The sequence below is a fragment of the Euwallacea fornicatus genome, chromosome 36, assembly GCF_040115645.1.
Source record: "Euwallacea fornicatus isolate EFF26 chromosome 36, ASM4011564v1, whole genome shotgun sequence".
Classification (NCBI taxonomy): Eukaryota; Metazoa; Arthropoda; class Insecta; order Coleoptera; family Curculionidae; genus Euwallacea; species Euwallacea fornicatus.
The window spans coordinates 1-959,568 of NC_089576.1; the positions used below are offsets into that span (position 1 = coordinate 1).

General features: G+C 37.2%; 120 protein-coding genes, 10 long non-coding RNA genes and 3 other non-coding genes across 231 annotated transcripts; 65 read left to right on the forward strand and 68 right to left on the reverse strand.

Annotated features, from left to right (window-relative positions):
- Positions 1-24,536: 24,536 nt before the first annotated feature.
- Grx5 (Glutaredoxin 5) lies at positions 24,537-25,380 on the forward strand. The gene has a single exon (XM_066300146.1). The coding sequence runs from the start codon at positions 24,745-24,747 to the stop codon at positions 25,177-25,179; it is 435 nt and encodes a 144-aa protein (XP_066156243.1). The 5' UTR covers positions 24,537-24,744; the 3' UTR covers positions 25,180-25,380.
- A 248-nt stretch (positions 25,381-25,628) lies between these two features.
- On the reverse strand, positions 25,629-35,560 carry MESR4 (misexpression suppressor of ras 4). Its single transcript, XM_066300145.1, has 12 exons — positions 35,250-35,560; positions 33,127-35,075; positions 32,022-32,799; positions 31,487-31,658; positions 30,365-31,111; positions 29,625-30,106; positions 29,367-29,518; positions 29,005-29,264; positions 28,217-28,375; positions 27,736-27,894; positions 27,201-27,400; positions 25,629-27,068 (listed from the first exon to the last, which is right to left on the reverse strand). The coding sequence occupies exons 2-12, from the start codon at positions 35,045-35,047 to the stop codon at positions 26,942-26,944; spliced, it is 5,157 nt and encodes a 1,718-aa protein (XP_066156242.1). The 5' UTR covers positions 35,048-35,075; positions 35,250-35,560; the 3' UTR covers positions 25,629-26,941.
- A 1,220-nt stretch (positions 35,561-36,780) lies between these two features.
- On the forward strand, positions 36,781-37,464 carry LOC136349064 (UPF0729 protein GD16342). Its single transcript, XM_066300351.1, has one exon. It carries the CDS (start codon positions 36,907-36,909, stop codon positions 37,186-37,188), a length of 282 nt encoding a protein of 93 aa, XP_066156448.1. The 5' UTR covers positions 36,781-36,906; the 3' UTR covers positions 37,189-37,464.
- Positions 37,465-58,705: 21,241 nt separating this feature from the next.
- Positions 58,706-61,708, forward strand: LOC136349152 (uncharacterized). The gene is made up of 3 exons (XR_010733767.1): positions 58,706-59,113; positions 61,378-61,568; positions 61,626-61,708. It is a non-coding gene; the product is annotated as an uncharacterized lncRNA (long non-coding RNA).
- Positions 61,709-62,535: 827 nt separating this feature from the next.
- On the forward strand, positions 62,536-155,597 carry LOC136349147 (deoxynucleotidyltransferase terminal-interacting protein 1). 9 transcript variants are annotated; one of them, XM_066300510.1, is made up of 6 exons: positions 62,536-62,893; positions 149,969-150,081; positions 150,403-150,609; positions 153,246-153,470; positions 153,994-154,222; positions 154,293-155,597. In XM_066300510.1, the coding sequence occupies exons 2-6, from the start codon at positions 150,025-150,027 to the stop codon at positions 154,826-154,828; spliced, it is 1,254 nt and encodes a 417-aa protein (XP_066156607.1). In that variant the 5' UTR covers positions 62,536-62,893; positions 149,969-150,024; the 3' UTR covers positions 154,829-155,597. The 9 variants fall into 9 exon arrangements, with proteins under 9 accessions (XP_066156607.1, XP_066156605.1, XP_066156600.1 ...); XM_066300508.1 differs by having other exon boundaries at positions 62,537-62,893; positions 149,960-150,081; XM_066300503.1 differs by lacking the exon at positions 62,536-62,893 and adding an exon at positions 147,301-147,621 and having other exon boundaries at positions 149,960-150,081.
- Positions 106,488-145,285, reverse strand: chm (chameau). Its single transcript, XM_066300498.1, has 14 exons — positions 145,049-145,285; positions 144,803-144,973; positions 143,849-144,013; positions 143,485-143,766; positions 143,039-143,183; positions 142,830-142,984; positions 142,423-142,740; positions 141,973-142,141; positions 141,770-141,913; positions 140,921-141,138; positions 140,531-140,692; positions 120,576-120,669; positions 109,363-109,523; positions 106,488-107,569 (listed from the first exon to the last, which is right to left on the reverse strand). Exons 1-14 carry the CDS (start codon positions 145,064-145,066, stop codon positions 107,366-107,368), a joined length of 2,406 nt encoding a protein of 801 aa, XP_066156595.1. The 5' UTR covers positions 145,067-145,285; the 3' UTR covers positions 106,488-107,365.
- On the reverse strand, positions 155,589-165,811 carry Idh (isocitrate dehydrogenase [NADP] cytoplasmic). Its single transcript, XM_066300511.1, has 8 exons — positions 165,589-165,811; positions 160,342-160,521; positions 160,119-160,263; positions 159,835-160,059; positions 158,895-159,037; positions 157,043-157,189; positions 156,746-156,929; positions 155,589-156,657 (listed from the first exon to the last, which is right to left on the reverse strand). The coding sequence occupies exons 2-8, from the start codon at positions 160,501-160,503 to the stop codon at positions 156,437-156,439; spliced, it is 1,227 nt and encodes a 408-aa protein (XP_066156608.1). The 5' UTR covers positions 160,504-160,521; positions 165,589-165,811; the 3' UTR covers positions 155,589-156,436.
- Positions 165,812-166,950: 1,139 nt separating this feature from the next.
- wap (DDB1 and CUL4 associated factor wap) lies at positions 166,951-172,641 on the forward strand. Of its 2 annotated transcripts, none has more exons than XM_066300513.1 (6): positions 166,951-167,529; positions 167,600-167,929; positions 168,763-168,952; positions 169,132-169,346; positions 169,411-169,589; positions 169,720-172,641. In XM_066300513.1, the coding sequence occupies exons 2-6, from the start codon at positions 167,646-167,648 to the stop codon at positions 169,893-169,895; spliced, it is 1,044 nt and encodes a 347-aa protein (XP_066156610.1). In that variant the 5' UTR covers positions 166,951-167,529; positions 167,600-167,645; the 3' UTR covers positions 169,896-172,641. The 2 variants fall into 2 exon arrangements, with proteins under 2 accessions (XP_066156610.1, XP_066156609.1); XM_066300512.1 differs by having other exon boundaries at positions 166,953-167,529; positions 167,597-167,929.
- LOC136349144 (uncharacterized) lies at positions 172,516-182,861 on the reverse strand. Its single transcript, XM_066300499.1, has 11 exons — positions 182,714-182,861; positions 181,435-181,591; positions 181,182-181,373; positions 179,986-180,108; positions 179,650-179,766; positions 178,486-178,680; positions 177,251-177,508; positions 175,892-176,140; positions 175,552-175,841; positions 175,015-175,269; positions 172,516-174,956 (listed from the first exon to the last, which is right to left on the reverse strand). The coding sequence occupies exons 2-11, from the start codon at positions 181,583-181,585 to the stop codon at positions 174,489-174,491; spliced, it is 2,298 nt and encodes a 765-aa protein (XP_066156596.1). The 5' UTR covers positions 181,586-181,591; positions 182,714-182,861; the 3' UTR covers positions 172,516-174,488.
- A 754-nt stretch (positions 182,862-183,615) lies between these two features.
- Positions 183,616-185,976, reverse strand: pont (pontin). The gene is made up of 6 exons (XM_066300500.1): positions 185,750-185,976; positions 185,039-185,167; positions 184,781-184,955; positions 184,461-184,723; positions 183,901-184,403; positions 183,616-183,840 (listed from the first exon to the last, which is right to left on the reverse strand). Exons 1-6 carry the CDS (start codon positions 185,888-185,890, stop codon positions 183,681-183,683), a joined length of 1,371 nt encoding a protein of 456 aa, XP_066156597.1. The 5' UTR covers positions 185,891-185,976; the 3' UTR covers positions 183,616-183,680.
- A 576-nt stretch (positions 185,977-186,552) lies between these two features.
- REG (proteasome regulator gamma) lies at positions 186,553-188,100 on the forward strand. The gene is made up of 4 exons (XM_066300514.1): positions 186,553-186,726; positions 187,236-187,586; positions 187,647-187,800; positions 187,857-188,100. Exons 1-4 carry the CDS (start codon positions 186,709-186,711, stop codon positions 188,063-188,065), a joined length of 732 nt encoding a protein of 243 aa, XP_066156611.1. The 5' UTR covers positions 186,553-186,708; the 3' UTR covers positions 188,066-188,100.
- Positions 188,101-188,998: 898 nt separating this feature from the next.
- Positions 188,999-235,688, reverse strand: LOC136349154 (serine/threonine-protein phosphatase 6 regulatory ankyrin repeat subunit B). 7 transcript variants are annotated; one of them, XM_066300519.1, is made up of 23 exons: positions 235,378-235,688; positions 223,988-224,174; positions 220,153-220,313; positions 219,882-220,097; positions 218,095-218,302; positions 210,529-210,689; positions 209,913-210,044; positions 209,414-209,593; positions 209,166-209,358; positions 208,894-209,076; positions 207,442-207,981; positions 205,848-206,062; positions 205,614-205,792; positions 205,284-205,416; positions 204,366-204,477; positions 197,103-197,135; positions 195,146-195,241; positions 193,531-193,667; positions 193,331-193,468; positions 193,067-193,271; positions 191,501-191,652; positions 190,259-190,480; positions 188,999-190,053 (listed from the first exon to the last, which is right to left on the reverse strand). In XM_066300519.1, exons 2-23 carry the CDS (start codon positions 224,067-224,069, stop codon positions 189,874-189,876), a joined length of 3,858 nt encoding a protein of 1,285 aa, XP_066156616.1. In that variant the 5' UTR covers positions 224,070-224,174; positions 235,378-235,688; the 3' UTR covers positions 188,999-189,873. The 7 variants fall into 7 exon arrangements, with proteins under 7 accessions (XP_066156616.1, XP_066156615.1, XP_066156614.1 ...); XM_066300518.1 differs by lacking the exon at positions 235,378-235,688 and adding an exon at positions 233,105-234,130; XM_066300517.1 differs by lacking the exon at positions 235,378-235,688 and adding an exon at positions 230,345-230,498.
- On the reverse strand, positions 197,269-198,501 carry LOC136349158 (arginine kinase). The gene is made up of 2 exons (XM_066300530.1): positions 198,171-198,501; positions 197,269-198,110 (listed from the first exon to the last, which is right to left on the reverse strand). The coding sequence occupies exons 1-2, from the start codon at positions 198,499-198,501 to the stop codon at positions 197,269-197,271; spliced, it is 1,173 nt and encodes a 390-aa protein (XP_066156627.1).
- A 289-nt stretch (positions 235,689-235,977) lies between the features above and the next one.
- Positions 235,978-238,009, reverse strand: LOC136349155 (26S proteasome non-ATPase regulatory subunit 5). Its single transcript, XM_066300524.1, has 6 exons — positions 237,697-238,009; positions 237,194-237,581; positions 236,893-237,139; positions 236,646-236,834; positions 236,308-236,595; positions 235,978-236,254 (listed from the first exon to the last, which is right to left on the reverse strand). The coding sequence occupies exons 1-6, from the start codon at positions 237,876-237,878 to the stop codon at positions 236,061-236,063; spliced, it is 1,488 nt and encodes a 495-aa protein (XP_066156621.1). The 5' UTR covers positions 237,879-238,009; the 3' UTR covers positions 235,978-236,060.
- A 368-nt stretch (positions 238,010-238,377) lies between these two features.
- Positions 238,378-243,387, forward strand: GCC185 (GRIP and coiled-coil domain containing 185 kDa). Its single transcript, XM_066300515.1, has 6 exons — positions 238,378-239,964; positions 240,198-241,812; positions 242,026-242,206; positions 242,256-242,484; positions 242,535-242,758; positions 243,153-243,387. Exons 1-6 carry the CDS (start codon positions 238,527-238,529, stop codon positions 243,324-243,326), a joined length of 3,861 nt encoding a protein of 1,286 aa, XP_066156612.1. The 5' UTR covers positions 238,378-238,526; the 3' UTR covers positions 243,327-243,387.
- Positions 243,388-243,569: 182 nt separating this feature from the next.
- LOC136349156 (elongation factor 1-alpha-like) lies at positions 243,570-247,925 on the forward strand. Of its 2 annotated transcripts, XM_066300525.1 has the most exons (7): positions 243,570-243,650; positions 244,114-244,267; positions 245,767-246,223; positions 246,282-246,604; positions 246,663-246,938; positions 247,156-247,374; positions 247,426-247,925. In XM_066300525.1, exons 3-7 carry the CDS (start codon positions 245,794-245,796, stop codon positions 247,561-247,563), a joined length of 1,386 nt encoding a protein of 461 aa, XP_066156622.1. In that variant the 5' UTR covers positions 243,570-243,650; positions 244,114-244,267; positions 245,767-245,793; the 3' UTR covers positions 247,564-247,925. The 2 variants fall into 2 exon arrangements, with proteins under 2 accessions (XP_066156622.1, XP_066156624.1); XM_066300527.1 differs by lacking the exon at positions 244,114-244,267 and having other exon boundaries at positions 243,604-243,650.
- A 1,147-nt stretch (positions 247,926-249,072) lies between these two features.
- On the forward strand, positions 249,073-254,663 carry LOC136349157 (elongation factor 1-alpha-like). 2 transcript variants are annotated; one of them, XM_066300528.1, is made up of 6 exons: positions 249,073-249,223; positions 252,507-252,963; positions 253,022-253,344; positions 253,400-253,675; positions 253,893-254,111; positions 254,164-254,663. In XM_066300528.1, the coding sequence occupies exons 2-6, from the start codon at positions 252,534-252,536 to the stop codon at positions 254,299-254,301; spliced, it is 1,386 nt and encodes a 461-aa protein (XP_066156625.1). In that variant the 5' UTR covers positions 249,073-249,223; positions 252,507-252,533; the 3' UTR covers positions 254,302-254,663. The 2 variants fall into 2 exon arrangements, with proteins under 2 accessions (XP_066156625.1, XP_066156626.1); XM_066300529.1 differs by lacking the exon at positions 249,073-249,223 and adding an exon at positions 251,735-251,756.
- Positions 254,664-255,100: 437 nt separating this feature from the next.
- Positions 255,101-258,709, forward strand: LOC136349192 (PR domain zinc finger protein 5-like). Of its 2 annotated transcripts, none has more exons than XM_066300579.1 (9): positions 255,101-255,529; positions 255,781-256,095; positions 256,153-256,288; positions 256,336-256,535; positions 256,590-257,045; positions 257,097-257,597; positions 257,656-258,123; positions 258,180-258,462; positions 258,594-258,709. In XM_066300579.1, the coding sequence occupies exons 1-9, from the start codon at positions 255,350-255,352 to the stop codon at positions 258,695-258,697; spliced, it is 2,643 nt and encodes an 880-aa protein (XP_066156676.1). In that variant the 5' UTR covers positions 255,101-255,349; the 3' UTR covers positions 258,698-258,709. The 2 variants fall into 2 exon arrangements, with proteins under 2 accessions (XP_066156676.1, XP_066156677.1); XM_066300580.1 differs by having other exon boundaries at positions 255,102-255,529; positions 255,807-256,095.
- An 84-nt stretch (positions 258,710-258,793) lies between these two features.
- phr6-4 ((6-4)-photolyase) lies at positions 258,794-262,020 on the reverse strand. Of its 3 annotated transcripts, none has more exons than XM_066300584.1 (9): positions 261,820-262,020; positions 261,634-261,766; positions 261,194-261,582; positions 260,225-260,435; positions 259,971-260,171; positions 259,763-259,921; positions 259,568-259,708; positions 259,366-259,517; positions 258,794-259,305 (listed from the first exon to the last, which is right to left on the reverse strand). In XM_066300584.1, the coding sequence occupies exons 2-9, from the start codon at positions 261,700-261,702 to the stop codon at positions 259,017-259,019; spliced, it is 1,611 nt and encodes a 536-aa protein (XP_066156681.1). In that variant the 5' UTR covers positions 261,703-261,766; positions 261,820-262,020; the 3' UTR covers positions 258,794-259,016. The 3 variants fall into 3 exon arrangements, with proteins under 3 accessions (XP_066156681.1, XP_066156682.1, XP_066156680.1); XM_066300585.1 differs by lacking the exon at positions 261,820-262,020 and having other exon boundaries at positions 258,794-259,080; positions 259,137-259,305; positions 261,634-261,813; XM_066300583.1 differs by lacking the exon at positions 261,820-262,020 and having other exon boundaries at positions 261,634-261,813.
- Positions 262,021-263,780: 1,760 nt separating this feature from the next.
- Positions 263,781-263,852, reverse strand: TRNAD-GUC (transfer RNA aspartic acid (anticodon GUC)). The gene has a single exon. It is a non-coding gene; the product is annotated as a tRNA-Asp (tRNA).
- Positions 263,853-264,993: 1,141 nt separating this feature from the next.
- Cad96Cb (protocadherin Fat 4-like Cad96Ca) lies at positions 264,994-276,926 on the forward strand. The gene is made up of 10 exons (XM_066300581.1): positions 264,994-265,189; positions 270,563-270,646; positions 271,971-272,286; positions 272,341-272,487; positions 272,744-273,226; positions 274,919-275,204; positions 275,261-275,498; positions 275,549-275,774; positions 275,831-276,077; positions 276,514-276,926. Exons 2-10 carry the CDS (start codon positions 270,577-270,579, stop codon positions 276,598-276,600), a joined length of 2,100 nt encoding a protein of 699 aa, XP_066156678.1. The 5' UTR covers positions 264,994-265,189; positions 270,563-270,576; the 3' UTR covers positions 276,601-276,926.
- Positions 268,349-268,420, reverse strand: TRNAD-GUC (transfer RNA aspartic acid (anticodon GUC)). Its single transcript has one exon. It is a non-coding gene; the product is annotated as a tRNA-Asp (tRNA).
- Positions 276,927-276,937: 11 nt separating the features above from the next.
- On the reverse strand, positions 276,938-278,388 carry LOC136349195 (uncharacterized). The gene is made up of 4 exons (XM_066300586.1): positions 277,940-278,388; positions 277,599-277,879; positions 277,353-277,544; positions 276,938-277,300 (listed from the first exon to the last, which is right to left on the reverse strand). The coding sequence occupies exons 1-4, from the start codon at positions 278,116-278,118 to the stop codon at positions 277,005-277,007; spliced, it is 948 nt and encodes a 315-aa protein (XP_066156683.1). The 5' UTR covers positions 278,119-278,388; the 3' UTR covers positions 276,938-277,004.
- Positions 278,389-279,329: 941 nt separating this feature from the next.
- On the reverse strand, positions 279,330-285,957 carry MBD-R2. Its single transcript, XM_066300578.1, has 12 exons — positions 285,272-285,957; positions 284,820-285,209; positions 283,338-283,692; positions 282,954-283,121; positions 282,535-282,791; positions 282,120-282,380; positions 281,907-282,062; positions 281,411-281,482; positions 281,141-281,254; positions 280,312-280,817; positions 280,042-280,190; positions 279,330-279,991 (listed from the first exon to the last, which is right to left on the reverse strand). Exons 1-12 carry the CDS (start codon positions 285,780-285,782, stop codon positions 279,496-279,498), a joined length of 3,435 nt encoding a protein of 1,144 aa, XP_066156675.1. The 5' UTR covers positions 285,783-285,957; the 3' UTR covers positions 279,330-279,495.
- A 2,608-nt stretch (positions 285,958-288,565) lies between these two features.
- LOC136349056 (ras-like GTP-binding protein RhoL) lies at positions 288,566-291,705 on the forward strand. 3 transcript variants are annotated; one of them, XM_066300342.1, is made up of 7 exons: positions 288,566-289,029; positions 289,578-289,706; positions 289,762-289,847; positions 290,623-290,751; positions 291,019-291,133; positions 291,187-291,307; positions 291,360-291,705. In XM_066300342.1, exons 4-7 carry the CDS (start codon positions 290,630-290,632, stop codon positions 291,569-291,571), a joined length of 570 nt encoding a protein of 189 aa, XP_066156439.1. In that variant the 5' UTR covers positions 288,566-289,029; positions 289,578-289,706; positions 289,762-289,847; positions 290,623-290,629; the 3' UTR covers positions 291,572-291,705. The 3 variants fall into 3 exon arrangements, with proteins under 3 accessions (XP_066156439.1, XP_066156440.1, XP_066156438.1); XM_066300343.1 differs by lacking the exons at positions 289,578-289,706; positions 289,762-289,847 and having other exon boundaries at positions 288,566-289,101; XM_066300341.1 differs by lacking the exons at positions 289,578-289,706; positions 289,762-289,847 and having other exon boundaries at positions 288,567-289,029.
- A 3,486-nt stretch (positions 291,706-295,191) lies between these two features.
- On the forward strand, positions 295,192-301,795 carry LOC136349049 (procathepsin L-like). Of its 2 annotated transcripts, XM_066300330.1 has the most exons (5): positions 295,192-295,417; positions 297,539-297,849; positions 298,646-298,993; positions 299,286-299,529; positions 301,207-301,795. In XM_066300330.1, exons 2-5 carry the CDS (start codon positions 297,550-297,552, stop codon positions 301,536-301,538), a joined length of 1,224 nt encoding a protein of 407 aa, XP_066156427.1. In that variant the 5' UTR covers positions 295,192-295,417; positions 297,539-297,549; the 3' UTR covers positions 301,539-301,795. The 2 variants fall into 2 exon arrangements, with proteins under 2 accessions (XP_066156427.1, XP_066156428.1); XM_066300331.1 differs by lacking the exon at positions 295,192-295,417 and having other exon boundaries at positions 297,520-297,849.
- Positions 301,796-302,218: 423 nt separating this feature from the next.
- LOC136349051 (cathepsin L-like proteinase) lies at positions 302,219-304,697 on the forward strand. Its single transcript, XM_066300333.1, has 4 exons — positions 302,219-303,622; positions 303,673-304,011; positions 304,063-304,303; positions 304,352-304,697. The coding sequence occupies exons 1-4, from the start codon at positions 303,482-303,484 to the stop codon at positions 304,666-304,668; spliced, it is 1,038 nt and encodes a 345-aa protein (XP_066156430.1). The 5' UTR covers positions 302,219-303,481; the 3' UTR covers positions 304,669-304,697.
- Positions 304,691-305,457, reverse strand: ND-B15 (NADH dehydrogenase (ubiquinone) B15 subunit). Its single transcript, XM_066300346.1, has 2 exons — positions 305,219-305,457; positions 304,691-304,972 (listed from the first exon to the last, which is right to left on the reverse strand). The coding sequence occupies exons 1-2, from the start codon at positions 305,354-305,356 to the stop codon at positions 304,760-304,762; spliced, it is 351 nt and encodes a 116-aa protein (XP_066156443.1). The 5' UTR covers positions 305,357-305,457; the 3' UTR covers positions 304,691-304,759.
- A 633-nt stretch (positions 305,458-306,090) lies between these two features.
- On the forward strand, positions 306,091-309,043 carry LOC136349052 (cathepsin L-like). 3 transcript variants are annotated; one of them, XM_066300335.1, is made up of 5 exons: positions 306,173-306,191; positions 306,470-306,563; positions 307,210-307,314; positions 307,823-308,179; positions 308,235-309,043. In XM_066300335.1, exons 3-5 carry the CDS (start codon positions 307,222-307,224, stop codon positions 308,802-308,804), a joined length of 1,020 nt encoding a protein of 339 aa, XP_066156432.1. In that variant the 5' UTR covers positions 306,173-306,191; positions 306,470-306,563; positions 307,210-307,221; the 3' UTR covers positions 308,805-309,043. The 3 variants fall into 3 exon arrangements, with proteins under 3 accessions (XP_066156433.1, XP_066156432.1, XP_066156431.1); XM_066300336.1 differs by lacking the exon at positions 306,470-306,563 and having other exon boundaries at positions 306,091-306,191; XM_066300334.1 differs by lacking the exon at positions 306,173-306,191 and having other exon boundaries at positions 306,269-306,563.
- Positions 309,044-310,769: 1,726 nt separating this feature from the next.
- On the forward strand, positions 310,770-311,122 carry LOC136348949 (SOSS complex subunit C). Its single transcript, XM_066300150.1, has 2 exons — positions 310,770-310,803; positions 310,860-311,122. Exons 1-2 carry the CDS (start codon positions 310,770-310,772, stop codon positions 311,120-311,122), a joined length of 297 nt encoding a protein of 98 aa, XP_066156247.1.
- Mettl5 (Methyltransferase like 5) lies at positions 310,982-312,240 on the forward strand. Its single transcript, XM_066300338.1, has 4 exons — positions 310,982-311,256; positions 311,540-311,751; positions 311,812-311,952; positions 312,076-312,240. The coding sequence occupies exons 1-4, from the start codon at positions 311,122-311,124 to the stop codon at positions 312,218-312,220; spliced, it is 633 nt and encodes a 210-aa protein (XP_066156435.1). The 5' UTR covers positions 310,982-311,121; the 3' UTR covers positions 312,221-312,240.
- A 13-nt stretch (positions 312,241-312,253) lies between these two features.
- Positions 312,254-315,179, forward strand: LOC136349043 (transcription initiation factor TFIID subunit 3-like). Its single transcript, XM_066300315.1, has one exon. The coding sequence runs from the start codon at positions 312,254-312,256 to the stop codon at positions 314,915-314,917; it is 2,664 nt and encodes an 887-aa protein (XP_066156412.1). The 3' UTR covers positions 314,918-315,179.
- A 646-nt stretch (positions 315,180-315,825) lies between these two features.
- Positions 315,826-318,135, reverse strand: Aldh7A1 (aldehyde dehydrogenase 7 family member A1). Its single transcript, XM_066300329.1, has 7 exons — positions 317,941-318,135; positions 317,666-317,882; positions 317,389-317,606; positions 317,125-317,340; positions 316,893-317,072; positions 316,325-316,714; positions 315,826-316,186 (listed from the first exon to the last, which is right to left on the reverse strand). The coding sequence occupies exons 1-7, from the start codon at positions 318,133-318,135 to the stop codon at positions 315,974-315,976; spliced, it is 1,629 nt and encodes a 542-aa protein (XP_066156426.1). The 3' UTR covers positions 315,826-315,973.
- Positions 318,136-318,939: 804 nt separating this feature from the next.
- LOC136349054 (uncharacterized) lies at positions 318,940-320,041 on the reverse strand. The gene has a single exon (XM_066300337.1). It carries the CDS (start codon positions 319,898-319,900, stop codon positions 319,094-319,096), a length of 807 nt encoding a protein of 268 aa, XP_066156434.1. The 5' UTR covers positions 319,901-320,041; the 3' UTR covers positions 318,940-319,093.
- A 111-nt stretch (positions 320,042-320,152) lies between these two features.
- Positions 320,153-334,284, reverse strand: LOC136349046 (uncharacterized). Of its 8 annotated transcripts, none has more exons than XM_066300324.1 (6): positions 334,177-334,284; positions 321,921-322,082; positions 321,518-321,682; positions 320,776-321,459; positions 320,596-320,713; positions 320,153-320,538 (listed from the first exon to the last, which is right to left on the reverse strand). In XM_066300324.1, exons 1-6 carry the CDS (start codon positions 334,189-334,191, stop codon positions 320,174-320,176), a joined length of 1,509 nt encoding a protein of 502 aa, XP_066156421.1. In that variant the 5' UTR covers positions 334,192-334,284; the 3' UTR covers positions 320,153-320,173. The 8 variants fall into 8 exon arrangements, with proteins under 8 accessions (XP_066156421.1, XP_066156423.1, XP_066156418.1 ...); XM_066300326.1 differs by having other exon boundaries at positions 321,921-322,073; positions 334,177-334,273; XM_066300321.1 differs by lacking the exon at positions 334,177-334,284 and adding an exon at positions 322,886-323,213 and having other exon boundaries at positions 321,921-322,073.
- On the forward strand, positions 323,444-326,244 carry LOC136349045 (kelch-like protein 30). The gene is made up of 6 exons (XM_066300319.1): positions 323,444-323,864; positions 323,921-324,668; positions 324,949-325,144; positions 325,199-325,320; positions 325,375-325,599; positions 325,663-326,244. The coding sequence occupies exons 1-6, from the start codon at positions 323,715-323,717 to the stop codon at positions 326,013-326,015; spliced, it is 1,794 nt and encodes a 597-aa protein (XP_066156416.1). The 5' UTR covers positions 323,444-323,714; the 3' UTR covers positions 326,016-326,244.
- LOC136349058 (pro-resilin) lies at positions 334,197-338,335 on the forward strand. Its single transcript, XM_066300344.1, has 2 exons — positions 334,197-334,327; positions 337,650-338,335. The coding sequence occupies exons 1-2, from the start codon at positions 334,310-334,312 to the stop codon at positions 338,145-338,147; spliced, it is 516 nt and encodes a 171-aa protein (XP_066156441.1). The 5' UTR covers positions 334,197-334,309; the 3' UTR covers positions 338,148-338,335.
- A 5,269-nt stretch (positions 338,336-343,604) lies between these two features.
- Ncc69 (sodium chloride cotransporter 69) lies at positions 343,605-348,728 on the forward strand. Its single transcript, XM_066300314.1, has 16 exons — positions 343,605-343,825; positions 344,128-344,384; positions 344,592-344,703; positions 344,946-345,102; positions 345,155-345,250; positions 345,441-345,694; positions 345,983-346,097; positions 346,150-346,289; positions 346,340-346,531; positions 346,581-346,812; positions 346,862-346,983; positions 347,036-347,171; positions 347,225-347,436; positions 347,482-347,723; positions 347,772-348,358; positions 348,412-348,728. Exons 2-16 carry the CDS (start codon positions 344,146-344,148, stop codon positions 348,657-348,659), a joined length of 3,084 nt encoding a protein of 1,027 aa, XP_066156411.1. The 5' UTR covers positions 343,605-343,825; positions 344,128-344,145; the 3' UTR covers positions 348,660-348,728.
- A 1,101-nt stretch (positions 348,729-349,829) lies between these two features.
- Hacd2 (3-hydroxyacyl-CoA dehydratase 2) lies at positions 349,830-352,389 on the reverse strand. The gene is made up of 5 exons (XM_066300332.1): positions 351,937-352,389; positions 351,031-351,147; positions 350,745-350,976; positions 350,334-350,685; positions 349,830-350,276 (listed from the first exon to the last, which is right to left on the reverse strand). The coding sequence occupies exons 1-5, from the start codon at positions 352,024-352,026 to the stop codon at positions 349,907-349,909; spliced, it is 1,161 nt and encodes a 386-aa protein (XP_066156429.1). The 5' UTR covers positions 352,027-352,389; the 3' UTR covers positions 349,830-349,906.
- Positions 352,390-352,541: 152 nt separating this feature from the next.
- Positions 352,542-354,037, forward strand: LOC136349059 (immediate early response 3-interacting protein 1). Its single transcript, XM_066300345.1, has 3 exons — positions 352,542-352,735; positions 353,532-353,636; positions 353,730-354,037. The coding sequence occupies exons 1-3, from the start codon at positions 352,645-352,647 to the stop codon at positions 353,783-353,785; spliced, it is 252 nt and encodes an 83-aa protein (XP_066156442.1). The 5' UTR covers positions 352,542-352,644; the 3' UTR covers positions 353,786-354,037.
- A 768-nt stretch (positions 354,038-354,805) lies between these two features.
- LOC136349044 (nose resistant to fluoxetine protein 6) lies at positions 354,806-372,523 on the forward strand. Of its 3 annotated transcripts, none has more exons than XM_066300316.1 (13): positions 354,806-355,114; positions 366,972-367,090; positions 367,142-367,306; positions 367,653-367,828; positions 367,880-368,013; positions 368,282-368,383; positions 368,947-369,117; positions 369,174-369,399; positions 369,458-369,623; positions 369,681-369,760; positions 370,089-370,314; positions 370,363-370,537; positions 370,594-372,523. In XM_066300316.1, exons 1-13 carry the CDS (start codon positions 354,841-354,843, stop codon positions 370,881-370,883), a joined length of 2,304 nt encoding a protein of 767 aa, XP_066156413.1. In that variant the 5' UTR covers positions 354,806-354,840; the 3' UTR covers positions 370,884-372,523. The 3 variants fall into 3 exon arrangements, with proteins under 3 accessions (XP_066156413.1, XP_066156414.1, XP_066156415.1); XM_066300317.1 differs by having other exon boundaries at positions 366,972-367,084; XM_066300318.1 differs by lacking the exon at positions 368,282-368,383.
- A 399-nt stretch (positions 372,524-372,922) lies between these two features.
- TfIIB (transcription factor IIB) lies at positions 372,923-374,443 on the reverse strand. Its single transcript, XM_066300396.1, has one exon. It carries the CDS (start codon positions 374,162-374,164, stop codon positions 373,217-373,219), a length of 948 nt encoding a protein of 315 aa, XP_066156493.1. The 5' UTR covers positions 374,165-374,443; the 3' UTR covers positions 372,923-373,216.
- Positions 374,444-374,641: 198 nt separating this feature from the next.
- On the reverse strand, positions 374,642-375,085 carry Uxt (Uxt prefoldin-like subunit). Its single transcript, XM_066300151.1, has one exon. It carries the CDS (start codon positions 375,083-375,085, stop codon positions 374,642-374,644), a length of 444 nt encoding a protein of 147 aa, XP_066156248.1.
- Positions 375,086-375,248: 163 nt separating this feature from the next.
- On the reverse strand, positions 375,249-376,021 carry LOC136349089 (uncharacterized). The gene is made up of 2 exons (XR_010733758.1): positions 375,649-376,021; positions 375,249-375,417 (listed from the first exon to the last, which is right to left on the reverse strand). It is a non-coding gene; the product is annotated as an uncharacterized lncRNA (long non-coding RNA).
- Positions 376,022-376,231: 210 nt separating this feature from the next.
- Trs31 (trafficking protein particle complex subunit 31) lies at positions 376,232-379,537 on the forward strand. Its single transcript, XM_066300404.1, has 5 exons — positions 376,232-376,571; positions 377,403-377,529; positions 377,771-377,953; positions 378,011-378,139; positions 378,197-379,537. Exons 1-4 carry the CDS (start codon positions 376,417-376,419, stop codon positions 378,107-378,109), a joined length of 564 nt encoding a protein of 187 aa, XP_066156501.1. The 5' UTR covers positions 376,232-376,416; the 3' UTR covers positions 378,110-378,139; positions 378,197-379,537.
- On the reverse strand, positions 378,740-384,086 carry LOC136349080 (uncharacterized). Of its 2 annotated transcripts, XM_066300385.1 has the most exons (7): positions 383,892-384,086; positions 383,703-383,827; positions 380,822-383,277; positions 380,327-380,766; positions 380,188-380,265; positions 380,094-380,128; positions 378,740-379,545 (listed from the first exon to the last, which is right to left on the reverse strand). In XM_066300385.1, coding segments are annotated over exons 1-5 (3,096 nt in total). In that variant the 5' UTR covers positions 383,894-384,086; the 3' UTR covers positions 378,740-379,545; positions 380,094-380,128; positions 380,188-380,192. The 2 variants fall into 2 exon arrangements, with proteins under 2 accessions (XP_066156482.1, XP_066156483.1); XM_066300386.1 differs by having other exon boundaries at positions 383,703-384,086.
- Positions 384,087-384,335: 249 nt separating this feature from the next.
- On the forward strand, positions 384,336-388,339 carry SCCRO4 (DCN1-like protein SCCRO4). Of its 6 annotated transcripts, none has more exons than XM_066300399.1 (6): positions 384,336-384,465; positions 384,528-384,630; positions 384,983-385,106; positions 386,814-387,168; positions 387,221-387,431; positions 387,484-388,339. In XM_066300399.1, exons 3-6 carry the CDS (start codon positions 385,021-385,023, stop codon positions 387,549-387,551), a joined length of 720 nt encoding a protein of 239 aa, XP_066156496.1. In that variant the 5' UTR covers positions 384,336-384,465; positions 384,528-384,630; positions 384,983-385,020; the 3' UTR covers positions 387,552-388,339. The 6 variants fall into 6 exon arrangements, with proteins under 6 accessions (XP_066156496.1, XP_066156495.1, XP_066156497.1 ...); XM_066300398.1 differs by having other exon boundaries at positions 384,338-384,465; positions 384,980-385,106; XM_066300400.1 differs by lacking the exon at positions 384,336-384,465 and having other exon boundaries at positions 384,472-384,630; positions 384,953-385,106.
- Positions 388,340-388,622: 283 nt separating this feature from the next.
- On the reverse strand, positions 388,623-390,449 carry FRG1 (FSHD region gene 1). The gene is made up of 5 exons (XM_066300397.1): positions 390,207-390,449; positions 389,916-390,085; positions 389,662-389,861; positions 389,403-389,602; positions 388,623-388,834 (listed from the first exon to the last, which is right to left on the reverse strand). The coding sequence occupies exons 1-5, from the start codon at positions 390,263-390,265 to the stop codon at positions 388,687-388,689; spliced, it is 777 nt and encodes a 258-aa protein (XP_066156494.1). The 5' UTR covers positions 390,266-390,449; the 3' UTR covers positions 388,623-388,686.
- A 286-nt stretch (positions 390,450-390,735) lies between these two features.
- Positions 390,736-391,589, forward strand: ND-ASHI (NADH:ubiquinone oxidoreductase subunit ASHI). The gene is made up of 3 exons (XM_066300406.1): positions 390,736-390,948; positions 391,037-391,257; positions 391,307-391,589. The coding sequence occupies exons 1-3, from the start codon at positions 390,867-390,869 to the stop codon at positions 391,520-391,522; spliced, it is 519 nt and encodes a 172-aa protein (XP_066156503.1). The 5' UTR covers positions 390,736-390,866; the 3' UTR covers positions 391,523-391,589.
- Positions 391,590-392,906: 1,317 nt separating this feature from the next.
- Positions 392,907-402,991, forward strand: shi (dynamin-1 shibire). 2 transcript variants are annotated; one of them, XM_066300394.1, is made up of 16 exons: positions 392,907-393,190; positions 393,451-393,524; positions 396,037-396,186; positions 396,243-396,446; positions 396,588-396,780; positions 396,839-397,048; positions 397,208-397,415; positions 397,495-397,632; positions 397,697-397,854; positions 397,912-398,206; positions 398,545-398,664; positions 398,719-398,928; positions 399,179-399,425; positions 400,202-400,352; positions 401,440-401,544; positions 402,730-402,991. In XM_066300394.1, exons 1-16 carry the CDS (start codon positions 393,027-393,029, stop codon positions 402,791-402,793), a joined length of 2,691 nt encoding a protein of 896 aa, XP_066156491.1. In that variant the 5' UTR covers positions 392,907-393,026; the 3' UTR covers positions 402,794-402,991. The 2 variants fall into 2 exon arrangements, with proteins under 2 accessions (XP_066156491.1, XP_066156492.1); XM_066300395.1 differs by lacking the exon at positions 402,730-402,991 and having other exon boundaries at positions 400,202-400,364; positions 401,048-402,538.
- Positions 402,992-403,018: 27 nt separating this feature from the next.
- On the reverse strand, positions 403,019-421,358 carry Adar (Adenosine deaminase acting on RNA). Of its 6 annotated transcripts, XM_066300389.1 has the most exons (10): positions 420,941-421,356; positions 417,541-418,044; positions 413,912-414,277; positions 411,018-411,524; positions 409,306-409,459; positions 408,992-409,254; positions 408,651-408,910; positions 407,525-407,676; positions 406,641-406,968; positions 403,019-404,141 (listed from the first exon to the last, which is right to left on the reverse strand). In XM_066300389.1, exons 1-10 carry the CDS (start codon positions 421,089-421,091, stop codon positions 404,028-404,030), a joined length of 2,799 nt encoding a protein of 932 aa, XP_066156486.1. In that variant the 5' UTR covers positions 421,092-421,356; the 3' UTR covers positions 403,019-404,027. The 6 variants fall into 6 exon arrangements, with proteins under 6 accessions (XP_066156486.1, XP_066156485.1, XP_066156484.1 ...); XM_066300388.1 differs by having other exon boundaries at positions 408,651-409,254; positions 413,912-414,265; positions 420,941-421,358; XM_066300387.1 differs by having other exon boundaries at positions 408,651-409,254; positions 420,941-421,358.
- A 319-nt stretch (positions 421,359-421,677) lies between these two features.
- Positions 421,678-426,776, forward strand: LOC136348936 (zinc finger protein ZFP2-like). Of its 3 annotated transcripts, none has more exons than XM_066300134.1 (6): positions 421,678-421,700; positions 423,119-423,649; positions 423,702-424,037; positions 424,109-424,276; positions 424,379-424,733; positions 426,315-426,776. In XM_066300134.1, the coding sequence occupies exons 2-6, from the start codon at positions 423,121-423,123 to the stop codon at positions 426,691-426,693; spliced, it is 1,767 nt and encodes a 588-aa protein (XP_066156231.1). In that variant the 5' UTR covers positions 421,678-421,700; positions 423,119-423,120; the 3' UTR covers positions 426,694-426,776. The 3 variants fall into 3 exon arrangements, with proteins under 3 accessions (XP_066156231.1, XP_066156229.1, XP_066156230.1); XM_066300132.1 differs by lacking the exon at positions 421,678-421,700 and adding an exon at positions 422,235-422,327; XM_066300133.1 differs by lacking the exon at positions 421,678-421,700 and adding an exon at positions 422,291-422,393.
- A 131-nt stretch (positions 426,777-426,907) lies between these two features.
- LOC136348938 (tetratricopeptide repeat protein 12) lies at positions 426,908-427,820 on the forward strand. Its single transcript, XM_066300137.1, has one exon. It carries the CDS (start codon positions 427,095-427,097, stop codon positions 427,800-427,802), a length of 708 nt encoding a protein of 235 aa, XP_066156234.1. The 5' UTR covers positions 426,908-427,094; the 3' UTR covers positions 427,803-427,820.
- ogre (optic ganglion reduced) lies at positions 427,817-434,835 on the reverse strand. Its single transcript, XM_066300135.1, has 5 exons — positions 434,327-434,835; positions 431,706-431,813; positions 431,488-431,643; positions 428,918-429,134; positions 427,817-428,704 (listed from the first exon to the last, which is right to left on the reverse strand). The coding sequence occupies exons 1-5, from the start codon at positions 434,573-434,575 to the stop codon at positions 428,349-428,351; spliced, it is 1,086 nt and encodes a 361-aa protein (XP_066156232.1). The 5' UTR covers positions 434,576-434,835; the 3' UTR covers positions 427,817-428,348.
- Positions 434,836-445,301: 10,466 nt separating this feature from the next.
- On the forward strand, positions 445,302-445,961 carry LOC136348927 (uncharacterized). Its single transcript, XR_010733749.1, has 3 exons — positions 445,302-445,490; positions 445,544-445,682; positions 445,736-445,961. It is a non-coding gene; the product is annotated as an uncharacterized lncRNA (long non-coding RNA).
- A 1,287-nt stretch (positions 445,962-447,248) lies between these two features.
- On the reverse strand, positions 447,249-456,904 carry Inx7 (innexin 7). The gene is made up of 7 exons (XM_066300117.1): positions 456,802-456,904; positions 449,718-449,975; positions 449,080-449,263; positions 448,921-449,026; positions 448,642-448,870; positions 447,862-448,025; positions 447,249-447,725 (listed from the first exon to the last, which is right to left on the reverse strand). The coding sequence occupies exons 1-7, from the start codon at positions 456,808-456,810 to the stop codon at positions 447,434-447,436; spliced, it is 1,242 nt and encodes a 413-aa protein (XP_066156214.1). The 5' UTR covers positions 456,811-456,904; the 3' UTR covers positions 447,249-447,433.
- Positions 456,905-458,165: 1,261 nt separating this feature from the next.
- Positions 458,166-493,899, forward strand: botv (exostosin like glycosyltransferase 3). 2 transcript variants are annotated; one of them, XM_066300115.1, is made up of 12 exons: positions 458,166-458,258; positions 489,045-489,286; positions 489,342-489,517; positions 489,763-489,954; positions 490,094-490,356; positions 490,527-490,767; positions 490,822-491,139; positions 491,221-491,362; positions 491,540-491,953; positions 492,115-492,269; positions 492,320-492,573; positions 492,629-493,899. In XM_066300115.1, the coding sequence occupies exons 2-12, from the start codon at positions 489,144-489,146 to the stop codon at positions 492,731-492,733; spliced, it is 2,403 nt and encodes an 800-aa protein (XP_066156212.1). In that variant the 5' UTR covers positions 458,166-458,258; positions 489,045-489,143; the 3' UTR covers positions 492,734-493,899. The 2 variants fall into 2 exon arrangements, with proteins under 2 accessions (XP_066156212.1, XP_066156211.1); XM_066300114.1 differs by lacking the exon at positions 458,166-458,258 and adding an exon at positions 488,457-488,995.
- Inx2 (innexin 2) lies at positions 466,566-468,452 on the forward strand. Its single transcript, XM_066300291.1, has one exon. The coding sequence runs from the start codon at positions 466,707-466,709 to the stop codon at positions 467,784-467,786; it is 1,080 nt and encodes a 359-aa protein (XP_066156388.1). The 5' UTR covers positions 466,566-466,706; the 3' UTR covers positions 467,787-468,452.
- carmine (AP-3 complex subunit carmine) lies at positions 484,920-488,003 on the reverse strand. The gene is made up of 9 exons (XM_066300302.1): positions 487,768-488,003; positions 486,501-486,732; positions 486,380-486,439; positions 486,206-486,327; positions 485,990-486,149; positions 485,827-485,940; positions 485,581-485,767; positions 485,376-485,527; positions 484,920-485,327 (listed from the first exon to the last, which is right to left on the reverse strand). The coding sequence occupies exons 1-9, from the start codon at positions 487,800-487,802 to the stop codon at positions 485,142-485,144; spliced, it is 1,248 nt and encodes a 415-aa protein (XP_066156399.1). The 5' UTR covers positions 487,803-488,003; the 3' UTR covers positions 484,920-485,141.
- Positions 493,896-497,298, reverse strand: Taf5 (TATA-box binding protein associated factor 5). The gene is made up of 8 exons (XM_066300116.1): positions 497,055-497,298; positions 496,412-496,985; positions 495,685-495,892; positions 495,183-495,302; positions 494,971-495,127; positions 494,783-494,913; positions 494,538-494,727; positions 493,896-494,445 (listed from the first exon to the last, which is right to left on the reverse strand). Exons 1-8 carry the CDS (start codon positions 497,121-497,123, stop codon positions 493,936-493,938), a joined length of 1,959 nt encoding a protein of 652 aa, XP_066156213.1. The 5' UTR covers positions 497,124-497,298; the 3' UTR covers positions 493,896-493,935.
- Positions 497,299-498,354: 1,056 nt separating this feature from the next.
- LOC136349176 (uncharacterized) lies at positions 498,355-516,516 on the reverse strand. The gene is made up of 3 exons (XR_010733770.1): positions 516,285-516,516; positions 510,709-510,786; positions 498,355-498,569 (listed from the first exon to the last, which is right to left on the reverse strand). It is a non-coding gene; the product is annotated as an uncharacterized lncRNA (long non-coding RNA).
- LOC136349175 (complex III assembly factor LYRM7) lies at positions 498,895-499,623 on the forward strand. The gene is made up of 2 exons (XM_066300559.1): positions 498,895-499,050; positions 499,130-499,623. Exon 2 carries the CDS (start codon positions 499,200-499,202, stop codon positions 499,563-499,565), a length of 366 nt encoding a protein of 121 aa, XP_066156656.1. The 5' UTR covers positions 498,895-499,050; positions 499,130-499,199; the 3' UTR covers positions 499,566-499,623.
- Positions 499,872-501,808, forward strand: LOC136349170 (cyclin-dependent kinase 8-like). Its single transcript, XM_066300553.1, has 5 exons — positions 499,872-500,280; positions 500,335-500,776; positions 500,883-501,096; positions 501,151-501,586; positions 501,642-501,808. Exons 1-5 carry the CDS (start codon positions 500,062-500,064, stop codon positions 501,741-501,743), a joined length of 1,413 nt encoding a protein of 470 aa, XP_066156650.1. The 5' UTR covers positions 499,872-500,061; the 3' UTR covers positions 501,744-501,808.
- LOC136349174 (ubiquitin-like FUBI-ribosomal protein eS30 fusion protein) lies at positions 502,137-503,167 on the reverse strand. Its single transcript, XM_066300558.1, has 2 exons — positions 502,850-503,167; positions 502,137-502,678 (listed from the first exon to the last, which is right to left on the reverse strand). Exons 1-2 carry the CDS (start codon positions 502,922-502,924, stop codon positions 502,322-502,324), a joined length of 432 nt encoding a protein of 143 aa, XP_066156655.1. The 5' UTR covers positions 502,925-503,167; the 3' UTR covers positions 502,137-502,321.
- Positions 503,351-504,300, forward strand: LOC136349171 (TM2 domain-containing protein CG11103-like). Its single transcript, XM_066300554.1, has one exon. The coding sequence runs from the start codon at positions 503,498-503,500 to the stop codon at positions 504,041-504,043; it is 546 nt and encodes a 181-aa protein (XP_066156651.1). The 5' UTR covers positions 503,351-503,497; the 3' UTR covers positions 504,044-504,300.
- Positions 504,765-506,977, forward strand: LOC136349167 (cyclin-dependent kinase 8-like). Its single transcript, XM_066300552.1, has 5 exons — positions 504,765-505,154; positions 505,209-505,650; positions 506,055-506,268; positions 506,323-506,758; positions 506,811-506,977. Exons 1-5 carry the CDS (start codon positions 504,936-504,938, stop codon positions 506,910-506,912), a joined length of 1,413 nt encoding a protein of 470 aa, XP_066156649.1. The 5' UTR covers positions 504,765-504,935; the 3' UTR covers positions 506,913-506,977.
- On the reverse strand, positions 507,301-508,331 carry LOC136349173 (ubiquitin-like FUBI-ribosomal protein eS30 fusion protein). Its single transcript, XM_066300557.1, has 2 exons — positions 508,016-508,331; positions 507,301-507,844 (listed from the first exon to the last, which is right to left on the reverse strand). Exons 1-2 carry the CDS (start codon positions 508,088-508,090, stop codon positions 507,488-507,490), a joined length of 432 nt encoding a protein of 143 aa, XP_066156654.1. The 5' UTR covers positions 508,091-508,331; the 3' UTR covers positions 507,301-507,487.
- LOC136349172 (TM2 domain-containing protein CG11103-like) lies at positions 508,487-509,466 on the forward strand. The gene has a single exon (XM_066300555.1). It carries the CDS (start codon positions 508,664-508,666, stop codon positions 509,207-509,209), a length of 546 nt encoding a protein of 181 aa, XP_066156652.1. The 5' UTR covers positions 508,487-508,663; the 3' UTR covers positions 509,210-509,466.
- LOC136349166 (monocarboxylate transporter 12-like) lies at positions 510,103-524,675 on the forward strand. Of its 5 annotated transcripts, none has more exons than XM_066300551.1 (5): positions 510,103-510,567; positions 518,292-518,826; positions 521,914-522,139; positions 522,195-523,126; positions 523,184-524,675. In XM_066300551.1, the coding sequence occupies exons 2-5, from the start codon at positions 518,292-518,294 to the stop codon at positions 523,459-523,461; spliced, it is 1,971 nt and encodes a 656-aa protein (XP_066156648.1). In that variant the 5' UTR covers positions 510,103-510,567; the 3' UTR covers positions 523,462-524,675. The 5 variants fall into 5 exon arrangements, with proteins under 5 accessions (XP_066156648.1, XP_066156647.1, XP_066156646.1 ...); XM_066300550.1 differs by lacking the exon at positions 510,103-510,567 and adding an exon at positions 510,776-511,161; XM_066300549.1 differs by lacking the exon at positions 510,103-510,567 and adding an exon at positions 514,331-514,883.
- Positions 524,676-525,580: 905 nt separating this feature from the next.
- On the forward strand, positions 525,581-530,468 carry jef (major facilitator superfamily domain-containing protein 6 jef). The gene is made up of 10 exons (XM_066300265.1): positions 525,581-525,937; positions 526,051-526,256; positions 526,632-526,920; positions 526,989-527,320; positions 527,373-527,680; positions 527,732-528,097; positions 528,147-528,261; positions 528,317-528,495; positions 528,726-528,944; positions 528,996-530,468. The coding sequence occupies exons 1-10, from the start codon at positions 525,834-525,836 to the stop codon at positions 529,089-529,091; spliced, it is 2,214 nt and encodes a 737-aa protein (XP_066156362.1). The 5' UTR covers positions 525,581-525,833; the 3' UTR covers positions 529,092-530,468.
- On the reverse strand, positions 529,518-541,188 carry LOC136349008 (metabotropic glutamate receptor 5-like). Of its 3 annotated transcripts, none has more exons than XM_066300259.1 (12): positions 540,986-541,188; positions 538,442-538,695; positions 538,042-538,385; positions 537,838-537,991; positions 536,203-536,449; positions 533,121-533,395; positions 532,533-532,696; positions 532,197-532,448; positions 531,809-531,944; positions 531,058-531,761; positions 530,764-530,976; positions 529,518-530,715 (listed from the first exon to the last, which is right to left on the reverse strand). In XM_066300259.1, exons 2-12 carry the CDS (start codon positions 538,617-538,619, stop codon positions 530,482-530,484), a joined length of 2,901 nt encoding a protein of 966 aa, XP_066156356.1. In that variant the 5' UTR covers positions 538,620-538,695; positions 540,986-541,188; the 3' UTR covers positions 529,518-530,481. The 3 variants fall into 3 exon arrangements, with proteins under 3 accessions (XP_066156356.1, XP_066156358.1, XP_066156355.1); XM_066300261.1 differs by having other exon boundaries at positions 533,340-533,395; positions 538,436-538,695; XM_066300258.1 differs by having other exon boundaries at positions 538,436-538,695.
- On the forward strand, positions 539,851-576,921 carry LOC136349014 (organic cation transporter protein). 2 transcript variants are annotated; one of them, XM_066300267.1, is made up of 6 exons: positions 539,851-539,861; positions 566,813-566,974; positions 573,217-573,328; positions 574,409-574,615; positions 575,403-575,721; positions 575,774-576,921. In XM_066300267.1, exons 2-6 carry the CDS (start codon positions 566,932-566,934, stop codon positions 576,728-576,730), a joined length of 1,638 nt encoding a protein of 545 aa, XP_066156364.1. In that variant the 5' UTR covers positions 539,851-539,861; positions 566,813-566,931; the 3' UTR covers positions 576,731-576,921. The 2 variants fall into 2 exon arrangements, with proteins under 2 accessions (XP_066156364.1, XP_066156366.1); XM_066300269.1 differs by lacking the exons at positions 539,851-539,861; positions 566,813-566,974 and adding an exon at positions 569,814-569,944.
- On the forward strand, positions 541,835-545,772 carry Snx6 (sorting nexin 6). 2 transcript variants are annotated; one of them, XM_066300248.1, is made up of 9 exons: positions 541,835-542,040; positions 542,143-542,358; positions 542,420-542,541; positions 542,595-542,923; positions 543,175-543,293; positions 543,354-543,536; positions 544,161-544,178; positions 545,183-545,292; positions 545,345-545,772. In XM_066300248.1, the coding sequence occupies exons 1-9, from the start codon at positions 542,038-542,040 to the stop codon at positions 545,436-545,438; spliced, it is 1,194 nt and encodes a 397-aa protein (XP_066156345.1). In that variant the 5' UTR covers positions 541,835-542,037; the 3' UTR covers positions 545,439-545,772. The 2 variants fall into 2 exon arrangements, with proteins under 2 accessions (XP_066156345.1, XP_066156347.1); XM_066300250.1 differs by lacking the exon at positions 544,161-544,178.
- On the reverse strand, positions 545,759-547,539 carry Mfap1 (Microfibril-associated protein 1). Its single transcript, XM_066300247.1, has 2 exons — positions 547,164-547,539; positions 545,759-546,948 (listed from the first exon to the last, which is right to left on the reverse strand). The coding sequence occupies exons 1-2, from the start codon at positions 547,414-547,416 to the stop codon at positions 545,870-545,872; spliced, it is 1,332 nt and encodes a 443-aa protein (XP_066156344.1). The 5' UTR covers positions 547,417-547,539; the 3' UTR covers positions 545,759-545,869.
- On the forward strand, positions 547,908-551,172 carry Sec3 (exocyst complex component Sec3). Its single transcript, XM_066300263.1, has 9 exons — positions 547,908-548,933; positions 548,999-549,352; positions 549,427-549,541; positions 549,592-549,761; positions 549,819-550,018; positions 550,074-550,426; positions 550,478-550,623; positions 550,672-550,794; positions 550,848-551,172. The coding sequence occupies exons 1-9, from the start codon at positions 548,088-548,090 to the stop codon at positions 551,070-551,072; spliced, it is 2,532 nt and encodes an 843-aa protein (XP_066156360.1). The 5' UTR covers positions 547,908-548,087; the 3' UTR covers positions 551,073-551,172.
- On the reverse strand, positions 551,421-557,099 carry LOC136349007 (uncharacterized). Its single transcript, XM_066300257.1, has 8 exons — positions 556,954-557,099; positions 553,654-556,137; positions 553,519-553,599; positions 553,104-553,254; positions 552,862-553,051; positions 552,640-552,812; positions 551,808-552,586; positions 551,421-551,752 (listed from the first exon to the last, which is right to left on the reverse strand). The coding sequence occupies exons 2-8, from the start codon at positions 556,104-556,106 to the stop codon at positions 551,569-551,571; spliced, it is 4,011 nt and encodes a 1,336-aa protein (XP_066156354.1). The 5' UTR covers positions 556,107-556,137; positions 556,954-557,099; the 3' UTR covers positions 551,421-551,568.
- Positions 557,691-563,830, forward strand: LOC136349006 (serine-rich adhesin for platelets-like). 5 transcript variants are annotated; one of them, XM_066300251.1, is made up of 12 exons: positions 557,691-557,943; positions 558,114-558,257; positions 558,316-558,451; positions 558,506-558,725; positions 558,796-559,000; positions 559,055-559,118; positions 559,171-559,631; positions 560,542-562,241; positions 562,381-562,702; positions 562,755-563,069; positions 563,109-563,460; positions 563,509-563,830. In XM_066300251.1, the coding sequence occupies exons 1-12, from the start codon at positions 557,907-557,909 to the stop codon at positions 563,651-563,653; spliced, it is 4,101 nt and encodes a 1,366-aa protein (XP_066156348.1). In that variant the 5' UTR covers positions 557,691-557,906; the 3' UTR covers positions 563,654-563,830. The 5 variants fall into 5 exon arrangements, with proteins under 5 accessions (XP_066156348.1, XP_066156349.1, XP_066156350.1 ...); XM_066300252.1 differs by having other exon boundaries at positions 559,174-559,631; XM_066300253.1 differs by having other exon boundaries at positions 559,058-559,118.
- Positions 563,726-574,961, reverse strand: LOC136349017 (uncharacterized). Of its 7 annotated transcripts, none has more exons than XM_066300273.1 (6): positions 569,427-569,645; positions 568,932-569,367; positions 565,296-565,977; positions 564,979-565,244; positions 564,776-564,929; positions 563,726-563,908 (listed from the first exon to the last, which is right to left on the reverse strand). In XM_066300273.1, exons 3-6 carry the CDS (start codon positions 565,664-565,666, stop codon positions 563,872-563,874), a joined length of 828 nt encoding a protein of 275 aa, XP_066156370.1. In that variant the 5' UTR covers positions 565,667-565,977; positions 568,932-569,367; positions 569,427-569,645; the 3' UTR covers positions 563,726-563,871. The 7 variants fall into 7 exon arrangements, with proteins under 7 accessions (XP_066156370.1, XP_066156371.1, XP_066156375.1 ...); XM_066300274.1 differs by having other exon boundaries at positions 568,932-569,187; positions 569,233-569,434; XM_066300278.1 differs by lacking the exons at positions 568,932-569,367; positions 569,427-569,645 and adding an exon at positions 574,881-574,961.
- sra (RRM_RCAN_like domain containing protein Sra) lies at positions 576,865-679,179 on the reverse strand. 4 transcript variants are annotated; one of them, XM_066300285.1, is made up of 5 exons: positions 679,176-679,179; positions 578,598-578,809; positions 578,309-578,544; positions 578,080-578,254; positions 576,865-578,025 (listed from the first exon to the last, which is right to left on the reverse strand). In XM_066300285.1, the coding sequence occupies exons 2-5, from the start codon at positions 578,794-578,796 to the stop codon at positions 577,961-577,963; spliced, it is 675 nt and encodes a 224-aa protein (XP_066156382.1). In that variant the 5' UTR covers positions 578,797-578,809; positions 679,176-679,179; the 3' UTR covers positions 576,865-577,960. The 4 variants fall into 4 exon arrangements, with proteins under 4 accessions (XP_066156382.1, XP_066156381.1, XP_066156380.1 ...); XM_066300284.1 differs by lacking the exon at positions 679,176-679,179 and adding an exon at positions 579,793-579,963; XM_066300283.1 differs by lacking the exon at positions 679,176-679,179 and adding an exon at positions 579,793-579,963 and having other exon boundaries at positions 578,598-578,822.
- LOC136349016 (serine/threonine-protein kinase haspin homolog) lies at positions 580,156-582,818 on the forward strand. Its single transcript, XM_066300271.1, has 5 exons — positions 580,156-580,718; positions 581,566-581,742; positions 581,798-582,065; positions 582,119-582,417; positions 582,470-582,818. The coding sequence occupies exons 1-5, from the start codon at positions 580,450-580,452 to the stop codon at positions 582,672-582,674; spliced, it is 1,218 nt and encodes a 405-aa protein (XP_066156368.1). The 5' UTR covers positions 580,156-580,449; the 3' UTR covers positions 582,675-582,818.
- On the reverse strand, positions 584,072-584,957 carry LOC136349023 (cuticle protein 8-like). The gene is made up of 2 exons (XM_066300287.1): positions 584,827-584,957; positions 584,072-584,760 (listed from the first exon to the last, which is right to left on the reverse strand). The coding sequence occupies exons 1-2, from the start codon at positions 584,836-584,838 to the stop codon at positions 584,230-584,232; spliced, it is 543 nt and encodes a 180-aa protein (XP_066156384.1). The 5' UTR covers positions 584,839-584,957; the 3' UTR covers positions 584,072-584,229.
- LOC136348951 (cuticle protein 18.6-like) lies at positions 586,945-596,518 on the reverse strand. The gene is made up of 5 exons (XM_066300152.1): positions 596,367-596,518; positions 594,321-594,443; positions 592,829-593,065; positions 587,718-587,750; positions 586,945-587,464 (listed from the first exon to the last, which is right to left on the reverse strand). Exons 1-5 carry the CDS (start codon positions 596,376-596,378, stop codon positions 586,952-586,954), a joined length of 918 nt encoding a protein of 305 aa, XP_066156249.1. The 5' UTR covers positions 596,379-596,518; the 3' UTR covers positions 586,945-586,951.
- LOC136349020 (cuticle protein 19-like) lies at positions 598,490-601,700 on the reverse strand. The gene is made up of 4 exons (XM_066300280.1): positions 601,557-601,700; positions 600,459-600,695; positions 598,912-599,100; positions 598,490-598,855 (listed from the first exon to the last, which is right to left on the reverse strand). The coding sequence occupies exons 1-4, from the start codon at positions 601,566-601,568 to the stop codon at positions 598,724-598,726; spliced, it is 570 nt and encodes a 189-aa protein (XP_066156377.1). The 5' UTR covers positions 601,569-601,700; the 3' UTR covers positions 598,490-598,723.
- On the forward strand, positions 603,650-682,006 carry LOC136349024 (cuticle protein-like). 2 transcript variants are annotated; one of them, XM_066300288.1, is made up of 3 exons: positions 603,650-603,771; positions 681,575-681,727; positions 681,780-682,006. In XM_066300288.1, exons 1-3 carry the CDS (start codon positions 603,700-603,702, stop codon positions 681,984-681,986), a joined length of 432 nt encoding a protein of 143 aa, XP_066156385.1. In that variant the 5' UTR covers positions 603,650-603,699; the 3' UTR covers positions 681,987-682,006. The 2 variants fall into 2 exon arrangements, with proteins under 2 accessions (XP_066156385.1, XP_066156386.1); XM_066300289.1 differs by lacking the exon at positions 603,650-603,771 and adding an exon at positions 679,257-681,520.
- LOC136349198 (5S ribosomal RNA) lies at positions 612,425-612,542 on the reverse strand. The gene has a single exon (XR_010733774.1). It is a non-coding gene; the product is annotated as a 5S ribosomal RNA (ribosomal RNA).
- LOC136349061 (uncharacterized) lies at positions 614,436-618,138 on the reverse strand. 2 transcript variants are annotated; one of them, XM_066300347.1, is made up of 4 exons: positions 618,066-618,138; positions 617,508-617,591; positions 616,452-616,782; positions 614,436-616,390 (listed from the first exon to the last, which is right to left on the reverse strand). In XM_066300347.1, the coding sequence occupies exons 1-4, from the start codon at positions 618,078-618,080 to the stop codon at positions 615,582-615,584; spliced, it is 1,239 nt and encodes a 412-aa protein (XP_066156444.1). In that variant the 5' UTR covers positions 618,081-618,138; the 3' UTR covers positions 614,436-615,581. The 2 variants fall into 2 exon arrangements, with proteins under 2 accessions (XP_066156444.1, XP_066156445.1); XM_066300348.1 differs by having other exon boundaries at positions 617,962-618,076.
- GV1 lies at positions 626,085-643,547 on the reverse strand. Its single transcript, XM_066300279.1, has 3 exons — positions 643,257-643,547; positions 626,820-626,936; positions 626,085-626,617 (listed from the first exon to the last, which is right to left on the reverse strand). The coding sequence occupies exons 1-3, from the start codon at positions 643,377-643,379 to the stop codon at positions 626,099-626,101; spliced, it is 759 nt and encodes a 252-aa protein (XP_066156376.1). The 5' UTR covers positions 643,380-643,547; the 3' UTR covers positions 626,085-626,098.
- On the reverse strand, positions 646,835-653,715 carry LOC136349022 (cuticle protein 21-like). Its single transcript, XM_066300286.1, has 5 exons — positions 653,614-653,715; positions 651,801-651,926; positions 651,582-651,747; positions 651,143-651,364; positions 646,835-650,528 (listed from the first exon to the last, which is right to left on the reverse strand). Exons 1-5 carry the CDS (start codon positions 653,626-653,628, stop codon positions 650,410-650,412), a joined length of 648 nt encoding a protein of 215 aa, XP_066156383.1. The 5' UTR covers positions 653,629-653,715; the 3' UTR covers positions 646,835-650,409.
- Positions 656,656-657,233, reverse strand: LOC136348946 (uncharacterized; the record flags this gene model as incomplete). Its single annotated transcript, XM_066300147.1, has 2 exons — positions 656,656-656,937; positions 656,991-657,233. Coding segments are annotated over 2 exons (525 nt in total), but the record flags the coding sequence as incomplete, so codon positions are not given.
- On the forward strand, positions 660,985-662,135 carry LOC136349040 (pseudouridine-5'-phosphatase-like). The gene is made up of 4 exons (XM_066300311.1): positions 660,985-661,250; positions 661,310-661,528; positions 661,580-661,812; positions 661,875-662,135. Exons 1-4 carry the CDS (start codon positions 661,196-661,198, stop codon positions 662,052-662,054), a joined length of 687 nt encoding a protein of 228 aa, XP_066156408.1. The 5' UTR covers positions 660,985-661,195; the 3' UTR covers positions 662,055-662,135.
- On the reverse strand, positions 662,232-667,717 carry LOC136349041 (uncharacterized). Its single transcript, XM_066300312.1, has 4 exons — positions 667,447-667,717; positions 664,833-664,944; positions 662,813-662,984; positions 662,232-662,747 (listed from the first exon to the last, which is right to left on the reverse strand). The coding sequence occupies exons 1-4, from the start codon at positions 667,519-667,521 to the stop codon at positions 662,669-662,671; spliced, it is 438 nt and encodes a 145-aa protein (XP_066156409.1). The 5' UTR covers positions 667,522-667,717; the 3' UTR covers positions 662,232-662,668.
- sfl (N-deacetylase and N-sulfotransferase sfl) lies at positions 681,991-688,281 on the reverse strand. Its single transcript, XM_066300262.1, has 14 exons — positions 688,070-688,281; positions 687,288-687,845; positions 687,038-687,232; positions 686,783-686,949; positions 686,209-686,460; positions 685,449-685,710; positions 685,171-685,397; positions 684,975-685,119; positions 684,762-684,924; positions 684,527-684,709; positions 684,249-684,469; positions 683,920-684,198; positions 683,627-683,803; positions 681,991-683,558 (listed from the first exon to the last, which is right to left on the reverse strand). The coding sequence occupies exons 2-14, from the start codon at positions 687,497-687,499 to the stop codon at positions 683,321-683,323; spliced, it is 2,721 nt and encodes a 906-aa protein (XP_066156359.1). The 5' UTR covers positions 687,500-687,845; positions 688,070-688,281; the 3' UTR covers positions 681,991-683,320.
- A 162-nt stretch (positions 688,282-688,443) lies between these two features.
- Positions 688,444-689,067, forward strand: LOC136349026 (protein FAM32A). Its single transcript, XM_066300290.1, has 2 exons — positions 688,444-688,828; positions 688,879-689,067. The coding sequence occupies exons 1-2, from the start codon at positions 688,613-688,615 to the stop codon at positions 688,999-689,001; spliced, it is 339 nt and encodes a 112-aa protein (XP_066156387.1). The 5' UTR covers positions 688,444-688,612; the 3' UTR covers positions 689,002-689,067.
- Alg2 (alpha-1,3/1,6-mannosyltransferase Alg2) lies at positions 688,992-690,686 on the reverse strand. The gene has a single exon (XM_066300270.1). It carries the CDS (start codon positions 690,329-690,331, stop codon positions 689,069-689,071), a length of 1,263 nt encoding a protein of 420 aa, XP_066156367.1. The 5' UTR covers positions 690,332-690,686; the 3' UTR covers positions 688,992-689,068.
- Positions 690,687-690,734: 48 nt separating this feature from the next.
- On the forward strand, positions 690,735-702,480 carry LOC136349011 (uncharacterized). The gene is made up of 8 exons (XM_066300264.1): positions 690,735-691,112; positions 692,611-692,738; positions 696,905-697,136; positions 697,191-697,409; positions 697,457-697,695; positions 698,562-698,809; positions 698,857-698,976; positions 700,764-702,480. Exons 1-8 carry the CDS (start codon positions 691,031-691,033, stop codon positions 701,905-701,907), a joined length of 2,412 nt encoding a protein of 803 aa, XP_066156361.1. The 5' UTR covers positions 690,735-691,030; the 3' UTR covers positions 701,908-702,480.
- Positions 692,797-695,447, reverse strand: LOC136349013 (uncharacterized protein MCAP_0864-like). The gene is made up of 8 exons (XM_066300266.1): positions 695,253-695,447; positions 694,877-695,200; positions 694,648-694,821; positions 694,418-694,597; positions 694,180-694,354; positions 693,951-694,122; positions 693,659-693,896; positions 692,797-693,606 (listed from the first exon to the last, which is right to left on the reverse strand). Exons 1-8 carry the CDS (start codon positions 695,376-695,378, stop codon positions 692,860-692,862), a joined length of 2,136 nt encoding a protein of 711 aa, XP_066156363.1. The 5' UTR covers positions 695,379-695,447; the 3' UTR covers positions 692,797-692,859.
- Positions 702,481-703,180: 700 nt separating the features above from the next.
- On the forward strand, positions 703,181-709,798 carry LOC136348934 (zinc finger protein 420-like). Its single transcript, XM_066300130.1, has 14 exons — positions 703,181-703,443; positions 704,783-704,957; positions 705,075-705,312; positions 705,365-705,636; positions 705,691-705,836; positions 705,922-706,087; positions 706,170-706,463; positions 706,513-706,656; positions 706,709-706,848; positions 706,908-707,171; positions 707,912-708,209; positions 708,266-708,359; positions 708,421-708,623; positions 708,826-709,798. The coding sequence occupies exons 1-14, from the start codon at positions 703,288-703,290 to the stop codon at positions 709,134-709,136; spliced, it is 2,901 nt and encodes a 966-aa protein (XP_066156227.1). The 5' UTR covers positions 703,181-703,287; the 3' UTR covers positions 709,137-709,798.
- A 134-nt stretch (positions 709,799-709,932) lies between these two features.
- LOC136348933 (uncharacterized) lies at positions 709,933-715,332 on the reverse strand. Its single transcript, XM_066300129.1, has 10 exons — positions 715,006-715,332; positions 714,860-714,949; positions 714,701-714,809; positions 714,505-714,639; positions 714,323-714,435; positions 714,172-714,277; positions 713,948-714,116; positions 712,627-712,782; positions 711,344-712,560; positions 709,933-711,120 (listed from the first exon to the last, which is right to left on the reverse strand). The coding sequence occupies exons 1-10, from the start codon at positions 715,122-715,124 to the stop codon at positions 710,218-710,220; spliced, it is 3,117 nt and encodes a 1,038-aa protein (XP_066156226.1). The 5' UTR covers positions 715,125-715,332; the 3' UTR covers positions 709,933-710,217.
- Positions 713,026-721,098, forward strand: LOC136348935 (smad nuclear-interacting protein 1-like). The gene is made up of 6 exons (XM_066300131.1): positions 713,026-713,476; positions 719,536-719,716; positions 719,772-719,927; positions 719,986-720,159; positions 720,254-720,474; positions 720,523-721,098. Exons 1-6 carry the CDS (start codon positions 713,356-713,358, stop codon positions 720,759-720,761), a joined length of 1,092 nt encoding a protein of 363 aa, XP_066156228.1. The 5' UTR covers positions 713,026-713,355; the 3' UTR covers positions 720,762-721,098.
- Positions 715,904-718,541, reverse strand: Snx3 (sorting nexin 3). Its single transcript, XM_066300299.1, has 3 exons — positions 718,170-718,541; positions 717,831-718,051; positions 715,904-717,700 (listed from the first exon to the last, which is right to left on the reverse strand). The coding sequence occupies exons 1-3, from the start codon at positions 718,344-718,346 to the stop codon at positions 717,595-717,597; spliced, it is 504 nt and encodes a 167-aa protein (XP_066156396.1). The 5' UTR covers positions 718,347-718,541; the 3' UTR covers positions 715,904-717,594.
- Positions 721,099-721,576: 478 nt separating the features above from the next.
- On the reverse strand, positions 721,577-744,029 carry sev (sevenless). 3 transcript variants are annotated; one of them, XM_066300140.1, is made up of 28 exons: positions 743,762-744,029; positions 738,435-738,494; positions 732,135-732,194; positions 731,915-732,081; positions 731,705-731,858; positions 731,498-731,644; positions 731,036-731,177; positions 730,867-730,983; positions 730,583-730,808; positions 730,229-730,528; positions 729,434-729,753; positions 729,017-729,372; positions 728,790-728,930; positions 728,548-728,737; positions 727,483-727,806; positions 727,255-727,433; positions 726,921-727,198; positions 726,748-726,865; positions 725,531-726,689; positions 724,805-725,413; positions 724,387-724,626; positions 724,110-724,331; positions 723,816-724,051; positions 723,513-723,758; positions 723,022-723,452; positions 722,818-722,969; positions 722,562-722,618; positions 721,577-722,451 (listed from the first exon to the last, which is right to left on the reverse strand). In XM_066300140.1, exons 1-28 carry the CDS (start codon positions 743,882-743,884, stop codon positions 722,192-722,194), a joined length of 7,014 nt encoding a protein of 2,337 aa, XP_066156237.1. In that variant the 5' UTR covers positions 743,885-744,029; the 3' UTR covers positions 721,577-722,191. The 3 variants fall into 3 exon arrangements, with proteins under 3 accessions (XP_066156237.1, XP_066156235.1, XP_066156236.1); XM_066300138.1 differs by having other exon boundaries at positions 731,381-731,644; XM_066300139.1 differs by lacking the exon at positions 722,562-722,618 and having other exon boundaries at positions 731,381-731,644; positions 743,762-744,028.
- A 9,423-nt stretch (positions 744,030-753,452) lies between these two features.
- js (jiangshi) lies at positions 753,453-763,686 on the forward strand. 2 transcript variants are annotated; one of them, XM_066300565.1, is made up of 10 exons: positions 753,453-753,724; positions 760,303-760,368; positions 760,425-760,558; positions 761,467-761,597; positions 761,650-761,880; positions 761,940-762,125; positions 762,177-762,296; positions 762,368-762,496; positions 762,658-762,780; positions 762,834-763,686. In XM_066300565.1, the coding sequence occupies exons 1-10, from the start codon at positions 753,614-753,616 to the stop codon at positions 763,445-763,447; spliced, it is 1,845 nt and encodes a 614-aa protein (XP_066156662.1). In that variant the 5' UTR covers positions 753,453-753,613; the 3' UTR covers positions 763,448-763,686. The 2 variants fall into 2 exon arrangements, with proteins under 2 accessions (XP_066156662.1, XP_066156661.1); XM_066300564.1 differs by lacking the exon at positions 762,368-762,496 and having other exon boundaries at positions 753,525-753,724.
- Positions 763,687-764,418: 732 nt separating this feature from the next.
- On the reverse strand, positions 764,419-768,357 carry SAK (Sak kinase). 3 transcript variants are annotated; one of them, XM_066300562.1, is made up of 10 exons: positions 768,127-768,357; positions 767,756-767,851; positions 767,491-767,676; positions 767,308-767,439; positions 766,890-767,246; positions 766,500-766,833; positions 765,635-765,989; positions 765,330-765,583; positions 765,002-765,273; positions 764,419-764,945 (listed from the first exon to the last, which is right to left on the reverse strand). In XM_066300562.1, exons 1-10 carry the CDS (start codon positions 768,160-768,162, stop codon positions 764,616-764,618), a joined length of 2,352 nt encoding a protein of 783 aa, XP_066156659.1. In that variant the 5' UTR covers positions 768,163-768,357; the 3' UTR covers positions 764,419-764,615. The 3 variants fall into 3 exon arrangements, with proteins under 3 accessions (XP_066156659.1, XP_066156658.1, XP_066156660.1); XM_066300561.1 differs by lacking the exon at positions 768,127-768,357 and adding an exon at positions 767,928-768,107; XM_066300563.1 differs by lacking the exon at positions 768,127-768,357 and having other exon boundaries at positions 767,746-767,853.
- Positions 768,358-768,534: 177 nt separating this feature from the next.
- fzy (cell division cycle 20 protein fzy) lies at positions 768,535-770,763 on the forward strand. 2 transcript variants are annotated; one of them, XM_066300567.1, is made up of 6 exons: positions 768,535-768,629; positions 768,691-769,389; positions 769,560-769,841; positions 769,900-770,189; positions 770,247-770,348; positions 770,398-770,763. In XM_066300567.1, the coding sequence occupies exons 2-6, from the start codon at positions 768,702-768,704 to the stop codon at positions 770,587-770,589; spliced, it is 1,554 nt and encodes a 517-aa protein (XP_066156664.1). In that variant the 5' UTR covers positions 768,535-768,629; positions 768,691-768,701; the 3' UTR covers positions 770,590-770,763. The 2 variants fall into 2 exon arrangements, with proteins under 2 accessions (XP_066156664.1, XP_066156663.1); XM_066300566.1 differs by having other exon boundaries at positions 768,552-769,389.
- Positions 770,764-776,465: 5,702 nt separating this feature from the next.
- On the forward strand, positions 776,466-782,280 carry LOC136349182 (protein draper-like). Of its 3 annotated transcripts, none has more exons than XM_066300569.1 (8): positions 776,466-776,802; positions 776,942-777,192; positions 777,255-777,541; positions 777,597-777,840; positions 778,284-778,552; positions 778,609-778,830; positions 779,867-780,073; positions 781,571-782,280. In XM_066300569.1, the coding sequence occupies exons 2-8, from the start codon at positions 777,092-777,094 to the stop codon at positions 781,636-781,638; spliced, it is 1,398 nt and encodes a 465-aa protein (XP_066156666.1). In that variant the 5' UTR covers positions 776,466-776,802; positions 776,942-777,091; the 3' UTR covers positions 781,639-782,280. The 3 variants fall into 3 exon arrangements, with proteins under 3 accessions (XP_066156666.1, XP_066156668.1, XP_066156667.1); XM_066300571.1 differs by having other exon boundaries at positions 776,474-776,802; positions 778,609-778,794; XM_066300570.1 differs by having other exon boundaries at positions 776,757-776,802; positions 776,946-777,192.
- Positions 781,745-790,301, reverse strand: LOC136349183 (uncharacterized). Its single transcript, XR_010733771.1, has 2 exons — positions 790,253-790,301; positions 781,745-789,297 (listed from the first exon to the last, which is right to left on the reverse strand). It is a non-coding gene; the product is annotated as an uncharacterized lncRNA (long non-coding RNA).
- A 629-nt stretch (positions 790,302-790,930) lies between these two features.
- Hr4 (Hormone receptor 4) lies at positions 790,931-811,117 on the reverse strand. Its single transcript, XM_066300560.1, has 9 exons — positions 810,587-811,117; positions 803,901-804,005; positions 802,462-803,793; positions 801,213-801,407; positions 800,883-801,159; positions 800,657-800,828; positions 793,773-793,965; positions 793,582-793,721; positions 790,931-792,325 (listed from the first exon to the last, which is right to left on the reverse strand). Exons 1-9 carry the CDS (start codon positions 810,597-810,599, stop codon positions 792,245-792,247), a joined length of 2,508 nt encoding a protein of 835 aa, XP_066156657.1. The 5' UTR covers positions 810,600-811,117; the 3' UTR covers positions 790,931-792,244.
- Positions 811,118-836,968: 25,851 nt separating this feature from the next.
- On the reverse strand, positions 836,969-839,333 carry LOC136348952 (opsin, ultraviolet-sensitive-like). Its single transcript, XM_066300153.1, has 4 exons — positions 838,261-839,333; positions 838,079-838,209; positions 837,888-838,027; positions 836,969-837,826 (listed from the first exon to the last, which is right to left on the reverse strand). The coding sequence occupies exons 1-4, from the start codon at positions 838,488-838,490 to the stop codon at positions 836,969-836,971; spliced, it is 1,359 nt and encodes a 452-aa protein (XP_066156250.1). The 5' UTR covers positions 838,491-839,333.
- Positions 839,334-839,419: 86 nt separating this feature from the next.
- LOC136349124 (turripeptide Lol9.1-like) lies at positions 839,420-841,032 on the forward strand. Its single transcript, XM_066300466.1, has 3 exons — positions 839,420-839,578; positions 840,055-840,243; positions 840,626-841,032. Exons 1-3 carry the CDS (start codon positions 839,545-839,547, stop codon positions 840,682-840,684), a joined length of 282 nt encoding a protein of 93 aa, XP_066156563.1. The 5' UTR covers positions 839,420-839,544; the 3' UTR covers positions 840,685-841,032.
- Positions 841,033-842,062: 1,030 nt separating this feature from the next.
- Positions 842,063-849,976, forward strand: LOC136349121 (uncharacterized). Its single transcript, XM_066300463.1, has 8 exons — positions 842,063-842,517; positions 842,580-842,805; positions 843,094-843,285; positions 843,343-844,373; positions 845,178-845,291; positions 845,352-845,462; positions 845,516-845,671; positions 845,723-849,976. The coding sequence occupies exons 4-8, from the start codon at positions 844,355-844,357 to the stop codon at positions 845,761-845,763; spliced, it is 441 nt and encodes a 146-aa protein (XP_066156560.1). The 5' UTR covers positions 842,063-842,517; positions 842,580-842,805; positions 843,094-843,285; positions 843,343-844,354; the 3' UTR covers positions 845,764-849,976.
- On the reverse strand, positions 845,923-847,365 carry LOC136349114 (uncharacterized). Of its 2 annotated transcripts, none has more exons than XM_066300457.1 (6): positions 847,181-847,365; positions 847,033-847,119; positions 846,826-846,979; positions 846,638-846,771; positions 846,315-846,467; positions 845,923-846,256 (listed from the first exon to the last, which is right to left on the reverse strand). In XM_066300457.1, the coding sequence occupies exons 1-6, from the start codon at positions 847,293-847,295 to the stop codon at positions 846,090-846,092; spliced, it is 810 nt and encodes a 269-aa protein (XP_066156554.1). In that variant the 5' UTR covers positions 847,296-847,365; the 3' UTR covers positions 845,923-846,089. The 2 variants fall into 2 exon arrangements, with proteins under 2 accessions (XP_066156554.1, XP_066156553.1); XM_066300456.1 differs by having other exon boundaries at positions 847,033-847,131.
- On the reverse strand, positions 849,740-886,198 carry drpr (draper). 4 transcript variants are annotated; one of them, XM_066300414.1, is made up of 18 exons: positions 885,632-886,198; positions 878,228-878,310; positions 877,813-878,006; positions 867,747-868,042; positions 865,761-866,004; positions 865,283-865,541; positions 864,888-865,099; positions 864,597-864,838; positions 864,380-864,541; positions 864,053-864,217; positions 863,606-863,812; positions 863,392-863,547; positions 863,165-863,341; positions 862,705-863,028; positions 861,791-861,970; positions 861,599-861,739; positions 861,490-861,521; positions 859,943-860,079 (listed from the first exon to the last, which is right to left on the reverse strand). In XM_066300414.1, the coding sequence occupies exons 3-17, from the start codon at positions 877,902-877,904 to the stop codon at positions 861,502-861,504; spliced, it is 2,877 nt and encodes a 958-aa protein (XP_066156511.1). In that variant the 5' UTR covers positions 877,905-878,006; positions 878,228-878,310; positions 885,632-886,198; the 3' UTR covers positions 859,943-860,079; positions 861,490-861,501. The 4 variants fall into 4 exon arrangements, with proteins under 4 accessions (XP_066156508.1, XP_066156510.1, XP_066156509.1 ...); XM_066300411.1 differs by lacking the exon at positions 861,490-861,521 and having other exon boundaries at positions 849,740-860,079; XM_066300413.1 differs by lacking the exons at positions 861,490-861,521; positions 885,632-886,198 and adding an exon at positions 880,193-880,215 and having other exon boundaries at positions 849,740-860,079.
- LOC136349126 (uncharacterized) lies at positions 880,525-882,528 on the forward strand. The gene is made up of 3 exons (XR_010733762.1): positions 880,525-880,611; positions 880,679-880,890; positions 882,302-882,528. It is a non-coding gene; the product is annotated as an uncharacterized lncRNA (long non-coding RNA).
- Positions 884,262-885,464, reverse strand: LOC136348954 (golgin-45). The gene has a single exon (XM_066300154.1). The coding sequence runs from the start codon at positions 885,462-885,464 to the stop codon at positions 884,262-884,264; it is 1,203 nt and encodes a 400-aa protein (XP_066156251.1).
- A 47-nt stretch (positions 886,199-886,245) lies between the features above and the next one.
- LOC136349104 (regulator of nonsense transcripts 3B-like) lies at positions 886,246-887,759 on the forward strand. Its single transcript, XM_066300440.1, has one exon. It carries the CDS (start codon positions 886,374-886,376, stop codon positions 887,718-887,720), a length of 1,347 nt encoding a protein of 448 aa, XP_066156537.1. The 5' UTR covers positions 886,246-886,373; the 3' UTR covers positions 887,721-887,759.
- Positions 887,760-888,022: 263 nt separating this feature from the next.
- LOC136348955 (uncharacterized) lies at positions 888,023-889,132 on the forward strand. The gene is made up of 2 exons (XM_066300155.1): positions 888,023-888,026; positions 888,078-889,132. Exons 1-2 carry the CDS (start codon positions 888,023-888,025, stop codon positions 888,884-888,886), a joined length of 813 nt encoding a protein of 270 aa, XP_066156252.1. The 3' UTR covers positions 888,887-889,132.
- On the reverse strand, positions 888,907-896,265 carry LOC136349123 (cytochrome b5-like). Of its 2 annotated transcripts, none has more exons than XM_066300465.1 (3): positions 896,130-896,265; positions 890,667-890,872; positions 888,907-889,397 (listed from the first exon to the last, which is right to left on the reverse strand). In XM_066300465.1, the coding sequence occupies exons 1-3, from the start codon at positions 896,235-896,237 to the stop codon at positions 889,319-889,321; spliced, it is 393 nt and encodes a 130-aa protein (XP_066156562.1). In that variant the 5' UTR covers positions 896,238-896,265; the 3' UTR covers positions 888,907-889,318. The 2 variants fall into 2 exon arrangements, with proteins under 2 accessions (XP_066156562.1, XP_066156561.1); XM_066300464.1 differs by lacking the exon at positions 896,130-896,265 and adding an exon at positions 893,723-893,939.
- On the forward strand, positions 894,107-903,040 carry hfp (Poly(U)-binding-splicing factor hfp). 5 transcript variants are annotated; one of them, XM_066300415.1, is made up of 16 exons: positions 894,107-894,388; positions 896,701-896,814; positions 896,871-897,150; positions 898,829-898,882; positions 898,936-899,096; positions 899,155-899,201; positions 899,404-899,525; positions 900,180-900,277; positions 900,659-900,682; positions 901,026-901,156; positions 901,398-901,559; positions 901,613-901,761; positions 901,817-902,034; positions 902,086-902,295; positions 902,346-902,586; positions 902,640-903,040. In XM_066300415.1, the coding sequence occupies exons 1-16, from the start codon at positions 894,362-894,364 to the stop codon at positions 902,747-902,749; spliced, it is 2,148 nt and encodes a 715-aa protein (XP_066156512.1). In that variant the 5' UTR covers positions 894,107-894,361; the 3' UTR covers positions 902,750-903,040. The 5 variants fall into 5 exon arrangements, with proteins under 5 accessions (XP_066156512.1, XP_066156513.1, XP_066156516.1 ...); XM_066300416.1 differs by having other exon boundaries at positions 900,180-900,271; XM_066300420.1 differs by lacking the exon at positions 894,107-894,388 and adding an exon at positions 896,330-896,459.
- On the reverse strand, positions 902,905-904,164 carry LOC136349128 (uncharacterized). Its single transcript, XR_010733764.1, has 2 exons — positions 904,127-904,164; positions 902,905-903,888 (listed from the first exon to the last, which is right to left on the reverse strand). It is a non-coding gene; the product is annotated as an uncharacterized lncRNA (long non-coding RNA).
- A 153-nt stretch (positions 904,165-904,317) lies between these two features.
- On the forward strand, positions 904,318-906,993 carry LOC136349097 (serine/threonine-protein kinase 11-interacting protein). Its single transcript, XM_066300424.1, has 5 exons — positions 904,318-905,330; positions 905,395-905,895; positions 905,951-906,179; positions 906,237-906,384; positions 906,472-906,993. The coding sequence occupies exons 1-5, from the start codon at positions 904,647-904,649 to the stop codon at positions 906,773-906,775; spliced, it is 1,866 nt and encodes a 621-aa protein (XP_066156521.1). The 5' UTR covers positions 904,318-904,646; the 3' UTR covers positions 906,776-906,993.
- LOC136349125 (uncharacterized) lies at positions 906,549-907,207 on the reverse strand. The gene is made up of 3 exons (XR_010733761.1): positions 907,127-907,207; positions 906,639-907,075; positions 906,549-906,577 (listed from the first exon to the last, which is right to left on the reverse strand). It is a non-coding gene; the product is annotated as an uncharacterized lncRNA (long non-coding RNA).
- On the forward strand, positions 907,142-917,569 carry dmpd (F-box protein dmpd). Of its 6 annotated transcripts, none has more exons than XM_066300434.1 (10): positions 907,142-907,425; positions 911,455-911,727; positions 911,778-912,174; positions 912,526-912,682; positions 912,741-912,835; positions 912,889-913,100; positions 913,152-913,360; positions 913,418-913,563; positions 914,518-914,698; positions 915,624-917,569. In XM_066300434.1, exons 2-9 carry the CDS (start codon positions 911,528-911,530, stop codon positions 914,668-914,670), a joined length of 1,569 nt encoding a protein of 522 aa, XP_066156531.1. In that variant the 5' UTR covers positions 907,142-907,425; positions 911,455-911,527; the 3' UTR covers positions 914,671-914,698; positions 915,624-917,569. The 6 variants fall into 6 exon arrangements, with proteins under 6 accessions (XP_066156531.1, XP_066156526.1, XP_066156528.1 ...); XM_066300431.1 differs by lacking the exon at positions 907,142-907,425 and adding exons at positions 907,896-908,144; positions 909,782-910,342 and having other exon boundaries at positions 914,518-917,569; XM_066300429.1 differs by having other exon boundaries at positions 914,518-917,569.
- Positions 917,570-918,005: 436 nt separating this feature from the next.
- On the reverse strand, positions 918,006-922,338 carry LOC136349032 (kanadaptin). Its single transcript, XM_066300300.1, has 8 exons — positions 922,022-922,338; positions 921,614-921,972; positions 920,836-921,052; positions 920,454-920,774; positions 920,244-920,398; positions 918,913-919,624; positions 918,627-918,856; positions 918,006-918,505 (listed from the first exon to the last, which is right to left on the reverse strand). The coding sequence occupies exons 1-8, from the start codon at positions 922,308-922,310 to the stop codon at positions 918,104-918,106; spliced, it is 2,685 nt and encodes an 894-aa protein (XP_066156397.1). The 5' UTR covers positions 922,311-922,338; the 3' UTR covers positions 918,006-918,103.
- Positions 922,339-923,054: 716 nt separating this feature from the next.
- On the forward strand, positions 923,055-924,048 carry Fdx1 (Ferredoxin 1). The gene is made up of 4 exons (XM_066300462.1): positions 923,055-923,278; positions 923,355-923,406; positions 923,646-923,773; positions 923,825-924,048. The coding sequence occupies exons 1-4, from the start codon at positions 923,164-923,166 to the stop codon at positions 924,046-924,048; spliced, it is 519 nt and encodes a 172-aa protein (XP_066156559.1). The 5' UTR covers positions 923,055-923,163.
- A 124-nt stretch (positions 924,049-924,172) lies between these two features.
- Positions 924,173-936,047, reverse strand: LOC136349091 (sodium/potassium-transporting ATPase subunit alpha-like). 2 transcript variants are annotated; one of them, XM_066300409.1, is made up of 16 exons: positions 935,447-936,047; positions 932,369-932,518; positions 930,941-931,113; positions 930,723-930,890; positions 929,785-929,914; positions 929,494-929,730; positions 929,190-929,435; positions 928,919-929,142; positions 926,724-926,797; positions 926,429-926,669; positions 926,307-926,375; positions 925,994-926,255; positions 925,343-925,861; positions 925,102-925,290; positions 924,936-925,050; positions 924,173-924,722 (listed from the first exon to the last, which is right to left on the reverse strand). In XM_066300409.1, exons 1-16 carry the CDS (start codon positions 935,565-935,567, stop codon positions 924,611-924,613), a joined length of 3,030 nt encoding a protein of 1,009 aa, XP_066156506.1. In that variant the 5' UTR covers positions 935,568-936,047; the 3' UTR covers positions 924,173-924,610. The 2 variants fall into 2 exon arrangements, with proteins under 2 accessions (XP_066156506.1, XP_066156507.1); XM_066300410.1 differs by having other exon boundaries at positions 929,785-929,910; positions 930,719-930,890; positions 935,447-936,045.
- A 1,982-nt stretch (positions 936,048-938,029) lies between these two features.
- On the forward strand, positions 938,030-943,443 carry LOC136349109 (zinc finger protein GLIS2 homolog). Of its 2 annotated transcripts, XM_066300447.1 has the most exons (4): positions 938,030-938,386; positions 942,108-942,258; positions 942,328-942,557; positions 942,614-943,443. In XM_066300447.1, exons 2-4 carry the CDS (start codon positions 942,109-942,111, stop codon positions 943,269-943,271), a joined length of 1,038 nt encoding a protein of 345 aa, XP_066156544.1. In that variant the 5' UTR covers positions 938,030-938,386; position 942,108; the 3' UTR covers positions 943,272-943,443. The 2 variants fall into 2 exon arrangements, with proteins under 2 accessions (XP_066156544.1, XP_066156543.1); XM_066300446.1 differs by lacking the exon at positions 938,030-938,386 and having other exon boundaries at positions 941,902-942,258.
- LOC136349033 (uncharacterized) lies at positions 940,856-941,633 on the reverse strand. Its single transcript, XR_010733756.1, has 2 exons — positions 941,107-941,633; positions 940,856-941,029 (listed from the first exon to the last, which is right to left on the reverse strand). It is a non-coding gene; the product is annotated as an uncharacterized lncRNA (long non-coding RNA).
- Positions 943,444-946,312: 2,869 nt separating the features above from the next.
- m-cup (mann-cup) lies at positions 946,313-951,146 on the reverse strand. Of its 2 annotated transcripts, none has more exons than XM_066300422.1 (6): positions 950,985-951,146; positions 950,534-950,930; positions 950,125-950,476; positions 949,696-950,067; positions 949,316-949,639; positions 946,313-947,895 (listed from the first exon to the last, which is right to left on the reverse strand). In XM_066300422.1, the coding sequence occupies exons 2-6, from the start codon at positions 950,868-950,870 to the stop codon at positions 947,310-947,312; spliced, it is 1,971 nt and encodes a 656-aa protein (XP_066156519.1). In that variant the 5' UTR covers positions 950,871-950,930; positions 950,985-951,146; the 3' UTR covers positions 946,313-947,309. The 2 variants fall into 2 exon arrangements, with proteins under 2 accessions (XP_066156519.1, XP_066156518.1); XM_066300421.1 differs by having other exon boundaries at positions 950,534-950,937.
- LOC136349127 (uncharacterized) lies at positions 948,157-949,307 on the reverse strand. The gene is made up of 2 exons (XR_010733763.1): positions 948,563-949,307; positions 948,157-948,497 (listed from the first exon to the last, which is right to left on the reverse strand). It is a non-coding gene; the product is annotated as an uncharacterized lncRNA (long non-coding RNA).
- Positions 951,147-951,384: 238 nt separating the features above from the next.
- ND-SGDH (NADH dehydrogenase (ubiquinone) SGDH subunit) lies at positions 951,385-952,364 on the forward strand. Its single transcript, XM_066300461.1, has 4 exons — positions 951,385-951,568; positions 951,683-951,894; positions 951,947-952,053; positions 952,102-952,364. Exons 1-4 carry the CDS (start codon positions 951,508-951,510, stop codon positions 952,250-952,252), a joined length of 531 nt encoding a protein of 176 aa, XP_066156558.1. The 5' UTR covers positions 951,385-951,507; the 3' UTR covers positions 952,253-952,364.
- Positions 952,365-952,386: 22 nt separating this feature from the next.
- Positions 952,387-954,977, reverse strand: LOC136349107 (ADP-ribosylhydrolase ARH3-like). 2 transcript variants are annotated; one of them, XM_066300445.1, is made up of 5 exons: positions 954,867-954,977; positions 954,628-954,803; positions 952,903-953,407; positions 952,670-952,853; positions 952,387-952,612 (listed from the first exon to the last, which is right to left on the reverse strand). In XM_066300445.1, exons 2-5 carry the CDS (start codon positions 954,785-954,787, stop codon positions 952,406-952,408), a joined length of 1,056 nt encoding a protein of 351 aa, XP_066156542.1. In that variant the 5' UTR covers positions 954,788-954,803; positions 954,867-954,977; the 3' UTR covers positions 952,387-952,405. The 2 variants fall into 2 exon arrangements, with proteins under 2 accessions (XP_066156542.1, XP_066156541.1); XM_066300444.1 differs by lacking the exon at positions 954,867-954,977 and having other exon boundaries at positions 954,628-954,860.
- Positions 954,978-955,055: 78 nt separating this feature from the next.
- CCT7 (chaperonin containing TCP1 subunit 7) lies at positions 955,056-957,184 on the forward strand. The gene is made up of 4 exons (XM_066300428.1): positions 955,056-955,206; positions 955,339-956,249; positions 956,315-956,619; positions 956,675-957,184. Exons 1-4 carry the CDS (start codon positions 955,204-955,206, stop codon positions 957,073-957,075), a joined length of 1,620 nt encoding a protein of 539 aa, XP_066156525.1. The 5' UTR covers positions 955,056-955,203; the 3' UTR covers positions 957,076-957,184.
- Positions 957,185-957,230: 46 nt separating this feature from the next.
- LOC136349116 (transmembrane emp24 domain-containing protein 5-like) lies at positions 957,231-958,311 on the reverse strand. The gene has a single exon (XM_066300458.1). The coding sequence runs from the start codon at positions 957,960-957,962 to the stop codon at positions 957,273-957,275; it is 690 nt and encodes a 229-aa protein (XP_066156555.1). The 5' UTR covers positions 957,963-958,311; the 3' UTR covers positions 957,231-957,272.
- Between the last annotated feature and the right edge of the window lie 1,257 nt (positions 958,312-959,568).

The window sequence follows — 959,568 nt, forward strand, 5'->3', positions numbered from 1 at the left end:
TTAACCTGAACTAACCTGAACTAACCTGAACTAACCTGAACTAACCTGAACTAACCTGAACTAACCTGAACTAACCTGAACTAACCTGAACTAACCTGAACTAACCTGAACTAACCTGAACTAACCTGAACTAACCTGAACTAACCTGAACTAACCTGAACTAACCTGAACTAACCTGAACTAACCTGAACTAACCTGAACTAACCTGAACTAACCTGAACTAACCTGAACTAACCTGAACTAACCTGAACTAACCTGAACTAACCTGAACTAACCTGAACTAACCTGAACTAACCTGAACTAACCTGAACTAACCTGAACTAACCTGAACTAACCTGAACTAACCTGAACTAACCTGAACTAACCTGAACTAACCTGAACTAACCTGAACTAACCTGAACTAACCTGAACTAACCTGAACTAACCTGAACTAACCTGAACTAACCTGAACTAACCTGAACTAACCTGAACTAACCTGAACTAACCTGAACTAACCTGAACTAACCTGAACTAACCTGAACTAACCTGAACTAACCTGAACTAACCTGAACTAACCTGAACTAACCTGAACTAACCTGAACTAACCTGAACTAACCTGAACTAACCTGAACTAACCTGAACTAACCTGAACTAACCTGAACTAACCTGAACTAACCTGAACTAACCTGAACTAACCTGAACTAACCTGAACTAACCTGAACTAACCTGAACTAACCTGAACTAACCTGAACTAACCTGAACTAACCTGAACTAACCTGAACTAACCTGAACTAACCTGAACTAACCTGAACTAACCTGAACTAACCTGAACTAACCTGAACTAACCTGAACTAACCTGAACTAACCTGAACTAACCTGAACTAACCTGAACTAACCTGAACTAACCTGAACTAACCTGAACTAACCTGAACTAACCTGAACTAACCTGAACTAACCTGAACTAACCTGAACTAACCTGAACTAACCTGAACTAACCTGAACTAACCTGAACTAACCTGAACTAACCTGAACTAACCTGAACTAACCTGAACTAACCTGAACTAACCTGAACTAACCTGAACTAACCTGAACTAACCTGAACTAACCTGAACTAACCTGAACTAACCTGAACTAACCTGAACTAACCTGAACTAACCTGAACTAACCTGAACTAACCTGAACTAACCTGAACTAACCTGAACTAACCTGAACTAACCTGAACTAACCTGAACTAACCTGAACTAACCTGAACTAACCTGAACTAACCTGAACTAACCTGAACTAACCTGAACTAACCTGAACTAACCTGAACTAACCTGAACTAACCTGAACTAACCTGAACTAACCTGAACTAACCTGAACTAACCTGAACTAACCTGAACTAACCTGAACTAACCTGAACTAACCTGAACTAACCTGAACTAACCTGAACTAACCTGAACTAACCTGAACTAACCTGAACTAACCTGAACTAACCTGAACTAACCTGAACTAACCTGAACTAACCTGAACTAACCTGAACTAACCTGAACTAACCTGAACTAACCTGAACTAACCTGAACTAACCTGAACTAACCTGAACTAACCTGAACTAACCTGAACTAACCTGAACTAACCTGAACTAACCTGAACTAACCTGAACTAACCTGAACTAACCTGAACTAACCTGAACTAACCTGAACTAACCTGAACTAACCTGAACTAACCTGAACTAACCTGAACTAACCTGAACTAACCTGAACTAACCTGAACTAACCTGAACTAACCTGAACTAACCTGAACTAACCTGAACTAACCTGAACTAACCTGAACTAACCTGAACTAACCTGAACTAACCTGAACTAACCTGAACTAACCTGAACTAACCTGAACTAACCTGAACTAACCTGAACTAACCTGAACTAACCTGAACTAACCTGAACTAACCTGAACTAACCTGAACTAACCTGAACTAACCTGAACTAACCTGAACTAACCTGAACTAACCTGAACTAACCTGAACTAACCTGAACTAACCTGAACTAACCTGAACTAACCTGAACTAACCTGAACTAACCTGAACTAACCTGAACTAACCTGAACTAACCTGAACTAACCTGAACTAACCTGAACTAACCTGAACTAACCTGAACTAACCTGAACTAACCTGAACTAACCTGAACTAACCTGAACTAACCTGAACTAACCTGAACTAACCTGAACTAACCTGAACTAACCTGAACTAACCTGAACTAACCTGAACTAACCTGAACTAACCTGAACTAACCTGAACTAACCTGAACTAACCTGAACTAACCTGAACTAACCTGAACTAACCTGAACTAACCTGAACTAACCTGAACTAACCTGAACTAACCTGAACTAACCTGAACTAACCTGAACTAACCTGAACTAACCTGAACTAACCTGAACTAACCTGAACTAACCTGAACTAACCTGAACTAACCTGAACTAACCTGAACTAACCTGAACTAACCTGAACTAACCTGAACTAACCTGAACTAACCTGAACTAACCTGAACTAACCTGAACTAACCTGAACTAACCTGAACTAACCTGAACTAACCTGAACTAACCTGAACTAACCTGAACTAACCTGAACTAACCTGAACTAACCTGAACTAACCTGAACTAACCTGAACTAACCTGAACTAACCTGAACTAACCTGAACTAACCTGAACTAACCTGAACTAACCTGAACTAACCTGAACTAACCTGAACTAACCTGAACTAACCTGAACTAACCTGAACTAACCTGAACTAACCTGAACTAACCTGAACTAACCTGAACTAACCTGAACTAACCTGAACTAACCTGAACTAACCTGAACTAACCTGAACTAACCTGAACTAACCTGAACTAACCTGAACTAACCTGAACTAACCTGAACTAACCTGAACTAACCTGAACTAACCTGAACTAACCTGAACTAACCTGAACTAACCTGAACTAACCTGAACTAACCTGAACTAACCTGAACTAACCTGAACTAACCTGAACTAACCTGAACTAACCTGAACTAACCTGAACTAACCTGAACTAACCTGAACTAACCTGAACTAACCTGAACTAACCTGAACTAACCTGAACTAACCTGAACTAACCTGAACTAACCTGAACTAACCTGAACTAACCTGAACTAACCTGAACTAACCTGAACTAACCTGAACTAACCTGAACTAACCTGAACTAACCTGAACTAACCTGAACTAACCTGAACTAACCTGAACTAACCTGAACTAACCTGAACTAACCTGAACTAACCTGAACTAACCTGAACTAACCTGAACTAACCTGAACTAACCTGAACTAACCTGAACTAACCTGAACTAACCTGAACTAACCTGAACTAACCTGAACTAACCTGAACTAACCTGAACTAACCTGAACTAACCTGAACTAACCTGAACTAACCTGAACTAACCTGAACTAACCTGAACTAACCTGAACTAACCTGAACTAACCTGAACTAACCTGAACTAACCTGAACTAACCTGAACTAACCTGAACTAACCTGAACTAACCTGAACTAACCTGAACTAACCTGAACTAACCTGAACTAACCTGAACTAACCTGAACTAACCTGAACTAACCTGAACTAACCTGAACTAACCTGAACTAACCTGAACTAACCTGAACTAACCTGAACTAACCTGAACTAACCTGAACTAACCTGAACTAACCTGAACTAACCTGAACTAACCTGAACTAACCTGAACTAACCTGAACTAACCTGAACTAACCTGAACTAACCTGAACTAACCTGAACTAACCTGAACTAACCTGAACTAACCTGAACTAACCTGAACTAACCTGAACTAACCTGAACTAACCTGAACTAACCTGAACTAACCTGAACTAACCTGAACTAACCTGAACTAACCTGAACTAACCTGAACTAACCTGAACTAACCTGAACTAACCTGAACTAACCTGAACTAACCTGAACTAACCTGAACTAACCTGAACTAACCTGAACTAACCTGAACTAACCTGAACTAACCTGAACTAACCTGAACTAACCTGAACTAACCTGAACTAACCTGAACTAACCTGAACTAACCTGAACTAACCTGAACTAACCTGAACTAACCTGAACTAACCTGAACTAACCTGAACTAACCTGAACTAACCTGAACTAACCTGAACTAACCTGAACTAACCTGAACTAACCTGAACTAACCTGAACTAACCTGAACTAACCTGAACTAACCTGAACTAACCTGAACTAACCTGAACTAACCTGAACTAACCTGAACTAACCTGAACTAACCTGAACTAACCTGAACTAACCTGAACTAACCTGAACTAACCTGAACTAACCTGAACTAACCTGAACTAACCTGAACTAACCTGAACTAACCTGAACTAACCTGAACTAACCTGAACTAACCTGAACTAACCTGAACTAACCTGAACTAACCTGAACTAACCTGAACTAACCTGAACTAACCTGAACTAACCTGAACTAACCTGAACTAACCTGAACTAACCTGAACTAACCTGAACTAACCTGAACTAACCTGAACTAACCTGAACTAACCTGAACTAACCTGAACTAACCTGAACTAACCTGAACTAACCTGAACTAACCTGAACTAACCTGAACTAACCTGAACTAACCTGAACTAACCTGAACTAACCTGAACTAACCTGAACTAACCTGAACTAACCTGAACTAACCTGAACTAACCTGAACTAACCTGAACTAACCTGAACTAACCTGAACTAACCTGAACTAACCTGAACTAACCTGAACTAACCTGAACTAACCTGAACTAACCTGAACTAACCTGAACTAACCTGAACTAACCTGAACTAACCTGAACTAACCTGAACTAACCTGAACTAACCTGAACTAACCTGAACTAACCTGAACTAACCTGAACTAACCTGAACTAACCTGAACTAACCTGAACTAACCTGAACTAACCTGAACTAACCTGAACTAACCTGAACTAACCTGAACTAACCTGAACTAACCTGAACTAACCTGAACTAACCTGAACTAACCTGAACTAACCTGAACTAACCTGAACTAACCTGAACTAACCTGAACTAACCTGAACTAACCTGAACTAACCTGAACTAACCTGAACTAACCTGAACTAACCTGAACTAACCTGAACTAACCTGAACTAACCTGAACTAACCTGAACTAACCTGAACTAACCTGAACTAACCTGAACTAACCTGAACTAACCTGAACTAACCTGAACTAACCTGAACTAACCTGAACTAACCTGAACTAACCTGAACTAACCTGAACTAACCTGAACTAACCTGAACTAACCTGAACTAACCTGAACTAACCTGAACTAACCTGAACTAACCTGAACTAACCTGAACTAACCTGAACTAGTATATTTGTAAATTATTCTATCAGTTAGAACAATTCAAATTATTTTTATATTTTTGGCGTGGATTCGTTTTTATATTTCATTTTTCTGAACTAGCCTGAGCTTTTTTTTTTTGAACTAACCCGGGTTGTTGTTTTGTGTTTTCTGAACTAACCTGACTTACTTTCTTGTTTGTTTTCTTACCAACCCGGGTTCTTAATACTAAGTAAAACAACTGGAGGCATTTTCATTGTTTCTTATTTCACACACACAATTCCACAAACAAACAACAAATATAACAATAAATAAACAAATAACAATTAAAAAAACCTTATAATAATAAAAAGAATAAATAAAAGAAACGAAATATAACGAAAAAGAACAATAAAGATAAAATTACAAAAATATATAAAAATAAAGAAGAATAAAGATAATGATAACGAAAGAATAACAAAAAATTAAAGAAAGAATGTTAAAAAAATATAAATAAAGAAAAAATAAATAAATAAAAGTAATATGAATTAAAAAACAATTAAGCAAACAAAAAAATGATAAAAGAAAAAGAATTAAAAAAAATACAGAAAAGAAAAAAATTAAAGAAAAAGAATAAGAATTAAAACGAAAGAATAAAAATTAAGAAATGAAATAATCAATTACAAACATAAAAGAAAGAAAATGAATTAAAAAATTGAATAATGAAAAAATTAAGGAACGAAAGTTAGAAATCTAAATAAAGAAAAAAAAATTAAATGAATAAAAACACTGATAATAAAAATAAAGAAAAGAGAAAGAATAAAAATTAAGAAACGAAAATGAACAATGAAAAAAAGAAAATAAAAACGAAAGAAAATAACAATTAAAAAACGAATGAGAATAACAAATATAAAAATTAAGAAAGGAACATGAATAATAAGAAAACGAAAGAAAAAAAATGAACAATTAAAACGGTAAAGAAAAGAAGATTATAAAAACGAAAGAACAAAATAACAATTAAAAATAGAATGAGAATAACAAATAAAGAAAAGAAAAGAAAGGAACATGAATAATAAGAAACGAAAGAAATAAAAATGAACAATTAAGAAATGAAAAAAGAATGAGAATAAAAATCAAAAGACAAAAAAAAAGAATAAAATAAAAATTAAGAAAAGAAAATGAACAATGAAAGAAGTAAAGAAAAAAAGATAACTGAAACGAAAATATAAAAATTAAACATGATAAAAAAGAAAAGAAAATTAATAATAAAAAAATTGAAGCTAAAAGAAAGAAAACAAAAATATTTAAAATAAAAAGAAATGATAAATATAGAAAAAGAATAAAATATTAAAATTAGCAATAGGAAAAATTAAGAAAACAATAAGTAGCAACAAATAAAAAATTGATCAAGAGACAATAAATTTAAAATAAAATGATAATAAAACTCAAAGAGAAAAAATTAAGAAAAAAATAAGAATTGAAAAATAAAAAATGATATTAATAAAAGAGGAAAAAAATTTTAAAAAACCGTTCTGTTAGAGGAGCCATCTTAAACTGATATATTTTCTGAGGTAACTTGTACAGTAACTTGTGAATCTAAATTATTATGACGATGAAGAAATTCAAACAAATATAAATAAACGACCGGGTGAATTGTTAGAGAGCCGAACGATCGAAAAAATTAGAAAAGAAAAAGTTACTAGGAAAACCTGTACTTTAGCTCCCATTTTTTCATTTCCCGAACCTTCACGAATAATGACTAACCCGAAAAATGCTTAATCTAAACTTAAATACAGGGTCGTTCACGCCATATCAGATACTCTGTGGAATGTATTGTAATCGACTTGAACGTTAGAGAGATTAAAGTATTGAAGTTATGTTTTTACAAAATACTATGATGAGTTTTGAAATTACTGAAAAACTTATTGTCAAATGGCGTGAACGATCTTGTACCTAGGATATTTCTTCTCTGTAGGTGACGTGAATTGGCTGTGAGAAAATCTTCTTTCTGTTCTTGTTGAATCCTCCTTATCCACTGCAGAGTCTCGAAGTTATGTTGCTGTTGTTTTTTGTCTTTGTGCTGCTCCTATCGTCGTATCCTCCTCCTCCTCCTCCTCCTCTTTTTATATCCTTCGGTTAACCTAAAAAGGCTTGTAACATTTGAGCAGTCAAAAAAAAATTGATGTATCAAAGGAATTATTTATTGTTAAAAGGACGAGTGCCTATTTTTTTAAATGAATAATTTAGTTTTTAATGTAATGTAATACACACTTTGAATTTATTATTTTTTCTGACTGCATTCTAACAACAATTGACGAGGCCCTTCCTAAATTCATTCCCTGTATTATGTTGGAAATAAGCACTCGATATTCGAATACAAATCGACTTTAACTTTCTGTGCTTACCTTAGATTTTTTCTTCTCCACCGTGTTTCTGTTCCTTTTTACTTTGCTTACAAATTTACTTTAGTCGATAAAGAAAACTTCGATATGTCCCTGGCCCTCCTTGATCTGGTCATAGAGAACCCGTGTAAAAAATATGTTATATGTAACATGTTTGCTAAAGGGAGCAAATAATGCCCTCTTACCTCTTTGCTAGTAACTGAGACTCTTTCGAGTCAAAGTTCTGGTCGAGCTAAACCTACCTACCTACTGAAAATCTATCAAAGTGTGTCTTTTGTAAATGCTAGATGTGTGAATCGATTGATGAGGAGCGAATTTAGGCAAATGTGGAAATTTTTGTCCAAAATTTCCCTGTACCACTTGCTTACTTGCTCGTTAAGGTTCTTCGAGAACCTTAAACTTGAAGTTGGTGGTGCAATCTTCTTTCTAGGTCCCCAGGATTTGAGGTGCTACGTCTTGTGAACCCTACGTTTTACCTATTTTAGCGAGTCGCCCCCTACCTTTTGTAGGTGACACCCTCACTACCTGCAGCCTCGATAACCATATCGAGCCACTTCCCATTGGTGTGCCTCCTTGCTGCTGCCAAGTTTTCCTCTTCTTTGCCCTGTTGAAGTTTTATTTCGGGTTCTTACCTTGTGTACCTCGACGTCCCTCGACGTCCATTTTGAGCCCCCTTGTGTGAACGAACGATTCGAGGAGGATTTCGTGGACGACACGACGTACCTATATATTTTCACTTTCACTCTAAACGTTTGAATCTGGATCTGAATCTTTCCTCTTGAAACTAGTGGATTGATTCGAGAACAAAGAAATAAGGAATGATGGATTATTCCTTTGTTCTGTTGTGAGGATTCCCCGTTAACTTTCCGACTTGTGACCGTCAGCTCCCTCTGAGATTGCCCTCCGGTACTGCTCGTGTGCTCGTAGTCGCTTTTTTACGATTCGATACGATTGGATTGGGTGGTTCTACCGGTAAATCCCGGATGAAGGCAAAAGGAAGGGTCCGTTCTGTCCCGTACCTACTTTGGTGGCAGAAAAGGCAAAGACAGAAAAGTAGAAAAGTGGACTTACTCAGATGTAATCCTCCGAGAAAAGGCACTGATTCACTATTTCACTATTCACTCACTATTGTTCTGGCCACATTAAGTCGGTCCTCGCACTTGGTAACTTCAGCTTCAGAGATCCATCCCTGGAAAAGAAAGAAGGAAATGAGACAGATACCAATTCAAATCAGTTAGAATAATTCAAAATATTTTTAATTTTTTGACATGGATTCGTTTCTATTTTCAGTTTTTCTGAACTAACCTGAGCTTTTTTTTTTTAAACTAACCCGGGTTGTTTTTTTGTATTTTCTGAACTAACCTGACTTACTTTCTAGTTTTTTTCTTGCCAACCCGGGTTCTGTCGTGCTTAATACTAAATAAAACAACTGGAGGTATGTTCATTATTTCTTCTTATTTCAATCACACAATTCCACAAACAACAAAAAAATAGCAATAATTAAACAAATAACAATTAAAATACTTATAATAAAAAAGAATAAATAAAAGAAAAGAAATATAACAAAAAAGAATAAAGATAAAATTAAATAAATATACAAAAAATAATAATAAAGAAAAAAAAAAAAATGATAATGATTACGAAAGAATAAAAGAAAATTAAAGAAAGAATGTTAAAAATATAAATAAAGAAATTAAAATGAATAAAAGTAATATGAATTAAAAAAACAATTAAACAAAAAAATAATAATAATAATAATAATAAAATAAGAAAGAATAAGAATTAAGAAATGAAATAATCAATTAAAAACATAAAAGAAAAAAAATGATTTAAAAAAAAATTGAATAATAAAAAAAATTAAGGAACGAAAGTTAGAAATCTAAATAAAGAAAAAATTAAATGAATAAAAACACTGATAATAAAAATAAAGAAAATAAGAGAAAGAATAAACATTAAGAAACGAAAATGAACAATGAAAAAAAGTAAAGAGAAACGAAAGAAAAACATAAAAATTTAAAAATGAAAAATTAAGAAAGCAACATGAATAATAAAAACAAAGGAAAAAAATAAAAATTAAGAAAATGAACAATTAAAAAGGTAAAGAAAAAGATTATAAAAACGAAAGAACAAAATAACAATTAAAAAATGAAAATAGAATGAGAATAACAAATAAAACAATTAAGAAAGGACCATGAATAATAAGAAAACGAAAGAAAAAAGAATGAGAATAAAAAAACAAAAGAAAATTAAAAGAATAAAAATTAAGAAAAGCAAATGAACAATTAAAAAAGTAAAGAAAAAAAGATAATAAAAGCGAAAGAACAAAATAAAAATTAAGAAAGGAACATGAATAATAAGAAAACGAAATAAAAAAAAATAAAGAATAACATAAAAATTAAGAAAATTAAATGAGCAATCAAAAAAGTAAAGAACAAATGATAATAGAAACGAAATTATAAAAATTAAACATGATAAAAAAGAAAGAGAATAAAAAATAAAGTAAAGAATATTAATAATAAAAACATTGAAGAAAAAAGAAAGAAAACAAAATTAAAAAAAAACAAATGAATATTAAAAACCAAAGAGAAAAAAATAAAAATATTTAAAATAAAAGGAAATGATAGATAAAGAAAAAGAATAAAATATAAAAATTAGAAAGAGGAAAAATTAAGAAAACAATAAGTGGCAACAAATAAAAAATGATCAAGAGAAAAACATAAATTTAAAAAAAATGATAAAAAAACGAATCAAAACTAAAAAAAGTTAAAAATAAAGAAAAAAATAAGAATTGAAAAATAAAAAATGATATTAATAAAAGAGGAGAAAAAATTTTAAAAAACCGTTCTGTTAGAGGAGCCATCTTAAACTGATATATTTTCTGAGGTAACTTGTACAGTAACTTGGGAATCTAAATTATTATGACGATGAAGAAATTCAAACAAATATAAATAAACGACCGAGTGAATTGTTAGAGCCAAACGATTAAAAAAAATTAGAAAAGAAAAAGTTACGAGGAAAACGTGTACTTTAGCTCCCATTTTTTCATTTCCCGAACCTTCACGAATAATGACTAACCCGAAAAATGCTTAATCTAAACTTAAATACAGGGTCGTTCACGCCATATCAGATACTCTGTGGAATGTATTGTAATCGACTTGAACGTTAGAGATTAATGTATTAAAGTTACGTTTCTACAAAATGTTATGTTTTGTTATTCGAAATTGAATCGATTCTTCGATTTCCAAATGAAATGAGTTTTGAAATTACTGAAAACTTATTGTCAAATGGCGTGAACGATCTTGTACCTAGGATATTTCTTCTCTGTACGTGACGTGAATTGGCTGTGAGAAAATCTTTCTGTTCTTGTTGAATCCTTCTTATCCACTGCAGAGTCTCGAAGCTATGTAACTATGTTGCTATGTTGCTACGGTGCTGTTGTTTTTTGTCTTTGTGCTGCTCCTATCGTCGTATCCTCCTCTTTTTATATCCTTCGGTTAACCTAAAAAGGCTTGTAACATTTGTGCTGTTACGGAAAAAAAAAGAATTGGTGATGTATCGAAGGAATTATTTATTGTTAAAAAGGACGAGTGCCTATTTTTTTAAATGAAAAATTTAGTTTTTAATGTAATGTAATACACACTTTGAATTTATTATTTTTCTGACTGCATTCTAACAACAATAATTGATCGAGGACCTGGGTCCAGTGACGAGGCCCTTCCTAAATTAATTCCCTGTACCGTGTTGAAAATAAGCACTCGATATTCGAATACAAATCGACTTTAACTTTCTGTGCTTACCTTAGATTTTTTCTTCTCCACCGTGTTCCTGCTCCTTTTTACTTTGCTTACAAATTTACTTTAGTCGATAATGAAAACTTCGATATGTTCCTGGCCCCCCTTGATCTTGTCATAGAGAACCCATGTAAAAAACATGTTACATGTAACATGTTTGCTAAAGGGAGCAAATAATGCCCTCTTACCTCTTTGCTAGTAACTGAGACTCTTTCAAGTCAAAGTTCTGATCGAGCAAAACCTACCTACCTACTGAAAATGTGTTAAAGTGTGTCTTTTGTAAAAGCTAGATGTGTGAATCGATTAATAAGGAGCAATTGTGGAAATTTTTGTCCAAAATTTCCCTATACCACTTGCTTGCTCGTTAAGGTTCTTCGAGAACCTTAAACTTGAAGTTGGTGGTGCAATCTTCTTTCTAGGTCCCCACGATTTGAGGTGCTGCGCCCTGTGAACCCTACGTTTTACCTATTTTAGCGAGTCGCCCCCTACCTTTTGTAGGTGACACCCTCTCTACCTGCAGCCTCGATAACCATATCGAGCCACTTCCCACTGGTGTGCCTCCTTGCTGCTGCCAAGTTTTCCTCTTCTTTGCCCTGTTGAAGTTTTATTTCGAGTTCTTACCTGGTATACCTCCACGCCCTTTTGTCGATCCTCCGTCTCGACGTCCATTTTGAGCCCCCTTGTGTGAACGAACGATTCGAGGAGGATTTCGTGGACGACACGACGTACCTATATATTTTCACTTTCACTCTAAACGTTTGAATCTGGATCTGAATCTTTCCTCTTGAAACTAGTGGATTGATTCGAGAACAAAGAAATAAGGAATGATGGATTATTCCTTTGTTCTGTTGTGAGGATTCCCCGTTAACTTTCCGACTTGTGACCGTCAGCTCCCTCTGAGATTGCCCTCCGGTACTGCTCGTGTGCTCGTAGTCGCTTTTTTACGATTCGATACGATTGGATTGGGTGGTTCTACCGGTAAATCCCGGATGAAGGCAAAAGGAAGGGTCCGTTCTGTCCCGTACCTACTTTGGTGGCAGAAAAGGCAAAGACAGAAAAGTAGAAAAGTGGACTTACTCAGATGTAATCCTCCGAGAAAAGGCACTGATTCACTATTTCACTATTCACTCACTATTGTTCTGGCCACATTAAGTCGGTCCTCGCACTTGGCAGCTTCATCTTCAGCTTCGGAGATCCATCCCTGGAAAAGAAAGAAGGAAATGAGACAGATACCAATTCAAATCAGTTAGAATAATTCAAAATATTTTATATTTTTGACATGGATTCGTTTCTACATGGATTCGTTTCTATTTTTCCATTTTTTGAACTAACCTGAGCTTTTTTTTTTTTTTGAACTAACCCGGGTTGTTTATTTTGTATTTTCTGTACTAACCTGACTTGTTTTCTTTTTGTTTTCTTACCAACCCGGGTTCTTAATACTAAATAAAACAACTGTAGATATTTTCATTGTTTCTTCTTATTTCAAATATACAATTCCACAAAACAACAAAAACAATAAAGAAAAAACAAACAATACAAATGAATAAAAACAATACAAAAGAAAAAACATACATATATAAACAATAAAACAAATAAACAAAGATGAAAATAAAAATAAAGAAAATAAGAATTTAAAAAAAAAATGAATAAAATAGATGAAGAAAAGAATAAATATTAAAAATGAAAAAAGAATGAGAATAACAAATAAAAATATTAAGAATGGAACATGAATAATAAGAAAACGAAAGAACAAAACAACAATTAAAAATGAAAAAAGAATGAGAATAAAAAACAAAAGAAAATAAAAATAATAAAATAAAAATTAAGAAAAGAAAATGAACAATCAAAAAAGTAAAGAACAAATGATAATAGAAACGAAGATATAAAAATTAAACATGATAAAAAAGAAAGAGAATAAAAAATAAAGTAAAGAAAATTAATAATAAAAAAATTGAAGAAAAAAGAAAGAAAACCAAAGAGAAAAAATTAAGAAAAAAAAAATAAAAATATTTAAAATAAAAAGAAATGATAAATAAAGAATAAGAATAAAATATAAAAATTAGAAAGAGGAAAAATTAAGAAAACAATAAATTTAAAAAAAATGATAATAAAACTGAAAGAGAAAAAAAAATTAAAAATAAAGAAAATGAGAATTTAAAAAAAATGATAAAAGAAAGAATTGAAAATTAAGAAAAGAAAATGAATAATAATAAAAAAATTAATAAATAATTATGTAATACAGATTATACAAATCAAATAAAAAATATATACATTAAAATATTCATAGAAACTATCTAATAAAAGAATATAAATTTGTTACGCAACAGAGCCAGATACGAAAAAATGTCAAGAGACGTTTTTTTTGTAGGGAATGAATTACTTATTTAAGAAAAAAATTGAAATTTGACTTTAGACAGGACCGTATTAGTAATTTATTGAATTTTATGATGGTAAAATCCTACAACTCCGAGACTAGTTGCTCGTGGGCCGTAATATTTTTACTGAATGTGGCACTATACAATGTGATGCTGTACACCAAATTTTGTTTAAATATCTCTAAAGGTTAGAGTGTTATAAAAAAGTAATCGAATATTTTTTTAATTTTCAACCCCCGGTATTTTTAAGACGAAGCATTTATGAGCCTATGTTGATATGAACTTTTCTTCTTAAAATAAGTTTGTCTATCGACTGTTAAAATCCTGCTACAAAAAAGTGGACCACCCTGTATATGTGTGTCGGAGATTTGTTAGTTCTTAAGTTTTTAATGTAAAATTTGAGTTAGCAATGAGGCTGAAGAGCAGAGCAGGTTGACAGGTTTATCGTGGAGATGAAGCAGTGTCGAACGAGGTCACTATTACCGACGCAATTAAGGATCTTGTGTGAAGTTTCGGCCCGTGGGAAAACCAGGACCATGACGAACAAGTACCGTTCCCTTGAGTCGAGAGGACCACGGGGAATGGGAATGGAAACTGTGGAGAAGGCAGTAATTAAAAAGAAGGGAAGTGAATTCGTTAGCCTTGCCTTACCGTCAATTTATTTAATGAAACAATCAAAATTATCGATGATGAAGAATATTCCTAATTCGTATCGATTGATGGTATGATAAAAAAATAAAAACGAGGCTCACGAATTCACTACTGCTCGACGGCTACCTTCCTTCTTTTTTTTGTTTTTTTAATTATTGTCTTCTTCGCGGTTCCCATTCCATTTCCAATGGCACCTGTTCGTCCTGGTTTTCACGAATGGCCCCCTTATTGCCAACTCAAATTTTACATTTCTAGACTTGAGGACTGATAAATCTCCGACGTGTATATATACATACGGGGTTATTCAGATTCGACGCTCGTCGTCGAGATCAAAATAACCGTGAAAGATACGAGGCGAGTTAAATGGGGGCGAAGTTATACGATTTGGAATATTCCGAAAGGAACGTTATAATTGCCACTTTTTATCTTGTAGAAAATACTTAAGTCGTGTTTGAAATTTCACGTTTAGATTTCCTGCAACCTGCAATTTGATGAAAATATTAAACAAAATGATTTTGCTAAGAGTGCTTTGAAAAACAAGAACGAGAATACTTTGTTGTGACGTTTCAAGTTAATAAATTTAAGAAAACGTTTATGTTTGATACGTCATTTCGTTAAAATTCAAAAAAGGTGGCGATTATAACGTGCTATTCGTTTTTAATTATTTTTTCGGATATCTTCGGAAGTAATGAGAATTTTCCTAATTTTGAAAGGGCATTTAGTTGAGCTCCGAATTGTACGACTTCGCCCCGATTTGACCCACCTCGTATCTCTTACGGTTACTGAGGTCTCAACGATGAGCGTCGAATCTGAATGATCCTGTGTGTAATACACTTACAAATCAAATTAAAAGAAATAAATTGAATGGTACGCCGTAATTCTAGATAAGTGCGATAAACAGAATCAAGAAATCGGAAAGATGTGCTTCCGACAAAAATTAAAAAAATATATATATCCAGGGTGAGTCGGGAGGATCGTGCCAAACTTCGAGAGCGCGTTAGACATGTAAAATAAATGTAACAAAAAAAATTCTAAAGTTATCCGATTTTCGTTTGTTCGCGAGTTATGGCGTAAATCGAATTTTCTAACTAGGATTCTATTTACCATAAACGTACTTTTGGTATTGGTGATATTGATGTATTAGTTGGCTTTCGAGGTCTCCAGACCTCACGCCGCTACCCAACATTTACTATGATATCCAAACGTTAATTTATAATTTTTTACGCCGTAACTTGTAAACAAACGAAAATCGGATAACGTTTGAATTTTCTTTTACATTTATTTTTCACGTCTAACACGCTCTCGAAGTTTGGCACGATCCTCCTGACTCACCCTGTATGCGATACAAATTATACAAATCAAATTAAAAAATAAATATCAAATTTAAAACATTTTAAACGTAAAAAAAATAAAGAAAAGAATTATAACAATTGACGTACAAAGACAAAGGAATCGACATAACGCGGCATCCGAGATATATAAATCCCTTTGTAGACCGCTACTGGACTGTGGTAACGTAATTATGGCTAACGCAACTGACGAAACAAAAAAATACTTACAAAACTACAGAACGAATAACGTTAATGTTAATTACAAAAATTCGTCACCCGGATAATCTACTGTACCACCCTTCTGATGAAACGCTATGCGAAAAAATTAACGTGACGAAAATATCAAAACGACTACTAGTACGAATACAAAAAAAAAAAAAAAGTGAAAAGAAAGAGAAAAACTGAGGTGTCGTTGATGGACTGTGCATTCGCCAACAGACTAGAAACTCACGTTACCTCGCACCAAACACGACTATGATTGAACACTACCCAGACGTAGACTAGATGTTGGATGTTTGATGTGCCTTGTGTGCTTGCACTTTTGTGCTGTGCTGTGAATTTTGAGTATTGTTTGTTTTACTAGGGGTGTGATTGGTACTGGTAGTTTTGAGGTGATTATTGTGGATGGTGCTGTTTGCGAGGATACGATTGCTATCGTTATGAATAATAAAAAATTAAAGAAAAAAATGATAATAAAAACGAAAGAGAAATAAATTTAAAGAAAAGAAAAAGGAAAAAAAATTAAATAAAAATATTAAAGAAAAAAATGATAAAAACGAAAGAGAAAAAATTAATGAATAATATACTGGCAAGCATAAAATTCGGGTCACTAGTATTTTCGAAATTTTTGCCTTCCTAACTTCCAAAAAATTTATAAAGGATAGCCTTTATCGATTCTAAAGTTCCTTAACCTTGTTAAGGGTAAATGGTAAAAATGGTGACAAAAACACGATCCTGTACCCAAATAACCGATGTATTGTACAGGTGTCCATTACCCGAGCACTGTAGTAACATTTTGATATTGAAGGTATTTTATCAATCTCTTTTTTTTCATGGTAGAACCATGCAGAACTGTAAACATTTTCCCAATGATCCGTGATCCGAAATTTCGTGAAGCAATGCCGGTATGCCAGCGAAAAATATCACTTCTCTTTCGATACATTTACATTTGAAAATTTCGAAGTGACCCGAATTATATGCTCACCAGTGTATAAAAAATAAAGAAAAAATAAGAAGCAAAAAATAAAAAATGATAAAAAAAGAGAAAACAATTGAAAAATAAATAATAACCTGAACCTAGGAATATTCGTACGTTGCCTTTGTAAACGATGCCACGTACGCGACGAGTTATTCAAGTAGGTACCTATGTACGTTCCTCGTGTGACAAAAAATCATAAATATATTTTATTTACTCTATGAATGTTACTCTATATCGTTCATTTTCCAGAAACTATAACGGTAAAATTATCATTTCAATAATTTAATTGTGTCTTTTAGGGACTATCTGCAATGTGAACGACGTTGGTTTTTTTATTACTTCAGCTCAAATAAACTTTTGCCATATATTTTTTATTTTAATTTTGCTTCAAGTTCTGAGATATTTACTGTTAAAAGTTCATCTTTGACTTGCTGTATTAGTTTTATATTAGTCTTTTTCTCTTATTGTATTAAATCCGTTCTGTTAGACGAGCCGTCTTAAACTGACATATGTTCTAAGGTAACTTGTAAAGTAACTTGTGAATCTAAATTATTATGACGATGAAGAAATTCAAATAAATCAAGGACCGAATGAATTGTTAGAGAGCCGAACGATCGAAAAAATTAGAAAAGAAAAAGTTACGAGGAAAACGTGTGCTTTGGCTCCCATTTTTTACGTTTCCCGAACCTTGGCGAATGTTAGATGTTAGCCTAATCGAGCTATGCGTCACTGCAAAATTTCGTTAAAATATGCTAAGAAACGCCCGAGTTATTGTTGCAAAAATCACTTTTCGAATATCTCCGGTTAGCCGAGGTTCGCCAACTAATACCAGACGCTACACCGTGTATATGCGAAATACGTCTTGAGTGGGAGTTTTCGATTTGTGTCGCGATGTCGACTTCGAAAAGTTAAGAGAAATCTTTATGTGACGTTTCATATTTTTCCGAAATCTAAAAAACCACCAAAAATCCTACTAATCCTAAAATGCTGTGATTCTATTGTTATTGTTGTTGCTGTTATTATTATATAAATCTAAAGTTCTACATGGGACATATTCATTCCTGTTTTTTATTCTCTTCTAATTGTATTTGGTAAGTGTAAAATTTGTGTTGTTTTGTTTGGTGCCAAAACCCTATTTTTAAGTTAACAAAAAATTAAAGTGAGTTTGTGAAGTATTTCATTAAATTAAAATTTGAAAAACTAATTAAAAAGTTCAAACACTGTTTCGATAACCCGTTATGTTTGAGGTTTCGTAAAGAAAGTGATACGAGATTGCTGCTTGTCCACCATTTGTTTAACGTGAGTGTAACAAAAAGAAAAGACAAAAACACGACGTGACATAAAAATAGTCTCAACTTGTATTAGTTAAAATAGTTCGTATGTCGCGATAGATAAAGTTTAACGTCTTGTCTAAAAAGTATGGAACCGAATGATTGTTTTAGAGTCGTAAAGAAGTCGTTTTGAGTTGTTTTTGATATTTCGGATTTCTGATAAATTTAACCTGAAGATTCGTATTAAGAAAAGAAAAAGAAAACTCCTACTTAAGACTCGCCCCTTGTGTGAGGGTGTGAGGGAGGATTATTCACCCGATCCGTTCTTTAAAAGTTTGTTGCTAACTCGAATGATGATTACCCCGGAAAACGCTTAATCTAAACTTAAATACGAAATAAAATACAGGGTCGTTCACGCCATATCAGATACTCTACAAAACGTATTGTAATAGAAATACGAGAACTTCAAAAAATCTCAATTTAATTCGACTGCTAGCTAGTTAAATAACTTGAACGTTAGAGAGATTAATGTATTAAAGTTACGTTTTTACAAAATGTTATGTTTTGTTATTCGAAATTGAATCGATTCTTCGATTTCCAAATGAGACGAGTTTTGAAATTACTGAAAACTTATTGTCAAATGGCGTGAACGATCTTGTACCTAGGATATTTCTTCTCTGTAGGTGACGTGAATCGGCTGTGAGAAAATCTTCTTTCTGTTCTTGTTGAATCCTCCTTATCCACTGCAGAGTCTCGAAGCTATGTAACTATGTTGCTACGTTGCTGTTGTTTTTTGTCTTTGTGCTGCTGCTGCCGTCGTATTCTCCTCCTTCTCCTCCTCCTCATTTTTTTATATCCTTTGGTTAACCTAAAAAGGCTTGTATCAACATTTGTGCATTTACAAAAAAAATAATAATAATAAGTTGAAGTATTGGAATTATTTCTTAATGCAAACTGTAAATCTACAGGGTGTTTGGTGTTTGTTACTTCGATGCAAACGATGCAAATATTTAAAGGAATGAAGAAGAGAATAAAAATTATTTTTTGAATGGACGTTTTGGTAATAATGTAGGTGATCTTACCTCCAGAATAATAATAGGTGAAAGTTTAGGGGTTGAATCGTTCTTTGAGTAATTTTAAGTATTTTATTCTTCAATAGTTTTAGAAAATTTAAAAATTAATTCATTTTAAATAATCCAGTGGGAAACTGTAGCTGTAGGTTTTGATAAATTTCGTATAAAACATTTTCCTTACCTTTAGGAAATATACTGTAAATAAATATTAAAAGAAATATACATGTTGGGTGTAAGTTAAGTGAGGTCATTAATTTTAAGAGAAGGTTCCTTCTCATATTTTCTCATATTTTATGAAAAATCTTCATTTAAACCTGTCCCCTAATTTGCATTAGTTTTATTAATTGTACGGTTTAGCCCTGATTTTTTTAAAATTATAGAGCTGTATAAACTACACATTTTCATCGAAAATGGCCTGGTGGATGTAAAATTTTAACAAGTCATATTGGCGATTTATTAAAATTTTGCTCTTAGAAACTGTCACGGTAGACCTTGAATTTTACATTGACCGGGCCATTTTTTATGAAAATGTGCATTTTGTTGACCTCCATAATTTTTTAAAAATCCATGCTGAATCGTACCTTTGATAAACTTTTTACGGACTACCTCTGAAACAAATGAGTCAGTGTATGAATGTGTATATGTTTACCAAAACAATAATAATATACAAGTAAAAATTCTCTCTAAGTTGAACTTTCTACTGAAATATAGTAAACTATCTACTTGTTGTAAATAATGGTTTTTGTTAAAATAGCTGTGTAAGAAATGAAAGGAAAGATCCTACACTTGAAGTTAAAAAAATTATTCCTTTTATTTGTCTATATTTTACAGCTTCTTACGTTCCCTATAAAATTAAAAAAAAAACTAAACTAACCTTGAAGATGTTTTATTGTTAAAATGGATGAATGCCTACTTTTTCAATTAAAAAATTCAGTTATTAATGTAATACACACTTTGTATAACTGTTGTATTTTGAATTTTTTCTGACTGCATTCTAACAATAATTGATGAGGCCCTTTCTAAATTAGTTCCCTGTATAGAGACACTACTGCTGTATGATAGTAACCCTTTTTACTCGTACCTTGTTGGAAATAAGCACTCGATATTCAAATTAAAACCAAATTTCTGTGCTTACCTTGGATATTTTCTTCTCCGACAAGTTCTGCTCTCTGCTCCTTTTTACCTTGCTTACACCAAATGTACCTTACGAATTTACCAATTTACCAAATGCCATTTCTGCTGCTAAAAAAGGTTACTAAAAAATTATTAACAAATACCAACTCCCTGTTCCTCCTGAGAGTCCATGTCGATGAAACTTCGATGTTTCCCTGGCCCCCCTTAATCTGTTCAAAGTGAACCCGTGTATAAAACGTGTTCAGTGTTTGCTAAAGGGGGCAAACGATGACATCCTGCCTCTTTGTTGGTCACTCAGACTCTTTCGAGTCAAAGTTCTGGTCGAGCTAAATCTACCTACCTACTGAAAATGTATCAAAGTGTGTCTTTTGTAAATGCTAAATGTGTGAATTGATTAATAAGGAGTCAATTGATGCAAATGTGGAAATTTTTGTCCAAAATTTCCCTGTACCACTTGCTTCCTTGCTCGTTAAGGTTCTTCGAGAACCTTAAACTTGAAGTTGGTGGTGCCAATCTTCTTTCTAGGTCCCCACGATTTGAGGTGCTGCGCCCTGTGAACCCTACGTTTTACCTATTTTAGCGAGTCGCCCCCTACCGTGTGTAGGTGACACCCTCACTACCTGCAGCCTCGATAACCATATCGAGCCACTTCCCAATGGTGTGCCCCCTTGCTGCTGGTGCCCCTCTGCTGCTGCTGCTAACCTGAACCAAATTTTCTCTTCTCTGCTCTGTTAAAGTTTTATTTTGGGTTCTTACCTGATGTACCTTAACGCCCTTTTTCCGATCCTCCGTCTCGGCCCCCATTTTGCCCCCCATCCCATTTTGAACCCCCCGTTCTGTCGACGACGTTTTTGTCATCTTTATTCCCTCTAAACGTTTGAATCTGGATCGTTCCTCTTGAAATAAGTGGATTGATCCGTTTTTGATTCAAGAACAAGGAATTAATCCTTTGTTCGTTACGTTGTGAGGATAGAACGGGTGGTTCCCGACGATTGCGTCGAATTGAATTGCAACGAATTGCCGTCTGGGACCTTCCCTTTCGCTGACTTTCCGACTTGTGACGATCAGCACCAGCTCCCTCTGAGATGGCCCTTCGGTACCGTTCGATTCCTATCGTGGCCGCAGATGGAACCACCGGTAAAAAACCGTCTCCTCGCAAAATCCTAGAACTTAGACTAGTAAAGTTTTCGGTGGCTGTCGCCGTCTTTTCCCTCGGGATCTGGACCAGTTAACGACAGCGGCACTTGTTGCTGCACCTCTTCGGGGGGCGTCGTGAACGAAGGCCTCATCGGTGCTGGCCCCATTGATGATTCCTCCGTTTGCCCGTTCACCGGGGGGCGACTCCGGCTTGTGGTCGTTGTTGTTCTGCCGGATCTAACAATTGGGTTAAGACCCCCAAAGAGGGGTCGGTCGAGAGGCCGACTCCTCGTCAAGGTACCTGGAGGGTTTCTTCTCCACGTATCTTTGCGTTGCGTCCGTTTCTTTGCCGGGCCCTCTTTGGGCCCGGTGTCGTACAGTGTTGCCGGATTGTGCAAGAAATCAAAAAAATAAGGGAATTCTTCCAATGAATGCTTTTCTGAAAATTATTGGGTTTCCTCAATAATTTTCATCATTGTGATGTTGGGGGTCATATTTGCATTAACGAATCATGTAAATTAACCCTTCAACATCCCCTCATTACCCCCTTTGTACCATCTCTCTCATTCACCTTCTTTTGTTATAACTTTTACCTGTAATCGATTATTTTACATAACAAATTCCATTAAACCAGTACTGGATAAATGCTCCAGTTATTAACAAGGTAATTTTAGTTTTAACTACTTCAAAATCATATTCATTCGTATGTATCCCTGTGTAATGAGTTTGAAGCACTTATCGCTTTAAAAAATGGGAAACGAAATATATTGAGGAATCTGTTTTTTCTATCTTTCCCCAATGGCAAATTAGAACTTTCTAATACCAAAACCATCTCGTATAAATAAAAGTAAACGTTTGTTATAACGAATGAAGGTGAAAATTATTGCAATTTTCGGAGAGAGACAAAAATGGCAACGTCGCCGCCACAGCGGATACAAAGCGAGGTAACGACGATTCATAGGAAGAATTCCCCGAATGTTTAAGTGTTTGTTATTCACCTATGATGGATTTCTTTAAATGGCAATTTTTAAAGAAAACCATTGGATGAAATTCTGAAAATAATTATATGTATATTAATTAACACTGTTTCTTTATCTATGACTGTTATTTTTTATGCCACTATTTAAAATGTGCTGTTAAGTTACAATTTTCAATTATTAAACTACCAACAAAAGGTTGGTGGATTATTTCAAAGACACGTTGTGGTAGCCACATAAATGAGAACCGTGATAAAGATGTATCAACTAATTTACTATAATGGAAATTTAAACAAAAATTATTGTAATTTTGCTAAATTAAATATTGGTGATACAATGTGCCTTCGTTCATACAATGTATCTTGGTTATACAATGTATGAACTAATTTACTGTAAAGGAAATTTAAACAAAAGGTATTGTAATTTTGCTAAAATAAATATTCCCTTCCGATAAACATTTCTCACATTGTTAATAAAACAATATTCAAGACCAAATAAATCCCAAATATAAGAAAACCCTTGAAAGTATAGAAGTGGTTGCTTTCGAAAGAGCCAAAATTGACAAATGATTAGGGCTTAAACCACCGAAATGGCAGGCGCGCCCCATTCACACTTGAAACGCGAGAAAGTCCAATTTTACTTATTCTAAATTGCAATTGAAAATGATAGACCAAAGCTGACTGTACCTACCTTGGTGAAGGCTGTGGAGCCGTGGAAAAGCCCTACTTTCTCAAACATCCCAGAAATTGAAGATCCAACCGATGCTATATCTCGAAAACTCTGAAGAATAATGATAATTGCTAGCTCTAGTGGGTAGTAGAATCCTTTTCACTTCGTCGGGGTGGAATGGTTCAGTTTTAGTACTAAGAACAGAGGAATAGTTTTGGGTAAATTCAAATTGAAGGGAAACAGTCGATAAAAATAATGTAGTCCTCTATGAAAGGTCTTCTACTTTAGGACAACATCAGTGATAAGTTTTGATTGCGTTGGGAGGAAGGGAAATTTTATTATTAGTTCACAAATTTCGGGAATACGGGAGTCTACATTTTGTAAACGAGGAATCGTTGGAAGATCCTCTAGGAACGGGCTTCCTTTTTTTTCTTACCTCTTCTTTCTTCGTTCCGTAGATAGTCTTTTAATCCACAGGGATGTTACCTTTTCTTATTTATTGCTTCTCAATTTTAAATGAGATTATATTTCTATTTCAAATTTAAATTTTTAAGTTAATTCCCACTTTTCTGTTAATGAAAACACAAAACGAACTTTCGCGGTTCGATTGTTGACAAGGAATGTCTTAATTGTCATTCGATATGTTCTAATATGTTTAGTGGTGTAGTTCATAGGTTTTTTTTTCCAAATCAATCCTTCCGAATGCCTCTTTTTGGGGTGATGGGGGTGGTTCTGAAGGGGCGCAGGCCGTGTTAAATGCACCGCCTACGCCTATAGGTATGCAGGTGAAAATTCAAGTGGGAAAAAATCTGTAAGATTGCGCCCCTAGACGGCAGATGGCGCACGTAGAACTAGGAAGGGAACTGTAATTTGGTTTGAAAGAAACCTGTAAAAGATTCCGCCTCTAGGCGACAGATGGCGGGTGTGGAGACAGAAAGGAAACTGTAATTTGTACGGAGAAAAAATCGGAAGTCATAGATGGCGCCACACACGAAAAAAAATCAATAACTCTTAGATAAAGGAAAAATATCCGCTGTTCGTTTTAGAAATAAAACAAACTACCCAAAATAAAAATTTAATAAACTCTCAAAATAACCGATGATAAGAAATCGCTAGGAATTCAAATAGGAATGGATTTTTGTTTTCTTTCTCACCTTCTCCTAGTTAAAAGAGTTCTATTTGACGTTACAATTTTAATGCATGTTTAACATGGTTGCCAGGATTCTACGTCGAAGGAAGACAAGTTCATAATCAGCTGTTTCTATGTTTGGCATATTATTTATTATTTTTAGTCGTAATTTGGATTAAAAGTCGTATGCGTTCGCTTCAGACTTAACGAATTGAGTATTTCAATTTTGTTAACAAACGTATAAGACGCATATTTTCTTGCACGTTTTGTTCATTACTATAAACTCGAAGTCAAATATCTGCCGCCGCAATCATGAACATCCTCACCAAAAGCCGAAATCTGATGGTTACCGGACTAAGTATGAAACGATTAATTGCCTCGAAATCCTCAGATGAAATCAAGAAACTAGTCAGTCACGACAAAGTAGTCGTCTTTATGAAAGGTGTACCTGAACAACCCCAGTGTGGATTTAGCAATGCAGTAGTACAGATTCTAAGGATGCATGGGGTACCATATGAGTCTCACAATGTACTCACAGACGATTCTCTTAGGCAAGGTATTAAAGAATATTCAAATTGGCCTACAATTCCACAAGTGTTTATCAATGGAGAATTTGTGGGTGGATGTGATATTATGCTGCAGTTGCATCAATCAGGAGATCTTATTGAAGAATTGGAAAAAGTGGGTATTAAGAGTGCCTTGTTAGATAAATCAAAGGAGAATAAGACAGATAATGAAAAAAAATAGTGGAAAAAAGACTTATTTATAATTTTGTAAATATTAGAGTGAAGTTACCAATATTTTGTAGTTGCTCAATTGTCATTCACAAGATGATAGATAAAAATGTAAAGGCACATTACTTAATTGTCTATTATTTTACTATTTGGACACTGTTAGTATATGTCAAAAACAGGAGTACTGAATAAATAGATTTCACTGGTTTTTTAATTTATATGTTTGCCTAAAGACAGATGTTGCTGCAACAAATAGATTTAATGATTCGATACTTAATCCTTTCAAAACGACAATTAATATAAACCAAAGTCAACATTTCAATTTTTGATATTGGGAAAAGCCTCATTGAACCACAAACCTTTCCGTACATTAAGTAAAAGTGTCCCTTCTCAAAATACCTACTTATGTAAATGTCTGTGAGATAGTTGAGTACTTATAATTGTTTAAAACAAATCAACAAATTCGTTTTTTTGTTCACATTTATTAATGAGTAGGAATATAATTAACAATAATCAATTAAATAAAATTTAAGTTTTAAAAAAATGTCCAATTATCCAAGTTAGGTGAAAATAAATCACGTCATAAATTACAAACTAATAGCTTTCTATTTACAAAAGTTTTATACACTAGTTTGGCAGATTATTTATACTGGAGAAATGTACACTAACTAGATTTTTATAATTAAAAAAACTTTACACACCGTAACGTAAAATTAACTAGTTAGTAGAGTTGTATGTTAATTATACAGGTACTACAAAAGGGTAGGTATTGTTTTTACAAAATGTTGGAGGCGAAGCCGAACGTATTTAAAAAGAGCCTACTTCGAAACTTAATATATTAAACTATAGCGTAGAAACTTCATGCATATTTCCTTGTTTCAAGATAATTGTCCGTTTAGGAAATTGATTAATTATCCCTTAAAAACTGTTCTCCATAGTCGTGGAAATTGTATCCGCCCCACATATCATATACCTACCTACATGTACCAATCTCAGATTTGGCACAACATGGAAGTCCACCAGAGCAAAACGACTAAAGACATTTGTTGATTTGCTTTTGAGACTGTGGCACTTTTGGTTACATTGGAAGTAGATTTGAACTTGCTTATTTGACAGGATTGCACATTCCATATAAGAATGTCTGTTGCTTTAACTAGATCCGTTTGGAATTTATAGCCGTGGAAAGGGCAAAAATTGTCATATTTCAAATATGATTAATTTGAAACCAATTTGAATATGATATTTTTAATACGAAATACTGCTTAAATTTTGAATTTAATCTAAGTATTCAATAACAAAGAAGTTCTTGGCATCTACCTTCCGTATAACCGAGATATTACCCTCTTAAAAATATTTTAGACGAGTTGCCCTCTCCCTTTCACGTTTCCATCTTTTAAATCGTTAAATATTTCTCATTTATAATTCTTTCATAACCGATCACGCATTTCCTGGAGGACCATTATATATACCTCATATCATGATTAGTGTATGAACAAAATTTGCCTTTAGATAACTCATTATATTTTCACATCTCCACTAACTTCTCAATTGTACTAGGTATAATGAACATAGTTGCACAAAAATGTGTCTAAGCTTCCAGGAAAAAACTGTTTAAGTACATGCAATGACGGATAACATGGTCGAATTACATAAAATCCCTCTCGAGCTTTAAGGCCATCAAAAATATTACGACTTTAAAGAATGTAATCAATCGTAAAATGAATGGGGATTTTAAGGAATAGAAAAAACAACAAATGATTAAATTAAAACTTTGTTTAAGATAGAAGACGTTGTTGCTTCTTTTTCCTGCAATCCGGACAGAACCACTGACCTTTCGGAGGAACCATTATGCCCACACATTCGAAATGGAACCATTCAATTTCGCAATCATTAGAGTCACATCTGAAAAAGAAAGAACAAGAATTTTAAGAAATACGTGGGGTTCAAAAAACCTGGAAATAAATAAAATGTTTTGTCACCCCTTTCATATATAAAATTAGTCTTCATATTTTTGTCAAAAATGCAGGATCTTACCCGATCATTTCCGAAACTTCATCGTAAGGGCACCTACAATAACAATACAGCTGAGGCTGAGGTGGCCCTGCTGCGACTTGGGGCTGATAAGCTGGAAAATCGTCGACATCCGATTCATTGGAGTCAGACCCGCTGTCTTCATTCGTTGGAGGTGGGCGTGGACGTCGGGGTGTCGGTAAACGTATAGGAGGTATTGGCGGCTAAAGGAATTATAGCATGTACATATGTTTTAAGAATTCGTATCCATTTCTAAACTTAGCGAAGTTAAATTTTTATACGTAACTTGAATTTAACTTACTTTAATCTTTCTTTATTTTCAGTAAAGTTGCTATTTGTAAACCATTTCGTTCCGATTTGGTTGACATTTATGAGCACATTTGCGACGAATATCGCTATAATATTTTGTTTTTCTTTTTTTCTACAGGGTATGTCTATTATTTAATACTAACAAGTAAATACGGTTCTTCGTTGATTTTTCGCTCTTATAGCTTTTTAATGTTTATGTGAATGATCTAATGTGTATACTTATACTTACTCTTCGTCGACTCTTTTCTGAGTGGCGGCTTTTAGGTAGTTTCAAGGTTATTGGTTCAACAGTAGGGGTGCGAGGTGATGTTATCATCGGAGATGACTGAACTGATGTTTTAATGGTAATTGGCGGAACCAGCTTTGGAGAGGGCGGTGCGGGTATCGTCTAAATAATACATTTTTAATACAAGGCAATTCTTAAAACGAGGAATTTTTTTCACGAATTTTTCTATGAGTAATAATTTCTCCTTTAATGAGAAACTGGAACTAAATTTTTCAGGAGTGGCTATCAACACCTACAAAAATTCTTTACAATATTTCACGTGGTTTCTGAAAAGTTATCATTTTTTTTTGTTTTTAAACAAAACTTCAGTACTCGTTAGTTCTAAAAGTGACGAAGAGAAAAACTTTTCATTTTTTTTAAGCCTTATTTGGAGGATGTAAAGGATTTTCAAAATTTGTTAACACTACAAAATTCAACTACTTACTCTATTGACTTCCATTTTGCTCCGTTTCACTGCCTGAGGCTTATCCCCATCCTCGTCACTCGAGTATCCATAAAATTTGTTCGGTACTCTACGACGTTTGGAAGCTCGCACGCTTTTGTCCGACGCATTCGATTCTTGGCGAGTCAACGTTGAAGTATCCTGTAATTATATCATTAAGACCGTGATCTAGATTACTACGTATGGGTTAGTTTTCTAGATTATTGTCTTATTTGAATTTGAAGATATTATTGGTAATAGTTTGCAGTTTAAACAAAGCAAATAATGTATCAAATCAGACTCTTTGACATAGAGACATCAAAGAGCAAGGTTTGTTATTGCTGTTTAAAGAAATTCTTCGATATGGGCCCTGTATTTCAACATTATCGTGGGAAGTTTCGTGCAAATCAACATAATTGTGAGGAAAAGCTCTTCGCATATCCATAAGAGGAATCTAGCGGTCAAGTAGGACCGGAAAGAGAATGTTAGACAACAGGAGCACACTTGTTTCTACTTATTGGCGTATTCAAGCGTTTTTGTACAAAATATATAAGTGCACTCAATTAGAATCGTCTCAAGAAAGAGTTAAAACTTTGTAGATAAAACCTAGGAAAATTCAATTGATCATAACAAGCACACACAGGTTTTCATCTCCATTAACCTATTAAATAAGAGCGACGACAAGTGAGACGTAATGTATCACTTGATGGCTAACACTTAATTCCCCACTTCTAGGAGATTATACTAAGACACTAGATGTTGCTCGTGTGCGACCAGCTGCAAAAACTTACCGTAAATGTCGGCAGGGGCGGCGTCTGTAGGACCGTAACCGGCGAGTTTCTCATAAGTGAGAGAGTAATTGGTGCCACTGTTGGCGCCTGGCTTTCCATTTGATGGAATTGCTGGTAGTACGGCACAGTTGGCGGTGGGGCAGGCACTATAGACTCTGCATTTATTATCGCTGCAGAGTAAGTCCTCGCTTCAAGGGCGGCTTTTTTCTCGCTTCTTCGCTTCTTACGCTTTTTACTTTTTTTCTTCTTTTTGGGAACGCCTGAAAAAAATTTGGGCATCATATAGTTCTCGCGAAGCAATAAAATAAAAAGTAAAAAAAGTTGTAAATTAAAAGCTACATTATCCTTAAACTACGACTAACTTGGTTCTGCATCCATGGTTCCTTCAGGAGGTGTAGGAGGTCTACTGGTACTCTCGATAAACGAGCCGTTCGGCACCATGTTAGGTCCCATTTCGGCTAAAAGTTGAGCACGTTTTTCCTCTAAGATCTTCTTAGCAAATTTTTGTGGTTCCCTGTAACAAAAAAATTCTAAATCGAATCACGTAAGGGTAAAAGAATATACCGGGATTTTTTTTTATGATTCAGAATCAAATGTGGTAAATCATGTAATTTCCTTACCTGTCATAAAACTCCTCATCCGTTTCACTTTCAGTGGTCTCCAAGTCAGACTCCTTAATTGGCATTTCCGTCGCATCGGATTGGTTAATCATCGAGGTATCTTCCTTGGACTGTTCCGATGTTTCTCCCTTCTTATCCAATACCTTATTTCTCTCTTTTCGCTTCAGTCGCCGTTGCTGCTGCCTCTTCCTGCCCTCTTCAGTCGAACTGTCTGAATTAGAGCTGTTGGAACTAGAACTGGAACTTCCCGAACTGCTATCTGAACATGAACAACTGGAACCACATTCGCAGCTTGAATCGCTACCGCTACTTGACGAACTGCTAGAGTTTGCCCGTTTTCTTGGAGAGTTGAGTTTGGTAGTATCCGATACATAGTCAAGTGGAGGAGGCACTGCGGTTACAGGCTTAACAGTATTGTCTTCCTCACCTCCTTTCTGGAAGCAGTAGTCGTGATCTACGCTTTCGGCAGATTCCAGGGAAGGCTGTATAAATAGAGTGATTAGTTAATATAGTTGTGGAGTTCTGAATAATATAGATTTGAAGTTTGTGTCTTAGATTTTGAATAATATTAACCTTCTCATGAAATGTATTTGACATGTTCTAATTGTGATTGTTTCTAATTATTAGTGTATCTAAAGAATTATTCAAAGTTAGCCAAAGTTTTGATGTGTTTTACCATCGAATATTAAAACACAAAATTTTGGAACATACGATAATACTTCATGATTTCATCAACTAACCTTAACCTCAATTAAAGCATCCGGTGGTTGCAAAGCTGTTTCAGGGTTAGCGCTATAATCATGGTCCCTCAACGCCACCTCCAAGCTTATTCCTTCTTCGACTATGGGTATAGGAATATCTGGAACATATGTTTTATCCTCTCGTATATCTGGTTCTCCTGTAAGCATATGATCCATCTTTTCTTTGTTGGCTTGGTAAGTCTTGAAATTGTCCCAGATATCTTGCATCACCGACGAAGTATCTTCTGCAGGGGGCTGATCGTTACTTTCAGACTCCTGAGCAGTTTGTTCAGGAATAGAATCATCATTCAGCGCTAAAGCTTGTGATTGCTCTTCATCTGGTAATGTCTCTGCTATTGGAATATCCTTGGTAGTAACTAGGTTATTATCAATAGTTTCTACTTTTTCGTCAAGTTTCTCAGCGTCGCTCTCAGTATCACTGCTATCACTTTCCGAGAGGTTAAGTTCGGGTAAATCGTAAACGTCTACTTTTTGTTTCACAAGTTTTGAAGTTTCCTCGTTTTCAGCAATTTCCTCGGATTGCTTATTAGTATCATCTTTTTCGCCTTCCTCTTCTTGTAACTCACGCTCTACTTTAACCTCTTCTTCATGAACTTGGACGTCTTCGGGAGGGTCAGTGTGTCGCTTTAGATGTTTGAGCATCAGTTTTTTTGAAATAAAACTGTCTGTGCAATCTTCCCATGTACAGGGGTGTTTCTTTTCGTAGGTGTGCAACCTCTTGTGTACCTAAGGTAATAATAATTAGTGATCTAAGAAAGGAAAAAGTGATCTATTAATTAAATCCCCGTAGTAGCTATTCATAATGTCACATTAAAAATTATTTATAATTTAAGTCCGAAGGAAGCACTATTTAAAAAAATTCATAGTTCCAATTTGAAGAACACGATCATTACTTTTTAAAATTAAATTAATCTAAACTATATAGTTTACTGTCGAATTACAAGTTACTGAATCATTTTGTTTAGATTTTAAAATCATTAGCAATGATTTCACAGCTTTGGCCATTTTTCCTGCAATGCTGAAAAATGGCCAAAAAAAAAACTGTTTGTGATGAATGCCCTTGGAACTTAATAAAGTAATTATACCTACTTAATTACTTACTTTTAAAGATACTGCCCGCGAAAATGATAAATTGCATTCCTCGCAAAGAAATGAAGGTGGGGGGACGCAAAAGTGATATACATGAGGCCACTTTTTTTGGAGACATTTCTTGCAAAGGACGCTCTCAGTTCCATGCTTCCAAAACAAGTGTCTTGTAATATCCGGTTTATTTCTAGAGAAAGATAACCGTAAATTTAAAAAAACAACAGTTGACAATAATAAAGCAGAAACAAATGTGGTCCTAAAATATTCTACCTAATTACCACAGTGTACGTTACCCTTCATAAAAATTGATAAAAACGCTTTAATCAACAATTTCTAATTACTTTAGAATTGCTTATAAATCCTCCTCTGTTAAATTGCAATCTGTACTGGATCCAATCCATACGAATAAAAGAATAAACATGACTATTAAATTAATTTTATACGTAGCAGAGGAGAAATGAATATAAACCGAAGGGTAAAACTGTGTTTTCAAAGCGGTTGCTTGGTAAATACTGGACCAGTGACCAAACTCTTAAGCCAATATGCTTACCTATAGGCAATTCCACACCTATAACAAAAGTGATGTAACTTATGCTTCCATACATGGTTAGATAGTTTATTCTGATTATGACACATCTCTAGGCAAACATCACAGATATTGTGCTTCTTCCTCAAGTGCACCATTAGTCTGAAGGATGAAGGTAGATCGTCACTAACACACATACAGCATCGAAAAAGAAGATCACAGTCTAAAATGTACACCCCTGGGCACAGGTGACATATCAGTTCACTATAACTATAAAAGTTGCTTTTGCACATGATGCACAAAAGCAAGTTTTTGGAATGGAATTTGCGATTGTGAAGATACAGCTCCTTATGGACCATTGTACTGTAGTAACACTGAAAGCATTCAAAGACATGCGAAAAAGTGACAGCTTCCTGAGAGAATCCTGATTCTAAGTTGAAATATTCAGTCTCTAATTCATCCAAGGAGTCTTTGATTACAATATTAAAGCTTTCAGGTATAAGTTCCTCTTCTGTTATGCTTTTGTTTATGGCGGAGTATCGATGCTCAGTGATGGCATGGAGGCCTAGTTGTTTGCCATTTACTGCTATTCGGCGGGCATGGTTACAGTAAATACAAGTGGGAACAGTAGCTTGGAGACATTTTTGCAGTAAAATTCTGATGTCCATTTTATCCAAGGGCTGGTCTAGCTCAATTTCGACAACAGGGATTTCTGGACCAGCTACATTGTACTCAGGAATGACGGGTAACTTGTGTTCTTCATGTAAGATATTTTCCAGGTCTTCTTGACTATCTTCGACTTCTGAAAATAAATGTTTTCTGTAGAAAAAATTAGTAGAAAATCTACAAAAAGGAGTTAACCATTCACATGGAAATAGAAAAAAAAAAGATGTTAGGAATCTACTCATTGAATTAATCAGGCATGTTTATCTACAAAATAGATAAATACACATCATACTCTGCATATTCAAAAGCATAAATACATGCCACATAGCCTATAGAGGATAGAAGAAAAAGAGGAAACCTGTTGTAACTGTCTAATTCATTACCTTTATATATCATATTCTAAAACTTATATACAGGCTAGTCCTACTAAACTAGAAACTAATTATAAAAAAACACATCTTACCTGCATCAAGACCTGCATCATCTACTGGTTCATCATCTCCTGGATCACTTGCCATAGGTCCATTTTCATTTTCACTAGCAACATTATCTATATCCTGTAATGACATCTTATCACTGTCGTCACTATCTTCTGGATTGTCTGTATATATTCCAGGTTTAGGTAATTTTAGAGACAGTTTTGGCACTTTCCTCGTTTCAACAGGCTCCTCGACATATGTTGAAAAGTCCTCTGTTCTTCCAAAAGTATCCATAGACACATCCATAGTGTGATCCTGGTCCTGGCTGTCTTCACAGTTACCTGAAAAGCCTAGAGTATCATGTTCATGTGAATCTGCTTTGTTAGTTATTGAATTGCCATTTGCTTCAGTCTCTGTGGTATTTTGCATATTGGCACCATAGTCTTCACTTTTACTACTGCAGCTGTCACTATCTGAATTATTTGACAAATCCATCTCAGCTTCTTCTGGTTTTGCATTGTTATGGGCTACCTGTTCAGGTGTAGCTTTTACACTTTCAGCTAATCTTGAATTCTCAATGGGAGTTTTATTGAGACTTTTATCATCACAGACATAATCCTCACTTTCAGTTCTATGATTATCATGAGGAGATTTTGTTTGAGTAATATCATTAGACCCAGTTCCAAAATCTCCAGTAACATGACATTCTGGAGGAATAACTTGTTTAACTTGCTTTGGCTTGCTTTTTGCCACAGGTTTTGTGCACTTATGATAGAAAAAGTCATCTCTTTCATTAAATTCCTGATTGCACTCGCAACAAACTAAATAACATGCTTCATTATAAGTATTATAAAAATCCTCTAATGTGTTTTTAGTACCAGGTTCAATGTTGTGCCTTGACTCAATATGTTGGCATAAATCTTCTAACACAGAAAACATACCCAAACAATACAAGCATATATAGCGCTTGTGAAACTCCAACATGTGTATATACAAATTCCAGTTTTCATAATAAGTGCCACATGCCGAGCATAAAAAAACCTTCCTTGTTAATTTAAATCCTGATACATTTCCATTTTCACTACATTTTTCTGAATGTTGAATGGCAGTGCACTGTAAAAAGTGGTCTTGAAGAGACAACAATGTTTCAAAGCCCGATTTGCTACATTTTGGGCATTTAAATTGAATTGCTGGCTGAAGACCTAAATATTGTGCATATTCTGTTAATTTTGGTTTGGCATTAATTGAAGGTTTTAAGGTACTGTTACAAGAGGTTTCACAAGTCAAAGTCTCACAAGTGTTTGGCTGATGCAGTTGCGATAGCTCAAATAGAGACTGCTGAAAGTATGGATTTGAGTGAGCTATAAATTCTTGGTTGATTTGCACTATATTGTCTGATTGGGACACATCACACTCTACCTCAGGTTCACTAATCGCTTCTTCACTATTTACACTCAAGTTGTCACTAGTTTGCGTGTTTTCACTTGACAAAATCCCTGGGCACTCTTGAGGCACCTCACTTGGAAGTAATGACAGTGGCGTCCTCTCATCATTTCCATCATCTGGAGGCTCATACTCATTGTAAACTTGTTCACTATTTGTCTCACATCTGAGAGGGGACATAAAGGTATTTGAAACAGTTTGGTGAGGGGACACTATATCACTTTCGTTTGCAACTAGCATACTACTTTTCTTAAGCCTTCTGATTTGGCTTTTAACCTTAGTTCTCCTTTTTGGTTTAGGGACACTTTCATCAATAACCAAGGCATCACTTTCTGAGCTGTCTTTCTCCAAGCCATCTCTGGTGTTTTCTCCATTTACTTGAAGAGAATGTATGGTCTGATTGTTTTCATTATTTTCAGTCACAAGGTCATCTGGAAAATTGGCCATTGTTGAGAGTTCAGGTCCACTTTTAATGTACTTAGATGGCAAATTAGGAAAGGAAACATCCAACCCATGTTCCATGCCGAAATATGGAGTTTCTTTATGGCTCCTGAAATGCAATTAAATTTTATTTAGTTTAGAATCTTAACTGTTTTGTTGTCTTAAAGACATCTTTCTCTACTGCTGAGATGCCCATAAGAACATACAATATCTGATTTGATAACATTGCACAAATTTTAAATTAAGACATACTTAATTGACTAGAAAAATTTCAGCCACTTACTAGCATATTTTGCAACCAGTGTTCCACATTTAAAAATAAAGGTTCCCACAAATTTTCTTAAAGCATCTTTGGCGGAATTCGATTTGTTCTTTACGAGGTTAACAATAAAATGGCGCTTCCTGTACGAGCAGTGGCAGTCGGCATTTCTACAGGCAGGGAGGGCTCGAACTGTTTTATTGGCATGAGAATCGTTTAATGGCCTGAATTTTGCAAGAAGGGAAAATATCGTAATTATTAGGCCTTTAATAGGATGCTGAAGTTATCCAAACGTTACATTATGAAACAAATATCTCCATCTTTCCATTGTTTGTCTTAGGGATTTCGGAGAAATGTCGATACCTTCGGATATCGATATTTGTATTGCAATATGTCGATAGTATTATCGATATTTGCCTCGATTTCTCGGATCACTGTATCGATATTGAGACCTAACCATCATCATCACCTAGGCTATGTTTTTGTTCTGGTAATTTCGGCTTAATACATAGTACCCTTCCACTCCAAAAATAAGACCAATTTAATTTTAGTAGAATGCCAGTAATTGATTTAAACGGGCTCAAAATGTCTGCTCACCATTTTCATCGATTGCCTATTTGTCTACTGTTTACGCAAAATTTCAATAATTCCCGATATCGACAGCTTTACTTTGCTCTATTTACTCTGTTATGATCTAAGAAGACGAAGAAAAAATTCCTACGAATTTGTTTGGTTGACAGATAACAATGACACGACGAGATGATGTGCTTCTTTGACATGTGTCTTTATTGGTCAGAAAAGATATAGATTATTTGAAACATTTTTTGGAACAATTTCTTTCCGAACCAGTTACTCCAGAATTTTTTTGTATATAGAAAGAATTATTTTGGGTTCTGAAATATTTAGGAAGAAACATCCTTATCTTGGATTGTGCTAGATCGAGCGAAGTAAAAAAAAATTAATTCAAAATATTTTTAATAAGTAGTTAAATAAGAACGTTGGACGGGAGGGCGATTTGTTCACCTATCAGCTATGAATGTTTATTACTAATCAGTATAAACACTTCTAAAACAGTAGCAAATATGAACAAATTTGGTAAAACCTGTGCTTTTGTATATTAAAATTCAGAATTATAGTTGAGGAATTCGTATCCAAGGCCAGTTATATTTAATATAATAATTCTTTACGATTCAGTTGTAATTTAGCACCACCAGTAAAAACATTTTATCTGCAAAATAGAAATTCGTGCCTTTCAGCTCATGATATTATGTGGTATAAAAATATTGTGCTATGGATTGTTATAAGTTTCCATTCTTTTAACGATATTGAATTCATTACTAAGGTGTATGTAATGGTTCCATTCATTTTTCGTATTGATATCATCATATAACACATTGTTTTAAAACATATGTAAGTAAGAGAATTCACATTAAAAATTTTAAAGTTCCTTGTGTTATTTTTTTTATCCATTACGAATAGAAGTAAGCAACGCACTGTTGCCGTTTTTGCTTTACTGCTTGACAATATAGGTGCTGGTCGATGTCAAACTGTACACCATGATATTGTGGCATGAATGTCAAAACAACTACAAGACATTAAATTTAAATGTAAATAAAATAAAGGGAGAAAATTAATTCAATTGCCTGCATTGAATTAATACAAGTAAAATCAATCAATTCTAATGGCGGGCTGCATTCCATGTTTCATAATCCCACTGCTGCTCTTTATCTTTCATAGATATATTCAGCCCATACTACTACGTTTCTGGAATCCTTGGGAAAAAGCTGGAAAACAAGATGGGGAGAAGTGTAAATTTAACTGTGACTGCAGTTGGAACAAGAATACTTCAGAGACTGATGATTCTAAGAAAAGTGGAGGTCCAACCAGTAAAGATAGTCTTTCAGAAGATGGAACAAAAAGTATTGCAGTAACTTCTATAGATACAGATAAGAAGGATTTGTAAAAAGATTTGTATGCAGTGAATATTTGAGTATGTTTTTTGGGTTTTATAATGGTTTATATTTCTTATTATTGTTGATTAAAGCAATGTTAATTTAGTATCTGCTAATGCTGGGTTTAGATGGTCTATAATATAACATGTAAGAATTGCATAAAAATCAAAAAACTTTTCACCACTTTTAGTTAAACCACTCTATATGAGCCCAGCTTGAGGAGTATTGTAATGTAAGAGGTTATTAAAGGATCTAATAGATATTTGCATTAGGTGCCTAAATCTGAATATGGAGTTTTTTTTATCCAGACCAGAGTTGACTATTCATGTATAAATCGAATGTATGAATGAAAGTGAATGCTTCATTATCTACTATACTTTAATTCATTAAATTGGCTTATCAACAACTACTAAAGCCGAGATTTTGCTCCTGATAATTTTTATCTCCTCATACTCTCTTCTTGTGCCACTCAATCTAATAGGAAATCACTCAATTTACATTTTCATGATTTTGATGCAAGTAGGTCTTATGACAAGAATTATTTGACAGGCAACAAAGTATCTGGATAAATTGGAGGTCATATACCTGTTATTAATAAATTATGAGGATATTCATTCTATTTTTTCTACCTGTTTACAGCTTATTATTAACGACTTCATCCTTTTTAATTTTTTCGTGTTAATTACACTGAATAATTGCCAGGTGATTTGGACTAATTTGTTTTTTCTTGGTTATTAATGCTTTAAAATGTTTATTTAGCCACCATATCTTCAACTCATTTATCACTGTTGTTAGGTTGAATAAATAAATATTTATTGTATAAGTGATCTTATAAAAAGTTTTGTGTTGCCGGTTTTCTTGTTGGTCAGTATTTATACATACAGTGAGTCAAAGCCAAACGTTGCTCATTAAACGAAAATACATTTTTAACATTATTTCTGGCATTTTTCATAAAGATTTTACATCTTGAAAATGTTTATTAATTAATCTTCTCTCATCAATAGATGTTTGCCCACGCTGACGATCCATTTTGACTTATTTTACCATCAAAATTCCTTGAGTGAAAACAATTAGGCTTTCCTTATGCGAAGTTTTTCCTTGGCCCTTTATGCTCGCTATACAGTATTGAAGTTGTTAAAAACAATAAATAGCATTGGTGTTTTTCGACACATTTTAAGAACATTTTGCAATGATGCATAGCTCAATGAAACGCACTTTTTCAATAATTTGGTCATAGGCACATCCCCCCTACACACAACTTTTTTTGGCAATGTGTTTAATTTTTTTAAATAAATATTTCTTTATCTTAAATTTTAAATTCTTGTACAATTTTAATTTACCTCTTACTTTAGAACATATTCCAGCATGTTGCTTCTCAATTTATAAACATTTTTTAATTATTTCAATCTCTAAAATCACCTTCTGAAATATTTCAACGTAATGTCCGGATATTATGTATATGTCGGGGTATCGTTAGGAATTTTCTCCATCATCAATAATTTTAATGTTTTTATATATTAATTGATAGTAAGGCAAGGCTAACGAATTCAGTACTACCCGACCGCTACTTTGCCCTTCTTTCTAATTACTGCCTTCTTCATTTTTCTCATTCCCCGTGATCCTCTCGGCTGAAGGGAATGGTACCTGTTCCTCCTGGTTTTCCCACGGACCAAAATTTCACACACGGCCCTTAATTGCATCGGTAATGGTGACCTTGTTCGACAGTGCTTTGTTTCCACGATAAACCTGTCAGCCCGCTTTTCAACCTTATTGCTAACTCAAATTTTACATTTCTAAACTTAAGAACTAACAAATCTCCGACATATATACATATATACAGGGTGTTTTAAAACTATAGGATCAAATTCTTAGAGATTGTTCAGTGCAAAAATAGAAGACATTTGAGCATGAGAAACTCATATTCAGAAATATTTCCATAAAGCGGTACACTCTTATGGCGCTTTAAGACAGTTATGTGCCAAAATGTTTTATCGAGCTTTAGTACGTTTTATTATAAATTCGTGTGAGATACCTTTTTAGATTAAAGACTTCTAATAAATGATTTGGCATTGACCAAACCAATTTTCCCGCTAGATTATTCGATATTTGTGGCCATTGTTCTGAGATAACCCGTTTTAAATCCATTTTATTGTGAATTATATGTTTCCGAATTTGTTTTTTGAAATAATCCCCATAAATGTTCTATTGGGTTGATGTCGGGATATTGGGGAGGTGTTTCGAATACATGAGGGCAATTGAGGATTAGCCACTCACGTACTGTGTAGGCTCTATGATTAGTATTATTATTCTACTGGAAATAATAATTTACTCCCAACTCTAATTTATCCACACTTAATTTTAAATTTCCTTTTAAATATACTGTTTAATTCATTATTTCGTCGATTACTATTAAATTGCCTGCATGTTTGCAATACCAAACCATTAATTCGTCTACTCTATAGTTAAGGGGTGAAATTGTTTTTTCGGATTTAGTACCTCCTAATTTTATCGACACTTCCATCCTTCCAAACGATTTTTTTTCACAAAATTTTGGCTCAACTGCAGTGTATTTTTCAGCAAATTCAAGATATCTTCCCGTATGAAGTGATTATCGGATTGTTTCTTCAACAGTAGTTCCAAAGGGCTGCTCTAATTTTGATTCCAATTTTGGGACACTTTTCTTCGGGTCTGTCTTAAGTTCATGAAAAACGTATCTTGGTTCACTCTCTAGCTTTTTTGGGCGTTTACTTTCTGATTTATTCTCACTTCTGTTTTGGTATTTGAATTTATTTACAAATTTTTGAATGGTCGACCGACTTTTTTTAGGAATTTTTGAAATTTTCGTTTAAGACTTTCTTTCTTCATTTAAATTAATAATAATTTGTTGCTCCTCTTGATTTAGGCCTGTTCTGTATTGATTGTTTATAATAAAATGGCGCATTAAAGTAAACCAATTGAGAAATTGAGCGCTAAAGTGAACCATTAAGGATACATTTTCTATGCGTTAAACAAACATGTCAGTACTCAGTCGGTGGAAATATAATTTAAATGGGAAGATGTAGAAAATGTCTAGAAGTCTCGGCCATTTTTTTGCACAGGGGTAAGCTGAGTTCCGAGATTCTTAAAAACATTAAGTGTCCTGAATTTAAAGTTATTATTAAGTTGTTTATTAAAACTGTTCGGTGTCAATAGAAAACAATAACGTAAAATACTCGTTTTCACACTGTCTCATGCTGGGTCCACATCTAATCAACAAAATTGCAACTTCATCTTGCTCAACAATTTAACGACAAAGCGGCAACCTTTCGGATACTTTCATGAGTCATTTCTGTTTTGTCTGCATATTTTGCAACAATTTCGAGTTCCGTCTCTTGTCGGTAAATATCAAAAGGTTTTTGTTTCATTCGCTATATTGAGAACTGCGTCGTTCCAAAGTGGACGTGGAAACGAAATAAAAATTTCCCTTGTCTCATGAATGTTCATTTAGTACTAGTTGCAGAGGGAAGGCGGAAAAAGCAAAGTAGAGAGTTGAAGAAACATGTAAATTAATTGAATTGCCTGAACTTTCGCTAGATAAAACGCGCGCTTCTTCACGATTTTTTTTCCATTGATGTAGATCCACCCCCAAACCATCTTTTCTTTCGTTTTCGTTCAAGGCTTTTGCTTTAGAATTACAAAAACGACGAGGAAATATGTTTAGAGTGTGTACTGCAACAAGTGAACTCAAACTTTAAGTGTAAAGTTATTTCAGATAAACACTTTACGGTGTGGAGACGGTTGCGAAATTGTCTTTTTGCTAAAAAAAAAAATCATTTAGAAATTGTGTTTATCTGGACCGTTCGATGTTGACCCGGCATTAAGAGAATTCCAAAAGGCTATCATTAACAAAAACCTCTCAACTGGCGGAGAACAGTAAACGTAGGGCGTAAATTGAGTCATTTATTAGTTCACATCAAACATAGGTTTAACAGATGGGTTAATTCTAGATATGTCATTGATATTTCAAACGCCTACTAGATGTTTTTTAAAAATCGAAGAAGCTGAGTTCTGGTGCTGCGTAACAGATGAAAATTTTCTTATTGAATTCCAGCCAAAACTATTCCTTTAATTCAATCTCAAACGCGCTGGATATCGACGGTTCTGCAAAAAATAAAATAAAAACGTCATCTAAAAATAAAATAATATTGCATTACCTTATCAATCTTACATCCATATTATGGCGAATGCGCCAGACCCACGCGTCATTCGCCAGTATGCGAACGATTCACCATTGTCTGAACAACTTTCATAGGTGATTATGACTTTTTGCTCTTACATGCGATCCTGATGATCAGCATTGTTCAATTTTATGAAATCTCAGATATTTCAAAATTCTCCTAAAAAATATGCAGACCTGAGATGGAAACAGGCTGCTGACGCGTTTTACACATACAGAGTATCTAAAAAAAAAATAGAGGAAGCTATAAGTCAGTGGTTTATAACGTAAAGTCGCCCTTATGTATTGAAATTACATTATTCTTCCTTATAATTTTCTATGAGCAGTTATGCTGCAAGTGTGATTATTGTAAATTAGTTCTTTAATACAATAAACATATTTATTAGCGTCGTTATTGACGACAATTATAGAGTGTCTATTTCAACTGAAATTATTTAAACACGAACATTTAATTTACAGATATGCTTGAAACATAGTCGCAAAGCAGTAAGAACTCTGGTTAAGCAGTGCGTCTTTAATCTACATATTTTTGTAATAGAGGAGTACTTAATTGTAATAAATTTGAACGTTTAGAAAACAACTCAGGACGCTATGGATCTTCAAAAAAGCCGAAAAAATCACTAGAAGACTTCGATGAAAATATATAACTCAAGATATTGCTTAGTGTAAAGGGAAATCCAAAAATATTAGTAAGCGAAATTTCTAAGGCGTTTAACTCGTTGAAAGAATTTTGAAGAAACACAAACACCATCTTCATTCTAATCGATGATTTCAATTCTGCAATAATTTCCTTAACTACCTACAAGTTGATCCACCTTTCTACGCAAAAACTATTTGGTCCCACCAATGCACTTTCAACAACAATAGAGTTTTTAACAGAAATATTAATCGACATTGAAGATAAAAAAATCTTCGATTTATAGTAGCAAATAATGTTTTAAGAAGATCTAGTCTCAATGTTTGGTGTGGATTTTTTTTATTAGTTGGTTGTTCATTTTTTATTAATGGAACATTAAACAAAGCGAGATACCACGAACTGTTAACCGGTCATATTAATAGTTTGATTGACAATTTACCTTTTGCGGAATTAAACGGCATTTATTTTCGAGAAGATCGTGGGACATCTCATAATGCCAGAATAAATGTTAAATTGTTAAATGTCCGATTTCAGGAAAAATGGATAGGAACTAATGGTCCAGCTCGTTGACCAGCTCGTCTAACGGATCTTTCACCGTTAGATTTTTAACTATGGGGCTACCTTCGAGATAAAGTCAAATTCGGAAAAAAAGTAGAGGCCTTTTTAACTTCAAATAAGTTTAATTCATTAAAAAAATATTATTTGTTTGATAATTTAAAGGAATAAAAAAATATTCCAAAAATTTCTGTTAATGATTGGTAGAAAACTACCAATAAAATAATCGATTTTGATGAACTTATGATAGTTAAAGACCCTTATGATTATTACCTATAATTTTCATTCCATTATATTAATCAGAAAGTTATTTTAAAAAATATCCATATGATACGATTCTTTTGGACGATCATATCTCAGTAACGGTGCTCATTCGGACCAATGTTTATAAAAACTATTTTCACTCTTTTGGTTTTACTTTCACCTCCTTAAGTTTTGTACCAACTTTTCGAAACACCCTATATATTAGACCTCATTAACGGAGCATAAGTTTTTTGTGACCCTGTGCAAAATTGCGTTCAAATAAAATTGCCTTGTAAGAGTCTCCCTTTTTGAGATATTCGCAGTTCAAATTACAAAAAATGCCGTGTTTTTGATGTAAATTGTCCAATATTTTGCTACAGCTTCCTTTGATTTATCTCGTCGGGTAATGGTCTACGAAGCAATCAATAGGATCAAAGGTCCTAAAAAAATTTTTTTGGGGCCTCTGATCATAGAATTTACTTATGTTAGAATAACAATTTAATTGAAACTGGCAGAAGGAAAATAATACACATTAAACTCTTGTTCTGAAATTAATATCTCAAAGATGTGTTTGTATTGTGGTACGAAATTCTAATACGAGATCAACAATTCGAAAACAAATTAATGATTAAGCTCAAGTTGATAAGATATATCCGAAGATTTTCAAATTGAATGAGATACACGTGCAAGATAGTTTACTTCGTTTGTTGCACCAAAAAGTTCTGAGAATATCCCCAAAATCCTTTTAGTAGTTCGTTTTTAAGCTTGTCAAAATTAGTGCGTGAGCGCAGCATGGCCAAAATTGGCATTAGTGGAATCTTCATAGTTTCATGTCATATCCTGACAGAATTTTTTCACTTGAATGTATTAGTAGCGATTTGGTACACAATTGATACACGCTGTAAATTCACTTTTTAATCAAATCGATTGGTAGATGCTGATTATCCTAAAAAAATGTTTTTAATGTATTTTTAATGAAAACGTATCTGTCTTATTTTTCTATGACAAATTTGGTTGTTTATCTAGGCTCGATTGTACAGGGTGCGTCAATAAAATCACAAAGTAACTTAATGAATTCTGTTTAAAATTTTCTTTTAAACTGAATGAATATGTTATGTGATATGGTTATTAAAATATTCATATTTTGAAAATGTGTAGAGACCTACAGGACCCTTAAAAAAGTATGGTTTTCAAAAGTTACATTTTTTAAATGGCACACACTGCATTTGAGTAGTCTATTGTGTTCTAATCTTAATTATGAACCTTTTTTATGTGTAGTTGAACATATATATATATATATCTTATGGTTTAGGAGATATCGTAACTTTTTTCGGAAATTTGTCGTTTTCAAGCACTTACTTATTGACACATAGCATCTTTAATTTTTATGGGGTAGCCTTCATATTTGGAGTCATGAAAGTAAAAGGCTAAGTCAGTGTTTTGCCAATTAGTCATTTGAGATAAAATCCACAGGATGTCTGTTATTTATGTGCAAACATAAAAAATTTTAAATTAAAAGTTACTTTTTTTAATCGAATATCTTCGATTCGAATATTTTAAGTTTGCATACTAGTACTTTGTTGACCGTCACTTTTTATTAAATATTTTCTATACCCATCGTTAATAGTTTTCGAGATATTTTATTTTCAATTTATTCTACACACTACCTATGGAAACAATAGTATTTTAATCAAGTAGCTATGAAACATTATAATCTGAAATAAATGAAAAACATCTTCTATTTAAGTTTTCTTAAAAGTGCTATTAAATCGTAATCTATCGTTCTGAGAACTGAGGATACCAAGCATAAACATTTTATTTCATTTACATTTAAACTCGGATATAGCGAAGCTGTATTATAACGAAGAATCGGTTTTAGCGAACGTTTTTTGAGGAAAAGTTTGCAGGTATGATCAGTTATAATGAACTAATGTTAATTGAAAAGACCATCCTGAAGAATTTATTAGGTAAGTTTTAGGGTATTTTTTGTCGAAATGATCCCGACACCGGGGAACTGCTATAGAGGGTCTTCCATAGTGATGTGCGGATGATTTAAGGTGGGCTTCCACATGAAAAAATAATTATAGTTTGTTATATAAATTATTTTCCAACAATGCTTCGTTACAAAAATACAGGGCTGCAACGTTTTAGGAAAAAAATGGAATTTAATGAATATTTCCGTAATCGTTCGAGATATTTCAATGAAATTTAGTATTCATAGTTCATTGCGATGTCAATCCATAATGTGTTAAATTTTCTGTTGTTTTATTTGTCGTATTAAAATAGTTTTGAATAAGTTTGCATCGAAACGCATTTTTTATTGCAATTCATTTCTTTTACAAACTGTCTTTACATATCGAATTTCACAGACATATCTCGAACGGTTTCTGAAATATTTATTAAGTTCCATTTTTTTTTCTAAAACTTTGCATCCCTGTATTTTCGTAACGAAACATTTTTGGAACATAGTTTATATGACGAACTATTATTGTTTTTTCATGTAAAATCCCACTTTAAAACATCGGCACATAATTAAGGGACACCCTGTATATTAAATCGTACTCGATTTTGCACAATTTTGAACTGCATTGGTGGCACTTCATTAGTAATGATGTTAACACTTGAGTAATCTTCAAATTCATCGATGTCCATTTCGCCTTAAGTTAATGTGCGTATGTCTAGGTTTAGTTCACACTACTAATCAACTATCCTCCAAGTGAACGTAGTTAGAGTCAGTTAAGGCGAACATAACGTATGTATGTCCATATTAAGTAGAATCGGATATAACGAACGGCCGGTTATAGCGGACAATATTTCTGGTTCCCTCGTGTTTATTATAACAGAGTTCTTTTAAGCAAATGTTCAAATCAACGGCCACCCTCTTGAATACGTATATTTAACGCTTTAATAATATTTTTTTGCACTCGAAACAACATTGCAGGGATTATTAATCTGCAAATTCCATAAAAATTAAATATGCTATGCATAAAAATATAAATACTTGAAAATTACAATTTTTCGAAGAAAGTCAAGCTATCTCTTAAATCATAAAAATAGGCATGCTCAACTATATACAAACAAGGTTTATAATTATAATTAGAATACAATAAATTACTCGAGTACAGGGTGTGCCACTTAAAAATGTTTAATCTTATAGGTCGTATTTTTTTTGGGCGACCCTGCAGGTCTCTAAATATTTTTAAAATATATATTTCATAGCCAATCACATAACATACACAGTTTGAAGGTAAATTTTAAGTAGAATTCATTAAGTTACTTTATAAATTCGTTGGCTCACTCTGTACAACTAAGACTTGGGCTATGCTTAACCCAACCTTTAGCATACATTAATTTCGCTTCCTGCATAAAACCAGGTAGACCAGCCGACATGTAAAATTATATATACTCGAACCGCAGCCGTGTATTTTCGTGTCAAAATGTATGCATATACATACTTAGGTACATAATTACATTTATTCAATTTTGACATACATATGTATACTCACTTATCAGTGCCAGAAGTGGTTTGCATACCTAATACTTAGTGCTAATAAATGTACTCACATGTAGGTAATTTGGCCAAGAACCAGAGGGGTATCCTGGGACTCTGAGGGAACGCTCCACTATATATATATAATAGTAGATAATGTATATTCTTCTAATTCATTTCATTGTGTTGGTGTCTTCACGAGGCCTGCTGTAATCAGTATGAGCCTTGTTTTTTTTATATTTGTATAGCGTTTTTCATCGGAAATTTACAATTTTTGTATTTTTTTCTTCTCACCCTGAGATGTTCTTATTGACAACCACATGTAATTTTTACACAAGTTGGGAAATGTCATGCTACTAGTCATACACTTCGGTTAAATCTAGTTTTTCTTATAGTTTTTTCCGAAGCTTTGAAGGTGGTCACGAACATGTCATCGAACCGTTAAAAATGGTTTTCATTCGAGCCCTTAGCAACGAGTGCATGCTATTCTCAACTGGTATTAATACTATGCCATTCCTCCCCTACTTGTGTGTGTGCTTAATCCTAAATACTCCCTCCGTTTGGAAATAAGTATTTGATTTTATTTTTTGTTAGAAATTAAGGTTATCTTACTAGATTTTGAAATTTTTTTCCGTCTGTTGTTTACTTCATAAGTGCAATAAATAACACAAATAACACAACAAATAATAAAATTGTTTAAATTAGGAAAAAGTTACGCAATTCAAAGCATATTAACAGTCTGTTTTTCTACCTTGTTAAATTTCAAGTAGTTACAAAGATATAAAAAAAACCAAATCCGTTGATTTAGTTTTTTGCAAATAACTTTTATAATGTTACAGTAATAAGAATGAATGTTTTATATTACTAAGACACTTTTGTGAGTGTTTCCAGTTTCCTTGATAAGTCCTTACTTTAGGAGATAAACTGTTGAACTGTTGATTTTCATATAGGCGCAATATCGAATATTCATATTTGATATTATTCTCGGAAACTTTATGAGTTAAGGGATTAGAAATAGACATTATAACATTTTTTTAAACGTCGGTTATGATTTTAACTTATAGCAATGGTACACAATAAACAAATAAATGTTGCCATATTTATGTTTGGACAATAATGGTGAAAAATAATGGTTTAATATTTGTTATAATTTGAAACTTCTATTCTATCCAAATTTAGTCGTGTTGTTGTTATTAAAAACATAATTTAATTAAATTATTTTTTTCCATTTGATGTTGAGTTCAGACGTATGAATAATTAAATAAAATTTGGCACGCGTCAAAGAAAGTAAGCTTTTACACCACACACATAATTATTAAAAATACTTTATAAGGCGTTAGTTTTTTCGTAACCACTCTCAATATTTTATATCAGAACTTTTTTTACAATATTTTTAGATTTTATCCATTAAATTAATTTAATCTCTTACGTCTTTTATTAAGTTTTTGAGTTTTCAGTCTTTTATTAGGAACAATGGTTTAAGAGATATTTGCAAAAATAAAAACTACTAATTTGGATTATAATCAAAATAATTGTTAGAAATATCTTTCTCCTACCAAAATACAAGATTCTGCCCTTCTTCTCATGGATTGCCAGATTCTATGAAAAATTCCAGTTCTGTTTCTAATACTCTGACAAGCATTTACAATTTTATTCTTTAACTCTTTTTCATTGGTTCATTGGTGTAGAGTGTACTAATGTTTTTAAATGTCCCCACACAAAAAAAATCTAAAATATTTAGGCTGGATGACCAAGAAGGCTAAGATTGAAAATTTTCATTAAAGTTTTGTCATATCCTTAGGTCAATGAAGGCGAACATGGTTAGGTATTTTTGCGAATATCTCTTAAACTATTATTCCTAATAAAAAACGTAAAAAGACGCAAAAAGTTAATAAAAGGCATAAAAGGATCAAATGAATTTAATGGATAAAATTTTAAAATATCATAAAAAAAGTTCTGAGGTGAAACATTTAAAGCAACTACGAAAAAAGTAACACCCTGTAGTGTATTTAAAATAATCGTGATTTCAGTTTGTTCGTATTGCTAAAATGATTGTTACTACTATTTTTGAGTTAATTATCTTTATAAGTAACAGGAAAATTAATAAAAATTAAAAAAATTAAACTTGAACACCCTGTAAATCGAAATAACAATTTGGGATATATCTTAAATATACATTGTCATGACTATATGAAGTTTTTGTCTTAAAATTCACTCATAGTTCACCCATTTGGTTTTTTGCCATCTATTTGAAACAAGAAAATGAATCCCAGTCCATCAGACATAAAAATGAAACATCCATACGTACAATTTGCAAGAGGGTACAAAGGCACCGTTTTTTTCCCAATCATCCGTCTAGTCACCTACCGTGGCACCCGGTGTATGCTCATATTCGTCAAAGCGTATGTCTGTTTATCGATGATCATGGTCACATAATTAGTGTACTCCAACAGGTGTCGGGACAAACATACCAGAGCACCTGATGAAGTACAATAGACATATGACGTACAATTCTTTTACGAAAAAGAATTTATCAGATTAGCTCGTCTGATTAACCTAAGTCGAAGAATTTGCCGGTCTATTATTCACATTTGCCGAATACCTATAAATGTTTATCTAGAACAATATCAGTTCACAGAAACTAAAGTACAAAGTAACAAAGTACCTACACACAAGATGAATATCCACGTCGGCGACATTTCTTCGTTTAACATTAATTCAATTCTAAAAATAGCTACGGTTATCGGGTCAATGATGATTTTACAACCAGAACTTTTGCTAAAAATAACCGCTACTCGATAAGATATCAAAACCAAACCATGTATGGCTGATGAAACGTTATTCCTCGAAGTTTTTACGACCCTTCTACAAACTACACTTATCTGCTACATGAATATGACTGGCAACAGCGAAACGAAAATAAAAAAAATTTCCACCGACCGTCCATTAATACGCATAGTATACAAAGTGTATAATTAGTGACTTAGATTTTTCAATTTTTTTCAGGGTTATCAAGATTGAAATTTTCGAACGGGTTTACTTCCGACAATACTCCCATGAATGGCGGGTTACGTTCACGCGTCACTGTCAAACTATTGCTTCAAATTGAAATTATTAATTCTGTTATTCACTCTAGATCTAAAATTAGATATTCTTCAAGAACCGTGACTAATGCTTGCAATCGGCGGAAAAATATTTTAACTAACTCATGTATTAGTGGGCGATTAATCATATAAAGTCGTTTTTATTACGTTTGCGAATAACGCCTCACATACAGAAGTAGGAATTGTTAGATTTAGTTTTAACTGAAAACAATATGCAATTCCATCCTTACATGGGTATGCGGCCTTATTTCTAAATAAAATAAAAGGAAAAAGCAGATTGTTGCACAACAATGGTTGATAACACATTTGTTTTACAACATCGTCATAGAAGTGAATTTGTTACCTGCATCTCTCTCTGCCCTGGAATCGCCTCACTGTACTTCCCATGTTCAGTACGGAAATCACTACTCGACTATCATCTTTAGCTTGGTTGAGATATGTACAACCGCGCAAACGCAAACTCACAATTGTTTGAACAATTGAGTTGTTTCCAACCATCATGGCGGTCCAAAGCCACCTTCGACGTGAGGCGTTATCGTAAACAAATCTGACATGTTTTTTACTCAATTATCGGTAGTAATTTACGTTCTGTCCGGGATACGAAATGCAGCAGCGGCCTTTAAGATTTTTTTATATTACGGTGATTTGAAATAAAGAATTTTGACAGGGTTAGAAAAGTATACAGTGTTTGTAAAAAAGTCCTAAATTCTATTGTAATTGCTTTCTGATCAATATTAATTTTAGCTAACGGAATAGGTTTTAGAGATGGTAATTACTTTACCAGCGAGGCGCGGCGAAAATGCAAAATACCTAAGTACTACGAAATCTAACATGGCGGAATTGATTTCAAATCCAAATACAGCATTGGGTCTTGTAATGACATGAGTGGTGAGCATGCGCAGTATTAAAGAACACACGCGTGCTGTTATTGCAATAATGGACAAGGTAGATAGTTCCATGAACTATATTTACCTTGCGCGTGATACCTCTTTTTAGCAACCCTAAATTACAAATTGAAATCGGACACTGCCTGCCAGAGATGCCTGAGCAAAGATAAATGAAGTACAGATACAATGGCGGCTGGTTCCACAAACTATACGCGTCCCAAGCGAGTTCCGCATAGTACCTACCTTTGATGCAACAGACGGCATATTTGAGGTCGCAAACTATGAATGTGCAGGGCGGTTACATGGTGAAATATAAACGTTGAAGCTTTACTAATTAACGCCAGATTTGTTAGTAAACAGTTTGTAAATCCCTTACAACATCCGGCATAACTCGGGGTTTAGCTTGAACTGCTCAAAAGTTAGGGTCTCAATAAAAACTTTAGAATGAACAATATATTACTTTATGCTTAGGGAAGGTGATCACGCAGTTAACTACACAATTGTAAAATATTTATTACTCCGAATTACCTGATAATTACTTCTTCCGGAAAAAAACGCTATAGTCCACTAATTCACATTAGAATTTTGTTTAAGGAATTGGCGGTGGAAGGCCTATACCTCTACGCGCGCTACTTCAGGTACCTGACTTCATAATAATACAGTCGAAGGTACCGAGGTAGCACCCATAGCGACACGACACAGTAATTTCCCAACATCCGGACAAATTTCTCTGCTTGTATCTCGATCCCTTCCAACCTGTCAAATGAACGTGGGTCTGGTGAATTGGCCGGCCGCCTCGATGGTTCTCTTCTGAAATAAAATGGACATTAACCGGTTCTTCCGGAAATTTACCTGCGTGTGTGCCAAATTATCAAGGCCGTGAATGGTCGGGAGTTGCGAAGTGGGTAACCGTGACAACCCGATCGACAGCAACGCTGAGCCTCTGAAATGAGTTAAGAGGAATCGTGGTTAGCTTGTGATGAGTATATTTTTTTTTTGGGGGGGGATGCAATATGACTTTCAAAGGTTTTAATATAAAATATATCTTTAGAAAAATAATTCGAACAGCGAACCGCAAGGAACCACTCAGTAGAACGAAACGAGAGAATGACATCTTACAAAAGAAGACCTACCATAATTTCTTTGCTTATAGACAATTATAATTATATTTGCGTAATTGTACTCTGAAAGCTTCATTGCTATTCAATGTTTATAATTTGTTGATTTAATAAATTCTTTGGAACTACTGCTCTCGGGGCTAGAAGCATTGATTAATTTGCGCTTAAAAAAAAAAAAAATTTTTTTTATTATCGAGGTATTGGCTTTAAAATTTTTAAAACTGGCAAGACCTATGACCCTAATCCACAAATTTTTGGAAAATCTAAATTTTTTAGGTGCAGGTTTGTGGTTTAATTTCGTTTTTTCTTTGGATAATTCCATAAGAGATGTATTTAGAAGAATTCTCGGTTTTGTATGATCACGTGATATTTTTCTTACTTTAAAAAACATTCGTTTAACGGGCGTGTTTAAAATATAATTTGAAAGCAAGTACTTCTAAACATAACAATCCTGATACCAACTGACATTTTTTTAAATGCGGACCTGAATCTATTATTTCACATGTTGAAAATGACTATTCCTACAAGATCAATGTAGATATAATTTGCGTGCTGTGCTTTTTTTTCTTTTGTGACCACCTAGCTCTCCTGATATGACCCTAATTGATTTTTTCATTTGGGAATTATTAAAGACTAATTTTACAAAACAGTACCAGAAAATATTAATGATACATACAGCTTTACATCTACATACCGACTTCGGTGAATTCGGGTACACCTTTTTTACGGGCATTATATTATTCATAAATTGATTGAAACGATTTCGTGCCTAGTACGGGTACCGACCGACAAACAGAGATTGTTAAATTTATAAAGACGTCATTATGCGGCATTTATATCTCGTTAGTGGGCGACCCACTGAAATACTGAAACGCCATTTGTAGCCGACTGATGCGGACTTGAACACCTAAATGTAATCGTTACAGAACGGCTTATAATGGAAAGAAATAATGTATTAGAAAATATATTTTTTGTCATTCACATCAAGTCCGAACCACTCGGTTTCGTCATCTTTTTAATGGGAATCACTGTGAAATTTGGATTTATCTATAAATACAACAGGCCTACTTTTCAGTAGCTCGAATTCCGTTTCTCTGTATTTCTCTTGATTGATCTTTGAGACGCACTGTAAATAGTATCTACGTAATGCATACGTACTCCATAGAAACCAGTGAGGTTCATTATCGGAATAACTGGAAACAGCTGATTAGAACGGAATTTGTTTGGTCTTCGCACTAGAACGTTAATCGTTGTGTCAGCGTAATAATAATTGTTACGACCTGCTGCATGTCGTATACTGATTACAAAGTTCACGATATCATTTTTTTTTAACTTAGCAACAGTTATCATCGAGATTTAGGGTCATTATATAGGGTGGGACACCTTTTTGCGTCATAATTTTAATCACGTTTGTCCGGTAAACGATTTTTCAAAACACTTCGCAATCGATATACAAAATGTTAAATCTCCATATTTTTTAAAAAGTTTTACCTCATCACTCCTTTAGTTTGTAAGATATTGAATTAAAGTTTCGTCAACACGTTACGATTGAAAATCTACTAGCAATTGTGAAAATAGTACGAGGTGGTACTCTTTCGGTGATCAAGTCGCTACTTATCTTCCCAAACTATTCTAGAGTGCGCCGCTGGTGGTTCATACGAATAAATTTCAATTCCGTTTTATTTAAAAACTTTTTAATCACTTGCGTTTCGTTTCATATCACGCACTGTTATTGAATTATTTGCATAATTGTTATTTCATCTTTTTTCTGGGCTTTCTTAGTCAGAATACTGAGAAATTATATTGGATATCAACTGTTTTCCCAGTTATGCTTTCAGGTAGCTAATGAAAAATTACAAAAAATGTTCTTGCCCACAGTACTATGAAAACGTGGTAGTTTTAGGTTTGTTTGCGTAAAGACATAATAAATCCTATCAACCCCTACAATGCAACAAATGCTATTGAGCGTGAATGATGGCCTATAGCACAATGATAGTCAACGTTTCTTTTACAAATGGTATATTGAAATTTTATATAATTAACTAAAGAAAAACAAAACTTTTTCGTCATTATACATGTTACATATGAAGTTTTTCGGCCAATCTTATGGTGCAAAATAAAAATGAGATTGGATAACTTATAAAAATGTAAATATTTGTAAATTAATGCAGGGTTTATACAATTTCAGATTCATTTTAATCAGTTTTTGTTCCAAGTTGAAAACAGTGTAAGAGTACATACCTGTAAAAATTTAATTAATTTTATTCGCCTGTTCATAATGAAATGCAATAAATAATTGCTGAGAAATGTAACTAAAAATACTTCTTCAATTGTCGTAGCTGGAAACTATACCTCCTTTTCCAAGTTCCAAGTTTAATGTCACTATTCATCCCATTTGAAAATATATTGACGTTTTTCAAGATTTTTCTGGAACGTTTTATAATAAGCAAAAGCGAGGGGTGGAAATTTTTGAAGTATGTCCCTAGCATGCATGTTTTCTTTGGATACTTTCTAATATTAAAATTTATGATTAAATCTGGCTTAAATATATATGTGTCAATAATTACATTAAATCAGTGATGGTAATCATACGCTTGGTTTTGTTCGTGACAGATCAGTCGATCGTCTATTTTGTTGTTGCCAAATATATAAAAGACTCATCAAACTGGATTCCGAATTAATTAGTGCAAAATAATAAAATAATTTATTTGAAGCTTAACTTGAGGTTTGAATTTAGTTTGAATAAACTAGACTTATTATAAACTAGAATTGTAACATATCCGGCCACGCAAAACATATTTTATTTCCCGGAATATTTAACCACCAAGTAACCGCACGATATTCATGAATTCTGAACAGTAGAAAAATATTTAACTTGTTCACATATTTATTCAGTAAATTGCCTTCATTTTATACGTCAAAAGTGTCAATTGTCACAGTGATTTACGTCACATATGTCATTGATGCTGTTTTTATTGCTCCTCTTCGAATTAAAATTTTTCAAAAATTGCTTTGCCTACATTTAGTGTGTACTGACGAACTCTGAAGTTACTCAAAAGTGCGTTAAAGTTTACGTCTAAGCGTGGTTTAAATTGACAGTTTTACACGTAGAAGTGCTAATTTATGTCGCGTTTAACTTAAACTCGTTTTATGCACTTACTCAGGCTCGGCTTGCCCCCCCCCCCCAACTAACACTAACAAAATAATTTGTTTCGCAACCTAAACCCGGTTTAAAATGAACTGCGCATATCCAACGAGTTAATGACCAAAGCGACAATAACTTTAGCGAATTTGAGGACATCGTGTCTTTAACCTCGTTTCCGAGAACTTTAAAAGTTTTATCGAAATAAACATCCAATTTAAGGCTTGTCGCAAAAGCATGACCATAATTTTTCTATTTAGGTATGTATGTATGTGTAAATTACATAACGAACTTTTGAGGTCGACCTACGGATTTCCAACGACCGCGCCGGAAAGATGAATCATGCTTCACTACTAACTTATAACGACGTCATTCTTTTAGAAAAAGTAATATCAATAGACGGTTTACTTGTGTGAGATAGTGATGACACAGAAAATGAATTCAGGATGTGAGTCAATCCTCTTAGCGTGATCAAAGATTAACAAGAACTTCGCAGCGTTACTTTCTAATTAGTTTGAAATAGGAAATCGTGGAAACAGGAATGCAGCCTAAACATGTGTTTGCACAATCATGTTGATGTTGCCAATAATCACAGAGTCATCATCAGAGGGGCTCCGGCCGCTGGCCTACCACGTGCCGCGTCGGAAAATCCTACCCGAGTACGACAACCTTATGTGTATGCATAACCTTCAAACAGAAAAGGAAATCCACACGATGTTGTGCGAACAAAACATTTGTTTCCGTTTTCAACCAAGAATATGTTTTAAATTGGATATATGGGAAAAGTGCCAATTTCTATGGTTTGAGTGTAAAGGCAATAGCGGAACCCTCATGAGATAAACACTTTCCACTTGATATAAATACTTTACGCTCATGAGGAAAAATGCAAAATTGTAACATATGTCTCGATCATAACGCCTACAAATGACCAGCACTTTCCGATTTATGACGACCGAAAAGGTGTTAATTACTGTTCATCTAAGTAGACTGAAACTACATATATTGCATTTTGCATTTATTTTATTAATTATTCAAACTTAACTCATCTCTAGTGATGTAGTTCAAATTTACTCTATTTGTTTTATGAATGGTTTAAAGAATTATTTTTTCCTACGACCTCCTACGAAAGTTTCCACTACACCTACTGAATGATAATCAGAAAATTAACACTTTCAGCTGTGAATGACGTTTTGGTCACAACAGCTTTAGGTTGGGTTTATCGGAAGTAACCAATCTAAATCTACATTTTTATTATATAGGGTGTTCTATTTTCGATACAATGGAGAGTTTCAGATATTTCTCGAATATATGAAGAAAAACCGTGGCCAGAACCCTTGGCCCGACTTTTGTGCAAATTTCAATTATCTAAACAGTAGTTTGATATCTCGTCTCACATGAGAGATACAGAGTGTTTCTCTTTTTTTTAATTTTCGTTAAAGCCCATAACTTTTTTTATTTGTGAACATTTTTAAATTTTGGTTCAACCATCTTTGTAAATTTTCTTATGTGCAGTCCAACGACGTACTCATTTTTTTTTAACTTAACTTCTTTTGAAGTTATAGACCAAAATTCCTCTTTTTAATGAAAATCATAATTAGCCATAACTTCATCAATTAGAGATTTTTTTAGCTTTCTGAAATATATAGTTCCATATGTTCATCGTGATAACTAAGAAAATTATAAACAGGAAAAAAAATATTTCCATCAAATCCAGTTTCTCAAAATTTTCATAATTTGTATTATTAATATTAGCCATCACAAAAAAGTTATTAATTCGAATAATTTTTTTTTTAAACAAAACTTTGAAACATTAAATTTAAATATATCTTTAAATCTAACTACATCTATATTTCTAATGTGTTTGTTTGAAACAGTTGCGTGAAGTGTCGAATAACTACGAACGTGTGTAATGTACAAAAGTTGATTAATGACTTGATCAGTCGGTATCTTCCAAAAAATCGTTTTTAATTTTCCCATTTACTGTGATCAATATGTGAAACTATATTTGCAGAAAACTAAAAAAAAATCAAATTAATGGAGTTATGGCCCACTATGGTTTTCATTAAAAAAAGCGATTTTGGTCTGTAACGTCAAAAAAGTTAAGCTAAAAAAAATCGAGTACGCCACTGAATTGAATAAGAAAATACACGAAATAAAATTTTGCAAAAAATTAAAAATTATTCACAAACAAAATAGTTATAGGACTTTAAAGAAAACCTCAAAAACGAAAAATACCCAATATCTTCCAAACATATCGATATGTCAAAATACTGTAAAAAATCGAAATTGTTTCAAAAATTGGACCAAGGGACTCGACCATGATTTTTTCTCCATCTACTCGGGAATTCCTTGAAACATCCAATTACATCGGAAATAGGACACACTGTACAGTAGTAATAGGAAAGGCGACCGTAAACCTTATATCGGCCATCGTTCAAGAAGTGTAACTTACTGCAACTCTGTACAAAATTTTTTCTAATAAAATTTATATTGCACAACATGTTTCATGAGATATTTGCAATTTAAATTACCCAGAACGCTGTTTCCAATGTGAATTGTGGAGTGTTTTTCTGTTGTTAATTATTTTTGCACTTCTCTGAGAACGACTTATTAATAACACTTCGATACCGGCAGTCAATCAAGATATTGTTTTTAGTCCAAACTCTCTATATTAAAAACAAAAATAATCATAATAAATGCAGTTATGGCCAGCAGATATCTTTTAAATAACACTAATAATGTACTATTTCAAACAATTGGAAAATTTATACTTTTAAAAATATAAAAATAATAACTCTAGGCCTTCCCTGATAGATAATAATCCAAATATTGGCCTTAATTATCACAGACGTTTTGACGTCCACTTCCAATATCTTCAAAAGGAAGGTTTAAGGGGAGTACTACAAGATATACTTTTTATGAATAGAAAATCTGAGGAAATCAAATTTTTACTACATCAGGTGGCCAAAAGTTACGCCTTTAAAGAAATACGACACACTGCGAATAGCACCCTCTACCCTGAATAAAAAAAAATGTAGGGGAATTCGGATTTTCCGTCACTAAGAAGTAGCCAAATACGAGATTTTGCTCAATGACGCTCATTCCACAAGAAATAATGAGAAAAAATGTTGAAGTTCTGTATTTTGAAAGCCCTTGCCTTTAGATTAAGGCAAATTGGATGATTAAATCATCAGGTATCTGTGGTACACTTCGGTACCAATCATTTAAAAGAGACATGTTCTATTTACAAATATCTGCAAAAATAGCCAATATGAGAACAGAATTTGGGTTCATATCACATTAATCCACCAAAAATTTAGTTTTTCCTTGAAAAGAAAAAAAAAAAAATTCTTTGACATTGTCATAGGTGATTCTTAATAAAACATTGCAATTTTTTTAAAACTTATTTTCTATTTAAGTATCTCCAATCATTTGGAACTGTGAAGTGAATAGTTACTGGGTGGGGTAAAATAAAATAAAATCACAGTTGAAAAATATAATTAATGATATAACGAAACCTAACCTAAACATCGCCAAACCCACAAAAACCTAAACTAATCTAACCAAACCATTCTCACCCAAATAACCACAAATATATAACATAATTGGAAAACAGCTAAAATGCATACGGTGGGTTTAGTTATAGTTAGGTTTCATTGCATTATTTATTTTATTTTTCAACTGTTTTTTGTATTATTTTGCCCCACCCAGTACTCTTATTGCCTCCGCGATCCCGAAAGCTTGCAGATACTTATATGGAAAATAAATAAAAAAAATCAATTTTTTTTGTAAAGAATCTCTGATTACAATATCAAAGAAGTCATTATTTCAAAAAACAAACTATTAATTTTTAGTGGGTTGAACTGATAAGTCGCCCAAAATTGATTAAGATGCATTGACAACGATCCTGCTATTTATGTCGGTTAAAAGTTGTTCTAAAATTAAACAAAAAAAAAGTGAACAAAATCGCACGGAAAAAAAATTAATGAATGGACAGTTATTTTTTCCATATAATAAAAAGTTTAATCTGTATCTCATTTGAAGGTACGAGGTAGCTGTTCCCTTTTGTAAAGAAGATCTGGTTTCCGGTAAACCCATCGCTTAGCTCGTCATTACAAAAAGTACAGTTTCCGTACCTGGCGAGTTGCCACCACGTCGCTCAGTACCTGAACTACTTATAATTATGAGCTTTGTGATTATGACGTTTATTGTTATAATGTTCGAATTGCCAATTTACACTCTTTTACTGTTAGCACAATTAGTTTTTTGCTTCTGTGCTCATTCGACTATGGCGTCAGGCAATGATTTATTGCTCTCTGTAGGTGGTCGCTGCAACATCATGGCACAAGGCACCCGATTACTACATTTACAAAAGTAGAAGCTGCCCTCACTTTCTATACGCACACAAAGTACTTTATTTTATTAAGACAAGAACAACAAAGCACCCGAGACAAGAGAGCAACATTTACTATTAAATTTGCCTCTAAAGAGGGGGGGTGGTAAAAGCGTCCACAGCAGCGCCGTCCTTTGTTTGGAGCTACTTGGTAAATTGTGCTTTTCAATGTCAATTCTATTTTAAGAAATTAGCCACGACCTGAATACAATGATAAACAATGAATAATGATTTTTAAAATTTTAAAGACCGATACGAGGACGACTTAAGGATCCTCCTAAGGATTTTTTTTATTATTGTTCTATAAGGTACTGACTCCGGCAAGAATTGCAAGAAATTACATCATCGATGCCAAGGCTTGACCATTAAGATAAATTTATTCTATGGCCACTACGCATTCAGCAGCTAGTGCATCTGCACTTAATAGATTAACAGAAATACTTCGTAGGTTCAGTTAGTTCTATTCTGCGTTTTTTCAACTCCATTAATCTTCGAACTTGCATATTCCCAGTACGAATGCTGGTTTTAATATATTCATATACCTCCGAAAAATTGAATGTGAGCAATAACAAACTGCGTCGTTTTTCAATATTTCGATGCGTACTCAATTCATGAAACGGCACTCAAATAATTAAATCATTTGAGTTATGGCCAAGAAATTAAGCTAGCCCAAAATGTCAGAGATTTGAGAAATGAGGCGTTAACAGGTACCCAATTAATGAGCACAAGAGGGATGCTAATGGTGAGTGCCAAATTTAGAAACGTATTAAGCATTAAAGACAATGACGAGGGCTTATTGAGCGCCTAGATTTGATAGAGACAGTTAAAAATGGATTTTCTAATGCGTTTTATATTTCCTTGGGAAAAATTACTTTGATGTTAATCCATTGTTTCAGCAACTAATTCCAAGTACGCAAATTACAATAAAAACGCTCATTTATACTAAATAAAAAATCATTTTTTTCGGCAATTTTTAACTGATTAACTTCGATAATTTTGGTTAAATCATTAATCTTGCTCTTAAAAACACAACATATGAATAAGGTACTGCTCCTAAGACTTTAGAAAGTTGAGAACAACAGAGTACGTAACATGAAAAAAAAAACGCAAAACAGGGTTTTGATCTACGAAAATATGTTTTATTGAAAAAACAAAGAGAATAACTTATTTCGCAATTAATTATCTTTCAAAGTTTATTTTTAAAATCATGTATCAATCATCTATTTAAGTTGTACACATGAATCCTAGCCAATACGACAGGGATAATCCATAGCAGTACCATAATAGTTCATAACCAAATTGCTGGTAGTGCGCTAATGTAGCCCATAAGCGTTTTTAATTAAAAAAAAATGAATGAAGGTTGGCGCATGGACAGAATATTTAATACCTGCATAGTTACAATTTCGATTTTAATATTTAAATTAAAAAAAAAAAAACGAGTTTTTCTTGCAAACGTGACTAACACTGATCTTACTTCGCGCTAAAATCGAGGAAGTTTTTGCGATATTTAGTGAAAGTATCTCCAAAAGTTTTAAATAGGGAAAAAAATGTTTAGTCTCAAGAGACTAATTTAACACCTTTCTCAGATATCGCAAAAAATGATCTCCATTGAATAAAGCTCTATTGAAATCAGAAATAATGTTCTGTGGGATATATTATTGTAAAATGTCAAGTAGATTCTTCTTGAAGCACATGTCATGATGTAAAATAGACTTAACGATAATTTAGAACACAAATAAATAAAACTTCTTCAATATATCGTATACTAACAGCTGGATATCAAGAAAAGCTACATTTGGCAGACACTTTCATCTCATCTGTCTCAACATCTTTTCAAAGATTTTGATTTGACTTACAATAAATAAGAATTAGATATTTTGAAAGATAAACGAGAATCATCAACAATAATCAAAATCATAAATTTTGTGAAAGGTGAGAACATTTGAGACATTACTAAAACTTTTAAACTCTTTCTTTTTGTATCAAAACTCCACTGGAACGTTTCTGGTCCAACTGTGTACTCATGATACACCAATCTTTATGTACCGAGTTCATGGGATGGACGAATAAAAAGGTATCATCACAGCTTCATATTAACAGAAAATACGTTAAGAATCGAGTAGGTACTTATACTAATTTTTCTGGCGATTTATGTAGACAATGTTAAAACGGTCAAATTAACATTTTCCATAAGTACTCAAGAAATCATTCATTATATAAAACATTTTTTTTAGAGGACTAACTTGATTGGATACTTTTGTAATTGTGGAAAATAATTATTCAACCTTAATAGCAGTAATATGTATAGGGTGTTTTTTAAAAGATATCTTTGGGAAAAAGTATTGACAAAAAAATAATTCTTTTAAGTGTACCATTGCATTTGATTGCACACTAATTCCAAATATTTGATTTCAGTAATGACTCATACAAGCATTCAGGCATCCAGATAATGTGTGACGACAATATTGGATGCAATTAAGTGTCTGAATATGGCAGAGACCTCCACATATAACCAAGGTTAATGGATATTATGGGTTCCTAAAAGATTTTCTTGGGACATTGACACAATTTACTCTATTTCTCATTTTCTACAAGCTACCAATCTGGTAAGCAGGTAACAGAGGTGGAGGTAACATTAGCATCGCTAGGCCGTACTTTGTTAGGTGAATACCCTGAATACTCAGCGCCTCGCGCCAGCTATTTTAAAGTGTCGACCACTTAAGACTACAATGGGAAACCCTGGGAGAAGCCATTAACTTACACTTCAAACAGCAATTAGCCAGCAATAAAAAGTTACTCCAGTCCGTTCATAACGTTCCACTTAGTTGTTCCATTAACCAAATTTGAGGTCGATGTAATCTTCAGTAGCGCGAATTTTAGGCACTAACCAACGGAGTCCGTTAGATTCACGGATTAAAAGGAATTCTAAATATTTATTTATATCGGAGTAGTGCTAAATTCAATGGGGATTTTTGATTTATATTGAAGGATGGGAGGTGTTAGCTGATGTTGCACAATATTGAAATTAGTCAGAAGTGAAGGTGATCGTGATCACATGAACTCATAGAGAAAATTCTTATAAATTTAATGGTTCGTATTCGAAGAAATGAAACTTCCAAGGTTCCGAACCAGGATATGTGATGACGTCAGCGTCTGGAACCTTCAGCCAATGACTGCGGATTCGAAAAAAGTTCGACCCGCTTGTGGACGAAAAATTGGTTTGAAGGGGGACACCTTATCCCACGTCGCTTTATATAAAACCGCTTGTTACCATGCCGGATCATCGACGAGGAGTAAAAAAAGCAGGCGATGTAATCATGACCGTCTTTGAATTTGGGACAAGGCTGTCGCCAACCGAGGCGACACATTTTACGGCGAATTATAGAGAAGAAATTGATAAATTAACACTCCGTTCCACCACTCCACTTAACCAACTAAGCACACTAATCGTCGAAAAACAAAAGCGAATCGCGTCGAAAAATCGCATATGTCATTGAGCCATGTGCTCATATGATCGCATCACGTCTGAGCCGACGGTTCAGAAAGACCGTTCGAACCGAACCGCCTGAACACCTCGATAGTTCCGAAAGAAATGATCGAGTGCGAGTCGGACGGGGCCGGCGTAGACCACCAATGTCGGCGGAATCAGCCAATCGCAAAAAAGCCGGTCAGCGAAAAATACCGAGACAGCCCGACAAGATAGCGGTGCTGTGTAAACCGGACTGTCTGGGGTCCTTAACCTAACTTAACGACCGCGACGTGAACCGTCGCAGCTCGTCGTAGATTCGGCGTTCTTTTCCAACCGTAGACTGACAACGGCACGGATGAAAATTTTGCCAATGATCGGAAAAAGAATCCTTCGATTGTCGCCCGGCGAAACTGGGGCCCGATTCTACAGGGCGCTTTATGACCAGAGGAAGATACTTAGGAGGTAATTATACAACACATTTCCTGCAAAAGGGTCTGATTTTCAACGGTTGTCAGTATAGACGATTGGATCCTATACTGAGAGCATAAAACCGCCCTTAACGAGTGAATTTGCACCATTCTTCTCTGAATAAAAGAACTCTTTCCCGACAGAACTTTCAAATTAACATAAATTTCTTTAGAAGCAGTTTTGCAAGAAATTTAATTCATGTTTACTAAAAATACGACCTTCCAATTTCACATAACAAAAAAACCAACCATGTGCGTTGTGCTTCGTTATTTATTGCCTGACAACTAAATTAGAATCATAAATAGTTCTTTTTTATTGTGTGTTGCTCATGCAAAAACAGAGAACCATCTCCAAATTAAACCCTTTTAGAGCAAAAAAGCTATGTAATATTTCCTTTACGGTTAAAGAAACTGCTATTTTTTATCGGGTTTCCTCACTTCCAGCGTAAATCTAGTTGGAATGTAGAGCTCGATTGTTTTTTTTTTAATAGCATTTAATGAAAAACGGGATTAACGTGATATTAAAAACGAAGGTTATACCGATATAGTCTTTATTTATGGCTTGCCTAAGGATAAAAACATAGTGAAGCATCGCACCTCGCCGGGCACCTCGACACTCGCCTCGCTCAGTATTTAATATCGCCGCTGATTAACATAATCAAGAAGTTTGTTTATCGTTTGTTTTATCATAGTTCATTTGTCTAGTTTCTTACGATCAGAGAGGTGATAATGTCTGATTTAGATGGTGATAGTGACCCGCCAAATACCTTGATATAGTGCCTATTATTAATTATGCTTCGTTTATATTAAATTTGTTCTGGCCTCGCAAGCAGCACCACATATTTCGTTCTTCTACCTTTAACGAACATTGAATCCTTCCATCGAGCCGAACATATGGGGTACTGCTGATTAAACGTATCGCACACTGTTGCTCTCATGGAGGGAGTGGGGGGTTTAGAGAACCAATCACAAAACAAGTTTTAAGCACTTCGCCGCTGGAAAACAAAATATTTTGTTCCTCATTTTGCGGTGATGTGAGGGATGAGGTGCGATGCTCATTGCTCAATAAATTCAGTTTGTCCTGTACTCGTATGATTCTATTGCTTTGATTTACCATTGTTGGACAGCGAGGTGTGATGCTTCACGATGATTTTACCCTAAGGGTACTGTGTTTGAAGCAAAAAATATTCAAAAATGTATCAGCAGGCGACGAGAAAGGTCACCTTCATTTCTGTCAATGGTACTTAGAGATGGGTGCTGAAAACTCAATTAAAAAAGTGGATAAATGGGCGGATGAGGCCACATTTCCAGTGAAGGAATTTTTAAATCATGCAAATCGCATCATTGGGCTGACGACAAACCGTTTGCCGTTTCTATTCCCAACAGCAGTTCTCGGTTTGTGAGTTGGTTGAGATGAACAGCAAAATGTCTATTTGAGCCCTGCTTTATTCAAAATACATTGAGAGCAAATAGTTTTATAAATGTTGGAAAAAATTGGAGCTTACTCCCCGCCTGGAAAATATTCTTTTATTAGCGAGGCATTGAGCCTGATTTCAGTTGAACGAATATCCAGGTCATAGTGGTAGGCAGTTATTTATCGGGGTTCGGGTTTTACGAAATGATCGACTCGAACGACTATCAACTAGATCTTCACATTCAAATTACTCTGAGCTTGCGGTCTTTGAAACTCGATTTTGTACAAAAAAGTGTAGCTATAACTAAAGATTTTAATATCAAGCAATAATATACGGGGTGAACCACCTAATTTGCGAAAACGAATAATTTACGTGAATAACGAGGCAAATCGAGCAAAGAGCAACTATCATGTCGGGCGGAAATAACAAAAGCTAATACAATAACCACGTCTTCCCTCATATTTAAACTTAAACGTAGAAAAGATGCTACGAAGGATCGCGACGTTGTCAGGTTGACTTGGTTTTCATATGTTCACCAGCACAGGAGTTGAAAAAAATATTTTTGACCGAATTTCGCTTAACGTTCCGCTACAGTTAAAAAATTAGTATGCATTTATTAACAAAATGCCTTTTTCAAGGGAAGAAAAAAGAGATATATTAGATATTTATTACGCGAAATGTCCAAGTTACTTTGGGAATATATCTATAGTATCAATCACGTAATTTCTTAACTATGTCACGGGCTCCATATCAGCACTAATTCCACATTTTATTTACAGTAAATAAATTAAAGTTTAATGCATTTACCACACGCTAAATGAAACAAGACTCTAATACTCAATTCCAAAATATTAAAATTCAATTTACCGCTCTAATTGAATTCTATGTTAATAACGGTTCATTATTTTCCAATCTTCTTTCAAAACGGTTGTTAAGGGACGCTACAAGCTACTTACACCGACTGTTTAAGGACTTTGGGATTATACCAACAATTACAATAAGTACATCGATAATCAATAACCAAGACCACTAACTTAGTTTTCAAGAGAACAGATTTTTACTACAAAAACTGATGAACAAAGACGACCAAAGTTTAAAACATCAAAAACAACAACAACAAAAAATTACGCTTTAAGAATATCAGCTGTCAGGTCAACCAAGAAACGTCAACAGATTATACGACAATCATGCAACAAAAGACATATAACTATGTCTTTTTTTAACGTATTAAATTTATATGACTCATCGACTTACGTGAGACGACTCTCAATCGTTTACGTTTTTTTACGTGAATAAAAAGTTAAATGATTTGTTCTATAGACTGATACCCAGAAACGCAAGAACTGAAACACAAAATCGTCATGTATTATTACTTTTAATACGATATTTTGTCGCCAAAAATGCGTGATGGCGTATATACGGGGTATTTTCTTAACATATGTAGTAAATTTAAGGGAAAATTCCTAACATCAAATTTAGTAAAAAAGGACCTATAAACCGTCCAGTAATCATTTAGGAAAAAAATTGAGTTCAGGTATTTTAGTTGGTGGTGGAAATTTTAAACCATTTTGGCACATTTTGAAGCTTTAATTTCATTTATTTCAATTTTTTGAATTGCAATAAGTTTAGAAACGTGCAAGAATTTGGATATTAATTTTAATCCGGAATACGAAACGAGGATCGAAAAAATGTCAAGGGACAGAAATATTGCGTTTCTATTTAGTTGTTTTGTTGGAAATAATTATTAATTTCGCAAAAATCCACTGCGCAGTACTATTTTTGTAAAATTCCTGAACGAGCTCGGATATACCTAAAACACATACATGATATATAAATTTAATTATCATGTAATGAGCATTTTTCAAAATAATAAAACCTTTTTTTCCCAAGTTTCACCAGTCCCGTATTTCGAAATGTAGCAATTCGGGGTATACGTTTATACAATTTTTTCACATTTTCACCAATTAAAAAAAATGTAATTGCTCAGTTTACTGTAAAAATAACACACTGTAACTTGGAATTGAAAACTCACTTAGTTTTGAGTGAGTGAGATTTAATGCTGACAACTTCCGAATGCGAAAAAAAATTCTTCAAGTTGATATTCGACAGAAGGGAATTTTAGTGCGGTGCCCTATATAACCATCTCCCAGTGAAGTACGATTATGCAGACTACAATTATTTAAACATGCTACATATCAAATTATTTTAAATTCTTCAGTGGAAAGTAAAGATAAAATATTACTTATCAATATAATGCATGTGAATATAAATATGTGTTGTCTCTCCCACTGATTGGCGACATTAATATATGGCCAGATGCATAATTGAAGGACAAAGAGAGCGAACAAGGCAGGTCTGCACCCATTGGAAGGAAATAAATGGCGATAAATATAGTGCGATGATTCAGCCAAAATGGACGCGGATTTATAATGGATCCAATGCATTAATACTTAAATTATCCAGAAGAAAATAAAACATATAACTACCTACAGTATGATAACGACCCATGCAGGACTAGACCGTGACTTGCTGGAAGCCGAAGGGTTTAACCTCAAGTTTTGCGTTATGTCCCAGTCATGCTTTCCATTAAGGAGGAAATCTATTACTCCAACTACGCAAAAAACTCATTTGGATCAACTGTTTTCAAGCTAAAGCATTAAGGTAATAAAGTTTTATAAATATGTAATTTATATACATGTTGTTACTTCGTAAAAAAGTTGAGGCGTTCTTGGGCCATGGAGGAGTTTCGTTCTTGGGGTGTGGTTATTTTTTCCATGAGAAGACGGATTCCTCAAAATTTTTAAATTTAAGACGTTTCGATATTAATGGGCACCTTCATTAGTATAGAAATGCAAATTAAATACAAAAAGGTTTAACGCACAAGTTGTATCCAATTTTTCATTCAGCAATTTTGAGCATACTGTGATAAAAAATCTTAATTAAATTTCTATGATTTAGATTGAGGAAAATATGATGAGTTTTATTACGTACTTTCAGGGGTGCATCTAGAAATTTTTTCCCTACCACTGTTAGGATATCGCGTTCTTACCGGCTCAAAAATTACATTGGAACACCGTCGATTTTCATGTTTTTGTATAATTTTCATCGATTACTTCAATGACTCACATCGATAAGGAAATAAGTTTATTTGCCACGGCTTGGTACTGGTATCTCCAGTAAAGAGACAAATCAAACATCATCAACCGCTATTTTAGTGAGAACTGTAAAGAATTTTTAAGTTTTAAGGAAGTAAAAGCCTTTTACTTCTCACAAATTGTAAAATCATAGAAAAAGTCTCCCATACATGTGGTACAAAATTACCATTTTCTACTCTTATGACTTATTGCACTCCCTTGCGGCTTTTGTGCCAACATCACATTTGTAAGCATTTCGTGCTTGTTTTTCATTCGTATAAATCTCGTTTTTTTTTCAAGTAGGATGAGTCTGCTTGGTTCTTGAAAAATCGGAATAATTATACACATTTTTGACATCGGTGCCTCAAAAACCGGTTAAAAATTTAAGCAATACAGCCCAATATCACAGCAAATTAGTTACAGGTAGTGCCCTCTTCTAGCGGCCACTTTCAGCACTCAAAGCGATGGTGTCATATTTGCCATTAAATGTTTACAATAAATTGTACGAGTTATTTTTTAAAATCGAAGAGTAGACATATGTATGTATGATTCTCAAATATGACATGGTAAGCTCAAGGTAGCCACACACATTTGGCTAAGAAGCCATGATACTTGGGATAACTATTAAGAACCGTTAGCATTTTAAATTCATGTGTCAAATAATCTGTCATGCTGTAAAGAAAACAAAATTGTGTTCGGTTGCCATATTGAATCCCGCAGCTGTCAATTTTATTTCAAATCTAAGTATTTTATGCCTCATAATATATTTCAAATTTCAAATCGTAATATCAATTCGTTTCGAAGATTAAAGGGGGAATCACAGACGAAACACACTTTAGGAACACACCCTATAAGAGCTGCTTGTATGACTCATAAAAGCGATAACGCATCAGTAAGTACCGATGGTTCAGGTTAGTTCAGGTTTTTCAGGCTTAAGAGTACCAATGTGTTTCTCGTATCGTGCCCTTAGTTTCTATGATCAAAACGTACAATATTTATTGTAATTTAAAAAGAAATTTGACGTTCTATTAATTTAAGTAATTTAAACACCAAATAAAACTAACGTTAATGGTCTTCAACTGAAGACTTGGCGAACCTCAGTAACACCACCAGTGATTTCGCTTGACGTGTTCGTTGCTGTTCATGTATTATAGCTTTTGTTTCTTTAAAAGTTTACACGTTTATCTGGGAGTGATAAAAAAAACTTAATGATGTCAACGATCTCTCTTGCCATATTTGCGTAAAGACGTAAGCATTTGCGTCATGCTAGGACTAAATCCTTCTATACATACAGGGTATATTTTTTAAGCGACATTTAAATCGCGGTAGATACAAAATGGGAAGAAAGTACCTATTTTTGCACGTAATATTGTTATATGCTGTGAATGAGGTTACCAAATTGTTTTTGGTAACAGTACATAATTTTACTGTAAAATATAAAACTTAGGTTAATATATTTATTCGTTAGTTTCCTTGTTTCTAGACGACATTTAACTTTCAAGATATCTATATCAACTCTTTTTTTAATACGGACCCGATAGCATTTTTATTTCATATTTCGAAAATGTTTTTTAATCTTAAAAGGTTGAAGCACTTTTCTGCTCACCTTGTTTTACTGATATCTATGACTCGAATAGGTTTTCCCGTTTGGGGAATTATCACAAAAACAAGTTTAAAAAACATCACAGAAATTCATTGACGATTATTGTATTGATTAAAAACATGTGAATACTCATATATCACAAACATTGATCTTTCCAGAATAAAAAACACTTTAGAATTTTAAATAAAAATGCCAAGTTCGTATTGGGTGTCGATATTTTGGTATCGATATTGTGTCAAGTATTGGTATTTTGAACGCGAAATTTCATCTTGGGGTAATAACAAGTTTTTAATGTAGAAAGGAAGTTAGCAGAAAAACGTATAAATTTGTTTTTTTGCTCAAGATTTAAAGTTCTCGAAACCAACAATAGTATGGCAATTACAGCATAATAAAATTGCTACAAATTTCAACTTTTTCCCACTTCACTGATAGTGTAATTCTCACCGTTTCAAATGTATAAAGTTCACGCATTTAAAAAAGGAACAGGAACTTCCTCTAATTTGATGTCTGTTGGAATGACTTTTGTCTACTGATCAAATACCTTTGACAAGTTCTTCAGAAATATGTATGTCCGCCTCGTAAGTAATATATTAGTTTTAATCGTGGTTTTCTAACATTCTCGCACTCGTTTTTGTGGCTTCCTTCCTAATTAGACATATTCCCATCAGGTAGCAGGTACAAAACTACTCGTTTCTGAGAGAAACGGACCTCAGTTCAGCTTAATTGCTACTGGTAAACGACAACGCCCAGTTACAATGAGCTTTTGGGAACGTATTAACCGGATGCTGTTTACGTTTTTATCATCCAAATTTGCTTTTTAACTACGTCATAATGAAACGATTCATATACGAATGTTTACGAATGGCCTGCCGGATGTCCGGATTTAGTAAACCATGCATTTTGGAATTTTTTGTTACCGAAATGTCAAAATTATTTGTATGTGAATCAGGTCTGCCTTAAGTTTACCCGACGACAGGAAGAACATTAAAAGTAATCATACATGTATTGCTCCTCAACGATTTGCCGGAAAATATTACATAAAAACAGTTAAAAGTATGACGTAAAAATTAGCGGCAGTACTGTGAACCCATACATAAACTACAATGGTTGTCTGAACAACTTGTGCTAGATGGTACCAGGACCAGCTGTGTCGCAAGCAGCAGACGAATGCTAATCTGAAAATTCCAATGAATCATGTTAGCAACACCTAACATACATTACGGGATATAACGAAAGCCGATAGGTTTGATAAAGCAAATATGTTTGGAGTGAAAGTATTATTTGTAGATAGACATGACGTCATAAAAATTAATGCAACGTTCGTAGAATGGAGAGGCAGAGTGAGTCAGCTAAAGAGAAATATTGACCTGATGAAGGGCCAATAAAAGCTTGTATCGGCAATTGGTCAGTTTGTTGAGCCTTTCTAAGGATATTGATCCTCCAAAGTAAAAAAATCATCATTAGATAACAAGATTAATAAGATACTTGGTCGGGCATGTTTCTTGGTTCCGCTTATTAAACCTGGTAATTTTCTATTTATAATTTGATGCCACTAATTTTAATGATATCATTGTTAGATATACTATCCGAATAACATGGTATTTTGTTTTCGAAAAGTTGAATAAACCGTTGATGTTCTGTAAACTGTATAATGAAGTATCACACACGTCAAACGAATCTGGAATTAGAATCACAAATATAAAACGGTACTTAAAAAGAGTTTTAAAAAAGTTAGATTCAATCGGTGTTTTTTTTTGCTTATCATATTTAGACAAATCACGCATATTTGATGATTTATCGAGTAAACAGTGACATTAGAATGAAAAAAATTTTACGTTGAATGGATCAATTGGGAGTACGGTACGCAATGTACTGCACAAATATTATGAAATCATTTAACATAATAACATAACGAAAGTTTGAAAAAATCGTGGTCAAGAATGCTTTAACAAAAATTTTGCTACTGCATGTATGTCATAGCTATGTATGTCCGGCCTCACATTCATATTTGACGTTGACATATTTCACCTGTTAATAATGACTTAAGATATGATATACAGGCCATGTTTGCAAATATTTCTACAACACTCTTGACTAGGCATTTTTTAATACACGCTTTACGTTAATTTGTACAAATTTATAAAATAGATTTGGGTACATGAAAGGGGCAACAAATTTCGGATGGATTGAGCCAAGTCTATGAATACTCAAATAGAATCGGTTTGTTTAGATTCCCGGTTGAGAATTTTCCTTAGTTTCAAGTCCGAATCAAACGAGAAAATCTTATAATTTTGATAAAAAATTATGTACCAAAAAAAAGTGTAAAGAAAAAAGCCTAGAAAAAAGATGTAGAAAATTCAAAATCTCTAATATGAAAGAAAAGACACATTGGTGCCCATGATAAAAACAAAAAGTCATGGTCGCTAGAGTTTAGACACATTTTTTTAGAAATTTTATTTAATGTCAAATGATAGCTTCAAGGATTATGCTTTTTTGTATTTGTTATACACAGGGATATTGTAATAAACAGGGAGGTACCGAGAAAAAGTTCTATATAAGTGTTTCTTGTTTAAAATGTGTTAAAATTCAGCTTTAATTAAAATCGCTACGTAAAAAGCCAACGCGTTTTGAATGATAACACTAACGATGACGATATTCTGACCAACTTCGTCACCAGCTCACTAGGGAAATAAGGCGCCATATACGTATCATTATTGACCTGATATTCAATTAGTTTTAGAAACCAGGCGAGACAACGTATTTCACAGTCCTTGACCCCATCCAATCGTGAGCGCCTAAAGAAAAGTAACTAAGTCACAAATTTACATCTTTATGAGCAAATTATTTTGATGTTAAAGTAAATGTGTGAAAATTAAATTTTTAGACAATTATTTCAAAATTATTTAGCTCAACGAACATTTTACTAACCTGAACTAGCCATTTTTGTAAGAGGTGAGGGGAAAAATGCATTTATGCAGGTCGTCATTGACCTAATGTAGGGGAACCCGAGCAAGTGGAACGTAGTAGTAATTTTGGGCAGTACCTATTGAAAAATTCTTTATATTCTCTTCGTGCAGAGTCTCTCTAGAACCGCAAGGAAGAGGAGGGGGGGACTATTTAAGATTTTCGATTGTTTTTCAGAATGCATTTATGTTTTCAGCATGTTTCCTCATCACGGCCGGTTCTCACTCTTCAGCAACAGACTAGCGATATTTTCTGTTGTAACTCTCTTCCCGCATGTTTTTTTCAGAATTTTTTCGAAGAGAGTCGAATGTCGAGAACTGGAATACTGTGTATTCTTGATCATCTCTGTCACTACAAAACTTCCATCTCTCATCCTCGCTAACCTGAACTAGCTCGAACTAATCTAACCAAACGTCGCATATTACCATAAAATTGGGTTTAAGGTTCTTGCTGGTACCTCCATGCAATAATGGAATCTTTTGCAGCGAGTAGTGGAAAAACATTTGTATTTCCTGTGATGTGTCATAGGCAATACTAAGTACGACTGGTGATTCAAGCATATTGTTTTCACCTCATTGGCGTTCCTCGAATTCATATCTAGGAATGGGCAATGCAAAACTTAACTGGGATTTTTGTACGTTTATTTGGTCATAATTCCTCGAAAGCGGGCTACGGGGGTCAGTTAACGACACCATTATTGATTGCCTTAATAACATGGTTCCAACGACTCATTAGAAAAAAACGACCCAGGTAGATAAGAGGAGGAGTCTGAAGGAAATGTTATTGGTTTCGTTTTATTAGCGTTACCTGTGGCATTACGTCGTGGTGGGTATATCCCGCAATCTAAATGAGAATTTTCTAGGAAAAAGACAAATGGTGGGTCGGCATGCATCTTATGCCATTTCATTGGATGGACATAAGATTAATCTTAAGATCCCAAATTGCGGTTAACCGCAAATTGCCCACGAAGTTTTGAACTGGGTTAAGGTTTATTCTCACCATACATTCCATTTCCATTGCATAGCCGTTTCGCGTAGATTGGATACAATTTGATAGAACTTGCAGAATGCGAATAGAGCGGACAAATGTACACGCGCACGCCACTGGAAACCGTATTCATAGTTACACGAGCAGTAACAAGTAAATGCTTGAATTAAATAATAATATAAATATTTATATATCACAATGAGTATTTAGGGCCACATGCCCACAATATTCCTTATTTGAGAAAGTTTTTTTTTCATTTCCTATTAGATATATTGAAATATAGCTTCCACTTGCGTCACGGATTTCTTTAAATGGCTCGATAATGGCAATTTTTCAGGAAGAGTGGATACTTGTAAGATTCGAAAATACTTAAATATATACTTCAATTATTATTATTATTATTTTAAAGATTTATTACTCACTTTCTATTCTTCTCCTACTCTCAATTTAAGAGTATTTACTTTAATGTTACCAAGGAAATTACTGAATTTTTTTGGATATTCAAAAGACGTATTTGTTGGAATAATATTGCAAACGTTCTCCATAGTTAATATTATAAATGTTAATTTGTTAACAAAATACAGAAAGATAAACAAACGAATTTACTACTCACCTCTGCCCTTCTATATCTGGACTGTCCATTTTCCCCCCTTGACTTTCCTTTTCAATTCTGGAAAGGTGTCCCAGTCCAAAACGAGATACCTATTGACCATTTAGTATCGGCAGTAGGAAGCTCCTTCGACTATGCTTCTTCACGAAATAGCTCTGTCTGTTTGCTTGTTATTATCTTATTTCCAACTCCAATATCATACTATTAAAAACTCATAAATTATTGAATTTCGGATATGTTCTTATTATCTGTGTTCTTGTTAATTGGTCTATACAATAATACACGCAACGTTTTACGAATGAACATGGGATGAAAATGGAAGGTTTCGAGGAGATGAAGGTTTTAAGGAATCCTTCAAACGTCGAACGTTTGAGTGGCCAATAAAGTGGTTTAGGTAGTAAAATCTACGATATAGATGATCGTACATTTTATTATGAGATATTAACCAAAGTAATAACTTAGGTTGCTGCTCCCTTGATAAATATACTTATATGGCCATGAAGTCGGCAATTAACTAGTGTTGCTGAAAATAAATATGATTCCTCGAACTATCAATTCCCAAAACTCCATTTTACCACTTACAAATAACACGCAAGTACGTCTGTTTCTTCCTACGTTTCGTAGGCAAATAGTTATTTAAGGAAAAAGTCTATTAACAACCAGCGATTAATAATACAGATCGACAGGGAAAAATGAACTTTTCAGATAATACTTTAACGCTCATTTTTAGATTGATGTTTTATTTATTTTTCCTTCTATTTCATCTTTTAATGTGTTGTTTATGTTATGTAATGCGGTAAAGCTACGCTAATCCGGATCTATTAAAACCTGTCCAATACGGATTTCGAAGTAATCTGGATTTTGGAGTTAAATTAAAATATTGCGCAATGAAAGGTAGAATGATAGCGAATTATGTGAGTTAAGCACATGTAATAGAGTTATTTAAAAATTTATATAGCGACATCTATAAACATTATTTTAAAAAATCAGAAATGTTTGGCGAATACATCGTTCTTTAGGCTTTTAAGTTTGGTGATGCTAATTATTTAAATATTGTTTTCCTCTACTCATTGAATGCACATAGAGCATAGAGAAACATTTAATTGCCTGGGCTATTCACATGCAGTTCGGACTAGGGGAACCGTGGTGGATCCGAACTCCAAAGTACATAATAGAAATTTACATTTTTTCAATTTTGTCCGGACTACAAGGACGTCTGGATTACGGAGGGTTCGAATTAGCAGAGCTTTACTGTATGTGTATGTATGGTTTTCTATTGTTCCACATTTGAAAAAATAAGTCAAAACGTAGCTTATTAGGTCCCCTTAGAGTTCCATAACGCCGCTGTTAAAATTCTCAGCGGTTGCGGTTGAGCGTCGATTTCCGTGAGACCTTGCATTTATGAAAATTTTCAAATTTACCCTAATAACTCGAAAACGATAAATTTTTTACCTAAGACCCTTTATGTCAGTTGATCTTAAAATTTGATGATAAATCTGTACATGACCAAAACATTAGGGATTCTATTTAAAAAAACGCAATTTGGTTCTACCATAGTTTTATGACGGACCATCCACGTTTGAAAATAATTTTAAAATACGTACTTTTTAATGACCAAAAACCTTGACATTAAACATTTCCTTCTAAAACTCATATTTACTGTATTCTTTGATACACTAATGTGCAACCCTGTATAAGTATGTGTAACATCGCTATTTAATATAATTTTGTTACAAAAAGTAAAGTCTGGGAGTTAAAGCATTTTTTTATTATTTATATATTATTATAATTATTTATAATTTACAGAGATAAGTCAAAAAATTAGTTTGGAAAAACCGAGAACCATAATCCCTCCAACTGGTGTGATCGTGACTTTTCTCATTTGATAAATTTGAAATTATTAATCTCTCATTAATATACGTATAACACTAGTCATTGTGTGCGCTATAGTTTAATGAGGATCATTAATGAACGATAGTTAAAATAGCGCTTCGGAGCAATTTCATATGGTTTTATCATTTTCCTTCATATATTTTTGAGGCCGCACTATTGTTAACAAGATAAGGTAAATACTAATTAGACGTCATGCTACGTCATCTGGTATTTGTTTACTTTAGTGACGGAAGTGCTGATTAGACTATTGAATTTTTTTTAGCGCATATCACGCGATCTTTTTCACGCGAATTCCTTTTACGTTTTATTGACATACGAATTTGACATTGCCAGTTTTACGTAACATTACAAAGAATTTGTTATACGTTTAAACGGCTGTAAAATCTTTATTTCTTAACATAATGGAATAATTCAAAAGTAATTTTGAATGTTTCGAGTACTCGACATAACTACATTTTTTGCCTTTTTAAATGTGATACCCACGCAATGTGCGCCATATGAGGTAGTTATCTGTAATAGGTGGTTTTGCTGTAATTTGCATAAATTAAAATATAATTATAATAATCTTATGTAATCAGAATATTTTAGAAAATGACTTGGATTGAATGGCATTAAACGCCAGTTAAAAAAACAAAAGCGTGCGGTGCCGGGGCAATCTACGTTTTTCGTAAAGCGCTTTAGCTACATGAAAGTATGAATTTATTTATGCAAATTTTAGCAACACGCAAAAAGTCATATGGCCCACATTTACAATCAGTAAAAAAAACCATTGGATAACCTGAAAGTATACAGAATGTCCCTTAAAAAAATCGGGTTATGTGAACTACTTGAAAACCAAATGCGATCGAAAAAAATATATTAAACTTAAGAAAAAAACATTGAAGTTAATTTTGGATTGATGCTCCTGTCACAAAAACTTTTTTATTTTGCGGAATATTGAAATATCTGTTAAATATTCTTTAAAGAACACTCTAGAGGATCTTCAGATTTTTTCCCATAGATACCCGGTTTAAAGCAAATAAAAGTGAATTTATTTGTTTAAAATGATGATTAGCTAACTGCCCTTAAAAATGTTTCTTTTGAGCCCTTTACAATTACACATTTACCGGGTAAGTCCAATGGAATATACGTACCTGCACTTTCTGGTGTCAATTATTATTACCGACAAAAATATGAAATTTGGGGTATTAATATGACCTAACGGAACTAAGATGTTAGGTTTCGTAAGTAATTTTAAGATTTGCAGTACTTGGCTCCGAATTTTTTTTAAATAGAAATCTCTTCAATTACTGACAAATCCACATTTAATGGTGAGTAAATTTTCGGTTTGCCCCCCATATATATATTTAAATATAGTGAATTTGAGTTTCAGAGTGAATGCACAAAGCGTTCTATTTCCGATGTAATTGAGAGGTTTCAGGTATTTCCCGAGTAGATAAAGAAAAACCTTGATCGGGACCCTTGACCCGTTTTCTGAGTCAATTGGTTCTAAAATCGGGCTCAGTTGGTTCAAAAATTGGATCAATTTTAATTATTTAAAAAGCATATTGATAGCTCTACCCATTTGGGAGTTACAGGATGTTTTTTGCCAAAAACATTTTTTGTACATTTTTTTACGCCTAATCTAGTGGCGTACTCGATTTTTTCTAACTTGTATTCGAGTTCCGCACCAAACTTGCTTTTTTAATGAAAACAGCAGTTGACAATGACTCCATAATTACAATTTTTTTAAGCTTTCTGAAAACATATAGTTCCATATAGTTGTCGCAGTAAAGAGAGAGAAAATTATAAACAATTTTTTGGAAAACTCCTCCTGTTCAAGTCTCTTATGAACTTTTGTTTGCTACACATATTCGTAGCTAGTTATTTGACAGTTCACGCAGTTATTTTATATAAACATATATTAGAAACGTAGATGTAGTTAAATTTGATGATATTTATTTAAATTTAATATTTCAAAGCTTCGCTTAAAATAATAATGAATTATTCAAATTAATAACTTTTTTGTGATGGCTCAGGTTAATAATACGAAATGTGCAAATTTTGGAAAGTTGAATTTGATTGAAATAAGAAAATAATAAAAAATTGATTATAATTTTCTTATTTACCGAGATAAATATTTGAAACTATGTATTTTCAGAATGATAAGAGAAATATCCAGTTAATGAAGTCATAGTCCACTATGGATTCCATACAAAAGCAACTTTGGTCTATAACTCGAAAACAAGTTAAGCTAAAAAAAATTCGAGTTCGCTACTGGATAACATATAAGAAAATGCACCAAAATGTTTTTGCCAAAAATTAAAAATATTCACAAACAAAAAGTTATGGGGCTTTGAAGAAAACAACAAAAAAATTAAAAACACGCTGTATCTCTCAAACGAGTCTCTATATGGAAATGCTGTAAAATAATTGAAATTGGCTTAATAATCGGACCAAGGGTTCCAACTATAGTTTGTCTCCTACTCAGGAAATACCTGAAACCCCCATATTTACGTCAAAAATAGTATACCTTGTACATAGCACTGATTTTCTGTTTGATTGGTTTTTGAGCAATTTTCCGCAGCAACAAAAAAATTTGGAATCGCCGAATTTCTGGAAATTGAAATCTACTTGTTATCCATAACCTCATCTAATAATCCTCCAAGGCGGCAACGTCGCTTGCGATCGCCCTGTTGTCATCATCTACATTGCCTAGCCGACGACGCCAACGTCCTTTAAACCTGCCGTCGCGACGCGGCTGTAAAGCCCGGTTTACACTGGCAAATTGCGACCATTCGAGAAAAATAGTAGAAGAACCGCAAAGCGTATGCCGAATAGGTTAACGTTTACGGTCTGCCGAGCTACAACTAAATTTTATCGTAGGATCTGTACCTCCGTTAAACTTAATTTACATTTCATCGTGGCGAATGATTAGTAAGTTTTAGCAAATTTAAATCATCAGGGTTGGAGGGACTCTGGATATATACAGTGTGTCCCAAATTTTAGTTTTGGGCAATTGCCAATACTTTCATAGAGGTAGAGGAACGGTGTTGGTCTAAAAATTGTTAGATCGAGGCAGAGGTAGGTATAGGTTAAAATTTTTCATTTTAAATTGCCCCCGTATAATATTAAATTTTGAATTATTTGTAAATTTTTAATATTGTATAATTTAAATATATATATTATACATACAATTTTGTGTTATCACGCTATTTTGATTTTTAATATTTTCGAAATATCGACGTGTGAAATGTGACCATTTTAGCACTTTTGTCGATCATAATACCGGAACAATTTGAGTATTACAAGACGGTTTTTAGAAATCGGAATATCAAATTTGATGTCTGTCAAATTTTTGAAAATTTTTGGACAGATGGTAGAAGTGTCAAAGTCATTTTGTCAGTAGTTTAAATCGTTTAAGAGTTGGGATTATTAAAAGGGTTAAAAATGCCATATTAAAAAAAATATATATAATTAAAATGGTCTTTTATGAACTACCTCATATTTAAAATTATATTCGGCCAATATCTCTCTATCTTATGATTTTTTTTTAAACGGTTCTCTATCTGCGAGGTTACAATATCCTGTATATGTAGAATACGATACAAGGTGACAAAAGACAAAACGGTATAAGCTACAGAAGGGGAATGAGCGTGTGGCAGCTGATCGGTACAAAACTATTAATCACGAGTGCGATATTCTAAAGGTCGATTGAAATGAGTCGTTAGGAACATTACATATCACCGAAATCCCGCTACGTCATGGGATTGTGTCATTTCAGGTAGAAAGCAGGGCCCACGAAACATAACTATTGTAATTACCATTTCCCATTTATCTCCTAAGTAGATGTGTGTGATAGATCATTAGATTAGATTAACCATACAATAAAATATGAATAACTGGTTCAATAACCATCCTCAGTATTTACTGCATCTTGAGATGATCATATTCGATAGTTTGATGTTCGTATGGCTACATAATCACGTGTACGTACATACCTCCGCAATGAAATAAAATTTTACTAAACATAATAAATAGTCATTTGTTTCCATTGTGATTGTTAGTTCTTATTTTTTTAATAATTTTTTTAAACATTTTTTTTTGTTATTTATTTCATTTATTATGGCAATTAGATACGAACTATATGATTTTAACTACCAACCGTATGAGAAAACAGCATATTTGAATCTATTTTTCAAAAGTTTTGTCAGAGATCATAAGTGTTTTACAATAGTATGAAATCAGCGTAAACGCAAATTCAAGCAGACACACAAAAGGACAGAAACTATGTATATTTTTTTAAAATTACCCTTAAGAAGTAAATCGAATTCACTACTGCAAAAAGCATATTATAATTTACTTTTCCTGCATTTTCGCAGAAATCCGCGGTATTTTTCAAAATGACGATTTAGAAAATTATTTTTTGAAACACGAATTCATCAACGCAATGTATTTTGACTATTGAAAACGACACATTTTAGACCGCTTTTCCTGCAATTTCCACAGCAATCAGCGACATTTCATAAGAAGACTAAGCGAGCGGAAACTTTACTCTTGGGCGAATCCGCCCAGATCTACAATTATATAATTTTGAAAAACAATACCTCACGTATAATTTCATGTACGTCAATGTGGTTTTCACTATTCGAAAGAGCTTATTTTACCACACTTCTCTTGTAGTTGCATAATGATGAGTGGCGTTTCTCACGTGGGCGATATTCACGGAAACTTTAATCGCAGAGATTGAAAATTACACAGGGTAAGTTTTTTTCAATAGTTATTGAAGGGATCTTGGAAACTAGCAAAGTTATGAAATCAGCTAAACGGGGAATGATTTGTAGCTTTAGCGGACCAATCTAAAGTCGTTTTTGATTTCTTGAAAAAGATTATTTACTAGATATTTAACAAAAACCAATTTTTCTCTATTTATTTTAATCGACCTAATCGTGTAATTTTGTGTGTTTTTATGTATTATATATGTAGTTATACATTCTAAAGAAATTATCTAAATTCCAATATTGAAGATAATTTTGCCTTTAAAAAGATAGATTAACCAGATATTTTTTAATAGCTATCTTTTTTTAGATATGGCTTAATTTTTTTTTAATGGGTAGCATAGCAGGTTATGATTTATTTTGAAAGGTATTTTTTCAAGCTTTAAAATGATATCATTAAGTAGAGAGCTATTTTCACAATGGCCTCAAAATCGTTCGTATAGATTTATTATTTGGTTGACATTGACAACTCACATCATTTAGACCAAATATAAATTTAAATTTTTTTCATTTTTTTGAAAAATGTTTTAATACCTATTCATGAATAATTATTTACTAATTAGCTCATTAATTATTACTAATACAGATGTTCAAAACACCCGCCATTGTTATTTACACATATACTACATCACTTTAAAACACAAATTGTAGTTTTACTGATTGAACGCCCATAAATATGTATATATCAGAAGCTTCCTCCATCGCTTCTCTAAGAACTTCGACTGATTCATAACTGTCCTGGAAATTTCGTTTTCTATCGTTCCCTATAGAAAAAAAAACATTTGACAATATTCCGTTTTTCCACGTTTAAAAAATTTATTTCAAAAACTTATAGACATTTAATAATTTTTCGATTTGAAACATTCTTGTCGAAGCAATCCAAAAACTTAAATTTATATCTAATTTAAATGATGCGAATTGTCAATGTCAAAGAAATAATACATCGTTATTATCCATTTTATGGATCTTAAATTTGCAATATCGACTTTAAAAAAGTCTCTAAACTTGCTATTCCTAGAAATAACTGTGCACTTATTGGAATCGCTTTAAAACTTGGAAAAATACCTCTTTAAATAAGTCAAAATTTGCTATGCGTTCCATTAAGAAAAAAGTAAGTTCATGCCATATCTCAAAAATAACAGCTGTCAGAAAAAATATGGCTAACCCATCTTTTCCAGGGCAAAATTATCTGCAACTTTCGTATTTACGTGATTTTCATAGAATCAATAATTATACGGCTAAATCGATTAAACAAAATCGACAAAATTTGAATTTTGCTAAATATATAATAACAAAAAAAAATCAAACATCCCTATAATTTGGTCCCCTAAACTTGCATTGTTTTCCCATTTAAGCGACTTTGTGAATGTGTGACTTGAATAATTCCGCAAAAATTATTTACCAGAAATAAATTCACCTATGCCACTGTGATTTTTATTACCAAAATTAACATAGTTTAGTCTACTTTTCCTGCAATTTTCACAGTGATTAGTAGCGTTTCACAAGAAAACAAAGCTAACGCAAACTTTATTCTTCTTGAATGAAATTACTGAAACATGCAAAAACATGATGTGTATTTATGTGATTTTGAGAAACAAGAATATAAGTGACCCTACTGAATTCCGTGTCTGAAATCTTCTTAAAAGTATTTTTAGTTTTCTGAAAGCTGAAAATAAAACCGAACTTTCATTGATAAATCCTAAAGTTTTTCTGAGCTTTTCTAAAGTGTTGAGCAGAGTACGTTTTGGCGCGAGGGCAATCAGTGCTTTTTTGACCGGTGAGACCTCAATTTTCGCCACAACTTTTTTTCCAAAAAATAATGATTTTTCAGTAAAACATATCGAGAATAAGACCACACGATCTAAAATGGTTGATGGATGAATAATGGAAGTAACAAAACCTTCCTTAGTTTATTATATTTCGCTGCACCCGATCGGTACGGGGCTTATGCCCCCACATACGCTGGCACTCCCCCCCTCTTTCCCGCACCCCGGGCGTCAGCGCGGCAGACTTTCATGATCGGCGGTTATTCTTAGGGGTGGGGGGATTAAAAATTTCGCTCAGAGAGTCAGATTTGCTAAGGCCGGCCCTGCGCGTAGTGAGTACCCATTAAGAGAAAACGATGCATTTCTGTTGCATACAAAAGCATTTACGTTTGACTAGAACAAATTTTCCTGGGAATATCTTATGAGCAATATCAATTTTTTAGTGCGATTAATCTCAGGGTGGATCGCATACGGTAGGACGCACCGTAATTGAGCAACAAAGACAATTATTGCAGGTGCCGTTGAATGATAATTTTTCGAAACATTCGAAATCAGATTTATTTTCGAAGCATGACAGGACGCGCGATATAAGAAGCGAAGAAAGAGATTGTGCGCAGGTCGTTTCATGGACATGGAGGTGATTAATCCCGGATATGCCAAACGAAACATCGTTTTCAGTGGGCCAGTTTCTCCTTTTACTTGACAGCGATCTACTTTTTATTTTAAACGGTCGATTGATTATTCTCTCGCTTCAACAATGTTTTAACAGAACTTCCTGATGCTTTTCCAAGAATCTGTTGCTTAGATTAACAATCTAGAATAACTTCTAGTTAAGGTGGCCTTCAGTGGTTGTAACAAGGCGTACCGTGGTTATTATTAAGAACCCGAAGAAACACATTAACGGTCACTGAAGTGTGATCCTGGTGAGAGATGTAGATCTTAGGCGTGGAACGCAGGTTTTCTATTGTAATGGGTAGACTGGGAAACAGTCGCCAATGGGGACTACTCGATGCAATGGGATTTGATTTCCTTTGAACATTTAGGTTTAGACCCTTGCGAAACTAAATACGTAGCTCGCCAAGTGAGGCTCCATTCTGACCTGATTACTACTTTGCGGAGTAGATCATATTTGACATCCTCCACGAGAGAAAGCAGGCGTTCCTATCCCGCAAATATACCTATTCGGGGCAGGCCGTGGCCTGCATAAATCACCCTGCGGTTATTCTTAATTATTTATGTCTGTTAATGTCTATTTCCTTTGGTGAATCGACCCAGGCTTTCAGCAATGCGGGCTCCTCTCCATTCCAGGTCTTGTATTGCGATTTGCTGAAGTGGGTATATGGCCTTCCTTGTTTCTCGCCCCGCGAGAATGAAGGGGAGAAGGCATTTTCGACGAAAATTTGCTTAGTTTTTTTAAACTAATCTGTAATTCGTTAATTAGTATTGGTCTAATGTCCGTTAGTTTAGGGTTGAGGGGGCTGGTACGAGGGCATTTTTTGAGCCACCCAACTTTGGAAAATAGTACAAAAGAAATTCTAAATGTTGGATCTTCTTCAAATAACTGAAAAATCAAAAATAATTTTGTAGATTTATTTGCACTGTCAAACTATTCCCTTGAATGAGTGACTATTCTCTCATTTAACTAAGTGAGTATCCTCATCTTGGACACACTGTACAATTGGGCCTCATCAATTCCAAAGAACTTCCCCTACTTATTTTTGGAAGTGCATAGAGGTTCGCATCACCTTCCACTCAAAAATAACCCAAAGTAGGTCCCGGTTCCTTCCACAACACATGACTCCTCGACCCACCTTAACAACAGCAGTTGTTTCGAATCGGTCGTCTGCTCGCACCCACCTACCATGTTTATGTCTCTCGTTCTTTCCTTTATAATTTCAGTTTATAAATAAATAATGCGACACCAGAGCAACATTCCATCGTTCGCGAAACGATGATCGCCAAAAAGATGACCGTTGCGAATCGCCAACGCGCCCGATCTATCTATAGACTCCGCATGGTCGTCCGACCAGTATTGCAAGATGTGGATCTTAACTAATGTCATGGTTGGTTCTTGCCTCTCAAAACACCTTTTTCAGATTTTGCACCTGTATAAAACTTGAGCTATCTAAATTGACCTACATTAATATTATAACCAAGTTAATTTCATTAGCAAAAGGCTTCGGGAATGACGGCATTCGTGACGACAAAACACAGCATTGTCGATAAACTCGTTACAAAAATGCAGAGTTTTATGTAATTGGTGAAATTCTGCAGGGTAAGTGAAGTGAGCTCGCGCAGCATGACACAGGTCGCTCAAATGGACGAGAGAGGCGAGGTCAGAAGAAAAGGTTAATTCAGGTTAGCTCAGGTCAGGACTAGGTTTCCGATATCTCGGAACGCATTTCGATATAGATATGCGAGTGACCTCGCATATAACGGAAGCTGTAAAAAACTGCCGCTATAACCTACAACATCAAAAGGATTATTCCGACAACAGACGGCCTCAGGTCTAGCAGGAGGAGACTGATGGTTAATGCAGTGATGTCGTCGTGTTGTACGTATCATCGGCATGGTATTATGCTATGAGATATACGAGCTATGTGAAAAAATTGCAAAGGGTGAACCGGCAATTAACAATTTTGGTGATATCGGGGTATAGAACAATCCCGAAGATGGCCCTACCGATGATCGATGGTTCCCCGTTGATTAAAACTTGTAGTACAGAAAAGGATAAAAGTTTGTAGAGATGTCAGAAAGAGACAAGGCAAAAACTCGTCAAGAAGTGAATGGGAGCACTATGACAAATGGGCAGAAAATTTTATCTCCAACGTGAGCCAAACAGAAATTTCGAGATGATGCAGCATTTTGTGACACAGACTCTCATAGTTCAGTGTCTATCTAAATCGGATAGGTAAGAGGGAGTCAGAAGTATGCTCGTTTTGCCTTGAGGAAACACACCATATGATGCTTGAATGCGTAAATTTTGAGAACATCAGATCCGAGAGAAGTATTGTGTCTAAAAGGGGAATAACAATAAAGTACGTAGGGGAATTACTGGATGGAGAGGAAGAGTAACTCAACGACATGATAGGTACGTTGAGAAAGATTATGAGAAGAAAACAGGAGGAAGAGAGAAAAAAGTGCCAGAAAAGGTGATAGATAGTAGTGGAGTAATGCTTTGCGGCAGTTCTGGGAGGCCTGGGATGTTTTAGTGGGTAGGTACTTGGAACTTACGACACATTTGGTCAACTAAGGCCTGATGTAGCGGGGTGAGAGTATCTGGTGTGAATTCCACACTACCGGGTAGCCAGAAGAGCAGACGCCCTGTTAGACATCCTCCCCGGTCTAGCCCGTGTTATTGCAGTTACTAGAAAATAATGCTTGCTATTTAAGATTATCCCTCCTCCATCAGTTTTAAGAAAAACTGGCAATATTGCAAGAGCGAAAATATATTTAAAATGCTTCGTGGTGATATTCCTTTTCGTCATTCGGGGGGGATATGTTGAAGAAATTACAAAACCATGGCAACAACGTAAATAATGATAGTTCAAGATTTGTTAAATAAAATGAAGAATTTCTAAGTTCCAAAGGAAATACCAGAGAGGTGCATGCAAGATGTGTTGTGAATTCAACTTGCATGTAAACTACAATGATCGATAAAGATGTTTAATTATTTTCGAGTGAATTAATTACCTAAGAAATATTCATATTTGTGTGTTGTTCAACTTTAATGGTCAGCGTCCGTTAATATCCTCCTATGGTGGCTATTTCGACGTATGTTAATTGAAATAACAGTATGGGGTAGCGAAAAGGCAAAAATAGAAGGCTAGTTAACCCAAATTCGGCCTATTAATAGAACCATGACGGGGATGATATTCCCGGAATACGTCCCCCCACGTAAGATCGACCCCAAACACGCAAACGAACGAATAGCCCCTCATATCTAAAAGGAAAAAAATGCTTTAGATCATCTGCCCACGTCAGCATGAACCTCAAATCATCGACGTCCTGCGCTGTGGACTAGCTACGACACTTTGAGGGGGTTTAAATATCAAAGGACAACGGTGCAATCAATGCAGATGTTATTTATGGGAACGGGGTTTCCACGTCAGCGAAAATTTATTGTGGCAATTCCGAGTCTCAACAGAAAATTTACAAGATCAAAACGTTTCGGTCCAAACAAAAATGGACTGTCTTGATAACCAATATCTTATAGTGGAGAGATTGGAACACGGATTGCGGTGGTCGGGTTCCGTCGGGCGGGGCCTCGAATAGCTGGTTCACACTTGCGGACATGGCTTATTTTCCGGATTTGGTGCAGCGAACTGATTGGTTGGAACGATAGTAATATCAAGCAAGGTTGCCATGTTTTTGCGCCGTGAATTGCAAATAACAACTCGGCAAAAATCAGGCTTTTTTGCGAAACCCACTATGAGGTCAGCTGATCTGCGGCAATGACGGCAAATTATTAATTATTAACTTTTATGAAAATGCTGATGCTTTACGCCCGGCTTTTTGGCTCTTTTCAACATTCATTTTACGGAAATGTACATTTTGATGGTTATTTGCGCGTCCACGTGAGTTATCGCATGTTTTTGCCTATTCAAAGTAACTTTTGCGTGTCCTTAGAACGGATTATTTGTGTATTTTTGTGTGATCAATTTTTAGAAAAAGTCTCGGGAAAAGTAAAAAATAATAATAATAATAAAATATGGCCAAAGTAAAAATTACTCGTTAATAATTTGGCATTAACGTAAATCAGCTGATATCAGAGCGAATCCTGCAAAGTGGTATTTTTGCAGTCTTTTTGTTTGCAATTTAGTATGAAAAAATATTACAGCGGTGCTCGAAATTTTTTTTCCAGCCAATCAGATCACCATGTTAAATCTGCAATATGGGAGAAATTCGTATATGAGAATCCCCAATTATAGCTGGAGCTCTGGTTCAGGCTAGGTCGAGCAATATTGAATAGTACCAATTTTTACCCATAGATGCTTTCTTATTGTGTTCAAATAGCAAACTAACTTAATTAATGATTTTCGATTATCGGAACTATTTATATAGTTCTAGTAATAATAGTAACTAGTGATAATAGTTCATACTAAATAAATACTATTCTTCTATCGAACATTGACATATAACAAGTCAATTATTTAATTCGTGACAAGGCGTTGAATAACATTTTATTAACCAGTTATTTAATAGTCGTTTATACAACAAGTAACTTAAACCATTGTTTATTCACGAGAAGAACTCTTAGGTCTCAAGACTGTAGCAAGTTTTTCGAATGAATAAACAGGTTCATCACGAGTCATATACAAAATTATATTCACTTTTTTACTCATCATGCATTAAATTTCTATGATGTTGGATTCAATAAATGTAATTTATTTTACTACGCTCTATCCGTGGTCTTAATAGATGATTTTTCAAAAATCAGTGGTGAATAAAGTATTATTTACAGCGTTGCTATGCGTTGAGTAATTCACTCCCAATGCATTGAAATTTAATAAAAAAATTAATCTATTGATACAACAGACAGTCTGCAGTAATGCTCATTACATTTTTCAGAATCAGTTTTTTACGCAATTGTTTTTGAGTGAAACTCGTAACTTAAACTTATTTATTAAGTTAAAATTCTTTTGTTCTAAAATAGCCATAATATAACATATCAATACGAATTTACATAGTAAGACGACATAGCGATTTTGCAAAGTTCTTACATTACCACACTCAATACAATGGGCGCATTTAGTAAATCAAACCGCTTCATCTAAGCGGCTGCCATTTGTTGAAGCAATTCCTATTTACCTGAACCATAGCGCAGTGCGCTAAGTTAGTATTGCAGTTGTTTATCGACACATTCGCTTAGTAAATACTTCATTGTACATATCAAACTAAAAAAACTTATTGTATGCATAACTTACATTTTTAGTATCGTTTTTCTCTAACTCTCAGCGTTTAATTAAAATGTCAAACAGATTTTCTGCTATGACAATTGACAATTTAGCTTACTGACGTGTTCAGGATTCACACTGCGTGGTCGGTTAGAGGTGCTTTGAGAACCTCAATGCCCAATTGCCTTTTCATTTTGTCCATCTTAACTGATTAACAGTGCGGCGTTGGTGCACGAACTCAACTTTGCAAAACGAGCAGCGGAGCGACGAGTGGGTAATAGATGAAACGTGTACCTTATAACGGGTAATGTATAACGGAGAACCGTGGAAACGTAGGGCTTTGATTAAAGCCATATGTTTTTTGTTCACACTGAATTCGGTAATTGCATCCTGAGCGCTCCGGACGGTAGTCCATCTCACTCCGACTCGTTAAAAGTGATGGAGATAAATAAAATAGAAGTGCTCCGTGCACCCACAACTAATGCGGCACTACAAACGTGACATAACGTTTAAGCGTCAACGTCAAGGTTAAAATATTGCCAAGCGAAAATCCAGTTTGAGGGTTGATAAAAGAATTCCAAAATTTTTTAGTCGCGTTCATTCAACTCAGAATATACTTAGTACCACTATAGGTAGAGCCAAAATGTTTTGAAATTCTCTAGCTCTAGCGCTAGAGGCTTGTATTAATATAATCTTAGGGCTGGTGAATAAGGATTTCCAATGGTTTTTAGTAAAAATAAATTTGCGGTCACTTTGGGTTAGATAAAACAATAAAAAAAAGAAAATAAAAAAAATATACAAACATAAATAATAACAAAAATATACAATAAAAATAACAAACAAAAAAAACGTTCTATAAAAAAATACCAAAAAATATTACCATTTCAGGATAAGTAAATGTGTTCGGATTAGAAAAATTTGAGGATATTTGGAATTCGCCCAAAAATTTAATAAAAATTAATGAAGGGTTATCGATGGCCAAATGATTATCCGATATGTCTTCACCTTACTGAAGCTACTGAAACCTATAGTAAAACTGCAATGCGAAAAGCAATCATTATCTGTGGGCTTCTTTTCGCTTTTGCAAAACCATCCGATACAAAAACTGAGAGCCGAAAACCAAGAAACAAGATAAACGGATGAGGAGGCGTGACCTGCAACGTTATGAATGACTATTCAAAAGCGGAGAATGCAATGACCAGGCCGATGGACTGGTCTTAAAATTAGACACGGTACTAAATTGTCTTGGCAACAACGTACATATGCCGTACCGTGGTCGCCATCCGAGGACCAATTCGAGTCCTTGGTACGACCTTGGACATGGTAGATTGCCCGGCCGCCAACCAGAACGATTGCGCGTGCAGCGACCGCTCTTAGCAACTGCAAATAGCCCCAAATCGAGAAAAGATCTCGGAAACGGGGGCGAAGTGACGTCACGATCAGGTACTTTCAACGGGTACCGTCTTTAATAACTTTTCTTAAATTGCGGCGAAGAAGGTCTCGCTCTTCATCGTTGCGAATTGGTGTGTTGGCTTAAAACTTGAAAAAGATGTTTCTATCAGCTGTAGACTGGAGCTAAGTACTACTTTCGCAATGCGTATATCGAGACCTTTTAACTTTGCGCAACATTGCAACAGAAATTACTTATATAGAACAATATTTGAATTCGTATGAGTAAGCAAGTTTGCGCATTAGCATAGCAGGTAGGTATTTGCATCAGTATTAATATCTGACTTATTGTTAGAAGTGATAAGAGAAAAAACCAGATTAAACAATTTGAGCTTGATTAAGAGGTATCGTTAAATTTTTCAGCAAATGGACTACTTTCAACTCGCGCATTAAGCGTTATTTTAAGGAAAATTTGGAAGATAAAAAATAAATATGTCAAGAAGCCCACTAATGTTTGAGTAGGCTGCTATGGACTACTGACCACTAATATCCTCCATTAATTGATTTTTTGTGCACACAAATTAGTAGGACTATAGTGGGATGGATATACCCACTAAAGCGGTCTATAAATAAAGCCGCTTAATACTTTAAAAAGAATATACAGCACTCCTACCGAATAAATTTTAAATTGGATCTGTTCCATTATTCACAGTTGGGGAAATTTTCCTTTACTTTGGGGTATCTCACGTTCTTCACAAGGCCGCATCAATAAAAATCAGGAGGGGCCCGATCGGGTGATTGAGGAGGCCATGGAACGGAACCACCATAGTGAATCTATTGGTTTCCGAAGGAACCATTCAAAGACTGGCGAATCGAACGATTGAAGTGATAGGGTGTGAAAAACACGTTTGTCACGTACATCTACAAGAATCTCTTTAAAAGTTCTTACAAATATAGTGGGATGAAACTGTCCATTAAAATGGTTATAAACAAGGTCGCTTAATATTTAAAAAAGTATCACCAACATTCGAACTGAATAAATTTATATATGAATCTGTTCTGTTACTTAGAGTCAGAAAATTTTCCCTTTACGTTGGTTTGCATTAATAATTGGAAAGAACGAGCACGAGCAATCAAACTGTGAAATTCCGGGCGCCGCTGTGTGACGTCAACGGACGCCCCCGTCTAGACGGTCGTCGGCGTCGGGGGCGTTTCATTGCGCAAACCCGGACATGCAACGTATTTCACCTAAGTTGCCTTCGATCCAGGACGACAGGCCAAGGTCGGTACATGGATTGGGGATCCAGAACAGATTTTATTTCGAATACGTCCACGCTCTACTCTGGACATCTTCATTTACTGCAATATAATGAATTAATCCACGTAAATCGCCTAGGGAATTATAATATAGTTCCGGAAGTTGATGCTTGTCCGCGGATTTTGTAAAATTATTTGAATAGGATTAATAAGAAACCAAATTAAAAAAAACAATTATACAGAGTGGCGTACTCTCAACAACGGATTCGAACTCATCCAAGCTATAATAAATATTACATCACCTAGGCCACATTTTAAAAATAGTAAACAATATACAAAGTGGACCGAAACATTATGGCAACGTATATTATCGAAACGTACATTCTTTTAAATCGAAGACTATAGGTTTTTTCAGTTTTGGGTTTGTGCCAAATTTCTACGATTGGTGGTGGTGGAGGGGGCTACGTTTTCTTTTTTCAAAGGCCCTAACTCTGATACAGCTCCAGTGAAGCAAAATGGTTTTTACATCTTCATCTGAACTTAAAAAAATTAATTCATGTATGTGTCTGACTATAGAACATAATATCGTTTTTTGGAAAATTCTTTGGCCGGTTTAACTTAAATTTAATTTCTGTCATTTACGATATTGAGGTGTGTCTCTTAAACGTATCAGATCTTGTCTTGAAATTTCAAAAGCTTCCTTGCAAAAGAATTCTGTCGGAATTTTTGCAAAAAAATTGCAATGCCCAATGCATTTTTGACAATTTCATAATTTAATTTGAACACATCTAAAAATACATCTAAAACTTTTTTGTCTTTTTCACTGTTTTTTTTGAATCTATGCTGTGATTGCAATATTGAAAAGTAATTCCAAACTTTTGCATATGCCTGAACAAACTTAATATAATTAAAAAAAAAATTAATAAATGGAATGAACGCTTTAAAAATTGAAAAAAGGTGTTTTAAAAGACTATCACCAACGAGGATGCATTAAACTGTTCATTGCCGAACACTTTCGAAAAGGCTGGGGGTTGTTTTTTAACACCTTATATTTCAGAAATGAAGCGATTCCGAGTATATGATCTGAGAGACGTTTGTTCTTGTTTCCCCCAAGGAATATCCCTTTAAAGTCACGCGGTATGTTTAAGAAAGACCTTGTACAATATTTACCTTTAATTTATTTAATAAAAAAGCATTTTTAGAGTAATTCAAAGGTGAATTATTTAGGGTGGCTGGTATATAAATACCATTTCAAGTTGAATTATCCAGACGTATTTTAAATAAAAGAACCTTTAGCAATAAATACCACATTTCAACAAAATGGGATAAAGGATTATTAAAGAAAAAACAAAAAAAAAACACACCCTGTGTCTTGAAAACAGAATTACCAGGACTATGTTCATATAAAGTTTTCATCTTAGAATCACTCAAACAATCCCTCCTTGAAGTTGGGTCATGTACTTAAATAACACCCTGTGTTATAAATCCGGGAAACTAACCTTAACAGTAGCTGTCCCGGTTTTAGCTTTTGCCATTGGCGTTAAGTGAAAATTTGCCACCTTTACCGGTTTTCTCATTTCTCATACCCATTTATCACGTCCACGTATAAAAAAATTAACTCATGCCTTCTTTTTTTCTCTAACCCCAATTACTGCCTGAAAAAATACTAATGTTGCTAATTACGGCCCTGCTCTGCATCCAAAACCAAAACCTGGAAAATCTGCTAATAAATCAAGAATAACAGAATGTCTGCACAGTGTGTGACTACGTTTTTTTGACCGAGACCTCTGTGGGCGTAATATCTTTCGGAATGCGCCTCAGAGCCGCTATAAATTGCAATAAAGCAGAGGCCGTGAATCACTTCCTAAGTTTGAATTTTAATACTTTTTTGGTACATTAAGTGCCGGTTTTTCAATATCCTGATAAACTATATGTGAAGTAACGTGTAATAAAGGTTAATCATGAGTTAAAGTGTCCCTATCATTTATGAAGGTGTTTCATATTTATTTCAAGTGATGGTTAAGGTTAACTTTAGTTTGAAAGCACTTCATTCGACAGTTATTTGTTAAACCATAGCTTTTATTCCCTAACTTGATATGAAAAAACCGGTTTTTAACATCTCAGTTCCACGATCGGACCGCTGCTTGATGGTTTAGTAGAATATTTTAAATATGTGTTTGATTCCAACGCGCTAACCCTCCACCCCCTTTATGTGTACTAAGTATACAGGGCGGCTCAGGTTTTAGTATCAGAACTAGACTAATCGTTAGAAAAGTACATTTTAAGGTTAATTCAAGTTATTAGAAATCTGTAGACTGATATACAGGGCGTTCTTTAATGATGTGCTGATGTTTTAAAGTGGGTTTCTGCATGAAAAAATAATAATAGTTTGTCATATAAATTATGTTCCAATAACGCTCCATTACGAAAATACAGCACTGCAAAGTTAAAAAAAAAATGAAAATTAATCATTATTTCCAAAACCGCTGAGATACTTGAATAAAATTTGGTATGTAAAGACAGTTTACAAAGGAGCATTAATTACAATGAAAATATGTGGTTCAACGCAAATTGATTCAAAATTATTTTAATACGACAAATAAAACAATAGAAAATTTAATACATTACAAGTTGACATCCTAATAAAATATGAATTACAACTTTTCAGCACTTGTTTTAGAAAAAATTTTGTTTATTTCTTGTTAGTTGTAATTTCTATTTTATTACGATGTCAACTTATAATGTATTAAATTTTCTATTGTTTTATTTGTCGTATTAAAATAGTTTTGAACAAACTTGCATTGAACCGCATATTTTTATTGTAATTAATGACCCTTTATAAACTGTCTTTACATATCGCATTTCATCGAAACACCTCAAGCGGTTTCGGAAATATTCATTAAGTTCTATTTTTTTTTTCTAAAACTATGCAGCCTTGTATTTTTGTAACTTTTTGACCATTTTGGAATATAGTTAATATAACAAACTATCAGTATTTTTTTCATATAGAACTTCGCCTTAAAATATCCGCACATCATTAAGGAACATCGTGTATATAGAGGTTTCAATGTTCTTAATTTCAGTTACAGGGTGATAAGGTTTTTAGAGAAATATTGTTTATTTACACGTAAGACAACGTTATCCCTTGAAGGGTCAATAGGTCAAATCGAAACAAGTTGATTTAACTTTCCTTAATCCAAAAGTTGACAATAACCAAGATGCAGGGTGTCAATCGTGAAAAAATAAATCATATTTTCTTTAATATGTTTCCACTACTTCGAACTAATTGCACGAAATTTTATATTCGGTAATTTTTTTAGATGATAAATTCCAATTTACCGACCATTCCGGTGTCTTCTAGAGGACGCCACAGGCGGCCATTAGGACTCATTTAAACTGTCAACTTTTTTTGTTATTCACAGGATCATTTAATTATACGCCAAAAGGCCTGTTAATATTTCTTCATTCCTGTCACCATGTGGCTGTGGACTTGATTTTTATGATTTATTGCCTGTGCGCCATTCGCATTGTTTGAGCTGAGAAAATGAATCATACATATCATAGAAAATTTTTTTAAGCACTTTGAAATTTATTAAAAATTACGAAACTGTTCGTTCTCTTAAAACATTATCGACCTTGAGCCCGGAAAGGCACCGACGCGCCACCGTTTGTAACCATTCCCGAAACCATAATCTTAAAATCTGGCTCACCATGTATATGAATAAAACTGTCTAATGAGAGCAGTTTCTAAGCGATTTATTTTTCGTTTTATGCAAGTACATAAACATTACCTACTTATTTAAAGTTTATTCACATTGTGAAACTCAACACTAACAGTGCCGTATCATCACTATTATGAACGGAATGTTGTCTGAGACGTAACCATGCAGCTTTCTTTGTTTAAAATCTCATCGCACTTTGGGTCTCGGTCGATTATTCAGTTGGAAATAAGGAGTAGCAAGTAGCGATGGATGACTAATAAGCCAGAAATGTATCATTTCTCCTATCTAACATTCATGTTTCAGACGATAGGGATGTAATATGCGTATTAAGTATTAATCTCAGTTGCCTATCGGTATTGGAAATTGACTCATTGTGGGGCACCTTGAAAAGCGATAATACGCGTACCTTCTTATGTTCTGCATGTTGATGCATCAGGGACTCGCGAACTAACCTGTTAAGTTCGATTATACAGGGTCTAACATATCGTTATGGAAATATTTCACGGAGCGGTAGTTCTCTGCAAAATAATTAAAAAATACTAAATAACCTTTGGCCAAAACCGTACCATTTTCGCTACACTGTTGTTAAATAAATTATGGTTTTTAAAAAATTAAAAAACACTAGTAAATAGATAAAAAATATCATATTTTTCCGTTTGTCAATTTTTTTAACTTGAATCTGGGTCAACAGATACATCAAATTAAAGGTATTTTAACACTATATTCAATGGTGTATTGCGTTTGAAAATCTATCCATTAGTTTTTTAGAAAAACATGAATAAATTTGTTAAAAAATGCAATACAAACTCGGTCAAATAGTATGTTAACAATGAAAAATTTTGTTTGTCTTCGATTTTATTCTCACAGTTTTTTGTTATATCATTTTTCTTTTTATTTTTTTTTACCAAAAGATATATCAAAATAAACGTATATAATAAAAAATAATTACTAAAGCATAAACAAAAGTCAAAAGATAGTATTTTTTCTTATTTAAAGCTATTTTTTAATTTGTTGAAAATAGTGATTTGTGGAAAAGTTAACAGGGAGGGGGATTTAAAACGGCACGGTATGCACATTGAAATACATTAAAACCACTTCGATTTTTCCTTCTATGGTGAAATACTCCATCGTGGAACAGTATTAGCAACAAAATATTTTAAAGTAAATATTCTATTTGTTTACGTTATTGTTTATCACATTTTATTGCCAGAGAATTTTTGGTCCCATAGAAATTATTGAAAAACGGTGACTGGCATTTAAGTTATGAATTGAATTTCGTTAATTACAGTGTTCCCTAGCACGAATCGAAAAAAATGTTTCGGGCAAATTTTTATTATTTTTAGCTGTATCATCCGAGCATGTAACAAAAAGGGTGTTGTTGTTTGAAATAAAAAAAAAGTTAACTCCCACACCACCCCCAAGGGGGGGGGGGGGGGGAGGTTATATCCACTTTAGCACTAATACATTTCTCCCCTTAAAGTCATTAAAACTTCAATGCTAAGCAATTATTTTTAGGATGCCTAGTATTTGAGAAATTTCGGTTTTCCAAGTTAAATGTTACACACTGTATAGTGGCACTATTTTGATAAATAAAGGATTTCGAATAAACAGTCATTTACGTTCCAAGACCGAAAAGTAGTATTTTTAAATGCCCTGCAAAAGCCACTACCCCAAATAGGTTTCAGGGTTAACCGTAGGCAAGGCGTCGATTCAAGTTCAGCTTAAGCCTAAACGGGACTTAAATTAGCAATTCTACGTATGATGTTGTACATTTAAGCCACGGTTATTGTTAAGCCCAGAATTTGGACCTCCCGAGAATATGGATGTTGTTAATTTGAAAAGCTTCGGTTGTGTATGTTTTGGAATTTTCCTAGCTTTGAGAGCAGGAGATCGATTTATTTGCCTAAGGTATAGATTCAAATAGATAGCCAGAACAACTACATCATTCAAAATTGTTCTGATGACCTAAAAAAAAAACGATTTAGGCAAACGTCTTCCCACCGTCGGCCGTGACATTAAAATGTGTATGTTTTGGGCGTTGTTTAGCCTCGAAATTGCAAGATTTAAGAAAATAAAAATTTCAATTACACCTGAGTCTCCACGTATTAAAATATTATAGTCATTCCCATGAAGCATTTTCACAGATTGTCAAATGCCAAACAAAAGATCCTACATATTTTCAGGTGTGTGCTAGTAATAATTTTTACCGCCATCGATTCGGTAATAGCTATGTGAGTTACATGGATAGTTCTTGTTGTACATTAAAACAACTTTTGGTATGTACGCAAGTGTCAGAATGATCCATGTGGGGACTCGATGTTTACCAACAAACCTATCCGCTCTATGTGCACCATCATTTCGCCATTAATGCTCATTAAACTTAACTTATATTCAATAATTTAAACTTACCGCTCTATGCGCTGCCACCATCTCCAGTTCCTCAAAGTCTAAATGGAAAAAAAATACCGGCATTTCTACGAAAAGTTAGCACAATTCGATGGGAGATACACGAAGGACAGCTGCAGCTGCAGCTGAGCAGCTACATGGGCGCAAGCGTCGTCTGGAACGTTCTCCCATAGCGTGACAGCGAAATTTGCGACGTTCTAGATTGCGGAGGGAAAGGGCGAGGTGGGAAGTCCACCCACAACTATAGCGTACAAATTTAATTAACGTTTGCATTTTCTTCGAAGTTCTAGGCAAGTATTGTCTACTCCATATCCAAAGTGACCCAGAAATATTGTTTATTTCTTTTCCGGCTTAGAAAATTACGAAATTAGTCACTGATGATCAGAAAAAAAAACACTTGAAACGCTTAACGATACGAATTACATTTTGTTACTAGTTGCGAAATGAATGCAACTACTTTCATTTCGTAAACAAACGGGACCAATAAGGAAGATATTTCTAACTAGCTACATACAGAGCATTGTATCGGCAGACTGATCATAGGGAAACTCAACTAAATTCCAATACTATTTAATTTTTTCTTCCTTGTTCATTTGAAGGCAAAATTTAATATATAAGTTTACAGATTCGAGAAAAGCTCTTTTCAAAATATCTCGCAAATGGTGCGAAGAACATATTTTGTATCTTACATGTGAGTCGCTTCAAAAAAGTCTAATACAATTTCGTCCTTAAACGAACACAAAAGACAATACTAGACAATATTGAAATTTACATGAGTTTTCCTACGGTCGGTCCGGCAATACGACATACTGTATAAGTTGTCCAGTATTAAAACGGATATACGTCATACATCACGTGATTTTATTGCCAACCTTCGCGTTCAAAATACGAAAAATTTTCAACGAGAATTTCGTCTCAAGGTACAAAATAATTCTGTGGATAAACTACAACTAGTACTTGAGCTTAAGGGTAATCAACCCGTTAGCGTTTAGTAAATTATTTAAACTTAACATAAACATATTATAACTAATGAAAATGTTAAGAACAATGTTAGCAACAGAGCGCAATGTTGCCAAATATGACGTTAGCTTATTATTTTTGACATTGTGCCTTCCGCCATTTTATTTTGTTGTGACGGTTGAATTTAGTGAAATACCATCCAACTTTGTGGTAAAGAAATTACCTTGTACTTGCGATATCTTCACTACAAACTGTTTTTTAAGGACTGAGTCTTATGTTGAATATATTCCACGTTTATTATAAGTGTTTTTTGATGTGACAAAACAGTTTAATAGTCGGTGTAAGGTGCTTATCGTTTGCTTTAGAGAGTGTTTTGAACGGTAAAGGAACGACCACGGCCCCTTGTTGCTGTTGAATGCCATCGGAGAGGTATGTTTATAATTTTTATTAACTTTCCCAGATTGTATATTATACAGGGTATTTTTGAAACGACTGTACATCGCGTCACCAAAAATTCCTTAACCAAAAATAAGGTGTTTTAGGCAAACTTACTTATGTACAGTGGTGGCCAAAGGTAATGGAACCTTATTATTTCTTAAGCTATATGACAACAACGCTGTCGTTTTGAAGCTTTTTGCATTAAAATTTCTTATGTTCTTTCTAGAACTAATAAAGAAATGAATTCTTTCTTGAAAATATTCATTTGATGTTACCACTGAGTTTTCTTGAAGATAAGATTTAAATTTAGTCGGCTAAAATCATGAAAACTAAAAGCAAAATGGGTAGAATTTTATTTTACTTAGACTTGAATAGATTTTTTGTTTGTGGTGAATATCTTCACATACTATGAGTAATAAAAAATATTTTTAATCGGGTTCAAAAAATAAAATATTAGAGCTAGACAAGGCAAGATTTACGAAAATTATCATAAATCGAAATTTAAGGATTTTAAAAGGGACCATGTCAAAACAAAATTTAAAGTATAATCACAGAGGCACAACTATAATTGCTTTAAAATCAAGAAAACCTACAGTGTTAAGTAGAATAGCAGAAAAAATTGTGAAACAAATTTCATTGGCAGATCCAAGAAAATCTTCTAGTGAAATCGCCAAAGAAATGAGCTATATGGCCATTTGGATATCATCATGGACTGTCAGACAGCGTCTAAATGTTTAGGGATTATTTAGAAGAATTACAATCAAAAAACATTTAATTTAAAAAAAGAATCGAAAGACTCGACTTTAATTTCCATGTGATTATTGATTCCGGTCACACATCAAATGAACTACTGTCTTTTTTAGTGATGATAGTAACTATTTGGAAATGATGACAAAAAAAAATGTCAGAATATCAAATGGTAAAAAATATGTTTATAAATATTAAGTACCTACTGTGAAACACGGAGGGGGCAGCGTGATGGTTTGGGGCTGCTTTTCTAAATATCGTACTGGGCGGTTAATTCAAATTAAAACTATTATGAATCATTTTTAACTCTTGAGACGTGTTAAAGAATAATGCGTTGCCTTATGCTGAAAAAGAAATGCTATTAGGATGGGTTTTTTAGCAACATAATGGCCCTGAACACAAATCGGATTTAGTTAAAAATTGGTTAAATGAAAATAATGTCCCTCTAATGGATTTACCGTCCCGGTTAACAGATTTAAATCCCATAGAGAATATCTGGGAGCACTTAGACTGACCAGTTCATCAAAACAAGATTATCAGCGTTAATGAACTACTCAATTTGTTAAGTGAAGAATGGAAAAAGATTTTTACGTAATATTGTGCTTCTCTGGTGGTTTTCAAGCCATAAATATATGCAGCAATCATTGAGGCAAAGTGTTACGCAACAAAGTACTAAACTTTTGACAAAAGTTATTAAAAAAGAGAGTGTAACTATTTTAGTTTTCATATTTTTGATCAGCAATTCAAAGTAACAACCACCTTAGTTTAATTGCTACAACAAATGTTTAAAATACCTGCTTATTTTTCTGAAAACATAAATAAATTCGTTGAAAAAAATATGTACTTCGAGCATCAATGATAAATTACAAGGTACCTAAAATAATTTTTTTCATAGAGAAATTGTGTGTCTAGAGAAAATTTTGCAAAAAAAAAAGTTTGAAAATAAACTCAGTTAGTGGCATAGAAAAATTTTAAGTGATTCATAGAGGGGGTGACAAAAATAAAAACTTTTACATACGAATCACACGTTGTTTTTCATATTTTCACACATTTAAAGAAGATCATGCTTACACATCAATCACATACAACGTCAATACACATAAATATATGTAGCAACTCTTAGTTTAAAAATTTTTGAAAATTAATAAAAGCATTTAACAAGTATTTCGGAAAATTATATTAATATGAAAACTTTGACTCCCTATAGCGGCAAAACGAACCTACCTTAGATATAGGTAAGTTTACCTAAAACGTCCTACTTTTTATTAAGAGATTTTTGAACAAGCGTTGTCCAGCCATTTTAGGCACACCCTTTATTTAAATAGTGTATAAGAAATACTGCATTAATCATGCAACCGAAAACGCCGCTAAATTTTAACGTTATGACATGTGTCGGTTTTAGTCCTGACCTGACTAACTTGGACAACTTGTATATAACTATCATATTAGAATATTTCTAACTAGGTACATACATAAATAGCTTTGTGTGAATACAGAATAGTCGAGTAAAAACTTCTCTCGTATACTGAGCTCAATCTTCACCTTATCTACATAACGCGGTTTATAAAATGCCATTGGGCATCACATACCTGCAGTATGACGACTGAGGCAGCTCTATCTGCCATATTGAAGCAATAAATAAGAAGTTATTGGGGCAGTAAATCACAGGAAATTGACATACAGTTGAGTTAAAGACTTATATAAACTGATATTGAACCAACCACGCGGAATATACAAACATACAAAATGTGAAGCAAATACATAAACTAGGAGCTTTAAATAAAAAATATAAAAGATATAAAATAAATAACAACGAAAAATCAACAAATATTTTGCACACATTTTGCTGTTCCTATTAAAGGTTTATTTTGTTGCAACTGGGACATCGTGTAGTTCATTGATCAGTAGTATGAAGATTCTATTTTTTTGCTTATTTTTTTTTAACTCTCGAAGGTGCATTCAATTTACTCGAAGTTAAGGGAGCTTAAAACGAAGTTTTCACAAATCCCAGTATTACTCGGGAACTATAAGAGGTAAATATAGAAAGTGTGTACTCCAAATACTAGTGAGGAGCCTAAGAATTGATTTATTAAATAGAATACAGATTATTCCATTTAAAAGAAATCAATAATAATGACGCGAATGTGAGCCATGCTTAAAAAACGACTAAAATACAAATTTTCTGAAGTTTTTAAATTATTCCAGAACTGTGGAAGATAAATATATGAAATTTATATTGAAATACCCATAATAAAACTGATTAAATGAAGTGTAAAATTAAATTAAGGACGTTTAAGAAAAAGTTTTCTCGCTTCCAATACAATCAAGGCTTAGAAAATCGCTCCAAGACCGAATTCTCACAGATCCCCTTGTGTTAGGGTTTGTTTCACTTGTTATTAGGGTAGGTACTGGAAAGCTAACAGTAATATATACAAGTAATTTATACCCAAAATACTTGTATCGACAGTGCTTAATTGCCTAACGAAATCCAGGGTGTCCCTTTAAAAAAATGTCCTATGGAACTCGCACTTAAGCTAAAAACTAGCTTAAGCACTAAATTATCACCCTCGTATTACTCGAATACTGAAAAAGATAAATATAATAGTATGTTACATATCCTTTCCACTGTTTATTTATAGTCGATACACTGGTAATTAACTATATGATTAACTTGTGAAATAGAATAGAGAGTGCTCTATCTGAACGCTTAAAGTTGGGGCGACGTGGACTTAAGCGAGATTAAAAGCTACTCAAAATGCAAATTTTGAGCCTTTCTTGTAAGCCGTTCGAAATACGGGGTGTGGGACTAAAACTTTCTTTTTTCAAAGATTAATAAAAAAAAGTACTATATATATATTTATTTATTTATTTATTATAATAACATAGGAATTTACTTAAATGATTTTAAAAAGAATATTTGATAACTGTCGACAGTTCGTTTTGATGCATTCTTGGACTAGCTCCTAAAGTGCCTTTCAACGCTCTCCAGCATAGCTACCGGTAACCGTTTGGTGTGCCTTGCAATCGCACGGTAACTTTAAATGCTAAACGTTATGTGGAAATGATCGTGAATTTTTTTTTCATCACTTCACAACATGGATGTAGGCGAGAAATGGTTTCAGCAGGATGGGGCAACGGCCCGCACATCAATAATTTCAATGCGTCTTTTGAGGGAAACTTTTCCCGGGCGGCTGATTTCAAACAGAGGCGTCATCCCATGGCCCGCACGCTCCCCAAATTCGACTCCCTGTGATTAATTCCTGCGAAGCTACCCGAAATCAGTTGTTCACATAAACCGCCCTGCAACCGTCGAAGTTTTCAAAGACAATGTTCGTGGCCCGGTTGCCAATATACCGGTAGCTATGTGTATCTACCTTTATTTTATTGATCTTAAAAAAGAAATTTTCAGTGCCGCACCCTGTACTAATATATTGTATGCTAAGGTTGCGAAATACATTATCATGCCCCGGGAGGCAGACTCCCTTAGCAATAAGCAATATACAATAATGTCCTTTATTATTACAAATACCCATCAATATAAATCAAAGCCATCAATACCTATCCAACTACAAGCGCATGGTGGTACCGGTAATGAAGTACTTACCGCGGTGCGTAATGCAATTATAATTATGTCGTACATTTTTGTAATTTCATGCTGCGAAATTACAGACCAGCCGGCTGGCAAAATGATGGGTTGTTAATGGGGGGTTTTGCATGAGGAACATTGTTAATGAATAGGTTCTACCATACTTAATATAACAGTAATTTATTAGTATTTAGCTTCTTTTTTATTCCGTAAGGCGCAAGACAAGGGAGAGGGTCATCTATTATAAAGGATGTCAATTTGAAAACGTCTCTCCCCTCTTACCTCAAAACGAGATGAATTTTTTAAAAATCGTCAGAACACGTCGATTTTGTTATCGAGGGAGAATAATTTTTATGTAGGGCTCACTGTCCCTTTTTTATCTCTCTACCCTTAGAGCCACCCTCACAAATACTTTAAATCGTAAAGGGAGTCAAGTAATTCGTAATTTTAAAGGGTTTTACATTCCCTACATTTTCATATGTCATTTGTTACACTTCACTGTTGCGTTATCAAGTTAATCTTGTTTGATCACTCTAAATCAATCTTTTATTGGCGTTTTGATAGCTTCGAAACTAAAACTTTTTAATTCAAACATATCGTACGATTGAAAAATGTTTGTAATAAATTTCTACCTAGCCGTTTTAAATTATCAAATAAATAATTTTTCTTATTATTAGCCTTAAAAAAAAACATTCAAAATTGGAATTCCTATTTTTAACACTTTTCGTTCATTAGATGTTTGAAATGTTGAGCATTGTTTTTACAAATGATAATAAAGCCTATTTTAAAACTCTTTCTTGGCATTTTCAAATACCGCTTCTACAATAGCTCTGCTTGCCTTTGTAGTTCTTCTCAAATCCTCAATATTATCAAACTAAAATATTTATTTTAACATTATATTCAGATCTGAATTCCGCTATTAAAAATGCAAATTTCACATGGAATTTCACGTTCCTCCTCTAGGAGATACTTTAATTTGAATTCAGCTTATTTATTAGATTAATCGGCAACGTAACCAGGCCCCAGACCTGAAATTCGCAGTGAAATGTTTCAACATTTTAGCAAGTATTGCAGATTCAAAGCGTTTGCTTTTATCCAAAATCGTAACGGCCACTGACACCATAATTTGGCTTGAATCCAACGGAATTAAATAATTCCTTTGATGTCGGAATGCACGCACTTTCCGCCTTATTAATCGGACTCTGTTTCGAGAAATCGGTAGGGTCAAGAGAGTCAGCAGGAATTTGTCAAGGATTGAGTCAAGAGCCCCCTTTTCCCACATCCGTTGATCGTAGAATCCCGATTGACTAAGGAATTTTGAAAAGTTGGTTCTCTTGAAATCCATACACATTATTTAAAAGGAGGAGGTATTTTATCCTTGGTCCTTTTAGCCCACGATCGCGGTTCTTTTTTCGCCGTCTAGACTCAAATGATTTATTTGTCAAGCGGACTCATTTTCGCCGAAAACGCAAATTACGATTCGACGGCGGGTCGTTGCATTGCAAAGACGAGAACAAAGGACCCGATCGTTTTAATTATGCAAATTACCACGCTACGATAACTGGTAGAAGGTTAAAGAGGCCTCACATTTAAACTCTTACTTAAAATTGATTGGATTTTTTTTTTTGTTAAAAATTAGTGTTACTCGTAAGATTCAGGGTTACCGGCTAGCAGTGAACGTTTGAGCTAAAAACATTTCTTAGAAATACTTGATACAAGTAAACACGAACATATTTGCGAGTCTAAAATTATCAATCCGATATTCCCCAAGCGTCACTTACTCAGCTCATTGACGGTCATCGTCGGCATCGCACGTCGCGCTATTGAAAACAGTCACCGGCGCCGCTGGACCGGAAATGTTCGTCATAACCGCCGGAATTTCCATTTAGTTAACTCGTTCCGGGCGGCGTTTAAATGAGAAAAAAATTGCTCCGACGACGTGGGGCCGAGGCCCAAAATCTCTTCGGTAAAGAATAATTCTAGGTGAGAAGACAGGTGTCGTTTTCGCTACCTGAGCTCGTGCAAATTAAGAGCTTCATTAATCATTTTCGACCAATTAATCATCGCCGATATTCGAAAAGTGGAATTTCTTTGGCTCCACTGATGGACAAATTAATAAATGGTTCAGGGACAATCGATTCGTTTAACCTGATTTTCTCTTCCATATCATCTTCCGCTAACGGCTTCAATAACTCGAGCGCTTTAGAAAGCACATACTTTTAACCGGCAGCATTATAGTTATTTAAACGGGGTAATTTATGGTCGATAGTAGGTTAAGCGTTTACGGAACACGGGGCACATCATCTAAAATCATTTTAACAATGCGAAGTTGCCCTTTATCTAAAAAAAATGAGAGCAACTCCGATGTAGAGGGTGTCTCAAAAAAAAAAAACGGGCGAAGCTGTAAGTCAGCGATTTATGACCGGATTTTGATGGACTAAAAATCAAGTAAAATAATATTTTTCAGACTACTAAGTAACGTCAAAGTTGATTTTTTTTAACTTAACTTCTTTAGTTCTCAACTTCAAAATGTCAAATACAATTCCATTTTTCTTTCCACTTTTTGATTGAAAATATTTTTCTGAATTTAATGATGCATGGCAAGGTGATGTTAAAACAATTTTTAAGTGAAAAAAATTGAAACATTTGAATAATGTGAGTTATGTAATCATCTGTATCGTCATGGGGCGATCAACGATATTTGTGATTATCTGCATTTCATTCCATCTTATCCTATTGTATCTTCTTGCACAAAGATGCTTGGCGCCATGGACGAGTGGCGCCCATATGATATCCAGGGAAAATGAACAAGATAAAGTCGCTCGTAACTATTGGAACCATATCATTCTTCGTCATAATTTTCTGTGATTAGTTATGCTGCAAGTGCAATTATTATCAATTTGTTCTTTAGTTCAATAACCATAATTATTATTGTTCTAATTGGCGACAATTATCAAATGCCAATTTCGATAAATACGTTATTAAACGCAGAAGGAAAATTCTGTTTGTAATATTTAAGCCAATGTATTGGTACTCAAGGAAATAAAAATGTTCCATTTTTTCAATTTAAAACTGTTTTAACGTTAACTTTTCATACGTCAGTAAATTTAGAAAAATATTTTATATCAAAAAATATTTTTAAAAATTATAAAATTCTATTTGAAATTCAAACCTGAAGCAGAAAAAGTGAATTAAAAAAAATAGTAGTCTAAAAAAAGTATCATTTTATTTAGTTTTTAACTGGTCAGCATCCGTTCATAAAAACCGAGTAATAGCTCCGCCTGTTTTGTGGCACCTGGTATTAAATGGGGCACCCTGTATATATTTTCACTTTTAGATTTTTTTTTAAGCAAAAATATTCTTGTTTTACCAAAATAGAGCTTCAATACGCGGTTGGTGCAATACGATTTAAATGCACAATGAGTAGTAATTTTGGATTTTGGAATTGTTTTGAAACGCCTAAGAATTTGCCTCACGTAGACAAAGAGGTTCTACTTTGCATCAAATACTTCAATATGAAAGTTTTCTTGGGTTAGACACTAAACTTGTCTAAAGTGCGTTGTTAATGTTGAAAGTCTATTCGTATAAAATATTCAAATTCTAACAGAAACTCACATGAAATCACCGAATTTCCTAAATACTTGATAAATTTTCGAGTTTGAGATGGAACCTCAATGTAATTGCGATAGTTGCTGATTTGACTTTCAAAATTATTACTCTCTTAGTTGAAAAATCATTGAGCTGTTTCCAATGCTGTATTCCCATTTTCTCATTTTCCGGAAAAACGGTAAAAGCTAAAGTAATTTGTAAACCAGATATCAGTCGTTCCAAAAGATATCAAAGTAAAATGTTCATGTCCTACTGCTTTGTAAATCGGACAAGATGTGGTCGAAAAGAGTATGGCATGGTTCATGTTATAAATTACGTCTTTGCCTTGACACAGAAAAAACAAATATAATTCATTTTTCCTTAATAAAAACGATTTTTAGTCGACCTACCGCTCTCATCAATTTAGTGATTAAGAGGATATAAAACAAATGAAACAAAACAATACAAAATATTTAACAATTAATGTATTTGCTCGGCATATTAATGCACAAAATGTGAATCTTTTAGAATATTATCAGCATAATATCAAGAAGTATGTTTAAGTCGGAGGAACGACATTTTTTTTTGAAAATTTGTTTTAGGATGTGTTTTCATCTTAAGTGGTTCCCATTTATTTTGGAATATATCGAAAAACGTCAAATTCCAACTTTTCAAATGGAACAGTCGGGTTTTTCTTCCTTATTTGAATGCTGTGCGCAGAGTGTTCTAATCTGGATGTACACCATTGTAATTTCGAAAATGATAAGACATACTGGGTCCGTCAAATGGAGGCAAAGTTGCCAGTTGTACAGTTTTCTCAGACACACTGTATAATTCGAAATAATTTCAAATGTGCACAAAATAAAGACTCAATCGAAGTTTGAGGAAATCGAAGGAGAAATTTACTAAAATCGTTGGATTCCGAAGATTGTTGATATGTTCCGAAATAAATCATGACCCTATTCTCACTTGTTTATAATATTGAATGTTTCAGATAAGTCAATTTCTCGATCAATTGTTCGTTTAATATGTTGTATAATATTTAGACCTATCTATTACGGACAATTCAACTTTTAGCATAATTTGCGGTGTAATAGGACAAATGTTATAGGTGTCAAAAATTCTTCAAAATCTTCTATATATCTGCAAGAAATTGGACGATCTGAAACGACGTTAAGACTTCACAGTAACGCGTCTAAACGTAAACTTCCAAGTAAACTACATTAGACATATCTCATTTGTCCCCAACTCACAATCATAGAAAATTTTATGTACAAATTCATACAGTAGTACTTACAAATTTGCTCATGCACGAATATAGAACCAAATCAAAAACTTATTCCGATTCTCATACAGACACTTGGTTCTGCGTGGGTGTCCATCGCAGGTAATCGGGATCAATTTCTTTCAGTAAAGAACCTCTTCTTTGCACTCGTTCGACATATTCGTCCAGAACATCTTGCTTTTTCAGTATGATATGTTTTCCTTTCCAATATTTCATCATACCTAAGGCTTGCAAGGTGGATACTATGTCATAAGAGTGGATGGCCATCTGGAAAATAAAGAGACACAGGGAACACATATTAAAAAAATATCTACTTAGGCTACGGATATCCAGTTATTTACAAATACCTAATAATTTTATAGGAATATCACGATTATGTCAACTCTCAAAGAAATTTATGTAGTCCGTGCAGAGTCTCTTGGAGAATATGCCAATATGTTTTTTTTTTAATTTCTCAAGCATATTTGCAGTTCTTCGCATAAATTCAGGGCGAATGAGTAATTCGTGTGAACTGTGAACTTAATTTAAACTAATTTTACTATACCGGTGCGGTTAAATTAAGTTTCCTACTAATTCAATTGCGTCGTCAAATTTGGCATTTTAATTTCGCAGTTGGATTCCCCTATCAATTTACTACAAAAAAAAGGTTTATCATGTTTTGCTCGGCTTCTCTTGACCTTGAAAACAATAAAGTGGATATAACATGAAATTTTGCTTTCTATAAATCGCGAAAATCTTTAAGTTTCTTTGCTGCAACCGAAATGACATCAGTATGTAGCATTTCTTTGAACGAAACCATGCGAAGGAGAATTCTCCCATAGTTTAAAAACGGGAAAGTCTAGAGTTAATATACAGGGTGTTTCCAAAAATGTGTGCAATATAGATGATACTTATGCATTATAAATTGTTCTTCACAAACTTATCCTTACGGAAACACAGATCTTCAGAATTAGATAGCGAAAATGACATTTTCTAAATAACTTTTCTTCCAGTACATGAAATTTAATGAACTTTCGTGTTCGTGAAACATCGTGAATCATACCAAGAATAATAAGAGAGTACGTAACACTTCTTTCTACACATATATGCTTGAGCACATTCAAGGAGTTTAGTCTATGCTACTCCAGTGAACATCAAAAAAGAATTATTAGGACGAATATAATCTTTTGTTGTCATCAAATAAGTAATAACTTTCAGGTTTTCTAGAGGGTAAAACAGTCTTTTATACGTCCAGGTAATGAATGTATAAGACTTATTACCATTCATGTTGATTAATGAAAATTGAATTTTGTTTAGCACCTTTTTTTTTCATTTAACTTTTTTGTAAAATATGCCATTTGACAAATTGGTGTTTTTCTGAAAAACGGTTCGGTTTACATACATCAACCAAGAGCACCTTTTTTTTAGGTACACCCGAAATGTTATAAACCACATAATTGTTTAAAAAAAATCAAAGACTTTAAAAGTTTAGGGATTAGGAAATTGCGGACAGCCTCTCTTCCGCCTTTCTGAAGATGTAGAAAAAAGTGTTTCCGTAACGGTAAGTTTTTGGAAAACAATTTATCGGCATAAGCATTAATAACTTTTTAACAACCGCTATTCATTTTCGGGATATTGCCCACACTTTTGGAAACACCTTGTATACAGAGTGATCATGAAGAAAAACTCGCGTAAGCTTTGAAATATCAAAGACATGTATTGGATAAATTAATCTCTTAATGTGTTATTGATGACCAGGTACACCACAAAGGGCTAAATCAATGCCCTACGACTAGGGTTCACCACTCGAGATTTTTTTTATGATCACGAGTGAACAAACACCAATCAATTACCTACTCGAAATCAACGTTCTACAATGATGATATGATTTATGTCAAAAATTCTCATATGTGAACGTCTAAAAGGGGTCATTGTTAGAATCTTTTACACGTTTCCAAATAAGGCGAAACGAAAAGGATTGCTTGTCAGACAATGAGACGGAATAATCATTAACTTTAAGAGATATTTAGTTATTTATAAACATGTTTTTTGCCTTAAAAAAAATTATATCTTAAACTTACTTCCTGACTAATGTCTTTAACCGATAAGGTTGTTCCGGCTCGGGAGCAGAGGTAGTTAAGGAGAACATCTTTCCAATAGGACCTATATGAAATTAGTCCTAAGTCACTAAGTGGCTTCTCCGGTGACCCAATTTTACCCTCCACCCTTGTTAGTAGGTAACCTGCAAAAAATGTTTACCACACTATTAAAACTGTCTATCAGTTACAACATTCACAAAAATAATATTTGTACTGTAAAATGTTGGTAAAAATTAAGGAAATAATCCTTCCAATTCTGAGCGGCTACAGTTATTTTACCGCACTTTTAGCAACATGGTTAGGAATAACATTAACGCATTGTTATGACTCCTTTCCTGTCAAGATGTAGATTACGATTTTTGGTTTTTATCACAATTTCTGACCCCCAATAGACAAAAAAATACAACACACGTTCATACTCAGTAACCAATGATCGAATTAGTTAATTCTGTTATCAATTTTAGGTTCGGAATGGGTTCATTCCGACCTAGTGTCAGAGAATAAGATATTAAAATTACAATAATAGTAACTTTGTGACCGAGCTACTGGCGAAGTGGGTAAAGGTTACCAATGAAGTAACATACATTACTTTTGAGCTGTATACAGGATGATATAAACTCGAGGTTTACGACTGTTTCTTTGCAATCCGTACGAGCTACAACGTTAGTTAAGTGATTATAAAATTGAGCAATTAGTCGCCCCACAAATGCATTACCGAAAACTACAACATACCGAGCAGTTCTGTGGATGTTCGAAACGAAAAACTTCGATCTCCAAAAATTACTTAAAAAGTTTTTTTTTATTACACCGAGTGTTTTTTAACACAAGCCATTGGGATTTCAATGGAATGTACTTCACTGTTTTTTTCCCAAATGACACATAGGAAAAATTACTTAACAACTACAGCGGTTATTTATAAAACTGGTCTAGCTGTTGTGTAATTCATATTACATGTGGGGCTGTGACAAGAACGTTCAATAAAAAAGGTTTAGTTTAACTAAAAAGGAACTCATATTTTTTTATATTACTCAGGATCGAGTAGCCAGAAAGTTTGTAACATGGTTTAAATGGAATTTTTATTAAAAGTTTCTGACCAACCCATTAGGCAACACGAACTGAAAAACAATACTGTCACTAAAAAACTTGATAAATACTGGCATAATACGTAATTTGGGCCATGGTTCATTTGAAAAAAAAACAGTGAAATGCAATACATTGAAACGGGTGAGTCGTATTAAAAAACACCCTGTAAGTATATAAGGCCTTTAAAAAACATTCGCGATACGGAAAACACGAAGCGCAACGGAATGTTTTATAAGGCGCAAGCGCGTCAAAGTGCTTAGTTGGTTTAGTAACATGCCGGAATTCCCATTTCTAATACATACCGTTTCGCTAGTAACCGTACATAGACCATAAAGACCATTTATGCACGCTGTAGCACATTATAATCGATGATTCATGCATAATAAAAGAGTATTTTATGATATAAGTGTGTAAGAAGGCCTTTAAAGCACACGCGGCATATGTAAGGCGTAAAGGCTTCAAAAAGGCTTTTATAAACGAGCATTGCACAATACTTTTAATTATAAGGGCACCTGCAGGGTGTCCCAATTAAAACAGTCTACCTGAAATATTTTCAATGTGAGACATTTTTTGCGGAAAACCCCGAGACTGATCGATTTTGCTTTCAAGAGAGACATCTTCTGACGTACAACCAGAGATATAGGTTCATCCCTTACCCGAGGTGGTAACTTCTTTCAAAAATATTAAATGGCACGGGGGTCAAGTGGCACATGATTTTGAAAGTATTTCAATTCTCGTGACCAATGTGGTGAAATTTTTTGCTTTACGAGAAAAGTTATGCAAAAACCGTGTTGGAGGAAGTGTCAGTGAAACAAATCGAAAAAGTTTCGAGATAATTTTCAATTATTTCAGTATTCAAATTGCGACCCATTTACTTCCATGCAGGAATCTAATTTTTTTTTTAATTTTCACGAACATTTGGAACACCCTGTATGTTTCTCTAACAAATACATTAGTTGTGAGCTAGTCAAAGTGTTTAAGCACGCCGAAATTGAACATTGTTTCCCTAGTGCGGATAAAAGGCGTTTTACGTGCGCTGCGGGGTACTATAATCGTCGATTATGAGGCATGCATAATAACAATAAAATGATATGGATCTGGAGGATATACAGTGTAGTTTGTTTGGATGATGCATGGCATAGATGCAGTTAACGTTTTAAGGTAATTTTAGATAATTTTAGAAAAAAAAAATAGCATTATGCTGTTGATTTGACGAGTACTCTAAATCTCTTCGATAGTTGTTTCCTACCATATGAAGATACACTCAGAAGAACCCAAGCTAACATTTAGAGAAAAAAAAGGTAAATATTACATTATTTCTCAGCATAGTAGCCTTTAAGATTGACCCACTTTCCCAGCGTTATTTTATGTCTTCTATACCCTGTGTATAGTAAGGACTTTCGAATGTTTCGAAATAGGCATCAACCTCGAACTCCACCTCTTCATAATTGGAAAATCTCTTAACCGAGCCATTTTTTGACGTTTAGGTATAGAAAATAATCTGAGGTGGTCAAATCTGGAGAATAGGGTGGTTGAGGAAAAAATTCAAACCCAAGTTGTTTGATTTCGACCATTGCGATGACAGAAATGTGGCCTGGCGCGTTGTCTTGATGAAACGAGATTTTGTTTTTCACCAAAGGCGGTCGCTTTTTCCCAATTTTTTCACTCAAACACTGCAATAAATTTGTCTAATATTCTCCGTTTGTTGTTTTTCCTTTAGGGAAACAGTCAATAAAAAGTATCTCGCGTCATCACCTTTCCTGCAGATAGAACGGGTTTCGCCTTCTCCGAAGGGGATTCTGCCCTTTGACTCTATTGTTTTGACTGCTCTTTCGACTCGGGTGTGAAATGATGAACCCATGTTTCACCCATGGTTATTAATCGACGCAAAAACTCGGCTTTATCGCTGCGAAGCACTCTCTGGAAACATCCTCACGACCCTGCTTTTGTTCAATTGTGAATAATCGCGGCACTCATCTAGCGCACAGCTTTCTTATATCAAATTGTTCGGTCAAAATGCGATGTCCAGTACTTTGTCAAATGCCTCATCGTCTCCACTAACTCGCGCAATTTTATTCGACGATCTTCCAGTACGATTTTGTATATTTTCACCAAACTTCTGGACGGGTCAAATCTGGAACGTCTTCGGTTCGGCCACTGAGGAGATGGTGTTGGCAGGTTGTACGACCGCGCTTAAACTCTGCCAACCAATAATTTAGAATTGTTAACGAAGTACCAGATTCCTTCAGTGTAGGATCTACTCTCTACTTGCTGTTGGACGGATCAAGACCTTTCGAATGAAAGTTTCGAATCACGCATCGAATACCAATTTTTCCATCGTAGTACCCACAACTGCAATCAACGTACCACCCTCAAAGATTAGACATGAGCTTTTTAAGGTTAGGTCTTTGTACTGTAAGTAAATTTTTAACAAAAGTAACCATCTATGTGTCAGGTTGGGTACTTCTGCGATTATCCTCGTAAGTGTCGATTTAATCGGTCCTGTATAGAGATGACTGATGTTTAGTAACCCTCGTAATTTAAGTGCAACAAGCCATGATAAAATTACAACGCAGCCGAAGTTTTTACGCTTATGCAGTCGTCGAGCGATATCTACAGCACATTTACTTTACGGTTTAGTAACGCCGGCAGCAATACTACGTCATAAATTTCTACATGCCTAATTACGAATATATGAGTAACCATTAGGTTCCACTAGGCGCAGAAACTAATTCCTGACGCTGTAAGCCTTCTTTCCCTGCCACTAAGGTGATTTGTAGAGTTGAACTCTTTCCATGTCTGCAGTTGAAATGGTCCAGAAATAACTGCAGGACGACAGCTGTCTTAAAATTCCCTTTATGCAGGCACATTGGGACACGTTATATGAATCCATCAGGACCAACCCAGCAATTCGAGAGCGCACATGCAAGAACAGTTGTGTTGCTCTTTTTGAGGAGTAATTCGGCGCCTCTTTTCAGTTCTAGTACTCCAAACAATACGCCTACATACTCGGCTTGTAACCCGTTTTCAGCATGAATAAATAAGTCGGCCCGCAGGCTAAAAGCACTAGAAGCCTAAATAGCTCTTGTGGCTGAGGCGTGACTTCGGTCCTGACGTCATTCATTGACCAGAACGACGCCAGTGCCAATACCATGAATTTTTTCATGACACCGTGTAGACACTTATACCAGAAGTTCGTCATGCTGGTGATGGATTGTTTCAGCGGAGCGCTATTGCCTGGAGAGTGGGATCTAAATGACAAAAAGCATTTGTCCTCAAGAGCCTCGCGCAATTATTTATATTAGCACTCCAAATTCCATTAAGCAGAAAGGACGAGATAAGAACCTTCTCCAATAAATTGCATTTCCCCTTGGGTACGGGGGAGCGCCGGCAACAGTGGAGGACGCGTGCTGCTGCCAGACGTCGGGTATCGACCGGCGTCGAGGTCAATAGTCGCCCCCTCCTCCAATCCGCATCCCTTTTTCTCCCTATACACAGCGCCCGGGAGAAGCTCCCAAGTCCAAGGGGTTGGAGGGATGCTAGAGACTGCGGCCGCCGTCTCGGAGGGGTTTTGTTCTTGGCGGGTTTATGGCTTATGCTTTCAGCTTTGTAGACTATTCGATAAAGATGGAGGAGTAATAGGTTTACCGAAGAGAATATTGTGATTTCCAGACGACGTTATGGGCTTATGAACGGTCGCGGTGTTTAAAAGTTGATATGCCACGAGTACAGGGTGTTCGTTTCTGAAAAGTCAACCGTGGACATCCCGGCAACAATGAAATTTATTAGGTGGGATAAATTGAGCCAGAGTTAATACCGGTGGATACAGATTTATCAGCGAAGTTTTTCATAGTTCGCCGTAAATAATATTCTAATGAGGAAAGATCTGCAAAAAGTGCGGGCCAACGTATGTCTCCATTATTCGAAATTATTCTACCGGGAAATATATTTTGCGGTCAAATTGTCTTCATAAATGTATGGGTCGATGATCGTATCGCCAAATAAACCAACCCATACATTTAGCCCGAAACGTGCTTGTGGTTGACGTCCTTGGTGTTCATGTGGATTTTCAGTAGATCAAACACGTCCATTGTGACGATTGAATATGTCTGAGTTGGCAAATTTGCATTCATCCGTGAATATCACGTTGGAAAGGAAATGGAAATTTTACTCCAACAGAGCCATGTTGTTCCTAAAAAACGTGTCTCTCTGTTCAATATCTCGTGAATGCAAGACTTGAGTGATATGAATTTTAAACATACCATATTTATGTTTTTTGAAGACTTTCCGCACTGCCTGATGAAATATGTTAATTTCTTCTGCTGTAACCTTTGTCGAAGATAAAGAATTCAATTCGTTGCTGTTTATTACTTTTAAAGAGGTTTTAACATTTTACTCACCGTCTGTAAAATGCCTTCTTCATTCCCATTTGATCTGTAAACGCTTCTTTTGGCCTTTGAAAATGTATCCACGTCGACAAAGTTCATAAAAGGGATATATTTATTTTAAAATAAATTTAAGCTGATTGATGATGTTTTTCTAGATACCGCTGAAAACATGTCTCCGAAATAACTAGTACATTTCGATGCCAATATATACGAAAAGGCTTAATTGCAAGTTATAAGCTTATAAGATGGCGTTCAAAAACAGAAAACAAAGATGCTGCTGGTTGTCGAGAATCGAAACGTTGAATTTCAAAATTAATATTAATAGTGCCATGTTGCGGAGCAGGGAAAGTTCCAATAATCAAATGTCAATCATTTTTCCAAAATTTTAATTTGTTTCGAATACTACCGAAAATCATAGAGATTTTTCAATTTTAAAATGGCACATTTTTTAATTCCAAATTGCCGAACTTTGCCTCTATTTAGCCGACCTCGTCACTCTTTTGGTTTTCCAGATCTTCATGGGTTGAGCTGCAAAAACGCATTTCCTAGGTACTACATGAAGTTACTTTCGGCGAAGCCGACTCATCCCTTTTTTCTGGCTGAAGGTGCAACGCAAGTCACGTTTGCAGGATACCATTGATCGACCCAATACTCGTATTCCATTAACAATAATTACACTTCAAATCAAATTAAAAACTTTTAAGTAAGGTTAACGATTCGTCTAAAACGTGGAAAGGTAATAAATCCATCTCCACCAGTAGATTCGGCCACATATTGCGATTCTAAAGTTTTCCGTCGAAAAAAGTATTAGACATTTTCCGTAAACTTTCTTTATTAAGAAACAACCGCATGTTACTGTTGAAAATTTTTGCCAAAGTTAGGCAAGAAATCGGCAAAAACTACCGAGGATGACAAGAACTGTTATACATAGAGGACCAAATCCCGCATAAATTCGTTAAAAATTGATGGGATTTTTTTCACAATACTGGAACGCGTCAAATATTCTTTTTACCTGTGCATTTTTTGCTGTACAGAAATGTATACAATATCATCCATGTAGCAGATAAATATACTTTTTCATTTTTTATTATGGAACCTCGTGTATATTATGACGTTTTTGATTTTTTTGAGAAATTCCGAACATATTTCACATAACATAACCATTTCTAAATTCAACAAGTATTGAAATATTTGTATTTAAAGTGGCCTGCTACATCGCCTGACCTCAGCCCTACTGACTTTTAATAGGATTGTCTGGAACATGGGGCATATCTGAATAAGCTCAACAAACACGTCCTCAAATGATAAGAAAAGTTCTTGAAGTAAGTGAATTGCGACTTGTCCACTGCCAGGAAGTCAACATTTAAACATTAAATTCTAACAGTTTATATTATTATTTTTTAAATACTAATAGTTCTCCTGTTATTTCTATTTTTCGTTTTTTTTTTCAAAAACAGTTGAATTTACCCATGGGTATTTTATCTGAAATATATTCAGACTTTCTCAAAGAACTCAAAAACGTAATATTGTACCTGAGGTTTATCACAGCCCTTTCAACCCACTCGGATTCCAGCAAAGCTGTCAGTAAATCATGTGAATACTTTGCGTGTGTAGACGTGTAATCAACACTTGTTAAACTAATCTTCAACAATCGTGAAAGCATTTGTCATAGAAGTGACGGAAAAAATACTACCCTGTATATGGTAATAACTATATATAAATTTCAATGCAATCTAAACAAACACATAGTTTCAAAATTTAATCTTGATATCTCAAAAACTGGAGCAGGTGTAAAGACATTTTCCTTTTAATCTAGAATTTTCACCAATTAAGTTTTTCGAATAATGCTTATATTGAAAATTATTACTATTTTTGGAGTGAGGTAAAAATCCTACTACAAAAAACTCATACATCCTGTATATTGGCTTGCATTTGTCCGTCCTTCGCCATTTTCGATTCGCTAATTACGGTAGATAAAAATCTACGTGCATTCCCAATGGGTATACAAAGCCCGTTAGCAGAACAATATTATAATAAATTATGCATCTAAATTAATTTTAATTGGCGGTAGTTAATTTTTAAACGGGTTGTCGGTCGATGTGAGCCAGGCCAGTCGAGGGGTTCACTGCCTCCGGAGGAACACCCGGAATGCTCGACCGGAGTCAGTAATTACTCGAAAAACGTAAAAAGCATCCTTTTTATTCCATATATTCCAATTAGAACTGTTTTAAACTAAAAAGAACAGTTTTATTTTGTGACTGATTTTCAATAGACCAAATCATATAAATATAAGCCAAAAACCACTTTCAGATTCAGGATTCACCCCAAGCGAAGACCGTTAGAATGTGCAGCCGTCTAGCCGGGTCAACAACCACCCAAAAACCACGTGCCAACAGCGGAATTGAATTGAATTAACGCGATTATCTGATTATATCGCTCGTAAAACGATCATTGCCTGCGCTAATTGGTCACTTATCGGCATACTCCAAGTTTTTGTGGCAAAACTGTCTTTAATCAGTTTAAGTTGATGATTCCGGAAGCCTCACTAACCGAGGGTTAAGGTAAAAGTTAGCTATACCTGCGATAAGAACTGTGCCACTCCAACAACGCTGCCCTTAGTGCAGGGAGAAAAGCAAGGGGTTGCGTGTCTGGAGGGGGAAGGGGCGAGTTGGGACGTCATTTCGATTCCCCCATGCACAACGCAATCTTTTTCAGGCCGGCGAAGGCTCCAATCAAAGGATAATTTTTATTAAAAATTGTGAGAAAGTACAGTGGCGTACATTCTAGGATTCAATAACTAGACACGAAAAAGGTTTTATATGGAAGAGTTGTAAACGTTTCGAGTGTATTCAAGTTTTTTTCAAGGCGAATCTCCACAATCGAACCGACAGTCCCGAATTCAAGAACAGACACAGCACAGCAGCATTCAGACTGGCTGCAAAATTTTGCTTGTTGTTAGAGCGTAGGGAAGTCTGAAATAGATTCAAAACGTTCTCCGGTAGAAGAGTATAATATTAAGTAGGCATCAATAACATTAGAAAACTGCGGTGGTGGAAGACAAGATTTATCTGAGACAAATAAAACTTATATATTATATTTTTCGCAGCTCTTAGATAATGTCTTGTACGATCGTTGCCGCATAATGACGCTTTCTTGAGTCCAGTTAAGTTTTAGCCACCGTCCAATTGAGTTTGAGACATGGCGGCAATGAATACTATTTATTTGATGGTGTTTCTCATTTCGACGGTCTCGTTCCAGTCCTAGAACTCAACAGAACTTTTACTTTACCCAACGCGTAGCCTTGTATCGACTTTGCCAAATGAGAAATCTGATTTACTGTCGTTCACACAGATAAGGCAAATACGCCAAAATAGACAAATTTGACAAGCAAGTTTTGTTTACCTTCATTCGGATAACGTTGTACCTAAATTGAATAGGCAGATCTACATTTTTCCTTATTGTTATGTGTAAGCTTGCAGGTCAGAAGCCGAACAATCATGTACTAAACACTGAAACGCGGAACACGCTTTTAATTTTTTTAATTTGGCACATGTCAAATCCGACGTATGTCACATATGTGGCATGTGTTATTGTTTATCTGTCAAAATCTCCAGTTCAACTAGAGGTGGAGTTGAAGATGAAGGTATACACTGGCGCACAATAAGAAGATAAATATTAAACATCAATTCATCTCAAAATCAATTCATTTCTTTTCCGTCAAAGGTGCTGTTTCCATCGTTTTCCCCCGAAAACACACGCGGTCCTCCCTTTTGGTGGCTGTTGACCCGGCTAGACGGGGTTGGGGCGTATTTCCTCGACTGTTGTCTGCCCTGCATGCCGTCTGTCTGCCACTTATGTGGATATTGAATTGATGTTTTATCTCTTCTTGCCGAATTTCTTTAATACCAATTCTATTTCTGAGCCCCGAAAAATCATAAACTTCGGAAGTACAAACTTAAAATGATTTGCGTGGCTGAGCTAGGAAAGTGCTAGCTCAGCCACGGGAAGTGGAAGTTGTTCCAATCTATCAAAATGAAAAACGAACACTGAAAACGTATTTTTATATAAGTGAATATAACATGGGCATCAAAAATTTTATCGGAACATTCATATCACGCCATAAATTTTAATATCAATAAAGTGAAATTTTCTTTCATTCAAATCAAAGCTCACCCCCATCCACCTGTATCAGACATAGAAACGCATATTTTACGAAGGGGAAATTCATGTCTGGAGGGTCGTGGGGGACAAACACCCGCGGTGAGACGACGACGCTCTTGCGTAACGCAACGCGTCTGCCTTTGGGAGAGGGCATCGAACCGGCCACGAAATCCAACAATTCCAGGTCCGATTGGGACAGGTCGGGATAGTCGGAGGGCGTTTTGATAATGAATTAGTATCGACCAACTCAGGCAGGTTGGCTGGCTCTTTGTTTTTGCATGTTTCTTTTTTTGTAGGGGTATTTTCGTCAATTCACATTCTTATCAAAGAACAAGGCTGAAATATGTGGCCGGATCTTTTGGATATAATTTTAATCAAATTATTTTACAACTATGAATTTAAATATTTTCCTTTAAGATGCTAACCTTGACCATAGAGTGGTAAAATAGAGCTAAATAATCAATAAGACTCGCTGAGATCATGTAACATAAATGGATGTCGCACCTCCTCTGCAAAGCGCAAAGCGTCGTTTATGAGCTACTGCTAGAATCAACATTATTGTCAACGCGTCTTTGTCAGAACAGTCAATGTCAATAGATAATTCGATTAGTTTCCTTTAAAAAGTAATGTGTATGTCATACATCTTCAGATTATGTCGCCGCTCATCTAAAATAACATTTGATGGTCTTAACAAATTTTTGTTGATCCCAACATTAAAAATCCGATGTTAATAGAATGTTTCATTTTGTCGCAGTCGAACCATTTCAATTTTATTTAAAACAAGCATTGATTCATTCGAATAACAGTCTATGCATGCACTCTCTCTTTGAGTATTTGCTCACACCAATCGATACAACATTACATTTTTACGAATCATAAATAAGCGATTCAAATTAACGATCGGGCAAAAACCCCCAGATACACCGGGGTCGACTAATAGATCGCAGGGAGTTCTAATGACAAAATGGCGTGCCGCGCCCTCTAAAAAATGCATTAACCGAGGTAAAGGTTTGTAATGACCGGTGGCGGCGAAAATCCTGATGTATTGATGCTTAATGAATAATTCATTTATATGCAGGAAGGGATGACCAAGGAGGGGGGAGGGTGGTTTGTGTCAATCAATAAGTCGTTAAGGGTTAAATTATTTCGAAAATATTTAGATTTATGTTGCCGAAGTGACGAGTCTAATGTAGAATTTACAATCACACGGTAAGCGGAATGATCAAATTGAAAAAAAAACATTCCATTCAGTGTACTAGCGCTGGTACGCTACTAAAATAGTTCTGACTTAAAAATTTCGACGTTGGACTGTTAACACGTACATTTAAAGTATACAAAATTGATCATCAATGACCCACTTTAACGATAAATTTTTCAATTGTTTTACTTTAATGCATGATTTTATTATCGGCAGCCAAGTACACATAAAATCGACATCATCATTCATATTCATGACCAATGCCTGACGTCGGCGGAAAAATATTGTTACTAATTCACGTATTAATGAACGATTAAGATACTTATTAATATAAATAACACAAAAGCTATAAATGTGGCACTTACTGAAGTCTATGAGTAGTCTACCGTAGCCTTGCCTTTGATAAGGTGGTAACGTCAGGATGCAGGAGACGTTGTAATTCAGAAAAGAGTTTTTTTCCTGGAACAAATTAGTTATATTAATTTAAGTTAAAGCTGTTTCGACAAAAAAGCGAATAAATGTACAACATGTAACATGTAAAAATATTCTGTACAACGGGACAGGGATTGTTTGGTCAGGCACTGGGGGCCGGCATTCCACTGTTGAGCCTGGACGGCCGGTGTCTTCTGGTCAATTTTTTTGCTAGCGATTGACAGCATCATTTTCAAAAGATCGAATGAACTTCTGTTTTCAATGGAAGCCATAATAGATTATGGGTTCTTTGAAACAGTTCTTTTCTAACATTTAAAATTATGTATCAACAATCAGAGTTATTTTTTTTTACTATTTAAACCAAATTTTAAGGCAATATGTCATGATATTAGCCCGATTCAGTTATTTTGATTGACAGTTGGTTGATAGGAACCACTGAAATACTTCCTGCCAGATGATTTTTTTTTGTTTGGGAAAATAATAATTTTTAAATTTTAGTTAATTGCTTTCTGTAACAAAAATAGAATGAACAAAAAAGTTGTTTTATAGTTAACATGGAGTGTATCATTAGCCATTTTGAATGGAATTGTCAAGAAAATTCTATTTTTCTTGGAAAAAATAATTCAGAAAAATAAACGAACATTTATTTTAACAAAAACAATTAAATTTTTTGTTTACACAAAGTATTTCAACGGTCAGTGTGAGCGAAAATAGGTGAATCTTACTCACTGAGCTATTGACGTGACTACTAAAAACATATGGGATGTTCAAATAAAGGAAAAAACACAACTTTACATCAGAACTTACAGAAACCTATGGATTGAGCACGCCATTGACTGCTAACTTTAAACCAAGTGGAAAAGTTTGCTAAAACGCCCTGTATATGGAAAATGCTTCAAGTTCAGTGGGAAACAATGCTACGATAGAATTTCTCTTGAAATTTCAGTCCGCGAATGAGTAATAATACTTAATCTATTTCCGTTTTGCCACTATCCCATAAATCCATCGAAAAGGCGCCACTCTGTACATAATATATGAGAATGGATACTCATAAACAACTGTATATTTTCAAATCTCGGGAGATGCAATAAAACTCATTTCTCCAGTCTCCAATCAGCAGCCTTTAAAATATAATAAGCTTTTCTCGTTAGCCATTAAAATGCCTGACTCCATATTCACCGAACCGCTATCTAAAAACAGCCATTAAGGTTGTTCGATCGTAACGCGCTACACCCATAAATAATGGACTCATCGCATTTTCGAGGCGACGATTCATCCCACAAATAACCAAAAACTGCAGAATTATTTCTCGAAAACGAATCGTTAGCCACGAATTTATAGGTCCACATAATTCGTGGAAAAAGTGGAGGGATCCACCACACATACAACGCATACACGTCGACTAGACGGTCATGGATATTAATAGACTACATTCTCTTGTCGAACGTTTTAACATCGTGAAGACAAAAAACTTATTACAAATAACAATTGAAACCAATTAAAAATTTCTTCCCACGGTCATTTAATAATAATTAACAATATTCAGCTTGCCACCTGAAAGTACCACCTATGTACATATATTGAATAAAGGTCATAATTTTTGCGTATAATTTAGAACAGTGTGATATTGAATTGATATTATATCATCTGACGTTATAATGAGTGATATTATATATGCATGGTCACACTCGTGCAGCTCATCGATCTTTTTATTGGCCGATTTAGAATCTGTGATTGTGCGCACACACGTAGATCTTTGGGCCGATTAAGCAATCGACTGAACTGTCAGCCGACCAAAAGTCTGTAGTCTGCGGTGGCCATTCACAGATTCGAAATCGGCCGATAACTGTATGCGTGCACACGATGATCCCCCCTCCCCGCAGGATTAAAGTATCGGCCAACTGTTTAGTCTGTAGTCTTCTGATGCCTTTGTATTAAAAGAACGTGCCAAAGTACGAATTAAATTCGTAGCTGACGTAGGCGTCTAACTTGTTTCATTATTGCGGGTTTGGGTATATGTACTGTTTTATTACGTCAGGAAATTTCCATGTCTATGTTAATTGTATTGTTGACAATTTTTGTACCCTGTATGGTATAGGGGGCACAAAAATTTTTTGACTGAAGAAAATGTCTACTAACTTTTTTTCCATTGTTGCATGAATTTCCCTGTATCTCGGCACCTGCTCCTACGTGCTAACCACTATCCACATGTCCTGAATTTCTAACCTCACCAATTTGTCAAATTCGACATTTGCCGCCGTTATTAATTTATAGAAGAGAAAAACATCTGAATTCCTTGCCAAAAAGAGATTTTTAATCATTGCGAATAACATTATACAGGGTGTTTCAGTTTTTTCTCGCACAACTTAAACAGTTGACAGACCTTTTAAGATAAATAAAAAAAGTCGACATAAACATAAGTCCTCGACCAATTCGAGACGATAATACAGGGTGTCAAAATGTTTTCATTTTTTTCTTTATAGTCCCCAAAGCTTATGAGAAGCTTCACTTAAATTTGGAATGTAGGTAACATTTGACGACGGATAGGATGTTATTTTTCTAATGCTATACCCGCTTTTTCCCACTCAAATTTGTCGGGGCTCATTGTTGATGGCTTCTCCCAAAACACCTGCATTTATTTCAATCGTCTCATTTCGGAAACACTGAGGTCTCTCATCTCAAACGTCGGCTGCAGTTAAACGGCAGATTTCTATAGACATTCACTCAAATACATGCCATATCTCAACTTAAACCATAGATCGACTTCACTATTAGGGTATAAAATTGAGCATAAGCAATTTTTGCCTGTTTTGATGATGTGATCCTGTCATCGGTTAATTACGCAGACCCTCATCAACCAAATCTGAGAATACTCAGAAGCTGGCCAGTAGATATAAAAAAAAATTAAGATGTTTTATTTCTGAGATGTTGAAGGCAATTTTGTAGGTCACCATGTAAATTAGTGCTAATAACGTACTCCCGAGTGAGACGTGACAACCGAAAGTATTAAGAGAAGTATGCAGTACGTATCCTAAAATTAGGCCTGGTGTCTGGCATGTCTAGCCATATTTTTCCATGCCAAACTCGCGATTCATCGCGTGTTTTATGAATGAAGTCCTCCTTTTAATTTAATGGCTTTTGCGCTAAGCAGAATTGTTAAAAATAGATGGTTGGAAACAGGGAAATTTTTACTGGTTTTCAAAATCATTAAACTTAAATCAAATTTTATTGGATCCTACAGATGTGAAAATACTAGGCAAACCAAGAAATTTGGTATATTGGACTTAGATGTCCTTTGTGGTTACGTTACCGAATCTCCTACGAGGTCTCCACAATTTCGATGGTTTCCGAGATCGCTGAAAAATTATCAAAATTACCCAAAGTTTCAAGCTTTCTAATTCATAAACTATTCGTGATAAAAAAAAAATGTTAAAAAGATCAATTTTTTATTTTCTAAACGCTGTGAACTGGAATACCGCGCGCGCCTAGTAGTTGGGTTTCGTTATCAACCAAATTGTTGTAAATACACACGTGGAATTTTTTTTATACTCTGAAAATTCGTTCTATTCCTGATATGTCAATGCATCCCTTGAAAACATTAATGAAATATTTAACCAAAAAAATCAATAATCTGAGTTTTTCTATACATATGGTTTTAGCCGCATTTTGAAGGACCTTAACTGCCAACTGGCATATTTTAGCACTAGCTGAGAGATTTAACTGTATGTTATTTTTTGGGAAAATATAAAATTTTATATAGGGACCTAACTATTACAAACTTTGAAGGCAGTAGAAAAAATGCTGTAACTTTCCTTCCCTATATTTTTGTTAATATGCGTTTTTTAATTCATGTTCGTTTACAACAGTTTACGTAAATTTATCAAATTGCAGTAGTTAGAAGCACCCTGCATATCAACTCCTGGAAGGTTCGAAAACTATCTGATTTTAATGAAGTTATTTCCTTGCGGTTGATAAAAACTTAAATTAAATTGATCCAAAAGAAAACGCACAAAATGTTTTTTTTTTACTGAAATATCACCCATAATTTTTCTTCTGTCTTTTATGTAAAACATTGCAGGGGCCCATGCCAAAAAGAAATATTTCGGCTTTCTCGGGATGTTCATGTCAAGTCGAGCTGATGAGGGGACTGGAGCAGTCTGGCATAGTAAATTCGAACGCACATAAATTTCTTTTCAAAAATTTCGTTAAAATTTCGTTTCGGTAGGCCATTTCTAGAGATCGCAAACACAGCGGTGAAAACCGGAAGATCGAAAGTCCTCAGGGCCTTCATTACTATATGGCTGGGCGTTGAAAGTGGTCGAACAGGGAAATTGTGAAAGCTCCCAAGCTTGCGAAATTTTCCCTCTTACACGGCTCGCTTTTCTAGTCGGAAAAGCTCCGTTATTTGATATTCCTCTGTCGTTTTGCATGGCGGCACCGGAAAAGGTACATCTGGGATATATTCCTGTACTGAAAGCAATCCCGTAGGTCGCAACGTAAAGTAAAGTGGTGAAAACTGAAAATCTGCAAGTTGGGAAAATCTCGGAACTTTAAAGTTGATGCTACATTGTGACATTCCTGTTAAGGATGCCCTGATTCTTTTAGTTCCACAAAAATATTTCGATTCTTTTTTTAGTCGTTCTCTCTCTATTTTCTCTAAACTGCATGAAGCTCGTCGCGTTAAATTCGAATCGAAGAATAGAGCCAAAAGTGTTGACATATTCTCAATGCGGAAAGTTTCTGGAGTTCGAAAAAATCGATAGTTCAATTTTTAATCACAGAGTTTTCAAAAGTAGTCGGGTGCCACTGACACAACTGTCAGCAGGATGTCAGTTTGATTTTACTTTTGTGTGATTTTTGTATTTACTCGACTTCGCAGTCCAGAAGCGAAAAGTTCTTTTGTCGAGACCTTCCAGGTAATAAGGGTCGGGAGCGTCAGAGAAAACTGCGAAAGTTCAGCATAATCTAAATCAACGACAGTAGTTGCGGAATTTGCACCGATGTGTACAAAAGCCTGTGACTAAATGCAATCCTCAAGGAAAAAGCTGTAGAAAGACGAACCTGAACACGTTGTATATGGTACGGGTATATTAGATCTTCCCTCAACACTTTCCACACAGTCTTATAACTAACATCCAAAATCCTTTCCAATTTTTCTAGTAGAAGTACCTGGATTTTCCTCTATTATGTTTAGCACATTTTCTTCCAATTCTGCCGTTCTCACTGTTACTGGCCTTCCTGCACTTTCACTTCCTTTTAACATGTTCATTTAACAAAGACGTAGATGAATTCTTTCGAACATTTTTAAATTGTGAATATTACGATTCGGAAATCGCTCAATATAAAAGTGCCTGGCCCGTAACGAATTTCCATCGGCAAGTGCATACATGAAATGCATATCAGTCATTTCAGCATTTGTAAAAATATTCATGATTAAAAAAAAAGGTAAAAGTAACAAATCTGGAAACGTATTTAAATTATATGGAGTCTAACGTGTTTACTAGTGCTGTTTTCAAGATTCACACTGTCTTGCTACGCTTATTTTAACTATGTTAATAAAAAAGAAAAAAAATTGTCAATAAACATTTATGGCCTTGTATGTAGGGAACAAAATCTATTTCCTGAAATTACTCAGAGAACAGCTCCCTAAATTTTTGCTTAACATTTAGGAAACGCCCTATATATATATATATATATATATTAATGGACTTGTTATATATAATAAAAATAATAATACATTAGTTTATAGTAGTTTATATTGTTATTTTTTAATTATTAATAGTTGTATTTTTATTTCTGGTCGTTGTGTTTTTTTTTTTATTGTTGAATTTAATCATGGACATGGTAATTGAAATACGAACAGAACTTCCCAAAGAACTCAAAAATGGCATAATATATCGAATGGTCCGTTTAACCTCAGAGAGGCAAATATTAATAACCATTAATAAAAAATATAGGTTTCCATTAAAAAAATAACAAAGTTGACCTTGAAACGACCTTGACGACGTCATATAAGTTAGTAGCGATTTGAGCATCTTATTTCCTCTTCGATGCTGAGCAATTTTTATTTGAAACTTTTTTCCTCTAAAAATTGATAGGTGCGTGTCTCAAGTTAAATGAGCCACACTGTATATATAGTTTTATAAGAAAAAAAGGAAAAGTACTACATGGGAAACCTTGCACATATCCTTGTTATACATAAATATACACAACTAAAGACAATATTTAACGTGTTCCAGAATTTTCATAAAAAATATTTTCTTTAATTTTTAATGAATTTATGAGGGCCTTTTGGTCCTGTATGTATAATTTAAGTATCAGCATGATTCTACGTCTACGTATAGTATATCGTTTGGTTCAACAAACCATGAGCATCTTGCGCGTGGTGTCAAGTAATACCCGCATTTAAAGCAACAGACAGCATTTAAGTCAATTTAAATCGTTTATGTTAATTAATGCACAGGACGATTATGCCGAAAAATCTGAACGGCGCCAACGTCACGGCTTTTTTAATAGATGAAAAGTATTGCGTTGTTTTAGCAAAATTCCTGTAAGTTAAGGCACGGTCTATGAAATTAGCACCGATTGTCACGTGAAAGATTGCAACTCATTTGTCGTCTCTTTAATTGAACATGTTAATAGAAATGAAAACCTGTGAAGTCGTCCTCAATCTTGACTATCAGTTCTGTTGACACATTACGGGTTTTGGAAAAAGCTGTCAAAAAAAAAGTTTCCTCCTCAGAAATAAAGATCGACGCGTCTGAGCGTTCCACTTTAAATACCTTTAGATTACGCGTCCAAAATTAAGTATACGGCATGTTATTGACGTACGTGGCCAAACTTCAAAGAATCATTCTTTGAGTAGTTGTAAAATGAAAAGTTTCTATAAACATAGGTCTGGTAATTCTTCGTTTTCAAGATGCAGGGTGTCAAACTTGTTTTAAAAAATCGTTATATATAAAAAAACACCCTAAATAACAAAAAGACGGAAAGTAATACGACGTTGAAACTCGGTGAGAGTTTTTAACGTAATACAAAACAATCTTTTAAGGTAGAAATTGTTTGTCTTCTTTCGTTAGTGGTATACACAGGGGTAATGCCGGAAGTTTAAGAAAAATGAAAGAAAAACGCTTTATTAAAGCTACATTTAAAACAAATGGCATACAACTTTTAAAGTAAAAAAACATTAGAATTTTATTAAGAAACACAGAAAATCAATTAAACGACCATTAAGATTTTCAGAAAAACACTATTAAGAAAAAGTTTGGCACGCCGTATCTCGAAAACGAAGCATTACTGGCCCTATGTTTATATAAGCTTTTCGCCTTAGAATCACTCAAAAAATCACCCCCCAGAATTTGGGCACGGAATCAAGTAACATCCCGTATAATGTACCTTAAGTTCATCCGTTAATCTAAAAATCGAGCTTCATCAATATGGTCAGCAGGTGTCAATCTCCGGCATGACTACATCACTGAACAGCAATTTTGAGCCTAACCGACAAATGATGCCTTTTAAATCTCCTTTCGCCCCAGAAACCCTCGAATTTAAAGTCAATTAGTCGAAGCCTTCTGCCTGCCACCTGACAGTATTATCGACCCATCACGGCTGCAGTTTTTAGTTTGCGTACCGTTCAGCTATATATTTTATAATAATTACCATTAATTTAATTTAAACTTGCTTCTTAGTGTACGGCAGTATGCAATTAAGTGCATCTAAACAAGGTTTTTGTCATACCACGGTAATTGAGTAGTTGTCGGTGTTATATGGTAAAAGAATCTCATTCGGGACAGGTGCGGCGTGCAGAATACACGTTTTTTTCGCGGCGCAGCTGTTTCTTCACTTCGGATTGCATTTTATCGTGAAGATAATGGTTCCGCTAAACGGTTCTGTTTTAGCTTTTATAAAGGTTCATAATATGAACAATACAATTCTGTCTGCCTATTGTTGTCTAATGACCATTAATTCCTGGAAATCGTGAACACATGAAATTTTGGGGAAGACAGAACTCGCTTTAACTTTAAAATTGCATAAGAGAAATGTATGTGGGAAATGGCGGATTCATTTGATTGATAACGATCCTAATTTAAAACATTGGAGGTCGTACAAGTCTAAAACCTCATCATCATCAACTCAAGTGCCCGCAATTCTCCCGGTCTTTCGGACACATGGATGGATGGAACAACATGGATATTAATATAATGGCTACGTAATAACTATTTCTATTAATATTTATTTTCTGTCGCCTCCAGGATCATTAATCATCCATTAATGAGGCAAATTACTGCATGATTTTTTTTGTTAATGCACAATTTTCGAATTGGACATGTAGGTCGCGTTTGCTCTTTGCATCCATCCAAACCACAGAGCAGTTGTACGCTCCACTAGTGGTCATTATCCGATTGTTTTTGGTATAGGTCACTTATCTCGGTTTGGATGCTTTATTATTCGAACATATCATTAAAAAAGCAAAAGTATGTTTATCCAATAAATACTAACCGCAGCGAAACAAATAAAAAGGTTAAAATTAATTAATGGATTAAGAGGTAAAATTTAATTAAATATTGAACGGATACCAGGTAAAACTAAAACCTTAAGACAGTGGTACGTAAAGTGCGGACATAAAACACGTATAAAATGAATATTTTTCAAAAATTGACAGGCCCATCCCACACTGTACATTGAAAACTCCCTAGGACTTAAGCTAGCATTTTGACGTCACATAGCGTGTCCGATTATTTGCGATCAAAAACAGTTTACGGCAAAGCGATGAAAAATAGAATTTTTCTCGCCATTTTCTTGTCCTCTTTAATCGATCTTGTAGCTCATATGATTTCCGAAATCTCCACACATCAACCACCAATTTACTGTGTTTTACCGAACTATCATTTTTTAAATTAAACACCTTATATGTGTATTATTAAAAATTTTTATAATCATTCGAGGCACGAATTCAACGATAAAAGGTTCGTGAGACTGATGCATCGTTTCGAAACCTTTTGTTGGTATCTTCAGGACAACGACTACTTTCAGATATAAATACATACATAGGTATGTAGGTCTAATGGTAATTTGAAAATATTATTTGTGAAATTCAGAGAGTTACAATGAAGCAATAGTGATGTAATAGCGTTCATGTTCAAGTTTAAACACCAAACAGATTCATTAATTCTTATATCTTCTTATACCTGGAGATGTAATTATATACCGAGTGTTCCAAATCCAATGTGCTATCACTGCTATATCTTACACGGTAAAAATTATAGGGTAAGTTAAATTGAAAAAAAATGTGCCGAACGGCTTTTTCCAGAATTGTCAAGAATATTAAGTGATTTTTAGTTTCTAAATTATTATGGAAAAATTAAAATTTGCCTAAATGTAATTGTCTAAATGTATCGAAAACTTAAGTTTTTAGTAATATTTTATAATTTAATAATAAATAACAATAATTATTGATACCGATTTAGATGTTATTTATCCGGTTTTCATAATCTATTATACTTTCAGATTGAGAATAAAATGTTTTATGACTAATTTATTATTGATTACCTATGGTTTGATTGAGAATTTATTTGCTTACGTAACATTTTTAAGCAACATCATAAATGTATTTTTTATTTAGAGCTCGAGGACCGGCCCGATTTATCGCGAAAAAAATTAAGATAGATTTTTCGACATTTTAGTTTAAAAAAAAGGTATCATGTTGTTATAAAAGGGGGCCAGCCTGATGTCCAAAGTTCTATTAAATCGCATATTGGAGAAGACGACTTTTAGTGGAGACGCTCAATTAAATTAGCACGTCAAGCCTTAATTATCACGTTTTCTAATAAATCACAGTATAAAATAAAATAATAATTATAATTAAAACATTACATTTTAAATTACTGGTTCCAAGTGACCCTCGAACCCAGGCGAATGAACCTAACAAAGACCATCGTAAAGAAGTCACGAGACAGGTCGTAATAAATTATTTTAACAGATTCCATTACTTGAACATAACCATTCCAGAGCAATAGATCTGCAGATAAACAGTCATAAAGCGGTGCATACAAACAACTATAATTTCCATGTTACTGGGAAATAGCCACTTGAAATGTCGTTTACATTTTTATTGTCTATTCGTGTGTGGAAACATGGAATGCGTGAAACGTGTCGGCGCACTACATATAGGGTGATTAATTAATAATGACAAATCTAAAAGTTGACGATACACTACAAATGTCATTGCCGCAAAATTGCGTCGTCCGAAAGTGGATAGTTTGGGAAATTTCCAAGGTGAAGTTAAAGCTGTAATTTACTCTTTTCATATTGTTCTGCAAACATCTAAGATAGAAACATGATTTCAACATTATTTCTAGGCTGTTACTGGATGTAGTTCAGTTAGTTTCTCTGAATGATGAAAAGTTTCATCTTGTTATCAAATCAGTGTTTTACTTAAATCAATCAGAAAACGGATCGAGATGCAGCAAAAAAAAAACAAGAAAAAAGTTTTCCATGTTTTGAATTAAATTTCATGGCAGACATATAGAGTAAAAACTTATTAACTGTTTACATCGTCGCACTTGGTCACAAGCGGCGCCATTTATGAGTTACACGAAAATTACGACACATATCTTATTCATCATGAAAAAATCTCTTCACAAATTTTCGAGCTGCTAACCCAGACATTTCACAATAATGGCAAAAAACAAATTAATTACGAATTTTCAACGTCCCACACATCCGAAACTTTCAACTTTCGCATAAAACCAATTGACGTGCAACGCATTTCTTCACAATGTTAATGATACCTCTGTATATTACACAGGAGTGTGGCAAAACCACAAAATATTCGGCACCAAACCGTATAGTGAATTTTTTTTTTTTTATTTTATGAATGAGACTGGTTAAAATTTTCAGTCGAAAATATTTCAATAACTATCGACCTAATTAAAAACTGCTTAATACTGGGGTACTTCGTATTAAACCATGCACTTTAAAAAGAAAAAAAAAAACGTTCTAATGAAAGTAAAAATATCTTTGGACTAGTTCACGGGGCTGCGAAAGTCCAGAATAAAATTAATCTTTTCAACGAGTACTTACTCAAAAAAAAAACTCTGAAATACTTGAATAGATTTTGTGTTGACCGTATTTTTTGATAATAAAATGAAATGTTTTCCTTCAACCCCTTAGCTGCAACTCTACCCAACTTTTTTTTATAAAAAGATATCGTTATTGGGCTCGTTGAAAAGTCCGCGAAAACAAAATCTTACCGTATTTTTTTTTAGTTGTGTAGTTATTAGAAAAATAAAACTTTTAAAAGTAAAAAAAAAATCTAATACCCTCTTAGACCTATCTATAGGTTATTTAAGTTAGCAGATGCTGAAAATGTCCTTCACCCTCTACTTGGCATGCTCCCAGGTGATGCTAAACCACAATAAAAATTAATATTGATATACTCTCTTTAATTCTGAATGAGTTTTCATTTTATATCGATAAAATTATTAAGCAAAAAAAGTGGTATTCAGCACATCAAGATATACTTCAAAAGGCTAAAAAAATTGTTGCATTTTTTATGCCAAGTTTATTGCCTTGATAAACAATACATTTTTTTTTAATTCCGTTTTAAAGCATGAACATATCGGTATTAATTTTTATTGGGGTTTACCATCGTCTGCCAGCATGCCAAGTACAAGGTGTAGGACATTTTCCGCATCTGCTACGTTAAATACTATGTAGATAGGATTAAGAACATGTTCGCAATTTTTTTTATCTTAAAACTTTTATATTTCTAATAAACACATAATTTAAATAGATCTCTCATCCATAGCAAAACTGCTTTGCAAAAAAACTTGTTCATGTTTTATTATCGACTATTTTAGAAAACGCGATACGGGAGGTTAAACCGAATAATTCAAGTTCAAACCGGTTAATTTAAAACGGGTCATATGGAAGAAACGTTTCGTTTCCCAGAATAGAATAAAGTGAGAAACAAAAGTTACAATATGTAGTGCAGCCGATACCTCCTGAACCGACGAATTAAATGAGTGTGACGTCAAGATGTCAGCTGTGAACGGTCGTACCGCAGAAATCCCATGACCTTTTTTGGGCACGATCTGGTTGTTATGAATAGTGCGAGGTTGCTACCTGGTCGGTTGCGAAGGTGGATGAGGCTCAAGATAGATACTGAAAATGTGTCTGCAAATGTTGCGGATAATCTTTAAAAAAATGGAGCAAAAACAAAATAGAAAAAGTTTAAATAATGCTTGTTTTTTTTTTAACGGAATCCTTTGTTAGGGATTATTGGAAGAGTGTAACGCATTCGCGTTCTATAATAATTAGGCAAAAATTATGTATAGGTACCATATACAAAAGGCCGATAAATCGTTATAAATGATGGGTATTTCTTGGTCCGTACGGAAGTAGCTAATGACCGAGCTAATAACATCAGTTATTCATCTGTCAAACCAAATCGATACAAGTGGTCTATTAATAAACAGGCACATCAGGAAAATGGTATTATTCATTATACATATCACTATTTAAAAATAGCTTAACCCTCAAGCTTGAACTGAACTGTACATATACAACTTTACTAATCGGCCAGGGACGGCTTAAGGTTAATCAGTGTGTTAAATGATTGTCTTGTGACAGGCGAAAATGTTACAGTTCTGTGGAGGAATAATCAATAGAACAACACGAATAATTTTAAAAAACGGATATAAATATACATATTCATGAATACAGTCCAATAAAAATGAAATCGAAGTAGAGAGTTGATTGGAAAGTTATAATGAAGATTATAAAATTAACCAAATTACTAAAGATGCGTTTTAACCAAATGGTGATCAGCTGGGAGAAGCGTACAAGGTGTTCCTGAATCTCGCACTAATATTTCTGGAAACGGTTCCTCAGGTCACTTCTCTTTTTATAAAATCCAGTTTATTTTTCCCAATATGTTGCAACATTGAGAGTGCGACCAGGGAAATTATCACGATAATTGCCCTAGGGCAATTCGGCGGTGATTACACCGGTAATTTCCGTGATTGTAAAACCGATATTTTAATGTCAAAATATTACATTTGACAGATTAATAAAGTTCTCATTATTGTTGTTTTAAGGTAAAAAGTTTGGTCATATTGCATTCATATTACCTCACATTTACTATTACAAGGAGCAATACTCTTTCTGTGAATATTATAGGTTGCGAAACAAATTTTAACGCTCATGGGCATTTTCAATTCATTTGTTTTAACATTGTAGCTATCAATAGATCAATTAGCGGGTTTTTAAGATTCGTTCCAACTTCTAAGTTATCCCAAAACACCAAAGTGCGCGTTACCAAGATCGCTGGTTAAAAATTGATGAGTACCGAACGAAAATTGTAGCTGAAGCTGTGCGTGGGCAGCAATTAATGAACCCATGAAATTTAACCAAAGACAAAGAAAACAAAATTTAAGTTTCGAGCAGTCAAGAAATTTAGAGAATACCTCAAGCGTATAAAAATGAGCTTAAAATATATAATAAATGATTTTCAAGAAACAATTAAAAAATGTTAAACTTAACGTTACCCATACGTTAAATGCTATGCATGTATTCAATTCTAATTAATGCTCAGTACAACTCGGCCTAAGGCCGTTTTTGAATCATGGCTTACGCTCGGTTCTGTTAAACCTGACCCTCGTATATTACGAAAACACATAAGAAATTTATTTATGTCAGATTGCTGTTATTGTGGCAGTAATGCATTTCTTATGGACGTCAAAATTTACGAGGATCGAGTTTAGGTGAACCAACTTTAAGCCATGGTTAACCAACTCAGCCTAAGTATTCTTTAATACATTCATTTGGTTCCCACCGCAGTATAAACGTTCTTTAAAGCTTAGTTGATTAAAGTGATTCTGACGAAGATTTCGAATGTTATATCTTTCAAATTTGGATTTGAATCATTTTATAAGCATTCTTTGTGTTCAGATCGGTTTATAGAGTGCATAAAACATACATATCGGAACATAACCAATAGCATAACCTACATATGTGCATACAAGGTGTTTACTACTTGCACAAACTTTAAAAGGTAAATATTTGACGAATTTGAAGATAAAAAGTTCATATGAACATGGGTCAGCACCGGCTTGGTTCTCGAGATACAGGCTTTCAAAAGAAAAAAATTGTTTACTACTTTGATTATATTTTTTATCAATAATCTGTCAATTTGACAAAATGCTGTATAGTGGGTATTTCGGTGATGAGAAACTCAAATATTTACTTACTTTTTGATTTAATGTTAGAGGGCGCCACATACAGTGTCCCACTTGGATTTAAATAACCATAAATCTTAGTAGCTGCCGCCGAAAGCACCAGTTTTAGAAAAAAAAACGGGCTTAAAAATATTTAAAAATACAACAATGTATATGAGCGACCTCTAACATTAAACAAAAAAAAAAACAAGTAAATAATTGATTTTTTTTATCATCAACACTCCCAGTATACAGAATTTCGTTAAATTAACATGTTATTTAACAAAAATATAATCAAAATACCAAAATTTTTTTTAAAGCCCAGTATCTGAAGAACCAAGCGAATATGGGCTCATGTTCATATGAATACTTTATCTTGAAATTAGTTACAAATGCACTATTAAATTTTGTACAAGTAGTTAATAAACATACTGTATTTAAATCTGTACATTTTTTTCCAATTAACAAGACGATTATTACCTGCAACTAAATACGCATACATAAACCGATTGTAATCCATTACTGTTCTTAATTAATGAATGGTTGAAAAACTTCATGAGAATTGAGAATATAAGAATTGACCTTTGATTGCCACTGTCTGGTCAGTGTTATTTGATTTTTTTATGCAATTCAGTTTTTCTTAAAGTGGTTAAATGAAAGAGTTATCATCTGATGCGATTTTGGCTGGTAGTATGCAATTGGTACATTTTATTGTTATTTAATCCCACGAATGAGACGTGGGAAGTGTATACTAATTTAAGGCCCAAACGTCTAGTAATAACAGATCGAAATCGCCATTTCATCACATTGTATTTTTCACGTGATTCATTGATTATACTATCTCAGAATAAATACAGAAGTAATTTTGCAGATGTAGATCAAAATCATAAAGTGAACGTTGTTTCTCGTAAAAAAGATTATAAAATCTATAAAGAGGGTACAGAACCATTAATACATAAGGCACGTTGATTACATTTATTTCTTTTTAATCGTGATTTAAACATTAACTATTTTCATCGGTAGATTTCATAAATTGTAAATTGTCTTCTTTTGAAATTTAGTAATATAAGTCTCACATTACACATTTCGATGCAAAAAGTATTGTTTTAATTTCAATTAATTTTCTAACGACATAATGCAAAGTGTTCATTAATAGAAAGTATAACTTTCTTTCATTAACTTTTTTACTTCCGGTACCATCTAGAGTGGTAGTGCACAGTGCATAAATTTGTAATTTTTCATCTGGGCATAAGTTTAGGTTATTCCTGTTATAACATTGACTATAACGAAAGCTAGCTTCTTGTCTTGTGATTTTGATCCCTCCCTAATGAAAAATACAGTTTTTAAAAGTACTGTTATTTTAAGATCAGAAATACTTTCAACATAATAATAAACAATATAAATAGTAGCAAATATGTGTAGTAACATGTTGTGATCCGCTTAATATTTAGAATCAAACTATGCCCATATGCGTCATAAAGAACTCCATCAATAGGGTGCATTTATTCAAAATATAGGTGTTACAAGAAAATGGTACATTCTATATTAAGAGCGGTAAGCGGAACCTGCAATTAGGCAAACTGCTTTCTAAAACATATGAAACACTCTGAAATTCCTCTTCCCAATCGCTGAGAAATGACAGTTTTATTTTTTATTTCCATTTCTTTCAATTTTTTCAAACTCAATCAAAATGACAGCTTTACGGCACTGTTATGACGTCAAAACAGTATCGAAATGAAGGATCTCTCGATACCGTTCTACTCTTTGATGTTGGCAATACGTACTGCCAAAGTAAACATTATACACTTCCACCTTAAAATTTAAAAGCCGCAGAAACTAACAATGCTGCAATAAATTAAGCGCCACATGAAGAGGGGCCGCCAAAAACTTACCGAACTTTGGCTAGTTATAACTTCAACACTTCTTTGCGGATATCGGGTTTTCGGCCAGAAGTGAAAAACATAATTCTTGGTCGATGCGTCGTTGGCATCAGAATTGCTTGCAAGTTCTTCTCGTTGTACAGGGTGTGAAATAATTAACATTTTAAACCAAGAATTTAGAAAGTATGAGCAGCATAGAAATTTTGTCGACGTTGGATAAACTACTGAGGCTATATCTCCGGACGTCACATTTTCCTAAATCTTGGTAAAAACTTTCATATATTCCACAACTTTAAATTTATACTCTACACAACGATAACAAATTTCAAACAGATACTACGCCAATGACGCACAGATCAAGGACGACACTTTCCGCCTTTTTTTATATTGTTCTTACTAAACTGGAAAAACCGTATTAGCGAAATAATAACATAAATGGCGCCCGAGGGCATTCATCAAGTACTAGTTTTTCATTATGTTTAAAGCTAAATTCATTGTTATTTTAATTTATTATTATTATTTTATAGAAAAAATAGCATAAGATACATAATGAGTTATACGGCTGATTATTGCAACTTGCATATTTGAACTGGAGCGACATAAGTGAGTGATGAAATTTGAATGCTCTATTTTGTGTCATAGTATTAAAATTAATTTCCAAATCCCGGCCCTTCCCACTACGCATCCGTCACATCAGCTACTCCAGTCACTCGTGGCGTCATTGGTGCATCGATTGACAGTTCACAGATATTCTCAAACAATGTATGTAAAAAAAAAAATAAAATACTTTCTTCAAATTATTGGACACTCGTTGCGAAGCACATCTCAAATAATATTTTGATTATTCAGTGAAAATAGTAAAATGGTCTTTTAATATTTTACACCAGGACAAAACGATATAATCAGGCCGCATGCGTTAAATCCTTTGTACAGCCTATTCTAAACTCCATTTTCAACATAGGGATTGCAAAAACTATCAGAGATGCAGAGTGGTCTAAATGAAGGCAAAATTGCGCCTTATGAGAGCAGTATTTCGCGTTTTTAATATCTAAATAATTCATATAACTTTTTTGATATTGAAAAAAACGAGTTGAAACTGAACAAACCATGAATAACGAAGCAGACGGTAAATCAATTCAGTTACGTGGGCATTGGAACGACTGTCCCAGAGAGTCGATGTATAATTTTTTGACATAAGGAGAGAATAATGAAACGAATAATCTCACCGTTGTGCATTCGACGGCAACGTGAAACGTGCTTACGTCATCCGAATTCTTCAGATTGCAACGGCGAAGGAAGATTCGCGGAATGTCATTTTTTAGCCGTGGCACTGTTGCTAAGTGGAGGTACCGCCGACAGACCTTTATAGGTCGTACCTCTGCCTATGCGGTTGACATACCAGGTGGGAGACTGAGATAGCCGGTAGGTATTCGTCCGATCCGGTTTTCGATAAGTAATTTCTGCTCGTTAGGATTATAGGTTTATGGTAACGTCTCCGAAGAAATATAAAGAAAGAGTTGCAAATCATTTGAATATTTTTAAACATGAATCTCCTCACTCCTGGCTAAAAGAGGTGGCAGATAAACGCTCCTAAAATCGCAAAGGCATGATGAACCTGACATTAATAATACCCCTCAGCTGGACACTTTTGCACTTAAAATTATGCTTGTGGACGTTAATTTCTGATGCTGAAAAAAATAGTTTTGTATCGAGTTCGCCTAAAAAGCGGTCAAAGTTGGCGTCCATCGTCCTGCGATTTTTTTCCCGAATGCACCGCCCGACGACGTTAAAAAGGGTGCTACAAGGGCGGCGGCGCGACGCTTACGATGTCGGGTCGTCGACCCGGGCATCGGCAAATTTTGACGGGGTCGGCGTCGGCAACGTCTCGTATGCAGGAGAGGAGTCATCACCGCCACACCGGAAGATTATGACTCATTGAATGGGCAACGTACGTACGTATTTATTTCAACAAACCCCCCTTTTTAAGTTACACACATAAAGGTTGATACGATCAAAATCATTAGATTATTAAGCCTATTTTTATTAAAATTTTTCTATACACATGTAACATAACATGCACGGAAAATTATGTAAACGGCCACTGTTTGATTTTGAAACATTCTGTATAAAAGAATTCATCAGCTATTAGTAAGCCAAATTTTATAATTCCTTTCAACATGTGGAATTTTCAAACATACATCTGCATCTGCATTTCAAAGCTTAATGAAGCTTTTTAGTATTCAAGGAATTCGTGGTGCAAATTATTTCCAGGCCGTATCCCCTGTACGATGCACTTTTACTGCCCATTGTGTAGACGAAACCAAGTCCCAACAACTGACGTCAATGGGACCGCCAACATACGGGACGAAATCGATTAGTTTTGCGTCTAATTACCTTTTTTATTGAACCACCTGGAGCAAGTAACCGACCAAGAGGAATTAGCAGGGCATTGTAAACTTTCAAATAAAGGATAAAGGCACTATCAATAAACGTAAATACTTATATAATGACGCTAATATAACCAGTTAAGAAATTCCCAATTTTACGTAACAAATAAGATTTTCTGCAGGATGAGCGAAATAAAGTCTAATATGACACGAGTTGTAAAAATAAGATTTCCTATATTCCTCCCTTACCCCTTTACCTAATTAAATTTCATATTTACATGATCAAAGAATCTGCTAATGCACGATGAAAAAATCCCAAAAAAATGGCATAAATTCACACATATTCAAGTTGTGTTCTTTATCTATAGCACTACAGCAACTACTATCCTTACTAGTACCATTTAATAACTAAGTAATGAAATGACTAATTGCGCAACGAAAAACGTTTAGTCACCGATTATGATTGCAAACATTGTAATTTTATTTGCAAAAATCAGAAAAATCTATTGGTTATGCAATAATGCGCAAAACACACTTTTGTGCTTCTAAAAACAGGACAAAAACTTCTAATATTTTCAAATGATAAAATGGCTATTTGCGAATTAACAACGGAAAATAACATATCATCGCTCGAAAAGAAAACGTAAATATTTCCTGAAAGCTTTGCTTTCGAATTACATACACAATTTTTCGCACAATAATTCAAATAAATACCGAGTTAGAAGTAAAGATTTTCATTATTCTCGTAATGATACAAATAGGAAATTTACGAAAATGGGCAAATATTTTCCCTATGTACTCCATATTTCAACCTAATTTTATTTTTTCTTTATTTCTTTTATTATCTGCTTCATTTTATGACTGCCCAATTTCATTCTGAATTTTTCGGTAATAGCACAAAGTAGATTTGCTAGCAAACTTCCATTTTGTAATTTAATTACTTATTTCATATTTATTGAACATAGTTTTGCGTAGACGTTAAAAATGCTAAACTATTTCTCGCAGAAAATAAATCTATTCAAAGAAAAATTGTGCTAATTTTGTCCATTAGTCACACATAAAAACATGTTCGGAAAAAATATGCCACGAACATGATTTAAAATGCGATATTTCTAAAATCAAAATATTTTGTTAAAAAGTTAAGAGCATGGTGAAGTTGTTAAACAATGGATCTATAATTACATAAAGTCACTCAAACAGAACGATACAGGTAGGAATTATGTAGTATAAAATTTGTGGCGTATGTCTTGTAGTGAGATAATTTTTTCCAATAGTTGATAAATTGAGGTAATAAAACAACTTTTTTATTTTATTTCTAGGAACCGCTGAAAGGCGACAAAACATGAAGATCACACAAACACGAAGTTGCTCATTTTTGTGACATTTGAGAAAAGTTACTTACCTTGCTGAAATATCCCACAGTATGGCATCCTTCGTTATCAACAAGAGTCATTATGTAAAATAAGAACGGCTCAACATCGTAGTATAGAGTTTTGTGGTCCAGAAAGAATTTCGCCAAAAGACAAAGGTTCTGGCAGTACTGCTTATATTTCTTCCCATCCACCTAATTATAGAGTTAATTATTTTTAAAGTATAATGACATGTTTAAACTTAAACCAACTTCTTGGCTGATTAAGAAAAACAGAAACTTGGGAAATTTTTATGGATAGGGTTGATGCAAAAACATCATGAATGTAAGATCAAACACATTTAACAATGTCCACTGCTTTATTGATATGTTCACTATAAGAAACCTATTATTGATTTTTTTCTTCAAGAACCTAGAACATACCTCCCAGACACTGACTTTATCCTTCCTGTAAACTTCATCTCCAGGAGGATGCCGCCAAACGCACTTAATTACATGGCGCTCCAAGATAGTTCGCGACTTCATATATCTGAGACAGTACTCGCAAATATATAGTTTGGGTAATCTGGCGTAATCTTCCGGGTATGGGCTTTGGTACCAAACTTCCATCTCATATTTTCCCATTTCTATACATTTTGTACCTAAGAAATAGTTTTACAAAAATTAGCATTTCAACGGAAATCACGTTTCAGATATTGCTCTTATTTTGTACTAGTACACAAAAATATTTTTTCCATTGACCAACCATTAACATATTCACTTCAATACACTTCAATTAACTGTTATTGTAACCCTTTTATTCTCTTACAACTGTCATAAGGAAATGTTTTTGAAATAAAGTAAAATAACGAAGTTATCGTATGAGGTTTTGCCACCCTATTGCTCCACCAAGTCCGATAATAGGCACTACTAAAGTGAATAAGTAATAGTTCTTCAATCTTTATATTCAATTTATGTTTAAAGATTTCTCCATACAGAAACAATATTCAGAAATGACTTGATTGTACTATGTTTTTCGTTACTAAAATATATCGTGGAAGAGGCGAATAAAATCTGAATCCACAGTTTCCAATTTTTTTTATGGGTTTGTTGCCCAGGTAAGCCAGTAGTTAATGTTGAAAATGCAGTGTCTACATCAAATAGTTTCTGGAAACATGCCAGGAACGAGGAAATGTTGGTCCTTATTGTTTCTGCGAGGACGGGTCTTAATACTATTTCGTGTAAAGTAGTGAATATACTTTGATAAGCATTTTGAAAATGTGTAATATTTACCCTTAGTACTAGGCAAGCTTTTCAGCTCTTCCTCGATTTTTTCGCTAGCCAATGCTTGAGCGTCCTTAAACAATTTTAAGTCATACTCGGGGACCATATTGTTAAGATCCGGCTCTTTACTTTTATCTATCTGCGGTTTGATATCTAAAAGACGACATATTACGTTAAGCAAAAGTGTGCAAAATCAACATGTTTTAACATACCGTCCATGGGTTCTTGTTTGAATTTGTTCCTCAAATCTTTGACCCTGGCTAAGTATTGTTTTTGTTCTTGCGTCGGCGATGAAGGAGATTTATAGATATATTCTAGGGCCTTTTTCCTTGTTTCTTCCCTTTTTCTGCGCTCCACTAATTCCACTTTGCATTTAGGTATCTAAAATAAGTACCTTCTAAAGTTATAACGTTTAAAAAAAGGTATATGACATATGTATAATTATGTGACAAATAAGTAACACCTTAAAAAGTAAAACTTAGTCTTAGCAATTGTATATTGGAATCCAAATATTACTTAATATGCTTGAATTTGATAAGATCAATTATTCCAAAACCTAATGCAACTTACTTTCAATAGTTAATTATTTAGAAATACAAGATGTCTAATATTCTCACACATTTTACCAATTTAAATTATTAAATAAAAAAACTTAAACTTACCGTCGTATTGTGATAATTTGGGCAAGCTTCTAATACAAAATGTTTATCAAACTTTCCACTCAAATGTCCTACACTATCACATCCTTCCAACGGACAAGTTCTTTCAACAATAATCACTTCGTTCCTCTTAGATTTTGGGTCAGCCTTCTTATTGTTTTTACTTTTACCTTTTGTGGCAGTTGGAACTCTTTTAACAGGTGATCTGCTAAGGGAGCGTTTTGTACTTTCCGTGTCTGAATCAGTATCAGAATCTATTGTTTTTCCAAGAACATGCTTAGATTTCCTTGTACTTGAAGAACGAGTCAATTTTCGTGTAAACTGCAAATCACAAAATTTACATTAATGCTTTTCTGAAAATAAACATAAAATACTCAATTGAAAAAAGACAAGATTATCTAATTATTCACCTGTTTTGATTTACCAGTCTCAACTTCAGACTCCGATCCATCAGCATTTTCATTAACATTTGCGCCCACCTTCTTAGCAGATTTCTTTATCGCCTTTTTATCTTTTTCCGAATCATCACCACTAGATTCACTACCGCTGCTACTGCTACTGGAGCCTAGAATTTTCTGTTTATGAACGTAATAAAAACTTTTGAGGAACTTTACAATACCACTCGTTGAAGTTCCCGAACTTGCAGAACTGTTTTGAGAAGTCTTAATTTCAGGAACTCGTTTTTCAGGTATTCTTCTGTCTACCCTTGGTCTTTCCACAGGCTTGGCAGCAGCCTTTGGCCTGGGCTCTGGCTTAGGTTTAACCTAAGATGAGTGGCATAGTATTACAATTTAAGAATTAACATTTTTCCAGAAGTTTGTGCGATATTGATGAACGGCATTGTGGATTATAACTGATAAGGTCTAGTCTGTCATAAGAAATTTTTTAGATCTCAAGAAAATATAAAGAGGAATCCAGTTCTGACTTCATCATTATACAAATAAAATTGAAATTATTTAACACAAAATTCCTTAGATGGCTTTCATTTAGAAATTAATAGAAATTTGAAGGATTTTATTACATCTCTCATACAGAATTAATATGATAGAAAAACATACTGCTTACTTGAATGGTACTTTTTGATGGAACTTTGACAACAGACTTGGGTGAATCAGACTCAGAACTATTTTCTGGAGAAAATATACTTTTTTTCTTTGAATCCACAGTTTTCGCAGCATTTTTCTTAACAGGTTCCTTGACTTTAGAGGCCTGTTTAACACTGGGCACAACCCTCAAAGCTGCCTGTTTTTGAAAAGCACTTTTTGCCAGTAATGACGAACTAGATGCTGTTTGCTTTAGGATGATAGTGGCACTGGATTTAGGCTTAACATTGCTTTTACGTTTTACCTATAAAGAATAAATAATTCAAAAATAGATCCAAAGGTTCATCTTTCAATTTTAATGCAAAGGCTCTTCTTTAAATAAATACCTGTTTGCTGATTTGCTTGTCATCTTCCTCATCAGTGCTTGATATAGAGGGTACTTGTTTAATAGGTACTTTTACAGAATGTACTTTTGACCGATTGGTGGGCTTGGGTTCTAACTTAGTAGTAGTACCTGGTTTTGGGTTCTCAGTACTCTTACGAAGAGTTTTCTAAAAATATGCAGCTTGGTTACAAAAGGTGGTTTGTGTCATTAAGAACAAATGGTAGAAAACAACCAATACACTTCAGGTAAATTATTTCAGTTAGAATGTCTCTCAAAAAGAATTTGGACAGTCCATGAAGATTATGTGTACACATACGTCCTATTTATGAAAAAAATACACTTTTTATTAATGCTGGGAAATAGATCCTCACACACCAGTAGGTGTTGTTGCTCTCAAGTTGCACACTGTTCTCAATTAACACTAAATGACAGTAACATTCACTTTTTACTAAAGGCATGGAATAACACTATTGTTAACATATCAGAGATAAATTTGTCACCTTGTTCAGAAGTTTGGAAAAGAGTAGAAAAAAAAATATGTGTCATGAATTATTAATTTTATTGTAATTAAAATTTAAGCAGAACTTAAATAACAATTAAAAAAAATAAATAAATTTAAATTAGAGAAAAATACAATACCAGATGGTCCTTATTTCTTTCTATCCCTACAAATGATTTAATCCTAATATGAAAGATTTTGGACACTTGTGTTAAATTAATTCAAATTATAATTGTTTTCTTTATAATATTGATTTATATCTTGAATAATAATGAAACATAATTAAATAAATAAATGTATTCCTAAATCAGTACTTTGCTGTATATCACACTTCTTTGCTCTCCATTTCACTTTTCACTCTAATCAACACTATGGTGCTGAGCAAGGGGGGAATTTTAAAGGGGCAAAACTACAAACATGCCTACTACTTAGTAAAATTGTAAAGAAAAAACAAACCTGAACAGCTGCAGTCTTCTTTGGAGACTCGGATCCTGAATTTTTCGAAGAATTCTGTGAGCTGGAGGAATCAGAATCACTTGACGAACTGGAATCTGAACCACTTGATGATGAAGTTGAGGAAGAGCTTCCTGAGGTGGTTTCTGACGAAGATTCGGTAGAACTGCCATTCTAGAATGTAAATGGCATTATAAACTGAGTCTCTAATGGATAGAAGTGCTTCATACACTAAATTAGTTTGTTTACCTTTTTTTTCCCGGTCATTGTAAAGGGTTAAATCCTTAATATTATGAAATTGCCCATCAGTTGTTTGTTGTAAATGCACAAGGTCAGTAGTAAAACATGCTGTGATAAACCACTAAGCCGGAGTAATTATAAATCATAAACATAAACATGAAATCTGATATTAAAGCGATTCAAATTTCTGAAATTGCTCCACGACAGCGAGACGTACAAAGAAGACAACGACAGCAGTCAATAAGCCACTATGGTGATATTAGGCAACACTGAGAAACAGCCATGTCGATCTATAATGTTTTAAAGTAGTATCGATACATGCGCGTGTCGCTTAGTCACAATCATTACTAAAAATATTAATACAAGGATGAATAAATGTGAAATATACAGAGTAATCTTAAATATCATGTATATACGAAAGATAATATGTATTCTTTAGATTATTTCATGAATAAAAGTTCTCATAAACATAGGTCTCCAAAAATTTCGTTATCTATCTACAAGGTGTTTAAATTTTAGAACATTATCAGTATTTTCTTTATAGCTCTTCCAGGTTTTGAGTTATGTATTTAGCTAAAATTTGGAATATAGCTTATGTTGTGAGACTTACATCACTGGCTTTGACAAATAGACTTGATAAACTACAAGGTGGTATTTTTTTCAGGAGCCGAGGACTCCTTCTCACCTTCTTAATCTTTTCTTGGTGCGCCGCTGGTAGCTTCTAAAATACAATTTTTTTTTAATTTTGTTTAAAAATTTCTTATTCTCTTTTAAGCAGCGTCGTTAATTGAGAAAAAACAAAAAACGATTTTCTGTAATTTACCAGATGAAATTAAAAGTCATTATGGGTAAGCAATTATTTATTATAAGTAATCTTCTTTTTTTAAGAATTTTAAAAGATCATTTGAAACTGCCTGGTTCTAAAAACTGAAAAAATTCTGAAATTTGAACATCCTGTAGATAGGTAACAAAGCATTTGCGGACCTATACAGTACGTGTTAGGCTAATTGAGTCAATTTTTAGAAAAAGACGCATAGAGAGGGAGATTTTTCCTTCATACATTATAAGATGCGAAATGATACATGAAAACAATTTATTTTTATCTCGAAAAATAAATTGCTGTAAGAAAAAAATACAATTTGTATGAGTTTTACGAGATTCAATGCAACTTATTCAGTGAATTTGTATAACCTAACCCATGAATTGATACTCAAGTACTGAGTAGGACTTACCTTGATGATTAAACCGTCCTCTCCACGTTTCAGATGATATGATGTGGAAGAGCGAAATTTTTCTGTGCGTAGTTTATATAAATATAAAAAGAAGCTAAAAAATTACTCCCTTCTGTATGTACATGACATATAGGAACACCCTGGACATTTTTTAATTTATAATAATTTATTAAATTTATAATAATCATGTAGACAAAATAGGAATAAAATATTTGAGTATTTAGAAACAACAAAATACAAGAACACACGCTTAACGTTGTAACGAAGAAGATGTGTCTAAAAAATCAAAATTTGTATAAATACTTCGTAACTATACAAATGTGAACTTATGTGTGTAAGTTTGTACGTACTGCTTATTATACAATGTGTCTTAGTGTAATATTTACAGTAAGGCAACACTATCATTTAAAGCGAAAACAGGTCGATTGGGCTCAATTTATATCAAATTCCATCACATTTATTTATTAAAAAGTTAGATGCACAACTGTTGATGCAGTTTCTTCTATCTGTAAGAATTCTTTTATATTTGCACATAGCCAGGAACTAGGAAGTATTCCCTGCAAACGTTTTACAGAAGTTTCCCTAAGGATTTTCGTTAGTAATGAATAGGATTTATGTTATACGGAATAAATGAAGACCGAAAAAAAAAGAGAAAGAGTATTTGCGACTTTGTTATAGAACACGTGTTCCATGCATAGGCGTCCAAAAATTGTGTAATTAGGTCAATACAATCCGAAGCGAAAAGAAAGTAGGGCTCCGGCAGTGGGAAAACTCTTTGGAGTATCGCAACTGAGTCGCTCCAAGGCTACTTGAAAACCGCCTATCACCTCCTCCAGGGAATTAAAAGTACTGATTCGCTTCAATTCGGGCAGTGCCTCATAATGCAACATATCCTAAGCTAAGATTGTATAAGGCGACTCTCGGAGAATGAGTGCTCAGTGTTGATATAAGCAAAATCGGCTACTTTTGAGTCTATATATTAGTTAACCTAGCATTTTCCAGAGGTTTTCCAGAATTCCAATAACGCTGACGTCTGTCAACAATGTCAACCTCAAAAACTTCAGTTTTGGGGCCCTCAATCACCTTTAACTTCCATATTTATATTCGGGCCTGTGTAGTCACTGCCAGTAACATCCGAAAGACATTTTTGTGCCTGATTCAAAAATCGATCTTTCTGAAAGATCTCGTAAAGAACCCTTCCTTTGGCCACTGTAGGTGTTGATGACTACCGGCCCTCTTTCTCCCGGTGATTATCGCTGGTCATTCCAAGTTTTTGCCATCAATATTTGCGATTTTTGATGTCCCCAAAACTTCTAATGATATCGCGATGGGTGGCAAGAACAAATTAAGGTCTATTAAGTAATAAAAGGATAATCTGTAATAGAAAATCAGCAATTACTAATTAAAGATAAGTGCATATCCATGACTAACAAGCTGCGCTGCGTGTGTTACTTCAGGATATCAAAGTGCAAGTGGCATCACTATTAACTCCTCAATCAGTTGATAATCAAACCACTCTCCGTACATATTATCGAAGTTAGTAAGTGAAAACAAAAGCACTGTCTGTGCACTACTTGAAAGCAAGGCATGTTACTCGACAAAATGACTGACCTCGCCTGTAACTCGGCCGTAAATTTGCCTCGTGACATATTGTCTACTAGCTTGATTCCGTAATATTATTAAGATATTAATACTATATTACATTACAAGAATAATAAGACGCCACAAGTTTTGCCGAGCGAAGCAACATGCTTCCCTTTCAAGTTGTCTACAATGCTTCAATTACAACCGTCTACTGTCTCATGATGGCATAATTGAAATCTCAATTCTGCCGATCTCAAGAGATTATATGAAATTAGAAGTGTTTTTCATATTCTGAAACGACGCATATCAATCCCAGGTGATTCTCATGGAAGTACTCATACAATCACTGCGTAACACTGCTACATAATGATACTACATTACAATATACATCCATACATAGCAATATAAATGTTCATTACATAATACTTCTCTATGATTGCTGAGCTCTGCTACAGATCATTCTAACGTTATTTGAAATGTACTGATATAGGAGTAAATAAATTCTATACAGGGTGTTATTGAATAAGTGTCCTATATTTCACATGATAATTTTTCAAGTAGCATTAAAATGGAAAGTTCTTATAAACATGTGTCCTAGCTCGTTTGGTTTTCAAGACACGGGATATTAAAGTTGAAAAAATAAATCACATAAACTTTGATATCTTTTGATCGCTTACAGTTAATTTTACAATGTTTCGTATCCGGGGGTTTTTGAGATGTGAAAAGACACTTTTAAGCAACTTATTTTGTGCCACACTGTATGTCACTTTCATATAGAAAAGTCCTTTTCTCTATCTTGTTCCTTAAAAAAAAGTATACCTTATTGCCGTCACTAGAAGTAATGGTTTCCGAGAAAAACACATCTATAACTGATCATGCATGTTAATTATTCAGCTAATTATTGCAACTTATGCATGCTACCCTAAAATATATTAACAATTTTCGATGTACGAGTTATATTTGGAGGAGAGTTTCATGAAGGAACTGCTATATATTTTTGACACCTTCATACAATTTTTGACTCGTGGTTATTGACAAATTTTGAGGCGACAAGGTTTACTGACAGAAATTTGGTTCCCTTAAAATTTCTATATTTCAAATGCGAATTGAACTTTTTTCATGATAAAATCACTGTCAGTGTTTATTGCTGAGGTTACAATTGTTGCTTAATAATGAAAACCCTAATTTTTAGTATAGAATAGATTGAGAATTGAGAAATTTTTAAAGAAACCCACTACGACTTAGAACATTTAAAACTATGAAAAACAAGCAATCAATGTAATGTTAAAAATGAATATACAGAGTGTGCCATTCAAAACTTTATATCTGGCTTATATTGAATTACGATCAAAATACAAAAAATTGCTACGACACGTCGATTTTGTTATCAAGGGAGACACATTTTAGCGTTAAATGCAGATTCATCAAAGCAACCCCCTTCATGGGGGTTTATTCAACTTTAGACTCTCAAATCGTACTATAGGCCCAATGATACTTCAAATGGAAAAGTTTTTAATTTTGACCGTTAGCATATATATATATTTTTATTTGATATCTCCTGTTAAATAATAAACCTACGCCATCCATAAATGGTAACGGAGGCACAGGTTGGGCATATCACGACGAGATTTGAGGTAACTTATGTGTAAAATCTTCCCGCTTTCAATTTATCAAATTTGCCTCTACGACTACCCATTTTTCAAATTTATTTTGGAGTAATTCAATTTAAATGAAAAACTTTAAAAATTTTAATTATTTTCCGTGCATATTCATTTTATTTCAATGCGTTTTATGCTAACAATCAAAGTAAAAACCTTTTCCAATGAGGTGCCACTGGACCTATAATGTAATATGAAAGGGTAAAGTTGAATGTAACCCCGCGAATGGGTTTGTTTTAATTAATTTTTAATTAATTAACACCAAAGTATGTCTTCCTTGAAAACAAAATCGATATGACATGACAATTTCTAAAATTTTGATCGTGGTTCAAAATAAACCGGATGCAAAATTTTCAACGATTCACCCTGTATATATTAATTTTAAAGCGCTTTTATGTAGCATAAATTGTCTCGATTCTCGAAAGTTTATTTATCTCTTATCTTAGGTTCTTTAGGTTCTAACGGAGTTAGGAACAGCCTATAAAAATAATAGAAAACACCATACTAAATAATGATACCACCAATAACGCCAGGACAATCCGATATTAAACAAAACATGGTAGGATGGGTAAGTATGATTACTAAATACCATATCCCTAAAATTAGTAAGCACAAAATTTTATAATACATTCTTGAGCACGAAATATCATGATTTGGTACATTTTATCTTAATTGGAAATTTCACGGTTTTTAAAATGTATGATATTTCCTGTAAGATGTATGTTAAATTTTCACATTTTCGGCTTATTTTTGTGTTAAAGCTTCCAGCGATTCGACACCTAAATCGCTTTGGATATCTTTATCTCAGACATAATGTCCTGTTACTTTAATACTTTACGTTGTAGACGATTAATGCCAGTATTAGTTACTGGAAAATATTTTCTTGCAGAAAAATACATTCAATATGAGACAAATAACACTCCTTAATCTTGCGAGCTCCAACATGGGAATTAAAAATGGGTCAAGAATATCCAGCCAAAGTCAAAAGAGAACTTTTGGAATAACAAATGTGTCAAAATCTTTGGAGTTGTTGAGGATGAATTTACAAACCGCTATTAACAAGGACATTGATAACATAATTAAAAAATATCTGGATGTAAGTTCTTCTGTGCACGTTACCCCTGAAATGGTACCTAACCTGCGATATGAAGTTGCGTTGAAAAGAAAGGTGTTCTGTGTGATAAGCCAATTAACGCGAGTGTATTAATGAAGCTGATTAATAATCAAGATGCGTTAATAGAGGCAGAGATGATTAATCATCCATTAATACATGCGATGGTTGCATATGTTTTCTTTAACGATATAGAAATACAGGGCGTTTTAACGAACCCTGCATTTTGAGACGTCCCTTGGGAAGATATCGATGCGGTAAAAACGTTTTTTGATATGGTTTCTGTCGGCGGTGTACTTCGATTTTTCTGCACCATATGGGCTAGCCTCAATATTAAAGATATATTTTTAATAGGACACCATATAGACATCTTGCCTACGACTCTATAAAAATATAATCATTTTACGGCTGTGTTTATGTTTTGAATCGTCTGATTCAAAATAGAAAAATAGTTTTTCAACACCTGGCAAATATTACTAAAATATTTCGATTTGTTTTGAAAAATTAAGATAGGAATGTGTAAGTCACTTTAGCTTAAACTGATTATAACATCTCAAAAACGACTCACTTTTCGGTATTCAGAATTCCAAGTAATTTTGAATAAATGAATTGAAATTTTGCCGGGGATTCGTCAGTCCAACAAATGTTTTAGTGGTGTATAAATGTAGCAAAATTGAATGCAATCGAGAATTTTATGATTCTAATTTATTCTATTCTGTAAACAGGATGTTTCACAACTTATTGGACAAACTTCAACCCCACATGCTCGATTAGACAAGAAATCCATTTGTCAAAAAAGTTCTAATAAAGTCCTACACGTAACAAGTAAATTAATAATAAAAGTTTTTATATTAGTGTACGAGTTTCAATTTGTTATACTGTATATAGAACAGTTAGCGTGGTTGAAGTATGTCCAATAAGTTGTGAAACACCTTGTATATAATTATAAAGTACATGTGCAGGTCACTTAAAAAAAATCATATACATATGTATGTAAATAAGTTTCCAAGATGTTGTTAAATGTTTACTAAAATCGTTACTTTCTGATGCCACTTAGTAAAAAACGCGGCATATACGTTTTGCTTTATTTTTTCCTTACAACTAAATTAAGATCATATACAGTTTTTTTTATTGTTTGTTCATATAAATGCAGCAAAACATCTCGAAAGTAAAGCGAACTGGAACTAAAAAAATCGTGAAATATTTTCTTTGTGGCTAAATAAACGACTATTTAATTTTACGCGTATGTGAGGTAGAAGAAGGTGAATTGTCTTGTTTGTGTACACAACTTTTTTATAAACATTTGATAAGAAACTTTCTCGTAAAAAAGAGTTTTACGAGTCTTACGAACAAAAAATATACTGATGATACCTTAATTTATGGCTTTGCTAACGAAGTGCTAAAAGCAATTTGGTCCTACATTTATTTAAAATAAAACTACGTAATATTTTATTTGCAGTAACCGAATATTTTTATGTATGTGATAATTATATCATTAATTGATATTATTATCACATTACAACCTAAACTGCCCCCCTTCTTCTCTTGTATTCGAAAACCGATTTCGATAACCCACAAGCTTCACAGCACATGCAATTTTTGTGTGTTTTCTCGGGTACATTTTTGTATTTTCATTATCAATTCATCTCTGGAGTTGATTGCTTGAAAATACTCTTTTCGTGTTAATCAACCTCGAATATAAACGTCGAGAAGATATGTTACCTTAAGCTCTGCAGAATAAAAACCAAATATGTATTTCTTAAACTATTCAAAACCAGACTTTTATTATTTATTTTTTTAATTAGAAATAAGATGTATCATCATGTTCTAAAGTATCTTGTCTCTTCCTAGCATACCCTGTATCTAAAAAAACATATACAGGATGTAGCATATCGTCACGGATATATTTCAAGGAGCGGTAATACTCTCTAAAATAATAATAATATGCTAATAGATCCCTGATCAAAAACGCACCATTTTCAATATACAGGGTGGCAAAGCTTCATATTTTATATTATTTTGTTTTCGTTTAGGTTTATTTTTATTATAAGAAATTTGATTAAATGCTATTAATTACTACATATGGTCGATAACTGAGCAGGATGATTATTTTTTTGCCTACTTTCTTTATATTTTTAATTTGCGTTGATAGATATTTATGCAAATTCTACAAAAACTGTAATAGATACGAAAATATTGCAAGAAATCAAAAAGTTGAGGAATTGAAGAAGGAATTTAAATTTGGTATCAGGATTAATAGCGTCACAAAAAATATACAAAGCAAAAAATAGTACGTGACCCAAAAAAACATAACACTTTGTATATGGCTGCCGAAGGTATTGACATATTGTTGTAGAGGGTCTTAAAGAAATAGGTGTAGGAAATTAAAAAAAAATCACGCAATGCATACGACGTAAGAAAAACGCAAAATATGAGAAAAAATTTGAAAATTTGCCACCTTGCATATTGAAAATTATGCATTTTTGACAACGGGTCTATTAGCATTTTTTTACTATTTTGCAGAGTACTGTCGACCCCTGAAATATCTCCGTGATGACCCGTTTTAATACATACATAGCTATGTTCGTTTGTTGTTCCTATGAGATCTATTTCATTTTTAGAAATTTTTCAATCCAGCCTTAATTAATATTAAAAATAATCTAGGCCAAGACAGTGTGACTGAACAAAATATTCGAGATGTGTGTAAGGAAATATTAGAGCAAGCAAAATCAATGTATGTTGCTCCTACCAAGCAAGTGGAGTATTCGACATATGATTATAGCAAGAGTGAAGCCGACTCTGAAAGCAATCCCTGTGAAGTAACTTATACAAATATAGAAAAAACTGTAAGTAGTTAACCGACCTACAAAGCATGTGCGTTAATATATTTATTTATTCAACATGTTAACTTTGACTAACATAAATCTTATTTATTGCTTCATTTTTTTCGTTGTTATATGCTTTAGTTTGTATATTTTTTTGTTATATTTATTCTATATCAGTATACAATCAAAGTAATAAACGAAAATCAAATTTTCTTGCAATTCCGATTTATACAACTTTACGTGGTTTATTTTCATATACAGGGTGTCTAAGATAAGAATGCAGGGGAACATCAGGTACCTAACACACTCTTAAATGGTTGATATGATTTTTGTTGTAAACAGCCAAACTTTCTATATTCCAAGCTATGAGGTGGCATGTTTTGCCTATTTCGCTACATCATAGCTAGAAATATTTAGGCGTGGGAACAGCCCAACAGTTGCACAAGTGTTTGGCAGTTCTTTGAAGTTATGTATGTGCAGAGTGTGGCCAGTGTATGTATGCGCCCTTAATGTGCTCTGTTCTATTTTTCTCTCTCGAGTTTAGAGTCATCCTTTGCATCCTACTTTGAAAAGAAAAGAAGCTGATTTGGATATTGATAATTTATCATATCCAGTTATGATAAAACGCAGTAAACCAAAACTTTTGTCGAACTACTATAACGATAATTTGGGCTGCAAGTTTTCATTAAAAAGAGATGGACCTAAATGGAATCCCGAACGAATAAAGCGCTACACATCTTTTATAATGGGATCAAGAGCGAATAAAGTTCTGGGTATGTTATTTTCTATTTTTTCGTTCTCATTATTCCATGCTTACGCTATGTAATGCCTTTTTGAGTTTAGGATATGGCCAAACAAGAGGAAGGCTGTACGTTCGCCATCCTAACCTATTGCGCTATTGTGGCGATCAAGAAGACAAAGAATGGCTTCAATCACAGAACCTTCTGCCCGCCAACGGAGGTAAAATATATATCATGCTTTTGGAAGACATCAAAGAGCTCACGGAAAGTGATGAGTACAAGAACAACCCTAATTTACAACTTCACGAGCTTCAAGGATTCGAAGCGCCGGAGTTTATGAATGCGAAAATAAAAAATTTTCTGGAATATATCAAAACTGAGAAAAAACTTATGGCGGTGCTTGACGTCGATGATCACGATGCGGAGGGCCCGCCTCCGAATGTAACGATAACAAATGAAACAGTACTAGGACATCCAGGGGATAGGGTTGATAGAAATATATGGAGGACGTCGCAGCTTAGACAGCAGATTGACTATCCCAACATGTCCTCCGATATGAGTAGCCTGTCCAGCTCTGTTATTTCAAGCATATTGGCTGGGACTTACACCCACATAAATACGATAAAGAATTCTAAATAAGCTACCTTAGAAACGTGTGCTTCCAATTGTCGTCTTCGGGGTTTTTAGAAGTTATTAACTAATGAAGCAGTGATTTTCACAATTCTCTTTTATTTTGGATTCTAATTATGAGAAAAATTTCAAACCAGAATATTTTTTGTTTCTTGGTAATGGATTTTCAAAATCAAGTTTTTTAATGCAAGTAAAGCGAATCTAACCATTTATCTAAAACCCAAACAAAAATAAATGTGACATAAAGCAATATCACACAAATTAAATTGAATATGACACATTTCATTTTATTTTTAAAGAAATCCTACAGAAACTGAATTGAAAAATGTTAACAAATAAAGTGTCCAATTTAAAAGCCAAAAGTTGACGCCACTACGGTCAAATCACAAAGTAATATTTCAAATTTTCCAGAAAAAATAATAACGTATTTTAGAAGTAGTCTAATTTCAAATTTCAACTTTCTAAATGAAGTATCCAAAAAATGCAGGGTATACTGATTTTCTGTTGTCACACGGTATATTTACGATAATGAAGACCACTATTCTGTATATTTGGAGCAAACCCTGTAAAATGTAGACTGTTCCCTTGTATTTCAAAATAAACGAAAATTTAGTTAGAATGACATTTTAGTAATTTCTAAAGTATTTGTAACTCTTTCTGTATAAAATGAATCATAACCTATTAGAGTGCAAGCAGAAGATTCAATGGTTATTGCATAATTTTTCATTTGTTTGCCTTTATTTAATTTTGAAAATAAAACTGCCAAAAATATTTATAAGACATATTTTATTTGTTCAATAAATCAAAACCTATTGGCGAAAAATAATAAAAAGTCAATGCGCCCCATGGTAAAAAACTTATAAGTTGTAGAAAGCCAATTACAGTTTTGACAACACATTTAAAGCTTAACATATTTTATACTTTTTACAAATTTAATTTGTTCAAGTTTACACTTATCTAATAAATATCAATTTATGTTTAAACCAAGCAGTTTTAAACCTAACAACCCTGCGATAAAGTAATAATAAAACCGTAAGCAAAACCAAAACCATTATACATTATGTATGTAGTTTATAAAAATGTATAAAGCACCGTTGAGAATAGTTTTCGTCTACACTAACCGCCAGATGAAGCGGGCCAAAAATTCGCCTAACCGTCGTTAGCCATAACTTTGATGTTTCTTTGCTGATATTGGATCTCATGGATCACATTGGCATCTGTTTTTTTTTTTGCAATTCCTTATTGTACAAAGTATAAATACAGCCATGCTACATTTAAAATTTTTTCTCGAAAATTGGGAAATTTTAAGGTTCCTTAGATTTTTGTTTAGATGTTGGGTCTACACCTTGGAACGTTTTTTATTTTCTTTAATACACTGTGTTGCTTTCTCTTCCAATTTCCTTTTTAGGTATGGCATTTTTAGTTAAACAATAGCAGATACCATTTGAACCGCAAAAAGGAATACTTGCTAATGGAAATGCTTAACAGCAGCTGCGTACAAAAAATAATTTATGGAATGTACAAAATTTAACATCGGCAAATAAATATCAAAGTTATAGCTACCCCCAGTTATATAAGTTTTTGGTTAGTTAAGTATTGTCATAATTTAGATCCGAGTCAAATAGAAAGAGCCTTTTTCAAGTTTTCGGCTAATTTATCAATAAATTCGAAAGTTTCTAAATAATCCGAGCGTTGCACCTTACTCATTCCTTTGATGCAAATGGCTAAATCCTTAGTCATAAAACCAGATTCTATTGTGTCCACACACACTTTTTCCAAAGTTGTGGCGAATTTCGCCAATGCGGAATTATTGTCCAATTTTGCTCTATGGAGAAGGCCTGAAAATATATTTATTAATGAATGTATTACAACGACATACTAAGACTTCAATTAACTATGAACATAAAAAATCAGAGAGAGCTTTACCTTGCGTCCATGCGAAAATAGAAGCGATAGGATTGGTAGATGTTTCTTTGCCTTGCTGGTACATCCTGAAATGACGAGTCACAGTTCCATGAGCTGCCTCAGCTTCCACGGTTTTACCATCTGGACAGATCAGCACTGAAGTCATAAGCCCAAGTGATCCGTAGCCTTGAGCTACCGAATCACTCTGAAATATAGTGTTGCATGAGAAAATGCACATACTAGTACAGGCGGTATTGAAATTTGAAACTAAATGAAATTAGCAAATACAATATACCTATACTCGGATAAGTTCCTCACCTGAACGTCACCATCATAATTTTTGCAGGCCCAGACAAAACCGCCTTCAGACTTCATGGCGTAAGCCACCATATCATCGATTAATCTATGTTCGTACCAGATTCCTTTGGCTTCATACTTTGTTTTAAATTCTCTATCATATATATCCTAAAAATTATTTATTTGTAGCAGAAATCGACTCTCAATATGATCAAACATTAAACAGTTCAGGTGCGTAGATACATCATTTGTTGCGAGAGAGATCAATGTCTGGGAACGTCAGGTTGATTCTCTGTACGTGCTATCTTTTTGATCACTAGTTTGGGCATTCCGTGGCTGTTGTATGTTCACTATATTTTTTTCGTTTTACAAACGTATAGAAGTCATTAAATTTTCTATAAAATTTATGTATGAATTATTTTACGTATGAATTTTGAATATTTCAGCAAGGTTTCTCGAATCCTTCATTATGCATTCATTACCTCGCAGGATAGAGTTTATGTCGAAAAGAGCAAAGAAAAGCTGCAAGAAACTTCTAAAATGTAGAGTCGAAAATTCGTTTTGCGGAGTGAATTTTAAATAGAAAATTTAATGTTTCGAAATTGCACATTTAAGCTATTCTTGATATTATCGACAGGACGATTATTTTGGAATCACACTTCTGAGGAATGTATGTATCTCTTTGTGGAAGGAATTGTTGAAAGTTCATTTAGCAATTTTCCTTTGAAGTTAGTTGAAGTGATCGAGCGCAACTTTATTTGAAATGGAATAATCTAAGGCAATCTCTCAAAATTGTGGTCATTCCTAGTTAGTATCGGAAGTTTCCTAGATGGGTGATTCAAATATTTGAGCGAAACTCCTTTCTCAAATGTGAAAATCTGAATCTTAACTTTCACATTCATTCCAGAAAGCCTCGAAATTTTGAAGATCTTAAAATTCCTTATCTTTTCTCATCAAGAAATGCTGTTTTCCCATGTTACAAAATTGACTTCTAAAATTAAATTTCGAATGTGTCACCTATACCTATAGTACGTCTTTTATTAGTTTAAAATATTTTGTATTAAATAATTTTTAAATAAATTATCTAATAATATTCCTTATCTCGTTTTATTTGCGACAGCTTGAAATTTGAAGTGGTTACCAAATAAATATAATCTCACTAATAAATATAACAACCTCGGTTGTTCACGTCTTCAGAAAATCTTTAGCCGCACGAGTAGAGTCGCATAATTCCTAATACGTGGGAAAAGATAACTATTTAGTAACATACTTTTAAACCACTTGTTTTTACTTGATAGTCGCAAACAAAATAACACAATAAAACCAAATTTGATAAATCGGGCGTATTTGAGCCGCGGAACAAAAATTCTTTATGTTTAAAAAACGTTGAACAACGTTTCAAATCTTCATTATTAAAGTTTATAGATTCTTAATTTGAAATAAGTACCCTCTCATTTACGTAATTACAAAATTAGAAAGACATCACATACATACACGATTTTGAAATGCCATTATGGTAAACAATATTTTTCTAAAGCTTTCTTATCTCAGAGTTGGAGAATGTTGTAATACGAATGCTGTAATCACGTAAACACATGTCGTTTCATCAAATGTATGATATGCCAGTAAAATTCCAGATAAATTTTAAGTTATATTGATGTGGTAGGGATAGGTACTGGTTTCGTTTTTGAATGTATTTAATTAAAATCAACTACTTTCCCTCGTAATTTGTAGTCTGTGTGTGAAAGCCACAATGTACTAATAAGTTTTTACTCAAATTAAACGCCTATTGAAATGAGGAAAAATGCCACTAGATAATTGTAAAAAAATTTTGATTGATTCTCAAAAGTAGAAATAAACGTTGCCTACCTACCTGAAAAATGTCCTTAAACCTCCCATCGTACTTCTTCAAAATAGTATTTTTAGTACTTAAATACAAAGGCAAAGTTCTATCCAATGCATAATTGAATGAGGAATATGCAAATGCAATAATAGATTCGTCAGTATTGAACATGGCTAAAAAAATATGTTACAGTAAACATACTGATGGTGCAGGAAGGAGTTATCACTCATATAACTTATGTAGTTACTTATATGAGGTTGTCCTTGTACTGTTAAAAATATATTCGTAACTCGCTTTCCTGCTGGAAGGTGGTGGATGCACAATTAAGACAAAAAGTTATCAATGACGATTTTTAGGTTTTTTAAGATTCGTTTAGAAGGTGCACAAACTTTTAATTTGATGTGTTCTATGCCTTATGTTTTCATTTGAAATTTTTAAGGAGGCAAGTTGCTAGGCCCTAATGTCGGCCCCCTCCGAAAAATTTTTGACGGAAAGCTCTTTCCCTCTTCTCCTTACAAACTCGATGTGTTCTGCCATTTTCTTCGCGATTTCAAAATTACACGAGTTAAAAAGAGTATTACTCCTTCCTTTGCCGCCCTGTATAATACACTTCCACATAGTGTAGTACAGTACAACATAATCTAAACATTATTTCAGATATGTCTTATATCTCCCATACCATCACCAAAAATAATTATTTTCCGGAAGAGTTTAATACTTTTAAAGTCATTAGTAAAAAGTCATTTGTGTCGTTTTCTCTTATTTAAAACTGGTAAGTGGTATGTGCCCACGTAATTTTCTATTGTATTTTCCCATATTCCAACACCTTATTGTTTTCAGATTATCCGACCTTTAATACCCTTCATATTTTATTCAATATTTCGGAAATATTTAACTTCAAATATAAGCAGCGCGTTTTCATTATGCGTTAGTTTAGTTTTCCTTAAAATGACTTAGACTCATTACTCACCTAGAGCAACACCTGGACCCTTGTAATCATATACAGTATTGGAGATGGTTTGCCCATTTTTGCCTACCCAAGTTAATTCTAATTTTCCAGCTCCGGGAACTACAAAATCTGTTGCCTTATATTGATCACCATGTGCATGTCTTCCTATAACAATTGGTTTTTCCCAACCAGAAACCAACCTTGGAATATTCTTGCAGATAATGGCTTCTCTAAACACAGTTCCTCCTTTTAGATTAAAAAAAATATATATACAATCTTAAGGCAGATATTACGGTTAATAATACCCAAAATGTTTCTAATTGTCCCATTAGGGGACTTCCACATCTGCTTTAACTTAAATTCTTCAACTCTCTTTTCGTCAGGTGTTATGGTGGCGCATTTAATTCCAACATTGTACTTTAAGACTGCTTCGGCACAATCTATAGTGACCTAGAATAAGGAAAAAAAAGTTAGCGCACCTTACTAATTTGCACCAAAGTTTCGGGAACGTTCTATGCAGGTACTCACCTGATCGTTAGTTTTATCCCTGTTTTCGATTCCTAAGTCATATACTTTAAGATCAATTTCTAAATGAGGCAAAATCAGTTTTTCCTTAATTGCGTCCCATATAATACGAGTCATTTCATCTCCCAGAATATCTACCACCGGTCCTGCTTGGATTTTGCCCATTTTACTACGTACTTAATTCTGGAAAGCATTAACTTTAAGTCAGACGTGAGCACGAATACAGGAATACTACTTTTACGCATTACAAAAAATCATAATCTTGATATGTTATCATATAGGGTGTTTCAATTAGATTGGCGAGTTAAGATGTCGAGTGATTACCGGAAAACTATAACTAAAAGAAATCTAAAAAAAATTGCCTGAATATGAAGGTCGATGGAACATGCAATTAAATTATTATAGTCATGTTGAGACTCAACTATGGGGCACTCTGTATTTGGATATTTCAGAATAAGTTTTTCAACTGTTTACTGTAGGTCCCTGTGACCCAAATAAGAAATAAAGTTTATACGTATACGGATCAGTTATCGCTTTCTATCTGAAATACAGGATGACAAAAATTTATTATTTTTTTAGTTATTTCACTGGGATTCTTCAAATAGTGAGCGATAAGATACAAAAAACGATCAAAGCATACTTTCTTGTATGTGAAGGGCATTTTTAATACCTTATTTAATTGTTTTTGAATGTAATGGACTTAATTGAGTCTCGTAGTTTTAATATTAACTAGCAAATAATGTGTTTTTCCTACGTAAACAGTTAACGTTATGGAAAATATTTAAGACATCTTTTTTTTTTAACGAAACATGAAACATTCAGTAAGCTATTTTTATTTGTTTAAATCAGTAACATATCATATTTTTGGTGTAAAATATTCAAGGTCATATCAATAGGAATGCCACCGATGAAATAAAAAAACGCTTTATTCTCCTTCAAAGATGCGTCTCTACACCTACTTTACGTTCACCAATTTTCATAAAAATACATATTTAATGCCAGAACGAATTTATTAGGAAAAAGCTTAAAAAATAAAAATCTTTTGATCACCCTGTATTTCTAACAGCAATCGAAAACAGACCTATGTTCGTATGAACTTTATTTCTTATATCAGTCGCAAAAGCTATAGTAAGTAGTGTGCAGAGTTATTCTGAAACCCTGTATGTATAATCCATTGCCTCGAACAACCGTTAGAACAATGCAAAGCAATCATCAGTTTGAAAATACCTTGATTTTTTTATTGAACATGGATGTCGAAGATGATAGATTTATGGTGGGAAAAGTAATATGGTTAGCTAAGAACATTTAAATGAATTTTATGATTGCACAAATAATCGAATTTAAATAAATGCTAATAGTAATTAGGTATTTAGAACTATAGCCAAAAAGACTTTATTTCATTTGCACATTTAGCTTTTTTTATATATAGTATAGTTAAATAAATACTTAATGCCGATATCTGTCCCCCTTGAAAATATGATTCGCTTGTGTCAGCATTCTTCTAAAATACTGAACTGTAAGGACAAGGTAGAGGGTGAAATAAAAGCACTGTATGTACTTACACATGTATTTTTAGATATTTCATAAATTTTTTTCATTAATTGGTATTTATAGTCAATGTTAGTCAGACCCGTTGGGGGTTAATAAAATAAATTTAAATATAACAACCACTTCCAGTAATATTATAGCATGGGGTAATTTCAGGAGAGTTGAACCATTTTTTCTCAAAATACAGTATATTCTAGAATACTTAACCGTTCTAACCTATCGTAACGAAATGTACGTGCATAGTAGATTTACTAATATTAGTATCTACCAGAAGCATTCTTAAAGTAGACCTGCAACTCTTCCTTCAAACTTTCTTTCAGAATTATATTGTTTATAATTTTAATCGAGCAGACAAGGGGGAGCGCCGAAGATCAAAATTATATAATTTTATTGACGTAGTAAAACTTAATTCTAACTATTCACATATTGAAATTCATACATACTATAAAAATTCAATATGAAGCGCAACTGTTCCACATTATATGGGATTGAGGGAACACTAATTATTACCGTTGAGAAATATGAATAAGAGAAATCAACATTAGATATATTTTTTTATTAATTTAACATTTATGTATTAGTAAAAAAAGAAGAAAACGTAACACTTAAAATAACACTCTATTACCTCAACAAATCTTGATTTTAAAATCTTCACTTTGAATTAATCTTTTTAAAATACTTTTTACTTTTATCATGTAACACCCCGTTTACTGCTTTAATGACATTTTATAAAGTCTTATTATTTCAATATTCTCTTGACATCAGAGTTTTTTTAATGTAAAGGGTAGGCATATCATCTAATAAGATATTCTGAAAGAGTAAAAAGCATATTCTTAAATACAAATAGCAAAAAACACTAAAAAAACATCAAGAATTCATATATATATATTTTTTGGGTCTATCTATCACATGTTGTTTGGTTAATATGTGACGTAAATCAATTCATATTTCCTTACTTGACAAATATTTGTGGCACTTTTTTGAATTGGAATGGTTCCAAATAATGATTTTACCTTTACTCTTAATTATCAGTACAAATATCTAACCTTTCAATTATCATACTAAATATTCTATTATTACTAAATAATTGTAGACATATCAGTACATAAATAAATTTCACCTACTCAACAAAATATAAAATTTTGAGTTTTAACGCGTTCAATCAGGTTTACCATCTTATACAGGGTGATTCTTGATTTGAAGTTCAACAAATTTAGGGGTTTATTTTTGAAGTCAAAATAACACTTCCAATAAACGTGGATCCGCAAATGTTTAGTTTTCAATATACAGGGTGTTCAAGTATTGGCATTATCCAAATTCATAACAAAAACATAACTCCGTAGTTTGACAATCCTACGCTTTGTCTGTCGAATTTGTTCACATCTAAGCCTCTTAGGAACGACGTAGGCAGAAAGCCGATTATTACAAAAAAAAAACGAAATAAAGAGATATATGCGGAATTATTGAAACTTAGACGAAACGACTTTGAATTTATTATAACAAATATGAAAAATACCCTTCGCCTGAACTGATAAAAGCCTCTATTCGTCCCTTCAGAGACTGCTTCACTCGTTTTAAAATTTCAGAAGCCTTTCTAACAATTTGAAAAGCATTAATAATTAGTTGATAAAGCACCTAGATGGAAGATATTGATTATTCATTGTAAGCCAAGGCTTTAATGCAACCCTATAAAAAAAAATCTAGCGAAATACAAAATGAGAAACGTAGGGGTCGAGCTATTGGATCTGCTCTAGCCATCGACGTATTGGGAAAGAGTAAGTTTAAGATTTAGATGATGGTACACTGTTACCCAAGAGTGACAAGAAAATGTTGTTTCATCAAAATTAAAAACCAAATGACCTTTTAACTAAACCAAATTGTCGACAAATTCGACGGAAAACATGTACGATTGTTAAATTACGCTTGCTATGAATTTTGATAATAACGGTAGTTTAATACCCTGTACACCAAAAACTAATCATTTTCGAATTTACGTTTAAAGGAAAAGGGTCTTATTTTGACCTTAAAAATACCCATTAAATTCTTAGTGCGTAAATTAGAATCACTCTGTATTTAATGCATGCATCACTACTTATTCACAAAGATCTAGGAGAGCAACTTGAAATTTCAATCTTTCTTTTTGGGTAATTTTGTGTTTTTTAGTAACATAGGACTTAGTAGTTGTTTTTTACACAAATAGAAACGTCGATAATTATCAAGACAAAAACCCAGCTCTCTGGTAGCCAGCTGCTTTAATCACTACACCACCTTAAGAATATGCATATGTCGGAGATTTATTAGTTCTTAAGTTTTAAATGTAAAATTTGAGTTAGCAATAAGGCTGAAGAGCAGGTTGACAGGTTTATCGTGGAGATAAAGCACTGTCGAACGAGGTCACTATTACCGACGCAATTAAGGGCCATGTGTGCAGTTTCGGTCCGTGGGAAAACCAGGACGAACAGGTACCATCCCTTAAGTCAAGAGGACCACGGGGGATGGGAACTGTGAAGAAGGCAGTAATTGAAAAGAAGGGAAAGGTTGCGGTCGAGTAGTGGTGAATTCGTTAGCCTTGCCTTACTATCAATTTACTTAATAAAACATCAAAATTATCAATGATGGAGAATATTCCTAATGTTTCCCCGACACATACATATATACATGTATGTATATTTATATAAAGCATTGAGAAGTCTGCCAACTGCTTGTCGTAGGTTCCTGTCATCGAAATAAGAAATAAAGTTGGAACCAACATGGGCCCGTTTCCCCTTCTGTCTGACATAGAGGGTGCCAATTTTTTTTTTTAAGTTTTTTTCTAATAAGTCCTTTCCAGCATTAAATATTTGTATCAAAACAGGGGAGCATAAAATAAATATAAACACTTTTAACAGTAAAAAATGTTTCTAATTTCACCAAATTCATCTCCATTAATATGAGCCTGAATATTTAACATGAAAAATATAATATCTCATAGATTTAAAAAATGTAAAGTGATTCTTTGAATGTTTGATACTTCTGTGAAAATAAGGTCTCTTGAATATTTTTCGTGATGTTAACCATTTTCATGAGAAAAAAAAACAAAAATCTACAATTGAGAAATTGCATAATTCATTTGTTTAGCACAATAAAAAAATACACCAGTTATTTTTTAAATAGTTGTAATGCGGGAACAGACTTGTTAAGAATAAATTTTTTTTTTAATTATGATTTTTTGTCTCGTTGACACAAAAAGCAAAAACAGACCTATGTTGGTAGGATTCTTTTACTTGAGTCACAAGAACCTACAATAAGAAGTGAGGAAATGATTCTAAAACACCCTGTATATTTTTAGTTTCATGTCATGGAATTAAAAAATATCCAGTTAATATTACAAAATTTTAAAACTTTGTGACTGAACTGAAAATTGAAAAATTTATAATATTAATTTAAAAATTTAGAGCGACTTTCCATGTTGCCAAATCAAAAATATCAAATTTTGACTTAATATGAAATTTAAAAAATATACAATTGAGAATTTTCAAGTGACTCTTTAATTAGAAAACTAACGTTCTCCCAGTTTTTGAGAAAAAAAATTGGTCCACGTCGACCGAGGGGTCATATCTCCGGAAATTACTCTAGAAGTAGGTATATTTCAGGGTACACCTAAGCAAGTATATACTCATGCCAGCCAAAGCACTTGCACGAAGCCCTACACCAAGGACTTACCACTTAGGTAATTAACGAGTTCACTTGCACTATAACCAACAACTACTTGATCACAAATTATAACAGGATTCACTTTAGAAGTGTTGAACCGAAAATTCTCACAATTAAGCTATTTATTACTTATATAAACGTAAAGCAATAATTGAAAAAAAAAGCGACGTATTTTCTCAATCGGTAAAGACAAACTGGTAATGATAATGAAACATTTAAATGCTTAAAGATTCTATTGTTTTTCGAGAATATTCCGGAGCAGGTTGCCAGGTAATGTATTTAATTTCCCTAGATTTTAGGCACAAAATTCCGCATGTTTCCCTATGTGAGAGTTATTTATTATTTTGAGAAATAATAATAAATACCTCTATTTGATAGATTTTAAAACATAGAACTCAAAGACTTTATTTATAGTTAATACGAATATTAAATTTAATTGTACTGAACGAAAATTTCCAAGATATCTACTATCAAACCAACTTTTTCTTTCCAGTAACCTCATAAATTCCCTAAATCTGGGAATATTTCTTTAAACCTGGCAAACCTGCCCAGATTAGTTTACTGTTTTTTTTTATCAATCTATCTCTGTTCTGTTCGTTGTCTTTACTTTAGGAATGAATAGGCAATAGAGCTGTCCCAGAAGAAACGATTCTTTGATGATTTAATACAAGTTATGGCATCGATTTTTCATATTTTGAAAGAAAGAGGTAAATTATTTAAATTGTGGAAGGGCTGCAAATAAAATCGTTTAACAAAAGGGGTGAATATCCTTCCAGCAAGTCCCGTAATGACTCTTTATCATATATTATTAAATAGTAAATAGAAATACCAATGATCAAAGATAGGTATTTAATTTGCTTTCAGAATGATTACTCTTCAGCCGCATATTAGAATGTTCGCGTCATAAAACGTTCTATTTCATAGCGTTCGTATCAGGTCATTTCCACTTTACTGTGTGAAACATAATTCTAAAGGAAATTTGATTTTTTTTAGAAATTTGTACGTTTGAAGATGTACGCACCATCACGTGCAAAATTTAACGTTTATTTTTAACTCCCTTCCAGTGTTTTGGAGTATGTTTGGTTCTAGGATATTTGACATGTCCTTTGTTTCCTATTGTTTATTTCAAATTCCTAAAAATGGTACATCATTTTTAAATATTTATTCTAATTACGAGACATCTTGACAATTCAGTACTATACAAATCTTCAATTCTCGTTTTATTGGGTTTTCCAATGGAAAAACTAAAAAAAAACTTAAATGCAAAGATCTTTTATAGTGTAAGTGGTACTTCGGGAATTTGGTATCTGAATATTTGACTTTTTCACGTTCAACTGAAGCAGCAGTAAAAAATTCATATTGAGCAGGAAAATTTTAGTTTAGAAAACCTCGATATCTAGAAATTTGTGTATAATAAAACTCGTCAATGCCATTTTTTTACAGGTGTGAAGGTAGTATTCAACATCAACAACCGAGGTTTCCGTTCGCATCCAGCAGCTGTGCCAAGTCTGCCAAAAAAATTATTTTGTCAATAATACTATGGGGTGGAATATATTTGATTGCCTATGATAAAATCGTCTACTAAAGTAAAATAATCGAAAAATTAAGCGTTAAGATTATATTAAATAAAGGTGTTAATGTTAAAAGTCAGTTGATAGCAACAATATATCCCTAATTTTTCACAATATATGTGCAACTTGACAATAGCGCACCTCTGCTAGCTACACTTGGCCGTTCGGGAGCCTTCGGAAGGATGTTGCTGTTGACATTTTCTGAGACGCGATTCTGTCTTCACACTAGTGTTTTTTCCATGATTTTTTCTAGGCAATGGACAATGGCAAATATTGGCAATAATGGCATTGAGGTCCTACCTATTTATACAATGTTTTGAAATAGAATGCAGTGTTAAATACTGCATATTCGAAGAAAAAAGGAGGTCACAAATATAAGGTGCCAGAGTCAAGTTTTAATTTAGCCCTTAAGTGATTTTCTCTATTGAAATTGTTTCATATTTTAGTAGTATAGTTATATATCCTTACATCACATTGTTGATTCAAACTAAAGGCATGGCTCACTCGGGAGGTGTACAGGGCAAGAGAAAAGAAATCTATAAATATATAGCCCCATGGCCACTATATAGTATGAATTGGTCTGTTAGACCAGACAAGCGGTTTCGTTTAGCACTAGGCAGTTTTGTGGAGGAATACAACAATAAAGTACAAATTGTTTCACTTGATGAGGAAACTAGTGAATTCACAGCAAAAAATACGTTTGAACATCCATATCCTACTACAAAAATTATGTGGATTCCTGATAGTAAAGGCATTTTTCCTGATCTTCTAGCCACAAGGTAAGTGAATAGAAATATTTAAGTATCTACCAACTATTTGTCTTTATTTTTATGCTCCCATGGCATAACATGGACTATTACACTTGGAATGTGCATTTATTTAACAAACATTTTCAAGCAGTTTGTTGACTGAAAATTGTACTCTTCGACATTTTACTAATATAAAAAGTTTAAGTACTAAAACAATTGCTCTTTTTCCCTGCCTTTTCATGTCTTACTTTAAACCTACTTAGCAATTTTTATATAGCCAATTTTAATGGTGTATAGTGTCAAAATTCTGTTGTGATAATGCATATTTTGAGGATATACATAGGTTAAGATTATCTGTAAGATCTGGGTACTCTATGATGGGGTTCTTATAAAAAGTAGAAGATGCTTTATAGTGTTATTTCTAATTTATTTGAATATATGTTTAAAGAAAGAATTGGACATTAACATTTGCAAAATATGGAAAAAAACACTGCTCTTTCTTCCTGCCAACATGACTGTAACTAACCATAGTAATAATAAGTACATAAATAAATGCTATTAAAATGTGTTAAAGGCAGCAATGCTGAAAACGTCGAGTAAGAAACTCAAAAAACACCATGGGAATACAAAAAACATAATTTATTTATCAATCATTTCATAAATCATATCATTTAATCTCTCTTTAAGTAATTTAACAATAGAAACATTAGGCACTATAGTAACAGGATTACCAGTAAAACAAATTTCATATTACTTCCTTGACATATCAAAGAATTTTTTTATTAAAAGTATTCTTTACAACATATGATATATTGTATATTGCTGTTATATAATATAATATAATAAATGAAATTACTTTCCAGTGGGGATTATCTACGGGTTTGGAGAGCATCTGAACCTGACACAAGATTGGAATGTGTTTTGAATAACAACAAAAATTCAGATTTTTGTGCACCACTTACAAGCTTTGACTGGAATGAAGTTGATCCAAATCTAGTTGGGACCTCTTCAATTGACACTACTTGTACAATATGGGGCCTCGAAACTGGCCAGGTTTGAGAAAATTATTTATTAGCTCACTTTGTTATTATATATTTTGGGTTAAAAATTGTGTAATAGCACTTTTTAATACAGAATAATGTTTAAAATAGAAAATGTAACTACAAGTGTTATATGCAATTCTTAAACTTATATGCTTAAACCCTAGTACATGCTTCCTTTTTTTCCTTTAGGTTATTGGACGCGTTAACCTAGTTTCGGGACATGTAAAGACACAGCTCATTGCCCACGACAAAGAGGTGTATGACATAGCCTTTTCGAGAGCAGGTGGAGGAAGGGACATGTTCGCTTCTGTGGGCGCCGATGGATCAGTAAGAATGTTTGATTTGAGGCACTTAGAGCATTCAACTATTATTTATGAAGACCCGGCACATACCCCATTATTACGGTAATTAACTTGTAAAAATATGTACGTTTTAGTTAAAAAATGTTGTTCTTGTTATCTAAATTAGATTGGCATGGAACAAACAAGATCCGAATTATCTAGCAACAATTGCCATGGATTCTTGCGAGGTCATCATACTGGATGTCCGCGTGCCGTGTACTCCAGTTGCCCGTCTTAATAACCACAGAGCATGTGTTAATGGAATTGCATGGGCACCTCATTCCAGTTGTCATATCTGCACAGCAGGTATTTATTTTGTAGTTCTTAAATTCATTGTTGCTATAAATTTTGTCACTGTTAATTAAATTATTAGTTTTATTAATTTTTAATAAATTAATGAAATGCTTATGCACTTACATATGTGAAATGCTTTTAGGGGATGATCACCAGGCTTTAATATGGGATATACAACAAATGCCTAGAGCCATTGAAGATCCAATTCTCGCCTACACAGCTGCAGAGGGCGAGGTGAATCAAATACAGTGGGGCGCTACACAGCCAGACTGGATAGCGATTTGCTACAATAAGTCCTTGGAAATATTAAGAGTATAGATTAATGGCAGATCTGAAGATAAAGACTGAACTGACTATTAATTATTTATCATTTTGAAAGCTTGGATTTTGGATTCAGGTAACTATACCAAATAGCTTTGTTACTGCAGTACAACAATTTAAAACCATTCTTGATCTTATAACGCAGTTTCGTTAAGTGCAAATTAAATTAAGTAAAAACGTTTTGAATACTTCGTGGTGTGTTTTGGGGTTACAAAGTGCTCATCTTATGTGTCTCAACCTCGAGATCTTGATTATATTAAGACATACGAGGTTGGTTAAATCAAAGTTGCGCAATTTAAAACTTATTAACTAAAACCCCCAGAGATGGAGCTCGTAAAACGGGCAACTTGTATATTCAAAATACGTATATCAGGCACCAAGGAATTTCTTGTTTTATTTACGGATGTGTAAATTTAAATTTGGCAATACCATAGAATGTTTAGTGTTGCGTCGTTAGCAGTTTAATGAAGGTATGTGAATGATTTATTTATGTTTCTTAGGCAATGTATTTTAAATGTAAATACTTACAGTTTGCAGGAGCCCAAGTGAAAAGTTCTTACCTCATGTCAAAATGTATTATACCAAAATTTGAATAGATTATTTGAAAATCTGTCAGCTATAAGCAGAATTAGAATAAATAATTGAATCTTGGGCACCCTGTATATCAAAAATTGTCAACTTTCGTATAAGATAAATTGTACCAAATTCTAATATTTTTACAGGAATAATATGTGGATGAACTTTGGCCTATTACATGGGGATTACCCTGTATAATAGAGTGAGGACGTAAAGGGTGAAAAAAAAAATGTTTTAGTTATTACAACCCTACATGTTGGATTTCTCGGGTCTCCTTTAATTCAGACATATCATTTTCTCCTCATTGGTATACTGATTTAGGGCATTAAATGAATAGAACTCTGTCTATATTTAAGTGGAGTATTGTTGTAGAAATAATAGTATGGTTTTTACATACTCGTTCGATGGCAAGTTTCTATTTGCTGCACAAACTTCCCAGAAACCATTCTAAAATACATTATGTATCATTTTAATGTACTACGTACAATATGTCTCGTAATGTCCAAAATCGTCGTCTTAAATTGGAGAAAGTCAGCCAACGTTCAGAATGCATATTTTTGAGATGTTCATGTCTAAGCAACAAATGCGTAAAATAATGTTTAGCAGGGAGTATTCTAGAGTACTTAGTGGCATGATCAAATTAAGAATTCTTCAATTTGCCATTTGTAAGAACAAGTTACCCTTCTCCAAGAAAGGATTGGAAGCTAACAAAGAACTTTGAGTAACTTTTGGCATTAATTTAGATAACTTAAGAACTTCGATGTCTTTCTGAAACGAAGACATTTGAACCAGTCCCACAATAATAATTAAAGCCTGATCCAATTCTACGAAAATTAGGTCACCAAGAATTCTAGATTCCAAAGTAAAAGAATTGTCAATCCTGAAGCGCAACATGTAGGCAATAACATGCAACAATATGTGATAAGAAGAATATCTTAGAAGATCAAAGTTGTTACTTAAAAATGTGTGAAGATAGACATTTTCATGGAGTTAACCTCTGCTTCAGGTACTTCGGAAGAAGCATCGACTTCATTCATTTAATATCATGGTAGTAAATTTTATGTAAGAATATTCATAATTTCAATGGCATTCAGGCAACAGATATCAGATCTGCAGAATTCTTTCTAGGTGGAACATATGAACCATTGAGTTATGGGAGCCATTCGTTTAATTTTCACACTTCCATTAAAAACGAACGTTTTCTATAAATTCGGTTCTCTCAATAACAAAGGTAGAAAAAGGAATGAATTAGACAAAGAATACACCCGAACATATGCGATCATAGTTTATACCTTACTCTATTTAAAATCGTGTGGTTTTAAAATCAGCACGAAGGATTCTGTTGAAAAAAAGACAATATACACTCTGTCTCATTTAAAATTTAAATCTTGATGCCAATTCAGCATGCAGATGCAATTCCGCCATTATACAATAAATATACTTATACAAAGCGTAAACACGCGTTTTAATGTTTTTTCCATTCAATTAAGTCAGATTATGATTTACATAAAAATTATATCTTAATAGAAAGTTCGGTTGATTTATTTTGGAATATTCACATTATTCCAGCCCATGATTTCAATCAATTCCATCAATTAGGAAAGTTAATACGGAAGGGACTTCATTTGTCAATCTATCATTTGCTGTTTTATCATCTGAGGTGCTAGGTATACTGTAACTTTTGAAAAAGTGAGTTATTTTCCAGTAATGTGCTACATATTCTTATTTGGAGTATATCCGTGAGTTAAAGAAGAATTCTAGGGCATGTAGGAAAAAAGTATGTTTCGTCATTAATAGCGTCTTGGTCCATTATACTTATTTCAAGTAGAGGCGAACAGAGAATAGTAGCGTTCTGTTATTTAATTCAAATGATCCATATTGAAAACTAAGGTGCCTAAAATCTATTGTGAGGTAAAAGTAATTTGGGGTATTTCACTTCTTGTAAAGAATATGTTGTATTTTCCCAAAAATTTTGGTGAAAACGAATTGATCATATGCAATTTCTAAATTAAGGTGTGGGTGGAGTAAATTGAATGTAATGTAAATTATAATAATGTAAATATATTCGACGTAGGTGCTTGCTAAGCATTTAACAAGATTTACGTTGCTAACATTAAGTATGAACTATTCGTAGCATTGTGTAATAATAAACTATTGAAACTGATAATGTATTCTTTTCAGTTACGCGTTCACCTACTTAATCATGTTTCGCTTTATACTGCTGTATAAAAGTATGGCCAGAGTATTTTTTCCTACGATTACACATCCAAGAAATTTCCATAAAAATCATGGCAGACCCTGCATTAATTTCATTACACAAGTTATTGAACTTGGATAATCCTTGAAGGATAGTCTAAGTATGGACCTAATTGAATTTGTTGAAATTTAAAAAATTCGTTGGCATTAACCTTTAGTTGTATGAATGAAATATTTTGTAATATTTTAGTTTATTAGACTCCCTAACGAAAAAATTCAAGTCGTATCATCCTAAGTTCATTACCAATATGTTAACAAATAATACATACAACATACTGTTATAATAAATTAAGTTACTCGGATTTTTATTGAAACAAGCAATAAGCAAGAAACATTACTCAAAAATATATACTGGGTATGTTTTTAAAAACTTGTTACCTTCAGATTTCTATAAGTGCAAATTAAAGTTAAAAATGCTGAGACACGTCGGCCGTAGAATGAAGGGCGAAGATTAAGAATAAAAAAAGTTCTCTACTCCTGATCGACAATATCCATCTCAGGGGTTGCAACCCTTTCATTTTCTTAAATAGAGAAAATGTGTCAAGTGATACATCATTTCAAAGAATTTCATATCTGCTAAATGGCCGTATCAAGTCAAACCGTCAAAAGTCTTTTTTTGTTTAAAGTTAGTTGAAAAAATTAGTTATTCCATGAAGTTATCAAAAGAACGAATAAAAATTGACACCCACTATTGGATGGAGATTTATTACAGTTTAAACAGGATGGTGTCTTTCGACATTGTGTTTTCGACAGTTCCTTGAAAATAATTTTCCTGATAAATGGATTTGTGAAAGAGGTCCTTTTATGTCGCCAACTACATCTCCCGATATATCACGTCTCGACTTTTTCTTTTGCGAATACCATGAAATGATGTGTAACTTAAGTCACGTTCGATATTTAAAAAATAAAGTCCTTATCACCCCTGAGATACTGTTGATCGGAGGTAATAATTTTTTCATTGTTTGCACTTCTAGAAATGTGAAATCTGACAAAATTTTAAAAATATTACCGATGTAGACATGCTCCTTCTTCCCATGAAATTTTGAATGCCAACGAATTTCTCACTATTAATTCAGTTGATATTAGCATTTTGAATGCTTTTTTGTCGATTATTTCTGAGATACTACTGGCGGCCTTGCTTAGTAGCTCACGCTGTATAGGTCATTGAGTTCTTTCTCTGTGTTTTCTGATTTGATTCATATGATTAATGAATTTGGGTTCTTATAGATTGGTTTCGACTATAATAAATTTGCTTTGTTTGCCTTATTCTGCAGGTATCCCTACCCACCTTCCTACCTAATAGCTACAGAAATTAACCATTATACACTTAAAACCTGCTATCTATCCAATTACATTTGCACTGATATTACACGTTAAAACATTTACCGAAACAAGCATAACTAATTTTAAATAATATTGTCCTAATGTATATTTGACGGATTTTATGGACGAATTTGTACTGTATTTATTGCAATAAACGTTATAGTTTTTGCGGGAGAATATTTTTGACGTACGTTTTGAGGCTAAAAAAAAATTGAAACAAATTAGGAATTTAAGCTGCTGAATTTCGAATTCTAGGCAGGTATGTTACACTATTTTACATTCGCAAGGAAATGGCAGTTTAGATTTTAGTCTATAAGAATAAACGAGCTAGAGCTAATTTGTTGGCACAAATATTTGCACTTTGGAGACGTATTGCAACACCCGACACTATGAAGACAGTCCACCTCCACCTGAGAGGCATGTAAGACAATTTGTTTAAAATAGTTTGAGCCTCCATATAGAAATGGGCCTTTGGAATACCGTCACCTGACCCTGCTCCTTCCCTCCCACAATGTAAATATAAAACGGCACAAATGCATCTACGCATTCAACTTCCATTTCCTTACGCTTATTTTCTAACTGCTGCTTGTTACGTTCAGCCCTTCCGGCACTGTGGGCTCGAATTTGACCAGAAGCCTTAAATTTTATGTTCTTATTTAGGGGAAGGTTCCAAGGTCTTATAGACCTGCACGATTGCCGATAAACAACTTTGGTGTTTTTGTTCAAACTACCATTGAAGCTTATAAGTTCCATCGTTTCTCCTTCATTTTCCTTTGGAGGGTTACTCGCCTGATGTGTGTTGGATAGCATCTTGTTCACTACGGTCTTTTCTTCGGCAGTTAACATTGATTTCATTGAGGGTCTCATATAGTTTGGATTGCAGAATCCAAAAGAGTCTTCTTTCTGCAAAAATTATCCGTTAAAAAATAGATGAGAACTGTTAATTTTCTTTCTTAATTACCATATTATTCTTATTTAGAATTTCTTCCTGTGGAGTGTTGGTTTTCATACTATAACTACTGGCTGAAGACAGCCTATTAACGGTTTCTATACTGCAGTAATCTGATGTTGAGGAAACATTTTCTTGAGATTTTTCGCCTACAGCCTCTTGGTAAAGCGGATTATCGGCGTATGCGAGGTGTGACGTATAGCTGTCCCCTCGCTTAAGCGGCTGGAGATTTTCGTACTCGAGGATGAAGTCATCATTAATTTCTTCCTAAGGTGAGACATAAAGTGGTGAATTGAAGGCCAAATTAAACGCTATCGTATTTCTATTTTTCTGATATAATTTATTCCTAATTTAGATATTTTTATTATATATAGTTAAAAAAAATTGTATTTTTTTATTTTGTTTTTCTGGAATTTAATTCATTTAAAAAAAATGATAGATAGATTTGAAGTAAGTTAAGGCAAGAAACTTTCGTTTTCGTCAAGCAAAACACATAATTTAAATCCTCAATATTTCTTAAGGTCTCCCTCCTCTCGTACAATTACTTACCTTAATTTCAGGTTCTTGAGAGTTGAGTTTTGAATCAATATCAGTTTCTTCGTCCGTTAAATAAACTAATTTAGATGCCTCTACAGGAGTTAATACTGGAGTAGGTAGAGTTAGCGCACTAAAATTTGGCACTGAAATTGGATCACGAGGGATTTTTTTCACGGTACTATCGAAACCCACACGTTTCTTGCGAATCGTAGATAATTCCTTGACTTCCTCTTCCGAGGATGGCGAAATGTCGAGATATTTTTTCTTGATCACGTATGCAGATTTTGATTTTACCATTGTCCCTAAAGTTCTCGTATTATTCATCTTATTAAATTGCTCAACAGGTATTTACCTCTAGAAGGTGTAGATAAGTTAGCATCCGTTAAGTTTGTCAATCCGGTTTCCATCTCTTTTTGAGGACTTGTGTTCTGTCTTATTAAGCTTTCAGTACTATCAGTTGCTTTCCCTTTGGATAGCATACTGTAGCTACATTTTGGATGTATTCTCGACAGATTGATTTGGGAGAGTTTAGATATTTCCTGCAGAAGACTGCCTTTGGGATTTTTGTTTGGTTCTGCATACTGTTGCGCCAAGTTACTCCCTATAATGCGAAAATATAATGAAAATAATATGGTTTAAATTTTGGAAAGAATATAGAGCGTTATTGGGTAAGTGTCCGATATTTCACAGCACGATTTTTCCAATATTTTTAAGTTAGAAAGTTCTTATAAACATGTGTCTTAATTCGCTTAGTTTTCAAGATATGCAATATTAAAATTGAAAAAATAAATCACATATTTAATATTTTTCGATCTCTTTCAGCTAACTTTACGAAATTTCGTATCTGAAGGTTATTATATGGATAACTTAGTATATACGATCAGATAACAGCTTTAGATCCGTTTTTCTCGGAAACCGTCATTTCTAACGATGACAATAAAATATACTTTTTTTTAAATAAACAAGGTAGAGAAAAAGATTTTTCTACTCAAAAGTAACATACAGTGTAGCACAACAAAGTTGCAGCTATTAAAGTGTCCTAAGGGTCGCTCGTGACGTTGTCTAGATGATACAACTAAATCGTTGATAAATTTGAATTTGCGATCCCAAAAAACCACCAGGTACGATATTTTGTAAAATTAGCTGAAAGAGGTCGAAAGATATCAAAGAATATGTGATTTATTTTTCCAACTTTGATACTCCGTGTTTTGAAAACTAAACGAGCTAGGACATATGTTTATAGGAATTTTCCATCTTAAAACTACTTTAAAAATCACCTTGTAAAATATGGGACACTTATTCAATAATACATTGCATATCATTGGCAGAGTATATAATAAATATCTTTATCGCCGATGGAAAAGTATTTTTCTTCGGGAGATGATCATATATGCCAGTACCACGCTAAATTCCAATGCATAAACCGGCCACAATAAAATCATCTAGTCATGGTCAAAAGACGTTAAAAAGTTGAATTGAGCTTCAAAGACGAATGTTCTAACAACTTTCAGTTATATCAATTGTCGATCTTTAGACCCAAATTCAGTAACGTTACTTGAACTTGAGTATAAATTGAGTCTAGATTTGTCCTTTTCTTCCCATTTAAAACACATGAGACAGCAACAAATTGAATACGTAATCTTTGAGCGCATGCTCGCCGGTAAGGGTGCCGTTTCTGAATTGGGCCTTTGCTTATCAAGTAAGCGCTTACCGTCATTATAGTTCACTTCTGTAGGTTCAAATATGTACGTATTTTCGTAAGGAGCAATTCTATTGTTTGGAAGATAAGATGAATGTCGGTTTCCGCGATCTGCGGAATTGCACGTTCTTCGGATTCTTCGAGTTCTGGCTTCGAGCGATGTTTTATTCGAACCTTTTAGAATCAATTCCGAAACTACGAAAGATCGACTCTCCGAACGTGGTTGAGGTGTTAAACCGGGAAATGTGAGTTTTTCCCACGTAAGGCTATCTGTAAGCGTAACAAAGTTTATTAGTAATTCGGGATTTATTCTGACACAAAGCAATATCAACGTACGGGGTGTCGCAAAATGCAATAAATTCAATTATTTAAGACTGGATATAGCAGAAAATTGCCAGCATCAGAGATGCGCTAAGCGCCGGCGTAGTGGACGCATATACAACTATCAACAATTTAAGTGGAAACATTGGTATTGTGCAAGTGGGAGAGAAATGGCATAAAGTTTAATATGCCTCTGACAAAGACCAAAGAAGTAGGTTGTAAGGTAAGTAGCTGACGTTTCTACTTCGATATTTAGATTAGTATAGTTTTCCCTGCCTTCGCGGCGATGTTGATTTTTGTAAATATCAAAGCAAAAAGCTGCAATGTAAATAAATTCAAACGAAAACATTTAAAGTATGACTAGAATTTATATTAGTAAAAATTTTGAAACGGTGAGAGATCTGCTAATACTCAACTGACCTTCCCTCGTCAGCCGCTACCTTTATATAACCCACTTCGTTGTTTTTTGTCGGAAACATATTAAATCTCATGTAGTCTTTCTCCTACTTGCACAATCCACTTAAACTGATAATACCCCTATAAGACATATGATGCCATGGTGTCGTCATTTTCGGCATTTTAGTCAAAATGGCAGTATTGCCTAATTGGCCAAAAACTGTAACAGTGCTTCATCCACTTCCAGATCGCTGAAAATTGCATTAATTTGTTTTTCCGTTGCTTTCTTCCGGGTCTTTTTAAATTATTACTCCTGCCTCAGTATTAGTGTTCCCAATTTTATCAAAATATTATAAGAAAAATTAATTTTTTTTAGTAATTTGTTACTTTTTAGTGCGAGAATGAAACGTATATCGACTGGTTCGATCGACGAGTTTTCTCGTTAAGAATTGGAGGCACACTTTTGGGCATGTTTATTTCGACGCCCCGCAGTATAAAAATAAAATTCAGTTTATTTCATTCTTTCATACCAAAATTGAATTTCCATAAGTCGTTACAGCATTGTCCGTTCCGTTCTCCCCCAAAAATGACCATGGAAGACGGCATCTTGCAGCAGGTGTGACTGTGCAGAGGTCCTGGACTTAATTTTGTCTTTACGTTGGTCCAGATTTTAGTATATATATCAAATTTCCATAGATCCCCTCGTTCGTGCAGATCACTCATTCCTACATTGGGAAAACATATTTGTGGTTTTCAATGTGTAGTATAGGGGGTTCTCAAATTTTTTAAATACAGGGCAGCAAGTAAATATATAAAACAATAACCGGGCCAGATATTATACGTAAAGCTTTATATCAAAATAATATTAATACAATGACTTTTTGAGTTTTTTATTATTCATGAAGAGATATAAAATTATCAATGAAAAAATGCAAATATTGCAGATACATATAAACACAAATATTTAAAGTGATTTATGTGCTTGTTTTATAGATCTTCCAATTATTTTATTTATATTTGGTGCCAATTTAAAAGCACCAATAGTGAAATCATCTCTCAAATGACTATCAGTCAATTTTGAACGGTTTTTCATTTTACATCTATATTTCAATATGGAAAAATTTGTTCACATACATAAATTGTTCCAAAAATAGAAATAATTCTTCTAGTAAAATTTCTCATATTACTGTAACTATTTTTCAGTAACAAAAAATGGTACATACGGGGCTTTATCTTCCATTAACACACACCATAATTAAAAGTAATTTCAAAAGTGCTTTTTGAGAAATTTAATAGTAGCGATTTGTAGAGGAAAATATCAACACCCTGTAGCTAAAAATATGAATCGTTGCAGATGCTTGTTCATATGAACTTTTGTTCTTAAAAGAATCTCATCCTGCAATATTTGCATGACATTAAAGAGCACCTTGTATAGTGAATAATAATTTTTTTTTGTTCGCAAATGTCAAGGGCAAGATTTGGCCTTCAAGCCGTAGTTTGAGGACCCCTAGTGCAGTACATCGATGCCATTCAGTCGGGAGGTTAATCAAAACCCCCTAGTTAACACCACTGTGACATATTTCTCATTCTAACATTGAATACAACGCTTTTTTTAAAATGAAAATCGTTACTTTAGCGTGGTTTAATTTAGTAAATCAGTGAATTTGCCTGTATTAACAACATGTGGTAGGTACCTCCATATATCCACATGGCTTCTCCATGAATCACAGCAGAATGCTTATGTCTAGGAGGCGGATATTGATCAGCATGCTTTGTTGGTGTTGTTGAAATAAGGTGCCATGACTCTGTATCTATTAAAAATGAAAAACTGAAATGAATACTTGAAATAATAGCTAAACGCGTCAGTTAAACCGTCATTAATTAATTCATTTGGTAATAGATAGAAAAGATACACTCGCAATCAAGTTATGTGCTCAGAGAAGCACGAGTTTAGGACCATTTCATCCATACTCTAATCAAAACTATACGTAAACTAATTGGGCATATGCCGTGGATAATTAATTAGTTACCGAAGTGGAATGCCCAGACTTCTCCAGATGAACCTTTCAAATCTTGATATCCTCCATAAATGAACATGGTACCATTATGTACGAGGGCGGAATGGCCTCGACGTCCTTTGGGAGCCATTAAACCTGTTAAAATATGCATTAATGGAAACTCGGATTAACCATTCCACTTAGTTTTTCATTTATGAAAGCCCGCAAATGGGGGCGTAAAATTCTACTTTATGCCCGGACAGGTAAAAATAACCATTTTAGTTGTAATTGGGACACTTTTGTAATACGAGGTTTCCCTTTAATAGCCTCTCGGATTATTATGAGTTTATATGTGATTTCATAACAAAGGCAATTATGAGGATGTACATAATTGAAACTAAGAAAGATAACTTTTAAAATTAGTGACAACGCTACAGGGTGTCTCAAAAAAAACGGGACGTCAGAAAGTATTATTTTTTAAATGACATTTTCTGACGTCATGGATTTTTTACATGTGATAGAATCCTCTCTTGATTCTGTGTTAATTCCTAGATTTTTTTCTTTGCGAAGCAATATCTCAAAACTAAAGCGTTTTAAAAGAAATATTAAAAAGTTGCAGTGCCTCATAGAAAAATTAATGTCGCAGTTAGATTTTGATAATTATAAGATGGATTCTCATATAAGATCACCAGTTAGCAGGTACGAATCGTCATTTAGCCCAAAATACACACAGGCTGTTCACAATAGCAACTTTAATATTGTACGTTTTCAACTTAATTTGTTTTTAGTTTTTCAAACGCGATGGTATATTTTTTATAACGTAGAATGAAAGAAAATTCAATTTTCTTCACTTTTGTATAAAATAATATAATATTTTTGTTATGAAGCACACAAATATCTACAAGTTCTATTAAAACGTTATAGCTTCGAGTCACTGTATTCCAAAGAAAAAAATCTAGGAACTAAAACAGGTTTAAAAGAGGATTTTATCATGTAAAAAAGGTAGGCGATTATACTTAAAAAAATTACATTCTATGATGCCTCACTTTTATAGGGCACTCTGTAGGATGGTTACAAATTTCAAAATTTACCGTAATTAGCCTCACATACACGCATTCTCATAATTGATTTTTTTTCTGAAATAGAAAATAAACTCATAGAAGTCCAAAGGACTGTTAAATGAACACCCGGTATTTGAGAGTTACCCTTTACGATGTGATGCTGCTTACCTTTTTTTGTTTTTACTTTTCTCCAATTATCAGCTTTTACATCATAAACCCACAAAGGGGTTTCTGTACTACTAGAGAAACTGATTTCACCCCCAAAAACGAAGATATGGTCTTTGTAAGCTACCGCTGTGTGTTCTTGTAAGCATGGCAGTTTCTCTCCTGAAGGTTTCAATTGGTGCCATTTTCCAGTAACTGAAGTTATTTTGCATTGCAAAAAAGCGCGACAACTAAATATTTAGGAAGACTAACTAACCCAAGTTGTATTTCCAATAATCTTTTAAAGCCAAATTCCCATTTCGACCTCCTAATACGTAAATATGCTCCCCGAAAAGGGTTGCACTGTGCTTAGATCTTGATGCAGGCAATGAGGCCGATAGATCATCAGGCATTACAACACTCCACATTGTTATCTGCAAAATAAAAATTTATTAAAACGGAACCCATTAAATTTTTCAATTTGAGGATTCTTTTAAAACTCAACCTGAACAAATTCACCGCTTTTGTACGATACGGTACGGCTTGACTTAGATTCAACCTTTTACATAGGGATACTGTTAATAAATTTAAGGCAAAGTTGTGGGGTTTTGAAAGTGATGAAAACATAAAATATAAAAAATTTCGATTTTTACTTTTTATTGAAAATTGTTATGATATTTCTCGTGAAATTTAAAGTAAATTTTGTGAATACATTCTACCGGGCTAGAACATGATAATATTTTTTCCAATAGGACGTTTCGGTTTTCGAATACCATCATTAACTTTTTATTTCCTATTTCGTACTTAGTCATTTTTATGTAACCATTGATGAGAAAAAAAATAATTAGCACATTGTGCGGTCTGCTGTCCCGGGATATTCACCGTCGAAACTTTAGCTAATATGTTTAAATGATTTTCTTGATGTTGATACAAACAACACTTTTATATTGGTTTTATCAATGATTAATTAGTTAAGTTAATGTTAATCAACAATAAACTCATGCTACAATCCTAAAATGTGCGAAAATTCGTCATATTTAAATGAAATTAGTATTTCAAAAACCCGTTGGGAATCGTAATAAACCATACTAGGTAAATGCGAAAACGCAATAATATACAAGGTGTTCCATTTGTGTTGGTGGTGTGCTACACAGTTATGGTCCACCCTGTATACCGGGAAATAATTTTAACTTGTTTATGTGTGTTATTTGGGGTTTTATTAAATTCTTGCTAAGAAATTACTAGTATGAGAAATATACTTAACAGATTAACTATATTTTGCTGATCCTAACATAATCCTTCTTTTGTATGGTGAGACACGAATTTTAGGCAAAGCTTGTATTCATACTATTCAATTCTCCACGACGTATACATATATTATTTTTTTATTTATAGACCGTCTGTGTTTAATGCAAATTGTCCATTTAAGCCTATAAAGAACTAAGATCTTAAATCATTTATTTGAAAATAAGTGAGTAGGTATTAAATTTACAATGTATTCATCTACGAAAAAAGTTGGAAGAGAAACGGTATACATATATGAAATTTCAACTTACTTTTCCATTAATGTTTAAAAATCCTCTTATAGGCTTCAGTTCCAGCACATATACAAACTATACAAAACTATGCGTTATACACGAATTTAACAAAACATCACTTCCTGCCCTCACGGATATTTGGTGTACAAACGCAATGTGGCGGCAGTCCTGCTACTATCACTGTCCTGCGGAAATAGCGCATGCTCTTAAGGACAACAGAGAATTGCAGCCACGAAGTCATATTGATTGTTTGGTTGGGGATGCATAGCGGCATGCACAATAATAAATGAGCGCCTCTAACTAATTTACTTTCGTTATAAAGAAATCATTTTTTAATTGGGTTAAGGGCATATGTTATGTATGTAAAAAAATGCACAAAGCCATTTTTCTCTAAGATAAAAATATATTTCCTCTAAAAATACAGTAAAATTCAAACTCAAAATAATTTTGATCCTTTCACATGGTTCTCGGTATCAATCTTGCAACCTATCTGCTCTTTGTTGGTTTAGATCTACTGTGTTCCAAGATCCTTATTAGTTACGTCACTCAATAATAACTGCAATATTTATGTCCGACATTTTGTCAACAGCAAGAAGTACTGAACAAACTCATTAAAGCATATTTCAATATACTTACTTACTTATATACTTCAAGCACCTCCAAGCATTCATCTGATAAAACAATATTTATGGGATTCACATATTCAGCGGTCCCAATTGGTGTGATTTAAGGTCAGGTAATTTTTTTCTATGCAGTTTACTACTTTACATTGACCATAGCGCCACCTTATCTAACACGTGTATTTGGCTAGTGGAAAACCAGTTAAGTTATACTTAATTGTAGAAAAATTGAGTAGTAAAGATTTTTCCATAAGGATTCAATATAAGCTGGAGAAATAAGGTTGAAAAAAAATCCATGGAAAATATGGAAACAAATTTATTTTTTATCTCAAAACACATATACACAAAACAGTGGAAAAAGAGATTTATAGCATAAATTTATCCTTATTATCAGATAAAATTCTTGCAGATTGTTTGGCGTCTAAAAATAAGGACCCAACTTCTTCAACATCCGACAGACTTATGTTGGATCTCCCGTTTATTTTAGCTGTAAGGTGCGCAGGAGTCAGAAGTTGCACTGCAAATCTAAAGAAAAACAATTTAGCTTATTATATATAACTCTGGTAACCATCAGTTATTGCTAACCTCAACGTGGCCTTAACGCCAACTTCCCCAAGGGCTGTCAAAGCTTCATCGTCGATCTCCAAGCCTTCTGTTTTCGCTCGAAGTTTCAAAATTTGTTCCATATCTGGGCGATCATACGGCACAGTTCTAATAATCAACAATCGATCTAACAAGTCCAATGGAATTCCGTGAGGCGAATAGATGTCATCGGTACCCTTGATAAGGCATCTGCCCCTGTTTGTAGCGAAAATAACAATCGGGGCTATGGCGCTTTCCAATGCCTTGTGTAAGTACGTGAAAGTTTCAATATCCAGCATATGAACTTCATCAATAAACAGAACCCCAGGGACAAGTTCAGCAATGCCTTGGTCTATATATTTGTCAACAACTTTGTTAATTTCTTTCCGCAATTTGTCAGTTATCTCAGTCTTCTTTGGTTTTAGAAGTTGCCCCATCATTGACAGAACGTCCTGGCCTCCTTGAGGTTTAGCATTTGCAGCATCTAAATCATGTAATGTCACATCCTAATGTAGGGAAGGAGTTAAAGCTGGGAAATTTAATTACATAGAATATTTCATTACCTGAACTACTTCTTTCTTTTTATGCACATCTCCTTTAGGAAGAGGAACATATTCTTCAGCTTCTAAATCAAATTCTGTGGCGTAGGCATCAGATCTACCTTGGCGCTTAACTGCGCCACTTGTAGCTTCAACATAAATTACATCTCCAACTTCAACTTTTTCTTTCTGTAAAGCTTCATAAATACTGGGGTCTAGTTTCAATTGTTTGCTGCCTTTTGCTGTGCGCAACCCAATTATTACATGACTAACAGTTTTACCATAACCTGGCAAAAGAATCAAGCATAAATTAAGTGAAAGAAACATCGCCCGCAAGTACTTACCACCTGCACAATTTTCTGTTTCAACTGGGGTAAGTTCACTAACTTCGCCCTCATAGACTTCCTTTGTTTCTCTAATTCTTAAACCAATTGCCCTTCGAAAATTTTCCATTAGAACTTCAGTTTTTTTAATTTCTGAACTGTAAACTTCAGATCCAACCATAGGACAAAACGGCACCTGCAAATAATTAAAAGTCATTGATTTAGTGTAAAATAACAAAGTTAAAGGAAGTTAAGGGTTTTTCATATTTCTATACCTACCTTGTTTCCTAATTCTTGTGCTATGGCCAAAGCAATTGCTGTTTTACCTGTCCCTGGTGGGCCTGCAAGTAACACAGCCCTCCCTGCCATTTTCTTACTTCGAATCATGTCAACTACAACGCCTGCAGCCTGTAATTGGCATTATTTTATATTGTAAGACTATTAATACACAGTTAAGAAAAAAATATTGTAAGAGGTCCATTGGGTGATCAGATTTGATTTCAGATAAATTAAATTATTCTTTTAGAATGTTGTTGAAATTTTAAATTTGATAAAAAAATATGTTATAAAAAGGAGCACAATTATTGTAAGCTGAGCTTTCATTCAAAAACCTACAAATTTGCCAATACTTTGATAACATGTATTTGTGGTGATTCTCATTATGTCAAATATCATTTTATATAGGAATATTACATTAGTTTTAACATGCAAAACTTTAATAAAGGTGATAAATTCATACATTTTTTGGAAAGTACTTTGACCAAAATTTCTTTCAGGATATTGTAGATATGTGTTTTAATAGAATTAAAAAAAAATCTCAGTTTGATCTCTAGTGTTTGACGTGTTTTTTGTTAATTACGTGGTCCAAAAATGAATCTATAATCTTATTAATCTCAACCAAACACCAAGTGTTTGAAAATAACCATCGGAAGCTCAACTCAAATCTTATAGCTTGTAGTGCTCCTTGAAATATCGATAGAGAAAACTAACCTCTCTGGCCTGTTCTTGACCCACCAAGCCGGCGGCTTGCTCAATTGCGAATCCATTTTCGTCAAGTCCCAAGCCTTTAATGTGACTGTGGGCACTAATTCTTTGAGTTTTCACAGTACTTTTTACTTCTTCTACCTTCATTTTGTTACTTCCACACTTGATCGATCAAACAAAATTTAAAATGTGTCCCAAAACACTACATTCCACAACGCTTATTTCTCTTTTCCTTTTTCTTGTTTACGGATTTGTCAATGTCAATAGGAAAGGCGTGATGTAATTTTAAGGTCACGAAATGAAAATGGCAACTACGCACTGTTCAACATTACCTTTTACCATTTTGCATATTCCAACAGTGAAACCTTCATTAAAATGGAACTATAGATAGCCCTATAGTATCAATTAAAGAAGGTGCTGATTTAAAAATTACCTTACATTTCTTAATCGCTTAAACGACTTATATGTTAATTATTTCCAGTATGTAAAGTCTTTGAAATTCACATCTTATTAGGGTTTCCCTCGCTTTTAATCCGTATTTCTCTATCTCATTGATTTATTTATGGGTTTATGTACTATTGATATGTTGTAAGTAAATTTATCATATTATTTGCTAGTAGATTATAATGGCAATCAATGTTTTTATAAAAAAGTCTACTATAATATATTTGAGTAGTACTAGTAACGACTCCAAAAAATGATAGCAGAACAAAGCAACATTGCAGCATCCAAATTCATTATCGAATTTAATATAAATATACATTTCGATAATAAATATTTAATAATTAATGTAAACATGGATTTGTTTTACCACCAGACAATAAAGACTTGACAGGCAGTGCATTTACGTTAGAGACGGTTTGAAGGTTATGTTTGTCGGTCCGGAATCTTAACAAGGAAGTTTAAGAAAAATTTCAGGAGAATCAGGATTTCTGTTCTAGTTGTTTCCAGATATATCACATAATATGGCTACTGTAAAACAGGTAAGTGCCAATTGTTTCCAAATTCGTTTTTAGAACTTGAGTAAGCATCTTTGCAAGATTGAGGCCAACATTCAAAACTTAAACATTCCAGCATGGTCTATCAAACTGTTTCTTTGTCAATTTCGAATTTATTCAAATTCTACTTTTGCCGCGGCCTCTAAAGACTCTAGAGTATTTTCTAAAGACAGCTATTATACAGCAATATATTCAGTAGCCAGATTCCTTAAGTCTTCATTCAATTTCATTTGCTATTTTTGAATTCTTGCAAATATCTTTACATTTTTTTGCTAAATCCCTATTTAAAGGAACTATTAAACAAACTATACATTGAATTTGAGGGTGGTTTGTAGTCATCCTCAAGTCATAAATGTTGATTCCAGCAGAGTTGTAAATAAAATTAATATATTATAATAGAGCCCAAGTCAAAAGAGTTTTTAATAAACAAATTTTAGTTTTAGTATCATAAATTATTCATTTGCTAATCAAGTTCCACTTATGTTTTTTTGAAGGTTCAGGAATACATGGATAGCATTAAAGCACAAGCTGAAGAACTTGTCATAAAAGGTTTTCCAGACACAATAGTTAAACTTAACACTGTACTGGAAACCCGCCAGTTTAAGAACAGGCCGTTCAATGAAGTTCATCAGGATTTAAATATTGTAGTCCCTGAGCCTATACTCTTAAATAGCCACACTGATTTACCTCCTGCAAAAAAAACAAAATTTGACAACAGCATTTCTAAGGAAGGAAGCAAGGTTATGATTTTGCCAACGGGAACTGTTCCCACAAATAAACACTTGGTGGAAATGATTGAAGTTGTTAAACCACATATTCGAAAACTTGTTGAAGACTCCAATTTGGTAAGCTAATCTATAAAATCTCAAAGTGTGTAGTGACGTCGCGCATTTATGTTGTTTTAGATGAAGATGTGGATTTCCTTCATGATTCCAAAAATTGAAGATGGGAACAATTTTGGAGTGTCTGTTCAGGAGGACACCTTAGCAGAGATTCAGTCAGTTGAATCTGAAGCAGCAGCATTCTTTGATCAGATTTCCAGATATTTTATTTCGAGGGGTATGATGACAAATTTGAAAGTTTAAGGTTTTGTTTCATTATTTTGTTTGTTACAGCTAAGGTAATATCAAAAGTAGCCAAATATCCCCATATTGAGGACTACAGAAGAGCTGTTGAAGAGCTTGACGAGAAAGAATGTTTGAGTCTTTGGCTGGTTCTCTGCGAAATCCGAAATCGGTATTGCGCTCTGCATGATATTGTGTTGAAAAATTTAGATAAAATTAAAAAACCTCGATCTTCAAACGCGGCCGAATCATTGTATTAATTTAATTGGAAATAGAAATAAAATCTCAAACCGTCTGTTACGACTTTTTTTTCTTTATCTATCAAGATATAAATAACGATTAATCAAATTCGTAAGTTTGATTTAGTTGGCAAATTGCTTTTTGTTTTCCACATCACATCCAGCAGGATTGTACTCGAAATTTAGTATTTTCTATTAGAAATACAGAAGTAATATCGGGCTATCAGAAGTTAAATATACCTTCTCGCATTTCTGCGTTCCTGATACGAAGAAAGAGTCTTTGATCAAGGCGGTTCAAGGCAGAATTTACTAAAAATTTAACATTTCGTATCAGGAATGCAGAAATGCGAAAAGATGTATTTAGTTTTCGATGATTCGATTTGGTTGAACTAAATATTATCTATCTATCCCCTTGCATATTTGCATTCCTGGTACAAAAAAGGTCTTTGGTTCAAATCAGAATTGACTGAAAATTTAACATCTCCTATCAGGAATGCAGAAATGCGAAAAGGTGTATTCTGTTCCTGATAATTGTTTTTGCTTCGTGCATTAAAATGCACGAACGATATAATAAGAATAGTATGAGGGTAAATTATGCCTATTACTTTCTTCAGATATACAGTCATAGTCATGCGGTATTAGTTTTTTGGGAATAAAATTCGTTTTGCTTCCCTAAGTTTATCAAAAATTTCCAGACGTGGTGTCATTTATATACCACTAATGAAAGTACGCTTTTTTTGCAAAAAGTTATCTGTAATTTCTTTTTCGGCTCCATCTAGGCATAAATGACCAAACTACCCTTTGTACGACAACAGGAATTTGTTCCTTAGGAGTGTTTAATGTTGCCGGTGGTTGGTAGATAGCGCAATAAGTCCAATAACAAGTGCTCACGAACGGAAGTATTCTGATGCACTTTCCTAGGGTTATTTGTAATTATAGATTAATGCCTCTGTGCTTCGATTACATTTATTATTATTATTTTCTAAAAATACATACATATATACGTATAGGTATTTAAAAATTATTTCTATTATCCCAGATTACAATATGTATATATATATTTCTATAATAGTTATTATTTATTTCGACTATTTCAGTTTGAGAATACATAAAAAGTACCTAGCCGAACGATGTTAAAATATATCAAAAGATGGGACGTCTTCAAACTTTCTACTAAAAAAATATTTATTTTTCCGTGCAAATTACCTACATACGTCTAAAATAGAGGTTGTATATATCTAGGTATAAATGTGTATATAAACAAACAAGGGCATAAAGATTAACTGTTCACAGTTATAATCGAGATATTAGAGGTCATAATTTTTTTTATATGGCTTTCAGAACGCTAAAAGAATTTTCCTCCTTTGACACAAATTGTGGCTCTTTGATGCTACAAAACTTATTGCAAAGTGTCACTTTTGTAGAGTAAACCATAAAGTGATCTCTTTACTATTTAGGCATTAAAAAGTTTCTCAGTCACTGAGGATTTAATATACGTATTATCAATAGTAACCAATAGTAGTACTAAACACAAACTAAACGTAAACTGTTTCAATTATACTGGAGCTCTTTTTTGGATCATAACATGATCATCTAGAACAGGCAGAAAAATGAAGTTTTTTGTTGTCGACGTTTGTAGTTTGTATAAGTACAAAACATAATTTCTCAAGTGAACCAAAAAAAAATTGGAACAACTAAAAATTCCCTACCTAAACATTAAATCATTAACAACCTTTTCCTGTTATCTAAACACAAACACAAGATGCATAAATAAATAAATATTTCTGGTGCCTCTATAATTACAGGCGTCTGTCGTTTTCTGTTAAGTGTTAAATAGTCTCCTCTTCTTCTTGGAGTCTAAGAATGTCGGATTTGTTCAGGAAATAGTATGTGGGTTGCCTCCCTTTAAGGTCTTTAATTACTCTTTTGGCCCCGGCTTTAATCAGCACTCGTGTAATGGACTCCATTTTTTCTACTCCCATAGCATAATGCAGAGCTGTTCTTTCTAACTAAGAAGGGGAAACACGCGTTATGTAGGGAGGTCTCAAATTAATGAGCCACATGTCATTTGCGTAACTATTCTTTATGCAAAATTATTATGATTGGGCTCAAACTTGTCTTAAATAAAAGTGGATAGTTTTCGGTATACTCCTTTAATTTTTTTGAGCTTTGACAGTTTTTGAGATAAATGAAAAAAAAAAAAAACGAACTTACATTGTCTCCAATCCTTAAGGTGTCTTTAAAAGTATTTGCCAAATAATCAACAATTTCTTCTTGTTGACACAATACAGCGACATGTAAGGAACATCTCCCATATGTATTTTTTCCAATGGCCAGCAATTTGCCACTTCCAGTATCATTTTCATCTGCCAGCAATACCATGACGTCGGCTATTGACCCTTGTCTAATTGAATGATGGACTCGTTCACGTTTTTCCTAAAAAAGTAAATAAATATCACAGTGATTTACCTAATAAGTTCCGTCAGTAATAGCAGTCCGACACGGTAGATACTTTTGCTCGTGTCACGTACGTACATTAATTTTCTTATGAGAGCATGTTCGTGAACTTTATTGTCTTCTGCAAGTTTGAATAAAAAATACTATGATGCCGACAAAATGTTTAGTAATAGTGTTATTATACAGAGCGTTTCAAATTCGACTTTCACCATTGGAATATCAGAAACTAGAGAAGATACGAAGAAGTTTGAGTAGGGAAAAATTGTGTAATTTAGCGCTTAACCAAATACGGTTTTGAAGTATTGAATTTCCCGAGTTGTTCCGAAGATAGCCGAAAAATACTGAAAATTGGAGATTTAGTGTTTGTTTGGCGTTATTTGACAAATAAGCTCAAAACGCAAGCGCATTTCCATTGTCCATTTTTCTCAACTGCACGATGACGTTTACAAATTTGCCATTCCACGTTTCGTCTTTCGGCTACCATCATCAATTTTATTTTTTCTAATGAACGCCATTGGATTTTTCGACAGAAAAATAGTCGGATGGCAAATCTGAAAACGTCGTCGTCGACCTGAAAAAAAGTGGCAACAAAAATGTGTTTGTAGTTTTGAGCTTCCTTGTCAAATAATGCTAAAAAAATAAAGACGAAATATAAAATTTTTTGTTTCTCTCGGATACTTTCGGAAGTATAAATTTTGAAAATGGCATTTGGTCAAGCGCCTAATTATGTAATTTTGACCCATTTGAACTTTACCTACCTCCTCTAATTTCCGAGTTCCCAATGATGAGATGGAAAGTGTTTCGTTACTGTCAAGACATTTCGTAGTTATAATTTCGACACAAGAGTATAATGTTTAATTTTAATTGAATTCGGAGATATTTAACACTTTACCTCACACCTGTTATAAATGTGAGTTTACCTTCGCGAATGCGTGCGATAAAGCCTTTTTATTGTAGACTCGTTAGAAAAATAACGGCACAACAAAGAAATTTACTGACCTCAAATGTTAAAATAGACTGTAGAAACGTTACAGTTTCTGACTGATTAGCCTTGACCACTACATCTATTATTGGGGCATCATCTTCGTCCACTATGTCAGTTATGTGGTCATATCCATCCAACAACAGTTCTACTAACTTATTAGTGTCGCCTGTAAAATATTTTTTAGTAATCATGCGTCATAATCGATATTCTAGCACGTAGCTGCGTGTGTGTAACGGTCTTTATGTTGTATGAAGATGTTACTAGGGAAATAGTACTAGAAATTTAGATTCTGGCATGAGTTAATTCTTTCTCAATTTCATAACACTTCTTGGCGATTAAGAGGATTAATTTGGTTACGATATTAGCACACAAGACAATTAAAAATATTTTAATTATTCACGAGTAAGAGGTTTTTTATATTCCTAGGCCAGTAAATTGCAAACAACACGAGGGGCATCTATAAAGGAAATAGCAATTATATTTAGATAAGTGACTGTATTACAGGTTCGCACCGTGCGTAATACCATTACGTAACAGTGCTCAGGTTAGAGGATTTTTTATATGAATTTAGCCCCCGAAAAAAACCCCTAGGGGCCACTTCAACTCCATCAATCTTAAACTATAAAATTTATTTCCATTTTATAGAATTAAAAAAGCAACTTCTTGAGGCAAATTGTCATATATGTATATATTTATGTCGGCCCTTAACTTGTCTATAATAAATAGTTCAGAAAGAGGGACCTGTTGAGCAGTTACCGGTCGGTGATAACTTATCACAGATAAGTTTGTAAGAATCAGTTAAATATGAGTTTATGGACGTCTGATTGAATCGTGTGCTTCGTTTAGGTTTGGACAAAGAAAAGACCCGGTGTGTGAAATACAATCGGGTTGGGTGGAATGAGGCCAGGGGGGGAGGGGGTAATTGGAAAGGAAAGTCCAGGAAGGACTAGTGCCCTACGAAAAAAGGGAAGCAAAAGGCAGTGATGAAGTGAGCTGACTTCGGATCATCAGTTCTTTGCGGTTGTTCTAGAAATCTAGATTAGTGACTTTATACGAATTAGTGTTTGAAGTGTTATTGTCGTTCCTTTTAATATAATCCAGAGCATAATTCGAGTGTGTTTTAATTTCCCGAAAATATGATTTCTGAAGCAGATTATCCATATCTATTCTGACATATATTTAACTCTATAGCGTTAAATATCCATTTGAACTATTGTTTCTGGGATACCTTGCGCACGTTGCTCTAAGATTTCGGAATACTAACAAACAAATCATTTTTCGAGAATGACAAAATTATTGAAATTTCAATAAATTTAATAATTACATGGTCCATTAGTTTTTATTTTTTTAACATGATCGAACTTAGTACCGCAGGCATGTTACTTATACTTTCCTTGAAGATACTCATGACCTCGTCTAAGGCCGAGTTGCAAATTCCCGTCTTTCGCGTAACGTTGATCTTACCATTTTGGATGTACTATTAAAGCCCTTGTCCCTTAACAAACACCTCTTTGTTAATTTTTTGGTATATCACGCGTGGTTGATGCTTCCTAGGTACCTTGCTTTGCTACTTCACTTACCATTCGTGGCAATGTGCAGGACGTATCGATCAATTTCCACTGTATTTTCTGAAATGTTGGCTTGAATACTGATATCTCTTGCGGTCCTGTATAATTCATCCCTAAAAGCTATATTGATTTCAGTCTCTAATAGCAATTGAAATAAAGCATTGCGACCGTGAGCTCTAGCTGCTGCAAAGTGCAGCATGCTTTGTCCGTGCTCATCCTACAGATATTCAAAAACTTTGTCATTATAGAACCGCGTGAAACAAGATTCATTATTACCCTAGTGGTGTTATTGAAGGCAGAATCTATTTCCGCTTCGCTCTCGTCGGGTTCTACCGTAACCACGTCGATGGTCGTTGGTATCGATTGATTTCCAGTTCCTGGTCCATGCGTCAAATGTTGGAAACGCTGACCTTCCTTGAAGAGACATGCAGTATGTGTTACTTTCCTTCAGCTAAGTTGAGTCTCTTTGATCTAACCTGTATTTTCCCCTTAGATTTCGGACCATCCCGGCTGTGTGCAAAATTATATAAGTAGGTAGCTAAATATGCGATAGGATCGTCAGGACGTTTATTGGCGACTTCTGTGAGGCCCTTGATTAACGGATCTCCAAGGGCTGTAAAAGTACCTTTGATTAAATTTGACTTAAAGGACGGTATGACCACAAAGAGGAAGTCATGTGTGGTGTGAGCGGCTTTGGTTTATCACTGTTTTTCTAAGTCTTTTACTTTCGTCCATGTATGAAGTGTTGCATGTATAAGAGATTTTGAAGAGTATCGAGGACGAGGATCGATAAAGGAAGTGTTGGTTTCGGACAGTGACGAAGTAGAAACTCTTTTTAGTACCGAGAGAGAGAGAGAGAGAGAGAGAGAAGATGTGACGAATTTCATATAGGAAATTGAGGAAATTAGCCCTAAAGTGGTGGCTGAAATTACGAGCGAAGAAGCTAACAATATGCAATAGGAAATAATTGAATGCAAAGGACAAGTGTGAATAATTTAAGGGATGAATTGAATATTTAATAAATATCGACTTTATTAAATTAATACAAATATGTTTGTTGTTATAATGTTCATAAAAAAGGTGACGACTGTTAAACATTTATTGAGCAATAGATGTTCTTGTTTGTCACGGTAAAAATGTATCGATATTAGTGTCGATAACGGGAATCTCATGAAAGAATTGACCGAGAAGAAGCTTAAACAGTTAATTTTCTAGGAAGTTATCAGAGAGAGGCCTTGTTTTATGGATGTCTTCTTTGTGTTCAGTTTTCATTTTCCTGCAAAAAAGTAAATTAATAAATTAATGAGAAGTTCACGAAAAAAATCCTTAATTTGAAGAATGAAAAACTCAGGATGCCAATGTCGATGAAGTGTAAAAATGAGATGAACTTTTGGAGCCTACAGGGTTATTAATTCCTACCTTTACGGCCGATCTAGAACTTTAAGACCGTAAACGCAATTTTAAACATTTTCATTTTCGCAAAAGAAATGAATCTGAAATAACAATGGAAACATTTTCAGTCGCCCTCCATTTAACTAGTCGCGTCATCGAAAATATCAAACAAAAACATCAAAAAAATTTATAATGTTCAAAAGTTCAACAGTTCAAAAATTTCAATTTTCAAATTCAACTAGAAACGCTAATTGTCCTCTTGAGCCATGTGAGGACGGTCACTAATCACGTGATAATTTCATTCGATTTATTTTTTCTTTAAGGTGAATTCATTGGCTTTGAGGAAAACAAGTAAAATTGACTAGACACTGAATGACTGGTTTAAATTAGCTGGGATTATGGTTTTGTCCTAATGCTTGTCAGTTTTTAACTGGTTCACTCATCAGGATTTTAAATTTCGCTTAACAATAAAAAATGATCTTTTTTTTAATTTTAACCAACGTTCGAACTACTGATAGCTTGGGACGCTGCCCCCAGTTAACTGGCAGGCGATTGAACTCGCACTGTCTCATCATCTCTTTTCAAAGCTGAGTGTATAATGAAAATAACATGTGGCTGGAAAGTTCGCATTGCACTGTGTGGATTATTCGAATGAACTAAGCCTTTCGAGGTAATCTGTAAGTTAGCCTTATCCCTTACATGAAGCTAGGTATCGGCCTTCTTCGGTGGCGAAAAATGGCATATCTATTTGGCCATTTTCCTCGTTTTCCTCCGCATTTCCACATGCGATGGGACCTGGAACAAATTCGTAGTTTAATTTAAACAACATATTGAGCTTCGAACTTCACTGAAGGCGGCTTAGCCGGATGAAAAACTTAAAAGTGAAAAGTAAAGTTTCGTCGATAAATACAGGGTGATGCAGGTTTGTTTACATCGGTAAAATTTAACAGGTGGCAGAACTCAGAAAAATCGAGGAACTATTCATATGAACTTGCGCGCACAACAATGCACATTTGTGAAAAGTAAGAAGAGTTTACTACGTGAATAAATATTTAAAGGTCCGATAGAGCTTTCCCACGAGCTTCTACGCGAGTAAATGTAACCAACGGAAGGAGCATTCGCGAAAACAAATGCTAACATGCACGTGTGTTAGAGGAAACAAATGAATGACGAACATAGATGCCGGTGGTAAAATGGTTTTAGAGTAGAACCAGAAATTCAAAATTTTAACTCAGGGAAGTTCGGTCGTGCACCACAAAATTTTTTGGATGATAAAAGGGGGCTTGACGGCCGAAAATGGGCCTCCCCAAAACTTTCGCGTTTATGCGAAATCATGTCGATTCCAAATGGTAAAGCATCTAGAAAGTTTGGGCTTAAAATCTTAGAAACTGCAAACAGTTGTTAAGTAAATGCTTAAAAATAACTGAAACGAAAAAGTTCACATGATTTTTCATTTTATTTCTCCAAGTCCAATCAGTTTGTTAAATTTTTCCACAGTTTAAAATACCGCTTCTAACCATTCCTGATAATAAAACCTGTGACACTCTGTATATCTCGTTCTCAGGACTCCACCTACTCTATAAGTCGAGACATCGAACACGATGGTACATGTTTAGAATAAGACAAACAGACAGTTTAGTGTTCAGAATACTACTACAACTTCGTTGTGAGCAATGTTGCAAACGACACCCAATATAAGCACATGGTAAGAACCCATGGGGCAAAGAAAAGAGAACCTAAACGTGGACAGATTACAATAGATAACACGTACAGTGATACAAGTGCAAGTGTGAAAATTCCATAGACAATGTATACAGAAACAGTACTTACGTTGGAACGTTATGGCAATTAGAAAGTAGACGAAAATGTGAACCTTCATCATACAGTGTGTCCCAAATTGATTTTACATGTACGGGGATCTCGGTTACCATAAGAGATAGGGGGTCGGCTAAATTGGGAATATCTTAGAGGATTTTATGGGAAACTCATGTCTGTTTTAAAAGTTGTTTTGAGGTTTTATTGTTTTCCGAAAAAATACGCAACGTCATCATCGAAAGGGCCTGCGTCGTGGCGAAAAGTAAAATTTCTTTGAGCGCATTCACCTTTCTCTCGCATAAATTGGACTCCTCAACTCTCTAAGAGTTTAGAGTGGATCAATTTACGTTCAGTTCATATCAATTTCCAAACGAACGACGAGACTTATTACTCAGTCTCGGCGAGAGAATGCAGTCGATCGTGAGTAATATAGAACAAATGCTATCTAACGTGAATAATATGCGAATACGTCTCTCTCCGGTATTGGTCTAAGCTTGTCCGGCTCATTCCAACGAGATCATCTAACTATTGGAAACCGATCGCTTTCACGTTTTTTGTATTGTTCCAAAGCGATTACTTTTACAGAGTTGCAAAATCGCTTAATAAACGAACGAAAGTAATGTTTCAAATGCTGAGTGTCATATTTTTTGGAAAACGTGAACAAATAAATTTGAAAAAATCGTGAGTTTCTCATAAATTTTTGATGCTAACTGCGAACCTCACACATGTACAGCCAATTTGGGGCACACGGTATAAAACATGACATGATTTACTTGCACTTTATAGGTGTTTAACAGTTAGATTTGATATAGGGGGTTTGTCATTATTCAATACTACTGACCTATTATAAGGGATCCATCCGTAGCAGTAAGTTCTTTACAAAAAAAATATACATATATAAAAAAAGTGAATCCTTGGCACAGTATTGTAGATCAATGTAAAATAGCAATGAAGTTATTTACACTAGAAAAATGCTTATTCGTGTATTTACAATTTACAGTTATAATTTACAATTTGTTAATTTCATATGAAGCAGACTTTCTCTTCTTAAAAATACTTAAAAACAGGGCAGCAATATGCAGAGAATTGGACATGGTCATGTCCTTCTCTAACTGCAATATATTCGAAACCGCAGTGGTGAAGTCTTCGAAGCATTGTAGCTCAGTAACCCCCACCGTTACTCGATTACTTATTTTGAAGACCTCGGCGGCATTTGTGTGCTTATTATAAGTCAATCCCCTCGCTGTACAGAGAGATCGCAATTTATCAGGCTCTTTCAGTAAATTCGGACATTTTAACGTTAAACTGAAATGGAGGCCGCAGCCCAGGAAGGTCGGTCTTGAGGATAAGCAGCCCAGTTTTTCGTCAAACACAAAATCCAGGTTCTCTTGTATCACCTGCATAACCCTGGAGAGTCTGGTATAGATCAAGCCAACATTTCCAGCACTTGATTGCGCATCGGTGCAGGTGATAATTCGTATATGGTCCAATACGTTAACGTAAATTGCTAAATTATGACTGTTGTTTACGAAAACTCCTCGGCCGTAAGGCCAATGGCTTCCGTGGAGTCTGTCTGACTCTGGAATATTCCACAGTGGTATGAGTAAGCCGCTGCTGGCCAAAATCACTTTAGCTTCCGAAGGCTGCTCCAGGACTTCGTTCATGGTGTAGTAGTCACCACTACCGTTTTCCCGAATCTCATCCTCAGAAGCATTAGGGTATAAAGCTCTGGCAGTCTTTGCGTTCAAAAGAATATTCGTTATTATACGTTCTACAATTTCTAGTTCACTAAGGGCCAATGATTTTGGCAAGTCAAAATCCTTAATATTTCTTGAGCACTCTAGCTTCCCTAAAAGACAAAACTTGTTATTGCCGAGAAGTGTTATTAGTGAGAAAGTGGATATATCACCAGTAACTACTAAAGTTCCCAACGGATCCAAATGTAGATCAATTTCGTCGATACCTTCCTGGAAAAATTGCACGCCCTTTCTTAGAGAAAAGTCGTGATTGACATCGATATAATTGTATTCTTTTATGATGGGATTCAAAAATTCCTCAAACACTTTGTAGGCATAAAGATCGGGAACCATTATTCCCAATGGAAAGTCTTCTTCGAGGGCCAGCCTCAAGCTGGGTTCTGAGGGAAGTTTTTTCACATTTGGCCATATTAGGTCGTACAAGTTGTGATCCAGTTTTGTTACTCTTAGCTTGACTGTGTCGAATATGTTTCTGTGATACATCAAAAACACTGCATTGATCGACTTCAATAGAGGTGTGTGAATATGTACAGGGTGGCTGATAAGTCGGACAACGGTCCACTATTTCAAAGACGTCGATAGCTGTCAAGGCAATTGAAGAGGTGCGAATGTTGTAGGATTTTCGGAAATAATTTTACTACCTATCTGATATTATATAACCCGTCCTATACCTATATGTATTATTTATGTAAATATAAATATGCTAATCTATATGTATTATAAACCGTTTCGGAAAAAAAACGATATTTACTTTCTTCAATTATTCTCCCGAGTATACAGGGTGATTCCAAACTTGCAGTTATCCTTTCGTCCGCGAATGGGGCTTCAAAAAGTAAGATTGCTTTTCTTTGGCGCCTTTTGAACTGCCACCATCAACGGAGGTACAAGGTGTCAAAGTTTATTTCGAAAATTAAAATTTATTAATAACTGTCAAACCACTTGAGATGATTGAACACGATTTTGTAGGTGTTGGTGACCCTCGAATTGCATTGAAACTATCGCTTCGATCGTTTTTACCAGAAAATAAGTTCAAATCATTTTTGAATTTCGCCTAAATTCCTAAATAACATCTGAACTTGCTTTTCAAAAATATGAAAATCGAAATCAAAATTTCTTCGTTCAATGATCATTTTTACGTTTGGAAAGATCGGCGGCTTACCATTTTTTTTTTTCAAAAATATGAAATAGCTTTTTTATATATGCACCACTGATAAAACCAAAAATAATTTTATTTATTGAAGAACTTCCCCCCCCCCCCGCGTAGCTATCGCCACCTGCCGGATTTTGTGTAATTATTTCAAGTGGTTTGGAAATTGTTAATAAATTTTAATCTTTTAAATAAAACTTTGACAACCTGTGTCTCCGTTGATGCTGATATTTAGAAAAAGTGCCAAAGGAAAAAATCTTAGTTTTTCAAGTCACATTTGCTGATATAAGAATGGTTCCAACTTTGGAATCGCTCAGTATATATATACCTGAATTATCAAATCGATTGGAATGTGCTTGGTTACGTTATAGTAGAAAAGTGTAAAATTATATTTGATTGAGATTTTTTTGGAAAAAACGTGTATACAGGGGTTCCCAAAAGTCAACGATCAAATTTTAACGGCGTCGTCTGCGTCGAAATATAACATTAGTTTTCTAAGTAACTTATATCCAAAAATGCCCAAACACATAAGAGTGGCTGAGGCGTTTGTAAAATTGTAAAATATTTAGTTCACACATATTTCGAATGAGTACTACTCTTTCTACTCTTTCTACAACCGAGATACTACATCGTGTAGGTCCTTAAGTGTACTACTCAAAACTTGAGAAAAAAGTAAAGATTGATGACAATTTTCAAAGGTCAGTTCCCCGTATATTAATACCAATGCATCTTTTGAAATGTAGGAAAAATGTGTGTTTTTAAACATTTTTTTTTCAAAAATGGCACACGGAATAGTCGTGCCACCTTTTGGAAAAATTACTGAAAATCTTACAATGTTCACAATATTTTCATCAGTATTGAAATTTCTGAATTCAGCGACCCTGCGTATTACTTTGAGGATGCGACACTTCCAGTTTCAGCTAAATTATAAAACTATAATACAACTAAGCAGCTTAATTTACTATCAAGAAGTTGTAATTACGGCAACCTTAAGAATGCGTGACCTAACAACTCAGTTTCTTTTAAGCGTTATCTCGTGATACTACAAAATTATTCATTATTGGACGCGATCCGGTCCTTTGGTTAGTAACTTGAATTAACTTAAATTATATTAACTGGAATAAAATTGAAATAAAAAAAAAACATACTGGTAAGTGATATAATTACTTCGGTCATTTGCACTAAAAACGGAGCACCGTAAATTTCACCAAATAGTGATCTTTTTTACTTTTTGGTCTTTTTTGCATAAAATTATTTAAACTAGACAACTTTTTTTTCAGCTGCATCAAGCTGAATGTATAACCCATATGGGGGAATAAAAAATCCGTCAAAATACAAACTCTTCGGTTTTTATGCTCATTAAGCAACCCATGAAACTGTTGGCCAACAAAAAGGTCGCAAAACTGTGGAAATGCTCAAGTTGCTCCATAATTTCTTCTATGTTGCGGAATCAGCGCTATTTCTACCATACGATACACATAATATGGTCAATGGGAATAGGATTTGTAAGTAAACTTGGATCTAATTACAAAATGTCGACATTTCGGCTCTGTTTTTTGGTTGTTCATCAAGGTACAACGGTAAGGGAAATAACAAAAATTGCAAATGTTGAAGTATTAAAATAAACTAAAACATATTTATTATTTTGTTTGGTGCAATCGCTTTCACTACTCCTCTGTTACTAAAATCAGGTTCTTAAAGAATGTTTATTTACTTACTGACTATAATTCTATGTTTTACATTGATCTATCTATTGTAAAAGAATTAAAATTGGTCTTGCTTCGTAGACGTCCAGCACCTACAAATAATATTTTGGAAGCTTTGTTGGTTCAACAAATATGATTTCCTTCGTAAATAAGGCGACACCAAGAAATGATGGTACATCATGCGCTAAGATTGTAAAGTACATCATTATGACACGAAAGTAAAGTTCAAATCCCGAACGACGTAGCGTTTAGGGGTCTGAGAGGTGAGAGTCCCGAATATTTCACAACAGCGCTGTGTATGCGATTTTTCTCTTAATAAATTTGATGAAATTTCACTATGCATAGGAATAAAATTGAAAAAGTTTAACGGCCAAGCACGCAATGTTTCCGACATTCACCAATATTTTGTCGAACATCATTAGTCACCTCAAAAGCGAAACGACACACGCGGTTGCCATGGAAATGCCGGAACGTCAGCGCGGACCAGCTACTATCTGTGTGTAACAATATTACCTAACGGCGCGAAGGTTTATAGCATAGCACTTGCTCGCAAAAGTGTCGCATCCTTTAAGTACTTAATTGAAACCGTCTTTTACCTACCGTTTAAGTTGTTTGGATATAATTGTCAAAGCTCCTTGATTGTTATAACTGTTTGATCCCGATTTTAAGTTATACAGAGGTGCAGCAGAAGAAAGTGAATTCGAATCTCTTCGCCCATGTAAAACTATATAACACCTTTCGAGCACTGAAATCATATCCTCGTCGTCTAGATTCTTTCTTGCCGACCAGATGTCATTTGCAACTAATTAATTAAAAGGTATACTAAGTTGCTGGCCAATGATTTTACAATACCAGATTTTTTTAAAACTAAGTTTGACACTTCATAATTAGATATTCCATTAATTGAGGTAATAGTCAACGAATAATGGATGATAACCAATTCTTAAGGAGCCACTACACATACATATCTTATATCAGCAAGAGTTTCTTTGAACCAGCACTCTTGGCCTAAGCGTTCGGCCTGTAATAGTTAATAACATCTTTTGCTTGGTCCCCGTACCTTATACGGGGTGTTCGGTTACGGAGTGTTTTGACAGGAAAATCCAATTTTCCAGCTAGATAGGGAAAAACTAGCGCCCACGTCAAGAATTCGATTGTTGAGGAAATATTAATGGCGAAAACCGTATTTCGATGTCTGCAATCCGCGGCGCTAGAGGGCGTTTTTCAAATTTCGACCATTTTCAAAATTGTCAATAATTACGTTGTTTGGGATAATACCGAACTAAAACAAAAACTTTCTTAAAGCACATTTTCCATGTAACCCCAGTGGCGTGCTTAGTTTTTTTGCTACAGCGTACCGCTTTGTCAAAAACGGACATAATTTTTTATTTTAAATCAAAATCACAGTCGGCTACGACTTCAAAAAAATTTGCATTTTGAATAATTTTTAATTATGTAAGTATGTCTGTAGTTATTTTTAAAAATAGGCGATATGTTTGGATTTTATGAAACTTCTCGAATTATATTTAGTTCTTTAATTTCGTTATCTTTCTTTAAATTGTAGTGCCATGGTCTACCCTTTTTGAAGCCTCCATAATTCCAGAAATCATTTTTCAACAGCTTAAACAGTCTTCCATCTGGTTGGTATCGTTCGGGACAGGTATGGAAGAATAACTTACGGGCTACTTGTGAGTTTTCGTTTCACGATGTGAAACACTTTATCATGTGATATTTTTCATAGTTATCTATAATTTTTACTTGAAAAATCGGCACCAAATTAACACTAAATATTAAGAACTTTGACGTAAAAATTAAAATATAAAATAAATAATGTTACTTGGGCAGCTGATGCGAAAACCAACTTGAGTCTAAACACAAAAAGTTTAATACTTAAATTATTTTTGAAAATAACCATAGACGCACCTACGTAGTTGAAAATCGTTTAAAATGGAAATTTTTTTTGAAGTCGTGTCCGGCCATGATTTTTATTTAAAGAAAATGCATCATGTCGGCTTTGGCAAAACGGTATGTTGTGGCAAAAAATTAAACACGCCACTGCAGTCACACCGAAAAAGTGCATTAACAATGTTTTTGTTTTACTCCAATATTGTCCTACACAAAAAAATTATGAGCAATTTTGAACAAGGCCGAAATTTGAAAAGCGACATCTAGCGCCGTGGTCTATAAAAATATAGAAATACGGCTTTCGCCATTGATATTTTCTCATAAATCGAGCTCTTGACATGTTGAATGACTAGTTTTTCCTTATCTGGCCGGGAAACGGGATTTCCCTGTCAAAACACTCCAAATCCGAAAACGGTATACAGGGTGATTCAAAGAGCACGGAACATAACTGTTTTGTCCTGGGAATGAAAACAGCTGAAGTTTTTAAATATTTTAAAGGGATATAATTCCTTAGACGATTAAGTTGAACGAATAAGATGTTCATGACACGGATCCAACTAATAATGGGGATAATTGGGCGTTCGTTTGAGTCAAAAACACGTGGGGTAAGTTATAAATATAAATACTATTTAATGGGTGAAGTGGATGTTGTCAAATGCGTTCTTTTCTTTTCGTTTAAAATGCACGTGAAGGTGGTTGTTACTGATAAGATTTTGTTTTTCTTTATCATTTTAATTGGGGAACACATGGTATTGCGGCAGTGTCATTCTGCCTCAAAGAATCGTGACAAATCGCCTGCTCTTTTTTGGTTTAACTCCACGTGCTGTGGCGAGTATTGGTTCGCGTCGTCGGTGGAAAATATACAGCGAATCAAAAAAGCATTGGCCCACTCCTGGTTTTTCGAATATAACAAACATTCTGATATACAGGGTGTTTCCTAACTACGTGTAAAAAATTTGAAGGCGTAATCCTCGACTGATTTTGAGTCAAAAATGTCTAATAAACATATGACATATACATGACATATACGTATGTATCACGTCATGTATATGTCATATGTTTATTAGACATTTTTGACTCAAAATCAGTCGAGGATTACGCCTTCAAATTTTTTACACGTAGTTAGGAAACACCCTGTATAATCAGTCAAAGTGAAAGTCGCAACCGATACGTGTATGAAAATAGCACAATTGGACTTGAGCGGGCGGTTTCAAGTGAACAAACTTTTTTGTGGGATGCGGAACTCGTAAATAACAAGATAAATCCGTGACAAAAAAAGGTAATGGAATTTGTAAGAAAAAAATACCGAAATGCGCTTCGTGATGACGAAAGTCAAACTCGTGCAGACTTGTTTTCGCTCTTGCATTAAGCTCGTAATGTTATCTCGGTTATAGTGTTTGCTCGCGTGATATTTCGTTTAGTTTTTGTTTTATGTGGTTTTGATTAGTTGGCCAATATGCCCAAAATTGAAGAGTTGTGGGATCAAATTCGTAATCAAATAATTAATTTACAAGATTTAAGTTAAAGAAAGTTAGATCATTGATTTTAATTGCGAAGATTTAAAGCTTTATTCAAAACATTCCACCTACCTTTATCGTTCATCATATCGTCCGCTTCACTCTCTGCCCCGAAATCTCTCAACATGTCCTTGTGATTGAAGTCGGTTTGAGTTTTTGTGTAGTACACTGGAGTTCGTCCTTTCTGGAATAATGAAAACGTCACGTTAAATGTTGCCTCTGCAGAAAATAATTATCAAAGAATTTAATTTTGAAAAAAATTGACAGAGAAAATTGGACAAAGCGGCGTTGTTTGGAGTTCAATAAAACGGCTCTTTTAAATTAGCAAATTCCCACTACGTCCAAAAATTTCGATTTCTCCTAAAAATGTTATATGTTTTTCCCCTAGATTTATTCCCCGACTATTTAGGATAATTAACATGATCGAAGGAACTTGTCATAATTTTTGACGTGATATTTCTAAAATTCGAACGAAAGCCTGAAATTCCGCATGATTCTACGAATGTGGCATTAAAAAGAGGATTTCCAACGAAGCCGTCCCCAACAATTGACATGAGCCATACACCAACAATGTAAATTCGTCTTTAAATATGTCCGAAAACTTAAATGTTTAGACTGCAGACTTCACAAAGTTGAACAAAAATTTAATTATCATAAATAAACATATGATATAAAAGGAAACAATTTTAGTACAAGTTAATTTAGGACACCTTAATGCACCTCAATGTTTCATGTGCTGTCTAAGTTTACGTTTTGAGGGGCTAAAAGGGGTGAAATTTGCGTAAACGAGACGGTAGAAAATATCTAATAATGTAGAGGGTACCCAAGTGAAAAATCGCCATGAGTTCGGTTAAATCCAATTCTCCCATATATCGCAGCGAATAAGGAAGTCGGTAAGTACACCACTGGTTAGTGCGCTTTGTAAGAAAACCTAAACTTAGCACTTTTCCGAAACCCAACATTTGGCTTTCTTTTAGTTGACAAACTTACTTTGTCTTTTGCCCTATTGTCAGCCCCAAGGTGGGTTAGCAAGTTATAATAGTGGCCATTGTCCCTCAGGACAGCTGCATAGTGTAAAGGAGTTCGTCCATTGTCATCCTCTATATGTAGGGATTCCGGAAATCTAAGCAAAGAATAGTAATTTCCATCTCTTCTAACTCGATTAGAAATTAAAGTTACAATAATCATCTTCAAGGGAAACAATGGGCAGGAGGAAGACAAATATCTAAAATGACGTTAATCTCATTTCAATCTCAGACTGCTCGATATCAATTTTAGATTTGAAAAGTTTGTGTGATAAAATCAGTTTTGGCGTCGTACCTTCCTGCGAGGTACCGAACGATACTCGTCCTCCCAAAGGCAACCGCTACATGAAGCGGAGTAGCTCCGTGAGGGGAAATTTTGTCACGTGCCACTGCAAATTTGCGCCTATCCAGAGCAGCTTGCAAATCTCTTAAATTGCCCTCCCTAGCTGCTACGTGGATCCTATTGATCTTCGACTGAAATTTTCAATCAAAATACGAAAGTTTCAACAAGGCACGCAGAGAGACTTGCCATATAAACTGGAACGTTATCCAAAAAAGTTTGCAATTCTTGATTGTCACATTTCTCCTCCATCAACTTTTCTCCATGTCCATTGAGCACTAGAGCTGCCAGTTGCTCCATATTGCCGGAATCGATGAGTGACCTCACATCGTTATCTTCTGAAATCGGTCGTTTTTGTCCCTCGTTGTTGACAGTTTCGATTTCATGCTCTCCGTTAACTATGCCTGAAATCCATTTAGTTTACTGCAAAGTGACCTATAATGCGATTCGGACTCGACACCAATGCAAAAGAGAAACACTTTAATTATTACCGAATGGCAAATGTTTGTAGTGAACGACTTGTTGGAATAATTTTGATTCATTTTTCACAAATCACGCTTCGATTAGTTCACAAATCAATTCAAATTGGACTGAAAAAGGACGAATCTTAGCTAAAGTTAGAAAGATGATTTTTCTTTTTTTTTATTTTTTTTTTATTGAAAAAAAAAATTTAATAATAAAAAAAAAAATTTTTATTAAAACATTTTTTTTTATTTAAATTTTTTTTTTTAATTTTTTTTTAATAAATTTTTTTTTTTTTATTAAAAAAAAAAAATTCCCAATCCCGACAAACACCCATGGAACGCACCATTTTTAGGTGGTGGGTATTAATTTATTTATTCAGTTTTCTTTGTTGGTCCTCTTTAAAACCGTTGAAAAAAATTCGAACGTTCTAACGACCAGTCAACAAATTCGCAAACGTCATTAATATGAACGATGAAAAAATGGTAAAAAAACTCTTTGCCGTTTCATTAGTGGCTCAAAAAATCGGAAACAAGGCAATTCCTCTGGATCAGTTCATAGGAAATGTATTAAATTTAACACGCGTCAGGGGGGATTATGACACTCTTTTGAACCACATAGGGTGGACCAAAAACAAGTTATGATCATAAGGTAACTGTTTTTCGAGGACGCAAGTTAAGTCCTGGCATTCACCAGGAGTCCACGCTATTGGTCGGAAACATCTGCTAGAGTCAATTGGTGTCAGTCAATTTCATAGTTTCCTTGGAAATTTTCCAGGTAAAGCTGCAACTGCATGGATCGGGAGGCCGTAAGGAGCTTTGGATTCCACAAGTGATGTGGATAAAATAGCGTTTGAAAGCTATTTTACGATGTTAACGTTATTAAGGTTGATCTCGTGCGGATTTCACGTTTCTAACTTCTGAACGGTATTTATGTCGCTCTGTTTTATTTTATTCTGCGGTTAAGATTATTCTTAGTACTTGTTGCGTTTAAGTTAACGACCATTTCACATAAAGCTTCAACAGTTGGTGTTTCATCTGCCAAAAACGACATGACCTTGCAACATTGAAGTGCGGATTAAAATGTAAATGCTAAGAAGTGTGAGCTCGATCGTAACTGGAATGAAACTCGTATTTTTGGTTTCAATACTGATATATTGCAAATGGTGACTAAAGACATAACAAACCAGTGTTCACTGTGTGGATACTGAAAACTCTAATCGTATAAAAGTGTTTCACAACGGCACATAAAATGATGCATTCAACGAACAATAATAACAAAGAAAAATAAATAAAGAGTCACACCACAACACGTAGTTTACCTTCTATTACTCCTTCACCTTCAGTATCTTCCACAAGATGCGGATTGTCGTTGTTGTAACCATCATCGTGGTTTTTTTCCGGAGAAGCTTGATCATGGTTAGCTTCTTCAGCCTTTAAACTCGAAGATATACTACTCGAAGGTCTGGTGGACTTTGCCGTACTCTCTGGTCTTTCAGTTGCGGAGGGAGATCTTTTATTTGTTTCCAATTGTTCCAGATCCTCATCAGCAACAATTTTGTCCGTTTGCTCAATTTTTATCACCGAGCTATCGTTTTCTTCTAACTCGCCTTCATCTTTACGTTCGGAAAGTTCATTATTATTCTCCTCTTCAGTTTCTTCAGCAGGTGCTTCATCGTTAATACTTAAAACTTCGTTCGTCTCTTTGTTTTCTTCCGCTTCCGCTTCCGCTTCCGGTTCGTTATCATCTGTGGATGGTTCTTGGACAGCATTTTCTGAATTCTTTGCGGTTTCGTCAGTAACATCGAGACCTGATTCAGCTTCGTCCGTTTCAAGGTCATTGGCTGGTTCACTAGTTTCTCCTAAAAGCAAATGAAATGGCGCATTGTCCACGTAATTAAATAAAGAACAGAACGGTAATTTACAACGCGATATTGTAAAAATATGGAATAATGTAACTGTCAATTTCCATCGTAAAAAAGGAACGTTAACGGGTTAGTTTGCTTTTACAACAAATTGATTGGACATTTGCACCCAACGCGTATCTAATTCTTTTGTGTGACAGTTTCCAATTCATTTCTCCAATTTTCCAATTGGATCTGCAAATTTAGTCAATATATAATACCATGAGGGACTTAAATGTTGACTCCCTTGGCACGGTTTTGCCACGCTTATTATACAGGGTTGCTGTTGTATGCTGTGGTAACCATCAATTTTTACGAATACTGAACGATACAGAGTCAACTGTGGAAAAGTAAACTTTTTAGAATTAGTATTGGGGTGTCGCAAAAAATAGTGACGGCAATAAACTCAATTAACGCATCTTATAACCTTGAAGTTAGGTTTACTTTATTAGCAGCGTCCTCGAATATACGGGGTATCCCAAAGAGTAATTCACGATGCCCAACCGAATAAATTTGTCAAGTTTTGGGTGTAAATATTGCGAAAAGTGTTAAATTTCGGTACAAAATATGAATATTTTTTAGTTATTCAACGTAAAGTGCAAAATAGCAATTTATACATTCTGTTTAAAGTAAGAGAGTTAGTAGAGGTCACAAGAAAATTTATAAAATTTAAAACGCATATTCCAATTTTTAGGCTAAATAACGTGAACTAACCTATGTATACATTCAAGGTTTATATTTTTTTAAAGCTAATGCGATTGCGTGCAATTTTTCTATTCAATTGCTAACACTTGTTGGGATCTCGTGTAGCCTTTATAAAAACTAGCCGCTTTCGTACCTAAAAATGTCTTTATATATAAACATACTCACCTTTAATACTTTTTTCTGGTTGGGTAACCCTGTCCTCATGTCGCTCATGGGGCTCTGTAGTACCGAACGGATTATCTCTAGGCGTCTTTACTCCGCTTGTAGTAGAGTCTTTACTGCGAGGTTCGTTTTCGTCATTTCCAGATTTAATGGAATCTCCGTGCATTGTTAACTTGTCTTTTATACCTGAAAATGAAGCCATAATGACTTTCATAAATTGATGATCGGCACACCCAACAACACTGAGTGAAACACTGAACACATATTTTATTTACCCTTTTCGTTTGCACTCCTTTCTTTGTGTTTGACGGTTCCATTAATTAAACCATTAGATCCTCCACAGTTCAGCAGACTCCAGTCGAAACTGGACGGTTCTTTAGTTCCTCTCGGACATTCCGGTACCACGTGTAATATTTTTGTGTCAATCTCAGAGTGGCGCGTTTTGTAATAAGCAGCAGTTTTTTGTTTCTAAAAATTATTTTCGTAGATCTCGATGAACTATTAGGGAATCTGGAAGACTCACATTGTCCAGGGCCGATTCGTCAGCTCCGTGACTGATTAAATCATTAAATAAAGTGGGATTTTCTTTCAGTAAAGCAGCGTAATGTAATGGAGTTCTACCTTCATTGTCTACAGCATTGATGCTCTCAGGAATTTTGTCGATGATGTAATGGGCAATATCGGTTTTGCCTAACCCTACAGCCTTAAAAATACGCGTTGTCACCAAAGGTAATTATATGAAGAAGCAATAAATCAACTTATGGAACACATGAAAAAATGTTAAAATTTCATAACCAACTGCATTTCAGTAAAAAGGAAGATTTGTATAATCTCGCATCTCATCCTAAGTTAAATATTCGATTAACCCTTGAATTAAAAAAAAGTCGTTCTCAATTGGTTCCCATCAAACTGTATTCCTTAGTGAATTTCACGAGTTCAGGAATATGCCCCTTAAAATTAACGCAACTCCCTGTATATGTTTTTTTTTAGTTTAATTGTTCAGGTTAGCTTAAGATACTTACTTTATGAAGCGGTGTCAACCCGTTAGCATCCTTTGCTGTCAATAAAGCCACTGGAACTGGAGGGGATACTCTATTCTTCAAACTATCTAAGTCACCATTTTGGACGTCGCAATGGACGTCTTTTATCAAGCCCTTAAAGAGTAGAGATCAGCAGTAATATTATGCATTTAATATTTAACTGAGGTCTAAAACTGAAAATGGATGTTGTTTTTCTCAATTGATTCATCAATGAAGGACTTGTTCGCAACATCGTTGTAGTATTGCGAACAATAATTAAAGTAAAGGTCCACCATTTATTCGAACTCGATTGAACAAGTACCGTTAATATGCGTAGGATCATCATTGTAGATTCATATAGTCTATCGGAGTATCTTTTTTAAATAATTTTATGATTAGTTGCATTTCTTCTCCCATCACGACATGCGTACGTAGTGAGAAGTGCTAAGAAGCTAAAAATTTGCTACGTCTTTGACGTTCCATTTGGCATTCACCCAGGTGGAAGATAACGTACACCTTAATGGAGAACGAGTTTTTATCATGGTTCGGTAGAAAACTAGACACTCAGACTGGTAGACAGTTTTTATCCGAGAAAAGCGTGCTATTAAGAAAAATTTACCATTATATAAGGCACTGCGTCCAAGAATTTCCTCATCTTGGGGTTGTTGCTGTGTTCCACTAGCAGCTTGGGACCGTGACCGCTCCATATAACTTGTTGCAAATTCGCCATATTTCTTTGATGAATCCATATTCGGATGTTTGATTTTTTGTAATTGAGACCTGAAAGAAAAATATTTTTGACAATGAGTAACAATGTCTCGTTTCTAGCTATTGGTGGCAAAATGTGATAAATGGAATCCGATGATGTTTCGGATACACATCTCATGCACATATCACGTCCAAGATTTGGGGCCCCCCATTTTTGCAAGTTTTAAACTTTGTTTTCGGCTATGTCTTAGCTCTTTCGGACAATAATACTCTCATTTACGGCCAATAAAAACGATGTTTTCGATTAGGGCAAAGTATGGTCAAAGTCGTCTTTTTTTGACATGGTTGCAGGAGAAGGGTTTTTGTCCCTATTCTGTTGCAAAGATATCGTTTTTGGAAGCATTGAATAACCGTGGAATAAATTTCCTCTTTTTTTTTATTACAACAATTGATCAACAAGTGAGCGACAACAACCTATACGACCCATTATTTACCTAGTAAGATAATGACAAAGGTGCTTATAATGCCGTCATCGTGTCCATTGTTGTTTTACTTACGGTTGTCACAGAAAAGAATGACAAATGAAACTCCGTTAATGTTATGGTTTAAAGTGCGTCATCTTTAGGCGTTTCGGATTTAATTTATATTGAATTTAGGTAAATTATTCTAATTTTATGTAAAATCCAATTAAATCTAATGGTATAAGAAACGTACATACTTCACGGCTCTAAAGGAGCTATAACTTTTACGTCTTAGGTGCCTCAGCTCCGTGCACTTCCGAATTCGAACTTGACGTTTGGATCGTAATGACGTACTTTACAACCTTGCTGTTTCGCACGTTCAGGATTCGTAACAATAATAGAAAAAAATATGTTTCTTTCGGCGAAAATGGAAATTTTCTGCTCTGGCTTACTACGCAGCTTTGCCGTACGTTACATAACGTATTCGTGAGACCTTTGTAATGTATTTTTCTGTAATTGTGATCGAACATTTTGTCCCGATGTTAAGTATATGTTTTTGAAGTCTAAACGAAGAGTAACATTCATAAAAATAATAATGTGCCTGTTGAAAAAAGTAAAAATTTTAGTCACGTCTCGAAAAGCAGATGGTCGATCATTTTCTCTTAATACCGTAAAACTGTTAAGGAAATTCTCTAGTATTTGACGTATTTTCTAATTTTTCGAATAAAAGAGGTAGTGGGCGTGTAAGTATTTTCTCGGGTGAAGATCTGCACCTCCTGAGATCTTTAAGCAGACTCAGAATATCAAATACTATTAGGTTCATAATTGAAATAATAATACCCCCCTATCGTGTAGCTTTTCCGAAACACCCGGCGTATTGAACAACCAGCCCTCCAACGACTTAATGTTGCGTACAATTTCTCTATGTAAAAAGGTTTGATACAGTCAATAGCTGATTCAATATTCAGCCAGTGGTTGATACTTAAATTGAACCATCATATTCCGTACCCACTTCGAAGTTTAAACGCGATTCACTATTTAAGTCATTAGCTGTTAGATAACTCGTTCTGAAAATTTAACAAGAATCGACGAAACCATTTTATTCGATGTGATGAATTTTCGATAAGATACATTTTGTATTTGACATGAAAAACGCGAAGACATGAATAATTGGTAGTAATATTACCTAAAATAATTAAATAAAATAAAAACTATATTGGAGCTATATACTATATGACTAACCTGGAGACACCGCGTTGTTCCTCATGACGGCCACAGATATGACACGCACAAGACTGCGACTGATATTAAGGTGAAGAGAGTACAAATTTCTCCGTGTCTATTTTCCATACAAACAAATGGTCATGTGATGAGGGTCACATGATCGAAAGTTTAATTATTTAGTAAGTATTTTTATCGATTAAGGGGGTTCCTTCCACTTTTAACCCCCTTTCGTTGACCGGTTATTGATTGACATCGGCCGACTTTACTGCGTAGTGATTTCAATTATTGTTGTTGAGGTATTAATAATGAACACTAATTCGTGTTAAGTTTCGAATAAAATTCGGGGTACCAAATCCATCTCTTTCTCTAGCCGAAACCACCTCAAGTCACTAGGGACCATTCGTGGAATTAAACACAAAACAAGTTTAACGTGTTTTTTTTAATTCTTAAATGACCCTTACATAAATGTGACATATTACCCCGTCGCGAATGGGCAATTTACCAACAAAAGAATTTTTTATCACGATTAATTTCATTCGCGTTGGCTGTCACGACCCCGGTAAATGTTTCCTCCCCGAACCAGACCCCCTAGACCTAGACCAGAGTGCTGTTTCCGATACGACCATGTTTTCCGTGGGATCGCACTCATACATTTTTGCTCAGAAAGTGTTCCCAACTAACTTTCGGTAAAGAGATCGTGACGTAGAACTGGGCGTTCCGAAGTTGGTCACCTTCAAAAATCAAGAAGACATTTCACTGCCGTGCAGAATGCTACTTCCGGTCGGTACGCCCCTGCTTTCGATCAGGCGGAACTGCAATGTTTCGGATACGATGTGTGATTTTCTTTTAACAATTCTTAATTTTTAAGCAGCCCCGCATGATAGCGATGTTTTCAAGACTCATATGCGCCCTCCGATGTAAAACTCACGTTTTACGCGATGAGGCACAGACGCAGTGCCCCATTCCAGTGAGCCGTCCATGATTTTTTAAAAGAGGAGGAAGTTCTAACTCCCCTAGGCTGCAAATCATCTAACTACTAATTATTTACTTTCATCCGCAAATGTGAAATACCGAAGGAACGGGGATGTTCGTCACGTCTTTATTAAAGGCCTTGCTTTCACGATTTTTAAAATGAATATCACCTTAAAAAATAAACTATAATGCAACGACAGATTTTATGGTTAACAGGAATGACCATTCTCGTTACATATTCAACCCGTATTTCAGTAAAACAACGTATTTACATGTTCTGTTATTATTTATACAGTTACTTGTGGATGCCCCCTTTGAGACCAAAAAGATGAAGTTCTGTCGCGGTAACGCCGTGGACTCGTGAAAAGCGAAAAAGAAAAACGCGAAGCCGTGGCCGAAAAATACTTTAACGCACACAAATGCCAAATTACGGTTTTACCGTACAGTCCCCAATTCAAGCTAACCCGATCTCATCGCATAGAAAGAGCTCTTTCAGGCGACTGCCACTTTGAAAATATACTTTAAAGTTCCCTAGTGGTCGGTGACCACACATAAATCACTCGCGATGCCACTTGCGGGATGTACAATGAAATAACGACGTGGGTTATAAGGATAAGCTGCGCACAGCGACGGAAATTCGAACATTTGGTCGGAATGGCATTTACCGCATTGTAAAAAATCGCTTTTAATGTCTGCAAATAAGACATTTTTCGTGATTTGCTAATCGGGTATAACGAAGAGATATACTATAGTAATCGTAGTATAAAGTCGATACCGCCGGCATCCTTTTAGAAGTGTTTCGAAGAGTTGTCGCCATTTTTTAAAAAGCGGTGCGTTTAGCGGCTTCATAAACGAATCCCGGAAAATGTGTTTTTAATATACGTATCCGGTTTTCTGCGATTTGCATGTAAAGTGGCTAATATGCTGATTTTTACATAAGTTTCGGTCCGTTTTTGCGGAGCTCCTAACTGAATGCTGGCAGTGTCCACTTCACGTTGCAATTACCACAAATACAAGAAAAATCAATTTCTTTGACTCATTTAGCGACACCAAGTGCTTAAAACTGTGGCACAAGGGTTTGTTGATTTAAGCCATGAAATCTGAGTTTTTCATGTGTCAATATTTTCATTTATACTTTACGCGGGTAAATGGCTCAAATCAATGAATTTTTCATAGAAAAGTGCAGAGGACATAGGAGTTGTCAGTGAAATTCCTGAATTATTAACGAGGACCGTATAAATTAGAGGCTGCGCCCATTGTATTTATTCAACTTGTTTGCGTTATTGTAGTTTTGTCGTGTTCGAAAAAGTGACTTCGAGAAAAATATAAATTGTGTCCGTTGAGGAGAAATATATAACAATTTCCGGACTCGCAGCAGCTGCAAGTAACAATACAATTGCAAATGGGTTACAATTATCGCACTCGACTGTTTCTGGAATTTGGAAGATCCGAAAAAATGCTAAAAAGGCGTTTTTAAAAAAAAAAATTGTTGCCGAAGAAAAAACCAAAGTAATCATATCGTGAAAAAATCGATCAGGCACCGTTTAAGTGGTATAAAAAGAAAAGAAGCAAAGAATCGGCCGTCGGTAGCCCGACGTGGTCCCCCCAGAGGCAAAACTGGAACCGTTTGGCACAATAATGAATAAATGTCTGGAACATAAATGCTCGGAAAGTTAAATTAATCCCTTCCGACAAAGACATAACGTCGAGTAGCGAAAAATTGGTGGTAAAACTGCTACTGTACCAGCTGTAGTGATGGAAAACTGGCTCAAACCAGATTGACGAGGTTTTTAAAGCAGATGAAACCGGTTTTTTCTAGAAAACGACTCCGAGCAAAACATTGAGATTTAAAGGAGGGAAGTGCACAGGTGGAATAATGACCAAGAAAAGAGTTAATCTTTTTGTTGGTACCAATATAACAGGATCAGAAAAACGTAAATCGATTGTTATTGAAAACCTTCGCTGTCTCAAGAATATTGAGTCGTTGCCCGTGCCCTACATGTCTAGTAAAAAATCCTGAACAGCGCTACATCTATTTAGAAAAGTTTTGCAATGCTGGGACACTGATTTAAAAAAAAAAAAAAAAAAAAAAAAAAAAAATGTTTTTGGTAGAGAATTGTCCAGCGCATCAAAAAATGGCGAATTTAGAGAATGTTACCGTTCGATATCTCGTATCGAATACCGCATTCGTTCTGCAGCCAGGATCATAAGCTCAATGAAAGCCCATTTTAGAAAGTTCTATCTAAATGATATTATTGAAAGCAATCGGCAAAACAAAAAGCCTGCTATTAATCCTTTGGATGCGATATCAACGATTTCTAAACCAAGGAAGAGGGCATCACCCCGAACTAACATGAACTGTTTTAAACATGCAGGTTTACAACTACCACCAGTAGCTCACAAATTTGACGATCTTCTTTTAGCTGAAGAAGGATAAATAGCGACCTTGACAAAGATGACGATATGCTTCTTGCTATGATGAAAGAAAACCTTGTATTGTCAGATGAGGTAGGGACCGATATTGTAAATGTTGACTTGTGCTTGGCAACCAATGGTGTTTCATCTGACGAGAAAATTGCAAACGAATTGCTCATCATTCAGGAAAGCCAAAGTAAAAGTGACGAAGAGAAAGAAAATTTTAAACCAGCGTGGGTTCTATAGGCCCTACGAGCTGTAAGAACCCTGAGCAATTTTGCAGTCATTCCAGCCACAAAAGGCTCCAGAATGAGTTAGTCATATTAAATTATTTGTGTTTTATTGTTTATTTGTTACAGTTTTCAATTTTTTAAATACACATTTGTGCTTTTTCAAGTTTTTTTAATCATAAAAGAAAGCTTGATGTAAACGACAACCGGATTTTATTCAGCCCCCTCGCCGTCGTTATATCGAACTTTCATTTATGCTGTAAGCTTCTCAGAGTCGTGTCAGATCCAAATTGTGATTGGTAGATCGTGCCAGATTCAAATGGTTGTATTCATTCATTGGGACACTCGATAATTTATTCAAGGGCTGTAGATCATTATTTGCTGATTTGAATACCCGTTCACCCGTCCACACTTGATTTAACAGATCGTGATCGCCGTTCTAGCCACTCAGTCACGGCACATTTTCTACACAAACCTTAAAGCTCTTAAATCTCTTCAATTTTAGGACCTTTAATATTTTTGGACGACAAAGCTTTCGGCTTGATGTCCTGCAATGAATTATTCCTGAGAGGCAACTGGTTTCTTTTCTTAGCGACTCGCCCGCTGTAGCTAGTTATTATCACCTGTCAACAACCGAAGCCGCTTGATAAGGCCGTTATAACCACAATTAAGCTCAACTGATTTTAGAACTGGAACTCAGGTTTAACACTCATAATAATAAACACAATTTTCTAGGTAATTGTTAATTTCCATTAAAGCTAATTGCTATTTATTGATAAGCAAATATGGGTCTAATTGCTTCCTATGAAGTAAATGTACAGGCGTATTTCGCTCATGCAGGCCATATCTAGAATGAATTATTGCCTGAATGAGACCTCCATTTAAAATCTTGTTGACGAGAGAAATTTTTAAATATGTGAAGTTAATCAAGAATAAAACGTCTATAGCAACAACATTAAAAAGCTATTAAAACACTTCGTGTTTCTCTGATCTAAACTGGGCATCAATTGGAACGGTACATAACCGATTTTTGTATGATTTTTGAGAATGTATTACTTCGAAGCGGTTTGATCAGTATTTGAGTCTTGAATCCACCCATCCATCAACTTCTTCACTTATTTCCATTATTAGACTGATTCAAAGTTTTACTTTCCAATTTATTATCTACTCGATTTCCGTCAAGTTATTTCTTGTCGGGTAATCAATGGCCTGGGAAATTCATATTTAGAACGAATATTAATAATTTAACTTATTTCGTTTTACTTTTAACCTTCTCTTTCGACAGGAAGTTCGTTCGATCCAATAAATGACGGATATTTCTATACTTCCACGCATGTGAGTCAGACATAAATTTAATGGATAAATTTTCGAATATTTGTCATAAGATTTGAAACCGATCTGGTACACGAAACAACGGCACAAACATATTTTATGATTTTCCAAAATTTCCCAAACGTATTTCGAGGAACGACTTCAATGAGGGGAGTTCTTAACGCTCCGAAAACGATTCAATCTTTAAACAGGGTGGTTTCAGAAAACTGGCCTGTTATACCGACGTTGGAAAAGCACCTGCAGTGCATCCATGGATGGGAACTAGTGAGTGGCGAGTTTAATACAAAATAATAAAATTTCGCGTCGTTAGACAAACAGGGAGTCCCAAATAAAATGAGATTTACACAGATTATGAAGCGATGTGTGAAAGTTTAGGCGGAGGAAAAATTATGAAGAGATGCGCACTATTCTTCCCCTTGTAATGTAATATACAGAGTATTTCAAATTTCGCGTCGCACGTCTTCTATGAAGAAAATGAAAACGGTTTAGAGATGCTTAGAACAATGAAGATTTGATTGCAGGGCGTGGAAAACTACCGAATTCCATTTTTACGATCAAACATTTATTATCGTTTATTCACTTTAATTTTTTTTTACCAGAATTAAAAACTGTGATCCTTTCGGTCTTGAGTCGTTTTTGTCTTGCTACGTCTTGCTACGTCTTGCTACGTTCAGTCTTGCTCATTTATTTGTTTTGACAGCATACTTTAGACATTCAATAAAGAATAAGAAGCTTTGCTAAGCAGTAGGTACTAATTAAATGAGATAACCATAAAATATAACGAATCACCCCGTACATGTTACGATTCAACGGACAGTACAGAAAACAAGTACTGGTACTTACCGTCCTGACTCCCGGTGCTTTTTCTAGATCCACAGCCTGATTTTAAGTGGTTGGGCAATTCTAATTCCTGTAAATGGCATGAATAGAATTTCATGGTATGTCCTTGGTAATCCTGGAGATTAGGATCGGCGCCCGCCATGATCAGGAGCTTTTGTACAACTACTGGGTCCTTACACATTAGGGTATAAAAATATGGAGTTCTTCCTTCCTGTAACGGAAAAAAATCTGTAAGTTCTGAACGTACAGGGTGGCCTAAAATTGAATGCGAGGTAAAAAGCGAATCGGAAAATAGTACTGGTTTGTTGCGTAAATTATATTCCAAAAGCTCTCCGTTGCCGAAATACACTACATTGATTTTTAAAGTTTCAAGTTGATTTTTTTTAACTTAGTTTCACGTTTATTTTTTTATTTCATTTATTAGTTCATTCAGAATCTATGTGACGATTGTTAAAGTCTGCAGAGTGGCCCTTTTTGAGTGCCCAGGCTCCCTCATGTCACCACAAACTTTTTTGCCACCCGCTATTTACCTTCCCTTTTTTGGAGCTTTGGCCCTTATTTAGTTTGGAAAGTTTCTAACTTCACTGCATTGTTTCCGCATCTGAAACGTATCTCAGGATGCTGATGAATTTTCCGTACTAAATTCACGTACTACACGTCATGCGTTCCTATTCCGTTGTGGTGTGTATATTAATCTATTTACGACCGCATTTCAATGAAAATAAGTGGGAAATGTGGAGTTAATTTAAACAAGCCCCTGTATATACAATTAAAATCTTACCGGAACGTTGCATTGTTACAAGTTGCATGAGATAGATAAATCGTTTATTCAAATGGTTGTTTGATGTATTGCCCTTTTTTCCATTACGCAAGATATGTACATGAGTGTAAAGCGGTACATTGATGCATAAATTTGATGTATGTACGAAGTGTACTTGAGATATTGACAACCATTCAGGTGGTTGCGATATATTGAAATTGTCTTTAACTAAGGACGCAACGTGTCAGTGACACCTTTGTCCATCGACGTTAAAATATTTTGTCTCATCGTCTGTGCTAAGAATTAAAAAAAAAAAAACAACTAAAAACAACACGAATAAAATCACATTTTATTGATTATAGTCGAATTTTCATCCGAAATTTAAATTGCCCACAACAAAGGCGGCCCAGTTATCGACTTTACGAAACTGTACATTAACGAAAAATGATACATTAAAGGGGTTCGTTAATGAACGATCTTGCCTACGTGAAAGAACAGACGTTAATAATCAGTCAGTGAAAACGTTTCAAATCGTAGAATGTATTGTGTATTTTATACCTGTTAGGAATGAATGAATGAGTTAGTGTTCGTAATTTAATCAAATAACGTAACATTAAACTTAACATCAATAAATGAACAAATAATGTTTCGCGTCGTTAGTTCTGTGAGCTTTCAGTGCGGCAACCCTTTGAATAACTGAACAGAAATTCGAAAAGGAAACAATAGCGGTAATAGGGCACATATTATTGCCAATTTGACAGGTAAGCCTATGTAAAACACTGCAAATTATAGCAAAGCCGGAGGGCACCGACCTATCATCATTATATAAATTCATTTCTTTCGTGACCAATGCATCCCGTGATTAGCTTAAATCTTATTAGTCATGACATGAAAATGTACTAAATTACTACCAGTGTATTTGTTGTTTTCTTTAACAGCTTTTAAACTCCAAAAATGACAACGTTTGCTTGGAAGTTTTGTGTATGAAAACGAAGCTGAATACACGATTATTTCACATGCGAATACTCACGGAATCTTTCACGTTTGCTAGATGTGGATGTTTGTCAATGAGCCACCTGTAAATCGACTTCAAGTCATAATACACAGCTTTGTGTAGAAGCCCAACTCCACTGTCATCTTTCGCCATCACGAGTTTCTTCTTTTTTTCGGGTTCCTCATCCAAAATCGATTGCAGCTCGGGTAATCGGTCGCTGTTCAATGAGTCGTGCATTAAAGCAATTTTGGACTAAAAGTTCAAATGCCTCATTTCACTCGTTTTATCATCTCACGATTGTTTATACCATCAAAGAAGGAACGGATTTCAGAAACGTTCTAGTTTTATAGTCGGCGGAATATTCTCCGATCAGTTTCTTCCCCTGACCTTCCAGTACGATCTGTTCTAATTTTTCGATGTCCCCATTTCGGATGAGCTGCTTGACATGAGCTGCACTCACTGATAAAACTACAAAATCAGTTTCCTAATTATAGCAAATGAACCGACAGTTTTATTAATCGAAGCCGATGACTGAACGGAATTAATTACGAAATTTGTTTGGAAACGGAAGCAAGTATCTTCATTTCGTAATTTAGTCGCTAAATGGAACCGGCAGCAATAATGCTCGCTGTAGTTCTACAGAGGAAGAACGTAAATTGACTAACTCAACAAAATTTATTTCAATTGCTCCTCCTACTGAAGTTTCTCCCTCTTGCCACAAGTTTTTTCATCGTTAGGCAAAGTTAGAAAAAAACACGATTGGAGGCCATTAAAAAATGATGATTTATGTAACTCGTGTCACATTGCGGCATCTTGCTTCGCTCGTGCGGTGAAAACTCACTCGTTACTCAAAGCCGTGCATTCCGTAATTGATTAAATTATTATTGACTGCGTAAAAACCGCATGCGCGAAGCAATAACATTGAACGGCAGCTGCGGGCGCTAATCAAGTGCTAGTCTTTCACAATCGTCAAAGCTAAATTAATTGATGTTCTAATTCCTTAATGTAACTCTATAGGGAAAAGTAATACAAGACACGTGATTGGTTCGTACGGCCAGTTATTGTAAAACTGGTAATCCGTAAATTAGCTTTATTAAACAATAATAATTAGTTAATTCCTTAATGAGAAACGCTAAATTAAGTTGATGTTTTTTAGTGCATTTATTTTACTGTTATTAGTTTAGTATTAATCTAGTAGAAAAAAAGAAGAATTACTTAGCCTATGAACGTTCTCCGATATTACCTAAATAGGACTACTTAATTATTCAAAGAGGATGTAGGTAACTAATTTTATGTTCGTAACAAGTTGAAATTGCATGATTATATTTACTTCACTGAACGACGTTTACGTTAGCCATCCCGTATTCTATTACCAGTCAAGGCACGATTTACATGCAAGTCTCAATGATATATCTCAAGGTACTTTTTCCACATCCAAAATTCCACGTATGAGCCTTTTCTATGGGAGGAGCATGGTTGCTTATTTGGTATGACGTATTAAATAAGAGGTTGGTACTTAGACTCGAAAATCATAGATTTTTGGTCTCGGGCGGCAAGAAAGAAAAGTCTTTACCAACCAAGCTTGCGGTAATCTTCATTATCCTCAACGGGGCCACGAGATTATAATTATACTGGAATGTAGTGTAATAAGCGCATTTTAAATTATCGATACATTTTAGTGTGTCATGCATCAACGATCAATCAAAAGTAATTGGAGTTAAAAAGAAAATAAGTGCGCGAACTGCACAAGTACTTTCTTTTATTCAGGTTGCATGAGTTTACATTGCATTACAATTACCTAGAATTTTCGATGTACAAATTATATCCGGAAGAAAGTTTCATGCTACGTGTTTTGGACACTTTTGTTGAATTTTTTACCCGAAGGCATACACAGAATTTCCATTTTTTTTTTCTAAATTTTTCATTTCATCCTCAATTTTCATCTCGATAGAATTTGATCGCGAATAAATTTCTGTCAGTGTGTGTGTGTGTGGTATACAAACATGTAGCATTTGGTTCTTAAAATTCTCCTTCGAATGTAACTCGTGCAATGAAAATCGCACTTCAATACTATGCATTCATGAAATATGGATCAGCAAAGAAACCACAAACACACGCACACATACCTATAATTATAATCCTGGAGCCTGAACACAATATAAGTGAGTCAAACCTTGACAACTTCTAAGAGTTTTCCCTACCTCCCAAGGCCGAAAACCCAACATTTTCGACTCTATTCTATTTTTTTCCAAACAATATTTTCGCTTTGGTTTAATGTTCTCTAAAAGATTGTCATACTTAATTCCTACTTATCAGTTACACTTTTTGGGGACGAAATTTCGCGGTCTTTGAAAATCAATTGTTACGTGCGACAACTTTGAATTTTTTGCGATGGAATTCCCTGCACATGTAAAAAAAAAACTAAATTTTAGCACTAAAACAATAAAGTCGGTCAAATTTGCATTGACTACTATCACGAGAATCTAGGTTTCCTTTTATGTATAATATATTTTTGTACCCAAAGCGTGAAACTCAACTTTTACGCCCGCAACTGAAAGTTTTTGCCCAACTTCCGCAAGGGTAATTAGATGCCAGCATTAAAGCATTTTACACCAAAAATTCAAACATAATTTCTTTATACCAGAGGTATGAATAAACTGCCATGAAATCACTTCATTTTGCTCATTTGCGCCCAAATTGTGAGTATTATTCTCATTGACTCCGTACATTGCCTTAATTTGTTGGTTCTTATGGGCAGCCATGTTGGTGATATAATCTAATGCAAAATAAACGTAACAAGTCTTTAGCGTCATTTACGCCCGGCGGCACAAAAAGTCCGAAATTTTTACTATTGCAAATAATTAAAAATAAATTTTGTGGCCCTTTTCGACACGAGAAGCTAAATTTGGTTTTTATTACTTTATTCTGGCATCAGTTTCGGACATCAACACCAATAAATAGAATCAATATACGGGGTCAACGAGAATGATATTGATAAATAGGAGAAAAAATGTAGAAAATAATATAATTCCGTGACTGTTCAACAGTTACAAAAAACGTTATTACCACTCTTGGTTTATAAACCTTTTACGACATGATCGTTCAATAAATCAATTGATCTGGTGAACAACTTTCGGCTGCGGGTTGAATTGTTCAGTTTTACGTATCTGATAGAAAAATAAACGTTCGTTTATACGGGTTTAAATCATCGTACCTTTGACGAACCACACCTCTGATGACTTCATTAGGAAAGCTCTTTATAATAATGAAGTCATGAAAGGGGTGTTTGCAGGACTCTATTGCAGGAATGTTATATGTATCTGCATATTAACCGCTCCCTAACTTTCCGGCATATATATAATCAATCAAGTGTTGCCCGATTTACTGACAAGCCGACGTCAATATCATGTAGAAACTGTGAAAATGTACGGGGCGGTGCCTTTTGGATGAACTTACGGGCTCTAGGCAAAACGGTACTCTGGCGCTAGAGAATCTGGCAGTACAGAACTACAATTTTTTCAAGGGCTTTTGAGCTTCCCGTTCCCTGTCGATGTCGGGAATAGCACATTATGATACAAGTTTTATAAGGCAACTCTTCACACACCAGTACAAAACTGTCTTCCGCTATCGCTATTGGCGCTTGCCGAGGTTTTGCAATTGGACGTTTGCGATTATGAGCTTTATGAGTCGAGTTTTCTCTATGATCGGCTATGTCGAGCAACGAACTCTAAAATTTTGGAAGACCACCTAACGTAAACGTCAAATGATACATTTTTTTTAATTTTTTTGCTGATGAGAAGCACACGAAGCACATATGAATATTATAAAACAGCGATATTACATATGTGTACATACATATAAGAAAGATTTTGTTTCTTAAAAAGTATGCCTATTCTATAATTATTGTTATCTATAAAATCCATTTAAAAAAATCTCAAATGGCGGCGAAAAAATTTTGAGATTTGCATCTTGTAAGGTAAACCTTTAACGTACTATATGTAAATTTGGTTTTTAAAAATTTTTAGCTACTTGCAAACTCGTTGCATTCTCAACGAAGCTACCAAAAATTGTTTTTTTTCAATGAAAAGTTTCTACCGGAAAAAAGGTTTGTTCTTCTGAAGTCCGTATATTACTCTACTTACTTCTCGGCGGGTTGCTGTGTACGTATAAGCCATTAGATCCTTTATTGTCGTTGGATTTCTTTCTAGAAGATAAGTTTAACATTATACTTCAAAATAGTATTTTCTTGACTTAATGACGTTGCTCAATCACTTTGAGCCTACTTCTGATTTTATTGAAGATCATCTCTTTTTCCCTGCGGTACTGAATCTGAAATTAAAAAAAAATCATGATTCGATTATTGTGTCTTATTCACGTACAGTTGATGATATTTTCAAAGTTGAGGAGTATACTTCTGTTGCCTGTGCTAATTGAAAACGTGACACACCGCAAGTTCACCACGAGATTTTTTGCGTTTGATGGAAAATTAATGTTGAACTAACCAGAAACGTTATATGTATATACAAAAGCTTCACGTCAATTAAATCACAAGGATTTAATGGTATTTTTGAGCAAAAAAATATTTCGGGAATATAAGAGGGAGGTGAACTTTACTGTGGCTAATGGCTGATATACGAGACGGTTCTACGAATGAAATTAGCGAGGAAATTCTGGTTAATTCAGGTTGTGATATTGTAATGGAATAAAGGGGATTTTCAACTACTAGCGTTAAAAGGATCCATTATTGGGCCTGTGAAAACGCTCTAAAATGTGATTGCTACCATTAAATGAAGACATTTGAGAAGTTAGTTAATGATGAATCGTTGTCTCTCTAGTCTTTGGAATTTTTATAATAAAACTGAAATCGACTCTTATTACGCATGCTTGGTTTACGTAAAGGGTTAGCCATGTAACTCGTTTATTAGGAAACTTTTGACATCCCACCGTCGTAGCCCAATAAATCTTGGTTTTAGAGTAGAATCTACCATTTTGAATCTAAGTCAAAATTTTCAAAATGGCGGCACTTTCGGCTACACCGGACGTAGCCGTCAACTTTATTATGTCAAATAGATCCATGGAATTTCGCTGTCGTTTTTGGATTTATCGTCAAATTTTAAGGCCAAAAAAGTGTTTTATGTCTAACACCGACCGTTTCTGAGTTATACCGGAAAATTTGAAAACTTTAGCAGCTGAACAATCCTCACTGAAATTGGTACTGCGCACTAACTCCTGTGAATTTTGGAATCGGTGTTTTGGGGCTCAAAGAAGACCTAGTAAGCTTCGTTTCTGACGTATTTCGATTTAACAAAAAGAATTCCACGGTCCCCAAAACATGGCTCTGGAGTTGCATGGCTTCAAATCTCAATAACTTACTAATTTCAAGTGGTACGCCTTGTTCAGAATCGGTCCAGGGAACCTTAATAGTATTTGATATAGAGTTAAATTCCAAACTCCAAAATGCTTTGATTTATAGGGTGTCCAACTTAAAATATGTAAGCTACTGAGGTTTAACTTCATGCGACTTCGGAAGCACGTTTCAGGGGTCGTGGATAACATGTTTTTTCAAATTGAGACATTTTAAAACGTAGTTTGCTAGGCACCCTTGAGGCCGAGAACGCCGGGCTCGAAGTTGGCAGCAGTTAACCCACAATACCGATTTCAGTGGTACCTTGCACCTGTCGAAATTTTCCGGTATAACTCGAAAAGGACACATTTTAAATATAAGAGACTACACGCAAAGCGGTCTTAAAACTCCACGAAGAGCCCGAAAATGAGAATAACATTACGGAGTTTCGATTAAAATAACAAAGTTGGTAGCTACTTGCGGTACAACCAATAGTGCCGCCATTTTGAAAGTATTTTACTAGTATTTAAAATGGTTGACTCTAGTCTGAAAACAAGTTTCATTGGGCTACGATGGTGGGAAATCAAACATTTTCTAATGAATGAGTTGCCTGGTTAACCGTGTACATGAAGCGAGATGCCCCACGTACCTATATACGTATGCATGGTAATAAAATGTTTAAAAACGTTGTTATTCAAATTTCTTCATGGAAAGCGCAATGACGAAAGAGGCCCATTTAGGCACCTGCAGAAAGTGATTTTACAATCGTTCTAGCCAAAAATGATCAAACTCTTTAACCATTTATTCTATATGGTAACTTTGACACATTCCAAAACCAAATCTCGTTTTTTGCAAAATTTATTCAGTTACCTGGTTTTCACGCAATTTTGTAAAATATTAACACGTAAAACCCCGTGCTGTGTGTTAAAATTCGTCGTATGTTTAATGTGTACTTTGTAGCCAACTTTTGCTCAATTTACCAAAGCATTCGGTAATACGTTGTTTGGCCCGGATATATCCACTTGATCAATAACGAAATAATCATTCATTTGCTGCTCTAGATTATGAGAACCGTATCAGATGGCCGTACAGAACTGTGTTGTTAACATAGAATCCTCATCGATGTAACAACATATGCAACATAAAATCGTATTACAAGTTCGTTAAAGACATCGGAGTGAATCTTAATTAAATCACAAGGAGGCAACTCGACGGTCCTGATTGTGAACTTGGCCCGAAATCACACGCAAGAAAAGATGCAGTCTGCTGGTAACGTTTCCGCCAATGGTATCCCACGTTGCACGAGTCTGTATGAAAATCATGACATTGACATTTTTAGAAAATCTTTTCGGCATGCGCAAAAGGGACATAGCTGAAAAAACAAGGCAGTTTTCAAGACTAACGATCTTTCAGGACATTAATCAAAAATTTATTTACAGGATTTATTTTACAGGACTTGTAAAAAAGGCCTTCACAACGATGTATGAACAAGGACCGAAAGCAATTCGGGACTTTGACATCATCGACTGTGAAATAAGACCAAAAAGAGCCGACAAACAAAAATGGACCACAACAACAACATAAAAGATGCTAGAAAATCCCTCGTCGGCGGGAAAATTCTAGCCAAAGATCAGGGGGGGACCTAAACCATCTCCCCTCAAAAGAGGAAAAAGGATCCCAAAGAGATGACTGAGTAAGAAGCGACGGTCCCGCTTGTCTCTCTTAAACACAGGTCAAAACAAAGCGACCCAAAACCGAGATCGAGGTTGTTCGGGCACGGGCTCGAAAACTTCTTAAAACACGGGTATTTTTTAGTGGGTGAAAACCCCACACAGGCTGGTGCACGGGCACCAGTATCGTCTTACCGACAAGATTTTTTGCCCCAGGGTCGCGCCCCTAAAAAAAAAAAAAAAAAAAAAAAAGACTAACGAGACAAGACATACGTTAATTGCGCCGAATATGAGAAGGGTCAGTATGAGGATCTCTGAAATGGGCCGAGGTACAGGAAGAAGTTATGCGATTCAAGGACTCACACAAATGACACCACATTGATATCTCATGTGAGGCAGCCACAAAAACGCACATATTCCTTATTATTTTTTGTCGCCTTGTGCCTTTTACCGTTTCCATAATCCCCATGAAATTGACTCCTGTGAAAAACAATGTTCGAAAAATTGGTGGAAACACTACGCATAATAAATTATGCCCCTGTATCGAGGGCATAATTTGACAAATACATATGCATAAATAATGAGACTGAAACCTGAATTAAAACGTCGGCAGAGTCTACTCAATTCTCAATTAAATATTTAACAAAACAAAATGGTTTGAACCGAAATTGTAATTAATGAAATATAATCAATAGACGTTAGACAAGGACGAAAAGTGCGTTTTTTATTGTTGCCGAGTCCGTCAGGTAATGGGACTTTTTAGATAAAGCGTTTTAGGAGGGAATAAAAATGAGTTGCTAGATAAATTGTGGAATAGAACACTCGTATAATGATGGTGGAACGGACATCAACGTGTCGCCCTAGAATTTCCCGATCGTTTTCAATTTTACCTTCACAACTTCAAAATTGCCTGAAAATATTCTCTAAGCGAACCTTTATGCGTGGAAATGTTATTTTAACGTTCAAGGGAAAGTTATGAAAACTGGAACTCCTTCGGCATATTGAAACAATTCGGCGGTTGGTGTCATACGAAAGTAAATTGTCGTAAAGGTTTCGACAATTTAATTTATTTAAACTGAAAATGTGACCGCACAAACGACTGAATCAGTTTGGTTTGTCTCTATTGCTAATGAGGCTAAAATTTTCTTCAGCGTTCACGATTACTTAATTTATTTAAAACTAATAATAACACTGCCAGGATGACGTTTGGCAAAATTTCGATTTTTTTTTTAACGACCACGGTAGGTCAAGCTCATAAAAAGAATTAGAAGTCGATGAATTGCTCCCCTAAAACTGCATGTACGTGAGAACAGAACATCGAGAGAAACATTAAACATAGAGAATCAGCATTGTGACAGGACTACGTGGAAATAAGCACTGTTCTTTCCACAAAAATTGCTATCTCGCTCCATGAACTGCTTCATAAAAATCCAGATTTTAAAGCGATGAAGGCTAGGAACTCATATACAGGGTGTCCCACAAGTGTTTCATTATATTTCAGTGGGTAATAGTACATTGAAAAATAATATGACTCCCTACATAAACCATATTCCAATATTGCTTCATTAAGAAGATACAGGGTGTTAAACTTAAAACACACCTGGAATATTTCAACGTATCAGAGTATCAATGAACAGGCGAGCTCAATTATGTATTGAACAAAATGGCCACCAATTTTAACAATTTCTATAATGTTATAGCAAATTAATAATATTTAAAACAAACTTAATATTATTAAAACCATTTAGAGAATATCGTGCATATAGACGGTATTCAATTCTTTACTGGCAAACGGTACGTCGGACGAAAAAGAGTCAAATGAGCATTTTTCTTCTAAATGAAATTAAACTTCTAAAAATAATTTTTATTTTGATAAAAAGCAGTGGCGCACCATGTTTTTCTTTAAAAATGTGCCGAGAGGTGCCCGTACGCACGTCACTGGCGAAACGAAAAATAGCCCTTTTGCATAAATAAATGCGTCTACATTAACTCTCAAAACATGCCAAATTTCACTTACATATCTCAAACGGTTTTGAATATATCAATAAAAGTTAGATTTTTTAAGTAAAGTTTAACACCCTGTATCTTCTTAATGAAGCATTATTGGAATATGGTTTATGTAGGGAGTCATATTATTTTTCAATGTACTATTACCCACTGAAATATAATGAAACACTTGTGGGACACCCTGTATATTCATAAATATTATATAAATATACAGGGTGTTTGAGAAGCATCGGACCAACTCTCGATTGGCGATAGAGCATAAATATGTGGAACAAATCTAAAATGCTGGGTTTCAGAGGTAAGAATGTTTAAGTGTGGACGGAAACGGCGACATTACAGAATAGTTCTTAACGCGGTAAAAAAATAATAAATAATAATAAGGCGATAAATTTGTGACTGTGACAATAAATAAAATGGCCATGTGTAACTACACCAGCCCTGTATTTACCTTGATACTTATTTAAAGTAAGTAATATATCAAAGTATTGTTGGACCGTATAAATTTTTCTCTGAATTTGCATAAACTTTTAATGACGACATAAATAACTTTGAGACTTACTAACCTGCCTAAGGACCATCCACACCTAAGTGTCTGTTGTTCGCCAATGCGGTCAAAATTCTTTTTGAACTTGATGGCTAATTAGTAAGTTTTTTGCCTTCTAATGAAGAAATTTGCAATTTTTTTTCTTAGAGGAAAATTTGCGTTGTTGTATCAACCGCTTCCAAACCCACCGACTCAATCATACACGATCTCTACTGACAAAAATGTAATACAAAAATCAAGTCTTCAAAAAGGCACATCTCTTGAACAAACTCTTCTAAAAATTTTTTTTTGCAATTTCACACTTGGTTAGATGTTCTCCATCCCCAATCGAGAGTTAGTCCGATACTTTTGAAGTACCAAGTATGCAATAAACTCATATGCTCATAAATGAACTGACGAATGACACAACAAATAAATATCAATTTTTATTGACTTTTATTGCCAGTTTATAAACACATTATGACTTAGAATTACTTTTTGGGCCACCTGTTTCTTCTGAATATTTCCAGAACTTATTAGAATACAGCAGGGCGTTTAAGGTCAACAAAATTGACTATCCAGAACAAATAGCTCAAGTATTCTAAAGCTCGTTTTTTCAAACTCCTAGCAACTTTGCCAACTAGACGATTTCCATTCGAACGACCAAATCACAGTCAAGTGTTTGCTAATTTCTTTATTTCCACGAGAACAATCTCGCTGGCAATGTTACCAGTAGTTTGAAAAATCGGATAGCATAGGGTTTTACCGACGGTTCTGGGAAAATTTGGGTCACTACATTAAAGTTATGTTTTAAACAGTTTTTTTCTTAAATATAATAATAATGCGATTGCTATTGTACTGATCTCAAAGCAATTGGAGGCCTCCCTGCTCCCAGCCTTGCCGATCCTCGTGCTTGACATACGATAAAGCTAATTAATTAACTTTGCTAATTTACCTTCAAGTTCGAAAACACTAGTTGACCCAACCCGTTCCAAATTTTGTGACAATTGAAGCGAATTATTCCACACCAGAAAATACAATAACGTTGGTCAACAATCGCAGGACACTGTTACAGTAACGTCCTCGGCGGACACTGGACAAGAGGAAACTTTGCCGGCTCCAACTTTTGAAATGGCCGGACAAGTATGCGTCCCTTAAGAAGCGTGCAGGCGCAGCCATAATCATGGATGTCCGATCAGCGGACATCGAGCAACACAAACATTTTCCAGCCTTTACGTGTACTTCGATTGCCTTTTCACTGCCAAATGCTAATTTATTAATAAGGTTTGCATTTTAATAAGGTACTTAACGTGCACTAAAGTGATAGAGTTTACGTTAACGATAGGCCAGGTCAGGATATATACATATAGGGTGGATCGGCTTGTACTAACGGGACTCGGACGTTCGATGGAAGGTCTTATTTTAAAGCGACATAAACGTATGTGTATAGGGAAGCCCTCGGTCTCCGCTATACAGCACGTTCAGATTAAGATATTATTTTCATCAATATGAAACCGATTTGAAAATCTACAGAGTTATTGAGAAAGTCCTTGGACGAAAATTTAGGAGGCGGCAGCTGACGTTATTTTAGGGGAAAGCGCTCAAATGAACCAGAGTACTTGAAAGCAATGGAGGAAGACACAGTTTTACTTTTCAAAAACATAAATTTTAATCGAAAAAATTAAAATAACAATTGTGACGTACAAAAAGGAGTTAATAGATTTTAGAAGAAAGTTAGCTTCTATTTTAAATTTTAAAGGGTTTCCGTGAACATTACAGTTTAGAAAGTGCCATGACTGCGATTAACATTATCAAACCGACTCCGGGCAGCGTTGTAGGAAAATTAGGAGCAGAAGCAACATTAGGAGTTTTGGTAAATAGAGTTTGACAGTTTTACTCAGCGTTGTCAATATTTAGTTACTTTTACGAGCCCCATTTCCTTTTCATTGCACTGTGATTTTCAATTTTTAATGGAGATTTTCATCACGCTACATCAAGCATTAATTCTTGTTCTCTGCTATGAGGAATAGCACATGCTAAAAAAAGCTGACGCCTACGGAAGGCCTTCATTCAACCGTATAACTTTAACTGCCGGTTAGTTCTTAATTGATACCCGTCGTTCCCCAACTGAACATTGAAAAACCAGTCCTTAGTGAATGATTTTGAGACCTTACGGCCTTCGCAGTTAATGATCGAAAAGAAAAATCCAGACATTTCCGGATCCTTCGCTTGGTTTTTGATCTTTTAAAAAACGTTTTCTGTTGTTCGTGACGACAAATGTTAACTTGAATTAAGGTACTGGGGCTCTTCCGTCGATGCACGCGTTCTACGAACAGATTCCTATAAAGTTCAAGGAATTTCGAACCAACTTGCTCTCTACTTTGATCCGTTTAACTTATTTCGTAAAGAACACAAAATGTGTTTGAATAGATGAACATTAAAGGTTTTCTAATGCCATTAAGGCATTAGAAAAGGAGCAGGAAGATATTTCACCCCTTTTGTTCTATCTTGTTAGGATTTTAATTGGGCGGCACGACGCGTTGATATGTAAATTTGGTATGTAAAGACAATTTATAAAGGGCTATAAAGTTTATAGACAATGTATAAGTTTATGAACAATTTGATGGCAAATATTCAAGTTTCTAGTGATCTTCCTTGTACTTGCCTCAGGATATTCTTCGAGTTGGTGCAGCGCCGCTTCCTCAATTTCAAGTGTTCGTATAATTCGAGGTCTACCTTCTGATGTACGTTTATGGAAACTACCAGTTCCGATAAGACGTTGATGGATATTTTAAAAGGTTCAGGAATTTGGAGCAAATTTCGTTGATATATCTCAAGCGGCTTCGGAAATATTCATTAAATTCCATTTTTTCGTAAAAATTTGCAGCCCTGTATTTTTGTAACGGAGCATTTTCGGAATATAGTATATATATGACAAACTGTCATTATTTCTTCATGTAGAATTTCACCTTAAAATAACGCATACCATTAAGCAACACCCTGCACAACTTACTTCAACCTTTTGAAGCTTACTCAAAAGCACGAAGCGCCCTTTTATTTTTTTAAAATCTTTCCTGAATATGATCTCTTCGTTCTACTCACCACCTATACTTTGTTCTGTCCAAATTTTGAATTAAACTACATAGACAGGAATAAAATAATGAGGTCATCAACCATAATAGTATCGATTGATCTTGTTAGAGACGCTTTCAGTTTTTGTACAAACAAGTTTATTGTAAGCATAACAATAGAGACCAGGGGTGCTAATACCGATCCAATAAAATTCAATTCATAAAAGACGTAGAAGCCTTTAACAATCGACAATATAGAGCACATAGCTGTAATAGTGAGTAAACCCGTTTTATATTGAGTGCTGATGCGTTTATTGCGACGTGCTTTAAGGTTTAAAAAAATGTTACGTGTGCAGCAAGCCTGTGCGTAAAGTGACAGGAGATCTGTAACAGGTCTAAGGGGAGAAAAGTCTCAGTGCAAACACATTTTGATTATAACGTCACGAACGAAAGGGCTTCGCTTACTCTCGAAAGGAGGTCACTTTCGAAAGATTACAACAACAGGATGTAAGGAAAACACAAAGACATTAAGGTCAATAACATTCAATTTTATTGGCCTACTGTCTTAGAACTAAAAATAAAAAATAATTTAAGAATATCTACTACAACAACTGAACAAATAAATACAATACAAATGTCTTTACCTTAAGACCTCTTAAGGTCTATATTGGGTAGTGAAAGGGCCGTCTAATGACTCGATACCCATCCCGTCGTTACTAACTTGGATAATTTTTTGCTCACCAAAATCGTGAACAACTCCATAAACAAAGGTTGGCCGTGTTCCCACGTGCTCCCAGGACTTCGAAGTCCCGAAGCCTTGTACCGTGCCGGTCTAGACCCAAACTTCGACTCCCTGTTCCTGATGTTCCTAATCGATCAATTCTCCTTTAGGGCAACTTTCAAATTTGTCGCCTCTATTAGTGCATATGAGTTTTTGGAAACAACCATTTATTATAATGACCTTAATTTAAACGTTTTACAATGTGGGAAATTCGTTAGAATATACATATAGACTCAGAATGCATAAGCACCGGGCCTGAATTTCTCATAACACTAGATCGTAGAAATCTTTCCTACAAGTTTGAGACATGTAGAAACCTAAAATAGTGAATATAGTAATTAACAGTGTATTTTATGAAAAAATTGTTAAATTTTAAGATTTTCGCTTAATTTAAATTACCTATTCCGGAAGGAAGCAAGTCCTGTAAGTGAAAAACTTCGCAAGTTCTGCAAACTTTTCAGAATTTTCTGACTCAATCAACCTCACCGCCCATCGATAAATTTTTATACGCCACTGAGATATCTCGATTTTACGAGATTCATGGCCATTAATCGACACTTGTAACTTGTATCGCGACACAACCGAAACAAATGTATTATTACAAATGCATACGCGTAACACATATAGGGTGATCTGAGGAAAATTTTATACCTCTATTTTTAATATTTGGCATGAAAATGTACAAAAACGCTCGGACCTCTCGATTACGAGGGGAACAATTTTTTATTGCTTTATATGCTATACATCACATATTATACCGGGTGATTCAAGAAGATGGCTCACTTTTATAAATTTTTTGTTTTTAAACTTAGAAAGTTAAAATTTAGAGAGAAGCTACATATATGAGAATAGAGCCGATTGATTGGCATTAATGACCTTTATCTAGCAATTCTGGTTTAACCGAAAGTGGCCTCAACTTTCGATTTTTAAACGTAATGCTCCATAATTTTTGCATTTTTGGAGTCTAAAAGTTATTTTTAGTCTTAAAAAATGCAATTTAAAAAAATATATATTTTTTTTGTGAAAAAAACCGATGCGCTGTTAGTATTTGGAAAATGTCGTCAATGGCTTTCCGATGCTGCGGGACTTTATGCAGAAAGGTTGCCACTTAGAAACCATCTAGGCCGTCAATATTTAAACTAATTTATTTACGCTTTCCAAACTCTGCAGTAGTGACAAATCGTATCCTACGTAACAGCAGGACTTTATTTAATAGCGACAGTAGTTTTCCTCGCATTAGGTTCAGTGGGGAGGTGGGCCTTTGATGAGGCAGAAAAAAAATTAATCTTAATTAGTGTTAATTACTAAAACGATTAATTGTCCTGTTCTTATTATTATGATTTAAAAAACCGATAAATAAGCAAGTAATACATCTTAACTTTTCCAATCCTATTTAGAAACATTTTTGTTCGTCTTGGAAATAGCAGTGTATCTCGGTGACGTGTTTCTATAAACGGCATTGGTAAAGTAAACGTCCAAACTTTAAACATCTAGTCCAAACTAACTAAAATTTTACTCTTTTTACTTAATTATTGGTCATAATTTCGTTTCCATTTCCGTAAAATTTACGAAATGCTGATTCGAAAAGAAAAACTTTGGGCCTTTCTCGTGACGTTCCTGCAAAGCTAATCTAATGAGGGGGCCGGAGCAATGACGTAGGAAATGCGAAATATGTATATCGCATCCCATTTTCTTCCGTGAAATTTATCTTCTATTATCAGAGCTACTCTCTTTGGACTTACTATTTTAGATTAAAGTCACGATTTAAAAATTGCGTTCTGTCATTCTTTTGAAAGTTCCTTGTCTCTCGAAATCATGGACTTCCTCCGTTTCAAAACAGCAAAAGGGGAGGATTTCGTTATCACAATATTCGATCGTTTGGCCCACCATTTAAACCTCGATTATAACGGTTTGGTATTGCAAACTGGGATTCAACAAGTGTAAAAAAAACAACTCGGGAGTCAGTTTAGGTTCATTTTTGTATTTACTTAACTATGGCGTGTTGTGCGAAAAGAACGTGCGGATATTAAACAACTTGGAGAATCAGATTGAACAACTGACAAGTTTTATCATTTTTCACTTGATTTAAAATAATCTCTGCATATTGTGACAGATACATAGTACATCGGTATTTACCTGTTTTCGATCGAGCGCAATCTCGGACGAAGAGTCACTACGTTTCTATTTAATTAATCTTAATCACCGCACAAATTTTTACCAAATTTTGTTCATATTTTCAGTTGAAATTTGATAAATTCCGCGAACGAAACGGAAGGAATCGGGAAGACGCCATTAACATTGTCAAATGACGCGTTATTCTTTTGTTTCCAAAGCCTTCTTAACCCAAAGCGTGACCCCGCGTGACGCGTCATTGTCAAATGACGTGTCGATTTGAACGTACTCAAATGAGTCAAGTTCTGTTTCCATAATAAAAAATACCAAATTAAATCAATCAAACTGCTTGTCGCCCCAAACGAGTCAATATGTTTTTGAGTCACTTTCAACGTGTCGTAATTAGGAAATGTATTAACGAATTTCATTACGCCTTGATAGTTTTAATGTTTTAACGAAAAAATATGAAGTAAAACCGCGAACAAAACATGTTCTCTGCACCAACACTGATGTATGCATTAGGAAGCGCCCAAAAAGAAGAGGAAGTGGAATAAGGAGATACTTTGCTGGTTTTGTGGGAACAGTTTTGATTTCTAGGCATAATTACACTTAAAAAGAAACACATTTTGATTTGCAATAAAAAATTAATGTATTAAAGCACTCCAAGCTGTGAAAACGTATGTATAATAAATTTAAGTCATTATAGATTAATCCCCTTCTACAGCAACTTCAGTCACTGCATGAACATAAAACGGCCCTTCCTTAACAAACGCTTCGAGCCTTTCTTGAGTGCTGCGATCAAAAACTTGCCCTTGCGACAATAATTTAACAATTTCATATTTGGCTTCTTTACAATCTTTTATAGTTTCAATGCTTCGGTCGAGTAAAAATTCAACTAAACCTAAAAAAGAAATCTTCCTGCACCGTTAAAGTAATTGCCTAGTACTAAAATACCTGGAGTGTTTTTAATGGCTTCTTGTCCCCAAATCTGCCCAGAAATGGCGTTTAAAACCCCCAGTCCCGCTAAACGTAACTCTGAAAAAGGATTTTTGGCATATTTAGTAATAACTTCCATGGGTTCCGCCCCAAGAAGTTTGAACCATTTTTCTGTTATTTGTATTATATCAAGTCTGCTATCGCGCAAGAGATTTTCTATACAACTCAGAGCCCGAATGCGTGTTTCTGTAGGCAGAGATGGTAAAAGTTTTGAAATGGTTCTTATAGTTCCCTCCATTTTGATTCCTACAATTTTTGGGCTGGCTTGGCTTAACCATTAATTACAGAGTAATTACCCATAGAATCCAGAGCAACTTTCCCTTGACAAGTTTGACCAATGTACCCGATCACATCTAGTGAAACTCCAATAATAGTCAAATCACTGCTTTCAATGTTGGAAAATAAATGATCAAACACCAATGGGTGCTTAGCCAACAATTCTCTAGGTTTTAGATGCCCTACATGACCAAAAAACTTTAAAATTCCTAAAGAGCATAGAATTTTGATTTTAGGGTAATGTTAATAAATAATGGAAAACCTAACCAGGCTGACACAATTGTGTAGTAACTTCATCTTCAGTTACCCAAGAAAATATCTTGCTTAAAACCCCAGTTTGTTCCAAAAACATATACCCATGTTCACTTCTAACAAACTGGGACAAAATCTCTATAATATTCATTTTAAATAACACATCGTTACTTCCAAGCTCATCAATAATTTTTGGAATTAGACCCGTGGATTTAAAGGTATTGAAGCTATGAGTAGATTCTGCTGAAATTGTTATGATAATCTGAACAAGAAGATTAATCAAAAAGAAAGAAAACCATGTTGTATTATTTTATACCTCAAACACCCTAAGTCGCACAACTTCACTGATACTCATTACCCTTTCAAGTTGCAGCAGCACTTCATTACTAGTAATTTTATTGGCTCCAGGAACAGTATTCCCCAGGGCAATTATGATATCAGCAGCCTTTTTTGCTACCCCTAAATGATTATCTCCCAGACATAATACAATATTATTTATCAATGCAGATTGTTCACATAAGGAACACAAAGCCTCTTCATTGGAAATTGACCGTTCAATTTCTTTAAGAGCCATAAGTTTGACTGTGTGGTAAGGATGAGTAAGTGCTCTTTCTAAAGAGGTTTTGTATTTGGTGGTGCTTTCACCGAGATGTAAACTGCTGAGACATAATGAGAGCACTTCACATGCTAAATCCACCTGTTCTCTGAAAAGATTTTTTTAATGTAAAAAAGTCACTATTTCTTACTTTTTAAATTGAAATATTGATAATTTGTGGGTATTGGAAAGTAACAATTTTACTCTACCTTTACTATACTTACGAATTGGAATCATTCAAGCAATCAAATACCACAGGAAGTTGTAAAGAGTTGGAAATTCTGGATGTTTCCTCATGAGGCAACGCTTTGAGATGATCTCTCAGCTCACTTAAGGTTGACATTCGCAGATCTTCCTGTGATAAATTGGACAATTTACTGGTGAACCATTCCTCGTCTGAGGCCATTTCTTCAAACGATTATTTGATATGAAATAACTAAATTAAATTCGTCTTTCTCAGGGTTTTGATCTTTTTGTCGTGTCACTGTTTACAAATAATAAAGTTTTCCTAATGTAATGCTGATAACCAGTGCCGTCAGCTGGTTGTCAAATTTATCGTGAATGCGCATGCTTCCTGAAGGTGCTTCGCTTTTCAAGGAATGGTGATGGTCGGTTGGTGTAATCGTTTGATAAAGAGTTGAAAACGTTTTGTCATTAATTTAAAAAGGTTCGTCGTACCTGAGACCTGAAGGGGTATTCTTGAATCTATCAATCAAGATCAGAAAGTTGAATAGCTTGGCTTTGGTTACTGAAGATTTTTTATTAGCTTAAAAATTATTTTATACTTATAATTTAATTAATAATGGAAGAAATTACTAATATTGAGATGAAGGTGTAACTGGAACGATTCTCTTTACACGCTTACAGCCAACATGAAAATAATTAAACAAAACTGACAATAATCAGGTTCGCTAACAAAAAAAAACAAAAGTTTATTTACTAATCAGGTGTCAAAAATTCTTAAAATCTGAAGATGTGTCACAAAGTGGATATTTTGGGTGTTAAAATGTAATTTAAAGCCATTTTTTAGTCATTTCAATTAATAGCAAGAGAGATGGAATCCCAAGAAAGTAAAAAAGTCAACTTAGAAGAGTTGTCAAGGGAAGAATTACTCAAGAAATGCAAAAACCTTATCGCTTTGGCCGTAAAGGCCAAGATCTCCAAGGAAACCCTGCAAGAAGAGAATAACAATTTACGGGAACAACTGGACAAACAACTTACAAATGACGTTAGCACAGAGCTAATTAATACATTAACAAATGAAAAGTTGTCTTTAGTTACTCAAATCGAAGACCTTCAATTAAAAAACAAACATTCTGAAATTAGCCACAATTCGTTATTAAACCAAATACAATTATTAGAAACTGAGAACACTTCCTACAACAGACAACTAAAAAGACTTGAAGACGAGAATGAGCAGCTTATTTCTGATATGTCCACACTGGAAGCTCAGATTTCAGAACTTCATAAATTAGGTATAGAACAGAAAGAGAAATTATTGGAACTGGAGAAATCTAATGGAGAAACCATAATGGATTTACAGAAAAAATTAGAAGTAAGTTTAGAGGAAGTTAAGAAACTTAATGATAATTTAAAAATGAGAGAAAATGAGGTATTGGAACTAACACAAGAATTGCAAGCTGAAAAAATTATTAGCAGTAGCAGTAGAAATAAAGGCAATGAAAATTGTAATAGTCATATTAAGAAAATAAATGAACTTAAACTTAAAAATGATAATTTTAATCAGCAATTAAAGGATATGGAGAACGTTAATGATAAACTAAAGGACAAAGTAGCAATATATCACTCAAAACTTAAGAAATTCATTTTGATGTCCAAAGAAATTAAACAAGAGAAAAATCAAGTCTTACAGATCTTTAAAGCATACACAGAGCAAATAAAAGATTGGAAAGACCAACTTCTAACTGCAAGCCAACAACTTATTATGATAGTCAGAGATCTCCAGGAAGAAAATAGGTTACTTAAAGACGAGACAAAAATACAAATGGACCGATTTGAAGCAGAAAATAGGGAATTAAAGGAAAATCTGAGAACTCAAAACAACATTGAAACACTTACAGAAAATTATAAAACTGAGATTGACAAACTAAATAATAGCATAAATGAATATATTAGAGAATTAGCTTTGAAAACAAGCATCATTGAAGAAACCACTAAAAGTATTAAAGTGCTTGAAGAGAGCAAGAAATTGAGTGAGACATTCCAACAACAACTGGTAGAAAAGAATGTGGAGCTTCAGCAAGCATCTGAGGCGTTGATTCTAAGTAGGAAGGAAGTAGATATGTTGAATGAGGCCTTAAAGAAATTTATGGATACTGAGAGAAGATTGGCAGATCAGTCTGGTGATGAGATCCTTAGATTGGCCCAAGCTAATAAGATTTTAGAGAAAAAAGTTACCATTTTGAAGGAGGAAATAGAAAGTGTTCAAGAAAGAGTGCAGGTAAACGATTGTGCTCAAATTACAGAGAAAGGTAAATATAACTTTTTTGAATAGGTGAAAGTAAAAATAATCACTAAAAATTTATCTCACTAAATTATGAGTTTAGATAAGGTTTCTAGATAACTTTAATTCAGGCTAATAAAGTCTATATACTTTTGCTAAATTTGTATACTTTTCACATTCATTAAAAACTATGTTGAAAATTATCTAAATTTGTCCAGTCATAAAAATGATTGCAATATTTAAAAATTATTTAATTTCAAGATATGCCCTCAACATCTCCAGAAAACAGAGTAAACCTAAAACGAGAAAATTCCGAGATTCTCATGGAAATGAATCAAATGAATCACGCATTAAAAGAGAGAGGAGAAATTATATCCCAACTTGAGGCACACTGTGATGAAATTAAGAAAAAATTGCAGGTGTATGAGTCACAAGCAAACCGAAATGTAGATTCAATTAGTGAAAAAGAAGCAACTATTAGAGCACTACAAAGTGAACTACAAATACTCAAACAGCAAAGTAACATACATAATGATTCATCTAAAGACATAGAGATTGCTAATTTGAAAACAGAAGTTGCAAATTTAAAAGAAACTTCATATGAAACAAGCTATGCAGAAAGTGAGAATATGTCCACTTCCACGATTTCTAGATCAGAAGAGGCAAGTCGCTTGAAAGATCTAGAAGGATCTTGGGAAGAAAGATATGGAAAGCTTCGCACTTTGGCAATTAAACTGAAAGCAAAAATCAGAGACCAAGTGAATATTATTGGCCAATCACAAAGAGAAAACGAAGATTTAATGAAGAAGCAATCAAATAACGTAAAAACGATTCATAATCTTCAAAACCAAATAGATGAGCTACAAGATAATTTAGACCAGGTTAAGACAGAAAATAAACAATACCTCTCCAAGCTGAATTCAGTGGCCGAGACGATTTCCAAAGACAAGCAGTTGTTAGTGGAAAATGAAGAAACAATTAGCAATTTGAAGAAAGAAATTGATGTACTCAGCACTGAAAAACAAACTGTTGAAAACTGGAAAAAGGAAGTTGGAGCCAAAGTTAAAACTTTGAGGAAAGAACTTGAAGCCAAAAATTTATTGCTCAAAGATGCTGAGGGTAAAATCATAAAGTTGGAAGAAGAAATGGAGAAAATGGCTAATCAGTTAAAAATTGAGGAGGAGAGTCACAAACAAACCAAAAATCTATTGGAACAGTCCAGCACAGAAAGCAAGAGAAACTCTGTGCTTAACTTGGAAATGCAGGACTATGAAAGAAGCGTGAAAGAGCTTACATTGAAGATAGACAAGCAGAACAGCGAAATTGGTAACTTACAAACTCAACTGGATCTTCAGAAAAACACAACGAATGCATTGAGAGAACAAAACAAAACTTTAGAAGAAAGAATTCAAGAAGAAGAGAATCTGGGTAATTCTACTAATCAAGAAATAAACACCTACAAGAAAACTATATCAAACCTGGAAGATATTGTGCAGCAAAAAGAGATTAAAATCCTAGATGTTATGAAGCTGTTGGAAACTGTTCGATCTGAGAATGAAGAACTTTCAACTGAGCTCTCCAAAGTTATAGCTGAGCACCAAAAATCACTCAATCTTTTGAAATGTGAAAGAGATCAATTGAGGAACCAATTGTCAAGTACTCAGCAACACTTGAGAGACGCTCAAGATGTGTTGAAGTTAAGGGAAGATGAGTTAGGGGCTATTAAGGGCGATTACGAGACTTACAAGGTGCGGGCGCAGAGTGTGTTAAAGAAAAATCAAAACCGGGATCTTGGATTGGAGGAGAAATTAAGTGAAGAGCTCAGTTCATGTAGAGAGGAAGTTGTTAAATTGAAGGAGGAACTTAAGCACATTGGGTAAGTTGAGATTCAAAGAAAAGTACGAGTTGCGTGTGGGAGAAAAAACTTAACATAACAGTTAGTGATATTAAGAGAAACCGATTTTAAAATTTTGTTTGTGATTCTTACCAACTAAAATACTGCAAAGATAAATTTTTAATTTATTAACCGTCATTTCCATCCGATCACACACAATATTGGACATATTATCATAATAATTATTTGTTCTAGTGAAAAACTAGAAAATCAAGATATTAACAACAAAAAACTCACATTTGAGAAAGACCGTTTAGCAAAACTCTCACTGGAATTAGAAACTGAAGTGGATGAACTTAAAATATATAATGAACAGCTCAGTGTAAAGCATCAGAAAGCTCTTAATGAGCAAGCAGAGACTATTCGAAACCTCAAGGTATTTTTATCTACTTATCTTAATGTATCCTTATCATAAATCTTCCCAGGTACATGCCGAAACTTTATCCCAGTGCTATCGCCAGCAGTTATCAGAGCAAGAAGTGCGTCACAATAGAGAAATTATAGAGCTGCAAAGTCGAATTGAGAAAACTCCTTCCCCAGAAACCATTCCTGTGCATCCCAACATGCCTCGAGAAGAAGGAGAGGGATCTGAGAGTGTAGAAAGTAATCCTGCGTTGAACAATGTTCACCCAATCCCCTTGGAAAGACTGCTGGGTAAGTAAAAAGTTCGTTTGAATTTTTCGTGTTCTAATGCTTTTTTTTAGATTCCAAATCTGATGATGAGGTTGTACACTTGAAAAAATCGTTAGTGGAACAGGAATCTAAAATAATTCATTTAACGGCGTTATTATCGGATACGGAGCAGGATTTGGCGAAGCACGTTCAGATGAACAAGGTGCTTAAAGAGGAAATTAGGAGGCAACAGAGGTCTGTTGAAAGGGAGCAACACGCTGAGAATTTAGAGTATATGAAGAATGTAGTTTTTAAAGTAAGTTATTCGTGTATTTGTATTATTTGAGAATTTTCTGTCTTCCTCTAAAAGGACGTCAATTAAAACTGTTAATTTAATTTGATTATAGAGATATCACCAGTTCAAATGGAAACCTAGGAATTATGTAAGTGAGAGAAGAACCACACACGTGTTAATATACCTTTGACAAAGACCAACAAAATGGGCAAGGTCAATCTAGCCGACGCCTTCACCTGGATGTTCAGATTAGTATCGATTTCGCTACCTTCGCTGTAATTCGTTAGTCTTTGTCGGAGGCATGCTAAATCTTGTACGGTTCTTCTGCATCTTACACAATCCCTATTACCATTTGAACTGGTGATACTTATATATTTTTTCCAAAATGAATTATTGAAGTTTCTATTTGTTTCAGTTTGTTACATTAACTAGCGGCGATGAAAGGGTCCGGTTGGTTCCAGTACTAAATACAATATTAAAACTAAGCCCTGAAGAAACACAGAAACTGACCATGGTAGCCAAAGGTGAACCAGGGTTAAAAGCGTGGGCAAACTACTTGCCGTTATGGTCTCCCAATAAACCGCAATAGATTTATTATATATGTATTTTAGGCCTAAATCCAAATGAAAATAAAATTTTATTTATTATTATTATAGATTTTTTTTTATTACTACCAAAACTAACTAGGTGTTTAACAATTTACCCTTAAATGAGATTTTGTTAAGTAAAGAGTCGGTTTTTGGCGATTTAAATTTGTGTTCGGGTTCTGCAATGATCCCTTGAGATGGCGCTGAACCTGAGTGAATAATCTATGACGTAAATTTACGTAGAGTGAGTATAATGTGAATGAAGTTTGATATTTCAAAACCAAATATCATTTGTATTTGATTTCTTCAATTATCTGCATTAATTGGTAAGCCTTTATGCCTAATCGTTCCCGATTTGCTTGTAATAATCAACTGCAGCCAATGGAATAGCTGAAATGTAGATTTGCTTGCAAATTGCCGTTTCGTGATTTGATTACATTATGATTACTTCTGCGTAAACGCTAAAATTGGAAACTGAAACTGTTTCATTTAATTGTTTTTCGAAAGAAAACAAAAAAAAATCAATAAAAGAAACGCACATTTGATTTGTTTTTATTATAGAACCCTTTTAACGAAAAAATCCACACTATTCATGTTTATTATGCCAATTTTGGGCCTTAAATTTTCCACCTCTGCAGGCATTTAAGAAGCATTTAAAAGGAAAGAGGCGCCAAAACAAGTTGCAAACTTTATTATTCTATTTTTTGATAATTATTAATTTAATGAGACCTACTACGGATAAAACTAATTAAAAAAAAAATATGAATATAATTTTTCTGTCAATTTCAGTGTCTGAAACCCGCGATCAGAATTTAAGAAAATCGATGAAAATCTCCTTGACGTCACATCCAGCCAAATTGACGCACACTCATTCCATCTTCAGGGTTGCTTTAACCGTTCCACGTTTTTGCGAATCTTCTGATCTTTTCCTGATTTTCGGCAGGTGAGTGTAGTTCCATTAGAAATTTCACTATTAATTCAATTTCGATTTTGGAAATTCATTGAAATCGTCAAAACGGTTTGGGAATGCTCGAAAGTTCGATATTTTGTCAGATTTAAAGATGCCAAACGCCTTTTTCAAACTGTTTTTCGATAGCAATTTGAAAGACTTTTTAACTTAAATTATTGCGCGTTTTCCATCCAAAAATCACATTTTTTTGAAAGTGCCGAAACCGCAGTATTGCATTGTGCAATAACAATATGCTCGTCCAATATGGTTGCGCAAATGACAATATTATTTCCAATGAACTTCCGACCTTAGACATTTGAGTCTACTCTTCCTTTGGGTATTTAGATAAAAATAGTCCGTTTTGTGCGTATTTTAGATATTAGTTAGGCCTTCTGGAAGGTTTTAGTATTGATTTTTCATTATATATTGACCTACATTAACGCCTCAGTGTTTGTCGCGAACGCTGTCTGGGAATAATCGACCGGTCCCGCGCTGATTCTACACACAGCTGAGGCTGCAGTCTGTATGAAAATCAATATCAAGAATAGGTATACCCTTAGAAATCCACGGGAATTTTTCTATTATCTGCATATCAATAATACTTATCCATTACGTTTCTATTATCATAAGGTGGCGCGTTATTTGAATCAAAACCTCAAGAATGATTCTAGAGATTAAAATTATTAAAAAAAAACTTAATAGTCAAAAACTTAGTAGTGGTAAAGTAATAAAGGTCCTCTCATTTTATTTTGTTCGCATAGACCGTTTCCCAGAAATATGAGTTTTTATAAGGCGATATCCGATTAAATGGACATCGAAATGCATCTCAAAAAACATAGTACGCATCCTTGTAATAAAAATATTTTTTTTTTAGCCAGCAATAACGAGATTAATATTATAAAGGATTTAGTAGTTATTCACATCAAATATTCAAAATGCCTCTATTCATCTCAATGTGTCCTCTAATTCTTTATAGATTTCGATTTCCATGTAATTCTGCATCAGTTTATAACATCTAATTTTTTTTGGAAAATGGTCTATCCTAACAAGATTAAATAAAACGACCCTTTTTACTTAAAAATATTTTAGATTTCGAATTTTGATTTCAAGAATTAAGGAACGTCCCAAACGAAAAATTTAGAGCAACATTTATACAGGAAATCCCCTGTATATGACGCCTCTGAAAAAAATCTAAAATTATTAACGCAAACAAAGTTTTCCCATTACCGTTTATTACAATATATTGAATTTCATAATTTTAGCGTAAACTATTTCAAAAATATCACGAAAAAGGCATCTTCACAGTTTTCTTTTAAGAGTTCCTAGCTCCTTTAAGAGACAATTTTCGGGGAATGTTTAAAAAACTTTTTTTAATTTAAACTCAAAAAACACCTCTCAAAATATTTAAGCGTTATTTCCGGACACACTGTATAGAGTTGTTCAAAAGTAACAGAAATACATATTTTACTACTTGAGATCTCTTCTCTCTTTAGTTGACTTAAAACCATCGATTCCCAATCATGGGTAAAGAGAAAACCCACATCAACATCGTCGTGATCGGACATGTCGATTCTGGAAAATCCACTTCCACTGGTCATTTGATCTACAAATGTGGAGGCATCGACAAACGCACCATTGAGAAGTTTGAGAAAGAGGCCCAGGAAATGGGCAAGGGATCCTTTAAGTATGCCTGGGTCTTGGACAAGTTGAAAGCCGAAAGAGAGCGAGGAATTACTATAGATATTGCCTTGTGGAAGTTTGAGACTGCTAAATATTACGTGACAATTATCGATGCTCCTGGGCATAGAGATTTCATAAAGAACATGATCACTGGGACTTCCCAAGCCGATTGTGCAGTTTTGATCGTTGCTGCTGGAACTGGGGAGTTTGAGGCAGGGATCTCCAAAAATGGGCAAACAAGAGAGCACGCCCTTTTGGCGTTCACTTTAGGTTAGATTTTCTTCATTATCTCTTTAACGCTAACATTTCACGACATACGAATATGCAGGTGTGAAGCAGCTAATAGTAGGCGTAAACAAGATGGACAACACAGAACCTCCTTACTCTGAGGCTCGTTTCGAAGAAATCAAAAAAGAGGTGTCATCATATATAAAAAAAATCGGCTTCAACCCTGCCGCAGTTCCATTTGTCCCGATTTCGGGGTGGCATGGCGACAATATGCTGGAAGCCAGCGATAAAATGCCCTGGTTCAAGGGATGGACAATTGAGCGTAAAGAAGGTAAAGCGGAAGGCAAAACTCTCATTGAGGCTTTTGACGCCATCTTGCCCCCATCCAGACCGACCGAAAAGCCTTTGAGATTGCCTTTGCAAGTAAGTTGTTACTCATGTGCATGTATTTTTTCCATACACAAAGGTTGTTATTTTTAAGGATGTTTACAAGATTGGTGGAATTGGAACAGTTCCAGTGGGTCGTATTGAAACTGGTATTTTGAAGCCCGGAATGGTCGTAACTTTTGCTCCAGTCGGACTAACTACTGAGGTGAAGAGTGTAGAGATGCACCACGAGGCTCTACAGGAAGCGGTGCCTGGTGATAATGTTGGATTCAACGTAAAGAACGTTTCAGTTAAGGAATTGAGGCGTGGTTTTGTCGCTGGAGATTCGAAGAACAATCCTCCCAAAGGGGCCTCTGATTTTACTGCGCAGGTATGAAAAATCGTATAAGAATACTTGTACAAAATATATAACGAAATTTAAAATATAAAAACATTAACAAGTAAATAAGTGAAAAACAGCTAAAAAGTATTAGCTTCTCCCAATTTTAACAAGTAAAAAAAATTACCCGCATATTCACCGCAATACTTTGACCCAATATTGCTGTTTTAACACACTTAAGAATACTTAGATTGTACGTTTCCTTTAGGTTATAGTTCTGAACCATCCAGGACAAATCGCGAATGGATACACTCCAGTCCTGGATTGCCATACGGCTCATATCGCTTGTAAATTCGCCGAAATAAAGGAGAAATGTGACCGTCGTACTGGAAAAACTACCGAAGAGAATCCCAAGTCCATTAAGTCTGGCGATGCGGCCATAGTAAATTTGGTACCATCGAAGCCGATGTGCGTCGAATCTTTCCAGGTATTCTTCATTGAGTTTGTAGAAATTCGTCTAAAGGTTTTTTTATTGCAGGAATTTCCTCCTTTGGGTCGTTTCGCCGTCCGCGACATGCGTCAGACTGTCGCGGTGGGGGTGATAAAACAAGTAAACTTCAAAGACACTGCTGGTAAAGTCACGAAGGCCGCGGAAAAGGCCCAGAAGAAGAAATAACTAGACTTAGCAAGGACTTCTGCAGAAGGCCTCTTCATCAATAAATTCTGTTATTTTTTTAAATTCCAGCTTATTTATTTTCATCGCAAGGAGTTCCGGAGGAAAACTTGCTTTCTGATATGTTCTAGGTTTTTTTGATACTTTGTTTAACAGAACAAAATTGGCTTGATTGACCGGTGATTGACTGTCTTAGTTTTCGTTATATAATTTTTATAACACTTTTAAGTGATCTCGTAGTAAGTAAATGAGGTATGATTAGTATTTTCAGTTTATTGTAAAATTGATGATGCACTCGCCATCATTCGAGTGAAAATTGGCTTATTCTGTTTAATGTGTCCAATAAATAATGGAGATCCCAGTAAGTTGAAGGTTTTTTCTTAGCCAGTATCAGTAGCATATACCTGAATAAAAACATGGACAGTGTGAGGACAAAATTCTATGAGTTTCTTGATAAGGGAGAATACATATTTCCGAAGGAATTCTTTCATCTGGATATCGTCTAATACCATGCGTTAAAAAAAATCCGGTCAAATATGCTTTGAGATTATTTGACACCGAGCTCGTATGTCTTTGATATATTCTACGTAATCTCGAACATAAACAAATAAACCTAATTTAATTTTTAATTTTAATTCTTACCGTCCGTCAAGAAAAAATGGAACTTATATAAACCTAATTAATATTTATTTACTTATCTCAATGAAGACAAATGCTGAAAAAACACATTTTAATTTCGAAGGCGCATTCTTTGTTTATGAACTGTCCATTCCGAATAAAGATTCAACCATAAGGACTTTTTGTTTTGAATCTAAATATCAATTTTAGTACTTGGAAAACTTTATCTAATCAACACAAAAGCCGGTGCAACCTTGAAAAAGGCTAGTAATAATAAAATCTAACAAATAACAAATGTAAACGGAGTTACATTTAAGTGAAGCAAGATTTATTTGTTTGCTTGTTCGAGATTACATGGAACATATCAAAGACATACGGGCTTGGAGTCAAATAATTCCAAAGTTTGCTTGACCGGATTTTTTTTAAACGTACTGTACAATGTCAGTTGATTTAATCAATAGCGGGATCAATGCATAAATCAGGTAGATCAAGCCTGATTAGTGCGATCAACTTTCAAAAATCAGAAAAATTTACAGGGTGACGATGTTTCTAAGATACTGCATCCCTTTACCATTGCCTCTTTTTTGGTACGCCACTATAAAATAAACGTATATATAATTTATTTGCATTATGGAGTATTTTCAATGCCTTTACAGAATTGAACTAATTTTATGGAATATTAATTTTGGGCTTTAAATTCGCCGCTTATAGATTCTACGCGCCGATAGAAGGTGGCGCCAAAACCATTTAATTGATTGCAGTGACGTATTTCCGGCCAAACATCATTATTCGATTTTACGATTATTGTTCCTTAGGTCATTTTAAATTATCACTAACAAAACTGCACAGTAAAAATATGTAAATATTTTTTCTATAATTTTCAATCTGTCTGAAAGCTATAGGCGATGAATACTCAAGAAAATCAATGAAAGTCTCCTTGACGTCATTTCCGGGCAAAGTGACGCACACTCATTTCATCTCCAGCGGTGCTTTTGATCGTTCGGCGTTTCCCCGGTTCTTCTAAGGTTTTCCTGATTTTTCGCAGGTAAGTGCAGTTCCACTAAAAATTCCGATATCAGTTTAATTGAGTTACGATCTTGGAAATTCCTTCAACCCTTAAAAACCGCCTCAAAATGCTGCGAGTTTCATATTTCATCAGATTAAAAAATGTCAAACGCCCTTCAAGCATTTGACATTCTGCCGGTGTAATATTTTAAAAAGTTTTCGATAATCTGGGCATTTTCCCCAAATTTCAAAAACTTTTTTATCTCAAAATACTTCTAAATATAATTTAAAATTCGCACTTTTTTGAACGGGATTGAAACGCGGTTTGGCTTTGTACAATGACAAGTACACCTTGCAGTGAAATTCATACTAAAGTATTTAAGACATTCTTTATGCATATTCAGCGAAAATACTTCACTGTGCATATATTTTAGTTATTGACTGCGTTATTTTGGAAAGGTCTAATATTGATTTTTCATCATGCATTGAAGAGAACTGGACAGTTATTACCTAAGCTACTAGATAAATTACTTTTTTTAATAACTAACAGCAACATAGCTACAATCTATGTTTTTTAGAAAGTAGCTTGTAGCTTGTAGTTTTATGTTCTCTGTACTCAAAAGTTTATAATAAATTTTCGTCGAAAATCTCTTCATGTGAGAGTATGGGAACGCTGAGGAAAGTAAATATTAAACGTTAATGTTTAAATCAATTTTTAACATTTTTGGGGGTTGGAAATTATACATTTTTAATGGAAATTAGTCGATACGAGGTCGTTACGAGGCCCACAAGTGCCGTATGATTTTCTCTTTATTTGGTCTGTTCGGTTTTTATTTCTTTTTTTAAATTTATTTTGGGGGGAGTATTTAGTTGAATTAGCTGTTTACAGCTTAATTTAAGCAGCGGTTCCCACAGTTTAGTTGCTGAGACATAAAAGTTTTAAATTCCAAATTTGCAGGATTTTCTCTCAGTTCAGAAGAAATAATTCTTAAATACGTTTCTAATTATTTCTAGAGCGCGCCCAACGTTACATTTGACGTTCTTTTTTGATCAGTAAGTCTAACAATAATAAAAATATAAGAAAATGACGAACGCGGTGTAAAAAATAAACTTTAACCTTTTTAATTTAAGTGAAATCGTCTTTATAATTTCACATTTTTGAGTGTTTCGCCTTTCAACTGTTTTTAAATAAATAACAATTTGAGTATTAAATTTTTGTTTTCATTTTTTTCAGGATCAAAATCTAGAAAAGATTTGAGTTTTTTTAAATTTAAAGATAATAAGATATTTGGTCTGATTTTAAAAAATAAGGTAAAAATGTTGAATGGTAGTTGATCAATACATAAGCCCATGTGTTAAAAGTGTCTTTTGTCTTTGTGGCACCTTTTCAGCGCATTTGAGACGTATTTAGCTCCAAATTGGAAGAGCAGCGATCTGAAAAAGAGTAGCGGCAATAATAACACGTTGGCAACATCACTACTGCTACTGGTTCTCTTGAGACCAATGTGGAAATTCTTTAGATATTGCTGCAACTTCTAAAAACCGCGAGTGTGTCCTTAAAAGCCAGGAATGTCACCGTTGCCATTCACATCTTTAATGTTTTTCTTATATCGTCATCAGACCTGATATCGCGGTAGATCCCAATAAAATAACCGCTATCAGGACAAACTGTAACGATCATTACGCTTTCTTTGTATCGCCCATTTGCAGACGATTTTTCTGATATTGTCACTCCATTAAATAAAAAATTACCAAAGACGAAAAAATTCGAATGCAAAAGTCCTCTGACAATTCTTGCGGCAAACCAAAAATGTTTTAATTTCTTCTTCTGTTTTTATTTTATCGATAATTTTACTGTCTTTTCTGCACCGTAATGCTTTAGCATATGCACTAACGTGATCCACTATACATTTACCGCGCTTAATAGGGTTTGGCTCACAATAAACTTGATAGTTTCAACTGATTTTTATAGTGTATTTAATTCAAGCACTGCACTACGGTTAAGGCATGAAAAATAATACAAAAGTACTATAGACCATGATCAAAATCAGTGCGGCTAAAAAGTGTAGGTGTGATGCAAGAAATACCGAGTCATACTCTATCACATTGCTCTATAACTAAATAAAATTCCTTTTTTCAATCAGTTTTCCAAATGTTGCACATTAAAGAGTAATGTAACGTACCAATCGAGGAACCAGTTTGAAACGAAGGTGCCCTTAAGGATGCAAAAAAATAATATTTGAAAAAGTGTTGTATTATTCTAATACCAATTCTGAGAACTTCATATTCTTTACAGGGTGAAAACAACACTCATTTTGAATGTCCATTCCCAAGCATACATTATTTAAAAGTTTAACAGCTGTCAGCTCAGCTACTAGCTAAAGAACGCGAATATTTTGCTAACATGCAGCTAGTTACTTTTTTCTAGTAGCTTGCCTGGCTCTGAAAGCATTGACCTACATTAATGCTTCAGTGTTTGTCGCGAAAGCCGTCTGGAAATAATCGACCTGGCCCGGGCAGGGTCTACACACAGCCTCAGCGGCAGTCTGTATGAAAATCAATATAAAGAATAGGTATACCCTTAAAAACTTACGATAAGTTTTCCATTACTTATTAATCAATAATATTTCTAAATGGTTTATTATATTTTTTTTGCATATTTTCATGAGACTAATATAAAGCGGAATTATTTGAATCAAAAAAAACATCCTTCATCCAAAGCCATATTACCATTTATTCATGGTAATATGCCATAAGAGCAGCAGTACACTTAATAATAGTGATACAGGATGTTTCGGAATGATCGTTAAATCTTTTGGTATTCTACTAACCCAAACATCAACATTGCAACAATCTACCACGTCTATTAAGAAGCGGTGACCAAAAGATGCTTAAAAGGGAGGGAAAAACTGTTTTTACTTTTTCCGCGCGAACTGTTGCTCGGATGAAAAAATAAGAAGACTGAAAAAAAATTAAAAAATAATGTGTGAAATTAAAAAAAAAAGTTTCATTGCAGTCGGCTATTGCTCGAAAAAATTTTGAAAAAAATTAATAATACGCACCAAAGTTGAAATGTCTAAGTGTAACTGTTTTAAGAAAAAAACAAAAAGCGATTACTTTCCATCAATTTGGAACTCGAAGGTCTCCATTGGAGGACCCCAAATTAAAAAAAAAATAATACGGAGATCCCCTCCTAAAACAGCGGTAAAATACTCTGTTCAAAGATTTGACCGTCATTCTGAAACCCCCTACAGAAGTGTATATGGTTTTTGAACAGTAACACAAATAAATATTTTCTAACGTAAGATCTTTCCTCTCTTTAGTTGATTTAAACCCAGTGATCCCCCATCATGGGCAAAGAGAAAACCCACATCAACATCGTCGTGATCGGACATGTCGATTCTGGAAAATCCACCTCCACTGGTCATTTGATCTACAAATGTGGAGGCATCGACAAACGCACCATTGAGAAGTTTGAGAAAGAGGCCCAGGAAATGGGCAAGGGATCCTTTAAGTATGCCTGGGTCTTGGACAAGTTGAAAGCCGAAAGAGAGCGAGGAATTACTATAGATATTGCCTTGTGGAAGTTTGAGACTGCTAAATATTACGTGACAATTATCGATGCTCCTGGGCATAGAGATTTCATAAAGAACATGATCACTGGGACTTCCCAAGCCGATTGTGCAGTTTTGATCGTTGCTGCTGGAACTGGGGAGTTTGAGGCAGGGATCTCCAAAAATGGGCAAACAAGAGAGCACGCCCTTTTGGCGTTCACTTTAGGTTAGATTTTCTTCATTATCTCTTTAACGCTAACATTTCACGACATACGAATATGCAGGTGTGAAGCAGCTAATAGTAGGCGTAAACAAGATGGACAACACAGAACCTCCTTACTCTGAGGCTCGTTTCGAAGAAATTAAGAAAGAGGTGTCTTCATATATCAAGAAAATCGGCTTCAATCCAGCCGCAGTTCCGTTTGTCCCGATTTCGGGGTGGCATGGCGACAATATGCTGGAACCTAGCGATAAAATGCCCTGGTTCAAGGGATGGGCAATTGAGCGTAAAGAAGGTAAAGCGGAAGGCAAAACTCTTATTGAAGCTTTGGACGCTATTTTGCCCCCATCCAGACCGACCGAAAAGCCTTTGAGATTGCCTTTGCAAGTAAGTTGTTACTCATGTGTGTGTATTTTTTCCATATATAAATTTTTTTTTTAAGGATGTTTACAAAATTGGTGGAATTGGAACAGTTCCAGTTGGGCGTGTCGAAACCGGCATTTTGAAGCCCGGAATGGTAGTTATTTTTGCTCCAGTCGGATTAACTACTGAGGTTAAGAGTGTAGAAATGCACCACGAAGCTCTACAGGAAGCGGTGCCTGGTGATAATGTTGGATTCAACGTAAAGAACGTTTCAGTTAAGGAATTGAGGCGTGGTTTTGTCGCTGGAGATTCGAAGAACAATCCTCCCAAAGGGGCCTCTGATTTTACTGCGCAGGTATAAAAAATCGTATAAGAATACTTGTATGAAATATATAACGAAATTTAAAATATAAAAACATTAACAAGTAAATAAGTGAAAAATAACTAAAAAGTATTAGCTTCTCCTAATTTTAACAAGTAAAAAAAATTACCCGCATATTCACCGCAATACTTTGACCCAATATTGCTGTTTTAACTCACTTAAGAATACTTAGATTGTACGTTTCCTTTAGGTTATAGTTCTGAACCATCCAGGACAAATTGCGAATGGATACACTCCAGTCCTGGATTGCCATACGGCTCATATCGCTTGTAAATTCGCCGAAATAAAGGAGAAATGTGACCGTCGTACTGGAAAAACTACCGAAGAGAATCCCAAGTCCATTAAGTCTGGCGATGCGGCCATAGTAAATTTGGTACCATCGAAGCCGATGTGCGTCGAATCTTTCCAGGTATTCTTCACTGAGTTTGTAGAAATTCGTCTAAAGGTTTTTTTTATTGCAGGAATTTCCTCCTTTGGGTCGTTTCGCCGTCCGCGACATGCGTCAGACTGTCGCGGTGGGGGTGATAAAACAAGTAAACTTCAAAGACACTGCTGGTAAAGTCACGAAGGCCGCGGAAAAGGCCCAGAAGAAGAAATAACTAGACTTAGCAAGGACTTCTGCAGAAGGCCTCTTCATCAATAGTTTCTGTTACTTTTCGAGGTTCCAGCTTATTTATTTCCATCGCAAAGAGTTCCGGAGGAAAACTTGCTTTCCGATATGTTCTAGGTTCTTTTGATAATTTGTTTCACAGACTATCATTGACTTGATTTACCAGTGATTGTCTGTGTTAGTTTCCCTTCTATAATTCCGATAACGTTTTTAAGTAATTTCTTAATGAGTAAATGAGGTATGATTAGTCTTTTCAGTTTGTTATTAAATTGATGATGCACTGGCCATCAGTTAAGTGGGAATTGGCTTATTCTGTATAATATGTCCAATAAATATTGGAGATTCCAGCAATTTGAAATTTTTTTCTTACCCAATACCTATAGGATATAAATGAACGGAGAAATAAATGGGGAGAGTTCAGAATTATATGAATTTCTTGATAATAGTGAGTATAGTTTTAAAAAATATATATTTTCTCCTTGATTCTATGTAATAGAAGTGCAATTGACTTGTATTAGAAAACAGAAGTGCTAATTTAAGCCGTATCTGGAGTTACGTTCGGCTTGAGCACTTACGTGAATTTGGGCATTAATTATACCATGGAATCATAAAATCATTTTAGTTAAACATATCGAAGAATTCTATAAAACATATGTTATACTTATAATTGACTTGCAATTAGCAAATCAAAATTTTTCTAAGGAAATGTAATTAACTTTCTTTTTCCTACATATTTGACGTTGTCTACATATTTATGGATGTTGTCTAAAATGTCGGTTCAATATTATTTTTGATAAACAGCCGCCCTGAGCAAAAATACGGGAGTGCGAACGAACTATAAAAATTGCTACTTATGATAAAAAATTGTTTACCTTTTTCATTTCAGGATTTACTAAGTGTTTTTACGTTCTAAGCCTTAAATTATTTTACAGGGCTTCCAAAAGTGCTAATGTCATCAATTTAAAACCCCATAGCAATAAACAGCCTCTATTTTTAAACTCTCTGTTCGCTTTAGTTAATGGTAATTTATAAACAAAATGAACATAATGATATTTAATTCAGAGGGTCTGACACCTACATTAAGTACTAAATCTTCCACAAATAATAATGAAGAGCCTTTTAAATCCCAAGAAAACAGTGAGGTCCCAGGTGTCTGTGGCATTTGTGGTGGTTCCCACTTTTATCGGCAATGTAAATGTGTAGTTATAACGTCAAAGGTAAGAGTAAAGACTGTATTATTAATGTTCTTAAAAATTTATTAGGGGCGTTGATTCTGAAAATTGTAAGTAAAATCAATTTGATATAAAATCAGATTGGCTCAGGATAATAAATTTTGAGAAAACCACTGGTCACAATGTAACAGTTACAATAATATTAAGGAATATTTTCAGTATTTTCTCAGAAATGAGAAAAATATCTGTTATAATTAATTGCAAAATAAAGAAATACAACAGGCCCAAAATTCCAGATACTGAACAAACAAATTCCCTCTAGAGCCAGACTGTCACTACCTGAAAACCTGGAGATAAAATCCCTCTCTGACCAAACTTCTTCAGTATTCACTACCAGCCTGATTCAAACAGGCGTTGAGTTTGGGCCCTTTGTTGCAAAAAGAAATCTAACACTACATCCAGCTACCCCATTCCCTATTAAAGTATTCATGAACAATGAATCAGACTTGTCTGAGTATTATCTGGATACTGTTGATGAGAGTGATTGTTGCTGGATGATGTTTGTTAAGCCTGCAACTGATGCTGAGGAGCAAAATTTGATTTGTTACCAAGTAAACCCTAAAGGTTTTTGTTTAATAAAACTTCTCACGTTTTGTTAATTCTTCTAGGAAGGGGAGGATATATATTTTAGTTCTATTAGAGATATTCCAGCAGGTGAAGAATTGCAAGTGTGGTATTCACCATATTACGCTTATAAAATGCAAAAAAATATTTTGAGTCTGAAAGCACCTGAGACAGATTTAGGTAGGCAATATGTTTTTTTATTAACATCATAAAGAGCATTATTTTAGAAGTTAAACCTGGAGTGCAGGAATTAAATGACTTTATTAAGGACCAGCAGAAAATAATTCCTCGTGTGGTGTGGAATTGCAAATTTTGTTTTAAGTTAGAGAAGAACGTCACTGATTTTGCCAAGCATTTATTGACTCATTACATCAGACACAAAAAGATTACTTGTGAGATTTGCCAAATTCGGTTTCGTTTCATTGCTGTAAGTTTATTCTTGAAAATGACATAAAAGGTAAGAAAAAAACATTATTTCCAGGATTATAGGCGGCACATGAGGTTTGCTCATGGGGACTCTTTTATTGAGACTGACACTGCACCTGATAAAAAAAAAATTAAAATTCTTGATCCAGCAAAAAAACAAAGCAAACAAAAATTGTCCATCGGAGGCCCCTTAATGACTGAGTGCATTTCTGATAGCTTAGAAAATTCAAATTCCTTCATACCTAAATCGGACGAAAATCTGTTTGAGCTAGAAACATATGATTACAAAAACATGCTCTTTGAAAGTGACAATTTGCGATTTAGTCTAGATATTGGAACTTCCATTAGAGATTTTGATGATTTAGAGTCGGATTTGAAAAATAATAAAGAGCCAGATGAACAAAAGAATTCTCTATGTGATATATGTTTGAAGAGATTTTCTAATGTTAAATCTTTAGCCAGTCACTTGAGGTTGCATGTTGGTCAGTATTTCTGTACATCCTGCAAAAAAGTAAGTGGATAACATGAATTAACCTGACTGTATAAATTTTTTTCCTTTTAGACTTTTGGGAGACTTGAAAACCTGAAACAACACAAATGCAACCAAACTTATAGTGCCAAATGCCCTAAATGCAATAAAGTTTTCACTCAAAAAAAGTATCTTTCCAAACATATTTCGATATATCATGAAAGAAAATTTGCATGCACTCTGTGCAATCAAATCTGCTATTCTTCTGTAGAACTGCAAAATCATAGGTGTAAATTAAATGAAAATAAAAAATTGCTGAAGTGCTCTTCATGTCCCAAACAATTTCGTTCATATAGAGGTTTGAAAGTTCATGTAAAGAACAATCATTCAAAAAGTCCAAAAAGTGTGGATATAAAATATATTTGCTCGGAATGTAGTGAGACTTTTTCTACAAAAGATATTTACAAGCGGCATGTTGCATCGCTGCATGAAAAGACTGTGAAACATGAATGTAGAATCTGTTCTAAAGTTTTTAATAGGAGCGATATTTTGACAAAACATTTGTTGCATATTCACATGATAGGAGCCACTGGAGTGAGTATTATATTACATGACTATTGCTGTGGTAAAAAAAACTGGTAGTCATTTTTAGATATTCCCTTGCCCAACTTGCAAAAAAGAATTTAAATCCCAAGACTACCTAAAAATTCATCTGAAAACTCATACTCAATCCAAATTATTCAAATGTGGCGGGTGCAATACAACATTTAAATTCTTAAGAAACTTAGTAAGACACACTAAAATGGTCCATAGTAAGCAGGAACTAAGCGTTGGAGACTATGAATGCCTAGTTTGCAATATCAAAGTGAAGCTGAAAAGTTCCCTTCAAAGGCATATTAGAAAGAAACATCCAGAAACCTATAAGAGTCAATGTGCAGAAGTAAATGCTAAAAGAAAAGAAACTAAACACCAGTTGTATAGATGTCCCATTTGTCACCAAACTCGAAAATTTATGACATCTCTGAAGAAGCACATTGAAATGAAGCATCCAGAGGAATACAAAAATGCTTGCACTCAGTTAGGTGAAACTGAGTATTTAGTGATGGATAAGGAAAAGAAGGTTTATTCAGTTCCATTCAATTTTTCCTTTAAATATATACTTTATATTGTCTGTAGAAACCTATTTCTTTCGACGAAGAATTTGACAATTACATGGACCTGCAAAAAACCATCGAAAACATGGATTTCAACATTGATACATGCAATGAGAATCTCTTTAGTGGGAGTGAAACAATCGATCGGTTTCTCAAAGAGCGGAGCGACCAGATTTCCATATTTTGTGCTGAGAGTCCCAAAAATCCTGTTAGCAATGATGTGGTTGTCGCAGAAAAAACTCGAAGTTGGGAGGTTGGTTTGTCGATGCCTGATTTGTGCGAAATGGATTCAGATATTAAATTTGGTAAGTCAATAAACTGTTGTAAAGCGCAAAGCAGTAGTTCGCAGTATTGTATTGTATTAAGTCATATTTGCGCTTTCACATGGAAATTATTTATTTACAGTTCGTGTAAGCTAATGTTTGCATTGTTTTAGGTAAAAATTTACAAACTAATGGAAATATTCTGGAGTCACAAATGACCATTAATGCTTTAAATGATGTTGTCTTGTACGTACTAAACGACAATAAAGGAAATTAAAGATTACTACTTTTTAAGCGTTTTTTTGAGACATTGAGATTCATTCCGTTACTTATATATTTTTTTTTTGTTAAGGGTACAAACTCATACATCCAATTTTTCTCTTCATTTTAGCGTATTTTTATTAGAAAGTTACATTACATACATTTACAAAAAAAACGCAATACAGAAACAAAATATACAAAAAACTATGAAATTGTGTAATTTTCTTAGAAAATAAAATGAAGTCGGAGTAAATACACATGTCAATTTTGATTAGAATTTCCAATACTGAGCAATTCTGGTTAATTTTGATTTTGGTAAGAATTTTGACTTGGTCTCATAATATTCGAATAGTTTCCAAATGAATCATGAGGTCTGTAATTTGATAATTGCTGGTATATCTAGAAATCATTGAAATGTGCAACAAATCACAAAACGTGAAATCCTTTATGATCACCTGTTTCATTCTCTGGATGTTAATCTTGCTAACTAGGACATGGTTAACAATAGGCAAGGGATAATCGACGCCTACAGTACATTTAACACTCTTCTGGACATTTTGTGGGGCCATCCACGGCTCATGAATGTATCTTGTGGGCATATTTTTCAAAACTGGGATGTATTTTCTTTAAGAATAAATATTTATATTATATGATTTGTTTGTATTTATTTACTTAGTAAAAGACCTAATGTAGTCCCCGTTAGGATCTGCCTTTCTGCCAAATTTTATTGGACAGTAACAATGGAAAAACTGCTGGAAAAAGCTGGAACAAGAGAGCCACATCCACATACCCGCGTTTACGGACCAATCACCATCCAACAACAATTCCTCGAAGACCTGATGTAAAAATGGACAACATTGTAGCTCATATTATGTTAAAACTCAACCTTCATTCCTTCCTCCCATGAAATCCACAGGTCCCCTCTAGTTAGGAAACAAGCTACTGCGTGCCTTGCAACATGATGAATCCAACCTTCTTCTCTTAGTTGCGTCATTATGGCGTCAATCCAAGGGAATCCTGTTTGACCCTTTAAAATGTATAGTACTTAGATATCGCTATATGCCTTGTTTTCTGTACCTACATTTGCCCATTTAGCTAAAGCCTCGGCGTTTTTATCCCACGGGATTTGGACACAAATCGGATTTCCGAGCATGCGATCGAAATTTGGATTTTTGGTGGCTGCACAGTAGAAAAACTCCCTCCACAGTAGTTGTCCGTGAAGGGACAATGGTGGGAATGCCTATAAAGTTTTTCTACATTAATGCGTGTACTGTCTAGATGTATCAAACCTTTTTAATTTTTTTATAGAGATCGGTAAGTTGGTAGTAGAATAGGCGGGTCGATAAGCAGCCAAAGCGTAAATATGGAGAGAGTCCAGTTTGAGAGGGGAGCAGTGATTGAGGAGTCATTTTGGGCCTCCCAAAAGATGCTACCCATGCTTTTCTTTCAAGGTGCTTTTCGAGCCTTGTTAGGGCCTCAGTTTCACCACCCTGTAATGTAAACCTGTCGCAATTTTTATAACTATATTATATTTTGTTAACACCTGCCAAACTGGAGGGTTAAGCCCTTCAGTATTAAAACCTAATTCTTCCAACGTGGGCACCCCAAACTTTTCATCGTGGTCGTCTGAAAGGGGCGTATGAATGCCCTTGAGAAAACCGGAATTGACCGACGGTTCCGGATGCGGTGGTGAGCCCATACAAGCAATTAACGCTAAGAACTGATGGTATGTCAAAGGGGCCTTACCACCGTTCCTAAAGAGAAGAAAGAAAACGATATTTGCAGCTATAATAATTGCGAAAAAGGGATAGGGTTCGGAACAAAAATGAGTCACTAGAAAGGTTACAAAGTGATGATGTAAAGTGAATAGGAGATTTAAAGATAGTAATGTAACGTTAAAAATTTTGTTCAAATATAGCTAAAAACAGGACAGATATCCTCAGTTTTCAAGCAACTTTAAAATTAGATTATTTTCAATTGCTTTATCTTAAAATGTAATTTCAAAATATGCCTTCAAGTAAAATTTATTGAATGAAATTTCAAAACGTGAATAATTTTTTATTTATATGTAAATTATCAAAGGCTTTAATTCAGAAAAATTCTGTTTAAATATTCAAAAAGTACGAAAATGTTTTCACAAGAAATTAGCGACAAGTACGTTCCGGTAGGTGGTGCTAGTGGTGCGGGTTCGCACTGTCAAACTTTCACTCTAACTTGATAGAGGCGCCACCTTCTGCCAATTAAAATATTTTATTCATTATTACCAAGAAAATTTTTTGTTATCAAATTATTATAAATATTGGGATAATTCCCACTGTATTTAAAAGATTCTAAATTTCATTCTTCTTAAAGGAAAATAACCCAATAATTCTCATTTTAGAAGGTCTAAAACTGAAATACGCTATTAACAATTAAGTGCTTTGGTAATTTTTCTAAGCGATAGAACATACAGGGAATTGGAAATTTCCTGACAAAGCGTTCTCGTATCAGATTTCTTTTTCAAAAACCCTACCTGTCAATGATATTCTGCAATTGATACAAAGTATGAGAAACCTTCTGCACCACAGTAATCCCAAGTTCCTTACAAAGGGCTGTAATGTTATGGTCCCTCACCCTCCCAAAAGGCTCTGGGTCCTCTTCAAAGGTAAGAGCTGTTATCCCCCATTCTTTAAAGAGTTTCGGGAGGGCATCTGCGGGTTGTCCTCGAATGACAAACAGCCTCGAATTTAATCTTCTGAGGCTGCGATCTAAGTCTTCAAGACACTGAAGTAGAAACCTCCATTTGTTAATTCCAACATTGGAGGACCCTGCAAACCACGGGTCCAGCACGAAAACGCAACGAAAGGTTGAGGCTCCTTTCAGACCTTCCCTTAAAGAGGGGTTGTCGTGTAATCTTAAGCCCTTGAAATATTGTGTAAATTTCGCGATTTTTTTTTTGTTAGCAATTCATACCTTTCTGAACCAATGCACTGTGTGCTTCCCATCCCGATGGGCCGCTTCTTCACTTCCAACCTCGTTCATCTATTAGGGCAAATCTTCTCCATATTTCAATCCTTATGAACTACATGATTGTTCATGAATAACACTGAAAAAACACAGTTACGTTGCTGCGCGAATATTAAAACATTTACATTTGACCCCTCTGGATAAGGCAAACACTGGATTGCTCATAACTACGTCGAACGCAACGTGATCCTTAAATCTGGATGAGTTTCATTGGGAGAACGTGATCATGTGATCATCTCAGTCACGTTTCAATCGGCGTGTTTAGTAGGGCGAATTTGCATGTTTTGTAAGTCCATGCAGGGTTACGTGCTCTACGGAGTTGAAAAGGGTCAGATAATGTGGATTTTTATAATAGAGTTAAGAGATAAGTGACCATTGGCCTATCAACGTGGGTAATTTTTCACTCTCAGGAATAAAGTCAAGGATAATAGAAAGTAGTGTACAGGATTTTTATAAATCGGACGCACTTTTAACACTTTGCAGGAAATGCGAAGCGAAAGCGTCATAAATAAAGCGATTTTTGTAACATTTTGCATTACAATAAACGATAATGGTCAAATTTCTCTTTATTCGAATAATGATAAACTTAATAAAAGCAAATTGACAAGCGATCTCGATCTTTATATTCGCGTTAACCTGCTTATAATACCATTGAAAGCTAAGGTGATAGAAATTTTCAATGGTAATCAGTTGCAGTAACGTAGTAGACAAATAGACAACTATTTGAGCTACTTCTGTTTACGCATTTTTATGTCGTTTTATGCCTTAGAAAGTAAATTATGAGAGGAAAGTTCAGGAAAACGAAAGAAATTCATAACTGTATAGAAAATTGCAACGCAGAACCCACGACTGACCCTGATGTTGGTTCATAACGCGTGATCCACGCATCTTTGATAGGCAATATACTATATGTTACATCGAAAACTTTCCACCACGGCTAGTTCGGATAATTATAGAAACACCGAGAAACGTCAAGACACGCCGATTCAACCTTCAAAGGGGGTACATGAAGGCGCGGGTTTTCCAATTCATTGGAATAATTCCCTGTGTGGGGGTGCAATCAGCTTTGGAATTTCAAACGAGACCATAACTCGACTAGCCCTTCATTTTAAAAGCGATTAAATTGTCTTTAAAGTAATACCGAATTTCTTTTCATTTTTGATCACCAGTTCGGAGAAAAATAACGCTCAAAATATGCAGCAAATTTCAACGAAATACGGGGTGTCCGTTTACCAGCCTCTCTCACTCCTGAGCTTACTTATGATTTCACAAAAAATCAATTATGGGAATGTGTATAAAGTTAATAAAGATGAATTTTAAAATTAGTGACAATCCTACAGGGTGTCCCAAAAAAGCAAGGCATCATATAGTGGCATTTTTTTAAATGGAACCATCTGCATTTTTTCATATGATAGAATCCTCTGTTGATCCTGTGTTAATTCCTTTCCTAAAGGCTTTTTAAAAGAAATTTTAAACATTTGTCGTACCCCATAAAAAATTAATGTCTTAACTGGCTTAAGTTAGATTTTAATAATTATAGGATGGATTCTCGTATAAGGTCGATCTGCTTTACATGAAGTAGAGCGAAAGTAGATGTCATTTTTTAAATTTTGGTGTAACGTAATGTCTATTTTTCTTAAATTAAAACGGAATTATTAATTATTTCAGTAAAACCGGCATTCGTGTCTAAGGGCCTTAGCGTTAATAATGCATTTCCATGGTTTCGATGTTTTTTTGTTTTAAGTTTTGACAGATTAACTGATAACAAAACCAACATAACCGTCGACACTGGGAGTGATTCTAATCCGAGACTTTTTATAAATGACCACGGTCAATACACTCAAAAGTTAAATATATGAGCTTTTTCTTCCGGGAAATTTCAATGGGAAATTGTACTGAGACGTTCTGGACACTCACGTCTACCCGACGTTTGTAGAAACAACCCAAAATGATGAAAACGTTTTAGAACATAAAATGTGGTTTTAACGGGTTGCAAACAAAAATTATTTTTCTAGTTTTTTTTTAATGTTTTAAACATCGACGATCAAAAATTGATTTTTATTTTGAAGCAATTTAAATAAAAGCAAAAAGTACTCTCCGGCCGGGAATCGAACCCGGGTCTCCCGCGTGACAGGCGGGGATACTGACCACTATACTACCGAAGACTTAAAGGGAAGAGGTACAATTACTTTCATTTTCATACAGAAAATAAAATATCACGAAAATATATTAATATATATAATGATTTATAACAAAAAAAACTAGCAAATGCTATATATCTACATATATAACTCCTGAAATCCAAAATTTTTATTAAACATATGTCATTTACATTAGTGATATCAAATTAAAATATTTCAAAACTTTCCAGATATTTTTTCACACATTTAGATTTGATTCCACGTACGACCATTTGTGCCTGATGCCTTCAATTGGTACGTTCATTCGTTATCCTATTCATAAGCTTAAATAGGAACAAAACATACTACTGTACTAATAAGTACAGGCTGTTCCATTAAAATAAAATCGAGTTTGAGGCACTTTAAATACGAAAAGTTTGAATGTTATTTCCACCCTCGATATAAAATTTCTCGAAAAATTAAAACATTTTCTAATAGAAGGACTATTTGTTTTTAACTGTACAAGTTTTCAAACTATTCAATTGATACAATGTGAATTTATTGAGAATTTTAAAAAGTGTTTTTTTCATTCGACCGCTACTTTAAGTTGAGTCACTCAAAAAGTGCTAAAAATTATTCATATTTTTTGTAATAACAAAAAGCACTTATAGTTACAAGCAAAATTAGTACATATTCCTATCAAAATACGGATGTTCCATTGAAAAAAAAATATTTTTGTCACCCTAAGGTTTTCTGGTCCACTCTGTAATTTCGAAAATATAAAAATATTGGTCAAGTACCCAATAACTTTTATACAAAACTTTTTTCCTAATCTTACGGTTTTTGAGATCATTTTACGTTGCCCTAGACTTAACACCTTTACCCGAGGGCCGATTTTCTTCCCCTTACACCTGTCACGCCCCATTGCAACACTATTTTGTGTGTGTATTTGCAGTCACAGTGAGTAATCATGTAACTTCCTGCTTCTATTTCTGTTTCAAATGAATTTTAAGGCAGTTGTGCCCATGTGGAATCGTCTAGGGGATTTTCTTGGACGATAAGCATGTGAACACTCTCTTCGCCTCGGTCCCTTGTCTTGCATTAATTAGTAACACTTACTGAACAAAAATCTCCTTTTTCCAAAGAAACCACCGGCGCTAAAGGAAGAGTGAGGGAAAAAGCTCTTTTCGGTGGGTGAACACGGTAGTAGCAGGTGGAATCGTGTAGCGTAAAAAATATCTATAGCGTCAGTACTCATTTTATGACTGTTCATTTCGTAGAGCGCACGGGCGATTTTGCGGTTTTCTGTTCAGTGTCTGATTAGTAATAATTAACATTCTTGTGCTAGAGGAAGTTGCTTTTCGAGGATTACTACTGAAACAGTGAGTGATTTTCTGATTGATGAGTGCAATTAAGGATTTTTGAAACATGGCTTTGTTAGGACTGCAAACAAGTCAGGCAAGCGGTCTCAGATCCTTTGGCTATAGTCAAATTTTTAGTCTAGGTTCTTTTATACAGTCAACGGATAACTAAGTATCTAAAGTTAGAACGCTCTAATCAACTTAAAGCATAGTTTTTTCACGAGAAAAAGACATCCGACCTGATATTCTTTCGGCCGGGTGATGTGGAATTCAACGAAGCGTCTTCTTCCTAAAAACCTCGACGTTTCCGCAAACCTAACCTATTTCAATCCGAAACTATTCCAAATTCTGTGGAATACCTTTGCTATGTCGTAAACGGTGAGAGCTACGACGTCAATTAAATTAGAGAAAATGTGTCAAACATGGGATTTAGTTAATATTGGGTAACAGTGCTGCCAACTTTATCTTATTTTCGGAGATATGGGGGAAAATCTGGAAAATGTCAAAATTCAATTTTCATAATAAATAAAAAATAGAAGATTTTTCAAAAAAATATAAGAGTTTTACACTTATTTGGGCTCTTGGCGTGTGCGATTTTTCTAAATTTTATATTATACGCAGTTGGCCTAGTTTTTGATATAATGACCACAACATTGTTTTTTTTCTAATATAGATCTAGATAAATTTTGGCATATTTTGAAAGTGCTCATTAAGGGCTTTTCAACGGTGTATCACATGATGACCTTTCTCAGCATTTAGGTTTAAAAGAAACCACATAACTGAAGTGGCTTAATAATTATTTATCTAATAATAATTTTGGTTCAACATAACAATACATCCCTACATGGCGTTATTATTCTAACATAAACTCGTAATTTTAATTTTAAAAAGCGCATAATATCAACAATGTGTGCCTGCAAGCAATTAATTACTGAGTTTTCAATTTTTGAGATAAATATGAAGGTTTACTGAAAAACAGCAATTACGAGAACAGCGATACACGGTGTGTTCCCAAAACGAGATGACAAGAGGAGAAATTTTCTTATTTTTCATTTTACTGCAAAAACGTATCCGACATAAGAGTTATCTTTTACCTGTTACAAACGGTTGAATCGGTTTTCACCGTTTCAATTTTCCTTTTCGTTACAGAGAAATATCGAAAGATAATTCCATTTAATTGATTTTTTTTTTATCGCAAAAACTGATTCTACTTTCCATGGCAACCGTAATCAAGATTTTAATTAAATGAAGATGTTGTCGAGAGCACAACGAATTGAGCTGATGCAGTAACGTGATAAAGATCATAAAGCAATTTGTCAAATTATCCAGGAATTTAATCAAAAGTTTCCATAGATTTACACTCAAAATATGGTACACAAAAATTCATAAAGAAATTCTAAACTATTGGCTTCGCATTAGATGTAAAAAAAATTAAGATAGCTGGAGATGAGGACAGCACTGTGCTTCTGATTGGAACAGATTCGGTTGAAAATAATCAAAAATTTTCTTTACGGAGAAAAATATTTCAATTAAAAATAAGTAAAACGCATATATATAAAAAAAATACTGAAATTATCAAGAATTAATCTCTTCAAACCAATTTTTGAGATTAAATAATTTATTTGGTTAAGTGCTTAAAATGTGAACCATGATTGGTGAAGCAATAATAGCGCCTGTTTCGAGAATGGCTCAGATGAACGATGTTCGGAAAAATGGATTGGCAAAAGAGCTGCATTAGAATGACCAACACGATGTCCATATTTGAATCCTTTAAAATTTTCCCTATGGGGGAAAAGTCAGTTAAAATATAAAGTGTTGAAAACTGCACTTGAAAGTATTTAAGAATTAAAAGATAGAATTTTTTTGCAATGTTATAATGTTACTGGACAAATCTTGGCCGATGTTCGCAAAGAACTTGAAAATAGACTTTATTATTATCTCGTTAATACCGGCCACACTATTTGATCTTAATAAGGCATTTGCACTAGTACACATTTTTCCTTTAACTCCCGATTGCATTAACCAATGTATTAAAAAAGAGGCTACTGGAGGTAAGGGGGTAACTGATACAATTCTTTCTAATATCAAATCAAAGTTTCCCTAGATATAGTAAATTATAGATAATTATTTTAAATTTTCCTCTCGATCAAGAGATATTTCGGGTGATTCGTTTTGAAATGAACATTTTGTATAATCGATTAATTGTCCTTAATTAGACATGCAGATGGTAAATTTTTGTATGCAAATCACCATTACAAGGAAAAAACTAAAATATGTGTTTAAAATTAGAGAAAAGAATGAATCAAACGGTTAATCTACACTCCAAATAGAACCGTTGATCAATTCATCGTTTGATTATTGAGTAAACCATTATTTTGATTACTTCTTAATCAATAAATACAAAAGTGTGTCCGTGATCTTTCGTACATATGTCAGAGATTTAGTAACATACTTTATAAGTTTTAGTGTTAGGGTATTAAAGTTAATAACACGACAATGGCGGACAAACTGACAGAGCCATCTAGGGATGAAACACTGCCGAACAAGTTTACTACTTTCACCGCTACCAAATGGCGAAGTGTCATGGAATCCCTTTCGGAACTAAAGCATTCCTTGAGAATAGTGAAGGGACGGCAGGAGTAAAAAATAGGCAGTCGAGATGAAAAAAACGGTAGAAGTGCGATCGAATAGCAGTAAATGCGTTAGTTTGTTTTTCTATATTTCGTCAATACATCTTAACCACGGAGAATGTCCATAGTTTTATTCCGACATATATTTATCCTCATATTACCGAAGTCGATGAATGGTTAATCGACTATTGGCATTGATCAAAAAATTATCGAAATAGTCGAAAATACATAATCTGTTTTATTAAAAATCATGGATTCATCGAAAAAAAGGGATGAATGCCAATTATTCAACTGAAAATCGAACAAAAAGGTAAACTACTTGTTCAAATTGTTTAACAATCGAAAATTGTTAATTGAATAATCGAGAACTATAGAACAATCGTTTATTTTGAATTTACAAAATACTTCGGATCATTTAATACACCTTTGCGTAGGCTCAAAAAAATAGAAGTCTAATAATTGTATTTTTAAAGCTTTTGCAAACTCATATTATGAATTTTTTAAAGGAATTTCTACAAGTAGTAAACTGAAATATTTAAAAAAAAAAGTCCTCTCCGGCCGGGAATCGAACCCGGGTCTCCCGCGTGACAGGCGGGGATACTGACCACTATACTACCGAAGACATGAATTGAGGTGCTGTAATCACCTTTATTTTCATTCAGAAAACCAAATAGTATCTAAAAAAAATTATTACTAAAAAAAAAACTAGTAAATATTACATATCTGCAAATAAAATATTTAAATTTTAATATGTTTATAAACAAATGTTATCCATATTAACGATCTGATTTTTTTTAATTTCTGTGTGTCCTAAACGTGCTTTTAAAAATAACATCTTAGATTGGCCTGAGCTGTGTTGTACAACGCAACACATTCGCGCTCTACTTACCAAAAATCAGAGATCAGCCAAGTACGGAATTTCCGGTTTGTTAAGGGGCAAGTCCATTCAAATTTCTTTACATTTTCATCGCCGAAACTTGCAAAAAATCTAACAAAACGTTGATAAATTGGCGTTGCTGATCTGCAAGAATTATTAATGTTCAAATAACTTCTATTTTATGCAACTTTCCAGTGGTATTTTGCGGTATATCCCCTTAACAGTGATTTCGCAAGAATCAGTAGATCTATGTATAAAGTATGTAAAACAGCAGTCTTTCATGTCTTTCCGCTTTATAGAGACAATAGATTACGATTGCATTACTTAATGGGGTGGCGAAATTAATGATTTTATCGTATTAGGGATTTTGGGCAATTTGGGCTTGCAAGTGTACCTCCGTATCAGAGTAATTGATCACTCATTACAATAACAGAAAGTGTTACTTGGACTTCCTATTCCGGCAATTAAATTGCGTATTATCTCTCTCGCTTTCTAACGAGGCTAAATTGGTCATTATGATTTATCTTACAGTAGATAATTTGATTAAAACAAACATTTAACTTATTCTTTTAGACTTTGATGAGTACTTCAATACTCGATAGAAATCAGTATTATTTCGTCTCGCCATATGTGACGTCAGATGCAGTGTCCCCTGATAGGGCTGATTGGTATCAAAGTTTGATTTCGTCTTGATTTTCCCACGTAGATTCCCCAGCTAATTTCAGCAGGCAACCAGGCATGCATATGACAGTGATTTCCTTTAGTGTAAAACTATAAAAACATATTTAGATTTTTGTAGATATCAGAGATTTTTTAGAGTATCTGTTTTGATGGGAAAATCTGTTTTTTGATATCTACATTACAAAGTTTCTGTTTCATTTTACTAATCTCAGTTTAGTACTGTTTCGCCAATTAGCCATCGATTAAACTTCGAAAACTATCCGGTTAAAGCACGTCTATTAAAGTGGTAGTCAAGTCCTCACACTGGTTTAATAGATTGTACCATTATCATCATTAAACCAAATTATAATGAATATTGCCATAATGGACGAAGTACTTATAGGAGAAATTAATCAATTAATTTCCAACGGTTCATTAAAGGAAATGTTATATCGTGTAGGCAAATACTGTTTTAAAAGCTTTCCTAACAAAGTAAGAAAGTGATGATACGGTTTAACTTTTTTGCCGTACAAAAAGCGTTTATAATTTTGAACGCTTAACGAGACCGGCGATTTCAGAATACTTAGACGAAATGCCAGAAATTATCATGAAATTTCATAGCCGATTTTTGCAAGAAACAAGTCGAGAACGTCGCGAAACAAGAGATACAGGGGGGCATAAGAAAAACTCTGCACCTCGGTTCTTCAGCATTAAAGATGAAAATATTCAAAAATGTCGGGGTCCATTGAAATCCATTGTATTCTCTAGATATAGTGTGTAGCAAAAAACGTTTTTTTTCTCGCACTTTAACCGTCCAAGGCGTCTAGCCGACACACTTTTATCAATTAATTTTTAAACCAAATCTTAATGTATTGATCCAGATATTCTCATAATATTATTTTTGATATATGCATTTTCGGCAAACCCTCTATGTTAAAAACTATGGGAAATTGTTTAAAAATGTTTAAAAATTATTCAAAATGGCAGCTTTTTACGCGTGTTCAAAACATACAAGATGGAGTATTGTGCAAAATATCTACAAGAGAGGGCGCTGCGTGGCGCGAACACGCTTCAAAGAACTGTGATTGTTAATAAACCTCTTCAATATTTTTGAAATTTGAAAATGGCGCACTAGTGAATTTAAGATAACGGTCAAAAAGCATTTTTTTTTTAAATATTTATTTTAATGGATCTGATTTTCTACATGTTTTAACTTATTATTTTCAGATGCAATGTAGGCGATGGCACATTGGCAAGAAGCCCCTGATTTGCGTTTGTTCCTTATCATTTTTCTGCCGATCGCCGTACGAGGTGAGTTCCTTTATTAGTTCCATATACCTACGTCGGATCAATATCTGTATGTAAAACTGTGCGTATCTGCATTGCCGATACAGTTACCTAATTTGAGAACAACCAGTGCAATAAGCGATTTTATGATTTATTTGCTTTACAATTAGCGTTATGGTACCGCTTAAGACCTAAAAAATCACCACAGCATGCCTTTTCAGATTTGTGGTATTCGCTGCATAAACCGTAACAATTAAATTGTTAACTATTGCTGTTCAAATACAATTACTGTAGACCGCTACGGGAGCCAAAAAAGTTTATTTCGATAAACTATGATCTATGATCATAGCGACAAACCATTATGCTTACAGTGGAATATGATACCGGGTGTCCAGGTGACCCCTGGACATTAACACGGGAAATCGGTTTTCATTTTACGGATTATCCAACTGAAAAACTGTTACACGAGGGTTGCAGTACTCAAGACTGACCATCATCCGCATTTTTTTTTAGATCTTGTAATTAGAGCTGTTTTAGCTCAAAATGCCTCCAAGTTTCAAAAATTCGAATGTCTCACGTAACCATTCGCGGCCACCATTGGTCAGAGTGAAGGTTAGATTTAAACAAACAAAAGTTGATTTTGGCCAATCGTGGCCTCCAATGGTTACGCGGGACATTTAAATTTTTGAAATTTCCAGGCATTTTGAGCCAACAGCTCTAATTAGAAGAATGAAAAAATTACGGAATAATGGTCGATTTTGAGTACTATGACCTCCCTGCAAAAATTTTTCAATTGTATAATTAGTGTAGGCGCAAGACGTACAAACCGATATTCCGTATTAATCACCTATGTCCAGGATTTGCCTGGACACCCGGCATAACGTATCTACGATCTTCATTCATCGAGGTTATAGACTGGAGACGTATTCATTATTGGTTAGTTGGACACACGTTTCAGTTTAAATTGGCGTCTCGTGGGAAAATCGCTTTGGAAGTTAAAAATCCATCAGATTTAATGGTTTGATCAGTGTGGTTAAATAACTTTCGATTTAGTCAATCTCTTTTTTCAAAGGCAGTGTGAGAGATTTTTCTAATAAACCGTTAAATAATTTGTCTGTAGTAAAACCACATATCTACACCGATAGTCTGGCTGTTATGAACGTGATTTAATGGCGGATGTAACACACACAAAAGAAAATCCGCTTTAAACGAAACCATTACTCATTTACCAAGGGATAGCCAAAGAACCCATGCAAGCGTGCTTCCTTCCCGGCCTTGGGCCCACCTTAATATGCTACCATTTTATTTCGCTCCCCATTTCTTTTAATAAACTTTAAATTTCCTATAGCTCTCCAAGACAGTCGTTGTTACTTGGAAAACGGAGCCTCGTCAGAAACATTATTCGTCATCGAAGATCTACCAGTGGGTGAAACCATTGGTCGGATAAGGGTGGTCGGGGATCCAAGACCTGGAATTGGAACTATCGCGCTCCAACTGAAGGAATCTGATAGTCCTGTAGATATAGCTCCAGGGTCTAAAAACCTCACTCTTTCGAGGCCTCTAGACAAAGAAGGAATTGAGGGGCCCTCCTCGGTTTTTGTCACACTGGTTTGTGACCGGTTAGGGACTTTAGAGCCAGGGTTTGAGATTCCCATTAATATAAGGTAGCTCTTTAATTGGGGAGGTTAATAATTGAGAGTGAAATGGCTTTTCGGTAGAGTTACAGACGCCAACGACAATGCTCCACTCTTCATTAACGCCCCGTATGTCCTCAACATTTCCGAGGTGACAGTGGTGGGTACAAGGGTACTGCAAGGGGTTCATGCCATTGACAATGACCAACAAGGGCCATTTTCCAGTGTTAGGTATGATAGAGCTAACGAAGGGAGTAACTTGGCTGATACAGTCCAGGTTTTGTAAAATATTTTTGATAATATTTGTTATGTTATTGTTCTTATTTCTTCCTGACACACCTCTGCTAATAAAATTTATGAATTTTCCAAAAAATCTAATCACGCAATTTACAATTAATTTGTAGGTAACCCTCGCTGATACGCCTCTGTTTTTCACTAATCGGTGGCGTAACGCATTTCTGCTTGCCACAATACTTTTCTCTTACAGATACTCAGTTCTCCCTGGCCCCAATTCTGACTTCTTCGAATTCGAAAACGAGCTCGAAGGAACTCTAGTCCTGAAGAAGCCCCTAGACTACGAAACCTTGAGATCCTTTGACGTGAACATACGGGCGCAGGATCATGGCGATCCTCCCAAGAGCGCCGACACTGTGCTTACGGTCCACGTTATGGACGCCGACGACCAAAATCCCAGATTCCTAGACGACAGATATCTCTCCGTTATAACCGACCCTGCAATTAAAGATTTAGTTCTCAAAATCAAACCTAGAGATATTAGAGCTGTGGACCAAGATGAGGGAATCGGGGCTCCAGTTTACTACACCTTCAATGGAATTGGAAGCGAATATTCCATGTTTAAGTTGGACCGGCATAGTGGGAGAGTCAGCCTGAGTAGGAATTTGGAAGAAATGGATCTTCAATCTCCTGTGATTTTGGTGATAAAAGCTACTCAAAGGGATAATCCAGACAGGTGATTATCACAAATTATTAAGTTCTTTACCAGCCTAAAAAATAAGCTCAACAATTCATGTAAAAATGCTGAAAACAAGGATCGCAAGGTCCATTAAGACGTAAATACCAATTACGGTTAGTTGTGAGTTTTTCTTTTCAAGTCCTCCGAGTTTTTTTGCACCACCCCCTTACGATTGAACCTAAATTAGGCTTTCTCATACCTATGTATCACTTACTTATGATATTTCAATCTTAGATAGAAAAACAGCGCGAATAAGCCTTAACAATAAGAAAAATTTTAAAAACAATGTTATTACGAGGTAAACCTTAGGGGATAAGATAGACAACCCACAATACCACTACAACCCGGGCGCGTTTAAACAATCGACAGTACATCCTTTCAGGTGTTATGCATCTCTGCCGTACTGATGAAAGAACGTATGAAAGTACGCGCACGGATGTGGGGCACGTAACTACTCCGGTATCCTTTTTCCGGCAATTTGCAACGACCCGGAACTGTCCCTAGAATACAAATCGTCAGTGTCGAAGGGCTTGGGGTGCGGCTGTTAATTGCTCTTAAGCTCGGGTTATTATCTCTCTTGAGTAACATGTTCCTTTTCCTCAACCATCGCAAAAATGGTATTGCTACAGCGGTGTCGTTTTATTTTACCTTCCAAAGTCCCGTTAATGAGGGATATTGGAGTTAGATTGTCCACACTTTCTATTAAAACGTCTCGCTGTTCTTTGATTAATTGGCATTGGCATCTATGCCTTGCGGTATAGACGGTCACGCAGTTCCCGGGGTCCGAGCCAGTTTTCTCCCTTCTTGTGGGTGTAACCCTTGAAGCTACCACGTCCGCTGAGCGTCTAGTTTAAATATAAGTTTAAGCGCCTATGTTTACGTGACATGTCCAGGTCTACGTAGGGAATCAATAACTTGGTTCACTGCCCCTTGCCCGCAAGTCCTGTCCGTCGTACTTGCCACTTCTAGATGGTCGTTCCCCTTGCCCTTCTGCCTATCTGCCTCCGGGACCCGACGGGGAGTTCTGAGAATGGTGCACTCCTTCAGAAGAATATCGATTGGTGGAGTTCCTGCTAAGATCCGAGTTGCCTCTAGAGCTTTCGTGCGATACACGCAGATGGCCCACATCAATGCTCTCCTTTGGACGCTCGAGAGTAAGGTCAAAAGCGAATTAAAAGAATTCATTTTCGAAAAGCATACAGGGCGGCCCCCTTAAAAATGTAGTTAAATCGAATTAACTCAAAAACTGCTAAAAATATTTCATATTTTGTAATAACAAGAAATGCTAATAATTAGAAGCAGAATTAGTATCCGTAACAAAATATAAGGTGGTGCGTTTGAAAAATGTATTTTTGTCCCGCCACTGTTTCCTGAACCACCCCGTAATTTCGAAAACATAAAAAAATAATAATTCATGAAACTGCGTAACTTTTTTCTAAACCTTACAGTTTTTCAATTAAAGTAGTGGATCGTCTTGCAAGAACCACCCTGTGCACATTTTCTCTATTTTTTTTTCCGTAGAACTCGACGACCTCTGTCCTTTTTCGGTTCAACTTCAGTAAGTGGTCCGAGAACTAACGCTCGTATTTGCGAGTTACAAGGGTTGATCGAAATTGGAACGCAGTCTCACACAATAACCAGCAGCGGAGCGAGTTGTTTGAAAATAATGAATTTAAATATTTCTTCCAGACAAGCGCTAGCTACGCTAACAGTGACTAGATCCGCCAATAAAAGTATAAGATTCCATAATTCAGTATTCAACTTCAGAGCTTCTGAAGATTTAAAACCTGGCTCTGTAGTTGGAACTCTTGCGAACAACAGACCTGGACATCATCTGAAGTATTTCGTCTCAGACCCAACAATCCTCAAAATCTTTGCCATCAACACTTTGGGAGAACTCTCCCTAAAAGGCAAATTGGACTACGAAGTTAAACCAGAATACATCTTCAAAATTTGCGCTTCGGATGAAAAAACAGTACTGAAAATTTAATTATGTTTCTTTGGACAATTGTGAAGATTTTAATTTTGCAGAACGACACAAGTGTTGTGAACATCACAGTCGAAAACGTAAACGAATGGGAGCCAAGATTTCGATATCCTCACTATGAGTTCTTTCCTGGCAGGCTTGGTACTCAACACGATTTAATAGGAAGGGTTGAAGCTGCCGATGGGGACAGAAACGACCCTTTAACTCTCACCCTTAGTGGTCCTAATGCCTCTTCGTTCTTTATCACTCCCACTGGAGAACTGAGACTCCGAGACATGAAAGGTTCAGTTTCAACTTTCTGTAGGCAAACAAATTCAAAATTCTTATTTCAGACTTGGGAGGAAGTGAGGCGAAACTGACAGTCACAGCTACAGATAGCGGGGACCCCCCTAAAAGAAACAGCGTTCCAGTAACCGTACACTTTCCGGATGCTGCAAACAACGGAACTGCAGCTGCTAGAGGCTCCAACAGTGGCCCAATTCTTCTTGCTGGATTGGGGGCTATTCTTTTCTTGTTGAGCCTCGTCGTGGCAGTGCTTGTGGCGTACATTTGCAAAGTGTACGTTTCCCAGATAGTCCACAATTAATTTTAATCATTTCTTTTAATTAAAATAGGAGGAGGAATTCAGATGCTGAGGCTGGGGGAGTTTCAGATGACAAATCTCAGCCTAAAAGTGCGGTAAATAACCCGGTCTTTGGAAGTGATAAATCGCGGTCTGCAACAGCTGTAGCTCTGGGTGGCATTCCCAGTAATAAGCGAATTCCTAGTCCGAAGATTCACCCGGCTCCGCAGCCGCCCATGGGTGTTTTGTGGCCTTCGGCGGCTTCTAGAGTAAAAAAGTTGAGCTGGGGAGACGATAAGGTAAAGCCGTTATTTGTATTCCAAATATCGGATTTAAGGGATGAAAAATCCTTTAATGACACAATATGTCGTTTTTCCCTTTTGCTGTGCACTTCCAGTTCCTCTTGGTGCTTTGAAAAAACAAAATATCAATTTTTTTTTAATAAAAAAATCGTAGAAACGCTCTTCAGCAAGAATTTCAATATGTAACAATGAATTTAGTAAAACGCCACATACCAGCCGCTAAGTGAAGTTGGACAGACGTTTGAACTTCTAAATCTGCCTTCGTCTTTCCCTAGTTACTTGTCCTTTAATGCGGCTTAATTGGGCAACTGGACGGACACGAAACTAGAATAATCAATTAATTATAATTTAAATGATATTTTTTTACGGCTTAAATGTATAAAAAACAGTAGAGTCCAGAGGTTTGCATTAACCCATCCTTTGCCTCTTTCAGACTGATTCGGAGAGCACCGAAAATCTAAACCAACTGGACCAAATTCCGAAAGTTCTAGAAACTAGCAATTTAACTGTGTATTTTTGAAAATAGATCGTAATTCTGTTGTATCTCTATAGCGTAGAAATAGCTATTATTTATTTTTTTTCTATGAAATGTATAGAAATTAAGACTTCCCATCTGAAATTTGAGGAAGAACTGCAGGTTTCATGCTATGTAAATAACTATTATTAGGCATCTGGAAGTAAAAATATTGTAACTTGATTTTTATATTGTAAAATTAGTTTTAAGGGCCGGAAGATGCATACTTTAGTTTAATTTTTGATAAAAATATTCGTTACGAAAAAGTAGCTAGTAAGACCCAAAGTAGCTCGATATTTGGGTACCAATTTGTTAAAAATATTCAATAAAACACGAGTTCAAAGTGCATCAATAACTTTTTATAAATACAATAAATAAACCACTTTATCCGTATTAAATAACTATACATATCACGCTTCATCATCAAAAATCTTCTTACTCCTGCCCAATCTCTGAATTTCATTGCTCGATGAATTTTCAGGACTTTCGCAAATATAACTGTATCGCACAGAACAGTCGGTTCCTTTGTAGGCGTAGGACCTAAGGGCTGGATTATAGGCCAGTTTTAAACACCTCCCTTGCCCTTGAATTGCCGCCGAAGGGTTTTCTTTATTGTCCTGCGACCCTGGCGCCAAAATGGGACGGGCACTATTGCTCCAAATCCACAGAAGACCTGGATTTAGGCCACCCACCCAAAAGTCTTTACCTGATAAGGAGAAGTTGCATTAGTTGTTTTTGAGATATTTTTTTAAGGAAACCTTTAAGAAAAGGGTCGTTTTGAATGTGAGTTATGATATCCTGATTTTCCTCGATTGTTTCCATTTCAGCCAGCACCGACCCCAGTTTCTTACAATGTTTGCTGGCCACTTTCCAGTCGTATTCCCGACCAGCAGAACTCGCAAATAAGTAGCAGTTTTGGCCCACTCTGCTAAAGTTTCCAGCGCACGGTTCTGATCACAATAACAATGAATTTTCTAATCAATTCGTTTTTAATTCAATCTTACCAATATCCACTCTGTTTCCAGCCATGACGTAGTAGAGCATTTCTTCCAGTCTGCGTAGCCGCTTCTCCATAAAATCTACTTTATAGACAAGTTTTTCAATTGCCCCTAATAAGTACAAATCCGTCTCTGATACTTGTCTTGGAGGGGGTTTGTTTGGGGAGTTTCCTGTTGTGACAATTTTAACGCTACTGATTTTGCTCTCTTTGCTAGGAGAGGCGTCTTTTCTGTTTTCGATCACGTATGAATGGTCTGATATTGGAATTTGCATTACTCTACTCTCTCTAAGAAATTATCCGAAATCGTTGTGAGAAGATATTTGAATTTAAAAAGCATGTACCTACCTATGGTTATTAGCTCCCAACGCCCACTCCTCCAACATCGGCCCCCAAACTCCTTCCTCTGTCCACACTGCAGGGTTGTTGCTTCTCTTCGCGTGACTACTGTTCGAAGGGTAAATAGCGTGACTGCCATTCTCGCAGAAAAACACGGTTAATACGACTAAAAGACTGTATTTATCCATGTCAAAACGTCGAAGATCTACTGAGCCGAAGCGGATATAGGTAAATATTTTCGCGAAGTTGAAGACACTCTCTCTTTTGTTTGGCTTTCGGACCGTAATTTTCGCTCAGATTTGAAGAATTACTATGAAACATTCCTCATACGCTTAGACATATGTAACTGTAAGACGTGTTTGAGTAACAGTTACATAACCGTAGACGATGATTTTTCTTTAGTATTTTAAATCTTGAAGCAATGAGCAAATAATCTCTCATCCACTTTAACCACATAACGGGAATTCCGGTGCCCGTGATATGTCGGGTCACGGAGAAAGTTTTTTAATATACGAGGCATCTTTGAAATGTGATATTACTATCGAAAACAGTATGAAACTTTCTATCAAATGAGAGCCTATAGACGAAAATTAGTCGGCTGGAGAGTTATTTTTTTGAGATTTGGAGTTAGAGCTTGTACACACCATTTGTACTAATACCATGTTGATAAAAATTGGGCCATCGATATACGTTTTCTTTATGTAGAAATCAGATTATAGAGTATTACTGACAATATGGTGGATGAATATTTAACCCAAGCTACTAACCCATTTTTCGTTATTAACCTAAACAAACCCGAAATTTGACAAAAAATTCAAATGCTCGTGCTTAACTCGTAAATTAATTACGTTGTAAACCTATTTCGTAAAAAGTTAAAAACTTCCTCGGTTTGACAAAGAAAATATTAGTATAGAAGAGGGGCTTTTCCAAGAAAACTATCCCCAACGGTGGTGATTTTTACGGAAAACATTTTCTTCTCTATCCATCAAGTATACTAACGGTATCACGTAACTTGCGTCATCGATGGCCTTCTAGTCCACACAATCATTTAGAGTCCAGAGAACAACGTTGTAAACTTAATCTTGCTAAAATCGACTATGTTTCTGTAGGTTGCCCACTATACATGTGACAACATAAGCAATGATATAAAAGGAGTGGATGCCGTGAATAACTACCGACATCCCACTAAAATCTATCTTGCTTTTGAACCGTAAAACAATAAGGAACAAAACTTAAAAAAAAAACAATTCCACTTCCAATTCTAGATCACTGAACCTACAATGTGTTGACGACGTATTTACCAAATGACTAGGTTTGTTTCGTGGAGACTATCTCGCACCATGAAGCTTTTTCACACCACAAACATTTCGATAAAGGAAATTTAAATAAAACGCCCATATTTTAAAACAATAACCTGTATTTTCAAGCCTTTTACATACAAACCTGTAATACAATCACACTTAAAGTGAACTTCAATTACTACAAAATATATCATAGACTCTATAAAAACAATCGAAGAAGAAAAAAGTCGCTTCTCCATTAACATGACAAAAATTAAACCCTTCCTACGATATCGGCAACTCACTGAACCGCTTCAAAGAGTCTAAATCCCTCAATAGCATCTCCACCGTCTGCCTCGATCTCGGATAATCTTTTTCCATCTCCAGATTCATTCCCTCCTCCAATGCCTCCAACTGTTTTTCAAAATCGTCCAATCTTTCCTCAACTAGTGATTCCGCATGGGCTATATGATTCAGCATGTTCAACCGGCAATCATCACTGTCAATGGCGGTTTCAGGACGGGGGATGATCGGCCCTGTCGTCATTGGCATATTAAGCATAGGCATGTCTTCTTTACCACCTTTCAGAATCATCATTAGCATTGAGTCGTTGGGGTTGTCGGATTTAAAATCTAAATCGTTTTTCTCTGACGAGTATTCGTTTTCTAGTAGTTTCGAAGGTTTGTTGTCTTCTACTTCGTTTTTAATATCAGATTTTTCGGGAAGTTTTCGTTTTTCCCAGAGTTTGGACCATAGGTAAAGTTTCGGGTGATTTTTGGCTCTAAAAAAAAGTTTTAAACGACGAGTACGCTGGGGACTTGGTCAACTTACTCTGCGATCTTTAGTTTCACGCCCAAGGTGTTTAGATATTCACGAAGTTCTAGAAGCCCTCCAGAGAGGTCGTGGCACTTTTTCAGTTTTTGGAAACGCTTTTCGAGTTGCTTGTCTTTACTGTGATAGGAGGCCACTGGTAGAACACCCTAAAACAGAAAATTTTGAAGTAGAAAAAACGAGACAACATTCAACTAAACTGATCTTTTCTTACTTACGAATTACCATGAAAAGGAAAAAGACAGGCGAAGTAAACAAGCCCATTCTTACCTGCTTTAACCAATCCTGATCGTGCAAAAACCTTGCAGCTCGCCTCTCTCGCAATGGATGTTGGCAGATATAACAAACATACTTTTCTGGCACATCACTCTCTTTCTGGATGTTGCTACAGTATGCGTGCTGCCAACAGAGACAAAGCTCGCACTGAATCATTAATCCATCTTCCTCGACGAAGCCACACGTGCAGTTGATAATCTCCTCTTGCTTCATACGCTCTAGTTTAATAATTTTGCCACCTTCGATAATGACGCCATCGAATTGGGTGACAGTAGGCGCTTGCGCCGTATCAAGTCCCGCTGGCGGTGGCGCTAAGTCGAAGGCGGACGGTATGGGAGAGATATCAACGTCTTTCGATGACGTCAACGGTTGACTAGCGACGTCCGACGTTAATGGCCCGAAGGAGACGTGTTGTGATGATTGAGGAGGTAGTTGGTGTGGTGATGGTGACGGTAGTTCAGCGAGTGTGGTTGAAAATGATGTTTGGTGCGTTGTTGCACCTTGAAATTTAACTTTTTAGGGTAATTTCTCGAGTGTGTAAGCATTGACAATAACAAAGAAAATGATTATATGCAATATTCCAGGGTTGTAAAATTATTTGACCTTGCCGTATATTTGACCGGCAAATTATCAGTCTATGAAATTTTATACTACAAAACTATCAACTCCCAATGTTAATTATACCACATATGTTATGCATTCTGTCATTATTGAAGGTTAATGTAGTAGTTATTATTTGTAATCTTGGAGATAATTCACAAATTGAACAATGACAACTTACGTTACATAAGTAATTGCGTAAGTTTGAAAAGCTTAAACTCACCTTTCAGGGCATCTGCAGTCTCTACTGCACTTTTCTTGCGTTTCGACGTTTTCTCTTCGCCACTTTCAGGAGTAGTTCGATTAGTGTGACGCACCGGGAGCAAAGTTTTGATTCCTAGAAAGGAAATTATAGGAAAATTTTCGAATTATTAATTTCTTAAATCTCGAGTATATTTGCTTTTGCTTGATAATTTCTCTAACTCTTTTTCCAGAACAGTTTTTTCACGCTCAATAAATAAACAAAGACTCGGCGTCAAATGAAGAGAATTACCTTGAGAGGATCTTGACGAAGATAAGCTCTTGATGTGGACATCATCCCGCATCGCTATGTCGTCACTCTTTCCTTGAAAATATTTTTAATTTAATATGTGGATATATATTTGACGGCAGTCCTGAAAACTACATCACGTAAAACTCTCAGGTCTGCTTAGTCGAGTTGTCGAAATAAATCAAAAATCAACTTTATAGTGACCTTATGTCAATTTCACTCTCTTTTTGTGTGCATTACTATAACCAAGATGTCTAAAATTTACATAAAGCTTGTAAATTGAGTTTCCTAGATAAATATAGATAAAATGATTTATTATATTTTAAATTTGACGTTCTGACTAAGTTAACTAATGATAATCAATGTAAAACAAAACAGCCTTACCTAATAAACAATTGACGTTTGGATCCATATTTTGTATTTGTGTTTTTTTCTGGAGTATCCCGTATTAAACCACACTAAATTCTACTACAACTAAACATTGGAATATCAAACTTACCTGAAGGCAAAGTCTGCAATTCTCCGCCAACATCCGCTGGTTTTTGATTTAACAACTTAATAATCTCCGAATCCCTCGTTTTCTTTTCGGGTTGAAGCAGAGGGCTCACCCTTTCAGTTTCCACTTGCGACGCCACTTTCGGAACTTTAGGGGTCACTAAAAAATCACAGTACCAGTTCATATTTTTAACTCCTTAATCAAGACTAAACTCACCAGAAGTTCTTTCGGATTTAATGGTAGTGGACTTGACAGCTCCTGGAGACCTATCTAGGCTTTCGCCCACAGTGCGAGCATAGGCTAAATCTGCGACGTTCGGTGTAGATTCCAAATATTTTGTGAATTCAGAATGGTAATGTTTTACGTGCATCAACGCGAGGTTTTCGCGTCTAAAAGTCTTGTCACAGCCATCAATTGGGCATTTATATGCATCATTTTCAAAGACGATTTTTAGACTTACGAGAGGTTGTTCAGGGGCTGAAAAATGTAATCATATAAATTGTATTATAGTATTGTCGTAAATGCAGGTTCTTCGAGTTGGAATAACATACAGAAAGGGCGAAAAGCCCCACGTAAATTTTCCTTTTTCTGTAAAAATATAACATTTACTTTTAATCAAATTCAATGCTACCTTCTTCAGGTTTAATTGAACAATCCTCTTCTTCGGGTTTAACTGAAGCATCCTCTACTAAATTTTCCTCAGTTAAGGGCAACTCAGCTTCTCCTATGATTGCAACTTCCTTGGAAACCTTCTGTTTTGGTTTTAGAAGTCGTCTTTTACTGCGGTATATGCTGAAACTGAACATGTCAAGAGTGGCTTCAATACCCGGATGCAACTCCAGGTAATTGCTCACTTCACGCCTTGATCTGAATCTCTTGCCATCGGGCCTAATGGAATAAAAATATCGCTGTAGAAATTAAAATATCAATCAGCACTTTACATGATATATATAACAGTTTTTTTTCTTGGAATGCAATGCATACAGATTAAACAGACTTATATGGGTAAATGTACCTAAATGGGAAAGATTGCAACAAATAAATTCTTACGCCACTATAACTGTATCCCATTTTCCAGAGGAATGTCCGTAAGTCCGTTTGGTCAAATGTTTAGTCCATCCTGAAGGTAGCCTGGGGTCAGGAACAATGGTTGATTTCCTTAAACCATCTGCTCCATCTAACGTTGATTCTATACCTTCAGGTTTGCCCCCTTTCCAGCTGTAAAAACCATTAAATAATTTTTTTTTTTGAAAATTATAAAAAAGAAAATAAAAATAAAAGATAAACGCCTCAGTAAAATATTTTAAAAAATATAAAAAAAACAACAAATTTTAGAAAATCGACAATAACAAAAATTGATCATTTTTAAAGATTTCTACATTTTTCGAAACGGTAAAACCAACTAAAAAATGGAATTTCACCAATCAAACTTACGTGGGGTACCACTCGTACATCGGCAACGAACCGTCCACAGGTACAGCATTGCTATCCGCCTCTGGCAAGCTCCAATCCTCCTGAGAAGTCTGAGACTCAGGAGATGGAGCTTCCTCCGTTATCACAGGCGCAGGAGTAGTTTTACGCCTCTTTTCCTCACTAGTCAGTCGCGCTCTTTTTGAAAACAAAGCTGCCACATTCAGCTTTCGCTTTTTATCTCGTCGCTCTTGTTTCGTGGTTTTAACTGGTTCGAAAAGCGGCGACGATTGAGGAGGCTTTGCCGTATTCAATTTGGACATTTTTCGACTTTTCAAGACTTTCGTAAAGCCGTCATCAAATAGTATCTCATAGGTATCTGAATGGAGTGTGTAAAGAATAGGTTAAACAAGGAAGTATGTCTCTAATAGAACTTGATAAAATTGCATTTTGCTTATCTCTAGGGGACACCTACTATCATTACCTTGATATATTTTTTGTTTATTCATTTTTAACTGATATGAATGTGCGATTATAGTTATCCAAAGCTTAAAATTAATTAATCGTAATTGTTGTGCCTCAGAGTTTAAAGCAGGTCAGATGAGCCACATAAATTAAAACTGAAAAACTTTAATGAAAATTTGCAACTAGAACCCAACAAATCTAGTAGTACTAAACATCTAGGTAACTACTGCCTAGGAAAAATCAAAGAAAATATTTTGAAGTCTCCTTTGAGGAAATATGGAAATGTAAGGAAGGTCAACTTCCAATTAACTCGCGAAGAAATTACGCAGTGCTGAGGATATTGGCTTCATGGCAGCACCAAAAGAGTTTTGAGTCATTCATCCATCCTGATTTCCGGGAAGCGGCCTTGACCGAGAATCAACTGAGACTACTACAGAAGATCATTCCAAATGTTATTGAGAATCTGCCTGAAAACAGACTTCAGGTGAGATTCCGAAATTTTTTTTGCCATTGCCCTGTATGCTTGTAGATTACTTAAACAAATGAGATCCCTCAAGGCCTACCCGCACCGCTAATGACTTTGGGTTTTGTAATGACATGAAGCTATCGAAAAACGCTGTTCACAAATTTGTAAGTTGCACCTGATCTTATAAATAGAGGGAAAGATAAGAAAAGTTTTTGGAATTGTTGGTAGTTGATGTTAGGTCTTTGAGGCAAGGTTTTTAATTAATAAATATGTTGCTTCAAATTCAAAAGGATGCATTTCTTACATATGGATAATTGTCTTAAGATCTCTGATTTCTTGTACTTGGCAGAGCAGTTATTAGGCTAAAAGAATTAAACAGAACATTTCTTATAGAGCTGGTGATATTTGCAAAGAACCTACACATATTAGGGAACAACCTCTAAGATGAGGTGAAGTTTAGATTTAGTGCACTGCAGTAGACCTCAGGTCGCAATGAAGGACTTATTAATTCTCTTCATTCATTATAATACCTCCAAACCATTTATTTGCCTTGACTGATAAAAATATTAGCTCACCATTTTTTAACTTCTTGGTTACAGTGGCTGGAAACTTCCTATTATCACACCATGTGGCCATACATCGATCCCCCACATCAAAAACCTCTGGAAGCTTCATGTGAAAAGGCCTCAATCTAGAGCTTGACATGGAGATCCATTCATCACATTTGTTTGATTTCTTTTCAAAATGTACCAGCACTTCATTCTCCTCATAATCAACCTCATTTATTTTGCAAAGATGCCAAATGTTGTTGTTATCAAGCACCTCGATTTTCGAGTTTATGTCAAAATGAATTGGAGAAATTACTGGGGTGGCATTTTGTGATCTTTGATGCTGATCAAATGAATCAGTAGGTTCATTCATAAAGTTGTTTAGGCTGTCTTCTGAAGTTATTTCTGGCTTTGTATCTATGTGAAATAATAGGTGTATTCTAGGACAAAAGTAATAGTCTTGTAAATAACAAACATACCAAATAAAAACTCATCTTGATCCATAACTGTCTCTTCTGTTTTCATAACTCTCTTAGATTCTTTAATGCCTTCATCTGGCTCATCTTTTACTTCACATTTTATCAAATCCTCCTCTATTAGAGAATTATTTGGAGAAACCTCTAATGAAGCCTCACTTGATACTACATTTGTACACCTCTTTTTTTCCTGATCTTTTTTGCCGCCTTCCTCTTTCTTTACCACAGCTTTAATGGCATCGAGCTTTGATTTATCCCATGGAAACACACTTGGTAAGACTCCATGTCTCAGCATATACTTTTTTCCTTTGAAGTTGCAAAAATCTGCTCTTAAGAAATGCCTTGAACATACGTATAAAAGCTTGGAAGTGATTTTTTCTTCAGGTATGTGGCAAAGGGAGAGCCACTTGGGGCGGACGTCTGTGTGAGAAGGTATTTTATGGTAGGTAACGCCGATGTGTTCCGGTTTGGTGGAATCTGAGGAGCAGCTTCGCACGCTGCATTTTCGGCCCATAATTGGAACAAGGAGGAAGGTTAGAAACAATAAAAATTCGGTCTGTATTCAAGGGATTTTCAGAAATATTCCTTCGTTTCCAACTTGGCTTTATTTGCTTTTGTTTTGCTTTTGTTATCAACAACTATTCTTCTCAATTCCGACGGCTTCCTGTCGTCCAAACAGGTTGGCGTTTGATAGACAGTGACTAATGACAAGGCAACGCAGCTGGGCATGTTCAGAATCCCACACTTAGCACGAGTCTTTTCACAAAACTAGAGTGAGTGCAAGTGATTCTGATTGGATTCCTTGGAAGATTTAGAGTGATAATTAATATAAACCTAACAAAGGCTAAGATGTTGCAAAGCTCAGAAGGAAACCCAACAAACAGATAAAAAGAAACGTCCGCGTCGATTATTTCACCGTACTTTTCTACTATTATCGAGGTGCACTAGAATAATAAGTTCTCTTACCGCAAAAATGTATTAATATTTTTATTATATATGAACGAGTTCGTTAGATTATTTAAACGTGAAAATCTAAAATGATTTGTTACTTGCTAGCTTTATAAACACGATTTTCCTAGTTTAAATGCAGGAAAGAGCCAAATTCAAACATACGTTTCATTTGAATATTTAGATGTATGTTAATATAAATTTCTTATAAGATTTCTTAGGCAATGGTCTTTCAGGTTTTTATGGAAAGTTTCTTAAGAAACGTTTTGAAAATAATTTTTTTGTTGGAGGTTGCATGAAATTGCGGATATGTGAAGAGGAGATTCAAAATAGAGACAAATTAATCGGCAGAATGAACTAAGCTTCCAAACAACTTAAACGAGAAATGTGCCTCGGTATCATCACCACGCAAATGGGGAATAGCGAACGTAGATGTATTCAGAATGGTAGATCTCATTTTGAACTTAATAAATACATTATTAATGATTTATTTATCATTCTCTGTAATCTTTTTTTTATCGATTAAGAAATTCCTGAATACTTCCTTCCTTTACATTTGAAAATAAAATATTATTTTACAGCATTAAGTATTGTTTAATGCGATTACACAGACCGTATTGGATATTATAAAAAGGCGAAGACCTCGAATATCTAGAAAACTGTCTTAAGGTGATGAATGGCTAGCATACATTTTGGCGAATACGCTTGGTAGGCACTTAAAAGTGTTAAAATTAATCACCCCAATTTTTAAAATGTTTCATAAGAAACTTTCCATAAGAGCTGAAAGTCCATTGCCTCAGGAAGTTTTAAAGAAATTTTAACAAACATACATGTAAGTGTTCGAATAAAACGTACGTTTGAATTTGACCCGTTTCTGTCCTACGAACTAGGAAAATCATATGTGTGAAATTCTAGAAAAGTAAGAAAGCCATTTTAGGTATTATTACTTATTATACATAATAATAATGATGGCTATCCGGCACATTTGCGTTTTTAGCAAATATCCTCATTTTTAATATCATTTTTAGTAGATAACGTTTTGGCGAATGCGCTGCTCGGGTATAAAAAAAGTTAATTTCTCTCATTTTTAAAGTATTTCTTAAGAATCTTTTCAGCACGACCGAAAGACTGTTGCCCAAGGAAGTTTTTAAGAAATTTGAATAAACCTTTACCTAAACGTTTAAATTAAATCCATGTTTGAATTTGACTCTTCGCTCAACGCTCAACAAAGCCATTTTAGATTTTGCCTTTTGAATGATTTAAACAATTGTCTATAGGCAATAAAAAAGTTTAGTACGTTTCCGTGATTAAAAGGCTCGGTGTTCTTCTACCCTCCAACAATTGTGAAAGAGCACGGTTAAATTAAAAAAAAATTAAAAACTGAATTATCAGGAAAACTGCAGCACTTGGTACGTAGGTGTGTTTGGTTAAATCGATTCAGAATCGCGTGATCTATCACCCCCTAAAATGATTATAAGTATCGACTTGCCGGACACCTTGTATATTCCAAAAAGATACTAGTTATGTACGTTTATCAAAATATGCGAAATTACCAAAAGTGTACAAGTTATAGGAGTTTTTCGCATACGTCAGATGTCGCGCGGTTAGATTCTGGGAATATCGTATCAGTGGCCCGTTAGATTTTATCAAATTTTAATCCGTGCGGTAAAGCAGTTTCAGTTTTACTCCACGTGTATGCACGGGGGGATGTTACGCGGTAACGTTTATGACGCATCGTCAAAAGCTGGGAGGGACACTTCCAGTTTTGAAAAAAGTCTGCAGGGCATCATACTACAGTATCGGACAAAATTAAATTGACTAGCAACTAATTACATTTTTTTTTTAAATTAAGTAAAAAATTTTAAAAATATTTAAACGATTTGCCCAAAATGGAAAGAATAAGAAAAAAAAATTAAATATTTTACAACATTGGCACATTTTATTAATATTCGGTCCAATCTCCGTTATTGTCCATAACGCTGCGACATCGTTTAGGCATGGCCTCCATTAAATTTCCTGTGGTTTGCGGACCAATCGCTTTCCAAGTTTTCACGATTTCCTGGAAAAGTTCTTCGCTATTGTTGAACTTTTTGGTTCGAATCTATCAGGCGTCGAACGTTCGTCCCCGTACATTCCAGCCATGTGACCCCATCAATGAGCGTTCCATTTACCCAAATATTGCCGCATAGTAAAATAAATAAATCGCAAACCGACAGATTAGCAATACGTCACTGCCTCGGGCCGACTGGCATAAACCGCAAAAAAATCGCGTGGAACATTAACAAAATACAATTTAAATTAATTTATTAAAATTCAATGCGAACAAGTCGCTTTCCATTTATAGACGACCAGTTGCGTTTATCCGCAAAACAAAACCGTCTGTGTGCGTGTTAATAGACGACACCCATCCAGAATTTAAAATTGCCCTGTTAAAAGAGAAATTACGCGATAATGAATTAAATTACGCTCGGTAACAAGGAAAAACGCCCAAGTGCGATAATAACGGCGTGCATCTTTCGGGAAGTGTATCGAAATAATACATTGAAAAGTGAAGTTTCTCGGGTAATACGCTGATAAGGGATTTAAGATAAGAGGCGCTTTTACTGATAACATCTGAGGACGTATACAGACCATCGTCAAATTAATTCCATATTATACGAGTTTAATAAACAATAGGCCCAACGTATACGTGCGGTATGATGCTTCACTACAGTAGTGCATGGTGACACTTGCGAGCATGTGAAGGTCTGAAGACACCAGTGGCGATCGTACATATTCAGCAAAACTGTGATTTATAGTGATTTTACTTCAAGGTGAGTTGCTGTAGCGATCACGCCCTAGATAAATACTTTCGTCGTCGTCATACGTATTCGTGACTGTCAGGTGTGCCTGATGAGGCCATTAAAAGAAAAGTTTTAAATTTGCTTTAAATTATATTGATCCCGAATACTGTCAGTAGCGAAGTGGTAATTGGTAGTTTAACAATAGGTCATGGTTGAGTCATGGTCTAATATTCGTCATGTACATCCGTGGAAAAGATTTGAACTGATTTGATGATTTAAGTGCAAAAAACGTTAATGTTATACAGTAAGTACCTTATAAGAACCCACTGACCGTTCCAAATTCTAATCCATCGAGATCTCCGAAGCAGGAAGAGATCGGGGCTGGTAAATTTCCTGAAAAATTCTCATTAAGCTAATCTGTCGAAAGTTGGCATAATTTCTCGAGAAATTCTACGACATCAATATCGCTTCAAATAACGAGCTGAAACTAATGTGAACTAGTCGGAGAAAAGGCAAAACGGTTCAATCTCTGTCGCTTTGATTGCACTTAAATTGATCATCGAAAATGGGTGTTGCAGGTCATCTTACTAAATTAGCTACATTAAGACATGAGGGTTTCCTTACTACTTTCCACTTCGCTGGCAGCTGTGCAAACTTTATTAAGGGCCGTTAGGAAAACCGTGGAAAAGCTGCCCGAAACACTCGAGGCAAGTTCGGTTTAATCGTTAATCCCCTTACTAAATTGTATATAGTAATTTGCAGATATTTTTTAATTATTCATAAACATGTGTTAATTGGAAGGACTTTATAAAGATTAAACAGGACTGGGCACTTCCAAGCAAGCAGAGGTAACAGATGTGTCAGATCACCTTACTAAATTTTGCTCCGTAAAGTCTGTACGTCTTCTTACCAATTCACTATTAATAACTTTATTGTTGAAGACTTATCGTTCTGATAACATTGTTGGATTCAGTAGAAGTGTTCTGAATCCGAGAGACGCTGAGGTCAATAGATCCTTCAGATCACCTTACTAAATTTTGCAAAGTTTTTGCGGGCCTCGTGGCTCCTTAAACTCGACCTGAAGTAATGTTCAGCAACTCATTGCAACGGTTTTTCCTGTTTGAAGTCGGACATCATTTTGCTAAATCTAATTTTTAGTCGTGTAAAAATTTTGACTTGAAGAAAAAACAGTGTTGGGAGCCTCCCTAAATGTTTCTAACCAACACCAATTGGTTGGGTTAATTCGGGTCAGAAAGGCCACCAGAGTCACCTCACTTAATGACTAAACATGGCAGGATTTCTTCACGAAAAACATCTCGAACACATTGAAACTTATTATTTAAGTGCACTTAATAGGGTTTTCAGATCATCCTTACTAAATCACTAATTCTAGTGAGGGTCGCAATCATGCTCACTCACCCTTGCGACTTGCAATGTTGCCAACTCCCACTTTTTGCGATGATTAGCAGAAATAAAATTTTATTCGTTACTGATTGTTATGGGATTTACACAATTTATTTAGGCGAAAATGGGGAAACTACTGTATTTAAGGTTGTAAATTGCTCATAAACGTTTCCAAGGCGTGGTTGAAGATATGTTAGTTTAATCGATTTGATTTCATAGAAAAAAAATGACGATGACGAAGCTGAACAACATAAAAATTACTGCAGTGGGCGATGGAGTTGTGGGAAAAACATGTTTGCTCACCACATATGTCACAGGAAATTTCCCAGAAGAATATGTCCCTACGGTGTAAGTATCAAAGAAAGCAGTCCTTCAGAAAGTTGAATTCTCTATTTATGGAACAATAATCAGAAAATTAGAATTCTCCATACACCTCTTAGTACTTAGCACATTAATGGACAATCTTATGGATTCTTATTTCGAATATTCGTTTTCTCCATACAAGGCTCCTTTTGCCGTTTTCGAAGGTGTTGTTAATAGGAGAATCCGACGATAAATTTCTTTTGTTATAATCTATTAGTTTTGTATGGAAAAAATCGTTTTGTTTTTATCCAGATTTGAGCATTACGGTCAAAACCTCAAAGTGGACGGAACAGACTACGACATAACCCTGTGGGATACTGCTGGTCAAGAAGATTACGAGAGACTTAGGCCCTTATCTTATCCCAATGTAAGCCACTCATACATCAGTCTTATCAACACTGAAACACGCAGTTCTTTTAGACAAATTGCTTCCTGGCTTGTTTTTGTGTGGATAAGAATATTGCCTCGTACGACAACATCTCCCTCAAATGGATCCCGGAAATTCGACATTTCTGCCCCCATATTCCAGTAGTGTTAGTTGGTAATCACACATCCAGAAACATTTTCTAGACTTGATAAATTTCCCGTTTCAGCTACTAAAACAGACTTGAGGAACGACCCCACAATTAGATGTTATTCCCCCGAAGACGGGAAAAGACTTAAAAAGAAAGTCAAGGCTCAGTGCTATAGAGAGTGCTCTGCCAAGTATAATACAGGGTTGAGTGAAGTTATTGAGGATGCAGTGAGGGTGGCCACCAACAGCAAAGTGAAACACACCAAGCCCTCCACTTGCGCGATATTATGAGGAATTTGCTGCAATAGGGAATTATTATTTTTATGCATTTATGTGCACTATGTACGTTTATGTTTATAATTGTACAGTATTAATGAGTTTGTCAAGTTCGAAGTTTTTTTATAAAGGCCAAGACATATGGTAAATTTTTAAGGTTTTTTTTAACCTTAGCTCGACCACAAAAATGAATTCTGATTCAGCGTTTTCAGTTTTTTTTAGAATGTTAACAATATTTATCATAAATTATTGTAAACCCGCTTCCTGTTACACAAACTTAAAATTTCCAATACGAAAATACTTTGTTCTGTCTAAAAATTTAGTTAACCTTCGGCAACCCAAAAAAAAACGCTTCGGTACCGTTTAACCCGAAATTTTCAGATCGCCTTTATCCGCACATCCTGAAAGTGATTAAGAATGAGTGAAAACGATAACTTTACTCATTGAGTTCTCAGTTCACGTAAGTATTAGCAGCACTTTTTCTCGTGTTAATTTTAAAAACCTTTAAGTTCAGAGTACGAGTACTTAAACATCCGTATGTACAAACAAGCCTTTTGCTTTGATAAGATAAATAAAATTAATAACTGCAACGAATTATTCAAATATCAGGGGTTAAAATTACGCATTCTACATCTGAATGAGGAGGTAATTGGTGAAGCAAATGATGTAATATGTTTAGTAAACTTGGGGAATAAAAAATTAAATGTGCATAGTGAAAATCACCACTGGTGGGAGGAGTTTTGTAAGGAAAACTTCCATTTCGTGTATTTTTGCCAAAAGTAATTTTTCCGTGAAATATATTGCGTATTTTTTTCATCTTAACATGTCCTTTGATTTAATGTACCTGCTATGTACGGTATAAAAAGATGCGTAGTGGATCAATTTTTTAGGATTACGGTTTCCACGGGACACGATGGGTATCATACTGCTATTCCAGACTTTTATTCGTAATAATTCTTCGTTGTTGCAAAAATCGTTAGCAATTCCACAATGAACAGATTCTGACGATTTTTTTGCCCGTGTGTCTTTCCCACTCTACAATTAACGCGAAATATACCAGGCATATTCTATTGAAAGGGATTCAGAACACTGGAAGACGTAATCAAATTCCTTTATTAGTTTTATAATTGAGAGGCTCAAAAAGGCAATGACTCATTTGAATCGACACGCTGTTTATAAACCGCTGGTTTTAAGATTGATTAGTACAAACAAATCGACACGTGGTTTTATGAAAATGTGTCGCTTTGTCGTCATACGGAAGCTACGCTAATATGTAAAAAATAATACATTGAATAAATCGTTATAAAATGTTAATATTATAATTCACACTTCCCAACTATACTTGGATCGTTTCTTGATAATTTGGTGGAGGAGTGCTTCTTGATAATTTGGTGGAGGAGTGCTTCTTGATAATTTGGTGGAAGAGTGTTTCTTGATAATTTGGTGGAGGAGAGTTTCTTGCAGGAGCGCTGCAAAATAATTATGATTATTATTTATAAAAGAATTAAGTTTATTCAATCACATATATTATTCAAGCCTCGGAGTTGTTAAGTTTTAAAAGACTGAGGTACAATGGTAAGGTTCATAGCGGCCCATTGTTAATATTAACGATGAACGTGACGGATTCAATGCCGTATAAATTTTTAATTAGTATTGTTCTTCGAAATCTTTCAGGAAAACCTTTTACCGTTTTTTTGAAGAATTTCTCTTCGAAGTAGGAAATATGAATTGACCAATAACAAACTGTATCACGTCTTTGCTTTTTGAAATTTTGCACCTCAAAATTGGTATTCGTGCAACTCCTCGATGCGCCTGGTGTTCCATCGCATTCGGCTCTGTACAATGCTGCACCAGTCAACGTTTTTATTTGCAGAAGGTTAAAAAAGAACTTCTATGATCGCTACAATGAACGCAGCGCAATTAATGCTGCTCTTATCTGTAGACACAAATGTAAACCTGTTAATTATTTATTCTTTCTACGAGATAATAGGTGTTTTCTTCGTCATTTGAGTGCACTAACCCGCAGGCCTCTTTTCTAAAGAAGGTCTAAGTAATCAACGCTTGTAGCACGCTGCAAAATGAACATAACATTTTACTGAATATTAACTCTGGAGTATTTGGTATCTGGTTCTATTAAGATTAAGATCAGTCTGAAATTGGGGAAAAGATATATTGTAAGGGAAAAAAATTCGCAAGCACCCGACCCCGTATCTGAATATTCGTGTGAAATATGGGAAACGTCAATTGATCATTGTGCGTAGGCTAATGAAGACGAAATTGAAGGCTGTAAGCACATCATAGAAGACGAATAATCACTAAATCTCTCTTGTCGACGATAAACAGGACTCATAACCGAAAAAAGAGAAATAGTAGAATGACTCTGAGTGCCCAAAATCGTTTTAAATTTTGGAAGTGTGATTTCGTGCCTTAAAAGGTGATCATTAAATTGAACATAGTGTCCTGTTCAATTGGCAAAATCAGCATGTTAATTCATAACTTAATATTAAAAGAAAATATCCTAAGCACAATTCACAACGTTTCTATCGTGATTATTATTAACATTTAATGATTTGCCGACAGACTTTCAAAATATTCGTAGTTTAAATGTTAAGCAAAACATTCTGTATCATTAATTAGCTTTTTTTCATATCCTAAGAGCTACAGTGACATTTTTCACTCGCTAATTCTCTTTGAAAATGACGTCAGCATTAAAAATGTAAACTTAACCACTTGGCCGAAAGCGTCACTATAAAAAGGCTTAAATGGAAATGTCCAATTTGGGATCATTAGGAAATTGCATGTTTTTTTTTTATGGAAACAGCTTAAGAATCTAAATGCAGGGTATCCCATTGAAATAAGAGATGTAAGCGAACCCTTTCCTTTTGCTTGATTTTGCCTAATATTGATTGCTACTGTACAGAAAGTTGAAAGCTATAGTGATCCCATTAGTCCTTGATGCAGAAGTAGCAATTTTCTCCAGGGCATAATGCTAATTGCTCAAGTTAAAGAGCATACTAAAAACGGTAGAATATCTATGGATTTCCATCTACACTTTAAAACATAAATAGTATAACGCCTACGAATTTTTCATTAAAATACCCATTACGAATACGAAATCGTGTTGTAATATAAGATGTAGCTTTATACACATACATAAATTTGCCATTTATAAACGGGGAAGCGCCAATTACATTCGAGGTATTGAATTTATGATTATTTTTCTGCACTCATCTTCCATATGGTATGGGTTGCCTTACATCCATATGTACGCCCGTTACTTTAATGGACAGTCCGTTATTTCAGGCTGTCGATTATATTAATTTTTGTCCTGGTTCCTCAGTGTGTAGCAAAAATATGAATTTTCGAATTCGACAATTTTCGGACTCGTGCGAGTTCTAGAGAATCCGAATTGTAACACAGCTAATCAACTCTAGCACTTTTCTCTGGTTGCCCCACACGATTACCGCAATACACTTTCCGGGTCGGGAGCTGCCTTGACTCTTCCTCCTGTTCCCACTTATCGTGAAATACTTTAAGTAATTTGCCTTCTCAGGGATTATTCATGAAAATTTCCCGACTGAAAATTACCTTTTTCTATTAGCCAAGCCCATTCCAATCAGAAAAGAGTGCAAGGTGTCTGCGAAATGTGTACGTCACGGTCACAAATCTCGAAAGAAGTGTGGATTGTTGTTTATGTTTACTGCTGGCGGTACCATTAAGTAGTTCGAAATCGGTGGGCAAATCTTCCGGAGAAGATCCGCTTCCTCCGTCCGAAGAACGCACTTTTCGCTGTCGCACCTCGGCTCCGTTTTCGGTTTTCGTGAATCAGGAAGAAGTGCTATTTGACACTCGACTAAACAGGTAAGCTGAGCCATTACAAGAAATATTTCTGATCCTTGCCGGATTTGCCTAGAGCCTCTCCGTTGATAAAAAGGGCCTGAAGGTCTGGAAAAAATTTACATTTAACGTGGCCGCACGTGTCCGATCTGCGAACGGGTTGCTTCGGCTTTGCGGTTAGAAATGTGCAATAAACCGTGATCTTTCGCAAAGATTATGATCAATAAAACGTGACCTTTTGTTTAGGAAAGGGGTAGGCTCCTTAAACGTTTATCAGCTAAAAATTAATAATAAGTTAACGATTTGTTGCCTAATATCTTGCTAAAAAGGCGAACACAGTTGCGCCTATAAAGATTCTTTTCCTTACTCGTATCGCTTAGTCGACATTTTAGGTGCGCTAAATAGTGCGTAAAGCTGCCTTTATGGTACACGTGTGGTTATCAGGAAAGCGATGTTAGAGCCTCCATTTCCCGCACGTCCTCGTGCGTTAATAAGTCAGAAATGAAAGAAAATCATTGTGTAATACTCGTGCGTGAGTGCTTCCCAAGTCCTCATGCTCAATATCCCATTCCCGATCTATCACGTGAGTCCATTGGGAGGTGTTCGAAATCGACTTCATACATTTTTGCATAACGAAATATTCTCGATCGTGTAATAAAAGTGCAAAGGACGAGTCGATTAGAGAAACGGCGGTACTAAATTCCAACAAAGCAGGGGAAGGAAAAGCAAATAATTGTGACAATAAAATTAATGTAGGTATTTATTTGCGGCCTTGTAACCACGATCAGATTCCTCACAATTACTACACTGTAAGAGGTGAAAAACTAGTCCTGTATGGCGGATTTCCACTAATTTGAATAATTACCCATTTACGTGGCTATTTTATTATTACTAATCAATCAGTTATATCGATAGGTAATTAATTAAGGTTCGCAACAGCTCGTACAGCTGCAGAAGTATCGTCGGACACAGTACAATCTTGTTGTCTTAACAGCTCCGCTTAAGGCTGGATTTGTGCGGAGCAAAATGGCACAGGGCCCCTCCGACGCGTCATTCCACCCTTCGCGCGCCGAATAAATCCGGCATGACACAAACTGAGAGGAACTTTATGCACATTATCAGAATTTCTGACGCATAAAATTAATTAGCGTTTAATTAATGAGAGGCAAAACGAATTCTGATTAATCCACCTGATGTAGTAGGAAGTGGCAATGTTTCCATCCACTGAATGTCCGTATAGCAACCTTTTCAGTCAGGCTGCTGATTAAAACTTTGATATCGATATTAAAACCTTGAGATAACACAGACGAAATATCTAAAACGCGCTCGGTCACCGCGATATCATTATTCAATTCTGTAAAATTTACAAGAGTTTGTTAATGTAAATGTTCAGGACTTTTCAGTGGCGAAGGCGCCACTTTCGGATTTTTTCAAAAATTTCGAATTTTCAAACAGTTTTCAGAACTTCCGGCTAGCTTGAACTGACCTGAACCATATAACAGTGAACTTGGAGATTCTTCGAAACTGCAAATGCATTTTCCACTCTTTTACGTTACGATTCAAGTGTGATGCGCGGCATGGTCTTTTGGTGACAGGTTAATGTGAGGTTTACCTCGGGCACTCTCCCCATTGCCTTGTTGAGCCCAAACTGTACCGACCCACCGAACACCTCGTATTTCTCTTTCCTTTCACTAGGAACAGCCATAAAATATTTTTTCCAATAAAGTTGATTAATGTAAATTGTGAGACTCTTCGAAAGTCCGGTACATTCCATTTGATTTATTTTATTTTTCTGTCTAATTCGCTCCCAAATTGAGAATAATTTTGGACGCTCCAATATAATAAATTTTAACAATTTATTATCTTCATTTCGAAGCTTGACATAATTAATACGTTAAACGGACATCTGCCGCTTTTTAAAGAAATATCTTCAGTCGGATTGCCAAATCGCTCATAATTGCTATATAATTATCTGTCGATAGAAAATCTTCTTAATATTTTCTACTTAGGCATCAAACCGTATACGTTTCGGAGAAGAGAAAGCTTCCTGTAAATTATAAATCATCCCGCACGATCCCACATGCAATAAATTTCAGGATCTAACACGCATCCTGGTCATTGTCAACGGAATCATCATTCTTTCAGATTGAACCGAAATGGAAAATCTACTATTTTACATCTTGTGCTGCATCGTGCTGGTGGCGAGCAGCCACGACTTACACCTGAAAGCTCCGGGATTTTTTTCCGGAAAAGGCCATAGATACCTAACACTGCCTCACGGCCCTGGGAACGTAGCCATAGGGCCGCACTCTCACATTGCCGGAGGCTTGGACCTGGACGTCCCGAAATTTTCGTTCCAGTCTTTGCACGATCCGCAGTACATTCAACACGAGATGAAGAAGCTGACTCCGATTAGTGCGGATGATCTTATTGAGGAAGAATGGAAAGCTTTCAAGGTACGAACGTAAAAATAATTGGTGCGTTATGCAGAGTGTCCCGTGTGGTAATCTGGAACGCCTTAATTGGTTAGGGGGCGTCCCGAATTGCGACTGTCCAGTTCGCGGAACGTTCAAGCACTTATCGGCACTTGGCTTGAAGAGAGGGTACAAAGGTTTTCAATCACGTGTGAGTTGAGCAGTATACGCTAAGCTATGGGTCCAGATTTTTACTTCAAATACGTTTATTCGCAAGTCTGAATCCCGCTAGTTAGAGCGGACTGCAGCGGGGCAACTAAAAATTGAGCACGTCGATTGCCTAGTGCTTGAATTATAATTAATAAATCGACATTCACCATTTTGTCGAGATTGTGCTCCGTGTCTTTGCTGCGAGCTGGGGACTTGATATTGCCGACTCTACGTTTTAATGCTTGTTTGCACGTTAATCTCGCCAATGTCGAAAATCTCGACCGCGACGGAAAATAAACGTTTTTTCCTTGCAGTTATGAATACTGAATAGTGCGACATTATTTATGCAGAATAATAAACACATATTTGGCTTCTTAATCATCGGATAACAAAAAGTAAAAGTTGCATAACACCGAAAGGTTAAAAATATCTGATAAACTTGACCTTAAAAATTCCTTAAAATTTATCCATTGGTACCCATCGTACCCATAATTTTGATGACGAAACCTTTGCTTAATCTCTTTCAAAAAACTCTTTCAAGACCGAATTTGAAATCCGGTTTTTCGATCCTCGATTGAAATTACCGACGACCTTTACGATTTTTCAAACAAATCTTTTAATTTTACAGATGACATACAATAAACTCTATCCCTCCCCAGAGGTCGAATCCTTTCGAAGAGAGGTTTTCATTGAAAATCGAGCCAAAATTGCCCGATTTAATCAAGAATACAGCCAAGGCAAACGCAACTACGTGCAACAACTCAATCCTTACGGCGACCTGCTCCATCACGAGTTCACCCAACTGCTCAACGGTTTTAACAGGAGTACCACCCCCCGAACCGGAGTTCCTAATCCCACTACATTCATCCCTAGTGCCAATGTGGTTCTTCCTACTAGCGTAGATTGGAGGCAAATAGGGGCTGTAACCCCGGTGGTGTCACAGGGCACATGCGCCAGCTGCTGGGCTTTCGCTGCGGTAAGTCCTGCGCATTGACCCAAAAACGGTGGAATAACTTTGGAGCGAGTCATTGCAAGGTGTTCAATCTATTCTTCCGTCAGCCTTGGGCCCGCCATTGTATTAATCAAAAACAATAGGAAGCGACTTTGATTGAGTGTGAAAGAGAGAATGTACAAAATGATGATGGAGATAAACTAAACAATATTAGCGCAGCTTCTTTAAAGTCGTTGAAAATGCGGACAAGGAGATTGTTGTACAATAAGGTGTTGTTTCGAGCTGTTGCATAACATGGGCTTTTTCTTGTTTTCAGGCCGGTGCCCTGGAGGGACACTGGTTCAGGAAAAGCGGTCAGTTGGTAGATGTAAGCGAACAAAACCTAATAGACTGCTCCAAATCTTATGGAAATGATGGATGCATGGGAGGACTAGTAGACCCAGCTTTTCAGTATGTTAGGGCCAATGGAGGGGTTGACGGAGAAGAGGTGTACCCCTATGAAGGGACCGATAATCAGCAATGCCGATTCAGGCCTGAAAATGTCGTGGTTCAATGCACTGGTAAAGTGACCGATTCTCATTACCTTAATTGAAACGTCAAGCATGCGGCACTTATAAATGATTAACATGCTGGACCTCGTGCAGCTGTAACTGAGACCGGAGAATAAATTAGTAGTTTAATGGATTTAATCAGTTTTCACGACTGCGAACTTTACTTAGTTTATTAATCTGGTCAATGTTAAAGCTGTTGACAGTGTTATATTGTATTAATTAATAATTTTAATTATGTATATATCATGTCCATAAGTCAATGTAATCTTCCAGCCAAAATTGCATTCTTGTGTAGCTTTCAATGTTGTTGAAAAATGACTCGGTTGTGTAAGACCTTGGGCTTCACAAGAGACGTGATTTTGCAAAGTTTTTGAGCGATAAACAGATCGTAAAGCCGAAACAACTTCCATTAATCCATTCGATGCGGTTAAATGTTGGAGGTCGTTGATACTGTCCGCACAACCACATGTGGATGGGTGTGGTTTTGTTCAAATTCAAGTTCGAATTTCTATGGTTGGATAGTCTTAGCTCCGCAAAAGCGTGAAAATGCCTTTAAATATTTTTACTGATGACCTGAAAGGCGCTTCAAAGCTTCCGCAAAGAAACTTAAAAAAAGTCATCGCGGCAATGCTGCTTCAAGCAATTTAGAGTTTTGTCCGTGTGCGTCACGTAAGAAGCCATGTTAGTTATGTGACAAATACACAGCGCTGCGTTGCCATTTTCTCAGCTACTCGCAAATTGATTTGGCGAAACTTCGAGCAATTATCTATCTCGACTGCCGCCCACTTAATGTATCGAGGAAGCTAAAAGGCACTTTGGTATAGCATTCAACAGCGAAGAACGGTACGGATGGGTCCGGTGGTCAAAACCAGAAATCTTTTGCGTCATTACTGTGAAGATTTATTACTATAAGCGACAACCAGGAAAAACCGAGTTATTGATGCAGGGAGTTACAACAACTTGATCCACGATCCATAAATTATACCCATTGATATTTTATAAATAAATTATTGCATCACGCCAAACCCCTGGAGCTATTATTAGGTATCTCGAAAGTGTCCACCTACGCGCTAATAAATCACAATTACCGCAAAGTTGTTTTTTGTAGATTTGATTTTAGATTTTAAAAATTCAGATAAATAGAACCGATTTTGTTGTAGCGAAAAATATGCTTAAATTGACGACAAAAAGTGCCTACTCCATATTCAGCCGCTTAAGCGCAAAATCGGTTAGATTCAAATCAGACCCGGTTTTACCAGCAGCCAATGATGACCTCACGGCGATTTTTTCAGTAAATTCGGCGACTAATTCGCAATATCCTTGATGACAACGATTGTCTTCTTGGATAGTACTTTGAATATACAAGTACCAGCTCGAAGAGACCCGCATTGTTTCGAACAATACACTTTTTACTGACGAATTTGGTTCATATAAAAAAAATATATAGCGAATGGTCTTGGTGTGTGGGGGGAGTATAATTGGCATTTTTTCATAATTACCCCGATTAATAAATAAACACATTTTTCCCGATTTCACTTAACGAGACAAAAACAAACTTAAACTAATTGGTATTCACATTAACTAAATAGTATATCCTTCGCCGACAAATACGTTGGACAATAGATTCAATCTTGTTGTACAATTTCATCAGCACTCTACCAAAAAACATCACAATTATCTTTCCAGGATACGTGGACATAGCCGAAGGCGACGAAAAGGGAATAGAAATAGCATTGGCTACCTTAGGCCCAGTGGCCGCAGCCATAGACGCTAGCAAAGATGGCTTCCAGTTCTACTCAGATGGAGTTTATTACGAGCCGGACTGCGGTAAAACCCAAGACGAAATGAACCATGCGGTATTGGTGGTGGGCTATGGCGAAGAGCCCAATGGGCAGAAATACTGGTTGGTCAAGAACTCGTATGGAGTTCAGTGGGGCTTGGGAGGGTACGTGAAAATGGCGAAAGACGCCAATAACCATTGCGGAATTGCCAATCAGGCCAACTATCCTTTGGTCTAGTAGGTTAATTTTTGTAAATTAGTTCCTTTGTTATTACTAGAATAGTCAAGAATTTGGTCTGCCGTAAAAGTAAGATTTTAAAGTGCCACTTAAGTAATAACTTTTTATAAGAATGAATATGTAGGCAGAGTTTTGAATTGATGCGGTCTGCCCTTTTTAAAAGATGTGAGTACGTCTACGTGTCTGCTAAGTTGAACAGAGACCAAGCAATTACTGCCAAAATAATTTCTTTTTTGTAATATAATTCCTGACGAGTCTATGTTGCTTTTCAATGCGTTTTCCGTTCATTAATAGCCTTAATTATAATCACATGTTCTGCGTTGACTGGCGCCGGAATAACTTTTTTTCTTCTTCAGTGCTGCACATTGCAGCTTTCCTCGACCGCCAATCTAACAGAGGTTATTACTATAGAACTTCGAATATCAACGATATAGTTATACGACTATAAGTACTAAGTTCAAGGAAACGAAATGGTACATATCCCACTATACACCTATCTATATACTTTTTATTACACATAAGATGGTACAGGAACTTCAACTTTACATTTCCATGTTCGACCCATTAAATTGTGAGGTCATAATATATTCATAATTCTATTTGTATTACAATAATTAAATATTTTAAATTATCACTGTAAAAACATGTCACAACATATTTTAAGACGTAATATCGTCTTAAAAATCTGTAGGAAAATAAAACGTGGCAACCTTGCGCCTATTTTAGAAAATTTTCCGGTGACCTTCGCTCATTCACAATATGCGAGCCACCATCTTGTTTCAACGATAAACGAACAACGCTATGCTGCCATTTTTGAATTATGAATTTTGCCGATCAATCTTCTAATCCAGCGACGATTAATTTAACGAGAAATTTAGTTTCATGGGTGTTACCATTCATATTACATTCCGGAAAAAGCTAGCCACTGGGCTTAAGAAGATTTATGCTCGAAAAACGCTCGCTTTTCTTCGTCTGTCCCTGGATAAACTTTCCCTACATGTCAATTGTAAACCCCACTTACGTTTAAGCTTGAGGTTGTGACAAATAACAATGCAACGTCAAATCCTGGACCTAAGTGCAGTTCAATTAACCGTTACAGCAATGGTCAGTGACTCGACTTCTATAGAAATTACATTCTAAGGTAAAAACGCTTTAATCAGTTTCTCTTAGCAAACCCTTCTATGCGCACCTCCAAGTGTTTCCTTGCGCCTACTACTTCCAGTGGCGAGCGCAAGGAACCGAGCACGGACTCTTTTACATCCGACCCGAGAGATGTTCTCTCTAAAAAATATCTCAAGACTATGGCAAGAGTACGATGGATCCGCTTGACAATACATCCTCTTCGGAAGCGATGCAGAAAGAGGAAATATTAACCTATATCTAAATATATCTAAGTGATAGAATTGAGAGCCCCTATGGTCGAAAATTTAGCTTTTCGTGCTGCTTTACCTCTTTTGGAAAGGGTTATGGCTTTTTCGTCAGAATTGCGGATGAAAACTTGAGCAATTTTACATTTTTTTGCTTAGCAAAAAACACAGAGAATATAGAACAAAAAAACCCTCTAGATTTCAACTAGGAGCTGAAATATGCAAAAATATACAAGATGTACCATTTAAAAAATAACAAGTTTTTTTCCTTGTAGGCTTATGCGCTACGCAGTGTATTTTCTTATCACTTCAATTTCTGGGTCCAATACAACCCTGCATGTTTCTATTAAAACCTTCGACAATGAATAAAAAATTGCCCGCTCGCTGTTAACATTGGGTTTCCCGTTAATTCAGCCAACTAAAGGATCTTTTACATCCCAAATTAACACAAAAAATTAAAATGTATGACACGGTTCCGGTAAATTTAACCGAATAGTGGCTAAAATTACGCTGAGCGTGACTTTTGGTTAATATAAAGCGTTACCATTTTTTCCACAAAACTCTACAACTTAAACCATGAATTCTGCGTATCATTTACTAGTTTTGTTGTTTGTGTCAACGGTTAATTCTGTGATAACACAATTCCACGAACATCTACCTCATGATCAACGCATCGACTTTGGGCAGGAGGCTGCACAGTACTGGATCAAATTTAAGGTATAAAGCTCCATTACTGACAGAAAAAGAAAATAATTTTTTCTCTGCAGAAAGACTATCTCAAACAATATTCCCCTGAAGAGAGCCTGCACAGATTCGACATTTTTAAAAACAATCTTATAAGAATCAACGATTTTAGACAAAAATTTGAAAATGGCCTTATAGATTTTCAAGTAGGCATTACTGAGTTTAGCGATATGACCAAGGAAGAATTCATAAACAAACACTTAACGATAAAATTACCGCAGAGCAATAGATTTAAGAGAGATTTACCGGCGAGCAATAGAACCACAAGACAAGTACCAGAGTTTTTTGATTGGAGATCACATGGGGCTGTAACTGCTGTAAAACATCAGGGAGCCTGCGCTTCTTGTTGGGCTTTTAGTGCGGTAAGCAATTTTACTTAATTGTTAATGAAATTTCCTATCAAAAGTTTTTAGGTGGGAGCCCTGGAAACTCAATACTTCCTCAAACACGGAAAACTTTTATCTTTTAGTGAGCAAAACCTAGTTGACTGCTCAGTGGACACAGTAAATAATGGATGTAATGGAGGTTGGATGGCCAATGCTTTCCAATATCTTAAAAATCATGACATATCTTCATTGATTGATTATCCTTATATTGGAATTCAACAGGGTTGCCATTATCAAACGATCAATAGCGTTAAAATTTCCCTTACAGGTTGCATTGATAATTCCATTAACTAAAATACCTAAAGCTTCATTTCAGGTTTCCAAACAATACCAGCAGACGAGCTCTCTTTGCTCCACTCAGTGGCCACAATAGGGACAATATCAGCGGCAATAGACGCCTCAAATCTTCAGTTTTACGCAGGAGGAGTTTTCAGGGATGATGAATGCTTACCTGGCAGGGTAAATCATGGGGTTGTGGTAGTTGGTTATGGAATAGAGAACGGAAGAGAATACTGGTTAATCAAGAACAGCTGGGGAACTTCATGGGGAGAAAATGGCTATTTCAAGTTGATTCGTAATAGAGCTAATCAATGTAATATTGCCTCATATATGATGTATCCTATTTTAAATTAGATTTATTTAAACACACAAAAAGCATAGTATACTGTTGATTTAATTGAAAAAGGCAGCAGACTCTATACAAACTACACCAAAAATTTTTTTATTAACATATGGTCTTTATTCTGTCCTTGTAGGCAACTTCACCCTTACGGTAGGCTTCTTCTTTTTTTCTCCTGGAGTTGTAGATCATATAATAACAACCAACCATAGGCATAATTAGGTAAACTATTCCTTGAAATATATTCTTGCCATTTGGTCTGAAGAATTGAGAGTAGTTGACAGAAAGGGATTGGTATCTTAATAATGCAGAATCAAACTGAAATTTGTAATTAATTCAATGTTTACATGGAAAGAGGGGAAATCGAATAGATATAAATTTCAACAAGCACATATCAACGACATGTTACATAAAATAAGTGCCTTCTCTAAGACAAAAACACATTTTAGTACCTGCAATGGAACCAATAACTTATTCTTAGTTGACAATGGTATTATAACGTAGCTACTTTTGTGTCAAATATTATTCTATCACTCTATTTAATAAGTTACAGTAGATACTTACAACAGTCCCTCCTGCCCCACTAGCATGACGAAAAGGGTCACTTTTCTGCTTTAAAAATTCATTACGCAAGTACAGTTTCCGCTGCAACTTTTCCTGTGTTATTCTCTGAGTTTCTGGACTAACATCAAAATTGGACATTATTCAAAAAAGCTTCAGACCTCAATTATGGGCCCTTTTGAGAATAAATCAATTGAAGAATTTTATGTTGTTATGTCATAAGGGTAGAGATTAAAAAGTGAGGTTATATTTCGGATGGTGAAGGAAACGTGACAGTTGGCTGTCACCGATGATCAACACCTTATCGTTAACCTAAGCTAATTTAATTTAAACTAAAAAATGCAGCAATGCCGCAACTAGGGATATGGGGGAACATTTTCTTCGTTCCTTCGATCGATGAGTTTAAAATACGTTGATTCCCATAGAATATTGGCCAATTTTAAGTAAATTTTTCGGAACCTTGAAATTTTATGAGCAATCTTACTACAAGAAGTTATGAAATTCAGCATTGGAAATAAAGGAACAAATTGAAGTCTTCAAAACTCGAAAATCCAATTTGAAACTTCAAGGCAGATATTCAATAGAGAGTACTAAAGAAAGATACAAAAACATCTGTTTCGTTAACGAGGCCACTTGAGAATTTTTCAGAAAATTTGGCAAAAGTACATCATTAAAATGTTTTAAATCTGATAACATCCTTTACTAAGCTGAGTTGCTTAGTATTAGAAACTTATATCTAAATTACAAAGAGTATCTGTTTGATTCATTTTAGGTTTAATTAGAGCGCATAGTTTTAATTTTATTTACGCTGTTGCCAGCGCGAATTTGACAACTTAAGACATTATAATCACAGCTAGCAACGACAAGTGAGCTACAATTTCTACCTGACATCTGAATTGTTTACAAAATATACCGAAGCAATAATTCACATATTTTGAATTCGTCCTAAGAGTGTTTTGTACGTAAAAATAAACAGGTACGATTTTCGTTGAGCTATTGAACAATAAATCACTATTTCTGCAAACCTAAAATCACTCATCTCCACTTACCATACTCTACAATATCCCTAATGTCTCAATAAAAATATTAACTTTTCGTTCATCTGAGTTTGTCATTTCACCATCAACTCGTGTTTAAGATTGCTAAATTGACAATAATTATTTACAAACAGAGAGTGATAACGAGACCAAAGAGAGGGGATTTCTTTGTTATTTATCTAACTTCAGGTTTCGCTACTAACGGATCTTAATTTAGGCAGTTTAAACGTTCAGACCATTCCTACTTTGCAGCTGGGAAAGATTGGTGTCGGTTCGAAGTTGACTTCTTTTGCTCTGTAAAACTAGTATAGGTAAGACCCCTTCATTTTTTTTAACATTAGCTCGGTTCTTGGTACACCTGAAAGTCTATTACTATTATATCTTGTCTTGCCATTACAGTTAATGTAACAATAAGAATTGCTGCATCATCTATATATGTGACTTATTTTTGTTAACGATATTTGTTTACTCTTGGTAATATGTTTCTTACATTGTGTTTCATCATGGAGAAAAATTAATCCTCTCATATCTACATGCTGAACCACAGTTCAACCCAGATATTTTTATTTTCCGTCTTGCTTCTTCCAGGTAGTCTCCCCTATTTCACTCCCAACCTGAACTAACCTGAATCAAATCTCAAACTCCGGTAATAAATGTTTCTAAACCTCATCACATAACTGGAAGATACAACTGCTCTGTCACCCGATTCCTCTTAACATAAACGCCACAGTTTCCTTCAAGTACATTAGGGAAAGAATATAAAGCCATCCCATAAGATTCAATGCTAAATATGTGTGGCAATTACTATCGATACACAACGGTTGTGAAACACTTTTTGCTTAGACGTTTTAGATCCCCTCAGCACCGCGAATTCATAACGTACCACACCAATAGTGTAAAGTCATTATGGCCCCAAGGGTGAAATATACTATTAACCTTTTTTTTCTATTCATGCAGATCCCAGACACAATGAAGATCCTACTTAGTTTAGCATCTATAATCCTCAGCTGTCATGCGGTCTCTTTCTATGAATTGGTCTCAGAACAATGGGGAGCATACAAGGTAAGATAATGTTCAATATTCATTTCCTTATATGAACGTTCTCTAAATTAAACATCTTGTTTTTTTTTCGTTGTAGCATCAATTACATTAAAAATTGATATTGTTGCAATTTGATAACATCAAATGGCGAAGCGTTTTATCATGTGCGCACTATCTTAATTGGAAGGTTATAGGTTCTTATGCTAGCCAGTGTCTTATGACTTGATAATTTTGTTAAACACGCTTTCTTATCATTCTTATACCACGATTTGTGGGCTCAATAGGAACAAAGAACGTCTTTGTTCGTTCAATTCCGTTTGTATTTTGATAGCAAATGAAAGCAATGAATACAGCTTGTTTGCAGATATAACATTTGACCACATGTGGTTCAAATTCATAGAAACCACGTCACTTCTCTCTCACATTTGTTTGTTGATATCATGATATGGGGCGTGTATAGTACTATTGTGTATGTTACTCTTAGAATCAACCTCTGATATCCTAATACTATAGGATTTCACGTCCCTAGGCCGAACATAACAAAAACTATGACTCAGAAACAGAAGAACGCTTTAGAATGAAAATTTTTATGGATAACGCCCACAAAGTGTCAAAACACAACAAACTATACGAACAAGGCTTGGTCACCTTCAAGCTGGGTCTGAACAAATATGCCGACTTGTTGCATCATGAATTCGTCACCACCCTCAATGGTTTCAACAAATCAAAGACCAGTCTTTTAAGAAGCGGGGAATCCGATGACGGTGTCATTTTTATCCCCCCTGCCAATGTGAAACTTCCCGACTCCGTCGACTGGAGAGATGAAGGAGCTGTAACACCCGTTAAGGACCAGGGCCATTGTGGATCCTGCTGGAGTTTCAGCGCGGTAAGGTATCGACCCATCTAATATTCCGTCAAGAGGACCTGTTCTTTTTCATTAGACTGGCGCTCTTGAAGGGCAACACTTCCGCCGAACGAAGCAACTTGTGTCACTCAGCGAACAAAACCTCGTCGACTGTTCCGTTAAATACGGCAATAATGGTTGTAATGGAGGTTTGATGGATAACGCCTTCCGTTACATCAAAGACAACAGGGGAATTGACACCGAAAAATCGTACCCTTACAAAGCCGAAGATGAAAAGTGCCACTTTATACCTAAGAACGTGGGTGCGACTGACAAAGGTTTTGTGGATATCGAGTCTGGTAGTGAAAGGGACTTGAAATCTGCTGTTGCCACCGTTGGCCCTGTGTCCATTGCTATTGACGCCAGTCATGAATCTTTCCAACTTTATTCGGATGGAGTGTACTATGATCCCAGTTGCAGTTCTCAGATGTTGGACCACGGTGTATTGGTTGTTGGTTATGGAACCGACGAGAATACCCAGCAGGACTATTGGTTGGTTAAGAATTCTTGGGGATCTACCTGGGGTCAACAGGGATACATTAAAATAGCTAGGAACAAGGACAACCATTGCGGTGTTGCTACCCAAGCTAGTTTTCCGTTGGTTTAAATTTTTAGTAATACTGAAATTAACAATATTGCTCTCTGAAGTTTAGATCAGTATGTATAAGAATTATTGTGATTATTTTTATTAGTATGTAAAGGCATCTGAAATTGAATGAAATACTTGAAATAAACAGTTTAATTTTAAGATTGAACAAATTTATAGTTTTTAGCCTCTCTTAGTATATTTCACATTTGATATTTTCTAGATTAAAATTTTATTAAATAAAAATATATTATTTAAAATGTATTTTGTTTTTAGAATAACTCGCCTACAAGCCACAGCCCAAGCTGAGAAGTACGATTTAGGTCACGAGTTGAATCCAATGATTTTGGAAATTTGGTGTGCCAAAAACCAGTGACGTAAGAGACTATTTTGCATTAAAAAATTCGATGAAAATTAAGTGCTCCGATTTCAATGAGATTTGGTTTCGCAATAGGCGTACGATATAATTTTGATATGCCGTGGACATACCAAATCTCACTCGAACTAGACAACTTCGATTTTTTGGTCTAAAAAATACTATGGACAATGCATCGAATTTTTTGTGCAAAATTACCTTGTACGCCATTGTCTTAGTCAAAATAATATTTATCGGTAAAAGTTATTAGGTCAAATTTTTCACGAGAAAATTTTCATAATGTTCATGCATCTTCACACTCCACAACATTTTGCGCGAAATTCAGCGTTTCATATCACGAATGTAGAAATGCGAGAAGGTATATTTAACTCTACAACATCTTATCATCGAGTGCTAAATACATCTCTTCGCATTTCTGCGTTCCTGATACAAAACGCTGAATTTCGAGCAAAATGTTGCTGAATGTGGAGCATGACCGACCGATAATTCAAAAACTACCAGGAGCTAAATATATCTCCTCGTATTTTTTTACTCCTGATATGAGATGTTAAATTTTCAGTAAATTCCGCCTTAAACAGGCCTTCGAAGACCTTTGGTATCAGGAATGTAGAAATACGTAGAAATATATATATATATATTATCTCCTGGTAGTTCTTAAATTCGGTCATGCCCCATATCCAGCAACATTTTGCGCGAAATTTAACGTTTCCGTATCAGGAATGCAGAAATACGAGAGATATGCTCAGCTCTTGATAGTTCTTGAATTATCGTTCATGCTCCACGTCCGGCAATATTTTATACGAAATGTAGCAATTCGTATAAAAAATGCCTCGACGTATTAATACAGTAAAATATCGTGCGTGTACTGCGAAATCGTATATTGGCGCATCTTGGTTTTTGCTTAACTTATTTGTTTAAAATTGTGATCTGTGTCATTTGTCTACGCCAAGACCTTTAGGAAAGTGTTTAAACTTTTTGAATAAAAATCTTTGTTTTTAATAGTGGCGCCATCTATAAACGATACCAAGGAGAAATTCCTATTAAGACGTAGGTATCTTTTCTCGGACAAAGCTAAGTTAAATTAGTTACTCACAGATGGAGCTAAAAAAAATAAGAGTGATAAATAGGTAAATAATGGCTGATTGATTATTATTTAATTTTTACTTATAGTCATTCCTAAAACACATTATTAGATTATAATTTAAGGCACAATAACCGAATTGCTTAAAATTTATCGCTACATTCCAAACAATACACTTTGCCACATTTAAAGTTTTACGGCTTATTCATCGTAGAGTTGAATTATGTCTATGTCATTTTAACTTTGACTTTTACATTTGTTTATATCTTGTAACCTGTAACTCTTACAATAATCTTTATTTAGAATAAAAATATCCTCGATTGCTTTAAATCTAATAAATTCCATGAAATTCAAAGATTTCTAGAATATTTTTGACTTTACAATTCTTAAAGTTAAAACCGGATTTTCGTTTCATTCTTTTGTTCATTTCTCCCTTGAGAGGCACAGTATCTGAAGAGTTTACACTGATAATACGTTATAACTTATATGAGGGAGTAAAAAAGCTATTTTCCCATATCTCGTACATTTAATGGCTTCTTTTCCCCAGTCAAATGTACAAAGAGGTAAATAACATTATCTGTTAACTTACCTTCTTTTTGCTTAATTCATTTTCTTTCAGAACTAGCCAGAAGCAAAATCCTTGAAGAACTCCAAAATCAAAAGAAAAAGCTCCTAAAACACGGAGCTGCTCAATCTCTCAATTCAGCACCATTAACAGTACCAACAGGAGTTCAAAGTGCTGAAGGGCACTCTATGAATTTTCACCAACAGAGAGCTGCATTACAGACTGCCCACACTCAATCTATGGGCTACTTTATTTCTCAAGACTCATTATTTGGGAATTTAATTTTACCAGTACTGCCAAGGTTTGATCAAAAGTAATGTTTCCATGTTTAAAGTTGAGAAAAATCCAAGAGAGATTACAGTGTATTGAGGGATTTGAAAAGCCTAAAATTAAATTGGAGCAATATATTACACCGTGGCATTTGGGGTCTCATATGCTTTATACAATACAGGTATTATTTTATTTCTTCTAGAGTCCTCTAAATAGACGTGAAATCTGACTATGCATGACCAGTAACATAAAACATTAAATTTTCAAAGAATAAGCTCGCAATAGTAATAGGTTATATTCTGCCACCCATTATTTATAGCTTTATCAAATTGTAAGCAAATAGTGTTCCATTTGCATAAAGTTACATAATTTTCAGTTTCTCTATATATATCAAATGTATTTTTTTTACTATGTTTGGACTTAAAATCATTATGATATAATGACTAGTTTTCTCCTATTTTTAGTCTCATTATGGTGATTTGGATGGCAAACTTGTAGCTGACCTCGGATGTGGCTGTGGCACACTTTCAATAGGAGCAGCCATTTTAAATGCATCTTCAGTTATTGGGTTTGAAATTGACGAGGATGTTCTAGACATTTTTCAATCAAATATTCAGGACCACAATTTGCCATATATTGACGCTATTTTGTGTGATGTTCTGAAAATTCCCGAAAGGTGAATTAATATTTTAAAATTATGAGAAATTGAAAGGTCTAAAAAAGGAAACATTTATAGATTTTATAAAAAATTTGATACTGTATTGATGAATCCTCCCTTTGGAACCAAGCAAAATGAGGGAATTGATATGAAGTTTTTGGAAGTTGCATTACAATTGTCGAATAAAGTGGTGTATTCGTTGCATAAAAGCAGTACCAGGTGAGCCCAAACATTCGTCTTTTTTTTTCATTGTTATTGTTGATATTGTATGTGCATTAAACAACTTAAACCTGCTGTTACATAAGCTACCAATCCTAGTTGAAAAGTTGTCTTTCTTTACAGAAAACACATATTAAAATACACAAAATCACTTGGTGTAAATGGTGAAGTTTTAGCAGAGCTAAAATATGATCTTCCTGCAACTTACAAATTCCACAAAAAAGACTCTGTAGATGTTCAAGTTGACTTTTATAGATTTCTCATTTAGAAATAAATATCGTAATTGTAGTGCTAATTTTATATGAAAATGAGTGCCGAATATACGCGAGATCACTGCAAGATTGCAGTGGCAAAAATCCTGCAAACAATAGGTTGGCATTCAATCAATTCAACTCCCCTGGAAGTGCTGACAGATATTCTATCAAGTTATATCTCTCAAATAGCTAAGATAAGCAATGACTATGCCAACGAATTTGGGCAGACGGATCCGAATTTGGATCATTTGGGGTTGTCCTTTCAGGAAATGGGAGTAAATTTGTCCGAGTTGGAGGAATATGTGACGTTTGTAAATTTCGTCCCTCCGGCCAATCCACTTCCCAAATATCCCCTGCCGAAGGAAAGCAATTTGAATTTCTTAAAGCCAGGAAGCAAGGAAGTAGTCACTAGACCTGTTCACATTAATGAACATTTGCCCCCAATGTATCCATTGCTTGAAGAACAAAGTGATCAACCAGAGTTGAATGCAGTTAAAGAGAAAATTGAACCAGAATTAGATGTTCATCAATTCAAAAAACCTGCAGATGTGTCTCCTGAGTTCAAAAGATTGAAAAGGGAAGATGAAGGTGGTAGACCCACAAGAGAAATCAGTAGTGTTATGATGACTACTTCAGGGTTTTTATCCCCAGCACGAGAAGGCAAATTACCTGAGGCTAAAGCTCCAATACCTCCACCTGAGCCACCAAAACCCCCATCACCAACTCCTCCTCTACCTGAATTAGTACCAGTCGCCAAAAAGAAGCCTGAGAAGAAGAAAAAAGAAATGACCAAAGAGGTCCTAAAGTCCCTTCCAGACGAAAAACCCCCTAAGAAAATCAACAACATGAAAGACATTTTAAAAATGAAGCGAGCTAACGCAGTCGCAGCTAATGCAGCTGCAGCTGCCGCGGCTAATTTAGTCCCCAACGTGCTGCATCCGGGCCTAATGAGACTACCAATGTCCCCACATCAGCAGTTCATTCCTCCATTTGCAGGAGATGTCAAACTTCCCCCTCTTATTGCGCAAAGGCACCGACCTCCCATTGTGAGGCCCAGTAGTTTCAATAAAGCATTAGCGGCTGCCAAAGCAAAAACCGAGAAACTCAACACCACAATCACTCCGATACCCATGAAATCTGAGCCAAAAACTCCAAAATTTCATGCTGTTGATAAATTGGTGACCGAACCCGATAGGAATAAAATAAATATTTTGAAAAATGTTTGTAAAGTTAGTAAGGAGAAGGGCAATAAGAATATCGCGAACAATCAGTTAATGCAGCAGACGCATGATTTAGTGAGCAAAATTAATTTATCCCGCGACATTACGATTGAACCAATAAACCCGCAAAGACATTCTCCGATCAAAAGGGAACCGTACCTTGATGATGGTTCTCCACCAGGAACTCCGCCCACTCCTAGAACCCCGGAAATACTCCCGCAAAGTCCTCCTTTCGTTGTCAAAGAGAAAAGAAAGAGGAAAGAGAAACCAGATAAACCCAGAGTCAAGAAACCGAGAAAGCAGCAACTACCCCATCCTCATTTTATGGATCCTGATATATTAGACGTCAACATGGGGAGGCCAAAGACACCAGAGGCTCATTTATTGTTCAGGAAAAACCCGTTCCCTGCATTACCTACAAACTCCCCACTACCATTCCCATTTCCTTTAGCCAACTTTGGAGGTCCGGGCCTGATCCCTTCTATTCCCTTTCCTTTCGCCCCCGCAATCCCGGATTTAGCGGCCTTCCAGCATATCCCTCCTAAACCTGAACCATCACCACCTAAAATATCCCCAAAACCCAAGGAAGTTGTAAAATCTGAACCACAAGAAACAGCTCCTTTAGTACCTCCTATAGCTGCGTCTCCTAAAATTCCTTCACCTGTAAAAAGCGACGAAGTTGTCAAGATGGAGCCTGATAGTGTTGGTGACCCTCAGTTAGAGGGGGTTTTAAAGAAATCCAAGGAGCATAAAAAGGAGAAGAAAGATAAGGCGAAGAAGAAGAACAAGAAGGAGAAAGTTAAAGACAAATCTGAAAAGAAGAAACTGAAAGAAGCTAAGAAGGAGAAAATTAAGATCAAAAAGGAGAAGAAAAAGAAAGTTCCTAAATCTGAGGAGGTTCATCAAGTTCCGGATATCCCGACAATACCCAAGATAGTTCTCAAAGTAAATTCTCCTTCTCCAAGACCGGAAACTCCAGACTCGGCCAAAAAGCTCAGCATCAAGCCTGTAGTAAAAAGAGACGAGGTCTCTCCCGAAAGAAAGCAGCGCGAACCTTCTCCAGGTTTGGCTCAAATCTCGGCCTTAGTTTTTGGACCCCCAAAACCCAAAAATACAGCTCCAAACAAACCCGTACCACCTTCAGAGGAACCTTCCACCTCAAACACAGCAATTAGACCCCCCGGTCGACCTCGAGTTCACCCGGTGAAGCCGAAACCCTGTCCTAAACCTAAAAAACAGGAACAACCCTTCGTAAAAGTAGATGCGGAGGGGAACGAAGTGTGGATTTGTCCGGCCTGCGGACAGCAGGATGATGGTCGTCCTATGATTGGATGCGATGGGTGCGATGCCTGGTACCATTGGGTATGTGTGGGAATTCAAGTGCCTCCCGATGATAATGAGAATTGGTACTGCAAACCTTGTTTGGCCAAGAAAAACGAGAACTTTCAGGATAAGAAAAAGAAGCGGAAGAAGAAGGATAAAGTGCATTAAAGTTGGATTAGAGGGTGTCTTTGTCAGCTTTTTAATTGTTTAATTGTAATTCATGTGGTAATATTAATTGAGGTTTGCATAAAGTGCGAGTGGAAAATTTTCTTAATTTCAACACTAGAAAATAGGACTTTAATTGACATTATATTGAGGTTGGACTTTATTGTAACTCCCTGATTAATAAATTTGTCCACCCTTATTGTTGCATATGCCTTTACAGTGTGTCCTAAATTGGCTCTACATGTATGGAGGTCAGAGCCGTTTTCACTTCGTTCTATTTTTTTTTTAGGAAAACAGTAAAATATCATTTACCGGCTCTGTATCTCTTATGGTAATTTGGGGTACACCATATACTGTCATTTTGCAATCATTTTTTATATTATTTAAGCATTATACTTGTATTTATGGTTTTAACATGTCTTTTGATGACAACATTTACCAATATGATGTAATATAGTGTGGCGTGTCGATTCTAAAATAATTTTTAATAAGACTTTAGTCCGTAGTATAAATAGTGAATTGTAATTGATTTAGGACACGAAAATGTCGGGTTTATTGTATATAGTTATTCAAAAATGTGAGGACGACTTAATATTTCCAAAAGCGTTCAACACAAACATCGAGTTTTTTCTCTATATTCGTTTTATTAAGAAATTTTATTGCGTGTTAAATTAACACAGATGTTGATGTCTCGTTGATACCGTTGAATTTTTTTGGCCTTACCCGTACCACCTTACGTGAAGTAGCTCGTGCTATGGGTGACCTTTCTCAATATCTATCGGACACTTTTCGAGACGTTAAAGTTTTTCTGGACATTTGAGTAACTCTGTATGTCTCATGCGTGTGGTGGGTTATCTGTGTAGGCCTGCTTTTTATTTTATTGCAACTCCGCCACAAAGGAAACAACGTGCTTTTTCTTTACCTTTATTGAACTATTTTTCTGGGATCGTTAATTATAGATATTTTTCTTATTTTATTGTATTTAAGTAACGTAGTATACAATATTAAGAGAAAATGTACGCATATACATAATTCAATTATCTTCGAAATCGCCGGGTTTTATTCAAACTTTATCCCCTGCGCCAGAGGTAGTTCCTTCGAGTGATTGATAGTGATGGTGGATCTGCGCATGTACTGTTTCCACGAATCGCTTCCCGACTCCCTTCCACCTCCGGTGTGCTTTTCACCACCAAACGCCCCACCGATTTCAGCCCCCGAGGTGGGAATGTTGACGTTCACAATGCCGCAATCCGAACCTTTTGGCCCAATCCACTAAAAATGGGATATTTTGAATGACATGCTGTACGCTCGACAAGTGCTCTTTTTACAAAATGGCTACTGGGAGCAATGTTGATATGAAATATCTGTTGCTCTCGGCGACCGTTCAGAGCGAAATGTTTTCTTTTTTACCTTGAATATATTGGCAACATTTTGCGTAAATATACTGGAAGAGAGCCCTTGAGGAACTTCATTATTCCACTTAATAGCTTCTTCCACGCTCGAGGCTTTTAAGACGTACAAAATGGGGGCGAAACATTCGTTCCGTACTAATTCGCTGGTATGGCTAATGCCAGTTACTATCGTGGGTTCGACAAAGTAGCCTGGTCTATCCAACACTTTTCCTCCCAATTCGATGGTGCCGCCCTCTTGTTTAATCAGATCTATGGTTCTCTTGTAATTGTCAATTGAAGTTTCACTGTGCACTGGGCCTATTAGAACGTTGTCTTCTAGAGCATCTCCGATTCTATTCATAACTTGAGTATATGCTATCTTGAGCTTTTGTAAAACTTCCTGGTATATCTAGAATAGTGCGAATGAGCAGATATAGTAAAGCGGGCAAAATAACCACGTCAATTTGGACTCCCATAAAAACTGCCGTTTTTACATCGGCCATTTTGCCGCAATAATTTTGAAGTGACCACGTCAGCACAAAAAGGTGTTTCATCAAGTGAACAACAGTTATAGAACGGATATTTACGTTTTGGTGCAGAATAAGCCTTCGCGTCGTTGTACAACGTTGCCCGGAGGTGCCAATACATGCAAATAAAGTAGCAGGAATAACCATCTTCAAATCGGCGTCTTCTGCAACGATCAAAGCGTTGTTGCCCCCCAATTCGAGTAGAGATTTTCCAAATCGTTTTTGCACCTCAATGCTTACCTGCAAATTAAAATTTAATTATAAATGCTCACTATTTGCCACGTGCGCTTACCAATTGTCCAACTTGGCAACTACCAGTAAAAGACAGTAACTTAATTCTGTCATCTCCAGCCATCGCTTTGCCCACATCAGCACCACCACAACACAACGTAGCAATAGCCCCAGGTAAGTGATTATTTTCTAGAACTTTTTGCACGATTTTGGAAGTTGCGATAGATACTAAAGGCGTGGTTTCAGAGCCTTTCCAGAGAACTGTGTTTCCGCATACCTGAAACGGCTTTTATAGTTGGACAGCTTGACTTGCGGTCATTTATACCATGGCAATTGCGCTGTTCCACCCGTAAACAGCGACTGGAAAATTGAACGCTGATATCACCCCGATTGTGCCCAACGGGTTCCAGTTTTCTAGCAAGACATGTCCTGGCCTTTCAGAGGGGAGAATCGACCCGGAAATCATGCGGGACAGACCTACTGCGTAATCGCAAATGTCTACGTACTCCTGCACCTCCCCTTGCCCTTCTGGGAGAATTTTTCCTATTATACGTGAAAGAATATAATTTCAATTGAGTCACGTTAGTAGAGCTTTTCTTTACCCATTTCCAGGGAAACTAATTGAGCTAATGGTAGCAATTTTTTTCTTAGAGCATCCCCAATTTGCCGCACGATCTCGCCTCGTTTGGGGGCAGGAATTTCTGCCCATATTTGCCAAGCCTTTTGTGAGGCTTTGATGCATGCTTCGTAGTCTGTTAAAGAGCCTTCTTTGACTTCGGCGATAACTCTACCGTTGCTAGGGCAAATTGACTGAACTACCTATAGATGAAATTAGACTTCGTAATAACAATTCGTCAATCTTTTAATCATCACTTACGCGACCGGATCCTTTCCATTGCCCGTCGAAAGCCCCATGATTGCTCTCTGCTATTCCAAGTTCACTTAGAAACGAGTATTTACTATCGTTGACTAAATACTGAGCTTTCGACGCCATAGTTCTGATGAAGATTATACTTTTCCACGTGATAATAGATGTATTTTTATCAGATAATAAACTTCTTATCACAGACATTTGTTTCTTCTTTTCAACAGTAAAACAGACCTTTACGAAGTGATTGCAGCTTTTGCATCTTGTAATTATCAGTTATGTTTGTGGGGAACATTAAGAAACTATTGATTTGTTCGTTTGAGAAAAACAAACTTATCAGCAGCAGTTGCAGATAAGATAATGCGTGTGTCGCTTTAAGAGTAGAATGTCTTCACTTTCAGTTAGAAACAAGCGTAGCACTTTTACATTTCCTTTAACTTTCCGGGCGAAGACGATGCAATACAATGGTGTAAGATAGTAATACATTTAAGTAAGTTTTTGCACCAAAATGTTCGGTTTGATGTTAATTCTACGTCTTCGTCAAACGCATGGTAACCTACTTAATGTACGTTTGGTTACCTACACAAAAAGCTTGGAGCAGATTGAGGCAAAATACGAAGGTGGTTTCAACAGTACCACCATAATTTCTGTTCATTAAATAACTCGATTTTGCCAACTTCTAAAACTCTCTTTAAGTGACATTTCAACGCAAATCCTCGCTGTACCTCGTCGGTTTCGATGCGCTCATTTCGTAGTACTCCCCTTCAAAACTACCCGGTAAATCCGGTGTTGTAGGATGACCAGCAGAGAACACAAGCACAAACAGCACCTGTATTTTTGTACAACCCGCGGTTGGTAGCGCGAGAACCCTATGGCTGTTTGAATCTGCCCCATTTTCTCCTATGTTTTCATCTCAAAAACATGACTTGTAAAACACCACTTGTTTTCTTACCTTGTCTTCAAAAGCCTATTTGAGCCAAAACACTGCTACAAATAAAAGCCGTCAACAAAATAGAAGATTTCATTTAATTTGAACACATTAAATCAAAACAGTATAGCATACTGCAACAAATCAATACAACAAAGTAACAACAAAATATTAACTAAGTCTCTTTTCCTAATAAATAAATACAAGTTTTCTTTAAATATGCCTTAATGTATCCTAAATAACAGGACGCTTGTCAAAGAAGGATTTCGCTTGCTGCTTGTCCATTTTGTGAACATCCATAAAAATTTTAAAACAAAGTTCTGGTATTAGAACCTGAAATAAATGTTTGGTACTTATATCCTCAGAGTCAAAGTGGGTTGTTATCAGAGTAGCCATATGATCCACTTGATCAAATGTAAACACCATACTTCTTGAAGTGTACTCCAAATCAAGATAAGATATATTCTGAGGAACTGCGTTCTTTTCAAGGCAGCAATTTTTATGTCTCTCCGAAGGAAATTTTTTATCGATGATTTTTTTCATGTCAGACACATGTTTATTGAAGTACAAAGCAATCTGTTCCAGTGTCAGATGCAAGCAGTTTAATCCTATAGCATCAGATACTTGCAATCTAATTCTATCACTTCTCCTTTCATTTGTAAGGGTAGTCAATGCTGACAAATTGGGCTTTTTCAGCTGCATTACCTGCTGCACTTGCTTCTTATATTCTCGAATTTGCTTCTGTTCTGCTAAAATTTCTTCCAGAGACGGCACAATGACTCCATACTTTTTAAATGTTTTTGTTAAATTTTGTTTCTTCCTAATTGGCTTTGTGTTGAACGTAGGCAAATCTTCACTGCACACAGAATCGTCTCTATCAAGAGTTTCCTTTTTTACACCGAGGGGTTGTTTTTTAGCGCGTTTCACAGGAGATGAACTAGCAGTTGCAGAGGTCTTTGAAGAGGCGTTGAACGACAGCTTCTTTCCAATGGGTTTGTTTTTAGATCTATTTGTCTTCATTTTTTTTGAAAACTTATCCATCCCGGCTGAGGCGAAAGCGTTACTTCGAAGTTGTATGCAAAAGAAAGTCGACGTTAGCAAATTCGCACAAAAACATTCAAAAAAACTTTCAGTCTTAAATGAACGATCAACTCTCACTTCTAAAAACTTTATCTTTCTGAAATTTTATCGCCTGTATTATCTGACGCCTTAAATCGAGAACGGCAACAGCGCACATTAACCACGTGACTATTTAACATAACCGCACTTTCAGATTTTAGAAAAAAAAACATCTCGTAACAATCATTTTATTTTTCATAACATACATCCCAGCATCGTGTGATCGACACAATAACTCGGCGAATCAACCTTTAATACCGACAATAACAGGCTAGTTTTTCCTATTGTAACCTTGGTTTCTCTTCTGACTTTCGTTGCTTCATTTATTTCCCTAGGGCTCTCCAGTTTCTTCTTCGAAATTTTGAATCTCACCCCTCCTTCGACTATTTGCAACGTTTTATCGGGCTTTCTTGTGGTTTCCGTTTTAATGGGGGTTTCAAATATATCTTCAGGTCTATAGACAATGCTCCTAGGGGTTCTACAGCGAAAATCGACTTTTCGTCTTGTTTTTATCAGTCTTTTCTTCATGTTTATAATGTCGATTTCTTTTTTTGGAATATCTGATAATTATTTTAAAAACTTGAATAAATTTTTTAACATAAAATAACAGTAAATACCTATATTTTTAGTATTGGACTTAAAAAATGGAACAATTAGATATCCAAACACGTTCTTGTGGCATTTATAAATTGCTGCTTTGTTTAAATTTACCCTACACAAAATACCATATATTGCCTAAAATAATAAAAATTTTTCAAATATCAGGAGCTATTGTCTTTCTTCCTAAAACAACTTACCAAAGCAACTTCAGTCATTCCTGGGTTGTTCTCATGCTCAACTCTGGCTAAAAAATATCCAAGATATGGCAAGTACAACTTCTTAATTCCTTCAATCCCCAAATAATACACAATATTTAAAAATGGTACTGGCATTTCCTCAGAAGCCCCTGGGATTTTACTGTCCAAATTATTAATAACAAAGTTCCTGAGAGGTGTTCTTAAACACAGCAAAGACAATACATAGCACATGTGTTTTACTATGTCTTCGCTTGCTGTGGTTTTCAACAGCCGATGCAATAGGGACCATACAAGCAAATTTAATTGTTTTGAGTAAATGTGCATACTGGTCAAAGGGCTGTTTTCCAGTACTTCTAGTAGATGTAAAGCGCGCATGGTGAGCCTATCATATGTTACATCCTTTGTTAGTAAGAAATAGGCAAAGTGATAGAAGTTATTTGTTATAGGTCCTATTGCAGTGTTTGTACTTATGTCTCTAAGGGCAATATGTCTGATTTCTTCACTGTCGCTTATAATTGCCTCACACATGCCCTCAAAATAATCAGTAAAGGTTTCTCGGTATTCCTTTGCGTCATCCTCAGAGTCATTGTCATTGGGCAGCCACCCTTTTTCCAACATTGGCTCCCCTTGTTGGGATATATTAATGTGTTTTTCAGCTATTTCAATAAGGTTAATCTCTTGGTCCTGAAATCAGTAAGAATTTAAAAAAATATCCCAATAAACAATTAGTGAAATAACTTACATCTAGATAATGTAAGGTAATCTCTTGCTTGTCACTGAAGGGTACCCAGGTGGGTGAAGAAGGAGCCCCATATACTTTATCAACATTTAAGTCTGAAAACGTTTCATCCACGTCTTGAGAACTTATTGTTTCACGCCCTTGCAGTTTACTTTTAAGTAGGCAATCCTATTAATGAAAACAAAATAAATAAAATCGCAGATTAAATATATCCCCGAAAGAGATCACATAATAATGTAAAACATAGCACACAAAAACATTTTGATGGACTTTCAAAAATTGTGAAAGGGAACCAGAGAACATTAAAAAAAAATTACAGATTATCTAAATATTTGTTTTTAAGACTTCATACTTTGCAGAACAAAAAGTTGCTACATTTTCTACTCTTACAAGTTATGTTACTTACATGAATAACATGCCGAAGCTTGTAATTAACCTCTTCAGTCAACAAATTACATGCTTCCTCACTCAACTGATGGCAGGAATCATTGGTTATCTGATCAAAGCTAGTTTGCTCAGCATATATCCGAGTGGAATCTGTACCTATGCCAGCGTAATCCTGAAATTCCTAGAAATTTTAGATTGCAAGTATATCTGACCAAATAACCCAGTGTTAGAATAAGTTAAATTCTAGATGACTGACTACTTTATTTATTTATATAGCTATTTTGTAATGTTCTGTTTAAAGTTCCTAAATAAGGAATTCAATTCTGGGATCCTTATCCTGAATGTTGATATTGGGCTCAAGATCCTGAAAATCTGCAGAATAACCAATGAGTGTGGAATCATAGGGCAATTTGTTTCATTAATTTCTTTGAATGAAAATATGTTTTGAGCTGGGAGATTTCCACTTTGGATGAAAGTGTTGGTGTTACTCAGAAGAGAGTTTTTGCACATAAAAGATATTCTCTTATTTTTCGCAGTTTTGTATTTTTAAGTATATCACTTTTAAATTATTCATAATGAAATGTTTTATTGAACCAACTTTCTTATTTAACACAATGTTAACATTACACTTTCAGAATATTTTAATATATTTATTTCAATCCAAATATTTCTTTGCCAGAATAATAAATTCCAATCAATACCCCCAGAATCCAAAATCCCAATCCCACAAATTGGATTCCCCATTTTTGAGCCACATGCACTGGTCTTCTAATGTTAATTGCACGTATTCTATTTGCATTTCCCAATAAAATGTAAGCATTGGGGAGTTGAAAACTAAACTGTGCAATTAGTTCTCGTATATCTACATTACTGTTGGAAAAAGATAGAACCGAAACCTGCTTGGAAAAAACTTCTATACAAGATTAATGTATCAATTTTCATTCTACCACCGTGTCTCAAAGACTTTAATACTTAAAATCGTACTTTTACACGGGAAACTATAGGCTTCTCATTGGAGGAATTTATACTGGTTTGATTTGAATTAGAATTTTGGTTTCTATTCTGACCCTGCGGTTGACCTTTAACTTTAGACTTTAACTGCTTTTTTGCCTTAGCGCCTGTGAACGAACAAGATGGTCTTACGGGATTCATGCTTATCGAGGAATTTCTCTTTTCAATATACTAATTACTTTCTTATTTCGTACTTTAGAAAGAAAACTAATTGTATATGAGGTAGAAAACTCCATAAAATACATTTGATTGATAAACATAATTAATCAAATAAGTCTTAACCTATTTTTAGACAGGCAGTGTGCATGGCACTTCAGCGAAAAGGTCACAAAATTATAATGACAACGTCGCTTTGATATCAAAATCACCGAATTTAAACTTGAAAATATTTTAATATAAAATTTGTCTAAATATAATAAATTATAATATAATGAACGAAACTTTAATATACCATCAATAATTTATGGCATAAGAGAGCTATTGCACTTTTCACAACGTTGTTGCAATATCCGATAAATTGACCTTTTATGCATGAGGTCTATGAAAGGAATCAATCACGTGTTTTTTATTTACATTCACGCTTTGTTTACAATTGAGTGGATAAGCCGGGAGGCCCCTAAATTTTCAAATTTTTAAATAACAGAAAAAAAATATATTTTGAATATCTGTTTCCCCCATGAAACTACTTCCTTGAACGCGCAACTTTTCTTATCTTTAATCAAATCTGAATCTACTAATTTTTACGCGATTCTCATGCTGGACATCCACATCTTCGTGATCTGCATAGTTCATTTACCCTACCATGGTCAACCCGCGAACAGACGTAGTTCTGGAAATCGAAGGAACCCCTGTGACCTGCAACCGAGAGCTGCTCATTAACAACAGTGATTATTTCTTTGCAATGTTAACTGGTACATTTAGGGAAAGCTCCTTGGATAGAATTGAAATTAAGGTAATTGTGTTCATTTTCAACTAAAACGAGCTTTTCAAAACAAAAACAATTTTTAGGGAGTAAAGTTAACAGCATTCAACACCGTATTACTTTTACTGTGTGATAATACTCATGTGATTGATGATGAAGAACTTCACATCATTTTAGAAACTGCGTGCATGTTGCAATTTGAATCTGTGAAATTGATGTGTGAGTCTAGAATACAGCAAGTATTAAAACCGTCAATTTGCTTGAATATATGGCAAACTGCAGAAATGCTTCATTTAAGCCCTTTATATCTCAAGGCTAAATACATGGCCTTAGGTGATTTTCCTCATATCTGTGATAGCCACAAAATTTTCTATTTGACTCTCAAGGAAATTTGCCTTTATCTAGGACACATTTACTTGAATGCCAAAAACGAAATGACTGTTTTTCAAACTGCCATTAATTGGTGGTATGAGAACCAAGAGCATTACGCCGAAGAATGTAGCACTCAGGTGTTGCTACAGTTACTAAATTGCCTTGATTTCCAAAAATTCAAAGATACTGATATAAGGGATATGCAAAGTTATCCTGATATTGCAGACAATGAGGAGTTGCAGGCAATTTTGAATTGTGTTATTGATTTACGCAGTAAGGGAATAAATGTGGGGCCAAATTTCTCAGAGGAACAAATGTCATTTGCTATTCATTTGTGCAATTCAAAAGCTCGTCAAGTGCCTGAAATGCCCAGTTTGTTGCTTCAAAGATGCATAGAGAATATGCACACAACTCATTGGCCAAACGGAAAGGAATGGACTGATAAAAGTTTTGTCATGCATGGTGAGTTACAAGTTTTTAAATATACGTTAGTGTTATGTATTCTAACTGAATCATGAAAACCTCAAGATTATACAAAAATGACTTTAAATTGGGTGGAAAAAGTACATATTTACCATCAATTCAAGTTTGGACAATAAATAAAAGGTAAAACATTTTATATATTATGGTGGAGAGGCAGGTCTTACTGTCACTTTTGATAAGGATTTATCCTCAGATTTATCAGTGTTAAGCTATGTTAGCAGTTGTAGTTTTTCTCCCAATTGTTGCATTTTCCTTGCAGACCCTGTAACTAACACCTTCAAAGAATTCTTTCTTATCAGAGGCAACAAAATTCGGGATTTAGTAGGTTTCAAACTGCATTCCTATAAAGAATTTACTTATTTTTTTGGCGGCCAGTTTCTCATAAATGGGTCACAGTGGAATTTCAACTTGTGGACTTACGATAGTTTTAAGGAGAAATGGGAAAGGAAGAACAAGTATTTAAAGCTTATTTTCCTTAAATTCTGGATATATTTATGCGTGTTTTCCAGGTTACCTCACAAGCGTCGACATTTCGACTCTGTTATGGTGGAGGGCTGCATCTTTATTGTCGGAGGAGTGGCGAATTTCAGAGTTGTTCAAGATACCATGCTTTGGTACGATTGTGAGGCTGGTGCGAGTTTCCGATTGCTTTTCTAAACCCGTTCTATTCCTTTGGTTTTTTCAGATAAATGGGCAGATCCTATTCCTTTGCCACACTCGGAAAGATTTTTCAGATGCTGCTCTTTCTTAGGGAAGCTGTGTCTTGTGTATTTTCGTCAAAAGCGTGCTTATTTGTTCGATAAAGCTGAGGTAAAGTGGACTACAATTGACATACAATTTTACCACACATTTTTTGAGGAGATGAGGAATTTTGAGGTGTTTTCTGTCTCCAATTACCTTTATATCAAAGGTAAGATCCTCACTCCAGGTCGGATTGTCCAGACCCTACCTTTAAATAACAAAACCATTCTAGGCAAATACTTAATTAAATTGAAGTACGTTGCAGAGGCCTTAATTATAGTAAATCACTCGCAATGCACCGACTTTGAGTACGAAGAAAGCCAGTCTATTTTGTGTAACAATGTGCATTACACTCTGTATACTTGTCGCGACGAGCAATACAATGTATGCCACACCTTGGAGATGATGGATCTGGAGTCTGGGAGGATGGAATACTTGTTTGAAAACAAAATTCAAGAGAAAGACGTCGCTGCAGAGGCAGACAGGAAGCTCTTTTGTACCTTTCCGTCCACAAGGCTGTTTTCGGTTGGATATTATTGGATGGTGAAAGATAATAATTGTGTTAATGAACCCATCGTTCGATAGTCGCATGAGAAACAGACTGAAATAAAAATAGACTGTAACTGTCTTAGATCCATTAATAGACTACTTCGTTAATAAACTGTTAATTCGTCAGGCAGTAACAAAAAACCTGTAGAAAGGGGACAGGGTCCGATGCACTACCAGAGAGTATGTTTTATTTTGATAGTTTTACAGTGTATGTTAGGCATTCACGAACTGTTTTGTTGAAGTTAATAAAGTGCATTCTGTGAGACTGAACCTTTCTTTGTCAGCCTGTGCACCCACATTGACAAAATATATTTCACACTGCTTGTAACATGCATTTTCTGGTCGCATTTTTCATCTTTTAATAACATTACTTTCTTGCGTATTGCAAAACGTGACAAAATATGGATTTACACTTGTTCATTTTCATTTTATGTGTAATGCCACCCAGGTATTCCCTACATTATCTATCCGTATGCCAACATCAACTTTCCTAACCGGCATTTCGATTGTACAAGGTTTTCTACAAAGACCGTAGCAAAGTAAAGGAGGTTACAGGGGACATTGCAGTGAAAAATGTTTGTACAGAAACTCCTAGTTAAAAATAAGCAGTCTTGACTCTAGAGTCATTTTTGTTCAAAAGTCCATTGTTAGCTCGTTGACACCGAAACGCTTCGATATTATTCAGTTTTGTTAAATATTACGCAAAAAATACCAATAAAGGTTCGAAATGACGACCCCAACCTGCTTACATAAATTTGGTCTTTGAATCATCAAGTTGCGTACCCGTTGTAGCGTGTGCGGATTTTACTGTGCGAAAAGAGAGCCCGATCCTTCCCCACAGTTCCTTATATGTAGCTACAAGAGGTTCATACATCCTTGGTGCAACTTCAGAGGAAAAAATCCAACGAGCTTAAATCGGGACTTCACGCTGGCCACCTGACAGGTCCGTTTTTCCCGCACGATTACCTACGAAAATGTTGGTTTAGATGATCCTGCACGGTACGTATAAAGTGTACAGATGCACCGTCATGTTGGAACCACGTTCTCTCCCGTGCACCCATAGGAACGTGCGCGTTGTCCGAAAGCAGGCCTTGCAGGAAATTTAGGTAGATACTACCGGTTAACCGAGGTCAAAGCAGGAATGGGCCAGTTAAAAAGCGGAGATCAGTAGCGGTAGCTATGCTTGCGACCGTTAAGTAATAAAAAGTTGAATTCTGTTAAGTACCATCAAGTTGTAAATGGTCAAATAATTTTATGTAAAAAATTTCACAAAAAAAACAAATAAATCGTTTTATGGGAAAACTCGAGAGAACATTTTAAATTCTAATGGGCGCCCGAAACACTCTCGTAATGGTGATTTTACAAAACCATATGTTCTGGTTTGTTAAGGTACCGCAATACGCCGTAAACGGGCATATAGTAGAAATTTGATTTTTAGCGGTTTACATAATTTTTTTGCTGGTTTTATTCTTCTTGATGGACGAAGGCTCGGTGATCCATCTCTACAATATCGTAAAGGTCCAAGTGTGCCGCAACGTTTGAATGTAACAAGTATGCCGCATCATTTATATGCAAGATTATAGGTGGGTACCTCCACAAAGGTGGTCTTGAAGTCGCACCTACCGATCTCAGTTTCAATTAATATTGATAACTGGTAAGACAGCATATTCAGGTTTTTTGTTAAACGAACGTTGATCACGTTTATTACCGATTTGACTAAAATCGACTGCATTCGCACCGTTGCGGTAGAAAGTAAAGTGAATGTTTGATGATTATTAGCACCGCAATGCAAAGGTTAAAAGTCACACGATCTTCAGCTGTGAATTATCATGTTCTTCTCGAGTGGTTCTTATCCGGAACCTCATTGGAGACGGGATATAGTGTCGAGGTGGAAAGAATAATTTTAAAAAATTATGACTACTTTCAAATTTAAATTGAAGCCTCATTATAATAACAAATCATCCTGAGACTTAAAACCGGTTAATGTCCCAATAAATTACTAAACGTTAAGTGTGCCGTATCTATGTAATTTTTGTGTTAGCTATTTTCGGCCACCTACAAAAATTTACGAAATTTTTGCCTTTCCCCTGTCCAATAAATTTTTTCCATAATCTATCAATTCCCACTCGATTGCTGTACTTCACTGGGGGAAATGTTTGTTTGAAAGGGGGTCAGGATGCGAGAATTCCGCAGCCGGATTCACTAAATTTTCCACCAGTAAAAATCCACCGACCTCAGTATCGTACCAATGAGTCGCCGCACTGAGACAGTCACCATACAGGGCGTAACATGTCATCATGGAAAGATTTCGAAGGGCGGTAGCACTCTGCGAAATGATAAAGTAACGCTAATGGAGCTATGGTCGAAGACGCACCACCTTCGATATGGAGGGCAAAGTTCCATATTCTTTCTCAGATTTTGGCATCAGCGACGAGTTAAATTTTTGAAACTTTGTGCACCTACAGACTCTCTACGACAAAATTCCAAAATTGGCGGTAGCCATGTGCAAAGTGTTATGTTTTTTGGACACACTGTAGTCAAATTCAAATCCCTTCTTCAATTCTTTACCTCCCTGGTCTTTTACGGCGTTTTCCCGTCGTTCGTAGTTTTCGTGGAATGGGCAGAAATATCCGTCGATGCAAATTCAGCATTTAAAGGGAGTAAGGAAGAAAGTGGTCGTCGGGCTCAATTACCAACGATCTGAAGCAGTTCGTAACAACCAATCAAATTTCTTAAAACAAGTATAAATCTAAGTGGAAACAAAATTACAATTACTGTCGAAAATGCCCCTTCAAAAATGCGATGCTGCGCCCCCCTGTATATCTGAAATGGTGCGTTTTTGGCCTTCGGTCCGTTGGTGTCTTTCTATTACCTTGCGGAGTTCTACCGCTTCCTGAAGTACCTCCGCAATGACATGTCACATCCTGTATAGTACCGACTGTCCTCGTTCCACTTTTAATTTTGAAAGTAAACTCCTATTAATGAGACTCTTTATGCGATTAGCGTAGACACCTTCGATCATGTTTTGTTAACACAAAAAATTGCATAAGCCCATTCAAGTTTCATGGGATTAGGTAATGATGTGAAACGGTATTAGCTGGAAGCACATGGGGCATCGTACCCGTGTACAATGTGTAACTATTCAAAATCCTATAATTGCCTGAGAATCTTCCTTTGGCTGTTTATTGCGCAGCATTGCTACATTGCCTGAAAGTTAATTACCTTATATTGCTTGATCACCAGTACCAGCTATTCCCGCAGAATTCTTCCGGGTAAAAAACGACGGTGATGGTTCTAAGCGTCCACGTGAACTCAACTGATATGGACGTTGCACAATTAATATAAAACTAACAAACATTTTTTCACATTCACTTTTCGAATCGGGCATGACTAAGGTCTGTCCTTGTTGCGAAATTCGCGTTTCAAATATTCGGAAAGAAATACGAATTTCTCAATGGCAATCTATTTATTTATCCAATTTGGTACTGTTGCACTGCATAAGTTAGTCCCAAGGACTGGCATCTAAAACAATCATTGAGTTAAGAAACGCTTAAAGGATGAAAGCTGCTAAATACCTACAAAGACGAAGACATAGTTATGTACTTTTGCAAGCTGGGACGACCACGAATCTCGGGCCAAATGGAAAAAAATGGACCCATGGCAGGTCTTCGTAAAGTGATACATCAGGAAAGCGAGGGAAAGTCGGCCGCGGCGGTTCACTGCCTAGGAAGACTTACTGTTTCCAATTTGTACTTTATTACATCAAAAAATTGCGAAATTCTGCCCTCTGGACATAAGAGCAAAGGTCCGTTTAAGGTATATTTTAATACGTCTGCGTAATACCGACGTTTCGTCACTTTTCAGGTCGAAGCAGGGAGTAAAAGGAACTTTGCCCGATAGCGGATAGAAGAGGCTGATTCAATGAAACGTCATTTTGCTCATTTGGTTGATTCGCCAGGGGCGTCGTTTTTCTCCCTTGGTAAAATGGCAGCGCTTCTTTTCAATCCGTGCAACCCAACTGGTGACGACACAAGATGGCGCGATCATCTAGTATCATCTAATCGTGTAGACCCTGAAGAGCAACCTTAAAATTTAAGCCAAATATCTCAAAAACTTTGAGAGCTATGAAAAATAAATTCGAAAAAATGTGAAACTTCAACACCCCGTATGTATTTCCTTAAAACGCAATCCTCGAATGTGATTTACAGAACAAACTATTATAATATTACTTCTATGTGTAGAAAACGCGGTTAAAATCCTGGAACTGGTATGGTGAACTATGCCAAGGTGTGGAAACATACGAATCGACGTTGGTCGACCAATCAACGATTTTAATACAAACCACGACCAAACTCTTTGGTTCGCTCCTTCGGACATTGTCATTCCTGCCGATGGGGATCCTTTTCTATCTGCAAGATTCTCTGAGATTTCAGAGGGGGGCTCTGCGTGGACCTTACCCGCGCTTCAGCCTCAGGTCAAGAATAGAGGGGTATGCATGTCAAGTGAGGCGAAAATGAATACCTGTGGGTCGAGTCGGTTTTCTACGCGAACATTAATTTGAGTTCGTATCTCAGCACCTGATCAAATAAATGTTTCAATCAATGAATTCTAATTGGCAATTAATTGCTCGGTAATTTGCAAGGCTAGTCTTTGATGAAGTTCAAGTTACTATGGCACCTTTTGACCCGGCACACTTCAGCTTTCTTTGAACTTGTACTTAATCCAACCTGTTTCGTTTTCAACAGGTGAAACTTGCAGAATCTCGCAATAAGCAACGTGTGAACTTTCCGCAATCAATCTTCCATTGTCGCTCTCATTCGGCTGCCTGAGCCCAGTTCGCATTGTCTCAGGTATTGTTATTTACGACTTGAAGCCGCAACGGATTAACACATAAGTATTCATAGTTAGTAGTTGTCAATAAGGAGATTTCACGGCTTGTCTATAAGCCCGTGTGCTCTTTGTGATAACATTATTACTGGCACTTTGTGATGTAATAGTGCCATTAGAGCATCGGTACTGCATTATTGTTAACAACGCTGGTGTAATGGAGGCAAATTGGTCGGCAAATAGCGACTCGACGGTGGATGTATGATGACCGTAATCGGAGTTGCGTAAAGTGGTTATTGCGTGATTTTTCAAAAAAAGAAGAAGAAAAATCGAAAGCTGTTGTTTCGTTGTTGTTCGAGATGTTGGACGGAGATTTTTCGAAATTTCCTCGGGGAATTTTCCGTTCGTTACGTTTTCGCGCCGTAGGAAACCGACTTTTAAAAGCTTCTAATGCTTGCGCAAACAACCGCTGAAGAGAAATCGGTAGCTTTTGGAACATAGACTCGTTAACAGCGAAACGTCTATCATGGCTATTTGTCTTGATATATTTGAGCCGTTGTCCACTTCCCATTGCGGTGTGCACATATTTGAACTGGCTTATGCGTATATTTGGTATTTTCATACCTTCTGACCAGTTGGCTGAATCAAAAAGCACCGACGCGCATTGCGCAAGTCCGATTACGCAGCAAAAATTTGCGATCGCAGTAACGCGAAAATTCGCTTCCTCGTTCCGATTTCTGATTGTTTCTTCGACGCTCACAGCATCTCTTGAGCTATTGGACGTTTCAGTCCACCGTGCCGCACAGAAGCTCAGTGAAGTGAGGTTAAGATTTTTTTTAATTCGATCTTTCCTGCCATCGCAACAGAACCGCTTACATCTTCATGGCCACACCTTCATCGCCCTCCGAGAGGTTTCCCTTTCGATCTGAGAAGAGAAAATTAAATACGACAGTTCTAGATAATCGTTTTTCACTTTTCCACTTGAAAAAGATGCTGCACATGCGCAAGACATGATTTGTTCGGCCTTGGGAGAGAATGCTGCGTCTTATATTACGCGTAAGAAATGGTTTCAACAGTTTCGGAATGGAAATTTTGATCATTTTGAAGATGAAATACGCCCCGGTCGGCCAGAAAAGGTTAGCGATGAAGAGTTGGAGGACTTACTCGATGATAATCCCCGCTAAGCACAAAAAGAGCTTGCTGACGCACTCGGAGGCCGTAGTACTCGAGACCGGCCATCTTTCCGCAATTTTTTCAATTTTTTAACTGGAGCCGTTTCGACTCAAAATGCCTCCAAAATTGAAACAAAAATAAGTATCCCGTGTAGCGGTCAAGGCTGCGATTGGTCACAGTCAAGGCCAGAATTAAACAAACACAAACTCGCCAACAACACGAGCGAAAAACCCCATATCAAATGAATTTTTCCTTTTTTTTTAACCTTTTATTTAAATGGAACAAAGAAAAAGTGGAAATAAATAAATTATTAGGTGTATAAATCAATTTTCGGCCCTTAGGTAAAACTGGTTAAAACGCCTCTCTGAATTTACAATTTTTTCTAAATATTTAGTCCGTTTTGAAGCGCCATCTGTGAGCTATCAAACCGCCTAATTTGATTAATCTAACCACGAAGAACGTTACAAATGTCGTCTGACTAGCAGCGTTTAAGGCGCTCTCGTCTTTTCGCTTTTCAACTTAAGAAAGATGCTGCAGATGCGCAAGACATGATTTGTTCAGCCTTGGGAGAGAATGCTGTATCTTATAGCACGTGTAAAAAGTGGTTTCAAAAGTTTCGAAATGGAAATTTTGATCATTTTGAAGATGAAATACGCCTCGGTCGACCAGAAAAGGTTAACGATGAAGAGTTGGAGAATTTACTCAATGATAATCCCTGCCTCACACAAAAAGAGCTTGCTGACGCACTCGGAATGACTCGACCAGCTGTTTCGATACGTTTGAAAAAATTAGGAAGGATACCAAAGGGAGGTCACTGGACACCTCATGATCTTAGCCCTGATAACAAAGATCGGCGCTGCGAAATTGCAACGTGTCTGCTGACGCGATTCAGAAAAAAATACTTTTTGAGTAAAATTGTTACTGGAGATGGAAAATGGATATTGTATGACAATCCCAAGAGAAGAAAATCGTGGGTTTATCCGGGAGAACCATCAGCAAGTACCGCAAAATCGAACATCCACGGAAAAAAATTGTTATTGAGCATTTGGTGGGATTCCAAAGGTGTAATTTGTTGTGAGACACTTAAACCAAGAGAAACTATTACTGCCAACCGTTATCAAGACCAATTAATGAAATTGAGGGACGCCATTGAGGAAAAAAGAGCTTTTAATGGTGGTGCAACACGGCATGTCATTTTGACGCACGACGACGCGCGACCTCTCACGGCGAAAGACACCATTGACGTTATCTCCGCGTTGGGCTGGGAAGTTCTCCCTCGTGCGGCGTATTCGCCAGACCTTGCACCTTCTGATTATCACCCTTTTCGAGCACTACAACGTCGCCTGGTTGATACGCACTTTCATCGTCTCGAAGAAGTCCACCGAACAATGGAAGATTTTATCCGACCAAAATCACCATCTTTCTTCCGAGATGAGACTCGAAAATTACGTGATAAAAGGGCAGAAATGCGTTGAAAGTGAGGGCAATTACTTCGATGATTAAATTGTAATTCTTTTTTTTTTAATAAATAATATATATAAAAAATAAAAATTTAAAAATTGTTAAAAAATTAGGCCGTGAATTAATTTATACTCCTGATAAATATCTCGAAAACTTTGAGAATTCTAGAAAATAAATTGAGAAAAATACGAAGCTTCAGTATTTCCTTAACAACGCGTTTCTCGAATATGGTTAGTATAGGAAACTGATATTGCTCTCATGCGCAGAATGGGTGGCTAAAATCCCGCTACAGGAAAACCCGGACACACCAACCCAACAAGGGTTTTCCCCTCGACGCGCCTTTAGGGCCACACAAAGAATCGAGAGTGCTGAAAAATCGTCCCTCCATCGAAGCGAGGAGTCCCTCGCCGTTGCCAACAGTTGCGGCAATTCATTAGGATGCAACGCGGCCGCTGCTTTAATTGTTTAGTAACAGCTAATAAGGCAATTTAAATCAGATGCACACAAGACCAGATGACACCGCTTTGCTCGTTGCGACACCATTGCAATTCGTTCCACTTGCTCGAAAATCACAAATATGGCAATATGCGCTTCGTTCGCGTATTTCTTTGTACCTTTACGCGTGCCTGGCATTTTAACCATAAATATGATTTTTTTTTTATTGCCGAAATTTGGGGATTACCCCTCAGCGCCTACGTGAGCCGCCGCATCATGCATGACACGTGAAAGTACTTACATGAGGTATCATCATCTTCGGCGAAGACGCGTCTGAGATTCCCACCCTCTTGATTCTTTTTCTGTGTGTATAAAACTTCGGCCGGACCAAACGTCCGCACAGTCGCCACTAGACCCGACATCACTCAGGCATCATGAACTCTTTTGGCGTGGTAAGTGATGATCTTCTGCACCCTTTGGAGGAAAATTTTTCATGTGATAGTGCTCTAGTGATTTGATAGTGACCGTCTCAGTGCATGCGAGGTTAAAAAGAGAAGTGGCACCTGCGAGTTTATCAGTAAATCTTTGGTTTGGGTTAGGTCGATTCGATGGGAAAAGCCACTTTTCTTTTCAACTGTGAGGTATGGTTTGATTTTTGGGATTTGGTGAGTTTATTCAGCGATCTCAAAAATTAAATCATCGAGAGAATGATTGCTTGTCGTTGATGATGGTGAGTACAGTCGCGGCCACGAAACGTAATGAAAAATCATTTTTTGGGATTTTGAAGCTCATTTTCAAGGTGGTCACGGCTGCACTGACGCCAGAATTGGGTGTGCGTCACTTGATAGAAGTTACAGCTTTTTTTGGGGTAGTTTTGGGTGTATGTTTTTATTTTTATTTTATTTTATTTTATTTTTTTTATTATTACTTCCGTCCATTTTTCAAGCCGAACTAGAGGCTTATGTGAGCCTCGCGGCTTGGGATTCAGAAAACTGGCAAATGATGCGTCGATTCACTGCAGTTTTTTAATTCAAATGTGTCCCGAACAATCTAAATTTACTGAGCATTTCAGCACTGATCGGTTGCGCCTCTCCGACTATTTAAATCAGTAAAAAATTCGACGAGCGCGTATTTCGCAGCGTGAGCACCTCGTTGGCATTAAAATATATTTTTTTTAATTTTAACGGAGATGTTTAAGTTAATTTTACTCAAAACGTCGAAAATAAGTCTCTCCGAACGTTACAAATGAACCGATTGCCCGAAGTAAATCTCACCAATTCGTTACGTAACACTTTATAATCCAATTGTTGCTCTTCTATTTGTTATTAATTACTTAAGATCCCAAAACAATCCAAGTGCTACAATGCAAATTCAACAACGAATTACTTTATAACATATCCAGTTTAGTGTGTAATTAATTAGTTTCTTAATTAATCAGTTTCTTAATTAATTAGTTTCGTAATCAATCGGTTTTTAATTAATTATTTTCTTAATTAATTAATTTTTTAATTAATTAGTTTCTTAATTACTTAATTAATTAAACTTTTATTATTTTCAACAATGAAAAAAAATCGTATAGGAACTGCATACGAGGTGTTTCCTAAACGTGTGACGTAACTTTAAGAGGGCGCTCCTTGGATGAAAATGAAAAAACAACTGTTATCCATTTTAATTCCGAGTTTCAAAAGAACACGAGCCTCGGGAAAAGGTCAAGGGACGGAAAAATTGAACGTTTACTTTCTCCGTTGAAACAATTGTTATGGAAATTTGAAATAATGCTGAAATCTTCCTTGTGCAAATGTCGACGCACCAACCTTGCCGCACTCGCCCCTGAAATTTCTGATTGAACCTTGATACGTATGAAAGAGACACGTGTCGTCACTGAACGATGGATATTCTAATGAAACTTCGCTCCGCTTTTTTATGAAAATTAATGGAAAAACGGCTTTTTTTCACTTAAATACCGTCTCTTTGACCTAGCTGGAGGAACGTCCCCTGAAATCTGCGTCGTACATTCAAAAAACGCTCTATATACGAATGTTCGATGTTTTTCACCAAGAGTAAATCAGATTCGCATCAGATCACCTATTTCGGAAGGTATGGGCGGGATTGATTTAATTCGACCATAAGCGAACACTAACCGGGAGCACGCAGATTTAGATACGTGTGATCCACGGATACGTCTGAACATAAACTGAAAAAATTATTTACGGATTAAGTATTTTTTAATTCATTAAAATGTCGCATTTACCTTTTTCGATTTCTTTGCGTGTGATTTGCCCCCTTTTTGGATAGAAGCAGGAATATTAAAATCACGAAAAATCTCCATATTGAGAACCTCCCCCTAAATCTTAATTAAAAAGCATCGCCTCCTCTTTCCCCGAGGGTGCAACTTTCCTAAGACACCCGATCCGGTCTTCTGCCGATCAGGTAGTGGTAGTTGACCTCGGCCATTCTGAGCAAGGGCCGCTCCGGGCAATTGTCCGCTCAGATTTCTCTTTTCGCCTACCGGGAATTGCCGTAAAACAGTGACCATCCCCTGAGCCTAAAGACCAAATTAAAGATCATTTTTAATATGGGACGCAACACGTGATGGGTGCTCCCGTCCTAGATCTTCCCCTCGCAAAGAAACAGCTTTCTTGGAGTGTTACAAGCGCCAATTTCGACACCTTTAATCACGCTCTTTTCACCATAATTAACACCTTAAACTCGAGTGAAACCCCGATAATCACTCTCATTCATTCTGCTCAAACAGTAGTTCTGGGCGCTGTTGCTGTATTCTTCATTTACTGTTTGTGATCATTATTTCACGGTTTGCTTTATGATTAATTTAGTGCAATTAGATGCGAGCAGTGAATATCACAAGGTGCCAGTTATCACTGCTAAGTGGTCGATCAACCTTTTCTGACTTCGCACTTCGAATTCGGGCTTTCTCCCCTTTCGTAGTGTTAAACAAATGTGACGTGCACACTCCTAGGTACTCCAAGGTTTGTCATTATGCAACGGTTGAATAATCGTCACTCCCATTTCCGATCTTGGATTTTTGAGCTCTGACGTTCGTAATGGGGTCCAGTTCTTCGGCTTGTTTATGCAGGACTCAATGGCAACTGCATTGTTCCTCCCTGACCTAGATTGGAGGGAGACGTTAAACTTGTAATTTTGCTCTATTTTTGGGCGCAAACTGGCCTCTGGTAGTATTCGCATTGATAGGTATTTTGTTTATTATATGGCATCACCATTACCACCGCTTTTTCCTATGCTTTCAGCCTTAAGATCCCGAAAAAGTAGGTGAGATAACCCGAAAAGATACTGTAGCGATTCTTGGTCTTCGGACAAGCCCAGTTTCGCTCGTCACTTGTGAGAACCTAAATTGCATTACGCAAACCGAGACACAGAATCGAGACCATCGCTGTGCACTTAATGGTAAAACACCAGTCTCCGCATCTAAAATTATTTCCTTGTTGATGTCATTATGGGAAAGTTGGGCAATTCCGTTTTAGAAAGTCTTGTATCTTCATCCTGTTCCTATAATAACCATTTTATCTCCACCGCCTTATGCTAAAAGGCATAATGATTCGCTCCTCTCTCACATAGCATTGATTGTTTAAATTTTAAATTAGCGTTCCGGTATTTTAACGGTTAATACCGTTGACGATGTGTATGCTAATGCTGCCCAGAATTGAACTTTTATGGGCTTCGGGCGATCTGAACCAATCCCGGCCACCATCACAGCTTTCGTTCTTCAAATTCCTAAATTTTGTATTGTTTTTGCAGGTATTCGCCTTTGCTTTGGCCGCAGTGGCCATAGCCGAACCACCGTCCGGATACAGCTACAGCAGGCCGAGCGGCGGCGGCGGCGGAGGTGGTTTTGGAGGCCACACCGGTGGTCTCTCGGGGGGTGGCGGCGGTTACACCGCCGTATCTTCCGGCTACCAGACCTCTGAAGGAGCATCAGTAGACGGAGCCCTTCTGGAACAAGTCCGCCAGATTCTCCTCAAGGAAGAGCAGAACTCCGCTTCATCTTCGGGCGGCGGCGGCGGCGGCGGAGGAATCAGCAGTTTCTACGGCGCTCCGTCTCCGCAATATGGAGTTCCCAGCTACCAAACCAGGGTCGTCGGAATCGATCTTGAAGGCATCAAGCAAGCCATCCAAGTAGCTCAATACGAGCAGGTATCTCAAACCCAAGGATTCGGAGGATACCCGAGTGGGCCCAGTTCCAACTACGGCGCTCCCGCTAGGCCACCATCCGGTTCCTACGGAGCTCCCTACTAAGCTCCCGCAGTTACAAAGAACTGATTAAGTGTACTCAACATCGCAAATACCATCTCAACACGGGTCATGATGCATCTCAACGACTGTCAGCCACAACATCTACAACATCGAGTGATCACAACATCATCAAGTTTTGTTTTATGTAAATTTTTATGTTTTTTTTTTTTTAATATATTTGTCACCGTAAATTTTTTTGGTGGTTTTTGTTCGTTCAACGCAAAAAAGACCGCGGTGCTACGATAATGCACACTTGGAACGTCCGATGAGGCCTTCAATTGGATTCCAAATCGGCATTCACTTTTCCAAAAAAAAAAATAAATAAAATAAATAAATAAAATAAATCGCAAAAACGAAATTCAGTAGATTTCTAAACGAGTGCTCTCGACTGCGTTACCGATTTACAGCAAAGTTCGCTGCGTCTTAAACGAAACTGAATCTCAATACTGTCCCGGAAAGTGCTTGTCAGGAAGCTGAGCGAAGGCAGCTGCTGAACTAGCTTCGTAAGCAATGTTAAATCGTTTGGGGATTGTGGCAGTAAACTCCGCTTGGTCCTATCGCACCGAGCACAAGAAGTCCGGCCAGGGCTGCCCATAGCCGTTCGTCAACGGCTTGGAGGAATGCAATCGACCCCTGATCAGGTGGAGATGTGGCGGAGGCGCCCCTTCCAGAGAATTTACAACTGAGCTGCTCAGACTCTCCTCGGGGAGTCAGGGCGGCAAAAAGTTTTGTTATTTTTCGATCGCGAGGAAAGTTCCAAATCCACTACTACTCAAAGCATCTTACTAGCTATCTATTTTTACCCGCAAATCCTGTTCAAGAAATGAGGCCCCCTGGACCTTGTCCTTGACTAACGCCTCTTACCGTCAGGCTTTTAAAAGTCAAAATCAGCTTTCTCAAACAAAAATAAATCCACTAACAGCGATAAATTTTATGATTGTGATTGAAGACCCTTCTTGTTAACGCGCGAAGCGTGCATCTTTTACATTCGAGAAAAAAGTATGTAACACTTCGCTTGATTGAAGGTGTACGCTAGAATTAGCATCAAATTTCTTCAAATTCAGTAGGCCTCCGTTGATCGCGAGTCCTTCAGCAAGTGTCAAAAAGTTGCGTTTTCTTGACAATTTGGCGGATCGACATCCAGCACGGAGATTTACTGATTTGAACGCCGCGCGGCCCTTACCTGCGTGGGACGCAGCAACGCAGGTTGGTATTTTTCAACTCATCGTGCTTCATTGGGTAAAGATTGACATTTTAATCGCTATTCGATTTATCTCTAATTTTTCAAGTCTTGCCCCTGACTTGATGCTACGGAAAGGCAAAGCATCTGATATGGGTGGTTGTGAAACCACTGCAAAAATTCAAATCGGCACACCAAACACAGTCGGTAATCAAAAAACAATTATACGTTTCAAAATCATAAATTACACTATTCTTAGGCCTCCGCTAATCAGACACGATTCTAAGATTTTAATGTTATTAGTTAACAGTTCACTTGCTAATCCTAACGCAATGCAACATAATTAGACGCTCAGGTGCGTAAATAGGAAAACTATGAACTATTACAACACGATAATGAGATTGTAAATAGAAAGCTCATCTTTGTGGTGCATAAGTACTGAATGCGCTGATCATGGACAAGTCAATCGCAAGTAAAAAGGAAAACGGGTGTACACTACGTCCAGCTACGACCATTTTAACGGAACTGGCACTCCCTCCAGGAACCGACCTACTTCTGGAACGAAATTCTTTCTTTTCTTACGGAACAAATGATGAGTGAAACGCGTGAGAATCTCATAGAGCAGACGAAAACTCAAAAGTCCCCTTAGGGACCGTGCCTCCGCCATCTCAAAGACAGCTAAGGTGATCATTTACCATGATCCCGTGGTGAATGTTTCGCACCTTACTTCGACTCCTTATGTGATGGATTCCTGGAAAGGTTTTAGAGGTGAAGAGTGTGATGGAAATCACTGATTTACTTTGAGAATTTGACACCCAAAAGATTCATAAAATCGAGCCAGGAGCATGGACGTTTCCCAGAAGTTCTAAAAGAGGACCCTTCTCCACCATCTCGCGAAAAATTGGTTTTAGGATTGTCGATCGAATCTTCCAGGTCAACGTAAGATAATAAATTACGTCACTTAAGCTAATGCTAGTCGCTTAGCCATTACAGATCGACAATGCGCCTTGTAATACCGTATGTTTTCCAATTCACGTACTCTTGATTGATTCTCTTTGCTTCTGATAGCTAATTCTTTTCTGGCGTTAATAACCGCACTCGTGTGGATGTAGCAACTGTACCAACGATCTCCTCCAAATGGAACGCGACCACGACCGACTCATCGATTTGGCTGCCTCATTGCAAGTTAAAGTAGCAATTTGCCATAATGGAAGTATTGTTTATATGCTTTTTACGGTGTCGTCATCGCAGTCTTTGAATACTCGTCGGTAATTTAGACGATTTCTATTTTATCGGTCAGAAAATTGCATGAATACGAGAAGAGAAAGGATTATCCGATGTGGGTCAACACGATCTCAAGAAGATGATGCTTCCGGACCTGAATCTGTACGTTTCTTCAGTTACACGGAATTTATTGGGAAGTTGGACCACTTTCACAACCGAGGCTTTAATGAGATCGACGTAATTCGTCTACAGATGGACGATGTCGTTATATGGTTGTTTTTTTCTTTCAAGGGCCTTTTTCATGTTTCACGTCAGTATCTTGCCTCGCCATCGGGCTTCTCTGCTGCAGGTTCGTTACGTAATCGAATATTTGATTTTACGTAACATATTAACAGACTTGAACATTTTTTTTTTTTTTTCGATCAAGGGGGTACTTCTGATAAAACGTACCCATTTACGGGAAAAAACTCATAATTATTCTCTGAGAAGGTGCGATTCCGTTTACTACAGAAGAAGTGTGGAACTGCTGAAAGTGGAGACAATATGGTGAACGTTTCACTAAATAAAATTGCTGACATAATTTGAGGCCAACACCTTAAAATCAAAACAGACCAGACTGAAAAAAATTACATGTATTGCTGGTCGCATTTCTAAAATACGTGATCCATCTACTGCATATGTTGGGATTGACTCGCTCTTCAAACGCGAATGTAATTTTTTGCTTCGTTTTTTCTCTTATCTGCTTTGCCTTGTGGCATTAATGTTGAATTTCGTTCCCTGTCTATCTGCAATAATCAATTACAATCAATAAATTAACCAAGAAAACAACAAAAAAAAATGATGGATCGATAAGTTTATTTGTGGACGCCAGCAAGACATTCGGTAGCATCTGGCACAGTGGTCTAGTATGCAAATTTGACTTGTCAAAATACCTGCCTCTCATCGTCAAAAACCTATTGGAAAACAGACAATTAAGGGCACGAATTAACTGCGCTCTTTTCTTTTTCTCCCCTGAGCAAGAGTTACGTCCGGGACCACCTCTTTCGCCATTCCTTTGTAACGTGTATTCTCATAATGCATACAGGGCGTGTCATTTAAAGTGACACAAGGAATCATCTCTGAAACCAGCTTAAAAATTAAAAAACTTCCGTTATGTGATGAACATTACTTGCTATGAAAGGGGACGTCCAAAGCACATAAGCAAGTTTTTACGTAAGGCTATTTGCAGGACACTTCATGGTCAATTGTGTGTTTTTTTTTTCTTTATTGAAGCGTCTTTTTTTGTGAATTTGCAAAGGGCCTAAAAACCAAAAAAGTTTTCTTTAAAATTTTTTATTTTAAAATATTAACAAAAATTGAAGTGACGTAATTGAAATAACATATGATTTAAATTAATAAAAAAAACTATAGTAATGAAAAATAAAAGTTCACATATTCTAAGAATTAACCCGAAATCGTAGTAAGTTTTATTTTTATTTATCGGTCAAAAAATGCTCAAAATATTGATCTTCCGCATCGAGCCATTGATACCTAAAAAAAAAAAAAAATTATTTTGTATTAAAAAAAGTTTTTTTCATTATTTAATCATGTATTAGTTCAAGAGTGCCGCTCCAATTTTTGTTGATATCTGGAAAACTGGAAGTTTTAGAAAAAAACTTTTCCATGGAAAAATCCTTCCTTTTTCGCCTCTTTGCAGATTTATATAAAAAAATGAATGTTCCTTGAAAAAAACAGAGTTAATCTTGTTAACCTTTAGGTGATCTTGAGTGAAGCGGTGCTTATATGAGTTGGACGCCTCCTTTAATAACAAGCAATGTTTATGTTTACTTAAAACGTTTTTTTTTCATTTTAAATTTATCTTCAGAGATAATCGCCTGTGTCACTTTAAGTGAAACACGTTGTAAATATTTCGATACATTTACGGTACCGCACCTATTGCACATGGCAGTATGACTGAGAAAATGATGGAAAGACGCCAGACACCAACGGACAGTGTAATGGAGACTAATCTCAAGTGTGACCAAGAGACCCACCTTCACTCTCCAATCGCCACATTAAAACGACATTAATCGAAATTGATAGCAGACGGTGACACAACTAAACCACAAAACGATGCAAATTAACGAAAGTTACAGTCGATAAACTGAAATTCTGAGAAACTGTATTCAATCACAGCAAAAATTGTACTGAGACTGATTACACGGATAAGGCACCCCGACAATCAGCTACTCAACCCATTCAATCAATCATTAAACGAATGTAAGATGACCGAACCATTTTGAACCCTCTTTGTATTGCGACACGCAGAAGACCATTACTCTTTCTCGTGTCTTGAACTACTCCATTGAAGCATTTCTAAGTGCATTTTTTATTTATCTTTAACGAATGGTTGTTTATGTGTATATGTGGTTGTTTTTGTCAAAAGGGCAAGAAGACCAAATTTTAAAAAATTCTTTGACTGGCGCTCTGGACAATATGGCGAATTCAAATTACCTGAATTCCATCTATTTAAATTATTTGCCGCCTTTATGTTAATAACCGTTGTAACGGTTAATATAACTATAAAACTGAGGTCTGCCTATGTCTCCAAATCACAGCAAATATATTTTACCGTCATAATAATTATATTTTTATGTGATTAGTGCTGTAGCGACAAGTTGCCATAATATTTCCTTGAAATTATTAACGTCCGCGAAACTCTTAAGCCCTCGCAGCCACACTTAGATATGACAGCAAAGCAATGTTCTCCTGTTTTGACTGAGGTCACTGAGGCAACATCTCCTAATTCGCCAGATCCCCCAAAAAATGCCGACGTCTCGGAAACCGCCGAATCTTTGTTGCTTCATAAGTGTTATAACATTATTGGTAACATGCAGTTTCATACTCCTAAATATAGATTAACTGCAACAAAGTCAACAGATTATTTTAAACAAACTCTCCCGCGTCCCGATACATCCATTTTGGAATTAATCGATTATGAATCGTCCGCGCAGCAGCCTAAATGGCGTGAGCTATCACTAAACCGAAAAAAAAATGAACAATTAAATTTGCAGCGCCGGTATAGGCCGACGCACATCACAAATTCGAACCCTACAGACTGATCACTATGCACCCAGCTGCGATTTTAACGACATCTACCGTATTGTCACAATTACGAATTTTACTGAGCAAGAAAGTATCTATTGTTTTAAATTAGTGCTTAGTATGTGCTTCAATTACATTCACGTCATAGTGATCGAGTTCAGAAGTTCCAGTGACAAGACCGGAACCAGTGCAGGTATGTGTTTTTATTATAGTTTATAGTTTAAGGTTCGTTTAGAGTGGCCCTTTTTGAGCTGTAAGTGTTAATTGGCATTCGTTCGCGACCACAAAACCTCCATGTAGGATTCTTTGACGGAACTCTGGTATAAAATGCAACAAACGAATTTCTCACTAGTGGCAGAATAACGAGTGCCGCTGCGAGTGAGGCATTTAGTACGAGGGTTGTTGCGTCACTACCAAAACTCTCCCCCAACTTCTTCCATTAAACCAAGTCCACGGAGCAACTGACCTCTACGTGGAGATATTATTATATTTTAGATAGTAATTGATGACCCAATGGCTTCTGATCTTGAATCCGCCGGAATCACAAACGAACACGACGTTGAAATGGACTTTATCAGGCCTTTTGCGGAAGAAAGAACCAGATTTCAAGTGTACAGGGTGCGCACTAAAAGCGTCAATAAATATGATCAAGCGAGCAAAGTGCATGGGGACAGTCGAAGCGAAGAGGACGACGTGATTTTCGCCACTGATAAAACTAGATTGAGCACTGATTATGCTCATAAGAGCTTACGGTGAGAGACTGAAGCATACATGTATCCTTGTAATTTAATTATTCATAGCACAGAAAGTGCATTGAAAATTGTAAATTAATTTTAGGGAATTGTGGCGACAAAATCTATCAGTGAATCTCACTATAATTGCACTTGTTACTTAATGCAATGCCCGTCTTCTAGTGCAAGACGCCGCTGAAAACCTCTTTCGTAAATTTTCATTTACAGATACCTCACAAGGGAAGCTTTGCCCCGAGTAGACAACTACAGGAATATAATGTCGATTCGGGCAGCAAATAGGCCAACACTAGAAGAGTTGCATAACGCCACTTTGCCAAAGGTATGAATTGCTCAGTGAATGATTAAATAACAATTAAAAACTTCTTGCCCAATTTACGAATTATTAATCTACCAATAGTCCTGAAATTCATCATAGTGACTCACTCGAAATGAAGTTAATTGGCAGTAGGAAGTATAGGTTTAATTCATCAGGGTCGATAGGTGAATGTAGTTATGGTAACAATTATTATATTTAATGGAGTTTCGCATAATGCGTTAACTAATCAGCGTTAACGACACTAGACCCAACAAGACACTACTTCGAACGGACGATCAATCACTACAGAAGGTCCTTTAAAATTCGGTTGGATCCAAGGGGTGCTTGTAAGATGTCTGTTGAACATTTGGGGCGTTATGCTGTTCCTTCGTCTTTCTTGGGTAGTGGGTCAAGCAGGAATTGGTTAGAGCCTATAAAAACATTTAAACACCTTGAAAATCTAAACTTTTTCCAGCACAATCAATACTACTAATTTTGGTTACCACCATGGTTACATCAATCACGGCTCTGTCCATGTCCGCTATAAGTACAAATGGGGTAATAAAGGGCGGTAAGTCGTCAACGATTTTTTTTGATAATCATCGATTTTGAGTAAAAACTGCGCGCTTCGAAGTAGGGCAACGACGTCGAAATTTAACTCACTATGACCCACCTTTCATGCAACAATTTAGATTCGCCACCTTAACGTGCTAGGCCGCCACCGCTGCGTTCCAAATTTTATTTTATTTTTGATCTTCAAGGAGGGACGTATTACATGATATCTCGCAGCCTCGGTCCGGAATTCGGAGGTTCCATAGGGCTGATTTTTTCTCTGGCAAACGCAGTGGCGTGCGCCATGTACGTAGTGGGATTTTGCGAGTCTCTGCAATCCCTCCTTATGGCGAATGGGCTCTACATTGTCGATCAGGGTGTGAATGACGTCAGAATCATAGGGTGTATCACCTTGGCCCTTTTGACTGTCATCGTGGTGGTTGGGATGAAATGGGAAGCCAAGGTAAAGTTATTTTTTCATAGAAGTAATTTGGTTGATTTTTCCGTCGGCTGCTCGTTACGTCCTTTTAATTTTATACGTGTTTTTGTGAATCCCACGGCACTTTGTTGCAATGCCGCCTAGGGAAAAGTGTAATTAACACCTAACATAGATATTAAAGGGCGATTAATAATCTTGATTTTAATTAAAATATGCGCCACCTTCACGCGTAAATATGAATCATCGATTATTAATCGCTGTTATTAATAAGCTTGTGCGTTAAATTAATAAAGAAATTTGGTGCTGATGCAGGCTCAGTTGGTTTTATTGGTGATCCTCGTAGTTGCCATTTTCGACTATCTAATTGGGTGTTTGGTAGGCCCTGGGAGCAATGAGGTTCAGGCCAAAGGGTTTTTGGGATTCAACGGTAAGGACTTGGCAAATTTACCATAAACCTATTGTATATGCATTGGTTTCAGGCACAGTTTTATGGCAAAACATATATCCAGACTACCGTGAATCAGAAGGGATTTCTTATGACTTTTTCAAGGTCTTCGCAGTGTTTTTTCCTGCAGCCACCGGCATTTTGGCGGGAGCTAACATATCTGGAGATCTCAAGGTGCCCTTATTCCGACATTAAAGCACGTTAATCTTCAATTTAATTCCCAGGACCCTCAAAGTGCCATCCCGAAAGGAACTTTATTGGCAATTCTAATAACCACCGCCTCATACTTGGTAATGGTGATTTTTGCTGGATGCACAGTTTTGCGCGATGCAAGTGGTGATGTAACGGACCTAATTAACGGAAATCTATCATGGTGCAAGCCCAACTGCACCTATGGTTTACAGAACAACTTTCAGGTTGCGACCACCCAACAGAAATGACAAAATTTTATTATTTCTATTTCAGATTATCGAACTTTCATCCCTGGAAGGCTCCCTCATCTATGCAGGCTGCTTTGCAGCGACCCTCTCATCAGCCCTAGCTTCCCTAGTTTCAGCTCCTAAAGTTTTCCAAGCGTTATGTAAAGACAAACTTTATCCCCGCATTGATTGGTTCGGAAAGGGATTCGGGGCAAATAATGAGCCCATACGGGGGTACATCTTGACTTTCACTATCGCTGTTGGATTTATTTTAATAGGTAGTGAACTCTTATGCTATCGAATGGGATTTTGACTGACAAATTTCAGGAGAGCTAAACCTCATTGCTCCGTTGATATCCAATTTCTTCTTAGCTGCATATATGTTGATTAATTTCTCTACTTTTCATGCCTCTCTTGCAAAGCCAGTGGGTTGGCGGCCTACATTTAAGGTACTATCAATAAGAAATTAGTTGCAAGCTGAAGTATAACATTATTTTTTAGTACTATAATATGTGGCTAAGTCTTTCTGGAGCAATTCTGTGCGTATTTGTGATGTTCTTGACTTCGTGGTGGACGGCGTTGCTCACATTTGTTGTCATTCTAGCTCTCTACTTAATAGTCTCTTACAAAAAGCCCAGTAGGTACAAATCTGTTTAATTTTTTTTATATATGAAACCTTCCATGCAATAGATGTCAACTGGGGCTCTACAACTCAGGCTCAAATCTACAAGAACGCCCTTAGCGCAACTCAGCAGCTCAATAATGTTGAAGAGCACGTAAAGAACTACAGGCCCCAGATATTAGTGTTCTCAGGAAATCCCAGCTCAAGGCCGTCTTTGGTAGAATGCGCCCATTCTCTGACCAAAAACTTATCGATGTTGGTTTTAGGGCACATAATCACGGTAAAAATCTCCAAAAAAATGTTTTTTCCCTGATTTCCTTTGTAGAATTCCCTTCCCCAAAGGACCAGAGAAGTTCTGCATTATAAAGCTAACAGTTGGTTGAAGGTGCATAAATTCAAAGCATTTTATCAGCAAATAGATGGAATGCCCTTCGGAGAGGGGGCTAGGGCTATGTTGAAGGTTTCTGGAATTGGTAAACTCAAGCCCAATATTGTAATGCTGGGCTACAAGTCCAATTGGCAAACTTGTGCAGTGGGAAGCTTGTTAAATTACTTTGAAATTTTGCAGTAAGTAAAAATACAGCCTTAAAGCAAAAAAATATAAATAGTTTCCAGTAACGCTTTCGATTTGCATTTGGGAGTTGTAATTTTGAGACTACAGAGAGGTTTAGAACTGGAGCAAATCGACACTAACATCCCGATGAAGAGAACCGTGTCCTATAGCCAAATATCACAAGGAAGTAGTGGAAGCGATCAATCGTTTAATCTTCAAGAGAGAGAAGAGGAGGTTAACATAACCCCTGACGAGAGCGAGGTAAAAAAAGCCGGCACCGAATCTGTGGTATCAGAAGAGCCTTTGGAGACTCCGATAATGGTAAAAATCTCCAAGAAAAAGGGAACTATAGACGTATGGTGGCTCTACGACGATGGAGGTTTAACCCTGCTTTTGCCTTACATTATGAGTACCAGATCGAGCTGGAAAAACTGTAAACTACGCGTTTTCGCTTTGGCTAACAACAGCGAAGGAATGGAGTTGGAGCAAAGGAATATGGCCAGTTTATTGGCTAAATTCAGAATCGAGTATTCAGACCTTCAAATAATGCCAGACATCACTAAACCTGCAAGTGAAAAAACTCGCAGATTCTTCGATTCTCTTATTGAAGACTTTAGGAGTCGATCTGAGAGTTGTGAGGATGGCATAAGTAATTTTATTCTTAGCCGTAGTTTTGAGACATGATGACATTTTCGTATTTAGGTGTAGAAATCTCAGATTCAGAGCTTTTGGCCGTCAAAGACAAAACGAACAGACAAATGCGCTTACGCGAGCTTTTGTTGGAACAATCACACGAGGCCGAATTGGTTGTGGTGACATTACCAATACCCAGGAAGAATATCATATCGGCAGCGACCTATTTTGCCTGGCTGGAATTACTGACCAAAGATATGCCCCCAATGTTGTTAGTGAGGGGCAATCAGTCTTCAGTATTAACGTTCTATTCGTAGAGTGAAAAATGTTATATCTATTGTCATTTGAATATTTCACATAATTAATAAATGTCCGATAACAACGAATTACTTTTAAATTAAGTAAAAAAATTCTATTTACTTTCTTCCTCGTATAAATATGTGGTTGAAACAGAAATAAAACCGATAATACGTCGATGTTTCTTAAATAAGGAAATTAATGGAAATGTTTGTTTTTTAGAAGCAAAATCCAAAACATGATACACGTCGGTTGTGAGATACAGGAAGCAATAAATAATTTGCTGCTTTTTAAATTGAAGGTTTATTCAGTGTTATTTTATAAATAATTAAATGCAAAGAACAGGCATTATGCTTGTAACTTTGCCTACATAACCCGCATCACCCTAAATTAAAGAAAACATGTTTACGTTGCATGAAGAAGTCTTTGATGCTTGTAAACGACTAGAGTAGGAACAAATTTAGTGAATATGCGTATACTTGCCATACTTACTGTATAAAGATTAACCACAATTTTCCCAGCTTGTCTTCCAATATGACTGCAAGTTGTAGTCTATGTTTGTTCACGTCCAGCTAATTAATAAAAATAAATCACTTGTCCCGTCTTAAGCGGACCCCTCGTCTCTAGTATACTTCGGTATATCGTTTCTTTTTACGCAGAAAACACCGATTCGACTGCAACGTAGGTCCTAACTGATTTTAAATTAACATGACTGTCTTAACGTGAGATCGTAGCACACCGATAACGCAAGAAGTGTTATGTTTCTATGAATAGGTTGGACCCTAATGAGAAGTCCAGTTGTTGTGAATAACGAAACGATAAGATTTGTTTTATTAAGGGACCCAATTATATTATGTCTAGACCAATCCTTCATGTGCAATGCAAATAAAAAGTACATTGAAAGACGTACCGACGCGTACTATAGATGTAGGGCCCACTTAAAGCGGGACGACAAGTCATTTATTTTCATTTCTTAGCTGAAAAAATGTATTGATAGACATGGACAAAGACTATGCCTTGCAATCAAATCGGAACACAAGGGAAGGAAAACTTATTTTCTACTAACATAGTCGACAATGCACTTTGAGGTCTATCCACACATTATTCAATGATTATTTATGATTGCAACCGATTTAATCCATCGTAAAGTGAATAATCTATGTGCAAAGTGTTTTCAACACCCACAAAAACACGTCAAAAACCTGTTTAATAACTTAAAAATAAAAACATATAAAAATTAAACTTCCATTACACAAAACAAATATCTTTAAGCCTTTTTCTTAAAGTTAAATAAACTCAACTTATCAAAAGGTTCACGCCCTCCCAAATTCTTAACCCTCGCTTTATACATGTGCTTGATCAAGCTGTACATGCTCGGGAACATTAGCACGAGCATATAAATTCGCAAAAAGGTTAAATAATCAAAAGTGATGTTATAGGGATTAGGCATTCGCAGATAAAACCTTGGGGTGTTGTGTAAATACAAAATGTTTCTAAATATTATCACCGACTCGCATACAAATCCTATGGGATATAAAATTATCCACGCACTGTATCTTAACCACTTAAAAAATGGATAAACAGCCCTCCTCATAGGGGTGGAAGAGTCGGCAGTGTGGAAAATATAGTAGATATATCTAGAATATTTTAAGTCTATAAAGCGCCATTTATGACTACAAGAAACATTTTTTTACCTGATAATATCACTACATATCCAAACTGCAAATAACCAAGTAATGACTGGCATTTTTTGCAATTGTGATTCAAATTCCAAGTTTCCAAAAAGAATAAAAATTCTTCCAAATATTTGAATAAAAGGCATTAGTGGGGAACCTGTCACATAACCGAACATAGGATGCATAATTTCTAGGGCTTGAAATAGATGGATGAAACAAAGAATGTGGCCAGTTGCTGGGTACACTTTCGAGTATGCCGATTCATCAAAGCCATTTTTGGCTAAAGTTATTACCAACACTACTGCCGCATACAAAAAGGCACTAAGCATCCCTAGATTGTAAAACAGGAGATAAACTGCCTTGTACTCAACTAAAATGTAAAAATGTTATTCAGCATTGAAACTTTCAAAGGTTTTGGGATCATCTTACCTTTCATATATCCCAGCTCATTCTTCATTAAGTTTTTATATACATCAGGATAGTCTGTGGCAATATCATTGACAGCTTCATCTACCAAATCATCTTCAGACTGCCATTTATCGAAATCGATCTTCAGCCAACTGGGTTTCTGAGGGGTTGATATTAGCCTAGGCCACCATCCAGGCTCTTTTTTATGCAAAGTTATATTAATGCATCTATCTGTGACTTTTATGATTTTATCCTAAATGTTTTTTTATTGCCAAAGGCTGATTTATTGTAGTTGATTACAACTTACACTGGTGTCTACAGTTTCAAGAAAGTTGAGTTGAAAGCTATATTTTTCAGAACCTTGTGCGCCTCTACCAATTCCAATAAAATGTATATGCTTGTTTCCTATGTCTATGTCAGGGCCCTATAAATTTGAAGTCTTGAAGGGTTTTTTTGGGGGATGAGAAGAAAAACTTTGTGTTTAATGGAGCCTCAAACATTGACTCCTCTATGAAAGAAACATGTGTTTTCTTGATGCACAATAATGGACAAAAGTACATAGAGAAATAAAAGCTCCTTCTATATCTTCTAGAAAATGAATTTTAATATCCTTGTTTTATAAATAAATTCTACGATTAGAAACCAAAATGGATTTAAAATGTTTATCTTGAGTTTATTGCAAGAAAATAGCTTATCAAAAGAACTCAATATTATTTTAAAACCATTGCTCTTTAAAAAGAATTGGAAGGCCTAATTGGAATTTGCACAAAATTAAGCATTCAACAATCATAGGAACACTTAATTTAAATTTGTTTTTAATGTGGACATTTTAACAAAATAGCAAAATGAAGTTCTCCTTGCAGTTTTCAAAGCATTTTTTGTTTTAACACTATGTTATCCATCAAATTTCTACATGTCTATTGTATTTGTTGTTATATTTTGCTCTACAATGTTAAATTTGTTTGAAAAATATCATTTTTGCATGTTACACAAGGTAAAGATTTGTTTGTTATAAGCTTCCCATGAAAATCCCCTTAGTCTTATCTTATCACATACTTGCCTAAGACATACATAAATCATTCATATTAAGTTTAACCTTTGAATTTTTCGCTCTTTTAAAAACAGTTTAGAAATTATGGACAATTTTAAAGTTCTAAATCAGGAAATAACAAAACATTAAAATCAAAATTTTTAGTATAATTAATATACTCACTTTAACATCCTTTAAATCAATTTTGAGGAATAAACTATTCTCATTTTGGGCCCAATATACAAACGGACTTAAGGAGGACATAGTATGCATTAAGTGATTCAATATCCTTGCAGATATACTTTTCCTTTTAGCAAGAATTATACAACTGAAATTGCGTTAATTCCAATTAGTGACGGGGGCTAACAATGATCCAAATTGCTATGATAATTATTAAAATTACTAGTAAAAATACATAGCCGAATGGAACAATGGGTTTGCACTTTTTTTTATTTAGTTAAATTGTTTTTTTTTTGTGGTAAATGGAGAGTTTAGGAAGTTATGATATATTATGGGGTACATGGATCGTTTACAACTAGAGCGGTGCTAGAAATGAAGTGGTACCCTGTATTGAAAATGTTATTATTCAAAAAGAGATCATTTACACGCATATTACTTATCATAAAATGACATAAACAAACAATTTGAAGTGTCAAATTCTATTATTCAAATTGACGAAAAGTCACTCTTCCCAATATATCGTGGTCCCTTTCTAAGTATTTATTATAAACAAAGACAAACTTATAAGAAAACAATGGGGAGTAGGGGTAAACAGCTGCCAATAATTTCACTCTGATGTTTAGATGTAAACATTGTAACTTAACCACAAAAGGAAGGTTTTGAATTTTGTTTAATTTTCATTTAATTTTCTCAATATTTTAATTTAAAAAAATGGCATTTTCTTTATGGAATTTGTTCGAAGCCAGTATTTTATGCCTGAATGCAATTTGTATCTTAAACGAAGATCGATTTCTTAGTAAAAGTAAGTATATTTGTACTAATTAAGAATCTGGTTGAAATGCTACAAACTAACATGTTAAGAACCAAGCCATTCCTGCAAACTTAATTTTATCAAGGAGATCCTGCTACAAACCCACTTAACAACCGCAGCTTCAAAACCATGAATTTTATGAAAGTTGTCTCTTGGTAAAGTTGTGCAAAGGACATTTGTAATGTGGACATTATAATATAAAAAATTTTTGTGTGTGTAGCAAAAGTATATTTAATTTGTAATAGATTGATGGCCTGGAACTTCAGGAACAAATAAAACGGCAAACAAGTGACTGAGCAAAAATTTTAACTAGAAGTTCAAATTGGGTAGCCACACAATTTGCATAAATCTTGTTGGTATTTTTCCGTCAAATCATATACACACAAAAATTGTGACGACTTATTACGTATAGAGTAGCTTTTGCCTACACTTTGAGTAAGTTTTCATCTTAACATGTGAAAACTTATGTTGATTAGAAATATCTCTTCTAATACAACTTTCCTGGTTGTATTAACAGGTCCTTCCAGTGAAAATTGCAACTTTCACCCTTTCATAATAAGACAATGGGCATTTCCTTTACAGAAAAAGTGAGATATCTAAGACCAATTGTGTGATGTAATCGTAAAGATGAAAATGCTAGTCATAAGCTTATACAAACCGTTTAAAAATTTCTCCACTTCTATGTCTTCTGTGTTTCCTTGATCTTACAATTAATCACGGGACAGTGTCCCTAAAATTGACGTAAATTTGTATAAGCCACATATTATACATTCATTTCTCTTTGCAGTTGGATGGGGCTATAAGAGTTCAAACACGCAAGGCTTTGGAGAAGGGCCATCCACCAAAGCGCAAATATTTAATTTACTGCATTCAATCCGTACTGTGGCTCGAGGTAAGTATATTGGTTATTCAATGTTTGTTTCATGCATTTTGTCGACTTTAAAGGTATATTTTTTATTTCTAACTTGACTTTGTATTTTTTCAGTTCCTTTGATCCTCCTCAACGTCTTAACAATAATTCTAAAATTAATACTTGGATGATTTAAAAGGGTATTTATGCTTTAAGACATGGGTGAAAGTCGTTTATATTTTTTTTAATTTAAATTATTTAAAGTATGCAATTAAACTTGATTTGAGACTAAATGTTCACGTTTTATATAAAATTGTTAATAATAAATAACATGAGAAAGTTCAAAATATCCTAAAAATTATTAACACTTATTTTAAAACCAAATGTATTTACGTCATTAACAGGAGATATAATAATTGGAATTACACTAGTTCCTTAAGCAATATGCATCTTGATTAGCACACCCGAAAAATCATTAACCGTTCATTTTTCTTCTTCAATATTCATTTAATGATGACATGTACACGATTTACACACTTTTTAAATCGGATTTTAAAGCAGCATGGCACAACAGAAGGAATTAAAGCATGCAGAGGGTGCCGGCTAATTTATAGATGCACTAGTTAGCACATTACCGCGTAGCATAACGTAAGACATGACTCTGACATAGGTGAGACTAAGCCTCGTGTGTTGTATCATGCTCCACTGTACACCTCGGCTCGAGTCAATCAAAAATCATTATTTTCTGCATTGTAGTAAAACATCCACGACAACAAACACCACTTATGCGATAAACGTTTAGGTAAACCGAAAACCAAAAATTCCTGTGCTGTGTTATGTCTCGTTAATTTACAAATCTGACTTTAACTACCATTATTCCTCATACTTCAATTACCCATAAACATACATTTTCCACTCGCCTTTACTTTTATTGGTAAGCCCTCGTTATTTAACCGTCTGCCTGACGAAATAATAATGAGTAAGTATAAGAAACAAGAATAATCCACGAACCTAAAGCTTCCCGGAGGTTACATGATCGTGGCAGAGGTAGAAGGGGTCGCACCAATATCAAAGAAATGTTCGCTTATCTTTGGCAACGAGAGAGAAAGTTATAAGCGGAATTAACTGCTGGTGCCGACTTCTTGCAGTCGGGCTGAAATACGAGAGCTCTCAGTCTTCGGTAATAAGAGCGTTTTTTTTTTTTTTTTTATTAATGTCGATTAGGTAATATTTAAATGTGCTCAATATGTACCTGCTGCGCGATTTTTTGGTCCTGTTAAGTTGCGCCTGTCTAGTTAAATCGAATAGCACACGGCCCCCTCAAGAGACTCAAACTAGTGAGGATTCGTTAAGTGACGTTGAAGTGCCGTTGAGTTTGCAAAATGCACTCAATTTTTATAATAGTGAAGCGTTAAGGGATCGTTGGTCTCAGTTCAAAAATGAAATTTCCACCGTTTGTCAGAAGGATATGGAGGCGTATTTGGACGGGCTTAGGAAAGCAGATATTTGGGCGTTAAAGAGTAAGTACTGGTATGAGTTCAAAAAAGTTGAAACTGTTTTCGTTTGTAATTAATGGAAATTGAGTGTTAAACTCTCACCTCCGGACCTTATTGCCTTTTCAAAAACGGTGCTAATCCTTTCTTTGGATGTTCACATCACAGTAATGCCGACCCTATACAATTGCCTGCAATTGCTTGCAGCATAATAACTATTTTTCCGATATGCCATCATCGGGTTAATCGGGATTAAAAAAATGCAAATTGAAGTAAGTGAATTACGATACTCATGTCTTTGTAAGTGCTTTGTTTCAAAACTCCTCCGGTATTTGACTCATCGATGAAATTAGCTTTGGGCCAAAACTCGCATGTAATAGATACTTGCTATTACAGTAAGATTGTTTAACTTATATCTAACGATTCTTAATGTCGCAATGCGGATAGCTAACAACTCATGTGCCCCCCTACCCATACAATCCGGGATTAATTACCTTATGGTATTTTCATGCCGGAAGATTGCTCAACATTATTACACTATTGGCAGCAAATATTACTCTAATAATCTGATTGATTTCCTTTCGTTTCCATCAAAAAACCAGCCTACATTTTTGAAATTTAGCTTTGGTCCCACTGAGTACTGCGAAATCCCGAAAATAGATATGCTGGCAACTTTACCTGGAAGAGAATTTCCATAGGAACCAATAAACTGATGGTTGCTGTTCTACTTTACCTTTGCTTCCAGGTTTTCACGGATAATATCCTAGCAAAGTTGCCAGTACTTTGATCTACGAGCCCTAAGATCCCTTTTCTCTTTGTTGTTGACGATTTTATTAAAACTTGTTAAATGGAGTTACTGCAAACTAGAAGGGCCAGTAAATTGTTGAATATAACAACTTTCCATTATCATGTCCTCATCTAAATGAAAGTACTGAAAGTTTCTTGGCTGAGGCTGAAGACTGCAATTTTTGCGATTCAAGTCGGAGCCCCAATCAGTCAAAAAGTGAGGAGTTCCTTCTTGATCGGGGTACTCGAACTTCAACAAAAAATCTGATTTTTTTTCGTTCTGGTCAGCGGTCATTTTGGGTCATCAAATGTGATGGAACTTTCTGGACCGAGCTAGTCGAAAAATGCTGAAGTCTAACCGATGGTCTCGGTTAAAATTAGCCGAGAATTTCTGCGAATATCCATATCTTCTCGATCAGATCAATAGATTAGTGGTACTAATAAAACCTAAAATTTCTTATTTTATATCTGTCTCTGATGGTTAAAATTATCGTCTCGTTGCTGTTAGTCAAATTCGATAATTTTTTCTATTGAAGTCAGTTTGGGTTCGCTCAACCTGAGAGCAAAGATCCCCCTGCAAATGCGACACATTCGTGGCATAAAAATTGCGTCTCCGAACGTGCTACAACCAAATTGGCGCTTGGACACCTGCAACATGGATATCACTAGTGATAAATGTGTCATTGAAAAGGGGCGGACGGGTCTATTCGCAGGGTTTTGGCCCCCTCCTTATACCCCTATCACTTCTCTTCCAGAAAAAATGTTGAAGCCTCTTTGGTTAATCTAGTTTAGAATTGTACGATTTTTTCGGGTCAATCGCTTATGCTGACTCAAAAACACTGAAAGCGCCTTGGCCAGGGGTGACTCCAGGTTATCGGACACAAGTGGATTTTTATTTGTTGTTGGGTCGGGGTTAGCTAAAAAAGCTTTCATTCGGTGTTACCCAAAAGGTATAACACCACCGCAATCGACTTATTCAAGAATGGTGAAAGTTTCTCGATTGTGTTAGGCAAGAATTTTACTAATTTCGTATTTATTTTAAAATCATTAAACTTCTGGTTCAAACCCGTCTGGGTCAGTCAAAGGCGCTGAAATGTTCTCAACTGTTTTAGTTCCGGTTAGTTAATTTTGCAGGTTTCTCATCGCTAATTTGCAACATTCCAATAATGGGGAGTCACTTAAACGGTTCTTACCCACTAAAAATCTCTAGTTTCCTTTTCCTATATCCCCAGGGGATAAATCGTCAGTGTCGAGGGGCCAGGGAATTGGGCTGTCAATTTCTTTGATCTTTGCATCTGTGTCATTTCCAGGGTTGGGAGTATTGCGTCCCCTCTTGCGCCCCACGTTGCAATCGCACGTCCTTTCTCTTCTTTTTTTTTTTGAAACTATGATTATTCTCTCCCTCGAGCGGCATGGTCCATGTGTTTGACCATCGCAGAAAGGGCGTTGCCGTAGCGGTTCCGCTTCCTTCACGAGGGTCGATGAGGAATGTTGGAATTAGGTCGTCCACGCATTTCGTCAGCACGTCTCGCTACTTTCGGGACAATAAAGGCACTGAAAGATGCAGCCGGTACCGATGGCTCTGCGGTCCCCACAACCCCCGCCCATTCTCCTCAATTTTGTGGAACTGAAGCAGCTTCCCTGAGGTTGAAACACCACTGCAGGGTGTGTCAGAAACGACTTTATAATAACGTCGAACTTTTCAAGGGATTCGTGCAAATTGAAATAGATAATTTGTTTAACCGAGATCTTTCCTTTGAATCACTTGGAGCGTATTTGCCTATGCATCGTCTGATTCGATGGACCTAAACAAACAGACGAAAGTAGGTGATTGTTAACGGTCATTTAATAATCACAACTTCCGTTTATTTAGCCAGTTTTCGTTCAAATGCTAAACTCCGAGCCACACTATTGTAGATCCGGTTGAAAAGTAAACGCAAACTTTTCTGCCTTGGAAGTGAATCAGTTTATCGCGCTTAAAAAGTCAAATGTCGCTAGTTTAACTTAATGTATGCGGTGGGTTGATTTTAAAAGTTTGCTTCAGCCTTAATTGGAATTTTACAACTTAAATTTAAATTATATGGAGATGATACGGCTAAAATTATCTTTCAACGATTGATTTAGAATTCTCCAAGTTGGAGCCTTTGAATGGCATTCATATTTGAATAATTATAATGCGAAACACGTGTGTCTCAAATCTTCTCTACACGGGGTAAAACTTATTAGCATATTAAACGTTAAGAGATTAGAACAGGATATATCATCGAGACCGTTATACCGGGACAATGCACATTAAATTCTTTAGAAAGCACTAAATAACTATAACAAATTTACGGCGATTTTGCAACTTGTATCATTCGTGTTATGTGTGCTTTACTCTTGCCCCGAAAACGGGCCTGAGTTCCGCTATAACATGTCAGTCATTAACTCAATTTTTGTTTGTGAAATCAATAATTAACAAGTTACATAATGGCGTTCCATGCATGACTATATGAGTCAAGAGATCGAAATTCTTCGGCTCAGGCAGAACTACCCATTATGTACGTTTTATGGGAGATCGCGCCGAGTCATGACGAGGGTGGTCTAACGTGCAATTGCGAAGACACCTATACATAAACTCAACTTTGTTCTACATTCTTGTGTAACATCCCAAAACAGTGGTGAAAGTTAAAATTGTGCAATGATAGTGTGCACTTTTGGGAACCAAACTTGCGGGTGAATTGTTTCTATGCGAGTTTTACATAAAGAAATAGGTCTAGAAATGGGCGCTCCGTCATGAATAAACTAGCTATGAAATGCTGTTGAAGTGCTACGAAGGCCGTCTTTCAATCGTTGCACATGGGGTTGGAAAAAAACCACAGACAGCTCTTATTCTGGAATTCTGTGGGAAGAGTCTAAAAATTCCTGGAAGCAGTTATTGCGCTCGTTTGTTGATAGAGACAAAATGACACCTTTAACGTTGTTGACTGGTCTTTCTGGCGACTGGAATCTTTGACCACGCAGTCCGGTCATGATTTTCGGAAAGGTAAAGAAATCGTTGGGAGTCAGATCGGGACTGTGCGGAAGGTGGTCTGACAATTTGACGTTGTGTTGTGTTAAAAATTCCATTATTTTACGAATTTCCTTTTCTTACTGGAGGATAATCGGTCCTTTGCGGTTGTTTTATCTAACCTCAGCGATGATTTCCAGACAAGTGGTTGCATACCAATCGGCAGCAGCAGTTCTTTGATCTTGCAGGAGATTTGCTGCTCACGCCGCACTCTTGAGACAAATGTCACTAAGATCTTTTTGGCCACGCATCGAGAGCGGGCGACTTGCGTTGGTTTTCTTTTCACTTGAAATCGCTCAAAAGGACGACCGACCTTTATTTTGGGGCTTATACGAGTAAATCCACGATGAGGGAAGTCCTTTGACACCAATTTACCCCAGCTCCTTTCCGTCCTTCAGCCGACAGATGCGGTACCCAATGGGACACACATTGTTTTACCGCCATTTGTTTATGCAAATTTTTGGAATTAGGGACTTTCAAATCCCCAAAGGTGCCCGAATCTTGCTCGGACCGCTTGTCAACTTCGGAAATTTACTGTATCTACAACATCATACGAATCGTCTTGCAAATGCGAACTTACGTTAACGAAAGCTTCAAATTTTATTGATGAAACTTGAGCAGCGCCGTCATCTATGTCCATATATGCAATACATAATAGACGGTAGTCGTAACAATGTTACCGTTAAGCTCCGAGAATCGGTGCAGATATACACGGCTACTCACGAAAATGACTGTTCATGCATAATGCCTGAAAATACACTGTACATAACGTAAAAGTGTATATATCTATCACGAATAGATGTTTCTACGCTGTTTTTGTTTCAATGAACATATACGTATGTATTGCGAATAAATATAAAATAAAATACGTTACAAAAAAATCACAAAATTAACCATACAAAACATGAAATTCATTTTTGTAGCCTGTAAAAACTTGTAATAATAAGTTTTCCGGCTTAGTTCTCTCAATGACTGATAAGTTTATTCATAAACTATTGTGCTGAGCTTGTTATATTAATTTTGTCAAAAATAATATACTATGAAATAGTATACTGTTATAAAAAAAAATGGAAACTGATCTCACGATGCGTAAATTAGTTTGCAGGTTCCGCAATGAGAAAATATGGTGAGTGAGTAATCAAGACTCATTCCACAGTGCAGTGAATTATAAACAAAAATCGCTATAAGGGATTAATTCGAAGTGAACCTGGAGGAGGACGTAGAAAATTGCTCTCTGAAAAGGACAAAAGATTCGTTTTACGTGAAATGAGGATTAATCCGAAAAAGTTTTTAGAAAAAACGGCTACAACGACAGAATAGCACGAAAAAACCTTGCATATCAACAATTAATCGACAGAATTGTCTTGAGTTCGTAAAAAAATATTTGAATGAATCTGCTGAGTTCGGGGTCACCGTGATTTTCACAGACGAAACAAAAATGAACTTATTTGGATCAAATGGGAGAAAAACTATATGGAAAAACACCAAACACCGAGCGTCATAATAAAAATCTTATTAAAACAGTCAAGCATGTAAGGGGATTTTCAATCTTATAAGGTGCCAAGGGAGCTAGTGGTACGGGGGAACTTGCGCGAAGTTAAGAGTATAAGGGACAAACATGAGTAATATAAAGTAGAATTGCCTCATCCTTGCAGCTAGCTTTAATCAAAGGTCCTAGTCGAAAGCGACACAATTGTGATTAAGCTTCGATCAAAGGCCCAGCCCCGAACTACCCTTGATGCTGTATTTTAGATAAGCTCATATCATCAATCTTATCCTTTAATATAAGTAGCTTTAGGTCCTTTCTTGAACGAACACTTAACATTCACCTTCCCGCTGGTTAAGTTGTTATTAGTAATCTTTGTGCAAGGCAATTTTTAATAAAAGAACAAAAAAAATAGTTCGTAAATCAAGTTAATTCACTCATATCCACCGTGATACTTTAAAAACCAATTGAGACCTTGTGCCAAAAAATCGATCGTGCTAGAGTTTTTTTCCTTTTCATTTCCAACAAGATGACGGTCCCAAGGAGACTGCTGGGACTGTAAAGCAACGTTGGTGCACTTGCACCATGCAAAAGTTGATGGAGTACAACGTGCCAAAATTATAAAATTGTCCGCCTCATTCACCGGACCTACGCCCGTTTGAATATCTACGGAAAATTTAAAAAACGAAAGTCAAAATCACAGCCGGAGTAATTTTTAAAAAAATCAAATACGTAGTCGAAACATTTCTTCAGATGTAGCTAAAAGGTTGGTAAACTCTGTACCATGTGGCTCAAAAGCTGCGATTGAAGCTAACGGACGCGCTACGAAGCACTGATTTCTTCAAATCTGTTAAAGTGATATGTATACCGGGTGGTTCCGAAGTTGGAGTGGTCCTTTCAGTGGCGAATGGAGTTTCAAAAAATGAGATTTTTCCCTTTGACGCTTTTACGAAGTATCGATTTCAACGGAGATACAGGGTGTCCAAGTTTTATTTTAAAAAATTTAATCGGTCAATAACTGCCAAATTAAGTAAAATTTTGTTTGATTATCTGAGTTACCTCGAAAGGAAAATTCTCGTTTTTTGAGCGTTTTTGGAGCCCTATTCGCCGGTTAAAGGATAACTCCAGCTTTGAAATCATACTGCACACTTGCGTTCTCTATGGTTAATTTCGTGTTTAGATTTATAGTCGATTGTTGTTTGCGAGTTATCATTTTCGAATTGAAACTGCTTTGGGGTTTTTCTGTAGCACACTTTATTCAATATTTATTTACAATAAGTATATATTCTTTAAAACATATAAGAGTGTAGAAACATTTATTTGTAGCAGATTAATCAACTTTCACGTTATATACTGCCGATTTTATAACAGTATATGTTTGCATCTGACCTTCACGTTAAATCACTTAAAACCTTCACTTTTTACCGATCTCTGATCAGATCTCGTTAAAGATCGGCTCGATTGACCTAGCTGCGCTTGTGGTCAATTGTTCACTTTCCCAGATCTCCTTGAATCGCCCTTACTTAGCGTACCATTTTGGACGATTTCATTTCCAATGTCGGATATGTTAATGGCAAAACGACGATTTCAGTTTCCCTCCTGCTCAACTCGGATATTTAATCCACTCTCATAAATCCGCGTTATGATATAACTGACAATTAACGTTACATATAGGTAAAATTATGGCCTAAATGTCCACTCTAAATGCAAAAACAAGAAGTAGGTACACGATTATTTTCTATAGCGCATTTTGCATTATTTATTGCTGCCCACTCACAAGCGCCATTCTATTATTCGCCATGATTACCTGCACAGGTAAGGAACCACCGAATTGTTAGTGCTTGTTCTTGCACACACACTCAATTGATGCAAAGTTGGTCCTGTAGAAGACCAATTGATTCGCGGCTCATCCGACACAAGAAACCAACGGAACCTTGAATTATCATGCATAAACAAATACCCAACACTGGCATGAATTAAATGTTCATTTTTCACTTAACAAAGATTATATAATTGGCAATCGTTAATCATCGGAGATAGCTCATTTCGGAGAAGAAAGTGAAAACGTTAAGTAAGAGTGATCTGGTCTTGCCCTAATGACCTAGTTAGCGGGTCTTACCTGGTAGAGCAATGTTTGCATACATGAGTTGCGTTCTGTGTGTTAACATCGCAAGTTTAATGCAAGAATCATGTGAATACCTTAAAAACTCTTAGAGGACTTGAAAGTGATATTCGGCCCCCCGGATAGGTTATCTGGAGGTGGTGCGCACGCGCTTTGTCAATCTCGAAGACCTAATTAAACGCGATTTTTGCGTTTTTTGCGGACTCGATTATCTCTTACCAATAATGCAATTTGAAATTCTTAATTCATTTCGATATGCTGCCTTGTGGGGTCGATATCTTAAGTCCTTCACACAGATTTAATTGGAATTATATGACACAATAATAAAAGAGAAATTTTGTAATAATGGTATTTCTACAGCATTATTGTCTCTATAGGATGCGTTAACAATTCGGACGACTATAGAATTAATAACGCTTGCAAACCCACGATGTTGAATAATATCAAACAATCCAATTGCTGCCCGTGCATGTGGATACACATATTATTGAATAATGCGTTTTGCACAATCAATCGGTTAAATTCTGAAAGTTTTGATGCGAGAAGCTCCGATTTGGTTGAGGATCATGGAACTGTCCCTTTGAACGAAACTTTGTAAATCCTGGTTTAGGACGAGTTGGTCGCAATCCATTCGGGGTCTCAGGAGGGGTTCTCGAATCTCTGGTTATTCCAGAATTCGGTATACAGGATGTTTCAAAAATGTTATGCCAAATTCGAAGAGGTTGTAGAGGACAATGCGGAGAGCAACTTTCAAATGGGGATCCCCTAGTCGAAGACGAGCCGCTTTACGTCCACTGCGAGAGACGGGCAGTTTTAAACCAGAGGGAAGACACGGGTATTCCCGCACTGTAAGGCTATGGGCTTTACAAGAGACTTTGGTGCGCATTGGTCAAATATCTACCACCGGTACGCGCACAATAGCGAATTAAATTAATGGGGCCCACCGAACAGTGTGGCAGGTACTTTACGAGTAATTCTCGCACTCTCACCACTTTCAAAAAGCGTGAGAAGGTTCACGGGTATATTTTTATTATTAATTATTTTTCCCAATGGTTTTTGCCTCATGTAACAACCCGACCGGATTTCGGTTCGACAATTCTGTTCACTGATGAGGCCTGTCTCGCCTGGAATGAACACTTCAACGGTCGCAACAGCCACATACGTGTGGGACGAACGCAATCCTCACCCCGCGTGGAACTGCACATTTCGTCCGTATTGTGTAGGATCGCGTGAACCGACATTTTCACGAGCGATGCAGCGGTAGAGGCCAGCGCTAAATCCCGATTTAAGCCCGTTAGATTTTTTCCTCTTGAGTCGTCGACGTATAAAACTTCTGGTGTTACAAAAGACAAAATATTGAGAATACAAACGCCTTAAATCGATTAAAGCCTCGAAAGATGATATAATTCAAAGAGCTTTACCCCGTTTATTTTCAAGCTCTTATGTCCTAAAATAACGTAAAATACTATGTCCGAAGACATACAAATTTATGTACAAACCATCGTCGAAATTCAAATATTATAATGTTGTTTTTACATCACTGATATTTTGAAACTGAACATATCTACCTGGAAATGGGGTATCCGTCGATTTATACCTGATGGAAAGGAACATGTAGTAAGGTTTTTTTGTAATATTTCTCACAAATTCACCTCAAATAAACCACCTTAAAACTTCATAGATGGTCACGTTCATTTTTATGACGGTTTTAGTATTACAAAAACTTCAGCTAAATAAATACTAAACAGTTTCCCGGTCATTAAATTGATCTGGTAATATTCCCAATCCAAAAAAGAAACTGTGAATGTTTTTTTTACCGGTTTTATGCATGATCAATGTGTAGAAACCGGCTTTGATAACATAGAGAAGAGTTCATCTTCAATATTAGGATGTTGATCAAATTTGTTACGTAATTTTTTACTATAAATCGCAGGTCTACGTCAGCACTAGTTATACAATAACCCCTTAGATATTTTGCTTTAAATGTGTTATATTTGGAAGACAAATCGATTCACAACCAAGACAAAGATATTACTCAATAATTCAGTTTAGACATGCCATAACTAAACTATTATATCTACATACAGCCTTAAGGCGTAAGAGCAAATTAATTACTTAGAAACTGCGTACGTACTAAAGACAATTTTAACACAAATTAGCGTGCGTTAAAGTTCGATTCTTTCGGTAATTACACTTGAGGGCGTTTCTTTGCGTCCTTGTGCTTAAACTTTAGGGGCACAGCTCTGACTCTCCCACATACCGTAAAATTCATCACTTAGCTCCTTGTTTCGCAAACTTGATGACGCGACGATGCTAAACCGCGTATATACTACATGACGAAAACCTGAACTTTGTATTTTAGAAATTGCGTGAAAATTTCGAAGCAGCACTGTGCAGAGACGCACGGTATGTGCATTTGGCAATACTTCACTCGTTCGTTATAATCAAATACAGGAAATAAACTCAGAGCTTTTTCCCTGGTAAAGCTCCAACCCAGCAATGTATTATGACGACTGTTCAACAGTCACTCTGCTCATCCAAAGGTCTCCACAATACCAATCATCAATCCTTTTTTAGTAACTAGCCCCTGTCAAGGTGTTTCATGTTTAAGAGAGCACAAAAATAATCAAATAAATTTACAAATACGGGGAGTTACAGAAATATTGGTACGAATGAGTATAACGCGCTGGCGAATAGAAGAATAGAGCAATTCTATTAAACTTGCTTGTTTTCGATATATCGAACGAATCTTCGAAAATTTGTTACATTTCTCTATTGAACACACTATACGGGGTGATTCAAGGAGGCGGCTCGCCCTTAAAACTTTTTCGTTTGTGAACTTAGAAAGTTGGAATTTGGAGAGAAGCTATATGAGAACGGAGCCGATTGATTGACATTAATGACGTTTATCTGACACTTCCGTTCTAACCGGAAACGCCCTCAACTGACATTTTTAAATGTAATGCCTTGTAACTTTTTAATTTTTTGGAATCTAGCGGTCATTTTTAGTCAAAAAACACCAAATTTTTCAACAAATATGCAAAATAAACGAATCGACAAGTTGTTTTACAAAAATGTTTCACTTTTACGGTCACACGGAAGCGACGCCTTCTGCGGCCGCAAGAGAAGACTTTAGAAACAAAACAATAACGCTCCGATTGTCAACCTTAGTGGCGTCTCTACGTTTCCTTCCGTTTGGTTCGCAAAAAAAAATAAAATTGGCGAGTGAAAATGTGGAAAAGACTCGAAAAATTTTGTGCGGAGTTGAAGATTAATTAAATGGAAACGTCGCGAGTGGTCATACAGTGTCATTTCCCGTTAGAAGCAGGTAAAAATCGCACTTTTAAAACACGATTTTATTTGACAACGCCAGAAATGCCGTGTTGTTCACATTCGGGCGTCCGAAGACTCACGAAATGTTTCGACGAATCAGAAGAAAAAGATCAGGGACGTACGTGCTATCCGGCAGTGCAGTGCTTGCCTTGTCGAAAATAAACGGTAACTTAAGTTCCTCTCCTCGTTTGCTGATGGATCATCTTTCCAAAGGGTCGATTTGAGATAAGTGATTTTATTTTTATTTGACTTGATTGTACCTAATTTAACCTTTCTATTGATGATTACAGTAACTGGTTTTTACTAGCGTTTAGTTTCGTTTTATATCCCTCCTCAAGCGTAGATAACTAAATGTTAACCATGCTTACTCCGTGTATAATAAAAATTCGAAAAACTTAACCGTCGATGATATATGGTATAAGAAAAAAATAATTTTCTACTCTTGTCACTTGCTACTAATTCTCTATCGATGTTCTTAAAGAGCCATAACCGCTTAAATCAAATTTCTTCTCTTACACATATACGGTGAGTTTCATTTGCTTTATCTGAAAGCTTACTTTCAGAGAGCTTCGCGCCCGCACCAAATTTTCAATGATCTTTGGATGAACCGAGTCTGATTCTTTCAAACAATGCGCAAATTTCAATATCTAATAGCATTCATAGTATGTCCAACCAAAATTATCATTTCAAAATATTAAAATATTGACTTAGGCCCCATCACTTCACTTATTGTGAATGCAATTTCATTAACTTTCGAATGGTCTTTGAAAAATAACGTCTAAAAGTTTTTTCAAAATTCGCCATTTTTTTACTTATTACTTTTACTTTACTGCGTCAGCATCCCAAGTGCGTAAAAATTAGTAAAAACATTGAAGTTATCGACACAAATAATTTAAATGAATTTATCATGCCCAAAAACCTTCCTATTTGTTCCCAGTTTGCAGAATTCAAATAATTACTTCGGCAACACATAGAATGAAAACACGCAACTTTTGCACGAGGCAAATTTTGTTGAACTGCTCTATTTTGTACCCTCTCGCACCCAGTACTAATTTCTACCATTGCTTCCGAGACACCCTGTATATGTGTGCTTGTTTTTATTTATTAGTGGAAGATGCCAGCGGCAGATACTCAACTGGTTGGTATTGGGGCAACCATTACTGGCTGGGATCCAAGAACCTCTGCGATAATATCGTGCCTAATCCCAATGGATTCGTTGCGGTCAAGGTAGGTACCTCTAAGTCTGCTATGTGCTAAAGTTACAAGGAATGTTTTTAGAATCGTTCCAGGGTGGTCAAAAGGGCGGTCAAGAAGTACGAACCAGACAGCCCTAGTCAGGCTGTCGGGTATAGAAAAGGCCCTTTGGAGCATACGTCGGTACCACCATTCGCAGTTGCATTTTACATGTTGAAAATTGATTTGAATTCCAGTTTTACTTCCGAGGTAATGAATATTTTTCGAATTGACTTTTTTTTTAGTAGAAAAATTCAGATTGAAAATTTTCAATTAAAGTAAAAGTTAATGGAATTTCATACATAATGGGATTTTTTAATTTGACTGGAAGATTTGAGATACTTTTGATCAAAATTAAAAATCGTGTAAAATGCTGTTAAATATGCAGGTCATAAAGAGAGTTTTATATGTAAACTCCAATCTAAATATGTCTGTGTAAACGATGAAAAAAAACTACGACAGCAAAATCAAATACTGTACGGCCCCGCAGATTACTGCACCGTCATTAATACACTCGTTTATTGAAAATAACCATTTTCAAATTTACTTCATTTAGGAACGCTTCTTATCCGTTGGTCTCTGTTTACCATACATTTGCTCTGAAAATGATGTGAAGACTATAATGGAGCAAACAGCCTCATCCTCCAACACTGTGACCGTACACGTAACTGGCGTTAAGTCTCATTACGACTATTTTAATATTTTCCATGATAAAACATTTTTAGCTCTTTGGTAGGTATGAAAACCCTGTTTCTATTTAAGTATTAAAATATGTTTTCCTAGCTTGGTAACTGCAGGAGTGACTTGTTGCCTGTTGGTTGGCACGTTATTCGATTACTACTTAGAACACCAAAAGAATAAACATGTAGCAAGGATTACTCAAAGATATTCAATGCCTAGTTTGAAGTCGGCTAATGGTATGTATGCAAAAGTCGCACTGCCTAAAAATCAAACCTTGCGACGTCACCATAAATTATTATACAAATTTTTAGTACTAATTAGTTATTAAATTTCGAATTAATTATTTGTTGCACGGGCCGAATAAGTGAACCGAAACCGCAGCAAGAACTACAAACATTGGGGTTATTCAATTTTAACTGATTTGGTATGGTTTGAGGCTCAGTATTTCTTTAACAATAACGATAAACTGAGAGTTTGTTGCGTGATTTTTCACTATTTTTATAGGCAAATCGGGGATTTATGTTGTGAATACCAACGATGGTAATAATAATGGAAACGGGCCTACGATAAGCAATTCTGGGTCTGCTCCTCATGAAACAGTTGCAAGTATGTAATTCCGAGAACAAGATCGGTGCTGGATGTTGTTAAATAACCAATTTTTTCATAATTCTTTGAACTAATACTATAATAATTCTTTTTAACATGTTCGTGTCGTTAAGTTAAGGGAGAGCTTTTCAATCGTCGGTTAAGTCACTGTTTAAAACTGCATTGTCCTACTTTGAAAAAATTGACAGGAAATTGAATGTTGGTCCTGCAATTTCCTAACGTTCATTATAAGTCAGGACTACTGCTGTTAATTTACGAGATTTCCGATTAATAATACAATAATAGGCATAAAGGGATTTGTAACCACTATATACTAACTTTGATAACAATTTGACTGACTATGCATAGTGATCCAAATTGATTATGAAAAACTCCCAATTTGGAAGGAAAACTCATTTTTCTGCTTGCGCGAAATGTAATTAAAAGCATTTGTTAAATCACATTCTAAACATGGCTCTATCGAAAGCTTTAACAAATTCTAATAACATCTCTCAACTATTTGGAATGGGTTATTTTTAACCGATAAATAATTTTTTCTCCTACAACGTTACGTAATTTTCCAGGACTAATCTTCAGAGAGTTAATTCTATCATTTTCCGTGCGAACGAACATGAAAACCATATGCGATAAAACTGTAGGAAGTGACACCATTCCGGTATTACACGGGCTTAAATCCATAAGTATGGCATGGGTGATTTTGGGCCATACTTGCATTATTGCCTTCAAATATTCGGGTAGGTATCACTCGTTTAGATTGAGGAAAAATTCATAAGTTTCTACAATATTTTAGATAACATGGATTACAGAAAGGTGGTACAAAAAGAGCTGTGGTTCCAAACAATCACAAATGGAGCTTTCAGCGTGGATACTTTCTTTTTTGTCAGCGGTCTATTGGTCTCCTTTCTCTATTTTAGAACTAACGCGAAAGGGAAACTTGACCCTCTTTCCAAGGGGAAGAGTGGGTTTGTGGCTGGTTTGCTGCATTTTTGGGGCTTGATATTGTACAGATTTGCCAGGTAAAACCCCTTTTTGATATGTATAAAATATATTTTACACACATTACAAATTTTCTAGACTTACAGTGCCATATTTATTTTCCCTGGGAGTGACAGAGTTAGCCATGAAATGGTTCTATTACAACTCAGTTTTCGAACCTCCCACCATGGACCATGAGACTTGCCCTAAATACTGGTGGAGAAATATCCTTTACATAAACACCTTATTTCCAGTGAATGAGATGGTAATTGCAGCCACAATTCTCCTACATAATAGTATAGATATATTTTTCATTATTTAGTGCATGCTCTGGAGTTGGTACCTCTCAGACGACACGCAATTCTACGCTATTGGAGCTGTTATCCTGATATTAGCTGCGAGGTAAACCTTTTATTCCATACTGTCACTAGGGTTCAGTGATGTGAATTTCCATAATTAGTCTTTGCTATTCTTGTTTTTTCCTAATATTCTTATGATTATTATTAAATATGTCTGCATTGCGTTTTCTATGGACTGATCTACATATGGTGATTATGCGAATAATGTACCATGGCAGTCTCGAATAAAAAAATTAAAAATCTCGAAAAAAAGGAAAACAAGTAATTAGCATTAATAAAAACCTTGTCCTCGTTATTATTTAAGCAGCTTTTAAGGACGTATAGATTTATTGTAGCGTAATAATTGATATATCGACTTTTTCTTAATAAAGCCACTTCAAGTGTGCTGCCTCCTTGCTGATCCTTTTCTCAGTAAGTTCCTGGATAACCACAGGCTACATAGCCTATAGCAACAGCCATATGCCTGGCACCGACGACCCTTTGGCCCTTTTTGATAAAATCTACGACAAACCCTGGACCAGATTGGGGCCCTATATGATCGGTATGTGTGTTGGGTGGCTGCTATTCAAGAAAGATTGCAGAATTTCTATGTCCAAGGTTAATATTGCCTAAAATAATTTTTTGCATCTTATGGTAGTATTGTAGGTTACAATTACTGTCGGCTGGATTTCTTCTTTAGGGCTTCTTTTAGCCCTAGTTTACGGTCTCCACAACGTGCAACTAGACCCTATAGCAGGGGCTGCATATAGTTCCCTAAGTCATTCTGCATGGGCTATGGGCCTTGCCTGGATAGTTGTGGCTTGTGTTACTGGATATGGAGGTAAGAAGTCCATTAACTCAGCATTTTGCCAACAATTTAACATTATATTGTTCCAGGGATAGTAAACAAAATTCTTTCTCTTCCAATCTTGTACCCGTTTAGCAGAGTAACCTACTGCGCCTACTTGGTGCACCCTCTGCTCATCAGAGGAATGGTGATGGGAATGGATAGTCCCCTGCATCTCGGCCGCCTTCCAACCATCATAATCTACATGGGTCAAGTAGTGGCGTCTTACATTATGTCCTTTATCCTTTCGCTGATGTTTGAGGCGCCAATAGTGTCGATGTTGAGGATTATGAGTAAAATAGTCACGCATAAAAAGAGGACGTCGGATAGGTCGGTGTGAAGAGAGATTTGTGATCAGAGCGTGAATAGAACAAGGATCCTTACTTGTTTTTGGACAAAAAAACGTGTCTGGATGAAAAAAGATGTTGCATAAGAATGCAGCAATGTACGTGCCAAATTTGGCATTAATAGGGACGACGCAAAAAAGTACTGATTATTTTGAACGAATTGGTATCATAGAATATAAGATAACTTTAAAAAATTTAAATTACGAAGACGCAAGATTTTATGTAACAAATTGAATAAGATGGTTTATGTTAATTACAACTTGTTGGTTGTCTTGCGAGGAGGATTCCTTTAAAGTGGCACAGGTGTCAACATTCAAAGCCACGATGGCGACGTAAGACTACATTTTCCAAACACTTTAACGTGACCCAATACTTTCCAACGCATAAAATAATTGTTATATTTTATCCCAAATTGCCTTGTTATCGTTAAAATCGTTATTTGACTTTTTTTACAGTATTCTAATTTTTTCTATACGAACTCTTCTTTATATTTCACTGGAGTTTATGTATATTCTAGATAGACAATATCAAATGTTAACGACCATTAATTGGGTAATCTGATGTTAAAAAAGGTCATCACCGCAATAAACAAATTTTACTACTGTCCATACCTACATGTTTAAGTTTAATTTATGTGATTTAATAGGTTTAGCTTCGGTATATCGAATAAAGTCGGAGTATTGAATTTGGGGATTTGAGTCGTGATGTAATTTCGAAACGACAGCCGGTGATAAAATAAGTTACCTTTAACTATAAACTTGTTTTGAGTAGTATTTTCTTTAGGAATAGTTCAGATCCGTGATGAAGCTTAAGGTTATACGCCGTTTTTCATCGAATACCTTCACAATTTTACAACGCATCACCATTCTTTGGAAAGCAAGTAGTCATATGTTCACCTGAAATACAATAATTGGATGAATGATAATAATAAGGCTCTTTTAAATCCAATTGCAATTTAATTAGTATCAACTCATCACTTGCACCGTACATCACGAGACTTTACTATACGTTCGTGCAATTTAACTATTGGTTATCCACGTGATTATTTACGGACAAGACTGTATATACCATAAATATGGGCCCTCCTAATGCATCAATGGCTCTTTAAAAAATCAAATATTAAAAACAAGCATTAAAAATTAGCAACGAAAGCGCAATACCGTAAGTTCAGTATTCAGACTACAGTTAGTTTTGATGGTTCTTAATTCTTATTAGATATTAATTAATATAATAGATAAGACTTGTTCATTCCCTCTTAATTAATCTTTTCTACCAATTACTTAGGAAACACCCTGGAGATATACATAATAGTTACTGAAATAGGATAGTTGTAATAAGATATAATGTGCATTGTAACATGCGAAGGGAGGAGCGCCCCCTGGGTCATTACTACACATCAGCTACTTGGCATTTTTTGCAACTATACGTTCCATGGGATCTGGGTGCTCATGATATGGGCTTTTTCCCGTTGATGATAAATATCCGATATTACGGTATGGTGTAATGCTTGCCAAATCTGTCGTTTAACCGAGAATCTCCGATGTCTGTTGAGAACTCCAATAAGTGTGAGAGTTGAATTTGGAACCCTCAGTAACTTAGAGTGTAGTTTTTTAATTGCTCATTATAAATGTAAATAAATAAATTAAATTATTATTATTAGCAACATTACTTTGTATAAATGTGCCCAGCAGAGTTGCGGAAAAACGTGTGTTTTTTTACTTGAAATAACGCTGGAATTCAGTGTTGTAGGAAATCATCAATACGTCTATAAGAATAAGGACAACGATCCGCACTTTCAAAAGAAAATCCTGTTGAAACCAATTTCCTTTCATTAGTCTAAACTCTCCTTGTTGCCATGTTTCGCACCGAGCCCCATACGTGTACCGCGAGCAGAATTGAACAAGTGAATTGGCGGTGTAGAGATGCTCCCCATTCGTCCTCCACTGGAAGTGGTTAAGAAAAAAGGAAAACGTGTACTGTTTGCGTGTATATGAATGCAGATGCTTACTAAATAAAGAAAACGCCGCTTAGATAAATAAAAGAAAAACATCTTTATTATTGAATAGTTGAACACTTAACAGATCCATCTTTCTTAACTAACCTTGGTTATAAAAGTATTTATGCGATGTGCTATTTCTAGGTGATTTACCAAAACATGCTTACAGCCTAATAGATTCTTAAACGACGTTATTTCAACTCTGCTTTCGTTTTAATGTGTGGCATTAACTGATGGACATTTTGATTGTTCCGCCTTCGGAGTCTTAATTAAATTTACGACTATACTTACACATTAAAAATATAATAATACATATCTAAGAGAAGAAGTCTACATTTGCGGAAGTTGATCAATAGGCGTAGCAAACTTGAAGTCGGGCGGGAAAAGACTGACTGCATGGGGATACATTAGCTTATAAGACTGTCTTATGGTGACATCAGCTACCCCTGCAATATCTCCAATCTCTTTTTGACTCCTTTTGTCCTCTGAAGCCTGGGACGCCATGTAGATTGCAGCTGCCGCAACTGAAATTGGAGAACGACCTGGAACTATATCCAACTCCACTGCTTTCCTTGCAATATGGGTAGCAGCCCTTTGGACCATGTTTGGAAGCCCCAAGTTCGAACAAAATCTTGACATGAAATCTCCAGTGGTAATTAAGTCGACTGAAGTCTCCAAAGCCTTTAAAATCAATTTGAAGCATCTACCAATTTCTCTTTTGCTAATCTTGCTGACTGCACATATTTCTTTGAATGTACGTGGAACTCCCTCTTGTCGACAAGCGATGTACAAGCAGGCTGATGCAATGGCATCATTTGATCTCCCCTTCAGGTTCCTTCCATCGTGGACTTGTTTAAACAAATTGTTTGCCCTGTCTACAATAGTCCTGGGTAAATTAATACGATCCGCCATGGCATTAATCTCCCTGAAGGCATTTATCAAGGCTCGATCTGAGCTGTTCATAGTGCGCCGATTTTGGTACCGGGCCACTCCAAAAGTATCAAAGCTGGCATCACCTCTCCCTGGTCCAATCATGGTAGTTAAGTCAGACCCTCCCAAGAGGGGATTTTCGGGGCCTCCCACACGAGAGGGATCGACTCCGCTCTTTTCATTACTGAACGTTCTCCATTCTGAGCCTACATCAATCACTCGATCTCCCACAACTAACCCACATTCTGAACAGATTTGGTCTCCTGCTCGATAGTCTTCTATCAAAGGGGCGTCGGGATGTGAAGAACAGCAGACTTTATTGGCGTCATATCTGGAGGTACTCGCCATTGCAAATATTAGTGATTTTTAAACTCACTCCTTTCTATAATAGATTATAATGGAAATGATGAGTACAGTATTTGCACGACCCGGTAGGCTGCCTTATCGCGAAAAAATTAAAGTCGTTTTTGTGAAACGTATTAGGAGCAATTACACAAAAATTACTCACGTAAAAAATTGGAAAAACTCTTTAAAAACTGTGGAAAATCATATCAATACTGGAAAACAACACAAAATTTCAGGTTTCACAAATTATTTGGAAAACATGAAATTTGACACTTGACAGTTTTGAATATGACTTAACATAAAAAGAATGGCCTGTCGACAATGACTCACCGAGGTAAACAAAAGTAGTTGTTTTACGACAGAGAGAGAGTTAAGTAGGGAATCATTTCAGGAATCTTGAATTTTTTTTTAACTGACTCCCGACGTTCTTAGCTGAGATATTAATAATAGGAAATTAAAACAATATATATATGACATATATTATCTTTTAAACTTATCAAGTAAACTATTCTGCAACTCGCCAATAGCCAATAATGCCAATTTAACATGGACTTTAACATTCACTGCCAACTGCCGAAGATGGTTAATCTCCTTTTGCAAGAGGTTAAGCCGAATATCTGCATATTTATTAGCTTCATCACAGTCCATCTCCAACAAATATCCTAAACCAACATCCACATACACAGTCTCATAATCACATATTTTGGCAAAAGAAGCTATTTCATGTCCCATATTAAACTGCACATTCATATCCTGATCTTTTTCCTTAAATTCCCTTAACACAGTTAAAATGTTTTTCAGCTCAGTCCATTCTTTGGACTGGTTAGATTTCAGGGATAGGGTTGTTTCAATTTCACGTAGGTCTGGTTTCAGTTTTTCTTCGATGAAGTTTTCATATTCTTGGAGTTTCTTTGGGATTTCCATAACAGCATTTGTGAGATTGATGATGTGTGTAGTTTCTTCTATAGTCTTAAAACTAATTTATTTAATTTCTATATTTCAGGAGTAAGTTGAACGTAATATTAAAAATTATAATGGAGGTAATTTTGATTGTATGGAATTTACCTTTGAACTGTTTTCAGGTTCGTTTTACTCAATCTTAGATAGAGATTACCATAAATGTATTATTATAACTTATAGTATGTTGATTTTGTATTTTTATAGCATCTTTTTACACAATTTATTTCATCTTTTGGTAATGTTTTTTATTTTATTGTTATCTACTGGAACAGACTTCTTTGACATGATTAGATAATCTGAAATGGCAACAGGGCATTTATGCTTCTTCTTTTAATAACATAAAACTAACTGCAAAGTTTAAGCTTTAATCCTGACCTGGAAAGTACTTTTCACTTGGCATTACATGTGATATTTTACAATCTGTTTTTGGTCATTAGTAACTTTTCCCTCTAACACTTTTTTTGTAAATCGGGGAAAAAATAATGTGTTTTATTCAGCAAAAACGTAAACTTCCTGCCTGAACTTACTTCTTAATTTAGCTGTTCACTCGACTGTCAAGAATATTGCTACAGTAATTAATTTGATATTTTTTATTTGGTAAAACAAATAACTATTACTTCAGAAAAACACAAAACTTAATTTTGGCGTGGATCTTGAAAATGAAGCTTAGTAAATTGATGTTTCAGCGCCACTGAATTAACGATTACACTAGAAATATAGGCAAAGGAAAAACCAGATCAATCTACACTCAGTGTTGCCGCATTTCCTTTTCCTGTTAGTTATGAAGCCAACACATGTCGATTTGTTGTACTGATAACAAGGAAGTAAAAAATAACACACATAAAACAAATAAAATCACGCTTACAATTCTGAAAATGCAAATAATTTAATGTATGCTCAGTAAACAGGTCATCAAAGGTAGTGTTAAAGCAATTCCTTATGATGAGTAGAGTGTATTAAAGCGATCGTATGGGGTAAGAAGGAAGAAGCGTTAGAATAAGTTAGTTATGTATACGATGTGAAATAAACAAAGACAGTTAACGCTCTAGAATTTTTAGTTTGACATTTACTTTGACATTTACTTAGAAATTTTATGTCAATCGTTGACAGATCTTTAATTGTCAAAACAAGTAATCGTAAAAACTTTGCAAATTGCAATTACACTATTTTCTTTCTACATTAAAAGTTATAGATTAACATGCCAATCTTGCGAATATTGAACAATATGCTTTATTGACTTTAGTGTTCACCCTTGGAGTGATAAATCATATTTCAATAAATTTAACTAATCTGAAATGAGCTTGGGAAGCAGGAGTCGTTCCAGTATTCTGGATAAACCTCTAAGTAGGGGCAAGGGTGAAGTCTCTCTAAGCTGCTTTGCGTTGCTTTTTTCCGAAGTGGTTCAGTATTGCCAGAACAAGTCTCAAACTTTGCCTGACTTACAAAATAGGTAAGCAAAAAGTTGTTTGTATGATTTCTGTAGTCTGTTCGGTGTCGAATTTTTTTACTCTCCAGTTTTAAGAAGGTGAATCCTTTGATGAGTAATGATGGCAAAAGATTTGGATGTTGATATATTTGGTTCATTTGTTAGGGGCTTTATGGAAAGGATAAATTGTTTATACTGTAAGGTCCTGAGCATTTCCACACGTGTTCTCTTTATTGTCATTGATAATTCAGATTCAGTGATTAAAATGTCTTTTCTGTACCGTGACGTATTTGCAGCTCTCAATTCCATCTTTGATCTACTTAGCTTGTGTATCACGATTAATTGACATTTTTCCTATTTCACACCAATGTTTAGATATCATTTCTTGCGACGGTGAGATGGCTTCTCACTTTCCAATGGTCGCTTGTAAAACTGTTTCTCTTTGTTTTTCAATATGTCATTTTGCAAAACTTTGAAATTAAAGGAAGACACCAAAAAAAACTTGAGAAAACACTGTGTAGAAGCTATAGAAAGAAAACGAATGTACTTGCTATTCTTAAAAAAATTATAACTCAAATATTTTTTTTACACACCCAGACTATGTATTATTTTAGTATTCATTGATTTAAAGATTAATGTATCAAATTTGTACAAAATCCTATAAGGCATTCCAAATATATTTAAAAAATGCATGTTTTAAATAAAATTAAAAACTCTTTGCTGCAAAACTTAAGAAATTCCATATGTGAATAAATGAAGATAAATTGACCAATTTTCATCTTAAGAATTGGGATATACTATTGTTTATGCTATTTTGTAGTGTCAATAAATTTAATATTTAACTGATATTTTCAGGTTGCATGAGTTGGGCCGAAGAGTTGGAGTGAAGTTAATTGATCTCTATTTTGTCAGGGAACGCAATGGCAAACGTGAAACAAAATTATTAAGTATTTTGCTATATGTAAAATCTACATTTTGGAAGGTAAGTAAGAATTTTTTTCCCCAATAGGAATGCCTAGATGATAAAGAAGTTGTTTCTATTCGTAATGGGCCCTTTTACCAATTTTTGCGAATTTTACGTTAAATTATCACAATGTCTTCTTTCTCCCAGTTTCACGGTATTATTATTTTTAAAACAGTAAAAAAAATCAAATAAATTGAAATTATTATTAATTAATATTCTAAGCTGATTATTTGGTTGGCAATAAGTGTTGATTACTTAGGCCTTATTTGGAAAAGAGGCCGACAAATTGGAGCACTCAAATGACGACGAAAATACCTATTATTTGATGGAAAAAGAGCCAATAGTTAACAGGTTTATATCTGTGCCAAGGGATAAGAGCAGCCTCAATTGTGCCGTATTCATTGCAGGCATCATAGAAGCTGTTTTAACTGGTACAGGCTTTGTATGTATTACTCACTGTACGCAAAGAATTGCGTTGTTAGTGTGAAGGAATTTTTAGCCTGCTAAAGTCACTGCGCATTGGCATAAGGGAACTACTTATATGATTAAATTTGAAGAATCTGTGGTGGGTAGAGATAACCAATTGGAGGAGAGATAATTGTATTAGACCGTAATTTTATGTCTTAGGGTAATTAAATAAATGTTTGCTAACATTTGGATTTTGCTTAATATTTCTCAACAACAGATAATAAGGTAGCGTGTAAAATTAAACCTCAAAGAAGTGTCAATGTTAGCAGTGAAAATGGTGGTTTTCTGTGCATTTGCAGTGAGAACGAATCCTATTTCGTGCAAGATAAAGGATGCTGCAAGTGAGAAATATTGAAGAAAATTGTCAACGTTTTTGACATAGATGTATAAATTAGGAACGGCAGAAGCAAAGGTATTCATTCCAAATAAAATAGAAACTTTACTACTTTCAATGTTGAACTAAGGAGAAATGACCAATAAAGGATTATGAACATCCTTCAAAGAACAAAAGATATATTTATTGAAAAAAAATGCTTATAAGAGCTGAATATGATTAATTGTTGGTCATACCTTGCATATTAACAATAAAAATTATTTTATGCTAGTATGGAACACCTTAAACCCCATACCGCAAAAAAAAGCGACTATAAATATTATTCATATACGTATTAAAATTATAACAATGTGACATACTATGCAAAAACATATAAAGTAAACTATAAGGAATGTATAGGGTGAACATATTAAGCTCCTTAAAAGCTTTGGGTTTAATTAAAGTTTTTATTGCCAATAAAACATCCCTATAATTATATGGGTCTAACTCTTAAAAATTACAATAGTATAAAGAAAAACATAACGGAAATATAATAATATATTGCCCATAAACGTAAATAAAGGATGTGTCTTCCTTATAAAACTTATAAACGAATGTTTTGATTGAATGTGGCCCTCGAATCTCGTCACTATAAATCTATAGGCTACAACCAAATTGAAACTACCTCCTTGTCAATATCAATCTTTAAATATGTGCTAGAACGACCACAGACGAGGCACATATCGTATTTCATATAGGTTTCACAGACTGTATAAAATCATACATTAAAATCAGAAATGAAAATTAATATAGTTAAAAGGTAACAAAATACTTTGGCCTTTGTGAATGCTCTTTAAATTTATTTTACAATCAAATGTTTTTAGTAAAAACAGCTACCAAAGAAGACTGCGAAATGACTGCATAAGAAAATCTTTTGCAAGTCACAACTTTGCGCTAATTGACTAATGCTGGATTTATTCAGTGCATAACAAAATGCATAAGAATTGCATAGAAAGTTACAAGAACATGATCTTTCATATGCCACACGCTGTATAAACCCTAAAGCCAACTTTTTATGCTATGCATTACAAACACAGCGTAAAATTACCTTTACGTCTAACCTTGGAGTGAGACGTAATGATGGGAATTAGCTTGTAGGCCCTAAAGGGCGGAATAATCACAAAAGTAATCTTTACGCTTATACACGGTTTATTTGTACTGTTTCAGAATGTTCTGTTACCTGTCGTTGGAGCCTGAAACAAAGAGTAAAAACGTTATAATAAAAAGGGTGTGATTAAAACTTTATCAAAGCGCACTGTTATAGTGGATCCAATTGCATTAAACCTTCATATCCCAATACCAAGTTTTGACTGAAAGTTCTTTTTTCCTTCTTAAAGAAATGAGACAAAACTGGAAATTATAAAATCATCTTACAATAGTGTGATTGCTTTTTAAATCATGAATTACGCTATTCTAAACCCCAAAACAAGAAGAGAACAGGCAACATAAAAAATGAAAAAAATAAGCTAAAGATGAATAGTAAAAGAAAAATTGAAAGGATAGAGAGACAAAAAACAGTACAAAGAAATGACAAGAGCTGAAATGAACCCAGAGAGGTAACAATAATAAAATAAGTTTGAGAAATTTCCCGTTAACATTTTAATATACATATTACGTTGCATACTAAAATTGCTACTACGTGTACTGCAACCTGAAATGGCACAGTTCTGAGCTTTCTTTACAGAAATTAGATGTAAACATTTAAATAATAGAAATACATAATAGGCAGGAAAATACTTACTTCAGACACTGCAGCCACAGGTAAAAAAGGCCGTCCTGCATTTTAAAGGGAGCAAATAAATACGTGAAAAACGAAAAAAAGTAAATAAACTTACCAATTCTATAATTCACTGGTGATTTTTGAATTCTTTGTGATTTTGATCTTAAGTAGTCCTGGATTTAGATGATTATAACTTAAAAAGAATTGATATTACTATATCTAAAGAAAGCCGATTTTAATTAGTAACAACTTACCCAATTTTCCGTTCCTTCAACCGCGATATCACTGCAGGCCGAAGCTTGGCCACCCCATTAGTACTGTTTTTCCCTCTCCCGGTGATGATCTGGCAAGATTCCGAATTCTTCGTGGTACTAGCCCGCAGCAAGCTAATAATCCTATCCAGAAAGATATCCAAATGAGGGATCGCCTCCCTTACGTATAAGAAATGCAAGTCGATTGTGTTAAAATTCTCCAGACGTTTGGAATGTTGGTCCAAAAAGGCCGTAGATGCCAAACTGTTTGCCGAGTGAAAAAGGAAGGTTTGTTTTGCTGCCATACTACTGTAATATTGGGCAACTTCCCTCATGCGACTTTGATAATATTGCTGTGCTTTCTCATATAGTTTGGACCGTTTCTCTAGGTGGATATTGGCTTGTTCGCGCAGGGCTGTTGCTGAATAAGTGTTTGTTAGCTCCTGAAAATTGCATGTTTAATTATTAGAATGATGAGTAAATAACAAAAATAGTTACTGGCACATTCATGCAGCTTTCGTGTGCCTCCCACATTTCCTGAATAACTCTCTCAGTCAATGGTGGGGTTTTAATGGTTTCAATGTCGCCCTTGATGTTGTCAAGGCCGGTGCTTGCAAGAAGAGTTTCGACTGTGTCCTGGTAAACATTTTCATGCGCGTGCAATATCTCAATCAATACATTTCTGTCCACATTAGGAAAAGCTTTGAATAGTTTATCTCTAGTCAAACGAGCGGCAAAAGTATCCGGATTCTCTTCCTTCCATTTCTCATTTTCCTTTTGTTTCTTACCCAGCTCCCATTGTTCCCTCATAATATCCGGAATTTCAGTTGGCTCCAACAATGGTGGTTTTATCGTCTCTACAAAATTTTCTTCCTTTTCCTCACTTTCCTGAAGCTTTCTAGCAAATTCTTCATCTTCCTTCACCAATTCGTCCATCACAGCATTCTGAACATCCATTTGCTGATACACTGATTCGATATAAAACATATAAATCTGCTGAGCCAGCGCCACTGGAATCTGGATTACAGGCAGAAATCCTTTTGGGTAAGTCAGATTAGGATCTCCAAACTTGTCCTCTAATTGTTTAACAAAGTTCTCTCCAAGATTCATTTCAATGGTTTTCATTTGTTCTGATTGTTCTGCCTTTTGTGGCGTGTCTGAATTTATAAATTCCCATTCAAGATCATCAGAGTCATATTTCATTTCCATGTCAACTGGTGTGGAAGGTCTGGATCCGTCATGGCTTATTTGAAATGTAACTGGGTCAATAGTAATTGATTCAGATTTTGAAGTTGATGGCCCATATTTGCATTGCTTGACTTTCAACAAGTGCTGAGAATAATGCTCATCACTTATAGTGATTTTGCTCTCAATGCATTTCTTCAAATCTTCACATTCTGAAAGACTAAAACTCTTCCGTTTATTTTTAGCACTTTGGAGCGTTTCAGGTGACAAAGATTCATTGTCAGTTTTCTCTACACTACTCTCACAAGGCTCTTTTGTGGAAGCAGCAGCTTCCTTAGCAACAATCATATTAATAACCTCCTCTTTCTCAGTCAACAGCAGCTCAATGGTGCAATCAAAATCTCGGTTACACTTAAGGTAGCAATATCTAATGGTCCTAGGATCCATGTTAGGAAAAACTCGTCCCAAATTTTCCAAATGCATTTGATGGTCATCAAGGAAATCAACAGTGTTGCAACTTTTGTCTATCATCAGTTTTTTTGCAGCAATTGGCTGCTTTGGAGACACATTACGGTTGATATCCCTATTACAAGTCACCAAAACCTTGAATCCCAATGGAGGCTTCAAGGTGCTAACATTCTTTAAAATGCAGAAATCCTCTTCTTCAGTGGTGGTGTACATCTCCCTTGTTTCTACCATCTTATTTTCCTCATCACTATCTATGAGAGTTATAACATTGTCCTCAATCTCATTGATTTTTAGAGGGGTGACAATGTCCCATGATTGAAGATCAGTTTTCTCAATACCCCAGGCATTAATGTTATCAAACAAATTAGACCCTTGTGGAACTTTTGTGACTATATCATGATTCCGAGATTTGAAACTCTCATTCAAGCTTGAGCTTTGCTTCATTTTATTGGTATGCATAGGCTCTAGGACTGGAGCTTTCAAACATGAGGTATCATTACTTTGCATTAGAATATCATCTACTGATGTTGAGACTGCAGTGCCATTTAGAGCTTTTTTAGATGACTCATAAAATTGCATGAAATTGTTGCTTTCCTTGGTTCCATTAAACACATGACCTACAGGAGGGTGTAATCTATATTGGGGCGGCTTTTGATATTTATAACTGCAGCCATAAGCTGATAAAAGCTTTAGGGGTGTGATATTCTTTTCATATCGATCCAGCATGCTCTTGATGCTGTTTCTAGGCACTCCATGTTTGTTCCTTTTCTCTAGTTCCTTGTCATTAAAAGACCAATGTGTATCTGGCTCCAAAATCTCCAAATAGTATCCATAGTCTGTGGCCATCATAGCATAAGGCTTCATTTCCCACATTTTAACATTGGTATTGTCAATAATCACAGGACTATATCCCTTGGACATCACCTTAAAGGCACGCTGATGGTTCCAACCATGAGCCTCCTGTATCTTCTTAGGATCGTAACAATAGGTGTTGTTTTGAATAAAAAAGTCATCTGTTGATAAAATATGGGATTTAGCAACATCTTGGGTGTAGCCAATAGTATTTTCTAAAATATATTTTGCCAATGTTGACTTCCCCGAACCTGGTAGGCCACGCAAGAGGATGGCAACTTTGCAGCCGTGATTAATTTCCTCAATAACTCTGTCAACTTCTAGGGCTCGCTTTGATTTTTTATTATTGGCAGTATAGTGATTGGCCAGTTTGGAGGGACTGCTATTGCAGCCATTGTGTTGGACAGAATGGTTGCTTGCAAATTCAAATAATTCATTTGATTGTCCAACTGAAAGTAAGAGATAGATTTGAATTCAGTTTTAGTGCAATTAAAAAAATAGATTTAGAAGTAACTGAGAGATAAGAACAATGATATTTTTAGACGGATGATTACTAGGCAATGCTTAGCTTATCAATTATCAAAGTTCATTAGAATCTTATGTGTGGATTTTGAAGCTTTTGTAATTTATTGAGCTTTCTTTTTATCAGTTGGAAACAATGATCAGGTAAACATGACATCTGATAAAAGCTGAATTATTCATGACTGGAAAGCAACTGAAAGGGCAGATAAATTTCTATATGAACATTGCAAATTAGCAATTGGACACTTAATGACATTTTGCAATAGATCGCATATTTTGGTGTCTAACATTTAAATAATGGACATCATAAACAAATTATAAGAAAAAATGAAATAAGCCCCATGGAACTTACCTCCTAACTGTAGGCATGATTTTGTTACAGATTGGTGGTTCAAATTCAACTTGTCTCCGAATATTTGGTTTAGATTCTGGGCCCCTACTTTGTCGTTTATCTTATGATAACTGAACCCTTCCATCCTAAAGTTCCCAGTAACACCAAAAGAACTTTGTGCAAGTACGCACAAACAAAACAGTAACTTACATGTATTTTTAAAGGATTTTTAGAAAAAGCGAGGATTGATTACTGTTATTTAATGTTCTTTTGGTTCTTAAATTTGCATTTCGTAGAGAACAGGACAGATTATTTATAATGAAGTATACGCAATAACATTTATGAATTACATACTTGCTTTCAAACAAATCCACTCCAAATTCCAATCTCATTCAAGGCCAAAAATGACAAATACAAAGAGAGAACAAAAGATACGAATTTTGATTAGATAGCCTAAGATAGAATATCTTATCATTTTTGACGGGAGTTACTCTGAACACATTAAACCTGTTCTAAGTGCTCGATTATTTCATCCCGTTTTTTTACGTACTCATTAATTGAAGCTTAATCAAATCAAAAATTTAACTTAATGCCCTCATCTTTTGCTCATGCCAATAACAAATAATAAATAAATAATAAGCGATTTAAATGGAATCAGTCAATATTTTCCTGGTTTTATTCCCAGTGCCGAATGAATTATATCGAACTCTCCTAATTCTTCCAATACTGACAGTGACTTTTAGCTGTCAAATGTAATTTTCGGGTAATGTACGACGAATTATAGGTTAGAAAAGCAAAATTGAAATTTATCGCAGGATTTCCACTGTTTTTTGTTTTTTTTTTTAGTATAAAATTCGTCCTTCAGTTTCCAGTCAAAAATCCCGAAACAGTAGGAACAACATATTTGTATCTCGACCTAGACCGCACTCACCAGATTAAATGAGTTTAGGTAAGGTCAAATCAATAATGCAAATTGTCTATTGCCAAATGAAAAAAAGACCAAAGGGGAGTTTTCTTGGGTTCGTTTCGATCCTATACGATTTCATTGGTGTGCGCCTCATTTCTGTTGCTACCCTGTGGTGTTTGGGGTGTTAAGTCCTTTTGTTTCATTGGCTAAAAATCACTCAAAGTCTCCACTCCCCAGAAACTAAATTGACTCATAGGGCAATATGTGAAACTTTTAGAAGCATCAAAACATTTTAATTCCTGTATAGATTCTTGATCCTCAAATATTTATATGAAGATTTCTTAATAATGTTACTTGTTATAAGCCACTAAACTTTTGTGACTATTTCCAGTAGGAAATTGCAATTGAAAAAAACATTGAAGTTCAATTGAAATGCCTCGCAGTAAACGGAGGGCTACAGACAATATGAGTTCTACAGATGATGACAGGTATTCTTCTAAGCGCCTTCGCAATTCAAGGTAAGTAAAGACTCACTTAGAAAAAGAAAAATTTTGTGTATTTTGTGTTTTGTACAGTTTCTGGTATGTTCAATGTTTACTATCAAATCAGCAATTAATTTTTGTGCTACTTTTTTATCATTTTGGTAGTTAGCTTGGCATTACATAGGTATTGCAGGAATGTAGCTAAATCCGAATGAAACACAATCTGAAAATGGATCTTAATTAAACCAAACAAGCAAGAGCATAATGCAGTTTGTTATTTTCTTTGTGATTTATTTTTGACTGTTATAAATTTTATGCAATGCCTGGCCTAAAGTAGCTATGATAAAGTGTTTCATATTAAAATGAGTAGGTACAAGGATTCCCAAATTGATTTAACTTTCATATAGCAAAAATTAGTTAGGCAAAGAGTCTCTTGGAAGATTCTCCCAAGGGAAAGAATTTATGCCTCTGACAGTCTATGTGCCTGCCATTTGGAACTTGTCACTATACCAAATTTGACTGTTGTCCTCTGGTGACTGAAAAATTTCCATCATAAATTCTTCTTATGAAATGTTCATTCCAAATGACTGTTAGAGCTTTAGTTCATTATTCTGGTCCTCTTATTTGCATGACCAATTGCTTCTAGTACTTGCTTCCACTCTATGCTAACTCCTATAGTAACCTTCCCTTTGATTTAATTGGGAGTCCCTGTCCAATGCATTGATGATGGCCAGAGAGGTCACTCTCACTTTTTACTGCTGCAGCTGGTTCACAGCGGGACTTCTTTATCAATGACCATCAAACTATGCATCAATAGAAAAATGTCGGTTTCATGTTAATAGTGAAGTCAGTGTGAGAGGTGAAGTTTTAAACTCTATCTCCTTCCCATTGCATTGTGCAGTTACCGTGCTAGTCTTATAACATGTATGTTCCATATGGCTTATCCAGAAAAGTTTGTTGACAATGGTAACCACCAAGCACTTAGCCTCTAGGTTTCGGTGGCAGGCGATTCCTATAGAACATAGATTATCATCTCTTTTCTGTTTGAAGGATTAGCTCTATCTTTGAATTTCTCAGGATTAACATATATAATGTACAGGTGTCTCGTTATAACAATCATAACTTAACTATATATCGCAAAAGAATCGAGTGAATCATGAAACAATCAAACTATATAATTTTACTTGTCTTTGCTCAGCTTTATCCGTCAAAAAATCAACACCCTGTATAACATAGGGTAAAGTATACGGTGAATTACTGATAGGTGTTTAAAATTATTTTCTTTACAGTTACTACTGTTTTATAGATATGGAATTAGTGGAAATTTGAGTGTGTAGGTATTTAAATTTCGAATTTTGGTGTAGTTGCACAGTTACTATAGGATTATTGGTTTCTCTTTAAAGAAATTCGCCAAAATATCGTTTCAAGCTCGTTTAGAATATATTCTCACAGGTGCAATAAAACACCTCGGTATTAACCCAAAAGAGATATTTTTATCATGAAACCGATCTCACCCGTAATAATCTCGGAGTTACGCCTGTTTATTTAAAAATAGATCTCCGAGAGTTCGCCAGTCTCCTAATCAAATCTCCGGGTTATTATTACCAGAACCAGTGTATTCCCTCGAGAAAGCAATCATTAAATATTTTATGGATGAAGAGGAGTACGTAATTTTCGCTTAATTGCCCATGCAAACTTTTCCCGGCTGAATGTGGTAAATTAAGTTTTTCGCGCTCTTTTTAGTGGGCGAAGAAGTACGCGTGCTGAAGACACTGCCTTTAGCCAAAAGCGATGTTTGACGTGGTTCAGAGAATACACGAGTCCCGACGATCCAGAAACTTTGGGCCCCGATGGTATGGAAAAGTTCTGCGAGCATATCGGAGTGGATCCCGAAAATGTGGTCATGTTAGTGTTAGCATTTAAAATGCAAGCCCGCCAGTTGGGATTCTTCACCAAAGAGGAATGGCTGAAGGGTTTGGCTGAGCTGCAGTGTGATACCATTCAGAAGTTACAATATCGGTTAGAGCATCTGCGTTGCCTTTTAAATGATCAGAATACGTTTAAAGCCATTTATCGATACGCTTATGATTTTGCTAGGGTAAGTATTTGCCAAAGTGGTTGGATAAGTTTGAAAAAATGTGAACTGCCAGCAGGATAAAGATCAAAGAAGTATGGAAATAGACACGGCAAAAGCAATGCTTCAGTTGTTGCTGGGCAAACATTGGCCTCTGTATACGCAATTTAGCCAGTTCCTCGAGCAATCGAAGTACAAAGTAATAAATAAGGATCAGTGGTGTAATATTTTAGAGTTTTCGAGGACCATTTGTAATGATCTTTCGAACTATGATGTTGATGGCGCTTGTAAGAATTTCCTTTTGGTTCCGTCATGGAATTTCTGAGTGTGCAATTTTAGGGCCAGTGATGTTGGACGAATTCGTCGAATGGTTAAAGTCTACAAGGACCAAAAGCGATATCAGTTGAGGGTCGATGATTAAACACGCGCGTAAAACTATTTTTCAAAATTAATTCTGATTACAAGCTGTGTTAACAAATCGTCAACGGAGTCTTACTATAATTTTAGCAAAGCACCATTACATTTTACTTGCTGTGAGTATAATAATAATTCTGTCTCTATTAAGCTCAGCTTATCTAAAACTATAGTAGGATAAGCAAAGTCTTCTGTTTTAGAATACCATTAATAAGTTAATACATAGGAATACGCGAGTTGATCAAATTAAGCCGTAATATTTTTGTTGCAGTTAGTATACATTGTGCCTGCGGGAGGTACCACTTTTAAGACTTTGCCAGATTAAAGGAAAGTATTTTCACGTGAAACAATTGATATAAGCCTGTTCTTCAATGAATTATATCAAGAACCTTCACTATTTCATGTAGTTATTGCTAGACTATAATCTGGTATTTTATGGGGCTTTCAAAACCTATTTGTCACACACTGACACGTTGCAAAACTTCTTAACAAGAATAAAGACCGTCAAGTACGTTCGCCATTTCGTCAATATTATCAAAGTTCACAATCGTTGAATTAATTTGAAATAATGATGTTTAATTTTTTCCATGTTTTTCCCCTTAAGTGATGACCATTCCAAATATCTACACAAGAATATTATGGCTTTCACAAGAGACAATTACCCTTTAAACAAGTAATGATGGGATATGAAATTATCACCATCAGAAATCTACAAAAATTGAACCCAATACTTGTTTTAAACATGTAAATTTGATTTTATTTAATAATATGATAAGTTTGACTTAAAGTGTTTTATTTACAATTGGAAAGTAAGTGGCATTTTCCATTACTTACCAAGTACGTTAAAGTACTGCATGCCGCTGTACCTGGCGAAACGTCATAACAAAAACAGACAGTCGAAAATATCGGTTATTTATCACACCCTTCTTTCTTTCCTCCTTAATATTCAAAAATAAGAATGTTTTGGTTTTTCCATCTTTACAACAAATCTTATCGCTTATCGTAACGCTAGGTGATGAACTGGGAATTTACTATAAAAACTTTGAAAAATAAAAAATGAACAATTGCTCTATGTAAATCTCATTTTATTTAGTAATATTACAATGAGTTTGATTTAAAGTACATATTTTATTTACAATATCTGTCTGCCTTCATTTTGCTTCTGCGGTCTAGCAACGTTTCGTGAAACGTCCCTTCATCTTTAGCCTTTTTCAATTGATTTCTGTCCTCGGTACACAATCTCAATCTCTTGTCTTGGAATTTTTGAAATTTTTTCCTACAAAATTTTTTTACTTGTAACAAAAAAAAACTTAAATTCAAATACTTCAATCAATAAAGGCTTAAATTGTTGGAAATTGAAAAGTATTCATTAACAAAGCATACAACAAGTTTGATTTAACAAGCAACTAAACTGAATCCAGATCATCAAAGATTGCCATTACACTGCGCATGTTTCTGACCATCTTCTACAAGTTTTCTAACCTGTTGGAACAAAGCTAATGTTTGTTCATGCCAGTCAGGAAGCCATTCCAGAACGATTTGAGAATCTTTTTGAGTAACTCACAGATTTAATATAAACTAAGTTCATACTTAGCTAGTTTTCACACTGAAACTTATCTAATGCTCAACAAGAAGAGTAAGCTAATCTTAGAAGCGTTCAAGAGGTTCATGAACACATATGAGCTTGGCATTTTTTCCTCACTACTCAAATGTTATCCATGATTTCAATGAAATTTCTTAACCTATCATGAGTCTCAAATCTCAACCTCCTGTATATCCAAATCCACAGAAATTGCAAGTCGAAGTGCCTTGACAAGTAACTAACTACTCAATAATAAACTTACACATAATTTATCTCCACTTGTTTTAAATTCCCTTGCTCCTCTTCAGGCACATCTTTGAATTTATTCACTTCTTTAAATGTATGTGATCTTATAGTCAAAAAGTGGTCTGTACTGGCCTTCTTTGACTTGGCAACAATTGAGTCCTCATCATCTGCAGACATGAAACAATCATTCCATCCTATTAAGGCCATTTTTCCCCCCTGAAAGAAAAAAATTACTACCTCGCGTGCAATTTAGGAATAAAAGGACATTAAATTACCTCAAAAACTGGCTCCCATTGCTCAACAGGCCCAATAGCATCAGATCTTCCCACCACAACACCATTCTTATTAACACTCAGATACTTGTCATAACCAGACTTAAATGCCACTTTTCTTTCACTGATGAATACCCCTGTTAAAATCTCTTCAGGAGATGGGCCTTCTCCTATGTTGTGAGGGGCCCCTAATGTAAATAAACCTAACTCAACAACATTGTGAGTATGTGTCTATAAACATAATATGCTAACAATACCATTATCCAATGCTTTAACATACACATGTGATCCAAACTCAATGGAAATGGGTCCAACAATATCTTCTGTTTTAGATACTTTCCACCAATTGCCATGATTTATAGAGTCAGAGTCAATTTGGGAGGTTTGTTCTGTGTCTTTTTGGCTTTTGTGTTTTCTCTTTTTACCTCTAAAATAAAAAAAAAATGAAATTTTGTTATTTTTTGAAAGAATGGTAACTAAGAAGAGTTCCTGTAATGGTAATAAATGATAACTACGTATTATTATGGACCAAAGAGAGTTATACTTACTTATTTTTTTCACCTTTTAGCTTGAGTTTCCCAGGTTTATATCTTTCATATTCAGACATAGTTCCAAATGAGACTGCTTCTTTGGGTTTTATAATGAAAATTTCTATTGATTTATATAATGACGACTAATGAGTGACGAAAGGGATTAGCTCAAACAATTTTTACTTAGTAAAGTTTAATAATAAGAAATTACTAAACAATTTTGAAACAAGTTGCAGCTTCAATACACGAATAAATTTTAGCTATCTTTAAGCCCTCATCCTGGTTAGGAACCTTAATCACGACGTGGCAACGTCGTATTGAGAGCGGTAGATCTCAAAAAAACAAAAAGAATAGAATCTGAGGTTTTGCGTTAAAATTCTGACTAAATTTTAATTATGTGCAAAAAGAACAATTAGTGAGATAATTATTTTAAAAATGTGAGAAATTTAATAGAAATATTATTAATTTTGAATATCTTTCTATTGGCCCCGGAAATCTACTGTTGTCATTTTGTTCTATTAGAAGTTCCATGACATGACAGTTATGAAACGAGCCAGTTAACTGTCAAAAAAAAACTATTTCATAAAAGTTTAATTAAAAAAAATTGGATTTTTTGCTTTTGAAAAACATACTGAAACGAAATTTGCAGTGTGCAATTATACATAAACATCGCTTGAGATGAACTCCCTAACGAAAATTGCAAAATTAGGAATTTTATGGCGAAAAAACCCCGTCCCTTTGCTAACTACAGTCCGAAATCGTAAGCCCGGGCACAAATTGAAATTATATAATAATGTTAACATTTATTATTATTTATTCAATTTCTGTATCTCGCATATATCTTTTAGATTGGAATAAGGATTTCATGCCAGGCCCATACCCTAAAACTGAATCTGAAAAAATTGCAGCTGCCAAGAAATATGGCATTCCAATTGAGGAATATGAACCATACCCTGATGATGGAAGTGGTTGTGGGGATTACCCAAAACTTCCTATAGATCCGGCTGAAGCACGGGATCCCTTTTATCCTTGGGATAGCCCAGAATTGAAAAGAAATTTTCAGGAAACTGTAAGAGTTTAATTAAGCATTGTTTGGTATCAAAAAAGGAAATTTTTAGCTGCATGACAATTTTGACTGCTATACAGAAGACAGGCTCAACCCCAATGTCAAACTACATTTACCTATGTGGGCTTTGTGGGCCCAGTTTTTTGGAGTAATGGGATTTTTGTTGGCGATTTACCAGTTCTCACAAAGCACGAAAATGTTCTTACCTGTTATGCCACCTCAGTATATCTATGATGGAAAGAATCACTACACATTCGAAACAGATTAAGTGATATATTAATTTTAAGAATAGTTTTTGGTTGAGTGGAAATAAAATGATACTCAAAGAAAGAAAATGTCTGTTTTTAATATTATCTGTAATAACTTTTTGTTACTTTACAGGGATCTCTATTTGTCTGCCTAAAATGTTCTCAAATTCATTTTTAAGTAAACCCTCCAAAGTTTGTCCATCATGCTTGTAAATCCAGAGATTATCTTTTATAGAATAATCAAAACGTTTTGGACCAGAAGTGGGTGAACTCAACCAGATCTGCCTATTTGGAGACTGTCTATTAATAACATAAGTTCCATAATTACCTAAATCTATTGTTAAAACGCCACCCTAAAACACTACAATTCTTAATCTGTAACAAATTAAAGTGGAATTTTACCCCATAAACAACATCAGCTTTTTCAAACTTTGGCTCAGTTACCACTAATTCGTCAAAGTACTCGGCTAAACTGTTTAGAGTTTCTTCACACACCCTTTCAAATGTAGTTGAGTCTACTAAATCAAACTCTGTTGCTATTGAATAGAATTGGAGACGAGGTAGGAGGTTATGGTTACTGCAAATGCTATAAGGGCTTCTACATAGTATATTATTGCCCTTCTGTTTGATTTTTCTTGCATGACTACTAAACGTTCTATAAGTTTTTAGGTTTCTTGCTTTAGATAGGGGAACTGTTAGGGTTTTCAGTAAGTTTTGGCTTTTTTTTAGAAGCATTATGGGAAGTTTTGTAACACAAGGACATTGAGTAATTAGGTTAATTAAATTTGAAATAAGTTACTTTGATTCTATTTCAATGAAACAGCTTTGATGAGAAATTCTTTAAAAAATTTTGCTTATTTTAAAATTTTAGGTTAAATACAATGACATGTGTGTCAAATTCAACTCATCCCTCTCTTTCTAGCTTTTCCCTTCTCGTTTAAGCCTAAAATTTCTTAATCTTTATTCATATGTATTACTGGTTGCCGGATTTATACATTATTCAAATTTATCGACGTTTAAATTACCCTTCAATCGCTTTAATGATATAATTTTTTATTTTAAAATTTGAAATTAGTATTGGGAATGAAATTGAACTTCACATAATATAATTAGTCCTTCGTAAGAATGAAGCTCCTGAAGAGACCCCGCAACCCTTCGTTCAAGATTAGTCGACAAGAATTTATTTTGTGTGGTTTTAACAAACGTATTAACATCAGAATATTCCTCAGATTTCTGTGCTCTCTGATCACTATTAACCTTAATTGTAACTTATAATAAATCTTCAACCCGTAAAACCCATTAATCCAATTTTTCTCATTCTCCCAACATCCCAGTTTCCATTTCCAATTTTCTGATACATGTCAGTCCTGCGCACACGTATTCTCAAACGAATTTCACTATTGAAATTCGCCATGAGTCATGCGCCGCGTTTGTCCTGTTGTTGTTCTACATCAGCCATGTTCACGGTCTAAATTTTTCAAATAATTATCGTATTTCGTACGTCTACGCAACGAATCCCTGAAAATGGCAGGGAACACGGGAATGGAGCAACTGATTCCCATCGTCAACAAGCTGCAGGATGCCTTCACACAACTGGGGGTGCATATGACATTGGACCTACCACAAATCGCTGTTGTGGGCGGACAATCTGCAGGGAAAAGTTCAGTTCTGGAGAACTTCGTTGGAAAGTAAGTCCAGACTTCCTCCGCTTGAATCATATCTCAAACACCTCAGTTGAAATTTCAATGCACTTTTGTTTGACCCAGTTCCAGGGACCTATTAATACCCCCTGATCACTTTTCCACCTGAAACACACAAGTGAAATTAACCCATTGTTTCTCATTTAACACAATAGGAAGCTTTAATATAAAGCTTTGGTAAAGAGGGTTTTAATTCGAAGCTCAAAGAAGGTCACCAGTTTATTGACATCTGATTTATCTCTTTTCAGAGACTTCCTTCCTAGAGGCTCTGGAATAGTGACCCGGCGACCTTTAATTCTACAGCTGATTCATGCAAATGCTGGTAAGAATTCCTGTACAATCATCTAATGCCATGTCTTTTGTACCAGTTCAAACATAATCAATAATTTGTGGACATGACTCTTTTATTTATTGATTTGCTTCTAATGTGGTTCTCTTAAGTTTGTTGCCTTTTTTATAGTTAATCTCAAGTTGTGTTCCTGTAAGGTATTCTGCTTATCAGGTTCCTCGAGGTGATACACATTCTACCAAGAATTTTTAGTTCCCAATAAGTCAAGTGACTAATTTTCAGTAATACTTTTGTTTCAATTGTAACCGAGTTTTAATTCATGTTTGTGCAAACTATTATTTTAATGATAATCAATACCAGGAAATTTCTCTGTTAGTTTGTATACACTGGTTTAATTGTTTAATAATTTTTTTGATCATTTTGAAGTTTTGTTTTGTCGCAACTGTGTCGACAACATTGAAAGAAAAACATACATTTTTACTGTTCTGAATGCCATTATATTTTGGTATTGTAAAGTTAACCTGTCACAAAAGGTGTTTCGAAAAGGTAACATGTACAATTGCACTATGTGTATGGTTGGCTACCTTTTCCTTGAAAGTAATTTCCTATTTCATTAGATACGAATCAATTTTATGAATGAGTAAACAGTAGATTATTATACTGAACCTCTTAACTGGAATTGTGTCACATATATGAGCTGTACTGAAGAATCACGATCTAAAGTCAAAATATGTCATAATCTTACGGTTTTTAGTTTGCACTTTTCAACATTTTCCAGATATTTCTGGAGCCATTTAAAATTTACCGGGTTTCTCACTGTTGCAAACTTATCTAATACAGAGCATAACAAACTGCTGCCTTCTGCTCGGAACTGTATTTTCCCTATCATTTTTATATATAATCTAATATAATAATATAAAACTTTTTAGTTGAAATGTCTAATATCTGGATTAGCCCTTGCCAAGAAAATCATATTGTTATCTTACTTGAAACGCTGAAGTTGGCGACTGAAATAAGCGAATTTGACTGGTTTTTCTGATAAACTATGCTACAATTTGACGTTAAATAAAAAAACTATTATAGTTTTAGTAGTAAAATTTTGAAAAATAACTATGCGGAATGATTTTAATGTTGGACAAGAATATTTTCAAACAAGCCACAACCTTCAACCTGCTATGCTTCCCATTAGGCTATACATATTTCGAAAACGACTGCCGTCGTTTAAAAACCTAATACTCTTGTCTTCTGCAGGGTGACATTCTCTACACCTTTTGCATTTGTACTGTTTCTCTAGAGCCAAAGATAACTCGCCTAGAGGGGTTTGAAGTAATCGGTAATATTTGCTGTTTTTTTTTTTTTAATGTATATAAGTCATGTACATTTTCACAAAATCAAGGATAATGTTAGTTCAGCTCCCATAAACTGCAATCGTTCTTCAAGCTAGTAGGTAACCGACCTCGCAACTCTGTTAATTACGAGGCCCCTGTGGTGAGCATAAGAGAAAACTAACCCTGTATATACAGTTTTCCTTTTTTCAGAAAAACCGCAAACACTAAAGCGATTCGCAGTCGGACGTAAATTTCTTGTGAACGTGCATCCCTAATTTGAGCCGCACTATATATAATGTTTTTTTGACGAAGGTTAAAGGTCTCTGGCGAGAGTAAATGCTTTGCTGGATCAACTACCAACCATCGTAGCAGCCCTCTATATCGGTACATGAACCAGAGAATTGAACTGCATCATAATGTGTTGTTATTTGAGGGTCACAAAGGCGGGAAGAATTTCAACGAGTTGTAGATGCGATCTTCACCAACGATTTCTGTGCGTGTATCTCTGAGCCTAGCGAGAGGATTTCTGAGCCTGGCGATTAACAGAACAAAAAAAGCGACAAACTAACAAGGTTTGGGCATCTTGAGGATAAAGGAATTTTTATTGATAAAATTACCCCTTAAAGCGGCAATTAAGCATTTGTCGTTCTATGCTCTAAATAATTTAGTTCCTCCTAAGTGTTCATCAAAACGTGTTTTCCACCAATGTACTGAATTCGTAAAAGTAATTTTTCAAGAAACTTATCCCCGCTTTTCAGTCGAATTGATACAAGACTTACAGGAAGCATGCATTGTCACTTGGTAGAGTGCCCACTTTCTGAAGGGGAACGGCAGGCGGGAATTAAAAACGAGTTTTTATTTCACTGAAAAGAAGATTATATATTCGCCGAGTTGCATGGATAATAGCCATGCTGTTTGTTACCAACGAAGGGAAAGTGTTTCATTACAATTTCATGGTTAAAGTCTCCTTTATTAAATCATTCAAACATGGCACAATGCCAAAATTGGCTTATATTAGTTAGAGAGCATCCTCACAGTATTTCAATAGATTGATGATCATTGTTGAGCCCCGTCATAATGCATAGATAACGTTCTTCACATATATTATCTGTCGAAGCTTAGGCAGGGGAAAAATGATTTTTTTAACGTAATTTCCTGAGTAGTTCAATGTCATAAACGATAAGAGTCACTCATGGACAGCGATAAATTATTTACAGAGTATGGAGAATTTTTACATTGCAAGGGAAAGAAATTCGTGGACTTCGACGAGATCCGTCGAGAAATCGAGGCGGAAACTGACCGCGTCACCGGCAGCAACAAGGGAATTTCAAACATTCCTATTAATTTGCGGGTCTATTCTCCTAACGGTAAATACCACTTCCCAGCAGCACTGTTTTACTTCTATTAAAAAATCGTTTTGCAGTTCTTAACCTGACGTTAATTGATCTTCCTGGCCTAACCAAAGTCCCGATCGGCGATCAGCCCGCCGACATCGAGCAGCAGATCAGAGGCATGATCATGCAATTCATCAAGAGAGACTCTTGCCTCATATTGGCAGTCACACCGGCCAACACCGACTTGGCTAACTCTGACGCTTTGAAGCTGGCGAAGGAGGTTGATCTACAGGGTAGGATGTTTTTGATTCGGCCGTAAACTTTAATAGGGAGCTAGTTTCCATGGAAATCGAGAACGTTTCCGTGAAAATTAGTTTGCAGTTAACGTTTCGTGCCATTACGAGTTTGGTCTCTAAGCTTTTTGGTACCCTCAGGAATTCGTACTATCGGCGTCATAACTAAGCTGGATTTGATGGACGAAGGGACAGACGCTCGCGATATTTTGGAAAATAAATTGTTGCCCTTAAGACGAGGGTACATAGGAGTGGTCAACAGGTCTCAGAAGGACATCGAGGGAAGAAAAGATATTAACGCGGCCCTTGCCGCCGAGCGCAAGTTCTTTCTTAGGTAAAATCTCAGATCGTGCTAGGAAGATTACGGAACTAAAGGATGTTTTTTGCAATAGTCATCCATCTTACCGTCATTTGGCCGATCGCTTGGGCACGCCTTACTTGCAAAGAGTCCTCAACCAGCAATTGACGAATCACATTAGAGACACTTTGCCGGGGCTGAGAGACAAATTGCAGAAGCAGTTGCTCACTTTAGAGAAGGACGTGGATCAGTTCAAACACTTCAGACCCGACGATCCAGCTATTAAAACCAAAGCGATGTTGCAGTAAGTTGTTTATCGTTACTCGCCAGTGTTGCCATCGGTTTCTGGTAAAACTAAGAATTCCGCGCATGCGCGAACACTTTTAAGGAATACGTTGCGCCGAGGAATTCTAAAAATCCAGCGATCTCGTTGCTTTTACTAGCCCAGTGTGTTAAATTGCAGAATGATTCAGCAGTTGCAAACAGACTTTGAGCGCACGATCGAAGGATCTGGATCGGCTCAAATTAATACCAACGAATTATCGGGTGGTGCCAAAATCAATCGATTATTCCACGAACGTTTTCCTTTCGAAATCGTTAAAATGGAGTTCGATGAGAAGGAACTGAGACGGGAAATTGCATTTGCGATCAGAAACATTCACGGTATTAGGGTAAGCGAATCGCAGAAGTTTTATTTCGCCGTTTTTCTGTAAAGGATAAGGGGAGAGAAATGAATTCAATGGATTTCAGGTCGGTCTTTTCACCCCGGACATGGCGTTTGAGGCAATAGTAAAAAAACAAATTTCCAGATTAAAAGAGCCGTCGCTCAAATGCGTTGATCTCGTAGTCACCGAATTATCCAATGTCGTTAGGATGTGCACTGATAAGGTATATAATATACATACACGTATATTTGCCTAATTGGATTTTCATATACATTTCTGTAAATTAGATGACGCGGTACCCGAGGCTGCGGGAGGAAGCGGAGCGTATCATCACCACACAAATCCGCCAGAAGGAACAATATTGCAAGGAACAAATTTGCCTTTTGAATGACTGTGAGCTGGCCTACATGAACACAAATCATGAGGATTTCATCGGTTTCGCAAAGTGAGCGAATTGTAGAATAATTTGATGAAAATTATTTTAATGCGTTACTTCCGGAAGTGCCCAAAATCAGTCGGAAGCAGCAGCTGCCAAAGGATCACGGTCGCTGGGCAACCAAGTAATAAGGAAAGGCTACATGTGCATACACAATTTAGGTATAATGAAGGGAGGCTCACGTGACTACTGGTTTGTTCTCACTTCCGAGAACATTTCCTGGTTCAAGGACGAGGAGGAGCGCGAGAAGAAGTATATGTTGCCTCTGGATGGCCTCAAATTGAGGGATATTGAGCAAGGGTTTATGTCGAGGAGACACATGTTCGCGTTGTTCAATCCGGACGGCAGGAATGTTTATAAGGCGAGTGTTATTTGGGTATCTGTTTATATTGAATTAAAATACACGCATCTAAAGGACAATAGCACTATAGTCCTGCCACTTGGTCGCTCGTATCAGCGATTTTGTCGCCCTAGTTAGTCGGTCCACAGATTGCGTGTAGTGATACTTCGGTCGCAGGGAGATCCCCGGCAGGCTTACGCTATTCACGTTTCGTCCGAGATCGCTGCCTCTATTATATATTGCGTCTATGTGTAAAAACATCGCGCTTCACAAATGTAAAATTAATATTACTTGGATGCATCTTATATAATCGTGAAGTTTCCAGGGTTATTTATTACTGCTTTATTTGCTTCGTGCAGGATTTCAAACAATTGGAGTTGAGTTGCGAGACGCTGGACGAAGTTGATTCCTGGAAAGCATCGTTCTTGAGGGCGGGAGTTTACCCCGAGAAGCAAACTGAACAAGTCAACGGGGAAGAGGTAACTGAGTTTCCAAAAAATCATTATCAACGGTTTATTGTTTTCCTTTGACAGACCACCAACGAAGGCGCCACTAGTTCTATGGATCCCCAGCTGGAGAGGCAAGTGGAGACCATCCGAAACCTGGTGGATAGTTACATGAGAATCGTGACGAAGACAACGAGAGATTTGGTGCCCAAGACTATCATGCACATGATCATCAACGATTGCAAGGACTTCATCAACGGCGAGTTGCTTGCTCATATTTATGCCAGTGGCGATCAAGTAAGGGAAAAAAATCGTAATAGGTGTTTCTCAAAAGATAGCTTTCAACGTGTGATATATCACATCAAATATTTCCTTCAATTTTATGTGTCTTAAAATGATCGTTTGTGCTCTTAGAGCACGGAACACCCTATAGTAGTAGAGAAATTTTGAACTTTACTGATCACTGCGTTTGTGTTTTTATTGATTATTAATTTGGTTTTAACTACATGGCCGGACAAAAACAATTTCCTGACTGATTTTTTCTCAGTCTCAACTCATGGAAGAGGCTCCTGAAGAAGCTCAAAAACGCGAGGAAATGATGCGAATGTACCACGCGTGCAAGGAGGCGTTGCACATAATCGGGGACGTTTCGATGGCAACCGTGTCCACGCCAGTGCCACCACCCGTCAAAAACGACTGGCTCGCCAGCGGACTGGACAATCCGCGACTTTCTCCACCCAGTCCTGGCGGACCTAGAAAGCCCACTCCGCAGATGAGTAGTGTGGGATCTAGTGGTAAAGATAAAATAGTTTGGGCAAGAAATATGAACTTTGTGAAAATTCACATTAATGAATACGAAATACAGGGTGTCCAAAATTTCCATTACGAAAGTGTTCGAGGCTCCCTGGTATAAAACTCGTGGAAGTTTACGCCACACGGGAGTTTTTGCAATCGTGTGTTTATTTAATTTTGCTGTTATCTAAAAAATGAAAAAGTCTCGTTATTCAGTGAAACGAGCAACGTAATTTTAATTTCTTAAGAATTTCGATGGGACACAATAATGGTAGATAATGGAAATATTAACCATACAGCTATAAACAGCCCCTTAACAGCACAAATCTACAATTTTATGTCAAAGAATTCAGATTAAAAAATAGGCCTAGAATCAAGTATAAGAAATCCAGAACGGAATTTAAGAAAAATGAAATTGGTATCGGTTTGTAAGAGAATGAAACGTTGAATTTTGTACCTATTGCTACTTACCATGTTGCAGAGGTCAAAACGCGATAACGATAAGGTGTTTGCTCTATTTTGTTCGAGTATCTTCGGACGCAGTTAAAATTTGCCCAAATTTTAAAATAGAATTTTGTCGTTCTCTAAAACACGAAAATTTTGTCTCATTTGATCGAGTTTGTGATTGTTACTCTTTTAAAGATCCTCATGCTTTTTATTCTTGTATGGGACACTCTGTATATAAATACGAAACTTCCGCCTTTCACAAACTTCGGTATTTGTCGTTAACGAACGGTTAACGTGTAATTTTAGCTTAATATATTTCTTTTGTTCTCAGGTTCCTTGGGGTCTAGAGTGCCTCCTCCGCCACCAGCAGGGGGAACTGGGCGTCCCGCTCCGGCGATTCCCAACAGGCCAGGAGGCGGCGCTCCTCCGATGCCCCCTGGGCGACCCCAGGGCCAGGCCTTGCCTGCCCCCTTAATTCCCACGTGAGTACTTTAGTTTGTTGTTTATGTTTGACGTTTTTTTAAAAAACATTGCTGCGAGCATAGTTTCGGCAAGTAAAATGCATTAAGTTGGTCAGCGAACGCGACGTAGGATAGGAGAACTACTAGTGTTTAACGTATTAGTTAAAGACGGAAGGTGCGAGAAAATAGTGTAATTTGTTGATTTAAGTCGGCATGAAAAAGTTGATGTCATAAAAGAAGGTGCAAGATACATTCCGACTGAAATGCTCCCAATTTTTCATCTTACAATCGAATTTATGAATTCAAATCAATGCACTTGTATTGTACAGAGTGTCCCAGGAAATAGGGTACAAGTGATAGTTCTAGTTTCGGTTGGGAGAGTAAATTGAAAATATAAAAAAAAAATGCGAAATTTTCTTTTCAAAATGGCGGAACGTTTCAAAAATAATCGCGCCAAAGGCGAAATCACGTTTATCGTCGTTTTTGCGAATAATCTTCAGGTAAAGGGTGGGTGCCATTTGCCTTGAAAGACCATCATGAACATTAATCGATGGTTAGTGTTCACGGTGATCGAAACGCCATTTTGATTTTTGGAAAAAATATCCCGGTTTTGGGTCGAGGTGCCGCGCATTGTATCTTCTTCATTCTTCAGATATACTCACATGTTTTGGGGCGTAATAAAATCCAGCATTTTATTTTCAGGAGGCGTTAAAGAGTTCCGCATTCCTTTCGGGAGTGCCCTTAAAACGGATTTTTCAGTTTCTCATAGAAATTACTGTTACGCATTACGAACAATTATTATTATTGTAAAAATGAACCATTATTGTGTATAGAGGGAAGTAGTGATTCCCCGGTATTATCTCTGCATTTCAGTATGAATAGTTACTATAGATAAGGTTTAAAGGTCTTTGATTGTGCAAATATCTCAAATTTGCTCTGGCCGTCTTCAGTTATTTGCTCAGTCAGAAACAAGCTCGGGAAACGCGGAAACAGCATCGATAAAACTTCCTCATTGGCGCGAAATTTTCGCGGCTTAAATACGGTTTTTGTCGATGCTGTTGTCGTCCAAGCTCTGCTATTAAGACATGTCTTATCTGGTGTTCAACAGCCGGGCGCAGGGAGGGGTCCAGGTGCCGCAGCAGGTGCAGATGGCTGTAGGTCGGGCCGTCACCCAAGCTGCCGTCAATGAACTTACTAACGCCTTCAGGTTTAAGTAAATATGATCGTAATTGGGGAGGGGGCTTCCCGAGACTACCACCATTACGTCAGTTCCGCGAAGCAGTCAAATTTGACGTGATGGTAATGCGTCTCGGGAATGGTCCCTTACGTTTGCCTCTTGCAATGTGTGTGTTAACGATCGCAGTTGTACGTATTAACAACCTGTCAGTGGCTTCGTTCTGCGTGTGGCACGTTAACGGTGATCGAGCGTTTCATTTCTTTCTGGGTGATATGGTTCATGTACCGTGGGAAAATATTGCGATGAGTTCTGAATATATATTCAACATATCTTAGGCTTTTTAAACTCGGCTAAGGTAGGCGTCGTGACGTTGAGTTTCGAGATTAAAAAAATAAGAGGTACAAAATAAATCATGTTATTTATTATATCGAAAAACGTAACAAAAATAGCAAAAAGGTCTCCTTAGCATAAATGTATCTTGCACGCCATTTTATGCTTACGGCTAGAGAGCTAATGTGTAGCGTACTCGCGGATTTCAAGTATCCACATAAAGGTATTAAAACAACATGTAGAAGTATACTCGTAAACTAATGGTCAATTACTGGCACTCCTTTAACGGTCTTGTTAAGCTAAAGTAATAGTAAATAACTTGTTATGCGATATTTAAGTAACTTAGCAGTTCTCTGAAGTCGATGTGCATTTGTAAGGTAGACTAGCAATCAAAATTTCGTTTGCAAACTCATGTAGATTAAAATTGCATTATATTACCTCGAATATCAGCAGATATGGTGTAGTAATAATGCTTAAATATTGTAATATTGTATTGTTGGTACTCAAAATGTTACTGAGATAAAAGTTTATTGTAATTAAATATTTTAACAGTTGAAAGAGCATCGATGCAGGAAACTACGTTTATGGAAAATAACACTGGTAGTCTGCATCGCGCGAACTACAGCAGTCGTGTGCTTTACCTGTATGTGCACACACGTTATATTATGTAGTTACCTGTAAATATAGACCTACAAATTGGCTCATCTATTTTATTTTCCCTACTAACCCTTCATTCATAAACGGTGGATTGCATTAACAAATTAATCGTTTTGTGTTCGTTCCGCTTTCGCAAGTGATCTGGGACTGAAACGGTGAGTTCATACCATAGCTCGATCGCACGACGTCACGATCTGTTCCTTCGAAAACTTTCAACGATTCTTTCGATTCCAGCCGACCCATGCCCAACGTCCCCCCGAGAATACCCGACAGGCCGTACCCTGCCAAACCCAATTAGCCCCGTAAACGTATCTCATCGGGACCAAACGTCTAGATACCTGGAAACGCATCCTCGCAGGTGCAACCTCACTGTGATCGTACCAAGTAAGCCGTCTATTTTAACGATACAAGCTAGTCTTTGTTTATGACGAAGAGTATTAATTTAGTTAAGTGACAATTCAAGATGTATATTTGTAATAAATTTTTTTTTAAACTTCGTGGGGAGTGTCAATGAAGCAATAAGAAGAGAAAAGACCTTTATTTTACCACAAACATTTTAATTACCATAAATAAAAAAAGTATCATGTTACCACGTTGATGGGCAGAGCTACTCTAGCGGTAATTTCAATCATCATCGGACACCTATTGCTACTGCGGAAAAAAAAAATAAAAACTGGAGAGGCCTCATAAATTGCACTTCCATTGCAGCTCTATTTTCTGCTTAAAGATGGGTCTCTCGCTAATACTGTCCCACGGCAATACATCATCACTTCCGTCCTATTTATAGCAGAAATCACGGTAATCAATGCGCTCACTGCTACAGCAGTCGCGGTTCTACTGTAGGCTCAGTCGCATGGTTAATGTCCTCCGAGATGCGCGCGCAGACTGTACGTGGCCATCTATAACGGTATTGAGCCCCAAAACGATCAGACTACTCGCTTGGCGCCTAAGCAGTTACATGTCTAAGCACAAAGGTAAAAAGACGTATTTGTGGGTCAAAACTGTTGTAACGGTGTGGCGTACTGGCATCGTATTTCTTCGTTTTCTACTCAGTCAAAATGTGAAAGGGATTCGGTTTACAGGATTCGAGGGGTTGCGTACTGTGATTCATTTTTAACGTTCTAAAACTTTTCACTGTCCATCAACGTGTTAAACTTAAATTACTAAAGGCAAACTATGAAACCGAATAAATATGGCTGAGTTCCAGCTTTCAACCAAAATCTTCTTACTAACCTATTATACTGACCAGAAAGGGGGGCGAAACGAAGACTTAAGAAGTGTTTTAAATAGAATGAAAAATGGCAGTTAAAAGGGATGATCAGCAAAAATCAAATTTCTATTCTTAAACCGAAAGTACGCAAAGAACAAAATTTGATTTTGTCGCCACAAACGCAAAGGAACTTTTTAGCATTAACTATGTTTGTACTACAGCTCCTAACACGATGCATAAACTTACTCACTATATCACGAAACTTTATGATACAACCTAAGTGCCTTTACAGCAATGGAATATGTTACATTTACGGTTTTAATTATTCATCAGAAATTTCTGATGTGAATTCGAAGAGGTCCTGTTCAAGTGGCTTCATGACCCAAGATCCCAGTTGAGCTTTTTTGAAGGCTTCGTATAGAGTTTGCCTTGCAGCCTACGAAAGTACAAGAGAATTCAGTTACTTTTTTGTGATAAGACGCTAACGACGATGCTACTGTAGATGGATTTGTCACGGTACCGGTCCGGTTTGGGTTTGTGTCTTATCCGAAGGAATACAACTTTGATTCCGTTATGCCCAAATGGAAGGTACATAGTCCGATCTCGGTTGTTACTGCCGATAGAGTATTGGATTATTTCAATCGGACGTGATAGGGCCGATGCCCTGCTTCGATCTTACGGCTGGTCGCAATCGGCGCTGGCATTCGTTTCAATTTGAGAGCGAGGCCCCGGCGAACGGGTCATACTTCAAGTTTGGGCTCTGCGAGTAACTGCCGCATCAAAATGATAAGCGTAACAGGTTATTGAAAGCGTTCCCGACAGAAAAACGCGTGCGATATTACAACAGCGCGTAATTCGAAAACCATCTACTTTTAGGCTGTTCGCATGCTCTTTCTTAAATCTGAAAAGTGAATCAAAAGAATATTTTGCAGTCGTAAGACCATCGCGGTTGCAAAGGAGTCAACGTTCTTTCAACAAGCGAAACGGTTACAGACAGCGCCATTCATCAGCTACAATAAGACAGACAGCGCCATTCATCAGCTACAATAAGACGGACAGCGCCATTTATCAGTTACAATAAGATGGATATCGCCATTTTTCAGCTACAATAAGACGGACAGCGCCATCTATCAGCTACAATAAGACGGACAGCGCCATCTATCAGCTACAATAAGATGGGCAGCGCCATTTATCAGCTACAATAAGACGGACAGCGCCATCTCCCAGCTGCAATAAGACGGACAGCAGTGTCTTCTTGCCAAAACGACTAAAAATATGAAATAAAACATCAACTTTCGGCATCGAAACAATGCAGCTAGATCGTGTTATTTTGACGTAGGAAATCCACCGTTGCCCCGTTTCTTACGGACCGCCCTGTGCAAGTGGAAGATGGTCGAGCGCCCCCCCTCTCACTATATTAATGTTCTATTTGGTAGTGGTTCGGCGTCGTTTCAATTCAACGCGAAAAATATCACTTTACAAATATACAAAAATTTAGTAACGTTCCTTCCGCGCATGCTCATTAGCGATGTACCGGTAACTGAGTTAGAGGAACTGCCCCCTGAATGGGTACCGAGTCGCTCAGAAACGCAAGCCAATGGACGTTAGGCTGTCCAGCCCAGGTAAGAACCAATTCTATACTGTTTTTGACATTCCTCCACTATCGAGAAAATATTTCGCGTTTTTTAAATGTGGCACCTAAGGAAAATTCCGAGAAACTTGGAGAATCATGTTTCTCACAATTACTAATTGCCGGCCGTTGCTCGTTTCTCCCCCACCACAATCCAATGTTTGCCACAACCCATCATTCGATGTGACCAGTTTATCAACGTCCGAACTTCCTTGGAATGACCTAGTATATACAGGGTGTCGCTGAAACGACCGTGCAACGCTTGACCACAAATTCCTAAAAGAAAAAATCAGGTGTTCTGCTCAAACTTACGCATGTGTGTCTGATGTGGCTTCGTTTTACCGCGCTACAGGGCCCCAAAGTTCCCAAAACAACATAGTTTTTTCGGAATAATTGCTCAACACGTTTATCGATTTTCACTAACTTTGGAAATAAAAGTTAATACATAAATTAGCCTGTTTTGTCGCAAGCAGAATCTTTTTTTGATGCGCGGAAACGGCACCTGGTTTGTAAATTAAAGTTTATACTTTTGTCATACCCTGTACAAGCGACTTTAATTTTTTTCTCTGCCACGAGTTGAATGCTTGTGGTATGTACATAGATTGACTGGTGGGATATCTATGGAAGTAGAAGGTATCAAAAAGGTAAGAGCGAGTGAAAGCTACGAGGCGAATTTGTTGTAACTTCGATTACTTTCAATTTTTTTTTTTTGGTGGAATAGAGTGGCCGGCCGGATCACTCGATTTAAACTCCCGCGACTTTCTCCTTTGGGACCATTTAAAAGGTCAACTTTACAAGAATCGACCATGTAACGTGGGCGACTTGAGAGGTCGGATCTTCGGTGCAATGCAACCGATCAGGCAAGTACGCTCTTCAGCAGGGAAGATCATTCATGCAAGGAATGCCACCGTGTTCGGATGGACTGAAGACACCTTTAGCAGATGCTTGCGACATTAAATGACATTTGATTAGTTCAGGTTTCGGGCATTGAAAATAGATACCGATCACGTTGGAACGTGCTGATTTACGTGGTGGTCTTAGTTGCAAAATTAGCGAAAAAAAAATCATTTCAGAACTTTGGCACCTCGCAACGGCAAAACGAAGCATCGATTGGATGTAGGTAAGTTTGGCTAGATCGCCTTATTTTTGGCACGGGAATTTTTCATATGCTTGACACCCTGTATATACGTCAAACGAGACCGCGGACATCGAACGAGCGGCTCAGCAAATCGAAGAAATCAGTAAATTGGACATAGGAAGAGTTCCACTCTTCCGAGTCTTCTCTAACGCAATTTGTCTACTCACCACATAAGTTTTAACTGACTCTTTCGCATCAGCATACGTGGTGGTGGCGATCTTCTCGTCGCTGATCGTGGACAATTTCCCCTCCAACCTGTAAAACTTCTGAGCCAACTTCTGTTTGCACATCAACGAAATGCCCGTGTCCGGCTTGCCCCGTTCCGTCGACACGACTTCCGGCTTTTCCATGGATTTCGTCCAGATCACGGCGAAACTGGGCGCCTTCTGGGCGCGTCGCACCTCGACAGACGTCGATTTCAACATTTGTGGCCGGTTCAACTGAAATGGCGGCGGCAGACCCTGCAGGGTCGACTCGATTCGGCCGCATATCGCTCTGCGGCATGATATGTTCCAATTATACACACGCAGCGAGGTGACCGAATTGTACATGAATTTAATGTCTTTAGCAAGTGAAACATTATAAACATCGACCCAGACAATAAAAAACTATTGTTCGGGTCGATTGGCCCTCGGCCAAACCCTCGACGTTGGCGAAATGTTGCTCTCAATTAGCTTTAACTGAGGATAGTGCGCCAACGCTCCGACGACCCCCGGTATGTGCGGCGTTACTCCGAAATAAATCAAAAGGAAGAATAGCAGCTTCTTCGACAGAAAAGGTGAAATATCTTCAGTTGCTAAAGATAAACCCCGTACAGGGTGCGCCAAAGAAGCCAAACGGTCTTCAAATGACGGGTGCGTGGCGGCTCAAGTGCAGTACAAAGGGGCCCCGTTTTCTTCGGAAAATTTGACTTTCTTGTTGAATTTTGATATTTTTTGGTTCCATTGGAGTTCAATCCCCCGATGGACTCTACGTTTCACGTTATGCAAGATCTCACGTAGGAGTCTGCAGCGTCAAGATTTTACAAGAATAGTATCGTTTTCAATGGTACCTGTACAAATGTGGTTCCTTCATCAATCCGCCCAACACGAGACTCTTGAGGTAGATCGGCTCGATAAAATGTGACAACAGTGCTCCTTGGAGACCCAAAACATTCCACTTGCATATTTTATCGGAACATGACATCGTCAGAAGTCGTTCACCCTGAAAAAGCAAGAACCCGTATGAAACGTCGCAAATTTCAAACCTCAGACTCAATAAAAGCAGTAAATAACTGAAAATGTCGATTATTTCATTGGTACATAGGGTTTTCACACGCGGAGGGCGTGGTCGCGCCCCTGAGAACTGCTCTGCGGTCGCCGTGGTGGCTACTCGCTTGAAGACTTGAAACTTGCACAGAGCTGGTATTGCATGCGACAGATAAAGCTTACTGGAAATGCCTCGCCATCCATACGAGCGATTTTAGCAGTACGAATGGTAGGGAGTGGTACCACCAAATTAAATCATTAACGTAGAGAATTCCCTACTCTGTCCACTGTTACTGGGCGCATCGGACCAACTCAGTGTCTTCGCCGAAAGGGCAGGCGCTGCGAAACTTGTGAAGTAGTCTTGCTCACTTCGTACGATTGATACCTTTCCAATTGTCAGGCGGTTCGGGTAAACAGAGGGATAACATTGTTGATACAAATAACAGAGTTGTGCTAGATCCCCATGTAAGGCAAGCCTGTCTGGGACATACTGTATATGAGTTCGTTTATGAATCGGATTTGAATCGGAGAAGCTAGTCACGATTTTAGGGTCGCTATGTGACGTGACAAACATAAACATGCACTGTCATACGACTAAAACGTCAAAAGCTGCGCGGCCGCGTGCGCGCAATTCGTAGTGCGCCTACAGCGGCTTAGTCGAGCGTCGATTGCGCAGCTTTCTCGAGTGAACGCATATACCATGTAACTCTTAGGTATTTGACGTCGAATTACGTATGTACACACTACTAAGAAGGGGTATATTTGCACAGGAAAAAGTGGGTCTTTATCATTAACTAAAAAGACGCAAATACATAACACCTATAGTATAATATACAGTACAGAAACTTAACGATACGGCTTACGCTAAAGAAACTACAAATCCAGCTCAACTCCTTTTACCATACAAACTAAACATTAACCCACTCTCACCTGAATAATTCCATCCCAAGTCTGAATCCCGGAAGTGCCCCTGATGGGGATGGTTCCTTCGCCCGACTCGATTTTCGTACGCAACTGCCCTCGGGAGATTCTATTAGGGTGTCGATCTACAGCAGAGTCTTCGTGAGGGCTAAAAATGCGGGCGTCGCCGCATGGAGCCGTGTTAATGTACAAATGAAACTCGATCCCTTCACGCAATTCGTAGCCCCGATTGTTAGCTCTCGGCACGAAGATCGATGTCGAGGCTGTATCTAAATTGTGGTAAGGAAAATCCTTAGCCAATTCCATTCCCGGCCGAAAAAAAATCCTCTCAATTTCAGGCTTTGCCTCACCTTCATTAGTGAGAAGTTCCAGTTGATCGTATAGATAATTGACCAAACACCGTCTTGCGACAATTTCAGCGTGCATATCGTTCAAAGAAGACCCGTTCAGGCATATGTGACCTCCCGAGACGCATTTGGTACCGGTCGTCACGCACAGAACCTCGGCGTCCTCCACGGTCTCGCTCCTGGTCATCACAATGCCGGCCAATACTTTCTTGCGCGAATGCAGAATGTCGCCCTCCATGACTTTCATAAATGTCTCATTCACCATCCTACAAACACACAATTGGCCACTGTCCATGACAAATATTTCAAAGCAAGACCTTCCGATTGCATCTGCTTTAAGTAGACTCTCGTGAGACACGCTGGAATCGAGATCCGGATGACCATTCATGAGCCCTTCAATGGGGTTGTATTTTATGAGTTTAGCCAGGGCGATCTTGGCAGCTGCAGATTTGGCGCTTCGTTTACTTGATCCTGAAACAGCTCCATCAAAAACCAACTTAAGTTACATACATGGGGGCACAATATTGTGGCACTTCTTTTTTGCAATATTTGCTCACTGCCCGGTACCGATAGACCAGTAGCACTCACAGCGCATGCGAGCGTTTTAATCGAAACCCGAGCGGGGCGCCGACGGCGTTTAACAAAGTTCCGCACCTGTGTACAGGGTGTCCCACCGGGAACCGCTAGTAGACGTTCTGGGAAAACTGAACAGCAAAGTTGTTAAAATTTTGCAGTTTAGTGAGAGCCTCGAGACGACCTCAGCTGACGTATTTTAAATGAGGTTCCGATACGACCGGAAGTTGATATTTCCTTGCTTGTTTTACAGATAGAACACCCTATATATTGTTACATTTTTGAGGTTCTACGCTCGATTTTAATACAAATTTGTTTATGCGTTTGCTTTCTTAGAATTGATATATATATATATGTGCAATTAAATGTTGAAAGGGAGAGATGCAAGTGTGAAATAAGGGCCTTCTGCAGTATTGTGGCGAAAGAGCGTTACGCAGCACCTTTCTGTATGTTGACAACTTTGCAATTCTGCAGACTGTTATCAAACCACCAGACTTTTTGCAGATCGCAGTTTCGCCGAAACGTCCCGTGGCAGTTCCCCGCGGCCACTCTGTACAGCGTCCGACGGACAAGTGCACTCGGCAAATGTGCATTATACGGGGCGAATTTTAAGCAGAAGTTCTATTTTAACATGATATAGGCATAAAAAGAACTAGGCAAGACCTTCGTATGATTTTTTTTTCTAAATTTAAAAACAACCGAAACATGCGAGAATAAAAAATACAAAAAAAAACAGGAGATTATAAATAATCAATTTACCAACAAGTAAATAAGTCGCGATGAACGTATGAAAAGGCCCGTGAAATCACCAGACTTGAATCCACGTGATTTTTGTCCGTGGAGGCCACGTGAAAAGTTTGACGTTTACGACTGAGTTTAACACAGTGGCAGCGCTTTGTCAAATAGTAACGATAAGTAAGTGAGCAACGATGAAAGGTTTTTTTTATTTATTAAAGCCATTATACACGCGTACTTAAGGGCTGTTTTTGCTATGCCGAATAAACGTTAAATAAGAATTTTGTTATGTTTTTTGAGGTCTACATCGTGTTAAAGAGAAAATCCCCACTTAAGATTCAGTCTCTATATTTGCCTTGCTTCTAGGGATATTGAGAGGGTAATGATTGCTACGTGCAGTTTATAATGTAACAAATTCAATAATTTAGACTCTAGCAAATCCTGAGTTGAGAGTGGGACACCAAGTATGGACCGGAGTTGATATAGCAAAAACTGAAGATGAGCTTAATAGTCATATCAAAGATAGAAGTTGTTGCTTGTTTGACTTGCGAAAGTTCGAAATAGTGCTGTGAACTACAAGGATCCTTGTCTTGACAAACGTTAAGGCGTTAAAAGATAGTGGAAACTGCAAGTCGTACTAATAGTAATAGTGTCCGTGTCGAGGAAGACGTATGGTACCTTTGTCACACTATTGCTCCACCCTGTATATACCAAAACTTACCAGTTCCAAAGAAAGTCTCATTATCAATCGTAATGCTGGTCTTAAATCGGTTCACCACATCAGTTTCGTTATGGGTAAAAGAGTAGACTGCATTTGGGTAAAGCTCATTGAGCAGCATTACAGGGTTTTTGTCCCTCGGCGCGTCGGTAGGCGCAGCCTTCAGTTCTTCATCAACTTTATCACTAGTGAAATCCGTGTTCGTATTAATCATGCTGGAGGTCATAACTATCGTCCCGTTATTAGGGAATTGAATGAAGGACTTCAGAGCTTCCTCCGCGGCCTTGGCACGGGCCACCTTCTTCGAGGCACCTTGTCCGTAGTACTTCTGGCCATCGAGCTCCACGGAAATGGAGAAGACTGGATTGTGCGGGGGACCCTCAACGCTGGCTACTTCGTACTTTAGCCCCACTCGTAACTCGTTTAGGATGGAAACAGGGTTCTTATCAGTTAAGCTTATCTCGGTCTTTTTACGTTTTGCCGGTGCGGGTTTATCATTGCTTTTGCTATCTAAAAACGGTATTGCTCGATGATCAATAGTGGTCTGTGTTAGCGCAGTACCAAGTGTTATTCTTTCGGAGATCGGATAACATAGCTGTGGTAATGGAATTTGCAATAACCCCAAATAAACTGCTGGACAAAACCTACGGGACATATTCTTGGATGATTCTTTAAAACTGCGCTTGAAAGTGACTGACCTCGTCCTGTAGCATATACAGGGTGATGCAAGAGATGACAGCATTTTCTTGACACTTCGTTTTTGACGAGGACTTTACCTAGCAATAGGCAGGAGTCTTATTAACTAGTATGTTTGTCTCATTTAATTTGTCCAGCAATTTACATATGCAATACCTATTACGGTTACTGACATTCCTGTTAAAATATCAAATCTGAAAAATCTTGTACAGGGTGAGTCAGTTCAAACACCTTATTATTTTTAGTGTAATAGTTGGAATTTTTGATGATAATCACGAGTGAACCACAAGAGGTGTGTGATGTGGTGTGTAGCGGTTTAAACCTCTCTTCGCATATTTGCTTCGTCTCCTGTAGGTCCAAACTGACCCATCCGCCACGATTTCATATTCTGTCGTGTATTAATTGGGAGAATTGAACAAGTTAGAAAACTCCGAAAAATAATAAGAAAAGTTCGTATTTACTCGTGTGGCACAAGGGGTTTTTGTCGGAATACAGGGTGATGAACTACCAGTTTAAGATTTTTTATTTTTGTTTACAGCTCCAACAGCTGAAGAGACGTTTCGATGAGTCTTCTTGCATATTAAGAGTTTCATGATCGGCGCCATTAGGCTGTTCGCGTCATAAGAAATCTTGATGATTTTTCTGCGGTTTTGCACTTTCCCCATCACCTACTCGTGCAGTACGTCGCCGACCGTTCACTTCAGATAGTTCGAATTCTTTGCAAAAATGCGATAGAAGACGATTTTTTCCCCTAATTCGTTGCCATTAGGAGTCTGATATGGAAAAAACCGACTTACGTGCATCAAATGATCGGAAAATAGACCTTGCATCGCCTATTATGCTGTCAAATCCGCTAAAACTGCTAAGGATCCGATAGGAGCCAGGCAAGTTTCTATATTGATCAAAGATTTAAATATCGTGGAATGATCGGCCGACGTCCTACAGCTAATAAAAAAGTACATGATCGTTAAAGGGACTGGATCTTAGAAAAGTAACCGCCCTGTGTATGGCGGGCGCGGTTTAGAAAACTTGACTAGGTCCCTCCTCGAGCAACGCGCATGCTTAACGTCTGACTGAAATAGCTCGAAAGCTGTAGGAGACATAAACAAAAACCAAAAACAGTCTTAAAAATTTCCCCCACTCTGTATTTGCACAACAAAACCGTTCAAGTAATTTCCTCCATCCTGTACATTAACCAAATCTTAAGGACTAGCAACAACACTCAAAAATATAACAAAAATTTAACATTCAACTGCAAAAAAAAATCATAAAAACTCAAATACCTTTCTTCACAATTGATTAACAAGGAACGAGCAACCACACACAAGCATGCACATCCCCTTCTAAGACCGACAACCAACGACTCTCTGACCGCACTAAAACAAAGTCAATTATCTCTGGATCGATCGTATCAACCCGGACTCTGTTGATTTCATCTGGATCGACCTGGTTAACTACTACTTTGCGACAATGGCAACGAGTTGAACAGAAAGCGGTAGTAGGTGCGCGCGCACACGCTATTCAACAGTGAAGAAAGCTTGCTTTGCGCAGCGATGCGACCGAGGAGATAGTGTTAGGTGTTCGTTTAGCCTTGTCCAGTAGGCGATTCCAGCTAAAATCAAAAGCGACTAAGGCCCAATTGCGCGGAAGCGGGTTCAGCTGAAGCGGAACTGGTACCGAAACGATCCGACGGAAGTGGCGTACCTGCAGATGGTGTTCGGGGTACCAGTTTCCCATTAATTGAACCGACCTGCATGCAACGGGGCCTTAATGGTTAACAACAAATCTGTTTGTGCTAGTGTGATGGTTGATTGTGGGATTTGGAGGCTGGTTCGTTTCCCAGTTTTCCTGCCCCCCCAAATTGACAAATTAAGGAGGGAAAAAGCCCAGCGGTACAATTAACGATCAAAATCGAGAATACGAACGAAAAATCCAGCGAACTGGTCCCTTGTACGTAAAAGTGAATATATAAATTAAAAAATCTCCAATTCTTGCGGAGAAAAAGTACACTCTGATCTAGGCCAGTCAACGGTGGGGCTCCGGCCAAGGTTGCCCCATTTGAATCGTGGCAAAAAAGCATGTTTGCACGGAAATCGATACTGAACGTACTCCCAGATCCAATCTGACCATGACACACGCAAATAGTTGATTAACCTAGATTCCCCAAAACTTTCCAGACTTCCTCCACGCCCTTGGATTACCTGTACTTGTACTACAAAAGTCTGTTTCTTCCAAATTACTGAAAACAGAAATTTCGCTCTCGGTTAGGATCACTTCCTCCGATTTTGCGGGGAAATTAAAAATGTGCTGCAAAGCACTTAAAGCGGCATTCGTCCTGGCAAGCTTCTTGGAAGCTCCGGATCCAAAAAACTTCTTGTTATAATCTTTAAGCTTTAGGGAGAGCACGAACACTGGATCGTGAGCAGGACCCGCTACACTCTCCACTTCGTAGGTTAAGGAGGCGAACAATTCGTTAAGGATGGAAATTGGATTTTTCCCATCGAGAATTTGATTCATTTGCCGTGGTTTGATTTTTAGATCAAACGGCAGCATACCTGAAAGTAAATCTAGATACAGCATTTATGATCCGGTCAGATGTGCAAAAGGACCATTTTGCCTATCTAACTGAGAATTAGTCCGTGACCCTTCGCGATACGTGTCCACTGGGCATCGCTCATTTCGTTCGTTGTTTACTTGACGTCATTGAAGGCTCAAACCGAACTAGTTTTAATATTTAATTGTTTGTGGGACTGAGATGATCGATGGGGCAACGGTCCATCACCCATGTGAATGTGACGGTGTGTCCCCAATAGCTCCTGTTTTATTACTAATCGCGAACCACCACTGTCCGGTCATTTCATTTGCTCTGCCACCACCTGGGCGTCTTTCGCTCTCAAACGCCTCCCCGCAGAACGCACAGTATCAGGGATTTACTTGGCGAGCAGCAGTAAGCACTGCTCAATATACAGAGTGTGACATATCATCACGGGGGCACTCCGGGGGCCCACCCCACAAAATAATGAAAAACGCTATAAACCCACGGCCGAAAACACACCATCTTTCATATACAGAGTGGCAAAGTTTTCATTTTTTTTTCTCACATTTTGCGGTTTTCTCTCGAATGAAACTTTTGCAAATGCCAAACGGCAAAAATCAGAGCAAAACTAGTAGAATGGCTGTAATTTAGCCGTGGCTTGAAAATCGGAACATGTAGCCTGGACTCTCTCGACTTGCTTCAGTAGATGTGTTTTCACATTCGACAAAAACGGTAGATAGAATCACAGACACGAAAATCGTACGAGAGATCGAGAAGCTGAAGAATCGAAGAACGAATTTTAATTTAGTGTCAGAGTTCATGCGGGGCAAATCGACGATAAGGTGCAAAGTATAAAATAATACGTGACCCCAAAAAACACAACACGCTGTAGATAGTTATCGATGATTTTGGCATTTTGTTGTAGTCACAAAGAGACGCACGAAATTTACTCAAATTTAACCTAAGGCACACGTGAAAAAACGCAGTGTGGAGAAAAAGGATCGAAACTATGCCACCCTGTAGCGTGGAGAAAAAAAAATGATTGAAACTATGCCACCCTGTAGTGCGGAGAAAAAGGATTAAAACTATGCCACCCTGTAGTGCGGAGAAAAAGGATTGAAACTATGCCACCCTGTAGCGTGGAGAAAAAAAAATGATTGAAACTATGCCACCCTGTAGTGCGGAGAAAAAGGATGAAACTATGCCACCCTGTAGCGTGGAGAAAAAGGATTGAAACTATGCCACCCTGTACATCCAACATGGTGTGCGTTTGACCACGGATCGATTAGGACCATTTCATTATTTTGCAGAGCACCATCGCCCCCTGAAATGTCTCCACGACGATGTGCTGCACCCTATACAGTGTGTCCTAAATCGATCTTATGTACTATATGCATATAGGGTGATTTTTTACATAAAACAGGCAGGCAATTGAACAGGGCAACATTTAATAACTTTCTTGATGTTCATGTGTGGCTGGAATCGACCTTTTCGTGCAGCTTGCGAGGGACAAATAAAACTACGAAATCTGTGCGAAAATAAATAGTAAAATCGCGTTCCCTGTGCGCCATAATCCGGTTGTACAGGGCGGTCCAAATTCGAAGCGTACCGCCGGGATCTCGGAAACTGCAAGAGACACGAGGTCGCTTAAATCGGGGCGAAGTTGCACGATTTAGCGTCCGATCAAATCTTGAAATTTTGCTTTTTTTCCCCGACTTCAATCGAAGAGATGTTTCGAAATAAATGTCAATTCATTGTTGACATTTTTTTATACATTTTCTTCACGTATTAGCATTTATTCGAAATATCCATTCCGCAAGCGGAAGAAATTGCAACGAAGACGAACTGATGCTAAAAGCGACACGCGGGAGAACCATAAATACATATACACCCTCTGAGAGGGGTTTTAGGGGGGCATTTTGAGAGGGTATCGTGTCTACTACTTCTTTGGCGACCGTTATACGTCATAGTCTTCAGGAAAAGTCATAAAAGACGAAAAAAACCCAGATTCGTGATTAAAAAAAAAATGGTTTAATGATGGTGATTCAACGACGAAACGTCGGATTTCAAGTTTCACAATCACCATTAAGGGTAGAAAAAACGGTTACAGTGAAGTGACGTCTGTTATGAAATATCTCTTCGAATAGTACCAGGAAAAGATGAAAGTGATGTGGCAAAATCTAAGTTTTTCCCCTGAACATCTCCGGAAGCACTCGGAACTTTTACAGGTTCGAAATGGCACTTCCTGGGGCACCAAGTTGCGCCACTTTGGCCCGACTTAAGCGACCTTCTATCTCTTGCAGTTTTCGCGATGCACTTCGAACTTGGACCGTCCCGTACAAGGCAGACACCCATTCGACGAGTTTATGGCACTTAGATCAAACGACTACTCACAAATGAGATCTGACTGCGCGTTCTAGAGCTCCAAACGAAATTTCATGACGTGGCCGACCCATGGCTGTTATAGACCATGAAGTTCTTTATAAATTTGACCAACACGCTTTTATCTGTAGTTGAACATCTACGATGGAACTGTCGCGATTCAGAATGAACTAAAGCAGCTTTAGATCTAGGACAAGTCCATGGACAGCAATTAGGACGAGCTCAACCCGTTTCACTGCAACGAATCGAGTGTTCCCATAAACGGTAATTGTGAACCTCTTAAGAGCTGATAATAATACACTGAATGTGTCATGTGAGCGACTCATGGCCAGTTTAATGGATCTGGCCATTCTGACCAGGCCACATGCGACGGACTCGAACTGATTTCAAACGGCGTTGCAGACCTAGGCGGACTCGTCGACGCCAACCGGTCTGTGGACAGAAAATCCTACATGGGATATTGCCTTAGGCTATCCAATTCTATGATGAAAGTGGAACACGGGCTACCGTCCCTTTGTCTAATACTAGACACTAGGTAGAAGACGAATAAACATTAGATTTGACAAGTTTGTTAAATTAATTAACTAGTGCGGTAAAGAGTATTGTCATACATAACGACGGTGAAGGCATTCAAAAGCTTTCTGCAAACCTCATGTGTCACAAAGGTTTCAAACACATTATAGGTGTCCGTCACCGTTTCATCAGAGAACCGATTGCAGAGGGGTCGGTGAGGCTCGAGTATTTGTAGATCGCTGGTAAGCCTGCTGATGTATCGACCGAAGGTTTTAGAAACGTGCAACATTTGCACTTCATTGGTGGCTCAGGAGGTTGTGACTTGTCAATTGCAACGGCAAGGAGACATATGGTACTTTCGTCACAGTATTGCTTCACCCTGTATATGCCAAAACTTACCGGTTTTAAAGAAAGTCTCATTATCAATTGTAATTCCGGGCTTAAGTTTGTTCACATCAGTCTCATTGTTGGTAAACGAATAATCTGCATTGGGGTGAGGCTCACTGAACAGCATTACAGAGATTTTATGCTTCAGCGCGGTGGTGCGCACACCCTTCTTTTCTTCTTCAATTTTATCACTAGTGAAATTCGCGCTCGTATTAATCATGTCGGAGGTCATCTCTAGCGTCCCGCTATTGGGCATTTGAATGAAGGACATCAGAGCTTCCTCTGCGGCCTTAATACGGGCCACCTTCTTCGTGGCTCCTTGTCCGTAGTACTTTTGACCATCGAGCTCCACGGAAACGGAAAAGATTGGATTGTGCGGAGGGCCCTCAACGCTGGCTACTTCGTACTTTATCCCCACTCGTAACTCGTTTAGGATGGAAACGGGGTTTTTACTGGTTAAGCTAATCTCGTTCTTTTTACGTTTTGGCAGTGCGGGGGTATCATTGCTTTTTCTATCTAAAAACGGTATTGACCGATGATCAACATTGGTCTGTGCTAGCACAGTACCAATAGTCAATTAGTCTTCCGGATATCGGATAATATAGTTTTGGTAACAGAATTTCCGTTAAACCCAAATAAACCGCTGGACAAAACCGACGGGACAAACATATTCTTGGAAGATTTTTTAAAATGCGCTTGAAAGTGACTGCCCTCATCGACTAGCATATACAGGGTGATGTAAGAGATGACAGCATTTTTTCACCGCCTGATTTTATCAAGGACTTCACCTAGTAATGAACAGGAGGTCTATTAACTAGTACGTTCGTCTCATTTGATTTGTCCAGCCATTTACATATGTAACACCTATTACGGTTTCCAATATTCTTGTCTAAGTCGAACTATCAAATTTTAACAATCTTGTAGAGGGCTTAAATACTTCATAAATTCTGTATCAACAGATGGAACTTTTGATAATTGATAATCAGTGGTGAGACACAAAAACTTCGTATAGTAGCTTCAACCTCTGCTGACATATTTTCTTTTGTCCCTGTGTTGATGTATCCACCATGTTCGGGTATTCATAGATCACAGATACATCCACAAATATATTAACCAAAGGTTTTATTACTGTCAAACATTTTCAGTTCATTGATGTTGTCGAAGTCTGTAAGTTATCAAACGTCAGGAAAGGTTTGTTTTGTGCATAACATGTTTTTGCCAGGGGGAACGTTAGATGATAAATTGGAATAATGGTCAGAATAACACCACTATTACCATATGTTGACCCAGAAGGACATTAACAAAAACTATCAACAAAATCCTGTCAATATTGCTGTACTATCTGTTACTTCAGTTAAAAAAATAGATTGTCAATAACTGCCAACAAACTTGTTTTATTCAAGAAAGAATAACACTTCGGTCAAATTAATTTCATTTTTGACACTTGATGACAGTAATGCTATGTGTATGGGGTCATTCAAGCGCCAGTCGGGTTTATCTGAACTAATTTCTTGACCTTGATTTTACTGTCAGACATAGAGCTATGACATCAATGTGTTGACACATGCGTACTTACAAATGTGATATATTATATATATATGATGATATATAACAGAATCGTACTGAGGTACCTCTCCAAATAATTGCCTAAAATTTCAAAATGGAATTCGTAATAGAAAAGAAGTTTTGGCTTGCAAAATCTACACGAGATAGAAAATTAGCCAGTATCATGCGTGGCGCCGTCGCAAGAATTATGAATTGCAGAAGTTTTGTCAGAATCAAATCGATAGTTTGAATTGTGGATCTACTGCCACGAATATAGACCTTCTTTCCTATTTAACCAAATCCGCATCTATTACCGTTCATGAGATGTCCATGCTGGCCATCTCTGTATTGGCCACCGTGTGTATTACCAAAGATTTTTAACTAACTGATTACAAATACTCTGCCTGTCAACTTATGTGCGAAGAAGCCAGTTAGGGAAGGTATAATATTGAACGAAACATATTTAACGCTGCAAGTAATACAGCATAGTACTGTAAGATATAAAACTAGTGTAATTATATGGTATAATTTTTGTTCTAACATTTATTCTAGGGAAACCTTCATTCCATATAACATGGAGAAGTTGAAAACCGCTGTCGCCAAAACTCAGTCAATAAAATTACCCCTAATGGGGGCATGCCTGTATTTTTATTAAACAAAATGTAAATTTAGATTTGAGACAGACAGGCACAAAAATCTACGTAAAACACGGAACAACCTTAAACCAGTCAGTGCTAAAATGAATAATTTAGTTTTAAGTAGACTATCATGCATGAAATTTAGTCTTGTATATGTAAACAAGTGTACTTAAATACATACTAACAGGTGTAGATAAATACAGGATGTCAAAAGGGTCTGGAGTGTTATTATTATCTCAAAAATTGGTTGAGATAATTTAATAAAATTTGTGGAATTCTTATAAGTGTTGAATTTACATACAGAGGAGGGTGTTTTTTAATGAACATTTTGTGTATCACTAAATTTTTGGATCCTTCGTGGAATTCTCAAACTTTTTTATGCAGCATAGTACATTTCAAACAAAAATTAATGGGAAACATGAGTTTTTGCACTTTTTTGGGCTCTAATTTTGAAACCCTTTGAGTTGAGTCAAAGATGCCTTTAATTCGACTAACTTGATTCCAAATAATACAGTAGTATACAGGGTGATCAATTTTTTAAAAAGTTAATTGTGATTGTGCCCTTCATTACATGAAAACTGGAACAGCTTTTCTTATGAGGTTTTTTGACAAACTCAGCATACACATTTACTTATAATATTCTACCATCAAATAGCTAAATCTTATAAAACTTCTTCAGACAGTTTTTAATATTGTAATCATCACACCATTACCATCACCATTAGACATCAATTTTTAGTATGCAAGGTTGTTCAGGAATCATTTTATAGTTGCTGCTTATTTTCTCTTAGCTCTAAGTTTGGCATTATAGTAGTTTTCATGGGGTTGGGTAATATATATTAATATTAAGCGCCGAAATACCAGTATCTTCGAATTATAAATATTAACCAAGAAAGTCGTATCAATTGACTATAATTGCTACCTGATATTACTAAAAAATTAGGCTAAAAACAGTTCCCACCTTAAACTTGTTTTCAACAATGTTAAAGTACAACTATACTTTTTATGAACCTTTTATATCTTGTGCTTTGTCAATATGATTGCTGTATTTGACAATAAAGCATTCTCTCTATTAGAGCATTCCACAAAAAAAAAACAACCAATTGGTCAAGGGCTGTCACAACCATATTTTAAAAGGAATTCTCAAGCTTTGGCTGAAGTAGGCATAAATCATTGAATGCAAAGAGGCAAAAGCAAAAAATAAAAGATAATTAAAAACCGAATTTTACCATCTAAAAGTCTCTTCCTTCGGGGCTCCTTGTTCTCATTCTCATTTTCACATTCCATTGCTTCCAAGCTCCCTCGAGATTTCAAATTCCCGTTTTTCCCACGCGATTGGGTTTTCCGTTTTTCAATTATAAATTCCGAATCGTTCCCCATCTCTCGAAAATACTCTTCTGTGCTGAGCACTATAGTGGAACTTGGGGCTGTCTGGTTGAATTTGGGTATAACACAAATCAGAATTTTTTGTGACAATTACTGCATTGACGACACACACAAAGTTTAATGGGACTGAAATTGGTATTTCGTTTATATAGAATGCGGATTAAAATTATTAAAAATGAAATTGTTTCTTGCCCTTTAAAAGTTCACGTTTTAGAACGAACGCCGATGATAAAAGATGAAAAAAAAAATTAAAGGATGGAAAGGGTAAATGAAATTGACGTTTGACATTACAGTCGAATGACATAAAAAATATGATTGAAAAAATAGAATATGGAATATGGAGGCCGGAAAAGGAAAGTCGGGAAATGGACATTTGTAGTGGTGAAAAGTGCACTTACTGCTCTAACGTGTTCCGAGAGTGACGTATTGATACAGCATGTGGCTGTCAAGGAATTATTTAACGACTTACGGTTTTGTTTTAGGGATTTACTAATTTGTAGACGATAACAATCTATAAGGACTTCTAAAATGTCCTTTTGAAATCAAAAAAAGCATTTTTTGAATTTTGCCGGTAGATAATTAAATGGTAGTAATAGTTTGCACGTAAGTTTTTACATTCGAAATGTTATAAACGAATTACAAATTATAGGGCCATTTCTTTTGAATTTTGGTCTTAGTGTAGAACATGAATAATTATTAGCGTCGGAAAGCATTTGAGTTTCTTCATAGATTATAGCATATAGCAGACAGTGCTTGCCTGTAACGTATTGTATTCTTAAGTGTATGTTAACTTATTGTGTGCGTGTTAGCAGTTAGATTAACATTACGCTTAAAATTACTGGATGTTTTAATTTATTTACTACGGTTATCCGTGAATCATCAACCAAATTTAAGCGTGTAACCGAAATGATATAATTTTCTTCACTTTTAAATAAAACGGTTTAGCAAAAGCCGTTATAAACTTGATAAAGACATCATATATCAATGATTGATGTCAAAGTTATTATAGCCTTTTCGAAATGAATTATTTAGATTATATTGATCCCTATCAGCTAATTATATAGTCGATTTTTTAAGATATCAATAGGTCGATATCGAGTTCCGTGGGATGAATTTATTAAATCGATAGTTTTATTAGTTTCTATTTGGGAATTGGGAAATGGCAAAATTTCGAATAAAAAATCATGGAATATGGAATACGGAAAGAGGAATTGAGTTTGAGGGTAAATGGTGAGTACTGAGTAGAAGGAGAGGCAAATTGTGAGGAATTGAGTGGCATGTCGTTGAGGAATTGAGGCATGTATTTGCTCAATATTAATATAGTTAATGATTACTTTATTAATTGTAGAATTAGTTGCTGCGTACCTAGACGTAGATAGATACAAAGCTACTTTATTACTATAGTAACTCAAAGGCTAATTATCAGTATAGGCCTAAATAGCTCTGTAACTCAAATTCTTAAGCCGGTTTTTTCTTTTCTGTTGCATATCAATATATCGTTGTGTGATACAGCTATGTATAGCAGAAAATCATCAAAAGTGGGTTCTACAATTGTTACTGTTGTAAGCTATTGAAAAATTTTGTCAGAAAATATGGTTCCAGTGAAATTTCCATCAATGTTTGCAAGTTAAAAATTCTATAACAGAACCACAAATATTTAGAATTTAAGTCATGAAATTTGCCTGCAAATATAACAAAATCATTAATTTAAATGTTAAAATTGTCAATGAACTTTAGAAAAGTACGCCTGCAAATTGCCTTATAGTGATACTTTGTGTGAGAACCTCTTATATTCAATTGGTTTGTGTCATATGTGTCTGAACAGTAGATACACCAAGTAGAACTATAAAAAATTTCATGTTGTATGCATTATGTGTTATTCATCTTTGGTATGCAACTAGGTTAAGAAATTAGCAGATGTGATCTTTTAGATAAAAAAATTTCTTCTATTTATTATATATTTGCAGTTTTTCTAAACCATATAACAGCTACAATTGACTCATATATTTTTTATCTTCCAGACATGTTTATCACTTGTAAAATGCAGGACACAGAAAAAGTTTGTCCTCAATGTCTAAACATACCTACAATTCCACCAAACCGCCTAGTTCAAGATTCATGTGGACATGTCAAGTGTAGGACATGTCTTTTAAAAGACTCTGATTTTTGCAAACAGTGCTTAACTAGTAACAAGAAGAATGGGAATAACCTGGTGCCAAATGAAAAATTGTCTCCACTGCCTGATAATCATACTGCAGTGATTTGTAATGGAAGGAATCAGATAACTAACTCCCTTGCAGCTACAGACAACATAGTTAATGATGAAATAGCTCATAATAATGCAGAAGATGTGAAAGTTAAATTGGAAGAGATTAAGGAGGTAAAAAAAGATGAAGTGGAACAGCAGGAAAAGAGTTGCTCTAGAAAACGTATGATATCAATCCCATCACACATAACAATAAAATCAGATCCAGTTTGCTATTTTTGCACTCTTTGCAATAAAACTTTCACTACTAAAGGCCACATTAAGTATCATAGATTCTGCTCGGGTGGTAAGATTAGGTTTATTTTATTGATGTCTCAAACTGAATTAAAAGTTTCTAGAATCAAAGCCATTTAAGTGTGAAAAATGCTCTAAAGAATTTATCTTAAAAGTGCAATTAGACATTCATATGTGGAAGCACCAAAATATGAAACCCTTGAAATGTTCATTTTGCACTAAAATGTTCAGTGAAAGAAGCAAATTGAGAAGGCATGAAGCTTTACATTCCACAAAAATGGGCTTCATGTGCCCACAGTGTGGGAAATCCTTTAAAGTCAGGGACTCTTTGAGAGTTCACAGTCTAATACATAAAAGTGAGAAGCCATTTTCTTGTAAATTATGTCCTGCCAAGTTCAGCCATTCTTCCAATTTGAAGAAACACTTGGTATCACACTCGGGTAAGTATTTCCATTTGGTGAGATTGCATTTACCATAAAAGCATTGAAAGTAACACAATATTGTATTTTAGATGAGAAAGTTCATATGTGTGATCAGTGTGGACGAAGGTTCAAGTTGAAAGGTGCACTATCTGTGCATCGCAGGTCTCATTCTAACATCAGACCTCACGTATGTGATAATTGTTCTAAGTCTTTTGTGAATCTCAAGGATTTGCAGAGGCATTTGATAATACATTCCGGTAAGTGAGGATTTTGTTTTTTTTTTCATACGTATTTCCCCTAAAGAGTTACCTTCTTTCTGGTCCGAATCATCCCAAATAAACCGTTAATTTCGCCGATAGATGTCAAGCAGTTCACGTGCGGTATCTGCCTGACGACGTTTCGCCGAAAGGATATCCTGCAACGGCACATGAAGAACACGCACCCAGGTAAGAAGGGTGACATAATAAAGAATGCGGAGCACGTTGCAGATGCGCCGAAAAAATCCGCATTCGTTGATAATCCGAACGCTGTAAACGTGATAACCGCTTCGCCGGCTCTAACCTCTAAGTGTAGAGCCGATCCAGCGGCGGTTCCCATCCAGCAACCACCAACTATATCTACTGATTCTAGGCCCGCTGGATCGACCGTCATCAACGGGCCCATCAAGCTCGCGTTTAAAACGCCAGCTTTTAAGAGCAATTACAATATTACGGGGTAAGTATATAGTCCATTAGATAGAGCTTGCTTTCTGTATTTAAACTTATGGTTTTGGTTAGTGCATTGTAGCTTTAAAATGGGCTCATATTTAACTCCCATCCTTATTACCACAGCTGTCTGCAGATAAATCACTTCAATTAGTTTTCGAAAATAGTGATTGTGATGCTTTTAAAAATTGTCAAGTCAAAATTATCTGATACGAAAAATAGTATAAATCATTAGCTGTGATTTATTGCGGGTATTGTTCTCAAAAACACATTCTTGCAAATAGTTAACTCTTTGAATTCCTTAGTTAGTGACAATTAAAACTTGGCAGTGTAGTAAACTGCACTACATTAATGCATATCTATTGTCAGTAGGTAGTAAGTAGAGCCCTACTGTTCAGCAGGGTGCTTCAAATTGTGTTTGATTTGTACTAACAGGGCATGCACTTTTTCTCTAGACAATTGCACACCCTTTGTTTCAACCAGTTACCTCACTATTAGACATATTTGTTAAAATGTTGATTGCCTATCGAAAAGCTGGCAATTTATCTTAGCGGGAGGTAGTTAGTGGTACTATAGTTGGAACCAAATAAGAACAGGTGGCAGCGTCAACCGCGTTTACTACGAAGACGTGTTCCGTCGCATTTGCATGTTTTTGCATGCAACGTGCTGGACGTACGAAGCCCTGCCATTCGAGGTTCTATTCGGCCCTCATTTTCTAGCCATTCATGTGTGCCAGGACCAATGTTCTGTGTCTATCATCTTCCGTCGGATGCGGTTCACAAACGTGAGTCCTGCGTTCTGGTTAGCTACCTTGAGGTGTTACGATTCAAGACGATTCAAAAGAGCATCATGTATTTCTTACCGGGAGGTTAAAAATATGGGTGGATTTGTCAGTCCCCCGAAAAACCGCTTTAGGATGTATTTGACATTGCTGACAAAATTTAAATTGACTCAATTAACAAAAGTAAATTTTTCCATTTTATAGATAAATTTATTAGTAATTACAGGCGTGTTATCTACAAAGCCATTGATATAGCGTTACTCAGATTCGCTGTCCAATATCGGTATCTCGTGAACTGTTAAATACTTGAGGTTAGTTGAATTTGGGACAAATTTGCTTATCTTTCAGAGGGTTGAAGCATGTATCAGTATTTAAAACGTGAAAACCGCTCTTATTGTTACGGAAAGATTTATTGGGGTATCTAGTATTCTCTTAGCAAGTTCGAGATTTTGTGAGTCTTCTCCGGAGTTTCATGAAACAGTTGGAATAATTCGTTTTTAGGATCTATGTATCAACAGGCTCTTAGGTTTTATCAATTAATTGTTGCACTGCCTGCACTTTTGGCTGCTTCCCTTGCTCTTGAATCATAAGATTTTTTATGTAAATAAGACTCATTTTGTCAATGCTTTTCTCCAATATTCGATTATTTATCTGTGTATGGGTGTACTAATTTGGGCAATTATTTAGCTTGGTTTTGGGTTTGTTAATCGTTTCTCGCCTGTGTCCTAATACGTCTCTATCCCTTGTCCTAATGTGTTCCTTAAAGCTAAAAAAACACATGGCAAAACCGCATTTTTGGCCATTTTTCAGAGGCGGCGAACCCGTATCATCATCTCACCTTACGCAGGATTTCTCTCTAACCTCCACCGCGCACAGCGAAGTAACTAGACCAGACTTGGAACCGCTGCAGTCCGCCGACTTGGCTCCCTTTTCTAGCGTCCTCCACTACGAAACTTCCTTTCAAAATAGGAAACACGCCATGATCAAAAACATCAAGTTCAAAGTTCCAGCGCGGTATACCAATAGCTTGAAAACGTCTACGAATAACAATCCTAATGGCAGTGACATAAGCGCTAAAAGTAGTGACCAAGACTCGCAAATTTCGAACACGAGTGTGATAGTGAATAACAATTGTAGTGACGTTCATTGGAGGAGAAGAACTTCGCAGGGTCTTGTGCTGAAAGATTAGAAGACTGGAAATTGAGACTGTTGTTGTTTTAAGGGTTGACTTGTTTTTTATTCAACATTAAAGTTTGAGTTGTACGTAAAAAAGTTTATTTTAATAGATATGTAACAATCGAAGACAACATTATTTTATCAGTAAAACTGTGCAATACAGAGATACGGTAAGAATTGTTGATTTTCAAAATATAGACCCGATAAGACTACTGAAAATTGACAGAGATTGGAATTTCTCCAAATTTTAAAATGAACTTAAAATTTACCAACTTGTGGAAGAAGGTAGTCCTGAAAATTGAGCTCGAAACTGAGTAATGTTACTGAAATCAGGCTGAAAATGGAACGATATAAAATCCAATGCAGGTTGCTACATAACTCGTTTGATCAATAATTACCCTCTTAAACCAAATTATGGCCGACAATCATTCAATCGCGAATTTCACAGAAACCGACGAAGAATTCTCCAATTTTATACACAGAGTGAATGAGGTTCATAGTATAGTTCAAAAGTTGGCCTCAAACGACTCGAATTTGCAAAAAATCGGAGACGAAGAGGCACGAAAATACCTTAAAGAAGAAACTGCCATTGAAAACATTGACGAGGAGCACATAGTGTTAAACATCACCTCAAATCGGAGTATTGTGAATAGGAGTGTTTTATTAAAGGATGATGGAAGTAGCTCTAAAGAAAGCTTCATGCAGGAAGTTTCAAAAGACGCCGAGAAACGCTACAGGGACAGAATGGTGAGAACTGAGAGAATGGAGACACTTAGGAAACAAGCTTCTTTGGCATTTAGCAGAGCAGAGTACGAGAAGGCTTTGGTATTGTATAATAAGGCAATCGAGCAAATTAAGGATAGTGCTGTTTTGTACAACAACAGGGCGCTTACTTTTATCAAATTAGGGCTTCTTGATAAAGCGGCGAAGGACCTCAAAGAGCGGGCCTTGAGACTGAACGAAGACTCTTTGAAGTCGTGGTTGTTACTAGCCAAAGTGCACCACCTTTTGGAGGAATTCGAGGAGTTTCACGCGTGCGTTGCTGAAGCCAAGAAGAGAAACCCCGGACGTCGAGGTTTCATCGACGAGTATCTGAGCTCGAACTGTGGGCAGCACGAATAAAACTGTTTCGCAACTAAAACTAACTTAATGTTTATTTAATAGTATTATAAAATATTTGCATATAAAAATATATTAAGGCAAATCTTCTGGCGAGACGATCAATCACAAGTTTGCAGTCACGTAAACCTAGTACAAAGTAGCTTTTGGCAGTCATAGTATTGAACACTCGTTTTGGGAATGCAGTTATTTCCATAGCCAGAAATTCTAGTATGAAAGAAATTAAGAAGTGATGAACGAACCCTTAGAGTTAATAACAATAAATATTCACACGCGCGTTCGTTGACAATTTCGGTCTGAGGAGTGCAGTAATGATGATTATCCTTGTCAAAATGTAATAACTGCAGTCAAATTATCGACTCACCGTAAATTGTCGCATTAATTATTGTCATTATCGTTTTTGCTGAATTGGAGTGTGAAATTCGGTATTCTCCTCGCACACAGAACGCGATGTTATCTAACACAGTACGTCACCGACGACATGCTAATTAAAATAATAATTGCGAAACCGGAATGATTTATAAAGCGAAATTTGTACTTGCGTAGAATTTAATATTGATTCTTTCGATTCGTCTCGATTTTCTTCGCCAACTCTCCAATGATTTCCCTATAAACCAGCGGATCCATGTTGGTGCCCATCATCAAGATAATCCACCAGTCTCCCAGGTCCACCTTCCTGCACAAAGCCTCGCAAGTCTCGATGGGAATGCTCCTGTGCTTGGCGTGCAGGATTTTGGGCCGGATTTTGGGAATGGCAATTATAACTATCCGGTAGATGATCAGGACCGTCAGCATGGTTAAAAGGATCATGAACCAGAACCAAATGAAGATGTAGGTTTTTTCATTGACGATGTTCAACGGGAGGATGCAAATGCTGTCGTGCTTTTGAATGCTTCCGGAAGCACCTGCAAGGAGAGATTAAATTAGAAGCAGTCACTTGCGAAGGAGGCTCCAATCGCCCGCTGCCTACTGTAACGTGCCCTGCTTGACAAATTCGCAAAACCGCGCGTTAAGCGGAGACATTAACGACTTATTTTCTGTCAATTAAAAGAAAGCGTCAGTAGTCGATGAACGTAAAGCGACTCTAGGACTGCCCCACGCCAATGAAAGTTCCTTACCGTATTTGTGGAAGATGCACTTGGTAACTCTAGGGAAGACATAGACCATGGGGTCAACTCGGTCCTCTTGAGCCTGTTCGGAGTAGTTCATGACTCTGAGCCCGTAGCTAAGGAACTCTCCGTCGAAGAATTTGTTCATGCACCACATTTGCACTATGATGTTGATGAGGCACAGGCACTCGCAGGCCCAGTAGCGCAAGGCGTAGAGGTTGTGTCTCTGCAAGGAAGTCGATTAACCAAAATTACTGCAATATCTCCGGAAACTGCGGTATTTGCGAGATGGGTCTCTATGAATTTGTGAAACGTAGAGAGGATTATCTGCGGGAGTCGGAGATCGGTTCCAGGGCTCTTGTCCTGTTGGGCACCTTTTCTTTGCAACATCTTTGCAAATTTCCTATTTTATTTCCTTTAGGTTTATTGTTCCTACGCCCATGGTTGCGAACGGGCTTCTACAACGTTTTCGGACATGGCCAATTATAAGCGCGCGTTGTTTATTAAATCCAGGGGCGTAGATGCGGAGATTTTCAGACACTTTGAAATGCACTGACTTTCGAAAAAACCGCAACGCCAAGAAGAACGCACTGTACGTATTTGAAATTTTGGTACGATTTTAGACTTGCAAAGAGAAAAAAATGATAAAAAGTTCGCATTTTAATGCGATACGAAGTTTTTCTTTACTTTTTTATCTGCGACGATCGTCCTTTTTGCAAATTTTTTTACAGGCGGATAGCGATAAAGGTACTACCGTTAGTACCATATTGAATGTGCGGTAGTGCGAAATGCCTCGTGTACGCCAAAATGCAGTTTATCGGCAGTTAACTCCCTTTGAAAGGGGAAGGATTGTCGGTACGCACGAGGCAGGTTTACCTTGCCGCGAAATTGCACGTAGATTGGATCGAAACGCATCACCAGTGCTAAGAGCTTGGTCTAACGAATGGTCAGTAAATCGTCATCATCCAAGAATGACGCGAAGACCGGCGACAGGCGCCCCGTTTCAAACAATTCCTTCTCTTGGGTAGCCACCCTAAATCGAAGGGTCTTCCTTACTACCATGTATCGCAGAATTCGAAGTTTTGGACTAAATTCATATCGTCCTACGCGTCGGCTTTCATCATCACGAAACCACAGGGGGGCCCGACTGGAGTAGTGTCGTCCGAGAGTGCAATGGGCGGATGAGTGGAGAAGAATCGCGTTCAGTGATGAGAGCCGATTTTGTTTATGGCGATCTGATGGACGGGGCTACGTGTTGGAAGGCGCAGAGGAGAGCGATTAAATTTGGACTTTTTGAAAAGGCTTCGTTCTGGTTTATAACACCAGGAGTCATGGTTTGGGGTGCCATCCGGTAGGGTAGTCGGTCTCCTCTTGTTTTCATTTATGATAGATTAAATGCTCAGAGGTACGTTAATAGTGTCTTAGAACCGGTTCTTGTACCATACATGCGCGACCATCCTGGAAGCACGTTTCAACAAGATAATGCGCGACCACACGTAGCCAACGATACTTTGAGGTGTTTGGAAGCTGAAAATTTGGACACTTTGCCTTGGCCAGCTCGGTCTCCAGATTTGACCCCAATAGAGCATGTATGGGATGTGACGGGTCGAAGACTTCAACGTTTAGCTCGCCCTCCAGAGACCAAAGATGAACTCCGCGAGCAGGCGCAGATCGCCTGGGGTGCAATACCGCCGGAAGATGGTGACAATTTAATTTTGAGCATGCCACGTCGCGCGCAGGAATGCATTAATTTGAGAGGAGATACCTCCCATTATTAAATGATTATTAAATTTTTTCGCTTATTCGCAATCATTTTCTTTTGATATTTTGATCGTTTTCATCTATCACCCGACCCAACGCGACGCCAGAATTTCGAACGTGTTCTTCTGGGCGTTGCGGTTTTTTTGAAAGTCAGTGTAATTTCTGTAAATAGTCAGCTTTCACTTCTACGCCTATGGACTTTTGGCAAATGGAAGCGACGTTTTCCAATATAACAAATCGAGTTCGATGGTATTTCCGACGCTTGCTGGCGTGGCTCGAGGAACTTTTCGTTCCCTACGCCCGTGGGGTCCGCAAAGCTTCAAACGGCCCGTTCGAGATTTCGAACGGACCGACTGCACAGAAAAACGGACACCAATACCTAGACCGTTATTAGTTGTTTTTCGACATTAACGTGTTTCCAAAGTCGAAATTTTGAAAAAGCGTGAAATTGCCACGCCCAAATTTCGACGACCGTACTTTTTTCAAGTAACAGAGTGACTTGGCGTGCCATTTGTTACGAAATCAAGTTTTTCGCTTCGCCCCGGAGCCCGAGTCGCGGACGTTTGACAAGAACCGGCCGGATAAGGTTTTTAGAAAGTGCAACAACCTGAATTTCTACAGGGGGGATTTCTTTGTGGTTCTTGCAGAATCACGTTACAGGGAATTGTACCAGCGAGATTTCGCGATAAAATATTGGCTCGGTCGTGACGGCTAGAGGCCGATTAAATCGACGTTTCTGTAATAGGTGGACACTTCCTTTTGGGTTTTCGGCGTCGATGATATAAGTACGGGGAAATAAAAGCTGAGTCAACCCGTACCTTGACGTGGCTCATCAAATAGTCCAAGATCACTTCTTTTTTTGCCTCCTTTTCCTTATCGGAGCACACCCCGACGTTCAGACCCATCACCAGCATTCGCATCAGCCCGTTTTCGAATGAGTCCCATATCACTTTCGGTGTGTAGCAGGCGATTGCCTGGAACGTTCAAGCGAATATACCAAACGATGCACTTACCGAATGGGGACAATTGCGCTTACCTGAAAAAACAGCACGAAGCAGACCCACTGGTAGTAAGTGTAAAATTTTTGAGCGTCCTTGTCGCTGAAGTCATTGCCCAGCCCTGGGTGCGCCACTTCGGTTCCCACCTGAAACGGGGCGATACGGAAACATTGTTTAGTGCGTCGGTCCGCCAATATCTCTGTTAATGAGCAAAAAATCGGTCCAATATCAACACGGTGAATATTGTTTATTAATTTGTTACCTGATACCTGACTGGAGTGTTAAGCTCGGAATAATCATTATCATCGAGTCCTGCTTGCTGATACTTCAGTTTCAAGCAATAACATCATATTATATTTTGCAATGAAGGGTGCAGTTGTCTGCACTTTTTTAAGTGTCGCTTTACACGTTTTTGCTTATTTTTATTGGTGGTGTGTGTGGTTGCTGCTTAATGGATGGGAAAACTTGCCCACTAAGGTGTAAATTGGATAAGAGGCAGTCATTGACCATTTGTCATTGTATTGCCGTTTAACGAGATTAAGTTTAATATGCGTCTCCGGTGTATCCAGTTCGCGACCAGCACAGCCACGTTTAAATTTACTCTTCGAAACCTTACCTCAACAACAACCATCGTGATTTGGTTGTTCGTTTTGGAACTAAAGGTTTCAGCCGCCATCGCACGTCTCATCGTCGCGGTCATCATCAAATGACCGGTGCATGTGTAATAAGATGTCGTCATGCGTTATCTGACCGTCCGACTGCGGCATCAATATCGTTCGTTAATCTACTTCCAAACCGATATTGCTTACGTTAGCGGAAGCAATTACATCATCCAGTTTCGATTATGTTGTTACAGCAGTGTGGTATGAGTCTTTAAATGGTTGTTCTTCAAACTCGAGTTACAATAATAATTTCCTATGGCCAGATTGTGTGCGAAAACGGTCGAAGTACACTGATTCGGTTTATTGTTACTACATGCGTACGTACAAGCTGTAACAGTACTGCAACGACCCTGACCACGTAAATTGTAGGGACAAACGACATCTGGACACTGTTTTTCTACGGTGTTTGGTAATAAGATCATTCAATTTTATCACTTTTCTTCGAACTTGAAGGCGGGTTTTGGCGCGCAAATTTTGCTGCTAGGAACGGGACTTACCTAAACTCGCTTAACGAAGCCTCTTTTGCGTGTCTCCACAAAGTGAATTGATCATAATCTTTCTATTTCCCTAAAACACCATTTCAATCCTCCTTTATACCGCATTTCGTAGTATAATAATATATACAGGGTGTTTCCTAAGTACGTGTAAAAAATTTAAAGGCGTAATCCTCGACTGATTTTGAGTCAAAAATGTCCAATAAACATATGCCCGCAAATGCCTTGTTTTCAAGATACAGGGTGTTGACTGAAAGACATTGGGGGGGCTTAACCAAATTTGTTGACAAGGGATATGTGCCACTGGCTTTATGCAAAGTTCCATACTTGTTGAGATTAAGCAACTGAAAATACAACTTTTTTTCTTTAAATTTTTGTCGTATTTCACTTCGTTTACGAGATAAAAAATATTTTTTTATTGCATGTCTATCATACAAAAACACTTTCAAAAAATTCTAGAGTTTATTCCCTAAGAATACCTTGTGTTTGATGATTTTGAAAAAGTTTGTTTGTTATAAAACTGTTATTTAAAGACAATTGTTTAAAAAAATAAATTCAACACCCTGTATTTTAGAAACAATCCATTTCGGCATCTATGTTTATAGGAACTTTTTTCGGAAAGCGGCCTGAAAAACCACCCCCTTAAATATTGCCGCGTTTTTTTTAAACACCCTCTATATTGAATTGAACCTTTTTAAATACATTTTTACATCGATTTCTTTATGGGAGCGTGTCACCTGACAACCTCTTTTCATAATTAAGGTTGACAGTGTACGATTCAAAATGGCGACTGAACGCCATACTGTGTTAATTTGTAATGTTGCGGGCAGCTGTCATAACCTCAAATTGAATTTTGTGACGTTTAAGGGCGGAACTACTCGCTTTCTTATGGTTACATTTTGCCTACAGGATGTTGCGTTTGCATTTGTGGTGCCTATTAGTCTTCAACACAGGTTCACAAATATTCTAAAAAGTCTTGCTCAAAGGAAATTTTAAAATTGTCCCTGACCATAGAGCAGTCCATGTCATAAAGCGTTTTTTTTTTTTTATAATTGGTTTATTTCACTTGCAACTTTTATCAGAATATTCCAACAACTTCTATTCTGAGGGAAATCCTAGCGCGATGTCTAATCGAAGTCCCCTTGGGCATCTCTATGACGTGTTAGTTGGCTGCGCACATACTGCGCAAGTTGCGCAACACACGTGTTCAATTTTGCGCCAATTTAACAATATACAAAAACATCAATTTCCTTAACGATGCAAACGTCCAATTGATTCTTGCGAATTCCTTGTAAATATCACTTTCACCAATTTTTCCATTTTGTTTAAATGTTACAATTAATACATTACGAAATCAACGAATGTTTGTGTATAATCTCAGGTTTATTTGGAAGACGAACGTCATCTGTGTCTCATAAATGTACATAGGCCTGGTCCTATGAGCCGCGCACAGCTGTTCCCGTTATAGAAGCCTAATTATCGAAGGAAAGAAGCATTAATTACCTGTCTCTTGAAGGCATCCGGCATAGTGAACGTTGAAGAGATCCAGCAGTAAGTGTTAACGACATGTCTGGGCAATCCGTCGACGATGCATTGTATGGGGTTGCCTACGTATTGATTTGCGGTGATGATCAAACTGCAGGCCATCAAAAGCGCGGTTGTGAACAAATTGTGCATACGAAACACTGCACAATCGGTTACTATGTCCTGGTATTTCAAGTAATTAGCTAGCCCCCCTAGTAGCTTGTACATGTTGGTGGCTGTTCTAGTAACTTGTAATCACACTCGTGCGCTTAGGGCGTTTAGCGCCAAAAACTGGCGTCTTAGTTCATGCTCACACAATAAACTCACAATTCACTCTCTTACCACTGTCACGTAGGCCCAACTTGGGCATTTATTTTCTTTGTTGTCGACTGATTGTTGATTCCCTGTGTATAGTTTAGTTGCTACTGAGTGCGGTCCCCTCGATTTGTGGCTCCCCCACTTCGGCAAAGAAAAGCAGCCGTCCAACTGCGTTTTACACTCTGCACTTCGTGCTTGACGCTCTCCGGTCCTACATGGGCTCCCTTTTCTGGCAATCACCACCACATTGAACCGGAGATAACATTGAATCTTATCACGGACATATTTTTACCGAGGATTGGAAATTTAACGATGCATTAAGCGGGCACCTTTGAAAGATATCCGGTGATCATAAAGATATTTTTTCCTGGCGTGAAAAATGAAAAATCGCCAATTAAATAGTCCGATTTCAGCACTTAATGAGGCCTTGAAGATAATTGCTTACTGAGATTTCTGTTCAACAATCATTCGGCCGAAACATTACTTCTTACGTGTTTGCTGTATGTAGTTGTTTAAACGATTAAGCCATTGCCATTGGGTAAATCATTGAGTGGACGGTTTTATGCTTTTATTAATTAAGTACTAATGCCGGGAGCAACGTTACATAAAACACTATTTCATTGAGTTTGGTGTGTGCACGGAATCGGATTTGCTCTCGATGTCGTCGGATTGTTACACGCTCGTTGGTTATACAATAGGAAAACAGAAAATTTCTCACATAATTGTAAAATTTCAATAATCACAGCACCTACAGCCTAAACCCACAAGTTAGGCCCATCCTGCCAGACCTCTCTCCATCTCTCTCTCTCTCTCTCGCTTTCTATCTCTTTCTCTCTCCATCTCTATCTCTCTCTCTCTCTCCCCGTTTTAATTTATGGGGACGTTTGAACTGAATAATAGGCCTTTAGACAGGGCCGGGCCTGGGATTATTGCGTTCAGAGATTTGGAAGGACTCAATTTTTTTTAAATAGAACGTATTATGGCGGCGTATTTATTTACAAATTTACGAATAATTTACTTTTTTTCCAAGTTAACTGAGATTCGTTACGTGGATGTTTAAAAATTATTCGTTTTTATCCGCAGATCGTTCGCAGACGCCCAGAGTTTTTAATTTTGCCAAATAGAACACTCTGTACGTCGTCGTCGTTTGGTTATCTACGAATCATTGGGAAATTTTATAATGTTAAATTTTCAATTTCCAACTTTCTCAGCTTTTTAAGATACCTGGAAAAGGTCGATATTAAATCGTTTTGTTGTTCTGGTTTGGTCGCAGTTTTAATAAGACACTTTTAAATGTTCGCTCAACACTTTTATTTCAGTTTAGGTCAGTTTAAGTTAATGTGTAATATATTCTGCACGGTAATGCTGCAGATTTGCCTCTATCTGAAAATGAGTGAAGGGCAAAAAATTACCTACATTTTTGTCAAAAGAGCATAAAACACTTGAGAAATTCACAACTATATTTTATGATATCCCAATGGCCAGTGGTTTTTTATAACTCGCAACCATTGAACTATTATCTCAGTAAGAGAAAATGTTATTTTACACGTTCGTATGTATTCCAATTCTTCGATTTACATCATGTACAGACATGCCCACGCCGTATCGTTAACTAGACGCCCTGCACTTTCAGACCGTTCTATTTAACCTAAAACTAAAAATCAAATTATAGATGCGGATGTTGATCAGTTTTTCCGTTTAACATCTGCCGCCATCAGAGAGAATAAGCCGCCATCTTGATTTTCGAAAATGGCGGCCTGGCAGGCCATTAAAAAAAATTTATTGGAAATGATCAAAGTGGTTCTTAGCCGTGGGTACCACGAAAACTTTTTTTCTCAATTTTTGTACCAAAATTTGTGGGTGTAAAGTAACACGTTAAAAAGTTTTTTAAGCTTTTGGCAATTATGGCAGGATTTGTATAACTTTTAGGGGCAATTTTTCCGTTTTTTTCATGGTTTTCGAGTTTTATTTTCTTTCAAAAAGGTTAGCTTCCGCATTCTCTTCACCAGTATTCCCGATTTCCGTTTATCAGCATTTGATGGCTTCAGTCATGCGCATTCAAAATTGATGTCGTCTAGGATTTCGTACCATACAATAAAAAAGCAAAACAAGGCTATTACTGACCGTTAAACTAGTCATAATATGCATTTAACAAAGTATGATTTAAGAAACGACTTATCGCTTATTTAATTAAAAAATAATGTGAAAATTCACGGTACAAGTACTATAGTATAAAAACGCGTGTAATCCGAACCTGTTTTTAAGGGACCTACCATCACCTGGCAAACAACTGGTGCCTGGTTTATGGTTTAGATGCGCTTTCAAGAAAAGTTCTTAGGGTAAACGACATTTTGGTCACGTAGAGCAAACACATTCTTGGAAGCTCATTCTATTCGGAATAGGTCGTTGTTGGTATGCAAAAAGAAAGGTTTTTAGGTTTGAAAACATCCTGTTGGCTGGGGCGTATTGAGGTTGTCATAGCCCTGAAAATTTTAACTGAAAAAGGATTATTTGCTTTCAAGTATTTATTTTAAAAAAATTAATGATTCGCCCTGGGAGGCACGTGCTTATCCTCTCTAAGTAATGATGATACAATGTATCTAACAAGCGAGGTCATAAGTTAAGCAAATGTTCATCACGAACTGAATTTTTTTATAAGCTGGAATGACGTTTCTTTGGCAATTTTGCCAGAAATGGAATTTTAAACTTGAAATAAATTGGGCTAAGTAGGAATGCTAATGATATTTTTCCTGTTCACTGACTCTAGTACAAGATACTAATAGCGTTTTATGTATACAGGGTGTTTCGTAATAGTATGTCAAAAATTCAGAAGGAGAATCTGTGGACGATTTTAAGTAAAAAAGTTCTTGTAAATACCGGTCCTTTTTCGCTTCATATCTGCAATACCGAAAGCTTTTTTCCTAATAAGTCCGTTTCGACATTTAATATTTTTTTTGAACCTCAGATAGCGCATAATAGGTATAGAAATGCGTTTTTTAAGAGGAAAAAATTATTTTTACTTTCACCAGTAGCGTCCTCATGGATGTGGCCTCAAAAATTTTTAACGAAAAATATGATACGCCACTGCTTTTAAACAAAAACTATTTCTTTAGTGCTCCATATTTTTGCGAAAAAAGCTCTCTTGAATATTTTTCATAACGTTAACCGTTTTCATAAAAAAAAAATACATAATTTTTTAAGTAATGTTAATATTAAAAATCTGAGTTAGGTGCATTGCGTTACTTATGAAAAAACCATGAAATAAGGTGTTGGGAATGTTCTCCACCTGCAAGAGGGCATGCCTCGACGCCTTTTCACACAGTATCGTGCGCTCTTCGAAAAATTCCTGGTGAATTTTTATTGTGTTAAACGAATGAATTAGGCTAATTTTCAGTTACAGATTGTAGTATTTTATATTTTGCATGAAAACAGTTAACCTTACAAAAAAAATACTTAAGAGACCTTTTTCCCAGGAATATGGAGCGTTTAGAAAATTATTTTTATTGAAAAAACCAGTAACGTAAATTTTTCATTTAAAACGTTGTTGTTTTCCCTTCAACGGATGTGGGTTTACGCATGTCCGGCGCAATTTTCTTAAAAATATTTGAATGGACTTAAAAAAAAAATCCTAACCTGAATTTTCAATATACTATTATGAAACACCCTGTATACAAAGATGTCACAGTACATCTAATGCGAGTGCCACCAAAGTAAATGCTTGACTTTGTATATCATTTCATTAACACACAAAATTGAGAGGACCTTGTATTCAAACTATATACGGTGTGAGTTTGAGAACTTGTCGCCCTTATTATTTCGAAACGGGATAATTTTTTTTTAATCGCCGAAACACCGATTTTGCTATCGAGGGGGAATAATGTTTATATAGAATCCACCCCGCCTCTTCCGATCCTCTACCCCCCAGAGCCACCCTTTCAAACATCTTCTACTGCGAAGGGGGTTAAGCAATACGTCGTTTTAAAGGGCCTTGCGTTCTCTACGTTTATGGTACCTTTTTTGTTACATTTGACTCTTGCGTTATCAAATTTGGGGGCCCCGGTCGAAACGATTTGATTCGAAAGGGAAATAAAAAATTTAAAAAAAAATCTGTTTACATAGATGTTTCTATTCGAGGACCGAGGACATTTACTAGATTGATAAATATTTGCTTTGGTGATTAATGTACCCGTTTTTTTGACTGTCGCCTCGACCGACAATAGGTCAGTAGGTTTGTAAATAGATTTGTTACAATCATTTTCCAGTCGCAGAAGATGTTTGAATAAAACAGTCTTAGTTTCAGTGCCGCCACGACACCAATAGGAAAAATGAGCTTGAAATAACCGTAGACGCCCAACTTGATTACGCAACAGTCGAGTATAACAAATGGAGATACCGAAATGTAGGGAATGAAAATCTCTTTAAAATCGTGTATTATTTAACCCCCTGTATCACTTAATATATTCGAGAAGTTGGTTGCGGGGAGTAAAGGGTGGAAGGGGGCACAGTGAATTCTACACAAAAGCTATTCCTCCTCAACGAAATCGAGGTGATTAGGCGATTTGAAGAAAATCCACCCCGTGCCGAGACAAAACACGTGTAAAGCTTTCAAATTAACGCCCCGCAAATTTCAATAGTATTTCCCCCATATTTCTTTTTTAAGAAACGATCAGTATCAATTACCGATCATTTACGTCCACGATCATGATTACGTCTGATGATTTTTAACTTGTAAAGGTAAACTCACCAGGAGCATAATACTACCTTTTTAAAGATAACCGGTAATCGGCAATTATTTTAATTCGTTTTACAATTGTTGTGATCGATAGTGACCGGACTATCGCTCTTTCGACATATTTGCATTGAATCACCATTGCAGTGTTCGCCCGAATTACACATTTGTGCAGCTTAGTTACGTCATCACGGAGAAACATTTCTAACGAGTGTTTAAATCAAAACCTCGCGACGGCGAATTTTTCTCCTGGTTCCCATTGACGCGGGTACTTCTTGTGCAATAATTACTGAACGCGTGATGACTTCGGTACACCTGGTCCTCTGCTGAAAACAATTGGTCATTACCTTCATAGAATTGGGAAAACAATGAGCCATGTTTCGATGTACAATAATGGTTTGTGTTAACATTCTAATGACATTGAATATCAGGTAGACGTCATGCAGGATGTTGGTACGCTTTTTTTCGGAAAATAGGCAATTTTATGTCCTAATTGTCGTACGCTTGGAAGTTTCGCCTGCTAAACAGGATAAAAAATCTTCAGTCTTTGTTCTCGTTCACACTTACACTTGGCAACCCCGCACCGGAGAGAATGCAGGTATACGAACTTAACGAGGCCTGTTTGAAGATGGAATATTTCAGGGCTAGGGTGCTTATTCATAAAAGGAGCCCTATTAGTCAGTTAAAATGCGTAACAAACACATTTAAAAACGTTTTCTCAGAGATAACATGAAGGGCCATTAAGTCCAGTTATCTTCAAAAATTAAAGTATACTTTTGGTGGGAAATGTTGTATATGAACAGTATAAAAATCCTGCAAATCCCCTGCAAACTTGCGCTTATCAGTAGTATGTAAAAGTGCTGAAAGCTACTGCCATCGTGACGTATCACGCTTCAGATTCGGATGACATGTCGTGGAGTACGAGCCGCTTTCAAAATTTTCAACGCGTCGAGAAGACAATTTCTTTCAACTTGAAACGACCGTAGTGGTTAATCACCACGTCTGTCTCAATCGACCGATTTGCAAAATAACGAAAAACGTATTCTGCTTTGGACTTTCAATTTACCATCAAAACGGCGCTTTTTGCGAAACACCGGGATAGCGTCGAGCTTTTTCACGATTCCATTTACGTCGGTGAAAATTGAAATTTGCCTCAAAATGGCGGAAATATTTGTGGTGGGTTGACACTTACTTTGCGACGTCAAAATTTTCCAAAAGGACAAATCACACTAGACGATATCGAAAAGTGCTCGTGTTCGACAACTCCGAAAACGAGGGCGACTTCGGGTGGGCGAAAGCAGAAGCGACGAAAGTGAGCGATTTTCGCTCCAGGGTTTACGCATGCGGCTCAACTTATAAATTCGACGTTGTAATTCAGATTTGACACTGACTTTGCCTCTGGAAGATGAACACCAATAAATTTACTTGCCGCATTTACATATGTCGCCGTCGCGAATGTGAAGTTGCTGCGGGGCCGTCGTCCACGACCAACCAATTTTATCCCTTTGACGTTAGCCCCGGTAGCAAAATCGCAGCACGACGTCAGCGTCCGATGAAATGTGACGTACACGGCGGGGGGATCGCGGAAGGAAACGTCAAATGTGACCGCGTTTTTGCGAATAACTTCGGCTATTCCGAAAGAATCCTCGAGATTGGCCCTAAGAGCGACAGAGAGTACGGGAATTTCTCGGTGGACAAAATGATAGAGATTTACTCCTCGGGCTAGTTCCGATGATTTCGAGGTCACGCGCGCGATGCCAAACCCAGCTTCAAGATTATAAATTGGGCTGTTAACCCGTGCCCACGAAGGTGCCATTTTGAGAAAAAAATGCTCGCACCTCCCTGAGTTCGCGTAGCGGCTTTCGTTGTAATTTTTTACTAATAACGAAGGAAATCACCGCAGAAAACGAGCCCCTGTGAAAGGGTGGGTTGTAACATTTAATGAAAATCGTACGCGCATCAAACCGTATATCACTAATTATCAGAGGGAGGATGTGTGTCGGGTTGTTGGCAGATGGGCTTTTCAATGTTGCAGCAGCTGCCCTTGTCACACATACCCATTAAACGAGTGGGTTATATTGAATGGAGAGAACTAGTATCTGTACATAACGTTCTTGGCACATTCGTGGTGTAAATCGGTGGTGTGAACGTAAAATTTTAAACACCCTATGGGCCTGATCATGACGCCGGCAACCTTGTCCCAGTATTAAGCAATTTTTACCATATAGCCGGTCGAGCATAAGCAGAACATTCTACAACCTACTTGTAAATGTGATTGACAGACTGGATTTAATGCTAAACATATTCGTTTTAAAGTACACTTTCACTTTTTGGCGTATAACACTATATAGTTCTTTATAATTCGCGGCAGTTCTAATAAGTGATACTGCAAACTTCGCAGAAGTTTAACCGGGTTTTCGTGGACTCAAAGGAGTAATTTCTTTTCTAAGAAAGCAAATCAACGTAAACGAACTGAGGAGCCAAATTTCGAAAACCGGAAGGTAGAAAGTTATCCGGGAATTGAGTCGGTGATCACCACTGCAGATATCAACTTTGCCTCCATTTGATCGTCCATCGCTTTCCCTAAGATCCTTTTGGGAGGGAGGGCCGGGCGGCTTGGAGGTCGAATATAGGACACCGTGTACATACATACAAAAATTCCGTTCTCTACCAGTTAATCAAGTTTGAAATCAAATTTTCCGATAAAATATTTGCTTTTTTACGAGGATACCACGGTGCGGTTTGAGGACTGGCCCGGAAATGAAAGGAACTCGGCCCAACTCAAATTCGTGCGATTCTTGTATTCCTGCGCGCAGGGCGCATCAATAAAAATCGATTTTATTATTTATTATTACCTTCTCGGCATAGCTCCAATTTTCCTTTAGCAGTGTTGCCAGATGCAGGTTGATGGGTTTGAAATTAATGACTTGCTACGTGTTCCAGAGCTTCTAGGGATTTCGAGTGATGAACTCTGCTTTCATGAGCCCATTTCTGGTGCTTCCCTGATGTTTTTCAAAACTCAAAAATATAGGAATTATGACCTGTCGGCGTATCTCAAAATCAATGGCGCTCTCAGAATTCGCACACATTTTACAGATTCAGTGAGATAAAATCACGTTTTATGTTGTGAAGCCACGTAAGAAAATGTGGTTCTAATAAATTTTGTTCCCCTGTTGACACGACCCTGATTATCCCACAGCAATGTTGCCAAATAAATATTTATGAACTGTCAATGTCCACGACAATCAGTGGCGGGTTTTTTTTTTCTAAGACATCTCGGAAAGAATCACTTACATACTTCTTTGATCTTTTTATATAGAACGAATAACTGTGATGTCCACGAAGTCGATGGAAATATTTACAATTTTGGGTGGCACGACTTTTCCATTGACGTTTTGTCCTTTTTGAACCTTCCTCGGCATAACTCTTATTTTTCTTTCTGGCTGACGCCTCTTACGTGAAAATTGTATTTCGACATATTCTTCTCCGGCGAAAATTCTACCTTGCTGGCAGGGGCGGAGCAAAGAGTAGGTAAGAGTTGAGGAGTAGCACTAGCAAATTCGTAAATAGCTTTAATTGGCGTACTTTCAGGAATTTATTGAATTAAATCGTTTAATTGGTTGAAATTATCGTTCAGAAACGTGGTCTCACGTGCTTGGTTCTGGGTACTAATGGTGTTTAACCATAATCGTTGTTGTTTTAACATATTCTGCCGCTAATTATTGACAGATCAGGTGCCTTCCTGGAACTTGCCCACATGATTATTGGTTTTGTGCGCTTTTAGTTGGTGCGAATCGGTGAGGAAGACATCTCTGTCTTTGCCTTCATCACGTTTTGGCCCGCATCAAGATCGTTCTCGGAAAGAGCCCCAGTATCAAATTTCACAACCAACTATTAACCATCTGCGTGGTCAAATCGAAGGCATTTAAAAGCGATATCTCCTGAAAAGTTGATGCTCCGGTACGAACGCGAGTAGCAGCCTCACGAAGGACCAGTTTTTGTCGGACACCGGCAACAGTGCCTTTTACGCTCGGTTTCAGGTTCTCAGACCTACCTACCGTATTTCTGCGAACTGTTATAAAATTTATTTGAATTCCTTTTGTGCACGTATACCAACCACAATATACCAAAGTTGAGTCTCCTGGTCGAAGATTGTCCTTATTACAAAGGCATGCGTTTCTAGCCTCGCTCCGAAGCCCGGCTGCCTCGCAAGGAAAATAGTTTTGATATTCGAATTTCTTGAGCTTTTTGCAGTAAGCACACACAAGGCAACAACCTGTTAAAGAACATGTTTTTTTCGTCTCTGCCACCGCAAAGCTCCTCTCTCGTTGTTTTAATTGAAATTATTGGTTTCGACTTATCTGTCGAAATGCATACGGTCTCTGCTTTCTCGGGAATTCCGGTTCTTCCACAAACTTGCCGACAGATTCGTCTTTTAATTACTTCATTACTTCTTCTTTTGGGCTACTCGATGGTTATTGCTTTTTTTTTCGCGCATTTGAAGTCTCTTCGGTCCAGACCCGCCCATTTGGCCTGGCCAAATTTGAAAGTGGGTCACTCTATTGATCGATGATATTCTAAGAATCAAGAGTACTTTCTACTAGCGCGACAAATTTGATATGTCCTAATTAATGGGGATTTCAGCTTCGACGACCGCGACGAGTGCCAGCGAAGACGCACTAATGGCGCACGGTCTTTGTTGTTTGCGAATATTTCTCTGGAACTGAAAATTACCATTTAAAATCCCCAGGGCGATTTCGTCAAACGGTTTCGAATTTGCGAAGGAGAACTTCCCCAGGGTCGCGAACGTATTCGCGGAAATATGAATTGAGATCTCCCATGATCTAATTGGAATTCCAGAAATTTCAATGAAATCACATTGGCTTCTCGAGCGCCTCGAATTTACTCAAAGATATTCGCCAAGAAGCAACGAAAATCTCCGGAAAAGGAGTCGGCGGCTCCTCAAGGACGTTGGGAAACTTGTGGATTCTCGTCGTCGCTCAAAACTTTTTGGAGGAAAACGTCAACAGTAGTTTCCCTGACGTTAAGAACTTTCCGGGGGAAAACTGCTCTTATGTGCTCAGAAAAGCTGTTTTGGGAGTATTCAGAATTTCTCCGGAACTTTAAATTTCGCAAAGAAAAACGTCTACGAAAATATTAGCAAACGCGCCTGAAGGATTCAAAAGCCCTAGGAACGTCCGGAGTTTTCCTGCTGCTGAAAATTCCCAAAAGAAAACGTTTCGGAGAACTTTCTTGAAGCCTCACAAGGGAACCTCAAGAGTTTTTAGCACTTGAGGCGCCTCTGAAAGTCTGTAGGAAAATTCTTGGCGTGGAAGATTCCCGGAATGAACATTTGTTTGCTTGAGAGACGTGTTTACTCGGTCGACTTTGGGGTAGGAAATGACGCTTTTTCCAAAATATACTATATCAACCACCGAGGTTAAACGCGACCGAAAAAAGCGGGTTATTAAGCTAGCAGAGAGTGCTGAGAACTACGAAGAATAAAAAGAGAATACGACAGAAAATTTTTGTATACATGTTCGAGTTTACTATAGTTATCCACTCAACTAGTGTCAAAGGTCATCATCTATAATTCCATAAATCGTTGTTATCGCAAACAGAGAGCGATAACGGCGATTTGCAAATTACAGAGGGAAACAATAACAACATAATCGGCAATTCATGTATGTACTTATAAAATATAATTGAGTATCGAATGATACGACAATTTTAAGCTTCGATTTACGACCTTGGAGCGTAAATTTTTGTATTCCGGAAAAAGCAATATCTGTGCTATATGTGCATGTAACACAAAATTCGTACGTCAAGCTACTAAACACACGGTAGGATTTATTATGTTGCCCTGATGCATTATTACCAATATCATTATCACTCAAGGTTGGTAAATCAAACCGTGCTCATTCGTGATCTTAAAGTTTAGTGTAATACCGGAAGTGTCTAATTCCGTCATATGAGTAATGATTCAATTTACTACCACCGATTAGTTGGATGCTCCTCATCTGCATTCATCTACACTGCAGCATTTTACCATTCAACTCACAGTTGGAAACATTCCGCAATTCAATGAAATACTGAGCGTACACCAAAGTGTGCATGATGAACGACTGTTTGATATTCATACACTATAGGGCCGGGTAGAGCATTACCATATCAGTATTCGGTACTCAGCAGGTTAGAAGTATGTGAATATAATGTGCCGGAGTTAAAATGTATAACTTGACAACGAAGAGTTCATTGATCGCGAATGACCGAGCCTTCCGAGGACTCGTAAGATGGTGAATTAATACAATGTCACATGTAACTCATGAACGATTCATTAGGTGTTTGTAAACGGGAATTTGTTGGCTCGTTTACCGGCTATTGGTAAGTCGGCCTACGACTGGTAAGCCGATTGTTCCGCACAGAAATGGAGACTGGGACATATGGCTGCCGGTTGCGGCTTTTAACATTTTTTTCTACTGTAACAAATGGTCGTTGAGGTATGCCCTGACTTTGAATTATTTGCTTAACAACGGGCATGTCTGAGATGAGCTTCAGATGATTCGCTTGAGCGAGTATTATTGTCTGTCATGTTCGCCGTTTAATCGCATGCATTGCGCTCATAAATTATTCATAAAGACTGTTTCTTCAGTCAAAATGACGTAAAATGACAGTTGCGTCAAATAAACTTTCATTCGGCTCGCGTCATCACGTTGTCGCGAGGCGACGTGCGTTCTCGCCAACCTGTCAATTGTCGAATTTCGACTGTTCAGAAAGTCGTTCGAAGGATCATCGTGCTCGTATGCCGAAAGAACACAAAACGCCGCCTGCACATTATTGGAAAGGGCTTGGGGTCCGGAGCACTTTACGGATACGGATACGGATTACGGATATCGAAAAATGGGTGGAAGTTCAAAAAGGGCAAGCTCGGAGCACGAATAGAGTTTTACAGATATAGCGAATTCGCCCTGAAAATGATCAAAATTTTAATCACACGGGTGAGATTGTACTCAAAACAGTTACAGGGTGAAACATAATGAACAAAAAAAAACATTTTACAGTTGAATTTTTGAAAACTCAGTAACGAGCTTCGAACACTGAACGATAATACTAGCAATGTAGCTTCAGCATCAGTGATAAATTTGTCCTAGAAACAACAGACAAAACATAGAGGAACGCTAGAAATGTATCATATATAACATTCCTAAGGAACGTGAGAAACCTTGCATTAGCGAACCCTCTAAAATTGCATTAGAAAATTTCACATATCAAACATATACACAGGGAGTCTCGTGTTAGTAGGTCAATCCGCTATCAAGAGATTACTTATACGAAAATACTTGAACTTTCCTTAGGGCACTTCATACTGATTATAGCGGGTGTTGCAGTTTGTAATGCTCTTAGAATGAAATGAAACAACGCTTGCGTAGTCACCAAGGGTACAATTATCAGAGAAGCGAAAAATCGAATGGAAACTGATACATGGCCTCTTGTTCAGAAAGCATGCAGTATAAGACTTGTTTCCTTATGCTTGAGCAAGAGGTCGGTATTGGATGTATAAAAAGAAGCTGAACACCAACAAATACCACTTGGAGTAATCACCGATGTATAGAAAATAAAAAGTAATGAAGCGACGAGTTAAATTAAGAGCAGTGGCCTAACACCAACACACAATCACTTACCTCGCATCAGCCCTTTGGAATCGTGTCGAAACAAGTGGTTCCTTGGCCACTGAGAAGAGGAATTGATTGTTTTGCATCTCAGTAAGTTTTAACTTGGAATAGTGCGCAATTCTACTACTCCAACAACCTCCTGGCTTGAGGCATCGTCCCAAACAAAGTAAAAGACGAATCGGACAATCTGCCCCAAAGGTTTAGAACATATTTCTCGCCTTTGTCTTTTTATTAATATAAGAAATATCACACATTATACACTAAATCTAAAGTTATTGATAAACTAATTTTCGACCTTGAAACAAACTAAAAACAAATAAATTAATTAATAAACCCTGAATCTCAGGACTTTTTTTTCTCAGTCTTTCAGTCAATTTTGAACTCCTCGTTCTCAATCGACGTATCGCTCAACAAAGACTTTTTGGCTTGCTCGCTGTTGTTTTCTGCATCCAATTCTTCCGCCAAACCAATGATAATCTCTCGGAACACCAAACCATCTAGATTCTTGGCCAAATACTTGAGGAAGAGCCAATCCGTGTAGCTGCAGTACCGCGAGACAGTCAAAACGTCCCACGGGTTAATCTTCCCTGGACACGTGTAAGCGAACACCATTTTGTTGAAAGCGGCGCTTTTGGCGTGCAAAAGTACCGTCAGCAATCTTAAAGGAGATTCGAAATGTGATTTTTGACTCGAGTGAAGTCAAAGTGACAGGAGGTTGACAGCGGAATGTCAGGCGCGCGCGTCATTTTGACATCAGATCGAGGGTGGATCTCAGAACTGCGTTCCAGACTTACCTCCACACCAAACCCGAGGCGGTGAGGATAAAAAGGATGACAAACCAGAACCAAAGAAAAGTGTAGATTTTGTCGTTGATGACGTTTAGTGCCATGATGCACATTGCGTCATGCCACTGAATAGACCCGGAGGGGCCGTATTTGTGGAAGGTACATTTGGTTACCTGCAGTTAAAGACACAGCTATTTTAGTGGGGATCTTTCGATGAGACTTGAATGAATCGCTAAAAAACGGTCGCTAGAGGCTCGTGATAAGTTTTTCGTGTGCATTTCATTATTTCTTTACTTGTTTTTTTTTTTTATGACTGCTCGTAAATTCTTTACAAGATATATCGCATATTTCCTAGTAATAAACCTCGCTCATCGTCAGAAATGCAGCAATTTCCATTGTAAATCGTTATTAATCTATGCGTGATGCGCAATGATTGCTGCATAATCCTTTTTAATTCCGCTTTTTAGATTCCTAAACACATTGTCTCTTACATTATCGCACACATTTTTATAGTCTTCGTAAATTTTGTAGCATGAAGTGGGATTAAAATATAATAGCGGTAAATACCGAGATGATGATGATTATCTTCGTACGGTAACAATAGATTTAAGAGAAAGTCCAGAATTGAGAAACGTTATGCGATCGAGTGGGACACTTCTGAGAGATTAGCTCGAATATCAAATGGAAAAATCTCTAAAAACAATGGATTTTTTGGGGATTAAGTGGTGTTGAAACTGTCATTCAATCAGGAATTTATCGCGTCAACGGAACTACAAATAGCTTTTGTACCTTCGGAAAAACCTCGTCCAAAGGATCCACGCTAGACTCCAGACCTTCGTTCCATACATCTGATCCTAAATGCAAAAACTGCCCGCTGAGGAATTCGTTCGTGATGTAAATTTGGAATATAACATTGAAGAAATTGAGAATTTCGCAGAAAACTAAATTCAGAGACCACGATCCGCTGATGTAGAGTCGATCTATGAAGGCCCTCCTTATGATCTGGATCTTCTGCTCCCTAGGACGTTACAATGTTGATTAATGAACATCGAAGGGGTCTACACTAACTTTTCTTGTTTTGTCGGTATATTTTTACTGGAAATCCTAAAATTCTTGTCTTCAAGGGAAAATGCCGCCAGTTCCAAGCCGTCCACCAAGTATTTGATCCTCCCACCTAAAATTAAAAAAAAAAAAATGCATCTGCAGATCGTTTTATCTGAACGGTACCTTCCAGCTTCTTCCATAATATGTGGGTGAGGTAGAACATGATGGCCTGTCCAAAGAGGACGAAAGGGACCCATTGGTAGTAGGCGTGATGTTTGATTTGGTCCGTGGAGTTAATGCCGTAAGAACCCACCCCTGGGTGAGGGATGCTGCCTTTATCGACGAGTTGTGCGTTCATATCTTTAACCTGAAATGTTCAAAAATGTTCTCACGATCGCTTATGCAACGCAGCCCACATGTGCAATTAAACGCATACAAATTTTACCGTTTAAATCATAATGAATAATGCCAGCGTCTACTACCTTATTCAAGGTTGTTTTAATATAACCTTTTGAGGCAAGTAGACCAGACCTGATTAATCAATTTTACTAAAATTTAACTACTTAAAAATGTTCGTAATAGCTGGTTAAATTGGATTATTTTCCGACTGATTAACGAACACTTTTCTTTAACGTTCACGAAATTGTCCATTAATGAAACAGCTATTTGGCTATTGCCCGGTGCGTTAAAAAGCGGATATGAATATTCATGACATTGACGCGCAAGCGTAGCGAACGTGTCAATTGCTTGAGACGTTTTAACGCGTGAGCGTAGTAAACGCGTTAAAATATCTCAACGTGAACTTTCTGTTTTTCACATACCAAAGTGAAGGTAGTAGTGAAGAAGCAATAAGTGTCCATGACGTTCGCGGGTACTCCTCCATCTGCGATGCAATGTATGTGTTCGCCGATGTACTGTCTCGAGCAAACAAGAATGGTCGACACCATGAGTATGGCAAACGTTAGTCGGTAGTGCAACTTAAAAATCCAATTGTCAATAGATTGGCTCTGGGTTGTCAACCTCTTGACGAAGGGCACGACCCCTTCGAAGGTTTTGATCATGTTTACGTTTTCACGCTTCTGGAACATCACATTTGCGTTAATCAAACTTATATTGTTCTCACGTGGACGTATGTACATCCGGGCAGTTCGGTGCTGCGCCCGGGTGTCTACTTACCCCTTGATCAGCTGTTGACTGTAAAATAGAACCGGCGCCAAAGTAACGAGTGTTAACATGCAATTTTTCTACAAGTATGCGGTACGGTGGCTTCGCCCCGCACACTTGTGAGCAAAAAAGACCGTATATGTAAGGTAAAATGCTACAGGATTATCGCGGCAATATGTCATAAGTTATCATGGACGTCCATCCTTACTTGATAGCATTGCTATGAGCAAGACAGAGTTAAGACAAGAAAGTAATAAAAATTCATAATATTCATCTTTGTTTTTTGTTTTTAATTATTATTTTTTACAGTAATTTGCTTTGTTTTGGGCATATGAACATCTCTCTAGCCTTTAGTTAGATTTACCGAGTTCAAACCTATAAAAACGGGGATACGTTACTCCTAATCTAACAATGTGTGATTCAGGTGCTGCAGGTGCGGCTTCGCTAGCGCTTTCCACTGATTAATGTAGTCATGCTTCCATGGAACAGTAGGAAAAACCATAAGGTGAAGCAAATAATAAATTGCCTTTTGAAATGAAATTGTGGCATTTAGCCATATCATAAGTAACGTAAGACCGTAATGCGCATATTTTCAGGGCTAGATGGATCAATCAGGAAATTTAACCATTTTAGACGTTTTTAAAATTTAAGTTTCAATATTATGATTTCATAGAAAATTGTTGAAGAGTTAATTTTGTGGTTTAGCTGAAAAGATCCTAATTTTCGAATTTTCACTGGGACACCCTATATATCTCTACCTACATATTTGAAATCTACAAGTTATTGCGGCCCCCATTAGGTATTACATTTAGGTTTTTCTTTAATTTTCACAGGAGTGCCCTAACGTTCAGGGTCAGTTAACTGTTAGTGATCATATGAACATGTCAGTTTTTGACAGATGAACGCGTTTAATCTTGTTATGGCGCATTCTGCCACTGTGAGAAATGGGGACCGGCTATTATTTATAATAACTGCAATTTGCGACTTTTCTGGTTAATCCCTCTTTTTATTCTCAAATGGCAACCCATTGAAACGCCCGCCATGTTGAGATGTTAGAATTTCATCACCCCGAAGTGAAAAGTTGGCACAAAAGAGACTAAAATTCCTCCCCACGAATCGGAAAGTCTTCAGTGTGTTGATATACCGAGTGTGAAATAAGTTCGAAAACTCCTGTCAAATGTAGCGATAGAGTTCGCGTTTGACAGGTGTCAAAAGCGTCGCGCTTTGACAGGTGTCAAGAGCGTCGCGCTTTGACAGGCACGTAATAAAGTAGAAACAAAACTTATTTTCGACTACATGAAATGTGACAATGGCACGTGTGAACAGTTGTAGTTTGTAGCGTTGTGAGTTTCGCGCCTGTTTCTATTGATTCGATTATCGTCCTCGCGCACCTTGGATGTAACTCAACGCTTTTGTGCAGGCCACTTCGCGTATGACCACACCATCGTCGTCACTAATCCCTAATAAGTCGGACACAAATTCATACTTTCGAGCTAAATCACTTCAGGGGTACCAACACCCACTTTCTTTACAATTTCCGAAGCGCATGCTTCGGTTAACCTTTGCGCCAGAATTCGCCCGCCTTCTTGTATCTCCTTAGTCAGCTTTATTCAGGGTCCCTTGCGCAACAGTGCCACAATAAATCTTTCCAGAATCTGCTCAATCACGTATATTTTAGATTCTTTACGTAACGGTGTCATAATAAATCTGGTTATAATAGACCATAAAACTAATCGTTAACGATATTCAGCGGAGTTATCAGTTATGTAACGGGCTTACGACCGTTTGGGGCTTGGAAAGGTTTCCTGTTATGCGCGCGCACGTTTAAGTCCATCGAAGGGTAGCGCGTCGTGCAGGAAGCGCAGCAGTTGCGCAACTGCGGACCGTGCTGCAGCGGCCCTTGACGAAAACGAATTTAATGTTAGTGCTTCGGACTGATTTTAATTTTAGGGAGAAGCAGCCCCACTTATAACGATTATTGGTGGTGCTAAAAACTAATGATTCAGGCTATCCTCATAAGTGGTCCGTTTGGCAGGGATTAAGTTAAAAAAAGGAAAAAAAATGTGTGTGGAGCGTGTTTGGAGATGCAGCAGCTCCGCATAGAACTTACCCACTAGATGAAACACAGAGAAAAATCTCACAAATACAGTTTGGCCACGGCGCAACATTCACTGAAAACCGTATGGTTCGGTTTAATTTACCTAATCAATTAATTACAACCGCCACTCTGAACCTCTGAACTGTCATCAATTTAGAGTATAACACACGTGAATTAGTTTGTACGACTTGAGCTGCTTTGGTCTAAGGACAATCGAGAGATCCATTGTCATGTGCATTAACTTTCCACTGATAAGAATGCGATTAAGATTTATAATATTACATATTATGTGTCAAGCCCCGATAGAATAATGTTGCTTCAGAATTTAAGTGTGCTGTTAAGGTGTATTATTGAGGTCGATGTGGTTCCATGAATCTCGGTTTTGTTTGGAGATCATCTGAATTTTATCCGACGAAGGACTGGCAGACCGCACGTGGGACAGGAAAAAACAGACGAAAATCTCAACCGTTTTTTAGATATTAAAAAAAAAGAAGCTTTTGATCGTGAACGTGCCGTTCGGTCTTTAAACCCTCTTTTTACCGAAACCGTTTTTTGCTGAATATTTTAATCGTCTCGAAAACGGTCCGTTATCTTTCAGCTTTTAACGATATAGAAAATTTCAAGTTGCGAAATACGAGACGACGGAGAACCTTTGTATTCGCAGCGAGGATGTTTAGAGCAACGTCTCAGTTTGAGGGCTCTAACAGCGCGAAATGGAGGTGCTCTGAAATTTCCAAACGAATTCCCAAAGCGAGCGTTAAATTTCCGACACGCTGTATGCGCAGCCGCATTGTGTTAGCAAGGGAAAATCGAAGATACCGTATCGATTTCGACGACTTTCATATCGAATCGAAGAATTGATTCCTTTAGCCCTCGATGGGGCCACGCTTCTTAGTACTAAGGTTTCCGAGTTACACGTCACTTGACTGAGTATCCACAAATCTCGAAGCGAACGTGTTCGATTGCGAACCGCTTGGGAAATGGGTATTACCCAACTCAATTATCTAAGATTATTACAATAAAATATTTGTTTATCTCACAAGCATATTTTGTCATTTTATGAACAGCTGTTATTCCAATAAAAACTATGTGTTATTTGCACTTGACACAAAGATTCAATTAGAAGTACCAATCCCAGTAAAACGATTGTTAAAGGTTTTCGGTATCTGTTGTCATTTGTACACATAGTTGAATGTTGTTTGATTACGTCAATTCTGCAAAATAGAAAAATATTGCGTTTTACGCGTGAATTATGAGATTCGTTATACCCTGTCGTCAAATCTGTAATTGGCGACTGACACATACGCCCAGCGCGCGAACGAATCTTGAACGTAGGAGACCAACATGGGAAGTCGGTTTCTACTTTTTGCGCCTGCGCAGATTATCCAATTCGGAAACTTTGAGACGAACATCACAGCACTCGAGGCCGGCCACCATTCCGTAAATTTTCCAACCTTCCAATTAGAGCCGTTCTGACTCAAAACACCCCCAAATTGCAAAAAATTGAATGCTTTAACCGTTCGAACGGATTGGGGTCGGTGGTCTCCTCGGGCAGTTGCCGTAAACGTTTTTGCAAACAATCTTCAGGACTTTTTGTTTATGTTCGCTTGCTCGTTTGGTTGAGCTTTAATGCATGGGCAGTTGTTTATCACGTGTATAAATTAATTCACGGCCTAATTTTTTAACAATTTTTAGATTTTTATTTTTTATATATATTATTTATTAAAAAAAAAATAATTACAATTTAATCATCGAAGTAATTGCCCTCACTTTCAACGCATTTCTGCCCTTTTATCACGTAATTTTCGAGTCTCATCTCGGAAGAAAGATGGTGATTTTGGTCGGATAAAATCTTTCATTGTTCGGGGGACTTCTTCGAGACGTTGAAAGTACGTATCAACCAGGCGACGTTGTAGTGCTCGAAAAGGGTGATAATCAGAAAGTGCAAGGTCTGGCGAATACGCCGCACGAGGGAGAACTTCCCAGCCCAACGCGGAGATAACGTCAATGGTGTCTTTCGCCGTGAGAGGTCGCGCGTCGTCGTGCGTCAAAATGACATGCCGTGTTGCACCACCATTAAAAGGTCTTTTTTCCTCAATGGCGTCCCTCAATTTCATTAATTGGTCTTGATAACGGTTGGCAGTAATAGTTTCTCTTGGTTTAAGTGTCTCACAACAAATTACACCTTTGGAATCCCACCAAATGCTCAATAACAATTTTTTTCTGGGGATGTTTGGTTTTGCGGTACTTGCTGATGGTTCTCCCGGATAAACCCACGATTTTCTTCTCTTAGGATTTTCATACTAAATCCACTTTTCATCCATATTGCAATTTCGCAGCTCCGATCTTTGTTATCAGGGCTAAGATCATGAGGTATCCAGTGACCTCCCTTTGGTATCCTTCCTAATTTTTTCAAACGCATCGAAATAGCTGGTCGAATCATTCCGAGTGCGTCAGCAAGCTCTTTTTGTGTGTGGCAGGGATTATCATTGAGTAAATTCTCCAACTCTTCATCGTTAACCTTTTCTGGTCGACCGGGGCGTATTTCATTTTCAAAATGATCAAAATTTCCATTCCGAAACTTTTGAAACCATTTCTTACGCGTACTATAAGGCACAGCATTCTCTCCCAATGCTGAACAAATCATGTCTTGCGCACCTGCAGCATCTTTTTTAAGTTGAAAAGTGAAAAGACGAGAGTGCCTTAAGCGCTGTTTGTCAGACGACATTTGTAACGTTCTTCGTGGTTAGATTAATCAAATTAGGCGGTTTGATAGCTCACAGATGGCGCTTCAAAACGGACTAAATATTTAGAAAAAATTGTAAATTCAGAGAGGTGTTTTAATCAATTTTACCTAAGGGCCGAGAATTGATTTATACACCTAATAATTTATTTATTTCCACTTTTTCTTTGTTCCATTTAAATAAAAGGTTAAAAAAAAAGGAAAAATTCATTTGATATGGGGTTTTTACGCTCGTGTTGTTGGCGATTTTGTGTTTGTTTAATTCTGGCCTTGACTGTGACCAATCGCAGCCTTGACGGCTGCACGGGATACTTATTTTTGTTTCAATTTTGGGGGCGTTTTGAGTCGAAGCGGCTCCAGTTAAAAGATTGAAAAAATTGCGGAAAGATGGCCGGGCTCGAGTACTACGGCCTCTACGTAAAAGTTTCTCAATTGGTTAACCCGTCCATGCGCAAAAGAATGAAAACCGCCGTTCCGCGTTAGTTTTCTAGGTCCAAGGTCGGCCCAGGCACCCGGTAGTAAAATGCTTGTAGCTAGTGTCATTTGAGATTAAACGTTTAAAAGTATTTTAAAATTGCAAAGAGGGGAAAAATAATATATTTTCTGGAAAAACTGCGATAGTCGCTTAGACTATATTTTAAAAAATCCTGTTTGACCTTGGAAAACAGATGTTTTTTTCCATATATATATATATACAGTAAACAATGACGATGATCGAATTTAACATGTACGTGAAGTTAAATCCCTGGCAGGTTTTAAGCATTATTAAGCATGTACGGAGTGCAATATATTTATTTTTAATCCAAGCTTGGGGTATTTTCGCCCTTTTAAAACAAAGAGGAAATAAAATGTTCTAGCTGGAGCTTTAAATTTCAAATCGACAGATTCAGTAAGCTGCCTTCAGTGGCTGCAAGCACTTAAGTTTTATTGTATGAATGCACTTGATTTTGTGTGTAAAAATAGGCACAATAGTGCCTGAAACCCAATGTTATTTTGTATCAAAGCGCACCTGCTTTGTTGGCCATTTAGCGATGTCCATGAGCTTCACAAGTTTCTTGTACGTTTAGGCGCTGTTTGATTTCCTCTGTAACCCAGATTATCGCACATAAGTTCCGTTTTCTAAATACTTGATACGAAACTTAGATAACACGTCGAAATTTGTGCTCTTTAAAACTTATCCCAAACCCCACGAACGTACATATGCATATTCTTATCTAATGTAACTTTTCATTATTATTCTGAATGCATTTTCCATTATTTATTTTATTTCGTGTATTATCGAAAAGGACGCTTCAGTATTCCAAATACTGTTTGTAGATAAGCATAAAGGATTTTTACTTGGAATTGTGCAAATTCAGAAATAGCACAGATCTTATATTCGCGCCGGCGCACGACGAATCTCTCACAGCAAAACGACGTCTTTGAGACACCAATACGTGGAGGCCTTCCTGTGAAAAAATTCCTCACTTTGAACGGGGTATTACTTGCTGCAGTCAGGTCTTCTAAGTCATCGAGGGATTTAATGCAATTTTACATTTGCTGAATTTCTAACTTCACTCGTGTCAAGTTTAAAAAGCTAAAAGGAAAAATTTCCTTTGATCGATCCTTGGTCGTCGGTCAAATTAGTAATTCACCGTTAATTTTCGTTCAACATAGTTTTCGTAGCAGCCGAGATTCTGACCAACACCCTGAGCCCTATTTTAACGCTTCAATGAAAATTAACAGGTAGTTCAAGTTTATAGCACATGCAGTAATCATGACTTCCTCGGAGGTTCCAAGTGATTAGTGAAAGTATTGAAAAATTTTGCTTTAGATCTTTTGAGGACATCGTATCTACCGAGTGACTCACATAAAGGGAGTGGTATAAATACAAATATTTTTATATTGTGTTGTAGCTTACCTTCTTCATTATCGAAAAGCCACTGTTGTTTCTTGTTATTAGTAAGTTGGGTACGCTGCTTTTTCAGAAATATGAAATTCTGACTGAAGCAAACTAGCGATAGGTTCGTGAAAAAATTAAGTGGTTTATTATCTAAATGTTGATATTATTGATGAATAAGTCGAAATTGTTGTTGGCAAATTGTCCATGATTTATAAAATTTATCTTTTTTTTTTTTGGAGTTATAGTAAATAATATTCAGACAACAGTAATACTCAAAATCGTGTATCAAACGCAAATTCCTCAAATTCGGGGCTGGTACGGAACACGTAAGTAAACATTGATACTTTTATGCTACTTATAGCATAGTGACGGATTATATATAAACAATTATAATAAGTATTCGTTTTAATCGTTTCATTTCGTCATCAGGACAAAGACTGTCCTGATCACTCCTGATTTCGCGAAATACCGCAAACTCTATTTCTGCAGAGATTTAGTGAAACTACGTTGCAATCAGCATACTATCTTTGATACTAAACTGACTCACATTGGGCCTATTTATATTTTCTATTATGCAATTTCGAACATTCGTCACTACTCCTGTGATTTTTGAAACTGCCGGGTTTGCTTCAATTGACTACTCCCTTCCTCCGCTCCTCTGTCCTTTAACGATTTCCTCAAAGCTGTAATCTTATGTGTGGAACTGGTCTTAATAAAACCAACTTTTATGTATGCCTTTGATTAAAAAGTTCTAAAAGCTGTAAATCGTACACGACGGTCCAATATAGTGGATAGACGAACGATAAGGGATTAACGGTTATGGCTAGAAAAGAGATTTTAGGACAGCCCGTATAATGGAAAACACCTTCTGGTTATAGAATCTAAAAACGAATAAACTTTTGTGTTAATTTCTTTCATCATAACGGTTTTTTCTCGATCTTCCGCTCGCCCCCTATTGGGCCCCCTTGTATTTTGTTTTCATTTCTTCTTTCGCTTCATGACCAAAATTTGATCAGGAAGTCAACTTTCAAACAAATATGCGTGTTATTGTAAAATCAGCGGCAAATGCAATTTCATGTAACCACTCGGCCACTGACCATGTAACAACCTGGCGGTCAGGATCTTCATTCTAGGAAAAAAATTAGCTCGTGTCACTAACGCTATTTTTACATTGCAGATAACCCGAACCTAACGAGGTGTCGGTAATTCCATCCTAATAGAGTGTTAGATAAGTCAAAGATAGGCCGCCGACCGACTGAACAAAGAAAAACGCAAGCTGTCTCCATGCGGCCGTGCAGGGGGTCAAGCGCAGGATGAGGGGGGTCACCGGCTGACCGGTAAAGGTGACATTCCAAGCGACGTCCTGCCTGGTCTCTTGAAATCCTTAAGAAGCACTGCTTTTTGAGATTTCGTACGTTTTGACCGCAATGCGATGGATGTGGTAAAAAAACGGTTGTTCTTCCAATTGAAAAAAGGTAAGTGACTGAACTGAACTATCGTTGAGGGCGCTGCGGAACATAAACTAACCCAGGAAGGCCAGTGCGCACCTATAACCTCAAACGGCATCACTTTCTGTCAATTTTAATGTCAGAACTACTCGGGTCACACCCGTCAGAACTCGCAATTATTTTTATAGTTCCACTAACGAGTTACATAATTTCCCAACGGCGTGACCAATTTGCGAGCATGCGGATTGATTTTGTATAAGCTACCAAAACATGTGGAACAAATCGAGCCAAAGGTTTAAATCTGAAAAATGCTTTAAATGTGGCAACAAATCGTTTGATAATCGCTATCTCCTCGTGCCAATTTTTGTTGTCAACATTTCTTTCCTTAATCACTAATTTGCCTAATTTGAAAATGTAAATCTACGGGGAAAAACATTACTAGAGTTCGACACGAAATGAGGATAATAAAAAAAGCAAATCTACAGCAAATTAAGTGATGTGGCAACACTGCTTAACCTCGCAACAACGTTGTCGGCTTGTGCGCATGCAAAGGAATTTCTCAGGGATGGCGGAAGACCCAGAGACAAGAGGTGCTTTCTGGTAGTCTGAGACACGCAGGTTGACAGTTGATACTTTCCCACGCTGTCACTGGCATTATTAATAACAAAAGAGCAATTGCCAATTATCCTTTATATAATCATTCATTTGCCTAATTTAAAAATGAGAGGTACGAGAAAATTCTGTTACTTGGGGGGGTGAGAATTAGATTTCTAAAAATAGGGAAATTCTAAACCAAACGAGAAGCTGCAGGCTTGAATTCGACAAAACAAGAAAGCGTAGCGACCTCAGACGGACAGTTCGATTGTCACGGACCCCCATGCCGCCAGTGTCACTGTGACAGGGTCAAAGTTAAAGAGCGACGCGACGTTGCCAAGTATCGTTTAGTAATCACGCGCTTGTCTAATAAAAAAACTAATGAACGTGGGCAAAACGTAAACGATCTGTTAGATCTTGAGTCCTCCAAGTTTTTAATAAATAGGTTTTATTGACTCGGATCGTTTTGATTTGAAATTCGAAAATGCAGGTCCCCAAAAGCAATTCTTAATTGCAAAACCACAAAGGGGATGATCGATTGACAGGTCGTGACAGGTAATCGTAAAAAAAGTGATATTCAGCAGAGAATTTGTTGTTAAAAAATTGTTGAGGACGTCGCCTTTGGGTCTTTTTGGCTTTTCCTATCGGGAAGGCATAATGGGAATTGCTCTCAAATTCACCACTTGTGAGTACGTTCTAATGAATATTAACCGTTTATAAATGATCCTTATCACTTTTGAACTAGATTAGACAAAAAACACTTTGTCTCCCATCGATGTTTCGACCTAGTTATCGCTCCGAATCAAAAAACCTAAAAATAGATTTTTTTTTTTTTAATATCGTACATCACATAACACAAATGAAGGTTGTTTGCTTTCCTCGTTAGACCACCATAATAATTCGTTTTACAACATTATGCAAAGGTATACTCGGAATATTGACGGAGTAATAAATCTTCATTGTTCGCATTTTCATTAAAATAAGATTCATACGTTCAAGGAACGGATGAGAAATCACTTATCAGCGCCTTCAATCCGGTTCGAATTATTTAAACAAAGTTGAAAGCCAAAGTGCACGTAGAAAAGGAGTCAGGCAATGACACAAGTGATAGTAGTGCGTTTTCAATTTTCGACCTATTTACATGAACAATTTCGTTAATAATAAATGTTTACTCTCCCAACAACGACGCTTCTAGAGACAAATTTCCTCAAAAATTTAACCGAAATATCAGAAGTGTTAATGTAAATATTGATCCATTATTCTGGTTATCTAGGTTTATTGAAATTAACATAACAAATACGAAATTAATTAGCACTTTTGTGTAACAATGTAGGCGAATACGAACATTATTGAGTGCCAACATGTTACTACGTAACGTTAAGTCCTGTGAAGCGATTGGATGTTCAATCTTGATTGCGTTCACTCTTTCACCGTTTTCACGCGCCCTAATAATGTTCAGTTGATTAAGCACATTTCAAATGTACAAACAAAACGACAGACGCATACCGAACGATGTTAAATGTTGCCACCGACATGTGCAAATTACGTCATAGAGATTATCGATTTCGACAAATGACACATCATCATTACGAAATTTCCAACTTCTGTTCTTCGCATCGACACCTAATTTTCTTTATTATCGTCGGGATGTTAAGAGCAAATGAATCAACCGATGGGGTAATTTGATTTTAAAACAATCAATCTCGAACGAATAAATATTTGTACGACATGGTTGAAATTGAGGACATTTTATTGAAACTGTGACCGATTAAAGTGAGAAATAGTGTGGCAAGTCTCTTTATGGTTTGATGCATTTTTATTGTTCGGATTTAGTTCATAACTAATTTGCGGTTATTATAAATCATTGTAGAGCTTAAATGCAGGCCCTGGACCTTGCCCAATGATCCGAAAAGGGGACTCTCAAGCCTTAGAATCCGATATTAATTAAAAACGTGTGCAATTTGAGATACCTCCCTAATGAATCTGTTGGAACGGTCCAAGGATCTTCGTAATACGGAGGATTAAGGCTTCGATCGGACCGACGATCGCCGTAAGGACCGCAGATTTCAATCATTCTTCTCGTAGATCTTCTTTCGATTACGTATCGAAAATTTGGAATTTCTAAGGGTGCACTCAAACACATAATTAAGCGATTTGGAATATGAATACGTTTATTACTTTACGCTGATTATTGTTGCTAAGGTGTTGAGCATTTCGGTATAGTGAATGTAATTTATGATGTACGTGACTGTGATAAAACAATAGTTCTTGAAAGACTCCTTGAAACAATTAACTAAGTCTGAAAAATAGCGAACTAGTCGGTGAGTACCTGAAGCGAAAGGCGGATTTTTGAACGTGTCCATGAGTAACTCTGAGCGTTTCATATAAACATGTCGATCTTATCTGTCTCGTTCTTTTAGGTAGGTATTTGTAAAAAAAAATTATTCTGATGGCTAATGATCGACTATTTTGAAGACGATTAGTTTTTAAGTCTCGCCTTACCGAGTATATTACCGAAAAAACGGTGATTTATCGTACGTATGGAGGTGTAACATAAAAATACATTACACAGTCGAGACAACTCATGTAGCAAACCATACGCAATCGAGAGTACTACATGTCACACGGGTTTGCTGGGAGATTTCTAAACTATTAATCACCAAATAGTTTGTTGGTATTTCGCCAAATTTCTTCAAATTTCAAACCGTTAACTAATAACACCTAATCTCAAATTTATCTTAATTGTTTTATGAAAAATGCAGGTAATCACTGAACACTAATGCTTATCCAGGAAATTTCTATTCAAATTTATAACTAAGCTTCTAATGACGCATCTGTTTAAAGTGACAAACTGTCTTTTTCAATCGTAGGCCGCGTTTCCTATTAATGTCTCTTAACATTCATATATGTGTCATACGTCTGTCAGGAAATGACTTAACGTTCGTTAGAGCGCATCAAGTGATAGGTGTTGAAGGGAATACGACGATCATTAAACTGTGCACTCGTAACTGCGATTACAGAGCATGTTTTTTTTTTTTTTTTTTTTTTAATTAAAGAAGGACATTTTTGACATTTATTGAAAAGTTTCCGAGCATTTTTGAATGAAGAAGTTTCCCAGAATTACAAGACGTTGGAAACTTTCTCTATATTCAACCTATTTTTATGTTCCAACGTTCCGGTTGGGTCGAGTTAGGGTTTGTTGCATCTTGTTAAAATTAAAAATAGATAGTCGCCGAGCAAAAGCGCTTTGAAATCAAATTTGCTTCACAAAACTCGATTTTGCTCATTATTCGGATATTTCTTACCGACGAAACTCGACTCATAAAAACGTTTTCAATCGAGGATTTAATACCAAGTTAAATTTCGCGTTCGTTCCATCGTAAATTATACCAAATTTGTGAAAATTTTTTGACCAATGACCAAAAACACCAGGGGTAAATTTGTGGATGATGGCTTTTAAAGAAAAAGTTCATATGAACATAGATGTGTTTTCGTTTGCAGTCTGAAATACAAGGTGATTAAAAAAAAAATATTCTGATAAGTCCATTTCCGCATTAAATATTTTCACGAAAATTAGGGAGCGTCCAATATGGGCAGACACATCTTCGAAGGAGAAAACAATGTTTTTCGTTTCAGCATGGGCATCCCCACTGATGCGACCCTGAACATTTTAAGCGAAAAATACGATAAGCTCTTTCTTTTTTTTTTTTTTTTTTTTTTTTTTAATAAAAATAATTTAGGAATGACCCACATTTCTGTGAAAAAAAACGCATCTTGAACATTTTTTCCATTGTTTTCATTGAAAGAAATAACGCATCAATCTGCAAATGGCAAATCACAAGTTTAACTTGTTTAACGAAATAAAATATAACGCCGGAGGTCTTCCAAAGAGTCTCCGGCAATATGCGAAAGGGGGTCGAGGCATGCATTCTAACAGGTGAAGGACGTCTTCAACACCTTATTTAGTAGCTCTTTTATAACTAATGTAACTTACTTATGTATTTCGTCTTGAAGTTTGAATATTACATAGTTAGAAAATAATGTTGTTTTTTTTTTCATAAAAATAGTTACCGCAATGAAAAATATCCAAAGGGCATTTCTTCGCAGTAATACAGGGCAATCAGAAAATTGTTTTTGTAAAAAACCAGCGGCTCGCAATATTTTCCTTTTAAAATTTTCAAGGTCACATCGACAGGGACGCGACTGGTGAAATAAAACACATTATTTTCCCATTGCAAACTGTGCCTTTACGCCTGTTTTACGCTCCTCAATTTTCGCAAAGATACTTAATGCCGGAACGGCCTTATTAGGAAAAAATGGAGATGCAACCCAGTAATAACATCACCCTGTACTTCAGACAGCAAGCGAGAACGAGCCTGTGTTCGCAAGAACTTTTCCCATAAAACCATTCACAGATCCGCTCCCTGAATTTTTGACGTACTACTATGGAACACCATGCAGACCGGGTTGGTGGAACACGTGACGTGCTCCCAGAAGCCATTAATAGTAGGAGGTCAATCGGCTTCCAAAAGTAGGACTCCCGGTTTTCAGTGTACCCATTAAACCAGCCCTCCTGCCCCCACCCTGACCCCCCCCCCCGGAACTACCGGAAAGCATAGCTTCGGAAGAGGGGGGGAGTGTGTGAAAACTAAAGGCTTATAAACTAAATATCGTTGTTACATTGATTATAGTCGGAGGAATATTTGCAGATCTCAAGAAAAGCCGAGAAGTGGTTATCACCATTATAAATTACACATCGAGAAATAATTACTGTTTACATTATCAATTCTAAATGTGTTATTTATACTTTTGTTCTTGCTAATTTATTTAACTAAAGCAATAATAATTTGCTTCAGTCGCTCAATCATCCAAATAGATATAATTTGTTTGTTTTATTTTCTTGCAATAATACTGTGTCTTCTGATAGGCTCACGTGACATACTTTCATATTGTCCTCTGGAGCGGTAACGTTCGGTGGCATTCCAGCGACGACCGACGTCGCGCTCGCTCGCCTATTGGGCATGGCGGACGAAACGCGATCTCCATTTTAATTCAATTAACATGCTCCGAATGCCGAAACTTAATATATACAGGCAGTGGTGTAAAGTAAACCGATTACATAAGTCAATTAACACCGAAAGCAACGAGCAATTATTATTTTTTGCTTTACATTAGGGAAGTCATTCAACACTTATATAAGAACAGAATCGGTGCAAGTTATAAAACATTGAAGAGTTGTATATTTTTACTATTGTTTGTAACTTTAAATGTTGCGATAAGCGCAAAATCTTAAGTTTAATCGTTTCTGATTTCCAAGCCCCGGCACGCCGCTGCTCAGTGTCTGTCGAATCGGAAAGACGAAAGGAAGTGAAACTGCGCAAGATCAGTGTCGTAGCGTTAAAGGTTTTAACAGAAACGTTATCGCTCATGAAATTTTCCTCTTGATTTTTTTATGAGTTCGTCCAAGTGGTAATTTTGATTGGGTACGTTGAGAACTCTATTAGATATCGAAACTCGCATATGGCCTTATCCCGCTGGGAGTGCTCGTTTACACCGGGGCTCAAATTCTAAACGAGGGTGCGAAACGTGACGACATCGACCAAGCAAGGGAATGTGAATGTGATGGAATATGCATGTGATGCAGAGTAGACCTACTAAACCTGCGTGAAAAACAACGAAAGGTTCATAGTTTGTATGAGGAAGGAATACGAGGCGATTCCTCGAGAGATTATCAAAAATTTGGAGCGGATCCACAGTGTATTGAAACAAAACCTATGGATTGTGAGGATTTATTTCACAAAAACTTTTTAAAAGTTCATTTTTGGGCGCTCGTCAAAACAAATGAAACTGAACGCCTGCGCGAAGCGGAAAAGTTTGATTTTGGTTGCTTTTTAAAAATTCCGAAAAAAGTCTCACTCAGAGCGTTTCCATGAGAATCTCTAGTTAGCCCGTTCAAAGTAGAACTTTTCCCCTTCAAGAATTGTTAATAAATTAGATATTCCGCAGTTCCTTTTTTAAGATTTTAGCTTCCGTTGTTTCAAATCAGTCAGAAAAACCAGAAAAACGTGCAAGTTCGTTTTGACTTTTTTATTTCGCGAACTTTCGAATTTGAAACCCAGAGAAAATCGTGTTGTGCAACAGCTAAAAAAGAGCTTCGTATTTTAAACTTGACGTTCTCGGTTCTTAGCGCACAATACTTTACACACGGTGATTGAAAAAAAGTATTTAGACGCCGCTTCGTTTGAAATATACAGGGTGTTACAAATTGGTAGGCCAATGCGCTGACCACAGATTCTTTGAGCGAAAGTAAGTCGACTTTCCTTATGCGACTTTTTTTTGCCGTTTCATGCTCCCTATACAGAGCGTTAAAGTTATTAAAAAATCAGTTTATTTGGTTAATAACTTCGGTACTTCTTATCGTATTTTAATGGAATTTTGCAGTGATGCACAATTTCAGTTCTTTTCCTATAATTTAGGTAAAACAAATTTTTACCGGAGAAGGGAAATTTGGGGTCGCGGACACGCCCCCTCTCCCCCCCAAACTTTTTTCTGCGCGCGCCGATCGTGAACGTGTTTAATTTTTTAAACTAAACATTCTTTTATCTCAATTTTTTCACTCTTGTTAAATTTTGATTTACGACGTTAAATTTACTTTCGTCAGGAATTATAATATTTTCCCAAAATTCATTCGACTTTCGTTTATGAACATTTTCGAAATGTGATCACTTCTTTCTATTAAAATTTTTAATTATTGGTTTACGACGTGCAGTAGCAGCTTTGAACTCTTCTCGTTTGATTTTTTTCGCATTGTTCTTGGTGTTCCAGGCTTCCCAGTGGCAAATTCCAAATCTCTGGCGATAGTTGTTGAACTTCCAAGTGCGTTCTACTTCATGGTTTTGACAGTAAAGCGCTCACCTCTGTCCTCGAGTTTTGAAAGTCTGCCGGAACGTTTTTTTTTTTTTAATTTTTTTTTTAATTAAAAAAAAAAATTTTTTTTTTATTTTTTATTTTTTATTTTTTTAATTTTTAGATTGTGTTTGAAATTTGCTTATAGCATATACTACTGTTGAATGGTGTCTGCCCATCAGCTTCCCGACTTCTCTTGCAGACTTACCGCTTTTATAAAATTTAAAGAACGCATTTTTCTGTTCGTTTGTTAATGGTCTATTTTTCGGAGCTATCATGGGAAATTTCTAGTTTTTATCGTCTCAACGAAGCAGCAACCGATTCTAAATGATCGCGATAAACAAATCGCTACAATTTGTTTTTCCAGACGTAACAAATGATTAAAAACCGGCACGCGCGTGCGTCTAAATCCTTTTTTCCCATTGCTTTTCGCGCTAATTTTAATATAACTTGTTTTTATTGCGTTTTACGGGTTTTTATCGCTAATAAATCGCATCATTTATAAAAACCTGGCTCTGAAACCGATTTTTACATGTGCATTGCTTGGCGCAGCTAACACTTTGAAGCTTAAAGAAGTTTTCTACTTTGTCTAAAGCGGTGACTAAATACGTTTTCCGCAACTGTCTTTAATTCTCGCTCCTCTTGCAGAGAGAGTCCCTCAGGCCTTAAACTCACAAAACAAAGGGAGCTCCAAGCCAAAAGGGTCTGTCTCAATACTTGTTTCCTCGTTTCTTGCTTTCGGTGCCCTCGCATCGAGACTACGTGCATAGAGGGGGCCCATATGTCCAATCCGACAGGCGAACGTTCCCCCTCTCGCGCTCCGTAGAAGCGTCGTTCAGAATGCTCGTTCGGTGATACAGTTGCTTCGAGCGTAGTTCAGTACACTTAAATACACAGCAGGTTAAATTAGTGCTGCTTGCAGCGCACAATCATTACTTGACCCCTTTAATTAGTGAGTGTAGTGATAGTGACGCGATGTTTGACGTGTTCGGCTCCGTCAAGGGGCTGTTGAAGATCGACGCGGTATGCATCGACAACAACATTTTCCGACTGCATTACAAAGCCACTGTGATCATCCTGGTGGCTTTCTCCTTGCTGGTGACTAGTAGACAGTATATAGGGGACCCCATTGATTGTATAGTGGACGAAATCCCCTTAAATGTAATGGACACTTACTGCTGGATTTATTCTACGTTCACCATTCCGAACAGGCTCACTGGACGTGTAGGACAGGACTTAGTGCAGCCGGGGGTGGCGAGTCACGTGGACGGGAAGGATGAGGTCAAGTATCACAAGTACTACCAATGGGTGTGCTTCGTGCTGTTTTTCCAGGCCATGCTCTTCTACGTTCCCAGGTACTTGTGGAAGACCTGGGAAGGGGGCAGGATTAAAATGTTAGTGCTGGACCTCAATTGCCCGATCGTAAACGAGGAGTGCAAGAGCGATAGGAAGAAGTTGCTCGTAGATTACTTCAAAACGAACTTGCACATGCAAAACTTTTACGCGTTCCGGTTCTTCATTTGCGAAGTACTGAACTTCGCCAACGTAGTAGGGCAAATCTTCTTCATGGACTTCTTCCTCGACGGGGAGTTCAGTACCTATGGTAGTGACGTGCTGCGGTTCACGGAACTGGAACCGGAAGAGCGCGAGGACCCCATGGCCAGGGTATTTCCGAAAGTAACCAAATGCACCTTCCACAAATACGGTCCTTCCGGATCGGTGCAGAAGTTCGACGGACTTTGCGTGCTCCCCTTGAACATCGTGAACGAGAAAATCTACGTCTTCCTCTGGTTTTGGTTCATCATCCTCAGCGTTCTCTCCGGAATATCTTTGCTCTACCGCATCTGCGTGATCATGGGCCCGAAGCTGCGTCTGTATCTCTTGAGAGCCAGATGTCGCATCGCGGGGCAAGGCCAAATTGAAACGATAGCCGAAAAATGCGAAATCGGAGATTGGTTCGTGTTGTATCAGTTGGGGAAGAACATTGATCCTCTGATCTTCAAGGAGGTCATTTCGGATCTGGCCAAGAAGATGGAAAGCAAAGAATCGGTGTAAACGGAGTATCGAACGAAAGCTGTTTTATAATGGGGTGCTTCACGACACGGACAGAGGACCAATTGAAAAGCTCTGTGATGGCAGAAAAGACTGTTCTAACGATACAAATTTTATAGACTTTTTGTAATGTACGAAACGACTATTACGTAAACATAATTCCTTTGTAGCTCAAGTGGTCATTCCCAACTATTTTATAGTTAAATTTTACTGCCAGACGATTTGTTTAGAAAATGATTGTACATTTTACTAATTAAAATAAGCAATAGAGAGACGGTTTTCGCTTTGTTTCAGGCAAAAAAGACATCATTTTTACCACCTACAAATTTTTGCATTGTGTGTAAGTTCGTTATTGTTAAGGTGTGTAGGTAATGGAGAAATGAGCGAAATCGAATTCTCTGTGATAGATCTGATGCTCGGAATCGTATCGTTCTAGCATTAATAGAGTAGAAGTAAATTTATGAATAATTGTGATTGATAGATTAGGTTTTTACTATAGAATTTTCAACTAGTTTTAGACAATTGCTATTTATACTATACCTTCCGATTGAAAACATACTATACGGACTTTCGTGTGTTCAAAGTGTATTTTATATTATGTGTAAGCCGACAGTGCCTTCCAAATTGTATGGAGTACATATTTTTTAGAATAAAATTATCAATTTATTACGTTTCGATTTTTCCTCATTTTCCCCTCGAACCGAACTGGAAGAGAAAGATGATTTCTCCTCCTCCGGAGAATTCCAGCCTGCCCGTTGGGGCTCCCGAAATCTTCCGATTCGAATACTTCCAAGACCTGCCGCAGGTGCTTCACTGTGGCCGTCCCTGCCTCCGAAGCTGGGTTGCCGGCTTTCCTTTGACTCGCGACGTTCCAGGAAAATTCCAATTTGGTCAAAGTCCTTGTCGAAACTATTTAAAAAAAAAACCGTCGAAAAAGGTTCTTTTCTACCCTTTTCCTTTCTGCGACCCAGGCCTATTAATATCGCAAAATGGCGCCGTGCGTTGTCACCACGAACCCTTCCTGACACGCGCACATGGGCTTTTAGCACCATCCTTGCGCACGAAACCTGCCAAAAGTGACAACCTTCGTTTTACTTAACTCACTTTGCGACTCTCACCGTTTTGGAGATATCGCAAAATGGCGCCGTGCGTTGTCACCACGAACCCTTCCTGACACGCGCACATGGGCTTTTAGCACCATCCCTGCACACGAAACCTGTCAAAAGTGACAACCTTCGTTTTACTTAACTCACTTTGCGACTCTCACCGTTTTGGAGATATCGCAAAATGGCGCCGTGCGTTGTCACCACGAACCCTTTCTGACAAGTGCACATGGGCTTTTACCACCATCCCTGCACACGAAACCTGCCAAAAGTGACAACCTTCGTTTTATTTAACTCACTTTGCGACTCTCACCGTTTTGGAGATGGGGCGATCGCGCGCACTCGAAACGATCACCCTGTATATCACCTCACGTCTCAAACCGGTTTCAAATGTGAAAGTACGTCACGCGTTTCTTGGAGAATGAGGAACATGGAGTCAATCTCGGATTTGGGATCCACTAATTCGGAGAGATTTGGAACAGTCACTTGAAGCTGAAGTGCGGCTTACATCACTGACAATGATATCTGTGATTATTAAGCTCACGTAACTGTTGACTGTCAGCACTCTCAAGTAGGTATGCTATTGTATGTACTAGAAACGAATACACATTTGTCGAGATCTCTAAGTGAGGGACGGAGGTGTAGGGATTCATATACGCGGTGTTTCGCTTACGAGGAAAAGGAAGGCTTCGTCTAAAAATGGAGGAGCGTTTTTAACACCGCCTACATCCAGCTCGGTTTCCTCGGTCTGGAAACGTCTAAAAGCTAACGATTGGAAATCCAAGTTCGGTCCCACAGGGTGGAGAACCACCTCCAAAAATGGTCACCAATAAGGGTGGATCGGTGTTCTGAGCGTGTCTCCGATCGCTTCCGCAGCGGCTGATGCAGGAAGGGAGGCACAAGGGCGTCTCCCTCCCGAAGAAGCCACCTTATTTGTTTACTTTTTCTGGGAAATTTGCGAACCTCCTGTGAGGAACCTTTCTTGATAGATCGTAAAAATGAAACGGGTGGTGAGTCGCGCACTCATTTTAAGACAAATACTTGGCCGAAAGGTGTGTCCTAAATTGCATTCGCTTCGATTTTGCAGAATTCCATAACTGGTAGTAACAATCGTTCCAGCATTATGAACAAATAAGCATGTCAAATACTCTACAGGGCGTTACTCCTTTCGTGGTCGCTCTCAGCAAAACTTTCTTCGTAGCATTTTCAGGTTTCGCGCATTAAAGTTACTTAATCCCTTGCGCCTTCTGTTAACTCCTTTGCCCCTTCAGCCTTTGGCTGGGAACGATAGTTTAAGGGGTATTTGCAAAAATCGCTGGCCACGTCCGCCCCGATTGACCTAAGGACGCGACAATGCGGTCACTCAAAATGGCGGCAATCGCTGGTATGCCCTTGCACGAAGTTTCCGCCTTGAAATAAGCTCGTTACCGACCCGTTTCACTTTTTACCATCCATTAAGGAACGCTCTGTATAAAAAGAAAAGTCAAGTGGAATGACGATCCGACTTTTAAAGTGTGGGCTGGACCCCGCATAATGGACCTCACTGAATCGATTTCTAATTCGTAACAATGCCGCTGATGCGGCTCGTAAGAATTTCGAAAAAGCCTATATTGCCCGATATTTAACCTGAACTAACCCGATATTACCTCACCGTATTTTTTAACCTTCTCGAAAGCAGAAGGTCCTGCGCCCCTGATTTTTTGAACTTAATCAAAACGCTTCTGTGAAATAATCAATTACGAACGTTCGCCGTGGGTCTTTCGTGTAAATCGCACCGGAACCAGAACGAACCCGAGCAAAAAGACGTTTTACTGGTCCAACAGAAACTTTAATTGCTCACGGTTAGGTGGTTTCAGTCTTGTTGTGCCAGAAAGTCTGGATATTCGTGTGAAAATCGAGCCAACCCGGCAAAAACCCGATTGGAAATGTCCCGGTTTCCTTGACCTACGAGCGTCTTAAATGTGCCACGTTGTTGCTCATTATTAAACCGCAGCCGGTGTCCTTATCGGGACACTCACGGGGAATTGTAACGTATCCAATTTGATTGTACGTGAGCGGCACGACATGTCCGCTTCCAAGAACGATTAGGTGCCGGAGGCGGTCGGGTGTCCACAAAAGAGATCCTCATAGTCGAAACACTTAAGTTTTACAATTCTCAAATATCATAAAAATTCTCGTAAGCGCAGTTACGTCGTAAACCCTCAAAAACCGCCTTTTGTTGAGTCGGTGTGAAAAATTCAGGTAAAAATCGTAAAAAATCGCTGTTATTAAACGCGGTAAGTAAATTGCTTAAACATCCTCGCCATGCGGATATTTCTGATGACATTACTTTATGGTTTTGTCCTCTGGCGAACGGCAAACAGACGTATATTAATTTTAATGTTAAAGAGCAATTTATTGCTAAATTACCATCGGAAGAGCGCTCGCATAAAGAATAAAGAAGATGCAGCCGATGTGGCTTTAAGTAATTAACAGTTTATTACGTGTTAGTTCTTCGTCAAACAAAAATTCGCGCAACTGCTGCTGCCCGCACCAGCGAGGAGTGCGGAAGACCGCAAGCAAGACCGAGAGGGTGCTCGATGCGTAATGCGTTTTTACAGGATAAGCGTCGTTGCGGGCGTAACCGTCCCCCTTACGCTCAATGCGGTCCGCGGACGTGCCGCGTTCGTTTTGCTTGTAATGCGCGGTACCTCGCCACGCCTTCGCGCGTAAGTCTTGGATTTTTAGAGCCGACAGCGGCAATTTACCAATAACGTTTAAAAGTCGTTTGTTAAACAACGATTTGCCGTTGTAATGATACGTTTTTAATTGTACAGCGCCGAGCCCGCGACGCCGCAGCATTCCTCCTCAATTTCTTTGAGAACTCACAAGCATTGTTCGCTTCGCAGGAAATTGCTGTTGCCACTCTTCGCTTTTCATCCCCAAATATTGCTCACGCGTCCATGTACACGAAAATACGTGCAGGCAGCCAAATTTCAATGTTTATGTAGAGAATCTCGGTAACTGTGGGAGATCGAGAAGACCGAATCGTCTCCCGAACAGACATCGATCGAATTGAGTCATCAATGGCTTTCGGTCATCTCTTCGCAAGGTGGAGGCGAAAGTCCGATTTTGGCCATTTTCGATTAACCTTCCTTATTTACTTGTTATGTTAGGTGCATGAGGACAATTGCTGCATTATCTGGACGATCTTTTGGACAAATTTCGCAAACGGCTCTGCCCAGGCGTCATAGGAAATAGGGTCTTTTTGCATCCAAATGACCTACGACAGGGGAGCTGGCGCAGCCCGAACTTACCTGTTCCATTAAAAACTGCTTTATGCGACAGCTGCAGCGCTTTACCTATCCATAACGCGCTTCGTTAATGGTTTATTTAATTAGCAAATTACAAAAACAATTGTCGTTAATGTTATCTCTTCGTTGCTCAGCAAGTATATCGTTTTATGCTGATTATTCCGATTGAACTATGGAAAATATAATATGCCGGAACGTTCTGTCGAAAGTAATAATAACGTTGCGAGGCAGGTTGTCAGTTTGGGACTCTCTCAGATTCAGGGGAAAGATGCGCAGTTTGGCAACGCTGCTCGGCGCTTCGGGCCTTCAACAAACCACGGACGTGTCCATAGAATATATTTGTTATGTATTGTGTCGTGTAAATGTATGTAGCGGGCGATCGAGATGGACATTAACGGAGGCGCTACTAGTGAAATTAGAAAGGCCGCTTTCCCCTTAAAATAAATAAAACACTTTGCACTCCCCAATTTTCACGAAAATACTTAATACCGGAACGAACTTATTAGCAAAAACCTTGGAATTCTTTTATCACTCTGTATCTCAGACAAAAGAGTGCGAAAGCGGGCCCACGTTCACATGAACTTTGTTTCTCATTTCGGTCGCTGGAACCTTCAATAAACGATCGTCGGACTTATTTCGAAACATCCCGTATACGTCTTCCATCTCACACGCAGGGAAACTACGCGATTGCTCATGGAGACGCCCCGAAATGAGCCCCCAAGAAACGTATATCGGGAAAGTGCGCTCGATGCAATGTGACACTTTTCCGGAAGCATTACGCTGATGACGCAGCAGTTCCAGGGGCCGAAAGTACTCTGGGACCGCGACACGCCACAAGTTTGTTAAGCATGGGGCGCCGCAGGCCAAATGCTTGATAGGTGACAAACATAAGTTAAGGTGTTTTAAGTAGTTCGGAGCGTTGTTTGAGAAGTTCCCGTCTTGTTAGTTGCTGCGCATGTCTAAATAAAATTGATTCAGTCTCGTAAAGTTTGAGATGCGGTCGCCTTATCGTGTAACCCACATGAATGTATCTGCTATTGCTTTCGAAAGATATTTTAATCGGTATCCCGGAAGAAGACTCGTAATTTCTCAAAATCGAGCTTTTGGCCCCGAGAAATTTTAGCGCCTTCACCAAAATGGTCTAAAAAATAAAAAAAAAAAAGACGTCGAGACTATTTTCTGTTCTTTTCTTTTCTGTTTCCCGTAATTGCCAAGATTTCCTCTATGCACGTGGAAGTTACCCCCATGGACCATTTACCCCCCCCCCCTCCCCCCCCCCTCCCTTCCCCACTGGTTCACGACTGCTACTGTAGCACGTTCAGCGTCGCCTCTCTTCAAAAACTAAAATAATTTCCATGTGAAATGTATGAAAAATTGTTGCTTCATCTCTTATCGGACGCATTCACTTACTGGACACAAGACCTTGAATGTCGTTTTTAGTTCATTATTACTTGTTAGATTCGGAGTTTATCCAATCTCACGTCCAAGAAACGTCTAAATTCACTGGGAAACGACGTTAGTAATCATTGTGGTAGAGCACCAAACTTGGCATTATTATTGAATGATTCGATCGGTGTAAGCTTCCACGTCGACATCGTTGCTACGCATAAAGTTGATTATTCGAACGATAAAACTTTTTCCTGTTGAAGTGGCACTACTTTTCAGTCATCAACAATTTCATTGGGTTTTTCTCAATGAAACGTTTTATGCAAAGTCCATTAATTGGTTTGGCAATAACGGAACACACCTAGTTCGTTTCGCTGTACGAAATTTATGACTGAATTTGTTGAATAATTAAGTTGGTTATGATGAACAGTAAAATGCGAGCCTGTAGGGTTCACCATTAACGGTTTAAACCCACTCATTCGTCTAATAAATAACACCTCTTTGTAGGCAACCCGTCATACACGCGCGCATCGGACCGAACGCAGCTATATTCCAAACGGGCTAGGTTTACCCCGAAGATGTTATGAACTGCGAATGGGTGAGTCGCTGCCCTAGAATGGACGTTTCAACACAAACAGGGTTCAAAATGTATCGCACCGAGGTGCGGGGTTCGATGTGGTTTTTCGCACTTATAATTGAATCTAGATTCCTTTCGCTACATATCTCGATGACCGTTGGAGGAATTTCGGGCCAAAAAACTACAGAACGATGTAGCAATCATTTTCGTTTCTGAGATGTGCGGTCAGCCCAATTTCGCGATTTTGAGGGTAATTAAAATGGCTCAGTCGGCATTTGAAAGCCTCCAGCAGGGGCACCTCCCCGAGTTAAGGTGCCACATCAAGGTAAAGTTTGCTCCGCAAACTGTCGTCACCCTGCTCGCATACCTCTACCGCCTCCCGCCAGACTACCAGCAAATTTCTGAGCCACTCTCACGTGAAAACCTGAAAATACCAACCGTAAATTGTTTGTATAGTAGGCAGAAACCTTTGTACCTACCTACCTGCATAGTTTGGTAAATATAACGCATACAGTGAGATTATCGATTACAAGAGACCATGAAAGAAAGCTGGTCGGGCCGGTCTCCTCTCTCAATCCCATGACCCTCGGATTCCATTTGCAATGGCGGAGTGCCTTCTGAATTCTAGAATTACACCGAATATGAACGCCCCGTCGTCGTTACCATAGAATGTGAGATTGTGCGACAGATGGCATTATTCCATTCCGTGCCGTTCCACCATCCTCGGTAGGACGAATTTGCTCCCAATGGATTTGAGCTGGTAGCATGGAAGGTGACTTGAGAGCATTCGGTAACCGTAGACGGTCGAAACCGGTTGGTACGCCTATGGCCTCGAAGTATTTAAGAAGAGGTAAAGGGGGATAAACGTGTAACACGGTAAACCAAGTGGGTGGAAACCACTCGTCCAGTCAGCAAGAATGGTGAGAAATGGACGAGTTTTTGATGAGACGTCTCTGGTCGGGTGTTTATCATAATAAAATGCGGTAATGGTGCCTTCCGAAGGTATTTGAGAGCGGCTAGTTTCTTTGACCGATGTAGATTTGCTTTTACAAGCCCGGCAGTAAAATATGGAAATCGTTCGCTGGGGCTCCGGTTTTTTACGACCAAAGCTGGTTTTTGAACGCAGAACCAGACGAACCCTTTTCGACAACAAACACAACGTGATCGCCCCAGAAGCGCAGATTGAACGTTCGAATAATTGATACAGCAATATTCCTCAATTGGTGTTTATTGATCCGACCTAAAAGTAGGTTAACAGCGTTAACGCCGGGTCAAGTTTCGTAATAAGGAATGTTAATTAATAAAAGCGTTCGAATTGATGAATACAATGCGCATACTGTACTTGCTGCTAGGCGCATATGCATTTCATTAAAAGGCTTTCTATCGCCGTTTGTCGGTCTCCAGCGTCGGCTCCCGGAAAAGTAACTTTCCGATCCTTCGGGTTACGCCTTTCAGGCGACATCAGTCCGAAATGGACAGAATCATTCTTGCTGGCAACTCATCCTCCCAGCAGATCATCGATCCGTGAATCGTTCGAGTCCTCGTTCGACTCATTGAAAAAATCGAAAATTTTGTCCCGTGACAAACGAGAAAAGGACAAAAGGTCCGGCACACCCACTAGGTATGTGCCCGCTTCCAAAAACCGGTGGGACTCGAAAATGTCCCCCATAGGAGCTGTGCTTAATGTAAAACAAACACGGTTGCATCTTCACCACCAGAAATAAACCGTTGTCGAAATGATTTAATACCTTGCTCAGTCTACAAACATCTGAATAGGTAGGTAGAAGCGCAGATGTACAGGTAGAACTGTCTGAAGAATTTAGAATCGACGGGGTCACGGCCGAGAGACCGCAACGCTGTATTGGCTGGGTTTTAAAGTGAACCATGCACTGTCAAAGGCTCGTTTTTCTGATGGGTTAATCGCTGCCAGGAGGCCCATTGCCCATTATATTCCATTAAGTTTAAGGACCTACTTTGGGGCGGCAGAGCGGGACTCATTGTTATTCGTTCTGCGCTCAAGAGCATCACCTGCGTAAGTCCTAACACTGGGTCTCCATTTGGCGGCCCCTTGGAGTCCCGCGAGTTTGCTCGTAATTTCTCAAAAAAATCGAAAAAAATCGACCGTCGTCACCGAACAGTGTTGGATTTTTGGTAAAAATCAATCATGTCCGAAATTGGACAGTCTGTCCGTCCCCTTCTAATTTACTAACTCGAAGAGGCAAGTTTGTTGAATTTATGACTGTTTCTGCGTCGCACAGGAAGAAGTGCAAAATGGGGCGTTTCAGGTCCTCCGATCTGCCCTGAGGAAGATCTTTTCTTTTACGAAAGCCACATGGCCGAGGTGGTGGATGAGAGGGCGCCAGTGGTGTCGGTCCCTAATTGCAGCGTGGCGGAAACCTCACTGATCTTCGTATAGCTAGTGCTTATGGAACTTCGTTCGTAGCGACGACGCAGGCGCGCCTCCTGACTGCAATTAACATGAGCGGAATTGAACCGTTTTGGGGTGATTATCTCTAAATCTCACATCCGATAAGGAGATTAATCTCAGCGAAAGCTTACTGCGCACGTCAAATTTAACAGCAATAAAACCGTTAATGCATCATTAACATAGAGGGAAAAAGAGCGCGTACATCAAAAAATTAGATTGTTTCTGATCGAGTAAGGTGCAGAGACAAGTCGAAACAAGTCGATTGTTTGCGTTCAGTATTGTTTAGGTCTAGCAGAAGTTTCCGCCACGGGTCCTAAGAAGGAGCAAATTGCAATTGGATTGAGACAAGCCACGATAAGGCCGTGGAAAGAAGGAAAAACACACAAAGGCAATTGGGTAAAATTGTCGATAAGAGTCGTTCATCGGTGCAAGGGGGAATTCAACGTCACAAAGAGAGAGGAAATCGATCGGTAAGAGCAAGACCCGGCAGTCCCAAACAGTTAAATCAGAGAGGAGAAGAGCGCTAGGCGTCGAGGACTGTTGAGGAAGATCCCGAAGTCGGTGCTCCTAAGCCGAGGTTGAACAACAATTTCACAAAACCGTTTGTTCCGAGACGGTTCAGGATCCGTTAAAATACGATAGATGTAGAAGGTGTTGTCCGAACGAAGCCTTCAGTTTCTAAAACGAATTGGACGAAGATGTTGCAAAAATTCACGTAAGTGAACGTTTTGAGGTTTCGCGACCGAGCTGTCTGGATGGACGAAAATGAATTTCATCCTTGGGGTTCACGTGGAAAGCGAATCGCGCGGGGAAACCCCAACAACGAGGCCAATCCAAATCATTCAACGTCCACCATAAAGCGCGATGGCGGACGCGTGACACGGTGTGGTTGTCCACGTCGACAAGAGGAATGGAAGAGTTAGAACTTGTTGACTTTAAGATGCGTTTGCGTTTTCGGACATCTCGAAGAGAAAATTAAGACCTTCGGCCGGTAAGTTCGACTTGGGAGACAACTGCATTTGTCAACAAGATAGTGATCCCAAACATACCGCGGGTGTTCTTAAAGAACGGCTGCTGTGTGACACTCCCAAGCAATTGCCCACCCCGCCTCACTCGCCAGACCTTAATCCCATCGACCGTTCGTGGGCGTTACTGGACCGAAGAGTATGAAAACATCAAATAATCTCAAACGTCGCGCTTGAAGAGATTGCAAGAAGAATGGTGGAAATTTCTCACGAAGAAACTGCTAAATTGGTCCAGTCAATGCCTGATGAGTTAATGGAAGCCATGGAGCTAAAGGGAGGTCCGATCCGTTACTGAACTTGTAATCAAATCGTTAATGCGCGCAAGCTTTTTTCCCGTTGCCAAATTCACTTTTATTTAAATAATGTCAATAAACTTGATAATTGTTCACTCGTCACTATCACTATAATTACAATTATTGACCTGCGCAATCGAGGGTAACATACGCTTGACTTAAGTTTAATCGTTGACTCATACTCTCACGGCCTGTGAGAGTTGAAGCGATTTTCTTGCACGCAAACTTTTTCCCGCCGCTGTACGTGAGGGCAGTGATGGTGAATTCGCAAATTAAGAACGGCCCTACAGGGTGTTCCGAAATAAAGCGAAGCGTCGCTTTTGTCTTAAACGGGGCCAGCTGCGTTTCGTTCACGTGATGGAATCTTCTCTGGAGGTCGTGGCAGGTCCAGGGTTTTTCCGAAATCTGGGACGCAGCGACTCGAGGCTGCGACGTTTCGAAAGCACCTTCAGACACTTGCAGTGCCTCATAAAAAAAAATTCAATCGCAGTTAGGTCATGTTGTGATCATTTTGAGATGGATTCGTATACAGGGTGTCTACTGAACGATGGCCCTAGTTTCAAGCGGTGATTCCTTCTCACATTTTATTAAAAAAAAAGCCCTAAGGAACGTACGTCCTACCTTCATTCGTGTCCGCGGTACGTGGATGTCAAAGTTGAATTTTTCTTTCGGTTTTTCATAAGTATTTTCGGACTTTGGGGTAGTGCCTCGGTGAAATTCAACATTCAGGGGTTTCCCGAACGAAGAGTTCGAATATGATATCGGTCCTGCCGCAGTACGCAGGTGCCTGCTGTTACGTGTTAGCAAATTAACGTTTTGATGAAGTAACGTGCAAGGAAGTTTTGCATCGTCGATATCTCGAAAACCGTCGCGATGGAGAGTTTCCGACCCAGTAAACTTCGTTTGCTTAAAGTTGCCGGGAGGACAATCTATTGGAGGTCAAAATGCGAGGTCTCTGAATACTAAATTTAGTCGAGGTGTTGCTTTTACATCCGAAAATACTTGAGAAAAACCGAAAAAAAATTCTTACTTTGACATCCATGAACCGCGGACACGGAGGACGGTAGGACGTACGTCCCTTAGAACTTTTTTCATAAAAAGGGGGACAAGGAATCTTCCCTTCAAATCCATCGTTTAGCGAACACCCTGTATACAGCGTTGGACAAAAACTTTGGAACTTTTTTAAAATTTGAAATATTTCATTAATATTCAATAGGTGAACTCTCAGCTACAACATTGTAATTGGTGTACCATTGGCAAAATATTTCGAATGTAATTGGCTTTGAAATATGCAAACAGATAGCTACAGTATTAGCTATGATCGTAACAACTTTTGGAATTTATTTATATTTTTGTTTAAATCGGAGGGGAGGAACGCGCCACGCAGTACATACATCCTTCATTGAGGCACCTCTACTCATAAGGGAGAAGGGACGTACGATCCTTCTTAAATCACAAAAAAGTCGCGTTTCAATGCTGGCGAAAACGATTACGACTAAATTGTTTTGCTTAAACGATTAACAATAACAATGAAAAATGAAGCAAATTTTCAATATTTAGCGCAATAGCCTTTGGCCTTCGCAACATCTGCCACTCTATTTGGCACAGAATTAATTAATTTTTCAATCACGGCCGGATCCATTTCTGATCGAGCTTTTAATGGTAATTCGAACAGTTCCCTGTCCGAGCTGGGACTTCCCGTAAGTTCTCAACTGGATCAAAATCGGGACTCTGGGACGGCCACTTCATAACGTTCCGACCACTCTTCGACCAATTCGGGAGCACGCTTTGGCTCGTCACCGCGTCGAAAGGTGAATCTAAGCGGCATGACCTCATCTGCATAGGGTTACAAAACGTTCCTCGAAATGTCTCTGTATATAAGCTCGTTCCCTCGATTTTGTCTCGAAAACCCGTACTGAATGACGAAAAGCGCCCCCGTACCGTTACAGATCATCCGCGGTGAGTCTAGTGAACTTCGGATCCAATTTCGGGCCTTAAGGTCGCCTTACGCGAGTCACGGCGTCACTTCTAAATAAATCAAACTTGGACTGGTCACTAAATACGACCCATTTCCAATCGTTTGGTATCCAGTGAATGTGATTTGGGCAAAAGCGTTTATACGCAGGTCTAAAACTATTTAAGGCATCTTCACGGAGCGTTCGCCTCGTTGTCCGACTTGAAGGGCCAGATGGTCCTGCCTGGTCGATTTCACCCAGGACTTTCGTCGGGGATGGGAAAGGATGTCTTCTCGCAATATTTGAATGATTTCGGTTCAATTGGTTGATCCGTCAGCTTGGTGACTTCGAGAGGGGGCGGATTGTTGGGTGGCGCGAAGCGGGTCTGTCGGTCGGGGAAGTGTCTAGAAGAACTAACAGATCCTTAGGAACCACAGTGCGTTGCTACCAGGCAGGAAGGCCGTGGGCACAGAGGCACTGGGCGACTCAGAGGAACCGCAGAGCGCGAAGATCGTCGATCGCGACCTTTGGCCCTTAGAGACCGATTTAGCAGCAGTCGAGCTATTGCAAATCAGCGGTTTGAAGGACGTGGGAATAGGGTGGGCATGCGTACAGTGTATCGAAGTTTTGGCCTTTTGTCCTATCGTCCGCATTGGGTGCTGCCTCTCACTCGCGAACGTCGATCCAACCGCTTACAATGGTGCAGAGAGAGAGGATCCGGTGAGACCAAGAACGGACTCAGGTGATCTTTAGTGATGAATCCCGCTTCTGTCTGGGGACGAACGACGGTCGGGCAAGGGCGAGAAGGCGACGGGGTGAAAGGCGAGATCCGCAATTTGACAGAGAGCGTCACGTCCACCGTGCCGGAGGCGTTACGGTACGGGGTGCTGTCGCATATGGTAGCAGGTCGGCCCTAGTTTTCATCGGAGGCAACGTGACTGCCCTACGGCATATCCTAGGAGTATTGGAGCCGATGTGATTCCACATTTTCGAACTGTCCCGAACGCCATTTCCAGCGAGACAATGCTAGGCCTCGCGTTGCCAGGCAAACAAAAACGTTCGCGGATCGACATCAAATCAACCGTTCGCCCTGGCCGCCTCGATCGCCGGATCTGTGTCCTATTGAACACGTCTGGGACGTGATCGGTCGCAGACCGTTGAATTTACAGCATCCCCCGCGGACTTTAGCAGCCCTTGCTCGTGAAGTTCAGATCGCCTGGAATGAGATACCTCAAGGGGACGTTGACAATCTTATTAGATCCGAGCCCGGGCGCATCAATGAGCGTACAAGGGACCGCGGATGCTCAACGCACTATTGAAAAGAAAAAAAAATGAAGTTCTTCCTCTGATCTTGCTGAAAATTTAATCGTTGAGTAGGTATGTGGTACTGAGCACGTACGGAAAAAATTATCAAAATTAAATCATCTTTGATGGGTGTTTACCCTTCTTTGTCACGCAGTGCATCATCCTACATCTGCTCCATAATGTCCACAATTAAAAAGAAAAAAACTGTTTTTCCCTGAAGGAAGGAAAAAGTTAAGCTCCGTCTGCCTTCAAAGGGAATCCCAAATGCTTTATGGAATGCTAAAGTTTCCTGTTTCCGAATTACAGGGTGTTACAGGCTGACGTTTTTTTAAAAATTCCTTAACGACTTTTGGTGCTTTCACAGCATCGACGCCAAAATTGGTGTCCTAGGGCTCCGTAAGATGCCCAGTGAAACTTCTGACCTCGTTTTTACGTGTGTCCTAGAAGGCGCGAGGTACAACCCACCACTTGGGAATATTCGGTCATATCTCTTTGTGAGTGCCACTAAGGTCAAATACTACCCAATATCGTAAAAGGGCGTTTAATTCTATTCCAAAAGGGCACTCCCCTTGACCCCGCAATCTCTCCTCGTGCACGGGGGTTTCGTCTGCAAACCGATTCGCGTTGTGCCATTTCGACTCTTCAAAAAGGATGGTGGCTGCCGGTCACTTGCATGAGAACTCATTGATTAGCTGCTGTTACTTCAGCTTGTCGAAGTAACTAGACCATTTCCTCGTCAGCTCCTCTGAAATGTGGTACGTTCCGAATTGGTTTACGGGTAAAAATCCCGTGAATGAAGAGAAACGTCGAGATTCAACGAGAACACTTTTCCAAGTGAAATCTTTCATTACATTGAATGGAACGTGACCTTAGTCGCACTCTTACAGGAACATGACCAAATGTACCGAAGCGGTGAACTCCAGCTGGGGTCCTCTGGGAGTTACACGAAAATCAGATCAAATTTCTTACTCGGCATCTTACGAGTGTAACAATTTTGATGTTAACGCCGTGAAAACACAAAAAGTTATTAAGGAATTTAAAAGTAACATTCGACCTTTCGACATCCGACAATTCTGGAACACGCGACGTTGGTATGGAGTACGTTCGATGCTCCTCATATCGGGTTTTGCCGTGTCCCATTTCCAACTAATCACCCTGTACGAACGACGGTAGGGTCAGAAAATGCGTTCCCAGCTCAAACGCCTCAATCGAGAGGCTTAAAGCTTTCCCGGAGCTCTTATCGATTTTCAGCCTTTGAGCGTTGATGCCGTGGCGATCTGCGGGGCGATCGCCTTGAAAAGCGCCTCAAATTAGAGTAGGAAGCAGAGGCGAAACTCTCTTCAATGCAGTTTCTGAGATACCGGTTACTTCGACAGATGGAAACACGATGAAGAATGATTTAGAATGACAAGATAAATCTTAAGCATGAATCATCGTTATAGTGCATTCTTGTGAGTTTTACTCACATATTCCGCTTTATAATCATCGCGGTATGCTCCGGACCTTGAAAACTAAAGATACGAACTATTACAAACTGACCCCATCTGCTTTAAAATTACACGTTATTGCTGTATTTGCAGCAGTAATTTTATGTAATAGTTACGTGTAATAGGTTGTTCCCACAGTTATATAACTCATATTCTTATCAGCAGCAGAATTCATTAGTATTGGTGAATTAGCTCTCTGCATGTGTAATATGTGATTCGACGTTCTCGGTTGTGGACGAAAATTACAAACAATTAGCTCTAAGTAGTTCTCCAATGTGCCTAGATTGCCCTATCACCAACAACATTCTCCAAACTTCCAGGACACGTCCGTTGAAGTCGGCATGGACAAACGCAACCTGTACATAACTTTTCCAGAAATTCGCTTAAATTCCTTAATTTTTTTTCCGTTTCGAAACAGGGGACAATTGCCTCTTCTTGCTGGCCCCCTAAATCTGCCCTTGTCTGGCGTTAACGAACGCGTGCTGCAATCCGGTTTGTCTGTACAATAAAGCTGATATATGAACCAATATAGGTGCGTATATAAGTATTAGATGGGCAAACGCAGTCGGTGCGTACAAATGGCAGTTCACGGTTAAAGTGAAAAATAGGACAAAACAACCCATTAAATTGATATCCATTAAGTCATAGACGCTCTGTATTTTTGTATTTCAAATAACACGCAAGCTGCACACTAGGCACCATGTATGTCGATTTCGATGCACTCCATAGGTATGGTGACAATTTTGGTGATACAGAAACCACATTAGAATTTCTAAAAGTGTGCGAGGTAAACATAGTCACATAATAGTGACTTCTGGCAACTGTAAGTTTGCTACAGTTTCAATTTAGTTTCACTAGTTAGTAAATTTTTCCAACACTCTCGTTGGATCATTGAAATTAGAAAAAAACTTGTACGAAACCTGGGGGAAAACTTGTCCTGTTCACAGTCAGATCTACTAAATGTTTTTGTAAATATCTCTCAAACTGTTATTTGTAATTAAAAAAAGAACTGAAGAAGCAAAAAGTGAATGAAAGCACAATGGGTTAAATGAAGTTAATGAATAAAATCTAAAAATGTCATAAAAAAGTTCTGATATTAAATATTGAGCGCCCACGAAAAAAGTTACCTCCGGTATAGTATTTTAAATAATGGTTATTTCATATCGTTCCTAATGCTAAGTTGATGGCCAGTACCCATTTCGAGTTAATTTTCTTTAAAAATAACAGATAAATTAATGAAGAAACAAAAATTAAGCTTCCACGCCTTGGAAATCACAATGACAGCAATTTAGAAATGCCTTTACATCAAGTTTTCATCTCAAAATAAGCTCACGATTCTCCTATTTCATTTTTTACCATCCATTAAGAAACACTGTGTGTTTCAGCCCATGAACTAATTTTGGGACATCCTGTATATCATTAACTCATATTGCTTTTGACAAGCATTTCCAACTTAATTTACATTTAGACACATTGAGCAAAATCTTCTGAGTAAACCTAGCCAACACGGAATGGAATACCGTTGCTCCTCGCTAATACGCCGTGTATAGTGGTTTGCCTACAGTCAGGTGTTACGACCAAGGTCGAGTGTGTTTATGTCGTTGAAAGTATTCCTTATGAAGACCGGATTTTTTTTATTATTTGAGATTTCGTACAATCAAGCGAAAATAAGCCAAATCGATTGATTTAGCCGAGGGAGAGCTAACGACGGCGCGCTGAATGGGAAACTGTAGTGTATAGCCGGTTGCCTGTCTTTACCGTAATCTTGCAGTAAATCTGAAAGTTATCGATGCAAACTTCTAGTTCATATCGTCGATAATAGTGGGGTAATTTAAAGGTGGATCTAGCTATAGTTAAATTCCATTGGGTTGAGTTGATTTTCGCAATTTTACGAGCGCACATAGGCCTATGTATTTCGCCCAAAAATAAAGTTTTAGAATTTTGCTTCGAAAATGGAATTTTTTTAAGTTTTTAGACTAGTTAACAAGTCATGATAACCCGCTAATTTTATGCTCACAATTTCCAAGCCGAGCAACCAATTGAGCTGATATTTCCAGTATTTTTCGGATGCACGTGGGGGGCATTTTATTCAAAAAACGAAAATTCAAAAACATTTCATGTAGGAGGTATTTTTTAAATGTTTTAGAAATGCGGAGTATTTATTTGGTTTCCGGCAAACCCTTCCAAATGATGTAGAGAGCGGAGCTCACGTTTTCAATATGGTTCTGGTATACACGTAAGGTTATTTGTTTTTAATGTTGCCCAAAACGACAGCAATCGTAAATTCGATAAAAATATTATATTAACAATTTTCCCGTACATTTCATAGGCTCATTGCACAAAAAAAACATAAAAAAAAGAATTAAAAGCAACATTGTTAAATTCGGTAGCGCCTTTCTCCGTCTGTGCACTGAAACCGTCCTTATTTGCCATACCACGAGAGTCGTGCGAGGCCCAATTGCAGCAATAAATAAACTCCTTATAAGAGCAAAGTTTCCAAACACAATTACATCCGTATTTGGAATCGCCCAGCTTTGGTCATGTATTTTACTCCTTTGAACGGCTTATATTTCTCGCCGTACATGTCCAGTCTGTTCACCTTAAGACCGCTAACTGCCAACTGGCTGATCGTAAAATGCACATTTATAGACGGATTTATTTCAGCTGTATTGGTGCCACTCGCTATTGAAACCTGAAGAAGAAAAAAGGTCTTATTGAGTAATAAATTTAAATCACGTACCGATCCTCTGATGTTAGGCAGCTTCGTGATGTCGATTTTTCCCACGTCCCAGTGGAGAATTTTGGAAACTGTGTCGAAGTTGTATTTTCCTTGATTGGTCGTTAAAACGCAGTTTAAAATACATTTCGGCATTAAAACCTCCAATTTCACGCCTGCAGAAAAAAATGTAAGGGAAACTTCCTCAATATAAGACCATAATATTTACCTTCAATGGTCCTTCCTAAGGTTTGTTTAGGACCGACAGTTAAATCCAACCGAGCCTGTTCGCCAGTTTTTATAGATAAATTATGCCTCACGTAGACGGGTATGGCCACAGTGCTTTGTGTGTTTATGTGATATGAAATCAATCGGAAATTGCCGTCTGGAGGGATGAAAGATAATACTCGTTCGGCCTTTAAAAAAATTTTCTCGTTGTTAAGTATTAAGACATTTTCGGTATTCATAATATCACCTCCCATCTCTTGAACCTTACGCAGGGATGAAAGCTCACATCGTCAAAGAGCCGAGGGTTCATGAAGGAAAGAGTCAAATCAGGCATTCCGCTCAGTTTCGTGCAACAATCGATCTGATAAATGACCAGTGCAATTATTGCAAAACCCTGCATGTAAACCTACATATCCCTGAATTTCTGCAAAAACCGTGGCCCCAGATTTGTCGATAATCGCGTCAACCTCCTCAATTACATCGAAATAAGCCTCATTGTTGGTGTATTTAACTCCACTGCGTCTCCAAGGAATATTTGAGAGTTGACCACTTGGTAAAACTTCACTCACACTGTTAAAAATGTTTATTGATAGGAAATATTGCGAATTTAGTCGGTAGAAGCTTACTTGGTTTTCCCCGTCACAGTATTAGCAATAGTTCGCAATAAATTCGGCGGTTTTATAAGCTCTTTTAAGATATTACTTTCCGTGGCTAAAGGAAAACCATTGTCCAGCATTTCATCTAAGAGCTAAATAAATATTTAAAATTAGCACAAAACTTAAAAAGTTTTGGCAAAGTACCTCATAAACAATCACATAATTCTCTTTAATTATTGATTCTGTGCAATCATTGAAATAGTCCTAAAATTTAACAAAAATGCATTTGTATCATCAAACTTTGCATCAATATTTTCTATCTCACATGAAACGTATCGACAATGCGGTGAAGAAATTCAATGACAAACAACGGAGGTATCTCCTCCATACATACAGCCACGTAACTCACTCCTGATCTTTGAATTGAAATCAAGTAGTGGTGTGGGGTACTTATTACAGGATTAATGTCTTTTGGGTGAGCTCTTTGAGCTTCGAGGTAGTAGTCACATACAGATCTTGAGATTACGCTTCTCCAGTGTTTTTCCAGGAAAACATCACTAAAAAATTGGCAAATTTGGAGATTTATCTCTAAGGTTTTTTGCAAATGGACAATAGAATCGAACATATTGAAAAAACTGAATTTGAAAGTATTTGAGACGATTGTACCAGCATATAATGTTGTGAACTTGATGTAATGGAGAGCGTAACGGACTATCCGTTTAAATAATGGAAATAAGGGCAATGGGAAAAGTTGGTGTTAGTCAAGTTTGAATTGAATTAGATTGACACATAATAATACTGCACTCCAATCTGAGGTCTATTGTTGCTGACTTAATATAAGGCGCCTATTATAATTGACTGAATTTCCATATACAATTTTTTAGAATAAATAGAATAGTATAGGTCTTTCTATTTCCAAACTTTTCCTATAATTCATTTAAATTCCATTCAAATCACATCAATTCCTGAAAATTAAAATCTATATTTTTCACTACACTCCTTACTCTTTGCCTAATTTCCCCATTGGTTTTTCAACCGATGCTAATCATTGGAATTCTTACTATTTAATAGAACTATTATGGATCACTAATTTACAGTGAAATAGTCCAAGAAATACCTTCAAAACTTGTATTTTTGCCTAAACCGTAACTTCCTAAACTACTAAAACTTCTCAGAAGAAATCTATTTATAATTCAAAACAAAATACTGTGAACAACATTCAAGGGTTTCATATCTGAGAGTAACCGTCAGTATTGCTGAAACCATAATAAATATATATAGGAACAGGTTGATTAAATTGTCATAGTTTTACATCAAATCCCATTTTAAAAACTTAAACATCCAGCACTCCAATCGATTGGAATATAGAGATTTAAGGGTAACATTCCAACCATGCCATCATCCGATTCCTAAACCTAAGAGTAAAAAGATTATGGCCTTTAAGAGTTAAGAAGTAATGGATCTTTAAAGATGAACCTGACAGCAAGTAGTGATCTTTTTTTAAATGATCACCTGTTATTTCTGATGTCATTAAAAGCCACAAAAAGCCAGAACTCCTAATGGAGAAGAACAGAGACAGTTTCTCTACTCACCCTTGGGAATTAATAATAAATAAACTATGTATCATAATGAAGGAGTTTTGTTATTCTCACTTGATGCCAGTCCTTAATTGCAAGATAAACGAGTTATATCATTACCCACTACTTCAGCCCTTAATTTATCATAAGCATGAAAGAAATTTTACAATTAAATATTATTTAAAAAATAGAAAACAATTTATTATATAAAAACTCTTAAAAACAACTTAAATACACATATCAATATAACCTTAAATCCACGTGTCAGTGTCAAAGTAAAGCACTAAGAGCAAATAGAGTGTTTAGAACCGTTCTAATTACATCAGTCGAATAAGAACCGATAGCCTTCACACAGCATCGATTTTAAAGTCAATTTCGGTAATAAACTTCGAAAGTTTGCGTCTAATTTTGATCTCTCTTTTCCCCGTTATTTTTAATATATTGTACTGCTATGGACTAATATCTGAAATGGTATACAACTATCGAATTTAACACATCTTTATGTCATAAGCACGATACTTCTACTACTTTATTTCCTTTTATTCCATGAAACAGTCTACATTTTTGTTGAATATATTTCATTTAATATTTGGATAATTTAGATATTCCATTAAAAAACGATCGCATCGACTTTCACAATTTTATTTCAAAACATCTCTATCTCACAATAAAAAGATGGTGGCAAATGTCACTGTCACTTAATTCGTTTTTCCTAACATAACCTAGAAAAAAATTAATAATTTAAAGATAAACATCAGGCTACAAATAATAAAACTTATATTCAATGGAAATATTATTTACCATGTCACTGTTTTAACAAATATTCAACCGGAAATGAGACCTCTGCACTATATAAACGTTACCCCATTTTATTGGAATTAATAATGTAAACATTAAGGAAAATTAAAAAATGTATAAAACTCCTCTAAACGGGGATCCTCGGCCTGGTCCTTGTCAGTGGCAGTGGTTCGTAAACGTGAAATTGTCTCGTATTGTTTTAATGGTCCTGGGAATACTCATTTTAACCCCATTGATAAGCCACTTTTATTTATCGAATGTTGAACGAAACACAAACTTAATGACCCACAGTGCTCACTCCCATGTAGATTTACCTGACGATTTGGACGTCAGGGAAATAGACCTTAGAGTGGGAGTAGAGGAATTAGTTAGGATCAGGGGTTCTGTTCTTAGCGAATTAAGAAGTATCGAAAAGAAAAGACAACAGTTCAAACAAGAGCTACAGGTAATTTTTAATTATTGGTAAATTAATTATTTGTTTTTGTCCATTTCAGACATACTCAAAAAATATTGAGGATTTAAAATTAGAACTTGCCCATCAACAAACTAACTTAAATAGGCTTAAGATATCAGTTGAACAAGCTCAAGTGGCAATGCATGAAGCATTGCAACAAAACACACCAGACTTAGCACTGCCCCAAAGGCTTTTACCCAATGCTTTGCCACCCAATATGCCAGCCATTCTCAGAAATAGATCTAGTCATTGTAGGATGTTTTCTTGTTTTGATCATTCTAGGTAGGTTTGCAATATCTGAACAAGAGGTAATTCTATAATATTTGATGATGTGTAGGTGTTCATTAACCTCAGGATTTCCTGTATATTTGTATGATCCAGATCATCACCCTGTTATGAATGATGGATGGGATGTTGATGGTTTTTTGAAAACTACTTTAAAACAGGTACTTGGATATAATCCACATTTGACCCAGAACCCTATGGAAGCTTGTGTTTATGTAGTATTAGTAGGTAAGTGGAAAATAAGTCTTCTTTACATAGAGAATTACATTTTACCATGTAACTGATTACTTAATGCTTTGATTTATGACTTTAGAAAAAGGTATTTGAGTCAATGAGTTCATTCAATTAATTAAATTATTTAAATTAATTCATTAGTACTCTTGCTTGTTTAAAATAGTATAACCTCGTTTTTTCTTTTTTATTCTAAAAAAATATATTATTTTTGAACTTACTTACCTGCAACATTTTATCAGGAGAGGCACTAAAAGATACTGATGATATAAGTGAAAATGTCGGAAATCATCTAAACTTACCTCCAGTTGATTCTGAAGCACTAAAAAGGCTCCCGTTTTGGGGAGGAGATGGTCGAAACCACATTCTTTTAAATCTGGCAAGAAGAGATTTGAGTGCAAGCAGTGGAGATATTTTTTCAGATATTGATACAGGTAATAGATTGATAATGACTAATTACATTTTTATTAATAGGTGTAATTCTATAAAGTTTATTTCAGCTTTGATTATAAACTCTTCCTGTTTGTAAACTTTTCAAAAATAATTAATTTTTGGCACATTATTACTTTTCAGGAAGAGCAATTTTGGTCCAATCTACCTTTTACCATGAAAATTTCCGACCCAATTTTGACCTTATAGTACCCCCAGTGTTGGGGCCTCCTGGTGGAGATGTATGGCAAGAGTGCGGCTACATGCTGCCCAGTCGACGCAAGTACTTGCTCTCATTCCAAGGCGAAATGAAAGTGAACAAAAGCATCCCATTGAAATCCCGCATGAGCACCCACGACGTCGATTTAGAGACGAAGAATTCCGAACTTAATGTGTTTATAGTACAGGTAATACAGTGTGGAATGTGAAAGTTTATATATGACATAAAATCATCTAAAAATCTGAAAGTTATTGTTGAAAGTCACTTCAGAATAGTGAAAACTTCTCCCACAAATCTACCTAGAGTTAGGCAAAAGAACCATTTCAATTTTTACGTCATTTAACATACGGGTTTCAGCACCTGAAAGAGTTGGCTAATACTCATACTTCCGACAAATTTTTATTCGAATTTGAATGTAACCCTGCAAGCGACGATTCCATGAACACAGGGCCCCAAGATTGGGCCCTTTGCGGTACTGACAGCAGCCGCAGGGCTGTTTTAAGGGAATCGACTTTTGCCCTCGTATTTGCACCGAACTTAGTGGATTTTGTGTCCACTACTTTATTGCAGGCACGTATTTACGAAGCTTTACGTTCAGGTAAGAGGGAATATGTTATATTTTGTTTTGACCCCAAGTTATTCCCTATATTAGGTGCTGTTCCGGTGATTCTGGGAGGAGATCAAGTGATATTAGCTTATGATGAAGTACTGCAATGGAAACGAGTTGTCATTTTCCTGCCGAAAGCACGTGTGACTGAACTGCATTTTCTACTAAGGACCATTCCAGACGAAGATATTCTATATTTCAGACGACAGGGGAGGCTCATGTGGGAAAGATATCTTGCCTCAGTTCAGAGTACCCTGGACACTATTGTGGCCGTCTTGAGAAACAGATTGAATATTCCTCCTTTGCCTGCTGATACAGTGGCGGCAATTAGTGTTTTCAATGAAACTTTCCAACCGTTATTAGGTAAATAACTTATTATGTTTTTATTTTTATAATCTTTTGATTTGTTTGAAGTTATTTTATACTTAAAATATTCTCTTTTAGTTCCTCCTTCTGGTGATGTGGAGCAAGAGGAAAGCCTGGGCCCCTTGGAACCACCGTATAGTAGTCCGGCATTTAGGAGAAATTTCAGTTTAGGACTCACTCAAAGCTATGAAATATGGAACGACTGGGGAGATCCTTTTAGGTAAGATCTTGGAAAATTTTAATCTGCACTGCAATTTGATTTATCTACTTTCATTTATGTTTATATTAAAATGTCCTCAAAAAGAACAGAGAACACCTATTCTTTATCTTAATTGATATAACACATGACTACAAATTTATCAATGTTTAAAGCCTCATTTGTTTGGTTTCTTCTTAGACTATATCCAGCCTTACCCCTGGACCCGCTCTTGCCTTCAGACGCAAAATTCGTAGGTTCCGAAAGAGGCTTCAGACCCGTCGGAAATGGAGCTGGAGGCTCCGGTAAAGAATTCTCTGAAGCCCTAGGAGGCAACAGCCCGAGGGAACAATTCACCATTGTCATGTTAACATATGAGCGGGAACAGGTCCTCCTGGACTCCATAGCCCGATTACGCGGTTTGCCCTACTTGCATTCGGTGGTGGTTATCTGGAATTCGCCGCGATTGCCCAGTCCGGAACTGCGTTGGCCAGATATTGGATCTCCTGTACATATTATTAAAGCGGCGAGAAACTCGTTGAACAATAGATTTTTGCCGCTGGATAATCTGGAAACTGAGGCCGTTCTATCTGTGGATGATGATGCACATTTGAGGTAATTTGAGTTCTTGAATTAAAAACATGTTAAGGGGGGTAACTACGGAAATCTGTATTCAAAAGATAAACTATGATCTTTTATGGCCATGTTTCAAATTTGAAAAGGCTCGCTTTGGTCATTCTCCAGATATTACTCCATATATGATCACAAATTTTCAGGCATGACGAGATTTTATTCGGTTTCCGCGTATGGCGAGAACACCGAGATAGGATCGTGGGTTTCCCCGGCAGATTTCACGCATGGGATTTAAACACCAAAAACAGTTGGCTGTATAATTCGAATTACAGCTGCGAGTTAAGCATGGTGCTTACAGGTATGACAGATTTTTTACTAGATTTATCCTATATTATTATTGCCTATTAGGAGCGGCATTTCTCCACCGACACTACCTCCACCTATATTGGAAATGGCTGCCTCAGGCCATAAGAGATAAAGTGGACGAGTATATGAACTGCGAAGATATCGCCATGAATTTCCTGGTCAGTCATATAACGCAGAAACCTCCGGTGAAAGTCACCTCTAGATGGACGTTTAGATGTCCGGGATGTCCTCAGAGTTTATCCGAGGATGATACTCATTTTCAGGAGAGACACAAATGCATAAATTTTTTTACGCAAGTAAGTGATTTTTCAGGATTATTATTACTTCTTTTTTACCTGTTGACTTGTGTAGGTATTTGGCTATACACCATTACTTAATACTCAATACAGAGCGGACTCCATATTGTTTAAAACAAGGATACCTCACGACAAGCAGAAGTGCTTTAAGTTCATATAATGCAGCTTTTATTAGAATTTGGTATATATTTCTGTTGATTTGCTTTGAGACAAAATCGTTCAGTTGTGATATTATCTGTACATATTGTGCCATATGTTTTTGTACTGACTAGATATTGGGTTTAAGATATACGTAGGCCTGAAATAACTGCTTGGTGCAAGCAGAAATTATTTTCAAAGGTCAGTAGTGGTTCCAAATTAGTTTCGGCAGGCCGAAAATTAGTGTGGAATAATCATATTGATTTCAGTACGATTATAATTATACAAGTTTTCCAATACTCATATTGGAAAATTTGTCTTTTAGGCTTCCATTGATTCCAGGAAAAATAGTACAGCGTAAAATTAAATTAGAATATTATAAGCTAAGAATTTGGTGATGTGCTGAACGAAATTTGTTACTTTAACCATTTACACTTGACGGCCAAAAATTTGCTGTTACTAAAGGAACAAGATAAAAGTGGAAAAACAACAAATTAGGAGATTTCAATTAAACTTTTCAGTCGCCAAATTATCAAGAAGCGATTAATAAAACTTCAAATAGCTTATGTAATTATCATTGAACTTTCGAGATATCCAGAATAGTAACCGCATATTATCATATATCTCAATTCACTATTTTAAATCTCGAAACGTCCAACACCGAGAGATCTAAAACGTGAAGGTTACATGCGTTTCATAATCGTGCATGTGCAATTTCTTTCATTACTAGGTTTAATTAGTCTTTGCAAAATTAGGATAAACTTGCAGTCTCTATAATCGAACACGGTTAATACGACTTTATTTTGACCCCAACAATAAATTCACTCGTAAAGTCTCAATAAGAAGTTTTTTCCTCGTATCGGCAGGTTGTTAGCTTAGGTAATAAATCTTGTCAATTAAGTGTACATTAAGTAAAATATGTAAATTTTAAACGCTACGGTACAACGTACTTTTAGCTAATATTCTCCGCTGTTGGTAATTCAAAAATTTCATTTCAACATAAACACGTTTGTAATTAACGTATTTCAACCAGGTGTAGATTTTACTCAATCGAGATATCCACGTATATACTGCGATTAGGCATGGATGTCTTTAAGCGATGACGTAGAAATGTCTAGTTAATCTGCATTTAACAAAAATTATCCGATTTCTCAGAAATAAGTTTTAAATAAAACACCAATAAAATAATTTAAATTATTTAATCCCCTCACTTAACTATCAAAACTACGTAGCCATCCCATCGAAAACAGCAATTGCTAACATCAAATTCCTTCGTGTAAAATGCAAATTTATCAGTGGGGAATTCTTCGTTTGAAACGTTCGCAGCAAATATTCATCTCCGGTCTTCACATCGGGATTATGCGAAATATTCACATCTTCTGAACTGATTTCCTCGGTCAATTTGGTGAAATTCCAAAGCCTCACTGAACAGTCCAAACCTCCGGACACCAAAATGTTACCACATCGACTGAATGCCAGGCAATGTATGGTCTTGTCGTGACCGGTCAGTTCGGCGACTAAATGACCGTGGGATAAATCCCAGATTAATACTGTACAATCAGCTCCTGCAGACGCCAAAAATCGCCCACAAACGCTGAAAGCTAATGCTTGAATAGGTTGTTTATGGCCTGTCATCAGTCGGACATGGTTGCCGGTAGATATGTCCCATAAGCACACTCTGCGATCACTGGAACCTGTTGCGATGTAATTAGAATTTGGATGAAATTGCACACACTAGAATGAGAAGAAAATATTGTGTAAATATAGTAAATTCAGTAGGTTCCTGGTTCGAACAAACCTAATTACAATTGTGTGCTAGTACTTACGTCTACATCGGAGAAATGTCCCCCAAATATCCTCAAAGGTTGATAATGATCAGTTGCCCATAAACGTGCAGTTCTGTCATAAGAGCATGATGCAAAATAGTACCCCAATTGCGAAAACTTAACGTCCCAAACGGGAAACATATGTCCCTTGTAAACCACTAGGCAAGTCCAGATTTGTAAGCTCCATAGTCTTTGAATTAACAGATGTTTTACTTGCATTTTACTCATTGCTCAACGTTATTTACCTAATGGATGTGTCCTCAGAGGCGCTGAGCAAAACGGTTCTATCTGGTGAAAAAGATACTGAATAGACTGGGCCGCTGTGACCACAAAGGCTTCTCACAGATTCTCCTGATCTTTCATCCATCATTCTTACCTTTATTTTGGATTCCAGAAACACTTAAATGTTTCAGCATTAATAGAAAAAACTCACCAAAACATCCTCAGCTTCAATATTAACTTCCTGCAATTTATCGGCGGATTTCATGGCTTTTAGTTTCTGCGGCACTAAAGTGAATACTTTGATAATCGAATCGTTAAACCCCACCGCCAGCATGCTAGAATCTTCAGTTATTTCTGCACAACACACTCTTAAAAAGTTCAATTAATTAGTACTTAGTTTGATTATTTTGGCAAGGAACTTACGAGTAATTTGCGTTTAGTAATGTGTAGCAACAACAAGACGGCAGATTTTCCGGTCCCAAATTAGTCCTTTTCGAAGCTTCGCGTAGAGCTTTTAGTTTCTCAATTTTATCATTATCTTTCCTAAATTTTAGGGTGAAATCTTTAACATGCTGTTAACTTTAACCTCACACTAATCTCCATAACAAGTAAGAATCTGATGGCGTATTCAGAGACTACTGCTTGTGTTTGAATTTCACACCTTCACAGTGCAATATAGCAGTCTGCTGATTCGTTTTGAGCGACAACAAGCCAAATATCAAGAAAAGTAGCAGTGACTAAGAGCATTTAATGCTCAAACAAAAAAAAAACGCCAGACACTAACAAAATTTATGCTTAGTGCAGGTGTCCAAATAAGCCATCAAGCTATTTATGGCAACATTTGAATCGGAAAGAACGAAACTAGGTAAGTTAACGTAGACAACAAGGTTTTTGAAACAACTAATGTTCAAATAAGAACACTTACAGGTCAGGGATAGGAATTCTATCTGTTGGGGGTGCGTTTGGGTCAGATTTAGTCTTTTTGGATAATAACGGGTCTTTCTTTGATTTTTTCTTTTTTGGTCTGTCGGGATTATCTTGCTCAGCAGACTCTTCTTCATCTTCCACTGGTGCTGACAAGATATGAATATCTGGTGCTTTAGGAATGCCATAATAGACTTTGGCTTTGTTATCTAAAATTGTTCAATGAAATCTATAGTGCTGCTAAATCCTCAAATTTGGCAATTATAATCGCGGAACGGTTCCTTTTCATATGTCTGATAGCTTAAATCAGACTTTACATCAGAACGTATAAAAAATAGATCCAAAAACTGACTAAATCCTCAGACTCCTTTAAGATTGGGAAAAGGTCAAGAATTTAATTTAATTTTTAACAATTTTCTTCGTAACATAAAATTTTTATATAAAGATAAATATTCATAGAAAAAAAGGGGTGAAAATTTCTTTACAAGCATCCTTTTCAAGGCTCCTTGTATGATTATCCTTCTTATCTTGAAATGATGTCAACAGTTTACAACAAAGGGCAATACACATACTAGTAGTAAATGTTGTTTTTTAGTCAGCAATTGCAGGGCTTTCTCTTTAAATAACCATCGTTATTGACATTGAAAAATGCAAATTTACAGTATTTTCAATTAATTTCACATTTAGCATGAACTTTTTAATATTTTTGTTGCTTTTTCTCAGCTTACCCTGCCTCTTAGCCTCTCCACCAACAGCACCAGATGTTGCATCAATCTGCATTTTGTTCCTTGCAACCCCCTCATACATATCAAAATACAAATGCTCTTGAATAATATTCAGCAATACTGAAGCCTTTTTATCATGTAAGTGTCTTTTCAACAGTGACAGTGTATCCCGTGACATTCGAATTATAAACTGATTCGACTTAAAGGTATCAGTCAGCTCATTCCCATTCATATGATCTCTTCTTGTCACCATAGCCAATTTCATTAAGTCATCTTGATAATATACATCTTGTTCAGGCCCAAATTTCTTCATTAACGATACTGCCTGATCACTGTGGCCATTGTATACTAGCTCCAAGTACATGTGGACTAGAACAGGGTACAAGATCATTCCAAGCTCATGTTTGTATATGTCTAAAGAGCTCTCGACGAATCTTTTTAGTTCAATGTAAGAGGATTCATAAGTATCTGGGTCTCCATCGCTTTTATATCCTGTTAAAACGCTGCTAACATTGGAGTCAGGTTGGTCTACTTCATCGGAAAGGCTAGCTTCTTTCCTTAACTGTTCCTCAGTACCCTAGAATATGAGATTTAAAGTTTAAGCCCCTATTCGTGGTGTTATTATTAAGGCTATAAGTTGGCTTACCTTTAAGTTGTATTTCTTTAATACTTGCAAAACTGCCGCCAATTGATTTTTGTCTAAACCGTTATTCATTTTGTGTTTTTCCTTGCTACAAAACTCACTTGAAATTGATCAACCGTTAAGGATTTATTTTAATTTTAGCATTTCGCGTTTATTGTTATTTGAAGGGACCCTATTCTATAACGCACATTAACATTGAGAACCAAATTTTTTGACCAATTAGCATTAAGGAAACTTTTATTCTCATTGTATCGTTACATACATACAGCCCTAGAACCAGAGTCCAGCTATCAATCAAACTGTTGACGTTTGACGTTTACAGTTGACTGTCAAAAACGACACTCTAGGTGCACTTATGTTTAGAGCTGAGCAAGTATCGAGTTTTTACTGATTACGCATTTCTCAATATTTATCAACTGATATCTACTTCGGTGGTGCCGTCCCTTCTACAAATTAATTTTTAACTACGAATGGGAAAATAACTAAACATGATATGTACTCATATTCGATATATTTATTCGTTAAAAAATTTAACAAAAATATCATTAATAACACTTCAAAACTCACGAACTATACATAATTGATATTTTATACCATTAATTGAGTCTGACAGCTTTTTCCATCAAAATTCATTTGCTACAAAAATCATTATTAAATTGTAGAAAAATTATTGAGGATTAAAATCCATACCGAACAACTTTAATTTTTTAAACCGAAAATGATCATATACAACACGTGTACAACATGAAAGTTTTTGGCAAAAAAGTCAAGTTCCTTCGATTTGAAAAATATTTGGTACTGAAGCATAAAAACTAATTGTTGGTAACTAAATAAACCTACTCGCATTTCTGCATTCCTGATACGGAACGCTGAATTTCGAGGAAAATGTTATCGGATGTGGAGCCTGAACGATGACTAACCAACAGCAAAATATACCTCCGAGCATTTCTGCATTCCTGACACGAAAAGTTTCCGAACGCCTGTTGAGGATAGAATTTACTGAAAATTTAACATTCTGTATCAAGGACGCAGATATGTGAAGAAGGATATTTAGTTCGCGATAAAACGTTGTTGTAGAACGAAATATGTTTCTTCGCACTTTTGTATTCCGGATACGAAATGCCGAGTTTCGAGTAAAATCTTGCGAGATGTGGAGGCATGGTTTAAGAACTATCAGGAGCTAAATACATCTCCTCGCATATCTGTATACCTGTTACGAAATTTTATGTATGGTAAAATTTCGCCGCATGTATATGCTTTAGGGTTAAAGCAAACCGTCTATCAAGCGATAAAAAAAACTCGATTTCTTCTGTATAATTTTATTCAGGTTATGTTAATTACTGAGAAACAGTTATATTTAATTTTATCCACCTATTACCTAAATAGCATATCGAAATCAGCGAAAGGTAGTAGTTTTTGCTTTATCTCCTGCGGCCTGATTAGTCTTAAATTCAAGACATGATGATAGTCAGCGAAATTATTCTTCGGGTAATGTGGTTTCCAGATTTCTGCAAGCAGCTATAGGAAAGAGAAAAAATTATTATTATGTGTTGTGAACTATATGTGTTAGACTTGAAAAAGTGCATTTAAGTACTATCTTTTGTCATATAGATTGTCCGCAATAGAGGACGCCATTCGAATATTTTATGAATACAGATCAATATTTTTTTATTATAGCATGAGCTAGAACGCGAAGAACTTGCCACTGTAGCTAGAATTGGCACTAGTACGAAAAAAAGATTTCTCAATGTGAAAAATGTTTATAACAAATCAGAGTTATTTATTACGGGTTTTTATATATGAGCGGTCTTTGGATTGTGATTGAAGTTGAGTGTTTTTAATTTCAATTTGATTTTCTCTAGATTGTTTGGTTATGTCTGTGGTTATGTTATGGTTCTATATCTAAGCCAGAAATAGAATTATGTTAGATTTTTATTGTATTTTCACTGCTTGTTTGCATATAGAGATGATACCGTATTTCAACACTAATTTCAGCTAGGTAAGGCAACACAAGTGATGAAACTCGAGGGAACACAAGGAACTTCAATTTTAATACCTTATTTTACTTTACATTTCAGGTTTTCAAGTGAAATCTCTTCAACATTTTAAGGGTGATTAAAAGATTAAACTGATACAATTCAGACTACAATGTCAAATTCCCTTCGAAGAGAGGTTCTCAATAGTTTCAAAGCTCTCCATCGTGCTCGGAAAACTGTGTTCAAAGGTGATGAGAGAGCACTTACAGAGGGACGAAAACGAATCAATGAGGAGTTCAAAAAGCAAAAGCATGTACAAAACGAAACGTCTATTCAGGAGCTAATTAATTATGCCCAAGCTGTTGAGTGTGAGCTGAGAATGTGTGTGATTCAGGCCAAAGAGGTGTCTCCTGGTGTGTATCAGGCAGAAATAAGGGAAGATACTCCGAAATTGGAAAATGTTTCTTACAAAGATGAATGCTGTAGCAATTTAGGCAACAAGAACACAACTGAAAGTGCTTCAAAGACCGGTAGTTAATGTGACAGTAGAATATTGTTAGTCTCATTACTTATTTATTATATTGGATGTTATAATATTTTTTCTTGTTACTTCTTACATTCTCCTAAATCAACAAGCAATTTTGACGATGAATATAAATGAACATTTGACGAATAAGAATATCCAAATCTGTTGATTTGAAGTATATTATAATTATCTAAAAAAAGCCGAGCATACGCAATTACGTCAGCAAGTCAAAAGAAAATCTATATACCCAATGACGTCATGGAATTTTTTTTTTTAATAAACAAATGCTACCGATGTTTTTGTTTGAGGGTTATGTTATTGTTTATAAATATATGATCAATATTTAGTAAATTTCGTATATATTATGAAAGTTATAAAGTTTTAATATTTTAAAAGTAAAACAAAATATCAAGTTTTTAAAATAATTCTCTTTTTGTAAGTAATAAATTTCTTTCATTTGGAAATTCTAAGGAATGTGCCTTTGTGTTTAATAAACTATCGAGAGGCTATGAACAGTTTCATGATGGATTACGAATTTAAGATTAAAACACAAAACGAGAGAGTCAAAGTCGAAGATTTGTTTGATTATGAGGGATGCAAAGTGGGTCGAGGCACCTATGGGCACGTCTACAAAGGTAGGAGAAAAGATGGATCGGATAACAGGGATTATGCCCTGAAACAGATTGAAGGCACAGGATTGTCAATGTCTGCATGTAGAGAAATTGCAGTAAGCTTCTTATAACTAATTCTAACAATTGACAATAACTATGTAATATTTTAGCTGTTACGAGAACTAAAACATCCCAATGTAATAAACTTAGTAAGGGTATTTCTATCTCACAATGATAGGAAGGTGTGGCTGATGTTTGATTTTGCTGAGCATGATCTGTGGCACATAATAAAATTTCATAGAGCTGCCAAAGCAAATAAGAAACCTGTGATGGTTCCCAAAGGAATGGTAAAATCTCTCCTCTATCAAATATTGGATGGAATTCACTATCTACATTCCAACTGGGTATTGCATAGAGATTTGAAACCAGCAAACATTTTGGTAATGGGAGAAGGTTCAGAAAGAGGAAGAGTTAAAATAGCTGACATGGGCTTTGCACGATTATTCAATGCGCCCTTGAAACCATTAGCAGATTTAGACCCTGTTGTTGTTACATTTTGGTATAGGGCTCCTGAGCTGTTATTGGGTGCAAGACATTATACCAAAGCTATAGGTAAGTAAGTTCAAGGGGAAACTCTTGAAAAAAAATAAATAAAAGCTCATGAAAAAGCACCTCTATCTGTCAACAACACTGACAATAAAGTATACTATTCTTCTAGATATTTGGGCTATAGGTTGCATTTTTGCCGAATTACTGACATCAGAACCAATATTTCACTGTCGTCAAGAGGACATTAAGACTAGCAATCCTTATCATCACGATCAATTGGACAGGATATTTAATGTTATGGGTTTCCCACATGAAAAGGACTGGGAAGATATTAAAAAAATGCCTGAGCACCCAACTTTATTGAAAGACTTCAAAAAATCAAAGTAAATTGATACCTAAATACGCAGCAAAATTTATCTATTATTGCTGGTTTTTAGTTATGTTAGCTGCTCCTTGGTAAAGTACATGGAACGCCATAAAATCAAACCAGAAAGCAAAGCTTTCCATCTTCTTCAAAAACTACTTCTCATGGATCCAAACAAGAGAATTACTTCAGAACAAGCCATGCAAGACCCATACTTTTCTGAAGACCCCCTACCTACTCAAGACGTTTTTGCGGGCTGTCCTATTCCTTACCCAAAAAGAGAATTTTTGACTGATGATGACCAAGAAGACAAGTCTGACAATAAACAAAGGCAAAATCAACAACAGCAACAACAGGCCCAACCTTCGCAACAACAACAACAGCAGCCTCAAGTGCCACCGCCCCCGCAACAAACACAGCAACCCAATCAAGTTGATCAACATCCTGCGAAGAGAGTGAGAATGAGTGGACCTCCTCCTCAGGGACATCCTGGACAAGTCAATTCACAAGTAACATTTTTGACCATTATTATGTAACAACAATCTTCAATAAGTAATTTTGCAGCAAATATCCATGTCTCAGCAACAACAGGACTTTCACCAGCAACAAATGATGTTTAATAGTAACAATCAGCAACAGCAACCCAATTTTCAGCAACGATTTTGATCTTTATATTACTAGAAATCTATGTATTGATCATTTTATTTTGTTAAATATAAATATAATTTCAATTAGGGTTTTATTATATTCTTTTACTCGTAGGCGTAAAGCTGAATTTGGTCCCTTTAATATTAAGATATACTTTTTGTACTTTACGCTATAATTATAAAAAAAAAAACCTTTGAAGCACGTGCAACGTAAATATAAATATGTCGCACGTGCTTTAAAATTTGATTGGCACCGTTTTGTTACGCGTAAGGGCAGTTTGAATACTATAGCACTTTTATGGTTAGACATGTTCAAATGGTCATTGGTTTATGCACGCTGCAGTACAAAACTGCAACTAATTAAACATTGTATATGTTTATTCTGCTTACATCTACTATACAAAACTATAAATCAAGTTTAAGCCTTTACTCTTTTATGTCTTACAGCATATGAAATTCAGGAAACATTTGATACCTTCAAAATTTCTAATATCCTTTTTATTAAGGATATTAAAAAATTTCGATGGTGTCGAGTGTTTCTCGAATTTATGAATTGAATCAATGAAACAAATTCAAATTCAGTTTGTATGTATAAATTTATGTTGCAGGTCCAGAGTTGGAGTTGGGTCCACGTCTACGTCCAAATGAGGCAACTACATTGACAAATCTTCTATTGTACTGAATGCGCCTCTTGGCCCTTCCAGTCTTCTTCTTCTTTTTTTCTTGTTTCTCAACTTTGGGAGTCTGCCCCTTTACTTTACCAGCACGGGCCAAAGAACCATGAACTTTTCCACCAGGGAGGCCCACTGTTAGTTCAATATCATTTCCTTCTAACTCCGATACATTAACTGTATCAGAAATTGGAGATCCAGATACATAAAGGCTAATATTTCGTGCATGTGTCTCAGAACCCTCAAGAGCTGAATTTAGTCCTTCAAGAGCTGCAATGCGCTCCTGTAAAAGAAAGAACATCATTATTAGCGACACTAAAGAATGCCACTTTTGTTAAATTATAATGCCTGTAGCAGATGTTAGTCCTGAGGAGTATGTCTGCCTTAGGTTTAATTGTAGCATATACTATGTGTAATAGTAATAAAAGTGAGATTTTTGAGCTTTTTCACTTACCTTGATTTGTCCAATGGACTCGTTTCCTAAGCATTCGAGCACGTGAGTGCTTAATCCACGGAACACTAACTGCATCTTGACAAATCTACAAACAAATATATCACCAACCAATTATCGAAGCACGTTGTCTGTAAGTAGGGTTTTGAATAACCCTTATGTTGCGTATAATGAGGAATGAGTTTAAATGAAGATGAATAATGGTAAAAGCAACTGTAACTTTAAAGAGACAATGGTAAAATGGTCAAATATGGAAATTTGCTGAAGATAAAACTACACGTTTTCAACTCACCACGTCAAGAGTCGAAAGAGAAATGAGCAAAGATTGAAAATGAAATGATATCTCTCGCACTGTCACTTGTCACATGCGTCAATTGTCACTGAACATAAAATTCTGTCGCGAACACCGCACGGTCTCGATGGCAACCCTGTTCGCACTTAAATTGCCCGTTAACAAGAACGTTTTGAAAACATCTTTACATAATGCCGAATGACTTTCATGACTGATCAGCTGATCACCAATTTTTTGAATAAACAACATTAAAAACGAAAGAGGTAAACATTGGAAATTAAACAACTACACAAAAATTTCTTTCAAGTCCAAACGCTTAGTTGATTCGTTTTGATTCAAAACTCACAAATGGCGAAGCCATGAGATTCCAAACCGTATTTCTTTCAATACTTGGAGCCTCCTTCGTCACTTGTGATCAAAAAAACAACACCACCACTATCACTAAAAAGTTCAATCCTTTGGGCCCTCTGGTGCAATGTTCCTATCTTCCGTGGGAATTTATCGATTGCGATGAGCCCATCGACCACAAGGGCAACAAGACTGCCTTGGACGAGTTGGGGTATGGCTGTGTCAAGTTTGGAGGAATGCAATATGAAGATGTGAAGAGGACTAAAGTGATTTGTCGAGTTTTAGAAAGAATTGAGTGCTTTGGAAATCGGACATTTTTCAGAGAGGGAGTTCCTTGTGTTAAATACTCAAATCACTACTTTACAACTACTTTACTGTACAGTATATTATTGGGGTTCTTAGGGATGGATCGGTTTTGTTTGGGGCAAACTGGAACTGCTGTTGGAAAATTACTGACTCTCGGAGGGTTAGGGATTTGGTGGATTGTTGACATTGTTTTACTTATTACAAATAATTTAGTGCCTGAAGATGGTAGCAATTGGAATCCTTATGTGTAAAATAGGTTTAATAAGGGCTGTATTAAAAATAAATCATGTTGAACTTTGAAAAGGGATTGAAAAGATGACACAAAGATTTATCCCTACAGAAGTACTCATATTTTTCATTGCAATGTGTGTCTAGAACTTGTTCAACGTCGACACTGTTAATAACACAAACATTGTATCGTCTTAGACTAAAATAATTTCCAAAAACGTTGAGACTTTTTGAATAATGAAATACCCATTTCTAAGACATATTAAAGCATGATGATAAATTTTTGTTGTTTCTGTATGGATAAGCCTTGAGAATTTTAATTTGCCATTAACCATTCCCTCAACTACACCCTTACTCTTGAAAAACAAAATTCGGTCTCGTCTCGTTCCCTCAAAAGTGATTAGATTAATTTAACACTAAGGTTTTGAATTAATAAACTATGTATTATATTAAGTATTCTATTTTTATACTAGATGTGTCTTTACTTTCGTCTCCTTTTAAATCATGGAAGCATAGCAATTTTAGCAATGAATTTGAATGAACATTTGAGGAATAAGAATATCCAAATCTGTTGATTTGAAGTATATTATAAATATCTAAAAATAGCCGAGCATACGCAATTACGTCAGCAAGTCAAAAGAAAATCTATATACCTAATGACGTCATGGTTTTATTATTTTTTTTTAATAAACAAATTCTCCGATGTTTTTGTTTGAGGGTTATGTTATTGTTTATAAATATATGATCAATATTTAGTAAATTTCGTATATATTATGAAAGTTATAGTTTTAATATTTTAAAACTAAAACAAAATATCGAGTTTTTAAAATAATTCTCTTTTTGTAAGTAATAAATTTCTTTCATTTGGAAATTCTAAGGAATGTACCTTTGTGTTTAATAAACTATCGAGAGGCTATGAACAGTTTCATGATGGATTACGAATTTAAGATTAAAACACAAAACGAGAGAGTCAAAGTCGAAGATTTGTTTGATTATGAGGGATGCAAAGTGGGTCGAGGCACCTATGGGCACGTCTACAAAGGTAGGAGAAAAGATGGATCGGATAACAGGGATTATGCCCTGAAACAGATTGAAGGCACAGGATTGTCAATGTCTGCATGTAGAGAAATTGCAGTAAGCTTCTTATAACTAATTCTAATAATTGACAATAATTATGTAATATTTTAGCTGTTACGAGAACTAAAACATCCCAATGTAATAAACTTAGTAAGGGTATTTTTATCTCACAACGACAGGAAGGTGTGGCTGATGTTTGATTTTGCTGAGCATGATCTGTGGCACATAATAAAATTTCATAGAGCTGCCAAAGCAAATAAGAAACCTGTGATGGTTCCCAAAGGAATGGTAAAATCTCTCCTCTATCAAATATTGGATGGAATTCACTATCTACATTCCAACTGGGTATTGCATAGAGATTTGAAACCAGCGAACATTCTGGTAATGGGAGAAGGTTCAGAAAGAGGAAGAGTTAAAATAGCTGACATGGGCTTTGCACGATTATTCAATGCGCCCTTGAAACCATTAGCAGATTTAGACCCTGTTGTTGTTACATTTTGGTATAGGGCTCCTGAGCTGTTATTGGGTGCAAGACATTATACCAAAGCTATAGGTAAGTAAGTTCAAGGGGAAACTCTTGAAAAAAAATAAATAAAAGCTCATGAAAAAGCACCTCTATCTGTCAGTCTAATTTTGCTCTTTATGAATGTCAACTTCCCTAATATCCCCTTAAATATCTTGCTTTGCTTTTATAAGTTGGATATTTTAATATTAACTATGTCAAGCCTTTAGTTGTTTGCTTGAGTTTGAAGATCATTCTGGATTCCATGAATCCAGCTATACATGTGGGATTACAAGTTTCAGTTTCTTGCATGGTAAAGAGTTTTAAAATTCCCTCTTTCAAACTGGGATCCTATGTAAAATGTTTTCAATAATTTTTATTTATTTTTAAGGATACTTCTTTGAATTTTTTTGTTTTTTCAACAACACTGACAATAAAGTATACTATTCTTCTAGATATTTGGGCTATAGGTTGCATTTTTGCCGAATTACTGACATCGGAACCAATTTTTCACTGTCGTCAAGAAGACATTAAGACTAGCAATCCTTATCATCACGATCAATTGGACAGGATATTTAATGTTATGGGTTTCCCACATGAAAAGGACTGGGAAGATATTAAAAAAATGCCTGAGCACCCAACTTTATTGAAAGACTTCAAAAAATCAAAGTAAATTGATACCTAAATACGCAGCAAAATTTACCTATTATTGCTGGTTTTTAGTTATGTTAGCTGCTCCTTGGTAAAGTACATGGAACGCCATAAAATCAAACCAGAAAGCAAAGCTTTCCATCTTCTTCAAAAACTACTTCTCATGGATCCAAACAAGAGAATTACTTCAGAACAAGCCATGCAAGACCCATACTTTTCTGAAGACCCCCTACCTACTCAAGACGTTTTTGCGGGCTGTCCTATTCCTTACCCAAAAAGAGAATTTTTGACTGATGATGACCAAGAAGACAAGTCTGACAATAAACAAAGGCAAAATCAACAACAGCAACAACAGGCCCAACCTTCGCAACAACAACAACAGCAGCCTCAAGTGCCACCGCCCCCGCAACAAACACAGCAACCCAATCAAGTTGATCAACATCCTGCAAAGAGAGTGAGAATGAATGGACCTCCTCCTCAGGGACATCCTGGACAAGTCAATTCACAAGTATTTTTGACTATTTTTATGTAACAACAATCTTCAATAAGTAATTTTGCAGCAAATATCCATGTCTCAGCAACAACAGGACTTTCACCAGCAACAAATGATGTTTAATAGTAACAATCAGCAACAGCAACCCAATTTTCAGCAACGATTTTGATCTTTATATTACTAGAAATCTATGTATTCATCATTTTATTTTGTTAAATATAAATATAATTTCAATTGGGGTTTTATTATATTCTTTTACTCGTAGGCGTAAAGCTGAATTTGGTCCCTTTAATATTAAGATGTACTTTTTGTACTTTACGCAATTATAAAAAAAAACCTTTGAAACACGTGCAACGTAAATATAAATATGTCGCACGTGCTTTAAAATTTGATTGGCACCGTTTTGTTACGCGTAAGGGCAGTTTGAATACTATAGCACTTTTATGATTAAACATGTTCAAATGGTCATTGGTTTATGCACGCTGCAGTACAAAACTGCAACTAATTAAACATTGTATATGTTTATTCTGCTTACATCTACTATACAAAACTATAAATCAAGTTTAAGCCTTTACTCTTTTATGTCTTACAGCATATGAAATTCAGGAAACATTTGATATCTTCAAAATTTCTAATATCGTTTTTATTAAGGATATTAAAAAATTTTGATGGTGTCAAAAGTGTTTCCCAAATTTATGAATTGAATGAATGAAACAAATTCAAATTCAATTTGTATGTATAAATTTATGTAGCAGGTCCAGAGTTGGAGTTGGGTCCACGTCTACGTCCAAATGAGGCAACTACATTGACAAATCTTCTATTGTACTGAATGCGCCTCTTGGCCCTTCCAGTCTTCTTCTTCTTTTTTTCTTGTTTCTCAACTTTGGGAGTCTGCCCCTTTACTTTACCAGCACGGGCCAAAGAACCATGAACTTTTCCACCAGGGAGGCCCACTGTTAGTTCAATATCATTTCCTTCTAACTCCGATACATTAACTGTATCAGAAATTGGAGATCCAGATACATAAAGGCTAATATTTCGTGCATGTGTCTCAGAACCCTCAAGAGCTGAATTTAGTCCTTCAAGAGCTGCAATGCGCTCCTGTAAAAGAAAGAACATCATTATTAGCGACACTAAAGAATGCCACTTTTGTTAAATTATAACGCCTGTAGCAGATGTTAGTTCTGAGGAGTATGTCTGCCTTGGGTTTAATTGTGGCATATACTATGTGTAATAATAATAAAAGTGAGATTTTTGAGCTTTTCCACTTACCTTGATTTGTCCAATGGACTCGTTTCCTAAGCATTCGAGCACGTGAGTGCTTAATCCACGGAACACTAACTGCATCTTGTGAAATCTACAAACAAATATATCACCAACCAATTATCGAAGCACGTTGTCTCTAAGTAGGGTTTTGAATAACCCTTATGTTGCGTATAATGAGGAATGAGTTTAAATGAAGATGAATAATGGTAAAAGCAACTGTAACTTTAAAGAGACAATGGTAAAATGGTCAAATATGGAAATTTGCTGAAGATAAAACTACACGTTTTCAACTCACCACGTCAAGAGTCGAAAGAGAAATGAGCAAAGATTGAAAATGAAATGATATCTCTCGCACTGTCACTTGTCACATGCGTCAATTGTCACTGAACATAAAATTCTGTCGCGAACACCGCACGGTCTCGATGGCAACCCTGTTCGCACTTAAATTGCCCGTTAACAAGAACGTTTTGAAAACATCTTTACATAATGCCGAATGACTTTCATGACTGATCAGCTGATCACCAATTTTTTGAATAAACAACATTAAAAACGAAAGAGGTAAACATTGGAAATTAAACAACTACACAAAAATTTCTTTCAAGTCCAAACGCTTAGTTGATTCGTTTTGATTCAAAACTCACAAATGGCGAAGCCATGAGATTCCAAACCGTATTTCTTTCAATACTTGGAGCCTCCTTCGTCACTTGTGACCAAAAAAACAACACCACCACTATCACTAAAAAGTTCAATCCTTTGGGCCCTCTGGTGCAATGTTCCTATCTTCCGTGGGAATTTATCGATTGCGATGAGCCCATCGACCACAAGGGCAACAAAACTGCCTTGGATGAGTTGGGGTATGGCTGTGTCAAGTTTGGAGGAATGCAATATGAAGATGTGAAGAGGACTAAAGTGATATGTCGAGTTTTAGAAAGAATTGAGTGCTTTGGAAATCGGACATTTTTCAGAGAGGGAGTTCCTTGTGTTAAATACTCAAATCACTATTTTACAACTACTTTATTGTACAGTATATTATTGGGGTTCTTAGGGATGGATCGGTTTTGTTTGGGGCAAACTGGAACTGCTGTTGGAAAATTACTGACTCTCGGAGGGTTAGGGATTTGGTGGATTGTTGACATTGTTTTACTTATTACAAATAATTTAGTGCCTGAAGATGGTAGCAATTGGAATCCTTATGTGTAAAATAGGTTTAATAAGGGCTATATTAAAAATAAATCATGTTGAACTTTGAAAAGGGATTGAAAAGATGACACAAAGATTTATCCCTACAGAAGTACTCATATTTTTCATTGCAATGTGTGTCTAGAACTTGTTCAACGTCGACACTGTTAATAACACAAACATTGTATCTTCTTAGACTAAAATAATTTCCAAAAACGTTGAGACTTTTTGAATAATGAAATACCCATTTCTAAGACATATTAAAGCATGATGATAAATTTTTGTTGTTTCTGTATGGATAAGCCTTGAGAATTTTAATTTGCCATTAACCATTCCCTCAACTACACCCTTACTCTTGAAAAACAAAATTCGGTCTCGTCTCGTTCCCTCAAAAGTGATTGGATTAATTTAACACTAAAGTTTTGAATTAATAAACTATGTAATGTATTAGATATTCTGTCTTTATACTAGATGTGGTGATTTTCTTTCCACCAAAAATCCACTGACTGAATGCCAATTCTCAAATTATACGCTCTCAATTTAATATGATTATGTCTTAATACTGAGTAAATTGAGACTTAAAATTTGGTTGTTAAAGTTAACACCTCTATTTTAATGGATTGTTTCCTGCGTTTGTCAAAAACTTGACAGACACCGTCATTTCAATTAATGTTAACTTTATCCATTAAACAAAAAAAAACTTTAATTAACCACAATTTAATGGAAGTAAATTGCCTAAATGCATAAGCAATTTTAAAAGGTTGAACAATGAATTTACATATTTTAGATTTATGTTTCTGGGATATGATGCAATGTCCGCGCGTCTTGCATTAGGGAAATTAACCATCTGCTAATAGTTTATGAAACCCAATTATTATTTGCAGGCTTAAATCGCGTAACGCGAATTAAATTACAGCTCAATGTCGATCTCTGAGAATTGCCGTGGTCAGTGTTCAACAAATTCAAAAGTTAAAATACTTGACTTTTCGCGGTTTTACCTTGAAGGTGTTTTGGAGAGAGCCACAGAGTTATTGGGGTGTGAACAGTGTAATTCAAGAGTTTACTATTTTGGGAAACACGATAATGTTCAAAAAGTTTAGTCATATAGAATTTGAATACTTACGGTTTCACTACAATACTACTGTGAAGAACGTGCTCTGTATGTCTCAATGAAATAATTGTTTGAGTTTAATAGGAATCGCTAAACCTCGCAATATTATTTTCGGTTTCGTGGCATAATTTTTTAGATAAATATTTCAGTTAGTCGACAAGAAAATTCAAATTTTTAAAATATGCCACCATGTTGTTGACACGATCGATTGACATTGGCGAAAACAATAACTTGCTATGAGAGGCCACGCAGATGTGCGTCATCAAAGGTAGGCATACCGTAATTAAATTCATACAATTTAATAATTCTCTTATGAATTATCATATTTTATAAATACAAACACACACATCTATATATATTTTTTTTTGTTGCAAAAATATTTTTCTGAATACAGTTCCTGCACACTTACCAACTCCTTTTGAAAGTCTCCACGTGTAGATGGCCTCAGGACCGGCATTAATTGCATATCCTTTTATTCTGTCCGGCTCTATGATTTAAAAAAAAATGTTGATTAGTAGTGGTTTCAGTAATTATGGTATTGTTAGCAACTTTTTATCGTCATAGGACAGGAGAGCAATTCACGTTAAACGAGGACGTGAGGATTTTTCAAAACTGGCTGATGCAACCTCCTGGCCGGTTGCACTAGAAGATAAAAATAACGAAATTCCTCTACGTATGTCTTTCAGTTGGGTTTAAGTAGTAATTATTAAGAATTCGTTCCAATTTTTTCCGAGGCCAGTCACGTTTTTTCCGGTGTTTGATCCGCTTTTTTCCCCGACTTAATTATTACGTGCGTACTTCGATTGAATCATTCGGTAAATCCAATTAGCAGTGATCCACAACACACATATAATCAAATCAGGTTAGACCAATTTTCACATCACAGCACTTTTAGTCTAGACTGAATTATATGGGGTAGAAACCTTGATTGTTTGTATATTGATTTATTTAGAGTAATTAACATATCATTAGTATTAACGTTGATGGTTTTTCAAGGTTGAAGAAATGTAAGATTAAGTTCCCTAAGGTCAAGGTTGATTAGGTAGTCCATTGGCCACGTATGACCGCTAATATCGAAATCGGATTTAAACGACAAGAAGATTTCATAAACGATCAGTTCTGCAAATGTTAGAAGAAAACTATTCCTAATTTGTAAAATAGGTACCAAATCAATTATAGGCGTAGCTAGGTTTTGTTCGGGTGGCAGAAATGCAAATATATCTTACGATAATTACTATAATTATTACATTATAGTATCATAAGTGTCTTTACTTTCGCCTCCTTTTAAATCATGGAAAATATAAAAATAATTTTTTGTGTATATGTAGTTGCCTATTTATCCTGTTTCCTAAAATTATAAAATCCAGGTCGGTAACTGAAAGATCTGAAAATTAGAATTAACACTGAATGCGTTATAAAAAATGCAATATAAAATGAAAAATTGTTGTCAAAATTGTTTAGTTGTAATGAGTTCAGTTTACCGTAAAGAATAATTTCAGATTTTGCATCTTTGCTTGACAATTTTGAATTGGTTTGATTGGTAATTTGAACTTGCAGCATACTTACAGCAATAATTCATTTTAATTTAGCTAAAAGTACAGAAAACTTCTGAAAAATTGTTAAGATTACTTTGCTTGTTGGTCGCTGGAAAAACAGACTGTTTACGACTCTTAATAAGTTCCCAAAAGTAGTGTTTTTTTTTTAAATTAAAATGCATTACATATCCTTTTCAGGACTTATTGAATGAACTTCGTGTATTTCTACAATGCTACAGCATTGGATGCTAAGACAATGGTTGCACGTCTCTATTCCACAGAAGAAAATCAGATCTACTAATCAATTTTTATTGTTTTAAGATAAATTTATATTTTTATTTTACCACGAAGTTTTAAATCTTTCATTACTCATTCAGCATATTCGACGACTATAGCGCGCTGTACGAAGCATAAAATGTCACATAACACTTCTTGGCGTCTAAAAGGGTTTATTCAACAAAAATTAATATTAGACAAATAGTCCATTGTTTACATTACAAAAATGCATATTTGGCAAATTAACGAACAATTGGTCCAATTTGCGATTTGGCCATGGTCAAAGGCCTTAATCCCCAATTTCCTTAGATACCGCTATTAATTGGCCACTTTTGCCAATTAAATTCTCAGAAGTAACAATCATATAAACAGGGTAAATCGCTTTCGTTTTAATCAACCATTATACCGAAATTATTTCAAATAATTTGTGATGTTCAAAAATACAGTAAACATATAGACTTCGTATCGTTCAGTTTGTGGTTATATCAGAGAAATATGAGTTATCATAAGAGATAAAATCGTTATCGGCAATTACACCGACGAAAAACAAACATTATGCTTTTAACTTTTATACGGCTCTGAATATCGGCATCTCCTAAAAGGGCCTATATGGCCCTATACATTTTAAACTGGTACCTGCTACACGGCATAGATAAAACTAAATAGCAATAACATTGGTATATAATGACATAACAGAAGTTGCATTTGAAGAATGTAATCGGTAATGAATTTGTATTTTGATCAATTGATATGGCAATGTCAAAGATTGACCTTAATAATTGAAATTCAAATAATGTAAAGGTCCCGGAAATATCCGGAATTGTCGTAAACAGTTTTATACAGGGGTGCAGTCTAGAAAACGAACTTTTTCACTCTAAAATAGTTTCAGATTTGCCCTACTATAATTAAAATATACATGAATCATTCTTTCACCAAACTTAGAGATTTATTAATAAATTACCAACTACCTGCTGCGTGTAGGAAATCCACTTCCTGACCTTACATACATTCTCATTTTCTTGGATTGTGTGAGTGACTCACTTAAGTGTTTGTAAAGCTGTTACTTATTGCGGTACCCTTTAATGAGATAAAGTCACGTTAATTAACGATTTTTCTAACCTGCAGTGAAGAGCAACTGAGAAAATATTATTTAGAATGAAGACAATAGCATAAAACCGAGTACACATGTTTGTGAAATGGTAAATGAGATTTTTGTAAGGTAAAAAAAATTAACATCAGGCTATGTTGTCATCGGATAGTACACGAGATCTTTTGCGGGGTTTTCCATCGACTAAGAAAATGTAATGAAATTTATTCATATTTTTCATCATGGAATTGCTCAGGATGTTTCCTCAGAAGCGTAGAACTTAATTTTTTCTTATATCATATATCACTGTTGGCCAAGTTTCCTGCATTTGCACTACATAGTTAGCATAGATTACACTTGGGTCTCTATGCTTGAGGAAGGCCATACATATACATATAATATATGATTAAACACCGATCACTTACCTCAAATCAGCCTTTTGTAAATTATGATCTTGTTGGAATCATATGAGAAAATTAAGATTTCTCAATCATTGAGAAGAAGGATTTTAGTTGCTTCAATATTTCTCTTCTCAACAGTCCAAATTATTACTTAAATTTAATTCGATCTTCATTCGGGCATTCAGCTCGGCGATCGTGCGACTTCGGAGACCCGAACGTAAACGACGCAAGACACTCGGTATTTGAAAACGAATTCGAATTTTAAAAGTTCAATTCTGACTGGTTTTCAACGGGGCACAATCCCGTACGGATACTCATTACGTTTCTATTTAATTAATACTGAACACCGCATAAATTTTACGAATTTTTTCTACATTTTGGCTTGAAATTTAATATTTTTCGCGAGCGAAGTTGGGAGGAAACGCATAGACGCCATTAATACTGACAGCCGAAGCGTTATTGTTTTGTTTCCGAAGCCTTCTTAAATCAAATCGTCGCTACTGGGCGGTGATTTTTTTTTAGTCACGTGTCGACTGGTGTGTCTTGAATTTAAGTTCTGTTTACACTTTTATATTTCAAAGTAGATATAAAATCTTATAATAATAGTACAATTAAATAAAAACTTGTATATTTTGTAATCCACCAATTAATTGGGTATTTCTGCTACTTAACCTTCTTACGCCTCGAGAACACATTAACTATCCACTGGGATCATTGCCGTCATTTGTAAACATATTTATTCCAAAAGACATGAATATATATTTATAAATAAAATCAATAACACTCGTTTCGTAACACTACTTAACCGGAAAGAAGTTGGAAATAAATATCACTACAGCGATGTCGCCCTCATATAACTTGTCTGTAATTCTTTGAAGTGTTACCACGTAACTCAAAAAAATTCCTAATCGTCGTCATCGACCCCCTTAATCCGGCTCTGACTAAAAGACACCACCACACCACATTCGAGCTGATGTGAAGAATCCAAATTCGCCACACTTCCAGCGCTCACCCACAAATAGCCATGGAGTGGGGATGGTAATTCATTCTAAAAGTGCAAAACCACTCTGTGGGTTTTCTTAAAGTTCTTACACGCTTTTGAAGCACAGTTTCATCTGAAAGACTCTAACCTGGTACCAACGACGGTACTTCTTGGGCAAACGCGGGAAATTAACTCATTAATCGTTATCACCGTAGCCGGCTTGAAGATTTTTTACGTGTAAATGAATCATTCGACTCGGGTGAATTTGTTGGCTTGATTACTGGATTTGTTTAAGCTTATCAGGTATGTAATGCGGTTTTTCGTTTATCATCCGAGATAAAGCTTAACTCATTGACAATTATGAAACGCGTCGATTATTTTACTATAATATTACAACTGTCGAGTAACATTCTGACTCAGTATCGTCATTTATCACGTTTCCATTAACTTACATAATTCTAACATGAAATTACCTCTACTACAATGCATAACAACATTATATTGGCCCGTTTACTGTTGGGATGATCTATTGAAATCACAACCAGCCAAGTCAGCCAATTTGCAATACGCTTCGAAATTTAAAAATACATGATTTTGCTGGGCACATTATTGCATCATTTTTTAAAGCCAAAGTTTCCTTATGCATATTACACGAGTGGTATAATAGCAGTCGAGCTAAGATATGCGATGAACCTTTATCAGTTAGTCGCTTCCAAGTTGGGTTTGATGGCATGTCGTAAATGGTGAAAGGTGTATTTAGATTTTCCATTTGAAAATTTTCACCGGGTCATCTTTGCGAAAGAAAGTTTTTCCTTTGATGGTAATTGCTGTCCAGTAGTGAGGTAGAACGGTGAGTATTAGTGTTTCAAGTGCAGTTTAAAGGTATGGTGACAAAATATTAGAATTTTTTCATTTGACCAATACGACGGGGTTCCAAATAACTACTGTTTAATTTTTACGGTCAATATATTCAAGTTTTGCCAATTTTACCAAGGAAATACCGTCTATGAAAACTGAAAAATTAATGGCCAAGGTCCGATTTCATCGTTATTATTGTATAGGGATATTATCATGTTACAAAATTACCGCGAGTTTGATACACCTGTTGGCACTTAGCCTGACGGCTAAAAAAATGAGTTGAAGTTCATTTAAATAAATCTCCTGTTAAAAAACTGAAGGGTAAAGCCCGGCTCAGACCTAAATTAATGAAGTCCGGATAACTTTAGCAGGAGCATAAAGTTCTTATTAATTTGGAAATACCAAATTACTGTGCGGTCATTGTTGAACTTTCTTGAAAGCTATTTTTCAAGTAAACTCATCAATATTTTAATAATTGGATCTTAATCAAAGTGGACTAAACCATTGTAAATATATCGACTAGACCCTTCCCCAAGCGCTCATCTTAGTCACGATTTCTACGATATAAAAATTTTCCTGTAATTCATGACTGGAAATTCGACAATTACACAGAGTGAAACCCTAGAAAATAGATTTTTTTATTGCACTTACAGTTTCGAACTGTTAAGCCGATGAAATGAATGAAATTGTGTAGATTGAGATAAAAGAGCCGTGGATATCAAATTATGTAATTTTATTGGCATTTTTTATCATTGATATTTTTCGGCTTTCATGACATTTGGTAGTTTTAAACATTAGAAACGCGTATGTAGGGGGAGAGGGCAACAGTGGGTACTCAATACTTACATGGATTTTGCAGACAACGTTCCTTTCAGGAGCGCCAGAAAGTTCTTTTTCGAAATGTTTTTTCAGGCTTGCCAATGTTTAAATCACCTACGCACAAATGATTTTATAGTAATTTATAAGCCGAAATGCAATAATTACACATTTAAAACTCAATAAAACAGCCTGAAATTAGAAATCTTCTTTTTAAACTAGATTTTTTTAAATATTGTAGACATGATAGTGAGACGACATTCATAATGACAGCTGTCAGTAGTAATTTGTGGTCAAGGCCATTCTAGCAAAAACTCGCGGATGTGATACGTCTACGTCACCAAACGTAGGCTATAGATAATGTTATGGTGAATTCCTAATAATTTATTTCCATATATTTTTTAAGGGTTTCAGGGACTTTAGGTATTAGAAAGAGTGTTCCGTAGTCTAACAAGAAGGATTATGAGTAGTGGTTAGGTTTTTAGTATTTACATATATGTATTTGCGGGGAACCCCTTCAGAAAACCCCCCTAAAAAGACCGTGATGATTATACGTATAATCGTACAAGTCTCTAAACCACTTGCATTCTTCTAACTTTAGAATAATTTTGATAAAAAATTCTAAATTCCTTTCTCTAAATGCCGCAATAGAGCTGAAAAATAGGAATATTTCGTTTTGTGATTGCACATTTTCAAAGCACGAATTTTAATGTTGCGGAAAACTTAATGACAGCTTAAGTGACGATTTGAGGCCACAATTATTTTAGATAAAAATCTGCGGATCTAGTGCCATAAGCAAGGTTATCGCCATTTTCCAAAAATTATTCATATATTTTTTGCGTGTTCAAGGAGTTTGGTGGTTTTAGATATGAAAAACAGGAACCTACAAGTTGATAAGAGGAATCGTGAGACGCTGTTGCGTTATTATTACCTACCCATGTCAAGTTAATTGTTGGTGTTAGATATTTTTGCTCTGCCCTTAACATTTTTACTAAATCTGTATAGACAGATTTTTATGTAGAATGTACCCGACAGCTCTTAAACTTACCTCGTACCAACTTTATTACATCAGTCTCCTTTTTAATTGAAATAGCTATCTTTGAAATTATTGGAATAACTTGCGTCATACTACAACATAGTGCGCATTTTTGTTTCGAATTTTTATTGAAATTCCCGCGATTTTTATCATGAGTTTACGCTTTGATCATATTAAATACAATGGATCATTAGCTCTGATAGACAATCAATTGCATTAAAACTGTCATTAACAAAGGCACAAATGTAAAAAATAGCACCACTAGCGACGTTGCCGACATTTATTGTTTTATTTAATTGTAATGGATATGTCAAAAAGCCGTTAGTTTAGCCACAAGAGTTTTATTTAATTGCATGAATAAGGTAATTTTAATTTTTGCATAGAAATTCTGCTAAATAATACATGATCAATATTTTGACCGAAACTGTAATGCATGAGGATGCCCTCTTAATTCCTTAATATTATAGTCTCTTCTCCGGTGCACATTTCAGGCAACCAGACATGCATATTTTAAATTAAAGCCTCCGTTTTACCGTTTAAAAACTGTGGCAAATCTCGGAATTCACCGCTTTCTTTCGATGTGAAGAAAAAATATGTATATGTAATAAACATAATCGTCATTGAGCGTTAAGTAACTACCCCATCTTGTTCTTCTCTTTAAATTGCCCATAAGAGATCTTATCCGCTTCTAATTAATCTTATGTCTACTCTATATAGCGATTCATGCAAACTCGATCTAAAACTCGGAATTTTTTTGTATAATTCACATTAATTAAAACGCACGCTTAACATAACTGGTATTGCAGACCGAAGGCAGGATTATTTGTTTTTTAACTTAGATTATTTCCTTAATAACGTGTCAAATAGCGGAGATACTCAGATCTAGTCTCTAATCTGTATCAGATTGTTTTCTAATATGGACGAAATCACCGTGTGGGTATGGATAATTTGATCATTTTGGTCATCTGGACATTGCTTACGACAACCTCCTCTATTTTCAGATGGCGCCCCCCAACTTGGAATCATCCAGCGACAACCCTAAAGCATACACCATCCTCCCTATGTCAGACAATGACGAAAAGCTATTCGAGCCACATGAGGATTTACCATCCATCCCCGATCATCCCCATGAAGAGGAGCATTCATTGGTGCATGAAAAGCCACCGCCCAATGATAGTGACGTGTGTTCTGACGACATAGAAGTAGTGGTACCTCCAGATGGAGGCTGGGGCTGGGTCGTGGTGTTTGCCTCGTTCATGTGCAACGTCATAGTGGATGGCATCATATTCTCTTACGGGATGTTCCTGGATGACATCACTGTGGAGTTCAGAGTGACCAAAGGAAAGGCCGCATTGGTCGGCTCCATGATGTCTGGTTTCTACCTTATAGTTGGACCTTTTGCCAGTGCTATTGCCAATAAGTTCGGGTTCAGATTGGTGGCAGTTCTGGGCTCTGTATTAGGAGCGTGTGCTTTCGCCATTTCCTCTTTTGCCTCGAGCGTGGAATTCCTTTGTATCTCGTATGGACTGCTTGGAGGTGAGTGAGGAAATTCTTTCATTATCAAGGTTTAACATAAATAGTACTGTAATTTGGTTGCAATGCCAATGTCGTTTGGGTTGAAATTTGAAGTAAAAGTGATGCAATTTTCAACGTACCGGCAAATTGGCCGACTGCATTCCGCGACCAAGGACTAACATATTAAATGTTCATTATTATTAATATTAAAGCAGCGCTTTTTATCATGCACTTTTTCACCTCTTGCACTTTTTGTTGTCGGTGTATTGACTCCGGAAGCAGTGCTTCGGTTCCTGATTTTCTAAATTAACATCTGGTCTCGAAATTGCTGAAAGTCATGACTGCGCCGGGCAACGGTGGAGATATGGTACCTATTCGTGATTTTTCGATCACAATTCTTACTGGAATTTCATCAATACCGTGCCACGAAGATCCGTATGGTTTAAGTAAATTAGATAATGGCATTTCGTCTAGTTGCCAATTGGTGGCAATTAAAACGATACTGCCATAGGGAAATTATCATCGTATTTCCACATATCCTTTGCTTGATATACTAATGCGAATTTTCACAAGACCTCATTATGATGATGTCTAACGCCGTTTGCAGGTTCACATTGCACGGCTAGATTTTTATTATAAAAAAAGTTCAAAATTGTGTTTCCGCAAATCAAGGTTTAAACAGAAAATAGGTGTCTGCAAGGAGCCTAAAGCTTCCATTCAGGGCGGTTCAGAATTACAGGATCAAACTTTCAGGATTTGTTCAGTGCGACTATAAAATACATCTTAGTATAAGAATCCGCCTTCGCGAATATCTCCCTTTTATCGAGTTTTAGTACGTTTCATGTTAATTTATTTGTACAAAAAAAAACACTGCAGTAATTGTTTAAAATGTGGTATTCGAATTTCATTGCACCTGTTTGAACCACATACATGGTGTCTGCAGACTTGGCAAAAAATTTGATAATAATTGTGAATGATTTCAAATGCCATACCGACTCGTGCAATCAAGTCTCGTTTTGGTTCTACTGGCGTTCCACAAACCAGATGCTCTAAATGTTCCCACTGAAAGAAGTCTAAACGTGTTAGATCGGGCGACTTAGGGGGTTGCGGAACTGCACCACCTCCCCCGATCCAAATAGTCACGAGCCCGAGCAGAAACTAGTGCAGGCGCACCGTCGTGTTGCATCCATATTTGCCGTCGCGCGTTTGACGGGACGTTTTCAAGAAGTTCCGGCTAGAAAATAAATAAAATAACTCGATAAAACGTATTTTTGTACTTAGCGGCCTCAAAGCGTCATGAGGCCGCAGCACTTGCGGACGCGAGTCGTTGTACTCGTATGTTTTCTATTATTACACGGAACAAACCTGAAAAGTTCGAAGACGATCCCGTAGTTCTGAAACACCCTACATATTGTGAGCTAAAAACGATCGTAGAACAGGCTCTTCAAAGGGATCGTTAAAAAACCGAAAATTAATGGAAAACTTGGAAAACTCGAGACAGCTCTGAAGAGCGACGAACACCGTCAGTTTGCTGTTTTTGACAGCTCTAAAGAGCGACGAGTACCGCCGGTTTGCTGTTTTTAATCTACAGCGGAAGCTCGAAAGAAATGTCTCGAAAATCTTCGAATTTCGTGAAAGTACTGCAAACACCGTTATCCTCTCAGTGGTGGGCTCAAAATCTTAAGCTAATAGAAGATTTGCCTCTACCTCTGGAAAAATCACGACAGCTATAAAAAAACGACGAGTACCGCTGATTGGTTGATTCTGATACCGAGTGAGCGCCCAAAAGAATTATCTCGAGAAGTCTAGAAGTTCGTTGCGGTATTGCGAGCATCGCTGCCGCCCCAGTAGTGGGTACAGAACAGAAAATTGAGAAAACATCTGTTTTTACTTTTGGATCACTCACGAGCGGCGGATCTCATCGAATTTGCCGCTTTTAACGCACGGCGTAGGCATAAAAAAAATTATAAAACTAAGGGATTGCAAGGAGACATCCCAGAAATCCAGATCGCCCCAAACAAGAGTGGAGAACGTGAAAAAATCGCTAACTCATTTTCGGTGCACCACTGACTTCGATATTTAAATAGTCTTTATTTAGTTAGTTAATCGTTTCATCCATATTCATCACATTTTCATTCGGATCATCAAACAGCATTGAGACTTCATAATTCCTTCTGCGCATCTGCGCAAACAACACCTTTTGATTTTTTCCCGGCTTAAGAATTCTCAATTTAAAACTAGTTTTCATTGAAACGTTCATCACACGCACGAGTTTGAGTAACTTTCTGATTTAAGGCCTGATGGTGAACGTTTTTCAACGTTAAAAGCGAATCACTATTCCACCATAATTCTATTTTGATCATTGGAATTGTGCCTGAAGCCATGTTAAGCAGGATACACGAGCGTATACCAGTTTGTTTAAACTTGTTATGAAATGATTCCCGACGCAAAATGAGTTGCACTCACAGCGTACTCATACCAGTTCTTTGGTAGTGTTTGAATTTGATTTCTAACATAGATTTCAACGAAATGTGACTTGCAAATATCTTGTGCAGGCTAAAAACATTAGCTCATTCGAAACGAGATGAGCAATTAAAACAACAGTCGCTTTATTTCAATGGTTCTAGAATTTACCAGCAGTAGAAACAGATATTAAAGAATGAATGAACGCAAATAGCTATTTGAAAAATATCACTTTCTTACACCTGAACGACAGAATATTGTAACTTTTCTTCATTGGTTCGATTATAGTGTCTAGAACTCATTAACGGTTAGAGAGAGAATTAAAACATCACATGGATATAAGTATTCGCTTTACGTGTAATTTGAAAAAGTGCAACAATATACAGGGCGTACTGTTTGAAAAATCCGATTTTGAGACGTCTCAATGGTGGCATCACCAATAATTAAACGTTCCGTGGATTCTCCATTTAGAAGTCTTAGAAGTCATGAATGATGAGGGATGGTTATAGAACACTCAAAGTATCTTTTTAACGTATAATTTTGAAAAACGTAAAAATATACAGAACGTTCGATTTGAAAAACTCGCCTTTTGCCCAATAGAACTTGATCAAGACGCCTTCTATCCCACGTACGTTTTCCTTCCAGGAATCGGCTTTGGCTTCATCTACGTACCATCGGTCATAACCGTGGGCTTCTACTTCGAAAAATGGCGGCCCCTGGCCACCGGCATCGCGGTGTGCGGTTCGGGAATAGGCACCTTCCTCTTCGCCCCTTTGAGCAAGTCTCTGATCAAACAATTGGGATGGCGAAATGCTCTTTTGGTCCAAGGAGGTATCGTCTTGAGTTGCGTCATCTACGGCTGCTTATTTAGGTGAGTAACAGTCAGACCTCTGAAGGCAAACTATCTGCTACTCATTTGGTTTTAGGCCTTTGAAACCTACAAGGCTAAAGGATCTGAGGGATGCGGAAGAAGAAGAGATGAAGGCAAATGAAGATAAGCTTGTGATGGACATCTCGAAGCTTCCAGAAGGGACGCGATTAAAGATGGAAGAAGCTTTGATGCAGTTTCCCAAACAAAATCACAGAAGCTCCATTTCGATGCTGTTTGAGACGAACAACAACCCAGATAATCTAAGGCTGTCTGATGTCTATCACACGATCCATCATATGCCTTCGAAAACGTACACGGCTCATATTCCAGCGAAGAGCTGCTTCAAGGAAAAGAGACTTAGTGCTCCTTTTGTGGTCCCTTACGACAAGTTAAAACTGCAAGATAATAAGTGTTCGGAAAAGTCTCAAGATATAGCGAAAAACCACGTGGAAGGCATCAGTAGACCCTTGTATAGAGACGACATATTCTTCGGGCAGAGTCTCTCGAGACTACCTCAATACACCTCTCATAGTTCTATGGCCTACAACTTGGCAGTTACCAGACTCCCTCCAAAAGAAGATATAATTGAGCAGAAGACTCAGAAGTGCAAGATTTATCCTGAAGCCGTTAAAAGGGCTTTGAATACTATGCTGGATTTCAGCTTACTTAGAAGTCCTTCATTCCTAATGTTGGCCATCGGCGGATTTTTTACCATGATGGGTTTTTATGTTCCTTTCATGTACATGCCGGACAGGGCGCATGGACATATTCCAGATGACATAGCGGTGCTTCTAATTTCTTCAGTTGGGATTGCGAATACCTTGGGACGGGTGCTGTGTGGGGTATTAAGCTCTTTTCCCTCGGTTAATGGGTTAGTTGTTGCCAATGTCGCTCTTACCATCGGAGGAATTGCGACTATATTCAGTGGAGTGTCCTTAACTCAAGAGTACCAGTTCTTTTACACAGTAATTTTTGGATTGGCCATCTGTAAGTATTGTTCTAGCCAAATAAACTCCAGAATTGTGAACTATTCTTGATTTTCAGCCTGTTTTGCTTCGTTGAGGTCAATTATAGTAGTGGACCTCCTAGGGTTGGAAAAACTTACGAACGCCTTCGGTTTGCTTCTCCTTTTTCAAGGAGCAGCGGCTATGATCGGATCTCCCTTAGCTGGAGCCTTCCGGGATTTAACAGGAAGCCACGACGCCACTTTCTATCTTTCCGGAGGCATGATTTTGATATCTGCAGTGATGTGCTATCCCCTGAACTGGGTGAACAGGTGGGAGAATCGGAGGAACAGAAGGAAAGGTTTGGAGCGGGTTTGAGAAGAGCGTCGTTTGGAGTAGGACAACGTTCAAAACCAAAGAGGTTGGTTTCTAAGGTGGAGAGAAACCTGAATTAGGGAAGAGTTAAGTGTTTGAAGGGGTTTATATGAGAACGATCTGTGGAGGAAAGTGTTTGTGGAATGTGCAAACGAGGAAAAAATTTACTGATCATAATCCGCATTATTGTCTAAAACGCCATTGGATTTTTTTATGATGTTATTAGTAGCTGTCAGACCAGTCATCAGACTACCGACTGCAAATCTGACCGAACAGCAGTTCAGTCAGGTGTGTAGCCGCTAATCGTGCCACCACACTAATCTTACCGAATTAAGAGAGATCCAGGGAATGGATTTTTCTCAAATTTTTAATACTTTATAACGTAACATCGAACTCTCGTTTAGCAAATTTATGGTGCATTCCAAAGGTTTTTGATGAGAAAAGCGTCGAAATTCTTAACGTCTCGAAGGAATCGCTATATTTTTTCCAACGTGGGCATATTGCGTATGCGTTATAGGTACTTATAATTTTCGTGTAAACGACACTTTTATCGAATATTTTTCCCTTTTTTTTAAACAAATAAATTCACATCTTGCCGCGAATTGGAGGATCCTGTGTAATATTATATAGAGTTTTTCTTAAACCTTCTGTATATGCCTGAAGTTTCTCTAAAAAAATTTTATATTAGTATTTTATTTTTTTATTATTTATGTAAGCTTATTTTGAAGTGAATCAATTCCTTTTTTAATTATTTAAAGTTAAAATTTAAGCTCCTCTATAAGACTGATTACATATACATACTTTAAATGGGCCTAATGCAATGGTTCTCTCTATGTATAAGTATTTATAGCGTTTATTTATATGGTACTGTGTCAATCCTTTTTTAAACAAATTCTTGGTTCGTTTTATTTTCATAAAACTAATCTGAACTGTTTCCTTAATGATGGATGTGAACGCTGAAAAGTAACTTTTTTATCAGTTTTAACGAAAGTTTCTTATTGCGTCTTCGTTTATTTTATTTTTTTGTCTCATTTGTGTGTATAATTATTCGAATAATAATAAACTTATGTAGATTAGTTCTTTTTATCGACCAAAGACAAGCGTCTTGAATGAGACGAAATGTTATTCCTCCTTTTAGTATTGTCATTACCACGTAGATTTTTGTTGTTTAATGTAATTAAATTTTTCTAATAAAGTCGATCCACGATAAAAGATAAGTTTAATGTGATACGCGTCCTCCTAGATTAGAAAATTACTTAAAAAATTGCAAATTTCCTCTTACGTATTGCTTTATACGTATACGTAAAATATGCAGTGTGTAATGTTACTACGGAGGCTAGCATGCCTCCTAGCACTGCGATTAATCGGAATCCCACTTCGTTCAGTATTGCGCAGATGGTAGGTCCTGTAAAATATCTTGAAACTATTCAAAAAAGAATCCAAAACGTGCAGACCTAGAAGGTAGTAACATCCTCCAGATATTGGACTAATTAGCGCGATTTCCGTAAGGCTGCAACTTAAAGTCGTCCTGCATCTCCTCAAAAAATATGGCGAAACAGTATCCAAATCCATCTATGCGCAACGTGACAAATCTTACACCAGCGACTACAAGCCAACCCCAACCCCCTTCAGGGGGTACGGGCACTGGGGTTCTGCTAACTCTATCATCACAGATCTAGCGGACCTCCTAGCAGGGACTCGCAATGATTTGGAGCTCTTCGAGTTTGATTTCGTTATACCTTCAGGGAACATATTCTTCGCTTAAAGGAAATTTGAGGTCTCACAAAAGTTGATTCCACAGTTGAAATTATGACTTTCTACGCGTCAAAATGGGAGAGGGAACTTTGCCAATTTTTCAAGGCATTAAAATTGAAATTATGAGCAAAACGAAGGATCATAAAAGTATATGATGTCCGGAGAATTCTTCCGTCCACTATCGGCAGATGTGTGCGGCAACAAAGTCGAATTTAAATATTAGTGTCGCGTCGCCGATGCGGCTGTATATACCGAAGGCGCCATCTGTAGCGGTGCCTTCATACTAGAACTCGCTTAAGAAACTTCTACAGGGTTGCCGCGGTTTTCTAGATCTCCACTAGAAAAAGGTTTCTTTAACCGAACTGTGGCCACTAAAGTAAGAGCTTTAATATCTGCTCCGATTTTTGAACCTTCTGATCTCATTTCCGCCCTCCAACCTAAACCAACCTTTAGCTACATTAGCTAGCTCTATTTACGTCAGGATATCGATCCTGCGTCCTGCGCCCCACGCGTTCCACATTCTCCTGCAAGACGGATCGACCGCTCTGACAAAAATTTATCCGGGACGGTGTGTTTTCCAGTATTATGATACTATAAGTGCGATAAGACCTTAAACGGCCATGGAATGCGGTATGGACGAAGGTAGAGGCTTCGGGAGGCTGCCGAATAAGACACCCAGGCCGATGGTGGATCCTGAAGCTCAAGGAGAAGTCGACCCTTCTTTGTAAGTTGGACGTGTCTCTAAGCTGGAAATAAGTCACGTGAAAATCGCCTTTTTTGATTCAATGTTTTCTGAGCTTTCGAAGGTCTTTCAGGCGTCTTTAATTTGTCTTCCAGGTATCCAGAGCCTAAAGATGCCACCCACAAGATCCGAGGAAGATCCGACATTCTAGAACGCCTGTTCGGCCCCTTAGACCAAGAGCTGCTGGTGGTCAAAAGTTTCTACTTTTTTTTTTACTCTGCCTTCGGATCTTTATTTCCGCTCATGGGAGTGTATTTTAAGCAGATGGGCATGAATGCAACGCAGAGTGGGTTCCTTATAGGTAAAAGAAAAACTTCTTTGATACATTGACTTCAAAACCCGTCGCCGGCCCTCCACTAAAATTAGTGCCATTACTCGTCCGAATATGACGTGGCTTTGTCGTGACCCATCGCCTCTTATGTCTTATGTGTGTATGTACGTCTTATATGTCTTACATGTGTATGCGCCGGCGCCATACGCCGGCGCATACAAGACATAATAGGTGATGGTGATGTCGGGCAAAATTTTTTTGTGACCAAATTCTCCTGTGGAGCGACCAGGCTTAAGTTTTTTTATTTGTTAATGAATTTCTCATAACAATTGAAATTTTACCATTATTAATTTATCAGATTATTATTTTCGCACAAAAACTTTACTGATCCTGACACATTTCCAGGGTCTCGCCCGTTCGTAGAATTCCTGGCAGCCCCCTTCTGGGGCAGCTTGGCCGACCGCTGGCAAAAGGGCAAAATCCTCCTTTTGGCCTCGTTATCTTCTTGGATAATCTTCACAGTTCCCCTTGGGTCCATACAACCACCTGCAATATCCTGCATGGAGTTCAAGAACAACACCGCAACCCTTACAATTCCAGAAGTGACTCAACGTTTGGTCAACAAAAGGTCCGTGCAAATGGGGGATATCCCCGTGTTTGTCGATCCTAGATTAGAATCTGTAGTATCTGAGAGGTATGATAATTTTACTGGGGCCGTTAACCATATGGAGGTGTTGTTTGAGCCAGAGTCATAATTTGTAGCTATAAGCGGCAAAGGAGGTCTACAAGGGCAATGTACAATATTAGTGCTGGGCAGTCACCGGTCAATGTAGCCTACGCTTCAAACTACAAGGAAAAGGAGCATTCCAATTGGGTTAAACCCATCATATCCTCAATTGTCTATAAAATGGGCGATATTCAAAAGGCCTTCTTCCTTTTGATGCTTCTGATCATCATTGGGGAATTTTTCGCTGCTCCCGCGATAACATTAGCCGATTCTGCAGTTTTAACTCTCCTAGGGGAAGATGCGGACACCTACAGTCATCAGAGGATGTTCGGCTCATTTGGCTGGGGATTGGCAATGTTCTTTGTTGGTAAATTACTCGGTTAACATTGCGAATATCACCTAATGAGAACATGAATAAGGCATTGCTCTGGATCACTCGACGTCGTTCCCAAACCATCCCTGTGCACCTGATAAAAAGGAGAGGAACTACACGATCTGCTTCGCCACATTTTCAGTACTGATGGGTGCAGCCCTCATTGCAGCTACTCAGATGAGCTTCAAGTACGATGAACAGGTTCCCGAGACCGTAAGAGAGCCCAGTGTGGATAGAGACGTGCTATCCAAAGAAGATCAAATGCAAGCTCAGCTTGCTGAACAACTAAATTTGCCTTCCCTGGCGGACACCCGGGCTTCTGAGACAGCAGCAGCACCTTCAAAGGAACAGAAGGTTCGTGTTCACGAGCTTTCCTGACGGGCATTACTCAATTACATTTTTCAGAGTAAAATTTTTGCTCAAACCATGAGAGAAATCCCCGAATGGGTGACGGTTCTGAGTCACTTCAAGAATCTCAAATGTGCATCATTCCTCTTCGTGGCGTTTTATATGGGATTTGGGATAGGTCTCATATTCACTTTCTTATTCTGGCACCTGCAGGATTACGGAGGTACTCCCACGCTATTCGGAGTGGCCTCAGTCATCAACCACATATCCGAAATATTCGCCTACTTCTTCAGTTTTCGGCTCATCAGGCAAATGGGCCACGTTAAGGTGCTTTGTTTGGGCTTGATCGCCAATATATTGAGGTTCTTATATATATCTTGGCTGACCAACCCTTGGTGGGTTCTCCCGTTTGAGTTTATGCAGGTAAGATGGCACTCCATCAAAGGAAACTCTTTTTAACTGGTTTTTCTAGGGAATAACGCACGCAGCTGTGTGGGCCGCTTGTTGCTCGTATATCTCTCATAATACGCCCGTGGAATTGCGGTCTTCTGCCCAAGGGGTTTTGCAAGGCATACACCATGGACTAGGTATATACAATTTGGATTTTAGTTCGACGTAAAGGCAGTGAGAGTGATGTTTCAGGGCGCGGCTGCGGGGCTGTAATAGGAGGGATGTTTGTCACCACGTTTGGGTCAACTTCTACATTCCGGGGTTATGGATTGTTTTGTATATTAGTGCTAGCTGCCTTTATTTTCATCAACTTCTATCGAGTCGACCAAGGTTTCGTGAGAGATTTGCCCCAAACTGAAGACCCGAGACAGGTAAACTTTGCTGTGCAAGCCCCCGTGAACCTATTTCAAAACGAATAAGGTCCAGGACGTTTGAAACCGCAACCAGCAATGATTCTAATAGTTGGTGATGCTAAGGATTGGGTAACTCTAAGAGGGGGGTAACTTTAAGCTGCATATCTTTGAAACTTATTGAGTTCACGGGTAGATTTATGCGGTTTCAATCATCCACTGTAGTCAAGGCTTTCTCGTAAATATCTCAGGTGGCAGAAGAAACCTCTCATTTGGCCCCCCATGGGGTACCCAGCAATCCCATACCAAGGGCGCTTTCCAGTACAAAATTGCACGAGCTGGCCCAGCCACAAGACGGCTACGGCGCAACATATCAAACAGGCCAAGGGGGTACCTTGGACATCCCCGGAGGAGGGGCCTACAACCCTTTCCAGAGTAGCAACAACCAGCAGAGGATAGGAGTTGTGCACGTAAGTTTCAGCTCCGAAACCAATTTTGGAGACTTTTTAAGTTGAATTTAGATGAAAAACTCGGCTGGATGCAACTTCCCCACAGCTAATACTTCCTTGGAGGCTCAGCAGCCCATCACCACCGGCAACAAATCTTATGACTGGTAAGGGGGTTGCCAGGAGATATTATTATTATGAAGGGTTTTTGACACGATTATTGTTGTTTTAACTTGCATCAAAGCTTCTTGAGCACTCGTTAAAAGGCCATGATGAAGGAGGAAGGCCCCCTTCATTTCCAAAGACATATCGCTGAAAGTGCTAAATTCTCCAATATCAGCCATGAAAAAACGACAATTTCAAGTATATTTTGAAAACAGAATATTTTAGTAGGTCTTTAGATATTCTATGGATATACACCAGTATAGTTTTACTAAATGAGAACGCTAAAACTCTTTCGAATTATAAAAGATTGAGGTCTATGATAGTTAATGAGGAATCATTTTTGATTATTGTAGCTCGATGAATTGGTACTGTGAGCTACCCTTTATTCATGTACCATGATAGTTGGATATCCAACTTCTATTTGTGTGAATGTTGCGCTGATAAATGGATTTATTTCAAATGTTATAAAAGCACTTAATCACTAGTATCTATCCTTGTCTAATAATTATACGACTTGTAACTGTTATCTTGTTAACTAAATTATGTAAAATAATATGATATAGGGCACTCTCACCAAAGCTTAAATTAGACCGAAAGATATGAATAGGATAAAAGAGTAAAACGCTCTAGAGAATGTATAGTTTATTATGGCTAGATTATGTTAGTCCGACGTCAAACTGCAACCTCAATGAATACAAAAGAAGTTGTCATAGGACTTCAAAATGTACGTCGTAGAGTTACGTCAGAAGCACGTTGCATAGAGACAATGATCATCGTTTAGGTCCCATTTTCGACGTGTAATGACATCGACTCGACGTCGTGGTGACGTCGTTAAGTCAAAACCATACCGAATATTAACGTCACATTTATCTCGGTTCCTTTCCCCTTTATTAGTTAGGCAACGAGCACTACTAGCTGTAACATAAATGAAATGCTCTTTACACGCGCGAAGAACGTTTTTCTAAAGTTTAATTTCTGGATTATTTTCTTGATTTACATTCGATTTCCGCGCTCATATCGCTTAATACCTTTAGCCTAGTAATAAATTTATTTGCAATAACAATTATTATTAATACACGTGTAGTATACGTTGCAGTAGCATGCTGATAGTCTCCAGTTTTATACTATAGTTTCCTTGCAAATTCTTAATGATACGAAGATAATATTTTGTGACTTTGTAGCCTTAGCACATACATATCGTATTACAATCGAAGATCTAGCTATTTATACAATGAATCAATGTGTTACGTTAATCAGGGCACTCGTATAATAATGTTAAGTATAGTTTGCGCACTTACCAGTACCACTAACGATTACTTACACGTATAAGGGAGATGTGCTATAGGAATGTAATTAGAAATAAACCTAAAATGTTCGGTTACACTCCTGTGCTTTTTCAATGTTTGCCAGGCAGGAATATTGTGATATGTTTCATCGGACAATTTGGATCGTTACAGTAGCAATCTTTCTCGATGATTTTGACTGCAAGGGGCTCGCTCTTTGGGGTTGTGAAGTCTCCAATTAGTCTTTTAGGGTGTAACAAAAATTCAAGCAAATCCAATCCAGTTTGACACGAAAGGGTCCTCTTGGGCACGTCTTTTACCGATCTATCAGGGTCAGTGTTGGTTATCTACAAGATTTACGTTGAAACTGCGAAAAATCCCGTGAGGTTACCCACAGAAACGCTGCTTTCTCTCCAACTGTTCGTGGAATATTTATCAGAGACTGCGGAGGCCACTTTCGCCCCGATGTGGCAACGGATTTTGGCAGTGGTGAAGAAAGCTCGGTTGTTTTTCTCGGGTTTGAAAAGGATTATGTATAGTTTCGGCACGAAGAGGAAGATCCATGTTACGAGGGCGCTTAAGGTGACGCAGAGGCACATGGTTATGGCCTAAAAAATTACGTTAAAAAAAAAAACAATTTGGAAAGTTCCGCGTCCTCCCTCAAGTTTCTTCCTGGATTTCTATCTTACCTTGGCCCCCCCTCGAAAATAAATAGGGACGAATGCAATCCAAATCACACACGTCGTGTACATGGCGAACCCAATGAACTTGGCCTCATTGAAATTCTCCGGCACGTTCCTCGTTTTAACCGCGTACAGGGTGCACAATAAAATCAGCAAAAAATCGCAAGACAGAGGGACCACTATGGCCTCCAGTGAAATTTCACACTCCATCAAAGTTTTATCTACCAGATACGAGTACGCAACCCTCGGAGGTTGAAAATACAGCATAGCACCCCCGATGGTAATCTCCACGCTGATCAGCAGCAGTGCCATCATCACCTGAGCTGCAGCAGACATCAACAGCAACTTCCTTCTAGTGGGGAACTTCTTTTTGCTGCCCGCTAAAATCCTGGCTATTCTGTTAGTTTTGGTCAGCAATGCCGAATAAATCATGGCAAAAGCCACTCCTGGAAGGAACCTGGATATGGTGCAACTGAAAGTTGCCGGTTTGGCCAGCATTGCGAAGATGGACGCATGGGCAAGGGTCATTCCTGCTAGGATTAGGTAACACAATTCTTTGGTCGACGATTTCACTATGGGGGTGTTATTGAATCTTATGAAGGTAGCTGTGGTGATTGAAGTACTCAGGAGGCCTGCGATCGAGATGGCCATAGCTAGGATTGCTGAGCGATCGTGCCATTGCACAAATTCAATTTGAAGTAGCTGACAAACTGGACGTATTAATTAGTTATTGTATCTTCTCCGCAAAAGTACTTGCCTGTTTTGTTTATGCTCGGAGCATATCCTTTTGGGCAAGGTTCGCACCCTTCGTGGTGCTTTGACAGGATTTCCCCAGAGGGGCAAGGGACGCAGACCCAGCAACATGTCTTATCTTTGCCTCCTTGTTGCACATTCTAAAATACTGGTTATTACTTCGATTTGAATGAATACAGTTTGGTACGGAAGAAGTGAAACAGTTGTAGAATGTAAGGCGTGACATGTAGAAGTTTCGGCCTTAAACTAGCGCCACCCTCAGGACATTAAAACTTCCCTTATGTTTGTTTGTTACTTCCGCGTTGAATAGGGGTTCAGATAATTTTAGTTAAAAGACTTTGATCTCATTGTTGTTTTTCAAATCTCCGCCGTTTTGAATACACAATAAGTACCTTGTAATAGCCTTGGGAGCACTCTTCCGCGCAAACGCTCCGAACAATTTTTCTTCCTCTGATCGAAGGAAATTGCGGGGTTTTGGTCCACGACAGGCTTCGGTTGTACCAACTTCCCACTTCCACGTACTCAAAATGTCCATTTTGGAGCTTCTGATAGTTCATGATATCGTATTTTCCCGGGGGATCTCCGTTTTCATCGAATTGGAACGTTTCCGCATTAAACTCGAACGAGACATTCATCAAGTAATTCTGTAAACGAATGCTTTGCTGTAACTTGGAGGGTCGTTCCCAAATACTCCGCAATAGTTCCCACATGACATGCAGATAATCTACCTTGAGCATTGACCCGTTGAAGGGTGAGACCTTAGGGCACATTACTCCCTCTCCACATACATCTAACACCATATCGTGCAGTCCATGGGCAAGGGCGTATATCGCCTTTATGACGAAGCTCAATTTGGGGTCTTGTTTATAGTTTTCCTTCAAGCTTTCCTGCCCTAAAAAGTAATTCTGTTGTGTCCCAAAAAGCTTAACAATTGAAGTAAGAAACCTAGACAAATCCCAATTTCTTTAACAATTACGTTGAAGAAATTGGGTTTTGTTTAGGTTATTGACATGGGAGTAATTTAACGCAGAGGAAGCAAATTAGCACTCATAATCTTTCACCCTTAAAAGCCTATTACTACTAGATACTACAGTATTTCAACACAATGAAATTATGTCAAATAATTCCAACTTTTGTATGCCGTTTTGCAAAAATCCCCTCAAACTCCCAACGGTGTAACAAACAACAAAACCTACATACGTTATTGTTACTGCAGGCCGAGATGGAGTGATTGCGTGAAAAGGGCTGTAAGCTAGAGGGGAAACTGCTTGAAAATACTGTCGTAAGCTTTAATTGCTAAAAACATAAGTATCAACCTGTGCAAAAAGTTCCTGCTTCAGAATAAGGCGTGGAAGTCAAGTTTTTCTCAATTTTAACAGAGCTTTGCTTCCAATTCGAGTTCAAAACGCATCGAAATTTCGCCTCCCAGAACTCCTTAAACCAGGGATTTCTGACGTTGGTCTCCGGCCGTAAGGACCAGTAATATTTGTCAAAGGATTCCACGTAAGGCGAGTGAATCCTTATCGATAACCCACCTAAAGCTTGCTCCTCGTAACTTTGAGTCACGTCGTTGCGGTCCGCCCATCCATCACTGAAAATACGTGCTCTTTAAAACACTATTTTCGAAGATAATATATAATATATATAAATAATATAAAAATAATATAACGAATTTTCCATGAGGATTGTGTTAAATTTAAGAAGATTATAGAGCACTTGACGGAAAAACAATTTTTCTCATAGAAATTTCTAGTGAAAAATCAGCCGTTTTGGCTCCACAGTCATTTTTGTCCAAAAATGTATTGTTAGCTCATCGAAACTGAAAGATTTCGATATTTACTTCATTCTTATTTAAAAAAAAAACGCTAAAAAACATATACTAAAGGTTCCTCTCCCAGTCTGGTTATATAAATGTGCTCTTCGCACCATTGATTCGCACATTCGTTGTGAGATGCGGGGATCTTGCTGCACGAAAAGAGGGACTGCCATAACTCTTCCCACCAATTCCTGCTGGGGGCTATAAAAGAGTTTCGTACACTAATAATTTGATCTAACTATAAAATAAGAAATTCAACGTCCTTAAATCGGGACGTCGCTCTGGCCGCTTGATAGGCCCGCCTCTGCCGATCCATCGTGCATAAAAATATTGGTTTAGATGGCACTGCACAGGACTACCTAAAACAACATGTGTAAATAATCGTTTTGTTGTAACTACATTCTATGTAGTATAGAAATGTGTGCGTTGTCTAATAGCTTAGGGAGTACGCCTGATAGAAAATTCAACTAGACGTTATCAGTTGGACGAGGTGGAAGCAGGAGCGTACCAATTAAAAGGTCGCCAACAATACCATCCGACATGCAAATGGTTTTGATGACCCCTGATCCAATAATCATTTTCGAAAATGTACTCGGGTCTCGTAATCTCTTGCGAATCTAGTGCTTCCACTTTTTGAAGGTGGTTAGGATGTAAGAGCTACGGGTGAGGCACCCGCCACACTGTCTGGTGGGCAGTATTCATTTAATCCGTTGTTGCGAACGCTGGTAGTAAGTTCTTCGTCAATTCGATGCAAAACATCTTCCTTAAAGGCCACTGTTCGTGCAGTTCGTGACTCCGGTTCTTCCATTTGGTTTAAAACTGCCTGTTTCTCGTAATCAATGATGGATTACCGAAAATGTGTTTCAAGACGGATGTGGGGGATTATCGACAGCTCAGCATAAAAATGCTCAGCTTCTTTAGCGTCGTGTCCTGCTTCGCCGCAAATCAAATGCGTGTGTAAATACCCTTCAAACGTAAATTACCATATTTCAATATATTTATAGTTCAAATGTAAATGTTTGTCAAAATAAAAGAAAGGAATGCAATTGACAAACTTAATTCAAGAGACAAAAAAGCGCTCGTTTTGTTCGTTTTTATTCTATTCAGTTAAATTTTATGTCGAAGTCTTTTGAACAAAAATGGCTCTAGCACTAGACTGGCTCAATTTTGACTAGCGGTTTCTGTGTAAAAATTTTTGACCACAATGTTAACTTTAGCCCAATCTTTTTGGAACACCCTGTATAAGTTATTTAGAGAACAAGCGAACAACGTCACTCTTGGCCCAAGAGCGTGAAATGTCGCGCATGAGCTGTACTCGGGAGCGGCATTCACGCGAGTGACGTGTTTTCCCAAAAATGGGTATTTCGAGGATATGTTACCGGAATTCTAGAATTTATAAAATGGTCCGCCAAACTAACAACACCCTGAGTTTGCAACGTCAGAGACGTTATTTTGTGCAAAAAGTACCTTGCTAACTGTAACTAAGGTTTACCGGCGGCGAACAATAATGTACGTGGCAAAAAATAATATAGAAAAAAACAATTATGTACTTTAATGACGAAACGAAACGATCAAAAACAACTTTGGATACGAGTGGTGCTAGCTAAGTCCTGTAATAAAGGGTGTCTGCTCTCACACTTAAATTTAAACATGGACATAAACAAAAAATATAATAAAAAAAAGCTCTACCACGGATGGCAATGTTGTCACGTCGACTTGAATCTCATATTCCTCTCTCTGCAGAACAGCGAGAGTGGTGTGAAAAAGGGAAACGCTGCTTTGGTAGGAGCGCAAAGTTTAATGAAAAAAAAAGGCAACCCCCCATACACCATTGTATGTCCGGTGGCTGCCAGCACTTCGGAAGCTAACTTTCTGATATTGGGTCATCACGTTCTGAAGAGATTATTTCGAATATTTTAAACACAATTCATGAAATAAGACACAAGGAAATGAAAGCACAAATAAACCACTAGAAAATCGTGAACAAAGAAGGAAATCGTAATAATAGATAAAGCAGGAATTAAATAGAAAGTGATAGCATTCTTTAGTTTTAACGAGATTACCTTTACATAGCATTCTCATCCTTATCCTTGCGAGAATTTCCGCGTTATATTTCCTGACGAGCAATTAAAAATACAGCTAACTGCTGTAATAAGTCGAAGGATTAATTAACATGATTTAGGGCCTATAGATTCACGTATCTGGTGGTTTAAGCAAGTTAATCTTATAAGATGATATTATCTTGCAGAAAATTTAACTCTTGGTTGCACGATTTATGTGTAATACGTCTGGAAATTGTATTTTACATGCTACTGAGCTAACCGATTTCCGGCTTTTGTCATAAAAATCCAAATTACATTTCTTCTTTAGGCTCCTTTTTGACGTTCGTTATAAGAACAAAGTTCCCGACGAAATCTAGTAATTAGGGGCAGTATTAAAATAGCACAATAGTTTTTCTGGAAATTAGAATGGAAAACTAGATTTTTAGCCAGGATTAGGAAATCAAAACTAGAACGATTTGCCCTACGTGCTAGTTTGCGCATAGGTCCACAAAACAATTTACTTTTTGCTTCTCAACTTACCTCCCAATAAACAGAAAATAGTTGGTCATGTTTAACCTTTTCGTAGCCTTCAACAGCCCTCGAACCGTTAAACCCTCGCAGAAACAAACCACAACCACAGCATTGGGATCCTGCCTCAAATTCAGCGCCACTTTATCAAAAACCTCATCGGCGGCATTACTGAGTACTGAGTCTTCTTGAGCTATGCATACACCGGCCTCCTCTGCTAGTTCTCTGAAGGCTTGAATTCCTGATTGGCCATAGTTTTCTGTTAAAAAATAAACCAAAATATCGCTTGTCGGCGTCAGCTAATTTATACATCTACCAAGTCCCTCATCAAAGTATCTTCTGATACACTTGCTACTAAACACCCCTATTTACACCGAGAACCAATTAAGTATGAGGGATTGTGTAATTACGGCGAAACATCTTTTGAATCGTTCACTCGTTAACAATAAATGGGTGCAATATGTCAGTTGCAGTTCTGCTTTAACGATGTTGTTTGTATAAGGGGGACAAGACTATGAAACTTTCCTTAAATATTGTATTTTTTTGGGAAGTTTAAATTTCGCGCCTTTGTTGCCGACTAATGAAAACGCGGGGTAAAGCAGGAAAGTCTTCTGGACTTAGGAACTTTTCTGCTGACACAATCACTCAACCAAAAATTATAGAGCCAATACTAATGATGTCACAACTTTATATTGCCTCTTCCGGGAAATACGTCATAGTAAGCCGGAAGTCATGATGAGCTGGTTGTCACAATACTGCGACGCCAAAATTTTTCTATTTGTTCTTCCGGAGAAAACGTCATGGTAATCCAGACGTCGTAGTAAGCCAGAAGCCATAATGAGCCAGGGGTCGCACCACATTTTGTGAGTTTTTTCTTTGGAATGATGAAAGTGAAGGGTGAACCGCGGTAGCACGTCTTATAATTCTTTTATTTACCTGTTGGTAAATTGTTAATTTCCAAGGATCTCTTTGTAACGCAGCATTTTTTGTTTCCATCAAGCTTCGAGACTGAATCTTAACAAGATGGGGCTCATAAGGGAAAACAAAGTTGATGATGGTTGTGAAGAACCGACACATCGAATTTCAAATAAGACGTCGTTGTTTCAAATCGCGCAATTTTTCCCCGATTTAACCGACCACACATCTTTTATGGTTACCAAGATGTTTTTCAAACAGTAAAATGGCGGCGGTTTCGGTTCGAATTTCAAATGTATTTCTGTTTTTGAAGGAAACCGTAACAGGAATTTGAATAAACCATGAACTCAGGAATGCCACACCATCAAATCAAAATTACACGGGCATTCGCTCATTATTTCAATGTTAATTTACTTAGGTACAAACTGCTTGTTAAGCTGGACCCATCTTCGCAAGCCATTAAAGTGTCTAAATTTCCATTTGTATTTCGAACGTATACAACAAAATGGAAATACACTGTTGAAGCTAATCAATTCCTTTCACCGAATCGTCTTGAAAGCCGAGGCGAGATTTTTAATTTCCGAACGGAAGCTTGCAAAATTGTCCACCAAAGACGGCAAATGCAAATCTCGCCAGGATGTTCTAAATCTAATGATGAATACGCGAGTTCAACATCAAGCTTTGCATTTCAGAAAAATTTACTTTCGGGAAAACATTGAGCAATGACCTTACCATCTGTATTAACAACTGAGACGTACGACCATCCGAAGTATCTGACCACATCCAACATCACTTGAGCCTGATAGTAGTCTGAAGGAACCACCCTTAGGAAGTAATTGAATCTGCTCTTGTCTGAAAGATCTCTTGAGGTCGTCGAATATCCGATCTGCAAGTCTCAATCAATCCTCTTCAACGATATTGGAATAGTGCTTTTACCTGAGGAATGTGAAACAACTGCAATAAATTCTGAACCTGCAGGGCCACAGAGCTGGCCCCGGGTCCCAATATACCGATCAAGGGCCCTTTACCCCCTTCCTCAGACTCCTCCTCTTTTCTTAGATAACAGTTTTTAGGGGCTGAAGCAGGCATGATGGAGTCTCTGATCAATTCTATGGTCTGCTGAAGCGCCACTGGGGCGTACCAGCATTCATCCCTAATCTCAACACCAAGGGTGATGTTGGGGAGCAAATCTGAGTCGCTGTTGATTTCATCGAGGGTTTGAAAAGTAGCTTCAACCCTTTGGATGCCGTACAACTCTCTAATATGTCCGCATTTGATTCCTGCTTGAAATTTGTGTCTAGGAATTTCGTAATTGAAAGTGAAGTTTTACCTAAACTGGCAAGATGGTTTTTCTTCGACGAAGGCTGATGGTGTAATGGGAACAACGCACCGAATACAAAATTTCCGTTTATGAAAGCTGCGGTTCTTTTGTTGGTGCCGTTCTCTATGGCACTGACTCCATTCGATGACACCATCATCAGGATGATCCAGACATTCCCGATTCCCTTCCTCATGATAATAATTATCCTCTCACAGAAAACTCAAGTGATAGTATCCATAGTTGTTTCAACAACAAATCCTCTGAGGGGCCTGAAATATTAAAAGCAATACATTCTTAAGTGGAACACCTTCTTAAGATATTTATTAAACCGAGGTCGGGCACTTCAAAGTAGGTAAATTCTTCAGTGGGGAATTATCCACCTGGTTTTGTTCATAAAAGGAGCACGTTCACTTTTTTGAATCAGCCCTTTTGAATTAAATATGAAGGCAGGATTAAAACGCATAAAAGGGCCATTGAGATGCGAAATAGAATATTTTAAGCCTCAGCCTAAAAAAATGATTTTTTAAGTGCAGTAGACGTAAATTGAATCCAATCGGAAATCCTGAAGCAAATAACTGCCTGAAAACCCTCACAGAGTTATGTAAAAACTTTCACAATTATTCCACTAAATTAAGTACGAGAATACGTAATAAAGTGCACAGAAGTTGCGGTTCAAAGAAACATATTTTCTTGGTTTAAATGGGTCAAGCTCCGGCAGGAGATTAAACTCAATTCAAACGGAAACAATACTACAAGTAAACTTTTTACCAATCTAGGGTCATGCATTTTACTGCAAAGTATCCGGAACTAAAAGCTTCTTAAGCGAGATACGCCCTCTTAACAAAACGAGTGGGGTCAAGTGAGTGGTAGGTACCTCTACTTAGACATCGGCGAATTGCATTTTACTTCCCATTTAAGGAAGCGGAAAAGCTCAGCTCGAGACTTGGGCAAATATTTTTTTCTACGAGCGTGCTATAAAGGGGTTTCATTGCGCGTTGCAAGAAGTACTTTGTCGCACGTGTGCTGTAAAAAATTTTACCGCTTGCGTATCAAAGTAATGTGTGTTTGTGTCGAAGCTTTTTGGGGTTGCTTCATATTGTCACCGGTGAAACATTTTACTGCACTCTAATACTTAACTGAGCTTAGAAAAGACAACAAATATATTACACATATAACTAATACGTGCGATGGTGTCGTTACCGCACTTAATAGCTGATCAAATTTCCCTTTACGTTGTTCGGTAAATTTTTTAGATAAATAGCTATGTTCAAGAATTGTCCATTTGTGAAACAGAGTTCATTTGTGAATAATTCCGTTATTGAGTTATTTTTCGCATTAGCTGTAGTACGTTTAAAAAACTTTCAAAAAATCGCACTATAAAGGTATGTAAAATGCAATAAAATATACGAGAAAATGGCTCGCGGCGTGTAAGGCAACGTTGCCGTAATTAGAGTATTGTAGTTATGTTAAATACTCACTGCAATCTAAAGTCCACCGCTCGCAAAAACAAACTGGTATGGTGCTTTCTCCTTCTAGTTTGATACGAAGGATAAGGAAGGAAGAGTGGCTGCTCTTCCGCCGCAGTTTTCTGTATGGATTTAAAATTTATCTCTGTTTTAGGAACTAACTTTGCCTTGAAGACGTTGCTGTGCATTTTGAATATGTACTAAAATCCCCGTTGATTTTGTCCCCTATAGAATAGCATTAAGATCTCGCTGGCAACTTTCTCTATTTACGAAATATTGGCGTTTTAGTGAAGGCTATTCAGGCAAAATAGAAAGAATTTGAGGAATTTCGCAGCGAGCGGTATAATTATCTACAAAGAAGCACTATTTTCTGCATTAATTTGGTACCATTGGAATATATCTATGAAATTTATTGGAAATTATTCTGGAATAATTACAAATTTTCCCTAAAATTTCGTTTGAAAAATGTTTAATTTTCAGTTCTTGCTTCGGTGCTCCTAAGTAACTCAGCTTCTCTATATGGATGAGATTTTGAAAATGTGGGACTTTGAGAGACCTACAAATCGGCAAGATAAAATTCAACTTAAGTTTTCGAGAAAATTAAAGTAACATAAGAAGATTGTCATTTTCCTTTGGAGGTCTACAGCTCCGTTGGTAATGCAGACGAAAATATCGCATTTGGTGTGATTATGTAGCCCCATTTATCCACTTCAAATCATCCCAATGAGTTGGTGTAACAAATATTTCAAGAAAATGAGCTGTACGCGAATAAAACTGAAGGTGCATGCACCGCTAATTCAGGGTCACGTGTAGAATAAAAAATGCTTTGGTTGGTGGCTGAAATAAAAAGTTTGGGGTTTAAGAAAGTAAAAAAGGCAAACAGTTCAGTAATTTTTAGTTGTTTATAGACATTTCAGATACACTAAAGACAATAATTGCATTATTCTATGGAGATATCAAGGAGATAAGTTTTTTAATACATCAAAGCACTTCCCAATTAAAGTAATAATCAAACTAGCACTATTCCATACAGCAATCACGGTTAGGAGTATTCTAATTCATTATTGGACTTTTACGATAACTAAATACTTACCATTAATAATTTATCGACTTAAACAACCGGTTCTATGGGGCTTCATCCTTCTCCTAGCTACTTAACAGCGAATAGCCCCGAAAGCAAACAAGTGCGGTAATGAACTAAAGTTTGCGCTCTCTTGAAAGTTCTCAACAGGCATATTTCATAAACGTTGCGCCGTCGCAACATTCTGCTCTTGTCTTCTCTTTATTCTTCGAAACTGCAATTTTAAAATTTTCTATGAATATGAACTGAACTCTGAGAAATACATAAATCTTCAACAAATAGCGCAGGATATAAGCGCATATGTAATTTTCGCACTGTTATTTTCGCTTTAGCTCTCAAGAATACAATTTGGACGCATGTGCAAACTATGTAAATGTGAAATTAACAACCAACTAATATTTATTAACAACTTCAAACAAATTGATCACACGTTTGCAAAATGCGTAAATATTTATATAAAAAGCAAACTTGGGCAATGTTACATCTCGAAGTTTTAACGGGAGTTGATGGTAACTTTAAGGCAACCCTTTATACAGATGTAGATCCTTGTACGCAGTGTTGTCAGTTCCAGGAAAGATTATTTAGTAAGTTAAATGCCAATAGCCTTTTATTTATCAAAATTTAGTTTTTGTATTAAATTTTAAATAGCTTGAATTTTATTTAAATATTCTTTTTTATTTCATTTTTTTAATTTAATGTTTAAAGGTTAATAGTAATAAAATACTCAAAATATCAATGCGGACTAACCTTGATGACGCAATGTTCTTCAATATTTTAAAGTAACGAACACAGAAACCGGTTTTGACTTATGTGACATTACGAACAATTCCGAAGCATTCAAATGTCATTTTTGACATTCAACTTTGCCGTGTTTTTGATGATTTTGCTTGCCTGTGTGTGGCTCATAATCCGGTGTTTCCCATTTTAATTTCATATTTAAATAAATATTTACTTTACACAACCGTTTATATTTATGCTCAAAACCACTAGCAGGAAATTTTACACACAACATAAAACACTACACTTTCATGTTAGATTTTTAACGTAAACAGTTCAGAAAAAAAATGGTAAGGATCTGCCTTAGATTTATTTTGGGGGGCGTTTCAATAATTTAATTAATGTGAAAAGGCCCTAGTTCCGAGTTAAATTGCCTCTTTGTTCTCTTTTAGGCAGAACAAGGGAAAACTGTTCCTTTAACAGACAACAGTCTTGTGGTGGATATCTCAGATGCTCTCAGTGAAAAAGATAAAGTGAAGTTTACTGTTCACACCCGAACCACAATGAAAAACTTCCAAAAAGATGATTTCATGGTTGTTAGGCAGCATGAGGAGTTCATATGGTTGCATGATCGATATGAAGAGGAAGCCAAATATGCTGGATACATTGTAACTTTAGTTTTATGCAGTTAAAAAAGGGACTATTCATTTTTTTATGGTTGTCACTCAGATTCCTCCTCCACCACCCCGTCCAAACTTCGACGCTTCCAGAGAAAAACTACAACGTTTAGGTGAAGGTGAAGGAACAATGACTAAAGAGGAATTTACAAAAATGAAGCAAGAACTAGAAGCGTATGTTATATTCTTTCTAACTCATCCTAATTCCACAGTGAAAACTTCTTTAGCGAATACTTAGCCACCTTCAAAAAAACAGTTGCCATGCATGAGGTCTTCCTCACTCGCCTGGCTTGCCATTCTGTGTTCCGAGAAGACCCCCATCTTCATGTGTTCCTTGAATATGACCAAGATTTGTGTGCTCGTCCTAAAGGGAAGTTGCAGCAATTAGGAGGGCTAGTTAAATCTATAGGCAGCACGACAGATCAGTATTATTTGAATGCAACAGTTCGAGATGTGAATGACTTTTTTGAGGTGCAAATGGGGTCTTTGACCGAGTACCACGCTTATTTAAAGGAGGCTACAGCTAGGGCTGATAAGATGACTGAGAAGCATAAAGGTAAGTGCTTTGAAAAAGAATTTTGTGTTTATGTTTTGATACAGAAGAATGGAAATAAAGTTTATGAAATTATTGTTGTTACGGAGATTACATATGTAAGGTAAGATTTTATTTACTGCTGTGAAACTTAATTGGGGATTATGGTGAGTTTGAGATACTGCTTAAGTTGGAACAATAGATATTTTATTTCATTTTTAGTTATTTTAGGTTTACTTAGTCATGGAATTTACATTTAAGAATAAAATTTACAGAAGTAGCAGACAGCTATATTAAAATTTCATCTGGCCTAGTCCAATTAGCCAACAGTGACAGCGAGGGCCACTTAGATAAATTCTTTGCTCGTGTTTCAGATTTTTTTGAAAAGTCAAGGGTACGCTGTTGTGTGTTATCTTATTTAAACTCAAATTGAATGAAGGTATTTCTTCTCAAGAAAATCGAGAGTCGGGTGGCAAGCGACCAAGACCTAAAACTTGCAGACACATTGCGCTACTACATGAGAGACAGTCAGGCAGCCAAATCCCTCCTTGTTCGAAGACTCAAGTGCCTTGCCAGCTATGAGAATGCCAACAGGACTCTGGAGAAATCCAGGCATAAAAATAAGGACATTCATGCAGTAAGTTAATTTAATTTTACTACGATGATATACAAGCTGTCTTTTAAACTGGATGATTTTATGGGGCATCTTAGTTATTATTGAACTTGGAAAAGTTTCATATTTATAATGAAACAAATATCATGTTAATTTGTTGAATGAAAATCGAGATTTGCGAGGATTATTAATAAGTACTTATATAAAGCAATACATACTAATAAATGAACTGTAAAATCATTGAATTCAAGACACTCTGTATATAGTCTTTGCACAAGAATGTATATCCTCTTGACTATTTCATTTGAAGTCTTAGAAAATATTACTTTAAGAAAAATCCTGCATGGTAACTGGAGACAATCTAGCCTCGTACTAAGCAGTACCTATTACTTAATATTCATAGGAAATTTTAAAGCTTTGTATGCAGGGTTTGGTATTAAAAAACGTAAGTTATATCTCGAAAGGGCGACATTTAAGTTTTTTTCTTTGAAGGTCATATAATTCTTTAGGAAATTCTATATAACTTTTCTATATAGCCCATTTTTATGTCTTCAGATAAAATAATTAAGGGGAACGTACATTCAGGTGCAATCATCTGTGCATTTGTTTATCACTCTAATGTACATTTATTTTTTTTAATGCTTAAAGGCCCCAGAAGTTCAAGAGGTATTTATAGTAGAAGTGGATACGTGTAGATTAGATAATTATTACGGCTTAGTCAAAAAATTGATGATTTTATGGTTTGTAAAGGCACTTTTGTTGCTTGTAAGTTGCAGCGAAGCTTTGCGAATGAAGCACATCACGAAAGATGCGGGATATAGAAGTGCACAGCGATTAAAAACACGCTTTGGGGCTCATTTTTTTGCTACGACCATGTAAAAAAAAGAATTTCCATCGTAAATATGCAAGTAGCGCATTCAAACCCGGTTAATTGTTAATTTAATTGTAGTTTGTATTATGCATGGTCGTATGGTGTTTTACTGGTCAAAAATCATTTTCTGTAATTCGAAAATGTTAACAAAAGGCGCGAAGCCGAAAGCTCTGTTCTCAGTGGCAGAAAATGCTATTGCCGTCACTCACTGAATAATATATCATTTGCATACACAAAGTGTTTGCTAACCGTGCCATTATCGTTGTAAAGGAAACGAATGAAAGAATGGACTCCTGAAGGTACATAGCAGTATCTGTATTTGGCAGTAATCGACAAGCGCCTAAGAAGGAATGCAATGTTGGTTCTAAAGGCAGTTCTGTGTTATCAAAGGAACGTAAGAGAGAACAACATTGCTAAGGTCAGAGCGACAATAGACATTCCATCTGACATCATACTCTAAAATTATTTTTTAAATATGAACTGCTTTTTTTCATCATTAACCTATTGAGCTAGAGTGAAATCTTAATCAGGAAATCAGAGTCAACCGAGATCCTTAAGACCAGATTCAATGTCTTAAGTAATAACATCCGAAGATTGGTAAAGAACGTTAAAAATTACAAATTGTTGGACGCAGATATTGCGCCCAAGTGAATTTTAAAAAAAATTAATAAACACCCGTTTGAATTCCATAAATCCTGTTTTGCTGCATTTTTTTTCCACTCAGACTGAAATAAACCATCCCAAAGCTCTATTTCCATTCACGTTAAAACTGAATTTGATAAGTTTGAAATTGTTCAAGGCGGAAGCGGCTCAATCAGCCGCATGCGAACAATTCGAAGCAATTTCTACTCAAGCCAAAGAGGAGCTGCTCGACTTTAAAACAAGAAGACTGCATGCCTTCAGAAAAAGGTACGTTTCCTTCCTTTCACTCTCATTTAAAGCTAAAAAAGGCCATTTTCAGCCTCATAGAATTAGCGGAATTGGAAGTGAAGCACGCCAAGACCCAACAGGACTTGTTACGCAAGAGCATTCAAAATTTAAAAGAGCTACTTTAAGATAATATTGTGATATCTTGCATATTTCAATTTTTTTATTATTCTCTAAGTTATTATGTATTTTGTTATTTATATACATTTTTAAATGTTTATTAGTCATTTGGATGTTCAAACATTCCTAGTTTATCAACTTATATATTTTTATAAAACAAAGCCGAACCATAAATGGCAAGTTTCTTTTGCGTTTTTGTCGCTATAGATTTTGGTAATATTTGATGAAGAGTAATGATCCACCTTTCAGTTGAAGGTGGAAATAAATATTAGATTTAATGATAAATGTATGCTCTATAATGAAGTTGTTTATATAAGAATAAAATGCATTTTTGTAACAGAAGGTGGTTTTATTGATGACACACTTACAGTACAGAATAATATAAACTACAATTATTCTCTTAAATAAGACAACATAAATTTTTTCATATATTTTATATCTAAGACTTCTTTTTCTTCAAAGAAGGCTTTTCAAACACCTGTCTAGCCCCTCCCGCTTGCGTAGAATGAAACTTGGTATTTTGTTGATTCTCTACGCTCCAAGGTGAGTCAAACTGAGTGGTATCTTGATCAACCAGATGGGTATACTTTGTCCTGCCCGATCTTCCAAAGTTCTTGACTTGCATAACTTTTGGTAAAATAGTTTTATCAAAGTGATCTTCCAAGGTGGCCTGTGCAAAATCTCTTTTAAAGATGTCTTCCTCTTTGTCCAAATAAAAGGCGCCCCGATGGTAGTATTTCTGCAAGAACTTATATTTGCCCTTAATGGCTTTGTTGACAACAACTTTTGGATTGAGTCTCAATGCCAGGCGTCTTTCTTCTTCAGTCATGTTGCGCAGTTTTTCAATTTCCATCTTTTCTTTTTCTAATGCTTCTCGCTCCTCGCGATCGCGTTTCACTCGTTTTAGTTCTCTGAGTTTCCAAGCCTCATATTCCACCTCATCATTTTCATCATCAGTGCAAATGTCATTAAGATTTGGCTCATTACTGTCCTTGTCTTTATCTTCTTTTTTGTTTTTTATCAACTCTTCTACAATTCTCAATGTTTGCCTTCTACGTTCCTCAGCTTTCCTGACATCATCTTCTTCTAACTTCTTCTGTTTGGCTGCTTCTTTTTCCTTCTCAATAATTGTAACTCTATCTTTTTTCCTCACAAATACTGGTTTCAGCCTGGGACCTGTCTCTTCTTCTGAGTCTGTGTACTCTTCAGACTCTTCATCCTCTGAGGAACTTGGTTCCTCCTCTTTTTTCAGGTACTCTTCTTCTTTTTGGCATTTGGCAATTCTGTGTTTCAAAGTATCTCTGCGTTTTTCAATTTCACTCTCACTAAGCTCCTCCTCAGAAATTTCATCATCTGCTGCGGTTTCCAATGTGTGTCTTTGCTCCACTAAAGTAATATTTTCCTCTTGTTCTTCTTCATCTGAGGATTCAAGCACTTCAGCTTCAAAAACATGTCGTCGCCTTTCTGGACGTACTTCCGTGTCTATTTCTGCATTTTTTAGTCTCTTTAATCTAGGATCTGAGGAAAAGAAAAGCAGATTATACAAGGTTGATAAATCAAAGATGTTTATAGTGAGGATCCCAAATGCAATGTTTGAAATTGAAACTTCAAGTGATCCATTAAGAGAACTTAGAATAGCTTAACTGTCTTTTTTTAACTTGGAATTTAAAAGTTATGTTTTTTTTTCTTTTTGGAACTTGCAATCATACTTCAAATATAATAAAACAAGATACCTTTCAATTCATCACCACTGTTGACCATAGGCTCTGGAGTTGCCTCTCGAGCTCCATGATGCCTTCTTTCCAAGAAATCATCTTCATCGCTTTCACTGCTTGAATGCAACTCCTGGGCGTAATCAGGCCGTTTTCCTGATACATAACGATGAACCTTCACTTTTTGCATTGAAAGTTCGCCCTTTTCATTGCGAACTGGGACGGCTCCCGCGGTACTTTGAATTCCGTAGAGTAATGGAGGGTTTAGGGCCATTTTAGAGGTTGCTTAATAACAACTTTGATGAAAAGTTTAAATTAAGTTGCTTTTGGTATTTACATACATAAAAATATTAAGGAAATAATGAAAAATAAACAATGGCAAAAGCAGAACGTCAATGTCAATTTTGACGAAAAATGTGTAATGGTCTTTTCTAGTAATGTGACAATATCGCGTGAAGTTCTTAACATTTCAATTTGCAGAAATTTATTTCTTCCATTCTTAAAGTGGAAATATTAAAAGTATAATTACCACGTTTAATCTATCTTAAACTGGTAACGAAAATCAAATCATCGCAATATTTTTACAGATATTTGTTTCTACATGTAGAATGTAATGAATTAAAAAATACACTGTTGCCATTTTCACTCCACGTTGAAACTAATAGCGAATCGACAATGGCACTTCATCCTCTTTTCCACAAATATGAGTGAGATAATAAATATCAGAAATGTCTTTTCAACACAAAAAGTGCGGTTAGGATTTCTCTGTGTTGACATTTCTCATTTTTTTAAATGGAAACATTTTTTTCCCTTCACAATAATAATAATAAAAAGAATATTTAATAAGATAATAAATTTACCAATACCGGAATTCCAAACTTACCAATTTATATGGTTGAAATTAATTAGTTTGTAATAGTGTAATCCCTTTAAATAGCTGTTGCAATGTCTTCAGCCATAGTAAGATCCCTGCAACAGGATGTCTTCAATCCTGGGGAAGAACGCCTCATTTCCTGTTGTCACGTTAGTAAATACCTCAAGAGAAAGAAAACCTCATTTTTATGTGTAGTAAGCACCACAACCCTCCCTTTCAGCGTCTCCATAATTCAATTAAAACAAACTGAAAAGCAAGTCTTTAAGCGGAAACGTTCATGGTCCATAGCAGAACTGAAATCAGTGGATGGCCATAACGAGTCATTTGACACTTTAGAGTTTGACTTATATTTTGATAAAGTTTATCGCTGGGTGGCAACAAGCCCCAAAGAACGTTATGCTTTTATTCACAACCTTTGGAAGCAAGTTTCTAAGCATGGGGCTAAAGACTTGTTAGTGTTCAAAAACGTACCTCAAGGCTGGATAACTGAAGATGCCTTAACCCCTGAGAGTAATTATATTATATCCCCTTTAACTGCCTTTGACAATGATTTAGCAGACGACTTTCAAGCCGTAACTGAAAAAGAACAGGAGGATTTAAAAAGGTTAATGGAAGGGTGTGAGTTTGCAATCAGCAATGCTGAAGGGTTTATGGAGATTTTGGCCAGAGATTTGTCTCTTTTGGATGGTGAGAATGTTCAATGTGTTTTGGCTTCTGAAGAAAGAGTTGAGAGCCTAATGGAGCAGTTAGAATTGGCAATTAATGAAGCTGACCACTTGGAGAATCAGTTGAATTCTTATGATGAAATTTTGTGTCATGTCAGAGAAACAATGGAAACAATGGAGAAGAAGAACTCCATGAATTCAATAGTGAATCAAAACAATCAGTTGTTAATGAGTGAGCTCGAGAGTATTGTGGTAAGTTTTTGTTTAGTGATTTATATTTTTCATTATTGAAATTTGAAAAATTGCACAATATGTAGACTAAACTAGACTTACCAATGGAGTACCAAAAAATCCTTGATGATTCAGATTTTACAACACCAGAAGGATTGGCCCTTTCCGTAAAAGCAGCGAATGCCCTGAAAGTGGCCATGAATTCAGATATTGATAAAGCTTTACTGCAAATGTCAGCTGTGCAAGAGCAAAGGAAAAAATTTGAGAAATGTAAAGAAAAGTTTTCTAGAGGATTAAGCAGGCAATTAAATAATTTGTTCATACATTATGGCAATCACAAAGGGGAGGCAGATAAAAATGTAGAGGGGCTAATGTTGCCTCAGCACAGTGGGGTGCATAAAGAGTTGTATCCTTATACAGAGTTAATGCATTGGATGAAGGTAAGCGCATGAAAACGTCTGATAGTGAATTATCCCCCTCCCCAAAAAAAATATATACATTCTCCTTTTTGAAGGTAATGGATAAGAAAATGTATGACTCTCTAAAAGAAGTCTATACAATTTCCTTGGGTAAACTGTACGACAGGGATTTAAGAGGACTCTTTAACGCGGCAAGAGAGAAAATAGGAGGTGAGGTTAATGTTTATCATGCAAACAAATAAATTAATTTCAATCATCAGTTTATCCAGTAACATCTCCAACTACTCTCATTGGCTTAGACAGGGACTTTTGGACCCTAGAAACTAGTACCACGGATCGCAGTAGATATGAGGCAATCCTAGAGCAGGTTTTAAGGCAACTTGAACCAGTTTTTGTGCAAGAACAGCAGTTTTGTGTAAAATTTTTTCAAGTATTAGCATTAATCTTTTATTTTCTAAAAAAAATTATATAACACATGAAATTCTAGTTGGATGTTTTAAGTCCGACTTCAAAGAATACTTTAACAACTTTGGATGGGGGTGAGGTAACCATAGAAATTAATCTTTCACAAAAAAAGGTAGAAAAACAAATAGATGAAGACGTTCGCAGCATGATGAGTAGCCTATTCTCGTGTTTGAAAACTGAGCTTGACTTGCTCATTGATCATATAAAGAGACAGGATAGTTTGTATGTCTGTTACGCATATATAGCTTTCCACTGACTAAAACCTTATGTGTTGCAGCTATTGTATGTACGTCTTAGTTTGCTTAAACCAACATGTAATGTCCGCTCAAAGCTCATTCCTGAGCAACACTTTTGCATCCCAATTAATTGAGATTAAACGATCGCTTGATCAGTTCATGCTTACTCAAATAGATTCAGTGAAAGAGTGTCGCATTGCCTGGAAATCTAAAGTGGGGATATTGCCTTACGTGTCTAATTTGGAAATTTTCGCTGAAAACGTGGAGTGCTTGTTAAAAAGCGATAGGGCTGCTGATTTAGAAAAGTGGTACACACGGCTCGTTGATACGGTAATTGAATACATTCCCATTCATGCTAGTGACCAAAAAACACCACCACAAGTGGTTAAAATGGGTAAGACATGACACATTTTAGGATTTAAGTAGTGTTACATTCATTTTATAGAAAACTTTCATCACTTATATTCCTTGCTGTCCCAGCTAAAAATCTCAGTCCTTGATAATCAACGGAAAGAGGCGAAAATCAGATATAACGAAGCATTGCAAGCCTATGTAACTTTATACTTTGGAAGACCCTTAGAAAAGCTAAATGTGAGTTTACGCATTATTTTGTTAAAAACCCTACGAACAAGCTTTTAGACGTTTTTCGAGGGGGTGCAAGCTAAAGTAGCGAGTGGCGTCAAGGCCTCAGAAGTAAGTTATCAACTTGCTTTCAGCAAACAGGAATTAAGAAAAGTTATTAATCAATATCCAGGAAGTACGGTAAGGAATTTTCCAAGTTTAAGTTACAGGGAATTTTGATGTTTATTCTTTAGGTTAAAAAAGGGATCGACTCTTTATACAAGAAGGTGGAAAAGCACCTCTCGGAAGAGGGAAATTTGCTGCAGGTTGTGTGGAGGGCGATGCAAGAAGAGTTTATTCGGCAGTACAAAATGTTAGAAGAGTTGATTCAGCAGTGCTATCCAGGGTCGATGGTCACTCTCGAGTTTGCCATTGAGGATATTTTGCAGTATTTTTCTGAGATAGCCAGGTCTCATTAGATTTTGGAAAGAAATATTATTTTTTGTTAAGTTTGAAAAGTGTAATTTTACGATTAGTTAAGAAAGAATGGAAAAAATAATAAAAAGAAGTAATTCCTTGCTTATGGTGATTGCTTAGGAAGTTCAAATTCCAAATATACAGAGTAGATGAAATAACAAGAATGTGATTTGAAGCAGGTAACGATTTAAAGGGAATGGATGTAGAACCGTTGTTTTAGAGTTTTGTTCGCCATTTTTACTTCTCATTAATGGAGGATGACAACCTAAGAACCAGCCCCTACGAGTTCTGAGGGTGCTGCAAGGTCTCAGAGTGCCGTAACGTTTAAACACAAGCATAGAACTGAAAAATGAGCAGGTAAATAGTTTTAATAAAAATAAATATCTTTTTTTTGTGCAGAATATGTTCTCCAGGACCATTATTCTGGACATTACTGTTAATTACTGTCAACAATATAACAATATATCATTAATTAAAAAACCGTATAATCCGTAAAGACTAACTAGATGAACTGAACGCACACAAAGTATTATGTTGTTCTGAATACTGTTTCGCATACTCCCATATAAACATTGCACCGGCCACGTGCACATTCAACGACCTCGTTTGTCCAAACTGCGGTATCTCTACGCATGCGTCCAATAAAGGAATGATCTCTGGAGGAATCCCCGTCTTCTCGTGTCTAAATATTACAATAATTTTTAATTAACTTCAAACTAAATCGAGCCAACACTTACCCTAAAATCAAGGCGGTTTTCTTTAAAAATTTATATTTATCAAGCTTGATGCTACCCACAGTTTGTTCAGCTCCAATCACGCAATATCCTTTTTTCTGCAAACTTTTAATATATGTACTCATATTTGGCACTTTCACTTCAATGGCGTTGATCCAGGACTCGGACGACATACTCAGACTTTTAAATTCCTTATCACTGGTCACGCTAATGTCATTGAATACTATATCTTTAATGCCGAAAACTTCGCAAGTTCTGGAAAGACCCCCTAAGTTCTGACCTTTTTCTATCAGAGAGGTTATAAGTATGAAATTTGAGGTTTCAAGTTTATGGGTTAAAGCGCTCTTCCAGGGAGCGATTTTTCTTTGGATATGAGGAACTTCAAAATTTGTTTCTATGGTTGATTCCGGAGGACTTTTCGTATTTGATAAAAATGCGTCAATTGCCTCACTAAATGACGGAATTTTAGGCTGCAACTGCAAGTTTTTGGTCAAAAATCGTACTCTTAATAATGACGGATTTGCAATAAATGCCCGCATATTTTGCCATTCTGAAGGGTGAACTTTGTTTAATCTGCTTATTTCTCCCAGTGCTGACCATGATTTGTCTTTCATAGGGTGGAAATGATTCAAGAAAACCAAGTCCGTTTTCAAAGTATTGGTAAAATTGTTCCCGCTCGCCAGTATGCAGTTGGAAATGCAGGTCTCCAGGTATTTGTTTCTTTGGATAAAATTGCTATACCCTTTTTCTCTGGCATGATCGATTAATCTTTTAATCAAGTCCTGAAACATGTTTCTAAGCCCAACTGCTACAAAAGTACGTATCTAAGACTGACCTGGGAGTAAACTCGCAGTTTGAACAGAGCCCCCATGGTCCAGGGCAAAACCAGATTAACAGTTTTATTCAAGACTTCCTCATTGCCGAGTATGGTTAAATGGTATAAACTTGGGATAATGTTCAATAAAACAGAAGGAGGAAAGTTGGGTTTGGAGGTGATCCATGACAAAACTAAAAACCAATATAAAAACTTCGAACGGCGATATGAAGTAAACATTACTTGGGGACACGTCTTGCACGGTTAAGATTAAAATCCAGTGCAGAATCTGCTTGACGCAGTTCTGGTTATTTTCCTCCTCAAAACAATCCAAGACAAATGCGCTTATTTGTTGGCATTGAATGTCGGACACTTGGCATTGGAAAATGATCAGCAATAAGGCTTGAAGAATTCGCAATTTTTCATAGTGGACCTGAAATTCATGACAATTTTAGAATATCTTACCTTGTCCGGTTTTTCCTTACCTTTGAATCGACAAAATACCGATTCTTGAACTTCCTTTTATACATGTGTTTTAAGATATTGATAACCAGCACTAAACCAGCCTTATTTTGGCCTATAAACGATAAAAGATCCAATGCAAGGAGTCTTGAGGTTGCATTCAAAATGTTGGGGCTGTAACGAGTGTTCTATCATATTGAAAGCAGTCAAAATCAAATTGAAAGTATTTTCTGCTTTTCGCTGGGATTTATGAACCTATAGAAGTCGACATGACCATCTTAGTTTTTCAGTAGAAAAAACGTTAAAAAAAGTACGTTTTCGAGTCTAAGAACGATCCCAGTTGTTCAATTTTTCGGGTTAAAAATTACACATAAATGCTTGGAGAATACTTCCATTTGGAATCGACTAATTATTATCGGACAAACGGTAAAGACATACTTTGTAGCATCATCAAAATTAAAACCTTCTCCTTTGGATATTTGGTGCTCTGCTATTTCCTGGCACAAACCGTATTCGGTCCTGCAAAAATGTCCCCAATTAGTTCTCAACTAAGTCTCTCAGCAATACCTTTACCTTTCATCCTTGCTGACCACAGTTCCTTGAAGGTACATCTCAACTGCCGGCTCCACACAAATATCATAGTAGCTCCACTTCAATGAAACTAAATTTCTCATTTCTTTCAGCCAATTAAGCCGTAAAATCGGGTACAGATGGCAAATGTCCAACAGGTCCTTGCTCATCAGGAAAATCATTGCACCATCGTGCGCGACATTAAGCATATGAAAGCTTTCTGAGAAGACAATTTTAATGAACTCATTGATGATGTCCTTGTAGTATTGGTCCTTTTTAATTCGCGAGATGTTTTTGTGGAGCAGAAGTATTAGGTCTTTGACAATATCGAGGCTGCAAGTCGGTGAAATAAGTTCCAAGGTTTTGGCATAAAGGGCCTTTAGGACTCGATTGTCATATTGTTCCAAGAAATATTCAAAAAGTTCTATGATATTCTGCGTGTCCGTAATTAGAAACTCATTTTTGTGGGTTATATTGAGCAAGTTGATGCTTGCAATGCACACGCAAGGGCTCTTAACGTGGACCTTGCTTACGCTACTTTCGTTGGTAAATTTAATGAAAACTTGATGATTCTGTACCTCAAAACACACAGAAATTTTGGAGCAAACAAGCGAAAAACTTTTGGAAGATTTTTTATCGAGGTTTGCCCTATCAAACAAATAATCCTGAACAAGAACTAGTGCCACATATATCTGATATTGGTTGTATTTGGCAGGAGAAAAGAGGGGCTCATAAATGATTTCTCTAAATGTGTCATGCCCCACAACGTCCTTTGCTACAGACTCCCTAAATAGGCTTATGAAATTATCGGTGTTTTCTTCGGGGATACTTTTTGCATATGCTACCAAGAACGTCTCAATATTTTTATGCAAAACGGTAGATGCGTGGGGCCATAGCAAATAATCCCTCCACACATAAATCTTTGCTTCTGCAGTTAAGTTGTGCAGTGAGCGTTTCACATAGGGCCAAGAATTGATATTTGCAATTTTGAACATTTTTAACCAATCCTTAAAGTTACTGTAGTTAGAGTTCTGTTCCATCACTAAGCTTATAAGTTGATTGGAAATCTTTAAATGCTTCAAATACTTAGAGGGATCAACGCCAGTGGCCATGAACGACTGACTCATTTTAAAGACTTTAAAAGGCGCTTTTTCATTGCATATTACGGAAGTTAGGGATTTAAGACATTCATCTCGGATATGCATATGGGGCAAGTTTAAAGCAATCGTCAATATCTTACAGCACACCTCTGGCTGCAGAAATATTTCTCCGACATTGGGTTGGACTAAAACGTTCTGAACGATTTTCCAGAAACTAACTGAATTCCAAGCAATTTTAGCGACTTCATCTATGACTATCTTGAAATCGCATAAACTTAATCCTGAACAAAACGCACCCAAATTACTGAAAACCTCGCAGGAATGATCGGTGTATTCGTTTCTGTTTAAGACCGGCAGGATAAGTTCTACGATATCTTTTAAACAATCCCCGGTAAATGATTTTTTCAGTATATTATTTGCCACCTGATAGACTATGCTGGACTGAGAGTGATTCAGGTAAATCTTGTAGCAGCATTTTTGCCACAAAAACGGCAAGTGAGGGAGATGCTGTAGCAAAGGCAAGGCAGGTGTGACCAAATGAAGTTGCTTTTCTCTACCAACTTCAACTAAGACGAAAAAAGCTTCCCAAGAATTTTTGGTGTTAATTGAGACAAAAATGTTGTTCATTTTGTTGTCACTTGTAGTTGCACCTACATATTTAGCCAATATGTAGATACCTTGCTTGTGCAAATGGGATTTTGGGCTTGAGATGCATAACTCTACATATATCCAAAACGTGTTCTTTGTCAAAATGCTTGTCTCTTCATAGAACAGTTCCCCTGGAACATGATGTAATAACCCACAAAAAACATCCAAATTTTCTCTAAGCTGACAGGAATTATATAATTTCTCAAGGCAATGAATTCTATCTGGTTTTTTATAGATTTTGAACAAGGATATTAAGGCATCATATGCTAGACTTTTATTCTCTACAGTAGTTAGCTGGCTTATTAAGACCTTAGTAGCAAAGGAAGGATCAACGTTCTGATATAGTAGCGTGGAATCATCTTTCACACAATAAGTAACCACAAAGTGTAGTAATTTTAGGGCTTTAGACTGATTTGTCGAGAGTTTCTGAATATACTCCCCCATTTTTTTCAGTTGCAAAACGAAGTCCTCGGACTTCCATATTTTTAATGATTTCTCGAAAATACTTATCACAAGATCAAAACACAAATTATTCTGCTCTAATATGAAGCTTGGGTCAAATGAAAGCGTTTTCGTATCTGAAGAATCATCAGTAATGCTGAGTTTAATATTTAAAAGGTCGTGAAGAAACTGAGCGTCAGTTTTTTCAGCTATTATGGTATTGTTTAGTGCCACTATTAGCGCCTGTTTTGAAGATGTACTCCCCATATTTCTAGACCGTTTTTCTACAGACAAGTACCTGAAAAGTTGAATGTAACTTGTTACGTTGTATTTCACTACATGACTAATTGATTAAGTTATTCCAAGGTTCCTATTTTGAAGCGTTTTTGGTGTAAAAAAAATCATCAGCAATCTGTGCCTCTACAATTAACTTACTTCTGAACTCCCCAAAAGCCCAGAAGTCTAGCTGAAGTCTTAAGTAAACAAAGCTTAAGCAGAGGTATTGACTTCATTAAATCCTCCATTTTATGTTTTATTGAATTAAAAATGAAAGTGATAGTTCCATCTAATGATCAAATTTTTGAATACCGAAACAAATTCTGTAACTTTTCAATTTAAATTCCCAATCAAAATCAATTTAAAACATCAGTGGGTTTAAATTATGATATAAACTCTGGTTCAAATAAGATCAACCCTGCTAATATTCTTAAAAGTCTAATTTTAAAGTGATTGCCGTTAATCTAGTATTAAAGTGATTTGAATTAGCAATTTGAAGCTAAAGTGTAAAAGTATTTAAACCTCTAGTTACATGAATCAAAAGTACTCAAAGATTTCCATATCAATCTTGGCTTACGAAAGGGTGCAATTTCTTGTTTGCCCGAGCAGAGTTTAAATTACAATAGTATACCTGAACGTTACTATGGTTACTATGATACTATGGTTATTGTTAAAGCTGTAATAAATATGCAGAGCATAACTAAATATATAAAATTAAAGGATCGAAGTTCCTGAGATAAAGTTAGGAACAAAGCGCTTGAAAAATAATTATCATAACAAGTACAATTCAATTTAAAACAAATTCCTGTGGAGAAAACGAGCGTTTTAGTATTCTTACCAATATAAACCTGAGAGACAACGATACCTCTATTTTTTTAAAACTGTTTATGCTTTTTTCAGTATTTCTGAAGGCTATTTTTTACGTTTGTTATCTTTATAAAACCCTCTTGAATCATATTTATCTTACACATATTGGTTAGGACACGTATTTTTCATGGAATGACATGAAACAGATGTCTGTTTATCTCTCTTTGCTATATAGAATTGAAAAGAAAGAGGAAGTACTCCAATTAATTACACCCCTTGAAAAATAATTTTAAGGGTAACCCCCTAGATATCAAAAAGAAAGATAATATTTCGCCGGGGCATACGCACAACGTTATGTGCGGCGCTAAATCTGTTCGCCAGTTATTTTTCATGAAACGCGTACAGGAACAGATTCGTACCGAGAAATAAGAGTGAATTCGTTGTTATTTTCAAGGAAATTATGTCTTCATGTTATCATACCTTATTCGTAACCAGAACGAATAATTTAACAGAATTTTATAAAATAAGTGTCAATAGGTCTAAATATTTGAATAAATAAATAAATTATATTAGACGTCAGAACCTTGATTCTGTAATGAGAGCGAGAATTCAATTTTTGTTCGATCAAATTGGCCTATAAAATGTTTAAAAATAATTTAATTAAAATTTTATTGTGAATCTATAAATAGGGCTCATTACAGCGTCATACCAACGAGGTATTTTTCTTAGGTTAATTTCTGACAATTCATTTGACATTGACAACAATTTTGGCGCCAATTGCGCATGCCCTTCACCTCCGTTCATGTTGTGGTTTTCAATTACTGTTATGTTTATCGTAAATTTTTCCAAATGTTGTGTAGAATAAAAATAAATGGTGACCTCTTTTAAATGTGTTTGCTCTTGAGGATTTGAGGAATATCATTTGGCCGGAAAATTGCCATTAAAATCCAGTAGTAATCAGCACGAACCGCAAAGCTTCTTAGAATGGAATATGACAAACATATAAAACGATTGGTATTAGGTAAGTCCCAACAGTTGGCCGTAGCCCGCTTTTATTATACGGCAAAATATTTTGGAACCATTCTTTCTCAATGCTTATGTATGCTGCATAATTTCATTGCAGTAATACTGCTTGACTATTAAAATCAATTTGATCTGTAATATATTGCATTGTTTAACTTTGAATTTCAGGCTACTTGAAGAATGAATGCAAAAATTCTTACAAAATATTCTTGAGAAGCCATTTCCATAATCAGCATAAACATGTAGCTACTAGAGTAGCTGGGCAAACTTTGGAAGATATTTTACAAGCCTATTCCAGAATACATGATATTAGTAAGAGCCATAAATCATTGTTAGGTACCACATTAAGTTTCATTCCTTTGTTTTCTAGTACAAGGGCATTTAGAAGATACTAACTATTATAAAGACCATCGAAATGAAATATCTCCTGTTTACTTGGTTGACCAGTTATTGTATTTATTAGAATATGACAGACCTTTAACTCCAACTTCCACAATTAGAGACAGGTAAACTGAGCCTACGAATCAATTTGCATCATATTTTGATTATTGAAATGTTAGATCTTCAGTGGCTCGATCACTTGCCAATACACAAAATGAAGAGGAAGAGGAAGAACATCGGAGTGATGTTGAAACAACTCCTGAACATAGTTTGCCAGGGAATTTACATAGCAGTGATGAGAACCATCATTTTAGAACACCATTTAGTAACCCTAGTCCTGTTTTCAGGACTCCATATCTTGAAAAATTACCAACTTCTGAACATCACACAATTTCAACTGTAAGTTACCACAAATAGAGTGATTTGTAGTTTAGTTTCTGCTTTTCCATGTCAATAAATTTGTTTTCAGGTAATGTCAAAGGAGCTCTTAAAAAACAAAAATTTCCCCAAAAAACTTGCTCAAAGCATCAACATGGTGTTGAATACACCAGAGAGAAGTACCTGTAGAAATGATACCAGTAAGTCTCATGGCTTGGATAAAACAGTTATTAAAGATGTTCTTAATAGAACAGAAGCAGATCCGATGTTTGAAGACTTACTTAATGAGTTTTTTGGTATAAAATTGAATAGTAGAGTTACATATTTTCGGAAACCTATATTAATTTCAGTAGGATCAATTGGGAGCACCATTGAGAAGGCAATCGTACCTGAAGTTGCTATGTCCTCAAGCAGGTAAAGTGATGGTTTAAAATTGAAATAACACTACAAATTTAAATATTTTCAGTAGTACTACAACTGAAAGTCCCAGTCCTTTTAAACAAATACCTGCAATGAATGAACACGATACAGAGCTAACCTATTCAGCTTCCACAGAGAATCCAAACAATTTGGGGATACATTCAAACCACAACAGCTGTATTTCAACTCAGCAGAAATCCTCGTCAGAGTCATCTTCTGCTGTTCAACCAATGACAGAAACTCCTAATCAGCCCGAAACTAGCAGTCCAGTTCCTTTTACTGCAGCAAGTTCTACTCAAACAGATCTAATGCAGCAGCAGTTTTATATTGTAAATCAGCCTGTAGTCATACCACAACCAATGCAGATTATGCCAGTTCCAGTGTCAAATTCAATGATAAAGGATATTAGTCAAAAAGTCAAAAATGGAGTAAGCACTTTAACTGAACAGGAAATAATGGCAATGCCGACTATTTTTTTGAATGAACAGAATGAAATTACCTATGCTGGTGAGTACACCTTTCACATGATAAATTAAATGTACCAAGTCGTTTAGACCTATAAAGAAAATTGCAAAAGGATTATCTGACAGTATTGTTTTAAATATTAATAATTTCTAAGAATGCAATGTTATGTATAGAATAAGCAAAGGTTTGCTGTCCCTATTCTATATTGATGAATGTACCGCACATTGCAAAGGGAATGTTATACTGAATAAAAACACGCACATTTCTTGATGTTTTGGCGAATGAATATTTAATCGATATTTCTTCGTAATAGTAAAACACTTATCATTGAATATTTAATATCCAACTAGGTTGACACCAAATCGGACTTACTGATTGGGTGAAGTGATAGCATAGTTTACTGTTAAGATCTGTATGCTATTCTTAAGATAAGAACGTATTCAGTCGAGGATAACTCCCCCCACGGCTATATACTTCAATTTTTTGAAGAGACTTGCGTGTTAGACATTATCAAAAACGTAAAAAACAATACCAGTGCTTTCTTTTTGTTTTCAAATGTATTAAGTATGATAAAAATGGTTTGGAAGACGGCTCCTTTAGGGCTTCTTCCCTTGATAAATTCGTTTTGAAGTCAGAAAAAATATAGTTTAACTTAAAAAATTCTGAGGGTCTTATTGGGAGGTTTTTCAAATATTGTCTACTATGATGTTAATCAGCCATGAGTCGTAAGCAGTAATTTGTAAATATTCAACTTGAATCGCTGACCCTACAAAGATATATTCCAGACGTGAGTAAATCTTGAGCGGGAAATGAAAATTGAGAATTTTACTGAAGTAACTTATTTGTTGAAAACTTACAATATGGCCTCGCCTATAAAAAATGATCTACTGAGATGTATCACTATTCACTAGCGCTCCATGTCCATGGTTATATTTATAATTTCTGTTTGCAGAGACGCAATGTGACTTCAACAAGCAAAAGGAAGTGCAGAATTTAAAGGAATACATCAACGTGTTCGGATTGGGTGATCACAGTCCCATAATCAAACAATCGCGGAAAAAATCTGCCAAAGGCCATCAAATTAAGCCCACTCCGTCGATAAAAGTAGAGATTTTCCAACGCAATTCTTCTCCTAAAGTCCCGACTTCGTTACCTGATTTAAGTAGCTGCTCTCGTAATGATAACGACATTAAAAGTAATTCTTTAAATAAAAAAGAGAAGCGATCTAACTCACCTTCGACTGATAGCAGCAATAAATGTATTGGAGATGAAAATAGACCCAATATTTTGAATGCTATTTGCACTCCTTCTCCTATAGTATGTGTTGTTAAAAAACCCACTCCTAAAAGTAGTTCTCATGTGAGAAGCTTGACATTCCCATCCCCCATTCGAAGGACCAATGAGAAGTCTGAAGAGAACCGAAACTCACCCTCTGGCACTAACAAACAGCAAGCAGCTAAGGATCTTTTCAACGACAAAAACGAAAATGAAAAAATACAGGAAAATAATGAACGTGAAAAAATTAAGCGAAGTTCACCAAGGCAAGTTAAATCTTTAAAGAAAGTTGTCGTTAAAAAATGCAGTCCCTTGAAAGAGGGAAAAAAATTAAGCTGGGATGCAGATTTGAGGATGTTGGCAGCTTCATCTCCCTGCGGCAGTGTGCAGGACACTCCAAGCAGGAAAAGCTTATTGAAGAGTATTAAAAAGCGACCTATGGAATGCAGGACTTTGGAAACGGAGGCCAAATCCTCTAAAGGAGCATTGAAAACACCAAAAAAGACTCCTATTAAAAGTAAAAAAGTTAAAACCAACAAACAGCAGTCGGACAACCAAAAAACTGAAATAGCGACTAACAAAGAAGAATCAACAGAGCAATTAACTGCAGAATCTAAAAAGGTACTTCTCTCTCCCTCCAAGCTATGCAACAATGCTAGTAAAAGAAACATGGATGTGGATAGTATAACCCCAAATAACCCCAAAGAAGGCTCTAATCAATTAATTTCTAACGCTCGCAAAAACATTAATGCCCTATTAGACACCCCGTTAAAAGAGGTAAAATCTTCAAATGAAAAACCTGCAGTTGAAACCAGCACCACTCCATTCACCCCAATGCTAAAAGCCAACCTCCAAGGCCTGGCCATGACCGACAACTTCACCATAGAGACGCCAGACTTCCCAGTAACTCCTGGTTTATCCATCATGGAGACTAGCATCACGAACTATTGCATCCTTAACGACACAGAAACGAATAAAGTCACCGAAGCTATAGTTTTATCCGAGGAAAGGAAGTCTAGTGTAAGGAAAACCGATGACGAAGAGGTGGAGGTAAGCCCCAAAGTATATAGCTGCAAAGTGGTTTTGGAGGAATTCAATAGGAATCAAGTGGGGAAGAAGAATTTGGAGTTATTGGACAGTAAAGGAGTGCATTGGGAGGGGAGCAGCGAAAAAGACGAGAAGAGCGAGAGTACTAGTAGCAGTGAGAGCAACGGGGAATGTAATAACACTGTGATAGGGATTACGAGTGTGGATGTTCGTAGTAGTGTGGTTAAAAGAGGAGGTAAGAGTATGAAAGTGTTGAAGTCTCAGCTATTGGATTCGGAGAAGGACACTAGTGTATGTTTTGAGGAATCATTTACGGATGCAAGGAAGAAGGTGAGTGCTTCTTTATGGATGTTTAATCTTCTACCTAAGTCGTTTATGTGGTCGCTCCGATCTACATAAATGTTCATTAACGTTTAAACCTAAGAATTAAACGACTACGGCCGAGAGATAACTCCTTCACCTGTTTTAGGAACCATCGCTCAAAACTGACTCCGATGCAGGAAATTCCAGCGCCACAATTAAAACGAGAACCTCCAACGTTTCGAAACTTAATAAAATTGAAAAACTAAGTGCAGATGCCGACAGTGAAATAGCGTCAAAAACCCCTTACAAAGAGCGTACTTACGGCGACATAGGGGCTCTTTGTAAAGCCATAGAAGAGGCGTGCGGAGAAGTCAAAAAACGTCAGTCATGTAGCGAAATTACAAAGGCAGATGGTAACAAAGACCAAAAACTTCAGGAAGGATTGAAACTCAAGAACGTGTTGAGCGTCGCTTTAGAAAAGTGTTCAAGTGAGAGTACATTTCTAAGGGATTTAATTCAGTAGCACTAACCGAAAATCAGGTTTTCTAGATAATGACAGTTTAAAGTATGAACTAGAAGAAAAGCGTAAACTTGTCTTGAAGTTAGAGAGAGCAATGAGTGAGAAAAGTACGAGCAGCAGAAAATCCACGACACCTCAATCCACCTCAAAGTCAAGAAACAGCAAGCAAAAAATAGCTGCCCCCAAGAAGCTGCCTAAGAGCAAGGAAGTGTTAATTGATGAAAAGAAGAGAGATTCTCAAGACGAATTCTTTCAGAAAAGCGGTACAAACCTGCATAGAACCAATCGGCAGAGGAGGGCCTCTGAGGAAAGTAAAAGTCTTAAAGAGTTTGAAGGTAGTAGTAAAAGCAGATGTTCCTGATAAATTTTGGTAGTAAAATTTTTGAGTATTTTAGATCAATCCGATGTCACTATAACCGAAAACTCAATTCAAAAAGACGAAGAAAAATCCTTCTGGGATGGACTGCAAATGCACCTACAGTCGGAAGAAATAACTATTGTTTATAACTACGAAAACACCTCAAACAAAGTATCAAAAGATTATTTCGACGTGGACTTAAAAGGCAAAGCTTTCCTAGTTGAAGTCCCACTTACTGATGGTTCCGCTCAACCAGTGGAGATATGTGTGACTCCCTATAGAACTTTATGGGAAATTTTACCTAAAAACGATAATAAAGAGGACAATTGTAGCGATTCTGACAGTGCTCGAACTGATGACCAAAGATGGTAAGTTTCCCAATTTTAGCTTACTAAACGCTTAAATACCGCCTTTAGCCTCAGGAAACGAAAGCACAGGTCTGATAGTTCCAACTCAAACTCCTCAACCAAGAAAAAAAAACCCTTATTGGGAACTTATTTGAACAATAAGAATATCGAGGTGGTGCTGTCAATGCTGCATGGACCTAGCGATAAAACGTAGTTTTTTAAATCTCCAAATTTAGGATTTAAGGGACAGAAGAAACCGATTATTTTAAAAGTTATGTTCAGTTAATAGTTTGTTTTTCGTGTTTATTGTTTTTAGTGTTATTGAAAAATACATAACTCTATGAAACTCGTAAAAACTTTTTAAATATTGATAATAAAGAAAATAAATAAATTGGCACTTTCTTTGGCATCCATAACAATTCTTCATGAGGTTCAGTCCTGCGTTTCATTCATGTATAATTGGGCCAACCTAAAACATGAAACAAGACATTACATATAGGTTCTGATTAAAATAGGGCTGTTTCAAATTTAAAGGAGAGTTGGAAATTGCCCCTTTCATTCTTTCCATGTGCGAAAGAAGTTCTGGATCGTCAAAGGTATACCCGTTTATGCCTGGTGGTATTAGGGTAATTTATAACACAGGTAGAGTAGAAACGTTATCGTGGAAAGAACTACAAATTGTAGCGTGAGTTGCAGTTAGGGAGCTATATCATGCAGGGTAAGTGGCGGCAAATGAAAGCTGCAATTTTTCTGCAGTGGATGCCACGTATTCATCTAGAGTTGGTTCTGCCCAATGTGCAAAACATGCATTTGCACACGGTGAAAAACGTCAAATTGCACGGGGTGACAAACTGGGATTACGAAGCACATTTTTGCCATATTGGCACAATAAGATTTTGAAAAATTATTATGTTTAGCGGAGTCCCTCTACGATAATGAATCTCTAGAAAGTCTATTTCCTATATGCAATTTACCTCAACTTAATTATTCAAAAAAGGGAGGCGTAGTGAGAACTGGTTTACAAATACTGAAAAACATACTTTTTAAAATGGCTTTGTAAAAAAGGACATTTTAGAAAATTGTAGCATTCAAACGATCTCCTGTTCTTATTGTTCTTGACCGGAATCTTGAAAGCAAGGGAGGAGACTTTGTCACTATTTGGCCTTGAGGGAAGAGATTCGTCCCAAGTGTAGCCGCAGTATGAGTCGCAGTTGAACCATAATCCGTTATATACGATCATTAGATACTGAGTGTTCCAAAGTAATGACAACGTTAGTGTAACAGAAATTATAGCTGCTTTCATAAACCTGAAGTGAAATAAATAAATAGCACCTACTTTTCATACGACATCTTTTCCACCTTCCTCAAAATTGTTCTGCTCTCGCAATACTTTGTGTCACAAGAAGGCAGACTTCTGGCTTTAGTTGAAGTCCTGAACTGGTCAATTGCTTCATTAACAAAAACTGCCATGTCGCGCAGTCTGTCATCGGCTGAAAATTTATTTTGTAGCGTAATCGCAATCTATTCTTCAACCCTTACCCGAGCTACGTTCCAACCCCCGATCGTCCTCACTCGCCCCCCCCAAAAACAATTTCTTGTGTTTTAGTTTGGGGATGAAGAGCAGGAGGCACAATATCGCGATCAAACTGACGATTTTCTTGAAAATTACCAGCTTAAGCAATATTTTTCCGAACGTGAACAGATCTAATTTCCACTTGATTTTCTCTAGAATCTTATCCCAGATGTTGACCATGGCGTGGGGGACTCCATAAAACACTTGAAGGTTTTGAGATGGAGGACCGTACCTAAAAGAACTACCGAATTAAGAAAAACAATTTGTTAATACAAGTTCTTACTGTGGCTCCGCAAATCCTCCATAGGGCGGTGGCCCATACTGAGGCGGTCCATATTGGGGTGGTCCATATTGAGGTGAAGGTGGTCCATATTGAGGTGAAGGTGGTCCATATTGAGGTGAAGGTGGTCCGTATTGCGATACAGGTGGGCCATACTGAGATGCCAGGGGTCCATTAGGAGGGTTGTAATTATTCTCAGGCCCCGGATAGACCGGATAGAAACGATCGTTTTTTTTTTCCGCGGTTTTCTTTAGCGCGCTTTTCGAATCTTGGTAGGCTTCCAAGTACGAGTCCCTGGCAGAGACTTTAAGGACTTCTTCATCTGCTAAACCGATAACTGCCTGGGATATCACTAATATCAGTAGAGCTTGCATCGTGGCAACTCAAAGATGAACTGAATCAAAAATTTTCCTTCAATAGGAGTTCGCTTTCTTTGCTGTTTAATATTCAGTGTCGGTTCGAATATTGCTACCAGGATATATCTAAATTTGTGTTGTTGTTAATCATAGTCCAGGCTTTCGACTTCTGGCACAAAACAGTTTTTTTGTGCAGGAAAGTAATTGCGGTTTGTGTGTGAATGGACGCTACAGTTCCAAGCGTTTAGCATTGCTTCTGAGGCAGGTTCGAAGGATTTTTGCAGCAGTCCTTGTACACGATAATATTTGATTGGTATTCACTGAAGTTCCTTAAAAAGAAATGCGGGCAAATGTGAGAAAAATTGTGTCACAATTAATCGATATCGTTTAAATCAAATTGGCCATTGCCATTAAGATTTTTGGGAGGAAATTTGGGTGTATATGCAAATCTATTAGAGTGGGGCAGTTCTATATGCATATAATTTGTGTTTTACTTCTGAGAAGCTTTACTAAGGGCTACTCTACTCAACATAAACAGTTTAAAATCAAATGTGTTTGCGTTGAACACTTCAAAGCAGAGCTAGGGCCGCTTCACTATTTAAAAAATTGTTGCAGGAGCAGCAGCACTGAGCATAGATGAAAATTTGGCCCTTGAGAGAATGCTGAACTACATGAACAAATACTTGAAATTTGTAGCACCTACACGTTTGCAGTAATATGCAAGTTTCCCACTCGAGTGGCCAGTTTCGATCGCACTTAATGTATTTTTTGTAAGTAGCATTTATTCTCGATAAATTTCTCTCAGATTAGGAGCGGTTATCTCAAATAAACCTTATACATGTTTATAACCCAGATTTTCATTTAATTATAATAATATTGATACTCTTGTGCAGTACTTAATTGAATAGATTTATTCAATGTGAAAAATTTTGATGGTTAATAACCTGCGGAGTATTGCGTTAAAAAGTGAAAGGAAAAGTAAAACGAGATCAATGGCAGGAAGCGCTCTCCTTACTTAATCGGTTTTAGCTCAAAATAAGTCTTTCTATACGGCATTTAGGTATATCGTCAAGTAACAGCGCAATCGCGGATTGCCGCACAAACCCAGAAAGTAGAATATACTACAGTTTCTGTAGATACGTAAACGAGTATCGCGTAAGGCACCTTTTCCATTGGCAACGTGCTCGTGTTGAAAGTGTGCGTTTTTGACGCGAATTTGGGCTAAAAGGCACATGGAAAAAATATATTAAAGTGAGTGACACTGTGAGAACAAGCAGCGGGAGATGGAAGGAGCACACGATATTGATGTCCTTATGGGTCACATGGGTTGGTATTTCACAGATCAACAATGATAATCCCAGCCGTTTGTTTTCATCTACTTTAAACTGCAAGGTCAAGGCGAAAATTAAAAATCTATTTTCACGCTAAAAAAGTCGATACTTTACTTCCCAGTAAATTACTAAAAGTAGGGATTTCCTTTAAGTGGATTATTCTACTTAAGTCCTATGTATGTATGTATGAACGTACACGCATTCGAGAATCTGCGCTAATCAAATAAGAAACCGAAAAGACATTTAACAGTAAATAGGTGCCCCTTTCAGTGCGTATTTTGTTCATTCTATATGTGAACGGGTTTCTTCGTTGCGTCTTCCCTTTTCTCGTTCTCTGTAGATCGAATTTTACGACTTTTTTGTTACTGTTTTCGTGTTTTTTCTTATTTCATTATTAATAAGAGTCTAAGGAGGGCAAATTTCGATGTTTACATTAGCAAACCTTCGTTGTTATGAGAGATAGAAAAACTTGCACTCTTGATGTCTTATCGGTATTGTCACATCAAATCGAATTTCGAAAGTTCTAATTTTTACTTGTTTCCAACCGGACGCAATCCCGTACGAACACTCGTTACGTTTCAATTTAACTAAACTTTAACTCCGCACAAATTTATCGATTTTTAGCCAAAATTTCAGCCGAAATTAGACATTTTTCGCCAGCGAGACGGGAGAAAACGCGGCGACGCCATTAATGCTGGCAACGGAAGCGCTTTTCTTTTGTTTCCAGGGACTTGACAACAAAATGTCTCTCTTGCGTGATGACGAAACGATTAACCATTTTCAATCAAATTTGGGAATTTACTTTTTATATTAATAACGTAAATGTAACTTTTGCATTTTTTGGCAGTTTTTAACGTTCTGGAATCAATTTTAATTTATATTGCAGTCCATAGGCGTTCAATTCTTAATACGAAAATTCAAAAAAACTTAGAAATTCTTCCCGAGCACAGTGTTTTTTTCATTTTGGTACACCTTTGGTTTCCAATAGACCATTCGGTTTTTTTTAGCTTTTGCAAATGATGATGAATCGCATTTACGTAGTAATCCATGCGAGTACAATCCTTAGTTTAGCAGTTAAATAACTTAAAAAATCGGTCAATACAGCAACCTTTTAATTTCCATTGGGCACTCGAGTTGCCCGGATCCGGCACGCCTCTGGATTCTTCTGAGTTGTTTTGAGAATTTACCGCCACTCTCAACGATGTGCAAAATTCGTTGGCGTGCTCTGCCTTAAATGAGCAGAAGGATTTTTTGCCATAAACCAAAGCTCAAAAGTGAATTTTGTCTCATTTAAAACATGAAAGTTTTGGTTTTAAGCATAGCGCACCTCTGTTTTCAGTAAATTGCTTTAATAGAATAATGTTTAGCATTTATAACCGTACAATACCAGTTTAACAGCATCTAAAAAATAATCGATTTCGCCCTCTGGCACGCCTCTGCCTTTGACTATCGGTTCCAAGATCCAAATTGAAAATTACAACATGCCTTTGTTATGGGTTCATAGGTGTAAATGTACTTCTTAATTTGACAGTAATAAATGCTTTAAAATCTACTTAAATTCCTATAAAATATCCAAGAATTGATCTTGGCACGACTCTGGTTTCGACTAGAATCTGTTATTTCAGTCAACACGTCTTTCTTCATGAATTCATTGACGTACTCTCCTTCCTTTAACAGCATTTAATTCTTGGGATTAGCTTATAGGCTAACACAACGCGCAATTCGCTAGTAAAAATTCGACAAAATGTTAACAATTTAGTTTCCGGCGATATACCGCTAATTTTGATAACAACTCTGTTACGGAAATTAGAAAATAATGATAATTGCTTGGTTAATCTGGACCGTTCAAGGGCACCAGAGTATTAGAGATTCACCACGTGATAAATCAATCTGAACCATCACGCATATGTATTTACTCAGCGTTTTTCTGAGACTTTTGAGTAACTGCTTACCAACGCAGATTCCAAAAGTTGGATGGCGACAAAGTGGCATTTGCATGACATTTTCGCACATAACCGTCTCAAAGCACTATCAGGCCCCTATGGCTTATAGAGACATTTCCATACATGAGTTTTTACATTTAAATGTTTTCTATTTTTGTGCCGAATAAACCCTAGAGGTTTGATTCCATAGTTCTGAATCACCCTGTATAGAGGAATATTTTCTTCTTCGTACAATTCGTGTATTTCTCGTCTGTTGGTCTTTAAGCTACGGAAAACTGTGAAGAAATGCTAGATGAACTATCACCTCTACCTAGAAATATTCGATTAATTAGGTTCCTGGGTGTTCCTGTACTCAAAGTTATCAGTCGAATCGTCAGCTAACATAGGTCTCCTAAATGGATCAACAGGCGGGTACAACCAGTACAATTCATGAATATTGAGTTACCTAAGTTGAAAGGCATAATCTACATGTTAATGATGAATACATAAACAGAAAGTTTATACCGTCGGTAATGCATAATAATAATGCAATATAATGGAGTAGTAAAGCGCAGAAACGTTTAACTTACGAACTGGCGGCTTCTTATACATAAAGTTTTATGGTCGGAATGATAACGACATCTGCTGTGTCTGGTAGATGGTAGATGGGAGGAACCATCATTTAAAACGAATTTGAGGTGCTCACTAGCACCATTATTATCTGCATGGAGACACTTTCTAAAGCACATAGTAACAAGAAACAAACCAGACTATTATTTATCTCATTGGTTTACCCTTTGCCCAATAAATCATGATAAGGCCGCGCGAAGATGAGAGCAAACAATGTTTCTCCATGGGAAATTAAAGTTCGATTTCAATATTATCAGAGCAAGGGAGCCAGTTTCAACAGCAGTTTCAACGCGCCTCAAACACCACACCAAGATGCACTAATGGTGACCTGATTAAACTTTAGGCTAAAATTAAAATTCGTAGGTTTATTTCCGAAATAATCAAAACATTCCACTACGATGAATTTGTGCCAGGTGAGAATCCCCCGGGTCCCAATCTTAAGCCGTTTCTAAGCTCTCAGATGAGCCATACGGCGTGTCAATTTGAAAACGAATCACCCTCGATATTTCGGTAATTATAGTAGATATATAAATATGCAAAAATGCGACGATTTTATCCTGAAGGGGGACATTCTTTAAGGGAAAAACACATATAGAAAATATTTTTATCACTAAAATTATACATCTCTGAAATATTCTAGAAAACTGTGAAACCGATTCGGGTTTTCTTCTGTATTATTTCTTGCAAAAAATGGCGTCGGGTGGGCCGGACGTGCAATTAGTGGAGACGCTCAGACTGCAAGAATGCAACTGTTCACTTCCGCGTCACCAAGATGCGGAAATTAACATTTTGCCGACATATGAAGACTTCGCAAGAGCAGATCTGCTTGAATAGTGTTTAGGGGGTAATTCGCAGATCGCCAAAGAAAAATTTGAATGTTTAGCTGTGGCGTTTCTCTTTTTAAAACTTTAAATGCATATTTCTCGATATTCAAAATTTCGCACGCGGTACACGATCGCTCGAAAACTGCGCGACCGATTTTGTTCGAATTTTAAGAAAATATCGCTTAACTCATCGGCCTTTGCAAGAACCTCTTGAATATTTCTTGTTTGATGATACAAATAATTGTCAACAGTAAATTCTAAAGATGCATCGCAATTTTCGGAATTTGCTTAAGTTTTAGAGTTCGTGCAAAGGCCAGTGTGTGTGTTTTCATAAAGTAAAGAAGCTTTTTGGTACTTCTACTACAGACGATTTTACCGGTTTCCACAGTATATCCCAGATTTTTTACATTTATATTTTAAGCCGCCATTGTTTCACGATTAATAAGTATGTCATAACAGAGTTTTGTAGGTATTGTAGCCAACAATAATTATATAAAATTGCAAATCATATGATGCAGTAATTTCCGAGAAAAAAAGAATTAAAATCAAACGTTCTATATGCGTTTATCCTCTTAAGTTGCTTGTTTATGAACCCTCCGAGCAGGCGCGCAACGAATTTTATACTGCAATTAGTCAATATTCGGAACAATAATTCAAGCCTAATTTATCTAGCATCATCCTTCTATTGGGTTGTTCGATAATTAATGTCGTATTTTTTATGTTTTTTCAAAGTGAATGTACCTATATTAATAATAAATATTAATCGATGATGTGGCGGCCATCTTGGTGGATGACCTTTCGCCATCTTTCGGCAAGTTGGAAAACTCCGCGTTCGAAAAAGCCTCGATTTTTAGAAGTAAAAAATTGATTTATCTAATTTTTAACGGCTCGATCAGAATCGAAATTTTTGCCATTCAAGTGATTTTGAAGAGAACGAAACAAATAATAATCTGATGGCGCTAAGTCAGGGCAATATGGTGGACGAGGTATCGGTTCCCAATTTAGTTCCCATAGAAAATTCTAACAGAAACCTAACAACCGATAATTATTAGATTTCTAGATATTGCCGGCATAAACTCGGAAGTTGTATTTCGGGAAAATAGCCCAGGAAACCTTCAGAAAAGGAGATTATATCTTTCAAATCTGGGTTTCGCACTGATGGAAGATCATATGAAAGATCGGGCAAAGCTGAAATTTCTTCCAAAGGACATTCAGTCGTTTCTTCCTAAATATAACCAGGAACACGAAGTTCCAAGAAGGACTAATGAAAAGCGAGTCGGACCTTGCCATTTGTGTGATGCTCATAAGACTAATAGAACTACATCTTATTGCACTTCGTGTAAGAAATTCGTTTGCAAAAATCACAGCGAGAAAGTAACTACATGCAATTTTTGTAAAAACTCTCCTATGGACATGGATCAAAAGAGTATTATTAGATTAAGTATAGAAAATAAATGTTTGAAAAATTGAGAAATTAAATAAAAAACGATATTTAATAATTTGCAGTATGAAGTACTGCGCGCGCCCGTTCGTGGAATATCAACATGCGCACCCGCTCAAGGGTTAAACTGCATGTACCCTCTGAAGGGAATGGAAACAACTCCTAAATTTTCAAAAGGGAGATTAAATGATGCCTCATTCGAAAGGTTTTTCAATTACCTTCTTAAATGTGTTTTTTTTCAATGAAAGGTTTTCGGAAAATCACATCGAAACCGGAAACAAGCTGAGGTATCAACTATATTGTAGAAAAATTGTTTATTAATGTTATAAGAGTTCTAAAAGTTGTCTATTATTTTCTAAGCAGTAATAAAGTCTGTTGTCAAATTCCACTGTAACATTTACAACAACTTCTACTTGAATCTCCCTACACGCACCTGCAGTTCTTATCTTCAATCTTTCCAAGTCTTGGAGCCGGGTTTTATAAACACCAGAGGATTATTTTGCTTTTTATTTGTTTATTTGTAAATGCATTGACTGAAATATTCTACCTGTAGAAAAAAAACGGAATGAATGAGGGTCTTCGATAAAAAAAAGACGATAAAATTCTTGAGTTTTTTGTTCAATTATTAATTATTGTGATTTCGTTTTGCGAGTTAAAAGTTGGAAATAACGCTTTGCGAGATTTTTATTTTCAACAGGTTGGAGCTCTATCACATTATTTCCTTTCTGTTAGACAGTGGTTCCGCGATAGGTTTCCTTGCAAATGGATAGGTCAGAAAGAACCGATTGAGTGGCCTCCACGAAGGCCTGATTTAACACCTCTAGATTTTTTTCTCTGAGAGCATCTTGACTCTGTTGTTTATAAAACCTAGCCTCAACATTTGAGGGATTGAAGCGACGAATCACAGCTGCGTGCAAAGAAATTCAAATAGAAGTTCTTGCGAATGTTGAAGTGATCTTTGAAAATAGGCTTTAGTACTGTTCAGAAAATAATGGACAGCATTTTGAACAGTTAAAATATTAATTAAAAAAAAAAATCTGTAATGCAGTTGATACCTAAGCTTGTTTACGATTCGGACGTGATTTTTCGAAAATTTCTCAAACGAAAAAAGGTACATTCGGATATATAATAATTGAAACACCTTTCAAATGAGGTCTAATTCAACCCTCTTTCCAATTTAACATTTTAGAGGTTGTTTCCGTCCCCGCTAGGTGATCCATGGAATTTAATAGAAAACCGACTTAAAAACTGTTCTCATTGAAAATGAAATCGACGTGTTTTTGCATATTTACATATTTTCTATAAGGGCCGAAATTTCGAGGGTGGCTCGCTTTGAAATTGATACACCACATACGAAAACCCTCTAAAGGGAACAAATTTTACCATCAACTTCACGATGGGTACAATTAATATCTTTTAGGTGACTTTGGTAAATACCAAGCATGGCAATTCTCGCTACACATCTTATCAGCCGTAACCGCAGGCCTCAATATGTTATCACTAGTCACAGTGGCAGCTGTTCCTGATCATCGGTACGTAACTGCGACAAGCGTTTATGCTTTTTATTTGCTGTAGATACAGGGTGGTCCTAGGTTGAGTCGAGAAAGCTTAGCGGGCGATATAAATTTCGGAAGAAAAAACAAAGTTCATTTGAACTTGAGCGATCAAAAGCTTCGTTGTCCGAATACAGGGTGTCGAATTGCCAAAATTAATTTTGACCATAATCAAAACGCTTCTTGAGGAAATTAAGTGAAATTTTCAAGTGCAAGCACAGCTTTGGGGCCTACATAAGTAGTCTTGCTAATTCGCGCTGAGAATCCATAAAATATCCATTTGTCTGGCTCCTTTTAACCACTCCGATATTTTATGTGGCACGACATTGACCGATCATTTTATGAAATTTTAAATTCTTGCGCAACTTAGAAACTTCTTTATTTCTCACATTTCTTTCGTGTCGCGCACCCATTTTCGAGCTACCCGAGAGGATGGCGGACAAATAATGTTCTTTTTCCTACGCCACAAGGGTGCGGTTAAGTGGCCTTGCCGCACGCATTTGTAACCTGAACGTGGTTATAGCGGGAAAAACTTGACCGCATGTAAATTAAAGTGGCACGTGTCAGAGTTCAAACTTTTTGATTGTATCTGACATTGACATAAGGGCCATGAAACTCAACGTCGCACGGTAATCAGTGTCCCTGACGCTTGCGCAATAATGTTTTTAAATTAAGCAAGAAATTTAAATTTCCTGAGGCGAACGCTCAGTTGTTTAACACTGAAGCAAAATGGGATAATGCAAGGATGCTTGTGATCATCACGTTTTGGACGTTTTCTCGATTGTGCACAGCTACCTTATCGACCCAACTGCAGAGACCAAAGAGATCTGCCAAACATCTTACTAAAATAATCCACAAACTACAGTAGTTACAAACCAAAAAACTAAAAAAAATACTGAACTGGTGTCACCCGGTATTTCGATAACGAAGCTTAAAAACCTGTAAAGTCTAACGAACTTCTCTTTTTATATCCCCCCCCCCCTCCCTTTTTAAAATTTTATTGTTATAAACATTTTCTCTGCTAAAACGTCAATCACTCTGTCTCACTATTGTGCGAAGGTGCTGGATCACCGGAGAAAACGGGACCAATTTCCAAAACGACTCTTTGATATCGACTCACATCCCCTTTAAAAACGGCAAATGGGATAGCTGCCATTTAATCAACATCACCCAGAATGAGACTTACAAGTGCGACTTTTGGCTTTATGACGATACGTACTACAAGTCATCCAGAGGAATTGAATGGAACTTTGTATGTGATAGAAGGTAAGAATTGCGTCCTCCCAAGGTAAGACTAAATTTTGCAAGTTAAACACCCGAAAATAAATAAGAGTGTTAAAAGTACAAATGGCAGTAGAACTGCGAATAAGGATTAATTTAACCTGCGTGTTTGCGCCTAAAGTCTTAATATAGGCAACCAACAATACGCTTACTATCTGCAACCAAACGAGCGGATTAAACTCGACTGTGCGGAAACACAATGCTCAGAAATAAATACTCATTCTGTACACCTTAAAATATTAAAACTTACCTTAAATTTGCTCAAGGATTCAATACTAAAGCTTTAAGAAACAAAAATAACCTGTAAAAAGGTACTGATACTCGGTACCGGCTCTATTGGGATTAACCTAGGGCGAGAGACATGCGTAATCGGCAGTTTTTTTCAAGGACAAAGGGGGCGACAATTAAAAATTTCGCCCAGGGCGTCAAGCTTGCTAACGCCGGCCCTATTGATACCAACAGCAATGGTTGTCTAGATTGAGATAAATGGCCAGGATCATTTCTTAGATCTGTGTAAAACTTAAAAAGAAGGCGACGTAGTTACCTTTGCGATTTGTATCTTTCAGATTTCTTGAGAAATCATTAATTTAGGTTACATCATTCATGATGGAGTTTCTCTCGCAAACGTTCGAATTCAAGCTTTTTTTGCATCAAGAAGCCAAGTGGTGGTTACCCACACTGTTTGTTGCATAAAAACAGTTTCCCAATCATCTAACATTCCCTTATAAAATCTCATATTTCTAAGATATTGAGCGATATTTTCCTACATCAGGTGGATGGGTGCTGTTGCCCAATCCATGTACATGTTCGGGGTTTTTACCGGAGCAGTCACCCTCGGGAACATGGCGGATAAATATGGGCGAAAACCTGTCTTCTGCTGGTCGGCCCTAATGCAGCTTTTCCTAGGAGTTGGCGTGGCTTTTTCCTCCAACTACTACGTTTTCATCCTGTTGCGATACTTGTACGGCATCTTTGGGTCTGCGGGCAGCTACATTCCGGGTTTCGTGCTGACCATGGAACTTGTCGGTCCCAGCAAACGCTCCATGTGTGGCATATCATTCCAAGCTGCTTTTGCTTTTGGAATTATGTTGGTAAGGAAGCTCCTCACTCAGCAAATATCATATTAATGAAAATCATTTTTAGGTAGCGGCGTGGGGTTATATTATTAAAGATCGAATGATCTTGCAAATTGTTTATGGGTGTCACGCCCTAGTGCTAATAGGGCACTTCTGGGTGATGGACGAGTCGCCCAGGTGGCTGTGGGCTAATGGGAGCAAAAAGAAATCTGTGATTATTATTCAAAAAGCCTTGAAAATGAATGGAAGTTCTGAGAACATTGATCCTTCGGACTACGTGAACAAAACACCAGATAAGCTCGAAGAGCAAGCTGGAACAGTGAATTCCGCTGGGATGACGGACTTATTCAAGACATCCCGACTGAGAAAAATGACCCTTAATGTGTGCCTTGCGTGGTTCGCCAACTCTCTTGTGTACTATGGATTATCACTCAACACTGGAAGTCTCAAGGGAAATCCTTATTTGATCCTGTTTGTGATGGGAATGGTAGAAATTCCCAGCTACATCATCACAGTCTACTTTATGGATAAATTAGGCCGAAGATCTATAACAGCGGTCTGCATGATTTTAGGAGGTTTGTGTTGTATAATCGCAACTAACCTCGCCATGGGCAGCTCTACCTCCACTTCGTTCGTCTTCATAGGAAAGTTCCTCATTGCCAGCTCTTTTGCAGTTATCTACAACTATTCAGCGGAATTATTCCCGACAGTGATACGCAACTCCGCAATGGGGCTCGGCTCAATGTGCGCGAGAACTTCTGGAGCCCTAACCCCTCTTATAATCCTTTTCGATTCTTTCGACCCAAAACTCCCTTCAACAATTTTCGCGGTCATATCCTTAATTTCCGGATTTTTATGCCTGTTCCTCCCGGAAACTTTGAACAAAGCTATGCCACAAACTATAGAAGATGGGGAGAATTTCGGAATTGGAGACACGTGCTTTACAACCTGTTTTGGTGGGGATAAGACCCTAAAGGAACCTGTCGAATTGCCTACCAGTGAAATGGAACCTTTAAAGATGTGATTCGTATTTGTGTTAATTGAGAAATCGCCACTGCCAAAGTACCTATTCATATAGTTTGCTCAACGGTTATTTTGAATGAGGCAGAGGGTTATGGATAACAATTTTTGTATGCAAATTGATGTATGAGACAGACAAACGTCATAACGAAATGTATTTATATTATAAAATAAACGAGATGTAATTTAACATAACCTTGATTAGATTTAATATGTACGATGGGGTATCTACATAATCGAAACGTTAGGAGAGCGCTCGCGGGCTGCAATATCGCCTTGAAAAAAAAAAGATCTCTGTCTGAGGGTCCGTTTATCAATTTGAAGTTAAAGACTAACTATCAGCCACAAACGTTAGAATATCGATTACAAAAATATTGTCAATAGGGCGAATTTTTGCATATTGGCAGTGGTTATATTGCAGCGACGACTCGGTATTATGCATTAAAGCAAAATGCAAACGTATTTGTTATATTTACACAAAACAATCACACTTTCAAGTCTCCATTAGAATAATAATGTACTTAAGAAGGAAACACTCTTCAATGGTACCCTAAAATTGTAGAAATGGAACCTTGAAAATGAGCACTCAATTTATATTAAGTCAGGCCGCTAATAACTAATAGGAACTAAAGAAAATATTCAAAATAAATTAACGACAACACAGTGACAATACAGTGAGGCCCTAAAGTCTTGAGCTTAGTATGAGGTATAGGGAAGGATAGGACATGCGACATGAAATCTGTTTGGAACGTTACCAAAACCCGAAAATGCAATAATATACAGTGTTGTATTTGAAAAATAGACCCCTAAGTCCCTAAGACTTTAAATACTCACTGCATGAACATGAATTAATACCTAAATTTATCCTCCAACTTTGAACAGTTTGAAGTCAAATGTCTTCTGAATCTTTGAGTAACTCTATCAATGTTTCTTCCAAATGAAGTAAACATAAGTATTGTAATTAACTATTAACTTACATCCCACTTCGTACTAATAATCGTAAAAATCCAGCCAAGCCAAAGGAGGGAATAAAGATTTAATTAAACCAGAAACCTTCAGAATCAGCAAACCTTTCTCAATACCTTTTACCTTCATTTCTTTAGCTGCTGGCACCAAACTCATAACTACTGAAAGGCTAGGAAGCGGGACTCAAAGGGAAACGAAGATCCACATAAGTAAAAATATCAATATTTACAATGCGGTAACAATACATCCAGCTGTGTAAAACACGAAATTAAATACGATTCGGGCAGGTAGTGTGAATGATTTTGGGTTTAGCACCTGTGTTGCTGTTTATACCTGGAAATTTAATCTTCATGATAACTAACTAGACCAATAATGCCGAAAACTTACCTAAAGCTGTATGAACAACAATACTTGGTTGTCCAGGAGTGGGGGGATGTAGCTCATGCGATCCCCCCGGAGCTAAAGTAGCTAGAGCTGCCAATAGGTCGTGATTTATAATAGGCTCTCCTTCAGGATGTGGTACCCAGTCTAGAGGGGGTGATGCAGGAGGAGATATAAGGAACTACAACCGAATCAACATAACTCAGTATCAGTTAAGATCCGTCTAAGAATATACCTGTTTGTATGGTGCGGGTGGTTGTAAAGTCGAATTTTTAACTGGAGTAACTGGCTGAGCAAAGTAACATGTAATAATAGAATCCTGGAATTTATACTGATGCAGCTGGATTCTGGCTGTAGCAGCCGCTGAGGGTGTCGTAAAATTAACTCTCAATCGTCTAAAGCTCTTAAGCCATTGAAATGTGACGTCTGGATCATAAAGCTTAAATAAATCCTCAAAGTCTCGTTTTTTCTCTAGAATACACTAATTATTGTAATATACATTCCAATACTAGAAATTAACATACCAGAGGAACTGAAAACTGAATCATGGATATTTGTTACTATGAGAGATGAAGGGAGTCCATCCAATTCATCATCTTCTGAGTTGAACTGAGATTCATCAATATCTTGTTCAGGGAGCAAATTAGGGTGGACATTTGGAAGTCCATCTTGAGCATTGATGATAATATCTTCATCATTTATTTCTTCGTTACACTTGGCCATTGTGGGGAAAATCCTGCAGATGAAGCCTTGAAGAGATCACAACAATATGCTTCTTTCAACAACCTTCATAGAAAATAGAACTTTCCTCCCTCACTTGAGAGAAGAAAATGGGAGTTATTAATAGAGCACTCAACCATTTTTTTGGTGACATGATCATATGACTATTCCCATGCCATGTAGCTTATTATCAATATCTATTTATTTTATGCATTTTTGTCTTTCAGTGCCAAATTCAATGCCAAAGTTGAATCCAAAGTCAGATTAATAAATGCAGCTTTACTGTGTAGTCTCCTCAAATACAAATGGGTGATATCATACCAATTGTGATATTCCGAGAAAAAGAGAGATGCCCCAGGGAAGAAGCAAATGAAAATGAAAAGAGTGGTCCCATAGGGATACTTCTAACATCTGAACAAATTAGAGTACTCTAGCGTAACTCTAAAGTAGTAAATCCCATAGCATCTGAAGATACAACTGTAACTACCAAACTCTCACATGGCTGTCAATTGTTTGAAAGGAATTGATTTAAAATTACTGAAGTCTACAAATACTTAAAGTTTTCCTTAGTAGAAAGTGAAAGAATACCATTGTCAACACTTATACTTGCTTTGTTCCCAATCAAGTCAATAAAAACCAAATAAAGTCAAATGGACAGCAGAATTCCTACTTAAGTGTGAAGGGATCAAAGGCGTTGCAAATTGACATAAAGAATAATAACCATGGAAACATTGAAATAAAGATAGGGTTTTGGGTTAGTCCCACATTTTGAAGGAAATTATATTCCTTCCACTTGGGTATGGGGGTTTTGACCTTCAAAAATCTTAAGTGCTTGACTAGCAGCATTTAACCACAGGAATAAAACGTAAAATACAATGTGCTGGTGTAAATTAGCTAAAGGGCTAAGGCTACTACTATAGGAAGACAACAAATCGAATTTGTTTAATTGTTGAACAAGTTTTGAGAAGAAATACATAGTAAAGTGAAACGGTATTTTACCTAGTCCACCAAGATTCTATGCTGTTGGATATTGGAAATGTCTGAATGCCGACACTTATATTATCTTTAAAATACAGCTAAACAAACTTTATGATCCATAATTCATAATTAAAAAATTTGTTTATGAAGGAAAATGAAAACGATTAAATTTAAAACGTCATCTTGGATAGTTGACAACGACAAAGCACCTGTTAGTGCCAGTTAAAGTAATTTCTCGTCGATTCGGAGTAGTCCAAGTGACAAGATGCTGCTCTAGATACACTATAATGTCAACCGCGTTCACTACGAAATCAGCGGTGTAGCGCATCATAGCAGTTTACCGTTGGTCCTAAATAGCATTGCTTAACATCTCTAGGCAGCGGTTTGAGGTCGCATAGCAGTCCAAACTCTGACAGTGACACCTTCAAATCCTTCAATTTTCCTCTTTCAAGGACTGCTTGCGTTTTATACTCAGATATTTTTCTTCGAAATCCACGGTGATTCATTGTGTGTTCGTGTTCGTTGTGAAATTATTACGCAGTATCATCTAATTTTCCAATTAAATTGATAGACTCTTAAAAACTTCACATTACAAGTTACAAGTTGAGTTACCGTTTCCGTTGTAGCTGCGTTTTTGGTGCGACCCGGATTAAATACTCTGACTTTTCTCCCATTTGCATGCAGCTATTCAACAAAGACCAACAACGGCCAAAGAAGATTTGTATGTTTAATTACGAATCATTATCTGGTTATGTTGAGAATTCCCTTCTGCCAAAAGTCCTTTCCGACTATTTGGAAGACTGTTTCGGATGTTCATCGATAATAAGTTCCAAGACCCATCAAGATACCGTTTACCAACGTCTGCTTTCCTTTATTAGAGCACATTTTGTAATATCAGAATGTCCTCTAGTACATCCTGTGTATTTTCAAGAATGTTATCCGAAAAGGTAAGAAAAGTAGATATTCAATGGTCTTAAAATCATAAAAATTATCCATTGTTCTCAAAAACACCCTCAGAAGAAAAAAATTTAATATGAAATCTAAGCCTTAAAAATGTTTTATTGGGTGCATTGCCTGAGTTTCACCCCTATGAGCCTTATTAGAAACAAAACCTAGAATAGATACATTAAACAATAAAAATTTGGACATATAAACCTGTCAAACACTATTTGATCCCAATCAGATACCCTATTATAATTGTAATATGTAAAGTATTAAATGGGGGTACCCACTTCAAAAAACCTCATTGATACAAGTGAGATTGGAATTATTTCTGGACCTGTCAATTTTTAATTATTTAAAAACATCCATCATTTCCTCTTTTCTATACTTACCAGCAGCTGTTGTCGCTTGGGTCAGCTGAGTTATGTCGACTACACAACAGATGATTAGGGAAAGATACGCTAATTTTCTCTATGTTCCTACTTCAATGATTTTTTATACAATTTGTGATTTATTTCATTCGACTTGTTTGTGAGAAGGAATGTGCTTGTGTTTAAAACCAATGTTGATGGCTACTCATAAACAATGTAGATGAATTACAAATAGGAACTATTTAAGATTTCACAATTCTGAACTTTTCAAGATTGAATCTTACTACTGGGAAATTTGGCTGTATGAATATTTTACTACAACATAAGACAACCACAAAAGGTTAAGAATGTATTTCAGATTGTCCTTCTGATGATGGCCTTAGGGTTGAAATTTAGGTACTGCTTCTATGCAAAAAATAAATGATACTTAGATTTGGGTTTTAATTAAAAATTTTCACAATTCCCAATTTTGTCTCTATAGTTTAACTCAGAATTGTCACAAAGTGGGGGAAGGCCTCTATGGAGAGGTTTTCCTCTTCAGAGATCCATCTGGTGGCACTACTGTCATGAAGGTCATTCCCATCGAAGGTACCCAAACAGTTAATGGAGAGTGTCAAAAAAAGCTGAAGGAGGCTTTCCCAGAATTCTTAATTGCTACGTAAGTTTAAATATATTATAGTATTTTCACAAATGTTATTTGCAATATGGTTTAGGAAATTAAGTGATCTACGATGCAACCGAATTAATCAGACCAGTTCATTCATTGAAGTTAAGAATATTAGATGTGTTCAAGGGAGATACCCAGAAGAACTTTTGGAGCTATGGAATTTGTATAAAGAGAGCAGAGGTTCTATTAATGATTCTCCTGAAATCTTTACTGACAATCAGCTCTATCTCATCCTGGAGACCAGTTATGGGGGCTTGGATATGGAGTCTTTTATTTTCGACAATTCAGCGCAAGCATTTTCTCTATTTCTACAAGTAATTAGCTTTTTAAATTATATTTTCTGGTTTGCAAAAATTCCTCTTTTTAGGTTTCTTTTGCATTAGCTGTAGCAGAAGAAGAGCTCCAATTTGAACATCGTGATTTGCACTGGGGTAATATATTGCTTTCCCGCATCCCCACCGATGAGAAAGTTACATTTAAACTAGAGGGCAAAGAAATAAAAATAGGCTCTTATGGGATTAAAGCGACAATCATTGATTTTACAATGTCGAGAATTACAGCTCATGATGCTGATATTTCTACAGATTTGGGGAAAGATTGTGGCATATTCAAAGGCTCCCATGACTATCAGTTTGAAGTCTACCAATTGATGAGAAGCAAGAATGGGTGGGTAGTTTTAAAAAGTGCAAGAGAGAGACATTAATACTTATCTATTTAGAAATGAGTGGAGTCATTTTGAGCCCTTCTCAAACATTCTCTGGCTCAGCTACATATTGGACAAGACAATAACGGCCTTGAATTACACCGACACTACCTCAAAGCTGCATAAAAAATACCTGAATAAACTGAAAGAACTTAACCTGGAGGTTTTGGGCTATGATTCAGTGAAAGATTTCGTTCTTGACATGTTTAGCAATAAATAATTCTAATGAAGGTTTTTATATGCAAATTCTATAATTTTTGGTTTCAGTGTATCAGAGTGCCTAATATTTTTATAATAACACTTTTGATCATGTTGTAATTGTTCCAGTGCTGTTTTCAAGATTAATAAATTGTTGTTTGGACAATTATTATTATTTTGTTGATGAAGTAATAACATTTTCATATTAACGATGAAGTCTAGGATGTCAATAGCAATGCTTTGAGATAATAAACGTATATTTATACTATAATTTGAGGAACATTTATCCTCTATCTAATCCAAAATATAATAATCTCGCATATCACATTACCAATTTTTGATCAATGGCGGATCTAGTGATATTATTTTCTTGAGTGAATAACTTTATGTTGGGGATGAGTCGGATGTTGAAAATTGTTTTTAACAAATGCAATAAAATACAATGAAATCAAGATTGTCATGCTGAAGCTTAGAATGAATTGCTACGAAGAAGTTTTTTTTTAGTCTTATAGTAAAGAACATGCTGTAAAACTTTGTATTCGCCATGACATCCAGAAGATCTGGACTGGAAAGAAAGATTTAGATGTAGTAATAAATGAACCGAAGCAATGAACTCAGTAAAAGGAAACCATATCTTAGAGAATCATTTTTAGTGATAATTCATTTTGATAAAATTCTTAAAATCTATCTATTGACAATGAGTTGTTTTAAAATAATGCTGAATTGATCTTCTAGAGGTTGCAAACTTCTGTATATAGCAGCCCATTAAAGGAAATGAAAGAAAACTAATGTTTATTAATACTTATGCATTCATCATACTATCACTTAATAGGGCTTTAAAACATTACCATTTCCTTTCACTGTTTGACTTTTTGCGCAAGCTAATATTGATCAATGTGATATCTTGACAAAATGGCAGGGAGGTGTTTTACAAACTAATAACGTCCAAGTTATTTAAAAGAACTGTTTTTACGAGAGTTGCTGAGCTTTGATGGAAAAACACCAAAAAACCTGTCAGAAATACTCTTTAATGCGTGTATATGAAGTTCTACAAACTAGTACTGAAGATACGGTTTAATACAGCTGCAAAGGTAGATTAACTTTTATTGCAAACCTCGTACAATTTTGTCGCATCAAGAATAACTTAGAATGAGGTAGGAAATCAGATATATACGTCGCAAACGTTTTAGCTCTGCTTTCTCCATGGTTGCTCTCAAAAAACTACTATTACTATTTTCTTTATATAGAATACCCTGTATATTTTTGAATTTCTAATAGTTTGGAAGCCTTAAAGACAGCGTGTTTATTAGTTTCGTGGTTTTCATGGAAGTTACCTTCCAGATAAAATTTCGAGCAGCAAATTCGGGGAAGGTGACTTAGGTATAATATGCGTGACTGAAATGAGGAACTGTTAAATAATTAGTTTTAAGTGTCTATTGGAACGTATCATTTATAATATAGATATATACACTTCGTACGTAAATTAAATCTTTGATGGCGATGACGTTTTCCGTTAAAAAATCATTCAGAACCCATCATATTTACAACGTGGCGGATGTTTATGAAGTCGAATCCTTCTAATGGTGGTATAGGCTAGGGGCGGCATAAGCGGCTGGGGAAGCTACAACATATTTAGCTGGTGCTGGATGTACTGGGTGTCCAGTCCTCTCAACCACAGCGTTGAATCCATTGTGGTCATCGGCGGTGTAATGAACAGTCCTGAGGGTTCCGTCGGCCTCAGCTACGGAATAGGATCCCTTAACTACGTCACCTTCGCGTACTTCGTGCTGGCTTTTGTGGTCTCCGGTGTTGGGGTCCTGGACTCCATAGTTGTATTCGTATTTGGGCGGAGAGTAGTAGTCCTGATGCTCGGCAGCAGCGTGGGCCACAGCGAGAGGGGTGGCAGCATGTACGATTGGAGCAGAGTGTAGCAGGGGAGCTCCGTGGACAACGGGAGCTGCGTGGATAAAGGGAGAAGCGTGCGCGATGGGAGCGGCATGGCCAGCGTACACTGGGGCAGAGACAGTGGCGTAACTGCTGGCTGGTCCGTGAGACAAATCTACTAGGCCGGCTCGGGCGGCTGCCACGAATGTTACGATAGCCAAGATCTGGAAAACGTGTTTTTATAGTGGCTGAAAATTATTAATAAAAAATCGTTTGAAGTGTAAACTTACTTTGCCGAACATGTTTACTGAAATGTTATGTTAAGTATGTCTATTTTTTCAGTGACTGGCTATTTATATTCTTGAACGAGACGGCCAAATACCCCCTCCCATTTGGTATAATGGGTCTGTAAATGAAATTTGAAAGTGTTTAATTGGTTCCAAAATACTGCTAAATTGACCTCGATACAGATTTACTCGTATATTTGATAATATGAGTAATGCGGTATGTGTCTAAAGTAAGATCAATGTCAGTGGCTGATGAGGGTATTCGTCAGTTATAGGTGAAGGTATTCTATTGTATTACTTCCCATAAGCGAAAAACGGATTTTATCTAGTTTGCTCTATGCCCCCTGATATGTAATTTTTAAAGCTGCTGGAATGGCCATAATTACAGACAAGGTCTTGTCGAATGGGTTTCATTATCCGGGTATCAATACGTGGCCTTCAATAGATGTGAGCAAGTGGTACTTCAACGTTCTTCATTCAGGGAACCAATTTCTACGTCATCGATAATTGATTTTTTTTTTAATTGAAGGGCATTTGCTCTAACGCGACACGAACCACAGGAAATAAGTAGACAAATTATGCACTTGGGGAACATCTTCAAAACAGTGCAAATTTCAAGAACTGTAGCATACACTAAATTCCAGTGGTGGTGCGGTGAGGCTTAAGCTCAAAGCCACGTATTATCAAGAGCTTAAGACACGAACGTTCTATGACTGCAAGATAACACTACACACCTGTATTAATAATATTTGGAAGAATTTTCCATTCTCAGCTTTCATTGATGCATAGTTTAGAACTTTTCCGCATTAGGAATATCGGTTGTCTCTGCTTTTCGTGTGTTTAGTGATTTTTGAGGAATCCCAGCTTCGCAGTTGAAAAACTTGCGAAATAAAGTATTTGCGGTACGCCCATGGAAGTGAGATAGCAGGCGAAGTACAAGGAAGCTGGGACAAAATGTTGAGCTCTACAATGAAGTGTTGGAGCCTTCAGAGGGGGATTAAGATGTTCCGATCCTAGTTTTGCAAATAATGAAATTTTCCAGTTGTAAAATTTTAATTTTAAGAACTCTAAATGACAAAAAAGACGGCAAGCTTATGGAATGAGTCGTTGAATATAGTAGAAGCATAATGATGGATAAGGACATCTTAAGTCCTTTACGGCACCAACACGTGCACGCTGCAATATTTAACATTCTAACTTCAAAAATTAGATTAAAAAGAAAATGCAACTTGAAATAGTAGTTGCTACATCCGTGGAAAAACATTTTTAGCCATTAAACAGTGGCGGTACCACACTACCAAAATTAACATTTGACGATCGAAAGACACTGACCTTACTCCGCTCCCATGGAATTGAAATACGGAGCAAGATATATATGGGAATTTAGTCAAAATATTTGGGTGTTTAATGAGTCGCCTTTGATTCAGTGGCGGGTGAGAATTTTACAATATTATTGGAGCTGCGAAACTTACATTAAAGACAATAGTTCAACAGGAGAAAGCAGGCGTTACGTCTATGGAAAACATTTTTAGCTATTAAGCAGTTGCGGTCCCAAATTTTCCACGCTACCAGATTTCACGTTTGAAACTTAAAAAGCACCGACTTTAAACACCGAAGACATTGATAGTTGCCTATGATAGATTGTGTCTTTAAATATAGTGAATCTATTGGACATCAAGTTTCCTCTTTCCATTCTCAACTTTAGAAACGAGAGGCTCTTGAGGAGAAATTTAAAACTAAAAAATTCCCATGTTGAAAAAAAAGGAGCCTACGCCTATGGTGTGGGTTATCGAATATTGGAGGAAAATTTAGTAAGTCTTTAACCAGCTGTATGTTCATCATGTATTGAGTCTCGAGTCACTATAGTGGCGATACCTTCGGGAACTTTGATTATAGAGCTGTTTTCATTATGATTTTGCCTTTGGCCTTGTAATCATTCTGATAAAGGCTATTTTCGCCATTTACTATTCTCCATTATTTTGAATTTCAAGAACTCCGTTTTCCCCCATCGGAACCATTTTTTGAAAACACCTATTAGATAAAGACATGGCTATGCTCGTTACATCACTTGCTCTATTTACAAAAATAAATAAATAATACATAAATAATTAACATCATCAGAATCATTTTAGTGATGATAGTATTGAGCGGGGGCAGCATAATGAGCGGGGGCGGCATAATGAGCGGGGGCGGCATAGTGAGCGGGGGCGGCATAGTGAGCTGGAGCGGCTACCACAATCTTAGCTGGAGCTGGAGCTGGATGCACTGGGTGTCCGCTCTTCTCAACCACTGCATTGAACCCATTGTGGTCATCAGCAGTGTAATGGACGGTTCTGAGGGTACCGTCGGGTTCGGCAACGGTGTAAGAACCCTTCACCACATCACCGTCGCGAACTTCATGCTGGGTCTTGTGGTCGCCAGTATGGGGATCTTGGACGCCATAGTTGTATTCGTATTTAGGGTGGGCGTAGTAGTCGACGCTTTCGTGGGCAGCAGCATGTCCGTGGGCGTAGACGGGGGCGGCATGGGCGATCACCGGGGCTGATACAGAGGCGTAGGAGGAGGCAGGGCCACTCGAGTAGCTGGGATAGCTGACCAGGCCGGCTTGGGCGGCGGCGATGAAGCTAGCGACGGCGAATACCTGGAAAAATATCGGATGGCTTGAAGGTCGCTTAATTGAAGAAAGAACGCAGATCAACCTAAATCTATTCTTTTGTGTAGGGAGAAAAGTTTTATTTTTATGATCAATTCGGCTTTTAAATTAAAATGTCGGGTGTTGGTTATGGATTACCCCACTTCGTTCGTCCCTTTTGTTCGCTAAATTATATTTTTACCCCTCAACTGGGAATAAAAATTACCCCTTCACCTCACATTTTTCTGTTTTCACCACTTACTTTGGAAAACATGATGATGTTTTTGATACTCAGCTCAAATCACATATGACCCCATGCTCCCAGCACCACATTTATATAGCAATATTAATTCCCTTGCTGGGGTCCGCCCCCTCTCAATCGTATTGACCTAGGCGTAGTCAAATTCTCATTTGAAAGTGTTACAATACGTCCAAATTTTATTAGAATTTGACCCAGATACCCACTGTATAGGTTTTTTCTGCGTGAGCTGTAATATCCACTACGTCACTCACGATATAATCTGCTCATTATTTTACACATCTAACAATGTGTTGAAACCCATTACATAGTTTGTTCTTGTTTAATTATTTCATTGTCTCGACGGTATCAGGGCTAATCATGATACCGAGAATTCCTTTCAAAGTCGCGGTAACTGAGTATATTAGTACATAGATCAATGAGCTGATAAACAATGAAACGATTTATGTAATTATTCATTAATATTAATGAGTACACGATTAAAATTTAGTGATAAAGATAGTGATGTGATATTGCCAGATTTAAATATACGTTTTTTTTTTATATATATAGTTTTTAGAGCATTTTTCACTTTTTATATAGGAACTTTATCACAAGAGCTCAGTTTAACTCGATTAAAGTCAAGACAAGTCCGGCCAGTTTCTTCTATATTGCATCCATTTCACTGCTGGTTTGCATCCCTAAATATTCTCTAAACAACCGCATGTAGACACAGTAAAACTCGTATTCATGAATTATTTGCATTAATTTTTCTTTAATAAAAAACTAAAACACGATAATTGGCAGTTTAATTTTCCTATTGAACGGACCTGGTAGACAAGCAAGAATTCCAAAAATGTCGCATTTAAATTTCGAAAAAATCAATTCTTCACATCAACATGAAGCTCGTACGTCCAAGATGTTTGGTAGTAAATGCGTATTTAATTTATTTTCTATATACTATTATCCTCGTTTATCTAAATTTGATTGTTGTTGGCAATGGGTTGACAAAGGGGCCAAACCACCGTCGGCGAAAGACACCTCATCATCCGCCAATATGAAAGCGGAAGAACTTACCATCAAATAGGTGAAATGGTCAATGGAACTCATACAACCGTACGGAGTATTATAGATCGTTATATTAATGAAAAAGGGTTAAAACTAAGTGAGGAATAGCTCCAAAAGAATTCTTCACGATTATGACGAAAGGGGGATTTTTAAGAAAAGTTGCGAAAAATCCAAAAATTTCTGCTTCTACATTTTGCAAAAACTGTAGAAATACACAGTGGTGGCCATAAGTATGGAGACTATTTGCATTTTTTGATAAAACGAATCAAATTAAAGCTAAATTTATCGAATTCACACAGTATACTGCGTAAAAGTGATAATGCCAAAGCGTCATTTATCTGAAGAGTTAAAACAGCGAGTTGTACAGCTGTTTAAGCAGGGGCGCAAGCAGTGTGATATCGCTGGTTCTTTAAATGCGCCCAAAGGAACAACATCGAAAATATTGAAACGTTCCCGTGAACGTGGTACAATGGAGAGATTTCCGAGACCGGGCAGGCCCAAGAAGTTTCCAAAACGCGCTCAAGAATTAATACGAAGGATGTCGAAAAAAATCCACTATTGACTTCAATGGACATTTGAAGACTTCTTGCTGAAGAGCACGACATAGTCGAGTCGCACGGTGCGAAGACTTTTGGTAGCTGAGGGTTCGTTCGGAAGGGTTGCTGTCAAAAAACTACTAATTTCCAAAAGAAATGGAAAGGCGCGTCTGGCATTTGCTTGGCAGCATATCAACTGCTCACAGGAATAATGGAATACAATTTTGTGGAGCGATGAAAGTAAATTTCAGTTATTCGGTAGTGATGGTATTCGATACGTAAGACGTCCTAAGAATGCAAAATTCGATTCCAAGTATCAATTGCCCACTGTAAAACATGACGGTGGAGGTGTTATGGTGTGGGGGCGTTTTTCTGCGTCTGGGGTTGGGCCGTTAACTAAAATAGAAGGGACTATGGACCGATTCGTGTACAAGGACATCTTAGCGAACCATATGCTTCCTTATGCAGAACGGGAAGTGCCCTTGTCTTGGAGTTTTCAGCAAGACAGTGACCCCAAGCACGCATCAAAACTGGTTAAAAATTGGTTTGAAGAAAATTGTATCGCGAAAATTGGAATGGCCGTCGCAGAGTTCAGATCTTAACCCGATCGAACGTCTTTGGGAGCACCTTCGAGGGCAAATTCGGAAAGAAAAAATTCATAGCTTACCACGTTTATTCGAGGTTTTGGAAAGGAAATGGAAATTAATTCCAGTGGAGGTTTGCAGAGAACTGGTGTATTCCATGAACCAACGGTGTCGTGCAGTAATTAATGGAAAAGGATTTGCCACAAAATGTTGACACAGTTTTGAAACGAAGGATATATTTCATAAGTTACTGAAAATACATTCCATTTCCACGCTTTTGTCCGCAGTTTTTTTGAAATTTCACATTTACTCCAAATCGAATTCCAATAGATGCCAACACACCATGGATGTTGATAAAGTATCAAAAATAGAATCTGTTTTATATTTACAATTTCAGATTACAATCGTTTAAATAAAAGCGATAGTAAAAAAGTTCCCATACTTATGGCCACCACTGTATACTACAGCATAAGGAAGCGGATGTGAATGGTTTTTTGCAGAGAGCAATATTTTTGGCCAACAAACGTGATTTTAAAGAAAAACTTAAGGAAAGTCCAAACACTTTCGTAAATTACCAAAAAAACATAGGCGGAGCTATCCTTTTGTGGAACAGTGTATACGGATCTTTGGTGCCGCTTGGAACAGAATTTCCGCCCAGTGCATTTGAACAACGTGCACAGAGGTTTACAGTACCAAAGTCACGGAACCATATCTTACATTGTCAACAAAGGAGAGGCAGAGATTCATTGTTTAAGCTTCGCTGACTTTTTACAGTGTATAACAATGATTATTCATGTAAAATTTTTAATTTTGTCACAAGATTTCGTAACTAGTCATTCTAAAGCTCTAATGTGCCCCTTGTGCAAATAAATAAAATACATTGTCAGATGGCACGGTATAATGGGTAACATTAAAAACGATTAGGCTGAAAATACGTGCTTTATTATCCGTTCCATGACCTAGCGAAATTGCGTAACGCAGGGGCATTTGCGTGTTTCGATGCAGAGAAAATAATTTATAATATAAATAAATATTAAGGGAGAGCAGCAATTTATTTCTTATTCACTTTCCAATAAAAATCAAAATCGGCTTACTTCAGGCTAACATACTTGCGACCACCCATCGGCTAAATGATTTCTTACACACATCCCACAACCCCAGTATACCGTTCGGCCGGCAGAAACTAAGCATTTGCCTAATTACTTTGAGACCAATAAGGTCAAGGATGTCCGAAAAAACCGTATGCGAGTCTTGCCTCGTTGCATGGGTGAAAGTGTATCAATGATATACCTACGATCTATTGCCAAAGTCAACAAGTAATTATTTGGGGCATTAAGATATTATTGTGATGTGCGATCTTATACGAACCGAACCTTCGACGACCTTGCTTATGGAGCAACTTCCTTTTGCAGCGTACCATGGGGGCAAGGTGTAATTGGGCGTGATTTATTGACCGCATCGTAATAGCGATTTCGGGTCTACGCTATTACGTAAAAAAATTATTATTGGTACTCGCTGAGTGTAAGGAAATTCGGTGTGATGGCGAAACGGAATTTCGGCAAAAAATCCTCTCCAATCGAGTCCTATAAACGGTACGGGGCTATGCGTCCAGGACCGGGCTCCACGGACCAACGGACTCCTTAAGGAATCGCATGGAAGCAAACTTTGAGACACAACATAAAAAATAATGCGGGAATTGGGAAAGTTTTATTTCTAGACAAAGTTTACGTTTTTTACTTCAAGGCGATAGGGGCCTCTGAAAGAGGTCAAAGGATTATCTGAAAGATTTTGGAGAACAATAATAATTGGGAAGTTCATACGGCATAGAATGTGAGGAATCAGCCTAGCACCCTGTATAGTGTAATGGAAAATATTTCTCGTGCTATATACAATATGCGCCACAAGAACTTAGAGCATAAACCAATTTGAAAAATCATTTATTGAACTTCTGATCACAGAGCGGGATTTTTCGAAATTAGAATTGGCTCTGGTTAGAAAATACTGCTCATTTACTAACTGGTTACGTACTGAAATGCCGTTTTACGGTTTGTCTGTTTCATATTTCAATAATCAACCACATCTAGTTCATTTTACGTGATTTCCAAGAGATCTCCCAGAGACGGGGATCAAAGACCGATTTCTATCCAGACGAATTTTAAGGGTTTGGCACAGTTTTCACGGAATCGCCATGGAGTATTCTTACAGGCACCTTAATTTCCAATTAAACATTTTCTGGAGGTTTAAAAACTACTTTTTTTCATATTATGCCGGTAACTCCGCAACGTTTCATTTTCTCTTCAGTTTTTAATACTTCCACTAATTTTGTGTGGTGAAATCAATTTTCGTCCCTATCGAACGCGACTTACGACTCAAAACTAATGTTAACTGACACCCAGTTCACACCCATCCTCTTCTTGTACGCGAGTTTAAATGAAACAGATGATAGTTATGAATTACGTGGCAGCTCCATTCAAACCGACTTCGCCACTTGAAAAGTTATTTGACGGGAGGTAGGAGGCGCTGGGGGTTTTTGATGACAGTGATACAGTGGTGGCAAATGATACTTTCGACGGACAAACCAGCAACTTTTCGAGTGCCAGAAATTCGTAGCTCCTTACGGAATCCCGAAAACTGCTGCGAATTGCATTCGAGTGAAAGTCACTACGCACTAAATATCGAATGTCAGGACTAAAAAGACCGTATCTGGCCCTTTAAATATCCCTTGGGAGGTAGTTGAAGATAAGTTATTTCCCACTCGAAATCATTTGAAGTCTTCGGAGAAATTATAAAGCATTCTGTTATCCCATCTGGCCAAATGAAACTAGTAGACACATAAATGAAAAATCACTATTTTATTAATCTAAATGGAAAAATAAATATGGCATGCTTAAATGAAACGCAATCCACTTCTACATGAGGTATGTACTCTAAACACGCAAATTTAGTAGTGACTGTCATGAGTGGCGTAGTGCTCCGGATGTTGGGCCTTCCCAATCTTGGACACCACTGCGTTGAATCCATTGTGGGGATCAGCGGCATAATGCACGACCCTCAAAGTACCATCCGGTTCCGCTACAGAATAAGACCCTTTAACAACGTCCCCGTCACGAGTTTCCTCTTGGGTTTTGTAGTCCCCGGTGTGGAAGTCTTCGACTCCATATTTGAACTCGTATTTTGGATGAGCCTGGAAAGGGACCAATCATTATACGTTTTCCTAGCAATTTAATTCCTGCGCCGCTTTCCTAGTGGCATTGCACTGGTAGTAAACCCCTTAAAGGGGAACTCGATGATGGGACCATCATTTTTCAAAGTGAAATGAGCTTGGTGCATTAAATTGTGCAAACTTCGTATCTATGGTTGCTTCAACTTACCATATTAAGAGCAAAGGAAATTTAATTGGGAAATCTTTGTGGCACGATCTAAACACGGCATAGTTGACCTTAATTGGTGTCTTTTGTAAAAGTTTTCCGTTACTGAAGAAAATCTGTATGCGATACTATTGAACATGAGCAAAAGTTAAGTTTTTCTTCTTGGAAATAGCCGTACGCCGACCTCGAAGATCATGAAATCCGCAAATGCCAAATCACGAACTGAATCATGCCCCTATCACGACAAAGCATATATTTCTCTCTACAATTTCCTAACGCTCCTGGGAGTTTCTGACCTTATCTGACATTGTTTATTGATCTGGGTTAACTAATGCAAATGATTCAATTGTTACTTAATGTGTACTTTTGTTCTAATACGTTTTTAAAGAAACGGCAGTGCAATTCAAACTTAATCGTGTTATACAGGGTGAACGAAAAGTACGGGCCGGCATTTCGGGGACGTGTTCTACGCACTAATGTAAGATAAAATTTTAAATGCTTTTTCTCCTAAACCGTTTCCTTTGAAAGTTATTGCAGTTTGAAGATGGAGTTGATGAAGCGGCTCTTCGACCCTAATTGGTGAGCGCGAAGTGTTGAGATTTGGTACGCAGCCGCAAAATTGGATCTGGAAGATTCTAGAAAATTTTATATTACAAAAAAATTCCCATTAAAAAAATAAGCATGTGTGCCCCCTCCCTAAAAAACATCACTCTAATGATTATCTAAAAAAAATCTTCTTACGCAATTATTCCAGATCCGGCCTTATGGCTGTCTACGAAATTTCAATACTTCGCGCCTTCCCGTTCGTCAAGTCGAGAGGAGAAAAGCACTTTGCCGGCTCTACCCTTAGGTCGTCATAATTTCCGTAAGAAACGATTTAGAAAATGAAGGTTTGAAGTTTTATCTCAAATGAACGTGTGGCGTACGCCCCCGTAGTAGCGGCTGGTGCTTTTGAATCACCCTGTAGTTCGCTCTCTTAATACACAGCAATTTTATTTAACCCTGATCGATATGAGGTATTTAGCTGGGCGCTCGATCGAGAGATAATTGTGCATGTTACGGGGAACTTACGTAATAATCCACATCTGTTTTAATTTCTGGAGCTGCGTAGATTACATGTTCCCCATGTCCACCACCATAACCCAGGTATCCGGCACGGGCGCAGGACACCGTCAGGATGACGAGAGCTACAATCTATGTAACAGATATTTATGCATTAGGAAATGATCTATGGAGAAACTAATGCATAATGTATACGGATTATGCAGTTTTTCTGGTATTGCTTTTAATGCAAGGGCTCCGCTTTCGTATCTGCTCTTTATTGTTGTTTTATGGAAAGTGCTCTTGCACATCCATGTTGGGCGAAATACATATAAATGAAAGTTGAGGAAAATCCGGAGACCCAAATTTGGTAATAATTTATGCTTGTGCGCTCTCTATGATGATTAAGTTGTCCTACATTAAATACAGTCGGTCCAATTTGCAAGTGCCTCTCTGTATAAATTGTAATTTGGTTAATTACCTAGTCAGTGCCGGGGACGGCGGTAGGACTTGCTACCTCTGCCCTTTTCTCCTGACGAGAAAGGTTTTTTATAGTCGAAAAAACTCTTTTATGAACGTCCACCAGACTCTCCTGAGGGAATATCCCAGAAGTCGGAAATGCGCATCGTCACGCTTGCCTCCTCATAACTCCGTTCAAATGAAACATTCAGTATATGCGTGTGGAAAATGAATTTAAAGGAAAAGAATGGAATTTTATTTTAATACGACAATCTGTATTTTTTTTTCATAACGGAATTGCGTGTCGGGAAATTTGATATAAGTTCATCGAAATTTTATGGAGTTTTTTTGAAAACTGAATGGCGTTCCTCAAGTATCTGGAAAAACCTCGAGGGACGATTCTTTGGGTGGTTCTAAGATCAAAAATTTATATTAAACATAGGTCTGGTAATCCTTCGTTTTCAATATACAGGGTGTCGAACTTTTTTTTAAAAGTAATTTTTGCCTAAAAATCTTAATAATAAGAAATAAATTTGGCAGTGTTATTTGTGATTGTGGTGGTTATTTACCCGCTACTGACTTTTTAAAAACATTAAATTTTTTCCGCATTAGAAAACGAAAAATGCAACTTTTTCGTCTCTCGAATTTTTCCGCATCAAGTTGCATTTTCCGTCGCTTAATGCATAAAAGATATAAAAGCTTTAAAAAATTCAGTAGAGCATAAACAAAACCACAAATCGCCCTGCTAAATTCCAACAAAATCGGCTAAAAGTTTATTAAGATTTTTATGAAAAACCGATTTGTCAAGAAAAATTTGCCACCCTGTAGCTTGAAAACGAAAAATCACCCGATCTATTGTTATATGAACTCTTCCTGTTAGAATTACTCAAAGAATCACCCCTTGAAGTTTGACTGCATACTTAAATAACACCCAGTATAATTCTCAGTTCGTAGCTTTTTTAGCTGAATTATCCCACTTTCAGTGTACTATTCCCCCAAATGACAATTTTTTGGGCACTACAAGTAAAATTCTTTTTTAAAGCTTGTCCCCGCACGATCCTCACATCAGCGGCAATATCTTGAAAACGATAAGAGGTATTTATATCGATTAAGCGATCCTCGGAATGAATTAACACATTTGCAGATAACGCACCTTAACAAACTCTTATTGAACCTTCGTTACACTTCATTGAGAGCACTGAGAAATTTATCTGAATGAAAAGGAATAATCTGTCTTAATTTTCGTTGTTATGGAAATTATCCTTCTGACATCTCTACCGGGATTTTGACTTTCAATGAAATTCTTGCCCGAAGGGCCAAATTATTACCGTGCTGTCAATTTTCAGTTCAAACTAATTTGCATCGAAACGGCGAACTACTATTTGTCAGCTTTTTGGTTTCCGTGGAAACCACCTTCGTGTTAAGGTTGGCAGCGCAATAATAATATCGCCCTTAATAGCAGGACCTCCGAAAAATAATTTCCCCAGAAACCAAGATTTAAAGAGGCAGGATGGTACAGCCTTCGGCTTGGTTTCCCCGGAAATTATCCTCCAGATAAATTTACCACTACTTTGCTCTGTTGGCCTTAAGCCAGTTGCACCTCAAACCACTACACACCTTAACGAACATGTCGATCTAATTCGGTAAATGGGAGCACAGATTGAACGTTACTGATGTGGTGGCATCCATGTCTCGCTTATATACCAAATTAACCCGAACCATTGCAATGGTTGGACATTATGACACGAAAATGTAAACAAGAAGTGCATTTGTATACAGGCCGCAATGTTGGAAAGTGTATTGCCATAGTCGCGACACTGATTTTGATCTTTTTTCGCATAGCAAATACTACTGAATATGGAATCTCAATGATCTTGTTTTCAGTAGGTTTTACGCCAAACAATCAGATTATCGTTTAATGGTATTAAAAGCATTCTTGCATGGGCATCTCAATGCCGTTTTGTAGTGTTTGATGTTGGGTCATTGGAAGGCTGAAATACACACGGGAAAAATCGGAATTGCGTGATTGGCCTCCGAGATCGTTCCAAATCTCCGTGCACTCAGTATGTTAATCAGTATTTTATTAATGAATATTAGTCTGAACTAAGAGAAACGAGGACCTTCGATTAAAATCGTTAGATTAAACTAAAAACTAACGTCGGCGATAACGCTTTTTCAATATTATAGCAGTGGTTCCGACGAAAGCAGGCAACCACCAATACACGTGTGTTGCTGCTAAGCGGCAATGGTAGTTTCCTGAGGGCATATTTCCCATCCAACTTCCTAATTCGACTAGCGACAAGGCTTATACGGTAGGTTGCCAGATGGAGTTTCCCCTAATTTACAGTTAATAGCTGGTGTTGCTCAACTACGTATACTATACATCATCACAAAAATGAGTTTCTTATTTAACGAAATAACACAATAAAACATTAAAACAGCCGTTAAGCTCGTTCGTTGCGCCTTTTAACCTGACAAATTATGTGCGAGATCTTGGTTAATAGCTTAGATAATTAATGGCGCATTGTGACAAAATTTCCAAGCTAAAACATGTTTCAAAACATGATGAAATTGGCGTTATTTTAACATGCCATGAAATCGTTGAACATATTCAATTTTTTCGATCATTTATTGAAGACCGATCGCCGCGCGCGCGCGCGCGTGTGTGTGTGTGTGTGTGTGTGTAGTCCGCCTGCGTGCGAAAATGCTCAATTTTAACAGATCTCGTTGGATTTTGATTAATTACCGAATCAAATAGAAGCCCGAACGAATAATTTTCAAATAATTTAAATAAGCAGCATTTCTAATCGACGTGATTAATCAATGGATTACTATTATAATGAATTAATATGTAACAAGCGCCGGTTTCAGTTTGCTGCGATGACGCACCCGACGCCTAGGTACTTAATCACGCATGTAAAAATAACACTTTCGATGAAAACTATTACTACAATGGTGACTGAAATTGGTAGGCATGTAGGTGAATGCAATTAAAAGAGAAATAACTGCTTTCCGGAAGGCTCGAGACAAGAATATCACCAGGTTCATACTTGAATGCGTACGCACGGTGCGCTTACAAGGACGTGCGTAATGAATTATTATGCAAGGGGCGTTTTACGTATTATATGAACTTGTCTTTTTCTTTCTGATACCGTCAATAAACTCGTTAATTGCAGGCACGCCAATCAATGAATACTAAACACAATTCTGTTCCTTTCGCGTTCCTAGTTTTTGTAACGTTGAACAAACCTGAAAATATTGTGTTCACTACCTTGTCAGATATTAAATTCTGCTCCAATGAAGAAATTTGAATAGGAGACCTAACGCCATTCGGCCGAACCCAAACTGCCCTCGATGGAAAGATGTAAATGAGGTTCACATTTACGTCAAAGTGATCATGTGAAGTTGCTTGAACGAAACTTTTGATTTGATTGCAAATTTTACCTTACAGAGTAATGAGGAAAATTAAGTAACAAATATCTGATAAAATATGATAATTTTGCGTCGTCGATACATAACTAAAGCGTAGGCATATGGTACATTTTTCAAAATGCTCACGTTCTCTACGCTCTAGTAATCGAAAATTTCCCCGTCAACGGAGTTTTAGGTGATAGTTTGATAACGATTATATAGCTGTTGGTTTAACAATAATCGTAAATCATTTACATAAGACAAGCTAGAAATCTGACAACATTATGTAATGTACTAATCTACAGGTGAATTTTAAATGAATAAAAAAATCAGTCCCATCAGACATTTATTGCAACGTAACGTTAAGACAATACTGCGACGATCTTAAACTAAAATAACGACATTTATGTACAAAAATAATACGTGTAAAAGGATAAACAGATGAGCAACTATAAAAATATTCAATCATAGCCGAGTCGCACCTATAGTAAGCAAATACATCAATAAATTACTTAAATGAGGGGCAATAAATTTACTGAGCTTAACTTAGCATTTGTTTCGGCCTAACCCTTGTAAATTCCATATGGAGAAGCCAAAGCTGGGGCTCCTAATGGAAGCGTTGCATGAGAAATCGCCGGGGCTGCAATGACTTTATGAGAGACCAGAGGTGTTACTGGATGGGCAGCATGGCCGCTCTGATGACGCAATAAATAATATACCCAGTTCAATTTCTATATGGCAATGTGCTTACTCTAGTGACGACAGCATTAAAACCTGTGTGATCGTCAGCGGTGTAGGTTACAGTCCTGATGGTACCATCAGCTTCCACCAGCGAATATTGTCCTTTGACAACGTCCCCATCTCTCACCTCCGACTGAGACTTTTGGTCTCCAGTGTGACCGTCAGCCACTCCATAATTGAACTGATATTTGGGATAAGCCTGGAAACGACGTTTCGTACATCTTATTTGATGATTTTTAGCGAAAAAAATGGTCCCAGCATGAAAGAATTCGTATAGAAATAATAGTCCCTCTCTATTTGTTTATATCATAAGGACACCTATGTGGTTGGTTCTCATTTGAATACGTGGTAGTAATATCAATAAGAAAATGGCGTATTTGGTAGTAACCTAAATACAGTCTAATGAATGAAACAAGTACTGTTATCCTTGCCTGGTTGTTTAAAGGTAAATTGGTTTGGCAATAAAGCAAATTATTTCCTTAATTAATTAAGTGCTTGGTAGTACTTATTCGATATTGATGATATACTGGTGCACGCATTTCACTAATTTTTAATGAACATTTTGATATGAACCACTTGACCAATTGCTCGGGTCAATTAAAAACTACCCATCCCTGTGTTATTATCTTGGATAGATTCGCGGAACGCTTCTTTTTGCGCTACATCAATTCAAAATCATCACGCTAAGCCTAACAATACTAAACGGATCATTTTTTGAGTTTGCTATTACAATACTCTAGGTTTCATGAGACTGTGGCGCCCTCTTGCAGTGTCTAGCCGAACTTAGAAATTTTCTTACAAACAAACGATATTCCTGAGAGTGGATTGTAACTAATCGTCAATAGGTGGCGTGTTCTGTATTAATACGAGATTTTTGTTAATTATAATTAAAAATGAATCAAATAAAAGGCCGAACTATGCCAATATAAAAATAACGATAGTTTTGAATTCCCCCAAAAAAATAAAATAATAATTAATATTCAATAATTAATGCTCGAAAGTGGAGATTCTTGATGTGATGGTGAATAAAACGCGCTTTTGATTTCGTGATTTCCTTCACAACAATGATGTTAAACTTAAGAATGTTGATACAAACCTGGGCCAGAGCCGAAAACACTTCCTAAACATATTATATACGCCATTTAAAACGTATTTAAAAGTTTAGGAGAAAAGTAATCTTAAAAGCTAATGAAAAATCCTCGAGATATGAATTAAAATTTGAGAACCTTAAGCGTTGTAACAGAGAATAAAGATCAAACAGCATATTTGTTGTAAAATTTACGCTTCGCAGCATACAGATACAGTGAAAACACGGCGTTCTGAATGCCAGGTGTTCAATGCCTTTTAATCGCCATAATTGCCGATATCAAATACTTCAAAAGTGAAATTCAAAGAAGACTGCGAAAGCGTTTCTGGGTCTATAACACTGTGTCAAGCGCAGGAAACGTCTTTTTTGTTCCTCAAACCCTGAAGGCATTTTAATTCAACACTAACGACCAAAGAAGCTTGTTTGACAATTTTTGGCCCATATACGCAAATATTTCAAACAATACTTACAACGTAGTCTACGGAAGGTGCGACTGGACCCTTCACCAAGGGGGCTGACAAAAGGGGAGCTGAAATTGCGGGTTTAAGGTATGCAGAGCCTAAAGATGAAAGTGCAGGTAAGGCCGAGTAGGCAGGAGCTAGGGCTGCTCCATAGGCTGGTCCGTGGTCTAAGCTGAGGGTCGTGTATGCTGGTCCAGGAAGTAGACCCGCTTTTGATGAGGCTATGAAGGCCAGCAACGATAGTAACTTGAAAGAAAATCAATTAAATTCATTAGTCAGGACCAAAATTGATTTTAAATATTCCTTTATGCTCGAGTAACTGCGCTGTTTCTTGACCTAGACCAATTCCATTAATAAACGTGGGTAGCCGTTATGGGTCACCATATTGAGCTGGTCTAGCAAGTCATAATATGCGTTATTACTGACCTTTACTGGTCAATAGCAATTATGTTGCACATGCTGGGTGTAGGGCTTCGGTTTGTGGATGAATGTATTGACAAGTTAGATGTTACTCATTCGGTTAACGCGAGCCGCATAATTATGCTTCATAAATAGTAAGATCTAGAGCGAGTTGCAGTAGATTTATCTTGTCCCTCTGAGAGTTTATAGAGTTTAGTAGGTAATTCATCAACGTCATTAAAAACTTGTCTAAGATTAAGTAAGATAGTGACTAAGTGAGTAACTTGAAACTAAGTAGTACGGAAAATGAACAGAAACTAAAACATTAGCGTTAATTTCTCAATAATAATCAGATTTTAGGAGCTGTCATGCTTATCGACCGTTGAAGCGTCCATGATGAATTTGAAAGGTTCTAATGACAGGACTTAGAAATGACCGTTTGTCACTGTCTGTCTTTGTTTAGCACAATGTAAAATGTAATCGGCGGAAGGATAGACGTAAATAAATCGCCATTTTTAGTCTAACTTTAAGAAAATATTTGTAAGGAATTTTCAACTATGAGTAAAAAAAATCTGAATATTGTACAAAATTATTTTATTCGAATGCCTTATTGGTGAACTAAAAAAATCCAAGTCGGTACTTTGAAAGGTACAAAAAAACAATAATTTGCACTAGTTCATCAACACGTTAATGCATAACAGGCCCTACCTTTAGTTCCATTATAGAATTGCACCGTACAGCACGCACACTCAAACTGGTAAGGCACCGGCCTAAAAGCTCTTTTATAGCTCGATTGACAACCCCAGAACCATTCCGAGATATTAAAAATTCCGATTGCAACCCGACGTGTCTATTTTTCCGAAAAAAATCCAGCCGCATTTACGGTTATCGTATTCACCAAATCGTTCGGGGCAAGGCCGGCGCTGCAATTCACCATGGTGTGGGCAACCATGGGCGTGTCTGGAAGACACATTAGATTGGTATTACACAGTGATCATTGCAAAGGAATTATCTCATAAATGAGGTAATTGCTGAAACGTGAATGGCGCGATAGTTTCAGAATGGTATTGTGCTAAGAAGGTACTTATTTGGGTTTTTCACGTAAAAGGTTTTGGTAATGAATAATTCGGGGTTTGATTTAGAATTTCGACATTACGTTGAGATTTGCATTGTTTCCCCGTCCTCGTGCGTCTTGTGTTGGTTTGCCATAGTTAATGATTTGAAAGTTTATTATTTATCTTCCAGGAGTGGAAAAATACCTAAAATTGGTGGAATCGGCGAATGGTATAAGCTCGTGCAAACCAGGTGGCAATACCTCTTTTAGTTTGTGAGATACGGGCTCAGTTTACAGAGCTGCCTATAAAATTAAAGGGCCTCAAGTTGCATTGCAATTTTCCACAGCACTCAATCGTATAGGGTCATTTGGTAAAAACTGTCCACCCGAAAAGTATAAAAAACCACAACACTACAAAAAACATGCGCATCGTCATTTTGGGGGCTCCCTGTTGACCTAAAAGTGGACGTGCCGCTACTCGCTCTTTCACCTCGAGTTATTGTGTTAAACATAAACATGAAATTGTACAAAAATCTATAATAAAAGTTTTTGAATCATAGTCGTTTTTCTTTTCCTTTATCAAATATTATTAATTTGGTGATGTTATTCGATGACGTCATCATCAACCTTTAGACAATGACCCGTGATAGAGGGTAATTTTCGGGCACTTTGAAAGGGCCGGATTTAGGGATAAGGTCGTATTCATAAAAGTTGTAGATTTCTTCCTTTTAAACACAATGCCGTTGACGAAATTGGAACATTCAATTCGAAATAAAGCAGTTGTTGACGTTTGAAATCGTGGAAAATCGGAGGCGTATTTCGAGGGTTAAGGAAGATTTTTTCTTCGATTCAAATGCGCCAAAATGTAGCTCATTAAGTCCTCCCTGAGCCCTAAAAGGCCGATTCTGAAATTCGCAGCGATTAGGGAACGACACTGTTTTCCGTGGAACATCGCAGTTGTGAAAGTTTTCGGAATGACTCGAAAAAGGGCAAATTTGAAGCTAAGACACCTTGCAAAAACCGACCTTAGAATTTGAGGAGAAATCTAAAAATGTAAAACAAATAGGGGGGTTTCATGTAAAATGAGGAAGCCTGTGTCACGTACGAAGGCCTGAAGAATGCGGGGGAGAGCAAGGAGGCCATTTTTGTTACTAAAATAAAAAACGGGATCCCCGTTTGAATCTTTCTTCTAATGTCAAAAATAAACAAATTAGATTGGGGGCCAAATTTTTAATGGGACACCCTGTATAGGTTCCACATCATTCGACTCGATTGCAAAGCAGGACATCAAACATTAAAAAAAAAATTGTTTCTAAGATAGTCAACCTCTTCAATAGCTCGGAGTTGAATTTCAAAATGGTGGATAGTTACATTACTCCCAGAAGCCATATTTTATTGCCATGGCAACAACCTTCTAATAGCGTATGTATTTCCCATGTTATTCCTTTTATTAATTATCAAAATTAACTGTTTTTGCCAATAAATTATTGAACATATTTAACGAGCTGCTCCTTTTGATATTACCGTGCATTTTGGAAAAATTTCGGCCAAGTAGATTTTGAAATGATTTGACACAAAGACCGTATGTCGGTGATATGTTCTATGTAATTTCGAACGTAAACAAATGAACCTAAACTCACTTAAATACGACTTCGTTTACCTTCATTGTTTGTCGCGTTTCGTTAAAACTAGTCCTTTTCAAAAGCTCCACAGACTTGTGCGTTGATTGGTTGAAGTTTTCTAAGTATTAAAAATATATTTAAACAAAAGGCCTTTGTGATTAAGTGCTATTTCGAAATGGGCAATTCACAAACAACGAATCGACTTTCGGAGTTCAGCCCTGCCTTCTCGGCGTTTGTTATAAATAGGGTGAGTAAATAAATATTAATCAGATTTGTTAATGCTTCATTTCTTCTTGATCGCTCGTGACGATTAAAATTAACGGTGATGTTGGGTTCATTTGTTCGAGATTACGTCGAACATATCAAAGACATACGGGCTCGGTCTCATATAATTCCAAAGCCCACTTGACCGGATTTTTTTTTCAAGCACGGTACCTTCACCTTCACCTGTGACGTAATCTCGATTCGACAGATTTTCTGATAATAACAAAAAAAAGACAGTTGCGACGTTGCCATTATCCTATATTTATATTAGAAAAGAGTTGCCAACAGCATCGGCTAGCACCTGTTAATTTGACGCTCATTACCGAGCAGTAATGGAAGTAATTTACATGTAAGAATACATGTGTATGTGGCTTAACTGGGATCCAATCTATAGGTGTGTTCGTGTCTCTATTATTTATTCCGGCTCAAGAAAAAAATTTGAAGTAGATGTGGAACGCATTATTATAGATTGCAGGCCTCATGTTTATGTGAATCAGATGCTTAAAACGTGAAAGTTCGCAATGAAATTTGTGAAACATCCCGTGGAGCAAAGAAGAAGTGAGAAGTGTTCTAAGAATATACAGGTTGTTTAAGAATAAGCCTGCTAACTGCGGGCTCCTGTGGCCGAAGTAAAAAATAAAATTCATGCGAACATGGGTCTGTTTTCGCTTCCTGTCTCAGATACAGGGTGATGAGAAATTATTTTTGTGCTAGTAAGCCCGTTCTCACATTAAACACTTTTACGAAAGTTGGGGGAGACGCGTCTTTTAAGGGGAAAAGACGATTTCAACCTCATCGGGAGGTCCTCATTCATGTGGGCCTGAACATTTGAAGCGAAAACTATGATATGCCGCTGGTAAAAAAATAAGTGATCGTCCGAATGCTTCATATCTCTGTCAAAAAAGGTCTCTTGAATATTTTTCATGCCGTTTTCATTGAAAAAAAAGAAAATCTACAACTGAGAAATCGTGTAATTCATTTGTTTAACACAACAAAACCGGGCATGCGTTTCATCGCCGCATTCAATTGTTCGTTATAAGTAACGTAATTTACCCAATTTAATCCTGCAGTTTTAATATTGGTTTTTTTTCAAATTGGTTAAGCTATGAAAAATATTCAAGAGTCGTTTTTTTTGATACAAATCTTAGGCAGGCAGAAAATGGTTTTTGTCTTTTTAACCAGTGGCGTATCATATTGCTCGCTTGAAACGGTCAGGTTCACATCACCGGGGACGCCACTGGTGAAACTTGAAACGTCGTTCTCCCCTTAAGAGAAGGTATGTCTCTACGCGCTATTTTACGCTTCCCAATTTTGTTCTGTGTTTTTCTTTCGATAACATCCCGTATAATAGCACCTATGCATTACATCGCAGGCTATTTCCTGTCTGCTAGTAGATCGGCACCTTTTGGTGCGCCTTTCTACAATTACATGTTATTATTCATCACAATGTAAATGCGAAGGTAAATCGGGTCGTATTGGGTATTGGATAAATGATAGGTGTACTTACTACCCGATTATTATCAAATAAATATTCTAGAACAATAAACGTCATTAGATAATTGCGCACGTTTAGCGCTGGTACGCCTTGCTTTATTTATGGTTTGAATTGGTTAATTCTAAAAAAAAATCTAGTTTTAGCCATATTTAAAACCTTATTACGATAGTATAGGAATTGTTACGGTCTTAAAAGTATTCACCGTTTAGTTCGGGTTAGTTCAGGTTAGAAGGATCTAACCTACTTCGCGACTTGATGTATCTGAAATGTAACTTCACCTACTGCTGCTGATTCCTCACAGGCCTCACGGGCCTTCAATTTTGATTTATAAATGGACTAATGAGGTTACAATAAGCCTAACGATCTAAATAACATTGATAAGGTTAACACAGCACAAAAATGATTAACCGAGTAATTGGAGCAATTTGATTGGAGATTTTTCGAGCAATATTTCCTTTTGGAGAATTTTCGCAGAAATAACTTAAGTGTTTCACTCGAGAACCTGAAGATGACTCTGATTTGTTCACTCAAAGATAGAGAAAGTTTTGACTCCTTAACCACTTTCTTTGTCGCATTGGGACCTTAATCCACTTTTCGCTCGCTAGTTAATTCATGCAATTGGCTTAGAACCGAACGTTTCTTGCAAGTGAATGAAACTTATACCTAGTGACGATGCAATGTGGCAACATTGCCGCTTGATATTTTTTAATGTTAAGAATAACTACCTGCCGCAATACTAGCGTGAGATTATCAGATCGTTTTTGTTTTGTATGCATTATATTGTACGTACGTACGTATGTATTCTTTTCTGATCTCGTATAAGATGGTGGAACAATGTACATCGCAGGTTTCCTAGAACCGCGAAGGAATGATAGAAAGAAAGAGGACAAAAGATGTATAATTACGAAAAGAACTCTCTCGTAAAAGTGACATCAATGTAAAGATCTGTCACTTCATCTGTCGTCTATTGCATGTGCCACTTTGTGAAGTGTGGACTTGTTGCGAGGTGGCCGCCAGTCAACTGGGCTGGTAACATAAATGGCAGTCAATTCTCGAGATGCGACTTTAAGCGATTTACCTGCTATTTGGAGCAGGAGGCGTTCTCAAATCTCCCGTGCACAGGTCGTATTTATCTTTCGGACAAAAATCCCCCACAATGACTTGATGCCCGCCTTCTACACTTTCCAGATGTGTTTGGTATGCAGTCAACCTTAATTTGCGTTAGATAATTAATTCTCTAAACCAAGTTATGATGTCATTTCTTTTTGATTAGTCGGCACCTTGAAACTCTTTATCGAACGAAGGCGAGCTGGATCTGAAATGATTCCCCCGCTGGTAATACAGAATGTTGCAAATTAGCGGGATAATCCGCTAACCGCAAATTCCCTCAGCGAAAACAATTAGATATAATAAATAAATGGACTTCTCTTGCGCAACTTTTCTCTTTGACGCTTTGTGTTCTATGTGCAGATTTTTGAATATGCGAAAAAAATATTTACAGCTAAGGTCGTATACATAGCACACATACTAAATTCATATATATTTTTTTAATTGTAAATGAACAAATAGGAATTTAAAGACAACTCGGTAGATGTTTAGATTGGCCAGCCCAGAGCCCAGATCTGAACCCAATAGAACATCTGTGGCAAAGAATTAAAAGTGATTTGAGTGGCAAAAATGCCAAAAACATGAATGAATTGTGGGGGTTCATTGAAGAAGCGTGGAATGGAATTCCTAACGACTTCTGCCAAAGATTGGTAGAGTCTATGCCTGCCAGATTGACAGCAGTTATCCAGCAAAATGGATATCCCACTAAATATTAAAAAAATTGGATTTTTATGAACGAAATTAGAAGTTTATACGACCTTAGCTGTATTAATAATTTCGGTGTTTCTTAACGTATTTTAATACAATTTTACAGTGATGCACGTCTCGATGAGGGGTACTTTTCCTATTATTCGAGTAAAAAAAATTGCCAAAGTGGGGAAAACGGGGAGCATCGGACGCGCCCTTCCCTCTCAAATTTTCTTGACACACGCCAATGGTGAACGCGATAAATTTTTGAAATAAATCTTTATCTCATTTTCATTTTCCTGGAAAGTTTTAATTTACTGAGTACTTCGGAAGACATTTCAGCGTATTGCTGCCCGTGTGTGGTATTCATTTTTCTCCTATATCGGGAACGTATCTTTAAAAACACAGCATGTCGACACTTGGCTATGCTAAATATCACGTTATGACTAAAACAGATCTTTTCCTTAACATTTCTTCAATATTTTAATCAATTTTATGCAAATCGAATCGTTTCAGCACACGGACCGTGATTTTGGAAAGGTAAAGATAAACGATAATAATGCCGATAAGTGGACTGAATGAATTCAAATTAAATGTCCAACATAATAGAGCCCCCTTCTTGAAAGCAGGTCCGAGCCTTTGTATAATGTGTTGAGAGGCAACACGCTGAAGTACCTACTAAAGTAAGCGATAAATTCAAATTCTTCAAGAATAAAAAAATTAAGACGAAGGGTCATGCAGTTTATAAAATTAAATACGTTCGTCATTGGCGTGCGCAAAAAAAGTGGGGCGGGGGGGGGACGTGTCCGCGGTCTCTCATTTTTCCCACTCTGGTTTCAATTTTTTTAGCCTAAATTAGGAAAAGTGCGTCACATCCAACTGTGACGAAAGCATCATTATTTTCGCTAAAGGAATCTGCGGTCAGCAGGCTGGCTTCCAACTTTGCAGCATCCTGTATATTATTCGACGTGCTCAGGGCGAAATTAGCATTCGTACAAATTTGATTTAAAGTACCAAATCTGGAGTCGTTCGAGGCGTCGCCGCCATTGAATCTTGAGATTGCGCACAGTTCTCCATGAGAAATATGCTGAATTCCGACTCAAAGCGTTCGTAATTAACTGCAGAACGTGAGGTAACACGCTGGGCGTGTCATTCGAAAAATTTGAATTATGGGCCTTTGGACACCAGCCGGACTAAATCGGCATGTAAAATTTCATAAGTGTTGGTTGTAGAATTTAACCATCGAATAATGAAGTCGTCCTCGAAGGCGACGATCTTGCTCTCGCAGGTCCGAAACAAGGACTTGGTCTAATTAGACCACTTCGTCTTTCGTCTCTTTGAGGCCGTGCTCAATGGTGCGTTGAATGACCGCAGGTGCGAGCTCAATCCTAAACTAGATGATTTTATCGAAAAGGGCCTCGATCCGTGGTAACAGTGACACTAAGCGGTCTACTTCCCTTGACTAATAGTGACTAATATGCGCTTATCTTACACTGGTCTAGATCTACAGATGTGGGCAAAAGTTTGAAATATTTGTCGAAACAACACTTTTTTGATGATTTTCTTTCGCCTTCACAGTTTGGCGATAAGGTTAAGGTAAATTCCTGAATCATCGAGCGATGTCTAGCTTAGGAATGTTGTTTTTTTTTAAAAATTGCTGGTGGCAACAATCTTTTTGTTGGATGAAAGTATGGAGTACTGTGTAGTGCTGTTGTTTGTGGGGGCACCATCAGCCGTCCAGTCCGACTGTGTGGTGCGTTTTATACGAAATCTGCCAAAGAAAAGGCATTTTTCGGATGGCTTTCGAAATTCAATAGTCCAAATATTACACGATGGCTGCAATCAAGAAGATACTGCAAAGACGTTAAAAATCGACCAGACGGCTGTTTTCAAAATTTTTGGAAAATTCGGCAATGGTGGGGATGGAAAGACGGTGCAAAACCTGGACGTCCAAGAAAAACGAGTGTCACTACCGACCGACAGATTTAAAAAATATCATCTGCAGGCCCTCCAGGACTATAAAACAACAAATCACTAACAATAGTGACGTCAACACGAGCGATCGCAGCGTACGTCGTGGGTTGCGCTAAATGGGAATAGCGGGAAAGATTTCAGCGAAGAAGCCCTCAACTTCTAAAAAGAACAGAAGAGCCAGAACTAAATTTGCTCGGTTTTGGTCACCTTCAAGGTGAAGGTTCGTCGATCGATGGGTGCTAGGTTTGATCCCAGCCATCGAAAACCAACAGTGAAACATGGCGGTGGCGGCATAATGGTACGGAGATGGTTTTTTCCTGGTCAAAATTAAGGGAATCATGGATCGATTTCAATACATTGTCATCAGTGAGGACCATACGCTGCTATTTGCTGATGAAGACATGTCTATGCGTGAGCGTTTCCAACAGGAAAACGCCCCTAAACACTCATCCCGATTAGTAGAAAATTGGCTGGATGATGATAACGTTCCCGTGTTAGAGTGACCGCCTCACTCGCCGGATCTAAATCCCATTGAGGATCTGGGGAATACCTAAGACGAAAAATTCGAGACAGAAATGTGTCCGATCGAGACGAGTTATGGAGAGTCCTGCAGGAAGAATGAGTGAGGAAATTGTGAAAATTGGATCGATTTTATGCACCGTCGATGTAAAGCTGTTATCGACTCGATAGGATGTGCCACGAAGTGTTAGTTTAGTTAAGGTTTTGCATTAATTATAATGGATTTTACGAAGTGTTCCATTCTTTCCTCCAGCATAATTTATTGTTTTTATTTATTTTTTTACTTTCGTCGAAATGGACTTATTTGTTTCGTTAATGATATTGTTAAATATACCGGGTGATTCACGGTCGATACCTGAACTAAATCCCTGCAGCTAAAACGGTTTAGGTCTAGGGATATACCACATCATTTAAAAGGAAATTTAATTGCCTTTCGGCATGGCTGGTAATATACGGAGGGTTTCGTGTGAAAAAACACACTTTAGACACTTTTACTGTCTGCCCGCAAGACGGTCAATTTTGAGCCACCCCGTACAAGACAGAACATTCTTATTTACACGCGACAAGTTGGTGCACCTTTCACACAAGTTACATTCCGAATTTTGTCCCTCTGCGAATTCAAACCATGTTGTAACAGAGGTTTTATTAAAGGCCCGACTTTGAGCGAAAAATTAGAAAATAAAATAATATTCCGAAAATTGCTAGAGGTAGGTGTAGGAAGTTGAGGGCAGAAGTTGTTGGGACGAAATATAGAACCCGGAAATGAAAAAATATACGGGGTGTTCCATTTAAAATGTCGGAGGTGCTAGTACTTTCCGGTAGGACCGGCAACACTGCACCACTGCAGAAAATTTTCGTCGATAGAGCAAGTTCCTCAGTCTAATGCAGTTTTTAGTATAACATGTCTATTTTTTGGCGGTCAACTACCATGATCAATACTATGGCGGATGTAAAATGTTCCATACTTTTGTCCGCGACTGTATGCGAAGAAATTCAGCCTGGCAAAAGGCAAAAACGGTTACACTCTTATTTGGGTTAAAGGAAAAACGATTTAAGCCGTTCCATAAAAAGATCGCATTTGAAACACTGATCTAGGTCCGCCAATCCGGTTTTCTGATGTATACTATAACCAGACAATTAAATTTATGTAGACACTCTAACACGCACACATTACTTAGTTGACGTGAAGGCAGTGCCGCAATTTCAACTTTCTTACCTACTTAGAATATAAATCGTTATCAGGTCACTCCCAATTTAGTTTCTACCCGAGATCACCGATTTCCACTGCTTCAATGGTGTGAACCCACCACCGCATTCATTTTCATCCTGACCGAAGCGAATTTGGTGACCATCACAGCAACAATTGTGACATCTGAGACGGCGACTAAATAGCCATTACGGCTCTGAACGGGATCTTTGCAGTTATAGGGCGTGGCCCATGCAATATTTTACAACTCAAACGCATATTCACTGGACTTTCACTGTTACCTCGTTTAAATTATCTTTGACGAAGAATCTAGGTGATACCTACTTACTTACTCATAGTCGACGTTTTTCTGTGACCGTCACTGTTTGAATCATAATTAGACGCACACGCGTCCGGGCGTTAGATTAATGCGTAATGGTTCCAGTCATCAACGGTGATGATGCAGTCGTGCGTCATATAGTGTGTTATGATGCGCAGGGGCGTTGGGGGCAAAATTTAAGTCGTCGCTCAAGTTCTAGAAACGAGTTTTCCCCTTGGAGATCCCTCCAACGCTTTTTTTCCACGTTTTTCTCGCTCTCCCCTTTCCTCTTGCCTCCTTGCACAGGGGGTCTCTGGAAGATCTGCACAAAATTCTGCCACAGATTTCTGAGGCGGAAACATGATGATTTAACCGATTTTACCGCAGTCCAGAAATGGACGGTTTCCACAATACAGGAAGTCAAAGCGCAAATTAAAGAAAAAAAAAAATAACTTCGTTTGTAATGGTACTTTGTGAACAAGATGTCGCGTCGGGGGGTTTTTAGGAACGAGGGATCAGAGCCCGTGTACATTTCCGATAGACATTGTAGAGGGCGACGTCGGCGCTACGTGAGCTCCCTGTAAAGGGGCGTAACTTTTTATCGCCCGGTATAAAATTTCTTGTTTTGTGTCATCTTGCATGTTTTATGTTGGGTTGTTCGATAATTAAGGTCATTTTATTCTCCTAGATGGATTAATTTATATTTATATCGAGTGATAGTGATCTCGTCGCTCATATTGTTATATGCCATTTTAAAGGTTATGTTTCAGGCTTTTTCGAGACGGTGGTGGGTTTCTTTTTTTTGGAGTGCTCCGCACGGAGGTGGTTCACTACCGTGAGAAGCTTTAGAGGTTTATTTTGGACAAGAGCTCTCCCCACTTTATTTTTAAGAAATCCTTGCACCTTAGGCAAGTTTCGTTGAGTTTTAGCAACGAGTAGTTTCCTTCGGCGGTTTATTTCACCTTCGGTCGTAAGTCCAGTAAAGATATCTGTCCTTGGATCACTGGTCACTGGCTATAGGATCGATTCACGCGAGCCGTCCGTGCAACACTCGTCTGTGTTCACCATACAACTCTCATGGTCTGAGTTTGCATCGTAATTTTCCATCGATCAATTTTGAGGGACAAACAGAAACCCCTTCGACGGCGTTCCTTGATTACTCGCTGGTGTAAACGCACTCACACTAAAACGACTACGGAAAAATCGATAAAGTTATCGTTTTAAGGGGCTTGATGTTTGGGAACGGGAACTGGTAGAGCAACATGACATGGCAGTTACGTGCAAATATGGTTGCATATCTGGATGGAGATAGGAAGTAATTTAAAGTATATAAAAAAAAATGACAAAAAATGCAACTACACGTGGTGTTCCCAGGCGGTCACCCATCCAGGTACTAACCACGCCCGACGTCGCTTGACTTCGGTGATCGGACGGGAACCGGTAGACCAACGTGGTATGGTAGTTACATATAGTTATTGTCGGGAATCATATATTAAAATGGTAAATAATTTGAAGTGTACAATAAGTGTAACTTGTTACATTTGTGAATTCAATTTATATAATTAGAGTGCCGTAAAATTAATAAATAATAAGAAAAAAGTCTGTAATGAAAGAAATTGAACAACGTTTACAAATAAGAAATATATCAGAATGTAGTTTTGTAGAGGGTGGCGAAAAGATACGCTCTCTCAAAGAGGATGGACACAGAGTGAAATATCTCGACATTTTACATACACCAAACAGTACAGTGTCAGTGTAGGCTTCTACCCCAAACCAGTTCAACTCCCCCAAAAAAGTCATTCAAACATTATAAAGGGAACCCCCCACCCGCTTATGCTACACCTCCAACGACCTCGAAAATTAGATTGTTGCTGTCTGCGTGCGCATGCAGTCGGTGCAACGCGGCTGGCTCCTGACCGAGATTCAGGTAGCAGCTCCACTTCGAAGGGATCTGCCGCCGATGTGCGTTCGAACTGCTCCTCTGAACGACGTGAAGTCCATACGGACCAATCAACCGATCCTTCAAATGGGATTTAGGGAAGGAGGGTTCTGACGGAAACTAAGAAACATAAGTGAGAGTGAGAGAGAGAGAAAGTTGACGAAGATGAGAAGAACAAAAATGAAAGAGCGTAAAATGTTCACAACGTTTTCTCGGGTAATTTTGGATTTAGTTGTTGGCGGGGGTGGACTAATTGATCCTATAGAGGAACCGGCACTGTTCATAACTCTCCTCGTTGAATTTGCTAAGGATACCTTCCCCAATTGGAAATACCTAGTATGTGATAACAAATAGGAACTTTCCGAACATTTGTCGTCGATATTCCTACGTCCATTGTGTAGTGGTAACGAAGTTCACAGTCACAAAATATCTCCAAAACTATGGAAACTAGCTCAGAAATCAGATTACGTGATTTGGAAACATGTTTAAACTATAAGAACAAACGAGTTTTAAACATTCCTAACAGTGGGACAATTTATACAGTATTTACGTCTTTCCATCAAAGTTGCTTTCCATGTAAATTTACCAATGTCCATTGGCCCAAAAACTACGAAACGAGCGATCTGAAAATATCACTTTATTCTATGAAGTTATATTATATCACATAAACTACCTATTTATGCATGATTTAGAGAACGATTTTGCATCAGGTAGCTTAATAAAATTAATGATATGAGGCAAACTAGATCAAGCCATAAATCGCGGTCTTAACGTTATATGGGATTATAACGTTCAATAAATCGTTCAGTTGTGAATTAATGCGAGAAGATATAATCGGCCTATTTATTTATACGATTATTATTATTCGCCGGGCAGAATCTTTCCGAAATTCCTCTATGTCGTTTCGAATCCCTGTTTTGGCCTTCAATTACCTCTTCAGGCGTTTATTAACAAGTTTCGCCCAGGGAAGTTTACAAGTACAGGCGGTGGAAGACGGAGAGATTATAAAAAAGTTATGTCGTTCACTCTGTATAATTCTCTCCGGTGTTTCTACATCACCTTGTAGTCCCACGCTTTTGCTTTCAATTCTCTTGTCAGTAGTTTATTCCAAAGGTTAAAATAAGAGACTTAGAGGGGGTAGGAGAGAGCGAGCTCAAAAATGTATGCACCTTTGCTTTGTATTTGTTAATAAAATTATGTTGAGGATGGTTGTTTCCATTTTTTCCCACGTTTTTGCTTCCCCGAAAATTGAAAATGGGACGTTGCTGGGGGTGGAAAAATCAGTTCGACTCAAGAAGGGATAAGCAGAACTCTACCCACATTTTCAACATTATTCCGTTGGTACTTACGCAGAATAGGCGGAGGTACTTTGCAACCGTAGCGGATACAATAAGGGCTAGAAGTATCGAACACGTATAGAGTAAAAAGTTTAATACAATAAAAGTCTAGTTTCCAGAAAAAACGTATTAAAAATAAATAAATAAAATACTTATAATCAATCGTATTACATAATACTAATTTCTATAGTATATAATAGTTTCTACGGCATATGATAGTGTCGATGGTACATATAGTAGATGAGATTAACATGAGAAGGAGCGAACTCATTTGAAATTTCGGAACTCATCCGATTGTACGTATAGTTTAATTGCTAAATTTTGGTCAGCAGTCCAAGAGCATTATAATGGAATGAAGAATCAATGGCACTATAAACAAGTCACAATGTGGTTTAGTGTAAATCCATCTAACAAACTGTTGACTGCTAAAAGAGAAAGCTTAAATATCTCCCTGAAAAACAACGAATTTCCATTTTATCGCCATGAAGTATTCAAGTACCTAGATAATTTTGAAGAAAATTGTTGGATAAGTACTATTATGATGACCGTTGCGTGATGTACAGGGTCATCACAAAGTGGACTTTTCTACTTTATGATAGAATTTCTATAAAAAGGGCAATACTATTTAGGACTCGTCAATATGTTGGGGACCTACGGGGAGCACTTCAAAAGTGCACCCAAAACATCCTTGTGGACGCGATACTAGGGGCCATCTCCAGTTTCCTAGAAGCTGGGGTAGGTCCCAGACAGCTCTTGTAAAAATCGAAGCCTTAGGAGCTTAAAAGGTAGTTTTGCTATATTGCACCTAATCCAAAACGATAATCGGAGGTGTAGAGGTCTCTGTCCGCTCGCAGTATCCACTGCCGAAAATTAATTAAAAAAAAAACACATAAATTTCGATTTTGATGTGCTACTGGTCCGGCCTCTTTTATCCGACCGACTCTGGAACGATCTCGTTGGAAGACCCAAAGGTCCGTCATTGATCGGCCAAATTGTCCACGAGCCAGCTTCGGCTCTGCGCGACTCACGAAAAGTCAAAACGATAAAATATTCTACAACTAATAATTACGTAAAATTACGTTACTTTGCCATTATGTCATTTCAATTATGGAATGACCGTCTATTAGACTAAACACATGCTATTTCCCTTTTCATAAAATTTCAGGTAAAAAGTAGAGAAATACCTCTCGTGCTGAGACCCATATACCTATCTCTTCACGCTCGAATTTATCATGCCTCATAACTCACTCTTTTAGCATACCGGGTATACCCGTTATTTGAGGTGCTCCGGTACAGCCTTGTAAGCTCTGCTTTATGCCGATCTGCAGTCAAAGTCTGCTTCAGCTTTGGTTGGTAAGCGTACCCTTGCCCCTGGTCCTGCAGATGCTGCGCCGGCCCCGTTTTGTGCCTATCTGCAGTTAGGGTCTGTTTCACTTTCGGCGAGTAAGCGTGCCCTTGCCCTTGATTATTCTTGGGCAGTCTGGTGTTAAATTTAATGCCGTAATTGTAAGTTTTCGTCGAGTAATGTTTCAACCCTGGAGTGGTCTGGGGCTTCTTGCCCGATTTAAAAGTATTGGGAATTTGCTGGAACGTGGAGGTCATTGGTTTGGTCGCAGGTTGAATTGGTTTAAACCCAGTTTCTATCACCGGTTGCGACGTCCGCTTATTGTTAGTTGCGTAATATTCCGCTAAGAATTTATCAAGTTCCTCTTGAGTAAGCTCGCTTGGCTTAGTTGAAATCGTTTTTTTAGTGCTATCTTCATGGTGAAGCTGGATCTCGACAGGATTTATTTCCTGAATATCCAGGGGAATGATCTTTTCCATTGAGGCTTTTTGCAATAAGCTTAAATCCACCGGGAGATGAGGGAGGTATTTCACGTTTTCAAACTCTTCTTTGACCCTGAAGAGAGGCTTTTTAGGTCTGTATTCTGACTTTAAAGTCACTCGTTGAGACTCCTCTGCCGCTGCCGCATCTTCAGATTTGACATACGCGTATTCTTGTTCTTTCTCATCTAAGTTTGCGTCTAACTGACCGGCATCTGCAAGAAACGTTATTCATTAACCGCCAAATATTGAAAATTTGGTTTATAGGTATTGTACCTTCGCTGGCGTGATTGGAGTACTCATACAGCTCCTCCGGCTCCTTTTGGGCCTCGGCGTAAGCATGGGTGGGCTTCAAGATCACGTTACTATGGCTGAGAGCATCCTTCGAATCATGTGTTATATGGTGCAAGGGACCACTTTTTTTGATAATAGCGTTAAATCCGGAGTATTTGTCGGCGGTGTAGTCCACAGTTCTGACAGATCCGTCTGCTTCCACCAAGGAATATTGTCCTTTAACAGTGTCCCCGTCCTTTTTCTCCCACTGGCTTTTCACGTCTCCGGTGTGCAGGTCCTTTACTCCGTAGCTAAAGCTGTAGTCTGCAGGTTTCTGAAATTTTAATACTGATTTGGATATGCCTACCTATATGATTCTCCCGCGTCCCAGATCCTTAGAATATCGACAGTGCAATTTAAAAGATTGTGGCCCTTAATTTCGGATTTTATCCGGCAACGTTGCTTTCTCAACATAGTGATGCTCCTCTAGTACTGAGATTTGTTGTTTTGGTAGAGTAAATCACTAGATTTGTTCAAGTTCTCTTAGATGTATATATCCGGTTGCTTACGCAAATGACTCGGTAACAGTACATGCAAGGGCAGGTTCGGAAATTCATTGTAGCATTAAGCTCGATAACTTAAGTTCTGAGTAGTTTTTTAATACAAGTCTATTTTTGTTCTTAAAAACGCCCTTTTCAATTCCCAAAAATACATAAAAACACGCGTTCAAAACTAATGAAACGGATCTATGACAAGTACTCGAAGAACGGCCCCTGCAGCGTGCATAGACAACCCCTGGATGACCTCGAACCGATTGAAACAAGTAACCTTTTATTTCTGTCCTTGTCTAGCATCATATAATAAAAAAAGGTGACAGCTATAGGGATAGGAAGTAGTTTGACGTTGCATACAGCGATAGAGGGCACAGTGGTGGAAATTCCAAATATTAACAGACAAAGCACTCTTTTTATGGCTCAATAGTTTTAAGCAAAGTTTTAAATGGGATCTAACGATTGTTGATACGTTGTGAACTGGCACTTAGAGCTTTATCGCACTTACATCGTATTCAGGAGCATACTGATGCACTGTCACGGCACTGCTATAATTGAGACACGTGAATCCTGAGAGAACCAAACATAAGACCTAGAAGAAAAAGGATATAAAGAAATTGAAATTCAATTTAAGACATCAAATTTGCTTTCTTATCAAAATCCGACACCTGCTATTAGAAAGTTATAGACGCTCAGTGGAACAATGCTAATTCATTACTAATCTTCCAAAATAATTAAGTTTGGTGACATTTAAACAATAATTAATGGGCATATGGAGTTAGTTTAAGGCTTAAATTATCAACTTTTGGTCAAGCAATAAATACAATTTTCATAAATTTCTGTGGTAGTGGTATCTGAGAGAAACCGCGGAAATCGTTGAACAAACGGAATTTTCTAGCACTCTTATAATTGAGACCTAAGGTCACACGCTCCAATACTATTCAGAAAATAAATGTTTTTACCAAAATCCCCATATTTAATCGAAACCTCACTTCACAAACTCCCGATTAACAGCACGAAAGGATCGCCAATGAACTTGACATACGCAGGATATATAATGACCCACCTGAAGAAATCGCATCTTCGAGTTCGAAGAAATTCGCTCAACTAAAAACCACTTTCACACACATCTATGGGTGAATCCTTTCCTTTATTTATAATCTCGAACGACACCCTACTATTTTACAACCATCGACGATTACACTTTCGAAAACTAATCAGTTGATATCGAAATTTTTTCCCATCCATAAACCAATAGAGATTGATAGAGAATGTGCTCGGAAATCACGGGAAGACTACAAAATCGAAGCAACATTTTTGATGAAACACGTCAGCAAAAAACAAAAAAATTCTTGAGCGTCGGTTTCTTCGCGAAAATTGTTAATTTTCTCAAAATTAGCGGCGCATCAAAGTTGAGCGCAAAAACTCCTCGTGAGGCCACAAGAGTGGTTAGAAGGTCTAAAACGCATTGGTACATTTCACTTAATGGGAACTAGGAGGTATCTCAAAAACTTCTTTTCCTCCGATAGACATAAAACCCATCTTTGATGATCCAAAGAGGTTTTAATGTAGTACTTTCGATGCCTACGCAGTGAAACTACCACTTTACAGCCCGAAGTTTTACGCATCTGCCACATTTCTTTTCAGTCAAACTTTTTACCTTAAACACAGGAGAACCAAATTGGATCCACACAAATGCGATAAGTGTTTAAGGAAACGGAATCGTACCAGATCCTCTTAGGGCTCCATTAGTCCCAGCAAAAGTTCAACTGCCGAGTACGTTGTAATATTACGTAAACGACCTGCAGCATTTAGGGAAAAAAAAGGCAAGTTTAATGAAAATGCATAGGCGGCAGAGGTTGTCCGAAGGACCAAGTGGAGGTATGGAGGCTGCTAAATTGACAAAATCGAAAGGGAGAGCCCTAAAGTGAGCCACAAGTGGCCGATATTTTGCAGATGAAGAAGTATCTTCAGACGAAAAGATAACTCCCCCTGGTGGTCGTATTGCCTTTACGGGTGGCGCCCAAGACCCCTTGGTAACCATGCGCAGAGGCACGAACGAGGCTCCGAAACGAAAAGTACCTAAGCTGTGCGAAAACTGCAATTATCCCGTGTCACGAGCTCACTTCCGAAGAGATCACGGAAGGGTTCGTTTTGCGCCGAAACAAGATGGACGATGTAAATGGTCACGTGACATTTGATGTTTCGACCATGAGTAATTCGAAGGTCAGTGATAACGGAGGTGTTATTGATGACGAAAGTTGTCAGGAATCAAAGGGACGATGGAAAGCTTGGTAATCACAAAAGTGAAAATTGAGAGGGAAATCCACAAACCGGAGAATTGTCTGTTAAGGATTGGGGTGGGAAGTGTCTTTTTCCATAAAGTCGTAAAAAAAACGTTTTCAGGAAGATGAGTTTGTAATGAGGTGATTTGCGTCTAATTAAGTGGAGCGACAGGTATCATACATCGGTAAAACTTCTGCTAGTCGCAGCTTAACCGACTTCGTAGTTCCTCTATAGTAAAAAAAAAATGATACGCCACTGCTTAATATGAATATATTTCTTTGTTGTTCCCTCGGTTCGTGATAAAAAAGGCTTCTTAGTGTTTTGTCACTCATGTAGCCGTTTTCGAGATGAAAAATAGTTTCTCATTCTTGCGCCTACCGAAAAACCAGTGTAGGTTTTCAGGTGCGACTTTTTTTATTCTTTAGAGAGGAATTAATGATTTTTTTTTTAGCAGAGGTAGATGACTTTCAGACAAACATTTTTTCTGTAATAAAATGTATCCGCAGTGTAGCGATTTTGACTAGAAAAAAATAAAAGTCATATGATAAAAAACGCATTATAATCTAGTGTTTTACGCAAAGGCCAGTAAATCAAAATAAAATAGATAGAGCACAAATGAGGAGTATTTCATGAAAGTTTTCAAAATTTTGGCCGTTCTTGTCAACGCATGCGTATCCCGGATCATTTTTGAAACATTTTAAAAACACTTTTAAAAATAAGAAATTAAACACTCTATGTCTTCACTTGAGAACTTCTCAGCATTGTTGCCGGTTTCCTTCTCAAGTACTCACTTTTGGGGAAAGACACTTGGTTTTCCATGTAGGCGCAATATCGAATATTTACATTTTTAAAATCGTTATAAAATTCCCCCTTCAGTCATATATTACGTTTGGCATTTTTCTCAGAAATTTTATGAGTTACGGCCATTAAAATATCTTTTAACGCGATAAATAAATAAATGCCTAAGCAAACCATATGCCTTCAATTTAAATACCATTCTTCTGAACATAAGTTTTCCGGGTTGTTTTCCTTCTGGGAACCAATCGAAACACAATACATACATATGTTCAACATCCACATATTTTCTATGACCTAATATGCAACATGACAACATATCAAATTTCTCCTCATTGGAGAAGCAATTTGGAGACAATTACACACACGTATTATTATATAATAATTATTATAGTGACGTAATAATAATTGTATAACAAATTTAAGCTTTTACAGCTTTGAAATATTTTTGAAGTTTCGATAGCTATAAATCGAAATCATCATACTACTCGGCTTATCAAAAAATGTTTTAGCGGCCGTAATTCATACAGTTTCTGAGAAAAACACAAAATGTAGTAGGGAAAAAGGTAGGGATTTAACAAGAAAACTGGCAACACTGCTAGGAAGTTATCAAAAAAAGTGTCTTAATAATGTAAAATTTTTGTTTATTTAACTGTAGCTGTGCAAGAGTTGTTGGTAAAAAACGAAAATCACTAAATTCGTTTGCTGTAGCCGATGTAAAAACTGCTCATTAATTTGCTTCAAATACCGTAACTATTGTTTATTTAAGCGAGATTGCATCTATTTCCGTTTGATTTTGGCCATTCAGCAATGTTTGAACCACTGTAACCGCCACACGCACTGATCTCTGATCCATATTTTGAGTGACCCACCGTGGTGGGCAATTTCTTCAATATTCAGATGAACGATGGTTTCCAGAATCCCGTCAGTACTCGACGAAAATCTTCATCCTCTGTAGGTCGTTTTTCTATGAACACATAAACAGAAGAATTAAAAGGAAAAGGAGTTCGGAACGGCACTGCCCGCGTGTTGGGTGTAGCCGATGGTCATGAAGACATTTCAGGGGCAATATTACTCTGCAAAATAATATAGGAATACCTATAAACCCACGGTCAAAAACGCGTTATTTTCCATATACAGGGTGGCGAAGTTTTACATTTTTTACATATTTTGGGTCTTCCTCGCGTGTACATCAAGTCCGATTATTATTTTGGCTGAAACTCGGCCATGTCATTCTACATTACAGGCCCGGATGTGTAGACTGGACTTTCCTAAATTGCAGGAATAGACATTTTTGCAAATTCGATGAAAATGGTGATGGATACGAAAATACCATAAGAGGCAAAATGTCTAAAACGACGAGGAAGGATTTTTAATTTGAAATCATAATTCATACAGGGTGTTCCGAAAAAAGCTACAAAACATAAAATAGTACATGACTCGAACAACAACGCCCTGTACACAGCTACCGACGATTTTGACAATTTTTTTTTATGAGGTCTTAAAGAAAATAGGAGCGCGATTGGGCAAATTAAAAAAAAAAGGTGCAACAGAAAAACTCAAAATATGAGAAAACACGTGACAATTTGCCACCTTATGCATCTTTTTTTTTTTATAGAGGGGAAAAACCTTCTAAAGCTACCCGGTCTGATGGACTGGCGACCGGGTTATATGGGATTCACCCCCTGAAGGGAGGCGCCTACCCGCTAAAAACCCACCTCTCTTCACCGTTGTTCCCCCCCCGGAACCGCCGAAAGGCATTACTTCAGGGGGGTGGTGGCCACCTTACACCTCTAAAATGATGCGTTTTTAACCACGTGTCTATCAGCATTTTTTTTACTATTTCTCAGAGTACTGTTGCCACCTGAAGTATTTTCATGTCAATATGTTACACTCTATATAATTGAGTAATTCAATAATAATTCGGAGAATACTCGCAGCATAAACAACTTCGTTGCGCTATTAGTGCCCGGGATTCCCCTTCACTATTTATAAACAAAATTCACGTGATAGAGGTCTTCGTTCCGTAAATTCACAATGTTCGCAATTTTGACCGATTATTGCGTAAACTGAATGTGCGCTGCTAGGGCTAGGAGGGCCGCGATCCCACCATGCCACATACCGAACAGGAGCATCTCACCGCGACAGAAAAGCTCCAACGAAAATCCTTCGTTAAAAAGAGTTGAATTTTTCCTCGTCTGAAGATCGATTCATTAGTGAACAGGAAAGAACAAGCTGTGGCTTCCAAAGAAGAAATAAAACTTTCGTTCATCGTGTAGGAAGATGTGGCAACTTTTACCTGTGTAAATCCGACACAATGGAGACTCTATCACAGCTACACATCGAAATCTGTAATAGGTCTCCTATCTATATGATTAATCAACGTAACCACTGAACTTAACAGCTATGATTTTCTCAAATTTCAATACCATTACAGCATATGAAAGTTTAGCCAAAAATTTAAATAATGAAGAACGACAGATGGTAGGCCTTTGGTATGTAAAAAATACCTTCATACCTAAACATATGCTTAATGAGCGTGTACGGATGAATGAATAAGTGCTTGAAGGTGAATGATTATTATCACGATAGTGATTTGAAAAACAAAGGGAAATTGAATTTATACGGATATAAACTATCTCGGAATTTTCGGGATATGCGAAGGAAAATTTCAGAAATTAATAGTTATTCGCTTAACAAGGCGAAAAAACGGCAAGTTTATTACCGCAGTGATATTCATGGCCGAGTCAAAGTAATCATGGTAGCAAATTTACGTTTTCACCAAGCGAAACGCAATTTTTTCCACCCATTTTTTTTCCATTTTGGTACCAATTGGTCCGATTTTCTCTCATAGACAAAACGTGTAATTAGTGAAAATATTCGGATCCTCATTCAACTTCATTTCTCGGCAGGATTTCTGGCTCATCAGTGAAAACCCGATTTTAAGGATTAAGTCTATGTATACGAAATAAAGTTAATCGATGCTGATAGGTGCTGCCATCTATTCGTGATAATTTGAGTTTCCGACGCGCAATCTCATATTACAGTAATGCGCCACGTAGGTATTAATCTTCATGCATTCAGATATCTCCATTCCTTTAGAGTTAAGCATTTGGGAGATGTCGCTGCAAACAGAAAAAAATCAAAACTCGTTTCATACACATGCAAACAGCTACTCTTGCGATATTTCTCAGCTTCGAATCAACTAGTGACTCATCTATTCATGAAGTAGTAAATGAGAATCGACATAAACTATGAATATATTCTTCCGATTCTGGGGTAATAGGTCTCACTAATGAACACCATATCTACGCAACCAACCATACACACATGGAGCGCAGACGTTGACCTCTGCCATATTGGCCGAATTTGTTTCGCGAAATTCGTATTCTTCCAACTCCACGAAGTTTCGGTTACTAATTTACTTAATTAAGGAACATTGGTTGATTACTTACCGTGATTATTTTAAGCCACAACGTTGCACTCGTTAGTTAACACAAGAACAATACGGTTCCAAAGTGAGCGCCGAACTGTAACATGAAATACATAGGAATTCCTTGCTTATCAGTTTATTACATTGTTTATAAAGAGAACAGAAAGTACGCTCATTTCAAATTCGGACCGCTCTTTTTCTTGGGAACTAGGTCCCCAGGAGTTCTCTTGGAATGGTGCTGATAGGCTGCGATAATCTGATTGGATGCTGAAAGTCCCTGGGAAACTTTAAGAGGCTCTTGAGAACATCTAAAAGAAACGAAAATTAGACTCGGAAAAATGCCTTATTTTAACGAACGATGGAACATAAATCCATCGCTAAAGGCATAAAAGCGCAAGTTTTATGACATTTCACCAACCGACCTCCGATGCAACAATCCCTAAAATGTTAACAAAGAAGTGTCTCACTATAAAAACAAGTGACCTTTAGACTTACGTAAAGCTGAAGAAACCATAATAATAATCCACTTTAAAAAAGTAAAAGTAGATTTAAATAGCTCTTTGAAAAATAATGCATGCATAACTTAACATTTTAATTCTCTCTTACGGGGTATCTTTCTAAAAGCAATGTACACTCGAAACCCTCTCCCCGGTTCCGCCCTATAATGAACCACCCTGATGATACCATCGGGTTGCAGAAAGCTGTAGTATCCACTGATCACATCGTTGCGAGACTCTTCGGTGTGCTGGCTCAGAATCCCTTCTGAGTCGATAATGTAGCTGAAACTGTAGTTGTTCTGTAATAAAAGATAAGTTGGTAACATGAAGTTTTATTCATATATTTCATTACTCACATCCGTTGATATCGAGTAGAGCCCTAGTGGCTGGAAGATTGCTAGATACGTAATGAAGATCTATAAAAATTATTTTTATGTGAACAAATTTCGTGTGGATAATTGTTAGTTTACATACCCATTTACGCATTTTGATGAAGAATTAAAACGAAAGGGAGAACGTGTAGTGCATGTCGCAAATAAAAACAAATTACAAGAAAGACTTTGTTAGAATGGGCCTGAAACCGATGGTACTACGGAGGGTAGGGATATTTTTGCGCCATCACATTCTATTTTCCCAAATAGAGATAATGTTCCTTGCTGGCTTTTAATTAATTGTTATGACTGCGGACTAACGACTAGTCAAGTATGTGATTATGGGACTTGGAAATGCAAATAACTACATTCTAGCACCCTGTAAATCTGTACGAAAATGTGAATTTTCTTCAAATATTAAATAAAAACTGAAAAATGGTCCAAGACGTTTTTTAGTTGTTCCCTAAACACATGGAAAGACAACACATTGGCATTCGGATTTTGGCAGGCACCGTTGCCTGTCTCACGAAATTACGGATCCTAATTAAATGCATTTAAGGTTCGCCGATTCTGATCAGCAACACTCTGAGGGCTGCTTAAAATCTTATGGGACTTACCCAAAATTCTTGCGACAATAAATTGAGTCATCTACCAACAGCTTTCTTCTGGTTAATGGGAAGTGCGCCCATCCTGTTCATTTCAGCATCATATCCCCATTAGTTTTTTTTTCAAAGTAAGGATTGACGGGAAAGTAACACGTTATCTTCCTAATTTCTTTATTACAGTATATTTCAAATTTTGTCCATATTCAAAAACCTTAATCCTACCAAGTAATACTACATATTTTCTATAGAAATAAATATTATTTTTTAAGATTTATCAGAAAGTTTTTGCTAAAAATGCTATTTCAAACAGATACTTTTGTATGTAACTTCATATTTTTAATCAAGTAAAATTCGATACGTATCTTATTAGGTAAATAATTCATAGGTATATACATACATAAAATACGAATATGAAACATACAAAATAAAAACTAACAAACTAACTTACAATTTGAAGTAAAAGGGACCTGTACTTAAAAAGAATAAAAGACATTATACACTGGTAAAACATTAATTCTAAAACATAAAACGTGAGAAGAGCATCTGTACAATAATTAGTAGATATGTACATGTTTAAGGTAAATAGCATAAATAGCAGCAAGACGTGGAACGTAAGTAGAAAGAATATAATAAAATTGTAATTTAAAACTAGTAAGTAACTTATTTATTTTTATAGTCAAATAATATGAATTATGAGGATATCGGGAAGCATTCCAATAATTTACAGCGTGTAACAATTAACTTTATATTAGCAATGATAATGGCGTGTCACCATATTGTCAAGAAAACCTGAGTCTGGAACTGAGAATTGGATGGTAAAAGGTTCGCCGCTATATTGTCAAGAAAAGCTCAGGTAGAAGCATGGGTTTTCACTTTTTTTGTTAGTTCTAGTTTCTTCAATAATAACTTCATATCTTTTAATGTCAGCAGCTATGGCACAGAATATTCAGTTCTCTAGAATAAGGGTTATTGCCATTTTTCGGATCCATCTTCCCATTTTCCACAAAATTCAGCTTATCAACGACTTACCCTGGAAAGTAATTTTATCAAATTCCAATATATATATACACTGTTTTCAATTATTATCTCTGATTCTGGCGGATGCAACTCTATCACTGCCCATTATATACTAAATACTTTTCATCATTCTTATCATAAACCGAATTCTCATCAGCCCCCGCTTCCCCATTGGGGGTAAAGTAAATCACTTGCGGGATATAATACCTAACTCCCGAAGAATAAATCACCCCAATTTGAGGAACATATTTCTGCTTTTCGTTCGCCTTTACCCGATTCTGAAGCTCCCTCTCGGTGTATTTAACAGAGGGTTGCAATGTGGTCTTCTTGGAAGGAGGGAGGAACTCATATTCCTGTTTCGAAAAGATATGGGGTCCCGTGTAATTTGGGCCCAGCGTCCTGGAGTACTGCTTTCTGTGAACTTCGTACTTCTGCAAACTGAGGGTATAGACTTGATCCAACGGGGTTCCAAGGATGAGATTGGGGTTTGGTTGAAACGAGTAGAGCTTGGTGCGGTAGTGGTGCGGAATCGGTGCTTGATAGGGGTTGGGGTTTGGGATGTCTTCTTGGATTTCTCGCACTGGTGCCGGACTTCTCGGCACTATAGATTTCGGCTGCAAAATTAAATAAATTTGCAAAGAAATTCTAGCACTAGTTTAATAAATTTGCGTCGGCTTGGAAATCAACAAAAAGAAGAAAGTGTGCAGTATAGGAAGCACGTTGGCAATCTAAGTAATTGTGTTTGCTTAATTTCAATCAATTATGAAACCTAGCAGGTGGCATAAACTCGATGAAAACAAGCTGTACAAACCATACCTGAAGGCTGCTGCTCCGCGCTATTGGTTCCTTCGGGGGGATGATGCCTTTACTTGTGCCAAACTCCACCATAATGCTTTCGCAACCATCCAAGGCGACCAACCAAAAAACAAGGGCCTGAAACAATAATTGCGGAGTAAACATTCGTCTCGTTAACAATGAACTCGAAGTCCTAACTGGGCGCTACCGAAGGTTGTCAACTAATTGATCTCAATATTATAATGAATTTTTTGTAAGTTTCTAATACAGTTCAATACTCCCACACGGAAATTATTATAAATGTCACAAATAGCAACAAAGTAGCTTCTTGCCTCATAAAACCATGATATTTGACTTCCTACTAATCATTTACATAACAATAGTTCACGTTTGTTTTAGGAGATTGATTGTGGTTCACCGAGTAGGTGGTAATTCGAGATCGATTGTTTGGTAGTTCAAATAGACCATTAGAGCGTTTTTTTGGGGGCGACATGCTGTTGATTACACTTCACCGTTTTACATTAATTGACGGTCTATTGTGTCTAAACTGATGGATTCTTAAAGAATTCAGGAAGAAACCGAAAGGAGCGGAACCGTTTTAACAATTGATTAGAAATATGACAATTCTCAGTTTAAACGGTCGAAAAGCAGGGGCGTGGAGGGACGCGTTTTCGATGGGATGAGAAAATATTGCGAGCAAACTCTCACGTTTGAATTCGCAATCGCTCAACAAAGATAATTGTCTTTATTTATTGCTTAAGAGCAGAAGGTTAGCGCAGGACCGTTACGTCCGCGCAGACCGCAAATAACCTCACCCCAAGCGACGCACGCCATCACCAGTGACATCTATGTGGTCAGGGAGGTTGACGGCAGCAGCGCGCCACAGCGGTGTGAATTACGAATTTTGACGATCAACATCAGTTTTTAGCCGATAGCATTCGTAGCTTAGTTCATGATTTATGCTTGAATTTTCTCGGAGTAATGTGTTTTTCAAAATTGGAAAATTCCAGGATGCTCGACTGCGTACTTTAAGATTCGGGCCTCGCACGTATCAGTGGCACTTTTACTCGCATACATTTATTACAGTTACCGGTAATTACATTACCTAATGATGTACACAGGCGCTTTATATCAAAATTTCACTCCACTCGTTATTGTTATTAACTGAAACTTGTGTATAACAACAAAAACTTTCTACCCTCAATCTCTTGCCTTTGCGGCGTGAAACTTCCTGAAAAAGCATTTGTGAAATTCGCACGTTTCCCCAATTAGCAACAACATTTTTTCCGTGTTTTGCAGTAATATAAAAATAATTTTTTTAGGAGATAAATTCAACTTACTTGAAATTGTTATTAACTGCAGCTTGTCATGTTTAAGCACTCTGCAAGTGTATGTGCAATTTTATTTATGCGATTCTTTTCGATTACGTGATTATTAAGCCGTATTGATGTGGATGGGTATTGATGAACGAACTATGCAGTTACGAAGGATATTTTTAACTGCACCACTTTTCACTTGTACCTTCACCACGAAGAAAATCGTCCATAAAGCAAGATTTCATGAGATTATCATACAGGAAGTGCGATTAAATTTTAATAATAATTATAGAGTATAATCGTTTCACTCGATAAAATCGAATTATTTCTTATTTACAGTGTACCTTTTACTTATGTAAAACCCGCCTTGCACCGTAATATCGGCGGAGATAGTACATACAGAAAGAATGAGAGATAATAATGTATTGCAGTCAATGGCGATCGTCTCAGTGGCCACCAGACAATGCTAAATAAGGTTGAGGCTGTTTCCTTTTACGTTTGTTAAATAAATAGTTTAAAGTAACAATAGCGTTATTTTAATTTATTAATAATAACGCGTGTTTCCGCGATGTCGTCCAAACTTGGATAAATTATAGAAAGTTCGAACGTGAGTGAAAGATTTTGCTTGCTCCGAGGATTAAGACGAGGAGAGAAGAGCTGCGGAAAACACTTCAAACCTCAAGATTAAAGATAAAATTGTTTGATGTGTGTGTGTGGTTGCCAACACATAACGTAGCACGGAGATCTCATGGAGCATCGTCCGGTGGGCGAAAATGCCGAATTCGCAGGGCAAAACGCGAATTAGTATTCTACTGATGAGAGCCCAGCGTCTTAAACATAATTAAACGCGAATGTTTCCCAGGTCACTCATCCTCCCCAAATCGCAAATCACGCTGATACTGTATGATTGCAATTACACGCATGATATCTTCGGTACTTGCCTCATAATGGCCGAGTAATTAACGAAGTCAAGGCTATATGGTTATATATGGAAAAAATAGAGTCATCATCGATAATAATTAACGTTATTTACGTTGATTTGAACTACCACAACGACCTCGTCATTTGCGAATGCACCTTTTTGGTTCCGGCACAACCGGATCTTCCTTGTGTTACGTGTTAAGGAGCATTCGGTGTGATTTTTCCCGCGTCTTCGCTCATCAATCACTCAAAGTTGCACACGAAAGTGAAATTTTGATATTTTTTCTCCTCGGGCAAGGCAAACGTCGAAGATCCGTCTTATTTGCCGAAACGGAATGCTCGTTATGTGAGACTAACTACAATGGCGAGAAAAAGTCAAGTATTAAAAGCAAATATAGTGAAACGGTCACATGTTAGATAAGACGTTACTGCAAGGCAGGACCAAAGTGACCCGATTTCAACGAATTTCGTTCAATTAGCATTAAAAGCCCCGCAATATTTGAGACGAGCATCCTTTCAATTATTGGCAAATTAGTTTTCAAGGAAGTGGTCATGTGTAGTACCTATGTCAAGTTAATTTATAACTCATCAGGTACCAACTATCTCCCGATCAATCATCTAGATACATCATCAGAGTTTGTTTCTCAAGGATTCTATTACCGGCAGTTCTTTTATCCATCACGCTCCGTTTTGATGATACGATTAGACAAAAACGTGCCAAACCCAAATAGCACATATACACTATGATAATGGTTAATGTCACGACATTTAACGTTGAAATTAAAAACCATCAAGAACGCGGTTTGGTACAAAAAACCTTTAATTTTACACTATATCGCATATTAATGTCAAGTTCAAACCATGACTCTAAAAATATTCGTTAAACCTTTGTAATTTAGTGCCACTAACCAGTTAAATTGTCAGGTACTTATATTATACCTTGCGGAATAATTTATAATTGTATGCGTGGGTTTGATAAATTATTCTGTTGCTTTATTCTTCCTGTCTAAAATTGCAGATTTCGGTTGCAGGCACGACACGGCAACGCCGCGCTTCGTCTTTGTTTCTGGGGAGAGCTGTTAGAACTGTCAGCTTTTTTCAGTGACACTTTCGCTGACAGCGTCAAAATTTCGAGACTTTTTCAATTTTCTTCTTTACGGTGCCCAGTTCGGGCTCGTCGGGACGAGAATCGAAATGCAACCGAAAGCCCTTTTGCGCGTCCATAATGCGCCCGCATCAGTTCCTCCACCGTCCGACGGTATCAAAGCACCACAGGCCTAAAAAAACGATCTTCGGTCATGACGTGTCGCATTTTTTGGAAAATCGGGCAAGTTGTGCCATGAAAACCTCAATGTAATTGACACAAACGAAATATGTAGTCAAGTCATTTTTGTATGTAAATAGATGTCTGCTTATAAAATTCCAATGAAATGTTCTGCAATTCGTTTCAGCCTTGATCGCATTCGCCACACGAAGTGAAAACTATAATCAATTCATGAATGAGAATAATTACTAATTAGTAACATTAATACGTAATTAATCTGCATATATTTATTTTTTGAAGCCTTTGTAAGTAGGGAATGGCCGGGGCGAAATAAGTTATCGTCAACGACGAACGCTTGAGGCAGATCGTTGATTAATAGCTGCCCGATTGAGCTTGTCCAACTAATCACTATTTCCCTCCCATGTGCCCAGAACGTGTATTACAGTAATTTGAACATAAGTTTTTTAATATCGGTATATAATCGACTAAAATTGACCTCTATTAATTCTTCCAAAGTCCCCCTACCCCGTTCGAAGTTTATTGAAAAATTGCTGCCTTGACTGTTGAATTTATCATTTCTCACCGCTGTGCCATAATTATTGTCATCATTGTTTCAAACTCTTTTCGATTATTGCATGAAGTCAAAACGAAGACGGAAGCTATGACATTACCACTGCTGCTCTAAATGGTAAAACAGGATGTGGTTGACATGTACGTGAGAATATGTGATGGGTGAATTTAAAAAACCTCGCAATAGGCGGCAAACCGTAAACGTAAGGCGGTGATTAAGTCATTTTCTGTTTACCATCAAACAACTGACAAACACATAGAACAGCTGATGAATTTATTCGTAACATGTTTCAACGAATAGAGTTTTTTTTAATGACCACCCTGTATCTCTTGATGCCTACATCAGAAAAGCATGACTGGGAACAGGAGTAGTGGTGGCAAATGAGAATTTAGGCAGACAAAATTAGGGATTTGTTCAAAATTTTAATGGTTTGGGTTGAATAGGTCTGCCTCATTTTTGGGCCAATTTCTACATACACAAGTTCAACGGGAATATGGGGCCACAAATTCAACCACGTATTCTAGGTAGCAAAATATATAGAAAGCTTCATATAAACATATGTATATCGAAAAGCGCTTCGTTTTCGATGTAGAAGGTGCTACAGAATGGTTCCTGGGGACGGTTTTCGATTAATATTTTCGAAACGTTTGGAGATGAATGAGTGAAATTTTGTACTTATTATAATTTTTTGCGCTCTTTTGAATCTCTACAGAGAAATTGTCACATTTTTTCAGATAATACGGGGGGGGGGGTGAAAAAAAGTGCCTTCATTTTTTGTGCTTAAATTTATTGATGATTTTATAGCAACAATATTAAATTTGAAGATTTTTATACAAAAAGGCGCTTTCGTTAAAAATCGAAATCTCTTACAAACTACGAGAAAATCGAGATTTAACAAATCGGTGGGTTTTATCAAGTGAACATCAGATTTAAGAAAATTAAACTTGAGATTTCGACTTTCAACAAGAGTGCCCTTTTTACGTAAAAAATTTCAACTTTAGTATTTTTCTTAAAAAAAAAAATCATTAATAAAATACAAAAAAGTTTAGGTACTTTGTAGGCACTATCCTCTTGTATTATCCGACCCTACAAAAATGTGGTAATTTCTCTATAGAGGTTCGGAATGAGCACAAATAGTTAAAAAAAAGGCACAAAATATTAACCAGCCCTTCACGCCCTGTATATAGAAAACGAAGCGCGTTTCGACATAAATTTATATCAAGTTTTCATCATATTTCGGGACCTAGAGCAAATGGTTCGTTTTGTGACATTATGTTCAGCAACGACTTGTATAATACTTAAAAATGTATTAGAGATAAAGTACATAAAGATATCACTAATCTGCCTGCTTCATTTAAGCAAGAAATGCTCGAAAAAGAACAATTCACCGGGAAAATAACTTTGCGTGCACCGTTCTAACATCGACAAAGAAAGGGACAATCTATTTAATCAAATCCCGTAACTGGTTGGGTTAGATTTCGCCACTAGTTACATAATGACAGTGGATACCCTCGTATCACAACACAGTTACCCAACGTCTCAACAACAATGGTTCGTACGGTTCTACAGAAACAGGGAACAGCTTGCGCATGCGCAAAAGTGAGCCATTTTTTTAGGATTTACCCGTCGTATAGCAAAAAGGAAGATATGAAGTTCAATGCTATTTTACTCAACTCGTGCTGTATTACGCGACCTCATTTCTTACGGAAAACTCTGTATTTCTTAACTGGTTGCATACGTCTCTATCGCTCTACAAGACACGAATTATTACCACCAAAAGCAGATGCGTACAACACACGAATACAGAATCAATCAAACTCGAATTACTCAATTTTGGCCGTGTTCACGGGGAATCGTAAATCATCGGCGCACCTTTAATGAAGGTAAAAATGAAGGTTTAATCCCAGACATTGGAAATTCACGAAATTGTTAATTAATAAGCTGGCATGTACGAAAAATAAATCAGGAAATTGTACTTTATTATTCATTCGCATTAAGCATTAAAAATCGTCAATAAACTAAACGAGATTTCCGCAGTAATTAAATATAACTGAAGTAGTTTCCTAAGGATTTGCCGAGGCGCGAGTTAATTTTAACAGGGAATGAGTAAGCCTGGGCTTACTTGATTTTCGCGCGGAATTGTCAAAGCTGCATTTTGATTTCGATGTAGAGAGAAATAGAAGAGAATGCAATTTTAATAGTTAAACTCCATTACATCCAGCTCTTCCGCCAAAATTAGCCCACATTTACTGGGTTAATTTCGGTTTTTTCTTGACATTTAATACGTAACTGCTAGAAACCAGTTATTTCGGTAGTTGGCCTTAAGATATTTCTTTATGATAATGAGATGTCTGCTCCTTGTACTTAAGTAATAAATCAGAACTTGGCTTCAGTCCTTAGTTTGTTATATAATGTCGTATTTTATTTTTTTTTAATTGTCGTAATAGTACATTACGCGCCAAGGTTGTTAAATACATCATTATGACAAGAACGTCAAGTTTGGAATTTTTACCACGTGAGGGTCACAAGCGTTTCACAACCGTGGCGTTCATACGATTTTTCTACTACTCGATTCAACACGATTCAACAGAATTTCAACAAACTGATACGCGTCAAGCGCATGTAAATTGTATTTGAAGCACAAAAAGACAACGAGTCTTGAATCATAGCGTCGCCGGTGGCTTTTCTTTTCGTGATCATTTCCATGGCAACCGTAACTGAAACAATAACGGGGACGACGACGAGTCGGTGGCCGATTGGCTCCCTAGGTATATAAAGAGCTTTGTATGTACCATCATTAACCTGTTATTCAACTGTTTTAGGGAAACAGTTGGGGAAACACATTTCATACTCGTTCGATACCTCTGGTAAGGGTGTCTTTTAAAGCTAGGTGTCGAAACACGGTATTATTGTATCTGTCCTCGAGAGCCTGAACCTAAAAGCACCCCAGGGTTAGGCAATAACGGTTTTTTTCATTTCAAAACGCAAAATTTAGCTTTTAATTTAGTATGCATTTACGCCGTTTTACATAACACGCCGGCAATGGAATCTTGAACTTTTTACGCTTTTTACGCTAAATCTTTTAAGTATATTAGAATTAAGTAAACCTTCTTATCTAGATGGCCTACTGTCCTCCCAATTTAAGTAATTTAACGGGGCCATATATGGAATGTAAATTACGTTATTTTTTTTTTATTGTGGCATATGGTGAATGTACATAAGATGCTTAACTTTTGCTGATATCAAATTTCATAACACTATGATTATCCTTGCTTGCCGCGGATAATCACTATCACTAAATTACATAAATTGATAACTTCGACAGGATGCAATCAGCTACCGCTCCGCACCTCCGCACCTTTTGCACCAGAGATAATTCAAGTTTTTCCCAATATAGCAAACATGGTACTTACTCGTTTATCAGTATTACTCAACATTTTACGCGGTTATGCAGTGTTTCACAAGAATTTATGGCTTTTTTAAAAGAAGATTGTAGGATGAAATATGAGAACTTATCGAAATTGCTTTCGCTCACAAATACCTGGGCCATGTTCGTGATAGCTACAGCGGCTGAGCAGGCTCAATTCAGTTTGGTCGATGTACTGTTGTTACGTGTTATACTGAGGCAGCAAGTGCTCGGTATTGCATTCATCGCGATGATTAAAATTCCGCTAATAACTGGAAAGAAGGTGTAAAGTTCGTAATTGCCACCACTGTAGCCCAGCGGCCCAGTGCTAACATCCTCGACAGAGGTCGTGCGCAGAGGAGGGTTACTTCGGATGGGCGACTGTAGATGGGGGTCGGAGAGTTTTCGGTTGTGCGTTTTCAACAATAGTCCCGAGGGGAGATGAACGTTTCGAGATGAGTAAATTGAACCCGTGAAGATATGGGTGTCATCTATGAAATACCCTCGAACCTTCAGGTATAACTTTCGTGTACGGGGAAAGCAATAAAAGGCTTTTACTTATTGAATTCCAGGTTCGTGTTGGTTGGTTATACAACGTACCAGTGCCATTAATTAAGTACCGACAATACTTGGAAAGTTGTTAATTGTCTCGTAAGGCCATAAACATCCGGTGCTCCCTTAATGTCACCTTCCGACCGCGTTACTTTTAAGCCATTTGCTGCGATTCGCTCAGGTACCTATCGAGAAATTAATAAACAGGGGAAAATTGATTCTGCAACCAATTAGCTCCCGTTTTTCGCATCTCGAAGCAAACTGTTTCTATTCAAGGAACAATTTGTCGGACAAGAATATTCCTCCTGCGGTCGTGTATTTTCACACAGGCAATAACCATAATTAATCTTAACGCCTCGGAGATATTGACCATAAATTATAATATAAAGCGTTAAATTAAATTACGAGTTGGATTTAGCAAAAGTCGAAACTAATATCATACATTTTCAGTAACATAACGAGAAATGCCAAAGATAATTATCTAACACTACACACATCTATCAGTCACGGCAATCTGCTAATAATGAAAGCGGTCAAGTATGTATAATTTGTAAAGTAAATTTGTGTTCGACGTGTGTAATTTTATGAAAGTGCTTTAATACTTTTGTATATATGATATTAGTTGCCAAATATACAAAAGAATTATATATTATATAATATTATATAGTTGTTGTATTGTAAGGGCCTGTGCGGACCAGGCACGTGAGCTCCAAGTCGACGTGACAACGTTGCCATCGTCGGGCCTTGTTTATGCTTATGTGTAAGTTTAAGTGTAAGTGCACACACTTTTTTAGGCGTTTAGTTAACACCACTCGCCTCGAAAGTGGCTCTTTGCTCGATTTATCTCGTTATTTACGTAAACTACTCGTTTTTCTCAATATATTTTCTTTCGCCGAGCACATCGATGTTCCATACCAATAAATTTCAGCGATAGAAAACTTGTCGTTTTTGTTTCGGAAACGGTATCTCCGAGACTGCGAACTGAAACTGGTTAAATGTGAATATCCACTTCATGATTAGTTCATGAATGCCAAATTACGGTAAACGTCACCGAAGCACGTGGTCTTTTGGCTCTTCGAGCCCGGATGCATCTCAGTTAGATCACACTCCAAGAAGCTCGAGACTGGAAGCTCCCTGGACGATTTGCAGAAAATGTTGAATTTTGTAGGGAGGCTGCGTGTGCGCACTCGGAGGACGAGTGCAGTTCCAAAGATTTACTAAACTCGCCCTTAAAGATTATATGAATTTGATTAAAAGTAATTTTTAATTAAAAGTTATAAGTAATTCTAATCGCGTATAGAATTTTACTCGAAACATTTGCATTGATGCATATATTAAACAAAGATTTACCCAATTAAATGATTCTTACAATCTAACTCAAAAAAATAATAGTGACAATGTAGTCAATAATACTAAAAAAAACTTTGACCAGCAGGAATCTCCCTGAGACTGAAACTCTTGTTCTTTGTAAAGGTTTACATTACTCTGTCACTTCCAAACATCTACACTCCTCAGCTTTGCTTGTTGTCAACTACAGAAGAATCCCTAGTGGTGTGAGGTGTTAAAAAAAAAAAATATATATATATATAGGGTTGCTCATTAGTGCGTCAAAGTGCGATATCTCAGTAAATATAAGTTTTGGAAGGACCAAAGGAAATTGGTCCTTCCAAAACTTATATTTACTGAGATATCGCACTTTGACGCACTAATGAGCAACCCTGTATATATATATATTTTTTTTTTAAATTATATATATTATACAATTCGCTTCAGACATGTAAAACATATGTATACTTGGTATGCAGCTACAAAAAGATAAAAGTAGCTATATTGAGTACATTCCCCCAAAAAAATTACAAGGAATAAGAGTAAATTTTAAAATTTGGACTCGGTTTTTCCCGATCATTACTGATAAACTAATTTTTCGATGTCTCGTGCGAAAGCTTAATTGGATCCTATAAAAGGAACTTAATTAATATTTTAAGTTAAGTTATACTGACGCTACGAACTTAATCGCCCGTTAATATCTCCGTAACATTGATTAGCAATAGGACGATCAATCTACATATTTTAAGCCTGTGTTTTCTCCAGAATTGAGTACTAGAGAATTATTGCAAAATTCAGAAGATCAAAAATCATAAATAAACATCATCAAAAAAAAAACCTTCGAAAACATAAAAATCATCTCTTAACATTAAAGGCTTCTAATAGCCTCTAATTTTGTGTGTTTAATCTATCATTTGCAACCACTATAAGTATCACTTAAAGGCAACGTTAACTGCAGTGCAGCCTTGCTTTTCTTCTTTCTCACACCATTAAATAAAGATAAAAAAATATAACGTAGGTGTAAACTGCATCCACAGCTTTCTTCTATATCTTGTACCAGGTGTCTCGCATTAGTAGGCCAATCCGTTACCCAGTGATTCCTTATACGAAAATAATTAGACTTTCTTCATGTCACTTTAATCTTTGGCGCATTATACTTATTACACCAAATGTTGAAGTTCATAAAAAAATATGTTTGTTAATAACTTCAGTGTTTCTGAACATGTTTTGATGAAATTTTGCAGCGATGTATATATAGTTCGACAAGACGCACATTTCCTGTGATTTAAATGACCAAAAAAAAATGAGGGGTCGTGTGCTCGTTTTCCCTCAATCTCCTCTTCACCCGCCAATGGTGCGTTTGTTTAGTTGTCCAGATTAATTGTATTTTTATCTGGATTTCTTCATTCTTGTAAAATTCCGATTTCCTGCTTACTTTAGAGGATCTTTCAGCTCATTGCCCCTAATACATGGCTTCATTAAAACGTGTTAAGAAACATCAAAATTGCTGAGAAAAGTTTTTTTTTCTAACCCCGACACCCTGCGCCATGAGTGTAAAGCACCAAAGCAAGAAGTGCCGCGAAGAAAGTCTAATTATTTTCGCATAACAAATTTCCGGTTAGCGGATTGGCCTACTAATACGAGACGCCCCGTATAATAGACATGTACAGATAATAATAAACAAAGACCATTGTGAAACTCAAATATACTTATAACAATGTCATAAATATGTTTTGATGACACGGTGGAGGCAAATGGAAGTTCTAACGATCAAGCAGCGTTGGTATCTTAGCGCAGGGATCTGGCAAATGGCTAGAAGTATAATAATACTATATTGCCGCACTCCATTAAAGTGCGAGTCCTTCTGGCGAATCAACCGTCAGTTCAGAAGTTCATTTAAAGCCGGCAGAGGCAGTCACACTTAGTCTGTCAAAATTTAAAGATATGGCGTCACGTATTAAGGATTATTTCCCCGCTTTATCGATAAAATTATTATCATTTTCCATTGCGGCACGACATCCCGCTGTGGGTTGTTTGACGTCATAACTTCACTCTTCAGAACGATCAACGACCCCTACTGGCATTGTTGGACACATCCAACACCAATTAAGGCTTCAGGCGATAAATCTATACTCGTACATTCTCTCATGAACATGATTCACACGGTTTGTTCATAACACACCCGCAAATAAAAAAGTTTTGAGTACATGATTTCCTATGCATTTTACTTCTCAGTGCGTGACATCCTCGGTGACATAATGTCACTTATCAAATTTCACTTAAAATGGTAGTTGACCAGAGTTGCGTAAAAAATAACACGTATTAAAGGCAGAAGATGGATAATCTTAAATTCAACAGTGCGTGACTGTAAACTAAATAATTTCCTAGAGGCCCATCTATTGTCTTATATTTGCTGAATGTAAGACTAGAACAATGGCTCGTATTGAGCAGATGACTTCTTATGTAACAGCTGAAAATAGATGGAGATTGAACATGCACACTCATTTTGATTATGTATCGGAGCGTCGATTAAATAATCATTACCCACATGGAAGAAGCTTCAAACGTGTCCCATCCAATTCGAGGGTTTACACGGGATGTCCGTTTCTGGAGCTCAACCCTGAGAATCTCAGTAGTCGTCAAGATACGAGGTTGGGGTTAAGTTGAGGTTAGGTGTTCACTTTCAAGGTCAATCATTTTGAATCGTAACACCAGAAGAGCTGACGTAAAAAAGAACGTTTTCAAAAAATTTCAGTTTCTTGACACTTCGCAGAATCGTCATAATTCACAAAGTCTTAAAACAGCGAACAATCCGCCTTCACACCGCACAACTTTACCCCAATATCACCGGTCTCGTGTCTGGTACGGCCGCCGAGGTCCCCGTGGTTGAGCTCCAGAAGGGGGTACACTGTATACGGAATTTGCATGATTTCAAAATTGAGCCAACCAACCTTTCAAGTTTCCCCATAAACCTAAATATATCTTATTTAACTATTTAGCATTCATTTCAATGTAGCAACCAGGATTACGTTCGGTATTGTTTTCCGAAGTAATAAAGCGGTGACTTAATTCTAAAGCGTTACGGAAGAAAATTTGAATTTCAAATGCGATTTTATTTACTGTAGAAACGATTCGAAATAAGTCTAGGTGATGACCGGTAGTTTATTAGAAACATATTCCCACCTTCGATCGCCATTTGCGGCTTTTAAATTCTCACTAAATATTCTCGCTAGTTGCGTAGTTATTACGTGATCCCCAAGTACTATCACAGCTCATGTAACACCCTCTGGCATGTATGAATTAAAAAATTATTTTGCTCCGTCAACTGTTCCTTGATGACGTATCTGTCTTTGTCTTTCAACTGTGCAGGATAAAAACGGAAATATGAATTCCATTCTTGGCACTCGATTTGACGTAATGCGAGCGCCTGGATTCAATCGCTCGGCCATTGTCAAATCAGTTTCTTGTCTTGCGCATCGAACCCCGCAGTTTTTATACATATAAATATATATATAGTTGATTGATTATAGCCTGGGGTGTGGGAGTTTTCGCGTGTTTTCGGCCCTCAAGTAGGGATGATTTCGCATTTTCAATATTACGGGCAAAAACGACGAAAACCGGAAAACAAATCGTAAAATTTTATGATCGTGAACTTTTCCACGGGAGACACGTCATCATCGTTATAAAAATGCGCCTGCGCTGCTCGTGAAACTGAAGTACCTACGCCGCTACGTAAGAGGCTCACTGATGAAAACGAGAATATACGTTATCGGTCCCAATGTTTGACCGGTGAAATTATGGAAAATGTTAGCCGATTTGGAACAGCGGAAGCCAGACGAGGTCATTAAAGTACATCGTTATGATCCGAGCATCCAGTTTAAATTCGGAAACACGTGGCGCTGAGGGATCTACATGAGTCATAAGTATTTCATCGCAGTGGTGCGAACGCGATTTTTTGAACTACTAGATTTGATTCGATTTCGTAAAATTATAATAAATTGGCCTAAATTGAATCTGAAACCTACAAAGAAAACGCGTCTTCGATCATAACATCGACGGTGGCGTATCAGTTGACGTTCATCTCCATGGCAACTATAATCAAAAATCACGTGGGACGATGACGGCATCGTAACTGATTGGGTCGATGGGTAAAGAACGTGTCATTATCAGCTGTTTTTGAAAAAATAACACTCATTCTACCCTTACCGAATTCAACGGTCAAATTCGCAAGTATCCAAATAAATTCAATTTGACCTGTCCCCCTTGGTCAAATACTTTCGCGATATTTACTGATCAATACAAAAGAATGTACCTGCAAGCTGATATGACTTATCAAAGCATTTAATAAATTTAAAGGCAGTGCAAGAGGATGGTGCTCGCCTACGACTCATTATAACAATAGTTTTATGACCTTTTACTGTATCATCACGCGTTTTGATTATTATCATTGTTATTAAATGCGAAGGTTTTTTTACCTGCCAGGACTTCTCACTAGATCGAATTAAATCTCTTGCTTTCAATTAATGCATATTAAGAAGACTTAAAGGGAATCTGGAACGTTTACAGTAATACGAAAACAAATTACACAATTTTAAAACATTTAACATTCTACTACATCGGTAATAGCAGATTACAAGCTTTAAATGCACGTTTCATCAAATTTTGCAACCTCCCATCAACGCGATTAGTGCATCTCGGTACGTTGCGCTTAATAACGTTGCAACTCTTTAAAAACCGGTAAATAATAACAATAACAACCCAGATTTGATATCTTAAAATTTAATGTGCATCGGTATTCTTTCTATATAGACTTTCATCCAATTTGACCTAAATGATATAACGAATTTATGATATAACTGCTCTGCCGTTGCTGAGACGTATCTGCCTGCAACAGGTTTAATACGCTGTCTTGATTGATCCCAAATTCGTACAAAACATCGCAGATCGGCATCGGCTCAATGCGATCAGTTCTTATTGTTTTAGTAAACAATTTGTCTGCGAGTAATTCATGGTGTATTAATCAATAATAAATGTTATTTTTTATTAAAATGTATTTTTTAAAATGATGACTCTCCTCTTAGCCTTTTTACCGCTATACCCGATTTAATTCCACAATGATGTTTCCGTACAAAATTAACAACTGTGAGGCTTCAATATTCATAAGTATGAGTGCTTTGTCGGAGCTTCCACTAGCTTCGAAAAATTCGACGACTTGTTTTCTTCGAATTTTCTCATCTTTCGGTGAGGCACTGACTTTTTTGAGAAATTTACAATTATAAACGTTAAAATCCGTTGTCGTGCGTTATATGGAATCTCGTGCCTATATTAGAATATGGCGATGCAAATGGAACTTCATTGAATTCGGTACAAACAAGTCAACAGGTGGTTTTACAGTGATACGTCATTGAGAAGCGAGAATTAGGTTAAGGAGGGTTTGGAAACAAAGCAATAACGCTTCGTTTGTCAGTATTAATGGCGTCTATGTGTTTCCTCCCACTTCGCTCGCGAAAAATATCAAATTTCTAGTGACAATATGCAAAAAGACTCTGGAAAGTTCGTGCGGAGTTTAAGGATAATTAAACAGAAACGTAATGGGTGTTCGTACAGGATTGTGCCCGGTTGAAAACAGGTAAAAAACGCATTTTTAAAATTGGCGTTACTTCGCAACATCGGGAACATCGGGTTGTTTGCTTTCGGGTCTCCGAAGTTACACGAGAACTTTCGGCTATTCGGCGGAACAAACTCAGGGACATACGTGCAGCTCGGCAGTGCGGTGAGAGCTCTATCGAAAACGATGACTGAAATTGCTTTGCTCAATGGCTGACGGACCATCTTTTCACAAGGTTGATTTGGTGTAAGTGATTGGTGGTTTATCATTGTACCTAATTTAACCTCCTTTTTTCATTTCAATTTCTGTGCGGGAGATTACAGTAGCTGGTTTTTGCTACTGTCTAGTTTCCTCTTATGTCCCTCCGCGAACGTAGGTAACCGAGCATTACCGAAGTTTACTATATAATGAAACTACGGGAAACATAACTGTCATCTGGACATAAGGAAAAATAATGTTCTACACCTGTTACTTAATGTTAATTTTTGTATCGACGTTCTTAAAAAATAATAGCGACCAAAGTCAAACTTCTCCAGTTGCACGCATGAATTCAGTTTGATTTGCATCGAAAACTGCCTGAAAATTCGTTTTTTTAACAAAAATTGTAAAATAAATTCGCAGGTTACACGTGTAGGTTTTTTCACATCGCGTAAGCCCCCCTGGTACTCGCACTGAATTTTCAATAATAACTTGAGGAATCGTCTTCCATTGTTCCATAATTTTCCCCTAAAGTTTGAAACTCTTGCTCTCTTTGCATCAGTTTCAGTTCCATTGCGCTGCGAATTGTTCCACCGCATTCATGTTCCTTTGCCTGATCGATTTCATCTTGTCTCAGAATTTCATTGATTCGGTGAAGACGAACACGTCCACCAAAACACAAACTATCCGCAAAGTTCTGAGCTGTGACACCCGTAAACGTCAATGGTTTATGCTTCTCACAGCTTCTAGGAATTTTCGCAATTTTCACTTTTCGCTTTCGGTACGACTCTGATTTGTCTTTGTGATTGCTGATTCTTACGTGAAAATTGTCTGATGTGTCTTTCTTTGGCAAGAACCCGACCTTACAGTATAGGCAGTGACGGATCACCGAGGGAGGAGTCCTCGGACACGGCACCGAACTGCTCGGATATGTGTCTATCCTCCGTACCACCCTCAACCCTACATAATGGAGTCCAGCCATGATCTAATGTTTGCGTCTCTTAGAGGAAAGTTTAACAAAATCACTTCGAAACGGTTTCGTTTTAAAATTCTTCAATTTACCATTTTTGCAATTTTAGTTTTTAGCGTGGAGCCTCTAAAGTCAACAAACGCTGGACATTCTTAATATTTGATCTGCGTGCTTCACAACCCATATCGAATACAATCCTCACGTTAAGCAATAAAAAAGCATATATTTCCAATTAAGCATTTGCAATTATTAGTTTCATTAGTTGCATTGCGGAATTTTAATTACTTACGGTCATTGAAGTAAAAAATCGATAAAAAGGAACGTACCATTGCAAAATATTTCCGATCCATCCTCGCCATGTCAAAATCAAAAATTCCCACCAAAAATCTGGTCTGAAAGCTCGCTATACGTCTCGGAAACACTAATCCAATAAGGCCCGAACGGCGCATCAATTCACTCGATTTGGCAACTGGTTGTGCATCACGTTCGGCGCCAAAGTCTAAATCGACTAATTGTGGTTTGGTATGGTATGGTCGCGGCCAAGTTGGTATTTCGTAACCAAGATGCTCCGTCTGTTTCGCGATCGCGATGCCCGTTTGTTCACGACGCTCATACGGTGATCGCGGTCGTATTGCTGAAGAAAAATGGTGGGAGCGACGCGACGTTACGACAAAGACAAAACAAATCGCACATTGATTGCATACCTTTTGGATAAAACGATTTTTAGCCTCTGACCGATTAACAGAGTCCTTCGAGCAGACCTTTAAAAAATGTTCAATTCACGAGCGAGTTTTTTTAAAATTTTTTATGTGAAGTCACAGGTTCAAGTGACCCGAGAATCAATCAAGATAACTACGAGAAAGTGCATTTGCGGGCTTTTCCTTGTTATAGCTGGAATTATAATTCAAATTCAATAATGTACGGGGTGATATTGGACCGCAACCACTAGAAATATTGCCCGCGCATTTTACCTCCAAACCTGCTGGTGAATGAATAGACCAATAAGCATTTTACTACTAAAATGAGTCAATAAATTATAAGTTTCGACACTGACAACGATAAATTCTATTATATCATCCGTGTGCATTGGAAAGAAAGCGAAGACGTTACATCCTTGATTTTTAAAGTGGTATAGTTCACATAACATTTAGAAAAGGTCAATTTATATGCAAAACGTTACAAATTTGATTTTATAATTGCTTTTGAATAGTTCTATGAGGATTTTATAATTGCTTTTGAAGAGAACAAATTTTGATAAAGCGTTAAGTCATAATTATGGGTGCATGGGCAGCGAATCGAGTGGGAACTTGACGAGTGCCCAACTCCATTAAGGATATTGACAGTTTGATCGTTTAAATTTATTTGATTTTTCACGACACATCAACCAATCACACGCGAATGAAATTTTGCAATTTTAACAAAGCCCCTGTGTTTTCTTGAGTTATTTACTGGTTAGTAGAATGCTCATCTGTATCCCAATTTCTCCTCGCGCGAAACGTTACGTCATCGAGTGTACTTGTAGCCATCAGCGATCCGAGCCACATACAAATTTGCGCTACTTAGTAATTATAATTATTGACAAGTCTTGTAAAACTATAACGGAATCTAATAAATCAAGATAATATAGCAAGAAAGTGAACGTTCTTTGATTGTTCCTGTTATGGATACTCCCAGTAGATAGATGTATCGATCTTAACGTTAATTCGCTTCCTCGGTGATAGGCATCGTGTAGAGGAAGATAACATACATCTCTGCAAATCCATTTGGCATGATTATTTTTAGTGAATTGCATATTGCATAAGAAGATCTACTGATTCCCGAGATAGTGACACAACACTAAGATTAGTATAGGTATACGATTTGTTATGCATTTCTTCCTTAAAACAATAATTAGCGAAAACAATTAAAACGGGTAATTATATGTATATAGGATTGAAACGAGGAAATTGCCAATTACTATAAAGGTTTGAAAATGTGTATACAAACCGTCTGTTCTCTGTTCAGCAACAATTTTTTTTCTAACACACAAGGAAACGCGGCACTGCGCCGCCGCAAGAATTCAGGAAAATCGTCACGTATTATTTCAAGGTAATTTACCTTGAGAGATTAAGATGATAACACCTGAGGATAGAATCTTATATGGAGTTTATTCAAAAGGGAGCAAGTGTGTATATTTAATTGCTTGCGTAACAGTGACCGACGATAATTTAAGAGAAAAGATAACGAAATGATGATTCCCTAACGCCACGTCGGAACGTACCCATACCGTACTCGAAGCCGATTGCAGAACAGTCCCTTGCAGAACATCATTGCACGATAGGTCGTCAGCTCCTCACCGACTCCCCATTGCATCACCACGTCCTTTTCTTGCAAATAAGACTCCGGATCTTTTTTCCTTTTAATCGGTCGCATCGAAGCGACTTTCTTTGGGTTAATTCGGTTTCAAGCGGCTTAAACGTTTCGTATTGTCTGAAAGTATTGGGTTGGTCGATAATTAAGGTCTGTTCATTCTCGTAGATGACTTAATTTATATTTATATCGAGTGATAGTGATCTCGTCGCATGTGCCGTTTTAAAGGTTATGTTTCAGGCTTTTTTCGATCGAAAATCGAACGCGATTAGTCAACAAGAAGTCGTTTAAAATTTAAGTTGGAGATGGACAGTCGAAGTGGGCATCATCGACGCATTTCATTACTTCACTTTCGAAAGGGCAAAGATGCAGCACGAGCTCAGAAGGAATTGTGCGAAGTTCACGGTGAGGGCTGCCTCACTGAACGCCACTGCCGGCGTCGGTTTTCTCGCTTTCCTTCCGGAAATTTTAATGTCCAACACGCTGGACGCCCAATCACCATTGGTAACGATAAACTTAAGGCCTCAATCGAAGCTGATCGGCGTATGACAACTCGAGAGATGGCAGAAAAGTTGATTCGGTCGTTTCTCTGCGTTTAAAAGAGCTTGAGTACGTCAGCAAATCGGATGTTTGGGTTCCTCACGAATTGAAGGAAACTCACCTCACCCAACGCATTGACATAAGCGATTCTTCGCTGAATCGCAACCAAAACGACCCACTTCTAAAAAGAGTCGTAACGGGTGATGAAAAATGGATCGTCTACGATGACGTAGTCCGAAAACGATCATGGACCAAACAAGATAAACCTGCGCAATCGACGTCCAAAGCGAAAGAAGATTTTGCTATTTGCGCAGTGGGGCTACAAGGGTATTCTTTACTTTGAACTGCTTCCGAGAAACCAAACTATTGATTCGAATGTTTACTGTCGTCGGCTGTCGAAATTGAACGAAGAAATCGAAAGAAAACATCCTGAACTCGCCAATCGCAAAGGGGCATTGATCCATCATGATGACGCTGGACCCCTTACGTAATTAATAACACATAAAAAAATTTTGGAACTTAGTTGGGAACCGATACCTCATCCTCCATATAGCCCTGACTTGACGCCATCAGATTATTATTTGTTTCGTTCTCTTCAAAATCACTTGAATGGTAAAAATTTCGATTCTGATTGAGCCGTTAAGAATGAGTTCCGCGTTCTAAAAATCGAGGCTTTTTCGAACGCGGAGTTTTCCAACTTGCCGAAAGATGGCGAAAGGTCATCCACCAAGATGGCCGCCACATCATCGATTAATATTTATTATTAATATTGGTATATTCACGTTGAAAAAACATAAAAAATACGACATTAATTGTCGAAACACCCAATATATGGACGAATGTAGTAAACAAGAAAAAGGATTCAAATTTGACATATTCTTATTGACCATCCTCCGTCATTTTTTCATCTCACTCCTTTGCGTTGATATTGTATAAGACCCTCCCTCTCGTTGCCTTGATGGCGGCGCGGTAGCTTTAGTCCAACGATTAGGCAACCAGTTATGAAACGATAAAATTAATTTTTAAAACGTATTTATTTATATAAGGTAAACAAAAGCATAGTTTAACGCTAGGTTTACATATGCCCAGATCGCGTATAAATTAGTTGTGCCGACAACTTCACCGAGTAGATAATTTCCATGGAAACTGCAAAACTAACTAATGATCTGCCTTTTTTTCACATGTCCATGAATATTATCCTTTTGGTAGAGTTGCCAGGACTTTGATCTACTGTCCTTCATGGTACATACAAGGTGTTTCAAACTTCGCGCCTCACACTTTGTGTGAAGAAACGGAAAATAAAATTAAAAATTTGATCGCGGGCTCTCATAGAAGGGCCACCGAGCCCCTTGTTTATGATTATAAACTTGTTTTTCTGCTTTTCATAACTATGAATACAACCTCTTGTGTAATGATTTCCCCTGAACATAATTTTTCCTCAATATTAGAAAATAATTAAGGAAACGTACCCTCTGGACTGCTGCAAAGACCTACGAATTGAGTAGGAAAAGGGACCCAAATACTATAGAGCGACAGGAAATAAAATGTATAGAAGTCTACTGGCTGCTACCAAGCTCTATGAAAGAAGCATAAAAACACAGTCAATATCAAAAATATTGGAGTCATGTCCACCGTACTGTAGGCGTTATGGTACGGGGTGCTATCGCATATGGTAGCAGGTCGCCCCTAGTTTTCATTAGAGGCAACATGACTGCCCGACGCTATACCCTAGAAGTATTGGAGCCGATGTGATTCCACATTTTCGAACTATCCCGAACGCTATTTTCCAGCAAGACAATGGTAGGCCTCACGTTGCCAGGCAAACAAAAACGTTCGCGGATCGACATCAAATCAACCGTTCGCCCTGGCCGCCTCGATCGCCGGATCTGTGTCCTATTGAACACGTCTGGGACATGATCGGTCGCAGACCGTTGAATTTACAGCACCCTCCACAGAGTTTAGCCGCCCTTACTCATGAAGTTCAGATTGCCTGGAATGAGATACCTCAAGAGGACGTTGACAATCTTATTAGATCCGAGCCCGGGCGCATCAATGAGCGTACAAGGGACCGCGGATGCTCAACGCACTATTGAAAAAAAAAATAAAAATGAAGTTCTTCCTCTGATCTTGCTGAAAATTTAATCATTGAATAGGTATGTGGTACTGAGCACGTACGAAAAAAATTGTCAAAATTAAATTATCTTTGATGGGTGTTTACCCTTCTTTGTCACGCAGTATACTGAAAGTATCTGTGTCTCCTTTAGAAGTATTAGAATTGAATCGTCCCAATATTTTTGGTACTGACTGTAGGTACAATGGTGCGCTGCTATAAAGTCTTAAGAAAGAAGTGCGCAGTGTAGCATAGAAGTTTTCGAAGTTGGATTACTGCAAATAAACTTTTTTACGCTTTAATAACCCTGTAGCTAACATCTTGTCTGGGATACAGAACAGGTTACTAATTAAAAAGTAAAAGTTCCAAATATCATACCGCTCAGATTTCTAAGGAAATGCACGTATCATCATATTTTATCTTAACCTTACACGTTTGACGTTGGCTCTTTTCTCTTTACATGCATTTTAGTCACTTTCAGAAATCAGTAATTTTTTCCCATATTTCCCATAATTCAGTTCCTTACCAATTATTAATACTTCTGTTCCTCAGTAAATTTAAGAGGCTTAAGAGGGCTTCAATTAATGACGATGTGCGCACAACAAAATGCGCTGTCATATCTGACATCCCCTCGTATCTTTGGCTTAACACGAACAGTCGCGGTCATATAAAGAGCACACTTTCAACTTTAGGTCCGACTGAGAAATAAACACTTCTTATCTGCAAATGTTGATAAAATTTAGGTTTTTTGTGAAGAGAGGACATTTTTAAAAAAGGTCTTAACCTGTCCCTATACACGTTCGATCATTTAATTAAAATTTTTTAGTGGGTAAAAGTAAGCATTGTGGTGTAGAAAGACGAAGTCTCATTGTTAGTTTGAAAAATTAAAGTCTCACTATTTCAGAGATTGCTAATAACATAAAATGTTCTCGAAAACTTGTTCACAATGCCCTTAAGTCGTTTGAATCTACCAACAGTGCTGAAGACAAGATTAGAATGCCCAGGAGTCGCAGAACCTCAGCAGCAATGGATAGATTAATCACCGGAAAAAGCAAGTCTGATCCTTTTTGACACAGCTAGGCGAATTAAACAATAAATTTTGAACGAATCTGATGTCAATTTATCTGTTAGGACTATTAGAAGGAGATTGAATGAAATTAATCTGAGAGGATGCACAGCGAGAAGAAAGCCACCAGTATCCAGACGATATCTAAAGAATAGATTAAAATTTGCGCACGATCGTGTGAATAAAGACATCAAATTTTGGAAAAATATTCTGTGGAGTGACGAATCAGAGTTCGATCGGTTTGGTAATGACAGAAAAATACTTGTACGGCGCCCTCCAGGCCGAAGCGTCAGTAAAAAAACACATTATTTAAACAAAAAAATACACTATTAAAACCATAAAACACGGCGGAGGTAGTGTCATGGTCTGGGGAGCTGTCTCGTGGAATGGTGTTGGTCCAATACATAAAATAGACGGTATAATGGACCGATTTACGCATAAAGATATCCTTTCCACTATCATGGAGCCCTATGCAGATGGGTGTATGCCCCTAACATACAAATTCGCGCACGACAACGACCCTAAACGTTCGTCAAAACTTGTAAGAGGCTGGATTAGGGATAACACGATAGGTGTTTTAGATTGGCCATCACAGAGTCCAGATTTGAACCCTATAGAAAACTTATGGAGCCGCATAAAACGGGATCTACAAAATAAAAATCCTACAAATTTAGAGGAATCGTGGAATAATATTCCAGATAGTTCTTGCAGAAAGTTAGTGGAGTCTTTGCCATCAAGATTAAATGTGATGATACGAAATAACGGTCATCCCGGGAAATACTGACTTATGACGTCAAAAATTTGGTTTAATGTGAAATGTGCTACTTAAATGTCCCATCAAATATCATAAACTTTAAAATAATTTTTGTTTTGTATTTTTATTAGTTTTTTTTTTGTTTATATTTTTCGCATTGGCAAAATAAATCGGGAGACAGGCACAATTGATAAATTAATGTGTAAATATTGAAAATTTAAAAGTGTGCGTTAAAGTACGACCGCGACTGTAAATGGTGGATAAACAGGTCTATAATTTTTCGTATACCATCAAATCTGGTTCTTTACACGCAGGTTACTGCGAACTGAATCAGCAAACTTTCCGAGTACCGTGAACTATAGGCTACTTAAGTATAAACACATCGTACAAAATCTTATGCTAGTTATCCTATGATCAAAGTCATATTCTAATTTACGCGCGTGCGCACCCTTCCAACAAGAATGCGAAAAGAGGGAATGAAAGCGCTGCAGCTGATCCGGTCATTATGATCAGTAAACGAACAAGAGAATAATTCTAAATTAAATTATTAAGAAACAAAATTATACAATAAATTTTTTCAAATTAAGTTTAAACTTAATTTAAATAAAAATAATAAAAAAGTAATTATTTACACGCAACTATTCGTTCGTTTTACGTAAACTAATACCTATTATTGCTATGAATGTCCCCATAGTAGTTTTGAAGATCGTAAGAGTCTGAAGGATATTCCAGGGCCGTATCATAGTCGTTGTAGTAGGCATCGGCCGATTTCGGGTAACCTAAATTTAAGTTTTAAAAGATCTCTAGAAATCGAAGTCTCCTGGCTATTTGCTAAATTCAGTTCAGGCAACCAACGCACATTCCTTAACATCTTATTGACGTTGTTAACAATTGAAATCAATTACCGAGCTCAATGAAGAAAAAAATGTGGCTGCCGGGTAGCATTTCTTAACAATTCTCCAGACGTTATTGCTTCGATATACAATGCGGGGAAACAGTTTTATTTGGCATTCATATGAACCAGTTCAGTTCCATAATTGCCTCATGTAAAGATTAGGATAATGTCAAGTGGGTCTTATTTATCATAAGTCCTTGGTATTTAAAAAAAAATCGATTCCGATTATGTCCAAATCTGATGGGTTTAAGTATTCATCAGCAGATAAATGAGATCAAAATTTAAGAGAAAGCGACAGCGGTGGAGCCTTTGCTTCAGAATTTGGAAAATTGAGTCAGTTAATGGCAGCTTAATAAAACAATCCTTGTGAAATTCGTTTAGTAACGCAATCAAACGCTGAACAACACGAAACGTATGGCGCCATCTCTTATCCACGCTTTACTACCGCTTCCCCACATATTTATGTAAAGCGTAAAAATGTAGAAATCCTATACATACCAATGGCGGACGTGTATTTCACCAGCGGCTTTTGGTATTGTACAACAGGTGGCAGCACAGGTGCAGCTTTAACGAAGGTCGGCACTGTCTTCACGTAAGTAGATACCACTGGTTTTACGTAAGCGGGGACGTTATGTGAAGACAAAAGTCCTTCGTGGGCCAGAACCTGCTGGGGCTCCGCGTGGACGTTGGGACCGCTTTTTGATACCACAGCATTGAATCCTATAAAATCGTGAGAAGTCATAAGAGGCATCGCCTCCCTTCAAGAATCATAAGATCTTTTCTTTTGGTATCAGTAATCAGATAATGGATTTCTAGCCATAACTACATATCGAACATCTTGAATGTCCCCTGACGATGCAACGAACGCATTAATTTTTTTATTGTTTTGTCGCCCTGTAAACGTACTAATTTATCGTAATCTACGTATGACATCTACCGTTAACGGGATCGGCAACATAGTTCACAGTCCTAATAGATCCATCAGGTTCCACTAGAGAATATTGCCCCTTCACCACTTCACCATCTCGAACTTCCGTTTGCGACTTGTGGTCCCCGGTATGAGGATCTGACACCCCATATTTAAAAGCGTATTTCGGGGGGCTCTAAAAGGGTAAAAACTGAGCCCAATGTTTACAAGGAACTACCCCATTCCTACGTAGTAATCGATTTCGCCGGAGGAGTACTTCTGTTGATGTAAACCATGAGGGTCGTAACTCGAAGTTGCCAAAATTCCTGCGGAGATTGAAGGGAGTAACAGGGTGGATATAACGACGATGGCTACCTGTAAATATAAAGCGTTTATGTACTGGATACAATGGCGTACAAAACATCCCGTATGTTTTGTTAGATTTCGCATGTGTCTGCACGTTTTATGGTAGAATTAACGAAGGATTTCTAGTTTCGCTTCTCCTTTCTTCCTCTTAATGGTCGAATTTTCATAATTGGTCATAGAGCGTATTTTTGAATATTTTTGTTGATGATGGTAATTAACCAGCTCTAGGTATCCCTATTCATATGTACGCACATATCTAACCGTTTTGATGGTAGTTGACTTAAAAAATTAAATATTTAATATAATTTAATTGTTAATTAATTATTAATATTTAAATATTTAAAAAATATTTAAAAACTCAAAAAAAACTTAAATTCTATATTAACAAATATCTTTAACCAATAGTGGATACAAGGTTGTCCTGGAGAAAACGTTGACTTTGCTGGCCATAAGAAAAGGCCAGATTAGAATGCCATTCAAGATGTATTGCGAATATTCTCTAGAATAACCCGAAATTACTCGAAAACTAAGAGGGATGGATGTAGATATATTTAAAGGGATTTATCCCGAACGAGCCCTGGATTCAATATGTGGAGTCATGTACAGGGTATTTCATATGGAAAGCTGGTGTTTCAAAACCCCAATAGAAAGTAAATGATTTTTTTTTATTTTGTAGGACCCAGGAACTAGGTGTAAGTGTGTGTTAAGAAAAACATTCCTACCACCAGTGAGTTAAAAACAAGAAGTAATGTCTGGGGTATCCCGTGGAAAAGGGAAGTTTCCAGTACTCATAAGAAAACCTAGTTTGATTCAGCAATTAAGGCGTTTACAGGTTGAATTACACAGATTCCAATTCTTTATGAGAAGGAATGATAACATTCTGATGCTGCCTGATATGGGCAAGAAGAAAGTACTCCAAGTGGCACATATAAATTGTCAAATTATTCATATTGAAGCCATAAGAAGTATTACGTACTTTAGCCGTATGCACACACAACATAAGGAAACAGAAGTGACGATTTTTTTTTGTGAAATTGTTTACCCAGGACCATATGGGACATGGCGTTTATTTTTTTTATGGCTTTGCACCGTGTCGTATGGTGAAATATGTACAAATTGTACACTTCGATGACGTAATAGCTTGATTTAATGTCAAGTAAACAAAGTTCCAATTTCTCTACACAGAAATAACGATATGAAAATCGAGAATCTGAATAAGTCCCGATGACGATAAACTTTGAAATTAATTAAAAGAGCTTACTAATGAGGAAACACTTGGCAATCTCTAGAAATGTCCGAAAGAGCAGTTAAAAAAGTTTAGGCATCGGGAATTTTCGTGCAACTTTACATTGCCACTTCACTAAGGGCCAACTTATTAGTGAGCCGTTAATTTTAACTGCGAGTTAACAAATTTATCTTCAAATTAAATTCCCTAGATGGAGCCTCAGTATGGGCCCGATTCCCGGCCGTAGCTCGTTTGATGCTAAAGTTAAGAGCACACCAACGGTTTGGCCCTAAAGCCTGAACTGGCCACTCTTTAAAACCCAATTCTCTAGGCCAGATCCACAATTCCCTTCACTGCAAAGTTCCATACGATTGACCCTTCTTTGGCACATCCTCTAACCGACACACTAACTTTCACGAGGTCACAAATTAGCACCTAATTATAGTACACCATTCTTGAGATGAAGATTACCTTTAGATTGAACATTTTCTTGGCAATTTTTCCACCAGCTTGCTATTGTATTTAAAACTAACACACTTTTGACTCCTACTTATTACTTATATGCAGTGCGTGGTTCCCAACGCATATTAACCCCACTTTGGTTCTGGGGTATGCCGCAATACTCCATCCTAGTGCAAGGCCATACCGAAATTTAATAGGCGCGTTATTTTGAGACTGCGAAATGGTTCATTAGGGGCTCTGTCACACGTAGGCGGCAATTGGAGTTTGACAATGTAAGTTGTTACTGCACAAGTTCGGTAATGGCGCACGAACAAAAAAAAAGAGTTTTTTCATGGGCGTTTCTGTCCCGTTCCTAAGTTGTCAGATGAAAATTGGGACGTATGTGGGCAATTTGCGAAAAATACGCAATCTAAATTTGAAAAAAAGGGGGAAAACCCGGCGTTTTGATTGCGAACGCAAAACTTGAGTTACATTCTGTCGGCATTCCCGTGTCTGAAGTGTCTCGTGGAAACAAATACTGTTCAGGAAGTTGTGAAATCGAAGCGATTCGTTCTCACAAGTGCTCATAAACCGACACAATTTGGAAATTGGCAGTATCGATTCATACGAGCGAATATTCGACCCCATTTTACTTCAACTCATTTTGGTTGATGGTCATGCGTAATCCCCACATAGTACAAGAATTCTCACAAGTTTGCCCCGGTGTGATTAGAAAATGTGAATGATAATGGGGCCGTTTTCACACCTAAAACGAGCGATAAAGAGAGAGTTACCATACACTTTTGGGAAAAGTCCCAATTAAGACTTGATGAACGACTGTTTGTCCTCTCGGACAACCCTAAATTGCGCAACAATCCTCGCACCTTCTACCGGCAACATCATAACGCGGTAATGACTCAAAATTAATCATTTTCACACCATTCTTCTTTCTGAAATTACAACTTGTCGAAAGCTCATCTAATTTGAATCGTATCAGATTTGGAATAATTTAAATATCATTACACGCGTGGTTAACTGGTATTATTCATTTATTCGCCTTATTAAATACCATTTAATGTCCCTTTAAACGTTTAATAGCCTCAATTACTCTACGCTCAAAAAGATATCGTTGTCATAATTTGAACTTAATAATATAATAATGCGCAATGGTGACCTCATTTCAAATGCACGCATGCGGAGCTTAAGGTTTGAACTTGTAAAGATTCGCATTAAAATCGTTAATTCGTAAAATTAAAAATTTCTTAATTGATAACGGTTTCTTGAATTATAACGAATCGATACTGCGACTACCGTGTCTTATGTGAAACAATGAGAGGTGTATGAGGAATTCGCTTTTAATAAACAGTACCTGGACGCACAATGGTAATTAGAGAATTTCAACATGGAAATGAGGCAATAGTATTCACCTTGTTCTGGTGGGAAATGTGCCAAGCAAGCGGATAATAAGACATTGTCTGCTGAAAAATGCCATTATTTTGCCGTTTTAGTATCGAAAAATTCGGCATTCAGATGAGACAGGGAAAATTCGACCTTTTATTGGATCAAATTCGGACGTTATTTCAACCAAAAAATCGTTTCAACTAAAACTGGAGCTGTTGCACATCTGCAATCTGGAATGTGCCGATTTAAATTCTGGAAATGAAGCAGCAACGATATGTAGGACGATATGAGTCGATGTAGGATTTGGTGTCAGCTCGCTGCCAGTCATGTACCGTATGTTTCGGCGAAATCGCCGATATTCGCGTTTAGTTTAAATTTTTGCCAACTTTGAAGCAAGTTAATTCAATAGAATGCAAATCCGGTAAAGGCTCGGTAGAACACGATTAGTTGTGAAGTGGAAAGTCGAGAGTAGGAATGCGAGAGAATGAAAGCTCTGCGAGCTTCGATAACTACATTCACCAAAACCTCAAGAAAAAGAGTTTCATCCCTCTGCGTAGTAAATGTGCGCGAACTGCAAAATTCCCTAAAATTTTCATTTCCTCGGGTTTCGGGGCTTTACCAATTACATTGGTCAGATTTTGAAAAATTTTCACCATTAAAAATATATGAAATTCCTTGCACTCGTTGGGGGTACCCCGTCGAATATGAATTGAATTGAAGCAGACAGGCCAGTTCTCTGCTGATGGGTCAGCGAGGCGACTGTTAGGCACTTTAACTTATTGGCTTTTGTTTCTTTGTTTTTTTATTGTTGCTAATGTTGGTTTTACCACGTATTTGCATTTTGTCCCTTAAGTTACGCCCATGTACTGCGATACTCATTCGGAGAGTACCACCTGGGTGCCAGGCCAAAGCTAAGGGTGCGCTTCGGCTGGGGAATGCGCTACCAGTCGAAGGAAGCTTTCTCCATCGGGACTATTGCTGTGATGGTCAATCTGTTGGGCCTGCGATATTCCCAGAAAAGCGACTAGTACAGATATTCCCCAGATGGCGACGAGTTATGGGACCCGGCGTAGCCACAGCCCATAGTGGTTCTCAGTGGTGGTGCGCCCCTGGTTGGAATTCCTCGGGGTTAGTACTTAAGGGATGATCGGAGTAATTTTCTCTCTCTTCTTTTTCTCTTTTTCGTGCGAAAGCTGCGTCGGTGTTGGAATGTGATCAGAATCATAGTGTGTGACCCGCCCAATTAAGCGTTCTCCCTCTTCTTTACTTAGACCAAGACTCTTTCATTATTTTGATATAAGTGCAAATTAAATAGAGTCCATTTTACGTGAAACAAAGTGTCTTTGTCGTGTTTCATTTATCGAAGGAACTCCTTAACAGCGATCGAGCTATTTTATTTCCTCTCACATGTATCCCTTAGACATATGTTTATGGGTCTCTGCAGATAAAATGAAACTTCTGATGTCGATACGGAATTTCGAATTTATTGAAACTATTAATTGTGTTTTGGATGTCGAAAACAGAAAAAGGTGATCAGGGACATATGATATTAAATTATATAAATTACATATTGTTAATTAAAAATTGCGCTACTCACACAAATTAAAATAAATACTATACATTACGTCTAACTTATGCACAAATCAGGTCTATTGATTTTACATTTCCTTATTACGAGAGAGACTCAGAATACTCGCCACGCACGTCCCCTTCGAGCTCAGCGTTGGGCGCCTGATGCGGTTGAGTTTTCTTTGCTGGGGGTGATCGGTGAACCACCGCGGTAAAACCATTCTCTTTATCGGCGGTGTATTGGACAGTGCGAATCGAACCGTCAGCTTCAACCATCGAATATTCACCTTTGACTACGTCACCATCCCTGGATTCGTGTTGGCTCTTTATATCTCCCGTGTGGTAATCGTTTACTCCGTAGTTAAAATAGTATTTAGGAAAAGCCTGGGAAAGTGTACGATCGAGGGATGTTTCACGATTTACCAAAAGAAACTTACGTAATGATCAATGTGATTGTTAAAATGCTCCTCCTGATTATTAAGCCCTTCCTCGTGATTGTACTCGTGCCCCTGTCCCTCATTTAGATTCTCCTTCAATATCTGAGGTTCTTCTTCTCCGTGGTTTAAGTGAGCATAATGATAAGGATAATCCTGTTCAGTTTTGGGAACATCTTGATAAGGATAATTCTGTTCAGTTTTGGGAACATGTTCATAAGGATAATTCTGTTCAGTTTTGGGAACATGTTCATAAGGATAATTCTGTTCAGTTTTGGGAACATGTTCATAAGGATAATTCTGTTCAATTTTGGGAACATGTTGATAAGGATAATTCTGTTCAGTTTTGGGAACATTTTGATAAACTATGGTAGGATGAGCATGGGTAGTTGCAACGGTTAGGTAGGTTAAGATGGCAATAGTCTAAAAAAAACATTTTAAAAATGTGGAAAAATGCACGTGCGTCAATACCTTTAATTCCAACATTTCGTGAGGGATTCCACATTCGGCAGAACAGCACACTCTCAAGATGCACACACAAGGTGCTGAGGAGAAATTAAATGTAGCTTATATAGCGTGCTTTCTTCTTCGTTTAACACAACGAACGGTTTAACTCAATCGAACGAGGAGGAGGTACGTGATTTATGCAATTAATGCACAGGTATCAGGTGTATACAGGTGTCCAATCAAATCGTCACCGGTCCTTTTCATCACTCCGACATCTTTAAGATTTCAACAACGTTAAAAAGTCGTAAACTTTACTGTTTCGATTTCTCGTCACAAAAGATCTCGTACTAACCTGAACTAACCTGAATGGGACAGCAGGAGAAAAATTCGCCTGATGCGAGATGGGCAAAGCCTCATTTGAGGCCTCGACTCCGCTCCGAAGTTGCCGCAAGGACCCCCGTTGCGGAAACCGCTTCAAGAGAAGCGCCTGCGCAGGCGAGGCGTTAAAAAAAATCATTTTTCGTTTCAGTTATCCCTGCGCAAATCGAATATTTTATCATACTTTGTCTGGTTAAACAATGGAACAAAAATTTCTGCGAACACTTCGTTCGGCTAGCCGTAGGCATCATTGGGTGGCTTACATGACCAATTAAGCCCGTATGATATCAATTCAATGACCATCATTACGCCTGAACTTTCCTTTGCGCCTAAAGATGAGCTTGTGCCATAAAAAGTGAAACTCTTTTTCAAAACAGTGAAATTGTAGCGAAGAAGAGTGTTTATTTAACATCTGTTCTTGTGCACGTAGAATCGCAAAGTACCACCGATAATCTTCTTTCGTAAACGAACTGAATACTGATTATAAACTGTAATCGTTGAGTCAATCGTGTAGGGGGCAAGGCGAGCTGACCTGGGGACAGTAAGACAGAAGTTCAGAGCGGCGAAGAGAAAAGATTCGACTCCAATCTTGGAGAAAACGCACAAAGGGCAAATTTGTCGCATGGACGCCAAGACCTGAGCACGACGTCCCCTGCCGAAAGGTCTTATGGCTCATTAAACCCCTTTAAGGTACTATTGTGGATTCCACGTGCCTCTCCAATGTCTAAAGGCGGACTGCAAAAACTCATATGGGCTTGCTCTGCCGGATCTCATTTCAAGCACGAACACAAGGAAGTACCACACTCGGGTACCTGTCGTTCCTTTCAACTTAATCCCCGAGATCTTAGATATTACACTGCACAATGCTTTGTTCTGTTGAAGGTACTAAATGCCGAAATCTCCAATGTGAGCGGAACTAGGTACTCGCACGAAACACTCCCCGGCCAACTCAAGTGTCGTAATTAAAATATTACAGCCGAATGACATTGTCTGGATCTGTTGAAGAGCTGATGTTGGTCTTAATCGCCTCCCAAACAGACGATGTGGATCTTGATTCCGATGGAGGAGGAGGAGGAGGGTGCTGAAGTCCACCCCGAACGAGGAACAGATGATGCAGGATCAGATGATGAGATGTTTGCGGGTCGGGACGTGATCGTCATGTGGGTGGCGTCAACCGTTCGGACCGAGCCAAGCTATGCTGTTGCAGTGCTTGTGGTGATTATGCTTTATCAGAAGCAACGTGCAAGAGATGGCTTCAACAATTCAGAAATAACAATTTTGATGTGGAAAATGAAGAACGCGGCAGACCACCGCAAAAGTTCGAAGACGTCGAACTGCAATCGATATTGGATGAAGATGACGCTTCGAGTCGAAAGCAAATGGCAGAAACGTTAAATGTTGCACTACGAACAATTTCTGATCGTTTAAACGCTGTGGGTGTTTAGGCCAGGGGCTTTTAGGCTCTGCCTAAGAGAATCGACTGCCTCGCAAGGCACCCGAGGAGGTATCCCCCTTTCGCTGGGGAGAGTCGTTACGAGTCCAAGGACCAGCCGCTGCTTCGTTAATTGAAATACATGGGGTCCAAGGGTTCGGGGAAAACAAACTCCGTAGCACGAACTAATGAATTTACTGCAGACTACAGATATCACTCTGATTTACACACTACAGATTTACAGTGTCGGTACTGGGTTGCCCGAGATCTGAGAAGGTCTACGTGCACGATTAGAGAGGTGTTTTACGTATAAGATACGGGACAGAGGTTTGAGACAGAGAGTTTCGCTCTCACGGATCGGGAAGTGTCCGAGAAAACGGGAGAGAAAGAGAGAGTTGAGCGACCGACCGTGAATATTTAGGGTATGACAGAGTTAGAGTTGAGAGAAAGAGGGTTGTTTCCGTTCGCGAACGCTGGTTTTAGAATAATGTTATGAGACAGAAATTTGAGACTGAGATTTGAGACAGGGAGTTTCGCGTTCACGGATCGGGAAGTGTTCGAGAAAACGAGAGAGAGAGAGAGCGTTCGCGAACACTCGTTTTGAGATAATATCTTGGTAAGAATTGTTGGATTTTTTGCCTCCCAGGGATGGCGTGGCTGGAGGGAGATCACCACGATAAGCCCTTGACCAACCCCAACCGACACCACCCCCTGGTTCGTGGGAAGCTTTTTTTCCAAAGATCTCCACGGTCAAAGCCCAAATGTGGCCCGCTGGTTCCTTTGGTATTTTTATTGGTGCCCCCCATAAGTCGGAAGAGCGACAAACCAAGGAACCAGTGCCGTCGCCGTGGCCGGGTTTAGGCACGTAGGGGTAAATGCTGCATCGCACCCCGCGATATATTGGAATTGTCCCAACGTCTTTGAGGCCTAATTGGAACCCAGCGATGCCGCTGATTTATGTCGGGTTTTTCCCCAACGGTGGGAAAGATCCGAAAGTGTGGAAAATGGGTGCCGCGTGAATTGAATTAAAGACAGATGGACTAACCGAAAAAGCAGCTGTGAAATTTTGCTTCAAAGGCACGAGAGAAAATCAGTTTTGCTTCGAATCGTTACTGGAGATGAAAAATGGATTTATCATCGAAATCCTAAACGGAAAAAATCACGGGCTGATTCGGGACAGCCACCAACGTCGACTGAATGATCGATTCGGCAAAAAGGCAATGCTGTGTGTTTGGTGGGATCGGAAAGGTGTGGGGCACCACGAGCTTTCAAAACCTAGTGAAACTGTTGATACTGTTCGCTATCGACAACAATTGATTAATTTAAACAGTGCATTGATCGAAAAACGATCAGAACGGGCCAGAAGACACGCTTGCTCCATGACAACGCACCTGCACAGAAAGCAGCACCGGTTCAGGATATACGATCAAAACACTCGGCTGGGAGTTGCTACCCCGTCCGCCGTATTCACCAGACTTGGCTCCTTCGGACTACCATTTGTTTGGGTTTCTAATTGGTTTGATGTCAAATAGGCACATTTCTACTGGCGTGGTATTCGTAAATTACCAGAAAGGTGGTCAGAATGTGTAGGAAGCGACGGTCAAACATTTTGAATCAATTTTTTTTCCTTGTTAAAATTGGTGTTTTATTTTCACAAAATGGCGCCCATTTCATGACGGTAGACCCGGTACTTTCTACGTTCGTAATTTATTTATTTGTTTCAAGTTCAGAACGCAGTCAGTGTGCTAAACAAATATGGAAAAGTTAGATAACGAGCAGGTCTCGTATCTCTACTGGCGTTATTTCCATGTCCTTACGTATTACTTAATAGAAGCTATTATCGTTTGATTAACCAAAAATTCAATAAATGCTATAAATAACATCTAAATTCGCTAAGTTGGAGGTTGAAGAAGAAACAAATGAGAATTTAGTGATTTTTACGAGTTTAACAATGGTACCTCACCGAGTTACGCACGTAATTTTCGATTTGGATGGCTTAATTTTAGGTAAGTCGAACTCGCTTTTATTACACATAGACTTACTTCTGGTGTTCTGATTCGTTCAGATTCGGAAGCAATTTACGAGGAGATAATGACGGCAATGGCCCGGAGTCATGGCAAGGAATACACTCCTGAAGTGAAACTGAAAATATTGGGAACACCCGAACACGAAAGTGCTCGAATCTTCGTCAAGGAGCTCGATCTTCCTATAACAGTGGAGCAATGTTTGGACGAATATTACAAAAAGATAGCTGAAGAATTAACAAATCCTCCATTCATGCCAGGTCGATAAGCTCCGACGTACGTTACGTGAAATACCACTTTTTGGTTTTTAGGGGCAAAGAAACTAATCAAACATTTAGCTAACCATAATGTCCCCATAGCAATTGCCACATCGTCCGGTAGGGCGCCGTATGATATCAAAACTCAATCGCATCCCGAAATTTTTAATTTGTTCCTTCACGTGGTGTGCGGGACTGATAACCCCGAGATCAAGCATGGAAAGCCAGCTCCAGATATCTTCCTGAACTGCGCTTCCAAATTCCCTGACAATCCGGACCCCCAAAAGGTTAGTTTGTGAACGAACTACGACAATTATCCAGAAATTATACTTTCCATTTCGGTTTTGAGGTTTTAGTGTTTGAAGATTCTCCCAATGGCGCGAGAGCAGGAATGGCGGCTGGCATGCAAACGGTGTTCGTTCCAGACAAGGATGTGAATGAAGAAATTAAGAAAATTGCCACTTTGTCATTAAACTCTTTAGATGATTTCAAGCCCGAAATGTTCGGACTGCCTCCATTCGAGGATTGAAGAGGATCATACGTTAAAGAACTTTATCATGCTAAATCTTGCTAACCTTAAAAAGAAACCATTTTTTCTTTGTGATTTTAATCTCCCTATGACTAATTATTCCATGGGAGTATGCACTTCTTTGGGAAATTGTAAGACAATCAATTCTAAGGAGTAAACTTCAATACTTTTAAAGCAAGAAAAATATGATTATATATGTCGGAGCATCAACAGGAAGGTTTTCCATGATGATGCAATGTATTTAGTTTACTTTCGATAGCAAGAATAGAAAAAGGGCAAAGCCAACGAGTTCGCTACCACACGAGCGCTTCTCGTCACTTGCCAATCTAATCTGCCTGTCCCTTTCGGTTTCTGGTTTTCCAGATCTCGCGAGTCCTTCAAATCCGAGGGATAAGGTACCTGCTAGGCCCCGTTTCCCACGAAGGCTCGCACACATGGCCCCTCGATTTCGCCCTTGGTGGTAGCGACCTCGTTCGACAGTGCTTTATCTCCACGATAAACCTGTCAGCCTGCTCTTCAACCTTATTGCTAACTAAAATTTTACATTTCTAAACTTAAGGACTAATAAATCTCCGACATATAGATATATAGAAAATAGGTAACATTGGTTGGTCTCAGGAGCTTCCCCGTCCTCTTTTGAATAATGATTGGACCTCCCTGGCTTTGTACATGGGAACGCTCTCAATGCTCGTCCTAGAAATCGAGCAAATTTGATATGAAGCGCCTTTTTGACGATGAAATAAAAATCTTTAACTAACCTATAGCCGTGCTCATCAGCTATGTAATTGACAATGAAAACTGTATTATCTGCAGATACCCAACCATATTTCCCATTAACCGACCCATCTGGCTTTCTCTCTTCATCCCGGAATTGCATGTTACCAGTTTCGGGATCGTCTACATCGTATCCAAATGCGTAGGTGCCTTTTCCTTAAGACGTACAATAATTACGTAGCCAAACCCTCGACATATTAGGTGTATAAATCAATTCTCGGCCCTTAGGTAAAACTGGTTAAAACACCTCTCTGAATTTACAATTTTTTCTGATTAAATAGTCCGTTTTGAAGCGCCATCTGTGAGCTACCAAACCGCTTAATTTGATTAATCTAACCACGAAGAACGTTACAATTGTCGTCTGACAAGCAGCGCTTAAGGCACTCTCGTCTTTTCACTTTTCAACTTAAAAAAGATGCTGCAGATGCGCAAGACATGATTTGTTCAGCCTTGGGAGAGAATGCTGTATCTTATAGCACGTGTAAAAAGTGGTTTCAAAAGTTTCGGAATGGAAATTTTGATCATTTTGTAGATGAAATACGCCCCGGTCGACCAGAAAAGGTTAACGACGAAGAGTTGGAGAATTTACTCAATGATAATCCCTGCCTCACACAAAAAGAGCTTGTTGACGCACTCGGAATGACTCGACCAGCTGTTTCGATACGTTTGAAAAAATTAGGAAGGATACCAAAGGGAGGTCACTGGACACCTCATGATCTTAGCCCTGATAACAAAGATCGGAGCTGCGAAATTGCAATGTGTCTACTGATGCGATTCAGAAAAAAAGACTTTTTAAGTAAAATTGTTAGTGGAGATGAAAAATGGATTTTGTATGACAATCCTAAGAGAAGAAAATCGTTGGTTTATCCGGGAGAACCATCAGCAAGTACCGCAAAACCAAACATCCACGGAAAAATATTGTTATTGAGTATTTGGTGGGATTCCAAAGGTGTAATTTGTTGTGAGGCACTTAAACCAAGAGAAACTATTACTGCCAACCGTTATCAAGACCAATTAATAAAATTGAGGGACGCTATTGAGGAAAAAAGACCTTTTAATGGTGGTGGAACACGGCAAGTCATTTTGTCGCACGACGACGCGCGACCTCTCACGGCAAAAGACACCATTGACGTCTTCTCCGCGTTGGGCTGGAATGTTCTCCCTCGTGCGGCGTATTCGCCAGACCTTGCACCTTCTGATTATCACCCTTTTCGAGCACTACAACGTCGCCTGGTTGATACACACTTTCAACGTCTCGAGGAAGTCCACCGAACAATGGAAGATTTTATCCGACCAAAATCACCATCTTTCTTCCGAGATGAGATTCGAAAATTACCTGATAAATGGCAGAAATGCATTGAAAGTGAGGGCAATTACTTTGATGATTAAATTGTAATTATTATTATTTTGTAATAAATAAAATATATAAAAAATAAAAATCTAAATTGTTAAAAAAAGGCCGTGAATTAATTTATACACGTGATATATATTTTATTTGAAGTAAAAGATTCTCCACTCTGTATAAATATCGAGACTGATCGGAACTTCTAATTACGCACATTTGCGCTACTACACAGGGTGTCGGTGAAACAACAGTTCGGTGCGGCGTTGCCGCTTAAGCTTACTTTTACCAATCGAGTCACATTGTCGGCTTTAATTAAGTTTTAAATTGCTTTTAGCAACATTAAAGCTGAACAATTTTAACTTTTTCTGTTACATGTTAAACAATCAACATCTGGCAAGTAGGATTATCAACATTTTATTCAAATTTCGAGCTTATCACAGCTGTTCGGTCACCAACGTGTATTTTTTAAACTGTTAGGTTTTCGACCTCTGTTGTACGAAGCTTTTTTTGATTAAAACGATGTTCCGAAACGTTGGTTAAATTTGCGAAACTTGTTTCGCTAATGCCCTACATCGTCAATGGCAATTTTTCATGTATCTACTTATAGAAAATATTTGGGGATTCCCATCTTTATCGCAATAAAAAAGATGAAAACGTACCTTCCGGTTCAAGTATGTTGTAACTCGAAAATGGGTTTGCCGACGACAGCCGCAATTCTTCTAAAATTGGTGAGGAGAATCCTCTGGAGCCCAGAACTAGAAGCAGGAATACCTGGAATAAAAGTATGTAACACATCAAAGCTTTAAATTGCGACATTACGGCCTGAACATCGATTTTAGATTGTGAACATTTAACGCATGAGGGTCGTAAGTAACGAGTGATTAGTTAAAAGAACCTTTGACTAGGCAGCGGTCCGTTAACGCAAGACTTTAACATACGCAAATGCGAGACATGCCTCTGATGTTTCAACGCCTGTTTGAGGTTTTCGGTTAATGATCAGCCTTTGCTCTACAACTGCGGCGTATACGCGATTTTCTCCTCTCTGCTAAATTAGTTGAAATTTTATAAAATTACGATAAACTTACCTAAATACAAAACACAAAAAAAAAACGAGCCTTGAATCATAAGATCAACGGCGACCTTTAGTTTTACGTTCATTTCCATGGTAACCATAACGAAACAACAATAGGGATGATCATATTGCGGCTGATTAGCTCGCTAGGTAAATAATGAGCCATGCACGTGCCATTATTAACCTGTTATTCAACCACTTTAGAAAAAAAGGCTAGAAAACGCACTTCACGGTCATTCAACATACCAGATGATGGTGTCGTTTAAAGCTGGTAGTGGGAAAAAATATGTCGATCAGCATGTATCATGACTGTGACCACATGATGCTTCGGTCCATTAAGAATTGTCGGTTGCGGTATAAACAAGCCATTAACGGGGGGTTTGAAATCAAAGGAAGCCGCCGTTGACAAATTTCCTTTGGACACCTACAGTAGTGGTCAAAAGTAGATAGACAAACAGGATGTTTCAATTAAATCGTGCATACATTAATTGATCGGTTTCCCTTGCACATATGTTATTTGTCGCAAAACAATAATATAAAAAATATTAAACAAATGTCGATAAAGTTACTTTATTGTCAATAAAAAAATAAATCTTTGGAATTCACCTGGTCAAAAGTAGATAGACAATTTAAAAATTAAAATAAAAACAACAATTTCCTTTAATTGCCATTTTTCTTGTATTTTAATAAACAGTCCATCGCAATTCGAATAATTTTTATCTCTCAATCCTTGGTCAGCAATTTGCCACAGGTTCTCTATGGGATTCAGATCGGGCGGCTGGGAAGGCCACTTCAAAATCGGTACTTTTTCTTCTTCAAAAAACCGTTTAACTAACTTCGAGGGTCGTTGTCGTGTTGAAAATTGAATCTTGAGGGTGAATTGTCTTCAAAATAAGGTAACATAACATTCTGAAGTACGTTCCGGTACAGAAATCTGTCCGTGATTCCATTTATTCTATGTATAATAATACCGAAACCGCTGAAACATCCCCATATCATCACTGATCCTCCTCCGTGCTTGACCGTGGGTCTGGGGTGTTTAGTGTTTAATCGCTGACCAGTGGGACGTCTAACGTATCGAATGCCATCGGAGTTAAACAAACTGGACTTAGATTCATCGCTCCAGGAAACTCGTTTCCAACCCTGTTTCAGCCAACGAATATGTTGTTTGGCAAATTCCATTCGGGCCTTCCGACTTTCCTTACTGAGAAGTGGTTTTTTCGTTGGCCTGCGTGCAAATAATTTCTCTTCGACTAGTCTTCGTCTTACAATCCTTGAAGACACAGGAACTCCGAAAACTTCCAGCTCAGATCGAATTTTCTCAGAAGACACGAATGGATCTTTCGAACAAATAGTCTTTATCTTTCGCACATCTCTTTTGCTCAGCTTCCTTGGTCGTCCAGTTTTTAGCTTCGGGTTAATTGGTCCAATTCTTTGATATCTTTTTGTTATAGCCCGAATAGTGTCCTTTTTAGCATCGAACCTGCGGGAGATTTGCACTTGCCGTTCGTCCTCATTGAAAGCTTTAACAGTTCGTTCTTTCAAATCAGTGGACACTTTTACACCACGAGGCATGTTGTGGACTATAAACCAAGTGCAAATTTTACTACTAGCTTTGCGATATCTTAAGAATTTAAAGCAAATTCGACTGTTTTTACCACGTCTACCTACTTTCGGCCACCACTGTACATTAATCACTTCATTTTTCAATATTTGCTCAGCTGGACTGCAGGAATTCAATTACTGTACCGACAAATTATGTATTGTTCACGTTCCCATGCAGAATCGTGCAACCGAATTTCATTTCGCCTCGGATGCAATTCGTAACTTTTCATAAAATGGAATTTGATTTTGGTCACTAAACACCCGAAAATCATAAATTAGATGCAGCATCGCTTCATCGATCACTATCGCGATCTCTTGGAACGAAAAGCCTACAGGACGTGGGTCCGGCACATGGATCGTTTACGAAATTCCAAGCAAACAAAAGGAAATATTGCTGTTATTGTTAGTAGTGTCATTATCACTATCATTGTTCACGAGAAAATGCCTCTCCACTCCCCTGCGGGCCGAGGGACAGTCGAATCGCCTCAGATACCGCAGGCACCCAAAGGATGAGACCCGGTAGGACTCGCAGGGCGGTGGAAAGTCATCATCGCTATCATCGTTATTATTATTATGGTTATCATCTAACAACTCACGTTGAAACAGGAAATACGAGGATGTCCCATTTTCGTTTCGATAAGCACCAGCACAAGAACATTTCCCGCCGTCATGGGCACGACCAAAATTCAATAAAATCAGACTTTTTATTTATATTTTTCCTAACTCCTACCCAAACTTGTTCCATTCACGTAACGACATAACGGAGTTTATGATCATCACGTTTGGCGCTAAGGCGATTTGAGCTCACATTTTTTTGCCATTTATTTGGACGATCAAAAATAGCTTTGTTGATCGTCGAGACTGGGATGGTTTAGGCAGAATCCTACGCAAGATGTTGGAGAGAAAAAGTGATTGATGGCATAGCATGTAAAGAAATAGAGGAGGAAAAACGGGAGTAATGTCTGTGCGCTCCTGTTGGTAGTCCAAAGCCTGTTTGTGGGCGCAGTTGCTGCTCAAAATCCGAGTTTAAAAACTGGGAAGTCTAAGAATAAATTGGTTTTCAAGTTAAAAGTCGCGACTGCCGAATTTGAGTACCACATTGGAGATTTTTCACGATTTTCCCCCTTTCGGTTTTATTCCTTATTGGTTTCTATCAATTGCGATGAAATCCCAATTTACAGTAGTGGCCATAAGTATGGAAACTATTTGCACTTTTTGATAAAACGAATCAAATTAAAGCTAAATTTATCGAATTCACACAGTATACTGCGTAAAAGTGATAATGCCAAAGCGTCATTTATCTGAAGAGTTAAAACAGCGAGTTGTACAGCTGTTTAAGCAGGGGCGCAAGCAGTGTGATATTGCTGGTTCTTTAAATGCGCCCAAAGGAACAACATCGAAAATATTGAAACATTCCCATGAACGTGGTACAATGGAGAGATTTCCGAGACCGGGCAGGCCCAAGAAGTTTCCAAAACGCGCTCAAGAATTAATACGAAGGATGTCGAAAAAAATCCACTATTAACTTCAACGGACATTTGAAGACTTCTTGCTGAAGAGCACGACATAGTCGAGTCGCACGGTGCGAAGACTTTTGGCAGCTGGAGGTTCGTTCGGAAGGGTTGCTGTCAAAAAACCACTAATTTCCAAAAGAAATGGAAAGGCGCGTCTGGCATTTGCTTGGCAGCATATCAACTGCTCACAGGAATAATGGAATACAATCTTGTGGAGCGATGAAAGTAAATTTCAGTTATTCGGTAGTGATGGTATTCGATACGTAAGACGTCCTAAGAACGCAAAATTCGATTCCAAGTATCAATTGCCCACTGTAAAACATGACGATGGAGGTGTTATAGTGTGGGGGCGTTTTTCTGCGTCTGGGGTTGGGCCGTTAACTAAAATAGAAGGGACTATGGACCGATTCGTGTACAAGGACATCTTAGCGAACCATATGCTTCCTTATGCAGAACGGGAAGTGCCCTTGTCTTGGAGTTTTCAGCAAGACAGTGACCCCAAGCACGCATCAAAACTGGTTAAAAATTGGTTTGAAGAAAATTGTGTCGCGAAAATTGGAATGGCCGTCGCAGAGTTCAGATCTTAACCCGATCGAACGTCTTTGGGAGCACCTTGGAGGGCAAATTCGGAAAGAAAAAATTCATAGCTTACCACGTTTATTCGAGATTTTGGAAAGGGAATGGAAATTAATTCCAGTGGAGGTTTGCAGAGAACTGGTGTATTCCATGAACCAACGGTGTCGTGCAGTAATTAATGGAAAAGGATTTGCCACAAAATGTTGACACAGTTTCGAAACGAAGGATATATTTCATAAGTTACTGAAAATACATTCCATTTCCACGCTTTTGTCCGCAGTTTTTTTGAAATTTCACATTTACTCCAAATCGAATTCCAATAGATGCCAACACACCATGGATGTTGATAGAGTATTAAAAATAGAATCTGTTTTATGCTTACAATTTCAGATTATAATCGTTCATTTTAAATAAAAGCGATAGTAAAAAAGTTTCCATACTTATGGCCACTACTGTATATTCTTCACACATTCTGGTCTAAGCTCACCCACTCGTATATAAAGGTATAAATGTTCATTTTATAGCTACATTAAAACAAATAAAATATATTGATGTGGGCATTATGAGTATTTTCACCTCTGTGTATAATTTTAGTGACTACATAAAATTACCCTAAAACGGTGTCTTAGATATGTGCCCATCTTTAAACGATAAACTCCTCTTCCTGGTTTCACTTCTGCTGTATCAAATTTATGTCGCCCACAGGCCTGGGATTCCGTGAAATTTAATACCGACTTTCTGACCTCAGTGTGAGACTACGTCAATTAGCCCCCGCAGTATTAATTACGACGAATTATTTCGTGTGTTTGTTAATAAATTTGTTAATATTAAACTGGACAATTTCCCCCAAGAAAATTACAAAAGCCATCAGCTGCATCGCCCCAATGAAGGTCAGTGTGGGAATTACTTGGTCCAAGGTGATTACGAAATTTCTCTTATCCTCTTCGACGAAATACAGCACGGCGTAATAGTTTTCGTAAATTTTTTCGAACTTCGACAAAATCCCACTTTCCAGTAATTTGGTGAACCACTCGTGGTACTGCCGGGAGTAGTATACTCCCCTGGGCATGGCCATGATTTGTCTCATGTTGAACACCTTGAACACGCTGAAGGACTTCAAAATGTTTGGTCTCATAATTAAGTAACCTGAAACGCAATTATTTACGTTAAAAAGCGAAGAAATGTCCGAATTTTTGTCCTCAGTTTGGTACTCCAAAACCGTTCCAAAGAGGACATTCACATTTGGGTGTTTCAAAACGTCGAACGTTTTTTTCAGGCAACGCGCGCTACTGAATTCCATCAAAATTTGCGGCCCGAACCTTTAAATAAAATTCGGAAAATTAATGCGCTGAAATCTCAATTTTGTCTTATAAACGAAAAAATGCTTTTAAAAATCGTTACCCCTTGCGACGCCACTGAGTTTTCGCGAGGTCACAGTCATAAACCTTAAGTACAATCCCGAGAATGACCGCCGGCGTCTTAGTAAAAAGACAGTGCCTGCCAAAATCTGACCTGACTTTCATGAATTCTATGTACATTCAAAAACTGCCAAACTTCCTTCTCCTTTTGCGGACAATGCCCATCTCTGAGTGCCATTTAGGCCCTACCTCCAGCCCCTGCGTACAAGCTTGAAAGTGTGCGTATGCCTCAATTGGTGCCTTAGGGCAGAGGCATTGACTCCCAAAATCTGAGCTCATTTTTGTACGCAAAAAACGCTCCTAATATTCAATAATTAAAAAAAAAATGTTTCTCCTTTAATGGCCCATGTACGCCACTGAGTTTTATTGAGGTTGGAGCCCTCGTCGTTAAGCTCTAACAGGAAAATATACAGAGTATTCTACAGTTAAAATAAAGGTAATTTTGTTGTACAAACTACATCCCAAAAATGCTTCGTTGCGGAAATACAGGGTGTGAAAGTTTCCTTCAAAAATTACAATTTTTGAAATATTTCCGAAACCACTTGAGACGTTTTAACGGAATTTTGCAGGGTTTGAGAGTTAGCAACGCTGCGTATTTTACGCTAAAACAGTGGCTGCTGTGCAACCAGTGGCGTGCGGACAGGATAATTGCTGGATGTTTTGAATGAAAAATGTGGTACGCCATTGTTCTTTTCCAATTACGTTCCTTTTTTAATTACGTGTTCGATTTGGAAGGAAAAACGTCTTTTGACTTTTTTTCCCGTAGGACGCACCGTTTTCGAGGAAATAAATAGGAAACATTGTGGCTAAATTTCTTCATCCTTTTTTATTATTCTTAAGAGAGGAAATACCTATGTGAAGATATGATTTTTTTTTGCTGTTTTGCACCGCTGCCAACTCTCAAACCATGCAAAATTTCACTAAAACGTCTCAAGTAGTTTCGGAAATATTTCAAAAATTGTAATTTTTGAAAGAAACTTGCGCACCCTGTATTTCCGCACCGAAGCATTTTTGGGGATGCAGTTTATGCAACAAAATTACCTTCATTTTAGCTGTGGAACACGCTCCCGAAGTTATGTACCGTACTTAGGAAACACCCTGTATGCATTTGCCATGTCTGAGATCTGATTGCAGAACCCGTTAAGACATTCTCCCTTAAAATTTCTAAGATCCGCAATTTGAGCAGGACTAACGTTACGATCGTTCAAAAATATATAGTGAACGTTGATCACCGTTGGAACACGTCAGGAACGAGAGTTCTCTGACTTCGTGTCACTAGAAATCTGATTTTTGGAGTTTCAAAATTTGGCGATTTTTAACGTTCGCTCGGTATTCATTTACAATCATTCACTCGATCGGGGGTCCCTTACCTGAGTCCACACAGGTGGCAAAATTTCGAAGGCTTACGGCCAAATCCCCGGCTTCGACGGGATAATTCATCCCTTCCAGAGTCTCCATGCGCTCAGACACCTCGAAATCTCTCTCGTTTAAAGAAATTTGAAACAAATACGTCATAGAGCCGAAAGCTTTGATTGGTAGATTTGAGTCTAGAAGCTCATCGACATTTTGTATAGATATTCGATACACGCTGCCGCTTAAGGTGCTCACGATGCTGCCTTGGATGAAAGTCGAGATGCAGAAAAATCCCAGAAGGACTGAGACTGCGTAAATAAAAATCTCTTTACTATTGAATACTCAGTGTTCTCAGATCCTTACGGATGTACAAGCGGATTGCATTAGTGTTAGGTAAAATGTGTATTGCAGGAACTGCCAGGAAAAGCCCACAAAATATGTAAAAAGTTTTCGGAAGAGAATGAAACAAGGCACGATCCTCGGTTAGTTTTACCATGCAGTTAAACAATATAACAATCACGGTGAGAAATATGCAAACTGAGAGTAGTATGGTATATTTCTCTAACGCCACGTTTCTTTGCCAACTGTTGCCAAGCAGCTTGGGAACCAGGAACAATATACTGACTTCGCTGACCACTGGAGAGTAGTCGAATAATTCCGCAGCATTAAGGCTTACAGGCCCAATGAACATGTCGGAGTAGCCACTGTCGAATGACTTCAACAAGGAGTCGAAGCTGTATGACTGAGTAATTTCCTCAAGATATGCCGGGTTATAGGGCATAAACGTCATTTTCCTTTGGCTGATGTGCTCGAATGCCTCCAGGAAGTCCACCAGTACTCCTTTGTGGGAGCTGTTGGGAGGGTTGATGTACGGCAGCAGAACGGTCCACTCAACTCTCAACGGACAGTCCTTAAGCTGTTCCTTCATGTCCCATTCGATCATTCCGGCATCCCAACTCTCATCTTTCAGGTTAGTCACGAACTTGGTGGATATATTAGAGCCGCAATCTTCAACGTTGAGCTTATGGACACTTGCATTTTCTTCATCGTAAATTACTATTAGAAAATTAGGGAGTCTGTATTTGAACCACAGGATTTCTGAAATGTCCTGCAGCCCAAGGTTGTCTCGAAAGAGGATGATAAATTTCGAAGATCCCGTGTATTTGCCAATCTCCAAGACTTTAAGCAAATCTTCCATTTCTGGATCTATGATCACGCAAGTGCTCATTACACTCATCCCCTCCGTGATGCTGATCAGTCCATTCAGGTTGAGGTCCAAGTGCGGATGTTTCGGTGATAAATTGAGAAACTTACTGTTTGATAAAACAACGTTCAGGAAGCTTTGCCTCATGCAGTCCTTCAAGAAGAGCTCCGTTACATGTGTAATGTGCGAATTGTTGGAAACCTTAAATAACTTTAATGATCCTGAAACTGGAATGTTAGGAGAAATTAAAATGATAAGGCAAATTCGTAGCATTGTCTCCACTGAGGCAATGAGACTCGTGTCCGGAGGTGAAACGATTAATTCCTGCCCGGAGGTCGAAAAGTGTTTGCCTGAACATTAGCTTTGTAAACAGAAAGGGGCATCAGAAATGTATTACAGATCAGATCAAGAATCGGTAATAATAGCCTTTAAGTTGGGTAACGAATCGGGTCTATTTGCAGTGGCTTCAGAGTCGGTGGTGATTAGCGGTAATTTAGTCGAACAAATAAGAAGTATACTGAGCGTTCTTTCTCAAATGCGTCTTCCACATCTAAGGTTGCGGCCCTCAAAGAGTCTTTAGGCACTCTCGAGACTTTCCGGCACGTCCGACAACAACGCACGCACCCTGGAAATATATGCTTCGCGCTCCGTTCCGCGCACATTCGGAAACAAATGAGCAATGCGAGATTGCCAATTTTGCATTTTTATTTTACCTGAATTCGCATACGTCGTGTAAGTGCAGTTTTTGTTAATACAGCAAAGTTACAGTTTATGCCAAATACGCACGGCGGGCGGGTCTGTCTTACTCTACGAGGGTATTGCAGCCCTTCTTCTAGCACGACTTCGATATAATAAATTACACTTTGAACTTAAATCCTTAAAGAAATCGCCTACCAAAGGGCCCCAATTTTAAGTATTTGGAATTTTCGAAGCGAAAATGCTCGAGCCTAATCTATCAGCAGTCGCTGGGTGCGCAGACCTATCTACCCCCTGCTCAGCAGTTACTGTAACGTTTCAATGCAGAAAATTGCAGTTTCAAATCTGAAAAATGACTCTAGGGAGAGTCGCAGAGTAGAATGTCTTGAAAAGAGAATTTTTAAATCGGAAACCGTAAGTCTAGTCGGTCAGGTACCACGAAACCGTTGGGTTCTTCGTAGAACATCCCAACATGCGCAGAACTGTGACTGAATCGGCATCTTTGAAATTTTAGGACAAATCGCCGCCCAAATATCTTTGAAAACTCATAGAAATGAGGTTTTACATCTTCTTCGGTTTTTGAGCAACGGAATCGCTTCGATTCCAGTTTTGGGGGTCTTAGGGGTATGTTCACCTAAATGAAAACCGCTCAAACTGCTGCTCCAGACCTCTTAATTCTGGTAAGAGTTCGTATATTGCCAAAATCTCCCGACTTAAAAGACAAAAGCCACCTCACGAAGTTTGAGATTTTTCTAAAAAAGACCTCAATGGCACCTCTTACCCGATGTGTTTCAACTGTGATCCTTGGTATCTCGGTAGTATTTGGACAGGAACGCTGGAAAAAGCTAAAAATTGAGCTCCTCGAGGAGCTTCGTGAGCCTGCGCAAACGAGGAAGTTTCCTTAGGTTCCAAGATGCACCGTGGTACCCATCTGGAGCCTTGCCAAGTAAAATATCTTTTCATCTAGACCTTCAATTTATTTTCGAAAGATGTGCCGACAGAAACTTGATTTCATCTTGTCATAGAACACCTCAACAGCAAAAACTACCGTAGAAAACAGATACAGAGCCCCAATAACCTCAACTACAGGAAAAAACTGTTTGAAAGTGACCACAAATTCCCTTTTCTCTTCTTCAATGGAGTTTTCGATGGCGTAATAGTTACGATACAGTTTCACATATTTCGCCACGATGCCGATCTCTATCAGCCTCGTGAACAATGCAAAGTACTGATTAGAAAAGTAAGCCCCTTTGGGCATTGCTATGGCCTGTTTCACGTTGTAAATCTCGATAGTATTGAAGGACTTCAGTATGTTCAGACGCATTATCAGGAAACCTGAAAATGTCCCCTCTAAATGCGTAATCTAGGTGGAAGAGTGCCTTTACCTGTGTCCACGATTGTAGCAAAGTTTTTCTTGGCCACGGCCAAATTGCCGGCATCAAATAGATCCTTAACGCCCTCGAGGGTGGTCATTCGTTTGTGCATCTCCATATCTGAAGACCTCTGTGAAAATTGAAACAAATAAGACAGGCCGTTGAGGGCTTTGATGGGCAGGTTCGAATCCAGAAGCTCTTCCACCGACTCTATGGGCTTTCCATAAATGCTCACACTTAGGTTGCTCACAACGCTGCCTTGGATGAACATGGACACCACCATGACTTCCATCAGTATCATCCCCAGGAAAATTCTGAGGTGGCCCTTTTTCGGGAATCTGTTATTCAACGAGGGCGTGTCCAGGACCATCCCAACAAACACGAAGAACATTCGCCCTATTGAGGAGTACGTCAATCGCTCCATGGAAACTTTTACCAGACAGCTAAAGGTCGTGGCCATGAAAAACATAAGCAGAGAATAAGCGACAATGGAGATCGCCAAGCTCTTCGATAAAATCTTGTGCCAGAAGGCTGCCAAGGGTCTGGGGCACAAAAACAGCAGGCTGTTATCCACGATTATAGGAGAGAGGTCGAAAATCATGATGGTGTGAGTGTTGGCAGGGCCTAGGAACACTTGAGAGTACTCCCCGTCCAAATCTTTGAGTACTGATTCAAACGTGTAGGATTGCGAAATCTCCTCTGCGTAATCAGGATCGAAGGGGCGAAATATTATAGACCTATTGCTCATTTGGCCGAAGACCTTCATAAGCTCTACAAAAATGCCGTCCATGGAGGCGTTAACTGAGTTGACGAAGGGCGGCATGAAGGTGAAAGTGGCGTACAATGGACATCCACGAAATTGGGTGTCCGCGTTCCGTTTCTCGAAATTGAGGAGCGAATGTTGGACGCTAGACGCGTCTGACAAGAATAGGGCCTCAGCTTTCTTTCCGCAGTCCCTTATGCGAGCTTTGAAAACTTTGGCAGAGGACTCGTTATATCCTAGCATCACAATATGAGGCATTCGTGATTTCCAGAAGAGCTCGGCAACGTCTTCTAGTATAGAATAGTTCCTTGTTACGATGACGTATGTGGCTGCCCCAGATAACAACTCCCTATGGGTAGCTAGCATGTAACGAAGTGATGACAAAGAGAGATTCAGTATAATGAAGCATTTGGGAGTTAGGTCTAAGGACCTTAGAAACGAGTCCAGGTTAACTGAGGTTGTGCTAAATGACACTAGAGACGTGGGCAAATGATCCTCACCATCACTCACTAGAACATTTCCCTGGACGCTGTTTGCGAACGTTTTTAGGAAATTTGCTATTTTTTCCGAATTTTTGTAGCTACCAGTCGTTATCGGTGTTAGTTTTGAGTGAACATCCTTGGACAAAACTAGAAGGATTATTAAGACAAACATGGCTGGAATTAAACTAAATTTTATAAAGAACAATGAAATGTTATTTATTTCATATTAAGATTTAGATAGGAGAGTTGCAATTATCTATGAAAGTTGTATAAAGACATTAGGGCGAGTCCATTAGGCTATTAACGTGGTCAACTCTTTTGAATTTTAACCCATATGGGTTAAAACAATATGAGCTATCAGCGGTCTTCGATCGTTTTATTGGAAAGCAATTTCATTATAATATTATTTTTATGCTGGGATTTCAGTGGCTTTTTGTGAAAGAGTCAGTCGCCCATGTAGAGTTGAACGCATTGGAGGATGTAGTGATGACTCTCCTCACATCACCTCGAAATGCTCAGTGGTAAATAGAGGTCGTGAATCACGTACGCGTGAGGAACTAACTGCTCAGTCGTGATGGATTTTAACGTATTTATTTTAACAAGTAACGAAGATAACAACTAAGACAGTGATAACAAAAAAATCCCCGAGGGATATCAAGTGCGGCGCCCGTTTTGATCACTTGCCGAGGGTGTTCTGCCATCTTGCCGTATACCACCATTGCCTGTCTCCCCGATCCTTAGTCATCTGCACCTCACGTGCAGCACAGATACTTCCTAGCCGTTGTCCACTTGTAAAAGGTGCACGTGGACCCATGTGTCTCCTTTCCAACGAAGGGTATTCCTTCCCTTGGCCGCGATTTACAACGGGAGATGGGCAATGATTTACAGCATGCAAGAAGTCCGAACGTGCATCGAAACCGCATTTGAAAGAGAAGTAAGAAATTTGCGAACACTGCCTGAAGTTATATCTCCACGAAGAGCTCCCCTACAAGCCCGCGTAAATAGAGCTGCGGTTCCTCCTTCAGTTGCACGAGATATCGGGGGGATTTTCTACTGTTCTCTCATTTCGGAAGTGGCCTTAAATAAAGTCGCCTTGAAGTCCTGACTGCACCTTTCGACAGTTAAATCCCGCATTTCGCCAAAGACGGGACTTGCAGAATTCACACGAGGCTTTCGCCTATCTCCAAACGACGCCCCTGTCGGGTTTGATGTAGACCTGAGCCCTACGGCAAACGCTCAAGTATGCGAGTTCCGTGAAATATCGACCCCGATATGGGCTACCACGTGTCGTATGTTTTATCAACGATGATATAAATCAACCCTCGACGCTCCCATGGGAGCAGTTCTTTCCCAATCCTGCCTCAAAGGGCCATGAACAATTTGCTTAATGGACGTCTACTCCAATGTGCAATTGCCCTAACAATGCAGATCAAATTAATCCCCTCGACTGGTCCCATGCGCTTAAGCATGTCGATCTCTTTCTTTTGGTCCCCGTTTTAGTTGTGAATCCAGATTCTTCGACTAAAGTTCCACAGCCTCCATGCAGGAACAACGTAGGACTATGCTTGTCGATGAAGGAAGCAAACATCTCCCCAAAGGTTTTAAAATTTTACTCAAAACTTCCAAGGGGCCGTAAAGAAGCCAATTTTATTCACGTTTTGAGTATTAAGCGTCGATATCTCGGGGGCGCAGGGTGTCCTTGTCTCAACAAAATTACTGAAATCAACCACGCATTACCGCCAAATTCGCAAAATCTCTTTGGGTTTCTGAGATCCTGGATGACGTTTGCATCCATTTTTGCAATTGGGATGCGTTGTAAAATGAAGTTTCTTGCCCTCAGAGAACACCTCTCTGGCCAATCTCCCGCTTCCAGAGAGCACCTCTCTGGCCAATCTCCCGCTTCCAGAGAGCACCTCTCTGGCCAATCTCCCGCTTCCAGAGAGCACCTCTCTATTGTTAAAATTCTTCTCCTTCCTGTGCATAAAAGATATTCACCAAATTAATCCGACTTCTTCGTAACACATTTTCATTTAGGTGAGCTCGAAGAAAAAAACAAAATCTGTAGGTGACCTGCGCACGAGACCGAAGGACAAAGATGAGTTTCTGAAGCAGTCGGCACTGGCGGGTGGTACCTCTTGTTCAGGTCAGCTCAGGTTCAGATGAAGGAGCGTAGATGGGCCGAATCTCTTATTTTTTTCAGAATAGATTAGGCTCTCACGAGAGCGACTACAGATTAAAAAAGAGAGATGGTTCATTGAAGCGATACACATTAGATGCGGATCGTGCACGAATGTCAATGACGTTTGAACACTAGATACCCGGAGAAACTAACTATCACAAAAGACTCCTCCTAGAAACGGTGAAAATTGCCCTTTGCACTAGTTCCCAGTGATCATTCGCTAATGCATCCGAAATCAGGTGCATATTTCACCCAACTTTCTCACCAAGCTGATATTTCTCTCGAACAGGTTGTGCCACACCAATTCACAAATTAGAACTACGACTGATATCAAAAATCCACAAATGAGGATCCGCACCACTAGCAAAAACTGCCTTAGATCCATGTTGGTCTTCCTCTTTTCCACGTCCACGGAGTACTTCAATGCCAATTCGTTGTGATGGAGATTTATGAATTTGCTCAAAAATCCTGTCTCCACCAACTGCAAAATCCACGACTGAAGCTGTGGAGAGGAATAATGGTTCTTCTTCATGGCCGCACCAAACTGAATTGTCAGATATTCCAACAAGGTGAAGGTTTTCTCGGCGTTCGGCCTCATCAATAGAAAATCTGACGAATTAAATGTGAGAAGATCTCTAAGAATGTTTGGTTTTCTTACCGGATAGGGCAAACGTTGCGTAGTTTCTCTCCCGAATCATCTCGTCCAAAATGTCAAGCATGTTGTACTCATCTATCACCACGGAATTTTGCATCAATGTCTCAGACACGGAGTCAAAGTTCTTGGCAAATTGAAGGTGCAATTCGTGCATTCTCGTCATTTTCATCACGTGGCCGGATTCAAGAAACTGCTCAATGTCTTTTATGGGAGGTTCGTACATGGGACCTGAGGTAAGACTGCTTATTGCAGTGGCTTGGAAGAAGAAGGAGAACACCATGTATTGGAGCAATATCGTCCCTGAAAAGGTCGGAATTGTTTTTATCTAAACACATCTGAAGACGAATATTTAAACCTGTGAACAATCGTAGAAGATGATCGGTCGATGTTAAGCCGAACCCTCCTCCCACTCCCACGAGAACTCTGAACTCCATCAGCATCACCTCGGTCAGAGAAGCAGCAGCACATCTCCCGTTATCTCTCTTATTGATATAGTAGGTCAACGTGGCCACTATAACGAAAAGTGCGAACCCAAATACAAAATTTTGTAGTGATATGGTAGATGCTAATCTGCTCCACTGGTCCGCCATGGCCCTGGGTACCAGAATGATGAATGCGTCGTCGAACAACACAGCGGAGATATCAAATATCTCTGCGGTGCTGAGGTGAACAGGCCCGATGAATAAAAGAGTCTCATTTTCCAAGTCCTGCAGTACTTCCTCATAAGAATACATGTTTGCGATTTGAGAGTAATATTCAGAATCATCGTCGCTGAAGATGATATTGCGGCCTGATAAGTAGTTTAAAGGTTTCAAAAAATCGAACAAAATTCCTCTCCAGCCGTGCGGGTTGGTTAATGGGTAGATGAATGGGGGGTAGCGCGACCAGAGCACCCTTAATTCGCAGTCGAGGAATGAAGCCTTGTAACTAAAATGGGGCAACTCCTCGAGTGCTCCAGTACAATTATCAGGAAACAGAGTTAAAATGAGATGAGCACGGAATGAGGACCCGCAATCTACTATTTGAACTTCGTGTATGTTTAGGTGGGTGCCGGGGGTGGGTTCGATGATGAAGCTGTCGGGCAGTCTGTAAGGGAGAGAAACTCTTTGTGATTATATTTACATAGAAGTAATGTCCAAATTTACTTGAAGTTCCATAAGACTTTCGCAGTGTCCTGGGGATCGTTTTCGTTACTGCTTAAAAATATTACGTATCGAGCAACGGCAAACGTTGGAGAATTTACAATAATGTCTAATATTCTTTCTAGAGATTTCAAAGATTTTGGCCTGATAACATACGAGTCAGGCTTCTGAGGAATTTTTGCCAGGAACTTTTCTAAATTCAACCCATTGGAAACTACAGTGGCACTTTTTGGGGAAAACGTTAAATCAGAGTTTTCAGCTATTGATAGTGATGCCGGTCCCCACCGATGTGCACCTAAAATGTCCCCTAAGCAATAATTCGCTTCATCAGCCCGGTTTATTACTTCAACTTTGCAAAAACCTGATGGAAATGATAATAGCAACAAGCCAAACCAACAAATCATGATTCTTGAACAATTATAGTGGACACTCTGCGTGGACGAATGAGGGTGGGCCTCGTTAAATACATTCGAATGTGTAATAACATTAATAATAATAAATCATTCAAATAGCAATAGGTCAATGGAGGATTTATCTTATCATTTGATCTTCCAATGGACAAATGATTTGCATTACTTTTTATCCATTCTCCGCTTTAAATGGTTTCTTACACAAGCCGTTTCGGCCATTGTAATATCATCAATAGGTGTAGAGCAGCTTTTTGTAGTTTCACTTCAATGTTTTGAACCGCAAACCGAAGTATTTAATTTGTGGATTTTTGCGTGTGTTTCGTTGCCTGTGCGGAACGGTGGTTCCCCCCTATCCCCAGACACGCTCAGCCTTAGAACAAATTTAAATACGAGGGGAGGTTCAGAAGTTTTAAAACACCTTTCCAGCTTCGTTAAACAATTTCATATGGGAGTGGTGTATTCGCTAGTGTTCAGAAGTGAGTATAATCAAGTCCCTTTTCGTATTCGTGATTAGTTCTGAGCTGCTGTAGAGAATATATATACTTCAAGTGCTTCATTCAGTTCGTTTTATTGTACTTACGAGCCATCCCTTGTCGCCTAAAAATTATGGTGTAGGGCAAGTCCGATTTGCCTTTTTAAATGCGAACTTCCACTAGTTTTCGACCCAGATAGAACCGCATTTGCTTATTATGATGGTGATTTACCAGGAAGCCTGATAAGTCACCGAAGTCATAATTGGTAAGTCACTGAAGCAAAGCCACAACCGGTAAGCTTAAAACCATGAGAAGATGATTTCCGCAAATAATATTTTCATATAAAATGGCATAAGGCGGTTTCAACCGGCACATTTTTGAATAAACTGGGCCTAGAGACGTGAAACGAAGATGAATTCAGTATTTTTATTAGTAGGTTGATAAATAGTTGTTTCCAAATTTTTTAACTTATGTATATTGCCACAGATTGCTTCTTCAATTCTTCACGAAATGGCGACTGCAGACGAAAAAAGCTTTTCGTTTTTCAAATTTTGGGGCCCCGTGAGTGGCAAATCTCAACAGATCCTCGTTTCTGATGACCATGGAGACAACTTCGCAGAGCAGAGAATAGACTATGTGGTAAGTCCAATAATCACAATGTCTTCTCTTTTCATTATACTTATTTACACAGGCAAGACCAGACTATTTCTTCCACTACGGCGTCGAAGACTCTGAAACTGGGAACTCCCAAGGGCACGAGCAAAGAAGAAATGGCGACATAGTTGAAGGAGAATACAGGGTACTTCAAGATGATGGTTTGGTGAGAATTGTCCGGTACAGTGCGGACCCGGATAAAGGTTTTCAAGCTTCAGTGGAGTATGCAAAAATAAAACACTGATGGGTTTTGATAAAAGGAGATGTATTGCAGTAAGTTAAATAAAGTTATTAGGTAAAATTATTATTGTCAAAATCAGTACGTTAACAATTTTAAAATAGCTAAGTAGGTAGGTACTAAAATAAATATTATTGAATCTATTGCTTCTACAAGAGTAAAATCATGTTCAGGTATCAGTCAAACGTAAAGTATATCTCACGGTACGAGTTTGTCTTGAAATCTGACTAAAGAACTAAACATTTTAGATATTATACATAAGTTAAAGCAGGTACTTTTTTACTTATAATACTTGAATACAGTTTTTACACATACAAATAATTATTACCATATTGTAAACCTTAAAAAATACATAAATTACCATAAAGTTAATTAACTGCTCAAGGTGCTAATATCAGTCATAACGATATGTTTTTAATATTATTTTTTCTACACACACAGTTAACGTATTTATGGTGGTTTTTGCCTCAGACTTTTTTACCACTGTGATTTTACGTATACTGCTGGACGTAGTTAAAATGAATTTATTAACTCTTCGGAATTAAGCCTAAAAAAGAAGTAACCATAAAATTTTTAAAAGACAGAAAGTAGGAATTTTCATGTAGGGACTTAAATCGACATTTAATAGCGCAATGTATCTGTCTCAACGCAACAACATTCAATATAAATTTAACGCAATTTTACCTACTTACCATAGACATCTATGTTAGTAGTTACACCGGGTCTAAAAATTTTGATGAAAGTGTCACAAATGTGAAGGAACTACATTCAAATGCGAACACACTGTGCCTAATCGAATTTTGGCCTTTAAAGTCGTATGTGACAAAGTTTTTTTTAGGCGTTTCATGTGATCACTACTGCAACTCCCGGTTTTAAGTATGTTCAACTATTGTATTACCTCTACACATTTATTAACACTATACAACATTTATGAGATATACTATTGTAACGATTTGTAGCAGGACTTACGTCTCGTGTTTGTACATTATGAGAATAAACAGACATTCAATGTTAACTTTATTTGAACACTAAGATCGTTGGAGTCCCGTTACAGGTGATTTGATTATCAAGAGGAGCTAATATTAAGATGTATTTATAAATACACATCTATTCACCGGGGGTTTAGGATAACAGTAAATAAAAAAAAAAACGGGCAAGAATGCCGGAATTCTTGAGAAAAGTTTTCAATGTAAGCAACTGCTCAACACATGTATGAAAACTCTATAAAAGAAAGAGGAACTTGGAATTTTGTTTGGAAAAAAAATTAACACTTAACCAACAAAAAATGTTGGCCGTTGAAGATGGTGGAATATCACTTCCCGATTTTTTTTAAGAAGCCATTAACTGTCGCTATCGTTCTGGTCAGAGAGATCCTCCTTTAACCACTTGGGAATAATCCTAATGCCATTCTTCTTAAAAAGCTTTACTAGCGCAGTGTTGTGGCTCAAGTAGTACCTCTGCAGATACTTCAGCGATTTTTCCTCCATGGGCGGGTATTGGCGACCTTTACTGCGTCCCAAACACTTGGTGCTGTCACCGTTTACCACTTGGCAAAAAAAACCTTTGTTCTTGTCGAATCTAAGGTCCAAAAAGTAAATTACTATTAAAGAGATGATTCTATTGTTAAGTTCATCAAACGAACTTACCGCAGATGATCAGTATAATTGAAGAAAGGCGTGATCTTCAAGAATTTCTGCAACTCATTCATCACCTCCACAGGGTTTGATTTTAATTGTTCCCCGTCGATAATGTGAATTGATTGTGGCGAGAAGAACGTCATCCATCGTTCGAGGTGCTGCGCGTATTTACCGGGATTTAGGCATCTGAAATAAAATTTTTGCTACGGGTGTATGTGTTCTGTACAATGAAAAAAAATATTTTCAATAGATAAATTTTAGATACAACAATAAGTGTTTGTTTTTCCCATCGTCATACCTACCTGTTCCTAAGATCCCTCAATGGTTTCGGAGCAGTATCACTGGCAGTGATGACCTGGTGGAAGCTGTAATTGTTGGTGACAATATCTCCGTGAGCTTTTGTATGTTGGTACCACGAGTACGCTCTTTTAGCAGGTGAAATTAAGATAGTTATTAACCTTGCATGAGGTAGCAAGGCGTGAACGCGCTTTGGCACTAATTCCCCGTCAAAATATGTCGCACTTTTTTCGAAATAATAACGCGCTGATGAGTTGCTGTCGCTGGGGAAAAAGCTCATGTACCTGGGGAAAAAATATAAAAATCCAAAAAAATTGTGAGAAAAACAAATTACCAATCTAGACCCCTGAGGTAATTGTGCGCGTTGAAAAATTGAATTTCTTCAAACGTGGTGGGACTAGGCAAATTGCTGGCAATCGCCGGATGTATTGAAAGAAAAGAATACAATGCGGTAGTTCCAGTTTTTTGAGGGCCGATGACCAAAAATTTCGGTAAAGAATCGCAAGACTTTGTTTTAGACCATATTTTCTGATGCCGTTGATCGTCGCATGGATTCTGCGAAAAGAAATGTTTACATCTTAAGATAAATTCACATATTTATGAAAAACGTACTCCCCAAACTGGATCCGATTCTCCTGGATAAAGCTTGAAATAGTTTTCTGCTAGTTGCAAAGGAGGAGCAGATGTCAACCTGATGTTAGTCCAACATTGAACAAATTTAATCACAGACTCGAAGGTATAAAGACTCAATCTGTCGTTGCCATAGTTGGACATATGCGTCATAAAGATGTTAATCTAAGTCATCAAATGTGAACTAATGATCTCAATACAACATTTCTGAACTTACGGGGTTATAAACTATTGACTGAAATAATTCCCCTCCCTGAATTGATTCGTCCAATTTCTCGCGTCCCCCAGGATATTTATCTATGAACATCGTGTGAGTGAAAAGGCCGCACGTTTGTCTAGGCATTACCATTATATTTCTGTGTATAAAACCTCTTCGTAACCTAAAATAAAAAATGTGTTAGTTTCTCTTCAAAACAAAACAAAGGCTTACCTAGCAGGTCTTAAATGGGGGTATTCTTCAGTTGATGTAACTCTAATATTCCACACTTTTTTCCATGCTATGTATAAAAGGTCATGAACCGGATATACCCCTGAATGATGCGGAGAAACTGAATATCCAGAATCCACAGGAATTCCTGAAGTTTTTTCATAAGAAAATTCGGTTCATAAAATGCACAAATACCAACCATATTGTTTGGCGAAATTCTTATTGAGAACCATATCATCCATAAGCACTGTTAGGTTATCGTACAAATGGGGTTGTTGGTGATTCCACATATGCGAGAACCACATAAACTTCTCGACGTTTTGCAATAACAGATCATCACCTTCGTCTTCTTCACTGTTTCCGTGGTGATAATATTTCCCGGAAAATCCCAAATTAAACTTAAAACCCGGCACCATTGCAGCCAACCTAGCAAATCTCTGTTTTAGTCAAAAGAACTTTGATGAGAACATAAGGTACCTTTCTTGCGCGCTTATTAAAGCCTCTACATCATCGGGTCTCATTCTAGTGCCAATTTCCCCCACGAATATGTCATCTACATCTACCAAAATGGAACGATCCAACGATAAACTGAGCTGTCCGTGACTGAGATAACTGAGACTGTCCAGGAACAATAGTTTGTGCAACCAGAATTTTAAGCCGTAGCCGAAAATTACTCTTTGGATGTTGTCAAAAAGACCGTGATCTTGGATTACGGTTGGTAGAGGATTTCTTACACCGCCTAATATAAGTGTTCAGGCTGTAGAATGTGGTTCAAAACCAAGAGTACTCTCTATTGGGATATTGGAAATAGGTCGAAAAGCAGAACAAATTTGTAAGTTAAATTCGGATCAATAACACGCATAGATAAGTGATTACAGCCTAATTTATAATAAGTGCCACTTGTAACGTCCTCAGAATCCCTCCAATTCTCCAATCAATACTCATGTGAGCTACTTTCTATTATATAGGATAATTCCAAAGTTTGATAAATCCTTGTACCAACCATTGAAGCATCAAAAAGTAAGCATTTTTTCCTTGACACTTTGGCAAATATCAATATTAAAGGAATATTCAAATTTTACTTAAAAAATTTAAAACTATCAATTTCCGTGTAATAATTTTGCCACTTCTCTTTTAGCTTTTTTTAAGCTTCATTGACTAATTGAAGAAAAATTATCTCAACTTTGAAGTTACCGTATATAAGAAAATGAGTTTTTGGTTCAACCACAAAACTTACTTTCATTAATTTGATAGAAATCATTCCTGTGTGCCCATTCCAACGGTTCATATGTTGAATGGTTGGCTTGAAAAACTGTCCAATCGCTTCCAGGTAGTTCACCCCATGCAGTTTCTCCTGCTCTGGTGAGCCTCAAAATTTGAGAAGCTGCGTTTAAGGCAGCGTCACGCAATTTTAAGTTGGTGTGAATAAAGAGTGGAAATCCTTTAAGTTGAGACCCGACGTAGGTTTCATCTTCTGGTGGTATAAAACCTGTAAATTGGTTTAGTAAAAATGGCTAATCAGCTGATCTAAAGTTAGATTATTTTGTAAATATTGGCCCTAAAGATGCACAGTTAAGTATGTTTAAATATAGATATACAGATAATCCTCTATGGCTTAGCTAAATTTTGTTGAATTTATAATTTGATTTAATGAGAAATAGCGTCAATTTAAAAACACATGGAAAAATAACTGCAATAAAAATCAGAAAAACAAAGGTTTTGATATTTGTTTGTGTTTTCAATATACCAATATGAAACATTTATTTGTTAAAATACATAATACAAAACTCCAAGGGAGTTACAACGCTTACCTATTATACCAACAGAATATTCCCTGCAATACTTATCAAGTAGTTCTCTGTTCCAATTGTCCATTTGCAAATATTTGTTGTAATTTTCAAATACAATAACTCCATAACGGCCTTTATCCAGATTGGTTAGAACAGGCAAACTTTTGCCTGTAACTTCTATTTTATACCTACAAACAACCCATAATTACAGAATCTTGCTATTGCTTCTTTCCTGGTTAGAGAACCAAAACAGTCATTTTTACAAGAAAAACTTACTTAATTCTAGTATGGACAAGTAGTTCAGCAATATCTTTCCCCAATTTTGAATATATAGTTTCAACAAAAACAAGTGCTTTAGGGTAACTTTTTAGCTGAGCATCAGTTCTGTGATCATGGTTTTGTACCAATCTAGGACCACTTACAATCCCACATCTTATGTTGGGTTCTGGACGTTTATTTGATTTAATAAATCTAAAGACATTTCGAGCTCAACAAGTGTTGATTATTGCATTAAATTAATACTTACTTTGAGAGATATGGTGCTTGTGTTTGCCGTGAATAGTAAATAATTAGAATTATACTAAAAACAACCACTGCAACTACACATCTCCTAAGAGTTGTTGGTCCAAATATCCATCTAGAACCTCTAGGCACTCCCTTTTTAACTTTGGGTCTTATTGACAAAGTCGAGGGCAAATAATTATTTGCCAAGAGGGTTTCCTTCTCATCTTCAGTCATAATTATTTACTTATATAATAGCAGAATAGTACAATACTAATTGTACTGCTTATTGACTTTGGTTAATATACTATTGTTAACTAAGTACTTGTTAATTATGGCTTATATGTAATAATGGCACATTCAAAAAAGGAATGTTTAAAGTGACTCTTAGAGTGCGTTCTTCATTATCTTGACTTGTCTTTGTCTATAATTTTCCATTTACTATGTTTCCAATTTTCAATATTGATGTAGTTCAGCATTGCTTTGTATATGTCTCCGAGTGCTATCGGCATGATGCTGTACATACCTGCATGGTAGACACATTCCTTAACTGCTAGTTTGATGAACTAAAGAACAGTAGTTTCTGCAATGTGAGAATTGTTGGGATTAAATTGTATTATTTTAAACTAGACTTGCTTGAACTACTGTGATATCTCAGTGATGCATTTGAATTCTGAGCAATTAAACTTATGCTGAGTAAATTAGGATTTAGTATATGGTCACAATGTGATGGGTAAATTGAACGTGAGATGTAACTAAACGACTTAATTTCAACATATGTATTTAGGCAGTAAATTAAGTGCCTACCTCTGGTGTTGTAGAATACTAATTTAATCCTTTTGACACGGAAGGGGTCAATTCCAGGATTAATGCTATAATTTGGTTAATTGAATAATAACATAGTTTTGCGTTTTTCCACTGTGTTGCTCTACTTAATACGTATTTATCAAAGAAGTTCAGAAAAAATTTGAGATAAAAACAATAAACAAACATCGGTAATAATAATAGAACAATTAGTTGTCTTGTCTCTCGTTTGTTGACAGTGACATTTGCCCAAGTGATTTCCTTTTTTAACATCAAGTTCATGTGCTGTCTTTGTCTTCTGTATGGTTTAGAATGAGAAAACACAAGCCCCTTAAGAATAGCTTTGACACATACATAAAAATAAAAAGTTTTTCAAAGATTTTTTTTATTGTTTACAAGTAAGACCATCTGAATAGTTTCCTGTTTGAATAGAGATTTCTTTAAAAATTAATTTTTTCCTGTCGTTTCGTTTAAAAGACACATCCACTCATTATTCTCTACCCTTCGTCAGTGACCTTTCTTTAATAAATTAACATCTTGGCCGCTATGGACAGTGATGATCCCTACTCCCACGTAGCTATTGGGAAGTTAAATCTCAAAAAGGACAAAGGAATTAAAAAGAAAAAAAAGAAAACTAAAAAGAAACTTCTGGAACAAGTTGTGAAATCCATGGAAAACAGCCAAACAGACTCAAAGCCGCAACAATCTCAGAGTACCAAAACTAAAGCTGAATTGGCTTTTTTAGAGCAACAAGAGAAAATGGTAAGTCGTAACAATTTTCTATTGCATTCGCCATAAATGATCTCTTGCAGCGAACTAAAAGAATCCTGGAAAAAGCCTCAATGACACACAAGGAAAGAGTAGAGAAATTTAACCAGCATTTAGACAGTCTTACTGAGCACTTTGATATACCAAAAGTATCCTGGACAAAATAAAGTTATTGTATATTACTTATATTTATTATTAACAATTAACAAATAACAGTCACTTAAAACAACAAACTCAATTAGTTTTTTTACTTAAGTTCGTAATATCCCTCAAAACTTGCTCAAGACTCCTCACAAAACTTCTATATGAAAATTTCTCTTCAAGTCTCTCCCTTCCTTTCACTCCCATATTTTTTGAATCTCCTTTAACAATCCTATACATAAATTCTGCCATGCTCTCAGAAGAGCACTCACAAAGATATCCTGTGATGCCATGATTCACAGTTTCTCGAGGTCCTCCACTATTCATTGCAATAACTGGCTTACCCAATAGCATAGCTTCTAATGGTACAATACCAAAATGTTCCTTCAGTGGAGTGTAAAGAAGGGCAGTGCATGAATGAAGTAGATCAACTTTAATGCTTTCAGATGGCGATTTTAAAAGGAATATTTTATTTCTTAAATTTTTTTTCCCAATCATATTTGAGAGTTTGGTGAAGGTGTCTGCATTCATTTTATTAATGGGGTCATACCCTCCTGCCATTATGCAATAGATTTTGTCCCATTCTGAGGCTGATGTCATAGATTTTAGTATCTCCATTGCTGTTACTGCAAATTCCAATCTTTTTGCAGGATGGAACCGGTTCACTGATAAGAATATAATTAAATCTTTTCTGTTACAAGCAATTTCAGGAACAATTTCTTGAATTGGCTTAAAATGTTTTCTTCTCTGGACAGTCTGTAGATATGAATATGCAATTGTTGGGTACAAAATTTGTATAGGTTTTTTAATTTGAGGGAATGTTTCTCTGAATATTGAAGCAGTGTATGCACTATTTACCAATATAATGTCAGCAAATGAGGTGGCTTTAAACTCCAACCAATCAATGGGTTTTCTATAGATCCTTTTCAGGCAACCTCCAGGTGGAGATGCAAGTAAGTCCGGGTGATGGCAGTAGTAAATAACATGCTTATTAGCAAATTTCAGGAAAGGCATTGCCACAGGAATTAAATCCACAAAGTACAAATCAGGCCATTGAGAATTTTTTCCAAATACCAGATAAAATACTATGAGGTATATCATTCTAAGATAGGCACATAGTGCTTGAAATCTGCCACATATAGTCCTTGGTAGCCAGTCTCCATAGACTTCCACTGGAAATTCACCATTTTTTAGGTCCTCGAAGGAATGGCTTTGGTCATAGTGGTTGGTAATGAAGATGACTTCATGGTTTTGCTTAGTGAAAGCTGCAGCAACATCTAGGACTAGCCTTTCGGCACCTCCAATCCCTAAATCGGGGTGAATGAAGGCGATTCTGAACTTCTTTTTTGGAGTCATATCAATTCATTTTTTTCTCAGTTGAAATCACGAAAAACCACATAGTTAAAACATCGAAAATACTTAAAATTAATTAATCTTATCTTAAAGACGTGTATTTAGTGTGAGTTGAAACTGTTTTGCGGTTATGTTAGTGAAGTGTCAGTAATGGCAGGTGTTAATTTGCGGATATGCCTAATTTAACATGTCCAAAAGTCCCTTTGGTTAGTAAGTGCTTATTCGCTAATTTGAGTAAGTTGATTTATCTATGTTAATTAATTAAGTTGTTTCTAATATATTGAACTTGAGCTGGAAGTATGAAAAAATTCTCTTTTGTTGTTTAAACTATTAATTCAAATAGTTAAATATTCGTGCTTCACTCTCTAGAAAAAACAAAGAAAAAAAATGGCAGCCGCATTGATGCCGTGTATCCAGTTTTTAGTCTAAGAAATGTCAATTGAATGACATATTACCTCATTTGCCATCCAGACTCCAGACCTGTCTGTCACCAAATTTGCCAAATGGCAATAATGGTAAAAATATTGGTAATTTAGCGTTAGCAGTTAATGGATCATGGAAATAAACTGGTTTTTCTTATTGAATGGAACGTCAGTGAACACATATTTTAAAGTTAAAAAACTGGAAATTCCAATTGAGTTTATGTTTCCTGGATCGTTTTAATCTTGAATCCCAACATACGTTATTCCATATTCCAAGAATATGGCAAGTGTGGGGTTTAGATGGCTAGATATACTGGAAAAGGAATTTGATAAAGCGTTTGTGGACCTGGATTTGGCCCTAGGTAAGATCCAGTTTTATGGTGTTTCTTAATGTAATTTACTCTATAGAGAAGAATTACTTGAGTTGTTCTCAAAGAAATATATATATTTTACAAAATTTAAACCATTAACACCTCAGTTGTATTGTTTATATTACGTGGTATTGAATTGGATGGACTGGTTCATCTGCTATCTAAATGTTGCGGCTCACTCAATGTAGGACAATCTTACTTGTCATGCCTTAACAGGTTGAAGTTCTGGTAAAGATGATAGGGACCTCATTATATTCATACTTAAGTCCTAGATGACTTGATTATGCTAACCCAAAGGGTTTGGGGTCATGCAACATTTCCAAACCATTTTGGAATTAAAATGCAAAGATATGGAGGTGCCCATCAGTGATCTTGGAGCAGATTCTAATTCACTGATGTTTTCAAATAATCTTTTCATCTCATACATTACTATTGCATGTATTATAGCTTAGAATACTGTGGCCTTTACTTTCTGCTATGCTGGACCCATTTATTTCCAAATATACTCCCAGTCCTGGGCTATTAAAGGTTTTGAAGAGCCATTTATATACCAGGTAGAGTCTCTTTGTTGCAGTTTTAACATGAATTCTACACTCTATAACCTCCAGTCTTGCCTGAGTAAGGAGAAGGGCTATATAGAGTTTGCTGAGTGTTCTGTTGTCATAAGGTGAGAGATCATATGTAAAACTCCATGGTTCTGAATATCCCAAAGAGCTTCATTATTCTTGGTGCTGAATAATTTTGGATTTTGTAATGCCACTTGCTTGAGTTTATATGTCTTCTTTCTAGTGTCACTTTCTAGAAGAAACATAGGTAGTGGAAGAAAATTGGGAATTCTATAGCTAGTATGAGAATGGTTCTCTTTACCTTTGTTATTCAGAGCAATACCCAAGAAATATTTTATGTAGAGAATAATCATATAGATAACCTGTCAGTAAAATACTGACTGCCCCTTATCCTGTCTTCAGGAGAAATTGAATTATTGGCTTTATTATGTTTGTGAATGGTAGAATCCAATGCATCAAATGTTTATGTCTTTAACACTCATGCTTTGTTTCAATATGTGTTTATGCAACGGAACAATTACTGTTTTCCTGGGATTGATAGTTATCATTAACTTCCTCCTCCCATAAACTGCCTATTATATCCAACATCTTCTGAATGATGCTAAAGTGGGCCGTTCCTCCTAAGTATTTCTATCTCCTCTGGTTTGCAATTCCACTTCTTATGGGACCACAGTGGCCAAAAGATATTCCTTGAGAAGAACAAAAACCCCTTTTTGCGACAATCCTTCACCACTCTAAATGGATAACTTGCATGTGGGTTAACTCAACTTATTGAGAGTTGAGAGGTGACTAACAAAGGGATATAAAAGAGTTGTTAGAAAAATAGTATGAGTAGCTCAATATGTATTTGAAAGTTTTAATTCTTCTTCTTCTATAACATTTGTTCACAATAATTTGCATTGAAGAAATGTTTTCATTTTTAGGTGAAATTGAAGGAGATGACCCAAGTATTGTATTCAATGCTAGGCAAAAGCTTTGTACTCTGGGATCTTGTTTTGCACAACTTTCCCATAAGGCCCAGACAATTTTTCAGAACAGTGCTAAACTGGAGGTAAGTAAACACTCAAGTGACAGGCATGCACTGATATTAGACGTTAAATAAAACCACGTTTTAAAATTTTCATTTGAATTAGGTATATCTATTGATTATTTGACATTACATATGTATTGCTCTAATCTTCTCTTCCTTTGTGAGTTGAAGATTCCACTTCAGCTATAAGTGTTGAAGTTATAATCATAGAATCAACTTCAGTAGTTACGTCCATTTCATCGATTTTCACTCCATACATATCAGTTGTGGATTCCGAGTTTTCTTCAAATTTTACATTTATTTTAGGTTTATAATTATTACGTCCATGTTTTGAATTAGTTTTCTTCGCACCCTTCTTTGTTGTGCAATTGCTGCCTGCATATCTCGTATCAATCATACTCGCCCTTGCAGGAGGACACAATTTGTCCTTTTTTGGCACCTTAATTGTAGCGTGGGGTTTTCCAAAAATAGCCAAAATTGTCTTGTTTAAATCTGCTTCCATCTGAATTTCCTCAGAATATGTTCTATTTGCAGTTTTGTTACTGCAAGAAAAGCCAGCTCTAACATCAATTAAATCTCCATAGTTTTGAGAGCACATGTCTAACTGATTGAGAGTTAAGTTGGTACTATATGTTCTCACAAGATTTGTTTCTGTCTCTGTATTATTGCTACAATTCATTTTTAATGTCTTTAGCACTGCATTGTTGCCTCGTTCTAATATGTGTTGGGTTTGGTTTATGAAAATTTCAAATTTCTCATTGAATATGTTTTTTAATACTTCTGAAAGCTTTTGCTTGGAGGATAATAAGTTCGCCACTTCTGTGGATGTATTTTCTGCATTTTGTATACTGAAGAGACTCATATTGTGCAATATATCTGAGAGCATTTTCTGAAATTATTACAAACTTAAATAAAGTGGTATAATGAAAATCGGGACTTACCTCCGTTACATGAGATTCTCCCCCTGGAGGTAATACATCTTGCACAAATGTAAATAAGGAATTTACTGACAATTTAATATCCTCCAACGTAGCTCCGGCGTCCCTGCTCTGCTTCGTTATTTTTTCAAAGAGCGATATAATGTTTGTAATGGCCTGATTCAAATTTCTATTCACCCTTGAATCGTGAGATTTTAGCGATTTTTCTATTGCCTTTAAATCCTTAATTGCTATTGCTAATCTATAATGGAAAAATCAAGCTATTTCCTCTTCGAACTTTACAGAACACACTCACTGTACATCGAGCAAATCAATGAGTTTCCCTAGTAAGGTACTTATTTCAGATTCAATCTGAGATTCATCCATTTGCACTCGGTGGCAGCTTTCTAGGAATAATTCTTGGTTCGAGATTATCTTCTCCAAGCTTAGATTGAGGGCTTTCTTTAAGGATTCAACGGATGTTTTATCTAAAATATGTAGAGTAGTGAGGCATTTTATGGTCAAACTTTATAGGCGTATTTAACCATTATTTGAAAGACCTGGAGACGATCCTTTAGAAGTTTTTCCGATTTGCAGCATTAAAGCCCTTACGCCGTTTTGGGATTCAATTCTTGAAGCGTTAGTCACAACTTCAATGTTCTTGATCTTGTTCTCGACCCCACTGCTTCGTTTCCATATGTCCATATTTAAGTCTGAAACCTAAAAGGGATGAGAATTATGGAGTTTGGTTAGTTACCTCTAATTTCTTTTCCTGCGAAGCACCTTATTCGCATAGGAGTTTAGATCTTGTTCCAAATCCGTTTTCATAGAGTCGGTTTTTTCTTTTACTTGACGAGTCTCGTTGAAAACTTCCAAAACTCCTCTATTAATCAAGTCGAGACGCTGTTGTACAGTGCGGTTTAAATCTTGAATTGTCTTGGTTATATTTTGAGCTATTGTTACCTTTAATTTGCCTATTAATAACTGATTTCTGTTACCCGTTTACGACTCACTTTTAAAGTATTCGCTATGCCCATCAATGCGTTTTCAGCAATTAGGGTGGTAGAAGTCTTGTACTCTTCGAAACTTAACAAGTTTTCAGATAATTCTGCCTCAATATCTCCGTGTCTTTGCGCCATATCGTCTTCCATTCTCTCCAAGCGCTGCAACGTCGCGTCAGCCTTACTCTATAGGAATTCAATTAATAGGAAAAATCAGGGGTTTTTATGGGTGCCTTTAAACCTGTAATTTGTCAATTGAAAGCTCGAATTTTCTCTCCATGTAACTGATTTTGTGGCCGAGACCTTCGTAGACATTTTCCAGTCTTCGAGACAATTGCGTCCGAGTTAAATCATCTTTGTAGTCTTTGGTGCTGATGTTTTCGGAGATCTTATCCAAATTCAGCATCACCAGCGACTCCAGTCTGATGATTTTCGTGTCCAAAGTTTCCAATTTTCTGTGGTATTGATCCAGCTTGACCTCTAACGTGTCGGATAATTGCATCGAGTAAATGTTGTCCAGGTTTCTTAATCTGTCCTCAATGGATATTAAAACAGATTGGAAATTCTACAAAGAGCAAAATTCGCACATTTTCTATCTAGATAAATTTAAAGTTCACCTGTTGCTGTACGGAATTCTGAAACCTTTCGGTGGCTTCATGCACAGTCAACACTTTAGATGGAACCCCAAAAGCACTATCTGCTCTCCACACCAACACTAATAACACGAGTTCACTAATCATCATTGAATGGTTTAATGTTCACTGTAGGCATTGCAATTCAGCAATGAAACTAAAAAACTATTAACATCTCCCAGTTAGAACCGAGAACTTGCGACACGTGGAACAGGCGCGAGTTTGTTACTGTTATGTATTTGACCAAAAGTTTGATGGACATGTGACCCTGAAAATGTCTGCTCCCCTAATTACTGTAAAGTGATTTTGATAAAATTTCGATTTTATGAGCGTTGTATTGTCTTTTATCGAGGAGGCAGAACCAACTGAACGCCTCGCATTATTCCAATTGGGTGGCATCATTTGTAGTGCCCGTTTGGCGCCACATCCATCGATAAGATGGTCCTATAAGATACTGGTGTGTGTGCTACAAACAATACGCGGAAGTCATCTCTGCATAGATATGGATATAACTAATGGGTTTTAGCGTTGGTTCGCTTGGATGTTGAATAAAATAGGAATCGTTTCACGTGTAGGTAATAGCAATGTCGCAGGAAGTGACAAATATGAATTTATCTAGAAATTAGTACTTTTTTTCCATAATTTTGTGTCTTAAAATTTAAAGGTAAAACCCTTATGCCGAAATCTAATCTAAAAAACAAGCTTTTATAATTATTAAACGAAATGTAACAGCATTGGCTGTGGATCTGATACGCCACTGTTTTTTGTGTCGAATGATGCTGCAGATTGTAACGTTTACCCTTCCTGAAGTTTACTGGCGTAAAAGGTCTGTTTGCCTCATTAGAATTTTCTAAAATCCCCTTAAGATCTGTTAATTGTGTTAATGCTGCTCCACCCCGCCACTGTTTCTAGTCCAATTTAGTGCAAATTTTACCGTTTGTTTTTCAGTACTTAGGTAATTGTCCTCTGAAATTCATTGGCGTAGAGGGTGCACTTACATATTTCGAACCTTATTTATTTCTTTTCCTGTAATTTTCTCTAATTTCAGTAATTATTTTTTAGTTCTATATACCACAAAAATATCTCTATGTACTGGAAGTCCGCAATCTTTGAGACCTCTTAAATGTTTCGTCATATTTATTTCAACTTGCAAATCTGGATACCATCAAGCCAGACCCATTAAAGCGTTTGCAACTTTTTTCTTGGTATGTGATATTTTTTATGTCTGCGATTTAGTTAGTTTTTTTTTTAACATGTGACAACACTTCAGGCGGACTTCTCAGCCAAAAACCGCTGTAAAAATACATTTAGAGTGTCTATTATTGAGGATATTAAATCTGGAAAGGCTGTTTTTTTTTTACCGATATACCCAATTCCGAACCTCGTTCCCCCAAGATGAAATATACAATTTTCCACATTCAGTCGCAAACAAACCCATAAATTTCTGGTGCTTTACAGACGTGGGAATTCCAAGATAAAGCCTCTTACAAATGCGATTATCTGTAAACAAATATTGAACGAACATTAAAGTTTTAAGTGCAAGTAAATCTTAGATTTATTGTGCTGCCGGTGTTCATTTCCAGGAATGTTCCAAAGAGCAAATAACACTTACACAAAACTTTATTTTTCTGATTTAGGCTGAATTGATACATCTTCGGGCCGAACTTATCGAGTCGAAATCAAAGAAGCAACTCCTAGAAAACGAACTTCACAACTTGTTGCTGCAGCTGCATTCCTCACAGCTGTCTCAGCTGCCCGACAGTTTGGGCAACAAGAAATTGGATCAGCATTTCAAGCCTGACGTAACTGCCATTAAACGGAGATTGGAGGCGGAAATCAAGCAGAGCCCTTTGAGGTTGAGAAGAGCCAGTAAATACGGAAATTGACTAAATGTGTCCGAATTTGTTGGCAATTTTGCTTTAGTGAGCACTGGCGCCAAGGAGAATGAAGCAGACATTAAATTTAGTCCTGGGGTTTTGGAGCCGGTTCGAGCTAAGGTGGAGAATGCTCAGCTTTTGGGGGAAAATATGGCGCTCAGAAACGATATTTTGGCTTTGACTGCGGAAGTTTATGGGGCTAAGTTAGCAGCAAAGTATTTGGACAAAGAGTTGGCTGGACGAATACAGCAGCTGCAGCTACTTGGTGATTTATAAAAACCTCTATTTGAATGTTTTTAATAGTTGTTTTAGGTAAGGAAATGCGCGGTGACGTGAGGAACAAACTGTGGAGTCAGCTAGAGTCGGAAATATTGCTGCAGAGACACAAAACCGTAGTTAGGGCTTGCAGACGGAACAGCACTTGGAATAGCAACCATGACAAATGTCAAAAGTCTATTCCAGAGTCTAGTAACGGTCCAGGGCATTTCGGGGACATTAGAGTAGTCGTAGTTAAGAGGAAGGTGGATCAGGGGTTGGGAATTAGCATTACGGTAAGTTAAAACCAGATTTACTACATCCTACAAGAGAAAATGTTGAAAAATATTATGACATCCCAATGCCGCCCCTACCAGACCTTGTTTGAATAGGCAATATTTTGGAAAGTTCTTGCTAAACACCTATAGGTTCTATACCAACGAATTTCTAGAAAGCACCAAGTTTAAAATTTGTACGCAGAAATCTGGCCGTTCAAATGAATCTCCAACCATAGATAGTAAACGCAAACATTTAAAATGACACCTGAAACATTTGGGGCCCTCTTCAACAGGAACATGTGAGAATGAGAATACAGTTTTTGACTGCGCTGCTCGGTCAAAAAATTGAATTGCCTAGTCTCATTGGACGACCAATTTCATTCTCACATAGTCCTGTAAAATCTTAGGTTCTAAATTTTATAGAAATATGTGAGGATTGGAACCAACATTTGGCCCAATGAAATTAGCAATTTTTACCTCACCAATTGATGTTGATCAATCAAAATTCTCACTCTCACATGTTCCTATATAATTGAGCTGCCGGCCTTACTCTAACTTATCGCAAATAACGGTGCAAAGCGAAACAAAAATTGCGCTTTAGGCAACCAACATTACAAAAATTCCGCTTTAGGCAACCAACATTACAAACAATTGCATAATTACAGAAAAGATAGTAAGGGTAAGTGGTGGTGGCTATTTAAAAAAATATCAACTATAGATTATCATTTTCTTTATTAATATAAAGGCTGTTTTTGTATTAAATTGATACAATTTCTCAGTAGTTCACACGCCCCTGGTGTGTAAATTAGACTACAAAGGCCTTCATTTTAAAATTATTTCCGTAAAATAAAGCATCCCGATTATTATTTATTGTTATTTTCAAGGGTGGTCGAGAGCACGGAGTCCCTATCTTAATTTCTGAACTAGAACCAAATGGTCCTGCGGCCACTTCCGAGCAACTCTACATAGGGGACGCTATTTTATACGTAAATGACATAGATTTGAGAAATTCCTGCCATAAAGAGGCCGTTTCCATACTACAGCAACAATCAGGGGATTGTGTACTGCAGGTTCAGTATATCGCTGCGGACGACAGTGATAATTCTTTAGAAGAAGACGGCTTGAATTTCAGGTTAGTTCAAGTAATAAGAAATTGAGATGATAAGTGTTTTTCTGTAGGTTCTTTAACGAGGAAGTGGGAGATTCAGACAATAATAAGTCTAGTCTAGTGAAATGTTCCGGGGATGTTGTAAACACGCCCACTGCTCCGCGTACTCCGGATTCAAATTCAGTCAGCAGGTGAGGAAGTTGTTTTGGCTGTAAACACAAGAATATTTTTCACTTCATTTCCGGAGCAAATGCAAGTCTCTAATTTAGTTTAGAATGTTGACATATACGGGATGTATCTAAAATATAAACAAAATCCAGGGGTGTCTCTTGGGTTTGTTTTGTTAGGTGAAGATGAGAATGAGAATATAAGGTGCTTCAACTTTACATTACATGAAGTAGTTTTTAATGAAAAAATATTCTTGTGACACACCTGTAAGTATTATTATATGCATGTGTTATGAACAATGCCTAAATCAAAGTTTCCTATATGTGATCGCAATGATTCCATTTTTATTGTAAGTGCAATAATTAGTAGTTTTTTTTGTTAAAGTTAGATCTTTGCAGTTTATTTTATTCAGGTAAATATATATTGATTATGCATGGCTTTTTGTTCTCAATTGCCCTTGACCTTATCTTTGCTGTGAACAGGTAAGATATAACGGGAACGTTAAAAACGTTCCAATATACATTTTATATTAACTTGATGACTTGTAACAGGACTTACGAATTATTTGACTTGATTGAATCGACTCTACTCCCGACTATCTAGGATTTATACAGGTTGTATTCGAAATAAATACATTCATTTAAACCAGTGAGAGATTTTGTTAAGGGCAAATTTTTCCTAGGTACCACGTTTTTATTTTTACGTTTTCCTTTTTAAAATTCGTGATGCGCCAATGGTTTTTGTTGTAAAATTAAAGCTATTTTCCAAATATTAGTCAGAGATTGAACTGCTGCTACACGTAACTTCGTTAACATATCAAATTTATTTTGTATCGCGGCCGGTTATTGTTTACACTCAGTGTTTCGACAAATAAAGCAATTTAAATCTATTAAAAATGGTTATATTTCAAACAGTGAATACACCGATATGATTTTGGCATATGGCGCTTTTAATGAAAACGCTGCTGCAATTCCCAGGATCTACTCACACAATTATTTAAATTGTTAAATTCCTAATGAACGCAGTTTTATTGTTTTGATGTGATTTTACATTTTGGGGAAATTATATAAGTAAATATTGTACTACAGTTAAAAAATGTATATATATCAACATATTTCAGACGGTAAGAATCCGGTGTAAGTACAAAAGCATTCGAACCTTTTTAGCAGTTGTTTTTCATGTTTGCAGTTGAATTGGTCAGTGCGGGGTAGTGAATGTTGTTCCAAATTAATTTAAATTTTTTCTTGATAACTAGGAGTGATCGAAAAAAAACCTATTAAAGAAAGTTGTTACCCTGAAGAAGTTTTACCACCAATTAAAATTAATGTACTTATTTTTGATACACCCTGTATATCTTTTATCTGCAATCTGGTTACTTTCAAGTCTCCGTTCCTACGCATCGGATACATTTTTGGAGTAAACTTGTAAACGAAGTCCCGAGTAATGTTCATAATGGACTGATGATGTTTGATTAAATAAAACGTCTATTGCCACGATTCGAGCGATGTGCAATTCAGTAGCTTAAATTATTAAACTTCTTTGAACGAAGCTAGCAAAATCATCTGGGTCTTTCAAATTTCAATCCCATCACATACCCACAAAAGAGCTGCTTTAGGTGAGTTCGAATACCTAAATTATGTATTTATTTAATTTTGTTTAGGTGAAACCTCAACACATCATCTTTGGCACCTCCACTCATATTGGCAGCAATTTTTTATTTTCTTATAAATTGTTTTACTTGATAGTTGCTGCATGAGCACATAACGAACTCTACATCATTGTCTAAAAAACAAAATAATGAACATTTCAGATTGTCCTCCTCAAGCCGCAGAAATAGTCATGAAGTGATAGATGTGGCGCATGATAGAGATAATGGGAATATTTTATATTCAACTGCAGTCACTAATGTCCAAGACTCCAATACCAATTCAACGTTCGAACTAACCACCTGTAATAACAACGATTTTCCCGACAACATTACAAAATTTTCATCGGATTTATCCAACATAGATAGCAGCGAATTGATCCTACTCGATAATGCCACAAACAACATAATTAGGCTTGAAGATTTTAAGAAGGTGGATGTATTTTCAACGGTCGAAAGCAACTTTAACTGTTCAGCAAATTCGTTAATTTCGGAGAATTTGTCTTCCCCCATGCAAACTAGCACCGATGTTTACGTAGACTCAGAAATTTTATCTACAGATATTGCTTCTAATGATTCTCATTCGCCTAAAAATTTGCAAATCGACGCTACAGGCTCTAAATTGGCTTTCAGTTATGAGAACAATATAATTGAAATTGAGGGCGTTAATGATCTACCGGAAAAACCTAAAATATATGTGTCTAGTGAATCTTTAGTTCAAGCCAAAAGTGATGAAAGTTTGTTGAATTCTGACGAAAGCGATGGAAGTTCGCCTTTAAGAAAACTTAACAAGAGTTACAAAAAGCAAAAAAAAGTCAGGAAAAAGTACATTGGAGTGAAAACCATTCAGAGCATATTTAACAAACAAGGATATTCTGATGTATCCACTACCGCCAGCGAATTAGGGGAGGACGTTCAGCTGTTCCCGATAGAACACCCTAGGGTCAGTGTGAATTCACCCCCTCAAACCTCACAGAATCTTGAAGAGTATCGCAAACCATCCAACAACATAGTTAGTCCGCAATTTGAGGAACAAGTTCACAGCATTATTTCAGATATTCTGACTAAAACTCACTTTGACCAAACTCCAATTTTCAAATCGGCAAATCTAACCACTTCGAAGAAGTATTTTTCATTGCACGGTCAGAATTTAAGGGTGAGTAAGGCTCTGCGTTTGTGTCCCAATGAGAACCTTAAGGCCATGGATCAAGATCAAAAGAAAGAAAAACTACTAGCGCGGTACGTTTATAATGCGAATTCTTTAAACGTGGATGGGGTCGGGGATCCCGATTTTGGAACCCCCGTGTGAGCTTCAATACGAAAAATAATGAAAGTATAGCGAGGGGTACCATACGCCGTTAAGCAAATGAAACCAGTCATTAGGTTAAGATATTTCACCAAGTATTATGGTATAGATTTAATTGAAGAAGTGAAATTATTTTTGGTGTAATGTGTCCTCAGCAAAGGTCGTTGTTTTTGAGCGGGATAATAGTTTAGTTTTCGAATAGCAATCTCTTCTCAAAGTGAAAGTAATTTATTCTCAATAATTCTAGCATCACCTGCTAATACATGAAATATCATATTATATGAGTAAGTTAAACAATGCGCAACTTTAAACAATAGGTATTAGTGTAATCGTTATATGCCTATGTAATAACGTAGTTAGGACATAATTTTAATAATGAATTTAAATAAACTATTCCTAAATCTATCCCCACACTTAAATGCTTAGTTTGCCATCACAATTATTTATAGTTTCCTTGAATAATTCAAAAAGTTCTTGTACCAACTCAATTTGTGGTAATTATAAGTCGTATTATTACTAGATAGGTAGTTATTAAGCTCCTTTTAATTTGTATTGGCGAATATTCAATTAAATTACGCATTTAATATAACAGAAAACCCTTTTTTTTTTTTTTTTAATTGAAGATACACCTGCAATTCATTGACCCTCAAAGAGCTATTTCTCAAATTCTATTTTAGATTTCCAAATGCAAGAATTGTTGGAGCATTTTATGCCCCTCCAAATGAAGAATATTTTAAGTGTTTAATTATTCAAAATGTTCGTCTTTATTCTCGGCGTTAAATTCTTCATATTTTTTTGAATAATCCAGAAAAATAGCAACGGTAGCGATTGGTGTATGTTGAGCTGCCTACCCTCAGCAATTAACCACTCAGCAGGTATTTCTTTAACAAAAAATTTTCATTCAATTGTAAGACAGATGCTTATCGTAACAATGTCTGGATAACTATTGGTAGTAATGTTTGCAATTTCCAGTTGGTTTAATTCGAATTAAATGTTTAAATTGCAAGTGGTTCATAGGTTGTCCCTAGTCATTTGCAGGACCTACGTTGCCAAGTACGCAAATCGTAGTAGAGTTGCCCAATCGACATGGTTTTGCAACAAAAAAATTGTTTGGACGAAATTAACTTTTCTGCCGATTAATGGTGACATATTGGCTTAAGCAATCTTTAACGAGTTCGAACGCATTAATTACTGTATAGTGCGCCCAATTCATCCTCTCATTTTTTGATATTCTCTATCTATGTTCCTTTACGCAAACATTCTGGCAACGTCGCTTAGGCCAGTGCTGTCGATTGAGTTGGCTTGGCTAGTGTTTCGAGCAAAATGTCATGAAGTGATTTCTTATATTTTACCCTTAAATAGTGTCCTAAAGTTGCCGAAATCATGGAAGAGTCGCCGGTGGACTTGACCCTGATTTGCAGGACGTGTAAATGCGTGTCCCCGTCCATGAAATCGGTTTTCAGCGGATTAGAAAATGGGAATATTTCGGTGCACAATCCCCGTATTGACGAGATGCTAATGGCCTGTGCCGCTGTTCAGGTAAATAAAGATTTTTGTCCAGTGGTGGATTACGAGAATATTTGCCCGAAATAAACGGGAATTATTTAACCTCGAGCAATAAACATGAAATTGGGTATTGTTGTTAATGTTCGAACATGTGAAATGCTTTTCATTTATATTGAAAATTGAGAAATTTGGCATCCAAAATCTCATTCAAGATGGCCTTCAACCTACACTCAGAAACAGGGTTTCTGGTTAATCTTGAAATGGCAATTTGATATTCAGTTTCGCCGGCTTAAAAGCGCTTTAAACATATTTTCAATTAGATTTTGTATTTTTCTATGAGAAAGCAGTGGGTGATACTTAAAAAAAATCTCCAAAAGGTATTGAAATCTCATGTTCTAAACCATTTTATCAGCTGTTAAGTACTTGTCAGAGGTTTGATGGTAAATAGCTGATAACATAATGTATGCCCTGCGTTTACGATTCACTGCCTATTGTTAACTTTTTTTTATGATCTTCCTTTTGCATGAATTTCTTACTACCTGGGGCACAAAATATGATCATAAAATTTAACATCAGTGGGAGCTAAAATACTGTTGAGTTTTTCACAATGACACCTGTGAATGGCCATATTTTGCCTCACGATTTTGACATTTCTCTGTATTTTCAATGGGAACTGAAAGGAATGACTGAATTTGAAATTTAGAAATATTATCTCGGTGTAGAATAGATAATTGGTAACTTTCCTCCAATAGACAGGTAGAGCGATGTTAATTGGAAGGTGAAATGTATGGAAAAGATTGTTACTCTAAATGCTAGTAGGGATGACAGTATTGCTAATAGATCGTCCAAAGTTTAAAGCCATGACACAAGTGCATTAATAAGTTAGATATTCTCAACTTAAAGCATGACATAACCTTTGACAGGTTAAGCAACTTGGTTCTGTAGGAATGTCACATCAAAGCAATAAGTAAAAACCTCACTATGACCTGCATTATTATTAACATATGAAGCACTCACAGCTTCTTATTCCAAAAGCTGGTTTTTCTTTCAGAAAACAGTTACCTTTTTGGATTGCCACTATTAAATGCCCAACTTTTCTCTAATTCAACTGAGTCTTTGTTCATTACTGTTTAAAACAGCCTCATACTGGACAACATTATCTTGGACACACAGTAGAGGATTGTAAAAGCTTTTGAGATGCTGCCACAGTATATTAAAAGAACTGTTAGTTTTCTGAGTTTTTGTAGTGAGGCTTAGTTTTTTCAAGACAGAAGTGTTTTTGTTCTTTCAGTTTCCATTAATAAAATTACAGCTAGAGTTACTTCCTACATTTATGTCGTTTAATTTTCCAAGAAAGTATCTTCCTTTTTAGGTATCATATGGAGATGGCTTGCCGACAATGATGTGTGAAATGTGTTGTCAAAGTTTAAAGGGAGCATTTACCTTCAAAAAGCAATGTGAAGCTATAGATAATAGTCTTCGAGATTACTGTAAAACCTTGAAGGTAAACGCCATTAAGCAAGAGCTCCAAAACTCTGAATTTATGGGTAAGTTGCTAGATATTAATACAAAATAAATGATCTAAGATGAGATCGTTGTACTTCAAAAATTATTCACGTTGTTCTTGGCACTAAGAAAATGGAAGGATTTTGAACTTGTTCTAGAGTCTTTAAATACCTTGAGCAATTTATTAAACACCGGTAATAATCAATCTTCAAAAATAACATCTAAAGAAGACGGACCTATCGAATTAAATGAATCCTCGACATCGATTAACATTGATGATACTGAGAAAGCGTCAATGCACCCTGAAACCGATTACATACAATTTCTTGACAATAATCAGATGCTTCTGACTTGCCGAGAATGCTCTAAAATGTTTACAACTTTAGAAGGATTGAGGTAATAGTTTTAATCTCCAGACAAACCAAAAAATTGGTTATAAATATTTCAGGTGTCATAAACGTGTTCATACGGGCTCCACGTTTAAATGTAAGCAATGCGATAAAGAGTACACTCGGAAAAATCATTTGGACCGACACGAGGCGTCTCACGGGAAACGAAAAGTGCACGTTTGCAAGCTATGCAATAAAACGTTGACTAGGATGGAGCATTTGAAGCGGCATTTAATAACACACTTGAGGGAAAAACCCTATAATTGCAAGACGTGCAATAGAGGGTTTAATAGGGTAGAGCATTTGCACAACCACGTTCCGAGATGCAGAGGTAAGGAGTCGGTTATGTCTCAAAGTGTGGCCTGTTTAAAAATATGAATTTCAGGTGAAATTGTGCATATCTGTCCCGTGTGCAATAAGGCATTCAACCGCGAAGATAGTTTGGAGGTTCACAAAGAACAACATGATAAGTTGTCTTTGATGCTGCCAACCATTGATAATTTAGATAATATTGATGAACACTATTTTGAGGTATAACAATAACTTTGCTTTTTCCTATTATTTTCGTTGTATATAACATATTTCGGTTAAATAAACAGTTTTCTGTTGGTTGAAGGTTGATTATGATGCCACTATTAACTTCTCTGACAGTTCTGATGTTGAAGATTGCTTTGAGCCTCAAGTAGAAGTAATGGAAAGCATGGACGAGTCGAAGATTGAAGACAGAAGGAGCATGTCTCCTGGTCAAGAGCCTGGTAACCAAGAATCAGAGTCAATCATTGGTAATTACCAGTTAATAGCTTTTAACTTGTACAAACTTGAAATTCAACAAGGATTAAATCATTTGTCTTTTGTCCCAAATAGCCGATTTGCCCAATAAAAAACAACAGAAAAACACAGATGAAGATACACCAGAATGCATAGAAATACGTCAAGACGTGGAAGACGAGGACGATGAAAAACCGCTCTCGTCACTAGCAGCCCTCGTAAAATCCGAAGATAATCAAGTCGATTTTCATATGGAGCATGATGATGACGATGAAGATGACGATATGGACTTTAATGATAGTACTGAAATTGACAATGAGTATGAAGAAGGAGAAATCCCTATTGAATCGACATTGGAGGCAGACACTGACAATTACTGTAACGACACTGGTAATAAATCGCGTCTTATTAATTTTTTTGTTCTAATAGATTTTTTTAGCTGTAGACAGTTCAATTGATACCTCAGACGATGAATATCTTCCTCAGAAGCCTGCACAAACTTCTCCAGGAGGGAAACGTAGAGGCAGACCCCGAATTCATCCCCCAAAACCTAAAGGAACAGGCCGGCGGGGTAGGCCTCTAGGTAGATCTTTTTTGATCGATTTGTATCTCGTGCCAATTTTCCTCTTTCATAGGGAGCAAAGGTGTAAAGAAGAAGGTAAAAATTGTTGAAGAAGAAGAGATCGGAGAATACCCATGTCCTATCTGCAGCGAGTTTTATGACCGCGTCAGTTTATTGGATAAACATGCTAAGGACATACATCCAGGCTTAAAGGTGTATATAAATATAAATGTTTTGTCCTGTTTAAAATAGTCATTTAAACGGCTAATTAGGTGCACAAGTGCCACGTTTGCGGCAAAGATTTCAGCCGGACCAATCACTTAAAGCGCCACATGACGTCGCATTCTGAGGATAAGCCTTATTCGTGCGATATTTGCACCAAGAGTTTCGTACGCAAAGATCATCTTTTGCAGCACCAGAAACTTCACGATCAGCACGAGGAATTGCCTTGCGAAATTTGCGGCAAACCCTTCACGCGAGCCGACCACTTAGCCAAACATAAAGCAGCCAAACATGGCATTGGGGAAAAAGTTACCGTAAGTTTCAGGCTGAAGCTAGGGGGTTTGAGAATGTGCTCTGTCACGTATTCAAACATTATTTCCGAGAAACGTGAAATTAATGTTGCAGGCGTTGACTATATAAAAAATTTGAGAAAAGCCGAGGGGAATTTTCGTGAGTTACAGGATGTTCCCGCGATCTTTTCTCACATTTCTTATTTTTATTGTAAGGCCATTTTCTTATGATTTAAGATCTTGTTTAATGTATAACTTGATATTGTTTTAGGGTTAATAACGTCCGATCTTTTCACAAACTGAGCGTTAGTTACATTAAAAAGGTAGTTCCAATTTGGTTTTTAGCGAAACATTTTTTGAAAATGAGTACCATGTTGGGGAGTTATCATTTTTTGAAATGTCGATTTTTTCCTAAATTGTCACTACCTCTACCGACGTTATATACTCGTCGATACTTGCATATGACATGTTTAAGTTTTGCAGAAAACAATAATGTTTTATAAGGACATGATCACTATTTGTAAACGTCACAAAGACCGCATTATTTTCATGTTGTTGAAATTAGTGTTTTATGTTGTGACTAGATAAAGCTAGCTAGAAAAGTCGACGGGATATTTTTACGAGTTTCAGATTTTCCGGCGCTTTTTTCTTACATTTATTAAGTCCTTCATTATTTGGTTTTTTCGGAGTAAGTTATGTATTTTGGACAAAATTTTCTATAGTCAATGTGTAATACAAAATTGAAACCCCTTGTCTTCCCATAGATAATGGGGGAAAAGAAGTTCTACTGTGATATTTGCCAGAAAGGTTTCACTACCGAAAAATACCGCGACGTTCATATGAAGGCGCACAACGGCGAGAAGAAATTCCAATGCAGGGTGTGCGAGAAGGCTTTCCTTTCTAAATCGCACCTGACCGAACACATGAAATTCCATAACGAACATTCCAAAAAATTCCTCTGTTCCGAGTGCGGGCAGCGCTTCATTCGGAACGACTATCTGGTGATCCATATGCGGAGGCACAGGGGAGAGAAGCCGTTTAAATGCAGATTTTGCGGAAAGGGTAACTAGTAAAGTAAAAGGAGAGATGCCGATGTTAAAAGTAATTTCTGTTCCTAGGATTTCCGAGAACTACAGATCTTACGGTACATGAACGATACCACACGGGAGAAAAGACGCATTTGTGCACGGTTTGCGGCAGGGGATTTGGACGGTAAGGGTTTTGTTATATTATAAATATTTACTATCAATTTAATATTTCTTTTTTGGTGCAGGGCTTACAATTTAACTGTGCATATGAGGACTCATACGGGTGAAAAACCATATCAGTGCACATACTGCGACGCTGCATTTGCGCAAGGAAACGATCTCAAAGCCCACATTAGGCGACATACGGGGGAACGGTTTCAGTGCGATTTATGCAGTGAAAGTTTTTTAATGGGGTACTTGCTTACTCAGCATAAAAGGACAGTCCACGGTGAGTTTACACACATAAAATGAATTAGGATTTTTTCCAAAATGAGGCATCATTCAACTAAAATCTTAACCATCGTGTTATCGTTTTTCATCTCGAACTCCGCGTTTGTCGCGCTCACCAGCTTGTAAAATGGGTCATCCATGTTTGGACAAAAGACCATTGCGATTTTTTCTTACTTTAACCAAATTTTCTTTATCTCTAGGTCTGAATGTAGTGAGTAACATCAGACGGTTGCAACCAGTCCATAAAACCGAAAATCCAGATGAACCTCCGCCCATAACCATACCCTTACCAAAACCGATAATCCCTGAAAATCTCATGTTCAATCACCTGCTGCAGCCCCAGCAACACATTTCAGGCATCCAAACTAAACAAGAAAAGATGGAAGATCCGCCCCCATTGGCCATTCCATTGTCGAAACCGATGATGTCTGAGAGTTTGATGTTCAACCATCTGCAGGCGCAATTGTCCATCTCTCAATTGCATTTTACCAGTCAAAGACCTACGACCTAACTCCGCGAGTGATAATGGTTCGTTGTACAGAATATTAATTTGCGTATGCAGTGTTAGGAAGGATAGACAGTTGCTTGAAAAAGTTGATTTTTGCATTATTTATTATTATGACTATAATAGTAGGTAATGGGAATTATTATTTTCAGTTTTTTGGTAAATTAAATACGAGTTTTATAGTGCCATTTTTCAGGAATTAACGTCATTTATGAACAATGTGGAACATCCCTTTCTCTTCTGTACACCCTTGCTCCAATCGTCTTTAGTTTCTTAACATTTTTGGTATCCTGAAAATATGTTTCAATCTTTCGCATAACATGTGTATTTCAATTTCTAAGCCCCACTTCACAGACAAACCTCTCCTGGTTGAGTTTTATAGACGTTACGTTGGCAGATATTTCCGAAACCCATCATGCCTGTAAGTATATTTCTTGAAGGTTCGGTTTGGTGTAAAGAAATGTAGATGCAAAGGTATATTGTGTAATACGTAATGGTGTAATTATAGGCTTGTAAATATCTACTTCAAATCTTATAAATTGATTTTTATTTCTCGACTAGCGAAGCTTTTCTACTGTATCCTTATCTATCTGTGCACTGTGGAAAATGCCTAAAATTGTAAATTTTGCAAGATACACTATGTGGCGAAATATAGAAAACGCATGTGACCTTCTTCTTTCCTCTTAATGTCCTTTTATGAAGGTTAAAAATCCTCCAAAAAAAAATAAATACTGAAGAAACGGCTTCAGGTTAGCGTCAGCGATAAGAGAAGAGAATTGACAACGATAAGTAATACATAATAAAATATACGATAGCGCACGGTGGGCCTGCCATCTTTGGAAGTCTTATGTGAGACCCAGAAGGTAGCATTGTCGATATTCATTTTTAGCCTGAATTTTCGTTCAGTTTTCGAAAGCGTCTTAACAAAGTAAGGGAATCTCATCTAGGTAATGGTCACACTTTTACCTTTAGATTTTGACAAGGTGACTTGTTGGTGTCTTAGAATTGTAAAACGTGAAAAATCATGCACTCGTATTGTTTAATAACTATTATTTATTGGCCAACAACAATATGTTATTAAACCACCCTAGTTCTCAGTTTTCGGTAAATTGTTAAGCCAAGTTAAGATTTTACCCACAAGGTCTACTTCTTTTTCCACTATATCATTTTTATGTATCCCGAATAACTTCTTGGATTGTTCCTGGAATAATTTTGCATTGCCACCAGTATAGTCCCCGACTTTGTTTTCCAAGCGATTTAAGGTTTCCTGCAGTTTACTTATTTGGGAATATTGGGACGCATCAGTCAATTTTGCCCAATTGTTGGTTATATCAGCTGCGGGGTTTTTAGTCATTTTTGGCAAATTTAAGGCTTTTTTGCTCTGCAGCTGCAGTTCGGCGATTTTATCTAAGGCTGCCTCGCCTGCATCTCGTAAATTCGACCGAAGAAGCCCGTTATAAAAAAGTGGTTCTTCATTGAGGTTTTTCACAAGCGGTGTTTTAAGGCTGTTAGAAACTTGTTTGTTCAGCTCATCTGTTTTTTCTCGTACTTGTCGAACTGCATTTGAAAACATGTCGTGCTGCCTCCTTTCAGTCAGATTTTCCAATATTTTTGGGTAATTGCTTGCCTGCTTTTTAAGGAATTCGGCAGCATTTATTTTAGGCTCAAATAAACCAATATTTGGTGACCTTTTGGCAATAACATTCCCCTTTTTTATTTCTCCCTCGTTTAACTGCTCTTTTAGTTCAGCTTCCTTCTCCAAAATGACGCCCACAGTTTCTTCAATCGCCGAATGGTTCCTGGGGCAAGTGGTGTTTTGGCACGAACAAAGTTTATCCAAATTGACGGATATGTCCAAAGTGCCATCGGCTGATTTTCCAATTTTTAGGGGTAGTTTTATGCCATCGCCAATGAAGAATATATCTTGGGGTTTGGAAGAAGACTGGGCAATTTGTCCTAAGTTTCCAGAGTATGGAATTAAATCCTCGTTCTGGAAGAGAAGTTTTCATTTTATACACGCTCAAATGGATTTTAAGTTGTAACTATCCTAATAATAAATAGTAAGGAATTCCACCCGTTACAATTTGAATATAGGTAACCAAGTATGTGCATATCTATCTGATTGAAGGTTGTTTCGAGTGTTATATGATTTAAGTGTTCTTATTTGATTTATAGAATGAGATTAGGTACCATCAGTTGTTTGCAAAACTCACCTTGAATCCAGCCCTACTCTTTAAAACTGCATCATCCAGCGGGCTCTCCATTGTAGTTCCATCTTCTTCAAAAGCCCTTATAGCACCAAGGACATTCCCACTCGTTTCTTTTAGATTCTGCTTCAGTTCTCCTGATTGCATGTCCTCGTTCCCCATTTCAATCGGTGGGCTCCCAAGTTTATTCCTTAAAACTCCTAAGTCACCTACGTTTCCAGCGCGACTTTCCTTGGGCTTTTTAAGGGATTCCACGTAGTCCTTTAACTTTTTCCTCAGCAATTCTCGTTTGGAATCCTGCACTGACTCTTTAAATATCTGATGTAATTTCTCATGGCCGTCGTGTTTGGAGACCGGGTCGAGTCGTGAGGAAACGATGGGAAAATCTCCATTTCTTTGCTCAAGAGGCTTTTTTAAGTCTTCCACATATCGCCTCATTTTGTCTTTTAATAAGTTCATTTTAGTCTCATGTTCATCTACAGATTTTCTAGAAATGTCCATGAGATTCGAGCTTTTGGTCGGATTTTTTACAGACTTTAGGTTCATAAGGGGACTTAGTGTATTTTCGGAAATTTCATTTCTTGAAAACAGTGGAGGTGCAATGGTGGACTCTGATTTTACGTGAAACCTTTCAGGGGAGTACTTGCTTTGCCTGCGTTCCTTTAAATCGACCAAATACCTCTCCCACTTGTTTTTAGTGGGCTGTGACGTGGTTTTTTCTTGTATTAATTCGGGCCTTTCTGTAAGCCCCACTAATGAGTCTGCCTCCGTCCCTGTCGCCTCTTCATCGACATCTGCAAATCTCGCTGACTGTGGAATTCCATCTGCATAATTTGTTGGTTGCTGCTCCAATCCATTTAAACTTTCCTTGAATTTCCCGAGTAAGAATGTTGGCACCTTCTTCAAATCGTGTATTATCCTTTTGGTACTCTCTGAATGCTCATCATCCCTGGGAGAGCTTTCACTGGGGCTACCGATGGTATTTAAAGCGTCCTGGACCCTGTCAATTAAGTAATGGTTCACATCTTTGAAGTTATCTACGACCCGAGGGGGGACAGCTTTATACAGCGGAGATCCTGGAGTTTCTTTAACGTTTGGTGATTCCAGAAGGCGGTTTGGTGTTGCGTTTTGCGCTTCTTGGATATCCTTGACCATTGATTTCATTTCTTGTAAAGCTTTGTTTATGCTGGACACCGCAGCTTGGGATTCTGATGCTGGATCATCTAGTGCAAAAAACACGAGAAAATAGTTTTAAATAAAAATAGAGTTTTTCCTTCTAGTCGACTTACTGTTCAGAGATTTCTGCGATGAAGGGTCAAGATCGTTATTCTGAGGGGGTAAGGCTAGAAGGTCGCCGTTGGAGCTGGGGCTACCGTGCAAGAAGTTCTGCAAAAGGCCTCGTCTTGCGGTGGGATTGTTTGTATCTGTGTTCGCTCCTCTTGAACCTGTTGAGATTGACGCGTGGCACGACTATCATACTTTCAAGGGTGTACGCCAATGTATAGTGCGACTCGCAATTTCGACGATTTAGGTCACAATACGGGACGTTACATAATTTTTTATTTTGCCGTCGTTGTTCCTAAATTTAGTTCAGAAACCGTTTTACTTTTACGTGGTTTCTAGATGAGTAACATTGCGAGAGTTGTTTCCCCCCAAATTCGAGGAGTTTTCGCGATTTGAACGCATCTTACGTTCATTCGTTTGATTATCAAGATTAATATCAAAACCGTCGTTTGTTTTATGCTCACAACGTTAATTTTCGTTTTAGGCGCAGATTGTCGAAGTACCAAGTACACCTTGGTGGCGGCCATAATGATTTTTTTGACGCTCGAAATTAAGGAAATAAAATTAAATTATTTTTAATTGAGGCCCGTAATAAAATCCTGAATTCGCCATCACTCCCTGATCGCGTGTGATGGATGCTATTTGCTCCCGTCGAAATCTAGAAGCGACAGCGTTAAGTTTAATCGGGCGTCAAACTGCCAAGGTAGGAGTGCCAAGGATTCTTCTGCTGTGCGATGTCTGATAAACTTCGTGCAACCAATTTTCGATGGAATAAATTTGAATTAATAGGAAAATTAGAGACGGGAACTCGAAACGACACCGATCTCGGTAAAACGGCCTCACCTGGGATTTTTGGTAAGTACTTAGGTTAACCACTTCAGGGCAGGAGTCATCTAGTTCAGTTTTAAGTGATTTTTCTTGATTTACGGTTAAAATGCGCGTGATAAACGAAAGGCTCACCACACGAAAGAATGCATAACCCAGAAAAACGAGTGAGGGAATGGACGACGTAAAAGCGGCATTAATAAACGGTCTTGCCGGCAATAATGTAAATCAGCACACGTCATTTTCGAGGAATGTTCTATTGATTCGCTCTAAGTAAATAATCACGCACCGCATTCCTCAAGAATTTTAGCGTAAATATAAATGCATTTAATGCACGTATATGTACAAGGTGGTCCCAAAAAGAAAGATCCCCATTTACATATACAAAGATCTATCTCGTCTTGAAATCATTAGGTTTATCATGAATGCAACATTTCTTCCGAAAACCTCGACCTTGCTCTGTAATCGAATTAATTCCAGACCTCAAGTGTGAAAACTAACCTTTTAGAATCGAAAACGAGTTCTTTTTCGGAGTTTCCGCGTCCTCTAAATGGCCTAAACTCCCAAGTTTCTTCGTTTGGTAAGGATCGGACGGTGGTTCGTTAGTTGTTATTTGCAACTCATCTGATTTCAATTCATCAGACTGAAATTCTTTAGGCTGGACGATAATCTAAAATAGAAAGCGTTCCCGAAATTTCAAAAAGGAATTTTGTAAACCATCTCACGGGGTTCTCATTCAAACTGCTTTGTAAGAACGGAGGTGGGCCCTCTATGAGTCCAGGGTTTATTTTCGAAGCTTTGGCGAATGCGCTAGGTTCTTCACCACTATCACTGAAAGTTCACAATGCGGATTTTTCTGATAAATAATCAACTTACTAATCCATGAATCTTCGTGATTCTAGCACTGGCGCTGAGTTTGAATTTTCGTTTCGGGCTCGATTAGGGCTTATTGGTGGTTTATTGGAAATGGTCGTAACTGATATAGACACCTGAGGACAAATGTTTTTTCGTTCCTTAATTTTTTTCATATATATTTATACAGCAAGGGCCTAACGTACGCTTTCGATGTCGCTTACGTCGCTGATTCCAACGATTTTGCAAACGAGCTCCATCGCTTCTCCAGTTTTTAAATTTGCGACAGGATAAAGAGTTTTGGGAACACTTTGAGCTGCTCGACTGGACATTCCCACGGTCTAGCAACGATATGACGAGTTGAAACGTTTTGAGTAAATATGAAAAATCCATCCTGCTTACCTCCTCATTATTTTCTACCACCGATTGTTGATTAATTAAGTTAGAATCGTGTTTACAATATTTGTCACAATCGCTACATTTTTTTAACACACTACACGATAGTTGACTCCTGTAATAAGTATTGTAAGCTCATGTTTGTTGTCAAATTTGTAAGCTTACATGCAGGCTTTGCACATTCTTTCGTTTTGTGGTAAAGAAAATTCTCGCTTGGTTAAACTGCTACCGAGAAAAGGCTCATTTGAAGGTTTCCTTTAGGAAAAATTCATTTTCTGCCAAAATTCTTTTTAAGCTGGGTGGTAACTTACCCTCCGACAGTGCTAAAACCTGTATCATCATTCCAATCATTAAACCAATTAACAACTCCGCACATACAATTTGATACAGACAAAACGGATACAATAATAATAATAAGTTTAACATACATCTTCTTTTGGAGTATTTTTTTAAATGTGAGAATTTGAGCACATTTCAATTTAAACTAAAATGCGAAATTTAAGCTGCAATTGTGAACAGTTAGCAATTTGCGGTTGAAATTGGGGCAGTGTATGTTTTGGTTCGTCATTATGTTGCAAGAGCGCATAAATAAATATTTTATGTTATTCAAATTAGGCAGAAAATATTAAACAGAAGACCATTGATGTCGTTTTTTTATGCTGAAGTTTGCTTCTTTTACAAATATTCTTTTTTCGTTAGCGTTTAATCATTTGAAAAATGGCAACGCCGCGTTTGGCATTTGTTTCTTAAAGCCCGTCTAAATAGGTACTGCCCCTAAGTGTGTTAGGAGCCTTTCGTCGATAAACGTTGCCATATGGTGCACGAAATACAGAATTACAGAACTGAACAGAATTTGAAGGTGGTTAAAAATGGCAGTTAAATTTTTAGACTCCGGCGCGCCTGGTAAATTTCCGTGTTGCTGCTAACATATCGATGGAAAATTATTTAAAACAGTTTTAATTTTATTTTTTTAGTTTTTGATAGTGCAATCTAGCAACTTAGTACCTTAGCATTTTTTCTTTCTACTACTAAAGACCGAAAACCCAAGACTTTCGAGACTAAAGAAATTAGGCTTCGTCTAAGGTGGCTTATAGGTTTACGTGGTAGCGGCTCTTATCTCGTATCTCCCACTTTACTCTGATTCACTCTCTCAAATAATTAAGAAATTGTATGAAACATTTAGGGGCGGTTTATAAGAAAAATCGTAAATATAGAAATACATTTTCAATTTAATAATGAGTAAGTAAATAGTACAATTCCGTTCTTACCACAAAATTATAAGCATAAATTTAAGTGTATATAACAGTAGTAAATAAAATAGCACATGCTTTTCAAGCCTTGCCCTTAAACTATACCTTACATTTTCGTAACATTATTTGCAGACTACTACAAAACAGATTCGATTGTGTAGGTAATTATTTTCATCTGCTTATGAGCTTCAAAGAACCTGCTAAGTTTGTTACAGGAAATTAAATCATGTAAGAGAATTTTTGACGTCAAAGTGACCACGAACAAAATGATACTGGACGTTGCCAACCTAGTCACTATTAGCGAAATAAAGAACCATCACTTGTTCTAAATGAATATTTCCACGCCAAAGCCATGCTGTTAAGGCTGTTGTTTTACAATTTTTATTTGGGCTGAAATGCTCAAATGTGGACCCACCGTTTCGAACAGGTCTGTTTTACCGGGATTACCCGGAAAAAATTTGAAGTGTCAAGTTCGGCTCGGTGAAACGTCCACACTATGCAAATTTGAGAGACAAAACGTTCAAATATGGACTAACCGGGGTAATTAAACGATACAATGCAGTTTGAACGTAGATTCACATTTCAACATTTTGACCGGAACAAACAAAATGAACGAGTCAACCAAAATTCACATATCGTGGACGATTCACTGAATTAAACAACCTGAATAAATCTTTAAGGAGAGTTACGTAGTGTTATGCAATTCTAGCATGGGCCCACATTTCAACATTTTGCCCAAAATAAACGAGCTAAACAACCCAAATTCACGTAGTGCTATTTGATTGCTCCAGGTACCCCCTTCTTACAGTCTAAAATGTAACAAATTTATTTCAATTTAAGATGCCACCAAAAAAAATCTATTACTAACTCAAAATATGTTGTGCTACTTAATTCTCACTTTTAACATTATTTATAGCGTATTTCATATATCGCGCCTCATGTCTTTTATAAAGAAACGGAGGACGCAAGAATTAAAAAAAATAGTTTACACTAAACATGTACTCTATGGTCCTTTGAAATCCCGCAAACCAATTACCAATTTTATTTTCTGGTTATTTACGTAAGACGTTAGGCTTGAAGTTTGAAACGCCCTGTACGTGTAGATAAATCAATTTCAGTAAAAAGCTTATTCTTGTATAATATTCACATCCAGACTTATCTCATTATCAAAATGCTCCACTATTCACATTTAAATCCATTTAAACAAAAATTAAATTTATACAACACCTTTAAAACAATAAAACTGCCAAACAAGAAATGATGGGAATGGGAGTAGAACGTACACAACAAACATGTGGAATGTACAGAATTCTGGTTGAGTTGTTCATTTTATTCGTTCCTGGGCACTCACCTTCTTGTGCTTGTTTAGACTAAAGCATTCAAATGTGGACCAACATTCCGACTCCCCCTTTGCCATGTGATTGAAACTTGATATTCTGGTCATAATGATGCATTTCATAACCTAGGTCTACAATATACTACTATACATTTATATCACTTTTGAGAAATTATTCAATTTAGACAACTTCATCTGTTAAAAGTAACTGAACAGTAATGAGTAGACAAGAAAACTTTGTTTCTTCCATGTAAACAATTACCTACAAATAATAATTATTATTATTTAGACTATATTATAACAATCAGTGACATTTATGTATTGCGGATTTTACCAGGGACATAGTTTTTGTCGATTGAGGACTCCTGCAAAAACATATGTAAACACCTCTCATTTTGAGCTAGAGGGTGACCTGCTATTCTGAAATTTTATTGAAAAAATAATCAGTAAAGGAGATTTTATGCAGTTTAAACAAAAACTCACATGCCAATACACAGAGTGATTTTTAACTTTTACTTATTGGTGGCAAAATTTTGTACCAATTACTTACTTATTAATAAACACCTCCAGTCCTTTTCTCCTATCCTCAATGAATCCCTCCTCAAAGATGCCGTCATCGCCTCGGAAGGGGAGCTGCCGTTTCCATGCTTTTCCAGGTAAGGGAGGCACCACTATTTTGCTATCTCGTTCTAACTCGTTTCTGAGCCACTCAAAGTCGCTGTATCGCCTTCGAACACTTGATTCTTTAACTTTAAATACAGGTAAGTTTGTCTGAAAAATGTTTTCCATTATTATCAATATATGAGGGGGTTGCGAAAGAGGTAGATGCAGTTGCTCGATCCTACAGAAACTTGCTTAAAATATGTGTTTGTCGCTCTCATTTACTCACCCTCATTTTAACTTCATAATCTGTGAACCTCTTCTTCCCCACACCAATGGTGGTGACCGGATTGACCACGTCTATTTCCAGGAAATTGGCCGGTGCTGCGTAAGCATCGTCCAGTGTCTGCTTCTTCACATTCAATCGTTTTATGGCTTCCGCAGTTGTATCAGATTCCGACATCATCTTTTGTTGTTGTTTCCCTATTATTATCCTCTCAATGGAGATTTGGGAAGCCTTGGTAGTTTTGATTAGTTTGTATAAATGAGTCACTGCACCAGCTGGGTAATTGTAAAGAGATTGAAAACACCCCTTGAATTTAAAAAAATGGAAAAATCCTCGTAAAACTACAATTGTTTTAGCTACGATGATGGAAGATAAGTGACGTTGACAAATGACATTTATTCTCTGAAGAATTAATAAATTTTAATACACCTGGCAAAAAATTCACATTGGCAACAACATTTAAAAGTGCCTATTTTTAGTGATTTTTGGAATTTAATATTTTATAAGTTTGAATTTTTTATGATTGTTTTTTTAATTAAATGTACAGCTGTAACGCCAAGACTACTGTTGAAATTAAACATATCTTACCTATTAAAAAGCTCAACAGCTCACAGAAACATCCAAAAGAGATTCTACAGTGAAAAGTACCTATACATTAAGCTGAAGATGCTTTGGTTGGACATTTTTAAAGCCCCCAGGATTCTGCAGAAAATAAATATTATGCCAAATATTTGACAATTTTTTAGTTTTCTTTGGAAATTTCAAACTGACGATGTTTACTATTCAGTTTTAGACTATTTTATTTTATTAGCTCTTTTGTGCGAGATAAAGCTTTCTTGTCCAAATGCAGAATGCTAGACTTTCACAATTATTTTTTACGATAGATACTACTGGTTCCCAAATATTTAAATTAAATTATGAACGTATGCAGATCTTTTAAACGTTTTAAGTAGAAATTAAATTTTTAGTTGTTATTTATTAAGGATATACATTAGTTATTCTTATAATAACAAATTGTTATTTTTGGCGTTTAATGCCCAAAAAAAACTTCACATTTCGATGAAACATAAATTTTTCTTTAATTTTTAAATTTAAACATTCCATGAAATAGCGCTTTTTGTTGTCGGCCAGCGTTGCCACATTTCAAACTTTACGCTTTATATTTTTTATTTGTCGATCACTCACGACCAGGCAAACGGCAGTCACTTGTCAATTCTATCGTTGTTTTTTTGGTATTATATATCAAAATTTTCTGCATTTAATTGGTTATTTCTTAATTTTATCTGCAATATTTGGCGTGTTAGTGGAATTTCGTTTTTTGGATAAATTATTTCCAATTTGAACTAATATTCGAGTATACCTTTCGCAGCCATGGGATCCAAAAAACAGTCTAAACGGGATTCTTCGTCTTCATCTTCTGAAGAATCCGATGCATCAAAAGAAGGCAGGAAAAAGGCATATCATCAAAGAGATCGTTCCAGGAGCAGACAAAATAATAGAGGTGATAGGGCAGCTAGGAGAAGTACCAGTAGACAGAGGGACGAAAGTCGGTAAGTCATGTCATAGCACTTGATGGCTTCTAATAACTGATCTATCGACTTTAAGGCATAGAGATTCTTCAGCGAGAATTAGAACTTCTTTGAACCCAAGAAGGAGTCGATCTAGGTCAGAGGGTAGAAGTGTTCAAAGAGACAGACCTAGGGAGAGGCATAATCAAAATTATGGACGATATGATAGGAGAAATGATAGGCAGAGGGACAGGTTAAAATAGTTAGGCATTATATATTTTTGGCACTATTGATGAGGATTTTTCTTGCAGAAGGAGAAGAAGCAAGTCTTTTGATCATGCCAATGCCAAGTGGGGCAAAGACGATGACTCAAATAAAGACAAGCAAAGAAAGAATAGTGAAAACAAGGCAAAACCAAACTTTGGCTTGTCTGGCAAATTAACTGAAGAAACAAACACATACAAAGGTGTTGTCATCAAATACAGGTACCACAATTCTTATTTGTCTTTTATTGTTCATTTATAGCTCCTACCAGTTAGAAACCTATCTTGACTATAGATTTTGTTTTTGCATTTACAGTGAACCTCCAGAAGCAAGAAAACCCAGAAGAAGATGGAGGCTATACCCTTTTAAAGGAGATAAAGCTTTACAAACCCTGTATATTCACAGAGAAAGTGCATATTTGATTGGGCGAGATAGAAATGTTGTTGATTTACCAGTGGACCATCCATCTTGTTCCAAGCAACATGCAGCTTTACAATATCGACTAGTCCCTTTCACACGAGATGATGGATCAACAGGTGAGTTTAAAGTGAGGAAAAAACTAAAGTTCAAAAGTTTTTTTCCAGGTAAACGAGTTCGGCCTTATTTAATCGACTTGGAATCTGCTAATGGCACTTTTATAAACAACAAAAAAATTGATCCAAAGAAATATGTGGAGTTATTAGAGCGTGATGTGATAAAATTTGGGTTCAGCTCCAGGGAATATGTGATGTTGCATGAAAACAGTAAGGATGAGACTATGGATGATGACGTAAAAGCTGAGTATGAAGAAGTTAAAAAGGAATTGAAATTGGAAAAAGAGTAGAACTCCAAGCAATTTGTGCCTGTTTTGAAGATATTAGTGTCACATTTTTATCACTTACCTTTCTTTGTTAATCGAGAGACATACGTCATTTTGCGATGCCTGAAAACTGTGTAATGGTATAAGGGTAAGTTGCCTATTTATCAATAACGACCTTATTGGTATTTTCAATTAAGTCAAGTTACAGATGTGTAATGTTATGCGATCAGTGGCGTGACAATTTTTTAAGTTAATTTTCAAAGACACTAATTCGCATCTACTTTCAAGTTTATAGAATTTAATGTAAATAGGTTTTAGAACCAAGAAGAGGATTCAAAATTAAATGAAAAATGATCCATCATTAGCATTTTTTTTTTAATATTAAAATTTTGTTCGTATTCAGCAATTCTATGGCAGCTTTACTAGTGTAGGTTTTAAAGTGGGAGTTTTTGAGGAGAAAAATTACCTCAAATAATTTTGATGGCAAACTTTAAATAATGATTAAGCGAGCCGGCAACGTTGCAGAGCTCCGCCTGGCCTGCGCATCAAGCGAGCAATATCGCAAACGAGCTCCATCACGTTGTATTCGGATTTTCTGTACTATGAATCGAGATGCGCAGAAACAGACACTCCTTCGTATGCCTAGTTCGCTGGGATTTACTGTATATGCATTTCAATGTGATGCGCTTTTAGAACATCAACAATGTATAATCTACGCGTCTTTAAGCGTTGCACAATCTTTCTACTTGTACTTATCATATATCCAGCTCCATGTGTGAACGTGACATGGTTTTTCATACATTTATTTTCCAAGGTTTGTTTTTTTAATAGATGCCATAAAAATTTCAATGTTATATATTCAGCTGTATTTTTTCAAATGATTCATTAGCAAAACTATAGCATTCATTGACACAGTTCTTACAGAAGCTAAAATAATACTACGTCCTATATTAAATTGAATTATTTTTTTTTTACTTTGTACAAAATCGCACTTAAACATGCAAAAATCAACATTTTGACAAACCGAATGAGTAACAATAAACTATGGTAAGAAATCACAATCAATAAAATAAATATTTACACTAAAATGTACAAGAACAGTGCCCTGCAAATTACGTATTCCAATAAAAAAAACTTAATTCCCTTCAAGGAAAAATAGTCGGCTAAGTAACGTTTCTAGACATTTATGACGAGAATTATACAACAAATTACGGCGTATTGCAATAATCCATTAAATATACCTAAAAGTCCGTTTTTAAAAAAGGCCATTTCTATTTACAAAAAATATATATATAAGGAACATTACCCAAAAGCCTAATCTCCATGAGCAATCGACCCTGCTTGATTAAATTAGAAATTTACAATCTTTGGTACTAAATATTTACTGCACTATGTTAATGTTAATATATACACGATCTCGTCCGGGCTACTGTTTATTAACCTCCTGTGCATTATTATAGCTGCACGTTGCTGTATGAGCGCTTTTTCAAGGATCCACCACCATCACAGTCTATTTGCGACTCTGAAATGGACAACTCTTTCTGTCTCATCATATCGTTGGGCACTTCATAGCCATCATTCTCTAATTCGGAGTTGTGTTGCGGTTCGTATAAAAGTTCTAAATATTTAGGGATTTCCTTAGCACCTCCAGCAGTCAAAAATGGAATTTCTTCCCTGTCCATATCCTCTTCATTCTCGGCCCTCCAAGAGGTCCCTATAGGAAGGAACTGTTGAGTATTTGATAACGTATGCGAAAAACAATTAGGTTAATAAATCACGTGCACAGGAAAACGTTTATATGAGTGTTAAGATGATTCAATTTACCTGAGCTGTTTTGATTCTCATCAAGAAAATATGCATCATTCGAGATTCCGTCAAACACTGAAAGCATGACAAATGCAGTTAGTAAATATCCGGAATGTGGAATAATGGGGGAAGGGGTTGCAATTTAATGTGGAATGAAAAGGGAGATGAAATATTATTGGAACAAAAAATGGAGCTCCAAATTCGCACATGTTACATAAAGTATTGTTAATTTGTTAGTCTGGATACATGCAGCACATACAGAACATTTACTTACGATCTGGCACTGTGCTCACATACTGCGAATGGGCACCAGTAATAGCTTGGTGTAAATGATCTCTATGCGCCCTGTCCAGCACTTCTAAACAGTGCTTAAAAGTTGGTCGTTTGTCCGCTTCGAATGCCCAACATTTCAACATTAAGGAGTACCTTAAACACCAAAAGTAATTTTAAATCGAACACAATTGCGAACATAACTTACAGATCATCCGGGCAGTCAGTGGGTTTTCCTAACCGTCCTCCGCCTCTGACATAGTGCAAAACCTCCAAATTACTTCTGGCTTGGTAAGGCTGTTGCCCTAGAGTCATGATTTCCCAGAGAAGGACCCCGAATGCCCACACGTCAGATTGACAAGTGAATACTCCATCTAGAAGTGACTCTGGCGCCATCCATCTCACTGGCAATAAACCTTCTCCTTCCTTTCTATAGTAATCGTTCTTGTATATATCTCTGGCCAAACCGAAATCGCCGATTTTTACTATTCGATTCTCGCCCTCCATTGAGGACACCAGACAATTTCTGCATGCCAAATCTCGATGGACAAAATGCATTTCTTCCAAATAACGACAACCTCTGGTGACATCCAAGCACATCTTTAAAAGATCGATGAGGGCGAGTGCTGGTTTGTTGTTCTAAATAATGAAAAAATATAGATCAAAGTGACTTTTTACTTTTTTTTTTTAACAACATACGAGTCCGCCTCTGGAATCTCTTAAATAAGTCAACAAATCGCCACCCTCCATAAGCTCCATTATAATAAACTGTGGATCGTTGTCCAAGCAAACACCCAATAGCTGCAAGATGTGCTCGTGCTTGAAATGGCTCATCAGTTGGGCCTCTTGAAGAAATTCCGTTTTTTCTTGTTCAGAGGCTCCTTTCTTCAACGTCTTCACAGCAACCGCTCCAACCGAGAGGCCTTTGGCTTTACCTTCGAATACCTTGAAAAAGAAAAATGTTTCCAAAGAAGAAATCATTTTAGTATAAACTGAACGTACCTCTCCGAAAGCTCCGCTGCCTAGAAACTTAGTTAAAGTTATCTGGTCTCTCCTTATGTGAGGCAACATGGTAATGTCATCTCCATTTATGGCAGACGAGACGTATAATATATTGGTACTGTGGACTCCTCGACGAGGCAATTCCCGTAATGTTGCTAATTCAACATCAGGGCCTCTTTGGATTGTGACTACCTCATCGACTTTCTTTTGCTTTCGACATCTCCGCGAGTAGCTCACTATAAAATCAATTTTTATCCATTTTTATTCACAAAATAAATTATGGTAACGACTCACCATAACCGAAGCAAATCACAATGATGATGCAAATCGATATGGGCAATAACGTGGCGATAAATATCAAATTCATGGGGTTTTTCTGGGACAATCTTTCCGCCTCGCTAATATCGAACTCGGTACTTTCTTGGCTTGGTTCGCTCCACCCATAGGAATTTAATGCGGACACCCGGAATGAGTACTTGTGCTCGCTGTTTAAGTCCGTTATAATCCACGAATTATCTATATATTATCGAGTAGAAGTTTGTATTATACATCATTTATGTTCAGGGCGGACCTGTGCCATTGTAAACTTGTTCCCACTCAAAAGTTTCCTCCTCAATCGATGGGGCGCTGTACGACCATGCCGTTCTATTTTCGGCGCTTCGTCTGTTGCGATAGAACCTAATCGCCAGACAATCCAACGAGTAGAGCTCAATGGGAGCTCCGTTGTCCTGGGGGGCCTCCCATACTACTTTGTACACGTTGGCGCTGAAAAACTGTATACCTGGGGCGCTTGGGGGACTCGGGCGGTCACCTAACGGAAATTGTAGAGTGTGTTGGGTCGAAATTTACGGAAATGAGAAATAATCTCTGACTCATGAACTTAACAAAATAAAAGAGAGAAAAGCTGAAGAATGCAGATAAATTAGGAAACTGTTTTCGGAGACGTAATACACTCTCATATCGTCTTGGATTGAAATTCGAGTACTTACCCAGAGTTTCAAACGTAAATCTGGAGTCTGAGGGCCACACGTACCACTCCGGATACTGCTCGTAAAGTAGCGACAACCGAAACTTGTACTGGGTCTTCGGTTTCAAATTTTCCGCCACAATCGCAACAAAACTATCCCGCTCCTCACCTGCCGCCACTGGTTTCCATTTATTAGTCGAAGTAATGGGGGCGTATTCCACTTTGTATTCTTGAATATGAGAAGTGATTTCCCAGCTCAAATACAACGTCTGCGATGTTTTGTTCACAAGCTCAAACACCGCCGGTTCTGGATATGTAGTGATCTGCACTCTGTCGCTGTCCGAGGAAGTTTCGTTGGTTTCACTATAGGCCCGAATCCAGACGGTGTAGGTTTCATTAGGGCTGAGTTTGGGGAGCAATGTGGTCAACGTTTGGCTGTCATGGTCGATGGTTTTGACGTCACTGACTGATTGTTCTCCTTTTTGACGTACTCCAGTTAAAGAACCTTCGGTTAGCCAGTGAATTTCATAATGAACAATCTCCCCGTTTAGTTGTTCTGGTGGGAGCCAATTGACTAGAGCTAAGGTTGGGTGTAGTACTGAGGCGGATATATCACGAGGTTTTGATGGGGCTGAAAAAAAAGTGTTTTGATCGTGGAGTAAACGTATAAATGTAATAAGAATGTATTTTTTTATGAGATTAATAGTTTTAAAAATATTTTCCTTGTCAATTCACATCAAAAACTCACCTCCTGGAGAGGTTCGAACCACCAATTTTTCACCAAAGATGATATCTTTCTTCTTGGAGAAATAGTTACTCACAGCAGCCTCGATCACGTACGTGGTGAAAGGCTTCAAATCGGTTAGCTTCAAGGATTCCTCAAAGGTATTCAGGAACTTTCTCGTTGCTCCTTCTCGCAATTCTTCATAATATTTCAAGGAAAATATGGTAGTGGGCACAGAGGTATTAGGGCAATTTTTCTGGAACTCCACTGGAGACATTTTCAAAGTTAAATAATCATATGATTTCTTCGTGACGGTGGGGTGATAGGAAGGTGTTTGCTTAGGGCTTAGACACTCAGTCCCAGGATAGGGCTGTATATGTTTTCCGTACGTTTTCATGTCGTTAATTTTAGAATTTTCATCCAAATATGACGAAAAATATATGGAATTTGATTCCAAAACTTGATCACAATTGACACCGTCAAAAACTCTTTTATCTCCGGTGCTTAAAGATAGAATGAAAGTAGGTTGATAATTGGAAATTATGGTGTGATCAAGGGTGAAACTTTTAATGAAGCACTCCGGAGAGTCGCAGTTACATTGGGAAACTTCAAAGAAAGAAACATCACCCCCATTCGTGCTTCTCTGCATCATTTTAAACCCCAGATCCTCAACATTTTCCAGCCAGTAAATTCTCCGGGAATAGGGAGACACTTCAATATTTTGAACATCGTTCTTAGTTATATAAATCTCCTCCTCCTTAAACGCCACCAATTTTCTTTCCGACAGAAAATAGTTGAGATTCAATTTTCTAATTACTGACCCTGCAGTCTCATTAATCCCCTCCACATAATACAAGCTTCTTTCTAGCCAATCCAAAGCTAGGCCTTTAGGCTTTCCTTTAAGGTCCGCTAATTTTGTTTTGTTGGAAGAATTCAGATGATACATCAGCAATTCCTGCATTTCGTTGATCCAAAATAGTTTATTTTCGCGCAATAAGTAAGCGAGCTTTAATGGGGTGTTTATGTTGCTAATCAGAACACTTGAACGGCCGTTATCGACGTCCTTTAAGTAGATTGAGTCGGAGGATGCCAAGAGCATAATTGGAATTGGATTTTCTCTGCTGGAGTTTACAAAAATTGGAGCAGAGAGAGTTCCTGTGCCCATTTTCGTATAAGCTTGGATCTAATGTAAAAATGATTTCAAGATTATGCATTTCACTATTGAAGTCAAAAACAAATACCTCAAAAAAATACACACGTGGTTCTGTTAGTTCTGAGATGACATACTCAGTCTCATTAGCAGGGATTTCTACGTCCCTGTCCAAATCGACTTCAGTACCATTCTCCATATACCAACACCTGTAATAAAGGTTTCAAAACTGACTATGATTTACAATTATTAGTATTTTCATACCTCGACTTATATCCGTTCAGAATTCCATTAGGATACAGCGGGGCATTCCATCGGAAACTAATCGAAAAGTGACTATCTCCTTGCAGGGAGTTATTGTGGTCATACATGACGTATGTTCGAGTAGAAGTAGGAACTGATGGTGTAGAAGGGGGAGAGTGGATAACCGCCCTAATTTGCGACGATGAGGCCCAGTAGGTATAGGCCCTAATGGTGACATTTAGTCGGGAATATGGAGAGACTTTTTTCCAATATTTCACCGAAGGTTCGCGGGTAATCACCTGAAAATATAAAAAAATTACTTATAAAATTCAAAAACGTAAATAATTCACTTTACAGTTGAATTGTGAGCTGGCAAGCCGTCGAATTGGACTTCATAGAAGACACTTCCGTAGTTCACATTCTTAACGGCTTCCCACATAATACTGAAAGAATCTGAGGAACCAATGGCTTTCACCGATTCATTTTTTACACACTCAGGAGTCACATTGGGCAAGCGCCCATTGGTACTGTTAACTAAATAAAATAAAATAAGCAACCGATAAAAGGTCATTTCATTTACAACCTAAAACTTGTGTTCCCTCGTCCACCACATAAACTAAATTTAATCCAGCAATAGACTTTCCACTGATTGTAGCCAAGTATTTTCCTTCCATATCGCTAACCACGGCATTTCTTTCGTCCTGCAACCACAATAAGCGATTACTGAAATAAGAAAGCGGTCCCTGCATGTTAGGTCTAGGAGGTAAGGTAACTTTCACGTTGCTGAAATTGCGATTGGGCTCGCTGTCCGCTCTTTGCATCGGAGCCCGGAATAGGTGGGAGCCGTCCGAGCCTCGAATTATCCAATAGACTTGGTAGGCATCGAAATCCAGCGTTATTCCCATCACTAGAGTAAAAATGTTTCCAAATCATTATATTTTATCGGGTGGTAAAGCTCGAGTGATGGTGCGATGTTTTTTTTTTAAACAAATATTAATGTTGCGGGAAATATTGGTACTGGTCAAAATATGACAAAAAAGTTACTCAGATTTGTTCAGGTTGTCACAAAAAATATTAATGTATTAGAGTCGGTCCATGTTACTGCAAATACCATCCTTCAGATTACTTTTAATTTCTATCAGTTTGCTTCTTAAACTTGCCACAAATTATAGCTTATCTGTATTATTTGATGAATGTTATAAAATACGACCGATTCGTCAAAATTCTAATAAAAACTAACTAGGAATAATTGTGAACAATTCGATGTATTTTCGTATTTTGGTGGATGCACCACAAAAACAATTTTTGAAAATGTTCGCATAAATTGGTCAGATGTGAACAATAATGGCAGATAATTTAAAATCATAATAAATAAAAGTGGCATTTAAAAATGTTATCTTCTTGACATTACGGTGAAGGCGATTTGCGTTGAAAAACCATTGAACTTAGCTGAACTCTCCTAATGGTCATTCGTGGGAAATCTTCAAAGTACTTTCGATATTTCTTTTTGCTCAAAGTGAAAGAGATATAAAGACTTCTAACCTAAACTAGTCTTATACAGGATGTCCCAAAATAAAATTATGTATTAAATATCCATCTTTTCTTGCAGTACTTTTGGTTGCCACATTTAGATACATTTGAATCTCACCTTGTTTCCCAGAAAACGGCTCCAGGTGATCATAATCAGTCTTATCATCTCCATTTAAATGCGCACATTCAACATTATATTCCCTTGCCCAATACAGATAACCATTAACTGAATCGATGCGAATTTCTTTCGCTAAAGTCAAAATTGGTAAAGGTTCCTGTCTGCTACCATTCAAGTTGCTGCGGATGATCTGTAATCAATGATATAGGTAAGAGGGTTTTATATCGGGTTAAAGATGTTACCAGTTGCTGCTTCAGATTTGACCAATAGAGTTTTTTTCCAATCCAGTCCACTGCAATACTACCCACAGAATCAACATCTGTTAGTCTGCCCTGCTTGCGCGAAGTTAAGTTGTACCAGTACAGTTGACTGCTGTTAGTCACCTAACCAAATAAATGACAATATACATATGATAACACGACTGGAGCCCCGATTTTTGCAACAATGTCCATCTAGCAACATGACCTACCATGTAAATCTGATCCCGATACCAAGTCATTCCGGTAAATCCTATATTTCTCATCCTGCTTTTATGAATTAACGTCTCGATGCTTTCCATAGCAACATCAGACTTGAACAATCCCTCAGTTCCCGACCATATAATAGCCGTTTTTTTGGTCTGGCTTAAAGTGCTTCCCTTGAACTCCGTAGACCAAGTACCTTTCCCCGATTTAGTGTAGGCCAGTACTTTCATCAAATACTCAATATTTGGGACGAGATTGCGGAAGCTAAACGATGGATAGTTAGTTTTGTAGGTAGTTGTCACGTTGGAGGATAAGTCTTGGATTGATAGCTCATAAGACCAGTTTTGGAAGGAGCCTTTACCTATATAAATACATTATTTGTTTGCAAAGAGATTTAGTTAATTTTTTTTACTATGTTTTACCTTGCAGGGCGAATAAATGCGGTGGTAGCCATTTGGCTTTAGCTATGGTAGTTCCAAAAATTGCCTGCAAATTGGTAGGAGGGTTTAAGGGTTTCGGCCACGGCTGAGTGCTGTTCAGGTTGATGAGGATTTTTTTATATTGAGTTTTCCCCAAGTGGGATATTTTATTATGGAAATACTCATTCAGGCCTTTGTGGTATTCTTCGTTGTAAACAGTACTGCCATCTGTCCAATAAAACTTTTGATTTGCAGTACCCAATGAGAGTACGTTTTCCAATTTGGGTTTCACCACGTTTTCACGGATATCTTTGACGTTATTGCTGTAAGTATTGAAATAAATAAATTTATTAAACATTTCGTTTCGCCATGGAAAGTAGATACTTTCATCTTGCACAATTTTTCGTTTAAACTAACGGACAATAGAATTCTAGATGATTGGGTGATTTTTCAATCTCATTTTATCGCAAAAATTCTATAGTTTGATTATATTGAATTGAGAACAAAAAGAACACATATAAGAGTACTTTCTTCACTAAGAAAAAGTTTTCAATAAAAATTACTGTAGCAGGGCAAAGTATTTTTGTTCAGACCTTTAGGTCATAAATTTTACGTTTCCTAGATATCTAACCTTTCTCATTTGCCCAATTTGGTTGTCGTTACTTATTATTTATGAAACGGAAAAACAGCTGCTTTCTAAAGTATTTCTAAAGCTTAAAATTTTTTTTTTATGAATAACCGGTCCAAAATAGAGACTGCTGTTGCTACTTTACATTCATTTAACTTAAACGAACGTACCCGTCTACAGACACTGCCAAAATAGTGTTTTTCTTCTGGTCAGGGACAAACAGTCTGAAGTTGGGATAATCCACGATAAAAGCACCCACGTCGGTTGCACTTAAGATCTTCGCTGCGGTTTTTTCATGTTTAATTCCATTGCTAATGTCCGAAAGATCTAGTCGATAAATTCCTCCTAAATCGCTGTAATCGCGAATGGCCCAAAACAGGTAACCGTTGCAGGGGTCAATCTCCATGGCAATTGGTCGCTTTATGAGGCCTGCATATGCGACAGTCAAAGAACTACCATCCAAAAAGCACCTACACAAATAAGTCTTTTAGCAGAGTTTATCTCCTCGTTAATTGAGTATAAACCTTTTAATAAGATACATTTTTGGTTTTTTTCGAATTTTCATTTCTCCTAAAATATATAGTTGATTATTAATCCAATCCACGGAAATATCAAGAGGCGCGAAGTCAAGCTGGTCCGGTGTTAAAACTGCAGAGTAATTCTGCGTTTCTTGCTCTATGGGGATTCTCCACACATACCCATTGGCGTCGGAGAGAAACAGGAGCTTCTTACTGATATGAATCCCTATTCCTTGAAGAAAAAAAACTTATTATAATCATTGCAAAATATTAAAACAAACTAGCTATACCTTCTATAGTAGTATTGTCGGAATGAAATAGGTGCAAACTATCACCAAACAAAGACTCCAACTCAAATATGGCGTGCTGTGTCCCTAATATCAGTATCGGCTGTTGGTTCTCGGAAACTGCTCAAAAAATCAAATCGAAAATTCTAAAGCTACAAGTTTTAAAACTTACTCTGAGGTTCTTTGGGTGTGGTCACTTTAACACTGCTCGCAGGACCCGCTCCATTGTTGTTCCTCATTTGAACCGAAATCGAATAGTTGCGATTGGGGTGTAAATTCCGCACCACGTGATACGTATTTGTTGAAGACACATCCTGTATATATATGTGCATAGCTAAAGCTGGTTTTTAGAAATAATAATAATAGAAAGGAAAACATGCAGAGTTTCGTTAGTTAAACACTGAATATTAGCAAACATAAAGGTGTACAGATAAGGCCGCAGACAAAGCAGAGAAATCTACATCTACTAGCAATAAAGCACAAAAAGAAGAACAGCTGCTCAGTCTATACGGCCCACCTTAACTTCGGTACGGGCCATAATCTGCCCTCCCGAAGCTCCCAGTTCGGTGATCTTGAGAACATAGGAGAGGAGAGGGCCGTGAGGAAAGGGACCCGGTTCCCACGTAACGCTAACCGAATGGGCGTCCACAAGGGCAACCCGCACATTCGCAGGTGGTGAGGCTGGAATACCTTCCGCCAGGGTGGCAATCACCACACTCTGGTCCGAGTAAATCGGCTCATCTCCGTGACTTTGATGACCCAAACTTAGAGCCACCCTAAACTATATTTTACAAAATATAATATAATAACTGAGAGTCAAATTTGTTGCTAATATTCCTACGCGGTATTTTGTGTAGGGCTGCAAGCCTTGAATATGGAAGTGGTTGGCGTAAGGATCCCAAGAAGCATTACGGCAATACTGCCAAGAAGCCGCGATCTCCTCGTATTTCCACTGAGGGTGGAAAGTCAGTCTTGCTTTGGAGGCGTCAAGAAACCTCAAGAATTAAAAAACCATGAGCGAACTGAGAAAAATTTGTTCTAAGGACTTTACCTCCATTCCAGTTTCAATGAAGTAGCCTTCAGGGAGTTGTCCACGAGGGCAGGGGCTGATGGTATACCCACTAGGGTCCGTATTTGCCCAAAGTACTTGCCAATGGCTTCGTTGCAGCCGATAACGCAGTAGAGTTCTCGTTGGCTGAGCCGATCAGAGGTTCCGTTCTAGTTTTAACTCAGTTATTATTTCTTAAATAGAACGGGCGTGATGCACTTACGCAAGCTCTTTGGCATGAGGAGGAAAGGGCCACCATCCACACAGAACAGCCCTTGTTGCACTGAAAAGTACGTTGTATAATTAGTTCATATTGTTGCTAAAAAATAACTTGATAAATTTCAGATATAATAAATTGCATCCTAAATAATTCATCATTCCCCTCTAACGATTAGGGAATTCCGGTGTTATATCATCTTGGCGCATTTACACGTGGTTGTCGCCGGTATTTTCATTGGCCGCGAGATTTGTGAGTTCGCTCATATAAACCACATCGAGTTTGTTTTGCCGAGCAATTTTCCTCAATTTTTGTTTACACGCGTAAATTTCCCGTGGAAACCCGCAAAAACTCGAAATTATATGATTTAAGGTCATTCGTACCTTACTTTGTCGTCTGCAAACACCCCCGTTTGTCTTGTAATCCGGGTGTTTGAAAAATTATTGAAGTTGAATGCGCTTTCGTGGTTTTCGTAGATTGACACTGCCAGTTTTTATTTCCCCGTTAATTGGGGTGCTTAAAATGATTGTGGTGAGTTTATCGATGTCCCCTTGATTTGAATTGCCGCATGCACGGCACTCCTATTGGCTGCGTCGAGGATTCGCGACGAAGCCTTCCTATTGGTCCCGACCTCTCGGAGTAGACACGAAACAAGCCGATGACGGATTGTTTTCGCGGATGCGAACGTCCGAACCCGAACTTGAGTAAATTCCGCCTATTTTTTTTTTTTTTTTAATTAATCCCCAGACGTTCTTGCGAAAATTCGGAAATGTCAATATATCAAAAAAAATTGTGCGGTTTTTTTTCCCATGCATCTCGCATAACTTGAGATAAAATTACACAGGGTGTGCGTGAAAGATAAAGGGACCCGTGCAGTGCCGTGTCTCCTCTCGAGATGATGGGATTGAAATTGTTCTCACCACCCCAGACAGGAAGCAATTGGACAGCCCGGATGGCCGACTGCCTGAAACGGATATAAATAGCTGCGATTCCTCATTGGCAGGCCCATTTTTCCAAATTAGATGTCCATCCAGGCTGCCTTTTGATATAAGCGTGCGACCTCGTCCAGCGGATGCCTCAATTAAGTTGCGTTCGCATGCGTTTTAATTAGCGCTGTCCATTTAAATTGTGCGTTTGTCCCTCGATCATGAACGTCAACTAAATATCCGTACGTTTCCAAAATGAGCGGTGGTACCTCTGCGTGATGCGAAACGGAGGAAAATTTATAGAACGAACCATCACAAATAAGCTACCGCACGATGGCGATTATTTCGAGGACGTAATGAGGAAATGGTGAATTAGGTTGTCCATACACAACTTAACTCTAATTTGTGTGCTTTGTTAGTATAAATAACTAGGTTGACATACGGGTTTTTTTTTTTTCAAATAATTTTACCTCATCTCAAATGAGCAGGCATCTATAAGTCAACACTTATCTGCACAATAACTCGTACTCGCATTGGAAGATAAAACTGCCGGATATGTTTGCTGAACATAAGCGTAAACCATAAACACATCGTGGCGGTCGCATCTTAAAACACCATCTTTCACGTGACCTGTGACCACTGGAATATCATTATTTATTTACTTTTGTGATTTATTTCTCTATCTGTGCAATCGCTCTTACAAAGTTGAATTTAAACATCAGATAAACGTCTTCACTTTGATTTTTCGTGCAATCCCGCGTTGCTCCCAGCGGAACGTAATAATTGCAGTTTCATTTTTGTTTTATTTATTTATTTTTTTGTTTTTAATTTAATTTAATTCTACGTCACGAAACCCATGTGCTTTGCTTCTGTTTACAACATAAGGATCAGGTTTTAAGAGTCTGATAAATTTAAGCAATCGTTATCAAAATATTTACAAATCCCTGTGCAGAGCCTTTTAGCTCGGATGCAGGTTCCCACAGACGATGAAATCTGCATACTGTCAAGTCGAAGCTCATTCTCAAGTGCTTATGAAATGACAGGAATAAGCGCGTCGGTTAAGGTCAAGCGCGTTGTCGCAGTTCAAAACTTAATTCTGGACGGAAAACGCGCCTTTTCCGTCGTTTATTTCAACTTATCGGAACCTCCTACGAGCGACAAAGAATAGGTTTCTTCTCGCTTTCAAGTGGGATTATTACAATGCCGTGAGATAATCTCGTCTATACCAAACAGTGATGTAATGACGATATTTACATGTTATTATTTATGTACATAGGTTGGCTTTGGCGCCAAACTATATCGAAGCTCGGCCACCATATTTTGACTGTAGTGCTTTATCTTTATTCACGCGCATGTATTAATGCACTGAAGTGGCCTCAATGCAGAGACGTGAGGATGCAATGTAGACCGATAGGAGTGCAGTGCTGAGGAAGACGTTGCTGGCGGTACTCAACCATCATTAGTGAAACGAGGTTGGAAAACGTTCAAAGGACTTTACAGGCAGCGAATGAAAAATCGCAAAAAATTTAACAAAATTTCCGTAGCTCGGCCTCAGACTTGGCCACTCGGGTTGGCTCGGGTCAACAGACGACGAGGAAAGTCTCCTTTGTTGGTGTTCTGGTCGGAGTGAGGTCACTCCAGGAAATTTCATTTAGCGATTTTTTGTAAATTTGGAAAAGTTGTTACAGTCAAACTTTATGTTTTGAGGACGTCATGGCGTCATTTTTTTCTTTAATTTTAATCTCTAAGACTGTCTTAAAACGGACGCTTAAACGGTGACGATTTCGTAAATAATCTACAGATCATTTTTATGAGAAAATGTGTAGACAATCATTTACCAGTGTCGCAGGCTGCGAGGAAAATTCCCTGAGCTGAAGAGTAAGGCAATCTTCCCTGCAACTGAACAATGTTGCCATTTGCTTTGGAGTGCCCACATTTCACGAATTTCTGCACACTTCTCCGATTTTTATTCACACATTTTTTAGAATTTTTTCCAAGCCTCGACGCTACATCCTTCATTATTGTGCAACAGCAAAATTTAAAATTGATTTCAAAATTTCATTCCATCCACGAATGCGACGAATTTCATGCTCGCCAAATCGTACGAAAAACAGATCATGTTTAGTAGAGCGTTTGACAGTTCCTTCGTTCTTTGCAACACGACTTTTCACGGAAAGAAAATACCAAATATTAAAAAAAGAAGTATTTTCTGCCAAAAGAAAGCTAAAACTTGCTTGCCCCCTCTCCGCTCGCCACGGAGCTGGTTTAAAAGTTATAAAATCAAAATTCCACGCGTTATTATCCAAAAATCAATGGAAATAAGTGGGAAAAACCGATTATAGGAATCCAAAAGTTGTATTCTGTTAGGTGATTCACTTGAAATGTGAAAGTTGCGCTTTCAAAGCAGAAAAGCTTAAATTTTGTGATGTCGCCGTTGCGGTCATTCAGTCAGGCATTTGTCCGCATTAGTATCCGTGTGGTGTGAACGCAAGAGGGAAAATGGGGCGAAATAGAGCAAATATAATAAATTTCATTTCCCTAATTGTCCGTTAGGAAACTGAAACAAATGCTCCTAAAGTGAGAACAACTGTCATAATTTGACAGCGTACATCGCTTTGACAACTCGCGGTTTGAAGTCAAGGAAGCCGGAGGAAACAAAAGAACTAACCCACGTTGCCATTTTAAATACGCATATTTCGGGAAACATTTCTACTTCAAATGTGCAATAATCAAGCAATTACTAATTTTTTGATTTGCCCAGTGTGGCAATGTTGATGGGAACTTCTATTATTTATCACTTACTCACCCTAGGCGAACACTTTAGCGATAAATTTTCAGTAGTTTTGACTCATCAGAATTGAGAACTTTTACGAGAACTAATATCCGAATCGAGTTGTCTTTCGCAATCTCTGATGATAAAAATTTGACTTTTTAATACTTTGACCGTTTTGGAGGTTAGATCGCGAATGGAAAATATGGACGCTCTTACCCCCACTCTAATTTATCAAATGACGAAGCAGAAGTCTTTGTTTCCGCGAACCGATCATCGCATAATTGAAAGCCATTAAGGAAATAACCATCCACCACCACAATTTTTAACCATTAAAGGCATACCTACTTGCAAGTACTTGAAAGCACCATTAAACTTTACAAGTAGATAGATGTGTGGGAGTCGGAACGTGTGTCTTAAAGGCCAGTTGCTGTCTGATTAGAATGGATTAAGCCGGTTCAGTTGGTACGCAGTGGCTCGTGCCTTTCTCATAATATTGCACGTACCGAGTGATCATAATAAAAATAGAATAAATTCTCGCAGGAATTCACTGTTTTATTGCCGGCACTCAGACTTTTGGTTGTACGCGCGTCCATCATCCGACGACGTACCTTAAGGCTTCGCGGTAGTGCAGCGCAGATTTAAGTTTTTCGCAAAAGAGTTAAGAAAACGCACTTCCAGACGAAGACGAATGAAGTATTTGGGTCGTTCGGAGACGTCGAAATGAAGGGAATCCACCCTTTAGGCCGTGGACGGTAATAGTACCTTCGAATTTAGTGTGATTCTTTCCAATGAAGGTATTTCGAAAGTTCTTGATTAAAAGGCGAATGCGACTCTATTACCCAGCAAACCGCCTTGAGGTGCCCAGATACGAGAGGGGAAATTGCTAGTTTCCAAGAAAGCCGCAGTTTTCGCACAGTTTAAATCTCACTTTTCGACCGCGCAAGAGTGCGACGTCACTTAACCACGCCAAAACAAAATGGTGGCGCATTCCCACAGCCTCCCGCCATCTCTCGGTGAAACGATCGTTCGTGAGAGAACTATGAAAATCTGTTTTTACATCGACAGACGCGGCATCGAATGGCCAATTAAAAAACCGCCATTGCCTATCCCAGCGACAATAAAGATCAGTTTAATAGCGACGATTAAAAACACGCACAAACAAATGAAAATCTTATTTTCTTTAACTGTTTGGGTGCGCTAAAAATTTCGAAGACTCCAATTGAGCTGCGAGGCAGTTAGCAGGAGGGTGACGTCATCGCATGGTCAGGAGTAGATTACTTAAATGGAGGCAATTCCCTAACAATAAGCCGAGAGGTTATTAACATGCCATCATCCACTGCGGTCATTTTAGATTGGAACGGCTGGAATCTAATAATAATTGGTCAATTTTTCGCACTTATGCAAATTTCATCGGGCCATGGGGGGGAACGCGAGCGGCGAACTAGGTGAGAGACACACTGCTATCCGTCGAGTAATCGTGTCAATTATTATTATTACAAAAAGTCGATTAACCTTATCTGGACGTTTGGTTATAGTGTTTATGGTGTAAATTGAAACAAACACACGAATTAAAATTGGAATAATCTTTAGATTGGCTCACATCGAGTTTATAAGGTTGCGAACCAGTCTGATAAAGTGATACTAAAACGGTTATTACGTTACGTAAAGAAACTATAAATGTTAGACCAAATCCTTCCTCGGTAGAGCGGCAATAGGGATTTAATGGCTCGTTAACGACAGATAAGGGGTGGTTGCGAACGATAACTTCAAAAAGGGTCTGGTTACAGCGCTGTCGGTATGAGGGCTTCTGGAGTTCATCCTTTTCGGCCAGATCTGTCGGGCTCGTAATTGAGCGGCGAAACAGACGCCCGTTCCGGCCTCTGCCTGTTATTTGTTAATGACGTTCTTTGTATAACGAACCCTTCAGACGATTATTCGAGGCAGAAACCAGAAAAAGTCCGTTATAAGAAACACCCCCGTCACGCCGGAGCACCCCCGAAGAGCACGTAAAAAGCCTCTTCGCGCACAAGAAATGATCTTCGACACTTCACGGCGGTTGAGCTGCGCAATGGGGCGCGAAAATATATATATATATATATATATATTTTTTTTTTCCTTAATAAGCTCATAGATCTGGCGATTCTCACGATGGAGTTAGCCGCGAAGCAGAACAAGAAAGGCCCCAATAAAAGGGCACACAACATAATACACCTAAAAAGACCAGCGGAAGCGGATCTCTGCTTTGCTAAGTGCAGAGCGTGCAGGGATTTCGGAAGCCCTAGGAGCGCTGCGAAGCACCACAACAGCAGCTAGTCAAAACATAATCTTCACAAATAATAATTTTTAAATTGATTGTTGCGCAATTAATGAGATTTTGCAAAATCGCACTCCTCTGTGCGTAATTAATATTAATCTCGGACCGAAAGAATGTTATTTATGTTCGTTGTCTGTAACAACAATATGTGATAATGTTTGTTAGTTGTAGGGCGCTAAAAATGCTCAAATTTCATTTTAAAGACATTAACAACGAATCCCGCTAAATAAATGTATGATTCGATGACGTAGAATAATTGTTGATTTCCCGTAATGGAGTGTGGTTGAACGTACCTGAACGATGTTGCAGTCGTACTCGCAGGTGTAATCTAAACGCCCGGAGTCCGTGCGATTCTGAAAGAAACATTAAGCAAAATTACAGAAAAATCAAGCTCAAATGCCAGTTGAAGCATTAACGGGGAAGCATTCACGGCCGACGATCATGTGGGAAAAGGGAAACTGCTGACGAGGCAATTAAAAGCAATAAAAATCTCAAAAATTCCCATGTAAAATCAATTTTACTAGTTGATTTAACGGGGGATGAGTGGAAATCGGACCTGACTGGCGTCGCCATAGCCGTAAAACGGCGTCGTTGCTCGTCGGACTTCCACTTTTCACGGAGATTCAGATGTACTTTTCAGTCGGAAGGTAAATTAGTCGTAATTTCACAATCCACCGATCAATCTTATCCAACACTGGAGGCGGATTCTCATAGATCTGAACGAAATTCAATGGCAATTCAAATGGAAAGAAAAAAACGTATCTGTTCGGCTGCCGCGGAGCTTTAGAAAAACGAATAAAATTTTCTTCGGTTGAAGTCACAGTTGCGGGCTCGTTCGAGGCTCATGAGGATCCATCGGAGACGTTTAAAGTGTCCGCTGCGTCACTGGCGTGACCGATGTCGATGAAGCGAAAAACCAAAAACAGCCGAATTTTGCAGAACTAAATCAACGTGTTTCGACATTTTCCTCAAAGGAATTTTCCTTAAGCAATTTTCTTTCCGGATGTCCAGTGTAATGCAAATCGGTGACGCACGTGTAAGGACCTCGGACGCTGTGAAAAGCATCGCGGCGGTTGAATCAGCAAAGTTTTGGAGAATTTTATTCAAATTAAAAAACGTCTTCTTTAGCCACTTCCCATTTTTGGGAAGAGCTTAAGGAAACCGGAAAGGTCGCCCACTTAACCTTCTGAGTACTTCTGACAATTCTCAAGATCCCAACGCATATACAGGGTGGTCATTTAGTGCGGTCTCGGAAGATCGCGGCTAAACAATTTAATACTTTGAATTTCTTTCTTTTGCGTTATATAGAACTCGATTATGGGCACATTCTAAAATTGTTTTCGTTTCATACAGGGTGTTCTAAATAAGTGAAAAATGTCAAAGTTATGTTTTTTTAAATAGCAGACCCCATATATTAATCTCGTTTTAGATTTTTTTGAGAAAAATAAATGTAAGTTTCATTAAGGTTTACTTGTCCCGAATCTTAAGGATTTCGACATGATTAAGTTTTTTTAGAAAAATCATGCAATTTTAAAAACTTTGTTTTGAAGGAAGTTTAAACTGGAGTAAATCGAAATTCATGCCAAACCTTAGATATGAGACGTACTCAATGCCAGAATTATTAAAATTGAAATATCTCATACAGTGCGTCCAAAAAATAACATGAAAATTGCATTCTTTTCCAAAAGGAAACAACTTGCTTAATTTAAATAGAACACCCCATATTTTATTACCCGAAATAAGAGATAAACGTATGACTGATCAAAAATCTTTACACCTCCCTATACCTAAATGTACAGGTTTTCTTCGAAAAATAAGATTTAAGAAAAGGTAGCGAAATTAATAATTTTCGATACATCGAGTTCTAAACAACTCAAAAAAAAAATTCAAAATATCAAATTGTTCAGCCGTAATCTTCCGAGACCGCACTAAGTGACCACCCTGTATATACGCATGTACATCGGCAATATGCATCTCGCTGTATGTATTTTAACGCTTCCAGACTTCACTGTCACGTGATGCGCCGAAGGAGCGCAGTCTTTAAATGCCTCACCACAACTTACCTTGTAGCTCACTAGTTACGTTACATATCTACCTACAAGGTGTCTCAAACAAATTGAGTTTCGTGCAGTTGTTGGCGATAGAAAACGACGAAACTTCGCCGAATTATCACTCGAACCGTTTCCTTCCAATTTGTGAATACGTTTTTTCTCGAAATTTCGATAACTCACGTCACAGATCGAAATGAAACAACTTCGCTGTGAGTAACTCTAGCAGCATTCGATTGCGGTCTTGTGAAGGGGCATAATAAACGGGTGAACACTTAAATCGCGATCACGCACCTCCGTCCTCAGAGTGAGTGCACTGGGCAAGCATGTCCGTTTGTTTTTGCTCAACAAACCCTTAGCAATTTTGGCCAGAAAAACCGGTAGACGCCCCGCACTGCGGGCCAAAGCGATGGAAAACGTACAATTCAGGCACGTGATCAAATTTTCGCCCGCCCTATTCGAATCCATTAATACACGAAAAAGCATTCGTTTACGTCTTATTGAGATATGCTGCGGCGTTTCCGCGATTCGGAGTAGCTTATAAGAAAATGCAAGCTTTTGCCTCTTCGCGTCCTCTGCTGCTGCCCGAGCCGCTTCCGCTATAGTATATACCGGCGAAACTAGCTACATTTCGTACACCCTGTATAACACACTTAAGTGTTAGAGTTTTTGTTTGCTCTGCAGCAAAGATGCTGAATCAGGTTTTGTCTTCTCTAACAGCATTGTTGACGTCACTTTTTTTGTAAACAAGCCTATTGACCGTCCGTTAATAGGTATATATACGTGTTAGCTGCAACGTTTTACCATTTTATTGAAATTACGGAAAAAAGCATGTTTTACTTCAAGTCTTAAAGTTCTTCCTCTGTGGCGAGTTTGCACTTCGGTTGATTATACAGGGTCCGTCCTGAAATGCGGCCAAATTTGAGGAGATAATCCTTGGGCGAAAATGGGGAGTTTTCGCAGAAACGTCCGCAATTGCTCAATTTTTCACGTGCTGCTCCGTGGAGCGTGCCATTTTTTCGAAAAACGTCGGACTTGACAGTTCGCAATGTCGCTCACCGTCTACGAAGCCGATGATGCGCGAACTTCACAAATAGACGCAGCTTCTCTTTAGACGCGAAATTCCGACAAAGGAGCCGCTTGAGCTGGTACCGCTGCCTTTCGGCTTCCCGAAAGAGAACCGATAAGATCCGCTTAGTGGATTTTGCTCTGACGGCGAAATTATTTTGATACGAAAAAGGAAAATTATACTTCGATCCTGGTCTCCATCCAGAGAAACGCTCCGGTAGCCCGAGAAGCGCTTTGGAGTGTTCCAGTGAACTCCGGGTGCCGGAACTTTTTGCATGGAAATTCTATTAGGGGTACAAATAAGTTTCCGCCGTTTAACAAAGCATGGTCCCACCAGAAGGTTATGCTGAAATTGCTAGATGTAAATCTTACTATCGCAAGTTTGATCAACTAGTAACAACATAACCTAGAAGTATTAGTGGTTTCGTATCAGCATCGCATTTTTTTTTCTTGCAAAAATGTCAAGTTTTGTGCCGAATAAGCGTCATTTGCGGGAACTTTTGATTTACTTCTTTAATTTGAAGAAATCTGCAGCTGAGGCGCATCGATTGCTTGTAGAAGCATATGGTGAGGCTGCTTTGAGTGAGAGAAGTTGTCGTGAGTGGTTTCACAAGTTTAAAAACGGTGAGTTTAACGTGGAAGACAAAGGACGCAGTGGAAGGCCGAAAACGTACGAAGATACGGAATTGGAAGTGTTATTGGAGGAAGATTCGTCTCAAACACAAAAAGAACTTGCACTTACATTAGAAGTGACGCAACAAGCAATTTCACATCGTTTAAAAATGTTGGGAATGATTCAAAAACAAGGGAATTGGGTTCCTTATGAACTGAAACCCAGAGACGTCGAACGCCGATTTTGCATGAGTGAAATGCTGCTTGCCCGGCATAAAACAAAGGGTTTTTTGCATCGTGTAGTCACTGGGGATGAAAAATGGATCCATTATGATAACCCAAAGAAGAAGAAATCATGGGGTCCACCTGGCCATGTTTCAACATCAGTAGCCAAATCAAATATTCATGGAAAAAAACTCATGTTGTGTATTTGGTGGGATCAACTTGGTGTTGTATATTATGAGTTGCTCAAATCGAACGAAACTATTACTGGAACTCTCTACCGAACACAATTAATGAGATTGAGCCGAGCACTCAAGGAAAAACGCGCTCATTACTACTCTAGACATGACAAGATTATTCTCCTACATGATAATGCTCGTCCGCATGTTGCGGCACCGGTTAAAACCTATTTGGAAACACTTAATTGGGAAGTCCTACCCCACCCGCCATATTCACCAGACCTTGCCCCATCCGACTACCACTTGTTTCGATCAATGGCACACGGTCTGTCTGAGCAGCGCTTTACATCATATGAAGATACCAAAAATTGGGTCGATTCATGGGTAGCTTCAAAAGATGAAGAGTTTTTTCGCCGTGGTATCCGAATGCTGCCAGAAAGATGGGAAAAAGTAGTGGCCGTTGATGGGCAATACTTTGAATAAAACGTAATATCCCGTTCTTTCACAATTAATTCCAATTTTTTTATAGAAAACGGCGGAAACTTATTTGTACCCCTAATAGTTGAAACTCCAGCGTTTCCGAGATATTTACACGCTCAGTGCCTTGCTGAGGAGCGGTACTGCAACCCGATTGAACTTTTGACAGATTTCCGGGCTTGAAACGACCGGAAGCTTGACGTATTTCCGTTTTCAGGCATTTAGTGTTGGTGCAGAAATCGGTAGAACGAAGGCGAAGTGACCGATGAAAAGGAAATCGCGAGCGAAAAAACGGAGCTTGAAATGTCTTGCTTGAGCCCTCAGGAGCGATGAAGGGACGCGTGGCGTACTAACGATACGTGGAAAATGTGGACATTTGGCCCTGAGCAGTGAAACAAAATGGAAAAAAAGTTATGGGCGATAAGGGGACAGCTTTAAGGCGTACAAAGAATTAATTACCTATCGGCTATTAATTTCCTCGATGACCTGGTTCCTTATCGAGTGACTTTTACATGTTTTGAGCGTAGCACCGAAGTTATAAAATGCCTTTATTTCGACAAGGAACGGATTTTATCTGAAGAACTGATTAGTCTATTAATATCTCATAGCTATACGAGCAGGAAAAAACTTAGACGATAAACAGGAAACACACACGTAGCTTAAGGGGATGTTTTGAGTTGCGTTAATAGCGTGTGCATTTTTGAAATTGATTGAAAACGCATTATTAAACGCTTTCGGTATCAATCGAGATGATTTTTGTAAAACTTAGCCTTGTCGGGACAATGATACATTATTAAAACATTACTTTATCTGTGCAAGCAAGCGTAATAATAAAATTATAATAACAAAATGTTAATGATGTATTACCCACTCTTTTAACTGAAATTCTATTCTAGAAACGAACAGAACTCGAATCGAAAAGCGCACTGCTTTGTGATGGAGGTGATCACACATAACGTAAATAATACAAAACGAGTACCGTATAAGTACTAATTTTCTTAAATCCACAAATACCTGCAGGGGACAATGCTGCACGCACTGGGCCTCGACCTCCCTCTCGACGGTCGCATAGTCAATGACACCTGACGTACTCGATATCACTAAACTAATCACCAGAAAATAAGTCTCTACCGTCATCTTATACACCCCGTATTTATCGGGAAACCGTCATTGCGGCCCTCAAAAACAAGCAATTTTCGCGCGGAAAATCGTCTCATAAGCGCGAACTGTCGGGTACCCGTCGACCAGTACCGCTCACAGAGCATGTGAGTACTCTGGTCGAAAATAGAGTGGGGCAATAACGAACCTTAACAAAGTCACGCCCCCGTATATACAGTGTTCATCAAACGACAAGTGTACTGGGCAGACATGACTGTACGTTTTCGCTATTATTTTTGGAATATTGAGAAGAGAGGATTATGGAATTGCGATTGCTGGCCGTAGTGATTTGCGATGATTTGTGAAACTGTCTCCCGAGGGCCTCAACGGGGGCAAAAACTGAGATTGAAAGCACACTGTAACAGGCGTTATTTCACGGTCGTAGACGAAAGGGTAACCGTTTCCGTCCGTTTTTATTATGATTAGGTAGTGTGTGCGACAATTAGACCTGTTGGTTTCTCTCCCTTCGAGAACCCTCTTCTTCATTTGCCCATTTCCGGATCGGCCTAATTGTTTAAACAAGTCGGATAATTAGGGTGTGGTCGAAAATTCTGAAGCCGTTGAAGCCTTTTACGGAAGAGCCCGTGACAAGATTATTTTTAATATACAGACACTCAAAAAAGTATTCATACAGCCGGAAAAAAATCCTGTAAACCGTAACTTTTGACTGATTTTGTTGAAATTTTGCATAATGAAAATTCAAACCGAAACTAAATTTGCCTAATTGAGCAACTTTTGAAAATTTAACTTTCACAGTGCTTTTCAGCGTTTAAAAAAAAACTCCGTTTCGAAAACTTCTTGTGCGGTGGAAATATTTCAATGTGGTTTTAACATTCCTGCAGAGAGGATTTTTCTTCATGTATCCTGAAAATTTGATCAAAATCGAACAACAAATAAGGGAGTTGCGGCCTTTCAGAAACGCCAAAGAGTGACGATTTTCGCGCAAAATGACGGAACTTTGACATTTTTGACGACTTTAAAAAGCTGCAACTCCCTTATTTCTTGTTCGATTTTGATCAAATTTTCAGGATATATGAAGAAAAATCCCCTCTACAAGAATCTTAAAACCACATTGAAAAATTTCCACCGCACAAGAAGTTTTCAAAACGGATTTTTTTTAAACGCTGGAAATCACTCTAAAAGTTAAAATTTCAAAAGCTACTCAATTACGCAAATTGAGTTTCGGTTTGAATTTTCATTATACAAAATTTGAACAAAATCAGTCAAAAGTTACGGTTTACAGAATTTTTTTCCGGCTGTATGAATACTTTTTTGAGTAACTGTACGTCGCGAATCGGATCGGAAAAACCTTCAATACTCGCCAGATTTATTCGTCAATTTCGTGCTGAAAACGTGAAATTTACAAAAGTACCACTTCCATTCTCTTTTATCGGTACTTTCGTACATTTTCTCACGCTTTTGTTTACGTCACTCTGGTTCCTCATAGCGAATGTTTAGAAGGTACCAGTTCGTTATGTCGCATCATCTGGCCCTACTGCGTGCCAGCGAGTACCCATCTCCAAACACCAAGAGGATGAAGTTTCCGAGTTGCTGGCATCCGATGGTCAATGACCATTCCCGTTGGGACCGAACGATAGAATCAATTTAGCTCTCGCTCGTAAATTTTAAATTCCACAGATACATGCGACATGAGTTTTTCATTGGAGACACTAACTGGACTGTTTGGAGAAGCACCGCGCAAATCAATTCGATTTAAACGAACCCCCCAAATAACAATATCACGTTTCATTACTCCTGCAACCATGGGTATTTACTTAACCAAACAAATGAGACATTAATCGTCGCAACAATAGTTCTCTATGACGGTCTTAAAACACCAATAGAACCAATTTCGGACCTTTATATAAAACGAACGTGCTCCTAAAGTGTTTTATAAAGGTAGCGAAACGCTAACAAAACCGATGAACCGAATGTTGTTCGAAATCCTATAAAATCGTTTATGTTGTTGCGACGCAACAATATTGTCGCACTGTACAAGTACGCATTAGCGTATTAAGTGGCGTGTGAAGAAGGAAGTTTTAACACACGACCGTAAAATATTACGCACGAGCCGTAGGGGAGGATGACAATTACGCGAATATTTACCGGAATTAAAGTAGAATATTTGGGGTTTATTCCAACTAGAGAATCGGCATCAAGGGCCGAATGGCAATGGCTGACAGGATTTTGCTGACTGAAAATCCGGTTAGATCCAGTTAAAATTTTCTAATATTTATTTTACAAGGTGTTTCTGAACACTGTATCAAAGGTTCAGGTGGTAAATTTGTGGATTATTTGAAGAAAAAAATTCGGACAAACGTGGGTTCCTGTCTCAAATACAGGGTGGTAAAATTTTACTGGAAAAGTTTTTTCTTAATAAGCTTATTGCGGCATGAAATAACGTTATGAAGACTGGCGAGCATAGAATAGATACAGATGCGCGTCTTTCAAGGGGAAAGCGATGATTTTAGTTTCACCAGTGGCGTCCCCATCGATGTAACCGCGAACAGCTTAAACGAAACATTACATACGCCACTGTTTTTTGAATAGAAATATTTTTCCTACTGCTCCACATTTCTATGGAAAAAGATTTATTGTAATATATTTTCGTAACGTTAACCATTTTTATCGAAAAAAAACAACTTTTGTTCTAATTAATTTGGAAGCTATAGCACTAAATTGAGTCGTTATTTTACTTATAAGAGAACAGTTAAACAAGGTGTTGAAAATGGCTTCCACCTGCAAGAATTCATGCCTCGGCGATATTTCGCACATTAACTCCTTAAAAAAATGCAGGTGTATTTTTTACAGTGTTAAAGGCCTGAATCATGCCATTTCTGGGCTCTTATAATTGTCTTCTGTTTTTTTTCCATGAAAACGGTTAAGGTCGTGATAAATATCCAAGAGCCCTTTTTTCCATAGGTATATGGAGCATTGAAAAAAAAAAAAAGTGGCATTTTTGCTTTCAAATTTTGAGACTCGATCCTCATTCAGCTATTCAGTATCGAGACGGATTTATCAGGAAAGCGCCAGAAAAGCCCTGTACTTCGGTCTGCAAGCGAAAGAAGGTGCCATGTTCACATAAACCTTATTTCTGAAAATCACCTAGATTCACCCCCTGAATTCTCGACATGCCGTTATGAAACACTCCGTATAATGAGAATTGATAATATTTGGTTGCCTACGCTTGAGGTGAAGGTGAAGCGAGAGATGTACTGGGTGATTCATTTGGGATGGGACATGGCAAAACTCAAGACACCGGATACCAAAATATAACAATTGGACCCCACATACCTTGTGTCAATGTCACGTGTTTCAAAGTTACAGAGTGTTAAAAGCTGAAATTTTTGTTTTTAAATTTCTTAATAACATTTTGTATTTTTCTAGCATTAACGCCATAATTGGTATACTAAGGTTTTGTAAAATGCCAAGTAAAAGAATTTAGACCTAATTTTCATGTAGCTCCTAGAGAGTGCTAGTTACAGCTCATCGCTTCGGTGTATTTGATTATAACTTTCTATGAGTGCAACTGAAGCCAAATTGTATTCAACATGATGGAAAAACCTTGAATTTTTGCTTAAAGAAGTATCTTCGTTTAACTCCGTAATCTCTCTTCGTATACGAACATTTCCTCTGCGAGCTAATTCGTGTCGTACCATTTCAAATCCTCAAAAACGATAGTGGCTGTGGTTAATTCGCATGACAATGCATACTATAGCTATTGTTACCTCAGCTTGTCAAAGTAATTAGACTATTCACTCGTTAGTTTCCATTTTTAATTCAAAAATTGTAATTTAAAATTAAAAATGCCAAGGCACAGTGACTTTTCCTTTAGTGAAGTGCGCGATGCGCTTTGCGTTCGCGCTCAAATAAGTTTTGTGATCATTTTTATTTTTCATCGGTTCTTTTTTCTCTTGTTCTTCTCCCGATTGAAAAATTAATTTTTCAATTAATTAAGTATTTTAAATGGTTCGACGTGAATCAGCTTGTGGGTGAAAATCTCGTGAACGGAGAGAGATATCGTAATTAGACAACAATATCGTTTGAATAAAAATAGACATTCTTTCATTGTATTGAATAAAATTTGACCTCAGTTGTATTCATAAGAAAATATGATCGAACACACCGAAGCGGCAGTTTGTGACTAACGCTCTCTAGGAGCTACGTAAAAATTAGATCTCATTTTGCATCTTACAGGACCTAAGTATACCAATTCTGGCATTGATACTGTGAAAACACAGAAAGTTGTTAAAGAATTTAAAAATAAAATTTCAATTTTTGACATCTCGTGATTTCAGAACGCGCAACGTTGGTGTAAGGTATGCCGGGTCTAACCGTCATATTTTGATGTCCTACATTTCGGGTTTTATCTTGACCCGTTCCTATTGACTCACTCTGTATAAAAAGAAACGAAACAGTAACAAAAACCACTTAGAGTAATCAGGAATACAGAAAATAAAATTTAAAAAAAGTCGAGGTAGTAATGGTAAAATAAAATAAAGGCGTAATGATAAAATACTAACCATTTACCCCAAATCAACTTTTCGGGATGATGACAATTCTGCAGCCACTGAGAAGAGGAGGGTCAGTTACCGCTTATTTTTGATATAACGTGCACTGCACTGCCCGGTCGCACACGCGCACCTGACTTCGTTCTTACGAATACCTCAAACTTCGAGCGATTCCGGAAACCCGAACGCGAAGAACCGACATTTCCGGTATTGCCAAATAAAATTGCAATTTAAAAGTGCAATTTTCGCGTTTTCTTACCCGTACCAACACTTTCCAGATTACTAGTTATTAACCTTCAGCTCCACCAGAACTTTTTCAATTTTAATCCATATTTTCACTTGAAATTTGACATTTTTCGCCAGCGAAACGGAAGGAAATTCGGAAACGTCATCAACACTGACAACAGAACTGAAGCGTTATTGCATTGTTTCTAAAACCCTCTTAATTCGAAGCCCGCTTCCGAATGACGTCCGAATGACGTCCGCATGAAGTGCTATTGTAAAACCAAGCGTCGATTTGTATATTTTATTATTGTTATTTATTATTTACTAGATTTAGTCCAGTTCTATTTGCGCTTTCATATTCCAATGTCGGTATGAAAGTCCACAATGAGAAATATCAAATAAAATCAATATGGAAACGCAACTAAATTCCCAGAAACGAGATCTGCAGATAGCAATTACTGCTAGAATCTTTTAATTACGTAAGAATCCACTTCATACAGACGACCATCCCAGAATAATGGGAAAGGAGACCTTTCGACCTCACACCGCACTAAATCAGAGTAATGTGAAGTTAAAAAATGGGCCGATACAACTCGCTGTAAATAAATTCGATTGCTGTCTAAAGATGAATCTGTTTCCTCATTCTTCGCTGCAGGATGATGAATAGCTCTCGAAACTCTTCTTCGTTACTTTTTTTTTTTTATTGCGAATCCTTGCTTATCAATAGATGATCAGAGGTTTTAGGCGGTTCGATTAATTAGGTGCCTTTCTTTTCTATTCTTCATTCCCCGATTCTTTATTGATTTCTGAGTAAAATGACAATCGAAAATTTCTCAATTGAACGTAATGCGGATATCGCGTGCAGACTGTTGTGGCAAATTGAATGGGCCGAACTGAAGCCGATCCTACTCGCAACCATCAGGCAGTTTCGTGCATCTTCAAATAATAGCAAAACGGTTTTAACATTTAATCTGAGCCGTTTCCTTGAAAAGTAAGCCACAAATTAACTATTGCGAAATGTGCTCTCCTAACGTTTCTAATTACAGAATAAGAGAGGAAGTGTCAAGGTTATTTTCTATCTTCCAACAATGCAGCGGCTAGTAAGGTTGAGGTTGTATTTTTACTGTGTGTATTTGAAAATCCGGAGCAGAAATTTTACTGGTAATTTCACCTCGGACCTTCAAAGTCCCTACGGCGAATGATGTAGAACTAATTTCCCTCGGTGCCGTGCAACTACGATGATGAAGAAAAGTGCAGGAAGGGCTTAAATAGTTAACAACACCGAAATCGAAAAACCCTAATTAGCTAATTGGTTATAGTATTATAATCCGCCCGAAAATCATTATGCGACTGCGTAACGGGAGACCCAAATTTGTTCAAAGTCGGGCAGTTAGACTAATCTGCGACAGGCGTTAGCGCAGGTTACGAGGGAGTGTTGTATCGTTAGCCAGTATAGTGCACGTTAACAAAATTTCCACAGTTGTTTCAATAGAGGTAGAATGCCGATGTTCCTCTCATACTATTTCCATCATCAGATCTTTACCTCTTTTCGGAAATTTTTGAAAATTTCGATTACAAAAAAGTCCTTTAAAATTCCAGCGACGCAGTTATACCTCCATAAGTGCGCACTCCAACAGTCCCTAGGTAAGGGATGTTAATGGGGGAGAAGTGTTTATAATAACTAAAAATATATATAATTTTATGTAAATTTGTTAAACACATTCCGACAAAATACGACTAACAAAGATTAAGAGTGCAGGGCGGATATCCATCGTTTTTACTGGAGCATCACGAATTGGAGAGTGCACCGAATGATGGAAAGATGCATATCTCGAAAACTGATAGTCGGGAGGAGATGCAGCTTTTTTACATGGAAAAAATACGGGTGCTCAAAATATCTGTGCAGTGCAATGCGAAGAAATTTGAGCTTTTAAAACTCGGGAAGTGCCGCACACTGCGTTCTTTTCAGCCTATGTAAAAATTTCGAAAATTTTCGAATTTGCTGTACCAAAAAGCCTCGCAGACTGAGAAAAATATGCTTTTCCAAGAATTATGTGACAAAATCTAATAATTATTTTTAACTTTGGCACCCGGCACATCACTTATTATCAATTTTCTAATATAGATAAACCATGTGAAATTTAAAGGTTTTTACTTAAGAAACATTCGGCTCGCCTATGCACTGCTAATTATAGGATACCCTGTATAAATCGATAATTTAGTGCAAAGATTTGTTTATTTTATAAGTAGAACGTTGACTTTAATGGGGAAAACTGCTAAATAACTAAAGAAAATAAATCTCTATTATTACGTATAGGAAGCTTACTATATTACTAGTATTTTGCTGACCTCGTGATCCTTATAGCATTCTTTTTAAATGTATCCTTCAAGTACCTTATAAAATTGTTTTGTAAATGAACGACCTAAAACTCTTAAGATGCTTTGATAACGCTGAAGATTTCCGCGACAGCTGTATAATTGTTTCATAAGGTTGACGAGACTGTAATTACTATTTGCACTTCTTTCAGAACTGTTAAGCAGTAATGTAGCGATTGTATCAGTTTATAGCTAAGATAAACAGTAATAAAACGTTTAATAAATGCTTATTATTTTATGCAGTTATTATATTACTTTATAGTAGGTGTGTTTTCGTGTGTATAATTAAATACAACTTATATCACTTAAATGATTTTTTAATCCTCGGTTTGGTCCAAAACAGTGCCTTCTTTCGACCTAAGAATTTCTACAACTTTTCACATTTTAACAGGCGAAGGTTTTGTGAAGTAATTGTTACTAAAGGTGGAGAGAAGTCAGAAATATACCGCCAAAGGTGCGAAAAAATACAAGTCTCACACGAAGAATGTCGGTCAGGAAGATCCGGAAGTGCGGCAAAATGCTACAATAATACCTGTGTGATATCATTTCGTGTGAAGTTAGGTGTGATGATGAAGGGAAAATGATGAAGTTCCACTGATTCCCCGTCGACGTTCCTACAGAGTACAATGAGGTGTACGCTTGCTGAAAAGGCTGTAAAGGAACGTTCTCTTATCGATGTTATGTCTTAGATGACTCAGTCGAGTGATACAACAACAAACAAAGATGTTTATAATAATAGGGAATAAACTAATAATCGAGTGTTGTTTCGTTTGAGAGGCACGTGATATGTGTTACTAGAGTAGCAGAAGTTTACCGATCGAAAATGGGTGTCGCCATAAACCTTTTCCTCTCTTATGGCGAAACTCAAAGTAGCGGTTCTCAGAGGTACGCTCCTTCCTCAAGGTAACATGTCACGCGTAATTGGACCCCAAATTAGAAACGAAACTCCTGATATGGGTTAATTCCTGTCTGAATTGAAAACATTCAATTTCTAAAAGGTTTCTGGTGATCCGATCCCGGGAGCTAGTAGTCCAGGAGATTGTTCTCCTGAGAATTTCATTTGCCCGATTTTACGCTTCTCCGGTAACGGTTACTTCGTAACGATGCAAAGCACTGTTCTGTTTTAGAAAAATACGTTTTTTTTTTCAATGAAATATGCAACACTCAGAAAATTATTTTTATAAGAAAAAAACAGTAGTGTTTCATATCTTTTGTTTAAAGTGTTCAGTGTCACATCGGTCGTGATCCCACTGGTGAAATAAAAAAAAAAAAACATTTCCTTTTCCTTAAAAATTTGTCTCTGCACTCATTTCACTCTTCCCAATTTTCATAAGCATTTTTAATGCCGAAGCTGACTCACTAAGAAAAACAAAAAAAAAGCGTTCGTGCCCCTGCACATCAGGAAGAAAGCCAGAACGGACTAATATTCGCATGAACTTTTTTTCTTAAAATCATCCACAGATTCGCTCCTGGAATTCTTGATGTCCTATTATGTCATGAAACGCCCGGTATACGGCTTTTTTGAGTGTGCATTGTAGTTTTTCCGTTGTTTGCTGGACGGATTCATTGCTGCCTTTACCATTAAAGAAACAAGCGGGAATAACAAACTGTATCAATACGCCTTTCCTCACTAAATGCCAAAGGATGCAAGCCCATCCTAAATACATAAAAATATATCACGGCGACGTTATTTAAGGATGGACGCATCTAGTTTGAATTAGCATAATCTACGTGCTGACAAAAATGTCAAGGTAGATCATGTGATATTCTTTGTGTCTTAGCTAACACAACTGAGCAATACTTTGAGCTCCTATATAGCCACTTGCACGTGATACTGCTTAATTAGGCTTAAAAGGTTTCAGCATTGTAAACAGATTTTCCGGTCGCAGACGAATATTTGGATAAAATTAGCAGAATACATCTGCACAACAAAAATGACTCATTTGGACAAACAAGGAGGCTATAGTTAATTATCTTAACTGGTTAATTAAACTCTACACCCGGAAGTTATTAAATGCCTACCAATTCCCAATAAATGTGATAATTAGCCACGAGGAGAGCACAAAATCCCACGTACTCAATAGAATAATGCTGTGAACCGAACTACAATAAAACATAAGTAAATTTGTATATGATCTTCATCTCCCACATATGAAGGAATGCGTATCGGTCGAGTGTCACGCGCATACACGATGACGTAGTTTAAGGCTGAAGCGAAGCCGCTGCTGGTCTGATTCCGCAGCCATTGTATGTCTCCTCCGCATCGTGCTCTGAAATCACCATAAGTCATCATCACTTATCTCCAAACTTATTTTTGAATACTTCGTCTGCGATATTTTTTCTCAACCACGCCACAAGACCCGTATCGCCCACCATCGCCACCACATGACAATATGTGTTCGACCTTCTCGGGACACCTTTAAGGCGCCGCTGATCTCGGGGGGCTCCCCACACGCCAGACCTGACCCCCGCTGACCCACCCGATACGGTTGGGATTCCTCCGATTCCGCGACATCATCTCGAGTTCTCGAGGGGCAGTTGCGTCAGATCGCAGAGAGCGAAAACAAACGCGAAACGACGCGGCGCCAGTTGGTTGATGGTGTGGGTGGACGAGATGTCTTCTTCTGCTGGTTGGACTCGACCAACGTTGGTCGGGTTGGTTCTATTTGGTGTTTTGATGGGATTTAGTGGAGTTACGGGTCAGAAGGTGGGTGATAAATGATATATGTTTACTATCAGAAGACAAATTTAATATGTTTAATTTATGCATTATACTACAGTATGTTCCAATCATAGGTTTCAGCAGTGTGAGGATCTGAAGAAATATTGATCAGTCAAAAATCCATGAAATCAAATCAAGAAAATTTTTTTAAACGTCCAGAGCGTCCTACACGTATTTTCACTTTTACACGTTTGAAATTTCATTGGTGGCGCTTTTATAACATCAGAACACCACTCGGTATATGATATTAATTGTCACCAAAAATCTAGAGGGTGTTTGGGGAAAATCTCCGTTTAATAATTTCAAGCAATTTTTATCCCTAAACAACTATCACCTCTAGTTGGGACCAACTGACGCGTCTTATATTATCATGTAGTAGCAGTGAAAACCACTAAACTATCAAAGCAAAAACGATATATCTAACTCTTGAAAGCTGAAAAATTATTAAAGAACCGAGTATCTAGTTAAGGTCCTCCATCGCAGTTTAACTACCAGAAAAAGTAGAAGCGTACTTGATGTACCATAACCAACTGCCAACAGAATTAAATCGCGATGACACATGACATTGACAGATTTCGACTAAGACATCTGGGAAAATTAATCTGCCCCGTACGCTTAATGTCGTCAGCAGAAGTAGTCCTAATAAGTTAATTTAGAATGTTCCATCTAACACTTAATAACTTTAGGCGTAGCACGCCCCTAGATAAAACTACAACTAGATATCTATAAAAATCAATAATTTTATCTAGGAAACGTTGACAGGAATTTGAAAAATTGTACATGACGCATTTCAGATGCGACCTTTTTGCCGCATTTTCGCGCGAAGAATTAAAACGCACTAGGTAATTATGAAACACTTTGTATATAAAATTGCGGACTTTAACGTCGTAAAAAACAACAAAGGTAAATAAATTGAATCATTATTTGACAAGACTTGAAAGATGCCTATCTGGTAGGTATGTATGATATTTGTATTTTTTAAAATTATTTGCGTATTTAAAATATGCATTCCAGTAAACATTTACGGCGCAGAAGTGTAACAAAGCCATTAGCGCAGGTTCACGTCAGAGCAATTTAAAAGTGCTTTTATTCAATAAAATTTTCATTGATTGCTTCCATTTATTAGATTGAAGGACTGCAGCATCTAAAATACAGACGTGCATAAAATCCATTGACGTAGGTTTTTCCCACGGAAAATTTGGTACTGCATGAACTAATTCTCCACTCAAAGTGGAACTTGTTCCTTTAGATTTCAAATATATATCTCCATTATCCTCAACTACACGGCTTTCTATTTTTTAATTAACTTAACAATTTAAAAATTTATTAAACGTACAGCTGATTCACTGAAAGCTATTGACGTAGATTGATTATAAAAAAATTAAATAAACTTTTGGAATTATCTAGAACCTTGAATGGTTTTGTGATAAATAATTTTCAAATTTCAAGGATTATAATTAATATATGACATGTTGCATTGAAGTCAGTGGTGTGGATTGATCACCAAGAGCAATTCAAATTAGAGAAAAAAACATTAATTTTCTTTGTAAATGCCATTTGTCCACATTCGCATTGAATACGCTCCTCTCTGCGTTTGAATGAGACGATTTTATGTGGCAAATCGAAGTAGGTATTTAAAATCAATGGCGTGGACTGATAATAAAGATAATTATGATTTTCTTATGAACTCCTATTTGCTCGTCTCTCCTATATTACTCAGGCAAAATCTTGGACGCTACGCCCCTGTTTATCTACCAATTCGTAAAATTGAACGATGGTAGTGAGTTGTACAAAATTGCTTCTAGTGCACCTTTGACTTTTTTTAGTTACATTGATTATTTCGGAAGTTACACAGATGGTTTTGTGCGCTTCAAATGATAGAAGTAGTGGGTAGAGGTAATGTGTAAGGAAAGTTTCATACGAGTGTTATTTTCTCGTTGACACAAAACTTAGTGAGGTGAAAGTAGAGGTAGAAATAGTAAAAAAGTTCCTAAAAACGCTGAGCACCGTTATTGAGATATGGCCCTCCAAAGGGGCCCCATCATTTTGATACTTTTTAAAATAACTTTCTGACGAAGATAATGGAACGAAAATCGTACACATCGTACGATCATATCGTAAAAGTCTTTAACGTTAATGAGCTTCATCAAATTGGATTGTAAACAGGGGCGGTTTTCTAACTGCCTTTAAGTGAAATTTTTCGAATATTTTTTATTCCTTTGCATTATCAAGTAAATAATAATCCTTTTCAATGAATTATACTTTCTTGAAGAAAAACATTTTTTTTTTCGAATTCTGCGTAGCTGAATCGAAAATAATTATTTTTTAAATAATATAGGGTTCAGAAGAGTAATATTTTTTTAATATTTTTACGTAGTAAGCACCTCGTGCAGTGACAATTTTGTTGTAATTATTGTTATTTACGGGTTTTTGAACGCATTTCAGAATTCAATGTCACAACCTAAAATTTATTTTCCACACTCCTTTGCTTCCTTACGTTAATTAGCGACTTTGTAAGTGCGCCCGTTGGCCTTTTTCCAGGAGTAAACTATGTATTTCCACTACAGAAAGTGACGGTCACGTCAAAAAAACTTTCACTATGAAAAATGCCTATGTGAAAATGTTAAAAAAACGTTATACGTTAATTAAAAAATAATTATTTCTGACTAAATCGCACGGAATTCGGAAAAAAGTGGAGGATTTTTTTCTTCAAAAAGCCTAACTCATTAAAATGTGATATTATTAACTTGACAACTGGAATGAATAAAAACATTCTCAAAAATTTCCGTTGAAGTAGTTGCTAACTTTTTAAACACACTGTACATAATGTTAATTTTGGTTTTTGACAAAAAATGAAACAGGCATGCCGGGCATGCTCGGTGACGTACTGTGACGAATCACCCAGAAAATAAAAATATTTATTTCTAAACACGTTCAGGTGACAGCAACGAACGTTAGCCAGCGCCATCTGCCCAAACTCCTGCGGCACATGCTGCTGCTGCTAATTTAATGGGTTAAAATAACAGTGATGGTTCGAGGAAAAATTACATAAACCACGCTTAAACAGATGACTCTTACACCCACCAAACTTGTGTCTTTTTTAACTAATTAATTCACACTTATTATTGAGAAACGTATTAACACTGCAGTTAGATAAATACGCAAATACGCAATTTTACGTGGGAAAGGATCGCGATATCACGCTCCGCCCTGATCATCGAACAGGCTTTCATTTCTGCGTGAATTTCTTCGCATTTTTGTCGATTTGGACACGTAAATTGACTGCACAAACAACGATGAGAATTCTGATGATGTTCCGTGAAATTAATCAGAGACGGTAAAGTTGATTATTGCGACGCCATTCGTTAAACCAAAAAGAAGCTAATATGCACCTAATTCCTTTGGGATAAACCTGTAATCATATCATATGTGTATAAGAAGCTTATGCACAATGCTACGCTAACTCCTTAATTGGTACCTGCGAATGCTGAATAAGATGTTTAATTTATGTAACAATGGTCAAGTACAATAAAGCAAATAATTATTAAATATCCATGAAACATCTATAGTGCAAAAATCTCATCATCAGTATTCAGGGCTATGGCACTCTTTCCGCTCCTCTAGTCCGAAATGCAGGATTGAATAATTAGCTAATTAATTATTAGCCCGAATCATTCATATGGATTTGTCGATGACACCGATATGTTTGCGCAGCGGGATTGATAGCTTCCCTTAATGATTCGTTCACGGAGATCGTGCGGTTTCTCTACGACATCGAACATTACGAGGAAAAAGGAGATCTCGTTCGGGAACTGATCTTCGTTACTCAATAACTATGAATAAAATCCGCCGAATTACCTAATGTGGTAAGGAGAAAACAATTTTAATAACTTCCCTTGGTTTTGTGATCGGTTCTCTTCAATCTAATTTGCATCTAATGTCAAATTTATCGATGCTTTTTATCTAAATTACTCACGCACGAGGAGAAATGTTTCGGCTTTTGGTGGTCGTTAGGCGCAGTGCGATAGAAAATTTCAACCAAGCTGTTTCTTGCGCTCAAGGAAGCCGTAAGCGATGCTTTCAATGTCTCCAAAACCACGAGGATAACACGATTATTTTCAGAAATATCCACTGTCTGTATCATTAAAATTTATAATTATTTATGGGCACGTGACGAGTCCGGCCGCATCAAGAATATTATTAATCTTGTCTAATTATATAATCTTGGATATTACGCTGCTGAATCCAACAAGTTTTTTCATTCCCTGCATTTTTGCTACTTTAAATCCCAGTTTCGCATGCCTTCGTATTGCTCCGGCATTGCGGATTGATCTTTAACTAAGAACATCATCAATTATCTTTGAATAATCGAACTACATGCTCAGTGGTTAGCGCAACTATTAATAAACCAAACCTATTAGCGCTTGTAAACAACAATCAAAAGCGGACATCTGCACCTCTAATCTTACTCAGAAATGACGCCAATAATGGCCTTATTACCAACTGCAGCCTTCGGAGTCGCAGCCGTTTGTGTTTGTGTACACCCATCGATGACCTTAAAAGGTCTCATCGTTCAGCATTAGCGTTCTTTATTTCCATATTGCTCCCGACAAAGGTCACCTGAATTCTGATTTGGTACGGACGGCGTAACAACTATGCGATCGGAATTTTTACGCCACTTGTGTTATAATTATTTATGATGAAGATGTGCATAAGTGAAGAAGTTTCATTGGATGTTAATGCTAATTAAATGATTGTCGCTTCGCAACCGCGAGTGAAAGGATCTCGAAATTATATTTCGATATTATAACCGACTGCTTCAGTTAACTCTACCGTTTTAGCAGAGATTGCTTTGAAGGGCAAAAACTAGTGAATACCGCCTCCACTCACTACATCCTTTCTACGTGCAATGCAAATAGCTATAAATTCGAAGAGGACACAATTCGGAGAGATGACCCCGTCTGAAGTTGATTACACACGATGCGTAATTATTATTTCAGCAAGAACCGGGTCGAAACGGACGAAATGAAAGGAAAAACAAACATTCTTCCCTAATTTAAATGTACAAACACGCGGACTTTTCGCATAATTGTACAAAGGCATCATTACAAAATACCGTCGAGCATTGCCTTACGCCATATTCCGGCTTTTGTGTCTGTCGGAACAGTCTTCGGATTATAGCACAATGGCTCATCTATTTTATAAAACATAACTGCTTGTGTACCTGATGGCATTACGTTATAGGTTTGTGCCGGGAAAATGTTTCAGCGATTGCAACAATTTATCAAAAACAATTCGCCAACTGCCAAACGGGGGAGACGGTGAAATTATGAACATACTCTCGGTGACGCCAATCGACGTCAGGCTTCGAATTCCGTCGATGAGTTGAAGTATTAGCGCCCTCCAGAGAAAAATAATGAACTGATGAATGAATAGAAAAAGACGAAAGGTGTTTGAAGCACTCTTAAATAAAAAATTTTGCCTTAATATCAGTGAAGGACTCGTGGCGTCCTTATTATATTATTCGCTTATTCGTATGAAAAATCTACTATTTTGCTAGTCATACTTACTAAAATGTAAATGATTGTAAAATCGTTCTAAAAAGTTATTTAAAAAAAACAAACGAAAAATGAAAATTAATGTCTCTCAAGGGCGACTCTAATTGGCAAGCCATGGAATTAAACGTGGCAACGTCGCTTTTAAGCTACTCACGGTCCCGCTATTTTACCTTGGCATAACAGATTGTGACAAGCCTTTTGCAAAAAAAAAATAAAAATAAAAATAAAATAACTCAAGACTCTTTGTGAGCTCAACATCGAAAACAAACGACATTCCTATTAATAAACAAGTGTTTTTCACAGTTTATGTACTAATTAACCGAACTTTTAGTACATTTTTTACCAAATTCATTCGTGTTTTTCTCAAAAACGAACAGATAGATTTTGAATATGAGTTTGAATACACCGTTGTATGTATTTTTAAAAGACCTTTAAGTTGAGGTATCACTTGACCCATGTTTTATTTTTTTTAATCGTTGCTTTTGTGCTACCGGTGACGTAGCAACATTAAAAAAAAAATAAACAAACATAAAAAAATAGTATTTTTTATTCTTTTTAGTGCTGCTTTTAAATTCTATTAAAGATGATTCCAGAAAGAAAAAAACGATTTTTAAAATGTTGTTTTTTTCACAATAATTGAAAAACCAAAAATAATTTCATAGATCTTGTTGTTTGATCAGGCTATTCTCTCGAATGCGCAACTTTTCTCCTATTTGACCAAGTCTATCGATTTCCACTCGGACCGGACGTTCTTATCTTGGACACGCTATATCTTAAAATACCTGTTTTATTAGCAGTTTTTGAAGAATGTGAGTGGGCTTAAAAGCAGAGGTCCAAAATGAATTTCCTGCTATGGTAATTGTACCCTAATTAGCAGTTTCTGAACTAATGCCGGTTGCGAAAATCTCAGAAGCAAAATCCTTGATATTTGTAACGAATTTAGTACTCTTACGCAAACGATACATAATTTCGAAATTTGGTTAATCGAGACGTTTCTAATTCCAGCCTTCATCATTTTCCTGCGACGGAAGGACGTCCGGATATTACGCCGATGTATCGGCTGGATGTCAGGTAAAGATTAAAATTTAAAAAACTGTTTTTGGTACTTGGGAATTAATGATATTTAGGTGTATCACATGTGTGACGGTCTCGGGAGGCAATTCAGCTATCGCTGTCCGAAAAACACGCTTTTCCAGCAACGGATGCTGATTTGCGATCATTGGTATATGGTCAACTGCAGCAAAGCTGAGGAGGATTACAGGTTAGTATTACGTCACAAGAAATCTACTTCGAAACCTGTTTTTTTAAATAACAATAATAATCTTAACAGGAAAACTACGTTTAAGTATATTTTTTTGGTATTTACCTAATAGATACGTGAAAAGGTTTTTGAATGCTCCTGCGTTGCATATGTGTTTGAAAGGTCGTCCGTAACGAGTTGCTTTTAGGGGAATTTCGGAACATGTAATTACATATACAGTAATTACGGATGTTGAGTGTTTTTTAGTGTTATTTATTCTTTTAATGATGGATCGAAAAGTACAGATACCGTATCAGTGTTAGGTACCAAAAAGATTCATGTGTTGTAGAGACAATTCGACGTTTAAAAACTTCCATAAAAATCAATAGTAGTTTATTTCCAAATGCTCAGGCAAACCAGTTTCCGTTTCAAATTCGGCAATAAAAGTAACTGGACAATATTTCCAATTACGTAAAACTCATAAAATATCTCAAAAATGTCCGATCAATGTAAATCAAACAGAATACCGTTCTTCAACATAACGGAAAAAAAAACGAAAATAATTCTTATAACAAAACACATGGCATTTGGAAAATCTAAGTAAAACACAGGAGAAAATAGCTTCCACGTATAATCCCGAGAACGTTGCCTCATTGCCATATTGACTCCTTGTTGAAACAACATGTTAATGTTATTGGGGCTCGATTTGACCAAGACACCATTAGGAACTTGGCAGCAATAAGAAAAAATATGGGGAGACGCCTGTTTCTCAAGCGTTTTCGTTCGATTTTTCCAAATACGTTTTATTCTTCCAGGTTGCTATTTTGAAAATCCATTAATAGATAAAACTTCACAGAGAATGAGAACAAATCAATCTACAAGATTAAAATTAAATAATAATTAATTTAAACTTTTTTCTTGTGTTTTAGTGCCAACTTACTCATAGGACAACGAGGCAGGCCCTTCGTCGAAGACTTGCAATTCCACAGAACTCCTCGGCCAGATTTAGTTGACCCACACGTAAGCCAAACTGAAACTAAAATCACTAGCAATGTGATCGGTACGTAAATTCACTCCAAAACCTTTTGGTCCTTATACAAAAATTTATCTAGGAGCAGACACTGAGAACTCCCATACTGAATACTTCTTACCTAGTCACTGGTCCACAGAAATCTCCAGTCAATCAACAACACCTACTTCTAATAAGCAGGATAAAAGCAATAGTAATTTCGTTAAACAGTCTTATTACAAGACTAACTACAACACTCGCGATAGAGTTTTTATTGACACTTCGAGATCTAATAATGGAAAAGTGTTAAATTTTAATTCAATTAACCGGCAAGGTAGATACATAAATATGACAAATAGAAACATCGGTTCACTGTCTTTTCTTCTTTTTTAGGTGCAAACACTTTGAATGATAACTCAAAATCAGCTCCCAGTGTGAACTTTCCTTCAGGATTTAAAGCCACAACTCCTGTGTATCCTAAAGAGGTAAACCTGGACTTGTCAAAGTTTGACAATTTCCAAGACCCTCTGAGCGGAGATTCCAATGTACAAACTGTGAACTTTCCCTCTAAATTTCAAGGTGAAATTCAACATCAATCATTATCGATTATAACCAAAACATTCTCTACAGCTACCACTCCAGTGTATCCCAAACACGTGGATACAGACCCATCTCAGCTATCAGAATTCGATTTGCCAGTAGATACGGATAGCGATAAAGGAACAGTAAATTTCGCCTCGAAGTTCAAAGGTTTGTCCTCAGTTTTCGCACCATTTAGGACTATATAAGGAGCACTTGATTGTATGATAATGTTTCTACAGCCACGACTCCGGTTTACCCTCTCCGAGTGGAGGTAGATGCGTCGAAATTGTCTGAATTTGATGTCTCAATTCCAGAGACAAAAGGAAATCCGGAAAGTTTTTCAATTAATTTCGGCTCGAATTTTAGAGGTTGGTCTGTAGACTAACATCTGCATGGTCGAATCATACAAATGCATGATCGTTCACGATTTATTACTACTAAAAAAATTTCACGTAACCAGAGGTGGTTTTGTCATTCCCAAAAAAATAAAATAAAATCACTTTGAAATCCTAAAAAAAAAACCTTTCAGCCACTACTCCAGTATATCCAAAAACAGTGGATGTGGACCAATCTAAATTCTCAGGCTCCGAAGAGCGACCTCCTGATCAAACTATTGAAGACGTGATCGTGAACTTTTCCTCAGATTTTAAAGGTTAATTTCAGGCACAACATTTGCTAGCTTCTTATGTCAAAATCTTTTATTAGCAACCACTCCAGTCTACCCACAACACGTGGACGTTGACCTATCAAAGTTCCAGGAACCTGTAGAGCTTCCCCCAGAGAAATCATCATCTTCGCAAATTAATAACACTGTGAATTTCGGTTCTAGTTTCAAAGCCACCACTCCAGTGTATCCTCTAAGCGTTGATGCTACTTCTCCAATTCCGTCCGAATTTGGTTTGGTTCCACCCAAATTCAGTGAAAACGATATTTCAGTCAATTTTGCATCTAAATTTCAAGCCACCACTCCAGTTTACCCGAAAAGCGTGGAGCCTACCAGTCCAGACCCCAACAGTGCTGGATTAGAACCTCCAGAGCAAAACTTTTTGAAATTGAACCTGGAACCTCCAAGCTTCGACACCACATTCCGCAGAAGAAGTGATGAAGAGGATCCTTCAGTGGTCGGAAACACTTTTAACAGCCAACAACTGAACGAGTTTATGGTGACCATTAAACCTGAGCAGTTGAAAGATTTAAAGCAGCTCTGGCACATCCCAGAGTACGATTTTCCCTTGGAAAGCGTGGTAAGGCCCGGATACGAGAGTGAATTCAGTTCCTTTCAAGCTAGAAGCCCTAAGTTAAAATCCAGTAATAGGTGAAAGATAAATGATGACTAATTTCGTTTGTGAATGTGTAGGATTGATTGAATGAAGAAAGATCTACGAGCATTTTAGTGGTTTTATAAAATATTTTTTTTATTTATTAAGTCCTGATAGGTCTGGAGCTTTTGAAGATTAATTAAGAATGATAATTTGATAGTAGTTAAGCATAATTTTGTAAATAATAATAGTGTAACTATTGTATATTGGTAGATATAGTATTAAAACAATTTCAGAAATTTTACAGAGTTTTAGTGCCCATTGCAGGCCGATGTTTTGATTTCTCCACACTTCAACAATTATGTTTTTTTTACAAAGAGACATTTTAGTTCCACTAATGATCTACGTCACAGGTGTTTATCGGAGATTTAAATCCCATAATTTAGTTCAGAAAATCTAAAGATTATTAATTCCTCCAAGCCACAGCAGTCGTATTGGTTTCTTACTACCAAAAACAATTAAAAAATATATTTATCAATTTATCCAAAATATAGTGTCGAAGATTCACGATCGTTATTGAAAACTATAAGCAATTTTGCACAATGTTTCAAAAATTATGTAGTGATTCTTTTTTCTAGCTTTAAAAACAAGTAATTTTTGAGAAAACTTCTTCTACTCCTACAGACTGATAGACTCAGTACTAAAACCCTTGGGACAAATGAAGCTCCCAAGATGCAGCTACGTCACAGGAAAATACTGACAATTTCGTAAATTTTGTGTGGTGGTTAACGACAGTGTACAGTTGAAACTACAGACTAAACAGACATAAAAATTACCAAATATCAGGAATTCTGTTTGAAATTACTTCACGTTAAATTGATAAAAATATTTGTGGGGGCGCAATGTGGTGTTAAAGTCTGTGCATTTGACAACTTGAAATACTCTGGACAGTAAACGAACATTTTTATTAGCAGAGATCCCTGTAATATGACATAATTTCTCTTCAGTGAGGACTATAAATACACAACTAGTTCACTTCGCAACTTCCGCTTTTTTATTGATCCACTCTTAAAGAATTGCCACCAATAATTTCTCCATATAGATCAAATAAATTAAAATTCTCTGCACAAAATTTCACTTAAAGCTCGATAATCAAACAATTTAGCCAAAAAGCACATAACAAAGTCTTACATTTGTGTTACTTACGGATCGTATACCTCAATAACGGCTACCTCAAACACCGAAACTGCTTCTCTACTAACGGCGTAGTCACAGGGGTGCTCAAATACTTGACCACCTTTGGCATTAGCTGCATCTTCGCCATAATGGTTTTGGGAATACTGTCTGTATCTTTGTAGGTGACAATGTGTCCGTCTGGATACTGGAAGCGCACATGATGTTTCCCGTCCACCCATAGCTGAGAACCATCATTGTATCTAACGTTCAACTCGCCACTGGGTAACTGAATTGCGGTGCCCACCCCTGGGATTGTTACTTGTTTTTCTTTAGTTGAACGGCTGCTGGTAGTGTTACTGTTTATTGAAACCGTAAAAGAGGGCTGAGTAAAGGAAAAAATTAATTATATAACAATATTAAATTTGCAGAAAAACTCACTAAGAAATATTTGGAGATGTTTTCTTTTCCGGGGCCGTTAGACGACGAGCAAGGTCGTCTTCCCACAATAATAGGAAAATTATTGCCTGCTAATTTACTTAAAGTCTCTTCGAGCATTAAACAATGCTTGAAACACTCTTGAGAGTGCTTCCACATTAATTCCAGAGTGCCTGTGAGGTTGAGACAGTCGCCGGCACTGCGGAAATTGTATTTTTGATTCGCGGCATTTGAGATAATGATTCCTTCTGTTGTGCTTTGAGTTACTTTACCTCCTAAAAAGCATGTTCTATGAAGTATTAGTAAAATTAATGAAAAGGAAACACTTTACCTTCATAAAAACACCCTTCGAAATCTGTTAAATTCTCCATGAGCAGACATTTGGCTTTGTCGCTGTAATAAGTAACTTTCGGGGTTTTTGCCCGGACTAGCTCAACGAACTTAAACGCGTACATGTACTTTTTCCAATGCTTTTCCGGCAAATTCTCAATACTGTAAATCTTGTCCGCCCCTTGACCGGGCAGTGGCGGCGTCTCCTCGGAAGGTGGAACACCTCTACCTCCTTCCGGTTCATACATTACAATCCTGCAGAGTAAATTTTCTAAACTCAATGCCACTGCTGCCACATAAAACTACCTCAAACCGTCAGGAGATATGCGCATAATTTCACACACAACCTCCTTCTTCAGACTACCCTTTTTTTTTATAAATTCGACCGTCACTTCTCCGTCGATTTGAATACTTAAAATGGCATTTTTCGTCTGATGTCGCGTGGGAAGTAACCTCTGAGAACAAAACTGAACCAATTTTTGCGATTTTTGGAAACCCGCCAGTTTTTCTGTGCTTTGATGGTTTGGCAGTTCTTCATGGGATATTCTTAGGTTCTCCAGACTAGATAATATTCTATTGCCACTGTTATGATCCGACCATCGCAAGGGGGGAAGAGGTGATTTGGTTGGTATTTCTGTGAGGATTTGGTTATCATGGAGCCCTGAATTGAAAATGAAAATGGATTTGAAATTCTACAGAAATTTCGTTCATGGAATAATTTCAAAAGAAACATTAGTGATTTTTGACGCTATTTAGTTATTTTTTACTATGAAACTACTTGATTTGCTATTTTTATATATTCAGCTTGACTTCATTTCAAGTATAATAAAACACGTAACTGAAAATATTGCTTATTCTTAACTTGCTCCAATAAATTCTCTTTTATATTTGTCATCAGACCTGATTCTACAAACACCTTTATGATTATTTGTTTTTTTTTTCCAATTAAAAAGAACAAACACAAAAAATAAATAAAGCCCTAGCTAATTTTTTACATTGAGATAAACATGTTTGAAAAATAAACTATCTAACACGTGTAATTTGATAATAATATGTATTGAGAAAATTGGAAATCATTAGGTCCTCTAAATTTAGATCCTCAATAGCTCCTCTGTCCGCACGATAATTAAAAAACTATAAAATCTTTCGTCAACAAAACAATGAATCTTACTTCCTCCTGGATCATTAGGATGAAAACAGTGGTTACTGCACTGACTAACAGTAGCAGGAACGTCTTGATAACTACACCTACTGTCAGGCTCGCAATTCCATCGCTCCTGATGCACACATTCCTGCTCTATGGATAATCCATGCATGTATGGTGTATTGTGAGCATAATCCATACTATGAGTAAGCCTTTTTGAGTGATAGGGAGTTTCCAAAGGATAGCAATCACTGTTTGCTTTTCTTGAGTGCAAATTGCTGAGAAGAATGCCATCAAAAGCACTATCCCTTCGGCTTGACATGGTATGAATGCCACTGTCCTGGGTTAAATTATTAGATATCTAATGGATAAAATACAAATTATTTTTAGTAAATAAAATTTTTAAGACACAATTACCTGACTCCTCTTAATGAAGGGATGATCCAGAATTTGCTCAAGACCAATTCTGTCCTTAGGATTCTTTTGCAGAAGGGAATTAATTAGATCCTTGGCCTCAGGGGATAAATGATTTGGCAGACTGTAACTGGCCATTACGACTCTAGTCAATGTGCTCTTCACACCATTTGTATCAAATGGTGGAGAACCAACTAAGAGGGTATAAAGGAGGCAACCCAAGCCCCATACATCTACTTCGAGACCGTGAGAGCCTCGAGTGGCTACTTCAGGAGAAATGAAATTTGGTGTGCCACACATTGTACGATGTTTTTCATCAGGGCGAGTTAGTTGAGTTGCCAATCCAAAATCGGCGATTTTCTAGTTGAAATAATGAAATATCAGATTACAAAATGTTAGTGGTTGATAATGGAAGACTTACTACTTGCATGTCTTTGGTCAAAAGTAAGTTGGACAATGATATATCACGGTGTAAAATGTTGTGAAAGTGCAGGTATTTAATGCCCTCAACCACCTGCTTCATTATGCTACTGACCTCACACTCACTTAATTTCTAAAATGCTTCAATAATGTAATATTTGAATTTACATAAAATATAACTAACTTTTCTTTTAATGTACTGCTGCAACTCGCCATTATGGCACAACTCTAAGATTAAATACACATAATTAGCATCCTCAATGAATGTATATAGTTCTAATATTGAGGGGTGCTTTAGTCGGGAATGTATTGATACTTCCTGCTGAACTCTGCTCACCATTCCTTCAGCTTGCATTAGTTTTTTATCAATCTAAATAAACAGAAACATCAAATAACAATGAGCAGATTGTTGGAATAAAATATTGAATTTTATAGTTACTGGAGTTTACCATCTTGATTGCAACACCTGCACCAGTTTTACGACATACTGCTTGGTATACAGAAGCAAATCCGCCTTTGCCCAGCAAGTGGAGCACCTCATAATCCTAAAATAAGGGAGTCCTAAGTAAAATCATACTCTATATCCTCAATATCAGAGCCAACATCAGAGCGTTGACATACTTTGATATTAACTGCTATTATATTAAAAGAAACACCCCAAAACACCTCAGGATAACAGCTGATAACAACTGGGTATTTACTAGGAAATTTACTATTCTTTGGTAAATAGGGAGATACCCTAACGTACTTCCTATTATGTTTTTGTACGTTTCTCACCATCAACTCAGTGAATTAAATAAATTGCAGTGCTTCTGTTTACCTCTATGCGATCGCTGAATGAGTATTTGCGGTTCATTCTGTACGGCAGGAATAACTTCGAAATGTGTCTTAAGAAACTGTTTATCACTTTTCTATTTCGTACACTCAAAAACAGTCTCAAATTAACATTATTTTACATATTTAACTTAATTTTGAACTTTAACGAAGAGCTTAAAAACTTTTGAAAAAGTTTGTTGTCATCAACAAAAGCCAGGAAGACGTTATTATTGTCAAAGTTGTCAGATGTCAAAATTTGAATTTTACTTCATCGAGAGTACTGCTTAAAATGAGTTTGTATTCTTAGAGTGACTGCAATCTAGAACCATCATAGGACTACTCAAAGTGCTTGTTTGACATACAAAACCTTGAAACCTGACAACGTTAAAGAAATGACATACGTAACGTTGACTTTTTTGAAAATTTAAAGAGAAACTCCAACGGTCATTTCAGGCATTTTTCTTTTAGTATTTTATGTGTTAATATTGTTGTTTCCCTTTTTTACAAGTAAAATTCTGGCAACAATTTCGCAAATCTTCTCCCAAATTCAAATTGTAATCATTTTTAGAAACATTAAAAATGTCACAATTCAAATATTGGAACGAAATAAACAGTGTTGTGAATTACAATGGCCCCATTACTAAAGGACCCCAACCGCGCTACGAGCGCAAGAAATCCAATGCCCTTGCAAGCTCCAACTCGCAATCGATCTCCAACAGCAGCAGCCTCAATTTATCTAAGCAGCGCTCCCTCTCCTCCTCCTGCCTAAGCATATCAAAGACTCCCATGAAGTCTAGTGACAATGACCCCCGCGGTAAGACACCCTTGAAAAAATCCAAGACTCCCACTCCACATAAAGGGACAAGGACACCTGGGGGTGATCGATTTATTCCTAGTAGAGTGGCAAGCAATTTGGATTTGGCACATTACAAGTTGTGTCAGGAGGACAATGAAACCAGTTGCAATTCTGCAAAAAAAGACTTGAAAAAAGTTATTAGTGATAATCTGCTTGTGAATCAAAGAGTGTTGGCCTATACAAATAAAGCTCCAACTGCACCAGATGGGTTTCAAAACCCTATGAGGGTGCTGTATACTCAGGCCAGGACTCCAGCTTCAGCCAAAAGTACACGGTACATACCTCAAGCCCCTGATCGGATATTAGATGCTCCAAACATAGTAGATGATTTTTATTTGAATTTGTTGGATTGGGGATCAAACAATATTTTAGCTGCTGCGTTGGGATCACATGTGTATTTGTGGAATGCTGGTAAGTGTGCTAGCATTAATGTGTCAAAAAGGGACATCACTATTGGCGATTTTAATTGTATGAACACCATTTCAGTGATATATGTTTAGTGTAAAAGTTTCATCACTTCTTATGGATGTATTACAATTTGGTCAACATATTCAATGCATGTTTTCTCTGGTCTCATTTAGCAACAGGCACTACTGAGTTACTGATGGAATTAGAAGGGAATGATTATATTTGTTCTTTGGCCTGGATACAAGAGGGTGATTGTTTGGCTGTGGGTACCACTCAAGGTACTGTCGAATTGTGGGACTGTAGCAGATCTAAAAGACTGAGAATCATGGATGGACATTCTGCTCGAGTAGGCTCTCTTGCCTGGAATTCTTATGTAGTGACAAGCGGCTGTCGAAGCGGCAATATTCTTCATCATGACGTCAGGCAAAGGCAACATGTTATAACCACCATTCCTGGTATGGGAATTTTACTTTTTGTTATAACTCAAGGTAAATGGTAAAATTTGTATTTAAGGCCATAATCAAGAGGTATGTGGTCTTACTTGGTCTCCTGATGGTAAGCTTCTAGCTAGCGGAGGTAATGATAACACAGTAAACATCTGGGCCAGTGTTAATGGTGGGCATCACTCTGAAACAACGCCTCTACACAGTTTCTTGCAACACCAAGCGGCCATTAAGGCTCTTGCTTGGTGTCCTTGGCAGCCTCATATTTTGGCTAGCGGCGGTGGTACTGCAGACCGTCACATCCGCATTTGGAACTGCAATTCTGGCACGTGTGTACACGACATCGATGCGAAATCACAAGTCCGAATTCACTCAGTATTTATAGTTAATGTGTTTTCTATATAATTCTTTTGTCAGGTTTGTTCATTGCTTTGGTCTTCACACTATAAAGAGCTGGTTTCTGGACACGGTTTCGCAAACAATGAAGTCATTATTTGGAAATACCCTGCTATGACCAAGGTAATATATCGGGCTATAGTTGATTAGTTTTATATAGGAGGTTTTATAGGTGGCGGAGTTGAAAGGGCATACTGCCAGGGTTCTTCATTTGACCATGTCACCTGATGGAACCACGATTTTGTCCGCTGGGGCGGATGAAACTCTGAGGCTGTGGAAATGCTTCGTTAAAGACCTGGTAAAGGAGAAAAAGGAAGGCACTGTCAGGGCAAAGCCTAGTGCTTTGAGGCAATGCATTCGATAATTTAGATTGGTTTGACTAGCGAGGGTTTCTATTCTCCTTTCTTTAAAATGTGCCTTGTTTAAGTATTGATATTTTAGTTTTAAAATATTTTGAGTGTGTGTATCTAATTATTTTGTTTTGTGTTTGACTGTATTCTATTACTTTGAATAAATAGCTGCATATTTACATATTAAATGAATATTTTTTTAACACAAATCTTCGTTTTAAATAGCAACCCTTTATATTAGCAAATGCAGTGAAAGGCGATTAAACTTTAAGACGATGTAGCATGTTCCCATAGCTAAACAATCATATTTCGCAAATAAATGCAGTTTTGTGTATGATCTACGCATTGGATTATTTTGGCATATTTGCTGAAGATGGTTCTAAAACGCAGTTATAAGTGAAAACTATTATATCGTTCAAACAATAGCAAATATTCGTTTCTCGTTGTAACGAAGTTCTTTAAGCCAAGCTCAAAATGATAATTTAGCTGTTATTTATATATTGAAGATGAAAACTACTGTGGCTCGCACCCGGGTCAGTGGCGGAGGTCAGAAAAGAAGTTTTATGACGATGTTATAACACAAATGTGTAAGTAGGGGTGAAATTTCATCTTACTTTCAGTTAAAATTGAGATAGACACTCATTGAATAATAATAATATCGACGAAATTTTGCTTTAGAATTTGGAAAATTTACTGATGTAGACGGTCGCCATTTGGAAAACTATTTTGATTCATTTCTTGTGATTTTCAAGGTGCAGATAAGGCTTCTAGTTTGAGTAAATGTGTTAATAAATAATCGAATATGTACATAGCCTAGTATAAACGGATTATGTATGTGAATCACGCTATGTGTTGTGCATTAATATGTCTATGTTATAGAGAGGAAGGAACTACCAAAACAGCACCTTTTTTGTCCAAACAATGGTTTTTGAAATATCTTCGATTTTCAGAACTCAAAAACAATTTAGTAACATAGTTTACGGCATATTAAAAGTTTCCAAAAATGGTCAATTTTTCTTTCAGTCGATTGCATAACTCTTACCGTTACAACGATATTAAGAGTGCACTTAACACGGACACCCAATATGGAGCGGGTAATACTTAATTATTAGTCCTACTTACAGTGGGCGAAATTTCTTTGGAGACCTAGAGCTATCGTTTCTCTTCGTAAATTTATTATTTTCCAATATCCGCAAAACAAATTGAAAACCAATTTAAGTAATGATTTTAATACATTCATGGTAATTTTTAAAACGATATATTATGACTACCTGCATCAGAAATTAAACACTGCAAAGTGAAACACATATTTTGTGAATCTTAAAATATCTCAAAAGCGATTAGAGATCCAGACGAAATTGGAACGAATAATTTGACGTCGCTCCCCCTGTATAACAAGAATGTCCCCTTTAGTATTAAACAGACGAAGCCATACTGTAATATTTGTGACGAGAATATGGGGCTGGAGTTTAGCCGAATAAGTGAAGAACACTTTGATTTTTATCAGATAATATAACAAATGCGGTGGGAAAAGTGGGCAAATGATCCCAATATCCGGTACTACTACGTATTGATAAAGGTACTTACGTGAAATGAGGTTAACTTGTACCCTAATTAATATGAAAATTTCCAAGATTTTTTATGCTTCGCAATTGTTGCCACGTCACAATGCGCAGAAACTGGAAGTTCAAGGTCTTTTCAGTACGGTGGTTGCCGGTCTGCATTTTGTTTGGGTATACCCGGAAAGTAAACATTCTTGCCTACAGCCCTATAAGTATACGGGTATATGGCACTTTTACATTTGGTTGTGACCCCGTGTTAAGTGCGATTACTATGGTGGAATGTATATTCCCATTTGGTAGCACTTTTTTGAGAATATACCCCGTTAGCACGCAGCAATGTTGCAAGATTTCGCAGTTGGCATTATAATTATAAAGTTTCAGTAGGCCTTGGTTTCCTGTCGACGTGGCGTGGTGCCAACGCGGCAACAATTTCAAAACTCCAAAAATTCATATTTTCTTTTGAATTATTTATTGATATAAGGTTAAATCAGATAGAAATTCTGCTTGAAATGCACAGAAGTGAACCAGAAAACGGGAAAATCCTTGGAAACGAAAATAAGGGGATTTACTTGTTTCTGGCCGATGCTTCGAGATTTGGCGGTGAAAGGTGAGAAACAATGGCTTCTAACGAAATTATTTGATAACGAATTTATTTGATCGCAAATTTTAAACCATGAAAAATATTGATAATTCTCGAGGAATGAATCGAAAACGATAAAGTTTTAATCAATTTATAAACCAAGCGTGAATTCCTTATAAGATAATCTAGAAAATCCCCCGTTTTAACCCATTCTGTATCTTTTATAACAAGTCCATACGTGTACAACGAATATGGCGTAGACTGCGTTATTAGATATAATATTTGAACTCGTCCCATTACGAGTATAGAAGAGGAGCATTTTAAATAATATTTTCTGAACGCCTTTATCGTTAGTTTTCAAATACTCAAGTTTTGGTGACGTCACCCAATCATTGATTTTTATGTTCATGGCATGGTTTGACAATAAAGTAATTAAAAACTTAAAAAATAATTAAAATAATGACTTCGCCCGTGGTGTAAATTTCTACGTTAACTAACACTTTCTAAGGCTCGCACGCACCTAATCAATTTCATTTTAAGCTGTGAGTTCTTTATGATTGCGTGTAGTAATTTCAACCCAACGTTTTCAATTTAATTTAATTTTATAATTGTTCTTTGTTTTCTCAAATTTAATTTTAATTAAGAATTAAGCAATGTATAATATAATCTCGAAGCGAAAACAGTGCAAACATGGCTTGTCGCAAGTCAAGACGTACATAAGTCGTATTTTCGAGTGCAAGCGTCTTATGATTCGCCTTTAAGGGTTTTACGTCACCAACGCATTGCGTCAAGGGTCAAGTGTCTTCACCGAAATTGATGATTTTGTAGCTCCCAGTCTACGTATTCAAATTTGTAATAATTGCGGTGTTCGTGGGAAAAACGCACATAAGCCAGTTTTTTTTAGAACATAAATTGACCTTTCCTTGCTAAACATGCAGAACGATATGAATTTCCATTCTATATGAGTATCACAAACGGAAAAATCTTATGTTTCAAAAATATGCATTTTTGATTTCAGGTTTAATAAATGTATTTTTTTAACACGTAATTAATTAATTAATTAGAAAAAAATATATAAAAAAAGTATCCAATGAAGTTCTTAAGCGATATTAAAAGTCTTATGTTGTTACTTACTTTCTTCCTCAATTATTCAACATTCTCGTACCCAAAATCACCGCTAAGGGCAATTTCAAGCTTGTAAATCAAAAACTGAATTTTATTTCCTATTTACAGAATTAAATAGTTATTTTATTTGCGATTATTTTTCTCCCAGTGTCAGGAAAAACAGTTTGAGAGCAACATCATAGTTTTCGAGAGTCGCGGTTCATTTAAATTCAATTTCCTGCGTTTGAAGTTCAATGAAGTTAAGTTTTATATATTTAGTCTAATGGGATTTCTGGAGAACCTTCGACGTCTGGTATATCCATATATTGAACATATACCATATACACATAGCTTCAAAAGTTTTGCATCGCCTGATTTTTCTGTTTTAAAGTAATTTGCAACAATAATCTTTTTGTTACCCAAATGTTTATGGTTTATTATTAACAACGATTTACCTTTTCTATCAACAAACAATTTTTTACATATTTTTTTCATAAATAACGAATTCGAGATTTATGTTGATGGTATGGACATTTTAGGGTTCGAAACGAAACCATCAATCGCCAAGTGATGTCACAAATTGATTGTGCAAGAATAGTGACTTTAATACATTCGCAGGGCATTCGCAGGGCATTCGCAGAACGAGCGAATAGGCGTTGCTCCAAGCGACGTCTCCCGCGTATGAAATTGCTATCTAGCAGCTAACTCTGTGCGAGTTAGACCCAGAAGTGGCCGTAGGTGTGTCGCTGAGCAAAGACATATTCGTTAAATACACTTGACAGTTCGGCGAAATCCTACTAAGGCAATATCAGAGCTTCGAAGGGACGTTAGACATGGTCTTGGAATTGTCATTTCTCGTTCAACACTGAAAAGGCGAATTATTCAGTCTGTTTCACGATGTGGTTGACCCATAAGAATTCCTCTGCTCCAATATCAACGCAGGCTTCGTCGATTGCAATGGGATGAACAGCACACACTCTGACCCGAAGAACTTTGCAATTTTCTTCTTTTCTCTGAGGAGACAACAATTTGTCTGGTAAGTGATAACTAGGGAATTCGAGTTTGGAGAGAGCCAACAAGAGTAGCTCAACCTGCCCACACTCGCCTCGTGCCTCCTTGTGCCCGAGGAAGTATGCGGAAGCAACAACTTAGTGAACGTTCAAGGAACAACGACGGACGTTAGATTCATTAGGAACATTCTGAATCCATATGCCAGACTGTGGCGAGAAGCCATTGGTAACAGATTTGTCTTAATTGACGACCAAGGCCCCATCGTATTGTGGCAAGAAATGACCACCTTAAAGTGAGGGAATCGACCGTTTATATTGGCAAGCTTTATCACCTGAAGCGAACCCTATAAAACATGCTTGGGGTGCACTTCCAGAAGACATGGAAAATGTCAAAGAAATCCGCCCAAAAACATCCAGCAGTTCGTTGTTGTTGCTGCAGAAGAATGGCAGCGCATTCCTCAAGATCGTATGGCTAACTACATCCGAAGCGTGCAGCGACGTTTTGGACCTTGTAATGATACCAGGGGTGGAAATATACCGTTATTACTAATTTCCTTTTTGGTTTAGAAATTTTGAATAAAAATTTTCTTTTTTGTGTTTAACCGTTGTTTAAAATTTAATTACGGTACAAACTAATTCATTTTTAATAAAAAAATCATTAATTCATAAATATTTATACAGTTTTTGTACTACGTAATAAAATACCGGCGAATCAAGGTGATGCAAAAGTTTTGTAGCTATGTGATATTTTTCTGTTCACGTATCTTTAGCGGGATTCAACTGGTGAGCAGTGAGCTTGCAAAAAACATTTTTTGAATATTTAGAAGCCATTGTATCACTATCGTTCAACCTACATATGCAGTATCTAGTATTTTTGCAAAAGGCAGACTGTAAAGTTTTTTTGTGTATTTTTGGACCAATACCGTTTGATAGGTGATAAACTCGAGGTAACCGGCCGTTTTTCTCGTTCAAATATTCGTGAGATACGTCACTAAAGTAGCTAATCTTTAGTGACTTAACGTGGACGTGTGGCTAACACTTGCTGACTGAAAAGGTGCGTCGTGTAACTGACATTTAGTGATCGAAAGTTCGTGCAGCTGTCATTTAACGTCGTACACCGTAATGGGTATCGCCAAAAACCTTTTTTCCCATTTTATGGTAAATGTCAAAGTGATAGTGCTCAAGACGTTAACACTCGGAGGTGCGTTTCTCCCGCGACGCTCATTAACATGAGGCCTCCACCCGTGCTCTCTCATCTTTAATCGCCACCCTCAACCGCGACCTAATGTGGGGAAGTGCGATAGGATGTAAAGTTTAAGGCCTTGCAGGGAGGGAGCTCCTCTGAGTGAAGAGGTAGCGCCGCTGATGGTCCCACACACAGGACGGGACGACGGAAGTAGAAGATTGGGGTAAGACGTGGCTCAATTTTGGACGGGGTAGTCTTAATTGATGTTTTTCGTTGTTTGCAGGTAAGTTTTCGCAAGTCAACGAGAACGGCGTGATTGGGAAAACGCCGTTAGATGTCGCCTCACTCACGATCGGACGGTGAGAGTACAACATTGAGCAAAGGTGCGGTCGTAACGTGAATCAAAAGGGAATTGTGTGATCGTCGTTTTTGGGCTGTGTGGTAAATTTTGGCAGGGCCAACATGAGAACGACGTAATTGGACGTTCGGAAGACGTGCAGTTCCGGTTATTTTCACACACTACAGAATGAAAACGAGCGACTCTTGTATAACGCAAGTCTAGCTTAATCTCCCCAGTTTTTGCGCTTCAGAACCCAATACTCGCTCCTGCCGTGGTTTTTGGAATCCCCCATGTTTATTAGAAAATTCTACGTTTCATATCTAATTATGATTGTAGGACACGCCCTGAAATTGATAAGATAAATTTAAATTGGTACAAAAATTTGTGATGTTAGTGCTCTAGAAAGTGCGATTAATGTGCTTAAAGTCACAAGGAGTCTGTGCAGGTAGGTTTCCGAATTTTTTCCTGTTCTTGTGTTATTTGGAACTTTCACTTATTCGCACCTTAAGTGCGCTCACCGTAAGGAAATTTTACAGTAAAAACGGATTGTGTACTTGCAAAATTAGTTCTGATTTTGTCTTCAGAAAGACTCCTCAAGGAACATGGTCGTTCTTCGATAGTTGAGTCGTTTTACGAGATGTTCTGTGCAATCAGAAAGGCCACATAGATGGATAGTACATAGAAAACTGTTATAATTCCTAATAATAAACTACGCACATAATCTTAACAACACAATGGAAATCACGCTGTCTGCTTCATTCGCACTACTCGTATTAAATTTAATTATATCATTAGCTAAATTTGAGGGCGATAACGTCTGTCTCAAGAGAGTAAGGTAAGTGTAGATGCTAATATTACTTATATTAAACATAAATAAATAAATAAACCTACATTCAGTTATCCTGAGGAACAAGTAATCGTAGACGACCCCCTGTATGACGATTGGCTTTGTCCAGAAAATTCTCCCATCTGTGATGAGCTCAAAGTAAAACAGCAAAAAGTGAAAAAGGTTCAACATATCATTAAATGGAAGGAAATTGAGGTATGCTGCGATGGATACAGTAAAAATTTGGCGGAAAATCTTTGCGTACCTGAGTGTAGCAATGACTGTTTCAATGGTCATTGTGTCGCTCCCAATAAGTGCCAATGCAATCAGGGTTTTGGAGGAGATAACTGCAACGTCAGTAAGTGGTCGAGGACTATGAGAATCTTGTGTGCGGTTCAACAGTGCATACTTAGCTTGCCCCCACGGACGCTATGGTGAGAACTGCAGTAGTACCTGCAACTGCCCCATTCAAGCTCGCTGCGACCCATCCAATGGCGAGTGTCATTGCAATCCAGGTTTCACTGGCTACCATTGCGAGGATCGATGTGTGTCGGGTACCTACGGCAATAATTGCACCAAAGAATGCAAATGCGAAAATGGGTATTGTCACCACGTGACTGGTAACTGCCAGTGCCATCCGGGCTACAAAGGATATTCGTAAGTTACCAGTCCGATTCTCTTGACGATTATTAGAACGGGCAGAAGAGGTAATGAAAGTGTTCCTCAGTAGAATCAAAATGTTGTGCTGCACTACTGTCGAGTGGGTTTACTTAGCATACTTTAGTTGGTTTTTCCTCCGACATTTGAATTCTCCAAACATTTGATTGTAAAATCTGCGATTTGGAATGGAAAATTCCAAATTAACCCCTCGAGACCCCTTATACAATATTGTGCGCACTTACTTCTAATGTATTTTTCAAGGACTAGGCATAATCAATAAACTACGTTTTTTGTTCGCCTTCTTGTTAAGTTGAGTTGGTTTGTTCAGGATGAAGTCAACTCGATTCAATATGGACTGACCCCGGGTGCGAAAGAGCGATCAGTCTGCCTGTTTTTTTAGCATTTCAATTTTTTCCCTCGACAAACAAATGTGCTTGCAGATGCGATAAACTTTGTCCAAAGGGACACTATGGAGAATACTGCGAGTTGAAATGCAAATGTCAGAACAGCAACGAAACTTGCAACCACGTAACTGGCACTTGCTTGTGTAACGACGGTTGGACCAAGCCGGATTGCTCCCAAAAGTGTCCGGAAGGCTTTTGGGGAAGGAACTGTAGCCAAAGTTGCCGTTGCTCCACTGGGTCTTGCAATCACAGTGATGGTACTTGCATTTGTAGCCCTGGATGGACCGGAATCGGTTGTTCGGAGAGTACGTTTGCTTAGCAAATTCATGAATGAAACGGCACTTAATTTAGCTGCTTCTAGAATGTAAGGACCGTACCGGGCTTGGACTGTGCGATCCCGGGGATAACTGCAACACAGCTAACGTATTCCCATTTGCGATAACCATCGGTTGTGCTGGTCTGGTTGTGATTAGTATTATTGCAATCGGATGTCACTGCGTGAGGAAAAATGGTTGGATTGAGGATGGAAGCGGTGCATGCGTCCTAGGTATTTACAAGATAAAGCAGAATGTGGGCATCGAAGGTGCTTGAACTTTGTGAACATTTCGCTGAACAGTGAACAATTCACACAACCCGACGGCAAATGAAATGCCAGCTTGTACGAGGCTACAAACACGCCTTTGCGAACGGATTCCTAAATTATCTCTGTTCGGGAAACAGTTTCTGAGATTCCCGCCATTTTTCGATTTTTTCCGTCTCTAAAGAACAGTCGACGGCGGCAAAAAAGTCATCGTCGCTTTGATTTCGCAGAAGATACGGGGTGTTTTCAAAAAGTTCTACAATTCAGAACTGTTACGTGACTTATTTATCCTAATGTGAAGACAGTGAAAAATGCGTTCTCACCGAGTTGTTCCGACGAAACTCTGTGGTATGTTCATTTTTTCGGCATTAAATAGCTTCAACACTATATGCTGAAATATCTTCTAAAGCAAACAGTAAATTGAAATTTTACTACTTTTCATAAACGTTCCCTCCAAACCTTTGAGAACTGTTTTGTAAATTCTTAGATGATCAAAGGAGGAGTCAATAATAGCCTCGTACAAATGCGACACAACTACTGATTTGAAGTGATCGTAATGTGATTGATATATATATACAGTGTGACCCACTTAAGAGCGGGACGCCTCTGTAAAATTTTTATATGCGGTCCGATTTTGATCTTATATAATAACTTTTTTATTAATCAATATTTTTCAACGAGATTTGAGATACAACCATTTTGAAATATTCTAAAGATATTATTATAGTTAAATTTAAAATAGAAAAATCCCTAATGTCTTTTCTTGAATTTTCGGCATGAAAAAGGAGCAAAGCGGTTCTTGGATTTTAAGTGAGCACGACAAGAACTTCTCACAAACTAGAGTTTTTGATGCTTTACGACATATAAAAAAAAATAATAAAAATCGGACCGCAAATAAAAATTTTACAGGGGCGTCCCGCCCTTATGTGGGTCACACTGTATATATATATATATATATATATATATTTTTTTTTTTTAATTTTATAATTATATTTGCTACATAATATTGTTATTAACAACTGATTTTCTGTTCCCGTAGCCAACAATTTTATAAAAAATCTTTTCTGCTTCACTAAAGAAGCGAATGAACCACTCCAGGACCAGACAACTATTGAAAGACCTCAAAAATTATCGAGTCAGATCAGCGGAGAAGAGATAGTTACATTTGTCAACAATTCACACGCAAATAATGCCCCTGATGATGCAATTTATTCGGAAATACTGCCAGAGTACGATCAACCATTGGGTAAGGCATCAATACACTTTCAACGTGTGTGTGTCTGTGTTTTTTTTCATTGATAAAACCACGTTCGTAGTACATTGACTTTCAAAGAAACCGCAACACCAAGAAGAACGCACTGTATGTATTTGGAATTTTGGTATTTCAGACTTGCAAAGAGAAAAAAATGATAAAAATTTCAAGTTCGCATTTTAATGCGATACGAAGTTTTTCTATACTTTTTTATCTGCGACGATCGTCCTTTTTGCAAATTTTTTTACAGGCGGATAGCGATAAAGGTACTACCGTTAGTACCATATTGAATGTGCGGTAGCGCGAAATGCCTCGTGGACGCCAAAACGCAGGTTATCGGGAGTTAACTCCCTTTGAAAGGGGAAGAATTGTCGGTGTGCACGAGGCAGGTTCACCTTGTCGCGAAATTGCACGTAGATTGGATCGAAACGCATCAACAGTGCTAAGAGCTTGGTCTAACGAAGGGTCAGTAAATCGTCATCATGGCCGTCCAAGAATGACGCGAAGACCGGCGATTCCGTCGTTCGGCGACAGGCGCCCCGCTTCAAACAGTTCCTTCTCTTGGGTAGCCACCCTAAATCGAAGGGTCTCCCTTAGTACCATGTATCGCAGAATTCGAAGTCTTGGACTAAATTCATATCGTCCTACGCGTCGGCTTCCATTATCACGAAACCACAGGGGGGCCCGACTGGAGTGGTGTCGTCCGAGAGTGCAATGGGCGGATGAGTGGAGAAGAATCGCGTTGAGTGATGAGAGCCGACTTTGTTTATGGCGATCTGATGGACGGGGCTACGTGTTGGAAGGCGCAGAGGAGAGCGATTAAATTCGGACTTTTTGGAAAGGCGTCGTTCCGGTTTAACACCAGGTGTCACGGTTCGGGGTGCCATCCAGTACGGTAGTCGGTCTCCTCTAGTCTTCAAATTATGATAGATTAAATGCTCAGAGGTACGTTAATAGTGTCTTAGAACCGGTTCTTGTACCATACATGCGCGACCATCCTGGAAGCACGTTTCAACAAGATAATGCGCGACCACACGTAGCCAACGATACTTTGAGGTGTTTGGAAGCTGAATACTATGCCTTGGCCAGCTCGGTCTCCAGATTTGTCCCCAATAGAGCATGTAACGGGTCGGAGACTTCAACGTTTAGCTCGCCCTCCAGAGACCATAGATGAACTCCGCGAGCAGGCGCAGATCGCCCGGGGTACACCACCGCAGGAAGATGGTGACAGTTTAATTTTGAGCACGCCACGTCGCTCGCAGGAATGCATCAATTTGGGGGGAGATACCGCCCGTTATTAAATTATTATTAAATTTCTACGCTTATTCGCAATAATTTTCCTTTTTGATATTTTGATCGTTTTTATCCATTACCCAACGCGATGCCAGAATTTCGAGCTTGCGCGATGCGCTCTTCGTGGCGTTGCGGTTCTGCTGAAAGTCAGGGTATGTTGCATTATGTGGAATAACGGGTTTTTTCCTCGCTATTTAGAATACGACTTCTTAAACCACACGGGCCCCATCAATCCACATAACCCCGCTCGGTATTTGCGCCTGTAACTGGGAGCCAAAAACGCTGTCCAACGGGAACTAGCTAGAAATGACAAGTACAATTACCCTTCAGTAGCAAACAATTAGCTAAATCGTTTCGGAAAAACATAGTCGGTTATTTCAATAATTTGCTTTATTCACTAATAAACAAGCTTCAGATAACCTTACTTTAATAAAGAATAACGGTAACTCAAAGCGATGTATAATAAATACATCTGGTAAGTCGTCTGAGGCATCAGACGCGTAAGACCTTCCATTGCTTTCGCAAAAAAAGAAAATAAAAACAGACAAATAATAAGTACAGCTTACGTTATTAATAATTATCAGATTTACATTATAATGACTGTGGCATATTTTGCAACAAACTGGATCACAAAATATAACTCCTTCATGCAGACCGATCTTGCTGCGGCAGAGGAGAATTGGGAGTGGCCAATAAAATGGTAACATTCTCTATAATAGTTTCTAGTAATTTGTTTGTACAATTATAATAGTCTCGTCCGCTTCCGTCAAAATATACTACATATCACATCGAGTGTAAATTTGATCTGACTTTTTACGGTCTTACCAAAAGAAATATACAAAAAAAAATTTCACAAAACATAAAATAAATACAAAAAGTGAGTCGTTTATATGTGACTTTATACTATACGTCTCGAATAGAAAGGATAGCTCTATTATATCAATAAATTTAAAAACCTTAATAAAGGAACAAAGTTTTGTACACATACTTGGTTGCACTGGTAACTTTTACGTACAAAATTGGCATTCATACGGTTAATACGACAACAACGATAAAATTATATGGACATTTCTTTTGAGTCGCCTTCAATACAATTACGTAATAAATTATAATAATACAGCAGATATATACACATTACAAATATATTATATAAAATGTACAAAAAACGGTACAACGTACGAAAAAGTCTTAAAAATGGGTTGATTTCTTTGTATCTAAAACGGCAGTGACGTGTTTCGAATTAAGGTAGGTGGGTATGGGATTAGTGGGTATAATGGGTATACTCGTTATTGTTTTGATTGCTATGCTTCGTGAATAATTGTCGGAACGTTTGGAATTGGATCGCACGTAGGTACCGGCGCTGACCCGGGGTAACGTTCCACGGGTCGAAACGGGAGGAACAACGTACGCGTGGACGTACGTACATTCGGAACGGGCGTCCTCTCCAGGAACGCCGTGTCGAAGTCCAGGAAAAGACGCTTTTTTCGCTATAAAAAAAAAAAAACTCCCTGCGTCGATCCGGAGTTCGTCCGGGAATTTCCGGGGCGAGCCCGCGGGACTGCTCCGCCGGAATTCCACACAACAGTAACGGGACTCAGAAGGCTCAGCACTTCTCCCATCGATTTCGAATGCGGCAGTTAAAAATCCGTCCCGCGTCCCACCACGACAAAACCTAAAAACAAACGGACGCCACTAAACAGGACACGCAAATCCAATATTGTTCCAAATTATTGTCGAACCCTTTGCAAGACGCGAGCGTTGCTTGTTAAACACCGAGTGTTTCGGAAATGAGAGGCGATTCGGAACATACATTCACGCGTATAAAATAACTTTTATTCTTGAGAAGAAAGGTTTCCTTAACTTCGCGCTGGAGGTCCAGGAAACACTCTGTATTGCGGACGTTGATTCGGTAGAAACAGAAAATATGAATCGAAGGGGGGTCCAAGCAAGGAGGCATGAAACTAGAAACAAGAGTGAAGTAAGGAAACATATGAGATGGTTTTAGGCACATTCGAGGTCGAACTGTTAAAAGGCTGATGAGCGCATGAGAGACTTGAAGTTCCCATGGAATTTATGCTCTTCGTAGAACTAACCGAGGAGGTACAGTTTGGACTTCAGTTAACACAATTTTATTGCCGCACTTAGAGCACTCTTCGCCTCAATCGTGCTAAAATCTGTCGAAACTCCGGCCCTACATTAGTTCGTTGGTTATTTTCCTTGATCATATAAGCTCACGTGGAGGCTCATTGGGGGTTTCAAGCTGACCGAGGGCGCCCTTTGTGCTTCCATCAGTTAATTTCGGATTCGAGTCCACCATTTGCCACGTTTAGTTCGCATTTCAATTGATCGATGATGATGATGATCAATGACGATTCTGCACGATTTTCGGTAGTGCGCCATTTCTTTTTTCCAAAAACGAGTAAAATCCCGAGGAGACTTGGAGATCGGAAATGGCTATTTACGGCATTGCAGCAATATGGAAATGAAGACGTTAAGTTGATACGCTTATGAATCAAATGCGATTTCGTAGATTAACATAATCCATATACGACATTTGCGTATAAGCTATCAGAAGCGTAAACATTTATTGATGATAGGAAAACAAACAAAGTCGTTCTGTTACGAAACACACTTGCACCGAAAAATCCAGAGGCGTAGGAAACGGGATAAACCAAAGAAATATGCATTTTTTCAAATATAACCAATTAATGTTACAAATGCATACTTGGAACCATTGTAAATATGGTTGTGGCTTGAAGGGGACGTCCTAAAAATAGGGATGAAATTCAAGATGTAATAAAACATAAGTTTGAATAGAAATTGAATTGATTTTTTTGTGGATATATCAAGCAACATTCCCCAATTAAATATGAAAAATTCTATCGTTACATTACGAATGGTTGCCATGGTATTAGTCATTCTCGTTACATTCCAACGTTCCGATTACTGTATAAGCTGATAGCGTTTCCCATCGCGGAGCAGATGACAACTGAGCATCGCGTTGAAGTGATTAAAAGTTATTACAAAAGCGATGAAAGTCCCACGGCAACCGTCCGTGAGTTGCGCAGAAGGTTTGAACGTGATGTTGCTCCAAACGAATTAGCAGTTCATAAATTGACTCGGGAGTTCGAAGCCGGTGGCTCTGTGACAGGTATCAAAACAACAGGACGACGACGTTCGGCTCGGACCGACGAAAACATCGCCGTCGTGCGCAACAATGAGGCCGCAAACCTCGGAAGATCGGTCCGCCGCCGACGAGCTCAATAATTTCTTCTTTTATCACCATCTTCCCCGCGTAAAATCCTTTGGAAAGATCGAAAAACGCACGCCTACAAGATTCTACTGACACAAGAGTTGAAGTCTGCTCATCATAGAAAGAAACATCGATTTGTTCGATGAGTTTTCGTTCGATAAGCGAAAGAGGAGAATTTCACAAAAAAAAAATTCTTCGGATCAAGCGCACTTCCACCGCAATGGATACGTACATAAATGGAATTGCAGAATTTGGGGCAACGTGGGGGCATTCGTGAGTGAGTGCGAATCATCAGATGCATTCACCAGGCACGACTGTGTGGTGTGGGCTCTGGGAAAGAGGGGGGATCGGGCCGCTCTTTTTTGAAGATAAGGCGGGCTGTCACTGCAAATGGAGATCCTTACGGAAACATGCCTCCTGACAGGTTTTATCCAATTTTCGAACGTGCGAAAAATGACGATTTTTGGTTTCGGCAAGGTGGTGTGACCCATCACACATCCCGCGGAGCGATCCCTCTGCAAAGCTTCCTTAAAGAGTCATCTCTTTACGTGATAACCAAGAGTGGCCTGCCAAACCACGCGATCTTACGCCACGCGATTTCTTTTTGTGGGAATTTACTCCATCAAAAGTTTATGTCAACAAACCACAAACAATACAGCAATTGAAGGCTGAGATTAAAAAGGTTATTAACAGCATCCCGCAAGTTCTTTGTGAACGCCTCATCACGAATTTCAATGAACGCATTATTCAGTGCCGCGCTTCTAGAAATGGCCATATGGCAGGTGTAATTTTTCATACTTAAAACGAAAGATCTTACTTGATGTTTGTAAAAAAAAGAAAACAAATTCAATTTTCATTGAAACTTATGTTTTGATACATATTAAAATTCGTCCCATTCTCCGGACACCCAGTATAAGGGATGTATTAGATCGTCCATAAAGTCTTCGCATATTTTTCCATTGAATGAGTACAACCACCATAAATCGTGCCGTTTTTATTTGGATCTAGCAATATATAGTGTATGTCATTTGACAGCGCTGTCAAAACTTTGACTGTGTCAAAACTGGTTTGACAAATTTCAATCTGGTAGTTTTGACGTCGAAGATTCGGCGCACTCGGGAAGACCCAGTGGCGTCGACGCAGTCACATTAAATGCTTTGACGGATCAAATCGCCGATTGACCATGCGGAGATTGCTGGCAACCTCGACGTGGCGAAATCAAGCATCGAAGAGAATTTGAAGCGAACTGACTACGTCAGTAAACTGGACGCGTGGATGCAACACGAACTCGAGGAACTCTCTAAATGAGAAGATAATGACTTTTCTTGAAACGCACAATAACGGGTGAAGAAAAATGGATTGTCTGCAACAATGTCGGACGCAAGAGATCTTGGACCAAGCGTAATGGGCCAGCCCAAAGCACTCCAAAAGAGGGTATTCACCGATGGAAAGTTATGTTATTTGCCCGGTGGGATTATAAAGGCGTCGTCATCTGAATAAATTGAGTAACGACGTAGGGGAGGGCTCAGGATTGGTGACCGCTGAGGGTGTTGTGTTTCGTCAAGATAATGCTCAACCACGTACAAGTTTGACCACCGGCCTAAAATTGTTTACGGCTCGAACGAGACGTTTTGCCACAATCGCCTCATTCCCCGGACATAGCTCCATTGCATTTTATATTTGTTTCGGTCGGTGCAAAACGGCCTTGATGGAAAAAACTTTACGGACGACCAAAAAAAAAGTAAGAAAGTACTTGGACCGGTTTTTCCCCAAAAAGAATCTAATTTCTATTGGGCTGGTGCCATGGAAGTTCCCCAAAGATGGAGAAATGCCATTAAACAAAACGTGTAACGAACAACTCAATAATGCTATTTTTTTGGTTCGTTATCACCACAGCAATATTTGCGCAAGCGCGGAGGCCTGCTGCATGTGAATTTCAAAAGGAGGCGGACGGTGAATTCGCAATGATGTCGCTCAAGTAGGGAAAAGATCAGATAAAGCCGAAAGTCTAATGTAATACCTCTGACCTTTTGCAGTTCATGATCGCATCATCAGGATGATATATCATAATTAGATTTCAGTTTTTTCTACTGCTTTACACGTAATGTGAGCTCCAAAGATAATGTCAATTCAGTGCGTGCGTGTTAATCTACAGTGTTGGCCAAAACTCTTGGAACTTCCAAAATTTCTCCATTACTGAAATGGCTCTGTTCTAATGTGGACAAATTCGACGTGGCCAATATGCCTTAATATCGTTCGACAACAAAATGATAGTAAACATTTCTAGCTTGCATTCTTTTATAGAAAAAAATAAATAATAATAATCGTATCATGTTGGAACTTTTTTCTTATCGGATTTTAAGGGCATATTTAGCATATTTTATTTATTTTCTTTTATTGGTCAGTTCGGTTTGATATCTGAATCAATTGTAATGGCAAAAGGCAAAGCCTATTCGGTTGATGTCAGAAAAGGAATTATCGATTTTTATGAACAAAAAGATATTTCCACGAGATTAAACCTCCGGAAAAATACTGTGTCCCGAATTATCAAGCAATTTCAAGTAAATGGTCATGTCATCCCGGGAAAACGTCCAGGCAGACCTAAAAACACAACTGCAAGACTGGATGATCAACCTCGCGAATAGCGATCCGTTCCAGTCATCCTCAAAAATCTTGCAAAAAATGATGGCCGATGGAGATTCTGTAATATCATCGAGAACTATTAGAAGAAGGTTGGTACAAAATGGCCTAAAATCCCATCCTCCAGCTAAGGAACCATTGTTACGGACGAAGAACATCAAAGCACTGTTACAATCTGCACCCGAGCATGTTCACTGGGCAGTACAAGACTGGAAAGAAGTTCTTTTCAGTGATGAATCGAAATACAACCTGATTTCCAGTGATGGTGTAGTCCATGTAAGACGTCCAAAGGGCCAGAGACTCAATGAAAAATACATTAAGCCTACCGTCGAGCACGGTGGCGGTAACGTGCTGGTTTGGGGACGTCTTTCGTGGCATGGCATGGGCCCCATTCATCGCATTTGTGGCAAAACGGATCGATTTACGTATCGTGACATATTACGGGATGTAACGGAACCCTGTGCGTTTGAAGCAACGCCAGTTAATTTCATTTTCCAACAGGACGACGATCCTAAGCGTTCTGCCAAACTTGTGAAAGAGTGGTCAGAGCGGGAAAAAGTTACTACCGTGAAGTGGCCAGCCCCAAGTCCGGATTTGAATCCGGTAGAAAATTTACGGGACCACGTTGGTCGTAGGTTCAGAACGGGGGAGAAGAATCAGAAATGGAAACGAACTTTTCGAAAGGCTCTTACGAGTTTGGCATAATGTGGATCGTCGATTAATAGAAGAACTAATCGAAGCAATGCCTGGGAGAGCGGCGGAAGTAGTAAGAGCAAAAGGGCATCACACAAAATACTAAAATTACAAATACTTCAAATTTGTCCTACCGGACGTTTGGAGTTCCAACCATTTTGTCCAGGCATTTTCGAATTTTTTACAATATTATTGAAATTTTTTTTAAAGAGTTTTTACTTTTGTTATAAATGAAACATATGTTTAATAAACATAAAAAGTACAATAATCTTTGTTTTGATTTATGCGAAGTTTTTTTGTTTTTTGCGGGGCGAAAAAGGTTCCAAGTATTTTGGCCAGTACTGTATACGTTTCGTGAAATTAGTAACAACATTTTAACGCTCACAGAGGCGTGCCGTTTCTATCTAAACTTAAAGAGAAAAAAGAGCAGTACCATGAAACCAATTAATACATACATGCATTTTACATTTGTAATTTAATAGCCCACATTTGCTACTAATTCATTAACAATTCATGAGGTTTAAGGCTTCTTTGCGTTTCCGGAAATTTGAGCAAGGTTGACGTAAACACAGAGGAGTGCGGTATGTAAACGCCGTAAACGGTTAGACTGCGAAACTGGTTGATGAATAAACAATCTAACATTGGAAATATCGTTCCAAGATTTTTTTTTTTTTTTTTTTTTTTTTTTAAATTAAAACGTAAAATGTGCAACAGCTACGAAGCGGAAAAAACCAGAAGGAAGCAAAAAATATATTCTCTTTGATACGAAGAATTATCTTGGAAGCATCAGACGTTATGCTAATCTAAATGATGGAAACAGTTTGTCATCGCGATAAGTTGCACAAAAACCTAAGAATTTCAAGCAGCAGTGCACGTCTATGAGTGTTGGCAAAGCGCATGACGGTTCAAAGTGATGCAAGTTTTCAAATCTCTCATGCTGACCCCAAAATTTCAATACAGTTTTTTTAAATCAAATACCTTAATAAACAAGTTTAACATTAAAATTAATTTTTTTTTTAATTTAAAATTAAAACTTCTTGCAGCTGGTAGCTTGCAAGCTGGTGGTAAAATGGCGTCTCGGGATATGCCTGGAGACGAGGAAACTGTATCTTGTGAAGTCATATTATTAAGGAGAAATAGAAAATCATTGCTAAGGAAATTTAACGAATTTGATTTGAGTCGATCTTTTACCATGCAAACACTTACTATAACTCACCATAATGCGTTTACCTGTAAATATTTTCTCGTGTGACTTATCAGGATGACTAAGTTCTTTATCATTTAGATATTGCACAGATATCACTTTAATTTACACATATGAAATTTCACTATGCACGATCTTACATACAGGGTCCGCCATTGCTCCGGCCTTGGTTCCCGGTGTCTTTGCATAAATATCAATGTGAAATGTTTAGCACAGTGCTAATTTATATCGGAAAGCTGCATGATTTAATAATATTTTTGTTCATACAGAGTGTTCCGCTTTCGCCGGGCAGCATAAAGTTATAATTTTTTAAATAGCAACCCATAGTTTTTTCTATGCCGTTTGATGGAACCTTAATTTAGAAGGAAAATACACTAAACATTTTTTAAGTTGGTTGCGGCGTTGCCGCATCAGAGAAATTTCTTTAAAAATGCAGCATCAGAAAAAAATTGTCGCGAAACTGGTGTTTTTTGAAATTTGTTGTTGCAAAGTAGTAAATGAAAGTCAGAGGTACTTAAAACTTTTAAAACATTTTTTTAATGCACCATAACTTTTGAATAAGAGCCCTAATTTGCAAATTTTACAAGTTGCTGAAACTCGTTTTTTTTTAAACGGTACCCATAATTTTTTCAAGTCTCTCTAATGTAGTTTTTAATTCTCTATTAATTTGCAATAACATCTTTTCATCTAACATTTACAGTTATGGAGATATTTACAAAATTTCAATCAAATTGCAACAGGCATCGTCATAATCTAACAGATTTATTCTAGTAGGCTTTGCTTCTATTTAACAAAAGCATAAATTACTTATGTCACTTAGTTGTCATATTACCTGTCACTACCTTCTAATGTGGCAACGCCGCAACCAATTAAAAAAAAGTTTTAGTGTATTTTCCTTCTGAATTAAGGTTTCATCAAATGGCATAAAAAAATTATAACCTTATGCTGCCCGGCGAAAACGGAACACTCCGTATGAACAAAAATATTATTAAATCATGCAGCTTTCCGATATGAATTAGCACTGTACTAAACATTTCACATTGATATTTATACGAAGACGCCAGGAACCAAGGCCGGAGCAATGGCGGACCCTGTATATAAAAACCAAAGGCGGAGAGAGCGGAATTTTTAAAAAGCTTAAACAGTTCTACTCAGGCCGTCAAAGGCACGTTTGTCAAACTTCAACGTGGGATTATACGTTCAGGTTAGTTCAGGTTAGTTCACAAGTGACAATCAAAGGTTTCGAGAAGGAATGTCGCATCGACTGCCGTGGGGTGCCTCGATCGTGAATGATTGAGAATCCCGTTTGCGCTTGCAGGTATTGAGCATTTTGGAAATTTGACATGAAAACAGCATTCTTCCTGAAGTTATGGAAACCTTTCCACCAGCAAATAAGGCACTTGTCCGAAACATCAATGTACCAAGGGAAACATGTGGCGTCGCGTTTCTTTTCTTAATTGGAAATCGTCGATTTAACTTCGATTCATCATAAAACAAGCATGCGTACATCGTTCTTCACGCTCGTCATCGTTTCGAATCTTCACGAGTCAGAGACTGAAAGTTCATAAGACTGAGAACAGTCTTATGAATTAAGCACTTCCCGATTTTACGTAACAGACGATCAAAAAACAGCAGAAAAGGGCGTAAAGTAAGCTCGGATATTTGACGAAAGCGATTCCGGGTGTTCTTACTCTTACGTTCCAAGGACAGAAATGACCTCCCTCGACCATAATTGAATGCGCGAGACCTTGGAGCTACAAGTGGCGGGAGGGAAGTGTGGTCGGGAGGTACGCTATCAACTTGGACTCGCTTGAGCCCGTGTCCATCTTCCTTGCGCGTCTTCGAATGAGCCTTTTTGCAGTTATTAAGATGAGTTGGAAGTTAGTTGGCGAAAATTAAAAATGAAATTGGATTGAATTGAAGTTTTTTATTATTACAAAGCCACAGTTAAAGAGGGATAATAAGAAGAGACTCAAAGCGAGATAAAAAAAAATACTTGCCGCGTGTGCTATTAAGAGTCGAGATGGGCAGAACTCCCTGTAGCTCGTTGTTTTAGAATCCAATTCCAAACTTTAGTTAGAAATTATTACACGTTACCTTCCGCGCGTATATACACGGTGGTCAAATAAATTAAGCAATAAAAAACCGTCCAAAGAACACCGCTGTGCTTTAACGACCTCAACGACGCACATTTATCAATCGTTTCGTGACCACTCAGTATACAAACTAGACTAAAAACCGAGGAGTTTGTCCATATAATCTTGGCAACGTGCATCATCATTTACCCCTCACTACGCTTTACTTTTCTTACCCTTTTATATACTTTTTATGTAAATATATATCCTTATATTAGTAATTTTTGATGCGAGATGCGCACAACAATGGCATTGTAGTCTCATAGGGGAGATCTATTGTATCTAGATGGGCAGTGCTTCGACGCATTTCAGACTTGAAAACTGGCAGTTTTGAGTAACAGTTGTAGCTGCTGAGAAAACGATGTGATGTGCGATAGGACAACTACAATGCCACTTCTCGCATAAACAAGGCAACTTACTCAGACTTATGTAGCGGGAATCCGCGGATAACTTTCGTGACCACAGGAATCGATTCCTGGACATTTTTTTACCCAGCTTACTCACACAAAGGTTTCACCGCATTAATCATCATAATATGGCTTTAGTTTATAATCAGATTTGTACTTCATCGTGTTCAGATGTCTGATAAAAACAATTAAGTATAGTTTGAAAATAAGTAAACTGGGCGATACGAAAAATGCATTCGTTTGGAAGTCTTTTCTCCTAAATGAAGGGGGTGTGAAGTCGTTTTCGCCACTGGTGTAATGAGGTGGCGACAACAACGAAAACGAGTTTATACCCCCAGGAAATGACAATTAATAACCATTACTATCTCTCATGAAACGTCTCTAATTTAAACATCAGTCTAGCATAACAGGGACATTCGAACAGCATGCCACTTCCGAATTTTCGTGTGGTAAGTCATGTATTTACAAAATTTGAGTCGTTTTGTTTCTTTCCTAATTTTGTTTATTAACATTTACCTAAGCTCCGGCCCAGTGGCGCTACTACCTCTGAATAGCCGAATTAAGTAAAAAAGGAACGTAAAACATCTTACTCTCTAATAGTAGGGCTGCTGCAGACTGTATCTGAAACATTCATCGATTGATTTATCAACTCGGCCCTTCTCGAGGATAGTCCCAGAAGTACTCGACCTGACGCATAGATGGCGACTTTTTCGTTAAAAGTTTGCCCACACCACAGGAACCTAACCTCGAAAACTCGCGACTGACGTAGGTTCGCGTCTGTTTTGGAGTTGTTCTTCGAGAACGCTTTCGGCGATTTTATGGACGCGGAACGGATCCGTCACCGATACGCGAATCGGTACTTTCATTCGACGGGTCTTAGTCCATCCGACATCGAGGAGAAGTCAGATTCTACTCTGGGGGATTCCCGTCCTCCGTCGACGACTGTAAAATGTCGAGCGGCAGGGTTCGAACGCGGCCGTACCAGCTGCCGACCCGAAGGGCGCAGTGGTCGGCCTGGCCACGTGACCGCGGCGGAAATCATGGCGAAAGTCCACAAGACCGCACTGGAAGACGGACATTTCCAGAAAGTATTGCACGTTGCGTTTTGACCGAACAATTCGACATCAGAGATACGAACGAAATCAGTGGCGTGGGGACGTTTCAAGGGGGTGTTCGGCAAAGTTTCATAGCGACAATGCCGAGTTTTCACGTCGATTCGTAACCGTGAAAGACGTGCGGATCCATCACTTCGCACCTGAGACGAAAGAGCGGCGAAGGCAATCGGCTCGATGGGAAGGATCGACTCCCGAGGAGGCGGAAACCGTTCCATTTCCGGGAAAAGCGATGGGGTCAGTATTTTAGAATGCACGTGGGCTAATTTCTATTGATCGCTTCCCCAAAGGAAAAACAATAAACGGAGAGTATTAGACAAATTTATGGCGACGTTCGAGTGGAAAAATTAGGAAAAAGCGACCGCACGTGGCGAGAAGGAAAGTTTCGATCTTCAAAACAGTCCACGCTTCCGTCATCGCGATGGCCAAAATCGATCGATTACGTTTCGAGCTTTTCCTCACCGAATCCGTTCGTCAGATCTAGCCCCCTCGTATGATTTTCCACTTCCAAGATTGAAAAAATATGGCTCGATGGAAGGAGATTTGCCAATAACGAAGAGGTGTAGTTCGAGGCTGATGCATATTTTGAAACGTTCGAAGCTTGTTGTTGTAAACAGAGGACGGAAGCCACAGAACACCGCCGAGGAAACCGAGCCAATCTCGAAGAAAACTATGACGAAAGATGACGTAATATTTCTCTCTTTGAGTGCTGGAGGGGGGGGTTGGGGGTACTTCTCGGACTATCCTCGTATTACTTGTACCTACCTCTGGTAATCTAACTAGTAAGTCTTGAAATCTGGTCGTTTGTTGAGGATACATGTGTTGCGTGTAAACGCGCAGGCAAGTCATGTATCGTTCATGGATCGTTTCCAATTCATTGCTACTCGAACCGCTGGCAGGTTTAGCTGGAAACAACACACTAAATTTCACCCATCACTGCCAGTTAACCCTTTCACCTTGATTAAGCATGGTAATAACTTTAAGGCACACATACTCCTCCATGGTGAGCTTGATTTGGCGAAACATGAGCGTTACATGGGTGATTTTCTCGATCATCAGACCCACGTCCTGTCTGAGCTGCTCCATGGTGATCTCGCGCCCCATCATGGACGTCAGGCAATTTTGGAGGGTGCACAGATTCGTTTCCACCTTGAAAAATTATAAAATGTCAAACACGGAATGTTTACAACTCGCGATCGTCAAAATGGTAATACGAGTCTGCCTACAGACCTTCGATGACTCAGTGAGATTGGAAAAAGTGAAACTTCTAAGGTCGTACCGTTACAATCATCAGCCGACCAACGGTGCATATAATTACCCGGTGGCAGAAAGAAGACTTTTACTTTCAAAACATCTCGATGTGTTGTGTTAGAAACGGGCAGTACCGCCGATGCCATCATCAATTAATCAGGTTTTCAAGTGTAACGGTACCAACGACGGGGATTTTGCTGTATATACTGAACGTTTGTGGAATAATCTGAATAAAACGTTGATGTTTCGCGTGTTTTTGTTTAATCACGCATTTTTCACTCTTCCGGGTCGTTTCATCTAAGCCTTTCGTTTGCCCATCGTTATTCCATACAATCAAGTGTTTTTGTTAGTAAAATTGCTTTTACCTCACTCCACGTAAGCGGAGTATAATGCGCCCATCTTACCTCCCGGATTATCGCTATTCTTGATGGATTCATTTCTATTCAACCTTCCTCTTATTGCTTAACGCGCTTTATTGAGACTTGGTCTTGTTCCGACGTACAATAGCAAAAGAGAAAGTTTCTTAACTATCGAAAAAGAAATTAGCCTGCTAAATCGGTTGCAGCATATTTTTACCATGTGAAAGGTCAGAATTGAACGTAAGAATTTCATAATTATTCCAAACACATCATTAGCTCCGCCACTGTGGTTTTTTCCGACCATAAGACGGGGCGTAATGGGGAAAGTGGCCTAAAGGTTGAACACAAATAGTTAGCACTGTTCTATACAGGGTGTTTCCTAACTACGTGTAAAAAATTTAAAGGCGTAATCCTCGACTGATTTTGAGTCAAAAATGTCTAATCAACGTACGTCCGCAAATGCCTTGTTTCCAAGATACAGGGTGTTGAAGTGTGACAGGAAAAAGAGATTTTATTTCCAAAATGACTCAATTTGGGTGTTTGAATTTTAGAAAAGACAATTCCGGGGGTTCCCGGGTTTTCTTCGATACGTCTTAAGATTTCTTCCTCCACTTCTGGGGTTCGACGTGTTATTGGCTTTCCTCCTCCTGGAGTTTTCGTAAGAGATCCCGTATCACAAAGACGTTGAAAGAGGTTTTTAAAGGTTTGGTGGTTGGGAGCGTGGTGGTTTGGAAACCTTTCCATGTAAACGCGCCTCGCTGCCGAACACTCACCATCAGCAAGGCCGTAAACGAAAACCATATTGGCCATTTCTTGATTAGTGTAATTAGGCATTTGAAAAATGTTCAAAACTGAGGTATAATCTGATTTTTGGGACACAGAACTAAATTCTTTCACTTTAGAGAGTAAAACACCAAAATAACACTGACTATCTTGTTTATTGCAGTGGAAGTAGCAAAAAAACTAACAATAAACAAGTTAGTAAATACCATCAAACCTTTAGAGACCTTTAAAACCTTTTTCAACGTCTTTCAGTCAACACCCTGTATCTTGGAAACAAGGCATTTGCGGACATATGTTCATTAGACATTTTTTATTCAAAATCAGTCGAGGATTACGCCTTTAAATTTTTTACACGTAGTTAGGAAACACCCTGTATAAAGGTGACATGTCATCACGGAGGTACTTCCAGGGGCTATAGCACCTTTAAAAAGTTAGACAAAAATTCTGGTAGATCGACGAGCGAAAGCCCACCGTTTTTGATACACCCGGTAGCAAAATTTCAAATTTTTTCTCATATTTTCCTTTTTTGTCACGCGTGTCCTGGGTTAAATTTGTCCAATGTCGTACACCTACGGTCTCTAAGACTTCTTACAACAACACGTCAGAATCATCGGTAGCCACATACAGGGCGTTTTTTTGTGGTCGTGTCCTACTTTATACTTTGTATCTTTTTTTCGAGTTCTTTGTACAACTTCTAATATCAAGTTTAAATCTTTCTTCAATTTTTTGTCCCTTCTAGTTTCGCATTTTTCGCGGTTTTCGCAGTATTCGCAACGGTACGGCTGCAAACTAAAAATACCGAGGAGTTAAAAAGAATCACCCAGTTCAGTTATGTACCACGTGTAATTCGTAAGATTTAGCGAAAGTAAACACACATCTAAATGGAAACAAAATTACAAAAACCGGTGAAAACGTGCCATTTTGTGTATCGAAAATTGTCTTGTACCACTAGCATTGTTTCGTTATTCTGCGGAGTACTATCGCTTTCCAAAAAATATCTGCGTGATGTGTTACACCCTGTATACAGCCTGTCCGGCTTCCGCCGGACAGCGGCTGTATCTCGGTAAGTGGGGCAACTTCGGACAAAAAAATTCATCGCTAATGCGACCATGAGAAATCTCTGGAAAATATTTTCAGCTTCGTGAAATCGCCGTAAGGGGGCGTAGTAGGGACGGTAGTTCCTCAAAATCGACAAATCTATGCTAAGTCACTAGTTAAGTAGCACGTTTTAATTTACTATCAATGAGATTACATCGTTCTGAAACTGTTTCGTTCGACACATAATTTCGTAACTCACATAATAAAAGTGGGGGAAGCCGGTGAATCGCGTTAAGTTCAAACTATCGTATCTCTGTTTCTGATTATCCGATTATCAGTGATTCTGTGCTTCATTGTGAGGGAATTATAAGCCGATTTAATAACCACATTGACCAAAAATCCATAGTCCGGAACCAAATCGCTAGAGGGCATTCTTTCAGGTAATAAATCCATAGTCCAGAACAAAATCGCTAGAGGGCATTCTTTCAGGCAATGGCGGTTTTCTTCATTTTTCTTTAATAAATCAAATGGAACTGTACTATTTTCATAAGCCCATCTTGTAAAGCTTCAAAAAATCTAAAAACATATGTTGTAATGTCTCCAACTTTGATGCTCTCTATTAAAATAAAGACAGACAAGACACTTTCACACGTGCTAAATACTAAATATTTTGTAGATATTAACGGGTGGCATAAGGTACTGATGCCACTAGACCAGACAGGACTCCACTGTATTGCAATTTCTTTATACTCGTCCAAGTATATTCAGGGCGTCCCATTTAAACGATTGACTTTTGGGTATCTGAAGATAAGAACAATATGATTCAAATTTTTTGTAAATTTGTACCGAATCTCTGAATCCCCTTCATGCCGCATAATTATCTAAACACGGTAGAGATAAATAGCCAAAAACATATTGGCTATTCTATTTAGAAACCGTAAATATCTCGTAAACGAAACTGTGGAACAGCAGGAAATTTTGAGTGTGTCGCTGGTTAATTTTTTATTTATTTTCTCTCTTCTTTTGTGTCTGTTGTTTTTTTTTACAGTTTAAAGTTTTACAAAAGACATTCCCCGGTCACTTCGCACCGTTGAAATTTTCTATAATTCAAACTCCAAATTATATACCGGACGATTCAAGAAGATGGCTCGCCTTTATAGCTCTTTTGTTTTTGAACTTGGAAAATTGAAATTTGGAGAGAAGCTATGTGAGAATAGAGCCGATTGATTGACATTAATAGCGTACATCTATGCGCTTCCGGTTTCACCGGAAATAACCGCAACTTTCGATTTGTAAATGTAACGCTTTATAAATTTTTTACTTTTTTGAAGTCTAGAGGTAACTTTCAGTCTAAAAGTGTGTTATTTTTGGAAAAAAAATTTCTACGGTTTTTTCGCGTCGAGCTACGCCACTGAGGCATACGTATTAGGCGCAATTTTATGTCAACATTATGGGGAAACATACTAATTTGCAATTTTATTGAGTACTTTTTCTTTTATAAGTAATTTAAATATCCAAATTCCCATTTATCTTCCGTTTTTCAAGTGGCAACATGGTGGCTCGTTACGATTTTCTAAAAGACTATATTTTCCTGAAGTTTTTGAGACCAAACACAACTTATGTTCGTACAGAAATAAACCATTAATTCACTAAAAACGTTCAAATTTAGAAAAAATTATGTTGGGCGTGGAATATGTCACGGTCACCTTCCAAATAACAGAATAAAAGATTTCAATATTTCTACTTGTAGAAACTGTTTTTTTTTTCATTTTTAATAGCATTTCTCTAGTTTTCATTTCATTCACAAATTTTTTAAAATAGTGGCGGCCCGGACGGTTTCAAGTGGAAACGTTTACGCATAAAGCCGCGCAGCGTCGGAAGGCAGTCGACGACATTTTTCAAATACTAAAAGCACATCAATTTTTTCACAAAAAAAAAATTTAATGACATATCTTTGGACTAAAAATGCACTTTAGATTCCAAAAAAGTGACAAATTTATGGGACGCTACATTTGAAAATCGAAACTCGAGATCATTTCCGGTTAAACCGGAAGTGCCAAATAAATGTCATTAATATCAATCAATCAGCTCTATTGTCATATAGCTTTCCTCCAAATGTTAACTTTCTATCTTCAAAAACAAAAAAACCATAAGGACGAGCCACCTTCTTGAGCCACCTGCTATATTGAGTTTTTTCAAAATATGTGATTAGATTGCAGATCACTTAGATGCATAGTTAGAAATTTTGCTTCAAAGCTCGACTCACTCCAAGTATTCGGAAAACTTGAATTTGGAGTTGCGTAAAAATTCGTCATTTTCAAACTTTTTCAAATTTTTTTGTTCAAAGTCTGAATAGTAATGAACCAGTTTATCAACTCCTTCCGACCTTATTAGAAATGCCACGAAATTAAGATTATTAAAGCCATTATGGCTCTTTGGGGGGGTATAATTACATATTAATGAAACCATAAATTAAACATGTCATCGCAGTTAAAATTTCGAAGTCAACGAGTCCCCGATAAGCGACCCAGAAGAAGTGCATTTACCCGGACGTCGTCCTACCCTTCGACGAACTAACCTTTAACCCAGTTCCCGTAAACTGCGACCTCATAATCTGCCTGCCCCTAGTTTGGATTTATGGAGCCCTTAGTTCCAGTGGAACCCCCTCTTTGATTTTAAAAAAACTAAGAAAACACTAACCGCGTATTTCAGATACTCTACAACGACAATGTCCCAAATCCTTAAGCTTAACTATAGCTCTATTCAGAGTTAGTAAAACACATGTAATTCTCACGCAGCAACGCGCCTCATTATGGCGTTTACACACAAAAAAAAGCTTCTCAAAGCCTTTGGTACTTCATGTCTTCATTACTAATACGTAGCTTCATCTTTCCTCCATAAATCACTTTTTTCTCTCGCCAACCCACGCCGCTGCATGGAGCCACTTGCAGCATTGCACCGCATGACTGAATGCATTTTGGCATAAAGCGATTGAGTGGACAGATCCATAACTCTCTGGAACGGGTTTCCTGGACGCCGCTGCGTTGCATAATGCACACGCCGCCGATTCCAGCAATAGAAAACAGGCGAGACGTGTCCTCAAACGAGTGCGTTTACCCCGACGGCGTCGTTTCTAGGACGTAGACGTTGACCCAATTCCCCTCCAAAGCTACGTCCAATTTAAAGTATCTAACGGCCATTTTTATAACGTATACGTTCGCTCGTTCGAGTTGCAAATAATAGACGATGATAATTCGAAAATGTAGGTCACGACTCACAAGGACTTGTTTATCGCCCAGCCGAAAGGTGAATAACAAATAATTAGGACGAATCGGAGGCCTTGGACCTCAGATTCACATTGTGATGCGCTTGGGAAGAATAGACAGGTATGTTTTTTTTTTACGGTCGATTGTTGTTTGCAAAACAGATTTCATGGGGAATCTGAGCGGTGTATCGATAGTCCTGCTCATTCCTAGCAGAGAGTTAATTGCAGCCGGGATAGTGCCTGAGCGCATCGATAACTAGGTCGAACTGGAAAGTGCGTCATTTACAAATACGTATAGCCGTAAGCGTTTGCTTGCGTTCTTTAAATAGTTGCACTTCAGTGGCGTAACCACCGGTGTTCCGTGCAGATGAGTCTAGATTATACTGGGAATGCACACGATACCACTTTACTTTACAAAGCATCGATATTTATTGAGATTTCGATCGTACGGAAGCGTTATGGTTCGATATTTTCCCAATGTCGGTGCTCGTAACTTCATATTTAGAGCATAACTGTCAATTGTCACTCGATATGCGATTAATCAAAAACGCAAGGGCCTAATTCTATAGGAATAGTTGAGAGTGAGAGAGAAAATTTTATACAAGAAATTGGCCGATCGACCAATCAACATCAAGAAAAATTTCGTTCTCCCTCTGATTGGTCACTGTGGAATCAGGCCTCCGAGATGATTAATCTAATTGGCGATTTTTGAGGGGTGAATGTTCACATGGTTCAACTAGTCGCTCTAGGAACAGAGCTTTGTTTTCCTTTCTCTTTTTCTGCAAATGAGATATGTTAAATTGGAGGAGATGCCCGAGACATCTCATTTATATAAATACTCCCTCGTCTTAAGGAAGTAACATTCAACCAAAATAATCCTTGTTTGTCCATCCTCTTAAGTTAGTGTTATTGTCCTGGGCGGCAGTATTAAATGAAGGAGGTTAATCTCAGTGATAGAAGAACTACTCTGTTTTTTTCTTTTTCTAACTTCACTTGAACGACAATACCACCTATAATATCTAGGAACGTTTGACGTTGTATGACAGTTTTGGCACAATGGTCGCAATTACAAATTTCGCAGGACAAAAGTACCTTTTGATCTTCTCGGAGGACTAAAAACCCCACTAAAAAAAAAATTACATACCTCCTGATTAAAATCGGGTTCAATTATCGTGGTAGCCATCTGCACTTGCTGCTCCGAGGTTGCCTTTTGGATTGCTTGATAGGCAGAGGTGGTGAGGACTAGAAGCTCATGCCATTTGTGCGTGAGCAGCCGCGTGTGTACTTCGACAGGAAGCTCCAAATAGAACGGTAACCTAACACCCGTCATACATGAGGACCAATTACGCAAACGCTGTGACCTAATATACCTCTTGGTCCACTGCACCAATTTGTAGACGATGGAGTCGCCGATGTTGCACAACTTTTCGCTGAGATCAGTGTTGTGGTCGAGCAGCTCGTCCAGGTTCCGCAACGTGGCAATATCTTGGAACTCATCACAGTCGATCAAGGTTTTTATCATTGACAACGCGTATTCCACGGAGAAGTTACGATCCCGTGAGCTGGACACTGCACTGTCCAGCCGCTGACGCAGCCGGATCACCTCGCTGGGGTTAGTTAGGGCGGTTTTCAAGATGGTGCCGTTTACTATTAAATCCTTCCGTGAAAAGCGACGTTAAGAAATTTTGAATTTGACAAACCTAGGTTGGAAGGTATTCCTGCCGGTTGCTGTTGCTGCTGCTGTTGCTCGTTCTTGAATTGCTGTAGCTGCATACCCTTGTCCTGAGTCCTCGCCACTGCTTTGCTGGTCTTTTTATGCTTCTTATATTTCACTTTGTACAGATTATATACAGCTCCGCTATTTCTTCCTCCGGGCATTCGGTCTTCTCGGACAGCTGTAAAATGCAACTTGTAACAACTTGTAACATAGCTTGTAGTACATAGTTTAGTCGCGTTCAACGAAACGTAGCCGAAAACTCTTCTGTATGGCGTGGTTTAGCCTATCGAACGCCTCGGACAGATCGAGGAATAACACTCAGTCTCTGACAACATCAAAAATTGGATATTTTTTAAGATTTTTTTCGAAAATGTGAAAAAGAGTTTTATCACAGTATTTCGAAGATCTCCCTTATATTTTATATTTTTTTCAAGTCTTCCAGAAATCTCGGAAGCCTCAGGGTCCAAGGTGCATTTACGGAGCTTGGAAACTCTCCAGAATTTACTAGAAACGTACAGAAAAGCTTTCTTGAAATTTAAATTCAAATCTTCAAGGGGGGTAATGTACAGTATGATTGAAAAATGTCACGGATTTCCGCTATTTTTCCAAAATAGTTTTTTTTTATTACATTTTTTTAGTGGAAAACCACGTCCTCCACTTATCTTCGGTGGTTTTTGCGAGAATGGCCAGTATATATTTAGCAACATTGCGGTTGTTATCATTGACTCGGGCCAATGATCAAGAACAACTGGACACAGCAAACGATAATTGCCGGCGGCCCACCGAGAATGAGGCAATTTTTTGACCGGATAGACGCCATGCATTAGTGTCCCTATGACGTTACTTTGTTTTCACATAAGCATCATACGCAATCGGCGATTATAAGATGTAGAGGGTCAGTGTGACGACAACAAAAAGCTTAAAAAAAAACACGAGACTGCATTTGGTTCTTCTAGACCATTGAATCGACCATTATGGTATCTGATCTTTGTAGGAAAATTCGTTATTTTTACATAAACTGTTTCTCGAATATTCGGCCGTTCCCATGCTTCTAAAAGATACAGTATAAGACACCAAGGGGCGACCCACTCTATTCGAGAAGATCGTTATCGCGATTTTTTTCTTCATCCCTCGTTACATTTCGCGAAGGGGCGCCAGTCTCATGGAGACAGACTCGGAAAATCAATGCGTTTTTCATATTTACGTCAATTATTAGTTAGTTCAAGTCGTACCTTGCAAAACCATACCCTGCTCGATGCATTTTTTGAACCGACAGTATTGGCACCTGTTCCTCTGCGCCTTGGTGATTTCGCAGTTTCCATCTGCCACGCACGTGTACACTCTTCGATTTTGAACTGTCCGTTTAAAGAACCCTTTACACCCCTCGCACGTAATAATCCCGTAATGCAGCCCGGTGGCCTTGTCCTCGCAAATCATGCAAATCATCGGCTGCTCCTCCTCCTCCCCTTGATCTGGCTGGTCGCCGGGGGGCGGTGCGGTAGGCTCCCCCAGCCCCAGAAGCCTCAAAGGGTCGGAGGTGCCCGGAAATAAGCTGGGCGGGGCCAATCCGGTGGGCGAGGTAAGATTGAGGGCTTGGGTCTGCTGGGCCAGAGGTATCTGACGTAAATCTCCTGCCCAGAGCCTCTCCATGTTCAATGGAGCTGTAAGGGATGAGGATTGTGAGGGTGGCTGGGGTGAGAGCAAAGATCGACTCACTGGGAGTCGCCCCAGTCGATTGTCCTGGCCTAGATTTAAAAGCATCTGCGCTGCACTCTCCTCTGGATTGCTCAAAGGGCTCCCGCCGGGGTTCCAATTGGAGGTGGTAGGAAATAAAGGAGGTTCCACTCCAATTGGAGAGGTGGGGGTGGTGCACAAGGCAGGCTGCGACCAAATCATCGTCCTCACTCCCCCCGCCTCTCCCATGATCACTGTAGGCGTCTGCCTCACTGGGGTAGTTCTCGCCATGGGACTCCCGGGCGACCTCAATTCCGGCATGTGAGGTGGGGAGGTAGTAGCGCCGAAACTTCCTCCAATAAGCTCAGGCTTAACTCCGTTTATTCTTTGATGTTTCAGCCATAACTGGCTCTGCACTAATTGCGATTGCTGACTGATGATTACCCCTCGTTGGCGACTCGAAGTCGACGGAGACTCCGTCCCTAAGGGTGCGATGTTCCTCGGCGGGCTGGGCGTAGTCGGGTGCAGTAAGAGAGGCGTATGTTTGATCACAGGACTAGTGTTGGCAGGTCGGCCGGGAGAACTATGAGGGCGCGGCGGCTGGGATGGACTGAAAGGGGGAGCAGGCCGCAGTGCAGGAGGACTCTGGCTCCTCAGACTTCGGATCACGCTGGCGGTGGTGGATCCAGAGGATATACCGCCCCCATCGAAAACCCCGGAATCTTCTAGACGGTTCGAGACTTTATCCAGCGTCGGCTCGGGCTTGACCATCGAGTGGGCAAGAGGCGTCGAGTCGGGGCTAGGCGGGTTGAGGGCTGTCTCCGACATTTTGGGCGACGACGGAATGACGAGATCTGGAGACGACGTGCTGGTATCGGCGACTGATTCGCCTAGAAGCGGAGAGAGTCATTGCCTAAAAGGAAATTTGATGATGGCTGCCTACTCTAGTTTTGTGAGCAGTGTTGCTAAAGTGTCTTGATACCAAAAGCCGGCTTACCGTCACTGCTGCATCTTGAATCAACCTTTCTCCTTTTCAGCTTCAGATCTTGGAAAAGGCTCATCTTGTCGAGCTCACACGGGGTACGCGTAAGGGTCATAATTCCTGGAACAAAATTTGCAAAAATGTTAATCGATACTTGAGACCGGCCCTAGTCACGACTAATGCGTTTACAAGAAGTAATTAAATCTAGCCTGGTTAATTTGACATTGAAGATTAAGGGGAATAACTTGCTACAATGTCAGGTTTTAATTATATTTCACCATTAGACGTTTACATTGTAAAGGTCAACCAGTCGAGAAATTGGGAAATATGTAGTTACATCGATTCTCGATTGTTTGAGAAAGACATAGAGAGAAAGATTCCTTTCGAGAATTTAAAACTCACCGAATCGAACAACAATCATTTATGTTGAAATGTCTGCTAATAATTTAAATCTACCGCGGTCGACATTAACTTGACCATCAATGCCGCCATGTTTGCACCGAGTGCAACCTAACCTTCAATACCAACTTAAAATAATCTATACGTTGGCCTAGGTTATTATTTCCCACAATGTCGGACAAGTTTCCATGAGTATTCTGAGAATTTCAGACTCGTCAAGTAACTATGCAGCGAGTTTCGTACACCATGGTTCCAAAAAAACTTGTAAGATGGTCGAATTATTCAAGTTTGACCATGCATCATTGCGAACTTGACACTGAAGAAAAATGGCGGATGTGAAATTGGTCACCCTGATAAAACAAATTTTCTCTTATTGAGACAAATTTGCGGCCATTTTGGTAATTTTTCTAAAATTCAAAATGGCAGCGAATTCCAACAAAATTACTGTCACGAAATTCTTCACATTCAACACCCGAAAACGCCGTTTTAGTCACAGATTTGCGATATTCGTTTCATGAAATTTTCTCAAATCCTACACGGCGGTCGAGTGAAACAAAATGGGGCACGTGAAAGGTGTAAACGCACCCAAAAAAAAACAACGTGAGATTTTTGCCTTGTTGCTATCGGCGGCAGATGGGTTGCAGGTATTTCGTGAGAAATAAAAAAAAAACGATGGCCAACAAATCAAAACATGCCTTCCGTAACTTGGTTCGCCAACCAATTAGCAACCAACCTTAAACATATTCCCTTATTTGCAAGAAAATCATCAGCCTTGCTCAAAAAAAGTCAATTGGATATAGATCTGGAGGCCTTGACGGTCAGAATCTGAATAAGTAGGTGAGCAAATAAAATCGTTAATTAATTATTTGTACTAGAGGACGCCTTTAACCGAAATTTCCAATAATTAGTCGTTCGTACGAAAATCCTAAAGCGTTAGCTGAGATAAAAATATAGCGAAAAAACGAAACAAACAGGGAACGAGTCGCTATTTGGGTTACCTTGTAGTAGTAGTTTATTCCTGTTCCCCGGTCGTTGATCCGGGAATAAATGGGTCAGCCGTGCGGTGAGGAAGTGTAGAAGGCACTTAGTGAACCGTTGGAAAGAAACTCATACTTCTACCGGGGCGCTTGGAAAACTTGAAATCGTCGTTTATGGAACTAATTAGGAATTAAGGACAAGACCATGAAACCGTGACAATCATCAACCAAAAGCTATTTGAAAGCGCGACCGTCAGCCGGTCAAAGCACCCGAACCTTTTGCGCAACCACAGAGGTAATTCGAAATTTTTGGGCACAATAAAGTAAAGCGCCCCGCGCGGGGCCAGTGCCGAACTTTCACTTTTTTGCATCACACGCATTTCGTAACGGTGCCCGAAACCGAAACCGAGCCGATTTTGGCAATATCAAGGTTGAACATTGACTTTGCCAATTTCGAAATTGTTTCGAAAACCACCTTTTGTTTTTGGACACATTTGCGGCGTTGCCGGCTTATGATTTTTCTAAGCCAGGAAATGTGGTTGGCAACGCTGGCGAGCGTGTATACACAGTTTTTACTTTCACCTTAAGGTCGATGACATTTCAAGCCGATCTAGGACAAAGGCAAGTGGCGTAATTTTTTTTTCTGTTTTGTCTCTGAGTACCATAAACAATGTCACTACAGGGTGGCCAAAACACGGAAATTTTCCTGCGTGCATTCTAACATTTTCCATTGTTATGGCGAAGATTTGGTTGCGCAACTTTCTACTGTACACTGATAAAATAGAAAATGGCGAAAAGGAACGATAGCGATGTTTGCACTTGCTAGCTGTGTAGTAGAGAAAAGCCGTGAAAAGTAACTGGCAGAAAATCTGTTCCACGTGTATCTCCTGCAGAATTGCCCCATCATTGTTCTCTGGGATCGCAAGAGGTCTAAACAGATTCGGTTTGTCGTTCCTGACGAGGATATACCACCATTCACGAGAGAAGACCTGAAGGAAGCTACCGTGAAGATAAAGAAGCAAAAACATGCAGACGTATTCCATACGTAGTGGTTGGAACTCCTGAGGTCGCTATTGTCGGCAGGCCTACAGGAAGAGACTGAAAGGGCTCAGGAGAGCCAGATCTGTACGATCAACCTCCATGATACTTCAGTTCGCAGGATAATCCAACAGTTAAACACAAAGCCTTGTTAGAACGGAGATTTCTCTGCCTTGATTTTGGTAGACTATCGGAATAGGTTCAAGAAACGAAATAAAAATAGGCTCGTTGGATGGAAATAGAAATAGACGTCCAAATAATGCAGACATACTCGAAATGACGTAGGGCGCTTTCGAAGGCTCCATTTTGGGTTCCACACTATGGTACCTCTATTGCAACAAATTGTTGAAAGTAGGTATGGATTAACGCGTAAATCTCGCAGCCTATGAGGATTATCTGGCAATGATCGTCCTGGTGAGGTATAACAGAATTGGAAAACGAATGCTCAAGAGCGGTATCTTCTTTCTTATGGACTCTAGAAGACACTGATCTAAATATATATCTATATTGAAGCCCAAATTGACGAAAGTTCTTGTTAGATGACGCATTATCATGACGAAAAAGTCAGAAGGAAAAGATGTGGCAAATCAGGAACAAAAAAAACGTTAAGGTCTGGGAATGCGGCTAGGTAAGAATAAGAGCTGGACAACGCATGTGGCAAAATTGGTAAAAAGACGGTAAACAAATTATGAACTATGCGATAACGGTGTTGTTAAAAGTCGGAGGATACTTGAAAATTAAACAGACGCCAAGGGCTTTCATTGTATATGGTGTTTTTAATACCCAGTTGCCTACTACATGTTCATCGGTGTCAGTAAACAATTTCTTCTTCTTCGACTAAACCATAATTCGAACTTCGAACTATCCAAAAAAAAGTAAAAACAATAAATTTAAATTGAATCGGAGCGACGCCTCTGATCTTGACTGGTTGCAAAGGCCACACCTGGGTCATGAAAATTTAGAATTTCGAGCTTATTCAACAAAATTCACAGGCGTAGAAGTCGAGCTTCAAACCACCTAAAAATCCGCAAAAATTGTTTTTCTTGCATCTTCGTTTTTGACTCGTTTTTTCGGTGCTCCAATTGAAATAGTTAGGTCCTATACAGGATCAGTTCCTCATAAATTTCAATCTTTTAACGACAATTTCCAGGGCAAGTACGAAAGTTTTGCCACATTTCATCTCAAATTTGGAACGTTGATATCTCGGAAATCGAATGAGCAATTCTTGAAAAAACCCCATTTCAACTGCTTCGATGAGCTCCGTTAGACCAGACAAATAGGGTTGTGATATCTGATGGAGTGTCCGAGATACACAGACACTTTTCAAGCATTTCCGCGATTTTAAAAATGTCTACAAAAACCAAACTAATCCGAACCAATCTTACATAAGAGATACAGCCTGAATGTAAAATATTACGTCAAACAGGCTGAAGAAAAGCGAATTCAGAATTTTCCTAAAAATGTTTAAAAAGGTGAAGGTACCCGCTCTTTGCTATTTTTATGTAATATAAAAGGCTTTATCATGCACGTCTAACTTCCTCCTAAATTTACTAACATCGATACAAGTGCCTGTTATATCATCAAATTGCATAACGAGTAATTATCCGCGAATTGCAGTCATCTAACGCGGCGTACTACAAGTGGCTGCATTACAAATCGGTGACGTAACTAATGAAAGTATCCAATAAGAATGCAGTTCCAGCTATAAACCAGAAAACGAATGCATTTGCAAGCAATTTCACCCATTATGTAAGCGGTTAATGGATAATAGATAAATAGATGCAGTGCCGCTGATCTACTTTCCGCACGGCGGCCGATCACCTTTCAAGATCTAGTGCTACTTGGGTTTTGTAACATGTTACGTGGAGTAATGAGATTGTAATTAATTGGAGATATTTTTCGACTACAAGGAAATGATTATAGTAATATGCTGGTTACAGTTTAGGCTATAAAAGATAGCACAAAATTAGAGCTCGTTGCAAAAGCACATATATATTATTTACTGAGAAGTGATGCTGCAAAAATGAAACGAAATGAATCCAAGAAAACAAGGCGTTACGGCCAATTGATCTCCGATCGAATCAATAATTGGCCAGTCAAGAGGTCAGATGATTTTTTGCAAAGAAGTAGCTGCAATTTCGACAAGACCCTCTAGCGAAAATATGCGGGTTAGAACATATGTATACCTAATTAAGCTTTTGAAAGATGGAGAAGCGCCACCTGTTAACAAAATATTGCAAGTATAAGGGAAGTTGGGAAAATAATGACATATGACATACAAGACATTCACACGAGGTAAAAACATAAAATAACAAAAAATACAATAATTCGAAATCAGCTGGTTTGGATCAATGTTGTTCAGTTAGTAATTAGTAATTTGTCTGGATTAGATTACCGTCAACTTGCAACAGCGAAAAATGTAAACAATGCGTTGTTCGAATCCTTATTTTTTAACTTAAATATTAACTGCATAAATATATATATATATAATAAAAATATATATATATATAATAAAAATATATATATATAATAAAAATATATATATATAATAAAAATATATATATATATAAATAAATATATAATCGATTTTTAAAATGTGCCCCCATACGAACTGTGCCCATATTTTTATGTGTGGAAAGTACAGTCCCAAAATATGCAAAAACCGCACGTGTGACTCCACCATGAACGTGAAAGTGTTATTAAACCTTCACATTACTGAAATCCGAATTATTATTGGGAATCACTCGAAATTCGATATAAAGAGACCACTACCAGTTACAGATCGGGTTATTTATCGAGACCATTCTGAACCTACGGAAAATCAAAGCACGCGGGCTGACAACTGACATGTGACGTGTGAGAAATATTCTATGCCCGTTCTGAACGACCTAACACACGCGTACTTTCATTAAACGATTTAGAAAGTGAATTACAGCCTGCATCAAAACACTCTTCAGATTTTACAACATTTTTTTTCCAATATGGTTGTTATTATTATTCAACGTTTGTTCGTCTCAAGTTGCTTTACCTGAGAGCAACACGCAATTCCACCCCTACTTGGGTGCGAGGCCTTGTTCCCAAATAAAATAAAAAGAAAAAATCAGATCGTTGCCCAACAAGCTGAGATAACGCATTTGCTTTACAACACGCTCGTAAAACTTAACTCGTTAGCTATGCCGCCGACCTGGCGAGCCACTGTACTTTTCAAGGTCTATTCGGACATCGGCAGGTCGATCTTCGCTTTTCGGCCTGATCCAGAGACCTTCCACGTGACGCGGAAACGATTCGCAATTGTTTGCAGCCAGTTCCAGAGCCACTTTCGACGAAACTGCCGAAACGGTCCAATGCGCAGCGAATACACACGAAACTGCAGTTACATTTGCATTGACTGGAAATGTGACGCCTTTCCACACGTAAAGCTGTTTGACTTGAAACCGGTTTTATCAAATCTCAAGATTATCACAGGAAAACCTTTGGAATGGCTACGGGATCGAGTTCTGTTTAATCTCGTAATTATTACGGGAAAACCTGTGGAATTAATAAGAGAGATGCGGATGATAATCTCTTTGATTACACAGAGACTCGGAAGTCTGTTGTGTGTCCATTATCGATGCGTTTTCGTTTGATACCAGATGTTAACTTTGTTTTCGTTAATTACCACTGTTGAGCATCAAGGTGTGTTTCATGATTCGCTAATCTACTGGATTTATTTAAAAAGTAGGTTATCACTCAGTGAACCGCAATTGCGAGCTGTTGACTTAAAACTCGAAAATAATGGTATAGGCAAATTTCTTCTCAGATAATGACAATTAACCGACGTTACTTAACAGAGAATAATGGATTATCGTGAATGTGCACACTATACCCGTACATTGAACCTCGGGAATTATTACCGATCCGGAATTAACTGGAACACGCGGATTTTTGGCGCAATAAACGTTACACCGACGTCGATTTTTCAGTGCACCAACGTCGAAAACACGCTCAAGAAATAATCCAATAATCTACTGCATGAACACGAACTTGGTTTTTCACAAAGAATTAAGTAAACATTTTATCGATTTGATACATTTCCGCGGCCTTGCCGTGGCACCCGAGAAGATTCACTTCTTATTCATCGTTAAGGAAGCTCGTTCAGGTCGGAGGACCGAAGTGCATCGGCGAGATGAAAACGCAATTAGAATCCCACGCAGATGGCGAATAGTTCAACAATAGCCCACCGAGTGCGAAATGAATCACACGAAGGTGCAAAAGCGGATATAGAACCAATAAAATTCCTCCACTTACCCAACGAAGACATCTTTTTCCATTTATCGAGAATCCCGCCGGACCTGGAGCGATGCTCAATTATTGCTCACCCGTCGCATGTTTGGCTCAAGACCCATAGAGGTGTGACGAACGAAATAATCGCGGATCGACCGTCTAACGTTCCCGCGTAAATTCTACTATAAAGATGTGACTGTCAGATATAAATAGATCGCACTTGGCCAGTCGGCCGACGACGGTAAGGTAGAGCGCGATAAAATCGACTACAGCGACAAGAAGTCGCGGAATGCACATCCGTAGCCGGCTGCGTAACGGTAAAGTGTGTACTATGCTGTAGAGGACGGAATAACAAAACAAAAGCGCAACGCGCTACCTCAGGTGCAAAGTAGGCCACAGACTGCAGCGTGCGAGGCTGATGCGAAAAGATAGTTAGTAGAGAGTGAAACCGACACGAACACGTTGCGAGTGGGGTACCACCGTCATCTTCCTGCTTTCTGCCAGCTTATGTGGGAGGTTATGTTTCCTTTCTATTTCGCTTTACGTAACGGCTCTAATAACGTCCCGATCGCCACTACATACTTTCCATAGATTCCTGTTGCTAAATGTTCTCGAAGAATGTGTACAACAAAGATTCGGAGCTTTGAAGCGCCCTCTGTGAGCGAATGCGAGCTGCGTACTGCAGAAACACAAATTCTAAATTTTAGAGCGGTTTTTATTGATATATTCCAGATTTCATCAGAATCTCTTCATGAACCTTCGAGTGTTGTAGATTGGGCACTGATAAAACAAAGGAACGTGTGGGATTGGAAAACTTAAAGCGCCCTTTATGACCCGGAACGAACTACAGACTACAAGAATTTAGACGCTCAATTTTAGAGCGTGTTTAATTGGAATATTCAGATTTCTGCTAAAACTGTCAAAAAAATTTGGCGGAATTTAAGTGTATTTTGATAATACCACCGCTTAAATATCATCATCTGGTCCTTGTCAAACAACCCTGACAGGACTCCACACGCTCGACACCTGAAGATACCAAACACGACCCGCGTGTCGCACATGACTTGTCTCGACCGCAGTGTTTATTACCGGAATGCTTTTTTTGATTTTGGTTCTTCCCATAAGGACCATAAAGGGTGTTTCAATGTTCGGAAAGAGCAGAAAATCATGCTTCGAGGAGGAAACAAATGAGAAAACTTGCAGTCGCGAAGATTGGATTTTTATAATTGCAGCAAACCCGATGGCTCCAACCACGCCGAAAGCGACAGAGCTTTTTTTTAATTTTTTATTAGATCTTTGTCATTAAGCTCATTTTGCTGTTACTCCCTGACTCCAAGTACGCCGGTAGAATAGTTTTGTCACCACCGATCACGACAAACCAAGTGACGGGAGAAGCACGTTTTTGTCTTCGTCCAACTTTCCATGACAAGCAACTACCACTGTATGATTACAGTTGACATTTCCGATCATGGACGCGTCGGGCGGAAGATGTGCTGGCAGGCGAAGAAGAGGTAAGGGCAGTTGCGAAGTCTCATAGACAAAACAAATTTTTAATTAATATGAGGGGATGACCTTTGGAAGTGTTCACCTCATTGCGTATGCATATTACAGTTTACTTAAAAGGTTTCGGTTACTAAATAATGATTTTAAGGGGCAGTTCACTGACCTTACCTCTTTAAACTGATAGGTCGCTCTCTAGATATGTATGAGTCATAAGACATGAAACATGCCTTATTCCTCATGCTATATTCATAGACATAATGGTGCAAGTCTATTGAATTTAAATGGATGATGGTCGGAGCATCATATTTATAACAACGATCTTTAGTTATTTCTTAATGTTTAAATGGAGAAGCTTATAGGCAAAACGCAGATTTTTGGAAACAGTTTGTTATTTTTAGTTGGAAATGTCTAACCTCACTTTTTGAAGCTGTCACAAATTCGGATAACGTCAAATTCTGGACACGCCCAGGCGAAGCCTTCCCTGGGAAGCGCTCTGGTGATGATCATTAAAAAAAAACTGACAGCTGATGACGAAGCGTAAACGTTGGAAGTTGGTCTTTGCCATCAAACGTCTGACAATGGATTAATGGGTGAACTTATCCAAGACACGTTTCAGATATTTCCACACCTACTTAAGTGTTTTTTAATGATCACCCTTCATTCGTTGTCAAGAGCGCTTTCCACACTAACAACGCCCTTACGAGATCGGCATTGCATTTTCCCCTTAAACCCACTAGATCAGTGTACTAGCGACTTTACCTGGAAGTTAATTTCCATGCAAACGGTGCTACTGACCAATACGCCGTCTTTATCCCAACGTTTCCATGGATGCTGATTTCCATGAATCCCGTTAGCAAAAGACACTGATCTATTGGCTTTAATAAATTTGCTTTCCCTTTAGCCGTCGACGGAGGCTTACCTCGTCTACAGGGACTTACCTGAAACAAAAAACAATTTAACAAGATGTCAATGATTACATCTCAAAATAATAAAAGTTACGTTAACCGCTCATTTACGATGGCGCTTAGACGACACCAACAAAAATGTGTAACGAACATCCGCCCCTTTACGTGCGTGCGTTATCAAATAAATTGAGATAACATGGCGAATTGCCGGAAAATATTTAGCAGACGATAGTTTGTTTAAATGCTGATATCGACGTCTATTTTTAGATTCCCGTCGCCATATTATGGATCAAAATTTGGTGACACCTGTTTAATTTATCTATTATTAGTCTTGTTTTAAATTAAGGTTGCCACTTGGCATGGATACCCAGCGTCCATCAGTTTGATTGGTGACATTGACATTGACATTGACATTGACATTGAGAAGAGGTATGTCAAGAAATGACAGGAGTTGCGCCAACTTGCAATAATCTCTTTTAGGTATTTTCTTAAGAAATCGTGTTAAGTCGTTTAGGCTGCACCCGACAAGCCTGCCGAGAAAATCACTAACATAAGAATGCGAGTAAAACATTTAACATTAAATTTGACAGAAAATTCCATTTGAGGGTATGACTTGTTGCTCGTCTTGTTCGGATTATTTATGTTTCGGAGCGATCATCGGGATCAGAAACTGCGAAGAGGCGTCGAATTTTCGCAGATTTGCGGGTCGGCCAATAAAGACCCTCGTCACAGTGCGCATTCAAGAGCTTATTTGTCATCGCGAACCGCTCTACCCAAGTTGCGAACTAATATTATTAAAATGTCAATGATGGCTAATGTCACTAAAGTCAGTCCAAAATGACAGTAAACGTCAGCGTTACTGTCAATACCATTTTGGCCCGGACAGGAAGAGACGCTTTGATAGAAAATGGAAAATTGAGCTTTTCAGAACGCCAGACTGCTTAAACCAATTATCTCGCCTCAAGACGAAACCGAGTTGTTTTTTCCTCGGTTGGTCGCCTCAAACCTCGACACTGCAATGCATACCATTTTTATTCTGGGTTTTAAATGGTTTACTTGCTAATTTGTTTGGGAAAATTAATGGAGAAATCGCCGTGTTCGGAACGTGCACAAAAAAAATGTTAAAAAAAAAACGAAATTTTTTACAGTGTTGAGGTGCGCGGAACCTCAATATCTAACACTTGTAAAACGCTCAGAATTTTTTTCCAGAACTTTGTTTCGCATTGTTTCAGAAAAAATCGTCGCTTCATTGTCAGACGGGAGAGACGCTTTTTGTCAAGAAAGCTTTAGAGGCGAAACAATAACGCTTCGGTTGGCAGTGTTATTGGCGCCTCCGCGTTCCCTCCAGTTTCACTCGGGAAAATCATCAAATTTTCCCTGAAAATGTGAAAAAAATTAGAAAAGTTTGGGCAGAGTTGAAGGTTAATTAAATAGGAACTTAACGAGTGTTCGTAGGAGATTGTGCACGACTGAAAACAGAGAGGACCTCGAGAGAGCTCCGCTCGTTCTCTTCTACCTCCCGTACTTGCTCAGATGTCCTGGATAAACGTCGAAATTCGTGCGAACATTTCGCGGGCCCGCATCACGTACCCCAGTCTCAAATAAATCGCTTGAAGTGATGATGTCACTCGTGTCAAAGACTGTCATTTAGATTTTTTTGTTGGGTATAACGTGTCGCATATGGGGAGGGATTGATCGAACGGCGAAATTGCACTCCACCCTCAGTTAACACCATCTGAGAATAGCATTGGCCCTTCGGTGAGAGTTGCGCAAAACATCTTCGTTAAAGTTTCGGTGACAGATGCGTCACCATCTTCAGAGCTCTAGGAAAAAAATACTAGAAGAGATGAAAATAAACAGTAAACTGAAATGTGCTGTACATTTCAGTAAGGTGACACAAATTTACCACCCGCCCTTTAACAAGGATAAACCCCTCGGCGAAGGCGAACACTCAATTCCAACTGAGAATAGTGTGCAATTCTACCTCTACTAGTGTTGTGCCCAAAAAAATACACAATCCCCTTCAAGCATATCATAAATATGTACTAGATGTCGTACTATTGCATCGTACTTGCAACTTTATTTGTCTGTGTCGCGATTGGCCCGATTTCAATGCAAGTTTGCTCAAGCCCGATACGGATTTCCTGAAATTTAGGTCGAAAAATGTTGGGCTTTGATAAGAAATTTGATGCGTTTGATGAGCGTTCAAGGCTTAAAAATTATGCTTATTATTGCTGCTAGATAATGAAGACCTCATTTCATGGTTGTAAAACAGTCGCCATTTTGTTTCCAGGAAACTGGAGGTCGGGGCGGAAAATAGCGACAGTTGTTACGGAAAGAACGAAAGAAAAAACAACGATTTTTGGAGGGAAAATGTGGCAGTTGTGACATCTGACACGCGGCTTGCTTTCGTAGGCCTGTCCTGGGTGACGGTCAATGAGCGGTGAAGTTTTCTACCGAAGGCGAATCAGTGAACTTCAAATAATCGAGGATCTCACAAACTCTTTCGTATGCACGAAACGTCCATCCTCCATCTTGTGCTTTACACTTCAGAATTTGTACAAAACAAGAACGGAATACGTAAAAACTGGAGAACCACCACTGATAGGTGGTACTTCGACGACTGGGACTTGTGACGTTTCACACCGAAACCAGATACTCGAGACACGAAATCATGGGTTTTTAAACACGCTATGAAAACGGAATAATCGCTTTTTCTACGCCGAGCAACCCCCGGCCATTTTTGTTTACACGTATTTCTACAATTATCTCGCCAACTGCTTATTATTTAACATCACGAAAGAACGTCGGAATTACACAAAAAGTGTCTCTCTGTATAAGAATTTTCGAATCAGATTCTTTCACTTTTAATTAACCTTTTTCCATCTTAACCACCTTTTCTAATGGACGATTTTGCGGGTTGTTATTTATTATTTTCGACCACTTCTTATCCCAGAATCTTTACTTTTCCCCCGAGGTATAACATTTCGTCACCGCACTATCATTTTTTCACGTCGAAATTGAAGTGCTATTGACTCTACAAAAATTTCACTTCGCTTTCATTGCCATCACGTTACGACACTGAAGATTGTTTGTTGTATAGGATTCCTGCGCACGTGTATGAAAATGGGATTAAGTTCGTCGTTATTTTTGATCAAGTTCACCGTTATGCATATTTTTGTATCCATTTAGTGATTGTGACGCAATCTACGAATAATTCCAGAATGACAGTTGTGGCGAAGCGCATGCTTAACGACGATTCCAGTGAGCAAATGCAAAATGAGTTGCGGCCGAACTAGCTGGACGTGAAACAGAATAGATGACACGAGAGGATGCCTCAATAAGCCCGAAAAATCGCTAAATGCGCTTGCGGGTTAACCATGTTGCCAAGCATTTTTTTGGTTGGAATAAACACTGCGCCGTTCGCTTGCTTTGACACTGACAGCGGAAACTGCCGAAACTGTCGCTTGACGAAATCTTGCGCGTGCGCTAGCTACGTCGCATATCATATCGTTTGTTATGCAACTAACCTTCCCCAAGTGTCAAATTCCGCCTCGCGGCAATTAATAGGTTTTTAACCCTGACTTTTTCTTTTCCCAAATCTCCGTGTGATCAGAGTGGAAGGGGCGCTTACCCAATCATCTCATTATGAATCAAGGAGCGAATTTTAAAAACAAAATCTTGACCGTGCCTTAAACCTTGAACGCGGCGGTACCATCGGCCATCCGAGTGGTACCACTGCCGGTGCCCGCTACGATGTGGGTCAACTTTCTCCTCACCGGGTGAAGTGAAACCGTTCTCAACGGCGGCGGCAGCACCGGTACCCCACCGTGGTACCAATTTTTTCGCGCAAAGTTCAGGTGAACGACCCCGGTTCGTATTTGCACCGAGCGTTGCGTAATTTCGTGGCCTTCCTGATACTTATTCTAATCGCGCTGTTGGCGTTTCTATTTTACTCTTAAGTAAGTTCAAACGCACTTTGTATGGTAACAGAATTGTTGGAAAATATCGTATAAAAGGAACGCCTAACTTGGACAGGCGCTTAATTGAGATTTGATCATTCGCACCACCTAGTATAATTAGGATAACCAATAACGCTCGGCGATCGATTGAGAAAACGTGCATAGACCAGCTATTTACTGTGCGAGTCCCTTGCGCCGGTGCACGGTACCACATCAGCAAAACAATCTTTTAACCATGGTTTCAATGCTGGTCTAGCAGTTCAAAGTTTTGATTATTTTGTTTTAGGCCCGTGATCATTTAAAGCGACACAAAACTGCTTTTCTCATCACCACATCCATGCGTTAATTGCGTCATTGTTCCATCAAGAAACAACTTGCCCAATCAATTATTTCCGTACACGATCTAACCCCGGTAAACAATAGAAAAAGTTCCCCTTGAGATGAGTAGGAAGGTACCGCAGTACCGTCAATAGTACCAAAAAGAGAAAGCAGGAAATGGCTGTTCTTGAAAGTGAAAGTCGCTCAACTCGGTTCAGTAACTTTCACTAGCCCGAACACTTCCTATAAACACACAAGTGTGTTTTTAGTGCGGCCCGCACACGATTGGTAGCCCCGCAATCTTTCCCTCACTTGATTGGCTGACGAGGCATGCTACTAGCAGATACATTGCACTTTAGTTGTATAACCGTTTTAATCTTGCCCTAATAAAAACAAGCACCATGTGAGAGCGAGTTTACGTAATGATAGGTTATTTGTCTATCAAGCATTATATTGAAATGATGTAATGCTTACGATTTTAAGGTTGAGAGAACGTAATGATTAGGGCCGTGCGTTAGCTTGTCGACAAAACCATTACAAACTGCTACGGCCGTTATTATGACCTTTTTGAAGTGTTTTACGGGGATCGAGATCGTCGCATTCCCCATAGATCGTTTCAGTGCAAGTTAGTTCGGGTTAGTCGTCGGTGAAATTAGGGGTAGCTGGTCGTAAACGGGCAAAACGACGTTGAAACCTGAGCGTGTGCAAAAATATCACGTTATTTGCCCGTTCAGTGTCAAAATGGACTAGTTCTTCGTTAGATGTGCTAACAGAAAAATTAAGGCCGTATCGCACTGTAGCAACATTCACCCTCCACTCAAGCGAAGCTTTAAATTGAACGCAGTCGCTGACCAAAGTCCCGGTGCAGCATGTTATTTCGTTAAAATGTTTTAATATCTTCTTTATGCAATAACGAAATTTAATTTTATTGTACGGAAATGTATATTTTGTTCTACGTGCTGCCAGTTATAATAACAATTTGCATAAAAAAATTTAACTCACCGGATAAAAAATATAATTTGTTTTTCTACCAATGGGCTACATCCACAAGAGTCTTGGTGCAGGACACGTGTTTTCAATGTAAACGTTTACAAAAATCATAAACGCACTGTTTTAACGATTGTTCATCACGTTTCTATGACAACGCAAAAAATAAACAAGCTCCGGGACAGTTGTTTATTTCTTGTTTTTTAATCGTTTTAAACGTGGCCAAAACGGAGTCAAAAATTTTTGTCGTGAAGGGAAACAAGACAAATTTTAAAAGAAATTAAGAAAAATCCTAAAAAAAGCGCTTCAATACTGGCTTCAGAAGTTAGGCAGTACCTCAGAAGTACTTTCCACGAGGAAACAACTCGAATGAAACCTCGCAGAGGAGGACATAACGGCTGCGGTGCAAGAGAGAAACCTTATGCAAGCCCGGTAAATAGAGCGAAGCGTCCTGACTTTTCCGGACAACGTCGAGGGATGAAACCTAAATTTTGGGAAAATGTTATTTGGTCAAACGAGGGTAAATTCGATATTTCTGGACCGGACGGACGAGGACAAGTGCGGAGGAAGACAGGAGAAGCGCCAAATCCGAGAAACACAATTCCAACCGTCAAACATGGCGGAGGCGGAATAATGCCCTGGAGTTGCATGGCGCATCTGGTGTAGGAAATTTAGTGATAATTTATGAAATCATGAATCACCAAGTGTACCTTAATATCTTTAAGGAAAATTTAAAAAGCAAAGTGTAGAAAAATTGGGGTTGGCACGCCAACTATTACTTTCACCAAGATAATGATCCTAGGCATAAATCTTACGTAGTGCGCCAGTGGCTGATACACAATACACCACATTTATTAGAAACGTCCCCCCCCCAAAGTCCCGGTCTTAATCCCGTAGAGCATCTATGGGATCGTTTGGAAAAAGAGATTCGGAAAAACGTGACGTATAATAAGAGTGATTTAAAAAGGGTTGTTTTAGAAGAATGTGACGTCACAAGTGACGTCACAAAAAAAGTTAGTTCGGTCGGTGCCAAATCGTTTATTAAAAGTCCTGAGACAAATAGGGTGCCCTACCCGGCATTGATTGACTTCATTTTTTGAAAACATAGTTCTTTTGCTATCTGTATGAACACCCTCGTGGAATTTGTTCTTAATTAGAATCAATTAATGTGCGTTTTTCTATAAGCGTGGTTTAAGTTTTGGAAATGATTTGCATAACACCATTAGTATGTACACACACTGGGACACATACAGTATCGGACAAAATTAGAGCAACTTAAAAATTATTTGAATGAATATTATATTTAGAACAATTTTTTGCTTATGACCATTAATATTTAGTCCAATACCCCTTCTTGTTTCGAAGAACCAGCTCACACCTTTCTGGCATTGAAGGAATTAAATTTGAAATGACGTCAGGATCAATAGACTTCCAGGCGTTCTCTATTTCTTCAAACAAATTATCCCGATTGGTGATATTTTTTCCTCGTATTTTGTTATCTGCGATCTCCCAAAAGTTCTCGATGGGATTTAAGTCCGGAGAGTGGGCTGGCCATTTCATTGCCCCGACTTTCCTCTCCACGAACCAAGCTTTTACTATTTTCGCAGCATGCTTAGGATCGTCGTCGTGCTGGTAGAGGGCATTCCCCATCCGGCATATGGATACGTGACATTCTCTAGTACATAATGATGCTTAAACCTATCCATTTTGTCCTTAATCCTATGAAGTGGACCAGTTCCGTAAGCAGAGAAACAACCCCGAACCATAACATTTCCTCCTCCGCGTTTAATGGTAGTTTTTACGTACTTTGGATTAAGTCTTTGGCCATTTAGGCGTCGCACCCATTGAGCTCCTTCACTTCCATAGATGCGAAACTGGGATTCGTCGGAAATTAGTACTTTCTTCCACTGTTGAGGAGGCCAATCTCGGTGGTAGGTGGCGAACAACATCCTGGCCTCTCTATTTTCTAGTGAAAGATGTGGTTTTTTGGCAGGTTTCCTTCCTTTCAAGCCACGTTCTGTCAATCGATGTTGAACTGTTCTGGAAGAAACACTAACTTCTCCTGCTTGTGCACTAACCTGGCGAGCTGACATTTCAGGATTTTCTTTACTTAGCCTCATAAGACGCCTGTCTAACTTCTCTGCCGTTTTTCCTTGCCGACCACCTCGTTTTAAATTCGTTACGTCACCACGGTCAGTGAATCTCCTGATAGTTTTCGATAGAACATCTTTTTTCATGCCAAAAACTTCCGATGTAAGTTTTGGCGATTTCCCACTCTTATGTTCACTAATAATTTTTTGTTTTAGATCGACTGGATAGTGAACACCACGAGGCATAGTCGTAGATGTTCGTTGTTTAAAAGACCACGGGAAAGTCAGAAATACAAAATGTTTAAACATTGGTTGCTCTCATTTTGTCGCAAGGAATTTTAGATCAAAACAATTTTTTTATTTTTTTATTCCCAATAACAATTTAAACTGTTTATAGCAAATTTATTTCACACTCACTACCTTAAGCCGAATATTTATGATAAAATATTTCATGACTTTTTAGACAACTTAAATTTTGAGGAACATTTCAAAAGTTGCTCTAATTTTGTCCCACACTGTACATTTAGTTAAAATTATATATTGTTGTTATTTCACGAAAATATTCAAGACTTTTACAGCTGACAGTGCGGCGTATCGGTACTTTTGTGGGCGACTGTATATGAAAAATTAATACAGTCACCATACTGACACTGAGGTGAACTTAAGTCACGTGCCTAAGTACTCCCTCGGTGGAGCTTCATTCACTTAAGCGTGAGTGTGAGTATTGTCCGACCGATAGTGCGAAATAGTTATGTTATTATTAAAAAATATACACATTACAAAAATAATTACAGGGGGTTGCTTCCTTAATGGACTGTTCGTATTACTGTGAAAACATAATTAGAGTATCACGCATAGCGAACTTTTACCGACAAATGAGGTACGTAAGAGACAGTTTTGACACGTATATTGTCCACGTGGAACGAGTCAATGGCAGCCTTTGTAATTACGCATGCGGACCTAATTGATAGTACCCAGCGGAACCACCAATTCTTCGTAAATAATTTAGAATGGGCATTTATGGCTTACGAAGTTTTTCCCCACAAATGAAGCACCAATCTATTCTCATTCGAACTTAAAAATTGAGTCTCAGTTGACGTCATTCGACACAGGTTCTTTCAGGGTGATCCGTATGCCACGGCTAACGCTTTCGCCGTTTTGGCCTATTTGCTGTTCTAGCTAAAGCTGTCGCGTTATAGAGCATATTGTGAATGAAGTATCTAACGTTTGTGTATTCGTACCAATGACCTAAGAAATCTTCACGAACCAAGCAATTGCTTAAATTCCATTAAGCGCGAAGCAATTTTCTGACCGGAGGGTCTCCATGTCCTTGTGTCGTCATTTTGAAGATTCGTCACGTATTGACGTATACGAGACGTGAAGGATCCCGGCAACGTGACTTCGTCCGATGGTGCAGACGTTGATTTGTCAAAAACAGGAATCTTAAAACGATGTTACATCTAGTTCTTCTAGGCCGTTACTTTGTCGCAATTCCCATTTCCTCTTAATTCGAAACCTGTGCAAATGCTGCTATCAATTGTCAGAATCGTCAAATTCCTGACTGTATAACTCGAACTGACTTTAAGACCCAAATGGTCAGCCCCGTTGGCCACAGTGGTGTTCAAGGTTATCAGCATGGTTTCATCGAATTCTCAGCAATCCCACGAAAAAATGTATAATTTTTTCCTGTAAGGGTGCGGCAATGCGGCTTTACGGTACGTGTTTTCGAGCTGAAAATGACGCTTTACCGCACGCGTGCGGTAAAAATGTTTACGCCACGTTATGCATATACAATGGTTTCTTAACGCGGAAGTTTTTCGCCGTTGATCCTTTTATCGTTTCGGAATTCCGTCACTGTTCTTTTCTTGGACACAAACACATTGTGTAACTTTCAAATTAGACAAATAACGACATAAAAAAAACGATCAGACACGTCGATTTTTGATTTAAAGGGGCCCAGCACACGCTCAATTTTATCTCGATACTATCGTACACTGTCTTGAGTCGAGGTATGTCCTGATATCTGCATTTCATCCACACGTTCCTTCTGCGCACCAAAAGCCCTCATACTTCCGTTTAACCTTCAAACTTTGGAATTGCGCATACAGGTATCACGATACAAATAGAGCGTGTGTAGAGCATTTCAGGGAGAAGGAGCTTTCTGTCAAATTTAATGTTTTCGGGGTGCCACCACAGAAGGGAGTTAACCCTACTGCGAACCCCCTTGAAAAGTTAAATGGGAAGATGACGCATGCAACGCCTTAAAGTAAAGATTTTCGTACGCTCTAAACGAACTTTGAAAACGAATTTTAGTCACTACGCCACTCCACATTTGGCCACCGCGAAATGCAGAATTTATCACGTTATTCTTTAAAAACCATATGAGCCAGTGGCGGGGGAAACGAAGGGCAAGTTGGCAAAGAAAGTGGATGCTAAAACTACTTTCGGATCCGTTTCCAAATAGAATGCATCCGTAAAAGTTACAATTTAGGATTTCGCATTATTTTCCAGGGATCTGGCACTGATGCTGTACAAAATTACAACTTTTGAAGGGCGATCCCCAAGGAGGTTTTAATACTAACGGGCCGCATTCACGGTGGATATTGATCCTGTGCCTACCCAGCCGCCGAGCAGGTTGAGTCCTTTACGGCAGTTATCCTGTATTTATATTATTGAGCATCGGCATTAGACATGTGTGCAGCATCGGTTGTGGACGCGCCTTTGGACCGCACGGCCATCCGAAAACTCTTAGCTAAGTAATGATTCAAGTACTAATTTTAAGCCATACTTGTCGACGGTCCGCGTTCTTGTGAATAATGTCTCTATTGTTCACGTCGACATGGCAACAAAGGCGAATTTGATTGTTCTGTGTGGTATCTGTCATTTCCCTAATATATGAGGTAGCTCCGATAAGCCCTAGCAAACGCATGATTCATTCCTCGCTATCCTTCTGGAGAAGTCGAAGTGAAATGCGTACAGTTACCGAACTCTGGTTGCGTAAATATCACTGACAGTTTGAGTAACAATGACAGTTTGAGTAACAATGACAGTGACACGTATTTGAAATATAAAACTAGACAGTTGTCAAGATCGCCATATAGTCTTTCGTAGTAGACGTGCGTCGTTTGGAAACAGTCTAAGAAATTTATTTCACGGAGGCGTGTGGCATAAAGTCTCTTTAAGCCCTCGCGCAAGAGGCTACTGTCTACCGGTCCGAACACTGCAAGAGCTGATTGATCAAAATTTGAAAAGACGATTAAGGCCCGTGGACGATGATATATAAAAGCCTGCGACTTGACGCCTCATCCAAGTTCGGAGAGCAATTAACTCAACCCAAAAACCGGTTCTGACCCTATTAAGTTTCGTCAATTCAGCTTATCTCGAAACAACGCATGCAGAAATCGACCTGCAAGAAAAGTGCTGCCAGCGCCACCTTCTTTTTCCAGCATCTAGACTTTACCTTCGAATGTTGGATACAGCAGATGGCGCTTTCAGGACTCTTCCCTGTAGGCCCAACATCTATGCCTTTGATACTGCCGATTTCTGTGCCTGCGTCCGATCGACTGAAACTCGATTTTTCAATAAAATGATACTTTATAGTGAGTGTACTACAAATTATCGCCTTGACTCCGTTCTGTTTGTTTTCTCTCCTTTATTTTAAAGCTCTGCGAATTAAAAATTCCGATACCGCTTCCAAGCTGCGCCACTAATGGTTTCCGACACGAAATAAGTATTCGTTAGACAATGACGGCGACAGCCTTGTTATTCGTCTAGATATGAATGGGAAAAAATGAGGTATGTACTACGTAAACGAGCGCACGTTCCCGCTTTGGCCAGTGGGTTCTGCTTGCACCAGCCCACTGGCTAAAAATATCTCGTAGGCCTTCAAATTAAATTTAAGTGCATCGTATCATCCATTTTGTTTGATGCACGACACTACACGTACTTGAATTCCAATTATTACAAAACAAAACTATTGCTGCCAGTGGCGGTGCGAGCGAACGCGACTTTCACTCTTTTATTTATTTCGCCATAATTTTTATTATTACCGTTACACAATGCTTTCACCGGTACTTTTCAATGTAAAGGTCAGAGATTCAGCTTTAGGTCAAATATTGCGCAATATATCACGTTAACAAAAAAACGTCCAGGGCAATATATATTAGGTTAGAAAATCGACGAATCACACGTCATTTGTCAGATCTGTCTGCCGTGATTGTCAATCACACATACAAGGGAAGACGTTTAGTTCTCTGAGTGCAACATTTTTTTGCCTTTCACGTCATCCATCCTCAAATCACTCACTATAATTTACTGTCTTATGTGTTTGGCCTTCTTCATCAGCTCTCTCCCAGAACAATTTTCTACAGCATGAGGTTTAAATTTAAAATCGCATACACAGCTCATTATTGTTCTAACGAGCAGCGTTCTAGGTTCTAACCTAGTTAGAGGTTAAGCTAAAGTCGAGGTTACGAATAGATTAATATGGCGGCATAGGCAGCGGCTATTTACTGCTTTTTTGAGCAGCCATTTTCATAGACAAAAAACTGTAATGAAGGATTTTTTGAAAGGCAATAGATGGTTGAAAACGGGGCTCAAAAGCGCTACATGATGGGGAATGTGAAGTGAATCTATTATCCCACTCGACCTTCCATAAGTATTCGATTTCAATGAGAACGAACGTTGTGCCTGCTCTCTCACTCCCATAGCAATGACCTGCATCTAGGCCAAATGTTGCAACGCGGACGCCATTATGGAAGATTATATTATTTCTAGTCGTACATAGTCGTGTTGCAGTCCTAGTTATGTGGACTGTTCAATAGACGATTCGTCTTACGAGCCATGATCAATTCTGACTCGATACGTAATACGAGTAGACTTTGATCATATAGTCAACGTAATAATTAAAACGAAACATGTGACCTAAGCCCTTTTAAGTTCTCTGTTCCCCTCAGCAGATGCAAAAAGGATAGACATAATCTAACTCCGCCGCGTTGCCAGTTCCGGCTAAATGTTTTCAGCGAGCTGTAGTCTTCGGCAAAACTGATTGCAATTAAATGTGACTTTTTGAATATCTGCTCGCTCAACATCCTAGAAAAAATGGAAAACTATTGTGGCATTCTACTGAAACGACTTTACTCTTTAAGCACAATATCGCCATTTATTAGTGTCCCAATGACGTCATTACACTGTCGGAAATGCATCGTGCAATGTCGAACGCATGACACATTTGAATCTGAACGGGACGTGGCGACGTCATTTACTCCGATTTCGTCGCCACGGATTAATCTCGTTCTTCTATGGTAAGCTTCTTATCACGACGAAAAAATGGCTTCCCTTAGGAAGATTGAGGCTTGCAAACAATAGGGTGGTCTGCCTAGTTATTACGTCATGCACTCAGGGTCACATCGAGAGCGGTGCTGGACGTCTCGCTGGGGCTGCCGGACCTTCCGATCTGAATCGACAGGGTGGCGATGGCTTCCCACACGAGTGTAATGGATCTCGAAAGAGCGGAGTAAAGAATATCTCATGGGGCAATTTATTGTACCGTTAAATAGTGCCGATTCGATCAGTTTTACAACAAAGAGGCACTAGGCTCACGAAGCCAGTGCGACAATTTAACTAGAAGTATGAGGAAGAATCTCGCAGAGTTTTTGGACCTAACGGTCGGAGAGAGCCTCGGAGACTGATCGCAGAGTTCTCAAGTACCAAAATGAAGCTTAACACTCACAGACGTACTAAAGCTAAAAGGGTGTTATCGGTTAAATCACTATCCACTTTGCCGACATGTAGTGCTTAGATAAATAGCAAGATTGATTTGTTAGTGGGGTATTGCAATTACGCTGATTTAACGAGACTTAATCACGCCCAAACTCCAGTATCGGCAAGGAAAGGCAGCGGAATTTCCATTACGCAACGCAACCCTTACCCGAGGATCACGAGGACGAGAATTTATTTATGTTGTAGTGTATTTATGTTGTAGTATATTTATGTGTAGCGTACTACAAAAAATGGTGACGCACATAGACGTAGCTGTAGCGTACATTCCATGAGCATTAAAGGTCGCAAGCACCAGGTGAATCTGGTCATTTATGGATTGCGACGGGACATTAACGTCGCGCTCCTGGAGGAAGAACGCTCGCATGACTCCAACAGTAGTTTACAGGGACGTCCCAAAAAATGGCGGATCTTCTTTAGTCGCCGTTAACCAACAAACATTTTTGATATATCGACGAACCACGAACGAACGACGTAGAGCGATCTGGAGTCCGACGCAGAGCTGGTCGCCGGAAGGGTGAATTTTTTCCCTTAGGAAACTACACGACGGACTTCAAGGCCGGAATTTTTACGAAATAAAACAAAGAACGCAGCGATAAATTTACGTCCGATTCGACCGTCAAGCGGTCCTACGAGCTGTCCACAGGAGCAAGATGAGTTCAGAGCTCGTCGACGTTCTTCAGGAACGGTCAACTGACCTCAAAGAAAACATTAATCATTTTGTACGGACTTGTACTGACGCAGTCATCAACGCACTTGGTTCAAACGTACGCACGTGACAAAAAACAAAAAAAAAAACATTGAGGTCACGCATGTGCCAACAAGTGCTTATAAGGAACACGGAAAAAAGCACTTTTTCCCTTTCCGACAATTCAATTTATTTTATTAGAATTTTACGATTGTTATTCCAGTCAGGCTAACCTTTGCCTGAACCTTGAATCTAACGCAGTGCATTAAAATGTGGGCGTTAATAGTCAATAATAACTCAGCGACCGTGCAAGATCGTGCATTCTTTGTCAATGAAACAGATATTGTTTAGTTCATTATTATTATTTGCGATGAAGAACTTCCTCGTTTTACTTCTTATTGGGCTGCGCAATACGCATAACGCAACAATTCCGTACACGACCTGATCTTAATGTGCTTTTGCGCGGAGAAAAGTCAAGTTTTGGACATTGCCCGGTATTAAAAAATAACGCTGAAAACGCACGGCCGCGGTAGAGGACGTACATTGACCCCTCGTTGCACTGCATCGGGACGGTTCACCGGAGGAGCTCAAGTGTAAAATGATGACGTAACGCAAATACGGGGGGTGCAAAAAATATACTCTTAGAATATCATCGCGCGTGCTCGCGATCATTCAGAATAAGTAATTAAAAAAAAAAATGTTTCGCCAGGACTTTTTTTCTCTTTTTCCTTCGCATTGTCATCCGCACGTTCGAAGTCGGATTTGGGACACCCGATAACTACACGAAAAATACCCGTTATCCAAAATGAATGAAATAACCTTATAAAGTTCTACAATAAATTACCGCTAGTGAAAGTCGTATTACGGCGACCAGATGGAACAACCATGAGAAAGTGCTCGAGTCATTCGTTATCCAATGGCGACGGCCGCCATTTCGTCTGCCCACCATTAGAAGAACTAGTGAAAGCATAGCGGTTCTAATACCGAACGTTGCCCTCGCGAATTTCCGTTTTTAATACTAAAATTGACACTTCGGTAAACAAATGAGAACCGTTTATTGTTCCAGAGCCCCTTTTTTGTCCGTACCCAAATGGTATTTTGAGACTCGTTTTTTCTCACTTCTTTATTCCTTAGTTCATTGCAAGATTTTTGTATACAATATAGGTATAAAGTTATGTGCAGGGTGTTTTCTCATTTTGGCGAGGGGTTATGGGGGTAAATTTAAATAAATTAACATGATATAAGGTAAGTAGAATACCCTGTGTATTATATGCTGAATTCGTTTCCCCAATTAAATTATATTTAGCATAAATAATATTCCAATAGCAATTTTTCACGGTTTACTTTCGCATCGTTTTGGTAAATTTCCTTTTTTCCATCGTCCAAAAGTCGACATTTTCAAATGGAACGCCCTGCACATGCCCAGTTTTTCATAAACATGAATTCGATTGAACGATTGTTAGTAAAAATATCCAAAGCTTTCCTCTCGTCATTTTGAAAATTCAAATTATCACCGATTCGTTTCTTTTATAGTGATCGAACCTATGGGCAGCGATCACATCCCGAATTTCGCTTCGCCCGTGGTTTGTTCTGGTGTTGACTAATGTAAATGTTTCCCTTCGCTCCCCCAACCGAAAGCCTGGTTCAAAGTCTATCGGTCACAACAATCTAATATCATTTTTATGGCAGTTCATTACCTTCTGACATTATTAAACCGAGGGAAAAGATTTACAGGCAGTTTAAAAAGTGCAGCTTTTCGAAGCGTCGAAATGTGATTTGTAAATTTGTGACGTTTGATTCGTCATAACAATTAACCCCGACTTTATCCCACCCTGTACATGGGATGGCAGTACCTTCTGCGTCCCCCTTCAGAGAACTAGAGCAATGGCATTTGTTGAATATCCCCTGTAAAGAGGACAATAAAAAAATTCGAAACTAAACAGTTAACAGAGTTTAACGAACCTTTTCGGGACTTAATCAGTCCACAAAAATGTACCATGGATCAATGAATACGTTAGCATATTATCAAAAACAGATTTGGAATATTTTAGCACACATTTTGATGGTGACGAAAATTACCTCAACTATTGATTGCCCCTAGCGGTAAGCTACTGAGGTCTGAGATGACAAATTACATTCTTGAGGTATCAAATAAATAGATTGACCCCCGTATATAAACCGTTTTGCGATTTTTCCGGCCGAAAAGTAGGCTGAGCCCGGGCCGGGAATTTAAGAAGGGCCAACCAAACAAAACACAATCGACAAGGTCAATGACACCGCCGATAACGCGATCCACATGTGCCGCGTCTCTATTGCTGTCTCTGTCGGACGCATGGATCCAGAGTGCGTGCGTCCGGTCAAACAGCCGACTATCGGTTATTAACTTTTTCTCTCGGCGCGAATCCGACCGTTGACGTTTTGGCTTATTTTCGGGAATATGAAATTTGCTGAATGGAAAGATTTTATAATTGGACGTTGCGAGTATAAATAACTGAGATTTATTAGGATAGAAAAGCACGACCCATCGCAAGGTACTCGAGAATGTAATGGAAAGGAAGCGTGAACAAGCAAAGGCCGTCGGTAGTGGCCTTTTTGCTGATGTTCGTCCATCAGCTGAACAAGAAACGAAAGTTATTTGGCAGCTTCGAAATCGAAAAAGGAAGAAATGTATATACGAAAGGTCATAGATTAAGCATTCATAACCCATCCAATACCCTAGCGAGCGAGAGAGAGATTATCACCGAGAATTGATTGAGATTGATTGAGACACGACACCTGACACTGACACGAAGACAATTGATAGAGATATCTTCTCACTATCCTGCCGCGGCCAGTCATAAACGTTATTAAGAAATTACCATATCGACAGAGATTCTTTAACGAATGGTATTATTTCTTCCATTTTAACTTCGTAAAACATCTAGATTACGGTACTTTTAAACTTACAGAAAATGCCGCCATTTCCTTCTTTTCTTCGTCCATTCTTCCGAATAGGGCAGATTCTCATTTTAACACCGAATTCGGCTGGACAAAATCTTTCAGGGGCATAACTTTGGAACAGTATCAAGTCAAAGCGAAAAGGAACTCTCAAAGGGCTAAATTCGCGTCCATTTATTTTGGTAACCCAACGGGTTTTAAATCTACCAACCCGATGACTTTTACAGCGCTCGATAATTCACCTTCATAAAGTGCTGTTCCGTGAAAATGGTGGAGATCGCTTGAGGGATTCCCAGGTGACACAAATCGTTTACTTTTTATTCGTCATCTGCAAAATTAACTCTTTGCCCTTAAAACTAACCCTGGAAACGATTATTTCATGGAAGAAGGTGGAGGGATGCAGACTTTTTCTAGGGATTTTAGGCTCTCGCCTCCTATTTTCTTCCTTATTGTCTAGTGATTAGAAGGGCCTGAATTTATTTCAATGCTCTAATTTTTCGCTTTTTATCTCAGATAAAAAAAAAAAGTTGAAGTCTCCTTTAAAACCTCCTGAATTATTCAGGGCGTTTCCACTTCACCGAAAGTGTTTCATTTCGTTCTTGAAGTCCAAATTATTAAAAATCTTTAATATGTCTCCGTTTCTCAGCCGCCCGTATGGTTCTTGATGGCTGGGGACCCATTTTGAATTTAAAGGAAATGTACAGCCTTTCATCATGGTTCGTTCACAAAAATCCATATTGTACTGCGCTCCACGTATCCTAGCTTAAACTTCTTCTGCTATATTGTTAAAATTTCGTGCAAGAAAAGTCCAATTTAACATACCCCCCTCCCCCCTAAAATATCCATCAAGACGTGAACTTTTCCGATTCAGAGGAAATACTGCATTGCATTTGATTAAGGGGCATATCTATTGCAGTTCCCAATACTCCACCAGTCAACCTCGAATTTGGGACACATCGTACAGGGTGTCTCACATAAACTTACCTATAGACTTTAATAAAATTGGTGGGAAAATTGCCGGTCAACAGTATCTTTTCTTGTGTCCACTGAGTCGGTCGATTTCTAGCAGAGGCAAGATGAGCATTTTTCTGCGCTTTATTAAAGGAAACGTCGAGCTTTAAATCGGCCCTTTATACCGATTGTACCCGTATCTGTATGTGGTTTTAGCGTATCACTGGATTTCGTTGTTTACGGATGCATTTTCCGAGGCTCTTAATAACCAGGTTAGGTGACTTACACGCTTTGGTATTAGTGCTGAAGAATCAATTTTTAAGCGACTTTAATATGGCACTTCTACGAGCATTTTCCCCAATATGGAAACACTGAAGTGACATCAGATACCTTCCGGATAAAGTTGCTAGGATTTTGATTTATTAGCTCTTAACAATACAACTTCTTGCGTGTGCTAACTACTTTTTTAATTCTACCTCTACTAAGCTTTTTATTTCTATTTTATTACTGTAAATTTCCACGAAATTACCTTAATATTTATTGGCGGCAGCCCAGCAGCCTCAAATTTCCCGTTCCACGTCCTCATCTTTACTCAAACTCACTATTGCTCACTATCAGATATCACAACCTTTTTTGAAACTGACGAACTTCGGTCTATAAGAGGAAAGCATCAGTGACCGTTTACAATCGTTTTCACGTCCACTACACCGCATATCGATTTCAGCGGCTTTTTCAAAGTTCAGCGAAAACCCTTCTTCTTTCCAGTTCGGGGGGCCTTTTTCCAACCCCATCCAACAAAAAGCCGAAATTAGGTCAACAGCACCATCCACCATCAACCTCGCACGTATATTCCCCGTGGAGACAATTACTTTGTTTCATGTTACACGATGCATGCGTACTCGTTTCGGCTTTTTCTATTGGGAGTAAACTAGAAGGGTCCTCGTTAAAAACCAGTTCTGGACCCTGTATTATTATCTAATAGGGCGGTGCTGGTTTTTCCAAGATTTACCCTCATTTCAATCAGCCATAACTGACAATTTCTGCATGGGAAATTGAGAATTGTTTCGCAGTACCGCCCCCCATGAGAAAACAGCTTTTACGAGAGTGTCACCACGGAACAACGTTTTATTGTGACTTTTAACCACATAAATCATGAGTTACGTGGTTTAGTAATCCACAAAAATTTTCAAGTTCATTACGAGCTCGCAGTAGCGGGACAAAAGCACTTATCGTTTGGCATTAAGTAAATGTTCCAGATAGTACTTGATATGCACATTACGTATAAAAATAATCAGAGTCAATGACCTTCTCTCTCTCGAAAGAAAAATAAGATAATTCCGTTCATTTTGAGATCGTCAAAATAACGCGTCTGCGCCTAAAAATTTGATGAATTTTATCAGTTTCTTTACGACACACGTTTTCCTTTGTTTAAATATTTTATTCGAGCCAAATGATCTCTCCTATATTCGGCATTAAAATTAAACGCTTTCGATATTCAATTTTTAACCCCAAATCAGGCACAAACCATTAAAATGTGAAAAAGGAATCTATTAGTGAACTCGTCAGTAAAAATTTTTTGAGAGTAACCCGATGACTTGAAAACCCAATCAGTAGAGACAGAGATATTTTAGATTTTTCGGAATTGTTGCCTACCTTTGCTATCTGAAACCAGCGCCCCCTGTGCCGATATCGCTCTCTCGATTCAGAACGGAAAAATCAAATTTATCTAGCGTCCCGATTCATTAAAAAATTCAATTGCTGTGAAAAGTAGATTTCCTGGCCCTAACCGAGTGAGATCAGAAATTGTTGAATTTTCATAACCTCGTTCACTGTCATATTTAGCTGTCGTTGTCATGAAAGCGCCTCAAAACCTGAATAAACCGAGGAAGTAACAAATCATAACCTCAAATTGCTACACATTATAGACGTGTCGAACTTGCTGTCAGAATTACCCGCTGTGAGCTTCGGATTTTACCCACCAGAAACCGCATTTTTAGGATTTTCAATTGAACCAATGAAATACGCCCATGGGCTGCTGTTTATCTAATTCTCCTGGAATCAGTTGACGTGAAGTTGTCCGGCAGTAGTGTGATTATAGTATTTACAGAGAAGCTATACTCGTAATTTGTTTATGTTTTTAATCGTCCACAAGGGTTTCTTCGAGGGGTACTGGACGGAAAAGTCAATATTAAACTACGGGGAGTGAAAGAAGAGGTTGTGCTTTTTTGATTAGTACATGGGGCCGCGGTGGGAATTAAGCCCTGACATAAACAATGACATCGTTGTATTTCTCAATTATTTTGCGACGTTGCCAAAGCTTGCTTCCGCAGTGTTATAAGAACACACGAAAAATTTTGGAATATTGTCATGCAATCCAACAGTGGACGGTCTATTTTTCCACGAACCATCGCTGGAATTTGCCCTGATAGGCGGATCCCCACGGGAGGCTCCTCTTGGTTACGAAGCGCGAGAGAAAATTATCTGGAACTTGAGGGTCATTAAGGTGTTGACAACCTCTTGTTTTCGAATGCATTAAACTGCATATATTCAAATCATGCATCCGCAAGTGAATACCTCGTCTTTTATTAATTGAAAGTCATTATATTTAAATTATTTTGGAGCTCATATCGAGGCTCATGTACAATCACGAATCTCGGCAAAATTCTCGATTGAAAATGGTCTTGAAAATATCTCGAGATGGGGAATCTCACGGGTTCCCCGTTTTTACTATGATAATATTACATTCGGCAAAGATCTTTTTGATCTTAGGATTTCGGTAGCTTTGTGTCCTCTTGATTTGGTGCATGTCAGTATTGAGAAGAGTCCACTTAAAGTGATAACCCACGATTTAAACAGGACACGTGGAGTAAATGGAGAGAAAAGTGTCCCTGATGAAAACAGGAGTTTCACGTCGAAACTACTCTTGCAGATTGAGGAGTACTAGAAATCAACATATTTTCCTCCCCTCGTTTATTGTACCGTAGAGACAATGGGGAAACTAGCAGTACAAGCCCTAGATTTTACCTCTTCCTGTAGGTTTCCGAGAGGATTGAGTTCCGAAAGCTACGCCAGCTACTCTGGAACCTGGATCATTTTTTCGTAAAAGCACTCCTGAAGAAGCCAAAATTGGTGTTTTGGATCATTGTCCGGCTCAGTAGCGGCATCTCTCGCATAGCACAGGGCCACGTACCATCTTGGAGTGTATTTCTGTATAACAGTCGATCTATGTTCTCGTTCATGAAGTGCAAGAGATATGCCTTGATCCACGGAAAATAGTCCCAAATAATAGGCTGTCCTATCCGTAGTTCACTGATGAGCGACACGTCTCACTTAATCGAAATCGAAGATTTTATATCGAAATTGGTCACTAAATAATATTTTTTCCAATTTTTAACAGCTTAAATGCTTGAAGATGGACCTCCTTATCAAAAGTTCTAGAAAACCTTCGCGAGGCAGACATCCACGAATCTCTTTGAGGTATTCTTCCTTTTAACTCTTCTTAAATGCAAAATGCAGTTTTGCGATGTCTTGTTGATTTCAGCACAATTTTCACTCGTGGGCAAAATGAATTACCTGGAATTGGCAGTCATGCGTTTTCCTTCCATAGAGACTTTCACAACCAGGTTTTTTCGGTTTTGCTCTTTGAATGCTTAAAAACTTTCTTACACCGTAAAAGTTGCTTAACTTTTGTCCGATATATCATACATTTGTTGTAACCCCCAGTATAAGAAGGACGATGTAGTCTCTCATATAATATGTATAAGATTCAAACTATTATCGTGTTTTTAAGTTCGACATTAAGTTAGTTTCTATGGAAACCAAGCGTATGACTAATGCTCCGGCCCTATTTCAACATTCCTAAACTTACAGTTAACGTTGACGGGGCACCAATTATTTGGCCCTAAATGAAAAAATTCGATGAATGTGAACTTTGGGGAAAACTCCTTCCGTCAAGCACGTACCAAAAGGCCTATATTAATGGCCGTCGTTTTCTTTATCTAAATATATGAATTTTCTCCAGTTTTCGTCGCTAGTTTATTATATATTAGCACATTTGTTTATGATCACCCAATATGGGCATTAAAGTTGGTTAACAATGCTTGCAATCATCATGTTATTATAGTCTTAAATCGAAAATACCTTGAAAACCGCCTATACACGTAATGGTTGTAATGACATTTGGGCGGTCAGTGCGCAAACGTAAGCGCCGCCCACCATCACTGACCTACATTACGCGGGGTCAATGGCCTTTCGCTGCCAGCACACGGGCGACATGTATACACTATCCCATTATCACTATACCTTATTATAACCCATCTATGTCCTACTATTAGATTTAAACCACAATGCTATATTATTGGTCGTAGATGGGGTACTTACATTGTTTTCGGAAGGTCAAGGAACTTTATCTGGCCCAGATAATTGTTTGACGAGGTGTTGATAAGTCCGCAGGAGACAGTTTTCCTGATGCCGATGTTCTGAACATCCCAGGAAACAAAAAAGGTCACATCGTGAGTTACGCGTAGAGTGAGCCACGCACTGTGAGATTTATACCGAAAAATGGCATAAAAATGTCCTGCAAGCGGTCAGAGTCAGCGCACCAGCCCGAGTGTCATTATTGTCATTTCGCAATAAACAAACGAAAGTCACTGCCGCCGCCAGTTCACTTTTCTTCTTCGGTTTCACTATTGTTATTATTGTCGAGTGGCCTTTGGCCGCGAACCTAGCGTCTCCTCGACCGTGGGGGTGCGTGCTGAAAGGTGTGTTTTCCGCACTAGTTTGTTATTTTTCCGCAGGATTTTTTTAGGGAGAAAAGGAGGTTTTTACGAAAAACACCGTGCACTGTGTGAAGAGTTGCGAGTACGTAGCTGTGTTCGGCAGCCGGGACTGGGTGCGAGGTGAATGACCTGCGGCTTACGACATCAACGGGAGGTGGTGGGGAACACGAGAATTTCGCTGCCGGCGCGCGGTCGCTCACTTTACGCTACACGTTGCATCTTTCGTTTCCGCTTTCGTAACGGCGATCCCGGAGTCACTCCGGATGGATCACGATACGAGAGATCCCCGAAATCAACCCCCAAGGTAATCCGAAAAAGCTCTACCTTCCATTCTCGAGAGGGCGCACCACCGGCAGAGGTCGCGAGGATCTTTTGCGTTTAAAAAGCGTCGAGGATTGTAACGTCACAAGGGAGACATAACGGATGATCAAGGTACCGTCCGATGACGGATGCATGGAACTGAAGCTGTACACTCGCGGCCCGTGCATCCGTCATCACGCGGTGCGTTGGGCGGAGATAAAATGCAAAATCATCGAGAAGAGACTTAGATACACGCGTGGAATACAATGTAACATGGTACGAGAGCGAAATTAGAAACCTTTGACGGAAGGTACTTAGCGGAACCTTTTCCAGCGGCTTTAACTTGTTTTCCAATGTTTCTGGAACTACTGATACTTTTTCCGTTCTACAACTGAACCGACCCTATATCTCTTATTATAGCCCGATGGGTCGATTTTTTGCTAATGATCGTATTAGAATGTAATGCAATAAAAATTCTGTCCCTGCATTCCTTATATGACGACGGGACACCGCAAATGAAACATTTTTGTCCTTTATTGTCGGTATCGATGTTTTGCGTTATTTGCTCTTCATCGTTTTACGGGCAATTTACGTTAAGTTCAGGCAGTTAGAGTAATTTCTGATTTTCTGTTGTCGGATGACGGACACGCGTAACACAGATTCAACTGAGAGCGGTAGAAAAACTAACTTTTAACGCCGGTAGCTGCGCTACCGTCTGCGGGACTGCCTAACGGCGGTTACCAGACGGACGCGCGGCACAGAGGGGAGGTTTTAGTTCCCAATCTCACATGACCCGGTTGCCAGAACAATAGGCCGGGTACCTACACTACGTATAAGTACGTATATAGAAATTTTTTGAAAAAATAATAACAATAAATAAAATGCTCGTTATTGTCAACACCTCGGCTTCCTTTGAGCAAGAGCTTTTATATATTTGCTAAAGTTAGATGTTGCAAATCTTTTTAAACTTCTCCAGATAGCCGTTATAGAACATCATCAATTGGTAAAATGATTAATAATGGAACGCGCCCGGTGAATGCTTACCATCCCAATCATTGCGCCAAAGCAGTTAACAGGAGGAGCCGCTTGCGTAAAATGAGACATGTTGGGAAAATTGAAAAATTAACACACGCATTATACCTACGAGCGATAAACTTTTATGTGTATATTAAAAGTTAAAGCACACCACAGAAGCTCCCAAAATATCTTTCAATCGGGAGTTTCATGCTCCTCCTCGTCCCTCCTCTGAAAGGCCCTAGAGCTGGCGGGCAGCCGCTTAGTCATCTTCCGAAACTCCGAATTTTTATTGGTGAAACTCGGCCCCAAATACAGCAAGTTCGCCCTGTACTCTTCGCTTCTAAATTTCCTCCCTTGCACTTTGAATTCCTCTACATTACCGCTGTTGAAATTCTCCTTCGACAAATTTTTACCCTCCAATATTTCAAACCGCCTAACAAGCTCAAATTTCAGAATTTCAACCTCAACGCCTTGATCAGGCTTCGTTACGTCTGTACATTTCTGTATTTTTTTCTTACGTCTCGAAACGTGAAAAAGTTTGCGCAGCTGCGTTTTGAACTTCGGTTGGATCATAGCGTAGAAGTAAGGATCCACAGCACTTGCAGTTTTACAGAACAGGGCCGGAACCATGGACACCAGGGGGGTTACTAAGTGTTTCTGACCGGAAACCCCGAGAAACGCTACAACTGCATAAGGACTCCACGAGAAGAACCAGAGGAAAATTACTAATAATACTGTGAGTGCCAGTTTTAGTTCTTGCCTGCGCTGGTGCTCTTCTTTCACAGACCTAATAGAATGTACATCCTTGAAAACTTCCTTATATCTATTCAAGACGATATTTACGATCTTATAGTAACTGAAACCGATGATGATCATTGGCAAAGCAAAGGCTGCTAAGAAGAACACAAATATGTATGATTTAGTAAGGGGGTCTTCGCTCAGATAGGCGAAGCTGCAGCTTATCAGGTAGCCCTCGTACTGGTACTGGTCGAGGCCAATATTCAATAGGGGTGCAGCGGAAAAAACGAGAGCATTGGCCCATGAAAGTACCTGAAAATACATTTAGTGCCTTACCTTCAGCTTTTACCGAACCTTAATATGTGGTGCTTACGATGCAAATGTAAATTTTGGAACTGGAAATTCGTCGAAGTGGGAATCTGATGGCCTCATATCTGTTGTAAGAAATTATTGATAAAGTGCCTATGGAAGCGGTACCGCTCAGGCCTCCAATGAACCCGTAGACGTCGCAGGCTTAAAAATTTGCAAATTTTCACTCGTGGAAAAACTAAAAGTGATGCTCACCGAAATCCCCTAAAATTGGGTTGCTGTGGAAGGCGTTGTAGATGAAAATCGGCATTTTCAGCATCATTAATATGTCACTTATAGCCAGATTGACTATGAGAACATTGGCGCAAGTTCGCAGGTTTTTATATCTAAGTTTTATCAACTATAGCAAATATCGCATTGATCACGCCTGCACTTACCTCAAGAACATGAAAATCACTATTCCGTTTCCGAACACTCCCACGATCATTATTATAGTATACAAAATTCCTAAAATTGTAAAATTTGCTTTTTGAGGTGGCGGGAATTGCAGCCAATGAGGATTAATTTTCGACATGGCCAGATTAATGGAATGTGTTCCTTTAATGTTTTTGCAAGACTCACTACAATTATTGCAAATAGGTTCTTTAACACTTGCAATATTGTTCATCGAGAGTGGTTAAAGTACTGGACCGATAAGACTAAAAACAGTTCTTAATTTTTAAGTAAAATCTAAAGTAAATCCACAATTTCCTTAAAAGGATTCCGCAATAATGGTCTGTTATCAGACCTTTCCCAAAGGGTTTAAATTAAAGTGAAACGTCCGTTGGGAAGTATATGTCATGCATGTTTTTTAATGCGATCAAATTGCCATTAAATCCTTTAAAAAATTTATTAACTATGTTTTCACGGAAAATTAGAATGTAACTGAGCATAAAGTGATTAATTCTTCGCCACCATAGTATCAAGAAACTGTAAATCCCTGGCATAGTAAATACGTATTAAAATGAGCGACTCTGGAAACGATCTCAAATTTTAATTAAATTTGCAATAAACCAACATAGCGTGATTAAACTAAATAACGCTAACTTATCTAAATTAATAACATGCTATGCTGATGGCGTTAAAGAGAATCGATTAAAATGCAAAGCTTGTTCCATTAGGTAATGGGCTAAACAAAGACAAATTTACGTGGACAATTGTCCGTAAAAAAGAGACAAAGACGCATATCAGTTTGTGTTCATATAGGGTTGTTTAAGTTATTAAAACCATAGTTATTTATAAGAGTATTTTGCATGCATGGCATTTCTGAAGCGACCTGTGGCACAAAGTTAATAACAATAATCCGAACTAAGCTGAGCTAATTTGACCCAATCTGATCTAATCAATAACTCTTCCTGTGTTCCGTATCCATGTTTAAATGTGGATACAGAATGTTCTTCTTCCTTCTGCTCGTGCAGCATTGAATTGCTGCAAAAATACACGTAACTGGACCTAATTCGCAAATGATGGCAATAACACAGCCATCATCAGGATTAATAAAAAGAGATAAAATTAGTTCAACACCGGTCAACAACAATAAGCCGGTCGTCCCCCGTGTTCTCCTTGTTAAACCGTAATAACACATACAAGAGGGGGACCTATAAAAAACAACCTCCAGTGTAACAGGTTCATGAAACAGACATCAGTGGTGATAGCTGCTTCTTCGAAACCCCGTGTCCATCATGAAGCTTTACGTGGTTCTTTTAGTCGTTCTTGGTAAGTGAGACTACCGGAGAGTGTTCCCATTGTTACTTTGAAGAACAAGAACGTTTGTATCACATTTTATTAGATTTTGGTACTCATCAGCTCTAATAATCATCTGAATTATCATCGTGGTTAGCACAGCAGGCGCCGGCTTCGCAATACAAAACAATTACCGAACAAAACATGCGATTTTAATGATCTATTTTTAAGCGATTACATATTCCATTCTTTTAGCCATTACATCAACCCAGTGATGTGCTGAAACCAAATTTGCTCGTATCACATGTTTAGACACCAATTTTTCCGATCTAAATCCTTAAACAGTTCTAGGATCCGCTGATCCAGTCATCATCATCTAATTATCCAATAAAATGCTGCAAATTATAATCATTTAAACGTCAATCTGCGACGTAGTTATTCGGGGTATTGCTGGGAGATCCTTTTCTAGGAGACCATAATTGTTCTTCGTTAACTTTTATTCTTTCCAGTGGCTCTATTGGGCCTTGCACACGGAGCACCGTCCAAAGGCTCTACAAAGGCTTCTCTCAAGAAAAAGCAGAGCTGCGTTAAGGACTGCGGAGACACTTATAAACCCATCTGCGCAGGTGACGGTGGCAAAAACATTAGTTTCGGCAGCGAATGCGTTTTGTCCAATTATAATTGCGAAAATCAGAAGGGTACGTTATACCACTTACATAGCACAGCTTCTTTGGGGGGTGGGTATGATATTACAGAGGGTTATTCGTGGCGTGGCGCCATCTAGCTTAACGCTATACGAAGTTAAACGAGATGACTTTGTGAGGAGTTGCTGTAGGCTATCCCATATCGTAAAGGTTGCAAAGCTACATGATTGTTTTTGCAGATCATTTGAATCGTTTTGCATTTCCTACGTCATTTTTAAGGTCTCTATGCAGAACCAACGGAAGTACTGTTGTCAGTCTTAACGCTTGGTTTAACATGGAATGATTTCTAGATAAAGGCTGTTTAAACGTTATTAACGACCGTTTTAATAGATGCATGCTTTCCATTTTGTTTTTTCATAACTTTGCGCTTTTCCAGATTTGAAGTTGGTTTCTCAGGGAGAATGTCCAGGAGGTGGTGGAGTGCGTCTTTCTTAAATTATCTATATTAAGTTTATGAACTATTTCTCGTTCTGTATTTTATAACAAATTTGTACTCTTAATGACATATGTAAGCTTACATTATTATTACACAACGTATCTACCAATTCAGTGACGTCATTGAAAAATAGGAATATTTTGTCTATGTTATGTTAGTTTTTCGGGATTTATTTTCGGATTTTTTGTTGATATAAACACTCCTAATTGGCTCATTAAATATATGTACTAGGTGACCATAACAATTCTACCAAAATGGGCTAGTTCGGAACTACACTAGATTTCTTATTGTCTGTTATGTGTTTCACTAACTCGAAATATACATAGTTACAATTTTTTTGTTTTTAACATATTGTTGTTTATGTAAAAAAGATGTTAAAACCCATCTTTGGCCACACTGAAGACCCCGCAAGGTTGTTGCTTATCGATTTGTAGAGTTATTAATACGAGCAACTAATTTTGGTTTGCGAGATAACCAGCGGCAAACGTGACGTTTATACAGGGTGCCTGGAAATAACGTCAATGTGCGTAGGGGGGTGATTCTGGAAATTCAGATGATAAAAAAAGCCGTTATAAACATAACCAAAAAATTGCTTCTTGAGGGGGCGACAACCCTCCTTAACGTGTTTTTTCGCAACATTTTCGAAATGTTTTACGTTAAAATTATGGAATTTCATGTACTTTAATAAACTGGAATGGGAAAACCTTTTTCGTATTAACAATTGCAGATCTTAGCCAAGGGCGTCACAAACAGGGGCTCTCCTAGGTAAATGTTGCCCTAACTTTTGAGTTTGTGACATTTCTTAATTTTTCAGATAAAATTGCTGAATCGCAAACGCCTGTGAGCACAAAAAGTGCTTGTTTTTCATCTTCTTAGGACGCGCTGATTTCCAGAAAAATTCCTTTTTATAAACCGATGCACGATTACATGAGCATCGAAATGCACGATAATAAACATAGTGAGCATCCTTGTACTAGAAATATCGTTTTATTAACCAGCAACAACAAGACTAATTTTATTAAAGATTTATCACTTGTTCACAACAAATATTGAAAATGGCCTCCGTCCATCTCAACGCATCCTCAAATTTTTTCCTTCGTCGATTTCGACGTCCATACAATCGTACAGCAGTTTATTAAAGCACATTTCACGGGGGACGATCTCTCCTCACGAGACGAAATAAGAAACCTTTTTTACTTAGAAATATTCGCGATTCAGTAACTTATTTAAAAAAGTTAAGAAATTTTAGAAATCAATAATTTAGAGTAACGTTTAAGTAGGAGGCCCCCTGCACGTGACGCTTCTGACTAAAATCTGTAATTATTAACACGAAAAGCTTTTCTCGTTTCGACTTATTGAAGTATGCTCGATTTCATCGTTTTAGTGCAAACCATTTCGGAAATACCGCAAGGAAAACATCTCCAGAGTTCCCCCTTTGAGGGGCCCCAGCTCCTTCAATGAACAATTTTCGAAGTAGGTTTACAAGAATTTTTCCAAATTATTTTGATCTCTAGAATCGTCTCCCCAAATATTTTGATGTTATTTCCGGACATACTCTATGCAGAATAGATAACTATGAGAGTAAATCTAGCGAGGAATTGTTTCAGATTGAAAATTAGCGTTATTTGAGCATCCGAGTGATCATCCCAACTCAAGCGCATGATCATTCTAATCAGACGCCTCAGAAATCCAAAAAATCTGCTATGGTCACATTCTAAAAATATCGAACCATCGATTGTGTTTCAATCGAATTTCGAGGCAGTAAATAAAAGTGTTGTGTGTCGTAATAAATCAATCAATTCGTCGGAATTGGTGCAGGCCGGCCATCTGTAGTAAGTACCAGCGGCATTAATTGCCGGACCACCTAGAAGTGTCGTCGATTTGGTTCCGATAGTGTTTCAGATTCGGTATTTAGTGGGGCTGGGGCTTAATTTGATCGCTTCCTTTGGACACAGCGGACTTGAGAGTTTCATTGGGAGTTTCGAGTAATTTTCGGTTTCTTGGTGACACCACTGCATTGCTGCGACCGAAGTTTTTTTTGCGCACCCTTTTCAACCTGTGGTACCAAATTTTCTGGGGACTTGATATGACGAGGATCGTCGTGGCCTTAGTGTTTTTGAGTAAGTTTTTCATTTTTTCGTTAATTTTGAAATAATTAGCCCGAAAAAAACACCCACTTTAATGGAACTAAAAAGGTATTCTCCGTCTGTAACTGAATAATACGTATATCGAGACGTTTTTGAGGATAAAGTTCATATTTGGTGATAAAGTGAACTACGTCATAAAGGTCGTGGTGTAGGTTCGCCTGAACGACTGGTTACACTTAAATGGAGAATAACCTGCGTTACGCGAAATGTATTTGTTCACAAGTATACGCGCAACTCTTTAAAGTGAAAACCCTCTCCCAGGCGTAACTCTCTTCACCATTGGGGAGGCAATTCCTCGAGGAGGTCGAGGTCCTGCGGTGAACTGCATGCACGCTGCAATGGACGACTGTCACCTCAACGGGGGCCCAGTATGCACTATAGACGCATCTGGAATAGCTGAGACCTTCGAGAATAAATGCATGGCCTATGTTATAGCCTGCCAAAGAAACACATGTAAGCCCAACTGTCCTAACGTTCCACCATAAAATTTCTAATGCTTATGATTTCCAGTCTTCGTTGAAGTGAAGCCGGGGGAATGCTAAAGAAAATATCACTTCAGATTTTCTGTACATTAACATATAGGTAGCTAAAAAGTAATAGACTTCAATGTGCTCATACAGAAGAAGATACTCCGTACAGTATTTATGTAGCTTTATGCCTTTATTTTATTTCTTACAGTACTTATATTATATAGCATGTATTTTTATGTAATTTATATTACAGATTAAGAGTTTACGTGTAAACCCAAATTATTTGAGAATATCCAACAGTGAACAAGAGTAAATTGTGGACGTACAATTTTCTACACACTTTTCGTTCACCATTCTGTCATAAAACTACAAGACTACCCTGAATATTCATTTTTTTAAATGAAATTTCAAAGATTTTTTATTAAACTATATCTGGGTACGGCTAACCTACTATAAACAAGACTATTCTCTTATCGCTATAGTGCCTATGATACCAAATATGATAAAGTATTATACAAACTAACAGCTTTATGCTTTTGTCACGTGGACTGAAATTTATTCGCACATCCAAACACCACCAATTGATAAAAACCATATTTCTAATGTGTTTTGCGTTCATTATTCTCATCAACAGAAGGGATTTCCCATTTGGATTTGCATATATCCTTCTCTCGATCATTTTGAATTAAAGCAGTTACGACAGCAAGAGCGGAACAAGACAAGTATAATGGTTCCTTCCCCCATTAATACTAGTCAATTGAGTTTGAATATTGATTAGTACCAGTGAGCCATCTAACAAATTAAGCATCCGATTCCTCTACAATATTTAAAAAACAAGTGCAGTAAACAACACTTTTCAAGCATAGTTATTGTTATGGGCAATTAAATGGACGTAAATCCATCTAGTCGTGGTTCAACCGTTTAATTGAATACCTCTTAAGGTTCACCCGTCTCGCTTTGTAAGTCGGAACCTGTATCTGAACATCAAGTTCAGGAAAGAAGATAGTGAAGCCGAAGGACTGAACTTTTTAGTGGTGAAATTGTGCTTCATTATGAAAGTGCTAGTTTATGGTAAGTGGACCTTACTAAGTCACGAAATTTTTGTAGCTGCAAGAAACTCGTTCGTTTTTTGATATTTTAAGACGAGACTTCTGTTAGCTCTAATTGCAGACCAATTTCCATAAACACGCCGTCGTAATAAAATCTTAGCTTTGATTAGATTCTCGATTCCTATGGAAATTAGCTTGCTTCGGACATGTGAGAAAAGCGGAAAAACCATTTCGCTCTAATTTTAACGTTATAACGTATTGTAACGGTCTGGAATCCCTAAGATTAGCTGATAACTTGTCGAAATCGGGCGAAAATTTCCTGGAAAATGGGAGTTTCCTCCCACCGTGTAATATGCATTGCGCTGAACAATCTCAGTACCTGTAAAATATTACATTTATCCCGAAGGGCATGTCGTGTAAGTACCACTCTTCCCTGCATAAGCAACCGGTTATACCAGCACAATGCAAAATTATGGAAAATTCAATTTGGAAGGTGATGAGAGTTCAATTTTGGGCCCTCGTGCTTGCACAAGGCTTTGTCCTATCACGAAAAAGGGAAATTCCACCTATTTAAAAGACAGTTTTACATGTTTCGATAATTAATTCGCTTTAGTTTAAAACTAAATAATAGATTTTGCGGTTAGGCTGATGATACAGGATACGATTCTTTTAGCAACGGTCCAACCTCTAAATACAAGCAAAAATCCCACATAAGCCCGTCATATTCTTAGTAGGAACATGTTTTTCCCATTAATCGAATGAAGCATTTTTTTCTCTCGAAAAGGTCGTTAACATTCTTATTTTGCATAATAATGGAAATTTTTAGCTGTGTTCTTGGCATTGACCAGCGCAAGGATCTACCCAGTGTTCCCAAGTAATTCACAGTGTTTGAATCTGCTTGGCAGACACAAGAGACAATCCTCGGGATTTCAAAATACCGGTAAAGGCGTTTCCGTTGATTTAAATCACAGAAGAGACGAACGTTTCTAATCATTCTCAGGAAACGCTATATTCTTTGACAACGACAACGTGTTTGATGACTTCGTCACCGGAACCAGAGGGAAGCTGCGACTGTCAAGACCGAGATCAACCACTCCTCGACCATCGCGAGGTGCCCGCCATCGTATTCATTTAAGAAACTGCATAATAATGAATCGCTTTTAGCGTTTACCACTGTGGCAGTTCCCGGGATGGGTACCACGCGAAGCGCCTGTGAAGACCTGTGTTTGACCACGCCCCAGTACGATCCCGTATGCGGGGACAACAACGTTACTTACATGAACATGGCAAGGTACCGATGCGCCGTCAGGTGTGGTCAAAGTAAGTTAATGGAATAACCATTATTTTTGTCAATAACAATTAATTTTACAGATATCAAAATCGTGGCTCACAGGGCCTGCCCCAGGGTGTGACGCACGTTTTACTTAATTTTGTGCGCATTTTTTCCTAAAACGAAAAATTTCTGCGCGTAAATTTAATTATCACATTTAAATTTAATTGCGCCTGAATTAAAGCATAAATCGTCAATGGAAAGCATTAAAAGGTTTTGATGCCATCAAAAATTGCCGTAATTTCTAATGATTGCTTAACAGCGTTTAATTAACTTGCAATTAACAAGTAGGGCAAGTACCATTAGTACTGAGATAAGAACAGCATCAAATGTTGATTTGATTAAATAATAACAAATTGTGTGCGTCTAAAAGTATTTAGAACCGACTTCCCTTCCTGCCTCATTACCTTAAAAGTTGGGACTCACGGGATACAGTTCGTCATAGGGAATTTTGTTTATGATGGACTTAATCAACAGATTCTCCATAATTTCGCTTATCGTGGCCTCTACCACTGGTTTCAGCTCCTCGAACAACACGTCCACGTTATCGTTAATGGCCGCATTGGTGGCCGCAGCTGCAGCGGAATCCTGGTTTAGCTTTGTGTATCATGATCGGGTCAATCTTGTACGTACCGAGTTCTTTGTTGTTGCCGAAAAGCCCGTCTAAATGAATTTTCGGGTTTTCAACCTCGATCGAAGTGTTCGTTATCGTGGGCACCAAGTGGACCTTCTTGTCAGCTAAAGCGGCCATTTTGTACTTTTGGAAAACGGTGACGTTGCAGGAATCTGAAAGATCGTTTACGCACAATGTACCAAGTGAGATCGACGCGTTTCCAGTAACGAACGCAACGATCGCCAAGGCAGTAGCGGTGTGCGGTTGTTTGCACGTTTAATTAACTAGTTCGGCTTTGCTGCAGCGTTAAATAATTACTCAATAATAACCATATATCACCCACCGACTTCCGCAGAAAATTTTCCTTTGCCTTCAATAGGCGCGATTAGAATGCGGCCCGTGACTAAGTAATCACCTTCGAGAACCAGATTGGCGATTTTAGCTGTACAAAAGAACTGGTGGTTGGGCACGTCGAATCTTAAAACAAAAATCACCAAATTCTCTTCTTCGAACATCGAATCGCGCACTTACTCGAACTTATCGAACTTGTATTCGGTCAGACCGTGGATTGAGACGTTCTTCAAAGTGGCTTTGAAGTTCAACGCGTCGGTGCCCTGCTTCAGCTCTATCTGAGGCAGCTTTAGAGGTTCAAATGGGGGTATTTTCAACTCTGGCACCCCTTTAGCTGCAACGTTAAGGCCTAAAGTATCGTTTTACGTTTGTTTTGTACTTACGCACCCAAGTACGGTCTAATGTAGTCCGAGGCGTTCAGGAGACATCGGTTTAGTTGAGGATCGTTACGGAAGCACACCGGCCAATAGTCGACTATAGGGAAAACTGAAAGTACTTTTGCTCGTGAAATTGCGAAAAATATCCCTGGACTTACGCTTTTCATAGGTTTTCCTCGTGTGCGTTTTAGTGTCCGCGCCATCGCACAACACTGCGGCCAACGTCACATTCAACACCAGTGCAATCAGCGGCAACTTGAACGCGCAACTCATGTCGAATCGAGGTTTTTCTTAATTGGTACTGTCCGAAGGAGCACAAATGAAACAGGTACCACTGCGAAATGGAAAAGAGCGAACGCATTATCATAAATTTATAGCCGTAACCGACCTTGGCCCAAAGTGCGGAAATATTTTTGATTGGATGTTCAATTTTGTCGATGTATGCACAATCAGGTTTTTTTAAATATGGTTAAAATGTTAATGCATGTATGGCCAAATTTATGGAAGTGCGCAACCTACTTAAGATTTGATCTTGAGAAAAAAAATTTCATAAGAATGTGAGTTCTTGCCGCTCTTCACGCGAGCTAAAGAGTGCTGAAAAATCGTTTAAAAATTTTTTCGCAATAAGTCCGTTCCTGCATTAAACGTTTGCGTGAGGACGGGGGAGCGCAACATAGGCTTAAGCACACGCCATTTAAGTAGAAAAAAAGTGTTTCGACTTGATCCGTGGCGCTCCCATCGAGACGTGACGATGGAGCTAAGTAAAAATGTGATTTTAACTAAAAGTAACTTTCTGAGAGCTCTATATTTTTTACGAAGAAACGGCCTCTCGCATATTTTTTCTCGACAACTTCGCCATTTTTTCAAGAAAAAATAAAATAATAAAAAACGTTATTTTCTAACCATTACTAATACTATCAGACCAAATTAGATACGTTGAGTTACCGATGAGAAAACAATTAAATGAGATGTTGAAACATTTTTGGAATACTTTTGGTTGTAATAAACGAAGGAACATGCGATTGTTGCGTACTCGCCTGTTTAATTAAAATTTCATTAAAACACCTCAGGTAGTTATTTAAAAAATTGTAATTTTTTTAGGAAATTTTCACACCCTGTATCTCCGCATCATACAACAAAATAATTTATTTTAACTGTAGAATATGCTCCTGAAGTTATGTACCGCACTTAGGAAACACCCTGTATAGAAGAGGAAACCTTGATAGGTACCCGGTCTGTTGTTTGGCTACCGGATTACGTGGGGGGGGCTACCCACTAACACTCGTTTCCGCTTGGAACTACTTCTTAGCGTTACTTCAAGCGGGGCGAGTTCTTTTTCTTCTTTCTACGTTCTCCTTCCGCCCATCCATTTGCGATTTCCTCTCTTCTTCCTCTTTCATCGGTTCCCTCTCTTTCAGCAGTGCACATACACAATCTCTAGCTTTATTCCACACATCTTCGTTTTTCCGACTACACTTTCCGTTTCCAGTTTAACCTTTACTCCCGTCTCCAATTTCTCCCTCTGTTTTCTCGATTTCGTGCATTTAAAAATGATATGTTCGACGCTACCTATTCCCCCGCAGTACCGACAGTTTGGTAACTGCTGCTTCCCAGTTCGGTGCAAATACTGTCCACAGCAACCAAGGCCGCTCAAAAACTGCGTCAAATAGTAATTAACCTCTCCGTGTCCTCTCATTAGCTACTCCTCCACCTTTGGAATTAGTTTTTTGGTCCATTTTGCTGCTCCCGTTTTTTTTTCTCTTATAACCGCTTCCTCATAGTTTGCTCCCCAGCTTTCTCACTGCGTGAATTTCTGCCCTCCCCGTGATGAGAATTTCCACCGGTATTGCTCCCGCTACGACTTGTGTGGCTTCGTTTGGCACCGTCCGGTATGCCGAACCCACCCTGGGTGCCACTTTCCTTTGTACTTTTTTCATTTTTCCCCGATACTTTTTGGTTTTCATCACGTTCACCCATATCGAAGCCGCGTACAATATCACAGATTCCAGCACACCCATCGAAATTCTTCTTTTTGTAGATCTGAGAATCGACCAATTTAGCATCATTTTACATAAGGCTGTTGTTGTTGTTGTTGTTGTTATTGTTGTTGTTGTTGTTGTTATTGTTGTTGTTGTTGTTATTGTTGTTGTTGTTGTTGTTATTGTTGTTGTTGTTGTTGTTGTTGTTATTGTTGTTGTTATTGTTGTTGTTGTTGTTATTGTTGTTGTTGTTGTTATTGTTGTTGTTGTTGTTGTTGTTATTGTTGTTGTTGTTGTTATTGTTGTTGTTGTTGTTATTGTTGTTGTTGTTGTTGTTGTTGTTATTGTTGTTGTTATTGTTGTTGTTGTTGTTATTGTTGTTGTTGTTGTTATTGTTGTTGTTGTTGTTATTGTTGTTGTTGTTGTTGTTGTTGTTGTTGTTGTTGTTTTTTCTGTTTTTTGTTCGATATACATAACATGTTTTTTAAATTCCGTACCCTGATGATGGACCGAATTTTAATCAAATTGACACCACCGTTCTTCCCCTCTTCAGGTTCGTAGATCTTGATTTTCGACAAAAAGGCTTTTGTAACTTGTATGTAACGTTTCGAAGACGGCGAGAGTCGCGGCAGCTTGGTTACCAGCAATCCAGATCCGGACTGATTTCGCGATAAAGAAGTATTTTGTGTCCATCTCTGTGTTGGGTGCGATTTTGTTCGAAATAAAAAAAAAACAACGTAAATATAGCACTTTTTCGATTTATTATCATCATCATTTACAGTGCAAGAAATACATAATGTAGTAAAACTTATCACAGCAATATAAACACACAATACCTACCAATAGAAGTAAAAAAGGCAATTATGGGAATTTGCCCATGTTCTGCAAAGTTTGTTCTAACGTATAATATAATAACATAGATATGTAAGAGACTTTATTGCTCTGCAATACACACCACAGACAGAACAGTAAGGGGTAAGAGTAGAAGTAAAAAAACATAATTAGTAAGTATGTAAAACTATGACAATCGGCCCTATACATATACCATATATTGAGTATACCATTGTGTAGATTGCACACCCCATATAGAAATATGAATAGATGATTTCATCGCCTAATAAGAGTTACATTACTGTTTGAACAAATACGGACAATATACGTATATGATATAAACCAATCATTGAATATCTTTCACAGAAAAACAATACTATAGTATACAACTATTTATGCAGTATGTTTGACTCAGCGATACACACCCGAAAGAGAGCGATAGGCAAGAATGATTTTGAACGTATTCCCCCGCATATACTATTATACAGAGCGTCACACGTTTCGAGGCATTGTCACCGTTCCTAATTTTACCGGATTCGCCGCTTGCTTCCATATAAGTTAAGATGAAAATTTGGTGGAACACTTCTCCATCTCTCATCTTGCCATATCATTTTTCATGTAAACGTGGATATGAATTTCATTGGCATTGAACATGTCACGGCGTCTACATATGAGGAAAAAAAACATTGTGGCCCTTTAAAATTCAAAAAATAGTTCTCTTGAATATCGAACTTTGGCTTTGTAAGCGAACGAAAGGTGCAAATACCTCTAAAAAACCTCTAAGTCAAATACCTTTAAAAACCACTTTGACCATTGCTCTATTCCATGATGCGTTGGAAGACGCAGACTTAGTGTTGCACAAGACATTAAATTTTTTTTTTTTTTTAATAAAAAAGTTCATACGGCGATTTAACAAATTGAATAAAAAAATCACGAGCAATTATACTGTGTGTGTGAATTATACTATTTGCTTATGGTTAATTGTCACGCCGGAAAGAAAGACCACCGTCTCTGATACATCTGTGGTGATCACTCCTAGCATAATTTCAGCCTCCATTAAATCTCCTACTCCACTAATTTTTTGGACGAGATGGTCACGATCATCAATTTCTTCGTTCCGCACCAGTTCCTTCATTTGTCCACAGATTTGATTGTCGCCTGCGGTCAGATACGAAGCTGGCCATAGCATCGGTCCTAATCGTCCTTCGGGAAATTAGGATTATTTAAAAATTCCCTTATTATTCTCCGCCAATGGGCGAGACATCCAGAGTTTTGAAATATATAATTTGCGCTTACATCTGGTGGTACCATCGTACCAAGGTATCTGGTAAACTATTTCTTAATAGTTTTAAATAACTTCCGCCATTTAAATGTCTGACAAAAAATGCGGGCCAATCAAAGAAATCCCCATTATATCCTGTCATACTTTCCCACTAAATTTATATTGAAACGGGGCTTTTTTCATATGGGAGTTTTCCTCAGCCCGATGATACAGGTTACCAAAGTTCCGCCACTGGAAACTTTGGATTCATCTGTCGTGAAACCCTGCGAAGAAACGCTTCATCCTCAATATCGGCATATAAGACAAATCAACGAAAATTCGTTCCTCGGATCGGGTCTTCTTCCTCAAATGCTTGCACCAGTTTCATGTCACATTATTCGATCGCATTTCAACGCGATGGATGTCCCGCCCATTATCGGAGAACAACACGGGAGTTTGTAAATAATCGATGTCCTAAAAGGTGAATGGGGCGAAATGGGCAGATGTCACGGCCTGCCTGACCTCCGGATCTGACCCCTGTTGACTATCGCATCTGAGGAAGAATGGAGGTGGTATACAATGAGGAAATTCATGATCGCGACCCTTCCGTCTAAAAAATAATTAATGGAGCAGCAGAGGTGACGTAGGTTGAAATGAGGGTGGTTCTCATTTCGAGCAAGACAATTATTCCTAAGTAAATAGCATAATTAATGCATAAATAATATTTTCAAAGTGTTTTATTTAATTTGAAAAATCGCTTTATGGATTTTCTGTGATATTTTTTATTTTTTTATTAAATATCTTCAGCAAAATTAAGCCTGCATCCTTCTTTTCACTCGTTCAGAAAATCGAGGTTGAATATACGAGAAATTCATTTTTGGAATTTTAAAGGGCCACAATGTCTTTTCTGTCATACGTAAATGCCATTTGATTTGGACAAAACACATATCCACGTTTGTACGAAAAATGATAGAATCAGATCAAATCCACTGAACTTTCGTTGTAACTTATGCGGAAGTAAGCGGCAAACGCGGTAAAATTCGAAAAAATGACGTCACGAAATGCGCAACACCTCGTATAACAACATACATGGGGAAATACATTCGGAATCATCTTGCGTACCATCCTCTCTCGGAGGTGTGTCGGTGAATCAAACACCCGTAAATTGATTGACGGTTTCTACAGGGCGATCGTTAAAATAAAACCGGCGTTGAAATATCAGGGGGACATACAGTGTATCAAATTGAAGCTCGTGCACCTCGAAATTTTCTAATATGTCGCGTTTTTTCCTAAATAAATATCTTTTAACCATTAACTTTGTACATTTCGCGAAGAATGGTCTCGCATAAAACGTTTTTTAGCACAAATTCTTGTGGTAAAGTATTTTGCAAAACAACAATAATTTTTTTAATATTTTGATAGTCAAGTTGAAACTCGCACAGTGATGATTCGTAGACATTAAATATTTCTCGCTTCCGCTGAATAGCTCCAAATTTGATAAAAATTTACCATCGAGAAGAGTTTATCTGTGTTAAGTGTTTCCATAATACTTTTCTCAATTTTTCGTATCAATGAGACGTCAGGGGGGCCAAACAAGTTTAGCAAAGAGAGAGAAAGAGAGAGAGAGAGAGAGAGAGAGGGGGGGGGGGAGAGGGGGGAGAGAGAGAGAGAGAGAGAGAGAGAGAGAGAATTAGCGATTCTTCATCATAAACATGGAAAATCTTGCCGGGAAATTGCAAAAATTCTTAACAGACCCCACGCCACTGTACAAGGTATTATAACACGTTACAGTGATGGCCATCGTATAAAAAGTAAAGTAAAAATTGCTTTAAATTTTATATATATATATATATATACAGCGTGTCCCAAAAAAAATGAGTTCCATAGGGATTATGGAAGGGGTAAAAGATACAAGGTGACCAAAATTGGAAAAAACAAGCGCATTTTTGTGCCCATTCAGAAAACGACCTCAAATACAACAATAGTGAAGACTTTTTGTTGACATTCGTTGCATGTAACGAAAGTAACCATAGCAACACTAAAGTACTTGTTTCTAAGCCTACTAAGGTGAAAAAGGTTTTTTTTATTGTCTATTCGATGGCACCAAAATCCAATATGGCGGCCATAGGAAATAACAAAGTTGAATATTATTTCTCGAAATCTAGAAGGCCTGGAAAAATTCTGGAAACGCCATTCAACTGGCAGTTGTCGATAATGAAAAACTGCCAAATTTGGTACAATTTGCTCAAACAGTGCACTCACAATTTCTGATTTTCGAAAATCGCAGTTTTCAGTTTTTTGCTCATATTTTGACAACCGCTGTGCATATTTTCAAATTTAGAACATTTTCCGAATGGGCACAAAAATGCGCTTCTTTTTTCCAATTTGAGTCACCCTATATCTCTTACCGCTTCCGTAATCGCCGTGGAACTCACTTTATTTGGGACACCCTGCATACGACGAGCGTTGGATTCTGAGGAAAGTTGCGGAAAATCCCAAACTATCGGCCCCTAAGTTAGCGAAAATGGTAGAAGTGGAATTAAAGGAGAAAGCTGGTCCCCAAACAATTAGAAATTTATTGAATGAAAATGACTTCCATGGTAGGATAGCGCGAGGGAAACCGTACGTAAGCAAGACGAACAGAATCGAACGTCTTCAGTTTGCTGAAGAACACCGAGGTAAAGATGTCTCATTGCGGAACAACGTGATATTTGCAGACGAGAGCAAGTTCAGTATTTTTGGTTCTGACGGAGTAAATAGAGTGTGGAGAAAACCCAGGAGATCTAGGAATCTACGAACGACCATTAAACACGGTGGGGGTTCGCTGATGGTGTGGGAGTAGAGTGTGGAGAAAACTCAGCGAAGCACTAAAATCTAAGAATTCACGAGCGGCCATTAAACACGGTGGGGGTTCTCTGATGGTATGAGGTTAGAGAGAGTGTGGAGAAAACCCAGAAATCTAGGAATTCACGAGCAACCATTAAACACGGTAGGGGGTTCTCTGATGGTATGAGGGTAGAGTGTGGAGAAAACCCAGGAGATCTAGGAATTCACGAGAGACCATTAAACACGGTGGGGGTTCTCTGATGGTGTGGGAGTGCATGTCTCCCAAAGGTCCTGGTAACTCGCACTTCATTAACGGTATTATGAATCAAAATATGCATCTTGACGTCTTAAAACAAAATCTGAAGCAAAGTGCTACAAAATTGGGAATTAGAGAACGTTTTATCTCTCACCGAGATAACGATCCCAAACGCGAGGCGATGGGATCTTGGTTGTTGCGTAACTGCCCAAAAGCCATGGGAACTCCTCCACAAAGCCCAGATCTCGATGTGATCGAACGTTCATGGAACAACTTAAATGTCGCGATTAGGAGTCATCAGATCTCCAACATTCACGAATCAAAAGTGGCTCCACGGGAAGAGGGGGCAAAAACATAACCTGAATATTGCCAAAAGTCAATGGAATCTGTGTCTGGACGTTTAAGGGGTGTAATTAGTAATAAAGGATTATCAACAAAAAATTAATTTCTAATTGTTGATTTATCCTGTTATTTTTGTGTTAGTGTACGAGTTTAAGTTTGACTATCAAAAAATACAAAAATATGAAATTTTCCCCCGCAAACTGCATATTTTCTCAAGCATTTTACTTTAGCCGTTCGTCTCTAAGTGTGACGAGGATTGTTATTTAACAAAAACTCTCAGTTATTCGGAAATTTTTAGGTGTGCCAGTTTCAATTTGACACGCTGTATTTGAGGTCAATTCGCCCGTTGCCCAGATGCTCGATGGCAAATAGTAAAATTCTCAATCAACGACGCTTTCGAGCTTGTTCTTTATTACTTCTTCCAACGTCTGTTCAATTTTGGAAGGGGACAATCGCCTTGAACGCTACCCGTTGCTTCTAGGTACCTTGAAGCTGCGTCTCAACTGCCTTCTTGCGAAAAAACGGACTTTTTAGCATCAAAAACACCACATACCTCGCAACAAATTTTATTTTATATAAATTCCTTTAGTTTTTTTCCATTAAAATTTTTTTTTTTATTAAAAAGAACGGTATAAATGGTAAATCTTAAATCTAGCGTGTAGTCTGGATCTTTCGTCATCGCCGGTCATGTTTTACGTTGATCGTCGAATTGATTCGATGCGTACCGCGCGTGCGTATCACGCAGGTGGGAAGATCCAAATTACAAATCGTAACTTTAATTACACTTAAATTAAAAGTATTTACATACAATGTAGAATTCATGGTCTCAAAATTGGCACGATATGATTTTCAGCGACACATTTCAGCAAATGCAAAATCGCGAACACGTATGAGCACGTTTAGAAAAATAGCATGGATTGTCGGTATTTTGTTCATTTGGCACCAAGAACGGAGCTCGTTTACGCCCTCGTTTCGTACTTAGCTCAACAGAGTGTCTCAAACTCAACGGTTTTGCGCAACACGTCTGAAACACGATCGACTCAAAAATTGATACGTGCGGGCTCACGCCTCACGGAGGTATTCAGTTGCATGCGAGAGCCTTCGAATTTGGGACAATCTGTAGGATCTAGCTCTTGGGGTGAACGTATGCAGTCGGTCACCAAAACTATTCGAACGAAGCAAATAAGAATTTAACATGTGCTAAATTAGACTGTACAGGGTCAGTCGGATTCGACGCTCATCGTTGAGATCTCAGTAACCATGAGAGATGCGAGGTGGGTTAAGTTGGGGCGAAGTCGGGTACAATTTGGAGCTCAGTAAAATGACCGTTGCAAAATTTGGAAAATTCCGATTGCTTCCGGAGATATCCGTAAAAAAACGAAATTTCGAAAAAGCGTTTCTTTGCTTCTCTGATGTTATTTGAAAAACGAATGGCCTGCAATTTGATGAAAATGCTTAAAAAAATTATTGTGCTTTGGAAAACTAGAACAAGGATACCATGGAAACAATTACTGTCTCAAATATAATTGATACATTAGTGATCCGAGATATTTGAAGTGTGAGATCCCTCCACTGTGTTTAAATAAAAATGAGTTTTACGAATGGAGAAAATTTAAAAAAAAAAAAAAAAAAAAAAAAGAAAAAAAGAAAAAAGTAATTGTTTCCATGGTATCCTTGTTCTTGTTTTCCAAAGCACAATAATTTTTTTAAATATTTCCATCAAATTGCAGGTTGCAGGAAATCTAAACGTCAAATTTCAAATGTGATTTCACTATTTTGTAGAAGATAAAAAGTGGCAATTGTAATGTGCCATTCGTTTTTAATTATCTTTTAAAATAACATCAGAAAAGAAAAAAAAACGTTTTTTCAACATTTAGTTTTTTTACGGATATCTCCGGAAGCAATGGGAATTTTCCAAATTTTGAAAGGGGCATTTCATTGAGCTCCAAATTGTACCCAACTTCGCCCCAATTTAACCCACCTCGCATCTCTTATGGTTACTGAGATCTCAATGATGAGCGTCGAATCTGAATAACCCTGTATAATCAGGAAGATAATCTGTATAGATTAATGGTTATTTAAAAAAAAAAAAAAAACTGCATCATGTTTAAAGCTACTTGAAATATTCTTAATAATATTAATCCACAAGAGAATTCGAACTCTTCAAAAAGGAAAGAAATACGAAGTGTTGACAATATTTTGGCCAAAATGTACAAACACTTATCGGTCAACGTTGTAAATTTAACAGCTAAATATCACTTGCCGCCATAGATTATTGTTTATGAAAGTGGCAGAGAGAAGAGGTGAAACAACTGTTCGGGAACGAGAATTAATACTAAAATGGCACAAAGAAAGTGAAAAACATGCAAAAATTGACCGTACATAAGGCGAATATTCATAACTTTATGAAATATAAACATTTTAATACATTTTTTTGTTTTTTTTTTCAAAATCTATGATGTTTTACAAAAAAATTGATAATTATACCGTAAACGGTTTTCGCTCCGATCGTTCTGATTTTTTTCTATTATGTTATTCTAAAGGTCATTTTGAACAACCTTTCTAAAGGGACAAGGGCACGCAAAGGCCTCTTTCACACTTTTTTTTAGGTTGAACGTTTTTCCAAATCCAACCGTCTTACGGGATCGTGGAACGAATAGGGGTGCTGGGTGGGGTAAGGTAAGATAAGATAAGGTAAGGTGAGGTAAGGTAAGGTAACACATTTCCATTTTTCATTCATTATTTATCTATTGAAATTGCAAAGTTACATCCACTTCAGTAAGGAAATTTATTTCATTTAGTTTCAATTCTTATCAAGCAATATGTTTTTCATTTACCTATTTCGATCAGAGTACAGTCACTCAAGAAAGCATCCGTACAGCCGGAAAAAAATCCTGTAAACCGTAACTTTTGACTGATTTTGTTCAAATTTTGCACAATGAAAATTCAAACCGAAACTCAATTTGCCTAATTGAGCAACTTTTGAAAATTTAACTTTTAGAGTGCTTTCCAGCGTTTAAAAAAAAACTCAGTTTCGAAAACTTCTTGTGCGGTGGAAATATTTCAATGTGGTTTTAACATTCCTGCAGAGAGGATTTTTCTTCATGTATCCTGAAAATTTGATCAAAATCGAACAACAAATAAGGGAGTTGCGGCCTTTCAAAAACGCCAAAGAGTGACGATTTTCGCGCAAAATGACGAAACTTTGACATTTTTGACGACTTTAAAAAGCTGCAACTTCCCTATTTGTTGTTGAACCTAGAAACTTACGCGCAACCGTCAAACATGTGGGCGGCTCGGTGACGGAGTGGGGGGTGCGCGGCGGCAAGTGAGGTCGGAGACTTTGTCTTCATAGATGGACGAAGTGAAATTTTTGCAAATATTAAAAAAACAACTCAAAAGAAAATCTAAACAAACTAGGGCTGCCAGAGGTTATTGGTTCCAAGAGGACAACGATCCGAAGCGCACGGACCATGTAGTGAAAACTTGGTTGATTTATAATAACCTTTACTCATTACCAACTCCACCACATAGCCCAGATATAAATCCCTTAGGACATTTGTGGGATGAAGGCTAAGAACTTACCCGATCACCTCTGAGGCAGCTTAGCCCAATATATTTTGGGGTCCTGGAATTCTATTGGGGCACAAGCGACGCAAAATTTAGTTCCACGCCCACAGGCGGTAATCGAGGAAAGGGGGCCCCAGCCAAATATTAAAGCTCCGAAAATCTATTTAGTTTTATTGTGTTCGAATGCCCCTTGGGGGTAACGTTTTATGATTTGCGTGGAAACATTGCAAGTTGTATCGGTTCTATACAACTATTTTTAATCAAATTTTTGTCCAATTTAATAAAAATTTATGTGCTTTAATGGAACATTGCATACATTATTTTTTATTATTTCTAAGGATGATAAAAGATTTTACTTCGAAATCGCAATACCGTTCGAATATTCTCGTGACCAACCGTAAACGTCTCCGTAATTTTATTAAGAAAAAAACTTCCATCGAAGCCTCTAACTCTGATATAATCGTTTCCATGGAAATTCTTTTGCGGATAAACTTATCAGGAGTTGGAAATGCCAGCCTTAGGGCGAAACCATTAACGTGCCGTTAACTTTAAACCGGCTTCAATAGAAAGCAATAGCTGGCGGTTAAAGCTGGTGACGCGTTAAGAGTCTTGTCCTAAGAAGCTTAAATTTCGCCCTAAAATAAAATGTAATTTGTAAAGAAGTTTCACTCTTTGTGGTAAAACGCGTTAGAAATCTGGCAACATAGGTCGTGGGGCTCTAAACTCAGGAAACGTGGACAGTGTAGTCTTTTTCTCTGAATCTTCACACAAAATTGCGTATATCGGTCGTCAATTCCAAAATGCAGGCGTAGGCAGCTCGTCATTAAAGAAAAAAAGCGGCCGTGTCAGACACCCGTGTCTGCTCCAGGCTGGCTTCGTAAGGCCCCGTGGACAGTGCCGTATCATGCACCCCAATATTTTTTAACGGAGTTCTTGCAACCTACAGCCAAACTATTTCGGAACGATTCAAGCCCCCTTCAGGGCCGACGTATTGCTCTTTTCGAGTATGGGTCTGCAATGAGAGTCGCCCGAATGGGTTCCAGCGCCATTTTGAGATTGCTTCCCTTACCCGGTAAAACGAACCTCTATTAATTTGTCGTACAACGTCCTCGAATTATAAATTTAACACTTTTTGGGGTGTTTGCTGCGGCCTACACCTGCTTTTGGTTAAAAAAAAAAGTGATCTTAGGGCTCTATTCTCATGGTAACTGTTTTCGTAATTGCTACATAATATATGGAAATTCGCTGCCCTCATTTTACATTGATCGATTGGGACTTTGTTTCTCTTATCCGCATCGCAGGGCTGCAGCAGATAGAAAGCATGAAAGTTATAGAAGCTCAACCGAGACGTGTGCTGGACTAACATTGTCCGCCACGACTACGTCGGCTCCCCTAACTGATAGTTATTCTGTTATAGGATCAGGACAGACATTGATGCGCGTAAGGCGTTTTGTCAGGCCATCCTTAGCGATGAATGCGTTAAGGATAAATTTACTGCTTTTTTTACCCGAAAACATGCGATTTCTGCTGAAACTGAACGACTGATAATAGAACGCGTTGATGCTCGATCATGTACACACCATAACATCACTTTCTTAAGATCTCACAATTGCCATTCGACTATGATCGTCCGGGATATGATTTTTTTACATGAACAAGTGACAAACTTAAAATTCTACTATAAAATATACAGGTGTCCCCTCGCAATTAAATTAAGCATAAAAAGTAAAGTTTAATTTACACCCCTTTACCTGAACGTGTTCAAATTGATCGAATTCAAAAGCAGCTGAAGCTTTCAATTTTAGTTTTTTCTCTGCAAAATAACAGCAGGAAACACTTTTACGTTCATCGAGAACACGCTTTGAAGTTACTCCGTGTCCGATTTGTCCCCTTTCATGAAATCTCTTGAGCCGAAGGGCGATGGCATTCGCTGGTAATGAGGTTTTAAGGTACTTACCGGTCTCGTGTAGTCTAAATGGTCGTATTCCATTTCTGCAAAAGAAAATGCCGTCAGCAGTCGTACCTCACACGAGCGGGTGTTGATAAAACCAGCTTGGACGCGTGCACCACGTGTGTTATTTAACCCAAAGTGAGTTAGGCCCACAAAAATCAAACTGTGAAGGATCATCAAAAAAAAAAAACCTGCGCAAATCGGGATGACGAATCCTTTGAAACATAGAATTGGAGCCATTTACGTAAAACATCGGTCTTCCGAGGAAGAAGAGAAGGGAAATGAGCGATTCGAAGATCCAGGAAATGCTAAAACACGGCAACCCGAACCGACGTCATCGAATCAAGTTATTTTAATTAAACTTTTTGTTTCCTCGCAATGGGCGAGTATGCGAATGTTCTAGAGAAAATAACTCCTAAGAAACGTACAAAAAAATGTCCAGCCTTGCCACCTATTAAACCACTTTCAAGCGATAATAAAAATACAAAAAAAAATAAATCATGCAAATTGTTAATACACTCCCGGTCATGAAATTAGAGTTACCTTGTAGTTTGCATTTAATTTAATAACTTGCAGTCTACTTAACTTTTTTCATGTGCAACATAAATAATAAACTTTGCGGGGGTAATTTGGTCGGAATTGCTCTAGTGAGAAGGAACGTTTGTTCTTGCCGCAAAACATGTTCAAGATAACTAAATGGTAAAACGTGCATTTGTCCCGAAAGTGAAACTTTCTGCGGGCTTCAATGCCGATTACTTCCTCCTCTAGCAGTAGCAACAGCTTGCAGACGTCGAGGCACACTTTCAATCAAAGTTTGGATCGAATTCCGCGCTAAATTGTCCCATTCCTGCACCAACATGTCAGGAGCTCTAAAATTTCTAGGAGCAGCCCTAGACTTTCTCGGCAAGCGTGTCGTCATCTTATCCCAAAGATGCTCTATCAGATCGAAGTCCGGAATTCCAGCCGGCGAGACAAATCGCGTGTTCTCCATCTTGTCAAGAAAAGCGGGAACCGTGCGAACAGTGCGGGGCCGCGCACTATCACGCTTAGAGGTTGCATTTCCTTTAAAAATAACCTGGAAAGGTACGTGGTCTTGTAGAAACTCTATCGGATACCCGTCCGCATTCACAGTCCCGTTTTGGACGATGACTAACTCCATATGAGTTTCAGGAAGAATTTCCCCACGTCATAAGTGAGTCTCCCCCAAACGGAGGTTTTCTTTGCTGATCGCTCATGGAAATGTGTGACTCGTGTCAAGATCGTTTTGGATTTGGAAGAGAAACTATTCCAAACTGGCAAAGAGCTCCCCTGAATTCGTTAGTGCGAGCTTTAACGAGTTTTTTTAGTCACTCTAATTTTACACCCGGGAGTGTATAAAGAAAACGGTGCCAAAAAGAAAAAACAAATACGTGTGGCATTTTAGATTAGAAAGATCGCTACAGCCAACTTACATGACGACTCTATTATTTCCATTTGACGAAGCCTACATCAAAAAGAAAATTCTAAATAATTTGTTATCACCATTACACGCATCTTCCCTCACGGTTGCGAACTACTTACCGATGTCTTTGACATCCTTTTGCTTGATTTCATCATAGACGTGATCCAGTTTATCGATGCTGTGATAGATGTTCGGATTCGTGGCGTCTGCGTCTTTATTTTTCAGCCTCCTCAGCTCGTCGACGTTGGTACCGTAAGCTCCTGAAGATGTAAAAAATAAAGGGGAGCTCGAAACGGTGCGATTTCGGGCACCTTTGGGAATAAAGTCCTCGTCGTCGGTGGAGCAACACGCTATTCCCAATCTAGCACGTTCCATGTTCGAGGGCTTCTCCAGGTTGTTGACTATACGCTTCGCGTTGTTGAGCAACGTTTCGTTGTCACGTTTTATGACTCCTTGGTACGTGTATACGGGATTGTCAAAGTGGTTTTGGTCTGAAAATAAAAACAGGGAATCGATATGGGACAAAAACGAAATTTGAATAATATTAAAATTTCAAAAAGGCGCTTTTTGACCCCGAAAGACGTGCTTTGACTGCATTTACGTCGCACAACGCTTCGCAGTTCTTTCAGATTGAAATAGTGCTTTCTATTAGGTGAAAAATACGATATTCTATAGAGAAAGGAGAACAACTTTTCATGATTTTCCCCGCAATTACATTGTTTTGTTAGTTCTGATTTGAGCTCTCTATTAAGTAAAAAAAATCACTTTTTGACACCTAAAAATCAATTTTGAGTCTGTTTACATCTTGCGTTACATTAACCCTAGAAAATTCCGGGTTTTTTTAATTCCTCAAAAAAGCATTCCATATTACCACCAAGGTTTTTGACTATGTTGACAACGTCCATTTCCATGCAGCATTAAAATTAATGGCCTTGTCGAGCTCTAAAAGATAAGTTTTCGTACGCGGAACCGTCAAATTTTCTTCATAAAAGGCTAAAAAGGTGCTAGAAATAAAACAGTTCTCAAATTGCATGAACCTTAGCCCTCAAATGAGACGTTCAGTAATCGACAATTGGAAGACATACTTAGGTATTTATACTGACTCAGTTTTGAACTACTAGGAAATCTTAAGATATTGAAATTAAATTTGTGTTCGAAGAATACCCATAGCTGACTAAGCCAACGCCTCGTTCATCACGTCACTTACGACAGCTCATTCACTTACCAGGTGCAAACCCGGACGGATTTGCTATGTACTGTACATGAGCAATTTCAGTCTTCAAGTTAGACACCCTGCGTTTGTAGTAGAAGATGACCAGGAAGACGATGGTGGCGAAAATTGCAAACACCATAACAACAGCCACCACAATTCCGGCATTGCTGCCCTCAGATTCTTTGTTCAGCAAACGCAACAAATTCGATTCATCGCATTTCGGTCCGGTGAAACCGTGCCGACATATGCAACCCTCTGACGGATGACAGATGAAGTTGTCGTTTTGACACTCGCACGGCTGCATGCAGTGGTCACCATAGTAACCCTCAGGACAAACTAAAAAAGAAGAGAAGATACTGCATCAACGTACTGCTAGCTTTACCAAGAAAATGGTTTCCGTAAGAACCGTGAAACTCGCTAATACTTTATTTAAACGTTTTGATTTCTATATTTATTTAGGAAGGGAACTTACTCTCTGTGCATTGGGTTCCCGTCCATCCCGGTTTGCACCTACAAACGCCGTCGTTCCTCCTGCATTCTCCACCGTTTTGGCACTTGCAGTATTGACTGCAGTTCATGCCGAAGCTGCCAGGTTTGCATGGGGAGCTGCAGTGAGAACCCATCCATCCGGGGAGGCACTGGCATTCACCTACCGTAAAAAATTGAGCATAATTTTACACCAAAACAAACCTAACTTACCAGTAACGTGATGGCAATCGCCGCCATTCCTGCAAGAACAATTCTGCTTGCAGTTCTTTCCGAAAGTGTGAATTGGACAGGGATGATCGCATGTCAAGCCCAAATAACCCGGTGGGCAAACGTATTCCCCGGTAACGTGATCGCATGTCCGATTTCCTGATAAAAACAATTAAGACGAAAATGTGGTAAAGCCTGAGAATTAGAGTTAAGTTACCTATGGACACTTCAGGGCACTTTTGCTTGCATCCGATACCGTACCAGCCGATGTCGCAGGACTGCGTGCAATCCTCGCCCTGCCACCCCCGTGAACAGTAGCATTTTCCACTCTCCGGGTCGCAGGAGCTGTTGTTTTTGCAGTTGCAATCCTGGTCGCAATTGGGGCCGAACTTGCCCTCCGGACATTGGGTTTCACATTTCACACCTGGGGGGGTTTGTACCATTTAGCTTTCTATATTTTTTGGAAATAAGAATTTCCTGTGACAACAGCACAGACAGATACGTTCACCCTGTACACCCAACTAACAACATTGTTAAATGGGCATCGTGACCGATCTTTCTACAGCAAACAACTAAACTTAAACAAAGTCGGGACGTTTACGTTACTTTCGCTCTAAGCACTACGGAATCTCGCAAACGTGACTAGAAAAAAATAACTTGTTACCTTTCCATTCAAGCTTACAGATACATTTCCCAGTGACTGCGTCGCAGCCCAAGTTGTTATCGTCCTGACACTGACAAACCTGCTCGCAGTTGACACCAAAATACCCGGTTTGGCATTTGCTTTCGCACAAAGGTCCCGTGAACCCGGCTGCACAAGTACAGGTTCCTACGCAATAACACAAAAAACCAACAATGATCGCATGCAAAAAAATTCGTGCAAGGGCAAAGGGATACAGCCTTTAGGAACCATTAAAGAAAACTAAAGTAAAACTTCATATTCAGCTTTCGCAGCTTTCTACATAAATCAAAATAATGAGTATCAGCTAACCATTGACGGGGTTACAAGAAGCACCATTCCTACAATCGCATTTGTTCTTGCACTGCATACCATATTGATTGTTACTACAGGGTCGGTCGCACTGCTGGCCCTCCCAACCGGGTGGACACTGGCACTGGCCTGTTTCCGTGGAACAGGACGCCCCATTTTTGCCTTCAAGACATATTTGCGATTACTTAGTATTCAAACAAAAAGAAAACAGACATACAATCACAGGGATGGGCGCAGTCCATTCCGTAAGTGCCGCTGGGGCAAGGTTGTTCGCATTGCTTCCCGGTAAAACCGGGTCCACACAGACAAGTCCCGTTGACTGGGGAGCACTGAGCGTTGTTCTCGCATTTGCAAATTCCAGAGCAACCTTTTCCGTAAGTTAAAATAGGGCAAGGTCTCGAGCAGTCTTTGCTATTCCAGCCGGGTTTGCAGTCGCAATCGCCCGTCGAAGCGTGGCACCTGAAAAGCGAGATTAACTCCAATTCGATTGGTTCAATATTGATCATACAACTGAGTATTTTCCGAGTTGCACTCGCAAGACTTCTGGCATTTAGGGCCCCACAAGCCATCGGGGCAGGACCGTTGATCGCAAAGATTCCCGGTCCATCCTTGGGAGCACACGCAGGAGCCATCTTTGTTGGAACATTTTGCCCCATTTTGACAGATGCAGTTGTTCCTGCAGTCTTTGCCCCATTTGCCTTCAGGGCACACGTCCAAGCACTGCAAATTGCCCGGTTAGTTAATAGAAAAAAAACTATCCGGCATCGCCCATCGTGTGGGTCAAGATAAAACTAAGGTTCGGTTTTTGGTAAGGAGATTTCGTAGCGAATGCCAGAGTCCTGCTAGTATGGACATCAGTTTAACCCTACGATTTTAAAATTGGTCAGAAATGAATTAATTTACCCGATCTCCCGTGAATCCTGGCAAACACTCGCAGGTACCGTTGATGTGATGGCACGAAGCCCCGTTGAAACAGTCACACTTCTGCGAGCAACCATCGCCCCAGAAGCCAAAGGGACAGCGATTGGCGCATACTTGTCCAGTCCATCCCGCCTTGCAAAAGCAGCTACCAGTCACTGAGTCGCAAGTACCACCATTTTGACAAGGACATTTCGACTTGCAGTAGTCACCGTGGGTTCCGATTGGACAGGGATCGTCGCAACTAGGGAAAAAAATAAAAAACTTAAATAAAAATGATTATTTCTCTCGTTACAGGAAGGCTATTGAGACGCCATCACCTAAGTTCTTTTAGGAAACAATGAGCTAGATCAGATCACTCCCCGTGAGCTGACTTTCCACCAATACGGATCGTTAAAGATCACCCGACAGAGACTAATTTGATTGAGATTTTGTTTTTCTGAAAATCTAGGATCAAACTTACAGCGGTCCAGTGTAGCCAGGGTGACATTTACACTTTCCAGATACGTGATCGCAATCGCCATTTTCGCATCTACATTCCTCCAAACAGTCCTGTCCGTAGCTGCCTTGTGGACAACTTTTCTGGCAAAACTGTCCTATCCAACCTCTGGAGCAACTGCAATGCCCGTCGAACGGATCGCAAGTTGAGTTGTTTTCACATTTGCACTTGTTTTGGCACTCGCGGCCCCACTGTCCCTTTGGACAACCTGCGGAAGGCGTAATGGTGAAGATTGTTTGGATTTTAGGCGCAGAGGTGAGGACCGTGACTTGCAAGCAAACCCAGTTCGCGGCCCCTCCACTGGTCGCAATCGATTATTACAGAGAGGAAGAATGAAACTGAGCACGAATAATTACATAATAAAGCAGATAATTGAAAAAATAGAGCATTTTTTTTTCGGGGTAGAAAAGGGCTCGATCACTGATCTACCTGTTAGAGTCGGTTTTGCCTCTGCATTTGGACATCGATCCAGAGCTAGTTTTTATATTAAACAAGCAAACACAAGGAGTAAGTTATGGGATTGTGATTTAACGAAATACATAAACAATGCGGTAGCGCTTGCGCAGAACATTTGCAATTGAATGAAAGAAATATTTCTTAGAAATGCATCAAAGCTGAGATAATCGCGGAAATATCAGTAGTACATGATCAATCGGTATTTCTCAATAGAAAAGTGCAGTAAATGCATTCGGTTGCATCATTGGCTAACATTTCTCGTATCACCCTTTGTCTAGCTGAATATTGTAGATAGACATACATAACATAGAGAGGTGAAACATGGCGGTACTGCAATGTCCTACAATTCAACGGGAATGAATGAAACAGCAGCTCTCGTAGCTCCCCTTCAAGAAGATATTTTCAATGTCTTGTTGGGTAAAAGTAGACATTTTGAAGATCCGTAGAGCGTTGGAAATCGAACTTTAGGACACACATGTTGGGCAGGTTTCTCAACCTTAGCTAACCGGTAGAACTCCGAATTCCAACGAAATCTCGCAGTGGCCTGAAGCAGGCAAAGGCCTTTTAATTGATTTAACTGTCTCAAAAGGCGCCAGCAGAGTTTAAGGAATGACCATCTACCTCTGCATCGACGTAACAAAGTCTTCTCCATTTTAATGGGGAACTAGGACGACGAAATCAAAACTGAAGGGTAACAGGAACCACTTAATTCGACTGCGGCACAGATTTTGCCGATTTAAAAAGAGAAACTCGACCGCTGAAGTAACAAAGAAACAACGGGGAAGAGAAAATAGAGGTCGAGGGGTGAAGATGTGGAGAAAAAAGGCACAAATAGCCGCAATTGACCAATATCGCTCGCAATGGACCGATGCTAACCAATGACGTCGTGGCGACCGGGCAATACTGAGTGCAAGAATAAAATCGTTGCACCCATCGAAATCTTGAAAAATCATCTTGGAGTAATGCACATCAACATTAAACTCACTGACCTAGCTGCCTTCAGTTATTCCTGAAGGCTTGCCGAGCTGCAGTGCTGGGGAAGAACACCATTCAGTGGATGAGAATTACAATTACCAATAAACCTCCTATTTGGCAGTCTTGCGAAATTTCTTCACCGTCGAAGATTACATCCTTCACCTGCACCTCCAAAACATTCACCATCGAGTGCAGAAGAAGTTTGAGAATGATTGAACGAAGACACGCTATGACCGGAGACGTCACAACGGTGGCTTTGAAGAAGGAATTCAAGAAAGGAGGATGAAAGAAAGAGTACCTCCGAAAGGCGAATGCCATTAGAGTAACCTAATGACCATTGTAGACAGACTGAAAAATGTATGATTTTTTTTCAGATCAAAAAGGTACTAAAGCATAAAGGGGGGATATGCGCGGCGCGATTCGCGAGCATTCGCCGGCATTTTACAAATTCTCTTATAACTCTCGACTTAATTGTTTCTGGGAAAGGAAAATAAGGTTCTATGATACATAAATACTCACTGATATCACAGTTAGGTCCTCCGTAACCTGTCTCGCACTGACAGGTTTCAGGGGCGGTACAGGACCCATGCAGGCACTCAGTGGAACACACAGGAAGACAGCGGTTTTCAGCGGCATTTTTGGCATACCCTTTGCAGCATTCTTCCACCGGGCGCATCTTCACCAATTGTTGATCTTTGTAGACGGTCCTGAACTTGATTTTGTACTTGGAGCATCTTGGAGGGACGTTAAGACACCAAACGAACTCTCGAACTTGATATGGTTGCTCTTCGGATATTCGTACACTGACGGTGTAGCTGAAAATGATTAAAAATGTGTCTTTTGGTGGTGGACGAAAACGATAATACCTTGAGAGGATCGCATGGTAAAAGTCAAAAGTTATCTTATAAATAGATTGAACCTCTTTATATACAGGGTCTTTCCTAAGTACGGTACATAACATCGGGAGCGTATTCTGCAGCTAAAATGAAAGTAATTTTGTTACATAAACTATATCCCAACAATGCTTCGTTGCGGAAATACAGGGTGTGAAAATTTCTTTAAAAAATTGTAATTTTTTACATTACATTTTTTACATACATAAAAATTACAATTTTTTAAAGAAATTTTCACACCCTGTATTTCCGCAACGAAGCATTGTTGGGATATAGTTTATGTAACAAAATTACTTTCATTTTAGCTGCAGAATACGCTCCCGATGTTATGTACCGTACTTAGGAAAGACCCTGTATAGTGTTAAAAAGTGTTTATCGTACAACAAAACGAAGCTTTTTTGATGAATTTCTACATTATCTCGATTTATTCGTGAGTTGTAAATACAACTAAGAACGCCCTTCCTTTAACTTGACAAAACATTCTCGGCAACCAGAAAAGATAAAGTTTAATTCAAAGTGTGGCTTCCACGATTATCGATTGCAACCCTAATTCTGCGGTTCATGCTCAAAATGATATTTCCGCTTGTGGTATTCTTCCGACAGTAGCTCCCGGAATCGAAGGGCACCGTGAATATCGGCCATATGTGACGAAACCCTTCTTTGAAACCTGTCCCATGCATGGTCAATCGAATTCAGATCTGGCGATTGTGCTGGCTATGGCAGTGCGACAATTCCTTCGTCGGACAACCAGTCTATCACAACAGCGGCAATGTGATCGAGCGTTATCATCGAGCATGAAAAGAAAGTTTTCCCCAACAGCGCCAGTAAACAGTCGGATTGTAGGGTCGAGAATGGTATAGATGTACTGCAAAGCTGTTGGAAATCGATATTGGGAAAACGAGGTCGGTTCTACCATCAATCATTATTCCGGCCCATAGCATGATTGTACCATCTCTATATGAATGGACTTCCTGGATATGTAAAAATACAATGTTTCCAGACCGTCTTTACACTTTTATTCGATGAGAACCTGGGTGAAATCCAAATTTGGATTCGTCAGGGAATAAAAGTGCAGCCCAATCAATTTCTTATTCCTTATTCGTTATTCTTGACTACAGTCGAATCTTGCAGCGCGATTGCCTCTAGAAAGAGGTGGACATCTCAGTGGTCTTCAATTATGAAAATTGGTTTCACGTGGATGATTTCTAACAGTATCTCGGTTTAGTCACGTATTGCGATCATTGTAAATTTGCATTGGAATTTTGTAATGTATGTTTTAATTCATTCTAACTTTTACATACGCGTAACAAAATCGTTTATATACTTTTAGATTTTTTCAATCAATTGAAATACAGTGCGGGACAAAACTATTGGCACCCTTTGGTAATATCCATATTTGCAATTTATTACTTGTTAAAAAAGTCATACAATGTTAACGCAGGCGCAACTAATACGTTAAGACATGAGGTTCAAAATAAATTAGTTCTCATTGGTTTTGCTATTTGCTGGTGCACCGAAACCAGTCAGTTTGTGTTAGAGCTTCTGGCGTGCCAGTACTTTTGCCCCTCACTGTATATACACAGAGTGAGCACCAATATAGCGCAGTATAAGCTACAACTGAAATTGTACGTTATAAATTTTATGATTTTTTAAAATCATCCTTATCTCTTCCGATTTGTGCAGATCGCGCAAGCGTCTTTTGGTGGTCTAACTGCGCCTGCTGATTAGGCTGAAATTCCCCTTTAGATTTATCGTTGTCAGAGCCTATTCCATTGGAATTCTGGCAACGCCGCAGAAATCATTTCTGTCACGTTCAGTCAAAATGGCTGAAATAATACTTCACAGTTATATTTAATCTTTACACGACCTCATGTGGAGCAGCATTGACATGGTTTAGCTGACAAAGCCGTGTTCTTCTCAAATGTTCTCAACAGCAGATATACAAATGTTACGCTCAAATCTGAAGACCTTGCAATATGATTCATCCACTTCGTGTATTGCTCATTGCATCGACCACAAGCTTCAGGAAGTGTCTGATACTCTGCGTACCATTAACGCATTGAATGGTTAATAACACTTTTTGCTCCTACTTGATCGTATAATTACGTAAGTTTATTAGTCTAAGCAAATCGTGGTACTACAATTACGTTCTAATTGCAATTATGTACGTACACCGACTGCTTTACTTTCAAGGAACATAATGCTTACAGTTTATTCTCACTTGGCTGTTAGCAAACCGAGTTCGGACTTAAATTAAAAGGAAATTGTCATTAAGAATCGCGACCTTGATTACCTGATAACCATAGTCTAAAGGTTCGAGAACATAATGGTGGTAAACAATGAAATGGAACAATAAGGCTTTTTCTGGGCGACACGTGATTTTCAATGCGAAACGATTAAGCTATGAGTAAGAAAATTAAACAGAAATAGCAGGGAAATGAAGATGTAGTTGGGAATCATTATGGGTGTATCAAAGCGAGGCAATAGTGGTAGCATATGCATTTAAATACTAGGTGTTTACCAATATTTGCCTTCCTTAGATAGTATATCAGTTTAGATGGATAAGTTTGGTATCTATGTTATTAGCGACAAAATCACCGAGAAAAAATACTTTAAATCGTGTATTGCTTAACAACGTACACGCTGGCGCACTCGCCCATTGCAACCGACCATTGGCGTACTTACGCAAGCTTACCAACTCCCTAGCTCGCTATTCGTTTTCTAAAATAAGATTTGCGCGCCAATGTACCTCTCGCCTTACGAAACTACTATTACCAACACGAGTTGCCCCAAATCGTTGAATTTTACGTGAGCGTCCCAATGAATTCCGGAATTTCACCTGACCCTTCAGAATTGCACAAGTTTTGAGGGTTTTTCCGATTACATATTATTGGGTCGTTCGATAATCAAGGTCATTTTATTCTCCTAGACGGATTAATTTATATTTATATCGAGTGATAGTGATCTCGTCGCATGTGCCATTTTAAAGGCTATGTTTCAGGCTTTTTTCGATCGAAAATCGAACGCGATTAGTCAACAAGAAGTCGTTTAAAATTTAAGTTGAAGATGGACAGTCGAAGTGAGCATCATCGACACATTTCATTATTTCACTTTCGAAAGGGCAAAGATGCAGCACGAGCTCAGAAGGAATTGTGCGAAGTCCATGGTGAGGGCTGCCTCACTGAACGCCACTGCCGGCGTCGGTTTTCTCGCTTTCCTTCCGGAAATTTTAATGTCCAACACGCTGGACGCCCAATCACCATTGGTAACGATAAACTTAAGGCCTCAATCGAAGCTGATCGGCGTATGACAACTCGAGAGATGGCAGAAAAGTTGATTCGGTCGTTTCTCTGCGTTTAAAAGAGCTTGAGTACGTCAGCAAATCGGATGTTTGGGTTCCTCACGAATTGAAGGAAACTCACCTCACCCAACGCATTGACATAAGCGATTCTTCGCTGAATCGCAACCAAAACGACCCACTTCTAAAAAGAGTCGTAACGGGTGATGAAAAATGGATCGTCTACGATGACGTAGTCCGAAAACGATCATGGACCAAACAAGATAAACCTGCGCAATCGACGTCCAAAGCCAACATTCATCAAACGAAGATTTTGCTATCTGTGCGGTGGGACTACCAGGGTATTCTTTGCTTTGAACTGCGTCCGAGAAACCAAACTATTGATTCGAATGTTTACTGTCGTCGGCTGTCGAAATTGAACGAAGAAATCGAAAGAAAACGGCCTGAACTCGCCAATCGCAAAGGGGCACTGGTCCATCATGATGACGCTGGACCCCTTACGTCTTTAATAACACATCAAAAATTATTGGAACTAAATTGGGAACCGATACCTCGTCCACCATATTGCCCTGACTTAGCGCCATCAGATTATTATTTGTTTCGTTCTCTTCAAAATCACTTGAATGGTAAAAATTCCGATTCTGATCGAGCCGTTAAAAATGAGTTAAATCAATTTTTTACTTCTAAAAATCGAGGCTTTTTCGAACGCGGAGTTTTCCCAACTTGCCGAGAGATGGCGAAAGGTTATCCACCAAGATGGCCGCCACATCATCGATTAATATTTATTATTAATATTGGTATATTCACTTTGAAAAAATATAGAAAATACGACATTAATTATCGAACAACCCGATAAAATATTCTTATTTAATGCGGAATTTTACTAGAAACTGTTATGTGACTATTAGGCCTAGCGCGTGCTTGAAACTAAAAAATCGCAGCGATCGAATAGTGACAACCGTCCCTGCGAGGATAGTCCCAGAGGTACCTGGCCTGTCACATAGAGGGCGATTTTGTTGTTGAGATTTTGCCCATATTACAAAAACCTAACCTTGAAAATCTTACGTCTTGATTTGTATGAAAATTTTGATTTTCGTATTCATCAACACATTCGACAACCACTATCGGGAGAAAGCTGATAATGAAACATTTTTAGTACACTTTTTGTCTCACTTTTTACTGGTGCGAGCGGTATTTTTGGTCGACGAGTGGTTTTTGACATATCATGAATTACTTTGGATCTTCTTAAAAGAGCCCCACTACACTCTTGCAAAAATTGAAATCTACTTGAGGCTTGTGCCAGTATTTTCGTGGATTTAATATGAATAAAAGGGAAAAAAAACCTTTTCCATCTAAGGAAGCTCTAACTGCTTTGCCACGTCAAGTCAACAGAAGCCAGATAACATTTTGTTAATTTATTGTTTACTTAATCCTCTAATTTTATTAAAAGAGGAAGGACAGTCCCAGAAGTAGCCGACCTGACATATAGATAGCGCTTTTTTCGTTAAAAATTTGCCTAAATTACAAAGACTTAAAATTAAAATGTTTATTGTCGAAAGTTTGAGGGTGCCACGTCGACTTGTGTTGGTTTTGTGGCCGTTTTTAGTGAACACTTTTAGAGGTTCCGTGAACATGGAAAAAATTGGTCTCCGACCCACGATTCAATACTTTCACTTGAAAGGTCCAGCATCAAAACAGAGCTAGATTCTACTCTGCGAGAACTCTGTCCTTCGTCGACAACTGCAAAATATTGGTCGGCAGAGTTTAAACGAGCGTGAACTGTCAAGACGAACTACGCAGTGGTCGACCCGACAACACTCCAGATCTGACCACGGCAGATATTGTGGTGAGAATCTCCAGAACTGTATTGGAAGATGGGCGTTTCAAAAAGTACTGTACATCACATTTTGACCGAACCATTGGATATGTGAAGGCTCTGTATCAGATTTCGCAGCAATGGAGCCGAGTTTTTGCGACGACTCGCGATCAAGGATGAAACGTGGGCTCTGTATTTCGCATCGAGACGAAAGTGGGGTCAAAACAAAGGGCTCAAATGGGATAATCGGCCTCAGTAAAGGCGAAAACCGTTCCATCAACTGGAAAGGTGATGGCGTTCGTTTTTCGGGATGCACGTGGGGTCATTTTAACCGACTATCTCCCTAACGCAAAAAAAATTAATGGAGAATATTGCGAAGAAACTTGGAAAAAGCCACCGCACTTGGCAAAGTCTTGTTTACCAAGACGACCAGTCCGCGCTACCGTCATGTCGAACTTCCAACTGAATCAACTTGATTCCGAACTTCTTCGTCGGCCCCCCTGTTCGCCAGATTTAGTCCCCTCGGATTATTTTTTTTATCCAAACTTAGAAAAACAGCTCGGTGGAACGAGATTTGACGGTAAGGAAGATTTGGAGTCCGGCGTTAATGCCTTTTTGGAAACATGCGAATCTTTTTGCTATGAAGAGGGTATAAAAGCCATAGAACGTCGCCGGGAAAAATGGGTTAATCCCAAAAAAGACTATGTCGAAATACAATGTGATATTTCCTAAAGTTTTTAGCCCTTCAAGCGTGAGGCCGAGTACTTTTGGGACTATCCTCGTATGTATAGTTTATTTTATAATGTTACATACAAAGTTTTTTGTGAGTTATTTATACCATTTTTGACCTGTTAGATAATTTTGGCTAAAATTGATGTGAAAAAAGAGCGAAACGCACGGCATAGGATCTGTATGACTAATTTTCAAAATCCCCTTCAAATGTTTATGTTGTTATTAATAGAAGTAATTTAGTAATTTCGCAAGATTAATATTTCCTTTGTGAGCGCCAATTTATCCTTATCTGCAAGTATTTTTTTTCGACAAAAATTATGATATTTCTTTAATTCAAGTATTGATAATAATACATAATCGTCAACTGTATACAGGGCGTCCCAAAAATTTTCCACCAAACTTTGAGGGGCGATGGAGGACGTCAATGCGAACTTTTGCCTTTAATGAGCATGCGCCCGTAAACAAACCGTTTGAGCTGCAGGGCAAATGAGATATCTTAAGTCACATAAAATAACGAAATTAATTCTAAATTTAATTGGAAATCGCTGTGTTTCGTTCGGAAAGTTATTTGTTTCCATTATGGTTATTGCAGGAGAGCATCAACATTTCTTTATCACAATTGGGGATTCCAAAGATTGCAATCTTAACGCCGTAACACGTATTGTTTATACGTACATTATCATGATTTAGCTGGCACAGTAACGTTACATTTATTGAGTGGTAAATCGAAATTGTTGTTGAAAATGGACGTCAATTTCTCATCTGAAGGACTTGCCGGCACGGACCTTGCTTAAGGTCCAGCAAATTCTAATGGAAGAAAAGCCGCACGCTTGTATGAGCAAAGATGTCGGGGACGCCGGCACCCGCGTCATACAAACTTTGCTTCCGTCCACCGATGCCTCAGAGAAAGCGGAAACCTGAAGCGTCCTGGTGATGGTGGTCGTACAAGGACAGTTCGTACGGTTGAATTTGAAGGAGTTTTACACTATGTGGAAGGAAAGCAATCCAGAAGTGTTCGCGCAGGTGCGCACCATATGGGATCCTTCAAGTCGACGGTAAAGGGTGTGGGGCATGAACGACTCTTCTGCTCTTACCGTTTACAACGCGGACGAGCTTTACGTCCTGAAAATTAACCACATTGCTTTGCTCTTTGCCAATGGTTTTTACGTCACAACTTAATGGAACCTCATTTCAGGAGAATAGTTTTATTTACCGACGAAGCATGTTTCACGCACGATGATTATTTTAACAGTAGACACGGCCACATCTGGAACGATGAAAATCCTTATGCTGTGGCCTCTACGAAACACCAGCAACAATTTTACATAAACCTGCGGGCTGGTATCGTTTAAGAGAGTCTAATAGTTCACTTGGTGCCGGCTTGTTTGAACGCGCACATTCATCTGCATTTTCTGGGAAACGTTTCGCCACAGGTGCCAGCAAATGTTCCTTCAGACGTTCGAACTAATCTGTGGTTTCGACATGACGGGGCTTCTCCACATTTTTATTTAAACGTGCGTCAGCACTCGAATCGGCGATTTCCCAACCGGCTGATCGGCAGAGGGGATGGTCCCGTAACCCAGCCCGCGCGCCTTCCTGATCTCAACCCTCTGGACTTTTTCCTTTGGCGTTACCTCAAACGTCTGTTCCGCGACACGACTATTCGTGATGAGGAGGGTCTCTAGCAAGACCACTGGCCAATTGTGCACATCCAGGATCTATTCCTGAAATATTCGATAGGGTCCACGAGTCAATGGATCGACGGTGCAATCTTTGCATTGCATTGCAATGGTCCACATTTTGAACAATTATCGCAAGATGTTTTTTATTTATCAATAAAACAAAGTTCAATAAGAAAAAAACTGATCATAACTACTAAAACCATATTGCCTTTTTTCTGTCCAAGCGATTCATGTACGAACGTATGTCAATTCAAGAAAAAAGTTTATGCTGACGTCCCTCATCGCCCCGCAAAGTTTGTCAGTATATTTTTGGAACACCCTGTATATACGTATATATATATATGCAGGGTGGGGCACCAAGAGCGCCTCGGGGTATTACGTCCTTATTAATAATTTGATTGAAAATTGTTTTTAGAGGTGTATGTAGGACCTCATTAAAAATATTTTCATTTATACAGGGTGTATATAAAAAAAGAGAAATCTCAAACATATGTTCTTTTTTAATGGTACACCCTATATTTTATTGCATATTTGGAATTTTAAGAAGAGAATAGTACAAGTTTGTATCACACCTTGGGTCTGAAACGATCCTCTTCTCGAGAAATTTTAGAAGATATGAAAATGCAAGAGTTAAGGAAAAATCTTTTTTGCTAGGTGAAATGAGTTACCTGGCTATTATTTTTTTACTAAACCGATATACAGGGTAAGCAAAAAGAGTGGCCAAATTTTACTCCCCTATAATTTAGCATAACTTTCTTATTTCCAATGGAATATACTATACATTTTTATGTATTACTTAGAATCACTACTCAATTCCCTTCCAATTGATACTATAGCGTTCTATACCCATCTTTTACCGTTTTCCCATGATATGAAATTTTATTTAATTTTCAATAATAATTTCCATTATCATGCTGATGAAAAGCCATTAGTTTTCCGCACGGTCGATCGACAGCACAGACGGTCCCTTAATGTGTGGGGTGGAATTTTAAATGCTTCTTCTTTACAGGACCTTACTATTTTGAAGGCAATTTAACTGGACAAGTGTCCAAAGACTTTATCGAAAATGGACTTCTAGAATTATTGGAAGCAATACCATTAACAGCTGAAAGAAAAACGTGGTTTCAGTTAGATGGAGCGCCCGCACATTTCAATGGAGATGCGAGAGAAGTTCTCAACACCGTGTTTCCCCGAAGACGGATTGGGCGAAGCGGTCCGCAGTTGTGGCCCGCAAGATCGCCCGATTTTACCTCTATGGATTTTTTTGTGTGGGGCTACATTAAAGATGCAGTGTACAAATTGCCACCAGCAACAAAGGAGGACACGAAAATCCGAATTCAAAACGCGTTCAAAGAAATCACACCAGGCATGTTATCAAAAGTGAAATTTTCTTTTCAAAAGCGTATCCGATTATGCATTGAAAATGATCGTTTCGAGCATTTACTGTAAATTTTAAATTTTTTTGGGAATCTGCTAAACTGTAATAAACACTTTTAAAACTCGTCCCCTATGATTAGCGTTCTTTAATAACCATAGCAACCAATCCGAGGCATAATTCGTTTTATTTAATGTTGTTATTGAAAATTCAATAAAATTTCGTATTATGGGAAAACGGCAAAAGATGGGTATAGAACGTAATTGAAAGGGAATTGATTGGTGATTCTAAGTAATACATAAAAATGTATAGTATATTCCATTGGAAATAAGGAAGTTATGCTAAATTATAGGGGAGTAAAATTTGGCCACTCTTTTTGCTTACCCTGTATATCGGTTTAGTATAAAAAATAATAGCCAGGTAACTCATTTCACCTAGCAAAAAAGATTTTTCCTTAACTCTTGCATTTTTATATTTTCTAAAATTTCTCGAGATTAGGATCGTTTTAGACCCAAGGTGTGATACAAACTTGTACTATTCTCTTCTTAGAATTCCAAATATGCAATAAAATATAGGGTGTACCATAAAAAAAACATATGTTTGAGATTTCTCTTTTTTTATATACACCCTGTATAAATGAAAATATTTTTAATGAGGTCCTACATACACCTCTAAAAACAATTTTCAATCAAATTATTAATAAGGACGCAATACCCCGAGACGCTCTCGGTGCCCCACCCTGTATATACATGGTATATCGTTCTTTATCGTTAATCAAGAAAAACTTACGTTTCCTGTCTGGTGCAAACGTTGGGTCCCTCGAGCGCAGACGACGATTCCCTGAAAAAAGCGGCGAGTACCACGAAGGCGCACCACAACATTTTCTTATCCACGACTGGTTCGAAATCACCTCAATTTCATTCCATAGTAATGGTAAAAGTCTATTGAAATTCTCACTCAGTAATATCGACTCCCGATATCATCTGTAACAATATTAATACTAATTGTATTTACTCGGTGAATCACTTGCTAAGCAAAACAAACCATATACACATATAAAATTATATATATATATATATATATATATATATATATAACTTGTGGTGTATGCACAATGTGATAACACTGAAGGTCGTTCTTTGTTCTATGGACTTCCCCTATGGGTAAATGCACGGAAAGTCCAATTTCTCTAGTACGAACTTACCAGAATCTTGGACAAATGCGGGAAAGTTAATCCCATGTGGACTTTAAGAATACGACTGCAAACAGGTTGGCTTGACCGCGGTCCTGTAAGAAGAACATTACTAATGGAGTATTTGCGTGATTAAATGTATAATTAGATTTACATGATTCATAGCTTGAATTTTTCTTGGAAAAAAAAATAAAAGTAAGTCGAGTAAATGGTATCCGAACAAAATCACTTGACTTGCGTTATTGGTTAGCACTCACTAGGTCACCGGTTGTGACGTTCGGCCAGTGGGCTGTTAAACAACAGTTAAGATTCTTTTTAATTCGATAGACGCTCGTAACTTGGGTATGTAAAGTAGTTCGTTAACACGTTTTAATTCTTGATAATTTTAATGAAAAACAGTTGTGTGGAGGGGCATTGTTGCTGGGTTATTGTTAGCTAAACGAACTACCTATAATAGTGCTGGTCTGAGTTAAATACAGTGGTCAAGATAATTATAGCAACTTTTTAAACTAGGAAGTGAAAATATTACAATTATTTCGTTGCAGAACAACTCTTGTGAGGTGTAACATACCATCATGGAGATATGGCAGGAGGCGATAATACTCGGCAGAATAATTAAAAAATGCTAATAGTTCCTTATCCATGTACGCACCATTTTCCATGTACATGGCATTTGTACATGTAAATTTCCTGCTTTGACATCGTATGCCGCGAATTTAATTTTTGGAATTTCGTGCACCTACTTTCCTCAAGACCCTGTACAAAAAAATGCCAATTCGGTCGGCAGCCATTTACAAAGGTTTTTTTAGGCCATCTACCATTCTATGCTGCGTATCTTTTTTTGGAACACCCTGTATAAATTCCGACACTTAATTTAAATTGATTCTTCAGTTCTTTAGCGCTTTGGTCCCCAGCAATACCCTCGTATCTATCGCCGTTTTCGTGGGGCTCGCAGAAATATTTACGGTTGCAAACTGGGAATGTAAAGGAGGCAAGGAGAGGACCATCCGGCACAGTTATCGACCGTCTGCAGCAACTCGCGACATTTAATCAAATTTAGTCAATAAATCTAAAGTAAAATTGCAAAAATCGTTGAAAATGTGCCACCCTGTAGATCGGAAATTATGCGTTTTTGACCTTCGGTCTATCAGCATTTTTCCATTACTTTACGCAGCACTGCCGTCCCCTTAAATGTTTCCATGATAATACGTTGCGCTCTGTAGTCAGAAGTTACAAGATGACTATCAATTTTGACCATTTTCGACTCTTTACCTTTTTAAAACTTATCTCAAAAATACCACCATGGGTTGGAGCTTCTAGCAATTGATCTATTATATTTGCGAATTCGAACGCGTAATTTTATTGATAAAAATTTATATTTTGTGTGATAGCCGCGGCATTTTACAATTTTCTGGCATCGCCTGGGGGCCGACTTAACCAACTTTGAAATTGTGGTATCGTCAACGTTTTTCCGGACATTTTTCGATTCGTTGCCCGAATTATTCACGTTGAGACGATTCCCAAACTGACTTTTCCTCATCTGCAGTCTCGAAGAGATTTTCTGTGGGATTTAAGTCTGGACGATGAGGAGGCCACACCAATTTTTTTTTTTTTTTTTTTTTTTTTTTTTAAAGCGAACCAAGCTGACAAATATCGAGATTTACATTTTGGGCAAAAACCTTGTTAGAAAAAGTGTGAAAGCACGATATCATCAGCAAAAAGAACCGCAAAAAAAAACAAAAAAACTGCAAAATTAATAAAAACAAAGACAGTTTAAAGCGAAAACTCCCTGATATCTGGAACAGTACTGATTGTGGAACAGAATATATAAAAAATCGTTAAAAGCCTGCCAGACCTTCTTAAAAGTGTTATAAACTCCAAAGGAGGCTCGAGCGAATATTAATTTTTACTAAAATTGAGTGTTTTTTACGTAATACGTACGAACACTGTTACGAGCCCGATTCAATTGTTTCTTACCAAAAAATGAAAATTTCCTAATATTACCGCATGTATCGGTAGTAAAATGTAGATGAGTCCAAACGATTGTATTTCTAACACACATTTCTGCTAATAAGTCATCTTATTAAAAATTAATAGGCGAAAATCTGCCATTTAAAACGGACAATGAGCGACTGGGTGTATGTACCAGGGCAATTTCGGTGATTTACTGAAGAATTTCGAGATCTCTGGGTTTAAATTTACGTGGCTTATTTATAGTTTTGGCAACGTGCGAATGGGACTTACATGAATTGCCCAATAGATATTCATGCTTTACAATTCAGAGGTGGAACAATGGAATCAGATTATTTCCAGATTTGATTTTAAAACACAAAGCAGTTGTCAGTGCATTGTGATTTCATTAGGCATTAATTTCGGTTCTGTTACGCATTCAGACGGTAATCAACAAAACGCTTTCAATTAATTCGCAAAACTACGCAAAAAGTATTTTTTTTTTTTTTTTAGCAAACGAACCGATTCGCAAGAAACTTATCGAAGCTCCCCTATATGCCGCGGCAGATAAAACCGTGTTTACCGTTCATTAAGCCTAACTCCCACCTGCGAAATCGGCAGTCAACACCAAAAACGATCGATCGAGCTACGGGAATAGCACAGCTCCTGTAGAAAATATTTTTTTCCGAGTCCGATGGGTCTAACAAGTTATAAAAAAAAAATTGGTAAATTCTATTTCTTCAAGAACTAATACGTCGACTTGAGCATTATAAATAAGAATTTTTCTTCTGCATTTAACAGCGTGTTTACCGCAACTAACACTTGATAACTGTCGCCAATAACAACGTATTAAAAAACTAATTTACAATAATAAAACTCGCGACATGGGTGCTCACAGAAAATTATAGGAAAGAGTGATGTGATTCCGACAGATAGGGGTGGTCTCACTTTGTGTCTTCTGACTGGGCATCACACGGGTACCACTCGCCCATTGCGCCGGGCGTCTTTGTACCATCCTGTATAGGATGAAATAAAACCAAATGTAGTTGACCGCAAAATAGCGCAGATGGCGCCACGACGATGCGGATTGCCACATGTGCACCTGGCTCATGTTGTCCGAATTTTCCTAATTTTTCCCAATTAAAAGTTGTTTTAACGTTAACTCGTCGCGCATCAATAAAATTCAGAAAAATATTTTCTATCAGAAAAAGCAAGAAAATATGGCGTTCTGTTCCATTTTTTGAAGTCGGCGCCGAAAGCGGAACTCGAGTTTAGATAAATCAACTTTGGCGTTGCGCAGCAGCCCAAAAAATACAATTTCATTTGGTTTTTAATTAATCAAAATCCATTCATAAACAATCGAGTTGTAGCTTCGCCTCTTTTTTCGAGACACTCTGTATGACAATCAGGTTACGTGATTCGAGCAATGAGTCCTCAACAGTATCCCTTAAAAGGTGCTGATATTCAATGCATGTTCAGTGATTTCCATCAAACTTCATAGTCCCAAAACATGAGAAGTATTTTGTTTAACTTACACTCATTACGATCATTTACCGTATTTTCGTACGAACGCAAATTTTAATTGATTTGCTCAGAATTTACGTTCCAAAAAAAGGCAATAACTTGCTGTGCGTAAATTTGCGGGTTACGGCGCAACTGAATTTTTACTCGAACGAGTGCAATGGGCGAATGTGGGTACAATTTGCATTATGACAAACAATACGTTTCCACATATTTCCCTCCCATTTAGCATAAAAAAGGGATTTATCCCGATGATCCGCCAAAGACGTATGGATATCTACATTTGCCTAACGGTTTAGAAGGTCTTGAAGACGACGAAGATATAATGGTTTTACCCCTCTCGCGTCGATCCTCTGACTAACAAAGGACAATTTGATGAAACTAATTTTGAGTCTCAATATTTTGTCCGAAGACACTCCAGGAAAAGTGGAAATCAGGAAGCCATATATTTCAGAAGGTTAATTAAGTAGTAACGATGAGTTTACGCTATATTCAAGAGATGCTGAAAACCTGTATTTCCCAAGTTACACTCGTGCAAAACTAATGCTTCCTACACAAAATGAAATAATCTATTACTTGAATATGACCACTTGAATAAATCTGAATAACTTCCAGGAGACCTGAATGATTCGAAACCAGGAGAAATTGTTGGACATGCGATAGACGAAAACATAATTCATCAATCGTTGAACAGTCTATGTTACATGCTGTACAGAAGAATTAACACAAATTTACAGTGACTGGTCAAAAAATACCCACATTTATGGCGATTTTGTATTTTTCTGGCTACCATAAATTGCCTCAAGCATGATTATACCGGTCGACGAATAAAGATTTAGGCGTGTAAAGCATTTTCAGTCTCAAGTTTCGCAAACGGGTACCCCAAAACATGCAAAATATCCGTTTTACAGGCAATAATAAAATATATTTGTCTCGAAAAATGTACAAATTAAGCCCTATGATGAGGCTGCTTCGCCAAAATGTCAGAAAACGTGATTTTCTTTATTTCTTTTTATCTGTGGACGAGACTATGGTGAGGAAACTTTGGACACCATGCATGTGAACTATTTATAAAAGAGAAACCTGTCCAGTTCGATACAAAAATTCGTTTTTATCCACCTCGACTAGGTACTGTTATTACTTTAATACTTAATCTCTGTCTCTCTGTCTGTAAATGAACCAAAACACAAAGCTCCTTTATCAAAAACTGTTCGGTTTGATGGCATGGGACGTTTTTAGTTAAAACTGAAAAAAAAGTTGCGATGTTATTTGTTATGAAGATACAATGGAGTTGCAAAAAGTGTAAACAAACTTTCTGCGTTGAACGTGTTTGTTTTGAATTATACCACACAATGTAGGCAGTTTAGCCCGGTGTATTCAATTGAGAATACCCGGTTTTCTTTTATAAAATAAAAAAAAACTGTTTTCTCTATAGTCATCATATTATTGTAACCAAAATAGCGCATTATTCTTAACAGTTTCGTAATTTCTATTTGTTTATTTTCATTTAAGAATTAATGGGTTAAAAAATCCAATTAAGGAAACTGCCTGAAGCAAGTCATCCTAATTCTAAATCGACATGTTAACAGTATTTCCAATATGTTATATACTAAAGACAATTCTGTTGAGGCATACTTATTGTTCATGCATCTGTACTAATATCCTGTTCGAAAGGAAAATCTAGTTCCATATGCGGGCCTCACAGTTACTACAGTATTATGAAGCTTAACTAAAATTAAGGCCCCCATCACGTTTTTCATTTCTATTCGTCCACTATCCTTATTATCAAAAATGTCTCAATTTCAATTTACAAAATTAAAATCAAATGATATGCCTTTAACCGGCCAGCGAGGACGTTGGCTTTCCAAATTGTACTCATTACTGCTAGCATTTGTAAACGCAGGAACTGGCATATAATTGTTTTAAGTAGATAGCAAAACAATATAATAACTTCCTATCGTTTCGGACAAGTCCATAATTCGTGTGTGGGAAGTCCCTACTACCTCCTAGGTGCTTATCAATACTTTCTCTTTCTAATATTCCATTAAGACAAATAAATATTGCTGATACTGGCAATAAAACAAAATTTTCATTTAATATGGGTTTGTGCCGTACGAATTAATACTATGGTGATTGATTCATTATCGAGTACACTACAAAAAGCAAAATAGTAACCATCGGTTGTCCAATCGTGTCAACAAAGTAAATTAATCAGAGTTCTGGTTATAGCCGCAATTTATAACAATCAGATGAGTTTGTAGAGTAAAAAGGAAGTGCGCTGCTAAATTTAATTAGTTTAGTAAAAATGAGTCAGCCTAGTCTCGATTTAAAGTTGCTTTATGGGCCAACTTTTGATTTAAATTTTAGTTAATATTTGCAGAAAGATTTAGCCTGCTTTTAGCAACCTGCATTGGAACCACTTCATAGAGGACAAAGATACGACTTTTTTCGGACAATTCTTATATTGCATTGACAAATTACATTTTCAATCTTGCCACTAACTTTGCGAACCATAACTTAGACTTAAGTCCATAATCAATTTCTTAATCCAATTTTTATAAGACAATTTACCAAATCATATATCTTGCACATCTCCCTTGCAATGCGCGCAACAAGGATGGAGTAAAGAATTTTGCATAAACTTCTGTTCGCTGGATGCAGATAGTGAATGAGCAGCTCCAACTAAAGCGTTGCAAATCATATCCTGGGACATCAAACTAACTGGATTTTTCAAGACCTTTACGGCTAATTTTTCATTCTTTGAATGCCAATTCTTATTAGTTTCTTCTTGAACGGGCTTAACATCTAAACATTTAGCAATTTCTTTAGATAACTTCAAATTAATCCCGGTAAAATCGTCTTCTCTAAACTGAAATTTTGTCCCTGAAAGTTTCTCTAAAGCAGCATTTAAATTGCTGAAAGTTGTCACTGACTCTTTGTGATGTTTCGAGCCATCGCTAAGCAGAAGTTTAACAATTTCCTGCAAGTCGTTGGTGCGTTTGGTGAGGGCTGACTTCCACCTAGCCAGTTCCTCGACCATTAAACTCGAAGCCAGAAATTTGCTCCTCCACACCTCACATTGCCCACTAAGCCACTCAGTTTGTTCCTGGTGTGATGTCAAGTGATTAGCAGAATTTAATAAAGCTCTTGCTAGGGACAATTTGTCCTCTGTCAAGTGTTGTACTCTGGATTCCAAATCTTCACCCACAGCTGCTACAAGCAAAGTCTTAAGTTCACTATTAACTTGAGCTTGAAATTTCAGCTGATTCTCCAAATGAGCTTTAGTTTCCTTCAAGTTTTTAATATCTATCTCATAAGCATCTTTCTCTTTCTCCCACTGCTGCCAAGGGACAACTTTATCCTCCTGCAAAGCCCTCACTTTGAGTTTATTCATCTCAACAACTCTCATCTCTGACATCTGTTGCACAAGCTCTTGGATTTCAATATTATTCTTTGAAGACTGTTGTTTAACTACAGGTTTTTTAGTTCTAACTTGTACATGTTTTATCGGCTGCACAGCCGCTTTGTACGGCTCATAGGGCACAAATTTAGGCTCTTTAGGTTTGGTTAAAATAACATTTGTCACCATTTTTTTGTCTCGGGCCACATACTTGGGCACTAGATTGATTATTTTTGACTGAGGCTGCACGGGTATCATTGATTTTAGAATTTTGCTATGCATTTTGGAGGGTAGCTTTACTTCAGACAGTTTTGTAACATTGTTTTCCATGCCATCACCTAAGGTTCTAGTTGGCAAACCACTGTCTAAGGGGTTCATTTTGCCTGAAAAGAGGTAGGTACGTCCATTACAAGGGCTGCAGGAGAAAAAGCACTAGAGGGCAGAGTTTCATGCGAATAGTTTTTATTTGAGTGTATCAAGAGTCCCGTTACTTAGAATACTTAAATCTCTTAACAAAACCCCATAAAATTACAAAAAACACTTACCCTATTGAGCAAGAAAATATTCCTAATATAAAGGAAAATTGGTGTTTATTCCTTGCCTTGTTCACTTTATAAACAATGAGCAGTGATCAAACCCTTGAATTATTGGATTATCTTGGGAATAAATTAACAGCCTAACGCTGTGCTGGATGGGAACACTATTTTGATTGACTATTTAGGATCACAAAACGTTAGGGCAGTGATAATTGGAAAGTATTGTAGTCCCGTTACGACAGCGAGCAATTTATGCGGAAACGCCACGAATACACCTCGAATACCAGAGAAAAACTAAAATTTAATCGAAAGGAATAAACTATAATAAAGATCCGTCAACCTTTAAAACAAGTATTGGCCTTATTGAAATTAGATCGGAACAATCAGACACACCCGACATAAATTTGTTACTTACACAAGTGCAAGAGAGATAACAAATGTCTTCGGCCGCTCTGCAAAGACACTCAAGACCCTCTAGAACTGAATGAATGGAAAATGGCCGTCAAATTTCGTTCTGACAACTTCTTTGTAATTCTCAGTATGTCAAAGTCACTCAATCATCATGTGACAGTGAGTTAAGGGTAACATTTGACATTGATTTGTTTACATTATTAATTGTTGATTACTGGTTGACATTTTACAACTTTTTGCTTGAATGATAATTAACAAATATATATATTCATATAATAAATTCTAAATACGTTAAATAATAAGTATAAGTTGTTAAAAATCATTATATCCACCATAAGCAATGGCATTAACAGAAGGCGAAAAGAAAGCAGACCAGAAAAAAGAAAAACCTCTAACCAAAGCCGTAATCAGACGTTTACCACCATCAATGACCAAAAACCAATTCCTCAATCAAATCTCTCCGATTCCGGACTACAACTACATGTACCATGTGAAGGAAGATACGAGCTTAGGGGAGAACGCATTTTCGCGAGCCTACATCAATTTTGTTTGTCCAGAAGACGTTTACAACTTCAAAGAAAAGTTTGATAACTATGTATTTGTTGACACTAAAGGACACGAATATACAGCCGTAGTAGAATATGCACCATTCCAGAAGATCCCAAAGAAGCGAGGAAAATCTAGGATGGACCCTAAATGCAACACAATTGAATCAGATACTTATTACTTGGAGTTTGTTGCCAGTTTAAATAAACCAGATGAGCCAAATGAAAAGCCTGAGTATTCACTTCAATTGGCTGATAAGGGCGATGCTAAGAAGGGTGACATTACAACTCCATTACTTGAATTTATAAAAAATAAGCGAGTGCAAAAACTGAAGATAAAGGAAGTGAGACGGGAAGAAAGGGAGCGGCGCAGAAAAGAGTATGAAAAAAGAAAAGAGGGAGGTAAATATTATGAAGATAAGAAACAGGAAGAACGTTCACCTACTAAGGGCTATGGTAGAAAACCTGGCAATATAAAATCACCTAAAAGTGACTCTCCGAGAGACCCAGCAAAATCTGATACCTCTACGGAAAAATTAACTAAAAAAAATGAGAAACCACTTCCAGAGAATAAATTAAAGGAAAAGAAGTCAGAGGAAAAAAAAGAGAGAAAGGAGATAAAGCCTAGATTTCCAAAAAAAGAAAACCCAGAGAGTAAAAGGGATACCTATAATCAAGGTAGCTACAGCAGACCTGGCAAGCACTATGAGGAACATAAACAACAAGAGGAGGCCAAAGTTCACCCTAAAAAAGTTAAAAAATATAGTGAAAGGCGTGAGGAAAGGAAATTGGAGGCTCAGAAAGCTGAGCAAAAGAAACTTGAACTGTCAAAGGACTCTAAAGAGAAACCTACTGAGAGCTACAAAGACAATAAACCTATTGAGAAAGTTATTTTACCAAAATTAGATAAACCCATGGATGAAATGGGTACACTTGTTCCTAAAGATGGAGAAGGAGGGAGCAGGCAAGATATAGAAGACAAGATGGATGGAGCCTTATCTTCCAGGAGAATCCGGATTAGGAATAAAGATCGTCCCACTATAGCATTGTACAGACCAGGAATGCTTTCAAAGAGGAAGCAAGGTGATGATGATAATGGTAAAACAGAAATGAAAGTGGAGCCTAAAAAAGAAAATAACTGATTATGTTTAAGATTATTAAAAATACGAAATTTTAGTTTATATGACATTTTTTTTCCATTTAGTACCCAGCCGTTAAACGAAGTTGTGCTGAGCTTTAAAGTTACAGTACAAATAAGTAAGTTTGTGCAAACAGACCTAACCTGAATAATGGTTTACCACCATACGTCTATGTAGATTAGATGGTAAGCTAGAGGGCAGGGCAACTGCACGTTTGATTGGTTTGACTAGGGTAGGGGCCAGTGAGGTTAGGTTATAGATGTAGTTTTAATACAGTTTTAAATGAAAACCAAAGTAAAGCGAAGATGGGTGCTATATCCACAACAACCCCATGCCCGTGAACCTAAAAACACACCTAAGTGTTAATTATTTACCTATTAACTCATAAACTGTTCAACTCTTATATTCGCAAGTTGGTGCTTCAGATGGAATACAGACAAATGGAAACAGGTGCCCAGCTTTTTTCCAGGTTAAAACCTGAGAGTTCCAGAATCTTGGACGGAATCAACCCCAAATTGTTCCCCGAAGGAGGACCATTGGTAAATCAAGTGATCGAAGTACTACATCATCAGAATTTTAATTATACAGATTTTTTTGTGGATTTCATTGTAAGGGCCTTATTACCATCAAAGTTAGATCCTTCATTTAAAGAGTCTCAGGTCATTCTCTTACATACAGACTGTCAAATAAGTCTTTTAAAGGTGATCAAATTCATTGAGAAAAAATGTGGAAAGAATAATAGCATTGTCGAAGAATGTCTCAAGAGACTGGTTAAAATAAACTGTTACTGTGCAGAAGAAATGGAAAGGACATTTTTCAATCTAGAGAGAATAATTGGTAACTGTGAGAAGCCAGGTTTGGTAGTGCTTGACAACTGCTTATCTCAATACTGGATTGCCAAGTTTGAAGAGAGGATGCTAAGCTTTGACAAGCACGCTGAGAAAACTGTCAATTTGCTGTATGAGAAAATTAAAGATCTTAACGTGGTTTTGATGTATGGACGACCCTTTTGGAGTGGAGGGAACAGCATTAAACCCGGAGCTCAAGTCACTTATTCAATATACATTGCCGAAAACGAAACAGGGTTCGAAGCCCAGGTTAAAAATGTTGAGAAGAACGTCTCCTACATTGTGCCCTTTAATGTCAGCGCTGGAATAGATTTTCTTTGAATTCAACAATAAACACGCTATTTGCGTAGATAAGTTTATTTTGATAGCACGGACTGAACAAGATAGCAGAGTGTATTACTTAATTTTAAAATATACCTTTTGCTCCGTATTTTTTAGCTCGTATTCAGTCGACGCGCTTAAAACAAAGCTAACCATTCATAGTCTAACAACTTGTGCCATTCAATCAGTTTATATATCATATATAAATTACTAATAATAAAATGTACTCCCAACAAAACAACATAAGCTAATGTGAAAAATTACTCTAAATGAAACTAACAGGAGGAATTCTGAAGAATCACATTTAAGCAAAACACTACTCAAACAGGTGACAATGTTATTCAGTTGCATGAAAAAGTAACGTTTTAGTCCATACATATATACCCCTTTAAATGCGTTGAAGTCGAGAAATGTGGCTCGGGCTGGACTCCTTTATGACATGAAGTACAGGCGGTAAATCAATGTTGCTGCTAATCCTAACACTACTGGAGCTATCCACGATTTCCAAGAGCTGAAAAACAAGCAAAATGAGAATTTAAAACGAATATTATTTAACAACTAGTCTGGTTTGTGAGCGCAATAGACACTTATATGTATATACAATCACAAAGGTCAGCGTGTCGAGGTCAGATAATCTGAACAATAACTATTACTGCTGGAAAACATTAGTTATTAAGTTATTTTGTTGATTCTACATACAGAAAAAACTAACTTACGTCAGTTACACAATGTTTATTTCGAAAAACATTACGCTAAAATGGATTTAATATGAGCGTCCTGAAAGCGTATAAGCTAATATTTTACCCAGATGTGCCGCTTTTAAGTAACATTAAATACTTATTTCTTTTTACGTGCGACTTAAATGTTGTAATTAAGAAAAAAACGGTGCAGAACGTGTCAATTTAAGTTTACGAAGTCTGCGCCGATTCAGCAATTATTTTTTTTACTTAGTTTAACATTTTAAAAGCAATATTTCAATCAGTTAAGCGCAACCACATCCAAACGATGGTCAGTAAAAGATACTTAAATCGAATCCACTGCAAACATCGATACAGCTGAAGGGACGCAGGGAAAACGATAAATAGATGTCCATCAACTGTTCACTTCATCATTGAGCGTTACCTCAACGAAAACAGAATTAAGAATATGTCCCGGGCAGCCTCAAGTAAAATATTATGGGAATGCGAAGAACGATGGATTATACGAGAAATAACCAATAATCTTAAACAAAATTGTCTAAAATTGCGTCTCGAGGTGGAAAAACTTTTTAGTAAAAGACGAGGCCAAGACTTTTCTCAGTTGATATTAAAAAATTAAAAAGTAAAATAATTAAACGTCTAACAAAAATGAATAAAACATAGAAATTACCGAAGCTTGAAGAATCATTAAATTAATTATTTAAAATGTTACACGAATTTAAAAAACGTTATCTCAGAAGACACAAGAAGGTGGGTAAAATCAATGTCTAGACTCCTACAAGTAGTCGCTGAGCAAAGGCCATATTAATTTATAACAGTTTGTTACCCTCGTTAATTTTACAATTTTACGATATACATAATCCACCCTGGGATATTAAAATCCAACATAATTTTACAAAAAAATGTTCATTTAACTGCTACACACCTGAGGCAAAATATCAATTTATATCCTTTTAAAGCAGTTATATCAATTCAATTTTGTTATTTAGATTTTTGAAAATAAGTATCGAGCCCCCGAGGCAAGTTAGTTTCTCCCAACATCGACTGCATCACTTAGGCGACGAGCCACTGTCGTTTCTTACCTATCTGACGATGAGGACTCCGTCTCGTTTTTCCAATCGTCAGTTTTCTTTCTCGGCAGATCAGGGTTTCTTTCAGAGGCAACCATGGTCCCAATTTTGTATTTCTCCATCATTTCTCTGGCATCACTCGAGTGCCCAACATCCTCGAACGATTCAGTGGCTTCTTTGCCCGCCTGCTCGATGAGAACCTCTTCGCCCCCGGGGTGCTTTAACAGAGAACTTCGTTATTTTTATAGATCCCGGGGGAAACTATTCTGCGAACAAATCTCGTAGCTTTCAAACACAAATTTGGCGTAAAACATCGTCGAAAAAAAAAACTTATAAATGATCTTGGACCTCGAACCCGAACCCAATCTGAAAAGCTGCGGAATTTGTTGGATAATGTGGGTGGACGTGGTTGAGGAATTTCGATTTAATGGCGAGATCAGATAGATAGAGCCCCGAATCAGCTAGGCAAATTTGAATCGTTTCCATTATTATCTTATTACCACACATGTTCCAAAAATCATGACGATATCAGACAAAAACATAACATTCTTTGGTATTTTTTACGCAACACCGTCAAAATAATACATTAGAGACCTGGCCGCATATGTACAGCGCCGGCCTCGACAGGTCTGGCACCCTGGGCGAAATTTTCAATCGCCGCCCCCGTACCCCCAAGAAAACAGCCACTCGACTTTGTCCCCATGCAAGGCCGGTGTTACACGTATGTGTTTTTTAAATTACCAACAATATCCACAAATAAATTCTTCAATAGTCGATATACTGCTATATTCAAATATAGTTTACTGTTCAAATGAATTTTTCTCCTAATATGATCCATATGCAACTATCGGTATAGTCATTATCATAAGCAGCACGAGTTCCGCTGCTGCCTACATTTACGTCGAGTCTCCATAAATGCCTTTGATGTCACGGACAATACCTACAACCGTTATTAACAAAAAAAAAAGGTAAATATTTAACATCTTAAAGAGCCACTAAACCGATGGCGACTTTACCCGCAGGATAATTTCCATGGAAACTAAGACACTGGCCAATACTCTATATTTCAAAGCTTCCACGGACATTATCTTCTTGTCGAGCTTGCCAGGACTTCGATCTATTGGTCCTAGCACATTCAGCGCCACGGCAAGATCGCAGCGTCTCTTTCGGGTTTGTTTCACAGGGCCACAGCAGTCACCGGTGTCCGCTGACATTTCTTTAGGTCAGGCTGCGAAGACTGAAATCGCAGTTTTAAAATTAGTTGTGGCCCAGTCAAATATGTCCCCGAATCTAAGATCAACAGAGAGTTATCGTGAAGTTCTATTTTCGTGGTGGCTGCTAATACAGAAGGCGCAGAAAAGCGACCTGAAGTTCCCAATTCGTTATATAGTTCATATTTAATTTATATAATCGGAAACGTAAAACCAATAAACAATTAAATTTCGCATTATTAAGTTAAAATTTTTAAATTTCGCCTTAGTAACACCAAAAATGTCGGGATATATGGCCCTATACAGGGTGTTATTGAATAAGGGTCCGATATTTCACAGGGTGATTTTTCAAGTGGGTTGGAGGTGAGAAGCTCCTACAAACTTGTATTCTAGCTCGTTTAGTTTTCGAGATGTGAGGTATCAAAGTTGGAAAAGTAAATCACGTATTCTTTCATATCTTTCGGTCCCCTCCATCGAATTTTACGAAGTTTCATATCCGTGGGTTTTTTGGAACAAGAAACTGAAGTTTATCAACCGTTTTGCTGTTCCTTCTAGAAGACCCAATAAGCCCCAATAAGGAAACGTTTGAATAACTGCGACTTTTTTGTGCCACGTTGTATGTTACTTTCGAACGAAAACGTCTTCTCCAATTTGAAAATTGACTTCAAAGAAGGCGAAAACTGTTGCACTGAGGCAATGGCATCAGTCGATTAGGATGTGCGTGAGGTCATTTTTATTGATTATCTTCCTAAGAGAAAAATAATAAACGAAGAATATTATATAAATTTACTGCAACGTTTGAGCAAAGAAATTAGGAAAAAGCGACCGTATTTGACGAAAAACAGCCCCATTTCATCAAGAGAACGCACTTTTCTCCTCGTGATGGCCAAAATCAAATTCGTATTTTTTCCTCGTCCACCTTATTTGCCAGATTTGACCTCCTAATATTATTTTCTATTTCCAAACTTGAAAAAATGACTCGGTGGAAGGAGAGTTGCCAATAACGTGAAGGTACATTTCGAGATTGATGCCTAATTTGGAACATTCGAAGTTTCTTCGGAGAATATCACTGGGAAAAGTGTATCAACCTCAAAGGAGGCAACGTTGAGAAATATTGTAATATTTTTCCATTTTTTTCTTTAAGTGTTGGGTCGGATACTTCTAGGACTCTTCTCGTATTTATGAATCATTTGATGAAAATATTGGGAAGTCCAGCACTCGGCGCTATACCTAAAGAGGCTTCCATTGCATTCTGTCTAGGTACCTACCGATCGACTTGAAACTTAACAACGCCATACAGATTGCACGTTTACACCAACCTTATATTGAGATAAGGCATGTTTTGATGCAAACCGTTACATTACAATACTTTTTTTTTGCATGTAATGTGCTTAGCTCATTTCAGATAAGCAAGATAAGGTGAAAACTGGCACTGAACCCATTTTAAAAAGTACAGATGTGTGAAGGAACCGGAGCAACACTTGATTCCAGTTCAACGTGCCTTTTGGAAAATAACTAATGAAAATGCCCGTCATACAGGGTTCTCATTTATGTCTGGTTACATGTGGATAAATGATTGTCAATGCAAATCAAATATCTATGGTTATTTATTGAATGCGTCACTTATTAAGTGCTATATTCTGCTTTTAAAATCACCTTTTAAGTACTATCCAAAGGTCAGAGTTAATTATTAATTCAATGCCCAGACCTCATGGAACTAATGTTTATAAGTTGCACATAATTCCCCAGTAACGCAACATAGAACCTCAATAATGCAATTTTAAGAGTAATAATGACACTACTCGCCGTTCTGCCGACTCATTTACGACCTAAACCCACAAATTAATGTTTATTTACCTCGTTCAAAAAAGGCGTCACATCGTATATGTCGTTGTGGATCCGTACCCAAACGCTGCTTTTATTGTTATGCTCTTTTAACTGGGCGGTAGTGTATTGTTGGGCCATTTTACCAAATCTATTTGCTTGCTGAAAACACTGCCCGCGAAGCAAATGTTGCTCGATGATTGATTGACTTCCACCACTCAACTGAATTGCGGTAGTTGCGGCAGTAAGTAGACTTCTAATACTCGACGTGGTGATTAACGCACGATATGCGCGGCGAGTACGATTTGCCGCATACTTCTACGCAATCAGGTTTGGCTTTGTCATTATGCAGTGGAAACTCTACAAAGCTTCCTTTTTGCGTTTAATGATACTTCGCAGTGAATAGTGTGCGGATTAACAAGCAGTACTTAAATTTAGATTATTCTAGTACTGTGACTCGAAAATTAAATTGTTGTAAAAATACGTGGAAAATTGTGATTATTTTTAGATACCGGTTTCAAAGTGATACTAAATAATGACATGTAATATTTTGCAATTAAGTTTAAACAAAACAACGTGTATTTTATGTCATGCAGAACACTTTAATATGATAGTAACAACAAGATCAATATTTCATTTGGCATTGCAGATAAATTCAAATGAATAAATATAATGGTATACGGTATCGCCCTTGGTAAGGTGAGAGGAGAGAATTTCTTACATTTTACTAGAAAAATGCATTTTTTCCTTTTCATTGCGGAGAAATGTCGGCGAATAGGTGAATTTAGTGGAACATTTCTTTCATAAAATTATGCTTTTAAATAAAACACCCTATGCAGGCCATAATATACCTATCAACATGGAGACGTTTCAGAGATCAATAGCCTGTAAAAAAATAAAAAAATTCTAAAAAATCCACGGTCAAAAACACTCTATTTTTGATATGCAGAATGGCAAAGTTTCACATTTGTTATAATTTTGTTTTTAGATTTATTTTTATTTCGACATTTAAATCATTTTGAATATTTAATCAAATTTGATTAAATGCTACAAATTTCTTCAGAAAGTCGATAATTGCGCCTGTTAATATATTTTGTCTTACTTCATTTGCACTTTTAATTTGCACCAACAGATATTTTTGCGATTCTCCAAGAGACTAAAAAGTTAAAAAATTGAAGAAGCAATTTAAATTTGGTGGCAGAATTCATATTACGTGTTCTGGAAAAAAGACATATAATAATATAATAAATAAGATAGTTAAAATCCAAAAGAACATGAACTGTCTTAAAAAAAATAATTAGATGAAATTTCAAAAATTTAACTCACAGCATATGTGAAACAAAACCAAGAAATATGAGAAATAATGTAAAACTTTGCTACCCCGCATATAGAAAATGGTGTGTTTATGACCATTACCATTTAAAAAATTATTTTACAGAGTATTATCACCCCCTGAAATATTTCTGCGTTGATATGTTACACTCTCTATATTATGAGATAATTGGAATTGTCGCGTCAACAACCTCTAAATTCTAATTAAAAATCTCTAAGAACTTTTTATTCCAATTTTTCTTCTATGTTCTCTATGTTATAACAACTGAAATATGGTGCAACATCCAAATGGAAGATTTTTCAAAAACTCCCTGTATATTAAAAAAGAACCAAATTGCTTAAATTCTCATCAAGAAATGCTTGGGAAATTTGATACATCTTTAATCATATTGAGGAAATCAACAGACTGAATATGAATTTCTTATCACAGAAACTTGGACCACAAAACTGCACCTTCACTATACCAAAACCAGTCCTTTGAAAATTCAAAGAAATGGCAAGCATCATTCAGTGTCAGGGTGAATAAACCAAACGCCAATAGAATGACTTCCTGGCCCCTGTTTCTAAGGGGGTATATTGAAAGACCCCTTGAAGAGAGGACTAGAGTTCTGTTAAACCTTAAGTATACAGGGAACTGTCTGCATGATGTAAGATGACACCATCTGTACAAGATTAGTCTGACAGGCCAAATTAAATGCAAAGTGTCCGTAAAGGACGGCAAAATAGTGAGACGCATCCTATGTGAATGACTACTGGGGAAATGCCAAGATTTTAAAAACTAGAAAGATTACAAATCCAATCAAAAAGACTTCCATAAAACCTCACTTAGACCCATAATAATTATTTTATTTAAACATTTTGATCTATTAAGTAGGCTGAAATAGATATTTAGACACAGTAAATCTTCTAGGTCCCCTGTAAGGGCAGGCATAGGCCAACTCGTGATAAATTAAATTTAATCTAATCTAATCTAGTCCCCACGTTTCTGACCTTTGTATGCTTTGAACAGTGATGATTTCCTTGCAAACAAATATTGGGTGGTGTTAAGTTTAGACTATCAGTGAGATAATTATGTGGAAAAAAAACTACCTATATTTCAACAACTTACCTCATTCAGAAACTCCGTAACATCATAAACATCGTTGTTGATTACAAACCAGGTGCTATTCTTATTGTTATGTTTCTTGATTTCTTCGAAACTGTATTCTTGCACCATCTTCGAAAGATTTTCTTTACAAATTAATTCAAATATTTCTCTTAAATATTAAGAAAATGATTAATTTTTAATTAACAGTTTTATTTCTGGAGAAAAAAATAATGGATGCCCAAGCCAGAATTGCAAAAACGTCATTTTTGTCGTTTGCGGTGACAGTTGACCATCAGATGTCAGGCACGCACGAAAGCCACTCTAGCCAATCAGTATTGCAATTTATGTCATGTGAGTCTCTTAATGACCAATCCGCATGCATTATCTTCCCGTACCTCGACCAATCCACGTGCAAATTTCCCTGTGTAAATTGTACTGTAAGAATCTTTTATATTGTAAGGTATCCTCGGATTTCATGTTCCTTCCATCCGCCATGTTTGTTCTTTTTACTCATGTTGTATGATTAAATTTACTGAAATTTGATCGGAAATAGTGCTTTAAATCCGCTCTGAGCGAAAGTTTTTTATTCTAGAGGTGGTACATCAAAATGATGACCAGCTTTCAGCAGCAAAAGTTCTCACAAATGCAGCAACAGCAAACGACTCCACCCTTACCTCCCATGATGCCATCAGGTCCCACTAATCTGGTATTCAATTATAGCAAAAATCACCCTACAGGATTTTACTAATTATTTTTCCTTAGCCGCCTCACTCGATGATATCTCTGCCCCATATGACCTCCCCAGCAATGATGTCACCCTATGGACAACCTCCCTTACCACCTCAACCGATTTTCTCTCAAGAACTCCCTATTTCCCAACCCATGATGCAACCACCACCTTCTCCGCCGTCTCCAACGTCACAAACCTACATGGAGCCAGGCCCAGAGTTATTAGAACCTGAACCTCAATATGATGATCCTCCTGCTCCAGGCACTGAGGAACCCCCCGAAGAACCACCTCAAAAGACTCTGAGACTGGATAGTAAGTAGTATGTGATTGGCTCTGGTATTTAGGCAGTTTCTAGTTGGCTACACAGGGCGTCAGTACTAATTTTCTGTGTGTCTGATTGAGATGTTCCAGAAAAAGGAGGACAGAATCGTTCGGCCCCTCTAGATAGAGCCTTAGCCTGGAGTCTAGTCCCTGGCAATTGTGTAACAGTCAGTTACATGGTAGGAATTGTGACACTGAATACTTTCATATTTGGATGAATAAGGAAGTGTTATTATGTGTGCTTTTAAAGTTAGAAATGGGTTCTTGCTTATTCACCTAAATCTTCAGTGATAGACGCCATGTAAAAGGGAATCACTCAATTGGATTTTAGACAAATCTATTCTTTTTTGTGCTTCCAGATATCATATAGGAGTTGTTTGATAAAGTAGCAGAACCACTGGCTCTGATGGAACTAAGGCGTGCTTCCTCCTGTTACTTGTTACTATTAACCATTTATTTCTCTTTGACAAAATCAATATTTTATTTAGTCTTTTTGTCATGTTGGAAAAATCAAAATTTTTTGTTTAAACACTTCCATACTTTCCATGATTTTTGGGCAGTTATTAAAATACAAATTTAATCTTTTGTGTTGTAGTCTAGAATTAACACATTGTTGCTCTTTCAATACCATTTTTATTTATGAAACAAGATGGAGACTTTTCCTCCTGTATATGATGCATATAATGTGCAATAATTCACTGTAAATGAAAGTTATAGAAGATTCAACTGTCCTAAAATATTATAGTTAAATCAAAAGTATGAAGATACGAGGGCAGATCGCGGAGGTAATTTGGTGTACTTGCTGGAGATATTTCTGAGGTATTTTTGTCTGGAAATTTTCATCAGCAATCTTTCTCTAAGATCATAAGAAATGCAAGAAATTGGTTATTGTGGAACTTAATCTAATATAATCAGATTTGTATCTTAAAAATTGTGGAAACTCCTTATAATAAAACATCTGCTTAAAGCCAGTTGTTAAAGCCCCTAAATATTCTATTTACGTTTTAATGCCCTCCCCGCCCCCTGCATTTTTATCTTATTATTTCATATGCCCATTGACATCTAGCAGTGGTGTAACTAAAGCCTTATAACAAGCCAGGCAATAATAAACTTATTGTAATACCACTCTATAATGCTCAATTTTTCTTGCTTTTAATAATTGGACTCGTTAATAGTTACGCCACTGATTCGTTTTGGTATCAGAAAGAGGTGTTAATGCTACATGTTGAAGAACGTTTCATTTTTTTATTATTTTAGAGCGTTGGCGCGAATCTGCGGCGGTCGTTTCTAAGAGTAGTTTTTATCTGCCCATGGTATTGTTGAGTTTTATTGGAGACTGATTATAATGTAATTTTTATTGAATATTGTAGCAAGTTTATAAAGTGGTTACAAAACGACATGATGCAGTGAATGTATGAGTCATTTGTGCAGGAAAATTGCCTTTCATACGTAACGAAAATTATTACAGATCAGTCGTTTTGAAATCAATATTAATCAATATTTTCTGACATACTTATAATAATTGGAAAAGAAGTTTTTGTTTGCTAAACATCTTCGAAATTTTAATCAGTATACGATTGTAATAAACTTAAGCCTAAAATCTACTTTTCCAATCGACTTTTTCCCTTTCTAACATTTGCCAGATTTTCACCGACCTGCTTTGTTTTAGGTGATGGCGTGGATTATATTTATGACTTAAACCAGACAGGAGAGGTTGTTACAGGTAATTGAAAAGCTTACTTCTGGGCACAGTCCAGTACTAAACAAAACTTGCAGGTCCAGGAGCAATCAGCAACTCCGTTGCCGGAATCCTCGGCGGAGCCTTGCCCAAACTTAGCTCCGAGCAAGCTGATTGGGTGACGAAAGCAAAGAAATACGCGATGGAACAAAGTATACGTATGGTTCTTATGAAACAAACCATAGCCTACCAGCAACAGGTATGCAGGGTAAGTTTATAGGAGCTTTGATGTGTCTAACTATTTTTTTTTGTTGCAGAAAAATAAGACGTTCCAACGCCATCAAGTTTTAGTTTTAATGTGCAGGTGTGTGTCTATTCATGAAGATTATTTGTAGTTATTTAAAATGTGATGAAAATTTACAATGTTAGACAAGTTGTTGAGGATCCCATTGCATTCTCCAACGATGCCTTTTTTAGCTGATAAGATCTGAATTATTATTTTTATAAAATTTTAGTCATTTGCTGTGAAAACAGGTTCCTAAGTTCTTCATTCTTTGATTTTTTAGGGTTTATGTGGGTTCAATTAGTTTCGAGCTCAAGGAGGATACCATTCGGCAATCGTTCCTGCCCTTCGGCCCCATTAAATCAATTAATATGTCCTGGGATCCAGTCACACAAAAGCATAAAGGTAGACTTGTTATTTACTTTCTATACAGGGTGTTCTATACATTCCTACATACATTGTTAACTGAAACTTGGTATTGCAAATTACAAGTCGATGAAATTAGATAAAGGTGGGCTTTGGGGGAGCTCTACTGAGCCTGTCACATTCTTTGTGAAGTCTTTAAAATTCTGATAATATTACCTGAACGTTAAACTTGTTGAAACAATATTGCTGGTAAATTAAAAACAAGCCATCTAGTTGGTTTTTACTAATGAAAAATTTAACACATCAAACACTTGTTTTTAACCTATTGTTCAAACCTAGTTTTAAATAAAGACTCCTTATCCCAAAAGGGAAACGAAAAATGAGATTACAGTCTGAACCTTTTAGGAATACCGTAATATAAAAATATTGCCATGTACGCGACTACGTATGCATATGGTGAATTAGTGCCGCTCTTCTAAAAGATTTTGAAAGCTCTATATTCGGAGCTCCAGTTTGGAGGATCTCCATTCGTTTTCTGCATGTTACAGCGATTGTCAGAATGCGTCGACGTACCACTTTCTTAACTATTTAACAATTAATTATTTTTTGAATTTATTTGTTTACTCCCATCCAAATGTTAGAAGTTTTTGTTTTGAGTGAATTTTTTTCCTTCAATATTTTTTTGGTTTCCAGGTTTTGCTTTTGTGGAGTACGAAATCCCAGAGGCGGCGCAATTAGCGCTTGAACAAATGAATGGGGTGATGATCGGAGGGCGGAACATCAAGGTAAATGTTCGTGTTCAGTTTTTATCTTTCCTTATTATTAGTTGGTTAGGGGCGAATTTTACCCATTACCCCAAATTTTATGAAAAATGGGTCAAGTACGCCGCATTGAGAAATAAGGGAGTATTTGGGTGGAATCTCGTTTAACTTTTTTATTGGAATTTGAGCAGGATTGTGGCGTTTTTTGTAAGTGGTACCCCTTTTAGATGGAAATTCGTTGTATGAGATTCTTTTCATAATGGGGCTTGTATTTTTTTATTCAATTGAAGCGGACAATTTTTTTGCAACTTGTGACCTTGTGGCTAAAGAAAATGCCATTAAGAGAGAAAAAATATAAGCCCTTTTCTCCCATTAAAAATTAGGCAACTCTAGGAAATAAATCTTACATAGTTTCAGATGACAAATCCAAAGATGGTAGTTTCTTATTTTTCTTGGTCGGCTCTTAAACAAGTAACCGAGGGTTATTCAGGCAACTGGATTTTGACACATTAAGCTCCTCTGAGTTCATTCTGACAAACACCAAGTTACTTTCGAGGGTTGTCAATATCATTATGCCTCGGCGATAACCCTCGCCGGCAGTAGGGTTAAGGGAGAGTGGTCGCAGATATTTACCATATTCACGTCACGAAAACGAGCTTTTATTTTAATCCCAAAAGAAAACGTTTTTAAATAAAAATGAACCTATGAATAAGCAATTATATATAGCTCGAATGACGTGAGTATGGTCCGCTAATGTGGGGTCTCTTTTCTATTATAGGTGGTGGGACGGCCGAGTAACATGCCGCAAGCACAAGCGGTCATCGATGAAATCCAGGAAGAGGCTAAACAGTATAATCGTATTTATGTCGCCTCGATTCATTCTGATTTGAACGAAGATGACATAAAGAGGTCAGTAAATGTGCCACCACATACAATTTTTTGCTAAATTTCCACCATTTTTTGAGACCATTTAAGTCAATAATGTGCAGTTTTTAAGGTGACACTTTTGTTTGATATCTGTAAAATTGACATAACGTTTATGGAAAGCGATTGTGAATTCCTTCAAAAAAACTCACTTTTAACACAAACTTAACACGCAATTCTGAAATAAATTACGCTAAGGGTAACTTTTTTTTTTGTACTGTTATAGTGTGTTTGAGGCTTTTGGCCCCATCGTTTATTGTAAACTGGCTCAGGGCTCCACTGGAAACAAGCACAAAGGTTACGGTTTCATCGAGTATGAAACAGCTCAAGCCGCCAATGAGGCTATTGCTAGTATGAATTTATTTGATTTAGGAGGGCAATACTTAAGGTATTTTTTCGTTGCAAATCTTTGCTGCCTTGTTTTGATGGAAGTATTTTTAGGGTTGGAAGAGCCATTACCCCACCAAATGCTCTTCTTGGGCCATCAACTGGATCTAATGCATTGCCCACAGCTGCTGCAGTAGCTGCCGCGGCAGCCACTGCTAAAATTCAGGCAATGGATGCTGTTGCCAGCAATGTTGCGGCGTTAGGTAAGTTTTAGGGCTTACAAATTCATTCGCCATGGTAATGTTTTTCTTTTTGCAGCTCCAAATCTTTCAAAATTAGCCGCTCAGCCTGCAGCAGCCTTACCTTTGCTAGCACCAGCAGCAGTGACTTCAGCTCCCTCCGTAGTGGCTCCGGTTATTACCTCCGTAGTGGGTCCTCCAGGACTAGTGACACCCACAGTTGTAGTGCCGCCACCAGGGGTAGCAATTCCTCAAAAGTTACCCAATAATGTGATTCAGCCTGCCCTTGTGCAACCAGTAAATACTTCAATAATGCCTTGATGCTTTTCATTAGAGTATGCGTTTTAGGTTTTAAGTGGCCCTGTACCTTCAACGCCAGTTCCGATAAGTTCCGCCACTGCACCTCCGATTTCCAGTAGGTCAACAGTGGCGCATCAACAAGAAGCCATGAAAAGGGCAGCTGAAGCCCAACTTAAACAACAAGAGGAGCTACAAAAAAAACTTTTAGACCAAAATGAACCACAGACATTACAGCAACAGGAGAACATGTCCATAAAGGCAAGTTGATATTTTTTACCTTGGTTCAAGTGTATTATGAGTGTTTTTAGGGTCAAAATGCCCGACACTTTGTAATGCAAAAGCTGATGCGTAAAGTGGATTCGAGAGTAGTAGTGTTACGCAACATGGTCGGTCCTGAAGACGTGGATGAAACTCTACAAGACGAAATCCAAGAAGAGTGCAGCAAATACGGCCAAGTGGAGCGGGTGATTATTTACAAAGAAAAACAAAGTGAGGAGGACGATAACGATGTCATAGTGAAGATCTTCGTGGAGTTCTTCGAAAGTTTTGGTAAATTTTTGCACTTGTTTCGTACAATTCACATATTTTTTGGTATGTTGCAGAGGCGGAAAAGGCAAGAAATGCTTTGAGCGGTCGTTATTTTGCGGGTAGATTAGTGCAGGCAGTGTTATATGATCAGACTCTCTTTGAGCATAGTGACTTTTCAGGCTGAAACTCTATTTAATTTAAAACCAGCGTATTGTGATTTTTCTATATAGTGTGGACGCGAGTGTAACAGACTAGTGTTATATTGCCAACCCGCGGGAACATTACAATTTAATAGAAGTGATTATGAACGTTTATTTCGACGAATAAGATGACTGTACAGTAAAAAAGATTTTCTAATGAAATTAGTGTTGTGCTAAGTGAAAAGACTTTTAAAAAGTAGACATTTTACATTGAAGTTGAATTACATTCAGGCAAAGAAATTTAAAATTTTGGAAATAAATCTTTATTTTCGTGACTTTAATGCGTCATAGTTATAACTGCTTTATAATCGCGGTCTGTACATAATTTCTCCTACCACTAGATTTAACTAATTTTTATAAAGTTGCAATAAACCTACCTAAATTATGCATAAAAATTCCCAAAACAAGAAAGCAACTCGTGACAAATAACGTAAACGGTGACATTCGTTTCCATGGCAATCATAATTAAAAAAAAAAACGATATAGTTAAGCACGCTGTGGCCGATTAACTTGCTAAGTAAGTAAGGGTCCATATAGATATAATTACATTTTCCTCTAAGTGAATGAAAAACTTCTGCGAGAAATAGTTAGAGCTTGCTGTTTTACAGTCACTTTATGGCCAATTTCATTATCCAGGTGTCAGAAATAATACCTGAGGTCTCTTCAGATGTGTCCTAGCTGCGTAATTCCATACTGTTGATGCATACGTTGCGGTTAAATGACTGTTTTGATAAGCGTAATCTTATTCCTAAGGGGCAGTTTAAACTTCTTCCTTATCATTGGGTAGAGTATTGCCTCGTTGTTTTCGCGTATTTTCTGTTCGTCGTTACGTGCTACTGCCATGTAAGCCATCTCTCCATGTCCCCACGCCCAAGTATGTGGCTTTGTTGCCCTGCAGTCGATTTTCGGTTCTAACGTCCCTTTTTCGTCTAAAGACGATGGCCTGGGTCTTTTCTGAATTTATTTCTATCCTTTATTTCGAAAACCATTTTTCCAAGAGTCGAATTTTTCTAGATATCTAACCGGCAATGTCTCGTTCTAAGATCTAAACCCCGTATCGTCGGCGTAGAGTTCCAGTGGAGTGTATGTTTCAGCGCACGCACTGCTATTTTCAAGCCGTTCTCTGCAATGTTGCCGGCTTGCTTTTGAACAGTCAGGTTGCTTAATTGTTATTTAAAATCTACTATAAAAATTAATTCAGATAATCTTTCTTCTTCAACATTAAATATGAAAATAACTATAATTTTTAAATCTAAAAAAAAACTAAAAATAAATAAGAAATCAAAAATTTTATCAATGGAAATGAAAACCAAAACTAAATAAACGATCAAATCAGTCTTCTTCATGTGCAGAACAGTAACCGAGACGATCATAAAACATTGCTAATATGATATCGACAATCACGTATATAAAGAATTCTTTCGTAATAAAGTAAGCTGGCAACATTGCAGAATTTATTTTGAGCACAACAGTAAACACACAGTACAGCAACTATGTTTATTTCATTTATTGTATGCGATAAATTTAGTTGCGCAAAACATACCGCTCACCATATCATTTATTTCAAGAGATACTGTATATTTATATAAAGTTGTTGGTCGATACTTTAATATTGACTAATTCCATACGTCCTTATTATCTACACCCAACTCTAAGTGCACGTTAGCCCTAGGAATTAATTTCTGAACTCGCTCTCGCGACCAACTGATTACTGTCAGATCTATGACATCATAACCACAACAATAACAAAAATGTCAAAATTATGGATTTTAATTGTTTATTTAATAATCAACTAAATATACTGATTATCTTATCGTGACAAAGAAAAATGTCTTCTTCACACATTTTCTGAGTGTGTAGTTTTATTTTATTTTAATTATAATGTCGGAATCAACTTTACTTTCCACTGTAGCAAACTTGCTGCGCCCTGTAAGCAAAGATGTTTCTAGGGGCAAGGGTAAGTTGTGCCTTTCCACTGTTTATTTAAGTAAACTGAATAAGGCCTTTGACGAAAACGCCCCAGAGGATTTAATTTCATCATTCCACCTCACCGAAGCTAAAGCTTCATTGCAAGTTGACTTACAGTTCTTGCTTGACCTAGTAAAAAGTACTATAGCTCTTAAAGTAATTCCTGATCTTGTTGAGGATGAAGAGAGCGATATTGTGAACATAAGTAGATTTAAAAATATTAAGACTTTAGAGATTCATAAAATTGATATAAAAAGGTTTCGGGGGATACAAAAGTTGAGATCACAAATAGAACAACTGAGTTGTCTGTATAATTTGGACAATTTATCAGATATTTTGGACAAATGTGGCGGAGATTTGAGTCACAGTTTTAACTGGGGAGAGCTGAAGAGAGGAAATTTTTCCCATAGTCAAATTCAAGAAATTAATACAGTGTTTGAAGTCACTCCATGGCTGCAGACATTAGACCTCAGCCATAATCACATAAAATGCTTAGATCTAATTGAAAACCTTCCAAATTTAAAAGAACTGAACTTATCATACAATAAATTGGAATCTGTTCCAAAATTTAAAGGAGCAATATGTAAGAGATTGCATGTAAGTGTTTTATTGTATAGCAGTTTTTGATTCAGTATGTACTGTATGTTTGAATTAATTGCAGATCCTATTATTAAACAATAACTTCATAGAGGACATCAGTTCACTTTCAACTGTTGCAGACTTACACCAACTTGATTTAACCCAAAATTGTTTATTAGACCATAACTGTCTCTTATCAATATCACAAATGCCCTCCTTGTACTCTCTAGATTTGAGAGGAAATCCTATAAGCTTCCATCCCATTCATCGCACCCTCGCCTGTAATTATTTGAACAAAAACACAGCCACTCTAAATGTGGTTTTGGATAATATCCCATTAACCAAAATTGAGAAATCACTGGCTGGTTCTCACAGCCCAATTTCTCAAACCTCTTTGGGAAGCAGTGGCAGTTTTCCTTTACAAAATTCCTTAGACAATTTTTTGCCAAAAAGACAGAGGAAAGTGGTGAGGACTGTTACTATTCAAGATACTCATGACATTCAGAGGTTGCCAAATAAAGTTGAGCCTGTGATTCCTTCACCTAGAAATACTGACAAAAGTCACTTAGATATTAAGAAAAAGGTAAAACTTTTTTTTTGTAAATGTTTTAGTGGAGTAATGTTATTGTTTTCTTTAGATAGAGCAAGGGTTACAAGAAGGTACACAGCCTTCAAGTGTAATATTTGAAAATATTTTAAATTACCCTAAGAATTTGAACTCTTTAGTATCGACAAGTGACCAGGTATCATCCCCTAATAATATTGAATCAGATAAAGTTCCTGAGGAAGTTAATGAATTTGATGAAGGAACAAGAGATGACAAACTTTTTTCAGCAACAGAAGTTAGTGCTAATCTGGAGGACTCTGGTTAGTCTATTTATTTTATTTTTATTTCTGTAATAACTGAAAAATATTGGTTAACAGCGTCACCCTTAGATGATGATGATGATGACATTCTTGAAGGTCAGACTTTTGTAGCTGGAACTCGGGCAGACGCAGACGATTTGTGCATTGCAATAACTAAAAGCCACCTTTCCGAAAAAGACATTGTTACAATGACTGAAAGGGAAAGGTGTGTGTCATTCATCCATTTATTTTGATTTATAAAAATGACTTCTCTTGTAAGGTTTTTTAAAAGGGAGAAACTTTTTTGTTATAGGTGGAGCTTAGACGTATTAAAATCTTTCAAACAGGTCGAGGATTCCAGAGAAGTTAAAATAGAGTTTGACATCATGCGTAGAGACAAAATGTTCCGGGTTTATTACCTAGATGAGGCGGAGAAGTTCGTAAAAGAACTCTATGAAGGAATGCTGAGGAATAAAATACCTGAGGACAGGATTCAGTATCAGTGCATGAAGTGTAATGGCTCATTCTCGCGATCGAAAAAAGGGAGCAGCGTTCTTCTTGAGGAGAAAGTCACCTGCCCTAAGTGTGACAGCAATCTTGTTATTGAGTCCAAGTGACAAGATGGAATGGATAATATGTGTTTGAAAGAACGTGATCTCATAATATTGTAGAATATGTACACTATGTCTCTTTTTTTTGCAGATGGTATAATTTAGTTATTAATGAACATACTGTATACCTTTTAAGTGGTGTTTAAATGTATGATTTTAAATTTTAATTTGACCATTGTTTAATTGTATTATTTACATATATTTATTTTAATGTTTTAGGACAAGTAGTTGTTTTTATTTGTCTACCGCCATCTATTACCGATTTGAACAGTTGTGCCATAATCTCTAGGCCACATCTCTGAAATACTAATTCAAAAATTAACATTTTTGTTTGTACCTGTTTATTGTTGTAGTTACGTGTTATTAGAGGAGTTGAGGCATTAAAATTAAATTTATATTTTGATGGAGCAGGTGATGAAGTTTTTCTATTTTACTTTGAAGTTAAATAAAAATCGGCCGTTGAAAAATACGTGATCAGCTGTGCGTCAAACATCAAAATAATCAAACGTCACATTGGTTTCCCTGTTACCTGTTTCCTTTGTTCGGTTTCGAAGCCAAAAAATCAAAAATTAGCACGTTTTTAATGAAAATTGTGAATTGTGTACCATCTGTTGGGACTAGGAAATCGAATATGCTAGAAGAAGATACATAGCAAGGTATTTTCCGTTTAAATTTTTCTGTTGTAAAATTTTCTTCCTTGTTAGTGGGCATGCGTCGATTATAGATAAAATCCTTCTAGGCGACGTTGTCAGGGGCCAAATTTTTTCGAGCTAGATACACTCGCACATACGACTTTCTTAAAGTTTTTATTGGTACGTTCTGTTTTTACGGGTTTAGCTGTTTATTCGAAGCATTTCCTTTGCGGTCTAATTAATTTTAAATCCAAAATCATCCCACATAATTTCATCACCCTAGTGGGGGTACATCTGTCTCCCTATGACTAGCGATAATATTTCATCTTGTTGGCACGTAAATTCAACGTTATTGGCACCGAAGTTCCCAATTTTATTCAAATTTCTGCAATTTCTTAAAGAGAGAAATTGATTTTTCTTTGTACGGGATTCCCAACGGACATTTACCTGATTGAGCTCCCGCCGACTTGGCACCGCCGCATTTTCAGGTCTGGAAAATTCGTTCTCGGTGTAACAGTGGTCCTACATTTTTCATTATTTTTTGGACACTACTTCATCCAAATCACACGTTTTTAGATTCTGACTGAACCCTCCTCTTCTATCTAACGTTAAATTTCGAGGCCGAATTTGTTATCAAGACCTTACGTGTAGTTACAGAAGACAACCCAGTCGAACCTTAAAATGCCTAACAAAATGTAATTATTTGTTTGCCGTTGAAAAAATTGTTTGACCATCTTCAATTGGTAAGTCCTTCAGTGATATTAATCCCGCAGTTAGAAACAGGGTTTCCCCATTTTATTCTTTTATTGCTCCCAGAATTTAGACTCTGAAATGATTTCTCTTAGCAGGGGTCCAGTAAATTGGATCAACTAATTATTGTTGCAAGGAAAATGGTATTTGTGTATTATTTGATTATACCTACCTGCACTTAAAACTCCTATAAGATCTTGGAGAATGTTGCTTTCATTCTTATGTTTTTTGCAAATTATTAATATTAATGGTAAATTCACTTACCATTATATTACTATATAATGGTAAGTAAATTTACCAGTACTCAAAACAAGTATTTCTCATAAAAGATCAGAATTTAATAGTAAATAGTACCCTACTTTGTGTGCCCCAACACACTACTTTCAGATTGTGTTCGTGAGCTAGTGTCACACCATGTTACGCTGGAATCTGCCAATAAATGTGAGGCTGTTAGCTCTATGTTTAAGAGCAAGATTGTTAATATGGGATAGAGAATTAAAGGTTTATCTAAGAAAACAAAAAGCAGATACAGGATTATGCTAAGAATATTTCCATTTAATCATGTGAAAATGTAATTTCATGAAATTTCTGTTTCATAGAGTGGATTTTTACTATAAGTAAATATTTTCAACTTTTTAGCTTTTTCAAAGTAGTTGGATTTTCTTGAATAATTGTATACAAATCAATTTGTCTGCAGTGAGTACCTCAATTTCAGGCGCTGCTTAATATTGTTCAAGCCTGTTAATATGAAATATTTTTCACTAGTTATTTGAAATGCATCTTTCAGAGCTTACATAGAAAGCAAGATTAAGTAAGTTATGCACTACTACTGAGCCTTTTTAGTTCAATTCATTCTTATTTAAGTCATTATTATATTCTTGTTTTCAATGCAAGTTGGCACTCTCCGTTGACATTTAGTACAAATGTGGTCAAGGGATGATCGGTTGTTTCCATATGACAGTTTTCACTTTGTTAAATAGTTCCTGATAGAAGTACTCCAAGCTAGGTAGAATAAAGTGTCCGTTATCCTCTGTTTCTTCACTCTTTGGAAGTAATAAACATCATTGTTTATTTCATAGCAGTTAATTGATTTCTTGTACGTGTGGCAAGGGTGTAAAATCTGAAAGTAAAGTTGATAGTCTAATTGATTTCTTGTATGTTTGGCAACAGTGTAAATTAATGAAGTTGACTGATGAAATGTCAACTATAGTTTGTTGTGTTATGGATGCTATCGTTATGTGATTTAGTCCCCTTAAATGCAATTAAAAAATACATAATTTAAATGTAATTATAGACTATCTAAACCCCTGCAACCACACCTTTTGAGAGGTGAGGGATTTAGTGTCGTGCTTAGGGTTTAAAAGAGGGTCCAAAAATTTTGAGGTTATGTAAGAAATACTTGCGGTCAAATCCAGACGTAGAGAGAAGAAAACGGTCTAGTGCTGCTCTTTTCGCAGTTTGAACTTCATATTTAATATAGAACACAACAGTAGTTTCTTACTCATCTGGTGGAAGACGAACAAATTGGAGATAAAACGGATCAGGCAACAACAGAAGTGATTAAAATTTACTGGACAAAATTCAATAGACTCAATAGAAGTTCCAAGTGATAATTCCATTAATGTTACAGGGGCTTTACTTGATGGTCACTGAGGAGTCCTGCAGGCGAAGTCCCAATACAGCGGAATGGAATAAGCATGATGGAAAAGCTTAACAGGTCGTAAGGCAACTGGATGTGCAGCTTATGAATTGAATTTTGTGTTGTATGACCACATTATGAGAATATAGGAGAAGCTCATATTGATTTATGATTGAAAATCAGAAGTTTCACTCCATTTATCACAGCAGAGAATTTTTAAGCTCAATTATAGAGGCTCTGGTAGAGCAGAGTATCAGAAATTCAGAACATTGAAGGAAGTTACAGCAATTTAAAAGAGGAATTTGATGGGAAGATGAAGATAAAGAAAATTTCTATATCGCTTGTAGAAGAAATAAGTCATTGTGTCACTATGGCAGCAGATAGGAAGGCACAAGTAGATGTTACTTGATATTACATCTAGCTTATTTGTGTAAAAAGAAAAACATACAAAAGATACTTCTCACAGTTATATGGCAGCAATAAGAAGAATTAACCATTCAGTTCAAAGAGTGCTTGAAAAAATCCAGGGCATGATACTAACACATTTACAAGGTATTCAGATGTGGTAAATCAATTTGACCTTTTCACATAAATCCACTATTCGAAAATAAAGTTTAGAGTTTGATGTCTTAATAATGGAACAAGTGACTATCTGTATAACAAGGGGACTATTTTTGAGACTGCTCAGTATTAATATCAGAACATTGGAAATTCCTAATGGACCCTTTTTAAAGATTGAAAGTCTCAGACTAATAAAATTAAAATGGGTTTGAACACAACTGAGGGAAACATTGTATGTGCTTAAACTTGTTTTTTTCAGTGAGAAAAGCCTTAGATAAAAACATGCAAATGTTATTAAATAAAGACACTTACCAAATTATGGACAAAATAACATAAATTTAATGTTTATAAATTACTAAAAATAAACAATGTTAAAATTAAAGGAAATCCAAGTCTCATTTGTGAAACTTATTTGTAAGGAGAACAGTTTAAATCACAATTTTGAAAAGCCAAAGAAAATAAATTACTGAGATTTTTGTGATCCTTTTGAAGTTGATTCCTTCAGGGAAGTCATGCTACTTTTTATTATTGAAAGATGACTATTTGAATTATTGAACAGTATTTCATAAAGAAAGAATCAGAAACACAGGAAAGAATTTAGAATATTTAAAAAATAATGGAGATTCGAGTGACAATGTGGTTAAGACCTGAAAAACTGTCAATAGTCTAAGAGTTTTTAAACTTTGAATTCAGAAATATATTAGAATGTAGAAGAATGAAAAAGCTGGTAGCTATAGTCTTCAACAAAATGGTAAGGTTGAAAGGAAAATTATTCAATCAGCTCTGCAGAGCGTCCCCGACAAAGTTTCTTATCAAACACCTTCACCTGGCCAAGTGGGAGGTTTTGGAGATGGTTTACCAGTTTAGAATTTGTGAATGGACATCTAGATGTCCATTCGCAAATTTAATACATTTTAGATATTTTCACCATTGTTTGTTTTTCTGTTGCCAGTTATGCTCCTTCTTGCCATACTAAATTTTAAATTATGCAAACTAAGGATGATATGGTACTTTGTCACATTACTGGGCCACCCTGCACCTATATTACTATTAAACTAACGTTTCTAGTAATTCCAGTCTGCAACAAAATTTAATTTTTGCAGTTCTCATTATCGTGTTCCGCCTCAAAAACTCACCTATTAAACCTGCCAATCAACCTAAAGTAGAATTGCCAAAATGGTTTCAACTCGGCAAATGTCAGTCACTAGTAGCAGCTCTAGTGAGGGCTTCGGTGGACATACAAACACGAATGGTGGGCCTTATTTATGTCAGTTGGAATTCGGTCCTGCGAAATTCACCAGAAACAACGTTACGCCTACGGGCGGGTACAACGGGGGGGCGAGCACCTCCACGTCAGGGGTTGTGCAATGTTATAGGTCAGTCCTTGATTATTTAAAATAATTTCTTCCTCAAATTTCAGTTTTAGAGAACAAAACGCCCCAGTACAGACTGTAAGATTTCTGGATTTACCCCAGGAAGTGATAGAAAAGATCATCGGCTATTTGCCATTTAAAGAAATATGTAGGATGCGCCTGGTTTGCCGACGCGTCGACCAGATTTGCGGCTATATTCTGAACACCACGTTTTCCAAGTTGCAGAGTCAAATGTTGCAGCGGTTTCAAGAAATCAAAAGCAAAATGCCGCGCAGGGAGTCGGCAAGGCGCAGTCATTATTTGGCCTCGGAGAGCGACATTATTGAGACTGTACACATGCGTTTGACTTTGTTACAAATGTCTTTTGGAAAGCACATTGAACGGAAACATTGTTACTTCTTCCCGGGAGAAATTTTGGACGAAGTCTATTCCATTTTGCATTACATTAAGGTAGGTTTTTTTCAAAGAGAAAGGGAGAAAAAGGAGAGATGTGTATTTTTTCTTGACAAAATGGTGGATATATGTAATTTCAAGCATCTGTTAAATATAATATTAGTTTTTTATTGTTACACTAAACTAATTACTAACCAATTACGTCCGTAACTTCTGCAATAGTGCATTTATCACAATAATTTTCGTGGCGCCCTAGCAATATTGCAACAAACTCAAATATTTCGATCTTGCGTCCGTATTTTTCAACGATATGTTTCATGACATTCTTTTCTTGAATAGAATTGACAAGAAATAAGTTAATACTTTTTTGCGTTTTCGCATATTGGTGTAAAATCCTGTACTTTATAGACCACTTCAAGACTCGATCTACCATACAAAGTCACTGACGAGCTGTTTGACTTATCGACAATGGCAATGGAGTACTTTAAAGATAAAGTTGAGCCTAACCTACCTGAAATCGCATACTTTAGCACAGACTTTCTCAACTTTTCCAGCAACTTTAGCAGTAAGTGCCACTTTATTATTCATCCTTTTCTTCTATATGTGCATACCTTATTCATCAGGCTCCAGTTCGAGCAAATACGGTCTCGAATCTTCGAATTTATCTGGCGAACATTCTAATGCGGACCTTAACGATACTGATGTCTTAGATGCCGAGGTAAATGTTTGTGAAGGAGTCAAAACTTGAGTTGTAAGAGGGTTGTTAATTAGGAGTATGTGGAGATACCTCAATCGAATATGGTGTTGCGCAAACGCATTCGTAAAATTAAACAAGGAATGAAGCGATATAACAATCAGTTGACGGTGTTGCGTCAAGAGTTGAAGATGTGTAAGAAGAAGACAGCAGATCAGCAAAGGCAAATCACCGATCAGCAAAAGCAATTAGCTGACCAGCAGAAACAGACCTTAGAATATGCCACTAGGTACTTAAATAAAACTCGATTTGAAGAGTTTATACATTATTTGTAATCTAGACTGGACGAATACGACAAAAAAACCGAAGAATTCTCACGCAAATTTAGTACCCTCCTGCAAGAACTGAACAAATGCAAGACGGAATTGCAATATTGGCGATGCAAATCGCCCGCAACGCCGATTTGCAATGCGTGTGGGACTCCGGTTCTTCCACAACCCGAGGAATTGCAAGTGTTGGTCAACCAAGGCATTAATCCGGAGGGTCTCTGTAAATATTAACCTAATTTTGCTATATATTCATGCGTATAGTTGCAACTTTTTCTAGGTTTACAATTGATCTCAGATGTGGGAGCAACGAGCTCCGAACAAGATACAAGAAAATCCAAGAATGAGGATCTAGAAATTATTAAGTTCGTAAAAGCGAGCGAGGCGCGCGGCTCTTGCAAAGAAGTTTTAGTTAAAAATAAGAAGGTAAGGATAAGCAAAGTAGAGCTAAAACAATTTTTAAGTCAAAATAATATTTGAATGTTCCAGTCCTGTAAAAGTAATTTAGAGATTTGGGTGTCCCAAAGAGATTTCTATGGATATTTTAAATACGTGACAGCATCGCGTTCAATAATTGTTTGTTAATAAAATGGTCAGTGATTCTGATTATTCTGTCAGAATTGACTTTTGACCCATAATGTTGACTTAACCGACGGAAAGGCCGAATAATGGATAGCTGTTTTGTTTAGAAATAAAGATCATATACAGAGTGTTCGTTTCTGGAGCTCGGCTATGGGGATCTCGGGAAACATACAAAATGTGAAGTCATTGAAAGGTGAATTCAAAATGATTGACATTTCATAATAGCAAGTTTTTCTCTACAACGTGACGATGCCATTTGAAATTCGACGTGTCAATTTTCTACGACCATTTTTTATTCAAATTTCGTCTGGGATTTTCACATTTTTATTTTTCGCTTTTGTTCGAATTATGATGATGTAACACATAAAGCTTCATTTTTGTAGTTTCCGCATAAACTATGCAGTGCTTGAAGAAGCAGCCTACATAGAGTTTATTCTAATCAAGTGTTAGCCTATTAGAAGCCCTGGATGCAACACGTTTTGGGATCTCTTATCCTTCCATGCGGGTCCTCTCTCCTGTCGCATATCGAAACATCCTGTTAATGAATGAAAAAATCCTATGCCTTTATTGATTTTACCTTATTTTTATTGACAGAATTTATACAATATTGCATAAATATTGGGCAAAAATCCTGTTCTAGATGTAAGTATCGAAAAGGCTGTAAGTCGGTACTGAAGGTTAAACTTTGGAAGATTGTTCGCAGCTTTGACAGAAATTACAATGGCTGAAACAATAAATCTGCGATAACAAAGTGGACTTTTTTTAAATTTGCACTTTAAAAACGTTTTTTAATTTTAGGGAGAATCACCGCCATGTTCGTCCAGCCCCGCTTCCCGCAGCCACAAACGGAAATCGTCTTCTGAGGAACGTGAGGACGAGGTCGGACAGCCCAAGAAGACCAGACGGTTCTCGAAGGTGCGCTCGAAACGCGTCGCCACCACCAAAGCGTAAAAATTACGACTGTCAGTCGCGAATCCAGGTCAGTCACACGTCACACACGAGTCACCTCCTTGAAAACAAAAGACCACAATGTCAAATTTCTCTGACAAGGTGTTTTAGCTAGCGGAGGGTGCAGCCGCTATCAGTAACTGAGTCGAAACTTATAACAATTATTCTTATTATCATTATAAAGTAATTAGTACTCGTAGTTGAGAGAGAGGGAGGGGGGCGGTGTTAGTCCCTCTCCGCCGACACGCCCGTTTTTCCCCGTTTTGCCCACTACCAGATAAAAGCTTCTGTTCAGTAGTAAGTGTGTATAGGCGCAACAGTTAATGCGGTACTAATAGTCAAAATAACGAGGGGACTTTTGTTGTGCTCGCCGTGTAAGTGACAAATGCGTCGTTACCACAAACTCGTTTCATTTGTATGTCTGGAAAAATTGTCATAAATCTGACATGTCGCGTCAGCATTAAAACAAAAAAGAACGCAACTGGTACAGAACTGGGTCTCGCTAAAACAATATCATCATTATTTTTATTTGCATAGTGTGTTTAGATTTTCTTCTAGTTACTGGTTTTCCTCGCCCGTCTTTGGCCAACAGGCAAACGTCCCCTCGATTATATCAAAATAGTCTAGCGAAGTGTTGATAAAATAGGCTTTTCCAGTTTGTCTCTTCCCAATTCCCTGCCACTTAGAACTCGAATTTAAAATGCCCATAATCAAAACTATAAGGATCAAAATAAGGTTTTTGTGTTAACTTCGTGCAACTCTGTTTATAATGCGTAAATGTGGAAATTGGCAGGTTAATCGGAAGAGACACAACAACCCATGGCAACCTTTAAACAACCAACTCTAGGTGTAGCTTTAAACGGTTCTCAGCACGCGGTTTCTCAGTATTTCCCGGCCAATTTTTCGTTCCGTACACTACCAGATTTGTGAATAAAAGTCCTGCTCTTGTATTGTAGGGGAACCGTGGAGATTTGCTCGGGCGAGTTTTTCGTCCTTTGTATTCGCAGCTAAGCCACTCGTCCAAACTGGTAACAGATTTCCTCCATTGTGCGCAGAAATTCCATTTTAAATGACAAAAGAAACAAACGAGAATACCCACTATTTATTAGCGTGTTAGACAAGTACAATAATCGATACACTCAGCTTTAATAAATATTTAATGAATTAAAAATGGTGAACGACGATCACATTTGTATAGTATTTAGTGCGTTTTCCTCGTGGGCCATAATTATCGTTTCCAAGTTGAAGCCATTAACGGTTAAGCTTAACCAATGTGTATGGTAAAGTTCGAGGCACAAGTTTCGGTTCGCTCTTACCAGATTTACTGACCGATGATTTTCATTACTGATGTAATACTTAAGTACCTAATTTAGCATGTAAAAACTTATATTTTATGACCTTGAATAGGTTTAATTTAACAACGTGTATTTAGATAACGTACGGTGGGCGAGGAAGGCACATTTGCGCATGTAAATTACACAGCATTGCAAATTTTCCTCCAAAACCGACCACGTATATTAAGTTAATTTTTTCTCTAGGTTTAAATGTAATTTTTCTTATAATATGTAGATTTTTGTGTAGGCGGGGTTTGAAGCCGAAATGAGGCTCCGATGCGGGATTTAATAGCTTAGGACAGCGGAGATTCCGATTTAATATTAGTTTCCGTAATAAATGAAATTTATCTATAACATCTTCAGGTGCCAAGGCCTTTCTATGACCGGGTACGTTGTTTGGATTCAGTGCAATATAAATAGAGAGGAATCTTCGTTAATTTAATAACACCAGTGAGTTCTCTGCGCGTCACTTCGGCTCTCCTCTAAGCCCCTACCGAATTCCGAATTAAATGTGTTTGAAATTTTTTAAAGTTGTTACCCAAGTCGGGGAAAATTAATCCTCTCTGTATGATGGTCGCAAGAGTTTTCGTTTCATAGTAATTCTTAGAAATTTTTTAATTAGAGGGCAATAGTCATACCCGTTTTTTTCCACTACTAGTTTTAAAAGACTGCTGTTATTGGGTTAGACTGTTAATCGGCTGTAGACGTCTATGTTTTTTCACCTCGTGAAATAGGTGAATAATATATCAATGGTGAAAAACATAAATCCATTGTTGACGTTGTGAACTAAACGACCACAAAAGTCATCGCCTCATTGTTGTTCTATTCACGGTGGCAATGTTATGATTCAAGATCGTCGTCTTGTGATTTAATTTATGTTTAATTTAGACAAATTTATTGTAATTTTATAAAATCTGCTTAAATCTACTAGTGGAAAAATCGTATATGCCCCGCGGTTGTGAAATATTTAAGACCCTCGGCGCTGCGCGCTTCGAGATTTACACGTTCGGGTTATAATAACGCACTTCACAACTTTGGTGTATAATACGCTATCATATTGGAAGTTTTTCAATTAAAATATCGCACTTAAAATTGAGCTGCCTCGATCCGCCCTCTAGAAGCAACTTGGTCTATCCTAATATTTATTGCGGTTGCAAATTAAGTTTCAATTCCAGGGGTTTGTTTTGCATAAAGTAGAATTTATGGTCAGTCAAGAAATTCGCCACAGCGGCTGTTCGAGCAGTTAAAACTCCCGTTAAATTCTTATCAGACTGTCAACAAAACTAAACATCAACACTGTTGTGGCATCTAATTTATCACATCGAAATATTAGGCAAGACCCTGTCGGTGTACGCATTAGGTACATAAAAAACGTTCCCGAGCACCCCGAGTTCTGTTGACTGAAAGTGTCCTTTTTCGTTTTAAGAATTCAAGACAATTAGCCGTAGGAGTGATAGATCGAACTTATATTTAAAAAATTGCAAAAATGACAAAAAAAGTCTATTTTAAAAATTAAATGTACGATGTACTCCATATATTTTATTTACTTAATAAATTATTTGTGTGAATACGTGTTTTTATTTCTTTTTAACAATAAAAATAATCCGATCGACATGGTGAACATTTTTGGCTAAGAGTAAAGTTGTTCCGTTTCGGAAAATATTTGATACCGGAGCAAGGATTGTCAGGAGCTAAATGTATCTCCTCGCACTTTTGCTCTCCTGACATGAAACGTCGATGTTCAGTAAAATTTCGCCGTAAATGTACGAACGATATTGGTTTGTCGAAAGCCGGTTCAAAAACTGTCAAGAGCTAAACATACCTCTTTACATTTCTGCTTCCTGATACAAAATTCTAAATTACGCCGGATTTAATATTTTGTATGAAAAGAGCAGAAATGCGAGGAGTTATATTTAGCTTTAGATAGTTCTTCCACCAGTTTACAACAAACCTAAATAGTTCTTATTACGAGAGCAAAGTTCCTCTAAATAAAACACGTCAAAAAACGTTATAATTATTTTAATACAAAAAACAATGGCGTAGTACTAATATTTAATAAGGCTTCTCTAGGAACCTGAACAAGGTACAACGGGAAACAATAATTAATAACCATATTTATCATTAAGCTTTGTCCTGCCATCTCCACTCTGGTCACTGGGTGGAACCCACATGTTGTAATCTTCTTTTCTAGCATCCTCGTCATATCCTCTCTGTTTCTCTATTTCAGCCTTATGCTGTCTCTGTTCAATCCTTTTCTGGTTTTTTCTCTTCTTTTTTTCGTCTGTTGTTTCTTCGTGTAGAGTCCCATCTTCATCCGGGTTAACTTCAGTGGAGTCTTTGCTGCAACATGGCTGCAGTTCTAAAGCTGTAGAAGTCTCTTTGGTCTCAATTTGAAGTTCATCCCTTTTCGTTTGCAAACTGGTTTTCAGCACTTGAATGTCTCTATCAATTTCCATTGAGATTGTTTGCAAGGCTTGACCCATTTCCTTTACCTTTCCGACCATCTGCAACAAATAATGTTAAAAAGCAAGTGCTCATCCCTGAAAATCATCGATTAATTTAATTGAGTTAATTCATTTAAAAGTAGTTTAAATTCAAAAGGAAATAACCATATGCAATAGTTACCTTAAATTTCTCTTCAGTCATTTCGTTGAGTTCGCTTAACATCCTCCCGAGTTCCGTGGCAACTTTGTGTTGCAACTTTTCACAACGCGATAGCCTAAGCTTCGACATCCAGTTCATCACCTTCTTGGTTTTAACTGACAATATTTTAAAGTCGCAATGAGCGCGGTTCTCGCTAGCCGCCAGTCGTTGCAGCTGTTTCAGAATTTTCATTAATTTCTGTTTGTGAATATCTGGGGAAGTTTGAAGGAACAGAATTAACAAATTAAAAAAAAATAGAAATAGTCACCAGCGACTTGAGGCAGATCCGTGCTCATAAATTCTTGAAATTTCTTAAATGTGTCAGTCTCATTGAAGGAGTTGATCGGCTTGAAACCCCCTAATTGTTGAAAATATGATTTTATGGCATCTTCGCTTGAGAATTCGTCTGATGATTCGGACGATGTGTGGTCTTGATTTGGAATTTCTTCATTATGAGTATTGGAAATGGTGGAAGTTGAATCACCCAAAAGAGTATTATTACTGTTAATAGGTGCTTCACAATTTGTCACATTTTCCTCAGGTCCCTCCTCTACTTCCTCCTCAATGTCTTCGGAAGTAGCTGTGCTATTCGAGGCCTCAGCCACGCTTAAAGGCCTTGCAGGAAACTTTACTGGGACTATTCTTCTTTTGCCGAAAATCGGCAATTTCTTATTACCAGAACCTCCAGAAGAACTGCTACTCGGTGTTGGATTTAACTCTGGCATTGCTGCCGGTCTCGCTATATTGATTAACCGAACCAGGTTGGCATGTTCCTTTTTCAAATTGGTAAGGTTCAGTCTTAACGTGGAAACATTTTGATTGTTTCCCCTATTCTCTGTCAATCCTTTCATGTAGAAGTCTAGGGAATCTTCTTCAGAGCCCCCATTGCCACTGCTCTCTTCATTGGATCTAGATTGTCTTTCGTTTAATTTCGTTTCTAAGGCATTTATTGAAAGTACCAAGTTTTTCTCTTTCTCCACCTAAAATTTATTAAGTAGTCTTTTAGCCTATGATTTGAGGATATAAATGCATGCATGAAACCTTTACTATAATGGTTATATGTCCTCTGCGTATTAAATGAGCCAATAAGCGAGGTAAGCGGCTATATTCTAAAAATTGTAGAATAATAGAAGTTGAAAGCAAAACATGTTTATAACAAATATTACCAAATAAAAATTTAATAGTTATTTACATATCAATGAAGTATGAGCATATTAGCGGCCATAGGGATTTTATCACAACCAGATCGTAGACTGAATAATGGAGGAAATCGTTTTGGAAAAACATTTTTTTTTTCTTTTTAGCGATCTATAAGTATTTGTACACATAAAAAACCTACTTTTTATAGCCTATTCAGTGGTTATATTTCGGAAATCATATGACATATGACCGTATACCTCGCTTAACACACCTGGTGCTATACACTACGGCAAGACGGTATCGCTGTGTGTGATCGACTGCATTCCGGTTCGACTTTATGACCAGACGCCATTGCCATTATTCTTATTAAACTATCTTGCTCTTGTGTATAAGTGCACGTGCGATTAGTAAATGTAATGCCTATCTACTCTATATTTTATTTAAATACACAACACTCACCAAACTTTCAAACGTTTCTGCTTTTTCCGGCTGTTTCACCTTCATACGCTTCTCACGTTTCTTCTCAATAGTTCCCGTGCGATCCAGGAAAGTGTCTTCATCACTATCATAGTAGTCATTCTCTTCCCAATCTCTCGTTTTCCTCTTTTTCGACTCTATGGTGAAATAAATTTTGCACATTAAAAATTCACAAATACCATCACAAATTACCATGCATTGCCTGCCTTAAAACCCCCGCCCTATCCAACATCCTACAGGCCTCCAAAGCGCACTGTACCACTGCCTCTTTTTTCTTTCCTTTGTGCAGTACTTCAGCCACGATGGGTCGTCCCATTTCGTCGTCCAAGGGCAGCTCCACCTTGCACAAAAATTGACTCATGCCCTGCTCAGTGCAGTTGTATTCCAAGTCATAACCTTCGCGTTCAAAAAATCCTCGCAGTGCCTTCTTAGGATCATCTAGGTACAGTTCCTCATTGTTAGTTGAAGCGTAGGGGTTCTCTTTAATGTCGGTCTCTTCTTCTGCGTCATCACCTTCAATTTTAATACGAAAAAATTAATGTGTTTTTCCTCAATTTAAGATGGAGGAACTTACCCATTCCCCAGTTCACTCCCCGTTCTTCCTCTCGTTTTTCTCTCTCCTCCCTTTCCAATTCTGCCAAACGCATTTTCTCTTCGTGTTCCTTTATTTTAAGGATTCTCAGTTGTTTTAGTTGTGTAACCGAAAGATCAGATTCTTCTTCCTGGTCATCATCAGGTCCAGTTAAAATAAAAGATCGTTGACTGCAACCTAGACGAACCATATGACCCACCTGCGTGATAAAAAAATAATTTGGGAAATTTTTAAATTTAATATAGTAATACACACACACAATTATGAAATAATTACACCCATTAGTGCAAATCAAATCTACCAATATTTGGGAAAGCGTATTGAAAAAAGTATAAAAGAGATGTGAAAATAAAAGTCATGGAGGTAAAGAATAATTTACTGTCAATGCAATGATAATCAAAACTGATCATCTAAAGATGATTTCAATATTAAAAATATCGAATTCTCCTACCAAACAAGAATTCTTGAAATGTAGCATACTTTAATGTATCTTGATGACTGTTCCTCTCAGACAACCAAGAAACAGATGATAAAGCAAATGATAGAAGTTTAGAAGAAAATTGAGAAGGGCACATTTATAATGAAAGTGAAAAAGTTGGAATTGTTATCAAAAACTATCAAGAAACTTTTCATTATGTTATTGTAATGCTCAAAAGCATCAATAATACTGATTATATCTCCTTTAATTTGGCTAGTGTCAAGTAGAGTCAATAAGACATTACATGTATTTACCAGGTTACACTTTCTGCATATTACTTACCCTTAAAGGAGCATACATTTTGGGTTTCAATTTGTTGTTTTTTCCATTCAAAAAAGTTCCATGAGTACTTCCTAAGTCATAGATGTAAAACCCGGGGGGGTCATTCTCTGATGGGTTTTCTCTGAACTGAAGGACTGCATGGTATCTGGATATTGTGGGGTGATGCATACTAACATCACAATGGGGCAGTCGCCCAAAGACCCAAAATGGTTTTTTCATCAGGTCAATGATTTCAATTATACTGCCATTTTTCAATACTTCCAAAACGTAAGGCTTACTACTGGCATCTGGTAAACCAGACCATTCAGGCTCTTTGTATGGAAAAACTGGGGACTTGGTTTTTTGGTTATTGCTGGATACTAAATGACAATTTTAGAAGTATAAATAGGAATGAATAGGCATGTATACCTTCAGTTTCTAGCTCTTCAAAGGAAGGTGATTCTTCAGTGACAAAATTTTCTTTTTTTTCATTTTCTTGAACTGGATTTTTTGTTTCCTGAGGTTTTGAACTGGAAGGGCATAAGTACTCAGAGCTTGGCAATTTTAATTCTGGGCTGATTGGAACTTTTTTAGGTAAACATCCACGTTTACCTATAAGTAACGTGGGTTTTTTAAAGGAAGATTCCGATTTTGGACTGCTTGGGAGGTGGGAATCTTCAATTTCTTTTTCGCTTATTATTTCCACCTGGGTATCCATTTTATATCATATTAATTTAAAAGACAAATGAAAATTTTTAATCGCTGACAGCTTGTCAACTTCACCGTGAAATTTACTTGACATTAGAAACAATAATGGCAACAGTGCATTTATGTTTTCGAGTAGAGCTATCCAACGTAAAATGTTTTTTTTTTTAAATTGTATATCGTTAAGATTCCGTAGTAAACTCCGCCGTACATGAATATCGGCAGAGAATCATATAAATTTCAAGAAATTGAAATAAATAATAAACAGGTATTTCAAACAATCGAAAATGCATTTATGGTTACAAGGAATAAATTATTTAAAAAGTTCTCTTTAGCCTAAAGTTGACTTAACACATTAATTAACAAGAGTAAATTAGAATTTTGAATTACTTGAAATCCAAGTTGAAGTTTGGTCCTAACTTTGGATTACTTAAGAAGACGAAACTTGAATATTACGGCCGCTATAAACCGTTTGTCATGTATTTTGCAATACATTTATGCATGCATCTTTTTATTGAGGTAATACGATTCATTTTGCGTGATTACGAATATCACTTTTTAAGGAAATGGTAACTTTAATCATCATAAATTACAAAGACCATTCATGATTATTCAAATAAACCAGTTGAGATTCACCCAAAGGTTAATGCAAAACCAGTGTCTAGCGAAATATAAGAAGTGCATAAAACGGCTATCTCTTACAATTCAAATATCGGCATTGCCATATTTCCAATTTCTGCCTCTATACCATTACAACTTTAAAATGTGAGGTTAAGTATCAATGTTTTATTTAATTTTTAGAATATATATAAAGTAACAAAAAATAACAAGAAAATATATTTGAAAAAGCACGTAACACATCCGATATGGTGAACAAAGTTTTGCGATTAATTAACCGTTTTAAGCCCAGACGTTTCGCCTCAAATTTATCACATCTCCAAAACCATATAAAAAGCATCAGATATCTTCAAACTTCTTCCGGTAAGATGTCAATAATGTAGTTCAATATTAAGCGTTTCTAAAATAAGTCTTTTCTAAAGTGTCTTCAATTCTATAGTGCAATTCCATGGGGAATACGAGTGGCAAGACCCAAAATCTGACGATGAAATGTAAGTCGAACAGAGTTTATAGCCATGTAAGGCAAGGTAAAGTTAACAATATACAGTACAATAGGCGATGCACACTAGACCATTTATATTACTTACATAAATGGATAATAGGTTGCCCAGTATGATTAAATATTTAACTTTCTTATGTGCACCAACCTTGTATTAAGTAAATCTATAAACTCGACTATCTTCTTTCCTTCAAAATATTCTTCGCTAACAAACATCTGATTTTATTCAAGAGTGAATATAATTTTCATCACCAAAGAGGGTGACCAAGTCCCTATTCGTGGTAAAATTGGAGATAACTTACTTTACCTAGCACACCGTTATGAGATACCCATGGAGGGCGCATGTGAAGCCTCTCTAGGTAATACATTATTTCAAACTTACCTTTCAATAGTAAATTATCATGTTTTAGCATGCACAACTTGTCATGTCTATGTGCATGGGAATATGTATGATAAACTGCCAGCACCAGAGGAACAGGAGGATGATTTGCTAGATATGGCCCCATTCTTAAAGGAAAATTCTAGATTAGGTTGTCAGATTGTTTTGACTAAGGAACTGGAGGGATTGGTGGTGGAATTGCCCAAAGCAACTCGAAACTTTTATGTGGATGGACATACACCCAAACCTCATTAAAGTTTTAGCTGAAACAAATTATTTTTTTAATTGTGTGATAATGTCTATTACTCATTAGGAGTTATCTATCTCTTGTCGAGAGCAGGGAATATTTTGTTGTAGTTGGAATGTAATATACTTCCAGTTAAAACAATAATTTAACATTTATTGGAAACCCTGGAAAAAAATTGCGATATTCGGTTGAACACATTTGCCATTACTTGTATTAATGGGAAATTAACTATAAAATAAATTCAGTTAAAACACACATAAAAACAAAAGTCTGGGTTCCACTCACGATCGATGAGCTTGTTTGGACAATAAATAACATTTTTCCTAAATATATTTGCTACTATTACACTCTCATATTTTTACATTACAATTATTCAATAAATTAGGCACAACGAGAAGGCATTTAATTTGTAGTAAAAGCACCTTGAGAAAATTCAGTGACAATCATTGGAAGCACTCCCTCTATAAAGTGGTGGCGTAAAACATTGACCCGGATGACTTTTCATTGCAAGCTGTTTGTATAAAGGAACTATCTTTGTTAATAATAACTGTTATGACTAACGTTAAGTGGTTAATAATAGGTCTCTTTCCTGTACCAGCCGTGGGGGTTGTTTCGTATCCTCCACTTTCTAAACTCGTCGAAAATGAATATAAACAAGGCGAATGGGATCGAATAACACCACCTGAAAGTACATATAGATTTAACATTTGTTAAGATTCAAAAAATTAATGAATAATGCAGTAACTGACATATTTCTTTCAGTATGTAAGCATGTTCTCACAAATTGTAATTAGTTTTCATAACAAATTCTCAATTTGTTGCCTGATGTTATTCGTTTGTTCGCTAAATCCTGACTGCTGAATTAACACAGCGCTTAAATATTTATTTTACTTACCATCTGAATAATACTGGATAGAACTTAAGGTAATACATGTGAGGCAGATACGTCAGCATACAGGCTACCACCGTTTCCACCACTAAACTGACGTTGAGTACCATATTGCCCATGCCTTAAATAACCCAAAAATATCCCAATAATCTGAAAACAAATTGAAACTCACCCTGCTTAAAAATTGAGTTAATTCTAGTTTTGCAGACAATCAAATCTAGCCATTGAGTAACAACCACTGAAATCATGAATGCTGTATAACAGGTATATTCTAACTCTTTTCTATGCTCGTAAGTCCATTCCTGTCCATATGAGTCAAGGAGATCATTAATAAATGGAGAATCCCATTGGGAGCGCAGACCTAAAGTCTTAAATTCGGAAACAAAGAAATAAAACTACAAATTGTTGATTACCGAACAGCCTCATGGGCATGAATCCGTGTTCAGCCATAATAGCGAAATAAACAAAGAACCCGCCCATGGCTTCCACCATTCCAATATGCCCGTATGCCAAGAAATACAATTTTCTAGTAACAAGCTTGTCTTTGCGAGGATTTCTGGGTGGTCTCAACATGATGTCGCTTTCAGCCTTTTCGTAGGCCAAACTGATGGCCGGCAACATATCCGTCAGTAAATCAATGCAGAGGATGGCCATGACACCTAAGGGAAGTGGAATGTTTAAAAGTACGAAGGCAAGGAAGGGCAGGATCTCGGGAACGTTTGAGGCCAGTGTGTAAGCTATGGATTTCTTCAAATTGTCAAAGATTCTGCGACCCTCCTCTACTCCTGTTATGATTGAGGCGAAGTTGTCGTCTAATAGGATCATGTCCGCAGACTGTTGAGATACTTCTGAACCAGAAATTCCCATAGCAATACCGATGTCGGCCTTTTTTAGTGCTGGAGCGTCGTTTACTCCGTCTCCAGTTACAGCAACTGAAAAAAATTGAATTAAAACTTCCTTTATCTCTCAAGCTTCTCCAGAATCAAAGAATATATTAAAATATGCATTGAATTCTCCCTTATTTGCGCAGGATTTAAATGTGTGTGAAAATTACTAAAACTTGCCGATCTCCCCGAGCCGTTGGCATCCCTCAACGATGTGAAGTTTCTGTGTTGGAGAAGTTCTGGCGAACACAATTTCCTTAAAACTGTACAAAATACGATCCAGCTCGTCATTGTTCATATCCCGAAGGGCTGAGCCATGAATTACAATGCCTTTATCTTTGAGATCTGGAGGTAGAGTTTCTATTATATTAATATTGAAGGCTTCTATCACCTCCTCGCAGGAAATTATCCCCACTTCTCTGGCGATTGCTTTAGCGGTAATCTGTAGAATTAATTAATATAAAAAAACATTGAAACTAAGGAAAGATCTTACTGGATGATCTCCGGTCACCATAACCACCCGAATCCCGGCACTCCTGCAGCGATCTACAGCATCTGGGACCTATTTAAGTGCCTTAGAAAGAAATCTAAAACATGCGGTAAGGACATATTTACCTGCGGTCTGGGGGGATCGATAAGGCTCATAAACCCAACAAATCTGAGATCTTTCCTTGGGAAATTGGCAGGTTCTGCGCAAAATTCGAAGTCCTTGGTAAAAGAATTGTCCAAGACCAAATCGGCGAAGCCCAACACTCGCTCTCCTTTTTCTGCTAACTCCGTGCATGCCTTATCGCATATCTCGCGAATGTCGTCGGTCATTTCTTTGGTTCCTTGGTCGGTGCAGATGGTGGAACACCTGTCCAAATTTACGAGGTAAAACACTATTTTAATTTAGAATTAAAAAAATTACCTAGCTAAAATACGTTCAGGTGCGCCCTTCATTACTAACAGGCAATATCCCTCTTCCATGGCGTGGATACTGATCTAAGTTGAGATAATGGTATTTAAGAAAATAGTGCTTTGAGAGTATACAGTGTGTCCCACATTTATGTTATTAAGTTAAGGAGCGTTCAAGTCATTTTGGCGTTTAAAGGTGTTTGCAATTATTATTATTTTACCCTAGTGATGTTTATAAATAATAAAGGAAATGTTGACGATAAGATTTTCGTATGATTTCTACTCATTGTCCGCGTCCATTAATCCATCCACAACAGTAACTCTCTGGGATGCAACTGGCCTGAGAAAATTACCACATATTACTCTTTAGTAGAAGTTATTGAAATGAAGGATGGCGGCGAAATTACTTACTGTAAAGTCGCGTAGCTTAAGTTCAATTGACACCAACAATTGGGCAATGGCAATAGAAGAAATCTTCTGCTTATAAAAAATAAGTAATAGGCAACTGCATTTGGGATATTCTGCAAATGGTGTTATTGAACTTGACAAAAATGCAAAATGTGTATTTTCGCAAAACTACACAGAGAAAGCGCATCCGCCAAATGTCAAGAAAATGTCCTTCCGCAAGTTTTTTTTTTCATTTAAGTTCGCATTTCTATCATTTACGCAGATTTAGATAAAATGAATAGTAGGTAAGCAATAAAATTACAAAATGGGTCCTTTCAAGCAAATCCGTTTTGCGATTATTCCACGAGTGGTGATTGATTATTATAGATAGGTAGAGAATGAAACTAAGCATAAATAGCCACAAATTTAAGGCAGACAATCGAAGATATCAAGCAAAAAATTAAATTTCGTTTTGAAATGTGTGTCAACATCTGAAATGAATGGATAAAATAACTTACCCATTTATGGACAAAGTGACTGTAAAATCACTTTCTGCAGGTGCGTAAGTGCGCCTCCTTATTTTTAGTTTTCTCGACAATGGCGTCGAACAAAATCCCCTCTTACTAAAAAACAAATAATATGCAACATGGCGTTTGGAAACTCTTGATATATTATGTTACAAGGAACTTGACAGTAAATAAAATATGCATTGTCGCAAGGTTCCATTAAGCTGGCGCATCCACCAGATGTCAAGGAGTTGCCCCGTCACTATATTTTCAGTTTTCTTGGCAATAATCATGAATAAAAACATTTTTATTAAAGAAATAAATAGTTGATATGGCGTTGAAGAAACCCTGTATGTGACACAATTACGCCGGTAATTTTTGCACTAATGCAACTATCGAGATAATTTCTCTAATCGTCCTAGGAACGTTGTAATAAACCAAACATATTTCAACATTGCGACTGTGTTCTTCTGGAACTTTTAATTTTCAACAATTTTAAATTCATTCAGCTTAAACTAAAAAAGGCACCCGTGTACTGCGTGCACTTTTTTTCAACGTGGTTTGCGTTTGTGCATATTAACATAATTAATGGCAAATTAATGAAATAATTGATAATTCCCGTGACATACAGAATTGTGTTCACCAAATATCAAGAAACGTAGTACTGAGGCCCCATTTTACACCTTACATTTGGCTCTTAGTTTTAAGAATTAGATATGAATCCGAATAGCACTTTAAGCTTCAGATTTGTCGTTCACATATTCCATTGTTTATCTGTCAAAATCTTCAGTTTTAACTACAGATGGGATTTAAACTATACCTAATATAATCGGGCATAAAACCGACATAACCACCACACCGGCTAGCCGAATCAGGTTTCGACGACCCGGTCGGGTTGGTTAGAAAAAAGTATAACAATAATATGAAAACTATAAATGCTAATTTTTATTACGTTGATGAGGTGAAATAACTGATTGAGCACGTAATGCAACGAACAAGCATATGCGTTGTCGCTGATACCGAATTTAATTCCACTTATGACGAATATATTAAACTGGGTACTGTATCAGTATAAAATTCAAGATAAATGCAAATGCGATGGCGGAAATATCCGATTCTGTTACACATACCATTATACATCTCTAGATTACAATACTTTAACATATTTTTGATCTTATTCATACCGTATTCCGCAAAAATAGTTCTCATTAATTTAATATGTTTATCACGAATTTGGGACACACTGTATCATCCATTGCACACTACGAGAAGTCAATTAAGGTGAATCACCGATCCAACTGACGAACTTACTTACCTGATATTTCGTCGTAGAGCTGAAAGGAATCTCTAACAACTTCGGGTTTTTGCATCTAAAATCGGTGGGACTTCCGTGCGTCTTGCTCAACTCCACGAACTTCAAAATGGCTTCCTCAGAGGCGTCACCCCTCACTTTCCTGGCTTGCACCGGTAAATTCTCTTCTCCATGCACGAACTCGGCTCTGTTGCACAGAGTGGCGCATCTCATCAATGTCTTAAACCCTACACAAACCCTATATATCAGAAATCAATCAATAGAGCCTCATTACCTTCCACTTGATTGTAACTTGTGGCGTCGGTTTGTTCAGGTGTGCTGTCCGCGCAAGTCACTTTATTGTCGCACCAAAAGTGACAAACGGTCATTTTGTTCTGAGTCAAAGTCCCAGTTTTGTCAGAACAAATAATCGAAGTGGAACCCAAGGTTTCCACAGCTTCCAGGTTTTTTACCAGACAATTTTTTGCTGCCATTCTTTTGGCCGTCACAGATAAACAAACTGTGACCGTGGCAAGGAGACCTAAGCAAAAAACAATGTATTGTCATAAATAATGTCTGACGGTATTGTAAGTTTAAACCTTCAGGGACGTTGGCGACAATAATCCCGATGAGAAACAAAGAGGCTTCGATCCAGGAATAATTCATGGCCAAAGCGGCGCTTCCGAAAACCACGCCCAAGAAACACGCCCACACCGAGATGATTTTCATGAAATGTTCCAATTCACGGGCGATGGGGGTTTTGTTGGGTTGCAGACGGGCTGTGAGACCTGCGATGCGACCCATGACTGTCTGATCGCCCGTTTCTACTACGATGCCTGGAATATCAAATTGCCATGAGGCAATTTAAATTTGTGGCAAGTTAAAGAGACCTTTGGCAGTTCCTTCCACAGCGTTCGTCGAAAAGAAGGCAAAGTTTTTGGTTTCTAAGAGATTGTCGCTGGTGCAATCGGTGCCTCTGGGTTGTGGCTCAGACTCGCCAGTAAGCGCCGAATTATCTACCTGTAGCGGAGCAAAACGATTTTACTTGTCTGGGAGTTATCGCGAAAATAACGTGGAGATTCGCATAGTCACTATAATAATAATAAATCGTCTTTTAAGTATTATTATGAATTTTATCACATTCAGCAAAAAATGTTTCAAGTAAAAACATTTTTACTCTCGACAAACATTGTTAATATCCAAAAGAATTTATTCGAATATATTTTTTGTAGATCTACTCGATTTCAAGATATTTGCTTGTCCAATTTATCTAGAATCATCCGGTATAACAAAAAAAATGACAGAAACGGGTCTAAAACCCGAGCGAATCTTTATGCAAGACCTGTACTCTGACACGCAGGACCTCACCAATCAGGTTAGACAATTCGACGGAGTATACGCGGAGAGACCCGATCCATGATCGGGTTTCTCCGTGTGCATTCGTGAAGGTTACGGCTAATAGTAACCATTCGTGATTAATTTAGTAAAAAATATCTAAAATAAACGCCCACCGAAGCAATATGGTGTTTTAACAGCTGACCGTGTTGTTTCTTCGTGGATAAGCATAAACTTTCCGCTTCGTAAATAATGCATTTTACAGCAATTTAACGGTGAAGTGCGCTCGAAACGAGAGATTAATGTTTAATTGTTACAAATCTCACTCGGCAGGTCTGAATTGGTGGAGAATAGTGGTTTCTAACCTCTCAATTATATAGCAGTCATTAAAAACTTTTGACTACAGAAAATAAACAGAATGTCCAAAGTGTAATAACATATTTAAAAACTTATGTCGAACCGGAGTTTTGTTTAAATTGACAGCAACACTTGCCTTGAAACCGTTACTCTGTATGATCCGGATATCAGCGGGAATCCGGTCTCCAAATTTCATATCCACCAAGTCCCCCACGACCAGGTCTTTCGACACAATCGACATGATTTCCCCTCCTCTGATGACAGTCGCCTTGGGGGGCACCATGTTAGCAAACGACTCCATAATCTAATTAGCATCCTATTAATTGACTAACTAAACTTGGAGATCACACGTACCTTCTGGCTTTTGTGCTCTTGCGAATACATGAAGCATCCCGTCACCACGACCACAACAACTAGGACTATGCCCAAAATCAGATTGTCCGTGTCCGTTTCGTTCTGCGACAGTTTGCGAATGAGGCACGCCGTGAAGCAAAGGGCGGCCCCTATCCATAGTAAAAGGGAAAATCCTGGAAAAGGCGCGAAAATATATAAACAACCAAGAACTAATCGAGATTTGGGCATTTGCCAAATAAATCAATTGGTTGCGACTGTCAGAACATGCTAGACCGACATTTACGAGCTTATTCGATGGCGATATGGCGAAGCAAATCAATCATAAGGCTGCCAGCAAGATATTGTGTCGGTTCCGGCAATAAAACTGATTGGAATGTCAGCTTTATGTATTGTTAATCAAGGGGAATAATTTTGGCTACACGAACTCATGACTTTGAGAATAATATATTGAAACATTGTTGTTCAACGCCACCAATGAAAAGTCCATTCATCTTGAACTAGAATACTTAGAAAGTAAGAATTCACTCACCGTCACCAAATATGTGAATTAACGACGGTGATTCTGCAGATAAAAAAAACATCGTGAATTGTCCACGACAAAATGATCGTGAAAGATTCTTTTGCCTGTTTCACACGTCATCACACGTCACTGTGAAACGAAGACGTACAAAAAGTCGGCCATATTGGATTTCTTGAGGTGATATTGGGTTTTGTATTTTTTTCATTAGAACTACTGAACTTCATAAAGTGATCATGAAGAACGAAAAAATTTCCGACATTTAAAGGGTTTGGAGGATTTAGAGCCGAGGCGTCCACAGAATTGGGCATCTTTGATGTCGTGCCGTAAAGATTAATGATTTAATCAGATATTAAACCCAAATTAACACGAGTCAAATGGTCGTCTAATCCGACTCAAACGCTACTAGCCATTTTTGTTCGAAACGAATTGAATTTTCGTACGTTTCAAAGGCTTAAAACGTGTGAAATTGAATTCAGTTGTGGTGTAGGTTTATTTTAAAACTTTGAAACGGAAACAAAATACAAAAATTGCGAAGCAGAAATAAAATACGAAGTTTATTATCCCTCTTGATCACTGTTGTAGTCGTCCCTGAGGCACATATTTAAAATGCATGTAATTATAATTTTTTCTCTTAGAAAATCTTTCAGTTTTAAATCATTTGGGACAGTTTAAATAGTTCGCATTCGAACCATAACGATCTCGAAAATAATCCTCAATCGGGTTTTGTCGTACGGACTCGGAAGGATCGTGGCCAATAAAAACGGTCGCTGCATGGTTTGACTTACACGGACACCTGGAAACTCGCCACAGTAATTTTAATCGCGCTCAATGAAGCGTTTGTCTGACCAGGGAAAATTATTAGGTTTCATCCCTTTCAGCTTCGGAATTTCTAATCTAGGACAACTTACCATGAGTGAGTGTCCTAATGAACTTAATATATTCTGGAGTCTTATGAGAAGGAGTCAAAACGTTCGGTCCAGTTTTCGTGAGAACTGCAGCTGCCTGCTCCACGGTCAAACCCTTTTCCCTATCAGTGTTGAGTCTTCTGCAAATCTCGCCTGTGTAATGTAAAGTTTATTAGTTCAGTTTATCCAAATATAAATCGGAATTGGGTATTTTAAGCCTCTCCGGCGCTTCCTTAGACATCTCCCACGTATCTAGAGACCTATTTAGCATCGGGCCATGTGGCCTCCTTGTCGCTTAAAAAATGAAATAAATAAAACATATCTTGATGCTTCTTATTTAATCGACAAATTCTTTCAGTGTATATGCGCTATAAAGTATATTTTCCCCGAATATGTCTGCTATTACTCAACACTTCATGTGTTTACTCCAGTGTCCATCACCGAAATTTGAAATATCCTGAGCCATTTTCAATTATTGATTTAACCTTAGGAATTAAAGAAAACGATTCCATCCAATTATTAGCTATTGAAGATCCTGGAGTTTTAATCACATTTACGCATAAACTGATCTTAACTGATGTCGTCAGGTTCGATCCGGTCTGGACAGACCTAGATTCTAGCATATCTCGGTGCGGTTATGGCAGACACACTTTTCTTCATGTCTGAAGCTTAACTTAAAACCAAATATGCTGGCGATCAAAGAAGCCTTCAAAAAAATATTGATTTTGTGCAAATCGAGTTCTTGGAATTTGCTACAGAGTACAGAATTATTAATAAGTGGCCACTATCGATGACGCCAGTCTCACAATTGGCACGCTGGTCTACCACTGGAACGTCACAGGAGCAATTTACGTTTCATTTACATATTATGTTATCTCTGCCAGAGCCTGCAGATGTTTCGATGTTAATTTCCATAGATGTTAGCAACCCGGGTATAAAACAACGGCTTTTCGTTATACTGCCATGCAAAGGAAATTTGTAACGCATGCAGAGAGAACCCTAAATTGACAAGGGAATGCGGTCCTGGGCTTGAGATATCTTTGCCAATCAATGTTTCGATTATGAAATTGAAATATAAACTCCAGGCCACCTTAAAACAAGAATAACACAAAATATAGAACGTCCAACCAGTCCAAAGACAGTTTTCACAATCTGGCAACAAGGGGTACATTTGAGAGGCAAGGACACGCCATCTGCAGTCATGGATATTTTAGGACAAAAGATCGTTACGACGTTGCCGCTTTTAGCAGAAGAGGAAATATTTCTGGGAATGACTGAAGAAATCCCCATTGTGTTGTTTTGGAGGATTGGCGGTAAATTTGTATTTTTTATCGGGACGACGAAGTTGAAACAGCATTTCAAGACACGAGACGAACGTGTCTATGGACGTTCATGGCTTGGCCCTACATTAAACATCCTGGAAGGTGCTGATTCAGAACGAACAGTTCTAGAAAATGTGTCATACTTTTTAAATATAAGTACACATCCAGAAAAATGAAGGAAGTCTGTTACTGGCACTGTGTTATGCCAAATGTGTATTTATAGTTTAGTAAATGTAGTAGGATGTGGGCATAGTTGCCGTCAAAACATTTGCATATTCCAAGAGACTAAATTCATTCATTAGACCCGTTTACGCAATGGGTACATTTTTACTCCAGAATCTCTAGACAAAAAAATAAAAATTATATATACTACATAAATGGTTCTGTATCATGAATTCATTAAAGGAAGCTCCTCATATTAGTGATCTGATTTATGTTATTTCTCTAACAACAATGCATTTCTTATGGATGCCAGAATATATGGGAGGCAGGAGAGTGAGCAGGTAATGCCTGCCCTTCTCATTTGACATACCTAGGGCGCTTTTTTTAACCCCACTCTTGGTATATATGTGGCATAAGGAACTTGCATATACAGGGTGTTTCATAAACGTACCGACAGATTTGCAGAGGATGTAGAACTCATAGAAACAGACATTTAATCCGGATAAAGCTCGGTGTCAAATCGCTTCATTTCCAAGATACAGGGTGTTTGATCTATTTTTTTTTTTTTTTATATTTCATAGACGGTTTAGGATAAAGGGCGCACTATGGCGGGATAAATGTGCTTTTCCGGAGTGAGAAAAATATTTCCGCCTGCATCAGTGCTGTCCGAGCGGTCATTCGATGGAGTTTTTTTGAACCCAACGGTACTACGTCACAGACTTTTTTTGAACAGGAACCAATTTTTTTAATATTCCGTCAATTTCTAATAAAAAAAGGCTTCTTAGTGTTTTGCTCAAATAGCCATTTTGAAGATAAAAATTACCAAAACACCGATATAGGTTTCCAACAGCGATTTGTTTCAAATTCCCTAGGAGAAATTAATTTGATTTTCTTTTAGTGGAAGCAGAGGACATGCAGACAAACGTTGAAGACACACGCCTCATGGCAAAATAACACCGTTCTTCCAAAGCATGGTATATGTCCGCCATTTCTATATATCTGAGTGGCTCAAAATTGCATGGAAACATACATTTTATTTTATTGCTGTTATTGCAACAGGAATGCATTTCTCATGGCAGTTCCAAAGGTTAGGTGTAGGTAACCCCTATAAATCAACGTCTCCCTGATGTGTCGTATTTGAATTCGGCCCTTAGTTCACTCTCGATACCACCATTCCGGCTTCCGCATAGTTATAGGTGGTAAAACGAATAATGATACTGTCGAATTGTGAAATATCGCCGCCTTACTTAGTCCCTTTATCGCCCATGTACCTGCCGATGCATCACGTTGAGACTATTTGGGAATACCCGAAAATATATAATCTGTGACGTAAGATTTGGGACTTGATCGCACCTCCGTAGTTTTCCTTTTTTTTCGATCTACGACTGAAGAAGCTTTTGAAATCGTCTGAAAGGGCGTTTGCCAAGTTTAAAGACACGAATCGCAGCGCCAAGTGTTGCACCTGCCAAATGGTATTCAGGCCATTGCCAAGTGAGTGCAGTTTCCAAGATTTTTAGGAAAAATTACAACATCTATAGGTAACTCTTTCAAGTTCAACAATTACGATTGTGTGAAGTGCACCAAGACTCAAACTTACCCAGTGGAACCGTATGGTTGTCGGTGATAACCTCCTTCCTGAAGTTCTCTAATCGGACAAGAGAAATCTCCTTCCGACTGAGAGATTTCCTGCGTTCGACCTTCTTCTTGAAGAACGGCATTTTGGGACACTGTTCACTGGCAGCACTGTTGCTTATTGCTCAAACCACACCTTCTTTCTTGCTTTGTGCACTGGGGGGTGGCAATTATCATAAAACGAGCGCGATTTCTTGATAACTCATGATAACAACGGCGGGGGAAAGACACGCATCAATCGAGGCGAAAAATCCAAAGAGAGAAGCGCCCAAAAGTTAAAACCGATCCCGTGGCCTAATTTCTACCTCGACCACCATATCCTTCAAGTCTTCTAAAAATACCATAAGTTCGCACCGACTAGAACTGGAAAACGCGTATTTTCAGAATAACTCGGGAAAGTCGGTGAAAATGCAACGGAACGGCGCGAAAACCTACGGGAAAAGACGAACGACAGTTCGGGATTCAGGTTTCCACGAAGGATGTATCAATTTTTCTAATAATAATTTATTTATCAATCGATCGGTTGATGGAATTCATAGGTTTATGCACGAACAGTTACTAATCTGAAACACACCAGAAGTTTTATCACCTATACGTGTGATGGTTAAATATTGATGATTCAAATATTGCCACACGTTACCAATTGGTCTCTACATTAGCACCTTGGTGTTTAACTCTTCGAATAAGTTTGCCTGTAGGTGGTTTTATTATGTCACCAACTGATAATGCAGAATACACAAGACTTCGGTCCACAGTCTCTACGTGGTCTTGAAAACAATCGATTGAAAAGCTGAACCTTGGAATCCTCCCTTATGAAACATAACACAGTATGAGCCGCACATGACTCCAAGATTCTTAATGGACAATCTTTCCCATAAAATCGAGCACGGCCATTAAAACAAAGAGGTCAGTGCTAGAACGCGTCCCTTCGGACTTCGGGATTGCAATTACGCCTCACTTAATAGATCATTCAGCCGGTCCCACTGGGCATAATTTATTAATCTATTTTTAAACATAGTCCAGAAACATCCCTTCTCCATGTCATTATGTCGGACGTGACCGGGAAATAGAGGTGCGGAGAATCGATCAAGTGTCTACAGGGAAATCAGAAATTCTTCGGCTATATGGGAAATGTATATGTACGGGAAATGTGTAAAGATACAACCTGTACAAATCAAATATTTATTATTAATGATAAAATGGGGTTCCATACGCACACCCACGCAGGTACACATACACGTTAACAGGTACACACACGCGCGCACATACATACACATAGGTGCACGTACATGCTCATGTATTGCGGCACATATCTCAAATTGAATTTTTCGAATGTACACACGGTACTTTGAAATTTCGGTTGTGCCGGTATGTGCAAACATCGATTCACGGATGGTGTGTGGTTCAATTTCGGGTTTTACACCTTGACGTCAGTCTTATTAGCTAAAAACCAGAGGCGTACGTCGTCGGTGCACGTTTCGATGTGTTCGGCGCGTGATTTCAAGTTACTTTTAAATGGGGATTCAAAGTATTCAAACCACTGAAGATAAAGTCGTTAGGTTTGTTTTCGTTAGAACGAGGCACGCTTTGTCACCGTTTTTATAGCTGACCGTTGGTTTGCGGTCCGAGGTGGCTCTAGACAAACTATCGTTTTAATTGTCCTAAAACCAGCGGCGTTCCAAGTTGAGATTTCAAAGTTAAAATTTTGAGGTTACTGTAAATGAAGTTGCCTGAATTTCTTTGTGGGCCGAAGGAGCGCGTCCTCCCACCATTTTTCTGGTAGAACGTGGGTTTCGGGAAAAATCGTTTTTTGATTGCCCGAAAATCAGTGGGGATTTCAACAATTTTGGAGGGGTCCCACAAAAACTCCTAAAATTTTAAGGCCGCAGTAATGCCCACAATCTCACAAGCGATCACCAGAAACCAAAGGGGTTTCATCCAGAGTTCCCCTCAACTTCTTCAAGCAAACGCAATTTTGAGATATAGCAAATTCCCAGTGGCTTCTCTCACTAAGAAAACTCGAAAAAGATGGTGAACCATCAGTGCAAGGCGTTGATTGAGCCACTTGCGATTTACCTAACTTCGGATTTTGCTAACTTCGGCAATGTATAACGGACGAATTTGTCCCGGACACGCCACTTTCGTCTCAAACGTCTGCTTAAAATCTCCGTTTCGATCTTTTATAATGAAAATAAAATGTTGACAACGTGATAGCAAATATTCACCCCGTATATTATTCAACCATCGACATAATACAAGACTAAACTGGCAAATTAAAAAGTTTCTTTCGTCGATAGTCGACCACCAGGTCGTCGGATCCTTGCTGGGGGCATTTTTTGGCACCAGTAGCGGCTCACGTGGGACAGAGAAAGACGAAAACTCCTTTTACGTACTGAGCGCGAAAGAGAGGAGTACACACAATGGGCCATCGGCGAGAGCCTATTTATGTAGATGGTCTTTGTATGGGGTCCGAGGTTTGATCCGACTCAGTGGAGGCGCCGGGACGCAAAAAACTATTTATTATTGACGTCACCTAAATCATACGGCGATTGTTAGCGACTTCGATCATTAAACGGTCACGCACTTTTCATGACTTTCCTTGAGGACATTAACATATGGTCGCAATTATTACACGCATTGTGGATTGCGCCCGCCACTGATCGTCATGTAACATGTGCTTTTTTATCCAACCAAATAAAAAAAGAGGCGACACCCGCTGCCAGTGGTCGGACCCATGCAGGGGACAAACTAATAACAGTTCACTTCACCCATAGAGCCCCAGTAGTTTTTTAGACCCTCTGCCTAATACATCATCAACTGTCTTTTACCTGAGACACTCCCGTTCGTTTAAAAATTAATACAACTGTGGTAATTTGTTGGCGGTACAACCCAGATGTCTTCTATGGTAAGTCCGTTTTTCGATTGTGGATTGGCGTAATATCCTGTAATTACTTCACAATACGAGAAGTCCAAAATTAGCTCGAAATGGAAAACAACTAGTCGCACTTATCATTATTCGGTTGTTTACACAAGTCGCAGTTATTAGGGGTCGCTATCAGTACCACCAGCAGAGATAAGGTTGATATTCTTCGGAGAATCGATGGAGGTCGGCGCGAACTCAACCTTATAGAGATAATGTTTTTACTCAAGTTATTTGATTGATGATTGCTACTTCCGAAGGAACGCTTGTAAAAATGCACTATTTTTCCTGAGAGGACATTTCGGTAAATATGTAGAGGAGGAAACGGCTATTTGGAACACCTCGAGCTCTACCGTCAAAACAAACAGTAAAACTTGTAGAATTTGACGTCAAATTCAACAATAAACGCGCTTTTTCCCACTGGTTATCTGCATCTAACGCCGCCGTCACTGTATCCATAGCGTCTGTACGAATACTTTTATCTGTATTTTTGATTGTTCTATCGGGCCGCGTGGGGCACGCAGAAAGTACTTAAAAATCCGGTAATAACTGGTACTGTGTAAACAAACAATTCGCCACTAACATCATATTGCAAATGCATAAACTCGTGTGAAAATATTAGCTATTCAGATTTAAAGTCTTCGCCGAAGCTGCATAGTACTAATTTCGGAGACGGGGCTCTGCTGCGAACAGATTGTCAAGGAAGTGCGCTAATTAATTCCAATTTTTCTAATGAGGAATTCGAAGAATCTGACCGCAAGGTTGTTTTCAGGGAACGACCCAGTGGCACGACAAAACCATATATTTCTTCACCTAACGGAACCATCAAATCGGAAACACTGAAAGCACTTATCGAGAACAAATTGCGTAGCCTCGAAACATTACAGCCCGTAACTTCACCTCAGAACCCCCGTTCGGCAGTGTTCAGAAAAACACTTAAAAAACCAACAAATTACGCAACATATTACATCAGACATCCAAAAATAGCATCGGCTAATCTTAAATCCATCATTGAAAGCACCCAAACACAAACATCTTCTAATCCCAAGAAATTCCCGTTTCGTCTTAAGTCCACAGAAAGCTCAAGTCCAACAAAGCGGCGACTGAAAATAGTCCAAGTGATAAGAGGGCCAACCGATCCGGTTCGGCCCGGTTACAGGGTCAAGCACTAAGCTTGTTCTCCGGCTTATCAAACCCCCATGACAAGGAGAAGCATTGGTACCGGTTCGAACCAGATCGACAGACGTAACCGAGCCATAATGTAAATAGGATTGTGACTTTGTCCCCCCCGTCTCGTGTGTGGTTTGTACAGAGATGGATTTAACGAGTAAAATAAATTTGACGGAAATTCTGGAAAATGCTTGGCCAGATTTTTCCACATTTTTTAATACGCAAGCACACTGCGCATGCATTGGCACTGGGCGGGAAGCTGCGCAGAATAGGCAATTCGCTCAAAAACTGTATTATCAACACGAGCATAGGAAACTTCCGCTTTGGTTCTTCAGTCCAGAGTTACACTCGAAGTTTTTGATGAGTTCCGCAGTCTACCGCGTCAGCCTTTTAAAGTTCTACATATTTCCTTGAAATTTGAGTAAATTTCCGAGAAATTCACTCTTTCTCGGTACTCTAATGGTCCTTAAGGCAGTCGCACATGTTCCAAATTTTTCGAGTGTCAATAATAAGCAATAATTTCGTAATTAGCACTGTTTAATGCATTGCGCGATATGAATGCGGCCTACATACAGGGCGATTCGCCGTAAAACCCGAAATAGGGGATATCAAAATATGAGGATTCCACCCAACGTGTCTGGTTCTGATGTTAAAAGATCGTCTACTTTTACTCAAAATAGGTATTTTCGTTTAATCCCGATATCTACTTGTTTACGATGTTATCACCCAAAAGCTAATTCGTGTTGTATCATATTAAATCCCGAATTAATTAAAAAAATGTAATTAATTAACGGGGTAATTCTTTCGATCGTTAAAAAATGAAAAGCCATTAACAAACGCAAAATAAGTATTTGAATAAAATTCGTTCGAACAAAGACACAAATCGTATCGCGAATCTTACTTGAAGGAGTTCTTATGCCTACAAGGAAATAGTCTAAGTACTTCGACGAGCCGAAGTAGCAACAGCTAAGTACTGCGTCGTTCTTGAGGATTTTGCAATGGTACGACGCAAATTGGCTTATGGGTGAAAATTTCGTAAAAGAGGCAGCATACCGGGATTAAACGAGAATACTTTCTTTGGTTAAAAACAGAAACTCTTTCATTACGTTTTAGAGAGTTTGACTTAAGTAGCATTCACAAAAAAGTCAAGAAATGTGCCGAAGCGGCGGGTTGTAACTAGGGCTCTCTAAGAGCTTTGTAAAAATTAGACTGAAAATTCTTACTTGACATATTACAAAACATAAATGTACTAGTTGGGGTGTTGGCGCAATGAAAACACAAACATTTAGTGAGGAATTAAAAATAATAATAAATCAACCATTAACACCCTATAATTCTGAAACAGGCAATATCAGTTGAGGTATGTTGGGTCCAATCGTCATAGTTTCGTATCCCCTGTCTCGGGTTTTGCCACGTCGCATTTCCAATAAGTCACCCTGTATATGAGTGTCTTGCCAACTATAAAAGAAAAGAAACGTGGTCGAATTAAAAAAGTCGAAGAAAATTTAGTTCGAAGCTGTTTTGGAAAAACCTGCCGTTTTTGTCATTGAGATCGATAATTGAACGGGCGTTCTTCAAGAAGTACCTACGGCACGCGGCTGACTGAGGAACGTACAGTCGCTGAGGATTCTTCGCTTCGAAAGGATGAGTACGAGCTTCCATGCGCGCTACAATGTGGTACTTGCGTCAATTAGTCGCACCATCCAATGAGATCAAGACACCCCAACAGATTCGTTCGCTTCCTCAAGTCGCGGGGCCTGCTGCTGTGTAAGCACATAACTTCACTTAAGCGGGAGGTGACGGGCCCGCCAAAGTGACTTACGCGTGCTAAGCACTTTCATGCTCCCCGCCTCTCTTTCACATTCATTCAACCTATTCTACGTCCCTGCTAACAAATTCCTCCAATGTTTCACGTCAGTCAGAACTGAAATTTTTTAGACTATAAGTTTTGCAAATAACTTTGGTTTGGGCCCATCTAGTAACATTGCGAACCTGGAAGTTTACTGGTAAAATTTAAACTTAATGTTTTCTGAACTCGTAATTTTTAGGATCGAAACTAGAACTTTTTAATTTCAAAAAGTTAAAAATAGATTTTCGAACGCAGTTCTTTTGAAGAACTGCGTTCGAAAATCTCTTACTTAAGTACCACTTTTCGTAAACGCAAAATTGTTTCTTTTAAAATTTTCTGGTTTTTAAAAAAGACGAGAAGCATAGTGTGCCATCATCAAATGAAGGAATTTAAGTCGTCCTAGAGTAAAAACCAGAATTTCCATCGCCTCAATAATTAGTATGCAAATCCAGCCCTGCAAAACCAAATACACCATTCTTATCAGTCACGACACGATTAAGAGCTAAAATGTATTTTTAAGCTCATAACCAGTTTCGCTTCAAATATGCTGGATTTTGACAAAGCGGTTTATTGCATCGCGGACGTTCAGTGTATAAACGTTTATTAAATTACATTGTTTTGTTCTGCCACCAGCAATAACTTAGTTATAAACACGACAACAATAACAATGTTTTTGCCCTTCAACAGAATGATCGTGGGGCAACCGATCCACTACTACTACTACCCCTACGAGAACTCCCCTCCGCTGTTGGAATCGAGCTTTCATCAGTATTTCCCGCATTCAATGGATCACAATGAGGATTACCCCATGATCACATCGCCCAGTAATAGCACGCAGGTAATAATTGTTTGTGGTCTGCCTGGGAAGTATACATTACGTTGTTGTTACGTTGTACAATTTTTGCAGAGCGACAGCGACAATTCGGTCTCCAGCATTGAGGTGCCCTCCCACTCCATTGAAATACCGAAAAAAGAGGAGAAAAAGCAATGCTTATGGAAAAACTGCGGAGTCATATTTCAGTCATTGACTGAATTGGCGAATCACGTATCTCAGTGTCACTCAGCAGGAGGGCCTGATGGGCTGTTCCATTGCGGATGGGAGGAGTGCACCAGGAATAACAAAGGGTTCAATGCTAGGTAATACCAAACATGCTTTTTTCACATTAAAACTTTAATAAAAACTACTTTTGTAGATACAAGATGCTGGTTCACGTGAGGACACACACTAACGAGAAACCTCACAAATGCTTTCAATGCGATAAATCGTTTTCCCGTGCAGAAAACCTCAAAATCCACTCCCGCTCCCATAGCGGGGAAAAACCATACATCTGCCCAGTCCCAGGCTGCGGCAAGGCTTACTCCAACTCCAGCGACAGATTCAAGCACACCAGGACTCATTCAGTGGAAAAACCGTATAGGTGCAAAGTTCCAGGTTGTCTCAAACGATACACCGATCCCAGCAGCTTAAGAAAACACGTCAAAACCTACAAACATTTTGCATCCGAACCCATCAACCATATGGAAGTAAGTCTTGACGCGTCTTCCAAGCAACAGGAAACGAAAGAGAATCGGTCATATTTCGAAGAACACGTAGAGAATCGCGTGTCTGTCATAACCGCTGTCAACAATGTCAAAAACAGCGATAGTTACCACAAGGAGTCGCCAACAAATGCGCCCTCTGACGAAGATATTATAAGATTTAAAGCGGTGATTGACATTAAAGATGACAGGTACGGCTTTGTGGAAAGATACGAGAGTAAGAAGCTGTACAGACCTTACGAACTGGACGATGAGAAGATGTCCATGGACGTGGACAGGCCTCTAGATCTCAGTATTAGGAGAGATATTTAATTGACGATTTGGGGTAACAAATAAAGGCTGTAATAGGGCTGCTTGTGGTTGGTTTGTGTGTTTCTTCAGTATTAAGTGTGGTTTGGATTTTTTTTTGACCGAGTGTTTTTAGCCTTAAGAAATTGTGATATTTAAAGTTAATTATGTAAATATATAATATTTGATTGCAAAAGATCTGTTTTATTAGTCGCATGTTTGTTGGGGATGCCCCACAATTTGATAATTTTCCTATGTAATTCTAGGAATTGATGCGCAATTGTTAGGCGTTAGAAGATAACATGATTTGTACCCCTGACTTTTGCACATTTACAAAGAGTCATTCATGCGCATTACCGTTCTAATAAGATGTTTAGAAATCAACAAAAGTTCGGTTCATTTAAACTTTATCGGTCAAGGAATTGAATTGATCGCAATTTGCTGATAATTTATTCTTTGTGAAGCATGTGAATTTAAAGTTAATCTCGTTGGACTACTTCTAACGCTGTGGTATTTCTGGGTGTATTTGTTTAAAATATTAGCGAATGGTTTATAAACGTTACCACCAATAAACATAACTACAAGCCAAGCGAAGTGCTCATACTAGTGCGAAGGACATACTGAAAAGAAGACAAAGCGTCATGCCTTTAAGCAAAGAAACTATACTGGATGAATGGCTTTCATGTGATATTGGCGTAAAATTGGCTACATCGCAGCTTTCTCTGTTTTTAAATCAGAAAATAACTATTTTCCTCTTCAACATAACATGGAAACGTAACCGAACTGCAAGAGGCATTTGCAGCATTCACAGTCAATTAATTCGCACTTGCCATATCATTCCTCTTTTCTTTGTTCTGGCAATGCTGAACTTATAGTATTTTGCCTTAGACAGTTGGATGCATATACTGATCCGAATTTCCACAAGCACGCATTGAAAAATTAATTATCAGAAGAAAATTTCCTAATGTGATGAAAACATTTTACATTCTGAAGACGTCCTACGACCTCGGAGAGACGAGTACCTAGGGAAGTTTCGTATGAAAATCCCGAATGTAGTTAAGATCGTAGACAAGACAGCCCAGACCGTACTAAAACTGTTACGGACCTTTTAAGTCGAATAAGATAACTACTTAATTCAATTTCTGTATAATAAAAATTGAGAAACGGAAGCGTATCAGTGAAAACGTGTTGAACGTTTGCTCTCTGTACCGCAATGTGACGTCACGAGACTTTTCCTGTATCCTGAAGTTCAAGCTCATGGGATTCAAGAATCACCAAATGTAGAAACACAGGTTGCTTTGTGCTTGGGTAACAAAATTAATAACAATGCAGATAGTCACCTGAATTGTCCTTTTGCGTTTAAAAAAGGAACTACCAGTTGATTCATGTATTAAAGCACATAAATTAATCAACTTTTCTATACCATAATACCCCCTTAAATGCTTTTCAACAAGATGATAGGAAAGAAATAGGTCTGAAGCTACCTTTAGTCAGATTATCACTCTTTTTTAGATGGATATTGACAATGCTGCTTTAAGCGTCGAGTAAAATTGATCGGTTTTTATCTATCAAGGCTTAGAGGTTTTATTAGGCTAGATATTTCAAGACATAAAGTGATACTTATCCAGGGTATACATAAAGCATGGAATAAATTAAATTTCTCGGCCTGGGATTAAAATAATAAAAATTACTTGGAACGGTCGACTTTAGTATATAATTATACATGTTATGGTTACGTAATACTGGATGTGACGCTATCATTGTTCCAGATGTGACGTCAGTGTTAATTTGTTTTTTTATGGAAAGTCCTGTTTTTCACCATTTTATGTGGAAGGGCACATTTTTTACATACAGGGCATAAGCTTTTTTACTATGTTACATAACAAATTTGTTTATACATTCCTAAAAACATATTATTTAATAAGTAGAAATAATAAGTATTTACTAAATTAAATGTTCAAATTGAAGCCCTTCTTGCGCTTGGCAGTATTCCAAACTGTGAATAGATTTATGCTGAACTATATTTATTCTTTCTTTACTAGTATCAGCGCATTCTTTTCTAATCCTAGTTTTTAAGTCGTCAACTGTTTCAGATCTATTTTTCCACACAGCGTTTTTCAAATGGCCAAACACGAAATAGTCCAAAGGATTAAGCTCTGGAGATCTTGGTAGCGATACAATTAGTCCACGCCTTCCGATCCATCTTTTGGGAAATGCTATATCATAGCTACTGCCTAACCTGAACTGTATAATGCGGAGGTGCACTATCTTGCCGGAACCATAAATTTTCATCATATCAATAGGTTATTGGGACCGGGAAATAAAGTTTTTAAAGGAAGAACTAAATGTTTTAAAAGTTCCAGATATCCTTGATCGGTCAAAGTTTCCTCAAAAAGTGGGGCCTAATTATCTGATTTTCGTCAATCTCTCCAAACAACAATTTTTCTAGCGTATTAAGTGTAGTGTCCTTTCATCCGTCCGGGATTTTTCTTTACGCAATAGAGACAGTTTTGTTTATTAACGTCTCTGGTTAAGATAAAAGTTGATTCGTCTGAAAATATATTATAATGTTTTTAACTTGGCGAGTATAATTATGGTACATGATTATTAGGGTTTGACTAAATTCCATTTGCCGATCTGGAACGTCTTCATTTAACTCTTGTACAAAATGTATTTTGTAGAGATGCCACTTTTCAGATTTTAAAACCTTAGGTACAGACGAAAGAGGGAAATCGTAATAAAGACTAAGTTATCGAATGCTACTATGTAAATTTACTTGTACAGCTAATAAAACATTTAATTTTTTGACCTCAATGATTGCAAACCGCCCAGTCTTTAGCTTGTCCCCCACAGAACCAATATCTCGAATTTTTTTCTCAATTTAGATGACTACTGATTGGTTTATTGATCTATCCGGTTATTTGTTGTTAAATAAACCACACACCCTCTGTTGTGTTCGCACTCTACCACCACAAGCATTTCAATTCTTTGTGTTATGGATAAATGCATTGTAATACAACTTTTATTTGAAATGAACCCTTAACGAAGTCAAACCAAAACTAACAAACATGAAAATGTTTTATATTAAACGAATAAAAATACCGTTTCGATAGAAATAAATAAATAAATAAACCTATCAAATAAATCAACAAAAGACTACCCCAATCCGTTTAGTGAATGTCTATCTTTTATCGTTAGGCACCGTAAAGAAAAATATGTTTTTAAGAATGTATCCAAAAAATTGTTATTTAACAATGAAACATAGTATGTCCTGTATAAAAAACATATATGATCCAAAATGAGGGTTATCTTAACAAGAATAACAATGACGTCATATCTGGAACAATGATGAAGCCACGACCAATATTACCCAATCAAAATATGTGGAATTATAAACTAAAGTGGACGTGTTCAAGCGTTTCCTACTATTTTAATTCGAAATTCAAAAAATGAATTTATTCCATACTTTATGTATACCCTGTATATTAGATTAATATCACATCACGCGCGCACACGGCAACTCGTTGGGTGAGTTGGCTCTAGTGAGAATTTTAAATTGCAACACTTTTCTAAGGCAAAAAATTATCAAGCAGTTTAGCACGGGTCAGTGATCATTACATTTTCAACTAATGATTAACACTTCAGAAATATTTAAGTGCATCTTCCTAACAATATCACAGACATATCTACAAACACTACAATACCAAGGCACACTCAAGAACACAATAAATGAGTTTTAAGTTTGCAATTTTTAACGTTTATACAAAAATAAGTACAATGAATATTAAATAACACCACAAACTAGAAATTTGTCAACAAATCTGCTTTGCGGCCGTTCTATCGATTGCAATAAAAGATATAACAAAAAGTGATTTGAGATGGAGGCAAACAGACACAACTGCTTTGAGGACTAACAGCCCTACTGACATTCCCCTACGTCATTTAATTTAATGAGAAAATAATTTGTAAAAAAACACCTATCAGGCACTAAAAATGAAAGCATTATTAAAATAAAAACAATTTACAATATTTCAATTTCGAGCAAATAATAAAAAATATATATTAATTGGGATACTGGGCGTGTTCGTGCGACTTGATGAAGGCTTCCAGAGTCTTGGGCACCTGGTCCACATAAGGGATGTTTAACTTGACAATCTGCGAGGCGCACATACACTTCAAACTAATATAATTCACTAAATTAATGTCAGCCTTGTCGGCAATCATACAGTTGTTGGCTATTAGGCCTACGATAGCATGCAAGGCGGTATCCCCTTGTCCATCAGGTTGATCCAAATGTGCCCCGTAATCGAGTAAAAGCCCAATCAATTCAGACGAATAATTGTAGGCCATCGCTGCCACGTGTAGGGGAGTACGACCTAAGTCGTTTTTCGCGTTCACGTTAGCCCCGCACTGCAATAACAACCGCACAACGCTCTCCCTCGGGAAAATCATAACGGGTTCCTCATCTAAGAAGTAACTGGACCTTATGGTGTTTAATCTAGAGACACAGAGATGTAGTATGGAGTCGCCAGCTGTGAGGCATTTTATGTTAATTTTGATAAGGCCTCGTAAGAGGTCGCAGACTAGTTCCTTGTTGGAGGGCGTTTTCGCTGTTTCGATCATTAAGTAGATTAAGTGTGTGACGCACCTAAGGCAGAAACGGAAAAATGAAGAATGAAATATGGAGAAAATGAGACATTACGATTGTAGAAAATAAATATGAAATGCGGAAAAAAGCAGTCACATAGAGACCTTCCACGACAATGTACAAATATGTACTTTCCTTAACATGTACATTTGAAGACAGGAAAATGTTAACATTTAACGCGTTGTGTTTGATTCCACCGTAAATCTTGAATTATCATCGCCATGTAATTTAATAGTTTTGGACGAGAAAAAAATTACAGGGTATTTTTAAAAAGTTTCTATTTCTTTATTTGTTGTTCTGTATAGCGAGTTTTCGTCATTCAGTTTTAACGGGATAAACTAACTAAAAGCGCATCGAATACAAAATCAGTTAGTTTGTTTTTTACTTTAGTGCCTAAAACTTCGCATCGGGTTATTTGTAAAACAATATTATAATTAAAAAACCGTTCTGGCGCTCGGATCGAAATTAAAAAACAAATCACACGAAACCAAAAACACCCATTCCGGCAGCCTTTTTTAGTACCTTCCAAAAGTTGAATCTGAACGGTGTCTGCATGATTTTTCAACTGTGTTTGTTTTCTCGGGGGATTCCAGATGTGCAACCTATTTTGGTAACAATACCATCTCACATATAAAATATGTATGCATTCTGTTGAAACATCGTTCACCTTTTTATCCAGACCGTTGATACTTCGTGACATACCTTTTTTTTATTTTCTTAGTTCGCAGTGTATGGCCTAATTTTAAATCTATCATCTTTAATGGTTTCTCCATATGTACATGTTATGGCTGCGGCAACCTGACTTTGTAACTATTAAAACGTAGCCTTTTCTTATATGAGACAAGGTTTTTCGTTATTCTACATCAACTAATTTCATCACATGTGCTATATTTGCAAGGTGATTAAGTTTTAAGTTGGATGATAATACAGTGCTGCTGTAGCCATTAGCTAGGTAGGACAACCTATATATTTTTAACTAATTAAATAACATTATTTTTTAAAAGTGTATCAAAATATCGCGATGTTTTACATTAAATCAATCATAAGTTTTTTACATATCTTATACTTCTTTTTTCTACCAGATTTTTTTGAAGTAATATACAAAATAGTTTTTGACTTCTATTTACCCAACTCTAGTTAGGATCATTTGCATGAGTGAAAAACCTCTTTAAACGGTTCTGTTTTTTCTATCCAGTGACGTTAATACAGGTTTAAGTAAGAAAAATGATTATGCAAGCTAACCATGCGAAGCATGGATTTTTCAACTCACAATTTACTAGACTATTTCCCAAGGTATATACAATATCAAAGGATGCTATATCCAGTATTAATGCACCACAATGTAATTCTAAGCCCAACACATATGAGACCAAAAAACCCAAAAGCTAAGAAAATTTATGTGATTGAAATAAAAACTTACTTGACAGTTTTCTCAAAGAAATCTAGCTGTCTTTTGTACTGTGGTCTCACTAACAATAGTGTTCTAGTATCCTGAAGACTGCCACTCAGCAGCTTGAAAGTCTCCACAATGTCATGAAATCGCTGCTCTGTATTGTCAATCTCATTCTGTATGGATTTTACATTAAAATCGACCATAAGTTTCACTAAGGCCAAGGCAGTAAAACATGTATCTGTGTAGAGAATTGTGTCTTTTTCAGTGCGTACTTGCAACGCCCTACGCCATATTTCTATACATCGTTGATACCGCATTACATCGGCATAAGACGCACCCCTGTACATTAACCTACATTTTATGTTAATAAAGTTTTAAAAATTTACCAAAAAACCCAAGGATTTTACCTAAAAATTGTGTCTTTATGATGAGTGCCTAAAATTCTCTCAGCAACTAGCAGACATTGAATCCTGATTGTATCTAAATCCATTGTTAAAATCTCCTCCTCGGTCTCAAATTCTTTTTGATTTCTGTAGCATTCTTGCAAAGGCATTACAGGTTGTTTTGGATGCAATCCATTCTCATCCCTGATTTTGATGGCATGTCGCCAGTACTGCAGGCATACAGAAACATCACTGAATTCATCTACGAATGTAGCTCCCAACAATTCCTCAGCATCACAAATTCTTTGAGGTGGAAAAGTAAAAGTTCTAACAAGATATTCATAAATCCATGTTGCGCCTTTCAAACAGGCCATTTGAAGTGCATCATCTCCATATCTAACTTCATCAAGCAGATATTATAGTTTTAATTATTATAACAGCACCTAACAGTACCTAGATTTAGCATTATAATCAGCTCCATATTTTAGTAACAACTTGGTAGTCTCCAGTCGGTGCTCTTGAATAGCATAATGCAGGGCTGTTTTATTTTGGATGTCTTTAGCATTCACATCAGCCCCATGTTTCAACAAAAAGTGACACAAATTGGGGCTTTGTACTGAATTTATCAGACAAGTGCCCCCATTGTGGTTGGACTTGTTTATGTCAGCTCCATGCAGAACCAAATATTTAACCACTTCAAAATGAGTCATAAAACAAGCTGATCTTATGGGAGTTGACCCACTGTCTGATACTGCATTTATATCAGCCCCAGAGCGTATCAGAAGTTTAACTATTGACAGTTTTCCTACAGGAAATACATAGAAACAGCTGCAGCAAGTAACTGTGTATGTTAAATTAATACCTGAAACTGCTGCACACCACAAGGGGGTAACTACATGGTTGGACCTGTCTTCAACTACCTCATAACTGCCTCTTTGCTCTACATCAGCCCCACAAGTGTTAATCAAATATTCTGCAATTTCTTGCTGACCCTTTTTACATGCTTTAAACAGAGGAGAGCAGCCTTGCTTTACGCGGTTTACAATTTCTTTCCTTCCTTTGAGTGAATACTTTTCTAATTTGTTTCTCAAGGCAAATGATAATCTAGCCCCTGGGTCAGAGTTATTCACTTCATGGACTAAATCGTGGAATAAGGTGTCTTTTTCGCTGACAGAGTCAAGTTTTGTGTATTTCCACATTGTATAGGACTTTAACAAAGCTATTTTAGACACAAGTGCTTGAAAAAGCAGGAACTGCCACTGAAAACTACATATTACATTTAAAGGTTTTTTAGTTTATTAATTGATACTTACATAACGAAGCCAGGTATAAAGCGTAAAAGTTTTTTACTTATGTTAATTAATGAAAATTTTTAGATTATTTTTTAATCAATAGTTCTGGAAAAAACCTAAATTGTAATTATTTTTCCACTTTCCAATCTTCCACCTCCATTTTGAAATTCGCTGTCAGCAAGCTGTTATTGGTGGTGTTGATAATTAAACAGCTGATCTTTTCTTAGATTTCACTAACGTATCAGACAAGGATATACATAGAACGAATTGAAAGGCAAAATTTCTGAGTGTTGATGAATAAGCGAATAAGTTGCGTTTTGTACTCTATTGCGTACAACATACTCTCGGCTAGGCCATTTCCGTTTAAAATTACTTAATAAAGAAGGACGTAAACATTCATACGCGAATACGTCACTCATAATTGACATTGATAATTTTAAAATCAAAACGTCTAAATAAATTATTAAACATTTTTTTAAGATTTTCAAAAGCATTTATAATTTCAGAAATATCTAAGAGTAATTATTTAGCATAAAAACGAAAAATGACGTTACTGAGCAAACTTAGACCTCTATTTAAACATCTGAAAACAGTCTCCAGAGCTGGTAAGGGAACACTACTCGATTTGGGGCTTATGTAATGCTTAATTTTAGGTTAATTTTTTGCTTTAACAACACAAATTTTCATACAAGTGCTTTACAAAGATGTTTAATTTGCAGTCACAAATCGCCAGATGTCTGGGCACCAAGTGGTCCCTTTAGAGCCGTCGAGATTTCAGTGGACTAAATTCAAAGATAACATCCATTTCTATGCTTTGTTGGGAATAATCCCTTGCTCCCTTTTTGTTACTGGCATGAATGTGTTCATTGGCCCAGCCACTCTTTCTGAAATCCCTGAAGGGTACACTCCAAAATACTGGGAATATTACAAGGTTTGAAAGTACTCAAAACTTAATATTATTCTTAATTGAAAACCTACTTTAGAATCCTGTTACTCGCTTCTTGACAAGATATTTATACAACAATCCTCAGCAAGACTATGAGAAATTTCTGACCTACATTTTTGTTGAACATGAAAAGACAAGGCTAAGGTATGCTTAAGTCTTCTTTCAACTGAAATCTTAAGAAGCAGTTTGTAGGCAATTGGAAAATGAAATAATAAAGAAAATGGGAGAACGCTTTGACTATCAGGCTTACTACTTCAGACCACCTGCAGTTAAGTATTATAGATTGGTGAGAGAAGCATCTGAGGAGACTGAAAAGTTGGATGATCCAATTTCTGTAGAGTAATAGATGTGTTATGATTATATCTTGTAGATATGTATTGTAGATTATTGTTTAATTAAGGGTTGATTCGTGTAAAATATGAAACTAAAAAATACAGTGATACATTTACAACAAACCTAGGTGCATTAAAACACTAATTATTTTTCTGGCCAGATTTTAAGCCACATTTATTTTGTTTTCATACAATTGGTCAGCTAGTGAAATCACTTCCTCATACTTTTCACAGTGTTTCATTATAGCTTTGTTAATAACATCTTCCCCATAATAAGCCCCAGCTATTGCCCCAGCCATGCAGGCTATAGTGTCAGTATCACCTCCCAATGTAATTGCATATTGCAATGTCCGTCTGAATGGATTTTCAGTCTAAAAACAAAGGTCTAATATATCCTAAGACTTAAAAGAAAACGGCTATTATCTTACATCTATTTTTGGAATTTCATTTAGAGCTCTAAGAAAGCAATAAATCGCTGTAGGTACAGATTCATAGGCATTAATCCCATTACCAAGGGAATAAATAACTTCATCATCTAAATCATTTGAATGTTCCCTATTTAAAAGATCCCGAACAACTTTCATTTTCTCGTAAAAGGGAGTCTCATCTTCCCTTAAAATGTTTAATTAGTTTTGAGGACTATTTGATTACAAAAACATACAAGTCTTCCTCATCATTAGCTGGAGACTCTATATCTTTAATCTTGATTAATAATGAATCAATATATTTATCCTTATCAAGGTCCGAATTGGCAACAAACGCCTCACAAATAGCTGCGCTTTGCAACAAAGCTCCATTTATGGCAAGAGAATTAGAATGGGTGATTTGTGATGTCTTAATCACGATATTTTTCATGCGTATATCATTGTAGAACAAAAGTGGTATAGGAGCAATACGCATAGCACTACCATTTCCATACGACCCATTACCGTTGAATTGTTCTTTAGCAGGTTTAAAAATGTCAGCATATTTTGTGTTCTTTAGTTTATCAAAAACAATAACTACATTTTGGCCATAGCCTCTATTGGGCTCTTGGAGGAAACTGTTAACAAATAACCGAGCCAAATGTTTTAAGGAATTTTTATCTTCAGGATCAGGTTTATCAAGTAAATATTTGACTATGCTCAACATCATTGCTGTATCATCTGTATATTTTTTAAAGGGACCTGAAAACGAAGTTAATTTATAAACAGTTTTTTTCTGGATGAATGCAAAAAGAGTTAACAATATAACAATAATAATAAAAATAATACATTGGTGTCAATATACAATACAGTATTTAGACAAAAAAATAGTATAACTTCCTGCAAACAATAGCTCTTTGACCCTTTGAATTTAAACTATGGTAGATTTTTACGTGATATTTGAAGTGTAGCAAACAAGTGTATGTCAAGGCATCAGGGCCATTCCAACATTATAGTAGATAGGGATACATTGGCACTATGTAGTGTTATTGCAAGTGTTGTGTTCATGCATGACCCCTGATGCTCATATGCATAAGAGATTTTATTGATTTTGACACAAAACATTATTAAGAACTTAAGGGATTTTGAATTACTAAAAGTACAGTGTGTACTAGAAGGAATAACTTTGAAAGAGCGTCTTTGTATGCCAAGAGCTCCATTCTTTACAAAGCGTCATCATACAAGATTCACATAAGAGAGGAAGCAGTGAATGATATGCTTGTTTCAGAATCCTTAAGGAGACTCTTCGATATAAGTTCATGTGAACACAAATACCTTTGCAGACTCGATTGCTAAAGGACTCTATGTATCAACAATATGTCAGTCACATGTTTAAATAAAATGGCAAGAATCACACACCTTTATTTGCATTAGGTGGCAGATCTGTAATTATAAAAACCATGTGCCTGATGCAGAAATTCCCAATTAGGGTCCAAAATCATGCTTCCACAGGTGATTGTACTCTTTGCAGATACATGCAAATAAATAAGATGATCTGTGAGACTTAAGTATATCAGAGAAAAATTGTAATCACCATCTCTTAGCAAAAAAAATTTATTATTTATGCGGTTAGTTTTCTCTCCAAATAATTAGCTTTAACAATAATAACAATTTAATTTCAATACATTCGCAGTGTTTATAGAAAATCTACTCCCACATATCATTGACTCACAGACTCTTCAATTACTCGCAATATTGCTACTTTCTGTACTGACCCTCAAAAATTAGCAATTTTGGCTCAAATTGTAAGAATAGAAGGACGCAATGAATGAAACAAAATTAAAATACATTTAAACCAATAATAAAAATTCTTTATTTAGGATGGTAAAATAGAACTTTAATTATAATTTTTGATCAAGGAAAGATTTATATTCTAATGTTATTGTCCCCTGTTACTACATTTTAAGTAAGATTTTACTTACCTTTGAAAGTTGGATCTTCCATTTTATCAAAATATCTTTGAATAATGATTTTATCGCCACTGGACACGTCTTGGCCCTCAAATGGGGCACCCAAACAATCGCCCATTAGAGACCCCAAAAGGCACCCCCTAAATTTCTTTCTGACAGTGTCGGTGGACATTTTCACATTTAATGTTCTGAAAATATGCGTCATAATTATAAAGTTTCCTCCAAGGAAAATAACTTTTGAGTTTTCTAACCTTCGTCGTTGTTTTGATTTGAATTTGTTTAATTTTGTCGTTTTTCGCCATTTTTGAAATGAAGAAATGTAAAGTTACTCGACTTAGAGTAGTTATTATTTAACTTTAGCTGAGCTATTAGAAAGAGACACAAAGATGACTTAATCATCTTCGTCATTAATACATTACAAAATATCACTGTCAACAATGTCAATTTTAGTGTTTCATTGTTTGTGGTTAGTGTGATTGTGAAGCCGACCTTCAATTGCTGAATTTAATATTTAAATTAAATAAATTTTCTTGCTTTTAAGGCATTTAACTCACCAAACGTTCGAGCAACAAATTAATTTTAATAAAAATGGTAAGATAAAATACTCCTCATGTATTATAGTGCCTGTAAAAAACATTTTTTTAAATTTGAGGTTAGTCTCTCTCACATTGCATGCCCCCGGTCACACATCTGCATTTTAACACTTTGATTTTACACTTACAGCAGCCCCAAATTTTACTTCTAAAAGAGGGAACCGACACGTCGCAAGGAAAGCCGCAGCTTATATCTAACATTAATGCTTGCCAGTCAGTTGTAGATGTTGTCCGTACTACATTGGGCCCCAGGGGCATGGATAAGTTAATTGTCAGTAAAAGCAGTAAAGCCACCATTTCCAACGATGGTGCTACGATTCTGAAATTGTTGGATGTGGTTCATCCAGCAGGAAAGATTTTGGTTGACATTGCCAAGTCTCAAGATGCAGAAGTTGGAGATGGTACTACTAGTGTTGTGATCTTAGCTGGGGAGTTTTTGAAACATATAAAGTCCTATGTTGAAGAAGGAGTTCACCCAAGAATTATCATTAGGGCTATGAGGAAATGCCTGCAACTTTGCTTGGAAAAAATTAATGAAATTTCCATTAAAATCAATAAATCTAATGCCTCAGAATTCAGATCTTTGCTAGAGAAATGTGCTTCCACTGCAATGAGCTCGAAACTAATCAGCCAGCAAAGAACCTTTTTTTCAAAAATGGTGGTTGATGCTGTGTTATTACTTGATGATCTGTTGCCATTAAATATGATTGGCATTAAAAAAGTCCCAGGAGGAGGGTTGCAAGAGTCCCTTTTAGTAGCTGGAGTAGCATTCAAGAAGACATTTTCATATGCTGGCTTTGAAATGCAGCCTAAAGTTTACAAAAATTGTAAAATTGCTCTTTTAAACATTGAGTTAGAATTGAAGGCTGAGAGAGCCAATGCTGAAGTTCGAGTAGACAACGTTAAAGAATTCCAGAAGATTGTTGATACCGAATGGAATATTTTGTACAATAAGTTGCAAAAAATTCATGAGTCTGGTGCTAATGTTGTTTTATCCCAGTTGCCTATTGGAGATGTGGCAACACAGTTTTTTGCTGATAGGTATGTTAAAATTGTAAAAGAATGAATTCCATTATATGATAATAAATAAACTAAAACAATTTCAGAGACATGTTCTGTGCTGGACGTGTCCCTGATGAAGATTTGAGAAGAACTTTGAAAGCTTGTGGTGGTGCTGTCATGAGTACCGTTTATGATCTGAAAGACTCAGTATTAGGGAAATGTGACTTGTTTGAGGAACGCCAAATTGGAGGTGATAGGTTCAACTTGTTCAGAGGATGTCCCAATTCCAAGACTTGCACTCTAATTCTGAGAGGCGGTGCTGAGCAGTTTTTGGAAGAGACTGAGAGATCATTGCATGATGCCATCATGATTGTCAGAAGGACTATTAAGAATGATGCAGTAGTAGCAGGCAAGTTGTTTTTATACCCTGATTTGAACAAGTTTATGTAATAATTTTTATTTAGGTGGAGGTGCTATAGAAATGGAGCTCTCCAAGATGCTCCGCGATTATTCAAAAACTATCGCAGGCAAAGAGCAATTACTAATCAGCGCCATTGCAAAAGCTTTGGAAATTATTCCAAGACAATTATGTGACAATGCTGGATTTGATGGGACCACCATCTTGAACAAGCTACGTCAGAAGCATGCTCAAGGGCATTGTTGGTATGGTGTGGACATCAATCAAGAAGACGTCAGTGACAATCTTGAAATGTGTGTCTGGGAGCCAGCTATTATAAAAATTAATGCTTTAACAGCAGCCACAGAAGCTGCATGTTTGATTCTGTCAGTGGATGAGACCATTAAGAATGAGAAATCAGGAGGGGATCAACCACAAATGGGTAGAGGCATGGGAAGGCCCATGTAGATTTTTGTATTAACTCTAGATTAACATTTATTTTCACTTAATCAGTCATAAAATGATTTCAAAGATATGATTTTTAATGTGAAATACACAGAAACTTTGTTTTTTTTTTTATATATGCTTATTCACCCAGGATATAAAACACTTAATAAAAATTTTCAAAAAAATTATCTTCACTTAACAATCTCTTTATGATTTCATTATTTACTGAAATCTAAAAAACACAACAATTTACAAATTTTAGAATTATTATCAAAAATACTTTTAACCATTAGAATTTGTACTAAACTTACAAAGACCATGGTTGCTAGGACAACAACTGAACATGTGTTCACTTTAAAAAAAGTCTGTTCCCCAATATTTCTATCTTTGGCTTCAGTTATCTTTATCAAGTCCTGCAGTGTCCTGGCCTTGGTCAAGTGATCCCTCACTGCTTCCACTACAGCATTGAACACTTCAATTTGTTGGAAATCTGCATTTGATACAGAATTATCAAAGCTAATATCTGAGTTGTCCCACTGATCATCCTCATCACTGTTATATGCAGAGAGTTCAAAGAACACAGTTTTTGTATTGAAGGCACTGAAAGTATTATCGAAGCAAAATTTATAATCTCCAGCCACCTCTATTTTAACATCATGGCTTTTCTCTGGTTTCTTAAAATCAGCTACCACAATCCTGCCTCGAGGTTCCACCATACTGAAAGATATGTCTAAATCACCGTGTCCTCCATCAATTACTTGATACTCAATTTCAAGCTGATCAGTTGCTTTCAATGTTTGGAAAAAGCAGTCTTCTTTCAACGGTTCTACGTTTACTGTAATACTGATATCCCAACATAGGAATGTGGGAATTGAGGTGCTGAATAAGAGTAAAAGGATACTGGCCATTGTTGAAAGTGGGATATGTTTGTTGGTTGGTGATGCTAATTTTGTCTTTAGTTGATTAAAAGTAATAAAAGAAAATTTGGTATAATTCGTATGGCGTTATGAGAGTATGACATATTATGTGTTCACGTTATTATAAACTCAAGGAGTTTGGACTTTATTTACTCAAAAAATGTTATATAAAAAGAAAGATACAATAATTTTAAATTTCAAATGGTTTGAGGTTAGGATGATTAACTAAATGCAGGGTTTATGAAGATATATCTGTCTCTTTCGTAAAGCATTTATACAACTAGGATAGAATTATTGGAGCAGGTTCCTTTCCACACGTCTTGCGCCTGCGGTTTCTTAGTAAATTGTTGAAAAAATACGCCGAAAACAGTAGAAAAAATATTTACATAACAAATTAATCATCAAAAACATTGACTAGAAAAAATTTTAACGGACATCATGTCGAGGAAAAGTTCAAAGAATGAAAAGTGAGAAAACAAAAAGGTGATAATTAAAAAAAACTCAAAAAAAAACGTCGACATTTTAGAGGCATCTTGCATTGAGATATTTAAATTTCATATCTAATTAGCTTTGAAGTTTGTTAAACAATAGAACGTATGTCGATCATCGCTTTTGTATATTTGGTTACTGAAGTAACCTACATCTTTTACGGGTTTTTCATGTCGAAACGTTTCTTTCAGGGACGTTTACTCGATCATTATTTATTATTTTGATTATTTACCATTCGGCTTTTGCATTTTTTCGACAACCAGTATACACAATCGAAGACCTTAAGGAACTGATTACGGCAGAGTATGTAAATGTCACCTCAGAAGTTTTCGGCAATGTCTTCAAGAGTACGAACCGTCGAGCAAATTTATGCATACATCGACATTTTGAGCAATTATTGTAAATTTTTCAAACATTCACGCTTTTTTCATTAAACTGTGTTGTTGAAAAATAGTCTTAGTGTTCGTTTGAAATCATAAGAATTAAAAATAAATAAAGCAACATAACTTCACTCAGGTCCGTGATTAAAAATTAATTTGAACGTCATTTTGTGGTATGTTACCAAGCTGCGACCTACTTTTCATCTTCTATTTCTCTTGTGTAAAATTCGACAGCTGGCCAGATATGAAATTTAAATGATCACACTGTATATATGTACCTTTGTCTGTTATCAATTAGTAGTTTGTCAAATGTTTCGATGATAAATGACAAATGACATAATCAACGCCGATTTCAGGTTCTTGACCTAATGCGATTTTTTAAAAAAGATTATCCGTTTTCATAATATCGATTAAAATTATTAAAGAAACACATATAGAATTAAAACATCTAGAAAGTAAATCACACAGGAGCATATTACCTTAAAATTAAATTATTTCAGAAAGGAGAAACAGAAGAGTTAAAATTCCGAAAACAAACTGCGCACGCGCCCGCCTTTGCTAAATCTGGTAATTCGGCATTGCGGGAAGGTCCCACTATATATATACATATATATATATAGTAGGACAAAAGTGTGTAAAGCAAATAATAATTAATATCTTCAAATGAATAATCTTTACAAAATGTTTATACAGTGCATAAACAACTAGTAAAAACTGATTTAACGGAA

What these genes read in the sequence shown, in the direction of transcription:
- LOC136349121 (XM_066300463.1), top strand. An exon ending in CTCGGGATTTCAAAATACCG is followed by an intron (nt 845,292 to 845,351) that starts GTAAAGGCGTTT and finishes AATCATTCTCAG; the next exon opens with GAAACGCTATATTCTTTGAC. An exon ending in CGCCGTCAGGTGTGGTCAAA is followed by an intron (nt 845,672 to 845,722) that starts GTAAGTTAATGG and finishes TTAATTTTACAG; the next exon opens with ATATCAAAATCGTGGCTCAC.
- LOC136349114 (XM_066300456.1), bottom strand. Translation starts at nt 847,295, where the DNA reads ATGAGTTGCGCGTTCAAGTTGCCGCTGATTGCACTGGTGTTGAATGTG. An exon ending in TACAAGTTCGATAAGTTCGA is followed by an intron (nt 846,772 to 846,825) that starts GTAAGTGCGCGA and finishes TTTTGTTTTAAG; the next exon opens with ATTCGACGTGCCCAACCACC. An exon ending in AAAATTTTCTGCGGAAGTCG is followed by an intron (nt 846,468 to 846,637) that starts GTGGGTGATATA and finishes ACGATCTTTCAG; the next exon opens with ATTCCTGCAACGTCACCGTT.
- LOC136349109 (XM_066300446.1), top strand. Translation starts at nt 942,088, where the DNA reads ATGTTTTTGCCCTTCAACAGAATGATCGTGGGGCAACCGATCCACTAC. An exon ending in CGCCCAGTAATAGCACGCAG is followed by an intron (nt 942,259 to 942,327) that starts GTAATAATTGTT and finishes CAATTTTTGCAG; the next exon opens with AGCGACAGCGACAATTCGGT. An exon ending in AACAAAGGGTTCAATGCTAG is followed by an intron (nt 942,558 to 942,613) that starts GTAATACCAAAC and finishes CTACTTTTGTAG; the next exon opens with ATACAAGATGCTGGTTCACG.
- Adar (XM_066300387.1), bottom strand. Translation starts at nt 421,091, where the DNA reads ATGGGGAACGATTCGGAATTTATAATTGAAAAACGGAAAACCCAATCG. An exon ending in CTTTTGTAGTACAAGTACAG is followed by an intron (nt 411,525 to 413,911) that starts GTAATCCAAGGG and finishes TACCGTTTTTAG; the next exon opens with ATAGCAAAAGCAATGATAAA. An exon ending in AAGGAACCACATTTGTACAG is followed by an intron (nt 406,969 to 407,524) that starts GTACCATTGAAA and finishes ATCATGCCGCAG; the next exon opens with AGCGATATGCGGCCGAATCG.
- pont (XM_066300500.1), bottom strand. Translation starts at nt 185,890, where the DNA reads ATGAAGGTAGAAGAAGTAAAAAGTACTGTGAAAACTCAAAGAATTAGT. An exon ending in CACAAGAATTAGGAAACAAG is followed by an intron (nt 184,956 to 185,038) that starts GTAGGTATAGAA and finishes AATTATTTGCAG; the next exon opens with GTGCCGTTTTGTCCTATGGT. An exon ending in GGCGTTAAGGCCACGTTGAG is followed by an intron (nt 183,841 to 183,900) that starts GTTAGCAATAAC and finishes GTTTTTCTTTAG; the next exon opens with ATTTGCAGTGCAACTTCTGA.
- Sec3 (XM_066300263.1), top strand. Translation starts at nt 548,088, where the DNA reads ATGTCTTCAGCCATAGTAAGATCCCTGCAACAGGATGTCTTCAATCCT. An exon ending in AGTTAATGCATTGGATGAAG is followed by an intron (nt 549,353 to 549,426) that starts GTAAGCGCATGA and finishes TCCTTTTTGAAG; the next exon opens with GTAATGGATAAGAAAATGTA. An exon ending in ATAAAGAGACAGGATAGTTT is followed by an intron (nt 550,019 to 550,073) that starts GTATGTCTGTTA and finishes TATGTGTTGCAG; the next exon opens with CTATTGTATGTACGTCTTAG.
- LOC136348935 (XM_066300131.1), top strand. Translation starts at nt 713,356, where the DNA reads ATGTCTGATAAACTTCGTGCAACCAATTTTCGATGGAATAAATTTGAA. An exon ending in GGCCTCACCTGGGATTTTTG is followed by an intron (nt 713,477 to 719,535) that starts GTAAGTACTTAG and finishes TACCTTTCGCAG; the next exon opens with CCATGGGATCCAAAAAACAG. An exon ending in GGTGTTGTCATCAAATACAG is followed by an intron (nt 720,160 to 720,253) that starts GTACCACAATTC and finishes TTGCATTTACAG; the next exon opens with TGAACCTCCAGAAGCAAGAA.
- LOC136349195 (XM_066300586.1), bottom strand. Translation starts at nt 278,118, where the DNA reads ATGGATAAATACAGTCTTTTAGTCGTATTAACCGTGTTTTTCTGCGAG. An exon ending in TGGAAACAGAGTGGATATTG is followed by an intron (nt 277,545 to 277,598) that starts GTAAGATTGAAT and finishes TATTGTGATCAG; the next exon opens with AACCGTGCGCTGGAAACTTT. An exon ending in AAACGACCCTTTTCTTAAAG is followed by an intron (nt 277,301 to 277,352) that starts GTTTCCTTAAAA and finishes TCTCCTTATCAG; the next exon opens with GTAAAGACTTTTGGGTGGGT.
- LOC136349008 (XM_066300258.1), bottom strand. Translation starts at nt 538,619, where the DNA reads ATGAGGAAGGGAATCGGGAATGTCTGGATCATCCTGATGATGGTGTCA. An exon ending in AGTTGTTTCACATTCCTCAG is followed by an intron (nt 537,992 to 538,041) that starts GTAAAAGCACTA and finishes TGAGACTTGCAG; the next exon opens with ATCGGATATTCGACGACCTC. An exon ending in ATTTTCGAGGGGGGGCCAAG is followed by an intron (nt 530,977 to 531,057) that starts GTAAGATAGAAA and finishes GTAATTTTTTAG; the next exon opens with GCCATAACCATGTGCCTCTG.
- LOC136349011 (XM_066300264.1), top strand. Translation starts at nt 691,031, where the DNA reads ATGGCAAGTGTGGGGTTTAGATGGCTAGATATACTGGAAAAGGAATTT. An exon ending in TTTGAGGTTGAGAAGAGCCA is followed by an intron (nt 697,137 to 697,190) that starts GTAAATACGGAA and finishes ATTTTGCTTTAG; the next exon opens with TGAGCACTGGCGCCAAGGAG. An exon ending in GAAGACGGCTTGAATTTCAG is followed by an intron (nt 698,810 to 698,856) that starts GTTAGTTCAAGT and finishes GTTTTTCTGTAG; the next exon opens with GTTCTTTAACGAGGAAGTGG.
- Mettl5 (XM_066300338.1), top strand. Translation starts at nt 311,122, where the DNA reads ATGTTTCCATGTTTAAAGTTGAGAAAAATCCAAGAGAGATTACAGTGT. An exon ending in ATATGCTTTATACAATACAG is followed by an intron (nt 311,257 to 311,539) that starts GTATTATTTTAT and finishes TCCTATTTTTAG; the next exon opens with TCTCATTATGGTGATTTGGA. An exon ending in TTGCATAAAAGCAGTACCAG is followed by an intron (nt 311,953 to 312,075) that starts GTGAGCCCAAAC and finishes CTTTCTTTACAG; the next exon opens with AAAACACATATTAAAATACA.
- REG (XM_066300514.1), top strand. An exon ending in TTGTTGAAGACTCCAATTTG is followed by an intron (nt 187,587 to 187,646) that starts GTAAGCTAATCT and finishes ATGTTGTTTTAG; the next exon opens with ATGAAGATGTGGATTTCCTT. An exon ending in CAGATATTTTATTTCGAGGG is followed by an intron (nt 187,801 to 187,856) that starts GTATGATGACAA and finishes TGTTTGTTACAG; the next exon opens with CTAAGGTAATATCAAAAGTA.
- LOC136349032 (XM_066300300.1), bottom strand. Translation starts at nt 922,310, where the DNA reads ATGGATACCCAGGTGGAAATAATAAGCGAAAAAGAAATTGAAGATTCC. An exon ending in TTTAAGGCAGGCAATGCATG is followed by an intron (nt 920,399 to 920,453) that starts GTAATTTGTGAT and finishes ATTTCACCATAG; the next exon opens with AGTCGAAAAAGAGGAAAACG. An exon ending in CAGAAACGTTTGAAAGTTTG is followed by an intron (nt 919,625 to 920,243) that starts GTGAGTGTTGTG and finishes AATAAATTTTAG; the next exon opens with GTGGAGAAAGAGAAAAACTT.
- LOC136348954 (XM_066300154.1), bottom strand. Translation starts at nt 885,464, where the DNA reads ATGAACCCCTTAGACAGTGGTTTGCCAACTAGAACCTTAGGTGATGGC.
- Fdx1 (XM_066300462.1), top strand. Translation starts at nt 923,164, where the DNA reads ATGGTGAACAAAGTTTTGCGATTAATTAACCGTTTTAAGCCCAGACGT. An exon ending in CCAAAATCTGACGATGAAAT is followed by an intron (nt 923,407 to 923,645) that starts GTAAGTCGAACA and finishes ATTTTATTCAAG; the next exon opens with AGTGAATATAATTTTCATCA. An exon ending in CGCATGTGAAGCCTCTCTAG is followed by an intron (nt 923,774 to 923,824) that starts GTAATACATTAT and finishes ATCATGTTTTAG; the next exon opens with CATGCACAACTTGTCATGTC.
- LOC136349041 (XM_066300312.1), bottom strand. Translation starts at nt 667,521, where the DNA reads ATGACGGCGGGAAATGTTCTTGTGCTGGTGCTTATCGAAACGAAAATG. An exon ending in CTCGTATTTCCTGTTTCAAC is followed by an intron (nt 664,945 to 667,446) that starts GTGAGTTGTTAG and finishes CTTTTATTCCAG; the next exon opens with GTATTCCTGCTTCTAGTTCT. An exon ending in CAACATACTTGAACCGGAAG is followed by an intron (nt 662,985 to 664,832) that starts GTACGTTTTCAT and finishes GTACGTCTTAAG; the next exon opens with GAAAAGGCACCTACGCATTT.
- LOC136348952 (XM_066300153.1), bottom strand. Translation starts at nt 838,490, where the DNA reads ATGAACAATATTGCAAGTGTTAAAGAACCTATTTGCAATAATTGTAGT. An exon ending in CCCAATTTTAGGGGATTTCG is followed by an intron (nt 838,028 to 838,078) that starts GTGAGCATCACT and finishes CAAATTTTTAAG; the next exon opens with CCTGCGACGTCTACGGGTTC. An exon ending in CCAAAATTTACATTTGCATC is followed by an intron (nt 837,827 to 837,887) that starts GTAAGCACCACA and finishes ATGTATTTTCAG; the next exon opens with GTACTTTCATGGGCCAATGC.
- sra (XM_066300285.1), bottom strand. Translation starts at nt 578,796, where the DNA reads ATGGCCAAGTGTAACGAAGAAATAAATGATGAAGATATTATCATCAAT. An exon ending in TTCAGTTTTCAGTTCCTCTG is followed by an intron (nt 578,545 to 578,597) that starts GTATGTTAATTT and finishes AGTGTATTCTAG; the next exon opens with AGAAAAAACGAGACTTTGAG. An exon ending in TGTTGTTCATACAGCTTTAG is followed by an intron (nt 578,026 to 578,079) that starts GTAAGTTTTCGG and finishes TTAAATTTCCAG; the next exon opens with GTATAAACAGCAACACAGGT.
- drpr (XM_066300411.1), bottom strand. Translation starts at nt 877,904, where the DNA reads ATGTTGTGGTGCGCCTTCGTGGTACTCGCCGCTTTTTTCAGGGAATCG. An exon ending in AGGACCTAACTGTGATATCA is followed by an intron (nt 866,005 to 867,746) that starts GTGAGTATTTAT and finishes CGCCTTCCGCAG; the next exon opens with GTTGTCCAAAGGGACAGTGG. An exon ending in CTGTAAGCTTGAATGGAAAG is followed by an intron (nt 863,813 to 864,052) that starts GTAACAAGTTAT and finishes AAACCCCCCCAG; the next exon opens with GTGTGAAATGTGAAACCCAA.
- LOC136348951 (XM_066300152.1), bottom strand. An exon ending in AAACAGATGTGGATTATTAC is followed by an intron (nt 593,066 to 594,320) that starts GTAAGTTCCCCG and finishes GTCCCTTTCCAG; the next exon opens with GCTCATCCAAAATACGAGTT. An exon ending in ACGCCACTCATGACAGTCAC is followed by an intron (nt 587,751 to 592,828) that starts TACTAAATTTGC and finishes ATGTGATTTGAG; the next exon opens with CTGAGTATCAAAAACATCAT.
- LOC136349173 (XM_066300557.1), bottom strand. Translation starts at nt 508,090, where the DNA reads ATGCAGTTAGTGTTCCGTGGATTAAGCACTCACGTGCTCGAATGCTTA. An exon ending in AGTCCATTGGACAAATCAAG is followed by an intron (nt 507,845 to 508,015) that starts GTAAGTGGAAAA and finishes TTTCTTTTACAG; the next exon opens with GAGCGCATTGCAGCTCTTGA.
- Inx7 (XM_066300117.1), bottom strand. An exon ending in TGGACGAGGTTTTTCCGAAG is followed by an intron (nt 448,026 to 448,641) that starts GTACAAAAGCTA and finishes CTTTAACTGCAG; the next exon opens with GTAACCAAATGTACCTTCCA. An exon ending in GCCTCGGGTTTGGTGTGGAG is followed by an intron (nt 447,726 to 447,861) that starts GTAAGTCTGGAA and finishes ATCTCCTTTAAG; the next exon opens with ATTGCTGACGGTACTTTTGC.
- dmpd (XM_066300429.1), top strand. Translation starts at nt 911,528, where the DNA reads ATGGTTTCAACTCGGCAAATGTCAGTCACTAGTAGCAGCTCTAGTGAG. An exon ending in GGGGTTGTGCAATGTTATAG is followed by an intron (nt 911,728 to 911,777) that starts GTCAGTCCTTGA and finishes TTTCAGTTTTAG; the next exon opens with AGAACAAAACGCCCCAGTAC. An exon ending in CTGATGTCTTAGATGCCGAG is followed by an intron (nt 912,836 to 912,888) that starts GTAAATGTTTGT and finishes GTTGTTAATTAG; the next exon opens with GAGTATGTGGAGATACCTCA.
- LOC136349026 (XM_066300290.1), top strand. Translation starts at nt 688,613, where the DNA reads ATGGACAGTGATGATCCCTACTCCCACGTAGCTATTGGGAAGTTAAAT. An exon ending in TAGAGCAACAAGAGAAAATG is followed by an intron (nt 688,829 to 688,878) that starts GTAAGTCGTAAC and finishes GATCTCTTGCAG; the next exon opens with CGAACTAAAAGAATCCTGGA.
- Alg2 (XM_066300270.1), bottom strand. Translation starts at nt 690,331, where the DNA reads ATGACTCCAAAAAAGAAGTTCAGAATCGCCTTCATTCACCCCGATTTA.
- Cad96Cb (XM_066300581.1), top strand. Translation starts at nt 270,577, where the DNA reads ATGGCACATTGGCAAGAAGCCCCTGATTTGCGTTTGTTCCTTATCATT. An exon ending in GGGCCATTTTCCAGTGTTAG is followed by an intron (nt 272,488 to 272,743) that starts GTATGATAGAGC and finishes TTTCTCTTACAG; the next exon opens with ATACTCAGTTCTCCCTGGCC. An exon ending in GAGACTCCGAGACATGAAAG is followed by an intron (nt 275,499 to 275,548) that starts GTTCAGTTTCAA and finishes TTCTTATTTCAG; the next exon opens with ACTTGGGAGGAAGTGAGGCG.
- LOC136349147 (XM_066300510.1), top strand. Translation starts at nt 150,025, where the DNA reads ATGATACCACCAATAACGCCAGGACAATCCGATATTAAACAAAACATG. An exon ending in AACAAAACATGGTAGGATGG is followed by an intron (nt 150,082 to 150,402) that starts GTAAGTATGATT and finishes ATTTTCTTGCAG; the next exon opens with AAAAATACATTCAATATGAG. An exon ending in TAATTAAAAAATATCTGGAT is followed by an intron (nt 150,610 to 153,245) that starts GTAAGTTCTTCT and finishes TTTCATTTTTAG; the next exon opens with AAATTTTTCAATCCAGCCTT.
- LOC136349170 (XM_066300553.1), top strand. Translation starts at nt 500,062, where the DNA reads ATGAACAGTTTCATGATGGATTACGAATTTAAGATTAAAACACAAAAC. An exon ending in CTGCATGTAGAGAAATTGCA is followed by an intron (nt 500,281 to 500,334) that starts GTAAGCTTCTTA and finishes GTAATATTTTAG; the next exon opens with CTGTTACGAGAACTAAAACA. An exon ending in AAAGACTTCAAAAAATCAAA is followed by an intron (nt 501,097 to 501,150) that starts GTAAATTGATAC and finishes GCTGGTTTTTAG; the next exon opens with TTATGTTAGCTGCTCCTTGG.
- LOC136348949 (XM_066300150.1), top strand. Translation starts at nt 310,770, where the DNA reads ATGGCTTCTTTTCCCCAGTCAAATGTACAAAGAG. An exon ending in CCAGTCAAATGTACAAAGAG is followed by an intron (nt 310,804 to 310,859) that starts GTAAATAACATT and finishes ATTTTCTTTCAG; the next exon opens with AACTAGCCAGAAGCAAAATC.
- LOC136349167 (XM_066300552.1), top strand. Translation starts at nt 504,936, where the DNA reads ATGAACAGTTTCATGATGGATTACGAATTTAAGATTAAAACACAAAAC. An exon ending in CTGCATGTAGAGAAATTGCA is followed by an intron (nt 505,155 to 505,208) that starts GTAAGCTTCTTA and finishes GTAATATTTTAG; the next exon opens with CTGTTACGAGAACTAAAACA. An exon ending in CTGGACAAGTCAATTCACAA is followed by an intron (nt 506,759 to 506,810) that starts GTATTTTTGACT and finishes GTAATTTTGCAG; the next exon opens with CAAATATCCATGTCTCAGCA.
- LOC136349174 (XM_066300558.1), bottom strand. Translation starts at nt 502,924, where the DNA reads ATGCAGTTAGTGTTCCGTGGATTAAGCACTCACGTGCTCGAATGCTTA. An exon ending in AGTCCATTGGACAAATCAAG is followed by an intron (nt 502,679 to 502,849) that starts GTAAGTGAAAAA and finishes TTTCTTTTACAG; the next exon opens with GAGCGCATTGCAGCTCTTGA.
- hfp (XM_066300415.1), top strand. Translation starts at nt 894,362, where the DNA reads ATGGTATACGGTATCGCCCTTGGTAAG. An exon ending in GACAGGAGAGGTTGTTACAG is followed by an intron (nt 898,883 to 898,935) that starts GTAATTGAAAAG and finishes CAAAACTTGCAG; the next exon opens with GTCCAGGAGCAATCAGCAAC. An exon ending in AACGAAGATGACATAAAGAG is followed by an intron (nt 901,157 to 901,397) that starts GTCAGTAAATGT and finishes GTACTGTTATAG; the next exon opens with TGTGTTTGAGGCTTTTGGCC.
- wap (XM_066300513.1), top strand. Translation starts at nt 167,646, where the DNA reads ATGGCTCACTCGGGAGGTGTACAGGGCAAGAGAAAAGAAATCTATAAA. An exon ending in GCACATACCCCATTATTACG is followed by an intron (nt 169,347 to 169,410) that starts GTAATTAACTTG and finishes TATCTAAATTAG; the next exon opens with ATTGGCATGGAACAAACAAG. An exon ending in TTGTCATATCTGCACAGCAG is followed by an intron (nt 169,590 to 169,719) that starts GTATTTATTTTG and finishes AAATGCTTTTAG; the next exon opens with GGGATGATCACCAGGCTTTA.
- LOC136349158 (XM_066300530.1), bottom strand. Translation starts at nt 198,501, where the DNA reads ATGTATCACAGAAACATATTCGACACAGTCAAGCTAAGAGTAACAAAA. An exon ending in GGGAACTTTAGTAGTTACTG is followed by an intron (nt 198,111 to 198,170) that starts GTGATATATCCA and finishes TTTGTCTTTTAG; the next exon opens with GGAAGCTAGAGTGCTCAAGA.
- LOC136349171 (XM_066300554.1), top strand. Translation starts at nt 503,498, where the DNA reads ATGAGATTCCAAACCGTATTTCTTTCAATACTTGGAGCCTCCTTCGTC.
- LOC136349020 (XM_066300280.1), bottom strand. An exon ending in CACCTTCCGTAGACTACGTT is followed by an intron (nt 599,101 to 600,458) that starts GTAAGTATTGTT and finishes CGTCGTTTCCAG; the next exon opens with GCTTATCCCAAATATCAGTT. An exon ending in TTAATGCTGTCGTCACTAGA is followed by an intron (nt 598,856 to 598,911) that starts GTAAGCACATTG and finishes TTGCGTCATCAG; the next exon opens with AGCGGCCATGCTGCCCATCC.
- js (XM_066300565.1), top strand. Translation starts at nt 753,614, where the DNA reads ATGGTGTGGGTGGACGAGATGTCTTCTTCTGCTGGTTGGACTCGACCA. An exon ending in AAAGCTGAGGAGGATTACAG is followed by an intron (nt 760,559 to 761,466) that starts GTTAGTATTACG and finishes CTTGTGTTTTAG; the next exon opens with TGCCAACTTACTCATAGGAC. An exon ending in TTTCGGCTCGAATTTTAGAG is followed by an intron (nt 762,497 to 762,657) that starts GTTGGTCTGTAG and finishes AAAACCTTTCAG; the next exon opens with CCACTACTCCAGTATATCCA.
- LOC136349097 (XM_066300424.1), top strand. Translation starts at nt 904,647, where the DNA reads ATGTCGGAATCAACTTTACTTTCCACTGTAGCAAACTTGCTGCGCCCT. An exon ending in CAATATGTAAGAGATTGCAT is followed by an intron (nt 905,331 to 905,394) that starts GTAAGTGTTTTA and finishes AATTAATTGCAG; the next exon opens with ATCCTATTATTAAACAATAA. An exon ending in TGCTAATCTGGAGGACTCTG is followed by an intron (nt 906,180 to 906,236) that starts GTTAGTCTATTT and finishes ATTGGTTAACAG; the next exon opens with CGTCACCCTTAGATGATGAT.
- LOC136349046 (XM_066300320.1), bottom strand. Translation starts at nt 323,053, where the DNA reads ATGAATCCCGTAAGACCATCTTGTTCGTTCACAGGCGCTAAGGCAAAA. An exon ending in AGCTTCGGCATGTTATTCAT is followed by an intron (nt 321,683 to 321,920) that starts GTAAGTAACATA and finishes TTTCATTAATAG; the next exon opens with GATTGCCTACTTAAAAGTAA. An exon ending in GAATGACTGAAGTTGCTTTG is followed by an intron (nt 320,714 to 320,775) that starts GTAAGTTGTTTT and finishes TTATTATTTTAG; the next exon opens with GCAATATATGGTATTTTGTG.
- Mfap1 (XM_066300247.1), bottom strand. Translation starts at nt 547,416, where the DNA reads ATGGCCCTAAACCCTCCATTACTCTACGGAATTCAAAGTACCGCGGGA. An exon ending in CAGTGGTGATGAATTGAAAG is followed by an intron (nt 546,949 to 547,163) that starts GTATCTTGTTTT and finishes TCTTTTCCTCAG; the next exon opens with ATCCTAGATTAAAGAGACTA.
- CCT7 (XM_066300428.1), top strand. An exon ending in ACACAGTTTTTTGCTGATAG is followed by an intron (nt 956,250 to 956,314) that starts GTATGTTAAAAT and finishes AAACAATTTCAG; the next exon opens with AGACATGTTCTGTGCTGGAC. An exon ending in GAATGATGCAGTAGTAGCAG is followed by an intron (nt 956,620 to 956,674) that starts GCAAGTTGTTTT and finishes ATTTTTATTTAG; the next exon opens with GTGGAGGTGCTATAGAAATG.
- LOC136349156 (XM_066300525.1), top strand. Translation starts at nt 245,794, where the DNA reads ATGGGTAAAGAGAAAACCCACATCAACATCGTCGTGATCGGACATGTC. An exon ending in CCTTTTGGCGTTCACTTTAG is followed by an intron (nt 246,224 to 246,281) that starts GTTAGATTTTCT and finishes ACGAATATGCAG; the next exon opens with GTGTGAAGCAGCTAATAGTA. An exon ending in CTTTGAGATTGCCTTTGCAA is followed by an intron (nt 246,605 to 246,662) that starts GTAAGTTGTTAC and finishes GTTATTTTTAAG; the next exon opens with GATGTTTACAAGATTGGTGG.
- Ncc69 (XM_066300314.1), top strand. Translation starts at nt 344,146, where the DNA reads ATGGCTTCTGATCTTGAATCCGCCGGAATCACAAACGAACACGACGTT. An exon ending in AGTGGGTCAAGCAGGAATTG is followed by an intron (nt 345,103 to 345,154) that starts GTTAGAGCCTAT and finishes AACTTTTTCCAG; the next exon opens with CACAATCAATACTACTAATT. An exon ending in AAATGGGGTAATAAAGGGCG is followed by an intron (nt 345,251 to 345,440) that starts GTAAGTCGTCAA and finishes TTGATCTTCAAG; the next exon opens with GAGGGACGTATTACATGATA.
- LOC136349040 (XM_066300311.1), top strand. Translation starts at nt 661,196, where the DNA reads ATGGTACCTCACCGAGTTACGCACGTAATTTTCGATTTGGATGGCTTA. An exon ending in TTTGGATGGCTTAATTTTAG is followed by an intron (nt 661,251 to 661,309) that starts GTAAGTCGAACT and finishes TGATTCGTTCAG; the next exon opens with ATTCGGAAGCAATTTACGAG. An exon ending in ACAATCCGGACCCCCAAAAG is followed by an intron (nt 661,813 to 661,874) that starts GTTAGTTTGTGA and finishes TTCGGTTTTGAG; the next exon opens with GTTTTAGTGTTTGAAGATTC.
- LOC136349044 (XM_066300316.1), top strand. Translation starts at nt 354,841, where the DNA reads ATGTACCTGCTGCGCGATTTTTTGGTCCTGTTAAGTTGCGCCTGTCTA. An exon ending in ATTCCAGTTTTACTTCCGAG is followed by an intron (nt 367,307 to 367,652) that starts GTAATGAATATT and finishes TACTTCATTTAG; the next exon opens with GAACGCTTCTTATCCGTTGG. An exon ending in TATTTCCAGTGAATGAGATG is followed by an intron (nt 369,624 to 369,680) that starts GTAATTGCAGCC and finishes TTCATTATTTAG; the next exon opens with TGCATGCTCTGGAGTTGGTA.
- LOC136349155 (XM_066300524.1), bottom strand. Translation starts at nt 237,878, where the DNA reads ATGGCCTCAGACGAGGAATGGTTCACCAGTAAATTGTCCAATTTATCA. An exon ending in TGCTTGAATGATTCCAATTC is followed by an intron (nt 237,582 to 237,696) that starts GTAAGTATAGTA and finishes AAATCTTTTCAG; the next exon opens with AGAACAGGTGGATTTAGCAT. An exon ending in AGCCATTAAAAACACTCCAG is followed by an intron (nt 236,255 to 236,307) that starts GTATTTTAGTAC and finishes TTTCTTTTTTAG; the next exon opens with GTTTAGTTGAATTTTTACTC.
- LOC136349064 (XM_066300351.1), top strand. Translation starts at nt 36,907, where the DNA reads ATGGCGGGCTGCATTCCATGTTTCATAATCCCACTGCTGCTCTTTATC.
- LOC136349052 (XM_066300336.1), top strand. Translation starts at nt 307,222, where the DNA reads ATGAAGATCCTACTTAGTTTAGCATCTATAATCCTCAGCTGTCATGCG. An exon ending in AACAATGGGGAGCATACAAG is followed by an intron (nt 307,315 to 307,822) that starts GTAAGATAATGT and finishes TCACGTCCCTAG; the next exon opens with GCCGAACATAACAAAAACTA. An exon ending in CCTGCTGGAGTTTCAGCGCG is followed by an intron (nt 308,180 to 308,234) that starts GTAAGGTATCGA and finishes CTTTTTCATTAG; the next exon opens with ACTGGCGCTCTTGAAGGGCA.
- LOC136349154 (XM_066300519.1), bottom strand. Translation starts at nt 224,069, where the DNA reads ATGTTAAACTTATCTTCTAGAAAGAAATCCAACGACAATAAAGGATCT. An exon ending in AATCCGTTCCTTCTTTGATG is followed by an intron (nt 220,098 to 220,152) that starts GTATAAACAATC and finishes TTGAACTTTTAG; the next exon opens with TCCAAAATTGCTTTAATGCA. An exon ending in AATCTAAGGGGAAAATACAG is followed by an intron (nt 193,469 to 193,530) that starts GTTAGATCAAAG and finishes TGTCTCTTCAAG; the next exon opens with GAAGGTCAGCGTTTCCAACA.
- chm (XM_066300498.1), bottom strand. An exon ending in AGACTGGTAAATCAAAACAG is followed by an intron (nt 142,741 to 142,829) that starts GTGAATAATTAG and finishes TGTGATTTGCAG; the next exon opens with TTTACACGAAAATTGACTCG. An exon ending in ATAAAGTCAGTGTCTGGGAG is followed by an intron (nt 140,693 to 140,920) that starts GTATGTTCTAGG and finishes CTCTATAATTAG; the next exon opens with GTGGATGGGAAGAAATATAA.
- LOC136349059 (XM_066300345.1), top strand. Translation starts at nt 352,645, where the DNA reads ATGGCATTTTCTTTATGGAATTTGTTCGAAGCCAGTATTTTATGCCTG. An exon ending in AGATCGATTTCTTAGTAAAA is followed by an intron (nt 352,736 to 353,531) that starts GTAAGTATATTT and finishes TTCTCTTTGCAG; the next exon opens with TTGGATGGGGCTATAAGAGT. An exon ending in AATCCGTACTGTGGCTCGAG is followed by an intron (nt 353,637 to 353,729) that starts GTAAGTATATTG and finishes GTATTTTTTCAG; the next exon opens with TTCCTTTGATCCTCCTCAAC.
- LOC136349144 (XM_066300499.1), bottom strand. Translation starts at nt 181,585, where the DNA reads ATGTGGAGTGTTGTAATGCCTGATGATCTATCGGCCTCATTGCCTGCA. An exon ending in AGAAGTGAACTATAATGACG is followed by an intron (nt 176,141 to 177,250) that starts GTAAGCGCTTAC and finishes TTCGCATTATAG; the next exon opens with GGAGTAACTTGGCGCAACAG. An exon ending in TTCTAAATAAGAATAATATG is followed by an intron (nt 174,957 to 175,014) that starts GTAATTAAGAAA and finishes TAATTTTTGCAG; the next exon opens with AAAGAAGACTCTTTTGGATT.
- SAK (XM_066300561.1), bottom strand. Translation starts at nt 768,086, where the DNA reads ATGGTGAGAAACGTACAAAAACATAATAGGAAGTACGTTAGGGTATCT. An exon ending in TAATAGCAGTTAATATCAAA is followed by an intron (nt 767,852 to 767,927) that starts GTATGTCAACGC and finishes CCCTTATTTTAG; the next exon opens with GATTATGAGGTGCTCCACTT. An exon ending in ACATCTCCAAATATTTCTTA is followed by an intron (nt 764,946 to 765,001) that starts GTGAGTTTTTCT and finishes TCCTTTACTCAG; the next exon opens with CCCTCTTTTACGGTTTCAAT.
- LOC136349006 (XM_066300251.1), top strand. Translation starts at nt 557,907, where the DNA reads ATGGAATATGACAAACATATAAAACGATTGGTATTAG. An exon ending in TTCCAGAATACATGATATTA is followed by an intron (nt 558,258 to 558,315) that starts GTAAGAGCCATA and finishes TTTGTTTTCTAG; the next exon opens with TACAAGGGCATTTAGAAGAT. An exon ending in TTACGGATGCAAGGAAGAAG is followed by an intron (nt 562,242 to 562,380) that starts GTGAGTGCTTCT and finishes CACCTGTTTTAG; the next exon opens with GAACCATCGCTCAAAACTGA.
- LOC136349061 (XM_066300347.1), bottom strand. An exon ending in AGTATGCTCCTGAATACGAT is followed by an intron (nt 616,783 to 617,507) that starts GTAAGTGCGATA and finishes TTAAAATTTCAG; the next exon opens with AAACCTGCAGACTACAGCTT. An exon ending in CTCCAATCACGCCAGCGAAG is followed by an intron (nt 616,391 to 616,451) that starts GTACAATACCTA and finishes CGTTTCTTGCAG; the next exon opens with ATGCCGGTCAGTTAGACGCA.
- LOC136348936 (XM_066300132.1), top strand. Translation starts at nt 422,282, where the DNA reads ATGGAATATGGAATACGGAAAGAGGAATTGAGTTTGAGGGTAAATG. An exon ending in TCATAGATTCTGCTCGGGTG is followed by an intron (nt 423,650 to 423,701) that starts GTAAGATTAGGT and finishes AAAAGTTTCTAG; the next exon opens with AATCAAAGCCATTTAAGTGT. An exon ending in GCATTTGATAATACATTCCG is followed by an intron (nt 424,277 to 424,378) that starts GTAAGTGAGGAT and finishes TTTCGCCGATAG; the next exon opens with ATGTCAAGCAGTTCACGTGC.
- Grx5 (XM_066300146.1), top strand. Translation starts at nt 24,745, where the DNA reads ATGAACATCCTCACCAAAAGCCGAAATCTGATGGTTACCGGACTAAGT.
- LOC136349007 (XM_066300257.1), bottom strand. Translation starts at nt 556,106, where the DNA reads ATGGGGAGTACATCTTCAAAACAGGCGCTAATAGTGGCACTAAACAAT. An exon ending in AATTTTGATGATGCTACAAA is followed by an intron (nt 553,255 to 553,518) that starts GTATGTCTTTAC and finishes CACTCGTTACAG; the next exon opens with CCCCAACATTTTGAATGCAA. An exon ending in AAAACCGCCTTGATTTTAGG is followed by an intron (nt 551,753 to 551,807) that starts GTAAGTGTTGGC and finishes TGTAATATTTAG; the next exon opens with ACACGAGAAGACGGGGATTC.
- GV1 (XM_066300279.1), bottom strand. Translation starts at nt 643,379, where the DNA reads ATGCGCCGTTCGGGCCTTATTGGATTAGTGTTTCCGAGACGTATAGCG. An exon ending in ATCGGAAATATTTTGCAATG is followed by an intron (nt 626,937 to 643,256) that starts GTACGTTCCTTT and finishes TTATTGTTTCAG; the next exon opens with GCCCTTGTTTTTTGGTTGGT. An exon ending in CGCGGAGCAGCAGCCTTCAG is followed by an intron (nt 626,618 to 626,819) that starts GTATGGTTTGTA and finishes TTAATTTTGCAG; the next exon opens with CCGAAATCTATAGTGCCGAG.
- LOC136349182 (XM_066300569.1), top strand. Translation starts at nt 777,092, where the DNA reads ATGGAAATCACGCTGTCTGCTTCATTCGCACTACTCGTATTAAATTTA. An exon ending in CCGGGCTACAAAGGATATTC is followed by an intron (nt 777,841 to 778,283) that starts GTAAGTTACCAG and finishes ATGTGCTTGCAG; the next exon opens with ATGCGATAAACTTTGTCCAA. An exon ending in GCAGAATGTGGGCATCGAAG is followed by an intron (nt 778,831 to 779,866) that starts GTGCTTGAACTT and finishes CTGTTCCCGTAG; the next exon opens with CCAACAATTTTATAAAAAAT.
- ND-ASHI (XM_066300406.1), top strand. Translation starts at nt 390,867, where the DNA reads ATGAACTCCCTAACGAAAATTGCAAAATTAGGAATTTTATGGCGAAAA. An exon ending in GCTAACTACAGTCCGAAATC is followed by an intron (nt 390,949 to 391,036) that starts GTAAGCCCGGGC and finishes TATATCTTTTAG; the next exon opens with ATTGGAATAAGGATTTCATG. An exon ending in AAAGAAATTTTCAGGAAACT is followed by an intron (nt 391,258 to 391,306) that starts GTAAGAGTTTAA and finishes GGAAATTTTTAG; the next exon opens with CTGCATGACAATTTTGACTG.
- LOC136349051 (XM_066300333.1), top strand. Translation starts at nt 303,482, where the DNA reads ATGAATTCTGCGTATCATTTACTAGTTTTGTTGTTTGTGTCAACGGTT. An exon ending in AGTACTGGATCAAATTTAAG is followed by an intron (nt 303,623 to 303,672) that starts GTATAAAGCTCC and finishes TTTTCTCTGCAG; the next exon opens with AAAGACTATCTCAAACAATA. An exon ending in CTTGTTGGGCTTTTAGTGCG is followed by an intron (nt 304,012 to 304,062) that starts GTAAGCAATTTT and finishes AAAAGTTTTTAG; the next exon opens with GTGGGAGCCCTGGAAACTCA.
- Inx2 (XM_066300291.1), top strand. Translation starts at nt 466,707, where the DNA reads ATGTTTGACGTGTTCGGCTCCGTCAAGGGGCTGTTGAAGATCGACGCG.
- GCC185 (XM_066300515.1), top strand. Translation starts at nt 238,527, where the DNA reads ATGGAATCCCAAGAAAGTAAAAAAGTCAACTTAGAAGAGTTGTCAAGG. An exon ending in TGCTCAAATTACAGAGAAAG is followed by an intron (nt 239,965 to 240,197) that starts GTAAATATAACT and finishes TTTAATTTCAAG; the next exon opens with ATATGCCCTCAACATCTCCA. An exon ending in AGACTATTCGAAACCTCAAG is followed by an intron (nt 242,207 to 242,255) that starts GTATTTTTATCT and finishes AAATCTTCCCAG; the next exon opens with GTACATGCCGAAACTTTATC.
- sfl (XM_066300262.1), bottom strand. Translation starts at nt 687,499, where the DNA reads ATGACTGAAGATGAGAAGGAAACCCTCTTGGCAAATAATTATTTGCCC. An exon ending in ATATTCTGTTGGTATAATAG is followed by an intron (nt 686,461 to 686,782) that starts GTAAGCGTTGTA and finishes ACCAATTTACAG; the next exon opens with GTTTTATACCACCAGAAGAT. An exon ending in TTGAGGGATCTTAGGAACAG is followed by an intron (nt 683,804 to 683,919) that starts GTAGGTATGACG and finishes ATTTTATTTCAG; the next exon opens with ATGCCTAAATCCCGGTAAAT.
- Snx6 (XM_066300248.1), top strand. An exon ending in GATGACTGAGAAGCATAAAG is followed by an intron (nt 542,924 to 543,174) that starts GTAAGTGCTTTG and finishes TAAAATTTACAG; the next exon opens with AAGTAGCAGACAGCTATATT. An exon ending in CTGCATGCCTTCAGAAAAAG is followed by an intron (nt 545,293 to 545,344) that starts GTACGTTTCCTT and finishes GGCCATTTTCAG; the next exon opens with CCTCATAGAATTAGCGGAAT.
- LOC136348933 (XM_066300129.1), bottom strand. Translation starts at nt 715,124, where the DNA reads ATGTATGTTAAACTTATTATTATTATTGTATCCGTTTTGTCTGTATCA. An exon ending in GGTTTTAGCACTGTCGGAGG is followed by an intron (nt 714,950 to 715,005) that starts GTAAGTTACCAC and finishes TTTTTCCTAAAG; the next exon opens with GAAACCTTCAAATGAGCCTT. An exon ending in CTCGTTTTCGATTCTAAAAG is followed by an intron (nt 712,783 to 713,947) that starts GTTAGTTTTCAC and finishes CAATCTCAACAG; the next exon opens with GTTCAAGAGGAGCGAACACA.
- LOC136349017 (XM_066300278.1), bottom strand. Translation starts at nt 565,666, where the DNA reads ATGCAAGCTCTACTGATATTAGTGATATCCCAGGCAGTTATCGGTTTA. An exon ending in GGAGGATTTGCGGAGCCACA is followed by an intron (nt 565,245 to 565,295) that starts GTAAGAACTTGT and finishes TAGTTCTTTTAG; the next exon opens with GTACGGTCCTCCATCTCAAA. An exon ending in GAAAAGATGTCGTATGAAAA is followed by an intron (nt 563,909 to 564,775) that starts GTAGGTGCTATT and finishes TTCATGTTTTAG; the next exon opens with GTTGGCCCAATTATACATGA.
- Aldh7A1 (XM_066300329.1), bottom strand. Translation starts at nt 318,135, where the DNA reads ATGTCTGTGATAAGAAGTTTATTATCTGATAAAAATACATCTATTATC. An exon ending in GGAACAGCGCAATTGCCATG is followed by an intron (nt 317,341 to 317,388) that starts GTATAAATGACC and finishes AAGCCGTTTCAG; the next exon opens with GTATGCGGAAACACAGTTCT. An exon ending in GGCTTATTCTGCACCAAAAC is followed by an intron (nt 316,715 to 316,892) that starts GTAAATATCCGT and finishes GCACTATTCTAG; the next exon opens with ATATACCAGGAAGTTTTACA.
- Uxt (XM_066300151.1), bottom strand. Translation starts at nt 375,085, where the DNA reads ATGGAAATCCCAAAGAAACTCCAAGAATATGAAAACTTCATCGAAGAA.
- LOC136349166 (XM_066300547.1), top strand. Translation starts at nt 518,207, where the DNA reads ATGGACGAAATCACCGTGTGG. An exon ending in TGGACGAAATCACCGTGTGG is followed by an intron (nt 518,228 to 518,291) that starts GTATGGATAATT and finishes CTCTATTTTCAG; the next exon opens with ATGGCGCCCCCCAACTTGGA. An exon ending in CTCGTATGGACTGCTTGGAG is followed by an intron (nt 518,827 to 521,913) that starts GTGAGTGAGGAA and finishes TTTTCCTTCCAG; the next exon opens with GAATCGGCTTTGGCTTCATC.
- sev (XM_066300138.1), bottom strand. Translation starts at nt 743,884, where the DNA reads ATGACGGTAGAGACTTATTTTCTGGTGATTAGTTTAGTGATATCGAGT. An exon ending in ATCGGGATCAGATTTACATG is followed by an intron (nt 728,931 to 729,016) that starts GTAGGTCATGTT and finishes TTATTTGGTTAG; the next exon opens with GTGACTAACAGCAGTCAACT. An exon ending in ACTGACTGCCCGGATGATCT is followed by an intron (nt 722,970 to 723,021) that starts GTAAGTTATGTT and finishes TTGGTGTTTAAG; the next exon opens with GTACTCCTTAATGTTGAAAT.
- LOC136349014 (XM_066300267.1), top strand. Translation starts at nt 566,932, where the DNA reads ATGGAAGGAGCACACGATATTGATGTCCTTATGGGTCACATGG. An exon ending in AACTTTGTATGTGATAGAAG is followed by an intron (nt 574,616 to 575,402) that starts GTAAGAATTGCG and finishes TTCCTACATCAG; the next exon opens with GTGGATGGGTGCTGTTGCCC. An exon ending in TTGCTTTTGGAATTATGTTG is followed by an intron (nt 575,722 to 575,773) that starts GTAAGGAAGCTC and finishes AATCATTTTTAG; the next exon opens with GTAGCGGCGTGGGGTTATAT.
- LOC136349022 (XM_066300286.1), bottom strand. An exon ending in TGTTGCCGATCCCGTTAACG is followed by an intron (nt 651,365 to 651,581) that starts GTAGATGTCATA and finishes ACGATTTTATAG; the next exon opens with GATTCAATGCTGTGGTATCA. An exon ending in GAAATACACGTCCGCCATTG is followed by an intron (nt 650,529 to 651,142) that starts GTATGTATAGGA and finishes ACTTAAATTTAG; the next exon opens with GTTACCCGAAATCGGCCGAT.
- LOC136349043 (XM_066300315.1), top strand. Translation starts at nt 312,254, where the DNA reads ATGAAAATGAGTGCCGAATATACGCGAGATCACTGCAAGATTGCAGTG.
- Hacd2 (XM_066300332.1), bottom strand. Translation starts at nt 352,026, where the DNA reads ATGCATACTATGTCCTCCTTAAGTCCGTTTGTATATTGGGCCCAAAAT. An exon ending in TGAGCTGGGATATATGAAAG is followed by an intron (nt 350,686 to 350,744) that starts GTAAGATGATCC and finishes TTTACATTTTAG; the next exon opens with TTGAGTACAAGGCAGTTTAT. An exon ending in ATATGTAGTGATATTATCAG is followed by an intron (nt 350,277 to 350,333) that starts GTAAAAAAATGT and finishes AAAATATTCTAG; the next exon opens with ATATATCTACTATATTTTCC.
- FRG1 (XM_066300397.1), bottom strand. Translation starts at nt 390,265, where the DNA reads ATGTCTGAATATGAAAGATATAAACCTGGGAAACTCAAGCTAAAAGGT. An exon ending in CTAAAAGGTGAAAAAAATAA is followed by an intron (nt 390,086 to 390,206) that starts GTAAGTATAACT and finishes TTTTTATTTTAG; the next exon opens with AGGTAAAAAGAGAAAACACA. An exon ending in TGTTAAAGCATTGGATAATG is followed by an intron (nt 389,862 to 389,915) that starts GTATTGTTAGCA and finishes TTGTTGAGTTAG; the next exon opens with GTTTATTTACATTAGGGGCC.
- LOC136349157 (XM_066300528.1), top strand. Translation starts at nt 252,534, where the DNA reads ATGGGCAAAGAGAAAACCCACATCAACATCGTCGTGATCGGACATGTC. An exon ending in CCTTTTGGCGTTCACTTTAG is followed by an intron (nt 252,964 to 253,021) that starts GTTAGATTTTCT and finishes ACGAATATGCAG; the next exon opens with GTGTGAAGCAGCTAATAGTA. An exon ending in CTTTGAGATTGCCTTTGCAA is followed by an intron (nt 253,345 to 253,399) that starts GTAAGTTGTTAC and finishes TTTTTTTTTAAG; the next exon opens with GATGTTTACAAAATTGGTGG.
- fzy (XM_066300567.1), top strand. Translation starts at nt 768,702, where the DNA reads ATGTCACAATTCAAATATTGGAACGAAATAAACAGTGTTGTGAATTAC. An exon ending in TGTGTATTTGTGGAATGCTG is followed by an intron (nt 769,390 to 769,559) that starts GTAAGTGTGCTA and finishes GGTCTCATTTAG; the next exon opens with CAACAGGCACTACTGAGTTA. An exon ending in ACATCGATGCGAAATCACAA is followed by an intron (nt 770,190 to 770,246) that starts GTCCGAATTCAC and finishes TTCTTTTGTCAG; the next exon opens with GTTTGTTCATTGCTTTGGTC.
- LOC136349175 (XM_066300559.1), top strand. Translation starts at nt 499,200, where the DNA reads ATGTCAAATTCCCTTCGAAGAGAGGTTCTCAATAGTTTCAAAGCTCTC.
- Taf5 (XM_066300116.1), bottom strand. Translation starts at nt 497,123, where the DNA reads ATGAATAACGGTTTAGACAAAAATCAATTGGCGGCAGTTTTGCAAGTA. An exon ending in TAAAGAAATACAACTTAAAG is followed by an intron (nt 496,986 to 497,054) that starts GTAAGCCAACTT and finishes CTCATATTCTAG; the next exon opens with GGTACTGAGGAACAGTTAAG. An exon ending in TTGAAGCTGAGGATGTTTTG is followed by an intron (nt 494,914 to 494,970) that starts GTGAGTTTTTTC and finishes TCCAAAATAAAG; the next exon opens with GTAAGAATGATGGATGAAAG.
- TfIIB (XM_066300396.1), bottom strand. Translation starts at nt 374,164, where the DNA reads ATGGCGAGTACCTCCAGATATGACGCCAATAAAGTCTGCTGTTCTTCA.
- LOC136349045 (XM_066300319.1), top strand. Translation starts at nt 323,715, where the DNA reads ATGGTCAACCCGCGAACAGACGTAGTTCTGGAAATCGAAGGAACCCCT. An exon ending in AAATGGGAAAGGAAGAACAA is followed by an intron (nt 325,145 to 325,198) that starts GTATTTAAAGCT and finishes CGTGTTTTCCAG; the next exon opens with GTTACCTCACAAGCGTCGAC. An exon ending in CAATTACCTTTATATCAAAG is followed by an intron (nt 325,600 to 325,662) that starts GTAAGATCCTCA and finishes AAACCATTCTAG; the next exon opens with GCAAATACTTAATTAAATTG.
- LOC136348934 (XM_066300130.1), top strand. Translation starts at nt 703,288, where the DNA reads ATGGAAGAGTCGCCGGTGGACTTGACCCTGATTTGCAGGACGTGTAAA. An exon ending in CCGGCGGGGTAGGCCTCTAG is followed by an intron (nt 706,657 to 706,708) that starts GTAGATCTTTTT and finishes CCTCTTTCATAG; the next exon opens with GGAGCAAAGGTGTAAAGAAG. An exon ending in ATGCAGATTTTGCGGAAAGG is followed by an intron (nt 708,210 to 708,265) that starts GTAACTAGTAAA and finishes TTCTGTTCCTAG; the next exon opens with GATTTCCGAGAACTACAGAT.
- MBD-R2 (XM_066300578.1), bottom strand. Translation starts at nt 285,782, where the DNA reads ATGGGCCGAAAATGCAGCGTGCGAAGCTGCTCCTCAGATTCCACCAAA. An exon ending in TTCAATTAAACCTGAAGAAG is followed by an intron (nt 282,381 to 282,534) that starts GTAGCATTGAAT and finishes TACATTTTTCAG; the next exon opens with CCCCTGAACAACCTCTCGTA. An exon ending in GTGAAACTAAAGATCGCAGA is followed by an intron (nt 279,992 to 280,041) that starts GTAAGTTGACCA and finishes ACTTTTTTTTAG; the next exon opens with AGCCAAAAATCACCCGAAAC.
- LOC136349107 (XM_066300444.1), bottom strand. Translation starts at nt 954,820, where the DNA reads ATGACGCATATTTTCAGAACATTAAATGTGAAAATGTCCACCGACACT. An exon ending in GGAAGATCCAACTTTCAAAG is followed by an intron (nt 953,408 to 954,627) that starts GTAAGTAAAATC and finishes CTTCGTTTTCAG; the next exon opens with GTCCCTTTAAAAAATATACA. An exon ending in GCTAATGATGAGGAAGACTT is followed by an intron (nt 952,854 to 952,902) that starts GTATGTTTTTGT and finishes AAACATTTTAAG; the next exon opens with GGAAGATGAGACTCCCTTTT.
- phr6-4 (XM_066300584.1), bottom strand. Translation starts at nt 261,702, where the DNA reads ATGAACGAGGTTGGAAGTGAAGAAGCGGCCCATCGGGATGGGAAGCAC. An exon ending in CAGTGCATTGGTTCAGAAAG is followed by an intron (nt 261,583 to 261,633) that starts GTATGAATTGCT and finishes CAATATTTCAAG; the next exon opens with GGCTTAAGATTACACGACAA. An exon ending in TTGCAGAATATCATTGACAG is followed by an intron (nt 260,436 to 261,193) that starts GTAGGGTTTTTG and finishes TCTTCTCTTTAG; the next exon opens with GAACGGTGGTAAGGCCCCTT.
- LOC136349016 (XM_066300271.1), top strand. Translation starts at nt 580,450, where the DNA reads ATGCAGCTATTCAACAAAGACCAACAACGGCCAAAGAAGATTTGTATG. An exon ending in CCAGAATTCTTAATTGCTAC is followed by an intron (nt 581,743 to 581,797) that starts GTAAGTTTAAAT and finishes AATATGGTTTAG; the next exon opens with GAAATTAAGTGATCTACGAT. An exon ending in TTGATGAGAAGCAAGAATGG is followed by an intron (nt 582,418 to 582,469) that starts GTGGGTAGTTTT and finishes TTATCTATTTAG; the next exon opens with AAATGAGTGGAGTCATTTTG.
- ogre (XM_066300135.1), bottom strand. Translation starts at nt 434,575, where the DNA reads ATGTACAAGCTACTAGGGGGGCTAGCTAATTACTTGAAATACCAGGAC. An exon ending in GCTTCGTGCTGTTTTTTCAG is followed by an intron (nt 431,644 to 431,705) that starts GTAAGCGCAATT and finishes TGAACGTTCCAG; the next exon opens with GCAATCGCCTGCTACACACC. An exon ending in GTGCATCTTCCACAAATACG is followed by an intron (nt 428,705 to 428,917) that starts GTAAGGAACTTT and finishes CTCTCCTTGCAG; the next exon opens with GTGCTTCCGGAAGCATTCAA.
- LOC136349172 (XM_066300555.1), top strand. Translation starts at nt 508,664, where the DNA reads ATGAGATTCCAAACCGTATTTCTTTCAATACTTGGAGCCTCCTTCGTC.
- Snx3 (XM_066300299.1), bottom strand. Translation starts at nt 718,346, where the DNA reads ATGATGTCGGAATCTGATACAACTGCGGAAGCCATAAAACGATTGAAT. An exon ending in ATTATGAAGTTAAAATGAGG is followed by an intron (nt 718,052 to 718,169) that starts GTGAGTAAATGA and finishes AACATTTTTCAG; the next exon opens with ACAAACTTACCTGTATTTAA. An exon ending in CTGGAGGTGTTTATTAATAA is followed by an intron (nt 717,701 to 717,830) that starts GTAAGTAATTGG and finishes ATAAAATTTCAG; the next exon opens with AATAGCAGGTCACCCTCTAG.
- LOC136349056 (XM_066300343.1), top strand. Translation starts at nt 290,630, where the DNA reads ATGACGATGACGAAGCTGAACAACATAAAAATTACTGCAGTGGGCGAT. An exon ending in GGCCCTTATCTTATCCCAAT is followed by an intron (nt 291,134 to 291,186) that starts GTAAGCCACTCA and finishes CAGTTCTTTTAG; the next exon opens with ACAAATTGCTTCCTGGCTTG. An exon ending in TATTCCAGTAGTGTTAGTTG is followed by an intron (nt 291,308 to 291,359) that starts GTAATCACACAT and finishes TTCCCGTTTCAG; the next exon opens with CTACTAAAACAGACTTGAGG.
- LOC136349049 (XM_066300330.1), top strand. Translation starts at nt 297,550, where the DNA reads ATGGAAAATCTACTATTTTACATCTTGTGCTGCATCGTGCTGGTGGCG. An exon ending in AAGAATGGAAAGCTTTCAAG is followed by an intron (nt 297,850 to 298,645) that starts GTACGAACGTAA and finishes TTAATTTTACAG; the next exon opens with ATGACATACAATAAACTCTA. An exon ending in TGTCGTGGTTCAATGCACTG is followed by an intron (nt 299,530 to 301,206) that starts GTAAAGTGACCG and finishes TTATCTTTCCAG; the next exon opens with GATACGTGGACATAGCCGAA.
- LOC136349104 (XM_066300440.1), top strand. Translation starts at nt 886,374, where the DNA reads ATGGCATTAACAGAAGGCGAAAAGAAAGCAGACCAGAAAAAAGAAAAA.
- m-cup (XM_066300422.1), bottom strand. Translation starts at nt 950,870, where the DNA reads ATGTGGAAATACACAAAACTTGACTCTGTCAGCGAAAAAGACACCTTA. An exon ending in GATTATAATGCTAAATCTAG is followed by an intron (nt 950,068 to 950,124) that starts GTACTGTTAGGT and finishes TGATGAAGTTAG; the next exon opens with ATATGGAGATGATGCACTTC. An exon ending in CATAAAGACACAATTTTTAG is followed by an intron (nt 949,640 to 949,695) that starts GTAAAATCCTTG and finishes CATAAAATGTAG; the next exon opens with GTTAATGTACAGGGGTGCGT.
- LOC136349024 (XM_066300288.1), top strand. Translation starts at nt 603,700, where the DNA reads ATGGGCAATTCACAAACAACGAATCGACTTTCGGAGTTCAGCCCTGCC. An exon ending in CGGCGTTTGTTATAAATAGG is followed by an intron (nt 603,772 to 681,574) that starts GTGAGTAAATAA and finishes ATATTGCCACAG; the next exon opens with ATTGCTTCTTCAATTCTTCA. An exon ending in AGCAGAGAATAGACTATGTG is followed by an intron (nt 681,728 to 681,779) that starts GTAAGTCCAATA and finishes TTATTTACACAG; the next exon opens with GCAAGACCAGACTATTTCTT.
- jef (XM_066300265.1), top strand. Translation starts at nt 525,834, where the DNA reads ATGGAATGCGGTATGGACGAAGGTAGAGGCTTCGGGAGGCTGCCGAAT. An exon ending in GAATCTGTAGTATCTGAGAG is followed by an intron (nt 526,921 to 526,988) that starts GTATGATAATTT and finishes CATAATTTGTAG; the next exon opens with CTATAAGCGGCAAAGGAGGT. An exon ending in TCCCGTTTGAGTTTATGCAG is followed by an intron (nt 528,098 to 528,146) that starts GTAAGATGGCAC and finishes TGGTTTTTCTAG; the next exon opens with GGAATAACGCACGCAGCTGT.
- MESR4 (XM_066300145.1), bottom strand. Translation starts at nt 35,047, where the DNA reads ATGGAACATGGGTTGGATGTTTCCTTTCCTAATTTGCCATCTAAGTAC. An exon ending in CGCCCCTGCCGACATTTACG is followed by an intron (nt 28,376 to 29,004) that starts GTAAGTTTTTGC and finishes ATATAATTACAG; the next exon opens with GATACTTCAACGTTGACTCG. An exon ending in GAAGTTTCGGAAATGATCGG is followed by an intron (nt 27,069 to 27,200) that starts GTAAGATCCTGC and finishes TTTCTTTTTCAG; the next exon opens with ATGTGACTCTAATGATTGCG.
- shi (XM_066300394.1), top strand. Translation starts at nt 393,027, where the DNA reads ATGGCAGGGAACACGGGAATGGAGCAACTGATTCCCATCGTCAACAAG. An exon ending in AAAACCAAAGCGATGTTGCA is followed by an intron (nt 397,049 to 397,207) that starts GTAAGTTGTTTA and finishes GTTAAATTGCAG; the next exon opens with AATGATTCAGCAGTTGCAAA. An exon ending in AACAAGTCAACGGGGAAGAG is followed by an intron (nt 398,665 to 398,718) that starts GTAACTGAGTTT and finishes TTCCTTTGACAG; the next exon opens with ACCACCAACGAAGGCGCCAC.
- ND-SGDH (XM_066300461.1), top strand. Translation starts at nt 951,508, where the DNA reads ATGACGTTACTGAGCAAACTTAGACCTCTATTTAAACATCTGAAAACA. An exon ending in GAAAACAGTCTCCAGAGCTG is followed by an intron (nt 951,569 to 951,682) that starts GTAAGGGAACAC and finishes TTTAATTTGCAG; the next exon opens with TCACAAATCGCCAGATGTCT. An exon ending in CATGAAAAGACAAGGCTAAG is followed by an intron (nt 952,054 to 952,101) that starts GTATGCTTAAGT and finishes AGCAGTTTGTAG; the next exon opens with GCAATTGGAAAATGAAATAA.
- Hr4 (XM_066300560.1), bottom strand. An exon ending in TATTACCATGCTTAATCAAG is followed by an intron (nt 793,722 to 793,772) that starts GTGAAAGGGTTA and finishes TGTTGTTTCCAG; the next exon opens with CTAAACCTGCCAGCGGTTCG. An exon ending in TACTAGTTAGATTACCAGAG is followed by an intron (nt 792,326 to 793,581) that starts GTAGGTACAAGT and finishes TGAATGTTTCAG; the next exon opens with ATACAGTCTGCAGCAGCCCT.
- LOC136349080 (XM_066300385.1), bottom strand. An exon ending in ATCATGCCTACAGTTAGGAG is followed by an intron (nt 383,278 to 383,702) that starts GTAAGTTCCATG and finishes TCTTACTTTCAG; the next exon opens with TTGGACAATCAAATGAATTA. An exon ending in TTGAAGGAACGGAAAATTGG is followed by an intron (nt 380,266 to 380,326) that starts GTAAGTTGTTAC and finishes ATTCTTTTTAAG; the next exon opens with TTATAATCATCTAAATCCAG.
- LOC136349124 (XM_066300466.1), top strand. Translation starts at nt 839,545, where the DNA reads ATGAAGCTTTACGTGGTTCTTTTAGTCGTTCTTG. An exon ending in GGTTCTTTTAGTCGTTCTTG is followed by an intron (nt 839,579 to 840,054) that starts GTAAGTGAGACT and finishes TATTCTTTCCAG; the next exon opens with TGGCTCTATTGGGCCTTGCA. An exon ending in TAATTGCGAAAATCAGAAGG is followed by an intron (nt 840,244 to 840,625) that starts GTACGTTATACC and finishes GCGCTTTTCCAG; the next exon opens with ATTTGAAGTTGGTTTCTCAG.
- LOC136349091 (XM_066300409.1), bottom strand. Translation starts at nt 935,567, where the DNA reads ATGCCGTTCTTCAAGAAGAAGGTCGAACGCAGGAAATCTCTCAGTCGG. An exon ending in TGTCGCCAACGTCCCTGAAG is followed by an intron (nt 929,436 to 929,493) that starts GTTTAAACTTAC and finishes TTTTTTGCTTAG; the next exon opens with GTCTCCTTGCCACGGTCACA. An exon ending in TATCCAGTATTATTCAGATG is followed by an intron (nt 924,723 to 924,935) that starts GTAAGTAAAATA and finishes ATGTACTTTCAG; the next exon opens with GTGGTGTTATTCGATCCCAT.
- SCCRO4 (XM_066300399.1), top strand. Translation starts at nt 385,021, where the DNA reads ATGCCTCGCAGTAAACGGAGGGCTACAGACAATATGAGTTCTACAGAT. An exon ending in AAGCGCCTTCGCAATTCAAG is followed by an intron (nt 385,107 to 386,813) that starts GTAAGTAAAGAC and finishes CGCTCTTTTTAG; the next exon opens with TGGGCGAAGAAGTACGCGTG. An exon ending in ACGCTTATGATTTTGCTAGG is followed by an intron (nt 387,169 to 387,220) that starts GTAAGTATTTGC and finishes GTGAACTGCCAG; the next exon opens with CAGGATAAAGATCAAAGAAG.
- LOC136348938 (XM_066300137.1), top strand. Translation starts at nt 427,095, where the DNA reads ATGGCCGACAATCATTCAATCGCGAATTTCACAGAAACCGACGAAGAA.
- Trs31 (XM_066300404.1), top strand. Translation starts at nt 376,417, where the DNA reads ATGAGCTTGGGAAGCAGGAGTCGTTCCAGTATTCTGGATAAACCTCTA. An exon ending in TTGCCTGACTTACAAAATAG is followed by an intron (nt 376,572 to 377,402) that starts GTAAGCAAAAAG and finishes TGATATTTTCAG; the next exon opens with GTTGCATGAGTTGGGCCGAA. An exon ending in TTTTAACTGGTACAGGCTTT is followed by an intron (nt 377,954 to 378,010) that starts GTATGTATTACT and finishes AGGAATTTTTAG; the next exon opens with CCTGCTAAAGTCACTGCGCA.
- ND-B15 (XM_066300346.1), bottom strand. Translation starts at nt 305,356, where the DNA reads ATGTCCAATTTTGATGTTAGTCCAGAAACTCAGAGAATAACACAGGAA. An exon ending in GTGGGGCAGGAGGGACTGTT is followed by an intron (nt 304,973 to 305,218) that starts GTAAGTATCTAC and finishes TACAAATTTCAG; the next exon opens with TTTGATTCTGCATTATTAAG.
- LOC136349123 (XM_066300465.1), bottom strand. Translation starts at nt 896,237, where the DNA reads ATGGTGCAAGAATACAGTTTCGAAGAAATCAAGAAACATAACAATAAG. An exon ending in TTACGGAGTTTCTGAATGAG is followed by an intron (nt 890,873 to 896,129) that starts GTAAGTTGTTGA and finishes TCTCTGTTAAAG; the next exon opens with CACCCCGGGGGCGAAGAGGT. An exon ending in GAGTCCTCATCGTCAGATAG is followed by an intron (nt 889,398 to 890,666) that starts GTAAGAAACGAC and finishes CTTGTTTTTCAG; the next exon opens with CTCTTGGAAATCGTGGATAG.
- LOC136349116 (XM_066300458.1), bottom strand. Translation starts at nt 957,962, where the DNA reads ATGGCCAGTATCCTTTTACTCTTATTCAGCACCTCAATTCCCACATTC.
- LOC136349192 (XM_066300579.1), top strand. Translation starts at nt 255,350, where the DNA reads ATGAACATAATGATATTTAATTCAGAGGGTCTGACACCTACATTAAGT. An exon ending in TTCGGTTTCGTTTCATTGCT is followed by an intron (nt 256,536 to 256,589) that starts GTAAGTTTATTC and finishes CATTATTTCCAG; the next exon opens with GATTATAGGCGGCACATGAG. An exon ending in ACATGATAGGAGCCACTGGA is followed by an intron (nt 257,598 to 257,655) that starts GTGAGTATTATA and finishes AGTCATTTTTAG; the next exon opens with ATATTCCCTTGCCCAACTTG.
- LOC136349054 (XM_066300337.1), bottom strand. Translation starts at nt 319,900, where the DNA reads ATGGATAAGTTTTCAAAAAAAATGAAGACAAATAGATCTAAAAACAAA.
- Idh (XM_066300511.1), bottom strand. Translation starts at nt 160,503, where the DNA reads ATGGGCAAAATCCAAGCAGGACCGGTGGTAGATATTCTGGGAGATGAA. An exon ending in GGGATAAAACTAACGATCAG is followed by an intron (nt 160,264 to 160,341) that starts GTGAGTACCTGC and finishes TCCTTATTCTAG; the next exon opens with GTCACTATAGATTGTGCCGA. An exon ending in GGTTTAAGGACATTTTTCAG is followed by an intron (nt 157,190 to 158,894) that starts GTAGGTAGGCAA and finishes AATAATTTTTAG; the next exon opens with GATATATATGATAGAGAATT.
- carmine (XM_066300302.1), bottom strand. Translation starts at nt 487,802, where the DNA reads ATGATACATAGTTTATTTATTATTAATTCCCAAGG. An exon ending in CTTAGGAAGGACCATTGAAG is followed by an intron (nt 485,528 to 485,580) that starts GTAAATATTATG and finishes TTTTTTCTGCAG; the next exon opens with GCGTGAAATTGGAGGTTTTA. An exon ending in TGCCTAACATCAGAGGATCG is followed by an intron (nt 485,328 to 485,375) that starts GTACGTGATTTA and finishes TTTCTTCTTCAG; the next exon opens with GTTTCAATAGCGAGTGGCAC.
- botv (XM_066300114.1), top strand. Translation starts at nt 488,663, where the DNA reads ATGTATAAAACTCCTCTAAACGGGGATCCTCGGCCTGGTCCTTGTCAG. An exon ending in GACTGGGGAGATCCTTTTAG is followed by an intron (nt 491,363 to 491,539) that starts GTAAGATCTTGG and finishes GTTTCTTCTTAG; the next exon opens with ACTATATCCAGCCTTACCCC. An exon ending in GTTAAGCATGGTGCTTACAG is followed by an intron (nt 492,270 to 492,319) that starts GTATGACAGATT and finishes ATTGCCTATTAG; the next exon opens with GAGCGGCATTTCTCCACCGA.
- LOC136349013 (XM_066300266.1), bottom strand. Translation starts at nt 695,378, where the DNA reads ATGATGATTAGTGAACTCGTGTTATTAGTGTTGGTGTGGAGAGCAGAT. An exon ending in AGAATTCCGTACAGCAACAG is followed by an intron (nt 695,201 to 695,252) that starts GTGAACTTTAAA and finishes TGCTCTTTGTAG; the next exon opens with AATTTCCAATCTGTTTTAAT. An exon ending in GCATAGCGAATACTTTAAAA is followed by an intron (nt 694,598 to 694,647) that starts GTGAGTCGTAAA and finishes GGCAAATTAAAG; the next exon opens with GTAACAATAGCTCAAAATAT.